Source organism: Pelodiscus sinensis, chromosome 5, assembly GCF_052426305.1.
Source record: "Pelodiscus sinensis isolate ZL-2025 chromosome 5, ASM5242630v1, whole genome shotgun sequence".
Classification (NCBI taxonomy): domain Eukaryota; kingdom Metazoa; phylum Chordata; order Testudines; family Trionychidae; genus Pelodiscus; species Pelodiscus sinensis.
In genome coordinates this window covers 122968961-124112888 of record NC_143056.1, presented here as the reverse complement: position 1 = coordinate 124112888, position 1143928 = coordinate 122968961, and the positions used below count along the sequence as shown (strand labels likewise).

At 44.3% G+C, this 1143928-nt stretch overlaps 7 protein-coding genes, 2 long non-coding RNA genes, 1 other non-coding gene and 3 pseudogenes across 21 annotated transcripts; 5 read left to right on the top strand and 8 right to left on the bottom strand.

Moving 5' to 3' along the window:
• Nucleotides 1-12390: 12390 nt before the first annotated feature.
• Nucleotides 12391-36131, bottom strand: LOC149524375 (uncharacterized; annotated as a pseudogene).
• Nucleotides 36132-67087: 30956 nt separating this feature from the next.
• Nucleotides 67088-145856, top strand: CPT1A (carnitine palmitoyltransferase 1A). 2 transcript variants are annotated; one of them, XM_006131643.3, is made up of 19 exons: nt 67088-67309; nt 89189-89343; nt 92152-92291; nt 94553-94724; nt 98955-99056; nt 100420-100557; nt 103273-103350; nt 105432-105539; nt 108077-108161; nt 114157-114352; nt 117285-117473; nt 118290-118395; nt 120453-120569; nt 121987-122151; nt 123321-123455; nt 128934-129086; nt 132802-132906; nt 142247-142339; nt 142910-145856. In XM_006131643.3, the coding sequence occupies exons 2-19, from the start codon at nt 89203-89205 to the stop codon at nt 142994-142996; spliced, it is 2310 nt and encodes a 769-aa protein (XP_006131705.2). In that variant the 5' UTR covers nt 67088-67309; nt 89189-89202; the 3' UTR covers nt 142997-145856. The 2 variants fall into 2 exon arrangements, with proteins under 2 accessions (XP_006131705.2, XP_075784447.2); XM_075928332.2 differs by lacking the exon at nt 108077-108161 and adding an exon at nt 107507-107594.
• An 869-nt stretch (nt 145857-146725) lies between these two features.
• Nucleotides 146726-208755, top strand: TESMIN (testis expressed metallothionein like protein). The gene is made up of 13 exons (XM_025188935.2): nt 146726-147401; nt 148459-149051; nt 158739-158856; nt 160563-160621; nt 168496-168654; nt 171578-171698; nt 177832-177908; nt 181298-181389; nt 188548-188619; nt 194750-194852; nt 197033-197170; nt 198447-198622; nt 207313-208755. The coding sequence occupies exons 1-13, from the start codon at nt 147359-147361 to the stop codon at nt 207503-207505; spliced, it is 1944 nt and encodes a 647-aa protein (XP_025044720.2). The 5' UTR covers nt 146726-147358; the 3' UTR covers nt 207506-208755.
• Nucleotides 160762-167695, top strand: LOC149524374 (zinc finger protein with KRAB and SCAN domains 1-like). The gene is made up of 3 exons (XM_089778251.1): nt 160762-160787; nt 162459-163060; nt 167688-167695. Exons 1-3 carry the CDS (start codon nt 160762-160764, stop codon nt 167693-167695), a joined length of 636 nt encoding a protein of 211 aa, XP_089634377.1.
• A 52891-nt stretch (nt 208756-261646) lies between the features above and the next one.
• On the bottom strand, nt 261647-275154 carry GAL (galanin and GMAP prepropeptide). Its single transcript, XM_014577825.4, has 7 exons — nt 274927-275154; nt 274494-274635; nt 273935-274015; nt 273164-273218; nt 271325-271411; nt 267787-267864; nt 261647-261971 (listed from the first exon to the last, which is right to left on the bottom strand). The coding sequence occupies exons 3-7, from the start codon at nt 274013-274015 to the stop codon at nt 261919-261921; spliced, it is 354 nt and encodes a 117-aa protein (XP_014433311.1). The 5' UTR covers nt 274494-274635; nt 274927-275154; the 3' UTR covers nt 261647-261918.
• A 17871-nt stretch (nt 275155-293025) lies between these two features.
• Nucleotides 293026-677265, top strand: LOC112547202 (solute carrier family 9 member C1). The gene is made up of 27 exons (XM_025188925.3): nt 293026-294037; nt 299952-300052; nt 323703-323831; nt 347506-347671; nt 368921-369037; nt 371389-371550; nt 391260-391359; nt 404514-404657; nt 405865-406036; nt 408884-408965; nt 416531-416697; nt 418639-418779; nt 428758-428855; nt 434720-434839; nt 454857-455052; nt 458729-458917; nt 492592-492741; nt 493187-493238; nt 518168-518316; nt 542720-542845; nt 563468-563566; nt 641417-641587; nt 656361-656498; nt 663456-663641; nt 673840-673960; nt 675256-675317; nt 677126-677265. Exons 1-27 carry the CDS (start codon nt 293875-293877, stop codon nt 677174-677176), a joined length of 3552 nt encoding a protein of 1183 aa, XP_025044710.1. The 5' UTR covers nt 293026-293874; the 3' UTR covers nt 677177-677265.
• LOC149524373 (uncharacterized) lies at nt 336697-339888 on the bottom strand (annotated as a pseudogene).
• On the bottom strand, nt 340028-340898 carry LOC149524372 (uncharacterized; annotated as a pseudogene).
• LOC142829258 (uncharacterized) lies at nt 356230-360205 on the bottom strand. The gene is made up of 3 exons (XR_012903695.2): nt 360099-360205; nt 359572-359698; nt 356230-357304 (listed from the first exon to the last, which is right to left on the bottom strand). It is a non-coding gene; the product is annotated as an uncharacterized LOC142829258 (long non-coding RNA).
• On the bottom strand, nt 506728-541778 carry LOC142829257 (uncharacterized). Its single transcript, XR_012903691.1, has 4 exons — nt 541720-541778; nt 541004-541109; nt 507242-507307; nt 506728-507045 (listed from the first exon to the last, which is right to left on the bottom strand). It is a non-coding gene; the product is annotated as an uncharacterized LOC142829257 (long non-coding RNA).
• Nucleotides 677266-679812: 2547 nt separating the features above from the next.
• On the bottom strand, nt 679813-824665 carry PPP6R3 (protein phosphatase 6 regulatory subunit 3). 10 transcript variants are annotated; one of them, XM_075928324.2, is made up of 27 exons: nt 824508-824665; nt 796135-796296; nt 789317-789505; nt 788066-788226; nt 780776-780904; nt 778307-778539; nt 774974-775160; nt 772802-772939; nt 767986-768051; nt 767390-767502; nt 766768-766881; nt 764480-764609; nt 762681-762833; nt 756457-756606; nt 755360-755424; nt 749819-749934; nt 748458-748543; nt 728649-728735; nt 722824-722921; nt 720396-720450; nt 716270-716400; nt 714519-714637; nt 713046-713196; nt 705645-705751; nt 704581-704731; nt 695106-695228; nt 679813-681282 (listed from the first exon to the last, which is right to left on the bottom strand). In XM_075928324.2, exons 5-27 carry the CDS (start codon nt 780785-780787, stop codon nt 681231-681233), a joined length of 2637 nt encoding a protein of 878 aa, XP_075784439.1. In that variant the 5' UTR covers nt 780788-780904; nt 788066-788226; nt 789317-789505; nt 796135-796296; nt 824508-824665; the 3' UTR covers nt 679813-681230. The 10 variants fall into 10 exon arrangements, with proteins under 10 accessions (XP_075784439.1, XP_075784438.1, XP_075784436.1 ...); XM_075928323.2 differs by having other exon boundaries at nt 789317-789387; XM_075928321.2 differs by lacking the exon at nt 789317-789505 and adding an exon at nt 822210-822302 and having other exon boundaries at nt 824508-824654.
• A 521-nt stretch (nt 824666-825186) lies between these two features.
• TRNAA-AGC (transfer RNA alanine (anticodon AGC)) lies at nt 825187-825259 on the top strand. Its single transcript has one exon. It is a non-coding gene; the product is annotated as a tRNA-Ala (tRNA).
• Nucleotides 825260-864812: 39553 nt separating this feature from the next.
• Nucleotides 864813-1088166, bottom strand: LRP5 (LDL receptor related protein 5). Of its 2 annotated transcripts, none has more exons than XM_075928318.2 (23): nt 1087903-1088166; nt 1040119-1040515; nt 1013729-1013926; nt 1005021-1005217; nt 1001197-1001328; nt 973326-973722; nt 972622-972793; nt 914783-914999; nt 912341-912630; nt 911176-911402; nt 910390-910574; nt 906516-906839; nt 905053-905255; nt 901859-902070; nt 900170-900360; nt 887584-887793; nt 883004-883129; nt 880330-880566; nt 879543-879653; nt 878137-878379; nt 876999-877138; nt 871198-871292; nt 864813-870695 (listed from the first exon to the last, which is right to left on the bottom strand). In XM_075928318.2, the coding sequence occupies exons 1-23, from the start codon at nt 1087979-1087981 to the stop codon at nt 870434-870436; spliced, it is 4845 nt and encodes a 1614-aa protein (XP_075784433.2). In that variant the 5' UTR covers nt 1087982-1088166; the 3' UTR covers nt 864813-870433. The 2 variants fall into 2 exon arrangements, with proteins under 2 accessions (XP_075784433.2, XP_075784434.2); XM_075928319.2 differs by having other exon boundaries at nt 878146-878379; nt 1087903-1088165.
• Nucleotides 1088167-1143928: the final 55762 nt, after the last annotated feature.

The window sequence follows — 1143928 nt, the reverse complement described above, 5'->3', positions numbered from 1 at the left end:
AGTGCCCCACCCCCCACTGCTGTGCTTTTCCTGCCCTCTTCCTGGGACCTTCCCCTTCCCTCCCTCAGGTGCCTCCTGCTTCCTGTGCAGGGTGGGGAAGGCAGAGGAGGGGGCAATAATGTCAGTGTTCCCCTCCCCCACCCGCACCCCATCTCCATGGGGGAGACGGAGACACAGCAGGGCTCAGGATGAAGGGAGCTTCTGGCAGCTGCTCCTATGTCTGAATGCGCTCAGCATACTTACACGGGCAATGGAAATGACTGCTATGCTCACACACTGGGTGTGTCGCAGTCACTCACATAAACGCCCTATCTTTCCTCCTGACCCACACACACACACCTGTGTGGTGGTGGTTGTTACTGCTTTCAAAGTGTGTTATTTTAGGTTTTCAACGGGTTTGTGCATTTCATAGTTTTTATTTCTTTCTTACGTGTAAATTTAATTCTTTGAGTATTTGGGGTTCTACTGGTGGTACACATCTGCATGTGACTTTGATATTGGTGCACATAACAAAAGATAACAGAGAATGAGAATAGTGATAGAGATGTAGCCGTGTTAGTCTGGGGTAGTTGAAGCAAAATGCAGGACAATGAGATGCTCTCTAATTTTTTCCATCCATGAGCAGACCACTGGCCGGGAGCCTCCTGGAATTGGTTTTGATCTCCTGGAGGCTCCTGCAGCCAAATCAGGAGATCAGACACTCACAGTCCAGCAGTGCAGCGGGGCTAAGGCAGACTCCCCCCTGTCCTGACCCTGCACCAATCCTGGAAGCAGCTGGCAAGTCTCTGTGGCCTCTTTCCTGCAGGCACCACCCCCACAGCTCCCATTGGCTAGGAATGGGGAACCACGGGAAATGGGAGGTGTGGGGTCAGTGCCTGTAGACTGGGGGTTTGGGTGACCTGCAGAGCCACCTGCCCCTCGCCCCTGGAGCCATTGCTGGACATGCCAGCTCCTTTTGGGAGTGGCACAGGGCCAGGGCAGGGGTGAGCCTGACTTAGCCCTCCTGTGCCACCATCTGGGAGCTGCCGGAAGAAAGCAGTGCCCAGCCAGAGCCCACATCCTGAACCTCTGCTCCAACCCTGAGCCTCTCTTGCTCCCAAACTCCCTCCCAGAGCCTGCACCTTGAACCTCCTCCTGTACCCCAATGCCCTGCCCCAAGCTCAGCCTGGAGCTCCTGCCACAGTCTAAGTCCCTCAGCCCAAGACCAGAGCCTGCACCCCAACCTCCTGCTGCAGCCTGGTGAAAGTGAGTGAGGATGGGGAAAGGGAAGAGGAGGGCGTGTGCAAGGTGGTGCCTCAGAGAAGGGGTGGGACGGGGTGTGGCCTTGAAGAAAGTGCACGGAAGGAGTCAGAGCAAAGGAACTTGGGTTTGAAGTAGGTTGTGGATTGCACTTAAATTAAAAAAAAAAGGATCTTGTGCTTGAAAAGGCTGGAGCCCACTGGGCTACAAATACATTACCGGAGTAAGTCATTTTAAGCTGTGCAACTACAGGTACGTGAATAATACAGCTAGAGTCGCCATGCCTTAGTTGCTTTAACCCATCCCCAAGAGAAAGCATCCAGGGCTCTTAACCCAGCATTTTCAACCATTTAATTTCTCCCTCCCAATTGCTCCCTTTAGTACAAATGAAATTCTGCACTCACCATGAGCCAGTGAAAAGCAACCCAAACATCAAAGCAGATTTTTTGCATGCCGAATAAATACTTATAAAAAAATGTAATAGGCACTTTCCCCATACCCTGGATCTAGAGGGTCTACTATTGTAAATGCTGAAAAAGAGCAGAAACAACTGAAATACTCAAATACTTGGGAGAAGGTCTCCTACTGTACTCCAGGAGGTGGTGGTGGTTTTGTTTTTAAAATTAGGAACAATATGAAAATGGAAACTTTGTTGCTTAAATCCATCTACACCTGCTGCTTCTCCCCATTCCGGTAGGCACACAGCCAAGTTCCCAGCCGCTATCAATTGGTGAAACCGGGAGAGCTGTATTGATTTACACCAGCTGTGGATTGGGCTGTCAGATTCAGGGTCATAGTTCATTCCCTAGCAAATAGCAGTGGGGTTGCCAGCAGAAGAGACGGCTTCAGATACGTATGGTTTGTGAGAAGCTCTACCCCAAACTTTGGTTCTATGTCAGTGCATTTTGTTGCAATGTTATCATACTCCTCAGCTGCCGCCCATTTCTCCTGAGAGCCAGTAAAAGCTGGACCTCTCTAATCTGGCACTCTGCTCTGGCAACATCTGTGGTTCAGCATGATATTAGTTAGCTGGATGTCCACTTATCGTGGGTGTGCCCAAGTTTCACATGGTCCCATAAAGTTTGTTTACAACCACCAGTCCTGGCTCTCAATGCTCTATGCTGTTACTTAGCTCTAATTTATCTCCCAAATGACTTATCAAAGCCCAGTAAGTAGTGGAAGTGCTGGTGATGCTGCTAGACAATATTGATCTCCCATGGTTGGCAAATTCTCTGGTTTGGCACCGGGCAGGTCCCAAGGGTGTCAGACTAGAAAGGTTCAATCTGTAAGAACACAGAATCTTCTGGAATTAAATGGAACCACAGAGCTCCAGAGTTTCGGTACCATGGGAGTTTGCAATCAAAACCTCCAGGAACTAGGAATTCTAGTTAGCATCGCTGGCGTTAGATGATATGACCATTTCATTAAAGGAGCGTGATATGGTGTTTATGTGCCAATGCCATTCAGCAAAGCTTGTCAATGCAGAGCCCAGGTTCAGCACAGAAAAGTTGATTCTCGGGGCTGCATGTCTTTGCTTCTTGCTTGCAGCACGGAAACTTTTTTTTATTGGCTAAAATATGATCTTCCTGGACACAGAGACTCAGCTTGAGGATGAAGCTTGATTTGCACATTTGAAGTGAAATTTATTTTGACGTGCTAGATCTATATTTGAATGAGACCCAAATACTTATACATTTAGTCACCTGCACAGGATGAGAATGTCCTCTCCTGAACATCTGTTTTGTGTTTCAGTACCTTCAAACCCCACACAATGCAAAGCAATCCTCCAGAATGTTCTAAAAATCAACTCCATAAAATATCTTGGAGGAGAAGACGTAGGCAACAGGCAGTGCTGCCTTTGATGTCTTCGGCCTTTAGAACAACTACGAAAGTCATCTCTTTTCTATTCCCTTTCCCCCTAGCAGGTTAAACATCCAATTGAATGGTAAAAAGGAAGCCCTGGCCAAATAAATGGCAGAGCGATTATCCCTGTAAGACTGGCAGATTGTGAATGCATTTCCTTGTCAGAAATTAAGCCCAGAGCTTTGCAGTGCACTTCATCTTCTCCTCGTGAGTCTAGCATTGCAGACAGATTTAGCTGGATTTTTACTCTGTGAGAGAATCAGTGGCTCCTGGTTTAATATATAACATATAACTCCACCTTGCACATCAGGGGCTTTCAGAATTGTTGAGCACTTTCACTTTATATTCCCAGGGGAACACCTGTATAAATTGCCTTTGCTTTGATGAGGCTCTGCTGATCATGGTATCCAGGACTGAAAGACAGGAAATATTTCTAAGGATGAAAAACCTGGACACTGGGAGTCTGATTTTTAGATTCTGGGCACCTTCTGAAACCATTTACTTCAGTAAAAAGTGGATATAAACTATTACTCAGTCAGAATGGGAACAAAGTTACCCCATTTCACATTGATGTTAATGACACAATCATAGAATCATAGAACACTAGAACTGGAAGGGACCTCGAGAGATCATTAAGTCCAGACCCTTGCCCTCATGGCAGGACCAAACACCATCATCCCTGACAGATTTTTCTCTAGCCTGCTTTTAAATATCTTCAGTGATGGAGATTCCACAACCTTCATAGGCAACTTATTCCAGTGTTTCACCACCCTGATAGTTAGGAAGTTTTCCTAATGTCCAACCTAAACCTCCCTTGCTGCAATTTAAGCCCATTGCTTCTTGTTCTATCCTCAGAGGTCAAAGAGAATAATTTTTCTTCCTTCTTCTTGTAACAACTTGAAAACCTCTATCGTGTCCCACCTCAGTCTTCTCTTTTCCAGAGTAAACAAATCCAATTTTTTCAGTCCTCCCTCATTGCTCATGTTTTCTAGACTTTTAATCATTGTTGTTACTCTTCTCTGGACTGTCTCCAATTTCTCCACATCTTTCCTAAAATATGGTGCCCAGATTTGGACTCAGTACTTAAGTTGAGGCCTAATCAGTGCAAAATAAAGCAGAAGAATGATTTGGGGGCTGTGTCTAGATTGCACCCCTTTTCCGTAAAAGGGATGCAAATTAGACACAGCACAATTGCAAATGAAGCGGGGATTTAAATCTTCCCTGCTTCATTTGCATAAACATGGCTGCCGCTTTTTTCCGGCTCGGGGCTTTGCCGGCAAAAAGCGCCAGTCTAGACGCGGATCTTTCGGAAAATAAAGCCTTTTCTGAAAGATCCTTTATTCCTGATTTTAAGAGGAATAAGGGATCTTTTGGAAAAGGCTTTATTTTCCGAAAGATCCCCGTCTAGACTGGCACTTTTTGCCGGCAAAGCCCTGAGCCGGAAAAAAGCGGCAGCCATGTTCATGCAAATGAAGCGGGGGAGATTTAAATCCCCACTTCATTTGCAATTGCGCTGTGTCTAATCTGCATCCCTTTTCCACAAAAGGGGTGCAGTCTAGACACAGCCCCTGGCTGCGTCTAGCCTGGCATGATTTAGCGCAAATACTTTTAACGGAAAAGTTTTTCTGTTAAAAGTATTTGCGCAAGAGAGCGTCTATATTGGCAAGTGCCTTTGCACAAAAGATTTGCTTTTGTGCAAAAGCATCTGTGCCCAGTACAGACGCGCTTTTGTGCAAGAAGGCTCCGACGGCCATTTTAGCCATCGCGCTTTCTTGTGCAAGAAATTAAGGTGCCTGTCTACACTGGCCCTCTTGGGCAAGTATTCTTGTGCAAGAGGGCTTATCCCTGAGCGGGAGTGGCAAAGTATTTGCGCAAGAAGCACTGATTTCTTACATTAGAACGTCAATGCTCTTGCGCAAATTCTCGCGGCCAGTGTAGACAGGCGGCAAGTTTTTGCACAAAAGCATCCGCTTTTGCGCAAAATTTTGCCAGTCTAGACGCACCCCCCACTCTATAGCTCCATCTAGGTTGTATTTCCCTAGTTTATCTATAAGAAGGTCTTGTGAGACTGATTTCTGGAGAGCAATGGAGAATGACTGTCTCCTAGATGCAGTTAGACATATCCCATGTTTCATTATTATAGGGCAGCACTATATGATGTTGTTTAATGAAATTACTGTATTCTTATCTCATTTTCAGTAATGGATGCAAATATTTTAAGGCCAGATTAAGATGGTCACATCTGGCTTCTTGCATACCCTAGGCCATAAAATGACCAGCAGTGATTCCTGCTTGGATACTAATAAGTTGAATTTGAGCTAGTGTATAGCTTTTAGAAAGATATCCAGTCTTGATTTAAAGGGGCGGGGAACTTTTTCTGGGTCAGGGGCCACTGCCCCACAGAAAAATCAGTCAGGGGCCGCACACACATGGGCGAAGCAATAAAATAAAATAAAATAAAATAAAATAAAAAAACCCTCACTGATGTGGCCCCTGACTGAGAAAAAGAAAGACACTCCCCACATGCCCATCACACGCCAGAGCCTAGGGGCCCAAGCTAGTAGATTTTGTGTGCTCCAGCCCTGTGATGGGGCAACAGAGGGGCTGGAATGCCAGCGCGGGCTCCCCAATGCTGGAGGGGTGGGAAGCCCTAAATCTCGGGGGGCCAGATCCAGGCAAGCCGGGAACCGCACCCAGTTCCTGGTCCTCGGGTTCCCCACCCCGATTTAAAGATTTTCAATACTGGAAAATCCACCATGTTTCTCAGGGTATGTCTACACTACAATGTTAGTTCGAACTAACGGACGTTAGTTCGAACTAACATTCATAGCCGCTACACTAGCGCTCCGCTAGTTCAAATTTGAATCGAACTAGTGGAGCGCTTAGTTCGAACTAGGAAAACCTCATTTTACGAGGATTAAGCCTAGTTCGAACTTACTAGTTCGAATTAAGGGGTGTGTAGCCCCTTAATTCGAACTAGTGGGAGGCTAGTCCTCCCCAGGTTTCCCTGGTGGACACACTGGCCAACACCAGGGAAACTCTTTGCCCCCCTCCCAGCCACGGACCCCTTAAAGGGGCACGGGCTGGCTACGGTGCCCGTGCCAGGTGCAAGCCTGCCAGCACCCAGCCAGCAGACCCTGCACCTGGCACGGCACAGAGCCACCCACCCGATGTCCCCCAGCCCACCCCCTCTTCCCGGGACCAGGCTGGCGGCTCCCGGGAGCTTGCCCTGGACCGCAAGAGGCGGGCACCTTCCTGGGCTAGTGCGGACATCGTGGACCTCATCCACGATCTCCGCACTAGGCACAGGAAAGTGGTTGGCTAGGGCAGGAGAGCTGCCAGCCTGGCCACCCAGGAGCAGGTGTGCATGAAAATCAAGGGGGTCCACTGAGACCCCCGACCCTGAGCGCTGAGCTTACAATGGCCGTCCTAGGTCAGACCAAAGGTCCATCTAGCCCAGTAGCCTGTCTGCTGACAGCGGCCAACCCTAGGGACCCTGGAGGGGATGGACCGAAGACAGTGACCAAGCCATTTGTCTCGTGCCATCCCTCTCCAGCCTTCCACAAACTTTGGGCAGGGACACCACTCCTACCCCCTGGCTAAGACTACTCCATGGACCCAACCTCCATGACTTGATCTCACTTCCCTTTAAACTCTGTTCTAGTTGTAGCCTTCACAGCCTTCTGCAGCAAGGAGTTCCACAGGTTAACTATTTGCTTTGTGAACAACAACTTTCTCTTACTAGTTTGAAGCCTGCTACCCATTCCTTTCCTTTGGTGTCCTCTAGTCCTTCTTTAGGGGAACTCATGAAGAACTTTTCTGTGTGCACCATCTCCACCCAACCCCTGCTTTTAGAGACCTCTATCCTGTCCCCGCTCCATCTCCTCTTTTCTAAGCTGAACAGTCCCAGTCTCTGTAGCCTCTCTTCATCTGGGACCTGTTCCCAACCCCTGATCATGTTAGTTGCCCTCCCCTCTCCCAGCCTTTCTCTTCCCCTCTCCCACCTCCTTTTCCCAGTCTCCCCCAGTTTTGTTCAATAAAGAGTCAATGTTGGAAGAAACGTTATCTTTATTTTGTACATCAATAAGAAGGGGGGCTAGGGAAGGGTAAGTGGAAGGAGGTGAGGGAGGAATGGGGTACGAGCCCCCGTTGGGGAGGACTGGGCTGGCTCTGCGGGCTTCTGGGGGTGGAAGCTCTCCTGAAGCCCCCCGATTGTCCCCTCTCCCCAGATGGCAGCCTGCGGCAAGTGCAGCCGGGCTGATGGCCGAGTGGTGTGATGTGCCCAGTGTGGGCACTCAGGGCACTCCAAGCCAGGACTGCTTTGCAAGCGGGGCACCCCTTAGAACTGTCTGTCCGGGGTGGGGGTCGGGACCCTTTAAGCGCAGCCCTCGGCTAGCCTGAGACAGCATCTCCACGCTCTAAGTCCTCCTCTGATGCCCTGCCGGCACTGCTTCCGGCCATCCTTAAGCCCTGTTCAGGGTCCACTCAATGTGGACATGCTAGTTCGAATTAGCAAAACGCTAATTCGAACTAGTTTTTAGTTCTAGACGCGTTAGTTCGAATTAGCTTAGTTTGAATTAACTAATTCGAACTAAGTTAGTTCGAATTAACGTTGTAGTGTAGACGTACCCTCAGTGAGTTGTTCCAAGGGCTTATTAACCTTACTTTAAAAAGTACACCTTATTTCCCTGTGAATGTGTTTAAGTTCAGTTTCTAGCCATTATCTGCTTCAGATCTTATTGGAGGTAGGATACTGGAGTAAATGAACCAACAGACTGCTCAACTAAGGCAACTCCTGTGTACTAAAAATTCCCCATCAAGGGATTTGTAATATCATAATCTATTATGAGTATATTGCTAATACATTGTATTACTTGTGGCACAACAGGATATTAAAGCACATACATGCAGTCATCAAACTGTTGTTGAAGAATTTACTATTGTAAACTTATTTTAAAGAGTTAGCCCGGTTTGGTTCCAGTGTCTTTCTCTCATTCTTTAATATGGTATTCTTGTAAATGCTCATAATCAACATCAGCACGGAGCAGGCACTGATATTTCCTTTTCCCAAATCAGATCCTGGAAACAATGCTCTAGTCCAGAAATAATTGCTTGACCTGGTTTGCTTCTACTGCCTTTTAAGTAATGTCATTCTATTTTTTTATAACTACATAGATGTTGTCCATTTAGCCATGTTTCCCAACTGATAGATAGTTGGACTTGCTACTGTGTGTCATGTCCATACAGAACTGAGATTGACTTTCATGGGATGGACTCCCACAGTGTAATTCTGATTCACTGAGGTCAATGGGAGTCGTGTTTGTTGACTTCAGTGGGGACAGAATTTCACTCCATGTACATGAGCCCTTATATTCCGTGGGAAGCTAGGCCAAAGAATTTCTGCAATTAGGGTTGCCAGGTGTCTAGTATTGAACCGGACAGTCTGGTATTATCGCCTCCTGTCCGGTAAAAAAATTCAGAAAATACCGGACACCTAAAATGTCCAGTACTTTCTGATTTTTTCCCAGCCAGGAGGTGAAAATCCTGGGTTGTCCAGCTCAATACGGAGGCAGCCTGGCAAGCCTATTGCTTAACAGGTTCCACAGTGGAGCTGTCCAGCCCCGTGCAGGGAGGCAAGATGGCAGCCGCCCGCCAGCTGCCTGTTAGGGCCAAAAAGCCTCACCACGTGTTTCTTAAAGGGGCTGTTTTGTTTTGTTTTTTGCTTAACAATTCTCGAGGTCCCTTTTTTTTTTTCTCAACAACTCTCGGGGTCCCTTTTTTTTTCCCAGTATTTTTTCTGAAACTATCTGGCAACCCTATCTGGATGCTCCAATGAAGCAGACTGGAAAATTTGCATTTATCTCAAATTTCCTATGTTTTGTACAATGCCTGGTATAAAGAGGTCTTAACCTGACTGAGGCCTCCAAGAACCTGATTCAGGAAACAAGTTAAGCAATGTTGCCCAGTCTCATGCTTTTATCACAAGTCTCATGATAACTGGTATGTTGTTGTTAAAGCCTATAAAGTAAAAGTAAGTTTTTTGCCTTATGACTGAAAGAGAAGGAATTTGCTGGTGTCTCCCCATATACAGTTCATGAGCAGTTGGAAAAAGCACACAACAGACCAGATTTTAGGGGGCAGATCAGATTTCATGGTCCATGTCATATTTTTCATAGCCAGGAATTTGGTAGAGCCCAACGTATCAACAAGCTTCCCTAGGGACAAGACACATTCCTTCAATATTAGCAGTATGTGTAGGAGAGACATGAGAGAATGAGATCTCAGTGACTTTGGGCTGAGCCCATGAGAAAATATCTTATTTAATACTTTTAGACTATCCCATCCTCCCACTGCACAGGATATGTCATGGGAAGCCCTCACCTTCACTTCTTTCTCTCAACTGCCACCACACCTGTGGTGTGTAATGAAAGCCCTTCTTTCCTTTTCTTTTCCTCCTTCCTTTTCAGAAAGTCAGGTGTTGGTTCCTGGTAGCCAGTCCTACTGGCTGGAGCAAAGGTTGCTGCTGGACATAGGACTGAAGCCAGGTCTACACTACACTTGGAAGGTTGGGTTAAGGTACGCAACTCCAGCTATGTAAAATACGTAGATGAAGACCGCTTACTTTAAGCCAAGCGTGGTGCTGTCCCCACAGAGGGAAGTTTGCTCCCATCAGCTTTCCTTACTCTTCATGACTACCAGGAGTACTGGCACTGGCCAGAGCAGCCCTCAGCATTCGATTTAGTGGGTCTTAACTAGACCTGCTAAATCAAATGTTAGAAGATCAATCTCCAGTGGGGTAAGTATAGATGTGGCCTTAGTCACTGTTGGGATGGTAAATCAGTGCAGCTGAGTTGTTGCTGCACCCCTGAGTGATGACTCACTGCAGTGATTACTACATGGGAGGGTAGGTAATTCATCACAGGGTTCAGGAGGACTTTGTGCTCCAGATGCTTTTTCTGCACCTCTACCATTGGCACCTCATCAGCTCTGTTTGCTCATGAGCCTCAATATTACATCCTGTATCTTATGCTCATGTTCCCTGCATGTTCTCTCATCCTGCTGTTAGGTGCAGATGACCTCGAACAGTGTTCTCTGTAAATTTAGTTGAGCTCTATCAGTGTGGGCAGATTGCATGAGCTCATTAAACATTTCATCCTGTTTACGTTTCTTTCCACCTTCTGATCCAATGCAGCCGCAGCGTGGGAGGAGCTGAGGGAGCAGGTAACAGTCATTGTTCCAGCTGCATCAGTGGGGGGAGGAGGGGAAGGTATGGGATCCAAGGATAGACTTCAGAGAAGATAGATTGTAAACCACTAAAGGTTTTACTCTTTTACGCTGACTGAAGCACTGAGCTGCACAAAAGACGTGTGTTAGGTACAAGGCCAAATTTTTCATTTTAAAATGAGTGCCTACCAGGCAAGTGCAGGTTGCACCTCGAAAATCCGGGATTCTCTGGTCCAGCAACATCCATGGTCCGACATGACCTCAGATGTTCCAGGACCAGAGAATCCCAGCATGCTGCAGGGAGGTGGGGGCCCAGGAGCTGGCACGCAGCTCAGTTGGGTTACGAAGGGGTAGCCACGAGACAGCACATGGCTCAGCTGGGCTGTGGGAGGTGTGCAGCTCAGCTGGAAGCCAGTGCATGGCTCAGCTAGACTGCAAAGCTGTGGGGGAGGCAAGGAGCTGGTGCGTGGCTCTGCTAGGCTGCAGGGAAGCCAGGAAGGGGGAAGAGGGCGACACCCTGAAATGACCTCCCCTGGTCTGGTCTGGAAAAATCTCTCATCCAGGACCAGTCAGGTCCTGAGGGTGCCAGACCAAGGAGGTCCAACACAGAGCACAGCACAGGGCAGCTGAACTCGGCTTGGTGGCAGGCATGGTAAGCAACAGTTTGGGATTCTTTCCCTTTTGCTTCTGCTTTGAAAACGTGTGAAAAAGTGCTTGCAATGTACAGCTCCCACAGCTATCTAGGGCTGTGTCCAGACTCAGGGGTTTTTTCGAAAAAAGTAGCCTTTTTTTGAAAAAACTTCCCCTGCGTCCAGACTCAAGCCGCGTTCTTTCGAAATTAATTCGAAAGAACGCGGCTTTTCTTTTGATGGCGGTAAACCTCAATTTACGAGGAAGAACGCCTTCTTTCGAAAGTTCCTCTTTCGAAAGAAGGCGTTCTTCAATGTAAATAGGGCTTCTTCGAAAGAGAGCATCCAGACTCACTGGATGCTTTCTTTCGAAAAAGCAAGCCGCTTTTTCGAAATTTCTCCGTGCAGTCTAGACGCTCTCTTTCGAAAGAGGCTTGCAGTCTAGACATAGCCTAGATGTCTGCATCTGCAAAGGAGGGGGGCATGTTTGCAAAGGGCCCTGGAAGGGGGGAAACCAGACAGGTATGTAGGGTCTGATGCAGTCAATGTGTGGGCTCCCACCCCCCCGAGCATGCCTGAAGACTGTAGCTGTCCCTTCTCACATTGACCTGCAAGAGATGGGGGAAATTGGACAGGTGTGTAGGGGCTCATGCAGTCAATGTGGGGTTGACCCCTGTGCTCCACAATCAGCATAGCTCCGTGGTCACCAACCAGTAGATCGCGATCTACCAGTAGATCTCAGGGGCTCTAAGAGTAGCTCTTGAGCCCTCTCTGAACTGCACACCTGCGCAGTACATTTACATTAGATTTCCTCATGTAATGTAGGCAGGGCTCCAAGGAAGGGGCGGGGCAGTAGATCTTCACCTGTTCTGAGACTTAAAAAGTGATCTTGGGTGTAAAAAGGTTGGAGACCACTGGCATAGCTGCTCTCTTCAAGCCCACGGCAAACAACACAGCAAGCCTGGGGGTGTGATTTGTTAGGGATGAAACAAAAGAGGTGGATTGCATCTGGGCTATCAGTTGCAGAACTTCCCCTATTTCATCGAGGTTGCCATGCGCGATATCAGTCTCCCCTGAATCAGCGAGCATGGTAGGGAACGGATGCTGACTGTATGTGCCCAGAAACCTGGACCTTACGCTGCTATGCTTTGTGCTGCAGTGATGCCAGACCACTTACTGCTGGCGTGGCGTGGGAAGGCGTCCTACCGTGGAGGATGGAATAAGGCAGCCTTACCCAGATACCTTGTGAGAAGGATTGCAGAGCACCTCGATGAGAGCTTTGTACAGATGTGTAGGGAGGATTCCTGCTCCGTCTCCAGACATGCGAACAAACTTTCCCAGGGAGTCCCCGCCGTGTAGGCAGACTGGCTGCCACTGTATCCCTCAAGGCAGATCAAACTGATTAAACCCAATTACATTTGCCTCTGTAGCAGGATTACAAATGTGAACTCACCAGAAGTGCCTTCCCCGCCACCAAGTCCTGGGAGGGGATTGGATCCAAAGTTAGAAAAAGGTCCTGGCTGTGGGTAAGATTGGATCCTCTGTTTGTCTGCTGAGCATTTTCCTCCTCCTCCTCTTCCTTATCTACAATGTCCTCCTCATTGCCTGTGGCTGCCTGAAGAGTTGCTTGGGAAATATCCATGGAGAATTTTGGGACAGTGGTTGGGTCCCTTCCCTAGAATGCCAGACAGCTGCTCATGGAAGTGGCATGTTGGAGGCTCTGACTTGGACTCACTGTTTGCCTTCTTTGTCTTCTGCCAAAATCACACAGGGCATAGTGGGAAAAGGATACAGCAGGGACACCCAGCAATGCTGCATGAAAAAAATCAGTTTCTTTCGCTGCTTTGGAGTTCCACCTGCACAGATTCCTCACCCCACGCAGCAGTCAGACCCAGGATCGCCTGCATGCTCCATGCTGGAGCTCATTTGCAACCCTGGGCAGTCATGGTCAGGTGTGCTGCTGACGTGTCCACACTATGCAAACAGGAAATGAAATTCAAAATTTCCTGGGGATTTTCCTGTGTAACTAGGAGTGCAGCAGAGTTGAAAGCACTGGTCAGAGCAGTCACATTTGGGCACCATAGGACACCTCCCTGAGTCCAAGAACATCAACTTTAACAATGCTGCTGCAGCTCTATCCCAAAATCAATCATGTAAAGTCAAATTTAGCATTACTTCTCTCGTCAAGAAGCAATTCAGAAGTCTACTTTAAATGCTCTTAAAGTTGGCAGAAGGGGCTTGATAGTGTAGACTCATTCATTATAAAATTGACCTAATGCAGCTAACTTCAACCTAAACACATAGTGTAGACCAGGCCTCAGCCCCATTTTGAGATGTGATGTAAACACAGGGGAGCCTAAAGGTAAGTCTGCACCACAGACTTTACAGTGGTACAGCTGTACTGGTGCAGCTGCCCTTCTGTAAGATATCGCGTGTAGCTGCTCTATGCCTGGGGAGAAAACTCTCCCTTCAAATTAACCCCCTCCTCATCCAACAAGTCGCAGTAGCTATGTTGGTGGGAGAGCGTCTCCCACCAAAGTGGCACTTTCCACACTAGCACTTTTGTCAGGGAAACTCATGCCTGTCAGGCGGAGTGTTTTTTCACACCTTTGCCAACAAAAGTTTTACTGGCAAAAGTGCTAGTGTAGACAAAAAAAGAAATGTGAGTACTAACAGGCAGCTGAAGAATGTCTTGAGAGCTGAAAAACTCTCCTCTCCTGGGTCTGGATAAGTCAGAAATGGCTGAATTGCTTTTTTTACACTTAAAAGAAATCAAAATACTTCTGTGCTGAACCAAGCATGAGAAATTAGAGGCCCACAGGTAATTGCTGAGAATGTTACATGCAACCAAAGATGAGGGTTAGAAGAGAGGCTCTCCTTCAGCCATAATGACATAATATGTATATGCAGCCTGCTTGAAGTCTGTGGCAATCTAGCCGTTCTGAAGATTCAGAGAAAAAGGGGAAAAATTAATTGCCTGCTTATCAAGCTATTTTTTCCAATGTTTGGGGGGCATTTATGCTATGAGGATCTCGGAGGGATCTCTGAAATACAGAAATAAAGGGAAACTAGAAGAGCCATCTGAGCCGTATGTCAGGCTGCATGCTAACCTGAAAGCCTGCTTTAGTCTTTTGTGAACAAAGGCAAGGTTTACATCTCCACAGCAGAATCATTTCTGTTTGGTGCCAAGTGTCTGGGAGGCTTCTGGGCATGTAAAATGTAATAAGTTAGATTACCAAATTAAGGAATTATCAAATAGACATTTTGTAGACTTGACATTTTAATTTAATTATTTCTCATTTTAAAATATTGTTGTTTTGCTATTGTTAGATAACATTATTTGTATGAAAAATGAACAGTTCTGTGGCACCTTAGGGCACGTCTAGACTGCACGTGGCTTCCAAAAGAAAATATGCAAATTCAGCTTGAATTTGCATATCTTCTGCTTTTTTTTCCCGGAAGAGGCTTTTCCGATATTTGGCCCATCTACCCAGGGCCAAATATCGGAAAAAAACCCTCTTTCAAAAGCTCCCTTATTCCTCCTAAAATGGTTCTGATTGGCCCCGTGTAGAAGATATGCAATTCGATATGCTCTGTGTAGAAGATATGCAATTCAAGCATATCTTCTTTTGGAAGCCACGCTTAGTCTTGACGTGCCCTTAGAGATTAACAAAAACATATAGATATAGTATCATGAGCTTTAGTGGGCAAAACCCACGTCCTCAGATGATCGGGAGAGGGATAACAGAAACCCAGAATTTATAACAGAAAAAGAAGGGTGGGGGGAGGAAGTACCTGTCAATTGTAGGACCTGGTATCCCTCTCCCAATCATCTGAGGATGTGGGTTTTGCCTACGAAAGCTCATGATGTAATATATATGTATATATTTGTTAGTCTCTAAGGTGTCACAGGACTACTCCTGGTTTTTAAAATTATAGATTAACATGGTCACCCCTCTGAGATAACTTGCTTGGAAACTTATGTTTCTGGACATAAGTTGAGTGGCAGCTAGAGCAAGTAAGAATTTTTGCCCCTCATATCTTCATTGCCATGTATAGCCGGGCTATATTATGGGGCAGGGTTCATCTTTTTCCTGAAATGAGACTCAAGATGCACCATGCTGAATCCTACATGGATCAATAGTCTAATGTAGAAAGACAAATCTTATTTCTTCCTTTTTTTACTTCTTATTGAGATATATGGCCAGCTGATGTCTCGAGAACCTCTCAAATTTTGGAGCCAGGTCGCAGTCAGCCATTTTAAAGCATGGCAGTTCAATAGAAGCAGAAGACCTCCTAGGAAACTAAGAACAATCAGATTGTGCAATGAATCTTGAAAAGTCTGTAATTATACCAACTGTACAAGTCAGATCCATGTGGCAGCTGTTTTCTTTCCTCACCACATAATCCCAGAAATATCTTATAGGCTGAAGGTGCACATTGGATGTTTCTGTTACTCAGACTATTTAAGCACTGTTGGAAGCACATAGGTATTTCAGGAATCAGAAAAGCACATCAGCTACAGGAATTGTTAACACCTCTTTGTCTAATGGGCCACAAGAATTGTAGTGTTCTGCAGAAGCCTGAGCTTTGTACAGATGTTCCTGATTACATACAAAGCTGATCTTTAGCCCAAGTTCTTTCATTGTGGTTTCCCATCTTCTTCATCCCCAACCTGATCTGGACATCTCATTTCTAGTTAATTCCTCCCCTCCTCCCACTCCCTATTTCATGAATACATTCATTAATTGCCCAGGCACTCATTAATGGATCTCAAAGTCACCATATTGTTTCATGCCAATTACACAAGCCAACTCCACAGGGAAATCTTAGAACTTAACTTCATTTACAAGTTTGATTCCTATCACGGAGATATGAATAAAGATATTGGCTGGATGGCCCACTATATTCCACATCCCAATGATATAAAAAACCAAACAGCCATGTAGCATGAACACTCTAATTGACTATTTCTTTCCCCCTTTTTCTTTCTTTTACTTTTTCCTTCTCTCTCCCCCCCCCCCCCATCCTTTATTTATTTAGAAACTGGATCTTTAATAAAGCTTTTCATATGAAGAAGTGAGTTGTGCCCACAAAAGCTTATGATACCATCTACATGTTTTGTTAGGGTACGTCTCTAAGGGTATGTCTACACTACGCAACTATTTTGGGATACCAGAGGTATCCCAAAATAGCTACCCTGCATCCAAGGAACAAGCCCATTATTCTGAAATCTTTTTCAAAATAATGGATGTGCTATTTTGCCATCCCTGTAAACCTCATTGCATGAGGGTTAAGGATTGGCTCAAAATAGTGTTTTATTTCAAAATTTGGAGCCACGTAAATGCGCCAAATTTTGAAATAGCCTATTTCGAAATATAATCGAAATAAGATATGCAATTTGCATAGGGCAAATTGCGTATCTTATTTCGAGTTTAGGGTGCAGTGTAGATACACCCTAAGGTGCTGCACTGATATTTGTTTCTTGAATATTATCTGATGGTGACATCTAGTGGAGAAACATTTTTTAGCCCTAGCTGTGCTCCAAAATTTCTGTTTAACTTTTAAGATATTATAGCTTGCTTGTCACTCTTTTGAATGGGCTGGAGGTCTCTGAAGTACAAAAAAAAAAAAAAAAAGGGTGCTGGACTGCTTTCATTACACAAATGGGGTTTAAAAATCAATACCAAAATCAGGTGCCTTGGTGCTTGCCAAATATGGTTTCATGCTAGTGGGGCTGGGAGAGATCACTCAGGAGGGCTGAAAAGCCATTTGTAATATGGGAAACTTAAATGTAACATTTTATTTTAATGTCGCCTAATGTATTACAAATTCAGTCATGCACTGTGCTGAGGACTCTGACCCCATCCAGCAAAGCTTAAATACCTGCTTCATTTTAGGTGCATGAATAAACCCAGGGAAGTCAATAGATCTACTCACATGCTTAATTAAACATATACTTAAGCTTTGCCAGATTGGAGCCAGAGTGTGCAGGGTTGTGTACCATTAAGCCTGCAATAGATTGTAAGGGAAGGGAAATTGCAGTTGCGCTTGCCCTAGCTTAGAATGAGACTTCATCCCTGTAGATGGATGTGTCATTTTAAAAAACTGAGCTAGTGCTATATTGATCCAAATGCAACCAGAACTTGGGCAGAATTAATATGACTGGTAATTTCATACAAGTGCTGCAGCTTCCTAGGTCTTCCTGTAAGAAGAAGTTACTCACCTTGTGCAGTAACGATGGTTCTTTCAGATGGGAGCCCCAGCGGGTGCCCGCTCTAAGTGTCGGGATACCTCTGGCATCCTCATGCCAGCAATTGGAGACTTTTGCTAGCAGTGCCTGCCTGTGCCATGCATACACAAGTGCCATCTTATGGTGGCTGTTGGTGCCCACTTTGTGCATGTGTGACACAGCCTCCTCCATTCCTTCTCTTCCAGAGAATAAATGGGCATCAAAGTAAAGGGGAGAGGGGGTAGTGGAGCACCCACAGGGACACATATCTCAAAGAACCATGATTACTGCACAATGTGACAAACTTCTTCTTTGAGAGGTGCTCCACTCTAGGTGTCTGTAGAGCATCCACCGGTTCATGGAAGGTTGTGATGACTGCCAAATGGACCTTACGAGAGCTCATGGCTAATACAGATTCTTTTAGGTCCAACATGTAACCAAGTATCATAAATAGAGGCACCATGACAGAAGACACTTGTTTATATTAGCACCATAGGGAGAATCTTTTTCATTTGTGTAGGTAAGTATATCTGGTCGTGGGGTGACGGCTATTTAGTCATACATGTTTTAGCCTGTTGGAACACGTTTCCTCCCCATATTGGAACCATGGAGAAGTCACAATCTGAGCCGGAGAGTCGTTAGGTTTGGGTGCAGCGTGTGGCCTTGGTGCTGCGAGAGGAGATCCAGTCGCAGGAGTAGTAGGTAAGGATTGCATACTGTGTGGCAACGTAGGTAAGGAAACCAAATTGGTGTGGGCCAAATCGGGGTTATGAGGCTAATGTATGCCTGGTCTGTCCATATCTTTTGTATGAATTGTGAACTCAGAGATATGGGTGGGAAGGCACAGAGGAGCTCCACGTGATGAGGAAGGCTTCCCCCAGTGACCCTGGCTCAGACCCTGATCTGAAGCAGCACTGGGGACATTTGCAGTTCTTCTGGGTTGCAAAGAGGTCGATCTGAGAGTACCCCCATTTGTGGAATATTACCCTTAGGGCAGTGGGGTTCATCTCCCATTCATGTTGTTCTGAGACATGGCGGCTGAGTGTATCTGCCATGATGTTTTGGGAGCCTGATAAGTAGGATGCAGTCAGGGTTATGCTGTTGCAGATGCACTGACCGGTTCCATACTTTGAGACCGTCAGTGCACAGGGAGTGAGATTGGGCTTCTACTTGCCAACTGATATAAAACACGCATATGACGTTGTTAGTGACAATGTGTACGGTTTTGTTTTGTGTTAGGGGTAGGAAGTGGCGGCAAGCACTGTGTACTGCCCGGAGTTCCAGAATATTGATGTGTAGATGGGATTCTGGTAGAGACCATTTGCCCTGGGCAGTGTGGTGGTCTAGGTGAGTGCCTCATCCTTTAAGGGACACATCCGTGGTGATAACACATGCAGGGGGTCCTGCTAAAAGATGACACCCATCAGCAAGTTTAGGGGTTGTGCTCACCAGTGTAGGGAGGTAAGTTCCTGCAGTGGAAGCATATACTGCCTACCCAGACTGTGGTAGGCAGGTGTATACACTGTGGTGAGCCAACTTTGGAAGTAGCACATGTGTAGTCTTGTGTATTTCACTACGTAACTGTTGGCTGCCTTGGAAGCAAGTCTTCACTGTCATTTGGGGGCTGTGAATGATTGTAGTTATTAGTGTTGTCAGTATAATCAATCAGTGTCTAGGAGCACGCTTATGAACTGTAGAGTTTGTGTGAGTTCTGGAGTTGATTTCTGTGTGTTGATCTGGAGGCTGAGGCATTGAAAGAGGTCCATGGTTGTATGGTGTTTGGTGATGCCCTTGATTAGGCTATCATCCAGATAGGGAAATATTATTACACCTTCATGCAGGAGGTGTGCCGCTACTGCGAGTGTTTTTGAGAAGATTCAGAGTCAGTGGATAGGCCAAATGGTAGTATTCTGTACTTATAGTGCTCAGGGCCATCTTGGATCTGAGGAAATGTCCAGATGGGAGTGAACAGAACAGGAAATCATCACATGATTCCTCTCCTGTCATCCATTTCCAGATAAACAGAGGTTAGGGACACCATTCCTGCTCATCCTGGCTAATAGCCATTGATGGACCTAACCTTCATGAATCTATCTAGCTCTTTTTTGAACCCTGTTAAAGTCCTGGTCTTCACAATGTCCTCTGGCAAAGAGTTCCACAGGTTAACTGTGCACTGAGTGAAGAAAAACTTCCTTTTGTTTGTTTTTAACCTGCTGCCTATTAATTTCATTTAGAGACCCCTAGTTCTTATATTGTGGGAATAAGTAAATAACTTTTCCTTTTTGACTTTTTCCACACCCAGCACCGGTATAATTGTGGCAAGTGTGACTATCTTGAACCTATGGTTGTGTACAAATGTATTGACTGTTTCTGAGATCAAGGACTGGTCTCCGCCCTCTGGATTTTTTCTGAGTGAGGAATTAGTTGGAGTAAAATCACCTTCTGTGATACGGAATGGGAACTGGCTCCACAGCATGTATTTGAGGGAGGTGATATACTTCTAATTGTGGGAGGTGCTTGTGAGGAGGGACCCTGAACGGGGATGGGGAGGACAGGAGCATGGGAGAGGTAGAAAGGCATGGGAGAGTGTATCCTGCTCACATGATCTCTAGTGCCCATTGGTCTGATGTTAATGCTATCCAAGGCCTGGCAGAACGGGCGTATGTGATAACCAAATAGGTGATTGGGGGAGGTTGGTTTTTTGGGTTCTAGGGAAAGGTAATTCAGACTCCTGACCAAATTTTCAAAATTACAGTTGGGAATGGAAGGTCAGTTTGTCCTGGATTGGTATGGGGTGGCTGGCGTCTCTGAAAATGCTGTTTTGTTTTCTGATCAAATTGATGTTGGTTTTGTCTGGGGAAAGGGGTGTTCTGAGGCCTCTGGTAGGGTGTATAGCTGCATTCCCTGTTGTTTAGCTGTCAAGGGGTGCCTTGCTGATTCTCTGGGAGCTCATCTTTTGAGAGTCCCAGGTAGGAGAAGATGAGGCTCGCTTCCAGGACCTGCGGGAAGCTTGAGCCTCATCTTTGCTGGAAGTGAGACCTGTAGAAGGAATGTCTTTGGAGGGCTGTTGAGATTTCTCCAGCAGGATCATCTTCAAGCAGAACTATCTGTCCTGTATAGTCCTGGCTTTAAGGTTGTTGCAATGGGAGCATTTCTGGGGAATATGGGCTTTCCTGAAGCCTGGCATGAAGGATGGCCTCTAGAGACAGGCATGTCCTCTCAGCAGTATCACATTTTTTGAAGCTAGGAGAGCCCAACATAATGTCCATTGTCAAAATGGAACACTACCCTGAGGGGCTGCGGAAGGAAAAGTGTAAAAGATTTTTTTTTTAACTGGGGAGGGTGTAGTAGGTGAAGGGAATAACAACTTGTTATGTCTTTTTTTGGGTTTTAGGATGCAAGAGTCAGTACTGCCTGAAAGCTTAATCTGCTGCTGAAGTTGGTAGAGAAGTAACTGGGGGGGGGGAGGCTGCATCACGTGTACACAAAGCAGGTGCAAATGGCACCACGAGATGGCTACCACGTGGCATGGCCAGGCACTGTTAGCAAAAATCTCCAATCGTCAGCGTGAGGATGCACCAATACCTAGAGTGGAGTACCCACAGGGACACCACTTGAAGAAGAACTTACTGATTTCTTCCAAGGCACAAACTACACAAAAGGGCAATTACTTTCAGGATACCCCTCAAAATGGGGGGGCCTGTCACACTTACATGCTAAACAACCTCGCTATAATCTTCCAGTGCACACACTCAAAAAGAGAGCTGGCTTGAAGCACAGCCCTCAGAAGTATGCCAGACACCAGGTGAGCCTGCTGTTCTGAGTTACAGATTATTACTTGGTTGATGTTGATTGTGCTGAGTGCAACAGATTGTGTAAACTAGAAGTGGCACAGAATGAATGACATGTGTGAGATTGTGTCGTTATAGAGACAGACCGTCAAAATAGAACAGAACTGACATACTAAGTGGTACTGAACATCAGCCTTTGCTGGTGACTGACAATTAGCCTAGCAAAATATTCTAGGAGATACCTATGAAAACCCAGACTAGCATGACTTTCTAGAGATATCAGCAGAGATTTGCAGCATTGTCACTGACACAGTGTAAAAGCCATAGACCTGATTGTAGCCAGACAGGAACCCCCCTTGTAACATCCATCTTTGCTTGCCTGGAAGCATACAGGGCACACAGAGCAGTAAAATCAGCATAGTCTTTGACGCCTTGACAGGAGGGCCGGATATGCTAGCTCACAGTGACCATGGATGGCTGTAAACAGATACGCCAATTGTTGACCTCGAGGCTGCGAGAACTGCCTTGGCTGGCACCTATATTGATACGAACACACAGCCGTCCGCGGGGGAAGGAATCTCCCACCCAGTAAAGAATGTCCAGTACTCACAATTCAGTTATCTCTCTTGCAAGTGTAAATTAAGTTGAAACTCCCTTGTAAGAACTGGTGTCATAAAGACGGACCAACACAATTTGGTATCTTAGATAAGAAAGAGGATACGGGCCCCTATGGGAGTAAAGATGGGTCCAGCAGCACACTTACTCTGAGCGTCAATCTACCATCTATCTGCTGGTCGGGTTAGGTGATTGGCCTCCCGAGGTTCCACGGGGACACCCACCTCGTATTTGTCTTTCCTAGGAATGGAGGGACCGGCTCTGGCCTGATACGCTGAAGTCGAGAGGCACAGAAGGGGGTAAAAATTGTTCCTGGATGTGTCCTTTGTCTTAAGTGTACACATAGACTTAGAGCTCTTTAAAGATTAAGCTGTCACTTGGTACCATTATTTCTATTTTCTATCTTTATTTTCTTTGTAACCATTTTTAAGATCTATATTTGCTAGCAGTTAAGAAATAGAGCAATAGCCACTGTAATCATATGATTTATAAGCTTCTTTAATAAACCTGCAAAAGCGGCGAGGAGTCCTGTGGCACCTTATAGACTAACTGAAGTGTAGGAGCATAAGCTTTCGTGGGCAAAGACCCACTTCGTCAGATGCATGTAGTGGAAATTTCCAGAGGCAAGTATAAATATGCAGGCCAGGATCAGGCTGGAGATGACAAGGTGGATCCAATCAAGGAGGATGAGGCCCACTTCTAGCAGCTGATCTGGAGGTGTGAATTCCAAGAGAGCAGAAGCTGCTTTTGTAGTTAGCAAGCCATTCACAGTCTTTGTTTAATCCAGAGTTGATTGTGTCAAACTTGAAGATGAACTATAGCTCAGCAGTTTCTCTTTGAAGTCTGGTCCTGAAGTTTTTTTGCCGCAGGATGGCTACCTTTAGATCTGCAATTGTGTGTCCAGGAAGATTGACGTGTTCCCCTACAGGTTTTTGTATGTTGCCATTCCTAATATCAGATTTGTGTCCATTGATTCTTTTATGTAGGGACTGTCCAGTTTGGCTGATGTATATAGCAGTGGGGCATTGTTGGCACATGATGGCATATATTACATTGGTAGATGTGCAGGAGAACGTACCAGTGACAGTATGGCTGATCTGGTTAGGTCCTGTGATGGTGTTGCTGGTGTATATATGTGGGCAGAGTTGGCACCAAGGTTTGTTGCAAGGATTGGTTCCTGAGTTCGAGTTATTATGGTGCGGTGTGTAGTTGCTGGTGAGAATATGCTTCAGGTTGGCGGGTTGTCTGTGGGCAAGGACTGGCCTACCTCCCAAGGCCTGTGAAAGCGAGGGATCATTGTCCAGGATGGGTTGTAAATCACTAATGATGCGTTGGAGAGGTTTTAGCTGGGGACTGTAGGTGATGGCCAGTGGTGTTCTGTTGGTTTCTTTCTTGGGCTTGTCCTGTAGCAGTAGGCTTCTGGGTACACGTCTGGCTCTGTCAATCTGTCTCCTCACTTCCTCGTGTGGGTATTGCAGTTTACAGAATGCTTGTTGAAGATCTTGTAGGTGGAGATCTCTGTCTGAGGGTTTGGAGCATATGCGGTTGTACCTCAGTGCTCGGCTGTAAACAATGGATCGTGTGGTGTGTCCAGGATGGAAGCTGGAGGCATGCAGGTAAGTGTAGCGGTCAGTAGGTTTTTGGTATAGGGTGGTATTGATGTGACCATCACTTATTTGTACCGTGGTGTCCAGGAAATGGACCTCCCGTATAGATTGATCCATGCTGAGGTTGATGGTGGGGTGGAAGCTGTTGAAATCATGGTGAAATTCTTCCAGAGTCTCCTTCCCATGGGTCCAGAGGATGAAGATGTCATCGATGTAGCGTAGGTAGAGAAGGGGTGTAAGTGGACAGGAGCTGAGGAAGCATTGTTCCAGGTCAGCCATAAAAATGTTGGCGTATTGTGGGGCCATGCGGGTGCCCATAGCAGTGCCACTGGACTGAAGGTATATGTTGTCACCAAATCTGAAATAGTTGTGTGTGAGGATAAATTCACAGAGTTCAGCCACCAGTTGTGCTGTGGCATCATCTAGGATACTGTTCCTGACAGCTTGTACTCCATCTGCATGTGGGATGTTTGTGTAGAGAGCCTCTACATCCATGGTGGCTAGGATGGTGTTTTATGGAAGATCACCTATGCATTGTAGGTGATAAACCTGTAACTATTTAAGCTTTAACCTGACTCCTTCAGTTGCTGTAACAGAACCAAACACAATTTAAAAGAACTCCAGGCGGTCATAGGGAGCAGACACAGGCAGAGCTGTGCATTTGGATCGTGTCACCTCCAGGGGATAAATCCATAGGGGCATCCGTCAGCCTTCCCTAGGCTGCCCGCTGCGACGGGACTTCGGTCATAAAAGACACGGACGTAAAACTTCTTGGGGCGCCCGCCGGCCTTCCCTAGGCCGCCCGCTGTGAAGGAACCTTAATTTCTAGCAGTTGAAGACTTGGGTGTATAACACACACACGAATGCACTGCCCTGACCATCGGCTGACACTGATCCTCGATCACATCTAAGGAGCATACTTGTTTTGAAATAAACTATTCTGGAAGAAATACTCCAAAATAGCTTATTTTGAAATAGCACGTCTACGCTACAGGGATGCCTCAAAATTAGTCCGAGACAGACTCTCCTCACGTGGATGTGCTACCTTGAATTAGAGCCTGAGGAGGCACTGGAGAGTAATTCCTCTGAATGGCCCTGGGGAGGAGCAATTTCGAAATAGCAGCAGTGGAGCGTCCACATTACTGCTATTCCAAAATAGCTATTTTGGAATAAGCATTATTCCTTGTGGAATGAGGTTTACAGATTTAGAAATAAGCCATCCGTTATTTCAAAATTATTTCAAAATAATGGAATTGCTGTGTAGATGCTCGTATTGTTATTTCAAAATCACTGTGCTGTGTAGGAATTAGGGTGTGCCGCTGTGCCTGAGACCACCTAGTTCCACCTCTCTAGTGAGCAACAGAGGAATTGCACTGGAATCAGTTAGCTTGCTGCAGAGTCACCTGGCTGCCATGCTCCGAAGCAGTATTGCCAACTCCAAATGTTCAAAAATCATGAGTCAGGCTCACCAAAAATCAGGAGATTGGCTTTGAAATCTTGCCTGCTGCTTATTGTGCCTTTCTCAAAAGCCACAAGGGCTAGAAACTTACTTTTTTAAGAATGAAGGCTGAATTCATCACATATCCACTTGGCGCCAGGAGCTGGGGCTTTAAGGAAAACAATACCTATAATGAGACGCATAAACAAATCATGAGACTTGATCACACTGCAAGTCCAGCAGCAGCAGTAGACTGATAGCTGTTCAAAACATTTGCCTAAGGTTGTACTCGTACCTGCACATTCCCAACCTTGTTCCAATCCTTCCTCCAGGTAATCTGACTGTGTTAGTTATTCTTGGCTCCAATTCCTGATGTCCACTCTGGCCTCTGACACAAGCTCTGATGCTAGGCTCTTATTCCTAGCTATTGGCTCCTGCTCCAACCACTAGACATGACTACTCATGCCTTGGACTCTGATAGGTGGTGGCATAAAATTCACTTGCGATCTCCTCCGATCATGTGGCTAGTTGTGTGAAAATTTGAATCTCTGGGCATAAGTCCTCTTGCCTGGCCTAATTGGTTTCAGTTTCAAAATGCCCCAAAACTGCACCAGGGGATCATTTCAGGACAGCACATATCCCTTTTTTCTATCTTCCCCCATCGTGCAGGTGGTACAAAAGGGAAATAGAATAGAAGACTCTATGCCACACCTCCTGGCACTTGTATGATCCTACCAGGCTCCATGGCGATTTTATGCCAGTGATGCAAAGGAACACAGCAAGTGCTGTCCTGGATCAGACCAATTGTCTGTCTAATCCTGTAGGTAGTCACCAACCTCCATACCCAAAGCTTTAGAGGAAGGAGCAAAAACCTGCAATAAAATCTATATAACAACCTTGCACCAGAAAAAGTTTCTTCTTAGACCCAATAGAGGGTTGTTTATGCCCTGAAGCAGGAAGCTTTATATACCTTCCGAAATTCTTTAATTGTGAGTGGTTTTCTAGTATCTGTTAGTATGACAACCCTGGATATTCTCCTTATGCCTATCAATGTATAATCCCATTCTGGATGCTACTAAACTCCTGGCCTTTATGGTATTTTGTGGCAATGAAACCCCCAAGCTAATTGTGCATTGTACATAAAGGCTTGAATTTGCCACATGTTACTAACTGCCCCTTGTCTTGTATGATAAGGCAGGATAAATAGACGGTACTGATTAAGCAGAAAGTAGTCATACAATGGTTAGGACCTGGGTCTGAAAGTCACAAAACAAAAGAAACAAAAAAATAGTGTTGCACTTGGATGGACCAAAGAGGACTATTAGAATGACGGAAGATGTTCCTTCTCCTTGGGAGCAGAGCAAATTGCTTCTGTAGCCCTTGAAAATGCGTCAGTCATTTAGTGCTTTAATGTTTGTTTACATCATCCAGTGTGTCAAACACTTCCTCTTGCCATCAGAAGAGTATCACTTTTCTTAGTACAGTTACCAGCTGGTTTCACTCTGTGCAGCCCATCTTTGCTTTTGACTTTTAAATAGGACTTTTCCTTCTCCTTTCAGCAGCCTCAATAGGAAGTGAATGTATGTAAGACAAGCATCGTTTTGATGATTTGGGGATGGGAGGACATTTTAGCTAAGAAGGAAATCTATTTAAGCAAGTTTCACATGTGGGAGCAGCAGCGGATAAATATGAGCCCAATCTGATTTCTGCAAGTCCTAGCTACAGAGAGGCAAAGAAGGCTGCCTGATGCACCTCTAAAATGAAGTGGAGAGTGATGCAAGACATTCAGGGAAGACATCTTTGTTCAGTGCTTGTCAGGATGCTTTCCAGTGACAGGTTTCAACCACCAGAACTGATCTTCACTGGCCTCAGGGATCAGATGCTCCTTCTTTCCCCTTTGGTTTCCTAATCTTCTGGAATGAAACCCACTACCTCAAAGGCCAACCCATAAGGACGGAATGTGAAGCAGAAATGGAGGGATGGTGTGTGAACTAGACAGATGAGACTGTAGTACTTGAGCTTTAAGAAACTTGACAGTAGGCACGGCACTTCCTCTGGTTCAGGAAAGAGAATTTGTGGTCCTTTCTGACAATTTGTCATCTCAGCTCAGACACTTAGAGGATAATAATGGCCACTGCCCTGGAGGACACAAATCAATAAAAGGCTTTTATGAAAGATTAAATGCCAAGGTGTTTTGCTGAAGCAATTGATAACAGAAGCAGCAAGTACTAATCCAATAACATGAACATTATATAAAAATTAGATGACAAACCCACAATATATAAAGAAAAATCTTTTTTTTCTTCACACAGAAAGGATTGCAAATTCTGTTCTGCCACCATTTAGGCCATGTCTTCACTAGCTGTACTGGAGATTGATCTTCTGGTGTTCAGTTTAGCCGGTCTCGTTAAGACCCCCTAAATCAAATGCTGAGGGAAGCTCCAGTCAGTGCCTGTAATCCTTGCAGTCACAAGGAGTAAGGGAAGCTGATGGGAGCATTTGCTTATGTTGGCCTCCCTCTGTGAAGATGACATCAAACTTGGCTTAAGGTATGCTAAATCCAGCTACATATTTTATGTAGCTGGAGTTGCATACCTTAACCCGACCTTTCAGGTCTAGTGTAGACCTGATCTTAGATTTTGTTTCTTGGGACCTTGGGAATTAGCCATGATTCAGTGACAGAGAGCCAGAAGTCTGTGTTCCTGCCCCAGTGCTGGTCCCTAAATATAGACAAGGTCAGGACTAGTTGAGGTTTGTACCAAATGAGCTAATCAACATTGACCTCTATGCAACCACTGGTGTGTCCTTGACTGCATTTCAATTGCTAGCCCCCAAATGCTGAATGAACAGGGATGTTTCCTGAGAATGAGCAAGCCCATAACTAATGGCTCTTACATATGGCCCATGGGCCTCTTGCAGTCTAATCAGCAGACAGCTGAGACCAATATGACCTCCTCAAGGCCATACAGGTAATATATATTTTGTGTGGATGCAGACTACATAACTCAGAGAAATCTGTATATGCAGCCCACAATGGCAAACAGGTTGAGAACCACTGCCTTAGCTTCTCCGCTAGCGCACAGTGAGATTGTGGTTAGAAGAAGTGGTAGAGATTGGATTCAAAATAGGATTCATTCTTTGAAGGACAGAGCTCCATGGAAAATGAGTGATTAATTATGTTGGATCAAATTTTAAAAAAACAAAATATAAATTTATGTCATTAGCTAACCTCTCCCACCGGAAAGAGAACCCCTGTTATGTTTTTGCTATAAGCAGTCAGCAAGTCCTAAACTGGCTGAATAAATTTGCACAAAAATGAGAGCTTGGTCATCTTATTTCCCCCTCTTGCCTGCCTTTCTGTTTCCCTAAGCACCTTCTATTGTTTTCAGGTAAGTATTTGCTCATTCTTACTCAGGTCAATAAACATCATCATTACTAGAGATGATTGAAAAATTGTCAGTGGAACAGTTTTCTATGAGAAAATGCAATTTTGTGTAAATTAAAAGATTTCACAGGAAAGTCTTGATTTCAATGTAATTGCAAATGGGAAAAAAGTTGAAAAAAACCCACTTAAGTGTTCTTGCTTTGATAAGGTAAAAACATTTCATTCAAATGCATCATTTCAGTTCCTTCTAGTTTTACAATATGCTAAAAGACTGACACTAATATACCATAAATATTACATTTTAATATGTATAATATGAATTACCATTGCTTTTTTAAAATATAATAGTTTGACACTTCACATCATTCATCATCATCTAAACAAAATGTTTTGATAGCACTTTACAAATACATATAGTTAGAAGATTTACCTGGTGTTCTTTAAGTCCTTCAGGACAGGAAGCTGGAAGTGTGGGAGGTGTGTGTGCAGGCAAGGCCAGCCCGAGCCATTCGTGCGCCCTGGGCCCCGGGAGCACGGCTCTACCCCTGGGAATGAGGCGCATGAGCGGCCCCACCCTGGGCACCTGGCGCATGCGTGGCCCCGCCCCCACCTGGTCCAGCAGCCCTGTGTGGCACACCCTACAATGGGGCGCCCTGGGCAGTAGCCCAGTCAGCCTGTAGCTTGGGTCCGCTCTGTGTGCAGGAATTAGGGCTGGGAGTGAGGAGGGACTCAGGACAGGGGGCTGGGCAGTATGGAGGTGTAGGTGTCAGGGTTTGGGAGGTGTGGAGGTGATAGAGTCATGGTTGAGAGTGAGGGGGATTCAGGGAAGGGGGCTGGAAGGGGGGGCAGGGATTGGAGGGGGCCATGCTGCCCAGGTGGCAGCTCCCTGGGGCTGGCCATGGTGGGGGCTGTACTGGCTGGGCAGCAAGCTTAGCTCTGCCTCTGCCCCGGCTGTCCCAATGAGATTATAGCTGTCCCAGCCCCCATCTCTAGCCCCTTGCTGTCCTCCTGTGATCATTATACAGTATAACTTCCCTGCTAGTAGTCCCCTCCCTTTCCATGTTATGAAAAACAATCGCATTCCAGGCACATCCCATTTTCCGGACACAACCAAACCCTTCCCTTGCTGTAAATTATGGTAAGAGGAAGCTGCACACTAAATTTGATGTTTCTAGCTCTTACCATTTTGGAGGAGCTCTTGAACAAACAGGTGGATGGACAGACAGACTCACTCACTTGCAAACAGACAAACTCTCTCAAATAGATCATAGATATAGTCTCTGCCTGGAAAAGTTTACAGTCTAAGGGCCAGAGTCATAATCAAAACTCTCACTGAGCAGACATATTGCTTGCATTTATATACTTGAGACTACTTATGCACTAAAATGCTACTTACTCAGTTTGAGTGAGGGTATCAGCATCTGGCCACGAATAAATATAATGCAAGAGCAGCAGTTAGGGGATCCTGAAGACACAAATTTCCAGTCCCATTCCCAAAATTGGTCCAATGCATTTGATATCAGATTTAGCCAGGACTGCTACTTACATAATGAAAGGATCAGACATTTTTATGTGGGTTAAACAGCAGCATTTCAATTCAATATGCATTTACATACAAAGTAAACAACGTTTACCTGCTATCATCTTATAAATAATCCATATGCTTACTCTCTGTAAACAAGAACCCGACCAGATAGCAAATTCCACACAAAATGGAATCTTTAGCACGGGGGGACCAAATAATATGCCAAGCCCCTGGGCAAGATGTATGTGGGATGATTCTGTGCTGGGAGGGGTGTGGCATTGGGTGGATGGGGTGGGGCTTAGAGCAGCCAGTCCTCGGTGTTCACCCGAAGCACATTGCATGGTGCTCAGGCAGTGATTTAAATGGCTTGGGGCTCTTGTACCATCACTCCTTAGGTAGCACTGGTACCATTTCAGCCAGGAGATCCAGCAGCAGTAGCAGTAGTGAACGACCCCAGGGCAGAACTTGGGTGACCTCAAAAAGTCAATGACATGGGAAGTTAGCAATGTTGTTCCTGTCTCTCATAGAACATGGCTTCTTGGTTGGTATGTAAACATCTAGAACAGAAATCAAATCCGCTCCAACTATCAGCTGTTTCTATTTTTAAGTTCCTGATAATAGATGAGATGTAATAGTTGATCAGTATTTGCTCAGCTTGGTTTGCCTGGCTGATGATAGTGCACTAGCACAAATATTTACTTAGGAAAAGAAAAAATATGTAAATAAATCTTAGACCATAATGCTTGTCATAATAGGCCAGATCAATAGTCCAGGATCTAACATCCTTTTTGTAACTGAGATGCTTTTTCGAAGATATTAATTCTTTGGGGATGATTCCTTCCTCCCTTCAACCCAAACCCAGGTTTTATTTCTTTTTAGTAATTTAGTGTTATGCGTCTAGGAGTGCTTTTTGACACAAAGAAACAAAATCTTCTTAGAGAAAAGTGCATCATGTTACTTTCTAAAGACAAAACAAAACAATGCCCCCCCCCTTCAATTCTCTTCTTTCTTAGATGGAGGGTGTTCTATCTTGTATCTCACCCCACTAAGGAGATTTGGCTGTTTAAACTTTTTCTTTACATTTTAACACGTTCCTTAGTATTGCCGTGCATACGGCAGCTTTTATACCACTGATACTTGTTACTGACCAGTGGTTCAATAATAGCCACAAAGACTTCTTGCTAGGATCCTTTAATATTGTAATTGCCTCCACTGGAACATCACACTGAGTACTGTCAGTTTCCTTGGAGCTCTGATAGAAACACCAGCTGCTCTCCGCCTATGGCTTCACCTGTGCTAGTGCACTCAGCAGTAAAGCAAAGTAAGAGCAAACATAACTTAACCTCCACATCCACCTGTGAGCGCCAATCCATCCTGGCATCCCACTCACGCATATAATTACTTAGAAGCGTAACATTCCTGCTCCCAAAGACAGTGGTTATAACAACCCAGAATATTGAAATAGACACTCTGGGTGACGCAGGTGCCAGAGGCATAAATGACCATGTGGACTGCTGAAAAATCCAACAGGGAGCATCCAGAATGAACTGTCATACAATGAAGTGATGGCACGTGCCCTGACAGGGATAGGAAGATCTGCTCCCTTTGAATATTAGGAAGCAAAGAGATCTCAAAGGTACAACCACCATTTGCTTGCACTGCTCAAAATGACAGTGGGGCAGCCATGCTAATGGGCACCAGAAGAATCAGAGGCCCCAGCTGGAATGAGAGGGAGGAAGTGACAGCTACAAACCTGCCAACGCCCCTGAGTAAAAATCTAGTCGATGGCAAATTTACACATATGTTCTTGTAGGTGGCTTGGTCAATCTTGTCCACATTCATAGGCAGGAGCTTTCTCCCGGGTCAGATTGGCAGAGACCTTGGGTTTTGGTTTTATTTGCTTGTTTTATGTTTTGCCTTCCTATGCAGCCTGAGATTACTTCCAGGTGTAACTAGCGTAAACCGTGGGCTCTCTGTAACTTCACATCTTTATATCATGATTTGAGGACTTCAGTAACTCAGCTAGAGGTTAGAGGTCCGTTACAGGAGTGGATGGGTGAGGTTTTGTAGACTGCAAGGTGCAAGCGGTTAAACTAGGTCAGGGATAGGCAACCATGAATAGTGGATGGGCTGCGTGAGTGGCCTGCCTTCATCTCAGTGGGCTGCAGCCCCACTTTTTGCTCCCCTCCCCCATGCATCTCCTGTGCCCTGGGGCACCAGAACTCTGCATTTACCAGCAAAAGTCAGGGTTGGGGTGTGTGTGAGGAGGGGCTAAGGGCAGAGGGCTGGGGGTGCAGGAGTCAGGGTGGATGTGGGAGTTCAGGAATCAGAGCAGGAGGCATGGGATGTGAGGGGGCCGAAGTCAGGGTTGGGGGATTTGGAAGGTACAGGAGTCAGGATGGGGGTTCAGGGGCTGGGTGTGTGTCTGGGTGAGTGCAGGGAGACAAGGGTGCCATTTTGGGAGGGCGGGGAGAGGGGGCTGTAGCCACACATATCAGGTCACTGCCGCTCTTCTTCCCCTTCCTCTGACTGTCAGGGAGTGAGGGGAAAATGCACAGCCTGGTGCATTGCTCCCTCTGTCTCTCCTCTGGTAGTCAGGGGAAAGGAAAGAAGAGTAGCAGAGACCCAGTATGTGAGGCTGCAGCCCCCCGCTCTCCTGAAATAGAGCCTAGGGGTGGGAGGCTCGAAGCTGGGGCAGTCCTGGACGGGGTTGGGGGTGCTGCAGCTTTGGGCAGCAGCCTGCAGGCAGCCCTGGAAGGCAGACTGGGAGCACACTGCCCCCCCCCCCCTCGCCGCACTGGAACCGAGTGCCCCGGCTGGCTGGCTTCTTGCTGGAGTGCTGTACCTGCTCATTTTCACTTCTGTCCATACTAATACACAAGTGTATTGACCAAGGATTTTGGCATGAGCTGATACCCAATCTGCCTGCATCACACTCCATTTTAAAGTTACTCTGTTGTAACTCCACTCAGAACAGATCATTGCAGGGATTTGTGAAGAGCTGAGAATGTTTGATACATATTGTTTATAAAGTCAAACTTTAAGGCTGATATTTTCAAAGGGTCCTATGAGAAGTTCCACTGAAGCCAGATAAAAGCTGGGAGCCTCTCTCTTAGGACCCCTTGAGAATCTCAGGCTAAATAAATATGTGTTGATCTCTCTCTCTCTCTTTCAAAGTGGCAAGTCATAAGCAGGAGGAGAGGGGGAGGAATGACTGCAACTCCTTGTTTGTTTGCAGCCAGGTTCTCACACAGTCACTTCATGCTGAACAGTACCTTTCTTTATGAGCGGTCCCATAAACATCAAGGTACTAAAGGTGAGTAAGGGTAAGGGTGATAGAACTTGGACTGTAATTAGTACTTAACTAATCTCTGAAGTGTCAAAAGGAATGCAGAAAATGAAGCTCTTTTAAACCATTCTGATTTTAGAGAAAATAGTAATTGCATTTAAAGGTCCTGATTTTCAATGAACTTCATTCAGAGGAAGCCCAGTGCCCATGAGGAGTGCTGTTTCGCCTTCAATAGGACTCCATGAGGACACAACCCCGTCTGCTTTTGTGAAGTTTGTAGCATGATTGAGGCCTACAGCTAGATCCTGGAAAGTCAGGGATCAAAGAAAAAAAATTCTTGGATTAGAGTGGTGGGTGGCTTTTTGTTTTGTTTTGCAAATATCCGCTTTCTGGCTACAGCCAACAACCCGGAAATTCCCATGATTGGTTCAAGAACATTTCAAAGCATTTTTCATACTAGAGAAGAATGAAATGAGAAATCCAGGAAGTACTGGATAATGAAAGAGAAATAAACTTAGAATTAGCTCTTGGTTTGCGGGAATTTCCAAATACTCCTCAGGAAAATTAAAATCACACTATAACCACTGCTTATAATTTAGTATAAAATGAGATAGCAGAACAACTTGTGTAGGCATGTGGAAAAAAAAACCCTAAGCTAGCAGAACCTTGAAACATTGTATTACAAATTTTATCCATGTGGTCAACCTGAAGGTAGGGTTGCCAGGTGTCCAGTTTTGAACCAGACGGTCTGGTATTTGAGCTTTCTGTCAGGGAAACAAATTGAGAAAATACCGGACATATAAATGTCCGGTATTTTCTACTTAAGTTAGTTTTATTATTATGAGTATCAGTATATAGTTGTGTACTCCCTGGCTGGTAGACATGCTCACACTGCATTAGCATGCCTATCAGCCAGGCAGTTTGCAATTATGCAGTAGAGAGAGGGGGCTGGGGCCAGGGCGGGATGGCATCTCCCAAGGCTGGACTCGCCCGTGTGCCCCGCTGGGACCATGCGCGGGACTTGAATCACCCCAGGATCTGCGTGCACCTGGGCCACCCCGCTTTCTGCCGGCTGGTTCCCACCCCCCAGCCAGCCCCGCTCCCTCGACCCTTCCCGGCCAGCCCTGCTTCCCGCTGGCTGGTTCCCCACCCCGATATCCCCCTGCCAGCCCCACTCCCCGCCGGCCGGTTATCCCTTGGCTAGCCCCACTCCCCCCGACCTCCTCCTGGCCTGCCCTGCTTCCCGCTAGCTGGTTCTCTCCCACCCACCCTGATCTCCCCCGGCCAACTACACTACTCCCAACTTCCTCCCAGCCAGCCCTCCCCTGCTCCCCCCAGATCTGAGATCAAGTGTGTCCAGTATTTTTTTTTGAAGCCATCTGGTAACCATACCTGAAGCATGCAAAATAATGAAACTTTTTTAATATAATAAATTTGGGGGTCTTATTTTCCTTCTGTCTTTTGAGTCTTTAGCATTTGCACTTACAAGATTTTCTCTGCAAATGTTGGACCAGAACTTATTTTTATTTTAAAATGAAAAATTGAGATTTGTCTGTACTCACATGACCACAGGATCTAGGGCTCTAGGATAAATACCCTGAGACTCACAATAAAATCATAACAGTTGGCAAAGCTGTATTATGTGTCTAGTCTACCACTCTCAACCTCCATTTAGTAAATGCCAATTATGTATTAGATTTGATTCACTTAGATCAGAATTATCAAAAGAACATTATGAAAAGGAACACAGGTAAGGGTTCACTATATCTGTATCAATAGATAGACCTATCTATACACGCACACCTCAAGTCTTGATGGCTAGACTAAAGGGGAGAAAGGAAGTGTAAGTGTGTGTGTGTGAGAGAGAGAGAGAGAGAGAGAGAGAGAGAGAGATGTGTTATAAGTGAGGGGAAAGGCCTGCTTTGGCTACATTTTTATATTCATTTTTCACAGATGTAAATGACCATACAAAGTGTGAGGAAGCAGAATTAAATTATCCTGTATAATAGCACTTTCTCATGTTATAGGAACATACAAATTGCCATACAGGGTCAGCTCCTAGACCATCTAGTAAAGTATCTCGTCTCTGTCAGTGGCCAGGAGCAGATGCTTCAGAGGTAAGTGCAAAAAACAACAACAACAACAACAACACAGTAAGCAGAGGAGTATAATCTGACCCCTACGAAGGTCTAATCTCTAGAGTTATGTCTACACTGGGAAATCATTTATATCTTTTATTTCAAAATAATTACTCCCGAAATAACACTTTCATAAAAAGTGATTCCTCTTGTCAGGGGGTACGCCCCTGACGGGGCTGCTGAACCCCTTATACTGACCCGCGTCTCATTCCGGGCCCATACCGCACCCCAAAGTCCCCAAAAGTTCAGGCCCCTCTATCCGGGGATATACGGCATCAAAGTCCCCAAAAGTTCAGGCCCCTCTATCCGGGGATATACGGCATCAATGTCCCAACACAAAGTCCAGGCCCCTCTGTCAGGGGATATACGGTATCAATGCCCCAACACAAAGTCCAGGCCCCTCTGTCAGGGGATATACGGTATCAAGGCCTAGTCCCTCTGAGGAGCCTCTTCCGGCCCCAGGCCTGGTTATCCAGGGGGGGGCCTGCGTGGTAGGGGGACCCGGGCCCTCCCTCTCCACCGGGTCCCAGCCCAGGGCCCTTTTAGGCAGGGTCTGTGGCTCCTGCCGGCTCGGCGGGGAATCCGGCCGATACACGCCGAGCCAAACTTGGTATCCCCTGCCCTGGGCTGCTTCCTACCACGCCCTGGTTCCCCGGGGGCCCCCTGGCCTCCGAGGCAGTACCTGCTGGGGTTGTGGGCAGGTTCCGGTCTCCTGGAGTCAGGGTCTGCTTCTTTGGTGTCTGGGTCCAGCACTGGCAGCGGCTCTAGTCCCAGCGGCTGCCCACACACTGGCCTGGCTTGGTCTCCTCCTTCCCCCAGCTGTCCTCCTGCCTGCTGGGCTCCCTCTGCCTTTATACCTGGCCTCTGCTGGGAGCATGCCCAGCAAGGCCGGAAGGGCGGGGCCCTCTCAGCCAGCTGGGCCTGGGCTACTCCCAGCCCTGCAGTGCGGGGCCTGTTCGCCCCGTCACACGCCTTCCCCCTTAAGGGGTTGGTTATGGTCTGATTTGATTTGGTTTCCTCTTCCTCTACCCGGGAAAAAAAATCTGCGTTCAGGTGTGTCCTACCTGGACGGTGAGCCACTTCGAAGTCGTAAGGCTGCAGCGACAAGTACCACCGCATTATCCGGGGGTTGGTGTCTTTCATGCTGTGCAGCCATCGTAACGGGGCGTGGTCCGTTATCAGTTGGAAGTGGCCGCCCAATAGGTAGTACCGGAGGGCGTCTACGGCCCATTTCACGGCCAGCGCTTCCTTTTCGATCGTGGAGTACTTCTGCTCCCTTGGGAAAAGTTTCCGGCTCATATATAGTACCGGGTGTTCTTCCCCCTCTATTTCTTGGGCTAGTACGGCCCCTAGTCCTCTCTCGGAGGCGTCAGTTTGAAGGATAAAGCTTTTCGCAAAGTCTGGGGGGAACAACACGGGTGCTCCTGTCAACCTCTCTTTCAGCGTTTGGAAAGCTTGCTCGCACTCCTGTGACCACTGTACCTTTGTTGGCATGGAATTCCTTGTTAGATCTGATAGTGGTGCCGCCCGAGCCGAAAAGTCTGGCACGAACCGGCGATAATAGCCCGCTAGCCCCAGGAATTGACGAATCTGTCGCTTTGTTGTTGGTCTTTTCCACTCCTGAGCTGTAACACGTAGGGGACGGTGCCCAACACTCGGGATTCTTGCGCCTCCCAATCTTCCCTCAGGAGGTCGAGTATTCCCCGGGGTTGCCGCCCATAAAGGAGCTCAAAGGGCGAGAAGCCTGTTGAGGCTTGCGGCACTTCCCGTATGGCGAAGAGTAAGGCCGGGAGAACTTTGTCCCAGCCTCGGGGGTCCTCCTCCACAAACTTACGAAGCATTGACTTCAATGTCTGATTGAATCGCTCCACCAAGCCATCAGTTTGTGGGTGATACACCGTTGTTCGCAGGGCTCGGATATTTAACAGGCGGCATAGCTCTGCCATTAATTTCGATGTTACATTTGTGCCCTGGTCCGTCAATACCTCTTTAGGTATCCCTACTCTGGAAAACACCTTAATAAGTTCGGCCGCTATAGTAGCGGCCGTTGTATTTCTCAGTGGCACAGCCTCGGGGTACCGGGTCGCATAATCCACTATTACCAAGATGTACTGGCACCCTGAGCTAGCTTTCTCGAGGGGCCCCACCAGGTCCAACCCAATGCGCTCAAAGGGGGTGCCTACCACCGGCAGGGACACCAGGGGGGCTTTAGGGACCCCCTTCGGGTTGGTGTGCTGACACTCGGGGCAGGACTCACAGAACTCGCGCACCTCCCGATGGATCCCCGGCCAGAAAAACCTCCGGGCCACTCGCTGTAGTGTCTTCTCCCGACCCAGATGTCCGGCCCAAGGATTCGCATGACCCAGCTGCAACACCCCCTTTCTATACTTGGTGGGGACCAGAAGCTGCGCCAGTTCCTCCTCGGTCTGCGGCTCCCGGACCACCCGGTAGAGCCGGTCGTTGTGTACCTCAAACCTGGGGCCCTGCTGCCTCGGCGTGGTCCCCGGTTCCTCGTCCCGCGTCTCCTGGACCTGTTCCCAGGCGCGGCTGAGTGTTGGGTCCTCCCGCTGGTCCCGTACAAAATCATCGCTACCTCCCAGCCATGCCGTCTCCTCCTCCTCTGCAGGCCGCCGTGGGGTTCTCGCCGGACCTGGCGTCCCTGCTTCCTCTACTGGTGCTCTGTTGGGCTCCGGTTTATCCCCCTGAGCTGCTATCGGCCCCGCCCGGGGCCTCCTTCCCCTTGCTGGTGGGTCCTCCTGGGCCCAGGCTCGGATTATCCTGCGGAGACCAGGCCAATCTCGCCCCAATATCACTGGGTATGCTAATCTGGGGGCCAACCCCACTCTGCAAATCTGTTCCCCACAGTCATCGGTTATTCGTACCCAGGCAGTCGGGTATGATCTTATGTCCCCATGTACACACTGCAGCAGGATGGGACCCCCAGCAGGCTCGGGATCCGCCACCAGGCTCGCCTGAACCAACGTCTGGCTACACCCCGAGTCTATTAGGGCCTTGACCCGGGTCCCTTCCACCAGTACCTCTGCCACGACCTTAGCCGGCCCACTTCCCCGAGCCCGGCGTCCCTCGGTCAGTACCTGGGTATATCCACAGTCCGCTATTGCCTCTGACCGCGCTGTCCCATCTCGGGGGGCTAGGCGCTCCTCGCTCAGCCGTTGTAGCAGCTGCTGCTGGTGCTCCATTTCTTCGGCAGCCCATTTCTGCAGCATCTCGCTCAGCTGTCGCAGCTGCTCCCGGTGTCTCTCTGTCAGTACTTCCAGCAATTTTGCGGGCTCCATCCCGCTATCGTTAAGACCCTGTCTTGGTTTACTAGGCAATCAGTTATCCCCTCAGTTCAGGGGTGATCGGTGCCCACGTTCTCCACCATGTTGTCAGGGGGTACGCCCCTGACGGGGCTGCTGAACCCCTTATACTGACCCGCGTCTCATTCCGGGCCCATACCGCACCCCAAAGTCCCCAAAAGTTCAGGCCCCTCTATCCGGGGATATACGGCATCAAAGTCCCCAAAAGTTCAGGCCCCTCTATCCGGGGATATACGGCATCAATGTCCCAACACAAAGTCCAGGCCCCTCTGTCAGGGGATATACGGTATCAATGCCCCAACACAAAGTCCAGGCCCCTCTGTCAGGGGATATACGGTATCAAGGCCTAGTCCCTCTGAGGAGCCTCTTCCGGCCCCAGGCCTGGTTATCCAGGGGGGGGCCTGCGTGGTAGGGGGACCCGGGCCCTCCCTCTCCACCGGGTCCCAGCCCAGGGCCCTTTTAGGCAGGGTCTGTGGCTCCTGCCGGCTCGGCGGGGAATCCGGCCGATACACGCCGAGCCAAACTTGGTATCCCCTGCCCTGGGCTGCTTCCTACCACGCCCTGGTTCCCCGGGGGCCCCCTGGCCTCCGAGGCAGTACCTGCTGGGGTTGTGGGCAGGTTCCGGTCTCCTGGAGTCAGGGTCTGCTTCTTTGGTGTCTGGGTCCAGCACTGGCAGCGGCTCTAGTCCCAGCGGCTGCCCACACACTGGCCTGGCTTGGTCTCCTCCTTCCCCCAGCTGTCCTCCTGCCTGCTGGGCTCCCTCTGCCTTTATACCTGGCCTCTGCTGGGAGCATGCCCAGCAAGGCCGGAAGGGCGGGGCCCTCTCAGCCAGCTGGGCCTGGGCTACTCCCAGCCCTGCAGTGCGGGGCCTGTTCGCCCCGTCACACCTCTTCAGAAGCAGGAGTTATTATTTCCAAATAACAAGCCTGTTATTTGGAAATAATGGGCTTGGTATTGTGGACGCTCGCTTTGTTATTTTGAAATAAGGGGAATTACTTAAAAGAAACCTCCCCAGTGTAGACATGCCCTAATGGAGATTGATAGTAACCCTGAAACATGAGACCCTTCTCTCCCTTCCAATACTCTTTTTCTTAATGTTAGTCACACGAGGGCAGCAGAGACTATTTATTTCACTTATATTAATTTCTGCACTAACTAATTTCTTATTGAAAACTACTCTTTAGCAAGGTTTTGAACATATTGGCCAACATACCGGTTCAATTAAAAAAATAGGAGCCTCATGTTAGATTCCTACGTCCATATTTAGGCTCCTAAATAAATAGTTTCTATTTTCAAAAGTTCTATTTGCCCTTCAATTCCCATGAAGGTCTGCACTTTTAAAAATAAGATAACTTATTTAGGAGCCTAAATATGGATGTAGGAGCCTATATTAGGTTACTTTTATAACTCTGTGCATTAAGATTTCTTTTTAAAGTTGAGTAATATCAAAGAGGTTGCATAGGTTTATTTACTTCAGGGTCAGATTCAGACTGTCAAAATGTTACCTTTTCAGGATACATAGGGCTCATGATTTAAAGCAATTTAGTTTCAATGTAATAGGCAATGCACTGCAAATACATTGCTGTGAAAAGCCTAACATTTTCCCATAAACATTGGCACTAATCACGCAGAAGAATGCCGTCTTTTAAGTCCTACTAGGAGAAACACTGTTCCAGAGCTAGTTATGGAATTCATTGGGAGCCATATACAATTAATTATGATCTTAGAAAATGTTACATTTTCCTATAACTTATACATTTTAAATTGTTCTAAAAAATATCATCTGTATAAAGGTGCCATGTGAGTCACTGACTGATTCAATTTCTTAATGTCCCTAGAATATGATTTTTTCATGCAAGGTGATGTTCAGATTTTTGGGGCACTAAGTGCTTTAATAATTCCATATGCTGATCACAGTCTAAAGTTAGCCATTTTTTACCTTGGCATTTCATTAAATTTAAAAAAATGCATTCATGATGTGTGATATTATCATAATTGCTAAGCAGGGCATTCAAGCCATTATCTCCACTAACTAACAAACCTAAAGAGCAATTTGTATGGACAATAGAGTGAAAGGAAACAAAATGGCTTTGGAAGAGTAACCCCCTTATCAGAAAATGTTATAAAAAAAATCATTGTGAAAACTTGCTCTTATTTATTTGCACTAAACATTCTACAAATTCTACTATAAACTATCTTATGTCAGTTTCAGAAAATGTTTTTGCAAATTATGTTATAGTATTTGGTTGCATTCACCTTTCTTTACCTGCTTTTGAATCTTCATTAACCACATGTTTTTTAAACTCTCTGGGCAAAATTTGTCCTTGGTGAAAAAACACAAAAGTCAGTGTTATCACACCAGGGATGAATCTGACACTGTCCTTTCTGGCCCAGTGTGCTTAAGGACAAAGTCCACTGACAATAGACAACATTTGAAAGGGGCTGAAGTCTGTAGTTCAGTCTTCACGTTTTATTTTCTTTTAGCTGTAGCAAATATTTTGACTAGCCAAGGTCTTAATAAACACACAAACCACAATAAACCTCTCGTATCTGTAAATCATCACTGAGCCAGTTAAACAGAATTAAATACTCAAATTTCTGCTAAAAGTCTGAAAAATATGATGGTTTTCTTTAGATACTTGTCTTTAGATTCAAAATACTCTGTGCTGATACATTTTGGTCACAATTACAACAAACCTCACCAAGTGCAACCACACTTTTTCAGTCTTGTTTTACTAATATAAATACATAAAACATTGTATATATAAAGATACTAAAGTATCTTATAAATATTTCTGAAAGTTTGTTTGTTTGTTTGTTTGTTTGTCCCGAAATATCTCTGAAACGGTAAGAGCTAGAAACACCAAATTTTGCACAGATACTACTGATTTCCTAACTTAAATAACTGGATTGGATATTGAAATCAGTTCCTCTGGTTCCCGCAGAACCCCAATTGGACCCACTGCTAATTCCGAAAGATCTCTGAAACAGTAAGCGCTAGAAACACCAAATTTTGCACAGACACTACTGATGTCCTAACTTCAAGAACTCAAGAGCATATCTCAAAATCAGTTCCCCGGTTTCCCCAGAACACCAATTGAGCCCACTGATAATTAGCTTTTAGTGGCCCCTGATCATAGAAACACAACATTTTGCACAGATACTCCTGATTTCCTAACTTAAATCACTGGATTGGTTATATCTCAAAATTGGTTCCCCCAGAGCCTCAATTGAGCCCACTGATAATTAGCTTTTAGTAGCGCCTGATCATAGGCATTTGCTGGACTCTTCTGTTAAGTGTATCACATAAACTGCAACTATGAGACCCTAGAGGATAAAGCATGTGGGCACCTGCAGTAGCATCAAGGGAAAGCCCACGAGGGAGAGGCTGCAATGGGGCAGAGAATCAGCAGCCTCCCCTATACTAGGGCACCAGCAAGTCTCCAGGACAGACCCAAATGTGGCTGATGATGGCTGGGGTCTGTCCTTACTAATTGTGGCTGGGAGAAGCCTCCAGCTATCACAGCCTCTCAACATCTTCACGCAGCTGGGCTCCAACTGAATCCCTTCTGGAAATTAAAGTTGCTTCTCCCTCCCACGCACCAAAATGAGCCATCCCACCACTCGCCCTCCTTTGGGCTGCGTGCATTCTCTTGGCAGGGCTGTGTGCGTCATCAGTAAGTGCCATGGACATTATGCACATTGCAGGATTCAGCTCACAGTACAAAGAGGAGGTAGGTAGGAGGACAAGGTACTGAGCACCGTGGAGCCTAAGGAGGACACGGTACATTCAGAACAGCCTATTCTCATTAGAACAGGTACGGTCAGATGCTGCATGTTATGATCATCTAGATATCGCTAATTGCACCTGGTCTGAAGGGCTGTGTCTAGACTGCATCCCTTTTTCGTAAAAGGGATGCAAATTAGACATATCGCAATTGCAAATGAAGCGGGGATTTAAATCCCCCCCACTTCATTAGCAATAAAATGGCTGCCACTTTTTTCTGGCTCGGAGCTTTGCCAGAAAAAAGCGCCAGTCTAGATGCGGATCTTTCGGAAAAATAAAGCCTTTTCCGAAAGATCCCTTATCTCTTATTTTAAGAGACTAGACTGGTGCTTTTTTCCAGCAAAACTCCAAGCCAGAAAAAAGCGGCAGCCATTTTTATGCTAATGAAGTGGGGGGGATTTAAATCCCCGCTTCATTTGCAATTGCAATATGTCTAATTTGCATCCCTTTTATGGAAAAGGGATGCAGTCTAGACACAGCCAAGGTGTTTTGCTTTGTCTGATCAATGCAACTGGTCCAGCTGCTGTTAGGAAGTCCATTCAGGTTGCCCCGTGGAGTGTGCACTGAAGGCACTTGAGGAGTGGCTACTTGGGGAGCAGTGATTTCTTGCTGCTGCAGAGCCCAGGAGACATCCCCTTCATTTCTCCCAGCTTCTGGCAAGGAGGCTGAATTGGTTTGCATAGAGTCTTTAAGGGAAGATGGGCCTTCCTGATTTGTGGGGATTGAGAAAGGAGACCCTATGGAATTTGTCATTTTGTAAGCACATCACTAGCTATGTTAATTTCGTAAAGAGAAAAGTATTTCCAATAAAATATGGTATGTTAATGTCATTGACGTAGTTCCTTCATCACACCTTTTACTATATTTTCCCCAGGCGATGTCAGGTATTTCTGCTAGTATATACTAAAAAATACCCCCCTATAATTTTCTTCTGAAAAAAGAAAAAGAAAAAGAAAAAAAGAACTACATGGGGCAGGTGCTAGCCAAATTGCCTATGGTATTTTCTGGCAGATACTATGGTAATGGGCATAAAACTCTAAATAGAACAAAATAGAATAGACTTAAAACAGGAACACAAAAAATAAATTATTAATCTTGTGGTTTTGGGGCTTTTAAAATATCACAGAACATTATTCATATTCAATAATATGTATTTGTTAATGTTCAGAATTTGGTGTTGATATTGCAGTCTATATCTGGAGCAAAAAGGGAAATGAAAAATAATTAATCAAATGAATCAGTGAATTCAAAGCATTTTATTGGGGGTGGTGTTGGGGGGCAGTTAAGGTCAAAAGTTCATAAGGAGTAAATGAGGCCCTGATCCTGCAGCTTGTTTTATGCAGGCAGATCATGGTACCAGTTCTGAGGCTTCAGAGCCCCATTGACATTAGTGGGAATTAATGTGAGCACAGAGGTCTGGCCATGTGGAGAAATTTGCAGGATGGGGGTTGTAAGCACATATGTACATCGGCTATAAAGCTCTTGTAAACACTGCATGTGCTTTCAGAGAAGGAATCAGGACCAGGCTAAAATAAAAATGAGGATATCTTTCAATCCATTCACACAGAGGGATCCATTCAATTCAGTTCAAGTCTCATGGGGTATGTCTACACTACAAAGTTAATTCGAACTAACATATGTTAGTTCGAATTAACTTTGATAGGCGCTACACAGGCAAACCGCTAGTTCAAACTTAATTCGAACTAGTGGAGCGCTTAATTCGAACTAGGTAAACCTCATTCTACGAGGACTAACGCCTAGTTCGAATTAAGTAGTTCAAATTAAGGGCTGTGTAGCCACTTAATTCGAACTAGTGGGAGGCTAGACCTCCCCAGCTTTCCCTGGTGGCCACTCTGGGCACCACCAGGGAAACTCGTCTGCCCCCCTCCCGGCCCCGGAGCCCTTAAAGGGGCACGGTCTGGCTACGGTGCCCGTGCCAGGTGCAAGCCTGCCAGCACCCAGCCAGCAGACCCTGCACCTGGCACGGCACGAGCCAGCCACCCGCTGCCACCCAGGCCTCCTCCTCTTCCCAGGACCAGGCTGGCAGCTCCCGGGAGCCTGCCCAGGTCCGCAAGAGGCAGGTGCCCACCTGGTCTAGTGCGGATATCATGGACCTCATCCATGACCTCCGCACTAGGCACAGGAAAGTGGCCGTCTAGGGCAGGATAGCTGCCAGCCTGGCCACCCAGGAGCAGGTTTGCATGAAAATCAGGGTGGTCCAGTGAGACCCCCGACCCTGAGCCCTGAGCTTAGAATGGCCGTACTGGGTTAGACCAAAGGGCCATCTAGCCAGCGGCCAACACTAGGGACCATGGAGGGGATGGACTGAAGACAATGACCAAGCCATTTGTCTCGTGCCATCCATCTCCAGCCTTCCACAAACAGAGACCAGGGACACCATTTCTACCCCCTGGCTAATGCCACTCCATGGACCCAACCTCCATGAATTTATCTAACTTCTCTTTAAACTCTGTTCTAGTTCTAGCCTTCACAGCCTCCTGCAGCAAGGAGTTCCACAGGTTGACTATTTGCTTTGTGAAGAAGAACTTTCTGTTATTAGTTTGAAGCCTGCTACCCATTCATTTCATTTGGTGTCCTCTAATCCTTCTATTATGGGAACTAATGAAGAACTTTTCTTTATTAGTTCCACACCACTCGTGCTTTTATAGACCTCTATCATATCACCCCTCAGTCTCCTCTTTTCTAAGCTGAAAAGTCCCAGTCTCTTTAGCCTCTCTTCATATGGGACCTGTTCCAAACCCCTGAGCATTTTAGTTGCCCACCCTCTCTCTTCCCCTCTCCCATATCCTTTTCCCAGTCTCCCCGAGTTTTGTTCAATAAAGAGAGTTTCTATTTTTGAACACGTGTCCTTTATTTTGTACATCAGGAAGGGGGTGCTAGGAGGGGTAAGTGGAAGGAGGTGAGGGAGGAATGGGGTACGAGCCCCCAATGAGGAGGACTGGGGTGGCTCTGCGGGCTCCTCGGGGTGGAAGCTCTCCTGCAGCCCCCCTATTGATCCCCCCCCGGATGGCAGCCTGCGGCAAGTGCAGCCGGGCTGATGGCCAAGTGCTGTGATGTGCCGAGTGTGGGCACTCAGGGCACTCCAAGCCAGGACTGCTTTGCAAGCGGGGAATCCCTGAGAACTGTCTGTCCGGGTTGGGGGTCGGGTCCCTTTAAGTACAGCCCTCGGCTAGCCTGAGACAGCAGCTCCACAATCTAAGTCCTAATCTGATGCCCTGCCGGCCCTGCTTCCGGCCATCCTTAACCTCGGTTCAGGGTCCACTCAATGTGGACATGCTAGTTCGAATTAGCAAAACGCTAATTTGAACTAGTTTTTAGGTCTAGATGCACTAGTTCGAATTAGCTTAGATCGAATTAACTAATTCGAATTAAGTTAGTTCGAATTAGTGCTGTAGTGTAGACATACCCATGGTGCCTTATATGATATAGTCTATGTGCAATTGGGAAAAGATTTACTACCCCTCTCTGCCCACCCAAAACATTAGCAAAACTCATAGAGCATGCTTTTCCACAGGCTCTGCTTACCCTAGGCCTGAATTGAAGCCCATTAAAGTCAGTGAAAAGATTCCCAGTGATTTCAATGGATTGGTTCAAGCACCGTTAATGAGACGGGTCAGATAGCATGGATACCTATTACAGACAATAATCATTATTATTGTTAACTATTTGTTTCACAGTAATAGCTTTAGGCCTAACTGGCCAATAGAACCTTATTGTCTTTGATGGCGTATAAACACAGTAAGTCAGTTCTTGGCCCCAGTGAGCTTACATTTTAAATACACAAGATGGATAAAGGGTGGGAGGAGGCTCACAGGCATAGAGTGGTGAAGTGATTTTCCTAAGGTCATACAGTTGATCAGTGGTGGATCCCAAAATAGAACCTAGGTCTCCTGTGTCCCAGTGCTCTATCCATTGGACCATGCTACTTCCATTTTAGGGAGTGTGTACATGCGTGTGTGAGAGTGATTATACAAAGGCTATGAGTTCTGGTCTATTGTGAAAGCCAAAACCAATTAAAGCGACGAGGAGTCCTGTGGCACCAATTAGTTCAGCAATATACTTTTTATTGAGTAACACTGCACTGACACTTTAATTATTTTGATACAGGAGCTACTGGTTCTTCCTCTCACATCTATAAGGCATATTAATTCAATTCTGAATCACCCTAGTTTTGAATGATTGGAAGCATGTTTATCACAGTGTTCAAGGAAGTCAGAGTCTAAGATTTTCCCCATGAGCCTCTGGACTTTCCTTTAGAAACTCTAAAGATGGTGGGTTGAAAGAGACAAGTCAAAAACAAGAAAAAGGAGTTATAGTCCCACTTGTCTCCAAAATTACAATTCCAGTGTTTTTCATCCTGCAGGTGTATGAGGGGTATACCTGGTGTACATCCTGCAGGTGTATGAAGTAGTACAGTAGCATCTGTTGTAAGGTAAGACAAGGCTGCATGTTGAAACTTGATGTCAGTGACATTTCAAGCTTAAAACTTAGTTTTTGCAAGTATTCATGTAAAGTGTAAAGAGTAAAGTGAATTGAATGTGCATTGGAAGCAAGCAAAAAAGTGTTGTAAACACAGCTGAATCACTTTAGATTGTAAATTCATTGGGCGCAGTCACTATCATACTTGTACAACACTTAATACAGTGCAGCCTGGTTGCTGATGGGGTCCCCTGAACACTATTGTCTGAGAACTACTCTAAGTCAAATAATAGGTAATAATTAAAAAATTGGTTTAGAACTCTAAGAAATGGTCAAAAGAATTTGTACTGTCCTTTGATGGGGAACACAGTTCAACAGTTCTGAATCTATCCACTAGATAGAGGGGGACAACATAAAATCATAGACACATCTGGCTGGAGAAGTCATCAAGTCCAGTCCCCTGTACTGAGCCAGGACCAAGTAAACCTTGATTATTTCTGACAGGAACTTGTACAACCTGTTCTTTAAAAAACCCCTCCTAAAATGAGATTCTACAACCTCCCTTGGGAGCCTATTACCATGCTTAATTACCCTTATGAGTAATATCTATGTATTCCTAGTATCTAAAATAAATCTCTATTGCTGCAGATTAAGCCCATTATTTCTTGTCCTAACTTTGGTGGACATGGAGAACAAGTGATCAGAGTCCTCTCTATAACAGTGCTTATCATATCTGAAAATTATCAGGTTCCTTCTTCAGTCCTCTTTTCTCAAGACTAAACTTGCCCAGCTTTTTAAAAAATCCATCACAGGTCAGGTTTTCTAAACTCTTTGTCATTTTTATTGCTTTTCTCTGGACTCTCATTTGATCACATTTTCTTCAAGTGTGGCAGTCAGATCTAGACAAATGGTACTCCAGCTGAGACCTTATCAGCACTATGTGAAGCAGGACAATTACCGGACATGTCTTACATATTAGACTCCTATCAATATACCCCAGAATATTAGCCTTTTTCACAATTGCCACTATAACCACTATACGCCACTATAACCCTCAAATCCTTTTCAGCACTATGATCATCTAGCCAATTATTCTTTGTTTTGAAGCTGTGCATTTTATTTCCTTCAAGGACAGTACTTTGTATTCGAGCTTACTGAAATTTTATTTTGATAGTGTCAGGCCAATTCTCCAATTTAATAAGGTCATTTTGAATTCTAATCCTCTCCTCCAAAATACTTCCAACCCCTCTCAGCTTGATGTCACTGCAAATTTTAGAAGTGTACTCTACAGTCCAAGTCATTAATGAACATGCTGAGTAGCATTGGACCTAAGACTGACTTCTGTAGGACCCCTGTAGGTATGGTCTCCCAGGCTGACAACAAGCCACTGGAAACTACTTTTTGAGTACAGTCAACCTTTTGCGCACCCATCTTATGGTAATTTCATCTAGACCACATTTCCCTAGTTTGGTTATGAGAATATCATGAGATTGTGTCAAAACTTACTAAATAATCAAAATAATCACATTCACTGCTTCCCCCAGCCACAAGGCCAGTAACTCTATTGAAGAAGGAAATTAGAGTTGGTTTGGCATGATTTATCCTAGATAAATCCAGACTATTTCTTATAACCTTATTATCCTCTAAGCCAGGGGTTCTCAAACTTGTGATACCGCAACCCCCCTCTCAGTTGCTCGTGACTCCCCTCTAATTTGTTTGCGGTCCCCCTTTAAGTTGCTCGCGACCCCCTGGGGGGCCGGGACCCACAGTTTGAGAAATGCTGCTCTAAGTGCTTACAAACTGATGGTTTAAATATTTATTCCATAAATCAAAATTAGGATAAATTATTATAATTTTCTGCATATACTTTGTTGCCTTTCAAAAACATGGGTATTCATCCTTCTCTAGACCTCTGGGACCCCACTTGTTTTCCATGAGTTCTTAAAGTTAATTGCTAGAGGTTCCAAGATTGCTTCAGCTGATTCTTTAAGTACCCTAGGATGAATTTCATTAGGTTCTACTGACGAGAACACATCTAACTCACATAAATATTTTAATCTATTTTTTCTACATTTTGGTTTGCATTCTTTCCTCTTGTTGATAATTAATTATGTTGGTGATACTTAGGTTGTGATCCACTGTGGCCCCTAGATCCTTCTCCACAGATCCTTCTCCCAGGCAGTCATTCCCCATTTTGTATGTGTGCAACTGACTGTTCCTTCCTATGTAGTGTACTTTGCATTTATCCTTATTGAATTTCATCCTGTTTACCTCAGATCATTTCTCCAGCTTGTCCAGATCACTTTGAATTATAATTCAATCCTCCAAAGCACTTGCAAACCCTCCCAGTTTGGTATCATCTGCAAACTTAATAAGCGTACTCTCTATGCCATTATCTAAATCATTGATGAAGATATTGAACAGAACCAGACCCAGAACTGATCCCTGCAAAACCTCATTCATTATGTCCTTCTGGCATGACTATGAACCATTGATAACTACTCTCTGGCTGTGTCTAGACTGGCCAGTTTTTTTGGAAAATCAGCCGCTTTTCCGGAAAAACTTGCCAGCTGTCTACACTGGCCGCTTGAATTTCCGCAAAAGCACTGACTTCCTACTGTGAGAAATCAGTGCTTTTTGCGGAAATATTATGCTGCTCCAGTTCGGGCAAAAGTCCCTTTTGCGCAGAACTTTTGCGCAAAAGGGCCAGTGTAGACAGCTGAGATTTGTTTTGCGCAAAAATGCCCCAATCGTGAAAATGGCAATCAAGGCTTTTTTGTGCAAAAGCACGTCTAGATTGGCCACGGACGCTTTTCTGCAAAAAGTGCTTTTGCGGAAAAGCGACCATGCCAATCTAGACGCTCTGTTCCGAAAATGCTTTTAACGGAAAACTTTTCCGTTAAAAGCATTTCCGGAAAATCATGCCAGTCTAGACATAGCCTCTGGGTATAGTTATCCAACTAGTTAACTCCATATAGCTCACAGTAGCTTCATCTAGGTAGCATTTCCCTAGTTTCTCAAAAAGAAGGTCATGTGAGACTGTATCAAAACCCTTACTAAAGTGTACATCTATCGCTTCCATCCTATTGACAAGGCTTGTTACCCTGTCAAAGAAAGCTGCCAGGTTGGTTTGACAAAATATGTTTTTGACGAATCCATGGTGACTATTACATATCATCTTCTAAATCAAGGGTGCGCAATAATTTTTTATCAGGAGTCACTTCTGAAATTTTTGAAGTGGCCCCGGGTCGCCCCAGGTGGAAGGGGTGGGGCCAGGACACTTCTGTGCTTCCCTGCCCAAAGACCCTGCTTGGTCTGTGAGTGGGGGAGAGCTTGATATCTTTGTCCCCCCCGGCCTCCCGAGAGAACCACCAGATGTTTTGAACACCTGGTGGTTCCCTCTAGGTGCCCGCGCCCCTGGCGGTGGGAGGAGACTTTGCATGCTCCCCCCTGCAACTCCCAGGTCAATCAGGGCCTGGGACTAGTTGGAGCATGAGAAGTCTGCCCCTGCCTACAAGGGAGCGCCGTGCTTAGAGTCACCCACCAGCTGAGCAGCAGCTGGCAGTTGACTCTAAGAGCCAAGCCTCCTGCAGGGCAGGAGGAGACTTTGTGCGTTCCTCCTGCCCCCAGACCCTGACTGGCCTGGGGGCAGAGGAAATGCAAAGTCTCTCGCTCCTTGCCCTCTGGTGTGCGGCACTTAAAGTCAACCGTCAGGGTTGACTCTAAGTGCTGCGTGCTCCTCCCTTCTTAGGCACTGACAGGCCTGGGGGCGGGGGAGTGGCAGGATCTCCACAGGCTGGATAAACCTGCTTGGCGGGCCAGATTCGGCCTTCAAAGGCCCTTCGATACTAAGGAGTTATTTTGAAATAACCCCCATTATTTCATAATAATAAGTGGAGCTTCCACACTACTAAGCCCGCTATTTCGAAATAAAAGGCTGGTTATTTCAAAATCTGTACTCCTGCTTTCCTTAGGGAATAATGCTTATTTCAAAATAGTGTTAGTGTGGACCCTCTAGTGCTGCTAATTAGAAATAATTGGCCTCCAGAGGCCTCTCACATGCACTAGCCACTCTAGCCACACTTGTCATCTCCACTGCTCCCCTTGTCCTGTGGAGCTTAAAATTATAGGATGCAGGAGAAGACCTTGTGGTATGTGGTCAGCTTGGCAAAGCCTCCTGCCATACAGCAAGATCTGATGGAGCCATGGCAGATCCCAACACTCCCTAAAGACGCTCCCACGGCTGCCAGCACTCCTGCTGCTCCCTCAGCTGTCACTGCCCCGGGACGCAGGAGAGCTCTGGCCTGGACTGGTGCGGAGATCCTGGACCTCATCAAGGTTTGGGGGAAGGAGACCAACCTCCAGGATCTCTGCACCAGAAAGCAGAATGCCGATGTCTATGGCTGGATCACCGCCAGCCTGGCTGACAAAAGGCTACACCTGGACCAGGTCCGGATGAAGGTTAAAGAGCTCCGCAGGGGTATCATACGGGTAGGAAGCAGAGTGCATGCCCCGGTGGTGGCACCACACATGTGCCACTACTATGAGCAGCTCGATGCCAACCTGGGAGGGGGGCCAGTCACCTCTCCTCCCATCGTTGTCAAGTCCAGCCAGGGTATGCCTGATGTCAGCCTCCAGGAGGGTGAGGTTGTGGACGATGATGACGACAGGGAGGAAGAGGAGAAAGAGAAGGAGGTTAGTCAGGTGGCCATGACCAATAGCCAGGACCTACTCCTCACCCTGGAGCCAGTCCTCCTCTCCAAGGAGGTCTCCCAGGCCTCAGACAATCCCAGGGAAGGGACTTCAGGTGAGTTCTATAACTTTCCCTATATTCACGCAGGGACAGGCAGCAGGCTGCAAGAGGCTGCATGCTCCTCACTCAGCCTACTCAGTCTGGGGTGGGTCGCACAATAGCCTGGGCATGTGGGTGCACATGGAGCCCTAGTCTGGAGCACTCAGCTCCATGACACTCTCACACAGGAACCCCTCGCTCCTTCTCACAAGGTTCCTGGAGAGTCCTGCCTTACTCTGGCCTCCATGGTGGGACACCAGCCCATGACAAGCCACCACTAAGGAGTCTGGAGTCATGGAACCATGCAGCAGTGCTACACACAGCACTGGGTCATGCCCACACTCAGGCAGCATCCGCTCCCAATCAAGCATAGCGATCTGGAGGAGACTGATCTCATTCATGGGAACCTGCTGTGGGGAGGAAGAGAAGGGAAATCCAGTATCACTCTCTCCAGCAAGCAGCCTCTGCTGCTTACACACATCTCCTCCAACACCTCCCTCCCCAGGGAAGGGATAGAAGTTCTCTCTCTGTGGGACGCCACCAGTGCTAGACCCAGCATGTGCAGGACACAGAAGGAGGCCAATTGGCCCCCTCCCTCCTTCCACCTGCAGGCTCCTGGCCTAGATGGCACCTTCCCATGCCTACTTGTATCCCCCTTGCTCTCACACAGCAGGCTGCCACCACAAAGGGGATGTTGCACTTGCTGAGGTCCAGGTGGGTAAGGAGATTCCTGACTCTCCCCTTTAAGCGGCCAAATGCACACTTGAAGACCATGTGGCATCTGCTCAGCCTGGTGTTGAAGTGCTCCTTGGTGGGGTCCAGGCTACCCACGTAGGGCTTCATGAGCCAGGGGAGCAAGGGGCAGGCTCCACCACCCAGAATGACAATGGAAATATCCAACTCCCTGACTCTGATGGTGCCACTAGCGGAAAAAAAGTGCCTGTTCTTTTGGAACAGGCAGGAATTCCAGAAGATGTGGGCATCGTGCACCTTCCCCAACCACCTGAGATTGATGTTGGTGAAGAACCCCTTGTGATCTATGAGGGTCTGCCGCACCATGGAGAAGTATTCCTTCCTTTTTATGTAGTCTGAGGCCCAGTGATCAGGGGACAGGATGGGGATATGGATGCGGTCTATGCCCTCCCCACCGCAATTGGGGAAGCCCATGGTAGCAAAGCCATCCACAATGGTGTCCATATTGCCCAGAGTGACAACCCTCTGTAGCAGCATGTGGTTTATGGCCTTGGCTGCATGCAGGAGCACAGCTCCAACTGTGGATTTCCCCATACCAAACTGATTCCTGATGGAGCAGCAGCTGTCTGGCGTGGCGATCTTCCACAGGGTGATGGTGACACGCTTCTGCATGGGGATGGCGAGTCTCAGTCAGGTGTCCTGTCACCGGAGGGCAGGGCAAGTCACTCACACAGCTTGAGGAAGGTGGCCTTCTACATGCAAAAATTCTGGTCATCCCATAGCTGTAGGACGATGCGGTCCCACTGCCGGAAGTGGTATTCCACTGTGTCCAGTGGATTGAGGGGCATGTGCAGCAGCAGGAGCGCCAGGATCTGAGTACTGAGGGCCTGTGGTCTGGGCTAGTCTTCTTCCTGCTACAGCAGCACATGGGCAATGTGGAAGGACTGCGTCATGAGGCACAGCATGAGGCCCATGAGCCTGGCACTGCTTTGCAGCAGCTCTGGCTCCATGGTATCACTGCTGTGGCAACCGCAAGGGCAACCAGAGCACACTGCGACCGTTTTGTGTCCCGCAAGGGGGAGGCAGTGGAGAAGTGGCGTGTGAGATGCGGCCGTAGAGAAGAGCCCCTGAAAGCACGTCGCAGCTTGCCTGACCAAGCAGCTACAGAGTGCTTCTGGGGGTTCTAAGTCCGAGACAGGCTCCAATCAGTGTGGACACGCTGATTCAAAATAATTCTGACTAATTTGGATGCTCCCCCATATTGGGGACACGCTATTTCAATTTTGTTATTTCGATTATAGTTATTTTGAAATAATTTTCTAGTGTAGATATCCTGTTAATCTTCCTATCTTTCCTTCACAAAAGAATCATGTGAAGTTATGTCTGTATTGTTGTCTCCTCGAGAAACTGCCTGTTCTCCTGTACTCCTTTTCTCATATACTTTCTTCCCGTGGGATCTTATCTACCAGTCCTCTAATCTTATTAGTCTGCTTTTTGTGAAGTCCATTGTCCTTATTCTGTTGCTCGCCTGTCTTCCTTTCCTTAAAATCATTAAATAATCATTTCATGATCACCTTCTCCCAGGCTGCCTTTATTTTCAGATTCTCAACAAATTCTTCCCTGTTGATCAGAATCAAATCTAACATGGCTCTCCCCCTGGTTACTTCCTCTGCCTTTTGAAATAAACAGTTTTCCCCCATACATGCCAAAAATTTAAAGGAAATTATGAGTTTTGCTCATGTTATTTTTCCAACATATGTCTAGGTCATTAAAGTTCCCCTTTATTTCCAGGTCTTGTGTTTTGGACAGTCCTGCTACATGTTCTAGAAATGTCTCATTGGCCTCCTTTTCCTGGTCTGGTGGTCTATAATAGACCTTACATGATGTCACTCTTCCTCCACTCCCTCTTTTGTCTTTACCCATAGACTTTCAACTGGTCTGCCTCTCCCCTCCTGGCCTTCAGAACAAGTGTATATAATTATGTACAATGCATTACCACCTCCCTTTTCTGTCCTGCCGGATTTTCCTGAAGAAGCGATATCCTTTTATATCAATGGTTGTGTCATAAGACTTATCCCACTGAGTCTGCATGATGCTTAGTCTCTTCTCTTCATGTTTTTCCAGCCAAGACTGCCCAGCTCCCAGGCCCTGCCCCCCAGCCAGGTGGCCATCTCTGCCTCCCTTCCTTTGTCTCTCCCCCTGGGAAGAGCCTTGTTATGTGCTCAGGCTGGGACTAGGTGTCAGGGTCAATACACATGTGGGTGAGTCAGTGGGAATCACACATCACAGCATAGGAGAACCCCAGGTTACAGAGCAGACAGCACCCCCACTTTGTCACAACACCTCTCCCTAACCTCAGTTATTTTCTTCTTGTTGCTCCTAAGACCTTTCTATAATTCAGGGGTGTCCAAACTTTTTTCAAAGAGGGCCAGATTTGAAGAAGTGAACATGCATGAGGGCCGACCATTTTGCCTGACATTCTTTGAACCATTAAAATTAAATGCAAAGTAACTATTTTATGCAAAGTTTATTGCAAACGGCATACTTTTCATTTCGTCACATGGATGACAAATCTAAACAGGTGTTAAATCACTCTGCCTTTCATATCTGAAGGCCAGATGAAAAAAAAATCCAGGAAGCTGAAATATATGTCAGGAACATTGTAAAGTACATTACATATTATCAACTTTTAAGTTCAAAAAATATGAACAGGAACATAACACCAACTATACATGTTGTGTCCAAATATATTTATAACTGATTTAGACCAACTGACATTAACTGAGATTTTACAATGTATTCATCTCAATTGAAAAAAAAACTTGCCTACACTAATGTGAAGGGTGAAACTGAGATCTGGACTGCAGCACATAGGCTAGGTCTGGTTCAAAGGCAGTGGTTTTGATGCGCAAAATGTCACGCAGGTGAGAGTCACTTAGTCTTGTCCTCACGCGGTTCTTGTTAAAGTTCATAGCAGAGAATGTCTTCTCACACATATATGTTGAGCCAAACAAGCTCAGCATTTTCTTAGCCAATGTTCGAATCTCTTGAAACCGGCTCTTATCCAGTTGGCGGTAAAAGTTCACAAGAGAGAGCTGTTGGTGACGACTGCGTAACTCGCTGTCACAATGCAGCTCAATGAGCTCGAGCTGCAGCTGATCTGGAGCATCATCGGGGTCAACAGAGAATGGAGAGGAGAAAAGGCTGATCTCCTTTTCAATAGCTGCAAAATCCTGAAAGCGCCGTTTAAACTCCCCAGCCAGAGATGCAATGTCTGCTGCATACCTGCTCGTTTGCGCACTGATATTGTCCTGTGGAAAACTGTTCATTATTTCCTGCAATGCTGAAAAATGTATGGTATTGGGCTGTGTTTGTGACAACTGCCTTATGAAAAGTTGCAGCTTTGTCCCAAAGGCTTTGAGGTGTGAATAAAGCTGGTTCACCGCTGCATCTTTCCCCTGAAGACTCGTGTTCAGTACATTCAGATGCTTTGTTATGTCAACTAGAAACTCCAAATCAGCCAGCCAAATAGGATCAGATAGTTCTCGCATTGGTTGTCCCTTTGTTTCCAAGAATTCTCCGATTTCCTTTCTGAGAGAGTAGAAACGCTGCAGTGCAGACCCCCGACTGAGCCATCTTACATCGTTGTGATATAAAACATCTTCGTATTCAGCCTGGATGTCCAGTAGAAACTGTTTAAACTGGCGGTGGCACAGGGCTTTAGAGCGAATAAAATTAATAGTCTTTAGCACCGGTTTCATAACATGATCATATTTGAGATGTTTAGCACAGAGAACTTGTTGATGAATGATACAATGGAGTTTAATAGCTTTGCCTCCTTCTTCGATCACCTTGTTACAGATTAGGGTTGATAATCCACTTCGTTCACCAACCATGGCAGGTGCCCCATCAGTAATAATCCCAGTAACTTTGTTCCAAGGCAGTTTCATGTCATCTATGGCGAAACTAACAGAAACAAATAAATCTTTTCCTCTTGTTTGGTCCGTAAGGCTCTGGAGGTCAAGTAGCTCTTCAGTCACATTCATTTCATCGTCCACCCCTCTCATAAAAATCAGCAACTGAGCTGTGTCAGATAGGTCCGTGCTTTCATCACAGGCTATTGAAAAGAAGTCAAAATCCACTCCTTTGGACGTCAACTGTCTCTTAATATCTGATTAAATCTCTTCAATTCTCCGTGCTACAGTGTTACGAGCCAGGCAAATGTTGGCAAACTCTTGCTTCTTCTCGGGACAGATATTCTCAACCATTTTCATAACGCATTCTTTGATAAAGTCACCCTCAGCAAAAGATTTGCAATTTTTAGCAATTAACGTTGCCACCTCATAGCTCGCCCTTGTGGCATTTTCATTTGACTCACGGGCTCTTATGAAAAATTGCTGTTGTGACATTAAAACAGCTTCAAGTTGCTTCAACTTTTCACTGCGGTCGTGCCCTGTTAGCTTGTCGTATGTGCTATGTCTCGACTGGTAGTGTCTCTTGACATTAAATTCCTTATAAACAGCCACAGTCTCTTGGCATATCAGACAAACACAGTGATTCTGTATTTCAGTGAAGAAATATTCCACTTTCCACCTGTCCTGGAAGCGGCAGCCCTCACTGTCAACTTTCCTTCTCTTATTTACAGTCGCCATTTTTTTAAATTGACCAGAAGGGGAAGGGATCATGTGAGTGCAGTGCCAGAGGTTTAATACACTGCCCAAGTAATACACTGCACTAATACACTGCCCAACAAGAATTCTCTTGCCTTTGTGGCTGTTTGTGGTGAAGTGTCTAATGATGAGCTCGGGCGTGTTCGCAGCTCCATGTGCCTGAGCCCGCCAGGAAGCTGACAGTGCGCAGGGCCAATCACAGAGATTGAGATATTTCCTGATCTCAGCAGCTGCGGAGTCCGTCCCCGCACTCTCAGCCCCAAGGCAGAGGGCCCACAGGGTCGGAGGCGGGCGGAGAGCACAGGGCACGCCGGCCTCACGGCGGCACGGGGGCAGGGCAAACCCGCAGCCGAGCGGGGGAGCAGGGCTGCGGACGTGCCCTACAGGGCAGGCTTTAGGACTGCAGCGGCGGCGGCAGCGCGGCCCGAAGTGGCACGCTGCGCGCACCAGTTCAGAGGAGCACCGGGGAGCCAGGAGAGGGGGAGGAAGCGGGGGCTGTCCCCGCACTCTCAGCCCCAAAGCGGAGGGCCCGCGGGGTCAGAGAGCACAGGGCACGCCGGCCTCACGGCGGCCCGGGGGCAGGGCGAACCCGCAGCCAAGCGGAGGAGCGGGGCTGCGGACGTGCCCTACAGGGCAGGTTTTAGGACCGCGGCGGCAGTGCAGCCCGAAGCGGCGTGCTGCGCGCGCCAGTTCAAAGGAGCACCGGGGAGCCAGGAGAGGGGAGAGAAACGGGGGGCCGTATTAAATCCGAACGCGGGCCGCAATTGGCCCGCGGGCCGGACTTTGGACATGCCTGCTATAATTTCTCCTCTAACATCTAGACCTCAGGTAAAGTTGCCTTGCTTTATACTTATCTGTGGGCTTTTGTCCCCTGCCCTCTTTGAACCTAGTTTAAAACCCTCCTTGCTATGTTGGGAAGTTGGTGTGTGAAGATATCTTCCTCTTCTTAGTCAGAGGGACAACCTTTGAGTGTGGTAGCTGTGAACCTCCCAGCCTTGAGGACATGGGTCATCTCCTCCTGCTCTGTCATTAAGGTCTGCTCCTCACCTCTTGTTGACACTACAGCATACAGGTTCTTTACCTTGATGGACAGGGTACTGGGTTGAACACTGCCAATTCAGAGATGGCTGACAGCCAGAGTCCTTCCTATGGGGCAGGTTCTCTTTCCTCTCTGGTGCTGCTGTAGTAGAAGATCATCTTCCAAAACAGATGTTTCTACAGGTGTCCTGTTGATGAAGTCCTCAAATGCTATGCAGATGAGCCACCTCCTCCTGCTGCTCTCTTGCCGACTTTCTGATGGACTCTCCCAAAAGACACGCCAGGCGGTTTCATCTGTCTTTCTTTCATCAGCTGGGCTATGCAAGCCATGTTCCCAGCAAAAAAAAGACCCAGACCTGAGTGGAAGTCTCCAGGGTCTGGATGCCTGTCTGGCAAGAGTCTATGGATGCAGTCAGAGGAAGAGCTAGAAGTGGAGATGCATACATGCTGTTTTCTCTCAATTGCCAGGTCTTCGTTATAGAGCACCAATCCCTTAAAGGAGAAAAACAACACACAACCACACCTTCCTCTGCTGTCAAACTGCCTTTGGCTCATCAGCTACTGGGAGTTTACATGCCTTTTAAAGCCTGGGCCTCTTAAGACAGCTAGAAGGCTAGGCAGCTACCTCTAATAATAATCATGGGCCTAAATGCATAAAAAACTGCACTGCTGTCACTTCAGAGAGTGCTGCTGGAAACCTGGCACTGTCTCATCCAACTGCAAAGCAACCTAGCCCAGAGTCAGCAAGCAAGCCAAGACATATACTTTAGTATCTGATACATCTATTGGCAAAGAAACTGCAGTGTAATAAGTTTTCACACTGATACTATGCATTAAGTATTGAATATTATCAATATTATATGCATAAATATTACTTTTTAGTGATATCCCCCAGAATGGTAGATTACCAGCAAAATGTTTCACATGTGGACATTGTACATAACTATATTGCCCCCAAAAGTTTCCAACAATGCATTAAAATTCTATTCTTTCCTTACAATAGTCCATGCACATTTTCAGGCTAAAAGAATTACTTTCTCCTAAATCTTAGAGGGGTGCAAAGAATAAGGCTTGTAATAGGAGATTGGGCACATCATCAAGGCTTGGCAGAATTTGATTTTTATTTTATATAATTGTAATGCGTTTTTAAGTGTTTTTAATTTTATTTATGTCAATTTATGTTTTAATAGTGGTGGGAAATATGGTGCAGGTGAGACAATAGAAGGGGATCAGAATAATTATTTAATGACAGATACCAAGATTCAAAAAGTTAAAGCTTTATACCCATTAATTGTCACCACCTCTTGTCAAAATATGCAAAATAAATATCCCAAAATCAAATGCTAAAGTTCTCAAGTAGTATATTTCTTTCTGTGTACATGTCTATTATAGATGGGATTTTTTTCATCGGAGTTCCTGTGTGCAGTAAAATACACATTCACCAATATTAGCTGATTTAAAAATCTAATTATTTTAAGCGTATGTGTAGCTGTTACTGTGCTGCCCCAGCATATTAATAGTTTTTTACTTGCTCCTCTACTTTAAAAATCCTCCAACTGCAGATCTTCATCTCCAAGTCTGGCATCCTCCATGTAAATGACCTTGGAACATGGTATGCTACCAAAGGTGCTGTCCTTCACACTCAGGACATGGCCCAAGCCATAGTCCAGCATCTCGTGTGAAATCAGGGGTCCTGTATTGCTAAAAGTGTTACCTGAGTGAATGTGACTGTGAAAGACAAGAGCACTTGGAGACAAACATTTAAGGGAAGGGAGAAGCCAGGGCACTAAGAAGAAATAAACAGCTGAGAAAACAATTAAGGAATACAATAAAAGCTATGGGAATGTGGACTCTCCAGATTTCCTTATCCCCTACTATCTAGCTTTAGGCCTTGGAATGGAACAGGAACTGCAGTCACTCCAGCCAGTGATATCCTGCTGACAAGGGAAAAATGAAGTGCTTGTGCTGATTGATTTAGATTTATCAGGTGCTTTTGATGCCATTGCCAAAAGACACGATATGCCTGCAGGCTCTGGCGGGTTTCTTCTTTTCTGTAAGGAAGGACTCATGTAGTGCTGGATAATCTTGTCTTGTCCGAAGACTTTCTCACGTAAGGAAGTCACAGTACTCCATTCTCGGTGAACAGGAAGAGCAACGTATAAAGGAAGTTAGGAGGGGAAAGAGTGAGTCAATATGGGAAGTAGTGTCTCCAGTTAACTGATAGCATTTCATTTCAATGGGACTTAGATGCCAAAATTGCTCAGGCCCTATTGCAAATCCCACTACCTACCTACTAACATCTTCAATTGCTGCCCACTACTGTAAAATGTGGTTGCTAATTTCCTTTGTGGATTTTCTTGAATGGAAAATATTATATCTGTGCTCCAGAGCTTGCATATGCTTATAATACATTTCTGTGTGCAGTCTGAAGCATTAGAACACAAACAATAATCAGCACTGTGTGCCTGGCTGGTCTCTCCACGTAACAACTCAACAACAGATGAGATCAGGTGAGGTGCTCAAGCCAGCAACTTCCAGAGGTAAACAGCATGGTACTGGGAGTAGGACATTCAAAGTTAAGAATCCTGAGCTTGGCTCCTCTGCTACTGCAGACTGGCATAGCTCTGTTGACATCAGTGGAACTCTGTCGCTTTTTGCTAGTGGAAGATCTGTCTCTTGATTCATGGGAGTCCTATGGCCTGTGTTATATGGGATGTCAGAATAGATTATCAGAATGGTTTCTTCTGGCCTTATCTATGAACTCTAAAACACACTCCTCTGCTGGTTTAGCAGGACCTAAATTTGTTAGGCTTTGCACCATGGTTTGAAAGCTTTCAGTGGCGAGGGGGTATTGAGATGAAGGGGTTAGAAACAAAGTTCCTTCTAAGCTGTGTGATAGCGCAGCCCCAAAGCAGCTTAATGAACCCCACCCAGCCAGGGGCTCAGGACTCCATTCATGGAGCTGCCTGGCGGGGGAAGGGGTACTTCTCCCTCAGTGACAGCAGCAGCTCACTGCTGAAGACAGAGCAGTGAGTCTCTCCCCGAGAGCTGCTGCTGTAGCTGAAGGAAGAGTGCCCCTCTCCCAACCAGGTAGCTGCATGTGCAGAGTCCTGAGCCCCTGAATGGGCAGGGCTCATTAAGCAGCTGCAGGGCCATGCTACTGCACAGTTTGGAATGATCCTTGGTTGAAAAGTGATCCACTGGAGCTATGTATGCATTCTAAACTTAATATGTTTGTGCACCTGGAACAGTAGAGAGGCGTATTTGTTTAGATGTATAAACTACAAATAATACGAAGTACATGCTCGAAGTGGTCTATATAATTAATTTCCATCATAACTTAAATGGATTGCCCACTCCAGAATTGTAAGTAACTAAAAGAAAATCTACATACATAGATTTAAAAAAAAAAAAAAAAAAAAAAAGCTTAAAAAGTGGAAAAAATTATGGCATGGTAGGAGCTGGCTCCTGTTTTCCTGTCCCTACTGCACTGAAGGATGTACATCAAATATTGATTTCCTGCTAGATCTGGCCATCATAGGGAAAGGCTGACTGTATAGTGGACCAGATTAGCCGGGGCGTGGAACCTCCAAGCTGTGGTGGTGCAGTCCATGCTCTTCCCATACCTCCCATTGGCCAGGAACAGCAAACCATAGCCTCTTGGAGCTGTGGGTTTCCATGCCTGTAGAGGCTTAGGTAAACAAAGCATCTGGCAGCCCATGAGCAGCTAACCGTGATGAACCTTGTGCAGCCGGCAAGCTAGAGTTTCCCCACCCACTTTATCAGGAAAAAGAAGCAGGAGCTAAACGAAACAAATTCTGCCCTTTTAAGTTTTGGGTGAGTCAGCATTTTCTCCTTAATTTCCCATATATTTAAGGTTTAGGGAGGGGTCAAGTATTCTGCCAAGTATTGCTAAGATGGTAGAATTTGGTTCCACTCTTAGAAATATGAATGACAGTGGCTAAAATGGCTGATTCATTACCATTCTAGGTTGAAGTGACCTGGAAGAGAAGAGGGCGTGGGATCCATAAATGTATGGCTTTTTGCCTTCTCTAGTATTGCAGACTGGGGTATGGTGCAAGAGCTGTTCTGAACAAGCCTCTGGCCATTGTTGCTAGTATGAGTAGATGTTGGCTGATATAAGTCACTTTTGAATGGTTCTTGTAGTTAGTAGTGTGCACAGTTTGATGTTTGGGGAATAAATAGTATTTTGTACTTTTGACATAAAATCTTGTATTTTTAGTACTTTGCTGATGTGATGCTTCTGTCCCTATAACTGCATAGGAAGGCATGCATGGCCATTTAGTATATGTATATGAAAAGGCATTGACACAGGTAGCCTAGCAACCTGTACAGAACAATTTCAATGCCTTTGTCCTTCAGTCTTGAACAAATGTTCCAGTTTAGTTATTACTAATCCATTTCCCCAACAGATTATTGGTGGGCAAGTTGCTATGGGACACAGAGTTACCAATGGTAACATCCTAACCATGAACTGGAATCCTATGCTGCAAAACAGAAGAGAAAGAAATGTAAAGAAAAACAAATGTTCTTGTTTCTATATATAAGGAAATCGCACTGCTATTTTGGCCAGCTAGCAAACTGGGAAAACATCTGTTCATAAAACATACACTGAACCTAAGAATATATTTTTCTAGATGCCATGACATCTCATGTAATTCAGTTTCAAATTACTCAAAGTGAGTGTTCATGCTAAACTGTTTGACTTCTGAACAAGTGAGCAATGTATTTGGTTAATTCAGGGAAACACATGAATGGTTAATTTTGTGTGGTTCCTGGAATGTTCGGATTTCCAGATAAGATGCATACTGATTGTTTTTACCAGTTTATATGGCCATGTCTCCACTACAACTTTTGTTGGTATAACCTAGGTTGCACAGGGGTCTGAACCCCCCTCCTCCTCCCGCACATCCTGAGCAACATAAGTTACACAGACAAAAATGCTGGAGTGGGCTGATGCTCAAAGAGGTAGTTAGGTCTGCACAGCTCTCTCCTGCTGGCATAGAAAGAGTACATAAGCAATCTTAGAGTTATGCAGCGGCATTGATACACCTTTGCCTCTGTAAGTTCGCTCGTGTAGACACACGTTAATATAATGGAGATCATTCAAATGCAGAAATGAGGTAAGAAAACTTAGAGGAGGGAAGCAATGCTGGACAAACAACAGACAAGGCAGGAGAAGCTTGTTGCATGGGATTAATTTTAGTAGCTCCAAATATGCTGAAATATGCCAACAACTTGTTTCAAACAGCCGACTGGTAAGTGCAGGTAAATTAGATCTTTCACTGATCATTCATATCTCTTTAACTTGCCAGGGTCAGATAGGAAAGTTCTATGGAGTCAGCCATATATTTCTGCCGATGGTATTCACCACACCTTTAGAAAGGAGAAATAGCGCTGCTACAGAAAATAAATATGAAAAGTCTTAATTAGGCATTTAATCTTATTCTTGGGGTCAGGGTTAGTGCACATGCCCGATTAGTATCTTGCATCCCACTGAGATGAAGGAGCACCAATCACGTGTCCCACTCACTAACTCTGGCTGCCCATCACTGGTGTAGGAGAACATGCTGATTATAAGCTGAGACATCTGGGAAATCAGCCAGCAAAGAAAGAGAAGATCAGATTTGATGTTTGTTATATTTCAAAGGTTAAAAAAAAGAGAAGCATTAATAAGTAAATTCAGTCTGATAGAATTACGTCCCTTACCAGGAAAAAGGGCCAACCAAATGTTATAAAATTCTAATAAAAATATCACCTGCAGTTGAACTGAAAAAGTTAACAGCATTCAAACCTAAACATTCAGTTCTTTTAAATAAAAAAAACATCTTGAGTGTATTTTGCTCTGTCTTGTGCCAAAAAGTAGATCCACTTTTCTGCAGTACTTTTATTATTTGGAATTATGTAAAGAATGGATTTTCTTAAACTCCAATTAAAATTTTGCAGTTATTTGGGCGAATTCTTTGACTCTCAGGGCTATGTTCCAGCAAGGTCTCTACTCATCTTGCATCTGTGTTGTCTGGTGTCATGTTTTTCACTCTTTCCAAAGTGTCCAACATGACAAATGTTTCAAAGAAGCTATTGTGTTTCAATGAAATTGACTATCTTTTGTACTTTTTTGTATGGGTCAGAGGCTATTATTTCTCCCATTGTTATCATTCTGTCAATGCTTTAACATTAAATAATGTAACTGAACAAGTTAGCATCATGTAATGTGGGTCTAATTCAGTCCTAGTCTAAGCACATACAACTCAAATTGATATCAGTGGGAGGTGCATCTAGTTATATTAAGGGACAGTTATAGCCAATATTTCTGTTTTATTCTTTATCATCTCCTATTCTCAGAAATTATTCTTCCTAGATTTTCTTAGGGCTATCACTTTTTCTCCTTTAATATAAAGAAACCCGTTACCCATATCTTGGCTTTAAAGGCAGGAGAGATGGCCCATGAATGAGTTTCACACAATAGGATGGGTACCCTGTCACGTAGGTACTGTTCAACAATTAGCAAATCGTAGGGTTCCCAACTTTCTAATCATACAAAACTGAACACCCTTGCCTCACTCCTTTTCTGACGCCCCGCCCACAGTCACTCCATCCTCCCCTCTCTGCTACTTCCCCCATCCTCTCTCGCTCCAGTATTTTTACTGGGCTGGAGAAGGGATTGAGGGTAGGAGGGGGTATGGGCTCTGCGCTGGGTGGGCTAGAGATGAGGAGTTCAGAGTGCAGGATGGGGCTCTGGGCTGGACCAGAGGGGGATGAGGGCTCCAGGAAGGAGTTTGTGTGTGGGAGTGGGCTTGGGGTTGTGTTTGGAGCGAGGGACAGGGTGTGGTGCGCAAGTTTTGTCAAGGAGTTTTGATGTGGGAGGAGGCTCAGGACTGAGCCCGGGGGCTTGGGGTACAGGCTGTGGGTGGGAATTTGATGGAGGAAGGGTCTCAGAACTGGGACAGGGTTTTGTGATTTTGGGGAGGGTGCAAATGCCTAGAGAGAGTTTTTTTTGGGGGGGGGGAGGGGCTCTAGGTAGGAATGTAAATGAACAGTCCAGTAGTGGACTACCCAATAAGCCTAGGCATTTAAACTGAAGAACCACAGCTGGGGTAGCTCCTGGACCCAGAGTGAGCCTACACAAAGTGCCTCCCTTATTGACAAATTGTATTGACTACACGATTAGTCAATTACTCACTTCTTAACATCCTTAGCTCTAGGCTGGAGAAAGGGCTGAGGTATGGCTCTGGGCAGTGCTTACCTTGGTGGGGGGAAAAGGGAGAGGGTGTTCCCTGGAAGCAGTAATATGTTCCTTGGTGGCTCCGTAAGGGTGGCAAAGTGGTTCTGAGTGGTGCACACAGACTGTAGTTCTGGGCTACTGGAGCTGAGTATCCAGTCCATAGGATGGGGGAAGCATACAGAGCTAGGTTAGCAGAAAATGTAGTGTTGCCCAGAATGCCCAGAGCCTGCACCTCTCCCCCTAAGGCTTTGAGAGGGTGTTTGGGTCTGAGAGGGAGCTTGGGTGCAGGTTCTGGGCTGGGATAGCGGTGCAGGGTACAGGTTCTGTGAGGGAGTCTGAGTGCAGGAGGGGTGAGATGTCAGACACTGGGAGGGCATGTGGGTGTCAGGGGTTCTGGGGCGCAGGTTCTGAGCTAGTTTATGGTGTTTAGAGTGCAGGAGGGGGTGAGACATAGGGCTGTGGAAGGGAATGTGGGAAGGATTCTGGGTGCTGAGTATGGGTTCTGGGCAGGAGCAGGAAATGGGGCTGTTCTGGGAGTTTGGGAGCTGGGAAAGGGGGTGCAGGAGGGAGTTTGGGGACAAGAGGAGGTGCAAGCTCTGGGAGCAAGTGCAGGGTGGGGGATGTGGTACTTACCTAGGGTACCCCCATCTTGGGTCCCCCCTGCTTCATTTGCATAAAAATGGCTGCCGCTTTTTTCCGGCTCGGAGCTTTGCCAGAAAAAAGCGCCAGTCTAGACGCGGATCTTTCAGAAAATAAAGCCTTTTCCGAAAGATCCCTTATTCCTCTTAAAATAAGACACAGCCCTGGTGTTCAGGCACCATGGGCCTATTGAATTTGCCACTCTGGCTGCCCCTTTGCTTCAGGTCCAGAGAGGCATGTTGCTGCTTTGGGGAGTTGGTAGAGCCAGGTAAGGACCCTGGCAACCCCCACTCCAAACTAGACTGTTAATAGCATGGTCACTGACACTGACCGAAGCTGCTACTGTCCCTTTTCAACTGGACACCTGGCGATCCTATCCAATATCCACGGCAGGGTTTGTATATGAAAAGCAACATGATTCTGTCAGCACAGGCTCAGGCTAGAGGAGGGTGCACAGCACCCTCAGGTTTTCCACCTGACCCCACCAAGGGCCATCCCTACTGCTGGGTCAGCCAGGCCTCCAGGGTCCTGCCAGTTTTGACACCCCTCAGGGTCCTACTGGTGGCTGTCCCCATGGACTCTGCAGCCTGTCATCCCCAGGGTCCAGACCACCAGCCCTGGAGGCTGTGCTGCCGCTAGCCTGGTGCCTCCGGCTGTGGCTAGGTTGCCAGCTAGACCAGACGTGGTCCAGGAGAGATGTGGGTTGTACCCACGAAAGCTCAAGACACCATCTCCATGTTTTGTTAGTCTTTAAGGTGCTGCTAGACTATTCCTTGTCTTTTAAACTCTAGGGCTGTGTCCAGACTCAAGGGGTTTTTCAAAAAAAGTAGCCTTTTTTCGAAAAAACTTCACCTGCGTCTAGACTGCAGCCGTGTTTTCGAAATTAAATCGAAAGAACGTGACTTTCCTTTCGACGGCGGTAAACCTAATTTCACGAGGAAGAACGCCTTTTTTCGAAAGTGCTTTTTCAAAAAAAGGCATTCTTGAATGCAAACAGGGCGTTTTCGAAAGAGAGCATCCAGACTGCCTGGGGGCTTTCTTTCGAAAAAGCGGTTTACTTTTTCAAAAGTACTGGTTGCAGTCTAGACGCTCTTTTTCGAAAGAGGCTTTTTCGAAAGATTCTTTCCAAAAGCCTCTTTCGAAAGAGGCTTGCAGTCTAGAGGTAGCCTAGGGGTGACTTCTGCCTGGGGCACGAACGGGTGTGTGTGGGGGAACAGCTCAGCACCCCTATAACTAGTTCCAGCGCCAGGGTCTGTAAGGGGCCTCAGCATATACCAAGCTGCGCCCTGAGCACCACACTCCCCACCCCTCTGTTGCCTCGCGCGTCCCCGCTCTACATTCCCGCCCCCGTAGCCCCGCCCCACGTCACGTCACAACGCCGACCCCCCCCCTGCCGGGGCGGGTACTGAGGGAATTGGCGCGCTCCCCTCGCGTCAATTCCCTACCCCTCTAAGCCCCGCCTCTATGCTGTGCCTTCGCCCCGCCCCTTCCTGGCTCTGCGCGCCACTGGCACTTACCAGCTTCCGACCCTTCCTCCCCCCTTCCCCGTTGCCCTGGCTGCGGGCGGCTCCACCAATCAGGGCGGAGCCGGTAGCCGCGGCGCTGGCGCAGCTCCTGCAGGGCTTGGCTGGGTGCGGGAGCGAGCGGCCGTCTGTCCCGTAGCTGTCTGTCCATCCGCCCGTCTCTCCTCCTCGTTCCCGCCAGCCGTGGTAAGCGACCCCCCTCCCCGGCGGAGGGACCCGGCAGCGGCCGGTGGGTAGAGCTGAGCCCGGAGCGGGGGGGCAGGCGGACAGAGGCGGGGGCCGCAGGGGGTCGGGGGCTACGGTCGCTCACTAACAGCGGCCGGCGGCGGGGTCCCCATGACCGAAGGGTCCAGGCGGGGCGGGGGCAATGTGCCCGCTGATCTTTTCCACCCATGTGCGGACGTTCCGCCCCCCACCCCATCCCTTTGCAGAATAAATTTTGTTATGTGCACCCAGGCACGTGTGAACGGGCACCACTGGGAGAAACATGAACCTAGCCCTGGACGCTCTGCTGAGCCGCTGGGCGGCACTGAGATCTCTCCTGAGTGGCCCCACAAGTGCACAGCTTACAGGGAACCCTGGTTGGGGGGCTCTCCAGATGGGTGGCAGGGTGGGCAGGGTCCCTTCCCAGCAAAAGGGGGTGGGATGGGGTGCGTACGGGTGTGAGGGGAAGTTGTGGAATACGTTGTCTTCAGCTTGACTGATTTTGTTCATTGAGTGCTGCTTCTGCTGCCTCCCTGCATGGGCTCCTGCACAGAGGAATGAATGAAATGTCAGACATTTTCCTTCACACACCCAGAGCTCCTTCCAGGGAAACACTGTCTAGCTGATTCACTGTCAGTATTACTTTGTAGGCACTCCATGGATTGATCAGCCCCACTGGGGCCAGCTTCCGCCTCATCTTAAGGAGGGCTCACTCACTGACTGCTCATCATCTGATGAAGTGGGTTTTACCCACGAAATCTCATGATACTACATATTTTTGTTATTCTTTGAGGTGCCACAGGACTACTGGTTGTTTTTACATACTAACACTGCTACCCCTCTGAAACTCTCTGAGATCACACTAGTTAAAAATGAATCCTTCTAAAATAAGGCCAAATGTAAAACTATAACTGTGCAGCAGTGTCACTTTACAAGGAAGTGTCTATACATGATACAAATAGAGAGCTAAAATATTCAGGCCTGAAAGCTGTAAAAGCCTTTCATTTGTTGTATTACAAAAACACACAGTTTCTGTAATCAAATACACAAAGTAAATGATATTCCATAGTATCTTTTCTCTAGTTCTCTGTATGGCACAAGAAAGGGCAGGTGTATCACAGAAATGTGAATTTTTGCATCTGTTCACTGTATTTGCCTTGGCTTCCATTTTAGAACATAAATACTGGGAGAGGGATAATGGTGGGATGGAGAAGGCTGTGACAAGGTAAATTATGTGTATTTCATGTATAGAATGTACCACTAAGTTTATGCCCTGTAACTATCATTTGCACAAAACTTATGACTTGCAGCTATATTGGTCTGAGCAGGATGACAGATTGCCAAAGATATTGACCCTTCAGGAGCTTGCACATAATTTGATACCAGTGAGGAACATTGTCTAAAAAATCTAAAATGCGTTGAATATACATAAGGAAGATAAAAATATTTATTTTTTCCAGTCTGTAATTTGTAACATTAGGAAAGTGGGATGTTGTGAGAGGATGTTAGCTGACCATGAAGGGTCTTTTTTTAGCCATCTTGACCTACTTTCCAGGTTTTCATTAATTGCTTTTTATGTTTGGGACATTGTGCTGGGTTGCTGCCATCCAGTAAACAATCTAATTATGTCAGAGCTATAACTTATTTGAAGGGGTAGCTGAGTAACTAATATCTCCTTACTTGCAATTTTTAAGATTTGACAGTATCCCATACCTGTGAGTATTGCAGCTAACATCTAAATACAGACAACACCTAGAAGTGAGGCATGTCTCCTGATTTCATCAGGGAAGGCCACCTGAAATACTGTTGAAGATACTTAAAATCTTTTTCATGCATCTGTATATTGGTGTACTACCTGTGACGAATCTCTACTATGGAAATTTTCCCAAAAAAGCTCGTGTAGAACATAGTCAAGTGCAAGAGATTTCAAATCTTGTAACACACATTCTGTTTGTACAGTAAAACTCCGATGGTCCGGCATCTGACGGTCCGGCACTCCTGATGGTCCGGCACCATCAGGAACCCGGAAGTGCTCCAGGCAGCCGGACCATTGGAGCTGCTCTGCCCCCAGCTTCCCCGATTCAGCCGCTGTTAAAACTGACCAGCGCTGAATCTGGGAAGCAGGGGGCAGAACAGCGGGACCAACCCAGCAGCACCCCAGCTTTCCCAGATTCAGCCGCTGCTGAAATTGACCAGCGTCTGACTCCAGGAAGCCGGAGACAGAGCTGCTCTGCCCCAGCTTCCTGGAATCAGCCGCTGGTCAGTTTCAGCAGCAGCTGACTTGGGGACACCTGGGGCAGAGCAGCTGGGGTGCTGCTGGGTTGGTCCAGTAGCGCCGCTCCTTGGTGCTGTGGGACCAACCCAGCAGCCTTCCAGCTGCTCTGCCCCAGGCGTCCTGATTCAGCCGCTGCTGAAACTGACCAGGGCTGACTCCAGAAAGCCCTGGGGCAGAGCAGCTCTGCCTCTGGCTTTCTGGAGTCAGCCGCTGATCAGTATCAGCAGTGGATGACTTGGGGACACCTGGGGCAGAGCAGCTGGGGTGTTGCTGGGTTGGTCCAGTAGCGCCACGGGTCGGCTCTACCGGACCAACCCAGCAGCACCCCAGCTGCTCTGCTGCAGGCATCCGGATTCAGCCGCTGCTGAAACTGACCAGCAGCGGCTGAATCGGGGACTCCTGGGGCAGAGCCGGACTATCAGAAGGGAGGGCTATGAGGGGATCTGGGGTAGCATCCCCCCACCCCACCCCAGATCCCTCATAGCCCCCCCTTCTGATAGTCCGGCATATCTGATAATCTGGCACCCCCTGGATCCTAAAGGTGCCAGATTATCGGAAGTTTACTGTATCTTGCATCTGGTTTGTGATTTACATGGTCAATGAATATATTTTTTGTTTGTTAGTTGAAAAGTTAGATTTTGGAGTAAATTTCAACCAGTGATTATACATCATGGTATCTTTCAGAATGCTAGGTCTCAGAATGGGGCAAACTATTTAAAGACATTAAACTCTTGTTATTACATTGTACTTTTCCCTAAGTGTCCGATTACTTGTCATTCCAGATCTACAAGTATATTTACCTTAATCAGCTTATAATACATCTTACGTGCCTGTAAAGAGTAATGCAGAGAAACTGCTCTCACTGATGTCAGTACATCAATAAGGTTTTGTAGCAGACCAATGCTTCTAACTGTGTTGATAATGAAAATGATTGACGTAACGTAGCTTGAACCACTATTACAAACATGTGTGATTCCAGCATAAATACAAAATGTAACTTTCTGGATCTCTGACATTTGCAAGCTGTTTATTAAACTTCATACTGGTGCCTTACATGTGTAGTTGGAGAGGGAATCCGATACATGACATTGGGGATGGGGTAGTCTGGGGAGGAGAGAGAGATCTGAAACTTAGAGGGGCTTGAGACGCCAACTCCAATCCTGTTACAGGTTCCAGGCTCTGCAACAGTCTTGGTGTAGCTTGTGCTAGAGCCTAGGCTTTCTGGCACTTACAATTTTGCGGAGCTACAGCATTCACTTAAGGCCTTTTCCTTAAATGAACAATGGTATTTAGAGGGAGCCTTGGAAATCAGACGGAACATTTTTAAAATCTACTATTAAGACTATTGTCACTGAAAACAATAGGAGAAAAAAAGTCTGTCAGTATTACTTTGAGTAACATACCATTTTAATATCAGATTCTTAGTCCTGTGTTGGGCTATATAATATTTTTTTTTACTTAAAGACTCAACTTTACTCCTTGTTGGAATTTGACTTTTTAAAAAGGGGAATGCTCTTAAACTATCCTTTCTTGTTAGTAGTGGCACTTCTCATTTTGTTAGTCCCCTGGCAGAGAAACAGGATCTGCTTTTGTTGTCTTGTAGTACATTCTGCAGCAGCATAACCTTTCACCTACTTTTCTGCAGCAGTCATGTGATTTTTTCCAGCACTGTGGAGGAGGAGTACGGTTTCAAGAAAAGAAATATCGGTTGCTCAGTGGAAATGACCTCCAAGTGACGCATCAGAGCCTCATAAAACTAAACCGCAGTGCTGACTGTATTTTCAATTATTTGGTGGGAGGATAGTGGTAAAAAAGAGAGAACAAAATATATAAGACTGAACTATTTCTGGCATGACATTCAATTCAAACACTTTCTGATCAGGAACAAGACTGTTTGTTGTTCTAGATTCTTGTTTTAAGAAATGTATAAGCCTGACCTTGGAAAGTGTTTTTTTTTTTTTTTTTTTTTTTTTTTTTTTTTTTAAATAAAAAAGCTTAAATGGAACTTTCTTTATAAATTGGTATGCAATTAAGTTGGGTATTGCAATTCAATACATCCTCTAGGACTTATTTCTAAACTCCATATTTTAAGAAAAACATGAAGATAAGCAATTGTAAGTCTTCCCTGCATGCTCAAATCAGCTTTTTGGGGGGGTCTATTTAAATGGTGGGTCCAGTGTTTGAATCTTTTTTTGGGGGGTTGTTTATAATTTCCAGGGCAAATGAAAGTCTACATCTCGAAGCCCTAACCCCCACATTGCAAATCACATAATCTGCTGCCTGAGGTGACCCCACTGGGTTTTGCCTTCATTAGTCCTGTTTAGCAGTCATACTGATAGCAGTTTTGAGCCCCTGGAGAATGTATGCTTAACCGATAAGAAGCCTGTCTCTCCAGTTACCTAGGTTAATGTATAGACAGAAGTTAATTAATCTGGTATTATAAATGCTTAGATGCCTCTTTCACAGCCTTCCCCTCCAATTGCCCCCTCCCCCCCCCCAACCCACTAGTATTCAGCTCTTTTTGTGCTGCATAGCAAGATAGCTGTACAGTGTTTTGGTTTTACATATCTGGCTTTTATATTGCAGGGTGTACTTCAAAATTCCAGAATGTCATAAAGGAAGCATAAAAGTACAGGCCTGCTAATGTCTTTTTCTAGGCTTGTATAGAAAAGAACATATCTGGGCGGAGACTAAGGAAAATATTTTCTACTAGTTTTTTCCAGAAAAGTGAATGTCAGAGTTGCAGCAGTTTTGCCTTTGAACTGAGTTGAGCTGTGTGCTTGTGGTGTTAGACTGCATATTATAGGGCCTTTTCTCTGGTTGTAGCATGCAGTGTGGAAGTGTGCTGGAGAGGCAGTTTTAGAATGACAAAATAATTTATGTTTAGGATTGGTAGAATTCAATTTTGTTTATAATTTTGACATTTATTGATGTTTATTTTTTAAGTGTGGAAGAGTGCAAGAACTAAGGTTGTAGCTGTGAGGAGCAGCTCAGGGCAGAGAACTAGAGTGTGTGGGGAGGCAGGAACCAGGATAGGGAGCAGGAACGGAGGTTCAGGGCAGGGGATTGGGGTATGGGGAAAATGCAGGGGGGAAAGGGCACCTTTTAGGCAGAACAGGGGAGCTGAAGTCCCCGTGATTCCTACTGACGCTGCTTGTTGCTTTTGTTCTTCCTCTTGCTACTTGAGTGATGGAAGGGGAAAGCACACAGGGTAAGTCACTTACTCCTGCCCCCCTCCCTGCACCAACCAGGAGGGAGAGGAATGTAGGCATGCAGGCTGTGTGCTTTTTTTTTTCCCCCCCTGCTCTCTGATAGTGAGGGAAGGGGAACAGCAAGCAACAAGCAGCATTGGTAGGAATGGGGGTTGATTACTCGCATTTCCTCCCTTGCTGCCTCTGTATCAGAGGCAGCAATGGGAGGAAGGGGAGCAGTGCTGGGAGAGCTGGCTTAAAAGCCAGTTCGCCCCAGCACAGTCTCCATGGTGCCTGTCCTTCTCCCCCACCCTCCACCCCTCCTGTGCTGCTGCCTCTATCAGAGGCAGCAGTGTAGGGGAAGCAGAGAGAGGTAGCTCCTGAAGGCTTCCTCCCTTATTGACTAATTGTGTAGTCGATAGAAATTCTGTTGACTACACGATTAGCTATTTACTCGCTTCTTAACATTCCTAGGGCAGGGTGCTCAGGCCTGGAGCAGTCCCAGACTAGTGGAGAAGCATGCCCCCAGTCAGCCCCTTTCACCTGCCTGCTGCTTAGTGCTGCAGCTTGCAGGGGAGACTTGTGAGTGCACACTGCCACCTCCTGCAGTGGAGCACCCCAGCCAGCTTTTCCGGCATCATAGAGAATCATGGAGTACTACAACTGGAAGGGGCCATGAGAGATCAAGTCCAGTCCCTTGCCCTCAGTGCAGGAGCAAGCACCATCTATATCATCCCTGATAGATGTCTGTCTAACCTGCTCTTAAATATGTCTAGTAATGGAGATTCCACAGCCTCCCTAAGCAATTTATTCCAGTGTTTAACCATCCTGACAGGAAGTTTTTCATAATATCCAACTTAAACCTCCCTTGCTGCAGCTTAAGCCCATTGCTTCCTATCATCAGAGGCCAAGGAGAACAATTTCCCCCCCCCCTCCCTGTGACACGGTTTTAGATACTTGAAATCCGCTGTAATGTCCTCTTTGTCTTCTCTTTTCCCAACTAAACAAGCACAATGCCTTCAGCCCTCCCTCATAGGTCATGTTTTTGAGACTTTTAATCATTTGTGTTGCTCTTCTCTGGACTGCAGCCAATTTCTCCACATTTTTCTTGAAATATAGTGTCCAGAACTAGACACAATACTCCAAGGCTACGTCTAGACTGGCATGATTTTCCGGAAATGCTTTTAACGGAAAACTTTTCCATTAAAAGCATTTTTGGAAAAGCGCGTCTAGATTGGCAGGATGCTTTTCCGCAAAAGCACTTTTTGCGGAAAAGCGTCCGTGGCCAATCTAGACTCGCTTTTCCGCAAAAAAGTCCCGATCACCATTATTGTGATCGGGGCTTTTTTTGCGGAAAACAGTACTGTGCTGTCTACACTGGCCCTTTTGCGCAAAAGTCTTTCGGAAAAAGACTTTTGCCCGAACGGGAGCAGCATAGTATTTCCGGAAAAGCACTGACAATCTTACATGAGCTCGTCAGTGCTTTTCCGGAAATTCAAGCGACCAGTGTAGACAGCTGGCAAGTTTTTCCGGAAAAGCGGCAGACTAGCCCAATTGAGGTCTATTCAGAACAGAGTAGAGCAGAAGAATGACTTCTCATGTCTTACTCACAACACTCCTGTTAATGCAGTACTACTCAAGTAGTACTTTTCTTTGTTTGCCTGTCTGAAATATATTTAATCAGTTTGTATAAAGTGACATCAACACTCTAATCTAAATCTAATTCTTCTAAGCGTTCTTAGGCTTGGTCTACATTAGCAACCAATCTCTGTCTGTATACTTTAGAAATGAAATGTCGGTCTCCGCAAGAACTCCTCCTAAATGGTAAGAGCTAAATCCACCAAATTTGGTAGGCAGCTTCCTCTTATCTTAACTTAAAGCAAGGTCAGGGTTTGGTTGTGCAGGGAACATGGTAAGTGGTGGGAATTGGGCTTTTTCCCCCAACATGAAAGGGAGGGGCAGAGAGAATGGACACAATCTTCATACTGGGGGCAGCAATTGGATACCTCAGAGTTAGCACTGGGGACAGCCACACTAGCACTAGACTAGGGGTGGGCAATAATTTTTTCTGGGGGCCACTTCAGAAATTTTTGAAGTGGCCCCTGGGCCACACAGGAAGGGGCAGGGCTAAGATACTTCCAGGTTCCCCACCTCCAGACAGTGATTGGTCTGGGGGTAAGGGAGTGCCTTTGCTCTCCTCCCCTCCCCCCACACGTTCTCCCTAGGTACCCATACCCCTAGCATGGGAGGAGACTTCCTGTGTTCCCCACCCACCCTACTACAGGTTTGTGACCCCCATCTTTTGGGTTGGGACATCATGAAATTTAAGGTCCGAACAGCTGAAAACGTGAAATTTACCAATGTTCAAATCTTATGGCCCTGAAATTGGCCATAATGGACCATGAATTTGGTAGGGCTCTAGGGGTAAGTTAAATGACTTCATTACTGTTAGTCAGAACTGGTTTTGAATAGGTGATTTTGATGTGAAAAAACACTAATAATTTTATCAGTCAGTTTCCCTGTATGCAGCTGTACAAAGAGGGCATCATGAAACAGACCATTCAGTTTAGATCAGTGCCTTTCAAAAAATAACCCAAATCTGAAAGAGTTAAAATAAGGTTCTGTGTTTCATAGTGAACCATCCCAACAGCATGTTACTGCTAGAAGAAAAGCAGATTTTTTTTATGGAACTCCATTGAGACACAGGGAGAAATAATAAAAACAGTACAATCTCTTGCCTGTGCAATTTATAGAACTTTCATTTGTCCCTCTCTACCATGCCCACCAGCGGATTTTTCTCTCTGTCTCAAGAATTGCCTGAAAGGGGAGTGCATTTTGTTAATGATAGTAGACAGAATAGCTTGGAGAAACAATACCCCTCAAAGAGGTATCTCTGCCTTCACTTGGCATTTGGCTCCCAGCGTCACCTTACTGTGCATTAGCTACACTGGTTTGATTCCTTAGATTCTTTAATAAGGAGTCTGGGCATGTTACTTTCAGACCTTTCCACTCATGACTAGGGAAGTTAAAAAGCAGTCAATTAAGTAACCATGTGACCGTTGAAAATCTTAGTGGTTACATAATTATATGCTGCAGGCTCTGGGGTATAAAGCTTATAGTGCAGAGCCTGCAGTGCAGCTGGCTCCCTGGAAGCAGGGCTGGCAGCCAGTATGTGCTGGGAGCTAGCTCTGCTCCCAGGGAGCTGTCTGCACTGTGGGCTCTGCAGTATAAACTTTATAAGCTGGTTTCTGGTGCATACCGGCTCTCACTTGCTGCTCCTGCTCCTGGGCAGCTAGCTGCCATCCTGTGTTGCTTCAGAGCCAGCAGCGCAAGGTGGCAGCAGGCTCCCCGGGAGCAGGATAGGGAGTCAACATGTTGCCATTATGGTTACTGAAAGCTCATACTTACCTTACTCTATTACGTCCCTACCTGTGACCTACTCTGACCTGATGATTAAAGATGGTTCAGCAAGGGAAACAGGACTAACTTTAATATCTGCACTTGAAGGAATTATGTATATTTATGTGAAAAGGTAATACATTTGGTTTTGAAGCTTGTATTTGTTACTATTCCTTTGTTTGGCACTACATTTCCTGAAACCCTGCCCATCCCTCATCTCTGACCTATTTCCACTGTACTGAGAGTAGCAGGCAGTTTGTGAAACCGAGGAGACTAAGGTGGTTCAATATCAAAGCTTGTTTGTGTTTGTCTGTCTTCATGACTTCTGCTGTGGGGAGCTATAATCATAGAATACTAGGACTGGAAGTGATTTCGAGAGGTCATCGAGTACAGTCCCCTGCCCCCATGGCAGGACCAAAACAATAATGAATTGTTCTTTATTACTATATAGCTTTGTATCAATTATCAGTTGATAATACTGGACTAAATGGGAATTCTTTCTTCTTCCACCTTAACTGAAAGTTCCATGCCAACCCTGCAAAGATCTTAGCCTCAGCTGGTTTGGGAATAAGATGCTCTCTGTGCTAGGGCTTCTCAATCTGAGCTCTCCTTCAACATTTTATAAAAACTCCACTGACCACCTGTGCGAAAACAATTATTTGCCTGCATATCCTGTAGCTTAAAAGTCAGCGCTACAGGATATGCAGGGGGTATCAAGCAGAGCAGTTGTGTGGAACCCAACACAGAGTTAAGTTACTCAGGCTTTGACTTCAGTGGGACTTGGGCTTTGGCTTTCTGCTCTGGATCTGTGTATTTCCTACTCTGGCTCTGCTTATGGTTTGTTTTGGCAGACCCTTTGAAATCTCGTGGTTCTCAATGGGGCTGTGAAACTCACAAAATAGAATTGTGTTGGGTGACTTGATTACACCACAATTCTATTTAATAGGGTAGGTGGGTCTTTAACCATATGCACAAACCATAGTAAAAACTTGAACCATGCAAGTTATTTGGAATTTCTGACGCCATTTGTACATTACAAGATGGAATTTTATAACCAGATCCCCCATTGTGATTCTTAGTTTTCAGTGGGTTTTTGTCGGTCAGGTACACGTGCAGATCAGTGACACTGGTTTTTGTTTCTTCTTCTCTCTGTTCCCCCAACATTGCTCAAATTTAGGGGGGAAAAAGAGGTTAGTGGCAAAATGAAAATAGAAATCTGGATAAAACTTCCAAAAAGATGACTGGTAGAATGCAGACAAAGAGCAGCTAATGTGAACAACACATTATCAGAAAGCTGCTCAAGGTTGGCCACAGGAATCAGTGGATATTCTTACACTGCAATAAAAAAAACCTATGGCATGGCCTCAACTGACATGGGGTTGAAGGCTATAAAATAGCAGTGAGATGCTCAGGCTTGGACTGGGGCCAAGACTTGGAGACCCTTCCTACCTTATGGGTCTTACAACCTGAACATCTGTATTGCTGTTTTTAGCCCTGCAGCCAGAACCCCATGAGTCTAAGTTAGCTTATCTGGGCTCTGAAATATGGTGCCACAAATTTTATGTTACAGTGTAGACTTAGTCAAGCTCACAATACATAGGTGCAGCTTGATCTTTGCCCTTTGGTGTAGCAACCCACTCAAAGACTCAGGCATCAGGCTGCCTGTAAACATTCTGATTTGTAACAATCCCCAGTGTTGCTGCATGTATGTGAAAGACTTTAGCTCATCACTTGTAAATGCAACTTTTACTTAGCAAAGCCTCAGAAGCGCGGGGAACCGCCGCTGCTGCCGCTTCAGTCCCGGTGCCTGTGGTCTGCTGGGGACCGTCCCCAGCAAACCACAGGCACCGGGACTGAAGCCGCAGCCGCGGGGGGGTCCCGCGCCCCTGAGGCTTTGCCAGAGAAAAGCCTCAGAGGCGCGGCACCCCACTGCCGCTGCGGCTCTGCTCCCCGTGTCCCTGGTCTGCTGGGGGGGGGGGGGGGCGTGGCTAGTGTTTTGGACCCTGGAGCAGAGCAGCTGGGGCACTGCCGATTGGTCCTGAAGCGCCGCTCTGGGCACTACTGGACAAACCTGGCAGCACCCCAGCTGCTCTGCCCCAGGTCCTGATTCAGCCGCTGCTGGTCAGTTTCAGCAGTGGCTGAATCAGGATGCCTGGGGCAGAGCAGCTGGGGTGCTGCTGGGTTGGTCCAGTAGCGCCGAGGAGCGGTGCTACTGGAGCAACCCAGCAGCACCCCAGCTGCTCTGCCCCAGGCGTCCCCAAGTCAGCTGCTGCTGAAACTGACCAGTGCTGACTACAGGAAGCCCGAGGCAGAGTTGCTCTGCCCCAGGCTTCCTGGAATCAGCCGCTGATCAGTTTCAGCAGCAGCTGACTTGGGGAAGCTTGGGGTTCTTAAGTTGAATCTGTATGTAAGTCAGAACTGGCGGTCAGTTTCAGCAGCGGCTGAATCTGGACGCCAGTTCCGACTTACATACAGATTCAACTTAAGAACAAACCTACAGTCCCTATCTTGTACGTAACCGGGGGACTGCCTGTACTTTAAAAAAAAATTGGTTGTTAAACAGTAAGTTAATGCAAGTCTTAATTATAGCGGTGCTATGACCCCAGTATAATTGTTTGGGGCAATGATGTCCAGTCTGGGAAAGTTGGCAACTCTAGCTCTTGCAGGACTGTCATGTGGCTTGGAAATGAGATAGCTATCCTGATTTTGAGCTTTTATTCTTCCCACTTTTTTAAAGTTGGGAAGCTATTAATTCTGCTACTTTATTATCATGAATGACTAATATAAACAGCCAACGATCAGAATCCTTTTCTATCACGGTCACCATTTAGGTATTTCAGAAACGAGCTTCTTCACATAATTTATGAGGGCATGCATTCTCTTTTTTTTTTTTTTTTTTTTTTAAAGTGGCATGTGTATGTAGAATTCTACAAAACCTTAGACCGGGGATCAAGTTATCTTTGGCATTCTACTGAATTGCATGTTTTTATTAGCTTCACACTATGAGGTCATTGTTCAAATATTGCCTTATGAAGAGTTTTTTGGCATCTTTTAAACAAGCATAGTTAGCTGCCCATAGAGCCAAATCTGCTATAATGAAAATAGATAAAGCAATTCAGAATTTAATGGAGTTGTACTCATCACAAGCCTGCATGAGACCCTAAATTACCAAACTGATACTGGAGAATTCTGTTCATTAGTGAGTGGGCTATATAGGTTAAACTATTAATTGAATAGTGAAAACTCTGAAATATCTTGTGAAGATCACAACTGGTTTTTATTACTTATCTCCCAAGTTGGGCTGATTGGGCAGTAGGGGAGTCAGTTACCTTCCTTCTAGGGCATTAACCCTGTAGAGCAGTCTTCAGTTTTAGGTTGAAGTCTTCATGAGGGATATTATCCTAAAATTTCCCTTGGCTATCACTAGTTGAGTACCATCAGTGGGAGCATTAGTGTATACAGAGCTTCAAACAGATGCCACAATTTTAACTACTATTACATTGAGCTCTGATCTACACTGCAAATATATGTCGGTATAATTGTTGCTCTGGGGGTTGGAAAACCCACAGCCGTGACCAATGCAGAAAAGATCGTGGTGATGGGAGGGCCATTACTGTCCCTCAGGAAAGTGGAAGTACCCATTCTGGGTAGTCAATTATTTTTTGTCCAAGTTCCTTTGTCAAGGTGTAGTCCATATTCCAGGGAAGAATAACAATAATAACTAAATAAAAGCATCTGGAGATCTATTCAAAAATATCAGGTTATCTCAGTTTGGCCCACCATCCACCTTTTGACTATCCTAACCTATGCCTCTGAGAATCTCTCCCTCTGTCCTAGATAGCTTCCTCACTTAAGCATAATAACAGTGCTGCTGCATTTCTGTAGATGCATTTCTGCCGCATTTCTGCATTTCTGTAGACAGGCCTTAGATTTGCAGTGCATGGTTAGGTAATATAACACTTAAAATGCCATTTGCCACTTGGAGCCCTGTATACACTAGTGCATGGTATGGAGAAAGTGAATATAGAAAGGTTATGGGAATAAGTAAATAATATGAAAACTAGGGATCACCAAATGAAATTAGTAGGTAGCAGGTTTAAAACACAAGAAATATTTCTTCACACAGTGCACAGTCAACGTGTAGAACTCCTTGCCAGAGGATGCAGTAAAGATCAAGACTTTAACAGGGTTCATAAAGAACTAGATAAATTCGTGGAGGATAGGTCCATCAGTACTTATTAGCCAGGATGGGTAGGAATGGTGTCCCTAGTCTTTGTTTGCCAGAGGCTGGGAATGGGTGATGGATGGGATCACTTGATGGTTACCTGTTCTGTTGACTCCCTCTGGGGCATCTGGCATTGGCCATTGTGGGAGGACAGGATACTGAGCTAGTTTGGCCGTTCTTATATTAAATTTGGTCCCCCAGACTCCCATCACTATGAGAAGTTGGGGGAAAAGCTCATTGGTGCTGGGACCCAAGAGTTGCAGTGTTTGGAACAGGGAGCCCCGTGGGAAAGGATCTACCATGTGACTCTTTGAAACATTCTAGCGATCCAATTTTGGGTTCTGACATCATGGGTTGACAAATACTACATTCTCATTGTTACCACAGTTGAGCTAATTTTTTCATAGCAACGTTGGCAACTTTAGGTGTAAAAATCCTCATATAGGCCTAGCCTTAGGATGTTTTGTGTAGTGTCGCCTAAACCTTTTATTTTTCTGTTTCCTAGAGTCTAAATTGCCAGGTAATTTTTTATTACTCTCAGAAAGCTTGCCATTGCTTTGACTGTTCAGTTAATTGACCTTGTTACTGATTAATAGCCATATGATTTGAAACTTGCAGCATCTGTTTTAAATACCTTGATAATTACAATGTGCATATGAATTGCTGGCTGTCCCATCTGACTTTGTTTTCCAAAGCTTATTTTATCCATTTTCAAGTTGATCAGTTTACAAACCTTTTAATATGGTAGGCCACATTGTAAAAGGCCAACAACTTGAAAATCTTGTACGTGCTATTAAAAATAATACCCACAATTTTTAGAAATGAAAGACAAAAGGCAATGTATTTCACCTTGTTCTGTTTTCTTTTGTACTTTTGATTGCCGCATCTATGCAGCTGGCAAAGGTGGAGTGCTGACAGAGCAATGGGGCAGTTGTTTACTCTTGCAGACATATGCACACACATGCTTCTGAACTGTACTAACAGTGAATTGAATCATTAATATTACTATTGTTATTACTGTTATTTTTGCAAGTGCATTTAATAGGAATGGTAACAGAAAATAGGTGTTTCTGTGAAGCAGAATCAGGCGCACTAACAAGTTGATAGACTGCAGGCCTTTGCCAGCAGCTTAACTAGGATAGACATACAAGGGAGTTCAGCTGGAGGCATGTGTAATCGTATATATTTTAAGAAAATTATTACTATAAAAGTCCAGCATTTTACTTTTTTTACCCACCCAAGTGCTTTATTTTTGACATAATGAGGTGGTCACTTTAAGAGCGTGAATAATCAGTGAGAGTGAGATGGCTGTTGGAACTGTGGATTTTGTTCATAAGGAATTAGGACCTGGTTTTTTAAAATGAACTTATATACACAAAGGAACGTCAGTGAATGAGGATTTGTTTTTTTTACTAACTTTTTTTTTTAGCTTACTGCAAGTTTGTTGGAGATCTAAAGAGGCAGCAAGGCAAGCTGGTTCCTTACTTCCTCTTTGACATGCCTAATGAATGGCTCTCATTTTTTCCTCTTTATGATTATGCTTTTGTTTCCGCCCAGCTGTACTTGGCTGGAAGTAGAAACTCTGATAAATTCCTGAGATAAGGGAAAAATAAGGCAAATGGAGTGTTTCCACCTCTGCTCTTCTGTGGTATATGACCTTTATCAAACCTACATTCAGATGGAGATATTTTGATTAAAGCTAATGTTTCCTGCTGTGAATCTTGCTGTATACATTTGTTGCAGTTCATCTGTTGGTTGAGATGGCTGGCATGGCTATGCAGAATAGTTGCTTACCATTGAACTCTGAAACTGATGGCAAAGTGGAAGTAATCTTGCATAATAGGAACTCATTTTGAAATGCTGGCACTGACTCTGTTGTTCTTTAGTTACTGTCAGTTGGAATGTCTATCTTATGTCAGTCAATTCCCACAGAATGACATAGTTTGTATAAAGAACAGGACTATGTAGCACTTTAAAGACTAAAAGATGGTTGATTAGGTGATGAGCTTTCGTGGGCCAGACCCACTTCCTCAGATCAAATAGTGGAATAAAATTGTCACAATCATATATACCAAAGGATACCCCCCCCCCCCCAAAAAAAAGTGAACACACATGAAAAGGACAAATCAAATTTCAGAACAGAAGGGGGATGGCGGGGGGGGAGGAAGGTAAATGTCTGTGAGCTAATGATATTAGAGGTGATAATTGGGGAAGCTATCTTTGTAATGGGTAAGATAATTAATGTCTTTGTTTAAGCTTAGGTGTATATATGTTTGTGACAATTTTCTTCCACTATTTAATCTGAGGAAGTGGGTCTGGCCCACGAAAGCTCATCACCTAATAAATGATCTTGTCTTTAAAGTGCTACATAGTCCTGTTTTTTGTTTCAGCTACACCAGACTAACACGACTACATTTCTATCACCATAGTTTGTATACTTTGTGTAGCTAGCTTAGAAAGTCTTGACTAATACATTATAATCCACAACAACAGGCATCTGAAGAGAATTTTGGTATACTCTGAGGATTCTTCCATCTATCTACAGTGAGTAAAATTGTTGTAGAGATTTTTATTTATAATCTACTTGTTCTTTATTTTTATATTGTGTATCAAGACAGAAAGGTAGCAGGAAACATGTCTGACTTTCTAACCATAGTTTCACAAGTCTCACAGGTACAGTGTTTCTTAGTTTCTAGCAATATTTCACTTATTTTTAAAATAATTAAATATTCACATGGAAAAAATATTTAATCTTTGTGCCTTAGTTTTCCCATTTGTTGAGTGTAGTGCCACGTCCAGGAAAGGATGTCAGTCTGAAAATTAGTTGGTTGTTTCTAGTTTGTTCAGCGTTGAAAATATCCTTTAGTTTAATACCCAGCTAAGGTGGTTTCAGAAAAGTCAAATTTGTTTCAGTAGTTACCTGCCTTAACTGCAGTATGATGGCTCTTGGTTATCATACTAAAATGCCCAATATAATCTTTTGATTTTGTAACATCAAAATAACTGAAACACTTCTGAACCTTTCTATCTACAGCCTTGGATTTCACTAGGCTGAAAACCTTGGACTTCACTGTACGATCCTATTCTAAATGCCAAACTGTGTCAACCCTAGAGGGTGCTGTTGAGTCTTAACTAGGTCTAGCCAAAGGAATGCCAGTTGACTGACAAAAGCCAATAAGAAATTAGATTACTTCTGGGTTTGTCTTTTCTCCTTCTAATAATTGAAGAAGTGTCTGACACATAAGACCATTTAACTAATATTTCTAACTACTTTGAAGGAAGAGATGAGGAAGAAAACAATTGGCTTGTTTCTGAAGAGCCTGAAATTTAACAATTCCCATTGTTAGAATCTGCTCAGAAAATTGGGGATGCCCTTAAAACATATGGTTGGCCATGTATGGCTTTGTCTCATAACTAGGGTTGCCAGCTGACTGGTATTGACCCAGACAGTCTGGTATTTTCGTCTCCTGTACGGTAAAAAAAAATTCAGAAAATACTGGACACCTAAAATGTCCAGTATTTTTCTGATTTTTTTTTTTTTCTCCCAGCCAGGAGGTGAAAATCCTGAGTGCTTACTGGGTTCCACAGGAGAGCTATCTGGCCTGGCACAGGGAGATAAGATGGTAGATAGCCACCGGCAGCCTGTTAGGGCCAAAAAGCCTCAAAAGCATTTCTTAAAGAGCCAAGCTGTTTTTTAAATTTATTTATGTATTTATTTATCTGCTCAACAACTTGGTCTCCCCTGCTTTTCTTTTTCCCCTTCAACAGATTTTTTTCCCCAGTGGGTTTTTTTTTGAGGTGGGTGGGGGGGCTTCCGTATTTTTGGTTAAGCCATCTGGCAATCCTACTAGTAACATCTGTTTTGTGAAGTAACTCTTATTTCTGTTTATATTGATGAAGGCTTCACTCTTGTGGCTTTTCTTTTAAAATACAGCTGTTTCTGAATAGGCAAAGACTTTGAGCCAATTGCACAAAATTTCCCAAGGCCTATGAGATTCAAGAGGGCAATTTTTTTCAATTAAAAGTTTTTAATATAGATCAGTGAGCACGAGTATGTGGTCAGCTTTCTAACTAGAATTGCATTTAATGTTCTTTCCAGTGATGTTCCTTTCCCCAACTCTTTAAACAATGTAACTGTAATCTGTCAGTATCACTTTCTCTCCTCCACTCTGTCTCCACTGCTGCTGTTTGCCAGTGGCAAGTGTATTTTTAGGTCTTACTGATGGTATAAAAGCTAACTTCATGACATTCTCTGGGCATACTGCTTGTGAGAGATTGCATTCTCTACTTACTGTTTTTCCAAGCAATCCTTAACCTTTGATCTTGAGAAGAGAATAGTAGATGAATCTTTTTTCATTTTGTTTACTTAGTTTGTCATCAGGCATTTGATTAGCATTTATGTACAGAGCACACATTTCACAATAATCTGTAATATTATTAAAATACTAGGAAGACCACGTCATAAGTTAAGTTGGTTTGGAGGTGATAGTGGTGGCACTCACCAGAAATTGAGATATGGCTGAACCTGGTAGCCTTAGAGATCTGCGCTTCTGTTTTATTTGCTTGCTTTGCATTTACTAATTTGCATCCTCTATGCTTTTATTATTGCTGTTGCTTAAAATATCTGGTTCCTTCTGTTAAAATGTTTTAAAGTGTATTATGACTCCAAAAAGGTTGAGCTCTTGACTAAAGTGTTTGGCCTGTGCTACAGCTAGGGATATTAGACAGTGGGTAATAGAATAGTCAAAGAACTGCATGAATTCTTAGGGGTTAGTTGACTATTCTATAGTCCCCGGAGGCAGAGCCAGCATCCGGTGTGCTCCTGGCCCCATTTCCAGGGAGTCTCCTGTAACGCCACGCTGCTGCTTCTCTATCAGAGGCAGCAGTGTGGGGTGCCAGGTGAGAGCCAGTCTGCGAGGGGAGAGAGTTGAAAAACAGTTCTCCGCGCAGACTGGTTGCCCTGCGCTGCTGGCCCTGATACAGAGGCAGCAGCGCAGGGTTGCAGCAGCCTCTGTCTGCGGGGGACAGAGGTTGGTCTCCCAGCAGCAGCCCCTGTCCATAGGGGGTCTGAGCTCCCCATGGACAGAGGCTGCATCTCCGGGATGCCAGTTACCACCAGGACCAGCTCTTTGGCAGCCTTCTCCCTCCTTCCCTCCCCTCCCCCTGTGCTGCTGCCTCTAATCCTCTGATACAGGCAATAGTGGGGGGATGGGAGGGGAGCAGCACCGCAGAGCACCGGCTCCTGCTATCCTAGCAAGGGTGGAGGAAATGCAAGTGGTTGACTAGATTAACGGATAAACCATGGCTTTACATCCCTAGCTACAGCAAGGAAAATTAAAGAGTTTTCTGATTCTGTAGCAGTTATCAGAAAATGGGTGGGAAGCAAGTGGCTAAAATGAGTGCAGGGTTGGACGGTGCCTGGATATCTTAAGAGCAAAGGAGCTTTTTGGCAGAGGGGGCAGAAGAGGTGATCTTCAACAGGATTTTTATTCTCCCACCCTGCAGTCATTCAGTTTATGAATGAAGAGAGGGCTTTCTACCAATAATATTCCCAAAAAATCTCTATGGATGAGTGAGACTGATGGTGAATGCCCTCTGTCTGATTAAAACTTAATCTTTGATCGTGGCAGTATAAATGTCCTAAGGCTGTCTCAAAGATACCCTAGTGGGCAGGATTAACAGGTAGATTTAGCTGGAGAGGTCAGCGATATTATTTGTTTTACTTGATTTGGAAAACCAGCTGGGCTACTATTCACTGTTGTTTTTATTATTATAGAGAAAAGGCATGCTGAACCATGGTTCCTTTGTCAATAAATACCTTGGTTTGAACCAGTGGTCTAATTTATTGACATTGCAGCTAATGTCAGTAAAATAGGAGTGTGTGTGGAACAGGCAAATCTCTCCCTCCTGGAAAGTACATTGTATGTAAGTGTAAGATTTATTTATATTTGTATGGGTATGAATGTATTTTTAAAAAACTCGTATTCCTCTTTTAAAGAGTTCTAAACTCTGTTTCAAAATTGCATTTTTAGAAAATCATTCAACTTTTTAAGTACTCTTTTTAAGATTGCTGAGTCCTAAGAAAGCCACAAATATCCTAGTTTTGAGGGTCACTGTTTGGGGTGAGGCTTATTAGCATGTACTGTACGGAAACATTTTGCTGACTACTAGTTTGCCTGCAGTTCAGATGAATGATTGTTTTTCTCTTGGTTTGAATGAGTGGTGTGGTGTCCTCTGTGGTACTAAACATTGGCAGATTGAGTTGATGAATAATAAGATGCATGCGCACTTGGGCTGTGCCCTTTTACCTACTTTACTGACAAACATGTGATTGCCTCAGAAATGTGCTGGCAGGGGATGCATGGAGCAGATTATTAAACTGGCTTTTGAGAAGCAAAAGAGAATTCCCCTAATGGAAAGGGCTTCAAGAATTTTTTTTTTATTTTTTTTTTGGTTACACAACCAGTATGTAGTATTCTGAAAATGCTTTTAAAAAGCAGTAGTTTTGGGAGACTGAAGTTCCCCTCATTTGCGAGGAAGAACTGCTACAGAATTTTTCCTACCACCCCAGCAGAGTGCTCCCCTTCCCCTCCCTGCTAAATTTCCCCAAATCTCCTTGTATCCTCCTTTTCCAGTCAACTAGTTATATGCAGTGTTGCCAATTTAGTCATTGACTGGAAATATGAATGGAAATTGAATCGTTAATATACATTTGAAAAGCATATGCATACAGTATATGATAAAATACTTACATCTATTATGCTTTTTAATCTATTATGCTTTTTAAGGTACAAAAATATGAACAAAGACTCTCACAGCTGGGTTTTTTTCTGGAAATGTTGGTATTTTTGTTTTGGCGATGTTGGCCAACCTAACAATTTCAAATTATGATTGTAAATAAGGTCAAGGAAAGCTCATTCAGACAGCTAACTGGGGAATGGAGGGAAAAGATTTCAGGACCAGACATGAACACGCCTATTCTGCCTTGGTATCCCTCAAACACAGCTGAGTTTCTGAAGTGCTCATTTATGGGTCATATTGGGTTACAAATCACTTTAATATTGAATAGAGAGGTAATGAAATGTTAATCTTTTTGACTAAAGGGCAGTAGAACTGTATTTAGCTTATCCTGGCTTAAGGGGTCACCCTCAGTGGTTAATTTTTGCTAAATCCGGGCCTCAGCACATCTAAGATTAGTATTTCATAGTCCCAGGACCTCTGGGCTTGTTACATCAATTATCAATAAATCTAATAAAATGGTTGTGAAACAGTTTTAGTTATCATTATTCCATATAGCCCACCTTTGCCCTCATGGTCTCTCCGTTGTCCACTGTCAACCTCCTGTATATTTGAACACCGCCCCCGATTTCAGTTGCTGAGGAAAAGGCTGCTGCTGAAAGAAAACTATTGCCATGACATTTTCCATTCCTTTTGGAGGGTAATAATCTAAGCAACAGACAGTCTTTCTTTTCAGGGCTTATACTAAGGTGGTTCTCGTTGCATTGCTTTTTTCTTAACCTTGCCACCCCAAAAGTAAAGGTTTATTTTTCCATGGGAGCTAATATGTCTAAAATATTTTTAAAATACTTATTACCTAACCCCTTTGCTAAAACTAATACGTTTTGATGGTGATGCTGTTTGATTTACTAGTTGCAGTTGTCTGTCTTTAGATAATGGAAAGAGCATAGTCGATTTCACGTTGAGGTTCTCATGCACTAGCCAAGTAGTACTTAACCTTTTCAACCATTCTTTCCCTTCATTTCAGCCAGTTTTTAATTTCTATCCTGTAATGCTTAAGAAGACTCCTTTAGAATAAGAAATAAATTGGGTTTAACTTCATTGCTCCCATTAATCTGCTGATTAATTCATATGGCTAACACCTGCTGAAAATATGACCCTGAATATTAAAATATTCTATTTTCTGAAGTCCTCAGTAATGAGTTTAGTAGGATATAGAAAAAGTGGGGAGGAAAGGATCTTTATGGAGAAAATAGATTTGCAGCCAAATCATAGACTCAAATCAGGCCAGTGTGGAGGGTTCTGCTCATTGAGGGGACTATTCAAGTACCTTTTGTTCTAAATACTGTAGGTGTAAAAGCTAATGCTATATCTCTGTATATAGCTAAATGGAGAAGTTTATTTACTACTTGCTCTGTACTGTTTTCTGAATGTAAAGCCATCGGACTGTTCCAACTGTACTCTCAGGGTTTGTATACACTGCAGTTAGACACCTGCTGCTGGCTCATGTCAGCTGCGTGGGGCTTGCGGGGCTTGGGCCAATGGGCTAGTGGGCTGTTTAATTGCAGTGTAGCTGTTCAAGCCTAACTGTAGCCCAACCTCTGGGACCCTCCCACATCTCAAGGTTCTAACACCTGAGACTAAACATCTACACCGTAATTAAACAGTCTGTGACCCTGAGTCAGCTGACATGGGCCGGCCACGGGTTTTTAATTGCTGTATAGATACACCCTATGTGTATATAAGTGGGAGATCAGACTATTTATAGACTCACAAATTAATCCCAGAAGGAGATCATTAGATCATCTACTGAGATTTCTTCCAGTTGCACAGACCATAGATCTGAAATAGGCCATATAAAATTGGGTAGTGCTGGACATAATTACAGCCTGCTTTGTGATGTCTTCCAAAAATGTTGGGAAATTGAGAAAGCCAGGGATGTTTCACTCAAAATGAAGTAGCTTTTGGACCAGTTGTTTCTATGGGATAATAAAATCAGATTTATATAATTTTAACCCTTTTTCTTTTGGCAGAATACTTTCTGAAAATGGCAGAAGCTCATCAAGCCGTAGCATTTCAATTTACAGTAACTCCAGATGGGATTGACCTGCGAATGAGCCATGAGGCTCTCAGACAGATCTATCTCTCTGGTCTCCATTCCTGGAAAAAGAAGTTCATCAGATTCAAGGTATTGAGTTTCCGTTGATTTGAATGCATAATCCAGATGTATTTGATATTTTGAAAATTTGCTTGGATTTTGCATGAGTAGAACTAAATAATTGATGTAACTATAGGAAATTCTATTAATCCTGATTTAATCAAATCTTTTTATTTTAATAGGCCAATATTGTTCTCAGTTAAGTGCAAACATTGAGTTATGCTGAAGAATTTAGCACGAAGTGATATTGTGAGGAAATAGCAAAATATTTATGTGAAGGCTAATAATGAGGCATTTTTATTTGCCTTTTATATATGACACCAAGGTGCTATTCTAAATTTTATTCCTGGAGGAATTCTGTGCCAAAAACTTAAATTTTATCGGTTAATGATCCTGGTTAACTGCAACAACCCCCGTTTTCCTTGCATGTCATTTAAAACTCAGGCTGGCTTAGTCCCAGCCTGCCAGTCTGAGTTTTAAATGAAGAGTATGCAGGGGAGCTACCTGCTGCCCATGAGATGCCAGAGCAGCCTCTGTCTGCAGGGAGCTCAGGATAGGGCTGCTGCTCTCCTGCGCTGCTGCCTCTGTATCAGAAGCAGCAGCATGGCGTGGCAGGGGACTCCGCAGGAGTGGGGCTAGGAGCCAGGAGTGCCCTGGTTGCCCTGCCCTCTCCCGGGGAAACATTAAATAACTATGTAACTGCTAAGAATTGTTACAATTTTACACAATTGTTAAAATAAATGATTTCCGAGATCCCTAGTTTCAGGGATTTTTGGTAAATTATTTCAAAATAACGGCCAGCAAGTATGTCTGCAGCAGTATAGACTCTGATTTCCCCAGGATCAGAAAGTTAGAGACCCCCCTACAACAACTCAGTTCTGGTTTCTCTGTTATGCTTCTGTTGGGCATCTCAGTCTGGTGTGTCACATGTGCCAGCTGGACATCTTGAGGAGTAAACTTTGCCCCTCCGGTTTGACACCTGCACCCTCTACCTCTCAGAGCCAAATTGCAGTCCAGGCACCTGCACCTCTTTCCTGCCCTGCCCTCCAGCCCAGACACTTCTCTCCAGAGCCTAGCTGAATGATGCTCACTCAGCCCAGAGTCCCTTACTCACCAGAGTCCAGGGATCCAGAGAGAGAAACAGCCTGATACTGGGTCCTGGGCTCATACAGAGTTTCCTGCATGTTGCCTCCTTGCTTCAGGATGGGCTGGGAGCTGCAGCTACCAGGAACCCTCCAACTCCCCCATTCCCTTCCCCTTGATAGTGTCCTGTATATATAAGCTAGAGAGTAGGGAAGTTAAAATGGTTAACCATTTTAACTCTGCTGCCAGACCCCTGTTATGGCTATGAGGTGCTGTTGAGGCTTTAGCTGGCTTCCACTGGAGTTAACCAGTAAGCATAGCAGTGAGCCTCGTGCCTACCATTGTGTTTACTGTTTAACCATTTAACATCCCTACTAGGGAGCTGTGCTCTGCTGAGTCTAGCAGCCTCTAGTGCTGGCCAGCAGCTCTGCGGCACTAATTCTGCAGGAAAAAATGAAATTCCTCGCAGCACATTAATTTTGCATAAATTCTGCATTGCATGGTGGCACAGAATTTCCCCAGGAGTAAAATTTAAATAACACTGCTGTTGGTGTTCTCCTTGTGCTCTTCAGTTAACAATAGTTCAGATCTTCAAATCCCCAGAAGAAGCATAGCATAGGTTATCACGTTAAGTGGTCACATTGTTAATAAGACCAAGAGAGAACTAACATAGTTAAAATTAAAATAAAGAATAGATTGAGAAAAGATTGTCACTCTTGGTTAAACAAAATTTTGGCTTCTCTAGGCCCCAGTATTGCAAACATGTACACGTCTCATTACTTAGAGAAATCTCAGAGTTATTCCCATGTTTAAAGTTATTCACATACATAAGAATTAAAGCCCTGGTTGTGCATACTTTCTATCAGAATTAAGTTTCCAAAAAATAAAAACAAATATTGATGAAAACATGGTGACTTTTTGAAGATTCTGATGTTATATAAGTGTCTTTTAGTAAGTTAACATTAGATAATGGTCCTCTAATGTATAGAATGCTTACAAAATCAAATCTGGGTTTTACATTAAATTCTAAGTATTGAGGTCTAGATTTTTGTGAATTCACTGGGCTTTTTGCGGGGGAGTATCTGTTTTTACATTATGCATATTTATGCACAATTACTGTGAGTGTAGACAGACTTGTCTGAACTGTGAAATGCTGAAATATTTAAAATAGCTTTACTATAAATACACACACACATTTGAGATTCTTCTACAACAGCATCTAGATAACTGTTTAATTATATACAAATCTTACCTGTGCTTTTAGAATCCAAATTGGTAAAATCTTGCTACCACACTGAGCATCTGATTTTGAAAGGCCAGTTTCAGCTGAAGTGGATGGTCCATTAAATAGTTACTTGTGTTAAAGAGGTTCATTCATTCCAGCCTCTCTTTAGCAGTCTTCCCCATCTCAGAGCCGAGCCTTTGCTGGTGCCGCTTCACGCCTGCACGAGGCTTGCAGTTCCTTGTCTTCCCCCAAGTTATGCCCATGTTTAAGTGTGGGAGGAGGCATTGTCCCTGGCCCCTCCTGATTCTGGAACCATCGTGAACAGTAATATATAATCTCTAAGCTCAATTCATCCATCATTTTGATAGAATGGCTTCTGAATCTCAGTTATTTCTTCCTCCAATCTAGTCAGCTCATCTGTGTCCTTTTCCTTGTTCTGAGTTAGATTGAAAAATATTGGAATTTGTTTTGTACTTTATTGTATTGTTATTTTGGCATGGTAAAGCTAAGTAAGGTATTCTGTTTTCCAGAATGGAATTATCACAGGCGTGTATCCTGCTAGCCCATCGAGTTGGCTTATTGTTGTGGTGGGGGTGATGTCAACTATGTATGCCAAAATTGATCCTTCTTTAGGAATAATAGCTAAAATCAACCAAACCCTTGATACAACGTAAGTAGACTGGCACCTATTGCTGTTTCCTCTGAACTAGTCAGGTTTTTTTTTAATGCAGACAAGCATTTCTCGTGTAAAACAGACCTATAATCTAATAGACTTCCACATGCCAAGTTTTAAGTTAAAGAGCTAAATCATAGTACAATATGTAATATGTAAGTCACCATGTTGGTATTACCACCTCATTTTATTGGCATGGATAGAATCTGAGGAGTACAACTGTCAGCTTTTCATTTAACAAGAACAGACAGCACAGGTGATGTGCACAGGGACTGAAGTACATTAACAGATCATGTAAAGAGGAATCTTCTACAACCCTGCTCTACAATGTGCCTGGCTTAGGCTTGTGCTGTTAGTTATCTGTGAGTGCTAAATTCATTCACAATTTTAAGAAAATACGAGCGGGCGGTGCTTTGTGCTCACTACGCTCACCAACCCTCATCTGTCTGTCTAATATGATATATAAATAAAATATGAGATATATTTATATATCTCCCTCAATGGGATGTTTCATCTGGAGACTGACCTGTATATATCAGGACCCTATCTCTGTTTGAAAAAAATGCAAAAATATTTAACACATTTCAAGTGGTATTGTCTAACTGTGTGATTAAAACTGTGATTAATCATAATTAATTTTTAATCAGTTTTTTTTAGTTTAATTGTGTGAGTTAAATGTGATTAATTGATAGGCCTACTCTCAATTGAAAAAACTGGACTTAGCCTGAAGAAAAAAACTAGCCTGGCAATGGCCTCAAAAGGTGAAGACTGTTTATCCACAACCTAGGTACTGCATTGACAGCTGAAGTACAAGCTGTATCACAGCACCTTTCAGTGTGTTCTCCTTCCTGAGCAGGATAGATAATCTCTAGGGAGTGAGCTGAATGACAAAGAAAGATTTGCTTCTTTCTCCTCTTTGAGTTTGCCTAGATAAGAAAAAGATTTAACCAGAGTAGTTTCCTTTGTATAAATGCAAGTTAACGTCTTTTACCTTAATTTCTGTTGCTCAAGGTCAACCCTGTGGGGAAGCCTAGGGAATTACACCAGTGAGGAATTAGGCATATTGGTGTTTCTGCATACATTCCTTATTTTCTCCGCATTCTAATAATCCCGTCTCTGGAATACCCCTTACATGTGTGCACACAACTGCTCTTATGTGGGGTGTTGGCAAAGAAAGTGGCAGAAGTACACTGCCAATATAGTTTCTCTGTGCTGGAAGACTTCAAGCCACACAATGATTTCTTAGTGAAAGGTTAGCTCTTGGACTTTTATATAGAGCTGGGGTGGGCAAAATATAGCCTCTGGGCCAGATCCAGCCTGCCAAGCTGCTGGATCCGATCCACAGACACAGCGGGAGCATCAGCACATCTCCCTGCCTGCCACATCTACCCACGATACTCAGAGCAGCTTTCTGAATGCTGTGAGCCTGGGGGGAGGGTGAGAGGTTTTGCATATTGCCCCTGCTCCCTGTGCAATCTTGCAGCTCCTGTTGGTTGACTTCAGGCCAATGGGAGCCGCGTATTTGCAGGACAGGCAGCATGCAGAGTACTTCTCCCCCTGGGCTCACAGCATTAAGAGCAGCACGCATGGCTCCTCTCTCTCCCCCCACCTGGCTGAGGAACCTGCTGGGTAGGGCTGCAGGCTGGAAGCCACCCAGGTAAGCGCTCCTGGACCATAGCCTGCCTTTGTCACCTCAGCCCTTCCTTCCCTCAACACTCTGCTGCCTCACCTATACCTCTAGCCCATGTAACCGAAACCCTCTGCACCCATACTCCCTCCCTCCCCCCGACCCTGCATCCCCTTTTACACTCCTCCAGGTCATAACTCCCTCCCAGACCCTTCATCCTCTCCTATGCTGCTCCTTCAGGTCAGAATTCTCTCCTGCACCCATGCCTCCTCCTGGACCCTGCACCTCCTCTTGCACCCCAGTATCTTGCTCCACATCACGTCCGTGTCCTTTATCCAAATTCCCTCCCAGATGCCACACCCCCTCCTGCACTTCAGTCCCTTATCCCAAGCTCTCATCTGCACCCAACCTCCATCCCAGACCTCACTCCTCCTTCATTAATGTAATGGAAGAGTGTGGCCCTTGACCACTTAACCAAATTCTTTGAGTGGCCCCGCCATCAAAAATTATTGCCATCCCCTGATATGGAGCTTAATATGGAGTAGTCTCTAGGAACACTTTTGTAGTTCTTATACGTTGTTTTACCTCTTCTGACATTAATTGTTATATTCTGACTATTTATTTTAAATAGTGGTTATATGTCCAACCAAACACAGAACATTGTGAGTGGGATGCTTTTTGGAACAGGGCTATGGGTAGCCCTTATTATGACAATGCGATACTCACTGAAGATGCTGCTTTCCTATCATGGATGGATGTTTGCTGAACATGGCAGACTTTCCCAGGGAACCCAGATTTGGATGGTAAGGAAATTTTGTCTGTGTTTATTTTAATTGTAGCACTGATAAGATTTCTTAAATACCATTTGATCTCTTTTTGTATCAATAAGCTCTTAGGAGCCAACTCTTCAGTTATTTTTCAGTTTTCCTTTGTTCCATTCATCCTTAATGTTGCTATACATTGGAATGACTTTGTACAATGCTGTTTATTCTCCCAACATCTTTGGTTGCTGTCATCCATTTGCCACCTGAGTTGCTGGTGAAATAGTTCTGATAGTTGTGTAATTTGCTAATCCACCCAAAGCAGGGGATCAAATATATGTCTTACAGCTACCTTTCTTTAGTATGGAAGTACAATTAAGAGATAAGTCCCAGTATACAATGCTGCATCTTCTAGACAATAAGCTGATCTAACTGCTTAGAGGAGGCTGGAACAATGAATTTTGGTCAGTGTATACTCCTGTAGGAATTCTGCTCCAAAAAAGTAAAAATTCTGCAAACAACATTTTGAAATTCTGCAAATTATGTAGTTTTATTTTGACAAATATAATCATGACAGTTTCAGTTACTTTGGAGATTTATTTCAAAATACATGTCAGCAAGCATATAGAAATACAACCACCCTCCCCCAATACAGATCTACAAAAAATGCCCCCAGGAGTAGAGTTAAAGTAACCTCTCTCAACCCAGTTCTTGCTTCTCTGCCACTCTCCCCTCCCCAATCCCAGCTGGAGGGTCAGAGACCCACTCTCACCCCTTAGAGCTCAGCCATAGGGGAGCAAATGTGATCTCTCTTTCATAGTAGAGAAATGCTGTAATCTACTAAATTTAAAGTCAAATAGTTGCAGCCCTCTGCTTCTTGGCCACATGGTTTTCAATTGGGTAGAGTTTAGATACTCTTGACCCAAAATAACTGGAACAAGATCAGCAGTGTACCATGATTGTGCCTGATGAACTGAGAGAGAATTGCAAAGGAAGAGCAAGACAAAAGATAAATCTTCTAGGGAGTCTAAAATAGTAAAGCTCCTTTTACTGCTCCCCTATGATCCACCTTCTCATTTGTTGTTTAGTTTAATTTCATTTACTTGAAATCTTTTCATTCAAATTAATTTCCATATAGTTGAAAATAAGGAAGTTTGGCTACTTTACAGTTTTCTATAGCTATTTTGGTCCACAGAAAGTATATATTTGTTGTGAGCTAAGAGTTCTTGCTCCTATTGCTGGTCATGATTCTCTGGAGAAGAATCTATGTAAAAAGCTGTCATATACCTCAAATGATATGTTTAGAGAGGTCTATGTTTGCATGTGAGTGAATGCTTTTGTGGGAGGGAATTTTCTATTAATCAAATTCAATTGTCTGCGCTAAATACTTACATCTTGTCTTGCCTTGGTTGAATTAAAAATTATGTAAAAACCCTATTAAGATAAACATGATACACTTTATCCATCACATCCTCCAAGTTTACTTCAATTTGTGGATAACATGTAGTGGCTATATTATGGAGAATGTTCAGTGTGGGCATGTAGAATGATAAACTAAAATTTTCCTAAAGTGAATATGTATGTAATGAAATTTTTGATAGTTCCCTCAGATACAGTATTGAGAGCCTCCTGATATGAATTTGTACAGTACAGGTGCTGAATGGTAAGCCACAGTGCACTCTGTCAAAATTGCTTGGCATTCTCACTGGCAGTTTTCAGCATGTCCTACTAAATGGATATTTTAAATGGTTAATCCTCCCTTATAATGCTAAGCTTGTGCAGTGTGAACTGTAATGCTAATTATGTCTGGATGCCTACATTCTATTTCTGGGTACTGTTAGGAAGCTGTTTCTCTTCATGGTTGTAAGTGTGTCTTCCATTATGAAGAAGTGTCAGTCTTGAGAGGCAACACTGGAACAACTCAGAACTAGTTATTATACTTTGGAACTACATACTGCCTCATATTTTTACTATCTAACATAGCTGGTTTACAAACTTATAATGGTGGTGATGGTGTAAACTTACTTCCTTCATAAACAGGGTTGACCTTCATAGCTTTTTACATCTTTGATATTCCATTATTTATTTTTGGACTATTTCCCATTTATTTCTCCACTGTTCCCTTGAGTAAGAGCATTCAGAGGTGTGGTAAACACAAATTTACTGATCTTCATTCAGAAATAAAGTCTCGTGATTGGAAAATTGGACTGTCTGTTCACCCATAGTCCAAACAGCTTTGAAAGTGATTGGAAACTAGTAATGCTATTCTTACAGTTTTTGTTTTTTTTAAAGGAAATTTATTATTTTAAATTCCTGTAGCATTGCCAATATTAGGGAGAAAACCTGTTATAGTTTCAGATTTATTCTGTAGAGAGCAAGGAGAAATTTTGTTTGTGTGCTGTGAAGGCAACACCCCTTAGAGTGAGATCATTGTATCTGGATATGAAATAAGAGATGCTAACTGGAGAATAAATTACTTAAATTATTTTTTGACAAATAATTTGAGAGGTATCCAAATTGTACGAGAATGTATTTTCTGTTAACAAGCTTACTATAGGAAACAAAGGCTACATAAAAGTGAATATTGCTATGATATCAGGTGAGCAAATATATGCCTTGTCATGGGAGAATTTGCACCTGAGATGGTTCAAGTATTCTGAACCCAAATTGTCCCCTCCCCACATGAAAAGATGCAGAAAGCATCCTCCTGATGGAAATTTCAATGGCCATGATTATCCCCATTCCCCCCGTGAAAAGTGTGAGGCTTGCCCACCAATCTTATAGCTCCTTTGGAGGATAGGGCCACCCATGTGAAGATCCTGTGCTCCAGGTGGCCTCCTGGATCTTTTCTGGCAGTCATGCTACTGGGAATAACTGGAAGCTCTGAAGGGGTCAAGGCAGGGAGAAACTGAAAAGGTAGTATATCTGATCACAGAAAAACTGACTTTTCTGTGTAAGTTCTGCAGGGGCAGAGGGGGAATGAATTGAATTGCCATCCTGTGCCCACCAAGTAGTTGCCTCTTCTATTGAGGATGCTGAACTACACAGAGAAGTCTCCACTGGTTTCTTGGGTATGGGTGCAGGGAGAACTGAGTGAAGACTGATTCTTCTTTTCATACTTAAGTGGAGTGATCCATTATGAGGAACCCTTCCATGTGTGTCATGATCTGTCCCTTTGTTTTATGGTAGCACTAGAAGAATAACCTGGTATTGCTTGGTCCTTCAGGGCAGGGGCTGTGGGTGTAGCGAGTGCAGGAGTCAGGGTTGGGAGCTGAAAGGTGTGGGGAGCCTGAGGTCAGAGAGTGGAGATACAGGAGTCAGGTCAAGGGGTGGAGCTCACGGGAGGATGTGGGAAGTGTGAGGGGGCTACCTGCGATAGGTAGAAGGGGTTCTTTCCACATGAAGTCTGAAGGTGATTTTTTTTTCAAGACACTTGAAGGCCCTACATACACTAAAACTTGGTTTTTAACACTGGCACCCTCATATTTGTTTTCACTGTGTGCTTAGAAACTGTGCTATGGACTTGTTGGAACAGTGGTTTCTGTTAAGAATGAACTTTTGGTAGAAACCCCCACTGTCCATGTTAGATTTGGATACCAGGCTAAAACTATATAGGAAAAATGGTTCTCAAACATTTTAATTTTTTAAAATGTGGTTGTAGCTATTCCAGCAGTAATGGGCAGGGCTCGACAATCTATGTAATCTACTCGCCCTGGGCGAGTAGATTATATCCTGGAAGAGCCAGGTTCGGGCGATCTGCGCATGCGCAGAACGCCGGACAGCACGGCTGGCGAGCAAGGCTCGCTGCGGCTCGGTGAGCCCTGGTGATGGGAATAGGTTTTGAGAGATCCTGTAGATACAAGTTCAGTTTTCAGTCATTCCAATCCTCTAGTTTTAAAAAATGTAAACATATTCAGAAAAAAAACCCACTTTACAAAGAACTTCTATGGTCAGTGTCATAGACATTTTCCTTTCAAAGGCCTTTAGGTTGTGAACTGAGACATTTACCAGATTTTCACCGTATAACAGAGACTGTGTCTTAGTAGATAAAGCTCTAGATTGGAAAACTCACTTGCTTATTCATCAGGCTAGTGGCTGAGCTGGGGAAACAAGGTTTCCTGCGTTCCAAAGTGTGCTAAGGCAATAATGATGTTTACCTTCTTTGTAAAGTCTTAAGATCTATTGAAGAAAAGCTAGGTATTAATTTTCATCTCTCTCAACTTTTAAGTCATTTTGAATGTAATAGAGTGTTTCTTTTTTTTTTAATTTCAGAGACTGGTAAAGCTTTTCTCAGGTTGTAAACCAATGTTGTACAGCTTTCAGACATCTCTGCCACGACTACCGGTCCCAGCTGTTAAAGACACTGTAAACAGGGTGTGTTGCTGGAAGAGTTGAATTCTTTTTTTCACAATTTGATTGCAAATATAGTATGATTTTCACTGTCTTGCATATGATAAATGTACTTAAATGGTTAATGGTATTAAGATCTCCTTCCTATAAGATCCTTCCTATTTTAGTAACAGATTAAAATAGTTAAATGTCAATTAAAATAATAGCTATGAAAGACCAAAAATAATTCTGAGTTAAACTGACACTTTTCCCTTTAATCTTATCATTGGGTCTAGGCTCTCATGATATTGCATGCCTTGTCAGGTACAGCAGTACATGGAGTGTGATTATCTGGGATAGAGAGACTTTGATATCCCTTGCTTTGATTATCCGTATTGTGTGCTCTTAATGTAACTTAAGTATACTGCTTCTGTTATAATAGGCTTTGTATTGGGAATTCCTTTAAGGCAAGATTCCAACTACAAAAGGTACTTATAGGGTTTTTTTTAATTCTTGCAAGTAAAGAACCTCTGCTGGCCCTAGGCAAACTAACTATATCTAAAAATGAATATGCAACAAAAATAGTTATAGCAATTAACTCAATCCCATGTAACTGAAAAAATCCCTAAAAGGACTCAAAATTAAGGAAATACTTAATTCATAATATAAAATGTCTCACCTATTAAAAGGAAAATCCCTTTCCCAAAAAATTCTAAAATTCTGTGTGAATAGATGTGCTTTCATTTATGATTTGGTAACAAGTAGTGAGTAGATGGGATAGAGATGGGAAGTGAGAGTACCAAATTTGAAGGGGAAAAATTATATAATAGGAAATGAGTTTGTAACTTTCAAGATTTTTGTTCTCAATTATTTTTTACTAACATCTGTTACAGCTGAATCCCTGTAAACTGAGGTTAAGTACTTCTCTTTGTTTATTAAACTCTTTGGCTGTGACTAGACTGGCAAATTTTTCCACAAAATCATCTGCTTTTGCGGAAAAACTTGCCAGCTGTCTACACAGGCCGCTTGAATTTCCGGAAAAGCACTGACGATCTCATATAAAATCATCAGTGCTTTTTCCGAAAGAATTTTGTGCAAAAGGGCCAGTGTAGATAGCATAGTACTGTTTTCCGCAAAAAAGCCCCGATCGCGAAAAAGGCGATCGGGGCTTTTTTGCGGAAAACCGTGTCTAGATTGGCCACGGACACTTTTCCACAAAAAGTGCTTTTGCGGAAAAGCATCCTGCCAATCTAGACATGCTTTTCTGAAAATGCTTTTAACGGAAAACTTTTTCGTTAAAAGCATTTTCAGAAATTCATGCCAGTGTAGACGTAGTCTTTATGAATAAGTGACAAGGAGCGTTGAAAGCTATGGCACCAACAGTAATTCCTTTTTGTGTTTATTCTAGTATCTGGAATCAGTTCGACCACTTATGGATGATGAACAGTTCAAAAGAATGGAGGGCCTTGCCAAAGATTTTGCAGTTAATCTTGGACCAAAACTGCAATGGTATTTGAAACTGAAATCCTGGTGGGCCACAAACTATGTAAGCAGATGACCCAAGTGATCTTGTGAAAGCACATAGTTTGTTTACCTCTCCCATTGCATTTTTTCCTAATTTAATGCATGCTTTTTAAATTTTCTATCTTCTGTAATATTTGAGGAAGTCCCAAACCAATATTACTAAAAATGCCTTGCATCTTGATTGTTAATGTCTTGTATACCCATTAAGTGTTACAGTACCACTGTGTAATAGGTATTGTACAGTCCAACATCAGAGTTAAAAACTGACCAATCAACCACACACCTCATTTGGAACTGGAAGTAGGCTATTGGGCAGCAGCATTGACCAAAAAAACCCCCAAAACCGAAATATAGTACAGCACCGTGTTAAACGTAAACTACTTCATGATAGCAGTTTTTGAAGTATCTAAAAGGCCGTTACAAGGAGGAGGGAGAAAAATTGGTCATCTTGGCTTCTTATAAGAGGACAAAAAGCAAGGGACTTAAATTGCAGCAAGGGAGATTTAGTTTGGACGTTAAGAAAAACTTTCCAATTGTCAGGGTGGTTATACACTGAATGAATTGCCTAGGGAGGTTGTGGGATCTCCATCGCTGGTGATATTTAAGAGCACATTGGACAGACATCTATCAGGGATGATCTAGAGTGCCTACTCCTGCTATGAGGGCAGGGGACTGGACTCCATGACCTTTCAAGGTCCCTTCCAGTTCTATGATTCTGTGATTCTATTAAAAAAAATCATTTTTCTTCTGCATAGTTAAGTTAAAGTTCAGTTACAAATTCTCAAAAGAACAGCCATAACATTTTGTTTAGAGTGCCAAACAATCTCCATTGCTAGGATGTTTGTAACTCTGAGGTTCCAAAGTATTGATATTCCTGTTTTCTAGCTGGATAAATGTAACCATTATCTCAATAATTTGCTCAGTGTGGCACAATGAGTAAGTGGCAGAGCCATGAGTAGAACTTCAGAATTTGTGTCTTATTACTATAGACCAGGCTGCCTGTCTACCATTGAACATTTCTCAAAATCTACTAGATTTACCCCGTGTTGCTCAGGTCCTTAACTCAATTTTTGTGGTTTTGGAAAATAAAAAAAGAAAATGTCCATGTTTCATTTAAATCATTGCTCTGGGATGGAGCTGGGGATGAGGGGTTCAGTATGCAGGTTACCCCAGCCCTCTCTCACTGCAGCAGCCTGGGTCCAAGTGAGAAGCATCTCTCCATTACCACTACAGCTCCAGCAGGCAGAGCCAGAGGAGTGGTGCCTGTCCCCAAGCTGGGGCAGGTCCAGGTTAATCTGTCCCCTGCATTCCCCACAAGAGAGCAAACTGCACGCTTTGGCCTCGCTCCCTGAGGAAGGAGAACAGCCAGAAATGTTCCTATATGAATTGGGATAAAAGGGAGCTTCAGCCCCTTTCCCCACCAAGGGAGCCTGGGGGATGGGAGGATTGGGGCTGGACAGTCCTGGACACAGTGGGGGTATGCCTCCAGCCAGCCCCTTTCACCTGTCTGGTTATGGTCTTTTGTTTGTATGGTTTTATGAAAAGCAATCCCATTCCAGACACATCCCATTTTCTTGGCATAACCAAACCATTACCTTGCTTTAAGTTATGAAAGAGGAAGCTGTATACCAAATTTGGTGATCCTAGCTCTTACCATTTAGGAGGAGTACTTGGACGAACGGACAGACAAACACACACACACTCTCTCAAATATATAGCAGATTAAGTTAACATGCAACTTCTTCACCAAGCTGGTCTAGGATGCAGGGAATAGAAAGGCAGTGTGATTTCTCCTGCCCTCCTTACCTGTACTGAGTATGAACTTAATGCAGATGTGAGTCTGGTCAATTATGTATACATATTAAAGAAGAAAACAAAGTTGTAGCCACTGGAATGGGTGGGTGAGGGTTTTTGTGTGTGTATTGGGAGGGTGGGGGAAGAGAGACACACATGCCTGTTGTTGGCCCGTTATATAAATCCTTAAACAGTAAGGCATCCATTGGCACTTTAAAGCCTAATAATTTTATTATGGCATAAGCTTTCATGAGGAGCAACTCAATTCATCAGATGCATGAAGTGAAAGACAAACATACAGTAGGGATACAGAGATTGGAGTGATACATTTAGAGCGAATTCAATCAGGGTGATGTGGATAAGAAGGTGAGAATATGTAAAGTGGAAAATGACTTATTGTTATGAGAGAGCCATTCCTAGTCCCTATTCAGATCCATTCTGATGTTGTCAAATTTGCATATGAATTCCAGTTTAGCAGTTTCATAGGGCAGTCTGTTTTTGAAGGTTTTTTTGCTTGAGAATGTTTCCTTGTTTTTGCTGGAATAGGCTAACACGGCTACCTCTCTGAAACGTAAATCTTAGCTATATATGATAGCTTGAGCAAGCTTATGAACTTAGAGTGACCCTACCCTTATGAATAATGTTTCAGAAGCTTTATTAGGTGCAGTATAAGGACACTAAAAATACCATCTGAAAAGAAGATGGAAGATTGCTTCAAAAGCTGCTTACCTGAGTGTTAAAGCTGAATATCTGACCTTAGCTTTCTGTGTTCTTGTGATTTTTTTCCCCAAACAATGACACTTCAGCATTCAGAATTAATTATTTAAAAAAGCCTTTCCTTCTGCATGGTGTGTTGTAGAACTGCTACAGTTGAGGATGGAATCCATTGAAAAGCAAAGGTACAGGCTAATGAGCGCATGCTAAGTTTTGTTGTCCTTTATAGGTTAGCGACTGGTGGGAAGAATATATCTACCTCAGAGGACGTGGGCCAATTATGGTTAATAGTAATTACTATGCAATGGTGAGTAAATTTACTAAACCTTTTTATAGAACACTCCTTATTAGGATTCCTATTACCTTTTGTTTAGTACTTCCTCTCTGAACTCTATTGCTAGTAAGGGATATAATCTGTGCTTTCTTCTTGCTGGCCATAATCTGCACATAATGTCCTACAAAAGCACTGATGTCTTTTAATATGGAAATTATTGTAATAAACTCAGTTCCTTCATCTTTAGCTCTGCTTAATTAGGTAGGATTCTATTTCAGATTCAGGAGCTCAAAGAGTATTATTACTTCTAGTAGAATACTAGAATGTATGTTTACTGTGACATACATTGCCTCAAGGCTCATAAATGGTAATGACTGATTTACCACCCACTAGGATTTCTGAGAGGAATCCAAGTCTCTGTGCTTTGGATCCCATGGGGTATGTTAAGCTTCAACACTTATTACAGTGAGGGGAGGTAGTTCTTCTGTCGCTGAAATAAATCCACCTCTCCAAGAGGAAATAGCTAAGTCCTCTGAAGAATACTTCCATTGACCTAGTGCTATCTACACTGAAGCGTAACAATGTTCCTTAGTGGTGTGAGATTTTAGAATTCATAAGCTGTGCAGACGTAGCCCCAGTTCATCACAGCTCAGCATGTTGTTATACTAGATGCTGCTTTAAATTATTGAATATGTACATGTTGGAAGTAAAAATATGAACTTCTGTTATGAGAAAACAAGTACTAGTCACTTCCAGGTTTCAGTGACTCCCGGATATTTTATTTGAATTAAAGTTTTAGTATAGGTTGAACCTCTCTAGTCAAGCACCCTTGGCACCTGACTGCTGCTGAACTAGAGAATTTGCCAGACCACGGGAGGTCAGTATTATTTGGCAGCATTAATAACACTTCCACTGCTTACTGGGTTCTCAAAAGACATTCAGGGTTGAATTAGAGCTAAATAACAGCACAAAACACTGAGAGCCAGGACTTGTGGCTGTAGTCACACTTTATGGGACCACAGGAAGCTTGGCCACACCCATGATAAGTGGTCATCTGGCTAACTAAAATCTTGCTGGACTGTCGATGTTGCTGAGTACCAGACTAGAGAGGTTCAACCTGTATTGCTCTTCTTTGCAAGTGTGGTGCCTGGTATATACCTAAAATGTAGTTTGGCCCAGCTATGTTGCACAGGGATGTGAAAAATTCACACTTGAGAGATGCAGTTAAATTGATCTAAGTCCAAATGCTAATTTGTTGAAAGAATTCTTCCATGAGCCTAGCTACTGCCTCTAGAAGGGATGTATTTACTACAGCAATGGAAAAACCCCTTCTGTTGCTGTAGCAAGTACCTGTGCTACAGTGCTGAGAGAGAGCTGTGCTACAGTGCTGAGAGAGAGCTGTGCCGCTGCAGTGCTTGTATTATAGACCTAGCCTAAATAAACTGTTTGGACTAGATTTCAGTCAACAATTCTTCAGTCTAAAGCAGTGGTCCCCAACCATTTGAGGTTGCCGGGCGCCAGGGGGCGTGGCCGTTCGTCCGCCGGGCACCAGAGGGCAGGGACACTTGCACGCCCTGGGGCGGGGGTCCCCCTCAAGCGCCGCGCACCGGGTGGCGGTGCCCGTCTCCCCCACCTCAAGCGCCGCGCGCCAGGGGGGCGGCGCCCGCCCCCCCCACCTCAAGCACCGTGCGCCGGGGGGCGACGCCTGCCCCCCCTCCAAGTACCGCGTGCCCAGGGCCCCCTCCAAGCGCCACGCACCTGGGGCCGGCTCCGGCACTATGCATGCACCACGTGCCCGGGGGCAGGCCAGCCCCAAGCACTTGGTGGGCGTACACAAATGCCCCCGCGGGCGCCGTGTTGGGAACCACTGGTCTAAAGCTATTTGAGGAGCAAATACTGCTATTATTTTGTGACTAAACTTGTTAAAAGTAAGAACTTGTTGAGCACAGTATGGCTAGTGATCTGGCAAGTTTCCCTACCCGTAAAGCCTTTTCTGTAATTACACTGGAATAAATTATGGGGAAAATTGTATTTTGACTGATGCATGATTAATGGTAATTATAGTAATTGGTAATTATAGTACCTAGATTAACTTCCCTTTCTTCTGTCTTCAGGACTTTTTGCATGTTCTTCCCACCTCCCTGCAAGCAGCTAGAGCTGGTAATGTTATCCATGCCACCCTTCTCTACAGGAAAAAATTGGACAGACAGGAAATCAAGCCAGTATGTAAATTCACTTAAATACTTTCAAATTTACTTTATAACAAATCAACAAACTCCACTCGTGTGACCTTCCTCTACCATGGAAGCAAAAGGAAAACTTCCTTTTGCTATAGTAGTGTTTGAATTTTAAGTTTGCTGTGAACTGCTCTCCACTGCAGGACAAAATAGTCACATTACATTTGGCTATTTTAGTAGAAAATAATAGTACACATATATGTTAAATAGTATGCTAATATATTCAAGCCCCGAATATGTGGACTACCATGTAGGAGAATGCAATTCTGTTTTGGGAAGGCAAGTTTTAAGGGTTGTGCTGTAGGATTTTAATGAACAAAAGATAGATGATAGTGAAAATGACATCTTTCAGGAGCAGCAGAAATATTGTGTAGAAATAGTTTTCATTCTGTGTTTACTCTGCATATTTAGAATACAGAGAGTAGCATGTGTGCATGCACACTTGAACAAAAGAGCAGTAGAGCCAACCTTGAGTCCTTACATTTAGGCAAATAAACCTAGCAAAATGGAAGTACTTATTTAATGGGCATATCAAAATGGAAAGTGAAATATGACAATAATATCATACATTTCAGTGAGCAGAAATCCATCCAATTACATTTGCAGTCTATCCTCACTGTACTTCAGTTCTAAAATAAGTAGCATTGTGCTAAAATTTGAAAAACTTCCCTTTTAAATCCTGAAAACGAAATGTAAAAATTCTTTAACTTTTTCAAAAAGTGCAACTTTGAGGAGAATAATAGAAAGCACTAGAAAACCAGGGGTTTAATTCCTGGGTAAAGTCAAATAATTTCACAGCCCTTTGAGGAGCAGACATTATGTGCTAAATAAGTTGGGAGGCTAAAGGCATTTTCAAACCAAAAAGTATCATGCCATTGAAATGGATACTGCTTACCAGTAATGCATGACATAGGGCTGTAGGAACTTACAGGACAAATTGATTTCCAGTCTTTTTTTTTTTATAAAGCAGGCATGTCAAAGTGATTTCTACTGTTATGTTGCAACTGGAGCAGTTCCAGGATGTGCCTGGAAAATCATATTAGAGGCACATGCAAACCAAAACCCAGCAACTAAATAGTTCCAAACTTTGGGGAAGTTCAGATCCTGATATGGGCCTTGTGACGTTAGTCCATTTCACTGCTTCCTGTAAAAATAAACAATAAGCTTAGAAAATTCATAAGCACTATTAAATGGTGTTAGATATCTTAAGAAATTCAAACTTAGAAATGTTACCGGTACCTTCCTTCTCTATTTTAGTGGGATCGTAGTTTGTTTTAAAAACAGTCATTGAATGAGTCTGTGGGGTTGACTTATTTTTTTTGTATAGAGTAATGCACAGATAATGCCATGCTAGTGGCTTTCCTGTTATCCATTCAGTGGTCTTCTCCTTCTCACTGTGCCTTCAGATTGCATTTAGTTTCTGCTCTATTTTGTGGCCCAGTTTCATTTAATGAATAAATGTGCTAACGGAGGAAATCAGTTCTACATGAGACATAGGATTACACGGATGCTTTAAGAGACTGAAGCCTAATAAGAATCTGCTCTCTTGCATATATATATACACACACAAAATATGTTCACTGGTATGCCATATAATTGTGAGGAATCAGAGGCTGTGAAGAAGCATCCCCCAAGTGATATGTGAAGCTCAGCCTCAATGATTGGAACGGAGAGATCCTTGAATCTGTTAAATCCACAGTTTCATTTGATCATCTGCTGCTGAAGGGGAAGCTTGTGGCAGCTTGGCAGTGTACAAATGACTAGTGGAAACACTCTGGAACCTAACATGGGGTAGTCCAGGGGGTGACTAGAAAGAAAGGAGAAAGTTTAGAACAGATGTGAATCCTCATGTTGTCCTACAGTCTCTCTCTAACCAGCATGTGTGTGTGTGTTCTCTCAATTTGTTAATTGTATGTATAAAAACGCAATTATAACATACGTTTGCGGCATAGATTCTTCTGATGGGATCCACTGTTCCGCTCTGCTCAGCTCAGTGGGAGCGAATGTTTAATACCTCCCGTATCCCAGGAGAGGAAACAGGTAAGAGGGGAGATCCAAGGACGAGGAACGTCAGGGAATCCAAACAGTCTGTGGAATGTTTCCGAAGGGTGTCTACATCATAGATCCAAAAGCTACTAGACCTCTACTTTCAAAGAACAAACCTGAAAAAGGAGTGAAAAACACTCTGATATTAATGTGGATGTATGCTATGACCATTTCTCAGCGATTTGCAAATTAGTGTCCTTGTTTCAGACATTTCTCTTTTTTGACTGACTTCAATTAATACGGTAGTATTCTGACAGATTAATGGTTTTGGCTGTTCCTTTCCTTTGTCTAAAAGCTGGCCTTTGGAAACTGCTGCCCTGTTTTATTTCATATTTACTTTTTCTCCATTCTGTTCCTTCAGGTCCTTTTGTTTTTTATCTACGTTTTTACCTCCATGAAAGCTACGTTCTCTGTGAGATCTCGGAATCATTTGAAATCCTTTTACTTGGTTTTTGACTTTCCTTTTTCCCTTTCAGCTTATGATTCACAATACCATCCCAATGTGCTCTTCTCAGTATGAACGTATGTTCAACACTAGTCGTATACCAGGCATAGAGACAGGTACAGTTTTAGTCCTGTCAATGTTTTTAGCCCCTACTTGCATCTTAACCTTCTTTGTGCATAATAGGAGATGTCACAGTTGAAATCACCTTTAGTAATAATCCTTTTAACCAAACTGACTTCTCCATAACATGCTGAAAGATAATTGTATTGCTTTTTATAATAAGGGCTCAATTCTTTAAAGATATGAACTACTTCCACAGTGTTGTGAAGGCTTGTCAATATAATAAAGGTAGTATCTACTAGTTAGAATGGTGGGAGGAGTCTACTCCTGGATTCTGTTCCTGTGTCTGCCATTTATTGTGTGACACTAGGCAGTTCCCTTTATTTTTCTGTGATTAGTTTACCTGTTTTACCTTACAGAAATTATGAGATTTAAATAACTGTAAAAGGCTTGATGCGGGTCTTCAAACATAAGTCAGTATAAATAGGACATAGTTAGGGCCCTACCAAATTAATGGCCATGAAAAATGCATTACGGATCATGAAATTTCATCTCTTTCCATGAAATATGGTCTCTTGTGTGCTTTTACTTTATACAGATTTTACAAGGAAAACCAGTATTTCTCAAACTGGGGGTCCTCACCCAAAAGAGAGTTGCAAGGGTCAGGTATCTTCTGCGCTGCCTTCAGAGCTAGGCAGCCAAAGAGCAGCAACTGTTGGTCTGGCACTTAGCTCCGAAGGCAGTGCCCAGCGGCAGCAACGTAGAAGTAAGGGTGGCAATACCATACCATGTCCTCTTTACTTCTGCCCTACAGCCTTAAGAGTTGGATGGCCAGAGAGTGAGTGGCAGCTGCTAACTGAGGGCTGAGCAGCTGCACAGAAGGGTGCACTGCCATAACATGCCATCCATCAGCAGCAGCACAGAAGAAAGGCAATTATGCCTTCAGAGCTGGGCTCCTGGCCAACAGCTGCCACTCTCTAAGCTGCCCAGCTCTGAAGGCAGTGCTGTTGCTTGCAGCAGCATAGCAATAAGGGGCAGTAGTACTGCAACCCCCACTACAATAAGTTTGCAACCCCCCTCCACCCAATTTATTTTTAAACAAGACCCCTACAGCTACAGTTCCATGAAATTTCAGATTTAAATTGTTGAGATCATGAAAGATCATTTTAAAAATCCTGTTACCATTAAATTGACTAAAATAGACCATGAAGTTGGCTGGGCCATACACATAGTAGATAGGTAGACATGATAGATAGCTGCATTTCTGAAAAATGCAACTTTAAGTGAAGCTATTTTAAATAAATCCATTTTCCCCATAAGAATTAATGTAAATGGGGAGGTTAGATTCCAAGGCAATCTTTTTGCCAGACAAAAGGTTTCATATACATATACAGTATCAATTAAAAAAAAATTAAAAAGCAAATTAATACAAGTATAAATTTAAAATTTTAAAGAAACAATGTAGTATAGTAAGTAAGAGAAAGAAAATGTTTGCTGCGGGTCTGTGCCCCTCCCTGCTGTGTGTATGCAGGGGTAGAGAGATGCAGTTAATTAGTGGGTAGATTGTGTGCATCCAACTGAAGGAGCTGCCCCAGGAAGGAACTTGGCCCATGACAGCCATAGAGCACCTGAATGGCCAAATGCTGCTGGATACCCCAGAGCGTGGGGCCTTAGGGGGAGTGGCATGGAGGAAGATGGAAGAAGTCTTGGGGCCATCACAGGCAGTTTTTGAGACCAGATACATCCAGCTGACCCTAATGCATGGTCCCAAGTAGCTCCTTGGAGGTAGGTGCCTTGTTTTGTTCCCTAGGGGAGTCCCCAGATGGGAAATGCCTTCCCAGCTATGCCTCCCAGCAGTGCTGGACCTGTGAGCATCACCATGTATAGGTACCACCCTGTTGATGTCCCTGTGCAGAGGGCATCCCCAGCCTAGATTTGCAGCCCAGCTGCTTTCAGGAAACATTTGGATTAAGGTTCTGCTTTGACTCTAGCCCTGATGAGCTTCCCCATTTTGGGACCCTGGTCTGGTGGCCAGCGGAGGCCCGCAGGGGTCAGTAACCCACAGAGCTGACCTGCTGCCAGTTTGCTAGCTGCTTCATGCAGCTGGGCAAAGGAGTTGCTCTTTCCACTACTGTAACTAGCTTTGGTTGGGCTGCCGCCCTCTGTGTTCTTACTCCCTTCCAGCAAATGGAATGCAAAGGAGATGGAATGGAACATTGTGTACAAAACTGTACTCAGGAACAAGATCGCCAATGCTGCATGCACGCGGACACACACACACACACACACACACACACACCCACCCTACTTTGCAGGTGACTGTTGGCAAGCACTATCCTGTGGAGGGTGGCTCTGAATTACTGCAGGGTAGAGTCAGGTGGGTATTTTGTGTTTACAGCTGAGAGTTGCCCAGTCTTACCCCACACAGACACAGCCCACTGCAGACAATGAGGCAGACGAGACTAAAAAGTGCCTTGAGCCGCAGCAAGAGCTTCCTCTCACAGGCTATGTCTAGACTGCAGGCTTCTTTCGAAAGAGGCTCTTTCTAAAGCATCTTTCGAAAGAGCCTCTTTCGAAAGATCGCGTCTAGACTGCAGGCGGATCTTTCGAAAGAGAAATCCGCTTTTTCGAAAGAGAGCACCCAGCGAGTCTGGATGCTCTCTTTCGAAGACGGCCTCTTTACATTGAAGAACGCCTTCTTCCTCGTGAAATGAGGTTTACTGCCATCGAAAGAAAAGCCGCGTTCTTTCGAAATAATTTCGAAAGAATGCGGCTTGAATCTGGACACAGGGGAAGTTTTTTCGGGAAAAGGCTACTTTTCCCGAAAAAACCCCTGAGTCTGGACACGGCCCCAAAGACAGACTCCGCTGCTGAGTTTTCAGGGGAGTACTCAAACCTTGTCCCTGTTCCACTCCAAGCCTGCTTCTTCCCATTCCTGCTCCACTTCCTTTCCAGAACACATTGCATTCTCCTTCCTCCACTCTTTCTCTCCAGCCTCCTGAATGCTGAGTAAGAGCTGAGTGCTGCAGCAGTAGCCAGATATTAGGAAGGGGATGCTGCCACCCTTCCTCACCTACCCCCACTTACAGGTTGTGTAATTCTACCATATAAAGTCACTGGTTTTCTAGAGAATCCTGCAAGCAGTGCACAGAGCAACAACATTTATAAAGAAGCATTGAAAACTTTAAATGAGCATGTTCTCTAATGGAACATGGACATAACAGTAGAACAATGCTAATCAGGAAGATGTTAAGTAAGGAGTTACTGTAGTTGCAATCTTGAGAGAGAAAAGGGGATGTCTAGGTAGTAAGGCACTATTATTTATATGATGATATCACAAAAACCACACTTGCAGTTGGTACCCTTGATGATCTGAGAAACCATTGATTAAGTAGGCTTGGAAACTACAGCTATGTTCTTATCCCCTAAAGTGTCTTGAGTTGCGCTGCTAAAGTTGTTAATCTGATCTTCCAACAGCAATTACAAATTGTTAAAAAAGAACACATCCTTGGCATTTTTTAAAAATAATGCTTCTTGTCATTTCTTAAAATTATATCATGCAGCCCATATTCTGCTACTTTTAATCCTGCAGTGAAGTCCCAACAGTGAGTGTGATAGAAACTTCTGTAGTGGTGGATTGTGGTGTCACAAACACAAGGTAATAATTTACTGCAGAATAAAACCACTTATTTTCAGGACAAAACAAAACAAACCCCCCCTGAATTTAGAAGCATTTTAATTTAGAAGCTTAAAACCAAAATCCTAACAAAAACAGGCCACTTCTCCTCTATAGAGCAATTTGTCAAGAGTATTTAAATCATCAGGTATTCTCAGTTAGAACAGCGAAGGCTTAGTTGAATTTTCTCCAAACCAATGGAATTACGTATCACACCAGTAGTTCTCATTTGGGGCCAAAGTGTCCCTGATTAAGGCATAGAAGGAAGGAAAAAGGCAAAAAGCATGCAAAAGGTCCAAGGGGCTACAGAGACTGCTCTTTTTGTCTGCTCCTGGGATACATCTGGCCCCAAAATGAGCAAGAAAGAAACTAACACTATGGCACTGCTCTCCCCCACCTCTTTGTACTCCTCTCACTTGACTGAGAGTGGCCTGGGCAAAGAGGCTTGGGAGGAATAGGCTCTTTTTGACAAGTTCAGCATTATGTACTATAATTACTTGAGATGCACTGGAGAGAGAGAATTCTCAAAACTGAAAGTGTAGGAACGCTTTGTGTAACTAGTTCATATACTTTTTTGCATCGAGTTTTGCAGAGTTATGGCAAATTTATATTGCATTACAACTGTAATGTACAATTGAAAATCACTACTGTTGTACCCTAAAGTTTCTGCTGCTCCAGGCAGCAGATTTGAAGTATTTCATATGAAAAGTTTGTCATCTTCATACAATAACTAATTACTTTCTCTTAATCATTTTCATGTCCTGTTTGCTCTTTTCAGTTTCAGTGTGTTCACTTTTTCTCTTGAAAAATAATTTACTTCAGTTTTCTATTACTAATGCATATATTGGGTTCACTTTGTTCTCATTTTGCGTATTTATTGAAATCACATTTTTCCTGCATCTTGAAGAAGGAATTAATTTCTATTTTCAATAATGACTAGAATAGTATCTTAAATTATTTCTATAACAGCTTTAACATATAGGCAATTAATGTTTAAAGCTATTTTTCATTTATCTCTGTACAGTATCCATTAAACAGTTATTTTACAATTTTTTATTACAACTAAACATAATATATTATGACAATGAAGAACTGTTTATATTAGACTTCAGAGGTAGAAAAGGCCTGTGAGATCATCTAGCCAGCCTATCCCTTCTCCATAAGAAACTCTTGCAATTTTCTTCAAACATTTATGGATACACAGAAATAATTTTTTTCTACTAGTAATAGAACAAATGTTTATGGAAAGTTATATATGTAATATCCTAATCTCTTTCTTCATTGTTAGACACCTAAATCTATATTTGGGCACCTAAATAAATGATCTGATCATGAGAAGTGTGGAGCACCTGTAGTTCTTATTGAAGTAATAGAAGCTGGGGGTAATGGAATCTCTGGAAAATCAGGGTCCTGATCCTCAGTCAAGAAGTGCAGTCCCTTTGCATAGGCGCACAAAGGGGCCATAAAACTAGTGAATTGTAGCCAGATAAGAAACCCCAATGGTAAGGTTGAATTCCTGAGTGTGAGAGCGTTCCTTAAATCACCACCCTTAAGTCATAGCCCCCATCTGAGGGATGTAAATGTAGCATTGCTGTACTCCAGATATTCCCAGCTGCCAGAATAGATGGGCCACAGGCAAATTTAGGTCAGGCCCGAGGCTACGCTTGTGGCTGGCGCCAGCTAGTTGCAACAACTTTTATACCCACCCTTTCTGCACTGACTTTTTGGCCACATCACAGAACTGGAATGCAGATCACTTTCTTAGGGCATGTCTTCACAACAGACTAGACCAACAGGACACAACTAGACCATCAGGGGTTGATCTATCATGTCTAGTATAGACATGATAAATCGGCCACTGATTGCTCTCCTGTCGACTCTGGTACTCCACCAGAATGAGAAGCGAAAGGGAAGTCAATGGGAGAGTGTCTCCTCTTGCCCCACCACAGTGAAGACTCCATGGTAAATAGATCTAAGTACGTTAATTTCAGCTACATTATTCATGTAGCTGAAGTAGTGTACCCTAGATCGATATCCCTTCAATAGTGTAGCTATGCCCTTGGTTTTTTAACATTGGCACCCAAGCTAGAAAGTGTTTGCTATATGTATATAAGAAATTATAAAATTTAGCATTTTGCTTCTGTATTTTGTATAGCAGTATTTTCATGCTAACTTTCAGATAATGTAATGAATTGCCAATGTTACAAATCAACACTTCATTTGATTTAACATTTTATAAATAAGTAAGTTTAGATATAATGGTATTTTATGGTAAACATATGCCCTTTAAAGTTAAATTTTTGGTATCAGATTGTTTCCATCCTAACATCACGTGACCTTAAGGTTGCTTTCAAATCTTTGATTCTGATTTTTAGACACTATCCAGCACATAAAGGACAGCAGACACATTGTTGTGTATCATAAGGGCCGTTATTTCAAAGTCTGTCTCTATCACGATGGTAGACTATTGAAAGCTCGGGAAATTGAACAGCAGATGCAAAGAATTCTGGATGACAGTTCACAACCTCAGCCTGGAGAAGAGAAGTTAGCAGCTCTTACTGCAGGAGATAGGTATGATTTTTTGTAATCTGTAACTTTGCTAATATTTGAAGACAGTTATTTAAAGGTGCTGGGCCCAGTGCCATCTCTGAACCTTATTGTCTGTGGTTAATTATTCCCAATCTGTGCTCTTGTCAATCACTGTAATGTGAAACAACTGTTGAACCTTTTCTGGTTTTACTTAAAGTAACGTAGCAGTGACCAGTCACCTTCTACCTATTTGAAGTTTGAGAATATTGCTTTAATTATGAAATAAAAGTGAATCATAGAATACTAGGACTGGAAGGGATCTCGAGAGTTCATTGAGTCCAGTTCCCTGCCCTCCTGGCAGGACCAAATACTGTCTAGACCATCCCTGATAGACATTTATCTAACCTACTCTTAAATATCTCCAGAGATGGGGATTCCACAACCTCCCTGGGCAATTTATTCCAGTATGAATCAGTAATTGTTTAATTGAGCAATATTTGATAGCTTATGAACTTTTATATAAATCTGTTTTGATGTGACATTAGCATATTTAATTAGATAGATAGAAAGAAAGAAAATCTTAAAACCAGGACTGTCAGATTCTGCTGATTATACGAGTATAAATCTAAAATATCCCTTTGACTTTGGAGTTACTCCAACCAAATTTAAGAATGTCTAATTGAGAAAGAATTTGATTGACTGGACTGAACTTATTCATGTTATAACTTCGCTGAAGTCAGTAGCCTTACACCAAAGATCAGTTTGTCCTCTTGTTTCTGGTAGGCTTGGAAAACATATGCCTGAAAGATTGATGATTCTTTATTTTAGAGAATTTTCTCTAGAGGTTTCCTCTGCACTACAGCCTTAGTTGAAAGTCAGATGGTTTTTAGCTCAAGCAGTAGTGGCTCATGAACTAAGTTCCAGAGGTCCCAGGTTCAGTTCAGTTCTGTCGGCATTACATGCAGTCTTATAATAAATTAATATTAAATTATACACCCTCTTACACAGATTTACTTATTTGACTCCAAAAATCTAGCCACCTGCATACAAGAGAAAGGGGTTACAATTTTTGCACTCAGACATCAGATACTATCTTTGTTAGCTAAAATCTCAGACATAATTAGGGCTCTACTAACTTTCATGGTCCATTTTGGTCAATTTCACAGTCACAGAATTTTAAAATGGTAAATTTCATGATTTACCATGTTTAAATCTGAAATGTCATGGTGTTGTAATTGTAGGGGCCCTTACCCAACAAGGAATTCTGTGGGACGTTGCAAGTTTATTGCATAGGAGTTGTGGTATTGGTACCCCTGCTTCTGTGCAGCTGCTTGCAGCAGCATTGCCTTCAGAGCTGGATAGCTGGAGAGCAGTGTCTGCCAGCATCTGTGCAGTAGCAAGGATGGCATGGCATGGTATGGTATTGCAGGTAGCAGTGCAGAAGTAAGGGTGGCAATATCATGCCATGCCATCTTGCCTTCTGCACTGCTTTTGGCAGTAATTCTGCCTTCAGAGCTAGATTCCTGGCAGGCAGATACTACTCTCTACCTAACTAGCTCTGAAGGCAATGCTGCTGCCAGCAGCTATGCAGAAGGAAGGATGGTATTGTCACCTTATTTCTGTACTGGTGCCTACAGAGCTGGGCGCTTAGTCATCAGCCACCACTGTCTGGCCACCCGGCTCTGAAAGCAGCAGTATAGAAGCAAGGGCCACGTGAGTACAGCCGGTCCCCAAGTTACAAATGGTCGATTTACGACCGTTCGCATTTATGACCAAACCTCCCATTAAGCAGTCGTAAAGGTGGTCCCCGAGATACAAACGCGACCCGTGCTTACAAACAGCGCAGTTGCAATGTAACTCAATGGGGTCCCACTTACGAATATTTAGAGTTATGGCCAAGTATTTGGTCCGTAACCCGTTCATAACTTGGGGACCGGTTGTATGATATTGTAACCTTTACTTCTGTGCTGCCCTCAGAGCTGGGCCACATGGTCAAAATTAGTTATGTAAAATGCCATTTAACTGCTTAAATGTTAGGTTTAACTGGTTAACCCAGTAAGCAAGATCCTGGGGGCTTGGGACCACTCTAGCCTACCTGGAGCAGCCCACTCCTGGCCCCGTGGGGCTGCTATTCCTGCCAGCCAGCCCTGCAGGGCTGGAGTACTGGTTAACAGGTTACTTACTGGTAAGCATCACCTAGTCACCAGTTAACTGGTTACCTGTTCACATCCGTAGTTAACATTACAACCACCACTTTCCTTTTACCTAGCTCTGAAGGCAGCACAAATTGTATCGACTACACGATTAGCCAGATAACTGCAATTTAACATCCTTAATCTCTCCAGGTTATTACACTCATCTCCTTTGTCATAGTATTTGAGCACCTACAGTGTTTTTGTGACCTTTTAAATCTAATTTCTAGTGTGTGTGTGTGTGTTTGTGTCTTTCCATAGATGTGCATCAAGAAGTTGTGTTTTGTTAGGCTCTAAGAGTGCATGGTGTATAGTGTGCATTTTGTATACCAGAGTTATGTTTAATTCCGGAAAACCAACTTTCCTGCCTGTGTACTACTTGGAGTTGGCCTTTGACAGTCCCATGACTCTGATTCAATAATATCTGTAGTGATGTCCTCACGTGTCACTGCTAGTACAGATTCATTAGGCACAAGGTGAAATCTGAAGAACATTTAGCTCTCTTACAATATAAGATTGCTTTATAGCTGTGGTGTCCAACATGCTAGCCACTAGCCACATGTGGCTATTTGGCCAGTTGAGTGTGGCTAGTTAGCTTTAACAATGTGGCTATTTAGCCAGTTATGTGTGGCTAGTTCACTATAGCAGTAGCCACTATAATGGCTACTACTTCAGAGCTGATTGGACACCATAGCTTTATAGACTCACACTGTGCTCTTAAAGGTGGTTAAAAAACTGACACATTTTCATAACATGACCATAAACTGTAATTCTTGCTGCAGAGTACCCTGGGCTAAGGCTCGTCAGGCCTATTTTGGCCATGGGAAGAACAAGCAGTCCTTGGATGCTGTGGAAAAAGCAGCTTTCTTTGTGACTTTGGATGAAACTGAGCAGGGATACAGGGAAGAGGATCCAGTGACTTCAATGGATGCATATGCAAAGTCTCTGCTTCATGGCAATTGTTATGACAGGTACAGCCGTGATAGGTGGGAACAGTGCCACTTAGTCATGTTAATTTACTGAAGAGAATACTGGTTCATGTGTAACTTAGGATGGTGGTTAATTTTACATGTATCCTATAAATTGCACTGTATAGTCTTGTATGTTTTGGTCGTTTGGCAACCAAGTCATAATTTTATTATTTTACCAGTGTGGTGATTTTGTTTAATCTGCTACTTAGATCAGTCACTTTTCCCCATGTTTTTTAAACATCGTATGTATGTGTTTTGCATTTCATAATTCATAACCAGTTATAGTGTCATAGCCATGCCAAAGTTCACAAGTACAAGAAGCATTCAAATTTGTAGTGGTGGCTTGGTCGCCAAGAAAACTTTAAAATTCCAGATTTCCTTTTTGTTCAAAATGTACTTATTGTTTTGAAAATGTGTAGGTTTTCAATCTTTGAATTTTCAAACAAAAGTAAAATGCTTAAGAGTCTTTATTTTTATTTTACATAGTTTTTAATACAAAGCATAATACACAGTTGTAAAATCACATCCTCATACTATCAGATACATTTGATTGGCAACATTCACAGAAGGCATTAATCTGTTTAATTTTATTTCACTTTGATAGAGTTTGAGTTGTGCCTATATTTTTGCCTCTACTACATTTGACCCAGTAAATTTATAGGCTGGCTATTTCTGTAGCATGTGTTTTTAAATCTTTTGTTTTCTATTTGTCACCCAAAATTGTGTGTGCTAGGGTGTCTGAATAAGAGAGATTCAACCAGATGTCACTTTGGAAAGTTTTAAATATCCAAAAAAAAATTCCCAATTTTTTTTTAGGTGGTTTGACAAAACATTCACTCTTGTCGTATTCAAGAATGGCAAAATGGGCCTGAATGCGGAACATTCTTGGGCAGATGCTCCTATTGTTGGACACCTTTGGGAGGTGAGTGTTTATATACCTAACAAAGTAAGGTAACAAAAGGGGTTATCTCATCTTAGTTACTTTGGTCTTGTGAACAATGAGGCTGAAGTTTGTTTAAAGTTACACTTACTAAGAAAGTTGTAAGAGTTCATAGTATTTCATGTGATAAACATTCAAACAGAAAACTGAATGGTCACTGCCTCTGTTTATAGTGCTGTTCCATTTGTGTATTCCACTGTGGCTTAATGTACCTAAGACCAGAAAATTCTTGCAAGTAATGTCTGTTGCTTTACACCTGTGCCTTTACCTCTGCTCTTATGCTCTACCCCAAGAGTACAAGGGACAGGATAAACCTATTGCCTTTCCAGATCCTTCATACTGCCACACAGACTCTGTCAGAAGCTCCCAGTGTTTGGAGGGTCTCCTGTTTTCAAAGACTTCAAACCTGGAAATAATTCAGAATTCTTATCAGTGATAGTGTTTATAATTTTATTAGCTTGTTTAGATTTCCTTCCATCCCTCCTGGCGAACCACTCTGTCCTGCTACAGAAATTAGATTATGCAGACAGCATCAGGCTTCAAAACTGTTTCCTGCCTTCACTCTTTCTTGGTCAGCAATGATTTCCAGCACTGCCTCTGCTGCCTTAGAGAAACACGTATCTCCACCAGGTGCTATTGCATTACTCAAAGAATTAAATTTAAGCATAAGAGAGAGAACTAAAATAACACACTTTGAAAGAAGTATAAAAAACTAACAAGATAAGTATGTGTTGGGAGGTGAATGTGAAAGACATGCATGTGTGAGATACTAAGGAGAGTGGCAGTCAAATATCCAAATCCAGATGCACTTCATCTCTCAACTTGGTATTTGGATGGCATCAAACCTAGAACATTCCTATTCTAAAACCATGTGAACTATTCTCAATAGTAGCAGAAAGGACTCCGCTAGAAAATATTACTTAGCCAAATGGAAACATCTAATTTGGTGGGTCTACAGGAAGATATCTCCAACAGATATTCCTGCCATTTTAGATTTTAGAATAATAATAATAATATAATAGTATTATTATTATTTTAGAGAAACACTGACTATTTTGGTTTTTATCTCTTTTCCTTTATCTAGTTGTTTTTAGGGTATGGCATTTATTTCTTGCTAGGAAGTCAAGATTAAATTGAATTTGGTATAATTTTCTGAAGGATTAACTACTGCTAGCTGATTATACCTAAAGATATAGTAGAATCTAATCATTAATTTAAATATCAGTTGTGTACCAGGGGGTTGGCATGGTTTGTCTGTCAAATGGAGTAGCACAGTGATGAGCAAGAGGTTTAAAGTATGCATGGAATAACAGGTTTGCTATAAAGATGCTTTGCTCTGTACTCTGGGTGTGCTACCACTGTTAAGCAGATTTAAGTATCAACTGGAAGTCACGTTGAAGAGTATGTAGACATCAGTGGGACAGTCACTTTCTTTTCTACTCTAGTTTCAGGAGCAGCAGCACAGTAGACTTATACAGATTTATGGTCTCACATATTATTGCATTTGTGGTAAAATACTGTGGAACTCCCATTTTTACAGTAAAACTGTTTCTGTTCATTTAAGAAATAAAATATTTTTGCCATGACCATTAGCAGTGTATAAAAAGTGCTTGCAATAAACACAAAAGCACAGAAGAGGCTGCATTCATGTTTTTATTATTTAGATATTTTTACTATCCTTTATTTTATAAATCAAGAGGTACCTCTTGTCTAGAATCTGGCTAATATCCAAATAGCGCAGTCTCTGCTTTGGTTAATTCAAGGTTCTGATTTAAAACAAATAAATCCATTGTGGTGGCACTTTAAGAAAATTCCTTCACCAAAGCTGTGTTCCTGCTCTAAATACTAGAGAGAGAAATGGAATGTTCAGTGCATTACGGAACATATATCTGCAGATACAGTTTTGTGTTCTGAATCTAGAGTAATTAATATTTCTGTAGATTAAAAACGGAATTGTTAGCCTAACTCCAAAATGAAAGCTATAACCTGCAGCTCTTTTGTATAATATATATAGCTCCGTTATGTCTTGTTCTCTGCAGAATGTTATGTCTTCCGAATGCCTTCAATTGGGATATACAGAGGATGGTCATTGCACAGGAGACATCAATCAAAATATTCTATTCCCCACCAGACTACAATGGGACATCCCTGAAGAAGTGAGTGCAAAATCACCAATAAGTTATTGAGTTCATTTTACTTCTGTTTGTCAGTAGTTACCTTATGGTGAAGATAACTTACCCCACTATACTTCAATTTATTTGAGCCTTTTCTGAGGTTCAGTTATGTGTTTCACTTGAGCAGCCTTGGGATAAGACAAGCCATAACATTTAGGTTTACATTTTGCTTAAATTGAGAGTTTTTTTTATTAAAGGCTTTCCCTCAAAACTGTTCAGTTTTCTGACCAAATTACCAGTAAAAACTTAACTAAGCTACACTTGCTAATTTGTGAATGCCAGCACTGAAAAATGGCCATCTATAATTTTCAAGATTTAACAGCACTGTAGCAACCCTAAGATTTCACTATTTCAAATTATGCTCCAGAAATTTGTTTGCTATGTAATAGAAGAAATTGTCCACTTATAATGTGTATTTTAGCAAAGTATCATATACTAACTTTGCATTTCTAATTACTTGCTAATACAGAAGACTGTGAATGTAAGTCAGATTAGTGGCGGTGGCTGCAGAAAATGGAGCATTTTCCCTTCTTTCCTTTCCCGTATTTTGTATGAGACCTTCGTTAGGTTGAGGCCAGCTGTAATAAGGGCTGGCTTTTACTCAGAATTCTGTCTTAAGGACATGCAATCAAGGTCAAAGCTTGCCTGAGTCCTGGGCAGACCACTACATGAACCTCTCTAATTTGACACTCTCTGGTCTGGCAAAAGCCATGGTCCAGCATGATTTTAGTTAGCTGAATGTCCACTTATGATAGGTGTTGCCAAGTTTCCTGTGGTTCCATAAAGTTTTACAGCCCCCAGTCTTGGCTTGCAGTGTTCTGTGCTGTGATTTAGCTCTAATTTACCCTTAAATGTCTTCTAACAGCCCAGTAAACAGTGCAAGTGCTGGCAATGCTAGACAATATTGACCTCCCATGGTTTGGCAAATTCTCTGGTTCAGCACTTGTCCGGTCCTAAGAGCACCGGATTAGAGAGGTTCAACATGTACTTCATAAAGCCAGTCTAGATTTAAATTTTAAGTCATGCCAAGATGGTGGATGATGGAGATGTTAAGCGAGTATAGCAACATGGAAGACACAGAAGCATTCATTCATTTCATGTGGATCTGTACATATCATATAATACTATTTAAGCTTTAGTGACTTGGAAAATATCTCAGAATATGAAAATCTGAACAATTTTGCTATCTCCTAGAAGCATCTTGACCTCTGTTTTTTCCATTTTTCAGCATATGGGAATTTAAATAGCTTTCTGGTCAGATATTTGTAGCTATTTAAGCTGAGGATGAATATATTATTTAGCTATACATAAAGTGTATGAACGATCTTATTTTTAACATTTTCTTAAAGAAACAGTGCCATTTTGTGTTATGTATTAAAAAAAGTGTTGATATTTTTAGTGCCAAGAAGTGATAGAGAGGTCCCTGTGCACTGCGAAAACTCTAGCAAATGATGTCGACTTCTTCTCTTTTCCCTTTGATAATTTTGGCAAAGGATTAATCAAGAAAGCCAAAATAAGCCCTGATGCCTTTGTGCAACTTTCCCTTCAGCTGGCTCACTATCGGGTAAGAACCAAAAGCATCTGGTTATGTACAGAATGTCATGAAATGGTTATAATAGGCTTTAATCCAACTTCCACTAAACTCAGAAGAAACACACTCCCTTTGATTTCAGTGGGAATTGGATTAGGCCCTAAATGATCAGCTAGCTGCAAATTCATTATTCCAAAGATCATTTCTATGACATGCAGAGATTGTTTGTTGCGTTTTAGTGATCTATTTACAGATGTCCTGCACTTAGACAAAGGAAATGGATTTCATTAATAGATATTTTTTCATATGTAACATCTGTTATCCTGAATCATGCAGATTTACTTTGTAATATTTTTTAATCATATATGCTTGGTTACTCCAATAGCATTCATAGATAGTTGAACTGTGATTTCTTTCTCTTTCCCTTTCTTTCCCTCTATCATTAGTGCGCTTTTAAATGAATCTCTGCATCAGAATCCCCATTCTTGCAATTGACTTAGCTTGGTAGATTTTCTCAGTGTAAGGTATTTGTGCTTAATTTTTCCGATGCTTTTGTAGGTGAAACTTTTTTTTTAATATGATCATAGAAATTTAGACTTTCACACTACTGCAGCCAGTTTTCTCATCTTGAATTTTGAACGTATCCATGAATGTCCCTTGCCAGGCAATCACCTGGAACATCAGTTCATGCTGTTGTCACTTGCTGCCTTCGTAGAAGGAGCAACTGGCTTGCACACCTGTCCTAACTTGAAATTTAACCTTGAAAGGCTGCTGATGTGTATTACTTCTTAGTGTGTAACTTCCTAGGTAAATTTTAAAAGTGGTGCATGGGATGTAACATGCCCAAGTAATATGTAAGAACCTTTTCATTTACTAGTCAAATCGGCTTTGGCTCAGATCTTATCAAACTATAGAGGATTGTGAAGAGAAAAATGGGGTCGGATAGATTTTTGTTGAGGCTTTTTTAGTTTTTATCAGAAATTTTGGAAATATTTGTTGAGCCATTTTTTTTCATAGACTTTAGGATACAGACTGTTTAAAGTTTTGGATGAATGCGCATGTATTCACACTTTAGCTTGGTTAGTTTAATTTATTGTGTTGCTTTTTATCAGTTTCTGTATGCTTATCTTGAACTGCTGCTTGATAATACCAGGTTAAGTCTAAGTAGACTTTTTAATCTTTTTTCTCCCTCATTTTTCAAGGACATGGGAAAATTTTGTTTAACATATGAAGCCTCTATGACCCGCCTGTTCAGAGAAGGAAGGACAGAAACAGTGCGCTCGTGTACTATTGAATCATGCAATTTTGTTCAAGCCATGGAAGACCCAACCCAAAGTGTAAGTTCATTGCAGCAGTTCATGATAAATTCTCATCAATTTTGTGAACATATATAGATATCTGGTAATAAAACTCAGACTTCCTGTGATAGTACATTAGATGCATTTACTACATTGCTTACCAACCCAGAAATAGTATTAGCCATATGAATAAATCCCATAATAGGTTTTAAATGCTTAGGAACTAGTATATCTTTAATATTTTTCTTGAATGAAGAATAAATATAAAAGTTCAGATCTATGCTGCAAAGTTTTGTATGCCTAGATATGTTAGCTAGAGGTTGGGGAAAAAAAACCAGACCCTCTATCTGACATAGCTATGCTAGTAAAACCTCCAGCAACTGTGCTGATAGAGTGCTCCTGACAGCATAGCTAAGTTTTGCAGATGTGGTATTACTATGCCAACGGGAAAAACTCCTTCTATTGTCATATGCATTAAGGGACTCTGCCTGTATAGCTGCAGCAGCAAAGCATTTTTAGTGCAGGCAAGGCTTAAATGCAAGGGTAGTGATTATAATCTGTACTTCCCCATCATTGCAGAAGGATTTCAGAATTGTTAATATCAAATGAGAACTTCAGTAACTAAAAAACAGAAAGTAATCCTTTTCTTTGCAACTCATATTCACAAATATAAATCTCTTGCCATTTTTAAGAAAAAAAGTTTCTCCTTCAAAGAAGAAAAAGTAAAGCAAATGAATGCTATTGCAAGGTAATTTTCTGCAAAGTACTGTGCCAGCTATGCTTATGTTTTATTTTAAGGAATAAATATTTGATAGTGGTTGTAATAGTGTGAATGCTGACAAGGGAACACAAACATTTCTGTTTGGCATCCTGCAATAATACCAATAAAACTGTGATATATTACCAATAAAATCTATCTAGCTAAAATACATTTAGAAGAAACTATTAAACTGTGGTGTGGCTCTTCCCCTGGTTTTTATCATGAACTAGCTGGAGTTACCCAGCGTTGCTCGGTCCCGCTCCCCGCCAGCCGATTCGCTCCTCCTCCCCACTCCGCCAGCCCTACTTCCTGCTGGCTGGTTCTCTTCCTCCTGATCTCCCTTGGCCAGCCCCGCTGCCCCCTCCCCCAACCAGTCCTGCTTCCAGGCCCCTGCCTTTCTCCCGGCCAGCCTTGCTCCTCTCTTGGCCAGTTCCTCCCCTTCCCGTCTTTCCCCTCCCACCGCTCCCGCAATCAAGTGTGGCCGGTGTTGTGGGTGGATGTGGGTGGTTTTTTTTTTTTTTTTTTTTTTAAGATTACCTAGTAACCGTAGCCATGGGAGGCAAGCCGGATGCCCGAGCTGTTGTGCACATGGGGGCGGGGTGAGTCCCAGATGGCACTTTGGGGCCGCAGGCAGTGGGCACATGACCTAGGGTGGGTGGGGCTGTCCCTGCAGCGCAGTGCAGCAGGTTATTTTTTATTTTTACAGGTTGAGATCAGCCCGATTGGATCTAAAAGTATCTTAAAACTTTCTCCTGGAGGAAAGGTTATCCCATGGAAAGTTTGGTTGTGGTTGGTCTTATAGTGTCCAAGTTATTAGAGCACAAACATTCTCCTTTATATATTAGATTATGCAGCTTCTATTCATCTCCACTCTAAGATCATAATAAATAGCGGTTATGAATAGTGACTGCTTCTGGTTATTTTAAAGAAAGTTTTTGTAGAACTTTCTTTTCTTGAAAGGTTTGAATGTGTTAACATTTTGTGGTTTAATTTTACTTGTCCAGAATGTATCGGTTAAAATCAGAAGTGACATTCATCCTTTTTCCTGTAGTGGTCATAAACAGTTCTGTTACAGAATATGGAGCTGGATTTTGGTCTTTCTATTTACTTGAACGTAGTTTGCCATAAAGTTATTAGTCACCATTTCTAAACGACCATAGTACAAGAAAATAAAACCATAAAGAGCCCTGCGTGTTTAAGATGCTGGAGAAATATAAACTATTTAGTCTAAAAGATTCTTTCCTTACACCTCAGCATTTTTACTAGTTTATTGCAATTATTTGCAAAGTCACAAATGTAGTTATAACCTCACCATGGTACTAAGCAAGAGAACTCGGCTTTGGGTAAAAGCTTGTAGAAGGAAGGTTGTATGTGGGTTTTTTTTATATCTATATCCAGATGTTTAATAAATAAATGTCATGGGAAAATCTAAACAGATGAAAGGTAAATTCAATACATTCTAAGTAAGTACAAGTTTTCTTGACTGTGAATGCTTCTTTAAGTGAAGCAGATAGTTCTGCTACTGCACAGTTGGTAGGGTAAAGTCCTGTTTTACAGCTGTGTAGTGCAGGTCAATGTTTTGTGAACATACTGTATTAAGAGAACAGAAAACATGTTCATTTTACGCAATAATTGCCCACATTCTGCTCCAACAATGTGAAAGGTCGAAGTGAGGACGCTTTATGTACAGGCGCTGAATTACATCAGTTGAAATTGTCACTCTTTGGGTTTACAACTACAAGTAGGCATATTACTGAAGACACCTTTGAGACATCACCAAGTGAATCCAGTTCACATGGTGTTAAATACCATCTTTGCAACTTCATCATATGTAGATTTAAACAAAAATTCACAGGTGAAATGTTTATCTTGCCCTATGATTTCTTACTTTGTGCTCTCAGACTGATTGTGTAAAGTATTATATGTCACGTTTCACGAAATGGCTGTTGGCTTGGAGCGTGGAAAAAACTTGCCTGATTTTCAGATTTGCTCATCATCCATAGCTCCCACTGACTTCAGTTGGAGTGTTAGCAATACTGAAAATTAAGCCTAGAACTCAAACCTAATTTGTTACAATTGTGTTTGATTATGCAGTGTGAAAAATGCTTTTCCCCTTATGAACTTACTGAATGCCATGCTAAAAATCACTGGAAAATGGGTGTGCAACATATGTAATAATATTGCTAGAGGTGCTCAGTTTTGAAAATCTGGGTTTGGGCTTATTTCAGAAAGTGCTGTGATAATGTCCTGTCTATTTGGCCAAATATTTTAAAAGTAAAAGTTATGGCTAAGGTTTTTTAAATTACAGTAGATTAGATGATTCAATCATCTCAATCACTTATGATTTCTCCAAGTCCTGAATGACCTTTTCTGAAGGCAGTGTTTCAGCCTCTGACAGAATGCTGTTTCTAGTAGAATACTTTTTTCCTTTCTGTATTTCTGTCTCTTGTTTTTTTCCTCCCCTGTTTGTCCTGATCTCTGTGACTTCTTTTCTTTGTATTCTTTCTCCTTCAGTACCGTGTGATACTTTCCAGCTACACTTACTCTTCTGTCCGTCTCTTTGCCTCTCTTCCCCCAGTTCCCCAGTGGCAGCTTCTGTTGGATGTTGTTACTATTTCAAGAACTACTACCAGCATCTCATGCCTAACAGAAATAGACTAACACTCTTAGGATACGTCTACACTAGCCCTCTCGATCGATCTAGGGAGGCTAATGAGGGCTACCGGAATTGCCATCAAACCTCCAGGATTTAAATATCCCTCGCTTGATTTGCATGTTCCTGGCCAGTCGCCATTTTAGAAATTGACTAGCCCAAAGTAACTGCCCGCATCTACACGTGGCAGTGAAACGGGCTTCCGATTTAAAGCCCCTAATTCGAATTAGATGGTAAACTTCATTGCAGGAGGAATACCACCTAATTCGATTTAGGGCTTTAAATCGGAATCCTGTTTCACTGTCGCCTGTAGACGTGGGCAGTTACTTCGGGCTAGTCAATTTCTAAAATGGCGACCAGCCGGGAACATGCAAATCAAGCATGGGATATTTAAATCCGGGCTTGATTTGCAATTCCGGTCGCCCTCATTAGCCTCCCTAGATCGATCTAGGGGGCTAGTGTAGACGTACCCTTAGAGAGATAGAAGCTCAAGAGTGGTAGGCATGTTAGTCTGTAACTTTAAAAACAAAACAAGTAGCCCTGTGGCACCTAACAGACTAACAAATATATATAGATGATAATATGAGCTTATGTGGGCAAAACCCACTTCTTCAGATGAGCTTGAGTGGAACCACATATGTGAAGAGATGGTATACCATGCTCTGATGGGAAAGGGTTAGGGAAGACGTGACGAATTCTCATACGCCTAGTAAGCTATTTCACAGTATGAAATTGCCAAGCACATTCTGTCCTAGATTATTTAGAAAATGAGTGTTTTATTTAGTAACTAAAATATTCTATTGCCATTGACTACACTCTCAGTCAGTCTCCTAAGTAGTACAGGTTGAATCTGTCTTAACCAGGACTCTAGTCCTGCAACATCCCTGACCCAGAAGGGTCCTTCTGGGCCAGGGATGTTGCAGGACCAGAGAGTCCCACAAAGGGCTGGTGGCTGGGAGTCCTGCAGCAGGAATGGAGCCCAGCAGCAGGGCTGCCTCCTGGTGGTGACACTTGGTGGGGGGTGGGAGGCAGTGGGGCTGCCCGGCAGGGCTGGAGCCCAGCAGCAAAATTACCCGGCGAGACCAGGAGGCAGTGGGGTTGCCTGGAGGTGGGGCTGAGAACATGGCAGCAGGGCTGCCCGATAGCGCAACTAGCAGCCCTGCTGCCTCCTAGTGGTGCAGCAGTGCAGTGGGATTAAGAGGCAGTGGGGCTGCTCTGCAGGGCTGGGAGCCCGACCGTGGGGCTGCCTGGTGGCAGGGCCAGGAACCTTGGAGTGAGGTGCCCAGCGGTGCAGCAAAGAGCCTGGCAGCCCTGCTGCTGCCCAGCAGAGCTGCCTGGTGAGGCTGGGAAGCAGCAGGGCTGCCATCTGGTGGCACAACTGCACCCCAGCAACAGGGCTGCTACACTGGGCCAGGAGTCCTGTGCTGAGGGGCCAGCAATAGAGAGAAGTGTGGGGGGAGGTTGGCAGTGAGGCCATGGCTAGGGGACCAAGGAAGAGCAGAAATTATCTTCCCTGGTCTGGTTAAATCCCTCATCTGGCCGGGACCCATCAGGTCCCGAGGGTGCCAAACTGGGGAGGTCCAACGTGTAGTAAAGTTCCCAGCTCTTTAATCAGTTTGATCAGACTTGCTTTGCGTAGCTGTCTAAACAGAGTAATAAAAATACAGAGTAAGAATAGATTTTTTTTATTTATAATCCACAGGAAGCTTGATTTGATAAGATGCAAAATAGAAGCAAACTTCATAGAACTAGTCTTGTAATCATATCTCTCCTGCTGTACCTGATTCAGTGAGTTCTCTTAGTTCTAGAATTAAATTTCCCTTCACTATGGTTTTCTACCAGAAACTATAGACACACATGTTAATTCCTGAATTTGAAATATGTTAAAACTAGAAAATTTGAATTAAAAAAAAATTAATCCCACGTCACTTAAAACTTCATTCGTTGCTGTTGGTAGTTGTTCCTGAGAGCTGGTTTTCGTTGCGTACTTTGTCTTGTACTTGACCCTTAGTGCTACAGGCTGAGACCAATCACTACAATTTTGATTTCCCAATTTAAACATCTTCCATCTTTTTCCCTTTATGTTTTTTAAATTATTCTTTAGAATGAAAAGAGGTGTAAACTATTCAGGATTGCTGCTGCTAAACACCAGCACATGTATCGCCTTGCCATGACTGGTTCAGGCATTGACCGTCACCTGTTCTGCCTTTATGTGGTGTCCAAATACCTTGGTGTTGAGTCTCCTTTCCTCAAAAAAGTAAGTAAAATTTCTTGGTTGCTATCCACAAGGGCAGCTTCATCAAGTAAACAAAAGATTAGCTATCAGTAGTTAGCTTTTTCTGATATGAACTTTCTATAATTTAGGTTAAAATGTGTAATTCCAAGGTAAATGTGACATTGATTTGGTTATGCTGACATTTTGAAATCTCTTAATGAATGCTAATCTAGCCCTGGTCTACGCTACAAAATTACTTTGGTATAATTCTGTAGCTCAGGAGTGTGAATAATCCATACTCCTGAGTGTAGTAATACCAATCTAAGTACTGGTGTAGAGTCAGACAGTGCTATGTAAGTGGAAAAGCTTCACCTGCCGACATAGCTATCGCCTCTTGCAGAGGCGAAGTTAGGTGTTAATCAGAAGTGCTGCACTGGCGTTGACAATTTTTCAAAGAGATGTAAAAGGTATTGTAAAGAAATGAATCAGTGGAGTTAGACTTTTATTTTTTTTCTAGATCACATTACTTATATATAAGGTATCAGGTGAAGTCACCATAAAATATCACCCTGCAGTTAATGTTCACTTAAGAAACTGAATGTGTGGCGCTACATACCCGTTAGGGATTATCACACTAACTGAAGGTGAAAATTGTAGTAATTCAGGACAGCAATACAGTAAATTCAGGATTCGCTGATGTGGCATCCTGACAGATTTCCTGCTCCATCAGTGATGATAAACATTTGACTGCAGGTATTTTGTATGTTCCCTCAGTATATTGTGCCAGCTCTGCACAGGTAGCTAGCATAATAGACTTCATGAGAGCCTACAAAGACCACAGACTGAGATAAGGTACAAAGGCACCGAGTCAGGTTTACTGTTGAACAAAGTACATTAATAGTTGTCAGTAGCCAGATGGCCTCTGACCCCCTATGTATTTGTACCTGGGACAATAGACAAGGCTTAATCAATAGTATGGATTTCACTATTGTCCCCTATGTTGGTCAAAGAATTACGTTGAGGTACTCCAATAGTTATGGAGACAAATGAACAATCTGACACACACCTTACGTATCATCTTCTGCATTAATGATACATTTGCTACCTCCCCTTGTATTTTCCTCCAAAGCATTCACTACCTGTTGTTATGCTTTCACTCGAGTTGTTTCAAACTACTTTATTATGTACTCAGCTGGGTTTCAAACTACTTTATTATGTACTCAGTATTATGTACTGTACTGATGGAATGTATTTACACACTTCATGTGCTTTTATCATTTCTGGTGCCAAGGGACACTGCCTTGCAGGCAAACATCTGCTTTTGACACAGCCTGTCAGTTACTCATAGCATAACTCTTGCTTACTTTGGTTCAAGGACCAGGCCCAAGCTTCAGGCTCTTTCTTTCTCCTACAAATGTATTATCTTGAGTAATGAAATTAAAGAACCTTATATAGTTTGGGTTCTTCGAGTGCTGTCCCTGAAGTTGCTCCACTATATGTGATGGAGCATCCCAACACTGTTGATAGGAGATCTTTGTTAGTAGTGCCTGGTCGGGACATGCATGTCTAGTTGATTTCTTATGGCACCTGCAAGTCTATTTGGAGTATGCTTGTCCTGACCCCCTCAGTTCCTTCTCAGCTGTCCTTGGTTGAAGACAGAACTCAAGAGTACTGTGTCACCTCCTTCTGTAGTTAGAGATAAAAAAAATACACAGATTAGTTAGAAAACCTCATCCAACTTCTCCCCTTCTTGTAGGAAGTTAGTATAGTTGTTTTTGCCCCCCTCCCTCCATCCTATCATTCTCCCCTTTGGAGAGTGACTTCTTGGGCTGACTGTCCAGCCTCCCCTGGATTCAAAAAGTACACTTCCTGCAGGGAACTCCCTCTGTATCAAATGCCTGGGCAAGACACACATCCCATCCAAATGGGTCCACTGCAAGAATTGAGACCTCTGCCTGAAAATTATTTTAATGGAGAAGTTTCTCCAACTGGCGTCAGAAATGAGGGAGCCTAAACCCTCAAGCAAATGCTCTCCCTCACACTCTGAACCAGCCAGGAGCATGGTTCAGTCCTTTCAGGAGAAGAGGAAGAGAGCCTCCTCTCTCTCCTGAGGGAGCTGCATACCAAGAATCAGTCTCTGGTTGCCCCAGTGCCAGAATCCCCTCTCCTCAGCACTGATAGCTCCATGCTAACCCAGCCATCTTCTCCCATGCAGTGATTGCTTTTCTCTGACAGGGATGAGGGCAGCAGGGAGGAGGCTGTATTCTCCCCTCACATCTCTTCCCCGCCACAACCTAAATGACCACAGTGGCCAATTTACCCACAAGCAGCTGACTCAATTGCCCTGGTTTGTTCTGCTATGGATGCCAATGCAGATGCCATATGCAGTGCATTGGCCATCGTGGGATACATGGGGCTGTTACAATCATCTCAAAGTGCACAGATCTGCTCACCACCAACTTCCTGTTTAGCCTCAGAGGGGCTGTGTTAGTCTGTAACATTAAAAAAAAATTAAAAATTAGTGGTCCTGTAGCACCTCAGAGACTAACAAAAAATATATATAGTGTCATGAAAGCACATGAAAGTTCATGATACTATATATATACTTTGTTAGTCTCTAAGGTGCTACAGGACCACTTGTTTAAGTTCCTCTATAGCTTTCAGTTCTAGGGGACTGGAAGAGTCTCGAAGGACATAGAAGATGACCCAATGCAGGACACTGAGTCGCCCAAACACAACTCCTCATACTCCCCTGATGAAGCTGTCATGCCACCTCCACCAAAGATGGCAGATGACTTCAAACAATTCCAAGAACTTTTTAAACAAGTGGCTCTTAGCTAGGAGGAGGTATAGGAGAACCAGCACAAACGCCTCAAGATCCTCCAACCATTGGCATCCTCCAAAACTGCTATGCCTATAAATGCCTATAAATATTAGATCCAGCCAACATCATCTGGCAGATGCCTGCCTTGGTGGTTCTGATGTGTAAGAGAGAGGACAGGAAATACTATGTCCTGGCCAAAGGCATGGATTTCCTATTTCCCCACTCTTAACCCAACTCCTTAGTAGTTGAGGTTGCAAATCACAGACCCAAACAGAACTGCATAAGAAATTGACACTGTAGGATAAGGACTCCAATGTCTATCTCCTAGGCCAAAAGATTTATGAATCTTCCACGTTGTAATTTTGTGTCGTTGATTATACTGCTCTTCTTGTCTGGGTCACAAAGAATGAGTGTAATGATCCACTTGAGGAGGAAAATAACTTTTTGCTGTTTTCCGTATTCTGTCTTTAAATTGATGTGCTATCACTAGAGATTACATAGGACTCTTATTTGATGTAAGGATCACAGTTTCTTAATACTTTTGCAGATCAAGGGACTGATCCAAAGCTTGTTGAAGTCAGTGGGAATCTTTCCACTGACCTTAGTGGACTTTGGATCAGATTCCTGGTGATCACTCATTTTATTTCAGCAAGCCTTTTCCAAACATACTCCTAATGGGAACATAGCTATTTTCTGTATGGGATCAATCTCAGGACCTTGTGTGCATCTTTGTCTCCTTTTTTATGTCACTTGTCCTGAAATATAAATAATTAATTTTAATTTGTTCATTCCATTGTGAATATGAATTGGAGTTCATATTTAGTAGTAGTGTTTTATTAGCAAAGTCTTGTAACTTAGTTTGATAATACCTGCTTAATTGCAACACATAAGCTGCCAATATGCATATTACTCTTGACTTTATATGCTCTAAAGGTTTTGTCAGAGCCTTGGAGGTTGTCAACAAGTCAAACACCACAGCAGCACATTGATCTGGAGAAGAACCCTGAGTTTGTGTCCAGTGGCGGAGGCTTTGGACCTGTAAGTTTGAGGGTTTTTTAAGAAATATTTTGTAATGCATACTACATAAACGAGTTAGTTTGTATGCTCCTAACTTAACTTTAATTTCAGTGTGAAGATTGAAGACTGTAGGTAGGTATGTAAGTGACTGGTCGACTATATGATAAGCATAAACAGCTTAAAAGCCGGTTCCCCCCAGCACCATCTCCATGGGGGTAGGAAAGGCAGGGGGTAGCAGGATGCTGTGCCTCTGCTTTTTAGATGTATTAAGAGCCAGTTGGCTCTTAATACATTTAAAGGAAAAGCTGCAGCGGGTTTAGCTCCGGGGGCTCCCTTGCTTATCGACTAGTCCATGGAAATTCTATCAACTAGTCTATTAGTTGATTAAGCTAAATTTAACATCCCTAGCTGTGGGGTTCTGAAAGCATATGTGTTAATGTTTTTCCTTTTGTGTATGTATGTGCTCAAGGAAATCTGTCTTAGCTTTGTTCTTTCCTTTCAGCTAGGCAAATAAAGTGGGTCTTGCAGAGGAATCCAGGTGTTGTAGGCAGACATACATATCATGAGATTTGGTGAATGGGGGCTTTCATTCCCTCTTATTTGTGTTCATTGACACATTTCCATTTTTTGCTGGAACACTGGAAATAAAGTAGCTGCAGATTGAGGTTCATGTGTTCTGTAGTTATCTATTTTTGTTAGATTCCCTCCAGTCAAAGGTGGAGATTGTAGTACATACGTTGTATGATACTGTATTCCCTGAGGAGCTAATGAGCCTGAAAATAGCTTTAAATCACATTCTTGGTATGATTTTATCTGTTCTCCAGTACAGTAAGATTTTTTTTAATTGCAGTGCCAGGGGTAATCTAGTTAGGAGGATTCTGACTAGAAAACAATTTTTTTCCAGATAAGTCTTGCCTACCCAGCAATACTCAGTGAAACTTGCACCTCACAATGTTTGAATCTCTAAAAATCCTTCGAGTGCTTGCTCATATCTATTCCAGTTTAGTGTACGCACACCACATGAATGGATGCCAGAAAGTTTTATCCTAGCTGTTACCTGTTGGATCAGGTGTGGAGCCCCCTGCAGTGGCACAGGTGCAGTGCACTATATATATATGACTCTGCCTACTCAACCAAACCTCAGTTCCTTCCTACTGCCAGTGGTGGCTATAGGAATTGTGGCTCTCTTGCTTTGCAAGCACCACGTGTCCCTACCGCTTATAGTTGTTTGTTTTGTAATAGTTCTACTTAGTAGTTGTTTGTTAGCAGTGGTAGGTGAAGGGGTTTTCCCCCTTCCCACCTGTGTTCCTTTTGGAGAAAGTCCTAGGGCTTCAAACCCTGTGGGTCCTGCCTCAAGTCTATGCCAACAAGTGACCCCAATGACTCATGTTTCTGGTGCCTGGGGGAAGCCCATCAGGCTGACAAGTGCAAGACCTGCAAGGCCTTCAAACTACATATCAGAAAGGAGTGGAACTTTCACATGAAGCAACTCCTTACAGAATCCACTTTTCGGCCTCAGATGCAGGATCCAACACAAAGCAATTTGGGATGTTAGCAAGTATTCGACTGGAGTATTGACTACTTGCTCCCTCCCCCCTTGCTGTCTCTGAGAGACAGCAAGGGGGGAAGGAAACAGGAGCTGGTGCTGGGGGAGAATCGGCCAGCCATTTCCCCCCAGCACCATCTCCATAGTGACACCTGCGCTGTCTACCTCCCCCTCTATCAGAGGCTGTGGGGGGTGGGATAGAGAGGCTGCTACTGGGCTCCCCCGTGGACAAGGGCTGCTGCTGGCAAGCAGCCCCTGTTCGTGGCAGGCAGGGTTGGCTGCAGGCAGAGGCTGCTCTGGATGAGGACTGGTGTTGGAGCAGCCCCTATTCACAGTGGACAGTCCTGGCCACCGTGAACAGGGCTGCTGGACTCACCATGAGCTGGGACCGAGCAGTCCCAGCTCTCCCTGGTCCGGGACTCTGCATTTTAAATGTAGTAAGAGCCCAATGGCTCTGCATAGCAGCTCTGCACAGTGGTCTGTAAAGGTAGATAGTTAACTGCAATTTAACATCCCTACAGTGCACCTCCTTCAGTCTCAGAACCAGCAGGAAGAAGGGACTCTCTTGGCACCAACGCTTTCTGAAGGCCTCTCCCTGGGGCCACTCTCACTTCCCAGTGTGGTCTTCTAAGATGGCCAAGCTCTTGGTGTCAGTGGCTTCTCCTGCTTCCTCCACACCTTCCATGTCAGCAGGCCCAGATGGACTATGTTCCAGAGGCACTAACGTACGGAGCTCCTCTCATGCACGGAGCCCTATCCTCTTGGACTCTGAAGGGTGAGCTATTAGTGATTGGTCCATCCTCCACTCTGGACACCTTTGAGGCTACATGGGGCTTCATCGAAATGACTCTGTCCTAGGACAGGGCCTCTGATTCCTGCTAATCTTCCCAGTGGAAGCTGTCCATGATGGGCCCACCAGTTCCAGTCCCAGCATCTCCCCACTTGAAGTCCTGGCGCAGTCACATGGAACACCGCCAATCTGACTTGCAGAATCGGTCGCACTCATGGCACCGTTCTTGCAGCCAGTCGCCTCTGAGCTGCTCTCACTTGAGAGCATCAGCAGCGAGCAGATCTTGTTCATGTTTGGGGTCAATGCAGCACTCTGACAGTCCTGATCAGCACCAATGATCTTGGCACTGCTTGAATTCTGACTCAGCTGGGCACCATTGGCACTGCAGTTCTTGCTCCCCGTGATCTCAAAACCTTGCTCACCATGACACCGTCCCTCAGAGCAGCGCCACTCTTTGGAGCATGTACCTTTGTCTCTGCACCGCTCCTTGGAGCATGCATTCCCACTTCAGCATCAGCTCTTGACACGCAGTATTCTCAGCACTGGTGCTGATTGCTGGGTGCACCTCACATCACCCGGCACCATCTGTGAAGACTGGCTCAGCCCCACCATGGTCTTCTCATTTGGGCTCTCCCTTATCTTCCATATTCTGTGCCAGACCAGCCTATTGTGTGCTTCCCCCATTTCTGCTGGTCCACAAGGTGTTCCTCAAGCTCTGCAGACGGGAAATGTTATCCTGATAACCCCGGCCTGGGCCCTTCAGCATTGGTACTCCACCTTCCTGAAACTGTTGGTACAACTGTCCATTCCACTCCTACTCTCAGACCTCATTACACAAGGCCATGGCTGCCTTTGCCAACCAGACCTATGCTTTCTCCATCTCGCAGCATGGTGGCTTCAAGGCTGAATCCCTCTGAGCAGGTCCATCAGGTGCTTCTCAGCAGTAGGAAGCCTTCTACTAGGCTCACGTAAATGCCTAAATGGAAGCACTTCTCATGTTGGTGTCTCCAGCATGCACTGGTGCTCTTGTTGGCCTCTATCTATCAAGTGCTGGAGTACCCAGTATCCCTGAAGCACCAGACCCAGCAATTTCACCTGGCAGATGTTTTGGCTTTCCACCCAGGAGAGACTGGTTGCTCTGTTTTCACGAGCCCTCTGGTTGGGCATTTCCTCAAGGGCATGGATAGGCTCCACCCACTGATCTAGTGCCCAGTCCCTGCTTGGGAGCTCAGCCTGGTCCTCTCGGCACTCATGGGTCCCCCTTCAAGCCTGGATATCTGTTTGCTGCTTTACCTCTCATGGAAGGTGGTTTTCCTGGTTTCCCTCACCTCTGCCAGACAGGTGTTGGAGCTCTGCGCCCTTACGTCAGAACCCCCATACGCTGTTTTCCACAAGGACACGGTCCAGCTTTGCCATCCTCCGGCTTTCTTCCCAAAAGTGGTCTCTAGCTTCCACTGCAGGGAGGACATTTTTCTTCCCGTTTTCTATCCTAAGCCTCACCTGAGCTCATGGGAACAAAGATTGCACTGCTTGATGTCAGGCAGTCTCTTGCCTTCTACATCAACAGGACTAAACCTTTTTGTCAGTTATTCATGGTGGTGGTGGACCAGAGGTAGGGGCTGCCAGTCTTGTTAAAGCACATCCTCCTGGATTGCAATGTGCGCCTGTGCGTGTTATGACCTCGCTAAGGTTTCCCTGCCGCCTCTCCAGAACATTCTATGTGGGCACAAGCCTCTTCAGACCCTCTCCTGGCTCATGTTCCTCTTCAGGAAATCTGTAGAGTTGTGACATGGTCCTTATCTCCATGCTGCACTACGCCATGTGCAACAGTCAAGACGCGGTGTGTCCTGGGGTGCCATGGTGCTCAAGTCAGCTGCACATTGACTCCGACCACTACTCCTGGGTAAGGCTTGTGATTCACCTAAGTAGGAGAAGATATGAGCAAGCATTTGAAAAACAAAACAAATGGTACTAACCTTAGCAACTGTTCTTTGAAATGTGTTGCTCATATCTATTCTATACCCACTCTCCTTCTCAACTGTCAGAGTAGCTGGCAAGGAACTGGAGGGGCAATGGATTGGCAGTTGTGGAGCTCCAGAGAGCTCCACAACTGATTCAACAGATAGCAGCTAGGATCAAACTTTCTGGCAGCTGTGTACACACCTAAATTGGAATAGATGTGAGCAACACATCTCCAAGAACAGTTACAAAGATGAGTAACCATCTTTTTCTATGGAGTATTTTGACTTTAGAAATGTTTCATGAAGCATAACATCTAGATTCTATATAGCAGTAATTAGTATCTAAAAGAGGATACTTTTGCCAACAAAGAAATGTCTCAGCCATGTGGATTTCAGTCTGTTCTTATTTGTCCCTTCATTTTTGCTCTTATTATGTTCAGTCACGTCTCTCATCATATTCTCTCTAGTTTTTTCTTTATTGTTTCTTTTTATTAGCCCCTGAATTATTTCTTCATTTCCAAATGGACTCCCCTTCCCTCCATTTGTGTTAACTCTAGCATCTCTCAAAAAACTGAGAGGAACTCGTGTACGGTTCAGAGCATGACCCTGGAGTATGAAAGAAGAATATTAGGGTATCAGACTGCTCAGCAAGAATGGAAGATGTCACTACATGCAGGGAGGATGTGTCACATTTAATAAGTAGGAGGTGGACAGCCCTTCCTATAGGTATCATACAGTCTGTCCCAAAGGGCTGCATTTTGATAACGTGGATGGTCATGTGCTGATAACACTGAAAGCAGATAATTTAAACTGTTAGAATCATAGAATCATAGAATAATAGGACTGGAAGGGACCTCGAGAGGTCATCGAGTCCAGCCCCCCGCCCTCAAGGCAGGACCAAGCTCTGTCTACACCATCCCTGACAGATGTCTATCTAACCTGTTCTTAAATATCTCCAGAGAGGGAGATTCCACCACCTCCCTTGGCAATTTATTCCAATATTTGACCACCCTGACAGTTAGGAATTTTTTCCTAATGTCCAATCTAAACCTCCCCTGCTGCACTTTAAGCCCATTACTCCTTGTCCTGTCCTCAGAAACCAAGAGGAACAAATTTTCTCCTTCCTCCTTGTGACACCCTTTTAGATATTTGAAAACCGCTATCATGTCCCCCCTTAATCTTCTTTTTTCCAAACTAAACAAGCCCAGTTCATGAAGCCTGGCTTCATAGGTCATGTTCTCTAAACCTTTAATCATTCTTGTCGCTCTTCTCTGTACCCTTTCCAATTTCTCCACATCTTTCTTGAAATGTGGCGCCCAGAACTGGACACAGTACTCCAGCTGAGGCCTAACTAGTGCAGAATAGAGCGGCAGAATGACTTCACGAGTTTTGCTTACAACACACCTGTTGATACAACCTAGAATCATATTTGCTTTTTTTGCAACAGCATCACACTGTTGACTCATATTCAACTTGTGGTCCACTATGACCCCTAGATCCCTTTCCGCCATGCTCCTTCCTAGACAGTCGCTTCCCATCTTGTATGTATGGAACTGATTGTTCCTTCCTAAGTGGAGCACTCTGCATTTCTCCTTATTAAACCTCATCCTGTTTACCTCTGACCATTTCTCTAACTTGCTAAGGTCATTTTGAATTATGTCCCTATCCTCCAAAGAAGTTGCAACCCCACCCAGTTTGGTATCATCTGCAAACTTAATAAGAGTACTCTCTATCCCAATATCTACATCATTGATGAAGATATTGAATAGTACGGGTCCCAAAACAGACCCTTGAGGAACTCCACTTGTTATCCCTTTCCAGCAGGATTTAGAACCGTTAACAACAACTCTCTGACTACGGTTATCCAGCCAATTATGCACCCACCTTATCGTGGCCCTATCTAAGTTATATTTGCCTAGTTTATCAATAAGAATATCATGCGAGACCGTATCAAATGCCTTACTAAAGTCTAGGTATATGACATCCACCGCTTCTCCCTTATCCACAAGGCTCGTTATCTTTTCAAAGAAAGCTATCAGATTAGTTTGGCATGACTTGTTCTTCACAAACCCATGCTGGCTATTCCCTATCACTTTATTACTTTCCAAGTGTTTGCATACGATTTCCTTAATTACCTGCTCCATTATCTTCCCTGGGACAGACGTTAAACTGACCGGTCTATAATTTCCTGGGTTGTTCTTATTCCCCTTTTTATAGATGGGCACAATATTTGCCCTTTTCCAGTCTTCTGGAATCTCCCCTGTCTGCCATGATTTTTCAAAGATCATAGCTAAAGGCTCAGATACCTCCTCTATCAGCTCCTTGAGTATCCTGGGATGCATTTCATCAGGACCTGGTGACTTGCTGACATCTAACTTTCCTAAGTGATTTTTAACTTGTTCTTTGTGTATCCTATCTTCTAAACTTACCCTCTCTCTGCTTGTATTCACTACGTTAGGCACACCTCCAGACTTCTCGGTGAAGACCGAAACAAAGAAGTCATTGAGCATCTCCGCCATTTCCAAGTTCCCTGTTACTGCTTCTCCCTCCTCGCTAAGCAGTGGGCCTACCCTGTCCTTGGTCTTCCTCTTGCTTTTAATGTATTTATAAAAGGTCTTCTTGTTTCCCTTTATGCCTGTAGCTAGTTTGATCTCATTTTGTGCCTTTGCCTTTCTAATCTTGCCCCTGCATTCCCGTGTTGCTTGCCTATATTCCTCCTTTGTTAGTTGTCCTAGTTTCCATTTTTTATATGACTCCTTTTTTATTTTGAGATCATGCAAGATCTCCTTGTTAAGCCAAGCTGGTCTTTTGCCATATTTTCTATCTTTCCTACACAGCGGAATTGTTTGCTTTTGGGCCCTTAACAACGTCCCTTTGAAATACTTCCAACTCTCCTCAGTTGTTTTTCCCTTCAGTCTTGCTTCCCATGGGACCTTACCTACAAGTTCTCTGAGCTTATCAAAATCTGCCTTCCTGAAATCCATAACCTCAATTGTGGTGGTCTCCCTTCTACCTTTCCTTAAGATCATGAACTCTATTATTTCGTGATCACTGTCCCCTATACTGTCTTCCACTTTCAAGTTCTCAACTAGTTCCTCCCTATTTGTTAAAACCAAATCCAGAACAGCTTCTCCTCTGGTAGCTTTTTCAACCTTCTGAAACAGAAAGTTGTCTCCAATGCAGTCCAGAAACTTATTGGATAGCCTGTGCCTCGCTGTGTTAGTTTCCCAACATATGTCTGGATAGTTGAAGTCCCCCATCACCACCAAATCTTGGGCTTTGGATAGTTTTGTTAATTGTTTAAAAAAGGCCTCATCCACCTCTTCCACCTGGCTAGGTGGCCTGTAGTAGACTCCTAGCATGATATCACCCTCGTTTTTTACCCCTTTTAGCTTAACCCAGAGACTCTCTACACAGCTATCTCCTACGTTCATCTCCACTTCAGTCCAAGTGTGTACATTTTTAATATACAAGGCAACCCCTCCTCCCTTTTTTCCCTGTCTGTCCTTCCTGAGCAAGCCGTACCCTTCCATACCAATATTCCAATCATGCGTCCCATCCCACCAGGTTTCTGTAATACCAATGATATCATAGTTGTATTTATTGGTTAGCAATTCCAGTTCTTCCTGCTTATTACCCATACTTCTCGCATTTGTATATAGGCATCTAAGATACTGATTTGATCTTGCCTCCCTGTTGTGCCCTGACCCTCCTTTCTCCTTGCCATTATAGGCCGTAGTCCCCCCCATTTCCAACCCATCTCCCAGTCCCGCACATTCAGCACTTACCTGTGGGCTTTGCTCACCTGCCCCCGACAAACCTAGTTTAAAGCCCTCCTCACAAGGTTAGCCAGTCTGTGTCCAAACAAGGCCTTCCCACTCCTGGAAAGGTGAACTCCATCTCCGCCAAGCAGTCCTTCCTGGAAGAGCACCCCGTGATCAAGGAAGCCGAATCCCTCCTGGCGACACCATCGTCGCAGCCAGGCATTCACCTCCAGGATGCACCTCTCTCTGCCCGGGCCCCTACCTTTGACAGGAAGGATAGAAGAGAATACCACCTGCGCTCCAAACTCCCTCACCCGTACTCCCAAAGCCCTGTAGTCACACTTGATCCGCTCAGTGTCACACCTGGCAGTATCATTTGTGCCCACGTGGATGAGTAGCATGGGGTAGTAGTCAGAGGGCCGGATAATCCTCGACAATGCCTCCGTAACATCTCGGATACGGGCCCCTGGCAGACAGCATACCTCTCGAGATGAGCTGTCAGGGCGACAGATGGGTGCCTCCGTTCCCCTCAGAAGAGAGTCTCCAACCACCACTACTCTACGTTTCCTCCTCGCAGTGGTGGCAGGAGACTGCTCAACCTTGGTGGTGCAAGGCCTGGTCTCCTCCACTGTGGGGGGTGACTCCTTATCTCCTGCTGAAAGTAAAGAGTAACGGTTATGTAACAACACAGTGGGAGGGTTAGGAGCAGGGGTGGAACACTGCCTGCTGCCGGAAGTAACCAGCTGCCAGTGCTCACCCTGCACCACTGCCTCCTCCATAAGTGGCTGGTCAACAGTCCCACATCCTAGGACAGTGACCTCCGTGGACTCCACAGGAATACTGTCCAGGAATTCCTCATGGCTTCGAATGCTCCTCAGCCTGGCCACCTCCTCCTGTTCTGTTTTCTAAATAGCAGTAATTCTTTGAACTGAAGCATGATTAAACATACATATAAATTTATTATTGCATTATAGCAAAGGTTATCAATGTGGGGTGTATTAAACTTTTTAAGGTGTTCCTGCAAGCCTTCTAACAGTAATTATAGTAAGGGGCCAAGTGCCAAGACACACCACCATTCTTGCAAATTTGGCCTGGCTGCCTGGTGTGACTCGCCATTCAGCAAGGGTGACAGGGAAAGTCCATTTTTAAAAAATGCCAGGATGAGGCATGGTTCAGAAGTAGTTGAGAATCCCTGCTTTAGTGAGATCTTGAAGTTATTTTAATACTTATTTTATGGAACAAGAATTGTGAGAGCCATATATGACTGTGATAAACTTATTGCTAAATACTTTTTCCACAGGTTGCTGATGATGGTTATGGTGTGTCTTACATTATTATAGGTGAACACCTCATCCATTTTCATGTGTCCAGCAAATTTTCTTGCCCTGAGACAGTAAGTGTGAAGTGAAGTTACAATTCTATTAATCTTTCCTGTATATTTGGAGATTAATTTGTGAAATGCCCTTTAACTCATATTTTTAAAACCTTTTGGTGCCAGAAACGTACAACCTCACATACAAAATATATTGACACCAAAGACTTCATTTCTCCCAGGTCATCTATATTTCCTAATATTTTGGTGTCATTTGAAATTTTTTGCTGATTTTCTTTTTTGTCATTTTTTCAAATATGAATCTATGAAAGTAATCCGTGATATGCCCAAAGGAGAAAATTTTTCAATAGAGACAGATCTAATTTCAAACTGAAATGCAGCAAAATTCTGTTTACAGAAAAGTAAGTGGATAATGGAGGAGGAGCCATGCTGGGCTAGTCCTCTTATATACTGCATTAAATTTTATTCATATTTTCCCTTCTCCTACTTCACTATGTATAGATGACAGCTTCAGTCCATAAATTTCAAAATTACACAACAGAGGAGGAAATAGTAAGAGTCACTTTGGCCACAGGGTAATAGGAGCAGTTCTTGCATTACAACTCTTCTTATATCTTTTTATTCTCTTAGGATTCTCACCGTTTTGGAAAAAACATCAAACAAGCAATGGTTGACACTCTGGCTTTATTTAACATTGCTTTAAACTCTACCAAGTGATTTCCTAATATCAGTGCCAGTCTCCTACCACTGGGGTGAGAACTCTTCTGATCAATGAATGAAAGAAGCAATGGTTGTAGGGGCATTTGAGTCACAATCATCCAGTGATTACCTGTGAATAAGGATTCACCACCTAGGCTGAGGTTCAAATATCCCATCACTCTGCAATAGCTCAGAAGAGTTTTCTTCCCATAAGGGATCACTTTTGACATTCTATGTGATTCTAGGGATGCTATAAGTCAACATCAAGTGAAAGATGTGTATTGTACCTACTGTAGGCCTGTCTCAATTTTGTGTACATTTGATAACTTTTTACTTAAAATCTGGGTCTACTTGTATTCCAAATGAGTGGACAAAATTTATTAAGACAACCTCAATCAGCAGAAATGTTTGAGTTTATATGTACGGATTGCAAAATGTCAATTAGTATATCATTGAGTGACAAAAGACTTGTTGGCATTCGTCTAAGTTGTCACTTTTTAAAGGTATTTCTTTGCATTGAAAATATTTCACAATCTGATGTAACCTAATGTAATGCACTAACTGAAAATATACTGTGCTTCTTGGAAATAAGTAAAAGCTATAGTGGGTGATAAAATAGTTGCATTACCCAAAAAGATGGCAAGTATCACCTATTTTCGTGTTTTGTAAGCATATAATTTGCTACATCTTAATTTTATTACCATATAAACAGACCTGCATGTTGTGTGAGCCAGTGCCTTAAACATGAAAGGCCTCAAACACAAAAAAAGCCTTACACTATGGGGTGCTTGTTTTTTGTGTTATAGAAATTTTCTGTGGTGAACAAGGAGAATGGGATTGTAAATTGAATTCTCAAGTTGTGATTTATTTAGGTGCAACACAGGGTAGAAAAGTGCATGTTCTTATACATTGCAATTTTGCTAAGGGCCCCTATGTGAAATGCCCCTTGAAAGCCCAGTCCCCTGGTAAAAAAATTGTTTTTCTACTGCCATGATTAAAGGAGCATCCACATTTCCAAACATCTTTAAAGGGAAAGGATTAAGACAAACAAATGATAATGCCAGAATGGGGAAATCTGGCATTCTCTGGTTACCTGGAAAGGCTATAGGTCAAGTCAGGGAGGACTCACACACAATTGATGAGGAAAGCCAATGGGGAGGGAAGGAAAGGTGCGGGGATGGGAGGAGGGGACTGAACAATACCACTTAAAGGTATATAATGGAAGTGCTGAAAGCAAAGAAGAAACCCCTCCAGTTTGCTTGCTATGAAATTAAATGAAGTAGGTTTTTGTGATACCTTTTCCCTGGGATTCAAGATTGTGGTCCTTCTAGACAGTCTTCGTATCACACAGAGCCTACGCAGCATAAAATGTGGCAAGTATTTGTCAGAGCAACTGTATATAAAAGGATCATGTAACACATGCAGTGGTGCTTAATATCCAAATGATACTCCAGGGCTATAATAACATTAACAGTCCTGTGGGAAAAAATGTTTAATTTAGCTGTAGACTGAAAATAGGAATATTTTCTGTTGTTTTATTTTGTGTCTGCCACTTTTTTTTTCCCCTCTGGGTTTTGCATGAGTTTGATACCTAAATTTGGGAAGGTAGGCCCTGCTGAAGATCACAGATGCATAGTTATGCAAATATTGTAATGCAGGAACCCAACAGAAGTGGACCAGAGATATTTTTATTGGATCAGATAGTGTGCAGGCAAGGAGATTATCAAATAAGCCTTACTGCAACTGGCAGGCATGGCATCTAATCAGACTACTGCAGCAACTTCACAGTGAGTTGTCCTTTTGCAGCTGCAGAAATCATGCACTATTTATGACCACTGACCAATTTGTATTAAATTAACATTAAGACATTAGCTTGTAGAAGATTTTTTTTTTTTAATTAAGAACATATTTAGGTTTTACTCTCAGGTTTTAAATGTTTCATATGTAATTTGTAGGTATTGCAGTTATCAATGCAATTTTACACTCCTTAAGAGAGTGTAAATATAATTGGCACAGGAAGACTTTGTTTTTATTGTACATGTTGAAAAGGGTGATAAGTTTCATGTATTTTTTATTTGGAGCCAAGACGTTCTAAACAGGTAAGGTTTGTCTTTCATTTATCTTAAAATGTCAACTTCATGTAAATAAAAATGTGCTCTTTTGGATGTAAATCTTAAAAATGCACAGTAGGTTATTAATAAAAAAAATCTAAATTCTCCCATACTCTGCATTATGTGCACTCAATAAAATTGCTCACAATGGTTTGCTTAAAAGTTGTATGCAAGTGACAATTTACCTCTAATTTTTTAAGAATGGTACACAGACTAAGCACTGTCAAGTGAAAATATTGCGAAAATATTTTGAAAAAATCTTTGCCTGTTACTAACATCTTCAATCACTGATGCCCATTCAAGCTTAGCATTACCTTCCTTAAATCACTGGTCAAGCAACAGAAATTGGTAGGAATAATAATATTAAATCAGTTATTACATGGCATTGAGGAATTGGCTGGACAATTCAATTGTGTATTTCCAGAATGTCTAATATTTAGCTTTTTGGTGTGATTTGGGAGACTTATTATTAGCTGTTAACATTTACCCTGGTTGGTAGCTTTCAGCCCTATTTTTAAAGGGTTTTTAATGGGAATATGGATAAGAGTGCCTGAATTTAGACCCACAAATTTGAAAATGTTCCTAATTTATTATTATTTGTACCATATTGATTTCTTATATAAGATTTACTAATTTGTTTATCATGCTCATTTACTCCACTTGTATGATCTTTTCATCAGTTATTTACATCTAACATCTATTTTGTTCTTTAATTATATTTGTTCTGCCTTCCTGAGTCTGAAAAATAAAACTTAAGGCTTTCACAATTTTCTTTCTGGAGTTTCCTTCCTTACCCTGGGCTGCCATGTCTCTGTTGGGGCTGATTGGTGGTTACCACCATGCTGGTATTTGAGCTGTGTGGGCATTTTTCTCAAAACTGGCAGATCTATTAAAACATCAGTTTTGTTGTGTGCAATCAAAGATTTACATAATTATTATACAATGGGCTCTGTTAAAAGTTTGGGTCCAGCTAAAGGTGCTGCAGTGTTCCATTCTGTATGTCAAAACTATTGAAACTACAGCAGCTGTATGTGACCACCAACACACATTGTGCATGTGAGGGAGGTGTGAGTCACATGAAAATGAGACCACCAATGTTACCTATCTTGTCTCTACTATATATTGTCCCTGTAGATAAAAGTGGCGCTCTGTGGTGAGGGGCGTTGCCTTTGTGATTGGAACTTGGAGATACAGTGCTTGATGGGGCTCGAGGAACTGTGTCTTGCATTTCAAAGGACAAAGGTGGTCACACTATGTGATCCCGTACATCTACACAGTGTGACAAGCCTATTCTGACAGAATTGCTTTAGGGATAAACTTAAACAGTCTGGTAGCACGTTAAAGACTAACAAAACATGATACAATCTACGGCTGTGTCTAGACTAGCCACTTTTTCCGGAAAAGTAGGCGCTTTTCCGGAAAAACTTGCCAGCTGTTGACACTGGCGGCTTGAATTTCCACAAAAGCACTGACGATCTCATGTAAGATTGTCAGTGCTTATGTGGAAATACTGTGCTGCTCCTGTTCGGGCAAAAGTCTTTTTCCGAAAATCTTTTGCGCAAAAGGGCCCCTGTAGACAGCAGAGATTTGTTTTCTGCAAAAAAGCCCCGATCGTGAAAATGGCGATCGGGGCTTTTTTTTGCGGAAAAGCGTCCGTGGCCAATCTAGATGCGCCTTTCCGAAAATGCTTTTAACGGGAAACGTTTCCGTTAAAAGCATTTCCAGAACAACATGCCGGTCTAGATGTAGCCTACAGGTTTTTTTAGTCTAATAACACTTGAAAGACTCTTTGTGGTTTAAGTTTATCCTGTGCAGACTAACTTGGATACTCCCTGTTGCTTCAGGGAGTTGTTCATTTCCATTTAAAACGGCGCCTGCACCGTGGCCCGCTGCTCGTAATACACCTGCGTTTTTAAAACAACGCACCGAACCCTGGATGCAGCACCGCCTGTTCGCGCCGCGTGCTTGCAAGTGCGGTACCTGGGCGACCGCAAAGATAAAAAGGCTGCAACGGGCCACCCCGCACCAGCTCAAAGACCGCGGCAAGGGCCCTGCGGGAAGCCGCCTCACGCGCTGGACCGAGGGGGGGGGGAGGGGGACCAACGCAAGTGGCTGGAGCCCCGCCTTGGCTCTCGACACGTGACCCACCGCGAGTTCTCGCCCCGCCCCGCCCCACCTCGCGCGCGCCTCTCGCGCAGGCGCTATTGGTCTCAACGGTCCTGCGGGTCTCGGCCCCTTGACCCTGGCCCAGCGCGGAGCCGGGCGGGGGATGGCGGGAGAGAGACGGGAGCTCCCGGCGGGGCGAGGGAAAGGTGAAGGACGCAGCCTGATTGCGCCTGGGGTAGTGAGCGCGCCCTGCTGCCCCGCCCACGGGGCGGGACATGTTATCCAGCCCCGGGATAGGGGGCTGCACGTCCCCCCTCAGCGGCGGGAGGGGCTGGTCCCCGGGATCGGGGGGGGTCTCACTGCACATCCCCCCTCAGATGGGGGGTGGTTCCCGGGATAGGGGGTCCCACAGCACGTTATAGCTGCAGATACAGGGATGGTGATGATGCACCCATGAAGCACTGTCCTTAACGCAGCCCATAGTGTTTGCAGGGGAGACAGGGTCTCAACCCAGCCTTCCTCATGCCCTGCTGGAGATCAAACCCATGCATGCCCCTCATATAGGGTAGGGTCGAAATCCAGTGATTCACACAAAGAGTTGAGGCTTATGCTTCCAGTGGGGTTCCAATCTCCCCTTTTGCAAATGAGAACACAAGCAGTGTGTAGAAACCACAGTCTACCAATTCCTCCACATACCCCATCCTGGAGTCTGGACATTAGTTAATATCTTGCCCCAGATCCCTGCAGTGTCAGGATGCAATTCTATCAGGCTACTAGGCACAATAATATGAACAATAAACGTTTTTGTTTTGTTACTGCCCTTTTTCGTACTTGCCCTGTTCTCTTTCCTCTCTCTCCCTGAGGTTAGAAGATTGTGCCTATAACTCCCTACCACGCTCGCATCTCAAAATTAATCCACCATTCTACTCCCATTTCCCTTGGGGGTGGAAATGACAGTAAACTCTTCAGAGTATGTTTCTGTTATATATGTGTAGAGTCGCTAGCACAATATTGCCCTGGACTCTTGGTATTCCTGTAATACAAATAATAGTGATCTGGAGCCAAAGTGATTAACAGTTGCTATAGTAGAAATTAAAGTGCTGGATTTGGATTTTTAAAAAATAAACTAAAATTTCAGCTGCAAAATGTAGCTCTGGTTATGAATTTTGCCAACATGGGTTTGTTTGGAATTAGATTTTGGTTTGGGCTCATCTCTAATGGTGTATTTGTTATTTTGTCAAAATTATGCTATTTATTTTATAGATGAAAGACTTACTGAGAAGAATTTTGCTCTAGAAAAGTTAGAGATCCCCAAAGAGAAAAACAGATATGAACAAGAACAAACTGAGATTCTAACTGTGGCTATGGAAAATCAGACACTGTTTGGTGGAATTTCAAGTACAGAAGATGGATTTATCACTGAAATGTTTAATCAAAATAGTCCGTTTAGTTCTGAAAACCTCAACTTGGAAAACAATGAAGTTAATAAACCTGGGGAAGAAGGGTTTCACTCCAGTCAAGACCATGATTTATGTGCTATGGCTGTTGGAGACCCTTTGCTTGATCAATTCAAATACCCTCTTACTATTGAAAGTCAAAATACAATATTCAAGGCCAAAATACAGCCACTTGTTGAAGACAATCCTGATAATGAAATCCTTGAAAAATATCAGAAGCTACAAGACTTAAAGTCTTCAGAAGACGCTAAACATACATACTCATCTTATCCACTGCCACATTCATATAATGTCCATTTTCTATCTTCCCTAATGATGCAGCACAAAAATTCTAATATTTTATCATTAAGTACCTGCCCTCCAGAAGGAACAATCAATCAAAATGTCAGACTGATACCAGTAAGATTAATCAAAACAGAAATTTCTATTTACAATTTTTTCTTGAAATAAGTGTGTGAATGTGCATATTTCCCATATATATATATAGAGAGAGAGAGCGAGCATAAGATGTTTTCAAGTTATTACTGTATAAGTTGTATTAGCTATAATTTTTCTCTTTTATGCTTCTCTTCCATGTGGAACTCAGAACCTTCCTTCCATTTTTGCCAGTGTCCTGCTGCAGTCTTAGGTTCACCATGTCATTTTCATAGCTTTCACTTCTGCTTGTATTGTGCTTTTCCATATGATCCTTGGTCTTGTTGCTGCTTACCCTGTAGTTTCATTCCAGACCTATCTTGTATACTGTTTGGGTCTTTCCTCCATGTGTGTCCTAGCCATCTTCATGTGTTTATGTAATTTCCTGTCCTATTGGAGTGTTTCATTCTCTTCTAGAGTTCTTCCATAGTGATTTTTTTCTGGACCTCTGATAATTGACAATTTGTTGAAGGCTGATCGGTATTTATGAAAACTTGGAGTTTAGATAGTAAATTCATAATAAGTCTCCAAGTTTCAGTACCATATAGTCAAACTGACTTTACAGTACAGTTAAATATTCAAAATTACTTTAGAGTAGAGATATAAAAAATAATTTAAATTTTAACACGTAACCGCTTCACCTCCACCCCAGCCTCAGCTGCTCTGACATGGCTTGGGGAAAGAAGGGGGCAGTCCTGCTGGCCTGCCCTATCTGAGTCAGACTGGCAGGGATTGGACCCAGTCAAGGCCGGAGGCCCACCTGTTTGCCCTGTGTGGCTGGAGTTGCACCAGAGAGCCTCAAGGCTCAGTCAGGGCTGGGATACCTCCAGGCCACTCCCATGCGGCTGGTGCCAAAACATGGGCATGATGCTGCTGGAGTCTCTCCGGGCCAGTCCTCCACCAGGCCTCTCCTGGGCAGATGGACTGCTCCTGCACAGCTGGGCTGCTGCTGAGCAGCTCCAATTCAGCCGGGACCAAAGTCCCGTGCAGACAAGGCTGAAGTTTCACTGGGCTGTCCTCACATGGCCGGGGCAGGGCCACTACTGGGTTGACCCAGGCTGAGTCAGCGCGAAGGGGGTCCTGTTGATCACCCCTAAACAGGCAGGGTCCCTCAGGCTAAAATAGGCACAGTCCTGCCTGTCACCTCCATGGCAGGCTGGCCACAGCCAGGGCTGCTCCAGCCTGCCACAGTTGGCCATGAAACCAGTTACCCAATAAGCATTCTGGTAAGCCTAATGCTTGCCAGGTAATTGGTTAAATGGTTAACCTTTTGCAATCCTACTTTAGAGGGCAAGATTTCTGTTTCTACAGATGGTCTTTACAGTTATAAAAATGTCTGGCTTTCACTATTCTGGCTTTAATATCTTTGTCTGTTCCACCTGGCTGCACTGTAAGTACAAGATATGTGAAATGTCCAGCCTTTTCTATGGTAGTTTGTAGCATTGTAGCCCTGTTAGTCCCAGGATATTAGAGAGAGAAGGTGAGGGAGGTAGTATCTTTTATTGGACCGACTTCTGTTGATGAAAGAGAGAAGCTTTTGAGCTAAGCAATATTCTTCAGGTCTAGGAAAAGTATGCAGAATATCGCAGCAAACTATAAGGTGAAACAGATTGTTTAACATAACTATTTATAACACTTTAAGGGACTTTTCAAGGTGAAGTGGCCCTTTAGCCCACAGGCAGTTATATAACAAAAAAGGGAGGTTAGTGGGTTATAGATTGTTGTAACAAGCCATAAATCCATTGTCTTTATTAAGATTGTGCTTTCTAGTGTCTAACATAGTTATGAGCAACAGATTGTTATAAGTAAACAACACATATTCAAAGGGACCATTGTTTATCTTAAATTGACTCGTCTGATTTTCAGATTAGGTGGTCTGTGTTTGTTTTAACTTTTGTCAAAACTTTTAAATTTGCAAATAAACATAGATATTATAGACGATGCAATTATAATTGTATGTGCATTGTATTTAATATACAAAGATATTAGTGAACAAGAAAATAGTAGTATTGTGTTCAGTGTTCTTTCATAAGGTTTTATTTTAGTATTTAATAGTGCTAGATAGACTGAAACAGTCTTATACGCCTATCTCTATATCATAAAAATAACATAGAACAGTAGACCATAGAGGAGACCACTGTGGTCATTTTCTCTGACCTGTATAACACAGGTCAGTGGACTTCCTTGAATTAATTTGTATTTGAACTAGAACATATCTTTTAGAAAAAATCCTTTCTTGATTTAAAATATTGAGAGGTGGAGAATTCTCCATAACTCTCAGTAAGATATTCCAATGACTAATTACACTCACTTAATTATTTTTATCTTATTTAGAATTTTAAATTGTGTAGATTCCATTTCCAGCCATTGGATCTTGTTATATTTTGGTTAGTTTGAAGAGCCCTATATCAACATTTTGTTCCCCATGTAGGTGTTTATAGATTGTGATCAAGTCACTTTTTAATCTTTTGCTAATCTTGATGTTAAACTTAACAGGGTGAGATCAGAATCCATTTTGGGCTTTGGACATCACAACTGAACACAATATCCCAGTAATGATTGCATCAGAGCATCAAGTCCTTCCTAAATGTCAAGGTCATTGTAAATCAAGTTTTTGGATAATCAAATCTTCATCAAGTGCTGTCCCTATGGGTGCTCCACTTCAGGTTTCAGTTTGTCCTTGCCCCCATCAATTGGAGATTTTTGGTAACATCGTCTGGTCAAAATGCATGTGCACAGTAGCCGTCTTGCGATGCTACTGGTGCCTTATGGAGCACATGCACAACCTAATCCCTTTGGTTCCTTCTCAGCTGTCCTTGGAATCCAGGAGTCTGTTACAGGTTGAAACTCCTTAATCCAGATTTCCCTTGTCTGGCAACATCCCTGGTCCGGCATCATCCATGTGAGCACTTATGGGGATAAGCTGTTGGGCTGGGGCTAGGAGTGTTGCCAAATAAGGGGGCTGAGACAGAGCACTGAGGAGAGCAGAGTTACTGGGAGGAACGCAGAGCCCTTTGGCGGGAGGGGAGGGGAACAGAGCTCTTTGTCACCATAGGGAGGGCAGCAGCACAGCTGCGGGAGGGGAGCGCAGAGCCACTGGGAGGAGTATGGAGCCCCTCCGAGTGACAGTGGAGCCATTAGGTGGAGCATGGAGCTCCCCAGGTGACAGCAGGGCTGCTTGATGGAGCCCGCTGGGCAGCAGCAAAGCTGCTCAGGGGAGCGCAGAGACACCGGGCAGAGTGTCTCTGCGCTCCCCTGGACTGCAATGGAGTTCATGGCCACTGCAGGGAGAGGGGAATCCCGGGCTGCAGTGAAGGGGGGGGAAGGGAGGAGTAGAGTTCCTCCCTTCCCCCACACTGTGGAGAGAATAAAGCCCTAGTGGCAGTGGAGCTGCCTGGGGAAAAGCAGAGCCCCTGCCACATTGATGTGCCCTGGTCTGGCAAATGTCCTGGTTTGGGACCACTTAGGTCCCAAGGGTGCTGGATGAGGGAGGTACAACCTGTACTGGTGTCACTAATAAACGTGAAAAACATTAGCTTGTTACAGTGTAGTGATTACCTTTGTTTGTTACTAATTTGTTACATTAATATAGAATCTAGTGTTAGTTAAAGTTAACTAGATAGCCATAAAGAAATCTTTCATTTTCCCATCCCCCTTTTTTACTAAAAATAGGGATTCGGTCAATATGTGTGGCAACCCAGGCTTTAAACAATTTACTTCATGTAAGGACTCGATACCAGTTTTGAATGGCCACTCCTTATGTGTCCAATGTTTAGGTAAGTTACACACATTGCAGAAGCATGCTAACTACAACAATCTCAAAGCAAGAGCAAGGAGAGATTGAGGTCTTTGCTTTAAACTAATTCTAATGGAGAAATCCTTCATTCCTACATCAGAAACTGGACAACCTGCAACAAGTGATTCTCTGTCCATATTCTCCATGGACAAACCTTGTGCCAACTCCACTACAAAATTGAGGAAAAAGATCACATCTCCACCAAGCAAATACCTATTAAAAAAGGAACGATCTCAGACGACATTGCTGCCTGTGGTGCTAACATCTTTCAAAGTGAGTGCCTTTGCACCAGGCACCTCTGGCACCATCTGCTTCAGGACATCTGGGGGAAGGAGAAAGGCATTAAGTATCAGGCAAAAAGCAGTCTCCTCAATGTCTACTCCTAGGAAGGGCATGGCACTGCAGTCTCAAACACCTGTGATGGCTCCACCTCTGGCATGGAGCTCAATAGTGCCAACCGTGAAACTGCTAAGACGGGTGTCCATGGCACTGCAGAAAGCTACACACAAAGATTTAGCACCAGCTTCACTTTCATTTAAGGCGGCAGAGCAGAGTGTTACAGCATCACATACAATGGCCCTAATCCCTCTTATGCACCCATCAAATATGGAAGAAACATCTGTTCCTGGATTTCCAATGCTCAGCACCGCCTGAATGTCAGTACCAACAGCAGCTGACCAACCAGAATCTCCCAATGCTACAATTTTGAGTGACAAGAACAACATGGAGGGAACAGTTTTCACCTTTGGACTTGCCTCCTCAGGAGGCATGAAACCTTATTACAGACCCAGGAAACAGAGCACCAGGGAACATTTCCCATGGACAGCCTACCCGTCTCAATTCCACAGATCACCCACTTCCCATAAGAAATTCAGATTCCCTGTAACAACCACAACCTTAATATGAGTCAACAGTGTGACACTTGCAAAAAAAGCAAACATAATTCTGGGATGCATTAACAGAGTGTTGTGAGCAAGACACGAGAATTAATTCTTCCACTCTGCTCTGCACTGATTAGGCCTCAGTTGCAGTACTGTGTCCAGTTCTAGATGCCACATTTCAGGAAGGATGTGGAGAAATTGGAGAGGGCCTAGAAAACAGTAATAACAATGATTAAAGGTCTAGAAAACATGAACTATGAGAGAAGACAGAAAAATTGATTTGTTTCGTTAAGAAAAGAGAAGACGGAGAGGGGACATGCAGCTTTCAAGTACCTAAAAGGGTGCTACAAGGAGAAGGGAGAAAAATTATTCTCCTTAGCCTCTGATGATAGGACAAGAAGCAATGGGCTTACATTGCAGCAAGGGAAGTTTAGGTTGGACATTAGGAAAAACTTTGTAACTGTCAAGGTAGTTAAGTACTGGAATAAATTGCCTAGGGATGTTGTAGAATCGCCAACACTGGAGCTATTTTAGAACAGGTTAGACAAACCTCTATCAGGAGATATGTAGATGGTGCTTGGTCCTGCCGTGAAGGCAGGGGACTGGACTTGAGGTGGTACAAGAGACAACAGCACCAGCTCTTCAAGATTCTACAAAATTCTTTGTCTAAGGTAAAAATAGCTGTGACGATAAATGTGCCCATATATGGTACTCTAATGGAACCTGCAGAAACAGGGTAGCAAACACTTGCCACCATCCCCCACCAATAACCATATGGATAGGAAATACGATGTACCAAATAAAGGCATGCATATCCTTTTTTCACACCCACAAACTGTTCCTTAGTGGTGATTGTGTTAAGCAGTGGGGCAAACATCCTCAATTCAAATACACATCACAAGAAAAGGATTGGAAGAGACAAGACCTCTTGGTCCAATCTTCAATTCTCCATGGTCAGTTACACAATATTACTCAGTATTTTTCTATATTGTCATGATTGTATATGAACTATTTTGTCCAGCAAAATCCTGGAGGAAATAAAATTTTGAGCTATTGGCAATGAGGAACAACTTATTGCTAGAACAGTGCTCTGGGCATCCCTTGACATGGTGAACAAAGTGGCATACATGATAGCGATAGCCATCGTCACGCACAGAGCATCATGGTTACACTCACCTGGTGTCCTTAGGGAACTCCAGACCAAAATGGAGGACCTTTCCTTTAACAGGGACAAGCTCTTCTCTATTAAGATGGACGAGGTCCTCTGTTCCATGAAGGACTCGTGAAGGATCTTGGGAATCTATACAACCCCTAACAAGAGAAGCAGATACAAGCTTTACGGTCATAACGAAGAAAGCACATTTCAACACCAATGGAGACCATATGACAAACAAAGACAGAGGTCCGGACCACAAAGATGTTGCCCTACCAAATCTCATGCTGCAACATCCCAAGCACCACCAAACAAGATGCAGTTTTTAAACATTAGTTGAAGGTTTGATCCAAATCCCTCAACTACCAATGCCAATGGAACAAACAATCTCTGGTCATTGGCTTCAACTAGATGTAGGCCTCTGTCACCGTCGACTACTGGGTGTTAGAGATCACTCAAATGGTTATACAATCCTCTTTACCTCAGTACTACCTACCCACCCCCTTTCTCCATCCCTGTTCAGTAACCTTTCTTCCAAGTACCTATTTAGATAAGAAGTAGCTCACCTTCTACAATAAGGGGCTGTGGGACAAGTTCTATGCAACAAAGAGGGAAGCAATTTTATTTCCATTATTTTCTGACTCAAGAGAAATAGAGATTGGAGAACTATACTAGATCCATTTCAAGCAGAAGTGCCACATGGAACCTGGACTCAGAGTCCCCCGCTGGCCCCAGGCTCCATACGGTGTTTCAGTCTTTGAAATGCATGAGAGCCCTTGCTGGGGCTCTTGTACATTTCAAAGGTGGAATGCCGTGCAGCACTTCCACCTCTGAAGTGTATCAACAGTCGGATGGCTCTTGCTACATTTCAAAGCAGAAGTGCCCTTATCAACTAATTGAACAGTCAATGGAAATCCCATCGACTATTCAATTAGTTGATTAATTTTAACAACCCTATATAGAATATTGCCATTAAGACTGTTGATGGCTCCATTAGTCTTCGACAAAGCCCTAGAGTTAGTAGCTGTTTATTTCTACAGACAGAGAATATTGTTATTCCCATTCTTAGATGGTTGCCTGATAAAAGGCCCGACCCGAACAGAAACATTATGAATTATTCAACAACCTATCTCTTATTTTCACTCCTTACCGGGTTACAAATCAATAAAATCTACCATAACTCCAATATGATTGGACTTTGTAGGAGTACACCCAGATTCAGTGGAGGCCAAAACAACATTGCCAATGCCCTGATTCACAACAATGACCCTCCTTCTTCTTTGAGTAACATCTCTGTGGGTGCTCCCCTTTCGGTGTTGGTATATGCCCTGTGCCGCAACTTGGAGATTTTCAGTAGCAGCGTTTCCCAAGAACACAAATATTTCATGTGGGGATCCCTACACAGAACCTGTTTTACAACATCAGCAAACAAGAAATGCCCAACATTTTGCTCACAAGCAAGACTAGGGGCATGATCCTTCGGGGACACCTTTCCCATCAAATGGAATGCTTCCCTCCTGTACACATTTCCATTCATTCCTCTAATCACCAGAGTTTTAGACAAAATATGAATCGACAGAGTCAAAATAGTACCAACATTGTTGAGACATAGTTACTTTACCGGACACACATTGGGATCTGTGCACCATTCACTCTCCATCTTCTATGGAATCTTCTCTCTCAGAACGATGGTCAAATCCTCCATCTGGACCTGAGAAACTTCAGTTGAAGGAATGGCTCCTTCACGGCTCCACTGTGACAAGCTCACAGTAAATAAAACAAGTGTTAATAAACAACAGGAAACACAACATGTGTACTACTTATTTCCAAAAATGAAAAAGATTCTTCCTGTGATGGCAAAACAAAAAATTATCTGCAAGCCAAGCACCACTTCCATTAATTCTGGAATATTTGTCCCTAACGAGCTCAGGACTTGCCGTAATCTTGCTTAGAGTTCATATTGCTGCCATCAGAACCTTCTGTCAGTGGGTAGAGAGGACATTGATATTCACTCACCTGATTACTAAGCAGTTTCTTGTGGGCATACAGCATTCTTACTCGGATATCTAAGAACCCATGCTAGCATGGGACTTAAATCTGGTGATCAGAAATCTAACCAGAGTCCCATTCAATCCCTTAGCCACATGTATGTTACTTCACTTGTCTATGAAAGTGGCATTCCTGGTTGTCATTACATCAGCATGAAGAGTCAGCGAAATAAGGGCTCTCATGTCTCACCCTTCCCCCCGCCATACACAATATTCTTCAAGGATAGTGACACTTAGATCACATCCTAAGTTTGTACCGTAAATATTGACCTCGTTCCACCTCAACCACTGATTCACTTACCTACATTTCATCCAAAATCATACACTGATGCTCAAGAGGTAGTCCTGACTACACTGCGGGTATGTCTACACAGCAGTGTTATTTTCAAATAACAAAATGCATGTCCACACAGCAAGCTATTATTTCAAAATAATGTCGAAATGGAGGACTTCTTACTCCAACTCCTGTAACCCTCATTTTACAAGGAGTCAGGGGAGTCAAAGGAAGAGCGTTCATCCTTTGACTTCCTACTGTGTAGACCAGTGGTCCCCAACGCGGTGCCCGCGGCACCATGGCGCCTGCCTGGGCATTTATGTGCGCCCGCCGAAACATCTGGGCTGTCCCCCCCCCCCCCAGCGCACGGCACATGCGTTGTGCCGGCCCCGGGCGCGTGGTGCATGGGCGGCCCCTACCCCGGGCGAGCAGCACATGCGCAGCCCTGCCCCCGAGTGCATGGCGCGTGGGCAGCCCTGACCCCGGGCGTGCAGCGCATGTGTGGCCCCGCCCCCGGAAGCGTGGTGCGTGAGCGGCCCCACCCCCAGACGCCCAGTGGCCATGAAAGGTTGGGGACCACTGGTGTAGACAATGCCAAAAACTGAATTCAGCTATTTTGACTTCAGCTACGCTATTGACATAGCTCAAGTTGCGTATCTTAATTTGACTTTAGCCTTGCTGTGTAGACATGCCCTGGATGTGTTCACTTCCAAAAAATCACCTTGACTGTGTCAAGAGCAGAACATATGAAGAGCTCTTCCATATCTACTCAAAGACGATCTAAATGGCTATCCAGCTATATCTAAATGTGCTATTCACCACTCAACACTGAAGTCCCTTGAGACCTCAAAACCCACTCAAGAGCTTTAGCTACCTCCATAACATTCCTATGGAATGAACCCATTATAGATCTCTATAGGGTAACCACCTGAGCCTCTGAACACCCTTTCATGAACCATTATGCAATTACTCTCAGTACAAGCTCAGATACTATACTAGGCTTCACTGTACTAGTCTCAGTAACAAACCGCACATACTGCTCAATATTCATTTGAAGCACCCATAGGGATAACACTCAGAGAAGAGAAGGTTACTCATCTTGTTCAATAACTGATGTGCTTTGAGATGTGTGTCCCTATGGGTGCTCCACTACCCACCCTCCTCCCTGCTACTTCAGAGTACTCTCCACAGTAGAGAAGGGACTGAAGGGGTCAGAGTGTGGGTGTGCTAGATGAGGCACCAACAATGCCATGAGACTGCTACTGCTCATAGAGACCCCAATCAGATACTGCTACTGAAAATCTCACATTGACGGCACCAGGACGCAACAGCAACTTAAGTGGAGCATCACCAGGGACATACATCTTGAAAAACCTCACTTACTGCATAAGCTGAGTAACTTCTTAAACTTTGAACTAAATGGCTATGATTTTTTACAACTAAAGTCAAATAGTTATTTTTTTCTATAAACATGTTAGAAATTAGAGAAAGGAATGAAAGAAAACCTTTTATTTCTCTAGGTATTCAGACCACTATTTGATCCAGTTACTGGTGGGAATAATTGTATTTGTTATGACCAATTCAAAGGAATGCTGAATAGTTGCGCACAGTCACAAGCCTTGCCAGGTAGCTCAGATGGTAAGTGTTTGGAGAGGTCACTTATTGAGAGATGGATTTTTAAAATTTGGTCTCCTACCTAAAACTGACAGTAAAAAAGGGTTGCCTTTCTGTATATATTGTAGATTCTCTTTGTGCCTGAATGGGCATGGCTGTTCAGATTTCTAGTTGTTTTTTTCACCTTGAAGTTATTTTTTGTTAGCAATCATTAAAATCTGATGGGATTGGAGATGGAAGTCTTCTATTTATTCATGCAGCATTTACAGCAGTGCAAGCTTCTCCACATTTCCTTATCGGTATGCCTCAGCCCCAATTTAGGAGGAGCTACTGCTGTAGTTAGAGAGATGGAGATTATCTGTTTTCAGGTTATTTTAGGTTGTCTGCCAGCAATGAACATCATTTGTAATGTGAATGCTTACGCATTAGAAACAAGACTGCAATCACAAGGTCACTTGACAAACTGAATGGGAATGACTTTGGTCATTACTCACCATCCCAAATTTGAACCAGCTACTGAAAGGTATGAAGTATGGTGCTATACCATCACCAATCCTCCAAATTGTTCCACAGGGCTCTGATTTTGGATTGCATGTTAGCTTTGAGCTTTGTTCTTGCTAGGTTATTGTGGGCTTTACATCGTAGAGGTTGAAATTAAGTTGTTTTTAATTTCTAGGCAGTATTGCTTCCACTTTGCCCCCAGCCTCTACCTCTTTTTTATTTTGATGTCCGTAAGGAAGCTGACAAAGTTTGATAGAGTATGTGTTTGAAAAAAATCATAGTTCACTGGTTTATCTTGAAAAGTTAAAAAGTATAAATTATAAAAATGTTAAAGTATAAATTAAAGAATAGTTTTCTCCCTTGTCCTTTGAAAAGATATTGCTCATGTTCAAGTAAGTAGTAGAGAACTCTCTTCTCATGAGTTCAGTAATGGCCACTTTATGCCCTATCCACACATTGGTCTAAAAAGGGAAAGAGAAAAATGGGCATGGGCAGAAAGAACCTCACACCCTTGCATCGGGGCCATGAACAATTTCACTGAGTGTAAACTGTTTATTTCTTACTAGCCATCCCAAAGCAGTGAGGGAAGGACAGCAGTACAATTGAATATACAGAGCTGGACAGATATGCAAAAGAGATCATGCTGCATCTTAAGCAGTGGTACTGGGTTTGTGCTTCCTGCAGTATACATGCCTGGGACCTCTTGGAGGGATTGTGCATCCCTGAAGAATGTTTCCTTGTAGAAATCCCCCTGCAATTGTGCTGCTCTGCTTCAACTACAGCATGAGTCAGTGCCAAAAAGACAAAGTCTCCATCATACAGATGTCATACCACAAAGCATGTTCTTCAGTAATTCCTTCAGATGGAAGTTGTTTCTTCTAATATATGAGGTATCTCACAGTTGCAAGTTGCACATTCATCAGCCTTTATTAACATCACTGAGAAATACATAATTTTTCTCCACTGAATTGAGAAACATCAATCTGGCTTAATACTGGTGTCTCTTCTTCCCAACATTCCTGACAGGAAGTTTGTTATAGGAGAACATTCAATATTTTTATGCGAGCTTAGCTGCACTTTCAGAGTGCTTGTTTTAAATTTTTCAGTGCCTTATGCAATCCTGTGATGTTCCAAAAATGTTTTCCTTGGACTTGTAGTATAAAAGATATCTTAATGTTTACCTTTATCGTCATTGTTTAAAAACAAACAAACTCCATTTTGTGTAACAGAACCTTGCAGTGATGTCAGCATTTTACCTCAGACTAATGCTCCTGACTGTGATGAACTTGTAAGTATGAATTTAGAGTGTAATTGTTAGTTTTCTGAAAGCTTTTGTTCTTTGTTTCTGAAGGCAAAATATTAAAATTGAAAACAGGAATCCCATAAACTGACAAAGGATTAATTTTTTTTTCAAATGTAGTCCCATATATGCCACACACAAAAGAAAATGTTAAGTATCCATTTATGAAAATCTTGGCTGTAAAGTTAAACTCTTAAATCCTCATTTAGGGACTAATCTAAAACCCACTGAAGTCAGTGGAAAGACTGAGCTAGTCAAAATAATGCTAGTCCGTGTCTACACAGCAGGCTGTTATTTTGAAATAATGTTGAAATACTGTCAAGCTGGACTTGTTACTCCGATTCCTGTAACCCTCAGGCTGCGTCTAGACTGGCAAGTTTTTCTGCAAAAGCAATTGCTTTTGCGGGAAAACTTGCCAGCTGTCTACACTGGCTGCTTGAATTTGCGCAAGAGCACTGGCGATTTAATGTAAGATTGTCAGTGTTCTTCCGCAAATACTATGCTGCTCCCGTTTGGGGAAAAAGACCTCTTGCGCAAATGTATTTGCGCAAGAGGGCCAGTGTAGACAGCTAAAAACAGTTTTGCGCAAAAAAGCCCCAATGGCGAAAATGGTAATCGGGGCTTTCTTGCGCAAAACTGCGTCTAGATTGGCACGGACGCTTTTCTGCAAAAAGTGTTTTTGCGCAAAAGCATCCGTGCCAATTGTGACGTAGTGGGGGTACCTGGCTGGTTTCTATGCTGCTGGCTTTGGGGTAACCCCCACTGGCTGCCGTGGGTACCATGACCCAGCAAAACAGGATGAGTCACTATGCAAACCAGTGGCCAGACACCCCCCATGGAGAGGAACAAAGGAAGGTGGAATGCTGCCCTGGCTGGGGGGCAGGGCTGGAAGAGGGTTAGTGAGTTGTTGGCTGGAAGCATGGAGGAGACAGCCTAGGGAAAGGGACGAGTTTAGGGGCCCAGTCTCCCCCATCTCAAGGGTGCCTGAGGCATCCTAGCCCAGCTATGTGACCAGATTACATCTGTGCTGTGCTGTATCCTGGAGAGGCAATAAACAACCTCCATTACACCAGCTGGTGCAGTCTGTTTGTGCCATTTCGGGGTGCAGGAGACGGGGGACCCCCAACGCGCCGTCACACTGGTGTCAGAAGTGGGATGCACTGCACCCCGTGGTTGGAGCTTCCAGCGGCGAACGACAAGGCGCAGGAGAAGCAAGAGCCCTGGAGCCAGGCATGCTGGAGACAGAGCGAAGCGGTTCCTGGGAATCGTGGGGCGCTGCAGCACTAGACTGGTGAGTCTGCACCGAGGGGACCCGCGGGCAGATGGCCTACGCCCGACTCTTGAAGGCAGAGCTGGTGGAGCTGTGCAGAGAGAGGGGCTTGCCTGCGCAGAAAGCAACCAAGGCCCAGCTGATTGCCCAGCTGGAAGAGAATGACCAGCCACAGTGCCAGGATCTTGTCCCCAGGGGAAGCAGCCAGACCCCCCCTGAGAGTGTGTCAGGCTCAGAGAGGGGGAGGAGCGCGAGAACCCACCGGAGAGATGAGACAGCGTCTCCTGGGAGGCCTGCAAGCCGTAGCCCATCTAGGGCAGGGGCCAGCCCAGCAGAGCTGTGGCGGCTGGAGATCCAGCTGCGAATAAAGGAATTGGAAGCAGAGGACCAAGAGAGGGACCGCCAGGACCGAGAGAAGGAGCGCCAAGATCGAGAAAGGGATCGCCAGGACCGAGAGAGGCAGCGACAGCATGAGCTGGCCATGGCAGAGCGGAGAACTGGTGGGGCACCGGCTGCGCCAAGTGCGGATGGGCCCCAGGATCCCAGGACTACCAGACGCTTGGAGAGGCTCGTGGTGGCCCAATTGGAGGACATGGGCGACATAGACGGGTTCCTCAGTGCCTTTGAGAGGCCCTGTGGACTGCAACGAGTTCCCCCAGCTAATTGGCTGCAGGAGCTTGTCCCCGCACTGAGCCAGGAGGCAGCCGGAGTGCTCAGTCAGGTGGAGGACCTACAGCCAGGGGATTACAGCCGAGTCAAGGAGGCCCTGCTGCACAAGTTCGGGCTGACCCCCGAGATGTACAGGAAGAGGTTCCAGGGGGTACAGAAAGGGCCACGGGAGACCTATGTGGATCTGGCCTCCCGCCTGTCACAATACTGCCGCAAGTGGGTGTCTGGAGTCGGAGCCCAGACCGCAGAAGAGCTGCTCAAGCTGGTCCTGATGGAGCAGTTCTATGAAGCGTGCCCACCCAAACTGAGGCTGTGGCTCAAGGACCGGAGACCAGAGAACCCCCAGGAGGCTGGGAGACTGGCGGATGAGTTCACGGAGAGCCGGTCCGGGTGTGAACGGGAGTCCCGGAAAGAAAGGGAACCACGCAGAGACCGGATCTTGGCTGAGCGACGGAGGGAGTCAACTACGGGGCGAGACCAAGGAACAGGTCGTCTGTGCCCCAGAGAACCAGCCAGGGCCTGGACAGAGACAGTCCAAAGCCTAACTTGCCATCGCTGTGGGCAAAAAGGCCACAAGAGGGCTCAGTGCACCAGGTCCCAGGACCGGGGACTTTCCAGGTTAACTGGCTGGGGCGGGAGGAAGGGCAGGCTGCCCCAGAGGCAGGGGCTGGCAGGCAAACCTCAGCTCAGAGAGAGGGGAAGGATGCTCAGTGCACCTCCACTGGGAGGTCTGACCCTCGGGAGGCGGATTTCTCAGTGTACCGGGTGGGGGCAGGGCGGCCCCTGCGGAGCGAGTGCCTCATACCCCTGGAGGTGGATGGTAGGAAGGTGACGGGCTTCTGGGACACGGGGGCGGAGGTGACTCTGGCCCGATCCGACATAGTGGCCCCAGAGCGGATACTACCCCACACCCAGCTGACCCTGAAGGGCATAGATGGGTCCCCGTTTAAGGTGCCTGTAGCCCGGGTGCATCTGAAATGGGGGGCGAAGAAAGGCCTCAAGGAAGTGGGGGTGCACCCGCACTTGCCCACCGAGGTGCTGATGGGGAATGACTTAGAGGAGTGGCCCCATGAATCCCAGCGGGCTCTAGTCACTACCCGGAGCCAGAGCCAGCGGGGGGCTGACAACGTGGGTCCAGGGAAGGACTCCTGGCAGCATCCTCAGGGTCCCATTCCAGTGGACACGGGGTCCAGCCAGGCTGGGACTCCGGACCTAGGCAAAGGTGGGGAACAGGTCCCGATCCCTGCCTCAGCAGCTGAATTCCAGGCTGAGGTGCAGGCAGACCCCTCCTTGCAGAGGCTGAGGGACCAGGCTGGCGTCCGTGCAGCTCAGCCCCGGGGGAGAGGTGGCCAGGAGAGATTCCTGCGGGAGCGTGGACTCCTGTTCCGTGAATGGCTTCCCCCCAGGAAGGTGAGGGCATGGAGGGTCCAGCGGCAGCTGGTCGTCCCCCGAAAGTATCGCCTCAAGCTGCTGTATTTGGCCCACGATGTCCCCGTTGGGGGCCACCGGGGGATCCGGAGCACCCGGCTGAGGCTGCTCCAGCACTTCTATTGGCCGGGAATCTTTACAGCCGTGCAGCGGTACTGCCGGTCCTGTGACTCCTGCCAGAGGGGCGGGAAGGCCCAAGACAGTAGGAAAGCAGCGTGGGGGTCTCTACCCCAGATAGAGGACCCTCTGGGCTTGCTGAGAGAGCTATGGGAGGGGAAGTCCTCCCTGGATGGAGCGTTGGGTGTGGGAGCCGCCCTGGCTGTCCAGAGAAGGCTCGCTGGGCGCATTGCCCCGGCCCGAGAGACCCCGGCCAGAGATCAAGGCCAGCGGAAGGGTGGGTGTGACCCCCGAGGACAGGCCTGTGCCAGTCGCCCTGGAGCAGGGCAGCGAGTGGACAGAGGGAAGCCAGCTCATGTGGGGCCTCACCACGGCCGGCCCGAGTCAAGGGGAGCACCCATGTCCCCAGGGCGGGTTCCCACGCAGAGGACCCGAACTTCCCTAGGTCACGAGCGGAGTGACCCTGCTCAGTTCGCTCTCGGAGGGGGGAGAACTGTGACGTAGTGGGAGTACCTGGCTGGTTTCTATGCTGCTGGCTTTGGGGTAACCCCCACTGGCTGCCGTGGGTACCACGACCCAGCAAAACAGGATGAGTCACTATGCAAACCCGTGGCCAGACACCCCCCATGGAGAGGAACAAAGGAAGGTGGAATGCTGCCCTGGCTGGGGGGCAGGGCTGGAAGAGGGTTAGTGAGTTGTTGGCTGGAAGCATGGAGGAGACAGCCTAGGGAAAGGGACTGGAGTTTAGGGGCCCAGTCTCCCCCATCTCAAGGGGGCCTGAGGCATCCTAGCCCAGCTATGTGACCAGATTACATCTGTGCTGTGCTGTATCCTGGAGAGGCAATAAACAACCTCCATTACACCAGCTGGTGCAGTCTGTTTGTGCCATTTCGGGGTGCAGGAGACGGGGGACCCCCAACGCGCCGTCACACCAATCTAGACACTCTTCTCCGCAAATGCTTTTAACATTTCCGTTAAAAGGATTTGCGGAAAATCATGCCAGTGTAGACGTAGCCTCATAGTATGAGGAGTAAGGGAAGTCAGAGGAAGAGTGCTCTATTTCAAAACAAGTGCTGTGTAGATGCTTCCAATTTTGAAATAAGCTATTTTGAAATAATCTACGCAATTGATGTAGTTCAATTTCCATAGGTAATTTTGAATTAAGCCCTGCTGTGTAGATGTACCCTGATTATCTTCAGTGGATTTTGGATCAGGCTGTCAGATACCTAAGTAAGTGGCAGATTTTCAACAGTGCTGACGTACAGTCATTGCAGATAATGAGTCTGTGCTGTCTGCAGCAGCAAGCTTCCCAGCATGCGCTGATAGACTAATGGAGTTTGCAGTACTGTGCTGTAAGTAGTTGTGTGGATGTTCCGGTTCAGGCTGCAACTCAGGCTCTGAAGCCTAAGGAAGGGGGGTAGGTTTCAGAGCCTGAGCTCCAACCCAAGCTGCAGCTTCAAAGCACCGTCTACGCCGTTCTTTTTAAAACACTAGCCCCGAGTTTCTCGTGGGTAAATTGCAGGCAACACAGGCATACCTAATGAGGCTGTACACATACATAAGTATCAGAGCTGTCCCATCTATGGTTTGGGGCAGTAACCCTGGGCCCTGCACTTCAGGGAGATGTGGAGCCTGGATTGTGCAGGGGCTGATGTCAGCACCCAGTCCATACTCTACTTCACTTATTCTGGTGTTGCTCTGGAGAGGAAAGAGTGGTGGATTTGGGAAAGGGGTAAAGTGGAGGTGGAAGCTTGAGGGAAGGGAGCAGAATGGGGGTGGAGCAGGGGCAGGAAGGGGTGGGGGCAGGGTCTTGAAAAAATGGGGGTTATTTCAGGCCCTGCAACCCCTAGGGATGGCTCTGATGAGTATTTTGCTAACCAGAGCCCTATAGTATGCAGATGTTATGGAGGAGATCATCATTTCTCAAATTGGGGGTCTTAATCCAAAAGGGAGCTGTGGGGAGTTACAAGGTTATTTTAGGGCAGTAGTTCCCAATCTGTGGTCTGTGGACCCCTGTGGGTATGCAAAGGCACTGCAGGGGGTCCGCAGAAAGTTTTAAAAAGTAAAGATTGGGCCCACCATGGTGGATCCAGTCCTTACTTTTCTTTTCCTTTTCTTCTCCCTGCTACCCAGAGTGAGGGGTGGGTGACAGCCATGCACGCCGAGACATGGTTTGCTTTTGATCCTGTTCTCTGGAAGCTAAGGGAGAGTGGGGAAAATGCTTGCATGCTGTGCGTGCCTATCACACCTGACTGGTGTGTGAGGCATGCACAGGATGCAAACACTTTCCCCATGCTCTCTTAGCTTCCAGAGAACGGGATCAAAAGCAAGCCTGAGAAGCACCATGTCCTGTAGTCTGCACATTCCTCAGTGTGGACATGCTGTATTCTCTCTCAATACTACTATATTTGTTTAGTTAACATTAACTATTATTAACTATCTTAAATGATTATCAAATAATGGAATGTTTGAAAACAGTTATATTGTTTGCGGGTCCATAAATTTTTAATAGATTGAAAAGGAGTCTGTATGCTCAAAAAGGTTGGGAACCACTGTTTTTGGGGGATCAAGGTATTGCTACCTTTCTACACTGCCTTCAGACCTGGGCAGCCAGGGAGTAACAGCTGCTGTCTGAGGGCTGAGCTCTGCAGGCAGCAGCACTGAGATGAAAGTGGCATGGTATGACATTGCCACTCTTACTTATGTGCTGCTGCTGGCAGTGACTCTGCCTTTAGAGCTGGGCAGCCGCCTCTCTCTGGCTGACAACCTCTGAAGATAGCACCACTGCCAGTAGCAATGCAGAGGTAAGGATAGCAGTACCACAACCCCCATTACAATAACGTGACATTTCCCCCCACCCGTTTTGAATCAAGATCCCTACAATTACAACACTGAAATTTCAGATTTAAATAGCTGAAATCAAGAAATTTACGATTTTTAAAATGCCATGACCATGAAATTGACCAAAATGCACCGAGACTTTAGTAAGGCCATATCGAAAATGTAAAGCTGCCTTGCCTCCCTTTGGAGGATTTCCTTAGCACCCGGGGGGAGGGGAGCGGGAATCTTCGATGGTATAGTAGTAAGCTTCAATGTTAACCCTCTGCCTAAGGCAGTCACCTTTGAATGTGTCTCATTCTTATCTGTGACAAAAAGCCCTCAGATGGCACTTAGCATTAGGGATTTGAATAAGTGACTGGTTAACCAGCAGCTGGCAGCCCTATGGGAGCTGACAGCCCCAAGGGGCTGTGGGCTTCTCCAGCTGGGCCCACCGCACCACAGGCACAGGGCCGCTTCAGCCTGGCTGGGCTAGAGTGGCCCCATGTCCGTGGAATCCCGCTTAATCAGTTAACTAGTTAAATGTAACGTTTAACCGATTACCTGGTTAAACAGGATTTTACATCCTTACTTAGCATCTGAGACTGTATTATGCTGCATGCATACAAAAGAGCAGATTTAAGGACGGGGTGCAAATATAACATTGGCAATTCCTACTGTTGGATTACTTCACTCTGTAACCCTAACATTCTCTTATTGTGTCTGAGGTTTTTTTTAAATGTAATTTTCTAGGTTTATAAAAGACAAACCATAAAAAAAATCCAGGTTCGAGAACTTTTTGATAGACATCCCTAACAACACTGTTATGGACATTGTATTCTGGGGTTCCTGGTGAGAGCTGTAGTGTATGCATTGAATGGATCAGGGCTGCAAGTCAGAGGCTTGCTCATTATACAGTGAGCACTACAGTTCTTCCATGTACCAGCCAGATAAATGCTTTATGGTAGACAGTATTGCCAATGAGCATGGCAATTCCTATTTGAAGAAGAATACCACCAAAGTCTAGTCACTGACCACCATGACAGATGTTATCATATGGGAATGCTGCTTAAACTGGTAGGTCTCAGTCCTAAAGTCATTACTAATTTAATTAAATTAAATCCTGTGAGTCTATGACTAATTATATGCTAAAGCAGTTTCTTAGCTTCTCCAGGGCAGTGTAAAACTGAGTTGATAATTACCAGTATAAGGAGGTATAATTACCATCTTTATTACTGTAAAATACGTCTTTGTATACTACCCATTGTTAGTCTTTAGAAGTATTTTCATTTGAATATTAAATGAAAATCTTTCATCCTAAGCTGTAGAAGTAGATTGTACCCATGAAAGCTCATGATACCATCTACATTTTTTTGTTAGTTTCTAAGGTGCTGCAGGACTATTCACTGTTTAAGTTTTTTCAATTAGTACTAGTTGTTCTCAAAATAAGTTTGCTTTAAAAGGCATTGTTTATGCAGCTACACTTTTTTGTCTCTTGTTCTGCTGCAATTTAAAGTAGAATTTAAAGTATGCCTTTTAAGATGTGAAACTTTTTTTTCAGGCAGAGATGGGAGAGGCAATTGTTAGTAATATGGCTAATAATCAAGAGGAAGCAGTTTTTCAGAATTCAAATTCAGGAGAAAGCAATTGCAAGTTACTAACAGTACAAAATGTAATGGAGGAGCCCAGCTGTTCACACAGAAAAGATTCCAATCCAGTGGTAATTACCACCTGAAACTGACAGCAACAGTATACATTGAACGAAATTATATTTATGTATTTATTTCTTTGCTTATTTGTATTACAGTAGTCTAGAGCAATGTTTCTCAACCTTTTTTATAAAGTACCCCCTTTTTAAAAAAAATTATAAGTACCCTCAATACCTACAGTTTTCAGACATTTTTTTCTACCATTGTAACACTTACAGTACCTACAGTTTTCTACCATTTTTTCTACTATTGCAACACATTTGTTTAAACAACTTAATCGTAGCCGGGTGGGTGATGAAAGTTTTGGTGTAAAAAGTACAAAAGTAATAAAGCGCTGTAAAACTTAACAAAAATTCAGTTTTCTCCAAATTTCAATTGTTGATGTACCCCCCCCCCCAGACTTCTCTTGAGTACCCCCTAAGGCAGTGGTCTCTAACCTTTTCACACCCAAGATCACTTTTTAATGACAGAACAAGCCAAGTTTTACCGCCCCGCCCCTTCCTTGAAGCTCCACCCTCTCTATTCTCCTCCTCTCCATCACTTGCTATCCCCAACCCTTATACCGCTGCTTTTTCCTCCAATTCTTCTGTAGGAAGAGGTTTTTCCAACATTTGGCCTGTCTAGACTGGACCAAATGTCAGAAAACCCCCTGCTTTTGGAAGCCCCCTTATTCCTTATGGAAAGAGGAATATAGAGGTGACCGAAAGATCATGTTTGCTCTTGCACTAATGCATCCGTGGATGCAGAAGAGTTTTTCTGGGATATCTCTGGAATCCTGAAAAACTCCTGGGCTGTGTCTAGACTGACAAGTTTTTCTGCAAAAGCAGCTGCTTTTGTGGAAAAACTTTCCAGCTGTCTCCACTGGCCGCTTGAATTTCGGCAAGAACACTGACAATCTCATGTAAGAAATCAGTGCTTCTTGCGGAAATCCTATGCTGTTCCTGTTCAGGCAAAAGTCCTTTTGCGTAAAAGGGCCAATGTAGACAGCTCAGATTTGTTTTGCGCAAAAAAGTCCTGATCGCGAAAATGGCGATCGGGGCTTTTTTGCGCAAAAGCGCGTCTAGATTGGCACGGATGCTTTTCCACAAAAAGTGCTTTTGCGGAAAAGCATCTGTGCCAATCTAGACGCTCTTTTCCGCAAATGCTTTTAACGGAAAACTTTTCCGTTAAAAGCATTTGCGGAAAATCATGCCAGTCTAGACGTAGCCCTGCAGTCTAGCCGTAACATTGCTGGGTTGAGACAGGATGTGTAGGATTTGGGTGTGGGAAGGGGTGAGAGGTGCAAGCTCTGGGAGGAAATCTGGATGCAGGAGAAGGTGGATAAGGGGACACTGGCTCGGGGAGAGGGCGCCAGGCCTGGCAGTGTTGGGGTCAGATGTACGGTTAGGGTACTAAGCAAGCCACAGACTTCTGGATGTAAGGGTTCAGGAATTTATGTTGGGGTATGTGAGGAGCTCAGGGCAGGAGGTTCCAGTGTATGATAGGCTTCAATGTAGGGTCTGGGGGAAAGGGGAGCACAGGAGTGTTATGATGCTGTGGCCAGATGGGTTCTTAGCCCCAATTTGGGGTTTGCTGGCCAGGCTTCATTTTTAAATAAAATACCGTGTCAAACAAAAAGTTTCTGCATTGTCTTTGTTTCTGAGAAGGGCAGGGAACCTGTCTTGAGTCAGGGGTCACTGACCCAAGAAAAGTCAGTTGGGGCCACACAAGTGAGATGCAAAAAACCCCTCCTCCACCCCCCGCAAGCTTCACTAATGTGGCCCCAACTGTGTTGGTTGGAACAGGGGACATAGTACTAGGGAAGGGTGCTAGTGGGTGCTTTGACAGGGTTCTGTGGCTTGGGACAGGGGAATGGGGACAGAGTTCAAAAAGTGGGGATGGGAGGACAGAGTTCTGTAGCTGGGGACAGGGGAGTGGGGACAGAGTTCGGGGATGGGAATGGGGACAGTTCTGTAGCTGGGGACAGGGGAGTGGGGACAGAGTTCTGTGACTAGGGAGAGGGAACAGGAGGCAGTGGAGGCAGAGAGTCCCCTGCATCTGCCTCCTCCCAGGATTCTCCCCCTTCCGTCCCCCCACGGGAAGCCAGCATGTGCCACCTTGGGGCCCAACTCACCACCCCCACCCCCGGCACAGGGAAGCCCCGTGTGCGCCTGCCCTGGGGCTGACTCACCCCTCCTGTGTGGTGCAGGGAGCCAATGCTCCCTGCCACAGTACACCCGGTAGAGCAGCTAGCGCACTTCCGGAATCGACGGAAGTGGTGCTAAGCTGCGGGACTTCTGTCCATCCCCGGGAAGCCGAAACTACCTTCATTTTCACCTGAGGTACGTAGTGGGGCTTCTTAGGGGTGGGAGGGAAATGGAGACGGGGCGGACAGGATGCCTCGTGATCAGCTGGTCGAGGCCTCGCGATAGACTTGACCTGTTGGTGACAACGGCCATAAGGGTACTCGTACCACTGGTCGAGAAACACTGGTGTAGAGGCTCCATTTGGGACACCATTGTGTTGCTGTTTTACAAACAAGTAATGAGAAGCCAGTCCCTGTTCTAAAGAAATCATGATTTACGAGGTTATATTTAGTTATACTAAATTTTGTCTATATTTACTATAGAAGATTAGAAACAAAGCAAGCTGTGGTGCTGGCTAAATTTAAAAATAATGCTTGCTATAGTTATAGTCAAGTGAACAAAATGAAGTACTATTGCAGAGCCATATTTTTGTCTGATCTGAATTCTGCACACAGTACAAGTAATTGAAATGTGTCCTGGAGAGTTCCATGGTTGGGAAGGCTAGAATGCAATGAATCCTTCCTACCTGAGATGAGAAGCAACAGTATAGCTGCCCAGTAGTGTTCTGTGATCAGACATTAGGTATTATTAGGAAAACCTCAGTATTTGTGAGCCTAGATGAAAACTTATAATTTATTATGTATTTCAGGTAATCTGCCAGTTGAAAGGAGGAACTCAAGTACTCTGTATAAACAGCTCTGGTACAAGAGAATTAAAAACAGTTCATCTCGTTCCCCAATATCAAAACCAACATAGTTATCTTCAGTCAGGTACAAAGAAAATGAAAAATTTCACTAAATATTATGCCACTGACCATTAATGTATATATGTGTTTGTGTTTCTAAGCAACAGTGGTGCTGAGATGAGCCAGGACTAATGTATCTATCACCAATTTTTTATTATTTTATGGTGCCTACAAGGATGCCTACTTCACAAAACATCCTACAACATTGCTACCATAGAAGTGCTGAAATTAGTGAATTGGTCATACAATGTTAATAAGCAGATTAGATTCAGTAGGAAGTCTTTTGCTTCAGGCCCTATGCATTCTCAAGGATAGGATACCCACTTGCATTTACACAAGCTTGCCACCAAATGTCACTCTTCTTCCAAAAATAAAAAGCAGCTGAAGGTGCTGATTTAGTTTAACCATTAAGATTTTTAGCAGTGTAGTACATTTTTATCTACAACAGCAGTGCAGTGTATATTTGTAATGAGGCAAGTCAAAACTCCATCTCTTCCCTGTGGGTCTTGCACTACCAGCAGACAGTGTTAACTTAAGAGGTTCATTGTGGCCCTCCACACGGTCTCTTTCTGTTTATTAGAGGCAGGTGTCACAGCTTACTGAGCTATATTAATCACAGGCTAGCTCATAAGTTTGGGGTAAAATCTCCTATGGAGTCCTGATCTCCCTTCTCAAGGCAGTTTTTTAGGTGTCATGGGAAGGTTGGGGGGAACCTGGGCCCACCCACTACTCCAGGTTCTGGCCCAGGATAAATGTGGCCACAGGCAGCTTTTCCCTGGGCCACTTCCCCAAACAATTCCTCCCAGTACCTTTCCTTTGGTACCTGCTCATCAGTCCTCAGCTGTCACACAGCACCCCATACTGACACACTACTTCCTCCTTTCTGTCCTTTGCTCTTTTCCTCCCCCCTTCCTTGGCTAGGGGAGACCTTTTAAAGCAGCACCACAGGCCTTAATTGGCTGCAAGTGTCTAATTACCCTGTGGCTTCTAGCAAGTTCTAATTGACCCCAAGTGTCTGCCTGATTATTCTGTACTTAGGCTTAGCCTTTTTTTATTCAGGAAAGAGAAAGCTGTTCACTCATGCCCTAGCATGTATTCCGTCCACCGGTAGTGGCAAATGGTTGGCCTGGGTCTGTCGCAGTAGTTTAACTGTAACATTTTAGAAAGCTTTTCTTTCCTCCAGAAGTGTGAATTTCTTAAGAGCTATTTTACCATTAACTCCCTCCATGTTTTTGGTTTTATTGTTATCTGTTGTTCGTATTGCAGTTGTGCCTACGGGCACCAATCTGAGATCAGGGACTCCTCATGTTAGGCACTGTAAAAACATGACTACCAGACTCAGTTTCACAAGATGCAGAATATTTTCCACTCTGATTGACTTCAGAAGATTCTGCAGATGCCCAACACTTCTGATATAGTATTAAAAATTAGGTTCTTTCTGAGGATAAATCTGAAAAATCCAAAATGAGGAAAATAAACTTCCAAATTTTGTTACAGTATCTCCAGAGGTGAGGAAGGTAAAACCATAACTGAGAACTACCATTGTCTTTGTCTCCCATTTGACCAGATTTTCTTCTATTTTACTCACATTCATAGTATAGAACAGAGGGGAACACGAAACCAAGTATTAGAAGAACCAGAATTTAAGTCCAGAAAAGTCCCAGGTGACGAACCCCAGAAGTTGTCAATTTGAGCTTTTTTCCTGAGCTCCATTTCTTTTCATACAACATCTACAAGAACACATCCATAAATTAATTTCTGGTAGCAAGATTCATCTTGTCAATCTCATGGAGCCTAATATTCCATTTTTTCAAAATGGTATGGAGAATGAATGTGAATTAAAGAGTGTGTGACTATTATGAATTAAAGAGAATGGGACTGTTAACATGCTTCAAGTTAAGCATGTACTTGAGTGCATGCTTGTCAGCCGACGGTCAAGGCAGTGAGTGTGTGTGTTTGTGTACTATACACCCGAGACTTCAACAGCTGAGACCGGGGTCCCTTGCAGTGGGCAACCTGGAAGAGGTTGAAGGGCGCCCCAATAAGTGTACAGAGAGAGCTTATTACATTTCAGATTTCAGCTGCTAGAATTCATAATTCCTTCGCAGCGGGCAGCCTCGGGGAGGCTGAGAAGCGCCCCAATGGATTTTGCCACCTGGGTGTGACACAAATCCAAACGCCCAAGCTCTCCCTATATCTGTCCCTTTATGACCGGCTGAAGTTCTTTTAAATTGTGCTTGGTTCTATTACAGCAACTGAAGGAGTCAGGTTAAAACTTAAACAGTTACAGGTTTATTTGAGGAAGCTTATAAATCATATGGTTGCAATGGCTATTGTTCTATTTCTTAACTACTAGCAAAATATAGATCTTAAAAATGGTTACAAAGCAGATAAAGATAGAAAAATAGAAATAATGGTACCAAGTAACAGCTTACTCTTTCTATGTGTACACATAAGACAGAGGACCACATCCAGGTACAATTTTTACCCCCTTCTGTGCCTCTCGACTCCAGCATGTCAGGCCAGGGCCGGTCCCTCAATTCCTAGGAAGGACGAAAATACGAGGTGGGCGTCCCCATAGAACCTCGGGAGGTCAAACACCTAACCCGACCAGCAGGTAGAGGGTAGAATGACACTCAAAAGAGAGTGTGCTGCTGTACCACCTTTATACTCATGGGGTCACGTATTTTTCTTATCTGTCATGCCAAATGGGGCTGGTCTGTCTTTTGTGAGACCAGTTCTTACAAGGGAGTTGTGAACTTTATTTACACTTGTAAGAGAGATAACTAAATTGGAAGTACTGGGCATTCTTTTCTCAGTGGGGGATTCCTCTCCCAGGGACTGTGTGTTCGTATCAACATGGGTACCAGCCGGGCACACTCGCATATCCTGATCTTGCATCAAAGCAGATCAAAGCTTAATGGCTATGCTGATTGCCTTAATCGCTCTCTCTCTCCACATATCTGTTTTCAGCTCCTCAGGATCAGATGAGCCAGCATAGACTATGCTGATATTATTGCTCCTTCTCTGTCCTGTATGCTTCAGGAACCTCAGAGAGGCAAATAAGATGGATGATATGGGGGGTTGGTCTGTCTGGCTACAATGCTGAATCAGGACTTTGTCCTTTTCATATGTGTTCATTTTTTTTAATTGTATCCTTTGGTATATATGGTTGTGACAATTTTCTTCCACTATTTGATCTGAGGAAGTGGGTCTGGCCCACGAAAGCTCATCACCTATTAAACCATCTTATTAGTCTTTAAAGTGCTACACAGTCCTGTTTTTTGTTTCAGCTGCACCAGACTAACACTGCTACATTTCTACCACTATTCGACTTGTGTAAAGACACTTCCCCCCTCCATGCCCTCCCGAGCTATGACTTCCTCCTTACTTTTCTAGCAGTAATTTTTTGGCAAATACTTCTGCTCCAAGTGTATTCTTCTGACTTTAAAAGTTGTAAAATAAGAACCCGAAATAAATACAATGAACATTTCTGTCAGTTACTTACTCATGAAAGGATTTTATAGACTATAAAATTTGCATTTAGAGTATTTTTAAAGATACTCTGAGACATTTAATATCAAAGAGTAAAGGCCTCCTGTGCTCAACTTACTTATTGACAAAGTGGTGATGCCCTTTGGTGGCTGTGTGCAAAGCGGAAGCCTTTTGCAGTATAAAAAGAAATGTTTCTGGAGAGAGATTTTCTGGGCCCTCCTTTAACTATCTTGTGGGGGAAACATGGGTTTGATTCTAAGGTAATCCATGGCAGGGATGGGGAACATTTTTTTAGTTGGGTGCTACTGATCCACAGAAAAATCAGTCAGGGGTCACTCGCAACTGAGAAGCCAAAAAAATCCAACAAAACCCTCACTGACCTGACACGCACACTCACAACTCAAGGCATCAGGGCTCCCTTCATGCTCCAGTCCCCTAACGCAGAGGATGCCAAGGCGTGGGGCTTCCCCCAAAGTGGGGTGAGCCAGCGTTTACGCTGCAGCCCCACAGGGAAGCACTGATGCTGGGAAACTTGCTAGGGGGCTGGAGCACAAGTGCCAGCTTGCCCTGTTGCAGAGTTATCCCCAAGCCTCACTATGGATCAAGCTAAGCTAGGATCCAGATCTGGCCTGTGGGCTATAGGTTTCCCTCCCCTCATCTATGGCAAAGAGGTAGAGATTAATTACAAAGGATGAATACAAACAAACAACTTAGATGGGGCTACTATAAGGTGGGTGCATAACTGGCTGGATAACCATACTCAGAGAGTAGTTATTAATGGTTCACAATCGTGCTGGAAAGGTATAACAAGTGGTGTTCCACAGGGGCCTGTATTGGGACTGTCTTTGTTCAATATCTTCATCAATGATTTAGATATTGGCATAGAAAGTACATTTATTAAGTTTGCAGATGATACCAAGCTGGGAGGGGTTGCAATTGCTCTGGAGGATAGATCACATAATTCAAAATGATCTGGACAAATTGGAGAAATGGTCTGAGGTAAACAGGATGAAGTTTAATAAAGACAAATGCAAAGTGTTCCACTTAGGAAGGAACAATCAGTTTCACACATACAGAATGGGAGGCAACTGTCTAGGAAGGAGTATGGCAGAAATGGATCTAGAAGTTATAGTGGACCACAAGCTGAATGAGTCAGCAGTGTGATGCTGTTGCAAAAAAAGCAAACATGATTCTGAGATGCATTAACAGATGTGTTGCGAGCAAGACACGAGAAGTCATTCTTCCGCTCTACTCTGCACTGGTTAGGCCTCAGTTGGAGTATTGTGTCCAGTTCTGGGCACCACATTTCAAGAAAGATGTGGAGAAATTGGAGAGGGTCCAGAGAAGAGCAACAAGAATGATTAAAGGTCTAGAGAACATGACCTATGAAGGAAGGCTGAAAGAATTGGGTTTGTTTAGTTTAGAAAAGAGAAGTCTGAGGGGGTACATGATAGGTATCTAAATGGGTGTCATAAGGAGGAGGGAGAAAACTTGTTCATCTTGGCCTCTGAGAATAGAACAAGAAGCAATGGGCTTAAACTGCAGCAAGGGAGGCATAGGTTGGACATTAGGAAAAAGTTCCTAACTGTCAGGGTAGTTAAACTCTGGAATAAATTGCCCAGGGAGGTTGTGGAATCTCCATCTGTGGAGATATTTAAGAGTAGGTTAGATAAATGTCTATCAGGGATGGTCTAGACAATATTTGGTCCTGCCATGGGGGCAGGGAACTGAACTCGATGACCTCTCGAGGTCCCTTCCAGTCCTATCTATTCTATGATTCTATGATTTGGATGATGGCATAGAGAGTACGCTTATAAGGTTTGCAGGTGATACCAAGCTGAGAGCAATTGCCCTTGCTTTGCAAGATAGGATCGTAATTCAAAATGATCTGGACAAAATGAAGAAATGGTCCGAGGCAGATGATAGTCAATAAGGACAAATGCAAAGTACTCCACTTAGGAAGGAACAATCAGTCGCGCACACACAAAATGGAAAATGATTGCCTAGGAAGGAGTACCCAGAAAAAGATCTAGGGATCATAGTGGATCACAAGCTAACTATGAGTCAATAGTGTAGGGAAAGATGTGGACACATTGGAGAAGGTGCAGAGAAGATCAACAAAAATAATTAAAGGTGTAGATAACATGACCTAATTGGGTTTGTTTAGTCTGGAAAAGAGAAGACCGAGAGGGGATATGATAACAGCTTTCAAGTACCTAAAAGGTTGTTACCCAGAAGAGGAAGAAAAACCATTCTCCTTAATCTCTGATGATAGGACAAGAAGCAATGGACTTAAATTGCAGTAAGGGCGGTTTAGGTTGGGCATTAAGAAAAACTTTGTCAGTTGGTTAACCGTTGGAATAAACTGGCTAGGAAGGTTGTGGAATCTTCAAGAACAGGTTAGAGAAACACCTGTCAGGCATGGTCTTGGTCCTAACATGGGTGGAAGGGAATGGACTCAATGATTTCTTGAGGTTCCTTTCAGTTCTATGATACTATGAAAAACCCTCAGGAAATGTATTTTTATTTTAATAAATGATGATAAATGGCACACATGTTCTCCCAAGGTGGAACTTTGATCCTGAAAAGACTTATTATGCATGTGCTTAACTTTATCACCTGTGAGCAATTCGATTAACTTTAGGCAACCTTTTTCTTATCAGATGTGACTAATCCTATGACAACTGTGCTGGGACAATATTTTCCAGTTCCAGGTAAAGTGGATCTCAATGAACAACAGGTGAGGAAACCCTTAAAAAGAAAAGAAAAAAGTAAATATACTGCAATTCCTTCTCCTAAAGTTTCACATTTATTCATTAAGTTGGATATTTATTGGACGTGGGGAAATAACCAACACATTATAAATTCTGTACAGAGCCTTTCAATCAGAATTTCTAGCATGTTGTACATGTTATTTTCTAAGATTTAGCTAGATTTGCACCTTCTACAATAATCTTAGATATACAAAGGCCTGTGATTTCATTATCATTCTTTGAAAAATAAAGGTGAACCCAGTGTTTAAAACATACTTTTTAGCAAGAATGCAACTAAAAATGTTACAGTATCTTGAATTTATTATTCATACATGAGCTGTTATGATTGGAGACTGTTTCAGGGTTTTGTCTACACAGTGCCACAATCTGGGCTACGGGTGTGTGATTTGTAGAGCTTTCTGAAGTGTTCCACTTTAGCTGCATTGGTAGACCCTGCTGCCTTGCATGACCTAAATGGTATCTATTTTGTGTTAACATAGTCATGTATGAAACAGGACTACATCAGTGCAAACTAAGTACCTTGTAATTCATGCCAGCAGAGCAGGGCATTCAGAGAACAACGGTTCTTTTTTGAGTGCTTGCTCAGATCCATTCCGATCGAGGTGTGTGCACGCTGTGTGCACAATTGCAGGAAAGTTTTTACCCTATCTGCTACCTGTTGAGTCAACTGTGGAGCGCTTCTGATGTGGTGCTCTGTATATGACCCTGCTAACCCAAGCACACCTCATTTCCTTCCTACTGTCAGGGACAGCTATTGGAACTTATGATGCTCTTTCTTTGCAAGTGCCTCGTCTCCTAGGGCTTCTCAAGGGTGTGGATAGGCTTCACCTGTGGGTCCGGCTCCTGGTCCCTGCTTGGAATCTCAACCTGGTCCTTTCGATGCTCATAAGTCCTCCCTTTCAGCCTTTACCAACTTGTTTGATACTATACCTTTCATGGAAGGTGACTTTTCTAATTGCCGTCACCTCTGCCAGATGGTGTCGGAACTCTATGACCTCTTGTCAGACCCTCAGTACATGGTCTCCCATAAAGACAAGATTCTGCTTCATCTTCATCTGTCTTTCTCCCAAAAGTGGTTGCTGCCTTCCACACAGGTCAGGACATTTTCTTTACAGTTTTCTGACCCTCACCAGGGTCCATGGGAGCAGTGACCGCACTCCTTGCAAGTCAGGCAAGATCTTATATTCTACATTGACAGGACTAAGCCCTTTTGTAAATCCTCACAGCCATTTATGGCAGTGGTGGACCGTATGAAATATTTTCAAGTTTTGTCACAGCACATCTCTTCCTGGATCACGGTGTGCATCCACATGTGTTATGATCTCGCTAAGGTCTTTCCACCGCCTCTCACGGCACACCCCACAAGGGTGCAGGCCTCATCTGCTTTTCTGGCCCATGTTCTCTAGGAAATATGCAGGGCTATGACGTGGTCTTTGGTCCATGCCTTTACATCAGTACAGCAGTCCAAACTTGATGTGGCTTTTAGGACTGTGGTACTCAAGTCAGCTACACATTGACTCTGACCCCTTCTCTTGGGTAAGGTTTGTGAATCACTTCAAGTGGAATACATAATGCAAGCACTCAAAGAAGAATAAACGGTTACTCTCCTTGTAACTGTTGTTCTTCGAGATGTATTACTCATATCTATTCCATACCCATCTTCCTTCCCCGCTGTCAGAGTAGCCAGCAAGAAGGAACTGAGGTGTGGTTAGGTTGGCAGGGTTATTTATAGTGCGCCACACTGGCGCCACTCCAGGGGACTCCACAGCTGACCCAACAGGTAGCAGCTAGTGTGAAAACTTTCCAACAGTCATGCACATGATTCACACACACCTCAATTGGCATAGATATGAGCGACACATCTCAAAGAACAAGTTACAAAGGTGAGTAAACATTTTTTAAAGTGCTCTACAAATCACACACTTGTAATCCAGACTATGGCACAATATAGACAAAGTATTAGAGGCTTATTTATATTTGTAAATGAAATCACAACTTCCTGATGTTTGCCTGGTAAGGAGGAAACTCTTCATCTAGAAGCTTTGAAGAGAGAACATAAGCTAAGCATAGTAGTCTGAAAATTCACACTTGGCAGTGCCAATTACTCTTCAACTTCCCTTCAAATCTGTGAGAGTTGAAGGTGGTCAGCACATTTCAGGATTGAGCCATAATTGAAAGAAATTCCCACCATATTTAAAATATGAAATGATTTTGGAATACAAATTCACTTTTGTCTTCTCTCTGTGAGTTTTTTGTTTAAAATTTTTGAAGTGCAGTAATCACAATCCAAGGCATAATGCACATGCTGTGCATTAATTTTTTCTGCCACTATAAGCACTCTGGCAATCATCCTCCATTATACTTCAGTAGGATTTCGCTCTCCTCTACCTGCCCAGTTTAGGACATGAACTGTTAATAATTAAACTTTATAAGTGTTCAGATTGCTATGTTTGTTGTTTATTTATTAACGTTGGAGTAGTTGTTAGAACAGTGTGTTAGTTTAAATAAAACCATGGGACAGAAGCCTGATAAGTAGATAGAAAGCCTTGGATTCCTAGTCCATCAGTACACATAGAATTCAAGTTGCTAGTGACTAGGAGTTATTACCTGGTAATGTGTGTTTTGAATTATATTACTTTGAATTAAATTTGTCAGGTGAATCTGTGGCTCAGGCAAATTCCTAGAGGATAAGGGTCCATATCAAAAAAGTGAGAAGGGAAATGCCAAGTGCTTGTGTAAGGAGCCTGAAGTGTTTTCTAATCCCTTTGGTGTTGGGAAGCGGGGAGGGCCACTGGAAATGTGGTGTGAAGAAATTTCAGTTTTGTTTTCCCTATCTTTCTATAGCCTTTATTTCGATATTCCTCCTTCCCATCCTCTTCTTCTCAAGCGTCCCATTTTCTCCTTCTATCTGTATAACCTCCAAGCATAACTCCACCCATTCTTTCCCTGATCTTCTCCAAAACAAGATTGTTTCTTTTTTTAAATTCCACATGTTCTGGGACAAGTCAAAGGATTTATTGCATTTTAGCTTAATGGAAAACAGTGACAAAGACAAGTGGCTACTGACTGCAGGAATAAAAAGAGATGCTGAACAACATAAAAAGAGTGCTGAACAGTATAAATGAAACTTACTGTTTGCTCTCTGTAATAGAGGACAAATGACTTGGCATATGGAACCTTTCTAAAGAATGTTACTACATATTTTCCCAGGATCTATTCCTCCATTAGTTTCATTAATAAATTTTGCCTGTTTATGCTAGTTCACTGGTCCTTTATCTCATTCTCATAGTCACAGAAATGATTTGTCTTTATTAAAACTTAGCACAAACAGACCTTTGCTTATTATTTTGAACAGCTTGATAAAGGAGCTTTACAATCAGTAGCTAGCAGTGCCACATTCCAATCAGAAGTAAATCTTCAAGGGCCAACAAAAACAACTTTAGTTGGGTAAGAAACACAAAACTTTTAATTTGCTGCTAATTTCAGTGGCAAGTTATTTTGTACAGTTGTAATATTTCTTATTGTTATGGAGAGTTCACTTCTAGTACTGATATTGTTCTTAATATGTCTTCCCCCCCCACTCTCCATAAAGAAAGCATTTCTGTTATAGTAATGCTGTTTGAGTTTAAATACATACATTTTTAATAGGTAAGGTGTCAAGTTGGTGCTCCAAAATATGTAGCATAGTTCCTGAGTTCTGTAGGACCAATAAACATTGTTGCAGTTACAGTTGGACACAGAAGAGAAGGCAATTGACATGGAGGAACTAATAGAAACTGCAGATTGCTGTGATGGTAGCTTTATTGTTCTTCAGCAAAACTGATGGTAAGAGGAAAGTGAAGCTTTGCATAGAGGTGGGGGTGTGCTCCAACATTTAAAGAGCCTAGGACATTACATTTCTCCACTACATTTAAAAAAAAAATCCCTTTATGTATGTATGTATGTATCTATGTGATCATTTGTATGGCTAACATTAAACACTATAAAGACTTTACAATGAGCTTCACTGACATGTTGCTCATCTATCCAACTTTTTCAAAAACTTTGGAGTATCTGCCCAGTGTTTCTTGAAGATTTCTGGGTGCTTCTGTTATCACCTTGCCCTTGATCCAGTTCACCTTGAGTTCTCAATTCAAGATCTGACAGATAATGGTGGGTACTTTCCTTCAAAGATAGAACAACTGATCGTCCATGAAGGTGAACTTTCACCTGGCGTATCCCTTTGTGGACTAACTTTTCTCCATTATAAGCCTTCAGAACAATGGCAGTGTCTTCCAGAGAAGGGGTTCTCAACCTTTTTCTTTCTGAGGCCAGCCTAATGTGCTATTAAAAACACCATGAGCCACTTGTGCCATAACATCTGCATATTTTAGAAGATTAAAAGCCAGAGCTAGCATTGAGGCATAGAAAGCAGGGCAATTGCCTTAGGCCTCACACCACAAGAGCCCTGTGAAGCTACGTTGTTTGGGCTTTGGCTTCAGTCCAGGCAGTGGGAGTCAGGCTTCAGCATCTGCCCCAGCTCCCAATGTGTCTAATACCAGCTCTGTTTTCTGGTTTATTTTGGCCGACTCCATGAAACCTGCCTGTGATCCCCCAGGGGGCCCTGTAGCCCTGTTCAGAACCATGGAGGAACTTGTGATAATATCTGGTGATAGGTAGATGCATAAATAAATGAAATGGTAGCTCCAGTATCAAGATGCATTCTTGCAGGAACTCTCTCAATCAAGAGTGTGACCAAGATAGCATCTCTTACCCTAGCTTCTGATAAGTAATGTCATGCTAGGTCTTGATCTGAATAACTAGATCTCATCTCTTTCCACATAATGAATTCCCAATTTCTGTCCTTTCTTAGGTTCAGTCTTCATAAGCTTCTTAAGCGCCCATGACCCTCTGTCTTGCCAATCTAGGGATACGTCTAGACTACATGCCTCTGATGACAGAGGCATGTAGATTAGACTACCCGGCATAGGAAAATGAAGCGGCGATTTAAATAATCGCCGTTTCATTTAAATCGCTGCCGCGCTGAGCCAATCAGCTGTTTGTCAGCTCAGCGCAGTAGTCTAGATGCTCAGCGGTTGACATCAAAGGCATTTGTCAACCTCCCAAGTATGCCTCACTTTACAATGAGCTTCACTGACATGTTGCTCATCTATCCAACTTTTTCAAAAACTTTGGAGTATCTGCCCAGTGTTTCTTGACGATTTCTGGGTGCTTCTGTTATCACCTTGCTCTTGATCCAGTTCACCTTGAGTTCTCAATTCAAGATCTGACAGATAATGGTGGATACTTTCCTTCAAAGATAGAACAACTGATGAGGCATACTTGGGAGGTCGACAAATGCCTTTGATTATTTAAATCGCTGCTTCATTTTCCTATGCCGGGTAGTCTAATCCACATGCCTCTGTCGCCAGAGGCATGTAGTCTAGACGTACCCTAGGAGATTAACTTCTTGATTCACATTAAATTTCAACAAATCCTTTTCCGTAGTCTCTATGACAGTTGCTATCTCACCAGCCTTCTGACACAGTCAGTAATTTTTTCCAAATCTTGTAATTGAGTAATCCAGAGGCAAATTGGTCATATAAGGCATCACATAGGCTGTGTCTACATTGGCGCGATCTTGCGCCAAAGCGACCGCTTTAGCGCAAAAACATGCTGCCTGTTTACACTGGCAGGGAGTTCTTGCACAAGAACACTGATGTTCTAATGTGTGAAATCAGTGCTTCTTGCGCTAGAACTATGATGCTCCCGCTCAGGAATAAGCCCTCTTGCACAACTGTTCTTGCGCAAGAGACCAGTGTAGACGGGCAACATGAATTTCTTGCACAAGAAAGCCTGATGGTTAAAATGGCTATCGGAGCTTTCTTGTGCAAGAGAGTGTCTACGCTGGCACGGATGCTCTTGCACAAAAGCACATCTCTGGCGCAAAGGCACATGCCAGTGTAGATGCTGTCTTGCGCAAATACTTTAGCGCAAGAACTCTTACGTTAAAGAGTATTCATGCTAGATCATGCCAATGCAGACGTAGCCTTAATGTTTATCAGAACTGACTGTGTTCTGACAACATCCTTAGGGCAACAACAAATTGTACTGTGGACTTGTCACCTTCCCAATATCACTGATGGAACCAATATTGTTATGCTGGCATCAATGGGATCAGAGAAAAAAAATTCTGCATTGTTGCAGTAATTGTGGCAGATCAGAGCACAGCTGAAGACAGTAGGTCACACAGCAGTCTGCATGCCTTTGAACCTGTTACTGTCAGCAAGATTGAAGCTATCTGAAATTGAATTGCAAGCAACACATGGCTCAAAATGTTCAAGGTACATCATTCATGGTTTCTGGTTTTCATCCAACTCACCAACATTGCCAACAAAAGTTGCCATTTCTCTGCTCTCCTATTGGACTTTACATTTCCCGAAGATCTTCTTTCTCACAGTGAAACTTTTTTCTTTTACTATACACTAGCTGCATTTAATCCATCTCTTCTGTTGTGCTCCCTCTGCTGGCTGAAGACCCTTAGCCCAGGTTACAGGTTGTTCCTCTCTCTGCCAGCTTGCATAAAGTCAGTAAGGTTGCCAGATGGTTTCAACAAAAATACCAGACACACTTGACATTACATCACAATCTACATTACCTCTTATTTAGAAAATACCGGATGTTTATGTTTTCTCATTTATATTTTTTCAATTTGTTTCCCGAACAGAAAGCTCAAATACTGGACTGCCCAGTTCAAAACTGAACACCTGGCAACCTTAGCAGTCAGCCAAGGTGGCGGCTTGCTTCTTTCTCAGAACTTTATTTGCACAAATCCAGCAGTATTTTCAGAATCCTTTATCCCTTGTTCAATTCTATATTTTACTTCTCTCTCTCACAGTCCCTGCAGCAAAAAGAAGCAGTTTGTCATCTTGTGCTTCTTGAGTCTAGAAGAACTTTTTTTCTTTTAATGATGATAATTGTCTTCATCAGTACTGAACACTCATGAGATTAAAAATTCTTCATCACTAATATGTTCAATTTGAAGCCAGCACTAATGGAGATAGATACAGAGAAAAAATTGCACTGGAGTTAAGGGGAATATTCAAACATATAAAGGGACAGGACATAACACTGTATGCACTCTGCAAATGGTGGCATCTGCTGTTCAGCTCTATGTGGAGCACTTAATTTCAACCACTCTTTGTCTTACTCTACAATGCTATATTGGTTCCATCAATGATAAATGCCCCAGTAATAAGATGAAGTTGCAGTCTGAGATCCTTAAAATGAAACAAATCCAGTATTGTGCAATCCTCTTGCTTATCTCAGAGACATTTCTTTCAGTTATCATCTTCCCAAGGTGAAACTTACGCCTAGGATATTAGCAAGTTACATGATGATTTCTCTTGAACAAAGTGAGTAAGTCTGGGAAATAATGGCGTATGAATTGGGCTGGTTCACTATATCAGATGGAAGGAAGTATTGCTGCCATGTGGTGGATCCAAAATTGTAATCCACTCTTAGTGGTGCCTATTAATTTTGGGTGTGGTATGTAAAGGGGTAAATAACAGTTCCTTATTCACTTTCTCCACACCATTCATGATTTTACTGACCTTTGTCATAGCCCTCCTTGGTCATTTTTTTTCCAAGCTAGAAAGCCCTAGTCATTTTAATCTTTCCTCATATGCAAGTTTTATTGCTCTTCTCTGCAACTTTTCAATTCCAGTATGTTCTTTTGATAGTGTGACCAGATGTCACATTTTTAAAGGAACAGTCCCGTATTTAAACTCGCCTGCAGGTGTCCCAACTTTTTTTTTTAAGGTAAATTGTCTCATATTTTCTGTCCCCATCACAACTGATTCTGTCTGGATCCCTGGTCACCAGGCATCCGTCTACCAGTAATGAATGGAGGGGTCCAGTGGCCAACATGGGGAGTGGATGTGCAAGGCTTTTGGCAGAGCAAAGCTGCAGTGTGCAGGACTGGCTGTTCCCACTGCATGTCAGCTCTTGGCCAGCAGGGTCTGCAGCCTGTGGTGGCTGGTGAGTATGGGCTGGCACTAGGCGGCTGACAGTTACCTGTCACCTCTGCAGCCCTTAACATGCTTCCTCTTTTGTCCTGTCCCTGATTTGCCCCTTCCTCACAAATGGAGCATGTCCCACTCCCAGTGCTTTGTAGAGAACCAGCTCCTGATTGGAGCGCTAAGCTCACCAACAGCCTGGCTAGTAGGCTCCTTCCTTCCCCCACAGCCACTGGCTGAGTTGGCACCCTGGGAAAGTCCAAGACCCTCCAGTCCAAGGTGCTGGCCAGGAGTGGACAGGGAGGGTCAGGTCCCATTCCCTGTGTCAGAGGAGTGCAGGGATGTGTGTGTCTCGCCTCTCCCCATGTGAATTCTAAAGACTTAAAGATACGGTAAATAAAAAAAAATCCAATTTGCAGTATTTCTTGCTATCTCTCTCCATTCTGAAAACTGACCATTAATTCCTTTTTCCTTCCCTTTAACCAGTTACTGATTCATGAGAGGACCTTCCGGGCTTGTCTACACTGGCCCCTTTTCCGGAAGGGGCATGTTAATTTCACCTATCATAGTAGGGAAATCCGCGGGAGATTTAAATATCCCCCGCGGCATTTAAATAAAAATGTCCGCCGCTTTTTTCCGGCTTTTAGAAAAGCCGGAAAAGAGCGTCTACACTGGCCCCTATCCTCCGGAAAAAGCGCCCTTTTCCGGAGGATCTTATTCCTACTTTGAAGTAGGAATAAGATCCTCCGGAAAAGGGCGCTTTTTCCGGAGGATAGGGGCCAGTGTAGACGCTCTTTTCCGGCTTTTTTAAAAGCCGGAAAAAAGCGGCGGACATTTTTATTTAAATGCCGCGGGGGATATTTAAATCCCCCGTGGATTTCCCTATTACGATCTCTGAAATTAACATGCCCCTTCCGGAAAAGGGGCCAATGTAGACGTAGCCTCCCTGTTATCCCATAATTGTTTACTTTACTTAAGAAACTTTGTTGAGGAACCTTGTCAAAGACTTTCTGAAAGCGCAAGTGTATGTTGTACCTCCCTTAACCGGGACTCTTCGGTCCGACAACAGACCACAGGTGTTCCTGGACCACGGAGTCCAGGTATAGAGAGGTTGGGCCACGGGGAAGGAGTGGCGGGAGAAGAAGGGGGCATGGAGACTCAGCCAGGAGCCAGGCAGGGTGCAGAGGAGCAGGCAGTGCAGCAGAGAGCTATTGCCCTGCGGCCAGGAGGTAGTGGGGGCCCAGCAGTGGCAGCTGCATAACTCTGGCTCCCCCCATGGAGTTTGGGGACTACAACGGCAGCTTTGGAGCTCAGGGAGCCCCGGCTGTGGAGCTCTATCCCTGGCTATGAAGCTCCAACCCCAACCCCAGCGGCAGCCACGGCCAGGCAGGCAGCAGTGGGGCTAAGCTGGAGCCTTAGCTGGGGCAGCAGGACAGCACAGGCCGTGTTGGAAGGGACCTCCCCATGTCCAGCAAATCCCCTTGTTAGGTCCTGAGGGTGCACGTTGAGGGAGGTCCAACCTGTACATTGTATCCACAGAGATACCCTTGTTCATATATTTGCTGATCCCTTCAAAGGATTCTATTTAATTTCCCTTTACAGAAGCCATGACCTATATCTTTTTCCTTCTCTTCTCCAAACTTTGAAAAACTCTTTGTAATGCTGCAGATTTATCCCATACTCTAATTCTTCAATAGAACTGTGGCTGAAAATTCAGTAAAAACTAGAATCTCCTCTCTCCACATCACCTTTCCACAGGCCCAATCACATCCACGGTTCTTTCCTTTCTTTCAACTCTGAAATAGTTCAAAAGTCTGGCATTTGTTTATTTCGTACTACAGGCAGTCCCCGGGTTACGTACAAGTTAGGGACTGTAGGTTTGTTCTTAAGTTGAATTTGTATGTAAGTCGGAACTGGTACATATTGTAGGGGAAACTCTAGCCAAACATTTCTCCAGAGCTCAGTTTTATTCTCCCACACCTCACTTCCCTCAGTCCTTTATTCTCAAGCTGAGGTGTCTGCTGAGAAAAGCCGCTCCGCGTCTCCCTGGTCTGCTGGGGGGGGGGGGGGGGGGAGGCGCTAGCTTTGCGTCTCTCTGGTCTGCTGGGGGAAAGCAGCTAGTGCAGGGTTGCCTCACCCCGTTTGTAAGTAGGGATCCGATGTAAGTCGGATCCATGTAACCCGGGGACTGCCTGTATATTAAAAATTCAGAAAAGATGTTTGTCTTACATCTCCCAGTCCATCCTATAGGCCTGCTCTATGTTTCAGCAGACTCCATAGAATAGCTGATGTGATGTTACCAGCATAGCACATGTGAGATATCACTTGGAAGCAGTGATTTGTACTTCGGGGACATGAAAGAATAAAATGTGTACATTTAAAAAGTTAATTTATGTGCTGATTACTCTAAATCTAACTATGGGGAATTTAGCATGTAATTCTTTAGCTAATGACTCTTTCTTAATCATTTTGTATTTGCAAATCATCTTTAAATATTATTGATGCTAAAAATGCCTGTATTTGCCTTTTGAGGAAAAATCATAATTAATTTTCATAGGATTTTACTCTCAAATATAATCTAATAGTTTTTTTTCTTTAATTCTTATAGATTGCCTCTTAGTTCATGGGATACAAAGTCTAAAAAACCATGTAACTGTACCAAATCTCAATGTTTGAAATTGTAAGTAAGCTTTCATTATGAAATATGAGCTAAGTTTATTTTGGAAAAAGCAAAGCTTAAAAAAATGCAAAACAGAATACATGCGTGTTCCAAAATACAGAATTACAGGTTGTACCTACCTGGTCCAGCACCCTCGGGACCTGACAAATCCTGAACCAGGCAGTTCGCTGGACCAGGGGAGGTCAATGGTGGCCCCTCTGCTGCTGGCCTCCAGACTTTCCCCCAACTGCTGGGTTCCCCTGCTGACTGCTGGACCCACTCCTGCCAGCTTCTCTGCTGTCAGCCCAGGTGGACACCTGAACGTCAGCCTCCTGCCATGCTCCCAGTCCAACCAGGTCCTAACCCAACTCCTAACCACTTGGGCTCTCTGGTCAAGGAACATCCATAGTCCTGGTGGACCACAGATGTTGCTGACCAGAGAGTCCTGGATTAGAGAGGTTCAACCTGTAGTATGTTGAATTAAAACCAGAGAGGGTCAAATCAGATCATTAGTGGGTGTAAATTAGTGAACCCCAATTTGGTTACTGTAGCTTTGCCTGTTTAAACCACCTGTGGATCTGGCCCAGAGATGTGCATGTCTACTGCATATGGTCCAGAATTTTGAAGAATAAAACTTGAAGCTAAATATGTGGCAAAAAGATTATAAAATTGTATCAGTTTCTGTATACTTGAGGCTCTCTCTCTCTCTCTCTCCCTCCCTGTGTGTATATATACACAGAGAGAGATGCTGATACAATTTCATTATGTCATTATGTTCCTTGAGTGATTGCTCATGTCAATTCCAATTTGGTGGGTGCATGCTGCGTACACAGTAGCCAGATGATTTCCTCCAGCAGTATCCTTTAGGCCAGCCTGGAATCATGCCTTCATGGTGCTCGATATAGGGCCCTGCTGATCCACCACCCCTTCAGTTTCTTCTTACCACCAATGACAGCTAACTAGAACATTCTGTTGCTCTTGTGTCAGCAAATGCTTTCTTGGCAATGTTCACTTTTTGGTGTATATAGTTGTTGTTAATAGTTATAGCAATTAGTTATAATTTGTAAGCTTCGTTTGGGGGCTTTTCCCCCTCCAGTGCTCCTCCAGCACCAGGGCATGCCTCGGTCACCAAGGTTTAAATTCTATGAGCACTCTGGCAAATTTATTCCCAGGAGTGACCCTCACACTTCCCTTGAGGAGTGTCACCAGAAGAAGTGCAGGATCTGTAAGGGGTTTTGCCCCAGGACCTTAAAAGACTGGGAGAAAAGGCTCAAGATCCTCCTCTTGGAGGCTGCACAGTGACCACAGTCCGACTCCAGGTCAGCAGAGCCCAAGCCCAGCACCTGCTCATCTGTGTGTTAATGGTCCAGCACTGTCAGTGCATGAGCTGGTACTGAGGAAGGGCTCCAAACAGACTCAACACTGCCACAACTCCACAGTCAGTCTTCTGTGAGTCACCAGTCTCAGTCCCTGGTGCCCCAGAAGAAGAGGAGACCAGAGAGCTCAACCAAGCCTTGGGAGACACAAACTGGGCCATGTTACTTTCCCCTGTCACCTCCCAGGGTCTCGTCAACTCATGCCCCTTCAGGTGTCCAGTGGAATCCTGACCCTCAGCACTTCCCAAACCAGTGTTGCTGAGAGCTTCAGTTCCCTTCTACACTGGAAGTGTTCAAGGTGGCCTAGGATCTTATACACTGCACAACACAGTCCTCCCCACAGAGGAATAACATGTTGCCAATGACTGGCCAACCCCAGATCCTGTCAAGAAGCAAGCCAGCAACGAGGGTGTAGTGCTGTCCATCTTCAACATTCCACTCCCCATCATGGTCCACTCATATTGGGGAGCTGCTCTAGTCCCTCAGTTACAGGCATTGCTCACTGCCACCGTGGAGCACTACTCCTCCTCCATGATCTTCCCTCTCAGAGACCTCAGAGTTGAAGGCAGAATGCTATCACTCTGAGAGCACCAGGAGCAGAGGTGCTGGTCCTGGTGTGACTGCCACCCCTTTCTGGTACCATGGTCAGCCCAGTGACAACCCCTGACACAATGACCCTTTTGGACACCCTGGGCTTACTATCAGCGTGAAGGACAGAACCAAGTGGGTAAGGGGTACAGTGGAGGTAAGTGGGAGTGGAGCAGGAGTGGGAATAGGTAGAATCTGTGGTAGGGGGTGTCCTAGGCCTCATGGTCCTCTCCAGCAGCCCTAATAGGCAATATCATTTGAAGTTTCTGGCAGTTCCACACAATCACAAATGGGAATTGCCTGAAACTCCAGGGACACGTGACTGCTTGTACTTTTGTAATGTAGCATGCCAGGCTCAGACTCCAAAGATGACAGTCATGGCTAGCCTCGGTGTATGATCTGGTTCAGGACAGTTTGACAGGGTTGTGACTCTCCCTTGCCCAATCCTTGGCCAGATCTGGCCTGCCAAGCTGTTTGATCTGGCCCGCGACCCGTCCTGCCACACCCGCACCCCCAGGTCAATCAAGGCTTGAGGGCAGGGTTGCATGCGAAGTCCCCTCCTCTTGCCAGGGGCGCACAGCGCCTAGAGGGAACGACCAGCTGTTCCCTCTAGGCACTGCATGTCCTGGAGAGGACAGGAGAGAGCGACTTCATGTGCTACTCTGCCTTCATGCTCCAATTCACGGGGGTGTACGTGAAGTCTCCTACCCCTGCCAGGCATGTGTGGCACCAGTGGGAACCGTCAGCTGTTCAAAATGGCTGTCAGTACCCTTTGGGCGCTAGGTGCCACTAGCATGGCAGTCTCCTACTCTCCCCACCATGCGGTGCCTAGAGGGACCCGCCCTTTCTTCCTAGGCCCCACCTCTTCTATCTGATGCCCCACCCCTTCTGGGGGCAGAGCTGGCCTGGGAACCACTACCAAAATTTGTGAAGTGGCCCCCCCCTATAAAAATTATTGCCCACCCCTGACTTAGCATGTCAGACTTTCCCAGCTCACTTGGCAGAGAGACCTTATATGCTGAACAGCGATGACAAATAGCACTACGTGATGTTATATCAACAAACATGAGTGCATGCTCCTTTCCTCTGTACCAGGAAGCCCTCATGCTGTGGGATTTTTGTGTAGTTCATTCCTTTCCCTTGCGAGCATCATACTTTCCTGAAGTATAGAACACGTTGGTGGACTATCTCAGCAGATTGCTCCATGGCTACAAGTTGTCGCTGCACCCGGACATTGTGTACTCCATCTTCAACAGTGGGGGTTTCCCCAGATAGATGTATTTGCCACCTGATGCATCAGGAAGTGTCAGCAATTTTGCTTCTTCCTGAATCACAGCCTGGGCTCCACCTTGGACACTTTCCTCCTCCCATGGAGAGACCACCTCCTATACGTGTTCCTTCCCATCTCTCTTGTTTGCAAGGTGTTCCTCAAAGTACAGAGGAAAGAAGCTTCAGTAATATTAATAGCCCCAGCCAGGTCCTGCCAACACCAGTACATATCTCTTCAGTCCTCTTGCCACTCTTCCCAGACTTGTTAACTCAAGATCATGACTGTCTCTAGCACCCGCATTTCAAATCATTTTTGCACCTCATGTGTGGAAGCACCATCATTTTAACCCAGTGGAACTTGCTTGTTTAGACACAATCAGACAAGTTCTACTTCGCAGTAGGAAGCCTTCCACCAGAGCTGTCTACCTGGTCAAGTGGAAGAGATTTTTAATCTGGTCAGCAAAACACTGTCTCCAACACTCATGCCCATACTCCTTACACTGGACTGTTTCCTTTATTGTAAGCATCAGAGGCTGTCCATGACATTAGTAAAGATTCACTTGGCCACCATTTCTGCCTTCCATGCAGGCTCTGAGAGCCAGTCCCAACCAGCCCTTGGTTAGCCATTTCCTGAAAGGTCTCAACAGGCTATATCTATGTGTCCGACAGCCAGTCCTAGCCCAGAACCTCAGTCTGGTCTTTTCCAGACTGGCAGAGCTGTCCTTTGAACTTCTGGAGACATGCCTTCAGCTCTATGGGTGTGTCTAGATTACAGGGTTTTGTCGACAAAAGTGGACTTTTGTTGACAAAACTATACCTGCATCTACACTACCGCCAAGTTCTGTCGACATAATGTCGACAGAACTTGGCAGTTTTGTTGATGGTGGTAAACCTCATTCTACTGGGAATAATGCCTTTTGTCAACAGAGTTCTGTCGACAGAAGGCGTTATTGCATCTACATTGTCCTTTGCGTCTACACTGTCATGTCGACAAAGCGGCTTGCTTTGTCAACAGAACTGGATGTAGTCTAGACGCTCTTTGTCGACAGAAGCTTTGTCGACAGTATCCGTCGACAAAGCCTCTGTCGACAAAAGCCTATAGTCTAGATGTACCCTATCTGTCATACAAGCTGCCATTTCTGGTAGCTATAACCTCATCTAGGAAGGTGTCTGAACTGAAGGCCCAAACATCAAAGCCTTTATACACTGTGTTCTATAAGGACAAAGTTCAGCTCAGATCACATTCAGCATTCTTCCCTAAGGTTTTATCTCCCAATTTCACATCAACCAGGACATCTTTCTGCCAGTTTCTACCCTAAGCCACATGCAAACTGCAGGGAACAAAGATTTCACTCGCTGGATGTTCGCTGGGCATTTTTATATTGAGTGAACCAAGCCGTTCCAGAAGTCCATTCAGTTGTTCTTCATGGTAGTGGACGGAATGAAAAGGCTCCTCATATCTTCCCAAGGAATTTTGTTATAGATCACATCCTGCATCTGGGAATGCTACAACTTGGGGAAAATACTTGCACCTTTGCTTACAGCACTGTCCACCAGGTCACAGGCTTAGTCAATGATGTTCCTGGAACAAGTTCCAACCCAGGAAATATGACGAGTGGTGATGTGATTCTTCATTCATACACTACCATCACATGATGCCATTACCCATCAAGCCAGAGAAGATGTAGTTTTTGTATAGCAGTGCTTCAATCAGTGAACATTTAAGCTCCAACCCTGCCTTCCAAACTTAGGCTTGGAAATCACCAAATTGAAGCTGACATGAACAATCACTCAAAGAAAAAACGGTTATTAACCTTCTTATAATTGTTGTTCTTCAAGATGTGTTGTTCGTGTCCTTTCCAATACCTATCCTCCTACTCTTCTGTTGAATAGGCAGCAAGAAGGATCTGAGAGTTTGGCAGGGCCCTATATTGAGAGCCTTGAAGACGCTACCCTATGGGATACCCAGACTGACTTGACAGATACTGCTGGGGAAAAGTCTTCTGACTGACATGCACACAGTTCTTGCATACCAAATTAGAATGGACATGAGCAACACATAAGAACAGCAATAGTGGGTCAGACCAAAGGTCCATCCAGTTCAGTATCCTGTTTTCCAACGGTGGCCAATGCCTGATGCCCCAGAGAAAATGAACAGAATAGGGAATCATTCCCTGTTGCCCATTACCAGCCCTGACAATCAGAGGCTATGGCAGTCAGGGGCAACCTAGGCTACTGAGTGGGCTGCATGAGTGGCCCTCTTCATCTCAGTGGGCCACAAGATTGTGCTACGAAGACAGTCTCCTGGGATAGGGTAGTTTTGCTAACTGCACTTACTTACCTAGAATTTGTGAGATGTTGCCAATTGAACCGTATCAGCTCTTTTATTGCATGCAGGGGGGGCACACAGCTCTTACAGTCTATGTTCTGTGAAACCAGCATGTACCTGTCTTCACGTGCCCTTGCTTTACATGAGTGTCACTTTAGTAATACCAATAGGGAAAAAACTACATGAATGGAAACCAGTGAAATCTGGCAACCCTGCGTGTGGGCAACAGTAAACAAAATATCTCGTGGGCCACACGTGGAACGCAGATGGGTTGCGTGTGGCCTGCAGGTTGCCCACCACACCATCCCTGCCCTGGCTAATAGCCATTAATGGATCTATGCTCCGTGAATATATATAGTTCCCTGTTAAAGTCTTGGGCCTCACATCTCAAACAACAGTTACAAGAAGGTTTGTAACTTTTTTTTTTTGCCTAGATTATAAAATGTATGAGACACAACTAAGCATCTGATATAGTTTGTGTATGAGATGTATATGTTTCTTGTTTGATAACCAGAAATTCTTTCTTGAAACAGGAGAATGATGAAAAATAGGGGTTTTTATATTTTATATTTTGCTTTGTTAATCACAGATACTGTGATTGCTTTGCCAATGGTGATTTTTGCAACAACTGCAACTGCAATAATTGTTACAACAATCCATTTCATGAAACTGAGCGCTTTAAAGCTATTAAGGTAATAAAAATCCAATATGTATCTAGTTCACACAGGAAAAATATATATGTATTTTGTTTGGTTTTGTTATGGCTTAAAATTCTGTAATTTAAAATCATATGATTTAAAACCTAGATGAAATGGAATATAGTCTGTATTTATTTTTTAATTAAAAAGTTAAGAATTTTCATTCACTTTATAGGCCTTTTCATCCTTTCGAACCATAGCAGTACTATTTTAACTAAACTGGGATGTATGTCTTCAAAAAATGACAGGGAAATGGAGCATATCAGAATTTAATTAACAAGTGTGTTGTGAGCAAGACACGAGAAGTCATTCTTCCGCTCTACTCTGCGCTGGTTAGGCCTCAGTTGGAGTATTGTGTCCAGTTCTGGGCACCGCATTTCAAGAAAGATTTGGAGAAATTGGAGAGGGTCCAGAGAAGAGCAACAAGAATGATTAAAGGTCTAGAGAACATGACCTGTGAAGGAAGGCTGAAAGAATTGGGTTTGTTTAGTTTAGAAAAGAGAAGACTGAGGGGTGATATGATAGCCGTTTTCAGGTATCTAAAAGGGTGTCATAAGGAGGAGGGAGGAAACTTGTTCATCTTGGCCTCTGAGGATAGAACAAGAAACAATGGACTTAAACTGCAGCAAGGGAGGTATAGGTTGGACGATAGGAAAAAGTTCCTAACTGTCAGGGTAGTTAAACTCTGGAATAAATTGCCCAGGGAGGTTGTGGAATCCCCATCTCTGGAGATATTTAAGAGTAGGTTAGATAAATGTCTATCAGGGATGGTCTAGACAATATTTGGTCCTGCCATGGGGGCAGGGGACTGGACTTGATGACCTCTCAAGGTCCCTTCCAGTCCTAGTATTCTATGAAATCTATGAAATTAAGAAAAGTTTTCCACTTGGAAGAAAAAACTTGTTATGTCTCAAAATCAAACAGAAGAAATTGATATTCAATTTGCTATCCATCCTGGCAGATCCAAACAGCTCAGTGGTATGAGCATCTTACAGGGCTTTTTGTTAGTCTTTCTATATTACTCATGTAGCAATGTAAGACTTTAATGGCAGCCATGTTAAACCCTGCTTTCTTGGAAGGAAGGTTACCTTCAAATATGGAGTCTTTGATTGACCTTTGTGTGGAATAAAGATTAAAAAAAAAAGGCAATATTGTATATCTGTGTCAGCTGTTACTAGGGAATCATATTATCTAGATAGTTTTTGTAAAATTCGTAACATAAAATAAATCTATTGTCAGTAGGTGCTTTGCAGTAGCTGTATTACTTGGTCTGTGCTCCTAATGTGCAACTGTCAGGAAATCTCCAGTATGGTTCTAAGTACTGTGAGCAGCGTTGGTAGTAGCTGATGCTGATCTCATCAGACAGAGTTTTTTTCACATCTGATCACACAAAGCCATGGCACTTCATTTCATTATAGTCCTTGGACTGCTTTCTGTGTCAGCTTGGCTCATTGGATGGTAAAGCTGGAGATGTTTGGACTCTTCTAGGAGGTGCCTGAAGTTCTCCTTGCTACTTCAGAGTGCATCCTGAAGAATATATTTAGGGGAATATATTTGGTTAGTGTTTCAGTTTAGTGTATCAATGTGCTGAAGAGAGACCAATTTCTCTGCTGTCCCTTTTCCTCAGATTCGTGAGGGGCTTGTTACATTTAAAATACTGGGTGCCATGAAATCTTAAGGCTAGGTTGAAAACCCATTGAAGTCAACTGAAAGATCCATTAGTGCAATATTTATATATCATATGAAACCTCCTCAGACAAATACCAGTGGCTTCAAGGTTTGTACACAAAATGTTTTATTGCTGGAGACAGTGGCTTCAGCTTGCAGAGAGCTTTAGGGTTTAGTGGTTGAGCCATAGTATATAATTTATTAAGAGTAATATGGGTATGTATCAAATTAATCCTAAGTGACCTGGAGAGAGTAAGAATCACTAATGTTTTTCATAACAGGGACAGCACTTGGTCCCCTTGAGGGAGTCCTATCAGCTCAGAATTTTGAGTTATGTGATAGGAATTCTTTACACTTGAGATATCCAGATTCAGATGCACGAGTCTATTGACCTACCTCAGAGACTGAGGAATACTACTTCTTTCATAAGCACAGTTGATCTTGTATTTTACATAAAGAAAATGTTTGTGAATGTCTCTCATACATACAAACATTTCTTATTCTAGGCTTGTCTTGATAGAAACCCAGAAGCTTTCCTACCAAAGATTGGGAAAGGGAAACTAGGAGATATTAAACCTCGCCACAACAAAGGATGTAATTGCAAGCGCTCAGGGTGTCTTAAGAATTATTGTGAGTGCTTTGAGGTTAGTCAAGTGAAACTTCTGAGCATTTCTTAACAGAAATTGACATATTCTGATCCAGCTGTTTCTGCATAAATAATGTTAGACACTAACATAAATATTTTTATGTTTTTCTTCTCAGATTGTTCATTCTAAATCTTAGTGAAATTAGGGGGACATTTTTTTTCTGGCTGTGGCTCACCAGCTAAGAATTTCATCATGAGGTGTAGGAGGTCTCATCCAGCCCCTGTACCAACTACACTACTTGTTCCAGTGTAAGGGACAGGGAAAGGATGGACGTAGGGATGTAAAGGAGTAGTTAACTACCGGATAAGTCAATGCTTGTCAGGAAGTCAAGTTGACTACTCGCATTCCCCAGCCCCCCTTGCTGCCTGTGTATCAGAGGCAGCAAGGGGGGCAGGAAGCAGAAGTTGGTGCTGGGGAGAGCCGGCTTAAAAGCTGGTCCCCTCAGCACTGTATCCACGGTGCCACCCATCCCTGCTCCTGCTGTTGCCTCTATCAAAGGCAGCTGTGGGCAGGGGCTATTTTGTGGTAGCAGTCCCTGTGTGTGGGAGGTCCCAAATCCCCGCTGGGACCCCTGCACACAGGGGCTACTGTTGCCTGGGCAGACAGCCTGGCTCAGTTCTGGCTCATGTCAGGTTCGGGACCAAACCCCGCTGTAGCTCTGCAATTTAAAAGGCAGGAGGAGTTGGGGTCCGGCACAAGCCACAACTGAGCTGGGCTATCAACTAATCGAGTAGTTGATAAAAATGCTATCGACTACTCAATTAGTTAAATACCTGCGTTTTAACATCCCTAATTGGCAGGGGCAAAGAACAACTATGCTTTACCAGTTCTCATCCCACACCTGATCAAAAAGTCCGTGCAAAGTTTCCCTTAGGCTTGAGTGGACTTTGGATCAAGACTAAAGTACAGATTTTTCATGTCCATATGGAAAGATGACTCAGTTATTTCTGTGACATTGTCCCTGATACATCAAAGTCCTGCACGTGTCTGGAGTTCAAGCTGGGGGAGCTGAAGGAGACTAGGCAGGCTGAAGGGAAGGTGAGAATGGGCCGTGTGCAATGTCGGAAGCATAAACGTTATTCTCCTTTGTGTCCCCACAGAGAATATTTGGAAAAGCTGATGATAGCCCCTTGCTCTATTGAATTTTCTCTAATCTCCCTCCAGGGTAAATCTGGTAGTACAGCTCCCAATGGTACCCCTCCAATACTTATGTATGTTTAGTAATTTATTACTCTGGTGTTTGTGTAAAATCAAAGTATTTTGTTTTTGCCAGGGTAAAATTATGTGTTCCTCTATTTGTAAATGCATTGGTTGCAAAAATTATGAAGAAAGCCCAGATAGAAAAACACTAATGAACATGCCAGACTACACAGAGATTAGAAATAATGAAGGAAACTTCCCTATTTCAACATCTACATTTGAAATGTTATCAAAATCTAGAAGAGACAGGTAAATAAATATTTGGAACTAAAAATCAGTCCCATCTATCCACTATATTTTAGATTTTTTTCTGAAGTGTCCCTTACCTAAAAAATAGTAACTAATATTGACTAATGGTTTATGTAACAAATAAGTGTGGATTCTGCCCTCTTTCATCTCTCCTCACCTTTCCCACTCATTTTCAATGTCCCTTCTCCCCTCATTTGTCTTTCCATTTATCTAATCCTCAACAAAATCAGAGCCAATGGATTTTTAAAAAATCACGGCACTTACACAATGTTTGCAGCTGTTATAACCCTATCCCCTCTACCTATTTTCTGTTTTCTCCATGTAAATTGTAAGATATGTGGGGATATGGTCTGTCTACTATAGGTTGAACCTCTCTAGACTGGCACCCTTGGAACCTGACCTATTCTGAACCAGAGAATTTGCCAAACCACAGGAGGTCAATATTGTCTAGCAGCATTACCAACACTTCCACTACTTATTGGGCTCTTAGAAGACATTCAGGCCTAAATTAGAGATAAATAACAGCACAGAACACTGAGAGCCAGGACTGGTAGCTATAAACAAACTTTATGGGTCATACCCATGATAAGTGGACAACTGGATAACTAAAATCATGCTGGACCACGGATGTTGCTGGACCAGAGAGTGCTGGAATAGAATCATAGAATAATAGGACTGGAAGGGACCTCGAGAGGTCATCGAGTCCAGCCCCCCGCCCTCAAGGCAGGACCAAGCTCCGTCTACACCATCCCTGACAGATGTCTATCTAACCTGTTCTTAAATATCTCCAGAGAGGGAGATTCCACCACTTCCCTTGGCAATTTATTCCAATATTTGACCACCCTGACAGTTAGGAATTTTTTCCTAATGTCCAATCTAAACCTCCCCTGCTGCACTTTAAGCCCATTACTCCTTGTCCTGTCCTCAGTAACCAAGAGGAACAAATTTTCTCCTTCCTTCTTGTGAAACCCTTTTAGATATTTGAAAACCGCTATCATGTCCCCCCCGTAATCTTCTTTTTTCCAAACTAAACAAGCCCAGTTCATGAAACCTGGCTTCATAGGTCATGTTCTCTAAACCTTTAATCATTCTTGTCGCTCTTCTCTGTACCCTTTCCAATATCTCCACATCTTTCTTGAAATGTGGCGCCCAGAACTGGACACAGTACTCCAGCTGAGGCTTAACTAGTGCAGAGTAGAGCAGCAGAATGACTTCACGAGTTTTGCTTACAACACACCTGTTGATACAACTGTAGGGGTTCCCACCTCGTGTGGAGGGGCTTACGTCCGCCCCCCCTCAGTTTCCACAGTTGTTAGCGACTCAATGTGCCCGGTTTTGCTCTGTGCAGCTCAGCGGTCGGGGGAAGGGGGTCCGGGCCCGCCCTCACTCCGGACCCCGACCCAGGGCCCTAAGGTAAGGGAAAGGTTCCCCACCTAGCAGAGGGGGTCGGGAACCCTAAACTCCCCCGCTCTCGGGGTCCACGTCCCCGCCCTGGGCCACTTCTTCCCCCACGTCAGCACGTCCCACCCCCATAATCCTGCTCCGGTCCTGCCCAGGGTCGCCAATACCTGAGTCCGTGCGCTCGTTCCCAGGGGAGGTCCGTCTCCTCAGCGCGCTCCCCTCTTGCTGGGTTGTTGCAGCCTTTTGAATTGCCCGCCGGTCGCAGGCAGATGACGTCAGTCCCTTCGTCATCCCCCAGCCCCCCCTCGGGCCAGCCTCCCCGTGACGTCACTTTCCCTGCCTCCTTCCCCAGCCCTTTGACGGCGTCGCTTGCCAGCCCCGGCTCGTCACCCGGCTGGCGCGCCGGCCCCCCTGCTCGGGGAAGACAGACGGCTCTGCAAGCCGCGCAGGGGGGCGAGCCTCTTCCCCGCGAACGTGGCGTCCCGACGGCTTCCGGGAGGGGCGGGGCTACCCCGCCACAACAACCTAGAATCATATTTGCTTTTTTTGCAACAGCATCACACTGTTGACTCATATTCAACTTGTGGTCCACTATGACCCCTAGATCCCTTTCCGCCATGCTCCTTCCTAGACAGTCGCTTCCCATCTTGTATGTATGAAACTGATTGTTCCTTCCTAAGTGGAGCACTTTGCATTTCTCTTTATTAAACCTCATCCTGTTTACCTCTGACCATTTCTCTAACTTGCTAAGGTCATTTTGAATTATGTCCCTATCCTCCAAAGAAGTTGCAACCCCACCCAGTTTGGTATCATCTGCCAAACTGATGAGAGGTTCAATCTGTACTCTTATGTTTGTACAGTGCCCAGACCATTCTTTTGTGGTTCTTAAGTCCTGATAAACATAATATTAATAAGGCTCCAAAGCCCACTGAAACCAGTAAGAGTCTCTCCATAGATTTCAATGGACTTCGCATCAGGTCCAGAAGCTTGTATGCAAGATGAATTTTTCACTGCATCAGCTATTGCTTCTTTAATCTTCATATACAATTTAAAAAAAAATCATGCTATGAATTCTGTTTTAAAAACTGACTGGAGACTTATTTTGATTAATCTAAATAATTTTTGTGGGCCTGTGCATGTGTTACTGAGGTTGGTTAATTAGTTGGTATTAAATCTGTCCATTACTTGCTTAAGTCATGCTGCAGGAAGAGTAGAATTATGCCAACCATATGTGGTTTCAAGAGTCATCTTGTTGATTATTCTGTGTGCCAGGAGGGGGCACTCACTGCCTTTTCCTTAAAAATGAACAGAATATGTTTCCAGCTAATGTATGTTGCTTCCTGCAACATACCATGATGCCTGACTAGGATCTTAAATGGTAAACCATATTTCCTTGACTGAAAAGGTAGGAATCTGACTGTTTCTTACAAAAAGGGAAGTAAACTCATTACATCATCTTTCCCAAGTTGTACCTCATGTGCAACTTTTGAATGCACTTGTCCCTTAGTGTGAACACTATTGTACATGCGGTTAACCAGTTGCATTCAGAAGCCGTTTGTTGGTTTCTAGAGCTGTTACAAGTAGAGGAGTAAGATGTCTCATCAGAATACGCTATGTAGTAACAGTGCAACTATTGTGACTCAGCACTGTGTATTTTCAGTTTCTGTAAATTTAGTAGAGTGTAATTTGTCTTTCACATACTGAGTATTTACCATTCAACTACACTTGAACCTATGTAAACCAGGTGTCCCTGATCCAGGAACACCTGCTGTTTGGACCCTGGCAGGGGGACGAGAAAGTGCTTCTGCACGTTCCCCCATCCTCCCCACCAGCGAGGGGTACAGTAGAACAGCAAAGCGCTGATCTGGAGGCTTTACCCCATCGCTCCCATAGTGGTGGCTGGAAGCAGCATGGGGCATGGAGCCTTCATTCTTCCACTGTGTCCCTGATCCAGCAGATCATTTAAGTACGAGATCCCGGACTCTCAACTCCCTCACACGCTTTCCCTCTCTCCTTTTTTCCAGACCTCCCAGGTGCTGTACCCCCTACTCCTAGCATGCTTCTCCTTCGAGAGGTGTCCCTGGAGGTACTCCACATCAGGTCTAGATGGAGTTTCTTCAGCAGTGCCTCAGCGGGGATTGCGCATGCGCGGCGCGTGGGCTCCCTCACTAGCTAAGTGGAGGAGCGGCCCCTGCCTCCCTTCAGTTCCTTTCTACCGTCCCCGGCTGCTGACGGAACCTGGCAGTGCTCTTCTCTTCTCAGCATATCTAGTTCATTAAAGTAGTTAGTTTTAGTCACAGTTAGTAGTTCTTGTTAAGTGTTTCACTGTTTCTGTTAGCTAGATTAGATTAGTAGTAGTTAACAAAAAAAAGCAGCACAGGGTTTGAACCACCGCTACAACCTACAAGCCGGTATGAGCTCTCCTGGCTTCAAATGCTGCACGCTCTGCAACGGCGCGATGTCTGCCTCTGATGGGCATGACTCCTGCCTGAAATGTTTGGGGAGCTCTCATTCACGCAGAGATTGCCCCCACTGTGACAAAATGAGACCCAGGTCTCACAGAGAGAAGGAGCTTAAACTGAAAATGCTTCACATTGACAATTGCAAAAGACATGCCTCTGACCCAGGCTCTGGGCAGGGCTCAATGCCTAACAAGCATAACTCTAAGCCCTCTAAAAGAAGGGCACGTTCATTACCTCAGCAACCCAACAAGAGACAGTCTGAGGGGAAAAAAGTCAGACCACTCAGACAAGAACCGTCTGAGCACATTTGACCGCCCAGGTACTTCGGGCAAACAGCGTAGTAAGCTTGAAAGTGCTTCAAACGCTGCACTTGCAGAGGCAAAGTGCCATTCCGTGCCAGCCTCAGCAAACCCAGTAACGCTGACCCCAATGACAGCTACACCGGTACCTCAGCCTCTCACGATGGCACCCAGACAAGGGATAGAGCATTCTTTGAACGCTGCTCCCTCCTCTCAACAATTAGAAGCAACAGCTCTCCTTCACACCTCTGAGGTAAATACGGGCTCCTCTCAGTTAGCACAGCCTTCCACGTCACAAACTCCCTGGTCACTTACAGGGAGAGTAAAGACTTGCGCACTGACTCAACTCTTCACTCATCTATCTTCACTCAATATAGGGATATTCAGTTGCTACTCTCTGACGACTCAGATCCGCAATCCCCCCTCTCACACGAAGAGGGGGACAAATTTGAAGTGTTCTCACCACAGTTGTCCCCTCAATCACAAGCAGCACTGGGGACACAGTTCCATGCAACCAGACCTTCTCAGAGCGCAAATGGCCCCATGGGCTCCCTATCTGTGGATGGCCCCACTGGTGGCATACCCCCCACAGTGGTAAATGTGGAACCATCCTCCACATCATCACAGAAAGAAATTACGCAAGACTAAACACATAGAGAAACCTCTCTCACGCTCTACTGAATCTCCTCACAGAGACACGAGGAGTGATAATGCCAGCCAATACTCCCCCAGGTCAGCCACAGTTTCTTTGGCTCACACATCATCACTAGCAGAAATGGGAAAAGCAATGCTGCCTCCTCAAAGACCAATGAGCTTCTTCAATCCATAAAGGACTCCAGCGCCATTCTTCAATCCTTGGGTACTCAGGCCCCTACAATGAGAGCAAGACAATATAGATATCAACTGTACCACAGGCCAAGGTACCAACAGCCCCCTTTCCAGTACCACAGATAAGAACAACCCCCTTACCAACAGCGGGTTTGAAACAGGCAGCAGAGACAGCGGTCTCAGACTAACACCCCCAACCTCTAGGGGCAAATTTGAATATACAGCAAATAAGCAAATTTGAAAATACAGTCAAGAGATCAAAAACCAGAACTCCATCTCCAGAAAATCAGAAACCCTCCAATCTCTTTCAGTTTGTTTACTCCTCTTCATTCACCAATGGGAATTAATTACCTCAGATAGTTTGAAGTATCCAATTATCTCCCTGGGGGTACACCATCCCCTTTCTTTCCCTCCTCCCTCCCACCCTCCAACCCCATTCTTCTTTAAGGACCCATCTCACGAGATCATCTTACAAGAAGAGATAGATCACCTGTTACACATAGGAGCCACAGAACAGGTTTCTATTCCCACTATTTTCTAATAAAAAAATAAGACTGGTGGGTGGAGACCTATCCTAGACCTCAGATACCTAAATAGCTTCATAAAGAATCACAGGTTTAAGATGGTTACCCTAAATACAATCATCCCAGGTCTGGAGCCGGGTGATTGGTTTTCTTCTCTCAACTTACAGGATGCCTATTTTCATGTTTCTATCAGACAATCTCATAGGCGTTTTCTTCATTTTACTTTAGGTTCAAACCATTTTCAATACACAGTCAAGGGATTATTATATTTCCCTACCTGGACGACTGCCTAGTAAAAGCAAGCTCCAGACAAGAGTGCCTCCAGCATACTCACATGGTGCTAGACTGTTTTCACTCTCTAGGGCTTCTGGTGAACCACCCCAAATTGATGCTTACACCCTCACAGACCATCCAATTTATTGAAGCACACCTCAACTCTGTCACAGCCAAAGCCTCTCTCCCTCCCGACAGAACTACTCAGATCAGGCACCTGGCATTATCCCCCAGGACATGCCTACAGTCACCGCACTCAACTGCCTCCTACTTGTAGGCCATATGGCTTCCTGCTACCCGGTGGTACCCAATGCAAGACTATTTATGAAGTGTCTCCAAAGCTGGCTCCTAACTTAGTACAAACCAAACATTCATTTACTGACAAAGAGACTAGCTATGCCTCCATCAGTCAAGGCATCATTAAAATGGTGGACAGAGGTGTCCAACCTAACTATAGGAATATCCCTCCAGTCCACAGAGCCCACAGTGGTCATCACCACAGATGCCTCACTCACAGGCTGGTGCGTTCACATAGAATGGAGAAACAGTTCAAGGACTGTGGTCTTCTAGTGAGCGTGCTTTGCATATAAATATCTTAGAACTCAGGGCCGTCTGCCTAGCGGGTCAAAAACTGCTCCCTCAAGTGAAAGAGATACATGTCCATATCTTCACAGACAACATGGCGTGCATGTTTTATGTAAACCGACAAGGTGGAGCACAGTCACAGCCCCTGTGCAGAGAAGTCATAGCCCTTTAGAACTGGGCAATAGCACGGTATATCCAGTTATCCGCATGCCATATTCCTGGGGCTCTCAGTACAACAGCAGACGCCCTAAGCAGAGCCCTCCCCCAGGAAAACGAATGGGAGATGGACCATACAATCTTACGAGAAATATTCAGCCAATGGGGCCGCCCTTGTATAGATCTGTTTGCCACCAGATCCTACAGAAAATTCACGATGTATTGCTCCAGAGTGGTCATGGGCAGACATTCCCTAGGAGACGCTCTGACTCTGACATGGAATGCACCCCTGCTATACGCATTTCCTCCCTTTCCCCTTCTAAACAAAGTCATCATAAAGATATGGAGGGACAAAGCAAAGATCATCTTCATAGCTCCGTGCTGGCTGAAACAACCTTGGTTTTCCCTATTACTTAGGATGACACAGAGCCATCCAATCACATTACAGCAAGTACCTCACATCCTCTGTCACCCGCAAATCAGGACATCTCACCCTCAACTCACGATGCTCCATCTAAAAGCGTGGCACCTCAGTGGTCACTGGCATAGAGCTCCAGTGCTCCCAACAAGTCCGGGAAGTTCTCCTGCACAGAAGAGCTCCTGCAACAAGGAAAACATATATCAGTAAATGTACCCGTTTTACACACTGGGCCAGTGAGTGCAATATATTGCTGCAAACAGCCCCACTCCCGGTAATTTTGGAATACTTACTATACCTGAAGCAGTCTCATCTCTCCTTAGCCTCAATCAGAGTGCAACTAGAAGCTATAACAACATTCCATGTACCACTGGATGACACCACTTTATTTGAACACCCACGACTAAACGGTTTTTGAAGGGTCTACAAGCTCTGTACCCTGATGTGTCACCCCCACAAGAACCATGGGACCTCCACCTGGTTCTGACAACATTAACAAAACCGCCCTTTGAACCTATGGCCACATGCTTCTTACTCCACTTAACGCTTACAACAGTGTTCCTAGTGGCTATCACCTCAGCACACAGAGTAAGTGAACTGGCTGCTCTCATGTCCGGTTCACCATTCACTATTTTTCATAAGGACAGAGTGTCCATGTGGCCACACCCCAGATTTTTACCTAAGGTCTGCACAGTCTTTCATATGAATAAAACAATACACGTACCTGTGTTTTTCCCAAAGCCCCATTCCAACGCCTTTGAAGCACAGATGCACACTTTCGACATCAAAAGAGCTCTCTCTTTCTATATTGACAGAACAAAATCATTCAGGTCCTCTCCACACCTGTTTGTTTCCATCACAAACCATAATATGGTGGAGAAAATATCATCTCAAAGATTATCCCATTGGATATTGAAGTGCGTTAATACCTGTTACTCCTTAATGATTTACCTCCACCTGCTTCAATCCGAGCATACTCTACGAGGGCAGTTGCAACCTCTGTTGCATACCTCAGAAAAGTTCCATTGGAGGACATTTGTGCAGCAGTAACATGGTCCATGGATCACACTTACGCCACACTAAATTAGCGAAAGCTGTCCTGTTGACAGCATACTTACCCAATCCGAAGTCCCTACCTCCATAAGATAGACTGCTTGTAGTCACCTGATGTGGAGCACCCCCAGGGATGCCTCTCGAAGGAGAAGAGGAGGTTACTCAACTCATGTAACTGAAGTTCTTTGAGATGAGCATCCCTGGGGGTGCTCCTCTACCCTCCCTTCCTCCCCTCTACTTTGGAAACCTTAAAAAAAAATTAAAAACAAACAATCAAATATGTCAATCACGCTCCTCCACCGGGTTCTAGATAGAGAAGGAACTGAAGGGAGGCGGGGGGCTGCACCTGTGTATAGCTAGTGAGAGAGCCCGCGCACTTTGCGCTCTGTGCATGCACAGCCCCTGCTGAGGCACTGCTGAAGAAACTCTGTCCAGAGGCACTGGGATGCTCTACACCTGATGTGGAGCACCCCCAGGGACGTTCATCTCAAAGAACGTCAGTTACAGGAGGTGAGTAGCCTCCTCTTCTGCACTTGCCCTCCCTCCCAGACACCAGCCCCCACCCCCAGTGTACTTCATTATGGCAAACACCCATGTTGATCCAGCAAAGTCCATAATCTGTCATAGCCTATTTCCTAAGACTGGCAGATTTTAAAAGTTCAATTTTGTATTGTTTTTTTTCCTCTGGCAGGCAACCCACTACATGTATATCCTGGGAAGTGGTTGAAGCAACATGTGCTTGTCTCCTGGCACAAGCTGAAGAGGCAGAAAAAGAAGCTTATTCTGTCTGTCTAGCAGAACAAATGATCTTGGAAGAGTTCGGGAGATGTTTATCACAGATTCTACATTCAGAATTTAAGTCAAAAGGGCTGAAAGTTGAGTAATGTAAAATGAATGCGTTCCAATATTAATGAATGTTGCGCATCACTGTATCAATAATATTACTCAGTGGCCTGATTTTAATCACATTGGCTTAACTTCAGTTTACTTAAACTCAGTTGATTCTGAATTACATGGTTCAAGTAAGACCAGAATCAGGACCTAAATATTTAAGAGTCACCGAGAATATTTTACTTATGTTAAAGAGTTTACCATAAAATAACATTGTTAGTTTAGGTCAAATTTTAAAGTCTTTACCCAAACAAAGGTGTCATTGAAATCCAAATAATTTACATGACTTTGAGAGGCGTTAACCTAAGGGAGGCATTGAAGTCAATGATTTTTGGATTAAGCCCCTAAGAGTTAAGCCTTTTAGTATTATTAGTAAAATCAGAAGAGTAGAGAGCTATCTTGTAACTTGTAATAATATTATAACTTGCAATATACATCTTCTAGCATTTTCTCCACTTTTCTGATTTGGGGGGGAAATTAAATAAATATTTAAACCAAAATTTTTAGATATGGCCTTCATTTTTGCAGCTGCAATTTTGCTCTCACACATCTGGTCATTAGATGTGATTAATTGCTACTTATATGTGCAGTCCACTACAAGTGCTCCAAAATACCTGGAGAAATGGATAGAGGCTCAGCTGAGAAACAGAGCTCCAAAATTTTCTCTAGACCCTATCCCCACACTTGCTCTTTCAATTACAATAAATAGAGCTACACTATTTTAAAAGTATTAAAAATTCATTATCCATTTTGTGAGAGTTATGTGAATATTTGGTTTTTGTCCATATATATTGTACATATCAATATTCAGTTTACCTGCAGATAACTGATCTCTGTATTTTGAAGGTCTATCTTTATTCACACAATAATTATTTGATCAATTCATTTCCAAGTTGTGTATATTATCACAAATACTAATGTTCTAAAAACATTTCTACACTGCTCTGTACTGGAGTTAGACATGACAGAGCAGTGTTTTTATTTCATTTGTTCTTTGTATTCTTCCACTGTGTCCCTGATCCAGCAAATCAATTAAGTACATGCTTAAATTTAATCACCTGGGTAATACCATCACCTTCAACAAAGTTTATTCACGTGAATAAAATTAACCATGCTAAGTGCTTTGCTGGATGGAAACCTAAATCTTCTTTCCAGGCATTTCAGCTGTCATTTTTATTTAATAAAACTTTGTTGTGAACCATATGTACAAAAAAACCAAATAAATGCAATGTATGCTTCTGTACTTATTTATGACAATTATACTGCTTATTGGTAATTTACATGCTACAACATTCTGTATTTTGAGCAATTGCTAGAAGCAGTGGTTGAAATTAAGATCTTAATAGCTTAATCTATCAGAAGACTTGTCTGCACAGCTTTGTAATGCAGGCGAGAGGGCTGTGAATTCTAAAGCACAGCACATGCTGCACACTAACTAGTGCTGAAGTACACAACATGTTCCCTAATGCACATTAACATAGTTACTGTTTCAATAGAACTACAGTAACATTCATAAGAGAGTATTTAGTGTGCACTACAGAGTTCTCGTTAGTTCACAGCATGTTGGTGTTCTTTTAAAATTCACACACCTCTAGAGGGCCTTGCTATGCCACGTAGACAAACCCTCAAGCAAAAATTCTTCAATAAGACTGTCTCATGTTTTTCGTTTTTTTGCAGCGCATACAGTTACACTGCACTAAAAAGGTATTTCAATTCAGTATTATACTGCAGAGTTCGATCAATCCTTTATTAATCTGTAAACAGGTACTCTATATTGACCTAATTCTCTTCTGATATACACCAATGTAACCCCGCTGACTCCAATGAATTTGCACTAGTCAATCTGAGAACAGAATTTCAACAACATTATTCTATTTAGACATAAAGCATTTTAATTAGCTAATCAGAGGAGAAACTAGCCTTATGAAATCATACAGATATTTAAAATGTGCAAACATTTACTGTTTTAAAATATAATCAGCAGTTATACTAGCAAAATGAAAACTAAAGTAATTAAGATACTCAATTCTATAAACTAGCCATCAACTGAGGACATGAAGGCATCCCTGCCATGGTATGGTATTGCATTAGCATCAGCATCATTATTGTTGTTGTTAATTTATTATTAAGCACCAACATTATTGGGATTTTACACTTTCTTCTGAAACTTATAATTTTGGCAACTGCCAGAGAAAAAGTACCAAACTAGTTGAACTTTTGGTCTGGTCTGACAATTGCTGTTACTATAATGTTTGTCTTCCTGTCCGCAGACTTTTCTTAGTCAGCAAGTTAAGCAGACTTCTTAATGCATTTTTCTATTTAATGTTGAATGTCGTGTTGAATGCTGAAACCTCCTTTTCACAAAAACCACATAAGTATCCTATGAGATACATTGTGTCGAGTCCACTCCTCACAAGTATAAATTGGGGGTGGGAAGGGGACCCTTGCCAACCAATTCTTTGAACTTTAAATTACATTTTAAAAGGGCATTATAATTTACAATTTAAATGTTCATAGAATAATAATTTACATGAATCATTTATTCATGATCCTACACATAATTTAATTTTAAAACTTGCAGTGTGTTTTATTTAATTTTTTCTGTCTATCTCCCTTATATAGATGTTATCCTCATAGATATCAGAAGGGTAATTGTGTTAGTCTGTATCTGCAAAAACAACAAGGAGTCCTGTGGCACCTTAAAAGACTAACAGATTTATTTGGGCATAAACTTTCATGAGCAAAGACCCACTTTGTCAGTTACCGCTGAAGTGGGTCTTTGCGTATGAAAGCCTATGCCAAAATAAATCTGTAAGTCTTTTAAGGTGCCACAGGACTCTTCATTGTTTTATCTTAATGGAGTTTCTACACTATGCAATATTCAGTTTCATTTCCTTAAGTTACAGCAGGCCTATTTGCTGCCGTTTTTCAGAAAAATAAATTATGTTGTGACAGGGTCAGGCCAGAAGGCTAAAGGAGAGTATTCAAAGGGAAGTATGTTATTCCTAGATTAAGTAGGTCTCTGTTCCCTGGGTAAACTGGCAGGGGCTGGCTTAGAACCAACAGGAACTTTCCAGAATCAGTCTGAACAATCAGGCCAGTTGGAACACCTGGAGCCAATTAGGAGCCTACTAGAGCCAAAGGAGTCAGGATAATCAGAACACGGGGGCCAATCAAGAACCAGTTGAGACTGGTTTCAAAGGGCTCCTCTTCTTTTAGTTCATGGTTGTGCGAGGAGGAGGGAAGGAGCCACAGATTTGAGAGTGAGAGGTGAGATCCGTAAGTAAGGCAGAGTGCTGTGGAGGAACAGGCTAGGCTGCTCAGGAACTAGAGGAAAGGTACTCAGAGGGATCGTTTGGGGAAATGGCCCAGGGAGGTAGTTGCCAGACTGAGAATAGAACAAACCCCATCTGTTGTCACTGTCTTGGGGTCCCTGCGTCGAAACCTGGAGTAGTGGGTGTGCCTAGATTCCCCCCAACCCTACCCATGCCACTACAGAGTCTGTCCCTGGGTAGGGAGATCAAGACTATAAAGGGTTTTTCATCCTATGCTATGGGCTAGCCTGTGATAAGTATGGCTCAATAGGCTGTGACAGTTGCCTCTAAACAAAAAGAAGAGACTGTGTGGAGGGTCACAGTGAGCCTCTGAGGCTGAACACTATACACCAGAAACGCAGGACACACAGGCACAGCCAGAGTTCTGCCACAGTTCTTTTGAATGATTTGAGGGATTAGGAATGGCACTAATTAGAATCCAGGCTATCTCTGCACTACACAGTGTTTTAAATTAGAGAAGGCTGGTCTTAGGACTAAAGAACTGACCTGAATGTACTGAACTCAGAAAACCTGGGTTCAGTTTATAGTTCTGCCACACTCTTGTGTAGCCTTCCTAATCTTTCTTCCCTGATCCAGGAAGGCATTTAAGCAGGTGCTTGACTTTAAGTGAATGATTAAGTCTTGATGTTTGAATGCTTTTTTAAATAGTTTTCTCTGCCTCTGCACAGTGTAGGTTCTACCTATATCAACAGGAGAGCTTTTCTTACCAGCATAGTTAATTCACCTCCTGAGAAGTACCATGTCATCACTCTGAGAAGTAATGTTCTTTCATGATCTTCTTATCAATAAACTAGGCAAATACAATTTAGATGGGTCTACTATAAGGTGGGTGCATAACTGGTTGGATAACCATTCTCAGAGTAGTTATTAATGGTTCACAATCCTGCTGGAAGAGCATAACAAGTGGGGTTCCCCAGGAGGCTGTTTTGGGATGGGTTCTGTTCAATATCTTCATCAACGATTTATATGATGGCATAGAGAGTACATTTATTAAGTTTGCAGATGATACCAAGCTGGGAAGGGTTGCAATTCCTTTGGAGGATACGGTCATAATTCAAAATGATCTGGAGAAATGGTCTGAGGTAAATAGGATGAAGTTTAATAAGGACAAAATGCAAAGTACTCCACTTAGAAAGGAACAATCAGTTTCACACCTACAGAATGGGAAGTGACTGTCTAGGAAGGAGTACTGCAGAAAGGGACCTAGGGGTCATAGTGAACCACAAGTTAAACATGAGTCAACAATGTAACGCTATTTCAAAAAAAAAACCAAACATGATTCTGGGATGCATTAACAGGAGTCTTGTGAGCAACACACAAGAAGTCATTCTTCCGCTCTACTCTGTGCTGATTAGGCCTCAATTGGAGTATTGTGGATCCCCCCAACCCTTCCCACACCACTACAGAGTTATGGATCTTGAGGTGGAAGAGGCCTGGAATTATTTTAAGTTAAAGTTGCAGAAGCTGTCGGAAGCCTGTATCCCAAGAAAAGGTAAAAAATTTATAGGCAGGTGTGTTAGACCAAGCTGGATGAGCAAGCATCTCAGAGAGGTGATTAAGGTGATTAAGAAAAAGCAAAAAGCATATAAGGAGTGGAAAATGGGAGGGATCAGTAAAGAAAGCTACCTTATTGAGGTTAGAGCATGTAGGGACAAAGTGAGAGAAGCTAAAAGTCAGGTAGAGTTGGACCTTGGAAAGGGAATTAAAACCAATAGTAAAAGGTTTTATAGTCATGTAAATAGGAAAAAAACAAAAAAAGAAGTAGGACCGCTAATTACTAAGGATGGAGTGGAGGTTAAGGATAATCTAGGAATGGCCCAATATCTAAACAAAGACTTTGCTTCAGTCTTTAATGAGGCTAATGAAAAGCTTAGGGATAATGGTAACATAACAAATGGGACTAAGGATGTGGAGGTAGATATCATTATATCCGAGGTAGAAGCCAAACTTGAACAGCTTAATAGGAGTAAATTGGGGGGCCCAGATAATCTTCATCCAAGAATATTAAAGGAACTGGCACATGAACTTGCAAGTCCATTAGCAAAATTTTTTAATAAATCTCTAAACTCAGGGGTTGTACCATTTGACTGGAGAATTGCTAATATAGTTCCTATTTTTAAGAAAGGGGAAAAAAGCGACCCGGGTAACTATATAGGCCTGTTAGTTTGACATCTGTAGTATGCAAGATCTTGGAAAAAATTTTGAAGGAGAAAGTAGTTAGAGACATTGAGGCTAATGGCAATTGGGACCAATTACAACATGGTTTTACAAAAGGTAGATCATGCCAAACCAACCTAATCTTTTTTGAGAAAGTAACAGATTTTTTAGATAAAGGAAATGCAGTGGATCTAATCTACCTTGACTTTAGTAAGGCATTTGATACAGTACCACATGGGGAATTATTGGTTAAATTGGAAAAGATAGGGATTAATATGAAAGTTGAGAGGTGGATAAGCAACTGGTAAAAGGGGAGACTACAGTGGGTAATATTGAAAGGTGGACTGTCAGGTTGGAGGAAGGTTACTAGCGGAGTTCCTCAGGGATCAGTTTTGGGGCCAATTTTATGTAATCTTTTTATCGCTGACCTTGGCACCAAAAGTGGAAGTGTCCTGATAAAATTTGCGGATGACATCAAGTTGGGAGCTATTGCCAATTCAGAAAAGGATCAGGATATCATACAGGAAGATCTGAATGATCTTGTAAATTGGAGTGATAGCAATAGGATGAAATTTAATAGTGAGAAGTGTAAAGTTATGCATTTAGGGATTAATAACAAGAATTTTAGTTATAAGCTGGGGACACATCAGTTGGAAGTAACGGAGGAGGAGAAGGACCTCGGAGTCCTGGTTGATTATAGGATGACTATGAGCTGCCATTGTGATATGGCCGTGAAAAAGGCTAATACGGTCTTGGGATGTATTAGGCGAGGTATTTCCAGTAGGGATAAGGAGGTATTAGTGCCATTATACAAGGCATTGGTGAGACCCCATTTGGAATACTGTGTGCAGTTCTGGTCTCCCATGTTTAAGAAGGACGAAGTCAAACTGGAACAGGTACAAAGAAGGGCCACTAGGATGATCCGAGGAATGGAAAACCTGTCTTATGAAAAGAGACTCAAGGAGCTTGGCTTGTTTACCTTAACCAAAAGAAGGCTGAGGGGGGACATGATTGCACTCTTTAAATATATTAGAGGGATAAATACCAGAGAGGGAAAGGAATTATTTAAGCTTAATACCAATGTGGACACAAGAACAAATGGATATAAGTTGGCTAGTAGGAAGTTTAGACTTGAGATTAGACGAAGGTTTCTAACCATTAGAGGAGTGAAGTTCTGGAACGGCCTTCCAAGGGAAGTAGTGAGGGCAAAAGATCGATCTGGTTTCAAGATTAAACTAGATGGGCTTATGAAGGGGATGGTTTGATGAGATAACATGATCTTGGTAACTAATTGACCATTCATTATCAGTGGATAATAGGTCAATGGAGGGATGATAGGAGTTACTATAGAGAACTTTCTGGGTGTCTGGCTGGTGAGTCTTGCCCACATGCTCAGGGTTTAGCTGATCGCCATATTTGGGGTCGGGAAGGAATTTTCCTACAGGGTAGATTGGCAGAAGCCCTGGATGTTTTTTGCCTTCCTCTGTAGCATGGGGTACAGATCACAGCTGGAGGATTCTCTGCATCTTGGGGTATTCAAAGTATTTGAAGGCTTCAATATCTGAGATATAGGTGAGAGGATTATTCTAGGAGGGGTGGGTGAGATTCTGTGGCCTGCACTGTGCGGGGGGTCGGACTAGATGATCATAATGGTCCCTTCTGACCTTAAAGTCTATGAGTCTATTGTGTTCAGTTCTGGGCACCACGTTTCAAGAAAGATATGGAGAAATTGGAGAAGGTCCAGAGAAAAGCAACAAGAATAAAAGGTCTAGAGAACATGACCTATGAAGGAAGACTGAAAGAATTGGGCTTGTTTAGTTGGGAAAGGAGAAGACTGAGAGGGGTCATGATAGCAGTTTTCAGGTATCTAAAAGGGTGTCACAAGGAGGAGGCAGAAAAATTGTTCTCCTTAGCCTCTGAGGATAGGACAAGAAGCAATGGGCTTAAACTGCAGCAAGGGAGGTTTAGGTTGGACGTTAGGAAAAAGTTCCTAACTTTCAGGGTGGTTAAAGGCTGGAATAAGTTGCCTAGGGAGGTTGCAGAATCTCCATTTCTGGAGATATTTAAGAGCAGGTTAGACATCTATCAGGGATGGTCTAGATCAGGGGTGGCCAACCCATTAAATGAAGAGAGCCAAAACAGCAGTAGAAAAAATGTGAAGAGCTGCATCAGAAATTTTTTTTTGAGCAATTTTGGTTGAGAAGGAAGGCGGGAGGGGGAGGAGGGGAGGCAGAACTCCCCACCAGCCCTCAGGACACTGCCCCTTTAAAAGAAAAGACAAGGCTTTTTGGCCACATCAGGCTCCTGGCCGCCGCCGCCATCTTGGTGGCACCATTTTGAATCACTGCACAGGACGGCTCCCCTGCCCCGGTGAGCACAGGGGTCCAGGGACTCTTTCTAGGGGCACAGGGACGGCTTTGTGAGCCGCACTTTAAGGAGGGAAGATCTGCATGCAGCTTGCGAGCTATGAGTTGGCCACCTCTGGTCTAGATGGTACCCACACCTGCCATGAGTGCAGGGGACTGGACTCGATGACCTCTTGAGGTCCCTTCCAGTTCTAGTGTTCTATGATTCTGTGTCAATGGGAGAAGCGCCCCCATTGACACACATTGTGTACACGATTGTTAGATTGGTTTAATTAAGTTGCTCAGGGAGTGTGGATTTTTCATATCCCTAAGTGACATATTTATACCTAGTTGGGCTGTAGTGTAGATCTGGCCTGAGATACAGTAATGCTTTCATCATCATTGTGCTGTCTATATTGGGAGTTAGGTCGGTATAATTGTGCAAATTGTGAATTTTCTTCATCCCTGAGCAACATAGCTATACTGACAAAAGTTTGTAGTGCAGCTCAAACCTTATACATATCTATGTGCCTAACACAAAAGGGCCCCAACCTTGGTTTGGGCCTCCAAGCACTATTGTAATACAAATAATAGTAATATTATTAGGATGTTAGGCCCAGGAAGAGATGTGTAGGGAATTTGCAAAACCAAAATGCAGTCCTGAGAGCGTACCACAAAATAATGCTTTCATAAATCTTAATTATAATGTGGATATTTACCATTCAGTATTATCCACTTCAGAAACAAATGACTCAGTATTAAATTACTATAATCTGTGCTGATGTAGGAGTAACCCTGACACTATCTCTTTGTGAGCCATTTTTGTTAGAGTAATTGCATTAGTAATAGCCGATTACACAGCAATCTTATGTTCCTACAAAATTAAGGTAATTACTGTAGCTGGAAACACATCCCCCTGTATTCCATCCTAACAAGGAAACTGGTTAGAGGCTATGTAATGTTTTAGTGTCTATAAAAGAAATTCACTAAGGTGTAATTATATTATTGGAAGTGGGAAGGGGGACGTCTTTACATTTGGGAAGAGCGTGAAAACAAAATCATAGTTGGAGATACTATGTCTGTTCTGAATGCATGCAGAAAAAGGGGCGTTTATATTTACTGCCTTTCTCCAGCAACATAGAGAAAATATATTGGGAACATGTGAACAGAGTTCTGTATTTTGAAAGAGGTAGATTGGTTGTGTCTTAACATAAATGTGCATTCTTCTCTGAACTGAATTATCCAGAGCACAGAGAATCTTGGGTTCACTTATTTTTGTACAGTAGAAACTGTGTCTGACTTTAAGTGAACATGCAGAATGCTACATTCAGCTGATAAGTAGTCCATATATTAATGTTACACAATGTAATGTATTTTAACATTTACCTTTCTTTAGCTTCTCTGATATCTGTACAGATCTCTGGGCACCTCTCAGAATTTTAAATATGAGGTTAGATATTTACAAATTATCATGGAAAACTTTGTGTATCTTTTTTTCCAAGTACTATATTAACAGACTGTCTCACAAATTGCTCAAGTCCTGCCATATCATAAGACACTATCTAAACTGTCTTGAGACTTTCAACCTTCCAGTGAAATACCAGTGGAGTACTGCTGTAGGACTGTAAGATTTACACATCCAGGCTCTGTCAGACCAATGGTGAAGTAAATTTTATAGGCTCCCTCATAAAGAACTCGTCATATTGCCCTCTGAGGCCACATCTCCACTTGCAGGAAGATTGATGCTGTGGCATTTAGCAGGGCTAGTAGACCCACTAAATTGAACACTGAGTGCACCCCTGTTGGCACAGATACTTCTACTCCTTGCAAGGAGCAAGAGAAGTCAATGAGAGTGTTTCTCCCATTGACCTCCTGCTGTGAAGACAGCGCTGAAGCTTGACTTAAGGTACGTCGACTCTTGCTACGTTTTTTATAGTTGGAATTGCATATCTTAAGTCGACCTTCCCCCATAGCGTAGACCTGGTCTTTGACTTTTGCTAGGTTAATACAGCTTATGCAGCACCACTCATTCACTAAGCCTAAAGCCATAATCTAACTAATATATTTCAGTTTGTAAAAGGTGGCAATTTAATAAGCATGTATCCTGTATTCTGGACACCTTGTTAACAACTAAAATTAGAATTTGATGTCGTAAAGCAACAATTAATAGAAAACTGCCCTTTGCCTTTCCTTGGCATCTCATGCTTTTACAAAATATGTGACAATAGTGTCAGCATACTTCAGAAAAAAATTAATGTTTCTTCTTCGAGGAGTAGTCCTGCGGGTGCTTCATGTTAGATGAAGCTGCATCCGTGCACCTGTGACTGGAGATTTTCTGAGTCAGTGCCTTGTTCAGTTGCACATGCACAATCCCTGTTTCACACCACTTCTGGCAGTTATATAGTGCTGTGTGACCAAAACTCCCTCAGTTCTTTCTCTACCATTCTTTTCTTAAGACCGAGCATTGTCACTGTCTTTGAGTATGTCCTTATCTTAAGAATTAGATTTAGTTTTAGAACCCAGTTTGTAGTTTAGCTACCCTTCTCTTCCCCCTTTATTTTTCTTTGTAGAAAAATTCATAGCAGATTAAGTATTTCTTATTGTATTTATTGTATTCCTTTATTCTAAGGGGCATGCCTGGGCGCCAGGTTTTAAACACTGCCTTATATGCTGATCTCCAATAGACACTTGCAATCTGTTTTGGCAAGACATATTGCCACAATCTTAAGACCCATGCCAGAAAAATGAGGGATATTAAACGAAAATTTTTCTTGATGGTGTGATGGGGAAACCTCCCCCTGCACTTGCGCCCACTGTCCGGCAGCCCCCGACAACTCGGGCAGCGCCGCTGCCGCCTCTGCAAGCGGCAAGCGGAGCGCCGGCGGCACAGGCGCAGTAGGGGCCGGGACGCAAGTGGCAGACCCTAGGGCCTAGGGAAGGGCAGCCAGTGGGTTGGCCATGTGGGGGCGGGACGCCAGCCAAGACGCACAAAAGGGAGCCAGCCAGGAGGAGCAGGGGGGAGGAGAGCAGGGACTGGCTGTGCTCTCACCTCCCACAGGTGGAGAGCCCGAGGGGCGGCGAAAGCCCGGGACGGCAGATGCCGGAGCGGAGAGCACCGGTGGCGGGGGAACACTTCCGGGAGGTCCCAGGAGCAACACGACCCCCGGCAGATGGGCTGGACGGGCCCAAGCCAGGACACTAACGGCACGAGAACCGGGGCAGGGGACGGCTGAGCCGACGAGCCCGCTGGGACTGTAAGGGGGCCGCAGTGAAGCACCCAGGGAAAAGGGGAAAGAGACTGAAGGTCAATGGGGCTGGACTGAGCTCGACCCCGCCACAGATGGAAAAAACTGTGTCCCCAGTATTGAATCCAGAATCATGTGCCCCACCTGGGCATCAGTGTCCAGCAGCAGCATCTGAGAGACATTCCCTACCATTCTCTCAGAGGAACAGCACTCATTCAAAAAGGCAACAAAAAAACAGGTTGCAATTTCTCCTCCTGGGGAATCAGCTAAAAAGAGGAGATCTCCACCCAGCAGACACTATAAGTACCAACTGCACAGAGGCAGACTACCCACTGATACCATGTTACCCAAAGATGCTAAGTGGGCAGGCTCGGAACTTTTTCCTCTAGCAGTACCTGTTGGATTGGCTGTGGAGCCACCTGGAGTGATGCCAGGGATGCCATTTCAGATTGTGGAAAGGAGTTGGGGCGGGCCTTAACCATGATTCCCTTCCAAAGGTTACTTAAGCACCTGAAAACAGTTTTTGCAAGTGATAACTTAGGGCACATCTACACTAGAGAGGAAGATCAAAGCTGCCACTGTTGATCTTCTAGGGTTCAAATTAGCAATCTAAGACAGCCAATTCCAGTCAATGCCAGCAACTCTGCTTTCATGAGGAGTAAGGGAAGTCAAAGGAAGAGTGTCCTTCCTTCAACTTCATGCATTGCAGACAGCGCCAAAAGACGAGTTAAGCTACTTCATCTTCAGCTACACAATTAATGTAGCTGAAGTTGCATATCTTAATTCAATTTTTGTTCCATTGTGTAGACATACCCTTAGAAATTAATTGACAGGAACAATGTTCCTGATTCCTATATAAAGGAAAAAAATTAACAAATATCTATTAAAGCCATATTTTAAGTTTATTTGTAAATTTAGAATAATCGACAGCAAGATATATCCAACCACAAATCTTGAGGTGTCAGTTTTGGAATCTTAATCCAATTTTGATACTTTGTACACTATCTTTAGTAGAGATAAATAAAATCTCTCTTAAATCTTCTTAGCCTTGCAATTATTCTTATTTATAAATGATTTATGGATCCAAATTATGAAGGGGAGAATGAGAGTTAATTTCTTCCAGGAATGTTTAAAAGTAAATAGATTACTGAAAGACAAACAACACTCCAGATATAGGCTAAAGCAATGGATAATGCTGTGGTCTCATCTTGGCAAAATTGTCAATGGCCTTATTGAATCCAGATGATGTGAAGCTTCAGGTTTACAGGCTAAAATTACCAAATTACTTAAACACTCATCTCCCATCGTGGATCTTAAGTAGTTCGTCATTCTCTTGAGCACAGAGAAGTACCTCTCGTTTAAACAAAATACAGGACTATGTAGCACTTTAAAGACTAACAAGATGGTTTATTAGGTGATGAGCTTTCGTGGGCCAGACCCACTTCCTCAGATCAAATAGTGGAAGAAAATTGTCACAACCATATATACCAAAGGATACAATTTAAAAAATGAACACATATGAAAAGGACAAATCAAATTTCAGAACAGAAGGGGGATGGGGTGGGGGGAAGGTAAATGTCTGTGAGCTAATGATATTAGAGGTGATAATTGGGGAAGCTATCTTTGTAATGGGTAAGGTAATTAGATTCCGTATTCAGACTCAAGCGTAAAGTGTCGAATTTAAGCATGAATAACAGTTCAGAGGATTCTCTTTCAAGTGCAGTCTTAAAAGGCTTTTGAAGCAGGATGCAGGTAATTAAGTCATTGAGACAATGTCCTTTCTGGTTGAAATGGCAAGAAACTGTTTACCTTCCCCCCCCCCCCCCATTCCCCTTCTGTTCTGAAATTTGATTTGTCCTTTTCATGTGTGTTCATTTTTTAAAATTGTATCCTTTGGTATATATGGTTGTGACAATTTTCTTCCACTATTTGATCTGAGGAAGTGGGTCTGGCCCACGAAAGCTCATCACCTAATAAACCATCTTGTTAGTCTTTAAAGTGCTACATAGTCCTGTTTTTTGTTTCAGCTACACCAGACTAACACAGCTACATTTCTATCACTACCTCTCGTTTGGCACTCTAGATACTGGAAGGCTTAACACAGTATCTACAATGTGAAAGTCAGTGCCTGTTGATTCATAGTGATCTGCAGTTATTTTCAATTTCTCATAATCAAGAAAATGTTCACTCTTTGGGTCACAAGTAGTTAATGCAGAAAGCAAACTGGAGTTGGAAGTGAATCATCTGTTAAGCTTTGTAGAATTCAGTCCAGAACAGAATGGTAGAAATCAGATGTTATAGATTCTTGAATGCTCTTGGGAACAACATGTGTAGATGGCTGATTCAGTGTACTAGAAACAAAATACAATACTAACAGAGGGAGCGGGTTTTTTTAAAACAAAAGACAGGACTATGCAGCACTTTAAAGACTAACAAGATGGTTTATTGGGTGATGAGCTTTCGTGGGCCAGACCCACTTCCTCAGCTCAAATTGTGGAAGAAAATTTTCATGACCATATATACCAAAGGGATACAATCAAAAAAATGAACACATATAAAATAGACAAATCAGATTTTAGAACAGAGGAGACATGGGGCGGGGGGAGAGATTAATGTCTATGAGCTAATGATATTAGAGTTGATAATTGGGGAAGCTATCTTTGTAATGGGTAAGATAATTAGCATCTTTAAGGCCCATTCGTAAAATGTCAAATTTAAGCATGAATGACAGTTCAGAGGCTGCTCTTTGAAGTCTTGTGTTAAAATCTCTTTGAAGCAGGATGCAGGTAATCAGGTCGTTGAGACAATGCCCATTCTGGTTGAAATGGCAAGAAACTGTGTTTTTTCTTTGTGAAACTGTCTGATGTCTGTTTTGTGTGCATTGATTCTTTGACGACGTGTCTGAGAAGTTTGTCCAATATACATAGCAGACGGACACTGTTGGCACATGATGGCATAAATTATATTTCTGGATGAGCAGAAATATGTGTTCTTGATCTTATAACTGAAATGGTTAGGTCCAATGATGGTGTCAGCAGAGTAAATATGTGGAGAAAGCTGGCAACGGGGTTTGTTGCAAGGGAAAGTTCCAGGGTTGATATTAGTGTGGTATGTCCTGTGGTTGTTGGTAAGAATCAACCTGAGGTTAGGTGGTTGTCTATAGGAGACTATGGATCTGTCTCGGAGTGTAGTATCCTGTTCCAGTATATGTTGTAATTTATTGAAAATGTATTGGACGGGTTTAAGTTGGGGGCTGTAGGTGATGACAAGTGGTGTTCTATTGTTAGTTTTCTTGGGTCTGTCTTGAAGCAGATGGTTTCTAGGTATTCGTCTGGCTCTTTCAATTTGTGTTTTTATTTCTTTGGGTGGGTAATTGAGGTTTATAAATGCTTGGTAGAGATCCTGAAGTTTCTGGTCTCTGTCAGTGGGATTAGAGCAGATGCGGTTGTATCTAAGGGCTTGGCTATAGATGATGGATCGTATGGTGTGTTCTGGATGGGAGCTGGAGGCATGTAAGTAACTGTATGAGTCAGTGGGTTTTCTGTAGAGAGTAGTATCTAATTTACCATGGGTGACTTGTGCTGTGGTGTCCAGGAAATGGATCTCTCATAGAATGGTCCAGGCTGAGACTGATGGTGGGGTGTAAGTTGTTAAAATCTCTGTGGAATGCATCCAGTGTTTCTTGGCCATGGGTCCAGATCATAAAGATGTCATCGATGTAGCATAAGTAGAGAAGAGGTACAAGGGGATGGGATCTGAGGAAACGTTTTTCTAAGTCAGCCATAAAGATGTCAGCGTACCGTGGGGCCATGTGGGTACCCATGGCTGTGCCGCTGATCTGGAGGTATAAGTTGTCCTCAAATTGGAAACAATTGTGGGTGAGAACAAAGTTACATAGGTCTGCTACCAGATTGGCAGTGGTATCCTCTGGGATAGTGTTTCTAATTGCTTATAATCCGTCTTTATGTGGGATGTTGGTGTATAGAGCTTCTACATCCATGGTAGCAAGGTTGGTGTTATCAGGGAGGTTATCGATGTTTTGTAGTTTTCTCAGGAAGTCAGTAGTATCTCGGAGATAGCTGGGAGTGTTGGTTGTGTAGGGGTTTTTTAAGATCTTTTTTGCTATTTTTGTATTGCTGTGCTGAGCAGTTGTGACTGCCTGACCTGGAATAGCAATTTCAAATTTCTTGGCAATGATTTTAGCTTCATCACATAGCTCCTTCCATTTGCTTTCATATGTTCTTATATTTTGAAGAGCAGAAACATTGCTTGCTACTAATTCCATAACACTTCTGAAGCTCTGTTCAAAACCTTGAATATTCTTTCCAAAACACAGAGCCTCAGCAAAAAGAAATAGGTCTTTAGCAAGCCATTTGCACTGCTAGTTGATGGGTCCAGCACATCAGCACTCTGAACTGAAATGGCTTCCATTGTTTCCAATATTTTGCCTGGCAGTTTTTGGAGAGAGTCGTATCAGTACAGCCAGCAGGTTTCACATAATCTTCCTAGCTCAGCTACCTTCTGGTTTAGCTCCTGCTCTGCCTTAACAAATAGTTCATGGTGTTTATAACTACTACTAAAGTAGATGTACAGTTCCTAAGAAAATGCAGGGGCTTCCTGATACTTGGTAATTCTGGAATATTTATCTGCAATAACAAAATTATGTCTGTGCGCATAGCACTGCACATAAATAGCGTGTGTTATCCTCTCCTGTATGCGAGCTTGCACTTCTGTTAAATACCCACTCAGCAACTGATTTAGCATTTAGATTTCTCCATGTGGAAGCAGCTTAGCGCACTTTCCTGAATGATTTCATTTTGATGGCAACCTGAAAGGAGAGAGAGCTGCTTTGACGCATCTTTAGTTTCATCAGCATGGGACAGAGAAATATTTGACTTGTCTGACCAGTTCAACAGTGCTTCCTCTCAGGACTTCTGCAGCAGAATGTATTCAATCACTCTGGTACTGGGGAGAGGTGTAGTGACCATATCAATAGTCTGTTTGTTTTGCACAGGTCATGGTTACCTTTTAAGAGTGTTTCAGTATGCTGGCAATTTTCAACTATGGCAGCTTGATAGCTGGAAATAAGTTGATTTGTGACACTTTTTGGAAATAAAATGAAAACCATGCAAACACATTACCTCAGGCAAACAGCATGTAAAAGTGCCATAAATTAACATCCTGATAGTGACACAAGTGATGGGGAACATCAAACCGTTCAGATAAGCACCCAGGAGTTTTAGAAACCTACATTGCATAAGCTGTTCATAGACCCCAGATTATGCTGTCTGCCAGGTCACATTGATCTTTATTGGAGGGCATGTGGATTATCTGATCTCACATGTGTGATTAAATTCTTCAGGAAGGAGTTTAATGTTAAAAGAAGGTAAAGCCACAAGATAACTCCTGCGTCAGTGTACAATGTCACAGGGCATACATCAACTATTATAAATGACTCAGTTGTTAAAATACAAAGGGTAGACTACTATTTTCAGAACAGATGCCCTGTTTCAATGCGATGAGTGAGCATCTGATGTAAAATTTCAGTGAGTAATTAGCAAACATGGCATTTGTACCAGAGAGATCAAAAGCAGCTCACTTGAAGGATGCCATTATGTTTCATAGATCTTACCAAACATTAAGATTTCTATACAAAATCCCACTTAAGTCATGGTCAGATTCCTGAATAAACTTTAAGAAGTCAGTAATGTCTGAAACCCGATAAAGAAAGAAAGCTAATAACTTTACTGAAGTAAAATCAGAAAAGCAACTACCAACAACCAAAGCAGAGAGGAGCAACAAATGCATTGCTATCTTGATTAATCTGTCTCTTAATGGTAGCGTGGACTTTTACATGTGTGGGTGTGTCTAGACTACATGATTCTGTCGACAGAGCCATGTAGATGAGGCAGGACGACAAAGGGAAATGAAGCGGCGATTTAAATAATCGCCGCTTCATTTAAATCAAAATGGCTGTTGCGCTGTGCCGATCAGCTGTTTGTCGGCACAGCACGGCAGTCTAGACAGGGATCTGCCCGTTTCACGAGGCATACAGGATCTGCTGACAAAAGGTTCTGGGGTCGGCAGATCCCCGTCTAGACTGCTGCGCTGTGCCGACAAACAGCTGATCGGCACAGCGCGGTGGCCATTTTGATTTAAATGAAGTGGCGATTATTTAAATCCATTGACCGAGACGTGTAGTCTAGACATACACTGTGATGGGAGGCAGTGGGTGTTCTCTCTGTTGGACCAGAGAATTGCAAAGGAGGCAGCTCCAGCTGGACATTTCATTCTGTTTAAACTCCTGGCTCAACTGGGTGACTTTGATGAATGGGTCAAACACCGGAGGAAGCTTAATGTGATTGCAGTGGAGGTGAGAAGCAGTCACATACCGGCTTTTATGTCTTTTGTGAAAGCAGAGACATCTGTCTCATATTTTGAATACTGCTACTTTGCAGATACCTGGGAGTTGTAAACTTTGCTGCTGTTTGTTTACATTAAAAACTGCTTCTAAGAACATCAAACATCCATTGTTAACCCATTAGCTTGGCTTCCAGAACTACCAAATTTAAATTTAACATAAAATAAAATAGTTACTAAACACTGATTTAAAGTTTACCTGCCTTTAATGGGACATTTCATTGTGACATGTACAGTAACTTTTTAAAATTAACTTTTTATTTTTATTTTTACAGCATGATGAGAAAGTAGCCGGAGGTGAAGTAAATCTACTTGTTCTATTCCAGGTAGGTAATGTCCATATCTTGAGCTGTTAGCCTTCTTCTGGTGTTCATAAATTTCGTTGAAATTGAATTTTTATAACCTAAATTAAAAAATAAAGATTCACTATACATGTTCCTAATATGAAAAAACATATACAGTGTTTAGTGCCCATGATTAGGTGTTCTGACCTGTTCAAACTCCCATTGAAGTCAAGGGCTTTCCATTGACTTTTTTGCATTGGGCCCAAACATCAATAATATAAACTCTCGAATAAGACTCCACCTACTTTATATGTAAAGATCCATACCACCAAGCCTGGGCTATTATTTCCAACCCTCTTCCTTGCCAATCTAGTCTTCATAACTTACATGACTCTAAACCAATGTTACTGGGTACTTAATCTTTTCTTAGAGATTATAGTATATTCATGATATCCTCCCACTCACCTATTCTCTGCCTACAGCAGCACTAACTTGATGGGAGGCTGATGGAAGACAAGTCACTCTTCCTGGAGATTTGGTTTATTTTTTTAGCAACATTCTCCCCCACTCACCCACCCTTAAATACACGAGCAGAGATAGTAAAAACAAAGAGAGAAATAAAACTGTCTATTCATTTCTTAGGGAAATCGTGAGTTGCTGAGTGACCTGAGCTCAGACTCTGTTATTTTCCCAGTAAGATATGTCCCAAACACCATTCTTGTCTCTACTGCTAAAAGGCCACATCCTCCTGGAACTCATGCCTTCCTGTCCCCATTGTAATTTGCGGCTGATTTGCTCACCCAATCCCCATCCCAAGAAAGCATTTAAGTACATACTTAAATCCATCCCTAATCAGGCCAGCATGTAAATATGTGCTGTTGCACTTCTTGGCTCAAGTACTGACAATAATGGCAATGAACCCCTAACTGGAGATGGGCTTGAGGTACAGCTTCTGCTGGGAGATAGGGAAAAGTGGGGTGTCTGCAACTACATAATAGAGAAGTTGGTATTGTAATCAGAGTGACTTTTTGTGGCTTCCTGGTAGCAATCAGAGAACTGGGATATGTTTCTGCAGACTCCCAGCTCACACTATTAGGGCTGCCATCTTTTTGTATTTGCCCATGGATTCAAAATAATCACAGGTGAAATCTTGGCCCTATTGAAGTCAACAACAAAACTCCTATTGACTTCAAAGGGGCAGGATTTCTCTATTGAGTTGCCATATCAGAAAATGGAAATCTCTGCAATGTGATGTTGCATCAGTGTACTGTGCTGTATCTCCATGCTGTGATGCAGCATTCCAATCCCATATCCGCAAATTTGACACTTTTAATCAAGGCTTGAACAAAGACCTGACCTGGATGGACCACTACATCCCACACCCTAGTGACATCAAAAGTTAAGTATCAGGTACTTACAGCCCACTCGATCAGCCTCATTTAGCATAGATACTCTAATAGACAAGATTTTTTTCCCCTTCTCTTTCCCTCCTCATCCTCCTTTTTCTGCTATGTATTTGTAACTCTGGACCCCATGCTCCACTCATCTGAAGAAGTGGGTTGTGCCCATGAAAGCTCATGATACCAGCTACATGTTTTGTGCTGCAGGACAGTTTGTTGTGTTTTAAGTTATCCCATATCCTGTAATGCTAGAGCATGCTTGATGGGAATGATTCTTATGTCACAAACTAAGCCTGTAGTTTTCCCAGTAACATTCACGGTCTGTAAATTTGGCATCAACCTGGGCTCTGAGCTTCACTGTTCTTCCTGCATCAAGTGAAATGAATACCAGTAGTACTAATTATCGATTATTGCTAAAGTACTTACGTGATTGATTAATTAATTAATTAACCAATGGCGATGCGGAAAAATCTTGAAAAAATCCCCAAACTAGTATGCGGCGGCAGTGTATGGCTTGGTGGAGGAGGTATGAGCATGTGCAGCCTTGCCTCTTGCCACATCCATTATCACTTTTTGTGTACAATACAACCACTGCTCCACTTCAGCTGAAATTTCATCTGTTCCTCCATCTCCTCCTGCAACTCCCTTCTCTCTGCCTTGCTCCAACCCCACCTCGGCAGATTCCAGGATGTACAGAAGATTGCCCCCTGCCTTTTTGTAAGTCCAAACTAACTTCTATTTAAATGTTTGCCTTATGCTAAGAACTGGTTGTACCGCCACAGCACTGTGTGCTGAGCTAACTCTGCCCCATTAAAGTTAATGGTTCACTGGCAGTAGGCTTAGCTTTATTTGAACATTGTAGAAAATCCTGCCTGAGTTCTGTTTCTCCTCTCAGTTTTCCCCCCCCCCTCCCCCCGTTTGAATTGGTTTAGCAAACCCAGGGACAGATCCTCAGCTCGTGCAAATTGTCCAATGGATTAATGCCAATTTACAGCAGTTGAGGAATTACCCGGAAGGGTTTTGCCTGCAGAACAATAAATTTGTTTGACTGCGTAACATTTTAAAAATTGATAGATAAATTCTTATGGCAGATTTATTTGCTTGTTATATTTTTAAAATTACTTTTTAATACTGCATTCAAGTCTTCCAGGTCAAGGTTGGTATATTGCTTTTCACTGTCAGAAACATATCTTCTACCGTCTGTTAAAAATGAAAAAAGAGACGTTACCAGTGAAGATGCTTTATCAGTCCATCATCAAAACAAACTACGGGTATGGGTTGATTATTATAAATATTCAGTGTGTGTGTGTGATTTGCTGAGCTGAGGAAGAGAGCTAGGAATTCCTGAATCTTGACACTGACTTCATTTGGTGTCAGACAGGTCACTTCACTTCTCTGACCTGGTCTCAACTAGTCAAAAAGGCATTGCAACAAACCATTACTTGAGCTTGTAAAGCCTGTACAATGCCTTGTGGCCACACAGACAAGTCTTGGTTGCTTGCAGTTCTAGGACAAAGGATGCCCTACAATGCAGTACTTTGTAGATGGAAATTACCCAGGCATCTCTGCTCCTAGCAAAGCGGCTCCTTGTTATAGGAAAGAACCTTTTGTAGCCCTAGAATGCACTCGGTATAGTACAACCATGGTTGTAAACCATTTTGCATATGGGCACACCAAAACAGTTTAGTCCAAAAATATTCCTGTATGAAAATATCAAACCATCTTCATGACAAGCAAGAAAATGAACCATTTCATGGAACCATGACCCTGCAGTAGTATAAACGCAACCTCTCTAGGAAAAAAAAATCTGGAGTCCAGCCAAAGATCTCTTAGAATTTGTCAGGAGAAGTAGGAGTGTAAAAGTGATTGTAAATACCTCTGAGTTGCTCTGATCCTGGATGTTGGACTGCTTCTCTGGCACAGATTAGAACAGCCTGAAGAGTGCTCTAACTTGCACCAATGGCCCAGGGGTCATTATGATAACTGAGGATCCCTGGGAACAGGTTAACTATGCTAATTTCCTCCTTCCTCTAGCTATGTCCCTGGTATTGGCCACCAGAAGGAGGTGGGGTTGAAGTAAAAACCATTATGGTGGCTGTGGAATCTCTATGACTGGAGATATTGAAGAGAGGAGGTTAGACAGACACTTGTCAGGGATGATCTAGATGGTACTTGGTGCTGCCATTAAGGCAGGGGACTGGACTTGATGACCTCTTGAGGTCCCTTCCAGTTCTAGAATTCTGTGATTGGTTTTATGCCACGTACACTGGGAAACATTCCTGTGGCTGTGTAAACCAGGCTCACCAATTGCTCATCAGTCAAGCAGGGCCAAATTGTCCTATTTGATTCATTCCAAAATTATCTGCATTAACATCTCAACCTTTAATCACAGAGACAACAAATTCTTAAGTAAAGCAGGTTTCAGAGGTTAATGACTCTAAAAGCTCACAATAATTATGAATGAACTTCTGTCATCACTCTCTAGAAGCATATTGTTCCCACGGTGTCATTTATAAACTTCTTCCAAACCTGAAAGAGCATTTCAGATCTTGCCACAGCTTTCTCCAGTGCAAATGTCATCCAGATAACATAGGAAGACATTGGGTAGGTGTAATGCTAAGCCTCTTTACTTCAGGTACCTTTTGTCACTCCTCATCAATTCAGATGGCTTGTTTTCAAAGATATAACTAAATTGTGCTGCCTACTCTGTGATATTCAGTTGTGAAACATTGGCAACTTCATTCTCAGATTGTCCACCTCTTGTTAGTTCTTGTATTTTTCTAGTTATTTAATAAAAGTAGATGATTGCTTACTTTATAGATTCTCTCACAATCAACCAAACAAAATATTTATTTACTTACTATGATTTTTTTTAAAATATGAATTAAAATGAAATTTACAATCCTTCATTGGAATGCATGGGGTCATTCTACCGGTAGCAAAATATAGCCAAATAGGTACTGACTATGGTATTTGTAGAAAAGTAATTTCTAACAGAATTTGTACATAACATGAAAAATCTACCACTGCTCTGGTATTAGGATAGCCTTACACAGTAGATTAATCTGTATATTTCAGGGTGATACAAATTTCATATAATAAAACTGCTTTATTAACTTATTAGTGTTTTTATTTCATATGGTATCTTAACAAATGCATATTAATTCAATTTCAGAACTAATTTCTAGTCCAACTAAGCATTTAATCTCACTGTGAAAATGATTTTAACTTACTTACATCGTCCTTTGAGGTATAGCATTGACTGTGGGCCCCAATTTCTTGCTATTAATTTGTTCTGCAAATTGCAAAAACAAAGTACACATTATTTGGCTAGAAATGAATCTTCTCGTAGTCATGCCGAGGCATTTTGAACCCAAATATTACCTTTGGAGCACACCAAGATTCAACGATAAGAAAAACCATGAGGATGGCACAGGTGCAAGCCACTGCAGTTTTAATTCTCTATAAGAAAATCAATTTAAAAATGATATATTTGTCTTGCATAGTACAGTTATCACAACAGAGCAATGAATATTATAAATCAGACTTCATGCATACTCAGTATCCTCCTTACCATTTTAGTATGTCTGCTTGTCACTCTCTTTTATCATCCGAATGCTGTCAAAGATTTGGTTTGGCACTCTCACCGGAAAATAGCTTGAGTAGCTGATCATAAAATACACAAACCACAGCTCAGTTGGGCATGTCAGCAACAATGTATACATGCAGTTTAGTATGCAAAAATTAGGTAGACGGTATCTACCTTCCTTTGTGATCAAAACAACAAAATTATAGTGACGGGCTCTTTTATACCATGGTTAATGACAGTTGTCCCCGTGAGATCTGGAAACAACCTGTACCCAAAGGAAAAAAATACAAGACAAAAGTTGACTAAATGTCAAGCATTCGTAGGTGTTGCGTATGGGTAATTCGTATCTTCCGTCCTGTTTTCTACCTTAGTAAACATCTGACCGGGGGTGGGAGATGGGGGATTGTTGTTGAAAAGGAAAGTTTCCCTGTTCATTGACTGTTTTATACACTCATTTTTTTCCAACACTGTGTTCTGTTCTGTTTAGTTGGCTGAAGTGTACTCATTACCATACCACCTATGTAGTTCTTCTGAAAAATCTATTTTACTTATATGTACTGTTCCAACCCTTCATTGCAGTCATTTGGTTTTTTTTATCCTATATAGCATTAATTCTGTATGGCATAGAAAATATACACTCAAGTACTTTGTTTCACCTTTTTGATGTGTTTCAGTCCTTTAGATCATTTTATTGTAAAGCCAATGACTTTATACATGTACATGATGATTTCAAGTGTTCAGATTCATTAGGAAATGAACTAGTTCCTGTTATATCTATTCCCATTGTTTGCACGGAGCTGGACATGCCACTGTTTCTTTTATAATTTTTAAGCTTATTAGTGGTAAGATGAAATGCAACAACATGTAAATTAATCTACATTTACAGGACTTTCCAGAATTAAAGATGTGTTCCTACCATAAAAGTAAATAAAATTGAATTATGACAAACTAGTAAATGCATGCATGCTTAAAAAGATTTTAGTAAAACATGTTGACCAGAGTAAAAGAAAATAAGGAGACTGAAATTCAAGTTGCAGAATCTGCAGGATTTTATTTTTTCTTCTTTTCCTGTTAATATATGTAGACATATTAGCTTTGGACTGTGTCTGAGCTTAACAAATCTTTAAGGTTTAAGCATAATATGTGTCCAAATCTCATCGACACAAAGGCCACTTTATACAGCTCTTGCATTGTAAAGGGTCCATAAAGTGTGCATATATACCTGCTCCCACTTTAAAATCCTCTCATGCAGTCAATGAGGTGTACTGTTGCCTCAATGAAAATGCGATTCAAGCTCATTTGTGTCTATTATAAGATAAAAAGCTCGTTGCTCACTCAAACTCCCATTGCAGTTAACTGGGATTTTGGATACAGAGGGGTCTTGAGAGAATTAAAAGGTCCAGTGGGCCAAATCAGGGACAACACGGGGGAAAGGGGAACATGCCCCCCAAATGCCATGGATGGGAGGGGCAAGGGCCAGCTAGCAGCAGGTGGAGTCATAGAACCTCCCTGCACTCACTGGCAGCGGCAGAGAAAGTGGAGCAATGCAGCTCCTGCTTGCTCTGCTATTCCAGCGCCCTGCCTGGGAGAGGGGGGAAGTGCTTCCCACGCTCTCTGGCGGGAAGTGGAACAACATGAAATGACAGAGCAATCTGGGGTTGTGGGGCCGGTGAGTGTGTATGTGGGGGGGCAATCTACAGCTGCAAAGGCTGGCCCCCCAATCCTGCAGCGGTGAAAGTAACGTAAAATGTCTTACAGGTGCTGTCCTATTGCAACCCGGGTCCCTGCCAGCTCTTCAATAGCTCCCTGCTGGCTTTTGCTGCAGCTCAGCCAGCTCTTGCTGGAGCTGTGCACCAGAGCGCACCCGCTCACTTTCACCTCTGCCAGCTAGTCACCCGGGCTGCATTAGCTGGGGGAAGACACAGGGAAAGGGGTGCAGCAAGGGAGGAGAGATAGGCCTGGGGCAGAGAGGGGTGGTCCCGGCAGTAGGGTGTCATGGTGGCCAGTGCCACCCTTTATCATTCACCAAATTTTGCACTGATTGACAGCCTGTGCAGTGCTGAAGTCACCAGCATTGTAATAGTGGGAAATCAGCACTTAATTTAGCTATTTGTTCAGAAGCTACAATACCAATAAATGGCATATAAATCAGTAAATTGACAGATGCATCAGGTACATTGCACTAGATAGAAGTAAGAAATGTTGGTGATGCAAGCACTTTTGTAGCTTTTACCAGTACATATGACCAGAGTGGACTTAACTGAATATTCATTTCTGTGCAGTGATCTAATTGTTTTGCATTTAGGAACAAATTTTCATGTTAGGAGCAGCTTGAGACCCTGCACCAATGAGTTCCACCACATTTTTGAGCGTGAGTCACTCTATGGTAATCCATGCAACTTCTAAGCCCTGATCTGTAGCTGAAGCAGTAACCAGTGGATCTCCATAGTCTCAGACCCACCAAGCCCCACTTGTACCCTTCTCCACTCCTCCACCCCCTTCCGAGCATAGCCTGTGGGCTGGGGCATAGAGAATCCCTACAGAACTGTCCTCAGCAAAGTAATTATGACTCCCTTGCATGACAACAAGCAATCCTGTGGCACCTGTGAGCTAAAGTTGAGTTAAGATATGCAACTTCAGCTACGTCAGTTGTGTTAATTCAGCTTTTGGTGCTATCTACACAGCAGGAAGTTGAAGGAAGAATGCTCTTGAAATGAGGGTTACAGAAGTTGGAGTAAGAAGCCCGTTATTTTGAAATTATTTCAAAATAATGGGCTTGCTGTGTAGACGCGCACTCTGTTATTTCAAAATAAGCATGCAGTGTAGACATAGGCACAGAGACTAACAAATACATTAAGTCATGAGCCTTTATGGGTAAAACCCACTTCATCAGATGCTTATGCTCACAAAAGCTCATGACTAAATATATTTGTTAGTTTCTAAGGGCATGTCTACTTGGTCCGCTCTACAAAGCCTTTTATTTTGAAATAATAGGCTTGTTATTTTGAAATAATAACTCCTGCTTGTGAAGAGGAATAACTCCCGAAATAACTATTTTTAAATAAGTTTATTTCAAAATAACTACTTTCAAAATAACCTGGTAGTGTAGATGTAACCTAAGGTGCCACAGGACTGCTCATTGTTTTTAAAGTTTCAGACTAACAGAGCTACCTATCTGAAACTTTTCCCCCTTGCACGAGTTCTCCAAATCCTGCCCTTTCACCCTTTGGAGTACAATTGCACTGGTTTCTCTACCTTTTTACCCTCCTCATCCAGAATCCCCAATTTGGCAGATCACTTTAAGATAGGCATATGTTTTTGTTCACTCTGTTCAGCAAAGTACAACTTTCATTGTAATGTGTGTTGGAGAGGCAAGGAAACACATGTGCTACTTAAAACATATATGTTCCAAAGTTTTCTTTTGTTATTTGGGGGGTGTGTGTTTAAAGTCTTCATCTGAACCACCCATAAATATGTATTGAATTACTTTTTTCCAGTTTCCTAATTAACTTACATCAAAGTTGTATCAATTCAAGACCTTGAAATGTAAATACATGTGTCCTTCAGTTCTAATATTGCTAATCATACAATAAAAGAACTGGAAGGGACATTGAGAGGTCATCAAGTCTAGTTCCCTGCCTTGACAGCAAGCAAACACCATCTATATAAACCCTGATAGATGTTTGTCTAACCTGTTTTTAAATATCTCCAGCGACAGTTTCTACAACCTCCCTAGGCAATTTATTCCAGTGTTTAACCACCCTGAAAGTTAATAAGTTCTTCCCAATGTCCAACCTCAACTTCATTTGCTGCAATTTAAGCCCATTGTTTCTTGTCATGTCATCAGAGGCCAAGGAAAACAATTTTTCTCTTTCCTCCTCATAACACCCTTTTAAGTACTTGAAAACTGCTATTATGTCCCCTCTCAGTCTTCTCTTTTCTAAACTAAACAAATCCAGTTCTTTCAGTCTTCCCTCAGAGCTCATGTTTTGTTCACCTTTAATCATTTTTGTTGCTCTTCTCTGGACCCTCTCCAATTTCTCCAAATTTTTCCTGAAATGTGGTGCCCAGAACTGGGCATAATACTCCAGATGAGGACTAATCAGTGCTGAGTAGAACAGAAGAATGACTTCTGATGTCTTGCTCACAACACTCCTGTTAATGCATCCCAGAATCACGTTAGCTTTTTTTGCAACAGAGTCACACTGTTGACTCATATTTAGCTTGTGGTCCACTGTGACCCCTAGATCCCTTTCTGTAGTATTCCTTCCTAGACAGTCACTTCCCATTCTGTATGTGTGAAACGGATTGTTCCTTCCTAGGTGAAGTACTTGATATTTGTCCGTATTAAACTTCATCCTGTTCACCTCAGACCATTTCTTTAGTTTGTTCAGATCAGTTTGAATTATGCTCCTATTCTCCAAAACACTTGCAACCCCTCCCAGCTTGGTATCATCTGCAAACTTTATAAGAGTACTTTCTATGCCATTATCTAAATTGTTGATCAAGATATTGAACAGAACCAGTCCCAAAACTGACTCCTGCGGAACCCTACTTGTTATGCCCTTCCAGCATGACTGTGAACTGTTAATAACTACTTTCTGAGAACAGTTATCCAGCCAGTTAAGCACCCATCTTTATAGTAGCCCCATCTAAGTCATATTTCCCTAGGTTTTTTTTATAAGAAGGTTATGGTTAAACTGTATCAAATGCTTTACTAAAGTCTAGGTATATCACATCTACCGCTTGCCCCTTATTCACAAGGCCTGTTACCCTATCAAAGAAAGCTATCAGATTGGTCTGACCGGATTTGTTCTTGACAAATCCATGCTGACTGTTACCTATCATCTTATCTTCCAGATGTTTGCAGATGAATTCCTTAATTATTTGCTCCATTATCTTCCCAGCCACAGAAGTTAAGGTGACTGGTCTGTAGTTTCCTGAGTTGTTCTTATTTCCCTTTTTATAGATGGGCACTGTATTTGCCCTTTTCCAGTCTTCTGGAATCCCTCCCAACTTCCCTGACTTTTCAAAGATGATAGCTAATGACTCAGATGCCTCCTCTATGAGCTCCTTGAGTATTCTGGGATGCATTTCATCAGGGCCAAATGACTTGAAAACATCTAACTTTTCTAAGTAATTTTTAACTTGTTCTTTTCCTATTTTAAGGAACCTATCCATTACCGCTAGCATTTACTATGTTAGCCATCCAATCACCACCAACCTTCTTGGTGAAAACTGAAACAAAGAAGTAATTTAGCACCTCTTGCATTTCTACATTTTCTGGCATTGTTTCTCCCTCTTCATATTATGACAGATTGCAGTTGATGTTGTTTACATACTATTTTTCTCTAGCACTGATTTTATGTAATGTACTCCTTGCTTTTTTGCTTTTGTTTTAACCAAATGACGTGCTTTATACTGTCAGGCAGTTATTATCCAGTCCATGATAACTGAAAGGCTAATCGCTCCATAATCTGAAGCAACTCATTCAGGCTGTTCCAAGAGAAATTGGGTGAATTTTACAACAATTTCCTACTTCAATACAGAGTTTACCTTTGAAAGGATCAGCTTAATGGTTTTACCTCTTTGTTCATTATTCAAAAGTATAGGTGTATTTAATGTTTTCTTTTATACTTTCATGTGCTGCTAACTGTGGAGAGGATTCCATTTAACTTCCTGGAGAGGATGGATTGTCAATCCCTGACTGAGCTGCTCAGTTGTCTCTGGAAGACAGGCTCCAGATGCAATTCTCTTCCAAAGGCCTGCTAAGCATCTGTCATAATCAGGAGTGCTGACCAGCACCTGGTGACTAAGGGGTTAGCTATGTCTCCTATACCTAGCCAGGTATTAGGTGGTCAGCCAATAACAATTCAGGTAGGAATTTCAAACTGAAATAGAGGAGTTTTTCTCTCTGTTTCTTTGTTTGAGATTTAGAGCGGTTTCTTCCAAAACCGAAAGAGATGGAAGGCCTGTCTCTCTCCAAGAACAGATTTCTTACAATGTGTAAGTAGGGCAAAGTTTAGCTAGTCAATCAGGATTTTCTTGTTTTCCTGGTTTGGGAATTTGGAACTAATGTCTGAGCTGGTTTTCTCTCTTTTGTAACTAAGGTTTTGGCCCGGAGGATCCCTCTGAGTATCTAGATCAACTGGTAGCCGTTTCCATCTAGCCTCTTTACTATGCTTGCAACTGTAGGGTTTTTTTATAATAAAAGTTTGTTTCTTTTTCTAATTAACCAGTGTTGGTTGATTTTTGTGTCCTGGAAGGTATGTCTGTGTGTATCTGCATGCTTGACTGAGGGGTCAACTACCACAGACTGCACCTTGTTTTTCTCTTTTCTCTTTTTCAAGATCTTTTGGAAAAAAGAGCTTGGGGTACCCCTGGGGTTGATTTCAAGTGTCCACTCTTAGTTGTGGATTTAAAAGCATGTGATGGTGGCAGCGGATTCTCTAAAATCTGGGTATTAGGATTTTGGGAGGGGGAGTTTTTGTACCAACTCCTGTAGAGATAAGGTTTTCGAGTGCTCTTGCGAGCCCCACTTCTGCATTTGTCATGCCAGAATGGGGAATAGCCTTGACAGCATGGAAAAGTGAATAACAGAAGGTGCTGGGAAGATGAATGCCATGTAATCACCCCAGTTCTAGGGATGGGTAAGGTTCTTCGTTTTTCTAAGCCAGTTTGCCCATCCCTGCTCATGATATAAATCCAGCAAATTTAAATAAACAACAATAAGATCACAAAAGAGAAAGTTTAATCATTTTACCCAGCTCTATTGATTTACAGAATTCAAGCTTATGGAATATAGACAATAAATACAATTAGCGTGGAGATGTGCCCTGTCCTATCTCTCAGAACATCATTATGTTTGTGGAACGGCCCTTTCTCTCCTGAATAAGCCCTTCCACAGCCAGGCTGATATTTCAGAAACGAATCATTGATGAGATAAAATCTGGCCTCTGACAAGTCTCCTATACTACAGATAATAAAAGGAAGATTTATAGATTGCTGTTCAGGCATTCAGCTGTTTCTTAAAGATAAAAATAATAGAGGCAGTCTTGGAAGCAGCTGTTACATGTCTTGAAAGGTGATTTATCACTATAGCCAGAGACACTGGGGATTCTCTTGCATAAATTTACTATGAATTAGGTGATTAAAAACTATTGTAGGTTTATGGCTGGTAAGATGCTTAACTCTTTCTTAACTCAAGATGTTCTCTTAAGCTAGTGACATTGTTTTACACTACTCACATAATAATAATGCCTTTGTGGTCCAAACAGTTAGCTAAAATGTGGGGCCTTGAAGAATTGTTTCCATTAGGTTGAAAAATAAATTGTATAGGTCTGTAGTGGGGTAGAGTGGCCACCCACTGAGCCAGAGGCGGAGAAACCCCTCAGGGAGCCATTTTGGGCCCAGCCTAGCCCCGCCCCCTCACCTGACCGGAAGTCAAAGGGCGGGGCTAGGAGTATAAGAGGGCCGCCAGGGAGCTCAGTCAGAGCCCAGCCTCTGAAGGAGGTGGAGGCTTGTCCAGAGCTCCTGCCCGGGGAGGCTAAGACCGGGCCTAGACAGCCCTCAGCAGCCTCCCCGGAGGCCAGCCAAGGCTTCCCTGCCAGGGCTACGGAGGCCTGGCCAAGCCAGCCAGCCAGCCAAACCTCCCGTGGACCCAGAGGACTGGCCCGACCAGCTGGAACCCCGTGGGCGAGCCCATGGGACGCTGCAGAGTTCCAACCCCTTGACCTCTGGATTGGGCCGACCGGACACTGCTGGGATGACAGCGCTTCGACTCCCTGACAGACCTGCTGGAGGTACAGGTACCAGCGAAGGAGGAGACAAGAAGTGGTCCAGGGGTTAGCATGGGCTGAGAACAGCCCTAGGCCAGCAAGTTGCGGGCTGGAGCCCCTGCTGAGCCCGTAGCAGCTGAACTGCTGCATCCAGGGACCCTGGGCCAGGGCACAGTGGAGTGGGTGGGCCTGCGCCCCCCCCCCTGCCACCCACTAACCGGGTGGCAGTCTCCCCCTTGCCACTGCTGCAGGTGTACTACCTGCCCAGCTCTTGAACTAGGAGCTGCTAGAAATTGGTGTGTTTGTTTGCGGCCACGCCTTGCGTCAGGGCCTGGCCGCCATTGGCTGCCCTGCCCTGAGTTAGGGCCGGCTCAGCTTACTGTGTTTGCCACCCCGCCCTGCTTGAGGGCCTGGGCTTCCGTATGGGGGTTTTGGTACCCGGCCAGGATCCGGACCAGACCTTTAAAAGGGCCAGGACTAGGACTGTTGCCCTGCCCATAACTGAGTTAAGAGACTTGAATAGACGGAGAATTTCTTCCCCCGTGGCCCGGGCTTGGAGCAAGGCCGGGCCCCTGAACTATTGTCTCTCACCCCGACCTGAAATAAGGCCGGAGCTAGACTCACAGACTCAGACTATTTTAAGGCACGGTAGGGCCATAGGGCGGACTAGCCACCCATTGTACCAGGGCGGAGGAACGCCTCTGAAAGGCCTGCTGACCTACAACTAACAGTCCCCCGGAAGCGGGGGGAAGCTCAGGCTATTGTGGACATTGCCGGAGGGCAGTGTCCTGAAAAGACCGCGCCACCTGCTGGCAGATCTAATTCCCCGAACAGATGGCAGGGGGCGCTGTGGTGGAGCGGGAACCCCGCTACAAGGTCATATATGTTGTTTATAATGTATTATTATTATTATTATTTTATTTGTTACATTCTTCTCACACTAATGTTTTTGCATAGGGAGGAAACCAGGCAGATCTAACCTCTCTGTCATTAGCTACTGCTGCTATGCTCTGTAGTGTTAAAATTTACTGTTTTGCTCCCTGCTGAGAATTCTTTTTAAGGTTTCTTTCAGGTTCTATAGTTTCCTCAAACCAGTTGGTTTCCCCTTGTCAGCTTCCTGTGTGAGCTTGTTTTGACATCTGGAGTACATGCCCAAATACCTCCAGTGCTTCCTTGTAAATAAATTGGAGATCTGCTGATTGGTAATTTCTCAGATGTCTTCCCTGATAATAAAATCTCTTCATCCAATGCCTAGAATCTTTCATGGCTGCTTATTGTACAAGTCATCTAGTTTTCTAGCTAATATTTTAATAGCTCTCTAGCTCTTGCAGCCATATGTCAGGAGTGAGATGGTGTTATTTAGCCAGTCAGAATTTGTTTGCTTTGGTTTAGCGCAGTATATTTTGAACCTCACAAGAGTGATTCACTATGAAGTAAAACACCACCCCAGACCTCCTCCTAAAGAGTAGTTAGTCACAGAATTCTAGGAGAATCAGCTGTAAGTGGTATGGAAAGTATAAAGAATTCATGCTGTCAGCTCACACTCAGCTACCCTACAGGCTGGACACATAGGCTACATCTAGACTGGCATGATGTTCCGGAAATGCTTTTAACAGAAAACTTTTCCGTTAAAAGCATTTTTGGAACAGAGCGTCTAGATTGGCATGGACGCTTTTCCGCAAAAGCACTTTTTGTGGAAAAGCATCCGTGCCAATCTAGATGCGCTTTTCCACAAAAAAGCCCCGATCGTCATTTTCACGATTGGGGCTTTTTTGCGCAAAACAAATCTGAGCTGTCTACCCTGGCCCTTTTGCGCAAAAGGACTTTTGCCCGAACGGGAGCAGCATAGTATTTCCACAAGAACACTGACAATCTTACATGAGATCGTCAGTGCTTTTGCGGAAATTCAAGCGTCCAGTGTAGACAGCTGGCAAGTTTTTCCAGGAAAGCGGCTGATTTTCCATAAAAACTGGCCAGTCTAGACACAGCCATAGTGTTTTAAGGAGGTAATAGATCTTGCAATGATTCCAAGGAATTATTTTAGGGACTGGCACAATTAGTTTAGTGGAAGCTAGTGGTTTCTGAGTAGGACCTGGTTGCATGCAGCTGAGCAATTCTGTTGAATAGGAAGACCAGAGGCAAGGAATGACTACAGCTTTATAATATTTTTTCCCTAAAATAACCCTTGGTCACTTCCTTTTAGGGTTACAACCCACACACCCACTGATATATGCTGGTCATTTTATGAATGAAATAAGAGACATATTGTCAGTGCTGTGCTTTGTTGACTAAAGTCTTATTCATGCTACTGAGAATCATGTAGCCCAAAACACTGAAAACTCGCCCCTTGCACTATGAGTACAGTGAAGCCATCAAAAGTATAACCCCTCAAAGTGCCTACATCTTATATTACTAATAAACCTATTACAGATGCTCACCTCTAAACTGGCAGGAGATTCTATCAGGGTTTTAGCACTTGTATTTCTGTGCCACAATTAGAAACCCACCATTAGCCCATGCCAGCTGTTTTGCGATAAGGGGCTGCGTAACTGCAGTGCAGAATTCTGGGCTCAGGCTGGAACCCGGGCTCTAGGAGCCTGAGAGGTGGAGCTCCAGCTACAATCTGAGCCAAGAAGTCTACACAGCAGTGAAACAGCCCTGCAAGCCCGAATCAGCTGGCATGTAACAGCCACAGGTTTTTATGTGCTGTGTAGATGTAGGACCAGGGTCTTGGGGCAATCTCAGTTGCACTATTATTGTATTCAGGGCCGGACTAAGGGGTGGGCTAGCCAGGCAGCTGCCCAGGGTGCCAACCTACGGGGGGTGCCCGGCTCCCAGTGGGCTCTGCAACAGCCGCCCAGGGCGGGGGCCGTGTTAACCCCTGCAGCACTGGACAGCAGCACCCTTCCCCCTACGGCCACAGGGCCCTGCATGGCCAGGCACAGCCCACCCCAGGTGGCCCCAGGCTGCACACCATTGGCGGTGGCTGGGCCGACTGGGCAGCGCATGTGCCGTGTGTCTACCCACACTCCCCTGGGGGCACCCGTGCATGTGTTGTGTGCCTGGAGGCGGGGCCGCGTTCTCCGGAGGCGGTGCCATGTGCCTGGGGCCCAGGGCACCAAAATGGCTCGGGCTGGCCCTGATTATATTCCTGTTAATCAAATACTTTTAAATGCAAGAATATGGACAACAGGCGACCTCCGACTTGCGACCGCCCGACTTACAACCCCCCCCATTTACGACTGCCCTGCTCCGGCCACCGCCTCCACCTGGCACAGCCCCCAGCCAGCTCTGGGAGCAGCTCATGCCATGCCACCTCCACCTGGCACAGCCCCATGGCTGGCTCTGGGAGCAGCTTGTGCTGTGCCTCCTCCACCCGACACAGCCCGCAGCCGGCTCTAGGAGCAGCTCACACCACCTCCACCCGGCACAGCTCCTGGCTGGCTCTGGGGCCAGCACACTGAGGACTACAACTTCCAGGAGGCAAAGTGGGCCGGGAACTGAACCCCCATTTTTATCATTGCACCTATGGGAAAAAAGGGTTCAACTTACAACACCTTGACTTACGATGGTTCTCAATTAGGACCCAATTAGGTCATAAGTGCATAAGTGCTGTATTACTAACTGTCCATCCTCCCACCAATCCTCTCCCCCCTCCCCTTTTTTTTTAAATTTAGCCTGCAGGTTTTGCTAGGATGTTGGAAAGCCCATTCCACTGCAGTTCACTTTCAAATGCAAATCTTCATTCAGTATGGCCAAATAATTAGGGCAAATATTCATGCATAATTACTGATGAAAAATGCCCAAATGAGCAGTGATTTTTATTTGCAATGCATTATTCTATTCATTTGCTCTAAAGAGCATATGGAGATTTACATTTGGAGGACTGTATGTTAGAGTTGGGCTTTTTTTCAGTCACTAGGAAATTTGCAAAAAATGTTTTTGGGGCACTGAAATGATCCATTAATTTGGGTCAAATGCGGCAATTAGCTTTGCCTAAAGAAAACATGCAGTCAAAAATTTTGAAAAAAATTTAAGTGAACCATTTAGAAATGTTGTTTCAAAATAAAAAGTTGAATTGAAACAACATTTTCTAAACATTTGTTTTGACCCAAACACATTTTTTTCATGTTTCTTTGTTTTGTAACAAAAATGAAAATATTTTTTCAGTTTAGCCACTAAGTGAAAAATCAATAATTAGCACTACTCTGTCCTTAAAAATTGTAGCTGTTTTTGTGTGTTGCCTTTCTTCAAACTCATTTTCCAACTAGTGGATTCCTCTTGTTTTCATGGTATGCCTATACAAATGTCGTATGAGAATCTTAAGTTTTATATTTCCTGACTATTCAGCAATTAAATTTGTCATTTGTAAGTATATAAGTTTATATAATATATACACATTTTTCCTGACGGATGACAGAATGTTCCTGCTGGGTGACAGAATAACATCATCACATTGTCAGCACCATCAGTGTGAACAGGCTCTCTCAGCAAAGCAAAAGCAGCCAGAGAGAGGTGGGTTGGTGAGTGTAGCGAGCAGAGAGCGCAGCCCGTTAGTATATTTAAACAACATAATTTACGTTAGATTTTGCTCACTTAACCTGCAGAGAAATGTATTTTGGTTATCCAATACATGATACTTTATTCTTTGCTTTGACTTGCTAGTTGATAAATACATACTACTGTCCCTCATAATTACACATTTTTTATATTAAAATATTTTATATATGGATCTAAACTTATACAATAATTCCTTGGTTATGTAGCTATGTTCCTAAAAAATGTGACTTTAAACAAAATGTTATTAAATTAATCCAATTTTCCTATAAGAGTTCATGCAAATGGAGGGGGGGGTACATTTTTTTTGCCAGACAAAAGACATTCTATACATATAGACTATGTCTACACTACAAGTTTTTGCAGCAGAGAATATGCTAATGACAGATTCATTAGCATTAGTCGCGATGTCATTAGTACAGGCAGTCCCCGACTTACGCGGATCTGACTTACGTCGGATCCGCACTTACGAACGGGGCTTTCTCACCCCGGAGATCGAGGTGGCGGATTGCTACCTGCGAGCTCCGGGGCGAGAGAGCCCCATTCGTAAGCTGCTCCGGTGCCCCTGGTCTGCTGGAGACCGTCTCCAGCAGACCAGGGGCACCGGGCGGGTTCCCGCACTTCTGAGGCTTTGCCAGAGCAAAGCCTCAGAAGCGCGGGGAACCGCCGCTGCTGCCGCTTCAGTCCCGGTGCCTGTGGTCTGCTGGGGACTGTCCCCAGCAGACCACAGGCACCGGGACTGAAGCGGCAGCCGCGGCGGGGTCCCGCGCCTCTGAGACTTTGCCAGAGCAAAGCCTCAGAGGTGTGGCACCCCGCTGCCGCTGCGGCTCTGCTTCCCGTGTCCCTGGTCTGCTGGGGGGGGCCGCAGCTAGTGTGTCCTCCCCCCCAGCAGACCAGGCTTTTGTTTTGGACCCTGGGGCAGAGCAGCTGGGGCGCTGCCGATTGGTCCTGCAGCGCCGCTCTGGGCACTACTGGACCAACCCGGCAGCACCCCAGCTGCTCTGCCCCAGGTCCTGATTCAGCCGCTGCTGGTCAGTTTCAGCAGCGGCTGAATCAGGACGCCTGGGGCAGAGCAGATGGGTGCTGCTGGGTTGGTCCAGTTGCACCGAGGAGCGGCGCTACTGGAGCAACCCAGCAGCACCCCAGCTGCTCTGCCCCAGGCGTCCCCAAGTGAGCTTCTGCTGAAACTGACCAGCGCTGACTACAGGAAGCCCGAGGCAGAGTTGCTCTGCCCCGGGCTTCCTGGAATCAGCTGCTGATCAGTTTCAGCAGCAGCTGACTTGGGGACGCCTGGGGTTCTTAAGTTGATTCTGTATGTAAGTCAGAACTGGCGGTCAGTTTCAGCAGCGGCTGAATCTGGACGCCAGTTCCGACTTACATACAGATTCAACTTAAGAACAAACCTACAGTCCCTATCTTGTACGTAACCCAGGGACTGCCTGTATATTTTCTGCCGTTTCTTTTTGCGCAAGGGGTTTTTCTGCAAAAAGAAGCTGTGTCACCGCTTCTGTTTTGCGCAAAAAAAAAAAAAAACCCTTTTGTGCAAGATCCCTATGCTTCAAAATGGAAGCGGCGACAGTGCTTCTTTTTTGCACAAAAACCTCTTTTGCAAAAAGCATCGGTAGAAAATATGCTAATAACATCGTGACTCATACTACTGAGTCCATCATTAGCATACTCTCTGCTGCAAAAACCTTGTACTGCTCCTGTATAAAACTGGCAGATCCCCGTCTAGACTGCCGTGCTGTGCTGACAAACAGCTGATCGACACAGCGTGGCAGCCATTTTGATTAAATGAAGCGGCGATTATTTAAATCACCGCTTCATTTCCCTTTTTCGTCCTGCCTCATCTACATGGCTCCGTCGGTGGAGCCATGTAGTCTAGACACACCTGTATATTGTGGAGGACACAGCAGGCCGCCACCACTTGGGGGACGTTCTGCTCACCGAGGTCCAGCCTGGAGAGGAGGCAATGAAACCTCTCCTTGAGATGCCTGAAGGTGCCCTCAACAACAATATGGGTCCTTCTGAGCCTGGTGTTAAAATATTCCTTGGTGGGGTCAAGGCTTCATAAGCCAGGGTAGCAGAGACGGGTGGGCTGCGTCCCCTACAACACAGACTGGCATTTCCATGTCCCCGACCCTGATGGTACAGTTGGAGAAAAAGTTGTCAGTGTGAAGTTTTTGGAGCAAGCTGCCGTTTCAGAAGACATGTGCATCATGCACCTTCCTCAACCACCTGATGTAGATGTCGGTGAACTGCTCACAGTGGTTGATGAGGGCCTGCAGGACCATGGAGAAGTACCCATTGCAGTTGATGAAGACAGATGCCTGGTGGCTGGGGGTTCGGATGGGGATGTGGGTGTCGTCAGTAGCCCCCCAGAAGTTGGGGAAGCCCATGGGAGCAAAGCCAGTGATGATGGGGTCCATAGGTTGATGACCCTGCACAGCAGGATGGTGTTGATGGCCCTTACCACCTGCAGAAGGAGACAAAGAAACAGAGAATCACAGGGTTGACAGGGCCCTGGTCCCTCTTCCCACCACACCAAGTGCAATCCTGACTTGCCCCATCCCCGTCAGGGTTTTGTGAAAGTGGGACTGAAAATTCCTCCCCCACCCTCTTCCCTAGGGAACCCCACTCCAGCAGTTCAGTTCACCCCACTCCTGGGACAATAGCATAAGAGCACCATACCTGCATGACCATGTTCCCGATGGTCGATCTCCCCACACCAAACTGGTTCCCGATGGATCGGTAGCTGTCCAGCGTGGTGAGCTTCCAGGTGGCAATGGTGACCCACTTCTGGAAGGGGATGGTAGGTCTCATCCGGGTGTCCTGTTGCTAGAGGACAGGGGCGAGCCACTCACAGAGCTCCAGAAAGGTGTCCTTCCACATGCAGAAATTCTGGAGCCACTACTGGCCATCCCACAGCTCCATGACAATCCGGTCCCACCAGTCAGAGCTGGTGTCCAGTCGCAAAACCCCTGTAGTGGCAGCCTGAAACCAGTAGTGTAGTTGGCAGTTCAGGTCTAAGGGCCAGAGAGAAAAGCAGCTGTGTATGAACTACAACTCTCAGCACACCTTGCAGCACATTGCTTGGCTGTAGCCTGGACTGGATTAATCCTTTGGAGGAGGAGGTGGAGGACATTCTCTGAACATTGCACAACTTTAAGTGAGAATGTTCTCTAATAGACCAATGATGTAATAATGAAAAAAAATGTTAAACCAGGATGACTTTCAGTGAGAAGTTAATATACTGTCTGTAGCCTTATCTTCACTATGCGGAAGATTGATGCTGCCACAATTGATCTTCTGGAGTTTGATTTAGTGGGTCTAGGAAAAACCCATGAAATCAAGTGCAGAGGTTGCCTGCATTGGCGCTGGTACTCCTGTTCCTCGTGAGGAGTAAGGGAAGCCAGTGGGAGTGTTTGCTCCCATCAACCTCCTGCTATGGAGACAGCATGGAGACTAGAATTAATTCACATTGACTCCAGTAACGTAATTAATGTAGCTGGAGTTGCATATCTTAATTTAATCTTTTCCTGTCATGTAGCCCTGGCTTCCCTAAAGGTGCTTTTAATTTTTTTAATTTTAAAGTAACATCGCCACCTAATGGTCAGTTGGGCTGCTCATTATTAGATTCTCCCAAAATAATAATATTTCACAAAGGACTCCTGTCCTAAATTGACAACCTTCTGTCTGTCTTTCATTTGAAAGAGTACAAATGCAAGATGATGAAAAAATGCTATAAATGTAATACCCGTTAGAAAATATTTTCAAAACTGAAATCCTTTCTTTAAAAACAAATTAAGACACGGATTCCCTAAATGCTTAAGCACTTGAGTGGTCACAAGGAAGTCAGCAAAACTGCTCTTGGGCCCAATAGTATGTTTCCATGGAGTTCCTGGCAGCCCCAGGTGTTAGTGTATATTATATGGACCTTGAAAGACATTGGGTGCCCTTAATTGTGCCTTCCCTTAGGGAAGGCTGTGCTGGGCAAGTATTTTGTTATCACATTTTGTGCAAAAACCTGCAGCGCGTCCACACCTCAAGAGCATTTTTGTGCAAGAAAATGTACAGTAGAATAGCAGGCAGAACAGATGGCTTTTTGTGGTGTAGGTATACTTCTTTCTACAAGGAATAACTCCTTTTTCTGCAAGAGTTCTTGTGCAAAAAGATGTTTGTGGATGCTCAACAGGGGTTTCTTGTGCAAAAAGAGCCTATCAGCAAAAGCACAGGTGCTCTGATGGCCATTCTGTTAATGGCCATCAGAGCTTTCTTGTGCAAGAGCGTCCATGCAGTGTGGATGCTCTCTTGCACAAAAGTGCATCATTTTTGCGATGCCCTTTCGTAGTGTGGACGTGCTTTTGCGCAAGAAGTTTTTGCGGAAGATCTCGTCCACAAAAAGCTTCTTGGGCAAAACGCCTGCAGTGTAGACATAGCCTAACCGATTTCTGAAAGAAAGCTTTTTAATTTTCGACAAGGTATTTTCTTCAGAACATCTTTTGTTTCGTGTAGGTTAATGAAGATGAGGTTGCCTGTTGTTTTTAAATTGCTGTGGAAAGAATGTGGAGACAAAAGCCACTGTCTGCCAGCAATTCATCATCATAATGTATGTGTCAGAGTTGTGGAAATCACCTATTGACAAGACCACATTGTGTAGAAGCAGTGCATCTCGCCACGAGCTCTGCTTTGGGAAGTCAAAAAGTTCATCAGTGGGAAGGGTCCTCATGAAGTCTAATCTCTGGGGCTACGTCTACACTGGCATGATTTTCCGAAAATGCTTTTAAGGGAAAAGTTTTCCGTTAAAAGCATTTTCAGAAAAGCATGTCTAGATTGGCAGGATGCTTTTCTGCAAAAGCACTTTTTGCGGAAAAGCGTCCGTGGCCAATGTAGACGCGGTTTTCTGCAAAAAAGCCCCGATCGCTATTTTCGCGATCGGAGCTTTTTTGCGGAAAACAGTACTGTGCTGTCTACACTGGCCCTTTTGCGCAAAAGTTTTTTGGAAAAAGACTTTTGCCCGAACGGGAGCAGCATAGTATTTCTGGAAAAGCACTGACGATCTTACATGAGATCGTCAGTGCTTTTCCGGAAATTCAAGTGGCCAGTGTAGACAGCTGGCAAGTTTTTCCCCAAAATCATCCGATTTTGCGGAAAAACTTGCCAGTCTAGACACAGCCTGCTGGTATTCCTTATTTCCAGCCATTTCAGTAGTGAGATGTGTGCCTAGTTTTAAAATAACATCATTCTCTCAAATATTTTATGATCTCTGCCCTTAAAAATTGTTTTTTTTACAGAAGTCAAGTGTAAATATGAGCCACACTGGCTTCCATAGAATGGTAAGCACACTGTGGCACCCTATCTACATAATCTTTGCAGACTGAGCAATAAAAGTGAGATAGGCTGGGAATAAACAGCAGCAGTGTAATGTGGTTACATTACACTGCTGGACACAAAGGAATTTTAGACACTTCATGAATATTGCAAAAAGACCAGTTTGAAGTCATTTAATCTCAAATAGTATTACAATTTTTAGTTTAAAAAGGGAATCAAAATTAGCTTGAATTAAAAAAGCAATAAAAATTTTCTCATTGTTTTTAAATAAACACCATTTTTCAACAGGAAAATGGTTTAGTTGAAAAATGTTCACAAGTTACCCCTCCTTGCCACCACCTAGCAACATACAGCTATGGAAACATGGATTTGTACTTTGTGAGCTAAAAGACAGTCTTCATTAGCTACTGCTTATAGAAATACCCTTTTGGTATATTTAAGCTGTAACCAGTGTAAGGAAAAAAGAAAAGTAAAAATAGTGCCCAGTCCTGCTAACCTCGACATCAATGGGGAAAAACACTTCCGACTGTCATCAGTGAAAGCAGAATTGAGGCCTAAACTTTACAACAACAAATCATTAAAAACTTTGCTTAATTGTAGCTCATTTTGTCTTAAAATATGCTGCATGTATTTGTTAAAGATTTAAAGGAATGCTCTCCTTTGAATTAAAAGAACACAGAGATATTAGACATGTGACATTCTCTAATCCGCTCATTTATTATTTGAAACTAAAAAAAAAATTGAGCAGTTTTATAAATAAAAATAATAAAGGAAAATAAGGAAGCTGAAACCTTATCTGCAGGGAAGCTAATGCCATGCCATAATATTACTGGAATGCTTATTATTCCTTAGACATTTAATATACTGTAGAGGAATCATATGGATGCCTTTGTCCTTTATTGTAAGTATTTGCTTCATGTGACTATTCATAAAATGAGGTGTTTCATTAATTAATTAGAGGGTGGAGTGAGATTCTTGAGTCATCCTGACTGAGGATAACTAGGTCTGTTGTCTATAAGTTATTGTTATTGGACAACATAGAACTACTAAGAGAAAAAAAATCAGTTAAAAATAAATAAAAATTAATCCCAGGGTTCTCGCTGGTTGAATTATTGACCCTTAGCACATAACATAAACATAACCCACAGAAGCAGAAAGATTCCATGGTTCTGATTCCAGAAGGATATTGTTTAGGGACCTGATTGCATCTGTCTTCCCCAGCATTATCCTTGGATGACTGGAGGAGAAAAAGGCTGCTACTAGAAGATCCAACATACAGGCATTGAATTGCCACTTTCAGCATCATCTGCTGCAGCTGATCGTGACAGCCACAAATGCAAAGCAACAGCAATGGCATGTGGTAAAGCTCCCCACTTCAGCAGAAGACCATAGCAGCACACAATGATGACACAAAGCAGCATCGGCAGGCAGTGCTCAATGATGCAGTGTAGCAAAAGCAGGAAGGGTCAGTGGTGGCCACAGTTTAGAAGGTAAAGGTGCCCCGTGATGGATAATAGCAGTAGTCGGTGCCAAAGTCCATCACTGAAGCACAGAAGAACCCAACATCAGCATCGGAAGACACAAAAGAGTGGGAGCAACAGCAGCATCCAACAGAGGAAGAGTGGAAGCAGCTATAGCAGTGGACAGTACCCAACAATATAAAAGAGGGGCAGCAGCAGGAAAAGGGTATGTTGGGCCTCAGCTCATGTATATAAGTCTAAAGATTGCTCCAAATACCTACATATATTTTAATATCTTAATAGCCTTCTGATAGTATGTCTTCCAAAATTCAATCAGCCCATTATGCCTTTTAATATAAATAACAGTGACTTTAATCAAATCAACAAAACAACAAAAAATAAGTAACAGCAGCAGAATAATCCTGTTAGCAAAGCGAAGAGTTCTTGTTTATAAGCATCACTCAGACCACTCCATCCTCATGTTAACTCTTTCGGTTGGATACTCGGCTAGTGCAAATCAATAATTCTCCATTGAAGTCAGTTGAGTTTTGCCATTTATGTCAGTGAGGCTCTAACCTTTCAAAAGCAAAAATTTCCAGCTGGTCTTTTTAATTCTGCCATGCAACTGTTCCCGTCCCTAAAGCAGCAAAAACAACTACTAGGATTCTTACATCTCAATACATGTCTAATATCAGTGTGGATTAGGCAAATGAATTAAGTGTGGCCTGTGACTCTTAAATGTGTGTATCACCTTAGTGGTGACGCTGAACATCAAAAGTCCAACATTCATTGTGAAGGCCGAGACCTGCCCTGAATTGTGGGGCTGTTATGATAAATAAAAAAGAACTGCAATATTAAGGAAGGAATGTCTACACCAGAGAGTCAAGCAGCACATGGCCTGTGGGCTGAATCCAGCTGGTCAAACCACTGCATCCAGTCCACAGGCCGTCCCTCAGTCACAGAGCAGCTCACATCGGGCTCCCTGTAGCTCTCTGCTCTAGACTCTGGTCGGGTGACGGGAGAGCCTTCTTGTTCTAATGTTAGTGTTCCTATGTTTGGGGTAGTTGGAGTGATGGTGAGGGCTCTTATGGAAGGACTCTCCACCCTAGCCTTAGCGTTCTTATGGGTATGACTCTCTCCACTAGAGTTACTGTTCCTGTGGTTAGGATACTTGGATCTTGGGTAAGGTTTCCTGAGGGTAGGGTTAGGGTACCAATTTGGAGAAATGTTTAGTGTTTGGACCAGACAGAGAGCAAGTGCATGAGGATGACTCTTTTGCCAGGTAGTTAGAGCACCCAGGTAGGATACGATGGGTCCTTCTACTCCAAATCACTTCTCATTATTTATGCCCCATGTAACATGTGTCTGGACAGGATACGTGTCAGTTCCGGTATCCCGAAATAGCATTTTCTGCATCTTGACAGTGCTCCCATTATTTCAAAATAGCTTTTGAAATAATGGGTGTGCTATTCTAATGTCTCTGTAAACCTCGTTCCACGAGGATTAAGGGATGTTTTGGAATAGCACTCTATTTCAAAATATTGGCTCTATATAGACAGTGCCCAATTTTGAAAGAAACTCAAATTGTGTAGCTTATTTTGAGCTAAGGGTGTAGTGTCGACACACCCCAAATGGGATATACAAGGCATCTAAAAGCAAACTAGGTGCCTAATTCTCACCAAAGTTCAACCTTTGAAAATCTGGGCCTAAGTATTTTTGAAACCTATGTCACTTTGGTGTATCTGAAAATTGTACCGTAAATCTGTATTCCACAAGCAAGGTGAAATTGTATGGGGAGGTTATATTAGTTTAGAGATACAAACTGCCTTTCTGCTTGGCTGACAAAATGAAAGCATAGGTCTAATAAGAGGAGAGGAAAGGTATTTATATTTTTAATACTGCTCTTTCCACCTAAAAAGTCTGAATTACCAGAAGTGGCATGAATACCATTTGTTGGATACTACTGATGTAATAGGTTAACAGAGTGCTAGACCCAGAACATAATGACAATAAAATAATGATCACCTTAGCAAAAGAGCTATGTTCTGTCAACGTGAATTTTGGAGACGGTTATCTGAGGCCTGTGGAGAGAATGTATTGTCTATAATATATGGTTTAAAAAAAATGCAAAAGACTATAGCACAAAAGCAGTGAGAGGCTGATTATTTTGGTTGAAATTACTTATTGTGTATGGTTTGTATTGCATAACAATAATTAAGGTTGCATAGATTTGGGAATACTAGTGTAATAATACAGAGAAATAGAATCATCTCTCTAATGGCCTTCTTGATAAAGAAGCGGATTCTTCAAGCACAGAATGACAGAGGGAATTCATGAATAATGTACTTTGCATCAGGTGAGGAGGAGGTAAACAATTTATGGTGACTGTGATTATTTTTTCTATATATTGAATGAAAAAGCTGGGATTACAAAACTGAAGTGTTGTGATAGAATCATAGAATAATAGGACTGGAAGGGACCTCAAGAGGTTATCGAGTCCAGCCCCCTGCCCTCAAGGCAGGACCAAGCTCCACCTACACCATCCCTGACAGATGTCTATCTAACCTGTTCTTAAATATCTCCAGAGAGGGAGATTCCACCACCTCCCTTGGCAATTTATTCCAATATTTGACCACCCTGACAGTTAGGAATTTTTTCCTAATGTCCAATCTAAACCTCCCCTGCTGCACTTTAAGCCCATTACTCCTTGTCCTGTCCTCAGAAACCAAGAGGAACAAATTTTCTCCTTCTTCCTTGTGACACCCTTTTAGATATTTGAAAACCGCTATCATGTCCCCCCTTAATCTTCTTTTTTCCAAACTAAACAAGCCCAGTTCATGAAGCCTGGCTTCATAGGTCATGTTCTCTAGACCTTTAATCATTCTTGTCGCTCTTCTCTGTACCCTTTCCAATTTCTACACATCTTTCTTGAAATGTGGCGCCCAGAACTGAACACAGTACTCCAGCTGAGGCCTAACTAGTGCAGAGTAGAGCGGCAGAATGACTTCACGAGTTTTGCTTACAACACACCTGTTGATACAACCTAGAATCATATTTGCTTTTTTTGCAACAGCATCACACTGTTGACTCATATTCAACTTGTGGTCCACTATGACCCCTAGATCCCTTTCTGCCATGCTCCTTCCTAGACAGTCGCTTCCCATCTTGTATGTATGGAACTGATTGTTCCTTCCTAAGTGGAGCACTTTGCATTTCTCTTTATTAAACCTCATCCTGTTTACCTCTGACCATTTCTCTAACTTGCTAAGGTCATTTTGAATTATGTCCCTATCCTCCAAAGAAGTCGCAACCCCACCCAGTTTGGTATCATCTGCAAACTTAATAAGCGTACTCTCTATCCCAATATCTACATCATTGATGAAGATATTGAACAGTACGGGTCCCAAAACAGACCCTTGAGGAACTCCACTTGTTATCCCTTTCCAGCAGGATTTAGAACCGTTAACAACAACTCTCTGACTACGGTTATCCAGCCAATTATGCACCCACCTTATCGTGGCCCTATCTAAGTTATATTTGCCTAGTTTATCAATAAGAATATCATGCGAGACCGTATCAAATGCCTTACTAAAGTCTAGGTATATGACATCCACCGCTTCTCCCTTATCCACAAGGCTCGTTATCTTATCAAAGAAAGCTATCAGATTAGTTTGGCATGACTTGTTCTTCACAAACCCATGCTGGCTATTCCCTATCACTTTATTACCTTCCAAGTGTTTGCATAGGATTTCCTTAATTACCTGCTCCATTATCTTCCCTGGGACAGATGTTAAACTGACCCATCTATAGTTTCCTGGGTTGTTCTTATTCCCCTTTTTATAGATGGGCACAATATTTGCCCTTTTCCAGTCTTCTGGAATCTCCCCTGTCTGCCATGATTTTTCAAAGATCATAGCTAAAGGCTCAGATACCTCCTCTATCAGCTCCTTGAGTATCCTGGGATGCATTTCATCAGGACCTGGTGACTTGCTGACATCTAACTTTCCTAAGTGACTTTTAACTTGTTCTTTGTGTATCCTATCTTCTAAACTTACCCTCTCTCTGCTTGTATTCACTACGTTAGGCACACCTCCAGACTTCTCGGTGAAGACCGAAACAAAGAAGTCATTGAGCATCTCCGCCATTTCCAAGTTTCCTGTTACTGCTTCTCCCTCCTCACTAAGCAGTGGGCCTACCCTGTCCTTGGTCTTCCTCTTGGTTTGGCAATGCTGTAAATAGCGTGGGAACTCATATGTGAAATGCAAGAGAGTAAATGAAAATATAGGACCAAATCTTCAGCTAGTGTAAATATCCATAGCTCTGGTGACTTCAATGTAACTATGCCAGTTTATGCCAAATAAGGAGCTGACCCATCAAATTTAATTGTAAAAATCTACCTTTTCAAATAGTGCTATGTACAAGTGTAAACAGGTGCCAATACAAGATGTTCATGTGTAATTACTAAGGCTCTGTTTGAAAATTAAATAAAAAAAACTATGAATAATTATATTCTCTTTCTCTGATACCACTGGTTTGTTAAACACCCATTTTATGAGTGCAAATACCAGTTTGCATACACAAATGGATGTACACATAATTTTGGAGGCAAGTCAGTTTGGCTACGTCTACACTGGCACCCTTTTCCGGAAATGCTTAAAACATTCCAGAAAAGCGTCCGTGGCCAATGTAGACGGGCTTTTCCAGAAAAAAGCCCCGATCGTCATTTTCGCGATCAGGGCTTTTTTGCGGAAAAGACTACTGTGCTGTCTACACTGGCCCTTTTCCGGAACAGTTTTTCCGGAAAAGGACTTTTGCCCAAACGGGAGCAACATAGTTTTTCCGGAAAAACACTGACAATTTTATAGTAGATCGTCATTGCTTTTCCGGAAAAGCAAGCAGCCAGTGTAGATAGCTGGCAAGTTATTCTGGAAAAGCAGCTGCTTTTCTGGAATAAGTGGCCCAGTGTAGACACAGCCAGTCTGTTTAAAAATGTAGCTGCAAGTAGGGTATGGGAGAATATACTAGATACTGTAGTAATAATTCCAAATGAGATTGCCACTCTAGAGTGAAACGCAGCAGCTGTTACATTGCACATCAAACACTACATCACAGGACAAATAGCAGAAAGGAATAACCTAGCCAATTGAAATGACAGAAGGAATTTAGGGAGGCAGAACACAATTGCCCCTCCACTTGAATTTGAATAGATAACTAAATAAACAATACTATTTTTACAAAAATGGCATGAAAACTTTTATAACCACAAATGACTAGGACTGAAAAATGGCACCTCGAATAGTGAATGATGAGAGCAGGTTGACAAAATTTTAGCTGAACAATTTTCCATCTGAAAATGCTAATTTGACATAATCTAAACTTTTCATGGAAATTTAAGTAAGGTTAAAACTAAATATTGATATAATAAAAAATTATAACACTTGATCTCTTTGGCCCAATTTGAGATACATCCAAATTCTGAAATCTTAGAATATCTCATTGATCAGAAATTATGTTTTTGACCAGCTCTAATACTATGTATGTGCATTTGTTCTGTACTGACTTGATTCAAGGAAAAATTGCTATGGTAAACTCAATTGAAATACCACAGAAAATGGAACATATGGGCAATTAATTGTAAAGGCACCTTGATCAAACCTGATGCAGTGGGATCTTGGGAACAAATAACTATTTTGCATACAATATGTTTTAGGAAGGAAATGTGCCAGAAACAGCCTTTATCTCCAGCTCAATTCTTTCTATAAAGGGCTAATTCTGTGAGATGCTGTGCACCACATGCAAAGAGATTTGTGCTCTATGTTACATGGAAATTCAATATTGGCCCCTAAGTATCTAATACTGCAATTAAAATTCAGATACCTAATGAATAAGTACAAGTATCTATGCAATCTTTGAGTCACAATTCTTCCACATAAGCCTCCACATCCTCTAATGTGAATACTGCCAGTAATGCCCCTCTGCCATGTATATTAGCCAAACTGGACAGTCTCCATGACAAAGGAGAAATGGACACAAATCAGACATTTGAAATGGTAACACACAAAAACCTATGAAGCAATATTTTAATCTGCCTGGGCATTCATTAATAGATTTAAAAGTAGCCATTCTTTTACCAAATAATTTCAGGAACCAACTGCAGAGAGAGACTTCAAAACTGGCCTTTGACACCATCACCCAGGGACTGAACAAAAACATGAAATGGATGGGCCATTATATTCAACACCCAAATAACATCAAAAGCTACGTATCATACACGTACAGCCCACTCTATTAGCCCCATTTAGCATGGACACTTTAATTGACAAGGTTTTTTTTTTCTTCTTTCCTCCTCTTCTCTCTTTTTCTTCTTTAAACTCTTTTGGGGGGTTGTGCCTTTTGCTCCACTCATCTGAAGAAGTAGGTTGTGCCCACAAAAGCTCATGATACTATGTATTTTTGGTTAGTATCTAAGGATGTGTCTACACTACCACCCTAGTTCGAACTAGGGTGGTAATGTAGGCAACCGGAGTTGCAAATGAAGCCCGGGATTTGAATTTCCCGGGTTTCAGTTGCATAAAGCCGGGCGCCGCCATTTTTAAATGTCCGCTAGTGCGGACTCCGTGCCGCGTGTAGCTGCGTGGCACGGAGTCCGCACTAGCGGAAATTTAAAAATGGCGGCGCCCGGCTTTATGCAAATGAAGCCCGGGAAATTCAAATCCCGGGCTTCATTTGCAACTCGGTTGCCTACATTACCACCCTAGTTCGAACTAGGGTGGTAGTGTAGACATACCCTAAGGTGATACAGGACCACTTGTTGTTTTTCAAGTTTTTTTAAGTTACAGATTAACATGGTTACCCCTCTGAGACTATAATTCTTTCATGGGTAGTGCAATTATGTACTTCCCCTTATTTAAAGCACTGATCAAACCACTCAGTATTAACCTAATTTACCTTATTTAGTGAATTTGCAAAGAAGTGATCAGACACCAAATAAAGTCAAATAATGTCATACTGACTTTATTGTGTTAATGTATTTATTACCTGACTATTGAGAATGCAATTGCTGTGCTTGTGCTTTGAATCCTATCACCTCAATATTATCTTGAGGTAATAAATGTCCTGGTTTAATTCTAAACTAGCATTTCCCTGTGCCTAATTCTAATTTGTTGCTTTTTAATTTAATTTAGTTGCCACTTTTTTATTATGTTATGGGACATAGAAGATTGATTGGCCTTCAATTTACATTATCAGTCATTCATTTTCTAATCCTTATTATATCATATGTTCTTTAGAAAGCAGAAGTATAGCAGGTGAACTGTCAGAATCATTTCTGAGATAATTCATGCTGAGGTACTTTGTTATCTTGTGAAATTACACTGTGCTACTCTGACAAAAAAGGGTGCAGTTTCTCTTAACTATTGTAACATTAAACTTGAAAGCAGAATTATGTCTCCCAATTTGCCAAAAATTTTTAAAATGAAATTTCAAGCCTTCAGAGTGTTGCAAATCCCTGTTCCGTACTTTGGTACTAATGTTTGTAATATGACCTTTGCATTAGTAGACAGGTGGGAAAATACACGTAGTCTATCATCTGCCTAATGACTCCCTATCTGAGTAGGCTGTTTTATGTCAGTTGGCCACCTGAATATTGGAATTTTTTTTTCTACATTCAACTGATCTGCATTTAAACCAGTCTCTGGGTGGGAAAAAATCTGCTTGCTAGAGCACTGTGTTAAAACAGTCCATTTCAGTCAAACGTTCATTTTTAGAAATTCATTAGCCCAAGTATGGAAGAAAATTATTAAGGGGAGGATATGACTGAGGTTTATAAAATCATGTCTAGAGCAAGTAAATAAGGAAATGCTATTTACTCCTTCTCATAATGCAAAACTAAATGCCACCAAATGAAATTAATAGCAAGTTAAAAAAAAAGAAAATGTTTCTTCATGAACAGTCAACCTATGGAACTGCCTGCCAGAGGATGTTGTGAAGGCCAAGACTACAACAGAGTTCAAACAAGAATTAGATAAATTAATGAAGGGCAGGGAATAGACCACTTGATGATTACCTGTTCTCTTCATTCCTTCTGTGGCACTCACCTGGCATTGGCAACTGTCAGAAGACAGGACACTGGTCTAGGTGGATCTCTGATCTGACCAACAATGGCTGTTTTTATATTCTTATAAAGATCTGTGGACCTATGCAAAATGATTGTGTGCTGAAGTGTGAAAGAATACCATAGTTATCTCAGTGGATTTATAATTGCAGCTATATCACTTATTTGAGATGTAATTTGCTGGTCAAATGATAAGCCCTATCTGCTTGAATTTTGTAAATTGTATGACTGTAATGTACTCATTAAGACATTTCAGAAGCCAACAGGGAATGCAGAATATAGTGCCCCATGTAGCTCAGTGACACAAATCTCAGGGAGCATATTACATCTGTTCTCTGAAGACTTTCTGTCTTGTACCTCTTTACTTGTAACTCAAGCTTCTTGATTTTGATCTCTGAAGCCTGTATGGTTTTCAACCAGAGAAATGATGTTTCACTCCAGGTATCATCATGGCAAGTGAGTGCAGGTAGGGCACTCATGATAATATGCTACAGATGTTAATGTCTAGACCACTGATAGAGCATTCTCAGTAGGTCTCTTGGCCCAGGAATTTGTTTTCTCCACAGCTCTATCAAATCTGAGTCAGTCTCTGGTGTTATGCTTAATTCAGAGTCCTTGGTCCTTCTCTTCTTAGAGGTGACCGTTATGTCCTGTATCGGGGAAGGGAATTAATAAACAGAGGGACTTTGGAATAGGAGGAAATTCTCTAGTTCTCTGCAGAAGCACACGGGATATGTGTCTTTTCTCGCTGTGTGGTCTATCAATAGGATTGGTCCTTACAGCATGATGTAAGGGTTATCTTGTTTATTTGATTTTTGCCTGTGGGATTCATTATAGTGGTGGTATAGTTTTAAAGCAGGATGAAATCTCTCATATTGACGTTGTTCAACAGACTAGATGGATGAGTCCTTCCCTAAATGAAAACATAAATAATGGTTTTTACCATGTACAGATGGAAGAATTTTTGAATAGTATAAAAACCTACACACATTTTGGTCATTTTTTAAAAAGTTTGCAAAGACTAAGGGGGGGGGCAGTTAATGGGGATACCTTGAAAAAATGTGCCTTTTGATATCTTCATTTTAGAATTGTAAATCCTGAAATATTTACTTCTAGGGATTATTATGGTGCCCATTACAGAGTGAAATTATATGGCCTATGCTATGCAGGAGGTCAAACTAGACACTTATAATGATCCCTTCTGGTCTTAAATTCTATGAATCAAAGTAGTATCTGAGAAACAATACGATAATCAGGTCTTGTGGGACTACCAGCTCAGTCAGACAGCACTTGAAATATTCCAAGAAAGCTTCAACTCCTGTGACTTCTAGCATAAAGAATTTCAAAGAAATATCCCAACAAAACCTTATGGAATGTATCCACGAGTCCTTAGGAACATTCTAACTGGAATCAGTTTATCACTGGGATGGGGAACCTCCTGCCTGTGGGCTGGATGCAGTTTGCCAGGGGTTGGCCTCTGGCCGGCCACCAGAAGCTTGGTTTGCCTGCACACCAGCAGGCATGGTCGCTTGCAACTCCCAATGGCTGTGGTTCACTGTTCCTGCCCATTGGGAGCTGCAGGAAACAGTGGCCCAGCCCCCTGCACTTCCCACAGCTCCAATTGGTTGGGAATAGTGAACCACAGCCAACGGGAAGTGAGAGCAGCTATGGCTGAAGACGTTTAGGTAAACAAAGCATATGACAGCCTACTAGGAGCTAACCCTGGCAAACCACTGCCAGCTAGAGCACCGGACGTTCTCCACCTCTGGTTTAATAGCTGTCCTAACATGTTTGCCATAATTTAACTCAGTTTATTTTAAACTGAATTTTTCCTTGTCTTTGAACAGAAAACAAAATCATTCTGAGTTAAAGTTCATTGGAAATGATACTAGAATCAACTATTTTTTCATAGAAAAAGTAGAATCCCTGTGGTTAAGTGCTGCAAAGAGGTCCATGGACCCTAAACATTCATCATGCACAAAATCCAAAGTTCATGAGAGTAGGTAAGAAGACTTCTATAGAATTCAGTGGGCTCTATATCAGGTTGCAGCATGGAAAATAAGTTGTTAAAATTTCAAAGTGCTTCTTTGCACTGTAAGTACATACTGTACTATTAAATTCACCCAAGTAGAGGGCCCACCCAGAGCTGTCTGGCTTTCTCACTGGACTATTTTTTAAATCCTACTCCTGTACTGCCCTGCAATTCTCTAGCCCACCTGCTTCCTTGTTTCTTGTATTTTTATCCCATTCCTGCTGTTATGGCACTGAGTCCTGCAGGATCCGTGGGGTCCCGTCCCACCACAGGGCTCTAGAACTATCCCAGCAATGGCTGGAGCAGCTGCTCTCAGCAGATATCTCCTCACCAGTACCCATCCATCCCTGCATTCCCTGGGAACTTCCTGATTCGCCCAACTCACCCATGCAGATGGATCAGAGTCCTTATGCACCTCTACAAGGGGATGAGCAGCCCCTGCATTTCCCCCATGCAAAGGGATTGAAACTTATAGCCCTCCATGCAAATGACAGAAGAGCCCCTGCATCATCATGCAAAGAGGATGGGAAACCCCTATGTTTTCCATCCTTACTTCTATGCTGCAGCTGATAGCAGCATTACCTTCAGAGTTGGACTGCTGGAACAGTGGTGGCTGCTGGTCAGAGTGGTCATTTTGTTTGCAGTGCAGGAAGACTGGCGTTATTTGTTTTATCTTTGTTGTTTTTTTACCTTCTGCCCCACAATACTCATTCCCAGTACTACCTGCTCCCACATTGTTTCTTGAATTTATATCCTATTCCCACTATTATGGCAACAGGTTCGGTGGGACCTGCAGGAACCCTCTCCTATTCTAGGGCTCTACTCCTAAGGCCCAGGGTGAGTTTATGCAGCAGGTTGTTTGAAGTAGATACAATGGCCATGCAGTGGTTATTGAAGGAGATTCTACCCTGGCCCTTATCACTGAGTGCACTTGGAGAAGAGACCATATAAATGATCTAGGACAGTGTTTCTCAACCTTTTTTTTTATAAAGTACCCCTTTTTCAAAAAAAATAAATAATTATAAGTACCACCAGTACCTACAGTTTTCAGATACACAACATTTTTTTCTATCACATTTGCAACACATTTGTTTAAACAACTTATTTGTAGCAGGGCGGGCAATGAAAATTTTGGGTGTAAAAAGTACAAAAATAATAAGACGCTGTAAAACTTAAAACAAAAATTCCATTTTCTCCAAATTTCAGTTGTATTGATGTACCCTCCCCCGACTTCTCTCAAGTACCCTTTAGGGTACTCGTATCACTTGTTGAGAAACACTGATCTAGGAAATCAAATCCATTCCAGAGGTGTATGTAGTAATTGAGTTGCAGACAGAAAGCCTGCCTCCATCTTGTGTAGGGTTGCCAGGTGTCCGGTATTTTCACCTCCTGTCTGGTTAAAAAAAAATTCAGAAAATACTGGAGATCTAAAATGTCTGGTATTTTCTGATTTTTTTTTTCCAGCCAGGAGGTGAAAATCCCAGGTGCTTACTGGGTTCCACAGGAGAGCTGTCTGGCTCAGAGCAGGGAGACAAGATGGTGGATGGTTGCCGGCAGCCTATTAGGGCCAAAAAGCCTCAAAAGCTTTCATAAAGGGGCCACACTGTCTTTTTTTTTTAAATTAATTTAATTTTTTTTTGCATAATAGCTCTCAGGATTCTTTTTTTCTCAACAACTTTGGTCTCCTCCCCCCTTTTTTTTTTTTTCAACAGAATTTTTTCCCCGGTGGTTTTTTAGGGGGGCAAGAGAGGTGTTCGGTATTTTTGGTTAAACCATCTGGCAACCATCATCTTGGGGAGGAGGATTACATCTTCACTTCAGTCCATACTTCCTTTCACAGTAGCACTATACTGTAGAAGATTTCTATAGCAACAAAAAGGGGTTTTCCATCATTGTAGAGCTCCACCTCCTTGAGCGATGGTAGCTAGACTGATGGAAGCATTCTTCTGTTGATGTAGCTGCATCTACCCGGGGGGCGGAGGTGGGGGAGGGATGTAAAGCTGACACAGCTACAGTGCTCAGGCCTAGGATGGATCATATACTTAAATATGTATTTAATATAGTATGTATTGTGCACTTTGTGTAAGTAATTTTAAAACACTATTTGAAAGGAAATGAAACAAAATGCAGCTGCTCTTTTTTATTTTACCATCTACCTAAAGAAATGTTTTTTATCAAGGCAAAATCTTACATTGTAACATCACAGAAAAAAACAAAACAAAAAGGGCAAAATGTAGTTTACCATGTGTAACTCTGTAGAAGAGTAATGTAAACAATAATCACCATCTTCTGATCGTTCAAAACTCTGTTTAGAGTTCAGTCTTAATTTACAATACAACAAAATATAAATACATTATTTTTCAGGACTGATTTGTTTCTTCTGATGAAAGTAAATTGTCTAGTGCCCCAGCCTCTGCAAAAGGAGAAAAAGAAAAACAGTCATGATTTTTAGCAACAAATAGCTAAGTACACAGTTTAATATTAACAGTTAATTCCTAAAAATCTACCTTATGATTGCTAAACTTTTTTACTTTGCTTCCCGTCAAGCACAGATGAGGCAATAGGCTCACACTTTTCATGGTATGTTTCTTTTGCATCTTAATAAGTAATAACTTCCTATAACAATTTACACTATTTTTAAAACCCTTCCATGCCAGCCTTGAAGTTTTGATTCATATAACTGAATATCAGTATTATAAGATTTTATATTGTTTGATTGTTTGATCCTGGGTGGGCATACCCCTGCACCAAGCCAGTTTCATAACCAGAGCCAGACAGGACAATTGTGATAGTGATCTCCAAGATATCACTTGTGAGAGGGTTATTTTAATATACCCCTTTCCTTTAAGATGGCAGATGAATAATCTGAATAACAATTATTGTTTTAAACCGTTTTGCTCTCTAAAATGGGTTATTTTGAGGAAGAAAATGCATAAATTAATATGTTTAGTGCAATAAACTGACATTTGAGTAGATGTGTAAAAGCATTTATATTACATTATTATTGGAGTGAAAATTAAGATTTTTTAAAAATCAAATATTGAATTGGTGTAGAAATTCATATCAAGGTCTTGCTGGTAGCCATTTCTAGCTGAAAATGTAGAATCACATTCTAAAATATTATATTTTGCAGCTTTGTAGCACACGTTCTGCATTACAGAAAAGCCACTGTATATGATCCAGTGGATTTGCTTTTTGCGCAATCTCAAAGCAGACTGGAACAATAAGGAAGAGCATTTATCTGTGTGGCCCAAAGTGCAGACTAGGTAATTATTACTCAAAAAGTCACCATTCCTTGATTGACCCCTCAAGATCATCTCTGAGAGATGTCGATTTAACCTGTTCTTAAATATCTCCAGTGTTGGAGATTCCACAACTTCATTATGCACTTTATTCCAGTGCTTAGCTATCTTGACAGTTAGGAAGTTCAACTACTGTCCAACCTAAACCTCCCTCACTGCAATTTAAGCCCATTGCTTCTTGTCCTATCCTCAGATGTTAAAGAAAATAATTTTTGTCCCTCTTCCTTGTAACACCTTTTTAGGTACTTGAAAGTTGCTATCCTATCCCCTCTGTCATCTCTTTTTCAAATTAAAAAAACCTAGTTCTTTCAGTCGTCCCCCAGAGGTCATGTTTTCTAGACCTTTAATAATTTTTGCTGCTCTTCTCTAGACCCTCTCCAATTTCTCCACATCTCTCTCTAGCAACTTCCCTGACTTTTCAAAGATGATAGATAATAGCTCAGATACCTCCTTTATCAACTCCTTGAGTATTTTAGCATGCATTTCATCGGGGGTAGGTGACTTGAAGACTTTTACCATTTCTGAGTAATTTTTTAACTTCTTTTCCTAATTTAACTTTTGACCCTATCCCATTCTCATTAACATTCACTGTGTTAGGCATCCAGTCACCACCAAAATAAAGTGAAAACCAAAATAAAGAGGTCGTTAAGCACCTCTGCCATTTCCACATTTTCTGTTATTGTTTCTCCCTCTTCATTGAACAATGGGGCCTACCCTGTCCTTGATCTTCCTCTTGCTTCTATTATATTTGTAGAATGTTTTCTTGTTAATCTTTATGTCTCTAGCTAGGTAGAGCTCATTTTGTGCCTTCGCCTTTCTAATCTTGCCCCTGCATACTTGCATTATTTGTTTATATTCATCCTTTGTATTTTGTCCTAGTTTCCACTTTTTATAGGACTCCTTTTTGATTTTTAGGTAATTCAAGATTTCCTGATTAAGCCAAAGTGGTTCCTTGCCACACTTCCTATCTTTTCTAGGGAGCAGAATAGTGTGCTCTTGCGCCTTAATAATGTCCGTCTGAAAAACTGCCATCTGTCTTCAATTGTTTTCCTCTTAGTCTTCCTTCCCGGGGAACCTTAGCTACCAGCTCCCTTAGTTTACTAAAGTCTGACTTCCTGAAATCCATTGAATCTATTTTGCTATTCTCCTTTCTACCATTCCTTTGAATCATGAATTCTTTCACCGAAGCTACCTTCCACTTTCAAGTTCTCAATCAGTTCCTCTCTGTTAAAATCAAATTTAGAACAGTACTGCCCTAGTAGCTTTCTCCACCTTCTGAAATAAAAAATTGTCTCCAATGTACTTCAAGAACTTGTTAGATAATCTGTGCCCTGCTGCATTATTTTCCTCAACAGATGTCTGGATAGTTAAAGTTCCCCAACACCTCTGCCCTTTTTTCCTGCCTATCCTTCATGAGCAAGTTGTAGCCTTCTATACCAATGTTCCAGTCATGTGTATTATTCCACCGAGTCTCTATGAAACTACTTCAAGTTTTTCCTGATTTTTCACCATATTTCTTGCATTTGTATACAAAACACTGGGGGTATGTCTACACTACCCCGCTAGTTCGAACTAGGAGGGTAACGTAGGCATACCGCACTTGCAAATGAAGCCCGGGATTTGAATTTCCCGGGCTTCATTTGCATAAACTGGGCGCTGCCATTTTTAAATCCCTGCTCATTCGAACCCCGTGCCGCGCGGCTACACGCAGCATGAACTAAGTAGTTCGGACTAGGCTTCCTAGTCCGAACTACCATTACTCCTCGTGGAATGAGGAGTAACAGTAGTTCGGACTAGGAAGCCTAGTCCGAACTACCTAGTTCGTGCCGCGTGTAGCCGCGCGGCACAGGGTTCGAATGAGCAGGGATGTAAAAATGGTGGTGCCCAGTTTATGCAAATGAAGCCCGGGAAATTCAAATCCCGGGCTTCATTTGCAAGTGTGGTATGCCTACATTACTCCGCTAGTTCGAACTAGCGGGGTAGTGTAGACATACCCTAAGATACTGATTTGATTTTATGATGGTCCCCCCAATTTCTGACCCATCTCCCCTCCATGAATGGGAACTCTAATTCATCATCAGTAACTTGCATTTTCCTTCACATGATTTGTTTGGGGAGATGATTAGGGATGTAAGTGAGTAGTTGACTATCTGATAAGCCAAGGCAAAGGTGCAGCGGTCCAGGACCCAGTGCAAGCTGGAACTGCTCAGTCCCGGACGGGTTTCAAACCTATCCCTGCTGTGGCTCTGCATTTTAACTGTAGTAAGAGCTGGGCTGCCTGCGCGCTCAGCTCCTACTACATTGAAATTGCAGAGCTGCAGCAGGGCCCCTTACTGACTAATCATGTAGTTGATACAAATTGTACTGACTACACAATGCAGACATACATCTGACGAAGTGGGTCTTTTCCCACAAAAGCTTATGCTCCAATACTTCAGTTAGTCTATAAGGTGCCACAGGACTCCTCACCGCTTTTGCAGATTCAGACTAACATGGCTACCCCTCTGATACAATTAATCAGTTATCTGCTTCTTAATAGCCTTAGAAACGGTCAAAACCCCTGATTATGGATGTTCCAGAGCCATCCTCCCTGCGCCATTTATGCTCTCAAGCTGTTCATGCTGTTACTGCTGATCCCAACCTCCAACTTGTGGGGGGAATTCACTGAGAACAGCAAAATAAGACAATACTGACTTTCCACTCCCTCATTTGGGAATAGCCCATGGGTGGCTAAATAAGGTGTCAATCAGTAGTTATTTCAAGTGGCTACCCTGTAAATATGGATTTGGACAGATGTTCATTATTCAGTTAACAGGGTGGAATAGCACTCAAAGATTGGGAGAATGGTGATTTCTAGAGCATTGGGTAAACATTAAACAATGTTATTTTAAAACCACATAATCTAACAGATGAGTAAAAATATTGAAGGAAAAATATTTGTATTCATATATAAATTAAGTAAACATGCTCTGCAAGAATTGGGATAAAAAATGGAACCACCCCCTCCTACCTCAGAGATCAGAACCATTGCATAATTGCAACTAAGCCTGCAGAGACCATAAACTCACTTTGCAAACAGACTCATTGATTTTAATGGGTGACACTCTGCAAGCTACTTCTCAAAAATTAGTATATTTGATTGGGGCCCCAGTTTTGCATATTAGATATTTCTGTTAAAATGTAAATTTTTTTCAAAAAGGATTTTTGTGTAGTTAATCTAAATTAATGTTTTTCTTATATAGCAAAACCAGAGTTATCTGGAAAACTCTGTTATGCAAAACATGGTTTTGTCCTACCTTGACCATTTAGAGATCTTGAAAATATTTTCCGTTTCCCCTAATGTTGACTGTATAATTATTCAACATGCTCGATTCAGGTAAGCAAGGATATGTTGGGTTTCAAAACTCTTGAGAAAGGTTTGCCTTTGGACTAAGATTTTTGTGCCAGAGGATGTACTGTTGAACTATTCGCATTCCCTGAAAATGATAGTACTGTTCAAAGATCCTTAACTTTACCATTCAACAAACATAGTCTTTATAGCACATGCAATGTAGTTTGGATAACACTGTAGTTGTATTTAAATATTTATAATATTCTCAGTGAGGATTTTGGTGAAACATCATAGGTTATTTTATAAAGTGATGCCAAAACTGTCCAGAGCTTAATATACAAGATTCATATAATCTCCAAGTTAACAGATCATTGTGAATATCTTTTCAAAAGTAATTAATAAAACACAAATGTAACATACAATTCTTTGCTATCATTCCAGGATATTAATTTAAAAAAAAATAGACCTGTACTTTTATCTAACAATAAATTAACTGCTATGAAAGTGTTTATAATTAAATATATTCAAAGGTAGAATGAAAGATTCATCATGCTTCTTGCAATTATAATACAGGCCTTTAATCTTCCTATTTCTCTCATAATGCAAATCACTTTCTAAATGTTTTTAATGTAGCAGAGTTGAAAGGAGTAATTCTATATTGGTTGAAAATTTAAAAGAGGTGTATTTAATAAATCAATTTACTTTGCCTGAAAATTTCTAAAAATTCACCAATAACTTCAAAATTATAATAGGGGTAGAATTCACCAGGTTTTCCCCAGCTTGATGCTATAATAAAGCCATAATCCTTAATTAGGGATCCTTAAAGGTCTCAATCCTGCTGGTCCTACATAGACCATTCTCCAAGATTTGACAGGAAGTTTTGCCAGACTTTGTTGCCACACAGGTGAGTGATGTCACAGTTTCAGGGAAATGACTTCATCACAATGTTCAAATGGAAGGAAAATGTGTTTCCTTTGTCACGGTCTTATACAAATGTAAAGCAACTTGATAATGATAAACTTAAATCTCCTTTTATTTAGTTAAAAATATAGGCTCTGTTAAAGCTCGTTCAGTTTTATCTGTAGCTGATATTCTGATGGTACCTAAAGGCTCCAAGCAGTACTGGGTCCCCTTTGTGTGTGGCACTGTACAAATGTATAATGAAAAGATAGACGGCACCAGCACCTAGGTGCTTACAATCTAGCATCTGGATCCTTAAATCTTTAGTCATATAATTATCATACTTCAGTGATGCTACTTTATGCTGAACTTTAAATACCTGCATAAGTGTTTTGTGGGAAAAGGCTCTAAATAGTTTCTTCCAGATGTCAAACAATTATTCATAAATATATTATTCAATGATATCATTTCAGCATATTTTGTTCTAGGAGTTATGTCAAACATCATGAAAACCATTCTCCAGTGACGCTCGAGAAAGTTGCCAGTTCAAAAAGCATCTACAATTATATATTCAATTCCAGTACTGCAGCTCTTATTCTAGAATTTTGTCCAAGTAAGAATTACAGAAGCAGATCCTCAGTGACTATGAAATGAAACTTTAACTGTACTTTCAAATGATTGAAAGCTTTACTAACCTTTAAGTTGCAAGTAAGTCAAAAATTCAATGATTGTGCGTACAACATTGTCATCAGCCACTGGTCTCCCAAAATTACCTAGGAAACATTTATTCGATATTATTTAACATACACATAGTATGAATATTTGCTGATATAGCTTTAGTCACAATGGTGACTATAAGAAATCAAAAAAAATCTGTGGAATTACATTTCATTTTAAAAATACAGTGGAAAAACTTAGGGCCAGATTCTCTCCTGAACTGAAACATGTTTGGTACAAGAAAGGAATGACATCGAGGAGCTTGTTACAGGTTCTTGATTCTGGAACTGCTTCAGCTTCTGTACTAATACAAGTTAAAGTAACCATCAGGATATTTGGCTTACAGGGCTTGCAAAGTCCTACAGGGCTGTCTGTGAAGCTTATACATTTTGCAGCACCAGTCAAGAAGTTTATATCTGCAGAGACCTTAGAGTCTCAGAGTTCCAAAGAAAATAGGTCCAAATTTATTCACTCAATCTGATTAAAAATAGTCTGCTATATTAGTTCTCCTTGAACATGTAAACAATTTCCATTTTAAGACAACTTTATAAGAAGCTACTACATTCCACAAGTGAACAATTTTTTTCAAAATGTTGTATTTCAAAATATCTTATTTAATTCCAGTGAAACTTTTAAAAAAATGCCTCAATTGAATAAGGTCTGCATGTGAAAATTCAGGTGCAAAGGAGATTTTTTCAGAGTTGATGGAAGGAGGTTTATAACAGAAACTAAGTTACAGTCTTTAGATCCCATTCTGCTGAGACCTATCAACTTGGGGTGACTTAATTAGAAATTGAGGGTACTCATCACCATACAAGAAGCCACAACGTATAGTTTCCAGATCATGTATCTACAGAGGAACTGCCTGCATATCCACAGATGGAAAACAGAGTAAGTCAGCAAGAAATATAACTAGGTCAGAGTGCACCCACTGTCCCTTTCATCAGTACTTCAGAGTAGCAATGTAGTGTATATCTGCTTTGCTAGTCACCAACATTTCAGGAAACCATTCAAATTTTTTCTATACAACCGTAAACAGAAATTAACTAATTATCTTCAGCAGAATTTCACAGTGTATGGGAGACCTATTGATGTTCTCTCACTAATAAGTAATAAGCAAAAAACCTTACCTGAATTTTGGACCTTTGCTGACTATTAGATATGTCTCGATTGTACTGTGAGGGTTTGAATTAGTTTATAAGTTCCTTGGAGCAGGACTCTTACCTTCCCCTGTTAGTTGTTTGTGTGCTCAGCGTTGTACTATCAGCCTTCTCTAGATTGGAGTAAGAAATGAATCTCATTTTGAGATTCCCTAACAGAGGAGAAAACTAGATCAAGTCCTTTTGATCTGTACATAGAGCTCCATCTATGTATGGGTCAGTCCCTCGCTATACAGAAAAGAATCACAACAACTCCCAAGACTTCTTCTGAATCCCATTAAGAGCTATTTGTGTGTCTGGAGATCTGTGCAGATTAGAAGGAAGCAAGCAGTGAGTGGAACAGGCAAAGAATGTGTAGACAAGAGTCGGTCCTGAGTGGACCAATAGGTTGTAACCGAAAACTCACACATGCACCTGACTCTGTCATGTGGAATCTCTTCCTTTAAGGGAGGCCTCAGCCATGGTACCAAGTATCAGGGCTAGAGATTATGTAGCAGCATAGAGACTCCACATTTGCACCCTTTGGGGGAGGGAAGAAGAGGGTGGTATGTCCTCTTTTCCCAATGGAAGACTTCAGAGGAAACATTAATGGGAATTTCACGGCATTTGCTACCTTAACATGCTCGTGTTGTGTGTGAGCTAGCTATGAAACTATAATTTGATAAAGCAAAAGCTACCTGTTGCTAAAGCTGTAGTTCTGTTTAATTATGAATAATCAAGTGGGAGTTGGTTGTTATGTCAATGTTTAAGAGTTTCCGTTAATAACTGCTAGCTGAGTACCTGCTTTAGCTCCTCATTGACTCTATCATACGCACAAATATAGTATGTATATAACTATTCCAAGTTGATATTGTAAATTCTATAAAAAGTGTTTAAAATAAGACACCCCAATAAATGGCAACTAAAACCAAAGTTTGATGCTGTAAAAACTCTCCAGCTGTTACTGGCATCATTCACCCTTTATCTAGGAGTACAATCTCAGGATTTTTTAATTCAATAAATAAGTTTCAGATATACTAAGAAAGGAAGTGGTTTTTGTATTGGTCTAAATATTTGCTTAGAGAAAAAAAAACGTATTTTGAACAAAGTAACATTTTGCATGCCAATACATAGGAATTTAGTCAGAATAAAAACAAATGTTTTAGGATGTCCATGGATGCAAGAATATGTGCAGCAACCCTTTTTGAATTTCGATCCATTACCATTAGATGAAGTACAGGCAGTCCCCGGGTTACATGGATCCGACTTACATCAGATCCCTACTTACAAACGGGGTAAGGCAACTCCGCACTAGCTGCTTCCCCCCAGCAGACCAGGGAGACGTGAAGCTAGCGCCACCCCCAGCAGACCAGGGAGACGCGGAGCGGCTTTTCTCAGCAGACACCTCAGCTTGAGAATAAAGGACTGAGGGAAGTGAGGTGTGGGAGAATAAAACTGAGCTCTGGAGAAATGTTTGGCTAGAGTTTCCCCTACAATATGTACCAGTTCCGACTTACATACAAATTCAACTTAAGAACAAACCTACAGTCCCTATCTTGTACGTAACCCGGGGACTGCCTGTATAGTACAAATAAGGGTTATAAAACAGGGGAGATAAAGATCAGATCCTGAGAAGTATAGAGTACTCACAACTCCCATTGATCTCACTGCTACGAATGCTCAGCGCCTCTCAGAAACAAAGGTTTGTTCTAAAATCAATTGCAATAAATGAAAAGCTCCTAATGACTTTATTAAGCTTTGAGTCAGACCTTAAGTCCCCTCACGGAAACAACTGTTCTTGTTTAATTGTGGGGAAAGTATAAAATTATGGTTAGGGTGGGGTTATGAAATCTGTTTTTCAAAAACCAGCTCCAAACAGCATGATCGAGAACAGCTTTCATTTTTACGTTGATATGATAAAAGGTGTCTCCAAACATTCCCTAAAGTAAAATCTTCCTAATATTGCTCCTTACTGATCACAGTCCTAAGCTAATCAGTGAGGACTCTTAAGGGTCTGATAGGACTTGGAAAGCTTTGTTTTGAACCTATATAAAGAAAAAATTTAAGTGTTATAGTTAAATATGTTAATTTGGACAAAATAAAGACAACTCAAAAGCCTGACAACCAATATATGACTCTGCATTTTAAACCATTACGAGGCAGGATATCAGTAACTGAGGTCATGATCTCCAAACTCTGATGTCTGTGAGCCAAATTTTGCTTTCCTTGACTTCAGTAGGCCTATTCATGTATGTTAAGTACCTTGTCCCCTTAAATGGAAGCTTAAGTTTGCTTGTAGACAGTAAATAACTCAAATGTAGTAAATAAAATGCTATATACAGAAGCACATAATCTCTTAGCTTTATAATTTCATTACCTGTTTTCATATCCTCTTCAGGCTGTATCTCACGTTTACCAGCTAGGCCATGTTTGTCATTAAAAGATCTGTGATTATCTACTGCGTCTGTTAAATGAATTAGTGGTGAAAAGTTAATTTAGTTTACAATCTCCATTCTGATTGTCATGGATTTTACTGAACTAGCTCAAGAAGATTTAAAAGCACCTCTCTTTATAGCCACCTTTTCATTTGTACATGAGAAGATGATGGGAGAGTTGATTAAATGATGTACAATTAGTGAGTAAAAATCATTTTAATAAGTTTATTTCTGAATTAAAGAAGGCATTTGTAATGTTGTGTATGTAGTTTATATCCAGTAAGGACACAGTTCTTTATTGCTTGCACTCCCAAACTCCTACTGAATGTGGTTTTGCTACTCTCTTAGCTTTTTTTTTTAAGCTAAGTAACTTGTTTTAAAGTAAACTGCAATTAGTTTTTGGAGGTTATTCATGTAAACTATCTTACATTCCCCAGGTGCCTCTTCTCTCCCCCTTGCAATGGGTATTTCCTTTATCAGTAAAAGCTGATCAACACAACCTGCAACAGAGGATGATGCCTATTACCCAGTCTTAGGAAAAATGGCACTGCGCAAGTATATTCCCCCATTAGAGAATGGTGTGTATGTCTTTCAACAAAGTCTACTCTGGCATTGCTACTTGAAGGCAAATATACCTTCAAACATTTTACAGATCCAATAAATACATCAAAGATGCAAAAATCTGTTTAGTTATCCCAAGGTCAGTTACAAAAAGTGAGTAATAAAGGAAAAAAGACAATTATGGTCCTTATATGGAGAGCAGTATCACTTATCCATAATGTTTATCATATTGCAACTCCTGGTAATATTTAACGTAAAAAGTAGTAAAGGGTAAGTATACACTTCTGTACGTTTTATGTCTCTTAGCATCTTGAAAACCTGCTGTAAAAATAAATGACTAATGTTAAATCAGGCTAAAAATCCTTCTTTTAAAACTATTTTTATCTATCTTTACTTTTCCTCTCCATACTTTTTTGGAAGCCTAAACTTTTAAATTTTCAGCCTCTCAGACATTGGTTTTGTTTTTAATTACAAAATGGAATGAAGTATTGTCCTCTTTTAAGTTGCTGGTATTTATTTACAACCTCAGCAAGTTTTTGGTTTGTCTAAGAATAATATCAGAAGACTATACATTTGAGCACTTTCAAGAAGATTTGGGGTAAAATTTTGGCCCCTTCAGTGGCAAAATTGGGGCCCAATTTCACCCATAGCATTTCCCACTTGATTGACTGCCAAAATTCCATATAATGTTATAAGTGCTTTCCAAGGCAAATGCCCTTAGAGTCTATAAATTAATGTTTTTTATTAAACTACTTCCCACTTGATTGACTGCCAAAATTCCATATAATGTTATAAGTGCTTTCCAAGGCAAATGCCCTTAGAGTCTATAAATTAATGTTTTTTTATTAAACTACTGAGTTGTATAAAGCTACTACAGTGCATTTTAGAGAAATAAGATGTTTTCCACCTAAAAATTACAACCCAATAGCACTAAGGAACTCTGTAAAAATGATTAAATGTGTAATTCCATATAATCTAGAGCCTTTACATGACATTGCTTTTGAAGAAGATTAAATTCTAAAACTTTCTATCCCAGGCTTCATATATGTAACTAACTAAAGGTTTTCTGAAATAAAACCCTTCAATTGTATGTAAATAGGTTCAAACAAAAATTACAGCAATAACCAGATTAGTGGGTAATATATTGTTCCATACGATAGGCAACAAGGGGCAATTTTAACAGAATTTTTAAATATAGAAAAATTAAATATTTGACTTACGTGGCCCAAGTAGGTAACCAGCACTATTCAAAGTCCAGCCCCTCTTTTCTTTTGCCTTTTAGAGGGAAAAGTGCAGATGGGTTATTTATTGCATGATACTCATAATACTGTCTGGAAAAAAAAACATGAATCTGGGAGGTTGACTTGTGCAAATGGATTCATTCGTGTTTCTAATGAGCTAATATGTTTTATTTATCAAAAAATATTGTTTCATGTTGGGTGAAATCCTGGCCACACTGAAGTCAATGGAAGTTTTGCCACTGACTGCAATGTAACCAGGAGTTTGATCCTACATAGATGAAATTGCAAATCACACATTGCATTATACATTTTAAACTTTACACAGTAGAATAAACATGATCTGTTCCCAGTCTGCTTTGCTGAAACATATAAATATTTCCCACTAGATATTTGCTTGGATTTATACAATTTGTCATTGTGTCTCAGATGTTCATATTTTGTATGCTGTATGTAAAGCAAAAACATTCCTTGTTATTCTTCCAATCTGGCAGTTCACTGAACTTTAGTATATACTGTAAAACTAATTAATCCGTGTTTTGTTTAACTACTTTATAGCACTTCTGTCATGTTGTTGAGTATTAAAATGTCCAATATTCCCAACTGTTCATCCACTATTACATACAGAATATTATCGAGTACTTGCTCTGTTTTAATCAGTCCTGTCTAACCAGGATGCCTGTCAGGTTAGAGGTTACATATCAACTGAGACACCTGTCCAATGAATAGAACTGAAATGGAAGTTATACTTACTGATAAAACGAGTCCAAATGTCTCTGAGAGGGTGGCGCAAAAGATTAGAGAGAGAAACAGGAAACTAGTCCACCTCTGCATCTGAAAAGAGACCACAAATGCTCGGGGTTATTTGGTTTGCATTGCAATGTTTGGGATCCCAGAGGTGTGGAGGGGAGACCCGGGGGGAATTGAAATTGACTTAGGTTCCCACAGGAACCTGATGCCGTAAGAACCATCCAAATAAGAGGAACCTATGAGAAGGAAGACTCTGTATCCGGGGGTGAGTCCCGTGTATCTGAAAGATCAGGAAGGAGCGGCAGAGGATGTCAAATCCTAAAAAAGCAGTAACATCCCCAAAGTCAGACACTCTGGGGACGGGGGCGGAACCTGAGCGCTGGGGCATGGAGACCGGAGATCAGTTTTTGCAATCTCTTCCCACCTCTGCATACAAGTTAATAGCCACTGGCGTCACTAATGCGGGGAGTCAGAAGGGAAGGTGTCCAGGGGCTAAGATTTCATGTACCTGGAAGTTAAACACCTTCCAGAGGGCAAAAGGTTCAACATAAAAGGAAAGTACCTTGGGTTGGGACGCGCTGGTCTGTTCTTCACTGCGCGGAGTCAGTCCTGGCTGGCAGTGGGGCGGCGAGCTGTCCGCAGGCTGCTCTGGGAACTGGATGGTCTCAGCTGGGACTCTTCACTGCATGGCCCCGGTGCGCTCACTGTGTAGGGGACGCGGTGTCTTGTGAGCTCTGGGGATGAATGGAGTTGGGGAGGGGGGGGCCTGCACTGCCTCTGAGCCCAAGCCCTCTCCCCCTCTGCTATTTATGGGTAGCAGCGCAACTTTGCCCGAACGTCTCTCTCCCAGGGGAGAATCGAGAGCCGCCCACATCCCCGGGTCATTTCCCCTCGCCAAGTCACTGCATTAGGAAGGGCAAAAATTACAGCAATTCAATTAGAGGCATTTGGAAGCAAGATGTGGGCTGCAGATAGATAACAGCCTGGCCAATTACCTTTCATTACGCCTGGGTTGGACACTCTGGCTAGCCGTGAAAAGAGCTCTGTTCTAGACAGCCTGGCCTGCCTTCTATCTTTCTTCTGAAACTTCAGAAGTTCTTTGTTGTTGTTTGAGAATAAGGAAGGGTAAATTGAACACAGCTCCCTCTTTGGAGAATCAAGTACAGAAGCAGAACTAAATGGAAAAGACTCTATATTATGCTGCCTAATAAGACTTACATCCTTGTCGATTACAGTATCTGTTACTGCATTCAAGAACACAGCCGTTTCCCCCTTTCTCTGGGAGCCCCACGAATCTCTCTTCAGTCCAGACATTATGGGTTTCCTTTAAAATTCCTTTGAATCAGTCCCCTTACTCTAGCATCAGAGAAAAAGGAACTGGAGGAAAAGTCTGTTATTTTACTTACCTACAGCTTCAAAGTGCTAAAGGGAGAGGAATATATTTAGAAAAATGTTCTTGTTATTTCTTATCTGGACTATAGCTTGGTGACATTTTGCAACTAAATGCAACTGATCTTTTTTCTCACGTTTTTGTGAAAAAATAACACAAATTCACCCCATTACCTATAATACATAATCTTAAGTATGGCTTATAATCAGTAAAGTGGCTATAAAAACATCAAGGATTCCAAATTTAATTTCCTTCAATGATCAAATTTGCTCAGTTTAAAAGGCTTAAAATGAGTTTTCTAACAAGTGGTCCCGCAAAATCTTTTTGAGAACTGAAAAGTACAGAGCTTTTCTGCCTCACCAGAACTTAGCTGGTAATTAAATTTTGTTGTACAAAATAGACTAGACTCTACCTCACTCTTCTACAGACCATAGGGTATGCTAAACCATAGACACAACAAACACCTAGTAGGAAGGTTTGAATAATGTGAAATACAATATCCCTCATAGGTTTGACAGGTAGTGTTTTTGCCAGAGTGTAGTAAAATCCAGGAAAGTGGAATTGGTCACATATTGATCGAGATCTCCCACTTACTTGCAATTATAGTCTCTCTGTCACAGGAAAAGCAGGGCTATATTAGTTTAAACATGTCACTAGAACCCTGATGTAAAAACGTAACTCTATAGTCTTATATGTATAATTTGGGTGTAGTTATTCCTTCCAGTGTTTAAATCTGACTGCACATCAATGTGAAGAGTAAACTTTGTAAATCTTATTCAACACTTCATGTCACTTACTGTGGATATTCTCCCAGCCAAGGCCTGCATGACCCTTAAAATTCTGACTAGATAGATCTGTAAAAGCATCTGGGAAGTAGCAAGATAATTTTTGCAAAGTGCCTTTTATTTTAACTTCTCCAATGAAGGAAGCATTTTTACTGACATTTTCTAGTCTTCATCAATTACTTTCATTTCTAACTTTGAAACTATTGTTTGACACAAAATGTTTTCTTTGTGTTATTAAAATAAAAGGACAAAGGCGTGAAAAACTAGATTCAAGCAGCATTATAATAAACATGCATCAATTTTGCTAGTTTTTGAGAGCATTTTTTCTACAAGTCCCTCTCAAATGTATTTGGAACAATGTATTTTAACTTGTGACTATTATTCTCTTTTATCAGCATAATTCTTGCATCTATTTGTCAAGTCATGTTGTAAAATAATCTACTCATTTTTGCTGGAATCAGAAATAGATGAAAGCCTCTTTATACACTCAAAGGCTTCATCCATCATTTCCCTATTATGCATTTTGTCTAACCCTATATCTTCAGTTTAGTGTCAATTAAATAATTTTACCAGTCATTTCTGCAACTGCTGTTCTTATTTTCTCAAATTTCCTTGTCAAAAATGCTATTAGTCTTTATTATTATTTATTATTACTCTGGAGGCATTATAAACCTTACTTCTCAGGCAGAAGTACTGAAAATTAGTTTTAAATCTGCCTTTATATATGAACTTAAAAACCAGCCATTTTTCTGGGTAAATTATCAATTTTATCACCAGCGTGATCTTCTCACACATTTGTTTATTTATTGGGTGGAAAAGGCTTCATGCAGATTGCAGTCACTACTAAAATTATGTCTGGTACTGAGCAGAATTTTGCCATCAGACAACACTCTAAGGGTATGTCTACACTACAGCGCTAATTCTAACGAACTTAATTGGAATTAGTTCATTTGAAATAAGCTAATTCGAATTAGTGCATCTAGACCTAAAAACTAATTCAAATTAGCATTTTGCTAATTCGAAATAGCATGTCCACATTGAGTGGACCCTGAATTGAAGGTAAGGCTGGCCAGAACCAGTGTTGGCAGGACATCAGGGTTGGACTTAGTGTGTGGGGCTGCTGCCTCAGACTAGCTGAGGGCTATGCTTTAAGGGACCTGAACCCCCATCTTGGACAGACAGTTCTCAGGTTTCCCTGCTTGCTGGTCTACCTCGCTGAGAGACAGCAAAGCATTTGTGTCTCAGAGTGCTCTGCTTACCCTCACTCAGGGCACCACAGCACTCTGCAACATGGAACCAGACCTGCCCCCGGAGACTCTGCTGCCTCTCGTAGACATGTTGCCAGCAGCCTGGCTGCACTGACTGCAGGTTGCCATCCGGGAGGACCATTGAGGGGATGTCAGGATCCAGGGGGCCCTGCGGGAGAGCTTCAACCCTGAGGAGCACTAACAGTCTCCCCGGTATGCCCCACTGGGGGCTTGTGCCCCATTCCTCCCTCTTGTCCTTCCACTTACCTTTCCCTAGCCCCCCCTTCTTGATTTAAAATAAAAGACATGTATTTTCAAAAATAACAACTCTCTTTATTCAACACAACTGGGGAGGGGGAATGAAACTGTGGGGAGATGGGGGAAAGGAGGTGGGAGAGGGCAGGAGAGACGGTGGGAGGGGGAGGGGGAAAACTGGGAGGAGGGAGCTGGAAGGGGAAAGCAAGAGGAAGAAGGGGGAGGGGAACTCAGGAATATGGCGTGGGGGTCTCGCCGGGCCAACCGCCTCCCAGCATGGCAAGGGAAGGGGCCTCAGCGTCCCCAGGGGGATGGGGTGGAGGGTGCAGAGGTTGAGGTGTGGGGTGTGGACATTGAGGAGGAGGGTGTGGAAGTTGAGGAGGAAGAGGTGAGGGGGGGCAGGAGTGGGAGGAGGGACAGTTGTTGGGGGGGCAGCAGGCACAGGACCGGCACAGGGCAACATGCTCTGCAGCAGGGCCTGCAGGTTAGTGTTTCTGGCTCAGTCCTCAGCCAGCTGCTTCCGGAGGAGCTGCAGGTCTTCCCACATCCAGGCCTCGACAGTGCGGTGCAGGGCCTCCAGATTCTGGTCCCAGTACTCCTGACGCGTGGTGGTGGTCCGGAGCAGGCCGCGGGTGCGGGAGCATGTCCCGGGCAGGGTGGTGCACCCTGCACGAGCAGCTGGTGCAGCTGTAGAGAAAGAAGAGAAGTGGTCAGTTCTCCCTGGGGACACAGGGGATGATGCCCAGCCTCCCTTCCCCCGTGATGTGAGGGCAACTGTGGACGACCCTGCCAACTCTGGTGCTGGAACAGCTGGCAGTGGGCCCTCCGGTCCCTGCTCACTGCCTCCCAGGCTGGTGCGAACCGCCCCGCCCACCAGGAGTTTGTCGAGGATGGGGAAGTAGAGGCAGGTGGCAGCCCCTGCTGTGGCACCGCCCCTGGTGGCCCTGGCGTACGCCTGCCACAGCTCCTTAACTTTCAGGCACACCTGCTCTTCGGTGCACCTGTGTCCCTTTTGGGCCATGGTGGCTGCTATGCGGCCGTAGACAGCTGTGTTCCTCCTCCTAGTGCAGCGATCATGGATGTTGGGGGCCTGGTCCCAAACCTCAATGAGGTACATGACCTCCGCACTAATCTAGGAGGGCGCGCGCCGTCTACGGCCCCTGGCTGGCCCCCCAGTGCTGGGGGACTGGGCGGGGGACGGCTGGCTGTCATTGGCTGCCTGGCTCATCCTGGGGCCACTGGGTTGGGGCAGAGACTGCTGGCAGGGCTGGCTCTGGCAAGTGCCATCTGGCCTGAGTCTACCCTTTTAAGGGGCCCAGGGGTGGGGGAGAGGAGAGGAGTTTTCCTGGTTTGGCCCAGAGTGGGAAGGGCTAGCCTTCAGCCCTTAATTCGAACTATTTAATTCGAACTAGGTGTTACTCCTCGTAGAATGAGGCTTACCTAGTTCGAATTAAGCGGTTTGCATGTGTAGCCCCTATTAAAGTTAATTCAAACTAACGGCTGTTAGTTCGAATTAACTTTGTAGTGTAGACATACCCTAATGGGCCTAATCCAAGCCCCACTTAAGTCAATGGCAGGCTCTCCACTGAATTCTGTGGGCTTTGGATTAGGATCCAATTTGGATCACAAATTCAGGAAGAAAACTATCTAAAAATTATTATTTCTATATATGATGGATTAAATGCTTCTAATTTACTGTACAACTATCTCTCACAAAAATGCATAGCTATAGTATTCTATAATATATTGCATCTTAACAAGTTACTTTTTAAACAGATGGTATTTCATAAATCAGGAGAAAAGTGAACAGTGAATCATTTTTAGAACGGTGAAAACAATTCAACCATTTTTCCTGGCAAGTTTCAGAATTGTGAAACAAGAACATGATTTGGTCTGATGAATTATTGTAGTGACTGCATTTTGTACTGGAGACAAGGGATGTGCATTCAGATTTCTTGTTTCTTGAATTAGCAGGTTAGAAGTGTTAGGAGCAGAAAATAGAATGCCCTGTCCCTAAGAAAAATAAGCTCATTGCATTACTTGAATCACCTTTGTTTTCTGATAGCATTCTGTCATACTACCCTTGAGATATCTCACACTTTATTTTTCACCAATCTTAGGAACAGCCATTTATTTTTACTCCATTTCCTATAACTAGTTTTTAATATAGTATAGTGGTGGAAGTCACCAGGTGGTACTGTTATGTGTAATTTTATGCATTCTTCTTAGTATCCTTTGAGCAGTTTTTGAATACCTCCTATACAGGTGTTACTTTTGTGATGTCATTTCTTGTGTGGGGAGTTGTTGCACATAGCAAGAGTGTCTGCTTTCTGCTTTACTCTAACCAGAACCAGTTTTTGCTACAGAGTTGGCTCTGGTGTTTGCCTGAGATTTCTGAAAGGGAGGTTATCCAGAATGCTATGTATGACCACCTGTATTCAAGGACTGCCATATATAATGTAAAATAAACAACATGACTAGGAAATATGCAATCTCTGCATAACTGATTTGTCTTCCAACGGAAACCATACTGCTAGGCTCCAACATCTATTACCATTAAGTAGAGGCTAAGGATTTATTCTCTTATTAGATTATTGTGCAGGTTAGGAGTTTTACAAAGCCATTTAAAGGAAAATATGAAGACTTAGTTGCGGGATCATCACTGTGTTATTCAAGTTTTTGTCAGTGTATTACCTCTGATTTCAAGAGAGTTATGTCATCAGAGAGCTAGAATAACAATGTTGAGTTAAATTCCTGGTGTAGAAAGTTCCGGCAAGTTTCATGATAAAGTCACTAGCTCTGGAAAGTTTAATGATAAAATCATCATGATGGTAAGAGCATGCAAGCTAGTCAGGGATAAAACAGAAGAGGGGCCCAGAAGTTGGGAAGAAGTGATAGAAGTGATCCTGAAAAAAAAATGTGATTGGAACCGAGGAGCTGGGATGGCATATCAAAACAGAGTGGCTACGTCTAGACTGGCATGATTTTCCACAAATGCTTTTAACGGATGCTTTTCCGCAAAAGCACTTTTTGCAGAAAAGCGTCAGTGCCAATCTAGATGCGGTTTTGCGCAAGAAAGCCCGATCGCCATTTTCGCCATCAGGACTTTTTTGCGCAAAACAGTTTTTAGCTGTCTACACTGGCCCTCTTGTGCAAAAACATTTCCGGAAAAGGGCTTTTGCCCGAACGGGAACATCAAAGCATTTGTGCAAGAAGCACTGATTTTGGACAGTAGAACATCAGTGCTTTTGCGCAAAATCAAGCGGCCAGTGTAGACAGCTGGCAAGTTTTTGTGCAAAAGCAATTGCTTTTGCGGAAAAACTTGCCAGTCTAGACGCAGTCAGTCAGGTCAGCAGGAAGGATAAGGGGAGAAGCTGGGCCAATTTGGGAGCATTGTCTGGTCCACAACAGGACCGGATGCCTCTCTTATTCCAAAAGTAGTCCCATGAAAATCAATGGGACTACTTGGGAAGTAAGTTATCATCTAATGTGACTAAGAGTATCAGCATCTCATTCTTAAAAGCTATACCTGCCAGACATCTGTATAAAATATCCAGCCCTACATAAAAGGGACACTTTTACATATTCTGAAATTCCAAGTACATTACAGCCAACTCTTATTCACTGATTTGCTCAGTTGTTCAGAGAATCCACGCAAGTGAAAGAAACACAAATTAATCTTGCAGCAGATGGCCTGATTTGATTGCATCAAAATATACTTATCTAAATGTGGAAAGAGTAATTCATTATATTGAACTTTATTTCAGGAACAAAAGGGAGGGTCAACATTCACAGGATCAAGCCCAGGTCCAGTGTTGAAAAGCTTTTTCCAAGCATGCAGCACAAGTTAGTGAAGTAAGTACTGAGGAACTCTATAAAGAGAAATTCTCCTGCCCCAGATTGCAGAGCTGCTCTGCAGCTGTAATTTGAACCACAGGGGGTAACTTGGTGACAGGCAACTTGATAATACAGGCAGTCCCCGACTTACGCGGATCCGACTTATGTCGGATCCGCAGATACGAATGGGGCTTTGCTCTGGCCCGAGCTTCCTGAAATCAGCCGCTGATCAGTTTCAGCAGCGGCTGACTTGGGGACACCTGGGGCAGAGCAGCTGGGGTGCTGCCCGGTTGGTCCCCGCAGCGCCGCCCCTGCGGGGACCTACCCGGCAGCGCCCCAGCTGCTCTGTCCTAGGCGTCCAGATTCAGCTACTGTTGAAACTTATCAGCGGCTGATTCCAGGCAGCCCACGGCAGAGCAACTCTGCCTCGGGCTTCCTGTAGTCAGCCGCTGGTCAGTTTCAGCAGCGGCTGAATCTGGAAGCCAGTTCCGACTTACATACAAATTCAACTTAAGAACAAACCTACAGTCCCTATCTTGTACGTAACCCGGGGACTGCCTGTACATGAATGTCATGTTGAACATGTGCAAGGCAGGGAACATTGCAAAGAGCCATTTGAGCTACTCATAGATATTACTAGGTTTTAAAGTAACTGTGGAGTGGCTTGTTGAGGTGGGATGGGTGGAATGAGGATGGTTTATTGAGTATTATCAATTAGATTCTGTTTGTGTATATTTAATTTCCATTATAGGTACAATAGTGTTCGTTGTTTCTTCTTATTTAAGAGTATTTGTATCTGGTGAAGGGTTTTCTGGATTTTATAGTTAATTTGTATTGAATGGCAGGAGAACCAAAGGAGTTGAGCACTATACTTTAGCCACACATTTCCCCTTATCTGGTCTTGGCAACTGGAGTAACTGATAGAAGGGTTCCTCAGTATCTGGAGGTGGGATTGAAGGGTTGGTTTTTTTTCATCTGATTGGGAGCCTTTTGATATGGAGTGTATATATATGTTCTGTAAAGCTTTCTAGATCTTTGTCCTGGAGGTACTTCCTTAAGAACACAGCTGTGACTGCTATATCTTTTCAATGATTGAGATGACTAAACAATGCAGTGATGAGCTGGGTATGTGAAGGGAGGAAGAGATAATTGTTTCTGGACTTGAGCTGTCTGATTCCTGTTATGTCTATTAAAACTTCACAAGCCAATCACTCTTCTTTTGTCAATTCCTGTTCTCTCTATGTCTATATGTTGTCAGTATGGATCATAAACATTTTGGAGCAGTAAACTTGCTTTTGTACCTGCTTATAAACCTCCAAAAACCTTGTTGGTACCATACAAATAATAAATAAGATAAAAATAATGCTAATATGGAATAGATGAGGAATACGGAAGAGTCTTCAGACATAGGACGTTAGTAAAATAATTTCAATCCTATCCATCCCTCTAGAGGTTTCATCTTGAGAACTCAAGGCATTGGCTTTGGACTCTCTGCTCTTTGTATCATACTGCTTAATGCAAGACTAGCACCAAATGTTTCTGCCATACATTATTTAATCAAGGAAGAGACGTTCAACTTCATGTATGATTATTGACTGCTGTCTCTTGTGATATATAATTAAGACCCTGAATAAGGCAGGAGTCTCTAGTAATTGAGCTATGTTTCTGGAGATGTAGTGCCTATTCATAGAATTTGACTAGTATGCAATGAATCAGTCAGGAAGAAGAAATCACACCTCTTTCTGTTTGGAATCTGCATAGTGTCCAATGCAATTGGCTTGAGGACACAGCTGAACAATGAAGATTAAAAACAGATATTAAAAAGTACCTCATTTATAGAGTACTGTCCATCCTCACACAGTATGAGTTATAGGTACTCTGAATAGTATGTGATCATATAATTGAAGACTGTAATAATGCATGTACACATGAGTTGAAGTTGTGTAAGCAATGTTTACATTGGCATTTCTACACTTGAAAAAAATCTACCTATGTACTGTGAGAGACCCAGGTTAGCTGGGTACCATGGGTAGTAGAAGGCAGACATACTGGTCACTGGATAAATAGTTTTCTGTTATCTTGTTATCATTGTTTAGCATAATCCAGATCAAACGTTACTCCAGGCTGTCTCCAGGTGGTTACCTGCCTCCAGTTAACCTGCAGAGAGTAATTTGAAGCTGTTAGGCTAATGTAGACACCTGATTGCAATTAAGGCTGCACACATACGGTTATAAAGCTCTCTCTCCAATCAGTCATAGGGAGAGGTATGGGTGGGCTTTTGAATGAAAGGGTAATAAACACACATTGGGGAAGTGGCCCAGGGAAGTGTAGCATCTCCTTTAGTGAAGAGAAAACTGCCAATGAAAAAAAAACCTACTTGAAATATGGGAGGTGGTTGGGCACAAACCCGCCCACTTTTAAAGGCCCCTCCCCCAGCCTTACGGAAAGGACCACTGGACCCAGAATTCAACTGATTACGGGAGACAAATGATGAAAAAGAGGATCAGGGGTGTGGGTCATAGGTTTAAAACCAGAGAACTGGAAGGAGATACTGAGCAGAGAACCTTGGACAGTGCCTGCTGCTCCTTGAAGCTGTCCAGGGAGCTAGTGGATGCTGCCTAGAGGAACCCTGCTCGGATGCATGAGACAAGGAAGGAGCAGAAATAGGCCCCACAGTCACAGAGCATCCCCTCGTCCAACATCCTCCTCCTGGTACGATAGATGGCAGCTTTTGCCAGGGCCAGAAGAACGTTGATGAGGAGGTTTTGTGACTTAGTGGGGCCACGGATGGAGTGTGCATAAAGAAAAAGGTGTGGGGAAAAGTGGAGTCAGAACCTCAGCAGGAGATTCTGGAGGAGCTGGAAAAGGGGCTGCAATCTGGTGCATTCAAGGTAGCCGTGTGCCAGGTTTTCCCTCATGTCACAGAAGGGACAGGCGTCAGGGACAGGGGTGAACCATGCCAAGTACACGACCTTGCTCACGGCTCCATGGAGGAGCCACCAACTGATGTCCCCGATCAGCCATGGGATCAAGGTGGAATATACACTGGCCCACTGGGGTTCCTCACCCTCAACAGGTGTCAAGTAGTCCCATCACTTAGTGTCCAGTCAGGACAAAAGGGTGAGGAAATACAGCCTGTGGAGCATGAGCACATACAGTTTGTCCCTGGGCACAAGTTCAAAAGCAAACAGGCTGCAGATACTGCAGTCGGCTGGTGGTCCAGGGATGGGGAGGCCAGGGGGCCCCGCAGAACAAGGGCCTAAGAAAAAGGGACAGAGGACTTGCAGTGGGGGAGGACATACCCTCTCACAGGGCTTGCTGCAGGAAATCAAGAATGGGCTGCAACAAAGCCACCTTTACTTCTTGGAGTATGCACAGGGGGATTTGAAGGGTGGAGCCCCATGTGCTGAGTGAGCGCTTGGGGATCTACCCAATCCCCCCTTTTGTACAACTCTGGTGATCTCTGCCATGCACTGAGGGAGTCTCTGCCACCTGTATACACAAGGCTGGATTACGGAGCAGGGGCTCTGCAAGGAGACCTACCCCCTCAGTGGCCACTATGGACCTGGTCACCGTGAACAGCTTCCAGGTCTGCAGGAGTTCCTGGCAGAACTTTGGCAGCTCTGAGTGGTCTTGCAGAAGCCCATCAGGTGGAGAAAAAAAGCTGCTGGTCATATTGGAGCCCTTGGAGGTGGCAGAGAAAGGCATGCACCAATGTGCTCCACGCTGGACTACCTGCATGAGTCTCTACAGGGCCTGGAGGCAGAAGGTATGGACCTGGCTGTGCATTCAGACCAGCGCTGTCCCCACGCCTTCAGGGGGAGGCACAGGACCCCTGCAGAGAGCCAGTGCAGTCTTGGCCAAAAGAATTCCAGAGCTATCCTGTGGAGTTGGGCTAGGACCTCTGGGGCTGAGCTCAGGGTGTTGAGCTGGTGCCAGAGGATGGACAGGACCAGTTGGTTCAGCACCAGTGCCTTTACCTGCAGGGAGAAACACTGGAGCAGTCCTGTCCATCTCTACAGCCGCTCACCCACTCTGGCCTCCAAACCCTGCCAGTTCTCTGGCGGGGATGGAGGTGTGATGGAAAGGTGTATGCCAAGATAAAGCAGCGGACCTGTGCTTTACCTGATGGCCAGAAGCATGTGTGGAAGGGGGCCTGCCTGCCACCAGTCCTCAACCATCATGCCAGAGCTGTTGACCTAGTTGACCTGGGCAGAGGCCACTGAGTATATGGCTTGGCAAGCCTCCATTCACACAAGGTCACCTGGGTCCTGGACCACAAGGAGCACATCAGCAGCATACGCCAACAGGACCAGATGCAGCTCCAGCTCTCAAAGCACTGAACCCATCAACCTCTGATGGGGGAGACAGAAGAAGAGCTTTATTGCCAGAGCGTACAGCTGACCTGACCTTAGACACCCCTGATGTATTCCCCCCCAAAGCTGACTGGCTCAGTCAGGATCCAGTTGAGCCTGATCAAACACTCCGCAGAGGCATGCAGCACATGGAGAAAGCTCACGAAACGGGGCCTAAAGCTGAAGGTGTGCAGAGTGCCCAGGAGATATCTGTGGTCCACCCCATTGAATGCCTTCTTTTGATCCAGGAACAGGAGAGTGAACGACAGATCATCCCTATTACCTGAGCTCTAAGAGGTCCCAGTCATAGTACAGAAAGCTGCCAATAGCTGCTGCTATCAGGGTTTCTGGGCAAGAACCTGAAATAGGTGGTGTTCTTGGGTTTCCTCAACCGTTCCTGATCCACTACAGTAAAACCCCTTGAGAGGGGAGACAGGCCCCTGTTAAGACAGGAGGCTAAACTGTTCCTACTAAGCCTGAAGGAATGACAGAGACTTTAGGAGTTCTCCCACCAATCTCCTTGCTGGCCTATGATGGATGTGGCACAATAGGCTATGACCCTTGCCTGTAGAGAGAGAGAGAGGCTACATTTAGGGTCACAGTGAGCCTCTGAGGAAAGCATAATCTGTCTGGAAGAGTGGGATCTACTGAGACAAGTTGGGAGCTTTGTCACAGTACCTATTTATATGGCCCTCTGTTATCATATGTAAACACCTCCCAAAATGATAATGTATACATAAAGATATTTCTCGCTTTCCGTTGTCAAATCAATTACGGAGAGACCTGTTATGTTTAATGTGATACTAGTGTAGAAAATTTTGTTCAAAGCAGCACATTTTTCATTTTGCCTTGAGAATACTATTGTTTATGAATATCCTGTTATCTTCTGGGAGTGAATTCTAGATTTGTGGGCCAGTGGCTAAGAAAGTTCTGTGTACTGCACATAAGAGGTTAAATTTGCAGTAGAAGATAGTTGTGGGAAGTCATGACCTAATAGAGTGAAGCAGCCTTTTAGGTAATTTGGGTAAATTCCATATAGGGCCCAAACACTGAATCTATCACAGTATTCAACAGGCGGTCAGTAAGTAGAGCAATGAAATACTGAGGTGATGTACTCCTGGAAGCCTCTGTTGCTAAGCAGCCTGGCAACTAGGCTGCTGTGTTCTGCAACAACTGTAGTTACTTTTTTTGAGGCAGCAGCACGGGTGGAGGACATGGGAGGCTGCTGCAGAGCAGACTCTGTCTACAGTGCTCACTGCAGACAGAGGCTGCTCTGCATCCCATGGAGCAGCCTTTGTCTGCGGGGAGCTCTGACCCCCATGGACAGGGGCTGCTGCTGTGGAGCAGCCTTTCTCCGCATGGAGCTCAGGTGCCCTGTGGACAGGGGCTGCTGACACCCCTTGCTGCTGCCTCTATCAGCAGACCAGCTCCCACCTGCCATCCTGGACTGCCACCTCTGATTGAAAGGCAGCAACATAGAGTGGCAGGGGGCTCTCTGGGAGTGGGGCCAAGAGTGCACTGGCTGTGGGCCCCAACCCCGGGGACTATTGAATAGTCATGTAACTGGTAAATTGTGATGCAGTTACACAATTATTCAATTACATGCTATCTAACATTCCTAGTAAACAAGCGACAGCTTGATGAGAATATTGTGGGACAGAGTTTGCACCTCTGGAAATCTTCCTGGCTCTTAGGCCAAAGACAATGGACTTTGTAAAATGAGGGGAGCGGAAAGACATTCTAGTTATCTATCATTTGAGGAGCATATGGAACAGCATCCTCTGAACCTGTGAAAGTTGGATCTTTTTTTCCCTTCAGCCCAAGATGCTGATAACTTGCTCTGAGAAACTGTTTTAGACAAAGATATACCTTGCTAAGATTAAGTTTTAGTCACTAGAAAAAATGTTGTGTTTGCGACTAATACCTATATCTTTTTCTCTTGCTTAGTACCACTTAAATCTCTGTTCTTAAACTATCACAATGCTGTTTTATTATAGCAAAGTGTGATTTTTCATCCACCTAACAGGCTGATGTGTACTCCATCTTTTTAGAAGTGGCAGACTTGTCTTCACTAAGGGGAAGGCCATATTTTTACTATGTTGAATAGTGACTCTTTCACGATCAATCTTCCAGCATTTAATTTAGCTAAATCAAACTCAGAGGGCGCCCCTGTCAGTGCTGGTACTCTTGTTTCTTGTGAGAAGTAAGGGAAGCTGATAGGAGCATTTGCTCCCAGTGACCTCCTGCAGTGGAGACCCCCCCGCTCCCCCGAGAAAACTCAAATTAAGGTACATTGTCTTCAGCTATGTAATTAATGTAGCCGGAGTTGCATATCTTAATTCAACTTTCCCCTTTAGTGTAGACCTGGCCTAAGTAGTCCATAGATCTCCCACAAAACATCTAGGCTACATCTACACTGGCACTCTTTTCCGGAAATGCTTAAAATGGAATAGTTTTCCGTTATAAGTATTTCCGGAAAAAGTGCGTCTACATTGGCAGGATGCTTTTCCGGAAAAGTGTCCTTGCCAATGTAGATGCGCTTTTCCGCAAAAAAGCCCCGATCGTCATTTTTGCGATTGGGGCTTTTTTGCGGAAAAGAAATCTGTGCTGTCTACACTGGCCCTTTTCCGGAACAGTTTTCCGGAAAAGGATTTTGCCCGAATGGGAGCAGCATAGTTTTTCTGGAAAAGCACTGATGATTTTACAGTAGATCGTCAGTGCTTTTCCGGAAAAGCAAGCGGCCAGTGTAGACAGCTGGCAAGTTATTCCGGAAAAGTGGCTGTTTTTCCGGAATAAGTGGCCAGTGTAGACACAGCCCTATATTATTTTTATTTTTTCAACTCTATAGAGGCTGTTTTTTCTTTAACAAACCAAGAAAAGAGCAAATGGATGGAAAAACATGAAAATGGATAGTAATAAGAGAAAGGTAATTTTCATTGTCTTTCCAAAGCCTTTGCCACTGCTTTCTTATTTCTACATTTTGTTCTTCTGGTATAATGCAGTGGAGCAGGCAGAACGTGCTCAATTTTCGCTGAGTGCATCATCTGCCCATTTAGCAGTTGCAGCTCAATGTTCAAAATAGAACTAAATATTCAGTAAAAATCTGTAATAAAGGGTATTTTCTTGTCCAAATTATATTGGTATCAACTATGAATTTCTGGCTGTTACACTACAAACCTGAGTCAGATATCTATTATGTACATAATATATACTATTACAATACATTTCTTCATTATACCAGGTCATGTTAAATAATTTCAAAAATTACATTTGAGATAAGGGACACATTACTTTAAAGCTAATTTTATATGAAAAGGAGTAACAGAATAAAACATCAAGAGGAATATGATTAAATAAATTATTACAGTACACAGAAATGTACCCTGACAAACAATCAAAACAGTCTTTATTCAATAATAAATCTTATATATTTCTCTGGAAAAAATTGAGAGGTGCTTTCTGAAATTAAGCTGGAGGTCTGCATGAATAAACTTTCCTACCATCACTACCGGACTTTCACTTTGGATAGAAGAAACCATTACTCTGTATTATGATCTAGAAATAAAATGGTATTGGAGGTCTACAATTCAACCAATGATGTGCTAGAAGCATGAAAAGTCTGACGTACTTTGAGGAATTATGTTTACCATGGTACCCATGTAATTAGTTCTTTGTTTAAATCTGCATGATAGTCTCAGATGCTTTATCATACTCTATTATGTTACTCTACGTCAGATAAAATAATCTTTACTTCCTATTTGATTAATTTTACTATTAATCAATCTGAAGATTGACAGCTTTTAATAATTCTTATCCATGTTATAAACAGTATTAGTTTATTTGAAAACAATATCATCATAACTCAATTGAAATTTCTGTAGCTGCTTAGAAAACCCTTAAACTGTGCTCATGACTCATGATACAATATGACTGAATTATAGCTATGCTTTTAGATTAGAACCAAACTATTAGTCTACAGATTCTGTGTTTTTTGCTGAGATTTTATTTCCTTTATCTTAAATTAATAACATCTATTTAGCATACTTTTTTTCCTCAGACTGTCTTTATTTTAAAGTTGAGAATGAAGTTGATAAATCTCAATATTATGACTCAAAATAACAGTTGTAAATTACATCAATTGGCCATCAATTTATGAGTTATCATTGGAAAAAATAGGATTCTGGCTTGTTCATGACTTATTTTTTAAAGGGAGACTTTATTTTTTGCCTCACCAATGGAGATATTAAAAATTCCTAGAAAAACTGTAGCATCCTCAGTAATCATCTTGAATTCAAATATAAAACTCAAAGTAATGCATAATGAGCTTTAAAATAAAGTTGATATTTAAATCAAGCACATTGCATTTTTGTTTTTAAATATATTAGAATTATACACAACATAAAGATAGCTATATAAAAGGAGAAATACAACTATGAAATTTAAAGGGCAGATTCAGTACCTTGAAGAATTAAAAAAAGAAGCAATATGAAATGGAATTAGCATACGACCATATGAGCCTTAATTCAATCGTGGAGTAATTTAGTGAGAATCCTCTTAAATAATAAATTAACTGAGTCAAATAGTTCAGTTTTAGGGGATTACTGAATATTTTGAGGACTGATTTTTGGAAAAAGTTGGGTGTTTTGCATTCCTGTCAGAAAGTCATGCTTGGGTTCAATCTCAGTTCCTTTCAGCATGGAGTTTCACAAAATCTTTGATTATTGAAATGGTGTAGTCTATGAAATTTTGACACGCATGACATAATAAGTTATACAAATCCAGAATTACTTTGAAGTTATGCTCAAACCTGATCCTGCGGCAAGCAGCCTGATGTTGCCTCTGCACCGCCCATTTATCTGTGGGAGGCGTGACAAGCCCATAGCCCCTTATATGCTGATTGCATGGTCTTGAGACAAGCCTGGCACAACAGCCCACAGAATAGGTGGTGGCAGCCCACCCCGACTTCCTCCCCTGACGCCAGATGCATGCTCACCACGGGGAGCCAGGATGGCTCCTCTCTTTCTTCCAGTGGGCTGGGCAGGAAGGGGATTGAAAGCATTTCCTAAAGGCTACAATGCTTGCTCCATCATTGTGGCTGCTGTCTATGGTTAACCTTGCTGGCCTCAGCCTGCATCCATCTGCCTTTCTTAGCCCCACTGCTGGGTTTTGTCCCCTGCCCACTAGGGTTTGCACCACCTCCAAGTTCCACAGAGCTCCTACAAAGCCTCTCCTCCTCCTTTTGTCACCAACTGGACTTTTAACAGCCTGGTTAGTGGTGCTGATCGGAGCTGCCAATGTGTTTTTGATCAGATGGGCAGTTGGCAACCTTACCAAGAGCTATGGGGCTGTTCTATCTTGCATCAGTGGTAATGGTCCTCTGAGACTTTCATGAGACTTAGGAATTGCCGGACTGCAGTATACTCTGACCATGCCCCTTCACGCACAATAGAGCTAGACAGCAGTGTTTATATTGAGAATAAACCACCCATGGATTTCTCTGCACCAAGGAACTCCTCAGCTACCAATTTAAGGTTACCTTTTTTTTGCACTGCTGAATCCAAGGGCTCTCTATGAAACCGAGTAGGCTGCAAACTCCCTCATTATTAGCAAGGAGCTGTGGCTTAAGAACACGAAAGACATCTATGACCTATTCATTTTGAGCCAACTGGCCTACCTACCTGATGGTGGTCTTTCTATACTTGTGAGAAAGTGGGATTTTTTAATTAGGTTTAAAAAGTGAAAGTGGCTAATCTTTTTAACTCCCCTGATTTTTCCCAATAGGGAAAAAAGTAAAATGTGAATTGTTAGAGATGTGAAAAAAAGTTTTTCAAAATGTTTCAGAAGATGCTGGATTGATTTTCGTTTGGAGGGAAGAAAAATTGAGCAGCTCTGCTTAATATTATAGGTCCCCTCTTCTCACTAGTCCGGGTCCCTCCAAAGCACTGGCCACCAGGTGCATAATATCACAGCTGGCTTGGACATGGGCAATATTCCCTCTAATTTTTTTTCTATACATGTGTGGAATAAACGTTGCTATCTGAACCAAGGCATGTGCAGATGTACACCACCATCAGAAACACATGGTCTAGACTGGCATGATTTTCTGGAAATGCTTTTAACGGAAAAATTTTCCGTTAAAAGCATTTTCGGAAAAGAGCATCTAGATTGGCATGGACGCTTTTCCGCAAAAGCACTTTTTGCAGAAAAGCGTCCGTGCCAATCTAGATGCGCTTTTCCGCAAAAAAGCCCTGATCACCATTTTCACGATCGGGGCTTTTTTTGAGGAAAACAAATCTGAGCTGTTTACACTGGCCCTTTTGCGCAAAAGCTTTGCGCAAAAGGGACTTTTGCCCGAATGGGAGCAGCATAGTATTTCTGCAAGAAGCACTGATTTCTTACAGTAGGAAGTCAGTGCTTTTGTGGAAATTCAAGCGGCAAGTGTAGACAGCTGGCAAGTTTTTCCGGAAAAGCGGCTGATTTTCCGGAAAAACTGGCCAGTTTAGACACAGCCATGGTGCTGGCTGTGGGCGCTCTGCCAATCAGCTAGACAGAAGCTGAATCTCTCTTGGGTGGCCACCTAAGCGCTCATCTTACAGAAGAAACAAAAAACAGGACTGTGTAGCACTTTAAAGACTAACAAGATGGTTTAATAAGTGATGAGCTTTCGTGGGCCAGCTTTGTTTCTGCTGCACCAGACTAACACAGCTACATTTCTACCACCATCTTACAGAAGACACTGGCCATAGGGGAGAAGTAAAATTGCCAGGGATCCAGTTTTCAACTAGCAACCTGGTTGAAAAGGACCCTGCCTACCCTGGTTCTGTAGGCTTCCAGAAAGGGCTGCCAGGTTCCTGTGACCTCCCAGCCATTAGGGTGGCCAGAAACTGAGAGGGTCCACGCTTTGGTCTCAGCCCAAGTACTGGGAAATGCAACTAATGGGAGTGGTGAGGGGTGAGCCTGCAGCTGTGAGGGCACCATACGGTTTTCCACTGGTTCTGGTGGCTATTTCCTGGGAGCTGTGGAAAATGTTACTGGAAGCCCACGCCCCCTCCCGGACCTCCGGCCACAGCCCTCTCCTGCACCCCAACCCCACTGAAGAGCCACGCCCCTCCAGCCAGAGCCCTCCTTCATCTCAAACCCCTGTCCAACCTGCAGCCGCCTCCCACACCGTGAGCCCCTCGTTCGTGGCCCCGCCCGGAGCCTGCAACCCCCCCCCCCCCCCCCGCTACAGCCCTGACCCCTTCCCCCTCCTCAGCCCGAGCGAGGGAGGTAGGGGGAATGGGGCGCGCGGAGGGCGGGGCAGGCGCGTTCGGTTCTCTGCCGTTAGACATTTGCCCAGCCGAGGCAGTGAGCCAGTCACGCGTCGCGCAGCCGCCACGGCCCGGCCCAACATGTGATCCCTTTTGACACGCGCTGCTTGCGTCCGGTACATCGAACCGCTTGCTGCCTCGCGCGGCGCTACTCTCGCGAGCTCTGGTTGGGGAGTGGCAACGGGCCGCGCGTGCTGCGGGAGTTTTCAACCCCCAACTGCTGTGAGGATAGAGGCGTAGCCGACGGCGCGGCTTCGACTGCCTAGTTCCCGTTCCAAGCTTTGGCGCGCGAAAGAGACGGAGGGCGGGGCGCGCGCGCCGGACTATCTTCAAATCTAACGGCCGCGGCGGGAAGGGCTTTGCGTTGGGTCCCGACCGCAGCGGCACCTCGTGAGGGACAGTGTGTGTGAAGGGGCTTCCTATCGCGAACCCGGCCTTGCTGATCATTTGAAAGGGCGGGCGGGGCTAGGCTTGAGTCTGAAGCCACCTTGGGGAAGGCTTTCCGGACCTTGTAGGAGCAGGAAAAGTTGAGCTTGGGGCTGCCCAGTAGGAATCGCGCTGCCAGCTGTGAGCCAGTCCCCCATCATCTCCCTCTGAGGAGTTGGTGGGAGAAGGACTCCTGGGAACTTCTGTGAGCAGGGGGCAAGGGGAATCCATTCTTGCAGTGAGGCGAAGGCCTAGTTGGGGAGTGGTTGGGACATGGCTGTTGGTTGGGACGCTTGTCTGTGAGCCCAGTGGATTGAGTATCACAGTGCTCAAGCAGGATGACTTCCATAAACAGCAGCTTTGACTGGGTCACATCTTCCAGAGAAGGGTCCTTAAGCATGAGGAATTCAGAGGATGAGAATTTCTATGGAAAATACCATATCCTAACGAAGAACCAGCCATTCCTTGTGCTGCTGATATTTATGAGCTGTGTAGTAGGCGGTAAGGCACTTCATTGCTCCTAATATTGACATGATAGTAAGCAGGTGCAGGCACAAGTTGGATGAATGGCTTGTTCCTTTCAGTCCCTGTGAACCTTGCATACTTTTGGGAACAGAAGATCACCTGGTTGGCTTGTGTGATACCAATTCATCTCAGCATATGTGTCAGCAAAGTCTAGTTAATTATTAGAAATAGACAAGACCTAATAGCATTATAACGTTATCTAGGCATTCTTTAACTTTTCATTTTGGCTAGTTTCATGTTTATCTCTAACCTTTTCCCCCTCTTCCCTATGTCATTCACTGCCCGGCTTTGTGCACATGTTCTATTGTTGGGCAGTTGGGCTTCTCTGTTCCTTTTGCTATCTCTTTACTCCAACCCCAGTTTCCCTTTGAATTCTTCTTCCTTATCTTCCTGTTCATTTCCTTCCCTTTATGTGTTTGTTTGACTTCTGTAAGCACCATTTTTTTTCTTTCTTTTGTTATCTCCCTGCTTACATTCCCTTCATTTCTATCCCTCCTGGAAAAAAAAATCATACATTTTTATATAAGGAAAAGATTCCAAAAACAGCAGGAATCAATTCACTAATTGGAACTTGAGTCCGAAATCAAATGCAGTTCTGCTTGCTTCTGCGTTGCCTTTTCATTAAAATGGCTTTCCTAATTGCAACCATCTCTTAGGCAGATGATGACAAACTAACAACCTTGTCAGTGGAGAAACTATAAGGCATTTATTTTCCCAAGAAAGCAATGTTGGAGTAAATTCTGGTATAAAATGTAATTCTGAATTCCACTGGGCATAATCTGTCCATCATTCTGCATAATGTGTAATTGTCACAAAAAGAGAAAATAGCCCCAATTAGATGTGAAATGAGCCCTGTGTATTTAGTTGAAAAGAACTGAACCATACTGAAGAACTCTGTTCTACAGCAATTCCAGATAAAATGGGGCAAAAAGCTCATGAGAGAGGAGACACCATATAAGGATTAAGCGTGACATCACAAGAGTTGTAAAGACCTCAGAAACAGAACATACTCAGTGCACTTTAGACCACTCCCTGACCTGCTACTTTGAGATCAGTGCAGATTAAGGATGTTAAGAAGTGATTGACTACACGATTAGCCAATATGGAGAGGCGGGATCCAGAAGCTGCTGCAGCTCTGCAGTTTAAATGTAGTAGGAGTCAGGCATGCAGGCATCCTGGCTCCTATATTTAAAATGCAGAGCTGCATCGGGGGTAGGTCCCTGACCCAGTATGAGCCGGGACAGAGCTGGTTCTGGGACCTACTCCTTCTGCCTCCCCTTCCCCTCTGCATAGTGGAGACAGTGCTAGGGGGAACCAGATTTTAAGTTGGCTCTCCCTGGCACTGGCTCCTGTAGTCGTGTCCCCCCCCCCCCCCCCCCCCCCGCTGCCTCTGATACAGAGGCAGCAAGGGGGGGGAAGTGAGTAGTGACTCGACTAATTGATTACATCCTTAGTGCAGGTGTCTCTCTCATCATTTTAAACCTGCAGGTTTATTTATTTACTCTTACAAAGCACTGGAAACTGAACATTTTAAGGTTCTGCTTATTTAGGCATTGAGTAAAAGGTATTCTGTGCAGTGGTCTCTCCCTTGTCTTTAAACTTTTCCCCTTTGAATTCTGGCTTTTCTTATTTTTTACACGGCTTTTTGTGTTGGCTGTTTTCCGCCTTTATAGGAGCAACAGACTTAGTGATATCAAGAAGAGAGAAAATTAAATTCTTAGCTCTCCATTTCTTTTGTCAGCTAATTTAACCTATCATTTCAAGGTTACAGAGGTGGAAGAGAAGCAAGGACTGGAACCAAACTGCCAGTGAAGCAAGACTTGCTCCCACCCCGAGCTCTGGGATGGTCAAAGGCTTGCAATTGATGCAAATCCTAAAGATCATTGACTGCAGGACTGGCTTTAGGGAAAATGGCTCTCTGGGTTCCCTTTTGGTCATAGCACAGTGCCAGTGTTGTTTAAGGAATGCTGCCTGGTCAAAGGTGCTTTTTATCTTCTGGGTATAAGTGTTCATTCATCTTTAGGGGTATTACTACCTCATGGGTGTAAAAACCTGGAATTCAGTCTCTTTCTTTATTTGCCATTTCTCAGTCAAATGGCAAACTTGTCAATTGATTTGGCTCTTTTGAAAGAATATTTTGGGGCTGTGACCCCAGGCACTCCCTCGTTCTGTTATCTCAGTAAGCATGTCCAAGATTCACCTGGGGTGCCATTAGGTGTTCCACAGAATCCAGACTGATGGGCTTCTTCTCTTAAAGGAAGATTTTGGTTTTACTTAGTTAATTGATTTTTTGTGAGGGAGCATACCTGTTAAGAAATCTCACCCAAGAATGATTAATATATTTAGTGGCAAATTTCAGAATTCTGAATTTGTGTGGCTGACAGAGAGGATGACTTATAAGAGATTCCGTGCTGGAGATTAGAAGCTTAACAAACTAGGAGAGTGGAGCTGCCTTTAAAAGTGTAGTGAGGAACAGTAGCCCAGATTTTGAACAAATAGTCTCCTTTGCAGAAATTTGCTTTATAAAATAAGGGGAAAACCTTCCATTTCTTAGTTGTGCTGGCTTTTAAAATTTAATTTTCTCTTTGTAAGCAAAAAGGAGGATTTTTTTAAATTTGTCCTTATTTGACCACATTTTAAAAATCACAGTTTCTTAAAATCACTGGAAGACACAACAGTTCAGGATAGGGATGTAAAATACTGTTTACTTAGTTAACCGGTTAAACCTTAAGTTCAACTTGTTGGGATGGAGTGGCCCCCCTTGCTTGCTGCAGCGAGGCTGGAGTCCCCAGTGGACAAGGGCTATTCTAGTCTGGCTGCTTCCAGCCATACACGGGGGCCTGGCAGGGCTATTCCCAGGGTATCGGGTACTTGTAACCCATTAACATCCATAGTTCAGGACTAGTTTTAAAATAATCTTTTACCATGATTTCCTTAGGCATAAATATACATAACTGACTTTTTTCCCATGTTTATGTCTTAATATAAATTATATATCACAAAAGGTGTAATAACTCTAAAATCCATGAAGTGGATTTGAGATATGTAATGTAAATATGCTTCATTTCAAGGCAGAAAATAGTCCTTCTCCCATAGCAAGAATAGAGATTTGTCATGTATATCCACCATATCTGCATCAAGGCCAGAGTTTCTGGAGAAGCAAGCATGATTCATTAAAAGGGGTGTTTTTGTCACTCAACTCTGATCCAAATCTTTTCAGTTGGTACATGTTTACACATAGGGTTGGAAAGCAGCCCTGCAGGAGATGGTGTGCGTGCACTCGCTTCCACCTGACCCCAACCACCCCATGCTGCTGTCTCTGTATCAGAGATAGCTACATGGGGGAGTGTGGGAGTCTGGGAAGCCAGCTTCCCAGGAGCACCTGCCCCTGTATCAGAGGCAGCACTGTGAGAGTTAAGGGGGCTGCGTGTAACCGTGAATGAGACCAGGTTCATTTTACTATTTACACGTTTACACTATCCCATCTAGGATGTAAGTGTGTAGTTGATTACAGAATTGATAAGTCTGGGTTTATTGTTTAATTCCATTGACTATAGGCACCCCATCTTGCTGCCTCTGTATCAGAGGCAGCAAGGGGGGGAGGTGGGAGCCGATATGCGAGGGGGGCTGACTTCTAAGCCGGATCTAAGTACGTGCCAGCTGCTGCAGAACCCTCTCCTCCCTGCACCTCTCTGAGGCAGCAGTGCAGAGGGGCAGGTGGAAACGTGTTTGGGGAGAGCTGGCTTAAAGGCAACACTAGTTCCCATGGCACTGCCTCTCCCCATCCTGCTGCTGCCTCTGATAGGCAGCAGAGTGAGGTGGGCAGGCTGGAGCTGATAAATGTGGGGAGCCAGCTTTCAAGCCAGCCCCCACGGAGCTGCCTCCTCCGCATCTCTCTCCCCCTCTCCTCCCTGCTGCTGCATCTGGATCAGAGGCAACTGAGAGGGGCAGGCGGGAGCTCATATGTGCAGGGAGCCTGCTTTTAAACTGGTGCTTTGCATGTGTCGACTCCATGGAACCGCCTGTCCTCCCTCCCCAAACTGCCTTCCATAGAGGTGGTAGTGTGGTGTGTGTGGGGAGGCAGGGGGGTAGGCTAGAGCCAGTGCTGGGAGGGGAGTTGGCTTAAAAGCTCAGGGGGCAGGTAGAAGCCAGCATGTGTGGGAAGATGGCTGTTAAGCTGGCTCTCTGCGAGCACTGGCTTCTAACTGCCCCCTTCCCCTTTTCCAGAGGTTACACGTTTACACAAATACATGATAGTTAGCATCCCTACTTCCCACTCCAAATATTACCTGCTTCCAAATTCTGATGTATGCAAGATGCATAATTAAGTCTGTGACAAATGGGCCTAATTACAGTTCTTCCAACTGATAGGAGCAATCCGTACTGTTACCATTAGTCTATCTTGTTCTGTTATTTTGTATTTCATAACCTGATGGATCTGGAAATCATAAGTTTACTGATATATGGTGATGGTGCAGCACTCTGTGGACTTTAGCTGGCCAGGTCTCTCTCTTTGTTTTCATTTTTATATGGATACTGTTGGCTTTTTTTGGCCTTAATTTGGGCCCAAGAAGGCATTGGGTGCCCACGATACCTATAACACTTTTAGTTGTACTACCATGCTCATTTTTAAGATGTCAGGAGGAACTTTTTTGTGTTGTTGCAATATCATATAATGTTTTAACTTTTATGTTGTTTGTTTATAATTCTCTGTTAGGAATGCTGCAAATGAACTATATAAGAATATCCCCAGATGCCACAGTATGGAGCTATTGGGAATTTGGTGACGTGTAACTTGGGCAAATGTTTTAGGGAGGTTCTAATATGGGTCTTATTGGCTAGACTTTTCACTGGTGTATTTTCATTGGTGAATTTTCAACTTGGTATTACAAACTAGGAAAAAGAAGCAAGTAGTTGGTTTTTTTTTAAACATGTAAATGCTGAATAACACTATTTTGGTTAACTGAAACACTTTTTCAGACATTATTTCTGCATATCCCCATTACAGGCAGTCCCCGGGTTACATGGATCCGACTTACATCGGATCCCTACTTACAAACGGGGTGAGGCAACCCTGCACTAGCTGCTCCCCCCCAGCAGACCAGGGAGACGCGAAGCTAGCGCCCCCCCCCCAGCAGACCAGGGAGACGTGGAGCGGCTTTTCTCAGCAGACACCTCAGCTTGAGAATAAAGGACTGAAGGAAGTGAGGTGTGGGAGAATAAAACTGAGCACTGGAGAAATGTTTGGCTAGAGTTTCCCCTACAATATGTACCAGTTCCGACTTACATACAAATTCAACTTAAGAACAAACCTACAGTCCCTATCTTGTACGTAACCCGGGGACTGCCTGTACATGATTTGTGTAATCTGCCTTTGCTATATGCTTCCCCTAAGATGAATTCACATATTTGTTTAGCTGTTTATTCAAAACACCATTTGGGTAAATACTTTCAGATGTCCATAAAATATTTTGGTGTTACTATACTGAAGCAATCAGGTTGAGATATAGAAAGTGGAAAGAAAAAAATATAAAATATCCTTGGCAGGTATAGCAAGTGTCTATTGTTATACTTTTCTTGCTTTGTACATTTGAGCACAAGGGAAATACAGATTTTGATTAGTGCTTACCAGCTACACCAGCAACCTTGAAATAGGAATGTACATTCAGTTGTGCTCTGGATATGAAAATAAGTACTGGTTGAACGTTGAGTTTATGCATCTTAAATGTGGATCTTCACAACATTTATAGCTTGTTTGCAGACCCAAAATTATGTAGCAGATACAGGAGAATTTCAGGTCAGATCTGTGCTGCTTATGGTAGAGATGCATGTTTTGGAATTATATACAATGATGTTGTTTCTATGAATAATAATCTCTCTTTGTTTCCAGCTTTGTTGAGAACCTTTCTGAAGGAATGGAATGTTCCTATTATTATAATTCTTTGTTTTATTGGAGTTCTCCTTGGAGTATTGGGCTACTTTGTAAATGAGGTACTGTATATTTAGTAACTATAATTGTTTTAAAATGGGGCATAATGCAACACACATGGGTTTTTTAAGGTATGGTGATTTACTTGATTTTTAGTGAACACTCAAAAGCACCCACTCTAAAATTGAAAATTTAGTGATCAAACACAAGAAAGAAAAACAAATTAAAATAGTGATAGAGATGTAGCCGTGTTAGTCTGGTGTAGCTGAAACAAAATAGAGGACTATGTAGCACTTTAAAGACTAACAAGATGGTTTATTAGATGATGAGCTTTCGTGGGCCAGACCCCACTTCCTCAGATCAAATAATGGAAGAAAATAGTCACAACCATATATACCAAAGGATACAATTTAAAAAAAATGAACACACATGAAAAGGACAAATCACATTACAGAACAGAAGGGGGATGTGGGGGGGGGGGGAAGGAAGGTGAATGCCAGTGAGTTAATGATATTAAAGGTGGGGAAGGGGAAATGTCTGTGAGTTAATAGTATTAGAGGTGATAATTGGGGAAGCTATCTTTGTAATAGGTAAGATAGTTGGAGTCTTTGTTAATTCCCCTGCGGAGAGTGTCGAATTTTAGCATGAATGCCAGTTCAGAGGATTCCCTTTCAAGTGCAGATTTGAATGTCTTCTGAAGTAGGATGCAGGTTAGCAGGTCATTCAGACAGTGTCCTTTCTGGTTGAAATGACAAGCAACTGTTTTTTCTTTGTGATCCTGTCTAATGTCTGTTTTGTGGGCATTGATTCTTTGGCGAAGTGTCTGAGACGTTTGTCCAATGTACATAGCAGACGGACACTTTCGGCACATGATAGCATAGATTATATTTCTGGAGGCGCAGGAATATGTATTCTTGATCTTATAACTCGGTTAGGCCCAATAACGGTGTCAGCAGAGTGAATATGTGGACAAAGCTGGCAGCGGGGTTTGTTGCAATTCATTAACTCACTGGCATTCACCTTCCTTCCCCCCGCCCCACCCCCCTTCTGTTCTGTAATGTGATTTGCCCTTTTCATGTGTGTTCATTTTTTTTTAAATTGTATCCTTTGGTATATATGGTTGTGACTATTTTCTTCCATTGTTTGATCTGAGGAAGTGGGTCTGGCCCACGAAAGCTCATCATCTAATAAACCATCTTGTTAGTCTTTAAAGTGCTACATAATCCTGTATTTTGTTTCAAATTAAAATAATAATTTATATTGAAATTGAGTGATTTTGCATTGCAATCTTAATCAAAACCTTCATAATTTTTACTTCCTTTTGAAGGTAAAGTATGAATCTCCCTTTCAGCAAAAACATTTTTCTGAAAAGAAAAGTTTTACCTTTACCTTCATTTGTCATTTATAAAGGGTCTTGACTGAGGCTGTTGGTGACAGTTAATGCCTGCGGTTAACTGAAAACTATATTATGCATTACGTTTTTTAACTTGTTAATTGCTTACCTCTGGATCAGTGTTCCCTCTAACATTTTCTGTCCTTGGGTGGGTTGAATTTTCTTATGTGCAACACCAGTATTGAGGTAGTGGTTGGATGTGCACCACCAGTACAGAAACTCCCCTCCCCACATTAAGCAGTCCCTAAGTATGAAAGAAAATATATTAAAACAAGGGATAGTTAACAAGGAGCAATGCTGATGATATTTAATATGAAATCAAATATACCATGTATTAATTTAGGGGTGGGGAACTTTTTTTGTCAGGGGCTGCTGACCCACAGAAAAATCAGTCAGGCGCCATACACAAGTGAGAAGCAAAAGTGTGAAGCCCTTGACTGAGAAGGAAAAAGACACTCCTCTCATTCCCCTCACACACTAGAGCCCAGGGGGCCCAGGCTAGTCGATTTTGTATGCTCCTGCCCTGTGGGTGAGTGGCAGGGGGGCTGAAGTGCCAGACTGGGCTCCCTGATGTGGTGGGGATCCCTGAGCCTCGGGGGCCAGATCCAGGCAAGCCAGGAGACACATTTGGCCCCTAGGCCTGAGGTTCCCTACCCCTGTATTAATTAGTAATACAGGATTTTAAAAAATTAAGATCAGAGTTTGAGATATCTTCAACTGTGATAGATTGGAATGCTGGCCAGCATTTGGTGACTAAAGGGTTAAACTCAGATAGGTAGGGGTGTTGGCAGGAAGCCAGAAGAACCAGTGGGATGCAATGCTGAAACTTGAATCGTAGATACATACCTGTTGCCATTTCTCTTTGTGGGAGATCTTATTTAACGGCTGGAGGGAGCCAAATACAGCAATCAGAACTACCATGTCTCTGTGGAGTTTGGGGCATGGAAGTGGACTGTACCATGAAGGGATTGAGAGTAATTAAGGGAAAATGTGTACTTAGGCGATGATTTGATCCTTGCGTCCTGGAAGGTAACAGGAGGTTTCTGTGTGTGTCTGCCTAGCCTAAGAGGTCAGCTATCATAGATACAGTTTTTCTGTCCTTTTTGTTTCTTTTTTCAACCTCTCATGGCAGAAGAGCTTAGGGGACCCATGGGAAAGGAATTCAAGTGTTCCTTCCTGATTTTTCAGTGTTTAAATCACTTGATGATGGCAGCATATTTTCCAGAGCCAGTGTATCTTAAGGATGTTAAGTATTGACTAATTGACTAATCGAATAGTCGATGCATTTTGCATCGACTATTCAATTAGTTGATAGGGTGATTTCACCTTTGAAGTGTAGCAATAGCTCTAGGGCTGTTGCTACCCTTCAAAGCCGAAAGCGCCACGTAGCGCCCGGGATCAGCTGGGGACTCCAGCTGATCCCGGGCTTCTTGCAGCACTGCTGCTTTGAAATGCTGCGAGCAGCCTGACATTGGGCTCCCTGCAGCATTTCAAAGCGGCAGTGCTGCACGGAGCCCCAAGCTGGGTCAATGGGGGAGTCCCAAGCTGATCCCTGGCTCCACGTGACACTGCAATTTTGAAACGCTTTGAGGAGCCTGACGCTGAGCTCTCCATGGCATTTCAAAGTGGCAGCAGTGCATGGAGCCTGGGGTCAGTGGGGGATCCCCAGCTGATCCCGGGCTCCACACGGCACTGCTGCTTTGAAATGCTTCATGCAGCCTGGGGACACCCCAGCTGGCTCTGGGCTACACGTGGCATTTTAAAACGGCAGCACCATGTGGAGCCTGGGATCTGTCCCCAAGCTTCAAGCAGCACTGCTGCTTTGAAGTACCTCCTGCCCTTATCATAGAATCATAGAATCATAGGACTGGAAGGGACCTCAAGAGGTCATCGAGTCCAGCCCCCCGCCCTCAAGGCAGGACCAAGCTCCACCTACACCATCCCTGACAGATGTCTATCTAACCTGTTCTTAAATATCTCCAGAGAGGGAGATTCCACCACCTCCCTTGGCAATTTATTCCAATATTTGACCACCCTGACAGTTAGGAATTTTTTCCTAATGTCCAATCTAAACCTCCCCTGCTGCACTTTAAGCGCATTACTCCTTGTCCTGTCCTCAGAAACCAAGAGGAACACATTTTCTCCTTCCTCCTTGTGACACCCTTTTAGATATTTGAAAACCGCTATCATGTCCCCCCTTAATCTTCTTTTTTCCAAACTAAACAAGCCCAGTTCATGAAGCCTGGCTTCATAGGTCATGTTCTCTAGACCTTTAATCATTCTTGTCGCTCTTCTCTGTACCCTTTCCAATTTCTACACATCTTTCTTGAAATGTGGCGCCCAGAACTGAACACAGTACTCCAGCTGAGGCCTAACTAGTGCAGAGTAGAGCGGCAGAATGACTTCACGAGTTTTGCTTACAACACACCTGTTGATACAACCTAGAATCATATTTGCTTTTTTTGCAACAGCATCACACTGTTGACTCATATTCAACTTGTGGTCCACTATGACCCCTAGATCCCTTTCTGCCATGCTCCTTCCTAGACAGTCGCTTCCCATCTTGTATGTATGGAACTGATTGTTCCTTCCTAAGTGGAGCACTTTGCATTTCTCTTTATTAAACCTCATCCTGTTTACCTCTGACCATTTCTCTAACTTGCTAAGGTCATTTTGAATTATGTCCCTATCCTCCAAAGAAGTCGCAATCCCACCCAGTTTGGTATCATCTGCAAACTTAGTATCATCTGCAAACCTTCCCCTCTCCTTGCTGCCTCTTTCTCATAGAGGCAGCAAGTGGGGGTGGGGGAAGCAACTAGTTAACTATCCTGTCATATCCCTAGCAAACGCTTATCAGATAGTTGACTAGTCCTTCACATCCCTAGTGCATTTGTGACTCTTTTTGTAAGCAGAGCCTATAGAGGCAAGGTTTTTAAGGACTTTTGCAGGCCCCCACCTTTTACACTCTGGGTATGTCTACACTACCCTCCTAGTTCGAACTAGGAGGGTAATGTAGGCATACCGCACTTGCAAATGAAGCCCGGGATTTGAATTTCCCAGGCTTCATTTGCATAAGTGGGGAGCCGCCATGTTTAAAACCCCGCTGGTTCGAACCCCGTGCAGCGCGGCTACACGGGGCTCGAACTAGGTAGTTTGGACTAGGCTTCCTATTCTGAACTACCTAGTTCGAGCCCCGTGTAGCCGCGCTGCACGGGGTTCGAACCAGCAGGGTTTTAAAAATGGCGGCTCCCCGCTTATGCAAATGAAGCCCGGGAAATTCAAATCCCGGGCTTCATTTGCAAGTGCGGTATGCCTACATTACCCCGCTAGTTCGAATCTGGTTCACCCGAATCTCAGATCTCTCCACCTAACGGCCTGGTTTATCCATGCCTGAACCAACCTGAAAGGGAATGTTCCCAAGAGGTTCAGATGGTGCTCCTCAGTAGCAGGAAACCCTCTACCAGATGGTCATACGCTGCCAAGTGGCGGCGTTTCTCGTCTTGGGCGTCCCGAAGAGGAGTGCACCCATCTTCTGCCCCATCCCAACTGTCCTAGACTATCTTTCCAGCTTCGGTCCAGTGGCCTTTCCTTTTCTTCTATCAAAGTCCATGTGGCATCTCTCTCTGCCTTCCATGTCGGTACGGCAGGAGTTTCCCTCTTTTCTGACCCGGTGGTTAAAAGGTTTCTTACCCGTTTGGAAAAGCTGTACCCCTCAGTGAGGGCCCCGCTTCTCGCCTGGGACCTCAATGTGGTCCTGCACAGACTTATGTCACCCCCTTTTGAGCCGTTGGCTACGTGTTCCCTGAAGCACCTCTCATGGAAAGTTGCTTTCATAGTGGCCATTACATCTGCTCAAAGGGTTTCTGAACTAAGGGCGTTAACTATTGATCTGCCCTACCTTGTTTTTTCGCATAACAGCGTGAGGCTCCGGCCTCACCCAGCCTTCCTCCCAAAGGTGGTGTCACTGTTCCACCTGTCCCAGGAAATTTATCTCCCGGTTTTTTTCCCGAAGCCCCATGGCTCCGCTAAGGAGCGGGTGCTTCACTCCCTGGATGCTAAGCGAGCGCTGGCGTTCTACATTGAGAGGACCAAGCCTTTTCGCAAATCCCAACAGTTGTTTATTGCTTTTGGGGACAGGGTGAAAGGGTCACCTATTTCGACACGAAGGTTGTCTGACTGGGTTGCACAATGTATCAGGGGGTGTTATCAACTGGCTGGTAAAACTCCGCCCAGGGTAAAAGCACACTCTACCAGGGCGCAGGTGTCCTCGGTAGCATTTGGTGCTCAAGTACCAATTACGGAAATTTGCAGGGCGGCCACATGGTCGTCCCTTCATACTTTTACGGCGCACTATGCGCTAGCACAGCAGGCCAGGGAGGATGCAGGTGTGGACTCTGCAGTCCTCAAATCTGTGATGTAAATATGCTGAGTTATTACGTGCCTCTGTGTGTTGGCTTGTTTGAATAAATTCGTTCTGTTTGTGGATCTTTTTCATGACTCTGGTGGTCTGACTGCTCCGACCCCTCCTCCGTGGGGTTAGCTTGGTAGTCACCTACTTCGAATGGACATGAGCAACCACTCGAAGAAGAAAAGAACGGTTACTTACCTTTAACTGTTGTTCTTCGAGATGTGTTGCTCATGTCCATTCGACTCCCACCCTACCTCCCCTTCATCGGAGTGTCCGGCAAGAAGGAACTGAGGTGGGGCAGCGCCGGTAGGGGTACTTATGCCCTGCCATGGCGGCGCCACTCCAGGGGGCGCCCTGCCAGCGCTACAGGTACCGCTAGGGAAAATGCTCCGGAAGACGCGCACACCTACTTCAAATGGACATGAGCAACACATCTCGAAGAACAACAGTTACAGGTAAGTAACCGTTCTTTTATCTGTCTCCAGCTAACGGGGCACATGGTGTCCACAACTTATGTAGTACTTCACGCCAGGTTATATCATTGCTGCCTTTGGCACTGACTGGCATCAGTATATACCAACACAAAGCATCAGGTCGCAAGACTGGTTTCTCCTTCGTCCAAAGTGCGAGCCTCCTTCTGGTGGTGGACCAACCAACACAACCTCTTAGTTGGAGTCCTGTTTCACTAGCCTCCCCCACCATCCACATCACTACAGACGCATCTTTGATCAGCTGGGGGCACATCTCAACGATATGTGTGTGCAGAGCAAGTGGTTGTGAGTGGAAGTATCCCTCCACATAAATTTGCTAGAGCTCAGAGCAGTTTTCAATGCCTGCAAGCATTTTCAGCGGCATATCCATGGCAAGACTGTAGGTGTACTTACTGACAACATCACCACCATGTACTATGTCAATTGCCAAGGCAGAGCACGCTCTCTACTCCTTTGTACAGAGGTGGTCCATCTCTGGAATTGGTGCACTCGAAACAACATAATTTTAACAGCGTCATACTTACCTGGCATGAACAACCTCACAGCATACTCCTGAGCAGACATTTCGCTCCTGCTAATGAATGTGAGTTCTGTACAGATGTACTGCACCATATATTCTGCTGTTGGGGCTTCCCTCGCATGGACCTCTTCGCCTTGCACGAAAATGCGAAACGCGTCTGCTTTTGTTCCAGAGCTGATATAGGTTGAAGCTCTCTGGGGACACCTTCCTTCTTCATGGGGGGAGAGGGTGGGAAGAGACTTTTCTTCTTCGAGTGGCCCCGTGGGTGCTCCACTGTAGGTGACAGGTCCTGGTGCCATGGCTCAGAGATTTCTCATAGCTGTGTTCCGCCAGCTCGCGCATGCGTGCTTCCCCAGCAAGGTGTTCATGCCTTTGATCAGCTGCGCATGAGCCGGTAACAGTCAGTTCCTCTCAACCTCCTCAGGTCGCGGTCAGAGCTCCCTGAGTTTTCTCTTCAGAATGGTTTCAGTTAGTTTTTGCATCTGTAATTAGTTACATTTCTTAGTGTTAGTTGTGTTCTGTTAGTTTGTTCTCCTGTACAAAAGACAGTCCAAAAAAAAAGAAAAGAAGGTTTTTTTCCTTAAGCCACTTCTCTTAAAGCGCTGAGCAAAGCGCTAAAAGTGAAATTGACAAGGCTTCACGCCGGGCTTATACAGGCATTAAATCTGTACCCATACCAAAAATGCTTGGATCGACCGGATTCAAAAAGTGTTTGGCATGCCATGAGCCCAAGCCAACGGCTGACGGCCATGACACCTGTATTAGGTGCCTGGAGGAAGCTCATGTCCCCAAGAAGTGCACCCATTGCAGAAAATTAACATCAAGAGCCCGGAGGGAGCAGGAGATGAAGATATGCATGCTGATGTTCGGGAAGGCATTGCAGCCTGACCCGATCCCTCCCGCAACCACAAAAGCCCCCGAACAAAAACGGAGGGCGGCTTCCCCGGGACTGGCCGACTCAGTGATTGAAGCCGTCCCCAGCGCGATCCCTCCTTCAGCAGCTGCAACGTCTTCAGTGACCCCAGAGGGGTCTGGACAATCTGCTGGGGCGGCCATCAGAGAGCCCCCGTCTCCGAGAGCAAGAGTGGCATTGGCGCCGGCATTGGGAGTGGTGCCGTAGCTAGCCGGCAAGCCTGCACCAGCCTCAGCTGTGCGCTCTTTGAAATTGATGCCGGTGCCGCAACTGACCAGCTGCTCTGCACTGGCTTCAGCGGCACCGGTTGTAACAGTGTCTACCTCACCAGCACCGTCCCCCAAGGCACTGTCTCCTCTGGCACTGGGCTCCGAGGCAGAAGGTCCTGATGCCTCAGCCTCGGAAGTGCTGCTGACTCCGGCACCGGTCATTCTGCCAGCGCCAGCATCAACGCAGCAACAGCTGCTTTCCCTGGCATCACTCCATTGCCATTCGGTGCCTGGCTCTCCTGTGGCTGTCAGGGTAGAAGACACCTCCCTACCTAGGAAGGCATTATCAAAGACTCATTATAGAGACAGATCACTGTCTCCAGATTTTTTACCAGAAAGGTATGGTTGCTATCATGTCTATAGAGTTTCCTACACGGGTCACGTATGGACGGCGTAATTACAGGGACGCAGAGTATCTAAAAACACGTTGGACCCGTTCATGATCCCACTTACCCGGTCGATCCTCAAGATACGAGTCTGTTAGACGCTCCCCATGCCACGTCTTTTATATTCAGCATGGTAGTGCACGCTCGTCATGCCACTCTTCCCCATTGCGTTCTGAACGGTATTATGAGAGCTACCATAGACCATACGATGATCATCCCCAGCATGATCATACATTGTTCTCCCGTAGGGGATCCTCCTGGATTTGTCAACGATCAAGTGCAAACTACTTACCTCATCAATCACAGCACCTAGACTCACCTTCTCCATGTAAGAGTCCAATGATCCAACTAGATCAGACCGAGCTGGAAGAGGAGCAGATGTCTGATGTTGAAGACCCCAAACCAGAAACTTCTCCAGCAAACTGCTCCTTGTCCTCCAGGTTGAGGCGATATTCCCTGGTGATGTCTCTCCACCGGATGATCTGAGAGAAGTTCAAGACCTGTTTAAACGTGTGGCAGACACATAGAAAATACAGCTAATGGATGTTCTGGTTAAAAAGCACTGTCTCTTGAAAATCTCCGTCCACAACAATGTGCAAAGATCGCCTTACCCATTGATGATGTGATCATGGAAGTGGCGGATGAAATATGGCAAACCCCAACATCGATTACACCTATGAGTAAGAAGGCCAACAAAGTATTTTGTACCGGCGAAAGGATTGGACTTCTTATTCAGTCATCCCCAGCCTAATTCGTTAGTGGTGGATGCAGTCCAATGTAGGTCTAAGGCGCCACAGTACAAAAATATGCTTCCGGACAAGGACAACAAAAATTAGACATATTTGGTAGGAAAGTCTACTCCTCAGCAACACTTCTACTGTGCATTGCTAATTATTCAGCCCATTTATCCTATCATAATTATGATGATTATTCAAAATTAGCGGAGTGACTGCATCATCTCCCGAACAAGAAACCACTCTTGAAAGCAATAGTGCAAGAAGGGTACGCATCGTGTAGTACTGCACAGCAGATTGCCATGGATGTGGCTGACGCAGCTAGAGCCACTGCCACAAGTATTGCCATGCGGAGATCATCGTGGCTGTCATCTGCCAAAGTCCCAAGGGAGATGCAAAGCAAGATTGAGGACCTACCGTTTGACAAGCTTAAGCTTTTTGTGGTGAACACCAATGAAGTCCTTCACTCAGGAAAAGATTCATGTATCACTCTACATACACTGGGGATGTACACACTCTTTCAAATGTAGACGTTACTTACCTTATCAACAAAGATATGATTTTAATTTCTCTAGACAACAATCACGTCCCTTAGACAATCAACGCCGTAGGCAATGTCCTCAGTGCAAGCGACCCCAACAGGGCCGTTCGACCAATCAATCGTCAACTAAGCAGCAGATTTGACTTGTCTGTCGAGGATGCAAACCAGCTGCCCGCAGTCAACATGGAAAACAAGACCTTTCACCATTGCCTATGATCATTTTACCATTGTTGGTCCGACATCACCACAGACAGATGGGTACTAGAAGTAGTGCAGTCCGGCCTCTCCATCCCCTGCCCCGTCCCTCTTCAGGGACTCCTCTCACGAGCAACTGCTGCAACAAGAGGTTCAACGTTTGCTCGCCGTTGGAGCAATAGAGAGAGTTCCCAAGCAGTTCTGGGGAAAAGGCTTTTATTCCCGATATTTTCTCTCCAAAAAAGTTGGGAGGCTGGAGACCCATTCTAGACCTTCGAAAGCTAAATCGGCATCTTCGGAAGTTTCAATTCAAGATGGTAACCTTAACAACTATCATTCCGTCATTGAACAAAGGGGATTGGCTTGCAGTCCTCGATTTACAAGACGTTTATTTCCATGTAGCTATCCATGTAGCTCACAGACATTTTCTCCGCTTTCAATTGGGGGACAAACACTAGCAATACAAAGTTCTACCCTTCGGTCTGGCATGTGGTCCCAGAGTTTTCACCAAAACATTGGCAGTGGTTGCAGCCCATCTGTGCAGATTGGGAGTGACAATTTTCCCCTATTTAGACTATTGCCTCATCAGGGGCATGATGTATATAGAAACATGCCATATGGTTCGAACAGTGTCCAACACATTTGCTGCTCTGGGCCTTCTCATAAATTAAAGATGTCATCACTAGTTCCATCCCAGAACCTTGTCTTTATAGGTGCATGACTCGATTCCACCATGGCACGAGCGTACTTACCAATGGAACGTTTTACGGTAATCAAAGATCTGGTGCACACTGTGGTACATGCTCTGACAATTCCCATGCGCATCTGTCTATAGTTGATGGGGCATATGGCTGCTGCCACCGTCATAGTGCACAACGCAAGGTTACGTTTTTGTTGCCTCCAACACTGGCTGGCCACTGTTTATGTTCTGGCAAAGCACAGTGTTCATAGACCAATAGTGGTGCCACAGTATGTACAGGTGTCCCTACAGTGCTGGGTCAACCTGGCCAATCTTCTTGAGGGCGTTCCATTTCATTGACCACAACCTACAGAACTGATAACAGATGCCTCCCTAACGGGTTGGGGAGCTCACATGAACAGTCGCACGGTCCAGGGACGATGGTCGACACAGGAAATGCTATTGCATATCGGTGTTCTCGACTTGAGGTGGTGCGCCTTGCTTGCAAGCATTTTTGGTCGCAGATTCAGAATACAGCTACCAGGATTCTGATGGACAATGTGGCAACCATATTTTACCTCAACAGACAAGGATATGCCTGGTCTCGTTCTCTTTGTGCGGAGAGCATTTGCTTATGGAATTGGTGTATCAGCAACACCACCACTCTAACAGCTTCGTATCTTCCAGGTGTCGACAACTTAATAGCGGACTCTCTCAGCAGGTGTTTCCCCCACGACCACGAGTGGGAGGTTTGCATGGACGTACTGACTCGTATTTTTGCCCGATGGGGTCTTCGGCGATAGATTTATTCACAACGGAATGCAATACGAAATGTCCCGCCTATTCAAGAGCCGAAATAGGATGTCACTCTCTGGGGGATGCCTTCCTTCTCCACTGGGGAAGGTCATTACTATATGCCTTTCCCCCAGTAGTCTTGATTTCCAAGGTTCTCGAAAAAATCAACACAGACAGAGCCCAGGTGATCCTTCTAGCCCTGGCGTGGGCTCGTCAGCCTTGGTATTCAACGCTCCACCATATGTCAGTGAGTACAGTATCTTCTGCCTTCTCTTCCAAATTTGTTGACCCAACACAACGGATCTCTGTCATCCAAGACCCGAAGTTCTGCACTTCACAGCGTGGATGCTTGTTGGTTTACCGACTCCGAGCAGTCCTGTTCTCAGTGAGTCGGAAGTGTTAATGCATAGTAGGAAACAATCTACCCGATCAGCTTATACAGCTAAGTGGTCCAGATTCCAAGCATGGTGCGCGGAAATTGATGTAGATCCTCGTTGCGCAACTCTACCCTGTATATTACAATACCTCTTACAACTGCATGACAACAGTCTAGCAGTTGCATCTCTACGAGTACATCTGGCAGCAATTAATGCATTCCACCATAGGGATGAGGATGTCTCCTTGTTTGGTCACCCTATTACAAAAAGGGTTTTGAAGGGGCTCTCGAACCTTCATCTTCCACGGAGACCTCCATCTCTATGGAACTTGGATCTAGTCCTAGAAACTTTGACTCGTCCTCCCTTTGAGCCCTTGGCTACAGTACCCTTACGCTTACTTACTGTCAAGCGTCTCTTCCTCCTAGCCCTCACATCTGCTCACAGAGTGAGTGAGAGAGCAGTTTTTATGGCCTCACCTCCATATACAATTTTTTCCAAGAATTCAGTGACATTGAGGACCCATCCGGCGTTTATTCCAAAGGTTTCTTCTGAATTCCATATAAATGAGCTGGTGGTTTTACCATGTTTCTTCCCTAAACCCCATACCTGAATGCAAGCAATGCTGCTACACACGTTGGACGTGAGGAGATCCTTAGCATTTTACATTGATAGAACATGGGATTTTAGAAAGACAGACCGCTTGATAGTATCATTAGCACAACGTTCGAAGGGACAACCTCTGACTTCTCAGCACATCTCCTGGCTGATAGTTTCATGTATATCCATGTGTCACTCGCTACGAGGTAAGCCTCTCCCTTTTCTTCCGAGGGCTCATTCGACTAGAGCAGTTGCTACAACTACAGCTTTTCTGAGCGGAGTGTCTTTTCGTGACATTTGCAGAGCAGCAACATGGTCTTCTAATGTGATTTTAGAATAGTGCTTCATAATAGTCAATCAGTTTGCTTCAGACTCTTCTGTGGCTACAGCTGTACTTAATCGTGCTGGTAGTCTTGATTCTGGAGCGCTTTAACTCTATCCTAGGTACTGCTCCAGAGTCACCTAGAGTGGAGCACCCACGGGGCCACTCGAAGAAGTAGTTGTTACTCACCCTGTGAAGTAACGATTGTTCTTCGAGATGTGCCCCGTGGGTGCTCCACGACCCGCCCTTCGTCCCTGCTCCAGAATTCTTTATTGGTTTCTTTCAGATGAGCGGATGAGAGGAACTGATGGTTACCGGCTCGCGCGCAGCTGATCAAAGGCGTGAACTCCTCGCTGGGGAAGCACGCATGTGTGAGACGGCAGAGCACGGCTATGAGAAATCTCCGAGCTGCGGCGCCGGGATGGGACCCGTCACCTAGAGTGGAGCACCCACGGGGCACATCTCGAAGAACAATCATTACTTCACAGGGTAACTACTTCTGCTTTACGCATTCCCTCCCATCGTCCTCATACCCAGGGTGTTGACAAAAATCAAGATGGATGACGCCACAATGATTCTCATAGCCCTGGCCTATGCGAGGCAGTCATGGTTTCCGTTCCTGCACATAATATCCCTCCGGAAGCCATATATCTTACTGAACCCGCCAGACCTGTTAACACAGGACCAAGGGCACTTTGTCTATCTGCAGCCACACACCCTGCGTTTGACTGCTTCACTCATAACTGATTCAACCAATCCAAGCAGGCTTGTTCAGACCAAGTGAAGAACATCTTCCTTCACAGCAGAAGAGGTGCCACTCGCACGACCTACCAGTTTAAGTGGCAAAGATTCATGTCATGGTGTTCTACTAATGGACTCACTCTGGAGGCTGCTTCTATCCAGCACATACTTGAGTATATCCTATCCCTCAGTCAGGGGGGGCTTTCCCTTCCATCCCTCAAAGTTCACTTTGGGGCAATTAGCACTTTCCGTCACTCTATAGATGGTACATCGATAGTCTCACATCCAACTACGAAAAGATTCCTTTAAGGGCCTTACCAACTTGAATCCACCGTGTAGACCCCCACCACCGACATGGAACTTAGACCTAGTATCCAAGACTCATCCAGCCTCCATTTGGCCTCCTCTTGGCCACCATGTCCCTTCAGTTGCTGACACTTAAAGTTGTTTTTCTCCTGGCTATAACCTCCACCCATAGAGTGAGTGAGATAGTGGCACTGATGTCAACAGTGCCACTATCCTTTTTACCAAGGATCCGGTCATACTTAGGCCTCATCCAGCCTTTATCCCAAAAGTATGTTGCACATTCCATCTTAATGAGCCAATTGTACACTCTTCATTCTGCTCAGCTCCCTATGCTTCACCACGGGAAGCCTAGTTACATAGGTTGGATGTTCGGCATGCGCTCGCCTTTTATATTGACAGAACTAAAGCCTGGAGGAAAACAAACCGTTTGTTGCCCTCTATAGTGGACCGCACCAAAGGCGGTCCTCAGCCCTACAAACAGGGTCAGACAGTGCCTCTTGTGGTGGATTCCTTTCCACTGGCCAATACTGTCATTCCACATCACAACCGACGCCTCACTGGAAGGTTGGGGACCCCATATGCAGAATCTCACAATGCTGGACAGATGGTTTCCCGAGGAGACAAACATGAACATCAATGAGTTCGAGTTAAGAGCCGTAAGAAGGGCATGCAAACACTTTCTCCCTCTAATTCAGGGCAAGGCAATCAGTGTATGTACAGACAATACTGCATGCATGTTTTACATAAACCGGCAAAGTGGAGCCAGATCACATCAGCTTTGCAACTAAACGGTTGCCCTATGGACATGGTGCATATTCCACAAAATAGACATATCCACCATATATCTTCCAGGAGAACAAAATACCACAGCAGACTAGCTCAGCCACTGTTTCCACCAGAAGCATGAGTGGGAGATACATCCTCAAGCCCTGAATTCCATTTCTCTCAGGTGAGGCTTTGGGGAAATAGACTTATTTGCAACATCACACAGTTCCAAGTGCCCCAAGTTCTATTCCAGAGAGGGCTTCGGTAAGAACTCCAGGGGTGATGCCATGATCAGCAACTTGCCTCATAATCTATTATATGCCTTTCTGCCTGTTCTCATAGGGAAGATAATTCACAAGATAAGGTGCAACCAGGCGAAGGTGATCATGACGACACCTGCGTAGTCCAGACAGACATGGTATCTTTATCTGTCTCTGATGTCATTTGCTCCTCTGATTCTGCTTCCTCCATGACCGGACATAGCGCACCGAGACTAGGGCTGGATTCTGCATCCTGAGGCATACAAGCTGCATTTGACCTCAGGGCTCCTGCAGGATTAACAGTTCACTCATTTACCTGCTCGGAAGAAGGAAAAAGCATAATCCTTAATTACCGTAAACAGAGTACAAGAAAAATTACCTTTACAAATGGAGACGCTTTTCCACGCGGGCTACCCACAGAGCACACTAGCCACGATCATCACAGCTCACAACAGTCCTAGATTATCTCCTTGCACTAGTATCTCAGAGCTTGTCTAATGTTTTCATTAAGGTTGATCTCGCAGCAGTATCAAGTGAGCATGATAAAGTGGACGGACAAACTCTGTTCTCTCATCCAACCATTAAGAAATTTATGAAAGGCCTCGACAATACCTTCCAGTAAAGCCAGTAGTTCCATTTTGGGATCTCAACTTAAGCCTTGAACACACTAGGTTGTCCTCCATTTGAATCCACGGCAAAGTGCTCACTAGCCCACCTTTCCATTGAGGTAACATTTTTAATAGTAATTACGACAGCCAGAGGGGTCAGTGCGGGGCCGGCTTGAGGCATTCCTGTGCCCCGGGCAGTGGGCACACGACGCATGTATGGCTCTGCCCCCAGGCGCATTGCACATGCGCGGCTCCGCTCCCCGGTGTGCTGCGACCCTTAGAGATGCTATCAGGCACTGTGTGCCGGGGGCCACGCAGCGTCCCTTAGAGCTGCCATCAGGCACCCCCCGTAGGTTGGCGCCCTGGGCAGCTGCCCGGCTAGCCCTCCCCTTAATCTGGCCCTGGGTCAGTGACCTAGCCACCCTCATGGCTGACCCACTGTTTATGACATTCTACAAAGACAAGGTCGTACTCAGACCACATTGAAATTTTTTCAAAAGATAGTTTCATGATTCCATGTCATTGAGCCTATACACTTACCAGTCTTTCATCAAGAGCCTCATTCAGATGCCAACGTAGCAAGGCTCCACTCATTGGACGTCAGGCCGGCCATTGTCTAAAATGTCCTGTTCTGTCTAGGTAAAATGCAATCTCACAAGCTGTTTATATCAATAGCAGACCGCAAGCGATATCCAAACAACTGATCTCCAAGTGGATTGCGAACTGCATTTGCAAATGCTATGCCATCAGCAAAGTCTCATTGACTACACCTATATGATCCCATTCCACGAGAGTGATGGCCACATCAACGGCAGTCTAGCATAATGTGCCTATCAGAGAGATATGCAGGGCAACAGCATGGGCCTCCACGCATATCTTCACTAAGAAGTATGCATTAGTTACTTACCATTGGGGTTATATTTCAGCAGGGGCAGTTTATATTGGATATGAGGAAAAACATCCTTACTGTCAGGATTGTTAACCACTGGAATAAATTGACCAGGGAGATGTGGAATCTCCATCACTGGAAAGTTTTAGGAGCAGGTTAGGCAAACATTTGTTAAGAATGTTCTACTTCAGTGTTTCTGAACCTTTTCTTATAAAGTAACCCTTTAAAAAAAAATTGTAAGTACCCTCAGTATCTACAGTTTTCAGACACAATTTTTTTTCTACTATCGCAACACATTTGTTTAAATAACTTAATCATAGACAGGTGGGCGATGAAATTTGTAGGTGTGAAAAGTACAAAAATAAAACTGGTCTACAATTTTTTAGAAGTCGTCTGCTTCAGAGATAAAATGTGCTATTTATTATGTATTTTGATGTGCTGGATTCAAATATGACAATTAAAACTACTGATTGGCTACTGTTTCCAAGATATTTAAGTGTTTACATTTTACATCTATGTGTATTGTGTAGATAGTAGAGTTTTAATCATAAATTGTAAATCTAGGTCTTTTCACGTGTCTATGGTTGCTTTACATGATATTTCACCTGTCCTGTTTATGTAACACTTTAAAAATCAGCAAAAGGGTTATATATAAATAAAATTTATTATGAAACAAAAGGCAAAAAAACTATTATGTACATAGTTTAGTCTTATTCAGTGTCTACTCTGTGCTTCTTGGCTTGTCTCTTGTATTCATTAAATGGAGCATCTTTTGTCACTGTCCAGCAATAGTCTGCAAGCATCGATGGGCTCCATTTGCGCTGATAGCGTTTCTCCATTGTTGCAATGTCCTGGTGAAATCGCTCGCTGTGCTCGTCGCTCACTGCTCCGCAGTTCGGTGGAAAGAAATCTAGCTGAGAGTGCAAAAAATGTATCTTTAGTGACATGTTGTAACCAAGGCTTTTGTATGCCTTGAGGAGGTTTTCCACCAACAACCTGTAGTTGTCTGCCTTGTTGTTTCCGAGAAAATTCATTGCCACTAACTGGAAGGCTTTCCATGCCGTCTTTTCCTTGCCACGGAGTGCATGGTCAGATGCATCATCTCGAAGAAGTTCACAAATCTGAGGACCAACAAAGACACCTTCCTTTATCTTAGCGTCGCTTAACCTTGGAAATTTTCCACGGAGGTACTTGAAAGCTGTTTGTGTTTTCTCCATGGCCTTGACAAAGTTCTTCATCACACCCAGCTTGATGTGTAAGGGTGGTAACATAATCTTCCTTGATTCAACAAGTGGTGGATGCTGAACACTTTTCCTCCCAGGCTCCAATGACTGTCGGAGAAGCCAATCTATCCTGATGTAGTGGGAATCTCTTGCACAACTATCCCATTCTCAGAGAAAACAGCAGTACTTTGTGTATCTAGTCTTCAGAGCAAGCAAGAGAGCAACAACCTTCAAATCGCCACAAAGCTGCCACTGATGTTGGTCATAGTTTATGCACCTCAAAAGTTGTTTCATGTTGTCATAGGTTTCCTTCATATGGACTGCATGACCAACTAGAATTGATGGCAAAACATTGCCATTATGCAGCAAAACAGCTTTAAGACTCGTCTTCGATGAATCAACGAACAGTCATAAGAACATAACATAAGAACATAAGAACGGCCGTACTGGGTCAGACCAAAGGTCCTTCTAGCCCAGTATCTTGTCTACCGACAGTGGCCAAAACCAGGTGCCCCAGAGAGGGTGGACCAAGGGCAATGATCAAGCGATTTGTCTCCTGCCATCCCTCTTCAGCCTCTGACAAACAGAGGCCAAGGACACCATTTTATCCTCTGGCTAATAGACTTTTATGGACCTAACCTCCATGAAATTATCTAGTTTCTCTTTAAACTCTATTATAGTCCTAGCCTTCACAGCCTCCTCTGGCAAGGAGTTCCACAGGTTGACTACACGCTGTGTGAAGAAGAACTTTCTTTTATTCGTTTTAAACCTGCTACCCATTAATTTCATTTGGTGTCCTCTAGTTCTACTACTATGGGAACTAATAAATAACTTTTCTTTATCCGCCCTTGCCACACCACTCATGATTTTATAGACCTCTATCATATCCCCCCTCAGTCTCCTTTTTTCTAAACTGAAAAGTCCCAGTCGCTTTAACCTCTCCTCATATGGGACCCGTTCCAAACCCCTAATCATTTTAGTTGCCCTTTTCTGAACCTTTTCCAAGGCCAAAATATCTTTTTTGAGGTGAGGAGACCACATCTGTACACAGTATTCAAGATGTGGGCATACTATAGTTTTATACAGGGGCAGTAAGATATTCTGTGTCTTATTTTCTATCCCTTTCCTAATAATTCCTAGCATCCTATTTGCCTTTTTGACCGCCGCTGCACACTGTGTGGAAGTTTTCAGAGAACTGTCCATGATAACTCCAAGATCCCTTTCCTGATTTGTCGTAGCCAAATTAGCCCCCATCATACTGTATGTATAGTTGGGGTTATTTTTCCCAATGTGGATTACTTTACACTTATCCACATTAAATTTCATTTGCCATTTTGCTGCCCAATCACTGAGTTTGGTGAGATCTTTTTGGAGTCCCTCACAGTCTGCTTCTGTCTTGACTATCCTAAACAGTTTTGTATCATCTGCAAACTTTACTACCTCACTGCTTACCCCTTTCTCCAGATCATTTATGAATAAGTTGAAAAGGATTGGTCCCAGGACTGACCGTTGGGGGACACCACTAGTTACCCCTCTCCAAACTGAAAATTTACCATTTATTCCTACCCTTTGTTTCCTGTCTTTTAACCAGTTCTCAATCCAAGAAAGGATCTTTCCTCTTATCCCATGGCCATGTAATTTACACAAGAGCCTTTGGGTGAGGGACCTTGTCAAAAGCTTTCTGAAAATTCAAGTATACTATATCTACTGGATCCCCCTTATCTGCATGTTTGTTAACCCCTTCAAAGAACTCTAAGGGTGTGTCTAGACTGCCTAGTTTTGTCGACAAAAGTGGACTTTTGTCGACAAAACTATACCAGCGTCTACACTACCGCTGAGTTCTGTCGACATAACGTCGACAGAACTCAGCAGTTTTGTTGACGCTGGTATACCTCATTTTACAAGGCATAACACCTTCTGTCGACAGAGTTATTGCCTGTAACATTGCGTCCAGACTACGGAGTTCTGTCGACAAAGCAGCTTGCTTTGTCAACAGAACTCAATGTGTCTGGACGCTCTTTGTCGACGGAAGTTTTGTCGACAGTATCTGTCGACAAAACTTCCGTCGACAAAACACGGTAGTCTAGATGTACCCAATTAGATTAGTAAGACAGGATTTCCCTTTACAGAAACCATGTTGACTTTTGTCCAACAAATTATGTTCTTCTACATGCTTCACAATTTTATTCTTTTACTATTGTTTCGACTAATTTGCCCGGTACTGAAGTTAGACTTACCGGTCTGTAATTGCCAGGATCGCCTCTAGAGCCCTTTTTAAATATTGGTGTCACGTTGGCTACCTTCCAGTCATTAGATACGGAAGCCGATTTAAAGGATAGGTTACAAACTACAGATAATAGCTCAGCAATTTCCCATTTGAGTTCTTTTAGAACCCTTGGATGAATGCCATCCGGTCCTGGAGATTTGTTAACATTAAGTTTTTCTATTCTTCCAAAACCTCCTCTAATGACACTTCAATCCGGGACAGTTCCTCAGATTCACCACCCACAAAGGACGGTGCAGATTCGGGAAGCTCCCCAACGTCCTCAGCCGTGAAGACTGAAGCAAAGAAATCATTTAGTTTCTCTGCAATGGCTTCATCGTCCTTGATTGCTCCTTTTATAGCTTGATCATCTAGGGGACCCACGGGTTTTTTAGCAGGCTTCCTGCTTCTAATGTACTTAAAAAACATTTTGTTATTTCTTTTTGAGTTTTTGGCTAGCTGTTCCTCAAAATCTTTTTTTGCTTTTCTTATTACATTTTTATACTTGATTTGACAGTGTTTGTGTTCCTTTCTATTTATCTCACTAGGATTGGACTTCCACTTCTTAAGATACCTGTTTGTCCCTCGCTGCTTCTTTTACAGGGTGGTTAAGCCACGGTGACACTGTTTTAGGTCTCTTGCTATGTTTTTTAATTTGAGGTATACATTTAAGTTGGGCCTCTATTATGGTGTCTTTAAAAAGTTTCCATGCAGCTTTCAGGGATTTGGCTCTAGTCACTGTGCCTTTTAATTTCTGTTTAACTAACCTCCTCATTTTTGTGTAATTCCCCTTTTTGAAATTAAATGCCAGGGTGCTGGACTGCTGAGGTGTTCTTCCCACCACAGGAATGTTGAATGTTGTTATATTATGGTCACTATTCCCAAGTGGTCCTTTAACTGTCATTTCCTGGACCTGATCCTGCACTCCACTCAGGACTAAATCGAGTATTGCCTCTCCCCTTGTGGGTTCCTGCACCAGCTGCTCCAAGAAGCAGTCATTTAAGCCATTGAGAAATTTTATCTCCACTTCTCTTCCTGAGGTGACACGTATCCAGTTAATATGGGGGATCCACTCATCTGGATCGTGAACGATGTTGAGGGCTGCCATCACACCATCGATCTTGTTGCAGGCTACAAGATCACCTTCCATGAGTAAGAATGGGACAAGATCCTTTTGACGGTCACGGAACGTGGAAACCCTAACATCACCTGCCAGGAGATTCCACTGCTGTAGTCTGGAGCCCAACAGCTCTGCCTTACTGTTGGGTAGTTCCAAATCCCTAACAAGGTCATTCAGTTCACCCTGTGTTATTCACAAGGTGTGGTTCAGAGGAGGAGGATGGGAGAAAATGTCGGTTCTGTGACATTGATGGTTCAGGACCAGAAGTTTCATCCTTTTCCTCTTCCTCGTCTGACTCAAGTGAGAATGATTCTGGTGCATCAGGAACCGGCAGTCTTCCTCTGTGGGGTACTGGGCGTATAGCTGATGGAATGTTTGGATAATGCACAGTCCACTTTTTCTTCTTTGACACACCTTTCCCAACTGGAGGCTCCATGCAGAAGTAACAATTGCTGGTATGATCTGTTGGCTCTCTCCAAATCATTGGCACCACAAAGGGTATAGATTTCCTTTTCCTGTTCAACCACTGGCGAAGATTTGTTGCACAAGTGTTGCAGCATATGTGTGGGGCCCATCTCTTGTCCTGATCTCCAATTTTGCAGCCAAAATAAAGGTGATAGGCTTTCTTAACCATAGTGGTTATACTGCACTTTTGTGATGCAAAAGTCACTTCACCACAATCATAGCAGAAGCTATCTGCACTGTTCACACAAGTACGAGGCATTTCTGCTCACTCTGGCTAAACAGAAATGTGTAACTTTGCAAAATCAAACACTGACAAATAAGAGAGCACGGCACTATATGATTTCTAGAGCTGATATAGAGCAATTTGTTCAGGAGAGTGATGTAAGCTTCGTTATGATTGCATCATCCATGACTTCTAGGAATAACATGATGCAATTCATATCATGTATGACGCAATAGCAGCTTCAGATTGCATCATTCATTGTTTTGCCTAAAAAGCAAGTACTGTTCAAACCCAGTCATAGATTTATTCATTGATCCAATCAAAGATGTATTTTAGTCATTTCTGGTTTAAATTGAGATCCCTTCCCTTTATACCTCACTTATCCTCTGCCATTCGCAAGTCAAGGATCGTATATACTGACCCAATAGCATATCTTGAAAACTAGAGCCAATCAACAATTTTAAGCATGATTTTCATTCTCAGTGACCCAGAATTAGTAAAGTTTGACTACATTTATTTCAGAAGCATTTTGGCTGTAGAGCAGTATAATAAAGCACTGTGACACTTAAAACAAAAATTCATTTTTTTCCAAGTTTCAGTTGTGTCGATGTACCCCCCCAGATTTCTCTCAAGTGCCCCTAAGGGTACTCGTATCACTGATTGAGAAATACTGGTCTAGATCAGTGTTTCTCAGACTGGTGTCCATGAGCATAGTTCTCTCTAGGACATGCAGAAATAATTTAAGTCCCACCCACCTCATTAGCAGACCTGTGCAGCAGTATGCCTGCAGCCCTGCACTACTTAGGTCCTATCTGTTGAAATTGGTGGTGGTCAGGCTGGTGAGAGAGTGGGGGCTGAGCCAGGTAACTTTTTGCTGTCTCCAGGTCTGCATCTAGGGCTAGGGCTGCATGGTGGCTATTCGTCTCCTGGGGCAGGATCATGTGGTGGGCATCTGCCCCGTGTGTTGGAGTTGGAGCTGGGACTGTGCTGTGACTGCTCCAGGGACTATAGATAACAGGGCACCAGAGTGACAGCGGTAGGAGAGGGGGGGGAGGGAGAATTAGCATCACTCCAAGTCCTGACAAATTCTCACTATGTAATTAAGATGTTTGTATCTAAAATGACAAGCTGCTTGTGACTGATAATCTTATTGTGTCTGGTGCTTTTGCACAAATGATTTGGCCAGAGAAGAGCTGATTGAGCTGAAATCCCTTATTTTCTGACCGGTTTGTGAAATGCGGAGAAATCATAAAATCAAAGTCACATAAAAGGAAAAGGTTTCTGCTCACAGACAAACCCAGGAGCAGAGATTTAAGGCTAGCATTTCATTAAGTCCATTTGCTCTGCCCATATCCTACTCCATCATCACAGAGGATATGAGAACACTAACTGAGGTCAAGGCCAGTGGGATGTGTAGCAAGCCATTTTTGTTTTATTTGATTTCATATTAAATAAACATTTAAAGTCATGCTCCTTGTTAGTTATCCCATTTTAATATTTTCTTCCATAATATATAAAATAAAATGCGTGTGTTAATAACTTGGGCACCATGGTGGCGCACATCCGAACAAGCGCACATGATCTTAATATTGGTTCACAGGCAAAACTCAGTGCACTCATGGATGGAAAATCTTGGAACACTGTCCATGAGGAAATTCAAGGAGCCCTGTGGGCCCTGCTGATCAGCTCCTCCCCTTCCCTACTAGTGCTTTTGGGGGCCTGGAGCTAATGCAGGCTCCTAACTGCTTTGGTTTTGCATGGGTCTTCGAAGTCAGTGTCAGGTCCCTGTGGCCTTACATGCAGAAAAACTGCATGTGTTGCCTCCACCCGGTTGCTGTCTCTGCAGCTCCCATTGGGTGGGAACCATGACTAATGAGAACTGTGGGGCCAGCACTTGTGAGTGCAAGGATAGCATGCAGAGCCTCCCTGGCCACCAAGCTATCTGGCAGTCTACATATATTTGTTACAAGACTACTGATTTTACCTGTTAGTTTCACAGATGGTCCAGATTGTTGAAAGGTGCAGTGTAGTGTGATGAAGGGAGGATGACAACTGTTTAGAAGGTGGTAATTGAACACATTGTCTTAATGGTTTTTACAATCCACAATGATTACTTAATATCATTGCAGATTTATAGTAGTAGAAAAACCTTTTAATTTTTCTGCATTCTATAATATATATTATTGTTTCCAGAAATCAATTAATAAATACGCTTTTTTATATTGTCAGGTTAAAGCATTGACAGAGTACATTGCAGGAATTGATCCAGTCCTTTTTCTTCATATTTTCACACCTGTTATAATATTTACTGCTGCTTTTGAAATGGATTTTTATATAGTTCGGAAATCATTGTTTCAGGTAAGTTGAGATTTCAGAAACTTCCTATTATAGTTCATTATATGGAAAAGGTAAGAAATAATTGTCTGTTTTCCTTTGTGATTGCAAAGTGGTTGCAATAGTTTGTTATACATTATGAAGTTTAAAAAGAAAAGGAAAAGCTTCATTGCAGCAATAAGACTTTAGAAACATTTTTACCCTTTAAAATGTACCCTTTTATTCCTCTTTGAGTTGGGAATTTGCCTGTCTCTACCTGAATTGAAGAAAAGAGAGCTCTTGGGGAGAAAGAGAACTGAGGTGGGGCACAGCACTCAATATCTCTAAATTTCTAGTACTGATCTTAAAGCCTTTGCGGGAGAGTATTTGAAATTATCTGACCATCAGAGAGCTTAGAGAACGTTTTTTGGGTTGGGGACCACTAACTCATAGAAAAATCAGTTGGGGGCTGCACACACGTGAGAAGTAAAGTGAGAAGCTCCTGACTGAGAAGGAGAAAGACACTTCCCACGTTCCCCTTGCACAACAGAGCATAGGGAAGCCCTGGCTTGTAGATTTTGTATGCTCCAGCCTCTTGGGTGGCTGGCAGGGGGACTGGAACACCAGCGTAGGCTCCCCATTGCTTAGCCTTGGGAGCTGGATCCAGGAAAGCTGGGGGCTATATCTAGCCCCTCGACCTGTGGTTTCCCACCCCTGGCTTAGACGCTACTTCACTGTAAAAGACCCAGTATATTCCTCGGGTAAGTTCTGCCAAACCTTGTTTTCTTCTTCGAGTGGTCCCTGTGAGTGCTCCACTGTTGGTGTTGGGATCATCCCGGCACCACAGATCTGAGACTTTCAATAGTGGTAGTGAGCCGGGCGTAGTTAGCATGTGCGGTTAGTGTCTCGCGCCGTTTGCGCCCTTTGATCGTCTCGTGCGGCTCAGCTCCTGCCAGTTCCTCTCAAGCATCCGTGGTTGCTTCTCCTCTTCTCTTCACAGAGTTACGTCATCTATCCTGTAAATAAATAATTGGAAATAAAGTTAGTTGGATTCAATATATGTCGTTCTTCTAGTTTAGTTTAACATTAAAAAAAAACACAATTTTTTGAACTGTTTGCGGCTTTGCCGCTTCTCTCCGTTGCGGCTCTTTGCCAAAATAAAATAAAAGGGAAAAGAGTATAGGCACGATGCCTGGATCAATTGTGCCCTTTGCCATGAGGCGATGCTGGCTGCTTGGGCGAGGCGTATATACCACAAAAATGTGGCCACTGCTCTAAGTTCACGGCCAGGGCTTGCCGTGATAGAGAAATGCGACTCAAAATGTTGCTGTTTGATAAGGAGCTCAATCCTGATGCTACAGCACCAAGTCCCCAGCTTGAAATGACTCTCCCCTACAACTTGTTTACCACTGCCACGGTCCAAGGCATCACTATTTTCAGAGGAGCCCTTATTCACATAGGCATCCATCCCATCTTCATGACGACAGTTACTACAGGCGACGATCATAGTCTCCAGTGCCTTTTTACAGACAGTTGCTGCCTTATTCTTACTCCCCGAGTCGTTCTGCCCACGCCCGTTACAGCAGGTGATATGAGAGTAGTAGTATAAGGTGTCTACAAGCAATCAAACATTAGTCCCGTGCCCGATCCCTTTAGGCCCCGCCCCCTCTCACTGGAAGACCTGCCCGTCTGGGTAGTATATCTAGGGGTAAGAGGGACACATGACTGGAAGTAAAGGGTATCATGTGACCCCTCTAAGAACTCGTCATGCCACCCTCTACCAATCAGGAAGGGTTTTCCCCCTGTTGGACCGCCTCCCTGCGAAACACTTTGCCCAATTGGGGCAGTTCCGGGACCAGTTGACCCGCCCAGAAGTGTGCCATGTTACCCCTCTAAAAGCTTCCCACGCCGCCCTCTACCAGTCATAGCAGAGCACTTCCCCAGAAGTTCTAGCACCATGCAGAGGAGGCCATCTTGCTCCCAAAGCGCGCGTTTCAGAAATTGTGCGAACGCTGAGCGGAAAAATGGACTCCACCACCACCCCTCCAGAAGTTCGGACTTTGCTTTGGTGCTGAGGGCCCTCCACCTCATGTGGAGAAAGCGCCACATCAGCGACAGTTCTGAGGAAGAAGAGGAGGGCGAGATGAACAGGAGCCCTTTACCCCCACTGCTATTGGATACACCAGCATCTGACCTCCAAACCCAACCGTTCAGAGGGCAACCCAGTGAGCTAGATGGCCTGGAGGAGAAAGGTGCCCATGGCTCCCAGGAGTCGGACAAGGTGAATGGAAAAGAAGTCAAACATGTAAATGAATGAGCGAGGTTGGGGCATAATGGGGGTTAGGAACTGACTGGGATTTTGTAAACCTAAAAATAAAATTAAAAAAATTACCAGAGGATCTTATGTTATTTCTTTCTGGCAATTTCTTGACAGCTCGACGATTCCTTTCTAGAGGCCTTTGAGAAATTTCATGGCCGTAGTCCTGTGGGAGTAAATCTATCTTGTCAGCTGTTTTTGCTTATGTCTGACAGACAGATCTTGAGAACAAAAGGACAAAATGAAAGAATGAATCAACTCGGACTCCCTCTTCACGATGGTGGTGGGGATGTCATGGCACCCTTTTTGAACACAACTGTAAAAGGGTGTGTTAATCCAGCTGATTAATAAAACTTTTATTAAATGTGTTAGTATGAATGTTTCCCTTCCATACTTACAGCATCTTTTACTAGCACAAATAACAGTAATGTCTATGCATATGGCTCTGTTAATGAAAATATATTACACCCCTGGTGAAGTTGGCTGCTTTGGTGGGATGAACCCTTTGTTTCAAGAAGTCAAAAAGCATAGTAAACCTCTGAATAGAAGACCGGTAACATCATGGCTTTTAGACCAGGATGCTTACTCTTTGTACAAACCTGCTTGAGTACGTTTTAAAAAAACAAGACCATTGTCTCAGACATGGATGCAAAATGGGAAGCAGATTTGGTGGATATGCACCAGTTCTTCAAACACAACAGCGGTTTTAAGTATATCTTAACGGTGATAGACATTTTATCAAAATATGCCTGAGCCTTAGGCCTAGAGGACAAGATGGGCAAAAAGGTAGCCAAGGCCTTTAAAGTTATTTTCAGTGAAGGTCGCATGCCTCAAAAATTACAAACTGATTTGGGAAAAGAATTTTTAAACAAACCTTTAAGTGGTTTGTACCCATTACGTACCCATCCATCAAAACCACATCGACACCATCATCATTGAAATAAAGACAGATCAGAACAGGCCTGTCTCATTTTGCTTTGGCAAGGTGATTGTGAAGCTGCACCTGCGTTCCCAGAAAGAGCGAGGTTTCTAAAAAGTAAAACACTATTATGGCGATCTTAAAAAATTTGGTGATCCCTAAGTCTACAGCAACTATTACAAAGCCTAGGCTGGATATGCCCTTCCTGGATATCATGGAGCCCCTGTGATGTACTGGGCCGGCGTGGGCAGAATATTCCATACCCTTTTTTGAAAAGCTGTACTGCTTTTGTGAAAAGGGCTAGAGATTATTAAACCCCATGTAAAAACAGCCGCTCAAAATGTAGCCAGAGATGTGATAGGCCATGTTTCCCGTGCTATTCTGGAAAAGGTGGCGAATCCGGTTGCACAGGAGGGGTCAGGGCTGATGTATATTAGAAGGAGGAAGAGAAAGAGTAATGTGTCATATCCGCGACGCACAGTTCTCCCCCCCCTCCAACCCTTTAAAAGAAGAGCTTTGACATGCAGGACTGACCATAAGCAAAAGTTGAAGAGGAAGCCAGGACGAAAGAGGACATGCTCTGTACCTGGTAAAAGACAGATATTTTAATCAACATGGCTTTCATTCACTGCGGGTCGGAAGAGTGCACCAAATCCGAACTAGACTTGTTTCAGATAGCCTGTATGCAGACCAGCATTGAGAAAATCATCTACATCAAGGTGCCACCTTTGTCAGCCGTGATGGAGACTGCCCCCATCGACTTTTTAATAGCAGGGAATGGAATAGATTATATGGATTTCAACAACACACTACTGTACCTTTGTTGCAAGATAGTAAAAGGAGATGGAACTGCACTCCCCAGGGATGCCGCGGTAGGCCTGGTGAATTACCCAGTGGGCTCTATTTTCAGTCAGTTGGATGTTACGTTGGGAGACTGCCTAGTAAGCCAAAGCATCAACTGTTACCCTTACAGGGCCTTTATCGAATTGGTTCTCAATTACAGCAATGACACACTCATTACACAATTTTCCGCCGGTCTGTTTTACAAAGACACTCTTGGACAACACAGAGCTGGATGGTGAGAAAAAACAGAGCTGGATGGCGAGAATCTAGGATTTGTTAGTCATGCTAGGCTGATGGCCCAGAGCAGGACAGTAGAGCTGCTGGGTCATCTAAACAGCGACCTGTTTTTCAAGAAAAACTTTTGTTGAACAGGGTAGATATGAAAAAATTAACAGGCAGTAAAGAGGCCTTTTGTTTAATGGGTGATGCGGCTGAGGACTTTAAACTGTGCGTTGTATCAGTGTCCCTCTTTGTGAAGAATGTGCTTGTGGCCCCAGGCGTCCGGCTGGGGCATGCAGAGGCCCGGCTTACTGCTAACGCTAAATACCCTGTGGACTATGTGGGAACAAAAGTGTTTAGCATCCCTGCAGGCAGCAGGGTCAGTAACCAGGTGAACTTGTGCTTGGGACAGTTACCGAAAATACTTGTCCTAGGGTTTGTGGATAAAGACGCCTTTAGCAGAAGTTACACTAAAAACCCCTTTCATTTTAAACCATTATTATATTAATTTTGTGGCCCTGTATATGTATAGTGAACAGATACCATCCAAACCTTTGCAACCAGACTTTGAGGCTGGATGCTGTGAGAGAGAATACATGCATCTGATACAGACAGCAAGCAATCACGTGAAAGATCATTCTCTGTTAATTGACCATGAGACTTTGCACGCAATGACACCTTGTTTGTCTTTGATCTCTCTCCTGACCAGAAATGCGCACTGACCACTATTCGCTGATTAAAACAGGGAACCTCAGAGCAAAAATACTCTTTGGGAAGGCTTTGACGGTCACCATTAATATGATAGTGTATGGGGTTTTTGACAATGTCATAGAAATAAATCAGAAGAGAAATGTTCTGTTTGATTACATGTGAAGATGGACACCGTGCAGCTCTCACGTGACCTATCAACAGACCCTTATACAAAAGAGAATTTCTTGGATGTGTTCCCTTGCGATAACCTGCCACCAGCGAGCCAATCTGAGACCCCTAGGTTTGGTGGTCAACACGCACCCTCACAACCAACCGGGTGAACACTGGCTTCCTTTATATCTGGCAGAACGTAACCGCAGAGTGTTTTTTGACTCATACGGGCATCCCGCGAGCAGTTCATTGTTTCCTAGAAGCATTATGAAATTTTTAAACAATAATGCCACCGACATTGTTTCACACTAGACAATTACAACACCCCCTTTCTGTCGCCTGTGGCTATCACTGCATGTTTTTCTTGCATTACCGTAGCAAGGGTTTATCTTTTGACCAGATTTTAAAAATGTATTCTAATGATTTAATGCAAAATGACCAGATGGTGATTAACTTTGTAAAAAATAAATTTAAATACTTGGGCATGTCTAGTCTTGCTCAAAACATGGTTCAGCAAACTCAGATGTGTATCCCACAATGACTTTCATAGCCATGTTGCTCAAGAAAGCACCCCAGGTGAGGAGTTTAAAGGCAATTGTTTATTTTTCTTAATTTTTGTTCTTAAAAACAATGAACAATTCAGAAAAAACCAAGACATTTAAATATATATAGAAGTGTTTTATTTAAAATAAAACATGATCAAGTTCAGAAATTATTTTTAGAACATGACAAACTTCTCACACTGCGCCATTCAGATAGTTTAGCCAATTTTTGTTCTTTAGAAGGCAAAAAAGGGGTCGGTGTTTCTCTATCCATCCCAGCGTCAGTGGCTGAGGCCTTCAGGTGTTCCAACAGATCTCTGTTTTCTGCCCATGATGGAAGATGGGACAATAAGTTCTACCATGGCATTTATAAACACATCCCACCCTTTAGGTACGTATCTGTTAGGGACAGAATGTATCTGGGTGACGGCTTTAAGTCAAGCTTGTTAGAACCATTAACCACCAAGCCTTTGTACACAAATGCACCTTTATCATTCCAGAAAGCGATAGTTTTATCCTGGCCCAGCTTATTTAGCAACACTGAGGTGTTTTTCTTATAATGCTTATTCATGTTTTCCAACATCTCCTGAACCACAGAGTCTGAGATGTTTGCTCTTTCTGGAGTCTTGGCCGTCATGCTTTGTTCTGGTAGAAACAGACTCAGGGTATGTCTACACTACCCTCCTAGTTCGAACTAGGAGGGTAATGTATGCATACCGCACTTGCTAATGAAGCCCGGGATTTGAATTTCCCGGGCTTCATTAGCATAAGCGGGGAGCCGCCATTTTTAAATCCCCGCTGCTTCGAACCCCGTGTAGCGCGGCTACACGGGGCTCGAACTAGGTAGTTCGGACTAGGGTGCCTATTCCGAACTACCGGTACACCTCGTTTCACGAGGAGTACCGGTAGTTCGGAATAGGACCCTAGTCCGAACTACCTAGTTCGAGCCCCGTGTAGCCGCGCTACACGGGGTTCGAAGCAGCGGGGATTTAAAAATGGCGGCTCCCCGCTTATGCTAATGAAGCCCGGGAAATTCAAATCCCGGGCTTCATTAGCAAGTGCGGTATGCATACATTACCCCGCTAGTTCGAACTAGCGGGGTAGTGTAGACATACCCTTATTTTCCCTTTATCTGCATCACTTTGCCTCACGTACATTAGGTACCTCTGAAGCACAGTGCTGTAGAGTTTAGCCTTTTTGTATTCGGATAAGTCAGTCCTCTGAAGAACAGACTTCATTTCCGCATCCAGTAAGCGAGTTGCGGTTGTTCTGATATTTTCCTCCGCTGGAACAGAAGCCTTTAATTGTTCCAGCTGGTTGCTGGGCAGGAGCTACATTTTTTCTGCATACTCCATTATCGGTTATTCAAAGGCCCCGGTATCAGAGGGATAGCAGAACTTGAGAGGGCCGATAAACCGCCCAGACTGCTTCATGAGATGCTTCTTTCTTTTAAGCGAGATCCTTTTATTAGACAATGTTTTTATAAGCGTGTGTTTCTTTTTCAGCATGTGCTCTTGATTCTGCATCAAAGGCACATTTCCTTTTAAGGTATCGAGTGCTATTTCTGAGATTGCCGCTACTAAATCGTCAGAGGCCGAACACAGTATACCCTTCCTTTGCTGTGGGGATGATATACTAAGTAATTTTAAAAGAGCCAGGTTTTTCTTCGCAGAGCTAGACATGTTTTCGGTCGGCAATCCCCGGCTGTTAAGGGTCTGCTGATAAATCATCTCTTTTTATACCTGGCTGTTCTTTTCAAATTATAAACCACCAGCCAGTCTGGAGGGAAGAAACTGGTTCTTAGTCTATAAGCTTCTGGTGTGGAGGCATTTAAATCCACCAGCAGGTAGCCATAAGATCTTTTGGTAGCATCCTCAAAAGCTTCTAGAAAGACTTGAGCCTTGCCGGGATACATTTGCCAAGCAAGCATAGCGAGTCATAATTTATCCCTGGGGTTTAACAGAACCCTGTACTTAGCGTTTAGGTTAATCGTATGGCTCCTTTTCCCCTGAAAAAATATGTTCTGAACGATATACATAATGCCCAAGTTCCTGTGATGCATGTACTTGGTGAAGGATTTCTCAATTTCATCACTTTCACAAACAGAGTTCATCAGATCATCTACAATAATCATATTCACTTCATTGGTAAGAAAAAACAGTCATCGTTCAAAGCATCAGATAGCCCTTCCACAAAATTTATAAAGGGATATTTACAGAGCAGTTCTATATACTGAGTTTGCCAGAAGCTGTAACATCAAACAATATTCTTGAGCATCATAGTCAACATTTGGGGTACGTCTAGACTACATGCCTCTGGCGACAGAGGCATGTAGATTAGGGTACCCGACATAGGAAAATGAAGTGGCGATTTAAATAATCGCCGCTTCATTTAAATTTAAATGGCTGCTGCACTGAGCCGATCAGCTGTTTGTTGGCTCAGCGTGGTAGTCTGGACGCTCCGCGGTCGACATCAAAGGCATTTGTCGATCTCCTAGGTATGCCTCCTGGGATGAGGTTTACCTTCTTGTTGTAAACAACTTTCTGTATTTTCTTAAAGGTCTTTGTTTCTATTTGCCACTGATTTTTGTTTCTTACAATCGAGGGCTGATGTACCTCTATCTTATTTGGGTTGTTCTCCCCCTGGACTGTGCTATAGTTCAAGACTAGGCTTTTCAAACTGTCAAAGTTGATTTTTTTTTACAGTTTACTACATTTAGGGTAATCCCTTTGACTTTCATATACGCCTTTCCTGCTGACAGCTTGTACCTGTATGTTTTTGGGCCTGCTGACGCAAACTCGGTGATGTGTTGATCTGGCGGGAGCTCGCTTTTGAGGTCCCTTAAAAAATCCCTCAGAGGGAGATTCCAATCACCCTCTTTTTTCACAAATACCACCGAGTCAGTGTCGTGGTTTAGGCACCGCTCTTGTAACCTGTCTAGAAGGTGATATAGTTCAAAGTGAGCATAAGTGTTGGTGAAATAGGCAATGAAAATGTTCGTATTGCCAGAGACCGAATCACGGTCTTTTGTGTGTTTCCAAGACATGCATGCTGTTTCATCATCGATAAACACACAGGATGAAACCTCGTAGTTAGGGTAAAACACGTACTGAAAGAGTTCGTCAGGGTCTCTCACAATGTTTGTATTAGCTAGGTTGGTTCTTTGACCAAATTTACTCCACCGAGAATTTAAAAACAGTTTAGCAATTTGGTGCTTAGTGGGGTTCAGCTTGATCTCACGTTGGCGTAAATGCTCACCTTCTTTCTGATATAAATTGTTTATGTATTTGTTTTGTTTTTCCTTATCTGTGCACCAGCTGGGATACCCTGAAGCATCTTGTTTCTGACAGAGATGTAATTTTATGTATTCTGAAAAGTTTGTCAGATTTGTCATTAAAATGCCAGATTTCATAGATTGTCACTGTGTACCCCTTTTCTATGGGCCCATTCAAATCTACCATGCACCGTGTCCCCAAGATGGCTCTCTCCTTGTCATTGCGGGTGCATGTTTCCCATTGCTCAGTTTCCGCACAGCGCGAACATAAGCTTGCCACCTACTCTGAGGGGTAACGGGAAAAAGAGGCCTCATTGGGGGTACGCTTTAACTTTCACGATTCCAAAATAATTTGCGAGGGGTCCAAAGTTGTCATAAACTATACCAGGGTATCCAATAGGATATTCTTGGTTTTGTTTACAAAATAGTACAGACTGGTAAAATAATAGTGGATTTCTTCCCCAGGATTAGGTTTGTAATAAAGGGTGATAGTATTTGTCCTCCCCCTCATCCCCCCAAAAGAGCATCCCTAGGCATGCGAGGCTGAGGCAACTGAGCATGGTTTAAAAAATTTGCAAGATCCTTGTCTGTTTCTTGCATTACCTCCCACTCGTGCTCCCAGAGAGTCCTCACTACAAAACCCTGTCTTTTTAGATAGTCAGTCTTGAGCTGAGTCTTGTACTATAGAAACCCAAAAGTTGTCCCTGTCATAGGGTGCTGGGTTTTTTCACAATAATAGGTGACACATCCGTTGAAATCAATCCGTTCAACTCAAAGGCTGAGCACACCCTATCAATATCTGCGTAACCGTCTAAAAATAGGGGCCTACTTTTAGTTCCCCACCCTGTAAAGCATGCCATATCTGTGTATTATCTTTGTGAGATATACACATCAGCCACTGAATAGATGGTCTCGAATATCTCTTTTTCTGCCTGTGGTAATTGTCTGGAGGGAGAAGGGCTATCATGCTAGGCTCCAAAAACATAAACCTGTACATTGCCATGCAGACAGAGGCCAGAGTGATGTACTGGAAAGGATCGATATACAGTTGTGTATCAGTGAATTTACCATGGCCTCTTTCTGCTATATCCCCCACCTCTGTCATTTTCATAATCTCTTCTCGGTATACCATACAAGCCGAAATTCATGGGTCCGGACTTAATGTACCCAAGGTTACTGAGGGAGTTGGCAAATGTCATTGAGGAGCCTTTGGCTATTACCTTTGAAAAGTCGTGGAGATCAGGAGAAATCCCAGATGATTGGAAAAAGGCAAATGTAGTGCCCATCTTCAAAAAGGGAAGAAGGACAATCCAGAGAACTATAGGCCGGTCAGTCTTACGTCGGTTCCTGGAAAAATCATGGAAGGGATCCTTAAGGAATCCGTTTTGAGGCACTTGGATGAGAGGAAAGTGATTAGGAATAGTCAGCATGGATTCACAAAGGGCAAGTCGTGCCTGACCAATCTGATTAGCTTCTATGATGAGGTAACTGGCTCGGTGGATGTGGGAAAGTCAGTGGATGTTATATACCTTGACTTTAACAAGGCTTTTGATACGGTCTCCGACAATATTCTTGCCAGCAAGTTAAGGAAATGTGGATTGGATAAATGGACGGTAAGATGGATAGAAAGATGGCTAGAAGGCCGGGCCCGCCCAGTGAGTAGTGATCAATGGTTCGATGTCAGGATGGCGGTCGGTTTCTAGAGGAGTGCCCCAAGGTTTGGTTCTAGGGCCGGTTTTGTTCAATATCTTTATTAATGACCTGGATGAGGGGATGGATTGCACCCTCAGCAAGTTTGCAGATGACACTAAGCTGGGGATAGAGGTAGATACGCCTAAAGGCAGAGATAGGGTCCAGAGTGACTTAGACAAATTGGAGGATTGGGCCACTAGAAATCTGATGAGGTTCAACAAGGACAAGTGTAGAGTCCTGCACTTGGGATGGAAGAATCTTAAGCATAGTTACAAGCTGGGGACCAACCACTTAAGTAGTAGTTCTGCAGAAAAGGACCTGTGGGTTACAGTGGATGAGAAGCTGGATATGAGTCAACAGTGTGCCCTTGTAGCCAAGAAGGCTAATGGCATATTAGGTTGCATTAAGAGGAGCATTGCCAGCAGATCCAGAGATGTCATTATTCCCCTTTATTCTGCTTTGGTGAGGCCACATATGGAGTATTGTGTCCAGTTGTGGGCCCTCCACTGCAAAAAGGATGCGGATGCATTGGAGAGGGTCCAGTGGAGGGCAACCAAAATGATTAGGGTGCTGGAGCATATGACTTATGAGGAGAGGCTGAGGGACTTGGGTCTGTTTAGTCTGCAGAAGCGAAGAGTGAGGGGGGATTTGATAGCAGCCTTCAACTTCCTGAAGGGAGGTTCCAAAGAGGATGGAGAGAGGCTGTTCTCAGTAGTGACAGATGACAGAACAAGGAGCAATGGTCTCAAGTTGTGGTGGGAGAGGTCCAGGTTGGATATTAGGAAAAACTATTTCACTAGGAGGGTAGTGAAGCTCTGGAATGGGTTACCTAGGGAAGTAGTGAAGTCTCCATCCCTAGAGGTGTTTAAGTCTCAGCTTGACAAAGCCCTTGCCGGGTTGATTTAGATGGGATTGGTCCTGCCTAGAGCAGGTGGCTGGACTTGATGACCTTCTGGTGTCTCTTCCAGTTCTATGATTCTATGATAAGGGGATGGTTTGATGAGATAACATGATCTTGGTAACTAATTGACCATTCATTATCAGTGGGAAATAGGTCGATGGAGGGATGATAGGAGTTACTATAGAGAACTTCCTGGGTGTCTCGCTGGTGAGTCTTGCCCACATGCTCAGGGTTTAGCTGATCACCATATTTGGGGTCGGGAAGGAATTTTCCTCCAGGGTAGATTGGCAGAGGCCCTGGACTTTTTTTGCCTTCCTCTGTAGCATGGGGCACAGATCACAGCTGGAGGATTCTCTTCATCTTGGGAAGTATTTGAAGTATTTGAAGGCTTCAATATGAGGTATAGGTGAGAGGAGTATTCTAAGAGGGGTGGGTGAGATTCTGTGGCCTGCACTGTGCAGGGGGTCAGACTTGATGATCATAATGGTCCCTTCTGACCTTAAAGTCTATGAGTCTGTGAGTCTCAAAATTTAACATCCTGTTGACAGTAATATGTGAGCTCTTTCTGTAAGTCAAAAGTCTCATGTTTCTGGATCCGATAACAGTTGAGAAACTGTTTTTTCCCCAGGCATCATATTGTCTACACCATAGTGCTCCATGCTGGACATAGGTCCCATGTAATTTTGATTTTCTGAAGTGTTAAAAAATGTGGGAAATACCCTTTGGACCCTTCAAACCCCATAGCCTGTGGGAGCTTGCTAAGGTCCATAGACAAGAAGTTTAAAGAATCTATAAAACGAATGCCTGAAGCCCTAACTTCTACACACATCAGTTTACTACTTTGAGTGATGAGTTCTACTCCCATCTTTTCCTTCAGTAGCTGTCTCACAACAAAGTATGCATCGTAACCTTTGGAATTGTGTGCTATGACTGTGTAGTCATGGAACTTTTTGACAATAAAGTTCTTAATAAAGTTAGAAAGACACTTGTTGCCCTTGAATTCCCAGGATTTTTCTGGGGTTAGGAACAAAGCAAAAATATTATTGGGTATGTGCAATCCAGTCTCCTGCATGCACTCAAAATCATAAAAAATGTACTTTTCTGATGATTCGGGCTTTTTAATACAGTCTAATAAAACATAGATGGTTGTCTACGTTGCCGACAATCAAGCTCTTAAACTGCATACAGCGCCGTCCTTTACAACGGTGTTGCTTGTCCACGTAAGAGTGACACTCATCACACAAAGTTTTAGACATGTATTTGACTTGTTTTTGCAATGCTCAGTTGGTGTGTCTGTCTAAGCATTCTTTGGACTGACAGTACAGTCTACAGCTGGGACACTTCAGCAGTACGTCCACGCTGTCAGAGCACGTTGCACTCAAGCAGAGGCGCCAATGATACCTGCAAGAGTGGTCGTGACTTTACACTGACTGGCAAAACTCACAATAATTTTTCATACCAAACAACTTTTTAACGTCCAGAACTCCATAATAATGTTCATGCAGAAGCATGAAAAAAGTCTTGGGGTACACTGGGTCCCCTGTTTTAAATAAGCTCCGTGTGCCTTTTGCAGCATAAAGCACCGCCTGTATGCTGATTCCTAATTTCTGCTCAAACACCGCAACATCACTAAGCATAGCCATTTTTTTATCTGACCACCCCAGTTTCTCATGCAGCTCTCTTGCCTCTAAGAATTCTGCGTCCTTAGATTTACAGTTGGACATGATGGCCAAGAGTCCACCTGCAAAACATAAATTGGTACTGGTGTAAGTCAGGTCTACTAAATACTGTCTTTTTTTTAATGGGAGATTTGACTACTGACGGTAGAATTTAAAACTTTACGACAACCCCCATGCATGTTTTTTACAATGGTCACGAGGCTCAACGTCCCATCTAGGTGCAACTCTCTATTACTCTATAAGTTCAAACTAGGGTGGTTAATGTAGGCAACTGAAGTTGCAAATTAAGCCCGAGATTTAAATATCCTGGGTTTCATTTGCATCTTGCCAGGCGCTGCCATTTTTAAATCCCCAGTAGTTCGGACTCCATGCCCGCGTCTACACGCGGCACGGAGTAGGTAGTTCGAATTAGGCTTTCTAGTTCGAACTACTGGTACATCTCGTGGAACTAGAAAGCCTAATTCGAACTACCTGCTCCGTGTCGCGTGTAGCCACGGGCACGGAGTCCGAACTACTGGGGCTTTAAAAATGGCGGCGCCCGGCAAGATGCAAATGAAGCCCGGGATATTTAAACCCTGGGCTTAATTTGCAACTTCGGTTGCCTACATTAACCACCCTAGTTCAAACTAGGGTGGTAGTGTAGACATACCTTAACAGCTTTGAAGTCTGATTTAAGAAATCCCCTGCTGAGAGCTCATCCCTAGTTCTTCTGACTGAAAACAAGTGGTCAGTTAAATTATGGCTCTCTAAACTCAACTGAAGATCATCAGGACTTACAGTTCGTTCTCGCTGACATTAATGGAAGGGTATCCCCCATGTATGGCTTCAACAACCTGTTCAGCTGAATTTATTCTCTCAAGATTTACAAAATAAAATTCTTCACAATATACTGACCCTCCAAATCTAGGTACTTCGCGTACCATATACCTCTGGATTTTCAGGAGTACTTGGGAGTTCTTCTACGGGACCATCAGGAGCATCTTCTACATCAGATGGTATTTCAGAGTCAGAGAGGTCTCTGTGAGAGTCATCACGACTAGACAGGTACCTATCTACAGACTCATCACCATCCCGCAGGTCAAATTCTGCCTCATTTTCAGATAAGTCATTTTTGTGAGCCTCTAGTAGGTGGCAACTCTTTTTGGTATTTTTTCCTCATCACCTCTTAAGCCTTTTTAAAAAATTTTGCAGCAATCTTAGCCTGGAACTTTTTGGCAGCCACCCATTTATCTGCCTAACGCTGTCCTCCCCCTTTTGTTTACACTGTATATGTTGGGAACCCAGTCCCCTTTCCACGACTAGTCATGCCTACTTAAAACTACTCTCTAGAAAATGAAAGCCTTTTAAGTTATTAATAAGAGTTTTTGCCGTTTTGATGTTTTTTCTAGCCGTCTTTTCGTCTAAACCTTCTGAAATTACAGGCTGCCACAATTCTGTGCATGATTTTTTCAAAATCTTTTCAAAGTTACGAACAGTTGTGGTAAGTTTATGAAGGCAGGAGACTAATCCATAATACATATTAGATTGTTCATAAACACCACCGTGTTCATGGCTGGTGCTGTCAGTCATTGTTTTTTTTATTCACAACCCCTAGAGTGTGTGCTCCGGGTTTATGAATGTGAGTGTTTTTGCTCACAGTTTCCTCAGGGGTCAGTGTAGTGTTGACCGCTGAGGAACTGGAGTGTGGTTGTTTGTTACCAGAGTCTTTTGTCCTTGAGTAAGAGTTGTGGCCTGTCCTGCAGCTTCATTTGTGCTCATGCTGGTTTGCATGGCTGTTGCCATTGTTGATGGTCTCTGAGTAGATTCCTGGTTCTTTGTCAGTTCTGGTGGACTTGTCTCCGTGGCTCTGACTATAATGTTGTCAGGAGAGCATATAAAAATGTTAAAAACCGCCTCAGATGTTAACTTTACCATTTTTCTCACCCACACCTATGTATTTACTTAATAAACAAACCAATAAGCAAGTTACACACACACACACACACCTTCATCCATCCATCAGTCCTTGATGCTGGTGACTTTTCTTTTTCAGGTGTCTTTCCTTTTGAACGTGTTTACCTTCTCTTCTAAGGGTCTCTCATTTTGTGACCTTACTGTGAAGCAAACAACGTGCATTATAAAAGAGTCTTGTAAATTTTAAAATAAAACTTATTAGGGTATTTTTCTATTTAAAGTGATAGCTTTAATGAAAAGTTTTTATTTTTACCACTTTTAAAAAAAACCCACACTTATCTCTACCATAAACCCCTGAATCACCCACAACTTAAACACTAAAGCCAGCTGTTTTAAGATAAACACCCCATGTAAAAAACACACATTTTTGTAACCAAACTACTTTGAAACAAAGATATTTTTAGCATAGCCCCCACCACTCCCTCACCCAACTCAGAACTGAACATTTATTTTGAAGATGCATTTTGCACAGAAAAAGCAGCCCACCACCAAACACTCAAAACCAGCAGTTTGCCATCATATATTTTTAAAAACACCAATATGCTTCTGCACAATTAAGTTTTGAAAAAACCCCAACTCACAATTTAAACATCACAGTTAATTAAAAGAAAAAAAGTAACCCACATGCTTTAAAAAAATAATTATGAATAGTTACCTTCCACCACAGGGTAAAAGCATGCTGGCACAGGGCTGTTCTGTTTTCCCCTATGTATATTTGGGCCTATGGAATAAAGAACAAGCAAACGCTGAGTTAGTATTATTCTCCACAATGCATCAAATCTCTTAGCTACCTTTGTGTAATGCCTTATTAAAAAGAATATAACAGTATTAAGCCCAACTACAGTGAAAATGGTTTTACTTTGGTCCGATGGTGAAATATAACTTGAAGTTGCTGTTTCCATGCTGAACAGATCACACTGAAGAAAAAAATAAGTTAGGAACCATTATTTAATAAGGACAAAGGAGGACAATATAGAATATATATTTTCAGATTTAAAACAAGCCGCATACCCTAGTCTTGAAGTCCAACAGCAACTCAGTTCAAGATAGCTTCTGTTGTAAAGAGGACAGGCTCCAAAAACCTGAGGTTTTTGTACCATCCTGATTCTTTGTTCCAAACAAACTAAAGTGGCAGTTAGCAGGTTTGATTAAATAACCTGTGGCAATGACAGTATTTAATAAGCTTTCCAAACACAGTTCAGCATATAGGCCCTGGAGCTTGCAGTTTACATCCTCTGAAGTTCAAGTTACACTTGAAGTTCAAGTGCCACTGGGCTGACGCATCTATGACACAGCCCTCACAGTCCTCCAAAAGCTTTTCCCTAAGACAGTGATTAAGGACAGCATAAACACCAATGCGTACAATTGAGTGCATTACTTTTTTACACTTATGATGTGGCACTGGTTCAGCTAGTTCCTTGCCAAACCTCCTCCTGAATTCTTTATAGCCGTCATCCTCGGCATTCTCTTCAATGATTTCTATTGGTGTTGATCAAAAACAAGGTGGGCCTGGTCGTCTTCCTTGTCTGATGCAGTGCTGTTCTGGGTCTTAGGATCATCTAGAAAGGTATCTTTGAGCTGTCAGAAAGAAATAACATAAGACCCTCTGGTCATTTTTTTACCTTTATTATTAGGCTTACAAAATCCCAGTCAGTTCCTAACCCCCATTATGCCCCAACCTCGCTCATTCATTTACATGTTTGACTTCTTTTCCATTCACCTTGTCCGACTCCTGGGAGCCATGGGCACCTTCCTCCTCCAGGCCGTCTAGCTCATTGGGCTGCCCTCTGAACGGTTGGGTTTGGAGGTCAGATGCTGGTGTATCCAACAGCAGAGGGGGTAAAGGGCCCCTATTCCCCTCTCCCTCCTCCTCCTCCTTAGAACTGTTGTTGATGTGGCATTTTCTCCACATGCGGTGGAGGTCCCTCGGCACCAAAGCAAAGTCCAAACTTCTGGAGGGGTGGAGAAGGAGTCCATGTTTCTGCTCAGCGTTTGCACAATTTCTGAAACTCTGGAATTTCTGGGAGCAAGATGGCCTCTTTTGCGTGGTGCTAGAACTTCTGGGGAAGTGCTATGCTCTGATTGGTAGAGGGTGGCGGGGGAAGCTTTTAGAGGGGTCACATGGCCCACTTCTGGGTGGGTCAACTGGTCCTGGAACTGCCCCCTGATTGGGCAAAGCAGTTCACGGGGCAGCAGTCCAACAGGGGAAAAAGCCTTCCTGATTGTTAGTGAGTGGCGTGACGAGTTCTTAGAGGGGTCACATGATACCCTTTACTTCCAGTCATGTGTCCCTCTTGACCCCAGATGTAATACACACAAGGGCAGGTCTTCCGGTGACAGGGGTGGAGCCTAAAGTGATCAGGGGGTGGGACTAATGTTTGATTGATGGTAGACCCCTTATACTACTGAGAGTGGTAGGTCGTCTAGATACTCCTCACCACATCACTTGGACCCATATTATCACCGACATCACAGGTCAGCGTATTCTCCGCATCACCAATACGGACAACATGCATATCAGCAATCTCCATATTCTGATCGGTCTCCAGCACAGCACACTCCTCCATCGGACACTCAATACGCAGCTGTCAACCAACGCCTCCCTCACAGAGCCTGGTGGCAGTGACCCAACAGTCGAAGCCACAAGATGGTCAATCATCAGAGGCAGATGATCAACAGCCAGAGCTTCCAATAGTGGATCACTCGTCCTCTTCTCCTGACGAGGCAGTGTTCCTGGCGGACAAGTCTCTGCAAGATGAGTTCAAGCTATTTCAGGAGCTTTTTAAGCGTGCGTCACAATCCCGGGAAGTCCAATTGGCAGACGTACAGACCAAGCAATACCGATTTTTGAAGAATCTCCATCCCCAACAGAGCTCCAAGATAGCCATCGCCATTGATGAGGCCATCATGGAGGCTGCTGAGTTCATCTGGCAGACCCCAGCTTCAGTTGATGAAGGGGATGGTTTGATGAGAGAACATGGTCTTGGTAACTAGGGGTATGTCTAGACTACAGGCTTTTGTTGACAGAGGCTTTGTCAACAGATACTGTCGACAAAGCTTCTGTCGACAAAGAGCGTCTAGACTGCATCCAGTTCTGTCGACAAAGCAAGCCGCTTTGTCGACATGAGAGTGTAGACGCAAAGGACAGTGTAGATGCAATAACGCCTTCTGTTGACAGAATTCTGTCGACAAAAAGCGTTATTCCTCGTAGAATGAGGTTTACCACCGTCGACAAAACTGCAGAGTTCTGTTGATGTTATGTCGACAGAACTCGGCGGTAGTATAGACGCAGGTATAGTTTTGTCAACAAAAGTCCACTTTTGTCGACAAAACCCTGTAGTCTGGACACACCCTATTTTGACCATTCGTTATCAGTGGTAAATAGGTCAATGGAGGAATGATAGGAGTTACTATAGAGAACTTTCTGGGTGTCTGCCTGGTGAGTCTTGCCCACATGCTCAGGGTTTAGCTGATCGCCATATTTGGGGTCGGGAAGGAATTTTCCTCCAGGGTAGATTGGCAGAGGCCCTGTAGGTTTTTTGCCTTCCTCTGTAGCATGAGGTACAGATCACAGCTGGAGGATTCTCTGCATCTTGGGGTCTTCAAACTATTTGAAGGCTTCAATATGAGGTATAGGTGAGAGGATTATTCTAGGAGGGAGTGGGTGAGATTTTGTGGCCTTCATTGTGCAGGGGGTCAGACTAGATGATCATAATGGTCCCTTCTGGCCTTCAAGACTATGAGTTGCACCTACTTGCAGGCGAGCAGACAAGAAGTATTTCGTCCCATCCAAGAGTCTGGAGTTTCTCTTCAATCACCTGCAGCTTAACTCTTTAGTAGTTGATGCAGCACAACAATGTGTCAAAACATCCCAATATACGAGTTTGTTGCCGGACTTGAAGAAATTGGCCATATTTGGCAGGAAGGTCTATTCCTCAGCAACCCTTCTCCTGCGCATCGCTAATTATGCTCCTTTGTTATCTAATCACAACTTTGATAACTATGCGAAGATTGCAGAGTTGCTCCAATATCTCCCTGATTCCAAGCGGCCTCTTTTAAAATTGGAGGTAGTAGAGAGTTTTGTGGCAGCTCAAGCAAGTCTTCAGATCACCCTAGATGTGGCGGAGACAGCGGCTCGCACAACCACAACAGCAATTACAAACACATGCTAGTTCCATGATTTTCTTTTGTTGGGATGAGTTAGGAGGAACGGATAAGCTCAAGGAAAGGGAAGAGAGTAAGAGGAATAGGGAAGATGAGTGATGCTGAAGTGAAGAGATTTTGGAGGAGGAGGGCTGGAACAATAGCACAGGATGAGAAAAAAGTTCAGTTAAAACTAGAAAGTTCTCCAAAAACCTAAGGGGGTGCTTTGTTTGCTTCCATCCCAGCTAGCTGGAGTCTCTGGCTGTCCCCTCTTCACTATTGTAAGCAGGGTCAGGGTAAGCTCTACCCTGACACCTAGTGGTGAACTGTGGTGAGTGGTGCAAAGAGACTTCAGGGGCTGATCCCAATTTGCATAGACACACCCACCCCATCTAGTAAGTGCTCACAGCAGCCCAAATGGTCACTTTGGCCAGTGTGGGATCCCCAGTCTCTCTGTTATTGAGGCAGGGGGGATAAAAGTGTTGTTACCCTGATTACGCGAATCAAGGACAATGGAATGGTGGAACTGTTTATGACAGAGGGATTAGCCATAAACTAAGTAGCACTCGCTACACAAGGGGCATGGGTTCCAAACCCAGTCATATTGAGAGAAGCTGGGGACAGGTCCTTGTACTTGGTGGTGGGGCCCTGTCTGAGGGCCTAAACAACACTGATTGCACCCCCTCCTTTCTCCATTGTGGAATATCAGAACTAATTTGGATTCCATTTGGAGTCTAGTTGTGAGCTGCAGCGTTGATTATTTCTCTGTGGGCCAGTGGAGCACTAGCACTGAGGCTCCTCTATTATGAGCTGAACTTGCTGAAGAGCTGAAATCACTGTTGCTGAGGGGAGCCTGGTGCTATGCTGCGGAAGAGCTGAAATCACTATTGCTGTGGGGAGCCTGGCCTAAGCTGCTGAGCTACTAGCAGAGCAGCTTGCAGGGACAACCAGCAAGTGCAGGCGGACAGCAGAGCAGCTGGCGGGGATGACCTGTGGCCGGTAGGAGCGGCAGCAGACAGCCAGTGGAGCAGCTGCAGGAGCAACTAGCTGGCAGAGTGACTCGCGTTGGCGGCGGCAGGTGGCGGCAGAACCCTACGGAGAGGGTATCAATCCCCGCCCCTCCAGGTTGGGATGGTAAAACCCTGCTGGGTGAACTTTTGAACCCTGGGGTGGCACTGACCTGGGGCAGAGACTCTTGGGGTGTTGGACTTTTGGGACTTTGGGGGATTCGTGGCTGGGGGGGGGAGGGTCTTTGCTCATGTTTGGTCTATGAATCCGAGTTGTGGTGTTTTCCCAAGTTAATGCTGATGCCGGTTACCTCATGTTATTAAAGGGTTACCTTATGTTATTAAAGGTTTGCTGCTATACTGAGGCTCTGTGCTTGCGAGAGGGGAAGAATTGCCTCTTTGAGGCACCCAGAGGTGTATGTAAGACTTCCCAGGTCACTGGGTGGGGGCTCGAGCCCTAGATATTGAACCCGGCCCTTGCTGCTATTAACTCAGCCTGGCAGAAGGGTTACATTTACGTGGTAGGGTAAAGGGAAAGATGAACTGGGTTCTAGTGCCCCTCTAGTGTGGAGGGGCTTCTTTCCCTACAACAACCCCCTAGTGCCCCTAGGCTGTGTCAAAATCAGCCGCTTTTCCGGAATAAGCTGCGAGCTGTCTACACTGGCCCTTGAATTTCCGGAAAAACAACGATTCTCTACTGTACAAAATCAGCTACTATTCTGGAAAAACAATTCTGCTCCCGCTCGGGCATAAGTCCTTATTCCGGAACACTGTTCCGGAAAAGGGCCAGTGTAGACAGCCCAGTAGTCTTTTCTGGAAAAAAAACCCCGATCGCAAAAATGGCGATCGGGGCTCTTTTCCGGAAAAGCGCGTCTACATTGGCCACAGACGCTTTTCCGGAAAAAGGGCTTTTCCGGAAAAGCAGCCTGCCAATGTCGACGCTCCTTTTCCGGAAAAACTGAAAACAGAATAGTATTCCGTTTTAAGCATTTCCGGAAATTCATGCCAGTGTAGACACAGCCCTAGAGTGTGATGATATCAAAGTGGGTATACAGACTGCTACATACATACATCAGATTGTAGGCTCAATATTGGTAATTTGCTAGGCTAGTTGTTTTGTGAAAATCCTGCCATAGCATTCAGAAGTTGAAGGTTCTTTACAGTTACATGATTTTTGCTTCAAACCACAATGCAGATGTACTTGTAAGTTTGGTGAAAGAATTAAAACTTTACATTATTTTTTAAAAAAAGACACTTAAGTGACTAAAACATAGTTAAAACAACCCCCAATAACAATTTACTCAACGGGAAGCCTCTCTGAACAGTTAAAACAGCAAGCAGAGTGATAGGAGGTGCCATTTGACGTGGACAGAACAACACTATAAGCAATTCACATTTCAGCCATCCATGCAACCATAACTCTGTCCTTTAGTGATGCCATGAGTTTTTAAAAAAAAGAAAATAATCTATTTTTAAAAATCAGTTAAATTTAATCCAGCACTAAAAATCTGACATTTATGCATGTGTTGTGATTGTATGGTTATTGCAGGGTATCTACTCAAAGACGAATAGATTTTTCACATGCACACTGTATTTTAATTTCTTAACAATTTCTGTTTTTATTGTTTTAATCTTAATTCTGAGTTTTCTCAGGTTTGTAATGCCTATTTTTAGGATAATTATATCTCAATAGTATTTGTACCCTTACATTACTTATATGCACTAACCCTTAATCCAGATTAATGTAGTTTTTATCTGGAAATATAAAATGTAGGGAGTTTAGAGAATAATTTAGTACAGGCAGTCCCCGACTTACGCGGATCCGACTTATGTCGGATCCGCACTTACGAACGGAGCTTTCTCGCCCCGGAAGTCGGGGCGAGAAAGCCCCGTTCGTAAGCTGCTCCGGTGCCCCTGGTCTGCTGGAGACCGTCTCCAGCAGACCAGGGGCACCGGGCGGGTTCCTGCGCTTCTGAGGCTTTGCCAGAGCAAAGCCTCGGAAGCGCGGGAACCGCTGCTGCTGCCACTTGGGTGCCGGTGCCTGTGGTCTGCTGGGGACCGTCCCCAGCAGACCACAGGCACCGGGACCCAAGCGGCAGCAGCGGGCAGGTTCCCGCGCTTCTGAGGCTTTGCCAGAGCAAAGCCTCAGAAGCGCGGGAACCCCCGCTGCTGCCGCATGAGACCCGGTGCCTGTGGTCTGCTGGGGACGGTCCCCAGCAGACCACAGGCACCGGGTCTCATGCGGCAGCAGCGGGGGGCCCCGCGCCTCTGAGGCTTTGCGAGAGCAAAGCCTCAGAGGCGCGGGGAACCGCCGCTGCTGCCGCTCCAGTCTGGGTGCCTGTGGTCTGCTGGGGACGGTCCCCAGCAGACCACAGGCACCCTGACTGAAGCCGCAGCCGCGGGGGGGTCCCGCGCCTCTGAGGCTTTGCCAGAGCAAAGCCTCAGAGGCGCGGGGAACCGCCGCTGCTGCGGCTCTGCTCCCCGTGTCCCTGGTCTGCTGGGGGGGGGGCGCAGCTAGTGTGCCCCCCCCCTGCAGACCAGGCTTTTGTTTTGGACTCTGGGGCAGAGCAGCTGGGGCGCTGCCGATTGGTCCTGCAGCGCCCGTGGGCACTACTGGACCAACCCGGCAGCACCCCAGCTGCTCTGCCCCAGGTCCTGATTCAGCCGCTGCTGGTCAGTTTCAGCAGCCGCTGAATCAGGACGTCTGGGGCAGAGCAGATGGGGTGCTGCTGGGTTGGTCCAGTAGCACCCCAGCTGCTCTGCCCCAGGCGTCCCCAAGTCAGCTTCTGCTGAAACTGACCAGCGCTGACTACAGGAAGCCCGAGGCAGAGTTGCTCTGCCCCGGGCTTCCTGGAATCAGCTGCTGATCAGTTTCAGCAGCAGCTGACTTGGGGACACCTGGGGTTCTTAAGTTGATTCTCTATGTAAGTCAGAACTGGCGGTCAGTTTCAGCAGTGTCTGAATCTGGACGCCAGTTCCGACTTACATACAGATTCAACTTAAGAACAAACCTACAGTCCCTATCTTGTACGTAACCCGGGGACTGCCTGTAACCGTATAACCAGTAAGCATCAGTTTATCAGTTAATGGTGACTCAGATTCCCTGGAAGGTGGCTTTGATGTGACAGGGCAGTGAAATCTCCCTGAGCGGGCAAGAACTGCAGTCTTGCTCCCAGGGAGTTTTTACTGTGGGCTATGCAGTATAAAGCTTAAATAAGCTTTATAGTGCAGAACCTGCAGCATGTAACCACTGAGATTTTCAGCAGTTACATGGTTACCTATTTAACTGAATTTTTAACATCCCTATTTTTGTATAATAAGATCTATTAATATTTTTAAATCTAATACATTTATGAATTGTCTTTACAGATATTGCTACTTTCAGTTCCTGGTTTTTTGCTGAATTGCACTTTAATTGGATGGTTAACTTATAAAATCAATAAGTATGACTGGAACTGGCATGTTAGCATGTTGTTTGGAATCATTCTTAGCGCAACAGATCCTATCCTGTCTGTGGCTTCTGTGAAAAACATTGGTAAGTGTGACGGGGTGTGGTCACAGAAGACCCCTTGAGGCTGCCTCCAGTTTTGCTGTTAAAGCCACTCACACGTTTGCTGCCTTGCTCCCTGAGGCTCCTCACTACCCTGTTGTACTGGGCCAGATCTCCTGGTTTCCCTCAGACAAGGCACAGAGCTGAGGTGACTTTCCCTCTCTCCTCGCCAGAGGAGGGCAATGCAGACAATGAATCACTTCAGCTCTGGGAGAAACCAACCCCCATATGGGATCAAAACTCCAAATAAATCAGTCTTTCACTGAGTGAGAGTTTCACATGTTGAAAGCTCATTCAGGTAAGCACTCTTTCACAATTAAATGAAGATATGCACACAGTTTCCCCCATGTAACAATTACTTACACTGGACTTGATAGCAAATAAAAGTAATTTTATTAAGTATAAACAGTAGGATTTAAGTGGTTGCAAGTGAAAACAGGCAGACTAAAGTAAGTTACAGAATTAAAACTCATAGTTCTAATACACAAAAGCTTATTGCAAACCTACCCTAAAACTGTTCTTATTTCAGTCAAGCCATCAAGTCAAAGAAGATCTTTCATTCTGACCTGGGTCCTGGTTATCCTTCTGGGTGTGACATGCCAGCCAAAGAGAGAGAGAAATAGCTTTCCAACTGAAATAGAGTTCCTTTTGGGCCGAAACCCTTTGTTTCTACACCCCTGCACCTTCAATGGAAAATTACCTGATTAAACTTGTATACCAGTTGTGACGGACTAGGCCAGGTCTGGGCACTGCTGAGGGCATCCGATCAGGGTGAATTGCTCAACACTAGGGCTCCTTACAGCTCCTGACTGAAGGCCTTTCCCAAATAGGCCACAAACCAGACACACTGAACACTTCAGCTGCCAATCCGGCCAGCAGAAAGCCTCACAAGCAAAAACCCCTCAGACACTCCAGCTCTCCCTGTGCTATAATCAGCCCTGGGCCTAACACACAGGTGAAGGGTTATAGAACCCAATCTCACCTACCCTGAATGGGTTTTCCCGGTCCCAAAAGACCAGCCACAGTTCCGTGTCAATTTACACTTTGGAACTTACCCACAAGATCACGCTGGGCCAGTCCTTTAGAATCTAAAATCCAAAGGTTTATTGGTAAAAGAAATAAGGTAGAGAGTAAGGTTGTTTAAGAAAATACATTACATGTTGATGTAAAGATATTGATATAAAGATAATGATCAAAAGCGTCTGGGAAATCTACCCCTAAGGAGAGAAAAGCCAAGAGATTGGGTTTTGTTGGAAAGAAAATGTACTTCTCCACATCTGTAAAGATCAAGATAGCATGACTTGATAATTTGCTTTCTAAATATGATTATCTGCAGTGATAGGCTAGACTACCATAGTTGAAGGACAAGTTACCCTTAAAGAGTGGAGATGAGTTTAAAACTATTTGTGAAGGATGGCTTATTTCTAAAACATCTCTTCATGTTGCTTTAGTTGCAGCTGTTTCCAGTGCTTGTTCAATGGATGCGGGTATCATGATACTTAGTGTGACTATCTCTCTCAGATTTTAGCAACAGAAGTGCTTGCAGCTATTGATTTTCCATTTGGTCAGACTCTATTCAGTGCAAGGACTGATGGATCTCTGCATTCATTTAAAAAAATATTGAGATCCATGCTCTTATCACTGGCTTTATACAGTCCTTCTTTTGGTAAGAAACAGTTTCATCCTTTATTTTCATTCTTCAAATATAGGAAACTCAATATCCTTTTTTCGTATTCGGAACACCACAGGGCTTTCAAACAATCTAGAAAGAGACCTGGGTATCAGAGGAATTCAACTTTAGTACTGTCTGTCTTAACTACTCCATCAAGTCGGACATACAGCCAAATTTGATAAAACAACAAGGAGTTCTGTGGCATCTTAAAGATTAATAGATTTATTTGAGCATAATCTTTCATGGGTAAAAACCACTTTGTCAGATGCATAGATTGACATTACATTTAATGGTCAAGGATCTTGGACAAATTCCCAAGGATTGATACCCTTTGACTCAACTGTTTCTTCTTGTTTTATTTTGTAGAGGCTTGGATGGCAGTCACTGCAGATAAATGCATGCTTCCAGAAATTAGGGATAGTTATGTTAATCAATTTCAATTCCTGCCTCCTACTACCCTTCTTCTAATTAATTTACAGTTTACCACATCATTAATATACAATGCTATTTCACAATTTTTATCTTTTATTTCTTCTTTGGGTGATGTCCTCATGGGTACTCCTTGCAAGGTGTAGGGATGTCCAGGAGCAATGGAGTGGAGCTTTTTCCAGTAGTGTCTGCGAGCCGCACATGCAAGTAACCCTTAAGTCCATAATACCAGTCTTAGACAACGGAGATTGGTTTGCGACCCTCGACCTTCAGGATGCCTACTTCTACATCACCAGCCATCCAGCACACAGACAATTTCTTCATTTTACAGAAGGCGGGGAACATTTCCAGTATTGGGTGCTTCCCTTCGGCCTTTCATCTGCTCCCAGGGTATTCTCAAAACCCTTGCAGTAGTGGCAGCTCATTTGTGTTGAAGGGGCATTATAATTTTCCCCTACCTCAATGATTGCCTTATAAAAGGCTGCTCCTTGGCGGAGACACAACGTATGATAACAATTGCCAGACAGACTTTCAATTCTCTCAGCCTAGTTGTCAACGAACAGAAGTCCACGATCGAACCCTCTCAAACATTGGACTTCATAGGCGCTCAACTCAACTCTACTGCAGCAGGAGCCTACTTACCCATCCAGAGGTTCGAGTCCATCCAAGATCTACTTTCTGTGCTGATCACCAGCCCTACTGTCTCAATACTCACCTACAGTTTATGGGGAATATGACTGCAACTTACGTAGTCCGTCACGCAAGACTGCACTTCTGCTGCCTTCAGCACTGGCTGGTGTCAGTGTATACCCCTGCAAGACACTACGTCCTCAGAACAGTGGCCCCTCCCCCCAATGTTCGCACATCCCTCAAATGGTGGACAGATCCACGCAACCTATTGGCAGGTATTCCATTCCACTGGCCTCAGCCTCCGGCCCAGATTACCGCAGATGCCTCCCTCATCAGTTAAGGTGCCCATATGAACAGCATGTCTGTGGAGGGTCAGTGGTCATCAGGAGAGACAGCCTTCCACATAAAATTTCTCGAGCTCAGGGCAGTCTTCAATGCCTGCAGACATTTCCAGGACTACGTCCATGGTGCAACTATCAGAATACTCACCGACGATATTGCCACAATGTATTACATAAATCACCAAGGCATATCACGGTCTTGATCCCTCTGTGCAGAGGCAGTCTGCCTCTGGAATTGATGAATTTGCAACAAGATAACTTTAATAGCATCCTACTTACCTGGCACCAACAATGCTGTTGCAGACTCTCTGAGCAGACATTTTGCACCTGATTATGAGTGGGAAATCCACTCCGACATACTTCAATGTATCTTTCTTCATTGGGGTTTCCCCTTAAGTGATGGGACCTCTTCGCCACCTACAGGAATGCAAAATGCCAATATTATTGCTCCAGGGCAGGCATCAGTTGGGGATCTCTAGGGGATGTCTTTCTGCTAAGTTGGGGGGAGAAAAGGGTTCTCTCCTGCATGTATTTCCCCCTGTCATGCTTACACAGACGGAGCCAAGCTGATCCTCATAACCCCCACCTGGGCACGCCAACCGTGGTTCCCCTTCCTCCACCAAATGTCTGTTGCTGCCATACGCACTTCCCAGCCTACCAGGCTTGCTGACTCAGGACTGTGGTTTCCTCTTGCACTTGCACCTCCAGGCCCTACACCTAACCACCTGGCTCCTAGATGGATCTGCACATCCGAGGATCTCTGCTCGGAGCAAGTCAAAGATGTCCTGATGTACAGCAGGAGGGACACCAACTTGAGCTACTTACCTCTCCAAATGGCAGAGGTTTGCTTCTTGGTGTTCTGCTAACTGGATCGATCCACATGCATCACCTCTGCACCAGATCCTCTGCACCAGATCCCACATTCTTTACCTGAAGCAAACGGGTCTGGCCATTCTTTCCTTGAAAGTATATGTCTCCGCAATTACCACCTTTCACCATTCAATAGACGGCACTTTGGTGTTTGCTCACCATACTATGAAGAGTTTCCTAAAAGGGTTGACAAACCTTAACCTGCCTCACAGACCCCCACCTCTGCCCTGGAACCTGGACCTAGAGCTAGACACTCTTATTTGACATCCCTTCAAGCCTTGGCCACTATGTTGCTTCAGATGTCGAAGTTGAAGATAGTCTTCCTGCTTGCTATTACATCTGCTTGCAGAGTCAGTGAGTTTGTGACCCTGATGTCAGTACCTCCGTACACCATCTTCAACAAGGATGGTGTGGTATTATGACCTCATCTAGCCTTTATCCCCAAAGTCTGCTCTGAATTCCATATTAACGGGCCGATCATACTCCCTTCCATTCACCCTAAACAACACATCTTATCATGGAAGGTGATCCTCTACAGTCTTGACGTGCGCCGGGTGCTCGCCTTTTACATTGATAGGACTGAGATTGGCACAAAACAGACCGTTTGATAGTCTCTCTCATGTATCGATCCAAGGGCAAGACTTTGTCTTCCCAGCATATCACTAAGCTCATAGTTTCATGCATCACTATTTGCTACTCCACCTTCAATAGACCACTTCTGCCCCAACCAAAGGCTCATTCTACAAGAGCTGTGGCCACATCCATGGCCTCTTTATGAGCATTTGTCGGGCAGCTATATGGTCATCCAATGCCATTTTCATAAAGCAGTATGGAATTGTGCAGTGTTTGGCTGCAGATTCCTCGTTGGCTTTGGCAGTACTTTTAACTTCAAGCAAACCTTGATTCTGGAGCCCACCATGTAGATATTTCTGAGTACTGCTACACAGTCACCTACAGTGGAGCGCCCACGGGGACACCACTTGAAGAAGAGGAAGTTACTCACCTTGGTGCAGTAACGACGGTTCTTCAAGAGGTGTGTCACCGTGGGTGCTCCACTACCCTCCCTGCTCCGGAATCTTGTTCAGTAAATTTCTCATTTCAGATACTCGACCAGGTGAGAGGAACTGGCGGGAGCCGGACTCCGTGCATGAAGCAAAGGGCATGAATATTGTGAGATGCTGCGGTCTGGCTGACTATGGCTATGGAAAGTCTCCGATCTGCAGTGCCAGGATGGGCCCGACACCTACAGTGGAACACCCACAGGGGAACACATCTTGAAGAACTGTCGTTACTGCACCAAGGTTAGTAACTTCCTCTTCTCCTCAGCTTCTTGTGAGGGAGAGCGAAAAACCCTCCGGTTGTGCTTTGCCGCCACATTTTGACACTTTACTCCATCCTGGGCTTTTTTTAAGAGGTTTTTTTTTCTGTCAGCCTCTCACGGAGTCCCCACTTTGGCAGGCGCCCACCAGTATGCCATTGCTAGCCCAGCCGCTCCCTCCATTTAAAAAAAAAAGAGAAGAAAAGCAGAAAAACAAGAATTTTTAATAACACATAGCCTTAACAGCAGTAAGAGTCACAGGAACAACCTCAGTAGAATGCTCGCTAAGACCCTGACAGATGGCGCAATGCCGGGATCATCTGGTTTTAAAAAATATCAGTCATGCCAGGAGCCAATGCCGGTTTCAGATAAAACATGTGGACTGTATCTGTTGCCTGTACGCTAAAAATGCGAGCTCTGCTGCTCTCTCACAGCAAGAGCAAGAAAAGACCGGGAGCTCCGGCTCCACATGATTTTATTTGCCATGATGCAGCCTGAAGGCTCCCAAGCCTTTCTACCAGAATCACAGCCTGCAAGAAAGAGAGCTGCCTCACCATCAGCCCACGAACAGGCTAAAAAGGGATCATCCCCATCTAAGTCCCTGCCCCCAACTCCATTCTTCCGAGTGCCTGAAGGGGACAAGATGAGCACCCCTGGCACTGGGGAAGCAAATGCTCGAATCGACACTGCGACCTCCAACTCGCGCTCAACTTTGGTGTCAAAAAGATCATCATTGGCACTGGAGAGCTCTTCCTGGCGCTTACATGCTGGTACCAGCATTACTAAGAGATGTAGTACCGAGACCCGTGCCGAAAATAGTTAAACAGCCCTCTCATAAAGGACTGGCTTTGGACACGAGCCTATCACTCCCCAGCTTGATGCAGCCCCCCATTGAGGCTTTCGGTCAATCTTAGCATGATGCAGGGACAGACGGTAGAGGACCGCTTTCACCCTCCTCTCTAGAGGGGCTTCCCTGATGCAGCCCTCCTCAAGGCTCTCTCCATGTTATCCCTGATCTCCTGTACTGTCAGAACAGTGTTCACGTCGTTCCACATCAACGAACCTATAGTGCTGCCAGCATTCTTTCCGAAGCCTCACACATTCCTCAGGGATGCTACGCTCCACACAGTAGACCTACAAGCAGCACTGGCCTTCTATATAAACAGAATATGATCATTCCGTACATTTTTGTGCTTATTCATATCCATCGCACCTCACTCAAAGGGCATATCTGTCTCAATGCGACGTATTTCCAAATGGGTATGAATCTGCCTACTACATTACCATGCCCTCTGCTAAAAGCCTTTGCCAACTCCACCAAAGGTGCACTCTGCCTGTGCAGCTGCAACCTCTATGACCTTCCTTACCAATGTACTACTTAGACATCTACAGGACAGTCACCTGGTCCTCAGACCATGATTTCACTAAGCATTATGACATTATGCCACAATTGGTGGCCAATTGAGCACTGGTTAACTACGGCGCTATCTATTGCCTCTAAGCAGTGACTCCGGTTCCCACCATCCTGTTGGACACTGCTTGTTAGTCACCTTGCATGGAGCATCCACGGGGACATCACCGGAAGAAGAAAAGGGATTTACTTACCTCGTACAGTAATGACTGTTCTTCGAGGTGTATTCCTTGGGTGCGCCACGACATTCCCTTCCTCCCCTCTATTCAGAATCCTAAATACTTGAATGGAGAAGAGAAACTGAAGGGAGGAGGGCTTGAGCTGCTCGCACAAGGCGCCAAGCTGAGCACTGAACTCGCAGACACTGCTGGAAAAAGCTCCACTCCATGATTCTGGGACGTCCCTACACCTTGTGTGGAACATCCATGGGGACACACACCTTGAAGAAAAGTTGTTACTGTATTAGGTGAGTAACTCCCTGTTCTGTTTTGAGCACTGCATACTCTTCAATACCTGTAATCCAGTTATGACTTCTGTTTTACCATGTTTCTGCTATCCCTATAGTATCTGAAGTTTCAGAGGGATGGGTTTTAGTCTGTAATTTTAAAAACGAGTAGTCCTGTGGCACCTTAGACACTAACAGAAATATACATAGGATTATGAGCTGCTTCTTCGAGGAGTATCCCTGTGGGCGCTCCACCTTTAGGTGCACCAGCACCGCTGCACCCACCTGTCTGAGATTCTTGGTAGCAGTATCCCCCTGGCTGGCTCAGGCGCGAGATGCCTGGAGCGTGTGATGTGCGTGTATGGCCAGCTGGTTCCTCAGTTCTTCTCTGACCACCGCCAGCTTTGGTCACAGCTCAGCAGTTGCCATCACACGCTCATCTTTCTTTATTTAGCCTATTTTGATTACTCCCTTTCAACAATTTTTCTTATTATTGACATTATGAAGAAAAAAACCCAACCTGAGCTTTCTGTCAGGCAGTGTTATTCGCTAGTGGCTGCCCTTTTTTTAGTGTATTACTCGGGACATGCCTGACTTGCCTGGGTTAAAATGGCTGTTTAGACTGTGGTCTATCCATATGTGTAGCAGACTGTGGTCTGTCCTGTATCTGTTGTGTCTGCTGCCTGGGCCAAGATCACGATACACAGTGCTGTCAGCATTGCAGGAAATTGACTAAGAACACAAGGAGAGCCAGACAGCTTCAACTCCACATTTTACAAATGGAGAAATCATTGAAACCTCCCTCAGATTCTTCCCCAAATTCGATTCTCGGGCATAGTCCATCAAGGGCAGACTCTGGTGAAAGGGCTATTCTAGCTACAAGCCCAAACACCAAGGGAAAGTCTCCCTCAATGAGGAGGTCTCACACTTCCTCGGGGTCTTCATCCCCGATGAGGAGACTGATAAGCACAAAAGCTGATACACCACCAAGGGGAGCAGTTAAAAACTCTTGTGTCGGCTACCATAAAAGCTGGGAGCACAAGCAGAGGGCTTGCCCCTCCTCAGAGAGCTGGACAGCGAGGACAATTGATCAAGCCGCCACTCCAGCAACGGCTAAGAGCTAAGGCCAGTTGCAAAAAAGCGGATGCTGGCAACACCACATTCCATGCCAGCACCATCAGCTGCACGTACACCGCCCACTGAGCAGCTGGCACTGGCTAAGCATGCTTCCGGTGCCTTACACGTTACCAGCACCAGCCCCTTACAGCTCTGTGCTACCGACGGCTCTGCCTTCTTTCTTACCACAGTTCACTACAGCAGCAGAGTTGTCAGTAGCTTCAATGCCAGGAACCCTACTTTTTGGCACCAATGGCACCCAGACCAGCTCAAAATTTTCTTTTTCAGATACTTCTGCAGCTATGTAAGCACAGTTTAGTGACTTGGAGGAGGAAGACTTACCTCAAGCTCAAGTGTCCAAGACATCCTCACCTAAACTGATGCAGCCCCGACAGTGGCAACAGCATTAGGTACTGCCACTCATGCCTCCAAATTGGGACCCATGGGCTCCGTTCAGACAGCAGCCCCCTCCCCAACCAGGGCGCCAATACCACTCGTCTACTCTCGCTAGACAGATCTGAATTTTCCGAAGGTGAAGATGATGTGGATGCTGCAGAAGTGGAGCAACCTTCCCACCACCCCCTTCCTACACACTATTCTCCATCCTCCTCAGCAGACACAATAATGCTCCCATCACTCATGAGTTCGGGGGACAATTTTAAGGCCTTTCAAGACCTGTTTTAATAGGGTAACCAACAAACTGGAAATATCCCTTTCCACTCCTCCTGACACAAAGCACAAGATAACTAATATTCTTCATGCCTCGGTGCAAACGAGGCCTTCAATACCCATGAATGAGGCATTGATAGATCCAGCTAAGGTCCTCTGAAAGACCCCGGGGACAATCCCACCTACATCAAAGGCTTGACGTCGCTCCAAAGGGTGCGGAATTTCTATTCACTCACCCCTTGCCAAACTCTCTAGTGGTAGAGGCGGCAAACCAGAGGGGTAAGCAGCAGACTATGCAATCAACTCTATATGACAAGGAATGGAAGAGGCTCGATGCCATTGGCCAGGGATCATACTCCTCTGCCTGTCTTCAGCTCCGCATCGCCAACTAAGTGGTGCTTCTTTCCAAATACACGCACCACATCTTTGACCAACTGTCGACTTCTATTGAAATTATACCAGACAACAGAAGAGAGCAATGCAAAGCTTTGATGAAGGATAGTTCTTCGTCGAGTAGTGTCCCCGAGGGTGCTCCACTCGAGGTGCTGGGTCCGTCCCGGCGCCGCAAAACGGAGAAACTTCCACAGCAGTAGCCCTGCCGGCCCGCGCATGCGCTCCTGTTGCCTCGCGCCGTTACAGCTGAGCGCGGGCCGGCTCGTCAGTTTCCTTCAACCGTCCGTGGCTGCAGACGGACCTAGGACGCGCTCCCTCTCCGGCCTGAGGAGAAAAGGGAATTTCATTTAGAAATTTGTTTGCCACTTGGCAGTTTATAGTTAGGATAGTTCTTAGTAGTTTTTACTTAGTTAGTTAATTAGTCTCAAGTTCCTTGTTTCTGTCCTAGTTTATTTTTTTGCAGTAGCCTTTCAAAAAAAAAAAAAACCAGAAAAAGAGAGAGAAAAGGAAAGAATAGACAAAATGCCTAGTTTCAAGAAATGTTCCCAGTGCCAGGAGGCCATGCCGGACTCAGATGGGCATTTGCGCTGCGTTAAATGCCTAGGGGACGGGCACATTCCTATGAAGTTTCCTCACTGTATGAAACTGACAGCCCGCGCTTGGCGCGATAGAGAAATGAGGCTGAGGGTGATTTTAATCAATAAAGCCCTCCAGTCTGATGCGACCACGTCTACTCCCACTACCTCGGGAGTTCACTTGTCCCGTTCACCTCAGAAGGACCTCCGCAATGCCGAGCCACAGCCCAGGACCGTACGGGACAGACCAGGTACCTCTGGCTCTTTGCCGAGGCACCTGTCAGAGAAGCCGAGCAAGAGCCGCAGTGCCTCAGCTCCGACTTCGGTCGGATCAAAAGGCCCGATGTGGGCTCCCTGTAAGGGACCGCGGGCAGACTCGGCACCGACAAAGGCTCCAACGGTCAGGCCACAAACAGCAATGGCGGCTCCGGCACCGGCTGATACTGCGCATGCGCAGTCAATGACAATTCCGCCGGCACCCGTGCCCACGGAGCCAGCTGATGAGACCTTGCTCCCTGCGGTGCCGCAAGCAACAGCACCGACTCAGGCACCGCAAGCGCCCAGCAGCACCGTGCAGCACTCTGCACCGCAGCCTCTTCCGGCATCGGCACAGCTGTTAACTCCCGCGGCACCGCTGATTCAACCCCAGGGCAGCCATGTGACCGGGACTACACCACTTCAGACGGCACCGTCTTCTCCTGCAGATTGTTCGATGCTGAATGAGGTGCCCTTCAAGTCAAGACGCGTGCGGACCCCTTCACTCACGCCTGAAAGGGCACGGTTCTCTCCGGGACCATGATCACCAGCTTCAATCTGCTCTGGGAATCATCGTGCTTCTCGTTATGTCTCCACTAGAGATCGATATCATAGATCGCCACAGCGATCACCGTCGTACCATCACTATCGCTACCATGACCAGCGACGCTACTCCTATTATTCTCGTTCACCATCTCGTTTTTCTGACAGATCTATATCACCGAGGTCTTCGAGACATTCGAGATATTCACGTCGATGCGAGGAGTCTAGAGCCTACACTCCTAGACGGTCCCTGACTCTCAGTCGGAGATGTGACCGTCATTATGATGACCCTTGGTGTCCTCATAACACGCGATATCCAAGATCACGATCTCCGCAAACCACACACCCAGCGTCTCCACCTCGTGCACCTTCGCCGGCGAGTCCATCAGTGCCTGTGGAAGGCACGATGCCAGTTCCTAGTCAGGACACGTATGAAAACAACTACACTCCAAATAGGGAACCACAGACCCCTGACTCTCCGGCCAACCAGTCATCTCCGGACGATGCTGTCTTTCCTGGTGAACAACCCCCCACAGAAGATCACAAACAGTTTCAGGAGCTCTTTGCCAGAGTGGCACAATCTCAGGGTATCCAGGTTACAGATGTACAGCAAAAGCAACATCCCTTGCTGAAGAACTTGCAGTCCTCACAAAAATCAAAGCTGGCTCTACCCTTCGATGAGGCTATCCTGGAAATCGCAAATGATATATGGCAGACCCCCGCCACTTCTTTACCGACTAACAAGAGAGCGGACAAGAAATACTTTATAAATCAAAAAGGGATGGACTTTTTGTTTACCCATCCCCAGCCAAATTCCCTGGTTATGGACGCCGCCCAGCAAAGATCAAAGACAGCCCAAAATAAAAATACGGCAAGTGATAAAGAGGCTAAACGCCTGGACATTTTGGGTAGAAAAGTGTATTCTTCTGCCACTTCAGTTCTCCGGATGTGCAATTACGCCGCCCCACTTGCCAATCACGACTTCGATAACTACTCTGTTAGTCCCTCTTCTAGAGCACCTACCAGACTCAAAACGCCAGATCTTGAGGGCAGTAATACAAGAGGGCTACACAACAGCCAGACCAGCGCTTCAGATCGCCCTAGACACGGCTGATGCAGTAGCTAGAGCCACGGCCACTGCGATAGTTATGTGTCGCGGGTCGTGGCTGCACCAAGCAGCTGCCCCGAGGGAGTTATTAAGCAAAGTGGAAGACTTACCTTTCGATCGTCAGTCTCTCTTCGCCCAGTCCACTGATCAGGTGTTCCACTCGGGCAAGGACTCCCGTACAACTCTTAGAACGCTTGGCATGTACACGCCTCCGTATAAACGTAAGAGGTATACGCCCTACAACAAACAGAGATCCTTCTCTTACGCAACATTCCGTCCTAAGTCATATGAACAACAGAGACCAAGACAACGCCAGCAAAAGCAAAGACAGCAACCTGGCAAGACTTCCGGTCAACAGCAGGTCCGGCAACAGGTTTGATGGGTCAGTCGAGGGACTGCGTGCAACTCCTTTGTCGGGAGCGTCACACAATCAGGTAGCCTTATTCCATCATCGGCTGAGGCCTTATCAACATCGCTGGTCTCTGATCTCCACCGATCGATGGGTCAACGACATAGTTGTTTCAGGATATGCCATCCCTTTCAACTCCATTCCCTCCCATTTCCCACCCTCCCCGTCCCTTTTCAGGGACCCCTCTCACGAGTCTCTGCTACAGCAAGAGGTGTCCCGACTACTTACTATAGGAGCCGTGGAGAGGGTACCCATTCAATTTCGGGGGAGAGGTTTCTATTCCACGTACTTCCTCAACCAGAAGAAGTCAGGGGGTTGGAGGCCTATCCTGGACCTGTGTCGACTCAACCGCTACCCGAGAAAACAAAAATTCAAAATGGTCACTTTAGCTTCTATCATCCCGGCTCTCCACAAAGGGGATTGGTTTGCGTCCCTCGACTTACAGGACGCCTATTTCCACATAACCATTCACCCGGCCCACAGGTGATTCCTTCGTTTCATAGTGGGCGCGGAACACTACCAATACCGAGTGTTACCCTTCGGTCTGTCAGCAGCACCACGGGTGTTTTCCAAAACCCTAGCAGTGGTAGCTGCCTACCTCCGACGCTTCAATATCGCGATTTTCCCGTACTCGACGATTACTTATTAAAGGCCCCGACTCGCGAGGAGGCTACGTGGGCAGTGACCACCACCACAGCCGTATTCGAGGCTCTGGGCCTCATAATCAATGTCGGCAAATCGTCCTTGGCACCAAGTCAAGACTTGGAGTTTATCGGCGCGAGACTCGATGCACTGAGTGCGAGAGTATACTTGCCTGCAACAAGATTCCAGATGATTCGGGACTTGGTACGTACGGTCTCAATTGCTCCCAGATCCAGCATACTGACTTACCTGAAACTGCTCTCACATATGGCTGCCACCACATATGTGGTGGCACATGCGAGACTTCACCTACGCAGCCTCCAGCATTGGCTGTTCAAAGTCTACACACCGGGGGTACACGCTGTGAGCAAGACCGTGTCCATTCCCAGACAGGTCAGGACTTCACTAATATGGTGGGACAACCCGCAAAATTTGTTATCAGGGGTCCCTTTCCACGCACAAAGACCCATAGTGCAGATCACAACAGATGCTTCTCTGATCAGTTGGGGCGCACATCTGCAGCAACATCGAGTTCAGGGAATCTGGTCGGCACAGGAGTCGCTCCTACACATGAATCTCCTCGAGCTCCGAGCTGTATCCAATGCATGCAGGCACTTCCTTCAGAGGATCCGAGGTCATGCAGTCCACATCCTCACCAACAATATATTCACGGTGTACTATATCAACAGACAAGGCGGGGCCCGTTCACGATCCCTGTGCGCGGAGGCGATACGACTGTGGAACTGGGCGATCCACCACAATATAAGCCTTACCGCATCGTACCTCCCAGGCAAAGACAATACCATCGCCGATGCCCTGAGCAGACACTTCCTTCCTCAGCACGAGTGGGAGTTACACAACGAGGTGGCCCACGGTCTCTTCCATCTCTGGGGGTTCCCGAGTATAGACCTCTTTGCCACTCGTCACAACAAGAAGTGTCATCATTACTGCTCACGGGCAGGTACCGGCAAGAATTCCCTGGGGGACACTCTTCTGCTCAATTGGGGATCTCACCAACTCCTCTATGCGTTTCCGCCTCTTCCTCTCATTCCGAGGGCACTGGAGAAGATAGCGACAGAGGGTGCAACAGTGATTTTCATAGCACCCTTTTGGCCTCGGCAGACTTGGCTGACACAATTGTCCAGAATGTCGGTCGCTCAGCCACAACGACTTCCACCGATGCCCAACTTACTGTCTCAGCAGCACGGGTCGATGCTACATCCGAGCATCGATCGCATGCATCTTACGGCATGGCTCCTAACTGGTTTCAGCCACCGGAAATGACTTGCTCTCAGCAAGTGAAACATGTGCTTATGAATAGCAGACGCCATAGCACTTGCAAGGCCTACACCTACAAATGGCACTGGTTCCAAGCGTGGTGTCTGGGAAGGGACTTTGACCCTCTTTCTTTACCGGTGCAGCATACTTTGGACTACATCTTCCATCTGAAGACGGAGGGCTTAGCAAATGCTTCGTTGAAAGTGCACTTTGCAGCAATCTCGGCCTTCCGCCTGCACATCGATGGACATTCGCTATTTGCTCACGCGTTAGTTAAGAGGTTCCTAAAGGGACTTGATAACCTATATCCGGCCTTCACAACCCCTCCGGAACCGTGGGACTTATCTTTGGTCCTGGACGCATTAACTCGTCCCCTCTTTGAACCATTAGCAACTTGCGACCTGCGCATGCTCACAATGAAAGTGTCATTCCTTCTGGCAATCACGTTAGCACGTCGGGTTAGTGAGTTGGCAGCCCTTTCAGCCGATCCACCATACACTTTATTTTCTGAGCAAGGGGTTCTGCTTCGCGTTCACCCTCCCTTCCTTCCAAAGATAAATTTTCCCTTCCATGTAAACGAGCCCATAATTCTGCCAACATTCTATCCGAAACCTCATTCCTCGCCAGAAGATTCACGTCTACATACCCTCGATGTTAGACGAGCACTGGCCTTCTACCTGCATAGAACACGCGCTTTCAGAAAGTCTCGGCACCTTTTTATAGCTACGGCGGAGCGCTCCAAGGGTCAACAGCTCTCCGCACAACGTATTTCCAATCTGATCACCTCCTGTATCTCGCGTTGTTATGCCCTACGACACAAACCCTTACCAGGACGACCTCGCGCTCATTCCACCAGAGGCATGGCCGCATCTACTGCGTACCTTCGAGGGGTACCATTACAGGACATATGCCGTGCAGCAACCTCGTCATCCTCGCTCACCTTTGCCAAGCACTATGCTCTTGCGAACATATTGAGGAATGATTCAACGGTGGCGCAAGCAGTCTTGGCCACAGCACAGAGACCATAAGTCCGAAGCACGCCGATAGTGCTTGACCACTGCTCTGTACTCACCTCGAGTGGAGCACCCTCGGGGACACTACTCGACGAAGAAGAGAGAGTTACTCACCCTGTGCAGTAACGTCTGTTCTTCAAGATGTGTGTCCCCGTGGGTGCTCCATGACCCACCCTCCTCCCTGCTTCGGAGCTTCTGTTTATCTCTTTCAGATGCTTCCGGTTGGGAGGAAACTGACGAGCCGGCCCACGCTCAGCTGTAACGGCGCGAGGCAACAGGAGCGCATGCGCGGGCCGGCAGGGCTACTGCTGTGGAAGTTTCTCCGTTTTGCGGCGCCGGGACGGACCCAGCACCTCGAGTGGAGCACCCACGGGGGGACACATCTCGAAGAACAGACGGTACTGCACAGGGTGAGTAACTCTCTCTTCTTTGATCTCTAGAATTGCACTTCAGTCTGCCCTTGATTCTGCAGATACAGCTTCTAGTTCTCCGGCATCTGCAGTGGTGATGAGGCGCATGTCCTGGCTCCAACTGTCAGGTTTTCCTAAGGAAGTCCAGAGCACAGTCGAGGACCTCCTGTTTGAGATGTCCTGACTCTTTCCAGACACCATGAATATGACTCTTCACTCCCTGAAAGATTTCCAAGTCATTCTGCGCACACTTGGCATCCAACCTCCTGCCAATTGAAGAAAGCAGAATAGACGATTTACATATAGATACAGACTGAAGCCCTTCAACCATAGTAGACAATACAACAATAGATGGTATTCGAGACAACCCAGACGTAGACAATCTTCGGAGCAACACCTCACCTAACAAGCTCCAGCACTTCAGTCATTTTGAAATCTTGGTCGAGGGTTGGACAACTCCCAGACATTCAGGGCGGCAATCCAAGCCTTATACCACATTTGGCTCCAGACTAGTAGCATTCTGTCATGCTTGGCGATCCATTATGACCAGCAAATGGGTTCTGGAGATCATCATCACAGGTTAAGTAATCCCCTTTGCCTCCACCCCCCACCCACAACCCCCATCGCCGTCCCTCTTCAGGGTCCTTTCTCACGAAACTGTCTCCTGCAATTGGGAGCCATAGATAAGGTGCCCCTTGAGCACAGAGGAAGAGGTTTTTATTCTCACTACTTCCTCACAACCAAGAAATCAGGGTTGGAAACCTATACTAGATCTCAGGAGACTGTCTCTGTTATCAATGCTTCAAAATGGTGACCCTCACCACAGTCATACCTGCCCTCGAGAAAGGAGATTGGCTGTCCCTCCTCGACCTTCAGGATGCTTACTTCCACATTACAATACACCCCTCACACAGACAGATTCACAGTGACGAACCAATATTTCCAATACAGAGTTCTACCTTTCAGCCTATCGACCGTCCCAAGGGTATTCTCAATTGTGCTAGCAGTGATTGCTGCTCACCTCAGAACAAGAGGAATCACAATTTTTCCCTTTTTCAATGGTTGCCTCATAAAGGGACAGTCCCCTTTACCATATGCAGCAGGCAGTGACATTTACCAGGACATTATTTGACAGACTCGGGCTATGCATAAACCTGGCAAAGTGCGTCTTGGTCCCAACACAGACACTAGACTTCATAGGGGCACACCTGGACTGCAAAATATCGATAGCCTCTCTTCCACAGCACAGATTCACAGCAATTCAAGACTTGGTGCATCTGTCACAGTTCAGCCCCTGTATAACCGCCAGGCAGTGCCTGTGCTGCCTCGGTCACATGGCAGCCGCCAACTTCATAGTGCCTTGTGCACGCCTGCATATGGGACCAATGCAGACTTGGGTCAGGACAGTGTACAGGCCACATGTACACCTATTGAACAAATCTCTCAACATGCCAAGCAGCAGAAAAATTTCTCTTACCTGGTAGACACAAATAGACAATGTATGCAGAGGGGTCCCCTTTCAAGCCAAACCTCCAATACTTACTATTACCACAGATGTCTTATTAACAGGTTGGGGGGCTCATTTGCAGGACCAGGTAATCCAAGCCAAGTGGACACCGAACAAGCAACAAGTAAATATCAAATTGCTCGAGCTCACAGAAGTCCGGTATGTGTGCATGCACTTCTGCCAGATAATATGCAACAATACAGTCTGCATACTGACGGACAACACGACAGCAATGCACTACATCAACAAGCAGGGTGGTGTCCATTCTTGCCAGCTCTGTCGAGAGGCAGTACAGTTATGGGAATGGTGCATCCTTCGGCACATTCACCTCATAGCCACATCTATCCCAGGCAAAGACAATATGTTAGCGGACTATCTCAGCAGAAACTTCTACCTCAATCATGAGTGAAGATCAACAGATCGACCATCAACCATCTGTTCCACAGTTGAGGGTTGCCACACACAGAAATTCACGGTGCCCTTGCTATTGCTCCAGAGCAGGATTGGGCCTGGGCTCTCCGGGCTCACATTCAGTATCAGAAGGGGTACACTCCACTAGCATATACCTTTCCACCAATTCTTCTCATCCTGAGAATGATACTCAAAATAAAACAGGAGAGAGCCAAAGTGATACTGCTAGCGCCACGGTGGCCAAGACAGACTTGGTATCTGGCCCTTCTACACATGGCCAGGAGTCCCCCACATTGGTTCCCTCCCCTTCGGTCACTGCTCACGCAACAGAATGGGAATATTTGTCACCTTGCCATCGAATATCTTCACCTGCACTCATGGCTCCTTGCTGGCTAAGTACGACAGAGATCCAGTGTCCTCCGGAAGTTCAAACTATCCTCACAAACATTTTCAGACCTGTAACGAAGAAAACTTATACTGAAAAATGGCAGCATTTCACTAGCTGGTGCTCGACTCTACACTGCACCCCCACTCATAATTACCTGCTTACTACACCTTCGCAACTCCGGTCTATCCCTCAGTTCTATCACATTCTCCTTCGCAGCCATATCCATATTCCACCTGCCTGTACAGGAACATTCAGTTTTCACTCATCCATCAATCGAGATTTCTGCAAGGTTTGCATAATATATTCCCACCAACTAAAGAACCAGTCTCTGCATGGGATTTTAACCTCGTGCTAAGTGCAGTAAACAGGCAAACCATTTGAACCACTAGCTACGTGCTCCCTTTTACGCCTATCCATGAAGGTGGCCTATCCATGAAGGTGGCCTTCCTGGTGGCTATTACCTCCGCATGAAGGGTGGGAGAATTGCATGCGCTTCTCCGACCCACCTTATACAGTCTTCCACAAGGACAGGGTGGTCCTCTGGACCCATTCTTAATTCTTTCTCAAAATACTTACTGTGTTCCATTGTAATGAACCAGGTAATTTACTTGTCTTCTTCCCCAAACCTCATAGTGATGACATGGAAAAGATTCTCTATACCCTTGATGTCCTCAGGGCGATGACCTTTTACTTGCAACGAACACGCTCATTCCGCAAAATGACTCGCTTGTTCGTCTCCTCCGCAGAGAGATCTGAGGGACTACCGATCTCTAAACTGAGACTGTGGATCGCAGACTATAGAAGACTGGCTCATGCCATATTCAACAAACAGACTCGTTCGGCCATACGTACCCATTCCATGAGGGGAATGGCAGCTTCCACAGACTTCCTCCGCGGTATCCCTATGGATGAGTTCTGCAGAGCAGCCACATGGGCTTCCTCTCACACTTTCACTCATCACTATACAATCCAATTGTATGCAGACTCTCACACTTGATTCAACTGCTCAGTACTTTCAGTATCTGAAACAAGCCTTCTGAAGGTCCCACCTTCAAGCACTGATGCTGCTCTATAGTCCCCTAAAGATTAAGCACCCATAGAGACACTCCTCGAAAAAGAAGGGAAAGTTACTCACCCTGTGCAATAACTGGAGATCTCAGAGATGGTTGTCCCCGTGGGTGCTCCATCACCCACCCTCTTCCCCTCTGCTTTGGATTCTGTTTGGGTCCTGATCAGAGACGAACTGAGGAGCCAGCTGGCCATGCGTGCGCATCACACTCCCCAGGCTTCTCACGCCTGAGGCCAGGTCGGGAGTAGGGCACTGCTACCAAGAATCTCCGACTGGTGGGCGCAGCGGCGCTGGTGCATCTAAAGGTGGAGCACCCATGAGGACAACCATCTCAAAGAACTCCTGTTACTGCACAGGGTGGGTAACCTTCCCTTTCGTGGGCAAAAAACCCTTTGCCCACACAAGCTTATGATACTATATATATTTTTATTAGTGTCTAAGGGCACTAACATAGCAGTGTTTTTTCAGAATAACTGACATTATTCCGAAATAACATAATGTATGTCTACACTACAAGCTTTTATTTTGGAGTAATGTGCAACTGGAGGACTTCTTACTCTGACTCATGATAACCCTCATTTCACAAGGAGTAAGGGAAGTCAAAGGAAGAATGTTCTTCCTTTGACTTCCTGCTATGGAGACAGCACCAAAAGCTGAATTAAGCTATTTTGACTTAAACTATGTAATTGATGTAGGTGAAGTTGCATAGTTTAATTCTGCTGTAGTCCTGCTGTGTAGACGTACCCGCAGGTGTCACAAGACTATGTGTTGTTTACACAGTATCTGGTGCCTCTTCTCATTTCTTGTTACCCATGATCTTTGTATTTGTTTACAGCCATTTTAGTTGTTTCTGCTTGGCTTTAGTTTGATTCCTCACCCAATTTGATTCAATGATTTCACTGCCAGTGTTGCTTATCTGACTGTTGGTGTCAGTGCCACTTACGCTATCTTTTGTCATTGTTGTGCAAAGTCGACTTCTCAGTTGTTCCTTTCTCCCATACTGTGTCCTCTCTTACTTTATTTTCCTCTCAGTGTTAGAATCAGGTGTGGACATTGTGTACCACAACTCTCTCTCCTGAATTCCTAGTTTTAAATCTTACAATCCATTTGAGGCAACTTCCATTCCAGAAATCTATTTTCTTCCCTATTCATTTGTAGATTGTCCCACGAGAACAGAATGCTTTCCAGGGGTTGAACATCCCAAAGCCCTTTTTATTGCATCCTTTGTCTGAGTTAGCTATTGATCATCATTATCTTGTTCTTCTTTTCACTGTCCTTTTCTAGGGATAAGTAGGATCCCACTGACAATCCCTAAGCATCCTTATCTTTACACATCTTCCCTAGCGTGGTGTGGTCGTCTTTGATGTATTTCACTTAAATCTAGTAGTATCATTTGTTCCCATGTAAGGGACCATCAGTATTCTTCTTTTCTGTTCCCATAAGGAGACTCTTCAGCCTCATGTCTGCATTCCACATATTAGCTCCCAATAGACCGCATGCCCTTCTTCTCCCCAGATCAGGTCTGGGAACAAGCCTATCTGTTTATGTACTCTTCCTGGTGTTTGTGCAGTTGTTTGGCCTTCCTCCTCCTGTTCTTTCTGGCCATAAGTCTTCTTGTTGTTTCTAACTTGCAGTCTTTTGTGAGTCATCCTGTATTATTTATTCTTCTCTTCTTATAAGACTAGTCAAATGCATGACCTGCTCTGGATGCTACTAATGAAAACATTCTGATCTGTGCTGGGGCACATGGACACCATCGGTGATAAACATATGCAGAACATTTCTAAGAACCATTTTTACTATCCAACAGTAATAATTCTGTATTTATCTGTAACCAAATAGAGTTCCTCAAGATGAGCCTCTGCATATTGACACTTTGTGCTCCGTGCCCCACTTCCATGGAGTTTGAGATTAGGAATTCCCAAATTATGAGAAGGAACTGGAGGGCAGTTGAGGCTGTTCCTTGTTGTTCACACCCTCAGAACCCTCCAGGATAAATAAGTAACTTAAGTGTTGTCTACGTGCAGAAGTTGCATCAATTTAACTTGGCTTTAAACTGTTTTAGTTAAACTATTGCAAATCCCTTTGTAGATGCTCTCATTTCATTTTAAGAGTGCCTTTTTCTGGCTTAATTTAAACTTGTTCCCAATCAATTTAAACTAAAATAAAATAAATTTGGTTTAAGTTGATAATATTGTTTCCATACAGTCGTTTGTGCAGCATACTTAAAATAGTTTAAAATCACACCTTAAGTTGAATTCATGCAGTTTCCATGTAGCTAATGCCTTAGTTTTAATTATTTCCTATAATAGTTCTTTTTTCTTTTTTTAAGGTCTTTCAAAAATTGTCATTAATCTGATTAAAGGAGAAAGTTTGTTCAATGATGCTACCACGGTAATTGTTTTTGAACTTTACAAGGATCTTGTATTTGGTCATCATACTGAATATGGTAAGGCAATATTTTCCATAATATTTCTTCTTTTTTGATCCTAAAGTACTCTGAAACCTGTGTGATCCTAATTACGCTACATAATTCTGTTTTCTCTGGTAAATACAAATTAAATTGACACTTTTTGAGGCAAGATAAATATATTTAAAACATTCAAAAATAAAGATACATAATACTGAATGATATTCGTTTTTATATTACATAGTTTAATAAAACTGTTTGGGTTAAAAGAAATCCTTTGTTTTACATATTTCATGTTGCTTTAGAAATTTCAAATGTGTGACGTTTTAGAATCAACAATGTATGAATTATATCAGTTGAGGAGCCAGAGGGTGTGGTCATTGGATTGAGCATGTGTGTTGCAAGAATCAAATTTTGTCAGTAGCTTTTGAGAGGGATATATTTGGAAGACACATTTACATGTCCAACTTTAAGCTCGTTGGGAGTTTCAAAAATCCAATTGGGTGCCCTCTGCTGGCCACTCTCCAGTCTGTGGTGAGGAGGTCCAAGCCTCTGGATGTTTTAAGCCTCCAAAGTCTGCATGGAGTCCAGCCTCTGCTCCAATCTTGGGTTTCCTAGGCACATCCTCAGGGTGCAAACTCTCCCTTCTGAGAAATGGAATCCACTGTCCAGCTGGCTTGTGCCCCCCAGGCATAGACTGAAAAGGATTGAGACCTCTCTTAGCAATAATGTGTCTCTTCCTTGTCACCACCTCCCTCTTCCTTCTGCCCCTCCTTCTTCTCTCCACATCTCTCTCTCCCCAGACTCACATCACTCAAGATCACTGCCCTCCCCCACCAACTGCTTCCCCTGTCCTGCCCACCACAGAATTTGAACAAGTTAAATAAAGAAACAAAACCAAATTACCCTGGCTCAAGCCACTGCTTACCTGTGGGAAAGCTCTAAAAGGTTCCTCCAGCTTAGGTGGAGGGGATCCATTCCTCCTGGCCATTTATTGTTCTGCCTAATCCCACTTCTCATGCTAGCACAAGGTACCTGCTGCCACAAATGATCCAGCCCTTCCTGCAGCGCACACACACAGCATAAGGCTATCTGGCTGGCCTAACTGCGTCTTTGACAAGTCCTTTGAAAAGTGATGATGGGGGAGGCCTGATAGAGCCCCGATCTTCACATTTCTAGCAGAAGGGAGCATGGGCCACTGGCTGCATAGAGGTGGGGAGATCAACCTGAAACTCCGGCTTCCTCTTGCACAGGAACTAGGCAGTGAGGCTCCACCTGACCCTGATACAGAGTAAAGGCTGGTCCTGCTCTTCTGTGCCAGGTGTGACTGGGCAGGCTCAGCCCAGCATGATCCAAGTGTGGGAGGGGTTAGTGTAGGGGGATCTAGATGTGGGGCAGTCTGGGTGTGGGTGGCTCCATGGGAGAACTGGATGCACAAGGGCTCGTTGGAGGGTTCAGGGTGTAAGGGAAATGGGACTTTGAGCTCAGGGGAGGAGACAGGGGAAGGTGGGGCTTGGTATGGGGTCCTGGTGTTCTGGGGAAGTGGGACTTCATAGGATAGGGGATCCTGATTCAGTTTGCTGGGGTTCAGTAGGGTAGGGGGCTTGGTGGGGGAGTCCAGGGGTAAGGAAGCAGGACTTGTCAGGATTAGGGTTAGATGGGCCTTCTTAACCCCAGCTGCTGCTGAGGGGACACTGTATACTGGATTCCTGCTCCCTCCCCCACCCTGATTTCTCATCCCCTTTTCTTCGCCATCCTTCTCCTCTCCCCATTCTTTCCCTACAGCCTCTTCGCTCCTGCCCTTTATTCTCACCTCTCATCCAACTCCACTTGAAGGGCACAGGAAACAGGAAGTATGTGGGGAGAGGACAAGAAAGGGAGGGGAGCGGGCAGCTATCTCTGCAGGGCTCATTGCACTAGGCAACACCCTCCCCCCCACCCCGCCCACCACCACCACCACCACTCCACCTGCCATCAAGAGGGATGGGGACTATGGAGAGAGCTTGCAGGGAGAGGGCAAGGTGAGAAGTGCCTCCAGCAGTGGGTTGGGAAAATGAAACCAAACCTACCCCAATCCACACACTAGCGGGCGGAGGAGAGCCAACAGAGCAGGAAGAGTGCAAAGAAGGTGGGGCAGTAAGGAGGAATAGTACTTTGCCCACCCTTGTTTTTGTAAGTCTTTGAGCTTTTTCTTGCCAAACTAATGTTCTTTTGGAAGCTATGTGGACAGAGATTAGCTGAGCATTTCCTAGTTATTAAATGTTTGGATTTGGTGTTTTTCCCAGAAGGCAAAGGGACAAGTAACTCTTTGCAACAAGAATTTTAACTGCACGTTAATTTTAAAAGTGAAATGCTAATTTGTAATTAAGTCTTATTTTCTTCTTTTACAGTCAAAGAGGTTATTATTAAATTAATATTAAAATTTTTTGCAAGTACCATATTTGGATTTTTGAGTTCAAGACTGATTATATATTGGCTGTCTCATATCTTCAATGATGGGTTAACTGAAGTAATTCTGAGTTTCTCAATGACATACATGATTTTCTTCATTGGTAAGATAAGGACTAACAGTGTCCCTACTAATTCAACAACAAAAAAATGAACATGATTTTCTGAGTTTTTTATGCATATTCAAATAAACTTGTATTTACTGGCAGAGAATGTAGAATTACAGTAACATTAACCTAGCCATGTTTGACCTTTCTTTAACATTATAAACAGAAACACGGTAAATTAAATATTTAACAATAGACCTAGGAATAAATACTAATTAAAAAATGTATGTGACAATCATAGAACACTAGAACTGGAAGGGACCTCGAGAGGTCATCAAATCCAGTCCCCTGCCCTCATGGCAGGACCCAGCACTGTCTTTAGACCATCCCCGATAGATGTCTATCTAACCTTCTCTTAAATATCTCCAGAGATGGAGATTCAACAACCTCCGTAGACAACTTATTCCAGTGATTCATCACCCTGACAATTAGGAAGCTTTTCCTAATGTCCAACCTAAACCTCCCTTGCTGCAGTTTAAGCCCGTTGCTTCTTGCCCTATCCTCAGAAGCTGAGAACAATGTTAGTACTATATTGAGAGCCTTATATTTTGTTGTTTGACTTGAATTTGACCTTTTTAGCTTTAATATTACATTAAAGCATCTTGTATTTATATAGAATTTCTTATTTGTCTGCTTGTAAATTCAAGTGTCTTAGTTACCATGAGTCCAGTTTTGCGGGGTAGAGAGGAATTGAAACGAATAAATGGAAAAACTTTAAACAATTTAAAAAATTTAAGCACTGCAGGTTAATAAATGAAAGTTTTACTGTTCTCATAGTTATGTTACCAAGGCTATGTTGTACATATTTTAAATGTATTATACAAGTTTAAGAAAAATAGTTATATATTAAACTATATTCTTTTTAAAAGAAAAAAGATTACAAAATATGATATATGGTGTTTGCAATAGGGATGTTAAATATCAATTAATTGAATAGTCGAGTAACCTCATGAATTCTTATTAGTTAAATGACTATGCTATAGTTCCTAGGAGCAGGACTGGCAACCAATGCACTCCAGCCTCATTCCCAAGGAGCTTCCTGCCACTCCATGCTGCTGCTAGGTGGGAGCTGGTTCATGAGGGGAGCCAACTTTTTGAAAACCAGCCCCCTTTGTGGACCCACTGCCTGTTGCCCTTTGCTGCAGCCCCTATCTAGGGTGGTCTGAGCTCCTGGACCTGTTGCGAGGTAGAACTGAACTGGGCTTCCTGCAGCCTATTTTCTAATACACTTTAAATGCAGAGCTACAGCAAGAGTAGGTCCTGAAGCTGTCGTAAACCAGAAATGAGTGGGGCTGCTGGCTAGCCTGCTAAAAAATTTACTGGCGGGAAGGAGAGGGAAATGCGTGTAACCGGTAGCATTAACCTATGAGCTTTTGCTCATCAGTTAATCGACTACTCTCTTAAGATCCCTAGTTTGCAAAATAGCCACATAAAGTTTTCAGTGTAAATAAATAGCCTCACGTGGACAGTCAGTATATTGCATACCACTTCTTTTTTGCTTAAATCAGTTTTGGAGAGAAATAAGTAGACAATGAAACTGTACAATTTAGATTTGAGGCTCAAGCTTTCTCTGGTTTTGCTGGGCTTCAAATAAGGTGGATAAGGTGGTGCTCCTGAGTAGGAGTCTTTCTCTTGCATCAGATCTCTCAACTATAATACATAGTGCTCTCAGCGGTAGTTCAAAGCTTCAGCCTCTCTAAAATGGGTTTCTTCATATTCAAGACATAAAAAGGCCACATAATGTTATATAAATAAAACATAGCATCTTGGGGTTCGTGACAATTTGTTCATTTATTCTGAGAGCCTACAAAAATTTTTTACCTGCGAATCATAATGTGTAAGTGATATGTACCTGAAGCATTATAAATACACTATAGACACACATTTTTGTAAAACATCTTTTCTCAAAGATGTTTTAAAACTTTTGATTTTGAGAAATTTCCTGCCTTTCTATTGTTGATGGAATAGTGCACACATCCCCTTAAGTTAAAGATTGACATTACCCATTCAGAGAAGAGAGAGGTTTTCTTATTTCTAAAGAGCTGACAAGTTCATTATTCTATTGTACTGATGTTTGCACTTTTAGCGGGCCTATTCATTGTTGTTTTGTTTCTGAAATATTTTACATTGAGGCCAGTCACCTTTTCTATGTGTATCTTTAAGTTTTTCTTTCTGTCTTCTTATCATAGGCAGGGCCCGACAATTAACCTGTAACGAGTAGATTTTAGCCTGGCGTGGCCACGCAGCACGGTCTGTGCATGTGCAGCGCGCGGTAGCTCGTGACTGGCGAGCGAGGCTCGCCGCTGCTTGGTGAGCTCTGATCATAGGTTAAGTTCTTCACTCCAGCCAAACTTTGGTGTGATTCTTCTTTAATAATATCTGACTCCAACTAGGGATGTTAAATATCAGTTAATTGAATAGTCGATTCACCTCATGAATTTTTGTGGGTTACTCAACTATTCTCTAGTACCCGGAGGCAGAGCCAACAGCCAGTGTGCACTGGCTCCACTCCTGAGAAGCCCCCTGCCACTCAACACTGCTGCCACTGTATCATGGGGGGCCAGGCGAGAGCTGGTCCGCAAGGGTAAAAACCAGCTCCCTTTGTGGACCATCTTCCTTTTGCCCTGCACTGCTGCCTCTGATACAGGGGCATCAGCCCCTGTCCAGGGGAGGTCTGAGCTCCTGGACCTGGCGCAAGCCGGGACTGAGCTGTGCTGCCTGCCTGTCTGCCTAGCACTTTAAATGCAGAGCTGCACCAAGGGTAGGTCCTGAACCTATTGCATGCCAGGACTGAACTGGGCTGCTGGCAAGCCTGCTAAAAAAATTACTGGTGGGCTGGAAGGGGGAGAAATGTGTGTAGTTTATAGCATTAATCTATAAGTTTTTGCTTATTGGTTATTTGGTTAATCAACTATTCTATTACATTCCTAACTTGAACAAAGTACCTCTCCACTCTCAACTTAGACTGTGAATTAAATAACAATTATGAGTGAGGTTGCTAGATCACCACCTGAATTTGTGGCCAGAAGTTCTTGCATTTCACTAATCATTTCTGCTTGTTCAAGTATAATTTAAGCAAAATTGTCCTTTGGTTAGAGACTGACATTGTCCGTTACAGAAATATTCTTTGCTAGTAGGAAAGTAATTTATTTAAATTGAAAATTATGCACTGTACATTTTTTACATAGAAAGATGATATTCTTTGTTGGGCGATTTCCCTGTGAATGCTCTATCTCAGGTGTATGTATATCCCTGCATCATTGATTGGAGAATTTCAGCAACAGTGTCTGTCTCGGTTGTGCCTGCATATGACTGTCTCATGGCACAGTTGTCATCTCATCTATTGTTAGCCTGAGACAGAGCTCCGCAGTGGTGTCCCAACTAGGGATGTTAAATATCGGTTAATTGAATAATTGCCTATCCTAATTCATTCTTATTGCTTAGATGACTATTCCATAATTCCTGAGGGACGTGGCTGGCAGCCATTGTGCTCCGGCCTCACACCTGAGGAGCCCTTGCCGCTCTGCACTGCTTCCTATGCTTCAGGATGCCAGGTGGGAGCTGGTCTATGAAGGGAGACAGTTTAAAAACCAGCTCCCCTTGTGGGCCAGCTGCCTGTCACCATGAGCTGCTTCCTCTGATAAAGATGCAGCAGAGTGGGGTCTGAGCTCCCGGACCTGGCACTAGCCAGAACTGAGCCAGGCTGCCTGCCAGCTGCTAATACACGTGAAATGCAGAGCTGCAGCCAGGGTAGATCCCAGACCCATCGCAAGCCAGGACTGAGCCAGGCTGCTGACCAGCCTGCTAAAAAATTTACTGGTGGTTGGCGGGGGAAGAAGGGAAATGCGTGTAGTCTATAGCAGTAACCTGTAAGTTCTTCATCAAGTGGTGTCCCTGTGGATGCTTCACTCAGGTCTCGGTGCGTGCCTGTGTCGGGTATCAGAGATTTTTGGTAGCAGTGCCCCATACGCCACACCTGCGCACACAGCAGCCCCGCCCCCCCCGCCTCCCCGAGATCCTGTGGAATGCGCACGTGGTGCAAGTCCCATCAGTTCCTTTTCAACTGTCCCTGGCTGAAGACTGAATTCACAGCAGTGCTCTTCTTCCTGACAAGAAAAATTGAAATCCTCTATTATTTTTCGCTCTTTACCTCATAATTTTGTTTAGTTTGACCTTTTTCCGCGTTGACTTCGCTCAAAAGGGGGGAGAGGAGGAAGCGGCAGCCGCTGCAGCTTTTCTTCACCGCAACAATGCTGGGTTCTCCTGGCTTCAAAAAATGTGATTCCTGCAGAGACTCAATGCCTACCTCAGATGGCCATGGCTCATGTGTCAAATGCCTCGAGGAGTCTCGTGGCGCAGAATTGCCATCATTGCTAGAATAGGATGGCAAGGGCAAGAAAAGATCGCAAAACACAGCTCAGAGCTATTCTCTGGGCAAAGTCTCTTCAGTTACCAAGGAACAAACCAGAGCAGGTGCGGGCACAGCAATAGCCCTTGGGTAGGGAAGCTTCATCACCCCACAAAGGGCTTTCCTGGCATGCTCCCTGTCTGAGCTGCCTGGAGCCTCTCATTCCCCGGTGCCATCAGTCTCTGGTACAGTGGAGAAATACAAGTCAGCGCTAGCCAGAAGTGCCCTCATTGCCTGAATATGAAGGCAAGGGCTAGAAAAGACTGCGAAATGCGGCTCAAAACTATTCTGTGGGCAAAGTCTCTTCAGTTACCAAGGGACAAACTAGAGAAGGTGTGGGTACAGCAAAAACCCTCAGGTAAGGTAGTTTCATCCCCTTGCAAAGGCTCTCAAGCCACAAGGGCTTCCCCAGCATGCTCCCTGTCCAAGCTGCCTAGAGCCTCTCGTCTCCCAGTACCATCAGTCTCTGGTACCACAGAGAAATACAAGTCAGTGCCAGCCAGGAGAGCTGAGGCACAAACTAAAACCGCCAGATCAACTGGCACCACTGAGGCAGCAGCTTCAGAAAAGGCACATATGCCTCCTTCATCAGCTCCAGTGAGCTCTTCCTCTGCACCCACTCTGACCGGGCAGAAAGTGCTGCACAAAACATGGCACCTACAAAACTCTCCTCAGTCTTATTCAAGAGGAGTAACTGGCTCACCAAGCTCCATGGCTCGGGCATGCTAACACTTCACAGAGTGACCCCCACTTGCCTACACCTCTATCCCCAATATCTGATTATGGTAGTGGGCATAGGAGCAGTCTTTCATCAGGCCACTCCCTCCTTCTTCGAGTGGAGTCCCCGTGGGTGCTCCATAGTAGGTGCTGGGCTCGCCCTGGCACCACAGATCGGAGACTCTTCAGTAGCAGTACTCTGCCGAACCGCGCATGCGCAGCAGGATCTCATGGTGTTTGTGCTCTTTTCTGTTCTCGCGCAGTCCAGCCCCCGCCAGTTCCTCTCAATCGCCTCAGGCTGCAGATGGAGTGAACTGGTCTCCTCAACCTTCTTCCTCTTACTTCTGCATGAGCTTGTTCTCTTCCTAGTTTCTTCTCCCTTACTCCTGCATATCCCTCTCGTTATCCCCCTAGTACAAAAAAAATAAAAATAAAAAGGTTTTTTCCCTGTTGATAACCAAGTTTTAATCCTGTTTTTATATCTTCCCTAAAGTTTTCTAGAGTTAGTAGTATACATAGTTTATAAAGCCTAACTTGTTGGCTTCTTCATCTAAAAAACAACAACAACAAAAACCCCATTTTAATATTTTGAAGAAATGCTGTCCCCCTTGGGTTTTAAATAATGTGACACTTGCCAAGAGGCAGTGCCTGCCTCGGATGGCCATTCCTCCTGCATTCGCTGTCTGGGAGAGACCCATATCCCTCAAAAATGCCCACATTCCATAAAACTGACTGTGAGGGCCAGATGGGAAAGCTAGATGAGGCTCTGCATGATTTTGTTTGACGAAGCACTTCAGCCAGAAAACTCTGGAGGTGTAGCCTCCTCAGGGAAGCCTCCGAAGCGTAGGGCTTGTTCCCCTACCACAACAATGTCTAAGAGGCACAGGGCATCACCTACGAGATCTCTGCCTGTTACCTCACAAAGCAGAGTCAGTTTGGGAGATAAGCCTGGGACAACCGGCACTTCAAAACCGCGCCCAAAGGCTCCCGCGGTGCCAGAAACAAAGAAACTGGCAAACGATACCAGCAGTGAGATCTACGTCGGTACCGGCCGCATCCTCGGCATGGAGGGAATCTGCGCTGAGAGCACCATTGGCACTGGCAGCTCCGACCTCACCATCGGTGCTGACTACGGCTTCGGTGCGCGATACGACACCGAGCTCAGTGACACAACCCGCTATGGCACTGACTCTGCACATGGTCGGCACCGACGTGGCCAGCACTGCATCAAGTCTTCATCGGTACCGAAGCCGTTCACACTCCTGGTTGTTGATTTTTTCACAGTCACTGTCTCCACTGGCACTGCAGTCCCCCACACTACATGATGCACGCCGGCACCTATCCCCGCATTCTCCAAGGCAAAGGCTACCCTTCACCATTCTTAGCAGCTGCCACAAGTCATCAGCATCATTGTCACCACAGATGCTATTCTGTGTCGCCAACCTCGTCTAGAGTTTCGTATGCTCACTCTCATTCACCCTGCTCAATCCGTTCATCTCATTGGGAACAACCCTGGTACTTATTCTGATTGACTTTACTATCGCGACGACCACTACCACTGATACTCCCCCAGTCGACACTCATACTATTACAGGTTTAGGTCTTGCGGAAGGTCATTCTGCGACTGCATATCAACCAGACAGTCCCCAACTCCATCCCCTCCCACTCAAATGGGCCAACCTGCATCTTCTCAACGTCAACCGTCGGAACCTGACAACACGCAGCTTTCCACCATGGAAGACACAACTGCAAGAGGTTTCCCCCATGGACCGCTCCTCTTCATCCCCGGATGAAGCTGTAATCTCAGGAGCTAGCTCCCCACCTGACGACCTTTGTCAATTCCAGGAGCTCTTAAAGAGGGTAGCCATAAGCCAGGAAATCCACTTAGATGAAATAAAGGAGAAGCAACATCGTCTCCTCAAAAACCTTCAGCCTCAAAACAGAGCAAAAATAGCCATACCGCTAGATCAGGCTATACTTGAGGTTGCTGAAGAGATATGGCAGACCCTGGCCTCTGCACCACCGACTAGCAAAAAAGTAGACAGGAAATATTTTGTGCCCCTTAAGGGGATGGAGTTCCTTTTTATCCATCCCCAGCCGAATTCCTTAGTGGTGGATGCAGTACACCAAAGAGCAAAAGCTCCACAATATAGAAATACCGCCGATAAAGACACAAAACGACTAGACTTACTCGGTAGGAAGGTGTATACATCCGTGATGCTCATGCTCTGGTTAGCCAACTACACAGCACACCTTTCTAACCATATCTTCAATAACTTCACAAAGCTTATACCCTTTCTAGACCACTTACTGGAAGCAAAGCAACCCATACTCAGATCAGTCGTCCAGGAAGGCTATACATCAGCCAGAACTGCCCCACAAATAGCTATGGATGTGGTGGGCACAGTAGCAAGATCCACAGTGGTGCTGATGTGACACGCTTCTTAACTTCAATCAGCTACAGTTTCCAAAGATCTGCAGACTAAAGTCGAGGATTTGCCCTTCGACAGAGACAAGCTTTTTCTGAAAAGACTGAAACCGTGCTACACTCGTCCAGGGACTCTCGCAGAACACTTCAGATGTTGGGTGTATATACTCCTCCATACAGGCATCAACGTTATCCTCCATACCAGCGACGCTATGACTATCCTTATGTCCGACACCAATGGCAGAACCAGCAAAGGGCCCTTGACCATCAACGCAACAGACAAAGTCCACAGAGGCATCAAAACCAGGGGAATTGTACCCAGACCCCACTGAATACCAAACAGGCAGGTTTGACGCCTCGATCGAGGGTACGCAGACAAACGCAAATATCGGCAAAAGTCACCATGGTCACCAATATCACCACTGACTGAGGCCCTTTTACCGCCAAAGGGTCTCAATCACCACCGACAAAGAGGTGTTAGAAATAATCCGATCAGGATACTCCATACCCTTCGTCACCATCTCCTCCACCTCCCTTCCCCCACTCCGTCCCTCTTCAGGGACCCATCTCACGAAATCCTACTATGAACTGACGTTGACCACTTCCTCTCCATTGGTGTGATAGAATCAGTCCCTGCACAATTCATAGGCAGGGGATTCTACTCCCATTATTTTCTCACTCAGAAGAAGTCGGGTGGATGGCGACCGATATTAGATCTCCGGAACTTGAACAAGTTCTTACGGAAACGACGTTTCAAAATGGTGACCCTTGCTTCGATAATACCTGTGTTAGATCAAGACGACTGGTTTGTGGCTTTCAACCTCCAGAATGTGTATTTTCACGTCACAATCCACCTGGCACACAGATGATTCTTACGATTCATAGTTGGAACAAATCCCTTCCAATACAGGGTCCTCGCCTTTGGCCTTTCCACTGCCCCCAGGGTATTCTCAGAAATCCTGGCGGTAGTAGTGGCACACCTCCGCCAAGAGGGGGTGATCATATTCCCCTATTTAGGCGACCGCCTACTCAAAGGTTGTTCTTGCACCAATGTTTTCGGTATGCTCAAGGCCACTATGAGAGCTTTCCATTCCCTTGGGCTACTCATCAACAACCAAAAGTCCATTTTTCAACCGACTCGAGTTAGAATTCATCAGTGCCCATAGAGACTCGATTGCCGCAAGAGCTTACTTACCCGTTCAGAGGTTCCAGACCATTGAAGACCTCATAGCAGTTGTTCGAGACAGTCCGTCTGTCCAGATACTTACCTGTCTAAAACTCATGGGTCACACGGCAGTTGCAATTTATGTGGTCCGCTACACCAGACTACATCTTCGCAGCCTTCAGTATTGGCTGGCGACCGTATATAACCACACGAAGCACGACCTCTACAGATCAAGTATCAGAGGGGTAGCCGTGTTAGTCTGAATCTGCAAAAGCGACGAGGAGTCCTATGGCACCTTATAGACTAACTGAAGTGTAGGAGCATAAGCTTTCGTGGGCAAAGACCCACTTCGTCAGTTGCATGCATCTGACGAAGTGGGTCTTTGCCCACGAAAGCTTATGCTCCTACACTTCAGTTAGTCTATAAGGTGCCACAGGACTCCTCGTCGCTTCTACAGGTCAGTGACCCCTCCACCATCTGTTATCCAGTCATTCCAGTAGTGGACCAACCACGCAAACCTTCTTGCCGGCATGCCTTTTCACGCATAACAACCCTCCCGTCACATAACCACCTTCTGGGCTGGGGAACGCAGATGGACAAAATGTCAATCCAAGGCCACTGGTCACTTTCTGAGACACAATTCCATATAAATGTCCTGGAACTCCGGGCAATCTTCAATGCCTGCAGATCTTTCCTCAGTCACATCTGCAATACCACTGTGAGGATCTTCAGAGACAACGTCGCTTCATTGTATTATGTGAATCGCCAAGGTGGAGTTTGCTCCCACTCCTTCTGCACAGAAGCAATCTGTTTTTGGAACTGGTGCATTTGTCACGGCATAACACCAGTGGCCTCTTACTTGCCTGGCATCATGAACATTCGTGCAGACTCTCTTAGCAGAAATTTTGCACCGGAGTATGAGTGGGAATTGCACGACGGAGTCCTCCATATTCTCTTCCAAAGGTGGGGTACTCCCCTAATAGACCTTTTTGCCATGCGTCACAACAGAAAATGCCAAAAGTTCTTTTCCAGAGCCAGACTCGGTTCAGGCTCCCTTGGTGACGCATTTCTCCTCAACTGGAGTGGATCTCTCCTCTATGCCTTCCCACCTACAGTTCTCATTCCCAAAGTTCTGCAGAAAATCAAAACATATGGCGCCACAGTCATATTAATAGCACCAGCATGGGCTCATCAGCACTGGTTTACCTTCCTTCGGCGCATGTCACCATGCAGACCATATCAGTTGCCAACCCTTCCGAACCTCCTCACTCAGAATCAAGGGACACTACAACATCTACAAATAATACCTTGTGACTCACGGCATGGCTCCTAGTTGGCTGAATCCTGCCGAATCCCTTTGCTCTACTCAGGTTCAAATCGTACTCATTCACAGTAGAAGGCAGACAACCAGAAATACTTACCTCTCAAAATGGCGCAGATCTGCCTCCTGGTGTGCTATGCAGCAACTGCTCCCTTATTTCCCTCCACTTCACCGTGTCCTCGACTACCTGCTACATCTAAAAGACACAGGCCTAGCATCAGCTTCTCTGAGTTCATTTAGCGGCAATTTCAGCCTTAAGACAGCCTATCGACGGCACCTCCCTTTTCGCCCACCCAACTACCAAGAGGCTCATGAAAGGCCTTTTGAACATAAGTCCCCCTTGTTAATCCGTTCCCCCAGTATGGAACTTGGATGTTGTTCTGAGTGCCTTAATCACTTTGCCATTCGAACCACTAGCAACCATACCTTTGCGCACCTTAACCATGAAACTAGCCTTCCTTCTCGCAGTTACATCAGTACGCAGAGTCAGCGAGCTATCAGCACTAATAGCAACACCACTGTACACTATCTTCTATAAAACCGGGGTAGTCCTAAGGCCTCATCCAGCATTTATACCAAAAGTTTGTTCGTTCTTCCACATCAACGAACCTATTCTGCCGTCCTTTTACCCTGAGCATCACTCCTCACCATGTGAAACGACTCTCCATACACTGGACGTTCGTAGAACCCTCGCTTTTTGTATAGATCGCACAAGAAGTTTTAGGAAAACCGACCATCTAATTGTCTCTAGCCGACAAAACTAAGGGGCAACCTTTATCATCCCACCATATTTCTAAAATCATAACCACATGCATAACACAGTCTATTGCCACCAAGGGTTTATCACTTCCAATGCAACCCCAAGCACATTCTACACAAGCAATGGCAGCATCAACAGCCTTCCTCAAGGGCCTTTCTCTGAAAGACATTTGCAGGGCTGACACTTGGTCTTCACACGATACCTTTGTCAAACACTACGCAATCCAACAAAAATGGCTCTCAGACCCTGCGGTGGTGTCAGCAGTGCTCTGATCAGTGGAGAAATAGGGACTCCGTATCCCACCTTCTGGCTTGTGAGGGTACTGCTGCTCAGTCACCTACTGTGGAGCACCCACAGGGACTCCACTCGAAGAAGAAAGCGAAGTTACTCACCTCGGTGCAGTAACTGTCGTTCTTTGAGATGGTCCCCATGTGTGCTCCACTATCCACCCTTCTTCCCACTTCGGAGTCTCTCTCCCTTTCTCCTGTTTGCAGATTCCGAGGCAGCCTCGAGGAAGTGGCAGGGGCCAGATCGCGCGAGCACAGAAAAGAGTGCAGATGCCATGAGATGCTGCCGTGCATGCGTGGTCCGGCTGAGTACTGCTACTGAAGAGTCTCCGATCTGCGGCACTGGGGCAAACCTAGCACCTAATGTGGAGCACCCACAGGGACCATCTTGAAGAATGACAGTAACTGCACTGAGGTGAGTAACTTTGCTTTCTCCATCGCTAGCTTCCTGGCATGCATACAGGGCATCTCAGTGGAGCCCCGGGATACATGGTAAGAGTACCGACAGTGGTCCTCCCATATCTACTATTCAAGGCACACAGCCTCTACATCCCAGCAATTCTGCATCTGTAGGCACTCATCAACAACCTCTGCACGCTCCTCACCTGCTTACCCACCCTCAGTAATTTCTCAAGCAGGTTCCAGTGAGCATGATAACCAACCTCAGTCAGATTCAGAGAGTCCCTCACATGAACCCAGATCCAGGCAGGGGGAAGCAGTATTCCAGATCTTGCCTTCTCCTCCGGCAGATGATCTGAAACATTTTCAGGAACTTTTCAAATGGGTAGCACAACCACAGGCCATTACATTACAAGAGGTGCAGGACAAACAATACAAATTACTCACCATATTACAACCCTCAGCATCCTCGAAGATAGCTTTACCCATCAATGAAGCTATTCTTGAATCTTTGGATGCTTTGTGGTAAAATTCAGCCTCTGTTCTGCTCACAAAACGCACAGCGGACAGAAAATATTTTGTTCCTGCAAAGGACATGGACTTTCTATTTGCGCACCTTCAGCCAAATTCGCTGTTGGTGGACTCTGAAACAGAATTTAAATCTGTGCCCCATGAGAGAGAACACAAACGGCTAGACACCTTGTGCCGCAAAGTGAACTCTTCTGCCACACTTCAGGGCCATATATCTAATTATACAGCACTATTGGCTAATTACGATTATGCCAATTATGCCAAATTACAAGTCTTGCTACAAGACTTCCCTGAAAACAAGCGACCTCACCTCCAATCCATCATTAAGGAGGGTTTATCAATAGCTAAAATAGCTCTTAAGGCCGCTATGGATCTTGCAGACACCGTAGCTAGAGTCACAGCTACAGCCATAGTAACGCGCAGGGCCTCGTGGCTGCAGTCATAAGGAGTACCAAAGGAATTACAAGCAAGGGTGGAGGATCTCCCCTTTGACAGGAAACAATTGTTTGCTAAAGATGCAGATGAGATCCTACACGCTATGAAGGACTCTCATAAAACGCTATGCACCCCTCCCAATAAGAAGCATAAATACACTCCCTACCAAAAAATGAGGGATTCTAATTACAACTATTACAGGCAGCAGCATAGACCATATGATAACAGGCCCAAGCAATACCCTAATAGGAGGAGGAATCAGCTAAACCAGTCCTCCACAAATCCATCCACCTCTAACAAGCAGCAAATTTGAAGTTTTGGTTGGCCGTCTGAGTGACCACCCCATAAGTCCAATGCAGTTTAATGTCATCTTCGGTCATCATGTTAGACCTTTCTAACAACAGTGTGCCCAAAGTACCACAGACAAATGGGTGCTAGAAATTATCAGATCGATTTATACAATCCCCTTTATTTGGATGCCCCATACCCAACCCCCTACCCTGGTCCTCTTCAGGAACCCCTCTCATGAGCCCTGTTATGGGCAGAGGTGCGAAAACTACTTACCTTAGAAGCAATAGATCATTATCAATACACAGTCCTCCCCTTTGGCCTCTCTATGGCCCCTTGAGTATTTGCAAACACATTAGCCATTGTCATGGCCTTTCTCAGAAGACAAAAAGTCATTATTTTCCTTTACCTAGATGATTGTCTAAGCAAAGGCCCTACCTATCAGCAAACAACGATCATTACAACTATTACCAGGGAATGTTTTTCCCGACTTGTCAAAAGACAAGAGTTCATTGGCATGTTGCTAGATTCAGTCACAGCAAGAGCATACCTCCCACCACAAAGATTCAGGGTGATCTGTGACCTTGTTCAACAGGTCAGACAGGCCCCCTTCTCCACTGTCTGGAAGTGCCTTCAATTATTGGGGCGTATGGAGTCCATAACATTTCTGGTCTTGTTTGCAAGGCTGCACATGTGTTGCCTACAATATTGGCTCGCAATCACCTATGTATACCAACCCAACACAGACTCGCAAAGCACCTCTTGCTTTCTCCACCAGTGCTGCAGTCCCTCCAATGGTGGACATCTCTGAACAACCTCCTCGTCGGTATACCCTTCCACCCACGAGGCCCTTCAGTTACTATAACAACAAATGCATCAGTCATGAGCTGGGGAGCCCACTGTGGCGCAGCATTAGTTCAGAATACATGGGCCCAACACGAGAAACTTTCACATCAATATCCTAGAGCAGTGGTCTCCAACCTTTTTACGTCCAAGATCACTTTTTAAATGTCAGAAGAAGCCAAGATCTACCACCCCATCCTTCCCCCAAAATCCTACCCCCTCCTTGAAGCCCCACCCTCTCTTCTCCTCCTCTCCATCACTTCCTATCCCCAGCCCTTATACACTCTCAGGGTACGGATACACTGCCGCTTTTTTTTCAGATTCTGTCTAGACTGGGCCAAATGTCAGAAAAACTCCTCCTTTTGGATGCCCCCTTATTCCTCATGGAACGAGGAATACAGGGGTTACCCAAAGAGCATGTTTGCTGTTCTGCTAAAAAAAGCGGAAGAACAAACGCATCCCTGGACACGAGTTTTTCCAGGATACCTCTGGAATCCCAGAAAAACTCCTGTAGTCTAACCATACCCTCACTGGGTTGAGACAGGATTTATGGGCTCTGGGGTGGAATAAGGGATTTGGGTGTGGGAAGGGATGAGGGGGGCAACATCTGGGAGGGAATTTGGATGCAGAAAGAGGTAGAGAAGGGGATGCTGGCTCGGGGAGAGGGCTCCAGGATGGGGAGCGTTGGGGTTGCAGTACTGAGCAAGCCACATGCTTGTGGATGTGAGGGTGCAGAAGTTTGGGTTGGAGTATGTGAGGGGCCCAGGGCAGGGAGGTTGGGAGTAAGATGGGCAGTGTGTGGATGGTGCAGATTTGCAGATGTGTGGATGGTACAGGAGTGTTGTGGCAGAAGACTGAGGATATGAGAGGCTCAGGATAGGTGGTTCCAGTGTATGATAGGCTCAGATCTTGGGGGTGGGGAGGAGAGTACAGGAGTGTTATAATGCTGCAGCCAGATGGGGGCTTGGCCCCAACTGGGGATTTGTTGGCCAGGCTTCATTTTTAAATAAATGTCAAACACAAGAAGTTTCAGCATTGTTTTTATTTATGAGAAGGGCATGGAACCTGTTTTGAGTCAGGGGTCACTGATCCACAGAAAAGTCAGTTGAGGCAACACAAGTGAGATGCAAAAAAATAACTCCTCTAACCCTCCCCCCCCATCTCACTAATGTGGCCCCAACTGTGGTGGTGGGAGCAGAGGACATGGTACTGGGGAAGGGTGTTAGTGGGTGCTGGGGCAGGGGACAGGGTGCCAGTGGGGACAAGGGTCAGGGGACAGGGTGTCAATGGGTTCTGCTGCAGGGGACAGGGTGTCAGTTCTGCTAAAGGGGACGGGGTGTCAGTTCTGCTGAAGGGGACAGGGAGTCCCCAGCACGCACCTCCCCTGGGGACTCCTCCCCCCCAGAGGAGAGAAGTCTGGTCGCGCGCCTCTTCTCAGGACTTCTAACCCCCTGCCCATGTGGAGGAGGGAAGCCCCAGCGTGCGCCTCCTCTGGGGATTCCTTCCCCCTCCCGCCTGTAGAGGAGGGAAGCCTGGGCATGCGCCTCTTAATGGGACTTCTAAACCTCCCTCCCCCTCGGTGTGGGGACTCCTACCTCCCTCCACACAGAGAGTCCCCGGCGCACCACAGACCTGCTTTGTGGTACCGCTCTGGCTGTTTGGGGGAGGGGGAGCAGCTTGTGCACTTCCTAAAACCCCAGAAGTTGTGCACAGCTTCTGGACTTCCATCCACCCTGCAGGAAGCTGGCAGTACCTCCCTCGTTGCTGGAGGTGGATAGTGGGGCTTCTTCGGGGTGGGGGATAAGAGGGGGGTCCCGAACGCTTCACAATCGACTGGTGTCAGCCAATGGTCAGGGCAGTGTGTGGTACGTGTGTGTGTGCGTTTGTGTTATACGCCCAAGTCTTCAACTGCTAAGATCGAGATCCCTTTGCAGCGGGCAGCCTAGGAAAGGCTGATGGGCGCCCTAAAGTTTTACACCCGAGTCTTCAACTGCTAGGACCAGGGTCCCTACACAGCGGGCAGCCTAGAGAAGGCTGACGGATGCCCCAAGGGTGTGCAGGGAGAGCTCATTTCATCCGTGTCTTTAGCTGCTAGGACCGGGGTCCCTTCACAGAGGGCAGCCTAGGGAAGGCTGACAGATACCCCAAAGGGTCTGTCCTGTGGAGGCAACAGGACCCAAACGCCCAGCTCTCCCTCGCTGTGTCTGCCCTATTACCGGCTGGAATTCTTTTAATTGCGTCTGGTTCTGTTACAGCAACTGAAGGAGTCAGGTTAAAGCTTAAACAGTTACAGGTTTATTAAAGAAGCTTATAAATCATATGGTTACAATGGCTATTGTTCTATTTCTTAACTGCTAGCAAATATAGATCTTAAAAGTGGTTACAAAGAAAATAAAGATAGAAAATAAGAACAGTAATGGTACCAAGTGACAGCTTAATCTCTAAAGAGCTCTAATTCTATGTATATACTTAAACAAAGGACACATACAGGTACAATTTTTACCCCCTTCTGTGCCTCTCAAATCCAACGGGTCAAGCCAGGGCTGGTCCCTCAATTCCTAGGAAAGACGAATACGAGGTGGGTGTCCCTGTGGAACCTCGGGAGGCCAATCACCTAATCCGACCAGCAGATAGATGGTAGATTGACGCTCAGAGTGAGTGTGCTGCTGGGCCCATCTTTTATACCCATAGGGGCACGTATTCTAGGAGAACACTGTTCCTCGCAAGAGTGTCCCCACTGTGCCAAACTTAAGGCCAGAACTCATAGGGACTGGGCTCATGGCCTCAAACTCACCCTTATGGAAAAGAAGGCACACCCAGCTTCTGACCTGGGAAGACAGCCTAGGGAGGTACATTCATCCCCAGGCTCACTTCAGGGCAAGAAGGCACCCAAAAAGAGGAGTTCCTCTGTGCCCCATAACCAGCCCTCCTTGAGAAAACAGTCTCCGCCTAAATCATTGGCGCAGAGATTTCACAGCACATGCCAAGGGCCGCAACTTACATGTGGTTGCAAATACATGCAAATATATATATGCAAATGTATGCAAAGAGCTTATTTCACACTGATGGGCATGAATACAAAGATTAAGGCAAGACTACACAACACACATGGGCGGCCCGTCCATATAGGCGAACTAGGCGGTTGCCTAGGGTGCCAAATGGTGGCGCAATATCATTGAGGGGTTTGGAGGTGGGGGCGCCAATTGCATGGTTTGCCTAGGGCCCCAGTTGCTCGCAGCTAGTCTAGGGACGACCCTGAACACACAGGCCTCATTTAAGTACGTTCTGGTGATATTAATAAAATACAGTATTTACCCGATTTCCATCCATATGACAGCACTTTTAACGAGCAATTACAGTCCAAGAATTTAAGTATTAAAACACATATTAACAGAAAACCATTATATTGACCTTTTTTTTGTTTTGGCTCCCAGCTGCCGGCCAGGTGTTGAGCCCCACGTAAACTGAAACTGCACTGCAGGCCACAAACAAACGGGCCATGTGCCGCCTGTTGAGTAGCCCTGACTTAGCATGAGTTTAAAACACCATTTAACTTGAGCTAGAGATTTTTATCAGGTCTGGGGCAATGATTGAGTTGTATCTTTAGCTAATACAGGTTGAACCTCTCTAATCCGGCACCCTTGGAACCTGACTAGTTCCTAATGAGAGAATTTTCCAAATGAGGGGAGGTCAGTATTGTCTAGCTGCATTACCAACACTCCCACTGCTTACTGGGCTGTCAGAGGACTTTTAGGGGCAAATTAGAGCTAAATAATGGCACAGAACATTGAGAGCAAGGACTGATGGCTGTAAATAAACTTTATGGGACTGCAGGAAGCTTAGCCACACCCATGAAAGATAATTGCAGGACAATGTAGCACTTTAAAGACTAACAAGATGGTTTATTAGATGATGAGCTTTCGTGGGCCAGACCCACTTCCTCAGATCAAATAGTGGAAGAAAATGGTCACAACCATATATACCAAAGGATCCAATTAAAAAAAACGAACACATATGAAAAGGACAAATCACATTTCAGAACAGGAGGGGGATGCGGGGGGGGGGGGGGGAGGAAGGAAGGTAAGTGTCTGTGAATTGACGATATTAGAGGTGGGGAGAGTGGGATGTTTGTGAGTTAATGGTATTAGAGGTGATAATTGGGAAAGCTATCTTGATAATGTGTAAGATAGTTCAAGTGTTTGTTCAATCCTCTTTGGAGAGTGTCGAATTTTAACATGAATGACAGTTCAGAGGATTCCCTTTCAAGTGCAGATGTAAAAGGTCTTTGTAGCAGAATGCAGGTGGTTAAGTCATTGAGAGAGTGTCCTTTCTGGTTAAAATGGCAAGAAACTGTTTTTTCTTTGTGATCTTGTCTGATATCTGTTTTGTGGGCATTAATCCTTTGGCAAAGTGTCTGAGATGTTTGTCCAATGTACATAGGAGACGGACACTTTCGAAACATGATAGCATAGATTATATTTCTGGATGCGCAGGAATATGTGTTCTTGATCTTATAACTCACTTGGTTAGGTCCAATAATGGTATCAGCAGAATAAATATGTGGACAAAGCTGGCAACGGGGTTTGTTGCAAGGGAAGGTACCAGGGTTGGTATTAGTGTGGTATGTCCTGTGGTTGTTGGTAAGAATCATCTTGAGGTTAGGTGGTTGTCTATAGGAGACTATGGGTCTGTCTCCCAGAGCCTCTTGGAGTATGGCATCCTGTTCCAGTATAGGCTGTAGTTTATTGATAATGTGTTGGACAGGTTTAAGTTGGGGGTTGTAGGTGATGACAAGTGGTGTTCTATTGTTGGTTTTCTTGGGTCTGTCTTGAAGTAGATGGTTTCTAGGTATTCATCTGGCTCTTTCAATTTGCTTTTTTATTTCTCCGGGTGGGTAGTTGAGGTTTATAAATGCTTGGTAGAGATCCTGAAGCTTCTGGTCTCTGTCAGTGGGATTAGAGCAGATGCGGTTGTATCGAAGGGCTTGGCTATAGACGATGGATCGTGTGGTGTGTTTTGGATGGGAGCTGGAAGCATGTAGGTAACTGTATGAGTCGGTGGGTTTTCTGTAGAGAGTGGTGTCTAATTTTCCATTGTTGATTTGTACTGTGGTGTCCAGGAAGTACAAACATCCCACTCTCCCCACCTCTAATATCGTCAATTCACAGACACTTACCTGGACTAGAGAGTTTCACCTGTACTACACTGAAGATAAGCCCTTAGTTAGGAGGAATTGGTGAGAGATTTACTACCATTTATCCTGATCGATCACCTTTTGTATTATAATCTCTGTTTGTTCAAGTGTTTAGCTATCTCCTGGGAGTTTGCAGCAGGATCAACATTGTTATTTCTTCTAGTGTATAGACCTTAAAAGTTGTGTGTGTAATTTTACTCCTGAATTCTCTGAACTGATGTCATTACTTGCGTCAATTCTACCTTGGAAATTGTCCTCATTGATTCCAGTAAGCATGCAATAATAACAGTGATAGGCTGTAGTGTAATTCCTATAAGAGACAAAGTTTCCAGAGGCTCAGATTTCCTCTGTCTTGATTTGAGTATAGTTTGACTGATTTGCGTGTTAAGATTGCCTGAAAATTTAAACTAATGAAATTACAATTTTTTTTGACAGTACTGGTTATAGAGTTCTAATTAAATTTCTTTTCAGATCACTATGCTGCTACTGAAAAATTAAAGTGAGAGGGAGATAAAATTTTGTTAGACTAGCGAGAAATCAAAATGCAATATACCCCTTAATATCTCAGCAATTACAAATAACTAAATACTATTTATTTCCAGATCTGTGATGATATCATTTATAACGGCAGTAAAGCAATAAATAAAATAAAGTAGCCAGGATAGTTTTAGTATAGTTAAAATTCAAGATAAATAATTGGTTTAAGAATGTAATTATAAAGGGAAGAATTTAATGAATTATATGTTTTTTTTTATTGCTAAATTTTTTCCCTATTTTCCCCCAACTGTACACATAACACATTTTAAAATTTCTCCAAAATCAAACTTAATGTAATTATTTTAAGTAGTCAAGTCTAATTGTGAATTAAAACACAGTTTGTCACCTACAGTAAATTAATAGGATTTAATGTACTTGTTTTTTTTTCTTTAGCTGAGTGGATTGGAATGTCTGGAGTTATTTCTCTCACTGTGTTGGGAATTCTGTTAGATTCTGTAAGCTTTAGTCCAGGTGTTGATGAATTTATCTTTAGGTGAGTATTTACTTCCATTTTAAATTAATTTATTTTATGTCCTTCAAAATATATCTTGTTCCTCCTTATGGTGTCCGGAGAGGATACTTTGTTTGCAGGAAGACTAATCTGAACAATACTGGACCTATACAGCGAGTTAAGTCTGCTTTCAGTGGGGTTCATTCATACTGAAATTAGCATTCTGGTTAAAACAGAGAGCAAAGTAACTTTAATCCCTTCCAGCTTTCTGGAAGGAGCATATGTGGAGGTGGTTCTTCGAGAAGTGTCCCTGTGGGAGCTTCACTTTAGGTGTTTGTATGCTGCTATTCTTGTAATCGGAGATTTGTGGTCACAGTACCTGTTTGGATTGCACATACATAGTCCCTGTCTTGGGCTACCTTGAGTGGTGGCACTGTGCAGCCAACCTCTTCCTCAGTTCTTCGAGAGAGATGTTCTGGGGGGTGCTCCACATTAGGTCGGTGTGCTGCTCTCGAGCATTTTCTCCGGAGTTTGCAGAGCAGTGTCCCTGGGGCTGTGCAAGGACATGTGTCAAGCTGCACACTCCTCCTGTGCAGGCATCACACGTGTGAAAAACCTCTCCCCTTCCATTCAGTTCCTTCTCCATTGCTTTGGGTCACAGACGGAGCTTGGCAGTGTTCCCAACCTTGTTCCGTATTTTAGATAAGTAAATCACTTTCCCTTCCCTCTCCCCGGTTCTTACCTCTAGTTAGAGAGTTAGTCCCTTGTTAGCTGTTAATTAAAAATAAAAAAACCCAAAAACATTTTCTTCCAAGCTTTTTTCTCTCCATAGATAGTTTTAGTAAGTGCCAACCCCAGATCCCCAGGTTTTAAGTGCTGTTATTCCTGTAAAAACCTTACTCCTGTGTCAGACAGACACGCTCAATGTGTTCGTTGCCTTGGTGAGGCTCGTGTCTCACAGAAATGCCCTCATTGCACCAAACTATAAGAGAGAGTGTGGTGTGACAGAGACCTATGCATCAAGCTGATTTTTCTTGAAAAATCACTAAGACCAGCCTCAGATCTGGGCCAACAATCTGATAAGCCCCAGGTGCAAAAGGACAAGAAATCTTTAAAGAAATGTTCCATTTCATTGCCTCAGCTGTACCCCTGGGTGGTGCATGCGCTGGCCAAGACAGCAACTTGCTTCCTAACTGCCTAGACTGCCCATGCGCCCTCCCCCTTCAGTTCCTTCTCTACCGCCACCAGCTTCAGAGGGAACCTTCATCTCTCCTGACAACATTTTCTCTCAGTTTTCCCTACTAGAATTAGACCCTTCTCTCATAATTAGTTGTTGTTTCTTCATTACAGTTGTTTTAGTGTTAGAGTTCTCCTGTTTACGTAAATAGTTTTCTCCTTACGGACACTTCACTTTAAACCACGGCACTGCTCTCTCTCTCTCTCTCTCTCTCTCTCTCTCTCTCTCTCTCTCTCTCTCTCTCTCTCTCTCTCTCTCTTAAAAAAGACTGCAATTGACAGTTACAACTAACATAAAGAACTAAAGAGCTAGAACAACAAATTCAACCATGAGACAACCAGACAAACCGGGCTTTTACCTTCCTAGACCGGGGGAAAAAAGGGAAAGAAGAAAGAAAACAGAATAAAAGAACTATAAGAGAACCCCTATCACAACAGTACCTTCACTTTGGTGTAACAATGCTAGGATCCCCTGAGTTTAAGCATTGTGTTACCTGTGGGGAGGCAATCCTGGTATCTGATGGACATGATGAATGTGTCCAGTGCCTAGGTGAAACTCATGCCTGCCACAAATGTCCTCACTGCTCTAAGATGAAGGCAAGGACTAGACATGATAGAGATCTCAGACTTAAACTTATAATGCTTGAAAATTCGTTAAGACTTGCCTAGGACCCTGGTCACTAAGAACATAAAAAACACAAAGAAAAGGCACCCTCAGAGAAATGGTCTGCCTTCATGCCAAATGCAGCCCCACCTGCAAAGAGTCTGTCTCCGAAGTGCGGGCTGCCTGCCATATCCATGGCACCGCACCTCAGTACCTTTGATGCCCTGGGCATCTCCGGCACTACCGGCAGAATGCCAGCCTGGGCTGAGGAATCCTCCTCTTGCCCTGGGGCTTTGGGCTTCCAGCTGCCCCCCTCCTCCCTCCCAATGCGGGAACACTCTGTGCTGAGAGCAGCGCATTGGAGAGTAACGCTGCCACTCTGCACTTCAAAACTGGCACCGCAGTTGAAAGTGCACTCCGTTCTGTGCTGTCTCCTCACCCTCTCCCTCAAGCAGTGCCGATGTTACTGCCGGGCTTTGCTCACATGGTGCCGTCCACGCCACCACAGCAATATTCATGGCAGAGTGACTTGTTGATTTTCCCTATGCTCAGTTCTCCTTTTGTGGACAACACTAACTCACCTGTTAAGCCAGCTTCTCCAACATGTCTCAAAGTTTATCGTCTGACTCATAGGGAGAATTTGATCCAGGGTTTTCCCCCATGATTCTTCTCAGTCAGGACATTCGTTATACTTACCTGCTCTATTACCCCCCCCGGTATCCAAACCCGTGGAGACCCACACCTATGTCTTTTCCATAATGCCAGTACTGTCAGTCATGAGGCAGCCCTTCCACCAACCCTGTCAATATCTGATGACTTCATTCATTTCCAGGACCTGCTCAAACCAGTTGCGGCTGAACTTAATTCCATCATTACGGAACCGGCAAAAGCAGTATGGCAGACACCAGCTTCGATAATCTCTATTTCTAAAAAGGTAGATAAGAGATACTTCATCTCATCTAAGGATTGTGAGTTTCTCTTTACCCATCCCGAGCCTAACTCACCTTTGGTGGAAGCAACTCACCAAAAGAGCAAACACCAGCAATTTAGATCCGCTCCCTCTGACCAGGAATGCAAGAGGCTTCACAAGTTTGGCTGAAAGGTATTTGCCTCATCCACCCTCCAATTCTGGGTGGCCAACTATTCCGCCTTGCTAAACGAATATGATTAAAAAAATTACGCCAAGATCTGTGACTTCACCGCAAATAAACCTGAGGCGAAGAAATAGCAATTTGAAGCTCTGGTAATAGAGGGTCAGACCATAGCAAGAACAGCCCTGCAGGCCTCCCTTGACATGGCTGAGATGGCAGTACACGCCACATCAACTGCTTTCGTGATGAGAAGGGCATGACAGTCTCTTTCCCCAGAAAGGTGCAATCCTTTGTAGAAGACCTCCCCTTCAGTGGGTTGAAACTCTTCGCTCTGAACACTAATGACTTACTGCACTCTATGAAAGACTCCAGAGCTACTTTATACTCTCTGGGTATCCAGAATAACACTTAGAAGAAGAAGAAGAGGCAGTTTAAGTACCAACCCTATCCCAGATCTCACATCCACCAATGCTATCATCAGTATCACAGGCAAGACCATTTCCAACATGGCCGGGGCAGACAGCAATGTAAGTGCCCTCAGTTGGCTATTTCGCAACAGTCCTAGCAGTCTGGTAAACACATTTAATGAAAGTGTCGAGGTCCAGAGATTCCCTCCCCCATTTCAGAGCAGTCTCCATCAACTGGTCTTTTTCATCATCGCCTGAGACCCTTCTTACAGAACTGGCAAATTATCACATCTGATAGATGGGTCCTCCAGATCATTATACATGGATACGCTATCCCCTTTGTCGGCATGCACTTTTGTGGTGCCCTGCATGCAGGGGTGGCTTCAACAAGTCTACAAGCCCAACATACATCCCCTTTCCAAGTCTATCCAAATAACACAGGTGAAAACATCTCTTATGGTGGTCAGATCCCTGCAGTTTACCTATGGGCTTCCCCTTCCGCGCTCTGGAGCCTACAATATCCATGACCATGGATGCCTCCCTGTTGGGATGGGGAGCTCACGTTGGCCAACACACTGCTTGGGGGGCCTATGGTCTCAAATGGAAAAACTCCTTTACATAAACACCATAGAGCTGAGGGCTGTCTGCTATGCATGCAAAGAATTCCTGCCTCTTCTAGTCAACCACCAGATCCGATTATACACCAACAATGTAGCTGCGATCTTCTACATCAATCAACAAGAAGGCGCATGCTCTCGCGCACTTTGTTCGGAGGCTGTCACATTATGGAATTGGTGCATAAGGCACAATATCAATATCACCACAGTGCATCTCCCGGGCTTGCTCAGTACTACTTCTGATGCCCTAAGCAGTGTGTTTCCTCCTGAACACACACACCAACTAAACCCCAAGATTCTGTCCGACATTTTCCACTGCTGGGGCCGACCAATCATAGACCCATTTGCCACCTCCACGAACAAACAATGCCAACATTACTGTTCCAGGGTGGGCATCGGCAAAGGTTCTTTGGGCAATGCCTTCCTAGTGACATGGGCACAGCACCTACTCTGTGCTTTCCCACTGATACCACTCCTAAAGAGAGTGATACACAAAATCAGGAGAGACGAAGCTCTCCTCATCCTCATAGCGCCTGCGTGGCCTCGACAATCATGGTTTCCATTCTTGACCAGGATGTCCCTTGATCAACCCATCCACTTACGTCTCCTCTGAGTCCTTCTCCTGCTCCCATAGTCACAGAGCAAGCCCCTGAACTTCACCTCTCTCCACCTCACAGCTTGTTTCTTCGATAGCTCTTGGGCATAGAGCTTTTGTGTTCCCACGAAGTACAAACAGTTCTACACCACAGCAGAGCCCCTAATACAAGTGCACACAAATAAAAGAGGTTTGCAGTATGGTACACTCAGAAGAATCTTTCACCATCCACGGCAATAGTACCAACTGTTCTCGACTACCACCTCTACAGTGAGCCCTCGCTACTTCGCGGTTCGACCATCGCGGATTCACGACTTCGCGGGTTTGGCGACATGACGACTGAAGACGTCGACGAGTTGTTGGACTGCCATTCCCAGCCGCTAACTGACGCAGACCTCGAAGACCTGACGAAATCGGCCAGTGACGAAGACAGTGAAACACAGGAAGAGACCCAAGAAATTGTCGAAGAAACGGGCTTAACATTAGAACGGCTTGCCAAGCTCTGCAACCTTGCGAAGGAGTTGAAAGAATTGTCGCAAGAGTGGGACGAGGATATGGTTCGTTCTCTGCAATTCTGCAACAAAATCGATGAAGACGTGACTCCCTACAGGATGCTCTTCGAGCGAAAAAAGAAGCAGCGGCAGCAACTTCCGATCACAATGTTCTTCCAGCCTCGCAAAAAAGAGCCAGTTCCTCCTGCTACTATGCCTTCGGAAGAAATTGAAGAAGTGTCCCAGGAAGAAGTTGAAGAGGTGTCCCAGGAAAAGACACCTCCGTCTGAAGAGACGTAAAATACTATCATTGGCTGCACAGTAGAAGACATCATCAGCTTCATCATCATCATTTCTACTGTGCAGCAAATTCATTGCCATCATCATTCAAGTTTTTCTTCAACTTCTTTCGTGGTGAGTACAGTAACAATCTTTATTTTTTTATACTTTAATATTCTAACATTTCAATATTTGTGCCTGTTTTAGTTTAGGGTACTGTAGTACATGCATTAAGTGTTCTGTACATTAAAGGGTGGTTTGTTAACAGTACTACGTAAAGGGAGGGTTTTAAAAGTCTGAATATACATGTTAAATAAATACGTAAATATGGTGTCCCTACTTCGCGGATTTTCAGCTATCGCGGTCGGGTTTGGAACCTATCTACCGCGATAAACGAGGGTTCACTGTATCTCAAACACACCGGTCTGGTGTTAACTTCCATTAGGGTCCATCTTTCTGCTATTGCCACCTTCCATGTCAATATCGACGACACTTCGGTCTTTGCACATTCACTCATGCAGATTTTTAAAGGGACTTGAAACGCTTTACCTGAACGTAGCTCCACCTGTACGACATTGGACCTCCATCTGATAGTAAACGCACTTATGAGGGCTCCCTTTGAACCCATGGCTATGTGTTCCCTGCTGCACTTGTCCATGAAGACAGCATTCCTCTTTGTCGTTACCTCAGCTAGAAGAGTTGGAGAAATCACAGCCCTCATGGCTGATCATCCCTATACCACTTTCTTCAAAAACCAGGTCACATTACGTACCCATCCCATATACCTCCCAAAGATACATTCCTCATTTCACCTCAACCAGACCATTCACTTATCTACCTTCTCTTCTGAAGCCCCATGAGAATGACTTTGAAAAGAAGATGCATAACCTTGATCTCCGCAGAGCTCTTTTTTTCTACCTACAAAGCACTAAACCCTTCCCATTCTGTCCTAGACTCTTAGTCTCCATAGCGAACCACAAGAAGGGCAGCGCACTATCCTTGCAGAGACTGTCGCACTGGATTGCGGACTGTATCAAACTCTTCTATGAGCAAACCCAAGTGGCCCCTCCAGACTGAATAAGAACCCATTCTACCAGGGATGTTTCCATTTCTATTGCCTTCCTTAGGAAGGTCCCACTAGCAGACATATGTTCAGCTGCTATATGGTCCTCAAAGCAAACATTTGCAAAACACTCTTGCAGGGATCTCTATCGAACCTCAGAGTCTCAAAATCTTATCCATTGGCTTCCTTCCTCACCCGGAGTCTGCTCTTTGAGCAGACATGGCTTTGTAGTCACCTAATGTGGAGCACCCACAGGGACATCCTTCGAAGAAAAGGAGGTTACCTACCTCTACAGTAACTGTCGTTCTGTGAGATGAGTGTCCCCGTGGGTGCTCCACTACCCTCCTATCTCCCCCCCCCCCACACACACACTTCGGGGTTATGCTCATCTCGCAGCGGACTCTGGGATAGAGAAGGAACTGAGGGGGGGAGGTTCGCGCATGTGCATTCTAGACAGGGAGCATGTGCATTCTAGACAGGGAACTGTATCTAAAGGCTGTCCAGGTGGACTTAAGGATGTTTCAGATTTTCTATCACCAATAAACAGCCCCCACAGGGATTATCACACATCCACCAGAGCTTTCTTGGCTTAAATAGCATTTCTCAAATATGTCCCCATTGTGGACATCTGTATTGTGGCAACTTGGGCCTCATCTCATCTATTTCCACAATGTTGTGCAGTGGACCATCACGGATCATGTCTTACTGTATTATCATCTGCCATAACTTCAACTCTGAAGTCCCTTCCATTGAAAGGCATAGCTCTTAAATTACCTAAATTGGAGCACCCTCAAGAACACTCAAAGAAGAGTCAGTTACTCATCCTGTGTAGTAACTAAGGTTCTTCAAGGTGGTTGTGCATGTGGGTACTCCACTACCTCCAGTCCTGCCCTTTGCTTTGGAGTTTCTCACTAAGTACTCCTTCAGTAGAGAAGGAGCAGGGATGTGGTTGATTGCACAGCACCAGTTAAATGTCTCAGGCTATGTGACCCAGCCAGACACTACTACCACAAATCTCCAGTTACAAGCACAAGTGCACGTGAGCACCTAAATTGGAGCATTCACAGGGATAACCATCTCAAAGAATCTCAGTTACTGTACAGGGTAAGCAACCTTTATATCTTTAATGGGGGGGGGGGAGATTTGATGTGAAAAGGCCCCTGTGGATCTCTCTAAATTATCACCCACTAAAATTAGTTGACTACTTCTTTATTTCTCCAAGTCCAGCTTATTCACTTATTTCAGCTTGACACAAACATCACTCAACAGCACCGTCCATAAGCAGTGTGGGACCTGTGACAATCCGCCACTCCACTCCCACCTTGCTCTAGTCCTGCCCCACTCCACTTCTCCAAACTCTGCCCCTGCTCCGCCCCCTCAACCTCTATTACACCCTTTCCCTTTCCAATCCTCTGGAAAGTGAAGACATGGCCTGAGATGCCTTTTACACGGCTTTAGTGGGGAATAGTCCCTCTTGGCTCATTAACACACAGCCTTCATAGTATAACTGGCTCCCAGCTACATTGCATTGAGTGCTACTAGCTAGCCACTCATGAATTTCATTGCAGAAGAATACCAGCATATTCCTAGTCTCAGACTCACCTCCAGAAATGTGCACCGTGTCCTGTTCAGTATCCTTAACAATACAGACTCTCAGAATATCCATAATTTCACCAGTGGAAAATTATATGCACAAATTTTATTCTCATTAGTGATGATTCCCAAACACTTTAATTCAATCACACTGGTTTAGATAATAAAATAAATGTAATATTCATGTCAGGATGAAAAGATAATAAAAAACATAAAAATGCAAGCTAATATCTAGTGACACAGGTTAAGTGAACTTAAAAGCAAAAGTTTTTTCTCGCCATCAGCTATAGTAATCTTCATAGGCTGGGACTCTTTGCAGCCATAGATCCCTCCCTCTTAGTTCAGTGTCATCCAGGTATTCATTGTTGTCATCAGCAAAGAAATGGTAAAAGAGAGGTAAAGTGTAGGGCACTGTCTCACATATTTATACCACTCTCATCTCTTTAAGGATTACCCCAACCTATAATACAGATGGCATGCAGTCTGGTGTACATGTGAACAAGAACCAGCTCTCTGCTGAAATATAAATTTCTTGTTATATCTTGCCACTCTGCTGATGAGTGGCTGTTTTAACACCTGGATGGGGCCAGTGTGTTTTTTTTTCTCTGAAAAACTCACTGCTTCTTCGAGTGCTTGCTCATGGCCATTCCAATGAGGTGTGCATGCACTGTGTGCACAAGTTCCAGAGCTTTTTCCCTTATCAGTACCCATTGGGCCTGCCAGGGAGCCACCTGAAGTGGCACTGCTGTATCAGAGCATATATACCCTTGCTGGGCCTCCACTCCCTCAGTCACATCAAGCACCGTGAGTAGGATGGTGCTACCACTTAATAAATCGTTGAACAAGTTATCCAGAACCTTATGGCAGACCCCTGCCTCTGTTCCCCCTACATAGCAGGGGGTTGAGAGGTGCTACCATGTCCCCCAAGCAGGGCATGAGCACCTCTTCACACATTCTTCTCTGGGTTTGTTGGTGGTGCAGGCTGTGGCGCAAAAAGAACGCCAAGGACCACTGGGCCCATGCCCAAGTCTAAGGAGCCAGGAAGCTTTATTTGCTGGGGAGAAAGGCCTATGCCATGGACAGCCTGCACCTCCACATCACAAGTCAGCATGTGATGCTGAGTAGGTACTCCTACAACACTTGGTCAGCTATGGATAAATTTAAGGACCGTCTTCCCCAAGACTCGAGATAAGAGTATGGTGCTTTAGCAGAAGAGAGTAGGATAGTGGCACGTACAGTGCTGCAAGCAGCATTGGGTGCCACAGACTCAGTGGCCTGTATGATGGCCACAGGGGTAGTGATGAGGAGCAGCACTTGGCTGCAGGTATTGGGTATCCTCCCAAGGTTCAGAATACTGTGCAGGACCTACCATTTGAAGGGTTTGGCCTCTTCTTGGACCAGATGGATTCCAGGCTGCCTAATCTCAAAGATTCTAGGGCTACTCTAAAGTTTTTGGGGATGCATACTCTGGCATTGCAGAGGAGGCTGCTCGTCCCAGGCCAGCCCAAGGCCCTTCCAATACAGGTTTGGCCCGGATAGAGGCAGATGGAAGGGAAGAAACATTGCCCATAATGGCAATAATAGAAGCAGTCACAGTGGTTCAAGACTGGACTAGGAAAAAGGGTCCCTCCTGCTCAATCTTCCAACCCACAGCCAAAGCCCTCATTTTGAGAGTGTGCTCACGGACAGCGTTACAGTCTTCACCCCATTGTCCTCTTTTAGTTGCTGGCTTTCCCTTTTCTACAGGCCTGGTGTCATATTATTTCCAATCAGTAGGTTCTAGACCTAGTAGGAAGGGATTATGTCATTTCCTTCCTTTCCCTGCCTCCCTCTCACCCCGCTTCTCCATCACTTTTCAGGGACCCTTCTCACGAGCTTCTGCTGCGGCAGGAAGTGTCCTTGCTTCTGCAGCTGGGGGCAGTTGAACCTGTTCCAAAGGAGTTCAGGGGGAGGCTATTTTACTCCCACTGTTTCCTTATCCTCAAGTCCAAAGGGGGATTACATCTCGTTCTAGACTTAAGGAACCTAAACTCGTTTGTAAAGAAGGCAAAATTCTGGATGGTCACCTTAGCGTCTATCATCCCTTCATTTGCTCTCGATTTGAAGGGCACATACTTTCATATCTCAGTGATTCCCACCCACAGGATGATTTCTGAGGTTCATAATAGGTCAGGATCACTTACAGTTTGAGGTTCTACCATTCAGCCTCTCCACAGCCCAGAGGGTCTTCACCAAATGCATGTCTGCAGGAGTGGCCTTCCTGAGGAGGCATAGGGTCCAGGTTTTTACATACCTGGATGATTGGCTGATAAGGGGTCATCCTAGAACAAGTATTAGACCATTAGACAAGTGTTCTCCAGCCTAGGCCTCCTCATAAACAAGGAGAAATCACTCAACCCCACACAGATAATAGAATTTGTGGGGGCCCACCTAGACTCCACTGTGGCAAGGGTGTTTCTTCCTGGGGCCAGATTCAGGACTCTGATTTCCATGATCAAGGACGATCCAGAACAACAATGAGAACATGTATGAAGCGGCTGGGTCACATGGCAGTATGTATGTATGTGATGAGGTATGCCAGACTGAAGCTCTGACCCCTACAGAGATGGTTGTTGAGCATACACAACCCAGCACGAGCACCACTAGACACAGTGTTCATGCTTCCAGGGGTCATGTTCCACTCACTGTACTGGTGGCTGCAGGAGAGGATGGTCTGCATTGGAGTGCCATTTGTCAGAAAGAGCCCGTTGATGCCGCTATTCATGGACACATCAGAGATGGGCTGGGGAACCCAGTTGAGGAATCTCAGGACTCAAGATATGTGATTCCCCCGAAGAGAGTTTCCTGCACATAAATGTCGAAGAGCTCAGGGCAGTCAGGTTGGCATGCCAGACTTTCCTTCCCCAACTAAGAAACAGGGTGGTCTCGGTCTTGGACAACACAACGACTTTGCAAGGAAGCCCTTCTTCTGTGGGAGCTGTGTGTTACCCAGAATATCCATCTCGAGGAGACCTACCTTCTGGGAACCAGCAATGTTCTGGCAGACAAGCTGAGCAGGTCTTTTCAGGCCCACGAGTGATGCATGAACTTGAGTGGTCCATCAGACCAGATATATCAGAGGTCTTCCAGAGGTGGGGCTATCCCAGTCTGAATCTGTTTGCTGCATGGGAGAACACCCAATGCCAGAGCTATTGCTCATATTTGAGTCAAGGGGAGTGATCCCCAGGGGTTGCCGTAGAGATTAAGTGGCTCCAGGAGCTATTGTATGCCTCCGCCTGTTCCCACTGATGCACAAGGTCCTACTCAGGATCAGGAGGCTGGGCTGTGATCATTGTGGTGCTGCTGGCTTGGCCACAGCAGCACTGGTTTATCACCCTACTAGATCTGGCAGTAGAAGACCTAGTGATATGCTACCTGAACCTGTCATCCCTCCACCTCATAGCCTGGAATCTTCATGGTTAGTTGGGGCAGAGTGGCTCTGCTCAGAGAAGGTGCGGAGGATCCCCCTGGAAATTAGCCTTCTACAAGGTTGGTATATGTGGCCAAATGAAAATGCTTTGCCTTGTGGATGGTGCGGTACCTCAAACACTAGGGCCTTTTTCCATCTTCCCTGAGGGTTCAACTGGCTGCGATTGTGGCTTTTCATCCAGGGGAGGGAAGTAAGACAGTCTTTGCAAACATGATGGTGAAGCACTTCCTGAAGTGGGAGGACAGGTTGTTCCCCTATACATGCCCACCTGTATCCCTGTGGGATCTGAATTTAGTTCTGACCAGACTCATGCAGGCCCCTTTGAACCCTTGGCCATCTGCTCGCTGAAGCACCCATCATGGAAGGTGGCTTTCTTGATTGCAATCACATCAGCCAGGAGAGTATCTGAGCTGAGGGCCCCCACATTGGAGCCACTATATATTATTTTCTTTAAGAACAAGGTTAGGCTACATCCTCACTCTACATTCCTCCCTAAGGTAGTCTCATATTTCCATATGTCCCAAGACATTTACCTACCGGTTTTCTTCCTGAAACCTCACTCTACAGGCACTACACTCTCTAGACATTACACAAGCACTAGTGTTTTATATCGAGAGGACAAGAGTTTTGTAGATCCCCATAACCCTTTATTGCTATAGCAGAGAGGATGAAGGGCTCACTGTCACCGGTATCAGCTCAGTGCTTGTCCTCCGGGATCACTTCCTGCATTAGCGCCTGCTTTGATGTTGCTGGTAGGCCGGCTAGGCCAGCACCCCCTTTTACAGCCCTTTCCACGAGTATGCAGGCGTCATCCACAGCACAGGTGCCCATTCTTAACATTTGCAGATTAGTTCACACATTTTCCAGTCACTATGCTATTGCTCAGCAGGCCAGGGAAGATGTGGCCTTTGGGAGGGCTGTGCTGCAGTCCATTTGTAATTAGGTATTGATAGACTCCAACTCCACCTCCTAGGAGGACACTGCTAGGGAGTCACCTAATTAGAAGGGGCATGAGCAAGCACTCGAAGAAGAAAAAACAGTCACTTAATTCTGTAACTGCTGTTCTTCAAGATGTGTTGCTCATATCCATTCCAAATCCCACCCACCTCCCCTTCGTCGGAGGATTCCAGCAAAAAAGGAACTGAGGGGGCAGAGGGCAAGCAGGGGGTATATATGCACTGATATAGCAGCGCCTCTCCAGGAGGCTTCCTGGCTGGCCGAACGAGTACTGCTAAGGGAAAAAACTCAGGAAATCGTGCACGTGGTGCGTGCACACCTAATTGGAATGGATATGAGCAACACATCTTGAAGAACAACCGTTAGAGATAAATAACCATTTTTTGTGTATTACCCAAAATTATAGCACATTACAGTAACAATCATACTGTAGTATTTATATCTCAATATACAATATTGATACATGTTTTACCCAGACAATAATTGTCAATGGACAATGATTATAACTTCTCAATGATACTTCATAAGACATTCTCTGTACAAAATGTATCCTAGTCCTATGAAAGGAGTGAACATAGAGGTGCAGCTTTCAGTCCCTCTTTGAATTTTGTTAAATTCTTGACCTCAGTAGCATATTATAGCAATATGTTTGATACTAGGAGGAACAATACTTATGTGGCCTTCCAAGTATTGTATGCTGGGAATAATCAACCAATATGAGGATTTACATTAGTGTTGATTCTGAAAACTAGCACTTCATTTTTTTTTATAATCTGTGTTTGCTTTTCTTTCAGGTTCTGGGCAATGCTGACATTTTTGGCTTATGTTCTGATATTCATTATAATTGGAATTGTGATAGCAGTGAAAACCTTTCCATATGTGACAGTTCGTGATTTATTTTATATCTTAACAGTCTACCTTGCATTGAATCTTATAAGGTAAGGACTATTGCTTGCCACTTTGTAGAACAATCCTATGTCCCCTTTCCTTGACTTTTAAAAATGATGATAGCACATGTGGCTTTTAAAATACCTGTTTTATGATGTTTTAAACTGCATTACATTTTCATTGTTTGTGCAGGCACTGGAATGTTGGGTGTGCTTTCAAAAATACAATTTGGTTTATTTTATATTTTATTTAACATTAACAGCAATGCATTCAGCTTCCAACAGTAATTGCTGAAATTCTATTAATGCTTAGCATTGAGGGGCTTTTAGTATAACCTTCTTAATAAGATTCCTTTTCTATGTCATGGGCTAAGTCTCATCAATTGCATCATAGAGAATATTTGAACTCTCATGCTCTGGCTGTATTAGAGATGAAGTTGTTCTACAAAATTTTGAATAGAAAAATTGTGTGATAGCTTAAGTTTTCAGCTGCCTTCATTCTGTGGTTGAATCTGTTGGGACGACACATCAGATTTTGTGGATAAAATCATATGGATAGGGAATGAACTGTCTGCTTCTGTGGCTGCAGATAGGAATCTGAAGGGGACAAATGCTATATATTCTCTGAGAGGCCTCTTGGTCTAACAAATAAATGCCTCCCCCTCTCAAAACTTACCAAAAGCACAAAACCCACTGAAAGTTTGTCTGACTATTGGCTGGTATCCAAATTGGATTCTCAATCAAGTTTATAGAGAAGTTTGCAGTAAGACCACTCTCAGTACGTTGGCTCTACTTAACCTTTGCCATTCTAGGCACAGATCTAGATATGAGACAGCAAATGCACTGGTGTCATAGGTAGATTTTGATCTGGTGATGAATGAAGATCAAGTATCCATGCTAATATTGTTAGAACTATCAGTTCTATCAGTAACTTTCAATATTATAATTCATGAGGTGATAGTGAGTCACTTGCACACTGCACCAGAAGTGGATGCTGTTGCTTTTGGATGACTCTTGTTTCCTGGCTTAATGGTCCTATTGGATGGTATAGGATCATAGCTCCTCCCACCTAAAGGCATTATTTGAAGTTCTCTAACAGTCCATTTTATTTTATTTTCTCTTCTGTGCGTGGGATTGTTGGAGGTTTTGTATAAAGGTTTGAACTGCAGTTCTTTCAATATGCTGATGACATCCAGCTCTGTCTGTATCTGGGATTATTGATATTTTTGCTAACCATCTTATTCTTTTGTTTATACAGAGGTCTAGTTGTTTTGTTTTTGAGTCCTCTTCTGAGCCGCCTTGGTTATGGATTTAACTGGCGCTGGGGAACTGTTATTGTCTGGAGTGGAATGAGGGGTACTTTTACTTTGAATATGGCTCTTGAGATTAGCCATGCAAAAGATCCGGGTACAAGAGCAATGAAGAGCATGGTAAAAAAATTTAAAAGACTATCTGCATTTTTTTCAAAATTTGTTCGTAATTTCTGCTAAATACATTTTGTTGAAATGTATGATATAAGAACTATAAGGACATCCAGGGTCAGATTAGCAGCCAAATAAATTTACATATGAGTAACTCTGGCTTTAAAATATGCAGCACGAGTACATGCAGATTATTTAGGTACATGAAATTAGTATATTAACTTTGAAAATCTGGTATGACTAATGGTGATTCAAAGTAAAAATATGCATCTAGTTGCTAAATTTTATATTTAAAATGCATTGCAGTTTAGTTCATTTAAATGTTTTGTGTCAGAGCTCAAGCTTTGCCTGGCCCCTGTGGGTCCTGTGATTTTAGGCGGTTATGGAATGCCTCAGAGGTTCACTGTGACCCTCCACCCTGCCTCTTACCTTTTCACAGCTTACTGAGTCATACTCATCATTGGCAACGTCAAAGGATTGGGATGAAACCCCTCCATAATTCTGGCCTCCCTTTTTGGGAGCAGGAATTTTAGTGGTGTGCGGAGGGTTGTGGGGATCCCATACCCACCCACTACTCCGGCTTCTGGCCCAGGGACCCTAGGTAGCTGCAACTTTTTTTCCTCTAGCCCCAATTCAGCAGCCTTTTCCCTGGGCCACCTCCCCAAACACTCCCCTAGTACTTTCTCCCTGATACCTTATCGAATTTTTCCTGATAAACAATTTTTAGTGCAAACACTTTCCTTTTTCAGTCCTCAGCTCTCCAGCAATGCACTTCCTCCTTTCAGTCCTTCATTCTTCTCTTTCCCCCTCATTTACCTGAAGGGAAATGTTTTAAAGTAGCCCATCAAGCCTTAATTGGCTGCCAGTGCCTGATTAGTCTGCTGCTTCAGGCAAGCTCTTACTTAGCCTCCTGTGCCTGCCTGCCTTGATTACAGCAGTATCTGGCAGTTTATTCAGGAAACAGAAAACCATTTACCTAGCTCCTGATATGTTTGCCCTCCATTATACTATTGTAGCCAGCTGCCTTGGGTCCGTCACAGTTTATGTATAATCTGAATTTTCACAGTCTATAAAATGCATCAGTATTGTTTGAACAGCACTTTCACTATACGCATATAATTTAGCACAGAAATATTTTTACTACAGCTAGCTATGATCTCAGGTGCTCCATGTGTGCCTTTGTAAACTAATCCATTTTCTGTGAAATACTTGTGGCTAAGATTTTTTTTAATGTATCTGCAGTTAGGATTCTAAATCCATATTTGGGTACTTTGAAAATTAGGCTGATTTTTTTCACTGGAGTTAGGAGTCTGACTTCAGTAGTTCACTTTTGAAAATGTTGTCCTGTATTCCCTCCTGCAGAACTTTTGATGATTCTGGAACTGGAGCCACCATTGTTTGATGTCTCTGTTGTCTTTTGTTTAGAGATGTGGTGGTATCAGAATTTAATAAACCAAATATGGAAATATCTGCCTGCAGCATTGATGGTGTCATTTCTTACTCTTGCACAACATCCAAAACTCTCTATGTTCATGTGCCCTAGGAATCTACTCCTCAGGGCTTTTTCTCATCACCCTTGAAACAGCATCAAACTCTTTTATCATGTTAAAAAAGTGAATACAGGAGAGAGAAAGCTTTAAAGCCTTTTTCACACACAAGGAATATTTCTTTGCTTAGAGGAGTCTAAGTCCAGGTACAAAGTGAAGCGAAAATGGTTTAATTCATGTTTAGTTCAGAATTCACTCCAGGCAAACATGGCATGATCTGAAAAGTGATCATCACCCACCAAAATCCTGGGTGAAATCCTACCCCACAAAGTTTACAGAGGCCCAATGAATTCTAAGGACAAATTCTGTGCAGGGCTCTGTCAGGAACTTCAAAGAGATCACCAGGAATCTGAGAACCCTTTTCCCATATCCTCAGTATCACTTGATAAGGTTGTGATCTCAGGACCATCTTAAAATGATGGCAGACATTCTAGATGTTCCCTTATAATCAGGGCTCGACAAATCCACTCGCCCGTGGTGAGTAGATTTTGGCAGCTGACGAGCTGTGACGGGGCAGAGCCGCCCCGCAGCGGTGAGGGCGACCTGCCCTGCACTTCAATGGCGCCTACCCCTGTGCTGTACAGGCAGCGCGGCGTTCTGACAGCGGTCTGCGCTGCTTGCTCCCCTGCGGCCGCCCAGCTGAGCGGCGTGCAGGGGGGCTGAGTCCTGGGACGGGAGCCAGAAGAGGGGGCAAGGCCACACGAGGACGTAGGGCGGGGCCAGAGTGTGCGTGCGTCCCTGATGTCAGGGGGAGAGGCGCTGGCACAACAGAGCGCCGCATTCAGTAGGGGAGCAGAGGAGAGCGGAAGAGAGGAGACGGAGGAGAGTAACGGAGGGAGAGGAGAGAACAGAGGAGTGAGCTAGAAGATGGCAGTGGGCGGAGGAGTGAAGGGTGAGAGTGGAGGAGGGGGATGGGAGTCGGAGGAGGTCAGAGAAGGCAGGAGGGAGACAGGGAGTGGAGCAGAGAGCACAGCATGGGGGCAGAGGACGTGAAAGGAGAAGCGGAGGTAGGAAGCAGCCCAGGATGGGGCTCCTTAGTGTCTCTGCTCTGGGCTGCTTCTTATACCTTATATACTTTTATATACCTCCTTTGGACATTCTGACAGTTGAAGTGCAAATGGTTAAATTTAGGAAAATTATAAATAAATATCCAGAATTTGAAAATATGCAGTTGTGATGTCAGTAAACGCATCATTTATGGACAATTTGTAGGGTATCTCATTGTTGAAAATAATGTGCATTATTCTTTGTACTGTTAATCATAACACTGATATAAAGTGGTGATATGCTCTTTCTTTTTCTGTTTTAGATATTACTTCATGCAGGAACAGCATCATTAATGACTTTGATGATTAATTCTACCACAGTAAAAAAGCTGGTCACAACGTTAGGTAAAACACAACCATTAATATTGTGAAAGAAAGGAACATATTAATATTATCTTTGATATTCAGTTTATTTATAAAATGTGCTTTGTTACATCGTGGCTCATTTGGCAGATATTAGTTTGAGTGCACTAGTGCAATTTTATTACTTTTTATAGTGCATTCTCTGTGGATTTATTAATTGGACAATTAACACAAAATAGATAAGAATCACAAAGGCATGATGCAAATTATCAAAATTGAATTTACTGTAACTCCAGTACCACTTTGTAGCTATATTCCTTTGTGCTAACATTGAAAATTCACTTATCTCAGAGCTAATTGGTTTATCAAAATATTGTTTAAATAATATTAAATACAACCTCAAATCAATGTTTTAAAGGTTTGATATATTTAATTAACTCTGTTTAACAATTTTTTTTTCAAATAACCTGCTGCGTTCCTTGATTTGTCCTGGAGTAAGAAAAAAAAACCCAATTATTTAATGATAAATTGTTTGTCAAAGATTCCCCAATCACTTAACAGAATTCCTGGCAGATAATGTTGTAACCACTTACAAAAGAGGCATATTACAAACAAAACATCCTATCAAACATGTGATTATAAAATCCCTAGTATAGCAGCTTCTGGTGTAGCTCAGAAACTTCCATAGGGAAAAATCTGTAATTTTCTATCCTAAAAGGGCAGCAGGACTGGAAGGAAATTGGATGGGGAGATGGGAGAACTACATCAACATACACCCACTGTCTGGGCAGTAATTTTCTCTATTTTATATTCTCTTCACCATTCTGTAACAGCATTTTGAACAGAGGGCAGATATACTGAGTAATATCTATTTCAGAAGACTTACTTTACAAAGTGGGGGTAATAGCAATTTGTATTTAAAGGCTGCTTCTGAAAATGCAGTCAAGCACCTGCTTTTAGTGATTAGTGAAGATGAGTGATCACAAAAAACTAGTATGCCGAACTTAAGAGCACTAGCATTTATTGATCTCTAAAGCATAAAGTTAGCCTCTTCTTTTTTGATAATCACTGAGGGAAGCTATTGCTTATATGAAAAGAGTTATAGAAATCCTTATAATATTTTTAATTAACAGCAATTATGACAGTAATTCAGCCACTTTGTATTGAATGCTAACAATGTGCTTAATGTTGTATAAACATCTGAGATCTGATATATGTGCACAAGTGGTTTGAAAAACAGTACTCCGAGTAGAGTTATCAATGATTTGCTGGGTTTTCTTGTAGGGTTCTGTCCTGGATCCAGTACTGTTCACAATGTTCATTAATAATTTTGATGATGTAGGAGAGTACACTTTTTCAATTTCTGGAGGACACCACACTGGGAAAGATTGCAAGCACTTTGGAAGATAGGATAAAAAATTCAAAATTATATACTGGAATACTGGTGTGAAATTCAATGAAGATAATTATAGAGTACTGCTCTTAGCAAGGGAAAATTAAGTACTCCAATACAAAATGTTGAATAACTGACAGGGCAGCATTACCTATGAGAGGATAGCAATTAACTGTTCTTCATGTCCACCAGGGTAGGATAAGTAGTAATTAGCTTAATCTGAAGCAAGGGAAATTAAGGTTGGCTGTTAGAAAAAACTTTATAACGATGGGAATAGCTAAGCACTGGAACAGGTTGTGATGGACCCTCCCCCCGTGCTTTATGAAATGGACTTATGAACATAAATATACATAACGCAAATGTTTTTTGAGCAAATTATTTCATGTAACCCATCAATCTTCATGTCGTGATCCACTGGTTGGCTGCGTCTAGATTGGCTGCTTTTGCGCAAAAACTTGCCAGCTGTCTACACTGGCCGCTTGATTTTGCACAAGAGCACTGACGTTCTACTGTCCGAAATCAGTGCGTCTTCTGCAAATGCTTTGACGTTCCCGTTCATGCAAAAGCCCTTTTGCGCAAAAGGGCCAGTGTAGACAGGCAGCTAAGACATTTTGCACAAAAGCAGGCTAAATGGAAAAAAGCCCTATGGACGTTTGCAGACTCCGTAGCTGCAGTCAGCTCCCTGGACTTCCTGTAACCTGAGCCCCCTGAAAGCAGACGCAGGAGACCATCTCAGACCTCTGGACAGAGATCTGCCACATGGCCCCTGCCATCCAGCAGACACCCCGCAGGAGGATGGCAGCTCCAGGGGGGGGATCAGCCACCCGCACCCCCAGCGCAGGAGGCCCCCAGGGGCCGAAAACGACGAGCCCCGTTCTGGTCCTCGGGGGAGCTGGACACCCTGCTGGACTTGTGGCAGGAGGAGGGAGGCCCTCCACGACACCTGGTCCCAGTGCCGCAATGCCGAGATCTTTGCCTGCATGGCCCAGGTGCTTGCCCACCAGGGCCACCCAGCCCGGACCCTCGAGCAAGTCCAGGCAAAAGTAAAGGAGCTGCACCTGGGCTACGTGCGGGCCAGCGAGGGCCAGGGGGCAGGAGCTGACACCTGCCCCCATTACCACCGTCTCTATGCCACCCTCGGCTAGCTAGCCCCGCAAGCCCCGGACGTCCCCATTGACAGCAGCATGCACCCCTCTGTCACCAGGATCATCAAGACGGGGGAAGGAGACAGCAGAAGTGTGTTGGAGGACGAGGCCAGCACTGCCACCCTGCAGGCCCCCTCCGGTAGCCCCGATGTCTCCCGCACATCCTCGAGGCCGGGGAAGGATCCACTGGTGAGTGTTGCACTTCGTACTCACAAGGGCGGGGGGTGGGGAGCCAGGCGCCTGGAGGGGGAGGGGGAGAGCACGTCACTCAGGCCACGTGAGCTACACGGGCTGTGTAGCATTAGGCAGTATGCAGCACGTGCAACCATGTGGCCGCAGCAGGCAGCTCAAGGGCATGCCTGTGACCGTGCTGCTCACACACATCCGGCAGGACCGGGGGAAGGGTGGATGCCGGCTGGAACCAGCCAGGGCCCCAGGCACCTCCGCAAGGGTGCAGCACGCAGAACAGCACACTGTCCCATGCCTGGCTGTGAGGCACAACCAGCTGCTCCTGAGAAAACCACAGCATCACAGCCCATGAGCGTGGCCCCCACTGAGCCCCTCGCCTGCTCCTGGTGTCTTGGCTGGCCCCCCGAGGGAAGTCCCCACTGTGGCCACACATGTCTCTGGGCTACGTGTGTGAGGGCTAGTGGGAGAGAGAAGGGGGGGAAACGCTTGGGCCACCCCTAGGGCCACCTGAGTTTTGCTGCAAGGATGGGACACTCCCCAGTCACTCTCCTGGTTCTATCCAGGAGACATCCCACGTGATGGGGATCTGAGAGCCCAGACCATGTCTGCCAGATGTGCTCCTAGGCACTGTGTGGGGATTCATCTTGCTCCCTGTCAAACACCATTGATTAGCCCAAAGCCTCACAGCCTCCACCGGCAGGGAGTTCCACATGTGAACACAACACAAGTGCCCTCCCACCTCCACGGGGCCAGGACACAGACTGGTGGTTACAATACATGGAGAAGGGCCCTACTCCAGGGGTGGTCCTCTATGCAAACATACAACACGGGAGATGGGGGTAACCGAGTGGGCCCAAGCCACACTACTGTGGTGTCACCTGGGCTCATGGGTGGAGGGCATGAGGTGTGGGGACAGTGGCCGGGCTGCCTGACTGACCCATCCTTTCTTCTGTTCCCTTCAGCGGGACCAAGCACAAGCCGGGAACCATCAAGTCCTGCAGCAGCAGCAGCATCCCCAGCCGCCCAACCGCTGAGGCAGCAGCTCCGCCACTGGGACCAGCTCCTTCGGCACTACGTGCAGGCCGTCGAGCGCGTTGAGGCAGCCATCACTCGGCGCGTGGAGGCGGACCTGCAGTGGCGCCAGGAGGCCTGGGCCGCCTTCCAGGCCCAGTGCATCCGCATGGCAGATTCTGTCGCCACTCTCACCTCTCACATTGGCCATACCGTCCACTATGTCATGGCCTTGCCCCACGCCCCCGCCATCCCTTTCCTAGCACTGCCCCTCGACCCTCCTGCTCCTGTTCCTGCCCCTCCTGCAATGGCCTCTCCTGCTCCTGCCCCTCCTGCCCACCTTCCCTTGCAGCCTGCCCCGACGCGGCCTGTCCCCCATGTGCAGGTCCGCCCCCGCAGGAGTGGTCGCAGGGGCCACCCCTCCCAGGAGTAGCTCCTCCCCCTCCCAGGTCAAGGTCTCCTCCCCCTCTCCCCCTTGTAAATAAAAACATACAAGTTTTTCTGTTGAAAACAAAACTGTGTTGGTGTTTATTGGGAGGTGACGGGAGGGGGAATGGGAGGGAGTTGTATGGGGAGACTGAAGTGACCCTACTATGGGGCCTGTGCTAACATGCCCGTCAGGGCCTCTGGGATGCGCACCCCATCCTGGTGCGCCTGGCAGATGGCAGCTGTGCAGGGCTGTTCATAAGTCTGGGCCTCGGCTGCCATCCATGCAGGGAGGAACGCTTCCCCACTCCACTCCACAATGTTGTGGAGCACGCAGCACGCGGCCACTATCTCCGTTGCATTCCGCTTACCCATCTCGAGACGGGAGGGCAAACAACGGAAGCGGGCTTTTAAGTGGCCGAAGGCGCACTCCACTTGATTCTGGGCCTGGTTGAGGTGGTCGTTGAACCGGGCCCGGTTCTGGTCCGGCTGCCCTGTGTAGGGCCGCATTAGCCAGGGCAGCAGAGGGTAGGCTGCGTTCCCGATGATACAGATGGGAATAGGCACATCCCCGACAGTCAACTCCTGCCGGGGCAAGTAGGTGCCCGCCTGCAGCCTGCAAAACAGTCTGGAGTTGTAGAGGATGCGGGCGTCATGTGCCCTGCTGGACCAGCCCGCATAGATGTCCAGGAAGTGGCCCCGGTGGTCCACGAGGGCCTGAAGAACAATCGAGCAGTACCCCTTCCTGTTCATGAAATGGGCTGCTCGATGCTCCGGGGCCCGGACGGGGATGTGGTTTGCATCCAGGGTTCCCCCGCAGTTGGGGAACCTGAGGGCAGCGAAGCCAGCCAGCGTAGCGTCCAAGTCGCGCAGGCGGATCACTCTTGGGAGCAGGATATCGCTGATGGCATGGACGACCTGTAGAAGGGTGCAGAGAAACACGGGAACACATCACATAAGGCAGGGGTGAGTGTGCGCTCCCTTGCCCCCCCCCGTGATTACCTCTGTCCTCATGCACGCATATGTGCGCACACACACCACAGCCCCCTCACCCTACGTCCCCCCCCCCCCCACCAGCAGGCCTGTGCAAGGGAGGGACAGCCCAAATCCCTGGGTGACCCAGCCTGAAGTCTTGGCTGCCCCTGGGCATGGAGTGCAGCGCCCTCCCCCCACTCCACTCCCCCTGGGACTTACCTCCATGACAATGACACCGACGGTGGATCTACCCACCCCGAACTGGTGTGCACCAATTGGTAGCTGTCCGGGGTGGTCAGCTTCCATAGTGCAATGGTGACCCTCTTTTTGACGGGGATGGGTGCCCGCAGCCGGGTGGTGGCTCTCTGGAGCGCAGGGGCGAGCCAGGCACACAGCTCCAAGAACATCCGCTTTCGCATGCGGAAGTTCCGGAGCCATTGCTGGTTGTCCCATTGCCCCAGGACCAGCCGGTCCCACCAGTCCGTACTGGTGTCCAGTCTCCACAGTGGCCTCTCCACCCTGGTGTGGGGATGCCACAGGGACGCCATGGCCTCCCTGGTGAGGGAGTCCAAAGCGGTCTGCACCTTCTGGTCCTGGAACAGGAGGGCACCAGCCTGGAGCACCAGCTGCAGGCACTCCAAAATGTCCGGCCGGGCCAGAGCAGGCACATGGCCACCCCTGGCTCCATGGCAGACAAAACAAGGCAAGAGGAAAAAAAAAAACAGGCAAAAGCACTAGGTGGCAAAAGGCAGTGGTGTCCAAAAGTCAGAGGGCAACCACGAAAACTGCTACGGCTGTCAGTCCCTACAAGAGGTACTAAAGCACGGAGCACGAGAGAAACAGCATGTGTCTCAAAGGAACTCCAGCCCCCGCCCCTGGAAAGGGCTGGTGCCCTTTTGCCCTCTGCAAAATGGTTCCGGGCTTCTGCTTTTGCGCAAAAGCACGCTACTAATGTAGCAAAAGCGCATCGTTATAACGATAATTCTATGCCAATCTAGACACGCTTTTGCAGAAATACTTTTAACGGAAAAACTTTTCCATTAAAAGTATTTGCGCAAAATAATGCCAGTCTAGACGCAGTCGTTCTGTTTATCTTTCTTTGATGTATGTAGCGCGTGTGTGTGTGTGTGTGTGTGTGTGTGTGTGTGTGTGTGTGTGTGTGTGTGTAAAATTAGACATATGGAGTGGGGAATACTTTGTGGATTTCAGTGTGTGAATGAGAGACATATGGAGGGTGTTACCCAACTGTTAATCACATGTTAATCATGTGAGCAGAGTTGGCTCCGGGGCTGATTGCTGGGCTGAGTTCCTGGATGTTTATGATATAGTTATGTAGTTTGGTTACCAGAAATAATTCGTTTCAGGTTGGGGGGGTTGTCTGTAAGCGAGAATAGGTCTTTCCCCCAAGGCGTCTGAGAGTGAGGGATCATTTTCCAAGATAGGTTATAGATTGTGGACAATGCATTGGAGGGGTTTGAGTTGTGGACTGTAGGTAATGGTAAGCAGAATTCTGTTATTTTCTCTTTGGGGTCCATCTTGAAGTAGTTCATGTCTGCATTTCTTTCTGCATTTGCCCCTTCCATGGAAAATTACCTGGTCAGACCCTGCTGCTTGACAGTGGTTTGAAAACATCGCTGAATCATCAAGACTATATGGATATTGGAATGAAAAGAAAGGAATCATGAGAAGTTTGCAGTTTGCCCTATCTACCTTATTCCTATTTCCTTGTCATAGGTAACCCATAATATGTGATGAAAAAATGTACAGAATGCCCACAGCACAGTGGTGAAGCATTGAATGTCTGCCAGGAATGCTAAACGCTTATTTCAAAACGTTGTGCTATGGAGCCACGATGATATGAGGCAAAAGTGCCTTACTTGAGTGAATGTGATGTGTATGTACTGCTCACACAACAATCGAGAAGGCACTAAAGAAAACCAACGGCAACTTTCAAATATAGGCGCTTTCTTAGAAAATTGGTTGTAGAACAATAAACAGAAGGGGGGGGGGGGGGGAGAGTAGACAAGATGAAGTTCTACAGAAACCTCTAACACTCCCAGTATTACAATACAGTACCATATAATATCTGAAAGAACAAGGGCTAATGAGAAAGAGACCTTTAAAAAAGGGAAATGAATTGCTCAGAATAGCACAATCAACATTCATATAAAAGCCTGTATGGAAAAGAACCGTCCTAGAGTCCTATTCAGTTGCCACTGAAAAGAAATGCGTCTGGAGAATAGAGGAGCTAGTGAGAGCAGCATGCAGCTGCTGTTACAAAATAGACTCTGGCTTCTTGCAATGATCTTATCATATGGCTATTAAGCAGTATGGCTTTTACACTGCTTCTAGCAAACTTAGAGAAATGGCCTTTCAACCAGTCAGTCACCCATAGTCTCAGAGTTTCTCTTTCACATCTTACAAATATATTGACAACTTAAATGTATTCATTTTCTTCCTTTCCAAAGGTCTATGTAATATTACTCTTCCAAAGCGTATGGCAATGTACAATGCTGTTCAGCGTATAAAAGAAATGGAGGCCAACACATTTTCCATGTTAAAACTTGACAGATTTTTAGCTGATGCAAATTGGACTATGACTGAAGAAGCAATTAAAATTGATTATCCTTATAAAGTGAGTAATTTATCTGTTTTATCTGTATTCTATTTCTTGCAAAGAACATTATGTAAGAGGCAAAACTCATGCTTGAAATAAAGGAATGATTCACAGCTTTTGATTTACACTGGTATCCATTGGAAGAAGGGTAGACTCTTCAGTATTAGTTTTACAGGCTAATAGAGAATTGTAATGACAAATGAGGTTTCCAGTGTGATGGAAATAGCTGATATGCTATTAATATTATGGGACTTTTATCAAAGGGAAAAATTAATATACCAAAAAATTAGGGGCTAGCTATCCTGAATAGGATACCCTGATATCTTTGAGGTCTGTTTCGGTGAAAAGAGGGCTTGTGGAAATAGTTGAGGTATATAAGAATAATTGATAATTAATACAATACTTGGTCCTCAGTTACTTTTTAAGAAAAATGTTCCTATAAAACTTGAACTTGAATATGTTTCTGAAATACATTTATTAACTCTTCTGACAATGTTAGTAATAAGTAATGTGCATCTGAAAGTGGCCAGTACTTTTGTTTCACATGACTTGTTGGTGTCTTGGGTATAGCTGGGATTTACCTGTTCTGTGTATTTAGAGTTTAGATGTAATAGGAATGAATAAGTGAGCTAATGTTTAGATTTGGGATTTTTGTAGTGTTTGGGAAGACATTGGGATCTTCATATCCTAATATTGCCCCAGGCTCCATGCGGCACTGCTGCTTTGAATCATTCTCTTCTTTTTCTCCCCTCCTCCCCCTCCTCCCCGCTGCCTCTTTCTGATATAGGCAGCGAGGGGAGGGCACAACTAGTCATTCACATCCCTAGTGATAGGCCCCCTCTTGCTCCTAAATCCCCCTGCCACTTCTTCACTGGTCTGAGACACTCTACCTTTCTAGAGAACCTGGGCGCGGTACTGTATAATCTTGGGTCCCTGTTGCATACAGACTTTAAAGGTATAAAAATGTAAAACATTATTTTTGCTTGTCTTCCGGATCAGTAAATCTTCATAATTCATTTGCATAGAAATCAATATCTGAATATTAAATTCTGAAACAGGTATATCTTCATTACAAAAGTGCATACATACAATAAAGCAATATAGAGAAAAGCTAAGAATATGTTCTATTGTATTTTGTCATTTGACTGAAAATTGTAGCTTATTCTTTACTGTAAGTAGAAATAAAACATCTCAAACTTCATATTATTAAGAATAATTAAATACTAACAGCATTAGTACAAGTATTTGAATAATAACTATACATGCACCCACATTTGTCTTCTCAGTCCTACATGAGAGAAGTTGTTCAGATCATTATTTGGATTGTATTGGGGCTAGGATTCAGGCTATGATTAAATTAGTCTGTAGCACTCTTGTGACCTGTTAATTAGTTCACATTTGTTTTAACTCTGTATCAGCATTTGACTAACCATCCAGTTGGTCACTAACCAGAAAATATATGACCTTCCAGTGCTCAAAGAGCATCTATAGTACAATCTATCAAGCTTTTGAAAATTGAGCATCCTCTTCAGAAAATTTAAATTGTATTCTTTTATCCTTCACACATGGTGTTCAAGGTATATCCAAATGAGCAGTCGCTCAGAGCATATTGTATAAATCTTCATAATATGATACTTTCTCATCGTTGTTTCCAACATTTGTTAACATTTATACACTTTAAGAAAACCACAACAATGTCCTAAGTTTTTTTTCTAATAACTTTACTTGTAAATAGTTTATCAGAATTGATTCATAGGAGTATAAATAGGCTTTTTGTGAGTATAAATAAGCTTCTATCTGTATCTAATGCCACATATAGATTAAATTTGCATTTTAATTAGAATGTTTTATTTTATATTAGCCTTTGTTTTTTAAACATAGTTCTCTTAGCTTTTTGATTTTCATGCTTGGAGTATGTTGTGGTAAGTTCTCTTTTTTTTTTCTGTTTTTCTTATTTAGTTTGACATAGAGGAAGTTTCCCAAATTGTTAGAACACTTAAATGTCCAGATTGTAACAAAGAAATTTCATACGAGACAACACCTCAACAAATTGCTGACATACTAGAAGAAGCCAGGTTACGTCTTTTAACAGCGCAAATAGTAAGTATTCATTCTATTTGGTTCTATTCTTATTTTTCTGGATTAACACATATATTTTAATGTGACTATTATTATTTAAGAAATAGGTGTCCAAATGTGAACTGTGGACCACTTTGTGCCTCAAGTCTTCAGATTGTGGCCCTCAAGAATGACAGTTCTAGGAAGAAATGTTATTTTTGACTATATACTGAAAATGTATACCCTCAGCTATGTGGTGTGACTTTTAAACTGAAGCATTTGAATCAGTCCTATTTACTATAAGGATGAAATAGATAGGACCTCCTTCACAGTTCTCTCCCACTCTTGTTCCTGGAGTCTCAGCAGCAGCCTTGGTGGGCCTAGTATGCTCTTACCAGCATCTTTGTCCCTTCCTCATTGCTGCTCTCCCACTGATCCTCTGCTGAATCCTAGGGAAGGGATTAGAGAATAATTCTGCATTGTGCATTAATTTCTTTCTTGCCAGGCTGAGTTTCCAATTATACAGCCTTCCTCATCAATTATGACCATGCTAATTACACAAGACTGCAAGAACTCATTAATGATCTCCCTGAATGAAAAAGCTCCAGTCAATCATGAAAGAGGGCCGGACTGCATTCTGAGTGTCAAAGTACTTAGCGGACCCAGCAGCCAGAGCGACAGCCATGGCTATTGTCATGCGCTGTACCTCATAGCTTGTCATTTGGCATTCCACACAAACTCCATGTGAAAGTTTAAGACCTTTCTGACGATAGGAACCAATTGTTTATAACCAAAACAGACCCGGTCCTTCATTCAATGAAGGATTCTTATACAATCCTCCGGATGCTGGGTATGTCTGTCCCACCTAATAAGAGGAGACGGTATACACTTTACCAAAGATCTTGAGACAGCTCCTTCTACAGAAGTCAACAAAAACCATTTGAGCGAAGGTCTAAACGATGACCCAACAGGAGAGCTCAACATACTTGATCCACAGCACCTCAACGAGCAACATTGAAACAGCAGTTTTGAAGGTGTGCTTGAGGGTTTGAGTAACCTCCCTCTGGAACCACCTCCCTTCCCTGTCCCTCTTTAAGGACCCCTCTCATGAGTACCTACTACAAGCAGAAGTAGAAAAGCTAGTTACCTTTGGGGCCATGGATCTGGTTTCTTCAGAATTCCATGGGAGAGGTTTCTACTCAAATTATTTCCTTACATTGAAAACATCATCATCAACCATAAATTTAGGATGGTGATGTTAGGAATGAACATACCCATGCTGGATGAGTGGGACTGGTTCTCAGCCCTCAACCTTCAGGACTCCTATATATCCATTCACTCTTCCTCCAGAAGGTTTCTCGGATTTACTGTAGGGAAAAATCACTATCAATACCCTGGCTACCCTTCCAACTTAACAGCGCCACATGTGTTTTCCAAAGCTGGCTGTAGTGAACTTGTTTCTCAGACGTCAGGGGGTCATCATATTCTGCTACCTACACGATTGTCTAATCAAAGGTACTTTGCAACAACAAGCCTAACCATGTTGAACTCCACTCGGGAGGTCTTTTCCCATTTGGGCCTCCTAATAAACATACAAAAATTTACTTTGGAACCTACCCAGAAAATAGAATTCATCAGAGCACCATTAGATAGTCAAAGCCAGGGCGATCCTCCCTGTCCATTGCATTATGCAATCTCATAAATATGGTGCTACATGCCCCCTTTTCCAACGTTTGGATGTTTCTTCCATTTTGGGGACACATGATAGCCAGCACATACGTGGTACACCTTGCAAGGCTCCACATATGCTGCTTAAAAACATGGTTGGCATAAGTCTACGACCCAACAGCCTAGGAAAGTGAGTTATCTTTCCACTGGTGGCACTCACCTCACTACAGTGGTGAATATATCCACACATTCTCCTTGAGGGGCTACCTTTCCGCCAACCAGATTCTTTCCACATAATAACTACAGACATATCCCTCATGGGATGGGGTGCCCACTGCAGTCACCGAACAATCCAGAGCAGGTGGTGTCAGCCGACGGTCAGGGCAGTAAGTCCCTTATGACCAGCTGAAGTTCTTTTAAATTGTGCTTGGTTCTGTTACAGCAACTGAAGGAGTCAGGTTAAAGCTTAAACAGTTACTATTTTATTGTTACAGGGTAAACTTAGTTGTTAAATGCTACTACTGTGTTACAGATAACACAGACACTACAAAGGACAGGACAGAAATTACACTAATAAGTCACTTACAGGTACCATGAAACCTTTTTGGTTCTCTGAGCTCTTATTAAATGCATGCAAAATAGACACATAGCAGGTATATATTCTCACCCCTGCGTTCCAGACTTGGCGTGGCCAGCGTCTTTCTCTCAATCCCTCGGGAAGAAGTAGGGCGAGGTTGGGCGTCCCACAGACCTCGGGAAACAATCAGTACCTGCCAGCAGGTATAGATGATTGGAGCTCCAATGGGGTGGGCTGCTGAACCTCTTTTTATACCCCTTGGGTCATGTAGGCTTCTTCCTGGTCTCAAGTGGCCAATTAGGAAAAATGGCTTTGAATGCCAAGTTTCCCACAAAGGGTGCAAAGCATAATTTACACCTGGGAAAATGCAGACAATGGGCACCTCTGGTATGTGATGGGCGAAGATTCCTCTCCTGGGACAGTGCAGGCGTGTCAATTACTGGTACTAGCCATCAGGGTGACGGGAGGCCCTGGGTCATCAGCTAGCCCATTTACTGTCTGGTTTCTGTTTATGGTAGAGTCAGGGACAGGCAGCACACCTGTGTTCCCAGGGCATCAAAGGCTGACTGCCTTTCTCTTGCTCTCTGGGGGGGGGGGGGGGGGAACAAGATGGGGTTTGTGGAAAAACAAGATGGGGTTTGTGTCTGGCTACAGGTGGTCATGTTGAGAAGCATGGCTATACATCAGCATACTGGAACTGAGAGTTGTTTGCTACACCTGTCTATGCCTTCTGATATTCTGTGGTCACACCATACACGTCCTCATGGACAGCACCACCACGTATGTTTTACATTGACCATCGGGGAATTGCCCAATCATGGTCGTTATGCGCCACGTGATCAGGTTTTGGAATTGGTGCAAGAGAAATGACATTGCACTGACAACAATGTACCTACCAGGCCAACAGAACATCATGGCAGATACCCCGACCAGACACTTTTTGGAATAGCAAGAATGGGAGCCCATGATCCTTCATCACATATTCCAACAGTGGGGATTCCCATGAATAGATTTTTTTGCATCTAGATCCAACCACAATATCCATTTCTTTTCCAGGGCAGGTTAGGGCAAGGATTCCTGGGGAAATGCCTTTACTTTACCATGGCAGCTCCACTTTTGTACACGTTCCCACAGTGGGATGACACAAGTGCAATGGTCATTCTGATTGCCCCATTGTTGCCGATAAGAGTAAGTCTCAGGTCTGACACTGGGTTCTCAAAGTACCAAAGCATGCTGCACAGGTATTTGTCAAACACAAGCAGTTTATTTTCTGACAGGTATCAGCTGCCCCTGTTAACTAAAAAAAAACATGATAGCAAAAGCAGCATCTTATATCTCTTTTGCAAGCTGGGGACCCCGTTTCAGCTGCAAATGAAGCGGGAGATCATCTAGGCTTCCAAGGTGCCGGTACCAAAGCCCATCAGTGAGGTCCAATATGCCGTACTGTTATGCAGCTTATATCCAGGTTTTTACCCTGTTTTGCAGTTTGGAAGTTTCTGGGGGTTATTCGTTACAGTATGGCTCAGGTGTACTGCTTGTCCTTTGACTTTGTTTACATGATCAGTACTTCTGGGTAAACAGGATTGTTATTTTCCGCCCTTATCTACAATTCGTTCTTGCTACAATGGCTTATATTCCTAGAGACTTTCTTCTGGCTCATCAGTTGCAGGGAAGGGGAGGTGGGGAGAATGCAGGCCTCACCACCCCTATGCTTCACACTTACAGAGTTCTTCTACAGTTAACCCCTATGCTCATCCTGGCGCGGACAGCCATAGTTTTTGTATCTCTAGCACCTTCGATCAGCGAACTGATTCCCCTCCTGATCATCCCCAACCTCCTGACCCAACATCACAGGTGAGTTTACCACCCCCAACCTTTGAGCACTCAGCTCACCGCTTGGCTTCTCTATGGTTCCAAAACAAAGAACTTACCTGTTCTGAGAGGGTGAAGTGAGTTCTCCTGAATAGTCATTGTCCCTCGATGAGATATAAATGATGGCGATCTGGTACAACAGTGCTTCCAATCGCTGGAAATCCTAATCAATGAGAGCAAGTCAGTCCTTACTCCAAGTCCGTCGATACAATTCATTCGGATGCACCTCAACTCTGCTTCAGCCATTGCCTCTCTTCCTTCTGCATAATGCCATGCATCACAGCCTACAACTGTTTACAACTTCTGGGACACATGGCGTCTTGCAGCCCCCTGGTCCCCAATGCCGTCTATTTATGAGGTGCCTCCAAGGATGGCTCAGATCGAATTACAAACCCAACCTACACTCCCTGAGCAAAACACTGTCAGTCCCCGACACCGTAAAAAGATCAATACTGTGGTGAACTAAACTATACTATTTATGCAGGGGCATACCCTTTCAAACTCCAGAACCCATAGTGGTTATCATCATGGACGCTTCCCTCACGAGCTGGGGAGCACACATGAGAGACCTTACAGCCCAGGGCCTATGGATTCCGGCAGAGAGGATGCTACATATTGATGTTGTCGAGCTCAGGGCCGTCTGGCTCACATGCCAATATTTTCTACCCCTCATCTCCGGAACACACATCAAAATATACCAACAATATGGCCTGTATGTTTTATATAAGCAGACAAGATGGGGCACGATCCTACGCTCTATGCAAGGAAGCCATGGCACTCTGGAACTGGTGCCTCACTCATGGCATGTCCGTAAGTGTGTACCATCTCCCTGGTGCCCTAAACACCACCCTGGATGCCCTAAGCAGAGCCCTATCTCAAGATCAGATGAGTGTCAGATTGACTGTTCAGTTCTGACAAATATTTGCACAATGGGGATACCCTCACATAGACCTATTCGCTACCAGAACAAACAAAAAAAAATGTCCACTTTATTGCTCCAGGACAGGCATGAGAAAGCACTCACGAGGAGACGCTCTTATCCTCAAGTGGTATGACCACCTACTCTATGCATTCCCTCCCTTCTCCTCCTCAACAGAGTACTCATCAAAATATAAAAGGACAAAGTGAGGGTTATCCTAACAGTACCTTGCTGGCCCCGGCAGCCGTGGTTTCGCCTCCTGAGCAGAATGACCCTACATCTCCTGATCACACTCACATGCAACCTGAGCATACTATTTCAATTAAGAACCAAAGCTCCTCACTCGCAATTTCTTCTTCTTCTTCTCAAAGCATGGTACCTCAGTAGTCCACAGGTGTAGAATTACAATGTTCAGAGCAGGTATGTGACATGCTTCTTCACAGCAGGGCCCCTGCAATTTGGAAGACGTACACTAACAAATGGTCTCGTTTTGTACATTGGGCTGCTTCCCATAACATATCACTGGAGAATGCCCTCCTACCTACAATCCTTGATTACTTACTGCATCTTAAGCAATCCCACCTTTCCATGAGTTCAATTAGAGTATATCTCACAGCCATAACAATGTTCCATATGACTGTCGATGACACCATGGTCTTCATGCATCCCACAACCAAGCACTTCCTTCAAGGCCTACACGCACTATATCCTAATTCTACTGCCTCACAGGAACCATCGGACCTACATCGGGTACTAACCACGCTCACAAAACCTCCATTCGAACCTAAGGCCCCATGCCCCCTTCTTCACTTAATGCTCAAAACGACTTTCCTAGTTGCAATAACGTCAGCATGTCAGGTAGGAGAAATGGCTGCCCTACTGGCAAATCCACTGTTCAACATCTTTTTGTAAGGACAGAGTCTCTCTATGGACACATCCAAAGATTTTACCCAAGGTAAGGTCCGCCTTTCACCTTAATCAAACAATATACTTACCTGTATTTTTTCCTAAGCCTCATGCCAACACCTTTGAGGCACAGATGCATACGCTTGATATCCGCAGGGCATTCTTCTTCTGCCTCCACAGAACAAAGCCCTTTAGGTCATCCTCACAACTCTTTGTCTCCATTACAGACCATAACAAGGCATCAGGTATCAACATCATTGGATCTCTGACTGCATCACAAAGTGCTACAATCTTAATCATTTACCATCACTTACCTCAGTGTGTGCATATTCCATGAGAGCCGTCGCCGTTTCACTGAGAAGAGTTCCCATCAACGACATATATGCTGCTGCTACGTGGACATCAGAACAAACCTTTACCAGACACTATGCATTTTCTACTGGTCCTCTTCACCTTACAAGATTAGCAAAGGCAATACTAAAGACAGCTTACCGTCCTGATCCAAAGTCCCTATCTTCATAAGACAAATTGTTTTGCAGTCATTTGCTTTGGAGAACTCCCGGGGACGTGTGTCTCTCGAAGAGAAGGTTATTCGTGTTGGCTGTAACTGACGTTCTTCGAGATGAGGGTGCTCCACTACCCTCCATACTCCCCTCTATTTCGGACCAAGGGAAAAAAAATCTTTTCCACCAGGACAGGTTCTGAATACAGAAGGAATTGAAGGGAGGGTGGCCATACATATGCAATAGTATTGGACAGTGTCACGTGCCTTGTGCAGTCCCAATGCACTGCTAGGAAGAATCTGCTCTGAGGCACTGGGACACGCTTACACCTGTAGAGCACCCCCAGAGACGTCAGTTACAGCTAAGGTGAGTAACCTACTCTTCCCCAAACCTGCCTCACACTTTACCTCTTGACCATCATGCTCACCATAAAACCATCTCTACATCCAATTGCCCTCCCTGTCAGATTTCCCCTCTGTATAGGCATACATCTTTTCACTTACCTCCTGAACCTGGCTTGTCTGCCATTAAAGGATTTTTTTCTTCTCTCTCCTGAATTCTCTCTCCTGACAGGAATTCAGGTATCCCGAGAGGCATGTTTTCCTTCTTCCAGCCAAGCTGCCCTCTTGGCCTATCGGACCACAGCTGTGCCATTTGGTTATTTTAAAATGGACCAATATCCACCTTTGACTCACTCATTTTATTAAACATACCTCTACCATGTGAAGGCCAAAGATGGGGAATTTTACTGTCAGAGGCTTTCATAGACACCAGCCTTTTAAATAGGAATTTTATATGTTTTGGAAGCTCACTCCCAACTCCACCCTGACCAGAACAATATTGACAATATTCAGTAACTGAAACAGAGGTCTTGAAATAATCTTGAGGTGGACCTATGGCCTATCTCAAAGGGATCCCTTTACTCATGTCACAGACCATGTACCACTGCAGTGTGTACCTGCTGTAAAAGGTACAAAACCACTGTGCAGTGATATCTGCCCACCAACCGTAAGACTTTGAGATGTAACATTGGTCTGAGAGAGTTCATGAAATACTGATTTCTTTTTCTGGGTAAGAAGGGAGTCAAGCTTGTCTGACAATATCACAAGTCCTGTTTTAATAGGGAGGATGTGAGAGTGGGGTTTCTGTGGATAAATCTCTATAACATTTCCATATAACCATATATCATTCTCATATATGGATAAATCTCTAACATTTCCATATAACCATGTATCATTCTCATATAACCTTGTATTAAAAAAAACTTTGTAAGTCCTTTTATCTGTCTGTCTGTCTCTTTGTGTTAAGCTTTCTTATAGAATCCCTTGTATTAAGAGAAACCTTGTATTTAGTCTTTTCCATAGAAACTGTGTATCAAGCCCTTTGTTATAGGCCTTAGGAATAGTTAAGGTAAAGAAAAATGTCTTTTTCTAGGAATAGAATAGATCTCTCCCCTCTCATTGATTGCCCTTTTGAAATAATGAGGTGTGAATGGAGAAGGCTTGAAAGGGTGAGTACCTTCAACAGCAGTTGCAAGGGTGGACAGGAGCAGGGAGCCAGATCTGAAGACAGTAAGACTTGTGAAGTGAGGTCATTGAAAAGAAGATTGGACATATAAATGGCCTTGGGAGGCAAGCAGCAAGTACGTGCCCTTGGAAGGACCCTTTTGAAGCAGCATTAAAAAAAGCGCCACAAATATCTCACTGCATATGTAGGTGATGATTAACTGGCCTCATGAGAGGGATAAATATGAGGCATCTTGCAGGGGGACCCTGGGTTTTCATCTTATCAACATGGGAGCATCGATATGGATTGGCAGAAGCCCGGCTCCAGGCCTCCCCCACCTAACTCACCTGGCCACTGCAGTTAGGGGGAGCAATTATTGGTAACAACAAGAAGACGGGTTTTGTGTGTGTGTGTGTGTGTGTGTGTGTGTGTGTGTGTGTGTGTGTGTGCGCGCGCGCTATATTATATGCATATGATAAGTGTTGACTACTGTATGTGTGTATTACCAATAAATGTGGTATTTTGCCTTTTCCCCCGAAAGGATCCCGTGCAATACTTTTAAGTACAGCATTTCTATATGCCACCCCAGTCAGGTGAGGATTAATGAACTGCTGTAAGCTCATGCAGCCTTCTCCCTGCATGCCTGCAAGCCATTTGAGGCCTGGAAGGATTTAAAAAAGGAAAATTCAGCTTGATTAGCCAGCTGATACACTTTAAAACCCCAGTTCCCAAAGAAAGGCTAATCTGGGAACTCAACTGCTCACACAGCATTGTCCATCTAAATCACTTAAAAAGAATGTGGGCCAGGCCCCAAGCAGTTATTTTAAAACACATACAGATGACTCGTCTGATGGCTTTGAACTAGACTGCAACTGGCCAAAGTCCCTTTGAAGGAAGGGAGCCTTGTCACCAGTTTCCAGGGTGTTATTTCCCTTCTGGGACCTTCAGTAAGTAGCATCAGAAAAAATAGACTTTCATGAGACTTATCTGTGTGTTCCACACTTGGACCTGTAAATGCAGATCCCATCACACCTTTGTGGAGTTCTGTGGAGGACCATGCTCAAAATGCTAGCTCTGAAACAGTCTGCATGACTTAACACTTAGATAGGGGCCTCCCTGAAGCGATGGAAACAGATATTATTACTATTTCTGAAGGGAAAAGACCTGTTGCAGGGATAGCAATGTTTAAACATGGGATTTGGGGTGTAACATAAGCAGAAATCTGCTTGGTACCAGTGAGGCAAGTGTTTGATGACTAATTGCTGTTTAGCTAGAACGCCAAACAAGGTTACTGAGGTGAACAAGGAAGACCTGACTCTGAGGCAGATGAAAAAGGGGAAAAGAAGAGAGCCTCAAAATACTAAGCATATACAAGAAAAAAGGAATAACAAAATTGAACCAACTAATCTAACCTGGGTAAGAATAATACTAGATTAGCAAAGCTAACCAGTTGACATCACAATGTTCCATCTCAGGTTATAGGCACTTGTGAAGGCAATGGAGCAGCAACATGACTGCCCTTCCCTATTTGCCCTCAGATTAGAGCACAAGGATCTGCTAGATCACATGGCAGCTTATACATTTATTAAACCCCACACCAGATTGCATTCAGGTTGCTCCCAGTCCTCACTAAGATGGTCTGTGTAACCAATAATACAACTTAACCAAGAGGGTATCTATCCTATAGAACGCTCTTGGTGGAAGGAGACTCAAAGTCTTTGTGGGGACCACATTTGTGCATCCCCATAACAGGAGCATTACTACCAATGCTGCATTGCTAAGGTAGGAAACTCAATTCCAGGGCCTTACAGCTCAATGCAGGTGCACTCCATGATACTGGAAGAAAAAAATGTTTTTATGGAATTGTGTGCCTAGTATAAATGTAAATATGTAGAGTTAATTTATTTTGTACGTAATTATATTGATATGTTGTAAAATATTTTGTTCTAACAAGAATAGAGGAAAAGTTAGCAAGTTTTTTTTATCTTTTACATTGTAGTGCCTATCTTAATCATTGTAGTGATTCTTATGTTAAATCATGTTTTTGAGGGTTTTTTGTTTTTATCTAGGCCAGTTATCAGAAGCAGTACCATGCTGGAATGCTTAACCAAGAAGCTGCCCAAACATTAATAGGTGCAGCAGAAAGCTATGTTGATATTAAAGGAAAGTAAGTGCTTCATTTGCTTTAATTTTTAAAATTGAAATTAGTTGGATATCATACAGTATGGATGAAATGGTCAAATGCAGGTTTAACAACAGAAAAGGTGTATTCATTGCACTTTCTAATCCCTACACTTAAGCGTACAAATGAGCAACCTATAGATGCAATTCCTTTATGGGATGGTATTGGATTTTATAAGCATATTCATCCTACTGTACATCTGTTGTACATTTGAGAGAGTTTGCCTGTCTCTGTGTTTGATCAAAAATTCCTCCTAAATGGTAAAAACTAGGATTTGGATCCTCAAATATGGGATACACCTTACTTTTATCATAACTTAAAACAAGGTAAGGGTTTAGTTGTGCCCAGAAAATGGGATGTGCCTGGAATGGGATTGATTTTCCATAAAACCATACAGAAAAGAGAAAATCACCAGGCAGGTGAAAGCAGATAGCTGGAGATGCCCCCCTTTCCTCCTCCCTCCCCATCCGGGACTTTCCCAGCCCTGAGTCTCCCACCTCTCCAAGCGCCCTTTACAGAGGGCAAGGGGGTTCAAGCACCCTCCTGCCGATTCGTATAGGCTGTTTTCCCTTTGTCTGGAACTGAGGATAAAGTGTGCAGTTTACTGCATTCCACACTCTGGCTGGGGAGAGCAGGGGGCAGTTGAATCTGAAACTGCCCCAGTTGGGGGATATGTGCGCCATCCCCAGCTGTGACCATGAGAGCTGCAGCAGTCATGATGATGTGCTTCTCATCTGGTCCCAAGCTACTGCAATAAGAGAGGTCTGGTGTAGTCCTCTCCCCATGGCAGCTGTCATGCTGAAATCCTCAACCCCAGTCTCTCCTCTCTAGAGCAATGATTCAAATAAAGCATGTACATTTTCTTTTTTTTTTTTATGAGTTAAGGACCCAAGTAATGCTACGTAAATCTTCTAGTGTTCTATATGTGATAATCTAAAAGGAGAAGTTATGTTTAAAAATAATGAACAATGTAATCAAAATAGTTTAATAATTTTTAAAACATTTTTAAGGAAATTAGCCATTGTGAAAGTTGTCAGACATTACAGCCTTGTAACTGATGTGCTCTATTATATACATAACAAGTGCAGGCAGTCCCCGGGTTACGTACAAGATAAGGACTGTAGGTTTGTTCTTAAGTTGAATCTGTATGTAAGTCGGAACTGGCGTCCAGATTCAGCCGCTGCTGAAACTGACCGCCAGTTCTGACTTACATACAGAATCAACTTAAGAACCCCAAGCGTCCCCAAGTCAGCTGCTGCTGAAACTGATCAGCAGCTGATTCCAGGAAGCCCGGGGCAGAGCAACTCTGCCTCGGGCTTCCTGTAGTCAGCGCTGGTCAGTTTCAGCAGCGGCTAAATCAGGACGCCTGGGACAGAGCAGCTGGGGTGCTGCTGGGTTGCTCCAGTAGCGCTGCTCCTCGGCACTACTGGACCAACCCAGCAGCACCCCATCTGCTCTGCCCCAGGTGTCCTGATTCAGCCGCTGCTGAAACTGACCAGCAGCGGCTGAATCAGGACCAGAGAAGCTGGGGTGCTGCTGGGTTGGACCAGTAGCGCCCAGAGCGGCACTGCAGGACCAACCGGCAGCACCCCAGCTGCTCTACCACAGGCGTCCGGAGAAAAGCCTAGTCTGCTGGGGGGGGCGGGGAGGGCGTACTAGCTGCGCCCCCCCCCCACCCCAGCAGACCAGGAAGATACGGGCGGCGGACCGAGATGCACCGCGGTCCCGCCGCCTGGGTCCTCCGCGGCTTTGCTCCCCGTCTCCCTGGTCTGCTGGAGACCAGCAGACCAGGGAGACGGGGAGCAAAGCCTCTGAGGACGCCGGCAGCGGGACAGCCGCGGGGCGTCTGGGCTGTCCCGCTGCCCGAACCCACCCACCCCCCCCCCCGCGGCTTTGCAAAGCGCGAGGAAGCCGCCGCCGGCTTCCCTGCGCTTTGCAAAGCCGCGGGGGGGCTCGGGCAGCGAGGCACCCCAGGCGCGCCTGGACTGCCCCGCCGCCGGCTTCCCCGCGCTTTGCAAAGCCGCGGGGGGGCTCAGGCAGCGAGGCACCCCAGGCGTGCCTGGGCTGCCCCACCGCTGGCTTCGCAAAGCCGTGCCGGGGGGGGGGGGGGCTCGGGCAGCAGGGCTGCCTGAGCCCCTCCACAGCTTTGCTCTGCGTCTTCCTGGTCTGCAGACCAGGGAGACGCAGAGCAAAGCCCCAGAGTACACGGGCGGCAGGACCGCGAGGTCCCGCAGTCCGTGTACTCTGGGGCAGCCCCGTTCGTAACTGCGGATCCGACATAAGTCGGATCCGCGTAAGTCGGGGACTGCCTGTATATCAGGAGTACCAGCATTGTAAGCTGACCTAAACTATCGTTGACACCTTTTTACAAGGAAAACCTTCAAAAGTGAGACAAATTTCCTCTCCATGCCATTTTCATCTGTCCATCAGAGTATTGTGTACTAGCACCTGTCACCAAAATAACGGAATCCCTCTAATTAAAATAGATTACCGTAGAAAGATTGCTGGTCTGTATTAGTTCAGCCTTCTCTGGATTAGTTCAGCCAGGTCCTTGCTGTTGAAAATGCCTTATCTCTGACCTTTATACAATTAGCCCTGTTTTTTTCTTATCTGCATTGTCCCAAAGGAGTATGACTGTCCTGGCAGTTCTTAGAAGGACATGCAGTCTTTCTCTAGACAGGGAAGATGGTACAGCAGTTAGGATACTAAACTGGGACTAAGGACAGATGGATTCAATTCCCAGATCTGCCACAGACTTCCTGTATAGGGCTGTCAGATGTCAAGTTTTTGTCCAAAAAGTCTTGTCAAAAAGGGACACTGGCAGCTGACTAGAACCCAAAAGTCCATTTACCTGCAGTAAATGGCTTCTGCCTCCAGGGGTCAGAAAGAGCAATAGCTGCTGTTGGACTCTAGAGGAGTAGCTCTGATTAGCAGCTGCTGCTCTTCTCTCCCTCCAGTCTGATAGAACTGATTGGCTCCTAGATCTGGTTCCAAAGTAGGAATGAGTGCCATCAGAAGGGAGGGAGTAACTTGTCTGTCCCCCTTTTCCCACTGTGTCCCAATTTCCCCATCCCTTCATTATGGAGACAGATCACCCCACCCTACAGTGCCGCTATTACCCTGGCCTGCTGACATAGAAGTAGTTTATAAAGGGCCTATGGATTTGCCTTCCTTGGCACTGCTGCAGCTTTCAGACCCCCCTAGGTTGTGGGTTTTTTGTTTTGTATTGTTTTATTATCCCTTGTGGATAAGGGAGAAGCGGTGGATGTGGTATTCTTAGACTTTAGTAAGGCATTTGATACAGTCTCACGTGATATTCTTATCAATAAACTAGGTAAATACAACTTAAATGGGGATACTATAAGGTAGGTGCATAAGTGGCTGGATAACCGTACTCAAAGAGTAGTTATTAATGGTTCACAATCCTGCTGTAAAGGCATAACAAGTGGGGTTCCGCAGGGGTCTATTTTGGGACAGTCTCTGTTCAATATCTTCATCAACAATTTAGATATTGGCATAGAAAGCACGCTTATTAAGTTTGCAGTTGATACCAAGCTGGGAGGGGTTGCGACTAATCTGGAGAATAGGGCCATAATTCAAATTGACTTGGACAAATTGGAGAAATGGTCTGAGGTAAATAGGATGAAGTTTAATAAAGACAAATGCAAAGTGCTCCACTTACGAAGGAACAATCAGTTTCATACATACAGAATGGGAAGCGACTGTCTGGGAAGGAGTACGGCAGAAAGGGATCTAGGGGTCACAGTGGACCACAAGCTGAATATGAGTCAGCAGTTTGATGCTGTTGCACAGAAAGCAAACATGATTCTGGGATGCATTAACAGGTGTGTTGTGAGCAAGACACGAGAAGTCATTCTTCCGTTGTACTCTGTGCTGGTTAGGCCTCTATTGGAGTATTGTGTTCAGTTCTGGGCACCGCATTTCAAGAAAGATGTGGAGAAATTGGAGAGGGTCCAGAGAAGAGTAACAAGAATGATTAAAGGTCTAGAGAACATGACCTATGAGGGAAGGCTGAAGGAATTGGGTTTGTTTAGTTTAGAAAAGAGAAGATTGAGGGGGGACATGATAGCAGTTTTCAGATATCTAAAAGGGTGTCATAAGGAGGAGGGAGAAAACTTGTTCATCTTGGCCTCTGGGGATAGAACAAGAAGAAATGGGCTTAAACTGCAGCAAGGGAGGTTTAGGTTGGATATTAGGAAAAAGTTCCTAACGGTTAGGGTAGTCAAACGCTGGAATAAATTGCCCAGGGAGGTTGTGGAATCTCCATCTGTGGAGATATTTAAGAGTAGGTTGGATAAATGTCTATCAGGGATGGTCTAGACAGTATTTGGTCCTGCCATGAGGGCAGGGGACTGGACTTGATGACCTCTCAAGGTCCCTTCCAGTTCTAGTATTCTATCATTCTATGATTATGCCCCTTGTAGGTTGTGGTATGGCTGAGGTGGTGGTATGTGCTATTGAGCTTCTTGGGTTCATCAGTAATAGTAATAGAGCCATGCACAGATACAAAATTTAGATCTGCAAAAAATGAGCATCAGCTATCTGTAGATGTGATTACCCACAGATATAAAGCAGATACCTGAAAATTTGTAGGGTTTTAGATATAAAATAGGTATCTGCATCCATATCTGCAGATATGATCCATGCATTTCTGCATCCATATTTGTGGATGTGGATACCTGCAGACATAAAGCAGATATCTGTGCATTTGTAGGGCTCTAATCAGTAATCTTCCTACACTCCAGAGACATTACTGAGGAACCCAAGAAACTGAGGAGCAAATACTACCTCCTCATCTGCCCTGGAACCTTCATGGGGTATATCAAGAGAATCAGAGATGCTTTTCCCCAGCACTACTTGCATCTGGGGAGAGGTGGGAAGGCATGGCTGCAGTTGGCATGATTTTGGACAGTCTAAGCAGATGCTTGGGGCTTCTCCAGGTGATGGGTGGTTTTTGGCTCCAACCACAATGTGGGAGAAAGTGGGAAGGGGCAGAGCTGAGAGCTAGCTACTACCCAAATTACAGTGGGTAGATGTTCAAAGCAGTCCAACCTCTGGAGGAGGCAGCAGCTATGTGTTGCACAAGCAGCCGGAGCCTTTGTATTTTTCCATATGTAGATTTGGATACAGTTAATTACAATAATCCAGTCTGGCATGAATGGTAGTGAATTACAAATGGTATTGCTTGTGACTGATATAAAAATAGTGTCTAGATGCCACATTGTATTGAATGCTGTGCAAACACAGTAAAAATTAGTCTTTCTACTACAAAACTTCGTTGCCTAATGCCATAGTAGTTCTATGGGACATGTAAGTTGCTCAAGTATTCTTGAGAATTTTACTCTGACTTTCCAAGATAAGTCAAAAAGTTTGTCAAAGGCCTTCAATCTGAACCAAGATTTCCTGTGTCCCTGTCCAGATACTTTAGCCTTCCTCACATCCTTTCTCACTTCAGTCTTCAGAAAGGTCTGTGGATAAGGTGCTTTTAAAAAAGGAGTGTTTTATATTTTGCCATTGAATGTACATATGACATTTCCATTTACTTCTGTGAGAAGCACATGCAAATATAAGTACAGAATTTAATATGTATATAATTTCAGTGATTTTAATAGAAGTGTAAAATTGACAATACTTGGGTCTTAATATTATATTTATGGAAAATCTGTTCAGTTGAACTTGTTGACTAGATCATCAGCTGAGGTGAATTGGTATAGTTTCGCTGACTTCAATGGAGTTTTATCAGTTTGCATCATTTGTATGTATTTGTGTGTATTATAGCTTTATTTTCCAATAATATACAATTTCGTGATAACCTCTTTCTTTCTTAGATTTATGAATATTCATGAGGTAAAGACATATTGGGAAAGCAAAGGACTACTAGTTTCCTTTAAGAAATTGTTATCTGATTGGGTTTATAGTGTGAAAGATGAAAAATTTAAGTCATCAAGGTCAGTACAATATACCCTAAAAGTTTACATATAGTACGTCAACTTAATTGGGCTATCAGCATACAAGTTATTTCATACCCATATAATTAAAGTTATGTTTACATATTAATTGATCTATTTTTATACAAGGGGCATTTTTACCATTCATAGATTGCAAAGCCAGAATGTACCATTATGGACATTGTAGTCTGACCTCTTATATTACACAGATCGTAGAATTTCCCCAGAATAATTCCTTTTGAACAAGAGCATATATTTTTTTTAAAAATCCAGTCTCGATTTAAAGATTTTCAGTAATGGAGAATCCACCATGACTCTTCGTGAATTGTTCCAATATATAGCTAGCCTTACTGTTAAAAAAATTATAACATATCCAGTGTGAATTTGTCTAGCACCCGCTTCCTGCTGTTTGATCTTGTTGTATTTTTGTAGGCCAGATTGAAAAGTCCCTTATGAAATATTTGTTCCTCATATATGTTGTGATGCCATGTGGTCACAGAAGACTGCTGGGTGTGCTTCCCAGAGTACTGACAAAGCCACTGATACTCACCTTCTTGCTCTCTGAGGCTTCTCGCCACCCTGTCCTGCTGGGCAACTCATCTGGTCTCCCCCAGGCAAGGCACAGAGCTGAGCTCACCGCTTCCCTGAGGAACAATACAGACACTGAAACACTTCAGGCCTGAGGAAAATGCAGTTCTGGGCCCAGCTTCCAGGGATACCACTCCCCAAATGGGATCAGAACCCCAGATTAATTATTTAGGCAAGCCCCCTTTAACAATGAAAGAAGGATGTACACACTGATTGCTTCCCCAAGTAACAATTATATACACTGGGCTTGATAGTACATAAAAGTGATTTTATTAAGTATAAGCAGTAGGATTTAAGAGGTTGTAAACAAAAACAGGCAGAGCAAAGTAGATTATAAATTTAAAATAACAGAAAACACTTAGATAATTCTAACACTAAAACCTCAGTACAAACTGATTACAAACTCACCCTAAAACTATTCTTATTCCAGCTAAACCTTCAGCCAAGGCATTCCCTTAGGCTCTTTAGTTATCCCCTTGGGAGTGCCAAATACAAAGATAATGCTAGCTTCCCATTGTTTTATGGATTCCACTTTGGGCGGGAATTCTGTTTCTACATTCCACCCTTACATGGGAAGTTACCTGGCCAGCCTCTGCCAGTTAAGGAGGTCACATTACTCTCTAGGACTAACCACTGCTAAGACTTAAAGGTCAAAAGGGGCTGTTTACAGATGACCGGACCTTGAGGGAAATATCTTTGATGGCTTGCATTTGCACTTTTAAACCCATAAATCATTCCATACTCTATATATCTAACTTTAAACACAAGAATGATACCAAAATGTACCAAAATAAGATATACAGATCCATTGGATTATGACATAAAGATGGATAGGTTACATGAGATATTTTGTCCAAAGCATCTTCGAGTTATGTATATTTGTGTCTATAAGTCCATTTAATAAAGCATGGGGGTTCTGTCAGATATGTATTTATAGACTTTGATTAATCATGGGGTCTTTCAGAATTCATCACTGGTTCTTTAAGATGATAGAATGCATTTTTGACTACTATTGGTGTCTTGATTACACAATAAATTTTATTTTCTTTTTTTGAGTGATTGCACATGTGCAATATTGTGTGTGTGTGTGTGTGTGTGTGTCCAATGTACAGTTGTCAGAATTTTTCCCCCTGCCAATACCCAGGGGGTGTATGAATCTGAATATACTGGGTGAGACTGCCCCCAACTACTACAGTTCCTTTTGGCACCCAAAATGGTTGCTGGAAACAATCTTGCCTTGACTAATTCTCTCAATGATTTTGTGGTTGCTAATAATTCACATTGGTATATTTTTAATGTTAGTCAAGTAGCAGGATGCGTTTTAATTTATTTAAATGCAATTTTTTTCATACCTAGCTTGTTCCATTTTTCAGTACCTAGGAATGCCTGAGTCACTAGGCTTCAAGCCCTGTTTTTCATATTCCAAACCTATGACTGACGCACACACTATTTAAAGTGTCCTGATTAATCTCATATCAAGTGTCAGTGTCGGATTTGTAAGGACTTTAAGCCAAGGATCAAGAAGGATAGATAAGACAGGCTGAAGTTTCCGTTGATGGAGGCTGCTCTCAGTCTTGCGTATGTATTTGGCACATTCTCAAAATAGGAACAGCTATACTGGGTCAGACCGAAGGTCCATCTAGACCAGTATCCTGTCCTCTGCTGGACCAAATCCTGACACTGTTCACCCTCCCTCAAATAGAGGAACATATAGCTTCCCAGATGTGAGGAGGGAAGGAAAATTCCTGTTTTCTAAATTCCCCAAGCTCATCTAAATTCTGTTTAGATTAATGGGTTACTTGAATAGTTGGTGCAATTTGCATCAACTATTTGATTAGTTGATAAGGATGCCTCCACCTTTGAAGTGTAGCAACAGCCCCAGGATTGTTGCTATATCTCAAAGGCGAAAGCACTGGCCCCGTGATCCCCTTAGCGTTTCAAAGCAGCAGCACTTCATGGATTTTGGGGTCAGCGGGGAGGAGTCCCCAGCTGACCCCAAGCTCCATGCGGCACTGGCATTTTCAAACACTGCGGGGAGACCGATGTCAGGCATCTCCAACCCATTCTTAAAAAATCCCCCAAACAAACTATTTTTCTACCCTTCCCGTTTATTCAACTTGTATCCTAAATTTCCCTCCAAACATCAGTCATCATGCCTGGCTTACCAGGGTTCAGGAAGTGTGACCCTTGCAGAGAGACAGTGCCCGTTTCTGATAGGCATTCCTCTTGCGAAAAAGACCTGGGAGAGAGCCATATTCCACAGAAGTGCTTTCATTGCAGCAACTTCAGGTCCAGAGGCAGGCGAGACAGAAAGCTTCCCCTGAAAATATTACTGGAAAAATTGCTATAGCCTTCAGGAGAGGACTCTGCCAGTCAGCATAAAACGGGGGCCAGAATCAAGGGTCCGACTTCCACCAACTCGAGGATGTGAGTCTCCTCCTCATAAGACTGGGACTGTCACAAGCTCAGAGCTTCCCTGGCTAGATAACTGCCTGCAGTGCCAAGTGTGGCTAGAGTCAGCATTGCTGACAAGCAAGGCACCTCCGGTACAACCGCAGCATGAACACTGATGGTGCAAAAGCAGGCAGTTTCAGAGCCGAGACAGAAAGTCTCCACAACTCATCAACAACACTGATGTGAGACTTCGCACCAAAGTCAACCTGCACTGAAATGCCACCCCCCACTAGCACCATTGTTGGTGCAGACTGTGGCACTACATAGAGAGCAAAGTCAGCACTGACCAAATATCAAGGCAGAGCCGAAGTACACCACATCAAAACAGTTGCTGGCACTGATGCAGTTCCGTCAACAGAAGGATATAGAAGTCCACTCGTTGCCACAATCATCACTACTCAGTACCTACCACTCTGCCAATAGTAGGTCAGAACAACCACCTCTATCTCTGGCACCCTCAGTCTTATACAGTAACCAGATGCAGGGGCACAGGATAGTAGGTTCTTTTCCCAACACTCACTACCCACCACCCTAGGAGCTCAGGCCAACAAAACCAGCACACAGTGCACAGGTCCATCATATATAGCAAATTCGATGTGCCCCACCTCAGACCCAAGATACTGCATCAGCAATGAGGGATGAAGAGCCTCCTGAGGAAGAGGACCCCACAGATGTTGGAAAGGTCACACTTGAAAAACAACTCCTTGCCCAATGAAGCTGTGATCCCAGCCACCCCTCCTGTAGTGGATGACCTGAAGTACTTTCAGAATCTTTTTCAAAAAGTGGCCATGGTGCAGGAAATTGACCTGCCAGAAGTTCAGGAGAAACTTTTACAAATCCTTCAGCCACCATAAAGATTGTGCTACCCATAGACAAGGCTTTTCTGGAACTGTTGGATACACTATGGCAAATGCTGGCATCAGCATCCCCACAAACAAACAAGTGATAGAAAATATTTCATACCCGCCAAGTATATGGATTTCCTATTTTCCCACCTACAACCAAATTCTCTGGTGGTGGATGCATACATCAATGAGCTAAACAACCCCAATTCCATTTGACACCACAGAACAAGGACCACAAATGCTACGATTATGCCAACTTTGCCAAACTCCAAGAACTTCTGGAGCAAAAGCACCCACAGCTTCAAGCCATCATGCAGGAGGGCCAATCACTCCCGTACAACCCTCCAAGCTGCTCTAAATGTGGTAGACACAGAAGCCCATATCACTGCTATGGCAGTGGTAAAATATAGAGCCTCATGGCTTCAGGTCTCTAAAGATCTACAAATGAGGATTGATACCTCATGTGTTCAGATATCCCTAAATACTTACAAATGAAGGTCAAGGACATCCTGTTTGACGAGGCACACCTTTTTGCAACTTCAATGGATGAAGTCCTCCATACTAGGAAGGATTACCGAACTATGCTAAGAATATTTGGAATATATGCCCTATCAGACAAACAGAGGAGATACACTCCATGCCCAAATCACAGAAACACCTACAGCTGACAACAGCAGAGACTATATGATCACGGATCAAAACAATGACCTCAAAGAAGCAGATTACAACATTCACAAACCTCAGTGACTCAATCCACTATGTTAAAACAGAGTTTTTGAAAGATTGTTTGAGGGTCTGAGTGACCTCTCCCCAGCGCTTGAGAGACAATCCTCACACAGCCTGTGCCCTTTTCTCCAGTGTGCCAGTATAACATCAGATTAATGGGTTTTAGAGATTGACCAGTCAGATTACTCAACCCCATTCACATGCTTTTTTCTCCACATGTCTATGAAAGTAGCATTTCTTATGGCAATCACTTTGGCCAGGCAGTTGGGAGAGAGAGTGGTCTTCATGGCAGACTCTGCCCCTACCCACCCACCCCATACACATATACCCATGTTTACTAGGAATAAAGTTAAAGTATGCCTGCATCCCAAATTCTTGCCAAAAGTAGCCTCCACCTTCCACATTAATGAACCAGTACATTTACCTACTTTCTTTCCCAAACCACACGAGAATGTGTTGCAGGCATCTCTCCACATGCTCAACATCCGCCGTGTCCGTGTCTTTTACTTGGAGAGGGCCAAACCCAGGTGGAAGTCTACAAGACTTTTCTTGTTGATAGCTGAGTGTTAGAAAGGTAAAGTAGTCTCATCCCAATTGCTCTCTAAATCAGGGGTTCTTAACCAGTGAGGTGCGCCTCCCCATGGGAGATGTGAAGGGTTTACAGGGGAGGTGTGAGGTGCCTCCCAGAAAATGTATCGCAATTGCCTTCTCACTGGATAAAATTCTAAAGTTTAGATGTCTTCATAATTAATATTATGAATTAAAATTATAAACATTAATTTCTTATTAACTTCTAGAGATCGGCACACTACAATAGCAGTGCGAGTCAATCAGGCCTATGTGGCAACACACTACAATAACAGTACACAAGCATTGCCGACTTTCATCTTCAAATATTACGTAAATTTGTTAGGAAAAGGTTCAAAATAAAAAGCTCATATTGTTCATTTAAGCATTATAACGGGGTTCACTCACCCCACAGCGCCACCAGCCGTCGGACTTGGGAATTAGCTCAGATGGCTGTGTCCAGCCGGTTTCCCAGGTCCCAGGGTTCAGGCAGGCCTCGGGGTTCAAGCTAGGCCTTCAGCTCAGGCCAGTCCTCCGAATCACCAGGCACTAGTAGAGCCTTGGGTTCCTCTAGGTCAGGGGGTACTCCTGCTGGCCGGCTTGGCCAGGCCTCAGCAGCCCAGGCAAGGAAGCCTTCGCTGGCCTGAGGGAAGGTGGCTTTGGGAGGCCTGGGCCAGGTCTCAGCCTCGTCAGCCAGGAGTTCTGGGCAGGCCTCTGTCTCCCTCAGAGGCTGGGCCCCGACTGAGCTCCCTGGAAGAGTTCTTATAATCCTAACCATGCCTCTTAGCTTCCTGTAAGGTGAGGGGGTGGGGCTAGGCTGTGCACAAAATGTCTCCCAGGGGGGTGTGAACATGAAGTTCACTTTCAGGGGAGGTGTAAAGGTAAAAAGGTTAAGAACCCCTACTCTAAATGGATTTCCACTTGTGTATATATTCCTGCTATACAATACATAATAAAAAACCTCTGCAAAGGATAATAAAAAACCACTAGAGGAGGGGTAGCTCCTGAAGTTCTATAGCAGCATCCACAGCCTTCCTTAAAGATGTACTATTGGTTGATATATGCATAGCAGTGACGTGGTCATCTAAGCATACCTTTGTGAAATATCATGCCATAACAAATGGACCAATCCCCATGGACACAGTAGAACTGGCTGTCCTCTCATCCATGTCCTGGGTAGGACAGCAAAGCTCAGCACCTCAAGGTGGACACTGCTCTCCAAAGACCTAAAGTGGAGCACTCTCAGCATCTTCAAGAAGCTGCTTTATGCAGTAATAGCGATTCTTCAAGATATGTCCCCCTGTGGGTGCTCCACTAACCTCCCTCCTCCCCTCTACTGTGGAGTACAAATAGAGGGTGTCATTGTAAGGAAGGAACCAAGGCAGTCAATAAGCGCCAATGGCACCACAGGACGCTTTCTGTGCATGCATGGCACGGCTACAAAAAATTGCTCATCAGTGGCATGAGGATGCACTGACACCTAAAATGGAGCACTCACAGGGACATACATCTTGAAGAACCATCATTACTGCACAAGGTGAGTAACTTCATCATCATCTTCAGAGAGGGTGACAGTAGCCAGGCTTCAACAGCCAGATTTTTTCCTATATCTTTACTCTACCATTTATGCATTTCATTTGGCACTTGCACTAGAGGCATGCCTACCTGGTGCCCACTGGCCTGGTCAGTGCAACATGGTTATCCGCCATGGCCATAAGTGGAACTTGTAGACTGGTTCGCAGGGCACTAGCTCTGCTTCAGTGTCTCTTTTGAGGCCAAAATGTGTCTTTGATTACAGCTCCTCCTATGAGTACCATATCACTTAGCTCAGGAACAGCTGTCTCATTTGGAAGGTATGGCTAAAATGAAAGATAAAAGTATGCCATGGAAAAATCGTCATTGCCTTTTGAGGTGATCACTCCTGAAGCATCCTCAGTTCCACCAGGATTTTAAGACTTCAGGACGACTAATGAGGAGGATTGCTAAAACATAGGGGATTTGGTCCAAAGTTGTCCAACAGGATCCTCAAACTCTTGGACACACACAGCAAGTCCTGGCTTTGGGAAGGGTCAGCCTTACAAATAGTGATACCCTCCTGAATCCTGCCAAAGCTTTATGGCAGACCCCAGCCTCCTTACCATCAGCAAAGTCAATCATTCAGCTGCCTGCACAGCAATGCTTTCAACCTTCTTTCGTCTTAGGACCCTTTTGTAAATGTCGATGGCCCGTCATGACCCACTAAGTAGGCTGGAGGTGGGATGTTGGATCTTGCTCTTTTTGGGGGTATTGGAGACAATGCTAGTATACCAATCTGCAGTAACTCTTGGTCCAAACACCAATCACACTGCATTTGATTGAAGGTCCACTGCCCCAAAATCAAAGCTGAGCTCTGAATCCAGGCATACAAAGCTTGTGTCTTAGAGCTTGACTGATCAGTTAAAATCTGCAGTGAGAATAGATTCCACAAAGGCTACATATTTAGTTAAGAGGTTTTAAACTGTGTTTAATCATTCTACTGCTAACACTACTATTTGGCACATTTAGGAATATTTGCTACATCTGAAATCTTTTGGACTGTCCAATAACTAAATCAGTTAATTGGGCTCTATTTCAACCATATGCCCCATTACATCCTGATGAAGGTTCCTTAGTGGGGTTTTTTTTAATCTGATGGTGATGACGAGCTTTAAAGTTATTTTTAGGTATATACCACCATCAGAGATCAAGTATGCACTTAAGAGCTGAACCTGATACTGTCAGGTTTAATAAGATCTCCTTTTGAGCCACTGGCAACTCTCTCTCTTTTTTTTTATTGGTCCTTTCTATGAAAATGGCATTTGTAGTAACAGTGACATTAGCTGGGAATGTATCTGAGTTACAAGCATTCTCAGCTAACTTCCATTCACCATTTTCTCAAGGACAAATTCTTAAAATCATAGAAGATTAAGGTTGAAAGAGACCACAGAAGGTCATCGAGTCCACTCCCTGCTCAAAGCAGGATCAAGCCTAACTAAACCATTCCAGTCAGGGCTTTGTCAAGCCTCACCTTCAAAACCTCTAAGGATGGAGAGTCCATCACCTCCCAAGACAACCAATTCCAGTGCTTCACCACTCTCCCAGTGAAATGTTTTTTCTTAATAACCAACCTAGATCTCCCCCACTGCAACTTGAGGCCATTGCTTCTTGTTCTATCATTTTCCACTGTAGGAGAAAGAAAGAGCCTGAAGCATAGGCCTAGTGTTTGAACCAAAGTAAGCAAGAGTTACACTATGTGTAATATACAGGCCGTGTCAAAAGTAGATGTTTGCCTGCAAGTCAGTGTCTCTTGGCACTAGAACAACTAGCACTGATAAAATCACATGAAGTATGTAAATACATTCCATCAGGACAGTACAGGAGTACTCAGCTGTGTACATGATAATATAGTTTGAAAAAACAAGAGTGAAAGCTTAACAATGGGTAGTGAATAGGACTGCTTTGGAGGAAAGTACAAGGGGAGGTACCAAACATGTCATTAGTGCGTAAGATGATTCATACGGTGGGTATCATAGATTGTTCATTTCTGTCTATAAATATTGGAGTACCTCAACTTAATTATTTGGCTGGCCTAAGGGGCGATAGTATGGATTTCACTATCGACTGAGCCATGTCCATTGTCCTGGATACAAATATGTAGGGGCCCGGAGGCCATCTGGCTACCGACAACTATTAATGTACTTTGTTCAACAATAAATCTGACTCAGGTGCTTTCGTATCTTATCTATGATCTTTGTGGGCTCTCGTAAAGTCTATTATGCTAGCTACCTATGCAGAGCTGGCACGATATACTGAGGGAGCATATGAAAATGCACGCAACTGAACTTTTATCATCACTGATGAAGCAGAAAATCTGTCAGGATGCCACACCAATGAATCCTGAATTTACTGTATCGCTGACTTGAACTACTTGTAGCCACCACTGAGAATAACCTGAATCCCTCCTTTTTGAAACCCCCTTTCAGGTAGTTAAAGGCTGCTATCAGATCCCCCTCATTCTCTTCCACAGATTAAATAAACGCAGTTCCATTAGCCTACACTCATAAGTCATATACACCAGCCCCGAAATCATTTCCATTGCCCTCCACTGGACTCTTTCCAATTTGTCCACATCCTGTGTGTAGCAGGGGCTAAAACTAGACACAGTGCTCCAGATGTGGCCTCACTGATGCCGAATAGAGGAGAATAATCATTTCCCTTGATCTGCTGTCAATGTTCCTACTGATCCAGCCCAATTAAGGTCATTGTGGAGAAATTAAATAATTCTTCACGTTGGTCTTCACAGCTGAGGACGTGAAGGAGATTCCCAAACCTGAGTAATTTTTTTTAGCTGCCAAATCTGAAGAACAAATTGGAGATCTTTAGAGGAGGTTTTGGAACAAATTGATAAACTAAACAGTAATAAGTCACCAATATCAGATGGCATTCACCCAGAAGTGTGGCTTTAAACCTATTCTTTAAATCTTCTCTACCAAATGACTAGAGGATAGCTAATCAGATGCCAGTTTTTTAAAAGGTCTCTAGCGGTTAATTAGGCAAAATAAACTGTCATGGGATAGATAGGAGGGAGTGTGCTCTCATGAATATATAACTGATTAAAAGCTAGGAGATAAAGGGTAGGATAAATTATCAGTTTTCAGAATGAAGAGTGGTAAACTATGTGTTTCCCCCAGGGGTCTGTACTGGAACTAATCCTATTCAACATATTCATAAATGATCTGCAGAAAGGGGTATAGTGAGGTGGCAAAATTTGCAGATTATACAAAACTGCTCAAGATAGTTAAGTCCAAAGCAGACTGAGAAGAGCTTCAAAAGGAACTCACAAAACTAGGTGACTGTGCAACAAAATGGTCGAGGAATATTAATGTTGATAAATCCAAAGCAATGCATTTTGGAAAACATAATCCCAACTACATGTATAAAATGATAGGGACTAAATTAGCTGTTGTCACTTGAGAGAGATTTAGGAGTCATTGTGGATAGTTCTCTGAAAATATCCACTCAATGCGCAGCAGCAGTCAAAAAAGCAAATAAAAATGTTAGGAATTGTTAAAAAAGGGATAGAAAGTAAGACATAATATTTTCTTGCCTCTATATAAAATCATATAAACAGACATGGTTGCTTCATCTTAAAAAAGATATCTTGGCACTGGAAGAAGTTCAGAAAAGGGGCAACAAAAATTATTAGGGTTATAGAGTGGCTGCCATATGAGGAGAGATTAATAAAACTAGGACTTTTCAGCTTGGAAAAGAGATGGATAAAGAGGGATATGATAGAGGTCTGTAAAATCATGGTTCATAGAATGAGAGCTGTAAGAGACCTCAGAAGGTCATCAAGTCCAGCCTCCTGCTCTGGGAAGGACCAATCCCAACTAAATCAACCCATCCAGGGCTTTGTCAAGCCAAGACTTAAACACCTCTAGGGACGGAGACTCCACTACTTCCCTAGGTAACCCATTCCAGTGCTTCACCACCCTCCTAGTGAAATAGTTTTTCCTAATATCCAACCTGGACCTCTCCCACCACAACTTGAGACCATTGCTCCTTGTTCTACCATCTGTCACTACTGAGAACAGCCTCTCTCCATCCTCCTTGGAACCTCCCTTCAGGAAGTTGAAGGCTGCTATCCAATCCCCCCTCACTCTTCGCTTCTGCAGACTAAACAGACCCAAGTCCCTCAGCCTCTCCTTATAAGTCATATGCTCCAGCACCCTAATCATTTTGGTTGCCCTCTGCTGGATCCCCTCCAATGCGTCCATATCCTTTGTGTGTGTGTGTGTGGGGGGGGGGGGGCAGAACTGGACACAATACTCCAGATGTGGCCTCACCAGAGCCGAATAAAGGGGAATAATGACATCTCTGGATCTGCTGGCAATGCTCCTCTTCATGCAACCTAATATGCCATTAGCCTTCTTGGCTACAAGGGCACACTGTTGACTCATATCCAGCTTCTCATCCACTGTAACCCCCAGGTCCTTTTCTGCAGAACTACTACTTAAGTGGTTGGTCCCCAGCTTGTAACAATGCTTGGGATTCTTCCATCCCAAGTGCAGGACTCTGCACTTGTCTTTGTTGAACCTCATCAGATTTCTTGTGGCCCAATCCTCCAATTTGTCTAAGTCACTCTGAACCCTATCTCTGCCCTTAAGCATTTCTACCTTTCTTAGGGTGTGTCTAGACTACTGAGTTTTGTCGACAAAAGTGGAGTTTTGTCGACAAAACTATACCAGCGTCTACACTACCGCTGAGTTCTGTCGACATAACGTCGACAGAACTCAGCAGTTTTGTCGACGCTGGTATACCTCATTTTACGAGGCATAACACCTTCTGTTGACAGAGTTCTGTCGACAGAAGGTGTTATTACCTGTAGGGTTGCGTCCAGACTACGGGGTTCTGTCGACAAAGCAGCTTGCTTTGTCTACAGAACTCAATGTGTCTGGACGCTCTATGTCGACAGAAGTTTTGTCGACAGTATCTGTCGACAAAACTTCTGTCGACAAAACCCGGTAGTCTAGACGTACCCTTAGTGTCATCTGCAAACTTGCTGAGGGTGCAATCCATCCCCCCAATCCAGGTCATTAATAAGGATATTGAACAAAACCGGTCCTAGACCCAAACCTTGGGGCACTCCACTAGAAACTGACCACCATCCTGACATCAAGCCATTGATCACTACCCGCTGGGCCCAGGCTTCTAGCCATCTTTCTATCCATCTTACTGTCCATTTATCCAATCCACATTCCCTTAACTTGCTTGCAAGAATATTGTGGAAGACCGTATCAACAGCCTTGTTAAAGTTAAGGTATATCACATCCACTGACTTTCCCACATCCACAGAGCCAGTTACCTCATCATAGAAGCTAATCAGATTGGTCAGGCACAATTTTCCCTTTGTGAATCCATGCTGACTATTCCTAATCACTTTCCTCTCTTCCAAGTGCCTCATAATGGATTCCTTAAGGATCCCTTCCATGATTTTTCCAGGAACCGAGGTAAGACTGACCGGCCTATAGTTCCCTCAATCGTCCTTCTTCCCTTTTTTGTAGATGGGCACTACATTTGCCTTTTCCAATCATCCGGGATTTCTCCCAATCTCCATGACTTTTCAAAGATAATGGCCAATAGCTACTCAGTGACATTTGTCAACTCCCTCAGTACCCTAGGATGCGTTAAGTCCGGACCCATGTATTTGTGTACGTTTAGCTTTTCTAAATAGTTCCTAACCTGTTCTTTACCTACCAAGGGCTGTCCATCTTCATCCCATCTTGTGTCACTTAGCGCATTAGTCCGGGAGCCCATCTTGTCTATGAATACAGATGCAAAGAAAGCATTGAGTACTTTAGCTTTCCCCACATCATCTGTCACTAGGTTACCTCCTTCATCCAGTAGGGGCCGCACACCCTCTCTGATCACCTTCTTCCTGTTAACATGCCTGTAGAAACCTTACTTGTTATCCTTCACATCCTTAGCCAGTCGCAATTCCATTTGCACTTTTGCCTTTCTGATAACCCCCCAGCATTCTCGAGCTATACATTTAAACTCCTCCCTGGTCATTTGTCCAAGTTTCCACTTTTTGTAAGCTTCCTTTTTGTGCTTAAGTTCACCAAGGATTTCCCCTGTAAGCCAATCCGGTCTTCTATCATGTTTGCCTCTCTTGCTACGCGTCGGGATGGTTTCTTTCTGTGCCTTTAATAAGGCTTATTTAAAATACTGCCAGCTGTCCTGGACTCCTTTCCCCTTCATGTTAGCATCCCTGGGGATTCTGCCCATCAGGTCTTTCAGGGAGTCAAAATCTGCTTTTTTGAAGTCCAAGGTGTGTATTTTACTACTCTCTTTTCTTCCTTTGGTCAGGATCCTGAAATCTACCATCTCATGATCACTGCTTCCCAGGTTGTCACCCACCTCCACTTCCCCTATTAGTTCCTCCCTGTTTGTGAGCAGAAGGTCAAGCTGCGCACGGCCCCTGGTCGGATCCTTCAGCACTTGTGCCAAGAAGTTATCCCTAACATTCTCCAAAAACTTCCTGGATTGCCTGTGTACTGCCGTATTGGTTTCTCAACAGATGTCAGGGTGATTAAAACCCCCCACGAGAACCAGGGCCTGCGATCCGGAAGCTTCTTTCAGTTGTCCGAAGAGAGCCTCATCTACCTCATCCACGTGATTCGGTGGCCTGTAGCAGACACCAACCACAACATCACTGCTGTTGTTTGTTCCTTTAAACTTAACCCATAGATTCTCAACAAGTTTTTCTCCCTCTTTATCCTGGAGTTCAGAGCAGTCATAGTGTTCTCTTACATATAGTGGAACTCCTCCTCCTTTTCTCCCCTGCCTGTTCCTCCTGAACAGTCTATACCCTTCCATGACTGTGCTCCAGTCATGCGAATCATCCCACCAAGTGTCTGTTATCCCAATTAAATCGTATTTCTTGGTTCATGTGGAAAAAGTGAATAAATAAAAATTACACAAAAACTAAGGTTCACCAAAGGAAATTAATAGATAGCAGGTTTAAAACAAAAAAAGGAAGTACTTCATACAATGCACAGTCAACCTGTGGAATTCCTTGCCTGAGGATGTCATGAAGTCCAAGACTAAAACAAGGTTTAAGAAAGTGCTAGATAAGTTAATGAAGATAGGTCTATCAGTGGTCATTAGTCATGACTGGCAGTGTTCCTAGTCTCTATTTTTCAGAAGCTGGAAAAGGGCAACAGGGGATGGATCTTTTGATGATTACCTGTTCTGTTCTTTCCTTCTGGGGTATGTGGCATTGACCACTGTTGGACAGTAAAGGGCTATATGGACCCTTGGTCTGATCACCTGTGGTTCCTAGCTTGTAGCAGTACATGGGATTCTTCCTTCTGAAGTGTAGGATTTTGCTCTTGTACTTGTTGAACCTCATCAGACTTTGTTTGCTGGTAAGAATACTATGGGAGACCATATCAAAAGCTTTGCTAAAGTCAAGGTATTTCACATCCACTGTTTTCTCCATATCCACAGAGCTAGTTAGCTCATCATAGAAGACCATCAGATTGATGCCTTTGGTGAATACTCTTTCTGATCACCTTCCTTTAGTACAAGTGTTTCAGAATGGATTCCTTGAGGATTTTTCCAATGATTTTGTGAGGCTGACCAGTATGTAGTTCCTTCTCCTTTTTAAAAGATGGGCATCTGCCTTTTTCCAATTGTTGACTCCCCAGATCGCCAGTTTTCAAAATAACGGCCAGTGGCTCTGCAATCACATCAACCAATTCTCTCAGCACCCTTGTATGTATTAGATCCAGCCCCCCATGGACTTATATCCAGTTTTTCTAAATAGTCTTTAAACTGTTTTTTCACGACTGCTCACCTCCTTCCTATACTGTGCTGTCCAGTGCAGCAGTCTAGAGCTGACTTTGTTGGTGAAGATCAAGGCAAAAAAAGCATTTTTAAGTACAGGCAGTCCCCGGGTTACGTACAAGATAGGAACTGTAGGTTTGTTCTTAAGTTGAATTTGTATGTAAGTCGGAACTGGCGTCCAGATTCAGCCGCTGCTGAAACTGACCAGCGGCTGTGTGACGGTGCGTTGGGGGTCCCCCGTCTCCTGCACCCCGAAATGGCACAAACAGACCGCACCAGCCGGTGGAGTAGAGGAAGTTTATTGCCTCTCCAGGATACAGCACAGCACAGATGGAATCTGGTCACAGAGCTGGGCTAGGATGCCTCAGGCCCCCTTGAGTTGGGGGGAGACTGGGCCCCTAAACTCCAGCCCCTTTCCCTAGGCTGTCTCCTCCATGCTCACAGACAGCCAGCAACCAACTCACTAACTTCCAGCCCTGCCCCCCAGCCAGGGCAGCATCCACCTTCCTTTGTTCCTCTCCATGGGGGGTGTCTGGCCACTGGTTTGCATAGTGACTCATCCTGTTTGGCTGGGTCCTGGTACCCACGGCAGCCAGTGGGGGTTACCCCAGAGCCAGCAGCATAGAAACCAGCCAGGTACCCCCACTACGTCACAGTTCTCCCCCTTCTGAGAGCGAACTGAGCAGGGTCACTCCGCTCGTGACCTAGGGAAGTTCGGGTCCTCTGCGTGGGAACCCGCCCTGGGGACATGGGTGCTCCCCTTGACTCGGGCCGCCCGTGGCGAGGCCCCACATGAGCTGGCTTCCCTCTGTCCACTCGCCGCCCCACTCCGGGGCGACTGGCACAGGCCTGTTCTCGGGGGTCACACCCACCCTTCCGCTGGCCTTGATCTCTGGCCAGGGTCTCTCGGGCTGGGGCCATGAGCCCAGCGAGCCTTCTCTGGACAGCCAGGGCAGCTTCCACCCCCGATGCTCCATCCAGGGAGATCTTCCCCTCCCATAACTCTCTCAGCAAGCCCAGAGGGTCCTCTATCTGGGGTAGAGACCCCCAAACCGCTTTCCTACTGTCTTGGGCCTTCCCGCCCCTCTGGCAGGAGTCACAGGACCGGCAGTACCGCTGCACGGCTGTAAAGATTCCCGGCCAGTAGAAGTGCTGGAGCAGCCTCAGCCGGGTGCTCCGGATCCCCCGGTGGCCCCCAACGGGGACGTCGTGGGCCAAATACAGCAGCTTGAGGCGATACTTTCGGGGGACGACCAGCTGCCGCTGGACCCTCCATGCCCTCGCCTTCCTGGGGGAAAGCCATTCACGGAACAGGAGTCCACGCTCCTGCAGGAATCTCTCCTGGCCACCTCTCCCCCGGGGCTGAGCTGCACGGAGGCCAGCCTGGTCCCTCAGCCTCTGCAAGGAGGGGTCTGCCTGCACCTCAGCCTGGAATTCAGCTGCTGAGGCAGGGATCGGGACCTGTCCCCCACCTCTGCCTAGGTCCGGAGTCCCAGCCTGGCTGGACCCCGTGTCCACTGGGATGGGACCCTGAGGACGCTGCCAGGAGTCCTTCCCTGGACCCACGTTGTCAGCCCCCCGCTGGCTCTGGCTCCGGGTAGTGACTAGAGCCCGCTGGGATTCATGGGGCCACTCCTCTAGGTCATTCCCCATCAGCACCTCGGTGGGCAAGTGCGGGTGCACCCCCACTTCCTTGAGGCCTTCCTTTGCCCCCCATTTCAGATGCACCCTGGCTACAGGCACCTTAAACGGGGACCCGTCTATGTCCTTCAGGGTCAGCTGCGTGTGGGGTAGTATCCGGTCTGGGGCCACTATATCGGATCGGGCCAGCGTCACCTCCGCCCCCGTGTCCCAGAAGCCCGTCACCTTCCTACCATCCACCTCCAGGGGTATGAGGCACTCGCTCTGCAGGGGCCGTCCTGCCCCCACACGGTACACGGAGAAATCCGCCTCCCGAGGGTCGGACCTCCCAGGGGAGGTGCACTGAGCATCCTTCCCCTCTCTCTGAGCTGAGGTTTGCCTGCCAGCCCCTGCCTCTGGGGCAGCCTGCCCTTCCTCCCGCCCCAGCCAGTTAACCCTGGAAAGTCCCCGGTCCTGGGACCTGGTGCACTGAGCCCTCTTGTGGGTTACCATCCTTCCTGCAGAGCAGCACAGGGAAGGCTCGGTATTAAGGGCTTAGCACCCAGAAAAGTAACCCCCAGATTAGTCTTACCCTTTTAAAAGTTTTACACAGAGAAATCTCATCAGTTAGTTCCCTTTATCAATGAGAGAGAGATTCGCAGTGGTTGTGTCCCATCCCCCCTTCCCCTCAAGCCGCGTAACATTTTTTACACTGGGCCCGATAATAAACAAAAATGTTTTTATTAAGTACAAAAAGTAGGATTTAAGTTGTTGCAAGTGAAGATAGTCAGAAAAAAGTAAGTTAATACATTAAAATGAATAGAAAAATACATAACTGATTCTAATCCAGTAAGACACTCGTTACATGCAAATTCATATCCTAAACAGCTGTTCTTATTTCAGATAGAAGCTGCAAATCAGAGTGGATCTCTTATTCTGACTTGGGTCTACAGCCGTCTTTAAAGTTCTTTTGTATCTTCATAGGGTGTGCCAGGCTGTTTCAAAAGCCAGCTGAAAACAAAAGCTGATTGTTTCTTATTGCTTAAATAGACTTCCTCCATAGCCAAAGGAATTATTAGTTTTCCATAGGGATGGGGGATGCAAAACAATCAGGTCCAAGATAGAGTCCAATATTAGGTGGTATGGTCACGTGTCTTTTTAGGACCAATCAAAGTTTGGTCTTACAGGATAAGCACAATCATTCACAAGTCACTGATTTGAATACTGAATCATTAAATTCCCGAAGTACCACTATAATGGTCCTCATTATTTTTAGAATGATAAACAGATTCACACTTCATATTTCTAATTTCACATACAAGAATGACACATGCACAAAAATTGTATTATACAGATTTAGCAGATTGTAACTGTAAAATTGATATGTTTTATGACCTCTTTTGCATAAAGCATCTTCAAATTATGCATATTCGTATTCCACTTCTTCAAATGACTGGAGTATTAGGAGGAGGGAAAAAAAAGAGAAAAGGGGAAAAAAGACAGTGAGTAGATTGTTCAAGTACAGTAAACTTCCGATAATCCGGCACCTTTCGGACCCAGGGGGTGCCGGATTATCAGATATGCCGGACTATCAGAAGGGGGGGCTATGAGGGGTCTGGAGTGGGGTGGGAGGGGATGCCACCCCAGACCCCTCATAGCCCCTCTTTACGATAGTCCGGCTCTGCCCCAGGCGTCCCTGATTCAGCTGCTGCTGGTCAGTTTCAGCAGCAGCTGAATCGGGGATGCCTGCAATAGAGCAGCTGGGGTGCTGCCGGGTTGGTCCCGCAGCGCCGAGGTGTGGTGCTACGGCACCAACCCAGCAGCACTCCAGCTGCTCTTGGGGACGTATGGGACAGAACAGCTGGGGTACTGCACGGTTGGTTCTGCAGCGCTGCCCCTCGGGGCTGCGGGACCAACCCGGCAGCACCCCAGCTGCTCTTGGGGACGCCTGTGGCAGAGCAGCTGGAGTGCTGCCGGGTTGGTCCCACAGTGCCGAGGAGCGGCGCTACGGGACCAACCCCGCAGCACCCCAGCTGCTCTGCCACAGGCGTCTGGATTCAGCCTGCTGGTGAAACTGACGTTGCTGGTCAGTTTCACCAGCAGGCTGAATCCCAACGCCTGGGGCAAAGCAGCTGGGGTGCTGCCGGGTTGGTCCCGTAGCGCCGCCCCTCGGCACTGTGGGACCAACCCGGCAGCACCCCAGCTGCTCTGCCCCAGGGGTCCCCAAGTCAGCCGCTGCTGAAACAGATCAGCTCTGCCCCGGGCTTCCTGGAATCAGCCGCTGATCTGTTTCAGCAGCGGCTGAATCGGGGACCCCTGGGGCAGAGCAGCTGGGGTCCTGCCGGGTTGGTCCCGCAGCGCCATCCTTTGCTCTGCCACAGGCGTCCCCAAGAGCAGCTGGGGTGCTGTCGGGTTGGTCCCGCAGCCCCAAGGGGCAGCGCTACGGGACCAACCAGTCAGCATCCCAGCTTTCCCGATTCAGCTGCTGGTCAGTTTCAGCAGCAGCTGAATGGGGGAAGCCTGTCCGGCTGCCCCAGCACTTCCGGGTTCCTGATGGTGTTTTACTGTAGTTACAAGAGGCTGATAAACAAACAATGGAGGTTCTAATTGTTCTTAGCTTCTTGTAATTACTTGAACAATCTATTCACTGTCTTTCTCCCCCCCCCCCCCCCTTTCTCTCTTTCTTTCCTCTTCTGCTCCACTTCCTTATTTATTCTTGGATCTGGACTTCTAATACTCCAGTCATCTGAAGAAGAGGGTTGTGCCCATGAAAGCTCATGATATCATTTACACGTTTTATGAGTCTTGAAGGTGTTACTAGACTGTTTGTTGTTTTTTAAGTTTTTCCTGTTACAGAGTAACTCAGTGACCCCTCTGAAAATATTAATATTCATAAGCCAATTTTCACAAAGCACTGGAGGTCCATCACAGAGTCATCTGTAGTGGAACATATATATTCATGATCATTCAAAGGAGGAAAAAAGTTACCTGTACAGTAACTGTTGTTTTTCAAAAGCGACGAGGAGTCCTGTGGCACCATATAGACTAACTGAAGTGTAGGAGCATAAGCTTTCGTGGGCAAAGACCCACTTCGTCAGATGCAGGTAGTGGAAATTTCCAGAGGCAGGAATAAATATGCAGGCCAGGTTCAGGCTGGAGATGACGAGGTGGATCCAATCAAGGAGGATGAGGCCCACTTCTAGCAGCTGATCTGGAGGTGTGAATTCCAAGAGAGCAGAAGCTGCTTTTGTAGTTAGCAAGCCATTCACAGTCTTTGTTTAATCCAGAGTTGATTGTGTCAAACTTAAAGATGAACTGTAGCTCAGCAGTTTCTCTTTGAAGTCTGGTCCTGAAGTTTTTTTGCTGCAGGATGGCTACTTTTAGATCTGCAATTGTGTGTCCAGGAAGATTGAAGTGTTCCCCTACAGGTTTTTGTATGTTGCCATTCCTAATATCAGATTTGTGTCCATTGATTCTTTTACGTAGGGACTGTCCTGTTTGGCCGATGTATATAGCAGTGGGGCATTGTTGGCACATGATGGCATATATTACGTTGGTAGATGTGCAGGAGAATGTACCAGTGACAGTATGGCTGATCTGGTTAGGTCCTGTGATGGTGTTGCTGGTGTATATATGTGGGCAGAGTTGGCACCGAGGTTTGTTGCAAGGATTGGTTCCTGAGTTCGAGTTATTATACATTACTAGACCGTTAACTAATTGGTGTACTATTGTTTCAGTCAGTTTCTTTCTATAGTATATGGGAAATCCATATTCTCCTGTTTTTAGACCAAATAAAAATTAATGTGATGATAAAGTCCTAACATTATTTTCATAACGTTGGTTTACAGGAACAAGATTCTGAAGCTGTGTCACCAAATTGTATTTATGGAAGAATTTGAGTACATAAGTCACATAGTAACATTATTGAATTTCGTTCCCATTTTAATGGATTTTATGCCATATCTAAGTGAATTATATCGTAACCAACTAAAAATCTCTAACTACTATTTCATCGGTTTGTATATACTAGAGGCATCATTAAAGGTATTCTAAGAATTATATTTTTTCCATGAATGGTAATTTTTCTTGTTGTTTTTTCTTAGAAATGCAAAATTCTATTTAATGGAAAGATGCTTACAAATATTGTACAAACGGGATTCTTTTTGTTATAAAACACAATGACTTGTTTGCCCTTGGCAGGTTGTTCCATCTTTTAAATGATCTTCTATTGTATTAATGATGTTTTTTTCAGATTAACTTGAATTTTTCCACACCACAGCATAAAATTATTAACTTATTTTCTGAGCTTATTAATGGATGATTCTTACTTTTTTTATCCACCCACACTATTATGTCTTGTTCTTTGTGCATGACCATTTAGGTATACAGGCAGTCCCCAGGTTATGTACAAGATAGGGACTGTAGGTTTGTTCTTAAGTTGAATCTGTATGTAAGTCGGAACTGGCGTCCAGATTCAGCCGCTGCTGAAACTGATCAGTTTCAACAGCGGCTGAATCTGGACGCCAGTTCTGACTTACATACAGATTCAACTTAAGAACCCCAGACATCCCCAAGTCAGCTGCTGCTGAAACTGATCAGCGACTGATTCCAGGAAGCCCGGGGCAGGGGCTTCCTGTAGTCAGCCACTGGTCAGTTTCAGCAGCGGCTGACTTGGGGACGCCTGGGGCAGAGCAGCTGGGGTGCTGCTGGGTTGGTCCCCATCAGACCAGAGGCACCGGGAGCAAAGCGGCAGCGGCGGCGGGGTGCCGCGCCTCTGAGGCTTTGCTCTGGCAAAGCCTCAGAGGCGCGGGACCCCTCTGCCTCCCCGGCTTTGCTCCAGGTGTCCCTGGTCTGCTGGAGACGGTCCCCAGCACACCAGGGGCACCTGGAGCAGCTTTTCTCGCCCCGGAGGTCGAGGTGGCGGGACCGCTGCGCTCTGGGCGGTCCCGCTGCCTGCGAGCTCTGGGGCGAGAGAGCCCCGTTCGTAAGTGCAGATCCGACATAAGTCGGATCCGCGTAACTCGGGGACTGCCTGTACTCTATATCTCTGAGTAATGAAATTACTATGTTACTTCTTATGCATCATCATTCCTATGTTAATAAGAGCCCTAGTGGTACAGAAGGGGGCAATTTTTATTCCAGCTCTACATAATAGTATCTGAACACTGAGTTTTTAAATCAGACAGGATCTTCAAGTGGCCCCTGCAAGGTTTCATGTTTGGAGTGTGCTGGTGATGGAGTTCTGATAATGGAACATTACACAGTAGTGCCTGTAGCAGTGTTCTCAGGTCCCATCCTGTTCCTAATCATTCTGAGAACCAGGCTATAAAAGGGAGGTAGCACTTCAGACATGTCAGTACTTTTATTTTATTTTATAGAGTTATTTTGTTTATTTTCCATTAGTTTTGGAGTTCTTAACCTACATTTTGGCACTTGCATCTTGTGGTATGGAGCTAAAGGGAAAAAGACCAGATTTCAAGATAGAATTATAGAATATTAGAATTGGAAGGGACTTCTAGAGGTGAAGTGCAGTCTCCTGCACTCACAGCAGGACCAAGCACCATCTAGATCTTTTTATCTAACCTGCTCTTAAATATCTCCAATTATGGAGATTCCACAACCTCTATAGGCAGTTTATTCCAGTGTTCAACCACTGTGACAGGACGGTTTTCCTAGCGTCCAGCCTAAATCTCCTTTGCTGCACTCTGTGCCCATTGCTTCTTGCCCCATCATCAGAGGATAAGGAGAATATTTCTTCTCCCTCCTCCTTGTAACACTCTTTTGGGTACTGAAAGCTGTCTTGTCCCCTCTGTCTTCTCTTTTTCAAAATAAACAAACCCAGTTCTTTCAGTCTTCCTTCATAGGTCATTTTTTCTAGTCCTGTAATTATTTTTGTTGCTCTTCTCTGGACCTTCTCCAGTTTCTCCACATCTTTCCTGAAGTATGGTTACCACAATACTTGAAATGAGGCCTAATCAGAGCAGAGTAGAGAAGAAGAATTACTTCATGTCTTGCTTACCACACTCCTCTTAATTCATCCTAGGAAGCTGGTGGGGGCGGGGGAGAGGGATTGCTTTTTGGTTGGTTGGTTGGGTTTTTGGTTGGGCTTTTTTTTTTCCCCCCAATAATGTCACACTGTTGACTCATATTTAGCTTGTGGTCTGCTATGACCCTTAGATCCCTTTCTACGGTACTTCTTCTAGACAGTCACTTAATATTTTGTATGTGTGAAACTGATTGTTCCTCCCTAAGTAGAGTACTTTGCATTTATCCTTATTGATATATGATGTATGCCTGTTGTCCTGCTCTATTCTCCATTTCAGATCTTAGATGAGGCATGTGGCTTGCCTGGGAACAGGGCATTTTTCTTCATCTTATCTCTCATCTAGCTGCAGCACCTAACGATCTTATAAAGAATGCCTAAAGAGGTTCCAAGCTACACTGCTTCAGGAGGCCCTGGCAATAAACCCACTGGATTCAAATCCCCTACATGATTTGAGAGTACAATCAGATTGTATCCACCTGTGGAGGGCAAGCAACAAACTAAAACTCTTCACAAGGCACTGTCCTCCACTTCTGGTGTCGTATCAAACCCTTCAGTGCAGAAGGATCCAATCCCCCCACCTGTGTGGAGGACACCATATTGTAGGGTAAAATGGCATCTTCCACACAAGTAAGGGCCCGTAAATTGAATCTTGTAAAATGTTCCCAATGGGCAGATGCTTCCACTGGTGACAAGTAGCATCAAAGTGCTCTTTAATAGCCTTGTCCTCAGAATATTTAAGAAAACTGGGAGAGGGGAGAACAGGAGTAGGTGCAAGAGCACTCCAATGGGCACTGCTATGATTAAATATTCCACTGTCATAGCTGTACCACTGACATCTCAAGAGAGTGAATGTGCAGAGTCCATTTTGAAAAACTCCAATTACAAGTGAATAAATTTCATATTTTCAATAAATAATTATCCATTTTAAAAATGGAGTGGAATGTGGTTGTTTGGAAAGTCTTAAGTTTTTAAGCGCTTTTGATATTTTTTACCAAAAAAATTAGAGAAATATACCTCAGAGTAACAGTCCATTGACTATGGCCCCCTTGTAGGGTGCAAGCAACATGGCAGAGCTAGGTTCATGCTCTGCCTAAATTGGAGGAGTAATGTGAACACACATCTCCCACATCCTGAATCAGTTTGTCTCTCTTTCCAAATCTCTCCTGTTGGAGGTGTTCTGCTTGAATTATTTCTATAAACATTCATTAGTCCAATAAGAAAAAGAAGTGTCCTAGGTAGGGGGAAGGTTATGTTCCCCCAGTAATCACCTATGAAGTGAGTGGCCCATGCATAACTCAGCTACTCCTGCTGTGTTCTGAAGCCAGAATTTAAGTCTTACACAGTTTACATATGTGTTTCAAGTTGCGTATGTGCAGTTGCGGAAAGGTAATATTTACCTTTCAAAAATTACCTTTGAGAACAGAAAAGCTAGAAATAAAATATTTGTTTTTATTTTAAAGATTTTAATTTTGCGTAAGTTGGTTGTTAAGACCAATAGTAGGGATGTGTTGTGCTCTGTGAATAGAGGGATGAGTAGATTTGTCAAATCTGGGGTAGTGTTGAAAAATGTATTATAATTGTTTCCAGATTTGAGTAAAAGCTCAATGTATTTTTTTGTTTTTATAATGCAAATGATGGGATGAATCTAAATACTTTGTTTCTTCTGAATAACAGGTTGTGGCCATGGGGAGGACGTACATCTTTCATCATTGGAATTGTTTTGACCTAGTGATCATAATAATTGCACTGATAGATATCATGATTATTAATGTTTTTAAGCCACTTCACCGAACAGACCATATGATTAAGATTGTCAGGATATTCCGAGTTATTCGCCTTATTAGACTTCTTCGTGTTTTGAAGGTAAAGATAAAGATTTATATAGTTTTTAACACAGAATTATATAAACATGCAACTTTGTATTTCATTTTCATGTGCAGTAAATGTAAACCAAATTCTCAAATATTATTGTTTTAAATCTGTGTGGCTTCTCCTTGATGTGACATCCCATTATGTGCTTTGCTGGTGACGTCTCACAGCATACTGCACAGAGAGCATGGGAGTATGTTGCATGCTTATATCACTAAGATAAAACCGTATTTCTTCTTTATAAAACTGCCTTCCCACATCTACTCTTAAATTTGTATGATATATCACATGCTCTGTTGAACAATTGAATGTAGTTTAGAAGAGGATCATTGCAGTCTGTGTGTCAGCATTAACGGTTAGGGGCGTACAACCAATCCTTCTCAAATTCTGATAGAAATGTAGCCGTGTTAGTCTGGTGTAGCTGAAACAAAATACAGGACTATGTAGCACTTCAAAGACTAACAAGATGGTTTATTAGATGATCAGCTTTCATAGGCCACGAAAGCTGATCATCTAATAAACCATCTTGTTAGTCTTTGAAGTGCTACATAGTCCTTTTTTTTCTCAAATCCTGGTTGTCTGATTTCTCTCAAATAGAATAATCTGAGGGTTACTAATCACACATTGTTCTCCTTGTTTTGTTTTATTAAATTCTAATTCATGAGGAAAGATTTTCTTTCCCCCTTTCCCCCAATTCTAAATCTTTATATGTGTAACCCCTCCTGTTCACTAGCCCAGTGTGAGGTTATTCAGCAGACTGGAATCCTTATGACTTCTTACACAACTGTAGGAGGCTGGGCCTGAGGCCCCTTGGTGTGCTCTGCGTTGTGTTATTATGTGTGTGCACCACAGACCAGATCCACTCAGAGAAACCACCAGGAATAGGCTTTATTCTGTGGGGAAAAAAAACAACAAAAAACAAAACCAAACACAGAGAACAGGATTTCAGTTCAGCAGCCCATCCTCTCTGCGTGCAGCTTGCATGCTGCTTCTAGCTCAGACCCTGCTGGGGGCAGAGGGTACATCCTGGCAGGAACCAGGAAGTTCTCCCAACATGCCGCAGTTTGTAGTCCACAACTTGTAGTTCTCAGGGCTGGTGTTGAAGCACACTGGACCTTGGGCTACACCCTTCCCCCATGTATTGAAAGGGTGACCTCGTCCTTTTCCTTAGTCAAAAACCTCTCAGCTTCATGCTGCATGTCCCACAGTAGCTGTGGCCAAAACCCCCAGTCTCTGCTCTTCTTCATCAGGCAGCCCTCTTTTCCATATTGAGCTGTACAGGTGCCCTGCACTGTCTGGTTGATCACCGTGGAATTGGTGCATTATCTCTAGGCACCTCTTTGGTCTGGACCCACTCAGTCTGCCCTTCTCCAATCCAATTCGGTTCATTCAGACTCTCCTCGGTTTGGTCGGCCTCTTCTGTTGCTCCCATGGTCTGGTCAGGCTCATTCAGGTCAGAGTGCCAAGAGTCTGAGTCAAAATGGTCTGGGTCTGAGGACTCACTGCAGTGTAACCATGGCTCCTCTTCATTGTTCTGCCTGTCCCCCATGTCCGAGGTATCCCCTGTGTGTGTCATCCTCCTATGGGTTTTCTTTTCCCTGTAGCCACCTGGCTTATCTATAGGGCCGCCAGTAAGTTTCATTCCTGCTCCTGCCTGCAACGGGAGGCTTCCCTCAAGTTCTGGCATGGCTCCCTGCATGTCTGCTTCCCTGCCTACTGGTTGACTGACTCCACTGATTGGTAGACACATGCATGGCGTAATTTGGTTAAGGTGTATCACCTATTCCACCCCTCCTGATTCTGGCCGTACTACATAGATAGGCAAGTCCCCTTGTCTTCTAATCATAATATAGAGAGTTAGTTCCCATCTGTCTCCCAGTATCGGTGTCCCTTTCTTTTCCCTGGCTACTAGCACCATGTCTCCAGGAAATCAATGGGACTTCTTGTGTCTGGTGGCCATAGTACTTGTTCTGGTGAAGTTTGGTAGCTTCAGATGCCCGTGCAGCCTGATGGTACGCTGTTTCTAGGCATTCTCTGAGCTGGGAGACTTACTCTTCCACCTCTATCCCCTCATTTCCTCGGTGGGGGAGACCCAGAACCAGATCTATCTTCATCTTTGGGTGCCAGCCAAACATTAGGAAGAATGGGGAAAACCCAGTGGACTCACGACTAATGCAATTGTAGGTGTGAGTCATGGACTCAACAGAGTCCTTCCAATTTGCCTTTTGCTCTGGACACAGAGTTCCCAGCATATTCATGAGTGTTTGATTGAACTGCTCAGTAGTCCCATTCCCCTGCAGGTGATAGGCTCTGCTTTTTGAGATCCCCAACAGTTTCCAGAGCTGGACGAGGAGATTGCTTTCAAAATTCCTCCCCTGGTCTGTATGTATCCTTTTGAGAATGCCATAGTTGTAGATGTAATAATAGAGATATAGCCGTGTTAGTCTGGTCTAGCTGAAACAAAAGACAGGACTATGCAGCACTTTAAAGACTAACAAGATGGTTTATTAGGTGATGAGCTTTCGTGGGCCAGACCCACTTCCTCAGATAAAATTGTGGAAGAAAATTGGCGTGATCATATATACGAAAGGGATACAATAAAAAAAAAGTGAACACACATAAAAAGGACAAATCAAATTTCAGAACAGAGAGGGGATGAGGGGGGGAGGTTAATGTCTGTGGAAACAGTCTGGATGAACTGTTTCCACATCACCTTGGCCACGGTAGATGCCCGCTGTTCACAAGCAGGGTACGCTTGAGCATAGTGACTGAAGTGGTCAGTAACTACAAGGATATTCTCTGTACCCCTCCCCCTGGATGGTTCCAGGGTAAGAAAGTCAATACATGCTAGCTCCAGGGGCCTACTGGTATGGATTGAGGTTAGTGGAGCTCTGCTTTTAGAGATGTTTCTTTTTCTTAGTCAGCACCTTTTGTAGGAGAGGCACCACTTCTGTATGGTGGACTGCATGCGTGGCCAATAACAGCGAGTGTGGATGAGGTCCACTGTATGGTCAATGTCCATGTGTCCCATGTCTGTGTGCAGATAGATCTTCAAACACTTCTCTCTGGAGTTTCTCTGGTAGCACAATGTGTTGGATCTGTCCCTCTCCTGGGATTGTTGTTCTCCTGTAAATGATCCCTTCTACCACTTGCAGTCGCTTCTATTGGTTCAGTAATAACTTTACTGGTGTTACTTCCTTCTGCTTCTCCCAGGCACTGGGTGTTTGCTGTCTGGGCAGGTAGGACCTTACTTGAGAGATTACTGCATCCTTTTCCTGCAGCATCCTCAATTCTTCCTTAGGCAGGCCTGGGATTAACTCGATGGGTGGCCAATGGAGTGGCTCAGCTCTGTTGCTATCCTTTGGCCATCACTGTGGGTTGGCTACAGAAGACATTGCATCCAGCATTCAGAACGGTAGCCACCTCCTCTCTGGGTAGCTGAGACAGGTCATCAGCATTGGCATTACTTTTCCCAGGCCAGTACTTTATCGAAGTTGAACTCTGCCAGCTTTGCCATTCACCTTTGACTGGTTATATCTAACTTAGCAGTAGTAGTAACATAGGTCAGTGGATTGTTGTCAGTTAGCACTGTGAATTGGTGACCTAGAACAGGGGTTCTCAAACTTTATGATACCGCGACCCCCCTCTAAGTTGCTTGCGATCCCCCGGGGGGTTGGGACCCACAGTTTGAGAAATGTGGTCCTAGAAGATAGTCTCTAAATTTATCTCCAGCTACCCATTTTAATGACAAAAACTCCAGTTTACGGGCAGGATAATTTTTTTTCTGAGGCAGTTAAGTGCTTGCTGGCATAAGCTATAACCCTCTCCTTTCCTAACTGAACCTGTGCCAGTACAACTCCTAGCCACTCCATAGATGCATTTGTCTAGAGCATGAATGGAAAGCTGTAATCAGCATAACCTAATATTGGTGCAGTTATTAGCTTTGTCTTCAACTCTGTAAAAGCCTGGTCACATTCCTCTGTCCCAACAAAACTGGGTATCTTAGTAGAACCCCTCTGATTTCCCCTTCTGGGCTGGGTGCCCCCTCCAATTAGTCTGAATAATGGGGCTGCCAATTTGGACTAGTCTTTGATGTATCTTCTGTAGTACCCAGTGAAACCAAGAAACTGTAACACTTCCTTTTTCGAGAGAGATGTCCCAGTTGGTGCTCCACATTAGGTCAGTGCGCCACTGCCAAGCCTCAGAGTGGAGATTTCATAGCAGTGTCCCTGGGGCTGTGCAGGTGCGCACCAGCAGGCACACGCTGTTAGGCTGCAGGCATCTCACATGCACCAGCCCCACCTCCTACTCCTCAGTAGTTCTTCGAGTGGCCCCGTGGGTGCTCCACTCTAGGTGTCGGGTCCCGGCCCAGCACCGTGGCTTGGAGAATTCTCATAGCCATGGTCCGCCAGATTGTACATGCACAGCATCTCCAAAATGTTGTTCATGACTTTGATCACGCGCGGACTGGCAACTGTCAGTTCCTCTCAACCGCCTCAGGTCACGGTCGGAGCTCCCTATGTTCTCCTATCTCTTCTCTCAAAAATGATCTTAGTTTTCTTCATCTGTAAATAGTTAAAAGTTAGTGTTAGTCGTGTTCCTGTTTCTACTGATCTTCTGTTTAAAAAAAAAAGTTTTTTTTCTTCAAAATCAATTTCTTGAAAGCGCTACGGCTAAGCGCTAAAGAACTGAAACTGACAAGGAGCGAAAGACGGGGATCAAGCAGGGTCGGCATCCAGCCACCCTCACCAGCTCCTAACAATGCCGGAGTCCCCCAGTTTTAAAAAATGTTCAGTTTGCCGGGAAGCCATGCCAGTGGCTGGCGGCTATGACACTTGTATTAGGTGCCTGGGCAAATCACACATCCCTCAAAAGTACACCCACTGTTGCAAGCTTACATCGAGGGCCCGGAGGGAGCAGGAGATAAAGGTCTGTATGATGACATTTGGCAAGGAACTGCAGCCTGACTCAATGCCTCAGCCACCGCAAAAACCTCCGTTCATAAACGGAGAGCGGCTTCTCCAGGACCGGCTATTTCAAAAAGAGCGAAGCCATCCCTGATGTGCTTCCTCCCTCCGGCAGCTTCAAAAACTTCAGCAGCCTCCAAAGTGACCCCCGCGGGGTCCCGACACTCTGCTGGCCCTGGCACCAGAGCCGACTCACAGTACAGCGCTACTGCTGTAACTGAAACACTGCTGGTGCCGCAACTGACAAGCCAGTCAGCACCTGCTTCAGCGGCACCAGCTGTTGCGGCACCGGCTTCAGCGGCACCACTTGTGACGGCATCAGCTTCAGCGCCACTGTCTTCAACAGCACCGGATTCAGGGGTGCAGGTCCTTGCCACGTCACCATCAGCAGTGTTAGCAACGCCGGTACCGGGCATTCTGCCGACACCGGCAGCTGATCTCCCAGGCACTGCTCTGCTTTCACTCAGTACAGAACTCCCTGGTTGCCATGGAAACTGACAGTGCCTCAATGCCTAGGAAGGCACTGTCAAAAATTCATGTGAGAGAGAGGTCTGCCTCCCCAGTTTTCTCCCCAGGACTATCTCCTTCTTTGCCAAGTCATGTACGGTACCGTGACTATAGTGTCCTGTCCATGCCACATACAGATGGCGCAATTATAGAGACACAGTATATTTAGAATCATGTCGGTCCTGCTCACGATCTCGCTCACCTGGGCGATCATCTAGGTACGGGTCCACTAGACGCTCTCCACGATGCGTCTATTACATCCAACACAGTAGTGCATGCTCGTCACGTCATTCCTCCCCATCACTTTCTGAGCGCTATTATGGGCACTACTATAGATCGTACAATGATCGTCCCCACCGTGATCATATGTCGTCATTGCATAGGGGATCTTCCTGCAACTGCCGATCACCAAGTGCGCAATACTTACCTCAACAACCACAACAGTTAAACTCATCTCCTCCATCGAGGAGTCCAACTATCCAACAGGGCCAGTCCGAGCCAAAAGAGGGACAGCTCTCTGAAGCAGAAGACCCTAAACCAGAAACTTCTCCAGCAGACTGTACATCTTCATCACCGAATGAGGCGATATTCCTAAGTGACATATCTCCCCCGGAAGACCTAAAACAATTCCAAGATCTGTTTAAACAAGTAGCAGGCACACAAGAAATACAGCTGGCAGATGTCCCGGTTAAAAAGCACCGCCTCCTAAAGAATCTCCGTCCGCAGCAGCATGCAAAGATCGCCTTACCGATTGACGAAGCGATCATGGAAGTGGCAGATGAGATATGGCAGACGCCAACATCAGCTACTCCTACGAGTAAAAAGGCTGATAGAAAATACTTTGTACCGGCAAAGGGGTTGGATTTTCTATTCAATCAGCCCCAGCCTAATTCGTTAGTAGTTGACGCAGCGCAATGAAGAATTAAGGCGCCGCAGTACAAAAGTGCGCTCCTGGATAAAGACAATAAAAAATTAGATATATTTGACAGGAAAGTCTATTCTTCAGCCACACTATTATGCGTCGCAAACTATTCGGCCCATTTATCAAACCACAATTTTGATAATTATTCGAAACTAGCGGAGTTACTACATCATCTCCGAGACAATAAGAAACCATTACTAAAAGCAATAGTGCAAGAAGGATATGCAGCATGTAGTACCGCACTGCAGATTGCTTTGGATGTGGCTGACACAGCTGCGCGAGCCACTGCTATGGGTATCACAATAAGATCGTCATGGCTTTCATTTGCAGGAGCACCAAGGGAGCTACAAAACAAGGTTGAGGATCTGCCTTTTGGTAAGCTTAAGCTTTTTGTGGCAAACACCGATGAAGTCCTTCACTCAAGCAAAGATTCTCGCATCACCCTACGTACACTGGGGATGTACACGCCCTCCTTTAAATGTAGGCGCTATTACCCTTATCAGCAAAGATATGATTTCAATTTTCCCAGACAACAAACACGTACTTTAGAGAACCAGTGCGCTAGACAACGTCCTCAGGGAAAAGGGCCCTAGCAAAACCGTTCGGCCAATCAATCTTTGGCCAAACAGCAGATTTGACTTCCATAGTCAACATGGAAAACGAAACTCTTCATCTCTTTCACCATCAACTGAGATCATATCACCATCATTGGTCCAACATCACCACAGACAGATGGGTATTAGAGGTGGTACAGTCCGGCCTCTCTATTCCCTTTCTCTCCATGCCCCCTACCATCCCACCTACCCCATCCCTTTTCAGGGACCCCTCTCACGAGCAACTGCTGAGACAAGAAGTTCAGCACTTGCTCATGATCGGGGCAATAGAGAGAGTACCCAAGCAGTTTTGGGGAAAAGGTTTTTACTCCCAATATTTTCTCACAACAAAGAAGTCGGGAGGCTGGAGACCCATCTTACACCTTTGAAAGTTCAATCGCCACCTTCAAAAAACATCGATTCAAGATGGTGACCTTAACTATCATTCCATCTTTGAACAATGAAGACTGGCTTGCAGTCCTCGTCCTGCAGGACACTTACGCCCATGTTGCTATTCACGTGGCTCACAGACGTTTTCTTTGGATACAATTAGGGGACGAACATTTTCAATACAGGGTTCTACTGCTTGGACTAGCGTGTGCCCCCAGGGTTTTCACCAAAACCATAGCGGTAGTGGCGGCCCATTTATGCAGGACGGGAATGACAATATTCCCCTATTTAGACGATTGTCTCGTCAGGGGCACAACATATATGGAGGCATGTCATATGGTGTGGACAGTATCCAGCAAGTTTGCATCTCTGGGCCTTCTCATAAATGTAAAAAAGTCATCAGTGGTTCCGTCTCAAGATCTGATTTTTATAGGTGCACGGCTTGACTCAACTGTGGCACGGGCATACTTACCAATGGAACATTTTGTGGTGATCCAAGACCTTGTACATACCGTGACGCATGCTCCAACAATTCCCACGCGCATATGTTTAGAACTGATGGGCCACATGGCTGCCTCCACCATCGAGGTGCAGAACACAAGGTTACGTTTTCGTTTCCTCCAGCATTGGTTAGCCACGATTTACATTCCAGCAAAACACAGCATTCACAGACCACTAGTACCACAACATGTATGAGAGTCCCTTCAGTGGAGGTCCAAGCCGAGCAATCTTCTCACAGGCATCCCATTTCATCGCCCACAACCTACAAGGCAAATAACCAAAGATGCTTCTCTTACAGGCTGGGGAGCACACATGGACAACCTGACGATTCAAGGTTGCTGGTCGACACAGGAAATGATGTTGCATATCGATGTGCTCGAGCTATGGGTGGCAGGGCCAGCTTTAGGAAGTGCAGGGCCCAATTCGAACAGTTTCGATGGGGCCCCGACAGCCAGGATTTTTTCTCGAGGGGAAAAAAAAACAAAAAAACAACCCACCACACATAAAAAAAGAGTCACAGCCCCTTTGAATCTCCAGTGTGACCCAAACATGCACAGGCAGTAAACGCTAATGTGAAATGATCCTGAATTAAATCATGAAATAAAAAATCGCTGAATTAAATCATGAAATAGAAGTAAAATTCGTATTGTGGTAGAGAAAAAGAAAATATCTAAAAAACTAAATGTCTGGAAAAACAAAAATAAGGGAGATAGGAGGCGCAACTTGATTTGTTAAAAAATAGGATGTTGCTTTAGATCAGTGGTCTCCAACCTTTTTACACCCAAGATCACTTTTTAAATGACAAAACAAACCAAGATCTACCGCACCGCCCCTTCCTTGAAGCCCCGCCCTCTCTATTCTCCTCCTCTCCATCACTTGCTATTCCTAACCCTTATACTGCTGCTTTTTTTTCCCCAATTCTTCTGTAGGAAGAAGTTTTTCCAACATTTGGCCTGTCTAGACTGGACCAAATATCAGAAAACTCCCTTCTTTTGGAAGCCCCCTTATTCCTCGTGGAAAGATCATGTTTGCTCTTCCACTAAAAGAAGTGGAAGAACAAACACATCCCTGGATACAGAAGAGTTTTTCTGGGATATCTCCAGAATCCTCAAAAATTCCTGCAGTCTAGCCGTACCCTCGCTGGGTTGAGACAGGATGTGTATGCTATGGGGTGGGAATGAGGGATTTGGGTGTGGGAAGGGGTGAGAGGGGCAAGCTCTGGGAGGAAATCTGGATGCAGGAGGAGGTGGATAAGGGAATGCTTGCTCAAGGAGGGGGCTCCAGGCTGAGCAGTGTTGGGGTCAGATGTAGGGTTAGGGTACTAAGCAAGCCACAGACTTCTGGATGTGAGGTTTCAGGAATTTGGGTTGGGGTATGTGAGGGGCTCAGGGTTCCAGTGTATGATAGGCTCAGATGTAAGGTCTGGGGGAAAGGGGAGTGCAGGAGTGTTATGATGCTGTGGCCAGATGGGGGCTTGGCCCCAATATGGGGTTTGTTGGCCAGGCTTCATTTTTAAATAAAATACTATGTCAAACACAAAAAGTTTCTGCATTGTCTTTATTTCTGAGAAGGGCAGAGAACCTGTTTTGAGTCAGGGGTCACTGACCCACAGAAAAGTCAGTTGGGGCCACACAAGTGAGCTGCAAAAAACCCTCCTCCAACCCCCACCCCCCAAAGCTTCATTAATGTGGCCCCCACTGTGTTGATGGGAGCAGGGGACATACTACTGGGGACAGGATGCCAGTGTGGACAGGTTTCTGCAGCTGGGGAGAGGAACAGGGGAGTGGGGAGAGGGAACAGGGGAGAGGGAACGGGAGGCCAGTGGGGACAGGTTTCTGCAGCTGGGGAGAGGAACAGGGGAGTGGAGAGAGGGAACGGGGCTGGCAGGGGAGAGGGAATAGGGGGCTGGGAGGGCAGAGAATAGGATGCCAGTGGGGACAGGTTTCTGAGGCTGGGGAGTGGAGAGAGGGAACAGGAGGGGAGTGGGAGCAGAGAGTGCCCTGCAGCCGCCTCCTCCCAAGATTCTCCCTCCCCAGAGGGAAGCCATCCAAAACCCCTCCCGCGCCTGCCCTGGGGTCAAACCCTACCTCCCACGGTGCAGACAAAACCCCTCCTGCAGTCCCGTGCCTGCCCTTGGGGCCGGGGCCAAACCCCTGCTCATACCTGCCCTGGCCCTGGGGCCAAATCCCCACTCACGCCTGCTCCCCTCCCGCAACGGAGCCAATCCCTCGCTTGCACCGGCCCCAGGGCCAAACCCCCCTCCCGTGGCGGGGCCAATCCCCCGCTTGCGCCTGCCCCGGCCCCAGGGCCAGAACCTCCTTCTGCGACGCAGCCAAAACCCCTCCTGCATCTGTCCCTGGGCCAAACTCCCGCGGTGCAGCCAAAATCCCTGCGCTAAACTCACCCCTCCTGAGTCCTGCGGTCACAGTGCAGGGAAGCTGCCAGCGCCACACTCCTCCTCCAGGGCCGACACCCCCACCCGCAGCACACCCTGCACACTACAGAGCTGTGGGAGGGGAGCAGCCAGCGCACTTCTGGAATCCCTGGAAGTGGCACAAAGCTGCTTCAGAAGGACTTCTGTCCACCCCGTAGGCAGCCGGCACTACGCTGGTAGGTAGTGGGGCTTCTCGGGGGTGGGGGGGAAAATGAAGGGTGGGGAGCCCCGAACGCTCGCGATTTGCTGGCCGAGGCCTTGCGATCGACCAGTCAATCAACAGGTTGGGGGATCGTGGGGGCGTGGGGCCCAATTCAGGGGAATAAGTTGAATTGGCCTAAGGCCAGCCCTGACAGGCGGTACAACATGCTTGCAAGCATTTTCGGTCCCACATACAGAATACAACTACCAGAATCCTGATTGTGATTTAGCTTTACTCCATTCCCCAGGGAGATTCAATCTATAGTAGAAGATCTGCCCTTTGATGGCCAGAAGTTGTTTGCAGCTGACGCAAATGAAATTCTCCATTCCATGAAGGATTCCAGGGTAATGTTGAGATCTCTGGGGAGCCACAGCCAAGCACCTAGAAGAAGGCAATATAGGTACCAGCCCTATCCGAGACCTCAATGCCCTCCATAGACACAACACCACAATAGACAAGACCAGCAGAAGCAGAAACCTACGACATCACCCTTCCTCTACCAATTCTCAACAGTCTCAGCAGTCCAACAAGCAAATTTGATCATTAGGTCGAGGGAATGAAGAACCTCTCACCTATTCCAACACCATCAACACAAGCAAATTTCTTCCATCACCGATTGTTGCCTTTCTTCAACAATTGACAACGTATAACCTCTGATAAATGGGTCATGCAGATAATCAAAAAAGGCTACCTTGTTCCCTTAGTGTCCGTATCCCCTCTCCATCCCCCCTTCCCCGTCCCTCTTCAGGGACCACTTTCTCAAGATCCTCCTTCAACAAGAAGTAGAGCACCTCTTACACATTGGGGCGATTTAACTATTCCCCACACATTTTAAGAGGTAAGGGATTATACTCCCATTACTTCTTGACAGAAAAAAGATTGGGGGGTTGGAGGCCCATCCTGGACCTTCAAGTACTCAATAAATCCGCACGGAAACAAAAATTGAAGATGGTGGTGTTGGAAATAATCCAGGACACTCTGGATGCAGGTGAAAACCAGCGGAGGATTTATTATACACCAACTGATGGAGTGACACGCAGGAGTTACCCTGGTGAACACTGGTTAATTAACACAATACAATAGGTTATATAGTCAGCAGGTGGACGGAGGAAAAATGATTTGATAGGTCTAGCAGCAAGACGAAATAAGCACATAAGCCAATAGAACTACTAAAGATTACATAATATCTCCGCCCATTGCAAAGTAACAGCTCATTAATTAATATACAAGTGGTATTGGTCAAATGCCAAAACATGTCAGCAAAACAGTAATAACATTTAGTCTGCATTGATGATGATGGTTCTTATAGCAGGCCGGTATGGCCTTGAGTTGGTGCAGCACTTGGTTCTCAGGCTTATTATCTAGGAGTGAAGCAAGACAGTTTAAGCAAATTTTATGAATGTTATCTTAAGCAAAATGTGTTACGTTGCCAACTGAGACCCTGTCCGAGTGTTTTAGAACGTGGTTTCTATGGTGCCCAGGGTCTTTTACTGTCTGCAGTTCTTATCCTGACCGTGGTGTTCCCAGGCCTTAATCCTAGAATGGAGTTATGCTGTTTAGAGGCCTGCTAGCACATTTAGGGTATGTCCAGACTACAGGGTTTTGTCGACAGAAGTTTTGTCAAAAGATACTGTCAACAAAGCTTCTGTCGACAAAGAGTGTCTAGACTACAGCCAGTTCTGTTGACAAAGCAAGTCGCTTTGTCGACATAACAGTGTGGACGCAAAGGACAGTGTAGATGCAATAATGCCTTCTATCGACAGAACTCTGTCGATAAAAGGTGTTATTCCTCGTAGAATGAGGTTTACCTTCGTCAACAAAACTGCTGAGTTTTGTCGACGTTATGTCGACAGAACTCAGCGGCAGTGTAGACGCAGGTATAGTTTTGTTGACAAAAGTCCCCTTTTGTCAACAAAACCCTGTAGTCTAGACACACCCTTAGGGCTGCCTCAGTTTACCTTACAGTGGTGTCGAAGCATAAGCCTCACTCAATTTACGCGGCTAAACAGTTTTATTGGCCAATAAAAGCAAAGTGAGCTAAACGTGGTCCCAGCAGAGCCAGGCTCAGTGAGGCTGGCTAATACAATTAATCCTAGTATTTTATACCCTTAACCAAACAAGTCTGACGTCAGGGCAAGAAAGCAAAGCGAACTTCAAAGAGGAATTATCATCATCAGAGAAAGAAACAGGTTTAGAGGGAGTTCGAGCTTCAGCTCAAAATAGTTCATGAACACATTCCAACAGCGCATCCTTCTGGCCTATCCCCACCTCGGTGAAGGCCAGTTCACTCTCTCTACTATACGTGCAGACACAAGAAACTGAAATGTTTTTTGTTATGCAGAATGGCTTCTAGCTAAATATGAAATGGTTTCTACAACTCCCCCCTTTTAGCCTTTTAAAGGCTAACTTTGAAGCCATTTCATGCCTCTATTTTCATCAAAGCCTTTATATACATTTCTTGTTCCTTTCTCTGCTCATCATATTTTAACATCATTACTTCCACATTCCCTTTAGTAAGGGTCTGTCTTGTGTTTTCCAGAATATAAGAAATACAGTAATTGATTAACAAGAAACAAAAATAAACACAAAAGAATATAGCCAAAACTAAAACTACACCTTGCAGAATCCAAGTTCCCACATGTCCCAACCAACCCCAGAGGGTCCAGTTTTCCTCCTGTCTTAGGCTTTCCAAAGGTTTTTTTTTTTTTTTCGATCTCTGAGACATCTTCCTCTACTTTCTTGCTGGTGTCAGTGATATACACACATCATTCTCTTCCCACTAAGGCACAAACCCCACCCTTATTTGCTAGGACGTAGTCTAAGGCCATTCGGTTTTGGCTTTTTCCCACCCTGGCTCCTGAACCATTACATGTCCAGCAGTACTTTCCAATTGGGGTCAAGGCTAGGAGGATATACTATGGGTTAGTAAACCCTTTATCCTGCGAAGTATCATTTGGCTTTAGTTCACTAAACAGTGTGCCATTCATTTGAGTGTTGTTTAGTGGGGCTGGAATCATTGGGATGCCTCCTTCTGAATGTACAGGACTGTGAGCACATATCCAGCAACCTGTGGAATTAAATTCTTGGGAAACTTGGTTCATTAAAAGCATAAATACATTTGAACCATATAGGTTATAACTGCTAGGTATTAAAAACAAGATTAAGCATAAGCTTAACATGAATTGTTTGTCCAGCCTCATGCTGGCTGTTCTTCAGAACTTCGTAGTTTGCTTCGCCTATCGCTGGCAGGTTCTTCTGGGCCGCAGCTGGTACCTTAGCCTTGGTTTCTCAGGCTCTTCTGTTTCTGGGCCTGGATTGCCGGTACCAAGCCTGCATTGATCCCCGTCTACTTCTGGACCTGGGTCTTTGGTACCAGTTCTGTGGTGCTCCTCGTTGGGGCCAACCTCTGTAGGCACTGGAACCAGTTTGCAGTGAGAGGTGTGAATCCAGGTGGGCAATCCCTTGCACTTTACAGCAGTATGAGTGGTCAGAAGGACTTGGTAGGGACCCTTCCACGTGGGTTCCAGGGCTGTCTTTCGCTGGTGAACCTTTACGCAAACCCAGTTTCCTGGTTGTAGTTTAAGGCACGGCTCAGTCAGGGCCTCCTGGAAGGCGTCCTTAACCTGTGAATGATAAGACTGTACACACCTCATACGTTCCTGACAATACTTGACTATGCTTCCTTTAATAAGTGTGGCATCAGCCAGGTCAATTTCTGGGCTGCTTAACAATCTCATAGGTCAGCCACATGCAATTTCATGTGGACTGAGTCCAGTTTTCCAATTAGGAGTGGCTCTCATGTTCATTAGGGCAATTGGGAGTGCTTCTACCCATGTTAAGCCAGAGTTCTCACATATTTTAGCAAGTTTGTTCTCTAAAATCCTGTTTCATTTTTTTTACTGCCCCTGCGCTCTCCGGGTGTCACGGGCAGTGCAGTGCTTGTCTGATAGAGTAGTACTTTGCCAGTTTTTGAACAATTTGTTCAGTAAAGTGGGTACCTCTATCACTGGAGATTACCAGGGGTATTCCCTATGACGGGATGTAATGATTTAGAAGTTTCTTTGCCACTGTGATGGCATCAGCTTTCCTGCAGGGATAAGCTTTTACCCATCCCGAAAACAAGCAAACAATAACCAGCACATATTCAAAGGATTGACATTTAGGCAATTGAATAAAGTCCATCTGTAAATTCAGAAATGGTCCCACAGATGGGGGTCTGGTTGCCGGAACTGTCTTTACAGGTTTACCCACGTTGTGGGCTTGGCAAACAGGGCAAGCCAGACAGTAATCTTTGGCTGCTTGGGAGAATTTAGGAGCAAAACAATTTTATTTTAAGGATTGCTACCATCCCCCCTTTGCCAACGTGCGACAATCCATGGAGCACGGAGTCAAGGTGAGGTAGCAAGACCACTGGGGCAACAATGCGGCCGTCGTCTGGGTGCAAGGTGCACCCTGCCAGTCTCCACTCCTGCTTTTCCGATTCTGGGGCTTGGTCTTGCAGGAGGGCCAGTTCTGAAAAAGACGGCATAGGAGCTGGCGATGGTAGGAGAGAAGGGAAAAACAGCAGGTAGAGGAGCAGATTTCACTACATTCCAGACAGTACAAAGTGCATAGCCTCCTACTAAAATTCCACTAGAATTATAAAGGCAAGAACCATTTATATAAAGCATAAAGTCAAGGGACTTAAATTATTCTTTCATTAAAACAACAATATTGTACACACAAAGTGCTCTGTCAGTGCTGGAAAGAAGGAGTCGTACCGCAGGATATGCGGGATGCTAAGATCGTCACCCTCTACAAGAATAAGGGCGAGAGAAGTGATTGCAACAACTACAGAGGCATCTCCCTTCTTAGCATCGTAGGCAAAGTATTTGCTAAGGTCATCTTGACCCGACTGCAGAAGCTGGCTGAACGTGTCTACCCGGAGTCACAGTGTGGTTTCCGCGCAGAACGGTCAACCGTAGACATGATTTTCTCCCTACGACAACTCCAGGAGAAGTGTAGAGAACAGCAGATGCCCCTGTACGTCTCCTTCATTGATCTCACCAAAGCCTTTGACCTGGTCAGCAGAGACGGACTCTTCAAAATCCTCCACAAGATCGGCTGCCCACCAAAACTGCAGAGTTTGATTGAATCCTTCCACACAGACATGAAGGGAACAGTGCAGTTTAATGGCAGTTGCTCCGAGCCTTTCAGCATCAGCAGCGGCGTCAAACAAGGCTGCGTTCTTGCCCCCACATTGTTTGGGATCTTCTTTGCCCTGCTCCTTAAGCATGCCTTCGGCTCAGCAACGGAAGGAATCTACCTCCGCACCAGATCGGACGGCAAGCTATTCAATCTCTCTCGCCTCAAAGCCAAGACGAAGATACGTGAGACGCTGATCAGGGACATGATATTTGCCGACGACGCAGCAGTCGTCACACATACCCAGGAAGAACTACAGTCGCTGATGAGCCGTTTTTCCATGGCCTGCAAAGACTTTGGGTTGACTATCAGTTTGAAAAAAACAAACGTCCTAAGCCAGGACACTGTCACTCCACCAGCCATCATAGTAGATGACTACCAGCTTGACGTCGTCCACCAGTTCACGTACTTGGGCTCCACCATCACCGATAATCTCTCCCTTGACGCTGAGCTCAACAAGAGGATCGGGAAGGCAGCCTCTACTTTAGCCCGCCTGACAACCCGAGTGTGGACCAACCCCAGGCTGACAACCGCAACAAAGATGGCAGTGTACAATGCCTGCGTCATCAGCACCCTGCTGTACGGGAGCGAGACATGGACCACATACGCGAGACAAGAGCGGAGACCGAACGCCTTCCATCTACGAGGTCTGCGCCGCATCCTGGGCATTACCTGGCAAGACAAAGTCTCCAACCTCGAAGTTCTGACTCGAGCCGGCCTCCCCAGCATGTACACCATGCTCCGACAACGTCGCCTGCATTGGCTTGGCCATGTACGCCGCATGGAGGACGGCAGGATCCCAAAGGACATCCTCTACGGGGAACTGGCATCTGGGAAGAGAACCACAGGGCGCCCGAACCTGCGATTTAAAGATGTCGTGAAGAGGGACATGAAAGCCATCGACATAAACACGCAGTCCTGGGAAGACCTCGCAGCAGACTGCCCGAAGTGGAGGGGCACCCTGACCACACAGCTCAAGTCAGGCGAAACGAACATGATGCGTGCATCAGAAGAAAAGCGAGCCCGCAGGAAGTTACGCAACAACAACAGCCAGGGAACCACCTACAGCTGCGACTTCTGCGGCAAAGAATGCCTGTCCCGGATTGGCCTTTTCAGTCACCAACGACGCTGTCCCCGACGCTGTCCCAGACAATCCGACACGAACCAAGACGAGAACTAGGATACGTCATCCATGGTCAACATGACCGACGGAGGCCCACAACAATTGTACACACAACAATGTTTGAAGTACATATATCACAATTAAGACACACAAGACAAATCTGGACAGAACACAAACTTAGTATGTCATGACACAGAACCATGTTTTTTTGTTTGTTTTTTTAGTCGATTTTCCTCAGTTAATTTTCAGCTGATATTAGCGCTTTTGGATGATCTGAAAGACGAAAACACTTGTACACCCATTGGGGTGGCACATTATATCTTAGAATACTTTTGTTTTACAGATGTTTTTGCTAATTTTTGATTAGCCTGTTGTTACCCAATGGTATGCTTTTATTTTGCATACCAGCTTCAGAGGGTTTGAGTAAATTACTTCATTGTTTAATTATTAAGTTAAAGATGACATTCTTTAATTTCCCTCTTGTACCACAGATCAGGTTTAATGTGTGAAGCTATAAAGCTTTTCCTTAGCACAAGGTGTTGGCCAGTTACTGTTCCAGCAAGCAAAAACCTTTCTTTTCCTGAAAAGAATCATATTCAATGTTACAGGCTCACTTTTGGGAGACTGCCCCCCCTCCCCCCTTCCAGAACAGACAGGCGGTTTGCAAACACACACAACCTTGGATTTGAAAGCAAGCCAAAAGTGCTATCAACTCAGCCTTGAACAGAAACACAGTGAAGTTTCTGGGCTTGGATTTTTAAAACAATAATTAGTTTCCTTGGAAGACACATTTAACCCTTAGGGTGCAGGTTTTACAAATTTACAATGTATAGATTTTATTCTTTTATGCAGTTAACCAATTAAGTTTCAGTAGAATTCCTTATTTTCCCTTTAATAGATTTAACGAAGTGTCAGTAGCCAAATGTTTAAACTTGATTGTTTCTTTGCCTAGATAATTAAGAGGCTGCAAGAAACGAGTCATTTTTAAAGCAGTTTTTTCCCCTTCTCCCACATTACAATATTGCTTAATTTTTTTTTTCCTTAGGATTTGGAGGAACACTTCCCTTAAGCTGTTAAACTTATTTTAAACTTGGTGTTTTGCTTTGGATTGGGCAAGTTTGTTACAGGAGCCCGTGTTTTCAAAGGGAAGAGCTAATTCCTTTCAGTTATTTTTTTTGTGTTTCCTCTCTTTCTGTGTATGCGTTATAAAGAGGGGTAGAGGAGTGATGTTGTGCTGAATTTCTCCCCCAAGCTTGGTTGATATGGGTGTGCCAACTGATAAATCTCTTTTTTTCCCCACTTCTTGTGCATTATTTTGGCACAGAGGCACTGCAACAAGTTTGTAAGTTACCTATCTTACTACAGGGCGGATTTTTGCTTTTCTGAGCTTCACTTTCATCCCTCAGGGCCTTAATTTTTCCTCTTTTCCAATCTGTTAAATGCTTATAGGTCCTTGGACCATTATGCACGTACATGTAGCACACAGGGGTGCCTTTTGGCAGTGTGGGGGGATGTTTAGACTAATCCCCCATTTAAACTAACTCTACACTCTCCAAAGAAAGAGTCTTCCGGGACTAGACTATCAGACCGTAGCAGCTTATGAAATAAGGGGAGTCGTCACTCCCTCACATATCCGCTGAGTTTCGAGGTTCAGCTGACCGCCCCCCCCCTTCCTTTGCGTTCAGAGCTCCCTCATGGGAGAGCCCTGGTGCAGCTGGGATCAGCTCAAGTCTCAGACCTATGCAGCGGCATTCATACTTCACTCATTACATTCATACTCATCATTTTCCACACATAAATTTTTTCTCCTTTTCACATTTTTCCTACATTTTCCACATTTAGATGCACCTCTCTTTATTGTCCAGTTCCCATGGTGGTTTTTTTTTTTATTATTAAGTGGCGCTGCCCTAAGACACCCGGCACTTAATATCTGACTTCATTAGGATCCTATACCAGGGAAAACCAGAGCACTGGAATTCCTGTAGACTGACCTACCCCCATATTCTGCGCGCGCTTTAAAAGATCCTGTAAGGCACCAAACCGAAAGTCCGCCTGCTTACACTATTTTCTGCAAGTCACCGAATTAAGAGAAATTCGCCTGCTCGCACTGATCCCCTCCTTGTTGCGAGGCACTGGACTCAAAGTCTACCTGGCTCGCAGGGGTTTCTGGCACCTGCCCCAGCCTGGCAGAACACCACGTCCTGGCACCTGGAGACAGCCTGGCAGATTGGAGAAATACTATAGCCTGGGGTTAGCCTCAGAGGTCAGTACTATGTCCACAAGTAACAGAAAGAGACAACAAAGCTTCCCCACAGTTCCGTGTGCCGAGAGAGTATAATGGCACCACACCAGCTTTTAGCGTCCGAACACAGAGGGTCCAGCGCATGGCTGCCTCACTAGAGACACCGGTGTGCCCCTTTGGAACTGTGACACATAAGACAGGTCTAATAGACAAAGATAGACACAGACAGACAAAATGTTAGCCGCTCCACAAAATTGAATTCCGTAGCTCTCCTTACCCCAATGGCCAGCCATCACTCCAAATCCTAAGCCCTCACCAGGAGATTTCGTAACAGGTATCCCCTTACCTTCTTTTGAGCGCTCTGAGAGGTTTGGAAGTGGAGTGCCGGTCCATCCATACGGGCAAGTGGTGCGTTAGGAATCTCAGTGGAACCTCCAAATTGTCGAAGCAAAAGCCTCACTCAATTTACGTGGCTAAACAGACCGTTTTATTGGCCAATAAAAGCAAAGTGAGCCAAACGTGGTCCCAGCAGAGCCAGGCCCAGTGAAGCTGGCTAATACAATTAATCCTAGTATTTTATACCCTTAACCAAACAAGTCTGACGTCAGGGCAAAAAATCAAAGCGAACTTCAAAGAGGAATTATCATCATCAGAGAAAGAAACAGGTTTAGAGGGAGTTCGAGCTTCAGCTCAAAATAGTTCATTAACACATTCCAACAGCACATCCTCCTGGCCTCTCCCCACCTCAGTGAAGGCCAGTTCACTCCCTCTACTATACGTGTAGACACAAGAAACTGAAATGGCTTTTGTTATACAGAATGGCTTTTAGCTAAATATGAAATGGTTTCTACAGTGGTAATGCTTACTACCATATTACCAACGTTGGAAAAGGATGACTGCTTCTCATCCCTCGACTTGCAAGATGTATATTTTCACATTGCCATCCACCTTCCAGGCATTTTCTTTGTTTTGTTGTAGATTATCAATACTACCAATACAAACTGCTTCCTTTTGGTTTCTCTATGCCCCCAACGGTTTTCTCAAAGGTGCTGGCGATTGTCACAGCATATCTGAGGAAACAAAGTATTGTTATATTTCTTTACCTAGACGACTGCCTCCTCAAGTTGTGTTCACACAGCGATTCCTGCCGCGCTCTGTCAGTCACAAGACACCTATCCCGACACCTGGGACTTCAGGTGAACAAAGCCAAATTGACACACTATCTTACAAAAAAGATACAGTTCATAGGAGCATACCTCGATTCAACAATGGCCACTGCATCCCTATCTACAGACCATTTTCAAAAAATTGTGGCCTCAGTAAATACCTTACAATCCAACCCCCTCACAGCTGCACTCGAATACCTTCAGCTGTTGGGCAGATGGCAGTGTGCAACTTGGTAGTCGGGAACGCCCATCTGCACAGGAGATGCTTGCAGAGCTGGGTGGGACAGGTGTACAAATCCAATGTCCATTCACTATCCAAATTCCTCACTCTTCCAGGGACAGTAAAGGAATCCTTACGCTGGTGGCTGAACACAGAATCTGTGTTCCTGAGTCTCCTTCCCCCCACGAGAACCATCTGTCCGCATGACAGCAGATGTGTCTCGTACATGATGGGGTATCCATCTGTGTCGTCATACCTGCCAGGGCCAGTGGTCCAGCACCGACAAGAATTTGCACATTAATGTCCTAGAACTGCAGGCAATCAGGAATGTATGCGTCAAATTCCTCCCATTCGTCACCAACAGACACGTCAGACTATACATAGACCACGTCGCAGCAATGTTTTACATAAATTATCAGGGCGGAGCCCAATCTTGAGAACTCTGCACAGAGGCCATAACACTTTGGAACTGGTGCCTGAAATACAACACAATAATCACTGCAGTGCATCTTCTAGGCACCCTGAATACGCTGGGAGATGTATTCAGCAGAGCCCTCCTGGTCGAGAATGAGTGGCAAATGAACCCACACGTGTTGGCGGACATCTTCCGCTGATGGGGTCACCCTATCATAGATCTGTTTGCCATGCAGTGCAACAGTCAATGCCCCCATTCTGTTCCAGCGCAGTAATAGGTAAGGGATCAGTGAGGGATGCCTTTCTCATCGCATAGACATCTCACCTATTCTATATGTTTTCCCTGTGATTCCCCTATTGAACAGGGTAGTTCACAAAATAAGGAGAGACAGGGCCCGTCTCATACTTGTAGCACCAGCACGACCATGCCAGCCATGATTTCCCTTCCTAGCGGTGATGTCCCATACCCCACCCATCCACTTACCTTGCATCAGGGGTCTCCTTCTTCACCCGGGCTCCCACAACATCCATCCAAACCTCCACTCACTGTATCTGAAGGCGTGGCTCCTGGATGATTCTCTGACCTAGAGTTGACCTGCTCACAGCAAGTATAAATGGTCCTCCTACACAGTAGAGCGCAAAACACCCACATGACTTACCTTCAGAAATGGAAAAGATTCTCAGCGCGGTATGCTCGTCACCAGCTGGTTCCTTCAATATCCCCCCCTTACTTACCATCCTCAACTATCTTCTGCACCTTAAACAAGCAGGTCTCACAATAAGCTCCATCAAAGTTCATCTTATGGCCATTCCTACATTCCACTCCAAGACAGATGACTTGTCCATATTGCTCATCCACTCACCAAGAGGTTCTTAAAGGGCCTGCAGGCACTTTATCCAGATCTCAGTCCACCAATGCAACCGTTGAACCTGCATTTAGTATTGAATGCTCTAACCAGGCCGCCCTTTGAACCAATGGCAACCACCTCATTATTACACTTGTCCATGAGAACTGTTTTCCAGGCAGATATTACCTCGGCCAGATGGGTATGAGAGATCACGTCCCTAATGTGGAACCCCCATATACCACCTTATTTAAAGACAAGGTCACTTTACGTACCCATCCCAAATTCCTCCCCAATGTACACTCATCCTTTCATATCAACCAGATAATACATCTTCCCACCTTCTTCCCCAATCCACACACCAACTCTTTCAAGATGAAAATGCATACTCTTGACCTGCGCAGAGCACTCTCTTTTTAGCTGCAGCGAACGAGACTGTTCTGAACATCTCCCAGACTATTTGTTTCAATAGCAAACCACGATAAGGGCCAGGCCATCTCATCACAGAGACTCTCCCGCTGGATCTTGGATCGCATCAAGTTTTGCTATGCACAGTCACATGTGCTCCCTCCAGCATAAGGGCACCCTCAACCAGAACCATGGCTACCTTGATAGCATTCCTCTGTAAAGTACCCATAAGAGACATCTGCGGAGCTGCCACGTGATCCTCCGACCACACATTTGCAAAGCACTATGCACTTACACAGGGACCTCTTTCCAAGCTGAAACTAGCTAAGGCAGTTCTTTCCATTTTTTGCCAGATCTGAAGTCTCTACTTCTCTAAAAGGAAATTGCTTCGTAGTCACCTAATGTGGCACACTCACAGGGACATCTCTCTCTCGAAGAGGAGGTTACTCACCTCGATAATAACTGGCGTTCTTTGAAATGAGTGTGCCTGTGGGTGCTCCACAACCCTCCCTTCCTCCCCTCTACTTTGGGATCCTGGCCTTCCCAAGCCATGGTCTTGGGGTAAAGAAGGAACTGAGGAGTGGGGGGGGGGGGGGGGGCCTCGCGCATGCGTGATGCCTGCAGCCTAACAGCACGTGACTGCTGGTGCACACCTGCATGGCCCCAGGGACACTGCTATGAAATCTCCACTCTGAGGCTCAGCAGCAGCGCACTGACCTAATATGGAGCACCCATGGGGACACTTATCTCAAAGATTGTCAGTTACTATCAAGGAGAGTAACCTCCCCTTCCTGTTAGCAGGAATCCTCCTACCTCTTACCTGCTGAATCTCATCTGGATCTGTTGCAATGCCTTGGGCAAATACTATGTGCCCAAGATATTGTACCTTTTCTCGTAGCAGATGACATTTCCTGGGCTTTAGCTTGAGCTTGTGTTGACAGAGTTTGTCAAAAAATATCTCCAGGCGCTGCAAATTCTCCTCAAAAGTACTGGAGAACACTATGACATCATTGAGATAAATCAATACTGCTTGGAAGTTTAGATCCCCAAAACATTTGTCCTCAATCTCTGGAACGTAGCTGGTGCATTCTGTAGACTGAAGGGCATCCGATTACATTCAGACAGCCCCATGAGGGTGATGAATGCAGTTTTGGGTTTATCTTCCTCTGCTATTTCTACCTGCTAGTATCCTGAGGTAAGATCTAGTGTGGAGTAATATCTGGCTCCTCCTAAGGCATCCAGAGCTTATTCCATACAGGGCAGAGGAAACTCATCCTGAGTGGTTTTAGCATTCAACTGTCTGTAGTCAATACACACTATCATAGAGCCATCTTACTTCCTTGTCATCACCATTGGTAAAGCATATGGGATTTGACTTGGTCTTATTGCTCTCACCTCTGCCATGCCCTGCAAGTGCTTGCTGACCTCCTGGTACTGTGCTGGAGGTATCTTCCAATAGGGTTGCCTTACAGGAGTAGTATCGATCATGGGTATCTCATGCTTGACTGTTGAAGTACACTCTCGAAGATCATTTTTAGAGACTACATCTGCATTCCGCTTCAGCAGTTCTTCCAACATCTTCAGTTGAACTGGGTCCTGTACAACTACCTGACTCAGGTCTGCTTTTGGCACTTCGGCATTGGCCTGTGCCTCTTCTCTCGGTGCTTGTCCTAGAGAGTATTTTAAGTTGCTGCTCATGCTAGCCATGATGTAGACTACGGAAGCAGTAGCTAGATGTTGGTTTTTCCCTATTACTGCTGTTGTTTGTCCTACGTTCTGCAGATAAACATAAGCCTTCCCATGTTCAACATCTACTATACCTTCTTCCACCCTCAGATTCCCTGGCAGGTGAATCTTAGCATCAGGTTCTACCAGAACAGTGTATGGTTTCCATCTTTTACTCCAAGGGGCCTTCACAGGTACAGTTTTCCTTCTCCAGCTCTCAACAAGATGGGCTGCTTGCCCGCGTATCTCAAGGATGATCTCTCTTGGCCAGAGATTACTTGCTTATAGGCTGTATACCAGGCTGGTGACTTCTCCTTCAGGCAGTCTGGGAATTAGCTGCCCAATTGGTTTTTTAAATCCTGCCAGCTGGAATGGATGACATTTGTCCCCAGCAACACAGGGACTCCCTGTTGGTACTTGATGCCAGGAACTCCCTTGTAGCTTTGCCTAAGAAAAAATAAATCTAATTTAATAGCTCCTTAATGGGAGGCTGCTTGGCCACTGGCACCCTTTATCAAGATATCTATAGGCATGGGATGTAACTTGCCCAGCATATGGTGATTTCTCCAGAAATCCTCTGTGATGGTTGTGGCCTGTGACCCTGAATCAGTTAGAGCCTTGCACAGGATACCATTCACTTCCACAGTTTCCTCGGTCAAGGGCCCCACCAGGCTGGGATGCTAGCTGGCAGCTGGTTGAGTACACTGGGACATTGTGCACAACGATGCTATTGGGTGACTTCTCACCAACTCTGTGCTCTTCGCTTGCCCCTCTGTGTCAGGCATTAGCAGTTTTAAAGAAGAAGGAGCCTCGCCTTGCCTTTGCCCCATGAGGTGAGCCTGAGGGGGTTGACAGCAGCCACAGGCCATGTGGCCTTCTTGTCCACAATGGTGGCATATGAAACAGCCTCTGGTGCCATGGGCACTGTTGTCACCACTGTTCCACCACTTCCCCAAATAGAATTTTGAGGTGCCACCTTCACTATTACACCTTGCTGAAATACCTGTGCTTCCAGCTGGTCCCATTCTCACATGGTTCTGTTTCTAGAAGGCAGTCAGTTCCTGGACTAGCCCAGTTAGGCCCTTCACTGCCTCTAGCATCGCATAATCTGAGCTATTACTGGGTGGAAGTACCTTGGGAGCAGCCTACATAGCATCTTCTGACAGGGCGGCTTGTTGCAGGCTGTTTATCCTCTGGGCCAGTCCATGCATTCTACCCTGTACGTTCCTCTCCTGGGCCAGCTGATGCAGTTCTCCTTGCAACTGTCGGAATGTCATGTAGCGAGGCTGCATAGGTGCCAACCTGTTCTGCACTTCTCAGTCCCAGATGCCCTGCATGAATTGCTGTCCCAGTTTACAGTCCCAATTGGGGAAGGGTTGGCCCTGTCGGAGCTTTTCGTCTACTACCCACAGTAAGGCTTCCAACTCGATGGCATAGGCTGAGGCTTTCTCTCTAAGGCGTTGGCACTGCTCATAAAAGTCTGCCATGGGGTCCAGTGATAAATGACAGTTACTGTATTTTGCTCTAAGCTCTTCAATAGCTCGGGCTGGAAACTGTTCCTGAGGTAGCAGATTAAATACCTATATCCTTAGCAATAGGGGTCTCTAGTCCACAACACCCATTTGAGGTCTGTACTTTAACTGACACCAAACCCAGGTCATACCAATCCCCCTAGGCTCCAAACTGTGAATCCATGCTGTCCTGGTGCTCTGGTGTGGCAGATTACCAACTCTGTGCAAACTAATCAAGCTTCCTCTATCAGAGTCACAGCACAAGTAGCTGAAAAAATGTAACCCCTCCTGTTCACTTGCCCAGTCTGAGGTTATTCAGCATAGGGGAAGCCTTTTGACTTCGTACACAACTGTGGGAGGCTAGGCCTGAAGCTCCTTGGTATGCTCTGCGTTGTGTATTATGTGCACACCTCAGACCAGACCCACTCAGACAAATCACCAGGAACAGGCTTTATTCTGTTAAAAAAAAAACACACATAGAATAGGATCACGGTTCAGCAGCCCCTCCTCTCTGCATGCACCCTGCATGCTGCTTCTAGCTCAGTCCCTGCTGGGGGCAGAGGGTACATCCTGGCAGGAACCAAGAAGTTCTCCCAACATGCTGCATTAGAATACTTTCCTAGTCATTGTTGCATTCAGCCACTATGGTTAAAAGTGACAAAGTGGCTTGAATATATTTTTCCTATGCTCACAAGCTCAGGCTTTGTTCAGGAAACATTTTGTGAATTCTTAAATTGGGTTTAAAAAAATCCCAACCTTTATGGTGTACTTTCCCATCCAAAATCCTAAGAAGGTTCACTTTATTCAGCCTTTGTGCACCATCATTCTAGAGAAATATTTTTCCTGAATCATTTGAGTAGGTGACCAGATCATCAGTCTATGAAATCTCTTTGAAGGTAGCCTCTCTAATCTCCTGAAAAGTTCCAGTCGCTTTAACCTCTCCTCATGTGGGACCCATTCCAAACCCCTAATCATTTTAGTTGCCCTTTTCTGAGTTTCCCCCATCTCTTATGTTCTTATGGACTAACTGCCCGCGGCTACACACGGCAGTTAAATGTTATTTCAAACTAAGTCCTTAGTTCGAAATACCTGTTACTCCTTCTGGAGTTTGTGTATCTGATAGTCTCACCATCTTTTCTACTAAGACAATAGAGGTTTGTTTTCTCTTTTTACAATCCAGATGGCAGCAGTGCATTTTGCCTTATATATGTCAGTCTTTTAATCACTTTTTGCCTGGTCTTCAAAGACTTGTATATCATCTCCCACATGAGGCCGTGCTGCCCTGATGCAGAAAATTGGAGCTCCTGATGCTGTGGGAATGCTGTTTGTGTCAATGAAGGTGTTATTACCTGGGAGACCTGACCTATCAGTGATTTACTTCTGGTTTCTGAACAGATGTTCTCAGAAATTCTTCCATTCATTGCAATGAGTTATTGCCAAAACCAAAGGATTTAATTTAAGGAGAGCTATCTAGGCTCATAGGTTGATTGATTGATTCATCTAGATTCTAAAGGATTCTGACCCAAATTACTTATTAAATGAAAAGTGATTCAGGGCTTTATGAGTTTTATTTAAACTATTCAAAGTGAAATTAAATACTAATACAGATTCTGTAAACCAATTTGGGATTAAATGATGTAACAATTAAACTAAGGCTGAAGATGATGACGGTTATCTTGATTTTACTCCAATATTGCTGATAGAACAGCAAATAATCACTTAGGGTGCATCTACACTGCACTGTTATTTCGGAAAAATGGCTATTATTCCAAAATAACAATATGAGTGTCTGCACAGCAATTCTGTTATTTTGAAATAATTTCAAACTAATGGATGGCTTATTCTGACATCTGTAAATCTCATTCCACGAGGAATAACGCCTCTTCCAAAATAGCTATTTTGGAACAGGGTGTGTGTGGATGTGGCACAGGGAGTTATTTTGAAATAAGGGGCCTTCAGGAAATCCCACAGGTGCCCTGCTGGCTATTCCATCCATACTCCTTAGGACTCCATAGTTCCTTTTCCCCTGCAGCCCTTAAAGCTGCAGCCACAGAGGAAAGGGCTTGTGGCAGGAGCCCTGACAGCCTCCAGCTGCACTGCAGCTGCTACATCAATTCAGCAGGCCATCATGGCAGAACCTCGAGGCCCCCAAGAACCCTCCCCAACTCCTAGGGAGCACACTGATGGCTCCCAGGAGCCTGCCAGGCAACATAAGAGGCGTGCATTGGCCTGGTCTGAGGAGATCATGACCCTCATTTAGGTGTGGGGTGAGAAGGAAAACTTACAGGATCTCTAATCCAGACGGTGTAATGCCAACTTCTATGGCTGTATGGCCGATAGCCTGGCCACCAAAGGCCATATCCGAACCCAGGAGCAGATCCGGATGAAAGTCAAAGAGTTCCAACAGGGCTATGCCAGGGCGAGAGAGTGCAGCTCCTGCTCTGGGGCAGAACCACACTTCTGCCCCTATTATCAGGGTCTGCACCACATCCTGGGGAGCGGTGCAGCTCTTTCCCTACCTCTGGTAGTTGACTCAGGGCTGGATACACCCGTCGTTGCGCACCTGGGGGTTAGAGCTGGAGGAGGAGAACTCCGATGCAGCCAGCACCATCACCTCAGTGACACTGGAGCCAGTACCCCAGGCTTCCTCCAAGGCTGAGGAGAGAACATCAGGTGAGTGACCTTATTTTTCTCACATAAACAGGGTGGAGGTGGCAGGCGGCGAGAGGCTCGGGAATGCTCCTCACTCGGCCTCCTTGGCCTGGGGAATCACGCTGCAGCCCATGCACATGGATGCATGATCAGTGGCAGTCTGTGCCACACAGCCCCAGGAGGCTGCATCTGTGCACCCCTGGGTTCCTGCTCACGGTCTGCAGGGAGGCTGTCCACATTTCAGACACCCAGGTGGGGGACATGCACCACAAACCACTGCTAAAAGGAGGCTGGGGCCAAGGAGAGAGACATAGACTCTGGAGTGCCCCACATTGTACATGGGCATGCCTGCACACTTGAGGCAACACCCACTCCCCAGGACAGTGCTGCCAGGCATAGGTGTGTCTGCTGCTCACAGCCTTCTCCCTTCCTACACCCTCACCTCTCCTCCCCCAGCAGTCATGGATACAAGTTCTCTTCCCTTCAGATGCTACCAATGCCGGACCCAACATGTACACAGGGCTGAGGCAAGCCCAGCCAGTCTGAGATCCCTCCCGCCCACTGGATCCTAGTGTGGCCAGCAACTTCCCATGCCTGCTTGTCCCTGGGATATGATGGGGGGAAGGAGAAGCATGCTTCCCTGGGGATGACTGGGCCTCTGTAAGAAAGGGCCTGCTGTCCAGGCCACAGATGGCTTTGCTCCCAGGACATCATCTTCATCTGACCTGAGAACTGTCTCAGCTCACAGATGATGGTAAGGCTTCCGGGGCAGTCTCTCCAGGGATGACTGACTATCTTGATTTATTCCCCCTAGCTGGACCAGCTGCTAGAGGGGGGGCAGTCAACACCACCCGAGGTAGGCACCTGACAGCGGGGGAGTTGCAGGTGCTGGAGAAAGCAGGAGGAACTGATGTGGGGGCCCTGCACAAGATGCTGGTGTAGGAGGTCTGGGAGGATACGCAGTGGCGGACAGAGACCTGGACTGAGTTGTTGCAGTAGGGATGCAACATGTACGCGACCGCGTAGGCTTTCCTCACACACTTGGAGCCAACTCCTGCTCCTGCCTTTGTCCCAGTTCCTGGTCCTGCCCCTCCTCCCATGCCTGACCCTGCTCTAGCCCTCTTGCTTCTCCCCCAGCCTCCCGTCCATCCCCCCTGTGGTTGCTGAGGTCCCCATCCATGAGGCAGAAGAACCACTAGAGCTAGCATCACTCCTAGCCCCAGCCCTGAGCCTCTCCTCCCCTTTCCTCCCCCTTTTCAGTACCCTCCTTCTCTTCCAAGGTTTTCATCCCTCCACCTCCCCGCTTCCCATTTCTAGGTTCTTTCTCTGGCCCCTTCCTGGTTACTTCTACCCCATATAAATAACCAAAGAGTTTTTTTTTTTTCAAAACCAAACAGTTTTTTATTGTCTCTGCAAGGAAGAGGGGTGGAGGGGAAAAGGGAGGGGTTGTTGGAGAGGTAAGGAACAGGCCCCTAGTGGAGAGGCCCTGGGGAGAGTGTCACTGGGGTCCTTGTGAGAAACTCTCCCTCAGGACATCCTGGATACTCCCCCCCCCCCCCCCCCGCTCCTGATGGGCCTGCTGGATGGCAGCTGTGCACAGCTGTTCAAAGGCTTTGCCCTCCCACCCAGGAAGGAATGCCTCTTGCTTCCTCTCTCAGAAGTTGTAGAGCATGCAATACATTGACACCGCCTAGAGGATGTTCTGCTCCCATACATCGAAGTGGGTCAGGAGGCATCTGAACCTTGTCTTGAGACACCCGAAGATGACTCCGCCTGCATGCAAGCCCTGCCCAGCCGGGCATTAAAGCAGTCCTTGCTGGGGTCTTGATGTCCAATGTAGGGCTTCGTAAGCCATGCCATGAGAGAGTAGGCTGTATCCTCCATGGTGCACAGTGGCATGTCCACATCCCCAACCCTGATGGTGCACTCGGGGAAGAAAGTGCCAGCCTCTAGCTTCTGAAATAGGCTGGAGTTTCTGAAGGTATGGAAGTCATGCACCTTCCCCCACCACCTGATGTAGATGTCTGTAAACTGCCTGCAGTAGTCGACCAGGGCCTGCAGGACCATGGAAAAGTATCCCTTGCAATTAATGTACAGAGATGCCCGGTGGTCAGGGGCCTGGATGCAGATGTGGGTGCTGTCAATAGCCCTCCCCCCGCAACTGGGGAAGGCCTGTTGGTAAAGCTGGCAACAATAGAGTCTGTGTCACCAAGGTAGATGACTGTACGCAGCAGGATAGTGTTGATGGCCCTCATCACCTGGAAATGGAGACAAACAAACAAAACAGAAAATCACAGGGGTGCCAGAGCCTTTTGGAGGTCACCAAGCCTCCCCTTCTACCCACCAACCACACCAGGAGATACTCTCTATGTAGCCCACCCCTCCAGCAGGGCTGTGTGAGGGTGGGACTGGAGAACCACCTGGGAAAGGGGGCTTCCCCTCCCACCCTCCACCTACCCCATACTCCAATTTCCCTAGGGTTCCCCTTTCCAGCCCTTCACATGCACACTTCCAAGACTGCAGCTTGAGAAGGCCATACCTACATCACGAGGGCCACAACGGTCAACTTCATCACAGCAAATTGGTTCCCAGTGGATTGGTAACTGTTCAGCATGGTGAGCTTCCAAATAGTGATGGCAACTGCTTCTCCAAGGGGATGGTGGCTCACATTTGGGTATCCCATCACTCAAGGGGAGGGGTGAGCCAGGCACGCAGCTCCAGACAGGCCTCCTTCCTCATGCAGAAATTCTGGAGCCACTGCTGGTCGTCCTACCACTCCATGATGAGCTGATCCTGTGAGTTGGAACTGGTGTCCAGCCGTCAGAAGCGGCAAAGCAAAGTGGGTTGCAGCTAGAAGAGCTGCTCTCACAGACAGAGGTTGAGGGTCTGCTCAAACAGCTGGGGATTGTGTTCCTGCAGGGTCTAGAGGGCAGACTGCAGAAACTGCAGCATGACAGTCAGGGGCCATTGCATAGAATCATAGACTCGTAGGGCGGGAAGAGACCTCAGGAGGTCATCGAGTCCAACCCCCTACCCAAAGCAGGACCAACCCCAACTAAACCAGCCCAGGTAGGGCTTTGTCAAGCTGGGACTTAAAAATCTTTAGGGACAGAGATTCCACCACCTCCCTATGTAACCCATTACAGTATTTCAGAACTCCCCTAGTGAAATAGTTTTTCCTAATATCCAGCCTAGAACTTCCCTACTATAACTTGAGATTATTGCTCTTTGTTCTGCCATCCCTCACTACTGAGGACAACCTCTCTCCATCCTCTTTGGAACTTCCCTTTGGGAAGTTGAAGGCTGCTATCAAATGCCCTCTCACTCTTCTCTTCTGCAGATTAAATAAACCCAAATCCCTCAGCCTCTCCTCGTAGGTTATGTGCTCCAGCCCCCTAATCATTTTGGTTGCCCGCCGCTGGACCCTCTCCAATGCATCCACATCCTTGATATAGTGGGGGGCCCAGAACTGGATGCAATACTCCAGATGTGGCCTCACCAGTGCAGAATAAAGTGAAATAATCACTTCTCTAGATCTGCTGGCAATGCTCCTCTTAATGCACCCTAATATGCCATTAGCCTTCTTGGCTACAAGTGCACACTGTTGACTCATATCCAGCTTCTCATCCACTGTAATCCCCAGGTCCTTTTCTGCTGAACTGCTACTTAGCTAGTCAGTCCCCAGCATGTAACAATGGGATTCTTCTGTCCCTAATGCGGGACTCTGTGCTTGTCCTTGTTGAACCTCATCAGATTTCTTTTGGCCCAATCCTTTAGTTTGTCTAGGTCACTCTTGATCTTATCCCTACCCTGCAATGTATCTACCTCTCCCCCTGGCATAGGGTCATCTGCAAACTTGATGGGGGTGCAACCCATCCCTTCATCAAGATCCTTAATAAAGATGTTGAACAAAACCAACCCTAGAACCGATCCTTGGGGCACTCTGTTTGAAACCGATTGCCAACCAGACATCAAGCCATTGAACACTACCCTTTGGGCCTGAAAATCTAGCCAGCTTTCTATTCACCTTACTGTCCATTTATCTAATCCATACTTCCTTAACTTGCTGATTATAATATTGTGGGAGACCATATCGAAAGCTTTGCTAAGGGTAAGGTATATTACAGCCACTGACTTCCCTGTTTCTACAGAGCTCATTACCTCATCATAGAAGCTAATCAGATTGGTCAGGCATGACTTGCCCTTGGTGAATCCATGATGACAATTCCTGATCACTTTCCCCTTTTCCAAGTTCTTAAAAAGGGATTCCTTGAGGATCCCCTCCATAATTTTTTCAGGGACTAAGGTGAGGTTAACCTGTCTGTAGTTCCCTGAATTGTCCTCCTTCACATTTTTAAAGATGGGCTACATTTGACTTTTTTCAATCATCTGGTACCTCTCCCAATATCCACAAGTTTTCAAATATAATGTCCAAAGGTGTGCTGAGAGGTAGCTCCAGCTTCATAGCTGGGAGTGCTGAAAAGTGCAAGGTAAGGGCAACCAAAACATGCGGTGAAAATGCTTTGCTTTCCCTCAGGGTGTATCTAGACTACAGGGTTTTGTCAACAAAAGTGGACTTTTGTCAACAAAACTATACCTGCGTCTACACTAGCACTGAGTTCTGTTGACATAACGTCAACAGAACTCGGCAGTTTTGTTGATGGCAGTAAACCTCATTCTACAAGGAATAACGCCTTTTGTCGACAGAGTTCTGTCAACAGAAAGTGTTATTGCATCTGCACTGTCCTTTGTGTCTACACTCTCATGTTGACAAAGCGGCTTGCTTTGTCAACAGAACTGGATGTAGTCTAGATACTCTGTCGACAGTATCAAAGCCTCTGTCAACAAAAGCCTGTAGTCTAGACGTATTCTCAGAGAGGTAGGCAAGCAAGAGAAGAAGCTGTGAAATAGCAGTACAGGTGGGTACCTTTAAGCTTGAATCTCAGATAACCTCAGGCAGCAGCTCCAGGAAGTAACTGCTGACCTGATGCCCTGCCTGATGTGGTTCCAGGTTGCCTTAAATGCTAGTTAGTGTCCATTCCTTGTGGACACGTTCTTTTTGTGTGTAGGTGCACTATTTTGAAATAAGCTATTCTGGAAAATAAATTGCGGAATAGCTTATTCCAAAATAAGCGTGCATTATAAACATACCCTTAGTGATTCTAAAATAGGAAGTTCAAGGAGGAAGCTGTTAATTTAGTTGGCAAAGAACTCTTACGTATAATCCTTAGTTGAGTGTCTCTTTTAATATGAAAGTTTGGTGTTTTCCTCCTTTGACTTCACTATAGCTATATTGGCCAAACTATTTCCTCTCTCTACCCCCACTCCCACCCCAGCTTAAAAATTAAGTACAACATTTACAAAATATTTTATGAAGTGGAAGTTTAGGAGATTTTTTGCTAAGTAGTAACAACCTTGTTTTTTTGGAGAACTAAAGTAGGTTATATTAAATTGTACTGCTGACCTTTTAAGTTTTATTAAGAATACAATGAGCATCTGGATAGACAGTCTTGTAATATTACATACATCGAAATTAAATGAAATAGAAACACATGTAAAATGTATTAATCTGTGTTAGAATTCCTTTTAGAAAACTAAATATTTTTATTAAATAATGTATTTTCTTTTCAGATGTGACTTATTTCATTCTTATTTATTTTAGCTTGTGATACCACATTTAATAAGCCTGTTGGAAAAACAAATAAACAAACAGCTAACTTTTAGGTATGATATTGCCAAGGGATATGTCCAAGGTGAAGAAGATACAAAATATTTAATTGAACAGATTGCTGGTCATGAGACAATTTCTAAGGTGAGGGAAAATACTAGAAAGTTTGAGAAATGGTTGAAACTATATACTTTCAAATTTTTAATTTTTTTTAAGTAATAGATTTAAATTGATAACTGGAAGGTAAAATAACTAAAGTAAAGGTGTCTGAATGATTACAAATAAATTTTAGCAGAGCTGATACACGAAGTGTATATTGCACTTTTTCAAAGGATGATGGAGCTGCTGCTCCATATTGCACACCTCCAAGATTCTTAATCAACTAGACCTTCTCTAAGTAGTCCTACAACACCTTTGCTCTCCGACAATATGGATTATGACTTAATGTCATTCTGACCCTAACTCACTCACTGCTAACCCCCATATTTAATCAACTTCAGTTTTATTTGTCCTAAAATGTATTTAAAATATGAACTCACAAAGATATATGTCTTTTCTAATAGAAATTACATTTTCCTTTATGTTACAGGAAATAAATAAAATTATGGAAAAAAATAAACAAGATGCTATGAAAGAGTTAGGTATGTAAAATGGAGTTATTTTACAGTATGCATCATGTTCAGTTAACTTTGCAAAAGAAAAAAGCTTACTGTAACAATTTCAAATAACTGTCTGTATAGATCTGCTTGATTTATCCTCCCATTTCTTTGCAGTATATGTACTATGTTTTAAAATAGCTGAAAGAAGAGAGGGGGTAGATTGGTACCAAGACTCCTTGGCTGTGTCTACACTGGGCCACTTATTCTGGAAAACCAGGCGCTTTTCCAGAATAATCTGCGAGCTGTCTACACTGGCCGCTTGCTTTTTCGGAAAAGCAACGATGATCTACTGTACAAAATCAGCCGCTATGCCGGAAAAACTATTCTGCTCCCGCTCGGGCATAAGTCCTTATTCCGGAACATTGTTCCGGAAAAGGGCCAGTGTAGACAGCCCAGTAATCTTTTCCGGAAAAAAGCCCCGATCGCGAAAATGACGCTCAGGGCTCTTTTCCGGAAAAGTGCGTCTACATTGGCCACAGACGCTTTTCTGGAAAAAGGGCTTTTCCGGAAAAGCAGCCTGCCAATGTAGCCGCTCCTTTTCCGGAAAAACTGGAAACGGAATAGTATTCCGTTTTAAGCATTTCCGGAAAAAGGTGCCAGTGTAGACGTAGCCCTTATGTATTTCTGGCTCTATACATTCAGGCTGCATCTAGACTGGCAAGTTTTTCTGCAAAAGCGGCTGCTTTTGCAGAAAAACTTGCCAGCTGTCTACACTGGCCACTTGAATTTGCGCAAGAATACCGATGATCTAATGTAAGATTGTCAGTGTTCTTGCGCAAATACTATGCTGCTTCTGTTCAGGAAAAAGCCCTCTTGCTATGCAAGAGGGCCAGTGTAGACAGCTAAAAACTGTTTTGCGCAAAAAAGCCCCAGTGGCAAAAATGGTGATCGGGGCTTTCTTGCACAAAACCGCATCTAGAGTGGCACGGACGCTTTTGCGCAAAAAGTGCTTTTTCGCAAAAGCGTCCGTGCCAATCTAGACGCTCTTTTCTGCAAATGCTTTTAACGGAAAAACTTTTCCGTCAAAAGCATTTGCTGAAAATCATGCCAGTCTAGACGCAGCCTCAGTGCTTTAGGATATCATGTGAGCAGACCCAATAGCTATAGCTTTCTAAAGGTTTTGATGAAGATGTGAAACAAATAGGCATATCTCAGGAAAACTGTTGGGAAAATTGATCTTTAGCCCTCATTGTAATCATGTATTAACATTTTAGACCCAATATCTTTCATAGGGAAGTAAGAGTTTATCACAAAGACCTTGTCTACCTTAATGGTGTAAGTTGATCTAAGTTCCATTAGTTATGTAAGTTACGTAACTTAAGGCCAGGTCCTCACTGGAAGAAAAAATTGATGCAATATACGCACATCCAGCTATGTGAATTGCATAGCTGGAGTTGACATACCTTGCATCAATTTTCTGGGGTGGCCCCACAGCAGGTCTATCAGAGAACCCTGGAAGATCAATTGTAGGAGCATTAATTGTCCCTTAAGTGGAGACATGACCTAAGATGACATAATTTGCCTCAAATTAAAACAGTATCTCCACCATGCTGTGTTGACGGGAAATGCTCACCCATCAACCAACCCCCCACTAATTCGTTTTCTACCACCTTAGGCTATGAGTCAGAGCACTCAGGAGCACCTCACTACTTTGTAGTTAATTACTTTACAGTTGTTACTTAGCTCCCTACTAGCATATACTTAGTTTCCTTCTCTTCCTTTCTCTTTGTTAAAAAAAAAAAAAAAGTTCTTCAAGTGGTGTCCTCGTGGATGCTCCACTGTAAGGTGTCGGGCTCGTCCCAGAGCCATTGGTCAGAGACTTTCAATAGCTATAGTCAGCTAGACCGTGCATGCGTGGGTAGCATTTCGCACTGTTCGTTCCTCTCTCCTGTTGCACGCAGTCCAGCTCCCACCAGTTCCTCTCAACCGTCTTCAGTCACAAGTGGACCTCCACTCTTCTCCTCATCTGGTCAGAGTTTCCTGTGAATAGTTAGACACCAAAATAGTTAGTTTTAGTTTAATAAGTTGTGTTCTATAGTTCTTTCTAGTTAGTTTAAAAAAAAACCTTTGCTTAATTGTTAGCGGTTTTTTACCTTAAAGAAAGAAAGAAAGAAAGAGAAAGAAAGAAAGATATTTAGTTCTAGGCCCTAACACAATACCTAGTTGGACTTTATAATGCCTGGTTCACCAGATTTTAAAAAGTGCTCCCTTTTCCGTGAGGCCATTCCAGCGTCCGATTGCAATTCGGCCTGTATTCATTGCCTTGGTGAGGCGCATGTCCCACAAAAGTGCACGGATTGCTCCAAGCTAACAGCCAGGGCATGTAGGGACAGAGAAATGTGCTTCAAAATGATTTTATTTAACAAAGCCCTACAGCCTTTGGACCCCGCTCCATGGCCGAGCTCAGAGGCGGGTATGACGCAGAAACATAGAGCTTCTTCTCTGGGGGTGACCACAGCAAAGAAAATGAACGTGTACCCCATATGTCCTTTACCCGCTGAACCGGTCAGCAGAATCAGCAGAGGGGATAAACCGGGTACATTCGGCACTGCCCCTGTGTTCTCAAAAACATCTGTGAGCGCTAAATCTAAAAAGCTGACAACCCCGGCACTGAGTATCAGGGCACTGTCAGCACCGAGATCGACAGCGGCACCAGGAACCCAAGCTGAGAGTCTCACCCATTCGTCCTCAGCACCAGTGATGACACGACCATCAGCAGTGCCGACACCCTCAGCACTGACGGTGCCGCACACTTCAGTGCCATTGACGGTGGAGCCACAGACATCGGCACCAAAGGCCCCGGACAATGGGGAGGCAGGGTTAACTTCAAGGAGCGGCACCACATCAGCAACGAGGAAAGCTGCTGATAAGACATGTAGTTGTCGGTGTCCTATTTCCCCATCTCCGACTTTCTCTTCTGCACTGTTTCCCTCGCTGCCGACTCATCACTCTCCCATACGGAGCAACATTTGGTACTGGATATGGAGCGCCTCTCATTCCCCTTGGCGTAGTCTTAGATCTCCATATCGGGAGCTGCTACGAGAGCATGTGAGACATTGATAGGCACAGCTCGATTTCTCCACCACTATCCTCGAGGCTGTCTCCACACTTTCCTCATTCACCAATGTGATCTCTCACTCAATATATTACAGATGGCATGGCAGCGTTATATCATCCAGGTGCTCATCACCGAGTCACTCTGAGCATTATTATGAGCATTACCACAGACCACACTGTTCCTCTCACCATTATTACATATCTTATTCTTATAGGAGGTCTCCATGCTGCTGTCACTCACCTGCCTATCAGCATGTTGCGGTCAAGGCACATTCACAACAGCAGGAGCATCTCCCAACTCTGCCTACACAGAGCCCTGCTACTCAACCCCAGCAGTCCAAACCAGAGGAGGGTCAGTTATCTGAGGGGGAGGATCAACAACCCGATATATCCCCAACAGACCAGTCCTCATCCTCCCCTGTTGAAGTGGTTTTTCCAGGGGACATGTCCCCTCCAGACAACCTGAAACAATTTCAGGAACTCTTTAAGTGGGTTGCGGAATCTCAGGAGGTACAGCTGGTGGAGGTTCAGAGCAAGCAATACCATCTGCTGAAAAACCTGCACCCTTAACAGCAGTCAAAAATCGCTCTTCTTATTGACAAAGTGATTATGGAGGCTGCAGAAGAAATTTGGCAGACCCCTGCCTCTGCAGCACCAACGAGAAAGTAGGTCGACAAAAAGTATTTTGTTCCCTCCAAAGGTCTCAAATTTTTATTCAATCACCCACAACCGAGTTCTCTCGTGGTTGATGCGGCTCAGCACAGGTCCAAGATGCCACAATACAGAAACACTGTGCAGACAAGGACAGTAAAAAATTAGACCTCTTTGGCAGGAAAGTCTATTCATCGGCCACTGTACTCCTTTGCATCGTGAACCATGCCACTCTGCTTTCCAATCATAATTTCAATAATTACTCGAAATTGATGGAGCTTGTCCACTACCTCCCTGATTCCAAGAGACTACTCTTGAAATCTGTCATACAGGAGGGCTATACATCGGCCAGGGCAGGGTTACAGATCGCCCTAGATGTAGCGGATACAGCCGCATGCTCCACGGCTATGGCGCTCTCTATGAGAAGATCGTCCTGGCTTGCCACAGCTGGAGTTCCCAAAGAACTGCAAAGTAAAGTAGAAGAGCTTCCATTTGAGAAACAGAGGCTTTTTGCAGACAAGACAGACAAGGTCCTCCACTCAGGGAAGGACTCGCATACGACCTTGCGTACTCTAAGGATGTATACTCCTCCTTAAAGATACAAGAGATACTACTCATATCAAAGGAGATACAATTACCAATATCAAAGGCAGCAGCACTACCCCTACGACCATTCTCACCCAAAGCAGCGTCTGGAGTGCAGACGCGTTCAGCCAGATTGCGCGATCAATCAGTCTGCCACAAAGCAGCAGGTTTGACTCCTCAGTCGAGGGCACACAGACAGTTTATATTGTCGGGACACAACATCAGATCCCCCTTCTGTTTCACCACCGTCTACAGCCATTTTACCATCATTGGGCCACCATAACATCAGACCAACCAGTCTTGGAAGTTGTGGCATCTGGATTCACAATCCCATTTACCTCCATTCCTCCCACCACCCCACCAACCCCGTCCCTCTTCAGGGACCCATCTTGCAAGGATCTCTTAAGACAAGAGGTCCATCACCTTCTGTCTATTGGTGCTATAGAGAGGATTCCAAGTCAGTTCAGAGGAAAAGGCTTCTATTCCTGTTATTTCCTAACTCAGAAGAAAACGGGAGGATGGAGGCCCATTCTCGATCTGCGGAAGTTGAATCACTACCTCTGGAAGCAACACTTCAAAATGGTGACAATTACTACCATAATACCATCACCGGACAATGGAGACTGGTTTGCAGCCATCGACCTTCAAGAGGCTGATTTCCACATTGCCATCTATCCAGCGCACAGGTGATTCCTTTGTTTTGTTGTCGGCAACGATCATTTCCAATATTGAGTGCTACCATTTGGCCTTGTGTCTGCTCCCAAGGTCTTCTCGAAAACTCTTTTAGTAGTGGAAGCACATTTGCATTGCAGAGATGTCATCATATTTCCTTACCTAGACGACTGCCTCATAAAAGGTCGATCATGGGAAGAGACATCCCACATGGTCACACTGATCAGACATTTTTAACTCCCTCGGCCTCACTGTCAATGAGCAGAAGTCCAAGGTGGAGCTAACTCAGAATCAAGCCAACCCCTATGAACTTTATGGTCTGTCTCGATATGGGCATACTTACCTATGGAACGATTTCAAGCAATATAAGATCTGATAACCATCCTGGTGCATGCCCCTGCAGCTCACTTTTCTGCAACTGATGGGCCATATGGCTGCTACCACATTCGTGGTTCAGTATGCATGGTTACGCTTCTGCTGTCTCCAGCATTGGCTGGCATCGGTATATATCCTGACAAAAGAGAGCATTCAAAAGTCAGTAGCTCCTCCAGCCCACTTTCGCAGATCCCTATTGTGGTTGATCAAACCACGCAATCTCATGGCAGGGGTCTCGTTCCACCATTCTCAACCAATGAATCAGTTAACCACAGATGCCTCCCTCACTGGCTGGGGTGCACATATGAATGGCATGACGGTCTAGGGCAGGTGGTGAGCAACAGAAGCGGCTCTTCACATAAATCTTCTAGAGCTCAGAGCAGTCTTCCATGCATGCAGACACTTCCATTCCCACATATCTGGAACCACCACCAGTATATTGACTGACAACATCGCAACGATGTATTACATGAATCAACAAGGAGGGTCACGCTCATGGTTGCTTTTTGCAGAAGTAGTCCAATTATGGAATTGGTGCATTCAAAATGACGTCACCTTAATAGCATCTTACTTACCTGGCACCAGCGATGCTGTTGCAGACTCGCTGAACAGGCATTTTCCTCACGATCATGTGTGGGAGATACATGCAAACATCCTTTGATGCATCTTCTCCCTCTGGGGATCTCCTCAAATAGATCTATTCGCCACTGGCAACAACACCAAGTGTCACCACTGTTACTCCAGGGCAAGCATTAGGAAAGGTTCACTGGGAGATGCATTCCTGATCAGCTGGAAGATGTCACTATTCTATGCATTTCCCCCGACTGTGCTCATACCCAGAGTTCCAGAGAAAATCAACACAGATTCTGCACAAGTAATTCTCATAGCTCTGGTATGGGCGAGGCAACTGTGGTATCTATTCCTTCACCAAATGTCCTTGAAACTATCTTACCCTCTTCCTCCTCTATCAGATCTGCTCTCTCAGAACTGCCGCTCTCTCCTCCATCCCAGGCCAGAGACTCCACATTTGTGGCTTGGCTCCTGACTGCTTCAAAGCATCTGAGCATCTCTGCTCGGAACAAGTAAAAACTGTCTTAATGCATAGTAGAAGGGAGTCTATGTGAATGACTTATCTCTCAAAGTGGCGAAGATTTGTGGTCTGGTGCTCCGATAATCAAATTGACACGTATGCCTTGCTCCTCCATCAGATCCTTGATTATGTCTTTCACCTGGAACGAGCAGGCTTTTCTATCTCTTCTTTGAAAGTACATTTAGCAGCAATCAGTGCCTTCCATCATTCCACAAAGGGGGTGTCAGAATTTGCTCACCCAATCATTAAAAGATTCATAAAAGGTTTGACGAACCTCAATCCCCCATGTAGACTGCCACCACCCTCCTGGAACCTGGATTTGGTGCTGGATACCCTAATGTGTCCCCCGTTTGAGCCATTGGCCATGACATCTCTCCACATGCTCACAGTGAAATTGGTTTTTCTGTTAGCAATTACTTCTGTGTGTATAGTTAGTGAACTTGCCGCCATGATGGCATCACCACCATTTGCATCGTTTACCAAAGACTTGGTGATATTACAACTGCACCCTGCCTTTATTCCCAAAGTTTGTTCCAAGTTTCATATTAACAAACTTATCGTATTGCCCTCATTCTATCTGAAACCTCATTCCTGTTTGCGAGAAGGTCGTCTCCATACACTCGACGTACGTTAAGCTCTTGCTTTTTATATTGACAGAACCCGAGAGTGGCGCAAAATGGCTATTAGTATTAATTGCAGAAGGATCCAAAGGCAATGCCTTATCCACCCAACATATTGCAGCGCTTATAGTAACATGCATCACCACCTGCTATTCCATTCGTAATAAATCTCTCCAATCCCAACCAAAAGCCCACTCTATGAGAACAATGGCTACATCTACAGCCTTCATACAAGTCTTCCCATTGAGTGATATCTGTCAAGCGGCTACAGGGTCATCTAATGCTACATTCATGAACCATTATGCGATTGTACAACACTTGGACGCTGACTCCACTGTGGCTTCAGTAGTACTTTCGGTCACTGATAAACCTTAAATCCGGAGTGCATTCTGAGTACTGCTATCTAGTCACCTACAGTTCCCCGTGCCTGGACTACCCTAGAGCTAGTCGTGTCAGTGTGCAGAGGAGTGTTGACCCACCTCATACTCAGAGCCTGGGTCCGATCCCCACACACCATCCGTCCACTCCAGAGACGTTCAATGCAGCCCATGAGCTCATTGAACTGACAGCCTTCCCTTCGTCACCCCTGCTCTTGGAGGGGTCTTCGCCTTCGGCACCGGGGGCCATGGCGGCACTGGTTGCGGCGCCTAAGCCAGTAGCCTGGTCAGTACCACCATCGATGCCAATGCCAACGTTGGTGACGGCGTTGACACCTGCACCGGCGGCATCGGCACTAGCAGATCCCCAGCACGTGTGGGGGAACTGTATGGCACCGATAGTTGCTGCCTGTTCTCAGGGTGCGCGTCTGGCGCCAGCATCGCATGCCTCGACGGCACCGCAGGCTCCATCACTGCCACTGCCACTGGCACCGGCATCAACAGCACTGACGCCAACTGCAGCTTCCACTCCCGGTTCAGTGCAGCAGCTGCCCAGCACCAGAGTTCCGGCACCACCGTTAATGCATCCACCTAGACAGGCCCATGCAGGGAAGCCAGAGTCCATGTCTAGGTATAGGCTTAGTCTCCATTCCAAGCACTCCTCCACGGCACCGCCCTGGTCTGCTTTGGACTACTCCTCTGAGTCTGAGGCAGAGTTGCTGCACTCAGGATGCTTGTCTAGGTTTTCGTCCTGGTATTGCTCACGTTCTCGGCACCAGCCAGTGCCGGAAGATTTTCAGCAGATGTGGTCTCTGCAAGCTCAACCGCCCTGGCCATTTTGGATGCCCTGGGCATACCATCAGTAGCAGGGCCCAAGGCCACCCTCTCTAGCGTCCAGTGTCTCCCATCAGAGGAGCACCCTATCCGCTTCGATGTTGAGACCTCCTCCGTCCTCTATAGTGGACGGTACACAGAGGCAGGAGGCATTAGCGGAAGTGCCCCCAGTGGCTATCCCTGTAGCCAGACAGGAACCCCCCTGTAACATCCATTTTTGCTTGCCTGAAGCATACAGGAGCAGGAGGCTCAGGATATGCAGGCTGCTGTGTGACCGTGAATGGCTGTAAACAGAGATATGCCAATTGCTGACCAAGAGGCTGCCAAGGAGTGCCCTTGACTAAAACCCATATTGATACGAACACACAGCCATCCGCGGGGGGAGGAATCTCTCGCCCAGTAAAAAATGTCTAGTACGCACAATTTAGTTATCTCTCTTGCAAGTGTAAATTAACTTGAAACTTGCTTGTAAGAACTGGCACCACAGAGACAGACCAGTACAATTTGGCATCTTAGATAAGAAAGAGGATATGGGCCCCTATGGGTATAAAGATGGGTCCAGCAGCACATTTACTCTTGAGTGTCAATCTACCATCTATCTGCTGGTCGGGTTAGGTGTTTGACCTCCCGAGGTTCCACGGGGATGCCCACCTCGTATTCGTCTTTCCTAGGAATTGAGGGACCAGCCCCGGCTTGACCCGCTGGAGTCGAGAGGCACAGAAGGGGGTAAAAGTTGTACCTGGATGTGATCCTTTGTCTTAAGTGTACACATAGACTTAGAGTTCTTTAAAGATTAAGCTGTCACTTGGTACCATTATTTCTATTTTCTATCTTTATTTTCTTTGTAACCATTTTTAAGATCTATATTTGCTAGCAGTTAAGAAATAGAGCAATAGCCATTGTAACCATATGATTTATAAGCTTCTTTAATAAACCTGTAACTGTTTAAGTTTTAACCTGACTCCTTCAGTTGCTGTAACAGAACCAAGCACAATTTAAAAGAACTTCAGCCGGTCATAAGAGACAGGTATAGGAAGAGCTTGGGCGTTTTGGATCGTGTCACTCCCAGGTGACAGATCCATTGGGGCATCTCTCAGTCTTCCCTAGACTGCCTGCTGCGAAGGGATCCTGTATCCTAGCAGCTGAAATCTGAGATGTAATAAGCTCTTCCCATAAACTCTGGGGCATCTGTCAGCCTGTTGGCTGCCCTCCGCAATGGGACCCCGGTCCTAGCAGTAAAGTCACGGGTGTGAAACCTTTTCTCAGTAACACACACACACACACACACACACACACACACACACACTGCCCTGACCGTCAGCTGACAATTGGCGTAGTCGGCAGGATTGTGTTATTGGTTCAAATACAGCAGCATGAAGCCTGTCACGATAGACATGGAATTTAGCTGTATGGAGGAAGAGTTTGCCCAAGAGGGATGGGGCTGACAACCCCGCTTGTGCGGAAACCCCGCAGGCGACCCCTCCTCCCCCCGTCCAGAGATGGTGGAAGACCCCGGGGCACGTTAGGGGGGAGTCATCCTCATCCACTGAAGAGGCCCTGGAGAACTCAGCCCCGTCCTTGTCGGCGATGGATGCTAGGGCTCATCAAGAGTTGCTCTATAGGCTGGCAGCTAATCTGGGGATACCAGTGGAGCCTGTGGCCGAGGACTCTGATCCAATGGTCAACATCCTCACTGTGGATGCCCCCGCCAAGTTGGCCCCACCTCTAAATAAGACAGTGGCTAAGATTACGAACGCCTTGTGGCAAACTCCAGTATCTATAACCCCCACCCTTAAGTGGGTTGACAAGAGGTACTTCGTTCCGCAGTCGGGGCATGAGCACCTCTACTCCCATCCGGTTCCAGGTTCACTGGTGGTCCAGGCGGTCACTCAGAAGGAGAGACAGGGGCAGCCTGGACCTATGCCAATTGCCAGGGAGCCCAAGCGCCTTGACTTGCTGGGGCACAAGGTCTATGTGACAGGCAGTGTCCATTTATGCATCGCCAGCCAGCAGGCGATGCTCAGTCACTACACCTATAACACGTGGCAGGCGTTGGATAAGTTCCGGGACAGGCTGCCCCCGGATGCTAGGTAGGACTTTGCAGCTATGGTCACAGAGCAGAGGACCATAGCACGTACGGCCCTATGAGCCGCCTGGATGTGGTGGACTCAGCTGCCAGAACCATGGCTTCTGGTGTGGTCATGTGTCGAAGCACCTGGCTGCAGGTATCAGAGATCCTGCCAGACATGCAGTCCACGATCCAAGACCTGCCCTTTGATATGCGAGCCCTTTTTTCCAAACACACGGCTTCCAGGCTGCATAGTCTGAAGGACACAGGGGCTATGCTTAGGTCATTAGGCATTCACACCCCGTGCCTCAGCAGAGGCAGCTACCGATTAGGCATCTGGGGAGGTCGTAGTTCCAGCCTTCTCAGCTGGACCAGTGGCGGCGGCATCCTCTCAGTTCGAGTGGGGGTATAGGTAGTGCGGCAGGTGCCACTTCCACCCGTAATAGGCAACGTCACCCATGGGCTGATGCAGATAGGGGCACTAGTCAGCCCTCCACCCAGCAGTCTAAGCAGCCATTTTGAAACTGTGCCCGAGGACTGTGTACCAGTCCCTGATATCACCCCGCCGTTTGGGGACAGGTTGTCCCATTTTTTTCCAAGCCTGGGCCCACGTCATGTCCGACAAGTGGATGCTGGGCTTGGTAAGGATGGGTTACTCCATCCCCTTTCTGAGTTCCTCGCCTTCCCTCACCCACTCCTAGTCCCTTTTCAGGGACCCATCTCACAAGGCCCTCCTCCATCAGGAGGTCCTCTTGCTCATGGAAAAGAGAGCGGTGGAAAGGGTCCCGCCTCATCGGGAGGGCAAGGAGTTCTATTCCCATTATTTTATTATCCCTAAGCCCAAGGGAGGGCTTCGTCCTATCCTGGACCTCAGAAACCTCAACAAAGCTATAAAAAAGCAAGGTTTAGGATGACCCTGGCCTCCATTATTCCAGCTCTAGAAGTAGGGGATTGGTACGCAGCCCTTGACTTGAAAGACGCTTATTTTCACGTGGCCACACGGCCAAGTCACAGGCGATTTCTCCATTTTGCAGTGGCCCACAGCCACTAACAGTTCCTGTGCTCCCCTTTGGGTTCTCTACTGCCCCCAGGGTCTTTACAAAATGTATGGCAGTGGTGACAGTCTTTCTCAGGAGGCATGGGATCCAAGTGTTTCCATACCTAGATGACTGGCTCATTCTTGGGTGGTTGAGGGAACAAGTGCATATACGCTTTACAAGGACCATCTTCAGAAAGCTCAGGCTCGTGTTCAACAAGGAGAAGTCGCTGCTAACCCCCTTGCAGGACATAGAGTTCGTGGGGACCTACATAGATGCTAGAAAGGGGCGAGCGTATCTCCCCAGGGCCAGATTCCAAACTATGGCTGCTATGGTGTGCAGCCTAACACTGTCCCCACTCGTAACGGCTCGGAATTGCATGAAACAGCTCGGGTATATGGCAACCTGCACGTATGTGGTCCGTCACGCCAGGCTGAGACTCAGACCGCTGCAGGCTTGGCTGGCACGGTCTTTCAACCAGGCCAAAGCACATTGAGACACCATCCTGATGGTGCCTCCGGAAGTGATTGCCTCCCTGTAATGGTGGGCTCGGGAGGACAAAGTGTGCAAAGGGGTGCCTTTTCAGGTGGCGGTTCCCTTGGTCACACTAATAACCGATGCCTCCGGCGAGGGTTGGGGCGCACAGTTAGAGCGCCAGAGGACACAGGGGTTATGGACTCCCCACAAAAAGGCCTTGCATATAAACATCAGGGAGTTAAGGGCTGTCAGGAGGGTGTGCAAGGTCTTCCTGACCACTCTCTCAAGGAAATCTATATTGGTGCTGCTAGACAACATGTCAGCAGTGTTTTATATAAACAAGCTTTGGGGGGAGGGGCCGAACCTCGGTTTTCTCCCCTGTGCTGCAAAGCGGTTCTCTTGTGGGAGTTTTGCATAGCTCACAATTTTTAGCTCCAGACGGCGTACTTGCCAGGTTGCAAGAAAACGCTGGCAGACTTACTGAGCAGGTCCTTCAGAGCTCACGAGTGGTGCTTGTAAGATGCCACCCTTCTACTTCTCTTCCAGAAGTGGGGTCATCCCCAGCTGGACCTGTTTGTCACAGAGGCAAACAGGGGAAGTGTCCCCAATACTTCTCGTTCCTGGGCCTAAGGGCAGAGTCGAAAGGGGATGCTTGTGTCGCTCCTTTGCCACGGGGCATGCTGTATGCTTTTCCCCTGTTACCCATTGTTCCCAAGGTTCTAACCAAGATCAGGCAGTCCAAGTGTCGGGTCCTCCTGATAGCCTCGGACTAGCCCAGACAGATTTGGTACCTCATGCTACTGGAACTGGTGTAGGACGAGCTGCAACCCCTCCCACTAGTTCCGGACTTGATCACGTGAGCCTAGGAGGGGGGTTTCCTCTACCACCCGAACATCAAGTCCCTCCACCTGACGGCGTGGCTTGTCCATGGCTAACGCAGCCTGAGCTTGCCTGCTCTGAGGGTGTTCAGGCAGTTCTGGGGAGCAAATAGCCGGCTACCAGGTTGTCCTACTCCGCTAAGTGGAAGAGGTTCTCCCTATGGGTGTCCAGGAGGGACATAGACCCATCCTTGGCCCCTATCCCAGTGGTCCTTGACTGTATTTTTGAGCTGCGTCAGGCAGGCCTGTCCACCTCGTCTATTAGGGTCCACTTGATGTCCCTGTCGGCCTTCCACATGGGGGTTGGCGGCAGATCCCTTTTCACTAACCCCGTGGTTGAGGTTCCTCAAGGGGCTAGATAGGTCGTTCTCACACGTGCGGGCACCGGTGCCTCAGTGGGATCTGAACCTGGTGCTTACTAGACTTATGTATCCCATTTGAGCCCTTAGCCACGTGTACACTCAAGAACCCATTGTTTAAGGTGGCATTCATAATATCCATTATCTCAGTGCGCAGGGTGTCGGAGCTTCGGGCTCTGACCATGGAAGCACCCTATTTAGTGTTTTCATCGGATAGGGTCAGACTATGCCCTCACCCAGCATTCCTCCCCAAGATGGTGTCATCATTCCACATGTCCCAGGACATTTACCTGTTTTCTTCCCAAAGCCCCACCGCTCCCCTAAGGAGCAGGCCCTGCATTCTCTCGACGCAAAAGGAGCCTTAGCTTTTTATTTAAACAGAACAAAGCCCTTTTGCAAATCTTCTCAGCTGTTTATTTCTTTTGTGGAAAGGATGAAGGGGTTTCCTGTGTCAGCCAAAAGGCTGTCCACATGGACCTCCTCATGTATCAGGGAGTGTTATGTATTGGCACACAAGGAGCCGCCCCAGGTCAGAGCGCACTCTACCAAAGCTCAGGCATCTTCTGCGGCTTTTGTGGCGCAGGTGCCGATCATTGATATTTGTAGAGCGGCCACGTGGTCCTCTGTCCACACATTTGCTGCACATTATGCCATTATCCAGCAAGCCAGAAGTGACGCTGCCCTCGGTTCTGCAGTACTCGGTTCAGTTCTGTGAAAAGGACAATAAGAGGAGAAAGTTTACACATATGTGGGCAATGTTGCTACCTCAGTTATGTTGCTTCCATACTGGTGACTTGTTTTTCTCAGGAATGTCTCTGACTCTGCCTCCTTTGGGTTCAGCTGGGGAGTCACCTCATTCAAATGGACATGAGCAATCACTCGAAGAAGGAAAAACGGTTATTTACCTGTAACTGTTGTTCTTCGAAATGTGTTGCCCCTCTGCCTTATACATTGGCCAAACTGGACAGTCCCTACATAAAAGAATAAATACACACAAATCAGATATCAGGAATGGTAACATACAAAAAACCTGTAGGAAAACACTTCGGTCTCTCTGGACACACAGTAGTAGATTTAAAAGTAGATACCCGGCAACAAAAAAAACTTCAAAAACAGACTTCAAAGAGAAACTGCAGAGCTACAATTCATTTGCAAATTTGACACTATCAATTTAGGATTGAGCAAAGACTGTGAATGGCTAGCCATCTACAAAAGCAGTTTTTCCTCTCTTGGTGTTCACACCTCCACATCAGCTGCTAGAAGTGGGGCACATCCTTCCTGACTGAATTGACTTCATTATCTCTGGCCTTTCTCTTGATTGGTACTCCCTTTTTTTCATGTGCCTGTTTATTTATACCTGCCTTTGGAATTTCCACTACATCCATCTGATGAAGTGGGTCTTTGCCCACGAAAGCTTATGCTCAAATAAATCTTCGTCTATAAGGTGCCACAGGACTTCTCGTTGTGAGTACCCCTCTCTTTTTCACCCTCCGTGATACCCATCAAGTCAGCTCTATTGCCCTCTGGTTCTGTGCACTCATAGTACCTGTATAAAGGGACCAGCTAACCCCATACTCCCCTCAGTTCCTTCTTACTGTCCATGATAGTTGCTGGAACTGGTTTTTTTTTTTTTGTGCCATGGCTAGTGTGACAGACCCAGACCAGCTGGCTGCCGCACACTAATATAGAGAAGGTATGCTGGGACTTGGGATAACAGCTTTCTCTTCTCTGAGTAAACAGGGCGAAGCCTTGTGCTGCATAATCAAACATGAAGTTCCAATTGATGGAAGCAGCACTCAGACCCTCTTTGGACCAAACACAGTTGGACTCTGTACCATGTGATTCAGAATCAGTATGGAATGTTCCTTCCACTGAGAGACTCTTGGCACCATTCCACATCCCCAGGGCTAAAAAAGAAATGTAGGAACAGCTGGTAGGGTGGAAGCATTCCTCAACTCAGAAAAAGTTTCAAGCATGGAGAGCACAGCAGAGTGATACCTGAGTTGGGACACTTCCTGCCCCTCCTCCACAGGGTGATTCCATGGACTCTGTCCTGTTTTCAGTCTCCTTTGAGTCAGATACTGAACCAGCAAGTGTCAGAGGAACATGGAGGTTTCAGTGCAATCATGGTGCTGTCCATCTCTGAACTGTTTATGGTAGCTGGGGAGTTGCTGGCATTATTGTTATCACTATTACTGGCAGTGCAAGAGCTGGCATCTGTAGTGCTGATTGGTAGAAAGGGGAGAATATTACCCCAAGTACTGGGTCACTCGGTATCAGGCTCCTCAGTACTATTTAGAGGCAACCATCCCTGCTATCCTTGATGCAGCCTCCTCCCCTTCAGCACTGGTCTCTGGAACCAGTTAATACTGCACCTTGATGTAGGAAGTCTTTTTGTTGCAGTTGTAATTGAGGTCATATAGCCAGCAATGGGGGGTTTCTGTCATTGTCCCCCAGTCAGCTCTGTGCAGTGGGGGACCATGGTGCAGGGCGGTATCACCAAGTGCTTGGTCCAGCGGGCATTGGCCTATGCCAGTGTTATGACCATTTTGAAACCCTTAGAGTTTTCCACTGATGTTGGGGACGCATTCTAGATGTGCATATTCAGGGGCCTTGGAGATAAAGACTCTGCCAACCCATCAAACACCACTTGACCCTAGACCTGCTGGACTTAATTAGTGTAGAAGGACAAGAGGAGGGTCCCTTCTGGTGCAGGATTCCTCCTCTGCAGATGAGGTAGTGTTGGGCGTGCACAGGTCGCCTATCCAAGATGACATTAATGCTCTCCAGGTGCTGTGAAGAGGGTAGCCTTGAACTCAGAGCTGCAAGTGGAGGTAGTCAAAGACTTTTCCCATAGCCACATTGACATTTTGACTGTGAGAGGGTCATTTAATGGCTCTGCCTCTCAATGAGGCCATCATGGGACCAGTTTAAGACTTTTGGCAATCCCTTTCTTTAAAGAGAGGTGAGAAATAGCACTTTTCCCCACTCCCCAACAAGGTCCCCAGTGGTCTTAGGTGTCCAATAAAAGGGAGAGATGTGGCAGCAGGGAGCAGTTCCTACAGCCTTCTTCCCAGAAGTCAGCTTCCAGACAATGGTGTAATTAATAGCACAGATCACATGCATGGGCAGCAGAGAATCACTGGCTGGGGGAGGCTAGCTTCCAGTTTTGTTCCCCCTCCCCCACACTTTCATCTGAAGCTCTTCTCCTTTTGGCGGAGTCCAGAGCCCCTTTTCCCAGCATAGCCACTGGCCCTCAGCCCTGCCACAGGCTCCTCTTAAGAGCATGGTGAAGGTGAGCGGCATGCAGCCCCAACTCCCATCATGTGAAGAAGGTGGACAACATGTGGTGGCAGCTTCCTCAGCCCCAGAGAGAGCACAGGAGAACTGGTGAGGAGCTGCATGAATGGGGTGTAGCATGAGTGCGGCCACGCCTATTTGGGGAGGCAGTGAATGGCTAATTAGTTTCTTGCACAGAATGTCCATCAGATTGCTCAATAGCCTAGAAAGACCATACCTGCAAATTTGGAAGTCTGTTCCCCCAATGGATCTATACCTTATCCTGTCAAAGCTCATGGGTCTCCTCCTCTATTTGAGCTGCTTATAACCTGCTCTGTCATATCTTTCCAGGAAGGTGGCCTTTCTGAGGCTATGTCTAGACTGCAGGCTTCTTTCGGAAGAAGCTTTTCTGGACGACATCTTCCAAAAAAAACTTCTTCCGAAAGAGCGCATCTACACTGGCCAAGGAGATGGAAAAAGAGATCTGCTTTTTCTAAAGATAGCATTCAGACTGATTGGACACTATCTCGCATAAAAAGCCACCTGGAACCACTTCAGGCAGGGCTTTAGGTCACGAGTTGTTTCCGAGTGCTGGTGCTGGAGCCTAGCAGAGACATACGCTTACAAGGACCCCTTGGACAGCCGATTCTCTGCTTCTGCTGCATGCTTGCCTACCTCTTTGAGGGACAGCAATGCGCTCACAGTGCATGCTGTGGTTACCAAGCTTTTTTGGATGCCTCAGCTTTTGTCTTTGTGCCATGGATCCAGAGCTGCCCCTCGGCATGTAATGACCCCACATAGCCATGCTGTAGTTTCTTCAGCACTTTGTGCTGGCTACCTTCCTGGTCCTGACCGAGCTCAACACTGAGCTCATTCTGGGGACCCTCTCCCTGGGTGAGGGAGCAACACTCTTGCATCTGTAACTCGCTGTGGAGAGGCATTTCTGGAGGCTGGACGCCAGTTCCCTCTGGTGGGACTGGCTGGTTATAGAGTGTAGGGACAACTAGCAGTGGTTCCAAAACTTCCGCATGCAGAAGGCCACATTTTTGGAGCTATGTGCCTTGCTCACCCCTGCCCTCTGACAACATGACACCCACCTTTTGACCCACAATACCCCTAGAGAAGTAGGTCGCTGTCATCGTATGGAAGCTCACCACCCCAGACAGTTACCAGTTGGTGGGCAACCAGTTCGGCATGGAGGAGTCCACCATGGGGGCCCTCCTCATGGAGGTAAGCTACTCTTGGGCTGCAGTCCCTGCTCGGGGGAGAGGGGTGGGGAAGGAAGGAGAAGTACTGAAAAGGGGGACCCTCAGGAAAGGGCAATGGGGGGAACCCCATCCCCAGGCGGTTGTGCTGTCCCACTCTCACACAGCCCTGCTGCTGAGGTGGGGGGACTCATAGGGGGTGACTCCTGGGGTGTTTGGTGGAAGAAGGGATGGGAGGGAGGCGGGCACCTCCCAAGGGCTCAGGCACCCCCTCTCTCATTCTCTATTTTCTGTGTTTGTCTCCTGCAGGTTGTGAAGGCCATCAACTCCATTCTGCTGTGCAGGGTCATCCGCCTAGGAAACCAGGACCCGATTGTAGCCGGATTTTCTGCCTTGGGGTTCCCGAAATGCGGTGGAGCAATTGATGGGACCCACATTCCGGTCTATGCACCTCAGCATAGAGCAGCCCAGTATATTAACAGGAAAGGCTACTTTTCTGCGTTGCTGCAGGCCCTGGTTGACCACCATGGTCAGTTCATGGACATTTTTGTTGGGTGGTCAAGCAGGGCACGTGATGCCTGCATCTTCAGAAACTCCAGCCTCAATTGGAAGCTTGAGGTGGGCACATTCTTCCCCTGCCCAGATCTTGTGGTTGGGGATGTGCAGATGCCATTGTGCATGCCATGGCTGAGGAAGCCGTGCACCTGGACCAATTTAACTCCCACCTGAACCGGGCCAGGATGCAGGTAGAGTGCACCTTCAGCTGTGTCAAGGCTCAGTTCAGGTGCCTCCTGACCTGCCTCGACGTGGGGGAGCACATCATCCCCAATCTGGTGTTGGTGTGTTGTGTCCTCCACAACATTGTGGAGAGGAAGGGGGAGGCCTTCCTCTCGGGGTGGGGACAGAGGCCTGCCACGAGGGGAGACCCTTCGCGCAGCTGCAGACAGCTGCCATCCGCCAGGCCCGTCAGGCCAGGGTGCATATCTGGGAGGCCCTGAAAGAGAGTTACTCTCAAGCACCCCAGTAACTCTCCCCAGGACCTCCCTCCTATGGGCCTCTGGCTTGCTCCAATATTCCTTTCCCCTTCCTGATCTCTCAATAAAGACACCTGTTTGGTTTTAAACAAAATGAACTGTGTATTGATCTTTAATTAAAAAAAGCTGGGAAGAGGGAGGGGGCTTAGAGTGGCATCAGGGCCAGCTGGATGTGCCACCTTGAGTGTGGAGACCTCATCGAATTTGGGGCTGGGTGGGTGGGAAGGGAGGCTGGAGAAGGTTCAGGGATGGTAGGGGTTGGGGGCATGGACATTGCTTGGGGAGGGAGCATAGTCATCGCTTGGGAGGCAGAGGGAGGGGGAATGGGCATAGCAGGGGGGCAGGAGCAGTGGCAGCAGTTAGGGATGTTAAATATTGGTTAATTGAATCATCAAATTCTTATCGGTTAATTGACTCTTCTGTAGTCCCCAGGGGCAGGGCTCACAGCCAGTGCACTCCAGCCTCACTCTGGAAGAGCTCCCTTCCACTCCACGCTGCTGCCTCTGTATCAGAGGCAGCAGCACGAGATGCCAGGCAGGAGCTGGTCTAAGAGGGGAGCCAATTTTAAAACAAGCCCCTCTTGTGGACTGGCTGCCTGTTGCCCTGTGCTGCAGCCTCTGATAAAGAGACAGTGTGGGATTGCAGCAATCCCTGTCTAGGGTGGTCTGAGCTCCTGGATCTGGCATAAGCTGCAACTGAGCTGGGCTTCTTGCCCATCTGGTTCCTAATACAGAGCTGCAGCACCTGGTATGAATCAGGACAGAGCTTGCCCGCCCAGCTCCTAATACACTTTAAATGCAGAATTGCAGCATAGGTAGGTCCTGGACCTGTCACAAGCTAAGACTGGGTGGGGCTGCTGGCCAACTTGCTAAAAATGTACTGGAATGGAGGGGAAGGAAATGTGTGTAGTCTATAGCATTAACCTTTACGCTTTTGCTTATCAGTTAATTGGTTAACCTCCTACACTATTACAGCCCTAAGATGCACCCTAGTGTTCTACTGAGAGGAAAAAAGTGTTTTGTAGTTCTACTTAGCTCTTTCAGCAAGGGTACTAACTTCTTCAGAAGCATTCCTGGGTCAAGGTCCTTATCAAGGACATTTGCAGAGCTACAACTTGGTCACACACATTTTCTTCTTTCTATACCATCACCACATAGACTAGGGGAAACACCAGGCTTCTTTGAGCTCTAGTACAATTAGTTTGTGAACTCTGATTCCACCTCCATCCTTTGCTTGGCGTCACCTACCGTGGAATGGACATGTGTAAGCACTCAAAGAAAAAAAAGTACAATATCTTGAAGAACAGCAGTTATGGAAAAGTTGTGTTGCAAATGTCCATTCCAGCACCCATTCTCTACACATCTGTGAAAGTTGGCCAGCAAAAAGTAACCGATCTGGGAGATGCCAGATACTAGTGCTATAAGCATATAGCATAAGAGGGCAACAGAGCTGATCAGAGGGCAACAGAGCTGATCAGATGTGTATGCTATAGAAAAAAAATTCTGGCAGTTGTACTTGAGATGTGCATATACCTACCGTGGAAAGGACATATGTAAGAAGTCTCAAAGAACAATTATTGACATATAAGTAACCAGTTTTGGCAGGGGTTAGAGTTTAGGGTGTTTGGGGGGGGTAGTTCTATTGAGTGTAACATGTATGATTACCTGCCCTGTGGGTGAGTGGTGTATGTGTGCACCCATTGCAAGGAGCTCCTGACCCTCAGAGACCGAGTTCGGGCTTTGGAGGCCAGGGTGGCTGAACTGGAGGAGCTAAGGGAGGTAGAGAGCTATGTTGATGAGACTTTCCGGGACACTGTAGTACTGTCCCAGTCTGAGAGCCCCAGTGCTCTTAAAGAGGATGAAAGTCTCAAGGGAACAGAGCATTCAATGGGAACAGAGGGAAACCATCCCATAGTTGGGACCCTCCTTCCAAAGGATGTTGTGGTATCCTCTCGCACTGAGGATACCTCTGACGGGGAGGGAACGCCAGTTGTTAGGAAGAGACAGGTGTTAGTAGTGGGTTATTCGATCGTTAGAAACATTGATAGTTGGGTTTGTGATGACCGGGAGAACCGTATGTTCACTTGCCTGCCTGGTGCGAAGGTTGCGGATCTCTCGAGGCATCTAGATAGACTTATGTGTAGTGCTGGGGAGGAGCCAGTGGTCGTGGTACATGTAGGTACCAATAACGTAGGGAAGGGTAGGAGAGATGTCCTGGAGGCCAAATTTAGGTTGCTAGGAAAGACACTGAAATCCAGGACCTCTATGGTGGCATTCTTGGAAATGCTTCCAGTTCCACATGCAGGGCCAGGTAGGCAGGCAGAGCTTCAGATGCATGGATGAGATGATGGTGTAGAGAAGAGGGGTTTGGATTTATTAGGAACTGGGGACACTTTTGGGAGAGGGGGCACCTCTACAGGAAGGATGGGCTCCACCTAAACCAGGGTGGAACCAGACCGCTGGCACTAAACATTAAAAAGGCCGTAGAGTAGTTTTTAAACTAAGAGATGGGGGAAAGCTGATTGATGTGGAGATGCACATAAATCGGACGGAGACTTCTCTTAGAGGAGAATCCATTGATAGAGATTCTCTAAGCTGTAGTGATAAAGAGAGGAGGGGAGAGGACAAACCATGGGCCAGAGCAGACAAACAACCACATATAAAGGAATCCAGTGCATCAGGGAAGGGCAGACAAATAAGCAGTGGCAAATTTTTTAAAGTGCTTCTACACAAATGCTAGGAGTCTGACTAATAAAATGGGTGAACTAGAGTACCTCGTATTAAAGGAGGAGATTGACATAATAGGCATCACTGAAACCTGGTAGAATGAGGAAAATCTGTGGGACACAATCATACCAGGGTATAAAGTATATCAGAAGGATAGAGCAGGCCAGCTGGGTGGCGGAGTGGCACTGTATGTGAAAGATAACGGAGAATCAAATGAAATAAAAATATTCAATGAATCAACATGTTCAACAGAATTGCTATGGATAGTAATTCCATACTCCAATAATAAGAAATTAGCAGTAGGGATATATTATCGACCACCTGACCAGGGCAGTGATACTGACATTGAAATGCTGAGGGAGATTAGAGAGGCTACCAAAGTAAAGAACTCTATAATAATGGGGGATTTTAATTATCCCCATATTGACTGGATACATGTCACCTCAGGAAAAGAAGCAGAGATAAAATTTCTCAATGGCTTAAATGACTGCTTCTTGTAGTAGATGGTAAGAGGCAATTCTCGATTTAGTCCTGAGTGGAGCGCAGGATCAGGTCCAGGAGATAACCGTTACAGGACCGCTTGGGAATAGTGACCATAATATAATATAATAACATTTAACATTTCTGTGGTGGGAAGAACACCTCAGCAGTCCAGCACTCTGGCATTTAATTTCAAAAAGGGGAATTACACAAAAATGAGGAGGTTAGTGAAACAGAAATTAAAAGGCACAGTGACTAGAGCCAAATCCCTGTACACTGCATGGAAACTTTTTAAAGATACTGTAATAGAGGCCCAACTTAAATGTATACCCCAAATTAAAAAACATAGCAAGAGACCTAAAAAAGAGTCGCCATGGCTTAACCACCATGTAAAAGAAGCAGTGAGGGATAAAAGGGCATCTTTTAAGAAGTGGAAGTCCAATCCTAGTGAGATAAATAGAAAGGAACATAAACACTGTCAAATCAAGTGTAAAAATGTTACAAGAAAAGGAAAAAACATTTTGAGGAACAGCTAGCCAAAAACTCAAAAAGAAATAACAAAATGTTTTTTAAGTACATTAGAACCAGGAAACCTGCTAAAAAAAACCTGTGGGTCCCCTAGATGATCGAGATATAAAAGGAGCTATCAAGGACGATAAAGCCATTGCGGAGAAACTAAATGATTTCTTTGCTTCAGTCTTCACGGATGAGGACGTTAGGGAGATTCCAAAATCTGCACCGTCCTTTGTGGGTGATGAATCTGAGGAACTGTCTCGGATTGAAGTGTCATTAGAGGAGGCTTTGGAACAAATAGAAAAACTTAATGTTAACAAATCCGGGACCAGATGGCATTCATCCAAGGGTTCTAAAAGAACTCAAATGGGAAATTGCTGAACTATTATCTGTGGTTTGTAACCTATCCTTTAAATCGGCTTCTGTACCTAATGACTGGAAGGTAGCTAACGTGACACCAATATTTAAAAAGGGCTCTAAAGGCGATCCTGGCAATTACAGACCGGTAAGTCTAACTTCAGTACTGGGCAAAATAGTCGAAACAATAGTAAAGAATAAAATTGTGAGGCATGAAGAGGAACATAATTTGTTGGACAAAAGTCAACATGGTTTCTGTAAAGGGAAATCATGTCTTACTAATCTATTAGAGTTCTTTGAAGGGGTTAACAAACATGCAGACAAGGAGGATCCAGTAGATATAGTATACTTAGATTTTCAGAAAGCCTTTGACACGGTCCCTCACCAAAGGCTCCTGTGTAAATTATATTGCCATGGGATAAGGGGGAAGGCCCTTTCATGGATTGAGAACTGGTTAAGAGACAGGAAACAAAGGGTAGGAATAAATGGTAAATTTTCAGAATGGAGAGGGGTAACTAGTGGTATCCCCCAAAGGTCAGTCCTGGGGCCAATCCTGTTCAACTTATGCATAAATGATCTGGAGAACGGGGTATGCAGTGAGGTGGTAAAGTTTGCAGATGATACCAAACTGTTTAGGATAGTCAAGACAGAAGCAGACTGTGAAGGACTCCAAAAAGATCTCACCAAACTGAGCGATTGGGAAACAAAATGGCAAATTAAATTTAATGTGGATAAGTGTAAAGTAATGCACATCGGGAAAAATAACCCCAACTATATGTACAGTATGATGGGGGCTAATTTGGCTACAACAAATCAGGAAAGAGATCTTGGAGTTATCGTGGATAGTTCTCTGAAAACTTCCACACAGTGTGCAGTTGCGGCCAAAAAGGCAAATAGGATGCTAGGAATTATTAAGAAAGGGATAGAAAATAAGACCCAGAATATCTTACTGCCCCTGTATAAAACTATGGTACGCCCACATCTTGAATACGGTGTACAGATGTGGTCTCCTCACCTCATAAAAGATATTTTGGCCTTGGAAAGGGTTCAGAAAAAGGCAACTAAAATGATTAGGGGTTTGGAACAGGTCCTATATGAAGAGAGGTTAAAGCGACTGGGACTTTTCAGTTTAGAAAAGAGGAGACTGAGGGGGGATATGATAGAGGTCTATAAAATCATGAGTGGTGTGGAGAGGGCGAATAAAGAAAATGTATTTATTAGTTCCCATAATAGAAGAACTAGAGGACACCAAATGAAGTTAATGGGTAGCAGGTTTAAAACTAATAAAAGAAAGTTCTTCTTCACACGGCGTGTAGTCAACCTGTGGAACTCCTTGCCAGAGGAGGCTGTGAAGGCTAGGACTGTAACAGAGTTTAAAGAGAAGCTAGATAATTTCATGGAAGTTAGGTCCATAAAAGGCTATTAGCCAGGGGATAGAAATGGTGTCCCTAGCCTCTGTTTGTCAGAGGCTGGAGAAGGATGACAGGAGACAAAATCATTTACTCATTGTCTTCGGTCCACCCCCTCTGGGGTACCTGGTGCTGATCACTGTCGGCAGACAGGCTACTGGGCTAGATGGACCTTTGGTCTGACCCATTACGGCCGTTCTTATGTTCTTATGTTCACTGTTTTAACATTGGTGGACTCACCGTCTAAAAAATATTGGCCTGTAATTGTCAAACATTAGATGTTACATGTTGCTGAGTATGTTCGTAGATATCTCAACTGTGTGACAGAAATCTGAATGCAACAATAATATAAAAAAAACACAACAAGGTAGTAAAAAGTTGTAACTGAAATGAGAAAATACAAATTATTCATACACTTAGTTATGTAATGCAGAGGAACAGTCCTTGTTCCACAGGCAGATGCTTATACTTCATTTTTATATTTTGTTACTTAAAACAAAAAATATTTTTCTCCTCAGATTAGATTTTTGGAATTTGAATTTCATATATAAGCTCATCTTCCTCAGACATAGCTGGGGAGAAAAAAATTTCATAGTCTGGGTTTGGGTTTGGTGGGGGGAGGATTTTTTTCATCCTTCTTGTCAGTGCAGATTTATACTGCAGGTGATGATTTTTTCTATTTGCGTGTAGAAGTAATAACAATGACAAATGGAATTACACTAAGTAATTTTCCTCATCAATTTGTCAAGCATATTTACTATTTCCCCTCAATGTGTTACCATTGAAAATGTTAAGTAGAAAACTTGGAACATTTCTTATTTATTTTAGGTTTAATGCAGCGTGATTATCCAGACATTGTTACTGCTGTGAAAACCAAACAGGCAGTCCAAACTGTGCTAAATACAGCTACAGAAACTCTTAAAGTATTGATATCAGGTGGAATTGTTGATAAAAATGAAGGAGAAAAAATACAAAAGGTAATAAATATAAATAAACATTTGAGAGTGTTTTTACATATATATAAGCTGCTGAATATATGGCTTACAATCATGCCACCATTTTAAATGCATTGTCAGTAAATTGCCTGAGGCCTGTGACATCTCTCAGAAGCACAAATTTGGTTTGTTTGGGTTTTTCTGGTTTTTGGTCTAAATATTTTGTTCAAAAGAACTTTAAATATGGAAATTACAAATATTTAAATACAGTCATCTAGCAGGATTCTTGCACTTGGGTCTCTGCCTCTTGATTGAGTCTGGCAGAACTCTAAAAGCTCGAAAAATATTTTATTCCTGAGATCAGTATTGGTAGGGTAAATGTGAGCCAGTGCTCCCAACTGGCCATTGCATGTCTTTCCACATACAGAAGAAATATTTCCATGAATTTCCTCCATGACTGGGATATGGGAAGAAATTCCTGATTTTGTGACTTTTGCAATGTGTGTCTTCTTTATATATCGTTGCTGTATTTTCTCCATTGTCTGGTTGGTTCTGTGATTGTTTAAACAGTAAGCTTCCATTTTCATTGCTTTAATACAATTTTTATTTGATGCTCCGGTATTGTATTTGTCCAGCACCCTCTGTCTATGAAATTCTGATCTGTGCAGTCTTGCAAAGAGGTTGTTTCTTATAATAATTGCTCATGTCCATTCCACATTAGATATGTGTAGGGGAGTGACTATAGTAAGCCCTGGAGTGATGCTGCCGCGGCGTGGTATAATGGGCGCTACATGCTCCCTCCAATCTGAGTTCCTTCTTGTTGCCAGTGCCCAGGGCTGGCCTGAGCCCTTTTGGCGCCCTGGGCCCAGGTGTGTGGCTCCGCCGCAGGGTGCATGCGCAGGCCCGCCCATGGGACGCGGGCGCGCCCCCGGGGCGCATGGCGCATGCATGCACCGCCCACAGCCGCCGACGCAAAGCCCAGAGCCCACCCCAGGACACTCGGTGCATGCGCGGGCCGGTCACAGCCACTGGCACGCAGCCTGGATCCCGCCCCCGGGTTGCACAGCACATGTGCTGTCCAGCCCATCCCAGCTAGTGCTGCTGGTGCACGCACCAGACTGTGCAGGGCCCCGCAGCCGTGGGGGCAAGGGTGCTGCTGGCCGGCTCCGCGGGAGCCGAGCACGCGGCTCCTGATGGCAGCTGTAAGGGACACCGTGCGTCCCTTACAGCTGCCATCAGGCGTCCCCCTGTGGGTTGATGCCCAGGGCAGCTGCCCAGCTCGCCCATGTCTCTGTCTGGCCCTGCCAGTGCCGGAGCATCAGAACTACTGGCTTTGACTGTTCATTGCTAGCTTTCCTCAGTTCAATAGTTTAACCTCATTAGCAGTTTATTTAGTTTGTACTCATTGCATTGTATTGGATAGAACTTTGTTTAGGGACAGGACATGCCCCGATGCCCAGGGTTTGATGCAGTGCTCATCAATTCAGTGATACAGACCTTGCGAGGCATGCATCCCCCAGCACAGGAACCAAGAGGAGTGATCAACATCACTGAGGCCTTGGCACTGCTCCTGGAACTATTACAGAATATCAGCATCAGTCATCGTCTCATTGGCACCAATACATGTCACAGCAGTCCTTGTGGTCTTGGACTGCTGGTCTCATTCTAGCTCTCTGTCCCATTCCAGATCCAAGTGCCAATGGGAGGATGAAAAGTGTAGATTGCCTTTACCCAACAGGCGTTGAGGTCCTGCAGTAAAGGCTCTTTACGGTTGAAGAGACACTGGTGAGCCTGCAGTGCATACTGCTATGAGGGAGGCAGTCATGAGCCCTCCTATTCGTAGTCACCAAACAATGCACTCACATCCTCACAGGTTGGTAAGGAGCAAGGGTAACTACTACTAGGATAAGTGGAGATTCACCCAGTGCTGCCCCAGCCCTCAAGAAGCACAAGTACTGGCATGATTGTGGAACCCTTGAGGGTTTACACAGCAGTTCCTAGATATCTCTCACGCATGTCTGAGAATAGTGATAGAAATGTAGCCGTGTTAGTCTGGGGTAGTTGAAGCAAAATGCAGGACAATGTAGCACTTTAAAGACTAACAAGATGGTTTATTAGATGATGAGCTTTCGTGGGCCAGACCCACTTCCTCAGATCAAATAGTGGAAGAAAGTAGTCACAACCATATATACCAAAGGATACAATTAAAAAAAATGAACAAATATGAAAAGGACAAATCACATTGCAGAACAGAAGGGGGATGCGGGGGGGGGGGGGGGAAGGAAGGAAGGTAAGTGTCTGTGAATTGATGATATTAGAGGTAGGGAGAGTGGGATGTTTGTGAGTTAATGGTATTAGAGGTGATAATTGGGGAAACTATCTTGGTAATGGGTGAGATAGTTCAAATGTTTGTTAAGTCCTTGTTGGAAAGTGTCGAATTTTAACATGAATGACAGTTCAGAGGATTCCCTTTCAAGTGCAGATGTAAAAGGTCTTTGTAGCAGAATGCAGGTGGTTAAGTCATTGAGAGAGTGTCCTTTCTGGTTAAAATGGCAAGAAACTGTTTTCTCTTTGTGATCTTGTCTGATATCTGTTTTGTGGGCATTAATCCTTTGGCGAAGTGTCTGAGATGTTTGTCCAATGTACATAGCAGACGGACACTTTCGGCACATGATAGCATAGATTATATTTCTGGATGCACAGGAATATGTGTTCTTGATCTTATAACTCACTTGGTTAGGTCCAATAATGGTATCAGCAGAATGAATATGTGGACAAAGCTGGCAACGGGGTTTGTTGCAAGGGAAGGTACCAGGGTTGGTATTAGTGTGGTATGTCCTGTGGTGGTTGGTAAGAATCATCTTGAGGTTAGGTGGTTGTCTATAGGAGACTATGGGTCTGTCTCCCAGAGCCTCTTGGAGTATGGTATCCTGTTCCAGTATAGGCTGTAGTTTATTGATAATGTGTTGGACAGGTTTAAGTTGGGGGTTGTAGGTGATGACAAGTGGTGTTCTATTGTTGGTTTTCTTGGGTCTGTCTTGAAGTAGATGGTTTCTAGGTATTCGTCTGGCTCTTTCAATTTGCTTTTTTATTTCTCTGGGTGGGTAGTTGAGATTTATAAATGCTTGGTAGAGATCCTGAAGCTTCTGGTCTCTGTCAGTGGGATTAGAGCAGATGCGGTTGTATCGAAGGGCTTGGCTATAGACGATGGATCGTGTGGTGTGTTCTGGATGGGAGCTGGATGCATGTAGGTAACTGTATGAGTCGGTGGGTTTTCTGTAGAGAGTGGTGTCTAATTTTCCATTGTTGATTTGTACGGTGGTGTCCAGGAAGTGGATCTCTCGTGTAGAATGGTCCAGGCTGAGGTTGATGGTGGGGTGTAGGTTGTTGAAATCTCTGTGGAATATCTCCAGTGTTTCTTGGCCATGCGTCCAGATCATAAAGATGTCATCGATGTACCGTAGGTAGAGGAGGGGCGAAAGGGGACGGGAGTTGAGGAAACGTTGTTCTAGGTCAGCCATAAAGATGTTAGCATACTGTGGGGTCACCAACCTCACAGGAGAGGAAGAGAGGCAGCAACATGTCCTGGATATCCAGAGGGCCTTGGCTTTTTACTGGGAACATACCTGACTGCTCTGCAAGTTGTCTCAGCTTTTTGTCACTGTGACTGACAGGATGAAAGACTTTCCAGAGCTGCTGGCTAATTGGATTACCTCATGTATCTGGACCTGTATAAACTAGCAAAAGTCCTCCCACTGCAGATTGTTCAGGCTTATTCACCAGAGCCCAGGCATTATCATCGGCTTTCCTGGTGCAAGTGCTGATCCAGGACATCTGTAGAGTCACAACATGATACTTAGTCCACACCTTTACAGCTCACTACAACCTTCCACAGCAGGCTAGAGATGATGGTAGGTTCGGCAGAGCTGTGCTGCAATCATCACAGCCATGAACTCTTACCCACCTCCTTGGAAGCACCTAATGTGAAATGGATATGAGGAATTATTCAAAGAAGAAAGACAGTTACCTGTTTTGTAACTGGTGTTCTTTGAGATGTGTTGCTAATGTCCATTCTACAACCTGCCCTCCTTTCCTGCTGTTGGAGTTTCCAGCAAGAAGGAATTTATATCACACCATGGTAGCGCCTCTCCACCGGTCACCAGATCTGCTACAGATGCTGGTAGGAGAAAAACTTCTGACCCCGATGCATCTGGTAAGCATGCATACCTAATGTGGAATGGACATGAGAAAACAACTTGAAGAATACCAGTTATGAAACAGGTAACTGTCTTTTTTGGCATTGCCAGTATTGTAGTTCACTATGATCCAGGCTTTCTCTAAATTAGTAGGAAATTCCAGCCACTTACATGGGACTGCATCAGAATCTGAGAAAACAGGCTGGAATTAGAACTCAGAAAAATCAGCAGATGTGTCTGCTGCAGATACACTCCAGCAGAGAATCTCTGTAAGAAACAACCCTGTCTTCTTTGTGTGATGATCTCTATGTTTAGTCCACGTGTGGGTGCATGTACATGTTAAGTATGTGAGTCCAGAAATTTTTCCAAGCAGCATCTGTTGACGCACAAGTGCACAGCGTGTTTCTTCATGCTTCCGACAAATAGTATAAGGGCCAGTGTGGATTGATGCCACTCCAGTTTCATCTTGCTGCTGTATGGTCTGAGTTGAAACCCCTATCCCTCTTTCACTCTTAATTCAATTTAATTGAGATGTACACTTTTGTAAATAGCTCTTCATAGTTTTCATACATAATAGCTTAGTTAAGCTAGTTCAGCATAGCATAGACTAATGGTTCTAAATCTGTTTATCATTTTATGTGCCTCATAGATGGCCCACGATGGGTTACATGAGCTGCAGGATGAGAATCACAGTGCTCCCCCCAAACCACTCACAGTCCCCTATCCCCAGTGACTTCACTCAGGGCATGACTACACAATAATTGCGTAGCTTAAGTTGAAAGCTTATTTTGACTTTTGGCACCGGCTGTTATTCCGAAATAATGCTGCTGTGTAGACACAGCCTCAGAGTGGGGCTAGAAGCAGAGTCCTGAGTGTGGCGCCAGGCAGCAACTGAACTGCTGAAGCCTGCCATATAGGATCAAGGGAGAAACCTATACTCCCAGTGCCTGGATAACCTTGTGTGGGCCAGCAGCCAGGACCCAAGAAGGGGGACCAGGAGCAGAGACCCACCTAAGACTTGGGGGTGCTTCAGTACTCCAGAAAACTCTGAGATTCTAGTGCCCCCAACTTCCTCACTGGCGAGAACCCTCACCCATAAACATACCCACACTAGTATCCCTGCTCCTTGCCCCACTATGGTACTCACCTCCTACTAGCAAGAGCGCTGGTGCAGGCTACCAAGCACTATCAGGCCTGACCAGAGTAGCAAATTTTCTTAACATACAACTGGGACGCAGCTGGCATAGACCCTCCTCATTTGGGGGACAAAACTCTTTGCCAGCCAATCACTATGCCCAGGATCCTAGGCTTCAAGAACTGTGTGCATCACTCATTCCTTTTCCATCAATGACACACATCAGTGTGTTTCTATTTTCTGCTTAAGGCACACATTGCAGTGAAATGCTCATCTCCAAGTCCTTAAGACTTTGAGCTCCAACTCATGAAGTTTGTGACCAAAGAGCTACTTATGATTCCAGCCCTATGATTCTATTCTAGGTAATGAGGCCCTAGAAGCACTCTAATACTGGCCAGAAGTGGGACTCCTGTATAGGGGCCTCTGCTGAATGGTACTTCCCTTCCACGTATGAGCCATTATGAGGAGAAACTCACTGGTGCTATCCAGGTTTTCAGATCCCAAAGTAGTATTAACGATTTTACTTCAGGTGGTGTTAGGAATAATCAATGGGAACACAGTGCCTCTGGCTGATGAAAGATTGATACAAATTATGCAAGCTTTTGTCTAAAAGAACTGTTTTATACACAAACATAAGCAATAGGTTTAGAATGTCCCAAATAATCACCCAAAATCTGAGCTGGTATTGAATAATTAGTAGCAAGTTTGCAATGGCCAGTCACTACCTAGTGGGGATGTCAGGAAAAAGTCTTTCAAGATAAATTTAGAGAAACAACTCCAAAGTATAATCATAGCCCATGTCTATACTCCTGCATTATTTTGAAATAACAAGGTGAGTGTCCATACAGCAAGCCCGTTATTTCAAAATTGATTTGAAATAACGGGCTTCTTATTCCAAAATAATAAACTCTCATTTCCTGAGGAATAATGCCTATTTCAAAATAGGTTGCGTGTGGATGGTGCAAATAATTAGCCTTCTAGGGCTTCTCGGGTGCCCTGATGGCCACTCTGTTCACAGCTCTCAAAACTCTACAGTTCCCCTTTTTCTGCAGGCTTTAAATATGGCTCCACACTGACCCTGCTAGCTCTGTGCCACACACCAGCATCCTTCACTGCTCTTCCCTGCTGCTATGGCAGACTGCAACACTCCCTCCGAGCCCTCCATGGCTGCAAGTGAGCCTGCAGCCACCTCAGAAGCCCTTTGCCAGGGGTGGAAGACGAGGGACCCATCCTAAACTAGTGCAGAGATCCTGAATCTCAGAGGTCTGGAGTGAGAAGTCAAATATCCAGGACCTCCACACCTGGTATAGGAATGGAGCTGTCTTTGGCTGGATGGCTGCAAGCCTGGCTCAGAAGGGGCATTGCTGCACCCAGGACTAGGTGCAGATGAAGGTGAAAGAAAGCTACCAGGGGACAAAGTTCCTGACTAGGAGCAGCACCCCAGACATGCCACTTTTACACATAGCTGAATGGCATCCTGGGATAGGGGTCAGTCCCTTCCCTCTGCCTTGTCTTGGACTCTAGCCTGGCCATGCTTATCCTCACCCTCCAGGAGGGCAGGGGTGTGGACCAGAACATGGAGGTTGGGGAAGCAGAGGAGGACAGCAACAAAACCATGCCTGACAGCCAGGAGGTCATCCTCAACCTTGAACTGCCCCCAGGAGTCCCAGATGTCCCCCAGGGCTTGGATGAGGCTGGGGAAGGTACATCAGGTGAGTTCCATTACTTTCCCTATCTACAGGTAGGGGGCTGCATGCACCTCATTCGGCCTTCTCAGTCTGCAGATCGCACAAAACCCTATGCACATGGAGCGCCAGTCCGGAGCAGACAGATACATGAGGCTGCCACATAGGAACCTGTCGCTCCTTCTCACAAGGTTCCTGCATAGGCCTCTCTTACTCTCAACTCCATGGTGGAACACCTTCCCAACACAAGCCACCACAAAAGAGGCTGTAGTCAGGGAAACACACAGGCATGCTGCACATGGCACAGGCTCATGCCCACACTCTTAGGGCACCATCCACTCCTGCTTAAGCATGGTGAGGTGGAGGAGACTGATCCTCTGCACCGGTGTCTGCCGAGGGAAAGAAGCGGAAGAGGCCCCAGTACCACCCTCCCTGGCAAGCAGTGTCTGCTGCTCACACATACCTCCCCCAACACCCTCTTCTCCAGTGGGCGGGGATCAAAGTTCTCCCTCTGTGGGATGCCGCCAATGCCAGACCCGGTGAATGTGGGACACAGCCAAGCTGCCCCCTCTCATGCCTGCTTGTCCCTGAGACGTGAGAGTAGCAAGGCTCCCTTGGGACATCCATGTCCCTGCAGGATAGTGCCTACTGTCTAGGCCACAGATGACCCTGCTCAAAGCACATTGCCATCATCTGAACTGAGACCCTCAGTGTCAGTTCAGAAATAAGGGTTAGGTTTCATGAACACTGTCTCCTGGGATGACTGCTCTTTGCTCTTTTCTTCATAGCTGGACCAGCTGCAAACATGGCACTTACACCACCTCCTGTGCCATCCTCCCAAACACATGAGAGCTACAAGCACTGGCGACCCCACAATGACTTGGAGTGGGAACATCTGGAGTGCCTCTGTTCCATGAACACAAACTTAGAGGAGGACCACCAGGAGCACCATGCTGACTGTGAGCTGCAGCACAATATTTGGCAGCAGCTGTCCTAACACCAGGAGACTATGTGCACAGCCTACACCAGCACTGTGAAGCACATAGTTGCTACCATAGAGTGGTCCAGCATCTGCCCCCCAGCACCCGCTCCCCTCCAAGTCCCTCCAGCACCCATGCCTACTCCACCCTCCCAACTTCTCCTCCTAGCACCCCCACGCTGTTAAGAGCCCCACACACGAGGTGGTACGACCACCTGAGGGAGGTGCCAGTTCCAACCCCATCCCTGAGCCCCTTCTCTCCCAGGTTCTTTCACCCTTCCCTCCCCAGTTATATATTCCCCAAATAAATTAATGTTTCAAACAAAAAGTGTTTTTTATTTGGTCTGCTGGAGAGGGGAAGGTGGGAAGGGAGGGCAGAGGAATGGAGGGGTGAGGAAGGACAGGTACACACGAGCTATGCAGAGTCCCCTTTTGGGGAGGCCCAGGGGGGAGTGTGTCACAGCCAGCCTTGTCTAAAACTCTCCCTCAAGGCCTCCCAGATGCGCACAGACCCCAGTGAGCGGTGTATGGCTGCTCAAAAGCCCTTGGGAGCCACTCACCCTGGCAGGAACAGCTCTCTCTTGTTCTCTCTCACACAGGTTGTAGAGAACACAACAGGCTGCCACCACCTGGGAGATGTTCCAGTCTCCAAGGTCCATGCAGGTGATGAGACACCAGAACCTTCCTTTGAGGTGTCCGAAGGCACCCTCAACTACGTACACTTTAGCAAAAGCAAAATGCAGGACTATGTAGCACTTTAGTCTTTAAAGTGCTACATAGTCCTGCATTTTGCTTCAGCTACACCAGACTAACACGGCTACATTTCTATTACTACACTTTAGTAAGGCATTTGACATAGTCTCACATGATTTTCTTATCAATAAACTAGGGAAATACAATCTAAATAGGGCTACTGTAAGGTGGATGCATAACTGGCTGGGTAACCATTCTCAGAGAGTAGTTATTAACAGTTCACAATCATGCTGGAAAGGCATAACAAGTGGGGTTCTGCAGGGGTCTGTTTTGGGGCTGGGTCTGTTCAATATAATCATCAATGATTTAGATAATGGCATAGAGTAAGATTATTAAGTTTGCAGATGATACGAAGCTGGGAGCGGTTGCAAGTGCTTTGGAGCATAGGGTCAAAATTCAAAATGATCTGGACAAACTAGAGAAGTGGTCTGAAGTAAACAGGATGCAAAGTATTCTACTTAGGAAGGAACAATCAGTTTCACACATACAGAATGGGAAGTGATTGGCTAGGAAGGAGTACTGCATGTTTAGGGGTCATAGTGGATGACAAGTTAAACATGAGTCGTCAGTGTGACACTTGCAAAAAAAGCAAACATGATTCTGGGATGAAGTATCAGGAGTCTTGTGAGCAAGACACAAGAAGTCATTCTTCTGCTCTTCTCTGCACTGATTAGGCCTCAATTGGAGTATTGTGTTCAGTTCTGGGCACCACATTTCAAGAAAGATGTGGAGAAATTGCAGAAGGTCCAGAGAAGAGCAACAAAAATAACTAAAGGTCTAGAAAACATGAGTTATGATGGAAGACTGAAAGAACTGGGCTTGTTTAGTTTAGAAAAGAGAAGACAGAGGGGACATAATAGTGGTTTTCAAGTATCTAAAAGGGTGTTACAAGGAGGAGGGAGAAAAATTATTCTCCTTAACCTCTGAGGATACAACAAGAAGCAATGGGCTTAAACTGCAGCAGGGGAGGTTTAGGTTGGACATCAAGAAAAACGTCCTGCCTGTCGGTGGTTAAACACTGGAATAAATTTCCTAGGGGGCGTTGTGGAATCTTCATCACTTCATCACTATTTAAGAGCAGGTTATACAGACACCTGTCTGAGGTGATCTAGACCAGGGCTACTCAACTTTGGAAGCCCCAGGGGCCACAATGATACTCATAGCACATGCCAAGGGCCGTAACTTAAGTGTAATTGCATATACATGCAAATATATGCAAATAGCTTCTTTCACACTGCTGAGCATGATTACAAAGCACTACCCACAATGTCCCAACTCTCCCAGCACCTTCTCCATGGGGACTAGAAATGCCGACACGCTGTACTTTTCTGTTCCAGCCAGCCCATTCACTTGCGTCTTTCAGTGTTCAGCCTGCCTCCATAGTTGTGGAGCGTGTTCCCGGTGGAGGCCATGTTCAAAGGATCCTACCTGTGGGCCATGTGTTGAGCTCCACGTCAACCCAAACCACACCACAGGCTGCAAACAAATGGGCTGCAGGCCACATGTGTCCCAGAGGCCGTGTGTTGAGTAGGCCTGATCTAAACAGTGCTTGGTCCTGCCGTAAGTGCTGGGGACTGGACTTGATAGCCTCTTGAAGTCCCTTCCAGTTCTAGTGTTCTATGATTCTGTGATGTGGCACCTGCTGAGCCAGGTGTTGAAGCATCCTTTGGAGGGGTCCAGGCATCCTGTGCAGGGTTTCATGGGCCAAGGTTGAGGCTGAATTGCTCACAATGCATATAGGCATGTTCACGTCCCCAACTCTGATGGTGCAGTTGGGGAAAAAGGTGCCATCGTGCATCCTCTGAAAGAAACTAGAGTTCCTATAGACATGGGTGTTGTGCACCTTCCCTAACCACCAGACATAAATGTTGGTGAATCGGCCTCCGTGAGCCAACGGGGGCTGCAGCACCATTGAAAAGTACCCGTTTCAATAGCTGTATTTGAAGACACAGTGGTCAGGGGCCTGGATGGGGATATGAGTGCCCGCCCCCCCCACACACACACAGTTGGGGAAGCCCATGGTGGCAAAGCCAGTGATGATGGGGGTCCATGTTACCCAAGATGTAACAGGATGGTGTTGATGGCCCTTATCAGAGTCACAGGGCTGCTAGAGCTTTCAGGAGTTCACCGATGGCAAGCCCCTTCCCACAGCAGGAGCAACCCCAGCTACCCCCATCCCCATCAGGACTTTGGGACTGAAAAACCTCCAGAGAGGGAGATTCCACCACTCCCCTTTTCTAGGGACCCTATTCCAGTGGTTCACCACCTTCCTGGGACAGTAGCAAAAGAGTCAAGAATGCATGAGCACAGCACTGACAGTCAACTTCCCCACACCAAACTGGTTCCAGATGGAACGATAGCTATCCAGCGAGGCAAGTTTCCAAATAGTGATGGCAACTTGATTTTGGAGGGGGGTTGTGGATCGTTTGTGGGTGTCCTGTCTCTGGAAGGAAGAGGCAAACCACTTGCACTGCTCTAGGAAAGTGTCTTTTCACATGTGCGAGTTCTGGAGTTCACATGCTGGTTGTCCCACCACTCCAAGATGACCCAGTCCCACCAGTTGGTACTGGTCTCCCAGCACCAACAGCAGCAGTGCAGGGGAGGGCTTGGAGGGACTGTGGTGCATGAGGAGCACCTAGGCCTGGGAGAGGGCATCACCCTTTATAGGATGTTCGTCATACTCAAGCAGTGTCATGAGGACGGTCTGCACAAACTTGTGCAGCTACAGCAGGTGCAGTAGCAGGTCTAAGAGCCAGCGACATCTTTGCAGCAGCTCCAGCTTCATGTTGGAAGTCCTTTGGTATCCGCAAGGACAACACCATGTGGCATTTGCTGTCCCTCAAGGAGGTAGGCAATGGAGAAGAGTCTGTCTGAGACATGGTCACAGAGGGGAGCCCCTTTAAACAGAAGCCTCAGCTAGCCTCAGGAAGCAGATACAGGAAGTGACTGCTGGCCTGATGCCTTTCTGTGACGGCACTTTGGGGTACCCCCGTAATGGCACAAACAGACTCCACCAGCCAGTAGAATAGAGGGAGTTTATTGCTTCTCCAGGATACAGTACAGCACAGATGTCATCTGGTTACAGGAACTGGGGCTAAGAGGCCTCAGTGCCCCCCCCTTGAGATGGGGGGGTGGCTGGGCCCTACAATCCCGGCCCCCCTCCCCAGCTCCTTCTCCACTGCTCCCCAGACAGAAACCAACTCACTCTCCTCCAGCCCTGCCCCCCACCCAGGGGCAGCATTCCACCTTCCTTTGTTTCTCTCCCTGGGGGGTAGCTGGTCAGACAGGTTTGGAGCCCCCTTTGCATAATGACTCACCCCCTGCCCTACTGGGCCGTGCTACAGACAGCAGAGGTTGCCCACAGCCCCAGCAAGGTACCCACACTACGTCACACTTTCCCAGAGTGCTTCCAGGGGGCTTAAAATGCGATTCATGCGCCAATCAGTGTGGATGCATTATTTTGATATGGATCCACGTTGACTCGATAGGGATTTGTAGTGTGGATGTATTATTTCAAAACAGTTATTTCGGGAGTTATTTCAAAATAACTTATTTAGAAATAACATTGTAATGTCTTACCATATAGTATTTTTATAACTAATCTTTTACAAGGCACATAGCTCATCCTGGATCATCACTTCTCCTAATTTTAATAAACTACTTACTAGCAAATAGTCTTGTGGCACTTTAGAGACTAACTAATACTAACAAATATATAAATGTACACACACAGTGGGTTTTTTTGTGACGGTACGCGCCGGTATGGCATACCGGCACCTTTTTTTGTGAGCACTCGCGCTGTGCCGCTTTCCCCAGGCACAGCCCCCAGCTGGCCCTGGGAGCACTCATGCTGCAGTGCGCGGCTTAGTTGGGCCAACGGGGGGGCTGAGAAGCATCATGCGGCTCCACTGGTAGGGCAGAAAAGCAGTGCATGGCTTAGCTGTGCTGTGCTGGTGGAAAAATGGTTCACAGCTCTGCTGGACTGGGAGTGCAGAAAAGCAGCAGGTGACTCAGCTGAGCTGAGTGGTGCAGAAAAGAGGCATGTGGCTCAGCTGGACTGGGGAGGGCAAAAAGTGGTGGGCAGCTCAGCTGGGCGGGGGAGTGGAAAAGCAGCAGGCAGCTCGGCTGGCCTGGGGGGGTTCAGGGAACCGACACTAGAGGCATAGCAAAGGGGGCAGTTGCCCCCGGGCCCAATGCTAGTTGGGGTGGGACCGGAGCGCACGTTGCACAGGCCCACGTTATGCATAGAACAGAGAGCCGGGAGTTGGGCTACTTGCTGTCTCCCTGTATACACTGCAAGCTGAGGCAGCCGGTCCGGTGGCAGGAGCAGCCACTTTAAAGGCAGGATTACCTTATCCCGTTCCGTCCCTCCGGTGCCTGGCTCTGTGGGAGAGGAATTTGGTTGGGGGAGGAGGGCACTGGGGGTGCTTGGCTCTGGGGGATGGGTGGGAGGATTGGCATGGGGGGGCTTGGGTGACAGGCTCTGGGGAAGGGGTGGTTGCATTGGAATGGGGGGAGCTGAAGATGCCTGGCTCTGAGGGAGGGGTCAGTTTTGGTCCTGGCAGTGCTTTTTTTGTGACGGTACACCCCTATTTTCCCAGCATACTGTAAATGAATGGCATTCCCCTTGGGAGTACCGACACCTATTGGCATTTTCCTGGGGCGGCTTGGCCCCCCCATGGAGGCCCAATTGGAATACGTGGGTATTAAAGGTGCCGTGACCACATTTTGGGAACTGTCACACTCGCAGTCTGGTTTCTGGACGGATGTTGAGTTCCTCTCCAATTCAAGACCTCCTAATTAACATTGGGAAGGAATCTGAGACACCCTTGTAAGAAAACCGTGTCTAATTTGCCTGATGAGTAGCACAAAAAATCCCTGACCTCTCAGGAAGTCTTAGTACTGACAATTCTAGAACTAAAACACACTCTTCTGTCAGTGAACTAAATAAAGGTACGCTACAACAATCTCAGCACATCATCTGTGCACAGAGAGTCAATCTGTCTTACCCAACAGTAATATCATATGTAAAGGGCTTAATAAGAGTGTTTCCATCTTTCAGGGTTCCAGTGCCTCCATGCAATCTCATCCTGGTTCTCTCAGTGCTCGTGGGCCCTACCTTTGAACTGAAGTCTGAGTTCTTTTCCCTGCTTGTCACTGAAAACCTCATTCTCGGTAGCAATTAGCTCAGCAAGGACTGTAGAAGAGATGTAGTAACCAATGGATGATCCTCCCTGTACATTTTTCTATCCAGACAGGATGTTTGCAGGTCAAACATATTGATGTGGAGGACTCCAATACCCTGCATGGGATCCTGCTGGAGGGACTGCTCCAGTAGCAGTCTCTTCAGAAATCAACATCTGCCACTCAAACACACATTCCCCCTCCAGCAGGCAGGGATAGAAGTTCTGTCTGGGGGGGATGCTGCTACTTCCAGACCCGGCATATGTAGGGCACAGAAGGAAGCTGAGCCACCACATCCTCCTCCCCCCCCCTCCCACCCACAGGCTCCTGGCCTGGCTGACAACTTCCCATGCCTGCTTGCCCCTGGGATATGGAGGTAGCGTGGCTCTCCGGGAATATCCGTGCTCCTGCAAGGAAGTGCACACTGTCAAGGCAACAGATGGCCTTACTCAAAGTACATCATCATTGTCTGAACTAAGATCTTCGGTGTTGTTTCAGAGATTAGGGCTAGGCTTCATGCACAGAATCTCTGGAATGACTGCCCTTGTCACTTTTCTTTGCAGCTGGCCAGCTGTGAGAGTGGCATGCTTCCATCACGTCCCATGCCATTTTCCTGACCCCGTGAGAGCTGCTTCAGGGTGTATGGGGGTGGGGTGGAAGGTGGGAAGGGAGGCAGGAGAAAGGAGGGGTGGGGAACAAAAGGCACACAGGGGCAATGCACATGCCCCTTGGGGGAGAGTCTCACAAGTGGCTTTAGCTGAAACTCTCCTTCAAGAGCTCTTGGATGAGCACAACCCCCCAATGTGCTCGCCAAATGTCAGTGGTGCCTGGCTGTTCATAAGCCCTGGCCAGCTGCTCAGTCACTGCCCCCCACCCTGGTAGAAAAGTCTCCCCCTTGTTCTAACAAATGTTACGGCGCACACAGCAAGCCACCACTACCTGGGGGATATTCCAATCACCAAGGTCCAGGTGGGTGAGGAGACTCCTGAACTATTCCTCGAGGTGGCTGAAGTCACCCTCCACAACCATGCTGTACCTGCTGAGCCTGGCACTGAAGTGTCTTTGGTGGGGTCCAGGTTGCCCATGTAGGGCTTCATCAGCCAGGGGAGCAAGGGGAAAACTGCGTTGCCCAAAATGCAAATGGGCATGTTGATGTTTCGGACCCTGATGGTGCAGTCAGGGAAAAACATGCCAGCATGCATCCTGTGAAAGAAGTTCAAATTCCAGACGATGTAAGCACCATGCACCTGACCTAACTGTCTGTAAATCAGCCCTTGTGGTCCACAACGGCCTGCAGCATGATGGAAAAGTACCCCTTCCTATTGTTCAGAGGCACAGTGGCTAAAGGCCAGGATGGGGATGTGGGTGGGGTCTACGTTGCCCAGGGTTATGAAATTCTACAGCAGGATGTTGTTGATGACCTTGACCACCTATAGAATCATAAGGCTGCAAGAGACCTCAAGAGGTTGAGTTCAACCCCTTTCCTAAAGTAGGATGAACCCTAACTAAACCATCCCAGCCTGGGCTTTGTCAAGCCGGGACTGGAAAACTTCTAGAGATGGAGATTCTACCACCTCCCTAGGGAACCATTCCAGTGCTTCACCACCCACCTAGTAAAATAGTAGAAGAGTCAAAACTGCATGAGCATGGCCCCAGCCATTGATCTTCTCACACCAAACTGGTTCTTTAAGTGCTTGCTCGTGTGCATTTGAATTAGGTGTACATGCGCTGCTTGCACGGTTTCCGGAGCCTTCTTTCCCCAGCAGAGGGGGATGTCAGGTCCACAGGGTTTCAATCCTTGTGTGACTTGTGCTAACCTATGCCCATGTCTCTTGCCTAAAGTGTCTGGGGGAGGGCCACCTTACAGAGTCCTGTAAAATCTGGAGAGGTTTCAAGCTTCGCACTAAGAAGGAATGTGATTCCTGCCTAAAGATGCTCCTCACAGAGTCCACACTACAGCCAGCATTGGAATGAGCACTGGCAGTACGAAGCACACCAGTGTCGGTGCACGAATCCGCTGCAGCATTGATGCACACCATACCTCGGCACCACAAAAGACTGCAGCACCGAGGCACTGGTCTCAATTCTCGGTGCCAAAGAAGAAGAGGCAGCACAGAGGGGTATCCCCTGGGAAGCAGGAGCATGGGGGGCACCATCGAAACCATACCCTGTCAGAGGGCTTGCCCCCTCAGCACCTGGAGGCTCCCGATCCCTTCAGGCATCGTATGAGTTCGATGCAGCCAGAGAATCCAGTCTAGGAGAGGACTCTCCAAGTGGTCAGGCCATCGACCCCTGAGACTTTCAATGCTATGATAGAGCTTATAGAGCTCACTACCTCACCAGTCTTTTCCCCAGCACCGGACCTGGTCCTGTGTCAAACCAGACACTCGTCACAGATGAGTTATCCGTCCTCAGCATCAGTGGCCTTGTCGGCACTGGGAACTTCTTTGGCATTGGTGGCCTTGTCAGCACCGGGAAACTCATCAGCACCGATAATAGTGTCGGTGCCAGAGGGACCGACCTCTTCAGCACCGGAAATTCTGACACCAGGAGAGGGTAGGATCGGGTTGACGGATTCGATGGCACTGTATCATAGCGTACCGACCACGTTGCCCCTGATACCGATGGGACCTCCTGCTCCAGTTCATCAAGGCAAACCTGAGTCGAAGGTGCAGCCCCAGCCACTCTCTCGGGCACCTTCATTGGTGCTGCTGTAGTCGGCATCAGACTACTCATCAGAGTCTGACATGGAATCAGTGCAGTCCGGTGCGTCTTCACGCAGGTGTTCCTTGCAGCACTGATCCCAGCATCGGGTACCAACCCCAGCAGATGTGACCGCCTCCGATGCAATGACAATGGCCCTTTTGGACCCCCTGGACCTATCATCAGATGCAAGGCCTGATGCCGTCCACCCAGGGCTCCAGGTTGTCACATTCCAGGGGTATGCCGTCTGCAACCCCCTTGTCCAGGGCTCCCGCCTCAAACTATAGAGGCAGCCACGTCCCCACGTCCCCACCCTAGTATTAGCCTGCAATAAGGGAGTCCTCGTCGTCCCTCCCCCAGCCAGGGTCCTGGCTGACCCTGCTCCACCCATGCCCTCCACGGATGCTAGGGCCCACAAGGACCTGCTGCACAGATTGGCAGCCAATTTGGGAGTACAGGCAGAGGTTGTGAACAAGGACTCAGATCTGATGGTGAACATTTTGTTTGCTGATGCAGCGCCAAGACTGGCATTGCCGCTTAATAAGACAGGGTATGACTACACTACAAAGTTAATTCAAACTAACAGACGTTAGTTCGAATTAACTTTGATAGGCGCTACACATAGAAACTGCTAGTTCAAACTTAATTCGAACTAGCGGAGCACTTAATTCGAACTAAGTAAACCTCATTCTACGAGGACTAACGCCTAGTTCTAATTAAGTAGTTTGAATTAAGGGCTGTGTAGCCACTTAATTCGAACTAGTGGGAGGCTAGCCCTCCCCAGCTTTCCCGGAGCCCTTAAAAGGGCACGGTGCCCGTGCCAGGTGCAAGCCTGCCAGCACCCAGCCAGCACACCCTGCACCTGGCACGGTACGAGCCAGCCACCTGCTGCCACCCAGCCCTCCATCTCTTCCCAGGACCAGGCTGGCGGCTCCCAGGAGCCTGCCCCAGCCCGCAGGTCTAGCGTGGAGATCGTGGACCTCATCCACGAACTCCGCACTAGGCACAGGAAAGCGGCCATCTAGGGCAGTATAGCTTCCAGCCTGGCCACCCAGGAGCAGGTTTGCATGAAAATTAGGGTGGTCCATAAGAATGGCCGTACTGGGTCAGACCAAAGGTCCATCTAGCCCAGTAGCCTGTCTGCCGACAGCGGCCAACAATAGGTACCCCGGAGGGGATGGACTGATGACAATGACCAATCCATTTGTCTCGTGCCATCCATCTCCAGCCTTCCACAAACAGGCCAGGGACACCATTTCTACCCCCTGGCTAATACCGCTCCATGGACTCAACCTCCATGAATTTATCTAACTTCTCTTTAAACTCTGTTCTAGTTCTAGCCTTCACAGCCTCCTGCAGCAAGGAGTTCCACAGGTTGACTATTTGCTTTGTGAAGAAGAACTTTCTGTTATTAGTTTGAAGCCTGCTACCCATTCATTTCATTTGGTGTCCTCTAGTCCTTCTATTAGGGGAACTAATGAAGAACTTTTCTTTATGCACCCTCTCCACACTACTCATGATTGTATAGACCTCTATCATATCCCCCCTCAGTCTCCTCTTTTCTAAGCTGAAAAGTCCCGGTCTCTTTAGCCTCTCTTCATATGGGACCTGTTCCGAACCCCTGATCATTTCAGTCGCCCTTTTCTGAACCTTTTCCAAGGCCAAAATATCTTTTCTGGGGTGAGGAGATCACATCTGTACACAGTACTGAAGATATGGCGTACCATAGTTTGATACTTCCCCTCATCCTTCTTCCCCTGGCTTCCCCCTTCCAGCTACCTCCTCCCAGGTTTCCTCCTCCCCTCTCCCACTCTCTCTCTTCCCCTCTCCCACCTCCTTTTCCCAGTCTCCCCGAGTTTTGTTCAACAAAGAGAGTTTCTATTTTTGAACACACATGTCCTTTATTTTTTACATCAGGAAGGGGGGCTAGGGAGGGGTAAGTAGGAGGTGAGGGAGGAATGGGGTACAAGCCCCCGATGGGGAGGACTGGGGTGGCTCTGCAGGCTCCTCAGGGTGGAAGCTCTCCTGCAGCCCCCCGATTGACACCCTCCCCCAGATGGCAGCCTGAGGCAAGTACAGCCGGGCTGATGGCCGAGTGCTGTGATGTGCCGAGTGTGGGCACTCAGGGCACTCCAAGCCAGCACTGCTTTGCAAGCAGGGAACCCCTGAGAACTGTCTGTCCGGGGTGGGGGTTGGGTTCCTTTAAGCACAGCCCTCGGCTAGCATGAGGCAGCAGCGCCACGCTCTAAGTCCTAATCTGATGCCCTGCCGGCACTGCTTCCGGCCATCCTTAACCTCGGTTCAGGGTCCACTCAATGTGGACATGCTAGTTCGAATTAGCAAAATGCTAATTTGAACTAGTTTTTAGGTCTAGATGCACTAGTTCGAATTAGCTTAGTTCGAATTCACTAATTCGCATTAAGTTAGTTCAAATTAGTGCTGTAGTGTAGTGTAGACATACCCACAGTGTCTAAGATTGCCAACAATTTGTGACAGATGCCAGCATCAACCCTGCCTACCCAGAAAGGAGTTGAGAGGTGTTATTTTGTCCCCCAGGCGGGGCATGAGCATTTATACTGTCACCCGACTCCAGGTTCTCTGTGGTGCAGGCAGCAGGGCAGAAGGAGAGTCAGGGTCAACTGGAACCTACCTCTAAAAGTAGGGACCTAAAAAAACTGGACCTTCTGGGCAGGAAGACGTATGCTACAAGGGGCCTTCAGCTGCGCATTGCCATCCAACAGGCAATGATAAACACCTGGCTGATGGTGGCCAAGTTTAAAGAACGCCAGCCCCAAGACTCCCGCCAGGAGTTTGCAGCGCTGATGGAGGAGGGTAGGGTCATCTCCTGAACAACATTTCAGGTTGCACTGGATGCGGCAGATTCAGCAGCTTGCACAATGGCCACGGACATTGTGATGTGCCATAGGGCCTGGTTGCAGGTCTCCAGTATACCTCTCAAAGTGCAGAATACTCTGCAGGACTTGGGGTCTATTCTCTTGAAGGGACAGGTCTATTCTCTCAGCAAACAGATGCCAGACTACGTAGTCTGAAGGACTCTAGGGCCACTCTTAGATCTCTGGGAATTCACATCCCGGCCCCGCAGAGGCAGTCCTATAACTCTAGACCGCACGGGAGGCCCTCCTACCAAGGCTACGGGTCCAACCAGGCAAATCGTAGGCCTAGAAATAGTGGCAATAATAGTGGCAATGGGTGTAACACGAGGTGCAGGTATTGCTCAGACTCGGAAAGGAGAGGAGGGCCACCCCCTTCTCAACAGCCCAAGTACTCGTTTTGAAAGTACGCCCAAGGACAGAGTACCAGTTCCAGTTTTAGCTCCCCCCTTTGGGGACAGGCTTTCCCATTTTTACCAGGCCTGGGCCCAGATTACAACCGACAGATGAGTTCTCAGCCTGGTGGCAGTGGGATATTCTATCCTTTTCCATTCCTTGCCACCCCCTATTCCTGTCCCTGTTCAGGGACCCCTCTCACAATCTCTTTTGAATCAAGAGATGCCTTCGCTCCTCCAGTGGGAGGCAGTGGAAAGGGTTCTTCAAGACTTCAAGGGAAAGGGGTTTACTCCTATTACTTCCTTATCCCCAAATCAAAGGGAGGCCTAAGACCTATTTTGGACTTAAGGGATCTCAACGCCTTCATAACAAAAGCAAAGGTCAGGATGATCACATTATTCCCTCTCTGGAGAAAGGGGACTGGTATGCTGCCCTTGATTTGAAAGACACATTTTCATATTTCGATAAGACCTGCCCACAGGAGGTTTCTCAAGTTTACTGTGGGGGCAGGAATACTACCAGTTCTCAGTCCTTCCCTTCGGACTGTCCACAGCACCAAGGGTTTTCACAAAGTGTATAGCCACCGAATCTGCTTTCCTGAGGAGATGCAGAGTTCAGGTGTTTCCCTATCTGGACAATTGGCTTATCGGGGCCGCTCGAAGGAACGAGTATTGCAATACATAGACCTCATCAGAAGTCTCCTCGTAAATGAGGAGAAATCTACCCTGGTACCACCTCAAGTTATAGAATTTGTGGGAGCCCACTTGAACTTGAGTACATCCATGGCCTCCCTTCCCAAGGCCAGGTTCCTAGCCATGGGTTAGCCAGGGCTTTCAATGAGGCTCTGGCTCCATGGGACTTGAGCCTCACAGTTCCCCAAGAAGTCATCCAGTTGCTCAAATGGTGGATGCGGGGAGACGTGGTTTGTGCGAGGAGTACTTTTCATGAGCCAGAACCTGACAGCAAAATGCATCGAACACCAAATGGGGAGCGCATCTGGGTGACCATTGGACCCAAGGAATGGGGTCCTTCAAGGAGCTCCACATGTCAGGGAGCTCAGGGCTGTCAGGCTGGCCTCCTGCATATTCTTGTCTGACCTGAGGCACGAAGTGGTCTGGGTCCTGACGGACAGCACGGCAGCAATGTTTTATATCAACAAACAGGGTGGAGTTCGCTCCTCTCCCCTGTGCCTACAAGCCCTACTCCTTTAGGAGTTCTGTATAGCTCACAACATTCATTTGGAAACTGCGTACCTATTAAGGAATGGGAATGCCCTGGTGAACATACTCAGCCGCACTTTCATAGCACACAAGTGGTCCCTCAAGGGCGAGGTGCTTGAGAACATCTTCCAGTGGTGGGGTCATCCCCAAGTGGATCTCTTTGCTCCTCACAGGAACAGGATGTGTCAAGACTACTGTTCTTACCTGAGGCAGGGTCCTGTGGAGATGCATTCTTGACCGATTGGTCCCCAGTCCTCCTCTATGCATTCTCCCAATACACAAGGTCCTCATCAGGGTAAAGAGGCTGAAGGTTATGGTCATTCTGATAGCGCTGGAATGGCAATATTGGTTCCCTATCCTCCTCAACATGACCATAGCTCTACCCATGGTGCCAGATCTAATCACCCAGGACCTGAGGGCGGGATGGATATGCCACCCGAACCTGCCATCTCTCCATTTGGCGGCATTGTATATCCATGGCTGACAGAAGTGGAGCAAGCATGCTCAGAAGGGGTGAGGAGGATCTTGTTAGAAAGTAGGAAGCCCTCCACTCAGCCAAGTGGAGACATTTTTCTGAATGGGCGTTACAGAAGGGAGTGCATCCCTTGCAGGCACACATCCCACTGATCCTTGACTATCTCCTGCACTTAAGACAAATGGGCCTTTCTCCATGCTCCCTTAGAGTACACCTGGCAGCTATAGGGGTACGTCGAGACTACATGGCTCCGTCGACGGAGCCATGTAAAATAGTTTACTCGGCATAGTCAGTGAAGCAGGGATTTAAATAATCCCCGCTTCATTAAAATAAAAATGGCCACCGCACTGTGCTAATGATCAGCTGATCCGGCACAGCACGGCAGTCTAGACGCAGCGCAGTTGGCAACTGAAGCCTTTGTCGACCGCTCCGGTATGCGTCATGAAGTCAACTTTTGAACCAAAAGGTCTAGACAAAACATATCCCTTTACCTCTTCTGACAAATCTGTCTCAGAAACAAGACTTTCTCCAGCCCAATCCTTATTCTCTGCACCAATGGCCTTGAGGTTCAGCACTATGGATAGACCCAGCACATCAGGTACAGCACTGCCCAAGATGCTGGCACCATATAAAAGGGTGCACTTGGAGCCCAAACAAAAACAAATGGCACTGATGGCACCGGCCACACCACCAAGCCTATGTAAACTCCACTTGGCACCAAAGCTGCCAACTTTGTCGGCACCTGTCTTGGTTCCTAAGAGACCTTGTACTGATATGCCGCCTCCTGACCAATTGTTGCGACCTGAACCAATGGCACCAAGTAGTATGTGTACCTCTGTACCATCCCAGAAGTATCTACGACATAAATCTCCTATCAGGAGCTGTGTTTCACCAGCATTGTTATCCCCAGGCTCCTCCATACAATCCGTACACTCACCCAGATCACTGACTCTGTCTCGCTCCCCAAGTGAGGCAGCTATTTGTCTTCCCAGCACTCCAGCACAGCACAAAGAGCTCCATCCTAGGACTCTGGGCCTATTACATACACATATACACCACCACCACCACCATCCTGGTATGCATATCATTACACATACCCACCTCCTTCTTACCTTGGGCAGTGGCAATCATGGGAGTCCCGTCTTCATAGGAAGTGTCATCATATTGCACCTTCCACAACATCCAGAGAAGCACCTCATTCTCCCCAACCTACAACATCTATAACAATACAAAGCCCCAATCCAGATTGAGATGGAGGACTCTTTGTCTGAGGGTGAAGACAGGTCCCCTGTGCATAATTCTTCATCCTCACCAGACGAGACAGTTATATCCACCACCCTACTGATAAGTCTAAGAAGTTTCAAGAACTTTTTAAAAGGGTAGCGTTAGCAGAAGAGCACAATTTACAAGAGGTTCAGGAAAAACAGTACTGCCTTCTGCGAACCTTGCAACCTCCTACCTCCTCCAAGATTGCCCTCCCCATAGACAAGGCTATTCTGGACCCACAGACATCTGGCAGACCTCGGCATCCATCATTCCAACCAACAAGAAAGCAGACCGAAAATACTTCGTTACACCAAAGGGAATGGACTTCGTTTTCACTCACCCTCCACCAAACTCCCCGGTGGTCAATTCCATTAGGCACAGAGCCAGATAACCCAATATTATATCAACACCACAAGACAAGGACTACAAGAAATGGACCTTATGGATCATAAAGTATACTCCTCGTCCACTCTGCTCCTTAGAGCAGTGAATTATACCACCATGCTAGCAGATTATGACTATTGCATCTACTTCAGACTTCAAGAGCTTATATAATACTTACCTGAACACAAGAGGCCTATCCTCTTTAACATTATGCAGAAGGGCCGCACAATTTCTCGCACTGCACTACAGTGTACAATGGATATAGAAGACACAGCTGCACGCATCACAGCCTCAGCTATTGTGATGCAAAACATATCCTGGTGCCAAGCATCAGGGTTACAGAGGACCTTGAAACAGAAAGTCAAAGACCTACCTTTCGATAAAAAATCTCTTTGCTGCAAAAACCAATTAAATACTTCATTCAATGAAGGACTCCTGCACCACCCTCTGGACACAGGGGATGTACACGCCCCCATTTAAGAGACCCAGATACAGCAACTACCTGTGTAGAAAGGTAAACTACACAGAATGAGGTTAAACCAAAATCAAAAGGTTAAATTTCCTGCAAGCTGCATGGGCATTTTTCAAAGACACCATAATAGAGGCTTAAATTAAATGTATACCCCATATTTAAAAAACAGAACCAAAAAGCTGCCACAGCTTAACCACTAAGTAAAAGAAAGCATTGTTTAAAAAGAGGAAATTAAATCATAGTGAGGAAAATAGAAAGGAGCATAAAGGCTGGCAAGAGAAGTGTAAGAAGTGTAAAAATATAATTAGGAAGGCCAAAAATCAGTTGGAAGAATAGCCAGCCAAAAACTGATAAAGTAATAGCAAATTGTTTTAAGTACATCAGAAGCAGGAAGTCTGCTAAACAAACTCCCTCCCAGAGTATTAGGCAGGTGTAAGGAGTAGAGTTTGGAGTGGCAGGGGGAGATATTGAGCTCTGGGCATTCCAGGCACCACCAAAATTTCTTCAAACCTGCTGCTCCTGTCTAAATGTTGGCACTGTAATAAAAGCTATTTAAGAAAGGGTAGAATAACATGAAGGCTTATTCAGGGGAAACATGTTTTAGAATGAAGAAATTCAGCCAGAAATAATCCAAGAGTTTGTCTTCAGAACAAAGACAAATTAAACTGTGTAGATTACATATGATTTCTTTTTTCCTCTTGTATAGATGATTTTTGAAAAAAAAAAAAATATTGGAACTCTTCCATGTACTATTGCACCACCTACTGCAGAAGAGCTTTTACACAGTATCAGCTGGTTGGAAAATGAGAAGACCCAAATAGAATTCATCCAGGTAACATTTGCTTCTTGACATGATTCTAGATCCTGTATAATCTTCTGTTTTCAAAAGGCTAATATTATGGAGGGGATTATTAGGGATGTTAGCATATAGTTGAGTAAACTATTAAACAATAAACCTATGCTTATCGGTTAAACCTGGGCTTATCAGAAGAAGAAAGAGGGGAGGGAGAGTGGGAGCCAGTGCCCATGAGAAGCTGGCTTTAAGCAGGCTCCCCACAAGCACCAAATCTGCCTGCTCCCCTCATCCTCGCACTGCTGCCTCTGATAGAAAGGAAACAGAGTGGAGCATGAGGGGGGCAGTCTGCAGCTGATATATGCAGGGAGCCAGATCTTAAGCCAGTTCCCCGCATGCATTGGCTCCTGTGGACTGTCTGCCCCCCTTGCTGCCTCCTAAAGAGGCAGCCAGGGATAGGGTGGGAGGCAGTAGCCGGTGCTGGGGGAAGCAGGCTTAAAAGCCATTTCCCCCCCAGCACCAGCTCCGCAGTGCCACCTGCTCCTCCCTGCACTGCTGCCTTTGTCTCCGTGGAAAATAAAGCAGCTTCTGTCCGTGCGTTGCTCAAACCCCCTATGGACAGAGGCTGCTTCACAGCAGCCTCCCTGCCCTCTCACCTGCAGCCTGTCTCCGTGGGGAGCTTGGACCCCCATGGACAGGGGCTGCTACCAACCTGTGCTGCTGTGTCTTTATCAGAGAAAGCAGTGTGGGGAAGAAGGCAGCCAGTCTGAGCGGGGAACTGGTTTTTAAAGTGGCTCCGCTTGTGTGCACAAGCTCCTGCCTTCCACCCCATGCTGCTGCCTCTGATACAGAGGCAGCAATGTGGGGTAACAGGGGGCTCCCTAGGATTGGAACTGGGAGCACACTGCTTGTTGGCCCCGCCCCTGTGGACTATCAAATAGTCATGTAACCAATAAGATTTCATGCTGCTACTCGACTATTCAGTTACACTATATCTATCATCCCTAGTGCTTACATTGGTTTTATAAGCTTCAGAGGGGTAGCTGAGTTAGTCTATAACAGGAAAAAGTTAAAAAACAATGAATAGTCTAGTAACACCTTAAAGACTAACAAAACATGTAGATGGTATGAGCTTTCGTGGGCACAACCCACTTCTTCAGATGACTTATTGGGTTTATAGTTATGCCTGTGTTGAGTTTTGCACTTAAATAAGGGATTCAACCTCTGTTATGTATGGAGGATGCAGTATAACCTCCCCAAATTTATCACATTTATTCTTTGAATACTACGTTAATTTTCTGAGAATTTACAAGTAAATCTCACAATTAGTTTTACTTAAAATATAGTTTTGAACTGGGTTCTTTTAAGAAATTTAGCACTGGTCAGATCTTTCCTGTGACCTAAAATGATGTTAATAATGAAATAAAACAGACTCTTTGACATTTTCTTAATATAATGTATTTGCAATTTTATATATATTTGAATAAATTATGTTCAAATTAAGCTAAATTATTAATCATCTATGTATCAGATTGTTATGATTACAGACAGGGTCAACACAATAGTTTAGCTCATTCTTAAAGGGAGCCATTGTTACATCAGAGGTAACCAATCATAATACTCCCTCTCTAGCCAGTGTACATTCTGGGGGTCTATTAGCTGAATGACTCAGAGACATGAGAGGAACAGTATACACCTTCAAGAGATCCTCTTGAAAAGGGCTTTATTCCGGAGGATCGCGCCAGTCTAGACGCCTTTTTCCGGCTTTTCCCCAAGCCTGAAAAAAAGCGGCGGACATGTTTATTTAAATCCCGCGGGGGATATTTAAATCCCCCACGGATTTCCCTATTCTGACTTACCTGCTTTGCATGACTTTTCCGGAATTAGGGGCCAATCTAGATGTAGCCTTCCAGTTTGACACACATCCCTGCTGACCTTTCTAGCCCCTTTGTATTCCTTCTTATGCCTCTCCAAATATATGAATGCAGCACATAGCTGCTTTCCTCTTTTCTTGGCTGACCCCATGGTGCTGTTTTCTGGTTCTGGTGGTGTCAAAGGCAGAAGTTAGCGAGAGCAGTGCTATGTAATAATATTAGGGGAAGGTTTGGCATATGAAAAGCCATAATTTCTACTCTGTAAAGGGTGACCCTGCACTCCTGCCTCAATTTCATTGTAAAAAACATTACAAAAAGCTTGCAGTTTCTCTTTGCATGACCTCTGCATATTCCCACTCTTGGAACTGGCACTGACTCCAACAGCAGGATCCTTTAGAACTATCAGAACTAAGAGGCTTCAGTGTCAAAGGCCTCTTCAAATAGAAGGATCTGAAGTCCATTTTGCCTCTTTGTAAGTTCATGGTGTAAATGCTATAGATAGCGCAATGTGCCAGGCATTTATTCTTCCCCTACGCACTTGAGACAATTAATATATACATCAGATGCCAGGAAGACTGCTAAGAGATGATAGTAGGCACCAAGCCCCTTTTAAACTCCTAGTCAGTCTAAGAGGCTGTTGTAAGCCCATCTACCCATTAGTCTCTACTCTGCTCCAAAAACTTCTCAGAGACCTCCTGGCTGGGCAATCATTAATGCAGTTTATTTTCAGGATGCAGTTCCATCACCTTCTCACCACATTAATCTTGGGGGTTTCAGCCTTAGGGACTTCTCAGTCTGTGCAGTTAGGATGGAAGCACTACCACTCTCTTGCCTTCCCCCTTGGGCTTCCTTCTCTTGAGACTTTCATGTAGCCCTGGGCTAATTAGATTGGCAGTTGTTTCCCCTTTGCCAACCAGTTGCAAGTTTCTCTAGCTAGCTCCCAGCTAGTTTTTCCTTAATTGATAGCTGGTGTGACATAGGCGGAGTCAGTATTTCTCATTTAGTATCTAGTCACACATCTCCACCCCTTATCTAACCACTAGGTTTGTCCTTGCCAGTTACCTCTACCAGATGGGACACTATGAGGGAGTTCACCTTCTTTGTGTGATCATCAAATCAAATCATACAATCATAGATTGGAGTAAGAAGTGACCTCAGGAAGTCATTAAGTCCAACCCTCTGTTCAAAGCAGAACCAGTTGTGGCAGCCTGAGAGCAGGGGGCAGCGGAGGCCTAATTGAAGGCAGATATGCGGGGAGCTGGGTATGCAGTTTTATGTTCCCAGTATAGGCTGCCAGAGATTGTAACCCAGCCAGTTCAACACCTCAAGCCTATCTGTCATCAGCCTGAAGGGAAGGCTAATCAGAGCACCTGAGTCCAGTTAAGGCTGATGGGTGCACCATAAATAACCCTCCCTCAGGCAAGGCTCGGGGAAGGAGTGGAGGGACAGACCAGAGGAGAAATGAAGGAGAACAGAGCAGCCCAGCACAAGAGACTGACCCTAGGCAGCCTGCAATAAAGCCTGACCGAAGGCATCGGTTCTCAGGAAGGGTTGGGGAAGTGGCTCAGGGAGGGGCTGCTATTCTGTAGGGTAAGAGCCAAGTCTTGCAACCCACTCAGGTCTATTCTCTCCCCCTCCCTCCCCGTAGGGCCCTGGGCCAGAACAAGTGGGCTGTGTCTAGACTGCATCCCTTTTGTGGAAAAGGGATGCAGATTAGACACAGCGCAATTGCAAATGAAGCAGGGATTTAAATCTCCCCTGCTTCATTTGCATGAACATGGCTGCTGCTTTTTTCCGGCTTGGGGCTTTACCAGCAAAAAGTGCTAGTCTAGACGGGGATCTTTTGGAAAATAAAGCCTTTTCTGAAAGATCCCTTATTTCTAATTTTAAGAGGAATAAGGGATCTTTTGGAAAAGGCTTTATTTTCCAAAAGATCCCTGTCTAGACTGGCATTTTTTGCTGGCAAAGCCCCGAGCCAGACAAAAGTGGCAGCCATGTTCATGCAAATGAAGCGGGGGAGATTTAAATCCCTGCTTCATTTGCAATTGCGATGTGTCTAATCTGCATCCCTTTTCCGCAAAAGGGATGCAGTCTAGACACAGCCCTGGGTGGGCTGCCTGCAAGAAACAGGGAGGCCCTGTGGACTAACAAAGGGACTGACCTCCCATACCCTGGACTTGACTATGATGAAAAGGGCTCTGATAGGGGGATACTCTTACCTTCGTGGCAGTGATAGGGATGCTGCGAGCCTCTGAGGCACACAAAGAAAACCCTGCCAGGAAGCGTAGAACCCAAGGCTACGTCTACACTGGCCCCTTTTCCGGAAGGGGCATGTAAATTTCACCAGTCGTCGTAGGGAAATCCGCGGGGGATTTAAATATCCCCCGCGGCATTTAAATAAAAATGTCCGCCGCTTTTTTCCGGCTTTTAAAAAAGCCGGAAAAGAGCGTCTACACTGGCCCCGATCCTCCGGAAAAAGCGCCCTTTTCCGGAGGCTCTTATTCCTACTTTGAAGGAATATACTTCCCCCACTGCAACTTGATACCATTGTACCTTGCTCTGTCATCTGCCACCACAGAAAATAGTTTAGCTCCAATCTCTTTGGAACTCCCCTTAAGGAATTTGGAGACTGCTATCAATTGCCTCCTCACTCTTCTTTTCTGCAGACTAAATAAGCCCAGCTCCCTCAGACTCTCCTTATAAATTATGTGCCCCAGCCCTCTAATTATTTTTGTTGCCCTCACTGGACTCTCTCCAATTTGTCTTCATCCTTTCTGTAGTGGGAGTCCAAAAACTGGAAACAGTACTGAGTAGAGGGGAATAAACACTTCCCTCAGTCTGCTGGTAATGCTCCTACTAATGCATCCCAATACTCCATGGCTGTGTCTAGACTGCACCCCTTTTGCGGTCACGGCGCAATTGCAAATGAAGCGGGGATTTAAATTTTCCCTGCTTCATTTGCATGAACATGAAATCAGGAATAAAGGATCTTTCAGAAAAGGCTTTATTTTCCGAAAGATCCCCATCTAGACTGGAGCTTTTTGCCAGCAAAGCCCCGAGCCAGAAAAAAGTGGCAGCCATGTTCATGCAAATGAAGCGGGGAAGATTTAAATCCCCGCTTCATTTACAATTGCACTGTGTCTAATCTGCATCTCTTTTCCGCAAAAGGGGTGCAGTCTAGACACAGCCCATTAGCCTTCTTGGCAACAAGGGCACACTTTAAACTCATATCCAGCTTCTTGTCCACTGTAATCCCGAGCTTCTTTTATGCAGAACTGTCACTTAGTAGTTTTGGTCGCCAGCATGTAGTAAGATTCTTCTGTCTTAAGTGCTGGATTCCACATTTATTTTTATTGAACCTCATCAGATTCTTTTGACCGAATCCTCCAAGATTCTTCTGTCTTAAGTGCTGGACTCCGCGTTTGTTTTTATTGAACCTCATCAAATATCTTTTGACCGAATCCTCCAATTTTCTGAAAAAATGAGGAAGAATGGCTCTTGCGCTAGAGGGGGGGTTTGCGCAAAAGCTTCTTGCACAAAAATGGCCCCTAATTCATTATGCAAATGAAGTGCAGCGATATTCTACTCCGGAGTCTGCAGTATAGACATAGCCTGAGGGTTCGGTCCATCTCATCATCCAGATCATTAATGAAGATGTTGAACAAAATATGTCCCAGGATTGGCTGCTGGGGCACTCCACTTAATACTGGATGCCAACTAGACATCAAGTCATTGATCACTACTTGTTGAGCCTGATGATCTAGCCCCCTTTCTGTCCACCTTATGGTCATTTCATCTACAACATAATTCTTTAACTTATTGTCAAGAATACTGTGGGAGACCATATAAACTTTGCTAAAATCAAGGTATATCATGTCTACCGCTTTCCCCATATCCATAGAGCCAGTTATCTAATCATAGAAGGCAATCAGGTTGGTCAACCATGACTTGCCCTTGATGAATCCATGTTGACTGTTCCTGATCACTTTCCTCTCCAAGTGCTTCAAAATCTGCAGGTTCTCTTTATGGGGTTTATTTATCTCCCAGTCACAGAAATTACACTGTGTGGGGCATGGGTGTCCTCTTAGCTCTATTGCAACTACCAATACACAGTTATTTGATTACTGTCCCTGTTGATGTTCCACTGTAGGAGCCTAGTTGTCCCGGCACTGCAGATCAGATATTTTTTCCAGCAGTGGTCAGAAAAAATCAATACACCCTGTCCACAGGGCACTCTCAGATTTACAGTAGGCCATGACTAATACGAGTACTGGGTCCTACCATTTGGTGTTTCTACAGCTCCATGAGTTTTCTCCAAAGCATTCACAGTAGTAGCTGCGTACTTAAGACAGGAGGGAATTATGATCTTTTCCTATCTAGATGATTGTCTCATAAAGGGTTCAAGCTACATCAAGATGACAACCATGATCCACAAAACAAGAGAGCTATTCCAAAGACTGGGACTTGTTGTTAATCAACAAGTTAACCCTTGAACCAACTTAGCACCTGGAGATTACAGGGCTCTAATAGACTCCACCCAGTCCAGAGCTTTCCTACCACAGCCGTGGTTTACCACAGTAGTCACACTCACAAACACCATGACAGTCACTTCCTGAACTGATTTACCTCCTAATGCTGGGACACATGGCAGCAACTGCTTACATCATCAAATACCCCAGGCTCTACATGGGATGTATACACAAAGGTGGCTCACTATGGTTTACATGCCCACAAGACACACCCTAAACAGATGAGTCACAGTGCTGAACAATGTGTTATCCTTCCTACAATGGTGGATGATCCCAACAAATATCCTCGCAGACATTTCCTTTCAACAGGAAACCCTGACCATAACCTTCACAACAAATACATCTCTTCTGCATTGGGGAGCATTCATCTCCAAGAACACACAGCACAGGGCAGATAGTGATCCACAGAGACGTGCCTCCACATCAACCTCCTACAGTTTAGAGTGGTACACAAAGCATGCTAACGCTTCTGTGTGAGAAGACAGAACTACCTATCTACTTACCATCAACTTGACATGCATGTTTTACATAGACAGACAGGGCAGTGCTTGGTCTCATTCCCTATGTATAGAAGCTATCCACCTGTGTATAGAAGCTATATACTGCTTCTATATGTATAGAAGCTATATACTGCTAAGATTGCAGTACTCCTCACTGTCATGAAAAAAAAGGGAAGGCAACGGGAGTGTTTCATCAACCTCCTACTGTGGCACTGCCCCAGAAAATCGATGCAAGGTATGTCTACTCCAGCTACCCAATTCATGTAGCTGGAGTTGCATATCTTGCATCAATTTTCTCTGTCAGTGTAGACCTGGCCTGAGTCACCACTTTTCAGATAACTATGAGTGGGAGATATACCACTATGTCCTAATTACCACCTTCTGCATATAGGCGCACCTACAAATAGACCTGTTCCCATCCCAGAACTACAAATACCCCTCTCTTGTTCCATAGCGAGGCTAGCACAGGGGTATCTAGTTGATGCTTTCCTCATTCTCTGGAATGAAACACTACTCTATGCATTTCCACCAATATCATTGATTCCTTGAGTGATCCACAAGATATGCATGGAAAATGTGCTCTGATTGTCTTGGCATGGCCCAGACCGACATGGTTCCCTTACATCTCACGGCTTGCACTATGTCCTCCACAACCTCCTCCACAGTGCTTGGATCTCCTGTCACATCACAACGGGCAAATGCTGCATCCACAGCTGCAGAAATTTTCATCTCAAAACATGGCTCCTCAGCAGTTCAGACATGATGGTGTAAACTGTTCAGAGACAGTAAAACACAATCTCTTAAATAGTCAATGATTCACAACAAGGAATACTTACTTCCAGAAGTGGAAAAGTGTCTTAGCCTGAGCGAACAACTTAATCCCAATGAAGCACCACTGCCACTCATCTTGGACTACCTCCTCAAATTGAAGCAGTTGGGCCTAGCCCTTAACTCTTTAAAGGTCATCCTGACAGATACAACCATATTTCATATGCAAATTGATGGCTCTTTTGTCTTTGCATATCCACTCAGACAGTTTCTAAAGGGCATTCAGTGTGTACCCTCCAATTAGCCCACCCCAACATAGAATTTAAACCATGTCTTCAGAACCTTCAACCATCCACCCTTTGAGCCCTTAGCCACATGCATACTTTTATACATGTCCATGACTGTCACATTCCTAGTAGCTATAACTTCAGTCAGAAGAGTCAAGAAGATGTCATGAGTGAACCTACCAATACCACATTCATCAAAGATAAAATTATAATGTGACTGCGCCTAGCCTTCTTTCTGAAGGTGTCTACCGGCTTTCACATCAATCAATCCATAAATTTATCAGCATTCTACACAAAACCTCACAAGGACCAGGAGGAAGCAACCCTGCACACTCTAGGGATGTATCTAGACTGGCAAGTTTTTCCGCAAAATCAGATGATTTTGCGGAAAAACTTGCCAGCTGTCTACACTGGCCACTTGAATTTCCGGAAAAGCACTGAGGATCTCCTGTAAAATCATCAGTGCTTTTCTGGAAATACTATGCTGATCCCGTTCGGGCAAAAATCTTTTTCCGAAAGACTGTTGCACGAAAAGGCCAGTGTAGACAGCATAGTACTGTTTTCCGAAAAAAAGCCTCGATTGTGAAAATGGCAATCGGGGCTTTTTTGTGGAAAACCGCGTCTAGATTGGCCACGGATGCTTTTCCGCAAAAAGTGCTTTTGTGGAAAAGCATCCTGCCAATCTAGACGTGCTTTTCCGAAAATGCTTTTAACGGAAAACTTTTCCGTTAAAAGCATTTGCGGAAATTCATGCCAGTGTAGACGTAGCCTAGATGTCCAACAAGCAGTGGCCTCTGTCAAACAGAACAAAATCTTTCTGCAAATTAAAGCAGCTATTCATCTCTATAGCAGATCGCTCAAAAGGAACAGCAGTTTCCACACAGTGCCTATCCAAGTGTCTCTCCACATGTATATACACTTGCTATACTCTCTGAAACAAAACATCCTCTACTAACCTAAGAGCTCACTCCACTCAAGCTATGGCAGCTTCAATAGCCTTTCTGTGTAATATCCCCATAGCAGATATCTGTCGATCTGGTATATAGACCTCAGAGCACACTTTCGCAAAACCTTATGCTACCACCTTGAGGACCAGTCCTGTCACATGAGTTGGCCTAAAAGTTCTATCCTCTACTCTCGATATGTGGCTCTGAATCCCACCTTCCTTGTGGGGAAGGGAGCTCCTTGATAGCCACTTACAATGGAGCACCCACAGGGACAGCACTCAAAGAAGTTACTTTGTGCAGTAACAATGATTCTTCTTCGAGTGGTCCCTGTGGGTGCTCCACTCTTGGTGTCAGGCTCGTCCCGGTGCCACTGGTCGGAGGTTTTCAGTAGCAGTTGTTAGTTGGACCATGCGTCAGCGTCTTGGGGCTTTTGCCCCTTTGATCGCGCAGTCTGGCTCCCATCAGTTCCTTTCAACCATCCTTGGTTGCTGATGGAGCTTCCCTGTTCTCCTCAGTGAAGCTCAGCTTCTGTTGAGAAAAAGAGTTAGTTATAGTTAGAGTTTCATGTAGGATAGTAGTTAGTAGTAGTTAGTTTATTGTTAGTGTTACTGTTTAGTTATCTGGTTAAAATAAACTGAAATTGACATACCTGGTTCCTCAGGCTTCAAATGGTGTTCCCCTTGCCGGGAGGCTATGCCAGCATCAGACGGGCATGCGGCTTGTATCCGCTGCCTGGGTGAAGCTCATATCCCTCACAAATGTGAGCACTGTCTGAAATTGACATCCAGAGCATGGAAGGAAAGAGAAATGCGCCTCAAGCTGTTTTTATTTGACGAGGTTCTACAGTCTTCAAGCGGCATTCTGCCGCTGGCTCCAGTTAGTATGGGGGCACAAAAGAGAAGTGCTTCATCCCCCGGGCCATACCCAGATAAGAAAGTGAGGGAATCTCAAACCACTCTCTACAGGCTGCACCCTCACCAAGAGTCAACGGAGGGGACGAACTGGGCATGCTGGGATCCACACCCGTTGCCCTTAAAATGACTGCTGGGGCCATGGCGAAGAAATCAGCCACCCCGGCGCTGAGAGAAAGTGCCGTGCCAGCACAGAAGGCGGCCTTGGCACCGTCCCCGAAAGCCGCACGAAGGTCAGCTCAGTCCTGCCAGGCCAGCTGACAGCAGCAGAGGTGCGGCAGGCGCCAGCACCAAGAGCCGAGTGCAGAGCTGGCTCTGCACCACCTGCACAGCTGGCGGCAACGGAACAGCAGACTCCGGTGCTGGCACTGAGAGCCGTGCACAGAGACAGCTCAGCACTGCCAGCACAGCTGACGACACCAGAGGCACAACACACACTGACGCCAGCACCGAGAGCAGCACCGGACACGCTGCAACCACCATCAAAGGCATCAGCACAGCGGGGGGGGGGGAGGGGCAGCGGTCATGGAGACAGTAGAGCACAGCAGGGAACCAGGGCACTCTCTAGCACTGATAGTGCATGACAATGAAGACCATGCCCAGCTAGACAACAGAGCAGCTGCAGCACAAAGAAAAGCTGCTGGCAAAACGACCATGCGCCTGTCAGCTCTCTCCTCATCGCCAACTTTCTCCCCGCCACCGTCTCCTTCACCTCCTAGGCACTATTTCCCCATGCAGGGGGCCACACACTACCGTGGCACTCGAGGGTCTTATTCACTGCGGCGGCGCAGCCCTAGATCTTGGAGACATCACACATCACCTCATTGTAGATACCATCACCGGCAAGGTGCTCGTCTCGTTTGCCGTGTTCACCGAGGCCTTCTCCCTGCGCAATTTATTATAGGCATCATGGCAGCATTACATCTTCCAGATGGTCCTCCCCAACCTATTCTGACCATTACTAGGATCGATGCCACGGAATGCACACCTACTACCGGTCCCACTCCTAGTCTCAACCTACGTGCTGCTTCCATTCCCCAGACTATCAGCGCATCCCAGTGGGATCACACACACAGGAGAAAGACTACCTGTCCAAACCATCTTAGGCACAACCACAACAGTCTGATCCTGAAGAAGGGCAGATATCTGAAGCCGAGGATCAGCCTCAGCAGATGTCGCCAACAGACCAGACCTCAGTAGCTCCAGATGTGGCGGTCTGCCCTGAGGATATGTCCCCTCCAGATGACCTGAGACAGTTTCAGGAACTGTTCAAACAAGTTGCTGAGTCTCAGGAGGTACAGCTGGCAGAGGTGCAAACCAAGCATCATCACCTACTGCAGAATCTCCATCCAAAACAACGTTTGAAAATTGCTCTTCCAATTGAGGAGGCAATCATGGAGGCTGCAGATGAAATACGGCAGTCACCAGCCTCGACAATCCCGACAAGCAAACAGGTCGACAAAAGATATTTCGTCCCAGCCAAAGGCTTCGAGTTACTCACCAGCAACCTAATTCCCTGGTTGTGGATTCCGCTCAACAACGGTCAAAGGTGCCACAATTCAAAATCATTGGTGCAGACAAAAAGGCAAAGAAACTCGATATCTTCAGCAGGAAGTCCTCTTCCTCTGCCACTCTATTTCTGCTCATAGCGAATTATGCTGCCCTACTTTCCAATCACAACTTTGATAACCATTCCAAATTGACTGAGCTGGCTTAATAGGCTTCTTGGAATCTGGAAGATATCTTAAAGTCAGAAGTACACGAAGGTTACACTACATCAAGGGCAGGGCTTCAAATCGCAATGTATATCTCAGACACAGCAGCACGCTCTACGGCCACAGCCATTTTCATGCGCAGAGCATCCTGGCTAGCCACAGCGGGAATCCCCAAAGAGCTGCAAGGCAAGGTGGAGGACCTTCCCTTTGACAAACAGAAGCTGTTCGTGGAGAAAACAGATGAAGTCCTCCACTCCGGGAAAGATTACCGTACAACCTTACGCACTTTGGGGATGTACACCACTCCGTTCAGGCGTAAGTGGTATTATCTGTACCAGAGAAGACACGATCACCAGTATCAGAGACAACAGCAGCGTCTATATGAGCAGATGCATCCAAGACAGCGACCCCAGCACAGACGGCCTCAGCTTGTATGAGCGAATAATACATCACCCGCAAAACAGCAGGTTTGACTCCTCGGTCGAGGGCATGCAGGCATCTGACATCGTTGCAAACCAGTGTCACATTCTTCCCTTGTTCCACCATCGGTTACGACCCTTTTACCATCAGTGGGCCGCAATAACATCTGACCGATAGGTGTTGGAGCTGGTGACATCCGGATTCACGATTCCATTCACCTCCGTTCCTCCTACTACCCCACCAACCCCATCCCTTTTCAGGGACTCATCTCATGAGGAACTCTTACGACAAGAAGCCCACTGTTGTCTCTCCATTGGGGCAATAGAGAAAGTTCCGAACCAGTTCAGAGGAAGGGGTTTTTACTCCCACTACTTCTTAACTCAAAAGAAGTCCGGAGGATGGAGACCCATTCTAGATCTGCAGGGATTGAATCGTTACCTCCGGAAACAGAGGTTCAAGATGATGACACTAGCTTCAATTATCCCATCACTCGATAATGGGGATTGGTTTGCAGCCCTCGACCTGCAAGATGCATATTTCCACATCGCATACACCCAGCACACAGGCGATTCCTTTGGTTCACAATAGGAAGCAATCACTTCCAATATCGCATCCTACCCTTCAGTCTGGCGGCCTCTCCAAGGGTTTTTTCGAAAACACTTGCAGTTGTGGTGGCACATCTCCATCATATGAATGTGGTGGTATTTCCTTACCTGGACAATTGCCTCGTGAAGGACAGGACATGGCAGGAGGCGGCACGCATGGTTATGTTGACTGTTCAAACTTTCAACTCCCTGGGCCTTATAATCAATGAAAAAAAGTCCACTTTGTATCCTACTCAGAACATAAAATTCATAGGTGCCACGCTCGACTCCATTGCTGTGAGAGCGTACTTACCTGTAGAAAGGTTTCACGCAATACAAGACCTCGATGCTCCCACAGTGTCAGTACACACTTGCATGGAATTGATGATCCATATAGCCACTACCACTTTTGTAGTTCTCTATGCCCGGCTACATTTTCGATGCCTCCAGCACTGGCTATCGTCCCTATACATACCTTCAAGGCACAGCATCCAAAAGATAGCGGTGCCCCCAGCCTACATCTGCAAGTCCCTCACATGGTGGACGAAGTCTCACAACCTCATGGTGGGAGTTCCATTCCATTGGCCGCAACTTTCCTACCAAATAACCACAGATGCTTCCCTCATCAGTTGGGGTGCACACATGAATGGGGGAGAGGTGCAGGGCAGGTGGTCAGATTCCGAAAGACTACACCACATAAACCTCCCACATCTGAGAGCTATTTTTCTTGCATGCAAACACTTTCATACCCGTATCATGGGCACTGTGGTCATGGTGTTGACAAACGACATTGTTGCAATGTATTATACCAACCGGCAAGGAGGAGTGAGGACACGTTCCCTGTGTGCGGAAGCAGTCCATCTGTGGAACTTCTGCATCCAAAACAACATCACCATCACAGCGTCATACTTACCTGGCTCCAACAATATGATCGCAGACTCTCTCAATTGCCAATTCCTGCTGGATCATGAGTGGGAAATACGTAGGGACATCCTTCTTCAAATTTTCCGCAGATGGGGAACACCTCTTATAGATCTGTTTACCATTCCATACAACAGGAAATGCCGATTTTTCTGCTCCAGGGCAGGAATCGGGAAGGGATCACTGGGGGATGCACTGTTAATCAACTGGAAGGGATCGCTACTTTATGCATTCCCTCTAACAGTGCTCATACCCAGAATACTAGAGAAAATCAATGCCAACTCAGCACGAGTAATATTACTGGCCCCGGCGTGGGCGAGACAGCCCTGGTATCCATTCCTCCACAGGATGTCAGTGAAACCACCTTATCCGCTTCCCCCTCTATCAAATCTCCTATCACAAAATCGAGGTTCTGTCCTTCATCCCAGGCCAGGAACTCTCCACCTGACGGCCTGGTTCCTGATTGGCTCAAAACAAATGAGCACCTCTGTTCAGAGCAAGTGAAGACTATCCTTTTGCACAGTGGGAAATTATCTACCCTAAAGACTTACCTGGCGAAGTGGACTAGATACGCACGGTGGTGTTGCAACAGTCAGACTAACCCCAAAACAGCTCCACTCCATTGAATCCTTGATTACGTTGTTCAGCTGCAGGGTTCCAGTCTGGCGATCTCTTCTTTGAAAGTACATATGGCAGCGATTAGTGCTTTTCATCATCCTATAGAAGGATTCTCCATGTTCTCCCACCCAACTACTAAAAGGTTTCTAAAAGGTCTGACTAACCTTCTTCCTCCACAGAAACCACCTACCCCTTCGTGGAACCTAGATTTGGTACTCGACACCATGATGTATCCTCCCTTTGAGCCATTAGCAACTATACCATTTTGAATGTTAACAATGAAAGTAGTCTTTCTACTAGCAATTACATCAGCATTGATGGCAAATCCACCATTGACAGTGTTTACTAAAGAGTCGGTCACATTACACTTGCATCCGACATTTATTCCAAAAGTATGTTCTTCGTTCCATCTCAACGAACCCATTGTATTGCCATCTTTGCATCCTAAGCCTCACTCATTGCAGAGGGAAGCCTTATTACATACCCTCGATATGCGCAGAGAACTTTTGTTCTATATCGATAGAACTCAGGACTGGCGCACAATGGACAGATTACTAGTGTCAATAGCACAACGATCCAAAGACAGCGCACTTTCCAGCCAGCGTATTGCGAAGCTCATAGGCATATGTATTACTACCTGTCACGCTACCCAAAATAGACCTCTTCTTTTACAACCAAGAGCTCATTCCACAAGAGCGGAAGCTACAACCACAGCCTTCGCCCGTAGGGTATCCTTGGAAGATATCTGCTGGATGGCCACGTGGTCATAAAATACTACCTTCATGCGACACTATGCAATCGCGCAACATTTATCCAAAGACTCGGCTGTGGCCTCGGCAGTATTGTCAATTGCAGACAAACATTAAGTGTGGAGCGCTGTCTGGGTACTGCTCTACAATCACCAAGAGTAGAGCACCCACGGGGACCAATCAAAGAAGAAGACGAAGTTACTCACCTTTGTGCAGTAACGATGTTTCTATGAGGTGTGTCCCCGTGGGTGCTCCACGTCCCACCCTCCTCCCTGCTCCGGAATATGGTTCTTTCTTGTTGCAGACAACTGAGCGGTGAGAGGAACTGACAGGAGCCAGACTGCGCGATCAAAGGTGCGAAAGCCACGAGACACTGACTGCACACACACAGTCTAGCTGACAACTGCTACTGAAAACCTCCGACTAGTGGCACCAGGACGAGCCCAACACCAAGAGTGGAGCACCCACAGGGACACATCTCGAAGAAACATCGTTACTGCACAAAGGTGAGTAACTTCGTCTCCTGTGGGTGCTCCACAACGTACCCTCCTCCTTTTTTCTTCAAAGTCCAGATCTTCAGTTTGGAGGTAAAGAAGGAACAGAGAAGGATTGGGCAGTGTACACAATGAGATATGTGCAAACATTACAAGACAACATTGGTGATGAATGGCCCAACTGACCATTGCTGGAAAAATCTCGAATCTGCGGTGCCTGGATGTCCTAACACTTACAATAGAGCACCCATAGGGACTCACATTTTGAAAAACCATCATTACTATAAAAGGTGTGCAACTTCTTCATCCTCACACCATTTGCACCCTGGGGTATGTCCCCTGTTCTTTTCCTTTCTTACCATTCCTGCAGAGGTTTGGGATTGATCCCTATTTCCAGGGCCCAGGTTCCTCAGACATGGTAAGTGGGACCTGGATCTCTTCTCCTGGGAGTTGCCATGCTGGATGCTCTGTTGGGTCTTTCTCCTCTGTTAAGGGGCGTGGGCTGGATGTCTCCTTCATCCCTCCTTCTGCTCTTAATTTCTGACTGAGGATCTGTATTCTTGGGCTTTGTACTGTGACCTACCAAGGATATCAGTTTCCCCTTGCTGGGGCTTTGTGATTTAGGGACTTCCTCCCACTTCCTAAATTTTGTATTTAGAACCCTGCAAATTTTCAGATAACCTCTTTATATCCGTAGGTATGCATATCCACACATGGGAATGCAAATATCCATGGATTATTGATGCAGATGCAGATACCAACTTTGTATCCATGCAGGGCTCTTATCAGTCAGTCCCTTTCCATGAGCATCCCGATGAGCTGACATTCCACCCTGTGTTTATCGACTATACTCACCAAGAGACCCCGTACATCTGCTTTCATTTTATTATCGTTTCTGATAGAGTTAGCAAGGAACTCTTGGGACAAGACCATCTCAGGATTAAAATGGAAAGTTTCATATGACAGTCCATTTCTTTTGGTCCACACTTTCTTTTACTTTTATTTGTAGAATCATAGAATTTAAGGGCTGGAAGAGACCTCAGGAGGTCATCGGTCCAATCCCCTGCACAAAGCAAGACCAACCCTAACTAAATCATCCCAGACAGGGCTTTGTCAAACCAGGACTTAAAAATCTCTAGGGGTGGAGATTCTACCACCTCCCTAGGGTAACCCAAACCACCCTCCTAGTGAAATAGTTTTTCCTAATATCCAACCTAGACCTCCCCCACTGCAACTTGAGACCATTGCTCCTCATTTTGCAGTCTGTCACTACTGAGAACAGCCTCATCTCCATCCTCTTTGGTAGTTAAAGGCTGCTATTAAATCCCACCTCACTCTTTTCTGCAGATTAAACAAGCTCAAAACTGTCAGCCTCTCCTCAAAAGTCATGTGCTCCAGCCCCCTAATAATTTTCGTTGGCCTCCACTGGACCGTCTCCAGTGTGTCCACATCCTTTCTGTAATGGGGGGCCCCCAGAGTTGGACACAGTACTCCACATATGGCCTCACCAGTGCCGAATAAAGGGAAACAATCATTTCTGCTGGCAATGTTCCTTCTAATGCACCCTGATATGCCATTAGCCTTCTTGGATGAAAATGTACACTGTTGACTTATATCCAGTTTCTCATCCACTGTAATCCCCAGCTCTTTTTTGGCCAAATTACTGCGTAACTAGTCAGTCCCCAGCCTGTAACGGTGCTTGGGATTCTTCTGTCCCAAATGCAGGACTCTGCACTTGTCCTTGTTGAACCTCATCATATTTCTTTTGGCCCAATCTTCCAATTTGTCTAGGTTACTCTGAATCCTATCCCTGCCCTCCAGTGTATCTACCTCTCCCCCAGTGTTATCTGCAAACTTGCTGGGGATGCAATCCATCCCCTCAGCTAGGTCATTAGTAAAGATGTTGAACAAAACTGGCCCTAGAACCAACACTTGGGATACTCTGCTTGATACCGACCACCAACCAGACAACAAGCCATTGATCACTACCCGTTGAGCCCAACAATCTAACCAACTTTCTGTCTACCTTACAGTCCATTTATCCAATCCATACTTCCTTTACTTGCTGGCAAGAATTATGTGGGAGACCATATCAAAAGCTTTGTTAAAGTTAAGGTATATCATATCAACTGCCTTCCCCTTGTCCACAGAGCCAGTTACTTTGTCATCGAAGGCAATCAGGTTGGTCAGGCATGACTTGCCCTTGGTGTATCCATGTTGATTATTCCTGATCACATTCCTCTCTTCCAAGTGCTTCAAAATGAATTCCTTGAGGATTCCCTCCATGGTTGTGTCTACACTGGCACCCTTTTCCGGAAAAGGGATGGTAATGAGACACTTCGGAATTGCAAATTCTGCGGGGGATTTAAATATCCCCTGCGGCATTTGCATGAACATGGCTGCCGCTTTTTTCCAGTTCGGGGTTTTCCTACAGTAGGAATAAGGGATCTTCTGGAAAGGGGCTTATTTTCTGCAAGATCCTGTCTAGACTGGCAAAACCCCGAGCCGGAAAAAAGCGGCAGCCATGTTCATGCAAATGCCGCGGGAGATATTTAAATCCCCCGCGGAATTTGCAATTCCGAAGTGTCTCATTAGCATCCCTTTTCCGGAAAAGGGTGCCAGTGTAGACACAGCCCCTGATTTTTCTGGAGACTGAGGTGAGGCTGACCGGTTATAGTTTTCTGGATTGTCCTTCTTCCCTTTATTGATCATAAGCAATATGTTTATTCTCCTCCATAGTTATCTGTCCAAATTTCCAATTCTTGTAAGCTTCTTTTTTTGTGTTTAAGCTCTCCAAGGATTTCACTGTTAAGCCAAGCTGGTCGCCTACCATATTTGCTTTTCTTACTGCACATCGGGATGGTTTAAATAAGACTTCTTTAAAATAGTGCCAGCACTCCTGGACTCCTTTCCCATTCATGTTAGCACACTAGGGGTCCTGCCCATCAGTAGCCTGAGGAAGTCAGTCTGCTTTTCTCAAATCCAGGGTCTGTATTTTGCTGATCTCCTTTGTTCAGGACCCTGAAATCAACCATCTCATGATCACTGCTTCCCAGTTTGCCACCACATCTACTTCCCCAACTAATTCTTCCTTGATTGTGAACATCATGTCTTGCTGCGCATGGCCCCTGATTGGTGCCTTCAGCACGTGCACAAGGAAGTTGTTCCCTACATTCTCCAATAACTTCCTCGATTGTCTGATTACTGCAGTTTTGGTCTCCAAACAGATGTCAGGGTGATTAAAGTCCCCCATGAGAACCAGGGCCTATGATCTGGAAGCTTCTGTTAGTTGTCTAAAGAAAGCCTCGTCTGCCTCATCCACCTCATATGGTGGTCTATAGCAGACACCAAATATGACATTACCTCTGTTGCTCCTGCTTCTAAACTTAACCTAAAGACTCTCAACAGGTTTTTCTCCCTCTATATAGTGGAGCAATTATACTGCTGTCTTATGTACAGTGCAACTCCTCCTCTTTTTCTACCCTGCCTGTTTTTCCTGAACAGTTTATACCCTTCTATGACAGTTCTCCATTAATGTGAGTCATCCCACCAAGTCTCCATTATTCCAATCAAATCATAGTTCGTGGACTGTGCCAGGAGTTCTAATTCTTCTTACTTATTTCCCAGGCTTCTTGCATTCATGTACAGATACCTTAGGTAACTAGCTGATTGCCCAGCCTTCTCCACATGAATCAGGGGTCCTCCTCTGTTGCACCTTCCTCCTTGTATTTCTTCCCAGTATCCCACTTCCCAACTTACCTCAGGGGTTAGGTCATCATCTCCCGACGATCCTAGTTTAAAGCTCTCCTCACTATGATTGTAACCCTGCCTGAGAAGATGCTCTTTCCTCTCTTCATTAGGTGGATCCCTTCTCTTTCTAGCAATCCTTGTGCCCAGAACAGCATCCCATGGTCGAAAAATCTAAAGCCTTTTCTCCGACACTATCAATGCAACTATGCATTTACTTCCAAAATTCAATGATCACTACCTGGACCTTGTCCTTCAAGAGGGAGGATGGACAAGAACACCGTTTGCACCTCAAATTTCTTGATCCTTCTTACCAGCACTACATAATCTGCAGTGACCCGCTCAAGGTCATTTTTGGCAGTATCGTTAGTTTCTACATGGAGAAGTAGGAATGGGTAGCTGTCTTAAGGTTTGATCAGTCTCAGAAGACTTTCAGTAACATCCTGAATTCTAGCTCCGGGTAAGCAGCACACTTCTCAAGATTCCCTGTCTGGACGGAAGTAAACAGTGTAGATCACATCATCTGCTTCTGAGCTGAGTATGCCAGAAAAGTGCCAAAAACACCCATTCAGCATTCACAAGTACTGTCTAAAAAATATAAAGTCTTATGAAAATGTAAAAAATAAGGTGGTCATGCAATCTGAGTTAATGAGGACAGTCATGAAGCCCCAGTGTCCCAAGAATATCTTTCATACAACCTGAAGTCTTCCAGTTTTTCATTTAATCAGAAAATTTGTTTATTTATAATTTCAAAATGTTCAAATGCTATGCCAAATACAATTTGTTTTGTGATTATCAGAAATTACAGTTTAGTGGAATAACAAGTGCTTAATATGAAAAATAGGATTTGGAGTGAAAAGAAAAATTGAATGAATGTAGATGCTGTCAAAGCTATTTTTTGTCTGACATTTGTTCCGTCTTTCAGAATAAACTCATTCAGTGTTCTGATTTGCTTTGAAAAAAACTTCTACTCTGAAAAATATTTATTAGTTGCTATTGCATTGGAAACTGGCAGTAGCAATACCATCATGCATTTGAAATAAAAATAGACTTTTTCCTTTCATATGAGTATCCTGTGACCCTAAAAATAACCATAGAAAAGTAGCCTCTTGACTTCGAAAATAGGGTTATCTTAATGAGAGATGTTACACTTTAAGTATTGTCGTGCCTTATATAAATCCTAGCAATGTTAAAGCATAATAAAAATAAGTGTTGAATTTTTTGGGGTTCCTATGTTTAAGAAAATTATTTTAGAATATAACTACCTCCTTTCTTTAAATAATCGCAATCAATATTTATCATGTTTTGGTCTCTGTCATTACTTTCGTAAAGGAAATTTTTATTATATTTTGGCCTCTGACATTACTTTTCTGGGAAGTAGCAATGGAAATACAATAAATGTAAGTACAATATTAGTCTACATTGTTAGTTTTATGATTGTTTGAAAAAACCCTTCTGCTCTGCAAAATTCCAATGAAATCTAAACATCTATTACCATTATGTTTGTTTAGTTACTGAATGCTCATAAGTGTAGTAAGTTCCATACGTTCTGTACTGTTTCATTTAAACCTACAATGAATCTGCTTGTGATTTTTAGAAAAAAGCAAGGCTCCTTTGCTATGACTATGGAGATGTTATATGTGAGGAACATGAAATGCCACAAGGAATTCATCTAATTATTTCTGGAATGACAAAGGTACAATATATTTACTGTTCAAAATGTATTGTGAAATTTACATTGGTAGTCTCAAGGGAAATAAAATGCTGGGTGTTATCCTTTTAAACGCTATTTGAAAATTTTCAAAGTACACCTTAATTAAGTTGTCTTCCTAGATCTTGGAATTGCTCACCTGTCATGTGAACTCTGGAATAATTAATAACAGTTTGTCTTGCTGAAGCCGTGCACTTCAGTACATATGGACATGGAAGGATAATAAAGAGGCAATAGGTTCTGTATGCAAAATTCCTATTGTCAGCAGATGGGGGAAAAAATCTTACAAATGCTGATCTCAGTGAGTTTGTTACTATTTCCTTCCAGACGTAAGGGTTTTTCTGCTTACTGATAAGTTAGTATTAACTGTTCTTGGGTAAGGAGCACTCTTCTAAGGGGTATACTGCTTTCTACCTGAGGGTTTAGAAGCTCTCCTACAGCCAAAATCTTAAGATCTGACCAAATGAACAAACATAAAACATCCTCTAGAATTTCTGTAGCTTCTAAACATTGTATGTAAGTATCATGATTTTTTTTTAATTCAATTTGTAACACGGTGTTCTTAAAATTACAAAGAAGGGCTATCTCCTTTAGTATGTCATTATGATATCCTCTCAGCTCCACCTCCTTTATCAGGGAGCCTTCTCATGAGAATTTAGTAAGGCAGAAGTTGCCTCCACAATTTTTTGCAAATAAAAGAATATGTTCTATCCTCTCACCAAGAGAGTTTTATGTTAAGCATTTTCTCATTCTAAAGAAATATTGGAGACTTTTGCAGATTCTTTGGCAGAAGTCTCAATAGGCTGCTTAAAAATACATTTTAAAAAATGATTCCTATATGGCAAGGGTTGGCAACCCCTGGTACATGTGCCACAAGTGGCATATGAGCCCATTTTTATTGGCACACAGGGTGGGAGCTCAGTCCTGCCCCTTCCTCCCACACAGCAGGGAGCTCATGCTGGGACTCCGTGTGCCTCGCCTGCCTCCCTCCCCCAGCAGGAAGCACCAGCTCCAGCTTCCCGCTGGGGAAAGTAGGCGAGAGAGGCACACACATGCATTCCTGGGGCTGCATCCTGCTTTGGGAGTTGGCGGGGCTAGGAATGCTCTGCAGAGCCAGGGCTAGGCGGCTGACACCATGCTGCTCCCCTCAGGTTCTGTGCAGAGGGGAGAGACCATTCTCCGGTGCCTCGCTGTGCCTGACCAGGCTGGAAACAGGCCTGAGCAGCCCCGGGCTCTTCCTGCCCCAACCCTGGAGCCATAGCCTGCAGCCAAAGGGCTGGGCTGGGCAGGGAAGAAACTCTGTCCCCTGCCCGCCTCTCCTCACCCTAGTGCTGCTCCTAGGGGGCTAAGAGTCCCAGCACCACTGCCCTGCCAGTGAATACGCTGGGGCACAGGGCTGTGGGGGGGAGCGGGAGGGAGGGGGCAGGGGTTGCACTGAGGGACATGGGGTGATGCAAGGGATCAGGCGAGGGGATCATGGGGCTGAGGGGAGCAAGGCTGGAGCATAGGGAAGATGTAAGGGGGAGATACAGTTTTACTTTGTGGAAGCTGCACTTTCCTTTACTCCCCGCTTTTTTGCCTCCCTCCCCAACTAGCTATTTGGCAGCATTCTTATCCTCTCACCTTTTCTGCATTATTCCTCCAATCCCACCCCCAAACTTCCTCTTGTACCCTCTTTCCACACTCTCTCCTGCTGCCAAACTCCCTTCCCGACCCTACCTTTCTCACCTCCTACTGCCCCTCACCTCTCACTTAGATCCTGTGCTCCCATCCCTATCCCACTTGCTGGCAGCCCTGTCCCGCACATTGAATCCCTCATTTTTGTTCCAACCCCAGAGCCTAAGAGGGTCCACAAAATCCACTAACTCTGGAACCCCAGAAAAGTAAATCTGTCATATGGGAAGCCCTGAACCTCAGTCCTCCCTATCATTTCCCTTCACCCCATGGGGGCTGGAGTGCCAGAATAGTGAAGTGTTTCAGCTGGGGGCCACATCAATAGGGTTGGGGATTTTGGGAGGAGTTTTTTGCTTCTCATTTGAGTGGTCCCCAACTGATTTTTCTATGGGTCAGTGACCCCGACTCCAAAAAGATTCCCCACCCCTGCCATAAATAAAGAAAACATTGAAATCTTTTGTATTTGACATAATATTTTCCTTTATTTAAAATGAAGTTTGATAAACTAACACAAGAAAGTTAAAACGCTTAATCTGTTTAATAATTTAAATTAACCCATTCTCCCCAGCTGCAGCACTAGCAAAATGTCTCAGGTGTAATTGTGTAATTAACACTGAGTTTCCATTAGCAACTTGTGATCTGTGGAAAGGTTTGAATTGACTCAAATGGTACACAGGGCATGTGGTGGAGACAGCGTCTTCCTCCCCTAATAGAGCAGCACAGCCCAAGGCAGGAGGGTTAAATCTTGGCATGCAACTTTGGAAAGGTTGCAGACTCCTGCTATATGGTGACCAGTGCCAGATTTATGCACAAGCTAAGGGCAGGTCTATTAAACTAGAAAGTCCGCTTAAGAGATGCAACTCCAGCTGTGTAAATAAAGTAGCTGGAGTAGACCTATCTTAAGCCAAATGTCTCTGGTTGCCCCGCAACGGGAGGTCAATGGGCAAAATTCTTCTGCAGACTCTCCTCACTCCTCATGACTACAAGGAATTCCAGAGTCAACGAGGGCGCCCTTAGCGTTTGATATAGCAGGTCCTTATTAGACCTGCTTTCCAGGCTGTTTCCCACTCTGGCACCCTTAGGACAGGGTCAGACATAAGAACAGGCTTAAGATGCTTAAAAGCTTCCTAACACTTCCCAGTCCATTTAACTGCATTTGGTTGTTTTTTTGTTTGTTTGTTTGTTTGTTTTTGTCAACTCTGTCAATGGTGCAGTGGTCTGACTGTAGTGGGGTACAAGTCACCTTTAATATCCTGCCAAGCCTAAGAATGATTGGACCTGGTTTTTTGACTTAGGGACAGGCCAGTTTTGGATAGTTTCTACTTTAGCCTGTAGTCCCTTGACCCACCTGATGTCCCAAGCCAGTTTAGGCCTGTTTGATGCTTCCTAGCATTGTGTAGCCTGAAAGTGAGAACATTACATTCGTACAGCCCTACATGTGTAATGAAGGCTGATCTTTCCTTGGCTAACTCATCCAGAGGTACTTGCCAGTATTCCTTGGTTAAGTCTAGGGTGGAGATTAACTAGGTGTGTCCCAATTTCTCCAGTAGCTCATCTGTGCATGGCATTGGTTAATTGTCTGGGCGAGTTACAGCATTTAACTTATGGTAGGCCATGCAAAAGCAGATTTCTCCATCCAATTTGCAGAATTAGGACCACTGAAGAGGCCCATGTACTTTCAGAGGTGCGAATTACACCTGTCTCTAATACGTCCTTGATCTCCTCCTCTGTAGCAGCTTTGGCTGAAGGAGCCATCCAGTAGAGATGGGCTCTGATTGCGTGAGCTTCACCTGTGTTATTGGAGTGGTAAACCCATTCAGTTCATCCTGGAGTGTCTGAAAACATTGGTGCAAAGCTGGTGCACAATTCCTAGATCTGCTATTGCTGCTCATGGCTTAGGCTCATGGAGAGTGTTACCTCTTTGACGCCACGCTTGCCTTTCCCGTCATAGTAGGCTCCTTCAGGCCACTCAGCATCATCTCTCTCGTGGGCTATGAACTGAAGAACTTTGAATTCTCAGGAATAAAAGGGCTTGAGAGAATTAACATGATATATCTTAGTCTTAATGTTAGGGTCTGGGAATACTATGAGATAATTAACTTCTACTATGCGCTCTCATACCATGAATGGTCCATCCCACAGTGCTTCCATCTTACTGGCCAGGAGCACCTTTAAGGCCATGACTTGCTCACCTACCTTCAAGGAACACTCTCTGGCATGTTTATCATATCAGGTCTTCTGTTCTTGCTGAGTATTCTGGAAGTTTTGTTGAGCAAGGGCTAAAGAGTCTCTGATAGTATTTTGCAGTTTCCCTACAAAATCCATGTAGTAAGAAGAGGACCTGAAACAAAACCCCATATAGCACAGGGCTAGTTTGAGGCCTGAGGCCTAGCTAACAATGGACAAAATTAGGCTAATATAAAGCAAAGCTAAACTGTGAGCATGAGGCAGGCCCCTGCTCACAGAACTTGGCATGAACAGGGCTGAGAATATAAAACACTAATTGGTAATGGGACCAGGCGTACAATAGTAATTGGTACTGGTCATAAGATGAAAGCACATTCCAAAAGGATGGTACTACCTGCTCATTAAAAAAGACCTTGGTACCCACACTCCCCACAGATACCAATCCAGGTTCAGGAGAGGGTCTAAAACTACAGCATGATGAATAAAGACGTTATAATTGAACCACGAAGTACAGGATGATGGGTAGTATCTAAGTAGCATCAAAAGGTGGTAATCTGAAACGTCAGGAGTGATGTATAACTTGTTTGGTGGTGTCTTGGAGGGGCAGTCTTTGTCCGGACAAGGGGGCAGTGTGACCTCCCGCTGACAGAGCTGTGTGCATTGTTACAGGTACATATGCATAGTGATTTGGTAAATTCTACTAACAACTATTACTGTACTTCGCTTAACAATAATCCTGGCTGGGCACCTTCAATCCTTATCTGATTTGTGCTCTTTGGGGGTCTCTCTCGGAGTCTGTTGTGTTGACTAATTGCACAAGTCAACACAGTATACATAATTGAGCACAAACGCATGCAGCCTTCTGGTTATCATCATTGACAAAGCAAAAGACCTGTCAGAACATCACACCAATACATCCTAACAGACTACAATCCAAAATTTTCAGAAGGGTAGCCGAGTTAGTCTATACAGGCAGTCCCTGACTTACGCAGATCCGACTTATGTCGGATCCGCAGTTACGAACGCGGCTTTTCTCGCCCTGGAGGACACGGACTGTGGGACCTCGCGGTCCCGCCGCCCGTGTACTCCGGGGCGAGAAAAGCTGCTCCGCGTCTCCCTGGTCTGCAGACCAGGAAGACGCAGAGCAAAGCCACGGAGGGGCTCGGGCAGCCGGGCAGCCCAGGCGCGCCTGAGCTGTCCCGCCACTGGCTTCCCCCGCGGCTTTGCAAAGCCACGGAGGGGCTGGGGCTGTGGGGCAGCCCAGGCGCACCTGGGCTGTCCCGCTGCAGGCGTGCTCCAAGGCTTTACTCCCCGTCTCCCTGCAGACCAGGGAGACGGGGAGAAAAGCCCCGGAGCACGCCCGCAGGGGGACAGATCAAGCGGGCCCGGGCTGTCCCGCTGCGGGCGTGCTCCAAGGCTTTGCTCCCCGTCTCCCTGGTCTGACAAGCAGACCAGGGAGATGGGGAGCAAAGCTTCAAAGCATGCCAGCAGTGAGACAGCACGGCGCGCCTGGACTGTCCCGCTGCCCGCGTGCTCTGTGTCTTTGCTCCGTGTCTCCCAGGTCAGCAGACCAGGGAGACGGAGCAAAGCCGTGGAGGACTTGGGCGTCCCCACCCCCATCTCCCTGGTCTGCTGGGGGGGGCGGGGTGCAGCTAGTGCCCCCCCCCCAGCAGACCAGACTTTTCTTGCCTACCCCTGGGGTAGAGCAGCTGGGGGCTGCCGGGTTGGTCCCGCAGCGCTGCTCCGGACCAACCCGGCAGCACCCCAGCTGCTCTGCCCCAGGAGTCCTGATTCAGCCACTGCTGGTCAGTTTCAGCAGCGGCTGACTTGGGGACGCCTGGGGCAGAGCAGCTGGGGTGCTGCTGAGTTGCTCCAGTAGCGCCGAGGAGCCACGCTACTGGAGCAACCCAGCAGCACCCCAGCTGCTCTGCCCCAGGCGTCCCCAAGTCAGCCGCTGCTGAAACTGACCAGCGGCTGACTACAGGAAGCCAAAGGCAGAGTTGCTGTGCCCCAGGCTTCCTGGAATCAGCCGCTGATCAGTTTCAGCAGCAGCTGACGTGGGGACACCTGGGTTTCTTAAGTTGAATCTGTATGTAAGTCAGAACTGGCGTCCAGATTCAGCCGCAGTTGAAACTGATCAGTTTCAGCAGCAGCTGACGCCAGTTCCGACTTACATACAGATTCAACTTAAGAACAAACCTACAGTCCCTATCTTGTACGTAACCCGGGGACTGCCTGTAATTGGAAAAACTTAAAAAACAATGAATATTCTAGCAGCACCTTTAAGAAGTGGGTTGTGCCCACGAAAGCTCATGATACCATCTACATGTTTTGTTAGTCTTTAAGGTGCTGCTAGACTTTTGGGTTTTTTTTAAGTTTTTACAGCCCAAAATGTTAGTTCCTGGAGAAGGGGTAGCTCCCTCCCATTGCTGTGTCACTAACTGCAATGGCCACTCAACCTCACAGCCATAAACAATTTCAACAGGTGAGAATGCCAAACTGGGATGGGGTACAGCTCTGTAGGCAAACAGTAACTGCTGCAACACCAGCTCTCATTCGAGTGTTCATTTACAAATATGTGTATCATAGCTCCGAAAGTTCTATTAAATTTCTCCTCCAGGCCATTTGTCTCAGGAATGGCAACCAAGTGATTCACCCCATGAATTTCCCAAAGAAGTTCCATGGTCCCTGCCAGGAAGTTAGTTCCTGAATCTGTAAGGAATGTACCCTGGCAAAAGTATCTGTTAGTGCCTGGCACAAGCTCTTGGTTGTGGTGTTCCCTAGAGCTACTGCTTCAGGCCATCGGGTGGCAAAATCCATGAAAGTCAGTATATAATGTTTTCCTCTGGATGTCCTTTTAGAGAAATGACCCAGAATATCCACAGCCACACACTGGAACGGAACCTCTATTATGATGAGTGGCTGGAGAAGTACCTTGATCTGATCTTGGGGCTTTCCCCTCTGTTGGCACACCTCATAAGACCAGACATAACTAGACATATTCTTGCCCATTCTCTCCCAATGGAATGACTTTCCGAATTGGTGTTTGATTCTGTATACCCCAGCATGACCACTAGGGTGGTCATGGACTAAGCTTAAGAGCTTTTCCCTGAACCTAGTTTATTTATTTATTTGAAATATTTTTACCCCGCCTCTCTATTTAAAATATTCTAATCAGCTTACAATTTTTTTTTAAAGCATGGGTAAAAAGAGTGGCCTTGGCCTGGCACCAAAACAGTGCCTATATTGGTACCAGGCAAATGTCCTGGGAGAGAGAATTCCATAGACTAGGGGCAAAGGCTGAGAAGGCCCTGCTCTGCATGGATGTCAACCTTATCTTCATAAGTGGAGGAACATGGAGCAGAGCCTCCCCAGCTGACCTCAGTCCCTGAGCAGGTTTGTATCGGAAGACACAGTCCTTGAAATACCCCAGTCCAAACCCATTTAGGGCTTTATAAGTCATAATGAAGACCTTGAATTGTGCCTGGAAACATACAGGAAGTTAGTCCAGCTGCCTGAGCACTGGCATAATGTGCTCTGTATAATGAGTATTAGTTAAAACTCAAGCAGCCACATTTCAATCAGGATGTGACAAGAGCATGAATCACTGTCATTCTTATTCAGGAAGGCCACAACTGGTGGATCAGCCAAAGCTGCCCAAAAGTACTCCTGGCCACCGAGGAAATCTGGTTTTCAGATGTTAAAAAAGAGTCCAGAGACTCCCAAGCTGTGTACCTGTTCCTTCAGGGGAGTGTGACTCCATCCAGAACAGGTAATGTTGGGAATAATTCTTGGACACACTGGGTGCAGGTGAAAACAAGCAGAGGATTTATTGGTTCACACAGCTGGTAGAGTACTCATCAGGAGTTAATCCGGTGAGCACTAACTTAACAAAAACATGCATTAGATTATATAGGTAGCAGATGGATGGAGGAGAAGTAATTTGATAGGTCTAACAGCGGAAGTGAGATATTCACATAAGCCAGTGGTCTACAACAGTTACACAGCATCTCCGCCCATTACCAATTTAACATGTTATCACTAATACAAATAGTTATTTCTAACAAGCTAAATAAGCCAACATAAAGGCATGTTGATGGTCATCTTGTCGGACGGAAATATAATGTGTCTCCTGTGGGGGTGGTATTGCCTTGGCATGATCTTTGGGATCCAAGCTTATTTTCTAGGAACAAAGCAGACAACGAAAAACAATCCCGCACGGTTGTTTGGTTGTTTGGTACTGGCCTTATCAAAGTGAGGCCCTTTTGGAATGTGATTGCCAGGGGAACCAAGGTCACAGTAACTGCTGTACTGTATGCTTTTCAGGCTTGGTCTGATACTTTCAGATTTGAGTTTGTCAGTTCGCAGCAAGATACCATGGGCTGCCTCAATTTACCTACAGGTAACACACCACATTGCCGGACAGATGGTTTCCTGATCCACAGAACCTTGGTCTTATCTGGATTCAGCTTCAGCCTATTCAACTACATCCAGTTCATCACTGCCTCCAGACACTGGTTCACATTGATTGTCACTGTACCTGGATCCAATGTCACATATTGATGGTTCCAGCTACATATTGATGGCACCATGCTCTAAGTCTTACGACCTCTCCCGGTGGTTTCATGTATATGTTAAACAACATAGAAGACAAGAGGGAACCTTGTGGGACACCGTAGCACGGTCGCCACAGAGTCGAGCAGCAGCCCCCAAGCTCCACCTTCTGAAAGCATCCTGACAGGTAGGACCAGAACCACTGCAAGAAAGTGTTTTCAACACCTAGCTCCACCAGGTGCTCCAGAAGGATATCATGATTGATGGTTTTGAAAGTCACCGAGAGGTCCAAGGGAATCAACAAGGAAGCACTCCTCTTGTCTGTCTCCTGGCGTAGGTTGTCTACCAGGGCAACCAAGGCAGTTTTGGTTCCAAAACCAGGCCTGAAGTCAGACTGAAATGGATCTAAATAATCTGTTCCAAGAAAGCTTGGAGTTGCAATGCCATCACCGCTTAAGTACCTTGCCCAAGAAAGACATTTTAGCAACTGGGCAATAGTTATTCATATCACGTTGTGGTCCAGGGAAGGCTTCTTGAGGAATGGCTTTAGCACTGCCTCTTTCAAGGTGGCAGAAACTGTCCCAGATCTAAAAGAGGCACTAATAAACCCTTGGATCCAACCAGTCATCCCTTCTTGGCTTGATTTAATAAGCCACAAAGGGTAGGGATCGAGCAAACACGTGGTCAGTCACGCTCCTCCAAGCACCTTGTCCACATCCGTGGTCTGCAAAAGCTGAAACTGATCCAAAGAAAAACTACAGGGCATTGCGCTCAACACATTCCGTACCCCTCTTGCATGATAGCCAGAGTACAAGTAATTTCTCTGCAAAGTGCTTTGTAAACAAGTAACAGTGGATTGTTGAAAACTCCTCTATTTCATCATGAGGCTGTAAGAGGCCCCACACCACTCAAAACAGTTCTGCCAGACAGCACTGTGCAGACAGATGTGGGTGGAGAAGTAACTCTTTGCTGTCAGTGCTGCCACAAAATAGGCTCACAATTCGGCTTTAACCCGCAGTCAGTTGGACTTGGTTTGAGTTCTCCTCCAGCAGTGCTCTAGCCATTGCACAGACCGTTTCACCGCCTGCAACTCTCCAGAAAACCACAGGGCAAACTTGGTTCAACTAGCCTGAAAATGGCACTTAGTAGCAATTATGTCCACCACCCAGGATACCTTGATGTTCCATATATCGACCAGGGCATCAACAGGAACACTAGACATTAATGGTTGAACAATCCCTCAGAGATCTCAGGAAACTTTCTGGATCCATCAGTCTCCGATGACAGACCATCTTAATTGGTTCCCCACCTCTGCGGAGGGGGAGATCAGAAAATAGTCTAAATTTGACCTGATAGTGATCAGTCCATGACAAAGGGAGTCAAGTATCAGGGGGTAGCCGTGTTAGTCTGAATCTACAAAAGCGGCAAGGAGTCCTGTGGCACCTTATAGACTAACTGAAGTGTTGGAGCATAAGTTTTCGTGGGCAAAGACGCCCTTCATCAGATGCATGTAGTGGAAATTTCCAGAGGCAGGTATAAATATGCAGGCCAAAATCAGGCTGGAGATGACAAGGTGGATCCAATCAGGGAGGATGAGGCCCACTTCTAGTAGCTGATCTGGAGGTGTGAATTCCAAGAGAGGAGAAGCTGCTTTTGTAGTTAGCAAGCCATTCACTGTCTTTGTTTAATCCAGATCTGCAATTGTGTGTCTAGGGAGATTGAAGTGTTCTCCTACAGGTTTTTGTATGTTGCCATTCCTAATATCTGATTTGTGTCCATTGATTCTTTTACGTAGGGACTGTCCAGTTTGGCCAATGTATATAGCAGTGGGGCATTGTTGGCACAAGATGGCATATATTACGTTAGTAGATGTGCAGGAGAATGAACCAGTGACAGTATGGCTGATCTGGTTAGGTCCTGTGATGGTGTTACTGGTGTACATATGTGGGCAGAGTTGGCACCGAGGTTTGTTGCATGGATTGGTTCCTGAGTTAGAGTTATTATGGTGCGGTGTGTAGTTTCTGGTGAGAATATGCTTCAGCTTGGCGGGTTGTCTGTGGGCAAGGACTGGCCTGCCTCCCAAGGCCTGTGAAAGCGAGGGATCATTGTCCAGGATGGGTTGTAGATCACTAATGATGTGTTGGAGAGGTTTTAGCTGAGGACTGTTGGTGATGGCCAGCGGTGTTCTGTTGGTTTCTTTCTTGGACTTGTCCCGTAGCAGGAGGCTTCTGGATACACGTCTGGCTCTGTCAATCTGTCTCCTCACTTCCTCATGTGGGTATCGTAGTTTACAGAATGCTTGTTGAAGATCTTGTAGGTGTAGGTCTCTGTCTGAGGGGTTGGAGCATATGCGGTTGTACCTCAGTGCTTGGCTGTAAATAATGGATCATGTGGTGTTTCCGGGATGGAAGCTGGAGGCATGCAGGTAAGCATAGCAGTCAGTAGGTTTTCGGTATAGGGTGGTATTGATGTGACGTCACTTATTTGCACCGTGGTGTCAAGGAGGTGGACCTCCCGTGTAGACTGGTCCATGCTGAGGTTGATGGTGGGGTGGAAGCTGTTGAAATAGTGGTGAAATTCTTCCAGAGTCTCCTTCCCATGGGTCCAGATGATGAAGATGTCATCGATGTAGCATAGGTAGAGAAGGGGCATAAGTGGACGAGAGCTAAGGAAACGTTGTTCCAGGTCAGCCATAAAAATGTTGGCGTATTGTGGGGCCATGCGAGTGCCCATAGCAGTGCCACTGGTCTGGAGGTATATATTGTCACCAAATCTGAAATAGTTGTGTGTGAGGATAAATTCACAGAGTTCAGCCACCCGTTGTGCTGTGGCTTCATCAGGGATACTGTTCCTGACAGCTTGTACTCCATCTGCATGTGGGATGTTTGTGTAGAGAGCCTCTGCATCCATGGTGGCCAGGATGGTGTTTTCTGGAAGATCACCAATGCATTGTAGTTTTCTCAGGAAATCCGTAGTGTAACGGAGGTAACTGGGAATGCTGGTGGCATAGGGTCTGAGTAGAGAGTCTACATAGCCAGACAGTCCTTCAGTGAGAGTGCCAATGCCCGAGATGATGGGGCGTCTGGGATTTCCAGGTTTGTGGATCTTGGGTAATAGATAGAACAATCCTGGTCGGGGCTCTAAGGGTGTGTCGATTTGTTCCTGTGCTTGTGTAGGGAGTGTCCTGAGCAGATAATGCAGTTTCTTAGTGTATTCCTTAGTGGGATCTGAGGAAAGAGGCCTATAGAATTTGGTATTGGAGAGTTGTCTGGCAGCCTCCTTTAGGTAGTCAGGCCTGTTCATGATGACAACAGCACCTCCTTTGACAGCCTCTTTGATTATAATGTCAGAATTGTTCCGGAGGCTGTGGATGGCATTGCGTTCTGCACGACTGAGGTTACCAGGCAAGCGATGCTGTTTTTCCACAATTTTTGCCTGTGCACGTCGGCAGAAGCATTCTATGTAGAGGTCCAGATTGTCATTTCGGCCCTCAGGAGGAATCCATGTGGAGTTCTTCTTCTTGTGCTGTTGGTGTGAAGGTATCTGTGTGTCAGTGCACTGTTCAGTGTTGTGTTGGAAGTATTCCTTGAGACAGAGACGGCGAAAGTAGGCTTCCAAATCACTGCAGAACTCTATCATGTTAGTGGGGGTGGTGGGGCAAGAAGAGAGTCCCTGAGATAGAACAGACTCTTCTGCTGGGCTGAGTGTGTAGTTGGAAAGATTGACGATATTGCTGGGTGAGTAAGGGGTACCACTGTTGTGGCCCCATGTGGTAGGTAGGATTTTAGACAGCTTACAGTCCTTTTTCCTGTGCAGAGAAGTGAAGTGTGTAATGTAGATCTCCTGTCGTATTTTAGTAAAGTCCATTTGTGGGTAAGGTTGGTGTTTTATGAGAGACTCCAGATTGGAGAGCTCTTTTTCGATGTTTTCCTGTTTGCTGTACAGGATGCTGATCAGGTGGTTCCTCAGTTTTTTAGATAGTGTATGGCATAATCTCTCACTGTAGTCTCTCACTGTGTAACCACATCCCTTATGCTGAAATCTCTATCCAAAAGATTAGATGGAGCATATGACCTGCCACATTTGTGGGGGCAGTTATTTCTTGGGAGAGTCCTAAGTTTGTCATGGTGGCCATGAAGTCTCAAGCTGGACCAGACAGGACAGCCTAAGTGTGAATATTAAAATCACCCAAGACCAAAAGTCTCAGGGTCCGCAATGCAATGTCTGAGACCATCTTGGCCAGGTGGAACAGAGTATCTGTTGTGCAGTGAGGTGGGTGGCACACCCGCAGAACACCCAACTTATCCCAGCCACCCAGCACTAGGTACAGACACTCAAATCTAGTGCTTTGTTGGATCGGGGCTCTTGCCAGTGAAATGCAGGACTGGATGAGGATTTGAACCTCAATTCTCCCTGCTCCTCCCCCCATGGGGCTGGAGCACCAGTGAAGTGAGGTGTCTTGGGGGTTACACATCATTGAGGATTGGGGCGTTTTGAAGGGTTGTTTTTTGCTTCTCACTTGTGTGTTCCCCGTCTGATTTTTCTGTGGGTTAGTTGCTCCTGATCCAAAAAAGGTTCCTCACCTCTGCCATAAATAAAGACAACATTGAAACCTTTTGTGTTGGACATAATATTTAACTTTATTTAAAATGAAGTTTGGTAAACTAACATGAGAAAGTAAAAGTGCCCAGACCCCATCTGACTGCAGCGTCCTGTCCCCAGCCCCAATCCTGGGGCACGTCCTGCAGTCTAGCCCCCATTTGTCTACAGGAAGGGCTTGTGACAGCATCCCCACTCCTGCTGCAGCATGGGTAGGAGGGGAGACCACAATCCAGTTGTGATTCTGGCCTGGCCCCTCAATCAACTACTGCTGCCTGGGTGCAGCAACCCAGCCCTGGCCAATTAAGGTAATCCAGTACCAGGGCCCCCTCTCATACTGTACTTTCCACCCCCAGCAGGCTGCCCTGCCTCCTGCACCACCCACTTACCCCTGCCCTGAGCCCCTCATACATCCTAACTCTGACTCTTGCACCCCCCACATCCACAAACTAAGGGTGTTAAAATGCAGTTAATTGACTAGTCGGCTAGTCGACGGAATTTCAATCGACTGGTCGATAGGTACTTCCAGATTCCTCCTTTGAAATGTACACGAGCCCCAGTGGGAAATGCCGCAGGGAGCCAAGGATCAGATGGGGAGTCCCCTGCTGATTCCAGGCTCCATGGCTTTGAAATGCACAAGAGCCCCCGCTGGGGACTCTTGCATATTTCAAAGAATGCACCTGCGTGCAGCCCAGAGTCAGCGGGACTTCCCACTGGCCCCGGGCTGTACACAGAGTTCTGTATTCCTCCTTTGAAATGTACAAGAGCCCCAGTAAGGCCACCATTTCAAAGGACATGATCCCATGCTGATGATGATTGTTAAAAATGTATTAATTAAAATTAGATACCACCAGCAGAAGGCTTTTGTAGTGTGGACGCGCTTTTGTGCAACTAGTTTTTGCAGAAGATCTCTTCTGCAAACAGCTTCTTGCACAAAAAGCTTGCATTGTAGACGTAGCCTCAGATGATGAACCAGAACATGTTTGACAAAATGCAAAGAAGATACCAATCTGAGATTTCTATAAATAGCTACTGCACTTGATCTAAAGTTTAAGAATCTAAAGTGCCATCCACAATCTGAGAGGGACTAGGTGTGGAACACAATTTCAGAAGTCTTAAAAGCAGCACTCAGGTACAGAAACTACATAACCTAAAACACCAAAAAAGAAAATCAGCCTTCTGCTGGTGGTATCTAATTTGTATGAAGAAAATGAGCATGCATCAGTCTGCTGTGCTTTGGATTGCTATCGAGCAGAACCCATCATCAGCATGGACGCATGCCCTCTGGAATGATGGTTGAAGCATGAAGAGAAGAATCTTTAGCGTATCTGGCACGTAAGTATCTTGCAACACTGGCTACAATAGTTCCATTTGAATGCCTGTTCTCATCTTGAGGTGACATTGTAAACAAAAAGCAGATAACATTAGCTGCTGCAAAATGTAACCAGTCTTGTTTGCCTGAGCAATTGTCTGAACAAGATATAGGACTAAGTGGATTTATAGGCACTAAAGTTTTTCATTGTTTTATTATTGAATTTAGTTATGTTTGTACATAATTCTACAATTGTAAGCTAAAATTTCAAGATAGACATTGCAGTATAGTACTTGAGTTATGTGAACTGAAAAATACTGTTTCTTTTGCTTTTTAAAGGGCAAATATTTGTCATAAAAATAAAGTGAGCACTGTATACTTTGTATTCTGTGTTGAAATGGACATCAACATATTTGAAAATTTAAAAAACACCCACGTATATTTAAGTGGTATTCTATTATTGTTTAACCGTATGATTAATCAGAATTAATTTGTAATTGCTCGACAGCCCTACTAAGAAAGTAAAGGGGAGGCAAGGCTTGATGGAGAATTCTTAAAATGATAAGTTTATAACAGTTGAAATGACTCAGAACTTAACAAGTTGTACATATCACAAACTATTGTCGGTAACATAGAATTCTTTTCATAGTTCTTTTAGGACATTCACCATTTGTTGCTACGAGTTTGCACTTTTCTGATTAAAAATAACATTACTGACCTTATCAAAGAGCAGGTCTCCTTTTTGTATAAGATTTTATAAATGGGAATTCTCAACAGTAAGGTAAAGTCAGATTCTATGTGCATTGTAAGACAGCTGCTATAGTTAAGATATTTGGGGGAGAGGGGAAAGTGTATTGTTTCAAATTCCTTTCACATGAACAAAAAAAAATTAGAAAAAGAGAAATGCACTTGTCAAAGCTTTCTCACGAAATTGTATCATAATATCAAAATTGCATAAAACCATTAAAAAAGTATTACTACCAATTTGGGGAACTAACTGTAATCTTGCATACACATCTTTATCCTTCACTTTGCATTGATTATTATCCTTCTTATCGTAGTCAGTGATATTTATGATAAATCACTAGTCTTAGTCCAAAAATTCAGAAGGGCATTAAGACCTTAAGTAGGTTTTCTTGTATTGTACTGAATTTATTTTTTCCTGCGCACCATTCTAAGTCATCAGAATGATAAATACATGATGAATTATTATACCTTCTTTTTTTAAAAATATTTCTCATCCATTTTTGGAGATGGAGAGCACAGTCTCTTTGGCATTCTCAGTAACTGAGCTTCCACATAGACTCTACTGAATCTGATATGTCAAGTAGAGGTAAGATTGTGGCTGCTGAAGGGATATTAAACCTACATCATTGCACAGGCTAGTTATGTGAGCAGATACTTAGGGTTCTTCTTTGAGAGGCGTCCCTAGGGGTGCTCCACATTAGGTGCTGAGTATCCCAACGCCTCTGGACAGATTTTTGAATAGCAGTGCATTAGGGGGCTGTGCCTGCGTGGTGCATGGGCTTCCCCCGGTGCCATTGCGCATGGATGCCCCCCGCTCCCTCCTTCAGTTCCTTTCTATGGTCCCCGGCTTCCGACAGAACTTTGTAGTGCTCTCGCTAAAACTTTTTTCTTCACAATTTAATTGTTCATAGTTAACTGGTATTAGGTTTATTAGTAGTTTACTGTTGTTTAGCATTACTGTTAGTTTAAAAAAAAAGGCTCTGGTCTCGAACCGCCTTCAGAGCCATATGGCGGCATGGGCTCACCCAGCTTCAAACGCTGTGAGCTCTGCAACAATGCGATGTCTGCCCCTGACGGGCATGATAAATGTGTTAAGTGCCTGGGGCACGCTCACTCACAGAAGGACTTCCTGCACTGCGCTAAGCTAAAAACGCGAATGCGCAAGGACAGGAGCTCCAGCTTAAAATGCTCCTGTCAGACAAGGGCAAATGCCATGCCTCTGACCCAGGCTCAGAACAGAGTAATACATCAAAGAAGGACAAGCCTAACTCCTCAAAGAAAAGGGCAAGTTTGCTGCCTCAGCAGTCCCCAAAGAGGCACTTTGAAGGAAAATAGTCAGACCACTCAGATAAGAACCATCTGAGCAGAGGAGTAGCGAGGGTGTTATGTTCCTGGGGGCGAAGGCAAAATTGACATGCCCTCTCTCTCCCCCCCCCCCCCCACTGCAGCATGGTGGCTCCCTGAACCTGGCGCACGGCTGAGCCCAACTGTGGGAGGAGGGGGGGAGCTTGTACCACCTCTTACCCGACCCCCTCCAGTTTGGGGCTGGGCCCCACATGTACTAACCCTCTGGCAGAGGTGGGGGGGTCAGTCTGGGGGCAGAGAGGCAGGGAGGAGGCAGCTTCTGCTGGTGTCAGTGGGCAGAGAAGGAGAGTGGAGTGGGACTATATTGGCACCCCACTAGTGTGGCATCCAGGGGCAACTTTCTCCTCCCCACACCTTCCTCGCTACACCAGTGTAAATAATCCACTTCTTAGGATATTAATTGTTTCATGAATTACTGATTTTACTAACTACAGACATATAACTTATAAAGTTTTGTGGTTTACATTCTGTTAAATAATTTTTTCTCTTTAATTTGTTCATATCCCGTTATCATTAGGTTCATGTCTTTTACATAAAATATGTCAAATTCTTAAAATATGTAAGTTTAATAAAACATGAGAGAAATAAATGTTATACAACCTAAATATGAATTTCATCACTATATTTCAATCAAGCTTTTAAAACCACTGTTGTAGCAAATGAGTAACTCATTGCTTTAATGAATTAAAGGTAAAAAAGATTTTGAACATATCAAATTTATTGTAAACAATCTGTAATGCTTCCTAACTGCCTAGTTACTTACCTAGTTAACCTAATTGTCTTTCATACTATCGCACAGCAATAAACTACATGAGAGTTATAAATGTAAAAGATTAATTTACCTGTTAAAATAACACTCATAAAAACTTTTAAATAAAACTAACACAGAACACGAGAATCGCCCTCACTTTCTTGAAGGCACTTGAAGCAATAAGTAGCCTAAGGCTGAGGATACACAGCAGTTATGTCTAAACTGCATGCTTTTTGCGCAAGAACTTTTTTACGCAAGAATTCTTGCGCAAGGGTGCTTCCATGCTGCCATGTGCTTTTGCACAAGAAAGTTTTGACAGCCACTTTAGCCATAGGGGTTTCTTGTGTAAGAAACCCCTGTTGCCTGTCCCCACATGCCTTTTTGCACAAGAACTCTTGCGCAAAAAGGTTTATTCCTCGTGGGGAGAGGAATAACTCTTGCGCAAAAAGCCCTATCTTCTGGTGATCTACTGCAAACTTTCTTGCACAATAATGGGCTTGTAGTGTGGAGACTCTGCAAGTTTTTTCACAAGAATGGCTGTTCTTGCGCAAGAAGCCTGCAGCATAGACATAGCCTGCAAGTCTGGCTTTCTGTCTGCCATGAGGATTTTTTCCTTCAGGCTGCCATGAGATTCTATCCTTAAGTAAAGGAGAGAGGTCTCTCTGAGCTGCCCTTCCAAATTTCACACAAGTCATTCAACTGAAGCCATAGATATCAAGATTCAAGGCCAACTTTGCCTTGAGCAGACTGCCTCTCCAGGTGTTCACAATCACAACATCCAAACATGTATAAGACTTTTAGTTGAGGAAGCTATGTTAATTCCAAATCTCTGCTATGACTGGGAGATGGAAAATCTGCAACAAAATGTGGGCTGATCTATCACCTCAGTAATGCCAACTCCTTTAGAATTGAGGCTCTGATTATGCAGCACCAGCTGAGGTAGAGCAGGCACTGTGTGCACGTTTGATATATTTTTACCAAAACTCCTGCCTGCCCAACTCACCAACAGAGAAAGGAAACAGGAAGGCCAAAAGGAATGGCAAAGTATAGAGCAGTGTTTCTCAACTTTTTTTATAAGCTTCAGAGGGGTAGCCAAGTTAGTCTGTAACAGGAAAAACTTAAAAAACAACAAAACAGCCTAGTAGTAATTTAAAGACTAACAAAATAGGGACCCCTCTCACAAGATCATATTACAACAAGAGGTGGACCACCTGCTACAACTAGGGGCCATAGAGCCAATTCCCTGACAGTTCCACAGAACTGGGTTTTATTCCCATTATTTCCTCATAGAAAAGAAGACTGGCGGGTGGAGACCGATACTAGATCTTAGGTCGCTAAATAAGTATATAAAAAAAACAGAGGTTCAGAATGATCACTCTAACCACCATTATCCCAGCTCTGGAGACTGGTTTTCCTCTCTCGACTTACAGGATACGTACTTACACATATCTATACAGACGACTCACAGACATTTCCTCCATTTTACTCTAGGTCCACAACACTACCAATATACAGTCCTACCCTTCGGACTCTCCGTGGCATCCAGAGTATTTTCCAAAATGTTGGCAGTGGTTACCGCCCATTTCAGGAAGCAAGGGCTCACCATCTACCCTTATTTGGATGACTGCCTTATCAAAGCAAGAACCAGACACGAGTGCCACCATCACACTCACATGGTCCTAAGCTGTTTTCGCTCACTGGGTCTCCTGGTAAACCAGGGCAAATCAATGCTTACGCCCACACAATCCATCCAATGTATTGGGGCCCACCTTGACTCTCACAGCCCGAGCCTCTCTCCCCAGCGACAGATTCACTCGCATCAGTCACCTTGCACAATCTCTCCGAGACATGCCATCAGTCACCACTCACTACTGCCTACAATTTCTGGGACACACATGGCTTCTTGCAACCCCATGTTCTCAGTGCACGATATCTTTCTGAGATATCTCCAGGACTGTTTCCGACTCAGATACAAACCACTCATACATTAAATGAACAAAATGGTATAATTTCCACAGGCAGTGAAGGCATCTTTACGATGGTGGACAAAATCATCCAATCTATGCATTGGCATACCCTTTCAAACTCCAGAACCCACAGTAGTCATCACCACAGACACGTCGCTCACTGGTTGGGGCAATCATATCAAAGGCCAAACAGCACAAGTTCTATGGTCCGCATTCTACACAGCGACATCCTCAAATTCAGGGCGGTCCTAGCATGTCAAAAATTGCTTCCTCAAGCCAAAGGGGTTCATATCCGAGTATATATGGATAATACGGCATGCATGTTTTATATAAACAGGCAAGGCAGGGCACAATTGCAAGCTCTTTGCAAAGAAGCCATTGTGCTCTGGAACTAGTGCCTAGTGAGAGACATACGCATATCTGCGTGCCATCTGCCCAGGGTGCTCACTACAACAGCAGACACCCTAAGCAGAGCCCTATCCCAGGACCATGAGTGGGAGCTTTATTACACAATCCTGGTGAACATATTCAATCAATGGGGCTTCCCACAAATAGACCTGTGTGCTACCAGAGTCAACAGAAAATGCCCAATATATTGCTCCAGAGTGGGCATGGGGAAACCATCCCTCAGGGATGCTCTGATCCTAACATGGAACACACTTCTTCTTTATGCGTTCCCTCCTTTCCCCCTCCTGCACAGAGTCATCATAAAGGCACAAAGTGAAGATCTTCCTTATTGCACCCTGTTGGGCCCAACAACCATGGTTTCCCCTCTTACTCAGGATGGCACAAAACCATCCAATCATGCTTCCATATGTCCCGGATATCCTATATCATCCACAAATCAAGACACCTCACCCTCAATTCCCGACACTCCATCTTAAGGCGTGGCACCTCGATGGTTCACTAGCATAGAGCTGCAGTGTTCTCAACAGGTGCATGATTTCCTTTTACACAGGAGAGCTCTTGCAACAAGGAAAACATATATTAATAAATAGACCCTCTGTACACACGGGGCAGCTCTCGCAATATATTACCACAGTACACCCCACTCACTGCAATCTTGGAATATTTGCTGCACCTCAAATAGTTTCAGCTCTCTCTGACATCAGTCAGAGTACACTTGGCAGCATTAACATTTCATGCATCAGTGGATGACACCACGCTGTTTGCACATCCAACAACCAAACAATTTCTGAAGGGTCTACAGGCCTTATACCCTGATGTTTCAGCCCTGCAGGAGCCATGGGACTTGCACTTGGTATTAACTATGCTAACAAAACCACCGTTCGAACCAATGACTCTATACACCTTACGCCACCTAACATTAAAAACTAACTTCCTAGTGGCAGTTATCTCAGCGTGTAGAGTAAGCGAGTTGGCACACTCAGGTCTGACCCACCTTTTACCATTTTCCTCAAAGACAATATTTCCATGCGTCCGCACCCCAAATTCTTACCTAAGGTCCGTTCTGCCTTCCACATCAACCAAACAATACACATACCTGTGTTTTTTTCAAAGCCTCATGCCAGCGCTTTCCAAGTACAGATGCACACTCTGGATGTAAGAAGAGCGCTCTCCTTCTACATTCACAGAACAAAACAGTTTAGATCATCCCCACAAATATTCGTTTCCATTGCAAACCACACCATGGGGAAGAAAATATCATCACAAAGATTATCACATTGGATCTCTGACTGCATCGCCACATGTTATTCGCTCAATAACTTGCCTCCACCTACTTCAATCCGAGTGCACTCTACAAGAGCGATGGCCACCTTGGTAACCTGCTTGAGAAAAGTTCCACTTGAGGACATATGTGCAGCTGCCACGTGGTCATCAGAACATACCTTAGCAAGACATTATGCACTTGCCTCAGGACCTTTCCAGCACACTAGAATAGCAAAATCCAAAAAGTGCTATAAGTAGTTTTTTTCTGAGTCTGAAAGGGCAAAATAAGTCCTGCTGTCACAAACCATCATGCCTCATTCAACCAGGACATGAGGCTTTGAGTCAGACCAGTATACCAGGGTCTTGCCACTCCCATTGCCATAATTCTGCTATGCAAAGGACGAATCAGGAACATAGATGATTCCAAGTTGATAAGAACCTCCCAAAGCCTGCCCAGGGGAAGAATTAAATACTCCAGAAGCCCAGGATACAAAAAACAATCAAAACCACACATCTCCTTCAGAAGGAAGTAACATATAAGTAATGAGAAAATGTTCTTTGAGAGCTTGTTTGTGTCTCTTCCATTTTAGGTTTGTGTACTCACCACATGCACCAGTGCCAGAAGAGTTTTCCTAGTGGTATCTGTAGGGGACTGAATCTGGTGCCTTCTTGAGTGGTGTGTGTACGATACCGCATAAAGGACTCTGCTGGCTTTCCCAACCCCTCATCTCCTTTTTACTATCAATGATGGTAACATCTCTTTGCCTTGACAAACACTTGTTATCCTATGGATTTTTCTCTTAGACTTGCAAATAATTAGTTATAGAGCTCTGTTTTTTCAGTGTTAGTGTCATACATAGATTAAGTAGCCCCCTTTGGGATTAGTCCAGGAATGGGGCATGCCTCATTTTTCAGGCTTTAAGCCTTGTGATCACTAATTAAAACCTATGCTGATCAATGACCTTAATCAAAGTTACTTGTTGTGTTTGGGTGAAGCCCATATCAATGATAAGTGTGACATTTACAAAAGCCTCAAGCTCAGGACTAGGAAGGAACAGGACATAAAATTAAAAGCAGTCCTTATGGGGCTAGCTCTCACACTGGTCTCCAACCTGCTGGAGTCAGTTTCAGTACTGAGCACAGTGGCATCGATGCAGAGTGCATCTCTGGCAATGGCTTCCCAGCATTGATACTAGCAAAAAAGCAGAAGCACCAAATAAGAGAGTATTCCCCAACCTTGTGTGTAGCAAGGAAAAAGGCTGCAGGGGAGCACGGACCCTTAAGGAAAAGTAAGTCTCCAGAGGTCAGCCAGGCTTCCTCATCTTGGACCAGACCAGCTAGCCCTCAAAGGGACCAACTACCTAACACAAGTAGTGGCAGAAGTCCTTAGCACTTGGAAGTCGCATCCTCCCAGGAGGCCTGCCAGGCTGCAAAAGACATTGTTTTTCATGGTGCCTCTGACACTTCACTTAGGTGACATCTATAAGGAGAAGCTAGCAATAGGACCCGAATCTTGGGTCATGTTCCTTAGCATGCAGCGGTCAACATCAAAGCAATGAATCCCAGAGACACATTTCTGACCTGCCCATACTGACTGAAGTTCCTGGCACCTTTTACGGGACTCTCTGTACCTGTCCCCCATGGCATGGTACTGCTTACCTAATGACTGCCATGGGGCTATGGCACATCAGTTTCCAAAGTGGCACTGATCTCTGAACATACAACATTCCTTTCCTTAGCTGCAGATCCCCAGGGGCTCCATGACTCTACCTATCTCCAGCACTGAGGGGCAGACGTCCCTACTAGTGATACCAACCAGTGGCATCTAAGAGATGCTACTCACCATCTAAGTCTGAGTACCATGTCCTGCCCTTCAGCCCATCATCGGCACCCAGGGTATTTTCAAAGATACTCGCTGTCGTTGAAGCATACCTGCATCAGCAATGGATTATGATATTTCCTTATCTAGACAATTGTCTAATAAAAGGACCAACTGCTATGAATACTCTCCATGGGTATGTCTATGCTACCACCCTAGTTCGAACTAGGGTGGTAGTGTAGACATACCCTAAATGATATCCATAACCAGAAAAACTTTCGACCTTCTAGGTCTCATTCCCAATTAACAGAAATTAATGCTTCTATCTACACAAACCCTGGAGTTTATTGGAGCCCAACTAGACTCCACCATGGCAAGAGCATACCAAGCAATCCAAGACCTGGTATTTACACTTACAGACAGCCCCAGAGTGTCAATACTTAACTGTCTCCAGCTCATGGGTCATATGGCAGCTACAACTTACGTGGTTGCTCATGTGAGGCTCCACTTTTGCTGCCTTCAACACAGGCTTGCTTCCGTTTACACCCACCAGAAGCGGGATGTACGCAGGCAAGTGTCTCTACCTACCAATGTCCTAGCATCTCTGAAGTGGTGGACCGAACCAAACAACTTACTTGTCAGAGTTCCATTCCATTGGGATCAATCTATCACATAGATGACTTCTAATGCCTCCTTCAAAGGATGGAGAGTTCATATGGGAGACATGTCCATCTAAGGTCTATGGATGACCAGGGAGTCTACCTTACACATCAAAATATTGGAACGCAGGGCAGTTGCAAATGCAGTAGGCATTTTTTGCCACACATCCGAGGAACCACAGTGAGGGTACTTACCGACAATGTATCCACAATATACTATATAAATCAGTGGGGTGAGGGATGCCTGCTCTTGTTCCCTGTGCACTGAGGTGATTCGACTATGGAATTGGTGCATCTGCAACGCATTTACTCTGACAGCTTCCTACTTTCCTGGGCCCAACAATATACTTGCAGATTCGCTCATCGCACACTTTGACCCGAACCATGAGTGGGAATTTCATTGGCATGTCTTTCAACCTATTTTCAGTCGCTGGGTCATCCACAGATAGACCTTTTTGCCTCCTATGAGAATAAGTAATGCCAACAGTATTGTTCCAGAGCTGATATAGGTCACAGATCTCTAGGGGATGCTTTTCTCCTCCATTGAATAGGCCTCCTCTTATACGCTTTTCCTCCCACTCCACTCATTCCCAGAGCTCTCGAGAAAATCAACAGAGAGAGTGTAAGAGTGGTTCTCATAGCCCCATTTTGGGCATGATAAACATGGTTCCCCTATCTGTATCAGATGTCTCCTCAACCACCTCCCTGCACATCCGGATCTCCTAACCCAGAACAACAGGACTCTATTCCACCCTCAACTCCATATCCTACAGTTGATGACCTGGCTCAGTGTTGGTTCTAGGAAGGTGAACTCCACTGTTCAGACAAAGTGAGAAATATGCTATTGCATAGCAGAAAACAATCCACTCAATCCACTTACCTTCAAAAGTAGCACAGGTTCTTATCACGGTGCGCTGGAAAGTGAATGGATCCATGCACAGCACTTTTACACATCATGTTGGATTATAACCTGCAACTGAAAGAAACAGGATTAGCTCTAGCGTCTTTGGGTATGTCTACACTACCCCGCTAGTTCGAACTAGCGGGGTAATGTAGGCATACCGCACTTGCAAATGAAGCCCGGGATTCCTCGTGGAATGAGGAGTAACGGTAGTTCGAACTAGGAAGCCTAGTTCGAACTACCTAGTTCGTGCCCCGTGTAGCCGCGCGGCACGAGCGGGGTTCGTGCGGCACACGGGTTCGTGTGGCACGCGGCCGCGCGGCACGAGGGTTCGAACGAGCGGGGTTTTAAAAATGGCGGAGCCCCGCTTATGCAAATGAAGCCCGGGAAATTCAAATCCCGGGCTTCATTTGCAAGTGTGGTATGCCTACATTACCCTCCTAGTTCGAACTAGCGGGGTAGTGTAGACATACCCTTTGAAAGTACACCTAGTAGCGATCACCATATTCCACGGCATAATTGATGGTTCTTTGGTGTTTGCACACCTTACCACCAGGAGGTTCCTCAAAGGCCTCTCCAGTGTATACCCTCCAAGTAGACTACCACCACCTGTGTGGAACTTGTGTGGAACTTGGAGTTTTCTCAATACTCTTACCCACATTCCCTTCAAACTAATAGCATCTGCTCCACTCTCAAACATGATACTCAAAGTTATATTTCTGCTAGCCATCACCTCCGCCCACAGAGTTGGAGAAATAGCAGCCCTAATGGCAGTGCCATCATATACCATCTTCAGTAAGGATAAAGTCATATTGCACCCACATTCATCTTTCATCCCTAAGGCTTGTTCAGACTTCCACATAAGCCCATTGTACTCCCATCTTTCTACCCGAGACCATACGCGAGTGGTTGTGAGGCCCTGCTTCACTTACTAGATGTGCATGGATCACTTGCCTTCTTCTTCAAGTGGTCCCCATGGTTGCTCCACTCATGGTGTTGGGCTCGTCCCAGCGCCGCAGCTCGGAAGCTTTGCATAGCTGTTTTCAGACAGATTGCGCCTGCGCGGTGTGCAGCACGTGCCATTTGCGCTCTTTGATCTTCGCGCAGACCTGGCTTACTGTCAATTCCTCTCAATGTCCCTGGATGCAGACGGAGCTTCCATTCTCTCATCCCCTCTGTAGTTCTTCTTCCCCTCAGGGAACCTGTAAATTAGTTAATTGTAAATAGTTAGCCTTTATTTGTTCACTGTTCTTCTCTTATCTACAAGAAAAAAAAGGCTCTTGTTAGCACTTTGGTGCCCCCTCCCTCCCCTTTCTGACTAACAATTCAACAGCAGGGGTTTTAACAAACAAGCCTTTGTTCTTTAAGAAGAGGGTTAACCCAGTCATGCCTGGATATCCAGGATTTAAAAAGTGTGCCCAGTGCAGCTAGCCCATGCCACTTTCAGATGGGCATTCAGCGTGTATACGTTGTTTAGGGAAGAACCATATTCCACATAAGTGTGGGCACTGCTTAAAGATGACAGCCCGCAGTTGTCGAGACAGAGAAATGCATCTCAAAATGCTCCTCCTGGACAAGGCACTGGACACCAATGCTGAACAGTGGGGGGAGACCCAAAAGAGAAGGATTTCTTCCCCTGAGCTGACTGTGGACAAAAGAAAAAGGATTTCCCCTGCCAGATCCCTCCCACCTGAGAGAACGGTGGGAAATAAACCAGGATCCTCTGGCTCGGCCCCGCGACCCTCAGCATCTGGGTTGGGGGGTATAAAGGAAACAGGCTGCGGTGTCCAATAGAGACTATTCGGTGCCAAAAGCAGTCTCGGTGCCAACAAGCGGCGCCCGTATTGCAAAGGCGCTGGCACCGCACCGTTCAACTTCACAAGTTGCGCTGCAACAGCTGAGAACCGCGCGGGCACCAGAGAGAATTCTCCCGGTACCGGCAACACAACAGGCACCGTTGCCGATGCCAAAGGCAGCCTCAGTGCCAGCAAGCGGCACACATATTACAAAGGCGCCGGCACTGCTCCAGCTAACTCAGCAAGCAGCACCAGAGCAGCTGACAACCGCAGCAGTAGCTGCGGCACCAGAGGGAACTCTTCCAGCACCAGCATCACAACAAGCACAGTTGCCGATGCCACGTGGTACTTCCTAATTCCAAACAGCTCCGGCACCGGCATATAGAGCAGTGCTGCAGGTGACTGACACACCGGCTCCGGAGCCTCCAACAAAGGTGCTACTTAAAACATGGAAACAGGGGACTCCCCACTCCAAGATTTTCACCAGATTCTTCTCCTTCTTCTCCGATGTATGCCTCACCTCTGCACCATAACTATGTCAGCCGACAGTCAGGGCAGTGTGTGTGTGTATGCTTCCGAGAAAAGGTTTTCCGTGTCTTTACTGCTAGGACCGGAGTCCCGTCGCAGAGGGTGGCCAGCAGGCCAACAGACGCCCCGTTATATAGGAAGAGCTTATTACACCTTAGATTTTAACTACTAGAACACAAAGTTCCTTCGCAGCGGGCAGCCTGGGAAAGGCTGGAAAGGTGCCCCAACGGATCTTGTCACCTGGGAGTGACACAGATCCAAACGCCCAAGCTCTCCCTATGTCTGTCCCTTTATGACCGGCTGAAGTTCTTTTAAATTGTGCTTGGTTCTGTTACAGCAACTGGAGGAGTCAGGTTAAAGCTTAAACAGTTACAGGTTTATTAAAAGACTTATAAAAGCATATGGTTACAATGGCTATTGCTCTATTTCTTAAATGCTAGCAAATATATATATATATATATAGGTCTTAAAAATGATCACAGGAAAAAGGTAAAGATAGAAAATAGAAATAATGGTACCAAGTGACAGCTTAATCTTTAAAGAGCTCTAACACTATGTATATATATACTTAAACAAAGGTACAATTTTTACCCCTTTCTGTGCCTCTCGACTCCAGCGTGTCAGGCCAGGGCTGGTCTCTCAATTCCTAGGAAAGACGAATACGAGGTGGGCGTCCCCTGGGAACCTCGGGAGATCAAACACCAAACCTGACCAGCAGATAGATGGTAGATTGACACTCAGAGAAAATGCGCTGCTGGACCTATCTTTATACCCCTGGGGGCCCGTATTCTCTTTCTTATCTAAGATGCCGAATTGTACTGGTCCGTTTTGTGGCACCAGTTCTTACAAGCAAGTTTTAAGTTAATTTACACTTGCAAGAGAGATAACTAAATTGTGAGCACTAGACATTTTTTTACTGGGCGAGAGATTCCTCCCTACTGGGCGAGAGATGGATGTGTGTTCGTATCAATATGGGTTTTAGTCAAGGGCACTCCTTGGCAGCCTCTTGGTCAGCAATTGGCGTATCTCTGTTTACAGCCATTCACGGTCACACAGCCTGGGCCTTCTGCTCTGTGTGCCCTGTATGCTCCAGGCAAGCAAAAATGGATGTTACAAGGGGGGGTTTCTGTCTGGCTACAACCTACCATCACCACAGCCCAAGACACCAGTTCTATTACAGACGGTACTCCCCATATGGGCGCCCGCATTACAGCGACTACTAGAGGCACTGATCCTACTCTCCACCATATAGACAGTCACCACATTATCACTATTCTCCGTGTGTCAGTGACGAGAGGTGATATACCAGTAGTAGATCATCCAGGTGCTCGTCGCCTCATCCGTTGAATCGATATTACAACTATCACCATCCTTCTCCATACTCATCAAATTCACTTTCCCATCAATGTATGCAACAACACTCGTGATAATCCACCATCAGCATGGCACTCTCTGCCACAGCAACACCATGACCGTTGCCTGATTTCTCCAATACACAGTCCAGGGGTCACAACACAGTCAGACCTGGAAGAGGGACAATTGTCTGAAGCAGACGACCAAGAAATTGAAAATCCAATTCCGGACCGTTCAATTTCTTCGACACAGGAGGCGGTGTTCCCACCAGACACATCCTCGCCAGACAATTTCAAACAGTTCCAAGACCTGTTCAAACATGTGGCCCAGTCTCAAGAAATCAAGATAACAGAAGCATAAACAAAACAGCATCTACTGCTGAAAAATTTGCATCCAAGGCAGAGCACGAAAGTTGCCATCCCTATTGATGAAGCCATTATGGAAGCAGCAGACATCATCTGGCAGACACCCGCTTCAGTGCCGCCAACCTGCAGGAGAGCAGACAAGAAATACTTTGTCCCTTCCAAGAATCTAGAATTCCTCTTCAACCATCCGCAGCCGAATTCGCTGGTGGTAGATGCAGCACAACAATGCGCTAAGACACCGCAGTATAAGACCACACCAGATGTCAAAAAGCTAGTCATATTCGGCAGGAAAGTTTACTCCTCGGAGACCTTTCTCCTATGTATTTCTAATTATGCCACCTTAACTATTGAACCACAACTTCGACAATTTTTAAAAGATATTGCAGCTTCTTCAATACCCCCCAGAAAGCAAACACCTCCTCTTAAAGTCCCTAGTGCAAGAGAGTTTTACAGCATCAAGAGCAAGTCTGCAGATCTCCTTGGATGTAGCAGATACAGTAGCTTGTACCACTGCAACTGAAATAATGATGAGGTGCTCATCTTGGCTTGCTTCCGCAGCAGTTCCAAAGGAGCTTCACACAAGAATGTGACAAACACATCCCTTTTGACAAACACAAGCTGTTTGCGGAAAAGACAGATGAGGTCCCCCACTCTGGAAAAGATTCCTGGTCTACACTCCGCACCCTGGGGATGTACACACCCCCTTTTCAGAACAAGAGATGATACTCTCCATATCAGAGGGGGTACAACTATCCCTATCAAAGACAGCAACAACAGCAGTGAACCATAGACCAATCGCGTCCAAGACAATGCCCACAACGCAGACAACCCCAACCATTCCATACGACCAACCAACAAAATTCCAAACAGCAAGTTTGATGATTTGGTTGAGGGCATGCAGCAAGTCCTTACGGTGACAGAACAACAAGTCACTTAACTTTTTCACCATTGACTGACCTTTTCAAGATCAATGGGCGGCTATAACATCGGACCGCTGGGTATTACAACTTGTGGTATCTGGGCTCACCATCCCTTTCACTGCCATGCCATCCACAAATCCACCAACCCCGTCCCTTTTCAGGGATCCATCTCACAAGACCTGGTTGGAAGAAGAGGCCCAGCGTTTGCTCTCCATAGGGGCCATAGAGCCCATTCCTCCTCATTTTCTCACGGAGAAAAAGACCGGAGGATGGAGGCCCATCCTCGACCTCAGGAAGTTAAACAAATACCTCATCATCAAAGGTTCGAGATGGTGACCCTTTCCAAGATAATATCGTCACTAGAGAAGGAGGATTGCTTTGTAGCCCTCAACTTGCAAGATGCGTATTTTCATATAGCGATATATCCAGCTCACAGACGTTTTCTCCGTTTCACGATCGGAGACGACCATTTCCAATACCAAGTGCTACCTTTTGGACTTGCATCGGCCCTCAGGGTGTTTTCAAAAACCCTGGTGGTAGTAGCAGCTCACCTGTGATGCAGAGATGCGATCATATTTCCATACTTGGACGACTACCTTATGAAAGGCAGGCTGAGACAAGATGTCCTGCACATGGTGACAATAACCAGGAAGACATTTCTATCGCTTGGGCTCATAATCAACGAGCAAAAGTAATCTCTGGATCCTATGCAGAGTATAAATTTCTTAGGTGCACGTCTAGATTCCACCACGGCCCGTGCATACTTACATCAAGAGTGCTTCCAAATTATACTCGACCTAGCCACGATAGTCATCCACGCCCCTACATTCACCATACTTACCTGTCTCTGCCTTCTGGGGCATATGGCGGCCACCACCTTCATGGTTCAACATGCGAGACTTCATTTTCACTGTCTCCAACACTGGTTGGCATCAGTGTATACTCCAACGAGGCACTCCACACACAAGGTGATCGCAGATCCCTGGGTTGATGGATGAACCCCTGAAATCTGCTGGCAGGGGTTCCATTCAAATGTCAACAGCCATCAACCCAGTTGACTACAGATGCCTGCCTTTTGGGCTCGGGTACACACATCGATGGCATGTCTGTGCAAGGCAGATGGTCGGCGGCGGAGGGAGTTTCCCATAGCAACCTCCTAGAACTAAAAGCCATATTCCTTGCTTCCAAACACTTCCGCATGCACATCACTGGTACAACTGTCCACGTGCTTACAGACAACATAGCAACTATGTATTATGTCAATCGAAAAGGAGGAGCACGATCGCGATTACTTTGCACATAGGCAGTCCGCTTATGGAACTGGTGCATAGGAAACCACACCACTCTGATAGCATCCTACTTATCAGGCACGAGCAATGTTATGGCGGATGCTCTAAGCAGATTTTTCCCTCAGGATCACGAGTGGGAAATCCACCCCGATGTCTTGAACGACATCTTTCAAGCTTGGGGATCACCGCAAATAGACCTCTTTGTGACCTACAAGAACAGGAAGTGTCACCTTTACTGCTCCAGAGGAGTCATGGGCAAAGGCTCCCTTGGAGATGCACTATTAATCCATTGGGGAGCGCCTCTGCTCTATGTGTTTCTGCCAACAGTACTTATCCCGAGAGTAATCCAAAAAATCAAAGAAGACTCAGCCCGGGTCATACTCCTAGCACGAGCCTGGGCAAGACAACCGTGGTGCCCGTTCCTGCACAGAATGTGCTATCACCACATCTCTTGCCACTTCTCCCAGACTTCCTCTCCCAGAACTTGGGGTCTCTGCTACACCCCAGACCAGAGAACCTCCACCTGACAGAGTGGCTCATATCTGGTTCAGGGTAAAAGAGCAACTTTGTTCAGAGGCTGTGAAGACAGTGCTGTTAAACAGTAGAAGACAAACTACAAGAAGAACTTACCTAGCAAAATGGAGGAGGTTCGTGGCTTGGTGTGAGAAAACTGGCATCCAACCTCACTTGGCTCCAATGCATGAGATTCTTGATTATATCCTTTCCCTACACCAGGCGGGCCTTTCAATCTCCACTCTGAGAGCAATCACTGCCTTCCATGCCACCATCGAAGGACATTCCATCTTTGCTCATCCTATGACCAAAAGGCTGCTCAAGGGAATAGCTAACCTTAAACCCCCACGAAGACCCATACCCCCCACTTGGAACTTGGATTTGGTCCTCGACATGCTAATGTATCCACCTTTTGAGCCACTAGCCACCACATCATTATCGATGCTCAACATGAAGGTGGTATTCTTGTTGGCAATTACATCCGTCCGTAGGGTGAGCGAACTGGCAGCTTTAATGGCAATGCCATCTTTCATAGTTTTCACCAAGAACTCAGTCACATTACATGCCCATCCAGCCTTTATCCCTAACACAATTTCATATCAATGAACTTGTCATTTTATCTGTCTTTTACCCAAAGCCCTATGCTTCAACCTGAGACTCGCTACTTCATACCCTTGACGTACGTTGGGTGTTAGCATTCTATATAGACAGAACATGGACCTGGCATAAGACCGACCGTCTAATAGTATCCATAGCGAACTGCTCCAAGGACAATGCATTGTCTTCCCAACATGTGTCTGACATCATTGTCTCTTGCATCGCCATGTGTCATTCGATGCGCAACAACCCCCTTCAGACTGTACCTAGGGCGCATTCCACCAGGGCAGTGGCAACATCCACAGCATTTGCCAGAGGAGTCTCACTGCCGGAAATCTGCAGGGCAGCTACATGGTCCTCAAGCCTAACCTTTATGAATCACTACGCAGTACTGAGTCGGTGGACACCCAACTCTTCAGTGAATTCAGCAGTACTTTCGGTCATTGACAAGCCTGAACTCCAGGAACGCAACGCAAGTACTGCTACAAAGTCACCATGAGTGGAGCACCCACGGGGGCCACTCAAAAAAAAAAGAAGTTACTCACCTCCATGCAGTAACGATGATTCTTCGAGATGGGTCCCCATGGGTGCTCCATGTCCCACCCTTCCTCCCTGTTCCGGAGTTATTTTCTTTTGTATCCTTTCAGATGCAGAACGGTGAGAGGAACTGACAATAAGCCAGATGTGCGCGAAGATCAAAGAGCACGAACGGCACGTGCTGCACACTGCACAGGTGCGACCTGGCTGAAAACAGCTATGCAAAGCCTCCGAGCTGTGGCACCGGGACGAGCCCAACACCATGAGTGGAGCACCCACGGGGACCCATCTCGAAGAACCATCGTTACTGCACGAAGGTAAGTAACTTCTTCTTTTCATAAATCAGACTGATTACTAATTTCAGTAGCGGAACGCTGCAGGGGCCAACCCCTCTCATCACAACGAATGTCAAAGCCCCTTGCATTCGAAAGTGCTATGCTATACGAAATAAACCACTGCCAGAGACACTTAGAGCTCATTCTACGAGAGCCGTAGCAACCTCTACAGCCTTCCTTCATGAGTTCCTCTTAAAGATATTTGTCAATCGGCCACATGATGGTTCACCAACAATACCTTCATGAAACATTATGCAATTTCTCACATCTTATCTACTGATACTGTGGTGACCTCTGCCGTGCTCTCGACTGTGACTAAACTGTAACTCCATAACCCACCTTCCATGTATTTGGGTACTGCTATACACTCACCAGCAGTGAAGCACCCACGGGACACTACTGGAAGAAGAAGAGGAAGTTACTCACCTTCGTGCAGTAACGATGGCTCTTCAAAAGGGCTAAGCACATTCCCGGATGCATTACCATCACCGGCCCCTCACAGCACTGTGCTACCAATAGCTCCACCTCCTTTCTTACATGAGTTCACTACAGTAGCAGAGTTCTCAGTAGCTTCAGTGCCAGGAACCTTGCTCTTTGGCTCCGATGGCACTCCAACCAACTCAAAATTTTCTTTTTCGGATACTCCTGCAGCTATGTCAGCACAGTTTAGTGACTCGGAAGAGGAATACTTAGCTCAACCTCGAGTGTCTAAGACCTCCTCACCTAAACCGATGCAGCCCCAACAGTGGCAATAGCAGTGGATCCCGCCACTCATGCCTACAAATTGGCTGTATTGGGACCCATGGGCTCCATTCAGACAGTAGCCCTCTCCCCAACTAGGGCACCAATGCCACTTGTCTGCCAGACCTCATCCTCCCAGCCTACACTTGTTAGTTGGGTCTGAATTTTCCAAAGGCGAAGACAGTGTGGATGCCGCAGGAGTGGAGCAACCCTCCCACTCGCCCCTACCTACATACCCTTCTCCATCCTCATTGGAAGATACAATAATGCCACCACTGCTCATGAGTTTGGGTGACGATTTCAAGACCTTTCAAGACCTGTTTAAGAGGGTAACCAACAAACTGGAAATATCCCTTTCCACTCCTCCCACACAAAGCACAAGCTAACTAATATTCTTCATGCCTTGGTGCAAACGAGGCTTTCAGTACCCATGAATGAGGTGTTAATAGAGCCATCTAAGCTCCTCTGAAAAACCCCAGGGACAATCCCACCTATATCAAAGAGGCTTGACCGAAAATACTAAGTTGCCCCAAAGGGTGCAGAATTTCTCTTCACTCACCCCTCGCCAAACTCTCTAGTGCATGGGTTCCCAAACTGGTTAGCATGTCCCCTGGGGGGGGGGGGGCATGAAGAAAGTCCAGGGAGGTGCGAGGCGACCCAGGCCCCCGCATCAGTTCCCCCCCAAGAAAGAGCCTGGTCCGTCTGGGGCAGATTTCAGCAGGGCTGCCTTAAAAGAGCAATACCTGCTCTGTTTTTAGTTTTCCTGATAATTTTGGTTTTCAGCCCTGGTCAGTCCCCCCCCCCTTTTTTTTGGCTCAAGTTTTGCTGCTATATTTGGGGGGTGGGCGGGCCGGACATGAGGGTTCTCAAAAAATCAAAAAGGGGGCATGATGCCAAAAAGGTTGGAAACAACTGCTCTAGTGGTAGAGGCGGCAAACCAGAGTAAGCAGCAGTTTATGCGGTCAACTCCATATGACAAGGAATGAAAGAGGCTCAATGCCATTGGCAAAAGATCATACTCCTTTGCCAGCCTCCAGCTCCACGTCACTACATGGTACTTCTTTCCAAATACACGCACCATATCTTTGACCAACTGTTGACTTTTATTGAAATTATACCAGACAACAGAAGAGAGCAATACAAAGCTTTGATGAAGGAAGGTTCTTTGATCTCTAAAACTGCACTTCAGTCTGCCCTTGATTCCGCAGATACAGCTTCTAGCTCTCTGGCATCTGCCGTGGTGATGAGGCGCATGCCCTTGCTCCGTCCGGTTTTCCTAAGGAAGTCCAAAGCACGGTTGAAGTCCTCCCATTCAAGATATCCCAACTCTTTCCAGACACCATGAATATGACTCTTCACTCCCTGAAAGATTCCTGAGTCACTCTGTGCACACATGGCATCCAACCTCCTGCCATTTGAAGAAAGCAGAATAGACAATTTACATATAGATACAAACTGAAGCCTTTCAACCATACTAAACAATACAACAACAGATGGTGTTCAAGACAACCCAGATGTAGACAATCATTGGAGCAACACCTCACCCAACAAGCTCCAGCACGTCAGTCATTTTGAAGTCTTGGTCGACTATGGGACAGCTCCCATACATCCAGGGCGGCAATCCAAGCCTTATACCACATTTGGCTCCAGACAAGCAGCATTCTCTCCTGCCTGCCGATCCATTATGACTGACAAATGGGTTCTGGAGATCATCATCACGGGTTAAGTAATTCCCTTTGCCTCCACCCCCTACCCACAACCACCATCCCCATCCCTCTTCAGGGACCCTTTTCACGAGACTGCTTCTCCAAGAGGCACAACGTCTCCTGCAATTGGGAGCCATAGGAGAGGTGCCCCTCAAGCACAGAGGAAGAGGTTTTTATTCTTACTATTTCCTCGCAACCAAGAAATCACGGGGTTGGAGACCTATAGTAGATCTCAGGAGACTCAATCACTACATCCGTTATCAACACTTCAAAATGGTGACCCTTGCCACAGTCATACCCTCGAGAAGGGAGATTGGCTGTGCACCCTTTACCTGCACATTACAATACACCCATTGCACAGCAACACTTGAAGTACAGAGTCCTACCTTTCAGCCTATCAGCTGCCCCAAGGGTGTTCTCAAAGGTGCTAGCAATAGTCGCTGCTTACCTCAGAACAAGAGGAATCACCATTTTTCCCTACCTCGACGATTACCTCATAAAGGGCCAGTCACTTTGCCATACTCAGGAGGCAGTGAAATTTACCAGGGCATTATTCGACAGACTGGGACTATGCATAAACCTGGCAAAATGTGTCGTGCTCCCAGTGCAGACATTAGACTTCATAGGGACACATCTGGACTGCGAAACAGCAATAACATCACTTCCACGGCACAGATTCACAGCAATTCAAGACTTGGTGTATCTGTCACAGTTCAGCCCCTGTATAATTGCCAGCCTCCTTGGTCACATGGCATCTGCCACCTTTGTAGTGCCTTATGCATGCCTGCATATGAGACCGATGCAGACTTGTCTCAGAACAGTGTAGAGGCCACATGTACACCCAATTGAACAAGTCTCTCAACATGCCAAGTAGCATAAAAGCCTCTCTTATCTGGTGGATACAAACTGACAATGTATGCTGAGGGGTCCCTTTTCAGCAGAACCCCCCCCCCCCCAACACTTACAGTTACCACAGACACCTCTTTAACAAGTTGGGGGGCTCATTTGCAGGACCAGATAGTCCAAGCCATGTGGACACCAGATGAACAATGCAAACACATCAACTTGCTTAAGCTCAGAGCAATCCGGTATGCATGCATGGACTTTTCCTAGATAATATGCAGCAATAAAGTCTGCATACTAATGGACAATACTACAACAATGCACTATGTCAACAAGCAGGGTGCTGTCCATTCTCACCAGTTCTATTGGGAGGCAGTACAGTTATGGGAATGGTGCATCCCTCAGCACATTCATGTCATAGCCACATATATCCCAGGCAAAGACAATATGTTAGCTGATGCTCTCAGCAGAAACTTCTCCCTGAATTATGAATGGGAGATCAACAGATTGGCCATCAACCATCTGTTCCGCAGATGGGGGTTCCTTATGGTGGATCTCTTTGCCACACACAGAAACTCCTGGTGCCCTCAATATCGCACCAGAGTGGGATTAGTCCCAGGTTCTCTGGGGGATGCGTTCAGCATCAGATGTGACGTGCCTCTAGCATATACATTTCCACTGATTCCTCTCATCCAAAGGGTGATACTCAAAATAAAACAGGGCAGAGCCAAAGTGATACTCTTAGTGCCACAGTGGCCAAGACAGAGTTGGTATCCGGTTCTCCTACACATGGCTAGGCATCCCCCACATCACTTCCCTTCCGTTCCATCACTGCTCACGCAACAGAACAGGCAGATTCACCACCCTGCCATTGAGTATCTTCACCTGCACGCGTGGCTCCTTGCTGGCTTACCATGACAGAGATCCAGTGTCCTCCAGAAGTTCAAACTATTCTCACAAACAGCTGCAGACCTGCAATGAGGAAAACCTATACTAAAAAATGGCAGTGTTTCACCAGCTGGTGCTCTACTCAACACTGCACCCTCACTCATTTTTACCTGTTCATTACACCTTCACAACTCTGGTCTAGCCCTCAGTTCTATCAGGGTCTATCTCGCAGCCATATCCACAATTCTACCCACCCATACAGGATCATTCCATTTTCACTCATCTATCAATCAAGAGATTTCTGCAAGGTTTACATAATACATTCCCACCAACTGAAGAAGCAGTCCCCACATGAGACCTTAACCTCGTGCTAAGGGCACTAATGGGCAAACCTTTTGAACCACTAGCTATGTACTCCCTTCTCCACCTATCTATGAAAGTGACCTTCCTCATAGCTATTACCCCCACACGAAGGGTGGGAAAGTTGGGCACGCTTATGACCGACCCACCCTATACAGTCTTCGTCAAGGACAAGTTGGTCCTCTGGATCCATCCTAAATTCCTTCCGAAAGTACTTACTGCGTTCCATTGTAATGAACCTGTTTACTCACCTGTCTTCTTCCCCAAACCTCATAGTGACGACAGGAAACGGGCTCTCCATGCCCTCAATGTCAGCAGGGCAGTGGCCTTTTACTTGCAATGAACATGCTCGTTCCTCAAAACACCTCGCTTGTTCATCTCTCCTGCAGAGAGATCTCAGGGTCTACTGATCTCTAAACAGAGACTGTCCAAGTAGATCTCAGACTATATAAGATTTGCTCATGTCATATTCAACCAACAGCCTCCTTTGGCCATATATGCCCATTCCATGAGGGTAGTGGCCGCCTCTACTGCCTTCCTCCACAGTATACCCATGGACGAGATCTGTAGAGCTGCCACATAGGCTTCTGCTCACACTTTCACTCATCACTATGCCATACAATCGTATGCAGACCTTCACACTCAATTCAGCTGCCCAGTACTTTCAATAGCTGAAACAAGCATTCCAAAGGTCCCACTTAGAAGCATTGATACTGCTATGTAGTCACCTAAAGGTGAAGCACCCATGGGAACACTCTTCGAAGAAGAAGGGAAGGTTACTCACCCTGTGCAGTAACTTGAGTTCTTGGAGATGGTGGTCCCCGTGGGTGCTCCACCACCCACACTCCTCCCCTCTGCTTCAGATTTTGTTTGGGTCTGAATCAGAGAAGAACTGAGAAGCTGGCTGGCCGTGCATGTGCATTACACGCTTTAGGGTCTTGCGCCTGAGCCTTGCACACGTGGCTAGCTGGGGGGCACTGCTACCAAGAATCTCTGACCGGTGGGTGCAGTGGTGCTGAGCACTCACTGGGACAACCATCTTAAAGAACTCCAGTTACTGCACAGGGTGAGTAACCTTCCCTTCCTTGTGATAACAGACAGAATGAAGTGCCTACCAGAGTCCTTGAAGAGGATATCAAATTAGATCACCTCCTACACCATACATGCTATAAACTGGTGTAGGTCCAGCCACTGCCTATGGTGAAAGCTCATTAATCCAAAGCTCAAGCATTTTTGGTGGTCTATCCAGGACATCTATAGGACTGCAATGTGGTCTTTAATATACATGTTCACAATGCCTTATGCCATCAACCAGAGATGACACTGGGTTTGGTAGAGTTGTGTTGCAATCTGCACATTCATGAACTAGTAACTGCTTCTTGTGGTACTCCTTGGGAGTCATCTAAAATGGAGTGAATATGAGCAAGTACTCAAAGAAGAAAAGTCAGTTACCTGTTTCATAACTGGTGTTCTTCAAGATGTGTATCTCATGTTCATTGCATGATCTGGTCTCCTACCCCTCTGTTAGAGTTCCAGCAAAAAGGAACTGAAGGTGGGGGGAGCTAGCAGTACCTCATATATCATGGCATACACAAGCCATTCCAGAAGGCCCCAGAGTCAGTCCCCCAAGAGAAAAACTTCTGGCACTGGTTCATGTGGCAAGCACACACAAATAACATAGAATGAACATGAGAAAAGATGTTTTGGCCTTAGAAAGGGTTCAGAAAAGGGCAACTAAAATGATTAGGGGTTTGGAACGGGTCCCATATGAAGAGAAGTTAAAGCGACAGGGACTTTTCAGTTTAGAAAAGAGGAGACTAAAGGGGGATATGATAGAGGTATATAAAATCATGAGTGGTGTGGAGAGGGTGAATAAAGAAAAGTTATTTATTAGTTCCCATAATAGAAGAACTAGAGGACGCCAAATGCAGTTAATGGGTAGCAGGTTTAAAACTAATAAAAGAAAGTTCTTCACACAACACGTAGTCAACCTGTGGAACTCTTTGCAAGAGCAGGCTGTGAAGGCTAGGACTATAACAGAGTTTAAAGAGAAGCTAGATAATTTCAGGAGATTAGTCCATAAAAGGCTATTAGCCAGGGGATAGAAATGGTGTCCCTGGCCTCTGTTTGTCAGAGGCTGGAGAAGGATGGCAGGAGACAAATCGCTTGATCATTGTCTTCGGTCCACCCCCTCTGGGGCACCTGGTGTTGGCCACTGTCGACAGACAGGCTGCTGGGCTAGATAGACCTTTGGTCTGACCCAGTACGGCCATTCTTATGTTCTTATGAGTAGCATGTCTTGAAAAATATCATTTATGGACAGGTGTGACGGGGCAGGCGCCTTGCCCGCGCTCCCCCGGACTGAACCGGGCACCAGGACAGAGAGCGGGCCCCTGGGAAGGCGGGCGGACAGGAGAGGTCCGGCCGCGGGGAACCCAGAAGCCGGAGTAAGAGGGGGGACGGCCAGCAGCCGAGAGGACGGTCCGGCGCGGCCGGATGATGTCACAGAAAGCGCCGAGCGGGACGCACAGAAGGGCAGTGCCCCGGATGCCGGGAGGACGCCCGCCCAGGTGTTGGTGGGGCGGGAGATTCAAAAGGGCAAGAGCCCAAGCCAAGAGGATGGCTCTGGGAAGTGGAAGGAGGCCAGACCCCTGCCAGGAGAGCGGAGTGCGAGAGAACCCCTGTACACGGACCCCTGCCAGAGGAAGGGACTCAGGGTGAGTCTATCCCCCAGCTGGGGGATCCACGGGGATTGAGCCGGGAAGAAGAGACCCAGGGCGGGGCCGCGGACCCCGCGAGTGGAGGGTTTGGGGAACCCGACCCCCTCCACTGTCAAGGGACAGACGTCCCTGTCTTAGGGCCCTGGGTCGGGGCTCGGAGTGTGGGAGGGCCCGAGCCCCCTTCCCGGCCCCCTCAGGCCCGTTTGAGTCCGGAGGGCGCCGGAGCTATAAGCCTCGGACCGCGGTCAGGCGGTCAGTCACAAGACAAATACATCCCTAGCGGGACGTGGGCTCACCCGAACTCAGGGTGACCCCAGGGGACACGGCAACAACAGGTAACTGACTTTTGCAAATCTCAGTATTTAAACTTTTTCCCTGTAGCATCCTCAGATGGTATTTGTTGGATCTTTTCTTCTATATAGGAATTATCTCATAGTGCTCTGTATCAGGCTTACAGTTTCTCTTCCACGTTGCAGCATGCCTGAATATGAGAAGAGTCTCTTACTCCTGTGAAGCAGGACTCTAGCAGCAATGCAATGGGAATTCTGCTTGTTTGGCTTCTGATCATAAACACACTTACTTTACCAGGGAAATAAAGTCATCTGAAAGTTGAAATATGTTGCTTCTTCTTCGAGTGATTGCTCATGTCTATTCAGCATAGGTGTGTGTGCCTGTCATATGCACCGATGCTGGAAGTTTTTCCCTAAGTAGTACCCGTAGAGGCCGGTGTCCCCAGCACTCTCTGGAGTGGCATACACAAACTGTGCTATGCATCTGACGAAGTGCGTCTTGCCCATGAAAGCTTATGCTCCAACACTTCAGTTAGTATAGAAGGTGCCACAGGACTCCTCGCCGGTTTTGCAGATTCAGACTAACACGGCTACCCCTCTGATAGTTGTGCTATATAGGTTACTCCTCCCCCCAGCCCTGCCCTCAGTTCTTTCTTACCACCAGGGATGGTGTTTGGAACAGCATGCTTCAGCTTTGGCTATGGCTAGCACTCCCTTTGCACTTGAGTTCCCCTTAATTAATTGTGAAGTACCTGTGAACTGTTAACTTCTGTGAAAGACTTATGCCGTTAGTAACACGCATGTTGACTGTTTACATTGCTTGGGGGAAGGACAGGTGTCAGACAAGTGTAGCATTTGCAGGTCCTTCCGTCTCAGAACTATTAAGGAGTATAGTATTTGGCTTAAAGCGCTCTTGACAGAGTCTGTGCTAGCTCCGTCAAACCAGCAGTTGGACTCATGTGTCTCGGTGCACAGCACACTGCCGGAGTCAATGACTCAGCACCGTTTGTTGCCTCCGGCCCTACCAGGCCTGCTAGGAAGCCAGGCAGTGAAAAGTTCCCTCGTAAAGACAAGGGGAGGAAGGGTGATCAGCCTGCAGATAGGCCAAAAAAGTTCCAGAAGGCAGCAAGTCTGGCATCTGGGTCACCATTGTCAGTGTTTGAGAATCTGTCTTCTCTCCACACTGGAGGCTTCCAGGCAGCACAGGACATAAGTGACATGCTGGTTAAGCCCCCAACATACACAGGTTTGGACCCCGATCGCTCAGCACGATCCATTCCTATTCCTGTCCACCATCTGAGAGGAGAACACTACTAAGTCCCTATAGGTTTGCACGTGACAGTCCAAGTCATGATGCGATCTTCCATGTCTCTGAAATCAATGGGCAGACCTGTGCAAGCACACACCCAAGAAGGACCCCTTCGCCATACCACTAGTACCATTCGCTATGTTGTAGATACTCACCAACACCAAGCTAATCCGGCTGCAGAAGCTCACCCTCTTTCTCCTGGTTCCCATCCCAGCACTGTTCGCTGGACTAAAGTAGTGGATTGTTGGATCACCGAAGTTCCCATCGGCGTTTCAGACACTCCTGGTTACCGGGCTCTCCATTGATGATAGAGACCCACTAACAGACTGACAGGCCCAGCATTTCTGGCACAGCACCGTCCAAGAAGCCGGCACTGCATAAGAAGGTGCACTCGGAGCCCAAACAAAACGACTGCACCAGCTGCACCACCTAGCCTTCACAAGCACCAGTCAGCACTGAAACTACCACTTCAGCTGGCAACGGTCACAGCACCTAAGAGAACCCGTGCCAACATGCCAACTCTCGAGCAATCGTTGCCTCCTACACCGGCGGCACCAAGTACTAAACAAACTTCAGCACCAACATGGGCATCTACAGTGCAGGTCTCCACTAACGAGCCGTCTTTCATTGGCACCATTGTCTCCATGCTCCTCCATACAATTGGTTCATTCACACAGATCACCGATTCTGCCAAACTCCCCATGCGAAGCTGGCACTGAGCCATGCAGCCACTTCTCCTCCCAACATTTCAGCCCAACACAGAGAGTTCCATCTTGGTATACTGGTCCTATTACATATGCATTTCCATCACCACGGTACACACATCACTACACATACCCACTGTCCCCTTACCCTGGGCAATGGCAACCATGGGATTCATCTTCTCATAGGAAGAGTCACCACACTGCGCCTTTGACAATATCCAGGGAACCACCCCACTTCTCCTCAGCCTACATCCGCGCTGATGCCAAACTTCCCTGCCCAAACTGAGATGGAGGATTCTTTATCTGAAGGAGAAGACAGGTCCCCCATGCATAATTCTTCTTCCTCACCAGATGAGGCGGTCATCTCCACCACCCTGCCCCCAACGAATGATTCAAAAAAGTTCCAGGAACTTTTTTAAAGGGTGGCATTAGCGCAAAAGCGGGATTTACAGGAGGTCCAAGAGAAGCAAAACCCTCTCTTGTGAACCTTGCAACCTCACATGTCTTCTAGAATTGCCCTCCTGATGCATGAGACCATTATGAACCCTGCCCAGATCTTCTGGCAAACCCCGGCGTCCATCACTCCTACCAATAAGAGAGTGGATCACAAGTACTTTATCACACCAAAGGGAACGGACTTCCTTTTCACTCACCCTCTATCAAATTCCCTAGTAGACAATTCCTTTAGATACAGATACAGACAACCCAATATCAGATCTATACCACGTGACAAGGAAAACAAAAGAATGGATGTTATAAGATGCAAAGTATACTCCTCGGCCACTTTACTACTTAGAGTAGCTAACTATACCACCATGCTAGTGGATTATGATTACTCCGGTTACTCAAAGCTGCAAGAGCGCGTACAATGCCTGCCCAAACACAGAAGGCCTATCCTTCTCAACATCATGCAGGAGGGCCATACAATCTCTCATGACATTATAGTCCACAATGGATGTTGCTGACATGGCTGCCTGCGTCACGGCCTCGGTTATTGTGATGCATAGAATATCTTGGCTCCAAACATCAGGGGTACTGAGGGATTTGCAGCAAAAGATGGAGGATGTGCCCTTTGACAAGGCTAACCTCTTTGCTGCAAAAAACAACGAGGTACTTCATTTGATGAAGGACCCCCGCACGACCCTCCAGACCCTGGGTGTATACACGCCACACACCACAGCCGAGGTACAACTTCCGACAAAAACACAGGCCCCAACGACATAGACCTCAACGTCATCAACATCAAACCTCAGCAGCCCAAACTTCTACATCCAAATAGCAGATCTGAAGGTTTGGGCAAGAGCCAGAAAGACACTTTCCTTTCAGTCACATCATTGGACAATTATCCACAATTCAAGCACCGCATCTGTACCTTTTTACAATGGGCACAAATAACATCAGACAAATGCATCCTGGCGCTCCTCCACTATGGTTACTCCATCTCCTTCACTTTCCTTCTCCCTACTCATGCTCCCACTCCGTCCATCTTCAGGGACCCCTCTCACGAGACCGTCCTTCAGCAAGAGGTGCTTCACCTTCTCTAGTTAGGCACTATAGAACTGGTACCAATGGAGTTCCAAAGTAGAGGTTTCTACTCAACTTATTTTCTAACACAGAAAAAGAATGGAGAATAGATGCCCATTCTAGATTTAAGAAGGCTCAACAAATATGTCACTTACCAACAATTCAAAATAGTGACCCAACAACAATAATTCCAGCATTAGATCAAGGAGATCGGCTTTCGGCTCGCAACCTCCAAGATGCATATTTTCACATAACAATTCATCCTGCCCACAGGCGTTTTCTACAATTCACAGTTGGTTGTCACCATTACCAATACCAAGTGCTCCCTTTCGGCCTTTCAACAGCTCCCAGAGTTTTTTCCAAAATTGTAGCAGTCATGGTGGCATATCTACATCGTCAGGGGTGTCATAATATTTCCATGCTTAGACAACTGTCTCATAAAAGGCGTGTCCTTCCAAGAGACACAAGACATGGTCAAGACCACCACAGACCTCCTGCTCCAGCTTGGGTTCCATATAAACTACGAGAAATCCACGCTCCATTCTACCCAAGCCCATCCTAGAATTTATAGGAGCACACATTGATACCGGCACAGCCAGAGCAACTCTGCCCACACACAGATTCGAGATCCTGTGCAACCTCATAGCAGTAGCATGGGTGACCCCTACTATGACAGTTCGCGAAGAGGGGAGGGAGATGTATTGTGGGTTCTCCTTGAGAGTCATAAATCTTTGACACGCTTCACATACGCAGCTAAATGGACTCATTCTCCGCGTGGGCGCAGCAACGGTGAGTGGTCCCGACCTAGGCCTCCCTTCAGGAGATCCTGAACTACTTGCTGTCTCTGAAACAGCAGGGCCTGGTCTTGGGCACCATCAAGGTCCACTTGGCAGCTATATCCGCCTTTCACCCACTATAGCAAGGTCACTCGGTTTTCTCCCATGGGGACTAAAAGAGCTCTTTCCCAGTCACAAAGAATTAAAAGTGCTGTTAAATCAGAACTTTCACTCAAGCATCCTTATTATGGGTGATACTAAGTGCCAATATACTGTGCCATGCTTTTAGTTACAGGTAAGGTAAAAAGACATCACTCCTCCCCTCCCCCCCCCCACACACACGTATACCTGCAAAGTTTGAACAATAAACTGTTGGGGGGTTTTTCAAGATCTATGCTGCGCTGCTACACGGCACCAATAAGTGGTGGCAGGAATGGTTTCTTTGGCAAAGAGCAACTGCTGCTCTTCTCAAGGTTGGCAGAACCTGACCTGCCACAAATGAATTGTTTATAGCACTTTGCAGTGGTTAGGGACATGGTATTTGCTGCTCCTGGGCCATGGTGCATGATGGCTGCATGGTAAACCTATGAGAGATTCCGATTACTGTTTCCTATATCTTTGCTGTGATGTTACGCTACTTTCTTTCCTCTTGGGTGTTCCCTCGTCATCAGTAGGACCTGTATCACATTCCATGCTGCCTAAAACTCAGTCCTGCACTTTAAAAAAAATAGAGGTAAGGGAAAATTAGCAAGGAGTAACATACAACAGATTTTTACTCTAATTTGTTCATGGATAACAAGTATAGCTGGTCAAAAATGCTGAAAATGTCAGTGAAGGAAAATCCTATGTGTAAATTTTTTTTAGGAAAGTAAACATTTTTCATTGAAAAGGTTTGTTTTGTCAAAGGTCCAGTTTTCCTTCAGAAATTGTCATCTAGCTCTGCTAAAGAACAGATTTTAATCAGTACGGTAAGACCCAGGCTGTGTTGTACATTTCCCCTATTCCAGTCTTGCCACGTTTTGTGGTTTTTATTATGAGAATTGCATTACTTTTCTTAAAGCCTCACTGGAAAGAAGACATTTGCATCACAATGTCTGGTTTCACCTTTTTAAAAACTTGTATTTGTAGTCCTTACAGTTGCAGAGGAAAGCTAGAAAATGTGAAGCAGGTGCACCCTAAAGGCTCAGATGGCAAATTATTACTTTTTTCTTGTTTGAGTAATGGTAAGACTATGGCAATTGCTTTCAAAAAAAGTGGCAGCGCAAAACAAAGACAGACAGATACACTCAAACAAATGAGTGGCAGTGACATTAAGAGACCAAGATTTCTTGAAAATGCTAACAAACATTAAATACCAGATCACTGAGCTATAAAAAACAACTGCTCCTTTACTTAGTCTTTTTGATGAATATATGATCTATGAATACAATGAATCTACATATATTTTGCTTACAGAAATACATGGCTCTGGCCTCTGGAGCAGCCACCCTCCATGCAGCTCCAGCTGCTGCCTGTAACACGGCTCTAGCTCTAGCCACCTGAGCAACTGCCCTCCATGCAGCCCCAGCCCCAACCAGGGCTGCTGCTGAGCATCATATGACTTCAGTCAGGGCTGCCACAGCAGCCGCCACCCACCATGCAGCTCTGGCCGAGGCTGTCAGAGCAGCTGCCGCCCACCATTCAGCTCCGGCCCTTCTGGGGTCACCGAAGCATCTGCTGCCTGCCACATGGCCCACATAGGCAAGAGTTCCAGCCCTAGAGAAGGGCTAAAGCTAGAGCCAAGGTCATATGGTGACTGCGCTGCTGTTCCTGGAGCAAGGCAGCAACCCACCATGTGGCCCTGCCCTGGAGCAGATGAGCAGCCGTTGCGCAGCTCTGCTGTGGAGGTGGGTCTCAAATTCTTGGGCGCGCACCTTAGAAGGAACACTGCCCACAACCCACCTTTTGCCACACATGACCAATGCTCATCTCTGAGAAAACACACAAACCCACCCATGCAAAAGGAACTAGGCCTAGTGCTAAGGTCCCCTCTTGCAATACTGGCACTGTGGAGCCAGTGGCCATGCCTTATCCAACCTCCTGGGTGCCAGAGGGATAAGAGAACCCTTTTTCAAGGGCCTCCTCATCCTCCTCCCTGGCCGAGGTGGTAGTTGACACTTTTGCTACCATGCTCCCAATAATGGACAGCAAGGGTCACCAAAACCTCCTCAGACATGCAACACAGAACTTGCATGTGCAGGCTGAGTAGGTCCGTAAAAACATGGAGCCCATAATGGACATCCTTGCCCCAGAAGGCCTGTCCAAAATGGCTTTATCCCTGGTAAAGACCACTGAAAACAATACAAAGGTATTCTGAGCAACTCTTATAATTGTTCTTCAAGATGCATTGCTCATGTCCAGTCCAAATCCCGCTCACTTCCCCTTTCTAGGAATACTTCAACAAGAAGGAACTGAAGAGGAGGTGGATCAGCAGTGTCACTATATACGCTGCTATGAAGGTGCCACTCCCAATGGGTTCCTTTAGTCAACCTGATGGGTACTGCTAAAGGAGAATCTTCTGACCATCGTGTATATAGTGCGTGCACACATCTATTGGAATGGGCATGAGCAACACATTTCAAAGAAAAACAGTTGTGAGAGGTAAATAACAGTTTTTCTTGATGTCTATCTTAACAATCCTTGGACTGTAGATTTAATGTAAAAATTGTTTAGGTTCCTAAGGACTTAGATATCTAAGTTTCAATTACTTTTACCCTTAAGTCAGTATTGTCTGACTTCTGAGTATCTAACTTCTTAATTTCCAACATTGTTTTAATGCTCACAATGCTCTAAAATTGTTAAACGTATAAATAAAGCAAATGGAATGTTAAATTTTTCAGTGAGATTGATCCAGTTGTTTAGGTACTCATCTCTGAGTGTTTTGTTTATTTTCTTCTAATTTCATGAGTACTTAACTGTTCAGTTATTACTGAAAATTTGCAGGCTCTATTTACCCTAAATAATTTAATAAGGCAAATTAAATAAACTAGAAAAAGCAGAAATATGCCTGGCAGACAGCTAGCTTACCAGTTTTCTTATATATAATTGAATAACAATTATCAAATGAACCTTGTATGTACTGAAAAAGCAAGAAACATTATGGAGTATTAAGATGCTTATATCTGTTGTGTGTTAGCTATCTTCTGTCTTGAAACGGTAAATGAAGTATATTGGCAAAAGAATCTATTACAACAATGAATGTGTTGTATATTGCTCTTAGAAGAATTCAGATATCTGATCAGATTGCTCTGATTCACTTCCGTAAATGTCTCAGTGGTACTGACAAGTAGTAAACACATGTCTCAGTTATGTATTTGGATAACATTGAGAAAAATTAGGAGTAATTATTTTTATTTTACTTTTATCCCATTTTTATATTTCTGTATCTCAGATTTTTATTTTTTATTATTTTTGTTGTCAATTGTTATACTATCAGTCACCACGCATTATTTGAAATTAAACAAATTCATAAAGTATTTAGTGTGAGTGATCAAAGCATCAGCCACCTCATACTGAGGAAAAACAGAGCCTTGCATTCATGTCAGTGGTCAGCTATTCCTGACACCATTCCCAGAAATTATGAAGAAATACATAAAGCAACTACTTGATAAAACATTCACATTTTCACAAAATAATACAAAGTTGACTTCATGGTGTTCTGTGACATTTCCTTCTTGAGTAAGATTTTTCCTAGTCATAAGCACCTCCCTAATCAGGCTATAGCTACACTGCAGAGCTTTTCCGAGATACAGTTTCCGAAAAAGCAGATGCGTTCTTTCAGCATCCCTGTATTCCTCATTGTATGAGGAATAAGGGCTGATTCGAAAGAGGAGGTTTTTCCGAAATTTGGCCTGGTGTAGATGGGCCAAATTTTGGAAAAGCCTTTCCCCCAAAAAAGTGGAAAAAGATACACAAATTGTGGTTCATAATTTGCATATCCTTTTCCATTTAACTCTGCAGTCTAGGCATTGCCTCACTCATTCACATTTATTCTGTAAAGTTATTTCTGAAGGTTTTATGTTCCTGGTCTTAGAGAGAGAGAGAAAAAAAGTGTATTTTACTCAGTGTTTGCAAAAAATCCAATTATGAGGATTACCCAGACCAGATTCTGTCTGATAATATAAAATTGTGTTTTGATTTATCTGCTAATTACCATATTCATAAATATGTCAATCTCTTGATCTGGGGAAAGTGTTAAAATTTATTCTTGATCCTGACAACAGTAATGTTTGGGAAAATAGTCATCTTTGGCAAAAATGGTTCATTCCTTTTGTATTCAATTTAAGATTTAGTTTATTATTTCTGCAGCCCTGGGAAAAATCATTTTGTTAGGTCTATGTGCATAGGATTGATTTGGGCCCTATAGAACTCAGAGGACTACAGCTGTTTCTACTATGCTACAAAGAGAAGACTCCTTATGTGAGGCATGTCAATTGAGACTGATACTAGGAAGGAAACTCAGGAGGTAACCTGAAAGTAAATTTTCCATTTGTTGGCTGTAAGAATTAGAATAAAGGCTAGAAACGCTTAAATTGCTATTGAGCCCCCACAACTCTCATCTACATGCTATTACACTTTTTTCCTCATTAAATATGTTCTTTGCATTTTCAGTGTTTCACTTGATGGGTTTTTTAAAATCAAATCTAAAATGTGTGTGTGAGAGAGAAATATGAGTAGAGCTTCAATACTGTTTGCCTTAAAATAGACGTGCTAAAATTTGGATTTCCCTATTTGATGTTCTGAAGAACTTCCTGGTGTGGGAGAGGGCCTTTGTACAATTTTGGGGAAGACTGTGGCAGTGAAAAGCTCTGGAAGGGAGGAGGCAGGAGAGACATCCAAAGTCTTTCCTCGCTTTCTTCCCACTGGAGGTGGTGGTATACTACTCTGTTTAAAATAGTAGCATGGACATAGGAGGCACTGTTCAGTCAGGTTGAGAGCTATGTAGTGTCTTTATTCTACTTCACTAAGTAATGCCTCACTGTTTATGGTGTTGTTTATAGTCATGCTAAGTGGGCCTACAGTGTATGTACACTAGAGATGACCATAAATGTAAAAATAACCTGAAAGCCCCTTCTGGTAATGTAAGTCTTAGTTCATTGCTGTGCATTTAGGAAATACTTTTGCTTTTAGGGCCTATAGGTTAGCAGAAATAAGAGTAGAGGAGCCTACAGTAAAATCCATCAGGAAGGCAAATCAAAAAGGAGCTGGGGGTGAGGGGAGTGCATCTGTGAGAGGGGCTGTGATTGGCAGGACCGGCTTTAGGAAGTGTGGGGCCCAATTCGAACCGTTTCGGAGCCCCCTGCCCCCAGGATTTTTTATTGAGAAAAAAAAACCCACACACCACCCACACAACAAACTACAACCACACACAAATATCACATCAGAAGTAGATCTGATCAAAATGTATATCAATATCATTGAACATTTTTTAAAAAATGCCATTCTTTATTATGCAAAATTTTACACAAAATTAAATCAGTTTCCTTAAGTGTAGGTCAAATATTTTCAATTGCAAACTATCCAATTTTTTCAATAAAGTTTAAAGTTTGATTTTTAAAAAGTTACCAGGGAGCGTTGCAGTTTTCTGTTACATTGATTTACTTTTTAAATAGCAAAAATAGAGTCTTTGTTAAGAAAGTGTCAGTTCTGTGGTCAAATTCCAGTCCTTAGTGATTTCAGCACCAATGATTTCACTACTTTGAAGTAGGAATAAGAGATCCTCCGGAAAAGGGCTTTTTTCCGGAGGATCGGGGCCAGTGTAGACGCTCTTTTCCGGCTTTTCTAAAAGCCGGAAAAAAGTGGCGGACATTTTTATTTAAATGCCGCGGGGGATATTTAAATCCCCCGCAGATTTCCCTATTACGACCTGTGAAATTAACATGCCCCTTTCGGAAAAGGGGCCAGTGTAGACGAGCCCTGGATGTAAAGTGTCAGATATAATTGAGGACTCCCAAATAGACTCTACACCACCAGAAATAAAACCTGTTTCCATCTTCTGTGACTTTCAGTTAGATGTGACTCACTATCCTCTGCTTAAACAAAGAATAGGACTATGTAGCACTTTAAAGACTAAGAAGATGGTTTAATAGGTGATGAGCTTTTGTGGGCCAGACCTACTTCCTCAGATCAAATAGTGGAAGAAAACTGCTTAGTATTCAAGTTATGGTAGACCCTAAGCCAGTTCATATTAAGTTCAGGTCTTTTACCTTTTAATAATACAATATGGATAACAACATTTCATTCTCCCAGCTTCAAGTCTTAAGTGAATTTCAACCCAAAAGAGCCAAAATTGATCACCTTGACACAGCAAGTGTGTCTACTGATCTCTGTGGCAAAGTAGGTTGTCTATATAAATAAGGTCTGCTCGTGAAGCCTTTTCCTACAGTTGATTAACTGTGACAAAAAAGGAGGGTGGAAAGGGAAACTGAAGGGAGAGACCTCTCTAAATTCACCAAAGAGCAGTATTGCCAACCCAAAAATCACAAGGAACGCCCACACAAAGTTATGAGACTGGTTTATAAATCATAAGATTTTTTAAAAATAAAACATGTTGGCTTTTTATTGGCCTTTTGTTTCTTGAGTATTTAGGGTTCATGTTTTAAAGCTTTCCTTCTTAGCTGTAAGGCCCAGAAGTATAGATAACTTTTTTTTAAATGAAAGCTGAGATTCCTAAATAATCAATTGACTCCAGGCCTTTAGAAAAACACCAAATGTTTTGAGACTCATGGTAAAACAGTGGAGGAATTCTTGTGAGCCCATGCTTTGCCCACAGTATAAATAAAAAAAACCACAATATCTTCTCCACTAAACATCCTAATGAGATACTGCAAAGGACGCACTGAATTCAACAGCTCCTGATATGAACAGGTATCAACCTAGTTTTTCATATTTGAGATGGGTTACCAGGAATCATACATGACAATATGAAATCTTTCCACTCTCAAGTCAGCATATTCAAAAAGCACTTATAATTTTGATCCATGCATTTATTGGATAGTGAAAGAGAAAGGAGGGGAATTAGTGTAGATAAATGTTCAAATTAAAAAAAAAAAAAGCCTGAAGGAATTAGGACTGGGCTCCTACATCTCACATGCAGAACTGACTAGGACACTTATGACCAGATTTTCAAAGGTGTGTAAAGATCAAATAGATATCTTTGAAGATCCGAGTTGGCAACAGTCTCTTTAGGAGCTTAATTACCTTTGAAAATCTGAGCTTAGATTTCCAAATTCAATTTTCAAAAATGACTTTAGTCACTCAAGTGCTTTTGAAAATTTTAACTGGGGGGCTGAAAGAGACAAAAATAGACAAAAAGCAGGAGATATGGTATTCCTTTTAAAAATGTGTGACATTTATTTTTAACTACATTTTATATTATTTTTCTCCCGAGGCAACTGACCCCTCCGGCCCCCTCACTAAGCCACTGCCCCCCCTCCTGCAGATCTATTATCTTATGCATGTGCAAGATCTGTGAGAGCTGTCCCATGACTCTGCAGTTAGTGACTGTGGCGCCTGCTTCTGGGTGGTGTCTCAATGCTGCCACATTCACCTCCTAAGAGAGGGCTTCCCAAAGCAGGTCCTTTCTGCAGACGCCCAAGGCATACACAGGTCCAGTCTCGTTTCAATGGGCCCACTTCCGAGGGCTCATTGATCTTGGATCTGGCTTCCATCCCCTCTCCAACCTTTGCAACTGCCCAGAGGTGCTCACCTTCTGCCTTATCCATTCCCACCTCATTCACTCCACAGGGACAGTCTCTGCCTCACTTGTCCTAGGGACTATTCTACCAAGATGTAATACAATGTTTCCATGTAAAAGGACTCACTGCAAAGCTAAAAACTTCAATGAGAGAATGATTAATACAGAGACGTGTCTACATCTGCTGCAGGGAGACACCTCTGCCTGCCTCCACCCCTCTCCTCCAGAGTCTACAGCCCCATTGCAAAGCGGGGGAGTGGAAGGAAAGAGGCTGAGGCCCATCAACTGGACTGAAGCAGTCATGAGCAAGCCATGCCCGGGAGCCATTCTCCTGTCCATTGCTGGTGCAGTGTTGCTTCAGGCATGCTGAAATGCAGTCACCTCTAGGGTTGGCTGGACAGCTGTTTCAGGAATGGGGCAGTGCGGGCTGCCTTCCTGCAGAGCCCCCATCAGAACTACCATGCCCTCCTGGCTTAGGAAAAGAATAAACAGAAGAATTGGAAATTAACCCGCCTAGTCTCATGTCCCCTAGGCAGGGAATGTGCCATCTACATTAGGCCCCAGCTGGAGTATCATGTCCAGTTCTGGGTGCCGCATTTCAGGAAACGTGGAGAAACTGGAGAAAGTCCAGAGAAGTTCAACACAAATGATGAAAGGTCTAGAGAACATGAGATATGAGGCAAGGCTGAAGAAATTGGCCTTGTTTACTTTGGAAAAGAAAAGACTGAAAAGGGACATGAGAGCAGCTTTCAAGTATCTAAGGGTATGTCTACACTACCCCACTAGTTCGCACTAGCGGGGTAATGTATGCATACCGAACGTGCAAATGAAGCCCGGGATTTGAATTTCCCGGGCTTCATTTGCATAAGCCGGCCGGCGTCATTTTTAAATGCCGGCTTGTTCGAACCCCGTGCCGCGCGGCTACACGCGGCACGGGCTAGATAGTTCGAACTAGCAAGCCATTCCGAACTATCTGTACGCCTCGTTCGGAATGGCTTGCTAGTTCGAACTATCTAGCCCGTGCCGCGTGTAGCCGCGCGGCACGGGGTTCGAACAAGCCGGCATTTAAAAATGACGCCGGCCGGCTTATGCAAATGAAGCCCGGGAAATTCAAATCCCGGGCTTCATTTGCACGTTCGGTATGCATACATTACCCCGCTAGTGCGAACTAGTGGGGTAGTGTAGACATACCCAAAAAGAGTATCATAAGGAGGAGGAAGAAAAATTGTTCTGCTTGGCCTCTGAGGTTAGGATGAGAAGCAATGGGCTTAAATTGCAACAAGGGAGGTTAGGTTGGACATTAGGAAAAACTTCCTGCCTGTCAGAGTGGTTAAACACTGGAATAAATTGCCCAGTGAGATTGCGGAATCTCCATCACTGGAAATATTTAAGACCAGGTTAGATAGACACTTGTCAGGGATGAGCTAGGGCAACTCAACTTTGGAAGCCCCAGGGGCACACTGATACTTACAGAAAATGCTGAGGGCCTCAACTTAAGTGTGGTTGCATATGCAAGCAAATATATACAAATAGCTTCTCTCACACTGACAGGCATGAATACAAAGATTAAGGCAAGACTACACAACACACAGGCCCCATTTAAGTCTGCTGATATTAATAAAATGCAATATTTACCTGATTTCTACCCATGTGATAACACTTTTCATGAGCAAGGACAGTCCAAGAATTTAACTACTAAAACACATATCAACAGAAGATCATTACTCTGACTACTTTTTTGTTTCAGCTCCCACTTGCCGGCCACGTGTTGATCCCCACATAAACCCAAACTGTACCGTGGGGCACAAACTGGCTGTGGACAGCATACCAAGTTATTAATAAATATTTTTTAAACCTTTACCTTTTCTCTCTGCTGCCATGTCTCCTCTCCTTGCTCCATCATCTACCCTGTTGCCTGCTGCCCCCAACTCCTCACCCTCCTCTGCTGTCCTGACTCCTGCCCTTCTCACTGCCCTCAGCCCTCCTGCGACATGCCCCCTTCCACCAGCCCTTTTCTCCCCCTTGTGCCCACTCTTCCAGTAGCCCCACTCTGATCACGTGAGCTACCCCTCCTCATCTCCTCTTCTAACACCTCCCTCTACACACCTGCCCTGCCTCTCTCCTCTGGTTCTGGTCCCTCCCCTGCAAGTGTCTGCCCTTCTGCTTCACCCCAGAATCCCCTGGCACCTGCACCTTTCCTTAGCCCTGCACCCTCCTGGTGCCTCCCCCTTCCCTTACTGCCCTGCCCCCTTTTTCCCTGATACCCACTCCCTCACCATTCCCTGCCTCATTCCCCTCCTGCCCATCTGTACCCTCACACATGCCTTGCTCCATCCCCACCTTTCTCATGCCCACCCCTTCTTTCAAGCCTTCTCTCAGCACCTCCCCTTCCCCTTCTAGCCCCCAATGCCCTTCCCCTCTCCTCTTCTTTCCCAGCATCACCCTGTCCCACCTCCCACTGACACCTCCCCTCCTGCCCTTTCCCTCATTCTCTGCACTTGGCCCCCTGGCATTTGTCTCTCCTGCACCCCTATCTCTTGGTGCCTTCTCCTCCGCCTGCTCAAGCCTCTTCTCCTTCCACCCCTCTGCCTCCACCCAAGCCCCTTCCACCCGCCCCTCCCCCGCCACCCAAGCCTCTCCTCCTTTCCCCCTCCTCCGCCCCTCCCCTGCTGCCCAAGGCCCTCCTCCTTCCCCCTCCTCCATCCCCACCCAATCCCCCCTGCCGCTGCCTCCTCTCCTACACCCACCTCCACCCAAGCCCCTTCCCTTCCCCCCCGCCACCACCACCTCCTCCTTTCCTCCCCTCGCCGCCACCGCACATGCCCGTTCTCTACCTTCTGCCTTCCACGTTGCGGGGCCGGAGTCTGCGCTCAGGCACCAGAGGCTGAACTTGGAGCCAGCCAGGCCCCGCAATGTGCCTCCCAGGAGTTTTAAAATCCCGGGCCGTGACGTCACATCATGCCTGGGCATCCTCCCCGCCCACTTGCAATGCCGCACACGGGCAGCAGTCGGGCGGTGAGGAGGAGCCGCGCATGGCAGGGACGGTCAGAGGCTGAGGGGGATGCTCTGGGGGCGGGGACGCATGGGGGGAAACCAGTAGGGGGGTCCAGGGCCCGCTCCAGGCAGAACCGGGGGAGAGACCCAGCTCCACATATTGGTGGAGCAGGGCCCCCAGCTCTGTAACTTGCCGGCACTTCCGGGTTCAGGGGCACAGGGCTCCCTTAGGCGTGGGGCCCGATTCGACCGAATCGGCTGAAGGCCGGCCTTGGTGATTGGCTCCTCAGTCATGGGACCAAAGAGATAATGGGATGTCCTTGTTCTTGCACAGAAGTTCAGAACGTATGTGTAATTGGGATGGAGAGAGACTTGAGAAGCAGGATGAATTGTGAGGAAAAAAATGCAAGTCTCAAAAAATTGTTACAAATTAGTTTATATTGCTTCAAGTTTAGTGTACTGGAAGTGAAACAAATCAAAATATTGCAGTGTTTGTAAACTAGTAATTGTTTGTTGATTATTACTAACTGTATTTTAAGTTTTTCAAATCTCTAATCTCTTTCGGCTCTTATCTTTTGCTTAACTAAGGAAGTGTGATAACTAACAGAAGTTCTCCAAAACCTGTTTACAGATAGCTAAATTATTTCCATGCATGGTAGGGAAAGGAAATTTTGGGATGCATCTACACTGCACTCTTAATAAAGCCTCGAAATAAAGTGCTATTCCAAAACATCCCTTAACCCTTGTGGAATGAGGGTTCTCTTCAAGTGATGTCCCCATAGGTGCTACACTGTAGGTGTCGGACTCATCCCGGCACCGCAGATTGGAGTTTTGAGCAGCAATAGTCAGCCGGACTGTGCATATGCAGTAGGCATCTCGTGGCATTTGCACTATTTTGCACGTGCGCATGGTCTGACTCCCGGCAGTTTCTTCATTAACCCCCTTCAGTCACAAACGGTGTGAGCTCCTCTCCTCAACTTTTCTAGTCAGAAAAAGAAAAAGTTATTAGTTGTTAACGTTAGTCAGTTTTTTCCCTTAGCTACAGCTTAATGGTTAACAGTCATCATTCATATTTAGTTTTAAATTTTTTTAAAAAAAATCTTCATTGTTACTGGCCCTTTCATGCCTAAAAAAGAGAGGGAGAAAGGAGAGATGAAAGAAGTACTCCCTTACAATGTTTGGTTCACCGGGGTTTAAGAAATGTGACACTTGTCACGAGCCCATGCCAACCTCTGACGGCCATTCTTCATGCATTCATTGTTTAGGCAAAGCCCATGTACCTCAGAAATACCCTCACTCACCGGGCTATGATTGCATTGCCGACAGACAAGTTATGGAGGCTACAGAAGAGATTTGGCAGAGTCCAGCATCTGCCCTGCTGACCAAAAAAGGGTGGACAAAAAGTACTTTGTTCCGGCGAAGGGAATGGAATTTTTATTTACTCACCCCCAGCCCAATTCCCTAGTCGTAGGTGCTGCGCAGCACAGGTCCAAGGCTCCTCAGTATAAGAACGATACAGCTGAGAGGGACAGTAAATTAATGGATTTATTCAGAAGAAAGGTGTACTCTTCTGCAATACTGTTACTCCGTATTGCTAACTACGCTGCACTCCTGTCGAACCACGACTTCAACAATTACACAAAGCTCACAACACTCATGGAGCATTTGCTGGACTCAAAGAGACAAATCTTGAAGTCCATTGTCCAGGAAGGCTACGCTTCTGCTAGACCAGGTCTCCAGATTGCGCTCGATGTAGCGGACACAGCTGCCCGTTCAATGGCTACTGCAATGGTGATGTGAAGGGCTTTTTGGCTGCAAATGACAGGAGTCCCAAGGGAACTGCATAATAAAGTCGAGGACCTCCTGTTTGACAAACAGAAGCTCTTTGCCAAGAAGATGGATGAGGTTGTCCATTCAAGCAAGGATTCCCTGCACCACTCTCCATACCCTCAGTATGTACATACCTCCATACCAACGCAAGTGGTACATGCCTTACCAGAGACGCCACGACTATTCCTATAGCAGACAGCAGCAATATGGTTTCAATTAGCCACAAACAAGACAAAGAGTCCAGAAGAGGCGTAATCAGACCAACCACACCACCAGTCGACCATTCAACAAACAGATTTGACTTCTCAGTCGAGGGTTTACAAACCCTTCCTGTGGCAAACCCCATCGATCACGTGTCTCCCATTTTTCACCACTATTTAAGACTTTTTTATCACCACTGGTCTACCATCATGTCCAATCGTTGGATTCTGGAGATCGTTTCATTTGGCTATACCATTCCCTTTCTATCTCTGCCTCCAACCACCCCACCTATCCCGTCCTTCTTCAGGGACCCTGCTAAAACAGGAGGTCCATTGTCTCCTTTCCATCGGAGAGGTAGAGAAGGTACAGGACAAATTCAAGGGAAAAGGGTTCTATTCCTATTATTTCCTCACCCAAAAGAAAACAAGAGGGTGGAGACCCATACTTGAGCTCCAGAAACTCAACCATTATCTTCAGAGGCAAAGGTTCAAAATCTATAATACCAGTGTTAGACAATGGGCATTGGTTTGCAGCCCTTGACCTTCAGAATGTGTATTTTCACATCACCATCCATCCCACTCACAGGCAGTTTCTTCGGTTCACAGTAGGCAAGGAGCACTTCCAATATCACATGCTTTCTTTCAGCCATGCGCAGGATGTTCTCAAAAACCCTTGTGGTGGTAGCGGCACATCTACATTGATGGAGCATGATCATTTTCCCCTAGTTCAACAATTGCCTCATAAAAGGCCACTCCTCAGCAGAGACATACTATATGATACTTGAGGCCAGACAGACTTTCGATTCTTTCAGTCTGATTATCAGGGCTCGACAGACTGCTGTTTCTACTCGCCCATGGTGAGTAGATTTCAGCCAGTTGCTCCATGTCTCCCATTCACCAGTGCTGCGCGCATGCGCAGTGCTGATCTGGCGCATGCGCGGTGCGGGGCTGGTGAGTAGCTCTTGCTGCAGTTTGTTGAGCCCTGCTGATTATCAATTACCAGAAATCCACACTTGAGCCCTCCCAAACTTTGGAGTTCATAGGTGCTCACCTCGACTCCACCACAGTGCGAGCTTACTTACCCATCCTGAGGTTTCAAGCCATCCAAGATTAGTTACTGTAGTAACTACTAGCCCTACAGTTCTGATACTTATGTGTCTACAACTAATGGGCCATACGGTCCATCACACATGGCTACATTTATGCTGCCTTCAACACTGGGTAGCGTCTTTGTATACTCCAGCAAGACACCATGTCCACAAAAGGGTGACTCCATCATCTGATGTTCGAACTTTCCTCAGATGGTGGACCGATCCACGCAATCTCCTTGCAGTAGTTCCATTTAATCAACCTAACCTTCTGCCTACATTACTACAGATGCCTCCCTTATGGATTAGGGTATCCACATGAACAGTATGTATGACCAAGGCAGATGGTCACCATGAGAGGCAGCTCTCCACATAAACATCCTGGAACTCAGAGTCGTCTTCAACACCTGCAGACATTTCCAGTCACACATTCGTGACTCAACTGTCAGAATATTCACTGACAACATCGCCATGATGTACTATATAAACCACCAAGGGGGTTCTCGCTCTCAATCCCTTTGTACAGAAGCAGTGCGCCTGTGGAACTGGTGCATTCGCAACAAGACCACTCTATTTGCATCTTACTTAACTAGCATCACCAATGCTACTGCAGACTCCCCGAGCAGACATTTCGCATGGGATCACGAGTGGGAACTTTGCAATGACATACTTCAATGTATTTTCCATCACTGGGGCTTCCCTCTGATAGACCTCTTTGCCACCTACAGAAATATGAAGTACTGATATTACTATTCCAGAGCAGGCATCAGTCAGGGATCCCTGGAAGACACCTTTCTTCTCTACTGGGGGGGTCCTCCTCTACGCATTTCCCCCCGTCATACTTAGCCCCAGGGTCCTCAAGAAGATCAGCAGAGATGGAACCAGGCTGATTCTTGTAGCGCCTTCCTGGGCTCACCAGCCTTGGTTTCCTTTTCTCTTCCGGATGTCTCTGTACCTGCCATATGTTCTTCCCAAACTCCACAATCTACTGACCCAGGACAGCGGCACTCTCCTACACCCTCAGCCCCAGACCCTGCACCTAACTGGTTGGTTCCTAGTTATTTCTGCACATCCAAAGATCTCTGCTTGTCATAGGTCAAAGAGGTCTTGATGCACAGTAGAAGGGATATGACTCGATCTACTTACCTCTCCAAGTGGTGTAGGTTCATCTCCTGGTGTTCTGTTACTCATATTGATCCATATGCAGCACCCTTTCATCAAATCCTTGAATACATCCTCTGCCTAAAACAATCAGGACTAGTCATTGCCTCTCAAAGTATATCTCACAGCAATTACTGCCTTGCGGCACTCTATAAACATCACTCTAGTGTTTGCCCACCCAACTACAAAGAGGTTCCTAAAGGGGTTGACTAATCTTAACCTGTCTCACAGACCCCCACCTCCATCCTGGACCTGGTGCTGGACACTCTTACTCGAATACCCTTCGAACTCTTGGCCACTTTGCCACTCCCAATAATAATGCTGAAGGTGGTCTTTCTACTTGCTATCACATCTGCACGCAGAGTCAGCCAACTTGCGGCCTTGATGGCAGTACCACCATACACCACTTTCAACGAGGACATCATTGTCCTATGGCCCCACCCAGTCTCCATCCCCAAAGTGTGCTCTGAGTTCCTCATTAATGAGCCAATCATACTTCCTTCCTTTTATCCCAAGCCCCACACCTCACTACGAGAAGCAACCCTCCACTCCCTTGACATGCACACAGCATCGCCTTCTACATTGATAGAACTCGGATTTTCCAAAAGTTGGACCGCTTACTAGTTTCCCTTGCTAATCGCTGCAAGGGCGAAGCACTGTCATCTCAATGCATTACTAAGCTCATAGTGTCATGTATCACCACTTGCTAGTCCATACGCAAGAAGCAGCTTCCATCCCAACCAAAGGCTCATTCCACAAGAGCTGTAGCTACATCCACAGCCTTCCTGTGAGGAATTCCCCTCCAAGACATCTGTCATGAAGCCACATGGTCATCCAATATCACTTTCATGAAGCACTACACTATTGTGCACCATTTGGCTGTGGACTCCTCACTAGCTTCAGCAGTAATGTTGACATCAAATAAACAATGATTACAGAACCTGCTGTCTAGGCAGTCTCGACTACTGCTACATAGTGACCTACCATGGAGCACACACAAGGACATCATTTGAAGAAGAAGAGAAAGTTACTCACCTTTGTGCAGTAACAACGGTTCTTTGAGATGTGTCCCCCCGTGGGTGCTCCACTACTTCCCTCCTCCCCTTTCCAGGGTCTCTTGTCCTTCCTTTCCATTTTTTTCAGTCACTTGGGTGGGTGAGAGGAACTGGCAGGAGCCAGACTGTACGTGTGTGTAAAAAGGTGCGACCTCCGCGAAATGCCTACTGCATATGCGTGGTCCAGCTGACTACTGCTGCTTAAAACTCAGATCTGTGGTGCTGGGAGGAGCCCAACACCTACAGTGGAAAACCCACGGGGACACACATCTTGAAGAACCGTCATTACTGCACCAAGGTGAGTAACTTCATCTTACAGGGATACTGGAATAGCACACTCGTTATTTTGGATTTTATTTTGAAATAACGGGTGTGCTCAAAAGATGCAGAACAGCTATTTCAGAATACTTCTGGTATCGTGAAATAGCCTTGGAAGTACTTTTGCTCCATTATTTCAGCAGGAGTTGTGAAAATCAAAGGTAACTCATTTGGTCTCTAAAGCAAAGAAAGAGTATGTTTTTCTCTCAAGGCCTGATCCCAAGCCCCAAGAACTCTGTGGAAAGACCATTATTAACTAAATTAGGGTTTAAATCAATCTTTAGAGCACTGCCTGGCATTCTCTGGAACCATGCTGAAGATATACGTATGTCAATGAAGTGAAAGAGAATATTAGGATTTGTATAAAAGAAATTGCAACCCTGTAGAATGATGAGGGTTGAGAAACTGAGGACCTCAGTTAGCTGATAATTGTTTTGAGGAAACTGTGCTGCTACATCTTATGATTAAAATGTATTTGATATATGTGACAAATGAAGATCTTTAATGTTTGATTTCTTAATTAAAATCAAAATTATGCCTTGATCTAGTAAAAATAACAGGTGAATTTATAGTTTTTGGGGGGGTGTATTTGTATATCTATTAACATTAACATTTTTTAAAAGATATGTTCAGAGTAAAGTACATTAAAAACCTGTGTTAATGGTATGACTGATAAGATCAGAACACTTCTATTTTGTCTAATAATACATGTAAATTGTTTTTGATTAACTACTTTATAGTGCTTTATAGAACATCCATACTCCTTTTAAAATTTTTAGCAATTTTAGCACATTGCAAACCATAATAGTAATTACTGTTGTTTCTGTACACCGAATAAAAATTTCTGCTTTGAAGTGGCATTTTTTATTTTTCTGATCTTCAGCTTAAATGCTAGAAATAGCTAGATCATTTTCTTTTCTGTGGTTTATGTCACAGAAATCTTATGCTTGTATTTCAAAAATTACTTTATCTTAAAATAGCACTGTATTTTTCTATCATTTATCTATTTAGCGCGCTATTAAAAATGACATTCATAGTTATAAAAATTAAGTTTAGTCATTTTACATATATTTATGGTGAGCTTGCTTATTTCATTTGCATTTTTATTTCCTTATTAGTTCCTATTTGAAGAATGTATGTGATATGTAGGGAAATTTTCATGGGATGGATTCCAAACCATTTAAATATTTAGAGGTGTTTAAAAATATATTTATATTATACTTCTGTGAATTGAAACCTTTAAGAAATGTAGTTTGTGCTAGCTAAGAAGGGTTGTGGGCATCAGTGAACATACGGATCCTTTTCCAAAACAATATTTAATAAAATATGTATTATTTCATAGAATATTTTAAACTATTACATACTGAAATGTACCATTTGTCTGTAAGATAGTGCTGCTACAGGCCGTGAGAGGAGGGGTCATCTCTGTACTTTTCTGTTTATCTCAAATACATCTTCAATGATGACTGCAGATATGGTTGGGAACTTAGCCAAAAGAAATGGACAACAAAAACGATTAAGGGTATGGGTTTTCTATGAGGAGAATGTAATACAATTGGGAGTTTTCAACTTGGAAAAGAGACAACTAAGGTGGAGTATGATAAAAGTCTATAAAATCATGACTGGTATGGCAAAAAAAATAAATAAGGATGTGTTTTTTACTCCTCATAAAACAAGACCTAGGGATCACCAAATGAAATTAATAGTGTATCAGGTTTAAAAACAAACAAAAGAAAGTATTTCTTCACACAACACCCAGTCAAACTGTGAAACTCTTTTTGCCAGGGGATGAGCAAAAATTATAATGAAGGGCAAGACTATAATAAAGTTAAAAAAAAAGAACTGGATAAATTCCTGGATGATAGGTCCATTAATGGCTATTGCCCAGAAAGGGCAGAGATTATGTCCCTAGCCTCTGTTTGCCAGAAGCTGGGAAAAGGCAACATGGGACAGATCACTTGTTGATTACCTGTTCTGTTCATTCCCTCTGGCACTGCCCATTGTTGAAAGATAGGACACTGGGCTAGATGGACCTTTGTATGACCTAGTATGGCCATTTGTTATATTCTTCTCCTGAAAAAGAGCTATTTTTTCAGATACATTATTTTATTTATTATTCTATTTTGAATTAAGTTGTGTATATGTTTAAGTCCAGTATGCTAGTCTAAATTTCTTAACCATTGGGAAGTTAAGGGAAGGGTGATGTGCAAGTCCATGGGGGAACCAGGCAGCCCTTGCCAGTGGATGCATCCTGGAAGTATATGGTCTACATCTTCTAATTGCCACAATGCAAAGAATAGAGTCATGAAGACCCTACTTATAGTCATTTGCAGCACATATGGTCACTCTACATCTGAAACAATTGAACTTTGTCCACAGATGATGATGGCATTGAAAATCAAAACAATATTGGCATTGGTTATTTGAAGTTTGTTCTTGCCAGCTGAAGGCGACATTAAAGTTCTTTAAAGGAATTGTTCTAATGGCTGTCTTGAGCAGGGCCACCTTAGGGAAAATGGTGCCTGGAAGGAGTGATGAAGTGCCCCTAAAGGAGGAGAGCTCATAACAGCATTGTCCTTGGTTCCCCAGGTAGGACAGGGTTTGAAGGAAGGCTCAGAAACATGGCATACAAACTGACCCACACAGTAAAGCAACCCCCAGTACTTAAGAGAGGGGCTGCAAGTTAAGTATCTCCCATCAAATCCAACCATCTTCCTAGCAACCTTATTGGGAAGCAGCAGCAGATAGAGAAAGCCTGACCTGAGTCCACCATACAGAGGTAATTAAGGTGAGTGGCAGGTTTCCAAGAGCACTCATTCCGGCTGTGTCTACATTGGCACCCCTTTCCGGAAAAAGGACATAGAGAATGCCACTAATTCCGCACCATGTAGCCCGCTGCACATGGCACCGTCTTCCCCACATACTTCTTCAGTGCATACTAAGGCACAGTGGAAGATTAGACGCGTCCGGATGCCATCTCTCACTCCAGAGCAGATGAACTTTTCTCCTGCACCTCTTTCACCTGCCTCATCCTGTTCTGGCAGCCACCACCATGCTGCACACTATATCTCTACCAGGGTCTGCTACTATAGGTCACCTTCCCTGAAACGGTATTACCGAGTTCACTACTCCCGCTCCCCTTCCCGCTACACGATGAGGTCTTTGTCACCAAGATCCTCAAGACCCTCGCGGTGCTCACGCAGCTATGAGGTAGCAAGAGAGTATTCTCCGAGATGCTCACCGGGCTCATTTCGTCACAGGTGATACTACGACCGTTATTACCATGACCGCCCTTGATTGCTCTATAGACGGTACCCGCAATCACGATCTCCACATTGCAGCTGTTCAGCTTCACCACATCACCCACCTCAAGACCCGCTTCCTCATCTAGCCCCGCCAGTGCCTGCGGAAGACACGATCTCAGTACCTACTCATGAGGAACAGAGCAACAGCCACACTCCACAACAGGAACAGCAGCTTTTGGAGATCCCTACCGACCAATTGTCATCGTCACCTGACGACATGGTTTTTCAAGAGGAATCTTCTCCAATAGAGGACCATAAACAATTTCAAGAACTCTTTAGGAGAGTTGCCGAATCTCAGGAGATCCAAACTACAGACATGCAGCAAAAACAACATCACTTGATAAAAAATTTGCAACCTTCTCAAAAATCAAAGCTAGCACTCCCCTTTGACAAGGCCATACAGGAGATCGCTAATGACATCTGGCAGACTCCAGCAGCCACTTTGCCAACCAACAAACAATCGGATAAGAAGTATTTCATATCCCAGAAGGGTATGGAATTTTTATTTACGCACCCCCAGCCCAATTCCCTCGTCATGGATGCTGTGCAACAGAGGTCAAAGACAACACAAGGTAAAACCACAGCTAATGACAAGGAGGCTAAGCATGTGGTCATCTTAGGCAGAAAGGTATATTTTTCTGCCATCTCAACCCTGAGAATGTCCAATTACATGGCCCTTCTCATGAATCATGATTTTGACAACTATTCAAAGTTAGTCCCTCTTTTGGAGCACTTACTCCAAAAGACAAATTTTGAAGGTGATAAGCCAGGAAGGCTATACAGCAGCTCGAACAGTGCTGCAGATTGCCCTCGACACAGCTGATGCGGCAGGATGAACCACAGCTACAGTCATGGTTATACGTCGTACGTCTTGGTTGCATCAGGCTGCCGTTCCGAAAGATCTACAAGCCAAAGTTGAACACTTACCTTTCGATCACCAGTTGCTTTTCACTCAAGGTACAGATCAGGCCTTCCATTCCGGCAAAGACTCCTGCACCACTTTGAGAACTTTGGGGATGTACACGCCTTCGTATAGACATAGAAGATACATGCCCTACAATAGACAGAGAGGCCTTTCTCTTATGCTGCTCCCCATATGAGGCCATACGATCAACAGAAGACAAGGCAACGCCCGCAAAAACAGTGCCAGCAACCCAACAAAGCACCCACCCACCAACAGGGCCAGCATCAATTTTGACGTGTTGATCGAGGGACTGTGCACCACCTCTTTGACGAAGGCTCCACACAAGGCACAAGAGTTATTCCATCACTGGTTGATACCCTATCTCCAGCGTTGGTCTTCCATAACCACCAACCGTTGGGTTCAGGATATAGTCACTTCAGGATACGTCATCCCTTTCAACTCTATTCCTCCACCCGCCCCACCTTCCCTGTCCCTTTTCAGGGACCCCTCTCACGAGACTCTCCTACAACAAGAGGTCTCCCACCTACTTACCATAGGCGCAGCAGAGAGGGTACCGGCTCAGTTTCATGGGAAAGGATTTTGCTCTCGGTACTTCCTCACTCAGAAGAAGTCAGGAAGTTGGAGACCTATTCTGGACCTATGCCAGCTCAACCATCACTTGCACAAGCAGAAATTCAAGATGGTCATGTTAGCTTCTATCATCCCAGCTCTTGACAAAAGGGATTGGTTCGCGTCTCTCGATTTACAGGACACCTATTTTCATATAATGATACACCCAGCCCACAGGCAGTTCCTCCGGTTCATAGTGAGCACAGAGCACTGTCAATACCAAGTGTTACCTTTCGGACTTTCAGCAGCGCCAAGAGTTTTTTTCAAGACCCTGGCTGTGGTGGCGGCCTACCTTCGATGTCTCGACATCATGATCTTCCTGTATTTAGACAATTGTCTATTGAAAGCTCCCACCTTGGACGAAGCTACGTGGGCAGTCACCACTTCCACAACAGTATTCAAGGCTCTGGAGCTCATAATCAATTTCAAAAAGTCTTCCCTAATGCCGAGTGACTCTCTAGAATTCATTGGTGCAAGGCTCGATTCATCGACCCTAAAAGCATACTTACCCATAAAGAGGTTTCACGTCATCCAAAACCTAGTTCAGACTGTATCAATTTCTCCCAAATCTCGTCTACTTACCTGTCTACAACTGTTAAGGCACATGGCCACCACCACATACGTGGTGTCACATGCAAGACTTCATCTGTGAAGTCTTAACATTGGCTATTCACGCTATACACGCCAAGCGTCCATGGTACACACAGGACAGTCTCCATTCTGAAAGCCGTCAAGGACTCACTAGTATGGTGGATCAATCCCAAGAACATGCTAACAAGTGTTCCTTTTCACGAGCAGAAACCTACAGTACAGATCACAATGGATGCATCCTTACTCGGGTGGGGTGCCCATTTAGAGTACCATCAAGCTCAGGGTCTCTGGGCACCCCAGGAATCCCTACAGCACATAAACTTCCTCGAGTTAAAAGCAGTATTCAACTCCTGCAAACATTTCCTTCACATGATCAGGGGTTTTACAGTCCAGATCCTCACTGACAACATCTGCACGGTTTATTATATCAACCAACAAGGTGGCGCATGCTCAAGCACACTCTGTGCAGAGAACATATGATTATGGAACTGGGCCATTTGACACGGGATCACCCTTACTGCATCATGCCTTCCAGGCAAGGACAACATCATCGCCGATACCCTCAGCAAGCAATTCCTTCATCAGCATGAATAGAAGTTGCACAACAACATTATCCGTGATCTTTTCCAACACTGGGGGTTCCCCAGTATAGATCTCTTTGCTGCAACAGAAAATGCCATCATTATTGCTCATGAGCGGGTATCAGCGCTGCTTCCTTAGGGGATGCCTTCCTGCTCGATTGGGGTCATCACCAATTGTTCTACCCTTTCCCCCTCTCCCACTCATTCCAAGGGTGCTTGAGAAAATAGCAGTGGATGGAGCAACAGTGATTGTGATAGCGCCCTTTTGGCCCTGACAGACATGGCTAACACAGTTTTTGTGGATGTCGGTGACCCAACCACAGCGACTACTGAAGCTATACAACTTACTATCTCAGCAACACTGTACAATGATTCACCCATACATCAATCGCATGCACCTCACTGCATGGCTCTTAGTTGGCTCCAAGCTCCAGAAATGAACTGTTCTCAGGCTGTCAAGCATGTGCTTATAAACAGCAAATGTCACACTACTAGGAAAACTTACCTCCATAAATGGATCCGGTTCCAGTCTTGGTGTTCAGCGAGAGCTCTCGACCCTCTTTCCTTGCCTATCCAACAAGTACTTGATTACATTCTGCACCTGAAGACGACGGGTTTGGTGACTTCTTCCCTCAGGGTCCACCTCGTGGCAATTTCGGCCTTCCGTCCTCCAATTGACGATCATTCGGTACTTGCACACCCACTAACCAAGAGGTTTTTGAAAGGGCTCGAAAATCTGTATCTTGCTCATAGGATTCCACCAGAGCCGTGGGACCTAGCTATGGTCTTAGCCACCTTGACTCACCCCCACTTCGAGCTTCTTGTGACGTGTGACCTCCGCATCTTTACGATGAAGGTGGCGTTCCTGCTTGCCATAACTTCTGTGCGGCGAGTGAGAATTAGTGGCTCTCTCTGCCAATCCACCATACACAATATTTAATGCACAGGGGGTAGTGCTTCGTGTTCATCCCCCCTTTTCTACTGAAAGTGAATTCTGTTTTTCATATAAACGAAAGCTTGCCGACATCCTACCCAAAGCCTCATTCCACCATAGAAGAATCACATTTGCATATGCTGGACATCAGAAGGTCACTGGCCTTTTACCTTGACAGAACACGTGGGTTCAGGAAGTCTCGGCGCCTTTTCTTATCTACAGATGAGCATTCAAAAGGCCAACATCTCTCCACACAGAGCATTTCCAACTTGATCGTCACTTGCATCACATGTTGTTACGCCTTGTGCAATAAATCTTTGCTGCAACAACCTCACGCCCACTCCCCTAGAGGCATGGCCACATCCACAGCTTACTTTAAGGGTGTATCATTACAGGACATATGCCGTGCAGCAACCTGGTCATCTACTCTTACTTTCGCCAGACATTATAACCTTGCAAAGATATTGAGGAGTGATTCTGCAGTGGCCCAGGCAGTTATGTCCACAGCACAGAAACCGTAAGTCCGAAGCACACTTATAGCATTGGACCACTGCTATGTACTCACCTTGAGTGGAGCACCCACGGGTACCACTCAATGAAGAAGAGAAAGTTACTCACCTTGTGCAGTAACGTCTGTTTTTTGAGATGTGTGTCCCCATGGGTGCTCCACATCTCACCCTCCTCCCTGCTTCAGAGCTATTCTTTTTGTCTTTTCAGACCCTTCCGGTTGGGAGGAAACTGACGGGGCTGGACTGTCCTCAGCACAAAGGCACGAATGGCACAAGACGGTGGGCGCGCATGCGCAGTCCGGATGGGCTACTGTTGATGAAGATTCTCCGGATTGTGGCACCGGGATGAGCCCGACGCCTTGAGTGGAGCACCCATGGGGGGACACATCTCAAAGAACAGATGTTACTGCAAAAGGTGAGTAACTCTCTCTTTTGGTGCCCTTTCTCTGAGTTAGGTTAAGTGGGTGAAGCAAGTGTAGGGGCCTGTTCCTGGCCTGGGCTTCTTGAGTAGCAGGCAGCACAACAACAGTAGTGCTGCAGATGTCATGCTGCCAATAGGGTGGAGAAGGAACAGTGTCTCCTTGCCCTCCCATGACCACAGTATCCTACATGGTCACCCACCTCAAAGTCTGGCCCCGGTCATGAGCTAAAATGGTAGATCTGTGGATTAGATTTATCGTATTTTCACGGGCAAGTAAGATGGGGCACAGCTGCAGTGCCACAATAGGCTGCAAGAGGGCAAATAGGAACTGTCCTGCACCTTTATATAGACTATTTCTTTTGAATTAGTGTAATAAAGTTTAAGTTTAGCACTTATATAGCCATTTAATTGAGTCTATGTGATGGTGATCATGAAATTGCTTCAGAACATCAGCTCTTTTTCATGTATTGTCCTATTTTGAATAATCTTAAGTGAACAATGATTTTTGTACTTTGGATATGAAATTATGAATAGTCTTTAAAAGTCATTAGGCTGTGTACAGAAAAGTCCACCCCTTCCTCATGTGCAAATTTATATTACAGATAAATACCTATACCATAAACAAACAGATCTGTACCTCTTAAGAGAGTAACAAATAAGTCCTAACTGCTTTTGTATTTTTTCCTCTCAAGACCCTTCGTCTCACTTTTGCTGTGCATCTTCACAGGATTATTTTGCATTGCTACCCCCTAATGGTCAGTTTCTTGGCTTTAACTCTAATACTGGTAATTTTGTCTCCCACGCTATACAGCTTTCAGATAAAAAGAATACAATAGCTTTTGTTCACTTTAGTAGAGAAAATAAAATAACAGTAAAATAATAGTAAAATTACTTTCAGGCATTCATCACCTAAATTTTCTTTTAGGTTGGTGAAGGGTTTTTTTTCCAGTTTTTCTAAATTCTGATAATAAAGAGGGTTATGGTTAATTTGCGGATAGAGTAACCTTTTTCCAAATGCACCCCACTCAATAAATGAACAAGCTGCTTACAGTAATTAAAGTAATGTCATCCTGTGTTCAAATTGCTTGTGCTAATAAAGCTAATTGGCAACAGCAAGCATTATCTGTGATTAGTCATATGAATCTAATGTCATCACCAGTGCCTGTAATTTTCTACATAGAGGGAATTTCACATCTGTTTAAAATCATTTGTCTGCTTTCTGCATTGGTGTTCTTTCCTTTATTCTATAAAAGGGATTCTTCTAATCATATACTGTACATGAAAGTTGGGGTTTTTTCCCTGCACCTCCCAGGCAAATGCCCTATACCCTAAGCCACTCCAGAACCCACTGCACCTCCCTACCTTCAAGAGGGTCCTTTATCCTGCCTTCCTAAGACGGGAGCCAGGTCCATTGCTGGGTAGTCCATGTTGGCTGCCAAGCTCCTCACAGGGTGGGTGGGACTTGAACCAAATGACCTATCCCCTAACCACTCCAGGACCCAGCCCAGCTCCCTGCCTTCACAAGATCCATTATCCTGCCATCTATGAAGTGCTAGATGTTGGGTAACAGTATACCATCTACTTTATTCTTAAGCATATGTATTTATATTTAATAATACATTTGAGATTCCAGTATATTGCATTCATCAAAGTCTCTTTATGCCAGTAGCCTATTCTAAAGGATGTAGTTTGCTTACAACAGAACATTCCACTGATGGAATTAATCAGCAGGAGGTATTTTATGGTAAAATGGATGGACGCAAAGGTTTGGCTCTGTAGGAATTTGTTTGGTTTGTTTTTCTGTTGTTTGTGAGTTTTTCATTTGTTTGTTTAATCCTGAAAGAACTACTTAGGGGACATATGTTCAAAGCTTTTACATGGTACCTATTATTAGTAAACTTATGTTGGAAGTGGTATTTTAGAGTAGTCAAATGTCAATGTCAGAAAATTATTCATATACAAAAATAAGTGACTCAATTAACTTAATTTGATTAAAAACATTTTTTCACAAGAATCAAAAATCTGTATATAAAATATTAGAAAATTTACACTACATTGCTTGGGTCCTTAACAAAATAAATTTTTGTTTTTTTGGAAAATAAAATGAAAATATATATTCTTCATTTAAATAATTGCTCTGGGCTGGGGTTGGTGATGAGGGGGTTCAGTATGCAGGCTGCCCCAGGGAGAGAGGACTACCCCAGCTCTCTCTCACTGCAGTGGTGGAAAGCACTTCTCCATGGCTGCTGCAGCTCCAGCAGGCACATATGGAGGAAGGGTGCATATCCCCCAGCTGAAGCAGGTCCATGTTCCTCTGTCCCCTGCGCTCCCCAGCCAGAGTAAGTAATGTAGCAAATTGTGCCCTTTCCCCTCGCTCCCTGATGAAGGGGAATGGCCAGAAATGTTCCCGTATGAATTGGAAGGGAGAACTTCAGCCTCCCTAAAGGGTGCCTCTGGGGCAAGAGGCTTAGTGCTGGGACAGTTCCAGATGGGGGGTCCACCCCCAGCCAACCCCTTTCACCTGCCCGGTGATTGTCTCTTTTCTGTATGATTTAAGGAAGACATCCCATTCTAGGCACATTCCATTTTCCTTACCTTGCTTTAAATTATATTAAGAGGAAGCTATATTCTGAATTTGGTGGTCCTAGTTCTTACTGGATAGGCTTATGTGTAGTGCTGGGGAGGAGCCGGTGGTCAAGGTACATGTAGGTACTAATGACATAGGGAAGGGGAGGAGAGACTTCCTGGAGGCCAAATTTAGGCTGCTAGAAAAGAGACTGAAGTCCAGGAGCTCTATGGTGGCATTCTCAGAAATGCTTCCAGTTCTACGCACAGGGTCGGATAGTCAGGCAGAGCTTCAGAGTCTCAATGCGTAGATGAGACGGTGTAGGGAGGAGGGGTTCAGATTTATAAGGAACTGGGGAAACTATTGGGATAGAATAGGGGGAGCCTATACAGGAAGTATGGGCTCCATCTAAACCAAAGTGGATCCAGATTGCTGGAACTTAACATTAAAAAGGTTGCAGAGCAGTTTTTAAACTAAGAGATGGGGGAAAGCCGACTGGTGCAGAGGAGCACTTGGATCAGACAGAGACGTCTCTTAGAGCGGTGGTGCACAACCCGGGGGGGGGGAGGGTCAAAGCACCGGGCCAGCTGCCATTTTTTTCGTGGCATGGCAGGCGAGCGGAGCAGCATTTAAAGGGGCCGCAGTTCTCTTTCCCCCTTCCCCGGGGGTCACGCCAGGATAAAGGTTGCACACCATTGTCTTAGAGGAGTGTCTATTGATAAGAGATTCTCTAGGTTTTAGTCAGGAAGAGAGGATGGAAGAGGATAAAGTATGGGACAGATCAAATGAAAAACATTCACATAAAAACGAATGTGACACATCAGAAAAGGGCGGACAAATAAACAGTGACAAGTTTTTAAAATGCTTGTACACAAATGCTAGAAGTCTAAATAATAAGATGGGTGAATTAGAGTACCTCGTGTTAATGGAGGATATTGATACAGTAGGCATCACATAAACCTTATGGAGTGAGGACAATCAATGGGACACAATCATTCTGGGGTACAAAATATATCAGAAGGACAGAACAGGTTGTGCAGGTGGGGGAGTGGCACTATATGTGAAATAAAATGTAGAATCAAATGAAATAAAAATCTTAAATTAATCAACATATTCCATAGAATCTCTATGGATAGTAATTCCATGATCTAATAGGAATAAAACACTAGGGATCTATTATCAACCAGCTGACCAGGACAGTGATAGTGACTATGAAATGCTAAGGGAGATTAGAGAGGTTATCAAAATAAAGAACTGAATAATAGTAAGGGATTTCAATTATCATCATGTTGACTGGGTACATGTCGCCTTAGGACAAAGTACAGAGACAAAATTTCTCAGTACCTTAAATGACTGCTTCTTGAAGCAGCTGGTACAGGAACCCACAAGAGGAGAGGCAATTCTTGATTTAGTCCTGAGTGGAGCTCAGGATCTGGTCCAAGAGGTAACTATAACAGGACCTCTTGGAAATAGTGACCATAATATAATAACATTTAACGTTCCCGTGGTGGGAAGAACACCTCAGCAGCCCAACACTGTGGCATTTAATTTCAGAAAGGGGAACTACGCAAAAATGAGGAGGTTATTTAAACAGAAATTAAAAGATACAGTGACTAAAGTAAAATCCCTGCAAGCTGCATAGACACTTTTCAAAGTCATCATAATAGAGGCCCAACTTAAATGTATACCCCCAAATTAAAAAATACAGTAAAAGAACTAAAAAAAGAGCCACCCTGGCTTAAAAACCATGTAAAAGAAGTATTGAGAGATAAAAAGACATCTTTTAAAAAGTGAAAGTCCAATGCTAGTGAGGTAAATAGAAAGGAGCATAAACACTGCCAAATTAAGTGTAAAAATGTAATAAGAAAAGCCAAAAAGGAGTTTGAAGAACAGCTAGCCAAAAATTCAAAAGGTAATAACAAAATGTTTTTTAAGTACATCAGAAGCAGGATGCCTGCTCAACAACCAGTGGGGCCCCTGGACAATCGAGATACAAAAGGAGCACTTAAAGATGATAAAGTCATTGCAGAGAAACTAAACGAATTCTTTGCTTCAGTCTTCACGGCTGAGGATGTTAGGGAGATTCCTAAACCTGACCTGTCCTTTGTAGGTGACAAATCTGAGGAATTGTCACAGATTGAAGTGTCATTAGAGGAGGTTCTGGAATTAATCGATAAACTTAATAGTAACAAGTCACCAGAACCAGATGGCATTCACCCAAGAGTTCTGAAATAATTCAAATATGAAATTGCAGAACTATTAACTATGGTTTGTAACCTATCCCTTAAATCAGCTTCTGTACCCAATGACTGGAAGATAGCTAATGTAACGCCAATATTTAAAAAGGGCTCTAGAGGCGATCCTGGCAATTACAGACCGGTAAGTCTAACGTCAGTACCAGGCAAATTAGTTGAAACAATAGTAAAGAATATAATTTTCAGACACATAGAAGAACATAATTTGTTGGGCAAAAGTCAGCATAGTTTTTGTAAAGGGAAATCATGTCTTACTAATCTATTAGAAGCTTCAGAGGGTAGCCGAGTTAGTCTGTACAGGTAAAGTGAAAAAACAACACAGAGTCTGGTAGCACTTTATAGACTAACCAAACATGTAGATGGTATCATGAACTTTAGTGGGCACAGCCCACTTCTTCAGATGACCAAAGTGTTAGATGTCTAGGATCAAAATAAAGTATAACTCAAAATCTATTAGAGTTCTTTGAATGGGTCAACAAACATGTGGACAAGGAGGTACTTTTAGCCAGTCATGATTTTGAGAGTTATGCCTGATGAAACATATTCCTGATGATAAAAGACTCATAATAAAATCTATTGTTCAAGAGGGATACACTACATCCTGCACAGTACTGCAAATGGCTCTCGATTCTGCTGACACCATGGCAAGCACAACAGCAACATCCATAGTGATGAGGCACATATCATGGCTGCAAGCAGCTGGCATCCCCAAAGACCTCCAAACAAAGATCGAGGATTTACCATTTGATAAGGACAAATTATTTGCTGCAAAGACAGGTCAAGTCCTTCACTCCTGCAAAGACTCACGTACCATCTTATGTATATGCCCCCTACCATAGGAGATGTTACATTCCCTACTAGAGACAAAGAGACTTTTCGTATGGCAGACAACAGCAAAGACCATTCAACCAAAGTCATTCCGGGTCAAGGAACCAATTCTGGCAAATTACTAACACCCACTTGTCCAACCCACAGGCCTCCAAACAGAAAGTTTGAGGCTTTGATTGATAGCCTGCACAACCTCTCCTCTTCACCAGCGCCACCCGAGTACACCAGATTCCATTATTGTTTGCATCCTTTTTACAAGTAAGCTGCAATTACTTGGGTTGATTTCCTTGGGTCCTGGAAATCATCAAGTGCAGATATTCTATTCCCCTGATGTCAGTTCCTCCAACCTCCTCACCTTTCCCATCCCTCTACAGGGACCCTTCTCACAAAGCACTGCTCCGTCAAGAGGTCCAACACCTCCTATGCATAGGACCTACAGAGAGGGTACCCATGGAATATCAGGGAAGAAGATTTTACTCAAATTATTTCCTGAAGGAAAAAAGAATGGGTGGTTGGAGGCCCATCCTCGACTCACATCAAACAAACAAATATGTCTGCAAGCAGCATTTCAAGATGGTCACACTCACAGCAATTATTCTGGCACTGTGGCTGAGAGCAGGGAAGAGGAAACAGGGTGCTAGGAGGACAGGTTTCTGCAGCAGGGGACAGGTTTCTGCAGTAGGGAGTGGGGGGTAGGGAGCCTGGGGCAACAGGTTTCTGCAGAGGAGAGACAGGTTTCTGCAGTGGGGGGCAGGGGGACAAGTTTCTGCAGTAGGGGGTAGGGGGCTGAGGGACAGGTTTCTGCAGAGGGGGGCAGGTTTCTGCAGTGAGAGGGCGAGGGGACAGTTCTATGGCTGGGAGCAGGGGAGAGAAAACAGGGACAGGAGGGCAGGGAACAAGGTTCTGCAGCGGTGGGGGGGCAGGAACAGGGTTCAGGGTCAGGGTGCCAGGGCGGTCAGGGAGTCCCCTACACCAGCCTCGGAGGGAAGCCTCCATCGCGCTCTCCCTCCGGGGCTGACCCTCCCGCCGAGCAGGGAAGCCCACATACACGACCCCTCAGGGACGACCCCCTCCCCCCCACCAAGCAGGGAAGCCTCTGTTGCGCACTCCCTCTGGGGCCAAAACACCCCCCCCCCCCCACCGCAGAGGAGGAAGCCCCAACAGGTGCCTCCGCCGGGCCTGACTCCCTCCTCCCGCAGAGCAGGGAAGCCCGTGCATGCGACCTCTAGGGGCCGACCCCCCCCACACACACAGCAGGGAAGCCCGCGCACGCGCTCCTTCCAGGCCCAACTCCCCACTCCCGCAGAGAAGGGAAAGCCTCTGGGGACCTACCTGGTAAGTTCCCAGAATGCCAGGAAACTGGAGCAAGGAAACAGCTAGCGCATTTCCTCAACCCCCGGAAGTAATGTGCAGCTGTGGGAAGCTGCCACTACCTCCACTGTTGCTCGAGGTAGGTTGTGGGGCTTCTTGGGGTTGGAGAGAAATGGGGGGCCCAGAATGCCTCGTGATCGACTGGTTGGTGATCATGGCCCTAGCCTCTGTTAGGGCTAGAAATGTGCGACTGAGTATGGCCGTTCCTAAGTGCCACTGGATTTTTAGTAGCGTAAAATCTCCCAATAAAGTTGTTTACCATCTTCCCTGAGCAAGACTGTACTCGTGAAAGGGTTGGCTGACCCTTTAAAGGAGGTAACAGGCCCATTAATGCCTTGTTCCTAGTTTCTGGTTAGAATTTTATAGCATGGGATTTTGGGAAGGGGTGTCTGGGGCAACAACTTCCCCTTTATTTTATTTTTTATAGATGTGTTCACTTTGCCACTAAAGCAGGTCTTTGTTTTAACCGGCACAGTCTTCTTCCTCTTGTAGGATTGTGGGGTTTGGTGCATCTAAAAAGATGTTCTTGAATGATTCCTAATTATAATTTAGATTTTTCTGATTACATTCTTCTTTGCACCTGGTTTGGCTCATAATTGTTTTCAGCTTTGGGTGTATTAAATTATCAAATATTACAGGTTGAACCTCCCAAATCCGGGTCTCGCTCGTTTGGCAACATTCATGGTTTGGCAGGGGCAGTGATGTTGCTAGACCAAAGAACCCCAGAGCAATGCAGGGGCTGGAGAGCCCCATCTGAGCCAAGCAGTATCTGGGGAGCCTCTGCCCTGGCCTGGAACCCCCGGCATTAACAAGACCAGGCAGTGGCTGGGAAGCTCCCACTGGAGCCAGGGAACTCCCAGCATTAGCAGGGCCATGTGGCCAGGAGGACCTGACCTCAGCTGGGGAACCCCCAGCTGCAGTTAGGCTACCTGCTGCTGGGTAGCCCCAGCCAGAAACCCCCAGCTGAAGCAGGGCTGACTGAGGTGGGTGGCTGAACTCCCTAGCACCAGCGGGACAGACCCAACAGTGGCATGGGGTGGCTAGGCGGCCCAGGCAGGGGAACCCCCAGCAGCAGCAGGGCCAGTGGTGACTGGGTAGCCCCAGCTGGGAACCCAGAGAACATCCTGTGGCAACGGGACTGGCAGTAGCTAAGGGTATGTCTACACTACCCTCCTAGTTCAAACTAGCGGGGTAATGTAGGCATACCGCACTTGCAAATGAAGCCCGGGATTTGAATTTCCTGGGCTTCATTTGCATAAGCGGGGAGCCGCCATTTTTAAAACCCGGCTTGTTCGAACCCCATGCAGCGCGGCTACACGGGACTCAAACTAGGTAGTTCGGACTAGGATTCCTATTCCGAACTACCGGTACACCTCGTGGAATGAGGTGTACCGGTAGTTCAGAATAGGAATCCTAGTCCGAACTACCTAGTTCGAGCCCTGTGTAGCCTCGCTGCACGGGGTTCGAACCAGCGGGGTTTTAAAAATGGCGGCTCCCCGCTTATGCAAATGAAGCCCGGGAAATTCAAATCCCGGGCTTCATTTGCAAGTGCGGTATGCCTACATTACCCCGCTAGTTTGAACTAGCGGGGTAGTGCAGACATACCCTCTGAGATCCCCACCAGGAGACCCTGGGGTAGCAGGCAGCAGCAGGGTGGGGAGCCATGCCAGGCCAGTGTTAGGGGGTCAGTGGCAGGGAAGGGAGCCCCAGAAGGGGAGCCCAGGAGTTGTGCAGCCCACAGGGAAGCACTCACCTCCTCTGATTTGGCAAACTGCCTGATCTAGGACAGCTCAGGTCCCAAGGGTGCTGGACCAGTGAGGTCCAACCTGTACTCATCTGTACTTTATTCTTCCTAATATGCTAAATATAACCTCACTTGTTCCTAAGCTACCATTATTTTTTTTAGTTCTGTAATTATTACTCTCTCAGCATTTGGAGGCCCGGGGAGCTGAAAGATCAAATGGGCATAGCTTTCTAGAGACTTCCACTACAAAAAAGTGGGGGGAGATGATCTCCATTCTGATAATTCCAGAGAAAAATAAAGCCAAGCAGAACTTCCAGATAATATTTTTCTAGGTTTTTGGACCAACATAAATGTTGGTCATATTCACTTATGTTTGGATTTCACTATTGGTGAAAGGTTATTATTAATATTTAATGTCTGGCTCATCTCTCTTCCTTTTGTTTCATTGACTTACTTTTTTTTCCCCATTTGGAGCCTTATATTTTTATTAATTTATTTTTTTATTAATGTAACAGCTTTGTGGTTCCAGTCCTTGCTATGGAATTGACAAAGACATATACGAGCAGAGATATCCTACAACGCTGATATACACTGACTACCTGGTCAGTGGCGCAATAATAGGAGAGCTGAACTGCCTAACTAAGCAAGAAATGGAATATACTGTTACCTGTGAAACTGCTGTTCAGGTCAGCAAACGTGACTTTAATCTTTATCTATATCGGAATGTTCTTTTATCTAGTAAATCAGAATTTTTTCAATTGCTATTTATAATAAAATGATGTAGACCAAACTATCCCATAGAGCTCATTGACTTCCAGGTTGGAAAACTTTGGCCCTAACTTTAAGTCTTAAAGGCAAAACTGTTCTAATTCTGTTATTGCCAATCCCTGGTTTAGAATTAGACCAAGGATTGGCAATAAGACAGTGGCAATTCACCAGGGCTAGCCCCTGTTGGGCCACTGCCACTGTATTTAACTGCATGGCTGCAGGTAGCAGTGATTGCAGCTCCTGTTGGCCGCAGATCACTATTCCCAGCCAATGAAAGCAATGGGAAGCAGTGTGGATTGGGACACTGATTCCTGTAGCTCCCATTGACCTTGAAATTAAATATCCGACCAATAGGAGCTGCAATAGCGGGTATTTGCCTATCCCTGAATTAGACAATTTCATAGTGTCTAGCCAAGTAATTCTACAGAATGGAATCTCTCTTTTCTAGCTCTTTTCTTACAAAGCAACCTCAGCAATTACATTTAATGTCTTAAGAAAAGGTTAAAATTAAACCATGAAGCTGCATATGACAGAATAATTCGTATGATAAGTAATGTATATAAGTATTAAGCCATTCTTAAATCATTTTACAGATTAAGTACATGCAGTGATTGTGAAAATTGCTGGCATAGATAGTTCAGAGGGGGAAGTTTCAGAAAGGGCACTGTGAAACCTTGTCCACAGAATGGAAGGTATCATAATCTCCATATCATATGAAGCTTTTGGAGTTGCTTTTGGGATCTTTTGGAGTTGCTTATTTTGTAGTCCTTCCTATATGAGGAAGGTTACAGAGGAACGGCATCACTGTTCGGCACCAATGGCACTGGCTAGGCCTGTTAGGATGCCGGGCAGAGACAAGTCCCCTTATAAGGATAATGGGAAGAAGAGCAACCAGACAGTGGACAGGCCAGAGAAGACCCAAAAGGCACGGAGCCTGCATCTAGGACACTTACATTGGTGTTGGAGGTCCATTTCCCATCCATGCCATAGGCCTTCCAGGCTGTGCAAGACATAAGTGCCATGCCAGTACAGCCACCCCCCAACACCAATGGGGACCAAGCACAGGGGTAAACTACCATTCAGCCTGATCTCCTAGTATGGTCCAATCATGCTCTCCTTGGGTGTCCAAGAGGAGAGCATTCCGAAGTCCCCATAGGTCTGCACATGAGAGACCGAGGCATGATGCGCGATCTCCCACATCACCAGAGTCAGTGTGAAGACCTATGCAGGCATGCACCCCCTGATACCAAAGGCATCAAAGAGATAGCAACTCTCCCTACTCACTGCACCACAGCACCATGCTATAGATGCTTGCTGGCACTGAGCCATTTCTCCCAGTCCCCATCCTAGCACTGTGGCTTGTCTCTCCCACACTGTTCCCTGAACTCGAGGAGTGGTTCTTTGGGGCACCATAGCTCCCATGCTCTAAGCACTCCCAGTCTCCGAGGTCTCCATCAGTGGTGGAGTCCCTGCACTGTAGCAATCGCCGCTCCCACTCCTCACCTTGCGTGTCACAAGCATCTGTTCCTGCTGTGTGGTTTTGAAGGCAGCCTCCATCCCTTCAGCACAGCAGTCGGCACAACCCTCGGTGCTGGCAACTTCGCCACCAATGCCATCTTAGGACATTCTGAGTAACAGGCACAATGGTTCTTCTTCAAGAGGCATCCCTGGGGGTGCTCCACATTAGATACTGAGTAGCCCAGCACCTCTGGAAAGGTTTTTGTATAGCAGTGCATTAGGTGGCTGCACATGTGTGGCGCACCAAGCACACAGGCTTCCCCTAGTGCCATCATGCATTTGCACCCCCCCCTCACCTCCCTTCAATTCCTTTCTATTGTCCCTGGCTTTGGACGGAACTCTGCAGTGCTCTTACTAAAATTTCTTACAAACTAATTGTTCATAGTTAGATAGTATTAGGCTTATTAGTAGCTTTAGTGTTGTTATTGTTAGTGTTAGTTTAAAAAAAAAGAAAAAAAGAAGGTGACTTCGGTCTCAAACTGCCTTCAAAGCCATATGCCAGCATGGGCTCACCCAGCTTCAAACGCTGTGAACTCTGCAATGATGCTGTGCCTCTGATGGGCATGATAGATGTGTTAAGTGCCTGGGGTACTCACACTAGCAGAAGGACTGCCCACACTGCGCTAAGCTAAAATCGCGAACGTGCAAAGACAGGGAGCTCCAGCTTAAAATGCTCCTGTCAGACAAGGGCAAGCGACATGCCTCTGACCTGGGCTCAGCACAGATGAACATATCAAAGAAGTACAAGCCTAAGTCGTCCAAGAGAAGGGCAAGCTCACTACCTCAGCAGTCCCCACAGAGGCATTTTGAGGGGAAAAAAGTCAGACCACTCAGATAAGAACAGTCTGAGTACAGACAGTCCCCGAGTTACGCGGATCCGACTTATGTTACGAACGGGGATTTCTTGCCCCGGAGAACTAGAGCAGCGGGACACCTGGTCCCGCCGCCTGCCTTCTCCGGGGCGAGAAAAGCTGCTCCCCGTCTCCCTGGTCTGCTGGCGGAGCCAGCAGACCAGGGAGATGGGAGCAAAGCGGCGGAGCACTGGGGCCGGACCCGCGGCCACTTCCAGATCAGCTGGAAGCGGCGCGGGTCCTGCCGGGTGCTCCGCCGCTCTGTTCAGCGTCTCCCTGGTCTGCAGACCAGGGAGACACTGAACAAAGCGGCGGAGCACCCGGGGGTCAGACCCGCGCCGCTTCCAGCTGATCTGGAAGCAGCGCGGGTCCAGCCGGGTGCTCCGCCGCTTTGTTCAGCGTCTCCCTGATCTGCAGACCAGGAAGATGCTGAACAAAGCGGCGGAGCACCCGGGGCCGGACCCGCGCCGCTTCCAGCTGATCTGGAAGTGGCGCGGGTCCTGCCGGGTGCTCCACCGTTCTGTTCAGCGTCTCTCTGGTCTGCAGACCAGGGAGACGCTGAACAAAGCGGCGGAGCACCCGGGGGCCGGACCCGCACCTCTTCCAGCTGATCTGGAAGTGGCGCGGGTCCAGCCGGGTGCTCCGCCGCTTTGTTCAGCGTCTCCCTGGTCTGCAGACCAGGGAGACGCTGAGCAAAGCCGCGGAGGACCCGGGCCGGACTGCGGCGCTGATCTGGAAGCACCACGGTTCGGCCCGGGTCCTCCGCAGCTTTGCTCTACGTCTCCCTGGTCTGCTGGCCCCCGGGTGCTCCTCCCCCTCCGTTCCCAAGGGCAACCCCTCATGGTGTGAGCTCTGCTGACAGGGCCCAGCAGGCAGGCTTCTCTCAGCTAGCGCAGCTTCTGTAGCACACACTCACCTCATTAACTACAGGAAGAACAAAGATTCAGAGATCTCTTCTAGACTTCACACTCCTATCTTGAGTGAAAACAAATACCTTCACTCTCTACTCTCCGATGACTCAGACTCACCCTCCCCCCTCTCAGGAGAAGAGGGAGAGGATTTACCTGCCTTTTCACCTCAGCTGTCTCCTTACACAGAAGGGCCAGTAATATCAGCTGCAGCTGCAGATCTTCTCAGAGCACAAATGGCTCCCTGGTGTGTCTAGACTACAGGGTTTTTTCCAAAAAAAGTGACATTCAAATACCTTTTTTCAAAAAAACTTCCACTGCATCTAGACTGCTGCCACGTTCTTTCAAAAGTAAATCGAAAGAACATGGCAGTTTTTTTGACCGCAGAAAACCTCGTTTTACGAGGAATAACACCTTTTTTCAAAAGTGCTTTTTCGAAAAAAGGCTCTATGTAATGCAAACTGTGCTTTTTCAAAAGAGAGCATCCAGACTGGCAAATAGGCAAAAAGCGGCTTGCTTTTTCAAAAGTACTTGTTGCAGTCTAGATGCTCATTTTCAAAAGAGGCTTGTAGTCTAGACGTAGCCTGGGCTTCTTACCTTTGGATGCCACCTTCCATCCCTCCCCCACACCGTGGCAAATGTGGAATCAATACCCACAACAACACAGAAAGAGACCTGTAAAAACCAAACATATGACAAAGTCACTCTCGCCCTTGACCCAATCTCCACACAGGACTATTGGGAGAAAGTCTAATGAAAACCAATATTCCCCAATATCAACGGCGGAATCTTTGGTCCACACAAAATCACTCTCAGTTATGGAAGAGGCAATTCTACCTCCATCCTCTAACAACATGGAGGAGGTGTCCTCTTTTCAAGATCCGTTTAAGAGAGTTGCAGAGGACTTGAATATCCTCATGGAGGAAGTTCAGGACACTCCCCATGAACTCACCAACATCCTCCAAGCGAATCTATCGGCAAAGATCACTCTACCTATCAACCCAGCTATACTGCAACCTGCAAAAACTTTATGGCAAACACCTACCTCGATTCCACCCACATGTAAAAAGGCAGATCGAAAGTACTGTCCCCCCCCAGGGGCTCTGAATTCCTCTTCGCATATCCCTCACCCAGCTCCCTGGTGGTGGATGCAGCACAACAAAGAAATAAGCAACATACTTGTTCAATGCCATCAGAGAAAGAGAATCAGAGACTTGAACTCATTTGTCAAGAAGGTGTATGCCTCAGCCACACTCCAGCTGAGAGTAGTGAACTATTCCACATTGCTCAGCAAATACAACTACAACAATTACATGAGACTTAACAAGTTTATTGCCTATCTCCCTGAAAGTAAGTAAACATGGTTCAAAGCGATTGTCTCTGAGGGACAGACAATTTCACACATAGCGTTACAGGCTGCTCTAGATGCAGAAGGTACAGCCACAAGGATTACAGCCACAACAGTGACTATGAGACGAGCCTTATGGTACAACTCCTCTGCCTTTCCTCAACAACTCCAGCCAGCAGAGGAAGACTTGCCATTTGAAGGTGAAAAGCTCTTCTCCATGAAGACCAATGAAATTCTTCAATCAATGAAAGATTCCAGAGCTATTCTCCATTCCCTGGGAATCCAAAAACCTGCAACAAAAACCAGACAATATAGGTACCAACCATACCAGAGACCAAGGTACCCACAACCCACGTACCACTACCAGAGGCAAGAACACCCACCTTAACAGCAGCGGGACTGGAATAGGCAAAAGAGTCAATGGTCCTAGAGTAACAACTGCAGCCATCCGCCTCAATCAAATAAACAAATTTGATACTACAGTCGAGAGACTGAAAACCAGATCACCGACCCCAGAGCTTCAGAATGGACCCTAACAGTTTCACTTTTGTCTGCTCCCATTCCTAAAACAATGGAAATTAATTACCTCTGATAAATGGGTGATACAAACTATATCATCTGGATAAACTATCCCCTTTCTCTCCCTTCCATCTCACTCTCCTACCCTGTCCTTCTTCAGGGACCACTCTCACAAGCTCATATTACAAGAAGAGATGGACCACCTGCTACAAGTAGAGGCCTGTGACAGACCGGGCCGGGCCTGTGACGGTCCAGACAGTCACTGGACCAGGCCTGTGACAGTCACTGGCATATGCCAGTGTAGTTGCTCTCTCTGGAAGAGTTTTTGCACAAGAACTCTTCCACAAGAGTTCTTGTGCAAGAACCTGCCAGTGCAGACCATCTCAGCAGGGAGCTCTGCTCTCAGCATGAGTGGGCTCTCCACCCCGAGGCGACTGACTTCCTCTTCTGCAACCAGGGCTCTCCCCAGTGGACCTCTTCCCAACGAGCAGAATGTAGCCAATTGTGCTCCTGGTTTGATCTCAAATGGGGTTCCCTTTCAGATGTGTTTCTGTACCGGTGGTCAGAGGGTCTCCTCTATGCCTTCCCTCCGTTTTCCCTCATCGACCAGGTCCTGCAGAAGGTCAAGCGGGACAAGGCAAAGATAATCCTCATTGCTGGTGAGGCTAGGCCGTCTCATTGGTTCAGGACACTGATGAACCTGATGTCTTGTGCGCCCAGGCAGCAGTCACTGAGACCAGACTTACTCTTCCAGGACGTTTACTCCACCCAAACCTCAGCTTACTCCACCTGCTGGTGTGGTTCATCTGTGGTTGAACCACCAGGAGCTGGTGTGTTCAGGCAATGTTCAGAAAGTTCTCCTTGAGAGTCAAAAGCCCTGAACGGTCCATTTATGTTGCCAAATGTACTCATTTCTCCATATGAGCGCAGCAATGACAGGTCGTCCCTGCAGAGGCTTCCCTTCAGGAAATCCTGGACTACCTGCTCCACCTGAAATGGCAATGCCTTGCTTTGGCCACCATTAGAATCCACCTGGTGGCCATTTCCATGTTTCATCCACCCATGCAATGTCATTCTGTATTCTCTCTTGACCATATCAGGTTCTTTGAGGATAAGGTTCAGCTGCATCCAGCCTTCCTTCCTAAAGTTGTCTCCGCCTTTGACATGGACTAGGACATTTTTCTACCGGTTTTCTACCCCAAGCCTCATGCGATCAATGGGGAAAGGTGCTTTTAAGCACTGGATGTGTGCAGGGCACTGGCCTTCTATTTGAAGAGGACATGTGCCTTTTGCAGATCCATGCAGCTTTTCATTGCTATGCAAAGTGTAGGAGAGGGTCCCTGATTTCCTCCCAGCAACTGTCCAAGTGGATCACTTCCTGCAGCCACATGTGCTCTGAGTTGGCAGGTGCCCAGGTGCCAGAGCTGATTAGAGCCCACTCCACCAGGTCTGAGGCTTCCTCATGTGCTTACCTTGCACATGCCCCGATCCAGGACGCTTGCTGAGCAAGCAACATGGTCGTCGGTGCATATATTCATATGCAGTATGCCATCATGCAGCAGGCCAGGGATAATGATGATGCATGTTGCAGAGCTGTACTGCAGTCTGCAGTCTCATAACCCCTACCCAACTTGGCAGACACTGCTTACAGTCACCTATGTTGAAAGGAAATGAGCAAGCACTTAAAGAGATGTGTTGCTTATGTCCATTCAATCTCCCACCCTCCTCCTCTCTGTTGGAGTTCTAGCAAGAAGGAATGAGGAGGGAGGAGCCAGGGGGCACCTTATATAGTATGGCATGTGTGCATCACTCCAGAGGGTGCTAGGGACACCAGCTCCTACAGATATTGCTTGTGGCAGGCACACCTATATTGAATGAACATGAGCAACACATCTCAAAGAATACCAACTACAGAACAGGTAACTGTCTCTTCATTATAGGCAAAATTAATCTGTTTCTTGTATACAGATACTACAGGTTGGACCTCCCTGGTCCAACACTCCCGGAACCTGAGCAGCCCTGAATTAGAGAATTTGCACACCAGGGGAGGCCAATGCTCCCCTGCTGGACACCAGCTTACTCCCAGGCTCCTCTCCAAGCTGTGGGGCTCCCCAGGCTGGGGCTCCCTGCCATGCCACTGGCCCCACTGCTGCACTGGCCTAACTAGAGGTCACTGGAGCCTGGGCTCCATGCCCTAGTGCTGGCCCCCAGGGCTATAGCTTCCCAGTCGCTACCTGCTCTGTTGACACTGATGGTTCCCAGCTAAAGCCAAGGCTCACAGGGCCAGGGCTCCCTGGCCACTGTTGGCCCTACTGCCACCAGAGCTTCCAGGCCGGGGCTGTGGATCCCTGGGATGGGGCTCCCTGTCCACTACCAGCCCGTTATGCTTATAAGAAACATACAGGATCTTTATATGGGGAAAAGGCAATACACCGTGTTTATTGAGAATGCAATGGCAAAGGAATTAGCATATGCTTACATAGCCAGACACATATACACAAACACACAGGCTGTGTCTAGACTGGCAAGTTTTTCTGCAAAATCATCTGCTTTTGCGGAAAAACTTGCCAGCGGTCTACACTGGCTGCTTGAATTTCCAGAAAAGCATTGACGATCTCATGTAAGATCGTCAGTGCTTTTCCGGAAATACTATGCTGCTCCCATTCGGGCAAAAGTCTTTTTCTGAAAGACTTTTGCACAAAAGGGCCAGTGTAAACAGCACAGTACTGTTTTCTGCAAAAAAGCCCCGATCGCGAAAATGGCAATTGGGGCTTTTTTGCGGTCAAGCGCATCGAGATTGGCCACGGACGCTTTTCCGCAAAAAGTGCTTTTGCGGAAAAGCATCCTGCCAATGTAGACGTGCTTTTCTGAAAATGCTTTTAACAGAAAACTTTTCCGGAAAATCATGCCAGTGTAGACATAGCCACATTGTCCTACAAATTGGTGTTATATTTATAAGTCTATGGTCTGTGGCCAACCAGGTTGATCATGGATGGAGGAGTGGGTCCAGGCCAATGCTCCAGTCTTTGGCAGGATGTCCCCGCTCTTAAGGAAAAATAGTTCTCATTTTATAATAGTCCTCCTTCATTGGGATCAGTAAGTTTTTCAAGATCTTGCTATTTTTTCTGACAGATGTTTATCTGACATACTGTTTTTCTGACAGATGGTTGTTTCTCTTGCTCCTTATCTTTGTTCTGCTGTCCAACGCTGGTTTCAATCATAAATATTTTGTTCCAATTGATAGATGCTTGCCTTCTTTCAGAGCCATTGATTTGCCCACTGCTTACATCTCGATTGGGATATACAGCTATCTGTGGCATCTTTATGTCTGTTCTCAGCTTCTTCCTAGAACATTAGGTCTAGTGGCCTTTGCACTTATCTCTCACACATTCCTCACTCTCTCTCACATAACAAGGTTGATTTCTTTATTACAGAGAAGCAACCTTTGTTACAGAGAAGCAATGTGCACATTTGAATAAGAACATCAACTTACAATTTAAAAAAATCACCATACCCTTTTATTTATTTCACAATACTAATTTTAAAACTTAAAACAAAATAAGACTCTATGTCCTGCCTTGGAATCAGCTTTAGGCACAATATTCTGGCTGGTGCACCTTTACCTATGGTAAGGGTAAGGTCCTTTCTTCTTCAGAAAGGGTGGCTAGGAAAGTACACTGAGCCACATTACTTTGCATAAAGCTACATTTTAGCTACATGGATACATTATCCCCCCTTTTGACCCTTCAAGAACAATTCTTGAGTGGGTTACAATTTATACAATCGTCTCAGAGCAATATACTTAGAAGCAATCTGGGCTTGTGGTTGTAATTTAACGTACACCCTTTTTATCCTGTAAGACATACAGCACATTCCCTTCACACAGATACATAACAATATCAAGATAATTAACAATGGGTGAAACAAAATAAACAGTATGCTCTTAAAAGTAGGGGAGCAGCCTGTAAAAATGTTATACCATTGATAGGCTGTCATTTCTTTTTCAGACTTAGCAATTTTTAACATATCTCCATCAGCATGTAATATTTGAATGACACATTTCCCTACATTCTTCTGTGTCTGCTCGAAAAACCAGGTCATCTTTGTTTCTGTTAGTAAGTGATCAATTAAATCATGTCAGCCTAGGCCAAGAACAACAAAGAAGTTTACCAAAGTAGTTGTTATTGTCATTTGTGCCTTCTTAACCTTTGGTAAATAGTGTGATTGCTAGTATATAACAGGGGTGTCCAAACTTTTTTCAAAGAGGGCCAGATTTGATGAAGTGAACATGCGTGAGGGCCGACCATTTTGCCTGACTTTCTTTGAACCATTAAAATTAAATGCAAATTAACTATTTTATGCAAAGTTTATTGCAAACGGCATACTTTTCATTTCGTCACATGGATGACAAATCTAAACAGGTGTTAAATCACTCTGCCTTTCATATCTGAAGGCCAGATGAAAAAAAAATCCAGGAAGCTGAAATATATGTCAGGAACATTGTAAAGTACATTACATATTATTGGTAATAAAGGTTGTCTGTCAACTTTTAAGTTCAAAAAATATGAACAGGAACATAACACCAAGTATATATGTTGTGTCCAAATATATTTATAACTGATTTAGACCAACTGACATTAACTGAGATTTTACAATGTATTCATCTCAATACATATGGATTCGTTGGGGGCCATAAAAGATAGATATTGCCAAATTACCTGTGGGGCCGTATTAAACCAGAACATGGGCCGCAATTGGCCCGCGGGCCGGACTTTGGACATGCCTGGTATATAACATGCTGGCATTACATTTATATTTATTCACTGATGACTGGCTAATACTTTCATTGTCCCAAAATACATCTTCCCAGGATGTAACACATGCACATTGTTCATTATGCAAAAACGCATGTTACATTTGTTCCAAACACATGTTCCCAAGGATGTGTCCATACTATACGGTTCTGTGATGATAGGCAGGGATAAACATACCCATTTCTGAGGGCTCCAATCCTTATACCCTCGAGTTTCCAATAATTTCTGCTCTTTTCCAGCCCACTGACCTATAAACCAGGGTAACCAAAAAGATCCTATTGTCAATTTTTGGAGTGGGTTTACTTTCCATGTTTCTGTCTCCACAGACTGTTGGTGAGCAATTTTAATAATGATCTCTCCTGTTAATAAATCAGGCTGAACCATACTAGAGACAAATTGTATCCATTCATATTTAAATGTATTGAACAATGACCTTTTTCATTATTGCAAAAGATGTGCCAATACTGTAATATTTCCATATATTACCCAATACATTTCATATTCAAGGGATGCGAAGCTAAGACTCTGTATTTCAGAGCATCCTGGTGCTAAGGTAGTTTAGATAGTGTCCTCAAAGGAACCTTCCATTTTAACTCTTACTTTCCTGTGATTTTGTATTTCTGTAATATTTGTAAAATGAACCTTAAGTTCCATTTCACTTTCCCAGGCTTACCTACTAGTCTTTCCTAGTTTTAAAATTCAGCTTGTGTTTTTACACCATTTCACGAGGATTACTGGATTATAATAGGTCACCCATGACTGATTGACAGTAAAAACTTAAAAAACAACAAATGGTATGGTAGCACTTTATAGACTAACAAAACATGCAGATGGTATCATGAGCTTTCATAAGCACAGCCCACTTCTTCAGATGACCAGAGTTTTGAGTTTAGCATGTGCAGACCCAAAATAAATAGGGGAAAAGGGAGGGGAGGGGAACCATTTTAAAATCTTGGTACATGGGTAGAACTGTATTCTTTCCCATAATTCCTCTAATTACCTGAACAGGTAAAACCTTTAGGTACAGATAAAGCCAACCTTTACCCTGGAGTTGCATTGTCTTTAAATTGAAATTGTGGTGATTGAGTGGTGTCTCATATGGATCCCTGGAAGTTCCTTTAGTCTTTCGCTGATCCACTTGTCTTCCTTCTTTCCCTATTACAGTATCTAGATATGTAACTTGAGGCTCTACCAGTTGTGCCTTTTCTAGGCTTTGAATCCCATTTCTTGAATAAGAGCTAAAACTTTTTCTTTCAGCTCCTTCACTCGTGCCTCAGTTTCTCCAGATAGGATGTCATCTAAATACAAAAATACACGCGATCTCTTGCATGGGTGCTCCACATTGCTAGCTTTGAGCTACATTAGTTAACATTTTCCAAGCAATACAGCAAGCCTCGCTCTCTGAGATTCCTTCTGCCTCTTTGTCTGGAGGCACTGGTTTCTGTAAATACAGTCAAAATGCTTGTTAATCCTTTTCTGCCTAATGAACTATTGTTTAACACAATATACAACAATGCTAGCAATAAGACAAACACCCTTTTTGTATCTGTTTTCAGATTTTAGTACTGTACATACACAATTTCTTTCCTACTTAGGGTTAACCTCTTATTTTTAAAAGCTTCAGAGGAGTAGCCAAGTTAATCTGTAACTGGAAAAACTTAAAAAATAACAAATAGTCTAGCAGCACCTTAAAGACTAACAAAACATGTAGATGGGATCGTGAGCTTTCATACCCACAAAAGCTCACAATACCACCTACATGTTTTGTTAGTCTTTAAGGTGCTGCTAGACTATTTGTTATTTTTTAAGTTTCTCTTATTTTTAGGTTTGACTCCTTTTTTCACCTTTCTGGAGGATCACAATCTGAACTTTTTTGATTTCAGGTAGTTTGTTTGCTGAGCAGTTATATTTATTATCTGCAGCTGCCAGCTAGATCATTTGCACTAATAGACACTTTCATAGCTATACCCCAAGGCCAGGCCTCCTCGCCCACCACCAGGACTCACTAGGCCGATCCCCCCCAACCACGACTGGCTACTCTGCTGGGCCAGGCTGGAACTCACCAGGCTGGGGCTCCCTAACAGCTGCTAGCCCAGCCAGGGCTCCCAATCCTGACCTCCAGGGCTCTTCAGTCCAATAACATCTGTTGTCCAACAAGAACATTGTTGCCGGAGCACAAATTTTGCCCAATCAGAGTGCCCTATTTTTGGGACGTTCAACCTGTAGTTGTATATTCAAAGTATGCCTCCTCAAGATGGATTGATGATATGAAATCTACTTTTGAGGTAACTGCTAGGGTAGACTACATTGTTATGATTTCCTAATTCCTATATTATCCATTGCATGGGCACTATATAATAAAGAGAGTTATTTTGAAATAACTCCCTAGTGTAGACCAGGGCTATGATTGAATATATACTAACAGCGCCACTACACTTCCATTTTCTGATCTGAAGGTTATGTCAGAGAAAGGCTATTTTTATTGTGATTGCTCAAGTGAAAGAAATAGCTTCTGAAGCCTGTAATACCTCTGAGGTAGCCTCTTTGTTCTTATAAGGCCAGGTTTATGACTACTAATATGTTTATAATTTACCAAATACTCTGTCAGGATGGCTGAATCCTTGGAAATGATCAGCCATGGAAAAGGAGTCCCAGTCTCATTTGATCAGTGTTGTGGAATTTCTTAGCCAGCCTTTCTAGTCACCAAGGTACAATTGTTCCAGGCATTACACAAACACAAGCGGGTAGCTATCTCTTTAAATTTCACGAAGACATTCAGTTTAACATTAGAAGGCCTTTGAAACCTAAGTGGTCAAGAACATTTCTGACCTCATATATTGCTAATGTAACCCTTCTGCCAGGCCGAGTTAATAGCAGCAAGGGCCGGGTTCAGTATCTAGGGGTCTCCTCCCAACAAGGTAATACAACACCGGCTCGAGCCCCCACCCAGTGACCTGTGAAATCTTACATACACCTCTGGGTGCCTCAAAGAGGCAATTCTTCCCTTCTCGCAAGCACAGAGCCTCAGTATAGCAGCAAACCTTTAATAACATGAGGTTATTATAATATATAATCAGCATTAACTTGGGAAAACACCACAACTTGGATTCATAGACCAAACATGAGCAAAGGCCCTCCCCCCAGCCACGAATCCCCCAAAGTCCCAAAGTCCAACACCACAAAAGTCTCTGCCCCAGGTCAGTGCCGCCCTAGGGTTCAAAAGTTCACCCAGCAGGGTTTTACCATCCCAACCTGGAGGGGCGGAGATTGATATACCTTACGTCGTCCGCCGATGGCTCCGCCTCTCCGTAGGGTTCTGCCACTGCTGTCAATGCGAGTCACTCTGCCACACTCCACCTGTTGTCCAGTGAGCTGCCTCAGCTGTCCCACGAACTGTCCGGCTCCACCAGCCATCTTGGTCCACGCCCCTAGCCGCCAGCTGGTTGCTCCTGCAGCTGCTCCAGTGGCTGTCTGCTGCCGCTCCTACCAGCCGCAGGTCGTCCCCACCAGCCACTCTGCTGTCCACCTGCACCCACCGGTCGTCCCCGTAAACCGCTCTGCTGTCCGCCTGCACTTGCTGGTTGTCCCTGCAAGCTGCTCTGCTAGTAGCTCAGCAGCATAGCGCCAGACTCCCCACAGCAACAGTGATTTCAGCTCTTCTGCAGTATAGCGCCAGGCTCCCCACAGCAAACACTGATTTCAGCTCTTCCGCAGCATAGCGCCAGGCTCCCCACAGCAAACAGTGATTTCAGCTCTTCAGCGAGGTCAGCTCATAATAGAGGAGCCTCAGTGCTAGTGCTCCACTGGCCCACAGAGAAATCAACTCTACAGCTCCCAACTAGACTCCTAATGGAATCCAAATTAACTCACAATGGAGAGAGGAGGAGGTGCAATTTAGGCCCTCAAACAGGGCCCCACCAGGTACAAGAACCTGTCCACAGCATCTCTCAATTTGATTGGGTTTGGAACTCATGCCCCTTGTATAGCGAGTGCTACTTAGTTTATGGCAAATCCCTCTGTCATAAACAGTTCCACCATTCCATGGTCCTTGATTCGCATAATCAGGGTAACAACACTTTCATCCCCCTGCCTCAATAACAGAGAAACTGGGGATCCCACAGTGGCCAAAGTGACCATTTGGGCTGCTGTGAGCACATACTAGACAGGGTGGGTGTGTCTATGCAAATTGGGATCAGCCCCTGAAGCCTCTTTATACCACTCGCCACAGTTCACCACCAGATGTCAGGGTAGAGCTTACCCGACCTCGCTTACACTAATCATAATATAAATGGTGTGGTGTCACTTTTTTGCTGAAATTTCTTGCTATCATCCATCAAAGTAGACCAAGAACGGTCTTAGAGTTCTTATCTAAAAAAAAGACACCCCCCCCCTTTCAGTTAATATTATGCATTTATAAGGAATCCATTGCTGCATGGCCTTTATAAAATAATTATAAGTATTGTTTTCCTTCAAATGGGTTGCATTAACATATTAATATACACAATTGTGTTAACTTATAATTATGTAAATTAGTATTAATTAGTTTTATAGCACTATTGGTATACTAGGTGCTTTAAAAGACATATTCAAGTCACTAGGAACGTGCCTTAAAGTGTAATGTGAATAATTGATTTGACTAATTAAAAATAGGATTTCTTTGTTCAATCATTTAGTAAGTGGAAGGAAAGAGATATGCTGTTGTATTAATTAATTTTATTGCCATTGTATTTCAGACATGTTTTATTTCTATGGATGATTTATTTGAAGCTTTTGATAAGTTTTTGGAATGCCCATCGTTGGAATACAAAATATGGTTAAAACTTGCTCTGGATATCACTTTCAAAACTTTCAAGGAAAACCTTGCTTATCAGGTAAATAATCTACTGTTGCAGTAATAATGACAAATATATATTAATTTGAAGTCTGATTCTGCTACACAGGGCACTCTGCTGAAAGGAAGTTCTGCATAGTAGCCTCCCTGCCTTTTGCACAGAAAGGGAGCTCAGCCACCATAGTAGCAGTATGACTAGATCAAGTGGAGGATTATCCAATTGTCCAGGAATTCATACAAAGAGAGCCAGCATGACATTTCTTGGGGTTATCTGAAGCCATGTTTCTCAACTTGTGGTATGCATACTCTTAGGGGGTATGCGAGAGAAATCTGGGGGCGGGGGGGGGGGTATGGGAACATACATGCCTGTGAAATTGAATGTTCAAGGCAGGAAGTATTAGCAGCCGCTCTGCGCAGATGCCCCAGTGCCTGGAGGGAGAAGCGCGTGGCTGCAGCGGTGGTGACAGCTCTGGTGAGTCCCAGGCATTAGGTTGGGGAGGGCTGGGGGTGCCTGGCTCTGCAGCAGTGTCCTTGCCAGGAAGGTCAGGGAGGGACAGTTGCCCCCGAGCGCCATGGTAGGGTGGCACTGGGCTGGGATGGGAGCGCACAGCCCCATGCGGCGAGCCTGGCGTTGGAGGGCCACTTGCTCCTTAATGCGTGATGGTGGGAGACGGCAGAGCAGAGGCTGGATCGCGCCCCCTGCCTGGGTCCCAGGAGTGGACGGCAGGACAGGGGCTAGCCAGCTGATGCCCCATATGGGCAGAAATGATAGCAAAAACAAAGAAACCACATACCATTGCTGAGAAGCTTGTTAATCCAGCTTCTAACAGAATAGCTGAAATTATGTTTAGTGAAAAAGAAGTCGTTAAAATTTAAAATATCCCACACTCGAACAATACAATAAGAAGAAGAATTGACAAGGTGGCAGAAGACATAAAACAAATTACTGAAAAAATTATTCAGAAGAAACAGTTCACTTTACAACTTGATGAATCAACAGATATTTCCAACTGCACACAATTAATGGTGTTTGTCAGATACATTGACGATGAAGATGAAAAAGGAATAAGTGAGCAAATATACTGCTGTAAAGAATTCAACATTAAAATAACGGGGAAGAAATTTTTAACTTAAATGAATAGATTTTGAAACATGGATTATCATGGGAGTGGTGCATATCTGTGTGTATAGACGGAGCAGCAGCAATGGTAGGTCGACAAAATGGTCCTATTGCTCGATTAAAAACTATAAACACTTCAATAAAGTAGACTCATTGTATCTATTCACAGAGAAGCATTGGCTTCAAAACAGTTGAATAAAGATTTAAACTGTGCTAGAAATTGCAGTGAAGACAGTTAACCTCATAAATTCGCTGGCTCTAAATTCACGTTTTTCAGTGGCTGTGCTGTGATATGGGGCCTGAACATTTTACTTTATTACTTCATTCCAATATTCGATGGTTGTCATATGGAAGATTTTTCAACCGTCTATTTGAGCTAAAGGCTGAAGTTTCAGTTTTTCTCACAGAAAACAGATCCGAGTTAGTATAAAATATTCAAGACGAATTATGGATTTACAGATTAGCCTACCTTTCTGACATATTTGATAAAATCAATAACTTGAACCTACAGTTACAAGGTTTTAATACAAATATCTTAATCTTGCAAGATAAAATACAAGCATTCAAGAAAAAATTAGCATTCTGGAAAAATAATGCTTTATCTTGAAATTTTATGTTATTTCAATATCTTTCGGAATTTTGTGTGGAAAATGAAATTATTTTAGATGAACATGTCAAAACATCAATAAAGGAACATTTAACAAATTTGGAAGTAATTTTTTAACAATATTTTCTGAGCTTTGATGAAGCTGAACATAGGCAGAAGCTTTGGATTTTGAATCCGTTTAATGACAATGCTATTGAGAAAGCAGGGATTTCAGAAAAAATGAAGGAGCAACTTTTTGGAGCTTTCTGTTACTCATATACTAAAGATTCAAGACATGGGACTTAGCGACATTCCCATATTCTGGCAGAAAATGAAAGGTGAATATAAACAACTGAGTAACGTGGCTCTCTCAGAACTCCTACCATTCGCATCAACCTATTTATGTGAGGCAAGTTTTTCGGCTATGACTGAATTAAAAACTAAATTAAGAAAATCGTATGTCTTCAGAAAATGATTTAATTGTGGCCCTTGGCAGTTTGAAATCTAGGTTTGAAAATTTGATTTGATCCAAACAAGCTCAAATTTTGCATTACATTAATTATGAGTTTTCTTGTAATTTTATTGATCATTGTTCATTGCTGTTTGTATAAAACTATATACATATGTATGTATATGTATGAATAAAAAAATTGGACTTATTTTATGTTCATCTATTTTTTTTTATTTATCCTTTCCACACAATCATAAGTACGATGGCAAGTTTATTGCTTATAAGCATTTTTTTCCAACCAACCAGTTACGATTAAGTTGTTAAACAAACGTGTTGCAATGGTAGAAAAAAATTTAGCGTGTTGAAAATTTTAGGTACTGGGGTACTTCATTTTTTTTTAAACAAAGGGGTACTTTATAAAAAAAAGTTGAGAAACACTGATCCAGACCTACAGTCCCTCCACCGTACGGCTTGGAGTTTCCATAACTAAGCCCAAAATGGGTTCTCACTTTCACGCAAAACAGAACATCTTTTTACCAGTTTTCCACTCAAAAACCTCACCTTATCCCCTGTGAACAAAGCCTATGTATCCTGGACGTCAGACAGGCACTTATATGAACATAAGAATGGCCATACTGGGTCAGACCAAAGGTCCATCTAGCCCAGTATCCTGTCTGCCGACAGTGGCCAGTAACCAGGTGCTCCAAAGAGGGTGGACCAAAGACAATGATCAAGCAATTTGTCTCCTGCCATCCTTCTCCAGCCTTTGACAAACAGAGGCCATGGCACCATTCCTTACCTCCTGACTAATAGCCTTTTATGGACCTAACCTCTATGTATTTATCTAGCTCTTTTTTAAACTCTTTTATAGTCCTAGGCTTCACACCAAGAACCTGTAGTTGTCTGCCTTGTTGTTTCCGAGAAAATGTATTGCCACTAACTGGAAAGCTTTCCATGCCGTCTTTTCCTTGCCACGCAGTGCATGGTCAAATGCATCATCTCGAAGAAGTTCACGAATGAGAGGACCAACAAAGACACCTTCCTTTATCTTAGATTCGCTTAACCTTGAAAATTTTCCACGGAGGTACTTGAAAGCTGCTTGCGTTTTGTCCATGGCCTTGGCAAAGTTCTTCATCAGACCCAGCTTGATGTGTAAGGGTGGTAACAAAATCTTCCTTGATTCAACAAGTGGTGGATGCTGAACACTTTTCCTCCCAGGCTCCAATGACTGTCGGAGTGAACAATCTATCTTGATGTAGTGGGAATCTCTTGCACGACTATCCCATTCGCAGAGAAAACAGTCTGTGTATCCAGTCTGCAGACCAAGCAAGAAACCAACAACCTTCAAATCGCCACAAACCTGCCACTGATGTTGGTCATAGTTTATGCACCTCAAAAGTTGTTTCATGTTGTCATAGGTTTCCTTCATATGGACTGCATGACCAACTGGAATTGATGGCAAAACATTGACATTATGCAGCAAAACAGCCATGACTTCTAGGAATAACATGATGCAATTCATATCATGTATGACGCAATACCAGCTTCAGATCGCATCATTCATTGTTTTGCCTAAAAAGCAAATACTGTCCAAACCCAGTAATAGATTTATTCATAGATCCAGTCAAAGATGTATTTTAGTCATTTCTGGTTTAAATTGAGATCCCTTCCCTTTATAACTCACTTATCCTCCGCCATTCGCAAGTCAAGGGTCATATATACTGACCCAATAGCATATCTTGAAAACTAGAGCCAATCAACAATTTTAAGCATCATTTTTGTTCTCAGTGACCCAGAATTAGTAAAGTTTGACTACATTTATTTCAGAAACATTTTGGCTGTAGAGCAGTGTAATTGAAATCCCCCATTATTGAGTTTTTTATTTTGATAGCCTCTCTAATCTCCCTTAGCATTTCAACTTCACTATCACTGTTCTGGTCAGGTTGTCGATAATAGATCCCTACAGTTATATTCTTATTATAGCATCCATAGTGATTCTATGGAACATGATGATTCATTTAAGATTTTTACTTCATTGATTCTAGATTATCTTTCACATATAGTGCCACCCCTCCACCCGCATGACCTATTCTGCCCTTCTGATATATTTTATATCCCGGTATGATTGTGTCCCACTGATTGTCCTCGTTCTACCAGGTTTCTGTGATGCCTATTATATCAATCTCCTTTAATACGAGATACTCTAGTTCACCCATCTTATTATTTAGACTTCACAAACCCAACTATCTATGTTTCTAACAATCAAGTCACCCACTACTAACACCTGCCTCTTCCTAACAACTGACGTTCCCTCCCGCAGAGAGGTATCCGCAGTGCGAGAGGATACCATAACATCCTTTGGAAGGAGGGTCCCAACTATGGGATGGTTTCCCTCTGCTCCCATTGAATGCTCTCTTCCCCTGAGCCTTTCATCCTCCTTAACAGGGCTGGGTCTGTGAGACTGGAGGCGGGACGGTACTACAGTGTCGCGGAAAGCCTCATGAACATACCTCTCTGCCTCCGTTAGCTCCTCCAGTTTAGCCACCCTGGCCTCCAAAGCCCAAACTCAGTCTCTGAGGGTCAGGAGCTCCTTGCACTGAGTGCACCCATATGCCACTCACCCACAAGGCAGGTAATCATACATGTTACACTCGACACAATAAACAGGATAGCCCCCACTCTGCTGCTGGGCTTCTGTCTGCATTTTCTCCTATGAATAAATTTGATTATACACGTGGTTTTTATTTAAATGTTTGGGATATAGATTATAAAAGTTTTACCTTTAAAGAAAGTCAGACGTAACTAGCGCCCTCTAAGCGCTCCCTCTCAAAACTCCCTCCTGTTAGCAAGCTCCCTGGTCGCCTCCTCAAAGGGTTTATAAAGCTCTGGCATTCCTGATAGCTCCTCCCTCTGGCTACAGCTTGACCAATGAGCAAAGAGTTTTATATTTGTTACACAAATTATATAGATGATCCACACACTTGTTTGTGGTGGTTGCAGAAAGGATGAAAGGGCTCCCAGTTTCCATGCAACACATCTCCTCTTGGATCACTGTTTGTATTCGGACCTGCTATTCCTTTGCCAAGATTATTCCACTTAACATCACAGGTTACTTTACAAGAGCACATGCCTCATCTGCTGCATTCTGGGCTCAGGTGCCTCTCATGAAGTTCTGCAGGATGGCAACATGGTCCTCTCTTCACACATTTACCTCGCACTATGCCATAGTTTATCAGGCCACTGAGAATGCATAGATGAGCAGCACTACAATCTGCATTTCCAGATTATAATCCCATCATCTACATAAGGTTTGGAAGTCACCTAACTGAAATTGGTAGGAACAAACACTGAAAGAAGGAAAAATGGTTACTCACCTTTTAATTGTTGTTCTTTGACATGTGTTGCTTATATCTATTCCTTACCCACCCTCCTTTCCATCTGTCTGAGTAGACAGCAAGAAGGAACTGAGGGAGGGTCGGGCTGACAGAGTTATATATAATGCATGACTCCAGAGACTCCCACTTCCAGCCCAACAGATAGCTACTAGGAAAAAACTTCTGAAAGCTGTGCACATAGTGCATGGACACTAACCAGGGTAGATATGAATAACACATCATAAAGAGCATTTACATGAAGGTTTTTTTTATAATATGAAGTTTAGAGAGTGTAACTTTCTCATCTTATCAAACAGTAGGTTAAGAGTGATTTGATCATTGTATACGGATACTTACATATGGAAAAGATATCGGAGAGTGAGGGGATTTTCAGCCTTGCTGACAAAGATACAACATAGAATCCAATGGTTAAGAGTTGAAGTTGGACAAATTCAGCCTTGAAATAAAAAAAATTACCCACCTTTTATAACTATTGTTCGATGTGTTGCTTGTGTCCATCCAAATCCTACCTGCCTCCCCTCTGTTAGAATATTTTGGCAAGAAGGAATTGAGCAGGTGTTGAGTCAGCAGGGACCTTTGCAAACTACCATAAAAGCACCACTCCAGAGGACTCCACATTTGACCTAATGGGTACCACTAGGGAAAAGTCTTCCAGTGATCATGCATGCACATGTCAAAGCACAGTTATGGAAGGTAGGTAACCCTCTTTTAGTGAGGGAGGCTATATTCTGGCTTTCTGTAAGTAGGGATTGAACTCTGTAGGAATGAAGAACCATGGAGGTTGGTAAGACTGCCATATATTTAGATAGTTCAGCTAGAAATGTGAAGTTCTGGATATTTACATAGCCATATTGGAACCATTTTTGCTATGCCACATTATCTGCTTTTATTTAAGAAAATGTACATGAGGAGGTTAGCTTCCTCTGCATGCTACTGTTTGCATTTTTTTATAGCCCTGGTCCCACTGCATCTGGTAAAGCTAGCACTGATATGCATGTGGTAATTAGGAGCCTAAATACCTTTGAAATTCTCTGCCTGATAAATTGCAGCAAGGCTGGCTAGAATCAAAACCTTTAGCTCTAAATTATGTCTTCTTCCAGACCAACTTTGCAAGTTTCAAGGTATGAAGGAAAAAGTAAAACTTTCAAACTGAACAGCAGGAAAATTATTGTGTCCGTGTTGACAACTTTTCCTTAGGTTTCAGTAGACTCTCTATTTTTCTGTGAACTAGTTTCACTGACAAACTGATTATCAGATAGGATTCCATTCTCAAAACTATTTATGGTGAATATAGCAACATCTGTAATGTATTTTGGCTATTTTGATTTTCATTTTATGGAATATAATTTATTTTGAACAAATCAAATGTTTCAAAAATGAACAGTACAAGGCTTTTTGTTATGTTTTGTATGGAAAAATACATATTACATGACTTCTAATTGCAGGATTGGTCATACAAGATGTGTACAAAGTTTCCTAATGTTTATGTGATGGATGTACCAACCCACAGCAAATGTGATATTTATGATGGAACCATGGATGATGTTATTCTTGTACATGGAAGTGTACAAGATTGTCAACAACTACAACCTTATTTTGCACCCTGTATTTTACCTAAAACCTGCCATCAGGTAAGAAGAACTGTTGTTTTAACAAGTCTACAATATGAAAAAAAATGCTTATTAAGGAGTGTCTACACTCTCAGACAGCTCTTTGTCCTCTACAAAGTAATTATCAGAGCACCAAAAATAAAAGGAGTGTTATTAGATGCTTTCAGATTCTTAGAAAATAATGAGAAATACTCCTCCTTTCAAGTGGAGGCCATAATGTAAAGCATAGATATTTTAATCAGGATTCTTTTTGAATGCATTGTATGGTTAGAGATGAGCTTTTGTTCAGTCTCAGTTTAGAGACCAACTTAATTAATTTAAAACTTAATTATTTTAAATTAATCTAGCATATCAAAACACAAAATTGAGGAAACTAATATCCATGCTACAATGAAAACGATGAGGAGTCCTGTGGCACCTAAAAAACTTAAAAATTTATTTGGGCATTAGCTTTCTGGGATGGAGCCCACTTTGTCAGATGCTCCAACCCATAAAAGCTTATGCCCAAATAAATATAATGTACCACAGGACTCCTTGATGTTTTTGCAGAAACAGATTAATATAGCTACTCCTCTGAAACATGATACAATGAAAACACTCATGTAACTTAATGCTCCTTTTCCACTATATTTGCTCTACTTAATAATTGTGAGGTCATATATAAAATTCCAAACAAAAACACCATATGTGTAACAGTTAAGATACAGCATGTACAATCTATCCAAACATGGAAAAAAACCTTTGTGAAATCCAGTGACATCAAACACACTATACAGCCATTGCAGTTCTTCATCTGATCCCGTTTATTATTCATGTATACCATCCACAGCAAATGGCCCACCAAAACATTTACAACTCTGGCTCTAGAAGGATATTATTTTATAATTTTATTTTTCCCCATCTGTTATCTACAGCCTTTTTTAAAAAACCATTGATTCACACAATTAATGATATTCATGACCACATATGTTATTATTTAATATAACAAGAGTTCTAAGGGATAAAAGATACTCCTCTTATTCTATTACCAAAGTTATCTTTAATTTTGTATTTTAATTATGGTTTTCAGCATACTATTTTTCATTAAAGTTTGTCTTTGTGCAAGGCTAGAATTGCAGAGTATCTGAATAAAAAAAGAGTAAAATTTTCTTGTATGCTTGGATCACCAATAATTTCAAACCCATTGCTACAAATGAAGAAAATCGTTTGCCTTTTCATTTATTTACTTTTGCATGACCACATGAGGGTAGAGTTAAAGTAGTTTTGGTTGGGTGTTTGTTTATGGATGTAATTGATTTTCTACTTAAAGTTTGTGCTTTTTATTAATTGTTGATTGGCTGTGATTTAGTCTGTGATATTCATTGTATTTGAGCACAAGCTAGTGTTGAATTGGAATCTCACTGGATTTTTTTTAAGTGTTACACTATGCAATTATGAATATAAATAAAATGCAGACATTGAGTTACACTGAAGTTTAATTTAAAAATTAATTTAGAAAATGTTTATTTCAAGTTTATAAAACTATATAATTAGTAGATTTTATTTTTATCAAAATATTTAAACTATAAAAATGGTTACTCACCTTTCATAACTGTTTTTGGAGATGTGTTGTTCATATCCATTCCAAGCAGGTGTACCAGCTACTCCAACAGAGGGGAAGAAGGGTAGGTATTGGAATGAATATGAACAATACATCTCGAAGAACAGTTATGAAAGATGAGCAAACATTTTTCTTTTTCACGTGCTTGTTCATATGCATTCCAATAAGGTGACTCACAAGCCTAACCAGTAGGAGGTGGGGTCGGAGCCACGAGCTGATTAGAGCACTGCCCTGATGAAGACTTTATTGTCTCTGGCCTACTTGGTGATTGCATAATGGGCAGAGAACATGTGGACGGAAGACCATATCGCCACCCTACATATCTCATGCATTGATGCATTGGGACGTGAGCAAGCAACACTGTGTATGAGACCTGTGCTCTAATACAATGCGGTAATTGCCAGTGCAGGAACTCATGCAAGGTTGTAGCATTCACAGATTCAGGAGACTATCCAGGAGGAGATCCACTGCGGTGACACAGGGTGGCTTTTCCTCCTATCTGCTACAGCTACAAATAACTGTGCAAACTTCCTAAACAGCCTTGTCCTCTCATTGCAGAAAGCCAATGCCCTGAGTATGTCTAGGGAGTCTTTGTTCCCAAATCCTGGAGTATGACTTAGGATAAAACACCAGAAGAATATGTCCTGATTGATATGGAACTGAGAAACCATCTTTGGAAGGAACTCAGAGTGAGACCTTAGCTGCATCTTATCTTTAAAGAACACAGTGTAAGGGGGGCTCTTGCATTACAGCCCTGAATTCTAACACTCTCTGGGTATGTCTACACTAGCACCCTCTTTTGAGGGAGGGATACAAATGTAGCAAATCGAAATTGCAAATGAGGTGGGGATTTAAATATCCCATGCTTCATTTGCATAATTGCGAACTGCCGCTTTTCTGCAATAGCGCTATTTAGGGACATCAAACTCAGTCCCCGCGGGTTTATTTTGAGAGAAAACCTTTCCCTCAAAATAACCCTTAAACCTCACTTTTTGAGGAGTAAGAGTTATTTTGAGGGAAGGGTTCTCTCACGAAATAACCCCGCGTGGACCAAGTTTGATGTCCTGAAATAGCGCTATTGTGGAAAAGCATCAGTCGGCAATTATGCAAATGAAGCGCAGGCTATTTAAATCCTTGCTTCATTTGCAATTTTAATTCTCTACATTTGCACTCCTCCTTCGAAAGAGGGTGCAAGTGTAGACATACCCTCTGAGTCTTATGGGTGAATGTGAGAGACTTTGGAGCTTGAAGTGAAGGAAATAGTCATGGACATGTGGGAGCAGTGCTAATACAGAAGACGAATCAAGCTGTGACGTCCAAACAGAAAACCTTTTCCACTTAGCTAGGTAGGTAGCCCTTGTGGAAGGTTTCCTGCTGACCATGAGGACCTGCTGAACCTGATCAGAGCAGAAAATCATAGAATCATATGGTTGAAAGAGACCTCAGGAGGCCATTGAGCCCAATCTCCTGATAAAAGTAGTGCCAATCCCAACTAAATCATCCCACCAGGGCTTTGGCAAGCCTGACCTTAAAAACCTCTAGGGTTGGAGATTCCACCACCTCCCTAAGTAACCCATTTTAGTGCTTCACCACCCTCCCAGTGAAATAGCTTTGCCTAATATCCAACCTAGACCTACCCCACTACAATTTGAGACTATTCCTCCTCGTTCTGCCATCTGTCACCATTGATAACAGCCTTTCTCCATCCTCTTTGGAACTCCTCCCCACCCCTTTCAGGTAGTTGAAGGCTGATATCAACATCCCCACTTCATTTTTGTAGACTAAATAAACCCAAATGCCTCAGTCTCTCCTCATAAGTCATGTACCCCAGCCCCCAAACATTTTTGCTGCCCTCTGCTAGACTCTCTCCAATATGTCCACGTCCTTTCTGTAGTAGAAGTCCCAGAACTGGACACAACACTCCAGATGTGACCTGACCAGTGCTAAATAAAGGGGAATAATCACTTCCCTAGATCTGCTAGGATTCAGCCATGGATCTTCGAAGCTGTGAAGTGTAAGGATTCAAGGTTTGGATGATAAATGGCCTTAGTCTTGCGTCAAGCCTGGGTAAAGAGGAAGTGCTATTGGCACTTCCAGTGACAAGTCCAGGAGAAATGTGTACTAAAGCTGTGAAGCCAGGCTAGCGCTATTACTATGACCTGTGCTCAGTCCCTCTTGATTTTTAGGAGTGTTCTGTGAACCACTGTAATTGGTGGGAAGTTGTAGAGAAAGTGACTCCACCATACAAGGCATGAATTGCCATAGTATCTCAGACTGTGATTCTGAAATGAGCAAAACAGGTGATACTTCTTATTGTGATATGTGGCACATAAGTCCACTTGGGAAGGGTCCCACCTTTGGAAGAACAAATTGGCCACATCTGGATTATGTTTGTGGAAAGACCTGATGTAATGGTCCGCTAGCTTGTTCTAAGTAAGATTCTATCAGTGCACTGAATAGTCTATACAGAAGGCTCATAGGAGAAGGGCTTATCTGCGCAGGAGTGAGGAATGAGCACTCCTGTTTGTTGATGTAGAACATTGTCATTGTATTGTCTGTCATTACAGATACACAGTGTCCCACTATGAGTGAGTAAAAGGTCTGGCATGCTTTTTTACATGGGAAGTTACCTGGCCAGTCCCTACCAGTTAGGGAGGTCACATGACTTCCTAGGACCAACCACTGCTAAGACTTAAAGGACCAAAGGGGCTGCTTATATATGATTGCCCAGATATCGAGGCATCCTTGATGGCTTTCCTTTGTGCATTTAAAAACCATAAACCATTCCATGTGCCATATATCTAACTTTACACACAAGAATGATAGATACACCAAAGTAAGATATACAGACCCAGTGGATTAAGACATTAAGATTGATAGGTTATATGAGGCAATTTGTTACAAGCATCTTCGGGTTATGCATATTTGTGTCCATAAATCCATTTCTTAAAGCATGGGGGAAGGGGTCCGTCATAGCTTGTGCCTGGCATACTGAACTATGTAGGTGCAAGTGGCCATGAGTCCGAGAAGTTTGAAGCTGTTCTTTGCTGTCGCGGTGGGGAACAGTGAGAGGTTGTGGTGATGTTGCTCAAGGCCTGATATCTGGACTTTGGTAGATAAGCCATGGCTTGGATCAAATTTAAGACCACTCTTAAAAAACTCTGTCCTCTGAACATGGGATAGAACAGATTTTGCCTCATTCAGAAGAAGGCCTAAGCTGTTGATAGTTGCTCTGACCAACTGGATTTGCATCTCCACATTATATCTTGAGCAGCCTTTGATCAACTAGTAGTCCAGGTATAGGAACACTTGCATGTGTCATTTGGATAGTAACACTGCCACAACTACCATGCATTTCATGAAGATCTGAGGGGATGAAGACAGGCCAAATGGCAGGACCATGAATTAGTGGCTGATGCTCATGACAAATCAGAGATATTTCCTGTGATGTGGAATGATAGCTATATGAAAATATGGGTCCTTTAGATTGCAGCATTCTAGTCCACTGGATACTAGTCCACTGAATCGAGGGATGGGATAATGGAGATGAGGAATACCATGTGGAACTCGAGTTTCTTCACAAACATGTTGAGTTCTTGCAGGTTGAGAATGAGCTTGGCCTTTGATATTAGGAAATACTGAGAGTAAAATCCTTTGAGCCGATGCTCCTGAGGAACCTCCCCTACTGCCCCTAGAGATAGAAGTGATTTCACTTCCTGTATAAGGAGTTGCTCATGAGAAGAGTATCTGAAAAGGAATAGGAAAGGGGGGTGGAAGAGTGGGAAAGAGGGAAATTGGATGGAGTATCTCCTCTCTACTGTGCCAAGTACCCAATGGTCCATGGTAATATGGGACCCGGCAGGGTAAAAAGGGTGTAGTCAGTAAAGGTAAGCTCATTTGAATCCAGAGGGGGGACTGGTACATCATCCTCGAGCACACTTTCAAAAGTCTTGTTTAGAGATGGAGGAAGATTTATGCAGGCTAAATCCTTGGCCAGAGAAAGGATGGATGATGTCATTTCCTGCCACTACAGAATTTCTTATGGGAAGAGTCCTGGTGGTTCAGAGACTGGTATGATAAGCTGTGGGCTGCAGTCTAAAATGTCTGTGTTGTGGGGCAAGGATGAGTATGATCAGGGCCTTCAAAGAGGCCCTGGAGATTTTTAAGCTATGAGTCTCATGTCTGTTTTTTCCAAAAATAAAGGTAGGCCCCTTGAAAGGCAAGTCCTGTAGAGTCGGTTGGACCTCTTGTGATAAGCCAGAGACTTGTACCCAGGAATTTCACCTCATAGTGATTCCTGTGGCTAGCATACACATCCTAAGTCTCTGCTCATGATCCTTACATGTCCGTGGTCAAAAAGTCTTGCAGATGCAGCACTTATCTTTTTTATGGCCCTCACCTAGACACTTTGAACAGTTGGTATACTGAGTACTTTTAGGCATAAACTTGCCACAAGACTGGCAAGACTTGTACTTTGGGAACTGAGATATGTCCTGAAATGAGGAAAGAAAAAAGAAGAGTTAAATCCCCTTAACTATCTTACTAGTATATCTACACTATAACTACAACTACTGAAACTATGTATAAAAAAACTGCTGCTGGAAGTGCTTCCTAATCACAAGAACAGGAGATTCCCGCTGCTGTGACCAGTAAGAAGGAACTGGGAGACTGTAGGGTCAGCAAGGCTATATCTCAAGTTCCACTTTCTAGACTTGTCAAGTATGCAGGACTTTTAGGAATACCTTAGCGAGTCAGTAAGAACTACAACAGCTCTCATGGGCTTTTAAAAGAATGCATGGACTGAAAACTGGAATTAGGGTGGGCAGGCTATTGGCCCATGGGCCAGATCTGCTCTGACAATCCTTTTAATCCAGCCCACCCAATTCTTTGGCACAGAGCAGCACCACTCAAAGTGCCAAGCTGCTCCCTGTTGTTTTCTCCACTGTGGGAGGGTGGAGGCTCCCACACCCCAGCAGAATTTCTCAGCTCCTGTTATACTGGGGGCAGGAGCAATTCAGCACAATTTCTATGTTCCCATTGACCAGTTTCCAGCCAATAGGAGCTGAGAGATTTTGTTGGGGGGGAGGGGAAGGGGAGGAAGTGTCCAAATGTTCCCTCCCACCCCAGCACAGACCATCTCATGGAACAGCCAGTGAGGGGCTATTAGCAGGCAGGGAAGCTTGCTTGAGAGTGCTGTTGACCAAGAGCAGCTATGGTAAGCACCTCCTAGCCAGATCCTGCTTCTGACCTACCACCCCCAATTTCCTCCCAAACCCTGCATCCCTTCCAATGCTCTTCCCCCATGCCAGAATTCTCTCTTGCACCCCCACACTCTCCCAGATCCTGCACCCTAATCCCCTCTCCCAAACTTTATGCCCTCTCCCTCTCAAGCCCCTCATAGACCCTGAACTCACTCCTACATCTATCTCTCCTCCAGACCAGAATCTTCTACTGCACTTGTACTGCCTCCCAGACTCTGCACCCCAATCTCCTGCCCTCAGGTCATAATCCCCTCCTTCACCCAAACTCCCTTAGACCCCATACTGTCTCCTGCACCAGTCCCCTACTGCATGCTCTTCTACTACACCTATACTGCCTCCCAGACTCTGCACCCCAATCTCCTGCCCCACGCATGTGAAATTGACAAATCAAATTTTAGAACAGAGTGGGGATGAAGGGGGTAGGTTAGTGTCTGTGAGGTAATGGCATAGGGGTGATAATAGGGGAAGTTTCTGTGAAGTAATGCCATTAGGGGGTGATAATTGGAGAAGCTATCTTTGTAATGGATGAGATAGAGTCTTTGTTTAAACCCATACATAAAGAGTCAAATTTAAGCATGAATGACAATTCTGAAGCTTCTCATTGAAGTCTGGAGTTAAAGTCTCTGTGAAGCAATATGCATGTTTTAAGGTCATTGAGGGAATGGTCAGTCTGGTTGAAATGGCAGGCAACAGTTTTCTCTCTCTGAGAGAGTCTTATGTCTGTTGTGTGTGCATTGATTCTTTGGCGAAGTGTCTGAGAAGTTTGTCCAATGTCCATAGCAGATGGACACTTTAGGCACATGATGGCATAAATTATATTTCTGGATGAACAGGAATATGTGTCCTTGATCTTGTAACTGGCATGGTTAGGTCCAATAATGGTGTCAGCAAATATGTTGACAAAGCTGGCAACAGGGTTTGTTGCAAGAGAAAGTTCCAGGCAGGGTTGGTATTAGTGTGGTATGTCCTGTGGTTGTTGGTAAGAATCATCCTGTGGTTAGATGGTTGTCTATAGGAGACTATGGGTCTGTCTCCCAGAGCCTCTCGGAGTGTAGTATCCTGTTCCATTATAGGTTGTAGTTTATTGATAATGTGTTGGATGGGTTTAAGTTGGGAGCTATAGGTGATGACAAGTGGTGTTCTATTGTTGGTTTTCCCAGGTCTGCCTTGAAGTAGATGGTTTCTGGGTATTCGTCTGGCTCTTTCAATTTGTTTTTTTATTTCTCCAGGTGGGTAATTGAGGTTTAAAAATGCTTGGTAGAGATCCTGAAGTTTCTGGTCCCTGTCATCTCTACCAAGCATTTTTTTGATTATATCACTCTGGTATATATGGTTGTTCCGATTTTCTTCCACATATTGATCTGAGGAAGTTGGTCTGGCCCACAAAAGCTCATCATCTAATAAACCATCTTGTTAGTCTTTAAAAGTCTACATAGTTCTGTCTTTTGTTTCAGCTAGACCAGACTAACACGGCTGCATCTCTATCAGTTTTCTGTTGATAGCCTCATGTCATTTGCCTCTGTTGGTGAAGACATGTCTTTTATCGCTGTTACAGTGTTCCTCATTTAAAATCAGAATTTGCCAAAATTTACTATAGGGCATGAAATGACTATGCTACCTCAGATAACACTATGTGCTAACTGATGGCAACTGATGAATATTCTAGTGTTTGGGAGAAGTAGGTATTAATGCAGGGCCAGCCCACAACATTTTGGCACCTGAGACGGGGAGTTCAAATGATGCCCCCATGTCCCCTCACTTGGGCCAAAACTTTGAAAGTTCTCAATTCTGCCTTCTTCCTGTTCTACTCCTCTTATGGTACTGTAGAGAGAATACACATGTACCAGCAGCAGACACAATTTTCTACATTCTGGGTCCTAGTGGCACCCCCCCACACACAGTCTGGCACCTGAGGCGGCCACCGCAGTTCGCCTCATGATAAGGTATTAACGGGACAATGTTAGATTGGAAGAAGGTCCGTAGTAGGGTCCCACAGGGATATATTCTGGAATTGGTGTTGTTTACTATCTTTAGTAATGATCCTGGATGTAGGAATGAGAGCATATTAATCAAATTTGCAGGTTATACAAAGTTGGTCAGGGGAAGGGTTGCAAATATTGTGAAAGACAGAACTAAAATTCAAAAGGATCTTGATAAATTAGAGAACTGGAGTATATCAAAATTCATCATGAACAAATGTAAGATCTACACTCAAGGAAGAAAAAAACAAATGCAAAAATACAGAATTTCTCTCTCTCACACACGCATATACACTCTGAATGCATAGGCACCTAACAATTTCTTAATGAATATTTATTATTTTGTATTGATGCTAAATCAATACGCAGTTGTTGATTATATATTAAAGGGACTTTTCTGTTATTCACAAGGGGGTCTAAAGCCTGCAGATACTATACAAAATGTAATCAATAGTTAGATTATGTACTGTGTAGCAATGTGAATTGAAGAAAAAGGCTGGATGAAATTTTCTGGTGATATTCCTAAATCCATCTTCTGAATGTCATTAACGTGCAACTGCAGAATGAGCTTTTAGAGTCAATGGTGAGGGATAATGCATTTTTTTTATGCTTTAACAATTATACTTTGGGCTGGGAGAAAAGTGCAGATGTTGGGATAAAGGGGGCACTGTGCAGAAGATAGGGGCAAAGCTCACACATTGCAGGACTAGTTGTAAAAGGTGCACAGCATGGGGGCCCAGGGGTTGGCCCATAAATGCAGGCACAGTGGGAGCAAGGCTTGGTGGGAGTGTGACTAGGTGCCAAGCTGAATGGTTTTCAGGGTGTGTGGAGGGTCCTGCACCTTGTTAATTATCCCTTGTTTTGGTATTTTTTCTTCCATGACAATTTCATTTTATATATGTATATTATATATGTGTGTGTGTGTGTTAGTAACTGGTGGGTGCCATGGTGGCAATGTACAAACATGCACATATGATGTGAACATTGGTGCACAAGGCAAAACTCATTACACTTATGGGTGGAAAAATATTAAAGGGAACACTGATCAACAGCTCCCAAACCAAAAAAGTTTCCCACCCCTCGTTTAAAACTAGATCCGAACAAAGAACATTTTCTGGGTAGAAGAATGGGTGAATTTCAGATGGTGTTAAACTTAGACTGAGTTATCATAAAAAAATGAATCAGTAAGACTGTGTCTAGCTCTTTATGCCTCCAACATATAATTTGGACAAAATGTAGTACAACCAGCAGCAAGAACTACAGGAAGGATGAAGACAGGTAATACACAAGCCCAAAATGCAATGCATTGATTGGATTTTGTAAGGGGATTGTAGTGTTGTGGTTTTCTATACTAAATTTTGGTTCTCATGATACTTTAGGTACAAGGCACTGCTGCAGTAACAAAACTGCTAATTGTACGAACTGCTACCAGTGTGAAGAGGAAGAGTAGTAGAAGATGTAGTAATGTTTGTCAATACCATTCATCTATGCGGAGACAAGGTGAGGAAGAATTTTTGGCTCAGATTCATGTAATTGCTTGTGTAAAAATACATGATATTTAGCACTTAGTTGCAGACAAATGAAACATTGGAAGTAGAATACTATTGGTGACATAGCAAAAACTGAAGATGGAAAAACTAAAGTATAATTGCCTCTCCACACCTGCTTCAGTCAAACACTAACTTTGGTCTGAACACAGAGGTAACTGAGGGCAATTCTACATTACTGAATAAGTTATCCAACAGGTCACTCAGAGGTGTGAAATCTCCCTTCCCCCCCCACCCCAGTAACACACGTTTTCCATTGGGGTTGTCAACAGGAAAGCACCTCCCACCAATATAGCTTCTGCATCTTACAGAATTAGAATAATTATACTAATTGGGGAGCATTCCCTCATAGGCATAGCAAGTCTTCACAAGACACTCTACAGCAGTACAGTAGCACTGATGCTGCATAGTAGTATAGATTTGCACTGAGTGAAAGGTGATGGCCAGCATTGAATGGAACAGACATAATGGCCTTTCCTGGCATTTATCTATGCATCTGCTTCCTAGCCACCCTTCTGTTTCAGCCATCAATGAAGGGGCAATCTGTATTCTGACAAATCTTAACTTTTGAGCAAATGACTTTTCAGTCTTAATTATACTTTTTAAAATTATGTTTTACATTTTAAAAAAGATCACACACATTTTATGTTGATCTGTAACAAACACCTTCCTCCATGAGTCATCAGTAGGGTTATGTTCCAGAGAGCAGCTAATAAAGCAGGAAACATTATACCAATAGAGGTTTACATGTGTAGGAGTAGCCCCATTTTAGACAGTCTAAGGACAAAAAAATTGTCAGACTGTGTAGTTACAGCTTGTCTGCCATGAGGGAGCAGCGTTCTACTCCCCAGCTTGTATAGTCTCTCAATGGGGAACGAGGCCTTATTCTCTTGCTTGTTTCTCTGCTGTCTTGAGTTTGACCTCCAGTGAAGTGCTGAGGTAACATCAGGAAGCAATGCATGTGCAGTGTAATGTTGAGGGGTTTGGCAGGAAGTAAACAACAAACTATGCAAACCACACATGAAAACTGTGAAAATGACAATTACAAGGGACTTATAACCCATATCTAAGCACATCCCATGGTATTGACATGTAAACTGTCTATCCCCAAACCGGTTGCCAGTATAGGGCATACGAGGCACACTGGTTTCTATTAATCCCACAAATCACCAAAGTTTAGGCCAATTGAACTTGAATAGATTGTTTATGTAATATAGCTAATATAGTATTTTCTTCTTGCATACACAGCTACTGTTGGAAATACTGTGAAAACAGATGGTAGCAATCAGCATTCACTACGCCCAGATGCTGTAAGTTTAAAACATACCAAATATAAATCTGTTTTTGAAACAGGTACATTAAGAATACTGTACAAGACAGATACAACAATAATTTTCACTCTTTAGGAAATTATACTCATTTTTATATTTCTAAAAAAGCAGTCATTACAAATGTCTAAGTGTAAGCAGAAGAACAGGACAACATAAAAAGATTCTTGCCCTCTTTATATAGTGTAATAGATAGTCATTCCTTCATGCAGGCAAAGGCTGAGACATAGGTGTGCCCTAGGTCCCATGAGGAGCAGACTTCGGCTATCAGCTAAACTGAAGATCCTGTAGTAGAAATTCCCCAGCTTCAGATATTCCATTGTTGTATATATGGACAGGTGAAGAATTAAACTAATTATATAGTAAAAATGTTTAATGATACCGACAAACACCCCTTTAATATGCTTTTAACAAGTCTTAAAAATCTTGCTTATTTAAATCTTATTTCTTCCTTCTCGCAACTCCAAAAAACTCTTGATAATCTCTCTATATAAAAATACTTTTCCCGTGGGACAATGGAGTGACATCACCACGTCAGTCTGTCCCACCTGTCTCTTCCTTCCCCTTTCTCCAGTGCTCAGCTGCCACACTGCAGCCTCCCTCCTCCTCATTCCCCAGGGGCTAGGGGAAGCACATGGGGCCTGGTGAGACCCGGAACTGGCCCCGTCTCTGGTGGCCAGAGGGACAGTGTGGGGCCTGGCCTTGGAGCTCCCTTCCCTCCCCAGCAGCCAGGAGTGAGGAAGAGCCAGAGCTAGGGAGGGGAAATGGGGGGGGGGGAAGGGGCTCAGGGCCAGGGCAGCCTCAGATCTTGCCTGGCGGGGAGAGGCAGAGGACTCAGCCTGGGCCCTCCTGGCAGCCGGAAAGCAAGCCAGGCCTACCTTGGCCTGGTCCACTTACTGCCCCTCTCCCCTCATAACAGCCAGAGGGAGAGATCCAGACCAGCCAGTCTTGGCCCAGCCCAACCGCCCCCAGCAGCCAAAGAGAGCCGGTCCATCTGTGGCCTCAGCCTGGTCCAAGTCCCAGTGGCCAGAACGGGAGAGTCAGGGCTGGTCTGGGACAAACCAGACTTTCATAAGGTCCTTAATCTACCCATTCTTGCAGTGCTCTGCTCATGACAGGAAAAAGACAGTTTTGACAATGAATGCTGTTAACTTTGGGACTTACTAAAGAAGGAGCCACACCAATAAATGTTATAACAGAAAATGTGCCAGCTTCTGAATGATATAGGTGACAGTAGATACTAGCTAAGGTGGTACCCCTATAGCCATCCTGGAGTCTTTCAAAATCCATGGATCCAAAATATGCATATCAGCATATAATTTACCACTTTTGCTCATAAGGTCCTTGTTCAAATCACTAACTACATGGCAGGGAATAAGAATCTCAGATTCCTTATTTTTTCCAATTTGCTGGGTTTTCTTCCTCAAGCTATGCTAAGTGAATATTCCTCCTAAACAAAACACTTTCAGACTAAAGAACTGCATTTTGATGACCTTCCAAACATAGTTCAGTACTTGCTTTTTCCCCAGTGATTTTTGTGAAGGGCAGAAAATATATGGTTTCCTGGAGGCAAGGATGTTTAAGTGCTAGGAATTGATCTATAGGAACTAGTTTTCCAATTTAATATGCTGAATTGCAGTTTAGGGGTGGAGGGTGCGACAGCCACAGAACTGGATGAAGCGTTATTAGTTATATTTTTGTTTCAAATTACAGAAAGGCCATATAGTGCGTGTCATTTCAATTCAAATAATGCAAGAAGTATTTTTAAAATAATTGCACTCTTCATACAGGACACTGATGTGTTAACTCCAGGACAGTCCATCAGTGTGTCAGTCTTGTGAAGGGTAAAAGTGCACCAGTATCATCCACCACCACAGGAGAAAGTTGTGGAAGCAGAAGAGGTTAGAGTCTATTAGAACCAAATACCCTAATGTTATTTTTTTTAATATAAGTGATTTCCATTTTTATTGTGAAATCTAGTTTGTTCAGATGCATCTCCTTTAGCATTCTATACAAGTTTCATTACAGAATTGAATTTTCCTTAGAATAGAGTAGCATTAGCAGTACAGAATTTACAAAGCTATATTTATACTTTGCTAGTAAACCTTTCAAAGCTATCAAAATGTTTCAGATGTTTTTAGTCTATATGTAACTGACACCATATAACGATATTAAAATTTTTAAGAAATAAGTTTGTACACAGCACCTCATTTGCACAAAGCACTTATTTGCAGTAACCTAGACCCATACTGTGCCTTAGTGGCAGTTGGTAAAAGGATTGTTTTCTGATATTATCAAGAAGCCATCTCAGTGGCTCTGAAGGCTACACAGATCTGTTGAAAGTCTTTCCTACATTACTGCAGGACAATATCAGTCAATGGGAGAACTTCATAATGAAAGCAAAATTCAAAACCTACTTAATCAGTAACAAGAAAAGTTAAACTTGTATTAGCCCGTAATGCATTTGGGTTATCACAAGGCAGCAATGGTAGTTGAATTTTTGTTTCTAGATAAGATTAGATATAGAGGGAACAGAGAAGGGGACCGAAGACAGAATGCTAGGTACAGCCAAAAGAACAAAAAAGTGTAAGCTATTTTATCAATTGGAGGCTGTTCTGACAATAGATGTTTGGAGAAGCCACGCTTCTGAGAGGGCTGAAGAGAACTGCATGGTTTTGCATATCCTCTCACTCTGGTTCATCACACATTGAAGGATGGGCTGCAGTGATTCTAACTGTTCTGAAACTGCTACGGCAACTGCTCTGAATACTACTGAAGATTCACTAAGGAGAATTTAGAATACCCTGGTTTTAACCTCTAAAACTGAAAGAGCCTCAAATTGAGATTATGACCAGGTAAGAAAAGAGGCACTTACATATGCAGACTTAGAGTAGAAAATGTGTTGAAGACATGCTTCTGTTCTGAGCAAAGCTCGTTCCCTTACTTCTTTTTTTGTGTGTGCGCGCGCGCGCCAGTAGAGAACAAGGAATAAGTATTGACAGGAAATATGTTTGTAATAAAAATCTTTACAAAAGCAAGAGAATATTCCTTTGCTGCTTTGTACTGTCAGAGACACAGTGTTCTAGGGCAGCAATGCAATGGGCTATTTTCCAAAGAATTTACAACATAAATTACCTTCTACAATGTTACGGTACCCATCTATCATGGAACAGATATCTCCAGAGAGAAGCTTGATTATCTCATCTTTCAGATCCTAATTCAGCAAGATACTTTAACATGCAATTTAGTTCCCACTGAAGTAAGGGCCTAAGGCTTCATCCAGCAACTAACCAAGGCTAAAAACTCTTCATTGGATCAGGAATCAGAAAGACAGTATGACTGCAGCTCAAAAACCCAACCCCTATAAGTTATTATAGCTCATGCTTATAGATTGGGTTTTGGAAAGCTGCAGCCTGACTTCATTCTTAGATAATCCTAAGAGTTGAAGCTCTGAAAAAGCATCTGAATCAGCAGTAGGCTGCCTAATTCAGAAACAGACAAAGTAAGGAAATTTCCTGTTGGGAGTAAATACCTTCTACCAGAAAAAAGCCTCATCTTTTAATTTTACTTTATACTACTACTGTCTTTCACAGTAGTTTACAGTGCCAACTGTCAAGCCTTTGGCACTCCCACAAAAGCAGCACTGTTAGGCAATACTCTGTGGTAATTGAGTGATATTTCAAACTTTGCTTTAATCTAAAAACTAAACTCTCAATACAGATGATACAGAGATTTTTAAAAAAGCAAATTAAAAATAGTTACAAATATTTACCAAAAAATCTCAATCAGTACTTACAGTATGATTAAGATGGAGCCCATTCAAATTATCACGTGAGGTAGTCTTAAACCTCACTTATCTAAGCAAAGGAACATGCAGACATGTTTCAAATCACATTTTATCTTCATAATCCCTGTAAACACCCCACCTTGTGGCAAAACACTCCTCCACCTCCATGTGGTTGCATGTCTCTTTGCTTGATAGGGAAGAAGTAGTCACTAAAAAACAAATAGTGTACCGGCCCCCCCATCCCCCAAGAGTGAGCCATGCCTGGAATCCAGCTTTGACCAACAGCTTGAGCTTGGAGCCAAAGTTGGTGGTTTTGGTACTGAGATAACTGGATCAGTAATAATCCCAAAAATGGAACAAAGATAAATTTAGCAGATATCCCATCTTAAAGTATTGCGTTCAAAATACTCTGAAACCATCATGTGAAACTTATTCAGGACTGCTTACTTTGAAGTAAGATTAAAGTCAGAATATTCCATTTTATAGAAAGTGTATTTTTTTAAATAAGAGTGGGTTCACCCTGCATCATTTATGCACAAACAAGCAACACTGGTTGGCCTTTTTTACTCTGCATATTATTGCGGTTTGCCTTTGTTTTCACCAGATGGCTCAAGTAATTTCTTGGGGTTTGCTACTTGGAATCTCTCTATGGAGATTATGTATGAAATGCAAGACAAGAACTAACGGAAATCCCATTATACATTTTTTTTTATTTCTGTATGCAATGTAATGTTTAGGCACGTTGCTTGGGACACTTTCTAAAATAAATCATTGGCCATTGTTTAGAGTATCCTTTTGGCTTTAAATACTGGTTAGGAAAACAAAACAATGTAAAAATAAATGACTATAACTTCCTATTACAGAAATAAAAATGGATTTGCATCTAAAAGTGCAAGAGGTGAAGTACTTTAACCCTTTCACCAGACAATGTGGCAATATACAATATATTGCTTCTGTTTGTTTGAGAAGGCTGTTGGAATTTTATACCGACATAGAAAATTATAAATTATACAGAATTAGTTTCCATAATCATTATATATACAAACCAGCAGAGGAAAAAACTGGTTTAGAACTTACAAATGAAAGCCTCACACAGATCAATACAGTGAAAGTAACAATTAACATGCTCAGGTGCCAAATTTTGATTTGTACTTTAAAAATACTAGGTTTTTAAAATGCATGTACTGTAATTACATTAGCAGAACAGGCATTTCACTTAGTTGACTTGTCTAACAGGATTATGGTGTTTTAAATCTAAAATGTTCAATTGTATGTTTGGTATATTAAAGTAAATCTTAGTGAATGGGTTCAAAGATAGGTGAATCACTTTAAAAAACACAACAAGCCATGTGCACTTCAAATATTCTAGTGTTTCACCTGTAAGGTATTGTTTCAAGCAAACAAGACTAACAGAACATATGGCTTTACAGCAACATCAATTTGTCACCTAAGTTGTAGTAATAAATATTTAAAATCTCTACCAATAGACTTACATTTTTGATCTGTTTTAAACAATACAGAAAACAATTACCAATTAAAAACTGTTGTAAAATGCGGAACACCAAAAATTCTTATTTAAATCACTTTTGTAAGCTAAAACAACCAAAATAACATTTATGGGGCATTTCAGTTCTACAATTCTTTGCCAACCTGGAAGAAACATGAATTTTTTTTAAACAAGGTGAAAAATGTATGAAAACTGCTAAATACTTTGGTCACACTAATTGTCAAATAGTTATGTCTCAAATACATTAGATTTGTGTATTCTTTTTTATAAAACTATTCTTACAGCCATTTTAACTATAGTATCACTACTATCATTACCTGGGTGGCAAGAGCTTATTTCACAGGTCACCCATTATTTAGAACAATACATATAAACATACGCAAAAAGTATTGGTATTTCTGAATGTGCAATATTTTTTACACTTATGAATTTCTGTACAATGTCTTAAAATCTAGAATATAAATGTTGCTGGTCCTGATCCCTTGCGAAATTAGTGCAGCAGTGACTGGCTTTGACAGGCTCTAGATGAAATCCTTGAGAAACACTAAAACCCCTGGGTATCAGTTCGTGTTCTTCAGCCAACAGCAGCAGACATCACATATCATACAGGGCCATTAACAGTTGCTTCTCCTAAAAGGGTTTGTTGATCAGTCCTAAGAAATCAAAAAGAGGGTGTAAGTGTATTAAAAAACCAATGCACCTGTATAATCGTCACAATCAAGGGTAAAAGCAAGCAAATGAACGTCTAATGACTTGTTTAAATCATATTAATTTAAAATTGGGGTCATGGAAAAGAGCAAGTGTGTCCATAAAACAAAATGAAAAACCCTGCTATGTCCTTTTTCATTTTCTTATTAACAGAAGCAGATTGACAGCTTTACTACAGTTAAGGTTAAAACCAGCTCTCTTGTTTAAAGCTGACTTTTTTTTAATGGCTACAAAATCCCTTTGGGGGACATCAAATTAGAAACATTACTACAAAAACTTTATTTCTTTGGTTATGTACATGAAAAGGCTTGTACACCTGTTTATGCCCTTAGTGGAGTATATGGAACATGTACAGAGTAAGAGGCTAACTGTCTGGAAAACTCTACATCACAAGATCTGGGCTGTGGTAATCTGTTAGACACAGAATCTGAACACCAACCAGGGAAGAACTCTGACATTTAAAAAAAAAAGTACATTTCTCCAATCTGCCTCTATCAAAGGGGAAATGTAATCAGCGCACACCAGATCACTCGTGAGGTGCTGAAGCTAGTTTCTGAAAAGAAACCACACAAGCTAATACTCATCAGGAAGGGAAAGTGATTAAGGGTTGCAGAGGAGGTGGGAACAGGAAGCAAGAGGACATTGATGAGACACTGGGACACGAGTGATGGAAGTGACAAGAAGATGGATGAGGAGGGCAGGGACAGTGTATGCTCATTACAATCTGCAGAGCTCCAGCATGTCAATAGGGTATGACGCACACACACCCTCCCCTTGGCCAGGTTTGGTGCTTGCTTTTCTGGGGGATTGAGCTCAGTCCTCTGTAAAGCTGGGATTCAGAGTCCATTCTGGAAATGTATGAGCCCTCAAACCCTATGCCTTCATGGGTCTGACAGAATGTGGGACTTCCTTCCCACCCCCAGCCAGGTTCTAGCAGAGTTTGCCTTTCAGGGGTATCTGAGTATCCCCTAATCCCCCACTCCACTGAGAGCCAGAATTGGAGGAAGCCCTGACTCCTTCTGGCTGGGAAGCTTACAACAACAGGCATGCCCCTAAGCATGCACCATGGAAAACTTCTGGTACTAGGGTGAGGAGCTAAGAATAGGTAAAACTGATGCATCACAAAGTCTCCCTAGGAGTTTAGGAAAGCTCACTGCTATGAACAGAACAATTCACACACCCCAGAGCCATTGTTTCAAGTTGCACTCATCTTCATTGAGCATTCACTTTCTGTTGAGAACATCTCATTGAAACAAATGGGCCACCAATCTGAGCCTGCAACTCTGAAGTCAGAAACTCACCTTAGGTGAAATCTAAGGGTATGTCCACATGTACATGTTGGCAGTAGTACTGATGCAGCTGCAGGATGCCTAATGAAGGTGTTCTATGCTCACTGACGGGACATATCTCCAACCAGCATAATATAACCACCTCCACAAACAGCAGAAACTATGTTTTAAGTAGACGCTCTACCAGCAATACAGCACTGTGCATATAAGCACTTATACTGATGCAATTTAAGTCACTTTGGGGAATGGCGTATTCACATCCCTTAGCAGCATATGCCTAAGGCCATGTCTGCACAAGAAACACTATAGTGGAACAGCTACTGCTGCTGCTGCACTATTATAATGCAGGGACTCAAGCAACAGAACAGATTTTTTCATTGCTGTATTAATGCCACCTCTCAAAGGCAATAACTAACACAACCCAAGAATTCTTCTGCCTGCCTGATAACAGGGCTTGTGTCAGCATCACTTCCTGTGCAACGCAGTTAAATTTTCACAGCCCTGAGCACCACAATTAGATGGACTGTGCACTGTAGACCAGGCGTAAGATTCACCTGTAAATAGCTGGGTAAAAAAATGCCACTTCAATTTTCCTTTTTTTGAAAATATATAAGAAATGTGGTGAGTACAGCAGAATATGCAGAAGGCACATGAGTTATTTTTTAAATAAAAACAAATTATACAGGCATGTGCTTGTTGGGAAGGGAGATTAATGTCACCAAATCTTGAACCACTAAGGGAAAAGAGGGTTGGGTCTGCAGTGAGGAACAGAGGAATTCTGGGATGGGGACAAATGGAAACTGATGGTGAGGTAAGGAGGAGGGTTCAGGTAAAGGGGAGGGGACAGGAGAAGACAGGAGGGATTGGCCAATGAGGTAGCAGAAAGTCAGGGTAGAGAGATAGGAGGGCCTAATGGCCTTGAATTCTTCTCATGTCCCCTGCTACTCTTGGTGGGGCCTGACTCCTCCTCTCTGCCTCTCCATTTGAGCTGGGATGGGAAGAATGAAGGCAATAAATTGAAACACCTTAAATCCAGAAAATAATTAAGATACATATCTCTGGGTGGGGCTGTCATGATCATGAGGGTTAGCCAGCAGCCTGGGAACTAAGGGGTTAACCTTACCTAAGTCAGGTAGATTCACCCAATAGGAATGTAGGTAGGAATTTCAAACTGGGACAAAGGAATTTTTGATTTTTCCCTCCTTTGTCCTGGGCAGTTCTCTCTCCATCTACTGAGGGGGGCAGAAAGAATGTCTGCCTCCAAGAATAGACTCTTCACTCTTCTGTAAGTAGGGTAAAGTTTAGATAAATCCATTTTACGGTTTGGGAAATGGGATCTGATGTCTGTACATTTAAAAATGTTTTTTGCTCTCTTTTGTAACTAAGCTCCTGGCCTATGGTGGGTTTCTCCTCCATGAGTATATTACTTGGTTATTTTTCTATCTAGTCATTATGCTTGCAACAGGAATACTGTACTGATAATAAACGTTCTTTTTTATTTTCTTAACCTGGCATTGGTTAATTTGTGTGTCCTGGTTTGTACTTTAGGGTTGAGATTTCCCAAGGGATCTCTCCCCTGATTTTCTTATCAATTCTTGGGTGGTGGCAGTGGGATTTTATCCCCAAAATCTAGGTTAAGATTTTGGGGGAAGAGTTTTATACCAAAGCCTGGAAGATAAGGTTTTGGGGTACTTTTGCTGGTCCCCACTCCCACATTTATCATGCCAGAGTGGGGAAGGAGCCATACAGGGGCAAAGGGAATGGCCTGAGCATAATGCAGGGAGAGGCAGACTGGGTGAACCTGTAACACAACAAGTAAAGCCTGGCTAAAAAGGGGGCAGGAATCTTAGCTGGAGGAGGTTAGTGGCAATGAGGGACCCAGCTCATGCAACAGCGTGGGATACATAACCAGTGTTGCATGTGGCCCTTGACTAAGCTTCTGCCTGTGATATCTGCATGCATCTGCATAGGGCAGGAGGCACCAAAGAGCAACTTTTCTTACCTATATATATTAACTATCATGATAGCTAATGATCTAATGGGATTTGGTAGGTGAAGAAGGGAAAGTGGACAGACATGAAAAATGATGGGAAAGGCTACATGTTGCAGGTATTGGTAGAACTGGATGTGGAAACACACACCACACTTCTGGAGGCTTAAAGTTACTGTAACAACCATATATTAAACTATTATCCCCATTCCACAACAATAAAATGTACAGGAGTGGAAAGGACCACTGAGGAATCATAAAGCAACTCTTTGGCCTAGAGGAAAGATCATTGGACTGGAACTATTTCTAGCACTGCCATTGGCCTTCTGGTGACCATGGGCAACTCGCTTTATCACTTTGTTTCAGCTTCCCCATCTGTAAAGTGGTACAAAGATAAAGTTATTTGAGATCTACTGATGAAAAGCATGATATAAAAGCTAAGTCTTCTGATGGCCCTGCTACAAGCATAACCTACACAATTCTGGAATAAAGTGTTGCTGACTGGAACCTCAATGTACACCTGCACCTCCTTCCTTTGATATTACTCATTGGGAGAGAGGCAGAGGAGGTGTCTGTCAGATCCGGATCATAATCATACTTCCGTGACACTCCTCAAACTAATCCCCAGATATCACAACTCTTCCAGGCTCCTCCATTTCATTTCTTTACTAGAAGATTGCTCTGGTCCTTAACTCAGTTTGTTTTTTGGAAAATAAAACGAGCATGTCCATGTTTCATTTAAATCATTGCTCTGCAGTGGGACAGGCGCTGAGGGATTCAGTATGCAGGCTGCCCTGGGAAGAGAGGACTACCCCAGCCCTCTCTCACCGGAGTAGCTTGGGGCCAGGGGAGAAGTGCCTCTCAGTGGCTGCTGTAGCTCCACCAGGCACAGGTAGAGGAGGGGTGTATGTCCCTCTGGCTGGGGCAGGTCCAGGTTCATCCACCCCCTGCATGTCTCAGCCAGAGTGAGGAATGTAGCAAACTCTGCACTTCCCCTTTCTTCCTGACAAAGGGGAACAGCCAGTAACGTTCCTGTAGGAATCAGTGAGGACGTGGGGGAACTGGGCTGTGCCGGATGGGGATGTGTCCCCCCCAGCCAGCCCCTTTTACAGCAGCCTACTGATTTTTTTTTTTTTTTTGGTATGAGAAACAATCCCATTCCAGGGACATCCCATTTACTTGGCACAACCAAATCCTGACCTTGCTTTAAGTTATGATAAGAGGCACAAAGAAACTCTCTCAGGGTATGTCTACACTACCCCGCTAGTTCGAACTAGCGGGGTAATGTATGCATACCGCACTTGCTAATGAAGCCCGGGATTTGAATTTCCCGGGCTTCATTAGCATAAGCGGGGAGCCGCCATTTTTAAATCCCCGCTGCTTCGAACCCCGTGTAGCGCGGCTACACGGGGCTCGAACTAGGTAGTTCGGACTAGGGTCCTATTCCGAACTACCGGTACTCCTCGTGAAACGAGGTGTACCGGTAGTTCGGAATAGGCACCCTAGTCCGAACTACCTAGTTCGAGCCCCGTGTAGCCGCGCTACACGGGGTTCGAAGCAGCGGGGATTTAAAAATGGCGGCTCCCCGCTTATGCTAATGAAGCCCGGGAAATTCAAATCCCGGGCTTCATTAGCAAGTGCGGTATGCATACATTACCCTCCTAGTTCGAACTAGGAGGGTAGTGTAGACATACCCTGAAATATACAGTAGACTGTTCAACAGATGCATGGAGTGCAGGTGGAGTCCATGCAAATAATTTGCAGTGGCTACTGCTCTGCTGCCTACTGCAGCTGGCAGAGTTAGCTTAAATAAATGCCCCTGCAACCTTATTTCCTTGTTGTCAGAAGTCTGAGTTTTCCTTAACTCAACATTCTGAAAAGCACAAGCAATTTACTGAGTAACCTTAAATCTTCATTAACAAAGTTCTTGCCATTTAACTATTCCCACTTACTGATTACATTCAGCACTTTAATGAAGATGACCAATGAAGTAATCACAGCTAATCGAGCTATATTTGGTCTCTAACAAAATACAACACATTTGAGTCAGTGATGGAATACACCTTGTGATAGTAATATTTTAAAGTTTAACATCTTCTCACAAAGTGTGTTACTATTTTCTTTAGGGAGTTCCTCTTCTTATTCTGTACTACATATAGTAGTGTCAGCTTGCTGAAAATAATACTTAAGTACATCGCATATCAATTTTTGTATATACAAGTAAATATTTGCAGAGTCAGGAAAATAAATAAATGCGATGTTTTTAAAAAATTGCCCTGGGTGCTAATCTAATCTAGGTGCTGCTACTTTAAGAGCATTCTGAATCTCATTCAGTCTTTTACCATGAAAGCATCAGGAACACTTGGGGGAAGGCGGGAAAAAGTGAAAAGCAAAGAGCAATATAAATATGCTCATTATTATGTTGAACAGTTTTAGTGAAAACTCTCTCCCAGCTAGTTCAGGCAATACAAATGGAAGGGAACTCTTCATATGATTCTAAGCAACACCACCTGTTTCTAAACTGAACATGTACTTAAAGGAAACCCAACTCCACTTTCATCCAGTGCAACAAGCTAATTCACTGGTGCACGTCAAGATTTTTTTTTTTTTTAAGAAAAGATATTCTGAACTGCACACAAAGAAAAATTACCTGGAATGCTTGTTCTCTGATGGTGTACAATCACAGAGAAGCCACACTCTTGGGTCCGTGCTCTACATGCACATGACCAGCAGGAGTCCCCTAGCTAAGTCTTTGGCTGCCAATCACTAAAAACACTTTTTAAAAAAATATATATATTAGATCAGAGACAAACAGCACTAGACAGAAAATTATCAACTTTTCAGGAAAAACCTGATATATAAAAAAGAAAGACGCTAGGGTAGCAAGAGTCTGTTCTATACAGCCATCACAACTGTAGCAGTGAACTCCTTTACTAACTGTCTGAAGTAAACTCACCACTGGGACCTTTTGGGGCACTTTGGGACTCCTAGCACAAACCTGTCTATTAGCTTGGGAGCCAAGACTTACCTTTGGGACTCCTACAAATCATACATGCATGGAGCCCCAAAAGCGGGGACGGGTCTATCTGCATATTTATATTGAACTTATGAGGAATCTGGTAAAAATCTACTGTGACAGCCACCTTATTTTAAAATATTTTCTCTTATTTTAAAATACTTTCTCTGCCCATTTTAAGATTTGTCAAGCAAAAAACAAAGGATTTCTAAAAACATAACATTTATTGAAATCAGGAACAATGAAAAGAATTGCTAGCTTTGAGAGCCCTCTTCTGGTTTATAGTAGTAATTCTTCATTCTAAGGCAAATACTGTACATCTTGGCAAATATCTGATATGCACAGCAAGACTTTTCTTTTTCTTTAAATGGAGCACTTGAGTATTACGGTATTTACAACTTTTACATTTCTTTGATTTCCAATTGTTTACCTTAAAAGTTTTGAACATTTTATCTACTAAGGGTGTTTGCAAACATCAGATAACTGAGGTATTAAAAAAACCTATAGCAGGGTATTAAAAAAACTCTTCATGTGTTACTCTTCTTATATAAAGTATTTATAAAAGGTAACTGTCAGAAAATGAGGCTGTGGGAAATAATGGATTTCAGTGTTTCCCACCACAATTTAAAAGTGAAATATATCAATATTTAAGCAGATTTTTTTCCAACTGTGTCTTATAAAAGTTCATGCCCCAAATCACAAGAGATGGGAAAAATAATATTAAAAAAATTCAGATTTAGTAATATCACTATTAAAATATGCACAACGAGAAACAAGTCTCGAACCAGAAGACACATGAACAGCGTTTATTTTCATAAATTTGTCTCACAATTTTCTTGTGCAGAAAAAAGCTAATCAATAGGAACATATATTTTATAAAAAAGAATGCACATTTGAGGTTTTATATAATGTACATGAGGGTGTCTATATATTATATATGAAAGCTGCAGCCAGTTTCTGGTGACTGTGGCAAATGCAGAAATTACATGTTCTACTAATGTTTTAAAGTCTATGAAAAAACAACACTCATTTAATGAGTTAAAATATTTATATATCAAAACTCTGGCTGAATGACTAAGTACAAATAGTCTAGCAGCACTGTAAAGACTAACAAAACATGTAGATGGTACCATGAGCTTTCGTGGGTACCACCCACTTCTTCAGATGAATGGAGCATTAAAATTCCAGATTCAAGACTTTTAATGGTACCATCTACACGTTTTGTTAGTCTTTACAGTGCTGCTAGATTATTCATTCTTTAAGTTTTTCCTATTTAAAAGTAATTATAAAGAGCAACAACAAGCAAATCAGAACCTTCTTTCTCTGAGGATTACATGGCTAGCAAACCTCAGCAATGTGAGGGAGAAAGAAGCCACTACTCTCAAAGCTCGCCACTACTGCTATACAGTTCTGACACCAAAGGAGAGCAGATAAGTTACCTAAGCTTCCAACTTTGAAGGCTTCAATATCTGAGATATAGGGGAGAGGATTGTTCTAGGAGGGGTGGGTAAGATTCTGTGGCCAGTACTGTGCAGGGGGTCAGACTAGATGATCATAATGGTCCCTTCTGACCTTAAAGTCTATGAGTCTATAACTTTTATTTGCTTTTTAGCTAGTCTTGTACTTTTTCCTTCCTTGCCCAGAGTGTAAATAGTTTGGGCACCATTGTGGGTTCGGAGAACAAAATGCATCCTTGGCATTATCAACATGGAATCTGTGGCAATCAAGGATGGTGAACCTGTGGGATTCCAACATTATTATATGCAATGGCTGCGTCTACACTGGCCCCTTTTCTGAAAGGGGCATGCTAATTTTAAACTTCAGAATAGGGAAATCCACGGGGGATTTAAATATCCCCCGCGGGATTTAAATAAAGATGTCCGACACCGCTTTGAAGTAGGAATAAGAGATCCTCCGGAACAGGGCTTTATTCCAGAGAATCGGGCCAGTCTAGACGCTCTTTTCCGGCTTTTCTACAAGCCGGAAAAAGCGGTGGACATCTTTATTTAAATCCCGCGGGGGATATTTAAATCCCCCGCGGATTTCCCTATTCTGAAGTTTAAAATTAGCATGCCCCTTTCAGAAAAGGGGCCAGTGTAGACGTAGCCAATGGGTTTATCTGCTTCTGTAGTAAACTGACAAGCTTTTTGTCTGCAGTTATATTGACTATGAGGCACTTAAGATTCTTTTCATCCTATTACTTAACAGATCACATTTGTCATTTTCATGGTTTGTATTGCATCATGGAACATATGGGGACGAGGTGGGCTGGAATAGATTTAGAGTATCAGGTCTTGACTGTGGCACCCCAGGAGTGACACTTCCGTGAGGTATATATATTTGATGCTGCTGGCCCCATGTCCTCTCTCAGTTCCTCTTTGCCAGCAATTCTATGTGGAGGAGGGCAGAAAATAGGGATCTTAAATGGCGATTAATTTGCGAATCGAGTAGTTGGTGGAATTTCCATTGACTACTCGACTAGTTAAGGGAGGGCAGTTAACACATTAACTTCCAGCTTAGGCTGGTTCTCACCACAACTCACAGCTGCCGCTCTGCAATCTTAAAGAGACAGAGGAGCAAGCACGCAAAGACACTGGCTCAATTTCTGGTCCCCCACAAGGTCTCAGGACAACCATCCCCCGCGCTGCCATTCTGCATTCTGAAAGGGACAGAGCAGCTCATCCCACAGGTCTCAGCATAAATCCTCCCCCCCTGCTCCCCTCTCTCCCCTCCGCTGCCTTGTGCACAAGGGACAGGGGAGCCAGCAGCGAGAGCAGGTTTGTTCAATGCGTTAGACTAGTGGTCCCCAACACGGTGCCCGCGGGGGCATTCGTGTGCGCCCGCCAAGTGCTCGGGGCTGGCCTGGCCCTGGGCATGTGGCGCATGCATGGTGCCGGAGCCAGCCCCGGGCGCATGGTGAGCGCCGCGAATTGGCCGCTCGCGCCCCGGGCGCTTGGCACTTGGGGGGGGGGGGCTGGCCCCGGGCGCGCGGCTCTTGGAGGCGGCCCCGCCCCCAGGCGCACGGCTCTTGGTGCCCGGCAAAGGTTGGGGACCACTGTGTTAGACCTACACACTGCAAATGCTGAAGACCAGAGCCCTGGGGGAAAAAAGGCAACACTTTCTTGGTTTCCCTGAATTTCACAAAGAAAGTCACAGTAGGCAACTAGGTAACCTTTCCCTCCCTCCAAAGGAAACAGAGCACACACACTGCAGCGGAGATTGCTTCCCAGCTTGAAAGACCTTGTAATGTGAAAACAAACAACAAATAGTCTGGTAGCATTTCAAAGACTAACAAAACATGTAGATGGTATCATGAGCTTTATGGGCACAACCCACTTCTTGGAGTATTACAAGTCCAGACCCAAGAATAAATAAGGGGAGAAGGGGGAGTGAATTGGATTGTTCAAGTTACAAGAGGGTGATAAGAACAATTTTCACCTCTATAAGAACTAAACAAACAAACAATGGGTGAAGTCATTAGGAAGAATCAAACTTGTAAATGAGTTAAGTTCCAACCCTTCCCTGTATATCAGCCCCCTGCCAACTCTGTCCACACATCTACACAAGTGACTTCATCACTTGCCCCAACCACAACATCAAGGGCTCATTTAACTGTACATCCACTAATGTGATCTAAGCCATCAAATGTTAGCAATGCCCCACTGCCATGTATATTGGCTCAACTAGACAGTGTGTACAGGAAAGAATTAATGGACACAAATCAGATATTTGAAAAGGCAACACACAGAAACCTGTTGGAGAACACTTTAACCTGCCCAGGCATTCATTCATGGATCTCAAAGTCACAGTGTTGTTTCAGGCCAATTCCACAAGCCAATACACAGGGAAGGGTTAGAACTTAACTTCATTTACAAGTTTGATTCTTATCAGAGAGGAATGAATGAAGATATTGGCTGGCTCTCACACTACCTTCCACATCCTAATGACTTAATGAACCAACCGGTGCTTAGAGATTCAAATTGCTCTTATCAGCCTCTTGTAACTTGAATAATCCAATTCACAATTTTTTCCCTTTTCCCCCCATTTATTTTTGGACCTGGACTTCTAATACTCCAGTCATCTCAGGAAGTGGGTTGTAACCATGAAAGCTCATGATACCCATACATGTTTTGTTAGTCTTTAAGGTGCTGCTAAACTATTTGTTGTTTAAGTTTTTCTAGTGACAGACGAACTCAGCTACCCCTCAGAAACATGAAATGTAAATAAGGTCTTCATCCTGCAAATGTGAATCCCAGCTGTGCTTGAGCTTCAGGGGGTAGCCAAGTTAGTCTGTTACAGAAAAAAAAAACCAAATGCTCCGGTAGCACTTTATAGACTAACAAAACATGTAGATGGTGATCATGAGCTTTGTGGGCACAGCTCACTTCTACTTTACTTATGAGTCACGGAGGCACACTGTAGAATAGTGATAGAAATGTAGCAGTGTTAGTCTGGGGTAGCTGAAGCAAAATGCAGGACAATGTAGCACTTTAAAGACTAACAAGATGGTTTATTAGATGATGAGCTTTCGTGGGCCACAATTGTATCCTTTGGTATATATGGTTGTGACTATTTTCTTCCACTATTTGATCTGAGGAAGTGGGTCTGGCCCACGAAAGCTCATCATCTAATAAACCATCTTGTTAGTCTTTAAGGAGGCACACTGTGTGACTCACACTGAAGAATCAAGGAACTACACTAGAAAACAAAGACCTGGCACGCACCCCTAATTACTTTTGAAGCCTGTCCTTGTCCCCAAACAAACTGTAAAATCTAATGGCAGTCACTTGCCTGGAACCCAACAGAAATGGTTGAGAACAGACAACTCTCCTAGTCACGGAATCACTGTAGCCTGAGAGCTGGGGCTCAGTTGGATGTGTCAGGTTACAAATACTTGGATTCCTTTTTAAAAAGACACTCTGGTTACTGGAGTTCTTGTCCAGCCAGAACTTGCTTTCTCTTCTCTCAGTCCCCTCTCTGCCCCCAGCCCTCTGGGGCTCAAAAGGGAATCCCACTCCCTTCTTGTAATGCCCAGTGCAAATGGAGATCAGATTTTTGCTCTTCCCCCCGCCCCCCTCAGGTGGGCTGAAATTGAGGTGTACTGTCCTCTACCTGCTACCTTAGCACAGTTGCAGCTCTCACTTCCAGTCTCTCCCAGTCCCCCGCCAGCCCAGCTGGGGCTGCATGGAATGGAATGCTCCTCTGCTGGTATAGCAACAGGGACTTCCCTTGGCTGTCAGGCTGGAATGCTACAGGTGGACAACCAGGATTGAGCCACCATCTGTGCACACAGACTCCCCTGTACCTAATAACGCAGAGCAGCAAGGGGAGGCTTGTGCTGAGACCCATGGGACTGGCTGTTCTGTCCCTTTCAGAATGCAGAGTGGCAGCACAGGGGAGGGTTGTCCTGTGACCCAGTGTGGGACCAGAGATTAAGCCAACGTCTTTGCGTGCTGGCTCCTCTGTCCCTTTAAAAGAGGCAGTGCGGCAGCAGGGGGAGACTGAGTAGACGACAGTGCTACCCAATAAGCAGGAGCTTATCGGCTATTTGTTCATATCCTTAGCAGGAAATTGAACATACATGAACAATGTATATTGAAAAAGTTACAAAAGGTAGGCAACTGTTTTTTCTTCAAATGCTTGCTCATGTTGATTCCATTCTAGATGACTTACAAACAGTATCCAAGGAGGTGGGCTCAGTTCATAGCTTGGAGACTTGCAGTACTGCGCTGCCAAAGCCAGTATTATTCTGGGCTGGCTGAGTCAGTGCACAGGGGGATATAAGGTATGGACAGATGGCTGCTCTACAGATATCCTGAACAGACACATGGGCCAAAAAGGCTGCAGAGGCGGCACCTTCATTTGGTCATAGCAGAACTGAATTAAGGCTGTGATCCAAGAAGAAATTTTTTGTATGGATACAGCATGTGGCAAACTGTTTGCACTTCACCACTCTGCCCTGATGGAGGGCTTACTACTCTCCAAGAGACTGTGCTGCACCTCAGTCAAATGCTGCTGTTGGTGCATGTTCAGCCATGCATTACCAAGCCATCAGACCTAACACTGCCCTGTCCTGTTTGATCTTTTTGAGATCTTTTTTTCTTGGGAAGAAAGAGCAGCTGGGGGAAGGCATATACTAGGGCCTCCAACCATCGAAGCAGAAAAATGTCCAACAGTGGATCCCTGTTGTACACTTTTCAGGCTCGCAATGAAGTCTCCCATGGCCCAGAACCAAGCCTCGGGGAAGACGAACCTAGCACACATGGCACTGAGGACTGCTCCAATGAATTGTGTGTACTGTGTTTAGGGTTGACTTTGTGTCATATAATATGCTAGGTCACAGCAGGGAAAACATACCAGGTCAAGATGCCTCCACACCTGGCCTACAGACCGGCCTTTTCTAATCAAGAAAGTATAGATATATCTGGACTCTTTAGTCTCTCAGGCAAGCGGCTACTGGCTCTACATACTTTGGTCCCAAGAGTGTTCACAACAAGAGACTCAAGGGCATTGCCATAAAATAAAAATGGCACCCACGCAAAATGAAGTGGAGGAATTGCCCGTGACCCAGAAACATAGAATAAAAGTATGGGTCCTTCAAATCGAGGGCAGTGTACCAGTTTCCTGGAACCAGAGAGGGAATGATGGAGGCTAATAAGACCTTGCAAAATTTGAACCTCTTGAAGGACTTGTTGAGATGATGCAAGTCCAAGATGGGTCTCACACCCCCATTTTGCTTTTGGAACTAGGAGGCAACACAAGTAGAATTTTCCCTGCCTTCCATGCCTCCAGGTGGAGGAGGTTTTTGACCTCCTGAAAAAAGGACACACTTGTGAGAGGAGTTCCTGAAGAGTGACAGGGAAGGGAGGGTGAAATGGGTGGTTGGCTGCAAACTGCAGGGTGTAGCTCAAAGAAACTATGCCCAACACCCAACAATCCAAGGTCACATGGGACCAGGCCAACCAGAAAGGGCAGAGGCAATTAAGGAAAGGAAGGGCTGGATCTGATATGTAGGCTGGGGCACCGTCCTCGGGCACACCCTCAAAATCTCTGACTTCTGGGAGGGTCATGCTAAGCTCTGGGGCTAACCAGTTGTGTACTGCAAAAGTTTTGCCTTTTACCAATAAAAAATGATCCAGGAAAAAACCACCTTCCCTTGGAAACAGCAACTCATTTTAACTACAGTGTACTGAGCACACCACACACATGAGTAAAAGGGATATGGATGAAATACTTCAGAGGGAATGGGGGTTTTTCCCCCTACAAACTCAAGAGTCTAGTAGACATTAATAGAAAAATACAACTCATAAGAATGCACATAAAACAGGTAAAAGAACAACAGATTAATGTGTGTAAAGACACTTCACACAAAGCACTGATAAATGGATTCTGGAACCAGAAATTGTGGATATTTGAATCAGTTCTATTAGAAACATGAAACAAACAGCTGGTAGCAGCCTATAATAAGGTTACCTCTGTTCTGGACTGCTGCTAGCAGGCTGTGGAGTAGCAGGATTTTCTTCTACAGCTTCTGGGTTTTCCTCCACCACATATTTGCAAGAAACATCCTGCGAGGTAGACAATTTTCCTTCCTCACTAAATTAAAAGCAGAGGTTACAATTTAATTTCAGTGTGGGTGTAGGGAATTTCGTGCAACAGTGGGAGACTGAGGGAAGGGTCCAGACATGCAAATGGTTTTTGAATTATGATCGAAGAATGGAAATCAAACACAGGAATCTGGACTCTGTAGACATCCATTAACACAGTGTTATGTTCACTTAAACTGGATTTAAAAAGATGCATGAAAAACAATGATTATATACTAGTACAAGAAAAGACTAAAGAATATGCTTGGTGCCTGAAGTGAGAACAATCACAGCTTTTACTGTACATACCGATAAGATTTCAACACTCTGAAGCCAAAAGTATGCAAAAAATAGAAGGAGAAAAGTATAAAAGACTTAAGGTTCCTTTCAAAGTTAGCATTGATTAAATTTGTCCATGGAAAAGCACATCAGCAACACCAAGTTTTTTTTTTTTGGGGGGGGGGGGGGGGTTAAAACCACTTACTAGTATTGCACTCTATTCATTCAAAATTCCTAAAGAAGCCTCCTTTTCATTTCGAGGCTTAAAGTACAACTGGCTGATGTTGCATAGTGCTAAAACAGATAGACAATGAACAGCACGCATTTAAGAAAACAGCATCATTTCTATAGTTCGTTAGGGTTTCTATTCCGATACAATTACACATGAAATGTGAGAACTCCTTTACAGTTGGTAAAGCCTACAGAGGAGATATTAAATATATAGTGACGTTTATTAAAAAACTGTCTCTTTTCCTATTTGCATTCCAACGTTACACATTTTTTTCTAGCTACTCTCTTATGGGTATGTTCAGACCCAAAAATGTTAGCCAAACATCTTTCATTGCTTTCAAGTGCAAACTTGACACACCACCTCTCAAACTCTAAACCGGCTCCCACATGACTGACATAAGACATCAGGTATCCAAGGGGTAGCCGTGTTAGTCGGGATCTGCAAAAGCAACAAGGAGTCCTGTGGCACCTTATAGACTAACAGAAGTCTTTTTTCTCTCTTAAAATAGGGGAGACACTCTTCTCCCAATTGTCCTACTATTGTTCTTTCAGTGGATCCTCCCACTCCCATATTTCACTCTACACAGCTAGCCCATCCCTCAATACTTTCCATGGCCTACTTCCTTTCTTCCTGAATATCCCATCTATAGATGACCTCACGGACACTTTCAGATGCAGCTACTGCATCTTCCAAATATAGACATCTCCCTACCACTAACTCATCTCCATCCATTATTTGTATTACTGTAGCACCTAAAAGCTCATTCATCCAAACCAACATCTCCTTTTAGATGTTTTTACCATTAACATTACATTTCGTGTAATAATGAAAACCAACTGTCTCCTCCCAAGGCCTCATTACTCCATCTTCTCTCACTCAACACTTCTACTATCCTTCCTGTCATTCAAGTCCATCATAATATTGCTGTCAGCTTTGACTTTACCTTTGTTCATCACTAGCACAACGTCCAGTCCTGGTCCAAATCATCTTAACGCTGACTCCCAAACATAACTGCCCCTTTTCTACATACCACTAAAATTCTTGTCTGGATCGCCTGTCTTGACTACTGCAATCTCCTCCCCGACAATCTTCCCAGCCCATTATTCTGGCTGTGTCAAAATCTCTTCCCCACTTTTGGGTGTGTCTGCTTGCTTTTCCTTCTTCACTTCTTGAAACAAACTTTTAGTCTTTACAGACCTTCACACGTTAAGTACCTTACTTTGTCAGCTTCTGTTACCCGTTTATCAATCTCTTACATTAGCACTTTCATGCATTCTTTAGTATTGCTCTTTAAGAACACCCTTCCTAACTAGTCCATAAAGCCATTATCCTAGTCTCATAGAATACTACGACTGGAAGGGACCCCAAGAGGTCATCAAGTCCAGTCACCTGCCCTCAAGGCAGTATCCAGTACTGTCTAGACCATCCCTGATACACATCTATCTAACCTATTCTTAAATATCTCCAGAGATGGAGATTTCACAACCTCCCTAGGCAATTTATTCCAGTGTTTAACCACCCTGACAGGAGCTTTTTCCTAATGTCCAATCTAAATCTCCTTTGCTGCAGTTTAAGCCCATTGTTTCTTGTTCTATCCTCAGAGGCCAGGAAGAACAATTTTTCTTCCCTCCTCCTTGTGACACCCTTTTAGATACATGAAAAAGGCTATCATGTCCCCTCTCAATCTTCTCTTTTCCAAGCTAAACAAGCCCAGTTTTTTCAGTCTTCTTTCATACGTCATGTTCTCTAGTGCTTTAATCTTGTTGCTCTTCTCAGGACCTTCTCCAATTTCTCCACATCTTCCTTGAAATGTGGTGCCCGGAACTGGACACAATACTCTAACCGAGGCCTACTCAGCGCAGAGTAGAGCAGAAGAATGACTTCTCGTGTCCTGCTCACAACACACCTGTTAATGCATCCTAGAATCATATTTGCTTTTTTTGCAACAGCATTACACTGTTGACTCATTTAGCTTGTGGTCCACTATAACCCCTAGGTCCCTTTCTGTTGTACTCTTTCCTAGACAGTTGCTTCCCATTCTGTATGTGTGAAATTGATTGTTCTTTCCTAAGTGGAGCACACTGCATTTGTCCTTATTAAACTTCATCCTGTTTACCTCAGACCATTTCTCCAATTTGTCCAGATCATTTTGAATTATGACCCTGTCCTCCAAAGCAGTTGCAACCCCTCCCAGCTTGGCATCATCTGCAAACTTAATAAGCGTACTCTCTATGCCGATATCTAAATCTTTGATGAAAATATTGAACAGAACCGGTCCCAAAACAAACCCTTGTGGAAACCCACTTGTTATACCTTTCCAGCAGGATTGTGAACCGTTAATAACTGCTCTGATAACAGTTATCCAGCCAGTTATACACCCACCTTATAGTTGTCCCATCTAAATTGTATTTGTCTAGTTTAATGATAAGAATATCATGTGAGACTATCAAATGCCTTACTAAAGTCTAGGAAAAGTCCTTTAAATCCTTCCTTAAGAACTTTTCCCACGATGCCTACCCAAAATAAACAAACAAACAAACAAACCAGCAGATGACAGATGCCCAAGATGGAGTTCTGGTATTTGTCTTTGCAAACAAACATGCTTACAGCTGTTTTCTCCATCATCTCTCCCACATAGAGGAGGTTACTCACCTCCTATAACTGACGTTCTTTGAGATGAGCGTCCCTGGGGGTGCTCCACATCAGGTGTAGAGTGTCCCAGGGCCTCTGGACAGAGTTTTGCTAGTAGTGCCTCAGCAGGGGCCACACATGTGTGGCGCGCGACAACTCCCTGACTAGCTATGCACATGAGCGGCCCCCCACCTCCCTTCAGTTCCTTCTCTATCCGGAACCTGGCAGAGGAGAGTGATGATCATGATTGCTTTTATATTTTATTTTGTTTACTTACTTTTTTTTAGGTTTCCTAAGTAGAGAGGAGGAAGGGAGGGTAGTGAAGCACCCCCAAGTACGCTCATCCCAAAGAACATCAGTTACAGGAGGTGAGTAACCTCCTCTTCTCCTTTGAGACACGTCCCTGGGGGTGTTCCATGTCAGGTGACTACAAGCAGTCTATCTTATAGAGGTAGGGACTTTGGATCTGATAAGTATGCCGATTGCAGGACAGCTTTAGCTAACTTAGTGGTGTGTAAAAGACCGGAGGCAAGTGAGTGACTAGTGTTTCATGAAAGTGGGATCCATGGACCATGTTGCTGCTGCACAGATGTCCTCCAGTGGAACTTTCATGATGTATGCGATTGAGGTTGCAAGTGCCCTGGTACAGGGTGCTTGCATTGGAGCAGGCAGAAGTAAGTTATTAAGTGAGTAGCAAGTATAAATACACTCCGATATCCGATGGGATAGTCTTTGAGATGATATTTCTCTCTCCCATGTTATGGTTAGCGAAGGAAACAAACAGGTGAGGAGAGGACCTGAATGACTTAGTTCTGTTAACGTAGAAAGAAAGAGCTCTTTTGACGTCGAGCATGTACATCTGAGCTTCAAAGGCGTTGGAATGGGGCTTTGGGAAAAACACAGGTAGGTGTATTGTTTGATTGACGTGAAAGGCCGTGCGGACCATGGGTAAAAATTCTGGGCGTGGCTGCATGGACACGCTATCTTTGAGAAAAATAGTAAATGGTGGACCTGACATGAGAGCGACCAGTTCGCTTACTCTGTTTGCCGATGAGATAGCCACTAGGAACGCTGTTTTAAGTGTCAATTAGAGTAAGGAGCATGTGGCCATAGGTTCAAAGGGCGGTTTTGTTAAGGTTGCCAGAACCAGGTGGCGGTCCCATGGTTCTTGTGGAGATGACACGTCAGGGTAAAGAGCTTGCAGGCCCTTCAGAAATGGTTTCATCGTGGGGTGTGCAAACAAAGTGGTGTCATCCAGTGGTACGTGGAATGTTGTTACAGCTGCTAAGTGCTCTCTGACTGAGGCTAATGAGAGATTAGACTGCTTCAGGAGTAGTAAGTATTCCAATATTGTTGGGAGTGGGGCTGTTTGCGGCAATACATTGCTCTCGCAGGCCCAGTGTATAAATTGTGTCCATTTGCTGATATTTGTTTTTCTTGTCGTAGGATCTTTGCTGTGCAGAACTTCCTGGACTTGTTGGGAGCACTGGAGCTCTATGCCAGTGAACCATTGAGATGCCACGCTTTTAGATGGAGCATCATGAGTTGAGGGTGAGGTGTGCTGATTTGCGAGTGATAGAGCAGGTAAGGAACTTTTGGTAATGTGATTGGATGGCAGTGTGTCACCTGGAGTAACAGAGGGAACCAAGGCTGTCGTGGCCAGCACAGAGCTATGAGGATGATCTTCGCTTTGTCCCCTCCTTATATTTAAGACGACCCTGTTCAGGAGGGGAAATGGAGGGAATGCATATAGTAGGGGTGCTTTCCATAAGAGAGTCAGAGGGCTATGGCTTCTCTGCACAGGGGCTGTGACTGTGCTCCGCCTTGTCGGTTTACATAAAACATACACACCATATTGTCCGTGAAGACACGGATATGTATTCCCTTCACCTGAGGGAGCAGCTTTTGACACACTAAGCGAATGGCCCTGAGTTCTAAGATATTTATTCGTAGTGCACATTCCGCGGGGGACCACAGTCCTTGAACTGTTCTCCCTTCTATGTGAGCGCCCCAGCCTGTGACTGAGGCATCTGTGGTGATAATCACTGAGGGCTCTATGGATTGGAAGGGTGTGACTGTGGTTAGATTGGACACCTCTGTCCACCATTTCAGTGATGCTTTGACTGATGGAGGCATAGTTAGCCTCTTTGTCAGTAAATGAATGTTTCCTCTGTACTGCATTAGGAGCCATCCTTGGAGACCTCATAAATAGCCTTGCATTGGGAACCACAGGGTTGCAGGAAGCCATAAACCTAACAGTCGGAAGCAGTCGAGAGTGGTGACTATTGGCATGTCCTGGAGGGATAATGCCAGGTGCTCGGTATGAGTAGCTCTGTTGGGAGGCTCTCGCTGTGACAGAATTGAGGTGTGCCCCAATAAACTGAATGGTCTGTGAGGGAGAAAGCATCGATTTGGGGTGGTTCACTGGGAGCCCTAAAGAGTGGAAGCAGTATAGCACCATGAGAGTATGCCGGTGACACACCTGTCTGGACCTTGCTTTTACTAGCAGTCATGCAGGTAGGGATATAGAGTGATCCCTTGTCTCCTTAGGTGGGCAGTGACTACCACTAGGATCTTGGAAAAAACGTCTTGGAGCTGTAGAGTCCGAAGGGCAGGACCATGTACTGAAAATGGTGTGCACCTAAAGTAAAATGGAGAAAATGTCTACAAGAAGGTCTGATAGAAAATAGGCATCTTGCAAGTCGAGAGGAAAACCAATCACACGGCTCCAGACCTGGGATGATTGTATTTAGAGTAACCATCTTAAACCTTTGTTTCTTTATTAAGCTATTTAGGTATCTGAGGTCCAGGATAGGTCTCCACCCATCAGATTTCTTTTGGATTAGAAAATAGTGAGAAAAGAATCCTGTTCTGTAGAATTGAGATGGGACAGATTCTATGGCTCCTATATGTAGCAGTGCCACTTGAGGTTGAGGGGGGGCTCCAGTGAGAACACTTCATATTCCTCCCCCTCTTCTTGTGAGAGGGGGGACTACGGATCTGAGTCGTCAGAGAGTAGCAAATGAATATATCTATCTTCACTCAATATAGGAGAGTGAAGGGTTGAATCGATGCACAAGTCTTTACTCTCCCTGAAAGTGACATGGGGAGTTTGAGACATGGAGGGCTGCACTAACTGAGAGGAGCCCATATTTACCTCAGAGGTGAGAGGGAGAGCTGGAGCCCCTAACTGTTGAGAAAAGGGAGCAGCGTTCAGAGAGTGCTCTATCCCTTCACTGGGTGCCATCCTGAGTGGCTGAGGTACCGGTGTACCTGTCATTGGGGTCAGCATTAGCGAGTTTACTGAGGCTGGCACAGAGTGGCACTTTGCCTCTATCGGTTCAGTGTCTGAAGTGCTTTCAGGCTTACTACACTGTTCGCCTGACGTACCTGGGCGGTTGAATGTGCTGAGGCAGCTCTTGTCTGAGTAGCTGGACTTTTTTCCCCTCAGACTGTCTCTTAACGGGTTGCTAAGGTAAAGAACATGCCCTTCTTTTAGCGGGCTTAGAGATTTCCTTATTAGATGATGAGCCCTGCCCAGATCCTGGGTCAGAGCCATGTCTTTTGTTGCTGTCAATATTGAGCAATTTCACTTTAAGCTTCTTATCTGAGACCTAGGTCTCATTTTAGCACAGTAGGGGCAATTTCTGCATGAATGAAAGCTCCCCAAGCATTTGAGGAAGGACTCATGCCTGTCGGAGGCGGACATCGCGCTGCTGTAGAGCGAGCAGCATTTGAAGCTGGGAGAACTCATACCAGCTTGAGCGCTGAAGCAGCAGTTCAAATCCTGCACCGCTTTCTTTTTTTTCTTTTTAAAGTAACAGAAGCAACTAAGCCAACGTTGAACAAGAAAAACTAAACACTAACCCAGAAACTAACTGAGAACTAACTAAGCTAAGTGAGCTGAGGAGAGAGAGCACAGCATGCAGGGACGGTAGAAAGGAACTGAAAGGAGGCGGTGGGGGGAGGGGGGGGCCTGTGCATGTGCATAGCTAGTCAGGGAGTTGGCGCGCATTGTGCACCGCATGTGCGGCTCCCGCTGAGGTTCTGCCAGCAAAACTCCATCCAGGGGCGCTGGGACACTACACCTGATGTGGAGCACCCCCAGGGACATCTCTACAAGGAGAATTTGTGCCGACACCTGACACCCCTCCCTAGCACACTTCTGCCTCTGAATCAGAGGCAGCAGTGTGTGTGGTGGGGGAGAGGCAGAAGCTGGTACAGGCAGGGAGTCTGCTTTCAAGATGCTTCCCCATGTGCTGACTGCCTCCCTCCGCCCCTGTGCTGCTCCCATAAAACTGTGCGCTACTTTGAAAATCATAATCATGTGTCCTTTCCTTCCTTGTAATCCTAATCTCTAAATCTTTCAGAGTGTGATGTTATCAAAGTTTGCCATAATGCATTCTGGAACATGTCCCCCTGCAGGTGGATTGCAAGTTACATGTTTTCTGATTTCAAGCTGCTCTCTTGCTTTTTCCATGGCCCTGACCTCAGTTTTGCCAGGCATGCTAACAGTCTTGGAAATTTTAGATTTTTCACCTGAAGCCCAGGTATAACAAGTCTCCTTCAAGGAGTTAGAGGCTAAGATACCTTCCTATAATTTGGTTTTGTTTGTTTTTTTACTCTGCTATAGAATTGTGAATTCTGAGATTCATAGAAAAGTAAAAGGAAATGGAAGCATCTTAGGCTGGAGGTAAGAAGAGCCTTAATAGAAACTGACTTTATACTAGATGAATCAAAAAATAAGGACCAGACAAATAAAAATGGACCATAAAAGTACAAGACACAATAGGAAAATAGATAGATGTCTGATTTACTCCATTTCAAATACTGATCAAAAAGAACCATTTAAATTTTGTTATATAGAGAGAAGCATAACCATTATGTAACAGTGAAGGGATATTTGCTCTAAACAGTTCTGCTGCTATTGAACCAGCAATTTTCCATTCAGCTCTAGACCCCTCATGATCAGAAATACATTAAAGAAAACTTACAAGAACAGGAACAAGTATCAGAGATCGGGGTGAGAGGAAAGGAGGGTCCTTGAAGTAGAAAAATCTCAAAAAACCCCACCCCTCTCCTAAAAGCTGTACAACTATAAAAAGCTAGCTATAAAGGCAGTGGTGTGGCCAAAGGAGTAGAATCTTGAGTGGATACTAGGGATGTGAATGGTTAACTGGTTAGCATCACTGGATGATGCTTACCAGTTACAGTTAACTGATGGAAGCTGGAGCAAACCCCCATTCATTATGGGCAAGGGGCTATTTCAGCCTGGTGGGACCCACAATGCTCCAACCCGGAGCAGCCCCTACCCAGAGTAGGCCCAGCTTGGACGAAGCAATGCACCACGGGCACTCCAGCCCACCCACAGCAAGCCTGCACCCCCCATTAAGCGGTTAAACAATGTTTAACCATTTAACAGGATTTTACATCTCTAGTGGATACAAAATTTGTATCTGCATCAATATCTGCAAAAATGAGCCGTGGATACCAGTGGATTTGCAGGGCTCTACAAACAAGAGCATTGAAAGTGGCTGGGCCTCACAATGACTGAGAAATCACCTATGGTATAAAGAACTATAGGCAAAAGGCAAGTTTTGAAATATTTCTAGACCAGATAAATCACAGGAAAACTTTACAAAGGCTGTTTTGACTCAGGCCATATGGCAGTAAGAAGGAACTGGAGAAACAGTCAGTTCAGTTCACTACACTCCAACCTTTAATGCCTTTGGTTGAAAGCACACAGAAGGCGAGGATGAATGTATGGACCAAAAGAAACTGGTTGAAAGAATTCTCCAACCCCCAGTGGAAGACATGTAAGGACCAGCCCTTGAAGAAGCATCTTACTTACCCAAAAGCCCTGGAAATACAAAAGGTTCCCTAATACAAAAAATCTTCAGGTCTCAATCCAAAAATTAACTTCTAAACACAATTCAGTTAACAGTTCAGAAAGTTTTGGTTTTGTTCCAGTGCAGAACAAAACCTAGTTCTAATAGCCTCTCTTGAAATGTACTTACCAATGGAAGCTCAGATAATGGAAAACTGGAGTCAGACTGTAAAGTTTAAAATCTCTGCACACAGACATGGAAATTAATTCTGTGAAATACTTCCAAAAGGACTGAATAAAATGCTCAATCAACTTTTATTTAAAACATTTTTAGAGGAAGAAAAAAGTTGGCACAACCTGAGTGAATAAGAGAAATGAACTAAGTTTCCTCACCTTTTGAAGACCGCTGTTTCAGTTTTAGCATCTACTGTAAGGCTCAGTGTTTCCTTCATGCTGCCATTCATTACTGTCTCAGTTACCTTGTCTGCATTTTCCACATCATCTTCTCCATCTGAGCTGGCCTCCATAGCAACACTTCCTTGGACTGGATACAGATAAACAAATTAGGATACTGCTAATGATTTTTATAGTTAATGAGCAAGTACAAATCAATGAAGATAATCTACTGTAATCACAATCTTCCTGCAATTTTGTTTACTTAACAAATCTCACAAGGCAGGTAAAATGCCCATTTTCTGCATCCTCTGCTATATGTTTATGCATGAGCACATATACCGTAATCAAATTTTTAACACTTAAGAAAACACACGTTTCATAATCTTCTTTCATTTTCCAACTCAGTTAGCAAAACAGACAATTTGCAGCACCTGCAGCACTTAGTGGTAGAGTTTGTCCACACTTATTCTGGAACAAGACTGTTCACATGAGACGTTATACTGGTATTATCATACTGGTACAGGTCTCCTGGTTAGCTTCCCTATATATACACACAAGCACATTGTTCTATTTTAAGATCCTGAACTTCCAGCATTTTTTTAATGTAACTGGGAAAAGGGGGGGTGGAACGCAACATGAGTTTGACCTGGTATTTTTAATTCACTCTGTGCATGTGTTGGAAAAGACAGATTGCAGGAGAGAGAGACAGGCACAAGTATTGTTCACTGCTGCATCCAAAGCCTCAAGGCTACAGGCCGTCTTAATTAACTAAAGCTATGCCCAAACCTCACTGACTAATAAAAAAGTGAAGTTAATGATAATAATAGCAGCTTGCACAGTGCTTTTCTTTTGCAGATCTCAACATTCATCTCAGAAGAGGTAACTATCCTTGTCCTTAGTTTACAGATGGGGAAACAGAAGTGCTGAAAGGAAAAATGACCTGCCCAAAATCTCCCCAAGAAGCCAACGGTATACGAAGTCCAATGCTCTACCCATTTAAGCCACTCTGCTTCTAAGCTATGCATTTTCACATAAGTTTTGAATGATTTCAGTGCACTTACCCTCTGTCTGTGTTCCAAGTGCAGATACATTTGCATTCAGAGGATCCATGGGTTCTGTGTTTGTTTCCATTTCCACAGGTGAATTACTTCTTAAAGACTCCTTCGGACTTAAATACAAATGAAAGTGAGTTATGTTTTGGAAAGATTTTTTTAAACATTGAAGTGCAGTTTGCTCACATGCAAAAGACAGCTACCTTTTGTAACTGCTATTCTTCGAGAGGTGTTACTCATGTCCATTCCCAATAGGTGTGTGATCACTGCATGTACCAGTGTCAGAAATTTTAAGCTCTGCAGTATCAATAGGGGAGCAGTCCAAGGGCCCCCTGGAAAAGCACCCTCCTGGCACAGTACAAGAGGGCTCTGTGCACTCTCCCCCTTCATCCCCAGTTCATTCTTGCCAGAAACTCCAACAGCAGGGAAGAAAGGCAAGATGCGGAATGGACAGGAGCAACACATCTTGAAGAATAACTAATGTGCCTCTCACCCAAACCCCTTGGGCAACCCTTATGCAGATCACTAATGACCATGGGGCATTTACATTCAAATTGTGGTTTAAAGCCTGGAGACCCAGATATGCCCTGTAAGTTCCATCACGGGCACTAACTAGAATTACCAACACTAACACTTATTTAAACTATTGAGAACTAGTTTACTAGAAGACACTGCTTACTAGGGATGTAAAATCATGGTTAATCAGTTAGCTGGTTAAACATTAGGTTAATGCGTTAACAGACTAAACAGGATCTGGGCTGGGGACCTGGAGCAGCCCCCGCCCCCAGGACACTCTTAGCCCCACACTGGAGCTGGGTCTACCATCAGTTCCAAACTCCCACGCTGGGGCGGAGGCTGGCTCTGGTGGCTCAGCTGCCACCTGCTCCTGGCTCCTCCCAGCAGTGCTGGCCCGAGTCCTTTTGGCGCCCTGGGCCTGCGGCGCCGCTCCCGGGTGCAAGGCCGCCCATGGGGTGAGGGCCTACCCCCGGGGCGCACAGTGCATGTGCGCGCTGGCCCGCAGCCTGGGGCCTGCCCCCAGGGAGCACGGCACGTATGCTGCTCAGCCCGGCCAGCGCTGCTAGCACACACGCCAGGCCGTGCATGGCCCCGCAGCCGTAGGGGCAAGGGCGCTGTTGTCCTGCCCCGCGGGGCCGGCGCGGCTCCTGATGGCAGCTGTAAGGGACGCCGTGCGCCCCTTACAGCTGCCATCAGGCCCCTCTCCTCCCTCCCGTGGGTTGGCACCCTGGCAGCTGCCCGGCTCGACCATGCCTCCATCCAGCCCTGCCTCCCAGAGCAACCCCTGCCTTGTGCAGGGCACCCGGGCTTCTTGTGGACAGAAGCTGCTCTGGAAGTAGGATTCCTGCAGGGCTGGAGCAACCCCTGCCCATGGCAGGTGAGGAGCTGCTCCAGCCCGTACTGATTACCAGTTAACTGGGAAGCATCACCCATTTAGGGGTGATGCTTATTGGTTAACCAGTTAACCCTTCATACCCTTACTGTCTATGCAGCAAAAAATAAGCTGCCCAGAGCACAGCAGTTCTGATGCACCATCACTGGCCACAAGAAGGAAATGAGGGTGGGAAGAGTGCACAGCGCCCATTATGCCACTCCAGGGGGCACTAGGGCTGTTCCCCTACAGATACTGCTGAGGGGAAAGCTTCTGGCACTGGAGCATGTGGAGAGCACACACCCCTTTTGTAGAATGAATAAGAACAAGCACTCAAAGGATCAGAATCTTTTAAAATGACAGTAGGGGGCTGCGCACCCGGCTTACTACACTTTCCAACCAGTGTTCCCACTAACATTTCCTATCCTTGGGCGGGTTGAATTTTCTTATGTGCAACACCAATATTGAGATAGTGTGTGGATGTGCACCACCAATACAAACAAAACTTAAAGAGTAGAAGCCCCAGAAAAAATTAACACATGGCTTCAGGTTTTGTAGACAGATGCATGTTTCAAAGCGCTTGCAAATAAGGTTTCATCCTACAAAACAACTAGCATCACATCTAATACTTGCTATTTCTGACTCATAAGAGCCAGAACTCTACCACATAGCAAAGATCTGCGTTAATGCAATACAATTTACTATGTATTAATTAGTAAAACAGGATTTTTAAAAAAAAAATCACTAAGAACAGTTTTAGATATCCGCAACATTCCAAAAGTGTTTAAAGAAAAACAGAAAGAAAGACAGAAAAAGATTATTTTAAGCCATTAACACCTATATAAACTTTGTTTGAAATGTAATCATACAAGTGTCCTGCTACACATACACCATATGCTGCCTGCTTCCCCTCCCCCCTCCAGTCAGATACCCCAAACTGCCCCCTGCCTTTACCTCACTGCACAGAAGCCAGCACCCCCCCACCCCCTATTTCACTCTCCCACCAATGCAATCCGCTGCCCCCAATGGGGGGGGCTGGGATAAAATCTTGCTTCTTAAACTATATCCACACCTTCCCCCACTTAATAGCATGAATTCCCCACCACCACCACACTCCACTGCCAGCATCTCCCCCTTCCAAGGAGGCTTGAGTGTGCTGACTTTCTACCTCTACCCCCTCAGGCAGATGGGACTCTCCAAACTCCCCTCCAGCTCCCCTCAGCCAATTAATTACTTACTCCCTTTCCTGCCTTTTCCCCACCAACACTTATTCTCTCCTTATCTCCCTTTACGTGCTCTGGGAGCTACTCAGTTTCAAGCAGAAGGCTAGCTCCATTTGGCTGCTTGCTCAGTGAGATGACATCCCACCCCCACCAGTCAGCTGAGCTCGAATCTTCTGAGCAGAGCTCAGACAACAGTTGTGTGACTGAACAGACATGCAGCTTACAGAAAATCCTGTCACCAACCCCCCTCTTGCTAGGTGTGGGTGTCTGGCCAGGGGGGAGGGTGCAAGAGCAGGCTGGGGGGTAGGTCTCGGCAGAAGGGTGAGGAGGCTGGGGGGGGAGAGGGGATGCGGTAGGCTTGGATGGCCAACTAAACATGAGGCAGCTGGGAAATTGGGCTTAGATGGGGGGGGGGGGGGAAATGAGCGACAACCAGTAGGGGGTCAGGCTTGGATGGCGGAGGGGATGCGGGGCGGCCCAGGGGAGGGTGGGCTCAGATGGCTGAAGGGACCTGGCACAGCATAGGGAAGGGGGTTTGGCTCAGATGGTGGAGGTACCCAGCCCCAGCAGCTCCTCCCTGGTGGCACAGCCCCCCAGGGCATCAAGTGGGACCCAAAACTGAAGCTACTCATGCATAGAGGGAACAGTGCTGAGGCTAACCACAGCAAGTGACTGAGGATGGAGGTGGGTGGTGGCATGAGGACACAGATGATGTGATGACTTCATTGTCATCCCGCAGGAAATTTTTTTATATAGAGAGAGAGATTTCTATTTCTCAGTACTATCAACTATAGAATTCTACTGAAATCCACTATATTAAAACTCATCTAAGAAACGTGAAAAGAATTTTAAGCTACCAAAATCCAGAATTAAGATTTTCTTTATTTACTATCATGAAGAGTGCATGTGTGTGTGTCTCCTCCGCCATCCAAGCTTATGTTTTTCCCCCATGGAGTTTCTTTAAAACATACCATAAGCTAGATTACACATTTCAAGGAGATGATATCTGGACATCTGAGGTCAAGAAGGTTGCTCAATTCTTATATCCAAATCAAATCAATGCCATCTTTGAGCACAGGTCGTTTTATGTTTGGAAGGGAAGTTTGAACTACTTGGTCCTTACGCCGGTAACACTTGATAAACTTGTTGTCAATTTGAACCCTGGCCCTATTCCAGACACTGCTCTGAAAAGCTGTAATGGTTACATATGAAATATCAGACTTTATTAGAACAACCCAATGGAAATGAATGGTGCAGTTGACATCTCGGACTTCTTGCTTCAGGCCATCTGCAGACTCAGACAAACATCACTGCATCTGTTTAAGTGATTTATATTCTGAATGTATAGTCCACACGACAAAGTTAGGTCAACCTAGCTACCCCTGAGCAACGCAGTTAAACTGATTTAAATCCCTAGCACAGCTGACATTGTGTCAATGAAAGAATTCCTCAGTAGAATTAGCTAGCACCTCTCAGACCTGGTCTACACTAAGGTCAAACTTAACTGTACAGGCAGTCCCCGAGTTACGCGGATCCGACTTATGTCGGATCCGCACTTACAAACGGGGCTCTCTTGCCCCGGAGCTCGCAGGCAGCGGGACCGCCCAGAGCGCAGCGGTCCCGCCACCTCGACCTCCGGGGCGAGAAAAGCTGCTCCGGGTGCCCCTATTCTGCTGGGGACCGTCTCCAGTAGACCAGGGACACCTGGAGCAAAGCCGGGGAGGCGGAGGGGTCCAGTGCCTCTGAGGCTTTGCTCTGGCAAAGCCGGGGAGGCACGGGACTCCACCTCCGCCTCGGCTTTGCTCCCGGTGTCCCTGGTCTGCTGGAGACGGTCCCCAGCAGACCAGGGACACCGGGAGCAAAGCCGCAGCGGCGGCAGGGTCCCGTGCCTCTGAGGCTTTGCCAGAGCAAAGCCTCAGAGGCACGGCAGCTCCCCGTGCCCCTGGTTTGCTGGGGGGAGGAGAGGGGGGCGCAGCTAGTGCGCCTCTCCCCCCCCCCCCAGCAGACCAGGCTTTTGTTGTGGACCCTGGGGTAGAGCAGCTGGGGTGCTGCCGGGTTGGTCCTGCAGGGACCTACCTGGCAGCCCAGCTGTTCTGTCCCAGGCTCGAGATTCAGCCGCTGTTGAAACTGATCAATGGCTGATTCCAGGAAGCTTGGGGCAGAGGAATTCTGCCTCCAGCTTCCTGTAGTCAGCCCCTGGTCAGTTTCAGCAGCAGCGGCTGAATCTGGAGCCAGTTCCGACTTACATACAAATTCAACTTAAGAACAAACCTATAGTCCCTATCTTGTACGTAACCCGGGGACTGCCTGTATTAGAATATCTACCTAATCAGTGAATCCACGCTATCAAGTCCATCCCGTTGACATTAAGGGCTGTTAAAGTACATTTTAGTACTCCTCCTTTTCATGAGGAGTAATGAAAAATTCAACCTTGCATGGCAAGCTTTAGGTAATGCAGATTCATCTCCATTAAAGTTGATGTTCTTGGCCGCTGGGACGTGTCCCACAATGTCCCAATATGGTTGCTCTGGCCAAGAGTTTTAACTCTGCTGTTCTCCCAATGCAAAGGAAAAGCCCCAGAAAAATCTGAATTTAGTATCCTGTGTGGCCAGCATGGCGATTAGACCTCACAGCAGGCAGCACACATGGCCATGAATGTTCAAGGTCACAAATGAGCTCCAGCATGGAGCATGCAGGAGATCTTGGACCTCAGTGCTATGGGAGGAGAGGAATCAGCTCACACAAAACTTATGAAGCAGCCAAAGAAATGCTGATACTTATGCCAAGATTGCACAGGGAATGGTGGAGAAAGGATATGCCAGGGACCTCCAGCAGTGCTGCATGAACATAAAAGAGCTCAGGCAGATGTGCCAGAAGACAAAGGCAGCAAACGGACAGTCTGGGCCAGCACTGCAAACATGCCACTTTTATCAGCAGATACATGGGATTCTAGGAAGGGACCTGACCAGTGTTCCCTCTAACCTGTGCGGTAGCACAACAGGAACAGGTAACAGGAGAGTCTGGAGAGGGAGTTCTCCAGGTAAAAGAGGAGTAAAAACGGGACCCTTGTGGTAAGTGGCTGTCTGGAGTGTGTGTTGTGTGGGGGGGAGTTATTTGCAGTGTTCTGAGCTTGTGTTTGTCTGTTTGGTTTGTTTGTTTGCTTTGTTTGTTTGAAGGAGCTTCTAAAAGGTTTGAAATCTAGAAGCCTCTGTTAATTGGCTGAGCCTCAGTCAGGGGGAGGGGCTACCAGAGCTATATAAGCCTGTGACTCAGCCACCAGGGAGAGCGCGGCCAGGAACAGCTAACAGGAGAGTTTGGAGAAGGAGTTTAGAGGGGGAGTTTAGAGGGCACTAGTGACTTCTGTCCTTCTTTAAAACCTAACTCTTAGAATAATCTATACTCCAGAAGTTTAAAAAGAATCCCAGTTTGTACTTAAACTTATTCATTACGAACATGGAGACAGAAGCCCAGCAGCAGAATCCTGTTTATTGCGTCGAGTGTAACATGTATGATTACCTGCCCTGTGGCAGGTGTGCACCCATTGCAAGGAGCTCCTGACCCTCAGAGACCGAGTTCGGGCTTTGGAGGACAGGGCGTTCCGTACCTAATGACTGGAAGGTAGCCAACATGACACCAATATTTAAAAAGGGCTCTAGAGGCGATCCTGGCAATTACAGACCGGTAAGTCTAACTTCAGTACCGGGCAAATTAGTCGAAACAATAGTAAAGAATAAAATTGTGAAGCATGTAGAAGAACATAATTTGTTGGACAAAAGTCAACATGGTTTCTGTAAAGGGAAATCCTGTCTTACTAATCCCAACTACGGGATGGTTTCCCTCTGCTCCCATTAAATGCTCTGTTCCCTTGAGACTTTCATCCTCCTTAAGAACACTGGGTCTCTCAGACTGGAGGTGGGACAGTACTACAGTGTCCCGGAAAGTCTCATCAACATAGCTCTCTACCTCCCTTAGCTCCTCCAGTTCAGCCTAATAAACCATCTTGTTAGTCTTTAAAGTGCTGCATAGTCCTGTATTTGGTTACACGTTTATTTCCCTAGTGTCTACACTGAAGAGCTACACCTAAGCAGCTGTTGTACTGCAGCATTTCAAGCACAGACCGTTCCTAACTAAAAAAGTAGGTTCTGGAGCACAATTTGGCAATTTTTTTAAGATTCATATTTGTGAGGATATTTACACAGCTACAATCTCATTCATTACAACCCACGGCTGTAGGTATTTCTGATGTAAAATACACAGCAAAAAAAGTAGCAAGCACTTCAAAATACTCCGGAATTGTCTAAGCAAGCTACCATGGGCTTCATGGAATGGATGGATTTTTTTCCAGATACACACAAAATGTTCTTTATGTAACAAAACTGAGCCATCATAGACTTCCAATTTATTCCACACAAAATTAGGCCCAACAAACAATACAGCTCTAGTCCACTTAGGAAAAAAAATGTGGCTGGGAACTAAACATTCCCTCAATATAACTGATTAGCAAGTTATGATTATATACCATCTACTCCAGAAATGGACTGCATCTAGGTCTCCCGAGTAGATTATAGTTGTAGAGTAGATGACATCCTTAGATATAATATATCCTTAACACCACAAAGAATTCCCCAACACGGTACAGTAAACTACAAGTAACACTAGTTGTGTTCCAAGCAGAACGCCACAGTATATTTTGCAAAAATGTGTGCAAAAGACATGCACATGCCCACTTGAATGGACTAGTGCAAGTTTCCATTATCAACAGCTGGTAGCCTGGGCAGAAGCATAATAAAATTCTCCTACCTTAAAGATGTAAACTCTGAAAAAGAAGCCCAGGCAGTTTCTTTTCCTGGCATTGGTTCTTCTGTGCTCCATACATCAGACCCAACAGAATCCAAATTAGCACCATGTGCAGTTTCCATGGGTACATCAAAGTTAGCAGACCAGTTCGGTGCTAGAAACATTGACAATTTTAATGCTATGGTCTTTAAAAATTGATATAATTCACTTAATACAATGTGCTTGTACACATGCACATACAACTAACCTTAAACATGCAAAATCCCTAATTGTAATAGGGACTTACATAATATAATATAGAAGAGCATACACTGTGCAAGGTTCGAAATTGAATGCAATTCACAAATGTAAAATGAATTTTGTCGCTATCTCATAGCAATTAAAAATTTAATAGACTATACACATCCTGACGTAATTCCAACATATTACAGAGAAAATACATTTTAATTAGTTACAGTGATCACCTGTTTCTAAAATGGAAAGTTTTTAAAAGCAAAGTATTCTTCTCACTCTTAAAACACATAGTAAAACAGAAATTATTTCACAACAAAAATAAATTAAATAGCCCATTGCTGCAAAGCTGATTGCAAAAATACAAATGAGGAGCTAACATTTTATTTTAAAATTATTCCCAAAATTTCTAAAATTCTCTCCAAAGCTTTTGTCAGTTTTAAACATTCAAACAGGCAGGGCTTGACAATTAAGGCAATCTAGTCGCCCGTGGTGAGTAGATTTTAGCCCGGCACGGCCTGCACATACACAGCATGTGGTTCTGCACGGCTGGCGAGCAGAGCTCGCTGCTGCTTGGCGAGCCCTGCAAACAGGTGTGCATATTTAAAATGCATATACCCCTTTTGGGAAAAAACAGGTTTCTATAAAACGCCCCAAAGCCCATTTTATAAACAGAATACTACACCATTGTGTGTCCAGGGCTGACGATAGACTGACGGGCCCTGGGAAATATGGGACAGGCTTAAATCTAGGGGGTCTGGAAAGGGGTGGGACCTTGGGCGGAAGGGCCGGGGCAGTCAGACCTCAGCATCACCCAGACCATGCTACACTTCCCTCACCAAGCCTTCAGTGCCTGCCCCACCAGTGCTGTGTGGGGCTCAGACGGCGATTTAAAGGGCCTGCAGCTACGGGTCCAATTAAAATCACCAGGGTCTGGGGGCAAATGTCCCTTTTGCCCCCACTGCTGTTGGCATCCCTGCATGTGTCTGAGACAGCCATGCAACTGAGTTGCTCACACTTGAAAACACTCAGATCCTGCTTTATTCAGATAATCTTTTGGTGCAAAGGTGAGATATTAAATAGCAGGGACCTCTATTAAGGGGTAAGGAAAATAAAACTGGACTATGATCCACTATGACCACTTAATTGAAGGACCATTACATTTTTCTATACTGATAGCTTGCAATCTAATTCCTCCATCAGTAATCTAAAACAGATAAAAGCAGTAGGATAAAAACCACCTACGTTCACTTAAGTCCACTTCCATTTTGTCCTCTGCATTAGTATTTGATTCAAACAAGTCTTGTTTTGTTCCATCCTCTTCTTCAGAGTCTGTGCTTTCTTCACTGTCCGTACTGCCAGAGCTTCACAAAATACAAAGGGATTGTTTATATTAAGTCCTTAGAAGGAATCCCCTCTAGGTGCACTGGTTTAGAGGAGTTCTCAAGTTAGAATGTAGGAATCAGGAAAGTCTGCCCATCAGCCCTGAGGGATGATCACTTTGAAGTACACTGCATTAGCTGTTAAATTAATTCTTTAATACTGACAGAAAGGATCAAGATTTTAGGGCATCCGACGTGACGAAAGTAACTGACCCGTCTCTCTCTCTCTCTCTCTCTCAGCAACAAGAGAAAGCAAAAATGGCAGCCACTATTCTCATGCCAAGAGCAAATAGAGAAATGGAGGAAGTACAGCTAGGGGCCAGGCCAAACATCATCAGACAAGAAAGCAGAGATGGACTTCATTTGCTCCACATGGGTTGCTGCAAATACCACAGGAAGCATGCAAGTAGTCCTAAGTAGAAATGGGCAACAGCTTCCTCACTTCCAGACTAGTATCCAGGCTGTTCTTCACTTCTGGAGGGACATCAGAGAACTAGTAACCTGGACCTGGTGTGAGTCAGGACTGAGAACCTTCCCCTATTGACTAATCATGTAGTTGATACAAGTTGTATCGCATACACAATTAGCCAATTACCCACCTCTTAACATCCTTAGTGCGGGGGGCAGAGGGTTTGGGTTGTGTCCTAGGACAGGAGGGGGCTGGGGCAGAAGATTAGAGTACAGGATCTGGGAGGAAGGCAGAGAGTTTGGATTATGTAGGGCAGGGAACATGGGGTTGGGATGCCAGAGACAAGGCTCTGGATGGGAGATTTACCTGCTTGGCTCCCAGCCATCAGCCTTCTCAAGGAAACTCCCTGGGCTGCTCCACACCCACACTGGCTGCAGGGACCATGAGGTTTTTTTAATAGCTATGAGCCTGAGGGAACAGGGGAATGGTGCTTCACAAGGTGCCTGTTGACAACAGGCAGCTCCCATTTGCCAGAAGCTGGCCAGTGGGATTGTGCTGGGGGGTGAGGGTAACATATGAAGCCTTTCCTCCACCCTCAGGCTCACAGCTATTCAAACATAGCCCTGCAACGGCCACTTTTCTCAGCAGCGTGCAGGGGGAAGCAGGTAGGGAGTCTGCCTGAGGCTCCCAGCTGAATCCACAGGCCAGATCTGATGGCTTGGTGCGCCAGATCTGGCCCGTAGAGACTATTTTTCCCAGGCCTGCTCTAGCACAAGCAGAGAAACCGTGGCATTACATAGCCTGAGTATACTGGCCTCCTACTTGTGGAGCATGCTAAAGGGAAGGCAGGCTGCTTAGGCTGGACAGCTCAGTGCCTCTGGAAATAACCAAAAAGGACTACAGAGGTTTGCCCAAATGGCCATGGAAGAAAGGAGGAAGGATGAAAGAAAAAAGGAAAGTTGGAGTGGAAAAAATGCTGAGCAGCAGAGCGGGCTGCTGCCTAAACCTCTTACAGAGGCAAAAGATTGGTAAGGACAGGTACTGGGCCCATCCTCTAGTAAGTTACCCAAGAACAGCAGCAATTACTCAGTTTGTCTCTTAATTCTCTTTGGTAGGCAGGCTATCCAAGCAGTCAAGAATTTTTATTCAGAGAACCATGGGATTTGTCTGTAATACCAACTGGCTGGATAACAAATACTACTAACCTGGATCGTCTCTGGGATTCTGGTGTAAACGCAATGTGTTTTTCTTCCCATATATCTTCTTCATCAGAACCACCATCATCAAACTGCTGTATTCTCTCTTTACAGCATGCCTCAAACAAGGCAATATTTCCCTATAGTAGAATACAAAGCAAAGAAGTGAACAGGAGCAAAGACCATTCACAAACTGTACTATGCCATCTTATTTATATGGGTAAACAATTCTTAACAGCCTCAGAAAAGGATAAAAGTGCATAGTCCTCACTATACTCAGAGCTGAATTAATGAAGCTTTGACTAAGTTTTTTATGAGAGCAGTTCAGGAAACTGCCTTTACAGTGATACCTGTTTTACCATTTCCTCCTTACTTCCCAGACATAGCTGAAGAATCTCTCAAAGTTTTGGTGACCTTTTTGCCATTGTGAATTTTCTCTGCTCACTGCATTAAAGAGTGCTCCAGATCTTTTGGGGGCCAAGTTGGCAGTAGAAGGGAGAGAGACATGAATTCAGGTAGGGAGAGGTTAGCACACCATAAAAACATCTTCACACATCTGTCCCCTTATTCCTCTCACTTTGCTGGCTAAGATCATAATCAACATTTTGGTGGAATGGGGAACAGCTGAATCTGAGGACTTGATTATGCAATACAGCAATATGCATTAGAGCACGGTGCATTTTAGAAATCACAAACATGTTGTGCTGTCCCACACAGCTGCTTCTGGTATGCTCTAGAACAGTGGTCTCCAACCTTTTTACACCCATTTTTAATGACAGAACAAGCCAAAATCTACCACCCCACCGCTTCATTGAAGCCCCCACCCTGCCCTCTCCATTCTCCTCCTCTCCATCACTCGCTATCCCCAATCCTTATACTGCTGCTTTTTTCCCCAATTCTTCTGTAGGAAGAGGTTTTTCCAACATTTGGCCTGTCTAGACTGGACCAAATGTCAGAAAACCCCCTTCTTTTGGAAGCCCCCTGATTCCTCGTGGAAAGAGGAATATAGGGGTTACCGAAAGAGCATGTTTGCTCTTCTGCTAAAAAAAAGTGGAAGAACAAACGCATCTCTGGATGCAGAAGAGTTTTTCTGGGATACCTCTGGAATCCCGGAAAAACTCCTGCAGTCTAGCTGTACTCTCACTGGGTTGAGACAGGATGTGTGGGCTCTGGGATGGGAATGAGTTTTTTGGGTATGGGAAGGGGTGAGAGGTGCAAGCTCTGGGAAGGAATTTGGATGAAAGAGGAGGTGGAGAAGGGGATACTGGCTCAGGGAGGGGGCTCCAGGCTGGGGTACTGAGCAAGCCACAGGCTTGTGGATGTGAGGGTGCAGGAGTTTGGGTTGGGAGATGGGACGGTCTCAGGGCAGGGAGGTTAGGAGTATAATGGGCTCACGACACAGATTTGTGGTGTGGGGATGGTATAGGAGTGTTGTGGCAAAAGACTGAGGATGTGGGGGTACAGGAATTTGGCAATGTGAGAGGCTCAGGACAGGAGGTTCCAGTGTATGATAAGCTCAAATCAAGAGTCTGGGAGGGGGAGGGGTGCAGGAGTGTTATGATGCTGCAGACAGATGGGGATTTGTTGGCCAGGCTTCATTTTTAAATAAAATATGTCAAACAAAAAGTTTCAGCATTGTTTTTATTTATGAGAATCGGTTTTGATTCAGGGGTCACTGAAAAGTCAATTGGGGGTCTCACAAGTGAGATGCAAAAAAAAAACCCAAAAAAACCCCACACCCTCCTCCAAAGCCTCACTAATGTGGCCCTAACTGTGCTGGTGAGAGCAGGGGACATGGTACTAGGGAAGGGTGCTAGTGGGTGCTGGGGCAGAGGACAGGGTGAGGCAAGGGACAGGGTACTGGGGTGGGGCCAGGGTGCCGGCAGGAGCAGAGTACCAATGGGAACAGGGGGTTGGCGGGGGCTTAGAATCTTCAGCACACGCCTCCCTCTCCCCCGCCTTCCCCTCCCCCCCAGAGGAGGGAAGCTCCGGCAAGAGCCTCCTTCCGGGATTCCTCCCCCCTCCCCCACAAAAGGGGAAAGCCCTGATGCGTGCCCCCCCCCCCCCCCGGACTCCTTCCCCCTCCCTGGCGCGCGCTTCCCCCTGGGACTCCTACCTCCTCCCCTGCAGAGGAGGGGAGCTCCGGTGCGCACCTCCCTTCCCCTCTCCCTTGCAGAGGAGGGGAACTCCAGCGCGCACTTCGCCCTAGGACTCCTCCCCTCTCCCCCGCAGAGGAGGGGAGCCCCAGCACACGCTTCCCCCTGGGACTCCCCCTCCCTGGTGCACACTTCCCCTCCAGATTCCTACCTTCTCCCCCACAGAGGAGGGGGAGCCCTGGTGCGCACCTCCCCTTCCCCCCCCCCACCAGAAGCCCCAGCACGTGCCTTCCTCCAGGACTCCTACCTCCTCCCGGCGCACCACAGACCTGGAGGAGGGGAGCAGGCAGCGCACTTCCAGAAACCCCAGAAGTGGTGTGCAGCTGCCAGACTTCCCTTCACCCCACAATCAACGGGTTGGTGACCACGGCTCTAGAAATTCCCTAGTATACACCAACTTAGTACTGTGCCAAAAAATCTGTTACTGTGTCTAGCTAACTCCTAGAGCAGAGGTTCCCAACCTTTTTCATACTGGGGACTGGCAAACATACACTTAAACTTTTGGTGGACCAGTAACACATTTGCTTATTCATTATGCAAATAATTAATATTTAAATATGCAAATAAAATATTGCCAGTCCACCAAAAGCCCTAGCCCCCTGAGCTAGCCCTAACCCCTAGTGGCCCGCATCCCGCCACCACCCCCAGCACCAGCCACAGACCCCAGAGTTCCCTGCACCCAACTCCCCCCCAGTGCCATTCCCCCATCCCAAATGCCTGTGCCAGCTCCCTGCCCTTCAGAGCCCCGCACCAGATGCCCGTGTCAGCCTCCCTCCTGTTCCAGAGCCCCATTGCACCCAGAGCCCTCCTCAGTGCCAGCCCCCAATATTAGCGCTGTCCCCAGAGCACCCAGTGACAGCCCTGCCCCCAAGTAACTCCCACTACTAGCTCCACTCCAAGAACCGCCCAGTGTGAGCTCCCCACCCCAGATCCCTCTAGTGTCAGCACCCTGCAATAGCCCTGACCCCCAGAACCTCCAGTGCCTGCCTCACTGCGTGCTGCGCTGCATCCCAGCTGCCAGCAAAGTGCTCTTCCAGGTATGGGAGAAGACCCCATCCTTGCCTGGCGCTGGTTGGCTGAGAGGTGGGGCAGGACATGCCTCTTCCAACAGTTGCAGCTGGAGCTGTGTACCCAGCACCCAACACCCAGAGCCACCACTGCCCGGCAGCCAAAGGTCCGCAGCCCACAGGGAACCTCTGTTCTAGACTACAGATTCTCAAAGTTTTGGGGGAGGGGTTCCCACTGGTGGGCACCAAGCAACGTTCAGTAGGGAACAGCAGGACTATCCCTTATTAGGGACAGCCCCACTCCACTCCCAGAACAGCTCAGTCTCTAACCCTGTTCAGACCACAGTTCTGCTCCACCTCCATGACCAGATCTACCCACACCCACACCTCTTCTTCACACCCTGCTCTGGCATCAGCCCAGCTCTGCCCTTTGACCAGATTTCCTTGTCTAGCCTCAGCTCTGCCTTCACTCCAAGCTCTACTGCTAAGAAAGTCTTGACTATGTAGTAATGGAGGAGGTACACATCTGGAAAAGTTTGAGCACCACTATCCTAGAGCATGCCAGCAGGATGTAAAGCCAGTTAGCACTCAACACTTCGATGCATCCTCCTCCCGTGCTATGCTGCACTGTGCACACAAGCGCAGAAGCATCTCTACCACAACAAACAGGAAGATTCTCACTCCATTTCCTTTACAGCCAGCTAACTGCAGTACTTGTATCTGGTCATACCTTGAAAGTGACTCTGCTTAGAAGCTAATATAGAAAACAACAATCAGATTTCCCAATGATACAGAGGCTTTACATCATTACAAGAAAGCTCAAGATAGTGAATTATCCCTAACAGATAATACTGAAAAGAATAATTTGACCCATCACCATCCAAAATATTGAAGACAAATGGAAGTTTTATTATTTAACAGGCCACTCATTCACGCACAAAAATTATGATAGCAGCAGGAACGTGTACTCACGCTTTCATTTGTATTGAGGGTAAAGTTGATGTCTGACACTCGATCAAAAGAAACACTGCAAAAAAGTAAAGATTATGCACTAAAAGCCAACGAAGATGCTGCAGTTCACACAACTAAGATATTTCATACACTGAACTCTTCACTTGCAACGATACTATGATCTGAAATTATAAAACTTAATTAGCAATTACCCATACAGCAAGAAAAGAGTTTTAACTTATGTGCTTAGGGGTATCATGCCTCCTACTACCATTCAATTAAACATCAAATCATGGGATGTTTTCCATGCAGAAAATCATATGAGACAGATAAGCCAATAACAGATAGACACATGGACACAACAAATCCAATTAAAATAACTTAAATGACCACAATGTGGTGAAATACATCTTAATTGTGCATCTCAATTTCTTTTTCTTAAATAGAAAAATAGTGAACACATAGTTCCAAGGAACGTATACCAAAATGACAAACTTTAAAAAATGAGTTGTGAACTAAGGCCCTAAGTCCATCAAAGAGATCCTTGTAGGCAGATCTCACACCTGCCACTGGACTTCAGGTTTACCAAGAAAGATTCTTTTACATTTAGGGTCCAGTCTTGCAAAGTCAAAATTAATTGTCAACTTATTTACTAAGTAAAGAAACCCAATGACCCTAAAGATCTGTTGGAGGAGAAAGTAAATGAGAAATAAAAGGTCATTAGATATAATCTTTAATGTCAAAGCAGATCAATTTTTAGGCCCAACAATTTAAACAATATCCCTTCAACATAAAAGGATGAACAATCATGTAACTGATCCACCAGGAAAATAACTAAAGAACAGTGAGTTTTACAGCCAGAAAATAGATAAGATTCCAAGCAATGAAGTGATAGACAATTTTTATGTGAAAGTCCTGTGGCATCTGAAGGGCGATATCAGGTATCAAATTCATAGCGGTAGTTAGATGCATAACCAGGGTTCAACAATCTATGTAATCTACTCACCCATGGCGAGTCGATTATAACCCGGAAGAGCCGGGTTCAGGCGATCTGAGCATGCGCAGAACGATCTGCGCATGCGCAGATCACCGGACAGCATGGCTGGTGAGTGGGGCTCGCCACGGCTCAGCGAGCCCTGTGCATAACCCAAGCAGTATAGCATGCTCGCTCCTGTAATAGGTGCGTACCAAAAATAATGATACCCAAGTACATTTAACTAATTTAAGTTGACCTCTTTTCTAGTCTCCTGTCTCATGAAAGTGAATCTTTATCTCTACAGAGGCTTCCTCTATAATTCCTTTTCCTGTTGAGAAAACAGGAGTCAACCTAAAGTAGTTTCCAGTACTATTTTGCAGGCGAAGTTACAGTAAGGTATCAATAATCAGTATCAACACTAATCTGCCTTGAATATTGAACTAGATGTCTTGGACTGTTTTTGAATTGGTTTTTAAAGGATACTTTCATTTATTTTGCACCAAACTTAATTTAATAAAATTTAAGGATTAGATGAAAACTAACACATTAACAGCTCCAATTTACTCCACTTCTCAAAAGGGATTCTCAAAAGCATGTCTATTTTCTTTTAAGAAATAGAGATCCTCCTAAAGATTGCGTGTGTTTTACTTGGACTAAAAACTATTCCCATTTTTAAGTTCTTCACTTCTCCTAATTGTAGAAAGGTGTGTCTGAAATGCTTTGCTCTTGAAAACTTGATAGATTAACGAAGCCCTTTTTCTTTTTGTCCCCTACACACAAAAAAACCCCTCATGGATGTGTTGCTCTTGACAACTTTGCCAGGAAAACTTAATGCAATGCACCATGGTGTACAATATATTCCATGTCAATTTACTGTGCCTAAAAACTATTCCACCTATGAATTCTGTCTATACAAGAGTTATGTACCAGTAGTCATTTGACTTAAGAGAACAGATCCATTGGTTAAGTTTTCTATTAAGAAGTTTAGTTATAAAGTCCACAAGAAATGTCTTCTCTCAGGGCATGTCCACCACAGGAAATTATTTCAAAATAAGTTATTTTGGGAATTATTTCAAAGTAACTATTTCAAAATAAGCTTTCCCCAAGGAAAGCAAGAGTTATTTTGAAACAACCAATCCCTTATTTTGAAATAACGGGCTTGGTAGCGTGGAAACTCTGCTTGTTATTTCAAAATAACCCCCTAGTTTAGTGTAGATCAGGGTTTAAATAGTTTCTGTAGTTGGTGAGAGGACAGAAATAAGAGTTGCTTTGAAAAATTGTTCAGGGAAGCTAATTGGCTCTTCCTGGAGCACTCAGTGTAAGAACTGACCAGATTGGTACTGACAAGTAAAGCCAAATGCAGACAGCTTGGCATTAGTCAAGGCTGCAATTAATAACTGGGACATAATCAAATGCGAAGTGATACAATAAAGAAGACAGCCCAAGTGAAAGCCAGCATAAAGTTATACTTACTTCCCAATGTCATCTTGATCAGCAAACTTCTCATCGTTGAAGCCAAACTGGTCAATAAAATTGGACGTCATTTGTTGCATCTGATAATCAGAAAAGGCCTGGCAACCCCAGGACCAACGACAGTGATATAATGATTCTAATAATACTCTAAATACTATTTGCCCATTTTGCTTCAGAAACAAATTTTGTTAATCTAAACAGCAGATTATAAATTTTTTAAAAAAATGTATAGGTTCTCAGTCACTAAATACACACTGATCCACATTTGATGGCTTTGATGCCAGATTGGTAGCAGCTCTAGTAGGAAAGTTCATCTTCACTCTACATGTGGTTTTAAATACCACTTTTCCAAAACACACTAACAGGACAGCTTAAGGAGAAAAAGCTGCCTTCAACCTTGTCAATATGAAACTTAAACCATGACTCATGGAAGAGAGAACAGAGCACTGTTGTAAATAGAAAAGAAAGTGATGGTTAGAAATTCTCAACTACAAGATCTAACAGTATCTCTTAATTACCCCAAAAAAACAAACAAATCCCACCACAGGTAGAAACCAAAAAAGTTAATGTAAATACCACAAATCTATTAAATTGTTGCCAACTCTCACCATTTTGTCACAAATCTCATGAGATTTAAGGCAATTTTTGTTTTTAAATAGTCTCAACGGGCCTCAGATTACTGCCTTTAAAATTTGTGAATTTTCACTTATTTAAAATAATTTGTTTTTAGTAGGGCTGAAGCCAAACTGATCTTTACCAAAGCAGCTACCATTCTTCACAGAGTCTGCGTACTGAAGTGAGACTACCATCTCCCTTTTTCAAAGAAACTGAAGCCAGGGAAAACTGCCACTTTCTGGACTGTATGGTTAATCAATTAGACAGGAAACAGCCAGAAAACATGAGAATACGGGAAGCGAGAGATGGCTTGAGATGGAGCAGATGCTGAAGAGGAAGACTGATAAGGCACATGAGAAGATAAGGTATCGAAGAACAGGTGATGGCAGAGAGAAAACCATAAGGTTGGGTTGGGGACAGGGAATTATGGAGGAAGATATGAAAAAGGATAGTGAATAAGGAGAGTCTGGCAATCCATAGAATGGCAGCTTTCCACATTCGTAGGGTTTAGACTGATAAAAGGGATCCTCCATTCAAGCAGCAAGTGGAGAAGCCTGCCTTTTTGCATATTGTTTCAAGCAGAATTTTGACCTGAAACATTTACAGGTTTCAATCAATACCTCAAGTCTTTTGAAGTAGACAGCACTATGATTGGCACAACATGTGGCTGACATAGTAATATCAGGCCTTTATTCGCCTGCACTTCCTGTCCATATAAATTATTCCAGTGTTTTTAAGGCAACTTCCCCCCCCCCCTCCTACTTTTCAGAGGAAGATAACTTATTTAATACAATGTGAATGAGAACACTTTCATAAAGGCACTGCGATTTCATCTCAATGATAAATGCAATGATAAAAGATCTGAATTAATGGTGAAAAGTGAATTAGATTTTTAAAAATTCATCAGTTTTGAACTCAACTGCAGGCAGCAACTTCTGTTTTGTCAAATATATAAATTATCCTCATGGCAGTATCTTTTAAAGCCTCATAATGGGAAAAAGCATCCTAGAGAAGTGTTCCAAGAGGTAGTCATCCAAGAATCAGAACCTGCTGATATTTTGACAGGGCAAAGGCAGATACAAGCTTTCCAAAGATGAAAATGGAATCTCTGATATACTTCTACTTGTTGTCTGTAAAATAAAGGGAACTGCAGACAGATGTACGGTACGAGACCCTTTTTGGTGGTACTATCTCTAGGATTTGAACTTCCTTAAGCAAGGCTCACAATGCAAAGGGAGAGGGAAGTAGGTTAATTTTGACATTAAAATGCTAAAAAGGTAGCAAACCAAGCCTAACTTCTTTATGGCTTCAAATTAATTCTCTAGCCAGTAAGACAGACATTTTGCGTATACAGGTTGAGTAAAATGTTACAAAATGGTTGGCAAGTACTAATAAAAAAATCACTTAAGTGATAAGCATCAATTTTTTATCCTGGATCCCACAAAAAAAAAAATAAAAAAAATAAAATCACTTTTGCCTGAGCCGTCATGATCAAATCTACATTAGGTGTCAGTTATCTAGGGCAGCCTTATAGTTTCTTTGTCTTTTGAAGATGAATTTGGAGAGACTTCCACCAAAAGGAAAACAGCACTTTTCACGTGCAATTATGCAGACTTGCATTTATTCCTTAACTGTGCCTACATCACCAATTTTCTGGAAATTTCATAACACTGCACAAGTATCAGCACAGTTCTCTTTGGTGTTAGCAACTGTAGGATTATTAGTGTACACTGGCTGATTTTAAAAAATGTAACCACTATGTCATCTGACCTTGCTTATAGCAGATTCAGACAACACAGTACAGGCAGTCCCCAAGTTACATGGATCCGACTTATGTCGGATCCGCAGTTACGAACGGGGCCGTCTCCCTGGTCTCCAGCAGACCAGGGAGAGGAAGCAAAGCGGCGGAGCACGCGGGCAGCAGACAGCCCAGACGTGTCTGGGCTGTCCTCGTATTCCACCACTTTGCTTCCCGTCCCCCTGGTCTGCAGACCAGGGAGAGGGGGAGCAAAGCAGAGCAAAGCCGCGGAGCCCAAGGGCAGCAGGACAGCCACGGCGCGTCTGGGCTGTCCCGCTGCCCCCGTGCTCTGCGGCTTTGCTCCGGACGCCTGTGGTACAGCAGCTGGGGCGCTGCCGGTTGGTCCCGTAACACCGCTCTGGGCACTACTGGACCAACCCGGCAGCACCCCAGCTGCTCTGCCACAGGCGTCCCCAGTCAGCCGCTGCTGAAACTGACCAGTGGCTGACTACAGGAAGCCCCTGCCCCGGGCTTCCTGGAATCAGCCGCTGATCAGTTTCAGCAGCAGCTGACTTGGGGATGCCTGGGGTTCTTAAGTTGAATCTGTATGTAAGTCAGAACTGGCATCCAGATTCAGCCGCTGTTAAAACTGATCAGTTTCTGAATCTGGACGCCAGTTCCGACTTACATACAAATTCAACTTAAGAACAAACCTACAGTCCCTATGTTGTACGTAACCCGGGGACTGCCTGTAGTAAAAATGCCAACAGCCCATCTAAGCTCCTCTTTCCCCACTCTTATCGGCACTTGACTAGACAAGAGTTAAGTTTTACCCCAGTGCTCAATGTTTGAGATTACTTGTGTGTGCATTACAAATTCTTTCCTGACGTGCTGTGCAGACTGGAGAACACGTTTCCAATTATGAGGCAGCAGACTCTCCCCCCTGATTAAGAAAGGAAGGTCTTTCAAAAAACTGTCATGAGAATTAATTAGTAAGTTCTCAAAATGATAGAGCTTTAAAATATTTCCGACTGAGGCATCCCACTGGTCAGAGGAATAGATGGAAGGAACACACTTCTTGACTGAAGATTCTTCATTAGAGAGAAATTTAACATTATAGTGGGACTCAGAGCTGAAGAAAAGGAAGGTGGAAGGTTGCCTGTTTTGGTCTGGACCAGTATTTCCTCTAAGCTGCGCAACAGCACAACTTGACAGGTGATTAATCAGTCTCCCACAGTCATATGCTCAGGGCTCCTGCACAGGGAGCTGACTGACCAAGTTAGCCTGATTAATCACCTGAGAAGCTGTGCTGCCACCCAGCTTAGAGGAAACACTGGTCTGGAGCTCAGTAAACCCGGCAAGCAAAAGTAAACCCACCTATGAATAAGTTCACAGAAGATCAGACAAATAAAAGGAAAAGACCGCCAGTATGCTAGACATTACAGTGCTTTTACTTCATCTGGAAAATAGGTCTGCTTTTCCTTACAATATTGTCTCCAGCATACTGTCTTTCACGTTATGCTCAGTTTTTTACAGAAGACAATATCAAGGTTCACGTCCCTATTTCATGCTTAAAAAAAGACAAGAAACCTTCGCACAAACTGCTAAGACACTGAAAAATGTGTGTCACAGCATTACTCCATACAGCACATAAAACAACAGATGTCCATATGCATTTCTCTGTTGGGTCAACTGACAGACAACCTAGGCAAAGCTCACACTGGAGGAGTACACAGTCAGAAGATGGGGCTTGAAAACTATGAAGGGTTTTCTGAACCATTCTACATTCCTACAGAAGCTGCTACCTTGCTAAAGACACCGAGCCCATCAAGTCTAGATTGGTGCAATTAAGATACAGTTTCTAAAATTAACAACCAACCAAACTTTTGGGGAAAAAAGTTTATATGCTTTATAAAAATTATAAAAGTATATAAACTTTAAGAACTACAGTCCACAGTGCTTTAGAATGACAGTTACAAATGGCTAACTGTACAAGCAGCGGTTTAAAAGCTTTTGTTTAGTAACTTGAATCAACAACATCTTTAGAATTGAAGATCTAAATCAATATACACCAGCAGTTCTCAAACTTTTGCAGCCAGAGGATCTCCATTTTTATTTAAAACTAGCAGGTGAGGCCCAACATCAACCAGGCAAAGTCATTTTGCGTAGTTTTCACTTACAGGAAAGTTCAAGAAATTAAATATATGTTGTGGATTTTTTTTTATTAATGTGCTTGCAAAAGGGAAGTAAAAGAACAGCTCTAAATTTGTAGGATTTCAACTTCAAACATTCATTTTACTGAATGATTTTACTGAATTTAACAAATAGTACATTTGAATCAGAAACTCATAACGTTTCCGTAATAAGTTTGAATTATTTTGTGCTTTGAAACAGTAAAAATTCTTTGCACTAAAATGACAATTGAAAAGGCATCTCAATTTTAAAAGTTAGCAAATATTTTTATGAACTCTGTACAGTCATGACTTTTTTCCGATGAAAAACAAAAATAATTATTGCAGCCTTTCACCCACCATATTCCAATGTAAAAAGTAGTGTATTCAGCTAATAAGTGGCAGGATTGTTTATGCAAAATTTGGTATCTGTAGATGCTTGCAAAGTATTGCTTTATTCTGCACAAATAAATCCACAAACAAATTCACTCATGGACATGCAGGAGATAATAGGACAGAGGTTGAAGAGTTGAACAACAGAGCTGGTAGCCCCAAACATGATTTCATCTCTCCACTGAGTGCACCATCTCCATTCTTCGCTCTCCCTCCCAATGTGTCGGGCACACTCCCTTCAGTACCCTCACAGATCCAGTTTGAAAGACGCTAATGCACACTGTATTCAGATTTTGTCCATTAAAAGCCAGTTATCAGATCAGTGTTCCCCATATGTTTTTTGTTTCTACTGGTGGTGCACATTCACACAACACATGCCTCAAATTTATTCTGCTCATGGATGGCAAAAATCCACACACAGATAGAAAAGATTAGAGGGAACACTGCATCACGTGCGTCAACGACAGCTTTCATTTTCCTCCTCTGCCACCAGAGGAATAAAAAAGTACTTTGCAAATGAAATAATGCTAGTACAGACTAGTTGTCAACCTTCATGTCAAAAATGGCAAAGTATCAGAAGGGCTTCTAAACACTATTTTCTAAATTAAGTACTGACCCAAGTAGACCATTCTACAGTTAGTTGATACGCTCAAAAACATTACTCAGTTGTGTGGTATTATCATATTAAAACCTGCATCATTGTCAATTACCACATTATGAGCACCTACAGAACTTTAAACTGAACAGTGCATAGATTAATTTATATAGTGCCCAGTTTCAACACCAAATTCTCCAAATGTGATTTTATATCAAATGCAAACCCTAAAGACAAAAAACCCACAGAAAAGCTACCTCTATAAAGTAGGCAAATCCCTACATAATAACACTGTTAAATGAATTTAACTCACTTGCTGCAAGGAAGAATCCTGTGAAAAACCAGTTTCTTTAAAGTCTATTTCGTCATCACTGGATGAATGAATGTGACAGGTAGTAACCTAGACAAAAAAAAAGTTTAGATACCTTTTTAATATAAACAAAAGGCTTTGGCATAGAATTTTGATGCAAAGTCAATTTCATTGCAAAAAGATAGACTAGAAGTTTTAGTCAAGTAAACAGTATTTCAACTGTAAATGTGTATCTTGCTTGCACTAAAATGTTATTCGCATGCCACTATTGGCATCAGACACCTCTGAATAATTCCATCTTTAATATCTGAAAAAACTAACAATAGTTACCTTCAGTGGATGTAACTTAATAGGTCCAAACAGGATAACACGGGAGCAATTTTAATTTTACCATTAGATACAATATGAAATTATTCCAGTTAATAAGGGAGTTTTGCCATGAAAATGTGCTTGTTAACAATTCTGTCAATTAAGTGTGGTAGTCATTCACTGTGAATCAAAAGACCTTTTACCCCATACAGCACTACACATTTTTGAAGGTGCAAGCTCAATTTGCTTTCTACTGAAAAATTGGCCACTGCTGCAGTCAGCCCTTGTATGGCTGACCAGTGTCCAATATACAATTGTTATGTGCCTGTAAACCTGTTAAATCATCTACAAGGGGAAAGCCATATTTTTAAACCCCTAAAACTTAAAAAAATGCAACCATTTTTAGAGTTACAAATAAGTTCTTGAGCCTCAAAAGTACTGAGTGCCCACTACTTTATTCTCAGCACCTAGTAACTTTACCAAAATCAGGTTTGGTAATGCTGTCTACAAAGACTAAAACACTGTGTAGAACAATTGTTTTCAACCTGTGATCTGAGGTCTGCAAACTGTGCTTAAGGGCCAGTGTCAAAATTGAACAAGGACATTTGTACCACCTGCTATTTTTCATAATTCTTCCGCCCCATTTTTTCATCCCATCTGGTCTGTGGGTGTTTGCCCCAGTCTGGTTAGGCCCTGCTAAGAAGCCCTAAAACGGTGACTTATGAAAATAAAAGTTTCAGAGTCCAGAAAAGGCATTCTGTTTATCTGATCAAAGGTGTGTGAAAACCTCCATCTAGGAGTCAAAACCCTCAAGTGGCTGTCATTACCACAGAAGCCCACAATTTAGTACCCTCTCTTATCCTGTAGCCAAATGCTATTCTAAGCACTGCAATGTTTATAGTTGAATTTAGTTCAGTTTTCTGTCTATGACTTGTGACCGGAGCCAAGAGACCACAGGTTGAATTTCCAAAGTGGTTTGCACCTCCATACTTATTTTTTAGGAGTCTTCAAATGAAAAAAAAGCTTGAAAACCTCTGGTATAGAAGGAACAGTGACCAATTCTTCTTTGTTATTTTTAAATAAATTATCCACGCTCCAAAATAAATTGAGTCTATTTATAAATAAAGAACAACTTTAACATATAATGCGTAGCCCCCCCCCAAAAAAATCAGTTTTACTCCCTAAAAACTACCCAGTCTGAGAAAAAATTCTAGAAATACAGGCAGTCCCCGAGTTACGCGGATCCGACTTATGTTTTCAACCTGTGATCTGAGGTCTGCGAACGGGGCCCTTCCTCTCCCTGGTCTCCAGTAGACCAGGGAGAGGAAGCAAAGCGGCGGAACACGCGGGCAGCGGACAGGGGTGTCCGCTGCCCACGCGCTCCGCGGCTTGGCTCTGCTTTGCCCCCCCCCTCCGGTCTGCAGACCAGGGGGACGGGGGGGGGGGGGCCAAAGCAGAGCCAAGCCGCGGAGCGCACGGTCAGCTGACAGTCCAGACGCGTCTGGGCTGTCCTCTGGCCGCGTGCTCCGCGACTTGGCTCTGCTTTGCCCCCCTCCCCCCCCCCGCCCGGTCTGCAGACCAGGGGGACGGGGGGGAGGGCGCAAAGCAGACGCAAACAGCTGACCGCACACGCTGCAGCTTGGCTCTGCTTTGCATCCCCCTCCCCCTGGACTGCAGACCAGGGGGACGAGGGGGGGGGGGGGAAACCAAAGCAGAGCCAAGCCGCGGAGCGCGCGGCCAGCTGACAGTCCAGACGCGTCTGGGCTGTCCTCTGGCCGCGTGCTCCGCGGCTTGGCTCTGCTTTGCCCCCCCGTCCCCCTGGTCTGCAGACCAGGGGGACGGGGAGCAAAGCAGAGCAAAGCCATGGAGCCCGAGGGCAGCAGGACAGCCACGGCGCATCTGGGCTGTCCCGCTGCCCCCGTGCTCCGCGGCTTTGCTCCGGACACCTGTGGTACAGCAGCTGGGGCGCTGCCAGTTGGTCCCGTAGTGCCGCTCTGGGCACTACTGGACCAACCGGGCAGCACCCCAGCTGCTGTGCCCCAGGCGTCCTGATTCAGCCACTGCTGGTCAGTTTCAGCAGCGGCTGAATCAGGACGCCTGGGGCAGAGCAGCGGGGGTGCTGCTGGGTTGGTCCAGTAGCGCCGAGGAGCTGCGGCGCTACTGGACCAACCCAGCAGCACCCCAGCTGCTCTGCCCCAGGCGTCCCCAAGTCAGCCGCTGCTGAAACTGACCAGTGGCTGACTACAGGAAGCCCCTGCCCCGGGCTTCCTGGAATCAGCCGCTGATCAGTTTCAGCAGCAGCTGACTTGGGGATGCCTGGGGTTCTTAAGTTGAATCTGTATGTAAGTCAGAACTGGCGTCCAGATTCAGCCGCTGTTGAAACTGATCAGTTTCAGCAGCAGCTGAATCTGGACGCCAGCTCCGACTTACATACAGATTCAACTTAAGAACAAACCTACAGTCCCTATCTTGTACGTAACCCGGGGACTGCCTGTATACAAATAAAAAAACAGCACTATTTTGCTATGCAATATATTTGAATTTGCAGCCTTGTGGAAAATACCACTTGTTTTAAACAATGTAACTAAATAACCCAATAAGTCCTTGGAAATATTCAAGAGAGGGTTACTCACCCTCTGCAGTAATTGAGGTTCTTTGAGATGGGTGCCCTGCGGGTGCTCTATCTTAGGTGCTTGTGTGCCACAGTGAGCTTGGCCAGAAGATTTCTGTAACAATGCTTGTGGATAAGCTGTTCGTGCATGCACAGTACCCCTCATGTGGCAGGCAGCTAAAGAGCATGCACGAGCCACGAACCCTTCAGTTCCTTCTCTGCCCCAGGAGGTATGTGCAGGGCTCGACAAACCGCTTTCTACTTGCCTCTGGCAAGTAGATTTCAGCCGGTCGCTCCGTTCACCGGTGCTGCGTGCATGAGCAGTGCTGGTCTGGCGCATGCACGGTGTGGGGCCAGCGAGTAGATCTCGCCACGGTTTGTCGAGGCCTGGGTATGTGTGATGATACACCAAAGCAAAAGGGAGGAAGGGCAGGTGGTGGAGAACCCACAGAGACATCCATCTTGAAGAACCTCAATTACTGCAGAGGGTGAGTAACCCTCTCTTCTTTGAGGCTGTCCCTGTGGGTACTCCACCTGAGGTGATTATGAAGCAGTGTGTCCACTGGAGGTGGGTACTTCTGTCAGCATAATGTCTTCATGGACAACTGTGAGGATGGAGTGGCTGAACAGGGTTCCTCTAGATGGGTATATGTCTAGCGTACAGTGGGTCATGAAAGTATGGGCGGACAACCAGGTAGCTGATTTACAAATATCTAACAAGAGAATGCCCTGGATATATGCCATTGAAGCAGCCATGGCTCTGGTTGAGTGCGCACGAAGTTGTGGAGGCAGATCTTTGCCAAAGGCTGAATATACCAGTCTTATGCACTCCACTACCCATTTGGAAAGTCTCTGAGAGGAAATGGGGAGTCCCAGAGATGGTTCTGTAGTTGAAATGAATAATCTGTTGGTTCTGTGGATGTGTGGTTCTATCTGTGTAGAACATGATGGCCCTGCAGAAATCAAGGGTATGAAGCATTGTCTGCGTTTTGCTGTGAAGTTTGGGAAAGAAAACAGGTAAGTTGATAGGGTTTATTGCAGTGGAACGCAGAGGGGATCTTAGGCCTCACCCAAAATTCATGCCTAAGTACCACTGGGTCTTTATGGAAGACCATAAATGGTGGGCCCATCATGAGGGCCGCAATTTCTCCAACCCATCTTCCGGATATTATAGCCACAAGGAAGGCCACCTTCATGGAGAGGTGGAGTAGCAAGCATGTTGCCATTGGTTCAAAGGGCTCTCTCATTAGGGCTGTAAGAAGGAGATTGAGGTATCAGATGCAGAGTGGTGGTCTGATGGGCGGGTAGGTGTTTCACAGACCTTTGAGAAACCTTTTAGTTATGGGGTGCATGAACACTGATGTATTGTCTATTGGTTGGTGTAGAGCTGTGATTGCAGCGAGATGTACTTTAAGGGAGGCTCAGGAAAGGACTGAGTTCTTAAGCTTCATGATGTATTGCAGGATCGCAGGTAGTGGAGCTGAGGCCGTATCAAGGTTGTTTCTTTGAGATGAAGCAAAGAAGCGTTGCCATTTGTACAGGTATACTTTTCAAGTAGATGTTCTACGGCTATTGAGGAGAATTTCTTGGACTCAGTTTGTGCATTGTGATGCTATAAGAGTAAGCCTCTGAGGAACCACGCCAGGAGCTGGAAAGAGCGGAGGTATGGGTAATGGAGGTGGCTGCAGTGCTGGTTGAGGAGATGCGAGGGAGACGCCATGGCCGCTTGAACAACATGTGGAGCAGGTAAGTGTACTAGTCCAGTCTGGGGCTAAGAGGTTAACATTGCCCCTTCCATTCGGATCTTGTTGACCACCCGATGGAGAAGAGGTATCAGTGGAAAAGCATAGAGGAGTGCTATGTCCCAGCGGATTGTGAATGAGTCTCCCAGGGAGTGTGAGCCAATGCCGACTCGTGAGCAGTACTGTGGGCATTTTTTGTTGGTATGGGTCACAAATCTATCTGGGGAAAACCCCAGCACTGGAAGATTTGGTGCAAGATGGTGGGATCTATTTCCCACTTGAGGTTGGACGAAAAATTCCTGCTGAGTCCTCTGTGGTATTGTCTTTGCCTGCAAGGTGTGAGGCAATTAAGATTACATTGTGTGCAATGCACAAGGTCCAGAGGTGGACTGCTTCCTTGCACAGGGGGTAAGATCTGGCCCCTCCCTGCCTGTTGATGTAGAACATTGCAGATTGGTTGTCTGTAAAAATCTGCAAAGGTGAATTGGAGAATACCGCATGGAGCTCAAGGATACCGATATGCAGAGTGATCTCTGCGGGCAACCATCAGGCTAGTGTGGTAAAGGGGCTCAAGGTGGGCTCCCCGGCCTAGTAGGGACATATCCGTGGTGATCGAAAAGAAGGGGGCTCGTTTATGAAAGGAGACACCAGTGCACACATTTTGTGCATTCAACCACCACTGAAGCGACTTCCTGATGGTGAGTGGCACCGAGAGCAACTTGAGGAGATTGTGTTTTCATGGTCTGTATACTGTGCTGAGCCAGTGTTGTAGTGGCCTCATATGCAATTTGGCATGAGGGACTATGGTGGTGGCTGCTGCCATGCGGCCTAGGAGTTGGAGACATGCTCTGGCAGGTAGTTGGGGAGCTGTGCAATGGAGTTGGATAAGCTTCTGTATGGCTAGGAATCTGTGATGGGGCAGACACGCAGTGGTACAATCTAATCGAGCCCCTATAAACTCTAGCACCTGGGTTGGTTCAAGCTGACATTTTGAGAGGTTTATATGGTGGCCTACGGATCTAAAGAGTTCCATGGTGGTAATGACTGATTCTTGTGTCTGTTGAAGGGAGTCAGCCCTTATAAGGCAGTCGTCCAAATAATGAATGATGTACACTTCCTACCTGAGCATATGAGCTGCAACTACTGGCAGTACCTTGTAGAATACTCTTGGTGTGGTAGAGAGGCCAAAAGGGAGTATCATGTACTGGAAGTATTGTCCACCCATAGTAAATCTAAGATATTTCCTGTGCACAGGATGGGTAGGCACATGGAAATATGTATCCTGGAGGTCGAAAAGTCGCCAACCAGTCATCTTTGTTGAGGGAGGGAATAATGATGGAGAGGGTAACTATGCGGAAGTGTTGGGAAAGGACATACCTGTTGAGGCCTCTGAGATCTAAGACTGGCCTCCATACCCTGACTTCTTTTCCATGTGGAAATATTGGGAATAAAAGCCAATGTTGCAGTATTGGAGGGGCCACTTGATCGCCATCAAAGCAGTGGATTTCTTGGCATAGGACAAACTTGTGAGATGGGTCCCTTAAGAGGGACAGGGTGGGTGGTTGGAGTTTTGGAATGGACAGGAACGATATGCAGTATCCCTTCTTTATGATGTCCAACACCCACTTGTCGGATGTTATGAGGCACTAGTGGTGATAGAAAGATGCTAGCTGTTGTGTGGATATTGGAGTGCCATGAAGGACAGGAGGGGAGGGATGAATTTGACAACTCCCAATCTGAACTTCAAAACCTTTATTATTAGAGGAATGGAACGTGGTAGGCTGCTTGGCAGACTGTCACCTTCTGCTCTGGTGTTGTCACCTTCTCTGATCATACTGCTTTTATGGTTGAGTAAAGAAGGCAGGTCTGAATCTCTGAGTATAGCCCTTATTTTGTTTATGTTTCTGCACAGGAACCTGGATGCCCAGCATACAAAGAGTGGCTCTGGAATCTTTCATGGGATGCAACAAAGTGTCGGTTGACTCTGTGAAAAGCTTTGGGTCCTCAAGTGGGAGGTCTTCGACGCTTGTCTGGACCTCTTTTGGAAAGCTAGATATGTGGAGCCAGGATGCTCTCCACATCCTGACCATGGCTGCAAGGGAACAAGTGGTGGTGTCAGAGACGAGGGAGGCCTGTAGGGCTGTCATGGCTATTAGGGAGCCCTCATTTGTGTTGGCTTTAAATTGTTCCCTTGTTTGTTCTGGAAGGTACTTAATAAAGGTGGATAATCTGTTCGAAAATGAGATGTGTATATTTTGCCAGCACAGCAGTGTAGTTCAAGATTCATAGCTGGAGGGAGGCAGATGAGTAGGCTTTTCTACCCATGAGATCAAGCCATTTCCACTCATCAGCAGGAGTGGATTTTGGCAAGGTATGTTTGGCTTACTGGTTGGCAGCATCAAGTATGAGGGAGTTGGCAGAAGGGTGTGTGAAGAGGATCTCCGCACCCTGTGAGGAGAAAATATTATGTCTATCTGCCTTTTTGCCCACTGGAGATATGGAGGCTGTGTGTTTGCCACAGGTGTTTAGCAGGATCTATGAGGGCAGGGTCCATGGGTAGAGCTAGTCTGACGGCTGGCGTAGCATGTAGGATGCTGGTGAGCTGTCATTAGGTGTCAGGCTAGGTCATTAATGAGATCTTGAATGCATCAGCCACCCTTCTAAAAAGGTCTTGAAAAGCCCTGAAATCATTGCCTAGTGAGGGTGGTGGTGGTATGAGGACATCCTCTGGAGAAGAGGACAGCTGAATTGGCAGGGGAGATAATCATTCGAGTCATAATCACTGAAAGGGTGTTTGATCCCTGGACACATCTAGGGAGGTCACCAATGTGAGTCTCGAGTGAGCCTGACTAGCATGATGGTATTGTTGCTGCTGCTGGTGTGTTCCCAAAAATGCCCAGGGATCCAGCAGGGCCAAGTGGGAGGCATGGGCGGCGGCAGCCACTGGTTGGGGTGCCACTGAGGCATCCTTGGTTGTGGCTGAGATAGTGTTTGAGAGAGACACAGCTTCCTCCTCACTTTATAAAGGAGGTGCAGAAGCTGTTATATTTGCTGAAGAGAACCTGGCAAGTGTCAGAGAGGCATCCATACTGAAAAGTGGAGTAGTGGGTACAGAGGTAACTATTAACAGGTCTGTAGATATAAAAGAATAAGCTTGAGGCATGGGCAGCAGGAGTTACTGTGGCTGAGCGCCTTTTGCCTTGCCAGGTAACGGGGCAGGCGCCCACGCTGACAAAGTTGAGTGTGGGGCTTTAGTAGAACCGCTATTTTTAGAAGTATCTGAGCGCAGAGTCGGCACAGGCGGTGCTTGGGTTGTCTTGAGTTTTTGTGCCACAAGGGGCTTAGGCTTTTGCTAGCCTGTTTCGCAACAGGACTTGGGACCCTCAAGGCGCAGTAGGTGATAACAATCCCGGCAAGCTCCTGTCCGAAGCCCCCACAAGGGATGGAACTGGCTTAGAGTTGTGGGATCACCCTTTCTTGGGTGAAGGAGATTCCCTGCTAGCATCTGCATGTATCCTCTTAGACTGTTTAGAGGTTTCAGAGCCTGCAGCTGAGATAGCTGCGGATGCCTTGTCTGACATCGCCGCTGAGAGAGTGTAAGCGGGGATGCAGATGCAGGGAAGCCAGAGTCTAAAGTTGGTCAGATGGCCATCCAAGCGAGATAGCTAAAACTGAAACTTATCTCACTATATTTGCTCCGGCTGTCAGGGCTCTGAAGAGCACACTGAATTACTCTGTGTTACTCCCTCAGGCAGTGGAGATAAGCGAACGCCCTTCATGGTGGGAAATATACAAACGGTAAATAGGTGGCATCCGAGCACCAGCCGCTGTGGTATATGCCTGAGGGAAGGTGGGTTCTGAGGAGGTCACTGTGAAAGTTCTCCTCAGATAGATTAAAAAAAAAAAAAAAAGATTAAAAGTAGTAAAACCAGTAAAAACACCGAGGGGAGAGCCCTTGGTGGGAGATCCTTGCAAGGGCAAAGAGGCAGGCAGTGAGCCTCCATTTATTTGCAGTTCTGTGGTCTGTCGCAAAAGAAAGTTTTTTGTTTTGTTTTTTTATCTTCTTAGAGTAAAAGAAAAATGATTTAAAAAATAAATCTGACTAAAACACTATGGTAAAAGGCTAACTGTGGAGCTCAATGCAGAGTACATTGTGAGTTCCAACCGGCACTAGTGCAGGCAGAGAAGGAACTGAAGAGTTCGTGCATACGCGTTAGCTGCCTAGCGCATGACAGGTACTGCGCATTCACAAACAGCCTATCCACAAGCACTGCTATAGAAATCTTCCAGCCAGGTGCGCTGTGGCACCTAAGTACTTAAGGTGGCACACCCACAGGAACAGCCTCAAAGAAGTTGCCAATTACTTATACATTATCATGTGAGTCGGGCATACATTATATTTTTCATTTGAAAACTTGTTTTACACCTCAATTAGGCATCATCATGTGGGACTGAGTATATCATGTCATCTGATCTTCCCTTCTAGTCTACCAGAACCCCATCTACTTAGGATTAAACACAAACCCAAAGCTCTTATGTCAACTTCAAATTGCTTGCATTTTAACACAGAAATGAAAACAAACCAAAGTAAACATTTTATCAAAATTTCAACTAACTGAATTAGCTTTCATTTACATTTAGGCATAACTGCAAACAAACCAACCCTTCAGGATTCTTATAAAACTCTTCACTTACACAGAAAAGCATTAGATTGAGAGAGCAATATTTGAACTTTTCTCTAGTAGGTGTCAGACAAAAACAAATGTTTTTACAGTTTGGTAGAAAAGTTGGAAGCTGCCAGTGTTATTTACAAGTACCTACTGCATATTCACTACTAGCTGTAATTTCCGTCTTCTTGAATGGAGCAATTTACTATTAGGATATATGAGTTAATATTCAAATGTGTACCTTTTCTCCACCAAAATCTAATAATCAATCAATTTATTGATCCCTAGTAATTATCACCATCATTAGACTAGGACTGAAAGGGGATTAAGACTTAAAAAAAAAAAATCAGTAAATGTCAGTAAATTGCTATTTCACCATATACAAAGAAATCAAACAAATAATCAAAATGTACAGATAAACAAATTAAGAAAAATGTTTAAGAATTTAGAGCTGAATTTAAGGACTTTTTAATATTTTAACATTTGAGGATGATAATCTGTTCTAACTATTCTAAAGTTTCAACATTTGGAAGCTCATTATTTGTCATTAAACTGTCTGATCATTCTCTCTTACCCTCCTTCACTTCCCATGGTCTAACCCTTCTGTAATTTACTTAAACCGTGAAAATGTAAATAGGTAATTGGAAAAGAGTGCTTAAAACCCATCATCTTGCACAATTGTGAAACTGAAATTGATAAAAATAGAGAAAACTTAATATAGAAAGTCATAAAAAAATTGAACTCTGCCAAGTCTAAAAAAGACATGAGTATCAATACAACTATAGAAGAGGAGAAGTTACTCACATTGAATATCTTTATGATGATTAGTTATTTCAATGAAGTTCCAACAGCAAACTGGCTTAAAAAATTGTATTTTTTAGGGTTTTTGTCAGCTGAGTTAGTTTACACGGAAAGATCAGACCTCCATTTGTGAGACTTACAGTTGTCAAACTCAAAGATATTTACTATAGAAGAGCTAAGAGTCCTGCAGTTAGCTTAAGATGCTTGAACTGAACATGAGAAGATCCAGTATTAAACTCGGTTGGCTCCACTTTGGTTAGAATTCTTTTGGGTATGCAGTTTTAAAAGGGACAGGGGATATTGATATCAAAGAAAGTTAATAGTCTAGTAGTCTATCTGGTCTAAACATTTAGGCTGACTTAAAACTTGCTGAAGGAGGCCGTGAGAGCACAACACTAACAATCTATATTTTCGATGAATGTTTCTTGAGTTAGGTTATTAACAACTGTGGCAAGATGTTTTACCTCAGGAAAAAAATTCTCAAACAAAGCAATTTTATTGTTCCATATCATTATCTAAATCATGCAACATTTCTAAATATTAGGAGGCTCTGACGATTATAACCTGGATCAGAGTAATCTGGATCTGACCTGTGGGCCATTTTCATAATGTTATAAACCCAACAAGTTCATTTTTCTCCGCCATTAAGATGCATTGTTTTCTTGAATAATTACCAATGCAGTTATGGTTTGTATCCACAACAGATATCAGAAAGCCAATGAATTCATTGTTTTGATGCCTCTGTTAGGCAACATTGGGGGGGGGGGGTCTGTATTTTTATTTCATACATTGCGTTCTGCTGTGAATAAATGTACTCTCTTAGAAACTGCTGGGCTGATTCTGAATGGAAAACTTATAAACAGAAGTCCTAGTCCCTTTTAGATGTACAAAGTGATTGAGTACCATAATTTCAGATTAAGTTTAAGACACAAGGAGATAAGTTTTCAGAGTACTTTGTATAGATGTGGGATTTTTTTTAAGAAGAAAATTAGTTTGGGTCACATGTTAAGTCAAATAAGGAGAAGACAGGTATTTTAGAACCTGAGCATGGTGTGATACTACAGAATGCAACTAGTTTAGATTTTGGCTCATTAAGACAACATTTCTCTCAACTCTGTCCTCTTAAAAGCTAAATGACACCCTGAAAACTCTTGATTTGCTAGGCTAGTAGTGGACAGAGCAGTATTTGTGAACTAAGTAGTAGCAGAATGCTACCACTACACAGAAAACACTGTGTTACATTATGTTGATCCAGCTGTATTTAACTTGATTCTGCTTTTCTCTGTAGATCTTTCATTGCTTTGCACTCATCTGAAATTTTTAATAAATTAAGAACAGATTTGACAATCTTTATTCATTTTGTTTCAAATTAATAATGAATTATTGCCACAAAAGTGAACCCACAAATAAATCATTCTTGGACAAGTTTTAAAAATCACAACTTTAAGGAGGCCCAAGTAAGCAAGCACCTCGGTTAAAAAAAAGATCATAATCTTTAAAACACAACAAAAGAAATCAAGCTTATCCTATTTTGAATTGAGGCGCCTGATTGCTGTTACACTGACACTTTTGCCTTTAAATATCATTAACAGAAAATGCTGCCTTGGTCTCAATTCTTCAAGCAACTGTGGAGTTGCCAAGACCCTGAAGTGACATCTTCCTGTTGGAAGCTACTTTGAGTGAGACAATATAAAATGAGCCTAACTCCAAACACCCTGGCAAAACTATATTAATTGGCAATAAGGCAGCCATATTTGCAAAGGAAACTAGAGAAGTGCCAATTGGACGTTGCAGCTACTTGAAAGGTTTGCTGACATTCTTAGAAGCATGATGGCTGGAAAGGCGGCAGTGCAACTGTATCCCTGATACATGAGAAAAGGATGCCCTTATAAGCAGCAAACTCTCTCAGACCCAGACATCTTTCTATCCAAGTGCAAACAGATGATCATCATACCCAATGGACACCAGGTGAAAAAAATTACAATAATCTATGGGGCATGTAGATTGTAGTAAAAGGTTATGCTATACTCTCAAAAAAATGAAGAACCAACTAATCAGCGGAGCTCTCAATACTAGAGGCTCTCAAACTAAGCTTCTACACAAACTTCCTCTTGGCTAGAATTGTACAATAACCCAACAAGCCATCGACAATGCTCACTTCACTAACCTACAGAAGAAAAAGGACAATAAACTACTTAAATTCCTACATGCCTCAGAATATTTCAACTAACCTAACACTGTCATCTTATTCAACCACACTCTTTGCTGGCAGAAGATTCTGTCCTCTCAGGGATTCTCTCTGTTCTACCACCCCCACAAATACGATTCTGTTTTGTGGTGATCTAGAAGCCTATTTCCCCCCTCTCCGTCTAAAGGAATATTTCCAACACACTGCTAAATACACCAATCCTCAGGATACCCCATGCCAATCCCACAAGAGGAAATCCTCTATGTGGATCCCTCCTGGTGGTTGTAACAGTCTGAACTTCTATATTGATTGTTTCCACAAACATCCACCAGCCGACATTAACAAACATGAGGCATATAACCTCAGCCATGCAGAACACCATGCTATACACAGTCTCAAAAAAAATTCTAACATTATCAAAGAGGCTGACAAAAGGGGGTGCTATAAAAGTCATTAACAGAACAGATGACCAACAGGAATCCATCAGATTCTACAGGCTTCTTGCCTCTGATCCCACTAAAGAATACCAAAAAACCCCTACATCTGTCTGCTCATGAAACTCCCTGCTGTAACAGCACCAAATCCCCAACCACAAACCTAGAAATCCCAGACTTCCCATCGTGTCAGGCATTGGCACACTTAAAACAGGATTATCTGGGTTATGCTGACTCTCTCCTCAGACTGTATGCTACCAACACTCCTAGCTACCTTCGAGATACCATTGACTCCATGAAGAAACTACAGACATCAGTAATCTTCCTGAGAACACCCTCCTGCCACCATGGATATAGAAGCTCTTTACACCAACATTCTACACAACAATGGATTACTGGTTATAAGGGACACTATCCTTGATGATGCCACTGCAAATCTGGTGACTAAGCTTTGACTTTGTCCTTACCCGCAACCATTTAAGTAAAAATCTTAAGAGCCAAAATGTTCCATAGAATCTTTATGGATAGTAATTCCATGCTCCAATAATAAGAATATAGCAGTAGGGATATATTATCGACCACCTGATCAGGACAGTGATAGTGACTATGAAATGCTAAGGGAGATTAAAGAGCCTATAAGTTAAAAAATTTGATAGTGGGGGATTTCAACTATTCCCATATTGACTAGGTACACATCACCTCAGGATGGGATGCAGAGATAAAATTTCTTGCTACCTTAAATGACTGCTTCTTGGAGCAGTTAGTTCTGGAACCCACAAGGGGAGAGGCTATTCTTGATTTAGTCTAAAGTGGTGCACAGGATCTGGTCCAAGAGGTAAATATAACTGGACCACATGGAAATAATGACCATAATATAATAAAATTTAACATCCGTGTGGTGGGAAAAACACCTCAGCAGCCCAACACTGTGGCATTTAATTTTAGAAAGGGGGGAACTACAAAAATGAGGAAGTTAAACAGAAATTAAAAGGTACAGTGACAAAAGTAAAATAAAATCTCTGCAAGCTTCATGGAAACTTTTCAAAGACACCATAATAGGAGCCCAACTTAAATGTATACCCCAAATTAAAAAACAGAGAACCAAAAAAGTGCCACCGTGGCTTAATAACCAGGTAAAAGAAGCAGACACAGGTAAAAACATATCTTTTAAAAAAGTGGCTATCAAATCTTAGTGAGGAAAATAGAAAGGACCATAAACTTAGTCAAATTAAGTGTAAAAATATACAGGCAGTCCCCGACTTACGCGGATCCAACTTACGTCGGATCCGCACTTACGAACGGGGCTCTCTCGCCTCGGAGGTCGAGGTGGCGGATTGCTACCTGCGAGCTCCGGGGCGAGAAAGCCCCGTTCGTAAGCTGCTCCGGTGCCCCTGGTCTGCTGGAGACCGTCTCCAGCAGACCAGGGGCACCGGGCGGGTTCCCGCGCCTCTGAGGCTTTGCTCTGGCAAAGTCTCAGAGGCGCGGGAACCCGCCGCTACTGCGGCTTCAGTCCCGGTGCCTGTGGTCTGCTGGGGACGGTCAACTAGCTGTGCCCCCCCCCCCCCCCAGCAGACCACAGGCACCGGGACTGAAGCCACAGCCGCGGCGGGGTCCCGCGCCTCTGAGACTTTGCCAGAGCAAAGCCTCAGAGGCGCGGCACCCCACTGCCGCTGCGGCTCTGCTCCCCGTGTCCCTGGTCTGCTGGGGGGGGCGCAGCTAGTGTGCCCCCCCCCCCCCCAGACAGACCAGGCTTTTGTTTTGGACCCTGGGGCAGAGCAGCTGGGGCGCTGCCGATTGGTCCTGCAGCGCCGCTCTGGGCACTACTGGACCAACCCGGCAGCACCCCAGCTGCTCTGCCCCAGGTCCTGATTCAGCCGCTGCTGGTCAGTTTCAGCAGTGGCTGAATCAGGACGCCTGGGGCAGAGCAGCTGGGGTGCTGCTGGGTTGGTCCAGTAGCGCCGAGGAGCGGTGCTACTGGAGCAACCCAGCAGCACCCCAGCTGCTCTGCCCCAGGCGTCCCCAAGTCAGCCGCTGCTGAAACTGACCAGCGCTGACTACAGGAAGCCCGAGGCAGAGTTGCTCTGCCCCAGGCTTCCTGGAATCAGCTGCTGATCAGTTTCAGCAGCAGCTGACTTGGGGATGCCTGGGGTTCTTAAGTTGAATCTCTATGTAAGTCAGAACTGGCGGTCAGTTTCAGCAGCGGCTGAATCTGGACGCCAGTTCCGACTTACATACAGATTCAACTTAAGAACAAACCTACAGTCCCTATCTTGTACGTAACCCGGGGACTGCCTGTAATAAAAAAAGCCAAAAAGGAGTCTAAAGAACAGCTAGCCAAAAACTCAAAAAGCAATAGCAAAATGGTTTTTTTTAAGTATATCCGAAGCAGAAAGCTGGCTAAACAACCAGTGGGACCCTTGGATGGTCAAGATACTAAAGGAGCACTAAAATATGATAAAGTCATAGTGGAGAAGCTAAATGATTTCTTTGCTTCAGTCTTTACAGCGGAGGATATTGGTGAGATTCCAAAACCTGAACCATTCTTTTTGGGTGACAAATCTGAGCAATTGTGCCAGACTGAGGTGTCATTAGAGGAGGTTTTGGAACAAATTGATAAACTTATCAGTAACAAGTCACCGGGACTAGATGGCATTCACCCAAGAGTTCTGAAAGAACTCAAATGGGAAATTGCAGAACTATTAACTATGGTTTGTAACCTATCCTTTAAATCAGCTTCCGTACCAAAATGATTGGAAGATAGCTAACGAGACACCAATATTTAAAAGGGCTCTAGAGGTGATCCTGGCAATTACAGACCAGTAAGACTAACATCAGTACCAGTCAAATTAGTTGAAACTATAGTAAAGAATAAAATTGCCAGACACATGGATGAATATAATTTGTTGGGGGGGAAGTCAGCATATATTCTGTAAACAGAAATCATGTTTTACTAATCTGCTAGATTTCATGCTGACAATGGGGATCCAGTGGACACAGTATACTTTGATTTCCAGAAAGCCTTTGACAAGATCCCTCACCAAAGGTTCTTAAATAAAGTACGTTGTCCTGGGATAAGAGGGGAGGTTCTTTCATGGATTGATAACTGGTTAAAAGACAAGAAACAAAGGGTAGGAATAAATTATAAATTTTCCGAGTGGAGAGAGGTAACTAGCGGGGTCCCCCAAACGTCTGTCCCCAGACCAATCCTATTCAACTTATTTATAAATGATCTAGAGAAAAGGGTAAACCGTGAACTAGCAAAATCTGCAGATGATACCAAACTGCTCAAGATAGTTAAGACCATAGCAGACTATGAAGAGCTTTAAAAAGATCTCACCAAACTCAGTGATTGTGCAAGAAAATGGCAAATGAAATTTAATTTTGATAAATGTAAAGTAATGCACATTGAAAAAAATAATCCCAACTACATATACAATATGACAATGACTAATTTGGCTACAACTAATCAAGCGAGATCTTGGAGTCATTGTGGATAGTCCTCTAAAAACGTCCATACAGTGTGCAGCGGCAGTCAAAAAACCAAATACAGTAAAGTATCAGAGGGGTAGCCGTGTTAGTCTGAATCTGCAAAAGCGACGAGGAGTCCTGTGGCACCTTATAGACTAACTGAAGTGTAGGAGCATAAGCTTTCGTGGGCAAAGACCCACTTCGTCAGATGCATGTAGTGGAAATTTCCAGAGGCAGGAATAAATATGCAGGCCAGGATCAGGCTGGAGATGACCAGGTGGATCCAATCAAGGAGGATGAGGCCCACTTCTAGCAGCTGATCTGGAGGTGTGAATTCCAAGAGAGCAGAAGCTGCTTTTGTAGTTAGCAAGCCATTCACAGTCTTTGTTTAATCTAGAGTTGATTGTGTCAAACTTAAAGATGAACTGTAGCTCAGCAGTTTCTCTTTGAGTCTGGTCCTGAAGTTTTTTTGCTGCAGGATGGCTACTTTTAGATCTGCAATTGTGTGTCCAGGAAGATTGAAGTGTTCCCCTACAGGTTTTTGTATGTTGCCATTCCTAATATCAGATTTGTGTCCATTGATTCTTTTACGTAGGGACTGTCCTGTTTGGCCGATGTATATAGCAGTGGGGCATTGTTGGCACATGATGGCATATATTACGTTGGTGGATGTGCAGGAGAATGTACCAGTGACAGTATGGCTGATCTGGTTAGGTCCTGTGATTGTGTTGTTGGTGTATATATGTGGGCAGAGTTGGCACAGAGGTTTGTTGCATGGATTGGTTCCTGAGTTCGAGTTATTATAACCAGCAACTACACACCGCACCATAATAACTCGAACTCAGGAACCAATCCTTGCAACAAACCTCGGTGCCAACTCTGCCCACATATATACACCAGCAACACCATCACAGGACCTAACCAGATCAGCCATACTGTCACTGGTACATTCTCCTGCACATCCACCAACGTAATATATGCCATCATGTGCCAACAATGCCCCACTGCTATATACATCGGCCAAACAGGACAGTCCCTACGTAAAAGAATCAATGGACACAAATCTGATATTAGGAATGGCAACATACAAAAACCTGTAGGGGAACACTTCAATCTTCCTGGACACACAATTGCAGATCTAAAAGTAGCCATCCTGCAGCAAAAAAACTTCAGGACCAGACTCAAAGAGAAACTGCTGAGCTACAGTTCATCTTTAAGTTTGACACAATCAACTCTAGATTAAACAAAGACTGTGAATGGCTTGCTAACTACAAAAGCAGCTTCTGCTCTCTTGGAATTCACACCTCCAGATCAGCTGCTAGAAGTGGGCCTCATCCTCCTTGATTGGATCCACCTGGTCATCTCCAGCCTGATCCTGGCCTGCATATTTATTCCTGCCTCTGGAAATTTCCACTACATGCATCTGACGAAGTAGGTCTTTGCCCACGAAAGCTTATGCTCCTACACTTCAGTTAGTCTATAAGGTGCCACAGGACTCCTCGTCGCAAATACAGTAAACTTCCGATAATATGGCACCTTTAGGACCCAGGGGGTGCGGGATTAGTCCAACATATTTGATATCAGAAGGGAGGGCTATGAAGTGTCTGGGGTGGGGGGGGGGGGATGCACCCCTCAGCGCTGAGGGACCAACCCAGCAGCACCCCAGATGCTCTGCCCCAGACTTCCCCAAGTCAGCCACTGCTGAAACTGACCAGCAGCTAACTCGGGGAAGCCGGGGGCAGAGCAGCTCCAATTGTCCGGCTGCCTGAAGCACTTCCGGGTTCCAGATGGTGCCGGACCATCAGGAGTGCTGGACCATTGGAGTTTAACTGTAGAATGTTAGGAGTCATTAAAAAAAGGGATAGAGATTAAGACAGAAAATATCTTATGGTCTCTATATAAAACCATGGTACGCCCACATCTTGAATACTGAGTATAGGAGGTAGCAGCCTCATCTCAAAAAAGATTTTTTGGCATTTGAGAAGGTTCAGAAGAGGGCAACAAAAATGATTAGGGGATTGGAACGGATCCCATATGAAGAGAGATTAAAAAGACTTGGACTTCTCCTCTTAGAAAAGAGGAGACTAAGGGGGATATGATAGAGGTCTATAAAATCATGACTGGTATGGAAAGTGATAAGGAAAAGTTATTTACTTATTCCCACAGTAAAAGAACAAGGAGTCACCAAATTAAATGAATAGGCAGCAGGTTTAAAACAAGGAAAAGGGAAGTTTTTCTTCACTTGGCGCATAGTCAACCTGTGAAACTCCTTGCCACAGGATATGGTGAAGGCTAGGACTTTAACAGGGATCAAAAAAGAGCTGAAAAGATTCGTGGAGGTTAGGTCCATCAATGGCTATTAGCCAGGATGGGTAGGAATGGTATCCCTAGTCTGTTTTTCTGGAAGTGGGTGACAGGGGAGGGATCACATGAGGATTACCTGTTGTAACCCTTTCCTCTGGGGCATCTGGTATTGGCAACTGTTGGCAGACAAGATAGTGGGCTAAATGGACTTTTGGTCTGACCCAGTATGGTCGTTATGTTAGTTTCTAATTTGGGGGCAATTTCTACTTTCATGTCAGCGGCACACCTATGGTCATCCACATGGCTCCACAATATGCCAACATCTTTATGACTGACCTCGAACAATGTTTCCTCAGCTCTCATCCCCCAGCAGTCTTACTCTACTTACCGGACCACTGGGCCAGGCATCATCTCTTACTACATTTAAAAGGCAGAGCTGCAATGGGAATAGGTTCAGCAACTGGCGCAAGCTGGGACTCAGCACTCGGGTCCTGGACCGCTGTGCCTCTGCCTCCCCATCCAGACAGGTGCTAGATGGGGAGGAAAACCAGTTTTTAAGCCGACTCCCCCCACCAACACCAGCTTCTGCGTCCACCCCTCTTGCTGCCCCGATACAGAGGCAGCGGGGGGAGGGAGTGAGGGAGGGAAGCAAGTAATCAAGTAGTGACTCAACTAAGTTCTTACATCCCTACCACAAACACTCACAGGATTTCTATCAGGCATTCTTAAAACTTAAATACCACCCTGGAGAAGTGAAAAAAATAGATTGATAGAGCCAGATGAGTACACAGACATCAGCTTCAAGACAGGCCCAACGAACAACATAACAGAACATCACGAGTCATCACCTACAGCCCCCCATTTTAACCAATTCAGGAACCAATTAGACAGAAAAACTGCAGAACTGGTCTTCATATGCAAATCTGATACATTTAGCCAGGCATTGAACAAAGACATCTCTTGGATGGGTTTGTTATAGTCAACACCCAAATGACATCAAAAGCTAAGCATCAGACACTTACAGTCCACTCTATTAGGCTCATTTTGCATGGACACTAATTGACAGGGCACCCCCCTCTCACCTGGCCACCACTCTATCTGCTTTATATTTGTCCTCCTGTGCCTCTTGCTCCATATTTATCATCTGAAGAAGTGGGTTGTGCCCACAAAAGCTCATGATGCTACCTGTATTTTTTTTGGTAGTCTCTAAGGTGCTACATGTCCACTCGTTTTTTAAGCTTATCTCATAAGAGCACTAACTTTCAAAAATTCATCTTATAAAACCTACCAGATCCACTGTGTTCCTTTTGTTAGTTTCGCCTAAGGAGCTTGCACAGAATGTCTCCCATCGCTCCCTGACATCATCTGGAAGCTCTAGAATAAAATGAAGAAAAAAGGTTTTAGTACCAATGTCACTCAAAGCAGTTAGTTTTCACTCTCTTCTCACTCCTAAAGTTAAACTTGCAAAAAATTAATGCAGAACATGTTGCGCTATACATGCAACTGAAAATTTTATTAGGCACCGAGCATTCAAACAAGGTATGGTTTTTCAGGTAGACACTGCTAGTCTATTAGGTGACAGTCTCAGTGGTTCACTGGTGCAATATAGGGATGTTAAGGACTAGTTGATTCCCCCTCCCCTTCTTACTGCCTCTATCAGATAGAGGCAGAAAAGGGGGAGGGAGAAGAGAGGATACTTCAAAGAGACAGCACTGCACAGCGAGCTAGGGATCAACTGTGTGGCTGCTCCTTTGAAATGCCTAGGCAGCGATCAAAGGGGCAGTGCCGCACAGCTGATCCCCGGCTCAGCTGTGCACCACTGTCCTGCATGAAGCCTGGCTCTAGCACAGCATTTCTACAGAACCAAGGATCAGCTGGGGAGTCCCCACCTAATCCTGGGTTCTGGGGAAATGCCATGCGGAACCACGGTCAGCTGGAGAGTCCCCAGCTGACCCCAGCTCTGCATGGCATTTCAAACTGGCAGTGCGGCATGGAGTCTGGGATGAGCGGGGGACTCTGAGGTCCCCGCTGACCCCGGGCTCCATGCTGCGCTGCCACTTTGAAATGCACAAAAGCCCCCACTAGGGACTCTTCTACATTTCAATGGAGGAATGTGGAAGTGCCTATCAAGTGGTCAATGGAAATTCCATCGACTACTCGACTAGTAAGTTAACCATTACTTAACATCCTTAGTGCAATACACCTGTAACTGTACATGAATACAAGGGATGTGGGAGTAACCTGCAGGAAAGATTAACACTGCAAGAAAGTACAGCTGAGAGTGAGAAGGCCTATGCTGGAGAGATTAATTATTCTAGAAGCATCTCTATAAATAAGCCGTTCTCCAACAGAAGATGCTTGATTCAGTGTAGTTTTCATTAGGGCAGGCCGCCTCTGTTCACATTTGTTTGAGGCAAGTATGGCACTGCTTCACTAAGTTTGGTTAGAGCAAGTCATATCCAAGCATGTCCTAGTTTAATAGATTACCTGGACTTACTCCAACAGTAAGAGGATTTCTTCTTTCCCTTGGACAAAGGGCTTTTGGAAACAAAGCCCCTCTAAAAAGCTGTCTTAAATTCCTTGCACAATTTAATTCTACAAAACCAGTTAACAGAATGGTCAAACAAACCTGAAGACATTTAATGTTACCTTTAATAAGCTGCTGTACTAGTGCACTGTTTGGCCCCTTGTCAGTACTGTGCACAATACAGTTAGCTATCCTTGTTAAATGACCCATATAGCCATGCCGCCTGCCTCCTTCAACCCTGCAAAAGAGAAGGTCAAATATTCATCTTCCTGAATAGCTGGCTTTTGAAGTATTTCATAGTTTTGGAATACTAAGCTTATAAACCCAAGGAACACAAAAAAAGTTAGACCAGATAAGCGGGGAAGCAAAAGTACTTTAAATATTCATCAGGAGAATGAGTAGTGAATAGTTCAGGCATGGGCAATAATTTTTGCTGGGAGGAGGGTACCACTCCAAGATTTTGGAAAGTGGTCAAGGGCTACAGTCTTCCATGATATTAATGGAGGAGATGCAGGGTCTGGGATGGCGGTAGGGTGCAGAGGGGAGCTTGGGGTAAGGGATTGGGATGCAGAAGGCAGACTGGCGTCTGGGAGGGAGTTTGGGTGAAGGAGAAAGTTATGACATAGGGCAAGGGACTGGAGTGCAAGGGTTTGGGACGTGACCTAGGGTAGAAGGTGATTGTGATCTGGGGCAGGAGATTGAGGTGCCAGATGTGGGAAGGGGTATAGGCGCAAGAGCGGGGACAGTGTCTGGGTATGTTCGGGGGGGAGGGTTGGCGCATGGAGGGGTTGAGGTGCCAGAGGCAGGCTGTGGCCAAGAGAATTACCAGCCAGCAGCCAAACCAACCTGCCTTCCTGCCTGCTTGCAGAGCTTAAAATGTTTCCCAGACAGCATGTGCATCAGTGAATAACTGAGCAGAGGAGAGGAGGTGGGGCTCTTCTTGGCTGTCTGCTTTTTAAACAAGCAACTCCCAATGGCTGGTTTCTAGTCAGAAACTGGCCAATGGGATTGTGTTGGGGGCAGCTCCTGAAGCGCCTTCCCTCAAGTTTTGAAACAGAAACGCGGCCCAGCAGCTGCATTTCTGAGCAACACGTGGGGCTTCAGGGGAGTCTGCCTGGAGCTCCCAGCTGCCTCTACGGGCCATATCTGGCCCAAAGGCTGTATTTTGTCCAGGTCTGGAATACTTGGGGTTACTAAAAACACTGAGAAAACCCTGGAGGGAGGGAGGGAAAGACAGAAAGAGACAGAGACAGACAGACATGTTTATTCAAGTTATAATACTGATTCCACAAAAGTTTTGAGTCAAGTTAATATGACAAGAATGAAAATCCATTTACTATTAGATGCTGACACAGGACATTAAAATATTAATTTTGAGGAAAGGTGTCAAAGTATTAAGTGAAAAGCATTCCAGAAGAGGAGTTTTGAACCTCTAAGGCCATGTTTACACTGGGCCCAGAAGGTCAGCAACTCCAGCTGTGTAAATAAAGTAGTTGAGTCGATGTACCTTAAGCTCAGCTTGGCACCATCTTCACAATGGAAGGTCAACAGAAACATGCGCCCCATGGATTTCCCTTACTCCTTGTGAAATGAGGAGCACCAGTGTCAACCAGGGGTATCTCAGTGTTTGATTTAGCAGATCCTTACTAGACTACTAAATCAAATGCAAGATTGATCTCTGGCACTGTAAGTAAGAACGTGGACTAAGAGTAATAAGACAATACCTTAATTCAGGCTACAAAAAAAATATACCCACGTTCTGTAAATTTGGTCTCATAGCTACCTTAACACAAAAGCTAACAAACTTCCACAAGAGAGATGGGACTGTAGTTTAAGAACATTGATAGAAATTCCTAGGCCTTAGTCCAAGGTGTTCCCCTACCCAGGCTAACCTGCCTGATAAGGAACTGGAAACAGCAACACCCAGAATGACACCTTGCAGAACTGAAGGACAACTGATTAGACAAGCTAAAACTAACCTAACCTCCAGAAATGAACTACAAATTAGACAAACATCTAGATTTGAGCAACACTACCTAACATCTGGTACCAAGGATAACAATTAGATGGGTAGATCAGGAGAAAGAAAACTCAGAAGCCATACCTTGCACAAAAAGCTTGTGTACACAGGGACACCCCAAAAAATTACTTCGAATGAACTAACGGTGTTAAAGTAAATGAGTTAAAATGCATTAAACCCATGTGGATACTCAAAGAATTAAAATGGCCTTAATTCAATATAGTTTAATGAATCCACTTTATATTCATACCTTTACTTTTAGTTAATTTGTATTATTTTCCTGGGTGTCTCCATGTGGACAAGTCTTTGGTTAACACTATCAGGTATTTTAAATTAGGACATTTGGCACGACAGACATAATCAGAGGATTTTTGTTGCTACAGAAAGTTGGAACAAAACATCCCACTTAGAGGTCTATAGAATTAATAGATGAGTGTGAAAAAAGTAACCCATCTGCTGTCTACTCATTTCTAATTAAATTCACATATAGTAGTAAGGTAATGATGATGCAATTCACACACAATTACAACTTATATAATGCTGAACACAACTTTCCATACATCTAGTGGATTTGGTGCTAAGGACTCAGTGCAGAATGATTTGATACTTGACAAATGAAATGAAACTGCCTGAGAGCTATGAAGTTTCAGCTAGGGAGTGAATGCAGATTTCCTTGATGGATGGTCGAACAAGATAGGACTTAATTTATACAAAGCTCAGAGTTTTCCAAAGTGTTGGCCCAGATGATATTAACAGATACCTCCATCAGCATGGCAAGCTTTGCATGCACTTATTAGTGCGCTTACTTTTCAAGCAAGTGTGATGTTATTCCATACTTAATCTCCCCACTGCTCTCAGATGGAAGGTGTACCGTATAACATTGTTTAACTCGTTGCTTTATCTTCCCCTTTCTTTTTATCTGGTGCTCTATAAATCCTAAGTGTGTGATTGCTCAGAGTTAGCTTGTTTTTTGGGTTGGGTTGGAGGAGAGGGGGAAGATTGCTAAATTTTGAACCTGTAAGGTTCTTTTCTCTCAACACTCTGTTTCAATATTGCTCTTTTCATATCAATTAAATGAAAGATAATATGAGCCCCACAGATTGTTCAACCTATTTAAAGAACAGGCTACAACGGCTGTGATGAATGGAGGGATAATACCCTTGAGTTAACTAAAGTCTTTTCACAGTGGTTAACTCTTGAAACCTAACTAATTATCTTGCCTGTGAGGGTTAAAACGATAGACCGTGGGTACTCGAGAGGAGTCCCCAAGAATTCTAGGGCAGCAGGAAATGAGATGGAATAACCAATATGCGAGAATAGGGAATGTTTGGTCAGACATCATCAGGTTATTTTATTTATTTTGGGGTTTGTTGGACCTCTGTGCTGAGCACATTTAACTACTCCCCTTCCACTGCCAAGCCAAGATCAGGGAATCTGTGACCTTTGGGAGTTTTTTTAAACAGAAGATTTTAGTGCCAAGGTACTTTAAAGTCTCTTGTAGGGCCCACCTTCTGCACTCGGAGTGCCAGAGTGGGAAAGTCTTGACACCCACAAAATAAGTCCTTTAAAAAAAACATGATTCTGCTAAGAAGGACAGAGTCAGGCGTCCTCTTTTTACTTGCTGCAGCAGGATAGTTTGAGCTGTCGAACACTAAATACATGATATGCCTTAATGTTAATATTCATGCTCCCACAAACAGCTACAAAACATTTAAACTAGGATTTACATCCCCCTCAAATTTACAATATGTTGCTAAACTTGAGGCTGATTAGAGTCAGTTACCCAGTTGAGCTGTAAGCAAATTTCATGCCAGAGACTTGGCACAAAACAGTAAGTACAGCACTAGTTTAATTTTCAGCCCAGTGACTAGACAACTGAGGGCATTATGGCCGCGCGCACACACACACACACACACACACACACACACACACACCACCCCCCCCCCCCCTTTGAAGAGATTTCCAGGAGAAGAAAAGTGTAAAGGAACTGAGAACAGAAAATTAAAGGCCAACAGAGCTCTAGTCCAAGCGTCAATGTGCTTCCTTGCCCAAGTTATTTTCCAGCTTTTCTTATATTTTTATTCATGTACAACAGAATTACACCCCACATCTTCTGGAAAAAGGAGGAAAGCATTTTCAACATATTCCATGTTTGTTTATGCCCAGAGGTGAAAGTAAGCAGGTGCACCACTCCGGCAAGAGCTGGCTGAGCAGCGGCAAAAGCCAGCAGGGAGCTATTTCAAGAGCTGGCAGGGACCTACGTTGCAATAGGACAGTACCTGTAAAAAATGTTAAGTTACTTTCACCCCTGTTTATGCCTCTTGTAAAATGTGTTTTACATAAGATGGGAAAGAACATATTAGCAGGCTCAAATCTAACCTGATCATGTCAGATGTTATATCACTCCTAATGTCGTACTTCAATTGCCAAGTGTTGTCTGATTCATAGATTACTTATAATTTCCAGTTACCACCTTTAGGCTTGACTGACCCTTTGTCCCAGAATCAGACCTAGTATTTAAGTTGTTCTATGGTTGAGAACCCTGATGTGCACAGTTGCAACATTCACACCATAGGAACTCTTGTATAATTACAAATATAGTTTATCAATACATTTAGCAGTGTCAAAAACACTTCAGCTTCACAGGATAGACAGGTAATATACATCTATATTTCCTTATACTTACACCATTCCTTCTAGAACAACCTGAAGTGTTAACCATCATCTTCCTCATTACCATCACCGTCCCCATCATCACCAGTGGCCATCATTCTGGCACCTCCCAAGGACTACATCTCCTTCTCCTACCACCCTTAGACAGGGATACCACTTTTATAATATGTTATGCTGATGTTATGTTTGATATATATTCAAGTAGGGAATGTTTTCTTTTCTCTTTATTTGTATTTCCACCCCCTTAAAGATGAACTGTCTTTTTTCTTATACATCAGTATATCATTGATCTCAACTTAACAGATACATCAATTCATTACCATGGATGAACAAGTTACTCGCCCTGTGTAGTAACGGTGGTTCTTCGAGATGTGCCCTGTGGGTGCTCCACTCTAGGTGTCGGGTCCATCCCGGCGCCGCTGGTAGGAAGTTTCCTGCAGGGGGCATGCGCAGACCGGACGAAGATGGCTCTGAAAACTTCTGACCAGCGGCGCCGGGATGGACCCGGCACCTAGAGTGGAGCACCCACGGGGCCACTCAAAGAAGAACTTTTGTAGTTATCAATCACATGTTATTTCTGTCCAACCTGGTTATTCAGTCTGGGTCTGAACTGATTATTGCATGTTTTCCCAAGCAGCTGTGCACTTGTTAAGTTTGAGGGCATTCTAGGAAGCCCTTACACCACTGAAGATTGCTTAATCTAGGTGAAAGTTCCCAAATATATGCATGCTGACTTGGCTATCTGGGTGAAAGTTCCCAGGCATGTGTATACTAGCTTTGCCTTGCTTAACATACAGGATATGGCTTGTAAGTCCCTCCGGTTGCAGCCAAACTACTTTCGTATACGTCTACTGTAACTATTACAATGAACATACAATCAAAACCATAAGGAAATAATAAATATATCTATAGGCAAGCAAGCAGATTAGTCTAGAGACTACACAGAAAAGGAGTAAAGACTGTTACTCACTGTTTCTTCTCATTCATTTCCCATGCTTCAAGTATTCGTTCCACTAATTGGCACTTAAGAAAAAGCTATTAAAAAAAAAAGAGTATAATGTTTCTAAAAGCTTAAGTACAAGGTAGCATATACTAAAATAATTTTTAATAGAAGTAGGAATTAGTTTCTGGGAGAAAAAGATTAGACTGCATTGTATGTTTTAAAGTTCAAAACAAAAGTTCAAAGTACATTAAGCCCTTTTCGCTGAATTAAAGATCAAAATTCTTGAGATCAGCATCCTACACTCCTATTGAGTAGAGATGAGGAGATTTTACCGGTTAAGGTTAACTGGTGGGACTGAAGCAGCTCCCCACTTGCCATGAACAGAGGGCTGCTCCAACCTCACAGGAGAGCCTGCCACAGTCAGTGGCTGTACTGGCCAGGACAACAGAGGAGCTGCTCACCACGCTGAAGGCAGGGGCTGCTCTAGTGTTTCCGTCAGCACATCCCTTGCCTGTGGCGGGGGGAGGTATTCCAGCCCAGCAGTGAGCAGGGGGAGCGCTCCAGCCCCCCTACCCCGCTCACCCTGCTTTTATCAGTTAGCTGGTTAAATGAGATTTTACATGTCTACTATTTAGGCACCTAGAACAAGCTGTTTCCTTTGTTCTCAACAGAATCTGCTAGATGCTAAATATTTCTGAAAATTGAACTCTAAGTGAACTCTGATCCATATTCAGAAAAATCTATTTTTATGTATGGCAAAATTAATAGTATGGAATTTCCCAGTTACCGTAACTTTAGGTCCCAGATCACACAACATTTACAAGTCGCACAGCAAACTAGAAAGGATTCTCTTCAGAGCTAGTCAAATCTACGCTTAAGTTAAAGGGATTCTTCTTCAGAAGTACACTAGCTGTCTCAAGTCTCTCCCTAGGGGCCCCTAGCAGACTGGAAAGCCATCTACCATGAATCAAAACCAGGTCCTTCAGCATAAAAGTAGTGAATTGTTATTAATTTTTTTTATTCCAAGCCTGTACTAAACCGAGGTTTTACTTCCACCAGGGAAGAGAAACTGCTACAAGAATAAGGCTGATAATGGCAAGGTGTCCAGAAGTCACACAACTTACATGTTTCAGTAAGAGATTGTCCCCAATGGTGTCCTGTTCAGTAATTGTGCCATTTTCTGTGCTCTCAAAGGGACTTGCAAGAATCAATGCAATACAGATTTCAACTTGAGTATGCAAGAAGTTATTCCAGGTGTATTTAAAGAACATATCCTGCAAGACAATTAAAGAGGAACTGATGATATCCAATGTGGTATTTTCACTCGACACAAGTAGCAGTGTAGTTCCAGAAAGTCAGACAGTAACAGGCAATCTTAAATATTGTAAATTTTTGTACAAAGCTTTGATAATGTAGTGTTTTAGAAAGCTAGAAATCTACACATTTCACACCTAAGCAGCATTTTACAACCCATACACCAGGGATGGGAAAATTGTTGGTGGGGGGCCACTCCAAGGTTTTGGAAAGTGATCAAGGGCTGCACTTCTTTGTGGGGATGGTGTGGGGTCTAGGATGGGGGTTGGGTGCTTATCTAAGCAGCTTCTAGCCTGCAGCACCCCCATGGCAGGCCAGGCTCCCTCCCTGCTGCAGCTCCAGAGCACTGAAAATGCAGACTGCTCCCTCCACATGGCTCTCAGCTCCAGGCCCATCCCCTAGGCCAATCTTTCAGCTCCCATTGGCTGGCTGTTTCTGGCCAATAGAAGCTGAGGACTGATTGGGGGTAGGCAGATCATGTGAAGCCTTCCCCTCCCTCCAGAGATGAGAATCACATGGAGCAGCCCTGCATTTCAGCATCCACAGGCCAGATCTGGTGGCTTGGCGGGCCGAATCGGGCCCGTAAGAGAAATCTTAACCATCCATGCCATACATGATATGACATAACACAGAACCAGCCAATTTACAGGGAAGGAAATAAAGGAACAAAAGTTGAGTCAGAAAAACAACCCAGCTTTCCATACTTCCAATCCTACCTTTTATTCCTATAATACTTAGTGCAACTAATACTTGAATCTAAAAATACTATAAGGCATTTATTGAAATTATACATTCAAATCAAAATAGGAATACTCGATCTGAGATGTTTTTAAATAAAATTTAGAAATGCCATTATAGTGTGTGACAGACAAGACAGGTAAGTTCCTGCAATATAAACGAAAACTTTAACTAAAAGTAAGTAACTTGGAGTCCAAAGAGACTCAAACTTTAAAGCCAAAATGAACCATCGTGATCATCTAGTCCAGAGGTAGGCAAAATATGGTCCACCGGATCTAGCCCACCAAATATTCGGATCCAGCCTGACACGATCTTCTGGGCCATCAATGACAGGCCTCCATATGACACTAAAAGCAGCCGGCAGCTGGGGCCAGAATGTACATCTTAAGGGCTCGACAAATGCACTCGCCCATGGCGAGTAAATTTTATCAGCTGGCAAGTGCAGGGGCGGGCTCGCCCAGTGGGCGGTTGTGATAGGTTGGCCAAAGCCCGCACTATGGCCAGTATGGCCCTATCCAATCTGCCGGGCGGAGGAGCAGTGCGCCGCCAGGAAGGGGGAAGCGCGGTGATTCTCAGCTCCAGGTTGCCTGAGTGCAGCTCTGGCGCGAGGAGGCGGGACACAAGCCAGAGGGCGGGACACCGGCAGACGCCAGGATGCTGGTTGACATGGCCCCGCTGATTTTAAAGGACTATGGCAGCCCGGCTCTGGCTGTGTGGCCCCGGGAGCTGGCTGCGGTGCAGCCAGGCCCCGCCAGCTCCAGTCCTACCATGGCCCCAACTCCCTCCCCAACTGCTCCCAGCTGACCACCCCGCACGCTTTTGTCTCCGCGCCGCCCCTGCTCCCCTGTACCCCAAATCCCCTGCTCTGTCTCTTCCCTGTGACTCTCTCGCTCTGCGCCGCCCTTGCACCCCGCTCCCCTCCAATCCCTGCCCCCTCCCCCAGCTCTGTGCTGCTCATTCCCTGCACTGCCCCTAGACCCCGATCCCTCTGCCCCTCCCATTCCCTGCATCTCCACCACACCCTGCGTCCCTCTGGCTCTGTGCTTCCCGCTCCCCGTCCCACCCCTGTACACCCCCCCCCCCCTGTTCCCTGCACCCCTCTGGCTCTGTGCTGTCCCTGCACCCTGCTCCCCCGTGGGTCGGGAGTGAAGGGTGCTTGCCCATAGGGAGGGGCTGTACAGGGCAGGGAAAAGGCTGCTGTGACCCAGCAGGGAGTGAAAGGGGGAGTTCATTTGACGCGCCTTTGCCTTTATGAAAAAAAAATGAAAATGCTATTTGCTATTTATAGGGCTAAAATGCCGGGACAAAAATGAAAACAACCAAAAAAAAACCCCCATTGCAAAATGCAAACACGTGTAAAAGACAACAAAAAAAAGGGAAAGTGGCCAAAAATGTTTTGTTTGGACAGCAAAAAACCTAGAGCTGGCCCTGGGAGAGGGGAAGGGGCTGGGCTGGGCTGAACTGTGGGGAAGAGAAGGGAAAAATATGGGGAAGGAGCTTGTGCTGAGGGGAGGAGAGGGAGGCAGTCAGGAGAAGAAGAAAGGGGAAGGCACCAAGGGACAGGGGTGCAGGAGAGAAATGCCAGGGGGCCAAGTGCAGACAATGAGGTAAAGGGCAGGAGGGGAGGTGGGAACAGGGTGATGCTGAAAGAGGAGAGAGTAAGGGCACTGGGGGCTAGAGGGGGAGGTGCTGGGAGAAGGCTTGAAAGAAGAGGTGGGCATGAGGAAGGTGGGGATGGAGCAAGGCACGTGTGAGGGCACAGGGGCATGAGGGGAACAGGGGCAGAAGGTGGTGAGGAGGCAGGCATCAGGGAAAAAGAGAGCAAAGGGGGCAGGGGCAGTGAGGGAAGTGGAAAGTACCAGGAGGGTGCAGGGGTAAGGGGATTCTGAGGGTGAAGCAGAAGAGCAGACACCTGCAGGAGAGGGACCAGCACCAGAGGAGAGAGGCAGGGCAGGTGTGTAGAGGGAGGTGTTAGGAGAGGGGATGAGGAGGGGTAGCTCACATGATCAGAGTGGGGCTACTGGAAGAGTAGGCACAGAGAAGGACTGGTGGAGGGGGGCAGGTTTCAGGAAGGCTGAGGGCAGTGAGAAGGGCAAGAGTCAGGACAGCAGGGAAGGGTGAGGGGTTGGGGGGCAGCAGGCACCAGGGGAGCTGATGGAGCAAGGGGAGGAGACATGGCAGCAGAGGGAAAAGGTAGAGGTTTATAAGATATTAATAACTTAGGTGATATTTATTAATAACTTATTAGTAATTACTGTTCTTATTCTTATTAGGAATTTGTGCTATTAAAAAACACTTTTTTGGGGGGGAGGGTGGTGAGTCCCTTTTTCAGCTGGTGAGTAGGGTTTTCCAGAATTTGTCAAGCCCTGTACATCTTCATGATCTACCCGTCCCCAGCACAATCCTCAGAGCTCCCATTGGCCAGAAACTGGCCATGTCAGGCACCGCACAGAAACATGCATGCTGGCCCCAGCAGGTGGATATTTTGTGCAGCATGTGGGCATAACAGGCAGAGAGCCTGCCCAATGGTCCCACTGAGCTGCTGGCTAGGAGCTGCCCAGGGTAAGCATTTTCCAGCCAGAGCCTACACATGGCACGCCACTCTCGCCACACATTCGACCCAGTCAACTCCCTCCCAGACCTTGCACCACCTATTACGCTCTTCCTCGAACTCAGAACCCACTCCTGCACCCAAACCCCTCCTCATCCCACAATCCCACATCCCATCCCACACCCAGTTAGAGATGTGACAGCGTATTTGTTTAAATGGTTAATCAATGGGCCTGGGCTCATCAGTTAACCTTCCTGGATATACGCAAGGCCTCCCCCCTCCCCCCCCAATCTGCGGGGGGGGGGGGCGGTGTGTGTGTGCGCGTGTGAGGCAGCTATTTTAGCAGTTACACATTTATAGAAAACACACCTTTTTACATCCCCCCCTCCTTCACCCAAACTCCTGCATCCCCTCCATTAATATCATAACAAAATGCGGTCCCTGACCACTAATTCTTGGAGTGCCCCACACCAAAAATTATTGTCCACCCCATCTAGTCTGACTCCCAGCACATTACAGATCACAAAACCACACCAACCCGCTCCTGAGATAGACCCCTAACCTATGGCTAACTTACTGAAGTCCTCAACTTGTAATTTAAAGACTTCAAGGTACAGAGAATCAACCATTTTTACACTAGTTTAAACCTGAAAGCGACCTTTGTCCCATACCACAGAAGGTGACAACACACCATCAGGATCTCTACCAATCTGAGCTGAGAAAACATTCCTTCCTGACCCCAAATATGGCAATCAGGTAGACACTGAGTATGTAGGCAAAATCCACAAACCTGGGAAAGAATTCTCTGTAACAACTCAGAATCCCCCTCACACCGTGCATCAACCACTGGAGGTATTTGCTAATGGTCACAGAATGGCCATATGACTTTGTAGGGAGTCCCATCATACCATTCCCTCCATAAATGTATCAAATTCAGTCTGGAAGCCAATTTTGTTTTTTGGCTGCTCCCCATCTCACTCTACTTGGAAGGTAGCGCAAGACCTTCACTCTCCTGACAAACCTCCTCCTAATTTCAGGCCTAAACATGTTGATGACCAATTGGTATAATTTGTCCTTAGCTCCATGGTATCCAACCAGTTCTGAAGCAGTAGCCACTATAGAGAACTTGCCACACTCAACTGGCCAAATGGCCATATGTTGCTAGCATGTTGGACACTACAGGTTTAGCTTAAACAACTCCTCTCCCTCCCTAGTGTTTGTTCCTCTGATTTATAGAGAAGGAGCAATCATATCTCCCCTCAGCCTTATTTGTTAGGCTAAACAAACCAAGTTCTTTGAGACTTCCTGTTGGTCATCTATTTTCCAACCTGAAAAGTCCTATTCTTATTCATCTCTCCTCACATGGAAGATGTTCCATATCCTTAATCATTTTATTGCACTTCTCTATACATTTTTCCAAATCCAAAATATTTCTTTTGAGATGGAGCAACCAAATCTACATGCAGTACTCCAGATGTGGGTATACTGTGGATTTATATACAGGCAATATGAAATTGTCTTTATCTTTCTTAATCATTTCCAACATTCTGTTCACTTTTTTCACTGCTGCTGCACACTGAGTGGTTGTTTTCTCTCCCATCTCAAAAATGACCATTTATACCTATCCCTTGTCTCCCAACTTTTAACCAGCTACCAATCCATGAGAGACCCTACCTCTTATCCCACGACCGCTTACTTTGCTTACGAGCATTTGGTGAGGGATCCTGTCAAAAGCTTTTGGAAAATATAAGAATGCTATATTCACTGGACATGCCTTGTTAACAAGAATGTGGACCCCCTCAAAAAAAATTCTATTGTATCTGAGATTCTTTTTGTAAAGAGAAATCCTGTGTTGACTGTTCTCCAACAAATACTGTTCCTGTACGTGTCTGATAACTATGTTTCTTAATACAGTTTCAAGAAGTTAGGCGTACCAGCTTTATCTGGCAATCAACTTACACATCCAGGTTACTCATCAGCTGGAAGCAGCAAAGCAGCCCCCCCGTTTAGAGCAAAAAAGGTTACTGTTAGTCCTTAAGTGTACCCTGCACTTTGCACTATTAAATTCCATGCCATTTCTATTATTCATTCAGAATGACCTGCTAACCTGCATCCTACTTCAGAAGACATTCAAATCTGCACTTGAAAGGGAATCCTCTGAACTGGCATTCATGCTAAAATTCGACACTCTCCACAGAGGAATTAACAAAGACTCCAACTATCTTACCCATTACAAAGATAGCTTCCCCAATTATCACCTCTAATACTATTAACTCACAGACATCTTCCTTTCCCCACCTCTAATATCATTAACTCACTGGCATTCACCTTCCTTCCCCCCCCCCCCCACCATCCCCCTTCTGTTCTGTAATGTGATTTGTCCTTTTCATGTGTGTTCACTTTTTTTTTTAAATTGTATCCTTTGGTATATGTGGTTGTGACTATTTTCTTCCATTATTTGATCTGAGGAAGTGGGTCATCATCTAATAAACCATCTTGTTAGTCCTGTATTTAGTTGTCAGTAGAGTATTCTATAGTCCCCAGGGGCAGGGCAGGCAGCCAGTGTAACCTGATCCCACTGCCATCTTGCGCTGCTGCCTCTGATACAGAAGCAGCTGCATGGGGTGACAGGCAGGAGCCAGTCCATGAGAGGAGCCAGTTTAAAAACCATTTAATTTCTGTGATTTTTATAAAAATAAAGAGGGTAGTGTAGAGCTCTGAACAGTGTAAGTAAACTATTCTTACCAATACAACTCCTATGCTGTTCAACTCCATAAGCTCCAAGTTCACATTGTTTGTATTAGTCTGTAGAAGGCTGGATATCAACCTAATCACATTTAAGCGAGTGTTGCCCACAGGTGGATCCAATACACCCCATGTTGTCTTCATAACACTTTTCTAGAGAAAGAGAGAGCTCATGGGAACAACTTTTTATAAGCACATTTCTTTTCATTGTTATTTATAGACCCTTACACAGATAGAAAATTTATAGGATCCTGTATAAAGGATCTGCAGATTTCTGCATTCACATGCACAGATGCACATATCCATGGACATAAAGCAGACAGTCACAAATTTGCAACATTCTTTACAGAAAAATGTTTTATCCACAGGGATTGACAAATTATACAATCTACTCGCCCATGGCGAGTAGATTGTAACCCGGAAGAGCCGGGTTCCAGCGATCTGCGCATGCGCAGATCGCCGGACAGCATGGCTGGCGAGCCCTGTTTATCCATATCCACAAAAATGAGCCATAGATCTCCACGGCCATGGATACCCACAGATATAAAGCCGATATGTGCAGATCTGCAGAGCTCTAGTTATATATCCACAAACAGAAAATGAGATAAGAATCTTCTGGGGCCAATCTGGCAACAGTAGCATGACATTTTGTTTCAGGACTGCAAATTTTAGTCCCATGCATTAAGGCTTACTTTCTAGCACTATGGAAATAAAAAAATATTATACCAACATACTTAGAGAAATTTAGAAATTGCAATATCAGATGAGACAAGTGGTTTGCGTAGAGGGCGTCCTCGCTATACACTGGTTCCGCACTAGAATCCTTGATATTTGTGGGAACTATTCTATTTTAAGTGTTCCCATTCTTCGCTCTTCCATCAGAAAAAAAAAAAACAACCACACAATTTGTGCTAACAGAAGTCAGCTTTACATCCTTACGCAATACATACATGTTTTCTTGAATGTATCTTGGATGTATAGTGGGGACGCCCTGTACTCTCAAAATCCTGTCTGACAGTGGTCAATACCAGCTGCTTTCAAGAAAAACAAAAGCTCACAATGGACAGTTATGCAGTAATAAGAAAATAGAGATTAGGAAGAAGTTTCACTGTCACGTTGTGGTTCACGGTCACATTATTGTGCCCTCAATGGAAAACATCCTACTTACTCATTATCTTTCAAATTCTACACACTTAATCACAATTATATATTGGAAGAATGAGATCTGAAGATTTCCTTACCATTTTTGTATCTGCAGCCTTTCAATTTCCTCAAATACCCTTAGAGATCAACAACTGATCTACCCTGTCTTTTTATAGACTTCAATCTCTTACGCAGGTCTCTAACGTGAGCTTCCCAAATCTTTTCCAAAGTTTATATTAGGGATGTCAATGGGTAGTCGATTACACAATTAACCGATAAGCCAGGGCACTGGATCCTGCAGAGCCATACCTATCCCTTACCCCTATATTGCTGCCTCAGAGAGGCATCAGCATGGAGAGTGATGGGGGCAGGTGGAAGGAGGTACACGCGGGAGGCCAGCTTTCAAGCAGACTGCCCACACAGATCACTTCCACAGAGCCACTCCCCCCTACGCCTCGCTGCTGCTTCTTTATCAGAGGCACCAGCACACATAGGAGTGGGAGGGGTTTGCACTGGTGGGAACCGATGTGTAGGGAGCCATAGAATGGACATGAATAAGCACTTTACAGCTTTAAAATGTATAATTCTTCATCACTAAACAAAGGGCCTATAATCGGTCTCCATTTTCATTGGGTAAAATTCCAGATTCCACTTACTTTTGGAGGCTCAAGTAGTAAATCATGGAAGGATGAAAGTCGTGCTTTTATGGCTTCTAAAACACTTTTGTTGACTGAATATGTTGAATGGCTCATGCCTGGAGGGCAGATCTCTATATGGCCTTCAAATCTAAATATACAAAGAAGAGCTTATTAATTATACTCAGAAGCAGTTACAATATTAACTCAAGTTAGAGACAATCTTGACACAGCACTGTCTCCGTAGCTCTGTAACTAGAAAGACAGTACACAAAGGGATAAATTTAGGAGGATGTAATGTTCCAAATATACATAATCTACAAGCTTAAAGGAAACATGCCAAAAATTGATCTTATTGTGCCTTGGACTGTTTAACACATACTTTGGTCACATGAGCTTAAAAAGTTTCTATCTTTTAAAAAGGATAACAGATACAGAAGCCACAACTGAAGAAAAAAATCCACTATTTTTGCCTGCAAAGTACTAGAGAATCACATGCAGTACACAGAAAGTACAAAGATCCCCCTCATTTGGATTACAGAATTCTAGTAGTTATAGGATTTCAAAGAATTAAGAAACTGGTTTCAAGACCTAGTTTCTACAACTCCACTCTAATTTAGCATTTACAATTTTGGAAATCAAATATAACTAATCACCACCCTGTCAATTTTAATGTAGCATTTAACTATAATAGGTCCCTGCTATTCAGTTTTCAAACAAACTGTAAAATACTGCTAAGTTAATCAGACTCAGAGAAATGGCTAACTACTTAAGCCTTCAGCATGTTTTTCAAGGAAAATCTGCTTACAAAAGTAGCTACTTGTCAGAAAACAAAGGAAAGAAGCAAATAGGTGACAACGCTACCTCTCAACCAACCAGTATCTGGAACAATCCAGAAAATAACTTTTAAAAGCACGTAAAGCAAGAGACAATACACGTTTACTTCCTGGGAGACACTTAACTCATTACCGCTCAACTGGCTGGGAGGAGTTGTCGAACTTATATGGCAGATAACCATTAGCAGTAAGTCATCTTTAATCCACAGGGATTGCTTTGTGCCAAACAGTACAAGTTTTAAAGGCATGCAAGCCCTAGCCTATACTACACTTCAAAATTAGACTGACCTACTCACTTTACTCAAGGATGTGAGACAAGTCATACCCCATGTTACACATTTAGGCCAATCAAACACCTAGCATAAATGTGGCTAGGTCAATGAGAAGTTAGAATTCTTAATTTAAGTCAATTTAAAAAATTGTATGGAGACATGCCCTAATTCCCCATGACTTTCACTGAGTAACTTATGCGCCCATGTGAGTTTAAATTTTTTACCAAGATGACTAAAACTATTAGAAACATTTATGTTTCTTCATTGCTTCAAGTTTTGACACACCATGTATGCCTTCAGAATGACAGCTATATTCAAATAAGACAACCTGTTTTCAACTTAGTCCCTCTGTCTCTAGCAGTGGAATCAACAAACAAGTAAAAAAGTCAAACATTAAAAAAGAGGAACAAATGAGCTTATAGGGAAGTGATCAAGGAGTGTGCATCATCTTCCTCCTGTTCCTTTTTTAGAAGGAAAAAAAATCTAGTCTTTTGAAGACTAGGTTGCAGATAATGCTTTGAGATTAGAACAGGGTCATGGACTGAACCAGACCACAAGAGATGTTAAAGACAGTCCCTGTTGGCTTCAGATAAGAGCAGAAACACACACAAGGAGCAGACAGAGAAATGGCTTTGTGGTCTAACAGTTGCAGGGGACACTCAGATGGGAGCCATCATCAGCTACTAAGACAAGGTTGTGAAATGTAGGAATAACTCAAACATTTTATACCATGCTTTTCATAGAATCTGAGAATGCTGGGAACAGAGTAGAAATGATCAGTGATGTGCTCAGACACTTACATTCTATCACTGCAGTATCTAAACATAAGTGGATTGATCTGAAAGCCAGCATAAAGAATTTAAAAAACTGAGAAATCTGGTATTTAAGAATACAAGTAAGACATTTATATGGCTACGTTTTTACATTATATCAAGAGGACCCTTCCAGTAAAGAAGCTGGCAGACACGTGAGGGGTGGAGGGATATATCCTCAGTTCATGGAAGGATGCAAGTCATGTCACCTCTACAAAAGGCAAATTCACCAGCAGCTCACTAAGAACATATCAGGGATGATCTAGACAGTGCTTGGTCCTGCTGTAAGGGCAGGGGACTGGACTTGATGATCTCTCGAGGTCCCTTCCAGTTCTAGTGTTCTATGATTCTATGATTCTATGATCAGCAATGAAGAAAAAGAGTCTTACGTTGGTCGTCTTGTCTCAAGTAAAGTCAATAGTATTTGGATTGCACTGACTATTGCAGATTCATTTTTTTCTTTATGAAAAATATTTGATAGTAGCTGTTCTATAATTTCTTGCCTAGACAGAAAATATTGATAAAGTTAAACATATAACTTTGTAAATACAGATAAGTGTTTACACACAGACAATTAACTATAGTGTTCCTTTGTAAAAATTACTCTTCAAGGAGTTGGTGTAGGTTTAGGGCCATTTTCTTATTTTTTTTTCTCTCCTCCCACAGAGCAAATTGATTTCCTTCATTTTTCTGACAGTTATTAGCCCACAGCAGCAGATTTAAGTGTTTTTTAAACCCAGGCTTCTATTTAAATTCAGGCTTCTATAAAGTGCAAGCGTAATGCATAACTATCAGACCTACCATGCATAAAACTGTGAGATACAAAATCAAATTGAGTTTGCTCACTTCAATAAATTTAGTTACTTCAGAGGAAAAAATATATTTTATTGCCTCAGTGCAATGAAAAAGTAATGCTTGTTATTTCCAAAACACTTCAAATAGCTAAAAACAAAGGCCACCACTCTCAGAAGTACAAAGCAAATAAATCAGAAGTCAAATTGTCCAACATACTTTTCTAGAGTTGCAAGCAGTGGGTCTGGTTCTGTACTGTTCTGTACTTGTAACATCTGGTCTCTGCTCAGGCGAATAATTTCACAGAGAGACTGTGATGCATTTGAATGCCTCTGAAAAAAAAAGGTCAAGTTTTTTGTTGTAAGAGTGGTACAGGACAACACTGTCTAAAGAATATTTCTCATCCCAGAAATTATGAAGTCATAACCAAAAATATGACCAATTGCCAAGCAATTTGTTATTTTATAGGGGAAGGTAAAGTTTTTTCAACACATTTCTAATCAAATACCTTAAGACTGGACTCCATTCACTGCCATAAAGATGGCAGAATAATACTGCTAGGCGATTCCTGCTATCCTCTCTCATCCCTTCAAGAATTTTGGGGTCCAGAATCTTTATGCACATGTGATAATATGTATGAATTCCATACATAAGCAAAATCAATAATGACATTCAAGTCCTAGTTCTGATTACACCATTGCTTTAAAATTTTCTGTCTACCCAGACAAGCCTATTAGAATCATAACTTCTTGTAACACAAAAGTAATTAGTAAGTTAAACATCTGGATCTTGACAAACATAAAACGAGTACTTACATCTTCATCTTGAGATGGATGTACAATTTCTACAAGCCTCTGGATAATTCTCTCCTCATTTAACCACTGTAAAAAGATTCAATGATATTGAAGAGAAATGTAATATTTTCCCTTTAAACCAGAAAAATATACAAAGCAAATTTGAGCACGCTGAAAAGGTCATCTCATAATTTCTTTAGTACCAATTTTATTCTTCAAATTAATGTTTTATATAATAAAAAAATTCAAAAGGCCTGGTATCTTTTCTGGAAAGCAAATGCAATTTATGAGAAAGGCATTGTATTTGCTTTGAGATAATGGCATCATACTTGACATGTTTGCACTATAGCTAGTGTGGCAGGGCTCTGGCTGTGCCTAAGGATCCTGCTCTTCTAGAGGATAGTGTTCAGAAGGGGTGGGCAAGATACGACCATCTGATCTGCCACACCCCTACCCCCATGTCAATTGAGACCTAGGGGCAGGGAGAGTACACTAAGTCTCCTCCCCCCACCAGGGGTGCTCAGCACCAGAGGGATCTATCAGCTGTTCAAAATGGCTGGCATTTCCCTCTGGGCACTGTGCACCCCTAGCAAGGTGAGGAGTGAGACACCTTGTGTGCTCCCGTTCCCCACAGGGGAACATGTGAAGTCTCCTCCCGCTCTCCTCCTTCTCCCCTCCAGGAGTGGGTAGTGCCTACAGGGAACTCTGCCTGAGGCTCCACCTCTTCTGGGACCAGCCCACAATCGTTACCAAAATTGGTGAAGGGACCATCTACAAATATTATTGCCCACCGTTGGTGGGACACTCCACACAGCTTCTTTTCCTAGAGGCAAAGGTCACAGCCTACTGAGCCATACTCATCACAATCAAGTCCATAATATGGGGTGAAAGCCCTCCACAGTCCTGGTCTCAGTACTCAGGGACAAACTCTGTAGTGGTTGGGAAGGGTTGAAGAGAAACCCAGGCTCTCCCACTATTTCAGGTTCTGGTCTAGGGACCGTAAGCCAGCAGTAACAGACATGGTTTGTTCTACTCCCAGACTAGCAACTACTTTTCCAAACTATCCCTCCCAGTACCTATCCTCTGGTACCTGAGTAGGCTATTCTGCTCCTCCATAGCACTTTGCCTTACTTGCAGATCCCAGGTCTCACTCAGACACTTCCTCTTCCTCTCAAATCTTTGGCTCCTTTCTTCCTCCAAACTCCTCGCATGTCTCTAAACTAACAGAAGAGGAGCCCTTTTAAACCAGTTTCAACTGGTTCTTCATTCACCCCAGGTGTTCTGATTATCCTGACTGCCTTAGCTCTGGAAGGTTCCTAATTGGCTCTGGGTGTTTCAACTGGCCGGATTGTCCAGACTGATTCTGGAAAGTTCCTGCTGATTCTAAGGCCAGCCCTTTGCCAGTTTACGTAGGGAACAGAGACTTATACTTAATGTAGGGCTAACATACTTCCTTTCTGACACTTTCCTGTAACCCTTTGGCCTGACCTTGTCACACTAGATAATGAATATCAAGGTTGAGAGGCCCTAGCTCCATATTTGCAAAGTTTTCTTCCTTATTTTCTAAACTTATAGGTAAAGAACTCTTTTCTAGGAGTAAAAACTACATTGCCATGGACCCGAAAAAAACAACATTTTCAGGTTTAGGATCTCAGAAGTCCTACTTTCACATACTAGCTGCGTACACAACCACAAACTTCAATGTACTAGTACAAATAGCTCAAACAGTCAATGCAACTCTCCAAGAAATAAAATGTTACCAAGTTATTAAACAGCATTCAAAAAATTAAAAATTCAGTTAGCAAATTAGGTATATTTGTATCCACACACAATGAAATAAAATTAAACTTTTGGAACAGACTCCTGAAGTATTAGATAAGTTTTCAAAAGTCTGCGGACATCCTAAGTACATAAAACAGAATAAAAGTGAGTTTCTCTCACCTAAACAGTAGGGATGTGAATGGCTAACCAGTAAGCCTCACTCTGAGGGTGAGGCATACTGGTTATGGTTAATCGGTTGGGGCTATAGCAGCCCCCACCTCTCATCCACTGTGGGCGGGGTTTTGCTCCAGCCCTACAGGGCCAGCTGCAGGGCAGGGGGATGGAGGCATGGCGCTCCTACCCAGCCAGAGCAGCCCCCACCTGTGGCAGACCTGACCAGCTACATCATGGGCAGGGGCACTCTAGCCCAGCTGGAGCAGCCACTGCCCACAGCAGGACAGGAGAACCGCTTAGCCCAGCCAGGCTGGAATATACTTAACATGTAACTGGTTTGTTAAATGGGTTTTTACATCCATAATAAACAGATTAATATATTTGCTGATGAAAGACCCTTCATAAATGAAAAATTCCAAAGAAATGCAGAGCCATTAAATACCAGTGATTTTCTAAGTTTCCTTTTTGTGGATCATGTTATCTCCAGTTAAAATAATATTGTTAATTGAGAATAAAGATGCTATCCATGATGAGTTTTTTAAATCTTATGTTAAAATATCTTTTAAAGTTTTTTCATTAATATAAAAGGCTATTACTCATAATAACTCAAGTGCAAAGTATCTTGAGCGCATTGGAAGGAAGCTACTTTTGAACCTGCCTTTATATAAAGAGTGTACTCCCCTAAAGTGATCAGTTTTAATAAGCCCTTTTATAGTGGTGGTAATTTGCTAGACATTAAAGACATTTCCTCCATGAACACTAAATGTCATACAGCAAGTTAGAAAGGTTATTGGCAGCAGGCCTTCAGTCCACATAGGCTACATCTCCAATTGAATGCCAGAAGACCAATTTCTGGTCTGGTAATTTAGTGGGTCTAATAAAGACCCACTAATTTGGACACTGAGGGTGCCCCCAGTCAGTGCGGGTACTCCTCGCAATCACGAGGCATAAGAAAAGCAGACAGGAGCGTTTGCTCCATTGACCTCCAACTGTGAAGACAATGCCAAGGCAAGGCTAAAGCATATCGAAGATTCTAAAATGAACAATTATGCACTCCCCACCATAATGTTAAAAAAAATTAGTGGTATTCCTGAACTGCAAGAATTTTACAAATTAGAGAACTTGATTATAGATACTATGTAGTCAATTATGAGGCCTTAAAAAGGTCACACTGCATCGCGCAGTTATGCAATACTAACTCATGCACATGTTTAAATATTAGGTTTCCTCCTGGGGGGGAGGAAGAGAAACTTTCATTCCAGTTACAATGGAGATCAGAACCATCTATTACAAGAGACCCAAAGCTGAACTTTAAACATTGTCAAAGAAAAACCACCAACATGAGGCTTTCCAAAAAAGTTCTTCTTTACATGAATAAAAAACCCGATAGTTTCTCAGAGCTAGCAAAGTAACATTACTAAAGGAGTGTACACTTTGTTGCTTCTGTAGGAGACACTTTGCACACATCAAAGGCTCCCTGGATCCCTCTATTCTCTAAAACAATTTCCCCTTTTTGTTTTCTTACATCCAAAACAGAAGGCAGGTCTCAGAAGTATTTTGCTGGTACTGGTATCTACTATATATTTCAGAGTTTGTGCATCAGTCTTTTCCATCTGAGTCCATTTGTTCAAGAACTCCTCCTAAACAGTAAGAACTAGGTCCACCAAATTTGGTATACAGCTTCTCTTATCACAACTTAAAGCTAAATCGAGATTTGGTTGTGCCAAGACAATGGGATGTGCATGAAATGTGATTGTCTCTGCTATCACATCCCTCCCTTTCCATCTGATGAGAGAAAACTATACTGCAGAATGGACACAGAGGGGCAGCGAACAGGGGACAGTTATATCTCAAAATGACCACAAGGAGACAGCAACCAAGTGCACCCTAACTCTGAAGCTTGTGGCCTGAATCCTGAACCCCCTATACCTGCAGTCCCCTGCCTTGAAGGACCAAGCAACACTGGGTAAATCTTCTAGCATCACTATATAATAGTGGCAAGGTGCTGCTAACATAGATTGTGTTTAGTGTGGCATAGAGTGTGCTAGCCCTACCGCCACCACTACACACCAAAGAAATCATTTGTACTACATCTCAAAAAAAAATTCTACACCTCACCACACTCCTGACCAAGATAAATTATACAGTCATACATTTATAGTGTAGACCTGTCCAAGCAGAGAAATGCCATTCAGTATGGTGCCTTGATTAGCATAGCCACCAAAAGACAAAAAATGTAGAACCTGATCAATTAACAGAGGAATGGATTTTTCGGTAGGAAAGTCTAAAGAATCACAATTAAGCTAGTGCAAACTCCTAACATTTTACAAGCTAAACCAGTAACAGTTTTAAATTGCTATAAGTGGGTGTTCACACCTTAGATTTGCACCACTTTAACCACAACCTGGTCTAACACTAAGTTTTACCAGCATAACTATATTATCAGTGGGCTTTTTTTTTTTTGGTTAAAATATTTTACGCCAGCAGAACTCTTCTAATGTACATGTAATTATACCGGCATATCTTATTTCAGTTCAGTAAAGTGAAATAAGCTGTACCAGTTTAACTTCATCTACACTAGCTATACTAGTAGAACTGCATTTACAACAGAAGCTTTTGCCACTTTGACTATGTTGGCATAGTTCTGTTGATTTAACTAAGTGCAGACGAGACCTAAATTGGTTTAAAATAATTCAATTAGTGTCAAAAAATTGTGTAGACCAACTCTTAAAATGAAGTTTGAAATCCGTCTAACAAGGATCTGAGTTAAACAGATGTTAAAAACAAACTGGGAGAAGAGAGGTTGTGTTAGAAATTGCAAGTGTGATGCAGACTAGCACAACAAGCACGCCCTAAGTGTTCAACCACACCAATTATTATAGCAAGTCATAATTTTACTCACATTTAATACTTCTTGCCTGGGTTGTGGAGGTTCTATACAGGTCAGCAGCCTGAGCAACAAGTCCATAATAGCAGAAGTCCCTATGTGCTTTATAATGAGGTCTACAAAATCATGTTTTTTCTTTAAGAACTCAACAATCTAGAAGAAATAAGAAAAACAAGGTTACATTTTGTTGCAAGAACTTTTTATTTCCCCTAATAAATTAGTATTTCAAATATGCTCTGTTTCTCAAATTTCAAAGATAGTGAAGGCAGAAGAGATTTCTGATCAAAATGTTCAGCCATCTGGGCTACGCCTACACTGGCAGCTTCTTGCACAAGAACTCTTCCAGAAGAGAGCGTCTACACTGGCATGTGCTTTTGCGCAAGAAATGTGCTTTTGTGCAAGAGCATCCATGCCAGTGTAGATGCTCTCTTGCACAAGAAAGCTCGGATGGCCATTTTAACCATAGGGTTTTCTTGTGCAAGAAATTCATGTTGCCGGTCTACACTGGCCTCTTGCACAAGAACAGTTACGCAAAAGGGCTTATTTCTGAGGGGGAGCATCATAGTTCTTGCATAAGGAGATGTGATTTTATACAGTACAACGTCAGTTTACTTGCGCAAGAACACATGGCCAGTGTAGACAGGCAGCAAGTTTTTGCACAAGAGCGGCCGCTGTGGCGCAAGATCGTGCCAGTGTAGAGACAGCCCTAGAGCAGGCAATGCAAAGCTATGCAGCCTTTATAACACTATTTTTAAAATGAGTAAGGACAGTTTAAAGCACCGCAAGTAGATTTATGCAGCCTCCCCTTTAATTGGTAACCATCACATTTAACTGGTTACCCAATTAAACAGGATTCTACATCCCTACATCTAACAGGATTTACTGTTTAACTGGGGCCACCAACAATTTTGTGCAAACAATGTCAGTCCAATTTTGCACTACGTGAAGAAAAAAAATCACCACATATACACACACATAGTGTTCCAGGTAGGAACAACAAAGACAATACAGAAAAGCTACACAGACTCCACTTATACAAGAATAACATGTGTGGTAAGCATTGACAGGCCAGGGCTCTTCACTTATCACCGTGATAAAATTTAAGTATGCTTTATCTGCAGCCTGTGAAGAGCCCTAAACAGACTAGTGATACAGTGCTGTAATCAGAACCGTGAGCACAAAAAACTAATAAAGCACAGAATGGTGATTGTTACCAGTGCTAATGGTATCTACATTGGTGAGGATGGATTTGCATACACGGAAAAGGAATCTTATTAAAATGAGACAAATTGAAGATGTTATTTTCAAACATTTTGTAAAGGTTACACTATAAAGAATTTTTCCGACTGACAGTCGTCTGACAAAGTTAAGACACGAGAAGTCAAGAGTGTGTTCCCCAGATTCAGTTAATAGTCTTTAAGTGTTCATCTCTACTACAAAACTTTCAACGGTCATGGAAAAAGTGGTTGCTGATTTAGATACAGGCAGTCCCGGAGTTACGCGGATCCGACTTATGTCAGATCCGCAGTTACGAACGGGGTTTTTCTCGCCCCAGAGGACGGGGGCGGCGGGACGCCCAGATGCACCGTGGCTGTCCCGCTGCCGGCGTCCTCCGAGGCTTTGCTCCCCATCTCCCTGGTCTGCTGGGGGGGAGCGGGCAAGCAGCCCCCCCGCCCCCTCTCCAGCAGACCAGGCTTTTCTCCGGACGCCTGTGGTAGAGCAGCTGGTGCGCTGCCGGTTGGTCCCACATCGCCGTTCTGGGCGCTACTGGACCAACCCGGCAGCACCCCAGCTGCTCTGCCCCAGGAGTCCTGATTCAGCCGCTGCTGAAACTGACCAGCGCTGACTACAGGAAGCCGGAGGCAGAGTTGCTCTGTCCCGGGCTTCCTGGAATCAGCCGCTGATCAGTTTCAGCAGCAGCTGACTTGAGGACGCCTGGGGTTCTTAAGTTGAATCTGTATGTAAGTCAGAACTGGCGTCCAGATTCATCCTGTTGAAACTGATCAGCAGCTAAGCCAGTTCCGACTTACAGATTCAACTTAAGAACAAACCTACAGTCCCTATCTTGTATGTAACCTGGGGACTGCCTGTACAATTTTTAAAATGCTAGCCACCCAGAGAAGCATTAGCTCAATTATTACAGCTACTGAAGCATTTGGTACAAACTGAAGAGCTCTAAATATTTACCTGCTCTGGTTTTCTGCTGATAAGAATACTTAGCACCTTGCTGAAGAAACTGGCCAATAAAGGGTTGAGAGGGGATTCATTTAGTAGGAAGCTGTACAGTTTCATAAGTAAGGATTCTTCTTCTCCCAGTCTATCATTGATCTGCGAGACATCTGACGTAAGAAGCTCACAAGATATGTTTGGATACCTAGAAAAGGGACACCTTTTATCACATGCTTATAAAATAAACATCACACAGTAAAATAGGGAATCAAAAGTAAGGAATTTGGTGGGCTTGCTAGACATGAAAATAGTAAGGATGATAACATGTATAAAGTTGGGTAAAATTAGACTAAATATAAATGTACTGGTCTCTAAAAAGGATCAGGCAACACCATTCTCCCACTATACTGCAGCAGTACAGATGTCACAAGTTGAATGTCAGAAAACACAAATAGTATGGGGTGGTTAGAATATGCACTTTAACTACACCAATATCGCACAGTAAGGGTTGCAGGGCAATACCTCAGTTATTCAGCTATGTGTGTCTTTAGTTCAACATACCTTAATCCCTACCAAAAACTTAACTGCAAACCACAGCAAAGTATGGTGGTCTGACGTAACACACTATTTTCTTGAAACACTACTTATTAAGATGGCAGCCACATTATACATTTAGTTTTCAAATGATCTTCAGGTGCACCTGCTTCATGTAGAGTGCACTGAAATAGCATAAGTTATTTGGATAACTATAGCAAAGATAAAGAAAAATCTGAACCCTTTTTGCCAAACTCATGAAAAATGTTTCTTGGCCACATCTGCAGTTTGATCCAATGATTATACCATCTGCATACTGAAGGTGCATAATTAGAGATTACACACATTCCCCTTAGAGAGGTAATAGGACTTGTACCATTCATCCCCAGTTGTATCCATGGCTAGTGAAGACAAGAGTTTGATTAGATTTTGTGGGGAATATGCCACCCAATTAGTACAATTGTTTCTAACTATACAAAAAGGAGTAAGACTTTCAAGACAGTCCCTTGAGATATTTCATTCAATGCAATCTTCCCTGCTTTTTTTGGGCATCAAATCAATTTAGGGGCAGTTTTCTGAGCAAGAAAGGGACTTAACCATACCAAATGTATAAGCACTGGGGCTGTCAAGCAATTTAAAAAGTTAATCAATGGTAAGTAATAGAATACCATTTACTTACATGTGTTTGGATGCTTCCTACTTTTTCATTTATATTGATTTTGATTAAAACAGAATATAAAGCAGACAGTGATTAATGTATATTCATTTTTATTACAAATATTTGCACTATAAAAGGAAGAGTATTTCAATTCACATAATACAAGTACTGTAGTACATGAAACTATCAAGTACTCCATGAAAGTTGAAATTATAGAATTATGTGCAAAAAAAATGAATTCAAAAATAAAACTGGGTAAATCCTTAGAGCTTACAAGTTCACTCAGTTCTACTTTAAAAGCCAATTGCTTGAACAAGTTTGTTTACATTTGCAGGACATAATGTTGCTTCTTGTTTATATTGTCTCCCAAAAGTGAGAACAGGTGTTCGCATTCCACTCTTGTAGCCAGTACTGCAAGATATTCACGTGAATGCACTAAAGATTTGTCACTTCATGCTTCAACCACCATTCTAGAGGACATGCATCCATGAGTATGATGGGTTAATGCTAGATGCAATCCAAAGCTGTTCATTTTCATCATCTGTCAAATGCCACCAGCAAAAGGTCAATTTTCTTTCTTTGGCAATTCAGATTCTGTAGTTTCTGCTTCGAAGCGTTGTTAAGACTTCTGAAAACATGCTCGATACTTCATCCCTCTTAGATTTTGAAAAGCATTTCAGATTCCTAAACCTTGGATTGAGCGCTGTAGCTATCTTTAGAAATCTCTCATTGGAACCTTCTCTGTTTTATCACATCTGCAACAAAATATTCTGAAAATGAACAACATGTGCAAGAGCATCATCTGAGACTGCTACAACATGAAAAATAGATGGCACAATGCAGGTAAAAGAGCAGGAGACATACAATTCTCCCCCGAAGAAGTTAAGTCTCAAATTTAATTAACACTTTTTCAATTGAGTGTCATCAACATGGAAGCATGTCCTCTGGAATGGCAGCCAAATCACAAAGGAGCATATGAATGAATAGCATATCTATTATGTAAGTACCTTGCAATGCTAGATACAAAAGTGCCATGCAAATGCCTGCTCTCACTTTCAGGTGACACTGCAAATAATTAAGCAGCATTATATCCCATAAATGTAAACAAACTTGTTCTGCCAATTGCAAAGACAAACAAGAAATAGGACTGAGTGTACTCTCAGGCTCTAAAGCAGCAATGGGCAACCTAAGCTAGTTAGTGGCCCTCCATCTCATTAAGCCGCAAGACTGTTATAACCAAGATGCTTTCCTGAGATAGGGTAGTTTTGCTAACTGCGCTTGCGTATCTAGAATTTACAGTACATGCCAACTGAACCGTAGCAGCACTCCAACTGTCTGTAGAGGGAGTGCACAGCTCTCACAATGTTGTATGACATCAGCACAAACCTCGCTTTATGTGCATGTCACTTCAATCATACCAATAGGAGGAAAAAAAAACTACGCAGATGAAAAATTAGTGGAATCTGGCAACCCTGCATGGGCAATGCTAAACAAAAATATCAACCACATTTGGCTGCACGCAGCCCATGTGCTGCAGGTTGCCCACCTGCATTTGTGAGTTGTACTATCATGATAAAGAGACTGCATTACAGTACTTGTAGATGAACTGAAAAATGCTATTTCTTCTTTTACACTGCAAATATTTGTTTTTATTTATTTTATATATATAGTGATTATTTTGTTTAAAAAAATAGTGCCGGTACTCCAGGGGAAAAGTTGTTGAGCTGTGACTGCAGGTGTTGGTACTGAGTAATGGGCAGTACAATCACAAAAAAGCGGGGTGGGTGACTGTGACACTTTGTATTCTGTGTTGTAATTAAAATAATATATTTGAAAATGAAGAAGAAGATCTAAAATATTAATACATTTCAAATTGTATGTTATTAATGTTTAACAGTGTCATTAAAACTGCCATTAATTTTTAATCACTTTTTAACTAATCAACAGCCTAATAAGCATTAATGAGACTATGATAAGTAGCATAACATACCCTGAAAATGCAAGATTTACTATAAAGCAGAAGACTGAACCTTTAAATGCATACCAGTGCCAATACAGTCTGGCTTATAGGAATTAAATACTGATGCATCTGTATCCAGTGTTTGTTTGCTCATCTCTCCATCCCACCCTAATCTCACAGGTAAGTAGTATTTTCCTACTTGTATCTGATCTTTTCATCCATATCTTGAGGTGGTTCTTCTATAATAAATGAAACTAAATCTTCCAGACATTCTGATTTCAACAGAAACTCTATAAGTTTGCGATTCTGAGCTTTGCATTCCTGCAAAACATCCTCCTCATCCATCAGTTCCTTCAGTGTTACATCTTCTCTTTCTAGAAGTGTGTCTATGTGGGATGATGAGTGGAGATCAAATTTCCAAAACATGCTGGTCTGGACAAGGAGAAAAGCATATGCAAAGTGTTAATTTACTAATTTATTTTAACAGTTAACGTGTAGTTCTCCCTAGCAGAAAGCCATGAACTCCACTATATCCATTGCATAGCCTCCAAACCCAAAAGGAACCTGATGGCACAATGAAGACACCACTAATGCTTGAATACCACACACATTATCATACCTATATGGAATATAGCTGGGGAATTCTAATGTAGTTCAGGAGTTCTGAATAATAAGCCAATGTTTTAACTTATTAAAAAGTTAGCTAGATCTGGAATTTGAACATTTGAAAAGGACATGACATGTTAATGCTCTGTGAAAGAAAAAGTTAACATTCCTAATTTTTTAAAAATTTTTCTTGAACTATATTAGGGATATTTGTATAAAAACAGGAGCTGTGTTCATCAGCTGTTTATGTCCCACTTCAATCACAATCTTCAGTAAGAGTCAGATTCAGACAGTCTGCTGAGCAGCAGACAGGACTCTTTTCTTTTGGACAGAGAAGGGTTTCAGAAGCTTCCCCCAATACTGCCTAAGACAGGCAGAGTTAATGCTCTGGCACACGCACACATTCCTTAAGAGGCTGCAGAAGGAATTATTTTTGAGAGTCAATTTGCATAGCCACTCCAGCCAAAACACTTTATTGCCATGTGGATATCTACAAATTCATATTATTGCCTTAAGTGATCGTGCATATAAATACTGTTAAGGCAATTGTGATAATCAAAGAAGGAATTATAATGCCACATGGATCAAGTAAAAAAACCTCCTGCTTTTATGCATATATCTTTAGTAAACCAACGCAAACACACACTCTCCATCCCCACTCTGTGCATAACAAATTATGACTGTGGGATTTAAAACCACTACAGAGTTATTTCTATAAGACATCCTCTGGTCTTAAAGGAAATCCTTTTTCATCCACATACAATGAAGGAAGTAAACCCAAGGGGATTTAAAAGCTATAACCAGTAATTCAAAGGTTTTTGTCTGGCCAACCTGCATCTAATACCATGGTTTTAAACTGCATTGTCTATAGAGAACAGTATGAAACACTGAAATTTTGTAACAGGTACCTTTGTAATTAGAGGCCTTAGCACCAAACTTTTGCTACTGCAATATATTGTTTCCAGCAATGTATCTTTTTGAGGGATGAAGGGATATACAGAGGCATGTATATTTTAGCCTAAGTGTTCTGTGAACTATCCTTCTGGATTCCCAAAATCAGGTTTAGAGTTAGTTCACAAGGCAACAAACCCAAAATATGTATTATTCATTTATCAGATACCTCTTCCTAACCACCTACAAAAATTCAATTAAACATTTCATCTACAATAGCTAGAAGGCAGTTAATTTCCTTACAAATAAAATCTGTATCTATAGTAATTTCTCAAAAAAAGTTTAAGTATTTGGCATGTAGATCAAGTCTAGCTGACAGAATTCAACAGCTCACTGTGCATATCAAGGCAAGTATGTTTTCACAACACCTAACATAACAGGGCCATCAGGTGCTGTTACTACTAAATTACACTGTAGTAAGGATTTTTGTGCACATCATGCCTATTTAAAATATATTTAGCCAGGGCAATATCATTTTCCAGTTTAACACCCCAAAATAACCCTTAAGAATGTTTACAGCATCCAACAAAAAAAAATTAAACTGTTTCCTGGTTTAAAAAAAAAGTACTGCAGTCACTGAAACCGGAAATGAGTAAATAAAGTTTTAATTCAATATCGATCAGCATTTTGAATCTGAGATCCGAAGCAAGAATTAATAAAGTACAGACAAGATGTTAAGAATCAAATAAAGAACAATCTTCCATACCAGTTCAATTAGTAAGTTCACAAGAGTAGCTTGAATCCTTACATTTGATTTTATTTACAATAGATGTGTTAGCCTGTAATCTGATTTAAGTTTATTACAGAATTGCTTTTAAAAACATTGGCTTATTTGTGGTTATAGTACTGCAACTATTTTCTATGGACAAATAAAATAGGTATATTGTTGAAACAATTTCAATTCTATTACACAGAAACATTTACCGAAGCCCCCACAATTGATGCAAGTTGGTGCTTTTTAAATAGCAACTATTACAGTTTGGAATTTCAGACACGAATCCCTCTGCAATGACTGAGGAAGAGACACTTGCCAAAACTTCCTTTCAAAATCTATTTCAATAATGTCATTTAAAATTAATTTTAACAATGGAAAATAAGAGAAAAGGCATACTACTGCAAACATGTTACTGTGTTATTTCACAAACTGTCTCCCAGGCAAGCTGTATTAGGAATGCTCCCTCAATATGACAGGTGACGAGCAGAGATTATTCCATCACTTTCCAACAGGAGCCCAGGGTCCCTTGGAATAAGGAAAAATAAACACCGTAAAATGTGCCAAAAGGAAAGTCCAGGAACCCTGAAGAGAAGAGAACTTTTAAGCAAGTTTGACTGGCAGTTACTCAGAGGATGCAAACCAGTTCCAAGTGAGCACAGCAACTTTGAAAACAATCCTGTGATAAGTGCATCTCTACTGTTAGTTATCTTCTAGCTCCTTCCTTCTCACCCCCAAAGATTTGTATTATTTAACAGGAAACTTTCAAGTATGGTTAGGTAATTCTACTCCCATGACTACTGCAGGAGCAGAATTAGGCCCAATGCGCCAATAGACCAGAAACAGCCATTCATTGTTTGGCTGAAAAATCTAAAGAGCAATCTCCAAAGCCCAATTTGGACTCAAAGTTCATCTCAGTGTCTGGTTTCAGTACTGCTATCAACTCCTGAAAATATGCTAGTTGCTTTCAACTCAAAATAAAAAAATTGAGACTTTAAATATGAAGCATGCTCAAGAGTAAGTATCAACACAGGCAACTGCTTCAGCATAAATACTTAAGAGTCACTCAGACTTGAGAAGGATTTGTTAATAAAAAGAATAGCATGGTATTCGACAGCTGGCAAAATGGCTCTAAAAGCATAACTGAACAAGAGAGTCACATTTATAGGAACAGGTTGAGTCCTGGGTGTGGCAGATGTGCGCATTTTATTAACGTTAGATGGAAGCCTTCCCATAATTAGCTGATTTTGATCCTCTAAGAAATAAAATATCCCCATATATGCCATAAGATTCAGATTTCTGTGTTTTCCAACAAAAACTTTGAATAAACTAAGCACTTTAAGACAAAATGGTTCCTCTCAAATTTTGTAGAATCTTGCTAAAAGTAACAAGCCTGTGGCAGAACTGGGAACAGAATCCAAGTCTTAAATAATAGACTGATTCCTTGCATGCAATTTGATTAGAGTCTCTAACTACATCCACTGTAAAAAGTCAGCAATGTTAACCAAAATTTGAAAGTGCACTGAAATCTACCAGAGAAGCAAAACCCTAAATAAGTGCAAAGCATTATTAACCACCACATTTTTTGATTGAGTAACTAAAGGCCAGAAAAATGAATTCTCTTGTATAGGGAGCACAGCAGCCTCAGCAGGTTCCACAGCCAGACACAATGTCCTGCATCTGCTAATTCGACAGAATCTCTTTTTAAATTAAATCTTAATTTTTTAAGTAGTAAGATGGAGATAAGATGTGCAGGTTAACTACATAACCTACCACATAAGGACTGAAAAAGATGCATCTCCCCAGGAGGCCCTAAAGCAGGAGCAGGCAAAAGGCCCTCTGCAGGCCCCATGGATCTGGCCCCCAGCCACCCTGCTACTGCCCCACCCTCAAGTGAATCAGGGCTTGGGGGTGAGGGAACACGCAAAGTCTCCTCACCACCACAAGAGCGCGCAGCAGCTAGAGACACATTCCAGCTATTTTAAAATATCTGCATGTACCTGTGGCAAGGAGAAGCTTTACACGCTTCCTGCCCCCGGCCAATCAGGGCTTGGGGGCAGGGAGCATGCGAAGTATCTTATGACCTGTCTCCGCCCTGCCAGGGGCATGCAGCAGCTAGAGACAAGCCAGCTGTTTTAAAACTGCCACCGTGTGTGACTCTAGCCATCTCGCACTCTTGCAGGGGCAAGGAAACTTCGCACGCTCCCCTGCTCCAGGTCCCGATTGGCTTGGGGGTGGGGGAACAGCAGGGTGACCAGAGGCCCTATTCACTGGTTTGGTGGGTTGGATTTGGCTTGCAGAGGGCCCTTTGCCCACCCATGTGCTAGAGACACATGCCAGCTGTTTTAAAACCGCTGGTGTTTCTTTCTAGACACCACACACTCTTGTGGGAGCGAGGAAACTGCATGCGCCCCCGCCCCCAGACAGTGATAGGCCTGGGGTCAAGGAGAGCCAGCGAGGTCTCCTTCCACTAGATGCCTAGAGGAAACCACCAGCTGTTTCAAAACAGCTGGTGTTTCTCTCTAGGGAGGGGAGAGGGAAGACTTCTCGTGCTTTCCTTCCAAGGCCAATCAGAGGGAGCACAAGTAGTCTCCGAGCCCCACCCAGGGCCACTTCAGAAATTTTAGAAATTATTGCCCACCACTGCCCTAAAGCCATAGTGTCCAACACGCTAGCCACATGTGGCTATTTGGGCAGTTGAATGTGGCCAGTTTGCTATAGCAGTACCCGCTATAATGGCTACTGCTTCAGAACTGGTTGGACATAATGGCACTAAAGTATCTCTCAGTTATATACTTTATGATCAACTAAAGTGAGAAGGGAACTATTTCAACAACGTCTAGCCAGAGGTACCATAATCTGGAATGTTGAGAAAAGTAGGACTGACTATGCAGAGTATTTAAAAGGTGCATGGTTACATGTTTGGGGGGGGCAGAGGGGTCCTCCATGCAATGCCCCTGTCCACAAGAATCTCTGCATTAACTGCAGTTCCTGGCCAATAGGAGCTGCAGAATCTGCACTCAGGGCAAGGGCAACATTAAGAGAGTCCTCCTCAGTCCCCCAGGGGCTGCAGGAACGGGAGCAGCAGCACAGAGGAGCCAGGGAAAGTAGGAAGCTTGCCTTAGCTCTGCTGCGCTGCCCAACTTTTCACCTGCAGGGGCACTGGGAAGGAGGAGGAGCAATAGATCAGTAATATCTGCAGACCCCCAGTATGAAAAAAGCTGTACTCAGATAGATGTATAAAGTGGCTCCTTTTCAAAGTTTTAAATGTTTATGTCCTTTGCCAGCCCCTTGATATATCACAAGATTCTCCACAAGCAGATTTTCTCACTAATGTTGGGTAGCCTCACTGGATTTAAAATCCATGAACAGTAGTTAGATACCACAGTGCTAAAGGTTTTATAAATGCTTATTAAGCAGATATGTTTTGAACTATCACATGAGAGACTGTTTTAAAGGTCAACAATCAGATTTGCAATGGATATAATCTGAAAAATAGATAAATGCTTATTAGTAAAGCTGACAAAAGAAAGCCAGAGAATATACACAAAGGCTCCAATAACCAATTATTTTAGTAAGGATATTGGGGTAATGCTGTGCATAAGCAGTACATCTTCACTAAGGCTACGCCTAGACTACATCCCTTTTTCGGAAAAGGGATGTAAATTAGACATATCGCAATTGCTACTGAAGTGGGGATTTAAATAAGGGAAATAAGGGATAAGGGATCTTTCAGAAAAGGCTTTATTTTCCACAAGATCAGCATCTAGACTGGCGCTTTCCTCCGGCAAAGCTCCGTGCTGGAAAAAGCGGCAGCCATTTTTATGCTAATGAAGTGCAGGAGAATTAAATCCCTGCTTCAGTAGCAATTGCGATGCGTCTAATTTACATCCCTTTTCCGAAAAAGGGATGTAGTCTAGACATAGCTTAACAGATTCCCTACTCCTGTACAGCAAATTTGAAGTCACTAGGGTAATATGAATACTGGTTTCCAGCATTTAATGTATTTTGGTCCATGCCCATTACGCTTCACATGCAAGTATAGATCACCCAAGATGCAAAAAAGTCCCATGCAAACTAGGGATGTTAAATATCAACTAACTGAATAATTAGTTAACCTTGAACTCTTATCCGTTCCTCAACTATTCTGTAGTCCCCAGGGGCAGGGCTGGCAGCCAGCATGCTCTGTCCTCACTCCCAAGGAGCCCCCTGCCACTCCAAACTACTGCCTCTGTATCAGAGGCAGCAGCTGGGCTGCCAGGCGGGAGCTGGTCCATGAGGGAAACTAGTTTAAAAACCAGGTCCCCTCACAGACTAGCTTCCTGTTACTCTGTGGTGTTGTGTCTGATACAGAGGCAGCAGCCCCTGTTCGGGGGCTGCCTGCCCGCCTCCTAATACATTTTAAATGCAGAGCTACTGAAGCAGCGGTAGGTCCTGGATTCGGTACAAGCCAAGACTGAGTTGAGCTGAGCTGCTGGCCAGCCTGCTAAAAAAATTTACTGGCAGGGGGGAAAGAAATGCTTGTAATTTATAGCATTAACTGATAATCTTTTGCATGTAGGTTAATCAACTGCACTATTACATGCCCGATGCAAACAGCACCAGAAACTTCCAAAAAAACCCAGTGAAACGTCATTTGAATAACCCACACATACTTACCCATCACACTTAAAAAAAACACACACAAAAAGTGAAGTTGATTGAGTCACAAAAGTAACATTAACACTGCATTTAGAAATGCATATTTTGTCAAGTCACCACTAATTAAACTATGACCCAAACATGAATGCTATTCTTTCAAGTACATAGAGATAGGTTTACCATAGTATACTTCATTCTATATGCAAGAATTACTTTACCTAATTTTTTTCTTAAGTAACTGTATCCTTTAAATGGAAATATCAATGACCAAAGTCTATAAAAACTGTACACCTAAAAACTTATCAGAACACAATTCTGGCCCCTGAAGTATGGACTTCATTACACTTGATGGGGTATTGTTTACACTTGAGCAGTTAATTTCCTTGCTTTTGTTCCAAGTTTCTCATGATTAAAAAGTCACTTACCCAGAAGCCTAGTGCAATTTGTGAAACAACATTTTCCTTTTTTTATATTAAAAAAGCAATGCTATGGTCAAGTTTTATAACACACTTTTCAAATAGCAACACATTTAAATATATTTTTACCTCTAATGTTCTACAGAACAGAAAAAAGTGAGGCTTAGAGTAAGACTCCTACAGCATTAATCATTTTTAAACCACTGCTACAGTTTCAAATTCAAAATACAGTTTTATTGACTTACAAAAATGTTCAGGAGTCCATTATTAGTAAATAAACATAACTTGTACCCTGAGAAAAATAGTCATGTATAGGGTAGCTTTTATAATTCAGTGTTTTTGGGTACAGAGAAGTGAGATGATAAAAAGAACATAGCTATTCTGTTACTGGGATGAAATAAAGTTCAAGTTCTTTGCATTGCAGGAAACTGTAGAATACGTTCTGCTTCGCACAAAAAGTGGTTCATACATATGAAAGCATACTGCTCTTTCTGCGGTGTTAAAATATTGGCTATATCAAGTGAAAGTACTGCATCTTCTTTGCAGCAGAGTCCAAAATCCTTATGTAGGAAAAGTGTTTTCTAGTTCAACATCAGGAAGATTTCATTAGCTTTGACAGTTGTGTTGACTGAACTGTGACTTAAGTTTGAATTTAATCACTATTCTCATACATCTCATCCTTGTTAACTACACAGTCTCTGCAGCCAGAAGCTTTCCCCTTAAAATAGCTGCTCTTAAGCAAACTGGGAATGAGTCTCCTGTTTGGTACCATTGTTTGGACTGAACGAGGAAAATCATCCCTCTACTTAAAAAAAAGCTGAAAGTCAGAACGTGACACACATATATGGCTGAATGCCACTCTTTGAAAAGAAGATTCCCCCTTCTCTATCTGGCTACATTTGTGAAACATTACAGTTTTACTTGGAAAGAATGTGGTCACTTCCCAATTGAACAGCAGCTAATCTAGCTAGATCACAAGTCTGTGTAAGTGTATACTGACCCTCTAACACCACGTTTCTCAAACTGTGGGTCCTGACCCCCCGGGGGGTTGCGAGCAACTTAGAGGGCTCACAGTATCACAGTTTGAGAACCCCTGCTCTAATACATTGCTGAAGCCCCAAAATATACACTGATTTTATCTAGTAAGTACACAAACATGGTCCAAACTCGTTAAAATTATTGGATACCTACACTAAAGTTGTAATAATCAGCATGTTTTTATTATTAATGTTAACAATGAAATTGCAATGAATTTTGAGACATGAATCAAGTATCTCCCTGTTAATTCCCCCACTCCACTCACTTATCTTCAAGCTTCTGGTAAAGACGCTAGATAGGACTCAGTTTAAATGCAAGTATAAATAGAAGAACTGAATCATTCACTCTAGATGTGTGCGTAGCCGATTCATGTGTAGCAACACTTATGGACCAAAAAGGAACAAAGAACCTACAAAATAGCTATTGTTTTAAGAAATGCTGTTTGCTAGGTGTTAAGTATTTTTGCTTTTCAATGACCTAGTACAAACAACAGTGTCTACCAATGGGATTAATCACAGTACTTTCTGCTAAGCAAACTGTTCATTTGTTTTAGAAGTGTGAGATAAATTGCACAACTAAGCACAAGTAAATGTATAGTTTGTCAGTAGTCAATTTAGAGAACAAGTTGCTGCAAAATTCAGATGCAGAATTAAATTAGATCATCACTAGTGTTTCAAATGTTCAGAGCAAGACCCTCTGATGGAAAAGTCTGTTGTCCAAAATAGTGTGCAGCAATCCATGAACACATCTGTTTAGAAACAATTTCTTGCCACACACAGATGATGTGAGTGATGAACTGCTGCCATTTCTGATTTTAGGATAGAGCAACTCCCCCTTTCCCCCAAGTCCCCACCTCCACCCCCACAAAAAAAACTGGTAAGAATTTGATTACACAGTTCTGAAACATGGGTCTTATGTTCTCAGCTGAAGTAATTCCTTTCCTCCTGCCAGTCACTGATTTGAAAGAGAGATTCAAGTGACCCTCCTGAAGTCCTAACGTTTCCCCAAAACCTGAGCACTATGCTGGTTTAATTTATAACAAATTCCTCATGTTTATGGTTTTGACATCAAAACTGAGTAAACAAACTGGATCTGCATTAACAGTCTTGGAATCCCAGGCCAGATATTGGTGACAATTGTGAAATTTCCTAGCACAAACCCAAATAGTTTAAAATGTCCATTGTTAAACCACCACAATGTTGTATTAGTGATCATGTGGATAGGAGTCATCCAGATGTGGTAGTGATGACAGTGGTACAGGATACAAAGAAAAAAACAGTCAGATAAAAAAGAAAAGGAGAAAAAACTAGACTTGAAGAAAGCTGCAAAGGAAGGAAAAAAGGGCTCAGCTACAGAAGATATGAACTGCAGAAAGGAAAAAAAGCTAAAGGAAAACAGTTGAGTCCTACAAAAATAATGTAAGTAAGACTTTCTGAAGGAGAGAGGTATCAGGGAAAAAGAAAAGATGGCAGAGTAAAGCACGTAAGAACCATCAAATATTTAAGCCAATGCCTTATTGTGGCAGGGGGGGAAGAAAGAGTGGAGGGAGAGAAGTTTACTCTAACAGATGAAATGGAATAGCAGTGTTTCTTACCTGTTAACAAAAGCTTTAAAAAAGTTAAGAAAACAAAATGATTTGTATTCTCTGTAGCTCCTTGTCCATTACAGGATATCCTGGCAACAGCAAAATCTTTCAATTTACAATATTAGCAGATTAGCAGGACTGAATTAAGTTAAGATGCAGCCAATTTCTTCCTATAAGAAAAAAACAAGATATTTATCATTTCATAATGTTAACAGTTTTCAATTAAACAGCTCAAATTGCAGCAACAACATGAAGATGCTGAGTTCCAAGCTACTGGGCACTGAAAATACGAAGGAAGAAATGAAGGTACAAGACTTGTTTGGAAGAAACTGTAATTGAACCTGTTTAAATAGATGATCTTTTGGATGATTCTAGAACAAAGCTGTTATGGCTGTCTGTAGTCGGTTCAATGCCCTTTTCTCTTTCATCACCTGTTCTGAATGAGGGTATTCATAGTGTTGTAGATATATGAAACTATCTTGAACACTTTTGATCCTCCTGAAGACTTTTTAGGATTCTGCTTTTTCTCTTCAAAAAGTAAAAATCTGATTGTGTTTGAGGATCTCATTTGACTAAATTTATACTCACCTGCCTGCATTCCCTCAGATTTAGGGAACAGAGCAACACTTTATCCTAGATTTGTAATGGTCTTGTAATCATCTTGCACGATTATGGCTGATTCAGAATGTATTATACCAAGTGTTGATCTATGCCAGAGGTTCTCAAACTTTTTGGGCTCCAGAGCCCTTTATATGCGTAAAAATTTATGTGGAGCCCCAGCGGTCTACTGGTTATAGGTGTTGTACCTATCAATGTTTCCAATTTGTCAACCTCGTGGAGCCCCTGGAGATGTCTTATGGAGCCCTGGGGCTCCGCGGAACACAGTTTGAGAAACACTGATCTATGCAAACTTTTATAAAAATAAAAGATGCATATTAAAAGATTTAGTTATTTTGGTAGAAGTTTGCATTGGCACTTCAAAATACATTAAAAGTGGATAGTTAATTCAGCTAAGGCCCGACAAATAAATTTTAGCCACTTTATGAAGTAACAGTGGCCACACAGATTTGCACTGAACAAAACACATGTTTTAAACAGAATTAGTTACATTGATGTAAACTAGTGAGAGTGATCAGTCCTTAGAAATGGAAGAGTTCTTAGTTTGCCACTCAAAGGAATACAGAGACAGAGGCACCCACAGTTAGTCTTAGAACAAGGGTCACCTGCTTATGCCTCAGTGACAAATGGAAAATGTCTTACCAATAATTTCCTTTGTTAAGCAACATCATCCATAATTCTTATCTGGGCTGTTTTCCCCCTCTCTGCAGCTCCTGTAGGAAGATCAGCATTTTTGGAGCCACATGGTCTGGCCATGTCCTCTCAGCTCCTGCTTGCTTTCAGGTGAGTTATTCTCAAGCTATAAACACTTGCTTCTCATTAATAAGTTGTCTAAAGATAAAGTATTGTACATTACATCAAGAAAGATGGTCTTATGGTAACAATTTCACTTAATACCTGAGCCTTTAGTCACGAGACCTACAGGGATGGGTAACATTGTGGGAGACTGCTAACAGAAAGGAAATCAGTAAGTAATGTTCCATTCTGTAGCCAGCATCTCCCAGAGTTCTTAACCTCTGAGAGTTAGTAAGGAGATGAAAAGATAATTGCAGGAAAAGACTGGAAAGGAAAGAAAACAAAAACAGCTTCCCTCCCCAAAGGTAAAATAAATTTCATTACACTACATGTACCTGCCTTCCAAAAAAATACCGCTGCAGAGCATAGAAAGCCCACCTTGTACTGCCTTACAAAATAGCAGCATTTGGCCAGGTCAACATTTTCAGATTAGGTACTTAGCACTTCCTGCCCAGGAGGTCCCCAAGGAATCACACACTGTGCGCCCTGATTCACTCAGGAACCAGAAACTCCAAAGCCTGATTTTCTTTCATGCTATGTTCGGGGTAAATTTTCAGAGCCTTTTGACAACTTAGGTGTGCCACCTTTCCTCAGTGGACTGTTGTGGCTTTAGACAGAATTAAGGTAGATTGGAGGAAAGAAGTGTCCACCTTCTGGATAAAATTATTTTAAACTTTCCGATCATCACTTGGCCCTTATGAAACACATTAAAGATATCTGCATAGAGCATTGTTGCCAGCCCTGCCACTCACCTGGAGCACGTGATGGCCATTAAATAGCAAGTTTGGGTGGACAAAAACACAGGCATCTCATGCGCAATGGTGCTGGGTTGAACATTTTTGTTGAAGCCCTATCATAGAAAATCCAAGATGAAAAGAAGTCCTGGATTTCTAGGATTTGCTTTGTGTTCCTGTCCACAAATCTTGGACCAGATAAAGGAACATGCTTTCAAGGCAGATACCCTGAGAAGGAAGATGCGTTCTAATGACTGAAGAGCAGACCCAATAAACTGCACTTCCCTTTTGACAGCCAAGTTATTAGTTGCAGCCAATTCATGTACAGGTGAAACAGAAGACCTTATGAGATGCCATGAATATCTGATAGCTATAGTGGCAGTAACAACTTCAACTTTTAAGTCCAAAAACTAGGATCTCCTGAGGCAAAGTAGTGTTAAAGTCATCTCTAGTTTTATTTTCTGGACCACCTTCATAATAGGAAGAATGGGAAAAACCCCACACTTGTGCCCACCTGAGATAAGAAATCTGTTCACATGGATCTGGAGTCCACTTACTTTGTGCAGTACTTTGGTCTCTATGTAGTTCTATGGTTTGAAATAGGTCAGATGAGGATAAGCCAAACAATTGGGCAATTCACTTAAAGACTTCTTGAGTCTGGCACCTCTCGGTATTGTTCACCTTGTGCCTACTGAGCCCTTCCACCTGGTTCAAGTCTCCCTTTATGTGAAGGAGAACATCCACTGTATGATTTCCACTACTTCACTGTGTAGTGATGGGGTTCTTGTTCCCTCTTCGTTTTGTACATATGTGACCATGGTCATGTTATTTCACTGCATTAGGATATGGTTTTGCAGTGCCAGCCCGACTGACCTTGTTTCTAGGTTTCTGCTGTGGATCCTTTTCTCTAGGTTACAGAGATGACTTGAGCTGTGTGGGACCCAATGTGTGCTCTCCATAGCCCTACAGGAAGGTGTCCATTGTGAGGATCATAGGTTCTGGAATGTATATGAGCGTGCCCTTGAGGAAAACAGCCCTGGCTAACCATGATTTTAAGGCATTGATCACCCAGGCCAGAATCCTCACTTAGCTTTCACACATTCCAAAGAGTAGTCCCATACCTTTAGGATGAAGCCTCAAAAGTACTTGACATACAGTTACATCCGTGGAGCAATCTGTATGCATGAAACTAGGTGGTCTAGCAGTTCAAGGATCAGTGCAATAGTGAGGCTCCTGCAGATCCAAAATGACAAGAAGAGACCTTGAATCTTCAGTAACATCTCTAGAGATGGATTTAGCCAAACAACTGAGGGAGTCTATGTCCACTTCAAAGAATTATTTGGGTGGAATGAATCAAGGACATTTTTTGTTGATGTTGACAATAAACCAATGCACCTACAGAAAACTCAAGATTAGAGAGACAGCTCTATGCACCACTGCTGGGGATCCAGATGTCATCAGAAAGCAGTAACGGTGAAGCCCATGTGACTTGAGCCTTGGTATTATCATAAATAAATATCTTTGTAAAGACCAACAGATGTATTGGACCATAAGCTTTCATGGGCAAAGACCCACCTCGTCAGATGCATGTAGTGGAAATTTCCAGAGGCAGGTATAAATATGCAGGCAAGAATCAGGCTAGAGATAATCAGGGAGGATGAGGCCCACTTCTAGCAGCTGATCTGGAGGTGTGAACACCAAGAGAGAAGAAACTGCTTTTGAAATTGGCTAGCCATTCAGAGTCTTTGTTTAATCCTGAGCTGATGGTGTCAAATTTGCAGATGAACTGCAGCTCAGCAGTTTCTCTCTGAAGTCTGGTCCTGAATTTTTTTTTTTTTTGGCCGCAGGATGGCTACCTTTAAATCTGCTATTGTGTGTCCAGGGAGACTGAAGTGTTCTCCTACAGGTTTTTGTATATTGCCATTCCTAATATCTGATGTGTGTCCATTTATTCTTTTGCATAGGGAGTGTTCAGTTTGGCCAATGTATATAGCAGAGGAGCACTGCTGGCACATGATGGCGTATATTACATTGGTAGATGTGCAGGTGAATAAGCCAGTGATGGTGTGGCTGATCTGGTTAAGTCCTGTGATGGTGTTGCTGGTGTAGATATGTGGGCAGCAGTGGCATCGAGGTTTGTTGCAGGGATTGTTTCCTAAGTTAGAATTACTGTGATGCGGTGTATAGCTGCTGGTGAGAATATGCTTCAGGTTGGCAGGTTGTCTGTGGGCGAGGACTGGCCTGCCTCCCAAGGCCTGTGAAAGTGAGGGATCGTTATCCAGGATGGGTTGTAGATCACCGATGATGCATTGGAGAGGTTTTAGCTGAGGACTGTAGGTAATGGCCAGTGGTGTTCTGTTGGTTTCTTTTTTGGGCTTGTCCCACAGCAGGAGGCTTCTAGGTACACAGCTGGCTCTGTTGATCTGTTTCTTTACTTCCTTGTGTGGATATTGTAGTTTCAAGAATGCTAGTTGAAGATTTGTAGGTGTTGGTCTCTGTCTGAGGGGTTGGAGCAAATGCAGTTGTACCTCAGTGCTTGGCTGTAGACAATGGATCGTGTGGTGTGTCCAGGATGGAAGCTGGAGGCATGAAGGTAGGCATAGCGGTTGGTAGGTTTTGGGTATAGGGTGGTGTTTATGTGACCGTCACTTATTTGTACGATGGTGTCCAAGAGGTGGACCTCCTGTGTAGATTGGTCCAGACTGAGGTTGATGGTGGGGTGGAAGCTGTTGAAATCGTGGTGGAATTCTCCCAAAGTTTCCCTCCCATGGGTCCAGATGAAGAAGTTCTGGACCAGTCTACACGTGAGGTCCACTTCCTGGACAGCACGGTACAAATAAGTGACAGTAACAAACACCATCCTGTACAAAAGCAGTTTCTCCTCTCTTGGTGTTCACAGCTCCACATCAGCTGCTAGAAGTGGGCCTCATCCTCTCTGATTGAATTTACCTTGTTATCTCTAGCCTGATTCTTGCCTGCATATTTATACCTGCCTCTGGAAATTTCCACTACATGCATCTGACGAGGTGGGTCTTTGCCCACGAAAGCTTATGCTCCAATACATCTGTAAGTCTATAAGGTGCTACAGGACTCCTTGTCTCTTTTGCAGATCCAGACTACCACGGCTACCCCTCTGATATTTGTAAAGACCGTGAGGGCCAAGGACAAGCTAAATGGAATAATCTGATATTAATAACACTTCCTGCTGTAGACAAACCTTAGGAACCAGTGATGGCACAGTCTGATAAGGATGTGCAGATATACATCCACCTGAGCCAGCATTTTACATAATCCTGGGTCAGATATGAGACTACAGATGTTAAGTTTCTGTCCATAACGGTTTTCTTCATTTGAGTCTTTTGCAATCTCAAACAGCTCTAATTCCTCCTGTATGCTTCTGAATGATAAAGAAGACTGAGTAGAACCCTAAGGATCTCTCTTCAGAGAGAAGGCTATTATTCCCACTTTCAGCTGTAGAGAAATCTCATTCTGGATTAGACCACTTTATGGGGTCATTCAAGATTGGGAACTTGATATGGATATATATATATATATATATATATATATATATATATATATATATATATATATATATATATATATATAGATGGGCTAGCATCTGTAACTCAAGGGAGTATACCTGATTCACAGGCTTCTGATCCCACTGGTCCATAATCAAAGCCACCAATGGGAAATCCTTTTCCTAAGCTTTAACTTTAGGTGACTACCAACGTGGCCTTAGTCATAAAGAGGCTTGGGAGCAGCATAGTCCCCTTGGGGATTTCCTCCCAAGCTACATTTCCTTTATTCTCTGGCGAACATGCCGTACCTTCACCTATATTTATGCAAGAATAAAGGCTGAAAGGAACACTTATCTAAAGGCTGCTTGGTATGGAAGGAATTGTCTTGACCAATGTTTCCCAACTGCCACTGCACAGACTGTTGACAGGCTGCAAATTCCTGGCTGCTAGGCCACAGCACACTGTCAGGTAATGCCCATGCCATGTACATACACAATGTGTCTGCTCCTGGGCCACACCGTGAGCTGTCTGGTCCCAAGCAGCACTGGCTCCTCTGGGCTGCAAACAGCACTGTGGCTAGAGCAGAGTCCCACTGGCATCAGCTCCTCCTCCCCTCCACCAGTGCACATGGCAGGAAGCAGTGCGCATGAGGTCTGGATCCTGATGGCGCAGAAGGAAGGCGCCGCTGCCAAAGAGCAGCTGTACATGGGGAGTGGAGGAGGTGACCCCCTTGAGCTGCCCCAGGCCGGCGTGGGGGGGGGAGGCTGGGCACTTGCTGGTGGAGATGGGGACAGCACGGCAGTCAGGAGACGCTTTGCTTGCGTACGTGTTTATCACACCACTCCCCCCACCCAGCTTTGGGGCGCTGAAGGCAACAAGCGTTCCGGGAATGCAGCCTGAGCAGCGTGCACTGCCTGAACCACCCAGATAGTCAGTGTGTCTAACAGGCAGCTGGGGGAAAGGGAAGCAACCTGCTGAAGCTTAGCTTGTTTGGGGCCAGCAAGGAGGTAGAAGTCCTGGCTTTGGGCTTCATTGAGAATCTCATTACATCCACTGAGGCATCACAACAAATGCTGTTGGCAGGGAAACTTTCTTTAAAACAGAACCACAGTCAGGGCGATCCCTGAGGACTCAGATTTCCAGCCAGAAGATGTCCTTCCAAAACAAGTAGCTGTGATGGATGACCTGTGGGAGGTAAGTCTGTTTTGGAAATGGCCTCTTTTCCTATCCATTGGGTTCTTAGGACAGAACTCACGTTTAGAAGGGATGATCATACCATTAGCCAGGATACCAATGGCACGGCTGGTCCTAAACAATTGGCAGCCCCAGGCAACAACCTGGCTCGCCCAGAGTTGCCAGATTTTTTTTTTTTTTTTTTAAACGAAGACAAAAATTTGTCAAGCAAAAAAAAGGGTCAGGGAATAACAAGGAAACCTGAGGGAAGGATTTGGGAGGTCAGGCCAAAATGCGGGGCCTGTCCCTAAGGCCGGCTCTGTCGGCAGCCCCTTGAAAATGGTGGCCCTGGGCGACCGCCCAGCTCGCCTGCCCCTAAAACCAGCTCTGCAAAGGCCTCATTCAATCAACCCTGCATCTATTTCCACACTCCAATCCCCTTGACCCCACTGCCACCACAGATCCAAGGGCATAAAGGAACTTCTACATCAGCTGACTGGAGTCTTCCTCATCCTTTGAGTATCTCCCTGCTCTGTCCACCGACTCCTGGTCCATTTTTTTCCACAAACAGGAGCTGTAGCTGAGAGTTCGGGGGTGTCAACACCCAGCTAAAAATCTGGTCCAATGGGAAGAAGGGCTAGAAAAATCAGTGCTCAGCACTGCCAAATTTGACAAAAAAAAAGTTGAGGCAGAGGGTCAAGGCGAGATCCATAGAAACTGCTGTCAACATGGTGCCACAGAGGCAGAGAAACTGGAAGCAAGAAGATGATTCAGGGTGCATGGCCAGACCACAAAGCTCCAAATCTTCAATCTGTCTCCATGAGCTGTAGGGAACGGAGAGCAAACCAGACATCAAGGTATGTGGGAAGTCCTGCATTGCTAGAGAGAGTCTAGGGAAACCAATTCATCCAGTCAACTTATTTTCAGAGAAGCAAATCTGAGGATGACGTATGCCTTTCAAATGGTTCTGATGCATCATATACTTTGCTAAAAACAAAAAGGATGGCTATCTTGACAAGATGTGAAGAAATGTCAAAATTGACCAACAGGGGAAAGTATTACCTTGTCTACTTTTGTTTGACATATAATAAAAAGTCTCAAAGAGGTTTTCACTGTTTTGGTTTTGTTAATTAAGACTACCAGGTCAGACAAGACAGGATTTCTATAGAAAATAGGGAAGTAGTGCAATTATAACCAACATTTAAAAAAAAGAAAAGAAAAATAGCTGAACACTCACCAAGTAGAAGAGAAAGGAATGTATTAAAACAGCAGCATATTGGTGTTCTTGAAAAATGATGTCCACGCCTAACACTTCATTAAAGAAGGTATTTTTGAAGTTAACACCTTCTTTCTTTTTCATTAAAGAGATAATTCACACAAGACCCCCTCAGTAGACTTCCTGCAAAGACACAGATGTTCAGACCTTAAAATCTTGATAATTTATGGTCAAGTATGAGGATGACTTTTTGGAATGTTAATTACAAACTTTCAAATAAAGCAAGTAACAGGCATGTCAGTCTAAAGCACTGGCTCTCAAATTTTAGCCTATAGCCTACCCCACTCAATGAAGACCACCAGCCAATCACCCATGAAAACAAAATGGTTGCAGAAGGGGGAGAGGGTGCAGGGTCCAGCCAGGAGGTAGGGCGCAAGAGCAGGCTGACGGTGGAGGGGGTCTAGCTGAAGGGAAAGTGGGGTGTGTGCGCGCAAAGTATTGGTACAAGAGGGATGGTAGGATGTCTTCTGAACTTGCTGACCAAACAGGAGCTTTTAAATAAATTTAAATGTTAAAGTGTATAAAAGTTTACATAAAAAAATAGCAGAAAAGATAGCTAGTTTCAAGTACCGAGGTATTTTGTAACGTATGTAGCAGGTTCTAGAACTAAAACCCACTATTTCCTTTTTGTTTACACTAAGAAACGGAGCATAAAGACCCAAGGCTTCATAATATGCAAACTCATCAGTACCTTCTATTGTAGTAACTAACAGGCAATCAGTACAATGTTTTGACTAATTTTTTCAAGGCCAAGTATCTATTCTTTCCTCTTTATACCTTCATTTGTGATTGTCATAGGCATTTTCCAATCACTTAGTTAAATATTGACCAAGAGAAGGGAAAGAAACTATGCGGTAACAGCATCTGAATTCAGTAGTTTCTCCTACAGTCAAAGACCTTGGATACAATTGGTTTTTACCTATCAAAATACCTATACTGATGCAAATACCTAGTATAGATAGAATGCAAACAATTACTTGCCCCAGAGCAGATTATACACAGGTAAAAGACACAATGTCTACAAATCTTAAATTCAGATCTTGTTTAAGCCAAGTTCAAAGGTGAAGGTAGCCTTAGTTAATAATGGACAGTGCAGTTTCCACAGTGATGGGCACAGCTTTAGTGCAGAATAAGAGTGCATAGGAAGCTAGCACAGAATAGCTCTCCCCTCCCCCTCCCCGCCAACCCCATGCAGACAAGTTTAGTCCTGTTTTAACTAATAGGCAAAACAATGTTGTGAAACTCGTAAGGCAGAAACATATATACAACACAACAAAAAAGGAGGCAATTAATAGAACATTATACTATGCCACCCACTGTTACTATACACTACAACCCTTCTTGACCCTCTCAACCCACCTTGCATACACCTTTACCAAACTACCCCTTCCCAACACTATGAGGCATTCTTGTTTTGTGTATTAATCTACTGCAAAGGGAATGGTTAGCTTAATAAGAGATGGAAAACTGATATCCCTTTGGTGAATTAGCATACAGGGTGTCCTGGTATACACCAATTCCACACTAAGGCATTGATGCTTGTAGGAACCGATGCGTTATACGTCCTCCCATTCCCCGCTCTTAAGTCACGCAAAAAAAATTGTGCAAATGGAAGTCAGTTGCAGGAAAAGAAGTGTCCCGCTTTAAGTTGTTTTGCTATAAGTCCAAGTTTTTTGGAGAGTATCTTGGCCTTATAGTGAGGACAGCCTGTAATGACTGCATTTATAGTATGGGTGCACACCTGCGGAAGAGGTGGAGGGTATATAACCATTAAGTGGCTTAAGTTTTCATTTCCTAGATTTTATGATCGTATGTCAGCCACACTGTGTGAAGCAATCTTACCTGTTTCCACAGACTTGTGGAAAGTTTCTGGCTCCATGTTAATTCTTAATATAAGAATGGGAAGGATTTACTTTCTAAGAAATATTGCAAATATTACAAGCCCCCATTAGCAATGTGGTTGCATTAATGGCAGACTGCATCCCAGCACTGTGCGCATCTCTGCCACTGTTCCCTTCCTTCCCATGGAATTTAAAATGGCAACTGAGAAATGCAAACATTAAAAAAAACCTCCTTTCATGGGAGAGGCACATTTTAGCTCTGATATTATTTTAACAAACAGCAGACTTACATTGCAGTCCATGCAAGTATGCCAGTTTGTAATCCTTCAACTGTGCAACAAGTTACCTGAAAACAGTGAACTTAAGAGGGGGTGGGGAAGGGAGGATGTGGAAATGGATTCCATTCACAAATCTAGTCCATTGGGAGAAATTATTTAATAACCTAACAACTAGAGGTTGAATTCTGTCCAGAAACATGCTGGAGCAGGGAGGTAAACAGGATGATAGCCAAGCTGTTCTTTTGCATGCAGTATTAACAGGACAAGCCACATGAAATCTATTGCAATATCCAGCTGACTGTCCCAAAGTCTGACCAAATCCTGTAGTAAGCTAAAAGAAAAAACTTGATGCAACAAGAACTTCAGAGAAGTAGCCACATTTCTGTGGAAGTGCACCACAAGAACTTATGATCTCCAAAACGTGAAATACCTGAAACTGAGAAGCCTGTTGTAGCATGCTACTGACCACTTCCATACATCCAACCTGTTGTGCAATTTTTAGGAAAAAGTAGCTGTACTTTGTAACTCACCATTGTTTCTGCACTTTTTGCTGTGATTAACCAGACAGTCTGGAGAGCTTCTGTGGTATCAAACAGCCTTATCACAATATCCTGAAGTTTAGTTTAAAAAGTAACATGTAATGCCCTTATAATGCCACAAGTATTTTCTTCTATGCTCCTACACCAAACTATTTGAGACAACGATCCTCAGTATCTGGTCTTATTGCAGCCCCTTGACCTCCAGAAGTTGCAATAATTCCACAGCACGTCCACATTGCAGAAGTCTGGGTCAACATCCCTTTGCAGACTATTCCTAAAGGAGTACCGGAAAGGGTAGGTATAGAGTTCAAACACCAAAGAGAGAAGGACTTTTGGCTAAGGACAGGCTGAGGATAGGACTGCAACATGGAAGCAGACATTTGCTTCACAGTTCCCGGAACAAAAGCTACAAAAGGATGACAAGTCAGCAGCAAGCTATCATCATTAATAGCTGCAAGAGTACTGATTCCTGCTGCACCTGCACCATGGCCTAAATTCCCAATGTAGTACCCTCTGTTGCAACCCAGGAACAGGTTGGACAACTCTTGTGGATGAATGACCCATGCAATCTGGCTCTACCAACTGTGGAGCAGGGCAACTGTGCCCTGGGAAGTCCTTCGCATTAATCTCTTCTCCTATAGGCACCTCCACACCCACCCTTGATGCCAAGTGCATAGCAAAGGAAAATAAGAATGGCCAGGAACACACAACTGTAGGTGGTTTCTTTGTTGTTCATACAGGAAAGTAAAATCCCATTTAATCAAGTAAAGGGGAAGCAGCCTCCTGACCACAGCAGGCCTCACAGGGCTGGAGCAGCTCCCCACTGGTTAACCTTTAACATCCCTACAGTGATGCCATGCACCTTTTTTTTTTTGGAGAAAGGCTGTTTGTTACTGGTGTTTTGATGCGATAATGGTGGCTGGCCTGCTTGGCAACAGGTTAGTGTGCTTGTCTAATAAGCAGGGCTCGACAATTAGTGTAATCTACTTGCCCGAGGTGAGTAGATTACAAGATGGCACAACCGCGCAGCCCGGTCTGCACATGTGCAGCGTGCTGAACTGCACGGCTGGTGAGCAGGGCTCGCCGCCACTTGGTGAGCCCTGCTAATAAGTATTTGTTGGTTATAAACTTTAAAATAAAAAAGGAGTTACCATCACATCATACAAAATGCATTACAAATAAAGGTAAACGCGTGATCATGGACAAGTAGAAATATGTATGCAAACACTCTCCCTATACAGTTATATTCATCAATCTATTTAAAACAACATCACTTCCTTACAGCAATCTTTACCTTGATCCAACTGCCTACATTAGATAAGCCATTTCACATAAATACACTGGCAATCAACCCCTTCTCACCCACAGGCATGTTCATAAAAGTACTATTCTTCTTCCACTGATCCATGCAAGTCCATCATGTGAGAGGATAAAGCATCCCTGACTTCTACTCCCCAAGTGCATCCAGTTCCAGCTGTGATAGGTGTGTCTCCCAGCTAAGTATACTAGTCTATCTCTGTCATAGATCCATTCAGGGACAAAATGTCTGGTCTTTGGCTTCACAAAGATTGTGAAGAACACAGCAAGTCACAGAAATGCACATTGGATTCCAGTGTTGTCAATGCTATCAAGCTTATAGACCAGTGTTCCCTGTAAGCTGAACCACTCAGAAGAAATTCAAATACTACCCAGCTGATGAGCAAAGTGCCCATAGCGCCCATCACTGGCACCATGTGTTTCTACTGGGGAAGTGCATGCCTTGGTGCACATAAAATTTATTCTGTACATGGTTGGAAAAATTAGAGGGAACATTCCTGTAGACATATCCAGCAGGATTTCTACCTGACAAATGAACATTCAACCACCATACTATACCTGCTTAAAAGGGTAATTAAACCTTTTACCAAGTTCTGACATTTGAGATAGTTTCACAATCCCATACATGGAGTCCCCAGAATAATGGTGGGGGACAGTACTGTTAGGTTAAGGAAATGAAAGAAATGATTTCTGATCACATTTCTGAGGTCAAGCACAAACCCCTTTTTGGAATATCAATTAATTTCCTATTTAGATTTGTATTTAAGAGAGCACAGCATCCCCCCGTAGATCTGTCTGATAACCTACTGACTGCCTGACAGACATAAGAGCTTCTTACAGCAGTCAATCAACATGAACATTATAACCAGTAAGGGTGATGGTTACCGGTTAACCCGTTAACCACTGACATCCTTAAGTCCTAGTGACCTATTTTTTCCTCACAGGCCTCATTAACACAGGGATAGAAAACCGTATCTTAGACCCTTCCCCACTAAGTTTTCCTTTCTACAGTCTTTCCTCTTTATAATTTTTAAATAGGGATGTAAGTGACTAGTCGAGCAACTACTCAACTAGTCACTCGCCCTTCTCCCTCCCCCCGCTTCTATCAGAGTGGCTCTTACTACGTTTAAAAAGCAAAGGCCCACAGGGGACTGGGCATGAGCCAGAAATCAGCTGTCCCAGGTCACACCTGGTCCTAGATGCTGTGCCTCTGCTTTAAAAGGCTCTTATTACATTTAAAAAGCAGAGCGCAGCAGGCCAAGAGCTAACCCTGCTGCAGCTCTGCAGTTTCCCGCCTTATCAACTAATTAAGCAGTCAATAAAAATTTCACCTACTATTCAATTAGCTGATTAAATTTAGTTTAACATCCCTAGATGCAAGCTTTCTCCAGCCATTGGAGGAGGATGGAACTGTCTGCAGAAACAGAAGGTGTTACTCCTAGATCAAGTGTTCATTACTGAAACAACATGCAGCTATCACCAGTCCAAATCCAAGAGGAAAATTCACTGGGTATCACATTGCCAAGTCATCGTCCAGAATTTAGAAAATGGTTGCAACTTTAAAGGAAAAGCTGTGAAGAGTTTTGACTTCTGCTAGCAGTAGCCTTCACAGAATTTATGCTCCTCTTGAAATTTAGAGAAAAATTAAATAGTAACACCAAGTTGTCACCCTCACACCAAGAACACTGGTTTTAAAACATATGGTTTGTAAGTATCTAGTAAGGTTGCCAAGCCACTAACTGTAGTTAGAGCTACTAGAGATTGAGTTAACCATACACTATGGGCAAGTCTACATTACCATGCTACTTCAGTGTGAATGTACATCTGATGAAGACACATTATCCTGACAGGACAGTGCTCTGTCAACATAATTATACTACACTTCAATAAAAGGCAGAAGCAATGCTGGTGGGAAAGCATTTCAACCACTGGGTGGACAACTTTTAACTCAATGTAACACATTGCTTAGAAGGGTGGATGTTCACAGGCCTGAGGGATGTAAATTACACTGATTTACATGGTAGCTAGACAAGCCTGATCTGCTATTTAAGAAATTTACCAGACAACTAGAAACCTATAAATAGAACCACCACAGGGAGTGTCCTCAGCAAGAGCCAACAGCCATAGCCTACTGAAAGGGCTCTTCACAAGAGCTACATTGTCACAAGCTGGCAACAATGGGGCAGGTTACCAGGATTTCTATTAAAGCTCCAGTCTTACAATTTGTTCAGGAATTCATTCTTTTGACTCAGACTTTGGCTTAGAGGTTTGAAACTCTTCCTACAGCTGCAGGAAGGGGAAGATTTGTATCCCTTTTCTTCTTTCTGCTATTCCCTGCACTTTTGCTTTGTAATACACAAGAGCTAGCATACACTACAAAGTCTTTGTCAATGTAGCTATACCAGCTAAAGACCCCTAATGCAGCTGCATCAAAATAAGCTTTTGCTAGCATAGTTAGCCACCTCCCCAAACCTAAGAAGCTCTACTCTGAAAAGGATTCCTGACAGTCTTAAGCTCCATCTACACAGGAGGTTTCATTCGCATAGTTACTTAAGTTAGCAATGTGATCCTCCACAATTCTTACACGAATTTTCCAGCATAGCTATCTTGGTAGAGTACCACTGGCCTTTGCAAAATGCTCGTCTTTGCTACTGTTCAGTTTTCCCAGAGCAGTGGCACTAAAGTGATCAGAGACTTGATTTTTGTTTTTTGTTGCTACCTAAATAGCAGCAGTAAAACTGATCAGTGTTGCTAGCTTTTTTTAAGCAGTGGTGCAAAACTATGACCTGTCAAAAAACACTAGAGCTATCTGAAGTGACCCAAGTTTCAGTGTTTATATTTGGACATTATCTTTATAACCCTGAAAACTATGGATTTCAAGGGTTAAGGAGGATAGTATAAAAATTCAAAATATGGACAAACTGGAAAAACAGGACAAAATTCAATAACAAATGCAAATTACTCCAGTTAGAAAAGAACAAAACTGGTGCATATACATAAAATGCAAAATGAATGCCTAGGAAGGAGTACTGTAGAAATGGATCTGAAGGTCAGAATGGATCACAAGCCAAAGATGAGTCAGTATAACAGTTGTAAAAAAGACAAATCATTATTCTGGGAAGTAGTCACAGGAATGTTGTAGGAAGGACAAATAGTAATTCTTCCACTCTACACAATGCTACAGCCTCAACCGCTGTACAGGGTCCGATTCTGGTCACTGCATTTTAGGAAATACGTGGACTAACTGGAGAAAGTTTAGAAAAGAGCAACAAAAATTATTAGAAATCTAGAAAACATGCTCTATTAGGAGAGATTGATAAAATGTGTTTGTTCAATCTGGTAAAGAGGCCACTAAGAAGGGACAGAGTAACAGTTCTAAAGTACCTAAAACGCTGTTACAAGAGAGGGAGAAAAAAAATGTTCATCTTAACCACTGAGGATAGGATAGGACAGGAAGGAATAGACTTAAATTGTAACAAGGGAGGTTTAAGGTTGGACATTAGGAAAAACTATTGTCAGGACAGTTAAGGCCTGGAATAAACTGCCTAGGGAAGTTGTAGAATCTACATCACTGGAGATTTTTAAGAGCAGGTTAAAACAAATACCTGTCAAGGATGGCCTACTTAGCCATGCCAAGAGTACAGAGGACTGTACTTGACTTCTCAAGGCCTCTTCCAGGTACATAGACTAATCAAGTCACCCTAAACCTAGTTTTTATTAAGTAAATGGAGTCCCTTCTCTATCACTACAGACAAGTTTTCTAATCCTTTAATCATTCTCATGGCTCTTCAGTAAACCCCTCCAATTATCAATATTCTGCTAGAACTGTACACATTAGACATGGATTAAATATTCCAGCAGTGGCCACCCAGTGCCAAATAAAGAGATAAGACAACCTATGATCCTATTTGAGATTCCCATATATGCATCCAGATCACATTAGCCCTTATGGTCAGTACAGTAATGGGACATCATAGTCAGTTACTACCCATCACAGGGCTCAATGATCGCAGTGAAAGCCACACACCAGCTCCGCACTGTGCATGCGCGGACTGCTGGCGAACGGGGCAACCGGCTGAAATCTACTCACCATGGACGAGTAGATAATCGTATTTGTCGAGCCCTGCCTATCATGGAAGGAAGAAGAGAACATATTTTTACTCCCAATATATTCCTGATGGTGGTAAACAATGGTATTTTCTATCCCAAATCTTACTGCATTTCACTAAGCATTGGCATAAACCATAGTAATAATACCAAGAAAAATGATAGGTGGGGAACATTACAACCTCCTTTTAGATTGAGATGTTATACCTCACAGCCAATAGGAAGTGAGGAGAATCACTTTCTCTTCAAAAGGAGGAACTTAACCTTGCCACTACAAAAGGAGATTACTACAGTGTGGAATATACTGAGAAAGAATAAAGACAGCATTTATGCCAAGAATATTAGTTAGCTCAGAATGGACTGTCTGAAGTGATAGTGCAACTATATCTGCCATAGTTATTGACCCCCAGTAAGCAGAGGAGGTGTTAGTAATGCTGCTACACAATAATGACTTTGCCTGGTTGAGCAGTGGTCAGGTCCCAAGGGTACCAGACTAGAGGGGTACAACCTGTAATTCCATCTGATTGTATGGCATGGATGTTGTTAGAAGATGTAGGCCCGTGGTCACCAACAGGTCGATTGCAATTGACTGGTCGATCGTGAGGCGTCTGCCCGCTCCACACACACACTTTCCCCTACCCCTGGGGAGGCCCCACTACCTACCTCCAGCGAAAATGGAGGTAGTGCCGGCTTCCCACGGGTGGACGGAATTCCCGCATCTTAGCACCACTTCCAGGGATTCTGGCTGTGGGAGGGGAAGTTGGCCCCAGAGGAGCACGGTGACTTTCCAGCACCAGCACAGGAGGGGTGAGTCGGCCCCGGGGCAGGCGCACATGGGTTTTCCTGCACCGCAGGGGGTGTTTCCACTTTGGGGCAGGCACGTGCAGGGTTTCCCTGTGCCGCGGGGGGGGGGGGGGGGGGGGGGTGTTTCAGCCCCGGGGCAGGCACACGTGGGAGGAAAGGGGGGAGGGAGGAAAGGAGTCTGGCCCAGAGGAAGCACACTTTGGTTTCCCTCTGGGAGGAGGCAGATGCAGGGGACTCTCTGCCTCCACTGACACCCTGCCCCGTCCCCACTCCTGAGCCACAGAACTCTGTCCCCACTGGCACCCTGTCCCCTGCCAAAGCACCCACTAGTACCCTTCCCCAGTACTATGTCCCCTGTTCCCACCAATACAGTTGGGGCCACATTAGTGAAGCCTGGTGGGGGAAAGGGGGTTTTGCATCTCACTGTGTGGCCCCACTGATTTTTCTTGTATCAGTGACCCCCGACTCAAAACAGATTCCCTGCCCTTCTCAGAAATAAAGACAATGCAGAAACTTTTTGTTTGACATAGTATTTTATTTAAAAATGAAGCCTGGCCAACAAACCCCAAATTGGGGCCAACCCCCCATCTGGCCACAACATCATAACACTCCTGCACTCCCCTTTTCTCCAGACCCTACATCTGAGCCGATCATACACTGGAAACCCCTGCTCTGAGCTCTTCACATACCCAAACCCAAATTCCTGAACCCTCACATCCAGAAGTCTGTGGCTTGCTTAGTACCCTAACCCTCCATCTTACCCCAACACTGCCCGGCCTGAAGCCCCCTACTCAAGCCAGCGTTCCCTGATCCACCTCCTTCTGCATCCAGATTTCTTCCCAGAGCTTGCACCTCTCACCCCTTCCCACACCGAAATCCCTTATTCCCACCCCAGAGCCAACACATCCTCTGTCAACCCAGCGAAGTTACAGCTAGACTGCAGGAGTTTTTCAGGATTCCAGAGATATCCCAGAAAAACACTTCTGCATTCAGGGATGCATTTGTTCTTCTGCTTCTTTTAGTGGAAGAGCAAACATGATATTTCGGTAACCCCTATATTCCTCTTTCCATGAGGAATAAGGGGGCTTCCCAAAGAAGGGGTTTTTCCTGACATCTGGTCCAGTCTAGACAGGCCAAATGTTGGAAAAACCTCTTCCTACAGAAAAATGTGGGGAAAAAAAGCAGCAGTATAAGGGTTGGGGATAGCAAGTGATAGCAAGGAGAATAGAGAGGGTGGGGCTTCAAGGAAAAGGCGGGGTGGTAGATTTTGGCTTGTTCTGTCATTTAAAAAGTGATCTTGGGTGTAAAAAGGCTGGAGACCACTGATGTAGGCCTATGAATGAGGACTCTAGGGGTCACGACTCAGTACTGGGTCATAGGACAAGGGGCACTGGATCCTTTTGCTGATTTAAATGTTAATGATATTGAAAATAAGCATAACTATAAGTGTTAAAATTACAGTACAAATATTCACGCATCTCTTGTTTCAGGTATTTGCACAGAGTTGTCACATACCTACTACATATAATTAGATAACATCCACATACGTAACATATCAGTATGAGATTGCTTTACCAGTCTGCCCATTGTGGAGTGGACATTACAAGTTTTACACAATGTTTAGTTAAACCCCAGAGTAGCTGAAAAATATGTATTGGTTTGTAATTAGAAAGAAAGAATGATTGTTTCAGAAATTCTGAGTCTCAATGTCTGCAGTGAGAAATTTAAGTATGCCAAAATCAATAGAAAATTCCAGGATTAAAAACAAATAGGATTCCACCTCCTCTAACTGCCTGCTAAAAAGAAAAAAAAAAAACTCATGGACGAGGTAATACAGTGTTGATTTCTTGAAGTATGGGTTTATTAAATTAATTACCAAGGTCCAAATGTATTATTAGCAGCAAAGTGCTTGCAAAAGAAAGTTTAAAACCACCCAAATTAAGGAGACATTTGGAAACAAGACATGCAGAACTCATGGATAAACCACTGGACTATTTCCAAAGGAAGCAGCTGGAACTTAATTCATCAGTTCATGTTCTCAGCCAGTCTACTACTTTGAATGATAAAGCAAAATTCGTATCATATTTGGTTGCACACTGAGTGGCAAAAGCAAAAATGGCTCATACCATTGCTGAAAAAATTATACTTCCAGCATTTGGATATGCTACGGACAATTTTTTTTCATGAGAAGCCTCCTGACACATTGCAAACTATTCCTGTATGTGACAACACAGTATCTCAGTAAATATCTGATATTTCAGAGTTTTTGGAAGCCCAACGTGTAACACACTTACAGTCAGGGATTTTGCCATACATCTTGACAAAAATACCGATATTTTAGATTGCTCAACATTGCTGGTTTGTAAGAGGTATGTACGGCAAGATGATTTTGAGGATTTGCTGTGTTTGTCACTGCCAAATACAACCAGGGCACAGATATTTAAGCATTGAATGAAAGTGTAGTAGTAAAATACAAACTGGAATGGAGTAATTGTAAAGCAAGGGTGGGGAATGTTAAGTTACAAGGCAGATACAATAATTAATTTCAACACTATGAAAAGAGGCAAGTAATTCAAAAGTCGTTGGCACTGTGGCAGGCATGTCTAAAAATAGCTATCAGCCCAGCTACTACCTGTTCCCAAAACTCTTACAACACATGGAGAACACCAATTATGAAAAAAATGAGTGAAATGAAAACCACTTTAGTTACATCTAGCTGTTCTGTTTTAATTGTTATTTCCCAGCAAATCAATTTAAATGAAACACACTGGGTAACAGATACTTTTGCTTTTGAAAATCCTGAGGCAATAATGTAGCTAATTCTGACCCCAAGTAAGAGAATGAACTGTTGCATCTCACCTGTGACATTCTGAAAACACAGCACAAGTTGATAAACTGGTCATTCTTTTGGATCATGTTTCCAAAGAATATCCAATAAGTAAAATAAGGGTGTATCTATACAGCAGGGCTTACCTCAAAATAAGCTACGCAAATTGAGCTATGCCAATTGTGTGGCTTATTTCGAAATTGGGAGCATCTACACAGCACTTATTTCGAAATAGAGCATTCTTCCTCTGACTTCCTCCAGCTTGACAGTATTTCAACATTATTTTGAAAACTGCTTGCTGTGTAGATGCGGATTAAAGTACTTCAAAATCACTAGTGTTATTTCAAAATAACATTGCTGTGTAGACATACCCTAAGTGTGCTCTTTTTGCTGCCTTTCAGAACAGAGTACATATGAAGTGAAATTCTCAACTATGACAAGATTAAAAAAAGAAATGGGGACATTAAAATGGTTAACTGTTTAATTGTTTTAACTTTGCTGTCAGACCCCTGCTGTGGCCATGAGGTTCCACTGAGGCTCCAGCTGGCTGTCACCGGAGTTCACCATCAAGAATAGCAGTAAGCCTCTTGCTTAACAGTGTGCTTATTGGTTAACCAATTAACATCCCTAGAAACTGACTTAAAAGTGGACCCATAATGCGGGTGGTTCTTTCATCCTGTGATTCTGACTGGGATGAGATGATGAGGATCAAATAGGCTCACCAGTCACATTAAGTAAGTGAAACTTAATATGATTACACTTAAAAAGTTCTCTTTACAAGTAATGGTTTTGTCTTGTGTCATTTATATGCAAGAATAATGCTGGGATGTACTGCAATATTTATGAAAACTCTAGTCAAAATATTAATTGTTGGGTCATGGGCATAAACAATTTTTCCCAGCTGGATCCCAAGAAAAACATTTGAAAACTACTGCTCTAGAATTTAGTCTTGTTTCTGCAGGGATAGACAGATCACAATACTTACAACAAAGTAGCTTTTGCAGTCTGGAATAAACTGCCTTCCTCACTTAAAGGACTCAATATCTTATATAAGGAGACAGGAAGAGTTCTAGAGGGCAAGGGAAACTAAACTTTTAATTAGTTGACATTGAGACACCCTAAATATTACTATTATTGCCACAAGTTTAATGATCTTAGTGATTTTGGTTTTCTTTCTTCAATTCTTCCTTTGTTTTCCAACTTGAAATACAATTAGTTACAATGAAAATACATGTTGGACATCCCTGGTCCGGCAGCCTCAGGATCCTTGTAATGAAGTAACCAGTATAGGCTGAGCCACGCAACTTCGTAAGTGCAGCCTAAGAGTAGTTTTATACCGTGGTTCAGAAAACATTTATTTTCATGCAAAGTTTCTTTACTACAGGTTGAACCTCAACCATGTATGTTCCTTGATCAGAAATTTCTGGTGGAGAGCCAAAGGCAGAATTTCTGCAGAAACAAGAAGCCCAGCTGGGCTGGTTGCAGGGGAGGCTGGTGGCAGGAAGATCTGCCACAGGAGTCCAGCTGGGCCAGCAGCTGGCAACTCGAGCACCAACAGGCTCCTGCAGGGGAGCGAGCTACCACGGTGGGGCTGGCAGCTAAACAACACTGGAAGTGAGGCCAGCAGTAGGAGGGAGCCAGTGACTGGGCCAGGAGCAGAGCCAGGCTAGGGAGCCAGGGGCAGAGGCGGGACTGAAATGACCTCCCCCGGTCCAGCAAAAATTCTCTTTTGGGACTGGTCAGGTCCTGAAGGTTCCGGACCAGAGAGGTACTTTCCTTTACTCAGAAGCAGACAAATCTTGACCAGCATTTAACTTAGACAGTTTTTATTGAATGCATCAGCAACCTGAGATGCCAATCAAGATGAGCTTCCTGTAATTCTTCACAGTGTACATACAGTAAAGGATGAACATGCTATTGCTTACTATGGCTGATAGCAGGAATGAAGATTATTGTAGAGTAAGACTATCTAGAAACAGTATGATTTCTGCTGCTGCCTATAAATAGCAGGGATAGACATTTGCAAGAGAAAGATTACAAGAATTAAAGGGAGCTCTCCTGTCAGCAGCCAGGAAGAAGCTTCAGGGAGGAGGATATGAAAAATAGCTGCAGAACGAAAGAATGGAAGATTTTCCACTTTGCAGAAACTCAGACAATTTCAGACATACTAAAGCTACCCTGAAAGATAGGAGCTCCTCTGTAGAGTTCAGGCATAGCACCACAGTGAGAAGCCCAGTGCATGCAAATGTGCACGTACATCTGCAGGAAGCATGCTTGTCTTCTCACCTAGATGGTTGCCCCTACATTTAGCAAGCATCTAGTATCTACTCTTGGATTAGAAATGTGAGCTAATCAAATGTTTCTCCAAACACAAACAAGCCTGTGCCATCTCTACCTATCCTGTACTGTTCTTTGCACATCAATGTTAAGTTTCATAAATTTTCCCTTGAAGTTTTGTTCAATGAAGAGATGCTTTTGGACAACTTCTTTGACACAGTTGTACAGCGTCCCAATGGGATGCCTGCAATAGCAGATGTTCTGACTATTTTAAAGTGTCCCAGATAAATCCATGCTTCCTGCATAACCTTGGAGATAAGGAGTTGAACACAGACAAACCTTGGCATTTGTTATATATTCATTCCATGAATTACCTACTATTTTCCTGAGACATTTGCTTTTGAAGGCATGTAGACATCCAAAAAGCTTGTGAAACCATTTATAGACGTGAATTGCAGTCCAAGACATTAAAAATTCCAAGTTAACTGGAAAGTTAGATTTTTAAAGCAGTACAGCAGTGAAACACAAAGCCAAGAGGAGCAGAAGATTAAAGAGATCCTTCTTAGACCCTAAGATTTAAAACAGCAATGCAACCATTTAATTAAAGCCTGTCACACACAGATGCAGTACCAATATAAATATTTAAGTTTAAAAAAGTACACCCCTAGCTAAGATAGTTACATCAGTACAGCCCCCAGTATAGATCAGGTAGTTTAGTACTAGTATAGCCTCCACTGGTTAACCTTATCCAGTAAGCCTCACCCATTAAGGGTAGGATGTAAGTGACTAGTCGACCATCTGATAAGCATACGCTTATCAGATAGTCAACTAGTCCCTCAACTAGTTGCTTCCTCACCCCCTCTTGCTACCTCTATCAGAGACAGCAAAGGGGGGGGAGGGAGAAACAGGAGCCGGTGGTGGGGGAGCCGGCTTAAAAGCCGGTTTCCCACAGCACCATCTTCACGGGGGGCAGGGGAGGCAGAGGGTAGTGGGGACCAGACGTGAGCTGGGAATCAACTGATTCCCGGGTCACACCCAGTCCCAGGACGCTGCACCTCTGCTTTTTAAATTAATTAAGAGCCTGTCAGCATGCAGCAAAAGGAAATCAGCTGGCCTGACTCACATCACCTCCCCCCCCCCCCTCGCACACCAGCCTTTTAAATGTATTAAAAACCTACTGGCTCTTAATACATTTAAAAGGCAGAGCCGCAGCAGGGTTAGCTCCTGGGGCTGGGAGCTAACCCAGTTATGGTTCCCCCGATTAGCGACTAATCGACAGTGCCATACTTCAGTGATCCGTACCGTCAGCATTTCAGCGTCATCTGGTCAGGATTCTCAGGGTCATCCCAGTGTACTTCTGATAGGATCTCTACTCCGTTGGTGATGATAAACTTTTGGCTGCGTGCGTAACTATCAGTGCTCCCTTTTTCTAGAGTGTTAGACCTCGTGCACTTGGGTCAACACAGGTGATCTCTGAGAGCCCCCAGAAACAACAGATGCAGGCAAGGTTTGATATCAATCGAGCAGGTTTATTGTCAAATGCAAAGCTCTAACAGTTGATAACAGAGATCCTACAATGTTATACCACTGTGCCGTTGGCCCTCATTGACAAGGTACCAACACCTAGTAGGCCTATTGCCATATAACAGATATTTACAGCAGTTAGTCAAAGTTAAGCCACTGTGCACTGTGTAAGGTTTGGCAATGACACTTGCCGTTCAGATGCCCAGTACACTCTCCTCCCCCCGCCCCGGGTCAGCCAGAGAGTACCCTTTGTGGTGAAATTCTATCAATCAGTTGATTAAACTAAATTTAACATTCCTAGTTAAATGTGCTGGTGCCATCTCCATCCCTAGGAAATCTTATAGTGGTTGCCACAAGGGTGGGCAGGTCTCTAGCACTCAACTTCCTGCACCAGAGGCAGGTACCTTATCCATTGCGCCACTGGAGGAGCCCTGCAATTTCCCTATCTTCAGGGGCCCCCTTATCCTTCCTACATTCCAAGGGTGAGAGCTCCATCCCTAAGAAACCCTGTGGAAGGCTGCCCCCAGAGGAAACTTGAGGCTTATCAGTTAACCACTCATATCCCTACTTAAAACCAGATCAGTGGGTACCCAGGAAGTGTAGAGAGAAAGCCAGGAAAGTCAATGGGAAAAAAGGGAAAGATTTTTGAAATGAAACAAGTTTTTGCCTGCTTCAGTGTCTTTTGTGTGCAAGTACAGAGCAGAGCTAGGAGAGAAAATGGACTAAGCAGAAATAAGACATGGATTTTCCAGCAATATCCATGTCTAAAGAAAGAAACCTGAAGTTTGGAGCAACAGATGCAAGTAGAACAGGAAAAATTAAGTTAGACATGATCAGGTTATTTTCTTTGGCTTTTTAGTTTGGCTAAACTCCTGGGCTAAACTCCTGTGCTAACCACCACCCTTCCCCCCCCCCCCCCCGTACTCCGTAACAAACTCAATCCAAGGGAAGCAATTCTGTGCTTTAATCTTTTTTGTTGATGGTGCTTCTCTAACATCTAGTAACCAAGTACACTTTACCAAATATGCATTCTGTGTTTTATTAATAAAAAAATTACCTTTAAGACTATGATCTGACTCTTCGGTTCTAAAAAAGCAGGAGACACTGGGTATACATGCCTAAGACTTAAGTTCCACTATTAAGAAATTACAGTTTGTTTTCAAGCTCTCTCCTAAAGGAGGGTTAAAGAACTTGGAGTTACCCCACAGGAAAAAGTCCCCAAGTATTTCTTCCTAGCTTTTGGGGGAGCGGGGAAGGAGGTTGCATTTGGGTGGTGGCAGCAATGTCAGGAAGTCTGTGACTGTGGGGAGGTTTTTTTTTTTTTTTAGTAGAAGCTTTTAGTGGCAGGGAATTTTAAAGTCTCAAGGGCCCTCATCTTCTGCACTAAGTTCCAGAGTGGGAAAGAGACTTGAAAGCTGGATACACAAGAAAATATATAAAGTTAAAGTAGCTTTATTTAATGAATAAAGTTTTAACAGGATATTTTTACATATTTTACATGATATTTTAATTGAATTCCAGTTGCCAAACACACTTGGACAGAAGTCAAATATTTAGTAAATAAGTGGACTAACATAACATGAAGATTAAGAATCTGAATAAATCAGTGTTCCCTCTAATCTTTCCCACCTCCGAGCAGACTACATTTCGTTATGTGCACCATTATGAAGCTGATGTGTAACATCACCCTCAAATTGGTGTACATTAGGGATATTAAATATCTGTTAACTGAATAGTCGATTAACCTCAGGAATTCGTATCAGTTACTCAACTATTCTATAGTACTTGGAGGCAGGGCCAGCAGCCAGTGAACTCTAGCCCCACTCCCAAGGAGCCCCCTGCCACTCCAAACTGCTGCCTTTGTATCAGAGGCAGCAGTATAGGGTGCCAAGAGGGAGCTGGTCTACAAGGGGAGCCAGTTTAAAAACCAGTTCCCCTCACGGATTGGCTGCCTGTCACCCTGTGCTGATGCCTCTGATACAGAGGCAGCAGTGAGGGGTTGTGACAGCCCCTGTCCGAGGGAGGGAGTGTCTGAGCTCCTGGACCCAGACCTGAGCCAAGTTGCTGGCTAGCCTGCTAAAAACATTTACTGGCAGTGGGAGAGAGGAATGCATGTAGTCTATCTATAGCATTAACCTATAAGCTTTTGCTTATCAGGTAATTGACTACACTATTATATCATGAGCGTACATAACAAAAACAGTAACAAAATTCATGTGACAAGGTTGAGGTTAAGGAGCTCTGTGTGAGGGAAGAGCTTTCAGGAGCTTGGGACAGAGCCCTGGGGTGCAGGAGCGTGAGGATTCTCTGGGGGTGCAGGCTCTCAGGTGGGGCCAGGAATGAGGGCAGGATGCAAGGGGGGGGTCAGGGCCCAGGTTTAGCAGTGGGGCTCCAGGGCCAGGCCACTCCAGTCACAGCAGGGTCAGAGAGGATTGGACGATCCATGGTCAGGGAGGGAAACATGCAGGATTGAGCCACAAAAGGGTGGGGAAGAAGGGGGCATAAGGTCCGGGCTGGGCCATAGCTGCCTTCAAGCTAGAGAGGAGAGGCACCTGGTTCAGGCACCTCCAGGCTGGGAAGGGACTGGAGTTGTCCTCCTCCCCTACTTATGCAGGTGCCTTGAGCGCCTGCACAGTGCTAGCAAGGCAACCATGCAGCTTATAGGGAAGCTAAGAATAAACATATGTTGGCCTAAGAATGGCTTAAATTAGTGGTGGGGACCCTGGAGATCACAGGCTGCACGCAGTATGTCGGGGTTAGCCACTGGCACTCTGCCAGAAGGTTTGTTTATCTGAGCATTGCAGGAACAGAGCTCAGCAGCTACGGTTCACCATTCCGAGCCAATGGGAGCTGTGGGAAGCACTGTGGGCTCAGCCAGTGTGTCCAACAGCTCCCACTGGCCGGGAAAAGCAAACCACGGCCACAGTCCTGCAGCCTGCCACATCTGAGGTTCCCCTCCCTGGCTTAAACCAGTGCATATAGTAGGGATGTTAAAAAGTGAGTAATAGTATAACTGCTGAAACTCTCAGCGGTTACACACACCCACGCCATGGGGAAACAGCTGGCTCCCCAGGAGCCAGTGCATACCAGGATCTGGCTTTTAAAGCCAACTCCCAGTGCACACTAACTCCCAACTGCAGCCCTGCTCCTAGGGAGCCAGTGCATGCCAGTCGCTAGCTTTTAAGCCAGCTCCTGGCACGCACCATCTGCCTCCCCATACTGCTGCCTCCATAACAAGGAGCACCGGGTGTCAGTCAACTCCCTGGGAGCCAGGCTGCAGGAGTGAGCTGGCTGCCACCCCCGCACTGCTGCCTCTGATACAGGGCAGGGTGCCAGCTGTCTCCCCAAGAGCTGGATAGGAGCCTGCGTATAACCATTAATGATAACCAGTAAGCCCAGGCTCATCAATTAACTGTTTAAACAGCTATACTTTTATATCTCTATTTTATAGTGTATCCTCCTGGTTAATGTAAAGTACTAAGTTTAAACTAAAAGCTGTATTTAGATGCAAATCAACAAGCTTTAATGGATAATAACCAGAGAAAGTAACTAAAAAGTCCTATTGCAAAACAAGATTCAAATAAATTTAAATCAATATTTCCTGGTTACCGATTTAATCCACAACTTAAAAAAAAAAAAAAAAAAAAAAACCACACACACAGATTTCAATTTTAGTTTAAAATTAACTCACCCCACTAAAATTAAAGAAAAACACAGGCCTTTCATTTTGAAGATATTTAAACTGCAATGCAATCACAAGTTTCATAAGGACAAATAGAACTTTAAAAATTCAGGGTCAGTCTCAGGTTGTTCAAAAATGGAACAGCTGGCTTTGCAACTAATACATAAGTTGCAAAGTATCCATCTGTATATTTCAGTTTTTTCGGAATAATGAAAAGATACTTCAAACTTTCTACAGGAATTCCAAATGAATGCACAAGAATCTTATTTCTTCATACCTATGGGCTGCGTCTAGACTGGCATGATTTTGTGCAAATACTTTTAACAGAAAAACTTTTCCATTAAAAGTATTTGCACAAAAGAGCATCTACACTGGCACAGATGCTTTTGCACAAAAGACATCTTTTGCGCAAAAGCATCCATGCCAGTGTAGATGCTCTCTTGCGCAAGAAAGCTCCGATGGCCATTTTAGCCATCAGGCTTTTTTGCACAAGAAATTAACATGGCTGTCTACACTGGCCCTCTTGTGCAAGAATACTTGTGCAAGAGGGCTTATCCCTGAGCAGGAGCTTCGGAGTATTTGCGCAAGAAGCACTGATTTTGTACAGTATAAAGTCAGTGTTCTTGCACAAATACTCACAGCTAGGGTAGACAGGCGGAAAGTTTGCAGTCTAGACGCACCCATGGAGTTTTGTGACCTCATGGCTATAGTACATATGGCTGAAAAAACAGTATTTGAAGACAAAAGATGGGATACGGTACTAGTACCCGACACAAAGGAAGAAGGATGATCTAGAGACTCCTCTGAACATACAGTGTTAGTAACTTAAATAAAACAAATGCAGGAAAAGTTAAAGCTTACCATAACTGAACCTGACCAGCATTCCCTGTAAGTCAGTGGTTCTCAAAGTGTGGTCCACAGACCACTAGCAGACCATGGCCATCTTGCAGGTGAGTCACAGGCTTAGGGATCTTCCCCCACACACACACTCACTGCAGCGGAGGGCCCATGCTAGTGCTCCAGCCCTGCTCCCCCACCTCTGTGAAGTTGGAGTGCCAGCACCAGCTTTCTGCTGCAGGGCGGGGAAGCCTTGCAAGCTGCTCCACGTGCTGCCATTCCTCTCCCTCACCCTGGCTGGAGGAATGGCAGCACAGGAAACTGCTCACCCGGAGACTTTCCCTGCAGCTCCCATGGGCCAGAACCAGAACTAATGGGAGCAATGGAGTCAGGTTCCTGGGAGCAACAGGGGGCATGCAGCCAAGGAAATGCCCCCATCTCCTCATGCCCAGACCTTGCACCCTATCTCCCCCAAACTACCCCCCCAACCCTGCTCCTGCATCCTCCATCCTGCCCAGTCCACACACCACAATAAACAACAATTATCTACACTGGGTTTACTAATCAACAAAAGTGAGTTTATTAAGTAGAATAAGTGGTCATAAGAGATAGCACAGGACAATGTAGGTTACTATGCAAACTAACACAGAACATACCAGGTAAGCTTAATATGCTAAAGAAACTAGTTATATGCAATGTCTGAGACTCTAAATCAGTGGTGGGCAAAGTAGGGTCCACTGGGGTTCCACCTGCATACACCCTACCTCCGTCCCTTGACCCATGTGCTTCTTGTGCACTGAGGCCCCACACTTCCTACTCCTTCCCCTCCCTCCCAGAACTTTCAGGGCATCACAGCTGTTAAAGCTCTGGGAGAGTGGGGAAGGAGCAGGGACGGAGTGCAAATCGGTGGATTTGCAGCCCTCCAAAAGTGCTGGGAGAGGGAGGAGTAGGAAGTACAGGGCTCCAATGCCCCAAAGCAAGACAGGTGTGGGGGGGGGGGGGAGGGACGATGCACAGTCCACAGATTGCCTACCACTGTCAATCATGTAGCCCACTCAGAGGAAGGAGGGTGACTCCAACAGCCCACTCACTAGTCTTGGTTGCCCATTTCTGCGCTTATTTGTTCTAAAACTTTCACAGACTGGAAAGCCTTCCAGCCTGGACCCAACCCTTTCCCCGGTTCTGTCTTACATGTTTCTAGTAGTCATCTTGTCTGGGGTGGCCAGGGAGAACTCAGAACCTAGATTTTCTCATTCCCCACCGTAAATAGGTTTGCATAAGGCAGAAATCCTTTGTGATTAATCTAAACTCACTTTCAGTGAAAACACACAGCATCCAAGATGGGTCCCAGAATCAGGTATCATGGCCACATGGTCTTGGTAGAAGCAACTGTAGTCCCATCTCCCAGGCTTACATGAAAAACATGTCCATACCAAGATCATTGTCCTGAGGGATTTAACTATTAAGTTTCCTGAGTATTACTAATCGCCCTCATTTAGCAAGACTACATTAACAACACAAATCTGTACTACATATTTCTAACTTCAAATACAGGAATGACAGTCATTCAAATGGGATAAACATTCAGTAGATTACAATCTTTCCAATGATCTCACGAAGTATCTTGAATAAAAACAGTCTAGTTATTAATAAGCATATTACCATTAAGAATATGGAATACCCTGTCACACCTAACTGCACATAAATTGCTACAGTGATACAAAACTAGACTGACAGAGTCTACAAGATTGTCACAGAGCACTTTCCTTTACTAATTAAACAGAGTGTGGTACAGAAGTCCAATCCTTCACACCAATACATTTTTCCCATGGAAATCAGCAAACTGGTCCTTTACTATCACCACTTCACAATCCCAAACTCAGTAACTGCTAGTTATTCAAAAATGAAGAACTATTCCAGAATGTTTGTGATCACATCAAAAGAAATTTACAGCAGCCACAAAAACACCACTGCACTGCAGTCACGCCCAGCACCATTCCATCAGCATCATGACTAATTAAAGAGACCAGTAGGTCATCTACTCCATCTCCCTGCTAATACATGTTTGTTTTCGATAATGTCCAAGTATTTTGCCAAATCTAATTTTGTGTGACTTGAACAACATTATTTCCCAATACATTCTTTGGAAACTAATCCCCATGTAGTGAAACTTACTACCAGCAAATTCTTCCTGCCATTAAGTAAAAGCCCTGCATAGATACAAATTTGTATCCATATCCACAAAAATGAGCCACAGAAGTTCACATCTGCTGATACCCATGGATCTGCAGAGTTCTAGCTATTAGGATACATTTTCACTGCTCAATTTCATCTCAGTCTGTTATATTTCCCTTGGATCATCTTAAATAAGTCTTCTCATTTTTAGTGCTAACACATTTCCAACTTGTCATGAATTACTAGCATATATCCCTTTACAGTCATTTTGTCAGTTTACATTTTTTAAACTCTAAATCGTAATTTCTCCAGTGCTTTAATCAACAAGGATTGTTTCTGTCCCCTTAATAGCTTCACTTAACAATAGTTTTTAGTAATACCTGTCCTCAGATAAAGAATTTCAGTCTCTTGGTGCTGAATGGTCTGCATTTCAATACCTCTGAATGTAATCAAAATAGTGCTGTCATTTAGCAGCAGATTGCACTGTAACTTCTTTATTCTGTCCAGTTTCACCTCTAGATCTTTTTCAGCCTTCTACTCCCAAATATCTCCCACAAGTGGACAACAATGCAATTCAGATAGCTCTTAAGTTTTTGATTCAAAAGGAAGAGACAGGGGAAATATTGAGAAACAGATGTCAGTGCAATTTTAAAAGTCTGTTCTCAAGCCATGGCAGAAGCCAATTCATTTTGAACGTGCTTTCAAAAATACACTAGAAATCAAGGCAACAAGACCTGGTATTTTATGAGAACCAACAATTTCTCCAATCTAACATGAAATACACCAACATTAAAGGCACAAATTGATACCAACATACCCTAACCAACAGTCAAGGCAGTATAACAATATGCTCACCAATATATTCTAATTGATTGCAGTGCTTGACAGCAAACTTCCCAGATCATTGCAACTTTAGTCCTCCAAGACTTTTGTACTGTGCCATGCTAGTAAAAGCCTGAACCTACCTGAGGTATTAGGTACACCATGGTTTCCCTGGCTGGGGCAGAGTGGTCACTCACAGCTGCAACACAAATTTCTATTTTAAACACTATCTGCAGAGCACTGACATTGTGCTTATATACTTTAAATTTCTGATATAGAGAAGTCTGAAAGGAATATCAAGCAAGATCAGAGAGATTTCAAGATTCTTCAGTTTTTCTCCATCCTTGCTAACGGAGAATCTCTTCAGGGAATAAGTTTAGTTTTCTTTTTTACTTTCACCTACCAATCTAGCTATTGTGGTAAAACCCATCCCTTCTGACAAAGGTTTTCATCGCGTCCTTACGTTGGTCTGATTGGGTAAGTCTGGCCTTCACTAAAAGTTCATTCCACAGCCTAACATTCAAGAACAATTTATCTCCTGCTTTCACATACTTTATCCTAGGTTTTGCAAACCATATTGTCTCAAAGAAATACACTAACTGGGCAGGGGGAATCGCCACTAGGGATGTAAGCAAGTAGTTGACTACTCACATCCCGCCCCCCTGCGTGCCTCTGTATCAGAGGCAACAAGGTAGGGGAGGGAAGCAGAAGCTGGTGCCGGGGGAGGGTGAGGGAGGAGGGAACCAGCTTAAAAGTTGGCTGCGAGCAGAGGCTGCTCCAGCAGCATCCCCCTACTCAAGGGGGAGAGGGGTCCCAGCTCTCTCTGCTACGATGGACAGGAGCTGCTCTGGCTGGGCAGGTCGCCTGGCTCGTGCCAAGTCTGGAACCTACCAACTCTGCAGTTTAAACACAGTAGGAGCTGGGCTGCCTGCCTGCCCAGCTCCTACAACATTTAAACTGCACAGCCGCAGCAGGAGTAGCTCCTGGACCCGGCATGAGCCAGGCCTGAGTGCTGCTTCTTCCCTTGTTGTCTAATCATGTAGTCAATAAAAATTCTATCAGCTACGCGATTAGCAAATTACCCGCCTCTTAACATCCTTAGCTGCCACAGATGGACCTGGAGCCTGACCTGCTGATGGCCTTAAAGATCAGAAACTGGCTAAGAGCAAATGAAAGAAATGGGTAATAGGGAATGCATTAAAGAAGCTTATCCAAATAAAGTGATGGAAGCAATAGAAGCAGTATGCAGGAGCCCAACTTCCCTCTCAGATAGAATTAATTAAATTTGCATATGGCCCAATCTTCATCAAAGAAGAAGAAAGTTTCCTGGAAAGAGAAGACGACATTTTTCAGTACTAAGGCTACCCACTAATCTCGGTTAACTGCAGAGTTAAACAGGGCCACAATATTTCTTACTGCTTTGATAAAAGAGAACAGCTTCAAAGGGAGGAAAGGAGTAACCCTTCAAAGCAGTTCCAACTTCTGATTAACATTTCAGTGTTTTATAGGTAGAGTTTAAGTCAGTTACTCCTTGTATATTCTGAGCTCTCAATTTAACTGAGAAGGCAGAAATGTTGAACACTGAACAAAGAAGTCCTCTTGCCAAAGTGTTCATTGGTCATTAAAGTAGAAGATTAAACCAAAAGCCTTTTAAATGGTTAGACTAAAGGGACAATCCCTTCTCTTTTCAGTTGCTTGGGTTTCAGTATCGGGATGTTACTTGAGTCACTCTCTCATCACCACATGGCTTTCCAACACAAGATCATATTTGTAATATAAAACAAACAGAAAATGTTTTGAATGAGCCCAAGTCTCTACAAACCATTTTTTCTCCTTTGGAGGTTGTTTTAAGTACCATACAGTTTAATTTATCTTGCATTGTATTATGAATGATAGCCTAAATTACAGTATAGCATATGCTAATCTTAACACATGCATAAACCTAACTTGTTTGTACATAAACTACACTACACAATGCATGCTCAGTTCTATCTACTATGCCTAAATATATTAACATTTGAGACTAAAAAGCTCTTTCACCAAATTTCTGATCTCACATGTTTTAGCTTAATTGAATGTTTTTTTATAGGTTAAGGATCTCAGTAACCTAAACACTACAAATGACTTATTTTTAGCTGAAATAAAATTTCACTGTAATGTTATATGAAAAAGTTATTTTAAATCACCCTAGTGGCACAAGAGTCACTATTTCATACACAGGGGTTGGTTTTGGTTTTTTTTCCCCAAAATGAATGAGATTCAGGAGAGAAATAACTGTTAGAGATTCCTTATTTTTGTCTTGATTTTGTAAAGACATTTCTGTGATTTACACACTAATCATACAATACATAACATCCAGGTGATGTAGTATGCCTGAGCAGAGCACCTGTAAAATTCTTCTGAGCACTATGTATGGAAGGGTCTGGTTCTTACAAGTAAATAATGAAACACGAATGAACAATTTTAAGATTCCCTTCAATTTTAAAATTGCTACTCTAATCCAAGTCTAACTAGGTCAAAATAATCACATTCAAATACTATTTTATTAGGGAAAAATTGTTTGGTTTTTTAACAAAACAACAAAAACAAAAACAAAGGGCATGTCAACCTTTCCTGACTTTAATACTCCAGGAGAAAAAAAAAAAGCACTCTTGCAGTGTTTGCAATTCAAACACAGTACAGAATGTGAAAGTGAAACTAATTTTTCATTGAAAAATACAAGTAAATAAAGAGCATGAATAGTAAAGAATAACCAAAATTCCTTCAATTCCAGATTCAACACATTAGTAACATGGATAATTTAAAAATCAAAGGCTAAAACTTAACAGCATCCAGAAACTTTTCTGTAGCTAGTAAGTTCAAAGAGTAGAGGCATGTTTCCACTATTGAATTATCATCTACAGTACTTAGAGAGCTTAGTGTTATATAACAGCTTTGACAGGTATACATCCCAAACAGTTCCAACAGAATACCAAAGGATCAGGTATTTTAAATTTTATTTCTTACATTTTTATACCCATCTATACTGATGTCCAGGCACATCATGGAACAGTCTTGGATGTCCAATTCACTTTTCTACTTAGAAAGCACTCTGAGGCACTAAAGAAAAGGTCAGAATTCAAAGGGAAGCAGTCAGGTTCAGCACAGCCTAAAATTCAGTTTTTGTTTAAGTTAGCACTAATCAAAATGTTGCCTCTATTTTATGAAATACTAACTGAAAGAGTTGTACTGAACAATTATAGTGTTTCCAAATTAACAGTGAAATTGTAGTTTAGAACTCTGGGGAAAGTTACGTGTGAACAAGGGCAACAACTAGTCTTTTTTCACCACTGTCCAAGCTGAGGATCATAAAAGGCAAGAGGAAACCAAGTTTCAATTTAAGAAACAAAGATTTCTCAGTAGTGGTGATCCTGCTAGATGCTATTAGAAAGAATACTTCAACTTGACAGCCTCCCTTTAGCTTCCCAACAATTACTAAAAAAGAATCAAGATAGGAAGAAACTTTGATTTCTTCTCATGATGAATTTAAAAAAAGGTTAAGGGCTCACTGAAAAACAATTAAAACTAAGAAAGGTAGCCGTGTTAGTTAATTATTACTTATAAAAAAGGAATAGTCCTGGAGCACCTTAGTGACTAACAAAAATATATAACACCAGAAGCTTTAGTGGGCAAAACCCATCTGAGGAAGTGGGTTTTGTCCATGGAAGCTCCTGAAACAAACACAAACACAAACACAAACACTATTTTTTATTTATTTATATATATATATATATATATATATATATATATATATATATATACACACACACACACACACACACACACACACACACACACACACACACACGTATGTTAGTCACTAAGAGTACATCTACACAGCAGAGCAAAACTGGAATTAAGCTAACAACTTGAGCTACATCAATTGTGTAGCTGAAGTTGAAATAGCTTAATTTGGCTTTTGGTGTTGTCTACACAGCAGGACGTTGAAGGAAGACCACTCTTCCTTTGAGTTCCCTTACTCCTCTTGAAATGAAGGTTACCATGAGTCAGAGTAAGAAGTTCTCCAGTTCAACATTATTCTGAAAGAAAGGCTTATACTATAGACATGCACTGTGTTATTTCAGAATAAGGTTAGTTATTCCAAAATAACTCTGCTGTGTTGAAGTACCTTACAGTGCTACAGGACTATTCATTTTTAAAGTTACAGACTGACATGGCTACACCTCTGAGAATTATACAATCAGAGCACTGAAAGAGACCTCAGGAGCAGGACCAATCCTAACTAAATCAACCCAGCCAGAGCTTTGTTAAGCCCAGACTTAAATTAGAATATTACTCATGGAGTCTGCTAGTTGACTAATAAAGAGTTGCTACTTGTACTAAGGAAAATAGATGTTAAAATCCTACCTGATGCCCTAAAAACAGCTACAGTTTACATGAAATGGAACAGAGTAACAAACCTCCTGCCCCCGCATTTATCTTGAATAGCTATCCCAGACCTAGAGATCAAATCCACACCTGGGCAACTCTGCGCGGAAAGACAGGACTGTGCAGGCTTGGGACAGACGGACGGAGGAACCCCAGACGGGGCTGCACGCACGCACGCACACACACACACCTTGCTCAAGACAAAACTGAAAGTGTTTTTCGGGTGTTCGCAAAAAGACCGCAATTCAAACTAGCCAGCCCAGCTCTAGCCAGCAACCGGACAGAGGAGCAGCAGAAAGGATGCCACACAGCTGGATCCCTCTTAACAGAGGCAACAGGCGGTAAAAGTAACACCGCGGCCCTGGTGAATCAGTACCTCTTGCTGTTGTATCCCTGGAGAGCCAGTGGGAGGAGGGCGCCGCACAGGCAGCCATGGGAGGGTAGAGCCAGCACCCCTCCAGCGAGGCGTAGGAGGAACCCAGGGGGAAAGCCACCTCAGGGAGCCAGCACCGCGCCCTCACTGGCGGGGGTGGGGAGAAGGGTCGACAGAGCCCTTACTCCACAGGAAGCAAAACAACTCGGCCAGGCCGCTGCTAGGGGCGGGGAGCAAACAAGGCCGCCCCTCCCCCACCCCTCGCTCAGGCGCAACCCGGGGAGAGGAGCGGGAAGCGGCCTCCTGTGGTAGGGGGAGGCCTTAAAGGCCAGTCCGCAGACTCCCGGGAAGAGGAAGACGCGGCCCCCGTGGCCCCCTCTGCGCAGGGCTGGGGGGAAAGAGAGCGCTCCCCGGCCCGCGCGCTAGGGCAGAGCGTCAGGGAGAGCGAACCACTCCCAGCGCTAGTTGACTCCTGCCGGAGCCTCCCCCCTGCGCCTCCCTACCTGGGCGAGCGCGTCTCCCCGTCACGGGTCCCGGCCTGCCTCGGCTCAGACGGGAAAGGTAGCGCTCGCCACCATCACCGACACTTCAAGATGGCGGACATATCAGACCCTAGGAGCCCTCCTTCGCTCACCCTCCCGGCCTGCCAATCACACTTCCCGGGCACACCCTTCTCCCCTTCGAGCAAGTTTCCATTGGGCAGCAGTCCAAATGCCGCTTCCCATTGGCCTTCCCGTGGCCGTCAATAACACAGGAACTACACTACCACTGGATGATACGCGGAGTGAGGGCGGGCTGAAGGGGTTTCTGAAGGCCAATGAAAGCGTCCGGGGTGGGCCTCTCTGGTTTCACGCCCTAGCAACAGTGCAACGTCACAGTGACAGGCGTGTCTTTTCCCCAATCAGAGATGACATTACAGTTTAAAAATAAACCGGGCTAAACCAATCAATTGGGAAAAGACTCAGACGGGTGTGCGATCAATGATGGGGCTAGAAGAGAGGACACAAGCGTCGCCCATCACGCCTGCTCATTGGCTAACGGAAGAGGCCACGCCCTCAGCAGAGAAACGAAGTAGCGAAACTGCCTGACAACAGTTCGCCCACCGTGCAGCATCGGAGAAAGTAGGTCACATGACAATGGCGACGTTTATATGTCAGTGATAGAGAACCATGCTCCGAAGTTGGGGAATTAGCTCAAATGGTAGAGCGCTCGCTTAGCATGCGAGAGGTAGCGGGATCGATGCCCGCATTCTCCACAGCTTGTTTTTTCTTAACATTAAAATAAAAAGTATTTTAAAGTGCATGAGCTGCATGAGAGACATTGAATAGAATTGTTTCCCGGTTTATTTTGTTTTGCCCAGCAAAAGTAACCAAAACACTTCACAAACACAAATGCCTGCATTGACTCCTTCAAAATAACAATAATAAGTGCAATAAAAACAGCTAATCTGTTCCATCATATTGGGGGAAAAAAACATAAAAGGGGGGTTCTGCAGAAACAAAGGTGGTCTAATTACATTTGGTAACAGGACTTGCACTGCAGTTAAAATGAAAGGATCCCTCAGCTATACACACACCAATTGTACCTGCAAAGCCCCAAATTGGCATACCTAAATTAGGTCATTGCAGGCCAATAGTGACAGCTCTTATCAATTTTTTATCATAAGTTTAACAATATTTGTTGTTTTTATTAAAAGTCTTGACTCCTGGAGTCATGTGATTACATGCCTCTAGTGGAGTTTTTTTAAGATTCTAATCATCATGACTGCAGCAAAAACCTTGTAAATAACTAAATGTTGTTTGAAAACCAGAAAGCAAATAAGAAGAGCACAAACATTATTTATGTTAAAACCCATGATTTTGGAGAGCTTGATTCATGATTTGTAAACACCTAATGTAGCAATTACCAATGCTGTACAAAGAAAGCTGGCATACTGAGTATATAATTTGTGAGTGCAATCATTGGGAAGCTCAGACTTGCAATTTTGGCACAAATTTTAATTTTTTTTTGTCAACTAATATTGCAGTTTGAAACATTTAATTGAAGCGTGTGAAAAAAATATTTCATTCGCATACCATTATAAATATTTAATAGCTTATTCTTTCATAATGGGATGATTTTGTATTTAATATCCATTATATTTTATCATTATTTTCCAAACTATGATATATTATTAGGCCAAAAGTCAGTGGACTAAATTTTACTTGATTTTCAAATAACTAAAAAAATATTAAACTAACATTTTAAAATCTTGGGGTATGATTAAAAAGAAAAGGGAGCTATTTGTTGAACCACATCTTAGAACATATGAAGGGCCTGATCCTGAAAACAATTACATAAATGCTTAGTTTTACATAGGCTATGTCTACACTACACTTATTTTTCAGAGAAAGGTATGCAAATTGTGCTCCATAGTGTAGACGTAGCCAAACTAATCAGATTGGCTGTGTCTACATTGGCACCCTTTTCCGGAAAAGGGATGCTAATGAGACCAGTCGGAATTGCAAATGAAGCGGGGATTTAAATATCCCCCGCGGCATTTGCATGAACATGGCTGCCGCTTTTTTCCAGCTCGGGGTTTTGCCGGAGAAAAGCGCCAGTCTAGACGGGATCTTGCGAAAAATAAACCCTTTTCCGGAAGATCCCTTATTCCTACTTGAAAGGAATAAGGGATCTTCCAGAAAAGAGTTTATTTTCCGGTTAAGAGGTGGTGGGTCACATCCATAGGCAGCTCCTACAACAGGGGTGGGCAAGCTATGGCCCGTGGGCTGGCTCACCAAAATGTTTGATCCAGCTCACTGCCCACCCTGCTGAGACCACCAAGGCTACTCAAAAGAGCTGGCACAAGGCACCTAGAGGGAGCTGCTAGCCATTTTAAACAGCAAGGTACATTCCTGGCAGGGAGCAGCCAGGGGTGAGAGACTTTGCATGTTCCCCTGCCACCAGGCCCCCACTGGGCCCCAACCAGTGGCACGCAGTGCTTAGAGGGAACCACCAGATGTTCAAAATGGCTGGCGATTCCCTCTAAGTCCTGTGCAACTTTGGTGGGGGGCAAGAGAATTCATGCGCTCCCCTACTCCTGGCTGCCATGATTGGCCTGGAGGCAGGGGAGCATTCCCAGGGACGCGCAGCCCTAAGCACCACATGGAGGGAACCTCCTTGAGCAGCCTAGGGCTGCTGCAGGAGGGAACCTGCCTTGGGGACCTTGTTGGACTGCTGGAAGGGAGTCACCTAAGGTAAGTGACTCCTGGCCAGAGCCTTCCTCTGGCACCCCAGCCTCTCCTACTTCCCAACTCTCTAGCCCACATGGGTAACCTTCCTCCCCGCACCCCCCCCCCCCCCCCCCCCGGCCCTACATCCAAATCCTCTGCGCACATGTCCTACCCAAGGTCACAATTCCCTTCCAGACCCTGCACCCCTTACTACACTCCTCCCCAAGGTCAAAATACACTCCTGCACCCCTATTCCCTCCTGGACCCTGCACCCAAATCCCCTGCTCCAGGTCACAACTCCCTACCTCACCCAAATTCCCTTTCAGACCCTACACTCTCTCCTGCACCCCAGATCTCCTGTCCTAAGTTTCCTTTTGCACCCAACCTCAGTTCCAAACCCCACACCACATCCACAGGGAAGTGCTGTCCTTGACCACTTTCCAAAATCTTGGAGTAGCCCTACATTAAAAATTATTGCCCACCCCTGCTCTAGGCACTGTGTGGAGGGGAGCTGACAGCCATTTTGAACAGACTTTGAACAGACTTGAGGGACTCAGCAGGTCGGCCCATGGGCCCGATCAAAGAGCGTGGCAGGCCGGGCCTGGCGTGCAGGCCATATCTTGTCCGCCCCTGGACTAGAGCCATTACTTCATTTTTATGAGATTCCAAGTATAGGTGTAACATGTTTGTGATAAGATTTAATTGTAACTCTCATATTTAATTGAGAAATTAAATATTTTGTTGATGATTTTAAAAAATTAGATTTAATTAAAAATCAGATTTAAATTACATTAAAAATCTGATTTATCAGCCCTGTTTATGACATTTATTTAAGGCCTTGATAAAATGGGTGAGAAAAGAATAGAGATGGGAATAGGAAATATCAGCAATGAATTGAGTCTGGATTTCAGCTTCTGGCTGCAAGTTTCTCTGGTTTTTTTTTTGTTTTTTTTTTTTTTTTTTTTTTTGTGCAAGCTGCCTGCAAGTATGTGTCAGTGAAGTCTATAAGCCATAGGGGGCAGAAGAAAAGCTACTGCGGGTCAGTATCAGGCTGGTAGTATTCATGACTTTGCAGACAGAGATCCATGCATATGATATTCAAAGGGGCTTCCTAGGACAAAGGACAAATCTACACTGGCAAGTTACTGTGCAGTAAATTAGCTCTCAGTTCTGCAACTTCCAACAAGTCCATACTGGCAAGGCACTTAGTGCACACTAGCTCCACAGATGCTGCACTCTAGGTAAACTACCCCAGTAAGAAGCATAGAGTTGCTGCACTCTGGATACAGTGCTGGGATACCAATATGGACACCATGGTGTAGTACTGTATTCTGACTGTCCTCTGGTACCCTTTCTATAATTTCTGGTCTTGCCTCTCTGGTCATCTGTTTGAACTCTACTGTCCTGCTCTCAGGTTACCAAACCTCAGACCCATTATTTGTGTTTCTTTGAAAATTTGAAAGTCCCTTTCCTGTTCATTCAGGGTACATCTACACAGCAGGGCAAAACTGGAATTAAGCGACACACCCTGAGCTACGTCAATTGCGTAGCTGAAGTCAAAATAGCTTAATTTGGCTTTCGGCACTGTCTAGACATCAGCAAGTCGAAGGAAAAACACTCTTCCTTCAAGTTTCCTTACTTCTCGTAAAATTAGGGTTACAGGAATCAGAGTAAGAAGTCCTCTAGCTCGACATTATTTTGAAATAATGGCTTGCTGTGTGGATGCACACTGTGTTATTTCAGAATAACATTGATTATTCCAAAATAATGCTGCTGTGTAGACATCGCCTCAGTGTGGGTGTTCTCAGCCCTCTTGCACAGCACAAATATTGGCAGGGCTACATATTAAACCTGGACATGTATTAAACTGTGATGCTTGCTCTCCTGCTTGTTCCCCTTCCTCCTTCCCTGTCTCCCAGCAAATGCAGATGTTTCATGCTTCATGTGTATTTTACATTTCTTGTTTTTAATTAATGAAATTCTTATGTTCCAAAGGAATCTTTATTCTATTACATGAAAGCAAGTAAACCATATCCCAGCAAAGCTATGGTCACTGTGGGCATGTCTACACAGCAGGGTTAAACTCAAAATAAGCTACGCAACTTGAGCTACGCTAATTGCATAACTTAAGTCGAAATAGCTTATTTCAAATTTGGGCACAACTGCAGAGCACTTATTTCAAAATAGAGCACTCTTCCACTGACTTCCCTTATTCCTCATACAATGAGGTTGACAGAACTTGGAGTAAGAAGCCCATTATTTTGAATTTATTTCAAAATAACGGGCTTGTTGTGTAGATGCTCTATACGTCGTTACAGAATAACGTCCATTATTCTGAAATAATGCTGCTGTGTAGATGTCCCCTTTAGCAATGAAGAATTAGGCCCATATTCTGGAACTTGTAGCTGAATTACCTCCCACCCTCCCTTCTTCTTAGTTTCTCTAATACAGCTAAACACTGGCAGCAAGTTTGTGATTTCACTCAGTGAAATCCTCTTCTTTCTGCATATCATGGCATTTCATGTTCTTTGGTGGACCTTTTGACCATATGCCCCTAAGATTAGTATGTGGTAATAACTTGTTCTCAGTGCTCAGAAGGCTTTTTGTGAAGTTGGATAATCAGATGTCTGATGCATGTATACCTTGGGAAATTATTTCAAAATAATAACTCCTGAAATAACTATTTCAAAATAGCATATCCACACTACAGGGAATCCTCAAAATTAGTCCAAGGCACACTCCCTTTATGTGGACATGCTACCTTGACTTCGAACCCCCAAGAAGCGCTGGCGAGTAATTATTCTGAATGTCTTTGGGGAGTAGTTATATTGAAATAGCAGCAATGGAGCATCCCCACTACTTCTATTTCTAAATAGCCATTTCAGACTAAGTGTTACTCCTCATGGAAAGCAGGAGTTATTATTTTAAAATAACCAGCCCCTTATTTTGAAATAATGGGCTTCATAGTTGCTCTGGTTGTTATTTTCAAATAAAATGAGTTCTTTCGAAATAACTCCCTAGTGTATTCCAGGGCTGGTGTTCTGTGGAGGATTCCAGACTTTGTGAGCCTAACTTGATGTAACTTTAGTATTTACCTTCCCCCCTAAAATTGAGGATAGTCTTGGCTTTTGGTAGCTCAGTTACACCATTGTGAACGGAGGCAATGTGGCAACCAAAATGATTAGGGGTTTGGAACAGCTGTCATGTGAAGAGAGATTAAAAAGACTGGGACTTTTCAGCTTTGAAAAGAAGAGATGAAGGGGGAATATGAGGTCCATAAAATCATGACTGGTATGGAAAAAGTGAATAAGGTAAGGTTGTTTGTGCCCATAAGAACTAGGGGTCACCAAATGAAATTAATGAGTAACAGGTTTAAAACAAACATAAGGAAGTATTTCTTCAGGCAATGTACAGTCAACCTGTGGAACTTCTTGCCAGAGGATGTTGTGAATACCAGGACTTTAACAGGGTTCAAAAAAAGAACTTAATAAATTCATGGAGGCTAGGTCCATCAATGGCTATTAGCCAGGATGGGTAGGAATGGTGTCCATAGCATCTTTTTGTCAGAAACTGGGAATGGATGACAGGGGCGGGATCACTTGATGATTATTACCTGTTTTGTACATTCCATTTGTGGCACCTGTCATGGCCACTGTACGAGGACAGGATACTGGGCTAGATGGAATTTTGGTCTGACCCAGTATAGCCGTTCTTATGGTCTATGGATTAAAATGCAAATGTTAATTGGGGTGCTTGGTTCTTTGTTTTATTGTTCATAATATTTATAATAATTGCATGAATCATAAGATCTCCAAGACAGTAAACCATGTTAATTAGATTTAAAAAACAAAAAATTTAATAAGGAAAAAAACAGATCTGAGAACATTACTCAGTGATATGAGGATTTCAACAGAACTATCCTATGTGGGACATATTTATACCAGAACATTGTGGACCTTTGTGCTGCCTATTTATGTCAAAAGGATGGTAAATCAGTAGTTGTCCTATAGGACTAGCTCTTGTCACAAACCAACTGTCTCCAATAAAGCAAGAATATTTTCAGTAATGTATGTGTGCTTCTCCTATATGTATACAATTCAACCCAGTGAATTTTTAGTCTTACATCACAGCAGATTACATATTAATTTTGCTCATTGTGATGCTATATGTCTGACTTCTTTGCTATAAAAATTCTTGGTATATTTTTTAAAAAGTAGGATAAGTAAAATCGAATGAATTTTCTTTTTGGAAGGGGATGGATCATGGAGGATGTAACAAACGAAGAAAAAACAAGCTCTAGCTGTACATTATGTGGGTAACGATGTCTGGGGTTGTTGACATGTCAATGAATCATTGCACAGACAATGGATCATTGTACAGTCAATGGTAGGAGGCTGAGGTAAAGCTCTACATGCAACTTCTTTGCCTCTCTCAATCAGAATTCAATCCCTGCTCTAAGGAGCAATGTTGTATCAAATCTCCTCTTCAGAAACAAACAATTTTACCCACTTTAAAGTTCTTGAAACTGATGCTAATGTAGAGAGGGCTATAGGCTTCAAAGTCTTTTTGGCTCCTCATGGTTTTATTACTTAAACCTGTGTGAGAGGGAAGGGAGGATTTAAAAAGAAAAAAAGTAGTCATCATGAGTTCAATAACTGCAAATTAGCTAACATGTCCTGACCTGTGGGGTTATGGCAGATACTCATTTTGTAGTGCTTGTTACAGAAAAGGTTGGACACACACATACACACAGTAAGTTTGCTACACATTCCCAAGAATCCCTGGATCAGCATGTATTGTCTTTGTGGCAATATTGTGTGGAATGTTTTATTTAATCTCAGAAGTCATTTCCACCTACCATGAAATTGACGCTATGAAGATTGATCTGGCGGGGTCAATTTAGCAGGTCTAGTAAGGACCTACTAATCAACCCCCGATGGCACCCCCATTGACTCTGGTGCTCCACCAGGTCACAAAGAGTAAGGTAAGTCAATGGAAGAGTATCTCCTGTTGACCCCACCCCTCTGCAGTGAGGATGCCATGGAAGTTCGACCTAAGGTACGCCAACTCCAACTATGCTATTCACGTACCTGGAGTTGCGTATCTTAGGTTGACTTTCTCCCTTCGTGTAAACCTGGCCTCAGAGGGGTAGTTGTGTTGGTCTGTATCTGCAAAAACTACAAGAGTCCTGTGGCACTTTAGAGCTTATACCTGTGATGAAGTTAGTTTATGTTTAGCTAGAAGCCATCTTGTATAACAGAAACCATTTCAGCTTTTTGTCTTTGCACGTAGGCCAGAGTGAACTTTCTATCACCCCATGCGCCAGGCCAAGACAGATGTGCTATTGGAATGTGTTAATTAGGCTGGTTCAGAGAGGAGAAGTACTCCCTCGTACCTGTCCGCCATCATGTTGATAAGGCTTTGTTTTTCCTAGTCTAATTGATTATTTCTGTAATTGGATGCCCTGACGTCAGACTGTTTGGTTAAGGGTATAAAGATACTAGGATTGATTGTATTAGGTAGCCTTACTGGACCCAGCTTTGCTGAGACCACGTTTAGCTCACTTTGCTTTTATTGGCCAATAAAACTGTCTGTTTAGCCGCGTAAACTGAGTGAGGCGTTTGCTTCGACACCTGTTAGAAAAGAGCATAGCTCTTGCGCAAGAAGCCTTCTCCTATCACGCTTTACTGTAAATCTTCTTGCGCAAGAGTGGGCAGACAGTGTAGACGCTCTGCGGAAGAACGGCCGTTCATGCACAATAACCCACCAGTGTAGACCTAGCCCAGGAGTCCTTGTTGTTTTATCTAGTTATTAACTGACATAGGTAAAGCTTTAATGAGAGCATGGACTTACCTAACAAGAACTGTGCTGGGTTATTCTTATACATTGCTTAATTTCTTTCTCCTCTTCCCTCCTCTGCTCCCGTTTTGGTCATAGCCATTTGCAGATCAGCCCCTTTGGACAATGAGGGGAGTACTGCCTCATATGGCACTTTATTTTGATTCACCCCAGTTCTTACCCATATGTGTGGATGTAATTTCCACTCTACTTAGAGGAATGGCCGTCTGCCTTTGGTCACACAAAACCGCAGCACTAAGGCTAACTGGGAGGCTGCTCATGGGGACATGACCACTCCTATTGTGACACAGATAAGATTGTTGTTTCTAATAGAATCGTTTAGAACAGCCAAACTGTGACATGCAGTTATCCTAAGAGCCTGGGGGGAAATTGTCCATTGATTTAGCTTATGACACTTAGGAAACTGAGGTTCATTTCTCTCCACTGCCACAGACAGAAAATCTCACCTTGAAAAAAAATCACTATGATCTGATCCATAAAAGGAGTTAGCTGGAGGAAGGGATATTACTGCTCACTTGATATGTTTTAGCTCAGAGGTCAGCAGTCTTTTCAAACCAAAGAGCCAAACTACATCAAAATTCATGCTTATTTGCATGACTGAAAATATACAACTTAATATTATTGATAATTGACATGATGATTAATAATAGTATTAATGAAACATTGCACCCACAGACTTTATTTCATGGGACTTCTGCTGCTACAGCTTCTTGCACAGTTCTTTGAAGTTTACATCATAACAGGTCTAATCCAGCTTCATGCACACATTCAGGCTGTCTTCTGTCAATCTTATGGAGTGGGGGTGGGGGTGGAGAAGTCTGGGTTCAGGTAAATGAGGAGCACAGGGTTAGGGTTTGTGGGGGTGCAGGAGTGTTATGGCAGGGGGCTAGGGATGGGCTCAGGAGTCTGGGAATGTGGAGGTATGAAAGGCTCAGGGCATGGGGTTCGGGTGTATGATGTGTTCAGGGCATAAGGCTGGGGTGTGGGAGGGTGTAGGAGTTAGCATTGGGGTTTAGGGTAGGAAGTTGGGGTGTGAGGGAGGTGCAGGGGGCAAGGCAGTGGGGATGGGAAGTATCGTACGTGGGAGGCCCTGAGGCCGGATTACCTTACCTGGCCATAGGGTGACCATCTGTCCTGTTTTTACTGAGACGGCCCCATATTTAAGCTGTCTCCGAGGCGCAGGGGCAGCGTAAGGGCATTATTTACAAACTAGCAGTTCTCAGGCACATAGTGGGCCACCTAGACCTCTGCTTCCACCATACCCCTTTCCCTCGAGGGCAGGGCCATACCATGCCTAAAAGTCCCTCAACTCAACATCCCCCTGACTCCGTATGGCCAGGGCCCCCCACAGCCCTGCCAGAGGTACAGCACCCTGCACATCACCCCTGCCCACTGCCCCCCACCACCACAGCCACCCCACAGATGCCCAGAACCCCCTCTCCCTAGTCCCCCCAACACACAGTTTCTTTTCTGCTACCTCACAGCCCAGCGCACACACAAGACCCTCCTAGAGACACTCGCTGGCCCCCACACCCTGCCTCCTCACCACTCTCACCAACCCATCTGGGAGGTGACTGTGTCTGCCAGGCTAAGCTGGCAGTATAGCCAGGGATGGTCCTGAAGCTGGGAATGGCTCCAACTCCTTGGGATCAGCCAGACATGCCTGTCTCCACTGGGATCCCTATCAACAGAATTCAAATGGTTGCAAACTTCAGTTCAAGCTGTTAGCAGCTTGTGATTTTTAGTTCTGAATGTAATTGGTTCAGTCCTTAGTGTGTTACCTGTGAGGGTGGCCATCACAACTGGCTATTCATATTGGTTAAAACCAGTTTATAGCTATTTAAACCCAGGTTTAAACTAGTATGAGAGTGCCCACAAAGGGAGTCAATTAAATGTCTTTTAAACTGATTTAAGTTGCTCTTCCTATGTGTAGATAAAATCAGAGTATTCCTGGTAAACACTGGAATAAAAGGAACCAGCTTCTAACAGTTCTTATAATTAGCTGCTATCATACAATAAGTCCACCAGCTGAATGGCATCTGCTCTAAATTAACTTAAAACCAGCTATACAGCAAGGTTACATGGCTATACAACATCTTCAATTTAACCTCAATCACCTACAAAAGTAATAGAAATGTAGCTGTGTTAGTCTGGTCTAGCTGAAACAAACGGCAGGACTATGCAGCACTTTAAAGACTAACAAAGATGGTTTATTAGGTGATGAGCTTTCGTGGGGCAGACCCACTTCCTCAGATCAAATTGTGGAAGAAAATTGGCATGACCATATCTCCAGGTGGGTAATTGAGGTTTATAAATGCTTGGTAGAGAGCCTGAAGTTTCTGGTCTCTGTCAGTGGGATTAGAGCAGATGCAGTTGTAACGAAGGGCTTGGCTATAGACGATGGATCATATGGTGTGTTCTGGATGGGATGTACATGCCTCCAGCTCCAATTATCACCTCTAATATCATTACCTCATAGACATTAACCCCCCCCCACTCAAACCCCCCTCTGTTCTAAAATCTGATTTGTCTACTTTATATGTGTTCACTTTTTTTATTTGTATCCCTTTGATTATATATGGTCATGCCAATTTTCTTCCACAATTTGATCTGAGGAAGTGGGTCTGGCCCACAAAAGCTCATCACCTAATAAACCATCTTGTTAGTCTTTAAAGCGCTGCATAGTCCTGCCTTTTGTTTCACCTACAAAAGACTTAGTTCTGCAACCACTAAGGGAGAAACGAGCCATTTAAAGAATTTTAATGACTTAATATTTAGCCCAATGTCTTATTAAAAATATGTAAACTAAGCAGCTTTGCAAGGAATGGGAGAAGAGCTCTAAACAATGACTTTATAGTTATGTTTCTGGGGGAAACATGTCTGCTTAGCTTCTCTAAATCTACCAGTTAATCCATTCAGTTGTAACAAAATGTTCAAAATCAGTTCTCTAATCTCATTTCTAACACTGATCCTATTATCACTTCTAAAGCAAAGTAGCTTGGTGCAGTTGGCTGGGACAGGACCTGCAAACAGCCACTCTTCTTACATTCAGTAAGGGGCACATCAACCTGAAAAAACTTTCACACCAATTCCAGTCTGTCATTGACTAGTTTTCAGATGTTTTCTTATTAGTGACTGGGTTAAAACTGGCAGGCTACACTCCCTCTCAGTACATGGGTGATAGAGATGCAGCCAGAAGTGGGTCTGGCCCATGAAAGCTCATCATCTAATAAGCCATCTTGTTAGTCTTTAAAGTGCTACATAGTCCTGTCTTTGTGTTTTTTCTCAGTACATTGTCTCTGATGTCATCATGCAGTGCATGAGTTTCACCTAAGCCAGGGCAGCTGAAGAAATGGGGAAGGGACATGTGAAGTTTCGGATGAGCTAAACTATGTGACTGACAGAGGATCAAAATAAGCCTGGAAAGGGGTAAGGAAGATAATAGAGAGCATGGATAGATACAGCAGCCCAGGGCCGTGGTAGTTGGACAAGATTGAAGCTTGCAAAAGGATGATTCAGAATTTACTCCTTCTCTGGAGTTTTTGGCAATGGAGCGGCTGGAATCTGCAGATGGAGGATTAGCAGTTGAGTTTTATTATACTGAGTGGTGCCAGGCAGCGGTATAAGGAGAAAAACAGGGCTTAACCAGAGACAGGAGTTGCAGATGGTGCCACTGGGAAAAGGTTGGAGCAGGGCCATCTTGGGTTCAGGCTAGAATTCTGTCCCATGACTCAAGGTCCTAGGGCTGGTTCCTGTCGTAAACACAGTACCTGTGGGGAGCCTGTGAGGCTTGATAGAGAGGTAGAGCAATGCATTCTGCACTGCAGGAAAAAGGACAGGTAACCTGAGGAGTGCAAAAGACTATTCAACCCTGTAATGGAGACTGTAGTCAGAGCTGGGGAGAACAAAAACTTCTGCATTGGAGGTTGAAGACCATAATTACACAAGGCCTGTTTGTTTGGACTCTTGTATTTTTATTTTTATTCTTTCCCTGGGCAGAAGGAGAAGATTTTGCATTGGCTGGTGACCAAAAGCATCCAATTGCCTTGCCAGCAGGGCAGATTAACCATTAGGTTAAAAAAGCTATAGCCTTAGCCCAGGGGTTTCCAACCTTTTTCAGCACAAGATCACTTTTCGAATTTAAGTGCAATCCAAGATCTATCTCACACCCAGATACCCTTGCCCCGCCTCCTTCATGCCCCTTCTTCGAGGCCCTGCCCCTGCTCACTCCATCCTCCCTCTGCTATTCTCCCTCCGTTTCATCAGGCAGGGGCAGAGGGTTGGGGCACAGGCTCTGGCCTTGGGCTAAGTGATTTGGAGTGTGAGGGGCTCTGAACTGAGCCTGGGGCAGGGGTTTGGGGCACAGGCGGGGGAGGGGGGTTCATGACTGGGGCAGAGGATTGGTGCTGGCTCCAGCTGGACACTGCTTACCTCAGGTGACTCCTGGGTGGTGGTGCAGTGAGGCTAATGCAGGCTCACCCCTGCCCTAGCCCTGCACCACTCTCAAAAGCAACCAGCAAACTCCCTCCATCCCAAGCCCTGTTGTGCTCCCTCTCTTCTCTGTGGAGATAGAATACAGGAGGAGAGGGGGGCACCCTGCCATAAGCACCCCTCTTCTCCCTTCCCTGCTCAGTACCACAAGCAGGAGGCTCCCAGAGAGGGGTCGTTCCAAGGCAAAGGGCAGGAGGTGTGCAACTGTGCGGTGAAGGGCAGCTGAAGTGCTGCACTTGGTAGCCTCTTGGCCAAACTAGTCAAAATCCCCTGTCAGAGGCTCCAAGATCTACCAATAGATTCCTGATCTACTGGTTGGTGACCACTGCCTTAGCCCCTTCTGGTTTTTAGGCCCTATTAGTCAGGTAGGGGGCAAGGCTGGGGCCAGCTGAGTGGGATGGGCACGGGAAGCAGAGTTTTCTCATGTAGCCCTGCTGAAGCACTCCTTCCAGTAGGAAAGGCAAAGCAGCCCCCTATGGTTTGGAAGGGGGGGGGGGATGTGCATCTCCCTGCACTGCAGGAACACACTGACAGGTATCTGGTTAACACTGGTGAATGGACATCAAAAATCTGTTTACCACAGGAACCTATGGGAGCTGTGGGCATACTGTGAGCATTGCCCTAAAGCTCCCCCACCCCCAATTTCTCCAGAGCTCTGCTTGGCTGTCAGAGTGGGAAGAGGCCCTGTGCACTTCTCCTCTGCTGAGGGGTAAACTGCTCCAGGACGCTGCCTCTTGGGTCCTAGTACCCATCATCACCATCCTGTATGTGTTCTGGGTCCTATTTCTGGACAACTGGTGAGTGCCTAGAAGCGGAGGGGGGACAGGACAAGGAGGGGAGAGAAAGAGGCAGTACCAGAGTGGTAGGGTGGGAAGCTTACACAGAACCTGCACAAACCCAATCCAGTCACAGCCAGAACTATTGCCCCATCCTATGTAAAAGGAACAAGTCCTCACATATCTGTAGGTAAACTTCCATCCCATTCTGGATACCAATACTTAACTTTTACAATACTTTCATTCACAGGGCTTCAGATTTATGATGCACTGTGTTCAATATTGTACTGTACTAAAAATCAAAGAAATCCATTTTTGTGGGTATTTTTCTGTACTGTGAGACACAGAGAACCAAGAGTTTACCTTATGTTCAGCCTTGTTCCATAGGCTAATCCATCTTTCTAGTTTTAAGGCATTGCAAAAGCACCGGAGAAAGCTCAACACACAAGGTTGTAGGTTTCTCCCTCTCCTTTTCTTCAAGGATTTTAAACCCATTTCTTAGGAGACTATGATAGAAAAACTGATTGAATAGGCTAAGATGAGGTACTGTCCATTTGCTGGATCCCTAGCAGTTCAGTCCATCATGAAAGCACCCTACAGTTGATATCGTTTGAGTTTCATTCCAAAAACTAAATAAATCTGAAGTTGGTCCCCATTTTTCCACCCTAACTCAAACTAACTGGGAAACAAACAACAAATGGTCTGGTAGCACTTTAACAAAACATGTAGATGGTATCATGAGCTTTCATGGGCACAGCCCACTTCTTCACATGAAGCGGGCTGTGCCCACTGAAGTTCATGATACCATCTACATATTGTTATTCTATAACAGTAGTCCCCAACCTTTTGGGGCTGACAGGTGCCTGGGGTGGGGCCGCACATGCACCGCGTGCCCAGGGTGGGGGCTGCACATGCGCCTAGGTTCCAGGGCGCAAGAATGGCTCAGGCCGGCCCTGGTCACTAGGTGGGCGCACATAAATTCCCCAGCAGGCGCCATGGCACCCGCAGGCACCACGTTGGGGACCACTGGTCTATAAAGTGCTTCCAGACCATTTGTTGTTTTTTTCTGTAACAGACTAACTCAGGGTATGTCTACACTACCCTCCTAGTTCGAACTAGGAGGGTAATGTAGGCATACCGCACTTGCAAATGAAGCCCGGGATTTGAATTTCCCGGGCTTCATTTGCATAAGCGGGGAGCCGCCATTTTTAAAACCCCGCTGGTTCGAACCTCGTGCAGCGCGGCTACACGGGGCACGAACTAGGTAGTTCGAACTAGGCTTCCTAGTTCGAACTACCGTTACTCCTCGTGAAATGGGGGTTTTTAAAAATGGCGGCTCCCCGCTTATGCAAATGAAGCCCGGGAAATTCAAATCCCGGGCTTCATTTGCAAGTGCGGTATGCCTACATTACCCCGCTAGTTCGAACTAGCGGGGTAGTGTAGACATACCCTCAGCTATCCCCTGAAGCTCCTAAGTGGGAAACACTGGGTAAACACAGGTTGGCTGTGTCTAGACTGGCCAGTTTTTCCGGAAAATCAGCCGCTTTTCGGAAAAACTTACCAGCTGTCTACACTGGTCGCTTGACTTTCTGCAAAAGCACTGACTTCCTACTGTAAGAAATCAGTGCTTCTTGCGGAAATACTATTCTGCTCCCGTTCAGGCAAAAGTCCCTTTTGCGCAAAGCTTTTGCGCAAAAGAGCCAGTGGAGACAGCTCAGATTTGTTTTCTGCAAAAAAGCCCCAATTGCGAAAATGGCGATCGGGGCTTTTTTGAGGAAAAGCGCCTCTAGATTGGCACGGACGCTTTTCCGCAAAAAGTGCTTTTGTGGAAAAGCGTCCGTGCCAATCTAGAAGCTCTGTTCCGAAAATGCTTTTAACGGAAAACTTTTCCATTAAAAGCATTTCCGGAAAATCATGCCGATCTAGACGCAGCCAATGAGTGTGATTCAACAAAGGCCAATTCCCATTGACAGTTACACCTTTGGAGCCTTACTGACTTCAGGGGGAACAGATTTTTGCCAAGAATAGATTTTGATCTTTTCTTCTTGTTCACACCTGGCTAAACAGAGTATTATTCACTTTCCTACTCTAAACTCTGAGCACTTTAAGGAAAAAAATAGGTAAAGTCTGCTTGATTGTTCATTCTATATCAGCCTTAAATAAACACTAGACCTAATAGATGTCACTACAGCAGCCTTGGTTGGACTATTCTTTTGAAAGATATAATTCTTGAATATGCTGATTTTCAATTAGGCCTTTTTGTTCAGGGCGGCAGAATACAACAGAAGGAATAGCTGTGGTTTGATACAACCTTTGGTGTATTGACAAATTTTTTGTCTAACTTTTCAAGTTCAGAAGGCAGTGAAATTATCAAACATTTGTGTCAGAAGTACCAAGATGACCTCCCTTTAGAGTTCCCCAAATAATTTCTTCAATTTGTTGAATTTTCATCACACTCAGATATAAAGGGGAAAGAGGACAAAAGCTTATCTATTTGAATGTACCAAGTTATCACTGAATTCAGATAGACTGTTTCACAATTGTTGAAACTGCACTTACAGCTGTATTTGTCATTAAATATAGTGGAAAACATCCTTTCTCTCTTTTGACAAGGGTAAAAAATGTCCTCTGATCCACAATTATCCAGAAGCATCTCAGTGCTTTGTCCCTCTTGAGCATCAGTTGCCCAGGGACCTGACAAGTTAAAGGAGTCTGGGGCTCCAGCTGTTGCTGTAGTAGCTACCTGTGTGATGGCGGCTGCACTATTATTTTAGCATAGTAGCTTGAGGAGAGTTAGCAGGAGTCACAGCCTTACCTCTAGGTGTAGATATAGCCAAAGAGAGAGACGTGAGGTAACCTGTTCCTCTCTTGCAGCTATTGGCACATCTACCATTATTTGAGAGATTCTGCATGTCTGTCAGTCTGCCTATTCAAGTATTCCTCCTAAACAATAGGAGCTAGGGCCACCAAATTCAGTATGCCAGTTCCTCATCATGACTAAAAGTAAGGCAAGGGTTTGGTTATGCCAGGAGAATGGGATTGCCTCATAAAACCATACATGAAAGGGGCTGGCTGGGGGTGTCCCTTCCCCCCCCCCCCCATCTGGGGCTGCCCGAGCCTCCCTCAGGTGCCCTTTAGGGAGGGCCTGAAGCTCCCCCAGTTCATAAAGGAACATTGCTCGCTGTTCCCCTTCATCAGGGAGTGAAGGCAAAGTGCATAGTTTGCAGCATTGCTCACTCTGGCTGGGGAGGACAGATGAACCCAGAGCTGCCCCAGCTGTATCCACTGAAGTTGCAGTGGCCATGGAGAGGCACTTCCTACCTGACCCCAAGCTGCTGCAGTGAGAGAGGGCTGGGGTAGTCCTCTCTCCCTGCGACAGCTTGGATACTGAACTCTTCATCCCCAACGCAATTATTTAACATTTTAAATGAAGAAAAACAAAAGTTAATTGAGTATGGACCTAAGCAACACCAGGTAAATCTAGCAAGGTTTCTTACGGGCAGCAAGTGCTGCTATGTGGGATAAGTTTTAAAAATAAAGGTCTGTAAAAATCTTGATGGGAGTTTATAGAAATGCTGCCTTTCTTGGATGTCAATCCACAAATGCCATCTAGAGAAGTGCACAAACTTGCAGCTTTTCCAGTGATGATTTCTATAACATAGTTATGTATTGCCAGTACAAAAAACTGTGTGACACATTAAAAATTGGGTGTAGAATGAACATGAGTTTAATGTTAGAATAAGTTACATCACAAATACTATAATAATACCTCCGTGGATCTGACAAAATGGGCTCCAGCCTGCGAAAGCTTATGCCCTAATAAAGTTTGTTAATATTTATGGTATCAGAGGACTCCTCTTTCATAATGAAAGCTTTATTTGTTCTTGGATTTACTAAAGCACAATTTTATTTTATATGAAGCTGCCTGAGACTTTCCAGTCCAATACTAAAAAATGCCACAGAAATCAAAAGGTCCTTGCCACAACACATAGGTTAAATTTTCTGCAGAAAACAGGTACCTGGCTTTTATTCAAACCTGGCAATATCTCTCCAGGAATGCCCCGTGCACACCTCACAAAATAAGACACCACAGCAACTGATTCTGGGCTCCCCCTTGTGCTAGACATTGTACAAACCAATAATGAAAGGCACCCTATGCCTGGAAAAGACTGCAGTCTAGACTGGCAGAGTGAGAGGGCAATAGGAAGTGCTGAGGTAAAGTGATATGCCCAAGATGTCACAGCAAGTTAGTGGCACAGTCAGGAAGTGAATCCAGATCTCATTAGTCCCAATTTACTACCCAATCCATTAGACCACACTGCCTCCCTTTTAACGATAGTGTCTTTAAAGCCGTTTATTGGCTGGGTAGAAAGCACTGGTCTTGTCCCAATTTCTGGTTCTGTGCTATTCACTTCTTTCTCTAGACAAGGAGGTCTTATACCTATGATGTACTTACATAAGCTTTGTGTATTTAATCTGCATCACGATGGGGGGGGGGAAGGATGTCACATAATTGGTGGTCCCCTGTGTCACCCCTGATTTAGGGCAGGAAAAGAAAAATATCTAATTAAACGTAAAGTAGAATATAGGTAAACCGGATGTAGTGATGTGATTTGGCCAGTATTTGGGGATTAACATGGTTTATCGTATAAGAATCCCTATATGATCTTAAATTATCACGGTTTAACATCTCATCTGAAACATGGCACATCCAGCAGTACAAAATGCCTTATGATACCGATACAGTACAAAATGCCTGATTCACTATTGGCTCTAAGGGAAGATCATTGTTTTTCCCTTCAGCAGCTATGAGTTCCAGACATCTTTCATCCAAGTTCTTGTGAGATCTAAAAGGATTATAGCATAAGGCGATATGGTAATAGAATAAAAAAGCAGCAGCCTTACAATTCTCTATTAAAAATAATATAAATTTGAAAGCATCTGGAGTTGGCTAGGAGGCAAATGGACTAATTAATCTAGATGTAACTCTCTGAAATATTTACTGTAGTGTAAAAACAGACTTGAAAGGGAAACATTTAATTATTCTTATGCTATAATCTCCTTTATTGGTAGGGTGTATATATTGATTATTGTGACCTGGTTACCTGTAGGAAAATAAGGTTGGCAGCAGTGCTAATTCACTTACCTAATCATGTGACCAATATAAATGGACAGTCCTAAATCTAAATTATCTTTTAATTGTAATTTCCTAGAATATACTAGGATTCTAGTTGTTGCCCTAGGGACATGGACAAGCAATTTAGAATAAAAGTGGCCAATGGTGTGGATATAAAACGGGGAGAAGGAGTCCCTACACAGAAGAAAGATCCGACCTGAGAGCCGTATCTAATCACCGGTGGATCTCTAGCCACAAATCAGGCATACACAATTTAGGGCCAAACCATGTATTTGAGTAGAATAGTGGAACAGATATACAGTTAACAGCAAGTTTCAATAAACCAACCCTCCCTAACCCGAAAAAAGGAGATAGAACAGTTCCCTAGATACATAAGGTATATACAAAGCCTGAGGCGATCGATGCCTGCAACCTTCAACCCTCGGGCTATTTGTAAGCCTCTGGGGAGGACAAGCAGGGAGATCCCACGGTAGTGAGTCCTCTGTGAAGAGACGACCCTGATATGGATCCTCGATCTGGAAAGGGATCCCCTCTGGACACAGTCTGATCTGTCCTTCGACAACACCGTCTGATCCAGTAGGCGAGTAATCCAATGAAGATGATAGGAAAAGAGAGTCCCGGTTCCAGTGACCAATGCAAACAGGAAAACCTTGTGGGTATTTACCACACAAGGGTAGCACAGTTCAAAAGTCCAGGCCTCTGATTACATAGATGGTATCCAAGCTTCAGGCAAATAATACAGAGGAGCAACAAATGAGTAGATCCAAGGCTGGGGAATATCCAAGGACCCGAGCCCTTGATACCTCAGGGCTTTTATTGGCCCAGAGGCGGGAAAAGTATGCTAATGAACCTAGATGTTGAGTGCAGCTTCCTAGGGGCTGTGTGCAGTGGTTTTGGTGCTGAGTGCACCTCTTTTGGTGCTGAGTGCACCAGATAGTAACGGGTGCACAGCCTGTTTGAGAGGGGTGCACAAGGTAGGACCGTGTGCAAATTAACAGTTTGAGCGGGAAAACCTACATCATGTAGAGAAAAGGAACTGTCTCTTTCAAAATGGAACCCACTGAACCAAACTATAATATAGCCCCCTTTTCTAGGGTAACATAGTGTTCTTAATGGTTAAAATGATTAAATAATTGAGGAGAAAAACAAACTGAGAAGTATTTTATTGCTGCAGCTTCTCAAGAAAAATGAAGGTGGCTTCAAAGTCTGGAAATAATATGTATCATGTGCCCATTAGTTTCCTGGACACATTACCTGCAATTCAGCAGTTTGGGTCATACATTTGTGTAACTGTAGCATAGGATTAGAAAATCTGGATATGCCGACTGAATATCATGTCAGCTTCCTTCAAAGGCGGGAAATTGTCACCTAAAGGCAAGTTATGAAGCAGTGTTTGAATCTTATTTCCACTGAAAGCTTTTGTTGTTCTGGCTCTGACTTTGCCCCTTAAAACACACACACACACAAAAATTGCCTCATAATTGATGTCTGTGATAAGGTAGAATTTTCTACCAGATTTAAGTTATAAAACATTTAAAAAGATTGTTTTTTTTTTTTTGGTGGTGGGTGTGTGGTTTTTTTTTGTTTTGTTTTGTTGGCCACCTTGTAGCAGAAGAACAAAGCAAAGGCTTTCTTTTTAAAGACCAGAAGGGACTACTATCTTTATGGATTCACTAAGTCTTAATATAGAACATAAGGCAGAAGATTACTGGTTAATCAAGTTTTTAAAATGTAACACTTTGAATAGGAGCTTCAGAACTACACACAGGTGCTGAGGAGGTTGGGGAAAGTGGTCTCCAGGGAAGGGAGTCTTCGTTCCTGGTGTTTTCTGCAGTGACCCATCTTGATTAGGAGGAAACAAAGACGACAAATGAGTTGGCTAAGGTCATACCACAGGCCAGTGGCATGGCCAGACAATTTTCCATTAACTTTTTAAAACTCTGTTAACAAATATCTCCACAAGTGATCTTGTGCATTTGTTTTCCTCTAGCACAAGTGTGGCCAAACCATGGCCTGTGAACCACATGTAGCTCGTTTGCAGTTAAGGTGCAGCTAACATAGAAACCAAACCTTCCCCCTCCCCTTGTCTTCTCCACTTTTCAGACTGGGGTTGGGGGAGCTCTGGGTTTCTGGCCTGAGCCAGGGTTATGAGGTCAGGTGATTGCAGAGACAACTGGTGCCTGGTGAGAGTGGGGGAAGCACAACTTAAAGGTTCACCTCCCAACAGCTTGAATCAGGCCCCTCCCTGTAATTCCCAGATGTTAGCTCTATGTGGGGAGGCAGCAGCAAACATCTGGCAGCTACAGAGAGGAGCTGCAGAGAGGTGCTGGGTGCAGCTTCCGGGTGTTTGCCACTGTCTCTCCTTGTGGTCACAGCTCCCAGCATGCTGGCTCTAGGAACTGCCATGCAAAGGAGGAGGCCCAGAGGCACCAAGTGACCAAGTAGGGCCACCAAGCCCTGGCAAAAACACCTCTAGTTGCTGCCTAGCAGGTAGAAGGAGGTCTTGGGGCTTCAGCCCATAGGATGGTTTGAGGCAACCACCCAGCCTAGGTCCCATGCTTTTGGGGGCCCCATGGTGTCCACTCCAACCATCCATAGGATGGGACCCATAGGATTACTGGCAGGGCCTTGCATGACAACTGGAATGAGGTCACAAGTGACTTACCACTCCGCTCCCACACTCACTGCAGCGGCAGGAACTGAAGCAACCCAGTTGCTGCTCTGCTTACCACCCTCTCTCAACTCTGTGCATGGCTTCTTAGCGGTGGCAGGAAGCAGAGCGCCTCGGCCCTAGGGTGCTCCATTTCCTGCCACCATGGAGAAGCAGGGCAAACCAGGCCAGGGGTCAAGGAGATGAGGGCGGAGCAGGGGGAGGGTTTGAGGAAGGGGTGGAATGGGATGGGGACAGGGCAGGGGCTTGCAGCATGGGAGAAGTGTTGAGGGTGGGTATCCCAAGGCTTCAGGCCCCACTCAGGATAGCCCTGCCTGTGGGGCACGCCTGCTGGGGGCTCAGGACTTCAGCAGGAATGGGGCTGAAGCTTCAGTATCCCCATCCCAGCAAAGCTGAAAGTCTGAGCCCTGGTAAGCGCATCCTGGCTCTTGAATTTCTGAAGATTGCTGTATGCGGCTCAGAGTCAGCACATTTGGCCACCCGCATTTGCAGTGCTCGCCAAGCCACACTACAGCAGCTTCAACAGCAGAACGAAGAGCCCAATGGCAATCATGACATCTAGTTAGTTCACACTCAGCAACAATGCGTGCCACTGACTGGTGGAGACCACGCTGACAAAGGGGGTTGCCATGCAGACCTTGCGTAGAGGTTGGCAGCACATATTCTTTGGCTAGTTCAGGAATCTGTTCATTAGAGTCCACAGGTAACATGGCAGGTCTATCCCAGCAGCTGAACGGTTGGATCAGCAAAAAGGAAACCATTCCAGACATTTAAAGCCAAACATTCATCGCACCACAGGATTGCTGCTGGCAGATTCTGAGCTGGGCGTTGAGATCAAAATGGACACCTCAACGAAAGTCATGCTCTGGGGTGACTGAAGATGTATGCACATAGTGGCAGACCTGAGTTGGCCTGTAGTTTTTCCCATCAATCTGGATATAAAGTCTCTGCAATGAATGTGTAGAGGGGCTATGTTGTTCAGAACTGCTTGCCATGGAACATGAGTGGAGTACTAGATACCTGTGATGATGCACATGGCCGAGTCCAAGTTCACATCAACCAATATAATGTGAGGTGAATGAAACCATATGGGTCCAGTGTTCTGCTGATGAATACCACAGCTGCTATGCTAAGTGTCTGTGCACCAGTCTCTCAGGTCAAATTGGCTAATTTGCTTTTATTCCTGGTCCTGACTTTGACAGTAGTCTTTTATAGATGGTCATGGTAAGTCAAAGAGCAGTCCAGTGTGACACCAAGGTAGACACTAAAGTCATTTTTCATTGGGAAAGATGTCTAACTCACATTTAGTGCTTGCGTTGTGGAGGTGGAAGATGCTCAAAACTGTCTTGGTCACACTTGGTTGAAGTTGCCAACTGCTATAGCAGTCTGCCGTCTTGCTCAGATTGGTGTTCAAGATATTCTCCAATTCAGTGAAAGAGCACAAATTCAGTGAAAGAGTCATGCAGGTTTATCTATGCAGATGACTTCTGCATAGATAAACCTGCATCAGAGTCAGTGGCAGGTTGGTTGTGTCCAGACTGAACAGGCTAGGTGCATGCACAGCGCCTTGGGGTAAGCTATTGGATTATCTTCTCTGTGCATCTGTTCTGTCTCCCATGTGTACCCTAAAATACCTGTCAAAAAGTAGAAGTTCAGCAGTGTCCACCATCGATACTAGGAGAGCACTTGATAGTTTTACCAGAAGACTGGCATGCCATATGGTATTGTAGCCTGCTCCCAGGTCCCAGAAAATGGCTCCTGTCTTCAAGGTCTGTTGATACCTATTTTTATATAAGTAGCAAGGTCTAGAACTTCATTGCATGTACTTTGACTCTTCTGGAATCCAGCTTGATTGCTGCTGAGCAGTCCCTATACCCTGGAGACATACACTGAAGGATAAGCCATTCCAGGTCTTTGAAGACAGAAAGTGGAGAGATCGATCAGTAGCTTGCTGCATGGTGTAGATTCTTGATGGAGTTTAGAAGGTGACCAATTTTGATATTCTCTAGCTCTTTGGCAGGTTATTCTCATTGACATCCTGAATCAGGAATTGGGGTAACCATGATGTGCATTGGTCCATGGCCAATGTGAGAATTTTTAATTCAAGCTAGTTAAATGTTTAAAGGTTCTTCATCTTTTACGTGCAGTTAGGACTCTGTGCTTCAGCTCTTAACACAAGAGTAGAGTGGCTGATTTTAAATTAAATGGGAGTATGTCCATAAATAAGGACTCTAGTTTTGGGTTCTAAAGCAATCACACCAGCAAAGCGCTAAACCAGCTTGCCTCTAAAAAGCTACTAGTAATTGTACAATGCGTAGCGAGCTTAGGTTTGACACAAAACAATCTGTATCTAGACATTGATTAATAATATACCCCTTTCCAATTTTTGAAATTTCAAGCAGCTGATCATATTTCCACTCTTTAAATTTACAAAATAAAAGGCCTTTGTTAGGGCACCCATGAGATCATTCCTAATGTAGTCAGTCTAACAACTGAAACCTCTGGGTATCAAAGTTTCATAGCACTTTCTTCTTCATCACTTTACCAGATGAAAGAGTTTCTGGATGCTTCAAGAAGGTAAGTCAAGGAAGCAGCTTCAATGTTGGTCGTAATCTGTTCTCATCTTTATTTTGCTGCACAGATGGGAGATAAGTTTACCCCAAATGCTCTGCTCCAAACTGGCCAAAGAACATTATACTGACATTTCCCTTTTTCCCCTCTCCAAAAAGTTTCTCACTGAATTTTAGTCAAAGGGGTAAACTTCCTGGTAACCCATAAGCACTTGCAATTATTTATCTACTTATATGGCTTTCATCACTATAGTAGCTGAATGTCTTGCAGTTGCCTCACAACTCTCCTGAGCGGTAAGGCAATACTATTAACCTTATTTTTCAGATGGAGGACTGAGGCACAGACAGCTGCAATGCCCAGAGACCCACAAAGAACCTGTAGCAGACCCTGGAATTAAACCCAGATCCTCTAGTTTTAATCTAATACAGTAACCACAAAATCTGTTTTCCTCTTAGAGATGAGTCATTTCCAGGGCTCCTAGCAAACTCATTTAAAAAAAATGCTCATATATATATATATATATATATATATATATATATATATATATATATATATATCTGAAGAACATTTACTTTGTACTAGATATTCCAATTTAATTGCCGTGCATGGATTCACTTGGAACAAATACATGCCAGATTGTTGCATGAGCCCTTTGTGCTCAGAAGCCTGATAGAAATAACCTAAAACTAGAACGGTTTTTCCCTCGTCATATTACTTGCCTTTGTTTATGCATATGTGTAGTGTCGGTTTCCAAATCCCACTAGGCAGAAATAGGTGACCTAGATTTTAGCTGTGGACATCTGTTGGTAACTCTGACACAGTCTCTCCCACAACCCTTTAACCCTTTCTTCCCTATCATCACCCCCACTGCATCTTAAACCTCAACTCTCAGACAGAGTGAGAGAGCTAGAGAGCTGCTATATAGCTTATGCTCCCTGATGCATGGTGGCAGCTCTGAGCCAATTGGTGGAAGGTTTTTTTGCTTTTTGCTTTCAAAGCTCTTTCATATGTTTCAGGGAAAATGTGCTCAGCTTATTTAATGGATAAATATTAAAAATACAAGCATAAAACATGGGCAAAGTGTTGCTCAATTACCACCAGGGGGCACCATAATCCCATTTTCCAAAGCCTTCCTGGAATCCATGGCCAATGGAAGGGACAAGCCAGTACTTTGTTTTCCAGTTTCCTTTTTGTGCACATGGAGGTTAATGCCCATTTCTCCATTCTGTAATCCTGTCTGCAGAGCCACAGACTCCTGGCAGGACTGGAGTCTCGTAGCCAGCCCCTCAGCATCTCTAGCCAGCGCACTGAAAGCACCTTCTTCCAGGTGTAATGCACAAAACTGTTACTGTTTATTGTCTCACCTTGAGAATCGTGGATGTCCCAAAGCTCAGACTGAAGTGGGAATGAAAGTAGCTGTGATTGGCAATGATAATCACATCCCCAGGGAACCACAAAACAATTCTCTCACTGCCCTTTATCACCTTTCTTCCAGCTTGGACTGCAGGCAGCAAGAACTGCTGAGAGTAGACACTAAATAGTAAGCTGGGAATGTTTTCTGAAGAGTAGAAGAAGCAGAAGAAAGCTTGTGTAGGGAGTGGTGGGAGCAACCCGGAGCCAGGCTTAAGCAGGAAGCCATTGAAACAACTGTTTGTGGCCTTGCACCATTTGCAGCTCGTGAGCAGGCTCAGTTTCCTCATCTGGGGGATGGGAAGAACAGAATCGTGGATGTCCCAAAAATTGCTTAATTTTTCCTCCTTTCCAGAAGCTTAGAGCTCTACAACTGCAAGGCCAGCTCTCTGTGAGAAGGAAGGGGCATTAGGCAGGGGATTTGGAGGCTCAGACTAGGGCTGCCAGACGGTTTAACCAATCTGGACAGGAGCAAAAATACCGGATTGTCCGGGTCAATACTGGACACCTGGCAACCCTATCAGAGACCGTGGAGGAGGATGGAGAGGCAGAACAGAAATCACTGGCTTATATCCCTCATACTCTAGGCAGGGCCGGCCCGAGCCATTTTGGTGCCCTGAGCAGGCGGCGCTGCCCCAGGCGCACGGTGCATGTGTGAGCCCACCCCCAGGGCACGCGGGCGGGCGCATGGCGCATGCACTGCCCAGCTACCGCTGCTGGCATGCAGCCCGGGGCCATGCAGGGCCCTGCGGCTGCAGGGGGAAAGGCACTGCGGGGATTAACGTGGCCTCGCCCCGGGTGGCCACTGCAGCCCACTGGGAGCTGGGCACGTGGCACCTGATGGCATTGCCCCCCATTGGTTGGTGCCCCGGGCAGCTGCCCGACTCGCTCACCCCTTAGTCCGGCCCTGACCCTAGGGCTTTGGTGTCCAATCAGTTCTGTAGCAGTACCCTCTATGGTGGCTATAGTGAACTAGCCACACTCAACCGACCAAATAGCCACATGTGACTTGTGGCTAGCGTGTTGGACACCATGGCCCTAGGGCCAAAGAACTAGCTCTAGCCAAGAGAACAGGAAGATGAGTCAAGAGAACGGAGGAGCGAGGCCCCACAATATGCAGATCAGCATCTACACTCCTCTGAACCAAACCTCCATATCTTTTGAGGCTTATTCATCCCTAGTTTAGAGGTATTGCTTGCTGTAGCCCCCACCCCATTACCTGTGCTGCTTATGGGATGCTCCAGGCCTCTTACTTAACTTCTCCAGAAAGGGAGCAGAGGCTTCTGGGGAAGCATGGTTTCCTCCCCAAATCATAATGGGTCAATTTCAGCACTGCTGTCACTCCATTCAGTGTCCTAGAATGGATTCAGGAACAGTCACCTCAGGCCGGTCCCTTCCAGTACAGTGAGGTCTGGTGAGCCCTCTCTTTCCCTAGCATTTCCACCACTAACCCATGCCAGTGCATGCAGAATCTCCTCAGATGAGTTAAGGCCACAGGGTGTGATTAGTGGTTACCAGAGGCTAGTGCCAGAGAAAAAAACAACTGCATTCATAATGCTGCTGTTCCCAGTCCAGCTTCTGTTAGGTCTCTCTGCCCTTGAGATTTCCTTTTTACAGAGGGGCACCTGCTTCTCCCCAGAGGTTTTCTGTGTTGTCTTTGTTCTCACAAGAGTCTCTCTTAACAGGATTATAACTTGATGCACCCACATGATTCTATAACCATGTTGTCCCATTCCTATTTTCCAGCCCCTCCCCCTGCCATCCTCCCTCCCTGCAAGTTAGAACCCTTAAGTGTGCACTGGCATGGGTTAGTCATCTGCTAGGCGTAAGTCCTTAACTGCAAAAGTTTCAGAGGGGTAGCCAAGTTAGTTTGTAACCGGAAAAACTTAAAAAGCAACAAATGGTCTGGCAGCATTTCAAAGACTAACAAAACATGAGATGGTATCATGAGCTTTTGTGGGCACAACCCACTTCTTCAGATGACCAGAATGTTGGAAGTCCAGAGTCAAGAAACCAAGAAAAGGACTTATCAGTGGGCTTCAAACTTTTTTTCTCATGATCTGGTTAAAGAAAATTGTTGATGCCTATGACCCAGTGTAATGTGACTAGAGTGTGGACTCTGAAACAGGGCTGAGGATGAGAGCTTTGGGATGTAGGAGGGGTGTCCGGCTTTTGGTCAGGGTTGTGGCAGGAAGGGTTTCCCTTGAGCAGTACTGCAGAGGGGGTGCCTGTCCAGGCACCACAGATCATGCTGAACCTCAGCAGCAGGTTCCCAGCCAATGGGAGTGTGGAGCCAGTGCTTGGGGCAGGAGCAGTGCATGGAGCCCTGTGTGCTCCTCTCCCTCCCTCTCCTCTTCCCCCACCTCCCACTCATCTAGGAGCCAGGCCTGCTGCTGGCCACTTCTGGGGTGCAGCACAGTCTGCAATGCCAGGACAGGCAGGTAACTGCCTTAGCACCCTCACTGATCCCTCTGCAGCAATGAGAGCCAGTACCTGACATTCCACGACCCAGCACTGCGTCGCAACCCATACTTTGAAACCACTGACCTACATAACACAGGTCACAGGTTAGATTCTGTACAGATTTTAACCACATAAGTCCCCGTGGCTGTTTTGGTAGTGTAATTAGGCCCTTCGTTTAATTATTTCTTGCATTAACCTCTTCAAAGATCCTTAATCTACTTATAATTACATTTCAGCTCTGACCATGACAGTGATAGAGGCTCAGGAAGGCAATTGCTCTTTCACCTCCCAGCAGTAGGGACACAGGATCTAGTTGGGTTGGGAGATGAATTACACAATGGAATCCATTCTGTTGTCATGTTTACTGCCGCCCTTTCCCTGTTAGGGGTTTGTACTGGGGATGTGAATGGGTAACCAGTTAATCAGTTACCAGGTAAGCATCACCCAGTAAGGATGATGCTTACCGGGTGCTGGTTAATTGGTGCCCAGGTGCAATCCCCTTTTTGCGGCCGGCTGTGGGTGGGTGGGGTTGGGAGCCTCCTGCTGCCAGTGGTGACAGCAGCCCTGGGACTGGGAGACTCTGCCCAGGAGCCTCCTGCCACCACCTGCAGTGGCAGTCCCAGGACTGGAGCTTCCTACCACCAGTGGCAGCCACAGCCACAGTACCCGGAGTCTCCTGCTGCCAGCAGCGACAACAGCCCCAGGGCTAGGATCCTGCTTAGTCAGTTAACTGGTTAAACATTAGGTTGACCTACCATTTAACCAGTTAACTGATTAATTGGGATTTTGCATCCCTAATTAGTACAAGTGTGGCCTGCCTTGTTACTGCAGCACCATTGCCAGGTCTGAGCATGTTCAAGCTCGTTGGTGGTCAACATTTGTTCCAAACAAATATGATCCAGGAAGACTGAGACGTAGGCAGAGTCAATTAGATTCAAGGACTCTCCTCTTCTCTGGATGCAACAGCCCTAAAGGTAGGGGAGCCGGAGGGAAGAGTTGTTGTAGAGAGAGACCAGATGTGGGTCAAAGACATCTGTTTAAATTGGCAGATGAGAGTAAGAAGAGTAGAATGAAGGGAGAAAACGGGCAGGAAACATCCTCTTTGTATGAGTTTAACATTCAAGCAGTCAAACCAAACTTTAGGGCTTTGCCCATATTGATTTGTTGCTGATATCTATTAGCCCTCTGCAGCGAAGGTGGATTTATGGCATGAGCTGGTGACAGATGTAGTAGGAAAACAGCTCACTGGGGTGAACACCTATCTCAACAGAGAGGCCAGGAACAGATATGGCTCTGGTTATTTATGTCTTCTCTTGGATTGGGTGAGTCAGAAGAGGCTGGGCCTACCCCACAGATGCAGGATATGGGGCTGTTTACAATCACTTCCAGCTCTGCTGTGCTTTATAAGAAGTATGTGTCCAATCGCTTCAGCAGTCGGAACAACACACAGGGCCTGTGCAGCAGAACACACTAAATGTAAATTTGAATCCCAATCCTCTTGAGGAGGGAGTGGCCGTTTGCCAGGTTTTCAAGATGGGACAGTTACTGCAGCAGTGAAGCTCCCAGCCTTGGACAGTCTCTAGACTTCTTATTTGGCTAAATCTGGTGCTTGTGCAACTGAGTTAAAAATAGAGCAGACTAGAGCAGGCCTAACACAGATGAACTGCATGCAACCACCCAACCATAGCTCTAATTCTACAGCCCTCTAGCACCCCCTGCTGTTCCAGCCCTGCTCTCCTCCTCACACTGTTCTGTCAAGGCACCTCAAGCCTGACCCCTGCTACTCTTGTCCTGCATCCCACCCAAATGGCCAGGCCAGCAAAGTTGTTTTCACTTGTGGTTAGAGGTAGACTTGAATCAAAACTCCACAGGGGAACATAGCTGAAATTGTGGTGTTTGGGATGCCCATTTTGTTCCTTGGGGCCTGTCACTACTTGTCACTCAAGAACTCAGATAACCAGAGCTTAACTAACTCTACCGGGTTCCCAAATTCCTACCAAGGACATCCAAGCATAAATCTACCTTCAGTGGCATCGAAAGACACCTACCACCAGCCAAAGCTGTTTGAAGACCAGGAGCTTGTGGAGATACCCCGCTACTGCTGTGAACAAAAGGGCAAGTCTAATGTGGATGTCTTCCCTAGGAAAGAACCAATGGAGCAGAGGAAATTCCAGACCGAAGGGAAGAACTGTCCACAGGCAATGGCGGGCAGGTCAGATGCTGTCCTGTTTCCTGCTAGCGACAAGCCAAGCAAACAGGCCGCATGAGGAAAATGATTTCCAGATGCAATCACAAATTGCAAGAGCGGAACACAGCCTGCAAGCAAGCTTATTTTGGTTTAGCGAATGAGCTGTGAGATAGAAGCGAAGTCAGATTATTCTGGTAATATCCCTGTCTGCATTAGGACTTTGGCTGGTAAATAAATGTCACACTCACACCAGCTAACCAGCATTACTATTCCGGTAAATGTTTCTATTGTAGATCTGGCCTAAGCATTAGAGGAGACATGGGGGGAGACAATGCAGTAAAATATGAGTTAGGGCATTGAAAGTCCCAGGATTATGGATCTCTTATTAGAAATGAAATTACCCATCCAAGAACAAGAGGGAACTTTTTATGGCAGTGAATTGTACCATCTTGGGTTTTCTAAAGTCCAAGTTATCCCAAGACATCACAGCTTTTGACCCTGGAATCTTCCTGAAAGAACAGGATAGCAGCAAACTACCCAGAAATGTGTGCTCTTAAATGCTGTAACCCAGTGGGAAGGCCATGTGTTGGGGAACAGAACTGTGAATTGCCATAAACTGGCTTTGCTGTTTATGTATATGTTGATCATTCCGCTCATCTTCATAAATCATAGTGAAGAGAGAGGCAGCCAGTTGGCAAAGTTGTTTTGAAACCCATCCATTTATCACAAATGAGTACTCATTTCTGCTACATTGTGAGCATAGTAATTTTCTGTTGGCATTTCAGCAAGGCTGGACAAGCTTTGCTCAGATTACATAGGGAGAGCATTTGAAACAGCAATCACCAACAGCGACCTGGGTTGGGCAATACTGACTCTGGCTCTGAGAGCCTGTTAAATCACTGCCATCCTCCTATTCCTTTTTTGTTGAGGATCCTCCTTTCCAAATGCTGACCTGCTCCAACTTTATTCAGCTGTTAGATAGCTAATGAGAACACCATCACAGAGGAAGTCACAGGCTGCTCAGTGGCGCCTCCTTGTGGCTCAGCTGGGGAATTAGCCTGCCACACTCCATGCCTCTCCCTGTGGTCGCTAGGCACATCGTCCGAGTCACTCACTCTGTGGCTATTCTCCCGTTATTCCAGCCCTTCAATGCTTCTCCTTCATGGATTAGCCCTTTAGCCAACTCATTCCTTTAGCCGCCCAGGGTATTATCAGAGTCTGAGGCAGCCTCTGCTGTGCTGATTGTGCCACTCCCACCGTGGCTGGCAGGTGAATCCGGGCCTGCCCTTTATACCAGGTTTCAAAGGACCCTCAAACCAGCAGCTCAGCTCTATTGCTCTCAGGCCTTACTGCGCCTTCCCTGAATGGCTCCCTATTCTCTTTGCTTGGATCAGGGATTGCAACCACAACCGTCTGTTCTATCCTTATCTCCTTGGCTCTATAGAAGCCCCACTCCATTGGTGGCTTCCTCAGTTCAGCGCAGTCCCCGCCCCCAGCAGTCTCTGGCACAGAAGAGGAAAACCCCAGTGAGGGGGCGCTCCCCAATGTCCCACAAAGGCAAGGGGAAGATAAAAGGTCAGATCAGACCTGTGGCAGGTAGCTCCCCAACTCTCTCCATTCCCATTCCGCTCCAGTGATGTCAAGTAGGCATGAACACCTCCAGCATGCGGAGGAACAGTCTACACCAGAGGCCTTTTGGGCAGCACAGGACATCTTAGCCTTGCTGATGCAGGTGGCACCTATTCAGGTGGTAGCATGGTCTGGAGCAAGCCCATGTTGGGCCCAGTGCAGGCATCTCCATCCCAGCCAGTCCCAGTCTCCTTCCAAGGTACTGTCCTGCCAGCGCTCCCTGATGCACAGCCTTCAGGCCTCGAATAATGGGAGAGAGGCTTCACAAGTGCCCTTTTGTTTCCCCGATTCTGGGCGCAGGAGGCAGGACTCGGGGCAACAGTCATTGGAGCCCTGCTGGAAACCTAGGCCTCTTTTTAGGACACATTGGAATTGGTCCCCATTCACTCAGAGACCTGAGTACTGTTCCCGGGACCACTCGGTCCACCAATGCCATCGATCTTCGTCAGGTCAGCACTGATCTCCATCCCATCAATCTTCCTGAGCTAGGAGATCTTTGGGTCACAAGTCCAGCACCTATTCTGGTTCCAGGCACCAAGTGAGCATTGGGAGGCATCGACCTCTGGTTTCCTATTACTGACCTGCCAGTCCATGCTACTCTCCTATGTCCCGAGATAGAGACTCATCCTGTTCAGACAGATCCTCTTAGGCCCACATCTCTCGCCGGACACTCAGAGGTTCTCCAATATCAGGCGCTGGGATACTGAGGAGGAAGTCTCAGAGGCTGAAACAGAGCAGGAGTCCCTCATCTGGGTCAAGTCCCAGCACCAGTGGTATCATCTCTGCCCATGAAGCCGCACTGTTCAGGATAGCCACAATGGCAGTGGCCAATGTCCTGGTTCCCTGGAACCCACCCAGCCAGCACACTTGACCTCAGGGATCTCAGAGTGGCCATCAACCTCCAAGCGCTTATCCCCCAAAAATGGGCAAACCTCTATGAAGGGTCCGTCTCCGTGCCAGGAGACTCAGCAAGCCAGCAGTTTGCCCTGCAGGAGGAGGAGACAGATTTTGTGGCACCAGCATCCACTTTGGCCTCCCCGCAGAAGGTCATTGCAAGCCCCCTGGCACCTAGTACTGCAGGAGAATGCCAAAGCACATCAGGAGGTGACAACTAATCTGAGCCACCAGGCAGAGGAGTTCAAGGAGTCAGCAGACACCCAATTTGATGTGGTGAGCTACCTAGCCCTTGCTAGGGGTCTTTTGCGTCTCCCGAAGGGCTGAGAGGAAGTATTTTGTCTCAGCAAGGGACCACAACTACCTCTTCACCCATCTTACCCCAAACTCCTTTGTGGTGGTGTCAACATATAGGTTGAGCCACTGATTGCTCTGTTGTGGAAAAACATAGTTTAGGTGTTTTTCTAACATCCTATATGTTTACAAGTAAAAGGACAAAACTCTTCAGACTTTAAGGCTACGTCTACACTACAAGTTTTCTCAGCAAAAAATATGCTAAAGAGGCCTCATTTGCATGAGTCATGATCTCATTTGCATATTTTCTGCCAATCCATTTTTGCGCTAGGGGTTTTTTCACAAAAACAAGCAGTGTGGTCGTTTTCTTTTTGTGCAAAACCCCCTTTTTCCGCAAGATCAATATACCTCCTTTTTTGGGGCATAAGGATCTTGCGGGAAGAGGGGTTTTTGTGCAAAAAGAAAACTACCACACTGATTGTTTTTGTGAAAAAACCCCTAGCGCAAAAACGGATCGGCAAAAAATATGCAAATGAGATAGTGACTCATGCAAATGAGCCCCTCATTAGCATATTTTTTGCCAAGAAAACTTGTAGTGTAGATGTAGCTTTAGAGAATGCAGGCAAGTCTCCCCATGGCTGCTCTCGAGTGGTACCAAAGTTTTTTGTTCTCCTATGAAGTGGGAAGATCTCTGGCTAGCTTTCCACATTGGGCAAAGACATTGCCAAAAATTGAATGGTGAATCTCCATAGAGGATTTGCAGGAAAATATCTGCTCCGGCAGTCTCTTAAGAAATTTTGCACCCCTGGTAAATATGTTGCTCATGGTGCCTCAGCCATCCTGGATCCCTACTTCCAGAGGGTGACTGCCTCTATGCGCAGGAGAGACCTTACTCCTCCAGCTTCTTTATATAAATGCTACTGTCATGTTGTCTACTGTTGTCTGGCAATGACTGGATTGGATGAGTGGAAGGAAAGTACCACAGGCTCATTTCACCACCTGGAATTCTAGTAAGTTGTTACACTGTCTGGATTCCTATATAGTCCAGACATCTTGTGCTATATGATCTCCCATTTGAGCACCCCCGACCCAAGAGGGTGCCGTCAGTAATGATGATGGCATTGGGACTCAGTGTGAGGAAAGGGATTCCCACCCAAAACTTCTCTAGTTTTGTCCACTAGAAGAAAAAGCCCGAGGCCCAATCTGCACTAGCAAATTAGGTCAGCATAATTATGTAGTTCAGGAATGTGAAAGGCACACCCCTGGATGATGCAGTTCAACCAACCTAACCCCTTGTAGAACCTGTAAATAGCTTTGTATAATAATATTTTTATACATCATAGCTTTTATATGACTATAGTTGGCAGAACTAATTTTGCTCTTCTTTATAGCTTTTATATTAATATAGTTAGAATAACTAATTTATGCCCTACTGGGACTCCTTCCCCATATTCTGGGACTACTTCCTGAGTCCCAGTGTTCAAGTACTGTATCTTCCACCCTTGCTCCTTTCCTATGCATGACTCACATTGTCTCACCCAAGCAGTGAATCCATCTCTCTGCAAAATGTACCTTGTACCATACCTTGTACCATACCTTGTAGCTTGTTTCCACGAAGAACTCATGAATCTCATTACTTTCATGTAAGGAAACATCTTTTGGAGAAGGCTATGAGGTCTCACTGTAATGTGGGTCAGGAGAACACACCCATCCCCCGCTCCAGTACTTCAGCCTTCATCGGCAAGCAGCAGCCCTCCGAGCACAAACTTCGGAGGAACTTCTGCAGCGCCTAAGGCCATGGGCTCGTTCTCCAGGGCTTCCCAAGGAACTGGAGTACAATCTCATGGTCACAAAGACAGATCCCTGCCTGGGTCTGTCCATAAGAGACACAATCCTTTGCTGAGTCCATCATGGAGACGGTCCAGAGAAGAGAAACAAGAATGATTAAAGGTCTAGAGAAAATGACCTATGAAGGACGACTAGAAGAATTGGGCTTGTTCAGTTTGGAAAGGAGAAGACTGAGGGGGGACATGATAGCAGTTTTCAGGTATCTAAAAGGATGTCACAAGGAGGAGGGAGACAAATTGTTATCCTTGGCCTCAGAGGATAGGACAAGTAGTAATGGTCTTAAACTGCAGCAAGGTTTAGGTTGGACATTAGGAAAAACTTCCTGCCAGAGTGGTTAAACACTGGAATAAGTTCCCTAGGGAGGTTGTGGAATCTCCATCTCTGGAGATATTTAAGAGCAGGTTAGACAAACACCTGTCAGGGATGGTCTAGACAGTACTGGGTCCTGCAGTGAGGGCAAGAGACTCTACTTGATGTCCTCTCAAGGGCCCTTCCAGTTCTAGTGTTCTATGATTCTAAGGTTGGATGAGTGTTTGTGCATGGATCCTAAGAGACCAGCACTGCTGGAAACTGCCAGGTGGGAGAATAAAGCACACAAGAAGAAAGATTTTTTGATTCCGTAGGTAGCACAGGCTCCAAAACACAAGGACTGTCATCTTCTGTGTCCAGGAACTGCTCATGCAGCTTGTTCATCCAAGGATTGGACTACCTCCCAGCGTGTGCCGGAACCAGGATCTCAAATGCTAGAGCCACTGGGACTTATGGAGATACATCCAGCAGCAGAGGTTATCTTACTCTCTCATTTTCAGTCTGCCCTCCTCTTTGACTTGGCCCTCATGAGGGACATTACTACACCAGAGGATATGATTTTGGTGCTCTGGAACGGTCTCGTCTCCACCATTGGCCAGGAGTGTCCAAGTACTAACACCCTGACCATAGGAATGAGTCAGATGAGTCAAATGTTCCAGCTAGTCTGCCATCTCTGGAGAGAAAGCCCAGCTTTGACAGGTAGTCAAGGAAAACTGGATCCAGACAGGACTTCCTCAAGGGGTATGTCTAGACTACCGCGTTTTGTCGACGGAAGTTTTGTCGACAGATACTGTCGACAAAACTTCCGTCGACAATTTGCGTCCAGACACATGGAGTTCTGTCGACAAAGCAAGCCGCTTTGTCGACAGAACTCCGTAGTCTGGACACAGTGTTACAGGCAATAACACCTTCTGTCGACAGAGTTCTGTCGACAGAAAGTGTTATGCCTCATAAAATGAGGTATACCAGCGTCGACAAAACCGCGGAGTTCTGTCGACGTTATGTCGACAGAACTCCGCGGTAGTGTAGACGCTGGTATTGTTTTGTCGACAAAAGTCCACTTTTGTCGACAAAACTAGGTAGTCTAGACACACCCAAGGAGTGCTAGTACCATATGCCATGTTTCGTAGCAGTGTTAGTCTGTTTTAGAAAAAACAATGAGGAGTCCTGCGGCACCTTAAAGATTAACATATTTATTAGGGCATAAACTTTCCTGGATTGCAGCTCACTTTATCGGATTCAGAAGATTCCACCAGAACTGGATACACTATACAAGCAGTGGTCACATTAGTGCCAAATACATAAGTAATACAAACTCCCATTATTATTTATTGCAACAGGAGAAGGTGACAGGAAACATGTCACCCTGGTTCTGACACTAGTTAGTGATTCAATAAACCTGGTTTTAATTCCTTACTCTGCACAGGCTTCATGTGTGATCTTGGGAAAGTCACAGTCTCTGTGCCTGTTTTCCTCCTGTAAACTGGGAACAATCGCAGTTTTAGCTCAGAGTTGTTGAGAGGTGCTCAGACGACAGGGATAGGGATCACAAATACTAATAGTGATATTCTTCAGTCTGCAATCATAATAATTACAATTGAGTTAGGTCACAGTTACAACATGTATATTCCATTTTACACCACTTTTCAATTTTGTATCAAAGGGGAAATTTAAAGGTGACTCAACTAAGGAAAAAAAAAGCTTACATATGTTGTTTACTTGAATGTTTAATATACACTTGAGAAAATGGATGTCATAATTAATATTTAAACCCCTGACACTTCAGTTAAGGTATGACACTTCTCATCTCTATGACCTTCTAGATGTGTTCCAGTAAATCTAGGGAAGACTGAACTTGACATGCCTGGTCTATCTCAGGTAAAAATCAGGCAGAGTCCCCCACCCCTTAAAAAAAATCTTTTAGGGCATGTCTACACTAGCAAGAAGATTGACCCACTGGAGGTTGATCTTCTAGTGTTTGATTTAGTGGGTCTAATGTAAACCCATAAATCGAATGCTAAGGGTAGTTCCCGCTGGTATCCAGTACACCTTGTTCTGCGAGGGGTAAGGGAAGCTGCTCCCATCGGCCTACTGCTGTGTGGACGCCGCCATGGCTCAACTTAAGATAAGATATGCATTTTGGATAGCTGGAGTTATAAACCTTAAACCAACCCGCCTGGTTTAGTATAGATGAGGCCTCAATGTTTTCTTTATAAGAGTGCTTAAAAGGCAAACACCCAACATTTTTTAATCTAATTTGCTGTTTTCCATTAACAATTCCTTCCCTCCACCGCCCCTCAAAAGTCTCCTGCAAGTTACAGCCAGATTTAAACACAGCTGCTCTTTTTGTTGCAGAATGTAGTTGGGTTTCCTCTGATCTCATGGATGAGGTCATTGTATTTTTATTTTTTATAAAATGGAGTTCATCAAATCATTGCATATAGATTATACCAAGTAACTAGTACAACGTTAAAATAAAAAGAAATCAATGTTCACTTTTGACAGGAAAACCATAATGAATATGTATATCTCAACACAATTATAGCTAAATCACAGTTCTAATTTTGGCATGTACTTTTCTTGGGTGTCCTCTCCCGCAACTTAGGCTGTGTCCAGACTCAGGGTTTTTTTCGGGAAAAGTAGCCTTTTTCCGAAAAAACTTCACCTGCGTCTAGACTGCAGCCGCGTTCTTTCGAAATTAAATCGAAAGAATGCGGCTTTTCTTTCGACGGCGGTAAACCTCATTGAACGAGGAAGAACGCCTTCTTTCGAAAGTGCTCTTTCGAAAGAAGGCGTTCTTGAATGTAAATAGGGCTTCTTCGAAAGAGAGCATCCAGACTCACTGGGTGCTTTCTTTCGAAAAAGCGGCTTGCTTTTTCGAAAGTTCCGCATGCAATCTAGACTGCAAGCCTCTTTCGAAAGAGGCTCTTTCGAAAGTATCTTTCGAAAGAGTCTCTTTCGAAAGAGGCTTGCAGTCTAGACATAGCCCTAATGTGTAATAAATGCGAATCTTGAATTTCATACAACATAAGAAACACTATCCTTTACACTCAAATGCTGGGTCATCAAAAGCTGTAAAAACCCAGTCAGTCGTCCCACTGGGATTAACTTTTGTCAGAAGATCATGGAGCTCCCAAACAAATCAGTTTTACAAAATATTTTATTACAAAACAAGTCCACAAAATCTATAATACAAATGCAGTTTGTTAACTTTACAGTTATTTATAGACAACTTCAAACAAAGGTATTGGTATCATAAAGAAACATCACAACCTGCAATGTCAAGAAATGAAAGTGATTAATATTTAAATGATTTTATTGGCTCCGAAAGCCTTCCACATAAAGCAATTTTTTGAAAGGATAATTTGAGCTGTTTTTCATTATGTTAATGCTAGAAAACCATACTCTGCACAATTTTTAACTAATTGGTTTCTGATGAAAGACTTCATTTGTATGGCATCATTTTAGTGACTATTTGAAAATAATGCTAATTTAATCAAGAAATACCTAAAACTAACTATTGGCATTTGTTTAAATTAACATTATTTTAATAGATAGCATAACTGCTTATTTATATAAAACTATGAAAAATTTACAAAAGGGGTAAAGTAGCTGAAACTCGCTTTGAAAAATTTAATTAAAAATCAGAGTTTTACAAATTAAGAAATATTTGCTCCAAAAATATCAATTATCAGATTCCATATTAAAAAATACAAAACAAATTGAATTTAATTCCATAATATGGGCATGTCTGTTTAGAATGAATGGGGCACAAAAGCACATTGCTACATGAACATGTAACATTTTGTAAAAACTAGCCTCTGGGGCACAATCAACAAATGATACCAGGACACTTAATCTAAGGCCTTGTTTTTCCCCAGTCAATATGCTGAGCTGTTTAAAAAAGTCAAGGCACTTAAATGCTGGTTTGGTTTTCTTTTGTGACAATGAATTCTACAAAATGATACAAATATAAAGCTACATTATTTAAGTTTTTGCAGAATACATATTTTAATATAAATATAAAAGTTTGATGCAAGGGATTCTTTTTATCATAAAAATTTCTTGGTACTTTTTGTATATTCCTGTACATTTACATTAGCAGCAATTGCGGTATAAGATATTTAAAAAAAGCTGTCTGGGTTAAATTTCTCTTTACAATGCCTTCCAAATTTCATGTGTAACATCAAAGTGCTGCTCCTACTTTAAGTAATTATATTTTATTCTGTTAGACTGATATATTCCATTTGATATCACAATTATTTTGTTTGTAATTGCGACCAAATACTTTAGTACATCTTTGCTGTGTTCTTCTGCAAATATATTTTACAAATTAAGCTAGAGTACCTCTCCCTCCAACACCCCCCTGAAAAAGTACAGATCACTGCACTAGGAGAACATGTTCCTGATCTAGATATAGGTGCTTCAGTTTATTTGATATAAGGTACTGATTAACTAGTCAGTCACCAACCCTAGGATTCAAATTTGCTTTCTCTCTCAAAACACAATCCAGATATATCATCATACTTGAAGGTCAATCTAAAAATTCCACTCGGGATTGATCAGTGAGGTCTTCAGTGAATTAGGAGTTTGATTTTTTGCCCCCCTGAAGTCAATGGTGCAGAATTAGGGCTCTAACTTTCTACTGACATCTGTCAGGATCAGGTCCTTGGTCATTATAGCTCAGTAATATGTGTGGACCACTTAAGGCCGCATCTTCACTCCATGGAGTGACGCTACCTCAATTGATCTTTTGGAGTTTGATTTAGTGAGTCTAGTAAGACTCGCTAAATTGAACTCATAGGGCACTCCTGCCAGCTGCTGGTACTCCTGCTCTTGCCAGGAGTAAGAGAAGTTTATGGGAGCATACAGTTGGCCTCCAGCAGTGGGGACGCTGCCAAGCTCAGCTTAAGTTAAGTCTTATTCTACGTAGCTGGAGTTGCGTACCTTAAACCAAGCAGCAGAGTCTAGTGTAGACCTGGCCTAAGATTTGGCAGGGTGCTGTCATGGGAGTTTGGAAGTAGATTTTTGGATCTTTGGACCTGGGATTGCTGGATTTTTGGGGGGGAGGAAGAGTGGCACACAGGACTATTGTATCAGACACTCTTGCACCAATTCTACCATTAGAACAACACAAACAAGGGGCAATGGGCTACTTGGGAACCTTCTCAAGTGGGGCCATAATGCCACAACTCTGCTGGCCAGTCTCAAAGAAGAAAAGAATACTAGTTACAACAAGCCATTTAGGGAACGTCTACACTGCACTGCTAATTTGGGATACTGGAGGTGTCCCAAAATAGTTACCCCATGTCTACACAAGCCACCTCTTATTTTGAAATATTCATTGCACAAGGGATAAGGAATGGCTTGAAATAGTGCATTATTTTGAAATTTGGCACTGTGTAGATGCACCACATTTCAAAATAGCCTATTTCAAAATAGATTCAAAATAAGATATGCAATTTGCATAGCACAAATTGAGTATCTTATTTCGAGTTTAGGGTGCTGTGTAAATGCACCCTTACAGAAAGGAGAACAAGAAAACAAATTATAGGATCTACAAAATGTTTATATTAGTATCCATTTCAGATAGCTTATTGTTAAATAAAATCAGAATAAAGGCCTAAGAAAAGGGTTTTTAATTTAACAGCATAACAAAAAGAAAACAAGCTGGAATATTAACAATGCCTAAGAAAACGAGCTGCAATACAATTCTTGGGCATCTCACAGTAAGTTTTCTGTAGCCAGGACTATGGGTTATTCAATAGCCAATTACACTTTCCCTCTTCATAGACAAGTTTTCTTTCACTCTTTTGTGTTCGAGCCAAATATTTACTGAGGAACAGATTCAAAATAATTGTATATATTAACTGTTGAATAATTGACTCTGTAAACCACCATCTCCTTTTGGCTGTGGTTTGCATACAAAGGCTCTGTCCAAATAAAGGTATTATTTATAATATGTCTCTCAATCCTGCCTAGCATCAAAAATTATATTTCAAATTCAGGGCTCAATGCCAAGCACTTTGTGTGTTTTTAATTATTGGGAACATGCCTGCCTTCTGTTTTCATTTCTTGACATTAATGGATATCAGTTGTAGCCCAATTATAAGGACAGCTACTCACTTGGATTGGCTCATCTAAGTAACAGAGATTAGAGGAGACCTTTCAAAATGCTCAGTGAAAACAAGAAGGGTAAATTATACACTGCTACGTGCACTAGGACTGATACAGCAGACTCTGGTATTATAAAATTCCCCTCCCTAATTTAAGGCCTGATCACTGAAGTCAGTGGAAGTCTCTCTCATACAATCACTGGGCTCTAGATGAGACTCCAAGCTAAGGGCACATCTACACTAGAGGGAAGATTGATGCTGCTGTGGTCGATCTTCCAAGGTTCGATTTAGCATGCCTAGTGAAGACACGCTAAATCGAACTCAGAAGGTGCCCCTGTCAGCACTGGTACTCCTGCTCCTTGCAAGGAGAAAGGGAAGCCAATGGGAGCATTTACTCCCATCGATCTGCCGCTGTGTGAACAAGGTTTAAGATATGTCAACTCTAGCTACGCAATTAATGTAGCTGGAGTTGTATATCTTAGATTGACCTTCCCCTCCAGTGTAGACCAGGCCAAAGTGGGGCTCTGCAGTGTTACTGTTCCCAGCTTCCCATTCATTCATGTTCACTAGTCCACCACAGATCTTGGGGCTGCACCAAGCCCGTCTTGAAATGGCATGAGGCACCAGCTGACACAAAGGAAGACAGAAGGCTGGGAGAGGTGATGGAACTTTCCATACAGATGAGGGATCAATGCTGTCTATAAATTAATGCTAGATACAACAGAGGGCTGGAACTGGGAATTTTCAAAAAGATCTATCCCAGGAGTATGAAAGAGAAAGATGGGATCACATGAAGAAATAAATGAGATGCTACCACGAAGCAAACTTCACCGGTAGTTGGCATTTACATGTTTATGTCATGTCTTGGCTCTTTAGTGCTCTAACAAAGATTTCCAAACATGAATAACCATCAGTGAACTACAGGCCTTATCTTTACTGGGACTCTCAGCCATTGGCTGCTCACCCTCCACCTAACAGAATCAGTATAAAGCCATGATCTCACTTGATGAATCTTAGCCAGGCTTGAAATGTGAGTAATTTCACTGGTAAGCCACAATTTTATAGTAGCAAATCTCAGTGTAGCAATCACATAAGATGGTTCCTTTTAGACGTGTAGAATCTCTCTCTCTCTCTCTCTGTCTCTCCCTACTTCCCTAGTATACCAGTCTGTTGAATATGGTACAGGACTGACTATAGCTTTTACCTGTTACTAGGTACATACCAGACGAAGGTCTGTCTTAACTTAAACTGGATGAAGTGCTAACATACTGCAACAGTGAATAATAATGATAAAAAGAAAATGAAAAACACCAGGCTAAACTGTTTTAAGACCACAACTGCTCAAACTAAGGCAACCCAAACACATGCATCTTCTGGCAGAACTCTTCATTCATGAATTCTCTCTCCAAAAACACTGTTGTCACCTTCCCTAAGGCACACATGGTTAATACAACTAGACATACAAACTACCAAAAACACTCCGCACATTTTATTTTCTGCTTGGTCAATACCTAATAGCCATAACCTGTTATTTTCATTTAACAGTTTCTCTCCAGTTCTCTCAGTCTGATCTAGAGGAAAACAGTACATATTTTGCTCAGTCTAGGAGCCTGAAATTCAAAAGGCTGGAAGTGCATTTATAGGAACAAGCTGTGCCATATTTCCAGCAAGCAGGGCCCCCTTTTATTGAAATACGACATTTCTAGGATACTGCCAATGTGGGAACCCTGTGTAACATGTACAGTCTCGAGCAATTAGAAGAAATACTTTACATTTACCTTCTATTTAAAAATGTTTAAACATTCTTTTTAGGGTAGTTTACTAAGCCAATAATAATGATAGAGCAGGGCAGGACTTCTAAAAAGCACAGTTTCACATATTGGCCACCAAAATAAGGTAATTTCTTAGCAAACTGGTCATCACCAGTAAAAATGCCGCTCTTCCAACTAAAATTTAAAAACTGTTTTCAAGTATTGTAAGTTTGTTTATTTATACATACCCAGAAATGTTTCCTATAGTCAGTTCTGAATTTGACCCTCAAGATAACTCAAAGTCTGAGCAAAATTTTTATAGTTTCCGTTTCCTTAACCTCAACCCCAAACCTCATAATAGGAAATAAGCCTTCAGATAAAGTGGTTAAGATTTAAAAAATATGTGGTTCTTTTTTTTTAAATGAACAGTGGTTTATAAAAAAATCCATGCAGTCTTGCATCAAGCATCATCACAAGGACACAGGAAATGTAACATTGTATATTTTAAAGCAAGAGCTGTGAAAGTGGCAGTACTGAAATTATGAAGTAGTTACAAATAAGGTACAATGATAATGTACAATTGAATACAACATGAGAATAATATGTAACTGGACTGTAGTCTCCAATTGGTGTGAACTCATCTTTAGAGGAGCGATATTATATATAAAATATCCCAGGGATTTAAATTTAAAATCTAGTTGAGTGAAATGTGGTGACATGAAATTTGATTCTCATTCAGCCAATAGTTCACCCCATTTCCCAGGGATCTGCCAAGAGTCACTCTAAGGTTAATAACAACGAGCAGTCCTGTGGCACCTTAGAGACTAACAAATATATTATATCATGAGCTTTTGTGAGTAAAATCCACTAAGGTTAATAGACACTATGACCTCCTCTCTCCTGACATACTGCAGAACGACGAACATTCATGGAAAAAAATCCATTTTGCAATGTCCCTATTATAGGTTTGATCTGCAAAATTGAACTCTAATACTTTGTTCTGTTTTTCTCCATGTAAACAAAGAGATTCTATTGTGAGCTGAATCCAAATCAGAAAGCCTACGGATTTTACAACCCATCTAACAAACTAAGCTCTTTTTTGGAGTATTAATGAAATGCCAGTCACAGTGAACAAAAGTCTGTTCTTGGATCCATATGGATAGGAAGAACAGAGAATATAGCAGGACCAGAATGGCTGAAGAGTAGATCCATACCAAGGATGCAAGTGAAAAATTTTGGCTCTTAGTTGGAGGATTCTCTTCCCTCTTACTCACTTGGTATCTCAATCATGCTTTAAAAAAAAAGTTTGCTAAAATAAAAATCGAATTTGGAGTTCCAAAATTAAAAGGTTTCATTTCTGTAAACGATGACCAACTGCATCTGTTCTTCAGCAGTTGTAAAAACAGGTGCAAATCTGCATCTCCATTTTTTTTCCTCTTGACTACATGTCCACATTATGAATGTTGTCCTGAGGACAGTTTCTAAAAGTGCTGTGCAATGGCAGAGCCCTTTTACTATAGCAAGGAGTTTAATTCACATTTAGTCCATGTCTGTTAAGTTTTGTAAAAGGGACTGATAACTGCTCAGCTATTATCTTGTTAAGTGCTATGTGTTAAATGCCTGAAACAGATCTCTTTTGTGGTATTTTCTTGGCAGTCTCTACAATATGAGAGTTAATTAAAAAAACAAAACAAATAAAAATATTTTTGCTGACTTTTAAATTAAACTCACTGCCAGCAACCCTGACTAAATTACACGTATGTGGGGTGTTTTTTTGTTTTGTTAGTTTCCCACACCTTTAATCTTAAAACTTTCCTATTGAAAAAAATATGAGCTGACATGTCATTGGAACACCCCACTAAGGGATGCGGACATCTGGAACCAGAGGAATTCACTAAGCTAAATACAGGGGCAGGAGCTACATATACAGAACAGACTATAAATTCCAGACTTCAGGAAAAAGGTGACAGAACTGCTGCCATTTTTCAGGAAGGAGGAGACTGACTAGCTGTAACAGATCTTTCCTGGCTGACCCCTACAATTTCTCTGGGAATGGCTCTGTGGTCACATGCCCACCTACAGTGATGTGGCTGCTAGGGAATGATGGAGGGGCTTATGTCATCACGTTAAACTGACAAGAGTGACTAGTGCTGAGTGAACAGAGTATAAGCTTCAAAATCCATGCCTCTTTTAGCACATGAGATCATCTGGAAAGCAACTGACTCATTTGCAAATTGGAACATTCAGGAGAGAGGGTTTTTTTTGGTTTAGGTTTTTTAAAATTCAACTTTCTAAAAAAAATATAATTTGGTAATTAATTTTTTGGCCGTGAACAAATTATTTTTGAAACAGAACTGGTTTTGTTTTCTTTTGTTCTTCTTTTTCAAGAGACCTTAAATTTTTGTCATTTAGCTTCTTTAGCATGCCCCTTTCAGGACTCTTTTCTTTTTTTTTCCTCACATTGACATGCATTTTACAGGATAAAAAAGTGACTGTAAAAAACCCACAAAGGCTCAACATCTTCTTCCCACCCCCCAAACCCTTGGTGGTCAAGTCAGTTTCCTGACTTCAATTAAAAAAAAGGCAATTATGGCACAAAAGAATGGACATTAAATTAAAAAAAAATCAAATTTATAAATATTCTTCCACTGTACACATTTTCACAGCCCCACCCTATCCACTTTTATTCACATTTTCTTTTTTTAAAATTCCCACCCCTATTTATTTTTAAAATTATAAAATATATATATTTTAATCTTTGTTCATATTTAAAAATATTTACAGTAAAACACAAGTTCCTTCTGCTAAGGTCATGAGGAGTCTGTACAAGGAGATGGTGGAGGGGGATAAAGATGAAAGTAGCTTCGCTCTGTGGCTGGAGATGGAGGGCAGCTTTCTTCTGCTGACATATACTGGCTGCGAGGTGTGGGGGGAGGGGGATAAGGGTCTGAGTCTGAATTTAAATCTATGTAGTATTTGTTGGCCTTCCACCGGCTTGTGGTGTAATCGCTGTCACACACATCTGTGCTGCATGGTGTCGTGGGTGGAGCTATTCCTCGTATAAGGTAAGGTCTGAAAAAGTTAACAGCTCAGTGTTAGTAGTGTTCATATATCTTAAAAAATACTTTACATTAATTTGAAATGCAGGTAAAAGGTGCTTGAGTGAAGTCCCTAAAAAGTCCCCAAAATGGGATTTTCAAAGGAGCAAAGGGAATTAGGTGCCACAAACTTGGATCACGTATCTCACTTTACTCATAATGCTGAACAGCGATCAGCTGATAAAGAGTATTTTACCAGTGAAAATCTTTAGATCCCATTTCTAATTCCCCAACAAATCATACACGTTTTAATTTTTAAGAAACAAACAGTTGTATTAGAGCAAATAAAGCAGATGTTTAATATAGTAACAAGAGTAGCCACAGTCTGACGTGCCATTTAATCGAAGAGGGAAAAACATAACCCCCTGTTTTCCCTTTAAAATGTAAATCTTTGAACAAGATTTTTTTTTCTCCTAGATACAAAACCAAAGAGACCTCAACCCACGAAAATGCCAAACTTTCTCTCTGATCTGTACCTGTAAGATCTTGTTGAAGGAATGTTTGAGGAATAGAACATCTCGGTGTTATATAAGGAGCGATCAGTGGCTGGGGAAGGAGGCGGATTCAAAATCTGTGAATGTTGAAAACAAACAAGGCAGAGGTTCAGTTTAATTTATGACGGAACAATATATACATAGAGAACAAAAATACAGGTTGGACCTCTGTCGACCAGACTTCCATCAACGGCAACATCTGTGGTCAAGCATCCCCGTGGGTGCTCCCAGGGAAAAACCAGGCCCTGCGCTTAGCAACTCCGCCCCTGCTCTCCCAGAGCTTGTGGCGCATTGCAAATAGCTCGTTGCACTCAAGCTCCGGGAGTAGCAGGGACAGGGGATGTTCAGGGGAAGAGGTTGTCTGGCTGCGGAGCCCTGTGGCTGAAGACTTAGAATGCAGGCTGGCAGCTGTGGGACTCGATGCGCCAGAGCCTTCCTGCCTCTACCCCTGAGTGCCCCTCGCAGTCTCCGCTCAGTTAATGATGGCCCCCCAGCCATCAGAGGGGCTGAAATTGACCTCCCCTGGTCTGGCTCTGGTCAGGTCCCAAGGATGCTGGACCAGGGAAATACAACTTGCATAAAGATCTCCCCCACAGGTCACTATTATCTCACCCATAGTCTAGCCTCTTCTCCTTGTTTATGCATGTAGTTTCATAGAATTTCTTTTACAACCAGAAGGGTTCTAGTCTAGGCATAGAACAGGCCACAGAATTTCAGCCACTGATTCCTGCAGCAGAAGCAATTACTGTTCCCTGCTCCTTAACTAAGAAGTTAAGTGACTTGTCCAGTGTTACACGGGAAGGCTATAGTGGAGCCAGGAACTGAACCCAGTTTCCTAGGTTCTCCATCTAGTGCCTTAACCACAAGAGCTTCCTTTACTTACGGCCATAAGAGAGGCTTAATCCTTGTTGGACACTTATGGGGCCTGGAGCCTCTTCCACCCTCAACCCTTACACTGTCCCAATCAATGCCACACCCAGAAGCATGAATTCATTTACTAGGACTAGTTCACTCCATGTTTTCTTGGTAGCGTTTTATTTTAAACTATTTTTTAAATCATACCAGTCTGACAAGGTCAGCAATGCGAACAGGCTATTAGCCATGATTACTTAAAATCTCCTCTATCCTACCAAAAATGACTAATTAATTGTTGGCAGCCCTTTCTGCTCTTCAAAATTGCATTTATTGTGCTTCAAATTTAACACAAGCATGCAGTGGAATCCCCCCGTTTCCCCATTTTTATTTTAATATTCCAGTCTGTTCATTATTACAGAGGAATAAAATGAACAGTAACACTTCATGTTTTTCATGTTCTTTCTAACATAGTTCAATAGAACAACAACACTAACGAGTACATCCTCACCTCCCAGGTCCTAGGGAGTGAGATGCATAAATCATTCATCAGTAAAAGGGGAATGTGCTGCTAGGTATTCATTACCCCCTTTTACATACAACCAATCCCTCCTTCCCTGCTGTCAGTGGAAACAGAAATGTGATCTTCAGCACTAATAATACACAAAATAAAATAACAACGCTTTTTGCCTTTCATCCACGGATCTGAAAATGATTTATGAATATCATCTTAAGCCACCACACCCTAATAAAGTAGGTAAGGGATCACTTCAGTCACCGCTAAAATGCAGCTACTTCTGGCATAAAAAACAGCAGTTATTTAGCACTGCACAATAGGGAGATGAGGAATGATTTATTCTACTGAAATGGTAAATATTATTTGAGCAGGAGTTTTAGCAACATCTGTATTCTTATTAAAAACACCAAAAGATCTTTAGTTATCACAAATGACCAGGACCTCAGTTTTATGTTGCATCTGAAAAACCTGTTCTTTCTCCAGCACAGTGATCTCAACATTGACAAAGCCCCAGGCAGATACAAATGTCTAGCTGTGGATGCAGATACCTGCAGACAGATATTGGTATCCACTGATCTGCAGGGCTCTAATCCCAACAGATGCTGTGGCCAAAGGAGTCAGCACTGTACCACCCCAAACAGGAGACACAGCTAGGGGTGGGGCTGGGCACGGTACAGCTGCACATCTGGGAGGCACTGCTGGCATGGGACGCTGGCTCCTGGGAGCCGAAGGACCGCAATCCTCTCCATTGGCCATAATGTCTGCTGGGAGTAGAGTCCTGCAGAGAGCTGCATCTGTGGGTGGACATTCGTATCCACGCAGGGCTCTAAACGTTGAACTGAGGCATCTCATCAGTATTTACTTGAGGGAAAGTACCACCACAATATCCTACCAACAGCCCTGCACCCACATCCAACCAGAAGGGAGAAAAGACAAAGCCTTATGTCGCGCCACACAAGAACATCTCAAGGGATGAAGAGCAATTGCCCGAGAGTACCCTATGGGAATGCTTAGCAATAGAAGAAGAGACATGACCAAGAGCAGCTCCATCCACTCCTACTGGAGTTATCAGCTGAGTCAACAACACTTCACAAGACAGCATCTCTCACTGATAATGCTTGATTTGACACCTGTGGCCAAATCCTCAACTGGTGTAAAGCCCCACTGACTTCAATGGAACCGTGTTGATTTACACCAGATGAGTACATGGCCCCTAATCTTTATCCATTGCCAGGAGAACATTAATCAACACCGCTCTTATGTCTGCGCTGTAGCCAGAATAATTAAGAAAATCAGAAATAGATGCTCAGTGTTGTCTCGCCACCACCTTCTCTATCATCTTAAATGAAAACTGGGGGATTAGCCACTAGATCCTAACTCACCAGAGTGTCAGGGTCAAGGGATTGTTTACTGAGCAAAGACTGCACAACAGCTCCCAAAGAGAATCTGGCATCCTGCCCTCTGTAAGGACACTCAGCCTCCTCAGCAAGGAACTCTATTGTTCTCCAGAGGCCCTCTCAAACATGGGGCTAAAGGAAGTGGTGTGTAACAAAGGGTACGTCTAGACTACACGCTTTTGTTGACAGAAGTTTTGTCGACAGATACTGTCGACAAAGCTTCTGTCGACAAAGAGCGTCTAAGACTACATTCAGTTCTGTCGACAAAGCAAGCTGCTTTGTCGACAAAACCCTGTAGTCTAGACACAACCCTACAGCAACAACACCTTCTGTTGACAGAACTCTGTCGACAAAAAGTGTTATGCCTCGTAAAATGAGGTTTACCAGTGTCGACAAAACTGCTGAGTTCTGTCGACATTATGTCGACAGAACTCAGCGGTAGTGTAGACGCAGGTATAGTTTTGTCGACAAAAGTCCACTTTTGTCGACAAAACTCTGTAGTCTAGACACACCCAAAGGGACCCCAGCACTTCAACATCTCAATAGGGAGCACTGGCTTAACCTACACCAGATATGCCCTTACATTTGTCCCTTCCATCACTCTTAAAGCCAAATTCACTCAAGTTTTTCCTCCTTGCAATCTGAAATTTCCTTGTGACTGGAGGAACTTGAATCAGCTACCAAGTGAAGGCAGTATGGATTAACTAAAACAGCCACTGCTCAAAACAAGTCTGGACAATACAGTGGAGGGAAAGAACCTCTTGCTGAAAGCAATTCTGGAGCTGTTAATCGATCTTGTGATTTCAGTGAACAGACTCTCGAGTTCTCTTCCTGCAGCTTCATAGAATTAATATAACTCAAACTAATGCAGTGCAGTTCTTTGGTCCTATTTAATGGCTAGGCTGAAAGCAGAGGTTTATGACTACCACAACCTCCAAGCTAATGTGCCTGGCTCCTTTAGCTCAAGCAGCAGAAGCTCAGTTATATCCAGAGATTTTGTGTTCTACCCCTGTAGATGACTCAACCAAGGACTGTGTTGCAAGTGATGGCTTGAATGGTGAGCTCAATTGTTGTGGACCTCTGTGTTAGTGTGAGGCACACAAAAAGCTGCACAATCTACTATGACTTATGTCTTGTTTGGCAGAGCTTGCGTTTTGAGTGGAGCTGAGTGGAGGAGGGTAGGCGAATACAATCCCTCCTTTTTTTGGAGTCTAGTTTGCCCCTGCCTACCTCATGGAAATTTAAATGTTAGCACTGTTCAGTACATTACTGCGGATTCTCTTAGCAGAAGTGCCCAGCTATTCAGAACTGACACAGAGAGATTGGGATCATCAACAAAGCTTAGAGCGCACCACACTTCTTCCCCTCGTCAGTCATCAGATCTCTGGTCATAATTCTCCTTCCCCACTGCTTCAAATATCAGACCCAGCTTATCTGTTTAGTGCTTTTTTAATTGGCATCAATTAACAGAGTGAAGGATAACAATGAAATAGGAATAATTAGAGCTTGACTACACACAGGTTTTATACGGCTCTAACTAGAACTGTTTTGAAACGGATATGTTTAAAGTGATACAATTTCTGAATTTAGAGAAATGAGCTATGTCAATATAAGCACCTTTATCCTGATGTAACTTTATCCATAGTGGACGTTTGTACCACTTGAACTATATCCATTTCTAAACCAATACAGTTATAGTGGTATAAACTCTGTTCACATACAAGCTCTTAGCCTCACTCTTTTAGATTTACATATGTAACCCATTTATATTTTTAACCAGAAGGTGACACCCATGTGTACACCATTTATCTACCATAAAATTGGCCAGAAAATACTGAAGATTTTCCTGCCCCAACCAATATTGAATTAAAAGGGCTGCTATGTTTGAGTTCCAAATATCTTTACAGATTCTTGACTCATTCCTTTGCTGGCTTAGTGAGTCGGGAACAAGGAAAAGAAATCAAATCAAGGTTTTCTGTATTGCAGAAACCAACAGACAGGTCAGTTGTATTCACAATTTCCCCTCACCCATCTACCCTTATAGTTACTGCCAGACAATAGGACAATGCATACAGGCTTCTAAATTATTTTTTATTTAGTATAATACATTATCAGTTTATATGTTACACACTAATGTGTCTCCCACCACCAGTACAGCCCCTTTTGTCAAAGTAGTGCTAATGGCTAGAAAGGTTGGCTCTAAAGGCTTAGGTGAACAGAAGAGTAAATGCATGTATTGCTTGTTCAGTGATGTTGTGAAGCAGCAAAACAACTGTACAAGATGATTTTGGTGAAAATGACCTTTGCATCCCTCTCCCATAAATGACCTATGCTCCTCCCTCATTGGGTTTTATCCTGCATCTCTTCCCTTTCAATTTCCTAACCTCTGCAGACTTATTTCTCTTAGTGTAGGGGCTAAGAATCTCATTTTCTAACCCATAAATCTTGTAAAATCCAGAAACAAACTCTGCAAAATGACAAAACATTTTAAGCTTCAACAACATACAGAAGTGCCACTTTGTTTTTCCAGTGCTTGCATTTGGTTTTCTGAATTGAAATGGAACACTTTGGATAAACAGTGAGCCAACATTAGTTTTTAAGTGTTTTCCTTCCCCAGCTGTGTTTTGTTTATTTGCTCACTCCCGTGCATACTTGTGGGATTATGCAGTGCCAAACATCATCAGTTCAGTGACAGAGTTCACTAGAGAGAGAGAACTAGATATTTACAAGTACTCTGGATATAAGAACATGCATACAAATAATGCACAGGAATGCCCAGGAGAGCACTGTTTTAATAATACAACATGGTAAAGATCGTGGGCAAGAGACAATGCTCTTTGTAATTAATGGAAACCATTCCACTGAATTCAGTGGACATTGGATTGCCCATTGCTAAATGACATCAATCCAACACAATATTTCTAGCATTTCTCTAGTAGTACAAATTGAAATCTGTGATTTTACGGACAGAAATAGGAGGTCCTTTATCTCCTTTTGGACATATTTTCAAGACTTACCTGTGGGTAAAAAGTGGCTTTAGTGCTGGATGAACTACTAGACGAGGCTCCAGTAACATGGTTTCTGTCATACAGAGGGGCACCGCTACTTCCTCCCATGAGACTCATGGAGCTAATCATAGACTTTCCACAAGAAATGCCTGCATGGGACCAGAACAAGACAGAAGATACCAATATTTCACAGAAAAAATAAAAGCTTGAAAAAAAGTGGCCTGTGGACCAAACATGGTTTGCCAGGCTTAGTCCCTGGTGGGCCACCAAACACTTTCTTTACCTGAGTGTCTGCAGATATGGCTACTCACAGCTCCTGTTGGCAACAGTTCACCAGTCCTGAAAATGGGCACTTGCCGCAGCTCCCGTTGAGTGGAAACAGTGATCTGTGACCAACAGGAGCTTTGAGCAGCCATACCGGTGGATGTTCAGGTAAATAAAGCATCTGGTGACCCACCAGGAACTAACCCTAGCAAAACGTATCTGGCCTGTGGGCCACTTATTGCTCATCCTTGCTCTAGAGGGCCTCTGGGGGATACCCTATGGTTCCATGTGCTGCTGTGAGCTGAGCAGCTCTGTTATTTTTTCCCAGTGAATTGTGGAAGAACTTGTAAGTCCTTCTGGGCACCCAGGGGCAATCATGGCAAGATAGTCGACGACCATCAACACTCAAATGGCTTAGCCTGAATCCTCACTGCAAAGAGGGTAGGTTATCAATCTGAGTGACAGCGTCACTAAGCTCTAACCTACACCCTCTGCTGGGCCAGCGAGCCCTGGTTTGAAGTACCACCAAACTTGTGTAAGAGCGTTGTGCAGGGGGACGGTAGGGAGTTAGAGGCAACACTCAAGTACATATCCATGATCTCCATAGGAACTATTAAGAGGAAGACTTTCAAAACTTTTTGGGCAACTTTTAAAAGCATCTAGGGGCCTAACTTGCACTGAAAGAACCCAATCTGTGTCTTCTGGCACCTAAAAACTTTTGAAAATGTGACCCCAATGGGCAGATAAGAACCCAAGTGCCCCTAAAAGTCAATGGGCATTCGGCATTTCACTTGTTTTGATGTCTACAACAATTGGCCCCTCAGTTACTATCCTGTGAAAATAAAATCCAGATAACAGAACTGATGAAATGTAGGGTCCTTACCATCCTTACCAGTAAAAGTGCCATGCTGAGAACTCCCTGGAGCTATAAAATTAAGAGGGACATGAGGGGTTCCACTGACATATTCATGTGGAAAAGGTCCATTGGGTCCAGAGTAGCGCTGACATACCACTCGCTGGCAAACAAAATACATTCCTCCCATGACAAAAAGGGAGAGTATGATACCAATGACAGGTCCAATAGCGCTACTGTGGGGTTGAGGTTCATCTGGGGATGCCTTTTTTTCTGAAAACAAGAAAAAAATTAATTACATTATTTACAATGACACCGCCCCAATCTGGGACAACATCCCTTATCAGTGCCCTCTCACGCTGGAGAAAGTTGATGGTCCCCAATACATCGAATACCTAGCAATGAGCCAGCACTCAAAGATGGATATTATTAAATGACCTATGGCATTCTCTCTATAAACTTAGTGACTGATTTTGTTTGTTCATGAGATTCTAAGGAGAGTGTTGCTTCTGCTTCTATCCCACAGCAGCATTCCAGAGTGAGGAGCTGAACACATTCCATTAAAACAGCCCCCTTTGTAGCTGAAAGTGGCTATCCTTACTCTTCTGCTATTCAAAATCTTCTTGAGCTGTATCGGCCAGGCATGGAAGATTGGGGTGAGTTGGGAAAAGTGTACCGGGGGGGAGGCAGTTTTGGGCAGAACAGAACGGAATTTGCATCATGCCTTCCATGCTTCTCAAAGATTTTGACAAAACTATGGGCTAACAGCAACTAAGGGCAAAATAGATTGGTCATCACAGGCTCAGCTATAACCACATACAGCTCTGGTCATGAGAACTTTCGATTACATTTTAGATAGGAATCAAGGTCTTGACTACACTCTCTTGTCTTATCTACACTGTATCTTGCTGGGGCCTTGGCCACGACCTAGTCATCCCTTGACATAATTAAAGCTCGATCTTGTAATGTAGATGAAACCCAGTCTTGTTTTAACACTGTTCCTGAACTGTATTAAATGAAATCCAAGGCTACCAGTGAGTTGTAATCAGGCGACCAACAGGGCAATTGTTACAGTATAGACAGGAACTTAGAGCAGGACTATGGGCTTGTCTCACTATTGGTGGGACTGAGGCTGTGAAGATCCACTAAATGGACCACCAATCACTCTCCCATCAACTCAGTGCAGAGTGGACCTAGCAGTAAATAAATCTAAGCTACAATGACTTGAGTTACACCCCCAATATAACTCAAATTGCATAGCTTAGATCAACTTTTCCCCCTGGGACATACTGCCTTCATTTAGCGATAAGATAGAGCTTGGTCTCTTCTTACCAGCCAGAGAAGCAACAGTCAATATAGACACACTTCAAACCAGTGCAGGAATGTAATGCCTGTCTGCACGCAGACAGCTGTAATCTCAAAGAAAGACCTCTCACCGCACATCAGTTCATCGGAACCATCAATGCAATCTGGAAAGGAGTCACATTGCTGTTTTACGAGGATACACTGACCATTGGCACATCGAAACTGATTTGGGAGACAGATTGCTGCAAGGGAAGAAGTAAATATTTAGTTAGCACGCAAAATCTTAAAGTAAATCAAATTATAATCTGTGCTGTGAAGTAACTCAACATTTTAAGAAACCTGGACATAACACATACAGCACAGCTGTGTATTGTACTCTAAACTTTAACCACATGGAAACTGAATAGCTGCGTCACTGTCTAGTCTTTAGGAGAAAAATGATCAGGAAAACACAGTATAGACAGTATGTAATTCTGGCACAAATGAGCAGAAACACAGCTGACTCGCACAAGCGATTAACTTGAAAAAAATTCTCCCCCACGAAGCAGAATGTGTCATTAAGGTAACAAAATGGAGAGGAAATCTATTGAAGCTCCCAACAATTCAAGGTCTTTAGTCAAATTAGCCCCAAGCATTTGTTTCCTATGTTTGCTTAGGATTTTAAACACAGATTGTATTTGTTTTCCCTAAGGCTTACAACTAACTGATCAGGTAATTTATGCAGTTATGGAAATGTATACTTTGAGGCATAGAAGAGGGGCTGAAAAAAACAAAGAAGGAGAGAAGGGCAGAATCAACACATGTTTTAAGCTTTTCATAACATATTTTTGTGGTTTGGTTTCAGAGTTAAAAGGAAGGTCTTTAAATCATGGATGGCTGTTTGTGTTGGAGCCAGGCGCTCAGGACCATAAATCTTACTATTGCAATCTGCTTCGTCGGATTTATCTTGGCAGTCGATTTCTCCATTACACCGTAAGCGTGCATCAATGCACTGTCCTTTCTCACACTGAAACTGGGCTGCTGAGCATATGGGACAGCTATCTTCATCACTGTGGTCATCACACTCTGGAAATCCATCACATCGCCATGCCATTGGGATACAGTCTATCTCCCCAGTTGCACAGGTAAATTGGTCTGGGGAACAAGTTGGAGGTTCTGGAGAAAAGAAAAACCCCAAACATACTCATTTTAGTCTATAAAAAAATAAATAGTGAAAGACACTTTTCACAGATGGAAAACTTGTTATGTCCATGCTGAAATTCTTCTGTGGAAATGGTAAGTACTCATCAAGGGATCGTTTACAGTTTTGCCCGGGGAACACATTTTCCCCAATTTGTAACAAAATAAATGTGCTGAGAGAAGAGACATGATTTAGTTGTCTGAGAACTGGATAGGTGGCAGGGGACTCCTAGGATATTTCTGATCATGGCATAGTATAATCTTTATAACAAAATTGGTATTCTGGATGAACCTGTCACTAGTTTACCTAAACCAAATGCAACCCATGCTTACTCAGTATTGTCTCTCTGTCCTTAGCTAGCGGCTAGTCCACGTACAGATGTTTATGAAGCTACTACAACAATTTGAATTAAAGAACCTGGTATTCTGTGAGATGTGTTGGTCATGTTCATTCCATTGCAGGTGTATGTGCTCGCCACATGCACCGTGCCAGAAGTTTTGCCCTCAGAGATACCAATAAGGAATCGGGTCTGGTGCCCTCTGGAGTGGTAAATTTTTAAAATATTAGATAGACAGATGCACAAGGCTCAAAGAATTTAGATTTCCTGAGTCCTAGTCCATGACCCAGCCACTAGATACTACTACCTCCATAGAACATGTATATCAATTGTGTTAAAGAACAACAACAGATTATCACATTACATATTTGCTATAATGAATGTATAAGGCATGGTCTTATGTTAAGCTGTAATGTCACTCTTGTAATCAACAGCAGTAGCATATTCATACAGTGACTCCATGGCGACAATGTTACTGTACTTGATATGTAATGAACACTGTATAATACAGAAGGGCCTAGCATGGCCACCTTGCAATACAGAATTCTCATTTAGCACCCAGAATAATCAAAACCTTCCTCTTGGTGCCAATGGGAGAAGAAATAATCAATAGGTGTTTGTTTGTTTTTAAGCCTCACCTCCCAGAGCCATATGACCACATGAGGAATTTTGATTTTTCAGCTTCTAGCCTTTTCAATTATGGAAAAAACGGGACAAAAATGCCCCAATTTTATTCCAGGAGCTCAAAAACTGAAAGGCAAATAACATGAACCCAAAAGTTATTTTTAACCACCTCATGATTTTTAAGTCAATTGTGATTTTTGAGGTCCGAGTCTCAATTTTTGATAGCACGGTTCTGAATAACAATTGTAAACAATGAATTAACAGCTCTAAATGAACTAATGTGTTACCTAAACAAATAACTGGGAAAACTGAGGAATTAAAACTAATCTGGATTTCCTATTTAGACAAAATATTTCCAGAGTGACTTCCTTGAAACTGAATTTAGCCACTGAGCTGCTTTTAATATCGTACCATGTTATAATGAACAGATTCAAATTTGGGCCTAAACTGGTCAAAGCATCTGTGGGAATAGGTGGACAGACATTCTGCAACCCATTTTTATCAGGCTACTGAAAGATATGGGCTGCAGACAGGATATGTCAGAAAGAATTAGCAACTCTGGATAAGATTAGGATAAAAATGAACTAAGACCAAAAAGGGATGCCCTAAATTTGTTAGATTTATAGCAGAAGATAATGAATCAGTGGGAGGTAAGAAATCTCTCACTGGCAATATCTTGCAGGAGCAGCAGATTGAGAAATATGAGTAAACTGATTCCCCCCCCCCCCTACAGAAATTACCACTACTATTTTCAAACCACATAGCGTGTTGTGGTCATGGGAAAGAAAACAGCTTATAATGGAAATGACTTTCCCCTGGGAGGTCAAAGTTCAGCCAGAATATGAAATCTAGAGAAAAATGAATTAATTTTATTTTTTAATCTTGAGTGCAGTGATAAAGCTAAATTACTGAAGATAGGATGCCTCCCAGAAGAAATGCGTTTTTTTAATGCCCCCAGTAAGTGCAGCACTACGAACAGTGAAAACTCCTGGGATTGTGAAAGAGGCAAGAAAGCATAAAGCAGGAGATTAAGAGAGCTAATGAACAGGGTCACGATCCATGGACATGGATGGAGATGAAAACATGGAAGAGGAGATCCAGCATGCAGAGCTAAGACAGAATGCCTGTGCAAAAGTTACAAATACATACAATTGGAATCAGAATTTCAAAAACACTCAGCATCGGCTCAACTGATTCTCCACTGAAATCAATGGGAGTTTTACCATTCATTTTAATGAGAGCAGTGTTGATTTATGAAAATCCCATCGTTTAAAAACAAAGATAATTAAAAATAAATTCTCATTTGACTATTTGTCAATACTTAATAGTACATTAAACAAATGACATTAACTCCATATCTGACCATGCAGCTTCTGGACTCCAAGAACTCCAAAAGTCTTTATGGACACATGTGCCCTATAAAAAGAGCCCTATTAAATTAATTCACTTACCTCCACATGTTAAGAGGTTCTGTAGAAGTACAAGGTGATCTGGGCATGAGCATCTTGGGGTTCCATCTCCTTTTGCAATGCAGATGTGTGAACAGCCGCCATTGTCACGGGAACATGGATGTGCAGCTGTATAAACAATACATGGAATGGAATATTGTACACTATACATACATCAGGATATTCAGCTAGTGCAAAGCTGCTTTTTGTAAGAGCTGCCCACTTTCACTAGACATGAACACAGCAAATGCCTGACTCCCCAGCTCAAAAGCTGACTTACAGTCTCTCTAGGAATATTGTTCCTGAACACAAAGGAATTCTGAGAAGCCTTTGTATCTTGAAGTGTTCAGAAGCTCAGATATGAAGAAACTTTTAAAGGCCACATTTATCAAATGAGTAGTCTTCATCTGTATTTCATCTGCTAGCCAGGCATCACAAAGAGACATGTTTAAACCAAACAAAAGATCTCTTCAGTACATTTAATCTCAAAGGAACCCAAAATTATCTACAAAACTGAAGTACACGTAGATGCATACTCATAAACATACAGATATGGGCCAAAATTTAAATAGGTTAGGTACAGTTAACCTTCTAAATCCACCACACCAAGGGGCCTAAATAAGTAGCCTGATTCTCAGAAGTGCTGCGCACCCAAATGTTCCTCAAGTGGACAACCTAAATGGACAAGACAAAGGGAGGGAGGGGAAAGAGAGATCAAGTTACTTGCGATAGGTCTCCCAGCAGACACATAGCCAAAATGGGAACAGAACCTAGGTCTAGAGTTCTAGTCTCATGCCCTATGTACTGGATTACATCAATCCTGCATGTGCTTATACTTAAGCACATCCCAAAGTGTCTTGGAGTGGAGCCCATATTTATTATGTCACAGAATGATGCATTCTTGGATACTAGTAAGTTCTAAGATTTTTTTTTTGGGGGGAGGGAGGGAGGACAGAGAGATCCATATAAAAATAGTTAATTATTTCTGTGCCAAATGTGCTCTCCATCTGCTCAAACTCATTAATCAGACATTCAGCACAGAAATCTGCCTTCGGTTTTAACGAACATATTTTAATATATGGTCTCAAGATGCCACTGAACGCAGCAGGGATTGTTGGAAGAGCAAAAGAAAAAAATATTTTTAAAACTGTTCTGTTGCAACACAGATTCACCTTTAAAGGACAAGTTTCAGATTTCAGCCCGGAAGGGTGTTTCTTTTCAAAGCAGAAAGCAGCATCCTTACCATAAAGAAAATAAAGCACCTTTTAAAAAAACTATTCATGATTTAGCATGTTGAATTTAATTTCTCAAGTCTCTGAATGATACTTAAATTAAAAAACAACAACAACAACAAAAACTTTTGCAGAAGTAAAGTAATGGTACCTTTGAAAGACACTGGGATTGGGGCAAGGAGATGCGAGGAAAAAAGGCTAGGAATGTTGAATATTAAATATTGTGAAGGAAAAAGGGTTAATTGTTTTCAAAATTCTAAAACAAATGTATTAAAAGTGCTCCAATTTCTATTTTTTTAAAATGAATGACTCCTCCACTCTTATTTTCTGAGGTTTTCAGTGCTTATGAGAGACTAGCAAACACCACACAGGTTTCCCCCTACACATTTCTGCCGATGTAGCCACCTCCTGCTATTCTAGTTAATAGTTTTTTCAAACAGTGGTGGGTGTATGGAAAAAGAGATTTGAAAAATATAGGGACATTGTCTTTGCATATATCTTCCAATCTCAAGAGAAATTCATAGCTTATGAGATGAATAAAGAAAAGAAACAGCTGATACCTTAACATTAAACACTCACATAGGACCCCCACCATCCCTCAATCTTTGGATCTCTTTCCCCAGCCCCTTTTGTATTGAGCACACTTCTCCTTTCTCCACCACTCCTTTACTACTCTCCCTTATGGTGCCATTCTGTCTCTTTCATTCACTGCATCTTTCCACAGTCTTTTCTCCCCCCCCCCTTAATTCCTTTCCTCTTTGTCAGAAGTTTTCTCTGATCGTTCCCCTCCTCAATTGCCCAGTTAACATCTTCCTCTCTCCTCAAAGGCCCTGAATCATCCTTCCAGATGCGAAGAATTTGACAGGAGAGCTCTTGCATCACATCAGTCAGCCAGAGGGGGGCCATTACCACTACCCCATGGCACTCGAGTGCCTCTATAGCAGTGTCTGTCTGTATCTGTGCAGTGTTGTTTCTTGGAAAGAGAGACCAAATGTGGAACCAGAGTATGATATGTTTCCACTAACCCACTTGTACAGAGCTCCTTGCTCTGCTCGGTCAAGTCTTAGCCTCACTAGCCAGTTAGCCCGTCATAAGAGGAGATTTTCATGTCTCTCTCTCTCGGGACAACGGAGCCCAAATGGCCATTTGGGCACCGCGCTCCCCGTGCTGCATGGGGAGCACGGAGCCCAAACAGTCACTTGTGCCGCTTGCTCCCACGCGGCGGCCCGGCTGAGTGGCGCAGAAATCAGCCGAGTGCCACAGCAGGAGGCGAACAGGAGAAAGGGGGCTGGGCGGTGACGTACATGGCCAGACCCCACCCGCTGGCCGTGTACGTCACCGCCCTGCCCCCCCTTCCTCTCCCGCCATGGCGCTCGGCTGACTTCTGCACTGCTCAGCCGGGCCACCACGGGAGAGCAAGCGTCCATTTGGGCTCCCCCATGGTGGCCCGGCTGAGTGGTGCAGAAGTGAGCCGAGCACCACGGTGAGGGCGAAGGGAGGCGGTTTGGTGACGTAAATGGCTAGGCCCCGCCCCCTGGCCATGTACGTCACTGCCCCACCCTCCTTCCTCTCCCGCCGTGGCGCTTGGCTGACTTCTGCACTGCTCAGCCAGGCCGCCACGGGGGAGCAGCCGGGCCGCAACGGGGGAGCAGCCAGGCCGCCCAGAGGGAACAGCCAGCATTTCAGCGTTACAGACTCTCAGACATTGGGCTACTATATATATATGACTAGCCAATTAGCCCATCATAAGACGGGATTTTCAGGTCTCTCCTCCCTGTTGGTCTTCTCTCCTGAGCCTCCAGTCTCTCTCTCTCTCTCTCTCCTGCTCCTACTGCCTCTTCCTCTCTCTCTCAGCTCTCCTCCGCCTCCTGCCTCTCTCTTTCTCTTCTCCTCCCCCTCCTGCCTTTCACTCAGGGGACCACAGAGCCCAAACAGCCGTTTGGGCCCTGTGCTCCCCGTGCTGCATGGGGACAGCGGCACCCAAATGGCCACTTGCGCCGCTAGCTCCCCCGCGGCGGCCCGGCTGAGCGGCGCAGAAGTCAGCCGATGGCTAAGGTGGGAGGCGAAGAACGTGACTCAGGCAACAGCGCCGTCCAGAGGGAACAGCCAGGGAGGCAACAGCACTGCTCAGAGGGAACAGCCAGCATTTCAGGCAACAGTGCCCTCCAGAGGGAACAGCCAGCATTCTGGTGTTACAGACTCTCAGTCACTGGGCTACTATATATATGATTACTGTTTCTTACATAGGGTGTGTCTAGACTACAGGGTTTTGTCGACAAAAGTGGACTTTTGTCGACAAAACTATACCTGCGTCTACACTACCGCTGAGTTCTGTCGACATTTAGCAACACAGATATAAAGTACAGATATTTTCCTATTCCACATAGGACTAAGGGAATCAGTTACAACTCCCTTATGATTAGAGCTCTGCAAATCTGCAGATACCCACGGATATAAAGCAGATATCCACAAATTTGCAGGGTTCTTAATAGAAAATTTATATCCACATTAGCGGATGTGGATATAAATTTTCTATTAAGAACCCTGCAAATTTGTGGATATCTGCTTTATATCCGTGGGTATCTGGATCCATGCATATCAGTGCAGATATCTGCAGCTCAGTTTTGTGGATACAGATGCAAATTTTGTATTCACGCAGGGCTTTTCCTATGATACAATTGATCACAGGTTTGAAACGATGAAAGGCTAGCATAATTAACCACTCTGCAGCAGACAGCCTACATCTAGTTTTTCTTTGTTTTTATTTTCTAAGCAGAGACAGGAGCAAATTTTGTATTATACATGTGCATGCAGAATAGATTGCTAACTGCTACAACAGCAGAGACATCTTTCTGTGCACAGACTACTTATGACAGGAATGGGAAAGAGGTTTGCATTACCTTCTCTTCTGGATGATCCATCCTGCAAGGTGCTGGACACACAGGACTGGCTGCAATCCGGCTAAGAACTTACATGACACCAATGGGGCACATCATATGCTTGAGTGCTTAGCTGGGCTGAGATCAGAGTTCAGCACCTCTCAGAATAAAGCCCTATGCCTGTATTTTGTCTACAAATTGCAATTGCTTTCGAGCAAGAATCTGTCATAAAAGTTTGTAGAATGCCTGGTATATTTTTGGGGTGTTACAAAAATAGCCAAAATTATCTATACCGTTGTTCGTGAGCAAAAAACTACGTGGTTTCAAGCAGCTCCTTCTAAATAATCTTGGTACATTCTGCTTAAGATGAGTGCAAAACTCACCCATCTGAAACTGAAGCGTCAGAAATTCACTTGCTAGAATACCCACATGATATCTGATAATCAAGAATACATGGCATTAATATACTTACAGAATTCATTCATATCAACTTCTTCCACAGCATGAATGCCTGTCAGGTGAACAATTCGGCCTTGGATTCTAGCCCTCTTATAGCCATTGGTTTTCTCAACTCTCTCAATCATCTGCTGCTGACGGTCGATCCAGTACAAGTGATTCCCCAACACAGTCAGTCCCATTGGCTGCAGGATGTTGGAGTCCTCCAGTGTCACACGGTTAGCTCCTGAAACAATCCAAAACAAATCTAGGTCTTACAAAGTTTCTCTCATGCCTTTTCTTTTCTTTTCTCTTTTTTTAAATGACGTGTACTTATTTCCAAAACCCACTTTATCCTTTAGTCTCATCATCATTAATGGATTCTGAATACATTTTTAAAAACCCCCTCTGTGTTAAGCACATTAAGATTGTGAAGTGGAGCATTTAAAAATTAGAAAAGGCCAAAATTCAGGTTGTCTGTGTCATCTTTCTTCACTCACCAGGTACACATACACTATGATACAGTCTTTAATTACCAGATCACACTCTTTTTTTCTACAGCATCCCTGCCTCATTCTGGGCACAAAAAATGAAGCAGGGCTGAGGAAAGAATGAAGCTATCTGTAGGATCACTGCTTCATTTACTCTATGCTGCTGGATGCACAGCAGCAAAGCTCCTGCGGCAGAGGGCAGCTTCAGGAACTGAGGGGAAAATGAGTCAGATGGTTTATTAAGGCCACACTCATACCCTTGAAAATGTAGATGAAGTGAAAGTGGTTTGGGAGCAAGGTGGCACAGGTGGTGATAAGATAGATTGGACAATGTTGAGGCAGGAGAGTAAAAATGAGCCTGGAAGTGGAGAGGGGCTGAATGGAGAGAAGCCGGCTTTGAGACAGGAAGGAGAAAGATGAGGGGGGCAATTTGGAAAGAATGGAAAAGACATAAGGAGGGGGAGGGGAAACACACTCTTAATACAAATAGGGTTGCCAAGTGACCGGTATTTGCGACTTCTGTCCAGTTAAAAAAAAAAAAAAAAAAAAAAAAAAAAAACAGAAAATACCGGACATGTAAAATGTCCAGTATTTTCTGTTTTTTGTCGGATGGAAGGCCACTTGGGACATTCTTCCTCTGCCGCGTCTGGTGGGGACGGGGGAGCATGGAGATTTAATGGCACCGTGACACTTTTTTTTTGGTGTGGTTTTTTTTGCTCAACAACTTTGGTGCCCGTTTTTCCCCCCCGACATGTTCGGTATTTTTTGTGAAACTATCTGGCAATCCTAAATACAAAACCAGTGTCAGAACTTCAACAATGAACTCAAATGTCTTACTTCCACAGGATGTAGTTTCTAGGCTCATTTTCCAAAAGACTGACACTCGAAAAGCACTAAGAAACAGTGATGAATTTAAAACGGGCATTTCCAGTCCTCTAAGCATGAGCTGTTGGTACCTCTAGAACATTTTATGATGTTTGAAAATGGTTACTAAGAAAAAGTGAGTTAACTGACCCTACAGACCAGGGTACATTGCATTAAGCATCATGTCAGCTAACCGTGACTGAGTCTTCATCCCAGCAGGATTTAATTGTAGATTGTTGACATTGTGCTGGCCTTGATTTGTCCTGGTCTACACTGACCAGTCTGCTGTGGTAAAGCATCACATCTGGTAAATCAATTATTTGCAATTGTGTGTGAATTGCTGTAGCATTTTGCACTACAGCTTGTGGTGGCCCGAAGGGGTTAAAGCAGACTAGGGGGAGCTTGTGCAGAACCCTGGCCAATCGGAGAGGAGCTTTTATCGACCCAACCAGAGGGCAGCTTGCTGAGGCAGCCTGGTATATAAGGAGCTGCTCAGTCGAGAGTGAAAAGTTGGGTCCTGACCAGGGAGAGTGCAGGGTCAGTTCCCTGAGATGCACTGTATGACAATACTGGGCAGGCTAAGGTGAGCTAGAGACAAAGGCTCCAGCCAGATATCTGCCAGGCTGTAGGCCTTGTGACAAGGGCCAAGTAGATGCAGGGGTAACAGGGGAAGGGCAGTCAGGGAACTAGAGAAAGTGAAGGGGAGTAGAGGAGGGCAGGACAAGGCTGCCATCAGAGGGTCTCTGGGTTAAGACCTAGAGTTGTGAGCAGGCCTGGGTTCCCTCTCCCCCCAATCTTACACCTCACCTTGCCACCAAAGCATGGCCCACACAGACGGTGGCTTGCCCCTCAGACATAGGGGGGCAAGGCTAGGCTTTAGGGTCATAGCTGGCCATAGTGACGGGAGAAACGGGGAACTGCTGATATCCCTCTGGAAGGGGGGCATGGCCCATGCAGACTGTGGCTTGCCCCTGAGACAGAGGAGCTAGGCATGGAGACCACACCTGGCCAAAGAGGCACTAAAGGCCAAGGACTGCCAATACACCCCTGGAAGGGGGTAAGAGATCCCTGAAGCGGGCACTGGCAGAAGGCAGTGTTACGAAGAGGATGTCGTGGTCTGGATGCGACGTAGGTCCAGAGCAAGGGCGTGGACTGCAGACAGGGGAGACACCAGACAGGAGGAGGTGACCTGCTGCTGATCAAACTAATTCCCTGGAGCCACCAGCAGGAGGTGCTGCAGTGGAGAGTCCCACTCACCTAGTCTACATTTAGGCTGTAAGTTCTGTAGGGCAGAGAGTGTCTCTCTACGTTTGTAGAATGCCTTGTATGAAATTGTCCCAGGCTTGGTTTGGGCCTCTACCTATTGCTAGACGACAAGTTATTATTATTACCACTGCTACTAAGAAATGAATACAGGAAATATCTGTAAAGTGTAAGAGCACAAATCCTGTTGTATGTTAAACAATGTCCATGCAGATACATCTGAAAACTGACCATATGCTACACTTCCTACCTCCACCTACCATTTACATCATACTTCCTTTTACCTGCTCAATCATCAAGTGAGCCTCATATTAGCATTTGGAAGAAATAGGATACAAAGCAAAGTGGTGTTTCACCTCTAAACAACAACAACTACTATCAAATCACATGTCCTATTATTCAAAACACTCCGAACTGACATTTAAGATTAGGTAAAAGAAAAACATATTCATGGCTGCTTTTAACCTTTACTGCTGACAGACTTAGTGTTTGTTTGTACCATTTTTGTGAAAGGTGCTTAAAACAGTTGTAGTTTTTGTTTTTAGCTCTTTTCCATAATGACAGCCCCTGAATTTCTTTTACGTCAGAGAAACCACTTGCAGGCAGTTCCTGCGTATGCATACCAGATGTATTCTACAAGAAATTAGAAGTGTAACGGACATTATGAATCAATGGCATCTCTCCTCTAAGATTTAATTATGGAATAATTATAATTGTGACTAACTTGCTCTTTTTCTCTCTGGCATTTAAACTTTTTTTTAATGCCCACAAAGTAAGATTACAGAATTTGGATACATAGTAAAAATGTTAATCAGTACTGGATTCAGCTAATTTGCTGAATAAATTACTAAAGAGCTCAGTCATGCATGCAAATATAAAATTTCTTTCAATTACAGATGCTATTAAATTTGTTCAGATTACAGCGTACAAAGACTCTTACTATACTGCAAAAAGGAGCACTGCCTGATACACACAGATTATATTAAAGGGAAAATGTATGGAGGTCAGAAATTTCCCAACTCCTTGTGATTAATTCTAAAATTAATTCTCTCCCACATTTAGGCTATACTAATCCTCTCTAGTGGGAAATAACTCGTGCTACAAAGGTATATGGAAGAAATGCACGGAAGTCCTTCAGCCACTGAAAATCGAGTCGGGGGAGGGGAAGGGGTAGAGAAGGAGACTTCCTGTAATATTGTAGTACCTGGAGTACAGGTCATAGTGATGAGCAGAGAATTGAAAGCACACTGTAAAACCAATTCTGAAACCATAGACCATGGACTGACAGCAGGTGGTCCACAGAGAGATGAGGACCTCAATGCGAATTGCTTCTTCATTGACTTCACTATAGATTGGCTCAGGCTTTAAGTGCTGATCCTACCTTCTAAGGCTCTCCCCCCAAACCATACAGAACTGAGTGACTAAGAAATGCAAAAAAAATTAAACATGGATGGAAGATGATGCTGGAGCTGCAGGCTGATGGACTAAATGCTGGGACCCTGATCCTGCAAGATGCGGAGCATCCTTAATTCACAGCACAATCCATGGGACTGGAGTTCTCAGTGCCTCTCAGAATTGCTTGCAGAACTGGCTCTGTGAGCGAGCCAAGTGGCGTTCAGTTGCACTCAGACAGCAAGGTGATGGGCTAGATTATAAAAACCCAGACAGACCAACTTCTTGACAGAAACAGTAATAAACCGAAGGAACCTTTTTATTCCATTAACAACTTTATATTTAAAAACATTCAACATTGGCCAAATGCTTTTAAATTTTAAAAGCAAAGTTGATATTTCCTGTCCTGAAACGGTGCATCATCAACTGCCTCTCCCCCTTTCACAAAGCAAGAAGAGGCTGCCTTTCTCCCAGTGACTTATTGCAGAGGCACCTTAGGTGAAGCTTCTGGGCAGGTGCTGGGAGGGTGTTCTCTGCTTGGAGCTGTACAGCCTTTTGGAAGTCTTTCCTGTACCCAGGTCTGAGAGAGTTTGGTCACTTGCAGGAACACCAGAAGAACAATGTTTTCACTTCCTGCGTAGGATGGAACTGCACTGGGGATAGTGCATGGAGGCTGACTAACAAGGTTATATATGGTACTTTGTCCCCCATTCCTGTGGTATCTGAGGATCTCATAATCTTAATGCACTGAAGCTCACAAATACCCCTGTGATATAGGGAAGTATTATGGACCTTGTTTTATAGAAGAGACACAAAGGGGCCTGCCCAGGTTAAACTGGAAGTCCATGACCAAACAGGGAACTGAAGTTGGGTCTTTCAAGTCCCAGGCTAATGCCCCTAACCACAGCACAATCCTTATTCATTATGTGTTACAGCTATATTGTCACTGGGTTATTTGATCATGGGTAATTTACAGCTCTAGATTTTCATCAATGATTTTTAAAAGAGCACCTGAGGGTGCTGAGAGCACTGGATGGGCTCCTGTGTACTGTAGTATAGAAAAATAATGAATGAGTAAATAAAGAATAGTTTCTCAGTGGTATCCTCCTTCTGGTTAAGTAATAAAAATGATAATGAAAAACATGTTGCAAATAAATGAAGTATCTAATTTCCTTAGTAATTAAACACTTTGATTTTTCAGTATGACATAAATGTGTCATCTTTTGAAAGTGGAAATTAGGATGCAAATGAAAAAAAAAAAAACCATGAAAAGCTTGAAGGACAAATAATTCCCCTACTGATGTTTTCATTCACACCAAGTATTTTTTCTGATCTCAAATAAAAAATGTCAACTCTTTGGGCTATTTAAAAATAATAAACTAAAATAAATTTTGGGGACTGGACTCGATGACCTCTCGAGGTCCCTTCCAATCCTAGTATTCTATGATAAACATATTCTATTATTCACCTGGCAGCAGCGTGAAGTTGTTTGCAAGTCTTATGAGATTCCAAAAAGCTTCCATAACTCAAAACTGGAAGGGTGAGGGAAGGCAGGGAGGAGGCAGGGTATATGATTAAGTCAGTGGTGGGCAACCTAGAGCAGCCCACACGCCACATGCAGCCCATCAGGGTTCTATGTATGGCACACGAGACATTTTGTTTCCCTATGCCCATGCACAGGGTTGCCAGATTCCATTGGTTTCTGACCATGCAGGTTTTTTTCCCCTACCACTATTACCAAAAGGACACACATGTAAAGCAAAGGCATGTGAAGTGAGATGCATGCCATTTGCACATGACATTGACTGCGAGAGCGGTGTGCTCCTTCTGCATCCAGCCAAGATTCAGTTGGCAAATCTCGGAAATTCTAGGTGCACAAAAGCAGTCAGCAAAACTACCCTAGCTTGGCAGAGCATCTTGGTTACGACAATTTTGAGGCCCACTAAAATGAAGAAGGGCCACTCATACGGTCAACCCATTAGCCTAGATTGCCCATCACTGGGGAAAACCCTTGGTTACGAAATGAAAGTCCTACAGAGGAGTCCATATAACACCTTCCCTGAAAGTTAAACATTGGCCAGCTTAGTGGCTGTTCTGCCACTTCCAATATGGTGCCGTAAAATATCTGGATTTGCTGAAAGTTTTTAAAAAAAACATGTCCTCTCCTTAGTTCTGCAAGAGAGAAAGCATGCCTAGCACTGCACAGTTAAATTAAAACAGACAATGCCTCCTTTTGATCTGATTTACATGATCACCTCAGTTTACATGAAAATCCTTTGGTTTGTGTTTATTTTAATGCATTTTAATGTGTTTTGCCCAATGCACAATTTATTTCTATGTTCATGTTCAAGCCGGGGCCATTTTGGCTGCTGATTTTCTTCTTGGTTTGCGATATGAAAATACGAAGCATTTTTAAACACCAAAATGTGCTGTGAACTTTTCAAAGATCAATAGCTCAGTGGGTTGAATTACAGTGAGCTCAGTTTGCTCAAACAGACCCATACTTCTCTGGCTACATTACAGATTTTCTTTTATGCCTACAGTTTTCCCCTTTCATCTTCTCTTTAGCGTCTTATTTTCTAGCCGCTTCCCCTTAATGTTCATCAAATAAATATATGTTGTAAGTACGGACTCAGGACTAACCAGAGGAAGTTTTAGTTCTTCTTGTAACATGAGCTACATAATTTAAGGTGCTACATCTGCAGTGCTTGGATGAAGTACTTCAGGGCAACACAGTCCAGCTACAACGGAAGCCGCAATGTGCTATCCTCTGCCAAAACTATGACTATTTAGCATACTGGTCATCATTCACCTATTACTACCTGAGTCCTATGTCACTTCTTATATACATATCACTTAGCAAACAAAAAAAAGAAAAGAAAAGAAATTAACAGGTCTCTTCCCTGAGGAACCAATAATGCATTATAATTAGGGCTTCTGTTTTTCAGGGTTTCTTGATTTCATTTTCTGGGTACAGGCAGTCCCCGGGTTACGTACAAGATAGGGACTGTAGGTTTGTTCTTAAGTTGAATTTGTATGTAATTACCTCTCGGTCCAGCTAGACGCTGAACTTATGAAGAGCCAGTCCCTCCCTTAGGAAGCTTACAATCCAAAAAGACAACCCATCTGTCAACTAGTTTCAACTCAACACAGCACACATTCTAAGTCTGGATATTCTGGATGTATATGTTGTATATATAAAAAACAAGTATATAAATATACTTGCTACAAATATAAGAAAGTATCATCAGTTGAGTGGGTCCCTCTTCCCCCTTTAATGGGTGTAGATGGCAGTGCTTTTTAGCTTTCTCTCAAGAGGCAATCCCAACTCAAATTCATTCACTGTCCTCCTCCGGGGTGCATTCCCCTGCAGACTTATCTCCAGCTGATTTTTTTCATGCTTCTTTGGCGCACCTCTGACACGTCCTTCTCTCTCTCCCCCACCCCACTTAATTACACTACGGTCGAAGACCAGTCAAGCATGGAACTCAACTGTGCTAGTCTCTGTACAAACAAGAGTAATAGTCAGTCCCTACTTGGATCCCACTGACTGTGTGTTCTGCCACATGACTCTCTCTCCTTTCACTACTGGCCTACCCACTCCCTCTCTACGCAGCACTACTCTCCTGCCCCCTCTGAAAAAGAGAGAGAGAGAGCCGGCCAGCAGAGGCATGGGCCGCGAGTTGTGTGCGTGTGACAGGCCGAGAGCGGCCCGCACTGAGGAGCCTGAAGGGGGACAGGGAGAGACTCCCTCCGCGGCTGCAAAGCCGAGCCGCGGCCAGCCCGTCAGGTGGCGCATGTCTGCCGAGGGCGGGGCAGGGTGCGGCGGGAGCACGTCACCTCCAGCGGGCCATTCAAAAAGGGCCTGCCAGCAAGGAAGGGGGGGGACGGTCGTGGAGGCCGGCTCCTGAAGGGGGGGGCCTCGGGAGGGGGCAGTGCCACCTCCAGGACGCCCGGAGCCCTCGACGGGGACTCCCGGAGCCGGGAGTTTGAAGATACCCGCAGCTGCGGGCTGCTGCCAGACCCGGACCCTATGATGGAGAACGGACTCCTCCCGCGCCGAGTGGCCGAACAGGTAGGCCACGGGGACCCCACGGGCAGGGCAACGGGGTTCGTAGGGGGGAGGAAGCAGCCCGGGGCAAGGCCCTTTTGGCGCCCGTGTGTGGGCGCGTTTCGGGAAGGCATCCCACATCCACCGCACAGGGAGCAAGCGGACCCCTGTGCTTAGGGCCCCGGGCTGGGACCCGGTGGAGAGGGTGGGCCCGGGTCCCCCTCCTCCCTCCCTGCCATCGTCAGGGGTGAAAGTTGCTCCAACGCCGGCGAGGGGGAACCTCCAACGGAGACCGTGGGGAGAAGCCCCGCAAAAGGGGACAGGTGACCCCTGGGTCACAGATCCCCCGGACTCGGCCGAGCGGGGTGATCGCGCCCAAAGATGCCAATACTGACTAAACTCCGGGACCAACAGACCGAGGGCCGTCGACGGTGTTCGCTGAACCCCCCTCCCGGGCGGGAGGGGATGATCGCACCCCTGAGGCGGTCACAGTGGGCTTGTGGTGCCCATGCTCCCGCAATATTTGGAGCTGGAGCGGGTCCCGACCCCCCCTCCCCGGCGCGCGCGTTCTCCCAGCCCGGCCCCAGAGCGTCTCTCCCCCGTCCCCGGACCCGTCCCTGCTGTGCGCTACCTTCCCTGAGCTCCCCCTCACTGGCTGCTGCTGCCCTGCGCCACAAGCTCAAACCAGTGGGTGGAGAGACGCCCGGACATGACAGAACGTCACAGCCTGGGATTTTAAACTTGCTGGGCGCTGTGTTGCACCGCATGGCTAAGTTGCGGGTTCGGAGTCTGGAGACAGAGCACAGACTCCAGCCCCACAAAGTGGAAGGCAGAAAGTACGGGAGAGGGAGGGGGGAAGGGAAGGGGCTTGTGCAGACGGAAAGGGGAAGGGCTGGGAGAGGAAGGTGCTTGTGCGGAGGGGGAGGGGGAAGAAAGGGGAAGGCACCAAAGGGACAGGGGTGGAGGAGAGACAAATAGCAGGGGGCCAAGCGCAGACAATGAGGAAAAGGGCAGGAGGAGAGGTGTCAGTGGAAGGGGGACACAGGGTGATGCTGGGAGGGGAGAGGGTAAGGGCATTGGGGGCTAGAGGGGTGAGGGGAGGTGCTGGGAGAAGGCTTGAAAGAAGGAGTGGGCATGAGGAAGGCTGGGACGGAGCAAGTCATGTGAGAGGGCACAGGGGCATGAGGGGAATGGGGGCAGAGGGTGGTGAGGGAGTGGGCATCAGGGAAAAATGGAGCAAAGGGGGCAGGGGAAGTGAGGGAAGGGGGAGGCACCAGGAGGGTGCAGGGGTAAGAGAAGGTGCAGGTGCCAGGGGATTCTGGGCAGACAGCTGCCCAGTGGAGGGACCACCATTAGAGGAGAGACGCAGGGCAGGTTTGTAGAGGGAGGTGTTAGAAGAGGGGATGAGGAGGGGTAGCTCACATGATCAGAGTGGGGCTACTGGAGAAGTGGGCACAGGGAGGAGAGAAGGGCTGGTGGAGGGGGGCAGGTTGCAGGAGGGCTGAGGACAGTGAGAAGAGCAGGAGTCAGGACAGCAGAGGAGGGTGAGGAGTCAGGGGGCAGCAGAGGGAAAAGGTAGAGGTTTAAAAATATTTATTAATAACTTGGGTGGCACATCCAAACAATCCACATGAACTCAATACTGGTGCACAACACAAAATTCATTTTGCTCATGTGAGGAAACTCTTAGGCTATGTCTACACTGGTTGTTTCTTGTGCAAGAACACATCCACTCTTCCATGTGCGAGCTGTGCTTTTGCACAAGAGCATCCATGGCAGTGTGGACACTCTCTTGCCCAAGAAAATGCCGATGGCCATTTTAGCCATAGGGCTTTCTTGCTCAAGAAATTCATGTTGCCTGTCTACACTGGCCTCTTGCGCAAGAATAGTTGCTCAAAAGGGCTTATTCCTGAGTGGGAGCATCGTAGTTCTTGTGGAAGAAGCCCTGATTTCATACATGAGAACGTTAGTGTACTTGCGCAAGAACACACGGCCAGTGTAGACAGGCAGCAAATTTTTGCGCAAGAGCGGCCGCTTTGGCGCAAGATCGTGCCAGTGTAGACACAGCCAAGGGGAGGGAGGAAGGCAGGGGCAGGGAATCAGCACTGGCTCAGCATGTCTACATGGTTTGGGGGAAGGTGCAGAGAAATTGAGCTCAGCTGGGTTGCAGAGTGGGGAGGTCTGGGGGCTGGGCTGTGGGGTGGGGTGGAGGGTGTGTGTGTGGAGCTCAGAGCTCAGTTTGACTGCAGGCGGAGGGAGGTGCCCGGAACCGGGGCTAGACTCAAGGGGAGGGAGGGACAGGGAATCGGCTCTTGGCTCAGCAGTTTTGTGGGGCTTGGAGGAGGTGCAGGGAAACGGGGATCAGCAGTGCTGTGGGGGGAGGCATGCAGGGAACCAGTGCAGGGCTCAGCTGGGCTGAGGTGGATGGGGAAGGGCATACAGAACAGACGGGCAGCTCAGCTGGGCTGTGAGGGGCTGCAGGGAACTGGTGCTGCACTCCCTTGGATTGTGAGGGATGGTTTTGGGGGAAGTGCAGGGAACCAGCAGGGGTGGGCAACTTAGTTCGGTTGCAGGGGATAGAGGTGCAAAGAAGCCTAGTGGGGAAGAAGGGGGGACACCAGGAGCCCTGAAATGACCTCCCCTGGTCCAAAAATTCCTCATCTGGGACCAGTCAGGTCTAGAGGGTGCCAGATCGGGGGGTCCAACTCCTACCCAAGTCCCCTCCTCGCACCCTCCCTCGTAGCCAGACACCCTACATCCAGCCTGCTTCTGCACCCTACCTATCTGGTCTGCACCCTACCCAGACCTTGTCCCCTTCCGCCCCCCAGCTCCCTCCCAGATCCTGCACCCCATCCCCATCCCTATCCCGCTCCTTGGCAGCCCTGCCATCCACCCTAGCACCGCCCTGGCCCCAGCACCTTGCCTCACACCCCAGGACTCAGCACCGCCCTGGCTCCAGCACCCTGCCATCCACGCTAGCACCCAGCAGCACACTGTTCCTTGTCCCAGCACCCTGCCAGTCATCATAGTGCCCAGCAGGACCATGTCCCTGACCCCAGCACCCTGCCACCTGCCTGTCCCAGCACCTTGCCCCAGCACCCTGCCACCTGAGCCAGCATCCTTCCACCCAGCAGCACCCTCTCCCCAGCCCCAGCACCCACTAGCACTCTGTCCCCTACCTCCACCAGCACATTTGGGACCACATTAGTAAGTCTTGGGGGTTTTTGGAGGAGCTTTTTTTGTTTTTTTGCATCTCACTTGTGTGGCCCCAACTGACTGTTCTGTGGGTCAGTGACCTTTGACTCAAAACAGGTTCCTCACCCCTCTCATATATAAAGACAATGCTAAAATCTTTTGAGTTTGACATAATATTTTATTTAAAAATGAAGCCAGGCCAACAAGCCCCCAATTGGGACCAAACCCCCATTTCACTGCAACATCATAACACTCCTGCACCACCTGACCCCAAATCTGAGCCTATCATACACTGGAACCCCTTGTCCTGAGCCTCTTACATCCCCACACTCCTGCATCCCCACATCCTCAGTCTTCTGCCACAACGTTCCTCCACCATCCACACATCACAAATCTGTGTCCTGAGCCCATCACACTCACAGCCTCCTTGCCCTGAGTCCCTCACATATCCAGCCCAAATTCCTGCACCCTCACATCCACAAGCTCTGGCTTGCTCAGCACCCCAAGCTTCCACTTGAACCCAACACTCCCCAGCCTAGAGCCCCCTCCCTGAGTCAACAGCCCCTTCTCCTGCATCCAAATTCCCTCCCAGAGCTTGTACTTCTCACCCCTTCCCACACCCAAATCCCTCATTCCCACCCCACACCTCACTCTCACTAGGTTGAGACAGGTATAAGGGCTGGGTATAGCAAGTGATGGAGAGGAGGGGAACAGAGCGGATGAGGCCTCACAGAAGGGAGATGGGGGGGTGGTCTTGGGGAAGGAATGTGAATTTCATGAATTGGTGGGTCCCTTTCTCCTCCCCCCCCCCCTTTTTTTTTTGCTCGACAAACCTAGAGGTTCCTTGAAATTTTGAAAAGCTGAAAAGGGTTCCTCAGCCAAATAAAATTGGGAAACACTGCTCTAGACAAGTTAATTGGTCACCCAGTGCAGAAAGATTCAAGTTTTTGGGGTGGATGGGGGTGGAGGTGGGCACACATGAACTAAATGACTACACAGAAAGAAATATAACAAACCAAAAGTGCATTAGGATTTTGGGCCTGTCAGTCTTGGGAATGCCTCTATAAAATACTCTACTACAGTTACCTGCCATTGTCTGAACTCCTACTGACCAGCCTTTGGCATTTAAAAGCCAGTGACTGAAAAAACAGAACACTTAGGTATGGTGCTATTGTCCTTTAAGAGGTTTACACAACAGGCCCTGCCCATGTTTGTGCTGCAAAGAAGGGAGCCCGTTACTGACCATTTTTGCAGATGCCTGCACACATTAGGCACAGTTAGAGTTAGAAGACGTCTTTGGGAACTGTCAGAGAAGGACAAGAGACACGATAAATACCCAAGGCTCAGTGTGCATTGCTACCACGTACCCGACAAATCACAGCTTTCGATGCGTTTGAGATCTGCGTCCACCCAGAAGAGTTTCCCCAACTTGTTGTCAATGACCAGCGCAACAGGTCGGATCAGCCCGGTACTAAAGAGCACTTCTCGCTCCGTGCCATCCAGAGCTGCACGCTCTATCTTTGGGGCTCGCTCTTGCATGTTGGTGAAGTACATGTACCTGATAACAAATAAAGACACCAGCCTCTTAAACCAAGATGTTTTGGGGGTAGCGGTTTAATCTCGGTTATACCATTTTTTTTTAAAGTTTGCTGAGCTCTCAGTAATGCCCACACAAAATCGTGGCTTCTCTATAAGGCTCTCCTTCCCTCTCTTCATGAAACCAGTCCCAATGAGATTAACAAGATCGATACTCCCAGTGGAAGAGGAACACTGCTAGAAACTGCACTATTCTGAGCAATTCAGAGCACAGGGCTGGAGTCACTACTGAATTAATTTCTCCTGGCAGACACCATAATTCACCGTTCCCTAATCCTAATCCAAAGGTTGGATTTCCTTTAAAATGGTTGGGAAGCACGGCAAGAAAGGTGGAGGCTAGCGAATAAAATATTTCAGGAATCATCCTGGAAAACCAAATTCCAATTTTAATTGCAAAAGCACAAACTAAACATTTCCTGCTATGACTATGAAATAGTCCTTGTGAATGGGTCCCAATAAACCTTACTAACCCTAATCCCCACTACCCCCACTCACCTGGGTTACAGATATTAGGCACGGTACACAATCATATGTACCCCAGCTGAACTGTAAGTCAACACCCTGACAAAGTACCACAGATTCTCTCAGAATTGCTGTATCCATATGTATAGGGAACAGCATCACTCAATAGCGGTCAGAATTTGACAGCTTAAGCCATTTTAATAGCAGTCAGGAAGTTGGGCATTTAACATAGAGAATGGTAAAAGAGCTCATTTTTCACCTATGTCAAGCCCAAAGCTAATAATACCCTGCAACAGAGATGCGGTATTCTGGATATAATCAAAACTGCTATGCAGCAAAACAATGCCTTTTATTTCAGCTGCTTGTGGAAAATCTCTCCAGCACATCTTCCTGTTTTAACTTTATGTCCAGAGTTTTACAGATATATTTGTAAATGGTTCTTCAGGCTAGTCTTAAAATATATAGGTTCAAAACAAACAGGAATACATCTGCTTTGATCTGATTCTACTCGCTGTCATTGTGATGCTTTAACTTGACAGACAACTGAATTGTTTCTGAACACACTCCCAACCAGCTCCCTGCACCCTCTCTCCTGCCCAGACCCTCCCTCAGCGCACTCCTGCACCCTACCTCCTGGCCAGACCCCTCAGATCCCATTCCCCAGCAGCCCCCTCCATGCACTCAACCCCTTAGTTTTGGCCCCACTTCAGAGCCTAAGGAGGGCCCCTATAAAATCTACTAGCCCTGTTCCCCCTAGGCTTTGGGGCAGTGCTTGAAGATAGTGCGGTGAATGTCCTTTTTTTCTGCTTCTCAATTGGGGGCCAGGTCAGTGAGGGCTTTTCTGTTTTATTTTGTTTTAATTCTCACTTGTGTGTGGCTCCTGGCTGATTTTTCTGTGGGTCAATGATCCCCACCCTTGGCCCAAAAAAAGGTTTCCCACCCCTGCTTGACTATTCACTCAATCACAAAGCATGGGGGGGGGGGGGGCGGGAACTCACCCTCTCTCTGCATTGACTACTATGGCTCTTGGCTTATCGTGATCTCCTTTTAGCACTGTTCCAATTGGCTCCCCATTAAGTCTGTGAACACTGATTGAATTTGTGGCTTCACAAGTCCAGTACAAGGTATGGCTGTAAATATCAATACTCAAGTCATGTGGCTGCTTCTCTGGATTTTGGCTTTGGTTTGGAGTGCTCATCACAGTGAAAGGCTACAGGATAACAAGAACAACAAAAAAGAAGACCCATTAAGATAAGAACTGGGAAAACATGTAATTTTCATTACAGAGATGATTTGAAAATCTACATAGATCTGAAACAATCAGGAAGGAAAATATTCAAGGAGGAAAACCTAGAAGAAATAGAATGAAGCTGAGTGAAAACTGGTTTAGGGAAACTGTCTGGATGAAAAATAATTAAGATTATGTAAAGTTTCCAAGAAGAAATCATAGAGTACCCATCACTGGAATTAATCAAAAATTGCCTGAACAGAACAATGAAGAATGTTGGATAGGGAACAATTTTACATTAGGAGGGGAATGAACTAGATGATTTAAAGACAAGATGATTCAGATCTAAAGACTGTTATTATATACTTAAACAGGCTTAGTTTTATTCATAGCCCCAACTGAGTTAATTGAAAGAGAGAAGGATTTGCAATCAAACCAACCAACCTACAACATTTTTATAATTTGGTTTTAATAATTTCAGATGTATTTAAAGGTAAGGCAAGGAATTATTTTTATGTATCTAGTTTTCATCTCGATAGCAAGTTATGAAACATAAAATTTAAAAAAATCAAAGCTATTCTTTTCTTAACCAAGAAAAGCTTTACCAGAAAGGGAAAATATAAATATATATACAAAATACCAATTAGCAAAATTCAGCAAAACAAACTAAAGAAAGTTGTAAGCTAAGAACCCAAATTTTCTAAGGAGCTTCTGCTTCAAAGACGGTAACATCCTTTAATCAGTGCAATCCAAAAAAACCCAAAAAAACAAAAAACAAAAAACCAAACAGAAACACCACAGCAAATTAATCTCCAATGCAATTTGCACCTGGCAAGTACCACCAAAGGGAAGCTACACTCCAACAATTAACACCTAGTATAGCTCAGAGAGCATGTTCAGCATTTCCTCAAAACTCCCTCCCAGCTAGTAATTAATTTTGTCACTCCCCTCTTTCCTCCCCACTCTTCCCCCCCAAAAAATCAAGGGCATCAAACAAAATTGCTTAGAATGTAAAATTTCTTTTTTGTTTGAAGGACAATCATTTACAAAGGGTTCTCTGAAAGCAAGAGAGATATAGACAGACAGCATCAGCTCCATTTAAATTATGTCATAGAGGTGATAGGAAGCAAAGAACAATGGAAGCTCTATCTACACTACCTTAACATTAATTTCATTCTGTATTATTTTAATTATGTGCTTTAGGAATCTGTTAAACTCTCAAAAGTTGATGGCTGTGTAATTGTTGACATTGTATCTGACTAGCAACACACTTTATCATCATTGTGCAAGCAACTGGACTGAGAATTAATGCCCTGGTAGAGTAAAGCACTTAAGCACGTGCTTAAGCCCATTCTTATTCAGCAAAACATTTGAGTATTCAAATCAAGCGCTTTGGAGGGTGGAATTAAAATTCAGAATGATCTGGACAAATTGAGAAATGGTCTGAAGTAAATAGGATGGGATTCAAGAAGGACAAATACCAAGTACCCCTCTTAAGAAGAAATAATCAATTGCACACATACAACATGGGAAATGACTGCCTAGGAAGGAGTACTGTGGGAACAGAGCTGAAGGGATCATAGTGGACCACAAGCTAAATATGATTCTACAGTGTGACTCTGCTGGGGGAAAAATTTTTTATTCTGGGATGTATTAGCAGGAGTGCTGTAAGCAAGACACAAAAAATCATTATCCCACTCTACTCCATACTAGTCCAGTAGCGTGTCCAGTCTGGGCACCACATTTCAGAAAAGATGTGACAAACTGGAGGAAATCCAGAGAAGAGCAACAAAACGATTAAAGGTCTAGAAAACATGACCTATGAGGGAAGAGTGAAAGAAATGAGTTTGTTTAGTCTGGAAAAGAGAAGACTGAGGGGGTCATGATGACAGCTATCAAGTACATAAAAGGTTGTTAAAAGGAGGCGGGAGAAAAAATAATCTTAACCTCTGATGATAGGACAAGAAGCAATGGACTTAAATTACAGTAAGGGCGGTTTAGGTTGTACATTGGGAAAAACTTCATGTCAGGATGGTTTACCACTAGAATAAATTGCTCAGGGAGGTTGTGGAATCTCCTTCATTGGAGATCTTTAAGAGTAGGTTAAACAAACACCTGTCAAGGATGGTCTACTTAGTCCTACCATGAGTGCAAGGGATTGTACTAGTTGACCTCTCAAGTAGATCCCTTTCAGTCTCATATTGTTATCATTATATGTGATGAACTTTAAGCTGAATTAGGGCCCAAAAAATGGTTTGAATGGCTGAGAATGAGTTTTTAGTCTCAGGGACCTTTATAATGATATTATGCTCACCAAACTGGTATGCACAATATTGATTTTAAAAAGTGTAAAATAAACAAACTAGTTGTAGCAGATTTAAGAGTTTTTCTGTCTTTATACAACTACCAAAGTTTTAGGTTTGTTATCTGTAGTATATAAACCACATGGCAACATGTCTTATTCTATTGTTGTTCTTTGTATACAAATTAAGATCCTGATACTGCAAATCCTTAGATTCTACTCCCAGTGTGTTAATTTAAACAAAGCTTTTTGTACGTTCAGAGCTTAAGGCAGGAGTGGAAAACCTATAGAATGTGGGACAGATCTGGCCTGTGATGAGGCTAGGGCTTTTCCTTGCAGTGGGGTTAGCCGGCACTCACATTCCAGCCCTGCAGTAAATCTCTGAGCCTCAGTGCCCCCAAGGAGCATGAGTGCTGGCTTGCCCCACTGCTGGGGGAAGCCCCAAACTTCTTGTGATCCATGTAGTAAGTTAGGATTTTGGTTTTTTTTGCTTCTCACTTATGTGTGGTCCCCAACTGATTTTTCTGCGAGTCAGTGGCTCCCGATTGAAAAAAGGTCTTCACCCCTTGCTTACGATGACAACTGTCTGGAAAGCTTCAAGTATAAAATACATACTAAAAAATATAATACACTAAACACACACAAAATATACATAAACTTGCCTGGGTACCATCATCTTTGGCTCTTTTAATAATATTCTGACGTCCATCCACCCAATAGATCAGTTTATCTAAGGGATCATAATCAATGGCCTTGACGTTTCTTAGACCATGCACAGGAAGGATGACATCTGGACTTTGCTGGTCATCTGGTATCATCCGACTGATCGCAGACTTCTGGCTAAACAGTAAGAAGCTGGTGGGTGCTGAAAGAAGTCCAACAAAACGCATAAGTAAAGAAAATGCAACAACCCCCAAGTATACTGGGAGCAATCATTAGCCATGTAAGAAAATAATGAGAGAAAAGATTCTACTGGACTCAAGAGAATAATGTAGAGATGTCAAAGTTCCATAATTTTGGAGGATGAGCCCAATACTATCTCAGTGACATATTATTTCTCTTCAATATCATGGAATACTCAAAGTTACACACTAGACGACATGTTAATGGCATGTTAATGAATTAAGGCTAATAGTGAAATTAGGAATCACACTGCAGTCTAAAACGTGGGTACTTTTACACATCATCCCTGGCTTGTTAAAGGAGACATGAGATTCTCTTATAGATTTTTTTTTCCAGTTATCTAGTTTTGGTGGGGAGGGGGTTATGAGCTTGTTTGTTTTTCTCCCATATCTTCTTTTTCTGCTTGCTTTTTCATTAGAAACGTAAGTCTTTCTTGGCTGGAAGAATAATATAGACCATTGGATAACCAGCAGGATCATATCACATCACACATACAGAGGAAGTAAAAATGGGATTAATTGGGAGGGGATGGGACTATTACCCAGAGGATTTAAAATCCAATGTTTTTGTTTTTGCTAACACTTGTTTATCTAAAACATTTGGGGAAAAAATATGCTTTTGTTTAGAATGTCACTCAGACCCACCCATCCATTCATTTAAAGGCTGGGAAAGCATCTAATATACGTCTTAGTCACCCCAAGAAACACATCCAGCAAAATAAGAAATACCAGCTCTTCATTATGCATAACAGAAAGGGCAACAAACCCCTATTCTCTTTTTGCAGGTCATCTTTAAAACCAACCACTCCTGAAATGTATGTATATGAATCCTGCCCTTTCTATACAAGGTGAACCTCTCCAGTCCGGTATCCTTGGGACCTGACCGGTGCTGAACCAGAACACTTGCCGAACTGCTGGAGGTCAATATTGTCTAGCAGCATTACTAACACTTCCACTGCTTACTGGATTCTTAGAAGACGTTTAGGGGTAAATTAGAGCTACATAACAGCACAGAACACTGAGAGCCAGGACTGGTGACTGTAAACTAACTTTATGGGACTGCGGGAAACTTGGCCACATGATAAGTGGACGTCATGCCAGACCACGGCTGTTGCTGGACCAGAGAGTGCCGGATTAGAGAAGCTCAACCTGTAGTAAAAGGTACTACAAGCAGCAATGAGCTGTAAGTGCTTAAGAAAATCAGAAGAAATAAAAAAACATACAACTGCAGTTCCTGCTGTTGGGATCCAAGATATAGTGAGAGGCACAGCCACATCTATACCCATTAGGTATGGCAAGGCACAACTGACCACAGTGCCCATTGTTCTGCATGCAGTCATTCAAGCCATCCTGGCGTGAAGAATGAAAGACCAATATGTCCATCACAAAATCCAGATGGCCTTGAATTAGTGTCCGATTCTTCCCATTGGCCTTGTCTGCTCTTTCGATACTGTGAAGGTTCCAGTCTGTCCAGTAAATGTAATCACTGTACTGTGTAAGTCCAAATGGATGAGGTAGATCATCTGCTATTATTTCCCTGTCTTGACCTGGAAAAATAACTTCATATTATTGTTGGCATTAATCATAAGTAGCAACCAAAACTCAGCTGCAAAACAGTGACAAAAGGGTTATTTAATCCTATGTGAATAAAATGTAATTTTTACTCTCTTTATTTTTTAAAGATAATTTGCTAAGGATCAGTATAATGGGGTTCATAATTACACAATATCTTCCTATTAAAAGGCAGCCACTAAGATCTAAATTCCAATATATTTATTCTTACTAAGTAATATCTTACTTCAGAAGTAGTATCTTTGAAACTGTTGTCATTTTAAGAAATATTATTTTGTGTCAGATGCTTAACACCCTAAACTGGATCCTGAGAACAATCTTTAAGAAAACCTTTATCCCAATAAACACTTAATCTGGATAAACATTAACTTTATAGCACATATGAAACAAGTATTGTGAACAACCTATTGCAAAGTACCGTAAAGATAATCTGTGGGATGCAGTGATAAAGTTGATCCAGAGAAATTCTGATGTTGGATTTAAGTTGTAAAAAAACCCACAGTTGCTAGGCAAATTAAGACAACACAGATATTTAAAAATGATTCCCTGCATTAGTCTGGAAGGAATCCTAACACTCCTACACATGACTCTGCTTAATTACTGAAGTTCATAATCTAAGATTTTATCACCTTCTTAAGATGAGACACTGGCCAAAGTAGATTAACTATTATGGAAAACTTTATTATACCATACTCAGTGGTTTACACCAACTGAGGATAGACTACTACGTGGCTCCATTGTTTAAAATAATCTTTTTGACTGGAGTGTATGTATGTTGGGGAAGAGGGTTTAAACCAAGTCGCCCATATATACTCCTAATATTTTCTGAGTGCTCTGCTTTTTCCCCATGAGTTGGCCTAGGCCAGTGGAGGGAGAAAGAAAAGCTTGGACAACAGGATAACACACCATCTTACTACAAAATAAATTTGAAAATTTACTTACCCTGGGCAGAGAGTTAACAAACTATTTGATCTAGCTGAGTTGAAATGTATGTGTTTTTCACTAGCTCACAGGTTAAGTAAACAAAAACCGCAGAAGGGGGTGTTTTCACATGCTCTGTAGTATCTGAGAACAGGCTAGGAACACCCCCTGCTCACAAATTTAAGACTACTTTATCCACTGCTGCTGTGTACTGGGCAGGCATATTTCAACCCTCGTCTCCCAACCAGATTCTTTTTGGGACAGGACTCTCACTGTGCACCACTGGCAAAGTTTTTTCATCCAGTTATGATTCCCCTATTCAATCACTTTGCTAAAATTACACCTAGAATTCTTGCTTACCTCCTTACATTTCATTAACCATGCGCCATTGTTAGTTTCAATAGTTCACTGTTTGTTTCATTCTCCAAAGCGATCACTATATTAACTGTCCCTCATCCCAGATTTAGCACCAGTTCAATTCATCAGATCGGATTAATCTTATTTCAGTCTGAGACAGCCACCAAGTGCTGAATTTCTCTTCAGTACTACAAAAAGTTTTTAGTCTATTTCAGAAATCTGCCTCTTACCCTCTGGCAATTTAGTGTCCTTGTCAATCTGATGAGGGACCCTATCAAAAGCTTCTGATGAAAAATTTACTTTGATGGAAGAAAGAACCATAATAAAAATTACAAGCAGTGACGTACATTTGGTAGATCATTTCTCATAATGCTTTTCACTGTGATGAAGGTAAGACGTGCAATCACTGAAAGCCATTGAAAGAGCTACAGATTTTGAAGGTCTTTCAGAATCATTAAGATGTTTTATGGGGCTCCAGAGGTTTCCTTCCCTCCCTCCTCCTTCCCATCATCTCTTATTTACATCCTCTATAACAGCAACTCAAGCACTCACATGTCAGCTGACAATAGCGATGCTGTATCAAAGCCAGACTACAGCCCAATATATATGTAAGCCAAGGTTGATACTAACCCTATGATGTATAAGTGATTTCTAGTTTTTCTTTTGTGTAATTTTACCTGTGCCCATACAGGATTGCTGAAGTAAATGCAACTATGTTCAATTCAACCTGTTTAGCTCAGCAGGAGTGGATATTTGGAATTCTGCAGCTCAGTACATTGTGGAAAAAAAAGGAGGCAGTAGAAAGTCACAAAATACTGATGGCTAGTTAAATGATTTCCTAAAACATATTTCTTCAAGATGTGCCAGGGTCTCTTATGTCATTGTAGGCCATGCCCATGCCATGTTTTACTATATGTGTTGCTTAATTAAGCAGTTTTGAGAGTGATCTGAGCAAAGAAAAAACATCTAAAACTTTCTTGAAGAAACCGTATTTCAGACTGCTAAAACAAAGCTTTACACGTTTCATTCTAAAGTATAGCTTTTCACTCAAAATTAGCTTAACAGGGAGTTACCTGTTTCACTAACTATAATGTCACAGCAGTGACTCTGAAATAGTTAATATAAATGCCATGCTATGTGTATTTTGCCACATACGTTTAATACAGAAATTCTAGAGGCGCTGATTCACATCAAACCAGGGCAGCATGGCCTATGGAAACAAACATGGGACAAGAAACTCAGAAACTCCTGGATTTTAATTCTGCCTACCGTCAAATTTGTTGTGTAGAATCATTTACTCTTAAAAATGGAGATAATTCAGTCTACCTCCTCTGGCTTTCTGGAGAATCATGAACCTTTATAAGGCACTTTAGATATAAAGATCAACACGAATTGCTTACTATAGTATTATCACTTCCTGCATTTATTCAATTTCCCAGTTTATCAATATTAATGTAAAGCAGGAGCAAGCAAAATACAACCCAGGGAATAAGCCAGGCCACCAAATATTCAGATCCAGCTTGTCACAATCTGCTGGGCTGCTAATGTTCTGTGGCCCAGTGGGATCCTCGGGCAGGCCCCCTGCCTGCTGCAACTGCACAGGATGCTTAACGCAGTTGAATGCTGGGCCAGCATGTGGCACATACCATGGGGTGGGAAGGTTTCCGTGCCCTGTCCCCACCTTCAGCACAATCCTTGCAGCTCTGATTGGTGGGCAACTGGCCAATGGGAACTGCCATGGCCGTACTTGTGGGTACAGGCAGCTTGTGGACAACCGGCCCCCCATGGTGTGTGCCATGCAGACACACACATGCTGATCCTATCAGCTGACTGCTTTTAGTTGTGTGGGGGGGTGTGAAAGGCAGGTACGCCTGCCTGAGAGTCCCTCAGGACTGCTGGTTGGGAGTCACATAGAGTAAGAACCTGCTGTCCAGAGCCTGCATCTGGCACCCCATCCCCTCCCACACCCAACTGCCTGTCGTAGGTCACAGCTCAAACCCTCTGCAACCCCTCCTGCAACACTGACCCTAGTCACAATTCCCTCCCGGACCTTGCACCCTCTTCTAGACCCTCCCCTGGGTCACAACCCCCTTCTTCACCAAAACTCTCCCAGATCCCAGACCCCCTGCATTCCAATCCTTCACCCAATCATTTAAGACAAAAATCAACTAACTCCCTTACAGGGGCTCAGATCACAGTTCTGAACAAAACACCGTGTGTGTTCCTTTGATTATAACAGCAAATTACCTAGCATGTTTGATGATTCAATCATACTTGTGTCTAGGTCAGTCCAGTATAGTCTTTGGTCTGTATAGTCAATTGTTAAATCATTGGCACGTCCCACTTTGTCAACCAAAGTGATGCTGTTTGTCCCATCCATATATGCCCGAACAATCCTTGGTTTACCTCCCCACTCTGTCCAGTACATATACCTGCAATCAAAAGAGAAGAAAACAGGGATCAGTTTATGACATGGATTAAAATCCAGCTTCCCTACCCAGGATGCCAGAGACTTCAGCTGCTATGGTAACTGGTAGGCTATCAATCAATAAAAAAGAAATATATAAATATACAATTTCACTGAGTTCAAGTTAGGCATGTGTGCTTTGCTGGATTGGGTCAGAGAGCTTAGCACAGGACTACACAGGGTCAAGCCCAATGCTTCTTAAGTCAGTGACTATCCCTTCAATATGTGCCTATTCATTCAGATGAGAGCAAAAACCAGAGCCCTTGACTCACACATACTACAAGCTGGAATATCCAATGAAACTTTATGCAGCCAATTAGTGCATACAATTTTGCTTTTGCTTTCTAAAAAGGTAAAGGCAGCAAAAGTTAATTGACAGAAATTTTAAATTTTGCATGATAGCCCCTATCCATATCGCAGAGGAGCTATGGTGATTGTTCCATGGATGGCTATAAAGTGTGTTGAGATTCCCTGATGAATCAGAAATACAAAGTATGCTGAAATATATAAAAATATATGTTGTTAATTATTGTTGCACCCATAGAACAATAAATAATGCTCCTTACCCTTTAGTAGGATCAAGGGCCAAAGATCTTGGGTTATCCAAATCCTTCCACACAAGAACCTGTCTGTACTGTCCATCTAGACGTGCTACTTCAATTCGATTGGTTCCAGTATCTGCCCAGTAAAGGTTCTTTCCCATCCAGTCTACTGCCATTCCTTCAGGGTAGTCTAACCCAAACTCAATTACATGTTCAACTGAGCTCCCATTCATGAAAGCCCGGCTTATGGTCTGGAAAATAATCATTTGAAAATATTACTGTACCTTACGGACACAGCAAATTCTATGAAGGTTATTTTACAGAACTTCCACAGTCTGTAGTGTGCCTATTCAGAAGCTAAACAGAGGAGCTCATTTCCAGTTATATCAATTTGACATTTCTACCACTATAGGCTGAATCTGTCTAGTCCGACACCCACAGGGCCTGACCAGTACCGAACCAATATTGTCTAGCAGCATTACTAACACTTCTTCCACTGCTTACTGGGCTCTTAGAGATATTTAAGTGTAAATTAGAGCTAAATGACAACACAAAACACTGACAGCCAGGACTGTTGGCTGCAAACAAACTTTATGGGACAGCGGGAAACTTGGCCATGCCCATGATAAGTGGACATCTGGCTACCTAAAATCATGTTGAGACTATGGATGTTGCCAGATCAGAGAGTGCCAGACTACAGAGGTTCAACCTGTACTGAATTCATTTAAAAGAAAATTCAACAACAATGGATGATACAACCCTCTCCTTTGCCTATACCTGGATATAAACCAGCAATGTCACAGATCAAATTTCCAACTGCTGCAGAAACACATTGGCACAGTATTTTATTGTGAAAATTTTGCAACCCTTTCACTGAGAAGCAGCAAGTGGGAGGATAAGAGGCCTGAAGTTTATTTGCCAAATCTGTGGCATGCAAAAAGCATAACTGAAACAGATAAATGTATGGATTCAATGCACGTGGCAGCCAAGAGTTAGACATCCCATATAATATGAAACACTCATTTTGACCTCAGCACATATTTAAAATGCGATCATCTCTGTTTCTTTGGACACAACTCAGTGCTAATATCAGCAACCATGTGCTACTTTATATATCAAACAGATCTTTGTTAGATTAAAGAGACTATACTGTGGGTTTATATTCAGGGAATTCAAATGTTAAGAATACCTTTAAGCTAATGTCTGTCCAATAGATTCTATTATCAGACACATCAAAATCCAGAGCAGATGCCTCTTTGACACCAGTAAGAGGAATAGCTACATCATTATTGTTAGTTTCGAGGGAAATCCTATGAATTGCTGCTCTGCTGGTGAAGACAAGGAAGGCTTCAGGAATAATGCAGGTCTTCATGTCACTCAGTAACTCCAGTCCTATGGGACAAGCACATCTGGTCTCCAGAGGTGTGAAGAAACACAGATGGCTACAACCTCCATTATTCTCAGCACAAGGATTGGTTCCTAAAAAGGAGACATTGGTCCATTAAAGATAAAACTATCTGGGATGGAATCACATGCAATGTATTTACAGACTTAGGAGATAACATATTGCTGTGAATGTCAACAGGGAGGCCAAAAATTAACTTAGATCTTTTCCCAAGATTTTAGAGGCTAGTATCAGTCATCTTATAATACCGATTACGTCTCTAAATATTTTCTTCATTTTTCTCCACAGATTTCATTCCTGTACCAAAAACACACAGTTGTGTTTGTTTTTTCCTGTTTATTTTTGGCCAAGCAACTGATTATCTCAGTTGAATTTTTAAACTGAATTTTTAATTCAACTAAGTTGAATTTTTGCTTGATTTCCATTACATGCCCGGGTGAGAACAGAGCTCAACAACTATAGCTCCTTTCCCTGCTGCTATACCCAATCACCTGCTGAGATTCATCATTAAGCATCATTCCAGTAAGATCATCACACACCCACTATTTTGGTCAAGGGAACCAGTGTGCCTATAAACAAATGTTGAGGGGTCAACAGGCTTTGGGACGGGGGTAAAGATGGGAGCAGAGGACAAAATGAATGCCACTCACCACCAGTTGCAAACATAAGTTTAGTCATTTAAAAAACAAACTTGTTACCATGGTTAAGTCTCAAAACTCAGTTCAGTCCCAGTTTAGTTTTTTTTTTAATAGGAGACAAAGAATCCAGACTTATATCAGCCTAGCTGCACTGAACTTAGTGGAGCTCTGTTGATTCACACACACTGGCTGATGATCTGGCTCTCCATCATGTACACAAATATTTTCTGTGTGGCAGTTATTTTGTGTGGCTTCACTGCAGAACCTCATACCCCTCCCCAGCCTATTTAAAGTGAGTGACCTTGATAAATAAGCTAATAAGATTTTTTTAAAGGTTTATGTACCCAAAGTAAATATTCAGAGGCAAACTACACTGATACTGTAAAATAACCACAACACATTTCTATAAATCTATTATCTTTATGCATACGCTTATGGATTTGGGTAGTTTAGCATGGAATTTAATTTCTTCAGTGTGTCTGTCTGATACTGGAGCACCACGGTATTTGCTACATTAAGGAATGTTACAAACTGAGGGCTAAATTTTGGTACCCACATGATTCACAGAACATATGGAGATCTGTGAAAGAGAGGGCATGATCCTGCTATACTGAAAGGTGCTCAGTACCCTTGACTGCAGTTAAAACAATCAATTATTTGAATTACAGTAATACCTTAAGGCCCCCTCACTCAGATCAGAGCTCCACCACACCAGGCAGCATACACGTGCATGACTCTCTGCTGCTAAGAGCTAAAGAAGTCCATAAAAGTTCAGGAACCTTGGCAACTCACAGAACATGCTCAAAGCCACTGCCTTAAAGGCATGAAACCAGTTCCAGTGCTCCTATTCCTACATGGCAGTTCTTGCAAGGATGAACTGAGAGTGAGATCAGGTTAGAGATCCCAGTTGCTTTTAAATGTGGCACTTTTTTAGTGCACTTTTTTCAATTTCTTTTTTAGTGGCATGCCTGACACTAGATTTAAATGCCTCTCGGAGTTTGGGTAGTCTTGTTCTGTCTGCAAGACGCAGAACAAGTTCCTTAGTTATTTTCCAACTGAACACACTATGGAATATTTTTCACTGTCACTAAGAGGTTAAGACGACACAGCTGCAGGAACTAAAACATTTTGTGAATTCTGCATACCAGTCATCTTGTCATGCCACTTCTAGCTGGTGGCAGGGTACACGTTAGGTGGACTATTACATAGGAAAAACACAGAAAAGGATGTGTGACCAGTGTCCATGCTGCAACAGGCTACAAAACTTTGCTTTCTCATTGACGCTCTGGATGAACACCTGCCTAATATTCAAGAATAGTGGAGCAAGAAAATTGCTTTCATTTTACTTATTGGTTTAGTTTGCAATTTCAGAAGACATTATCAGGTATATTTTCAGCAAAGGTAGTTTTCTGATAGCAGTGGTCTTGAAAAGCAGGTCATATTTTCACTATGATAGCTTCCCTTTAACCAGCAGTATGACATATTAAGAGCTTGATTATTCCTGTCAAAAGGGGTGAATGTTATTGTTTAACAAAAGCAAAGCCCCCTGGAAGGTGTCTCAATTCCATTTCACGTTGCTCATGCTTACCAAACACTCTGGTGACACTTGCTGCTTTGAGGCCCATTAGGTCTGGCAACTGATCTATTATGATATCCCGGCTTGCTCTTATTTTGTGAACTCTTTCAATGCTTCGTCGCTGCCAGTCTGTCCAGTAGATGTAGTCCCCCAGCAGAGTAAACCCAAATATATGAGGAAGCTTGTCTTCTAGTAGAGTTTTCCTCATGGTTCCATCAACATTTATTACCTGTGGGACAGATAAGAGGAGAGGAAAACCCACCACTTCTAATATAGCAGTTGTAGTTGAATCAAATCTCATCATACTTTAACCTGAAGGTGCTTTTGCTACTCCGGCGAGCCTATCTAGAGACCATGTCCTCTGGGAAAAAAACCAAACCTCACACTATACATGAATGGATTTAGGAAATGATGTGACAGAAATGAAGTGCTAGCATCTCTAAGTAGGAACAACTCTTCTACTGCACAATATTTAAGGTGAGGAGGCAGCCATATACCCTATAGCTGTGATGTTACCTATATATGGAGCTTCTCAGAAAATGAATTTCAATTCTGTAAGAAATTTTGAGATTTCAAAACAAAATCCAAAATTGGTAAAAGCAAAGCCAAAATTCCATTTTTGGTGAAATTATATTCTGAAAAAAATTTATTATGGGTTACGATGAGGTGTACCAATCCCACTTTGGAGAGGAAGGGGTTAATTAAGGCAACATAGCAGCAGAAGCCCCACCCCCTAAGTCCTGCTGGGCATGCTCCAACTGCTGCTGTGGTATAAAAGGGCAGATCACTGAGGAGGGAAAGATGCACTTTGTGGGCTCCAGCCAGGGGGCAGCCAGGAGCCCCGACCAAGGGAGCAGGAGGCAGTGCAGCCCAGGCAGGCATGCATGGATACACCAGGAAGATTAGAGGCATCCTGAGACCCGGAGGACACCCAGACTCAGCTACAGGATTTAAGGTAGGAAACAGCCCAGGGAGGGACCAACCACTGTTTCTGAAGCACTCAGTGTGTTGCATGTGAATTCCCATGGCGAAGCCTATCACCACTACAGTAACAGGCTTCTGGGCTGGGAATTGGTGTGTGTCGGGGGGCTACTCAGTCTCCTCCTCTCCTTTTAGGGTGGACAGATCACCAATACCCCTTGACTCTGTTTGTTGCAAAATATCTAGGCTGTCAGGAGAAACCAGAGAGGTTGCCACACAACTCAGGCCCCACTTGCTGAAGAGTACAGAAGACCCTATATATTTGTCTAGCCTACTGTCAACAGATGGTGATAAGTACCTGTGAAATTAATCAACAAAGGACAGACTTTGCTTTTCTTTATGCATATTAGGGATGAAAGCACCTACTGTAGTCAAGTAGTTGACTATCCCAGCCATGGCTAACCCAAGGTTCACGAGCCACATGAGGCTCTCCCGCCCCCGCTGGGTGTGGCTCGCAAGATGCCCCTGCAGCCCCAAAAACAGCCCTTTCCTCCCAGCTCCCTGTGCTGACTTGGGCAGGGGAGCTGTCCAGCGCAGCCATGAAAGACTAGAATTAAATATGGCATCAGCCAGTGGGAGCTAAAGTGGCCAAAAAGCCTCTAAATATGTTTAAATGCGTTTTCTTAAAGGGGCAGAGCTTTTTTTTTCTTGACAACTTTGCCCCGGCTCTTTGCGTTGGATCCACTGCTATCTTGGCTCTTTACCCAGAATGGGTTGGCCTCCCCTGGACTATCCAATAAGCAGGGCTCACCAAGCGGCGCGCAGTTCTGCAAGCTGCACATGCGCAGATCGTACAGCACCAGCTTGTAATCTACTCGCCACAGGCGAGTAGATTACATAAATTTGTCGAGCCCTGCCAATAAGCAAAAGCATATCAGGTAGTGGACTAGTCCTACAACTAATCACTCCCCTCCCCTTGCTGCCTCTATTCTGCAAGGGGGGGGGGGGGGGAAGCAGGAGCCAATGTTGCGGGGAGATGGCTTAAAATCCGGTTCCCCCCCAGCACCATCTCTGCAGGGGGTAGGGAAGTAGTGGGAACAGGGCGCAAGCTAGAATCTGATTCCCAGACTCATGCCCAGTCCCTGACGCTGCGCCTCTGCCAACTCTTAACACAATTAAAAATCAGAAGGACAGCAGCTGGGGGGGACAAAGAGGAGGGGGAGAGGAGGAGAGAAAAAGAGAAAAGCCAAGTGTGAGCCAGGACACCCGATTCCCTCAGCTTTGGTTTCAGCCCTGGGCAGTGAGGCTTGAGTTTCAGCAAATCTAAGTCAGCCCTGGTGACCACATTCAAAGGGTTTGGGGTCCCAGCCCACAGTTTGAGAACTGCTATGCTTTACTATCCTTCCTTTATCAAATTGTCCTTTACCTTGTTACAGTTACTAGGCAGAAACTCCTTTTTACTATCATTTAGAGACTCCTTCAGCACCAGGATATTCAAATTGTAAAGCATGCGGAAGTAACCATTGTTTGTTCAACAATGCTTCCATTTTCTTGCAACGCAAAGAAAGATTGCCAAGGTAGATTCAAAAGTATTCACTATAATCATTTGATATCTATAACATGCTAACACTGCTACTGTTGTTCCATTAAATGCTTGATCATATACTGGAGTGCCACAAAGCACCCATAAAGCTATAATAAATTTAAATGTAGACAGCCTGAAAACAATTAGATGTCTTGCTTGAATGCTTTGTGCATAGCGCATAGACATGCGCAGACAAGCTTGTAACAGGTTGACTGACAACTTTCAGGCTCCCATTAAGTTAGAACTTTGAAATTTAGCATACTCATTGTTGATGGGCTTCTGAATACAGAGGGAGAAACCCTCTCAGATTTAAAACTTGCCATGTCTGTCACAGTTCTGCAAAAGACACACACACTTACAAAAGTTGTATGCATTTCTTCCATGTTGAAGTTATGTTGGGTATGAGGCTTCCAGTTTAGAGATATTAATGTATCCTCTGGCTACCAGTTCCAGTTAATAGATTGTAACTCAGAAAATTGTTCACGGCTAGCAAATGCACACTCATCCACTCAAACGGTAGAGAACTGACACTACTATACATACAGAAAAATGTATCATATATAGAAATCCTTGCTCTAATACACTGATGCCACCTTGCAAATTATTATTAAGACTTAAATATATTTTTAAGCTTTTAAAAAAAACTGTATGTGAATATTAAGACAAAGCAGTAGACTCCTAAAATTGGTCACAATACACATGTAGCACCAATAGGAAATCACAGTGTTCTTCCGAAGAATTAATGGCAAAAGCTCATCTCTTGCCCATTTCTTTTTCCTCCTTCTTGAAATGGGAGAGAATTTAAACACTTTTTGACACAATACTTCTAAAGACAGAAAGGGAAAAGTGTAGAAAAAACCTGAAAGAGTAGACAAGCAGTGCACAGGTATCATTTTAAAGCCTGGAGATAATTCACTCACATGACACCCTGGAGCTATGGCAAAGAGGTAAATCAATGGACTCCTTTCAGATGAAAGTCTCCTGCTTGAGACAGCTAAAAATAATACTGCAATTCTGGAAAGTTTTGGGGAAGTTTTGTATTAACCAATCAAACCTTAATTTCTCAGCTACATGAGGTAGCAGAGATTTAAGATGAATGTCTTTATTTAGTTAAGCTAAGTACAGAACATTTCTTTAGAAAGAAATTGATGTCTGTGGTTGAAATCCAAATGGTTCAGCAATTATCTCCATTACATCATGTCCAGGCAAACCTCAAATACTGAGTATCAGTCCCGCAGGCAATGCTCTGGGCCAAATGCCTTGGGTTCAAAAGTTCATTTTGCAGGCTCGGGTGCTGAAGCTAAACTGGATGCCATATTAAGTAAACAAGATACAAATTCTCCTTACAGACAGGACAGGACAGTAGAAGGAGGATTTGTTTTTCCAACGAGCACCTCTCAAAACATGTTACAAAGACGAATGGCATTTAAGTACTGGAGTTAGCTAGAATGCGCTAGGTTAGGTCTGGACCCAGCAGGAATATATGCATTTTTATATTAATATACATCTATAGTGACATAACTATCACTTATAAAATTAGACAATTTCTAAAATTAGAAAACCTCCTAGGCAATCAAATTCCTTTCTGCTACTCAACACATGTCACACCATGGAGTGGAGATTAGAATTATGATATTGGCCAGACTGCAACAGGATAGGGAAAGTTCTTTGTTGACTGTAGCTATGCTTATGCAAAATCATCGGCAGAAGAAACAATCCAGGCACAAGCCAAGTGATTCCAAGCAGCCTTCACTTGGAAGCAGAAGATTATTCTCTTTTCAGGCTAGTATGTGTGTCCCATGAAGGGTCCTATGAAGGGTCCTATGAAGTAACTTGTAGGTATTTATGGCCATAATTCCAATGTAATGTTTGGGTGTGCATGGGCTTGGAATCAAGATTACTGATAGGGCAGATTCACAAAAGACTGATTGGTGACATCTTGTTGACATGCTAATGAACAAGGAAAATGCGGTATGAATAAATCCAATCCAGATGAACCTATAGACAGTAACTAACTTTGAACTCCCAGTTCATTTTTTTGAGTTTTAGATCATTCAAGATCTCCTGGTTAAGCCAAAGTGGTCTCTTGCCATACTTCCTATCTTTTCTACACAACGGAATAGTGTGCTCCTGTGGCTGTAATAATGCACCTTTGAAAAACTGTCAACCTACGAGCTCTCTGAGTCTGCTGGAGTCTGCCTTCTTGAAATCCATTGCTTTATTTTGCTGTTCTCTCTTCTGCCATTCCTTAGAATCACAAACTGGATCATTTCATGATCACTTTCACTCAAGCTTCCTTCCACTTTCAAAATCTCAACCAGTTCCTCCCTATTTGTTAAAATCAATAGAACAGCTTCCCCCCCAGTTGCTTTCTCCACCTTCTGAAATAAAAATGTCGCCAATACATTCCAAGAACTTGCTGGATAATCTGTGCCCTGCTGTGTTATTTACCTACATATTAAAAACCTGATTATTTTGGAGACTTGAATGGCAGAGTTTTTTTTAATAATAAAGCGTCATCAAGCACAGATAAAATCCACCCTGGGTGGTATGAAACTACCTAACATCAAAATGTTTTAATGAACCAAGTTATAGAGAAAGCACAATAAGCTGTGATTTTGTACTGATACTGTTGCTTCAACGTATGCTAAATGGTTTAACAAATATTCCCAACTATAACATTCAAAATCTCTAGGCCCTTTGAAGAAGATTAAAGTAAAACAATGCAATTAAATTCTACACACTGACTCATTCAGTCTGGTTACATTTCAGGTGCATCTGTGAAGAACCAAATATTCTGCATATACATTGTGTCTTTTGATATAAAGACAAGGATAGAGCACTTGCCCCTATATTTAATTCATTAAGCTGAAACCAATTCTTTGATTCATCACAGACAAAACTTAGACAACAAATACTTAAGCAGGGAAAATCACTAAGTACATTACAAAACGGGGCAATGGGCTGGCCTAGGCAACCCAAATGCCTGGCACACAGAGGATCTTAGTACAGGTTCTGAGTTCTCTGGGCTGAATGAGGTTAGGATGGTTCCTGGAGGGTAAGAACTCAGCCCTTTGAAGGAGACCGTAATCTAGATCATTAAATAATTCTCCATAGAGGGATCTGGAGAGACATTCTAACATCGGAGCGGAGAACCTAAGGCCCGGGTGCTTGCCCTCCCATGGGGCTGGAGCACACATGACAGTGTGCGGCACCCCAACCCGAAACGGGTTCCCCACCCCTATTCTAATGGAACTGTGCCCAGACAAAACATGGCGAGAAGATGCAAATTCCAGAGGGTCAACACCCTGCCCTGAAAAAAGAAGAGAGGCAGCTGTGAGCAGGCTGTCCTACATTCTATATTCAGCCTACTTCAGACCTTTCCAACAGCTGAAACAGGGCCACCTTTCATCAGGGCTTCAGGATAAAAGCAGATTCCTTTTTTTCTTTCTGGCATATCTTGGCAGAAGTTGGCACAAAGAAAGCAGAATACATTTAAAAAAAATAGTACCAAACCCAGCTACATCATCTATCAACATTGAAAAAATACATCTCTGGCCACTATCCACAAACAGTCTACTTGACGCTCTTAGCAATCCGCTGGCTCAAATGCTTGGAGAGAACTGGGAAGTTAGAGAGCAGCTCTTCATTGTTTAGTTAACTTCTTGAGCATACAAATGCTTCTTTAAAAAAAAAAGGGCATCTTGTGACAATTTGTATGCACCTTGACAACAGCCAGTCCATCTGGTAAAAATAAACTCCCTTCTTCCTTTCTTTCACATAACTTATGCATTTGAACGGTCTGCCAGTCAGCATTCACAACTGTGATCATTTGTATTTGTTATTCTAACTTTCACAGATGATTCTAGCTCTCAAACCTTTTCTTAAACAAACCCATTTTGTTTGTTACATAGAACCTATTTACTTCGGGAAAGATTTGCAAAGAAGAACAAAGACAGAACATTTAGGATTAATCCATGACACACAACTGGAGTAAAAGTCTCTTCCCCAGGAGATATCATCTGCAAAAGCTCGTGCTGATTGGTAGTAAATTGGTAAACTGAGTGTGTGTAGTGAGGCATCAAATTATTTTCTGTAGAAGGCCTTTCCCACTTCTAACCTCACAACTGATCATCCTATCATGACGACTCATTCCAACAAGACAACATATTTGTCTACAGCTGCATATATGCCTTGGGTAAGGCTTCAACCTGTACAAAAAGCTACTTGTGGCAATGCTGGCTACAAATTCTGAAAGAGAGAGGATTCTTGGTAGGTTTACCTGCATCTCATCAACCCAGTGCTCACTTCATTGCTGTACTCCAGAAATACACCCTCTGAGGCTTTGTCTACACTATGCAGCTTTGTTGGCTCTTTTACCAACAAAATACTTCCATCTACAACGAGTGGTGCTAGCTTTGTTGGCAGAAGAGCACTGTTCAGACCAGTACTTGTCAGTAAAATGTTTGTCTTCTGCGGGGTGTCAATTTATCATCTCTGAATGACACAAGTTTTGTCGTTCAGTTGGCAGTATAGACATAACCTGAGTAAGCCTGTAGGAGCACTACAAACACCAACATGAAAGGGCCACCACTCAGATACTTTCTGTAATTTTTAAAAAGCCCTGCTCATTGAGCACAGCTGCTGCAGCATCACCCATTTTGGAATCTACAGGTCCCTTTTATATTTCCACCTCAAAATATCCTCTGAGCTGTATGGCCTCTCTGCTGGAGACTGGGGACTCTCCTTCCATGACTTTGGCCTCACAGATCACCAATGTTGTGAGTGCAGAACTCACTGATACATCAGATAAAGAGAGAAGAGGGCTACAGCACTGTGGGCAAGAAGTTCTGAATTTGACCCTGTCAGAAAGAGTTTCTGAAATATTCTGTAGTTCACAGGCTAAAACCACAAAGGTCCCAAAGGAGCTCTCTGATCACATGGTAAAAGAATGGGCATACAAAGAAAGTGAAAACTCTGTCCCCATGGTTGCCAGTAGCAGTTCTGCCACTGGTTCCAGTTTTCAATTAGGGATGTTTCTGCTTCAGTTTCGGTCAGCTCTCTCAATGGCCCATCTGAGGTGCCAGGGGGATAGATAGATTCCAGCCTGTATGCCTCCTGGCTGGTGAAAGACACAAGGGAGAGGATGGGGAACACGGCTGCAATCTGATCTCAGTGCCTCTTCTAGAAGGCAAGGTGCCAACTTGCTTCAGAGAAATAATTGTTCAACCCTTCCTCATTAGACACAGGTGCTTACTTGGCTCCACTACAAAGATTATAGAGGAGGGCATGTCCAAACAACTCTAGCAATGCACAGATCTCCGTGACCCCAGTCAACTGAATTTATATCTAGGCACACAACAGAGACTGTGTTGGTGATGTTGGCTGATGATCTAGAAATGGATGAAGATCATGCATCCATGCCTATTCTTGTAGATCTAGGAAAGTCTCTTCAGTGCCACTGACCATGAGATTTCGATGCTTATGTGGAACCTAGCAGAGGTGGCCAAGAGACTTGAATGCTTCCTTCATTTCTTCCTGAATGTGTTCCAGCAGGAGCACTGGCTACTTACCCCACAAGAGAGAGCTCTGAGATAGCACAAAGTGTTTTTTCTTGTCGCTCTCCTCTGCAATTTGTATAAGGGGCAGTTGAAAAAAAGTGTGGTTTGGGGTACATCAGTTTGAAGCACTTTATAGGATCCTGCTCAAATGCTCAAAAGAACAAATTAAAAATTACTTCAAAAAGTTAGATGTCTGCAAGTCACCAGGGCCTGATGAAATGCATCCTAGAATACTCAAGGAGCTGTGTGACGGGGTGAGGCAACCCCGCACTAGAAGGGCCCCCCCCAGCGAGGCAGGGGAAAGCGGCGCAGCTTGTCTCGCCGCCGCCGAGGACGCGTCCGGTGGGGTAACCGGGACGCGCCGCTCGGCAGGCGGGCGAGCGGGCGGGACCCCGAGCAACACGGGGGAGGGCGGTGACGGGGTGAGGCAACCCCGCACCGAGGAGGGCCCCCCCAGCGGGGCAGAAAGAAACGCCGCGGCTGGACCTGCTGCCGCCGGGGACGCAGGCAGCAGGGCAGCCGGGACATGCCGCCAGGCTGGCGGCTCCAGGGACACAGCCCGGGACATCGCGGGGGAAGAACCCCCCCCCCCCCGGCAAGGTTAGTGGGGACAACAGGGCAGGAACGGCACCCCACCAGCCTCGGGGCGGGCAGCCCCGCGGGCGCCCCAGCCGGCCCTATGCCCCACAGCTGCAGGAGATGGAGAGAACGCTGGGGGTGAGGGGAAACAGCTGGGGAGGAGAAGCTGGAGCCGTGGACGAGCACAGGTGTGGGTGCTCTGGAGGGGCGGGGTGGCACCTTCCCCAGGTATAAAGTCAGGAGAGGCAGAAGCAGGGGAGGAGGACGAGAAGGAGGACGCTGGAGGCAGAGACTGAGAGACACCGAGGAGGCGGCGGGACCAGCCAGCTGGTGAGCGGACGAGCGAGGGCGTGAGGAAGCAGCCCAGGGCGGGTGTGCTGGAGCCCGAGGGTTGATGCGTTGCGGCTCCGTGCCCCATCAGCCAGGTCGGGGGAGAGAAGAGCATCTCCCCCGCCTTAGGGCCCTGGGCTGGGGTCTGGAGAGAGGGAGGGCCCGGACCCCCCTCACCTCCTCGCTCGTGGGATCCTCTGGGCAACCACCGGGAGGGCCGACCCGGCGCCGCGGCACAGAGACCGGGACCTTCCGGGGCGGCAACCGTGGTAGTGTGACTGCCCAGGACGGGGTGGGCTCACGGACCCCGTAACAAGCTGATAGAGGAGGTATCTGAATCTTTAGGGATCATCTTTGAAAAATCATGGAAGTCAGGAAAGATTTCAGAAGACTGGAAAAGTGCAAATATTGTGCCCATCCATAAAAAGGGAAATAAGAACAACCCAGGAAACTACAGACCAGTCAGTTTAACTTCTGTGCCAGGGAAGATAAAGCAAGTAATTAAGGAATTCATCTGAAAGAAAATAAAGTGATAGGTAACAGCCAGCATGGATTTGCAAAGAACAAATCATGTCAAAGCAATCTGATAACTTTCTTTGATAGGATAACAAGTCTTGTGGATAAGGGAGAAGCAGTGGATGTGGTATACCTAGACTTTAGTAAGGCATTTGATACGGTCTTGCATGATCTTCTTATCAACAAACTAGGAAAATACAACTTAGATGGGGCTACTATAAGGTAGGTGCATAACTGGCTGGAAAACCGTTCTCAGAGAGAAGTTATTAACGGTTCACAATCATGTTGGAAGGGCACAACAAGTAGGGTTCTGAGGTGTCTGGTTTGGGACCGGTTCTGTTCAATATCTTCATCAACGATTTAGATATTGGCATAGAGAGTATGCTTATTATGTTTGCAGATCATACCAAGCTGGGAGGGGTTGCAACTGCTTTGGAGGACAGGGTCAAAATTCAAAATGATCTGGACAAACTGGAAAAATGGACTGAGGTAAACAGGATGAAGTTTAATAAGGAAAAAAGCAAAGTACTCCACTTATGAAGGAACAATCAGTTTCACACATACAGAACGGGAAGTGACTATCTAGGAAAGAGTACTAGATACAATGTGACTCTGTTGCAAATGTGACTCTGATTAGGCCTCAGTTGGAGTACTGTGTCCAGTTCTGGGCACCCCATTTCAAAAAAGATTTGGAGAAATTAGAGAAAGTCCAGAGAAGAGTAACAAGAATGATTAATGGCCTAGAAAACATGAGCTATGAAGGAAGACTGAAATAATTGGGCTTGTTTAGTTTAGAAAAGAGAAGACTGAAAGGAGACATGATAGAGGTTTTCAAGTACCTAAAAGAGTGTTACAAGGGGGAGGGAGAAAAAATTTTCTCCTTGGCCTCTGAGGATAGGACAAGGAGCAATGGGCTTAAACTGCAGCAAGGGAGGTTTAATTTGGACATTAGGAAAAACTTCCTAACTATCAGAATGCTTAAACACTTGAATAAATTGCATAGGGAGGCTGTGGAATCTCCATCTCTGGAGATATTTAAGAGCAGGTTAGAAAGATGTGTCAGGGGTCCTGAGTCCTGCCGTGAGGGCAGGGGACTAGACTCGACAATCTCTCAAGGTCCCTTCCAGTTCTAGTGTTCTATGATTCCGAAAACTAGGCTGGGCCCCTAAAAGTTAAGATAGTAAAGACTACATTATTTCAGTTTGTTTTCCATCTTGTGAAAGTAAAATTTCTTCCATCTGTGTATGCTCAGCCACTGCTATCTGATAAATATATAATCAAACTTTAATATCAAGCAAAATAGTATTTTATCTTTTTGATGACTGACACACCCTCACTACAGCATCAGCTTCTGGTAGAAGCCTACAGCATGCAACTGTGAGATTCATGGTTAAAACTGCATATTAAATGAACAGTGAAGAGACAGAGGGGAGCACAATGAAGCTTTAAACAAGTAAAATATGTGGGACTCCCTACCTGATCTTTTAAAATGTGCCAAAATAGTTTGGATTATCAGTTTTCTTCAAATTTCAGTATCAGATGCCATTATTGCACCGGATACGCACCAAAGAAAGGGACCAAAATGAAGCAGTTGTAAAAAAATAGATCCCTGGAGCCCTCTGGATGAAATGAAAAAGCTCTCTTTAAAGCAAGGATAACCTGCACTGCACAAATTCAATGCTGTCATTTCAATACATCCTCTCTGGGACACTGCTATAGGCATAGATAAGCCAACGGATGAACAAGATTTCAAAACATGTTTTGTTTTTTAATTAAAGAGTACTATATCATTTAATGGGACAAATGGCCATGGGAAAGCAAGGGAAGAAAGAATGTTATGGAGATAATATTCTTAAGAGCATTTTTTTTTTCAAATATAAGGGCAAGTTTAAAAGAACTGAACAAACAGAAGCCCCAGCTGGCTTTGGAATCTACCACCACTCGAGTCCCAGTCAATTAAATACAATTACAAATTGGACACTTCAAAGTTGTGTGTTCAGAACTCACTGACTCCAGGACACTTTATCTGCCTCAATCTGCTTTCTCTCATATTAACTGAAATCTTAAATTACAATGGAAACAGGCCACTTAACTAATTTCTAGCTTTTTTAAAGAATTCCAAATGTACTTGGGGTAGATGTTATATTTTGAAAAATCTAATCCTTTTTCGTAGGAAGTGATTTCCTGTTTTCTCTGGTTGCTTTTGTAACCAAAGTAACGTTAAGTAGAATGCATTTTGATCAGAGTAGTTATTTTCCCTCAGAATACACATGATGATACATATAGTACTTACATAGCTTTTATGGACATCTTAGCACCATCTGACAATGTAACTCCTTGTTCATAATTTTCAGGTCATGTCATCAAAACTAGCATGCCTGACTTTCTTTGGACCTTACAAAGAGCAGTGACACTCCAGCCCCCGTCCTCATGACATTTGAGCACCAACGCCAGCTTCCTGCTAGGCGGGAAGGGCGGGGAAAGCCCCGAGACTTGCCGGATCCAGCTTGCAGGAGGAGCAAGTGGCTCCGTGCGCTGCTGCTCCCCTCCCCCCATTCCCTTCCCAGCTGGGGGTTGAACAGCAGCACACAGACGCACTGCCTGGAGGCGTTCCCTGTTGCTTTTATTGGCCGGAATCATGACCATTGGGAGCAGCAGGACATGGTGCCCAGAAGTGGGGGGATGCGTGGGTGCAAAGCCAGTTAGCACCCCACCATCCCTCTCATACCCCTCCCCCAAGACTGTGCAACCCTAGCCCTCTCCTGCACTCACCCTCCTGGCCAGACACCCAACCTCCACCCCCTCCTGCACCCTGCCTCCTGGCCAGACAATGCACCCTTCCTTGCTCCTGCGCCATCCTGGTTGGCCAGACACACTACCCCCAGCCCGCTGCTGCACCCTCCCTTCCTTTCAGATCCCCCACCTTCCGCCCTCTCCTGCGCCCTCTCCTGCACCCTCCCTCTGGCCAGACGGGGCACCCTCATCCTCTCCTATACCAAAACTTCCAGCCCGTTCCAGCACCATACCTCCCACCCTCATCCCCTCCTCTACCCTCATCCCTATCCCACTCCCTGGCAGCCCCTCCCGCATATTGAACCGTTCATTTTGGCCCCATCCCAAAGCCAAGTGGGGCTCATAAAATCTCCTAACCCCAGGACCTCAGAAGAGTTAATCTGGACTGTGGGAAACCCTGTATCTTGGGCCTCCCCTGCCCTGAGGCTGGAGTGCCAAGGGAGCAAGATGTCTCAGTTAAGGGCCACCTCAGTGTGGGTTGTTTTGTGTGTTTGTGTGTGTTTTGGGGTGGGGTTTTTGCCTCTTACTTTTGTGTGGCCCCCGACGGATTTTTCTGTGGATCAGTGTCCCCCAATCCCAATCTTGCCATAAATAAAGACAACCTTTTGTTTTGAACATAAATTAATATTTTACTTTATTTAAAACAAAATTTGTAAACTAACGTGATAAAATGAAGCGCTTAATCTGTTTAATAATTTTGATTAATATTTCCTTTCTTACCCGTTACATATGCCCCCTTATGTTATAGCTGCATATTTACATTGTTATGCTCCAGTAGCCTAATATGAATAACTTGGTATTTAGAGATAAGTGAAGGCATTTTGTACCATGCGTGGTTGGCTGGTGGTCCATGAAAAGGTTTCTCTTGAGTGGGGTGGGTCATGGGCCAAAAGTTTGAGAAGCAGTGTTCTAGAGAGAATATTGGGTTTCCAAAACAGCTTTTAAAAACAAAACCAACCACAAAACAAACAACAAGCTATAACAGAGGCTTACCAAAGGGTAATTTTTCTTTTGTTGGAAAGGTTGCACTGACATGATTATGATCTTGAATCTATCTTATGTTCTATAAATCTAATCTGGGAACAGCTAATGTTCTCCATATGAAGCACTGTTACATCAGCCTGACATTTCTAGAACTTTGTCCTGCTTACAGGATATCAAAAGACTAAGGGAGCAGCCAGTCAATTCTGAAACTTTTTTTCCTGTCCAATATAATTGCAACACTACAGAATGCTTCATTCTTTAAAAGGAAAAGAAGTGTAACACAAACTGATTAAAAACATCTCAAAGCATATTGCAACTCATCTCTAGACAATAAAAGACATGTGGATGATGAACGCAATCTTCACTTTTGTTTTAAATTTTGTATAAATCCTACTATATTGTTTAGAGAGTTTGTCTATATCAGTGGTCACCAACCAGGTGATCGTGATCTACTGATGGATCTTAGAACCTCTGACAGGTAATCCTGACAGGGTTGGGCAGAAGGCTATCAAGTGCTAGCACTTCATCTACCCCTCTCAGCACTGCAGTGCTGCTCCTGCCCTCTGCCTTAGAGCTGCCCCCACCCCTGGGAGCTCCTTCTTTCTGTGCCGGGCACGAGTGTTGATGTGAGGGTGCCACATGTGCTGAATGTCACTGAGGCCCTCGGGGCTTCCAAAGTTGAGTAGCCCTGCTCTAAACATTCATCATGTATGTAATCCAAATTTTACAGCAAGTGTTTCATTGCATGATTGCAATAAGAGTGACAAATGTTGCAAATGATACCCTCCACTATATCATTTTGGATGACCAGTCCCATCAATTGCTTTCACTCACATTTCTCACACTCTGAAACAGACGTGGTATATAAGATCCAAGATGTTTTAAAACTTGCATTAGCAACTTGCACTGAATTACGTTTGGAGAGTCTGACCAACATGGCTATCCTGGACAAACCTTAATCAATTAAATTAAACATTACTGAATTCAATTTAAGTATCTCAGGAGTTCATCCCCAGGTTCAAATCTGCTTGGTGGCAGTTGCATACAATCCCACAACATGTAAATGTATCTCCTTGAGGAGACGTGACTAATGTAAACCTTCAGGAGGGTAATGAACTTCAAAAGATTCTCTGGAACAATGAGCTAGATAGGGTTGCCAGGTATCCGGTATTCACCCAGACAGTCCGGTATTTTCACCTCCTGTCCAGTAAAAAAATTCAGAGAATACCAGACACCTAAAATGTCTGGTATTTTCTGATTTTTCCCCCGGCCAGGAGGCGAAAATGCCGGGCACTTGGCAAACCTACAAATTCTCAGCACCCGGCCTCCTGCCCTGGCTCCCAACATCTCCAGCCCTCTGACCCTAGCCCCCATGCTTACCTTGTTCCGCAAGGCTGCCGGCACAAAATGGCTGCCGACCAAGGGGAAGCAATGCTTCCCCTGGGTCTTAGTGCTCAACTGCTCACTATCCTGCACTTAAAGGGCACATGCTGTTTTAATGCTGTTGGTTTTTTGGGTTTTTCTTGTTTTTTGCCTAATAAGTCTTGGAGTCCTTTTTTTTTACTCAACAACTTTGGTCTCCCCCCCCCCCTTTTTTTTCCCCTTCAACAGAATTTTTTCCTTTTTTGTGTGTGTGTGTGTGGGGGGGGGGGGGGTTCGGTATTTTTGTGGCAACCCTAGAGCTAGATAAACAAAGATGGTCCCTTGAAATATGTGTTACTTACTAATGCTAAACCATCTGTTACAACGTGTATTTATCTGTGACACTCCCGGACCTGAAGAAGAGCTCTGGGTAAGGTGAAAAGCTTGTCTCTGTCACCAACACAAGTTGGTCCAATAAAAGATATGACTTCATCCGCCTAGTCTCTCTAATAGCTGGGACCAACATTGCAATAAAAACTTCCTAAGTTCTGAACAGAAGGTGCAACTCTTTCCAATCCATATACCAATGATTAGGAGAGTTTGTGTCCATTTGATGGATATCCTCCATTCGGGTCGCAGAATTAATTGCATGATGCAAAATTCAACAGCAGAAAGCATCCTTCTTTGGAATGACTATATTTTTTATGATGTTTGTGTGCAGTATTTGGCCAGTATTATATAGATAAAGTTTGCATCTGGTCCACAAACAAACGAGTTGTTATCTGGAGCATGTCACTGCGAGGACCCCACACTTAATCAAATCAGGCAACTTTTTAGTGACTTCTTTCCCCAGCACACATAAGTTAAACAACCATATCCAGCATTGAAATTCCATACTAATGAGAACAAGAGAGACAGACAAGACCTTCGGGAAATTAGTTGTTGTTCAGTACAGCCAACATTTTTTGAGGCGAGACTACCGATGGACTCTCATTTACATTTTGTTTCATATTCTGATGCCACACATGGGCTGAGATCATAATGGAGGCCTCTCACCTCCAGGAGAGCAATCAAGTGTCCATCAGACCATGCCTGGAAACTTAAATTAACTGAAATACTTGGACTTGGTTTTGTGGTTCAAGCATTAGATCAGGACTCAAGCAGTCTGAGTTCAATTCCCAGTTCTCCCATACACTTTCTGTGGGACCTTTGGCAAATCATGAGCTTCTCCAAGCTTCATCCCAGGTGTAAAATAAGGATAACTAGGGGGCTGCGCCCCCTGCTCACTATGCTTGCCACCCCCCTCCTGGCCAGGGAAGGCCCAAAGCCAACGCCATCTGGCTCCAGTTCTTCCCCTCTCCTTCCCCCCACTGCCAGGGAAGGTCCAAGGCCATCCAAATCCTGGTTCTGGACCCTCCACCCGGCCCTGGCTCTTTTGTCACCCTCCAGTCACCAGGAAAGGCTGAGCCAAAGTTCTTTCCCTCCCTCCCACTGCTGGGGAGGGTCCAATGCTGCCCCAGCCCCTCCCCGAGGCCACCCTCCCCTGAAGCTGCTGGAGAGGGGGCCAGGGCGAGGTGGTACCCAGCTCTCCCCTGGGTTGCCAGGGTGTGTGTGGGCTGAAGTTGGGAGAGGAAAGGCCAGGTAATAGGCAGTCCCAGCCCTCCACATGGGCCCTGGGAAGAGCCGGAGTGGGTGGGGCTTGTTCCTGTGGACACAGAGTGACGTGATGATGTCATTGTCATCCCACAGGAAATTTTTATATCTACAGATATAGATTTATATATAGAGAGAGAGAGACATACATCCTTTCTCTCACTCTTTATCTGCCTTCTCTGACAACTCTGAGTAGGCATCTATAGTTTAAACAAAATGTGCTCTGCAAAATGTAGTCTGAAAAAGACAAATTGGTCCAAAATATATTACAGATGTTTTTAGCCTTGTGAAAATAGCTGAATTTCACACTTTCAAATTTATAAGCTATTACAAGGCAATAAATCATAAGTTCATTTTAATTTATACTCACTGACCTAATGCTTTATATTAGGCATTTAACTTTAATTAAAAATTGAAGTTTTTACTAACATTACATAAAAACCCCTATTTGTTGTGAATGATGCATCTATTTCATAAAAAATGTTTCTATCTTTTCCTGTAAGATGGACAGTATAATTTAGGTTATTTAGATTATATTTAAAAAGTATAAAAACATGCAGGAGAACTGGATGGCTCAGATAATTGGTTGTAGGATGTGAAGTAATTCACCTATAGCTTATTTTGTTCAGATCCAGCCATCCTGGGGTCGGTTACCCAGGTTAAGTCTTGTTCTGTGAGAAATGAATTGATTATCTCAGTAAAATAAATGGAACACTTGATTTAGAAGGTATTGAGGTGCTGGAAGCTGCTTTCTGAGAATGATTCTCTGTATTGGAATTTGTCCCTGCCTTGGTCCAAATGAATTTGATTCATTCTGTAACATTCTGTTACAACAAAGAGCTCATGTTGGCATTTAGGAAAGGTCTGGGATAATGAACGTGTTCCATTTTGGGATTACTTTTATTTGTCTCATTGCAGTTGACGCACATGGATAGTTCTGTAATTTAAATTTGACCTGAAAAAAAAAAAATCAAGCAGATGCCTTGCAGCTGCTTAATTAGCCCTACTCGGGGACTCTGGGCTGCTGTGCACAGAGGTTCCCTGCTCTATCCTCAGCAGGGAGCTGCTGCTATAGCTGAGTAGGGTTACCATATTTGATCTTTCAAAAGACGACACTCCTGAGAGGGAGTGTATCTGTATCAGTATCTACCAACTCACGTTGTAGTAATGTGTTATATAGTATAGTATAACAGTATAGTATATAACAGTGTTTCTCAACCAGTGGTTCGAGTACCCTTACTACTCGAGAGAAGTCTGGAGGGTAACAGAACTGAAATTTGGAGAAAACTGAATTTTTGTTTTAAGTTTTACAGTGCTTTATTATTTTTGTATTTTTTTACACCAAAAATGTAATCGCCTGAAAGATTAAGTTGTTTAAACAAATGTGTTGCAATGGTAGAAAAAAAATTGTGTGTCTGAAAACTGGGGGTACTTATAATTTTTTTAAAAGGGGGGTACTTTATTAAAAAAAAACAAAAGGTTGAGAAACACTGGTATATAACACATTAACACAAAGTGAGTTGGTAGATACTGACACAGATACACTCCCTCTCAGGAGTGTCCTCTTTTTTGAACGTTCAAATATGGCAACCCTACAGCTGAGGAAGAAGTGCCCCTCCCTCACCCAGGCACCTCCATGGGCAGCAGCCCTGTGCCCCTGGGTAGGGTTCATTAAGCAGCTGCAGGGCCGTGCAGCCGCACAGCTTAGAGAGAACCTTGACCACAACTAAAAGAATGGGAATACAATGGAGCTAATTCTTATTTTTGCTACTTTGTCTAGATCTTAAAATCTTTAGAATTGAGAACTGGCTTTGCTTGTTTTTTATGTATTCTTTTACTTTTCTACTGAGGAGACAGATGCCACACCCTGCAACATACAGCTGTTATCGTGTTTCCTGAAAGATTTGTTTAAAAACATTGGACCCGATTCTCCTCTTACACTGGTATATATTAAGCATACCACCACTGACACCAGTGGAGTTAGGTAAATGTCAGGGAGAGGAACACCAGGTCCATTTTTAAATGCAGTTGTAGAATTCGGCCTCCACCTATTTTAGGAAATCTAAACCAGAGGTGACTGTTTAGGCTGATCAGTAACTTGCCATAACTGGAGTGGCTGAGTGTGCGGCTAATGATGCATCTTATAGTAACAGATTGGGAGCACCAGCAGCTATTTTACAGAAATGGAAAGCAAGGAAATGAGAGACCTGAAGTGATTTGCCATTATCGTACAGTGAGTCAATAATGAGAGTCCATGTCTCCTGGATTCCAGGACCTTTACCTCTAGCAACTGGACAATGCTGCCCACTTCACTATTCACATACAAATACTTAGGTAGAATAATATTTACACACTTACAATTGTAGTTTGATTTATACTGCATCACATAGACCCACGTGCACATATCTTTCTATAAAATCTGATACAGTTCAGTCAACTTCTCCTGCCAATACTGTGATCTTTTAGCCAAAATTAAATTGTATTTGAATGTTCATTCAATATTCACACACAAAATACATCCCCCTGCTGTTCTATCAAGTCTTTTATAAATGGATTTCAGGAGGAGGGGGGAAAAAGCAGAGTTGTGTTTCAACCCCATTATTTACACTTCATCTTGTGCCCTGTAAATTCCTACACCGTGCGGCCTGCAGCCCATATGGAATGCATTGTGAACAGACAATTTACCAGCTGTGGTGGCCACTGTGAACCACAACATAGTTATTAAACAAAAAACTTCAATCCTAGTTTCAGTGCAATTATGTTAATAAGCCACAAACATAACCATAACAAAAAATCTACTGTGCATTTGTGATCTCTTTAGGTTGATATAATTAGTTGAAGTTAAACTCAAACTCAAACTCAAACACAGGGAGCTCTGTAGTTACTGCATTGCACTCGGGTGCAATTTAAATTTATCTGGACTGTGGCAAATCAAGTTGCAGCATTTTAAATTTAATTTCCTCTTAGGAGATTCTAAGTGTATTTCAACCCCAATTTTAGTTATAATATATATAAAAATAACCCCCATGTAAATTTGTAAACCACGGGTTTATTATTAGGACTACTTTAAAATATTATTTAAGAACTGTAACATGTTGCCAAAATGTGGGTTGGGGCTTTTCTTAGCACCACCAAAAGATCATGCTTAGAGTGTTCTATAGTTGAAGACTCTCCTTTAGGCCACCCATAAGAGGGACAGAATTTTTTTTTCACATTTAACAACATTCTCAGCAATAGTTTATAATGGATCACAGACTGTAGAAATCTATTTCCTCTTAGTGTTCAGTGACTATTACTAAATGATGCATCACTCAGAAATCACACAATTAGGAGCACTGTATGGTATAATCACAAATTTTGTCATGATATTTTTGTTTGGTCATATATGTAGAATTAATTCACCATTTTGTTTACCTGCAAATACCACATTACTTAATGTTTACCTATACAGTGTTTACCTATAGGTTGATAAATACTTATCTGCTTCACAATGGTGTGGTAAGACTTAATGAATATTAAAAAAAAATTAAAGGTGGCATGTAGTATAAATATTAATACACAGTTCGGAAAGACCCTGACAAAAGTAACATACTTGTACTTATACAGTGCCTTTCATTCCCTGAAAAGGGAATAAATAACTGCAGCATCCTCATTTTGTAGATGGATAAAGTGACACAGAACTTTTGTGACCTGCACAAGGGCTCAGAGTCAGTAGCAAAACTAGAACAGAACTTACATTGTCTGGCCCATCTGATGTACTAGTCCCTAGACCTTGCAATATATCACACTCACGCACCTTTATTATCCATCCATTTACAGACAATGTTGTACTCCTATTCATTTTACCACACAGAAAGTTTGAGAGGGGGCAGAGAAGGGAAAGAGGTGCAGTTTGAGAGAGAAACAAAAATTATTTCACTCTTTTGCTTCTATTGCCAGCTTTAAAAAACTAAAGCAAAGCAGCTCATAAAAAGGCTAGACAGTCTATTTTAGCTACCTTTTGACTGTGTAAGAAGTCTCTGCTTTAAAGTGCAATGCCAGCTATTCAGAATGAAACATGGTGCTGTATTCATACTTCACACATGTAAATCATTCCCTCCCACATGCCTGCTTCACTGGAGGGTAAAGTGCAACCCAAGATAAAATTGGCAAAGCTTCTCCTTCATGGAAAGGTGCCTCCTAAAGGGCTCTTGGTATAGTGCTACCAGTGCCAGCCGCAAATACAATCATAGGTCTTAGAACCCAATCTCTGTTGAAGAATCTTGCCAGAAACACATGGTAGTAATCACACAATTACCATACTCTGTAATCAACCATATCGTCTATTACAATGTCCACCATCATCACAGACTTGCATAAAGACCCAGTTTCAGTTTTCATAATCACAAACATCCAGCCTCTTTTCTACAGTTAGACTTCAATTTTGGCTCAAAGTGTAGGGACTCAACACTGGTGAAATATTCCATTCTTGTTCAATGAAGGGCTCAATATTTCCTGATAAGCTACAGCCATTCTGTAGAGCTAATGTCTTATACAGCACTTTTAGCTTCCTAACTGCTTCACTGTTTGAGCAGAAAGCATGGTCTGAAAAAGGATAAAAGCTCTTTCACCAGTCTGATCACTTCATCAAAAGGCAAGTGATGGCTTGGATCGCTCCCTGTGCACAATCGATCCGCTTCCTTTTCATTTACAATCGCCCCAAGGGGATTAATTTCAGAGACTACTTCGAAGGCAAAACTCTATTAAAAGGTATTTTCAAACAGCTATTGTAATGTATAACCAACTATTACTGTAAGAACTTTCAACATCCAAGAAAGGGAATGTCCTGAGGGCAATTTTCTCCTAATGTAGCCATTCAAAGGGCTTTTCAGCACCCAGAATGATGAATTACTTTTGTACGTGATCAACGTAATATATGCCTATTAAACAAAACATCATACCCACTGTCATTGTGAAAAGCTCCTTTGTAAATGAATGAGAGGAGATAAAGCAAATACTAAATAATATATTTTTACAGCCTTATTTTTGGGGGAGCATCAACTCAACACACAAAGCCAGTTGGATCCTGCTGCCATCTTACCTATACTAGGAAAATTAGCACCTGTAATCCAGCAGTGGTGCACCATCAATGGTAAAGACTGTAGCATAGGTAGGATTTTATTAATTTTGTTTTTATCATCATGCCACCGAGCCATGCTGCAAGTAAGTTTAGTTGGCACAGTGGTGAACACACCTAAGCCCTCTCTGAACTATGGCCTCTGCTGCTAATAGTACTGGTGGTATTGCATAAGTAAAGAATTAGGCCAGGTCTACAACACAGGGGAAGGAATGCAACTCCGGCTATGTTAATTACATAGGTGGAGTCGGTGTACCTTGATTCAAATTTCCCCGCTGTCCCCCTAGCGGGAGGCTGACAAGAACTTCCCTTACTCCTCACAGGAGCAAGAGTACCGGCCACCAACAGGGGCGCCCTCGGAGTTTGATTTAGTGGGTCTTAACTAGACCTGCTAAATTGAAATCTGCAAGATTGACTGCGACAGTGTTGATCTTCCATTTAGTGAAGACACGGCCGTACAGAGACAGTTGACCTAGTATATACATATACTCTGAGATGAGCTTTTTTAAAATAAGAATAACTGTTCTGGACAGCTGCACTATGATTTGATTTGCTGCCCCAACATTCTGAAAGGTAGGATCCTACATGCATGCACAAACAGGAAGGGGGCAGACACTGAAAATATTTGTCCTCAGTTCGTTTTTCTATGAGCACAGTAAAACTCATTATAAGAAGGTACAACTCCCTCATGTGTTTCTGAGGATGTCTACACACATAGCTGCTAACCCTATTCACAGCCTTTGAGACCTTATATATAATTCTATTTGTATCTATTGATACGTAACTAGTTTCTGGCCTTGTTCTTCACTTACCAAAGAAAAAACTTCTGATTAATTTTCCAGAATTACCATACCTAAGTTCTTCCTACTGAGAAAAACAGAAATGAGCATGAACTTTGGTAAATCAAATGTAATAGTATAAATTAAGCAAGCCAAAAAAACCCCAAACAAACTTGAAGAGCAACTAAAAAAACTGCTATTAGTTCTTATGACTTTTGCAAGTAAGTACTTAAGAAATGTGAGAAGATAGCAATACCTGTCTTTGCTTTTGATCAGCAGCTATTATAAATGTTTCACAAACACACCCTCAAGACTCAAAAAATCATGACTCTTAGGGAAGAGGAAATTAATGACTGATCCACAGCAAATATTTAGTACTGATCCTACAAACAACAACTAATCACCATTAGTGACTTTTTTTTTCTGGACTGTTCCCCTTTTTGCCTACCCTAAACTACCTCTCTTCCCCTGTCTGGGTTCAGAGAACCCAGCAGCGTTAGCCTTCTTTCCCTCCAGTTCTTTTCTATGCTTCAGGAATGGGGAATATAATGTATAAATTTTCCAGCACACTGACGAACACTTAGTTCTTCATGTGACTCTGTATATAGAAAACATATCAGGAGCAGATTCAAGTGGTCTGTTAAACCTATGGCTTCTGAATTTAAAACCTCTGAATTACAGCTATATCAAAACTATAACCTTCTTCATTGAGAAGTACAATTTGGCATTTAGAGTGATGGACTGAGATTCAGGAGACAGGGATTCTGTTCCCATCTTTGCCACTGATTTGCTGTGTGACCTTGAGTGACTCATTTCATTTCTCTCTCATCCATTGTCTTGGCTACTCAAATGGTAAGCTCTCTGAGGCAGAAACTGCAGTGCTGCCAACGCTCGCAATTTACTTAAATTCCCAACCTAATCTAATGCCTGTAGGAGCTGTAATATCTATGTTTGATTTTTAATATACAATAAGATTCTAGCCCTCTTGATGATGGAGAAAGATTTGGAAAATGTATCCTGACTGACCCTAAAGATTCAAACATCAGGGAGGCAATGACCCGTACCCAAGTGTTTTGTTATATCTCAGTTTTTGAGCAAATATGATTTTTGGGGGGAGGGCTGTCATTTCTGAATGCTTGGATATGGCAATGCTTGAACTGCCTCACTATTTTCATACAGTGCCTGTCATAATAGCCCACTCACCCCACAATCTCAACTGCAGCTACCAGATGCTACTGAAAGACAGAAACGATAGCAGTTGTTGGCTGAATTCAGAAGGCATCACTCAGTGGGGAATTCCCCCCAGAAATACCGTTTCCTTCTGTGAGATTCAATGACAGGAATAACTGATCCATGGGCAAATCAGCCACTCGTGCATTACTTCTCAAGCCAAACCCAATTTTCCCCTTGATATCTAATAGATTTACACACTCTCTCTGTCACTGGCTAATTAGACCAAAGAAGGCTGGAAGGCTACTTCACCTTGGTTGCTTGTAGTAGAGACTTTGATTGCCTACAGGTATACAAGTACAGTTGCCTTTGCCAAAAAAATTGGAGATATTGCTAATGGCTTCCCTTGAATGTAACACTGCAGCTCATACACATAAAGCTGGTTGTGTATCTTAATGCATATTCCAAATGCTTTGAAGTTCATGATGAGGGATATGTTTTTATTTGTACATACCACAGCTGGTAAGAGACTGTGCTTTTCAAGAGATGATGTCCACTTATCAAATAAACATGCTGAGTAGTTAGAAGGCAGAAACAAAGAGGCTAACTAGAGGTCATTTATCCTCTCAGCCTGCAATGCTTAGCTGGTATGAGTTCTTGCCATCCACGGATCCCAAAGCACCACATAAAAAGGATATCATGACCTTCTTTTTACAGACCAGGAAACTGAGGCACAGTGAAATGACTTGCGTAAGGTCAGCCAGGAGGCCAGAGGAAAAGCCAGAAATAGAACTAAGGACTCCTGAGTCCAGTTCGATGCTCTTTTTCACTGAATAGTGCTGTTTCACATATTTTGCACAATATAAGAATTTAGGATATTGCTAATGGTCTGTGTTTTTAAAATGGAAGATTGAAGAGACATCTACATGTCAACGGGCAGTTAAGGAAGTGAAGTACGTGGGACTCCTATTGTTTCCTCTGCTCCATGGATGATCTTGGGAGCTGCATGTGCACATCCTGAGGAGAGGGAGGGCACAAAGCCCAAAGAGCCATAGGCTATACACTGCCACCTTTTTCGGCTGAAAGCCTGCACATAAATGGATACAGACTCCGGAAATCAGAGATTTTGCCAACCCTGGGAGGTTAATGCTGTCTAGCAGCATTACCAATACTTCCACTGTTTACTGGGCTCTTAGGAGACATTTAGAAGTAAACTAGAGCTAAATAACAGCACAAAACACAGAGAGCCAAGACTGGTGGCTGTAAACAAACTTTATGGGACTGCAGGAAACTTGGTCACACCCATGATAGGTGGACAGCTGGCTAACTAAAATAATGCCAGACCACACATCTTCCCGGACCAGAGAGTGCCAGACTAGAGACGTTCAACCTGTACAGTATTGCCCAGAGATTTTTCCCAAGATTAAGGCTCCCTTGTAACAATCGCTGTCCATATACTGGCGCTGCTCCCAAGAGCTTACAATCTAGACAAGGTAGACAAAAGTGGAACGGGAAACATACAGAGATGTGAAACGATTCGTCCAAAGTCAGAACACAGGATTGTGGCAGAGTCAGGCAGAGAGCCTCTGTTTCCTGTGTCCCAGTCTAATCACAAACAATGAGAGGCCGGTGTGTCTGAGTAAGGAGTGCTGAATGTGGGCTGTGCTCATATGGTGCATGCCTGGACTATGCCTGGCTCTTCCTAATGCACTCGTAGATTAAACAAAATGTGAAAAATCAAAAATCCTATTATTATGTATTTTCAATTCCTCTTAGTACTTCCCTCAGCTTTTGCTGAACAGATACGGTGACAACTACAGAGTATCTGTAAAAGGAACAAAATACAATTTTTGCTACTTTCAAGCTTGTTAAGTGGGTACAAAAACAATGGCACAATTGAAAAATGACTGCACAATATTTTTCTTGGAGCTAGAGTTTTTAAATTGGTGTTACAAGTCATTTGAGCCAGGGGTCACAGTAGCTACGCAGAGAAATTAAGGTGAAGAGACAGCTACAATGAGTAGGGAAATGACAGTTTCCTGTTTAAATCTGGGGAGGGGGTATTTAGGTTTGACAATTTGATATATTTTTTTCAAAGATAAGGAAGCTTCCTGCTTTGAATCAAAATGTTTATATTTTAGTTTGTTTTGTGTTGATTGTGATTGAAGAAGAATCATTTTAAACAAATCCTGCCCCTAATGCTTTGTCCTAGTCCAGTTCCTTTTACAAAGAATATTACCTTCACGTAGAAATGTCTGACATTTCTTAGGTGGAAGATACAGATTATTATGATGACAAATGGTCATTAGATGTTGAAAAGGGATTATGTTCAAAAGGTAGGGTTGCCAGGAAACTGGTTTTCAGCCAGGAAACTGGTTTTCAACCAGAATGCCTGGTCAAAAAGGGACCCTGATGGCTCAGTACTGCTGCCAGGCCACTAGTAAATCCAGGTGTCAGCACACCGGGCCTGAGGCAGGCTCCTTGCCTGCCCCGGCTCTGCATGGCTCTCACAAAAGCCAGCACATCCTGATTCCCTGTGGTGTCTACACGCACAGCCAGGGAAGCTTGGCGCACTGCTCCCACCTCAAGCACCAGCTTCACAGCTCCCACTGGTTGGGAACTGCAGCCAATGGGAGTGCCAGGAACTGCAGTCAAAGGGAGCTCTGGGGGGTGGCAGCTTCAGGAGTGAATGTTATGCACTGCATAGAACTGTCTGGTTACTCCGCTGGCTGGAGCCCCCATCCCCTGTCACATCCCAACCTCCTGCCCAGGCCTAATGAAAGTGGGCAAGGCTGGGGGAGAGCGAGTGACAAAGGGAGGGGGGCTGGAGAGAGTGGGGGCAGGGCTGGAGAGCAGAGGTGGGGCTCCAAACAGGGCGTTTGGTTTTGTGCCATGAGAATGTTCGCAACCCTATTAAACAGTGCAAACTCAACAGGAGAATAAAAAGGCAACAAAACAACATATTAAAAAATAAGAGAAAAGGACTGGCTAACTAAAGGGTAAAAACAAAACAAAAAAACCCCAACCAACCAAACAAGATGCACTAAACACAGAAGCAGAAAAGGATGGACTGTCTGTCATTAGAGGGAAAACCATCAAGAGGAAATCAACATGATTGTAAGCATCACATGTATATCAAATGCCCTGTAGGGCAGCTGCAGAGAATGTCTCTGAAGACTGAGATGGAGGAAAGACATGGATTGTAGAGGACTCATTTGAGGAAAGCTGTCCACTCAATCTACATCAAGAATGCCCAGGGGAGGAAGACTGGGTTCCCAGTGAAGGCTGCCTATGTTAAGAAGAGTGGACAGAACACCTGATCTTACAAAAGATGAAACTACAGCAGGATGGCACACTGCCTTCCTGGAGCCAAGATAAGAGGTACAGCCACAAGGTTAGACAGACATCTGAAGGCAACAGGCAAGTCTGTGTTGGTGAGGATACCTATTAGCACAAATGACACCTCCAGGTGACAGATTATTGAAGATTTTGGGAAGCCAAAGGACAGGAAACTCCAGATGATTTTCCTGAAGAGGCTTCCAGTCCCACAAACAAAAGAAAATGGATGGCAGGAGATATGGGAGATGAGCCATTGGCTAGTGGTGTCAAGTAGAAGGTTGGATTCTGTGGGACAAACGGGTTACCCCTTCCCTTGAGAGAGGGCACTGTACTACTTTGATCTCAAGAGTAAGGGAACCAATCTTCAGGGTGATAGTTTAGCATCCTTATATGACAAAGGCAGTTAGTCTCACTCTAAAAGGAGAACAGTGCTTCTATAGCTGAGGAAGAAAGAGGATTTCCTTTCCTAATTGCAATTTGCACTCAACATGGGTATGTAGAAGGAGCAGGCCAGAAGCTGCACTGGCAAATTTCAGCTGGACAGACTTTGTGCTATAATAATGAAAATAATAAAAGGCATACAGCACCTTCTATCACGAAGCATTTTACAAATGCTCAGCAGCACTACACAACAGCATAAAACCATAGTCAACATAGGAGCACACAATAGCATTGCCCACTTGGAATTTTGCTAGTACAGGCAGTCCCCGGGTTACGTACACGATAGGGACTGTAGGTTTGTTCTTAAGTTGAATTTGTATGAAAGTTGGAACTTGTACATATTGTAGGGGAAACTCTAGCCAAACATTTCTCCAGAGCTCAGTTTTATTCTCCCACACCTCACTTCCCTCAGACCTTTATTCTCCAGCTGAGGTGTCTGCTGAGAAAAGCCACTCCGCGTCTCCCTGGTCTGCTGGGGGGAAGCAGCTAGTGTGGGGTTGCCTCACCCCGTTTGTAAGTAGGGATCCGATGTAAGTCGGATTCATGTAACCCGGGGACTGCCTGTACACTAGCCATGATACCCTTACTCCTTGGTACCAGGAGATTTTTAACAGACAACAAAATGGCCAGAACTTTGGTTTTATGTCTCACCTAAAAGACTGCCTCTCCACTAGAACATCACACTCTAGTGCAATCCTGGGGCAGCAATTTGGGGTTGACTCCGTGGGAAGTTTATCGACTAATGAAGTTACCTGTATTACTTCCTATTCCATGTAAATGCCACCCATCTAAAAATTTCAGACAGTGCCATCAGTGTGGTAGTGAGGTGTCTACAGTCCAGTTTAATCTGTTTTCATGAAGTCCAAAGGTTCACCAGAACACTTACTATAATCTTAACAACAGATAAGAACACCCTGTGATTGGAGAGAGGGTGCATGAATGTTAATTGTTTTAATCACAAGTTCTGTCTTGCAGCCATCTTACAAATTGTATCCAGTAATTTACAGAGTTTCCACCTTTTTAAAAAATGAAAATATTTAAATCAAAATGGAGAATGCGGTATTCAGTAAACAACATTTTTTAAAAAAATTGTGGAATATTTAATCAGACATTTTATTTATGTTACAAAGAATTTTATAAGTAACCCACACAAGCCAAGAAACCAAAGGAAATTGAGACACACAACTAGCAACATGAAGGACTTTTAAAAATTATTTTTAACCCCTCTAAAAGAGGTTCACAAAGGTAAAATATCCTGTGAAAGAAGGTCAGCTTGGATCAAGAGGCAAAAACAATCAGAGTTTAAAAAAATGTAACAGACGGAGCAGAGATGTGAATAATCACAGGCAAATTTTACAACTATGAATGGATAGGGGGGTGACATTTACAAAAAGAGCCTAAATAATGGACAAAGTCACCAGAGACAAGGCAATGGAAATGACAGAAAAGAAGCCAATGTCTTCATACAATGGTTCACAACAGGCTCCCAAGGGAAAATCAGAAAGGAAAAAGGCAGCAGAAATACCTACAGTAGCTGCCAATGCAAATGCACAGCAGGGGGCCACCTTAGGTGAAGGAAGTCGCACAATAAAAGGTGACAAGCAAAACATATGGAGCATCACACAGAAATCAGCATGCAGACAAAATGATTTTCATCATCAAAAAAATCCAACAGGCTGGGAAGGAAACAACCAGCTTGAATGCAACCTCCTAGAAATTGTGTATGTGAGAGTGAGAGAGAGAGAGCAAGCCTACCAATGAAAAATCCAATTAGTGAAATGGTGACCAAAATTACTGGCCTAATGAGAATTAAAAATTACAGTCTCGTCTCTCTGTAGCTTGCTTGGACATCCCTTAGTCTGCTTTCCTTGACCTGATGGAGAGCTCAGGGTCTTTTGAACTTTAAACTTAAAACTTTTTTGGTTGTTCAGTTAAAGAGATACAAATTTGTTGGTTATTATATTTGTTTGATAGATCACTCTCTCACTTTCATGTTGGCCCTAATTAAAAGAAAAAAATATATTTTCAACAGGGATTGTAAAGTTTTTGAACAAGCCATGGAGTTGTAAACTTTCATAAACACAAAAAGATTAAGGTTAAAAGAACTCTAAAATAATTAACACACGTGAGGGGAATATATAGAACCTTCCTGTCAATAAGCTGACCTATGAAGAAATAAGATATACAGAAAACGTGTTCCTGGAACTCATCTGAGGGCATACAAAGTGGGAAACAAAGTCTGCGCACAAAATGAAATAGCAACTTTCAAAATAATATTGAACAAAACACCACTGTTAGGTGCCAAAAAATAAAACCAATACTTCTGGCAGAAGAGTCTTGAACATTGCCAGCTCTCAGACCAATCAGTTGTATACCCCCCTTCTAATACTTGGTTTCAAGACTAAGAACATTTCCAAAAGGGGGGGAGGAGAGGAGAAAGAGAGAGAGAGAGCGCGATGACATTGAATTTGCATAACTACACAACACAGGGGATTTCTGAGCATTTATAGCAGTCAAATCAGCCAAAAAATCGTCTGAAGAACTGCAACAGTAAGCTACTGGGGTTCTTATGTCGGCAACATCAGAAGTCGGTTGGGAGAACCAAATCTTCTATAATAAAAATCAATCACAATTCCCATTCTGTTTCACAAACCTTAAAAACCTGAGTGCCACTAATTTAGCCTTCTTACTGAAGAATGAATACAAGATAAAAAGGAGCCGACTGCTGGAATAGAGCCAAAGGAAAGCTTTCAGGAATAAAATGCAGGGAACAGTGTTTGCTCTGCATTCTGAATTGTACATGAAACTCTGCAGACGAGACAGGCATATCTGGCTACATGGTCAAGTATATACATTTATTATGGAGAATACTGCCTTTAAAAGGAGAAATAAATTAGAGATTAACGCCTTTTATTCAAGCTGCAAGGAGAAGAATTCCTGAAGCAATTCAATTCACCCCAAGGAACAAGGTTTCTTTCAAAAGTCACCCTTAACTGGGAAGGGCACTTCTTTATAGGGAGCCTGAACGGAGAAATACACAGCTCATAGCTTTCTATTTATAGTCATTCAGGCAGTGAATAGTCTCATTCCAAATGCCACAAGGCATACTCACAACCTTTTATCCTGGGGACCTGATTTGTGTTTCATTTCAAAAAGTCCAGGGATGGAGAGAGGTGGGAGGGGAAGAGGGAGGGAGGAAGAAGCAATGCAACAAGCAACAGAAACATCTCCCCTCTGCCCCAAATAAAACCCCTTTTTCTGTTTATTTACTAAACTAGAAGCACAGAGGGTAGAAAAACTCTTTACAAACTATCCTATGGAAAAAAAGAGTGCGGCTTAAGAACTGCGTGCATTTTTGCCCATTAACACTGAATGCCAGTGCTCTACAATATAAGCAAATCTGGGGGAAGAAGGGAGGGGGTGTGAGAGCATTTCAATTAGTTGGCTTTGAAGGACCCTTCTGAATGTGAAAGAAAGACAGAAAACACTTGTCAAATGCAAGTTCAAGTGAAAGCCACTTCTGCCAATAAAGTGTGCAGATGGCTGTGGGGGTTCCACTAAACCCTAGCTAGGCCCCTATTATGTCTTTATTGCTAGCAAAAAAGGCAAGGGTCACCTCCAGTTTAGAATAAGTTAGCTTCCTTTCCCACAGGATGACTCTGATCAATCAAGCCACTGAAGGAAGTCTTCCTTTGAATGACAGCTATTCCATCATTGCATCTAAGAACCTTTAGAAGGGCCAGACACACAAAAACCTTGGGCTTTATCTACTCTAGAGAATTTTTTAAACAAATTTCCCACCATTGCAAACACTGGTTTTGCCACTGCTGGCATAAGCAATCTTAGGAGCTCTAGTATGGGAAGACACTGGCTTCCAGCAGGATTTTTAGGACTGTGTTGATTAGACTTGCTCCCAATGGGGTCAGAGGACACGACACTGAAAGCACGACACTTTAAAACTGCTTCAGTTTTAAAGATTTCCCTAGTAGGGATGTTAAATATCAGTCAATTGAACAGTCAATTAACCTTGTGAATTCTTATCGGTTACTTGACTATTCTATAGTCCCCGAGGTTGGGGCCAGCAGCCAGTGCGCTCCAGCCCCACTCCCGAGGAGCCCCCTACCACTTTGCACTGCTGCAGCAGCGTGGGGTCGCAGGGGGCTCCTCGGAAGTGGGGCTGGAGTGCACTGGCTGTATCAGAGGCAGTAGTGCATGGGTAGTGACAGCTTCTGTCGAGGGGAGTGCTGAGCCCCTGGACGCAGCACGAGCCAGAACTGAGCCAGGCTACCTGCCCGCCTGGCTCCTAATACACTTTAAATGCAGAGCCGCAGCAGGGGTAGGCCCCGGACCCAGCGCAAGCCAGGACTGAGCTGGGCTGCTGGTCAGCTTGCTAAAAAATGTACTGGCAGGGGGAGGGGAAAAATGTATGTAGTCTTAACCTATAAACTCTTGCTTATCGGTTAATTGGTTAATCGACTACACTATTACAACCCTAGAATGTCCACAAGGATTTTGGCACTAAGGTTCTTAAGTAACTCTGAATTAAAATGCATGTTTCAGAAAACCTCTGTTCACTTGCAATGTGCATTGTACAGGAACATAGGAATTGCCACACTCCATCAGATCCGTGCCTCTAACAATCAGCTGCTCCAATGGGAAATTGCAGGAAACACCAAAGCAGGCAGAAATGAGATAATCTGCCCCCTCAAAAAGGGTCTTATCCTACTCTGTAATCATTACAGATTGACTTAACCCCTGGTGCATGAAGTTCTCGCCCCTCTACACATTTTTAAAGCATTTTCTGTAACTCTGGGAGTCCCAGTTATCCATATAAACATCTATCCAGAACACACCACACGATCCATCGTCTATAGCCAAGCCCTTCGATACAACCGCATCTGCTCTAATCCCACTGACAGAGACCAGAAGCTTCAGGATCTCTACCAAGCATTTATAAACCTCGACTACCCACCCGGAGAAATAAAAAAGCAAATTGAAAGAGCCAGACGAATACCTAGAAACCATCTACTTCAAGACAGACCCAAGAAAACCAAGAATAGAACACCACTTGTCATCACCTACAACCCCCAACTTAAACCTGTCCAACACATTATCAATAAACTACAGCCTATACTGGAACAGGATACCATACTCCAAGAGGCTCTGGGAGACAGACCCATAGTCTCCTATAGACAACCACCTAACGTCAAGATGATTCTTACCAACAACCACAGGACATACCACACTAATACCAACCCTGGTACCTTCCCTTGCAACAAACCCCGTTGCCAGCTTTGTCCACATATTCATTCTGCTGATACCATTATTGGACCTAACCAAGTGAGTTATAAGATCAAGAACACATATTCCTGTGCATCCAGAAATATAATCTATGCTATCATGTGCCGAAAGTGTCCGTCTGCTATGTACATTGGACAAACATCTCAGACACTTCGCCAAAGGATTAATGCCCACAAAACAGATATCAGACAAGATCACAAAGAGAAAACAGTTTCTTGCCATTTTAACCAGAAAGGACACTCTATCAATGACTTAACCACCTGCATTCTGCTACAAAGACCTTTTACATCTGCACTTGAAAGGGAATCCTCTGAACTGTCATTCATGTTAAAATTCGACACTCTCCAAAAAGGAATGAACAAACACTTGAACTATCTTACCCATTACCAAGATAGCTTCCCCAATTATCACCTCTAATACCATTAACTCACAAACATCCCTCTCCCCACCTCTAATATCATCAATTCACAGACACTTACTTACCTTCCTTCCTCCCCCCCCCCCCCCCCCGCATCACCCTCCTGTTCTGAAATGTGATTTGTCTTTTTCATATGTGTTCATTTTTTTAATTGTATCCTTTGGTATATATGGTTGTGACTATTTTCTTCCACTATTTGATCTGAGGAAGTGGGTCTGGCCCACGAAAGCTCATCATCTAATAAACCATCTTGTTAGTCTTTAAAGTGCTACATTGTCCTGCATTTTGCTTCAGCTACCCCAGACTAACACGGCTACATTTCTATCACTAGTCTCTGTCCGTCTTCGTCAACACTGGCAGATACAAAGTGCTGGCAAATACAGCACTACTCACAGAGCGCAGCTGTTGTGTGTCTGCAGTCGCCAGCGCAGTAGTGTGTGACCACCACACTTGCAGCATTTTCAGCAGCATACGGAGTGGTGTGTTCTGGGCAGTTATCCCACAGAGCGCCTCTTCCTCTTCTGCCGTTGAGGTCTGTGGGAAGGTGGGGCTGAGTGGGCGTCATGGGGCATTCTGGGTCCTGTCCCAATGGCCTGTAGTGCATCACTTCGTATCCCAGCAACTCCTGTGTTTCTGTTCACATTTCACACCAACTTTCAATGGGTTTTGTGTTGCGCTCTCTGCCTCCTCCAAACTGCTGACAGGTCTCATGAACACATGATCAATGTCAGTCGAAGTATTCCTTCAGCGACAAAGTAACTATGAGATGTCATGGAACTGAGTTGGACACACATCATATATACGACACAAACATTCTTATGGGCCATGACGGAGGTGCTGACCACAGTGGAATGCCACCTGTGGGATCAGGAAACAAGGACCGGGTGGTGGGATCACACCGTCATGTAAGTTTGGGACGACGAGCAGGAGCAGCGCATCTTTTGGACGAGGACTGTCCTGGGACTGTGTGATAAGCTCGCCCTCACCCTGCAGTGCAAGGACATGAAAATGAGTGTGTCCTGTCAGGGAAGGAGCACATGGTGACTGCACTAGAGAAACAGGCTACTCCAGACAGCTACCGATTAATTGACAGTTTGGAGTGGGAAAGTTGACCATTGGACCTGTGTGGATGGAAAGTGTGCAGGACCATCAAGCGCATCCTGCTCTAAAAGACAGTGACTCTAGGCAACATGTGTGAAATTGTGGATGGCTTTGCACAGAAAAGCTTCCTCACTGCAGAGGGATAATAGATGGTACACATATTTCAATTCTGACACCAGACCACCTAGCCTCCGAATACATTAATCGGAAGGGATATTTCTCCATGGTTCTCCAGGTGCTTGTGGATCACCAAGACACTAACGCAGGCGCACGATGCATGCATCTTTTGGAACACTGGCCTGTTCAGGATGCTGCAAGTGGGGACTTTCTTCCTGGATCAGAAGATCACTGTAGGGGAAGTCAAAATGCCCATTGTGATCCTGGGAGACCCTACCTACTCAATGTAGGGGATCACGAAACCATACACTGACAGCCTTGAGAGCAGTAAGGAGCATTTCAACAACAGGCTGAGCAAGTGCAGAACGACCTCAGAGTGTGCTTTTATCTGTTTAAAACCCTGCTGGCAATGTTTGTACAGGAAGATGGACCTGGCCAATGACAATATCCGTATGTTTATAGCCACATGTCGTACCCTCCATAATATTTGTAAAGGGAAGGGAGAAAGCTTCACTCAGGGCTGGACGACTGAGGCCCAGCACCTGGAGGCTAGTTTGAACAGCCTGAGACCACGGCTATTAGAGGAGCACAGTGAAGGGCCATAAGATCAGGGAAGCCTTGAGACAGCAATTTGATGCTGAAAGCCAGTAATATTTTGCTGCCAAGCACAGGAGTACAGTGGCTGCAATACTAGTGGGGGGCTCTGACTGGTCCCTACAATGCACTTAGTACAATAGTGCCTGTTGCTTTGCTGGGATGTGCTTGCTTGTTTCCACATACTGGAATAAAGACTGCTTTTAAACCCAAGAATTTAATTTATTAAAAACAACAAATGTAGAGCGCATACACAGCATGGCACATCTGCAGCTTGGGGAGAGGTACGAGAGAGGAAGGAGGAGGTGAGGTCATGGCACGTTTACAGATTTGTGTATGTCCAGGTATCACGTGCAGCCACGTGCCATCCAATAAATGTTGCATTTAAGCAGGGCTAAACTGCATGGGGATGAGAATGGAGTGCATTGAGTGCTTGTGGGAATCTTCAGGGCTGCATGGTGAAGGGCTGGCATGGAGTGCAGTGGTTGCCAATTGGGGACAGGATGGTGGCCAAAATGTGTTGGCGGTGAGGGAGCATGTGTGTGCGTGGAACACAATTCTGGGACACTGGCTGCAGAGGGAAGAGAGGAGGTGATTATGAAGCTGCTCCAATTGCAGTGATAGCAGTGCCTGGAGCTCAGCATTCTCTTCCTTCTTCATTCTCTCATTGTCCCTCCATTCTTCCAATTCTTTCTTTTCAGAAGTAGCCTATAGCATAGCCTCGCGCAACAAGTCATTTTTATTTTCCCAGGGCTGCTTACTTGTCCTGTGCAGCTGTTCAGCCAGTGATAACAAGAAAGGCTAAGATGCCAAGGTTAAATATGCGAAGCCAAAATGCTACATTTTACAGAGGAACCATAGTTAGCACTAGACGGAGCACAGACACTACACAGCTTCAACACAAGCCCTGTTCACTGTTAACCACTGGGGCAGAGGATTTCACAGGGGCAGGATCTTACAGTAGTCTAAGCATGTGTGCCTTAGGGAGAGCCAATACTGCAGGGGACCCTATAACTACTAATGTCCACACATTTTCCACAGGCTGTGATAATCCTAGAATATATTCCTCTGCTGATGGTGAGAAGGGAAGCAAGGGAGGGTCATCTGGATGATTGTAGCTTCTATCCTGGCCCTTATGTGACTCGCCTGCATGCAGCAATGATCCTCCGTCTTTTACAGCACAGTGGCATGGGAATGTTATCCTTAATGAGACATTGAACACAGCAGCTCTGCCACAGAACCAGCAGAGATGAATAGTCCAGCATCCCCATAACACTATCAATGAGATCTGTGAGGCAAATTTCCATAAAGTGAGAGAGTCCATCAACATCCTGTTCCACATCTGACTGGCCTTGTGTTGGTACTAGCACCACACAGACCTAAGCTTGCTTTTCTGAAACTCTCCTGCCCCAAATAACTTGCTTCAGCGCTTCCAGAAATCAAAGCCACTTACCTGTCGCATCCTCTGCTGTTTGTGCTTCCCCAAAGGTTAGCTGCTGTGACTGGCTAACCTTCTCCAGGTTAGAAAATAGCTCCTGGCTGCATGCATTTGTGGATGCTGGGCCATCCTCTGGATGTGGGTCCGTATCCCTATCGTTCCCTTCATCCAGGATTTCCTCCTCCTGGTTCAGTCCATTGTGTGATGGCCCCCGAGGCCCTGAAGTATTCACAGGGGTCTTCAGAGCAAAGGTGGGGTTGCCTCCAAGTATTTCATTCAGCTCTTTGTAAAACTGGTAGGTTATGGGCACAGCACCGGTGCTGTGGTTTGCCTCCCTTGTCTTGTCATAGGTGTTCCACAGCTCCTTCACTTTGCAGTGCATCCTGTTCATGGCTTCTTTTGGACATGCATCTTGTGATCTGCTGTATGTATCATAATTCTTATGGCTGGCACGCAGCTGGGACTGAGCAGCCTCCTCGCCCCAAACCCTGATGAGGTCCAGTATCTTGGTATGGCTCCAAGTAAGGGATCTCCTGGTGCATGGAGCAGGCATAGTGACCTGGAAAGATGTGCTGAGCACACACCATGCGTCGCTGAACAAACAGGAAGAGGGCTTTTAAAAATTCCAAAGGAATGCATAGGGTCTGAGGGTTGGTCACTGGAAGAGAGGGCAATGGAGTTCAAAACCAATGACCAGAGAGGTGAGAACAGGCGTTGTGGGACAGATACCAAAGGCTTGTACAACAGTGCTGTGATACCACAGCATCCTCACTGGCACATCAGTGCTGTATCCAGAACACAGCAAGCTCTATGCTTCTCATTGAGGTGGTTTTCCTAGAGCGCAGCAATTCCAGTGCTAGTGCGCACTAAGCATCTTACCAGTGTGGACAACTCAGGAGTTACAGTGCTGTGAGCTGATTTACTGCATTGTAACTGGCCAGTGTAGACTTGGCCTTAGACTCTTGCTGTGTGTTACATATAAACTATCTACACTGCGCATCTGTCTATTCCCAGTTTAAAAAAAAAATCTATCAACAGAGTTAAAGCTAAGGATTCGTATCAGTAACTTGGTAAAAATCTGTCCCTCTAGTGATGTCTTGAAAGGGGAAAGGATTCTGTGACAATCTTGGACATGTCTAACAATGGGTCAACTCTGTGACCACAAATACTGGAATGCTTTACTTTTCTAAAAAAATGGCTTTGTTATTGTTATAACAACAATGGCCCTTGTACAGGAACAAGCTGTCCACAGTAAGATGTTTTTAAAACCTGATAAAACAATATATTGCATCATGCCATTTTCTCCACTGACCCTACATGCCACCTGCTACGCAGGTAGGATACCTACATATACGAACCTCCCACGTCTTCTAGATGATGAAATGACAGCACTTGTATGGAAAAATTAAAGGTTAAGTTTGGTGAAAAAGCCTCCTACCTGCAATCATAATGAGAATGAGAGGAACAGCTACATTTTCAGAACATCTGCATTTTTGTTTAAAATTTAAAGTGAAAAAATCTCTTTAGAAGAATAGATTTTACATTTTAATAAACATAACACCAAAGTTACCGTGATGGGATTTTTCCCTGTGCTAATACAGAAATGCTAGAAGTTTTACCCTTTAGACCTTTTACCACAAACTATCCCAAATATTTTACAAACAGAAATTATTTTTTCTAGCATTAAGTGGAGTGGGGTGGAAAACCTTTCTTTCGTCCCATGAAATATTTTTCAGATTTCATATTTTTCCTGTATCACCATTGGGACAAAACTGACTTTTTTTTAAATTTGAAAACCACTTTGCAGGAAAGGGCCCTAACCACTGGGTTTTCTGGGGCAAGTCTGACTGTGTCTCTATATTTTACCCTGAGAAACCTGCCAGACAAATGTTTAATCAAAAATGGCAAGTTTGTGTGAGTTTCAGCTTTGGCAAAAAAAAAAAAAAAAAAAAAAAAAAAGACTTTGCATTGCTTTCATGTAAGAGTGGGAGAGGGGATTAGCAACAAGGGGGGGGAATAAATAAAAGAAAATTTAGAAAAATTAAGGGGCGCAGTCCCCTGTCACCAAGGCCGCCCCGGCCCAAGCTGTTCCCCTCCTCCCACAGCTGCCAGGGAGGGCCCAAGGATGCCCAGGCCTCGGATCTCTCCCCCGTCCCCCAGAGTCCAAGGCCGCCCCAGCCCTGAGGGTGCCCTGGCCCCTGCCCTCCCCACCCGGCTGGTCCTGGCTATTGGGCCCCTCATGTCCCTGCCTCCCCCCGACCCTCACCTGGCCACTGGGGAAGGGGGCTGGGGTGAGGTCATGCTGGGCCTGGCTCTCCCCTTGGCTGCCAGGTCAGGACCCGGGGCCGAGGACATCCTGTCCCCAGTCCCCCTCAACCTCCACATGCAGGGTGGGTCCAGCTCTTCTCTCCCCACCAGAGACCAAGGCTTCAAAGCCTCTTGGCCCCCCTCGGCTAGCCCCACCTGAAGCTGTGTCTAGGCCTAGCTCATTCCCCGGCAAGGGAGGAAGGGGCGTGGCTCCTGCCCAGGCCCACCCCAGAGCACCAGGGAAATGGGGGAAACCACGTGGCTCCCACCCTGCTCCTCCCCCCCAGCACTGGAGAGACGGGAAGCTGTGGAGGCTGTGGCTCCCACTCAGTTCCCAGCATCAGAGAGGGGAGAGGAGCTGCGGGAGGCAGCATGAACTGATGACATCACTTTGTTGTCCCACAAGAAAAGTTTTCTTTAATATATAGAGAATATATAATTGTGAGGTGCCTACAAAAATGCGGAGTAATGTTCCAAGGGAAATGGCTAAAGCCCCATCTCAAGTCATCAAAAATGAATCTGGACACAGCTTTTCATGACTACGATTCAGTTCTACATTGGCAGGCCAGTGAGTAGACACAATCCAATTGGCGTTTTCTAGCTTTTATTCATAGGATGCTGCAACATACCTGTGTGAAATCTCATTTCTGCAAAGATAAAGCTGAAACTGTACAAACTGTACAAAATCTCTGCTCTGAGCCAACACATGGAACACATGGCAATGGTTCTCTACCAGTGGCAGACGGACACCAGGGGTATGCAGAGGTTTTCCAGGAGGTATATCAACTCATTTAGATAGTTGCAAGTTACATAAAAAGCATTAGGGACCTCAGTACAAACTAAAGTTTCATACGACCTGTTTATACTTCTGTATATATTACACACTGAAACATAAGCACAATATTTATATTTCAATCGCTTTATTTTATAATCAAATGGTAAAAATGAGGAAGTCGGCAATTTTTCAGTAATAGTGTGATGTGACACTTGTGTATTTTTATTTCTGATTTTGTAAGCAAGTGGTGTCTAAATGATATGAAACTTGGGGATGCGCAAGACAAATCAGGCTCCTGAAAGGGGTATAGTAGTCTGGAAAGGCTGCGAGCCATGGATGTATAGTTTTACCTTGAAAAGCTCTTTCTTAGGTAAAACGCTAATGCTGCATTTTTCAAAATTTGGGACATGCCAGGAAGGGTGCAGAACAATGGCAGAGCACCACCTTGCCCCCCTGAAGTGGTGATAATTAAAGGGGGATGGGCTTTTATTTTACTGTAGTGGGGTTCAGCTTAAAAAATACGGGGGACACTGCAGATGGAAGGCATGTGCACGTAGCAACAACTTGCCCCAAACTCTTGTAAGAGAAATAAATCTCCCTGCAGCTCCCTTCTCTCCTGTTGTAAACATGATTCATAGAGCAACACTAGCAAAAATTCCTTATCTTTCCTGTAGGTCAGAGGTTAACCGTATGGCAGCATTCTGTATTATTCTTGGAGGGGAGAGGGGAAGGTAAGGAAACAGAAGCCAAAAGGGTAAGACACCGAAAAAAAATTTTTTTTTTAAAGTCCTGGAGGCTAATTTGCAAACGATATGGTAAAGAAAAACATTAATTAGATTAAGGTATTATGAAGTTTAAGCATTGGAAAGTTATTAAATTCAAGTCAACTGTTACCTTCTAATCTCATGCAAACCTAAAAAGCTCAAGATTACAAGTTATTTAGAAAATATTTTTTCTTAACCACTGCAAATACTACCAACTCGTATCTGACTTTACTCATAAAGAAAATACGTGGGATCCCCATATGAGGCAAGAAAACGGAGAACACACTGCAGATGAAGGAATTCCAACATAATTACTACACTTAGTAAGCACCGAAACTTGTCTGTAAAAAAAAGTAAATATATTACTTTTTGGATACAGACAGTAGCTCTCAATAAGGTAACAAAGTAGGATCTAAAGGACTGGAAAAGGTTGGCCTGACGTCATATGAAAATGGCAGAGGAAAGAAAGGAATTATTATAAAAATTGATTTTTAATTTACATTGCATCTTAACTTAAGTTATTTTTAAAAAATAAAACAAATTGAAATTAATTTTGAAATTGACAACATTTCTTAAGGCCTAAACTTCCTATAATCTGTTAAAATAATTTAAAATATAAAAAAATATATTAAGCAATAAATGTTAGCTGCTAAAGTTTTAAAGAAAGTTAAATCATTGAACTGGTAGAAGTCTCTGACTAGGAAGCTGGAACCAGAGTTAACTGAAGTATTATATCAGTTTTTCACAGATCCACAGAATATTTTATTCATGTCAATTAATTCAACTAGTTCAGTTCAATTATTAGATCAAGTTAAGAAATCACCTGGGTTTTGATTCATTCTATGAATAAAAATATGGTGTGATAGAATAAGATCTACTAATTCTAATTTCCCGAAAGACAGTGTCCAGAAACAATCAATTCAAATCACTGATATACAAGTCAAATTTTTATCTACTAAATATGAAATGCATCATTAAGTATTCTGTAACATTGTAAAAATGTAACAGTTCAAAATCTGAATAAATACAAAGTAATAAATGTGTACAGTTATAATGTAGCTTTTTGGTTAATCTAAAAAAGCAACAAGCATCAAGTTTGGTGTAAAGGCTGCTTTTAGATGCAAATCAACATATTTTACTGGTTACCAACTATTGGAAACCAATCTTTCTCAAGGAAAATAAATAAAAATTACAAATGCCAAACAAGATTAAAATCAATTATTTTAAGCCAGGTTTTCTGCTTGCTGATTTAAACCATTAGTAAAATCAGTGTTTTCAACCACTGATTTAAATGAATCCGCCCAGTGTCAGAAACCCTAAAATAATTCTTGATTGAGGAGGGAGAGGTTCAAGAGTACAACATTCAAATAATTCAACTTTGAAGTTTAATACATCCTCAGGATTTCCTTTGATAAATATAGTAAAGCTACACATGCAGGAGTAATTTCAGAGGATTTCACAAAGATCAAATTTAGAAGCTATCAGCGTCAGATGCTCAGTCTTTTTATTTAGATTTTTTTTTACTGGAATAATCAGGGATGGATGAGAGTTTTGCAAGGCCCAGGGCAGCACAATTTTGCAGGGCCCCCCTCTGGAGAAAAAATAGAAAAAAGGCATCCCCACTGTGCCCACTCCTCCAGTAGCCCCACTCTGATCATTTGAGCTACCCCTCCTCATCCCCTTTCCTAACACCTCCCTCTACACACCTGCCCTGCCTCTCTCCTCTGGTGCTGGTCCCTCTCCTGCAGGTGTCTGCCCTTCTGCTTCACCCCCAGAATCCCCTTACCCTTGCACCCTCCTGGTGCTTCTCCCTTCCCTCACTACCCCTGCCCACTTTGCTCTCTTTTTCCCTGTTGCCCGCATCCTCACCGCCCTCTGCCCGTTCCCCTCATACCCCTGTGCGCTCACACATCCCCACTTTTCTCATGCCCACCCCTCCTTTCAAGCCTTCTCCCAGCACCTCCCCCTCCCCCTTTAGCACCCAATGCCCTTAACCTCTCCTCTCCCAGCATCACCCGTCCCCCCTCCCACTGATACCTCCCCTCCTGCCCTTTTCCTCATTGTCTCCACTTGGCTCTCTGGCATTTCTCTCTCCTCCACACTGTCCCTTGGTGCCTTCCCCTTTCTTCTCCTGACCTGCCCCCTTCCCCTCAGCACAAGCCCCTTCCTCTGCCATCCACCTTCTGCCTTCCAGTTTGCAGGGCAGCCGCGACCCCAGCCCAGGCTCCAGACCATGTGCCCAACCGAGCAGTGCAATGCTGGGCCACGTGGTTTTAAAGTCCCGGGCTGTGATGGCCCCACATGGCCTGTACTGACCGGCGCCGGGAAATTTAAAGTGCGGAGCTGCAGCACCCCGTCACAATCTCCCTCCTCCTCCAGCAGCCGCCAGCCGGCCCTTCGGCAGACGGCCCACTGGGAAATTCCCGGTATCCCGCTGGGACAGTCCACCCCTGGGCACTGGCGTGGGGCCTATTGAAGCATGGGGTCCGGGGCAGCCGCCCCGCTCGACCTGCCCTATATCCGCCGCTGTGAATAATCACTAAACATTAAAGACTATGGCAAACCGGCAAGAGATTTTTTTTATGAATTAGTTAACACTAACGATGTGTGAGTTTTTTTTTTTGTTTTGAGGAAGACAACAACAGACAGTGTAGATTCTAGTTTCCAACCTTTATTTGTTAATGTAACACCTTCTTAAAACTGTGGCAGAGCAGTGGCGGGCAACCTGCAGTCCAAGGCCCCCATGTGGTCATCAGGATTCTGTGTGTGCCCATGAGACATTTTGTTTACTGTCGCTCACACACAGCGTTGCCAGATTCCGCTGGCTTCAATCCGCATAGTTTTTTTTCCCTACAAATATTACTAAAGTGACATGCACAGAAACCAGGGGCATGTGAAAGTGAGGTGCATGCTGATTGCCCACAACACTGACTGAGAGAGTCATGTGCTCATTCTGCATCCAAAGTGCTGCTATGGTTCAGTCAGCACACTCCAAAATTCTAGGTGTGCAAGCGCAGTTAGCAAAACTACCCTATCATGGAAGACGGTTGGTTATAACAAGCTTGAAACCTACTGAGATGAAGGAGGGCCACTCGTGGCTAGGGTTGCCAGATACTGTCACAAAAAATCCCGAACATGAGGAGGAAAAAAATTGATTGAGGAGGAGAAAAAAAAAGTCACTGCGCCTTTAAATCCACATGTTCCACGCTCCCCCCACCCCTGGCCAGATGTGGCAGGGGAAGAAAGTCCCCGTCGGCCTTCCGTCTGAGGAAAACAGAACATACTGGACATTTTATATGTCTGGTATTTTCTGGTTTTTGTTTTTACTGTACAGGGGCCACAAATACCAGACTGTCCAGGCAAAAACCGGACACCTGGAAACCCTACATGTGGCCCACTCACTAGCTTAGGTTGCACATTGCTGTTGTAGAGGAAATGGATGGAATATCAAGATCACATATTTGTGATCTGTGGTACACTTATCACAGTTAGAGAATTGAACGTTTCTGATCTGCACAGTTCTCTCTCACTCAACTTCAAATGGCCTGTGTGTGCCAGTTTCCTTGTTATGCAGTTCATGGAAGGGGATTGCAAATTCTGCACCTTTTGACCAGGTGAAGTCCATTACTTCACAGCTTACAGAGCCTCCGGTGAGGTCAGAGTTCAGGTTCTTCTATTTAAGGCACAGTTCCCCAACAGCCTCCTCATCCAATTACTGTTGTCTTAAAAGGGAATAAAGTTAACTTAGCACAGGGTTAACATAAAAGTAGGGATGTAAAATCCTGGTTAAACAGTTAACCAATGCAGGGAGGGCTGGCTCCCAACCCCAGGGCGGGAGCAGTTCTCTGTCCGCAGCTATGTGTGTGTGGGGGCGGGGGGCTACTCCTGGGTACTGGTTAATCACCTGTTAATGGTGATGCTTACTGGATAAGGGGTTACCCATTCACATTCCTAATATAAAGAGAGGAAATCCCCAATTAAAAGAAAGCAGAATATTAACACACCTAGTTTAATCATTAGAAAAAGCAGGGCTAGACTCTATTCTTGATGACTTAAAGTTCTAAATCAAGATGAAAACCTTAGATTTTAGAATGTTTCATCTCTATGTTGAAGCCACAGTTTATCTATTTTTCAGTGTTCCAGAAATGTGCTAATCACTCTCAAACAAGGAGGTCCATTCTACTGGGGTTATTCTTTTTGTTTTATAAGGAAACTAGATTTTTTAAAAATATCCCCACGCATGCCCTCCCTATTCTCTTTGCATCAGAGGTATCCCGAGTTATAGTTTATGTCATTTTCCAAAACTAGTAATGGTCTGATTTATCCACCATGACCTTCAACAGGTATTATTTGGCATTATTTAAGCTCACAAGGCCAAGATGTAGCCCCACCCTGTCCAAAAACACTTATATTCCAGCAATTTCCCCTTTGACTGACCCTTTCAGCTTTAATTTATCCATCTTAATGAAGCCAAGAATAGTTCTAATGATCCTCCAATAACATTTTAAGATTGTGATTTATTTTTCCCAAATGACTCCTAATATTCCTTCTGCAGTGCACATCTGGGCATGTTCATTAAGCAACCTTTGGGAGTATGTCCCCAGAACAAGCAGTAGAGATTACTCCTATGGTAGTTTAACACAACTCCTTATCTGTTATGATAATATCTTTCATGGCTTTATTTCAAATACTCCCCCCCTTCCTCTCCACACACACATACACACATCTAAAACAAGTAAAACAGTTTGTGGCTTCTTTAAGCAGATCTTCAAAAAGAACAGCAATAATGGACCTAGAAATAAACTAAATTCAAATATTAACTTAATGCACTCTACTGTTTCCAACCACATAAGCAAATCCCAGTGACAGCAACAGGAGCTGTGTGTGCACAGACTGAGAACAGTATAGATATGTGTATCTACAAATAATGTATTGTGCTCCAGACAGCAGTGTCAGAAAATAACCAACGGCCACGAGAACTGTAGTTGCACATTCAGTGGTCCATTAAAAATATTGTAACAGTTCTTAGTAGCAGATCTCCAAAAGTATGGGGGCAAGAGGGAAGGAGAAATGACTACTAGAATAAAATACAGTGTCTTAATTTCTATTAGGTAGCCAATTCTGAAATATAGTACATAAGATGAATCAGTTATAGTCTTTTTAATATCCAACCTCTGCATTTAAAAAAAATAAAATCTTAAAGCCTCTTGATACAGTACTGGGAAATCATATTTCATCTTGGGAGAGGAAGTATAAAAACACTGATTTCCAGTTTATTTTGTAATAATTTAATAATTAGCTGGTATTTTCACAGAACTGATATTTTCCTCTGGCTAATTTAATTAAAGGTGCACTGGAAAGTTAAAAGACATTTAAAAAAAATTATAAAATTCCCATGTACTGTTCTAACATCGCCTTAAATTAATAAAAGTAAATAATTTACTTATCCCCATTTACGTTTGCTTTTTAATTAGCATGGCCAATGAAAATAGTCCAGTAGGTTTCACATTTCTTCGTCAGTTTCCAGTCAATTTAACTTTCATGTTCTTTTACAGATGTATGAAGTTGCAGTGTTTGGAGCACAGAGACCAATGGGAATCTTTAATATTATGGGAATACTTGTCCCTTAGGTTTTGTAAACAACTTAGTTTTACATGACAAATAGTTTGACTTGAGTTTTCTTGATTTAAGAAAATGTCATGTTATGAACTAAATAAAGGTTAGTTAAATCCAACATCATACAAATAGAAAAAATAAGTTCCAAGCAGGGATATCTGAAGAAGGATCAGGTTTTTGGTTTGTTTTTAAACAACTCTGAAAAACATTAACAATAAAAATGTTTTCAGATATTACTGTCCTTTCTAAGCCCATTTCCAATATCCCACAGAATTTACATAAATATTTAAATGTCATACGAAGTAATTCACTACTTTGACTATAAACTAGAAAAAATATCAAACTATAGTTATCTCTGCTTTCTGATGAGGTTAATGAGTGTGTCTTGGAAAGTTTTCAGATGGACGGCAGGACTGTCACCTAACTATAGTAACTTTAGTATCATGCTTCACAGATTCCTTCAACATCATACAAAACCACAGAAAACTCCTACATATCAAGTGTGATTCTTCTAGGAAGATAAATGTAGGACATTTGTCAATAAAAAAAAATCCAAACAAATATCAAAACAGAGGAGAAAAAAGACTCTTTGCATTTCATCTAAAACTGTTGCTTCTCTACAGACTTAACTAAGATACATACATAACAACAGGCACCTGAGAGTTCAGTAACTGCTAATTACACAGTTATACCTTAGGCACTTTAAGTGAATGATGAAAAAATAATACACAGGAATCTTGGCTAACCACAAAATTGATTTTAAGGAGAACTAGGAAATTGTACACGTGGGTGCCACTGGCTCTTTCCTTCTCTCTCGGCTGGAATCCTGTAATCCTTATTAATCTACACTTTGTTCCTGGAAAGTGCCTTTTTCTCTGGAAATAAAATCCAAAGTTTCCTTTGGATTCATTTACACGTTTACTTGTGGGAGCTGAATCTATAGGAATGATTTCAGAAGATAGGATTTCCAATTTACTATCTAGCTGCCCTTTTTTCCCCCCTTTCTTTTTTCTTTTTCTTTTTTTTCCTTTTTGCTTGAGACGCTGCCAAACTAACTAAGCAAAAAATTTTAAAAGCTGGAAACAATGTTACCACAGGGTGCCAAATTTGCAGTGAAAGCCCCATGGGCTGCTGTCACGCAAAGTTTGACAAGTCTTGCCAAATGCTTTATTCAGGATATAAACTGCTTGTGAAGTGACTGGGCCCTTTGTATTACAGCTGAATACTGCAGATGGGAAGATTTCTGCCAGGAAAGAGTAACTGCTGTTTTCACCACATGGAGTTTTAGACACACAAATAAGAACATATTCTCTTGGTATACAACACTGTTTGGTATCTTCTGTACAGCTTGGCTATAAAAAAAAAAGTTATTTTGTTAACCACAACACCCAAAAGCAATAGTAAACCTATTTGTAAAATTTTTAAGGAGGAAAAAAAAACCTCACAGTACATTACGAATCTAAAGCCTAACAAAACAGGACAGATGTCTCTACTTGTTAGATTTCCAAGCTGCAGAAAGATTAGTCACTATTCAAGAACTTACTGTAACATACCACTGAAGACAGAAATACCCATGTTCACTTTTCTTCTTAAAACTGAAAAGCACATGAGTATGCAACAGTTTAAAGCTGCACACTTTTATCTATGGTAGTGTTATAAATGGCTCTCCACAGAGCTGTGCAATGGTCACTAAAGCAGTGGTATATTTTTCAGAATAGCTTTCCTCTTTTTCAGCTGCTTTTTTAAGTTTGAGGAACAGTGAATATCTTGAATATTTCTATTCTTCTACATATTCACATATTTCTATTCTTCTACATATTCACTAGTGTTAATGTGCAGAAATAATACCTAATTCAACTAAACTATCTGCTGCTCCAACTCTGGGCATAGTCCTCCAGAAAAAATGATGGGATGTAGCATGAATATTATTTCCTGTAATGACATGTGTCAGTACAGAAAATGATACTGAGAACTTTTGTTCCCCTGCATAGTACTTAGAACTGAGCTCTTACATGAACAGGTTTATTCTCTGTAGTGATCACTACACCCCATAATAAGTGTTTGCACGATCATGCCCATAGTAAGACTAGTGTATCTTGAGGCATGTGGATGTGCAGAAGAGGAGAAATATTCGAGACATTCACTGTTCCTCAAACTTAAAAAAAGCAGCTGAAAAAGAGGAAAGATATTCTGAAAAATATATCACTGCTTTAGTAGTCTGGGACATCAGCATTCAAATAGGTCACTACTAGATGATGAACTACAAATATCTAACAAAATCTAATTAGCCTCAAAGGAGAAGCTGAAAAGGGAAATCATGGCTCAACAACCAAATTACTCAGATTTAAAGTACCAGGATACCTGTGATGGGAGTGCCTGCCCCACGCTGGCCTCTTAGGGGTTAATAGAACCCTGGTGAGGCTGCACAGGAGGCAGCCAATCACAGAAAGGCTTATAGGAACAGACAATCAGGGCCAGGCAGACCCATATAAGAAAAGCTGCAGTACAGAGCAGCTGCAGTCACTCCCTGGAGCTTGAGGAGGGAAGAGGACTGGCTACTTTGCACAGAGAGGGCAGCAAGCACTCAGGACAGAGCAGTGCTGAAGGCAGAGACCCAGGGTCCTAAAGACAGCTCCTGGTAGGCTGCAGGGATCTGCAGGCTGAGACTCTGAGGCAAGGGCAGAGGGCACTGCAGCCACAGGGAAGTGACTCAGGGAGAACAGATGAGTCAGTGGGGACACAGCAAGTGGCAGCCATCTAAAAGCTCCCTGCACCAGGACCAGAGTAGTATGTGGTCTGGGTTCCACCACTGCCTTTACTCACTGAGGAAGTGGCTGGAATCAGGAACTGTGATACTGTCCCCCAGAAGGGGGAAAACACAGAATGTGGCACAGCCAGAGGGCTACGTCATGAAGAGGACACCACAATCCTGGGAATGACATGGGTCCCCAGAGCAGAAGTGATGGTGACGAGACATCACCAGAAGAGGATGCACTGGAATGCAGCATTAAACTACAGAGCAGCCAGCAGAAGCTGCCGCAGTGGTGCATCAAACCCCATCACAATACCCTTACAACAGAAGTTTAAAATCACATGAAGTAATCTCAAAATTTCTCCTTTCTCTGGTATCAATGATCTCCATGCAATCTCCCATAAGGAGGCCAAAAAAGGGGAGAGATGCCTTTCGGATGACACTTTAAAATGAAATGGCCTGTCTGCTCAGCATGGATATTTAGGATCCAGTTGCACTTTTATACTTTGGTAACAGCTAGAGTTTATGCTAGTGATTCTAGTCATGTATTATTCCAACAGCAGTCTTACAGGGGACCTATAGTAGGAAACTATCACCTAAATGCACTAGATACTTTGAAAAGCTACCTTAACAAATGGCACATTGGCCTACTGGCTACTATCACAAGTAGATTCCTTTTAGGCATTATTATTGTGAACTCATCTTATCTAGAGACTCCCTACTCAAAAGTTTCAGCTGCCTGACGGCAAACAACTTCTTAGCTAGCTAGATCAACAGCGCAAAGCATTACACATACACTCTGTCTTGCAGCCAACTTGGTTTTTTGTTTGGCATTCTGCAGAAGCAACAGGTATGTTCACACAGAGGATAAGCAACCCTTTCTAGTAAAAAAGAGAATTAATTCACAAGAGAATGAATTCATGTTTAAAAAGTGAGGAACGTTACTTGTAAATTATTAAAATACAATTGAGAATCCTGCTATCGATATCCTATAGTCTGACTGACTTCACATATATAATGTGAACAGTAAAAAGTCCCACAGAGTAAAAATTGTCATATGTAAGATAGCTATTCCACTATACTCAGCGCTGGTGAGGTCTAAGTTGGAGTAGTGTATCCAATTCTGGGCACCGCATTTTAGGATGAGGATAAACTGGAGAGAGTCCACTGGAGAACAATAAAAATGATGAAAGTTTTAGAAAACCTGACCTGTGAGGAAAGGTTACAAAACACTAGGCATCTTTAGTCTTAAGAAAAGAAAACTCGGGCCATGTCTACACGACAAGATAAGGTCAAATTTATCAAGGATGACTTTTTAGCACCCAATTTTGTAAAGTCAAAGGTGCATGTCCCCATGGTGTGCAAGAATTCGACGCAGTTCAAAGGAGCGAGTCCTCAATAGAGTGGCTTCTGTTGACTTTAAGAGCAATGCACTGTGGGTAGCTATCCCACAGTTCCTGTACCCCTTTCCATTCTGAGATGCTCCCAGTGCAGGTTAGAACCAAAACTGTGCAGCAGGTGCTTCTGAGTATATGCTGACAGCATCCCACAATGACTTGTTTCCTCCCTCCCCCTGCTTGAAAGCAATGGCAAACAGTCTCTTCGTGCCTTTTTTCCCCTTGGTTATCCACGAAGCTGTCACAGCAGTGTAAGCATGGAAGCCATCATGTATCCCGCGAAGCATCAAAGCATTATGGCAATCATATTAACCTTGGTAAGCCTTATGCTGGAGTATATCCAGAACATATCCAGGGTCTGCCAGAATTAGGAAGAATCTCGGGAGGCCATGAACGTATTCTTCTGCAAAGCACTAGAGTTGAGCGACTGGCAAATGCCGCTGGCATTCGATCCTCTGGACACAGTGGAATGGCGGTTCTGGTGCGGTCAGACAAGCACAGACTGGTGGAGCGATGGAGCGATCAGCAGTGGCTGCAAAACTTAAGCATGTGCAAGGAAGTTTGTGAATTGCTTTCCCTCATCCAGATGCGACAGAATACCAGAATGACACCCGCTACTCACTTCTCCACTATCAGAGCCACATTGACCTGCTGAACACTCTCTTCTTCCTTTTCTACTTCATCCATGCGGTCCTCCATGCTGCTACTTGAAGCTGCCAGAGAAGTGTCTTGGGAGGAATCCATGGACTGGCTAGGGAAGATGGTCAGATCTACCGCATATAATCCCATGCTGCTGCTGCTCAGAAGTGGCATGTTTGTAGCAATGATACAGACCGTACGTTTGCCTCCTTTGTCTTCTGGTATGACAACTGCCTCAACTCCTTTATTTTTACGTAACACGACTGGGCATCCCTGGCATAACCTTTCTCCCTCATGCTATTTGCTATTTTGGAAATGATATCTACGTTTCTCTTGCTGTTTCATAGTTCTGCAAGAACAGATTTCTCTCTCCACACAGCAATGAGGTCCATGCTCCTTGCAGGAGTTCATCTGCAACCCTGGGAACTCATGGTATGGTGTGCTACTCAGTGTTGCTGGCTGCTCTGAGGCATGCTTAACCACATAGGAAATTAAATTCATATTTTTGTGAGACATGTCCTGGAGGTCAAGAATTTGACTTTCACATGCTTCATCTGCACTAAAGTTGACCATGCAAGGTCAAATTTAGCATTACTCCTCATAAAAACCAGGAATACTGAAATTGACTTTAACAGCCCTTAAAGTTGACGGAAAGGCATGGTAGCATGGACTCATTGTTTAGGCCTAAGAGGAGACTGGTAACAGTCTTTGAATAAGAGCTGTTATAAAGAGGATAGTGATCAATTGCTGTCCATGTTCACTGAAAGTAGGCCAAGTAGTAAAGGCCTTAATTTGCAGTTGTAGGTTAGATATTAGGAAAATTTTCTAACTATAAAGGGAGTTAAACTCTGGAATAGGCTTTGAAAGGAGACTATAGGATCCCTATCACTAGAAGTTTCTAAGAACAGGTTGGATGAAGGGATAGTCTAGGTCGGGGGCGGGCAAAACTTTTGGTGGGTGGCTACTTCAAGATTTTGGAAAGTGCTCAAGGGCCACACTTTTCTGTGGAGAATGTGCAGGGTCTAGGATGGAGGTTAGGCACAGAAGGGTGCATGGGATAAGGGACTGGGGTGCAGGAGACGGTGTGAGGTCTGAGAGGAAGTTTGAACGAAGGAGGGGGTTGTGACTTGGGATAGGGATATAGGGTCAGGGAGGGGGCATGGTTGCAGGAGAGGATTCTGATCTGGAAGAGGGTCACTAGGAGGACGTGCAAAGTCTGGGAGGGAGCTGTGATCTGGGAGAAGGGGAAAAGGGGGTGCAAACTACAGAGGGTGTGGGTGGTATCTTGAGGCAGAGGAATGGAGTGCAGGGTCTGGGAGGGAGTTTGGGTGCAAGAGAGGATTCTGGTGTAGGCGGACGGGTGTAGGATAGGGTACAGTGTCTGTGAGAGAGTTGTAACCCAGGGCAAGGAGGTGCAGAGGGTTTGGATGGTGACCTGGGGAGGGAGCTGCAGTGTAGGAGGGGCTGGGGTACCTGCAGCAAGGAGGCGCTTACCTAAGCCAGCAGCCCTGCAACATCCCCATGGCAGGCTGGGCTCCCTGCCTGCTGCAGCCACAAATCACTTAAAACTGCAAGCTGCAAAGCCCACGTGACTCTCAGCTTTGGGACGAGGAAGAGACTGCTCCCATCCTCCAGGCCAATTTCTCAGATCTTATTGCCTGTTTGTTTCCAGCCGATAGGAGCCGAGAGATTGACTTGGGTCAGTTCGTATTGACCGGTTGTTTCTTGCCACTAGAAGCTGAGGATTGGGGTGGGGGTGGAGAGATCGCACAAAGTTCCCCCTTCCTGCAGAGCAGAGAGAGATGCAGACTGAGCTTTAAACCACACAACTATACGCCTGAGGGGCAGGGTGGTCCGCAGGCCAGATCCGGTGGCTTGCTGGGCCAGATCAGCCCCCCGGGCCGTATTTTGCCCAGCCCTAGTCTCGGTTTAACTTGATCCTGTCTCAGAAGAGGGAGCTATATTGTTGACATCTCAAGGACCCAACAAACCCTACATTTCTATGTGTCTACAATAAATTTCAAACATGGAAGGATATATCAGACATGGAGGAATATAAAGGAAAGGCTTCAAATAACTAAAGGCTGTAAATGGAAAACAAATAATGATTTATTATACAAATGCCTGTAACTAAACAAATAATTCAGAATGAATAATTTAACAGACAAAAGTAGCTTCTCTCCGGCTTATAAAATATTCCTCTAATTTATTAATTATTTAATCTTTTGGGGGGAAAATTTAAATAATTATTATGAATTGAATAGGCTTTCCCTGACAGGTTGGTATTTTGAACTGCTTTCGTTAAATGTGATGGATTAACAAGTCACATTAAATTGTTTCTGTTTCAAGAAGATTTGAAGCAGCATTTCTGGTTCAATTGCTCCAAAATGCAAATTTTAAATTAGTTTCCTGCCAGCACTCATGACCATGACTTTGGAAGTCTCCCTCCACATATACGCATGAACACATTTCTTTAGCTCACATGTTCATAGAATGCTAAATGAGAAAGGACTGGAAGTGTGGACAGTAAAGAAATAATTAAAAAAATCTATGTGAACATTCATGGAACTTTTTCCTACTCAGTTCTACAGTCATCTGAGCTAGGTCCAGAAAGATCTAGTGAGGAATCTGTTCACAGTATGGAGAAAGGGTGAACTCTAGGTACGAAGACAGAGAATAAAGAAAAAGGGTGTTTTTTTCATTCAGCACTTTCATTAACATGTGAAATATAACTGGCAACACTGAAATGGGGTACACTTTGTTCATACATTTAAGTGTGGTTGAATGAGGATCTAACTATACATATATCATTACCTTGCAAAGAAGCAGATATTCTTGCAGGGGATGGATCTGATGGACCAGTTATGCCCTATATTCAAATTGTACTTTGTTCCCTTCTATAATATTAGTAGAAAGGAATAAAAACCTTTTATTTTATACCTGCTTCTCTGTTTTTCTAAAGTAGGAACACTGAGCCAACCAACACACTCCAGTGCACTAAATTAATTTAAAAGTCAGCATTTTCATTTTAAGTAGGTTCTACAACTATGTTCCATCCATAAAGGTGAAAACTGGAATGTTAATTGCTTCAGTGTCTGTAAGTTAAGGAGGGAAAAGGATTGTTCCACTATTAGAATCCCATTATTTAGCCACTGCTAAGCACTAAAATTGAATTTTTGGAGCTAAGGGATATCTTTGGTTCCAATTTTTCTGAGCACAATAACCCTAGACGTTATACCTACCACAGAGTGTCTCAGACTATGTCTATCTAAGAACGTTGCATGTATTATTTCACTACATGACCTGAAGGCCTAATGGACATCACAGACCCTGGCAAGGATCAAGTTTTAAATTGCTTTTCCTGGGCTTCTGTACAAAAATCTGAGACTGCTTCAACAGCCACCTAGTAAATGATTTCTTTCAGAGAGAACTAATCCAAATGTTGAGAGAGAAAATATTTAAACTTATTTTTTTTAAATATAGGCAATTTTCTTTGTAACCATGTGGGCTGATGTGACATTCTGCTTTAACAATCTGTTTATTGGTTAATTAAAATTTGTTTTTTCCCTCCACCCAATAATCTTATTTTGAAGCCATTTTGAGTGCCCTGGAGAAGTGGTTCCCAATCTTTTTGATACTGGGGACCAGTAAACCCATTCACAAGCTTTTGGAGGACCAGTAACATGTATTTGCATGTTCATTAAGCAAATGATGAATATGCGAATAAATTGTGTTGCTGGCCCACCTGTCCGGTGGGCTGTTCCGTCCCCCCCTCCTGGCCCCAATCCCAGATGCTTTATCAGCCGGCATCGGCTCCCCCGGCTGCATCCAGCGCCAAGTGTTCTGCATCGATGCGCCTCTCGCCTTGTTCGCCCCCACCCCCAGGCCTCAATCCCAGACACTTTATCGGCCGGTGCTGGGCATTCTGCATCGGTGCGCACAGCCTTCTCCCTGGGTCCTAGCGCCCGCCGGATCTAACCCCACCGCCCAGGAGCATGCCCAGCAGAGATGCTGCAGCGGAAGGCTCTCTTCCTAGAGGCCCACACCACCGCGCTTGGCAGTGTAGAGTGCTGCTACCATGTCACACAAATTAATAGGATCATGTGCGATAATTTTTCTAAGGACCTTTTTTTTTTTTTTCTTTTTTTTTTTTTTTTAAGAACCGGTACTGGGCCGCAGACCACACTTTGGGAAACGCTGCCCTGGAGAATTCCTTTTTGAGGCAAAGATAATATTCATTAATAATCTTTATTATTATTTAGTTACTTTAATTTTCAAATTATTTTCCAAAATTTTTTGGAGGTAGGTGAGTACTTTGTACTGAACATGCCAAATGATTAGCTAGTAGAACTTCGCGGCACAAATTGCTGTTGAAACCAAGAGCCTACCAAGACACTGAAAGCGCACCGATATGGATAACAGAAATATCCAGTTATTAGGATTTTTGAAAAACAAGAATTTTGGAAGGAATAAACACAACTATATTTTGAAGCATAAAACAATCTGTAATTATTGGGAATTTGGAAGTAATTTTCCCTATAGGGCAAGTTATTTCATAGTTGTTACCATATATATTTTTCTAAAGCAGCTGGCACCAGCCAATGCTAAGAATCAGAATTCTAGAGAGGATGGATGGGAAAATGGGAATGGGTGATGGGGATGGATTATTCCCTCTTGAGCACCTGACATTGATCATTGTTGCAAGACAGGATACTGAGATAGATGGACCATGGGCCTGACCCAGTATGGTCGTTCTTATGGGTCTAACCTACCCTGGCAATGGCTATATTCCTAAGTTTTACATTATCTAGGTCAGACAGAAACACGTACACAGCAAAATGATCAACAAGTGACTTGCTTTAAACCACACAAGTCCTATCAGAACCAGGGTTAGAACTCCTGTGTTCTAGACTCTGTATACCATGTGTTAGTTACTAGGGTAACTGCACTTCTGATCCTGGCTTGGGGGGAGGAGGGGAGGGTTGTCTGTAGGCAAGAACTGGTCTGTCTCCTAAATGGCCCCTCACTCTCACAGACCCTGGGAGACAAGCCAATCCTTGCCTACAGACATCCCCCCAACTTTAAGTAAATACTTACCAGAAGCCACACATCACACCACAGATACACTCACCCAGGAACTTACCCCTACAACAAACCCTGTTGCCAACTATGTCCACATATCTATACTAGCAACACTATCACAGGACCTAATCACATAAGCCACAACATTAGGGGTTCATACAACAGCACATCCTCTAATGAGATAAATGCCATCAAGTAACAGAAATACCTCTCTGCCATGTATATTGGCCATACCTGACAGTCTCTGCGACAAAGGATAAATGGACACAAATCAGACATCAGAAACGGTAACACACAGAAATCTGTAGGGGAATATTTTAACCTCCCTGGACATTCATTAATAGATTTAAAAGTAGCCATTCTTCCACAAAGGAATTTTATCACTCTGTTACAAAGGAAGACTGCTGAACTGGAATTCATTTACAAGTTCAACACTATTAGCCTGGGCTTGTATAAATATATTAACTGTAAAGGTAATTTCTCTCACCTTTAATATTCACATTTACCTATCAAAAGCTATGAATGGGGCACATCCAGCCTGACTTAATTAGCATCATTATCACTGGGTCCTACAATTGACAGGTGACTGCTTTTGTTGTTATATATTCTCTGGATTCTGTAACTTCCACTCCAATTCATTTGATGGAAGTGGATTTTACTCAAGAAAGCTCATGATACAATATATGTTAGTCTCTAAGGCTATGTCTAGACTGCAAGCCTCTTTCGAAAGAGCGTGTCTAGACTGCACGCGGAACTTTCGAAAAAGCAAGCCGCTTTTTCGAAAGAAAGCACCCAGTGAGTCTGGATGCTCTCTTTCTAAAAAGCCTGTTTGCTTTCAAGAACGCCTTCTTTCGAAAGAGTACTTTCGAAAGAAGGCGTTCTTCCTCCTGGAATTAGGTTTACCACCGTCGAAAGAAAAGCCGCATTCTTTCGATTTAATTTCAAAAGAACGCGGCTGCAGTCTAGACGCAGGTGAAGTTTTTTCAAAAAAAGGCTACTTTTTTCGAAAAAACCCCTGAGTCTGGACACAGCCCAAGGTGCCATAGGACTGCTCTTTGTCTTTTACTATTGGCTTTAATTTTGTTTGCAAAGTCCAGCTTTGCTTGGCTTTTAGCAATTATCACTTGTTCTCTGTTTTCTGACTTCCTTTCCTTGCTGCTTTCCTAGCTGCTTCATTTCTTCTTCCATTCCTTCTAAGCTATATGCTTTTTCTTAATTCCTGTTTGAAATGCTTGCTCACCCAGTTTAGTCTGCAACCCTTTCCTACAATTTTCTTCCCTTACTTGGGATTTAGATACAAGTAGTTTTTGCAACTTTGACAAAGTAATTCCAGGCTTCCCCCACATTCAGCTCCTTCAGATTTTCAACCGAAGAAAATGCATCTTGCTAGTTAAACTCAATCCTATTTGCAAGCCAAACCCCACGGACCTGTCCACCTTAGAATCCCAATTTTACTAGTTTTCAAATGCTGAACAATGATCACTTGTGGAAATGCTCAGCTGTCTCCCAGGATGCTTTTTCTTATAACTGGATGCAGACATTACCACCTTTTACAGCATACACAGGTTTCCAAGCTACCTGAACATAAGCCTTTCCCATTGCATTTAACAGAATTGGATGAATATGTGTTATTATTTTTTAACAATCTTGCTTCTTGTAAAAATAAATTCTCACTAGTCCTATCAGTTTCACATGTTTTTTCTCCTAGTAAGAGGTCTGTCAAAAAATCAATGGCATACCAATTTATATTTCAACAAGCAAGATTCTTCCCTGCTTTCAGACCCTCCCAACTTGCTGAACTGCAATAATCTCTGCATGGACTTCTGTGTAGTCAGTCAGAAGAATGAATTTTCAAATATCACGGTAATTTTCTGTCTAACACTTTCAAACACCAGGCAAAAATACTCCTGGATACGCCCGACACATAAGCTGTGAAACAGGTCCTTCCAAGCCTTCCATCCATTCTGTGTAACACAAATGTTCAAATGAGGCATTCTGTATTTAGTACTTCAGACACAATCAATCCAACAACCAAGGCCAACTAAAAAATGGTTTTTATACTCAAGCAAGCTTATCTGTTTGCAAGATTCTCAGGCACACCTCTGACTTTCAGAGCAAAGAGTTATGCTCAATAACTATTTGCACAAGTAGTAAATTCCAATTTCTTTTTCCTTGCTTGCACGATGGTACAGAACTCTGATGGTGTTTGGTACTAGGGCACTTTGCCAGTTCAGAACAGTTCTCAAAAACCAACATGCAGTTCTTTTTTTTTTTAAATGAAAAAATTCAAAGCTTTGTCATAGATATGTATTCATATCAATAGGAAAGTGAACCCCTCCAAAGTCCAAATCCTGAACTTACACAACGAAACAGTTCTTACCTTAGTTGTCTGGAAATACACAACTTATGTTTAGTACTTACTTCAATTTTGTCTGTCTTTGCATCTCCCCAGTAGAGTTTGTTTTCTTCAAGATCCAATGCCAAGCCATTAGGCCAACCTAGAGAAGTGTTCACCAGGACCCTCCTTTCAGAGCCATCCAAATAAGCACATTCGATCTTTGGATTTTCACCCCAGTCTGTCCAATACATGTAGCTGTAGAAAAAAAGCTTTAAATACATATTGTATATAACTGAAGTCTTCCTCCAATATTAAGATTGGGGATTTGTTCAGCTGGTAAAAAAACTCTCCCGTATTCATCTCAGAAGTAGCAATCAGACTGACTGACCCCACTGAGAGTCAGGTAGCAACATTGACCTAAGATCTTAATATTAGAAAACCAGACTTCCCATGGACAGTGATGCCATATTTTAGAACAGTCTATAAAATGAGGGATGAAGGAAAGGCTGACAAATCAACCAAACAGGGTGAGTTCAGCCGCACATTTCTGCTGTGCAGAAGCTTGTGATGTCTTGTGGTTATGTAAATGCATGTCAATGGTGCTAAGGAGCTGAGAGAGAGAGAGAGGCAGTGATAATGACAGATGACAAGGACCTCATATGATCTTTGGGTAATATGTCCAACACCTAAGAATCTGCTGTTCGCTACAGTCACAGAACTAAAGAAAGGGCTAGAAGTTCTTAGAAATATCCACCATAGGATGGGAGACAGAAAAAACTAAACTCACCCCATCATAGGATTCAGCACTATTGCTCTGGGTTCATCTAGATTTTCTGAAATAAGGATTTTTCTGGATGTCCCATTCAATCGGGTTACTTCAATGCGGTCTGTTCCTGTGTCAGTCCAATATAGGTTCCTTGCCACCCAGTCCACTGCTATGCCATCAGGATGATTAATTTCCGTGGTCACCAGGGTCTGTGCTCCTGATCCATCCAAGTAAGCCCGACGAATAGCCCGGACATCGTCATCAGTCCAGTATATGTAGCCCTCAACAGGATCATAGTCTATGGCAATTGCATGCCTGATATTGTCTATCTGCAGAATAATATCAGTAAAGTCTGGCATGTCCAAGGAGATTCTTCGCAAGTCTGTTCTTCTAGCGAGCAGTAAGACTTCCTCAGCACCTGTGAAAGAGCAGTAACACTGTAATTTTGCAACTATAGAATATTCCTTCACCTGTTACAAGCATTGATGAGAGAAAAAAATTGCTATACAGAAAGGAGCATAGATATCACAGCAATGTGAGCTGTACCTTCAAATCTGGGGTGCCCAAATATTGCCCAGGTAGGGGCCACACATTAGCAACTTTCCAGTACCACTAACACTGGTTGTATACTACGTTAGGGCCGAGGGTGCTACATACTACATGGGAAATGACAGAAGGAACATAAGTACTGAGATTTCCTAATAAGTACAGGATTCTAATGCTTTTCTTTGCTCCAGATAGCTAAATGGGAGAGCAAGTCACAAGTACAGCAAGTACATCCTATTTGCCTGAATATTATACGAATCTTTACTGTGTGCACACAAGGGCATGCTCAGAATTTTGTTGCTGATGAGGAAGGTAACAAAGCAGCCACCCCGGAGACCGCACTTTTCCACTTTCCCACAGAACAGGTCAGGCAATGTATAGCAACAAGGCAAACTTCCCCACATGGCCCCAACAATTTGTCTTAATCCAAAGGGACAACTTTGAGGTGGGAAAACATCAACTTCATTCTAAATAACCAGTTCTTCTGGTTAATTTTCTGCTGCAGGTGCCAATTGTTGAGATGTTTTTCATGTCTTGACACCTGCCAAATGGACACTGGCCTGCAACCATCAATTCCAATTCATACAGGGCACTGAAAAAACAATAGATGGCAACCTTCAATCACTATCAGCCTTCGTTGTATTTAAAATGGCAATCCTAGAAGTGAATCCCCTGATCCATCCCCAGTGGGACCGAGAGTCTTGTCAGACCCATGGACAAGGGAGAGTGTGCGGCACTCCCAGAAGGGGCGGAGCTTCTGATGGAAGGGGCGGGGCTGCAGTAGCCAGCTTTCAGTGTTGCCCAGAGCTTGCCATGCTGTGTCCCCTCCCTTCCAGTCAGCCCTTAATTCTGTCCAGAGTGCACAGCACAGGGCTTTGGCAGTAATGTAAAACTCCGGGCCCTTTTGAATCATGGGGCCCAGGGGCAACTATCACCTTTGTCTCTACCCATCCCTGTCATCAGGCCTGGCCATGCCAGTCCCTTTCGGACAACGGTACTTCAAATCCTATTCCATACAGACTCTTGTAACATGCTTCTTGAGTGCAAAACCTTACAGCTCTTATCAAAGACAGTTTTGCCCTGACATGTGAAACCAGCACATAAGAGACCTGTAATCTATTTAAAAGGTATCTGTCACATGTCCAACTAAATGCACCACCAACTAAGGGGACTAGCTGCACTATCACTTGCTTTAGAGATTGGTAATAACAATTTGGTATCAGGATGCCCTAGCCAGGAAGGGATAAAAGCACAATGAAGTGGGGGGAAACCATAAGGTCAATTGTAGAGAGCCTCTGCTACTCAACACAAGAGACTTTTGCCATCAGCTTTCCTGAAAACTGAGATTTTCCTGGCTCCAAAGGCTACCAAGCAGAGTATAGATATTTAATTGTAACACATGGTTGAATTCAGGCTTCTCAAATTTTAAGCTTGTGGTAGCTTATTAGGATACATTAAAAGGGGCTATCTTTGGCTAGAACAGGGAAACAGCAGCCTTAGCTGACATGTCACCTTAAGAAACCACTTCCCCCCTCCCCGAACATGGTTTTTAAACTTTCCTTCTCTAAAGAAACAATACATTCTTGTGATGATTAAAAGCAACTGCTGATGCTGGACCCAGTATTGGTTCTTAAATACTTTACCAATCTCCTGGAAAGAGATATCCTTTCCTAAAATAAACACTGAAATATCCTAAAGGTTATTTGATAGTCTAAATGTTGCTTGACATAGTGGGCCATTTGAAACATCTGCAGAAAAAATAAATCACCAAACTTGTAAAAATACAGACCAGCAACTGCTGGAAGTCAAAAGTGCTTGCCTGTCTAGGCATCTCACATAATTGTCTCTCTTAGCCAGTGTTATACATAGAGATGAGTTACCTTACAACTGTTAACTCCATATGAAGGAAATGAACATTCAGAAAAGGTGCCACATATTTTATGCAAAGCGCATCCAGATTTTCAGTATAGTTTAAAAAAACCCCCTGCTATTTTGACATCCTTGTGGCTCCTGACAGAACCGGGACGGAACCCAGAACTGCTCAGGTCAGCCACTCTCACGGCATGCTCATGGCCCGCGCGGTTCTGCTCATGGCCCCCAGTGCACTGCGTCATACCCTGTGCATGCAGGCTGGGTCGCACGCAGCGTCCCAGCCTGCACGTGCTAGCTGCCAGCTGCTGAGCACAGGCAGCAGCAGCGGCTCTGGGTGCGGCAGCTCCGGGACCTGGGCATAAGGTTAGTGGGGGAGGGGGATTGGGTTAGAGCGGGGAGGGAAGGTGTCTGGCTCTGGGGAAGGGGAGGGAAGGAAGGGAGGTTGGGGGTGCAAATGGCATACTGGCCACTCAGTGCACGCGCCCCAGCACCTAAAGGAAGATGTGTGTGGCTGTAGTGGCGGCTTTGCCTCTGGGACCCGAGAATTAGGTTAGAGCGGGAGAGGGGGAAAGGAGGATTGGTATAGAAGTGGGCTGGTGCATGGCTCTAGGGAGGGATTGGGTTGGGGGGGGGGGGCTGTGCCTGACTCTGAGGGAAGGGGAGGGGGATTAGGTTAGAGGGGTGTGGAGGGGGGGGCAGCTCTGGGGAAGGGGAGGGGAATTGGGTTAGAGCAGAGGGGCTGCCTGGAGGAGGGGAGGGGAAGAGCAGCCAGTGCGCTTCCTGAGACCCGGGATCCCGAGGTACTGGCCCCAGTAGTCTGTTTTCTCCTCCTAGCCAGACCCCTATGAATACCCTGCCCCAGCATCCTGCCCCCAACAGCACAGTTGGGGCCACATTAGTGAGGCTTGGGGGGGTTGGAGGGTTTGTTTTTTGTATCTCACTTGTGTGACCCAGTGACCCCTGACTCAAAACAGGTTCCTTGCCCCATTCATAAATAAAGACAAAGCTGAAACATTTTGCGTTTGACACAATATTTTATTTAAAAATGAATCCTGGCCAACAAGCCCTCATCTGGCCACAGCATCATAACAGTCCTGCACCTCCACTCCCCTGACCCTAAACCTGAGCCTATCATACACTGGAACCCCCTGTCCTGAGCCTCTCACATCCCCAAACTCCTGCACCCCCACATCCCCAGTCTTCTGCCACAACACTCCTGCACCTTCACACACTGCAAATCTGTGTCCTGAGTCCATCATACTCCCAGCCTCCCTGCCCTGAGCCCCTCATGCACCCCAGCCCAAACTCCTCTACCCTCACAGCTACAAGCCTGCGACTTGTTCAGCATCCCAACCCTCCACCTGACCCCAACACTCTCCAGACTGGAGGCCCCTCCCTGAGCCAGCATCCTCTTCTCTACTTCCTCCTGCACCCAAATTCCCTCCCAGAGCTTGCATCTCTCACCCCTTCCCAGTGCTGTTTTTGTGAGCCACAATAGCAGTGGAGACAGCATGACAAGACAAGACAAAAGAAAAAAAAAAGGGGGGGGGGAGGGGCACGCAAAGACCCAGGGAAAAGTTATTAACCAAAAAACAAACAAGCAAAAAAGCTATGCCCTGAGATGGATGTACCAGCACCTATTTTCCACCAGTGTGGCATAGTTATTTATTTATTGGCTCAACAACTTTGCCTCGGTTCCTCACGCTGTCTCCACTGCTATTGTGGCTCTTCGTCTGGAACAGGTTGGCCACCCCTGGTTTGGATGGTGACCTGGCAGAGGGAATTGGAGTGTGGAAGGGGCAGAGGTGCTAGAGGCAGGCTCTAGCTGGGAGGCACTTACCTAAGCATATCTCGACCAACAGCACGCCCAAGGCAGGCTGTGCGCCCTGCCTGTTGCACCCTCACATCACTTAGAACTGCAGGCTGCTCCCTCCATGTGGCTTTCAGCTCCGGGGGGGAGGAGGGGGAAGCTAGCGCTGCCCCCAATCACCCAGGCTAATCTCTCAGCTCCTATTGGCTGGTTGTTTCCGGCCAATAGGAGCCGAGAATTGGGCTAGGAGAGGGGAGATCACACAGTGATTCTTCCTCCTTGCAGAGAAGAGAGCCACACGGACTGTGCTTTAAACTGTGGCAGATGCACACCTGAGGGTCCCAGCAGGGTGGTCTGCGGACTGGATCCGGCCCCCAGGACGTATTTTGCCCCGCTCTGCTCTTAATCAAGGCACGTTTAATTATTTGCTACAAGGTATTGATTTGAAATTTTGAAATGTGGGGAATCAAAGCTAAATATATTAAATTTAAGTTAAGTAAAATGAGGTTTAAAAACAACGGTTAGAATTATAAAATACTATAATCAATCTCCTTATAATACAAAAATATTACATTTTTATTAAAGAAATTGTCAACTCTGCTGTTTCAAAACCCAGTACATGTTAAACCTCTCTAGTCCAGCACCCTCAGAACCTGACTGGTGCTGAACCAGAGAATTTGCCGAACCACAGGAGGTCAATATCGTCCAACCCTTCCACTGCTTACTGGGCTCTTAGAAGACATTTGGAGGTAAATTAGAGCTAAATAACATCATAGAATACTAAAAGCCAGGACTGGTGGCTGTAAACAAACTTTATAGGACCGTGGGAAACTTGGCCACACTCATGATAAGTGGACATCCAGTTAACTAAAATTATGCTGGACCATGGATGTTGCCAGACCAGAGCGCGCTGGACGAGAGAGGTTTTTGCTGGAAACATCAGCCGCTCTGTCACACAAAGTCCTTACAACTGCACATCTGACTCTCTCCATTCCACTTCTAATTATATTAATGTGTTTATAATCACCCTGATATACTCAAATAATATTGAAATATATTAAATGGAAAGCAGAGGGGCAGTGAATATACATTTGATAACTGATCATGTAGTGGAGAGGGATATTGTATGCATTTCTAACATAAATAGATATTGTAAGATTGGACATCATTGTACACAAGCAGGCTAGCCTAATCTGGCAGTGCAGCCTCTTCCCATAACTGACTGCCTTTTCGCCTTAGTCCTCTTCTGTTTCTCTCTCTCTCCACAGTGAATTGGAGCAAGGTTGAAGGGGGTCAACACAGGATTTACTGAGAGAAGTTCTCTGGTCCGCATTACGCACAGGTGGTCGGAGTAGGGCCAGGTCAACCCACAGGCCTGAAATCCATATCCCTGAGCAATGTAACTATACTGACCTAATTCCCCATGGAGCCAGCACTATGTTGACAAGAGATCTTCTCCTGTAGACCTAGCTACTCTTGGAGAGGTGGATTATCCATGCCAACAGCACATGCTTTTTCTTCAGAAAAGTAGCATCTTCACTAAAGTTCTGTCTCTCAATCTGCGAACGATTAAATTCAAGTCAGGGAATTGCCTAGTAAACAGCCACAGCATTGATCTTCTGGGAAGTGAAGATGTGGCCTCAAAGGTGATCCCATGTTTCTGAGAAGGAAAAAGGTTCCTTTCACACTCAAAACATGTAAATGGTATCACAAGCTTTTGTGGGCACAGCTCACTCTTCAGATGACAGGAGTTTTGAGTTTAGGATGTGCAGACCCAAAATAAACAGGGGGGAAGGCAAAGGGAGGAAGGAAAAAAAGAAGGGGGGCAGGAAACAAGGAGCATAGGTTATGAAAATATCAAAGGGAAAAATAAGTAGACAGAGCTGGTGCTATAAGCACCTAAAGATTGTATAGTTAAAAGAAGCAGATAAGGATCATAGGATAGCAATTAGATAGCACACAGAATAAAAAGTACACAGTGCTCACTTTATTTTTTTATTACAAGTATTTGTTTGCAATGTCATCTGAAAGTGAGAACAGGCATTCTTATGGCAATGGGATAGCTGGTGTTGCAAGATATGTATGTGCCAGATATGCTAAGATTCACATGCCCCTTCATGGTTCAACCACTCTTCCAGAAGACATGCATCCATGCTGATAATGGGTTCTGCTAGATACCAATAGTGAGCATTGCAGACCGATGCATGTTCATTTTCACCATCTGAATCAGATGCTACCATCAGAAGGCTGATTTTCCTTTTTGGTGGTTTGGATCCTGTACTTGCTGCATCAGACTGTTGTGCTTTTAAGACTTCTGGAAGCCTTCTCCATTCTTCTTCCCTCTCAGATTTTGGAAGGCACTTTAGATTCTTAAACCTGGGGTCCAGTGCTACAGCTATCTTTAGAAATTCCACATTTCTACCTTCTTTGCATTTTATCAAATCATGTGCTGGGTTATCATCTGAGATTGCTATAACATGAAATATATGGCAGAATACAAGTAACAGCAAGAAACATACAACTTGCCTGCAAGGAGTACAATCACAGCTTTAATTAACCCATTATTATTTAACAAGTGTCATTAGCATGGAAGCATGCCATCTGGAATGGGGGCCGAAGCATGAAGAGCCACGTGAATGTTTAGCATATCTGGCATGTAAATACCTTACAATGCAAGCTACAGAAGTGCCATGTCAATGCCTGTTCTCACTTTCAGGTGATATTGTAAATAAGAAATGGGCAGCATTATTTCCCATAAATGTAAGCAAACTAATTTCTCTGAGCAATTGGCTGAACAAGAAATAGGACTGAGTGGACTTGCCCATAACAGAAGAATAGGGATCACCAAATGAAATTAATAGGCAAAAGATTTAAAATTAATAGGCAAAAGATTTAAAATTAATAAAGGGAAGTATTTCTTCACACAGCACATAATCTGTGGAACTCCCTGCCAGGGGAAGTTGTAAAGGCCAAGACTATAACAGGTTTTTAAAAAAGAACTAGATACATTTATGAAGCATAGGTCCCTCAATAGCTATTAGCCAGGATGGGCTGGGATGGTGTCCCTAGCCTCTATTTGTCAGGATTGGGAATAGATAACCTGGGATGGATCATTTGATGATTACCTGTTCTGTTCACTGCATTGGCCACTGTCTGAAGATAGGATACTGGGCTTGCTGGTCCTTTGGTCTGATGCAATATGGCTGTTGTGTTATTCTGACTTGTAGGTACTAAACAACTTGCGTTGTTTTGTTTTTAAATGTAGTCATGTAACAAAAAAAATTAGCATTTTTAAATTGCACTTTCACAATAGAGATTGTACTACACTACCTGTATGAGGTGAACTGAAAAATACTATTTATTTTGCTTATTGTTTCTATACCACAAATATTTGTAATAAAAACAACATAAAGGGAGCACTGTATGCTTTTTATTATGTATTGTAATTGAAATCAATATATTTGAAAATGTAGAAAAGTATCCAGAAATATTGAATACATTTCAGTTGGTATTTATAATTGTAATAAACTACAATTAATCACAAGACATTTTAAATCATGATTAATTCTGAGTTAATCATTTGAGTTAACTGCAATTAATTGACAGCCTGAAATAAAAGATGGGGACATTAGAAATGTACAGCCATGGGCATTTCTGTTACTACTAGACTATTTTCCCTGTTGATGTAACAGACCACAAAGAAACCCATATTACCTGATACAGTACACTGAAAGCAAAACAGTGGCTGATGCTATTAGATCAGTGGTTCCCAATCAGTAGATTGGGATCTACTGGTAGATCATGGAGCCTCTGACAGGGGATCCTGACTGGTTTGGCCAGAAAGCTATCAAGCACTGGCACTTCAGTAGCCCCTCCACCCACTGTCATGCTGCTCCTGCCCTCTGCCTTGCAGCTGCTGCCCTGGGAGTCTCCTGCTTGCTGTGCAGGGTGTGGGAAGGAGGGGACACGGATTTCAGGGTGTCCCTTGTCCACCACTCCTATACCCCATCTCCACACAGAGAGAAGGGGATGGAGGGAGCTTGGCAAAGCAAATCTCACACACTGTGTGTGTGTCTGTCATTCTCACAAACACACACTATCCTTCACTCTCATCTCCTGACCCAACACATACATGGGTTGTTGTTACTTCTTTTACTGCTTGCAAAGTGGGTTATTTTGGGTTTTGACTGGTCTGTGCATTTAATAATTTTCATTTCTCTCTTACACTTACATTTAATTCTTTGAGTTGTGAGCTCTAACAAGCCTAACCTGAGGTGGCTGGAGTAATTATCCCCATGGTAATTGCTGCTCCTGGAAGTGGCTGGTATGTCTCTGCAGTCCCTGAGAAAGGCAGAGCAGGGAGTCTCCATATACTGTCCTTGCCACCAGACACCACTCTGCAGCTCCCATTGATCAGTAATGGGGAACTGTGGCCAGCAGAAGCTGTGGGCTCAATGCCTGTAGATGAGGGGCAGCGCATGGAGCCACGGAGCTATTGCTGTACATGTCAGCTGCTTTCAGGAGTGGTGCAGGGCCAGGGCAGGAGTAAGCCTGTCTTAACCCCACTGCTCCACCACCTGGAAAATGTCTCAATTAAACACGCCACAGCCTGCTTCCTGAGCCCCTGTCCTGGCCCTGAACCTCCTCCTGCCCCCAACCTTCTGCCCCAGACATGAGTCCCTCAGCACCCAAACTCCTTCCCAGAGCTTGCACCCTGAAACCCCTCGTGGACGCCAATCCCCCACCCTGGGCTAAGCCCAGAGCCCCTCCCATACTCCAAACCTGTTGGCCCAAGACCAGAACCTGCACCCCAACCCCTTACCCCAGCCTGGTGAAAGTGAGTGAGGATGGGAGAGGAAGGGTGATGGAATGAGCAGGGGGAGGCATCAGAGAAGGGGTGGAGCAGGGGCAGGACCTCAAAGAAAGGGTGGGTAGGAAGCGGGACAAGGGTATTTGGGTCCGAGGTAGATCTTACATTGCACTTAAATTGAAAATATTGATATTGTGGTTAAAAAGACTAGAGACTACTGTATTAGATACTAGGGATGTTAGCTATAATGTAATTGAATAGTCACGTCACTGCATGAAAACTTAGCAGTTACACGACTATTCGACAGTCCTCAGAGTGGGGCCAACAGCCAGTGCACTCACAGCTCCACTCCAGGGAGCCCCCTTACACTCCACACTGTTGCCTCTGTATCAGAGGCAGCAGCGCAGGGTGGCAGGCAGGAGCCAGACCGCAAGGGGAGCCAGTTTAAAAAAACAGCTCCCTGTGTAGACCAGCTGTCTGCTGCCCTGCGCTGACGGGGGTCTGAGTTCCACATGGACAACAGTTTCTCTGTGGACAGCTCGGAATCCCCGTGGACAGGGGCTGCTGCCGCAAAGCAGTTTTGGGTCCGCTGTGAACAGAGGTTGCTTTGCAGCCATTTCCCCTGCCGCATGCACTGCTGCAGCAGGGCAGGTGGTATAGGGAGGTTTGCAGTGCTGGCACATGCGGGTAGCTGGCTTGGAAGCTCCAGCCTACCCCCTCACCCTATCTATCCGAGGCAGCAGCATGGGAGTGGAGGGGGCAGGTGGATCCAATGCTCATAGGAAGCTGGCTTTTAAGCCAGTTCCTCACAGGCACCTGCTCCTGCTCCCCTCCCCACTTACTGCCTTGATACAGAGGCAGTGGGGCGGGGGGATGTGTGTAGCCTAGGCTGATCCGTTAATCATGTAGTCGTCTACACTATGACATCCCTAATAGATACTGGAATTCTGCTGCACTTCCATTTTCTTCCTTAAGTAATGAGAACTAGGTGGCCTTACTGACATTAACTGCTGGGCGAATATATGTTGGCTTTTTGACAATCCATACTGCTGTGCTGCATCTGCTCTTAATGAAGTTACACTGATTTGTAACCAGCCTCCTGAGAGTCACTATCTAGGTCCTTAGACAACAGAGACGTGGGAGTAAAGACAGAGCAGCATGTGCCACTGAAGTTTCTCAATAAGTTATCTACATCAACTAAAAGATGTTAAAGAATTATTGTTCTTGGCCAGGCATTCTGTACTAAGTTAGTCACAAAAAAATTTTAAAAAAATCTGTGCACAGACCGAACAACCTCTGTGAAAATCTTAATGATTTTATGCATGTGTTTTAATAATAATTTCCACTAGCGAGAACAGGTGGGAGAGAGGCAAAGCTGAGTGCTGAAGCACATGATTAGAAGTAACAGACTAATCTTAGGCCTGATGCAGCATACCTCAGTGACCATGGACAAATTACATCACCTCTTTTCCTCAGTAGTCTGTCTTATCTATAAAATAAGAGGCCTATCCCATTTACAGAGGCCATTTCAGCATTAATGTATGTAGAATGCTTTGAAAATACAAAACAGCATAAACTGTATAGTAAATAACACCTCCACTGCAGAACGTGTATTACTAGACATTCTAGAACCTTCCTACGCTAGAAGAAGCAGACTAAATACATTCCAAAAGTTATGGAGTTTACTTAACCAAATGAATCTTTAAAACCACCATCAAATTACGCATGTTCATAACCATACCACTAAGAAATCCTTAATAGCATTACCAGCCACTGTAACATGAATGCATTAAGCATCTCACAAACAAAAAGCTTTCATGTATAAAATTCAAATGGCTCAAAGATGAGACTGCAACACAGGCTTAAAGTCAAACCCAGCAAGTGAAACCACGGTGTAACGCTATATAAAAGATCTCCATCAACCATAGCTCACAGGGGAAAAAGAAAGGAATGTATGCATACCACAGCACACACTCGGTATAAACATTTTCCAATGCAAAATAATTCTGGATAACTTTTTTACATTAGAAAAACTGGGATCCCTTTGAAATTTGAAGGAATCTGTAATACCCTAAGTTCAAATTTCTGTTTTATTTTTCCAACTGGTACAACTTTAAGCTGTTTATTATTGTTGAGTCTTTCTTTTCCTTCCCACTCCCATAAGCTTTCTGCAGACGTTCTGTGCAACTTCTGAGTAAATCTAACATCCTTACAAGCCCATGAATTTTAATGGTTTGCATATAGAAACAAATGTTAACTATGTCGGAATTTAAAAAACAACACCACAGAGCTCTGGTCATTTGTTCTCGTTCCCCAAACACTATTTTCTGTCTTTATAGTTTATAAGAAGCAGTTTCGATTCACACTAGAGGGATCTTTTTTATTTTGTGGATGGAGTTCCACTTCCCCATTCATTCATTTAATCCATTAAATTTTCAATTTTTAACAGCCATGCTAGGTATAGTGTTTGCTCAGATTTTTTTGCTTTGTGCTCCTGTTATTAAAAATTCATGCTTCAGTGCTGAAAATGGCAGCTGCATTCTAGCTACAAAATTAATTCCAATCAGAGCCGACAGCAGCAAAGCAGCCCATCTCACCAGCTCGACAAGTGCCTTTTTTATTCTCCTCTTGGCCCACTTCACATTTGACAAGTGACAAGACATCTATAATACAGTAACAAATGCTCCAATTTATTCACCCAACCTAAACAAATGTAGACTGCAGTGGTTGCCTTTGCTAATTCATGCCAGAAAACACCATGCTATTCCTTTCCCATTTGTCTGTCTGTTAATCAGGATAGAACAATGTTCCATTGTGGGTCTCTTTACTCTTAACATTTTCTTCTATTTTCCTCCCTCAAGTCTAGCCACTGGGAACTTCTTTTACATCCACTACTTTGAAAGAGAAAACTTGTAAATAGGAAAAACCCTAGTTCATTACCAATACTTAGGTTGTAAGCAAATCTTTTACTAATATCCACATACAAAAACCCCTGAGACTTTATTCCACATTCAGATACCCCGTCATCCCAGATAAATTAACCAGGCTTCAATAAAGCATACAAAGATGAGCAAAGGATCTTGTTAGTTCCAGTAACACAATGAATTACATGGCAAAGTTTCAAAGTATGATGTAGGAGAGAACAAACTTTGTTATTCTGTGTAGATCATGGGAAACGTTAAAAAAAAAGTTGCCATGCTATTTAATAATCTTGATGATATTTGAAACAATGACAACATTCAGCACAGTGAAATTCAGTATTAGCTGCTCGTAACACTCCAACAGCAGGAAGAAATAACACAGAGATTGTTATAGAGCTATTGGGCTCTATGTTGGGCTCCAGAGTGCCACTATCATAATTGAAAAAGGTTTGTGAAACTGAAACAAGCTGTGCTAATATAGCTGGGGTCTGCACAAAGGGATATTTTTTAAACATAAAAGACAGTCTCCCATATTGTTCACCAGCAGTTCTCCATATCCCTGCATAGAACATTTGGTTTATCTTCAATCTCTGGGTGAGTGGAACACTCATTCAGTAAACGAAAGTCACTGGATTGGGTTGGGAGTCACTTGCTGGAGGAGAATTTCCTTCTGGCCAACTGGCAGTAAGAGCACACAAGATAGGTAAACCAGGCAAGTATGTCTCCTAAGTGAGGAGAGCTGCAGAGGAAAAGTAGTGCACAAAAATTAACAGAGTCCTAAGTGGACTAGATACAGCTAAATCACATGTAGGTATGTCTGGGGAAAATTAACACTTATGACAAGGAAAGAACATACAGAGCACAAATATGGCTTGTGAACTTCTTCTTTGCACGTTATACATGAATCACCTTGTCTACTGTTACTTTTACTACTTCATTAACAAACAACTAAGATAGTTATTTCCCCTCACCCTCAGAAGTCTGTTTCAGAAACAGTTATGGCATATGCTCAATAGAAAAACAAACAAGGTATCAAACAAATATAACATCTTGAAATCATCAATATGAAATGACTTATGCAGTTGACAGAAAACTGCTTCCTTCATAGCAAAGGGAAACTATTACAATCCAGGAGACAGGATAACCCTATTATTATGAAATCCCATTTATTTTGACTTCTTCCATTTTAAATGACGGATAAAGGCAAAAACCAGAAGACTGCCCTGTTTTTAATTGGCGGAGTAGAGAATATTCATTAAAACTCATGCAAACTAGCATTAATATGCCAACCAATGTAGTATTATTGGAAGAAACCAGACATAGTGATTAGTACACTATTCATGGCCATAACCATTAACACGTAATTTACTCATAACCAAGAGCACTCCTTTGCACTTCTATAGCGCCTTTTATCCAAAGATCTCACAGCACTTGAACAAGTAAATTTCAATTCTCCCTGAGTCTGGACGATCAATATTACCTCCAATTTAAAGATGGGGAAACTGACACAGAGAGATTAAGTGATACACCTGAGGCCACACATCTGGGCATATCGCTCAGGAGTCCCATTTATAAGTTTTCACTAACCAGAAAATAACAGAAGCAAAATGCAGGGCAATGTAGCACTTTAAAGACTAACAAGATGGTTTATTAGATGATGAGCTTTCGTGGGCCAGACCCACTTCCTCAGATCAAATAGTGGAAGAAAATAGTCACAACCATATATACCAAAGGATACAATTAAAAAAATGAACACATATGAAAAGGACAAATCACATTTCAGAACAGGAGGGGGATGCAGGGGGGAGGGGAAGGAAGGAAGGTAAGTGTCTGTGAATTGATGATATTAGAGGTGGGGAGAGTGGGATGTTTGTGAGTTAATGGTATTAGAGGTGATAATTGGGGAAGCTATCTTGGTAATGGGTAAGATAGCTTGCGTGTTTGTTCATTCCTTTTTGGAGAGTGTCGAATTTTAACATGAATGACAGTTCAGAGGATTCCCTTTCAAGTGCAGATGTAAAAGGTCTTTGTAGCAGAATGCAGGTGGTTAAGTCATTGAGAGAGTGTCCTTTCTGGTTAAAATGGCAAGAAACTGTTTTTTCTTTGTGATCTTGTCTGATATCTGTTTTGTGGGCATTAATCCTTTGGCGAAGTGTCTGAGATGTTTGTCCAATGTACATAGCAGACGGACACTTTCGGCACATGATAGCATAGAAAATAACACTGCTTCTTACAGAATCTCAATCTGCAAAAGATTAAATTCAAGACAGGGATTTGCTCAGTAAACAGCCACAGCATTGATCTTCTGGGAAGTGAAGATGTGGCCTCAAAGGTGATCCCATGTTTCTGAGAAGGAAAAAGGTTCCTTTCACACTCAAAAGCTGGGGCTGTACTAGTCATTATACTCTCAAAATGCTCCACACTAGTTCTGCCACAGCTGATATTCAGAACAGGTACATAAGAAAATAAAGGTAGGGCTGTCCAGGGATTAAAAAATATGAGTGGTGATTAATCGCTCAATAGATTGTACTGTTAAACAACAACAGAAAACCATTTATTTAAATATTTTGGATGTTTTCTACATTTTCAAACATTGTGATTTCACCTACAAAATAACAAAATGCTCTAGTACCACTTTATAGACTTACAAAACATGTAGATGGTATCACAAGCTTAGATCTTGTACAAGCTTAGATCTTGTACAGAAAACTACAGGATCACTTCATACATTTCTTCCATAAAGTCATCAAAATTGGAGGCTAAGACAACCTGGAAGGTCATGGAGTGCGTTCCCGACACTACATTTTCTACTGACGTGGTTCACTCCCTTTTTAAAAATTCAGAGGTGACTGTTTCCGACCGTAATTTTTTCAATGTAGCTCACTCTCCAGTTCTGAAGGTTAGGGCATGGTGAGATTAAACATGACAGGCAATTTGCAAACAAATGAACAGAAAAAAGAAAACTATTCGTTATTAAATGCTGCTGAATCAAGATAAAGGCAGACTATACACATCACTCTCAGTATGCCCCAAGATGAAGGGTCCATGACATTCCCATTGTTCTGACCTGGATACATACTCTGAAGTAATATCATCAACAAATTGAAGAGAGCATTCTCATTTCTGGCATAAGGAAGACACACTGCCAAGATGCTATGTGGCATGGAATTTACCATGGTTCATGAAAGGTTGGTTATTCCATAGGTCTCTGGATAGAATACTAGCATGCAGCTTTCCTTGGGCACCTCCTACAATTTGCTCCATTGGATTTTATCTTTAAACTTGGTTCTGCCCGGTCAGAAAAGCAATTCTATTGACTACATTACAACACTTCATAGCAGTCTGGGCTGCATGCACTAGTTCTGACAATGCAAACAACATTCAAAGCCCTCAGTTATACTAAACTGTTAAGAATCAGAATAAAAGGTGGTTTGAACTCTGATATGATGGGTTCCCCATTAGCTAAGTGCCCCAGAATATCCAGAGAGAGGATAAGCCTCTGTCTGAATCCCAGGCTGATGAAAATCATGCACGTCAGATTATGAGACTAGCATCTAAGAACAGTGAGTGGGGGCATAAACAGGCATTCACTACATAAATTCCTCCTGTGGAGTGTATGAAACTGCATCAGCACCACTCTTAGAAGAAGTCACCTACTCAGAATAACTAAGGAACTCTAAGTCAGCAATGCATTGGGTAAGCAAAGGATGGATCTTGCAACAGAGGAGATGCAAGAATCCTGTTCTCATCACATGCAGGAACAGGAAAGGGGAAAAAAACAACTATAACCAATTACCCAAAGAGCTACTAGAAATAAACACAGATTGCTGTGTCCCAAACCAGATTTATTTTAACTTGAACCCAGGTCATTTTATTCAAGTTAATTGTAGCTATGAAGAGGATTTTAAGACCACAGACAATACAAAAGAGTGCATGCAAGTAACGGTGCTTCACAAACACTATGGGGTGAATTCCATCTTTATTGTATGGGCAAAATTCCCACTCAATGAGCTATAAGTGCAGATCCAGGGACAAGAACAGCTGTTTAAATAAATGGAACTTCTTCTGGTTGATCTGATCTGTAGGTGTAGGCTAGTGTCTGGGCATGGCGTAGTGGTCAGGAAAGGAGAGGGTATCTGGGAAGGGCATGGGGAGGAAGGGTTGAGTTTGTATAATGGGAATTATTACTATATCAGCATTACTAGCACCTTCAAGAAAATAAACAAAACAGATACAAACAAATGGATGCTGCTGGAAGGCTCTTGGCAGAAACAATGCTAGCACTGGATAGCTAGATACTTAAGAGCTGATTTACAGCCATTTATCCAAAATGATATATGATTCCCAATCCTTCCCTTTTACCAAGAATACTTACTGATCATTTGTAAATTAGAAGCCAATGTACTTTAAAAGTTCTATCTAGTCCATGTATGGAACTAAGCTATACACATTCCTGCTTACTAGTCAAAGGGAGATATGTATTAGCAAGATGGAACTTTTCAATAATGGTGACATAAGTTTAATTGTATGGGGAAAATATCTTTAACATTTTTTTTGTTTTGTTTTTTTGTTCATTTTCCATGAAACATTCAGGATTAGTTGTCTGGTTATTTAACTACACAGCATGCTAATGCTAAGCCCCAAAACTTTACGCGTGCACATGTTATATAAAATATACATGGACATACATACCAGGGAGATGGTAGTTCAATATTTTAAACATCACTTCCCAGGTCAAAAGTTTTAAAAGTGAAGATGCATGAACCAAGAGGCTCAGCATAGACATTTGGATGAGACAACTGAGTAATAGTGACCAGCCCTTTCCAATTGCTCAAATGGCAGGATCAGGAGAGGAAAAAGGAAAGCAAACTCCTCGACCCAAAAAACAGCTGTTCTTGGAGAAAAGGACAGATCTACAAAGAGCAATTCTCCTCTTACTGTGAGGTACCATGGCTGCCCCCCTCCATCCCTGCACAGAAACTCGTATCATATTTGTGACTCCGATGATTTTTAACATATTAATTCTCACAATACTCCGGCCAGGTAGGAAAGTGCTAGTATCCCAATTTCACAGATGGGAAGTTGAAGCACAGAGACAGAGAACATATCTACACTGCAAAAAACAAACTCACCCAACCCTGGGGCACCAACTCCCAGTGTTCAAGTCAGTTGACTTGGGCTCACGGGTCTTGGCTGCAGGATTTAAAATAGCAGCATGGACATTCTAGGGATGTAAGCGACTAATCGACTACACGATAAGCCTAGGCTTATCAGTTAGTCGAGTCACTACTCAACTAGTCGCTCTCCACCCCCAGCCTTGCTGCCTCTGTATCAGAGGCAGAAAGGTAGAGGGAGCAGGGGCTGGTGCTGGGGGGAGCAGCTTAAAAGCCGGCTCCCCCCCAACACTGTCTCTGCAGGGGGGTGGGACAAGAAGAGGTGCAGTAGGTGGTAGAAGTGGAGACTGAGCAGTCCCGGTTTGCGCCGGGTCCCAGATGCTGTAGCTCTGCTTTTTAAATGCAGTAAGAGCCTGGAGGCTTTTACTACATTTAAAGAGTAGAGCTGCCGTGAACCCTCTTATTGACTAATTGAGTAGTCGATGGAAATTCCATTGACTACTCGATTAGCTTACTAACCGCTATTTCCTAAGATATTTTTATTCGGGTTTGCGAGATCCTTCCCCCTTACTAAGTTTCAGAGCCTGCTATTTTTAGCTCTGCAGCCTAATCCTACTAGCACAAAATCGATTGACACAGGCTCTGAAAGACAGTCATGGATTTTCCTCTGCAGTGTAAATAAACCGTCAGTGACTTGCCAAGGTAACACAGGCAGTTAGTAGTGGAGCAGGAAATTGAACCTGGTATCCCCAATCCCAATGCTAGCATTCTAGCCAATGGACCATCTTATCAAAAACAAACAAATTACACTAAAACAAGCATGAATTAACAGCAAAAGGTTTGATATGAGCAGTACAGGATAAAGGGAGCTAGTTGAATTAGTAAACATCCAGTGAAAGTTTAGCTTTGTTTTTAAATAATGTAGTTCAGTATCATAAAACAAAAATACATTTGGGAGATCTGCATTCAATAGCAAGACATACCCTTAAACATGTTTACACTCCGCTGGCAATGTAAAGTGTCCTTAAAGCAGGCGTACATTAAAGTGAGTGTAAACAAAATTTTGCACCTGCTTTACAAAGCAAAGAGGGATTTAGGCTTGTCAATCTGGTAGATTTCACCAGTTATACTAGTATAATTTTATTAAGATAGTTAAACCAACATAGCTATACCACTATAATGCCCCAGATGGACCCTTACTTTGGAATAAGTGTAGCTTTTTTCAGTCTAGCTTAAACTGTTTCAAAAGCATAAGCTAAACTGGAAAGAGGCCCTCTCATTCTAAAACAAAGGTGTCCAATCAGAGAGTTACACAAGTGTAATGCTTAACTTCATATCCTACTTTACACTGGGTACATCTACACTGGCCCCTTTTATTCCTTCGAAGTAGGAATAAGAGATCCTCCGGAAAAGGGCTTTTTTCCGGAGGATCGGGGCCAGTGTAGACGCTCTTTTCCGGCTTTTCTACAAGCCGGAAAAAAGCGGCGGACATTTTTATTTAAATGCCGCGGGGGATATTTAAATCCCCCGCGGATTTCCCTATTACGACCTGGAAAATTAGCATGCCCCTTTCGGAAAAGGGGCCAGTGTAGATGTAGCCACTGTGCATCTTCCTCATGCAGATGGAGCTTAGTGCAACTGAGAATTCAAGCCTCAGCCTCTCATCTCAACTTCATGCTCAAGAATAAAACTACCTAGGTCGTCTGGCAGCCATGAGACCACTCAAAAAGATATCAGCTCTATACAAATATTCATAGCACTACACTTAAACACTTACTGTGCTCTCAAAATCATTTTCAAACATTCATAACTAATTTACAAACCAATTATTTTCTTCAAGCACAGTAAAGCACCCTCTTCTTCATTTCAGGTTATACACAAGGCCAAGCAAGGAATTTTAAACACAAGCCACTTGCAAGTAAGCCAAGGGCAGCACAAAGTATCCAAAAAGTTCTTAAGCAAAAATCTTGGCTTCTCTGGCCCTGACAGTTTTGCCATTGACTTCAGTGGGGTAAAGACATCACCCTTAAAGTTAGACATGATCATCTTCATATGCGGGTAGACTAAAACCAAAGAAGCTAGAAGTATTTTATTCAAAAAAACCACCCTCACCTATAAGCTAAGAATAAACATGAAAAGTCCTATCTTGAAAGGGTTTTTTGCTTGTTTGTTTTTTAAGTTATAAGACTTACAATGGGTGGACTATCTCAACAATAACCACAGCATAATTATTTATCTATCTTTGGATTTTATACTGCTGCCTACCACAAACAGCCAAATCCCTAGAGGACTACATACAGTCTCTGGCACTTCTCCATACCTAAGAGTTACACAGATTCTTTTAGCATGCAAACTCTGAGCCACGAACAGCCTTTATTCTTGCCAAGCACATTGTTTGCGTTCAATAATAAGGTAAAACTGTCCATAGCAGGCTCTTGCTGTTCACCTTTCTCAGTTCAGTAGCTCTTGTTTACTGTTATTTCAATGGGCACTTATTTTCTTCTCGTTTGTGCTTGTAATTCCTTGCTGTGGTTACTGGAGAAGAGCTTCTGCAGCCTGATAGCCTTCTCTGAAAATCGTCTGGCTCAGTCTTATTTAAATTTACACTGCAGCAGAGGCTTCAACCACATTAGACCCCAACATGCTAGGCACTGTACATAGCCAAGTGATAGACTCTGCAAACCAAAGAGCTTATAAAATAAAAGGCAGAACAAAGAAGTGAGTGCATAGTAGGGGATAAAGGGACATTTCAGCACACACTAGATGTGTGAATGATTTTTAGCTAATCAGTAGCAGTACCTATCTCCTCTGGGAGATAGTTACAAAGTTAAACCTGTCTGCAAGTGCTAGGACAAAACAAAACTTATAGGGCTATCAGCAGTAAGGCCATTCTCACCCTGCTTTGGTCAAGAGGCTTCTTCTGTCTTCAGTCACTGTAAGCAGTGTAAGAGTTCTGCAGGCTTTCCCTGCAAAGAACAAGAATAAATAGCACATGCAGAGCAGCCTAGAGATAGTTTAGGTCAGATCTGAGAATGTCCAGATAAATACATGGAATTCTTCATTTGGGGAAAGTTTGCACAATGCTAAAAGAAATGCTACATGCTCCTACACTTAATTGGGTATTAAAGTTAACCTGTCCATGATCTGGATTAGCTGATGTAACAAAAATTCAGAAAGAACTCATTATAAAACCGTATTCATGACAAAGGAGGCTCTAGAAATGTAAAAAAACCCAACCCTCCAAGTCAGATAAAAAAGAACGGCAACAAAATTCCCTTATGTGGGAGAGCCAAATATATGTATCCTGAAGGATAACAAAAAACAAAAGAAAAAAACCCCACCACCATCAAAACCTGATGGAAGAACTTTCACTCCTGAAATATCTAGTCGCAAAAATAAATGGATGAATCTCATGTTTACATTAATTTAATAAAATAGAACATCAAAAACTAATGTTATTCAATGAACATTGTTACCGTAAAGATGAGCAATAATTTCAGTCAAGTTATAAAGCCGATACAAATTTTAACATAATTTCCTATAATATGATTAAATAAAACAATGTATCAACTTGCCAAAAGTGAAAATAATGTTTTAAACTTGTGTTGTAGCATCCAGAAGCTATTTTCATTTTGAACTAGTTCTCAGCTAGGATGTTTCTTGACTACAGGGTTTTTTCGAAAAAAGTGGCCTTTTTTCGAAAAAACTTTCCAGGCGTCTAGACTGCTGCCGCATTCTTTCGAAAGTAAATTGAAAGAATGCGGGAGTTTTTTCGACTGCGGAAAACCTTGTTTTACAAGAAATAACACCTTTTTTCGAAAGTGCTCTTTCGAAAAAAAAGGCGCTATGTAATGCAAAGTGTGCTTTTTTGAAAGAGAGCATCCAGACTGCCTGAGTGCTCTCTTTCGAAAAAGCGGCTTGCTTTTTTGAAAGTACGAGTTGTAATCTAGATGCTCTTTTTCTAAAGAGGCTTTTTTGAAAGTATCTTTCGAAAAAGCTTCTTTCGAAAAAGGAGTGTAGTCTAGCCGTACCCTTAGTGTTGTTTCCCTGAAGTCAATACATCCATGTTAAGCTCTGCCAGCTGAGAATCTGGGCTGTTTTCTAGTTACTGCACCAAATCAAGTTAGTTACTGTTTGAATACAGACTTAGCCAAACATGACGAACTGTGTAGTAGGTGATCAAAAGGCAGCCCGTATTAGGGATGTTAAATAGCATTTAATCAGCTAATCAACTAGTCAATACAATGTCTATCAACTAGTTATTGGGGGGGAAGCAACTGTAGAGCCACAGCGGGGTTAGCTACCAGCCCTGGGAACTAACCCCGCTGCAGCTCTGCCTTTTAAATGTATTAAGAACCATAAAGCTCTTGATGTATTTAAAAAGCACAAGCACAGCCGGGAAGGGAGGGGAGGGAGGCAGGGATGGGTGCGTGTCAGGAATCAGCTGATTTGCAGCTCACGTCTGGTCCCCCACTACGCCTCTGGCTCCCCTGCCCTTCAGCAGAGATGGTGCTGGAAGAGAGGGGTTTGGCTTTTAAGTCAGCTCCACCCAGCACCAACTCCTGCTCCCCGCCCCACTGCCTCTCTCTTTGACCTATTTTGTTGCTATAACCTTGAGTTTTTTATTCAATAAAAGTAATTGAATTAAGTAAGTTAATTGAAGCTACAATTGGTATATTTAGTATCAGAAGTTACTAGAAATTAACTTGCAATGAGAATGGGTTTCTCAAATAGCAAAGCAAGCTTGTGAAAGAAGATGGCCACTTTGGTAAGATATTAATTATGACCAGGGCTCAACAAAGAATGTAATCTACTCACCTGTGGCAAGTAGATTACAACCCGGAAGAGCCGGCGCAGAGCGATCTGCGCATGCGCAGAACACAGAGCCACGTGAAACCGTGCAGCTGGCAAAGTGGGGCTCGCCACCGCCTGGCGAGCCCTGATTATGACCATTTATGGGAAAAACAAGCTAGTCCCGCTTTTATGGAAAAGTGAAGATTCTGAAGTTTACATAAAAAGTCTGCAGCAATATTTTTATGCCAACTAAACTAAAGACTGCACAAAGAAAAGAGGCATTTCCCAGAACTGAAAATAGGACAGGTAACTGACCTTATAAAAAGGAACCTAACCTTGGAAGGAGATGGGGATATAGCTGTGGCATTTGAACATGGGATCTGACTGGAACCAGATTTAATCACAATTAGCCGACAATGCTGAACACACTGTGCTGCAATCTACTCTCTTCAGAACCACATTTGAAAATCATTAAACTAAGCCATGTGGACAAGCCACAAAAGAAACGTTCAACATCCTGAGAGTTCATCTCAGCTTATATCACATGGAGGATGGAAGGCCTATACCAGCTACAACACAGCTAATGACAAGATAGCAGAATGTTGGAGTACCAGAGGCAGTAAAAGTGGACAAGCAACTCTTGCTTGCCATGTGCCATAATAGGGAAAGCAATGCAGGAGAAGGAAGCCTGAAAGGATTAGAAGAAAGAAACCAATTCTCAAAAAATGCCTCACTGTAATGAGATGCCTTGTGATTTATACCACTTCTTAGAGTTGTTTGTATACAGAATACGAGGGACAAATGGCTCCCTCTATGAGGACACAAAACCAAAGATGTCATGAACATTGCAGCTTGGCTTTCTCCTGACATTTTAAACTACCTTTAAGACAACAAAACAACAGTGTTTCACCCAAGGACTCTCAGGGAAGCGACGGAGAGCTTCCTGAAAGGAATCCTCAGAAATGAGAATTCTTGTTTCTAAAGGAGACTGTAAGTTCCATGTTTTTAATATGAGCATTTCATTCGGCACTGTTGAGATTCAACATAGCAATGAAAGGATCAGGCTGCAAATAGAAAATTATTCAACATTTCTAAGTTCAATACTGAGAAAACCCTGTTCACGTCTGCCTTTCTGACAGCCAGTTAGACACTCTTGGATTATAGTGGTCTTTGATCCAAACTATGCTTTGCTCAGGAGAAAGGTGTAGAACATGCATGTTTATAAAATATTCAAACAGGAAGGGAGAACTTGCTTTTCAAGGCTTTCAATCATTTATTTTTTTCCAACAAAACCTGAGTTACACCCACACCGCAATCGCGTTCTTCTGAAAGTAAATCGAAAGAACAGAGGGAACACTATTCCTGAACTAAGGGAAATCCTCCCCTTTGCCCTTCCCTCCGCACGTCCCTCCCACCCCCGATGCTGCTGCATTTTTTCTTTCTTGGCAGAGGTGTGTGTGTGCGTGCGTGCGTGCGTGTGTGTGTGTGTGCGTGCGTGCATGCGCCGCCGGACTGGCTTTGGGGCCGAGAGAGTGCAGGAAGACTCACATCATGAGGTGCACACAGCTGATGGTTCTCTCTAGGCACCGGGCGCCTCTGGCAGGGCTGGGGGAAAAGACTTCGCGCCCTCCCCACCCCCAGGCCAATCAGGGCCTCTAGCCGGAGGGAGAGCACTCAAAATCTCCTACCACCACCCCTTCCACCTGAAACCTTGTCCCTTCAGGGGCGGCCTGAGACCACGTCCGAAATTCGTGAAGTGGCCCCCCCTTCAATAATTATTTCCCACCTCGACGTAGTAACATCACCCTGAGCGGCACATATGGCATTTTCCCAATAGAAAGTAGCGGCGAAGTGAATCACAACTTGTCCTACCCTTTTGTGGTGACATTACCACCTCACCCATAATGCCACAACAGCAATGAGAAAAATAGAAATTCTACCTTTAAAAACAGCGAGCATTCATATAGCACAGGAGTGGGGAACCTCTTTTGTATCAGGGGCCACTGGCCCACAGGAAAATCAGTCGGGGGCCACACACAAATCAAAAACCCTCACTGTGGCCCCTGACTGAAAAGGAGAAAGACACTCCCCACACACACCAGAGCCTAGGGGGGCCTAGGCAACTAGATATTATGTACTCCAGCCCCGCAGGGGGCACCAGCAAGGCTGGAGTACCAGCATGGGTACCGCAATGCTGCGGATACCATGAGCCTCGGGGGCCACACTCAGGCAAGCTGGGGGCCGTATCTGGCCCCCAGGCCTGAGATTCCCCACCCCTGATATAGCATTTTACATAGACAAGTACTGAACAGGCATTAACTAATTAATCATCACTGGATATGGTAAGGTAGGTGGGTAGGGAAAGCAGCTTTATCCTCAGTTTGTAGAGGAAGGGAAACAAAGTTGAAGTAGCTCACCTAGGGGGACAAGCAAATCAATGGCAGAGTTTCCCACTTGAGCTCATGATCTACCAATTCCCAAGCTTGGGCTCTCCCCTTACCTCCCCTCCGCCAACAGTCTCAGCAAAGAACCGCAGGATCCATAGTTCTCATGTGTATTCTCCTAATCTCAAAATCTTTCTTCCATTGCCAGGGGAAAAATAAAACATCTTTCAGCGGCTGCAAGAATTTCCTCCGCAGCATTTCAAATGCAGTAGGAAGAATTGATGAAAATGGGCTTTCAACCCTGGAGCTCAAATCCCACCTTACTTCACAAGTGAAAGGAGTTTGTTGATCTTACCGTAATGACAGTGGGTATTAGCCAGCATGAGAAAATATATGCACTACAATGCACATTGGCAAGATACATGAAAAGCATCCAATTTTATGACAGAAACAAGTCTTTCGGGCCAGGACAGAGGTTCATGGGCTGAAGTGTGGGTGCAAGAAGCTAGCACTGATCACTATTTCTCGGCTCTTTTCACTTACTGAACCACAGCTACAGTTGTACTACAAGCCCCCACCTATTACATCTCAACTAACCTTCACGTGCATCATCTCACAGCTAATTTCAGCATACAATCTCTCCAGTTTCTTACTGTCACGGTAATGACCATCTAAAATACCAGATAATTTTCTCTAGTCGACTCTGTCTAGGAGAGCAAATTTTGCATGACTTCTGGCACAAAGCCTTGCCTTATTTTTTCTAAATTAATCATAATACACGAAAACATGAATGAGGCAGAGAGATGAACGTTTCCTAGCATAATTACCTCATACATCTCTCCACAAAGAACTGTCCCAGAGGGAAAAAAAGCAACTATTCATCTTCAGCAGTAGAGAAATGACATTACTGACTTAAATCTTAATTTGGCATTTTTCTGTATGGATCATTCCATTATGATGAATTCAGTCCGAGGGTGGTACAGTGGCTTAACTGCAGCGTAACACAAAGATCTGGGTTCAAGGAATTTTCCTGCCACAGGAGTTCCAAAACGCATCAAAGCATTGTTCTTTAGGATTCCGCCAAAACGTAACAGCTGATTTGCCCCTCCATCACAGCAGCAACTCCTGGCCAATCAATACAAGGGAGCAAACCTCTGTCCAGGAGTCCATTGCCCAGCTGCATCATCCTGCAATGGCTTCCTTTGAATGGGCTTTAGTTCAGAAAAGCACATGTAAGTGCTCTCTGCAATGCCGCTGATAATGCAATGCTGACCCAAAGCATGACAGAAGCAACTTCACAGACCACTCAGAAGGGCTCTGTGGATCATCAGCAGTCAGCTGCCCACGAGCTGAGAACCATAGCCAAAACCACTGCTCAGACTTACAACAGGTATTTCTATACCTCCCACACTAGCAATAAACTTTAGGGGATCATAGGCCTTTACTTATGCTATGGCAGAAGCATGCCATTTTGGGAAAAGATAGATGCAACCCAGTCTATCTATCTAGTTATTTTTATGTGCAGCATCACTATAGGACCTGAGAACCTCACAAATATTAATGTACTTATTCCCAGTGCCACTGTCAAGCAGGGAAGTATTGCCATTCCCATTTTACAAGAGGAAAACTTGGGTCCAAATGGCTGAAGGAGAGATGGTGAGCATTTGCAGCTCTCACCAACATGGGCAGTTCAGTGCTTCTGAAAGTCAAGAGTAAAGAAATTGTTTCCTAAATTTGTAGAAGCTGAGCCTCTCCTCTCCCCAGGGAAATTAGGAAAATTCCAGAAAGTTAAACCAATCATACCAGGGTTGAAGACGGGCATGTTATTAAGGGCCTACCCAAACTGGTTACTAAGCATGATTTCAAACAGTGAGGCCCTCTGCCAGAGTACATATGTAGATATCCAGTGGCATCTGAATTAGCACCCATTGACTTTAATAGGATAATTCACACTTCAGAGCTTACATTTCAGGCTCTCTGGAAATTTAGGCAAATCTTGGTGTCATTGCACTTGGATTTGGGATGTAAGAGAGTAGATGATTAGTCGACTACCCGGTAAACTTAAGCTTATCGAGTAGTCAAGTCGACTACTCGCATTCTTCCCTTCCCTCCCTGCCTCTATATCAGTGGCGGGGGGGCGGGGGGGGGGAGCAGGAGCCAGTGCTGGGGGGAGCCATTTTAAAAGCCAGTTTCCCCCAGGACTGTCTCCACTCCCTCCCACCCCCGCTGATGCCTCTATCAGAGGCAGCAGAGGTAGAAAGGCAGGGGAGGCTGCTCCGGCAGCATGCCCTGTACATGGGGGAAGGGGGCTAATTTCACAATGGGACCTCTGTAGACAGAGGCTGCTGCCCTGAAGCAATCCCTGTCCATGGGGGGGTCCCAGCAGGGAGCTGGGAACCACCCGTGGACAGGGGCTGCTACTAGCTGGGCAGGCAGCCCACTCAGTCCTGGCTTGCACCAGGACCAAACCACCCTGTATCTCCATAATTTAAAAGGCAGTAGGAGCCGGGCAGCCTGCCTTCCAGCTCCTACTGCATTTTAAATTTCAGATCCGCAGAGGGGTTTGATCCCCAACCTGGTGCAAGCAGGGACTGAGCTAGACTGCCTGCCTGCCTGGCTCCTACTAAATTTAGGAGCTGGGCAGGCAGGCAACCCACTTCAGTCCCTGCTTGTGCCAGGTCAGGGTCCAAACCCCGCTGCAGCTCTGCAATTTAAAATGCAGTAGGAGCTGGAGGGCAGGCTGCCCAGCTCCTACTGCCTTTTAAATTGTGGAGCTACAGTGTGGTTTGGCCCTAGCGTGAGCCGCGACTGAGCAGGGCTGCCTTCCCCTATCAAGTAATCAAGTAGTCAATAAAAATTCTATCGACTACTTGATTACTATAATAACGTAAATTTAACATCTCTAACTTGGGCGATATATTCAAACTTGTGTGTCCAACCATTATAGCTAGAGATTTTTGTTTTTAAACAAAGGCCGAGACTTCTAGAGAAAACATTTGGGAGGTGTGTCTGTGCCCTCTTGACTAATGTTTTATACCCTCTGTTCCTACACTAGGAAGCATGCCCCATGTTTTAGGAAACCTGCATCAAGAGTATGGCTATTCATTCGCGTTAATTTGGAATAAGGCAGAATGTGAATTTAAAGAGGATTAGCTATTTCTGATTAATTTTGAATCCACACATGGAGTTAACCAGAAATACTGATTTCAGAATAATGTTCTGTGTGGAGAAACTAAGTGACATTCCCAAGGTTACACAGGTAATATATGTAATAGAGGCAGGAATTGAATCCTGATCCCTTAAGTGCCAGTGCAGTGACTTACTCACAAGATAACTAGTTTCTCTCCATAGATACTAGAAGGCCCTGCACTTGAAATGCAGATATGTATGTTTTATAAGTGGATAAACAGAAGGCTATGTGAGATATTTCCAAGAACTGGTGCAGCTGTTTATCCAACTATAATGTTTACTCCTTCCATACCCAAAGAGCTGAGTACACGGTTTATGAAATCATAACATCCCCATCGTCAGCATTTTTACTTAGCTAAGAGCATTCTAAACAGACCCTCTTAATTCATTCCTTAATATTAAATTATTAAGCAGCCAATGCAGCTGCTGTAGAAAGACAAGCAAAGCCTTACCTGCTTTACAGGTCTTGCCATCATCCTCCAACTGAACTCCCGTGGGACAGGCACAGCTGTAGAAGGGGTCTCTGGGAGACAGTAGGCAGAGGTGAGAACAGCCACCATTGTTTTCTTCACAGGGAGTATGAACTTCAAAGAAATCACAAGAACTGGAATTTATTTTACTTCTCTACAGAGTGGGAAAGTCCAGCTAAAGCACTATGTCCTGCAACCCATACCTGCCATACAGAAATTACCACTCCCATCCAGCCTTGGAGAGATGAGCTATAAAACGACATTTTTTTCAAAAGTGTCTGGTGATTGTGTGTTTTTATTCCTAGGTGCCCAACCTGAGGTAACAAAAAGGACCTGATTTTCAAAGGGCAGATGACTCAGCATTTTCTGAATAACTGGCTCTATAAATGGGCATCTAAAAAACCATGAGCCACTTTGGCAAATTAAAGTAACATTTTCCTATAACCATCCTTTTGATGGAGGAAAGGAAGTAGTAAGCAGAGGTTGCTACATTGTGGTGATGGTCAAAAACCTTTTCAGACCAAAAATCCTTCACACAAAAGTGTAGAGTTCTAGCATCTCCAAACATCTGATGCATGGGGGGGATAACAGGATAACATCTTAACTCTTCATTCATTTTAGGGAAAGGCTAGAAATTTCTCAACCTTTCCTTGTCCTGCTCTTGCCTCGCCATCTCTTTTTTGAAAATTTTCAAAGTTTTGAAAATGCAAATGCAATACACTGGAAAAAAACCCAAAAACATCTTTAACTTTTACTGGAATAAATCAGAGATGCAAACCCTCAATTTACTCCCAGAGAACATTGCCATGTTTGAATAATTGCAAGCTGCCTAAGACTGCCAAGGAATCACCCACATCACACAATACTGCGTGTGCGTGCACACGAGCGCACATATATAATTTGCAGCTATGCACAGCTCAATCCACAGTCAAGTTCTGTGAGGGCTTTTTTTTTTTTTTTTTGGTTAATAAGAAGAGCTGGGGTGATTGGTTTGTTTGTTGCTTCCATTGAGAGCCATGGAAAAGAAGAGATGGAGGAATCTGAAACTGATCCTAGTGAAGTAAATGGCATCTGAGCTATTTCCAGCAGATGCTATTTCCCTCTGCACCACGTTTTCCTTGCTACTGGTCCAGAAATACTCTGACCCAAGGGTGGGACATTCCCTCAGCTCAGAGAAATGCCAAGAATTCGGCGTACACACACACACACACACACATACTCGCTCCCATCTGGAGCTCTGAGATATGATGAGGTACTACACATCCCTGACAAACTCCACTGAAATCTTGCACCTGTTTCTCAACTAAGTAGATCCCAAATTCCTTTATGTACCTCCAGCCTGTTTACTGCCTTCCTAAAACTGCTTTAAAAACCACAGTGTTCCATTCAGGGAGCAAACCTTTCAATTTGGTTAAATTTAAGAGTAAACGCGGAAAACAGAGTTTCTGGTGAAGACACACAATACTTATCCCCAGGACTAAATTACACACATATTTCCCATTCAGGTCTGATTCAATCTGTGCCCTATGTACTTCGCTCCACCTCCCCTGATTGGCAGTTCAGGGAGCCTCTCTCAGGACAACACTGGAAGAACAAGTTAACAGCTCTGCAAAACACAACACACACAATGGGGCAGTCTCCTCTCCATCCTCTGCACAGAACTCGCACTGAGGATACAGATGGGAACTCCATGCATACACAATAAAGGTGAACCCTCATATCTGTTCTATACAGTAGCCCAGATCTTTCCCCTTATCCCCAATTCTGGAGCGCTGCAGTGGTGATGTTAACTCGTGAAATTGTGGTCATACATTGGCAATAACCTAGCATCAAGTACCCCTTGTAAAACAAAAACAAAAAAATCCTCTAACACCTTATACCATAAGGCAGGGGTTCTCAAACTTTGTGATATTGCAACCCCCCCAATTTGCTCACATCCCCCCTCTAAGTTGCTGCAACCCCCCCTCTAAGCTGCTCGTGACCACCCAGGGGGTCGGAACCCACAGGTTGAGAAACAATGCCATCAGGAATACAATGTGTTACTGCTGTCGTCTTGCTTTTTTTTTTTAAACATTAAGTGACTTATTTTTAAAATAAGATGGACAGAGCTATATTCCCTGCCATAACCTCCAGATACCAGAGGCTAAAATCCTAACAAAGGTCACAGGGTAAAATGAGCTGACTGGAATTATCCCATGGCTCTCCCTTTGTTTGGATAAAATATTTAACAAGCCTCATCTATATTAGGGATTTTTTCTAATTTAACATTTAAGCAACGTGGCACATAGACTTGTTACCGGCAGGGTGAGAGGACATGGTCTTTCAATCCCTTGGTAGTTGGCTAGAGCTTTGTCTACACTAAGGGTATGTCTACACTACATTCTTCTTTCAAGAGAGGAATGCAAATGCAGGCGAGCGAAATTGCAAATGAAGTGCGGATTTGAATTTCCCATGCTTCATTTGCATAATTGCATCTGGGCGCTTTTTCGAAATACCCTATTTCGAAAGAAAAAAAGCAGTCTAGATGGGGTTATTGAGAGGGGGAAAAAAAACCTTCTTTCAAAATAACCCTGTCTAGAAGGTGTTTTTTCTTTCAAAATAGGGTATTTCTAAAAAGCGCCCGGATGCTGTTATGCAAATGAAGCACGGGAAATTCAAATCCGCACTTCATTTGCAATTTCGCTTGGCTGCATTTGCATTCCTCTCTCGAAAGAGGAATGCAGTGTAGACATACCCAAGCTGTCAGAAGTGACTGTTGAAAATGTGGGGGGAGGGAGAACTACAGACATACTTTCTGGTCAACCAGTGTGAATGGAGGGGAAAAAATTTTCAGAACACATTCTATCCAGACTAAATCCTGGTTTGCCCCTCTTCTCACTCGCCAGCCAAATTATTTTAGAAACCACTGAAGCATGTATCCCGTTTGAAGGAAATTTAAAACAAGTGAATAAGCTTATGAAGCTGAATTTAAAGACTGTGAAGGAGCAAGGTGCAAAACCAAAATGTCTTTGCAGTGCAGCTATTTAACTATGTTACCCTCCCAACACCCCCCTGAAAGTAGGTTGAAATAAGTTTCAGCTCCATTGTCTAGCTGGGAATAAAAGGGAAATGTTAAGTTTATCCAAAGCTAGCAAAATGGCAGCAGAGGGAACTCAGAGACTGCCTAGCCTCCAATCCTGCATTCAGTCCACACGTTACACGTGACTTCAAATAGCAAAGTTGGGCCACCACAAGTACTTCAAGGCACCAGTAACTGGTGTGGTCTTCTGCAAAGGGATCCTCCTTTGATTCTTAATTTATAACAAGAATGAAGAACCTGATGGTGCACATGGACAACTGGCCTGAAGTCAACAGGGTTTTTACCTACACCAGAACAGAAGACTGGTTCCAGAATCTTTACTAGCTGCTTTGCTGCCAATCTGATGCCCACACTATATACCTCCACAGGGGATATGCCTGTGAAGCCCTTAGATTTACATGACTAGCTCTGTGTATTCCAGATCTAGAAAAGCAATTAACAGATGGGACAATTCATGTTATTTCAAATTATGCAGTTGCTCAAATGTACTGCTGGACTTTGGTTTATGTTCCCAAAATGTAAACATAATTCAAGATGGGATTTTTGAACAAAACTAAAGGAACCAATCCCATTAAACATCCAGGAAAGTTGAATATCTCATTTCTTTTGGACCCTTTGAAACTACCAAACTTAATTCACGCTAACATTTTTATTAGTAGCATTCTTTTTTCCACCAAGAATATTTATACAGTATGTTAGAGAGATTTCAGAAAAACCTAAAACATACAGTATGGCTGCCGCTCTGGACTCAGGACCTGGATGTCCATCGGTGAGTAAAGTGCATTCAGTATTTCTCTCTTTTTCTCTCCAGTCCTTTTGTTACAGGCATGAATGGAGCGAGTCTGCCAGTCAGTCCAATACAACGTCTCCCCAGACAACGTGAGCGCAAATGGATGAGTGAGACTCCCTTCCACAACCTTTTGCCTAGGGTTGTGAAATAAGAGAGAGTACAAGAAACGTTAACAACATCAATACCTGTCTATCTGGTGATTTACTGTATATGGGCTTTTAAAAGGCTAATAATTTTAAAAGAGTATGTGTGTCTGTAAGTGTAATAATTATGAATAAAAATCTGCCATCCACCTCATTTTAAACATGGTCACTACAGTAGAATCCAGAAAAATGATACCAAACTTTTCCAAAATTCTGATACCAGAATGCAAGTCAAGTAAAAATCTGACAGAGTATCAACTTGACTCTCTAAGTATATATAAAAAACAACCCCAGTTTATGCCACATAAAATATGCGAAGCCACCATAATGGACGGCACTTTACAAACATGTATGCAATAAAAGTTTATGCAGGATTTGCAGATGGAAAGTTAGACTATGACTGCTTCATAGCTGTCAAGTTGGGAATACGCCAGGCAATCAAGAAACAAAAATATATTGTGTTTCATAGCAACAAGAGCTCTGATTCGGTGACAAACAGACCCCTGTAAGGCCACATCAAGGTTCTCTAACATAGCTGAACAAATGTCTGACAGTTGAGTCCTACAAGAAACAGAGACTGCAAAACATCCCGTTATTAAATGCTAATTATTATTTTTGCCCTCGTCATATCTGCCATCATTGCCCATGTCTATATCATAAACTTCTAGTTCTTTTGCCTCTTTATCAAGACCCCACTTTCTTCATTACAACAAAGACAAGTGCCCAAATGTGTGTGTGTGTGTGTGTTTTTTTTAAATTATCCCACACCATCACTTCTCATCAAGAACAGATGCTATTTCTCAGAGAAATTTCTGGATATTAGAGTAAGCACATCTGTGCTGAATTTCACAAAATCATGGGTCATTACTGATGGCATCTGCTATTACATTTTGAGGGGCTAATAAGAGCAAGATGTGGAATTACACCCCATATTCTTTATAATAGGTAATATTACAATGATATGATTATGGTATAACTACAATGTATTTTGTGCAAGACAAGGCATGTGAAGTATCATTGAAAACATGACAATCTACTGAATATTACTGTCCTATGTGTATGCATGTATCATTTTGTTATCTGAATTTAGGAATATTGTCTATACATCTATTACAAATGTGTTTATGTTTGGGGAACACCCACTAGACAGAATACAATCCGTCTAGATGTTTGGCAGGAAAAGACCATTAGGGAGAAAAATCGGTCTTAGAAGATGCTATTCTCCCATGAGGGACCTTTCTTGAGAATGCTACAAAAACAGCCTCTAATTTATGGTTCCTATAATACTACAGGACCATGTGACCAAATCACCTGGTACTAGACTCCATCGTAGAAAACCTGTGCTTTTCTTCTGAAATATGTGGGAACTAAAGTTGGAAACAAAGAGTTCCCGCCATATGCAAAAGTTATTTAAGGCAGGAGAGTGACATTATTGTAGTTCATCTTCACTGACTCCCTGCCCAAGAAGATTGCTGAAAACATCTGAGAAACAAGGACTGAACTGGGAGAGAAGGGCTAAACCCAAGCTACAAGGATTTCAAGACTGAAAGTAATACCTGGAGTTTTAAGCTGCAACCAAATGCAGTTTGCCCTCAAGAATCTCTGCAAACTGCCTAAACCAATAATTAGGATGAGCATATAGACTCCTATCTGATCTCTTAGTACAGGGGTTCTCAAACTTTGTGATACTGTGACCCCCCTCTAAGTTGCTCGTGGCATCCCTCTAAGTTGCTTGTGACTCCCCCCCCCCCAGGGGGTCGGGATCCACAGTTTGAGAAACGCGGTCTTAGTATATAACGCTTAGGCTGCATTTTTATTTTATTTACTAGGTAATCTGCTTTGATCTGTTTGCTATCCCTTAGAATCACTTCAAAATATCTATTTCATAGTTAACACAATTGTTTTTGTTTTGTCTAAAATAAGTGTCTGTGGAAATCATAACTTGGAGCAGAAAGCTGTGTATATTCCTCTCCACATTGAGGGAGGAGGTAGATTTCATGAGCTTATGCTGTAGAGATCTTTGCACAGATCTCTGCACAGCACCAGATGGTATAATTCTGGGTTTACTCTCCAGAGTAAGATGTCTACTTGAGCAGCTAGGTAGTTCCTTAGCTGAAGTCTTCTCATATAGAACTGATCTCAGCATCTCTGTGTTTCTGCAGCTAGGTATATCCCCTCCGTATGTTGCTGGTAAAAGTGCAGGCTGAAGTCTTGTCATAGTAGTACCAAGTGGAAACCCAGATTGGTGGATCAGGTGGGCTCAGTGATACCCCAGGACTATGTGGCACCCTCTTAAAGAGAGAACCCATCACACAAGTGTCTTCACAATGTGAAGCCCCACCTCCTCTCAAGATGTGGAGGAAGATTCTTTACTGGTACTTCTCCAAACCTCTCATCTACAGTAATTGTCTAATCTCCTCTCAAACAGAATTCTATTCACGGGAGTGAATCTTTCAATGCTGGAATTGCTGATTAGCCACTCTCAACAGTAATGGCAACAGAGTCCTTGTGACGGGGCGCCCTCGCACCGCCCCCTTTCGAAGCCAGCCGCGGCATTCGGGGGCCAGCACCGTGGCATGCTGAAACTCTGCGGGTATGTTTGAGCAGCCCGTGGGACACTTAAAAGCAGCGTCGGCGCACTTGGTGGAGGCGGCCAGCAGGAACCCAGAAGCAACGGACAGCTGGCAGCGGAGCAAGGGAGGAGAGTCACAGGAGGGAACAGGATAAAGTGAGAGGAGGAAAAAGGGAGAGGCAGAGGAGTGCCCAGCGTCCAGGAGAGTGGGGCCGGGCGGAAGGAAGCCAGACCCACCGGGAGGCCTGGAGACAGAGCGCGGCCAGAAGGGCGTGTGGGGAGAAGCACAGGCAAGGGCAATAGGGGAGAGATGCCCTGCACAGTGACAGCCCCGAGGGAGTACTAAGATTCTTGAGGCCAATCGAGAAGAACAGCTTGGGGCAGGCAGGCAAGCCACAGGACTGCCGCCAATTCCGCCAGTAGCGAAGACTTACAAGCGAGCAACAGATCCAGGAGCCTGGGGGCCACTGAAGCCATAGTTCCAGAGGACTTCCAATCACCACAAAGAAGTTCCTTGACAATATTCCAACCCTCGTTTGGGAGTCATGACACCCTGCACATAAAAACTGCACTGGAGATGGGTTTGGCGATGGTGTCCACAGCGTATAAGGAGGTTTTCTGGAGAGGTTCTGGCTAATAATTGGCCCTCCGTGATGACGGCCTAAAAGTGCTTTCTGTGCGCCTGTGGAAGACATTTATAAAGTCTGCAAGCTTGCTGTAATTAGTGATGTCATACTTGGCCATGATCACCTGACAGTTTGAGATCTAAAATAGGAGTGTCAAGGATGAATAAGCGTGTTCTCTAGAAAGAAATATTCTCTTCTGATTTCTACCCAATGGGGTTGACCTAGAGCAGTGATTCTCAAACTGAGAGTCATAACCCCATTTTAATGGCGTCACCAGGGCTGACAAACTTGCTGAAGACCCCCTCCCCACTGCCCAGAGTAGTGGGGCTCAGGCTTCAGTTCCTCCACCTGGGGCAGTGGGTTTCAGGTCCTGATTTCCTGGGGTCATGTGGTAATTTAGGTTGTCAGAAGAGGGATGCAATGTAATGTAGTTTGAGAATCCCTGACCTACAATAAAGCTGCTTGCCCTTCTTATTCACAACATCTACTACCAGTGTATGAGATGGGGGTTGGGAGGAGGGGAGTGGGAAAACAAAAATTCTGAGTTCCTGAGATGAATATAGTTTTTATCTGCCTGTTTGCAAGTTGACAGGCTGATGACAGGAGTTTACCACATAGTCTTTGCAGCATTACTCCCGAGGGAATTCTGTGCCACTACACATGCACAGAATTCACATCCACCCCAGATTTCTTTGCTTCCCTGCAGAAAAATATGTTCTGACCTGACTCGGAAGCAGATCAAAGGAAGCGCTCCATCATCAGAAACTTCACATTTAGTTACCCAATTCTTCCATTCTCTGGATTTGAGAGCTACAGAAAGGTTACCCTTTGGGGCAATATGGAACTCTTGTAAGCAATGGACACCATTAGAGTGACTATCTTGCAAGTGGGATAGCCTGCCAACAAGAGGGGCAGCATTTGAAAACTGATGTGCCAGGCATACCCAGTCAGACCAGATACATCTCCAGAAAAAACGAGAATTTAAAAAAAAAAAAAAAAAAAAAAACTCTTACTACTTTCTAACTAGTTCTAACTAGGATGGCATAACTACATTGCTCATTGGTGTGGATTTTCCAAATCCTTGAGTGATTTAGTTATACAAATACAAGTATGTAGTGTAGACAACCGCTAATAGTGAGACCTTCATTTGTATTATTTGTGTGCAAGAAGCATTGGAGAGAAGAGAAGTTAACACTGATGGAAGATAATCTTGTGTCATAAACATAAGCTAAAGTTTTCATAACTGTTTTGAAAAATTACATACACATTTTAACATAAATCTATGCAAAGCTCAGTTTATGTTCTGTGATAGGGTCAGGCCAGAACAGTATGGGAGCAAGGTAGAAGGGAAGTATATTAGCCCTAGACTGAATTAAGTCTCTGTTCCCAGAGTAAACTAACAAAGGCTAATCCAGAACCAGCAGGAATTTGTCAGAACCAATCAGGACAATTAAGTCACTTGGAACCAATTAGAAAGTTTCCAGAATCAAATGAGTTAGACTAATCAGAACACCTGGGACCCATGAAGAACTATTTGAGACAGATAAAAAGGGCTCCTTTTCTGGTAGCTCGGAGCATGCAAGGAGTTTGAGGAGAAGGAGCTGCGGAGAGTCTCAGAGGAGCAAGTGCAATTAGATACCAGGAGGAAGACCTTGCAGTAAGGAAAGTGCTGGGGAAGGCGTTGGGGAAGTGGCCCAGAGATTCTAGCTGTCATGCAGCTGTTATCAGAGACATTACAGACAGCTGCTATCACAGAGTCCCTGGGCTGGAACCCGGAGTAGAGGACGGGCTTGCGGCCCCCCCCTTCCCTCTAAGATGTGAAGCTGAGCTGCTGCTCATGTGATTAATCAGCCCCACCCAGTCAGAGGCTCAGGGCTCTGTGCACCAAGCTGACTGACGGGGAGGGGCTGATTAATCACCTGGGAAGCTGTGCTATTGAGCAACTTAGTGGGAACACTGGTCTCCCCACCCCCTCAATGTCCCTGCACCAACTCCCTATTTCAGTACTAAAAAGAGACTGGCTTTGGTACAAGGGTTTGTCCTACCCTGTACCACTTGGATGGGGGGGGCCACAGAGATGATAAAAGTTTGGTTTCCCCTCTTTTTTCCCCCATGCATGATGAGAGTAGCTCAACAAACAGCAAGCTGGTGTCTAAACTGAAAGCTGCTGTGAGCCTCTGAGACAAATCTGCCCGAAAGCGTGGGACCCACCAAAGTTGAAGAGGAGCTTTGTCACAGTACATGTATCAGGGAAGTGTTTGCACATGCAAATGCAATGATTACTGTATGCAAAATATTTGTGAGCAGTTTCAGAGGTAGAGTTAAAGCTGCTTTGAAAAATATCTGATTCTGTAAATAAGAAGTGATTTCTCATAGCAATAATCACTACATTAAAAAATAAAAACGAACATTTCAGTATTCTTACCTTTCCTTCCCACTCTTTGGTTAATGCTTTTCCCAGTAAGCATGATGTCTGAACATATGTAACTTTCTCGTTCTGGAGCATTTGTATCTAACTATGCACTACCTTTATTTTTGTTATTTCCATCCCTTGTATAGCAGGTTCGCTCCCACACACAGATACAGTAGGGATGTAAAGTAGTCGACTACCCGATAAGCCTATGCTTATGTATCTGAGGCAGCAAGGGGGGAGAGAAGCTGGTGCTGGTGGGAGCCATCTTAAAAGCCTGTTCCCCCCAGCATCATCTCCACGGTGCTGCCTGTCCCCCTCCCCTTCGCTGCTGCCTCTATCAGAGGCAGCAAGGAGGGGGAGGAGGGGGAGGAGGAGTCAGGGGCTGCTGCCGTGAAGCAGACCTTGTCTGGGGGGGGTTGACTCATATCCAGCCTTGTCTGGGGGGAGTTAGGATCCCCACCACTGCCACGCAGAGGAGCTGCTTCGCAGCAGCAGCCCATGTGTGCGGGAGGTCCCAACTCCCCAATGGGACCCCCACACACAGGGGCTGCTGCCGGCAGGGCAAGCAGCAAAGCTTAGTCCCAACTCACACCAGGTGTGGGACCACCCTTTTTGCGGCTTTGCAATTTGAAAGCAGTAGGACCCGGGCAGCCTGCCCCCCTACTCCTACTGCATTTTAAATTGCTGAGCCACAGTAGGGTTTGGTCCTGCACCTGGTGCATATTCATGCGCTTCAAGACTAGCTAATAAAATGTGCAATACAATCAGATGAGCTAAACTGATTTCACGTTCAGAGTAGGGCACAAATTAATTAAATATCTGTATCAAAATGCCATCTTATTTATTACAGAAATTGGCTGGAAAAATGTACTAAGCTATCTCCCTCCCTTGTCTCTACCTCTGAGGCTCCCTATATTAATAACTTTGGTAATATTAGTATTAATAATATTAGTATTAATAATATTACAAGGCTCTTATAAAGCCCTTTGCATCAGTAACTCTCAAAGTATTTCAACAAAGATGGTCAGTATCACTATCCTTATTTCATAGAAGGAAAACTGAGACAGTGCAAATTTTTGTAAAGCACTCGAATACAGTTCACATGAAAAGTGGGTATATTTTGTGTTACACTGTATGAGTATAAAAAGAGGTGCATAATACAAAATCCATCTGAATTTAATAGGTCTGGCAATTGGCTTCCTAAGAGGGATTTTTTTTTATTATCTGAAACATAAATCATGTGTATTATAGAGATTTACCTGTTTTGTATTTTTTTCTCCCACTGGGACAGCAGCTCTCTGATGAGTTATCAACTTGAGTCTCTGTTGCTCTAGGTTTTCAATTTAGACCAGTGGTTTTCAATCTGCGGTCCAATCAGCACACAGCTATGGCCCATGTGATCGCCTTAGGGCCATACAAGTAGTATATATTTTGTGTGAATGAGACCCAAATAATATACAGAAATCTCCATATGTGGCCTAGAATGGCAGATAGGTGAGAACCACTCCCTGAGGCAGTTTACATCCCCAGAATACTTTCCTTTAGAGTGGTCACCACAATCTCAGCATTGCAAGCGAGGTGTCAGGACAGGGATAAGCTGAAGCTTATAGTCCTTCATTTGAAAGAAAACCCGTGCACATGCTTTCAGTATAAGATGCACACACATAGCTTTGTATAAAGGCAGACAATGCATTAGATGATAGCATTTAGGAGCCATAAGAGAGATTTTCAAAAGCACAAAGGGGAATCAGGTGCCTTACGACCTTTTTTGCCTTTAGAAAAAGTCTCCTACTGTAGTAATATTAAGTAATATAAAAATTAAAAAGGCCAATCAAATTAAGTTCACAGGAACAGTTACTTCTCTCATACTCTACTCACCAGAAGGATATCTGAACACTTAATAGAACACTTCCTGAATGTCAAAGTTTGAAGCGTAAGTAACTGCATAAGGTACTTTTAAATTAAGGTGGCATGTTAGGGTTCTCTCAATCATACTAACGGCCTTTTTGTTAATCTAGCATATGCACATATGGCTACACCTTAAAGCTACTGGGAGACAAACTGATGCAGAAGACTGCTTCCTGAGTAGGAATCTTGCTGGAAGCCTATGACACCAGTGGACCAGGATCCAGATTTGGTCTCTGGGTGATTTTAAAGTGTTGGTTACAACCTATGAAGCCCTAACAATCCTGGGACCATCCTCTCTGAGGGATCACCTCACTCTCCAGGAGACACAGCCACAGCTGTGGCCAGAAGGGATGCTCTAGTAGAGCCCCTTAATATGAAAGGGATGGGGTGACTGGCAGAGCATACTTTATAAGGGATCAGATTCTGGAACAGCACAAGCTTGATGACTGGGCTGGCATGTTGCAAAAGACATTTGTTTAAATGGGAGTTTGGAGAAATCTGAGGGATGTTTCCAAAAACACTGAAGGGAGGGAACGATTTCTGTAGGTAGCTAGCTGGTAGAGTTCCTGATAAAATAATTTATTTAATGCTGCTGGGTCTCTGCTGTATCATTAATGATGATTAATAAGGTCTAGAGCCTTCGAAAGGCATTTTTAATTACTTTAAAATATATAAATTCCTAGAGCAGAAAAACTGCACTGTGGGAGAAGGGTGTAACTGTCTACAGCAAAACGATTTTGCAAATATTCTAATCATTGTTGAATTAACAAAAAAGTACTAGTCTTATGATTGCCAGGAATCCATACAAGTTCACACACTTGCTAATGATATAATAAGCAAGACCAATAGAGTAGATATACACTGTTATAGAGGACTACTGAAAAAAGCACTCGCATAAAATAAATGCTAGTTATGAATAAACAGGAGTGCATGCAATAAACACATCTTTCTCTCAAACTGATAAAGACCAATGGGAAACATACCTAAAGGAACCATCCAGATTTGCTCTATGAATGAAACTCAGCTTTGCATCAGCCCAGTACAGCTTCTGTTCCTCAAGATCTATCGTGAGTCCATTAGGCCAATAAATGTCTGAATCAACAATTATTTTTCTTGTGCTGCCATCCATTCCTGCTCGTTCTATTCTGGGTGTTTCACCCCAGTCTGTCCAGTACATGTACCTAAAAAAGACAAACATGTGTGTTAAGGCATTACAATGCTTACTGATTGAAAGTAGCAATCACTTTTTTTCCTGAAGTTTAAAGTGTTATTTTTAATATACCGTTCAGTGACAATTACACAAATACCCCAAAACTTTTACTAAACCAACACACACAAACTCAAACTCCCGGGGTTTCAACAAGTTCCTGCAATACGAGAAAGTATTTCATAAACTTTCCACTTTGTATGAAATATTACAATTCATCTCTCAAATCTTAGAGAAGAAAAAGAACATGTAAAGCACGTACAACTGTGTTTCTCATTCATACACTTAACTACTACAGATGCATGTACTAATCACATTTACTCTTGCAAGCAACTAACTGTGCACCCAGCAGGCCAATTTGAACATAATATCATAGGGTATGTCTACACTACCCTCCTAATTCGAACTAGGAGGGTAATGTAGGCATACCGCACTTGCAAATGAAGCCCGGGATTTGAATTTCCCGGGCTTCATTTGCATAAACCGGGAGCCGCCATTTTTAAATCCCGGCTATTTCGAACCCTGTGCCGCACGGCTACACGCGGCACGGAGTAGCTAGTTCGGATTAGGCTTCTAATCTGAACTAGCTGTACTCCTCGTGGAATGAGGAGTACAGCTAGTTCAGATTAGGAAACCTAATCCCAACTAGCTACTCCGTGCCGTGTGTAGCCACACGGCACGGGGTTCGAACTAGCCGGGATTTAAAAATGGCGGCGCCCGGCTTATGCAAATGAAGCCCAGGAAATTCAAATCCCGGGCTTCATTTGCAAGTGCGGTATGCCTACATTACCCCGCTAGTTCGAACTAGCAGGGTAGTGTAGACATACCCATAGTAACTGCACTCAAATTTTTATATCTGCAGTGTTCCTTTAAACACTGAATTTTTTTTGTAAACGAGCTACATCTTATTTTACATTTTTTGTTTGTAGCAGCCAGGGTCTCCTTTTTTTCATGCCCAGGCTTTGATTCAGGTTGTCCTCAGAAGTCAATGATTTTGCTAAAGCAGTATGAAGGAAAAGCAAACAAACCCTTGCTCTGTGTTATCAGCATCAGCAAGGTCATCACAACAGCAGACTCTGGAACACAGATATCACCATGTGACTGCCCCCTTAGACTACCTTGTATTTACATGTAACTTTAAATTATATCAATATAACTAATAAAACTCTCACATAAACAGGGTCTTAACCTCAGTTCACCATCTGCAAAAGGGGATTAATCATACTCCCTTCTTTCCTGCCTCATTTCTTTCTTATCTTTTCAGACAGCAAACTCCTCAAGCAGAGGACTGTCTCACAGTAGGTGTACAGGCAGTCCCCGGGTTACGTACAAGATAGGGACTGTAGGTTTGTTCTTAAGTTGAATCTGTATGTAAGTCGGAACTGGCGTCCAGATTCAGCCGCTGCTGAAACTGACCGCCAGTTCTGACTTACATACAGATTCAACTTAAGAACCTCAAGCGTCCCCAAGTCAGTCGCTGCTGAAACTGATCAGCGGCTGATTCCAGGAAGCCTGGGGCAGAGCAACTCTGCCTCGGGCTTCCTGTAGTCAGCGCTGGTCAGTTTCAGCAGCGGCTGACTTGGGGACACCTGGGGCAGAGCAGCTGGGGTGCTGCTGGGTTGCTTCAGTAGCACCGTTCCTCGGCGCTACTGGACCAACCCAGCAGCACCCCAGCTGCTCTGCCCCAGGCGTCCTGATTCAGCCACTGCTGAAACTGACCAGCAGCGGCTGAATCACAACCTGGGGCAGAGCAGCTGGGGTGCTGCCGGGTTGGTCTAGTAGTGCCCAGAGCGGCGATGCAGGACCAATCGGCAGCGCCCCAGCTGCTCTGCCCCAGGGTCCACAACAAAAGCCTGGTCTGCTGGGGGGGGGGGGGCACACTAGCTGCACCCCTCCCCCCAGCAGACCAGGGACACGGGGAGCAGAGCCGCAGCGGCAGCGGGGTGCCGCGCCTCTGAGGCTTTGCTCTGGCAAAGCCTCAGAGGCGCGGGACCCCGCCGCGGCTGCGGCTTCAGTCCCAGTGCCCCTGGTCTGCTGGGGACCATCCCCAGCAGACCAGGGGCACCGGGAGCAGCTTACGAACGGGGCTTTCTCGCCCCGGAGCTCGCAGGCAGCAATCCGCCACCTCGACCTCCGGGGCGAGAAAGCCCCGTTCGTAAGTGTGGATCCGACATAAGTCGGATCCGCGTAAGTCGGGGACTGCCTGTATTTAAAACACCTAGCCTAATCCATCCCTATATTTTGGGTAAGGTTTCGGAATACCAAACAACAACTAATGCTTCAGTTTACAACTAGTTAAATAAAACATTTTAAAATGCAGTATACAGGGAGTTGGACTAATTTCCATCTACGGGTATACAAAATAATAATGTTTGATAAACATAATTCAATGTAATAAAACAAAAAAACCCAATGAAGCTAGCTGCTGTGTTGCAGGGGACACAACAAAGCACTGGAGAAAGAAACGTGCTATAAATTTGATTTGTACAGCATCCTTGGTGAAATGTACCCAAGGCAACTAAACAGCAATCATAAAGTGTGCCAAATAAGAAATAAATTCAAGCATGAACTTAATATGCTTGGTATAATTTGAAGTTACAACATGAGAGACACACTTCAAAACACAATGCATGTTTCAAAGGCAGCACAGTCTTTGAAGCAACAATCTATTCATGATTTGTAGGAAATGCCATCTCTTCTAATAAGTAATAAAAATTGTCTATAAAGTGTCACATTTTCAAAAATACAAGATAACAAAGTGAAGCCATAGAAACCTAAATCTTAGGAGGCAACACAGAAAACCACATTTTCAAGCAGGTACCATTTTCTTACCATTTCACTGACATTTTAAAAAGTTACTATTCACACACAGTCCTGTCCCGAGGACTTAAAAGTAATTCAATAACTGTGGAGCAGCATTTATCTTAGAACAAAGAGAAAAAAGATCAAGGGAGAGCGAGGGTGGGGAGACCAAGTGGCCTTCGTTTGGTTTTGTTTTCCCAAATGCACACATTCAGAACACTCAAGTCTTTCTATGTTAGTCTTCTGGTCTGAAATAATCAATTATATTTGCTGCTGTAACATATCCTGAAGAGAGGCTTGAATTAAAGGAGGGGGGGGGGGGGAAACCAGGAAATGTCAAAATTCCCAAAAGATGAAGAGTAAAAGTTATTTCTTTCCCAGCACAGTCTTGGTACTGTTTTGGAGAATTCTCTCTGCAAAGGTTGGATGAATTTTACATTACCTTGTCCTACTTATATCCCAGAGGAAACAAATCCTTTAGTTTCTTCAACAGCATAGGAAACTATCAAGGGATCACAACAGGAAAACAAGAATGTGCCACACCAGATCGGACCAATCATCCAATTAGTCCATTCTCATGTCACCAGCAGTGCCTACCAGATAATTCAGAATAAAGTGCAAAAAAATCCCGTGCTGGCAATTATGGAATAACATGGTGGTTCTTTCTATCAAGGGTCAGTTATTTGGTTTTTTTGCCATAAAGCATGTAAGTTTATATCCCAGACATTTTTACCTAATGTAACCTGTGGAAACTAATATTCTCTGGTCCAAACAGGGTCATTTGTTTTCTCTGGCCTTGGAGAGAGATATGGGGATTGAGACAGAAGTCAATTTATTGGAGTGCTCGTATTTGATTACATTACTTGATTGAAGGAGTGAGCAGACTCCACTGCACTGCTGTATAGGCCAGTTTAAATAGTCCAATGTTGTGGTGCTCTAGCAATTTTGGTCTCAAAATATTCGAGAGCTATTCCAAAAGGATGAGCTAATGTCTTTTACTGGACCAACTTCTGTTGGTGAGAGAGAAGCTCCCAATTTCTGTGTAAGCTGGAGAGATTGTTTCTCTCACCAACAGAAGCTGATCCCATAAAAGATATTAACCTTTCCCCACCTAATTTAAAATAATTTGCAGAGCCCATAAATGGAATCTTTTATTTATTCTAATTTGAAATAAAAATGAACTCAATGTCAAATCACTTTCTGAATTCCACTAGACCACAGGCCTCAAAATCTTTTGTCAGTGAGTGCCACAAATTAATTATGCAATGTGTCTCTGTAGACTGCAACAGACAGTTTTTTCTTGGATAGATTTTAATTTAATTCCATTTAATGTCATTGGGTGCTTCTGCATCCTAGAATTTTGAGAAAGGATAAACTCCAAAGTTCCATAAAGTAATTCCCAAATACATTGTATAATCACCCCCTTTTCTGTTCCTTATTATGTGCTCTCTCTGAATTACAAAGTCTTAATCTTTCCCTCACTCCTCACATGGGATTTTTTCCCCCTTCCTTGAAATTCAAATTCAAACAAAATATGTAAACAGAGAATACGTCTGAAGCTTCAAAAATGTTTTTGGATCCTCAGAAGAAGATACTGAAGTGCTAAGTATTCTTCATGTGGCTTGATTCAAATGCCCCTGAAATCAATGGTAAACTTTTAATGATTTTTTTTTATTTTTTTACAATCCCTGAGCAACACCCTTAGGTTGACCTAAATGTAGGTGTAGACTAGGGATGTAAGTGACTAGTCGACTATCCGATAAGCAAATGCTTATTGGATAGTTGAGTAGTGACTTGATTAGTCACTCCCTCCCCCTTTTGCTGCCTCTATCAGAGAGAGGCAGCAAGGAGGGCAGGAGCAGGTGCTGAGGGGAACCTTCTCTGCGGGGGGTAGAGGAGGCAGAGGCATAGTTGGGATACGGCGTAAGCGGGGTGTATTTCAGTCCCTACTCACACAGGTTCCCGCTGCACGTGCTTTTGCTTTTGAAATGTACAAGAGCCCTGCTCACCCTGTGCTCTCTGTGGCACCCCCTCTCTCCCCGCTGCCTCTCTGAGAGGTAGCAAAAGGGGGACAGGAGACCAGCTTAAAAGCACCATCTCCGGGGTGCCGCTTGCTCTACCCCCTTCTTTCAGAAGCAGTGGGGGCGAGGGGGAGGGGGGAATGCTACTGCGAAGCAGACCATGTGTGCAGGGGTCCAAGGCTGGCCACAGACAGGGGCTACTTCCCGAGTAAACCACTCAGGGCTGTCTGCCGCAAACAGGGGCTGCTGGACTCAGCATGAGCAGGGATTGAGCAGTCCCGGCTTGTGCTGATTCCCGCACCTCTGCATTTTAAATTTAGTAAGACCACATTTAAAATGCAGAGCCATAGGGTGGGTGGCTCCAGAGCAGGCACAAGCCAGGATTGATTAGTCCTGGCTTGAGTCGGCTCCTGGAGCTACCCCCGCTGCATCTCGGCAGAGCAGTGCTTATCGACTAATCATATAGTCGATACAAATTGTATTGATGACACGATTAGCCAGGTAATCACATTGCAACATCCTCAGTGTAGACTAGGCCTATGTTAAGTCTAACATGCATCAGCCAGTGGCGGAGCCAGAAGGGCCCATCCAGGCAGGTCATGACTTCGGGTGGGTGGGCAATGGCAGGGACAGAGTGCTGGACTGAGCAGGATCAGCCTCAGTGCCCCAGAAAAAGTGCTGGACAGCAGGACACCAGAATGCCAGCAGAGTGGAGTCAGTCTCGACCCTGCTCCTTTGCCAGAGGACCAGGCACAGCGGAGTCAGCCCCCACACATGACCTGCATGAAGTGGATGTTCCACGACCCACTCAGGCCCAGCCCGTGGCTACACCATGAGTGTCAGCAAACATCTTCCAAATTCTGACCTTGATGTGGCCACACTGATTAGTATTTTGAGTGAAGCAATAGCGTTGATGCCAAAATGTCCTGGCTTCTGTGGATTTTGTACTAGTTTAATTGTATGGTAATTTTTTTTTTAAAGGAACCACCCATTTATTACTCCTATAATGTAATAAAATGTAACAACCCTGTGGTGGGAAAAACACCTCAGCAGACCAACACTGTGCCATTTAATTTCAGAAAGAGGATGTACACAAAAATGAGGTTAGTTAAATGAAAATTAAAAGGTACAGTGACAAAAGTAAAATCCCTGCAAGATGCATGGAAATGAGGCCCAACTTAAACGTGTACCCAAAATTAAAAAACACAGTAAGAACATTTTAAAAAGTGCCACGATGGCTTAACAACCAAGTAAAAGAAGCAACATCTTCCTCCCCAAATCTCTCAGGACAAGATGAGCTTTGCAGCTCGGCCTGAAGCTCAACAAGTTCAGATTAAGCAAGTTCCAAAGCCAGTGGGGCTCTGCTGAAGCACATCTTGCAAGCAGCTGCATTTTCTTTTCTATCTAAAGGGTTCCAGCTTGGGAAACTCTGATGACCCTCGCTATGATCATATAGCATGAACTGATGCACATTTCCACAAAAGGACAAGACTCAGGCCATGCAGAGCTTTACAGGACTAACTCAACAATTTATATAATATAACTGGAAACTCGTACAATGCATGAAGTTTGCTTCATTTGGCTATTCTCTAAACTAGACTACCAATATTTAGCAATTACTAAGGATCATGTTCATCCTCAGCCATGTGTGCATGACTCCTATGAAGAGCTGCACATATACACATAGGCTGCGTCTAGGCTGGCATGACTTTGCGGAAATAAACTTTCCGTTAAAAGTATTTCCACAAAAGCGCGTCTAGATTGGCACGGATGCTTTTGCGCAAAAAGTGCTTTTGCGCAAAAGCATCCGTGGCCAGTCTAGACGCGATTTTGCGCAAGAAATCCCCGATCGCCATTTTAGCCATCGGGGCTTTTTTGCGCAAAAGAGTTCTTCCCTGTCTACACTGGCCCTCTTGCACAAGTATTCCCGAGCGGGAGCGTGAAAGTATTTGTGCAAGAAGCACTTATTTTGTACATTACAAAGTTAGTGCTCTTGCACAAATTCAAGTGGCCAGTGTAGACAGCTGGCAAGTTTTTGCGCAAAATCTTGCCAGTCTAGACGCACCCATATTGTATACACTCATACAATATGGTCCTGGAATAACAGAAACCTGCAAGCAATGTCTAGAGCAGTATCCAGGGTCAATGATCAGAACAAACATCGCTATATGAATAGGCAGTGAATTATAGCTTTATCAGAATTTCTGCAATGGGTTATTTTTCTCCTATACTTGATGCCTTGTGTTTTTTAATCTGAAGTACAAAAGGTGCCATGTAATACCGAATTCTATTTCACAATCCAGTTTTTCTGCATAAGGCATGAATATTATCTTTTTAAGGAGTATGTTGACTAGAAAGACACAGTAGATGTTTTTAAAAAAACATTTCACATTTTATATATAATTAGGGAGACTATTACCACAGTATCTGTGAGCCTCTATGTATTTGATACATCTATTCACAACTCCTGGCATGTCAGGCAGTGACGTTATTCCTATTTTACAGACAAGGAACGGAAATCAAGTCATATTAAGTAACTGGACATGGTCACATATGAAGTCTGTGTGGTGCTGGCAATTGAACCCACATCTCCTTAGTCCTCATTACAGTCCTAATCATTGGATCATCTTTCCTCCCACGGTTAACATCTTGACAGTTTTGATTTTGTATTTGTCATTTGCGAAAGTACTACACGCCAGTTTATATCATGCGCTAGGAATGCTAATAATAGCGTATTTGTATAAACAAGTAACTGCTGAAATTTTTAGCCATTACATGTTTACGTGCTCCCGTCTCCCCCCACCGCCTCTGATATAGCATGGGGGGGGGGTGGGAGGTGGCTCCATGTACCAGCTCCCACCTGCCCCCCTACTTTGTCAGTCAGAGGCAGCCAGGAGTGCAGGCTTTGCAGGAGCCTACAACACTCGCAGGGAGCTGGCTTAAAAGATGGCTCCCATCTTCCCCTACTTTGCAGCCTCTGATACAGAGGCAGCGGGGAGGAGGCTGTGTAACGATTATTCTCTAACATCCCTATCTTGCACTAATAAAGTGTCACATTTAATATCTTTATCTATACAAGAAAGTATGGACTTCTTTATTCTGCTACTGTCTTATAAAAAGTGGCAAAATCAATTCAAATCAAAGTAAGTACAAATCGGATCCTGGCTGAGATATTATATGCCAAGTTGCAACCCAAAACAGAAATTATCTGGCAGGGTTATAAATCCCGGGGGGGGGGGAAGGGGAGGAGGGGGAGACAAGTTTATTATGGAAATGCTGACAAATTCAGCTAAAGCAGCACTAGGAAACTCTGCTAAAACAATAGCATTAAAACAAGTTTACCAGAGGAGTTTGGACATTGAAATGGTTCAGTGTACGTCTGTGAAACAAGCTCAGAAATCCTCAGGCATTCTAAGAGATTGACATGCTCACAAATCTAGTTAAGCGGTGTGGAAAAGCAGCCAGCTGAGAGGGTCTTTTACTACTATTACCACAACTAACCAAAGAACTATGCCAAAGGAAGGGGGAGGGGAAGCAAAGAGTGGGAAGTTCATCTAGAAGCCTGAAACACAAACATGAGAACAGAAGGAAAAAAACCCAAAAAGCACAGAAGTCCCAACAGCAGCGTGGACTCCTTGTAATTAACAAACCTACACAGTGCCTTTTGAGCGTGAAGGAACATGAATGTGTTACTGGAACATGAACAAATCGCATGTAGTGAAAATTATTTAAAAAAAAACACATTTTTCCTGATGTGATCACAGTTGGCAAAATTGAGGCTTCAGGCACACCAATCAAACTAACCTATAGACCTGCTAAATAAAAACACAAACAAAACAAAACTGGTGGCTTCAACTGAAAATATCTTGTGTCAATGAGATAGCAGTGGTATGGTACCAGAGAAATTTCAAGAGCAGAATTCAACAAAGAAAAATCCGCATGGGTAAAGCGATACTAAATGTTCCTAATTTATGTAACGTTCAATTACAGTTTTTACATTAAGCACTTTGCTTTTTCAAAGCACTATGTGCAACATTTATCAGTTCTTATAAGAATATAAGTAAACAATGCCTTAATTTTTAGGGATGGGTAAACTTAGGCAAAAAGCAGCAGTGAGGTGTCTAATAGAATAGCAGTGTTGCCTACTGGATCAGGCACTCATCGGGACACAGGAAACCTCAGTCACATCACTGGGCTTTGCCACTGACCTGAAGGGTGAACTTGGCGAAGTCATTTCACCATCTGTTTAACAGGGCTAATGAAACTTCTGAAAAGCAGTCCGAGGCCTACTGATGAAGAGAGTATATGATCATCATAAACTGGCAGAGCTGGAACTAGAATTCAGATGTTTGAGTCTCAACTCAACCTCAGCCATAGGTATAAAATTTATAAGGGCTTGGCCAACATCCTTCCTGTCAAAGCCATTAAAACAATTAGTCACAACAAGGTGCACATTGCTCAGTAATTGACTTAAGATCACCTCATAACAGGTATTTAAACCAATTTAAAGCCACTCAAGAAGGCTGCAATGATTATTCGTGCAACATGTATGTACACAAGGCCCAAAGCACCTAAATGAAGCAGCCACATTTTTTCAACTGCTCAGCACTCAGTATTCTCCCATGGCTCAGAATGGAAGCTCAGGACTTGAGAAAATCTGGCCGTTTTATTTAGATGCCTATATAGGGACTACGTTCTCTTGAACGTGAGGCCATAGTTGTGGGTGTTGAGCACTCATCTGAACATAAGTGTTATTTATCTCTCTCCACAAAAAAAAAAAACCAAACAACGCCCTCCTCCCCCATACACACACAACACACTGAATATAAGCAGGCTTCCAGGAACATTATTCGTTAGAACATATAATGGGTGTTAGCTTCACAGAATATCCATCACTGAAAGAGCTACACGATCTGTGTAAAAGAGCACCAGAGCTCTTCCATAAAAGTTACAAGTTACAGCCATGGGTAAAGATGCTTCAAACAATCCACCAAAGCTAACAACGTTTTAAAACAAAGAGTCCCGTAATTTTGCCTTAACAAACCATACTGACACATTTGATTTTATGCATCCAGCTCTGCTTAACATAAGAATGGCCACACTGGGTCAGACCAAAGATCCATCTGGCCCAGTATCCTTTCTGCCAACAGTGGCCAATACCAGATGCCCCAGAGGGAGGGATCATAACAGGTAATCCTCACATGATCCCTCCCCTATCACCCACCTCCAGAGAAACAGAGGCTAGGGATACCATTCCTATCCATCCTGACTAATAGTCATCGATGGACCTAACCTCTATGGATCTATCAAGCTCTTTTTTGAACCCTGTTAAAGTTCTAGCCTTCACCACATCCTCTGGCAAGGAGTTCCACAGGTTGACTGTGCGCAGAGTGAAGAAAAACTTCCTTTTGTTTGTTTTAAACTTATTGCCTAGCAATTTCATTTGGTGACCCCTAGTTCTCATATATTTTGGGAATAAGTAAATAACTTTTCCTTATTCACTCTTTCCCTACCAGTCATGATTTTATAGACCTCTATCATATCCCCCCTTAGTCTCCTCTTTTCTAATCTGAAAATGGATGGTCCGAATAGAAGAGGCAGACCCCACAGAGAATGGGTAGATGATATAGTAGACTGGTGTAGAGCTAGTCTACAGAAACTAAGCCACTCCGCACCGGACAGGGAAAGATGGAAGGAAATAGTGAGGGAGACATCAGACACCGACGGGAGTTGAGCCCATGGTTGATGATGATGATATTGTATATATAGTTGGAATTATGTTTTTCCAATGTGTATTACTTTACATTTATCAACATTAAATTTCATTTGCCATTTTGTTGCCCAATCACTTAGTTTGAGGAGATTTTTTTGAAGCTTTTCACAGTCTGCTTTGGTCTTAGCTATCTTGAGCAATTTGGTATCATCTACAAATTTTGCCAGCTCCCTGTTTACCCCTTTCTATCCTTTATAAATAAGTTGAACAGGATTTGTCCCAGGACAGACCCTTAGGAATTTACCATTTATTCCTACCCTTTGTTTCCTGTCTTTTAACCAGATATCAATCCACGAAAGGACTTTCTCTCTTATCCCAAGACAACTGCTTTCATGTGGATAACAGCTAGAAGATAAGAGTATGGTAACATTTGCCAAGTTCTGTAGACATGATGAATGTTCAGATTACAAATAACTTTTATATCTTTATAAATGATTCAGACAGTTACAGAGGTAATGAAAACGAGGCACTTTTAGACAGCCTGCACTGGTCCACAGTCAGCACAGCGATCCTTCAGCTATCAATTCCCACAATAAATATTTCACCACATGAATAGGGAATAAGCAGCTAAGGTGACTGATCCTACACTTATTTTACTTGTCCTTTAAAAATAAGAGTGTCCTTTAAGAATAAGAGCGATTGTCACCAGTCCCTCCTCTTTGGGTTTTGTCCCTTTAGCTCGAAGTGTTTCTTCATTATTCTTTTCAAATTACATTGAAATAAAAACAACAAAACACTGATTAATGCTGGCCCTAAATGGAATCATATGTTGTTAGATTAACATGTGCCAGGAAACAACCAAACCAAAATAGGAATATGAAGGACTAGTTGACTATCCAGTAAGCAAATGCTTATCGGATAGTCGACATACCAGTTGACTAGTTGCTTCCCCTATCAGAAAGAGGCAGCGGGGGGGGGGAGGGAGGTAATGAGAGGGTGGAGGGGGTACTTCAAATCTGCAGCGCTGCTTTAAGCCTGGGGCCAGACACCAGGTTCCACACAGTGCTGCCACTTTGAAATGCCTCGTGCAGCCCATGACCAGCTGGGGTGCCACAAGGCTGCATGCAGCATTTTAAAGAGGCAATGCCGTATAGGACCCGAGATCAGCTGGGGACTCCCCCGCTGACCCTGCGCTACGTGTGACACTGCCACTTTGAAACACGGTGGGGAGCCCAGCATCAGGCTCCTTGCAGCATTTCAAAATGGCAGCGCTGCATGGAGCCTGGGGTCCGCAGTCGTGTCCCCAACTGATCCTGGGCTCCACACGGCACCGCTGCTTTGAAACGCCGTGTGCAGCCTGGGGGCACTCCAACTGGCCCCAGGCTGCACGTGGCATTTCAAAGCAGCAGTGCCGTGTGGAGCTCAGAGTCTAGCTCCAGGCTTCATGTGGTGCTGTCACTTTGAAGCACCCCCACCTCTTTCCCACCCCTTGCTGCCTTTTTGTGACAGAGGCAGCGGGGGTGGGGAATGTGGCAGCGCATCGGGGTTCCCCCGCCTCCTGCACCCCCGTAGTGGCACAAACAGACTCCACCAGCCAGTAGAATAGAGGGAGTTTATTGCTTCTCCAGGATACAGCAGAGCAAAGCTGTAATCCGGTTACAGGGCAGGCCTAGGATGCCTCAGCCCCCCTTGAGATGGGGGAGACTGGGCCCCTAAATCCCAGCCCACTGCTTGGGCTGCTTCCTCCATGATACCAGACAGAAACTAAAATGTCCCTTCCAGCCCTACCCCTCAGCCAGGGCTGCACTCCGCCTCCCTTCCTTTTTTCCTCTCCCTGGGAGGTACTGGTCGGACAGGTTGGGAGCCCCTTGCATAATGACTCATCCCCTGTCCTGCTAACAGCCGCCAGCGGAGGTCACCCACAGCCCAAGCCCAGCATAGCAACCAGCAAGGTACCAACACTACGTCACAGGGAGTGACTAGTCGACCAGCCTGTAGACTATCCCATAAGCATTTGCTGATCCGATAGTCGACTAGCTCTTCACATCCCTATGCTGAAATACCATGCTGAATCAGGGCCTCAATGAAGTTTAATGTGTCTGAAGAATGTGGCTGATAGATGCCTGGTAAAATGGCCAAATTGCACTCTTAGGGCCTCTGCTCTGTCTGCTTAGCTCATTTTACAACTCCAGGTGTGGGAGCAAAACAGGATAGAAACCATCCTTCCTTTATGACGACCCTGCAAGTCAATTCTTACTTCCTGATATTTCATCTCTCCTGTCATCATGTTTAAAGGAGAAGACATCAGAGCTGTACACTCAAGACAGCAGCAGTCAGCACTCTGAGGTTGAAGAGACCACAAAGGACAATGAGAGGTCAGAAAGGCAGAAGCATTGTGCCATTTCCCTGAATGAAGCACAGAGTCTCAACCTTCTCCCCCTCTCCCCCCCCCCCCCCCCCACACACACAAGGGACCACATTCAGCTGGTGTAATTCAGCACAGTTCTACTGACTTCAGTGAAGCAATTCTGATTTATACAAGCTGAGGATCTGTCCTGGGATTTTTAAGGTATGTTCCAGGGATGCTGAGTTTCATACATATTTAAACTTCTAATTTTTGTCCCTGTGAATAAAGAAAACCCTTTAAAAAAAAAGAGCACTGAATGATGCTTGGCCCTGGATAAATAAATAGGATATAATCATCTAGAAGAATAATGTGTACATATGTTCAAGGCAGTAGAAATAATGTCACTCAGGCAACCCCTTTTTTCCATTTCTTCACTTTCAGGCACTTCGCTTTGCAACCTTGATGTTACTTAACATAGTACTTTTTGTATGGAATGTCCTGTTCTAGGCTGAGAACATGAAACTTTTGGTCAGAAGAAAGAACCACCACCATTAACCTTGCAACATTTAATGCCAGTGGTAAAATGGACTCTCTGTACCCAGACTACCACCCTCAATTTCAGGTTCATTCCTTTAAAAAAAAAAAAAAAAAAAAAAAAACACACACACACCCAAACTTGCTTGTTAGTGACAGAGACAGAAGAGAAAACCCTCATTTATTAAATAATGTGAGGCACACAAACACTTACCGTGATGGGGATTAGAGATGTAAAATCCTGTTTGTTTAGTTAACTAGTTAAATTTTATGTTTAACTGGTTAACTGAATAAAAGGGAGTGTATTGGGGGGAGATGTGCATCACTCCAGCCGGCTAGAATGCCCCTTTCTGTGGTGCACCCAAGCTGGGTCTGCTGTGGGTGGTGGCTGCTCCCCCGGGGCTGAAGCACCGCCCACCTGTGGCGGACCCCACGAAGCTGGAGCAGCTCCCTGCCCATGGTGGGTGGGGGGCTGCTCCATTCCTGGCCAGTTAACCATAACTAGTAGGTTTAACTGATTAACCATTCACATCACTAATGGGGATCATTATGAGTAGGCCCCTGCCAACTTCACAGCCGTGAAAAATGTGCCACGGACAGTGCAAAATGCTCTTGACCATGAAGTTTCCCTATTGTAGGGGGTCACAGTATTTCTACCTTTACATCCGTGCTGCCTTCAGCGCTGAGCGGCTGGAGAGTATAGAATGGTGGCTGCTGGCTGGGTGCCCAGCTCTGAAGACAGCACCATTGCCAGCAGCATCATAGAAGTGAGGGTGGCATGCTAAGAGGGGGTCATCACTTTTTGCACAGGACAGGTCTGGGTGACGTAGGCAATTGTCCAGGGTGCTATGGGCGGGGGCATTGTGATCACAGCCAGCCCAAGGCCCTAAATGTTGGGCCCAGAGTCAGGGACAGGCAAATTTGGAAATGCCTTGGCCAAGGGTTCCTACCTAGTGCTGGGCTTCAGCTGCTAGTCCAGGCTGGAATGGGCAACAGAGGGATTTCTTCCCCTGGGGCCAAGTCAGACCTTCTTCCGGGAATCTCCCCTGACTGCAAGAAGTTGCTGTCTGGGAGTTCAAATCTGAAAGCAGTGCTACTACCAGCAGCAGCAGCAAGAAATAAGGATGGCAATATTGCATCATCCATTAAGTGACCTTGCAACCACCCTGGACAGCTCCTTTTTGGATCAAGACTCCTCCCCCCATGATTATAACACCATGACATTTCAGATTTAAATATCTGAAACCAGGAAATGTAAGATTTTAAGAATCCTCAGATTGTGAAATTTACCAAAGGTAACTGAATTTGCTAGAGCCCTAATAATAAGTACCTGGGTATACAAATCACATTCTTGAATATTCACCGAACCTATTGCATGTATAATGGCAGGACTACACAGGCAGACACACAATTAACACACTCGGACAGCCTCTTACCAAATCTCATTACAAGATACAGTGTGAATTCAAAACTTTTAAAAAAAAACACTTATCAAGCTTTCAAAATATCACAATCTTTTTCAGACAGACCACAAAAAGCCAGAGATGTGGCATCTTTCTACCAAATTGTAAATATCTGCTTCAAACCTTTATGGCATGAGGAGAAATTTTCAAAACTTCCTGAAGGGAAGCTCCCATTAAGTTTAGCTTTTAAATCCTTTTGGTTCTTTAGAAAAATCCAACCCTTACAACTGTTTAATTTAAAACAAAAAAGATTGCCCACACTGTATATTATGATAAAGTGACACACACAAGCTCTCTCTCTCAAAAATGGCTGACCTGTTTCTGGTTCAGACTTTAGCAGAAAACCAAAACCCCACTTTTTGGCTAAGAAGAAATCAGCCAAAAAGGTTATAAAAATAGGAAAGTTATAAATGGTTGAAAAGACCACTGAGAATGAGCTTCAGAGTTTCACTGCACTTTAGCTGTTTGGACTGTTCCTATAAAATGAACTTTCACAGTAAATCTCAGTAGAGAAGATACCATGAATGAAAAATTCCTGAATATTTTCACTGGAGTATTTTGGATATGATAAAGAATAATGATATTTAGAAAGCACGTGGAGGTGGAGGACACAATCACAAACCCATTAGGCATTACTCTGCATTTTTTTCTAGCACTAACCATTCTCTTTACCTCAAACTGATCACTAATGGAAAGTACAATAAAACCCATATGAGATAGCAGCATACCAAAAAGAAATTAATCTATTAAAATATGCCTTAGAGCAGTGTTTCTCAACAGAGAAATCTGGGGGAGGGGAAGGATACGTCAATACAACTGAAATTTGGAGATGCTTTTAAGTCGGTTCCCCCAGCACAGGCTTCCTGCTCCCCACCTTGCCACCTGTGACAGAGGCAGCAAGCAGGGGAAGCAACTAGTCGTTGCTTTTGCTTATCGGATAGTCAACTAGGTGCTTACATCCCTAATTTAGATTACAACCGTTGTTGTTAGTCAAGATCAGATTCTTTCCCTTTGGGAAGGAAATACCCATGTAACTCATGCTAACACAAGTGATACTTGGTACTCCTCCAAGTAGATTAGTGCAGGTAGCAAAGGTTCACGTTTAAATCCAGTGATCACAGGTTCAGTCCAGTGTTTCCTGTAAGCTGAGCACTTGGGCAGCCACCCAGGAGAGATTCAGATGCCATCCAACATGTGTTTCTACTGGTGGTGCACATTCACCCATGTCTTGGTGCACATAATAAAATTTATTCCACCCAGGGATGGAAAAAATTAGAAGGAACACTGGTTCAATACCCTTGACAACATCCTATCCAGGAGCATCACATTACAGGTTGGACCTCCCTGGGACACTGTTGGGATCTGACTGGTCCCAAACAAGGGAATTTACCAGACCAGGGGAGGTCTCCTGCCACTGGCCCACCCAACCCTCTAACCTGCTGCTGGCAGGCTGCCTCAAGCAGACACCCTGCCTCTCCCTCCCACTCAAACTGGCTGGGCTGCTTGTCCAGCTGCTGTCAGCTCCCTGGGCAGCACAGGCTCTGGTTCCTGCCACACGACTCCAGCCCCCCGCATCTAGGAGGCGCTCCTGGAGACTCCGGCCCTGGCCCTGACCTCTCCCCTCCCCCCACTCCTGGGGATTGCCAGGAGACCCCATGCTGCTGGGGGCTGCCATGGGACTCCAGCCCTGGCTGCTAGGGGACTCCAGTCCCAGCCTTGTGCTGCCGTGGGTTACTGGAGGCTGCCACAAGGCTTTGGCCACAGTCCCACACTCCTCCAGCTGTGCTGCCGATCCTGTTGCCCCGAGCTGGCTGGCACCTCCTGTCCTTAGGCTCCCCAGGTTCTCTGGTCCAGGAGCATCCACGGTCTTTCCGAACCAGAGAGTGTCAGTTTTCAGAGCTACAACCTGGACGTTAGCATGTGAATGCATATTTTTTGATGTTTTGATGTGAGATCGTCCTTCGGTACAATATGGTACAATAGAGGACAAATTTTACATCCTCACCCGCTAATCTGACGTCGTATTAATACACTGTAATTCTAAAGAAACAAACATATGAAATCAAAGTTAGAGACCTTTGTTGAGCTTCTGAGCCTGGATCTCCTCCTGCTGTACACCTAGTAAGAATATAACTGCATACCATGGGTGAGATTGGTTTCAAAGTAGTGCAGAGAATTTAGCCATACATCTTCCATTACAGACAACTCAGCTTCACTTGCAGCCTAAGTTAGGATTTTAATTTGGATGTTCAGAAACAAAATACCAATGAACTCACTAATCCATTGCACTTTACCCACCCCCTTACAGCTTGTGCCCAGTTTTAAGGAAAATAAAATAATCTGTTTACTACCTCGTGAATCTCCTTAGATACCATGTATGCACAAATGGGATCCAACAAGCAGGCTTTGAAGTACATGGGAAAGAATTCTATATTACATATTAAGCAGCTGTATATTATTAATATACTGTCTCAGTGCATCAGAAAATGCTGTATTGATTACAAGAGTTTAATGACTTGCACTAGGTTCTTTGAAGGATTTATTTTAATCTTTACATGCAGACACACATATGGTCTGACAGTCTTAAGGTGTTGGCCTTAAAACACAATTTCCAGAGAGAAAGGAACTGAGAAACACTCCCTGATCATCACTTCCAGAATTACAAAAAGGGTAAAATGATCAAAAGAGCATCTTTGCTATCTCACAGGCTAGAATTCAAATCAATGCTAGTATCGCACACTTTATTGGGGGGAGAAGGGGGGTTCAGCACCAGCCCAAAGTTTTCTGTGTTTCTAGCTTATTTTTGGAGAACTATTCCCTGCTTGCAACATCATCATGGTATAGTCTATGAACAACGTGCAACCAGAGAGCATGCAAACAACACTGGCTGTCCAAAAGAAACGTTTCCTGGGAAGCTTGGTTGCCAGACCTTTGGCAAACTTTATGTTTGTGCTAGAACCTTCCAAACCTGCGATCCGCAACCTAGGCAAGAAAGTGGGCGGCATGAGTGGCCCTCCATCTCAGTGGGGCACAAAACTGGCATAACCAAGAAGATCTCCCAAAATAGAGTAGCTTTACTAACGGTGATTACCTAGAATTCGCGGGATGTGCCGATTAAACCGTAACAGCACTTTGATTGGATGCAGGGGGAGCGCACGGTTCTCGCAGTCAATGTTGCATGCAATCAGCACGCACCTCACTTCATGTGCCTTTGCTTTACATGCCTGTCACTTTAGTAGCATCGGTAGAAAAAAAAACTATGTGGCTGAAAACCAGCAGAATCTAGCAACCTTTGCATGGGTAACGGTAAACAAAATGTCTCAGTGGTCACATATAGAAACCTTTGGGCCGCAGGTTGCCCACCACTGTTCCAGACCATTCAGGTACTCAAAATTCCATTCCAAGGCACTGAGCCTACAAGCACATATGTACCTATGTAATCTTACTCATGAGAACTGCAATTGTCAGGCTACTCACATAGGTAAAACTATATACATAAAAAAAGTTTCCAGAATTAAGGCGCAAATGACTAACATTAGCACATGACCTTCACAGACTGGTTCCATGTATTAGATCTTATCCAGGGCCCTTTATTATACCCAAAACAATCGTAACCCCTACATGTATTGAAAACAGACCAATGAACATGGTTAAATAGCAACTTGCACAGTTTTTACCATCAAGCTACTTGGCATTATGGAGACAAAGCAGCGTTTCCATGCATTTTTAAGGCTTTGTATTTTATGTTTAATTTTTTCTCTTCCGTACAGGATCAAAAAAGGGGCTTAAAATCCACTTAAAATTTTCATGAGTAAGTGGTCTTTCTCAAGAAATTCTCCTTTGGTCAGATATTTAGGTAAGCCAAACAAGGAGTTTCATATACAGGCAGTCCCCGACTTACGCGGATCCGACTTATGTCGGATCCGCACTTACGAACGGGGCTCTCTCGCCCCGGAGGTCGCCCCGGAGACCGTCTCCAGCAGACCAGGGGCACCGGGCGGGTTCCTGCGCTTCTGAGGCTTTGCCAGAGCAAAGCCTCAGAAGCGCGGGGAACCGCCGCTGCTGCCGCTTCAGTCCGGGTGCCTGTGGTCTGCTGGGGACGGTCCCCAGCAGACCACAGGCACCCGGACTGAAGCCGCAGCCGCGGGGGGGTCCCGCGCCTCTGAGGCTTTGTCAGAGCAAAGCCTCAGAGGCGCGGCACCCCGCTACCGCTGCGGCTCTGCTCCCCGTGTCCCTGGTCTGCTGGGGGGGGGGGGCGCAGCTGGTGTGGCGGCGCAGCTGGTGTGGCGCCCCCCCCCCCCCCCAGCAGACCAGGCTTTTGTTTTGGACCCTGGGGCAGAGCAGCTGGGGCGCTGCCGATTCGTCCTGCAGCGCCGCTCTGGGCACTACTGGACCAACCCGGCAGCACCCCAGCTGCTCTGCCCCAGGTCCTGATTCAGCCGCTGCTGGTCAGTTTCAGCAGCGGCTGAATCAGGACGCCTGGGGCAGAGCAGATGGGGTGCTGCTGGGTTGGTCCAGTAGCACCGAGGAGCGGCGCTACTGGAGCAACCCAGCAGCACCCCAGCTGCTCTGCCCCAGGCGTCCCCAAGTCAGCTTCTGCTGAAACTGACCAGCACTGACTACAGGAAGCCCGAGGCAGAGTTGCTCTGCCCCTGGCTTCCTGGAATCAGCTGCTGATCAGTTTCAGCAGCAGCTGACTTGGGGACGCCTGGGGTTCTTAAGTTGATTCTGTATGTAAGTCAGAACTGGCGGTCAGTTTCAGCAGCGGCTGAATCTGGACGCCAGTTCCGACTTACATACAGATTCAACTTAAGAACAAACCTACAGTCCCTATCTTGTACGTAACCCGGGGACTGCAAGCAGATGTCACAAGGGGCGGCCTTTCAGAGTTTTCCCAAGCTCTTTTTCTTAGCCCTGATCTACACTAGAGAGTTATTTCGAAATAACCCCCTTATTCCAAAATAATAAGCAAAGCATCCACACTGCCAAGCCCGTTACTGCAAAATAAAGGAGTGGTTATTTCAAAATCTGTACTCCTGCTTTCCTCGGGGAATAATGCTTATTTTGAAATAGTTATTTCGGGAGTTATTTCAAATTTAGTTATTTCCTAGTGTGGACATGCCCTCAGGGTGTAAGCAAATTGTTAGTTTTGGGAAGAACAGCTTACAGCAATTCTTGGAAAGGGAGTTATATCAAGAACATGGTAGTTTGTTTTAGACTAAGTCTCAGATTAGATTTAATGTTTGAGACAGAGTGGAAACTGGACACTGAGGTCGGGTTAAGTTTCCTAAAATTAGGGACTGTTCTCTGTGCTGTTTGACCACTTCTTTGCCAGGACTTGAGAGTGTAAATAAATCAAACTGATAGTGTGCTCAGATTACACATCACTGATTTCTCTTCCATAGGGAAACTGACTTGCTAGCCCAGGGGTGGGCAAAATCAATCCTGGGGGCCGGATACAGTCCACCAAGCATTTCTCTCCAGCCTGCCCAGATGATTAGCAGAGCGTACATACTTACAGCAGGCAGCGTGTATTCAGTTGCCCCTCCCCACACCTTGCTCTGTCCTGCAGCTGAGCTGCTCCCAGGATTCTCCTGCTAGCTGTGCAGGGGAGTGGGAATGGTGGGGGAGGGGAGTGCTGAAGTCAGGGTGTTCCCCAGGGAGACACACAGAGGAGCTGCTCCAATTTGAAGTGTAGATCACTTGATAAATTGCCTCATTATTTTAATTCCCTCTGCAGCATCTGGCATTGGCCACTGTTGGAAGACCGGATATTGGGCTAGAAAGATGGACCACTGGTCTGACTCAATATGGCTGATCTTATCTTACTTCAATGGGAGCTTCATCCAAGTACGAAATACAGGATTTTACCATTGTTACTGCAAATAATAGCGGTATAGAATTTGATTTTGGTAAGTTTTACTGAGGGGTTGGTAGGTTATAAAATACTCATACTTTTGTAATTAAACTGCACTGATGCATTTATGATTTATTTTAGCATTGCTGGTTTGCATTGTGCCAACATAGACAACTGAAGCTGGCTACTATAGTATCCAGAAACATCTGCCAGAAATCAGTCCGAATCCTTAACAGATATGTTTTATATAAAACAGGCTTCATCTCAGCTGCCCCAAGTAGAAAAAGGGCTGGGACTCCCCTAACTTGATAGCAACACATCTAGGGCTCATTAGCAGCCTCTGCTCTACTTATGCAAATATTGTTTGCTGTTTTAAAAACACTAACCGTGTAAAATGGCAATGACAAACCTACCTAAAAAAAATACAGTAAACTTCCGATAATCCGGCATCTTTAGGACCCAGGGGGTGCCGGATTATCAGATATGCCGGACTATGAGAAGGGGGGGCTATGAGAGGTCTGGGGTGGGGTGGGGGGATGCTACCCCAGACCCCCTCATAGCCCTCCCTTCTGATAGTCCGGCTCTGCCCCAGGAGTCCCTGATTCAGTCAGTTTCAGCAGTGGCTGAATCGGGGACGCCTGCAGCAGAGCAGCTGGAGTGCTGCCGGGTTGGTCCGGTAGCGCCGACCCTTGGCACTGCGAGACCAACCCGGCAGCGCCCCAGCAGCTCTGTCCCAGGCGTCCCGATTCAGCCGCTGCTGAAACTGATCAGCGGCTGACTCCAGAAAGCCAGAGGCAGAGCTGCTCTGCCCTGGGTTTCCTGGAGTCAGCCCTGGTCAGTTTCAGCAGCGGCTGAATCGGGACGCCTGGGACAGAGCTGCTGGGGCGCTGCTGGGTTGGTCTGGTAGCGCCAAACCTCGGCGCTGCGGGGACCAACCCAGCAGCACCCTAGCTGCTCTGCCCCAGGTGTACCCAAGTCAGCTGCTGCTGAAACTGACCAGCGGCTGATTCCAGGAAGCTGGGGCAGAGCAGCTCTGCCTCTGGCTTCCTGGAGTCAGCCGCTGGTCAATTTCAGCAGCGGCTGAATCCGGGACAGCTGGGGTGCTGCCGGGTTGGTCCCACAGCCCCGAGGGGCAGCGCTACTGGACCTACCCAGCAGCACTCCAGCTGTTCTGCCCCCTGCTTCCTGGATTCAGCGCTGGTCAGTTTTAGCAGCGGCTGAATCAGGGAAGCTGGGGCAGAGCAGCTCCAATGGTCCGGCTGCCCGGAGCACTTCCGGGTTCCTGATGGTGCCGGACCATCAGGAGTGCCGGACCGTCAGATGCCGGACCATCAGAGTTTTACTGTACATCTATTTTGAGTTTAACCTTGGATAGTAGTTTTAAATGCAGCAGTTTATACTTAATTCATGCAGGTAGGGTTGTCAGGTGTCCGGTTTTGAACCGGACAGTCCAGTATTTGAGCTTTCTGTTCGGGAAACAAATTGAGAAAATAGAAATGTCCCGTATTTTCTAAATAAGATGTAATGTCAGGTGTGTCTGGTATTTTTGTTGAAACTATCTGGCATCCCTATGCAGGGTCTCTCAGTTACAGCAAAGGAAGGCAAGCCTGATTTTTGTTGTTGTTCTCTTTAAATAGAGAACACTATGTCCATGTTCTACGAAGATTAATTCTGTGCACTGTTGCAGAGGACTGCTTTCTAAATTCATGATAAACAGTAAGTGCAAGTGCTGTATTCCTCCTCTCCCAGAATCAGGAATAAGGGCCAACTACGCAGAAATACCCACCCGTGCCTACCCCACAGCCTGTGGACGCTGTGACATGATGACATCACTTTGTCAGCCCACAGGAAAACATTTTTTAGAGAAATAAATTTTAACATTATTCTTCTCAGGCTTTACATGGAGAACAATCTTACCTATCCAGAATTAATGTTCATTTGCAATTAGTTTTACATAGGTTACTTCAACCTTCTGCTGTAAGACTATAAGAGGATTTTCAAAAATTGTTTGTAGGTATCATAACTGCATATGGCAATTTGCTATGGTTAGAATTAAGGATGTTAAGTATCAAATAAATGACTAATCATGTACTTGATACAATTTTCTTTCACCGCAGTACCAAGCACCATCAAGATCATCCCTGACAGATGTTTGTCTAACCTGCTCTTAAATGTCTCCAGTGATGGAGATTCCACAGCCTTCCTAGGCAATTTATTCCAGTGTTTAACCACCTTGACAGTTAGGAAGTTTTTCCTCATGTCCAACTTACACCTCCTTTGAAGCCCATTGCTTCTTGCACTATCATCAGAGGTCAAGGAGAACAATTTTTCGCCCTCCTCCTTGTGACATTCGTTTAGGTATTTGAAAACTGCTATCACGTCCCATCTCAGACTTCTTTTTTCCAGACTAAACAAACCAAATTCTTTCAGTCTTCCCTCATAGATCATGTTTTCTAGACCTTTAATCATTTTTGTTGTTCAACCACAGGTACACATACCCCTGAGGAAACACAGAGGTCTTCCTAGGGGTACATCAGTTTATCTAGATATTTGCCTACTTTTATAACTGCCTTGTATATACTGCTTTATATAATCTCCACTGAAGTGTAAGTACAACATTTATATTCCATTCAATTTATTTTATAATTATATGATTAAAAAATTAGAACAACAGCAATAGTATGCTATGACACTTGTGTATTTTTAGGTCTGATTTTGTAAGCAAGCAGTTTTTTTTTTTAAGTGAAGTGAAGCTTGGAGGTACACATGATAAATCAGATTCCTGAAAGGGGAAAGTAGTCTGGAAAGGTTGAGAACCACTGTCCCAGAGGGCAGAATCACTAATATCTCCCTGTTTTATACACATTTTTGTTTTTATCTTTAGGCCTTTGTTACACAGTACAATTTATTCTTCATTGCTCCTCTGCTTTGGTACACCCCACACACTGGCCATACCGGCTCTGTATATTTAAGACAGGAGTTTATGGTAGAAAGGCATAATATTTAGGCTTGTGTATGAACAATGACTATTTGAATGAAATGTATAGTCTCTCTCTCTAGAATGCTGTCTCTATATAGACATTAATTACATTGCAACTATGCATAAAAGCTCTGTAATTTACCCCCTCCTTCCATACACACACATGCTAGATTTCTGTCTCTCTCTAAAACAGGATCCATTTTCTAAATAGGTTTGGGAGACATGAAAATACAAGGGAGCAGCAGCACTTGCTAGTGCTAGACAGAATGCAGGCACCTAACTCTTCAACTGCGGTACTTCTAAGATTCTGGGACTCTTCTGAGCAGAGAGAAATGGTGAAAACACCTGTGAGGGATCACTAAAGATGACCAAATTCATTTGCACCTATGATTTTTACTTAGGAATTGAATCCCAGAGGAGAAAGGCTAGAGCATGAGCTTACAGATATACCTAGCCCCACCAAAGGCCAGTTTAAGTTGTATTTTATCTTGTCTAGCTTTCCCCCACTCCCATGTTTGTCACGCAAAGGTTGCAAAAGGGACCGCCTACCTAGCGAGTTGTATGCTGAGCATCACACGAACAGCATGCAGTGAGTTCAGCATTCCTCCACTTACTAGCCTGGGTTTTATAAATCAAGTACAGCATGGCCACCAGGCACAGCACTCATTTCATGCCACTACCTCAGAGGCAGGAGGGCAAGGAGAGGGAATGGTTTTCCCCATGCAAAGCACATTTCTGAAAATGGCAAGATTTTGCAGGATTTTACCACTTGCATTGTTTTAGGACATCCATTCCATTCTGGCTCTACTGTTCCCTTCTCAAGGCCCTCCAAGTGCTGCAGGAACATGGCAAGCAGAAGCAACAGGGGACACTCTCCTGAACCATAGAGAGCTGAGGTGAGGACCAGTGATGGTACTTGAAGAGGCATGTCACTACTTTATTTTGCTGTCAATGGGTTACTGACTATTCTAAAAAACTTCCATTATGCTAGTGGAATTCTGCTGAATTCTCATTTCCCCCTTGAACCAAGGGCTAGAGGAACAAGTCCCTTTGGGAGAACCCATCCAAAACCAGCAAGTTCACTCTTTCTCCCCACCACACATGACTATAGTTGCCTGCCTGGCATTCACCAGTCATCTGAAGAATAGCAGGTGCCAAAAGGGGGGAGGGAGGGCAGGGACTGAAGTATCACTTGGTAAGTGGGTATGATGGAGGTTTAGGATTTCTTTTGAGAGGTGAGCAACTGTGCTTAGGGAGAGTGTAATTTGTATGTTTATTATGAACAAAAAGATTTACCCCGCATTACTCAGGTCCTTTACAATTACTTTGGAGTGGGGTTTATTTTTTTTGGAAAATAAAATGAACATGTCCATGCTTCATGTAAATCATTGCCATGGGATAGGGATGAGGGGTTCAGTACGCAGACTTCCATGGAGAGAGAGGACTACCCCATCCTTGTCCCACTGCAGCAGCTTAGGCCTAGGTGAGAAGCGCCTCTCCATGACCCCTGCAGCTTACCAGTGAAAGGGTCCATGTCCCCCAGGTAGGACAGGTCCAGGTTAGGCTGGGTGTGGCTACAGAAGGACCGCCTGTCCTATGGCAGCGGCAGCTCTGGGTTGGGTGCCATGGCTGGGCGGGGGGAGGCGCACCCTTCTCTGTCCCCAGCAGGGAACAGATGTAACTGGGTCAGGAGTGGGGGGGATGATTTCAGCAGTTACACCATTACCCACGCTGCGGGCTTTGCAGTATAAAGCTAAGCTCGCAGTGAAGCCTTCTCACCAGGAGCAGTGCCCAGATCCTGGGAAAGTGACTTTGCTGCCCTGCCACAACAAAGCTGCCCCTCCAGGAACCAGTGGGTGTAACTGAGACCATTAACCGATAAGCATCAGTGTATCCATTATTCGATTTTGCTCTAACATCCCTAATCTAGACCTCAGCTCTTATATAATTAGACAAAAATCACAATTTCACCACACTGGCTTTTCTTTACCAAAGCAAAGCATATGAGGAATTCCTGTTTTGAATAAAGGAGATTTACATAGATTTCTCTCTACATGCATTAAAAAAGAAAACCACACACATCGCATCCCATACAAGAGTTCTCTTAACTTACCAGATAGGCTAACTGCAGGAACAGAAATTTCTAACATTAAGGCAAAGTGGAAAAGTAAGACTCTTACCAATTGAGTATTTTCACTGGCATCTAAGCTCGGCTATTATATGTGCGTATATGTATTTATTTTAATTTTGGCTCTGTATCTGGGTTGTCATTCCTTGCAACTTTGTATTTAAGTCTAAACATATGTTCAGCAATAAAATACCTTGAGAAAGTAGAATCTGAAACAAGAGCTTATTTGAAACAAGAGATTGTATTTCCTTTTACAGAGCCAAAAATCCCTCACAAAGCAACTGTGACACTGCTGCCATACAAAGTCAGGTTAATATTTACCCATGTGCCGGGTCCAACGCTATTGCCCTTGGCTGGTCAAGGTCTTGCCAGAAAAGGACTTTTCTAGACGTTCCATTGAGATTAGCAACTTCTATCCTATTAGTTTCTGAGTCTGTCCAGTACAGCTTTTTCCCAATCCAATCACACGCCAGGCCATCTGGAGAAACTAGACCAGAAATAATGACATTCTGCACGACAATCCCAGTTTGGTTCAAGTATGTTTGTTTGATGGCTTCTTCGCTCACATCTGTCCAATAAATGATGCCTTGTGAGTACTGAAAGTCAACTGCAGCGGCATCTTCTAAGCCGCTGACAACTATGGTGGATTCCGGCTTCACTCCTCCAGCATCCACCAGTCTGACATCTCGACGATTGGCAAAAAGCAGAAGAGGAGAGGCTATGAAAAGAAAAGGAAATCATATTATTAATAGGATATTAATCATATTAATATTACCCATGCATGCAATTTTAAGGTTGCAAGTATAAAGCAGAGTATGGACATCTCTTCCTTGGATGGCGGGATGCTGAGGGAAGAAAGCCTGAAGTTTCACATCAGAAGTTTCACTACCCACAATACCTGTGACCTATTTCAAAATACCAGAGTGAGAAGCACCAGACAGGTTGTTTAAGGAGAAGCAAAGAAATCCAACTCCATCTACTCTACATCCTGAGGTCTCTCTAATAACTAACTAGACTACTAGATTATGCCTATGTCTTCCTGCTCCTCACATATTACATCATGGACTGAGCCAGGTCCAAACATGGCCAGATTCAAAGGATTTAAAGAGAGACTTCAATATGGACAAAATTCGCATTTTCTAAAGTAGTACGGTAACATGACTACTTTAAACACACTTTGGCTGTGCGCTCACAGCTTCCAACTCAACTGAATATGCTACAAACCACATCATGGAAAACTTTGGATGCTCAGTCAGTCATGCGGGTGGGGTATGGAACATTCCAAGGTCCATCATGGTGTAGGAGGCACAAAACTGAATATACCTGATGTACCTTAGTTTGACAGCATCCAATTGCGGGGAGTCCACAGGAGAAACTCTCCCCCTGACCACCTCCCTTACTCCTCATAACCTGGTATCGGAGTTGACGGGAGTGCGATCAACAGTCGATTTAACCTAGGGAGGTTGATTTCCGCAGCAACAATCTCTCAGTAAGTGTAGACAAGAGTTAAGACGTAGTACAAGGTTCACCACTAAAACACAGAGCTTAAGGTATCAGTCTCAATACCCTGAATCTCTGCTACTTGCACATGGCTGGAAACTACTGTCTACCAAATTCATACACCGTGAAATCAGGACTCCCCTGTTAAATCTGATCTCTGAAAGAGCCCCACCACCAGCACCTGCAGAGAAGTAAGGGTGGCACAGTATTGTTACCCCTTTACTTCTGTGCTGCCATTGATGGGAGCGCTGCCTTCAGAACTAGGCATCAGGGCTACAGCAGCCTCTTGCCCACCACCCAGCACCAGGCAGTACAGCCACCAGCACAGAAGTAAAAGTGGCAATTTCATGACCCCCAAACAGTTCTGGCCCCCTGGTTTGAAAAACTCTGTCGAGAAAATTACACAGTTTTGTGGGTTGGTCACAGCATAAATAGCAAATTTTTCAGATGTGTAACACATCCATGAAATGTGTTATTTATGCCACAACCAACTCACAAAAATTGCGTGATTGCTCCATGATGTAAGTACACCCCTGTCTATACTACATGACGTGAGGTGTATCTTCAATGTAGCCCACCAACTTTCACTAAAGAAGCAAGGACTTGTACTCAATGGGAACGGATAGTCAGGAGGTCAGGGTTTTGCTGATGACTTTACCAGACGATGTGCAACCTTCATCACGTCCCTTTACCATACCTATCTCCATAAGGATGTTGTGAGACTCAATTTGCTAACACTCATGGAAGCCTAATTTACGCTCAGAGACACAGAAATTATCAGTACTGATTTACCTCCTTCACATTTACGCATGTAAACCTCCATCCTCCCTCTTTAATCTCATGGCTTTGAGGTCCTGTATACTCACTTCAATCCCCTTCCCAGGGTCACTCTTGTCTGCTAGATCATAACAATGGTTCTTTAGCAAGAGTACATTTACTGCTCATAGCATTAGGCCCAACAACTTCTTCCAGGAAAAGATAAGACCCAGGCCTCCTTAAGGACACTGTTTTTCCCAATCACACCAGCCAGTTCATGTTCTTCTTCACACAGCGTGTAGTCAACCTGTGGAACTCCTTGCCAGAGGAGGCTGTGAAGGCTAGGACTATAACAGAGTTTAAAGAGAAGCTAGATAATTTCATGGAGGTTAGGTCCATAAAAGGCTATTAGCCAGGGGATAGAAATGGTGTCCCTGGCCTCTGATTGTCAGAGGCTGAAGAGGGATGGCATGAGACAAATCGCTTGATCATTGTCTTCAGTCCATCCTCTCTGGGGCACCTGGTGCTGGCCACTGTCGGCAGACAGGCTACTGGGCTAGATGGACCTTTGGTCTGACCCAGTACGGCCGTTCTTCTGTTCTTATGTTAGCAGCTATGGATGTAAGCGACTAGTTGACTAGTCAACTATCTGATAAGCAAAAGCTTATTGGATAGTCGATGAGTCCCTTGACTAGTCGCTTCCCCTTGCCTTGCTGCCTCCATCAAAGGCAGCAAGGGGGGGGGGGAGCAGGAGCTGGTACTGGGGGGGAGCACGCTTAAAAGCTGGTTCCCCCCATCACCATCTCTGCAGGGGGAGGTGAGGACCAGGCACGAGCTGGGAATCAGCTGATTCCCAGCTCACACTCAAGCCCAGACGCTGCACCTCTGCTTTTTAAACATATTAAGAGCTTGACAGCTCTTAAACCATTTAAAAATCAGAAGTGCAAGGGGACAAACTGGGACAGCTGATTCCTGGCTCACATGGGGGTCCCTCCTGCTGCACTTTAGACTTTTAAACAGGCTCTTAATACATTTAAAAGGCAGAGTCATAGTGGGGTTAGCTCCCAGGCTAGGAGCTAACCCTGCTGTGGCTCCCCCACTTATCAACTAATCGACTACTCAATGGAAAATCCATCCACTTGTCAATTAGTTGATTAAACTAAATTTAACATCCCTATTAGTAGTATGATTCTCCTCCCCCTATTTACCACATGGAGTTATGGGTATCATCTTCCCTTCTCGGGGAAATAAAAAGCAGAAGCTTGTCATCAGACTGGTTCCCTAAGTGTCAGCACAGTGCAGCAGTGTACTGCTCCAATAACACCATCACCAGGGGACACGAATGCTAATATTTCAGAAGTGGGCACCAGTCGCTGAGAGTAGCAGAATTCTCTCTGCTTCTATTTAGTTTGAAAACGGTACAGTAGATCACTACTGTAATCTAATGCAGAACTGCTTTCATTTACCAAACTATTTGTCACCTTGAGTCCTCCACAGTAATTCCACAAGCTCCAGCAACAGCTGCTAGATGTCTATGATAATCAATTGCTGGCTCCCCGACAAGACGTTCATCATTCCAGCTGATGTTTCTGCCTCCTAAATGCGTTCAGAGTTGAGATCCAAAAACTTGCCACTCAATTCAAAAAGTAACACTCAAAACAGACCAGCAAGGGCAGATGTGTTATCTCATATTCTATGACTCCAAGCCTGTCCTATAAATATCTTCAGCTTCCAATTCTTGGTACAGTATATAATGTATGACAAAGTTAGCTCCAGATATTGCCTTTCAGATTCAATTCCTTCCATATTTTAAAAACAAATCAGTTTATACCAGTGGTGGGGAACCTGTGGCCCCTTGGGGTTCTCGAGGGCCACATGCAGCCCCTTCAGGTTCTATATGTGGCCCACGAGACCTTTTGTTCACCATAGCCCATGTACACAGGGCTGCCATATTCTGCTGGTTTCTGTCTGCATAGTTGTTTTCCTACCAATACTGCTAAATGACACACCTGTAAAGCAAGGGCACATGAAGTGAGGATTGTGCTAATCGCACACATTGACTGTGAGAGTCAAGCGCTCCCTCTGTATCCAATCAAAGCGCTGCTAAGGTTCAATCAGCACACCCGTCAAATTCTAGGTAGGCAAGTACAGTTGGGAAAACTATCCTATTTTGGTTACAACAATCTTGTGACACTGGTTTATACTTTACTAGTTCACTATACTAGCAGCTTTGTGACATACCAATGCCTCTCTTGTGAGCCCAGCTACACTCAATCCTCTAATACCTACATTCATGGCACCGTGCATGCCACTGAACCAACCATAAAACACATGACAGCAGCATATGTATGTGTGTGCAAGCACTGGAGCTCCATTATGAGGTTTCACAGCTCAGCTTCAGCTGAACTCAATTCATGCCTGAAGATTCAGGCTATTTTTCTTTTCACTCGGTATAACCTATTTGAATTTTCCAAGTCAGGAAAAAGGCTGTTTTATTTTTCTTGCTGGAGGAAGTATACGCTTCTGAAAGTAATAAGGAAAATGTAAATGTAAATCAGCTGGTTGCTTGGTGAGATAGGGTAGCCAGGAACAGACAATTGTTACTATGTTTGTTTCACTGAAAATATAATATCTATCTTCTAAAGCATTTAGCTCAAGAAAAGTTTATACAGCTTGAGAAGAATTATTTATTGGGAAATGAAATCCCAGTAATGCTTCCCTCTCCTTTCCAAGCTTGCCAAATTCCACCTCCCCCTCACCTTTAGAACACAAGTAATAAATACCAACCTGTTGAGCTTTCCATGGGTAACTGACACTAAAAGAAAATAATGTTTAAAATATAAAATATTTTTACTCCCTGCTACTCACTGGGTCCTCAAAAGCATGTCTGTTTTAAATGGCAGCAGATCAAGCCTTCCGAACGAACAACACTCCCACAGGTTGATGGCACAGAGGGGGGAGCAGGGAGGAGACTATTCAGATTAAGGTCTTTGGTGGCAGAGAACTTTTCCTTTATGCATGTCACTTTACATAACCAGTGGCTCTATCCAGCCTACTTAACAGTGAGACCGTCAAAAAAAAACACATGCACTGACAAAAAAAAAGGTATGTACCCTCTACTGAAAAGTGAGTTTTGGGTAGAGGAAGAGAGGTGGGCAGCTAGATGCCACTTTTGGTGGCAAATGGGGAAATAAGAAAACACACGTGGGAACCCACACAAAGCCACAGGAGCCTATGGATCAGCTTGGCTTCCAGCAGGGAGCTGCAAGACGTGACTCTCAGCTCCGCACACTGTCCCCTTACATCAGCAGAGGTACTCTTGGCACCTCTGACCTTCTTGGATAGTGTGGACACTTACCACCTCAGTAATTACTGCAGTGGCTCTACGTCAACCTAACAGAGCTGACTTATGTTTCTAGTATAGGCATACTCTGAGCGCTGACTTTGCCAATTAGGAAGCCAGCTAGTACCAAGTAGGGATATAAGCGATTAGTTGACTACCCGATTAGCATAAGCTCAGTAATGTGACCAGTTGCTTCCTCCACTCCTTGCTGCCTCTCTCGGGGAGGGGGGAGGAGGAGCTGGTGCTGGGTGGAACTGGCTTTAAAGCTGGTTCCCCCCAGCACTGTCTCTGCAGAGGGTGAGAGGTAGAGGCATAGAGGGAAACCGCATGAGCGGGAACTGAAGCAGTCTCTGCTCACACCACTTTTGCTTCAATTCTGCTTTTGAAATGTACAAGAGCCCCACTGGGACTCTTGTACATTTCAAAGGCTGAGATGCTGCAGGGAGCCGGTGGGGCCAGCAGGGACAAATTTCATTTTATACAAGCCACTGAAATAATGAGGGGAGGGATAGCTCAGTGGTTTGAGCATTGGCCTGCTAAACCCAGGGTTGTGAGTTCAATCCTTGTGGAGGCCATTTGGGGCAAAAATTCAGCAGGGATGGTACTTGGTCCTGCTGTGAAGGCAGGGGACTGGACTCAATGACCTTTCAAGGTCCCTTCTAGTTCTAGGAAATGGGCAATCTCCATTAATTTAATTTAATAGGAGAAGGAACAAGTTATTTATTAATCACTATGGTCCAGGGCTGGATTTGAAACCCATCACCTACAAACCAAAGGCTCTGCAGCCTTTTCCAATTCTTTTGAACCATCCCATTCTCTGCCTTGCCCTTGGGCCATAGAAAAAGTCTGTTAACTTCTAATATTCAAGTGAATGGATTTTTTCTCATTTGTTCTAGACATAACAGGATACAATATTCCTTCATGGGGATGTTATTGCATGATTAACAAGTCCCACATTCTCAACAGAGGAACAGAGTCTGTGTAACATTTGGTTTATAAACAAAACCATTGTGATCAATGATGGTCCTGACCTCTATAAATTGCTTATTATGAAAAAAAAAAGATTTATACTTTGAAAAGGGAAGAAGCATAAACATTAACAGGATGAGTGTGAAGCACAAACTGTTTGTTTATACACTGTGTATTACCACCCAACTGGTGCGACAGCATTTTAATCTCACTACCAAACAAAAGTATTCTTTTTGGTAATGTTTGAACAGTTCAGATTTTTCCTTAATAGGCAATATTTAAAACATCTGTATGTAGCTTGAGCTTTCGTGATCATTTTTCAAATACAAAAAATCTGAAATACCACAAACACTGTATCAAGTAAATTCTGAACAGATATCAGCCTAACACTGTAAAAAGTTACAGGAGTTCTTTTTCAGTTCTGAAATAAATATGATCATAAAGCTCTCTCTCACCCACACTTTACTCTACAAGGAAGATTATACATTTGAAAACAAACAGATTTTCCACCCGTAAGAAATGTAGGTACATGGCTTGATGAAGCTATTTACCCATGTGTGGCTGGCTACACCAGATGTGGGGAACCTCCGAACTAGGGGCTGGATACGGCCCACGGCTGCAATGGATCTGGTCCCCAAACTGATTTTTCTATGGGTCAGTAGCCCCCAGACCCCAAAAAAGGTTCCCTACCTGCGGACTACTCCATGAAATAGACAGACAATACAGATCTGTATTTGCACGCTCATTGTTCTGTTACAATTAAGAAGAGTATGTGGGGGAGAGAATGGTCTATAGTTAAAATGAATTTGCACTCAGATCTAAGTTCAATTCCAAGCTCTCTCAAACTTCAAGAGAGACCTTCAAGCAAGTTAGTTAGGCCTTGTCTACCACTATACCAGCATCTGGAACCTTGCATCTGGACCCACTGATATTGGTATAAGAGTGCTTATACTGATCTAGTTTATGCTGGGTCACCCAAATAACACAAGTTATATTGGTGTAAGCCCAGTTAACTGCATCTATCGTAGGGCTTTTACCAGGATAGTAATGTTTGTAAATAAATAATTGAACCACTCACCTGACACAACTATACCAGTAAAACTTTTAAATGTAGACCAGTGAGTGTTTAACTGTTTAGACCTGAACATCTTTGGGGACGAGGTGGAGAAGAAATGAAGCCTATAAACCATGTGTGCTACTAAATATGATTATTAATAATGTTATTTTGAAGTTATGTAGAGAATTAATTCCTATGCTTACAAGCAGACAGACTCCTAAGAGGAGGCTGGTATACTTCATGGAGTTTCCCCATGATTAACTTCTCTATGCCAAGGAAAGCAATTTGGATACTATTCTTGTGGCAACCCTCTCATTCATTACTATTCACTCTAAGTGGTTCAGCACAGAAATGTGGTTGAAAGCAGCTAATACTCTTCTAGCTGAGAAATAGATGAGCTAAGATGGATCCTTACATCACCTTATATTGCCACCTGCTTAGTATTTATTCTGAATTATTTCTGTATACTGACATATTTTTTCTAGTAGAGAGCGTGACTTAACTCATGGGACCCAACAACAGTGAGCAATACAGAAAGGTACGTTGGCTGCCATATAGACAAGTTATTCTCAAGAATGAAACAAGGGGTGGCAATAAGAGAAAAAAGAACCCTGAAGAGCTTGGATGAAGCAGCATGCATAGTCAAGAACCCATGATCAGGCAGGTTAGAGGGGAGCAGAGCACCCACAAATAAAAGTTTCCTTTCACATTTTGAATGTATCCGTTGTATATTCAGTGAACAAAAGCATTTTACCCTTCCTTAAAAACCCAAGGCTCCACCTTCTGCATTCCAGCCACTAACATCGGACGCCTTAAATCCATTGATCACCAGCTTCAAAACACAAATTAAATGCTCATCTTCTGTAACGAACACACACATTTTAACCCAACGTTAAACTTGTCAAGTTTGATCCTCTAAAGAATGGAAGCTATCATTTTCATCCTGAAAAAAAGAATAATTTTCAGAAAGCAAATTCCCACCACAATCCCAAAGTTACAGAATTTCATGGCTGCAACAGGAGGCAGTGGGTACTGGTGCAAAGAACAAGAGTTGGGGAATCTCAACACCAGCGTGACAGTCCCGACTCTGACATTTGTGTAAAATTGGACAAGTCACTCCAGCTGTCTGTGCCAACACGCAATACACACTGGTAAAAATCAATCCATGCATTGCAAATGCACCCTTCCATGTGCTACTAAGTACCGCAAAGCGGTGCTATGAGGCTTAATTAATGGATATTCACAAAGCATTTCAAGATCTTCCAGGGAAAGGAGCCCTGAAGAGCACAGCTTTTAACTACTGACTTTAATGGGAGTGCCATATATGAATGAAAGGGTAGTTCTGGTAGACAATAGACCATTAAAGAATAGTGATCTAATGGGTGTTTTAAATCAATGTTTTAAAAGAATACATCCTCTCTTCCCTGTCTGGCAGAATTTGTTACTAATTCCCTCTCCAAACTGTGAAAGGAAATGTCTGGCCTACCAACCACGAAGGATTCATTTACACATTCACTAGATTTTTTATGGAATCAGTATTGGAAATTCAAGAGAAAATGATGTTATTTTAAACCCTTGTAAGAATACCCAATATTTATATATAGAATTTGTAACAGATGTCAGAGGAATTGTTTTTTAATTTTACTTTTTTCTTTACAACCTATATTTTGAGCTGTTTACATGGTTACACTCAGCACAAACCAGTGCAAAGTAATGCAATCCATGCTAGCAGCCCAAAATATGAAATATTTTTAGGGCCAGCTTTATTTATACACACTAAGTATTACATTCGGTATCATATTGCTGGATACTAGAGACAGCTTGAAAAATCACGTGATACATTTGCCAACAGGATAGAATAAAAAGTGGCCAGTCTGCATGCAAGCAGGCACCTACAATCTATACCAAAGAATGCTAAGACCACCTGGCTTGGCTTGTAATATAAGAGCAATTCACTTCAGGGCTTTTAGCACTGGAATTTTCAAAGCGCCTAAGGGATCTGAGCACCTAAATCCCCTTATTACTCTTGAAAATTTCAACCTGTACTCCTAGAATAAATTTCCTACATCCAGATAGCAGAGGTCACAATCTAGTATAGGTTGGTTGCATGTTGCAAGAAACCTTTGCACATATATTAATGTTACCATGATAGTAAGCATTATTATAAAGTGACCATTCAAATGATTTTATCATGAGCTAGTCCCAAACTTTACTAAAGCAAACCTGTACATACCCTAGTGGCAGAAAGAACAAGACAGATTTAGATGACATGGTCTCACAAGAGAGTAAGAAGCCTACACAGGCTATGGGAGGAATCTTATTGGGCAGGCTTATCAGGTACAGCACTGCATTTATCCCCCTCGTACATATATGCCCCTCACTTGCTAGCCACCACACTGGGTGTCATAATTTGCTGCCGGTTGGTGACACATACCTAATATTTCTTTGAGCCTAGTATTTCTTTGAGCTAATCTTCACCTTATTTTGTGTCTTTCTTAGCACCCAGCTCCTAAAGTGCTGTGCCTTGGTGCTCCACTCCTGAGCAAACAATTGCCCCTTGTTTTCCACACAAATTATGCAACGTGCTACAAGCTGCGGTAACCACGGGAGTATTGTCCTCAGTGAGGCCTAGCCTGCCAGACACACACCTCCCATTTCACCTTCAATCTTTTCAAGGTGCATTCAACCACCGTCCGGCACCTGCTCGGCCTGTTGTTAAAATGATCCTTATTGCTGTTCACGTGCCCTGTGTGCAATTTCATGAGGCAGGGCTGCAAGGAGTAAGCAGGGTCTCCCAGGATCTCAGTGGACATTTTCACATCCTCCATTGCAGGGCTTGACAAATACGCTTATCTACTGGCCCATAGTGAGTAGATTTCAGCCGGTCGCCCCGTTCACCGGCAGTCCGTGCATGCGCACTGCGGGTCTCACGCATGCGCGGTGCGGGGCTGGCGAGTGGCTTTCGCCGCGATCGTCGAGCCCTGCTCCATTGTAATCTTGTGGTCTGGAAATAAAGCCCCCACCAGCAGCTTTCTGTACAGGTCAGTGTTCCTGAAGATGCAGGCATCATGCACCTTTCCAGACCACTCCTCATTGCTGTCTGCGAAATGCCCTTCACTGATCAGCAAAGAGGCTGGCACTAAAATCGAAATAGGTGTATCATCTATTCCCCCCGCTTGGGAAATGTCCACAAAGCCAGCTGCTTTGTGCATGCACATTTGCCAGAGTCCTGGCCCTCCATAGCAGAATGCGATGTATTGCCCTGCACGCTGGCAGCAGTACAGCATCACTGGCAGACTTCCCTGCTCCACACTGATTTGCAATTGATCGGTAGCAATCGGGAGTTGCCAGCTTCCCACAGCAATTGCCACATGCATCTCAACTGAGAGGGCAGCTCTCATTCGGGTGTCCTTGCACCGCTGTTCAGAAGCCAGCACAGCACACAGCTCCTGGAAGGTTGCTCGATGCATCCTAAAGTTCTGCAGCTCTGATTGGCTTGGGAGTGGGAAGAGGGCACAAAGTTTCCTCCCACCACCAGAGGTGTGTGGTGCCTAGAGGGAACCGCCAGCTGCTTTAAACAGCTGATGGTTCTCTCTAAGCACCTGGGGGCAGGGGGCTAAGACTTCACATGCTTTCCCACTCCTACGCCAATCAGGGTCTGTAGGCGAGGGAGCACGGGAAGTCTTCTGGCTCCGCTGCTTCTGCCCGAGGTCCCGTTCCTTCCCAAGTGGCCCAGGGCCACTTCAGAAATTTGTGATGTGGCCCCCCCTTCACAAAATTATTGCCCACCCTTGCTTTATCAATAGTAATCCTCAACATTGTACATCTTCCTTCCAGGGACAACCACATATTAGTAAAACTGGTAACCATCTTTACATATTCCTTTCCAATAAATGGACAATATGTTTTTAAAAGTCCATATTACATTTTCTAAGTTGTATGGGGTTTCTGGGTAGTTTTGTTTTGGTCTCGTTTGGGGGAGAGCTTGTGCGTTAATTATAAGGTTTTAAGAAGCAGAGATTTATTTCTGAGTCCTGGTTTTACTTGGCAGACTACAGTTTGTCACTGCTAACATTATTATTTACAACAAAATATAGCACTCTGATTATATACAATTTCATTTCAATTGGACTGAATTAGTTTATTTCCCTGCAACAACCAATTATCTGAAGAGAATGTTCCAAAAGAGGCCAGGAAAGGTGCTTTGTAGAGCCTATGCAATTTGTGTTTGTTTTTTTAAGCTTCTGCAGGCCTGATAGGAACTCAGAGTTTCTAGAGAAAAGAAAAAACCCAGAAGGCTCTGTGAATTTATCCATTCTTGTCTCATACAGCTCCTAATACATTGGCTACATTAAGTAAAGACCATTCAGTATCAAAAGAGGAAGGGCAAGTGACTTGATTTAGCACAGACAACGTGGCTGAGGTAATGTATTTTACTGGAACAACTTTCGTTGGTGAAAGCAACAAGCTTTCAGTTCAATGCACGCCGCCTTCCTTATCAACGGTGTGCTTCCAGAAAGCTGAAAAGTGCCCCACATAGCAGGGGTGATATGGAAGGGCATGTGAGTGCGAAGGGAAAGAGGACAGCAGCCAGAACTTTGGGGCGGCCTGGGGAACTAGCTGGGGAGGGGGGCTGATGCTCGCAGCAGGGATTTTCCCCAATACACAGTCCCCAGCAGCAACAGGAAGCGGAGCAACGCGGCACCAGCTCAGTGCTCTCCCAGCAAGCTGCTCAGGGGAGGGGGCGGGACTAGGGATGTAAAATTCCGTTTTACCAGATAACCGATTAAGCAGGATCCGTGGGCGGGATGCCGCTCCAGCCCAGCCGGTTACCCAATCACATCCCTAGGCGGGACTGCCCCCACACTCACTGGCAGGAAGCAGAGACACACAGCCCAGAGTGAGCTGGGGCCGTGTCACTCTCCTTCCCCCACGGCTGCTGGTGAGTGTGGGGAGTCCAATCCCTGCTGCCAGCTCCAGATCCCAGGCCCTGCTTGTCCCAAGGGCTGCAATGCTCGAGGGAGCAGGCTTAGGGGAAGAGGCAGGGCAGGGGCAGTTGTCCCAGCTCTCCCTCGGTGTGGGGAGGAGATAGGCATGGGGGGGATGTGACTGCCCACCCTATGTCCTTCATCAGCAGTCACCCCTGCCACATAGCATGTTGACGGAGCAGAGATAAATGTTAGTGGTGGAGCATTTCTTTAAAACAAGACTCCTTCAACTTTGTCACTGGTAGGCCACATATTAATATAGAGCCAGGGCGGGGAAACCTAAGTCTTCGGGTGCTGGATGTGGCCCCTGGCTTTCCTGGATCCAGCCCCCGAGGCTCAGGGCTCCCCCGCCCCCAGCATTGGTGAGTCCATGCTGGTGCTCCAGCCCTCTCTCCACTGCCACCCCACCTCAGGGCTGGAGCACATAAAATCGACTAGCCTGGTCCCCCTTAGGCTCTGCTGTATGAGGGGAATGTGGTCTCAAGTCAGGGTCCACCTCAGTGAGAGGTTTTTTTGTTTTTATATTTTGCTTCTCACTTGTGTGCAGCTCCCCACTAATTTTTCTGTGGGTCAGTGGCCCCCGACCCAAAAAGGATTCCCCACCCCGATACAGAGTATCTAATAGAGATCATCTTATGAACATTCATAACTGCACGGATCACCTTCCTTCTTTGTGATCTCATTAATTTTCCGGTAGCAAAACCAAACTGCTTGCAGAAGGAAAGCATAGTATCTATAGTTGTCATTTTAATACAATGCAACAGCTGGAAAAAAGGCGAGCCAATACCATGTGACCAGCCAACTCTCCACAGACCACCAAGCAAGCAAGCGACCATGGATCATATTTTGAGAATTGCTACTTTATGACATTACTAAAACAGCATTTCAGCAGAGATTTCAGAGGCACTTACGTGGCACTGCAGCGAGACTAGACAACCCTTCCCATCCATTTTCAGTTTCATTTCAAGGAAGGAAAGTCCTTGGGGGAATAAAGCCATCTGCATCTGGTACATTTTAATAAATAGAGAAAACTTAAAAGTTATTGTGAAACCACTGGCTCCTGGCAATTCTTGGTTTCTGCATTGAGCAACCAGTGTACCTCGTCAATTGTGAGAACTGCAACACGATGCCAACCTAGCTCGTGCTACACATACAACAGAACCTATCCAGTCTCAACACACTGGGTTTTTTTTGGTTGTTTGTTTGTTTTTTCCTCTCCAGCCCAAAACAGGGACATAAAATCCTATTTAACTGGTTAACCGGTTAAATGTACTGTTTATGCCACGGAGCCCACTGCAGACAGGAGCTGCTCCAGCCTGGGCCCACTGCGGACAGAGGCTGCTTTAGACATCCGAAGCAGCCCCTGTCGCAGCGGGCCCTGTGGGGCTGACGTAGCCCCCTGCCTGCAGCAGTCGGGGAGCTGCTCCAGCCCCACTGGTTAACCGGAACAGATAAGCATCACCCATTAAGGGTGTTGCTTACTGGTTAACCTTCATATCCTTAATTCAAAAGCCAGTGCCTTTCATGTGAGCATTTTATGGAGAATTAAAGTAATGAGCTGGGGTACCTCTACCTGATCCATTTTATTAAAGGAAACAATATATAAATGCTGCCACCAGTTTCCTTCTCCAAGAGCCCAGCTAGGATCTATACATAAATGCCAATTTCAAAGAAAATTTCCTGCAAGGGACTACTGTTTCATAACTAAATTTGGGACCGATAGGGGAATTGGAGACAAGCAGGGCTCTTTATCCAAGAACTCTGTGCAAGCTGAGGTCAGCGTTAGCACTTAAGCTAACTACTTCCCAGTAAAGCTTTTTACATCCCCATCTAGGAGATGGAACCAAGAAAAGTGCAGACCAACATCTTCAAAACTGGTTACCAGTCTTGGGTCCCCAATTTGAGACCCACTGTTGTCTACTATTCAGAAGAGCTGAGCACCCTCAGATTCTGAAAATGAAACTCAAGTCGTCTCTGGCTGAGCACTCAAGAAATGAGCAACCCCACAAATCAAGAGCCACTTTTGAAAATCTGAGCCTTAAGTGCTAAGTTAGCTATGGCTAGGCTCTTCAAAAAGAATCAAATTTCAATGGTATTCGGGCAAAAACAATTCTTAGGTGCCTCTAAAAAGGCACAAATGTTTAACAGGGAGTGTAAAACTCATTAGAACAATTTATCAAAGATCATGATGAATTTTCCACTGCTGCCCATTTTCAAACCAAGGTTGGATGTTTTTCTAGAAAAGATTCTCTAGGAATTATTCTATGACCGGTGTAATACAGAAAGTCAAACTACAGGGTAAAAATGATTCCTTTTACAGCCTTGGTAGCTATGAAACTCCCCCATTTAAATCCAGAGGAAGAGCTCCAGTCCTTCCCCTAGAAAGCAGTGCAAAGTTCATTGCTGTGCGTAGTCCACTGAACCACACTGCCTCATGGTTATGGAGTTGCCAGTTCAGATTCAAACAGCTGTCTAGGAGGGAGCTTAGCACTGTTACCAACAATGGTAAAACATTCAATTTTGATCTCAAGTCTCCTTAAAAAAAATTGTCGTCATTCAGCACTGATTTACTACAGAGCAAAGTTTTATCTGTAATTTGCTCTCAGCTGCCAGCTGGCTAATTTTCAGTACCTCCCTGAAGCTTTTAAAATCCCATTGGGATCATCCTTCAGACCCCAAAGGTCGCTTTTGTCCTTCAACCCACATTCATGTATTATGCAAAGTATCTGTGCGTCTCTACAGTATAAGGCTTATATTGCAGAGCCTGCAGTGCAGGCAGCTCCCCAGAAGTGGGGCCAGCAGCTGGGAGTGGGCGCACACCTCTCTTGGGGAGTTAGCTGCCGCCTTCCACTGCAGGCTCAGCAGTGTGAGACGGCAGCCGGCTTCCCAGAAGTGGGGCTGGCAGCCGGTGCACACTGGGAGCTGGCTTATAGAATAAGCCAGCTGGTATAAACCAGCTCCCAGGGCTGCCGGCCCCGCTCTGCGGGAGCCAGCTGTGTTGAAAGCTCTACACAGTATAAGTCTTATACTGTACAGCCCACAGCACTTGTAACCATGTAACCGCTAGGATTTTTAATAGTCACACAGTTACTTTTTTAAAATACTTTTTGCATCCTTCCATATCACCACCATGCTACAGAACTGGCTCATAAGTTTCCAGAAGCCATGTTTTGGTTCCACCACTTCCAGAATATCTCTGAGAAGACCACAGTAGAATAGGAAATTACAAATGATAAAGCCATTTAGCTACAAGGACTGGGTGGAGACCACTTTAAAGTTAAAACTTTGAAAGCAACAGGGTCACTCACTATACATTTCTTAAAAGGATATTTAAATGAAAAACAGGTTTGAATGACACAAGAATTTCAGCATTTCCTGTGGCCTATCAAGCACTATAGTGTAAAACACAACAATACATTTAAGACATTACCTCACCCACCATATGAGACAAAGACATCTTTAACATTCCCTCTACACTGTCCAACACTCTGCCATCAACATCCTGGACCTGAGAAGCAGCAATACCCTGTCTTAAGAGAGATACCATACCAAGACAGTGTTGTATAACACAAGCAAAATATATTTCCTATCACAGTGGCTAAAAGGCAACCATTCATGTCAACTGTTCTAAGCTTTGGAATAATGTTTGCTAGAGAGCCATACACAACAGAGCCGAGGGGCTATGCCATCCCTTTCATTTCTTTACTTTTGCAGTATTAAATCATCACAGAGGATAGCAAGTCATCTCTTTTTCAATAGCTTGCTTTCTACTGGGTTTATTCTTCTTTGTTGCAATCTGTCCTTAGAAAGGTGCAAACTTTATTCCTTATTACAATAGCCCCAAGAGGCCCCAACAAGATCAAAGCCCTGTTGCATAAGGTACTATAAATGCACAGAAGAGAGAATCCCTGCCCTGAAGAGCTTACTATCTAAATAAACAAGACAGAGGGTGAAAGGCGAGCAGACTCGAGGGGACATGACTAAGGCCACATAGGTCGGTGGCAGAATCAAGAAATAAACTCAGGCCTCCCAAGATCCAGTCCAGTATGCTGCCCACTGTATCACACTGCCTCAAGTTATCTTTCCAGTCAGTTTTATGTCCATTTCTCTACCAAAAAGTCATAACCAATTCCCAACCACTTCCCCCTTCATTTTATCAGCACTCAAAATGCTGTGCATATGTCTGGGTTTCTTCCTTCCTCATACGCTGGGCCTCTTTCTGCAGTTTGATAGGAACCCTCAATTTCCAATGAATTTACTGAGATGAAGTTGCTTAATACCTTGTGGGATCGAGCCCTGTGATTTAGCAACAAAACTGTGGGCATAGGCTATTAGTAAAAAATGTTGTGTGGTGATGTATCGCCTACTGCTTCCATAGACAATTGTGAGCTATCTCCGACATAAATGTACCAATTGATTTCAGGTTAAACTGTTCAAAATGTGTTTCAAAATATGCAGGGCAGACAAGTTCCCCCACAATTTTCCCACGTTCTTTCTTCTCCCTCCTCCAACATAAATGATTACAGAATTTAGTTTTGTTTTACCTAGGCATTTAGAGTCAAATTCCCTTCCAAGACTGGCTCCCAGTGCTCTATGTAAGCAACCTCCTGGAAGGGAATAGCTAACAGCACTGGGAGCCCATGAACATTGGCACTTGACAGCACTTTAACTTGCTGCATTCAAGAAGGGATGGGGGTGGGGGAGATGGGAGGGTCTGCACCTGAGCCAGAAAGTTACAGTGCAGTGAAGTGTCAGAGTAGACTCGGCCTAATAGAGTTGCCAAATGGTTTCAACAAAAATACCGGACACACTTGATGTTACATCTCAATCTATATTCCATCTTATTTAGAAAATACCAGACCTTTATATTTTCTCAATTTTGTTTCCCGAACAGAGAGCTCAAATACTGGACTATCTGGTTCAAAACCGGACACCTGGCAACCCTACCGGCCTAAGTCTTCACTGCAAGTTTATCTGCACTTGAGTCAGCCTAGCTCAAGTGGAAGCAGCCACACCGTGAACAACACTTGTGCGGCTCTGCCCACAATGGGGCTGACCTCTCTGTGTGTGGCTCTAAGACCTGATCTTCGCTGGGAGTTTAAAAGTCTCTTAACTCTAAGGGCAGTTAAAAGTCTGTTTTGTTTCTCTTGCTTTTCCTGAGGAATAACTGCTCAATTCAACCTTACATGGTCAGCTTTAGGGTAGTTCCGATGCAGCGCTTGGAAAGTTGATGTTCTTGGCCCACAATGCCCAGCAGTGACCACTCTGGCCAGGACTTTCAACTGCGCTGCTCTCCTGGTGCACAGGAAAAGTCCCAGAGTCACTACCCTTTTTTGAAGCGTACTGATTGCCTTGGCTACTCGGATCACAGCAGCCCCAACAGTAGATTTACCCACTCCAAACTGATTCCCAACTGACTGATTGCTGTCCAGCGTTACAAGTTTCCACAGGACTGTTTGCCACGCTCTTCTCAACGGTCAGAGCAGGTCTCATTCTGGTATTGCTGTGCTTCAGGGCAGAGGAAAGCAATTCGGAAATGTCCACAAAAACGGCCTTACACATGCAAAAGTTTTGTAGCCACTGATGAGAGTCCCATAGCTGCATAACTATGCTGTCCCACCAGTCTGTGCACGTGTCACAGCACCAGAACCGGCGTTTCACTGTGGCAAAAGGACTGAATGCTACCATCATCTGCCAATCGTTCATCTCAAGTGCTTCACAGAGGAGTATGGTTATGGCCACCTCAGATTCTTCCTCGGTCTGGTGGGCCCTGGATAGGCTCTGGACATACTGCGGATGCAAGATGTTTGCTATGACTGCCATAGTACTTTGCTGCTGAATGTGTTCCATGCTTACCCTGCTATGGCGTCTTCACAAACAACCATGAAAAATGGGTGTGAAAAGATGTATGCTGTTGCTTTCAAGCAGGGAGGGAGGAAGGGAGATCAGTGCATTATGGGATGCTGGTGACGTGTACCCAGAAGCACTTGCTGCACTGTTTTGGTCCAATTGGCACTGGGAGCATAACTCAGAATGCAAAGGGGCAACAGGAATTATGGGATAGCTACCCACAGTGCATTACTGTCAAAGTTGACAGTAGCCACCCTACTGCCCTATATCCAACTCTTGTGCACAGTGGGGACATGCACCTTTGACTTTACAAAAATCAGATGCTAAATAAAAAAATCAAGCTTAATAAATTCAATCTTATTTTGTAGTGTAGATAGGGTCTAAGAGACTTCTTGCGGCATATCCCATGGTTCTTGCTATGCTGATGAATTCTTCCCCAGTGAACTGAGAGAGAACTTGCCTATCGTTTACAATTTGAAATATACTATGACCATCTTAGCCTGAAATCAATTGATATAGTTCTTTTTTTGATTCAGATTGCAAACAACCCTCTGATTAACAAGTCAACAATGCAAAGAAAAAACACTGGAATCATGAACATGCCCCTAACATGTGGCCAAAACAAATGAGGATTCATCAGAACAAAATGACGGAACTATCACAGAAGCCTCAAGACTTTTTGCCTTTAAAATGTGTAAAGAAACAGTTGGATTTATAGAAAAACAACAATAAAAAGAGTGGAGAATCTCCCTTCATGTAGTTCCAACAGGACAAACACTGCTGACCTCAGAAAGAAAAAAGAACCATAAGGAATTAATTTAATTTAATCAATGTTCTTGGCTAAAGCAGAAGTGCCTCCAACGAGGAGAAGTTTACAAAGCTGAGAATGGGTTGTATTCATTTGCTATGTTAGAGAGGAGAAATTAAATAATACCATGTTTTTTCTTCTATTACTAGTGTTATAAACCAGCTGAAATGGAATTCTCTCCTTTAATTCTCCCCATAAACCAAACTATCAACAAAATGAAGACTTAAAAAAGATAGGATTTTGGCTTTTTGACGTTGCCAGATTTATGTATTGTTTGTATTTGAATCCTTTAACAGGAAAAGCTTTGAGAAGTTATATCTGATAAAAAATTACATCTGACTGAAATGGAGTCACAAGCCTTGTGTAAAATTACAAATTGTAACTCCAAGTTTTTATCACAGGACTCTTTGGTTCCCTTTTTGCTAATGTACTTGTGCATGGTTCACATGTTGTACAGGTAACAGACATCTCTGGACAGTTTGACATGGGAGTTTGTTTTCTCAGGAAAGGCACCATTAGAGCAAGACATGACAGGAAAAAGATGCAGTTCAACTGTGCTTAACTGTCTGCCACAATAAGGTTTCCATTGAGCCCTTGTTCCAGTGGATAACATTTGCCATCAGGTAAGTGAATTCCGGCCAAAGCATTTCTTTTTTTGATCAGCTCTCTCTGCATTTCACAGAGGCATTTGATTTTCAAGACCATACTTCATACATTTAATATGGATGTAAGGGGAACACATCTTCCAAGCGTTTCTAAAATTCAATCATCTCCTTTGGAGTCAGCAAAACAGAACCGCTGGAACTGGAAACAATGCAGATCAGAAACAAGCATACTGTTGTCAACCTTCTATTGCTCAAGTCCTAGAGAAATTCTTGTAAGCCACATTTATCTATAGTTGTAGAACAATTCTTCTATTCATTGAGTCCCAAACCTTTATCACTGCATAATCTAGTATTGGCTAAATACTAGCAATCTGCCAAGCCAAAAAGAAGAAATAAGTTTAAAAAGTGGAATAGAATAAAAAATTATGTTGCTTTCTTCAGATTAATTTGGTATCTGAAACCCATACAAAGGAATGCTGCAGAGTTTAGCCTGGATTCACATATTCAAGGCCAGAAGGGACCATTGTGATCATGTAAGACTGACCACCTGTATAATATAGGCCACAGAACTTCCCCGAAATAATACCTAGACTCTAGAGCATGTCTTTTAGAACAATATTAAATCTTCATTTAAAAACATACAGTGATAGAGCATTCGTCATGACCTTTGGCAAACTGATTACATGGTTAGTTACCCTTACTCTTAACTTTACTGATAAAAATTTAGTCTAGGCATGTATTAAATAAATTACCTGAACCTTGACCAAAAACACAAATCAAATCTTTGGGTGGTCAAGAAGTTGAATTAACTCCTTCAATTTCTGTTTTCTATTGCAGCCTTTGTTTAGCAGGATAAGCCATCAGCATTCTTTGCAATGCTGACATTCCAGTGGGAATAAAAGGGAGTGCGAAATAATAATGACCACACTAAAGTACAGTCTACCAGCGCTCTGTGTACCAATAGCTGATGGCTTGTCTACACTAGAAGTGGCACAGCTGTGTAGTGTTTCAGTGTAGACATCATGAATGCCAACAAGAGGAAGTCTCCCATGACCGTAGATAATCCACCACCCCGAGATACAGTAGCTAGGTGGATGGAAGAATTCCCCCATCAACGAACACCGTTTTCATTAACAGTGATTAAGTCAGTATTATTTACTCTCTATCAAAAAACCCAGAAAATTTTGAGTGAAACGTTTTCCACGAAAGTTTACATTACACAAAGGCAGTTTTTAATTTGGAAAAAAGTTTTCCAACAAAACATTCCAACCAGCTCCACACCGATGCCTGACTCTGCGGCTGTTCATAGCTCTCACAAGCAGAAACCAAGCTGAATGTGACAAAAGTTTAGTTTCTCTGCTGCTAGGCCGACACTATGCCGTAACATGTGTCCATTTTTTATGGATGCTGGGGGAAATGGTAAACTGCAGCAGAGTTAAACACAAGAAGAGTGATCCAAAACAAGAAACCAGGGGAGGGAAAGAGTAAAAGAGAATATCCATTTGCTGCAGCCAAGAAGATATGAGATTTGGTTTGGAGAAAACGGAGACACAACACCCTCCAACAGACCCAAATAGGGGGAAGAGTATCAGCAGATTTATTAAGACACCTAATTATGAATGCTGAAACCTGTTAGTTTCATGCTCTCTCTTACATTAGTACCTAGAGACCCCAACTGATATCACAGCCTCATTGTGTTGACTAGATACTGTGCACATACGTCATCAGAGGCAAGCCCTGCCTGAGTGTACTATTTAAAGACAAAGGAAGTATCTGCAATTTGAAGATGGGGAACTGGAGCACCAAGGTCACTCAGGGAGTCTGTAGCAGAGCTGTGCTGATCCTTGGTCACCTGGTTCTCAGCCCTTAACTCTAAGACCATTCTTCCTTCATTAGATTGCATTAGGAGGAGCTCTGCCAGCAGATCCAGAGAAGTGATTATTCCCCTTTATTTGGCTCTGGTGAGGCCACATCTGGAGTACTGTGTCCAGTTCTGGGCCCCCCATTATAGAAAGGATGTGGGTGCAGTGGAGAGTGTCCAGCACAGGGCTACCAAAATGATTACGGGGCTGGAGCGTATGACCTATGAAGAGAGACTGAGGGATTTTGGTTTGTTCAGCCTGCAGAAGAGAAGAGTGAGGGGGGATTTGATAGCAGCCTTCAACTTCCTGAAGGGAGGTTCCAAAGAGGACGGAGAAAGGCTGTTCACAGTAGTGACAGATGGCAGAACAAGGAGCAATGGTCTCAAGTTACAGTGGGAGAAGTCTAGGTTGGATATTAGGAAAAACTATTTCACTAGGTGGGTGGTGAAGCACTGGAATGGGTTACATAGGGTGGTGGTGGAATCTCCATCCCTAGAGGTGTTTAAGTCTCGGCTTGACAAAGCCCTGGCTGGGTTGATTTAGTTGGGATTGGTCCTGCCTTGGGCAGGGGGTTGGACTTGATAACCTCCTGTGGTCTCTTCCAGCTCTAGGATTTCCAGCAATATTATTTCAACATAGCGTCACATGGGCCCCACTTGCTCCTGCTCAGCAAGGTGCCATCCTCAATCAGAGATTGCTTATCAAGCTTAATCCTCCCTCAGTAAATTAGGTTATTATTAGGTTACCTGGTCCCTTCTGGGTCTGATTAACACTTTCTAAGGTAGTGTAGAAGTAAACACCCGATCACACCTGACTACAGCTGACACACATTAGCTACACACACTTTTTTTCTGCATTAAAGGCCAGTCTCTGTTTCACACATCCCATTTCAGGACATGGCAAGCAAGAACATATCAGCAGACAGCACAGTATTCTAGCTGGATGCGCACTGCTTAGGTTAGGTTAGGAGGTAAGCCAAGTTGTCTGTGTTCTGGAAAGGAACAGGGTGTTGGTCTAATTAATTGCCACAGAGGAATAATCTAAAGAATTTTGTGGTAAATCTAAATTCTGAGCTTTAAGTACAAAAGTAGCCATCAGAAACCTCTAAAATAAACATTATTTTAAGAGTTTAGGAATTTTCCTTTCTAAACTATAGCCAAATGTATTGTTTTTATATTTTAATTTGCCTCCTGATCCTTTCAGATGACTCATTTCCAAATTATTTGCATAAATTGACTGTTTTTCCTTGTTTCATAAACAAAAGAAATAATCGCACTGCTGTCAAAATCCTCTTATGTGGAGAAAACACAGACGTAACATGTGACAAATGGAAGAGATTAGATTGGGTCTCCCCTCAACTTCAGCTGTTCCAGTTTCCTCCAGACACAAAGAGAAGAGAGAGAAATAATCTATTTTCCTCTTTCAGGTATTTTTCTGTCCTCACCATCACCACCTGTACAAACAGCCAAGCCTACCATTGTTATATCACAACACACCCATCCGCCTTTGTCATATGAAAGGAAAATGAAATTTAATACAAAGCTTCCATACATCCTGGAAGATGTCTGTCTGAAATCACAGATACAAAAGGTCAATGGATTCCATGGGAAGGAATCTTAGACATGGCCTACACTAAAAACTAGGCTGACCCAGCTAGGGTTATGTGAAAAAACTACAGCTGAAAAACCACTGAAGACAGAACCCTGGTTTACATTTAAATCAACCTATATACATCATCAGGCCCCTGAACAGCCTGTTTACACCATCATCTCCCTGAATATAGATATAGCTATGTCAAAAGAATTCTTCTGTCCACCTAGGTACCACCTATGTCTACACTACAGGAGCTATAGTGGCAGAGCTGCAGTGGCATGGTGTAAGTCCTGTGTTGACAGAAGGAGTTTTTCTTCTGTTGATGTAGGAGGTAGATCACCTACATCAACAGAAGAAAAACTCCTTCTGTCAACACAGGACTTACACCATGCCACTGCAGCTCTGCCACTATAGCTCCTGTAGTGTAGACATACTCTAGTCTTGGACTACACACCTCTCCAAGCAGAAACTCATATTTTGGGTGAGACTGTATTCCAAGTAGCTTGTACAGTAGCTTGAGAGAGGAAGCTTGTCACAGGGCTGTCCCACCTGGAATGCCATCCCAGTGGCAGGCTGCAATAGTCAGACATCCCTGCTTCAATTTCTCCTCTTTCACTAAATTCTAGGTCAGGCTCTTCTGTTTCAATCATGTCCCTTCTCGGGTATTAAAACACAGTGTGAAGAGTCCAAAACAAAACTTCCCCAAGTAAGTCTCTTTATCACTCTCTGTACAAGCAGTCACCAAAATCAGATGGCACCTAGTCTCTCAACTTCACACCTGAACTTTTCCGTCTTCTCCTATTTCTAGCATAACATTCATCCCAATACTTCCTGCTGTCGTATAGCCCTGTTCTTCCCAGCAAGAATCCCACCACCACCCCAGCCTTTCTGCTGGGAGTTCATCCCTACCAGGGAAGCATCTCTCCCTCCCCCAGCCCTCTCACAATCCTCCCGAGTCCAGCTTTCCAGCATGGAGATGTCATCTGATACTACTCCTCCGCTGCTCTCCTGTCTTCAGCCTTCCGCAGGAACCTCCCACAGTTTGCTTCAGGGACTTCCTGTCCTTTGGCTGCTCTTGTCTACCAATCTCTCCTGACTCTCTCAGACGATTCTCAAGCAGCTCCCATATGTCTCTTTTCTCAACCAGACAGCTCCGATTCACTGGGCTTTTCATTCCTAGGGCTCAGGAGCCCTCTCTTTTAAGCCTAACTGGAGTCAGCTGACAAGTCACGATGCACTGGCCTCTTCTCACAGGGGCAAAGTGACATTAGAAGCAAAGATTAAACAGGCAGGAAGAAACTGAGACAGATTAAACAAGCATAAGAAGTTGGAGATGGTTCACCTATTCCATCAATTTGCCACAGCAGTGTATTAGCTAACGTGTTATTTATTACTGCACTGGATGGAAACAGACTTGGCCAAGTGTCCATATGATATGTCTCCCACTACTGGCTGCCCTATAAAAACTCCTATAAGCCTCAAGTTGCAGAGGCTTATCTTTGGACGAGGTGTTCCTGAATTCGTATCTCCATAGTATACATTGCATAATTACTATTTATATTAGTTGGCAAATAATGGTTTCATGTTTGAGGCTAAAGAGTCATAGTTTATCTTTTTAACCAGTCAATGCACCAATTATTTTTAAGCCATGCACAAGTAAACTGCATCAATATTAAAAAAAAAAAAAAAAAAAAAAACCTGAAGGGGTTTATAAAAGGAAGTGACAGCTACTCAGAGACTGACTTTGTCCCTTTCAAAGATCTTTTTTGCCCTAGGTAGATACAACAATAGCAAAACACAGAAGCAGACATCTACCTTCTCGGATTACAAGAAGGGTTTATGGAAGCTATTTAACCCACACATTTACATGCGAGAAGAGACCAGCTGTTCTGTCTACATATTTAAGATGAAAGACTTCTTTAAACAAAAAATATTAGGACCCACATTTATGTCTTATGCAATCAATCCCAAAAACAAAAGACATTTACTGTAAAGTAAACTGCAGAAAAAGTGAACAAGAGTGTCTGCACACAGATATTATACAATCCCTCTCCAAGCCACCATCTCATTTGAAGCATTATCGGAAAACAACATTGTCCCAACATATTGTCAATCTGCCATAACATGCAGATACTCTATCTTCTTCTCCCCCCTCCTACAATAGATTTTAAAATAGATCATGATTTTATTTATTTATTTATTTATTATGTTATTTAATGGATTTGATTTAAACACTCCAGAATTGTTTACAACCTCAACATTGCAACTTTCTGCTATGTAGAATTGTGAGATAAAAATTACCAATTTTATGTCATTCTCTAAGAGAAGTAAAACTCAAAAGCAAACAGCATCAGGAGTAAAAGGAAATTTAGACTTTTTTTCCCAATTTAATAAACTTGTTGCTCTCATGCCCTTCACCTCAAAATCTACAGATCTCCACCCACGCAGGCTGCAGCTATCCACAACATGGCTCAGCTTTGCCCTGCCTAGACACATCACCTTGGGAGTGAGAAGACAGTTCATTTCCCAGGCCCACTCAATTTTCTTGGCTTCTCTGCTGTGACTGCTAACTGCGACTGGGAAAAGGGGAAGCAGTTATGTTACCTGGACACTTGCCCAGGAGGAACTGGACTCAAATCACCAACTCATTTTGCACATTTCACTGGGCCGCTCTGGACCACAAGTCATTAGCATTATCACCTTCTTGCCGCTCACCTTACAAATGGAACATGAAGCATTAAAGTAACTGCACATATTTTATTTAATCAATATTCTGCACATCTGAAAACAACCAGTTTCCTTCATGTTTTACTTCAGGCTGTGAAGGAGTTTAAATCCTCTCAAGAGTGTGGTGCAGTGATTGCAACATTAGGTTGTTTCCTTTGTAAGGCCTCAGTATGTTATGTTTACACATTAAATAGGGTAAGGACAAGCAAACACTTGACATCTTAATTATTAGCTATTCCTTTGAGATCCCTTAAATCGAAGCTTTCACGGAGTAAAAATCTTGACTCATACAGTAATTGTCCAAGGACACCACAAAGCAGCACAACATAAAAGGGAAAACATCCATGAACTGTAGTGTACCAGTTAATCCATATACTTCACCCTTTAGAAACACGACACTATAAATACAAACACGTGCTCCATTTTTGAGCTGCTTAGAAGCCTCCCCAAGATGCTATTCTTGTCACTAATGAGGTGCAGAACTTACTATTAAAGACTTTTCAAAAATTAACACTTTGTTTTTAAATCATCTAAACTCCTCCTACACAGGATAACATCTAACTATATGGAGGCGTGTGAAGCAAACCACTCTCGAAAATTAAATGAGTTACAACATCCATTAAGGGCAGATTCAATCCTACAGCATAAGTTTTATTAGAAAAGAGAAGTAGGATTTAAATTCAACTTTACTCCAGATCATAAAGCTGCTTCTCTTTTTACTGATGCAGTTGATTGCCAAGCAAATGCGTTGTGAAGCTACTTGTTTGAGCCAAATCTGACCAACTATTGTTTTTGTTTTCCAATCACCATGATACTTTATCTGCAGGTAACATGCTTTTTATTCAGCAGAAGGGTAAGGAGATTAGAGATAGCTAAACACCTTTAACTAGTTTTGCTGGCATGAGAGGGGTATCTGCCTAATGGCAAGCAGCTAGTTTCAATAAGTGAGATGCCAAATGACAGCCAATTCTTGATCACTGCTCTTTCTCAATTGCTTTTGAGTCATGGGGCCCTAACTGCTGCAGAATCATTTCATTTGTGATGTGAACATTTTTATGGATATTAACTACTGGTTGTTCTTAAGTGGTGGTTCCAGTAGCAACAGCCCTTTAGTTACTACACCAGCGTATTTCATTATAATACAGAATACAGTCTGAACTCCCAAAACATAGTATTAATTCTCTTTACGCTAATGCAGTTATAGTAGTGAAATAGTAGTATAAATCCTTGTTAATTGCATTTGCCTAGAACCCATACAACCTGCTTCCCATTGCTATTTGTAAACTCTAAGGCATATCTGTAGCCTGCTTTCGGAGAAAGTGCACATAAATAGGGACATATTTATAGCATGTGGCAAACCAACATTTCTGTCAGTCCAGAGAGGCTTGGCCAATTAAGTCTATTATTGTTTAAGCCATAACAGTGGCCTGGGGTTCACAAGAAAGCCAGAACTTGCAGAGTTTGGAAGTATTTGATGTAACAACCACTGTATTTCAGGATCTCCACAGGCTAGAATAGATAACAGGTATTGCCTAGCACCTTCTTTCTTAGAATCTCAACCACACTCTTCCCTTTCAGCCGGTGTTCCCAACCGCAGGCCCACCTTAGAGAGAATATAATTAGAACTGAAAGAACAACTGATTTTATGAGTCACTGACAGATTTGGAAGAAAAAACCTGGTCCCTATCAATTGAAACAAGGAATGTAAAATCCTGGAATTCCACTCCTTCCTGCACACTGGACTGCTGCTGCCCCCCTACCATCCACTCACCCACCCACGTAGGCTGCAGCAGCTCTCCAGCAGGGGGCTGTTCCTGGGTAGTACTTAACCGGTACCCGGTAAACATAACCCAGTTAGTGTGAAGCTTACCAGGTAACCAGTTACCCATTCACATCCCTAATTGAAACCAAATTTTTTCAGTCATCAGCAAATTGAAAAACTTGACAAAAATTCATTTCAAGTCAAACAAAATGTTTCATTTGTGGACATTAACGTTTACTTAATAAATGCAAAGGAAATGAAGGGTTAGATTCCACAAAATCAGAGGAGAGGATAGTAATCCCTTTATAATCAGGGGCAGGGAGCTTTTCTGGGGGGTGAGAATGGGGGCCACTGACACACAAGGAGAAGCCAAAACAAAAACAGCTCAAGAGGCTCGAGGGCTTGCCTGGCTGCCACTTGACGTTCCTCTCCACTCTGGCCACCCTACTCTCCGCGCACACGTCTCACATGAGTAAGGGACAGCAGTAGTGTCCAGCTAAGCAATGCAAGAAGCAGTGCTACGCAGCTGCCATAGGTTTCCCACCCCTGCTTTCTATCCTACAGCCTAGTGGCTAAGGTGCTCATCAAGGATCTGGGAGTCCCAAGATTGAATCCCTCCTTGATCAATGACTTGAACACAGTCTGCCCGTCCCCTTGCAAGAGCACGCCCTAACCATTAGGTAACTGAGTATTCTGGATGGATGCCTCAGTCTCTCCCAGGACATTCTTCCATTCTGTATAAAACACTTGAAAAGTCACCGGGCATGAGACAGTGAGAGAATTAGACTGTGTCTTGGTGGGTAGGCACCTCGCTGGTATGAGGGAAATCCAAGATCAGTCCTTGCTCCAATGTTTAATTATTTATACAACATGGAATGAAAGAGATTCATCCTGTGGCCAGGAGTACCAGCCCTGCACTGGGGAAGCTAGACCTAGCCAGGCCCACCTGGCTGAAGAAGCCCAGCCCTCACAGCCCTGCTGGGCATGCTCAGATTGCAGCCCAGATATAAAAGCCTGGAGAGAGGTCTGGGCTAGCCTCTGAGTAGAAGGGAGGCACTGCCAGAGCTAATGCAGGGGAACCGCCAGAGGTTCCAAACTTGGAAACCAGCCAGTGAGACACCTGCACTAAAGGCAGCGATCTGGAGGAAGGAGGCACTATTCTAATTTATAGAAATTTGACTGTAAACTACCGATTACCTGGAGTTACTGTTGTTGTTTTTTTCTTTTTACATTTTCTACATGGTTCAATTGCTTTCTCTTTGCTAAAGCCAAGATCCTTAAAGAAGTAATGACTTTTGTGGTTGTGGATGTGTTCTCTTTTAGTAACAGAAAAGTTTCAGAGTCGTATCATTTAGAGACCAAGAAATTCACTTTTTTTAAGTACGAATTTTAAAAATTTATCAGAACTATTTTTGTAGTTTCAGATACTGGAAATAACATTCAGTGCATGGTGGATTTGATTTAAATCATGATTTAAATGACTAGTCAGGAAGACTCAACTTAAATATGGTTTTCTACATAAAAGTGTTTTATTGTTGTTTGTTATAATCTTAATACATATTCTTCAACTCAGATATAGAAGTAGGTTTCAATTTTAGAAGGTATACACTATACATTTTCAACAGCGTTATTTTGAAAACTTTTCAATTAGTGTTAGTTATATCAGAAAATTAATGATTGTTTGATTATTTCATTTACCAAAGGCAACTGAAGCAGATATTTCTGAAGTCATTGGAAGGTGAACCATTTCCAATTCAACAGGTTAATCGTTAATATTTGGAGAATTTTGTTACCATGCTGCATGAGGAGATCACCACCAGACAGGCATTTAAATGTTTTTATTTAACTAAAACAACAACATTATGTATTCTGGATTTATTCTTCAACAACATATAGTATTTTAACAAAACAAGCATATACATTTTTTAAGTTTAAACATTCACGCTTTTAAAACCAAGTTTGTTTTTGTTAAAACTATTTTTAACTAAATAAAAATTAAATTGACTGTCAACCAAGTCAACCCGAGAAATTTAAAATATTGGCTTCTATTCATTGCACTTTGAGAGAGGTAAGAGATTAACTCTGTGTACACAAATTTGCAAAGGGACAATTGGGTTGGTCTGATATTTTCCACCTCTACATATGTATTTATTTAAAAACAGCTTTGCTGTTAACAAGCATGGTATCTCTGGAGACACAAATCCACTGTCTGAGAACTGCAAAACTAAGCATCGCTGATGGTATCTTTTAGACTGAGCCCTGAGTCCCATTGGGTAGACAGAAAGATTAACCTAGATAATCTATGCAGAAACCTCTGGAACGCCAGAATATTTGGTCCCTAATCCATGAACTATTGGAACTCGTTTACAAACATTTTCTTAAACTTCACATGAATATAATGTCTCATACTATAAAATTAGAATTTATAATATTTATTCCATGATGAGATTTCTTTGAGCTATAATGTATCTTAATTAAAATAATCTTTATACAGGTTTTTTCCCTCAAAGCATATTACCAAAAAATCTGATTGTTTTTATAAATTAAATCATTGATTTTTTATTCAGCCTGTTAGCAGTAAAGATGCATCACAGAACTTCAGTGTAACTTCACTCCGAAGAGCAGAAAGAGGGTTACAGAGGTTGAAAAAAATGTCTTAATGTACTGCCATCACAAATATTCTCAGTCACAGAACCTGAGCGGGGAAGGAGAAGATAGCTGATTTCTATTTACAACAGATGGGTGTATCTTAATGGTTCAGGACACTCCACCTAAAAGAAACCTGCTCACAACTGATACTATTTCTGAGAGGGCTTTGATTAAGCCTGTATTCTCTGCTTTACACATTCTTTCCAAATAAGGTAAGGAAAAAGCACCTGGGTTTGGTCACTTACATAAAACATTGTTGAGCTCAAATATAGTAAAGAACAAGCAGACTTTTCAATCTCACTACCCTCTGATTACTTAGAGAAAAAAAAGGTAAAGGTGTATTAAACAAAGGCAAGCAGTTTTGCTGCTCATTTGGACCCTCTAAAAGAGCCACAATGATTGACACTAAAGCCAGTGCTCAAAAACATAACCTTATATTGAAAGGGACAGCGTCAAATGTGATAAGAAAATTTGACCTATCTGAACACTCACAGTGATCTATTCCCAGTGTCCTGCTGACCAGTGGTTTCAAAAAAGTGAAGATTGTTTCTTAAGATAACCAACACTGGTTCGGACCTTACAATAACAACTAGTGCTCAGTTCCTCTCTGCAATCACAGATGTGTGCACATGCTCCCCTCCGCCCACCTGTGACTGTTCTATTCTGGAGTGCAAGCCAGGCATTTACAATTACAAAATTCTACTTCCTCCACCACGTGGGAGGAGTCTTGTAAAATTCAGTACACTACTCATCCCTCTCAATAAAGGAGCAGCCCAGGACAGTGGGGCTAAGCTGGAGTATAATATGAAGTCGTAATCCAGAACATAATAGGTGGCAGATCATATTTTTAGCCTATCACTCTCCTCCACAGGAGCCCTTTTCTGCCTATGCCTCAAGTAAACATGCACAGGCTTTTCCTCAGTAGTAGTTCATGGTCTCCTAAATTGTTATAAGGCTTTACTGATTCAGTGAGGCTCTGCAGGTAACATGGGTTACGCAAGGAGCAATAATCGCAGTTAGCAGACGTGACCCAAAAGTAAAAACCATGCCAGTATTCACTAGAGGGCAAGAGGCTACGTCAAGTCCTCTCTCAACTTTTAACATATATTTTTTAAAATCCACACTGGTGTATGGTTGTACATAAGAACGGCCATACTGGATCAGACCAAAGGTCCATCCATCCCACTATCCTGTCTTCCAACAGTGGCCAATGCCAGATACTCCAAAGGGAGTGAACAGAATACAGAATCATCACGTAATTCCTCTCCTGTCACCCATTTCTAGTTTCTAACAAACAGAGGCTAGCGACACCATTCCTACGCATCCTGGCTAATAGCCTTTGATGGACCTAAAATCCATGAATTCACCTAGCTCTTTCTTGAACCCTGTTAAAGTCCTAATCTTCACAACATCCTCTGGCAAGCAGTTCTACAGGTTGACTGAGCGCTCCATGAAGGAAAAACTTCCTTTTCTTTGTTTTAAACCTGCTACCTATTAATTTCCTTTGGTGACCCCTAGTTCTTATGTTATTGGAACAAGTAATTAAAGTTCCCTTATTCACTTTTTCCACTCTAGTCATCATTTTATAGACCTCTATCATATCCCCCCTTAGGGTACATCTAGACTACATGCCTCTGTCAACAGAGGCATGTAGATTAGGCTACCAGACATAGGAAAATGAAGCGGCGATTTAAATAATCGCCGCTTCATTTAAATGTACATGGCTGCCGCGCTGAGCCGACAAACAGCTGATCAGCTGTTTGTCGGCTCAGCGCTGTAGCCTGGACGCGCGGGTGTCGACATCAAAGGCATTTGTCGACCACCCAGGTATGTCTCCTGGGATGAGACGTACCCTTAGTCTCCTCTTTCCTAAGATGAAAAGTCCAAGTCTTTTTAATCTCTCTTCACATGGGACCCGTTCCAAACCCTAATCAGTTTTGTTGCCCTTTCCTTAACCTTTTCCAATGCCAATATATCTTTTTTGAGATGAGGTGACCACATCTGTTCGCAGTATTCAAGATGTGGGCGCACAATGGTTTTATATAGAGGTAATAAGATATTCTCTGTCTTATTCTCTATCCCTTTTTTAATTATTCCTTACATTGTTTGCTTTTTTGACTGCTTCTGCACATTAAGTTTTCAGAGAACTATCCACAATGATTCCAAGATCCCCCTCTTGAGTAGCTGAAGCTAAATTAGTCCCCATCATATTGTACGTGTAATTTGGATTGTTTTTTCCAATGTGTATTACTTTACATTTATCAACATTAAATTTCATTTGCCATTTTGTTGCCCAATCACTTAGTTTCGTGGCATCTTTTTTAAGTTCTTCACAGTCTACTTTGGTCTTAACTATCTTGAGTTTAGTGTCATCTACAAATTTTGCCACTTCACTGTTTACCCCTTTCTCCAGATCATCTATTAAGGATGTTACATTTTGATTAAATGGCTAATTGAATAGCCCCAAAGATGTTGCTATACTTCAAAAGCAAAAGTGCTGCAGAGATCAGGGGGCCAGTGGGGAACTCAAGCAATCCCCTGCTGGCCCTGTGCTCCCTGTCGCTTTTCAGAGCAGCAGCACCACATGGAGCCTGGGGTCGCTGGGGACACAGAATCCCCAGCTAACCCCGGGCTCCTTACAGTGCTGCCATTTTGAAACGCTGCGTGCAGTCCTGGGCTGCATGCAGCATTTCAAAGCGTCAGCACTGCATGGAGCCCAGGGTCTGTACCTGGGCTCAGTGCTGCCGCTTTGAAGCACTCTCTCCTCTCCCTCCTCAGAGACAGCAGTGGGGAGGCTGTAGGGGGGAAGAAGGGAGGAGGAGCTTGTGTGTAACTGTGACGGTTAACTAATGAGCCTAGGCTCATCAGTTAATTGTGTACACAGCTACACTTTCATATCCCTAGTCTGGGGGAGGAGGGAGAGGAGTCAAGGGATTCTACTCCAGGCAGGGGACCTGTAACCCTCGAAGTTTGTCTTCAGCCCCAGCTGGTGGTTGGGGCTCTGACTTCAGCCCCAGACCCCAATAAATCTAATCCAGCCCTGGCAACCTCATTAAAATAGGGTCACAACCAAAAGTTTGAGAACCACTGCTCTATTCTACAAGATTAGTATGCTAAAAGCAAGCAATGGCCCATAGTCAAGTGATGCATTTTGTCATGAACTCTGAAGGTCAGTTACTGTGGACCTTTGCAGGTTGTCAGACAGCATCAAAAGCAGACACATTTCACTAAGAACATCTTACCCTCATCTTCAAGGGTGTGCAACTAAGTACATGCACCAAGGATTCTTTCACTGATCACAGCAGATGCACTGATCTGAATAACTAGCAATCATGAACCAATTTATAACCAACGCTGAATAGTAGAATAGACCAAACTCACGAAGATAAGTCTGTATACAGTGCCCATGCTCCTGCAGTATGCTCGTTAGGTTAGAGCATATTTCCTTGGGGAAATTACTGAAATCAACTATTTAGGAATACCTTCCCAGAGAAGCTTCCAGTGTAAGAGTGCCTTTTTGTGATTTAACTTAATCCGCTTCTAAAGTTGATTTCTAAATTGCAAGATGTTACTAAATAGATGACAAAAGAACCTGTTAAAAAATCAAGATACCCTCTAGCTATTGTAATTTGCTTTAGAGAAAAACAAATTCCTTTATGTATCCAGATGACACTGATCCTCCGGAGGCTGCATATTTGTGGTATGGCACAATCCTTACCTAAATCTATCAAATATATTCTGGATTAGCCTGGCAACATTTAAACATAGGCAATTGCCATTGAAGCCAATGAAAAATTGGTGTAAATAAGAACTCTATGATCAGGAACCAGAATAATTTGGGGCTCTAAATTGGCTGTGTTATTTCTAGGCTCACACACGCTCTTACTCCTGCTCTACTGTTTTCCAAATAGAGAACAAATCTCCACATCCTCACTCATCCCCCACTAAAACTTCCTTTAAAATATCAGATTCAGGTAATAATCAAGTGAGAGACCAACAGTTACAGAGATTCCAACATTCATTGTTGGGAGAAAATAAGAAATGGCATTAAGGATGTGAATGGTTAACTGGTTAACAGGTGATACTTACTGGTTATGGTTAACCAGTGTGGGCAGGGAGCTGCTCCAGTCCAGCCCCGCAGGTTGCTCCAGCCTGGCCTCAACAGCCCCCACCTACTCCCATTCAATTGTTTAACCAGTTAACTAATTTAAACAGGATTTTACATCCCTAACTTACATCAGTCTTGAGCTCTCTGCAGTCATAAACCATTCTTACAACTCTGCTTGCAGACTCACTTATTCTAACAAATCAGAGGGGATGCAACATGAAAGCAAGGCTGTGCAGAGTCATGCTACACATCTTATCAGAAGACTTTTTATTTGGTGTGTATTTGTAATGTGAGATAAAAAAATATTTACTTCATTTATAGCACTTTTTATTAGTAGATCTCAAAGCACTTTTCAGGAGTATCATTTAAATATAATCCCATTTTACAGAAAAAGAAATTGAGGCACAGAGAGAGGAAACACATGCCCAACATCATCTAGTAGGCCAGGATCAGAGCTAGGAAAAGAACGGATATCCCTCAAGTCCATAGTAGGCAACTTTGTACTTATTAAAGATTATGAATTGAAGACTAAGAGAAGGGTTGGAATGCTGGCCAAAAATTGTCTTGGGAGAAGGGGGAGGTTGTTCAAAGCATTGACATCATGCAACAAAACAAAACCTTGGAGTGGGAAAAAATATTTGACAAAAGGCCTCAAGTTGAAGGTGCACAAGTACTAGCAGCCCTCTTCCAAAAAGCATCTCCTCCTTGTTTTATCCAACTGAGAATATGTCTACTCTTCTGGTGGATTGATGCTGCAGAGATTGATCAATGGAGGAGAGGGGTAAATTTAGTGGCTTTGACCTGCTCGATCCCAGTACTCCACCAGAAGAAGAAGCTTAAGGTAAATTGATGGCAGAGTTTTTCCCATCAACTCAGTGTAGACACCACAATAAATCAACCTACGGTCCATTCTACATTATCCCCTTAGCTGCAGTTGTGTAACTTATGTCGTTTTTACCCCACAGTGTAGACTTGCACTGATTCTAATCCAGTCAGTTTAAGGTCAAGTCCAACATATTAAGAAAGTTGTGTTGCTACGTCAGGTTATTTACAACACTGCTAGGCATAAATGTATAAAAATAAAGTGGGAATAAAGTGGTTTGGTAGCATGTTTTAGCTCTAAGTAATGATCAGTCTTTTTAAGTAAAAGCCCGGCATTTTCCCAGTTAATTGGCTTATATAGAATCTCTCCAGTTTGCACAAAATGACTGCAAGATTTATCAAAACACTGACATTTGCAAACACCAGAATGATGCAAGTACTAGCAGGCCGCTGCCACATAAGTTTTGCAATCACCATTCTGGATTTGTTTCATTGCAGGAGAGAAAAGTTCACTCCAAAGCAGCTGTCTCTCTCTCTCTTTTTTTTTTTTTTTTTTAAATAAAGCCTGTTGGGAGGAGAAAAAAAGGCAGAAATAGCAGTTAGGTGCCCAATTCTTGACCGTTTGTAAAATGTCTCATTTGTGTGTTTCATTTTTCAGTTCCAAAGGTTGATTTGGTAATCATGATCAGTGGAAATAATTAGAGCAAGGAAAAGATTTCAGAATGAAAACATTCAACACATTTAGTCTTTTTGGCCACAAGATGTTCATGAACTAATAGTGATTTTCCTGAATGTATTCACTGTTTGTAGACATTGTGAAATCATTTCTACAAACAAGTCATGGGTTACAGATTGTTTGTGAGCTGGCCAGATTTCTGTGAATGCAATTCAAGTGTTGTAGACTAGTTCACCTTTCCGTTCCCTGATCAGATGAGCACAGTTCTTACAAATCATCAATTCCAAGTGTTCTGTGCTCACTTGCATCTTGATGTTTTGTGCATGTTACCTTCCAATAATATCATTAGCTACAATGTTGATAGAAACCAAAATGCAGGAAGACAATGCATTCATATGAAATCAATTAAACAACCCACTTCTTTTTGAAGAAGGGGGTTTCTATTGTTCACATCCAGTTAAAGCAATGGCCAAATATACATTTTACATCTGGAAATACAGCATTCAAAGAGACACACAGAGAAGACTCTTCTTCTGTTCACAGATTCCAAAGCAGGAGCTGCCACCTAGTGTAGTGGAGTTTTGCAACTCCCTCAGGGAACACTAGATCTGAATTTTCTGGACAGGATGAAATGAAGATCCAGGCTCAGTGAATTTTGGAAAGGAGGGAGACTTGCAAACCAGTAAAGTGCAATGTATGAAGGTTTCACTGGTTTTTCTTTTGGGCTGTGTCTAGACTGCAGGGTTTTTTTCGAAAAAAGTAGCCTTTTTTGAAAAAAATTCACCTGAGTCTAGACTACAGCCGCGTTCTTTCGAAATTAAATGGAAAGAACGCGGTTTTTCTTTCGACGGTGGTACTCCTCATTTCACGAGGAAGAACACCTTTTTTCGAAAGTGCTCTTTCGAAAAAAGGCGTTCTTGAATGCAAACAGGGCTTTTTCGAAAGAGAGCATCCAGACTGCCAGGGTGCTCTCCTTCGAAAAAGCGGCTTGCTTTTTCGAAAGTACTGCTTGCAATCTAGACGCTCTTTTTCGAAAGAGGCTTTTTCGAAAGTATCTTTCGAAAAAGCCTCTTTCGAAAGAGGCTTGCAGTCTAGACGTAGCCTTGTTGTCTCCATCCTAGCTAATACAGCTACATACATTGCAGAAATTAAAATTCTTTTCAGGAGCATTTTTTTTGCATCTTCTCTCTCATTTGGGAACAAGAATGCCCAAATTGCAGTTTAATCTGCCATACACCAACATTTACACAAAATGTTCAGATAAGCTATCAATACAGATTTCCAAGACTAACCAATTTTTCCTCTTAGATAAAACTCTTGTTTAATACATTATACCTAAGGCAGGCGGGGCCTAACTGTGACAAAACCCCAAAGGAAGGAGCCACAATTATTCATGCTGGAAAGTTAAAATCGTAGGACATAATTCCCTGCAGCATAGATTGCTCTCTCTCTAGCCTCAGTTTCATGATTATTTCTGAGCAGATCATTTTTAACAATGAAAATGGACACCAATTTTGTGTAGAACATAGGTAACTTCGGGCCAAAGACGAGTGATGCACCTTGAAATGAGCTAGAGTTAAGAGACATGTCACACCTTATTTGAAACACTAAAAATATTCCTAAAAATTGAAGCTTCAGGAGCTGCTTTAAATATCCACCTTATTATTATGAGTGGTTTATAATAAACTGGACAAAAATTTTACCTTCTAGCAAATAAAGGATCAGTGTTTTCCAATTCAGCTGCTGCAAAAATTAGGCAAAACAACATTCTGATTTTGTATTCACCTACTGCAGCTAAGAAAAAATATTAAGCATGCAATGCACGCAGTCCCTTATGTCAGAATTATAGGTCAGCGGTATTTGGGTTATTACCTTTCACCCTTCATGAGTTAACTGTTCCAGCAAAAGTACAAGACTGAATGAAGTTTGTTCCATATTCTCAGTTTCTTATTCAAAGGCCAAACTAATTTTTTAATGTGTCCAATATGTTAATATAGAATTCTATTGGCTAGGATACGAAAGGCGCAGACAAGCCTCCGCTTCTACCTGGTAGAGCTGCCTCTTCTCTTAATTTGAATTATGAACAGAGATGTGTAGATACATATGTGACAAAATGTTTGGGGTAACCCCACATGATACAGCCCTATGATCATTAGACTGACACGTAGCTGGCACATGTCACTCCCTGAACCCAAAGTTTTATGCCTGCACAAAATGCCACCCCATATCCCACCACCAGCACTTTCCTTGGACTCCTTGAAAAAGGAACAGACTATAAATGACAAAATACAGTAAAACTCCAATAGTCCGGCACTCCTGATAGTCCGGCATCAAAATGGCAAGAGCCTAGTGAGCGAGCTTCGGCAAAAAATGAGTCACAAGGTAACAGCAGCAGCAGCAAAAAGGGTAAAAAAAAAAGCTTAAAAAAACTAAAACATTACAGTATACTGTATGAAGTATGTACAATAAAAAGGGTTAAGAACACTTTATATACAGTATATAATGTATACAGTGTGTGTGTGTGTGTGTGTGTGTGTGTGTGTGTGTGTGTGTGTATATATATATATATATATATATAAAATCATCTTATAGTACCTCCTGATAGTCCAGCATATCTGATAATCCGGCACCACCTAGGTCCCATAGGTTCCGGATTATCGGAATTCTACTGGACCTTTCAGGTTACCTCAGATGATATCTGCACAATTATCCAGCAGACCCCAGAACATGACACTCTTTAGAGTGAGGGTTCACTTAGGCCACTGTCATGCACCATTTACAGAGTCTGAAACTCTGACCAATGTAATGGCCATACAGATAAGTTTCATTTACACATCAGGTTAAATGGTGTTGCTTATTCAAGCATCATTCAAAATGGAAAGGGACAATCCTGGCACAGAAACAAAGCTTTGGCTCAGGAGAGCTATGCATTTCCCAAGTCTCTTTGGAATAGATCGACCTCCGTGTGGACAGATCACTTGGGTAGACCTAAAAGGGACCTTTTCGTTTCTGTAGATTGAAACCCTAGCTCCTTATTGAAACGTCATTTACAACATGAAGTGATGGAGAATCAGTGCATGACAGACCAATCCTGTGCATACAAATGAAGCTCTGAATCAAGGTGTGGCATACATGGGAATCTTCAGAATGATCAAATAATTGTGTAGATGAAGCACTGGAAGGACCCAGAAAATATTTAGTCACTGATAGCCAATTCCTTACCGGAGGTTCTGCAAAATGGAAGGTGCAAGGGTGCATTCTGGACAAAAACAAAATTTAGTGGCAGGGACTGATACATGTCAGCTACTTCAAAGAGGTGTAACCGTTGCAGGGGCATGTCGGTTGGGGTGACCTCAGAGGCATTTTGTCCTATACATCACACGAAACACAGTTCCTTATTCAAAGAGCATCTGCAAAATGTGGAGCAAGGGTGTCAGCATTTTGTGCTGATATATAGCTTTGGGTCTGAAAGCGCATGTGTCAGCTACTTCAGAACACTATCGGCCACAAGCGTGGGTTAACCCAATATGTATTTTATTACTCACATTCAGACAAAACTTAGATCTTTATTCAGGTAGAATCGGCAAAATGGTAGGTGGGGCGTGTAACACGCAGCAGTTAATTTAGAACAGTCTAATTCTCACAGGGATATGAGACTCACAGGGAGATCCAGAGGTATTCTGTCATTCATATGTACCCAACTCTCAGTTACTTTTTCAGAGTAAGAAACGTGTACACTATCTGGTATTGAGATCTTGTCTGCACACCAGGAAAAGAGTAGTATTCTAAAACTGAATCTCATTTTATTTTAGTGCCATTTCTGAGAACAATCTCAAATAACTGATAATTTATTAAGAAATTCGGCTTTTGACTAAGGAACTAACCTCAGCCTTGTGTCATAAGCCCATTCTAATTTCAAACTTTCTAGATTAGGTCTTCTCTCATAGAAATATTTTCAAATTGGTGTGTTTACTTTTAAAATTAGGGAAGTTCCAATGTACGCATGTAAAACTCAAATATCTTTTATTTAAAAATATCAACATGTGCAGGTAAGGAACGCAAACATTTCTGTATTTTCAAAGCCAAACAAAATACTGAGTTTTCAAAAGCATACAGAATTGTTATAGCACACAATACAGATTCTAGATAGTACTGTTTAACATATGAGAACATTTGTTGACATGATATTCCATAAAAGCTCTAAAGCCAGGTCAATAATCCACTGGTTACAGAAGTGCCATACACATTTCCATGGAGATTTGCCCGCTCCCCCATTTCTTTTTGAGGCACAGAGAGAGGAAACACATGCCCAAACTAGTATTGACATAGAAGAAAAGAAATGAATATGTACCAAATTGTGTTCTAGCCTTACCAACCCACAGAAACCAAGAAGTACAGTTAGTGCTCCCATTCTGTCTTCCGTATTTCCCCACTGTCCCTAGCTTTGGAAATGTGTACTGGACACAACACTGGGCTGCCTCCGACTTTTTCAAATCCAAAATGTAACAAGTTACAATCAGGAGAAAATTGAAACCATGGGCCAAAAAGTTCTGTCTTCAGCTACACCCATCCTTTAACTCCAAATCTCTCTCTGCTTTTGTAGGCTAAGATTCAAAAATCCCCTTACCGTGGCTGTAATTCCGTTACCATCATGTCAATCAGGTACATGTAAAAGTGCAGATAAGTTATGTATGTAAATTAATATCCACTTATTTAAACCGCAATAATATTGTGTAATTTCAATCATCTTATATCTACAAATAACTTTATAGGAGGAACAAAAGACATGGAATCATCAGCAGGATATATTATGGAACACTAAAATATCAAACAGCCAAATTCTGCCCTGCTTACTCAGAAAAAACTTCTACTGAAATGGAACCCCCAAAATTAGTAGCTAAATACTTTTTGTGTGACTGTGCCTACAGTATTTGCCTCTGGGCAGATTGGAAAATTAATCCCATTTTATCATATTTTCCCTACTTTCTGTTACTGCACAAAGTAAGTGATAAGATTTTTAATCTTCTGGTTTTCGCAACAGAAATAAAGTTAAATTTTTAAAAACTAGCCATCCCTACCCCAAAATAAATACTATTTTATTTGATTTTTCAAGACAGGTTTGAAACAATACTTTTTCACACCTATAATAGATGACTAATTTAGCAAAGGTGCATGATCTAATTAGCCTGGGCAGGAGAATAGGTACTCCCAAATTCTAATCCTGGCTCTTAACCCAGGGTATGTCCACACACGGGCAGTCAATGTCAAGTCTAACTTGATGAGACATTCCTGGTTCACGCGCAAGCACTCAGACTACGTCTACACTGAACAGTTATTTTAAGCTATTCCAGAATAGTTATTCCGAAATAGCACGTCTATACTGCAGGGAAGCCTAAAAATTAGTCTGAGAGAGGCTTCCCTAATGTAGACGTGCTATCTCGATTTAGAGCCCCAGGAAGAATAACTTAGAATGGCCCTGGTGAGGGGCTATTTTGAAATAGCAGAAGTGGACCATCTACACACACCATATTTTGAAATAGCTATTTCGGAAGAGACTATAAAAATTCTTCATGGAATGATGTTTACAACAGTTGGAATAAGTCATACGATATTTCAAAATTATTTCAAAATAATGGAATGGCTGCGTAGACACTTGCATAGTTATTTCAGAATAACGGCCGTTATTCCAAAATAACTTTGCTGTGTAGACACACCCTCAAAGAGCTAGCAAAATAAAGCAGAAGTATAGCTGCTGTAACAGCAAAAGTTGTGGGAAGGACTAGCTGCCCAAGTACAATCCAGCCAAAGATCCTAGTTACTTACTTGGCTGGGTAGTCCTACCTGCTACTACAGCTACACTTCTATTTTTAGTAAGCTATCTAAAAGATCACTGCTAAAGCAGTTATGACTCAAGCTGGAATTTACTCCTGTGTAAGATATATCCACAGACAGCCTCTATACAGCTTTAGATGAATCATATAACCTGCCTTCCTCAGTTTCTCTACTTGTAAGAGGAAGAGAATATCCTTATCTCAGAGGGGTACTTAGGATCAGTTAATATTTATACAGCACTTTGAAAATGTTAAGTGCAAAGTATTATTCAGTAACTGCTATTGTAACATTAAGCCACAGCAGTGTGGGCAGTAGCCATTACAAGTACATACTCCTGGGGCATTCAACTACCAGACAAATACACCACTAACTCTCCTCCAGCCCACCCCTGATTTTATGAACCCCAATCTTACAATCAGTTATACAATAAAACATGGGGATAGGCAATCGCATGACAAAAGGATGCAGATAAAGAAAAAACATCCCTTCACTTTCTGAAGCATTCGCAAACCTTTTGCAGAGGTCTGAAGGACAAGAAACCAGCAGTGCAGTGCACCCTACCACAACTTAGGCACCATACCAACAGTCACTTTGTGAAGTCATAATTTTATGAATTTTTTGATGTTATGAACACCTTAATCCCAAGTTAGTTGATAAAATAGTAGTTCTACTATATTGGAACTGCTGTTGGGGCTAATCGTTGTAATATGCCTTCTTACTGTTGCATTTTAATTAAAATGTAACATGATAGTTGTTTACACAATGGAGTCTTCCACAATGAGCCTATGTGGAGATATGTTATATTGATTTAAAAATGGTTATAATGGTTTCCCCAAATTTAGAAGGAACAGCTGACCTGCTATCAATCAAGTTCATAAGTGATTTAACAAAACACCCAAAAGTCACATTGGGGTTCAACTAAATCAGTTGAAGAATCACATCATTAGTCAAACTGTGTGTCTGCACACTGGCCATGCCTATGAAACATCCCAGCTAGCAAATGGAGAACACACAAACAGAAAAACTGTAGCGAGAAGTTAGAGCCCTTGTCTATTAACTTTTTCTCCAACCCCACACCCTAAACACAGAATCTTTAAAGTTCTTTGGAGCTCCTCAGTAGCTTTTTGTGGCCCAACAGCCACTGAGCAAGACTGAGATCTGATTGTTAATAAACACACACACAAAAAACTCAAAAGCTAGAGGGCAATTTACGACTCTTCTTTTTACAATTCTCCCTTACCCCAGCTGTCTCACCATCCATGCATCCCTAAAGCTACCTGTATTATCCTTTGCCTCTGCCCTTAGTTTTCCTCGGTCTTACATAACAGATCTAGAGCTTTCCATAAGTATTTTTACATTTATGAAGCCTTAGCTGTGGAATCTGTCAGGAAAGTGTACATATCTGTCACATCAAAAAGGGCTAAATGTCCAATTACCATGTGGCTTTGGCCATCTAACAACCCCAGCCAATATGCTAATTATTTGTTCACTTCATATGTTTCTGGACACATTTTGCTTGAAGTAACACAGCAGTCCCAAGTCAGAAAGGAAACTCAACCACACACTTTGACTTTCTAAGCACAATACTACCCTCATTTTGTGTTGAATGCCATCACATATTTACTGGCCTCTGGTACAAATGAGTTGTACTCTACCTGCATTCTTTAGGTGAAACGCCCATTGATATCACACACAGATCTAGAGTACACAATTACAACCATGTTTCTTTGAACTGTGTTTAACGCTTTGTTTTCTCAGCCTTAACGCCTCCCCTGAGAAATTCTACACTTGCAGAAGTAAAAGACCTTGAATGTTTAATAACTCCACGGCCAAAAGTAAGGAAAAATTGTAAGAGGTAATTTTCTTGCTCTATATTATGAGAAATTCTGCACGAGTAAATGAGAATCAAGTCAGCATCAACTCAGTTGAAGTGGTACTGTGTATTCATATAAAACATCTTACATGAATCTAAAAAAAATAAAATATTATTTCCATTAAAAATTCAAAACTACAAAATGATAAACCAACTACACACCAATGGGTAGGCTGCACTTCAATATTATAAAACATTAATAGCCTGTAGATATTACAAGTGATGATAACTAAGAGCACAATGTTTTTATAAACAACCAATTTGCTCTATTTGTCATACAATTGCACTGAACTTCATGAAAACAAGACATGAATGTCCTGAAGTTAGTACAAATCTACAGGTTGTTTAAAATTCAAACCTTGATTTATAAACAAGAAGGACTGAATGGGCAACAATGTTCTACGCAGATAAGAGCTAAAACTGTTGAGAAAGCCGTTCAACACTGCAAGCTGCAGTGGTGAAATTCATGCTAGGACATTGACCTAATGCATTCCCCCTGTTCTGAAGTATTGGTGCAATGTGTCATATTGATTTATGCACTATGCACACATTCATGTTGAGTAATTTTAAAGCATCCAGAACCAACAGATGAAGTCATACTTCAAACTGATGCTTAAACTTTTAGAAGGATGGACAATTAAAGTCATTATCCTTTGTCTGCAAAAAGTCATTAGAGCACTCTTAAAATATTAGAATGATAAACTTTATAGTTAAGTCTAAACATTTTCTTCCTTATTCATTCAACAACAGCCCTTTTGTATTACGTCGGTTACTAAAGCATTTATGAAGGAAGCCTGGTATTCCAACAGAATAATGTACATTGAAATGGCACAAACTCAGATGAAGATTCCCACATAGTTTCTCTCCCTGCAATATTCTGTAACAAAGCCAAGATCTGTCATATTGTAATTTGGCTGCAATATATGTGCTTAATTAGTTTTAGGGTGTAATTGACAATACGTACACTATGTTATGTCTATATTCAAATATATATTTGTTTCCCATAAGATATGTTCTCAGATCTATGCAAACTCTTCTTTGATCACAAGAGACTCTTTATTTTTCTCGAGAGAAGAACTCATGTATTTTAGTAGCAAGCAACAGTTCATAGTGATAGAAAAAAAGCTTTAAAACTAATATATATTCATAACTGTGGGGGAAATGATAGAAATTGCATACAACTGCTACCCACAAACTTTATTCCAACTACTTCCTGATTTAAAAAAAAATTCAAATGATATATACCAATTCCATAGGGCAACAAAAAATACATGAGTATTCTATGACGAGGTGGGTTAGAAGTCCTCTCCATAAAGTATTTATAGACAAGAAGAATACAAAGTAATATCTCCTCTGGAAAATCCCTCCAAAGAAAAATTTCTCTTTTTAAGGAAGTGACAAAGTGCAACATTTCATTATTATTTGTTTTGTCTCCCTTGTTCACACTCACAAACATCACTTCACATGTCATGCTTTATCTTTATACTTACACTATAAGTCAACCTTGACTATTTCATATTTGAAGCAAGAACTTTACTTAAGGGGAAATCTATTTTTGTCTTTGTATATTGAAATCATGATACTTTGAACTTTTTCTAAAAGTTTATAGGGAAAAATCAAATTAAGTCCCCAATCCTTTAAACAGTTACACATCCTGCTTAACTTTAAGCAAATAAGTATTCCCATTTAACTGATCTAAGCAGATAGTCCTACTGAAGTCAATGGGATTACTCACCTGATTAAACAAAATGCAGGACAATGTAGCACTTTAAAGACTAACAAAATGGTTTATTAGATGATGAGCTTTCGTGGGCCAGACCCACTTCCTCAGATCAAATAGTGGAAGAAAATAGTCACAACCATATATACCAAAGAATACAATTTAAAAAAATTAACACATATGAAAAGGACAAATCACATTTCAGAACAGGAGGGGAATGCAGGGGGGGGGAGGAAGGAAGGTAAGTGTCTGTGAATTGATGATATTAGAGGTGGGGAGAGTGGGATGTCTGTGGGTCTGGCCCACGAAAGCTCATCATCTAATAAACCATCTTGTTAGTCTTTAAAGTGCTACATTGTCCTGCATTTTGCTTCAGCTACCCCAGACTAACAGGCTACATTTCTATCACTATTCACCTGATTAAAGTTACACATGCGCTGTTTACAGAATCAGGGATCTCAAGGAATAGAAGCTTAAAACAAGCTTGTTTATAAGAAGATATAACTACTTTCTCTCAAACTTTAAAAAACAAGCTTTGATCTTGTGAATTGAAAGATAATTAGTGTAATATGAACAGTGTTTGGCGGTAGTAAAATGAGCCCTATTAGCTCATTACCAAAAAAGTGCATTTGGACAAAAGGATTTTCCATGTACCGTACTCTTGATAGAAACATCTTGACTTATGCAATCATTTCTAATTTCAAAACTGAAATAAAAGATTAGTTGTGATTTAGGAATTGCTCACAAGTGCTCTTCTCCAACCACTTCACAAGTGAACACTACACTTGTTTACTCTTTTATAATATGTTATTTAAAAAATAAACTCTCAACAAATTATTCTAAGGCGGTAACCCCAGACTATTTCAGGGCCTCATCTTTCCCTAACAAAGTACTGTAGATTAGACTCTGTTTTCTAAAGTTCTGCATTTAAATTCAAAGTCAGCTGGAAACATGGATATCAGAGAAATGTACAGAACTGAACAACCCATAATAAGTTACTGCACAGAATGTAAAAAAGTATTTAAACATTAATTCCGAGTAGTTTAATTCTAAACATCACTAATTTTTGGAGTTACTAGTTTATGAAGAAATTTAATGTTTTGGGAGGAAAGGGACATCTCTTGTTTATCATTACAAGTGCATAAGAAGTTTTTAAATGTACAGCAATAGACAGCCCTGACTAAAATTAGAAAATTATGTCTTTGTCAAAAATTGGACAGACCTCTTATATTAAATGACACTTCTGATAATTACAGATGGTTTGAAAAAGTGGGTGACCTAATTAAAAAAATGCCCCTGAAGTGATGTTCTGATAATCTTGGTCACTTTGTTACATTTCCTAAACGACCTAGGCAATTGCAACAATTAAACCTTAGTGTACTAAGTGCTGAGGTGAAGTGTCCAAGTAGATAAGCAGCAGCAGTGGCTGTCTCTCAGTCTCTTGTGTGCAATTGGGAGTCTGCAATGGTACAAACTAAAATAGCATGCATCAAGAAAGCAGATGAGCAAATCCCAGACCCTTTTTCATGGCTGCTGAGGGGGGATTTTTTTTTTTAATTATTATATTGTTACTTCAAAGTGCTGCTTAGAGTACTGTCAAGAGAGAAAATAACTGTCCTCATGTGGACTGTTGAGAACACAAAGCCATGCATTTGTTTTGTGCACTGAATAGAGAGAAGATTATGAACTGTTATGGGAAAGCCCCCTGCAAGTTCCAGTGCTGAAATGGGAAAGCAAAGCTTGGGAGGGAAATAAGGGCAGGCAAAAGAAAAGTGGTTCAATGCAAACTAAGGACTGAGATTTTAAAACACACAAGGTGGGGAATGGGAAGATTTCGAGTTAAAGCACCTAATGATTTGAGATGGATTTATTGTGCATGAGGAGAGACCTCATGCTCAGGGACAGGAACAAACTCTGGCTGCAGTGAAGGCTGGATGTTTCTTCAGGATTTACTCTCCTCAGAAGGCTGTTTTCTCAAGTGTTACATTTCACAAGTCAAGCAAGTTTCTTCCCCCCCCCCCTTTTCAACTTTAAAAATCAGAGGGGGGAGAGAAAGCTTCTCTCCTTCCCTCCACCCCCACTCCCAACGCTGCCAAAAGTTTGATTCCGCCTGTGATTGACACCCGACACCAGCTCCTCCAAACCCCGGAGAAATCCCTGGCTGAGGCCGCACAGCATTGGGGGGGAAAAACTTTTTGCCTTGCTACTTCAAACACTCAGACACACATTTACAGAAGCCACCTTTTCGTTGATCCCCAAGGGGGAAGACAGCTTTGCAGAGGGACCTACGGCCAGGAGACTCACCCCCAAAAGGGGACACACGCTCCTCGTGCCCCCTCCCAGGGGGAGACTCGCCCTCCACAGGCGCGTTTCCTCCGTCTCCCGGGAATGGAGACAAACTCCGCACAAACCACAGCAACTTGCCACGCACCCTCCTGCGCGGGATCCCCCCCGCTCCCCAGCGCCCTCCTCCCGCAGTCCCACGCCTCCCGCCTGCTGCCCCGCAGCAGCAGCAGCCCCGGCGCTGGGAAGTTTCTAAGCCCACAACAAAAGGCAGCGGCTCCCCGCGGGGCCCGGCCCGGGGCCGGCAGCGCCCCCCACTCACCGCGCAGCGAGCCCCAGTGGCACTGCAGCACGGCGGCGGCCAGCAGGAGCAGCAGCAGCGGCGGCGCCGCCGCCTCCATGTTGTGCGCCGCAGCAGCCGCCGCCGGAGCCCGCGGAGCGTCTCAGGCAGGCTCCATGCTCCGGGCGCTGCGCTCGGCTGGGAGCGGGAGGGGAGGCGCTCGCCAGAACCGCCGCCTCCTCCTCCTCCTCCTCCCTGCGCTCGCTGCTCTGTGCCCGGCCGCCGGCGGGGAGGGGGCGGGGAATCTTCCCTCCCGCCGCGCTCCGAGCCCGAGGAGGAGCCGAGCGCCAGGCAGCCCAGGGACCGCCCCGCCCAGTGCGGGGCAGCGCGCCCCGTCCAGCCCGGCGGCCCCCCGGCCGCTGCTGGGTCCCGCCCCCGCCAGGCAAGGGGAGGCAGAGGCGGGCCCGCCCTCGTGCACGTGCAAAAGTGGGTCCCCCCCCGTCCGCGTGAGAGGCCACCAGGGAGCCCCGCGGGAGAGTCCCTTGCACAACAGTGCGCCCCACATGCGCCTCAGACGCACACGGACTGACTCCTGCACGTACCCACCCTCACCCAGCATCCGTGCACATCCCACAGGAACCGGAGTCCTCTCCGCTCACCATCACTTTGGGGGGATCATCCCCGCCTCCAGCCTCTGCCCGCTCATACAGGTGGTTAAAGAAATTGGTTCTGACTTTTTTGCCTTCAGGCCTCTTGTGCCGGTGGTTTCCTGGAGTTGTCATTCTGACATTTTCGTCTTTCATTCCCTTGCTCCTTATCTTTCTTCCAAAGCCAGTGACTTGATTTAAAAGTGCTGCTCTAGAAGCTTGATGTTTCTCCATAGTGGCTCATTCCTTCCTTCCCCAGGAAGAACTCTGTGGGTGCATCTACATGGCACCGTAACTCAAAATAAGATACGCAATTTGAGCTACGCAATTTGAGCTACGCAAATTGTCTTTTTTAATGCTATTTTGAAATAGGTTATTTTGTCATTTGGCTCTGTCTACACAGTGCCAAATTTCAAAATAAAGCACTATTCTGAAACGTCCCTTACGCCTTGTAGAGTGAGTGTTACAGGGACATCAGAATAGTGAGCCAGAAATAACAGGCTTGCTGTGAAGACATGGAATAGCTATTTCGGGATACTCTGGTATCCCAAAATAGCATTACAGTCTAAATGTATCCTATATGGCTTGGCTCTGTATGTCTTGAACTTTATAGTTCTGTATAATAATAGGTCACTTCCACGATGCTGATAACATTAAACAATCCTAATTAAGCTCTTCTGGATGCAAGGTTGTGGTTTTGTTTTTTGTTTTTTGAAATCATATACCAGCAGCTGCTCAGTGTTGTAAGTTACTGAGGGTTCATCTACCCAGCAAAGTTTCTCCTGGGCAGAATAACACAATAGGAGTTAGCATTAACCTGACAATGTTAGAGCAAATGTACATTTCCCTGTAGAGGTAGAACCAGCCTGTGTTATAAGTTGAGCTTTGAGAAAATGGTAGGGCTTGGGGGAGGAGGAATCAGAACACATTTCATGCTGCACATTTAAAAAGGGACACATTTTTATTTTATACTGAAAATGTATTAAAACTTTGGAAGCCAACTTTTTAACTTTCCAGTTTTCCACAGCACATATACTTTTTTTTTCCATTTTCTGTGTTGCCACTGTAAAAGGAAGAATGGAAGAGTAAAAGATGAGGGTATTTTTTTTTCATTTGGGGTTTAAAGAACATTTTCTTTAAATTGAAATTTTTAATTAAAAATCAATTTTTTAAAATCAGCTTTTACCAAAAATGTTTAAATCATTTCTGCCAACTGTACCTATAACCATAGGCAAGAATGAAGCTTTAAGCCTTAAAATTTTCTGTGTAGATAGGCAGTATATAGTGTGCACAACAATGAACTGTGACACTATAACATTTAGCATCTTTTGTCCTACTACCATTACCCGTAAACACCATGTACATCTGTTCAGGTTGTCCCCAGGATAAAAACTGTTCAGCATTGGCTCTCAGTCCTTTCCATACAGTGATCCAGGTTAAAATGGAAACTCATTTCTAGACTTTCCTGTCATCTAGGTAAAAAGAAAAGGAAGAGATGGCTGTAATCCCTTGAAACTGTTTGTGACCCTCCCTCACCCAAAACTGATAACCTATGCTATAAATAATCAAATCAACATATAACAAGGCTGTGTCTAGACTGGCCAGTTTTTCCGGAAAATCAGCCGCTTTTCCGGAAAAACTTGCCAGCTGTCTACACTGGACGCTTGAATTTCCGCAAAAGCACTGACTTCCTACTGTAAGAAATCAGTGCTTCTTGCGGAAATACTATGCTGCTCCCGTTCGGGCAAAAGTCCCTTTTGTGCAAAACTTTTGCGCAAAAGGGCCAGTGTAGACAGCTGAGATTTGTTTTGCGCAAAAAAGCCTTGATCACGAAAATGGCAATCAGGGCTTTTTTGCGCAAAAGCACGCCTAGATTGGCCACGGACGCTTTTCCGCAAAAAGTGCTTTTGCGTAAAAGCGTCTGTGCCAATCTAGACGCTCTGTTCCGAAAATGCTTTTAACGGCATAAACGGTTAAAAGCATTTCCGGAAAATCATGCCAGTCTAGATGTAGCCCAACTGTTTATTTAAATGGCTGCTTTTCATTTTAGACATAAGCAATTTTACTTTTCTAATCTCTGGAAACATACCGATTTATCTACAGTGGCGTCTTCTACATGTGATGTAACAGTGGATACAAAGGCCTCTGTTCTACAATTCCAGTGGGTCTTGCCACCCACCCAAGGATCCAGACAAACAAAATCCAGTTGCAGGATTAAGGCTCTATTACCTCCTCTCATCACTTCATACGTGGCACATGAATAGACCCCAGGAGAAGTTTCATCTAAAAACATGATATTAAGTTATTCTCAGAAAGACATTTGTATAATTTCAAGGAGTTACCAAAAATTATAGAATGGACTTTATAGGTGACTTGCAAAATAGGGTTTTGTGCCCTGTAGTAGTTGCAGTAAAAAAAAAATCAAGATTTGTTTAATTTGTTTCTTTACCTTAGAAAAATCTTGGCTACCTTGTTTTTACTAAAGGAGCACTTGACAAACTAGGAATGTTGCTCTGGGTAATGGTGTCCCTCAGAGTCTATGTACAAAGCTCAAAGTACTGTACCATGGGCCACAGTCTGAACTAACTTATCTGGGTACTGCTGTCTTAAATCATAAGATAATAAGTAAGACTGCCTAAGAGAGCAGCTGCCTAAGAGAGCAACTGAGAGAAATGGCTTTTTAGTCAGATTATTTAAGGCTGTTTCATACTTACATAATTCAAACTTTTTGTTAAAGATGATTCATAGTTTTTTTAAGGCCAAAAGGACTATTTTCATCAGCCAGTCTCTCCACCTTCAAAAACACAGACCATAAAGTCTGCCATTAATTCTGGCATTAATCCTGGCAATTTGAAGTTGAACTAGAACATTTCTTTTAGAAAAACATCCAGTCTAGATTTAAATATATCAAATATTGGAAAATTCACTGCATCCCTTGTTACGATATAAATACCCTACCCCTTTAACTAAGACCTCATCCATATTAAAAGTAACACCAGTCCAACCAAGATGTTATTTTAAACAGCTAAACCTGTACAAAACTTTGTACTGACACAAACCGATTTAAAGTTAAAATGGTGCAACTCTGTAAAAAGATCCAGTCTTAGAGGTCAGAAAATTCCCATTCCAGTTCTTGCCTGCAAGAAGGCAAAAACTAGACAAGAAGACTTTGCTGTTTCTAAAATGTCTGAGGTAAAACAATAAGAAAAAATATATTAGGGAGTTAAAGTCATAAGTTTTAGGCATTAGCCCAACTTTTCTTTGGAAGTCATCTTCAATGCAAGAAGAAAGGACTCTCACTTCATCTCCGTGCCTCAGTTTCCCATATAAAAGGGGGATAATGATTCTCCTTCCCACCCATTATCTTTTCTGGTAATATGATGTGAAGCCACAACAAGATTTGAGCTGGTTGGGGAGAAGGAGAAGGAGACATCAAGAAAGACCTCCTGCCCCCGCACTCCACCCCCACAGACTGGAACCAGTCAATTTACCCTTTCTGTCAGCACAGTCATTAGGAATAGGGAAAGCAGAGAGGATTTTAAGAGGAAAATAATTTTAGCCATATTAGGCCTGAGTTCCCGGAGAGCCATCCAGGATAACAGGTCTATCCAGCCACAGCCAAAAAGTTAGCACAAGTGAAAAATACTAAATGGGTTTTGCATATTAACTCCCCACAGATTTCCCTCCCCCTAACCTCACCCATTTTATGGGATCCTTCTGTCCCAACTTACACAGCTGTCTGAGCTCCTGTAGCTCTAACCCTTAATGACAACTGCAGAAGCCCTTGAAGTGAATTTATTGCCTTATAAATGACATTCAGACTTATTTTATGTTTTGTTAAATAGCAGCACAAGGAAATTATCTTTTTTCCCCCTTCTAAGGCTCCACTGTTTAAAGTAGACAAAAACATTAGAGCTGTATATGCTGAAGATGAACTGAAAAATTGCTGTGCTGTTTTGCCAAGAGGATGGTAAACAGAAAGAAATAAAGAGACAGTGTCAAGTGACTTTATGCTGCATTTTTAGGGCCATAATTTTTCTAATACAGTATTTTACACTTGTGCAATTTATGGCCACCTAGAAACCAGAGAGCAATTACAAATCAAGCAAATTTAGAACGTTGTGTCTTTTTCCTAAGAAAAGAAGTTTACAGCTAATCTGTAACATGTTTAAGATGACTCAACGAAGTGCTGGTTCCTCTGAACATGGGGTTCCTGCTTCTCTTCCAACACACACATAAGCCAACTGTAATATACACACAGGCTGCATACTGCCAAGACAAGTCGGGCCTTTGAGATACTCTGGGAAGAGCAACTGGATTCAGAATGCATTATTGTCACAATAGGAAGAAAGGATGGATTACTGGTTAGGACCAATGTTCCCTTTAATATTTCCATCCATGTGCAGAATAAAATATGTTATATGCACCAAGGCATGCACATATGTGCACCACCAATACAAAGACCTGCTGCCATCTGTGAGTGGCTGTGAGCACTCGGCTTATCAGCTGGATGGCATTTGAATCTTTCCTGAGTGGCTGCCTAAGCGCTCAGCTTACAGGGAACACTGGTTAGGACACCAGCCTAGTGCTCACATGATGTTGGTTCAATTTACAGTCCTGCCACACACTTCATCTGTATGATCCTGGGCAAATCATTTAATCTGTCAGTCACTCTCCAGTCTTCTGTTTGCATGTTATATGCTTCTTTCTCTTCTGTCGGCTGGGTCTATTTAGAATGTGAACAAGGCCTGTAGGTATCTGTAAAGTGCCTAACACAATGGGGTTCTGATATCTGGTTGGTACGTCTAGTACAACTGGTAATCTACAGGGATTAAAAAAATATACTTAATGCTTAACACTCCAGATTGCTGCGCTAACATTAATTAAGCTACGTGACACTTGAGAAGTTGGTACCATTATCCACACTTTAGACATGGGAAAACGGAGTGAGCCAAATTCTGCCTGGCTACATCTACACTGGAGGCTTTTTGCACAAAATCAGCTGTTCTTGCACAAAAATTTGCCGGATGTCTACACTGCACACGTGTTCTTGTGCAAATAAATTTACAGTACAGCATTGGAAAATAGGGCTTCTTCCAGAAGAGTTATTCCTCCCCCCACAAGAAGGCAGTGTAGACAGGCAACATGATTTTCTTGCACAAGAAACCCCTATGGCTAAAATGGCCATCAGAGCTTTCTTGCGCAAGAGAGCGTCCACACTGCCATGGACGCTCTTGCACAAAAACACATGGCAGTATGGACACGCTCTTGAGGAAGACCTTTTGCACAAGAAGTCTTGCGCAAAACAGTTCTTGCGCAAGAAGCCTGCAGTGTAGACGTAGCCCCTTTGTTTGCATCCCTACACCTCACTGGGGTACATGGGGTAACATCAGCATTTGTTCCAGAGGGATTCACTCACTTACACAAAGCCTTTCAGAAACTCAAGCTGTGTCTACATAAGAAGGTTTTCTTGGTATAAGCTAAGGTGTGAATTTAAACTGTTATAGTTCTTCATTACAAGAGGCCTGCTCAGAGACCTCTCCCAACAAAGTGCTCTGTTTAATGCCACATGCTAGCACGTGTTTTTATGACATCCTACCACTTCTTCTTGGCTTAGCACCTCCATCTTTGTCCTTCAATTTTGAATGGTTGGACTGTCTTACCCACGTAGCCAACAGGATTGTGCTTTACATGACCAAGCCATCTGAAACTGCATTTCCTCATTTTTTTTCTTTATGAGCATTACTGTAAACAATCATGTCACTAACATACACATTCCACCGTTCGTCTATCTGGATCACCTCACTCCCCCATCTCAACATTTCTATTTTTGTGAAACAGATTGTTTGCTCAGATTTCTTCTCTGTTGCCCAGCATTTGACACAGTATATTAAAATTGGACAGACCACCATTTTAGAGAGTGAGACCATCCCTTTTAATTTTTCTGGTGCCTTCCTTTCACATACTACACCTCTTATCTCTCTTCATTGGAGAGCGACATTTATTATTCTAGCTCTAATTTTGTTCTTCTTTTCCCCAGATCCTAGCACCCAAATACTTTAAATTTTGTTTGTTTGGTAGCATCTGGTCATCCAGCACAGCATTGGGGCAGGGACACTGTGTGTCGTTTCTAGAATATTCCCTTATTTTCTTGAATCTGATATAATTATACTAGTATACTCTGAGGTGTGGGCATTCATTTTAGTACCAGGCTTATTTTTTAAGTTTATGTTGCTTGGGAAGAGGCTTAAGCCAAATCAACCAACCAAAACCAACCCCACTTTTATACCACCATAAGTGCATGCAGGTGTGTGTGTAATACCTGTATATCCATACATAAGTAAAATGTTCCATTATTGACCAGATCTAAGTGTCAGATGAGGGATTAGGATTTATGAGTTCCTGGAGGTCAGGGTTTCACAAAACAGAACACTGAGTCTCCAGGCAAACACAGACAAACAGGAGACATGGGCTAATAGTTCAAATACAGGGAAAGAAAGAGACATTGTGAATTAAAATATTCAAGTGTTGTGGGACCTAGCCTAGACTTCCTGAAAGAAGTTACTTAAAGGAAAAGCTAGTAGCTGACACACAGGGCTAGGAAAGGAAAACTGATGTAAAAGAATGATGAATGCCCCATTAGTCTCCAGTCCTTATGAAGTATACTTAATTGTTTTATGGATTAAGTGAGGTTGTGAGGGTAAAGAGCTCTCTCTCCCAAATGCTCCTGCTGGAAGAGAGGGGCTGATACTGGCTGAAGGGAAATGTGCCACAGATGAAAAGTTCTAACAACCATAACAGTAATTTAATGGGGTGTTTTTTGTGGGTTTTTTTGGTTGGAGAGTCTTGGACTCCTCACTCCTTTTGGGTTGCTTCTAAACTGCCTGTTATAATAAGCAGAGCAGCAGGGAGAGCAGCTTTGTCCGTGGCATGTGCAAAGATCTTCACTTTCATACATTAATTACAATGGTCTATACAATGTTGTCTACATAATGAGCACTGGTGGCTCTTGTGTAGCATTTTCCTACCATAGGCCTCACAGTGCCATACAAAAGAGGGCTGCATTATTCCCTTTTTACTGATGGAGAAACCAAGACAGAAAGTCAGTGGCAGAAGAACCCTGCCCTCTTGACACTCGATCCAGAGCTCTGAATGTTGGACATGCTATTTTCTGTTTCGTGTGAAAGTCAATCTTGCTGGGTATGCATTTCCTTGCACATCATCACTGCAAGCAATACTGACAGCAAAACAAATCACTCTTTTGGTATAAGTATAAAAATAGAAAAATATCAAGCAGAAAGGCAAAGATAAAATCATGAGCAAACAGGTGGAGTAAAACTCTATTCCCTGTTCCTTTGGGTGGCCCTTTCTGCACCTGCTCCCCTGCTGACGCCAGTCACCTATGCTCAGAAGTATTTGGGCTCCTAACTCGCATTGAAATCAATGGGAATTGTGTGAAATCAGTGAGAGTTATGTGCTTATGAAGATCTGGGCCTTTGTGAAGTGTGCATCCATTTCTGAAAAGCAGACATTTCAGCAGTGGCTCACAGCTGCTGGTTAATACTGCACTGCCACTATACACCATAGCCAAACCTGAGCACTACCATCAGAGAGGAATCCCTTGAAGATGGGCCTAGTTTCAGTGATGAAACCTAGGGGAAAAGGCAATCTTAGACCCTACTTCTCCTCCAACTCTACATGAGCTATTAAACAGCTTTACCTCTGAGCATAAGAATATTAGAATGGTTTTACTGATTGAATCTCTCTAGCCTGGCACCCTCGGTACGTGACTGCTGCTGAACCAGAGAATTTGCCAATTGTGGGAGGTTAATGCTGTCTATCAGCATTAACAACCCTTCCACTGCTTACTGGGCTCTTAGGAGACTTTATAAATAAATTGGAGCTAAATAACAGCACAGAACACTGAAAGCCAGGCCTGGTGTCTACAAAGAAACTTCATAGGACTGTGAGAAGCTTGGCCACCTCCATGATAAGTGGACACCCGGCTAACTAAAATCATGCTGGACCACGGATGTCGCCAGACCAGAGTGTGCCAGACTAGAGAGGTTCAACCTATCCTGAGTCAGACCAATGGTCCATCTAGCCAGGTTTGCTGGGCAGTGCCAGATGCTTCAGAGGGAATGAACAGAAAACAGGGCAACTTCTAGTAAGCCATCCTCAGTCATGCAGTGCCAACTTTCGGCAGTTGGAGAATTAGACACAGCTAGAGTTCAGTGTTTTGTCCCTGACCAAGTTGGCCACTAGGTACTGATGGACCTATCCCACATGAACTTATCTAGTTCATTTTTTAACCTAATTATACCTTTGATCTTCACAAATCCCCAGGCAATGAGTTCCACAGAATAATGGGGCACTGCGAAAAAGTAATTCCTTTTGTTTTATTTTAAATCTGCTGCCTATCAATTTCATCAGGTAACTGCTAGTTCTTGTGTGACATGAAGGGATAAATAACAATTCCCTGATCACTTTCTCCATCCCATTTATGCTTTTTCTAGACCTCTATCATATCTCCCCTAGGCTGTCTCTTTGTAAAGCAGAATAGTCCCATTTTTTAAAATCTCTCTTTATGTGGAAGCTGTTCCTTACTCCTATTCATTTGTGTTGCTCTTCTCTGCATCTTTTCCAATTCTAAAATATTTGTTTTGAGATGGGGTGACCAGAATTGCATACAATATTTAAAGTGTGGGTATATGGTGAATTTATATAGTGGCACTATTATATTGTCTAATTAATTGTCCCTTTGATAATGGTTCCTAATATTCTGTTAGCTTTTTTGACTGAACTGTTCATGATGTCTCCCACATCTTTTTCTTGAATGGCAACAACCTTTTATTTGTTATGTATGGTTGGAATTACTTTTTTCAATGTGTATTATTTTGAATTAATCAACAGCAAATTGCATCTGCTGTCTTCTCACCCTCCTTAGTGTGGTCCTTCTTCTTCACAGTCAGCTTTGGCCTTAATCATCTCAAATAATTTTATGTTGTCTGCAATGTTTGCCCTGTCACTGTTCACCCCTTTTTCTAAATAATTCATGGAGATGTTGAACAGCACTTGTTCCAGTACTAATCCTTGGGGGAGCCTGCTACTTACCTCTCTCCACTGTGAAAGGTGACCATTTGTTTCCTATCTTAACAAGTTACTGATTCATGAAAGGACCTTCCTTCTCATCCTCTATTTAATTTGCAAAAGAACTTTGGCGTGGGACCTCGAAATGGATATAAAAAACCACAATGCTCCTGCAAATCCCATTTCATTCTATACCATTAGTTGATTGACACCATGTAAGATAGTAGTAGTAGGAGGAGGAGGATCCTTTTGAGAAATAAACAACACAGAAAACTAGGAATGTCAATGTGTAGTCAAGTACATGAGTAACCGATAAGCCTAGCCTATCGGTTAATCTTATTGACTATACACACTCCCTCCTCCCCCCCTTGCTGCCTCTGTATCAGGGAGTGAGAGCCAGTGTCATGGCTCTAGGGATGTTAAAATTTTATTAATGGGAAAAATGGGATTTCCATCAACTATTTGATTAGTCAATAAGGACTTCCACGATCCACCTTTGAAATATACATTATATAACCTGCTGGGGCTCTTGTGCATGTCAAAGACTGAAACACTACTTGGAGCCCGGGGCCAGCGGGGAGTCCCACTAACCCCGGGCTCTACGCGGGCGCTTCCGCTTTGAAATGTACAAGAGCCCCAGCGGTTAGGCAGCAGCATGGTGCGGCAAACAGCTGGTCTGCGCAGGGAGCTGGTTTTTAAAATGATACAGAGGCAGGAGCGCAGGGTGGCAGGGAGCTCCCCGGAAGTGGGGATGGGAGCGCATTGGCTGCTAGCCCCACCACCAGGGACTATCAAATAGTTGTGTGATCACTGAGATTTCATGCAGTTACACAACTATTCAATTACATTATATCTAACATCCCTAATCCTCATTACAACCATTATGGGGTCAGGAGTCCTACTTTATCACAGGAGTAAGAAGTTGTAGTAATAGTGGTAGATTTCAGACCAGGCTCCTAACCAAAGATATATCTTTGCCATTTTCAGCTGTAGGAAAGTACCTCTCACTCCTGAGTGCCACTCAAGTTAAACTATGTTGCAACGTGGGGCAATGCCACGTAGAGCCAATAATAACCTGACTTTTGTGGGCGTTAAAATGCCTGACAAATCTTGCTCTGTTCTGGCAAGATGGAACTCTTCCTTGTGTACAACTGGAAATATACTGTTCTACCAATTTGAATGCCACACCCATTTGAAAATCAGAATGGTTGCTCCAACTGACATTTATAACTTAAACACTATTCCTGCTATCTGCCTCTTAGTGCTTTCAGGATTCTTACAGAATGTTCAGTGTGTGTTCATGGTGGATGCAGTGAGGGTTGCCATTTTGGTTGGATGTATTCCTGGAGGTCTTATCCCATGACAAGACCTTTAATATTTCATTTTCATTATTTCAATATTTCATTAAATATATTTAATATTTCATTAAAGGTTCATTTTTTATTCCTGGAGAGACCCCAGGACAGTCCTGGAGAGTTGGCAACCCAGATGCAGAAGGGAATGTGTGGTTTAAGAGGAAGTTTGTAGAGTGGCAGAGATGAAAATGTAAAAACTGAAGACTATATAAAAAGTCGAGCAGTCAGTATTTTATCTATAATTACACAACATCTAGCCTGTCCTGTGTTTGTAGTGTTGTCTTGTATAATCACCTGCATGGCGCCAAAACTTTAGATATTTATAATACAGCCATTGCTGTGTTAGCTGTACTATACATCAGTTTTCTATCTGATGTAAACAAAAATCTATATAGGAAATATGAAGTTAATTTTATCGTGATGCAACAGTTCTGTAAAGTCTAGCCTCATGCAATAGAAAGTAACGTCCTGCAGATGGCAGCATTGATGAGCGTCACTAGTTACTTGTTTAACTTGAACTAAAGTCTCATCAGGGTAGCTGTGTTAGTCTGTAACTTTAAAAACATGTCGCCATGTGGCACCTTCGAGACAAACAACTATCATTAGCTTTCATGGGTAAAACTCATCTGATTAAGTGGGTTTTACCCATAAAAACGCATGATCCTAGATATTTGATAGTCTCCAAAGTGCCACAGGTCTACGCATTGTTTTTGAAGTAATGATGTGATGGTCAACGTATAAATCTACTTTGCTTTGTTACTAGACACTTTTATGTATAGAAACCAAGTTTTAAAGGTAATTTACTTTTCACCATTTACACTTTTTTCCATTAAAAAAACAAACTCTAACCATCATTTGCACTTCACTTATCTTAGGGTATGTCTACACTACACAGTTAATTCGAACTAACAGACGTTAGTTCGAACTAACTTTCATAGGCGCTACACTAGTGCTCCGCTAGTTCGAATTTAATTCGAACTAACAGAGCGCTTAGTTCGAACTAGGTAATCCTCATTCCACGAGGATTAAGCCTAGTTCGAATTAGCTAGCCCCTTAATTCGAACTAGTGGGAGGCTAGCCCTCCCCAGGTTTCCCTGGTGGCCACTCTGGCCAACACCAGGGAAACTCGTCTGCCCCCCTTCCGGCCCCGGACCCCTTAAAGGGGCACGGGCTGGCTACGGTGCCTGTGCCAGGTGCAAGCCTGCCAGCACCCAGCCAGCAGACTCTGCACCTGGCACGGATCGAGCCACCCACCCGATGCCCCCCAGCACTCTCCCTCTTCCCAGGACCAGGCTGGCGGCTCCCGGGAGCTTGCCCGGGACCGCAAGAGGTGGGCACCCGCCTGGGCTAGTGCAGACATCGTGGACGTCCACGACCTCCGCACTAGGCACAGGAAAGTGGCCGGCTAGGGCAGGAGAGCTGCCAGCCTGGCCACCCAGGAGAAGGTGTGCAAGAGAATCAAGGGGGTCCACTGAGACCCCCGACCCTGAGCCCTGAGCTTACAATGGTCGTACTGGGTCAGACCAAAGGTCCATCTAGCCCAGTAGCCTGTCTGCCGACAGCAGCCAACCCTAGGGACCCTGGAGGGGATGGACCGAAGACAGTGACCAAGCCATTTGTCTCGTGCCATCCCTCTCCAGCCTTCCACAAACCTTGGGCAGGGACACCACTCCTACCCCCTGGCTAATACCACTCCATGGACCCAACCTCCATGACTTGATCTCACTTCCCTTTAAACTCTGTTCCAATTCTAGCCTTCACAGCCTCCTGCAGGAAGGAGTTCCACAGGTTGACTCTTTGCTTTGTGAAGAAGAATTTTCTGTTACTAGTTTGAAGCCTGCTACCCATTCCTTTCCTTTGGTGTCCTCTAGTCCTTCTTTATGGGAACTAATGAAGAACTTTTCTGTATGCCAGAGTGGCCACCAGGGAAACCTGGGGAGGGCTAGCCTCCCACTAGTTCGAATTAAGGGGCTACCCACCCCTTATTTCGAACTAGCTAGTTCGAACTAGGCTTAATCCTCGTAAAATGAGGTTTTCCTAGTTCGAACTAAGCGCTCCGCTAGTTCGATTTAAATTTGAACTAGCGGAGCGCTAGTGTAGCTCCTATTAAAGTTAATTTGAACTAATGTCCGTTAGTTCGAACTAACTTTGTAGTGTAGACATACCCTATGTTTCCATATGTATATACTGATGGGCCTTGTCTACACTACAGGGTTCTTGCACAAGAAGCTTTTTGTGGAAGAGATCTTCCGCAAAAACTTCTTGCGTAAAAGTGCGTCCAGACCTCAAAGTGCATTGCAAAAGCATCCACACTGCATGGATGCTCTTGCATAAGAAAGCTCTGATGGCCATCAAAGAATGGCCATCAGAGCACCTGTGCTTTAGCCTATAGGGGTTTCTTGCGCAAAAACCCCTCCGGAAAGTCCACACCTACCTTTTTGCACAAGAGTTGTAGCGCAAAAAGGAGTAATTCCTCATGAGAAGAGGAATAACTCTACTGGCAAAAGCCCTCTGTTCTGCTGATTTACTTGCACAAAAGTGCGCTTGAGGTGGATGCTCTGCCGGTTTTTGCGCAAAAACCTTGTAGTGTAGATGTAACCATGGTGTGAAGTTACAATGAATAAACAGATTTGGGAATGTGATGTTGAGACAGTGTTGACAGTTCCACTCTGATTTTCAGGACTTCACAGCTTATTTTTAAGGCTAACATTTGGTAGATACAATCTCAGGCTGGGGACGATCTGACTTTATGCAAACTGGCCAGAAATGTAAGTGTTTAAGTTCAGGAGAGAAGAGACAGGACAGGCTTTCAGATTTTAAATGCTTTTTAGAGCTGCGCTGAGGTCACAAGAATTGTTATAAGCTAATGCTTTAGAAAGTTCAAGAGAGGGAAGGGAAGGAATATAGGTATTAACTGAAATGCTCTTCTGCTCACTGTATCATTACAAAAGTAACACAAGAGGATCTAAAGGAATGGTTTGAAGTCAACAACAGTACATTGGCATTGTATGCAAAGAAGTAGTATGGCCCAATAATGGTGTAAAGAGAGATCTGCTTGGGGCTTTTGAATCAGAGGCTTGCACATGTAGATTATATAGAGCAGTGTTTCTCAACCAGTGATACAAGTATCCTGAGCAGCACTTGAGAGAATTCTGGGGGGGGGGGGGGGAATACGTCAACACAACTGAAATTTGGAGAAAACTGAATTTTGTGTTAAGTTTTACAGTGCTTTATTATTTTTGTACTTTTTACACCCAAAAATGTCATTGCCCACCCAGCTACAATTAACTTGTTTAAACATATTTGTTGCAATGGTAGAAAAAAAATGTGTGTGTCTGAAAACTAGATACTGTACTGAGGGTACTTATAATTTTTTTAAAAGGGGTACTTTGTTTAAAAAAAAAAAAAGGTTGAGAAACACTGATATAGAGGACAGAGAAGGCACCCACCATGAACATAAACAAACATTACTCAGAAAATATTTCAAATGTTTATAACTACAAACTTGAGCTGCAATGATAAATTGCTTCACTTGCAAAACTCTACTTGCAGATGTTGTAATTAGCACCTTTGGTTCCATCCACTCTTTCCATTCAGCCAATGAATGACACTTATCACCCTAGTAGACACATGATTAAATTGTTACCTCCTCCATCGTCTTGTACCTAATACAGCAATTTCCCTGTGCACGCTAAGTGTAAAACACTGCTAACATCAGAATTCTCCACTTACACCAGAAGATCCCTTTTGTCCCACTATGCACAGGTTTGAAATACTACACAAGGTACAAGATTGCACAGAACCCTGTTCCTTATTACTCTGGCTAGCAAGAGAGGGTGTCTTTTTGTAACTGATTCCATTCTTTGCGCCATACAAATCTGCTGGGGAGAAAAATTCAGAGTTACTTAAGAGATAAAGATCTGTAGCAAAATATTTTAATTTAAATCAACAGGAACCAATTGCAGCAGTCATAATGTTGAGCTGCAAACCTGGCCAGCTTGAAAAACTTGCCCTTGGTTTGTAAACTGATGATCAGATCTGACATTAAGAGTAATTATTGCTACTAGAAAACACAAACATAAATTTAGGGTTTGTAAAATTACAACACTTAGACAACTTGAAGTGTCCAGGATTATTTTTAAATACCGGTAGAAATAATTTTGTTGTTAATACGAATTAACATTCCCCTGCAGCATTTGCAACTCAAATATTGCATCATTGGACTAATCAGTAGATAAGAAACTACACTGTCTTGAATAAACAAGTGAAAAAGATCAGTTTACCTGTATTGCCCAAGCGGAAGAAAGAGCAAACAATAACTAAGCAACATACATAGAGAACAGAATGTTAAAACTTCCTCCCTTTAATACTTTAAGTAATTATTTATTATATATTTTAGTGGGGGTCATTATCAAATGTAAATGTAATCCATTAAAAGGAAGTAAATAAATGATCTGGGAGTAGTTATGGAAACAACATCTAATCCCACATCAGTTTTATGGTTTTACAGTCATATTCTCTTGTTTCTGTCAATAGATTTCTATCCCTTGTTGCTGTGTCAAAGACCCACATAAGCAACAGAATTTCACCAAAACAGGCATGCCAGTTTCAATAGAGGCTATAGCATAGACAAGGTTCTGTCCTCCAGCATTTTCCCCATCGTATGATTTAACTCTCTCCATAGCTCCATGTGGGGCTGGAAAGTCAATGAGTCAAGAGTGGTTCAACTTCTTCATCATTTCCTTCTGTCCACTGGGACAGGAGTGGGTCCTTGTCTATGCAAGACAAAAAAAAAAAGAGTCCAATTAGCGATGACATGCTAATGCCCCCGTGATCTGAGGCTCCAAAGGGGTCTTCAGAGCCCATTCTTTACCTAAACCCGTCATTTAATTACCCCTCCCCCATCCTTAAAAAACTGTACAGAGAATCCAGAACTATTGGCCTCATCAAGGGTGTAAAGGCATCACCTCCTGGTGCTGCTGGTCTTCTCGGAAGAGAGCTGCTGAGAAGGTTGTGGCTCAGCAGGGGACTTAACTAGCCCCCTTGTATCCATACTTCTACTCAGTCTCTTCTTCCTAGGAGACACTGAGGCCATCTTGAAGGGCCACTCCTATGCAATTTGCATAGCTTATTCCGAGTCCAAGTTGAAAGAGCTTATTTTGAAATTTCAAAAATAAGGCACTATTCTGACAAATCCCTTAACCCTCGTGAAATGAGGGTTACAGGGATGCCAGAATAGTGTGCCCGTTATTTCAGGAAAGACATGCGTTGCTATTTTGGAATACTTCCGATATCCCGAAATAGCAGTCTAGACATACCCCTAGGAAATTCTAGATTATTAAGTATGCTGCCTTTACAAAAGCCAAAACTTTGTGGCTTACCCTTCTAAACCAACAGACTTCGTCTACACTGCGGCTTTTGCTACAAGAGCCTATACAAATGAAGCACGGCTTAGCATATCACCGTGCTTCATTTGCATAATTTATTCAAGCCATTTTTTCCACAGTGAATTTTTGCGCAAAAACAAGCAGTGTGGACAGGGTTTTTTTTTGTGCAAAACAGGGGTTTTTACCCTGTCCACGCTGCTTGTTTTTGCACAAAAACAGCTTGAATGAATTATTTAAATGAAGCATGGTGATATGCTAATCTGCGCTTCATTTGCATAGGCTCTTGTGGCAAAATCTGCAGTGTAGATGAAGCCACAGAGACACAGACACCTGTTCGTTAAGTCTGAGGCACTAGAGCTCACTCTTCTTGAGCTCGGCTAAAGGGCACATTAGTCCTGATTTCATATGTCCTTGACAGAAGGTGCTAAATCACAGAGCTCTAAACTAATCTACCAAGTACTTCTGCTTGGTCAGGGATATGTGTCACAAACTAATCTGCCGGTGTGAACCACTGGGATACTGCTGTATAAAACGGTGTCTTCTATGCAGTTTGATCTCATAGATAGTGGCTGTGTCTAGACTGGCATGATTTTGTGCAAATACTTTTAATGGAAAAGTTTTTCCATTAAAAGTATTTGTGCAAGAGAGCGTCTATACTGGCATGTGCCTTTGCGCAAAAGATTTGCTTTTGCGCAAAAGCCTCCATGCCAGCGTAGACGATCTCTTGCGGAAGAATGCTCCGATGGCCATTTTAGCCCCCCTCATTTGAGACAGGTCATGCACAGTCCTGGTCCTCTGTGTTCCCGCAATAATTACAGCATTGCTAACCATAATGCACTACTCCTGCATTCAGTACTAAGGGGATATGCACCCGGCCCCAGCCAAAGTTGATTGCTTTGACACTGCTGCATTTGCTGAATATGTAAGCAAAGAAAACTGTATTCACAAACCCATATCCTGGTCTATCCTCCACCCAGAAGGCTGCCAGGGAAGCGTCATTCAGACCTTGCTAACACAAAGAAAGCAGCAAAGCCACATTCTGTGGAATCCAGTGAGCAGGATGCCAGACCCAGATCAGTTCTTAAACATTGAAAGATGCTAATGAGGTGAAGAGAGAGGCGCTGGGGCCAGGAAGGCCTACAGAGAAGCACTCAGAACAGCAACAGAAGCAGCAGTTTCCAAGCCACCTTCTTGGAGCCCAGAAATGTCCTGTCCCTCCCTTCAGCATGCACAGGAGCCATCCTTCTGCCTCTGCTGCAGATCAGCATCAGGCATACTGAATGATACAGAACCTACACTGCACCGTTGCCATTTGCATGCAGGCGCCACATCTGAAATCCCCGTTTCTTAGGTTTACTCTTAGATCTTACTGAAATGACTGATAACAGTGGAAATCCTGAGCCGGTGACTTGGTTGTTATTACACAAATAAAAAAGCCAAAGTTCCATGCACTCAGCTTTCCCAGAAACTCCTGAAGTTACAGAGCCAGTTGTGCCATTAGGCATAGGTTACATGTTTACCTTGGCTCCACTACTGGCCTTGCTGGCACAGTGTCTTGGTGCCAAAATGTCACTTTGGGACACCAGTGCCAGGCCCATTGCACAAGCAGTTGTTACTGCGCTGGCTTTCTTTACCCTCCCTCCTCGCAGGAACTCAGCATAAGATTTTGGGGTCAGTTATGTCGCTTTCCCATGGTAAAAGTGCGAGCCACTCTGGAGCAGACACTGAAATCATTTTTTAAACGGGATACATATTATTAAACACCACACAACCACCAGACGGTGAAGCCCTGGCACATCACTCAGTTATTCATCCCTTTTCCTGTGCCCCGTTTCTACACTGTTGTCCTCTTTTGCAAACGGTCTAGTCTCGGCTCTAATGCCATTTACACTGAGATTCCTTATTCATGCACTGCATCTTTCACCCTGTCGGATCCCACTGCACCCTGCAGACTGCAGGCCAAACTCAACCCTGGCATAAGGAGAAACAGCCTAAACTTCAGTGAGAGTTGCCCCCGCCTCTTACTTGGTGTTACCTCTGGGGTTTGCCATAGCTGCCAAAAAATTTCTCCTTTCAGTAAGCTAACAGATTGCCTGCCAGCTAATCTCTCATTTAGACCACACACTAGAACCTACATTCTTTTAGTTCTAGCTCCCCCTAGTGGTAGTACATTCCACCACGCTGGAGTAGTTAAGGTGATGCTTACCAGTCTCATGATGGAAAGGAGGAATGTGAATGGTTAACTAGAAAGCATCACCCTTACTGGGTGATGCTTACCAGTTATGGTTAACTAGCCAGGACTGGAGCAGCCACCATGGGCAGGGGGCTGCTTCAGCCCTGTGGGGCCTGTCCTCCAGCCTGACCCGATGGGTTGCACCATGGGCAGGGGGGCTCCAGCCCATCTGGAGCAGCCCCCACCCACACCAGGGGGGCTGCTCGAGCTTGGGCGCAGCAGGTGCGGAGGCCGCTCCAGCCCAGCCAGGCTAGAGCGACCCTCCCACCTCCATTTAACTGGTTAACCAGTTAAACATAACGTTTAACTGGTTAACTAATTAAACAGGATTTTCCATCCCTCGTGGAAAGAGGAACCATTTGTATTTCTGACCATAGTTTCCTACTAAATTTGGACAACCAACGTTTCCCCTCCTCTTTATCCTCCCTCCTCACAGGAACTCAGCATAAGATTTTAGCGTCAGTTATGTTGCTTTCCCATGGTAAAAATGCGAGCCGCTCTGGAGCAGAAACTGAAATCATTTTTTAAATGGGCTACATATTATTGAACATCACACAACCACCAGACGGTGAAAAAACAAGCGCCCGGCATCTGGCACAGCTGGAACGTGCATTAGAGTCATTACATGAAGAAGTCAGCCAGTCGTAGTTTCACTGAGGAAGAACAGGGATAATAGGGTCCTGTCTGCGTCAAACTCATTTACGCATCACCTGTATCATTTAAATGCTTTTTGATGTTCTCCAGCCTGTTTCCCCCTCTTCCTGTGGGCTCTGGCCTCTTTTACATTGGTTCCACTGTACTACACAAGGATTCCTTGTCACCAACTCTTTCTTTCGCTCTTTTATAATGGAAAACAGCTGTGGCAGGCATGTCCCAAACTAAGTCTTGTACATTCCTGGTGGAACAGCCTCCTCACCGCCAAAACCCCTGGACTTTATATTTACTACAGCAAATTCAAAACACATCCACTTTTCCTCCCTCAAGCTGTAATTTCCTCCCTGACAGGCCTGTCAAATGTAAGATTTCATGTACTATTCTTATCTAAAGCCCCAGCTTCTCCCTTGTTCCACAGTTCTGTTAGGCTGACAGACCTCCAACACCATGAATTCTGCTATAAGTAGCTTCTGGGGAGTGAAAGCCGCCCATTTTTCCTCTCGCAGAACACCGCAGATGACAGTTTGAAGTATGGATGGGGAGATCAGTTTGGCAAAATAAGCGCCACACTTTCTGGCCAGGTGGAATGTGTTTTGAAAGCTCAAAAATGTGCAGAGAACATTCTCCCATTTCCCTAGCTTAGCTGCATTTTCACTGACGTGCCACCTTTCCTGGTGCTTCTGTGCAGAAGCCAATGTGCCACAAGACTGTGTGAAAGCTTATTCTCATGGTACAGGTTGAACCTGTCTGGGCTGGCAACATCTGTGGTCCTGCCAGACCATAGGTGTTGCTGGACCAGAGAGCCCCTGGTCCAGAAAGCCCCAGCTGCAGAGACTGCCAGCAGTTGGGAGCGGAGCTGGCTGGTGGAGCCCGCAGGGCAGCAGAGTCTGCGGGGCCAGTGGGGCAGCACAGCCAGCGGGGCCACCGGAGTCTGCAGGGCTGTGGAACCAGAGGGGCAGCAAAGCTCACGGAGCTGGCAGGGCAGCAGAACTAGTGGAGCAACAGAGCCTGCAGGGTCGCCGGAACATGCAGGGCTGGTGGGGCAGCAGAGCGCATGGTGGCTAGGGAGAGGAGCTCAGTGGGGAGGCTGGTGTCCCGGAGAGCTTGGAGGCTTGATCTCCCCGAGTCCAGGAAACTCCTTTGTCCGGGACCAGTCAGGCCGTTGGAGAGTGCAGCATGCAAAGGTGCTGGAAGTAGGGATGCTGAGGGGGCTGCAGCACCCCGGGTTTGAAGTGGTTTCCAATAAATACAGCTTGGTTCAGTGGCTCTCAGCTCCCCCCGTTAGTGAAACTGTCCCAGCACCTCTGTCTGCATGTGGCCTGGAAGGAGCTCCCACACGTCTCTCCTTCTCTCAACGGACTCCTTTGCAATTCTTTGACCCTGGCTGAGATGAAGTTTTTGTGCCATCCTAAGTCCCACTCCCCCTGCCTAGCGTCTGCCCTGTCCAGCCCCATCTGCGCCGAAGCCAGTGGGAGGTTTGCCAACTGCTTTCTTTGTAAGCAGGATGAAGCTACACTCGCTGCTGCACCTTCTGAGCAACACAGCAGGGCAGGAAGGGGACAAAGAGGAGGCTGAGACTCTACCTTACTGCAGCCTCTCAAGAGGCGGGCCAGGGCTGAGAATCCCCATTGTGCTCAGTGCTACCAGTGCACCCCTCCAAACCCTTCCTGCTCCAGCATGCTCCCTATGTCGTGGGCTGCAAAGGGAGTGAGGGTTGGAGCACAGAGCTACCTACTTCAGCCTTGCATGAGGGTGGTGGGTAACATAGGCAAGGGGAGACTTTGCCTTCCCAAAACTGTCTGTGCTCTCCAGCTGCTGGGGCGGGCAGGGACCACGACGTTGCAGCCTGGATCTCTGGCTCCCCCGGAAAGCTATGGCCATGCCACCCGCTGGGACAAGGAACAATAAGGGGCCTGCGGATATTCAGGGCTGGGGGCCAGGCTCGGCTCCACAGCAGGGAAGGGGAGGTTGCAGATGGGACAGGGACTCAGGCAGAAAGGGCAGGGCTTGGGCTTGTCTTTCCCAGATGGGCCTTCACTTACCTCCCATGGCCCTGCCTGCAAGCTGTAGGAGAGGAATCAACGGCCCAGCTCTTAGTTACCAAAAACCTGGACCAGACAGCAGAAAATTGGGCACTGCCCTGGAGGAACACTTGCATAATCTCATTCCTTGTTTGGGTCCTGAGACCATTCATCCTGTAACATGGCCCCTGGGCTGGCAATTTAATTCCCCACCGTTTGGTTCGCTATTGAGCAAATGATTCACAGAAAGTTTGGAAGCAAAGGCAAACAAACAGAGGAGGGCCCCAGCTGTCAGAGAACAGGGTTCTCTCCCAGGTATCTTTTGCTGAAGAATTCCCAGGGATCCCCAATCCATGGATAGCCTGTTGTAGAACCCACCACAGAGTGAGAATCTCCTGGATGGAATCATGCAGCATGAACCTCTCAGCCAAGGGTGGGCAACCTACAGCCCATCTGGGTTCTATATGTGGCCCACGAGACATTTTATTTACTCTTTCCCACATGCAGAGTTGCCAGATTTTGCTGGTTTCCATCTGCGTCAGTTTTTTTCGTACCTACTAAAGTGACACGTATGTAAAGCAAGAGCACATGAAGTGAGGTGCATGCTGATTGCACACAACACTGAGTGTGAGAGCCATGCACTGCCTCTGCATCCAATCACAGCGCTGCTACAGTTCAATTGGCAACACCCACACATTCTAAATATGCAAGAACTGTTACACTGACCTATTCCAAGAGACCATCTTGGTGATGACAATCTTGTGGCCCACTGAGGGTAAGGAGGGCCATGCCTGCAGCCCACTCACTAGCCTAGGTTGCTCACCGCTAGCCTAAGCTGTCTCCACTACACTGACATACCCATGACAACTCCTAGCTCAGTCCTGAGAAGCCAAAACACAGGCTTCCCTCATCTTAGCAACTTGTTCTCAGCCTATGCATCAGTGTCATCCACTGTGCCATGGAGATATCACACTCCACAGACTGGAAGCCCAATAGGGTTGCCAGATGCTTTCACAAAAAATCCCGAACATGGCAGGAAAAAAATTGTCCCTGCCAGCCTTCCATCTGAAAAAAACAGAAAATACCAGACATTTTACATGTCCGGTATTTTCTGGGTTTTTTTTTACTGGAGAGGGGTCATGAAAACCGGGCACCTGGCAACCTTAAAGCCCAAATCAGATTCATGATCTGGAGGAGCACATGCTCCCATATTTTCCACCATTGCCTTCACATGCCATTCGGTGCTGGCTGTAAACCCATCCTGTGAATCCTGGCACTGGAGAGGGAAATCCCTAAGGATCAGAGAAGAATATTTCTTCCCCTGTAAAACCACAGTTAGTTCTTACAAGGAAATGCTGCTATTTGCTTAGCAGCAAATAGCACAGAAATAAGTGACGTGGAGGTGAGAAAGCTTCATGTTACACTTACCAAACTAGCTGATGCGTGTCCAAGTGATCACTACTCTGTCAAGTTATTACTGGGGATGGCTTCCTTAGTTCTGATCAAATCAGAACATTTCCCAGTGCAAAACTGCCACCCCCAGAACTGAAACTAACCCTTTCCTCACCTGTCGGATACGTCTCATTTTCAGACTCTGTCCCTTTTATTCCCTGTAGCTACCACCAATGAATACTACCCTGAGAAAGGTGGTTTTCGTGGTATTTCCAGCTTACCTGAGAAGCTGGAAGCAACAGGAACTTGCATTCATGAGGATGACTAAGGTTTGCATCAGTATCCATATTCTGGGTGCTTAATAACCTGGCCTGAACCCACACGCTAAACATCTTGGGATTCCCCTTTCGCCAGGATTATCTGCCAGTTTCTTGCAGAATTCAATGGTTCTGTGACCAGAAGCTCCTGGTATAGAGCCTCAAACATGCTTAGCATTGGGCTAGCTCTGATCCCACAGGAAGAGTCAATGGCTTCTGAAAATCCCTGCCAGCCACCTTTGGGTTTGATTTTTTTTTACAAGCTAATTCCATCTGGGTGTTGCCACCTTCAACCCCTCTAATAAAGGAAGATTATTGTTATTTGTTTTACTGTAGTTTATTCTTTAGGCCATAACACCTCCCCAAGGGGAGCCTGCAGGCAAAGTAGGCTAGGCAGAGCTCCTTCTGTCTCCCAGGAAGAGCTGCTGACTACAGCTCACGTGAGACCTGGCTAGAAGATTTGCTGTTACTTGCAAGCTCTAACCACCAGGTGGGTGGGCCCCATTGAATGGTTGAGTCAGATTTAGTATCTGGCTACCAGTCTGCAATTACACCAGAAAGCTTAGTAAAAACCACAAAGGAGCCAGTAGTAATTCTTAACCTATTTCCTGTATTTGCCTCTTCTATGTCTTTTCCATTACCCTTTAATATGTGGGCAGGGCCACCACGTGTGTTTCAAGTCTTCTCGTACTCAGCAGTGCCTCTCTGGCAATTCTTGTCAGCCTTCCCAGAGCCAGATATCTGGAATGAGGAGAGGTAACAAACCCTGTCTGCCCCATTACCTCCGTGCATGGGCACTTCACTAGAAGTGTTCCCAAACAGCCTTGCCTATAACGTTACTGAAATAGAATGATCAGACCATAAGATTGGCCATACTGGGCCAGACCAAAGGTCCATCGAGACCAGTATCCTGACCATGGCCAATGCCAGGTGCTCCAGAGAAACTGAACAGAACAGGGAATTATCAAGTGAGCCCTCTCCTGTCATCCATTTTTAGCCTTTGACAAACAGAGGCTAGGGACACCATTCCTACCCATCCTGGCTAATAAGTATTGATGGACCAACCTTCATGAATTCATCTAGTTCTTTTTTGAACCCCAGTAAAATCCTGGTCTTCACAACATCCTCTGGCAAGGAGTCCCACAGGTTGGCTGTGTGCTGCATGAAGAAAAACTACCTTTTGTTTGTTTTAAACCTGCTGTCTATTCAATACACTTGGTGACCCCAAATTCTTGTGTTATGGAGACAAGTAAATAACTTTTCATTATTTACTTTCTCCACCCCCTATCATGATTTTATAGACCTCTGTCATATCCCCCTAAGGATTAGAAACAGCTCAGGGGGAAAGGACTGTACAGTAGTGGCCACAAGTAACATGATTGGCAGTGAAAGAAATGAACAGCGAGTCAGCCTGGGAAGGTTGCAACACTCGGCGGAGGAGTACAGGTGCAGCTGCTTCCTCCCAGCTCTTTTGTCAAGCTGACAATAGTATTGCTCCGTGCTGCTGGAGCCAAAGTGCCCAGGTTGAACAGGCTCCCATTACATGTGGCAGAAAGGGCTAAGTCCTCTTTCAAATTATCTCTTATGGCAGGTAATTCCTCTGCCTCTGAAATACCTGTGGTAAGGTTTGCAGGGAGCTGCTGCATCTCACCTCTTATTTCAAAGATTTATGGAGCCGGAGCACACAAGGGCAGCTGCTGCTGCCATATTTTGAGAGAAAGGCATGCAGGACAGCTCTCTGAAAGAAAAAGCTCTAGAACAGAGACGCGAGTAGCCACGATCTCTATAAATGACAAGGCTTTCAGTGCTCCAAGAAGCCATCAGAGCAGAATTCATCTGAAGAAGTAGGTGTGCCTACAAAAGCTCATAATATCATCTATACCTTTTGTTAGTCTCTTAGGTACTGCAAGACGATTCATTATTTTTAAGTTTTTCGATCTTTTATGGCTCTCGTAAAATTACATATTGGGTGTCCTCTTTCTGGTATGAGCTCCGAGTATATTTATTATGTCCTCCCAATACAAACAAAGACTTAATATTCATACTCTGCTGCACTGAAATAGTTCTCAAATCATTCATGATTTCAGGCTGAATTCGGACCTGGTGTGAGCAGGTGCCACTCCCCTGAGGTCACCAGAAGACACCTGCCTACTGCAGGGTTGGATCCCATGACCTAACACTGGCTATTGTTTACTAAATGGGCCTGGAAGTGATGATTGGGGTGAAAGTTGTGCTCAGGAATTGGGATTCGCAGCTAATCCCTATGTCAAAGTGAATAAGGAAGAGCAGCCAGTACCAGGAGGCAAAATCTTGTTTTCTCTGAATGATGCACATGTGGCTCTGTGTCCAACTGCAGTAGCTGCCTTCCTGGAGAGAAGCTGTCTGGTAGAGGCAGTTCAGTGACAAGCAATGACACCAGGCCACGACCCAATAAGCACAGCTATTTTCTGTCAGGAACCATGTTAGCCAGCTTAAGGTCCCTTATACAATGATAACACCATCTCACTTCTCCCTAGTGCCTTTACTCCAGAAGTATTCAAAAGCACTTTATAAATGACATAGATACGCATATACAGCCACATACCCTCAGACTCTGAAACACTGCTGCCTCTGGAGGTGGAATCCAGCAACTGTTCCATGGGGCACAGCCATATTACAGTTTAAAAAGAAAAGGTGTGAATACCCAAGACATGGGCCTCCCCAATGCAGTGAGTATGAAATGACATTTGAGGTTCAAGAGAGCGAAAGGGAGTTTTATTCCAAATGGAGGCCCCCCAGAGAAAGTCCCAGCACTGAGGTCTGCTAGATAGAAGTACACGATACAGGCAGTCCCCGAGTTACGCGGATCCGACTTATGTCGGATCCGCAGTTACGAACGGGGCCCTTCCTCTCCCTGGTCTCCAGCAGACCAGGGAGAGGAAGCAAAGCGGCGGAACACGCGGGCAGCGGACAGGGCTGTCCGCTGCCCACGTGCTCCGCGGCTTGACTCTGCTTTGCCCCCCGTCCCCCTGGTCTGCAGACCAGAGGGACGGGGGGCGGGCAAAGCAGAGCAAAGCGTCTGGGCTGTCAGCTGGCCACGCACTCCGCGGCTTGGCTCTGCTTTGCCCCCCGTCCCCCTGGTCTGCAGACCAGGGGGACGGGGAGCAAAGCAGAGCAAAGCCACGGAGCCCGAGGGCAGCAGGACAGCCATGGCGCGTCTGGGCTGTCCCGCTGCCCCCGTGCTCCGCGGCTTTGCTCCGGACACCTGTGGTACAGCAGCTGGGGCGCTGCCAGTTGGTCCCGTAGCGCTGCTCTGGGCGCTACTGGACCAACCGGGCAGCACCCCAGCTGCTCTGCCCCAGGCGTCCTGATTCAGCCACTGCTGGTCAGTTTCAGCAGCGGCTGAATCAGGACGCCTGGGGCAGAGCAGCTTGGGTGCTGCTGGGTTGGTCCAGTAGCACCGAGGAGCGGCGGCGCTACTGGACCAACCCAGCAGCACCCCAGCTGCTCTGCCCCAGGCGTCCCCAAGTCAGCCGCTGCTGAAACTGACCAGTGGCTGACTACAGGAAGCCCCTGCCCCGGGCTTCCTGGAATCAGCCGCTGATCAGTTTCAGCAGCAGCTGACTTGGGGATGCCTGGGGTTCTTAAGTTGAATCTGTATGTAAGTCAGAACTGGCGTCCAGATTCAGCCGCTGTTGAAACTGATCAGTTTCAGCAGTGGCTGAATCTGGACGCCAGTTCCGACTTACATACAGATTCAACTTAAGAACAAACCTACAGTCCCTATCTTGTACGTAACCCGGGGACTGCCTGTATATCACCGGGCTTCCGACCCCCAAATATGTCTCCTTAGTGAAGTATGCAGCGTAATCCACCTGGCAACAAGTTACCCTTTGGCTCCCCTCACTGGATCAAGATAAAGTGATAATAAAGACTCCATAGTTGAGTGTGGACTCTTTAAGCTCCCTAAAAGATTAAGCTGCTAAAATTCCGTTAGAAATGATTGAGAACAGGTAGACAGATCCATTAGCTGGCTTTGTATGCATAGAATCCTAGGGCTGAAAGAGACCTCAGGAGGTCATCGAGTCCAACCCCCTGCATGTATGTGCATGAGAGAGATTTGCAGTGCTGTAGCCAGGTTGGTCCCAGGATAGGAGATAAAAAATATGTTCTCACTTACTTTGCCTATTAGACCCATTTCTGTTGGGGAAAGGCACAAGTTGTTGAGCATCTCAAAACTCTTCTTCAGATGTGGGGAAGGAAACCAGAGTGGTTGAGATAAATTAAAGTTGGGCATACAGGGTTAAGATGTGGGAGAGGGAGAGCACATAAAATGGAGTGGACAACTGAGGGTTAGGAGGCAGAGGAATATGTTACAAAATTAGTGACTCTGTTGAGCACGTTTTGAGTGTCTACGAGAGTTAAGTTCCGATGGTCATCTTTTGAATGTGTTGTGCAGGTTTCCTTTGTGGATGAGTACTTTGCAGGCAGGTATGGTGTGATCATTTCATGAGACGTGCTCACCCATGAGCAATATGGTATTTTTGGGTTCTCATTTTTCTGATTTTGTCATGCCCAGAACATCCATCATCCCTGACTGCAGGCATTGTCACAGAACCTCATCTTTTCTTTCCAACCCTTCCCCCTAGCCCACTTTTTTGCCTAACTTTCCACTACTCTAGAGACAGTTACCAAAGATTAAGAACATAAGAATGGCCATACTGGGTCGGACCAAAGTCCATGTAGCCTAGTATCCTGTCTTCTGACAGTGGCCAATACCAGGTGCTCCAGAAGGAATGAACAGAACAGGGAATCATCAAGCAATCCATCCCCTGTCGCTCATTTCCAGCTTCTGACAAACAGAGGCTACAGATACAATTCCTGTCCATCCTGGCTAATAGCCATTGATGGACCTAACCTCCATGAATTTATCTAGATCTTTTTTTGGAATCCTGTTAAAGTCCTGGCCTTCACAACATTGAACATAAGAACAGGGATACTGGGTCGGATCAAAGGTCCATCTAGCCCATTGTCCTGTCTTCTGACAGCAATCGACGTCAGTTGCCCCCCAGAGGGAATGAACAGAATAGGTAATCATCAAGTGAGCCCATACATTTAATACATTAAAACAAAAATTAAACGCAAAGGAACTGATGAAATGGGTCTGTGTGAAACAACAAGCTTCTCGTCTTTCACGATTGCAGTTCTCACCTTTCTCAAACCTTTCTCATTTCTTTCGCTCATTCTCCTGAGTGTGTGTCTCATTTAAAGGGTCAGAGCCTTGAAGCTGGGACTCTCTTTAGTTGCTTGTACATCACCCTACTTACTCCTAGCGCAATATGAATGCATTGAATGCCCACAGACGCAGTAGCCTGGGGGCTGCCACCTTGTGGTAAGTGGCAAGTTGTTTTTCCCCTCACACTGCTTTTATCCTCAGCTCTTCTAATACTCACCAGTGCATACGCACATTCCTCAAGAGCTCCCCACCCCGCTGTTCACACCCGCGTAATGGATGGCCTGGCAGCTGTTTTCCACATATTGACAAATGTGCCCCCCTCAATATGTAGCAATCTATTAATTACAATTCAGCAGCAGCAGCTGATATGGGAGGCCTTATCAGAGACAGATGCACAGAGTCAGTGGGCGGCTGGACAGCAGGTGGAACTTTAACACGTACTTTAGCAGACTCAGGAGTACGTCTCACTTTTAGTTTCACATCAGCCTCAGATCGGGCAAGTAATCCTCTACTATTAGTAGACCTATTACAATGGTGAGCAGCAGCCCCAGGGAAGATCAGGGGCTCACCGTGGCCAGCACTATATAAACACACACATAGCAGCAGGCAGCACCTGAACAATAGACAAGACAGACAAAGAACAGGAGGGGAAACAGAAGCAGAAAGCTGAATTGCCCTAAGTTACCGAGTAGGCCAGTGGCAGATCCAAGAACAGACGCCAGGGCCCTATGTCTCTAAAGTTTGCTTTTGTATTTTAATCCAAGCCCAGTGTGAATTGTTTGCAGGGGAGTCCAGGACAAATCCCGCAGGCAAGGATGCTCTGGTCCCTGGCTGAGGAGAAGCTTCCTTTTGCCTCTTGCAAGAAACAGAGGAGGAAGAGGGCTTCAGTTACCAACAACTGCACATCTAGCACCATTCATCAGTGCGGCATTCACTTTAACTAATAGTGCCCTGCCTCTTCCTGGCTCAGAGACTCTGCCTGCTCACAGCGAGTCCGGGAAGGATGTGGTTCACCGAGAGTCATTTTGTGAATTCGCCCCAACTGCTCAATTAATTATGCTTTAGCTTCAACATGAGGAAGTAGTTTCCATCCACCTTCTGCAGAGCATCTATTTTTAGTACAGCATAAGTTTTCTCTCTGCTTCATTCTCCTCGCTCACTGTTTGTATTGCCCACACAACAAGTCTGGGATTGATCTCTGCATGCTGACAAATAGTCTTAATCTAAGAAAGAGGCAGGATGAGGAAGGGAAAGGGGCTCTCAATAGCTAGACTAAACATCCATGTAAATCCAAGACAGTCACAGGCAGCAAACAAACAAAAGGTGCGTGTGAGGGGGAGGGGGAGGGGAAGGGTAAATCTAGGTGGATAAAAATACATCTGCTCTTCCCTCTTCCAATCCTGACTGCTCTGTCAGCACAAATTCAGAGGATTAAATTCATGACTGTATTTTAAGAATGGATTTCCACACAGTCAGGGATTTCCTACCCGCACCGCAGGGATTTTGGCTGAAGATTACGCCGTGGCAAAGAACTTCTTGGCTGCCACCAAAGGTGATCCCTTGGAGAAGGGTACCAGCCGAGCAGTCGAAGGCAACCGAATGTGGAAAACAAGAGTTAGAATTTATTTGGGGAGATCTTTCAGGTACATTTGGCAATTCCTGCTTGAAGGATATATGGGACAAGAGATCAATTCTATCCAGCATTACGTCTTCACATGAAGACCTTGGACTAGGGCAGGGAATTGGGGTACTGCGGGGATTTAGGTTGTGAGTTAGGGCAGGAGGGGACTGTGATCTGGGGCAGGGGATTGGGATGCCAGATCTGGGAGGGGAGGGATATAGCTGTAGGAGGGGGGCAGAGGATTTGTGTATGTGGAGTATGGAGCAGGAATGGGGGGCATAGGGTTGGGGAAGGGAGGGACTGGGGTGCCAGAGGCAGCGTCTGGCCAGGAGACTTACAAGCCAGCAGCCTGTTCCTGAATCAGCCTCCCTGCCAGCCAGTGTTCCCTCTAAGTTGCGTGACAGCACAGCTTCCCTGCCCTGAGCCGCTGACTGGGCAGGGCTGATTAATCACCTGTGAAGCTGTGCTGCCACGCATCTTAGAGGGAACATTGCTGCCTGCCCTGCCCCCGCATAGGCAGTAGCCATGTGTTCTGAAGCCCCTTGTGCTTCATGGCTGCCTGTTATTGAAACAGAAACCAGCCAATGGGATTGTACTGGGGCAGGAGCAATTCCTAAAGCTTTATCCCTCACCCCTCCAGACTTACACTTTTTTAACAAAAAACTGCCCTGCCGCTGCATTTCTGAACAGTGTGCAAGTGGGGCAAGGCAAGTGGGGAGCCTGTCTGGGGCTCCCCACAGCATCCATGGGTTGGATCTGGTGGCTTGGTGGGCTGGATCCGGCCTGTGGGCCATATTTTCCTCAGATCTGGGCAAGGGTGTCCCTGCTCCAGGGTGCTCTCTGTGCGCTGGACATTCCCCTGAGCCAGTGATCACTGCATACAGGTCAAAGCAAACACGATATATTAAACAACCAATTAAAAAAACCCCAAAGAAGAAAGAAAAAATGGAAAAAGTGACTTGAAAACACGTCACTCCATGTTATGCCACAGAGACCTCACACAGAGAGTCTCTGGAATGTCAGGGCAGTTCACAGTCTGTTCCTTGTAGGTCATAGGCCTCCTTCTCAGGCTCTGGCTATGCTGCAGGTCAGACACTTGCTCTGGGTGGCAGGCCCCTTCTCCCCAGTATCAGCCTCCTCCCACACTCCTAGTCTGGCTTGCAAGGCCTCTTGGCTAGTGGAGTCTCCAAGCACCGGGCCTTTATCCTGGGTCCTCCCTGCTTTCCTCTGTTGCTCACAGGATCCAGCACCAGCATACTCCAGCCCCAGCTCCACTCTCTGATGCTCTGTGTCCCAGGATCTCTGGCTGCAACTCTTCTCCCGGCATGGATCTGCTGCTGGGCTGTGTCTCTGGCTGGCCTGGCTTTCTTTCCCAGCTCAGCTCAGGGCCCTGTTCTCTCCTTAACTCCGCCCCACTCTATCTGACCCAAGCAAATCCTGCACACATGGAGAGGGAGTCCCTTCGGCCTCCCCACTCCCTCATTAGCCTGCCTGCCCTGTCAATCAGGCTGCCCTGGAGTGTTCATAGAATCGTAGACTCCTAGGGCTGGAAGAAACCTCAGGAGGTCGAGTCCAGCCCCCTGCCCAAAGCAGGACCAACCCCAACTAAATCATCCCAGCCAGGGCTTTGTCAAGCTGGGACTTAAACACCTCTAGGGATGGAGATGCCACCACCTCCCTAGGGAACCCATCCCAGTGCTTCACCACCCTCCTAGTGAAATAGTTTTTCCTAATATCCAACTTAGACCTCCCCCACTGCAACTTCAGACCATTGCTCCTCGTTCTGCCATCTGTCACCCCTGAGAACAGCCTCTCTCCATCCTTTCTGTAACCTCCCTTCAGGAAATTGAAGGCTGCTATCAAATCCCCCCTCACTCTTCTCTTCTGCAGACTAAACAAGCCCAAATCCCTCAGCCTCTCCTTGTAGGTCATGTGCTCCAGCGCCCTAATTATTTTGGTTGCCCTCTGCTGGACCCTCTCCAATACGTCCACATCCTTTCTTTAGTGGGGAGCCCAGAACTGGATGTAATACTCCAGATGTGGCCTCACCAGAGCCGAATAAAGGGGAATAATCACTTCTCTAGATCTTCTGGCAATGCTCCTCCTAATGCAACCTAATATGCCATTAGCCTTCTTGGCTACAAGGGCACACTGAGTCATATCCAGCTTCTCATCCACTGTAATCCCCAGTCCTTTTCTGCAGGACTGCTATTTAACCAGTTGGTCCGCAGCCTGTAGTAGTGCTTAGGATTCTTCCATCCCAAGTGCAGGACTTGTCCTTGTTGAACCTCATCAGATTTCTTTTGGCCCAATCCTCCAATTTGTCTATGTGACGGGGTCGCGGAACTAGACGTATCCCCGCCACTAGACCTCTGCATGGAGCGGGGCGAATCACTCCCACCCCCGGCCGCAGCGAGAGCAAAGCTGGCGGCAGGAGCAGAGCCGGCGAACTGCAGCCCGTCCCCAGGCTGCGCAGCAGAGACAGCGAGCGACTGCCCGTCCCCGAGTTGCACAGGCACCTTGGACCCCGGGTGCTGCAACTCCGACGCAGGCGCAATGGGAGGCAGGTCAGGCAAGGACACTGGGGGCGGGGAAGGGAAACGGTCTTTGGACGCCGGCACAGGCATAGGGGGAGGAGCAGCAGCCATAAAAAGGGAAGATGAGGACGACAAAGCGGGGGGGGGGGGGAGACAGGGATCATGGAGGAAGGACTGAGGACAAGAGTGGAAGGCTGAAAGAAGCCAGGACGCTCGGGGGTGAGGAAGTAGCCCAGGGCGGGTGGACGGAGAACGGTTGACGTGTTTAGGCAGTTAGCCCCGTCAGCCTGGTGGGTGGCGTCCTGACGGAGCACCCCCCACCTTAGGGCCCTGGGCTGGGGCTTGGAGAAAGGGTGGGCCCAGGCCCTCCTCAATCCCCAAATGGGGTGATCGTGCAAAGAAAAAGCGTTCACGACCATGCTGACTGAGGGAGCGTGGTCGGGAGGTCTGAGACAAGGACCGAGGAGAGAGGGGGGCCCCAGGGTAGGGGGACGGACCCTTTCACAGTCTATGTCACTCTGGAGTGTTGGCCTCTACTCATTGTTCCAGGGCACTGTCAGTCTCATGGTCCTGATTTCTCATTGACCCTTCCTGGTTTCTTTGGTGCTGAGTTTTAGTAAGGGAACAACAGTCCCATTACATTTAGCTCCTAACTGAAATAATGAATCTTACCCAAGCCCATTCGGTCATCAGGCTGTGTGGAGACTGCCAACACACGGGGCCAGTTAGATCCAAGCATCATTGCAAAACCCCTTTGAATTACCTGTTTTACAAGTAAGAATGGCCAGCCCATACCGGAAACTGAGAGACTCATGTGGAACCTTGACTCAAAGCCCTCTGTTTCTAGGGTGCCATCTAGGAAAGATCCGAAATGCATGAGAATTGAAGGAAGCAGCTGAGGACCAAATCAGAGGCCCCTGACAAAAAGTTCTCCAACTCAATGCGCCTGTGAAGGGCTGAGAGCAGGAGTAGAAGTGTTGGTGATCAAAAAGGGATTAAGCTGAAGGGGAAGGAGACCTGATGAGTTTCATGGAAGAATCTGAACTGCCGGACATTTACTCCTCACTATTTATATTCCTGTCTCGTGTGTCCTTGAGCCTGGGTGCGAGTGCCAGCCAGGAACCTTCATTTGGTACAAGTCTCCCACCTTCATAATTCTGCAAATCTATCGACAGCAGCTGAAAGAAGAAACTCCTCACAGTTGTGGCAAGTTTCTAGATTCCACTGTACTGACCCAGCCGCAGGTACATCTGGACAGGGCCCCAAATTGCCATCTCCACCAATACTGGGAGCAGCTCTGTGTCACTGCCAATGAGAGGCCCTCGGCTTGTTGGGACCTGCCTCTGGGCAGCAATGAAAGGCTGCAGATAAGGAGAGAGACTCTGACTCAGCCCTTTCCACAGTTCACTGGCAAATCTCCATTGACTGCCTGATATTTCAACAGAGAAGCCAGGCCAGTGGCAGTTCTGCTAGTGGGGAACATGGGATGTTTGCCCTGCACAGAGCAGGAAGAAATGGGGAAATAAAGACAAAAGCAGAGGTGGAAGGAAGCCAGTGCACCCCGGTGCAGTGCTCCAGCAAGAAGGAGCTGGCTGGCTGGGGTGCTCTGCTGCAGGAGGCGGCAAGCAGCACATTTCCAGCTGGGCTCCTGGGGCTCTCTGGCAGGCTGCTGCACTAAGCAGTAGGAAGGTGAAAGGGGCTTGCTGGGGGGGGTGCCCCACTGGTCTGGGGCTGCCCCAGTCCGGAGCCCCTCAGGGTGCCATTTATGGGGGGCTGAAGCTCCATTCCTACCAATGCTTCTTGCTATTCCCTTCCCCTCACAGTCAGGGAGTGAGAGAAAAGCTCACAGCCTGCATTCCTCTCCCTCCTGGCTGGTGCAGGGAGGAGTCAGGTGCCCTTGCCCTGCCGCACTCCTCCCCACCCCCAACTGCTGGCCCAGACTCCTGCACTCCCCACATCCCTACCCCTTGCCCTGAGCCACCCACCCCACCGTTATATTTCTTATAGGTGCTGTCATATCTCACACACCCCCAGCCATGTGTCCTGCCGGGGAGGGGACAATACAACAGCACCCGTAAGAAAAGTAACTTACTTTCACAGCTGGATCATACCATGTAGAATCAGCTCCACTCTGTGGGCCACTCAGAGCTGCTAGCTCATCACAGGCCCTTTTCTAGATGACGGAAGGGAAGAAGCTGCTTCAAAGTGGCTCCTAGGTGTGGGTGACAGGGGGGACCTCCCCATGCTGCTGCCTGGGCTTAGGCAGGTTTAGTCCACGGGTGGCAGGGTTGCAGAAAGGTGGATGGTGCCTGGAATGGCCAGAGCCCCCTCTCCTTCCAAAGTCTCTCCCCCACTAGCCGTAAATGCTAGGATGGAGTTTGGGTGGAGGCTCTGAGCTGGAGTTAGAGTACTGGGTGCAGGCCCTGGGTTGGGGCAGGTGGGAGTTTGGGTGCAGGAGAGGGTGAGGAGTCAGGCTCTGGAAGGGAATATGGGTGTGGGAAGGTCTGGGATGGAGTCCAAGCGCTGAGCATTGGCTCTAGGCTTGGGCAGGGGGCAGCAGTGCAGAGGGGGTATGGGCTCTGGGAGGAAGGATTGGAGGGGGTATGGGAGCTTGGGGGAAGGAGCTGGGGTGTGGTGCTTACTTGGGGCATTCCCGTCTGGCAGCAGCTTTTAGGTGTGGGTGACGGGGGGGCATCCACACACTGCTGCCTGAAGGCACCCCCTCGAGAGCTTCCATTGGCTGCAAGGTGCTCAGGACAGGGGCAGTGCATAGAGACACCCCTCCACTCTGGAACTGCCCAGACATGCTGCTCTAGCCCCACTGCAATGCTGGTGGTGGCAATGGGGGCCCCAGGCCATTTTAAATTGCTCTTGGTCAACAAGCAGGGACAAGGGATGTGCAAGGGGAGTGCATGGAGGTGGCAGGCAAGGCTGCCATGAGAGACCCAGCCCCAAATTTTGGTGGAGCCAGGCCCCAGGCCTATAGAACTCACCACCCATGACTGGCAGACTTTAATGTCACCTTCTAGGTGAGAAGAGCCTCGTCTTGACTACAGTTTGGCAGTCACACACTTGTAATAAAGGGCACTTCTAAAAGGTGCCAATAGCAAAAGGCAATATTGCAGCAATGGGCCAGTGAAGGAGGGTTACCGCACCCCACCCCACCTAAAAATGTGTCCTTGAACTATAGGCCAAATGCCATGGAGCTTCCACTTCTCTAAGGCTGTGTCTAACATTGGCAAGATTTTGTGCAAAAGCAACTGCTTTTGCGCAGAATCTTGCCGCCTGTCTACATTGGCCACGAGTATTTGCGCAAGAACACTGACACTGTAATGTACAAAATCAGTGCTTCTTGTGCAAATACTCTGATGCTCCCCTCAGGGATAAGCCCTCTTGCGCAAGTGTTCTTGCGCAAGAGGCCAGTGTAGACAGGCAACATTAATTTCTTGCGCAAGACAGTGTCTACACTGGCACGGATGCTTTTGCGCAAAAGCACATCTTTTGCGCAAAATCATGCCAGTGTAGATGCAGCCTAAGGCTGTGTCTACACTGGGCCACTTATTCCGGAAAATCAGCCGCTTTTCCAGAATAAGGTGCGAGCTGTCTACACTGGCCCTTGAATTTCCAGAAAAGCAACGATGCTCTACTGTACAAAATCAGCCGCTATTCCGGAAAAACTATTCTGCTCCCGCTCGGGCATAAGTCCTTATTCCAGAACACTGTTCCGGAAAAGGGCCAGTGTAGACAGCCCAGTAGTCTTTTCCGGAAAAAAGCCCCGATCGCGAAAATGGCAATCGGGGCTCTTTTCCGGAAAAGCGCGTCTACATTGGCCACAGACGCTTTTCTGGAAAAAAGGCTTTTCCGGAAAAGCAGCCTGCCAATGTAGACGCTCCTTTTCCGGAAAAACTGAACACGGAATAATATTCTGTTTGAAGCATTTCCGGAAATTCATGCCAGTGTAGACACAGCCTTAGTGTTTTGTACGCTGGGAAACAGAATATGAGTGGAAGAGAAGGGATATGCAGTTGTTTGGACTGGCAGGTACTGGTTGGTAAGCATCAGAAGTAAATGCCCTGGCTCTCTGAAGAGAGTAAAATACGCCATGCTTTTCATGTTCTCCTGTCAGATGACAGATGCTTATGGTAAGAGGAAGGTTGGTTGGGTGGTCCCAGTATGTAGCTCTGTGTTCGAAAGATCAGAGCTCAACTCCTAGCTCTGCTACAGATTTCTGGTGTGACCTTGAGCAATCACTTAGGCCTACCATTTCAAAATCTATTTGGACTCAGCTTCTATTGGGTCTTAATCGCTTTTGGCCCCCCCTAATCTACGAACAGGGCAAATCTTCCACTATTCAAATTGTAAGCCTCTTGGGACAATCTCTTGTTTGTACAGCCTGTAGCTTAGTGCAGGCCCTTATCTTAGTTGGTACTTGTAGATGCTACTGTAATATGAATAAATAATGTTATGAGGCTAATATTAGGGCTGAATTTGACAAAAATTGTCTAGGAAATCTTGCAGTGCAAGTCCCTTTCTTTTTCCATTTCAGTTTAAAACTTCTCTCAAAGAGCACCTCCTTGGCAGAATGATTCCTATGGCTCTCAGAGAGACAGGGATTACTGCTCCCATCGTGAAATCAGGCCCCATTCATTGCTGACAAATGTGTGTGGTTTATGTAAAACAACTTAAATTATTCCACAGGTGGGTTTTTCCCCCTTCTTCCTAAAACATTTAGCCCTTTACAAGGCAGTAAGAAAAGCAAGCCCAATGGAACATTCCTAACCTGATAACATTACCATTGGTTTTTTAATAAGGAGTTTATTAAATGTGATTTTATTACCACTTAATGAGCTTTGTTCATTAACACCTGCAGCTGTACCACTTCAGGGCATGATCTTCTCAGCTCTCCAAAGCTAAGACAAGTTGGATTAAGTCAGTACTTAAATATGCTTTCAAATCCAATCCCCACCCCCAACCCAGGTGATGCCAGAGGTGGCATCTGTGTTTAGCTTACATCAATGTCCTAGCAGAGTACAAGAATAAGCTGCCATTTTTGGATGAGAAGTAAAGCAGAGATCATGACTTCTGCTAGCCCATTCCTCAAGAGTCAGAGCATTAAAAGGTGTATGGTCCAAGCCCCATTCCAGTGGGAGAAATTACCATTCTTTTCACCTCTTTAAAAATTTGATTGGATCTAGTTTTCTCCACTCCTCTTAAGAACTGTTGTACAATGTCACTGTGTACAGTTAAGATATGCCTATGCTAGAGCACTTTAGCTGCCGCATAAATACCTGAATTGTTTGTAAACTATTCCATGTTCTCGCAAGACATTCTCAATCCTGTGATTTATTAGTGGAAAAGCGCGTACAAACAACCCCAGTTATAGCTACCTAACAGTTCCCATTCTTAAACAGCCTTTTCAGCTGCTTACAATTTTGAATTTCGGGGCTGGAATTTTACCAGTCTGGTTTCCTACTAATATTTTTGATAAGTTTGGCTCAGGTATTTTTCAATTGAAGGTAGCAAGTCAGAGGGGAAAACCGTTTTTTGTTCCCATTAAAGAAAAAATAAAGTCCCCTTTCTTTAAGCAGTCAGGCACAGAAAGCTGGTCTCCCACCCTGCTTCCTAGCACCAGAGCACACGAATATCGTAGGACTGGACTATATCAACTTAGCATAGGAAATAGTGCTGGCTGAATGTAAAACTCCACCACACAGATTTTAGCTGTGCTTGTCTGTGCTGACATGTGTTATACCTGCTCAGGAGAGGCTATCAGATTAAATGAAAGCGCCCCAACCCAGCTGAATTCCAACACAGGATGAAAGTGGTTTGTGATTCTAAACCTGCCTTGAATGCTCCTTCAGCCACACAACTCCATTTACTTTATGGCACTACCCTGGTGTCTCTTTAAGACCTGCTGAGCCTCGTTGCCATGCTTCCTGCTGTGCAGTTCCTCAAATGCCCAGTGCTTCCTACATGCAAAACAACCACAACCCTGTGCACAGTTTCTCCTGGCCAGCCACAGAATGAAGGCATGTTCTCTGGCAGGCAGTTTGTTGCTCTTCCTAACCATTCCAAGAGGTCGGTCCAGCATGACTGCCAATGCAGACTGAAGCCGAGCAGTACGTTGAGGAAATGTCCTGGAACAATTTCATGAGGAGCAGACATCTTGGAAGGGGGGGCTGATGCCTTGTGAAGAAATTAGAAACAAGCCAGTATCTTGTTAGCTTCTGGTTTTCCCTCTTTAACCCCTGAACCACGTTTTTGTGCAAAGAGAAAGGATAGAGCACTAACCCTCCAGGCTGGAGACCTGGGGTCTATCTTCAGCTCTCTCACTGCCGGCTTAGACTTTCTGTATCCCTCTTGTCTGTAAGACCAAGTTCTTCAGACTAAAACTCTCTCTTGACTGTGCATAGGTTTAACACCCAGTGGAGATCACAGTTAGGGCTTCTACTCACTATCACCTGTGTCTGTCTGTTCAAGAACTCCTCTTATCATAACTTAGCAAGGTCAGGGTTTGATTGTGCCAGGAAAATGGGATGTGCCTGGAATGGGACTGCCTCTCATAAAACTATATAGAAAACAGAATAATCTGGCAGGTGAAAGGGGCTGGCTGTGGCACCCGCCACATCCTGGACTGCTCCAGCCCCAAGCCTCTCTCCCCCAGGAGCCCTTTAGAGCAAGAATGGACAAGGGGGAAGGACATTTTGTGCACTCCCCCGCCCCCTGGCCAATCAGGGCACTCCTGGCAGGTTGGGAGGAGACTTTGTGCACTGCCCCCTGCCACCAGACCCTAATCGGCCTGGGGGCAAGGGAGTGGCAGGACCTCCGTGGGCCAGATCAACCCACTTGGCAGGCTGGATCCGGCCTGCAGCAACCCTTTTGCCCACCCCTGTCTTAGAGAGTGCCCCCTCTACCCCCCAATTTGTATGTGGGCAATTCTGAGTATTCGCATTCAGCAGGGAGCAAGGGGAAAGTGCACACACTGCTGAATCCCTCACTCTGGTTGGGGAGCACAGGAGCTAGACAAATTTGGACCTGCTCCAGTCAGGGGGCATATAGCTGCAGTGGTCAGGGAGAGGTGCTTCTCACCAGACCCAAACTGCTGGGGTGAGAGGGTTGGGGTAGTCCTCCCCCCAGGGCAGCCTGCACCTTCCATCTCCAGCCTCACCCCAGATCAATGAGATAAATGAAGCATGGACATTTTCATTTTATTTTCCAAAAACCAAAAATTAATTGAATTAAGGACCCAAGCTGCCTTGAATATTTTAAATAGAAAGGCAGGGGGAAAATATTTAAATAAATAAATATGAAAACCAAGCAAGGCTGGGAAAATCTTCTAGTACTAGGATAAGCTCTGCTGCAGGAGGTGCCATTTTTGGATGAGAAGTAAAGAAGGGATCCTGACCTCCGCCAGCACATTTTCCAGGAGTCAGGGTATTAAAAAATGTACAGTCCAGGCCACAGTGCAGGTGGAAAAAATGACCTTTCTTTTTGCCTTCTTAAAACTTCAGTTGGATCCAGTTTTCTCCACTCCTCTTAGGAACTGTCATGCAATGGGGCTGTGTACTGTTAAGATGTGTCTATGCTAGAAAACTTTAGCTGACTATTAGTTGCACTACCTTATGATGAAAGCCAGAGAGGGAGTTGCATGATATCCACAAATCAGCAAAAGAATGATTTGAAGAAAACATACATCAATATTCCTCTCCCACTGGTATTTCATACCCCCCAACAAGGTGAATATTTTATCTATCAGGAAGATTGGGACTGGGGGTGGGGGGGAAGAAATGATGCAGAACAGGCAGAAGTTGCAGAGCTCTCGTCTGGCCCTAGGTACATGGGTGGTCAAAACCAAAAGTTTCACGGAAACAATTTTTATTTTATCTGAAACTAAAAATGTCTATTTAAATACCATACAGCTGGCTAACTATGCAGATTTAATCTCAGCCTACACCATACAAGATCATAGGGCAAGCAGGTCAATTGCAGCCCAGGTTACAATTAAAAAGTACTTTGTGGTTAAAGCCATCCCTCCCTCCTATCTTTTATTAGGCTGAATATTTTCCATGGTGCAGCTGCTTTTAGTCATCTTTTATTTTAGTTTAAAGTACGGCAGGACCTCCCTAATTCATCCGAATGACTAGGAGATCTGCTGAAAATGACTCACCACATGGAAGAACTAGGACTGGGGAGAAAGCAAACAAAAAACCCAACAAAACTATACCGCACCTTTGTTTGGTTGACAAGTGGAATTTAATTTTAAATCACTACAGCACATGTTTTGTGGTATAATGAGGTCTCCCTACAGTGCATTGATATCCAGTGTTTGCTAAAAGTGGGGCATGAAGAATGCTAACAGGAGTTTTGGAAAGGATATAAAATTTCATGGTGAAGGGCTTAAGCAAATCTCTACCTATTAAAGATCAGGGTAAGAACTAATGTGAAGGGCAGATTATTCCATATCTGCTTGCTCCAGTGTTCTTGCACCTCCTACTGACACAGTATTACCATAGTGGAGGCAAAATACTGGACTGGATACCTTGAGACAGCTCAAGTCTGACAATTCTTAGATGGCTGTACAGGAAATCATGTGTACATGCATTTTCTGACATGGGGGATCATTGAGTTTCTAGCATGCAAGGCCCCAAAATTACCCTCTTCTGCCACTTGGATTCTGTTTGATGAAACATGCTACAGGTATATAGGCTCCCAGATTGCTATTCAGCAAAGCACTTGAGGATATGCTCAAGTTTAAGCATGTGTTTTAGCCTCATTAAAGTCAATAAGACAAAGTTACAGATCCACAATTTAAGCATGTAAGGAGGTGCTTTGCTGAGTTGGAGCATACAAAGCAGCGCTCTTGTAGTAGGCTTACACTCCAAGCCTATTAAATTGGAATTAAGGTTGCATGTTTGTAGCAATAACATATGGGAGGAAAACTCTTCTTAAAACATTTCAAAACTGGCTGGCAGAATACAAGGAAATTTGAAGTTTAGAATCCATTTAAAAAACACTGGGCAAAAAAAAAAAAAAAAAAACTGCAGGGTGAAGTGGTGTGATTAGCCTCTCTCATTAATAGTTTTGCATCAAAATATCCAAATAAGAGGAGAATCAAGCCACATGTGTATCAGACAATATACAACTCCACCCCCTACTTGTGCTTGATCTTCAGATTCACAGGAACTTGAGCTTTGGCTACTGGGATAAAGCTTAGACTGATTTTAACATCAGATCCTCTGAACCAGCATTAAAACTGGAAGCCGCCTAGCATTCTGGCAACTCCAGCTGTGTGTATGACAGCTTCAGTGAGACTCAATTTTCCGAAGATTGTACTAAAATGGTCATGGGACAAGGCAGAGATTCAACTGTGGCTGAAGAACTTTGTCCACGCCCCAGCTCACAGTGGTTTTAACCCTGCTGCTAAAGCTACTCTACATTTTCTGATGACCATCCCCACTCTGGCCACATCCTCAGGGGCTTCAGCCGAGTTATGGAGCATGCTTCTGGGCCCTGTTTTTACAACAGATCAAATCTAACAGCTGTAAGGGGGTTATACCAGAGCTGTGTGTAATTGTAACACATCGCCCCTAAGTTGGACCATCTGTCATGTTGAATCTGGCATCACTGCACCTAAAAGCATGAATGTCTAGTGATTGAACTGAAGGACCAGGTATGTCATCTCACAGATTGTAGCCCATTTCAATCTCTATACTTGGTCTAGTTACTAGAGGATAAAGAACTACGATACATGAATTAGTACTGGTTGCATCATTATGGCCTTTAGAAGAGGAAGGATACCCAGTAGGGTCTCAGTCTACACTCAGAAATTTAGGGACCCTAAGTTACTACACTTCAGTTAGTCTATAAGGTGCCACAGGACTCCTCGTCACTTTTGCAGATTCAGACTAACACGGCTACCCCTCTGATAAGTTACTACTGGTGCAACTATTAGTAGTAACAGTAGCATGTAGAATATAAATGGGGCTGTGGAGTTCTTACCACTGTAGTCAATCTGCTCAGAGTAAGAAAATGCCAGAAAAAAAAAAAGTGGACAATCGGCATCACAAGTATCTTGATCATGCCCAAGGAGTGACCCCCAGGACTTCTGGAGCTAGAAGCATGAACTTGAGTCAAAGGGTACATGGCTGGGATCCAGAATCTGTAACAGGCTCATAACCTTTGTAGGTTAGGTACAAAAAGGACACTCAGCACTGGTTACACTATCCTCACCACCTCCATAATATAGGACCAAGTCTTTTGCTACTGTGTCTATCAGCTCTCTGAATGAATGCCAGGAGGAGAATCTAGAAACACTAGGAATTGTACTTAGGTCAAGTGGGTTCCCAGTATGTAAGAATATGGGACCTGTTATATTAGAGCAGACCCATGGTCTCTTGAACTTGAGATCTCTCCAACATTGACTAATATCCAATGCTTCAGAGAAAGTTATTCTTAAAAGCCCTTGTACTTAGTTATGCAACACTGTACCATCTCTCACCAAAGCTAGCAATCAATCAACTTACCCCCTCAGGCCTGAAGATTAATAAATAAGACAGAATATACAAGGGTATTCTTCTTCATGGGAACATCTAGTTTTAAAAAAACAACACAAAAACCTCACACATAGCTCTTTCCTGCTCATTTAGTCACAATTTCTTTTCATAGAAGTTTAAAAGTCCTCTCAGGTCATCCAATCCATCCCCCTGCAAGACAGGACAGTCCCTACCATGTGCTTTCTCTAGCTTTCAAAGGCCTATGAGGTTTCCAGAACTTCCCTCAGGAGACTCTTGCACAGTCTAACAGAGCTTTCTTTAGCAGCTTGACATTTTACATATGCCCCTCAGTCCAAACATGTCTCCACTGCGAACATGTCTTGCTCTTCAGTCTTACACATATTGAAGACATTGTGGTTTACAAAATGCATGGGATGTCCCATCAGACGCTGCTTCTGAGTGCACCTTAAACAGAAAGCCCATTGTCCCAGTTCTGGTTCCCACTCTGATACAAATACATGTGGTTCTAACAAAAGTTATCAGATCGCCTAAGCAATTTCATGTAATGCTATGAATAGAAACCAGGGATGGGTGTGATTCAGGAAAATTAAAGTTAATGAGTTTGTAATAAAACCAGCCATTTCCATAAAACATTAGATTCATGGGGCCGTTGGCAGAACTGTAAGTAGGGGAATTTTAGCACCTCAGATGAGCAATCACATTTGCACTTTCTACCACTCTTTCCCTTCATTTCTCCACCCCCTTTTCTGTTCTCCTGGCTTTGTGCCCTGGCCAGCTGCCTTGCTCCTGCAAGGTATGTCTCTCCAAACGGGCAGGAAATGGCACAGGCCAGTCAGTCAACCTGCCTGCTTCCCATCAAAACTTACAAAAGAATTCAGCAAAGCTTTCAGCTTTCACCCAGTGCTCACAGAACAATTGGATCCTGGTGAATCAATGTGTCCAACTGGAAATTTTTCCACTCATCACCAGAAAGAAGCCCCAACAAAACAAAAGAAAGGAATAGATTTATTTTAAAAAATTGACTATAAAGAAGTTTCCAGCGTAGTTTCCATGTTCTTTGTGGAGACATCACCACTTCACTGCTGTATGGTCCAATTGGCAGGGTACTGCCCGGACGACTAGGACATCTGGATTTTTAATCCTTCCTCTGCCAATTACTGGCTATGTGACCTGGCATAAGCCACTTTGTCTCCATTTACCCTCCCATCTTTTGTCTGGGACTGATTAAAAAAAATATGGTAGCCAATCTCTGGCTCATGGTGATCTCCATCAGCCCACGCACAGTATAACTCAGTGGAAAGGAGTACCTTCCACATCCTGGCTGCTCCTGGATACCCCAAACTGGGCGAATTAGATGTGTGTGTCACAGTTTAGTTGGCCCACTCCCATCCCTGCATGAGTATAATTATCTTCCATTGTCCCATAGACACTCTGCAACTTCATGGATGTATGTTGCATTGGCTCTGCCCCTGCCGGTCCATGATTTCTGTTTGCATAGTCAGTAGCATTTAGGCTATGTCTACACTGCCGAGAAAACTCAGAAAGAGATATAAACAAATTGCATACCACAATTTGTGTCTTTTTCCGCTTTTTTTCTGAAAGATTTTCCAAAATTTGGCCCATCTACACAGGGCCAAACTTCAGGAAAAAAAAAACTCCTCTTTTGGAGCATCGCTTATTTCTCTCACCGAAAGAAATACAGGGATGCTGAAAGAACACATCCACTGTTTCAGAAACTGTTCCGAAAAAGTGGGTGCATTCCTTGGATGCAGCAGAGCTTTTCCGGGATACCTCCATGAAAAGCTCTGCAGTCTAGCTACAGCCCTAGTTTAACTGGTGTAAAACACCTGGCATGCTCAGCAGGTGCATATACATTGGATTAATTAACAATTTTAAGAATTGCTCTATACCCATGAGCATTTCTGCTCCTGGCACTCTGGCATAACCTTCATAGCCCTCTTGGGTAACTAGAACTCTGGCATCTGTCCATGAACCAAGTCACTGCAGATGGCACTGATCCATCTGCCTACAGGAAACACGAGTGAGCAATGTGAGGTGGGGCCAATGTACCACACTACTCACGAACACGGAGAAGCAACATGGAGGAGGGGCATCCATGTATTCACTGGCACTCAAACCCAGTTGGTAGCCACTGTTCTGCCAAACCCATCCCTCTCATTGAGACATATGCCTATTGAAATTACAAAAGCATTAGCCAGAAGGGGCATTATCTGCCGCTGTGTTTTCTTCCCTGCCAGCTCTGTCTGGAACATAGGCTAGGTCTAGACGGAAAAAGCTCCATAAATTGCACTCTGCAATTTGTGTCGCTTTTTCCAAGCACTTTTCCGGAAGAGGCTTTTCCACTGTTTGGCCCAGTCTAGCCTCCTCGTTTGGCAGAGCCCTTATCCCTCGAAAAATAAGGTATACAGGGCTCCCCGCAAGAGCGTGTTTGCTCTTCCTAAAATAAAATAAAAAAGCAGAAGAGCAAATGCATTCCTTGCACATGGCAGAGTTTTTCCGGAATACCTCCACTATCCTGGGAAACCCCCGTAATGTAGACGTATCCATACTGCCCAGCCACGATGAAGTAGGAAATGCTGCTGCGTACCTCCCAGACTTATGAAAGACGACCACCTAGCCGCCTCTGCACAAACATCTCCCAGAAGCTGCCTCGTTCTTTGCCAGGTCTACTTCAGAATTGTTCTCTTGGCTTTTATGGACATTGGTGGCGTTTCTCTAGCCTTTCCCCTCCATTTCCTCTCTTTGCGCTGGATTCTGGAGATTTGAGGTTAGAATGACCGATAGGGCAGCTGTTTCCTTGCTGCTTCTGACCATAAAAATCAGCCATTAAATGTGGTTTTGAGGAAGACCTGTCTTCCCTCTGAGATGGCCCCTCTTTGCCATAGTATCTCAGCCCCTTACAAATGTTTTAATTTCCCCTCATAATCCTGTGAGGCAGGGCAGTGCTACCATGGTCTTTATTACAGACTGAGGCCTGCAGAACCACACGGGACAGATCTACCCAGAAAAAAAAACCCCAAACCCTGCAGCAATGAGTCTCAGAGCTTGGGTCCATTGACTTGTGCTCATGCTAAAGAGCTAATAGCAGCAGCATGGATGTCCCCCACACGGGCATGAAACCAGACCTGCCCCGCGCGTTAGGGCCCAGGCGCCAGCCCAAGCAGGAACATCAACACTGCTATTAGTCGGCCCAAAACACAAGTCCAAGTCAGCAGACTAGGGCTCTGAGACTCTGCCATGGTTTGATGTGGGATGGGGTTTGTTTGCTTTGCGTGCTGTGGAGACGTACCCTCAGTGACTCAGCCATGGTTGCACAACAAGTCCATGGTGGAGCAGGCAATTGAGCTCAAAGCCAAGTAGCATGCTGCCTTCTGGACCCTCCATTTGTTGGCCTGATTTGTTCCAACTGAAAGCTCTTTGGCCTGCCTCCGGCTTAGGGCCCTGATCTTGGTTGATGCTCCAAGATGTTACCACAAGAGAGAATAAATTAAGCTATGTTGGCTGCCGCTTTCTCTCTCATTCACAACAAAAGCAGCCAGAGTGTGCTGGTGAACTAGGTCCTGTGTTTTTTTGGTCTAATTCTTAGACTAGCAGGTCGGAAGAGATCATTGTATCCTCTAGTCTGAATTCCTGTTTAACAGAGACCAGGACACAGGGCTTCTCTGAATTAATTCCTGCTCAAACTACAGCATCTCTCAGAAAAACATTTAGCCTTGAGCAAACAAACAGAAAATCCACCACAACCGTTGTTAAATTGTTTGTGTTTTTAACAAACTAGTTCCAAATTTTCAATTTAATTCTAGCCCATCTTTGTTCAGCTTCAATCTTGTTTCATCAGCTACACTGATATCAAAGGTCTGCAAACTTTTCAACCCCCATAAAGGTACTTTTAGGTGGATCAAGTCACCCCTCAATCATCTTTTTGATAAGCTAGATGAACAGACCTGTATCTGTTTGAATGGCTCTCTCTCTGAATCACATCCTATAGAAGCTCTTGTAAAAATGCTTCAGACTACACCTAAGCTTTTTCTGTAACACCTCTCTCTGCAGTATTCAAAAGCCAGACCCTCCATATGGGCATGCAAGGATCATCCATCCAGCCTGGCCAAGCCCTTAACTATAAACGGGCTCTGCAGAGGTACAGCTGCCTTTTTGCAACCCACTGCTCCACTTTAGCAAGATCTCTCAGACCACCATCTAGCCTCCATCCCTGTGCAAGCAGAAGAAATTCTGTTATAGTAATGCTGCAGAGATCTTACATGCAGCTGGCTCTGTTCCCTGAACAGAACTTCCAAAGAGCAGAAAGCTCGTAGGGCCAAATTTTGATTTCTCCCACTAAAGAGATGGGGGCCAAGGCTCTAAGTTTGCATCCGGCTCTAAACTTCCCTAAGTTTAAAGGTGTTTGCAGAGCAGGGGGCGAGGAATTGACTCAGGCACATCTCTAATTGGCTCTATCCTGTTCTAGACAGTGCTTCTACTGGAGACATTACATTACACCATTTACTCTGTTGCTTCTCAATTTCCTGGAGTAGTTACAAAGTATTTTCTTAGGCCCAGCTCAACTTTCCTCAGTATGTAGCTTGAAGCTGTTGCCCTTAGCTTCACCCCTTTCAGCTACAGATTTTGACTAGGGGCCTGGCTCTCCCATTCATACCATGAAACTGACCTGCCTGATGGGCTGAGATGACTATGATCCTCCCTTATCTGATAGCAACAGAGATCCTCATGGTGCTTTCTCTCACTTTCTTTTCCAAAGCCAGTATCAGTCTTGCTGAGGGTTTCAGATACAGCTAGTCAAAAGCGGCACTTTCACTTACAATAAGGAACGGAGGTTCCGGAGACTTTCACTCTTAGCTGCCAGGTTTTCAAGTCAAGAAAGCCTTCTAATCTGCCTTCCAGGTACATTATGGGATGGGATTTACTACATAGTGGAAACAGTTTAAGGTCCAGATCCCACATTGTTCCATGGAAGTCAGCAAGACTGCTGAGGTGAATGAAATTACTCACATGCATCCCAGCAGGACTGGGGTTTAAGGAGACTTTCTCCTACAGGTACCCAAGTGATTTAGGAGGAAAAGATCCTTTATACATTTTGGAAAATCCCACCCCAAATCAGCAACCTGGTAGAATATCAAGGTTTATGGAGTGAGTGATAAAGGAGTACGGTTACAAACCTGCTATCTTGGGTACCAAGCCTGGGCCAGGGCCTATTTTGTTAAATAGGGTTTGACAATTACTCAGCATTTTAAATGTGAATTTTGCCACATAGTCTGAACAAGTTTCTCTTCTCCTGCTCCCACTTTAGTGATCTGTGCTCCTAAGATTATATGATGTTCTTGGACTCTATGTGCACTAACTCCCCCTTGCAGCGGGGGGTGCTCTATCCCCTGCCTCTTCCCACCTCTGTGCCACCTGCCCCCATTCTACTTCAAGCCCTGTCTCTTCCCCCCAAATTCTTATCCCTCTCCCAGAGTGCAACATCTCCACTCCTCTCCTTCCCTCCCTCCCACATCATTCCAAACACCCCACCTCCCCACCTGCTGACAGGAGGTACAGGGAGGGAGGGAGACCAGTTGGTCAGCCAGACTGCTGGTTGGGGAGAGGCACCGCGGGTAAGGGACAAAAGGGGGAGCTTCCCTGTTGGTGGTGCTGTGCACCAGCTAATTTTTCCCACAGACTTGGCACCTACGGCTTCTCCCATCACTAGCATAGCAGTGGGTTTATATGCACAAGCCCCAATCCTTCCATCTCATCCATTAAACTCAATGATCTCATTAGGGGGAAGAAAGGGTCCCTGAATGGACAAGGTTGCAGGATGAGATCCCTTAATTCGTTACTATTTTATTTTTTTCTCCCAGCATGCTGGAGCCAAAAAACATTCCGACGCTGTGCACGATGCACAGAGACAAGCTAATTTGTTTTTAAGAAGTTGTTCATTCCTGGCCAAGTGGTTTTCTTCTTCTTAATTGGGGTCAGCAGGATGTTGGATAAACTCCAGGCCCCCTTCATTTAAACATATTTTGTAACAAATTAATTGCAGCTAAGGGACAAGAACAGTATCACACTGGGTTAAATGGGAAACCCAAGTTCAGGAACAGCCTCCTAATTCCCAGAACCTCTAGGGCTGCTTGTTGCTCGCAAGAGTCTGAAAGTGCATTTGGATATAACTACACCACAGCACCCCCTGCTGGCTCCTCCCTGCAGAAGCAGCAAAAGCACTAAAATGATGGTCTCCAGCACATCAGCTCAATTGACTAAAGAAATAGGATTAAGGGGGAAAAAAAAAAAATCGAATGTTTTTCTGTTCACTACTTTTTCCAGTGTCAAGGAGAATTTGCTACAGCAATGACCAATGGCTGAGAGAGGACAGTCAGTTTCACAGTATAGGAGCATAAGAATGGCAATACCTGATCAGAGAGCAAAGGTGGGTGGGGTAACGTCTTTTACTGGAGCAGCTTCTTTTGGTGAGACACAAGCTTAAAATATTCCTTCCCCCACCAGGTCTCTCCAATATTCTGGGACAGACATGGCTACAACAATGCATTATGTCATTTCATCAGATGAGAGATCCAAATAGTCACTATCCTGTTGCCATCCGTAGCCTGCACCAGGTAATTCAGAGGAAAGATGTGTAGTTATTAGACTACAATGCCAAAGTGGAGTCCAAGCTCATCTTGAACTTGAAAAGCTGATCATCTTTTTAAAAAGTTATTTCTAAGTCCAGGTTTTGCTTCCAGGCCCATAGGCAGGAATCTCTGTGTGCTTGCTTTTTTTGGTAAATGTGAACTGCAAAAGTGTGAATGCACACCCCCCTTTGGCCCTTCCCCCAGTCTGCTAGGCTATGTCTCCACTTGTGGCTTCTTGCACAAGAACCCACAGAGTGCCTACACTGACTGCCTGCTCTTGCGCAAGGAAATGTACAGTACAGTGTGGTAAGAGAGGGCTTCTTGCGCAAGAGCTACACTCTTTAACAGGTGTAAGCCCTCTTGCACAGGAGCTCTTGTGCAAGAGGGTAACGTGGACGCTCGGCAGGATTTCTTGTGCAAGAAAGCCCTATGGCTAAAATGGCCATCAGAGCTTTCTTGCGCAAGAGAACGTCCACACTGCCGTGGGCGCTCTTGCACAAAAGCATAGCTCGCACATGGCAGCGTGGAAGTTTTCTTGCACAAGACTTCTTGCACAAGAACGCTTGCGCAAGATGCTCTTGTGCAAGAAGACGCCAGTATAGACAGAACCCTAGAGTATGGGGAGGGAGGGCTGGGGCAGTGGTGGATCCATTGGCTGGATAGATCATACTAACTTGGGGGACTATGGGAGGGTGCTTTTGCACCCCCCTCATGTACAGCCCTGGCTTTTCTCTGCTGTCCCCTACTCCCCATTTAAAGGGAGGAATGCTCTTCATTCTATAGCCTGTTGCTTTATAAGGGCTCACACCTGAGGTTCTGCATATATGTCCTGCATCCTAGGTCAGCAGACATCAAACCTACTTTTCATTTGGAGAGCTCTTTCCCCCACCCTTTCCATGATTTTCTTTTCAGGTCTTCACTCGTCTTTTTATTCACTTGGCCCATGCTCCTCTGCCATCTGGAACAGGGGTATTTCTCATTTAGTGAATAGTGGTGTATAAAGAAGCCATAAATTGCAAGCTATTAGGAAGACTATGGGGGTAGCCTACAGCACTCACTGATGCCAAATTAAATTCCAGGATGTTACTATTTTTCCATTTAGAGAAAGATGTTTGGAGACTGGCTGAAGTCAGATGTACATCAGATGTTCTTGGCTTCACAGCAGTGGTGTTGCTGGCACTTGTTAGCCATCCATTTTTCGATAGGAGCCAGTTACATTTTTTTATTGTGCAATAACTAGAAGTGAGCCTACAAACAAAAGTGAGCAACTTCCCCATTAATGTGGCTTTAGCTCACCACTGGAATAACTTACCCTGGGAGGCACAGTCAATTTGCCATTGCTTTAAATCAAGACTGGATGCTCAAGAGAGACTATAGCTGAGAGGCAGGGACCTTTGTTTGGGTTGGGCGCTGCTGACCCACAAAAAAATCAGTTAGGGGCCACACACAATGAGAAGCAAAAACAAATCCCCACTGACAGAGGAGGAGAAAGACACTTCCCACATTTCACTTACACACCAGAGCCTAGTAGATTTTGTGTGCTCCAGCCCCCAGGGGAGGTGGTGTGTGGGGCAGGGTGAAGCCCTGAGGCTTGGGGGCCGAATGCAGGCAAACCAGGGGCAGAATCTGACTCTCCCCCGCCCCTCCGCTGTAGCTGAAAGAGACATTACAGGCTCAATGCAGAAATTACTGGATTTCTTGGGGGGGGGGGGCAGGGAGGAGAGTGTGTGCTTGGGTTATAGAGTAGGTCAGACTAGATCATCATACTGATCCCTTCTAGTGTAAAAAAAAAGTCTATAAAAAGTGTTTTGATGGAGACAACAATAGGAAGCGGCAGCACAGGAAACAGTCACTTGAAATGACTAAGCTCTGCTTCCTGTAAGAGAAATTCCAGCACTCTCACATCATGGCTAAGGGCAAACACATTGTATATTCAGAGGTGAGCAAGAAGAAAGGTTAGCAATGACTCACATATTTGGAGCGGTCGTATTAAGATTGTGAAATAGAGCACTGTTAATATTATAGTAGTACCAAGTGGTATTTGGCATTTGTATTACAGAATCAAGGTCAGGTCCCCCGTTGTGTGAGGTGCTGCACATTCACACATCAAGACAAGAATTCCTGTCCAGAGAGCTTACAATCTGAACAGACAAGGGACGTACTACAATCCTATGCTTTCAGCTGGGGAACTGAGACACAGAACTATTAAGTGACTTGCCGAGGGTTCACATGGAACAGGTCCAGTGTCTTTACCACAAGCAGGCCATCCTTCATCCTCAAATATATATAGATACCAAACTCAACCTTCTAGGAGCCAAAAAGCAAGCATACACCCTCTTCTGAGATTCTTATCCAATTCAAGACAAGTCCAGCAGCATGGCAGGCTGGATGTATTTGGGCTTTGGATAATTATATTTAGGGAAGGACTTGAAGAGCAATCCTTTCGATGGATGAAAAATCTAGCTGAACAAGAAAGTTCATAAAGAGTTGTGGTGAAAGGCAGGGTGGACAGCCATTAATACTGGGGGTGAGGAAGGCAGAGTTATTAAATGTAGTGAGTCATGATTCAAAGAGGGAGGCAGGCAGCAAGTTGGTGAAGTTCAGTGATGACAAATTAGGCTACAGAAGTTGCAGAGTCAGTTTTTCTCCCTCTGCCCCTGCGGTGCGCTGAGTTCTACTTTGACCTCAGGTTGGTAGTTATCTGTCAGAGGAAACCACTAAGAACAGCCAACACTCACATAGTACATCTCCTTCGCAGGCCTAGAGTCAGAGCTGAATACTTAGCTGACAGAAGTGAGGTTACACAAACTAGTGGCGCTATAGCACCAAGATGACTGTAGGAGAGAGAGATATTCTTTTCTGTCTGGTGCAGCAACACTTTTCACATAGGTCCCTGTACAGGATCACAGGTCCACACTTGGTCTATCTTCAAACCCTCTTTGAGGCCTTCATAGGGGTTGTACAGGAAGACAAGACAGATTATTCTATGCTCCTCCATCAGGCAAAATGTTATCCACATTGTAGTAATTCATTAAGTTTGTTTAAAAATATTAGGCGCTGGCCTTAGAGGCAAATTTTCCTGCTGGCTCATTTGGGTATGCTCAAATTACGTACATGGTGCTCAAAAGTGAGCCAGGTGCTTTGCAGAGATGTAGTTAAAAAGGGTGTACACTGGAGCATGCTTTGGATTGGCATGACAGACCCTTTGCCATTGATGATAGCAGATGATTCAGGAAACACAGCTTGACTTTCAGGCTGAGTTTTCATATCTTGCTGCTTGTAAACTGAGCTAACTTGATATTGAACTATTGACATACCATCACTATAGAACTGTTCACTAAGGGTACATCTACACAGCAGGGCAAAACTTGAATTAAACTATGCTACCTGAGCTATGTCAGTTGTGTATCTGAAATTGAAATAGCTCAACTTGGCATTTGGTATTGCCTATGAAGCAAGAAGTCAAAGGAAGAGTGATCTTCATTCAACTTCTCTTACTCCTTCTGAAATGAGGGTTACAGGAGTTGGAGTAAGAAGTCCTCCAGCTCACCATTATTTTGAAATAAAGGCTTGTAGACACACTGTGTTATTTCGGAATAACATCAGTTATTCTGAAATAGGGCACATCTACTCAGCAGCATTAAGTAAGCACTGCTCTTTGTACAGTTATTTGCCATGATTCACAAAGATCTCTGGCTTGTTGCAACAACATGTATAAAAGCAAGACATGGAGGAGCACATCGCCATAGAGTAAAAAGAAAAATTCAGGACAGTAACCCCAGCTCCAGTTGTGGTCTTCTCAACTCTAAATAAATTAAACAAGGTCAGGCCAAGTCAGAAGTTGGATGGGAGACCTATGAGGAGAAAACAGGGCTGTTAAAATGGTGCAGTGCCTGTGATTAGCACACACTTCACTGAGTCAATAGCAAAGCTTAGGGTGTGGTTTCTTTCAGCTGTGATGCAAAAGTAGCATTTTGAACTGTTAGAAGAGGGCCCTGGTCAAATTATGGCTCAGGTTTTATATCATACTAACCTTAATCTCCCTGCATTTCCAGTTTGAAAATGGGTTTCTTCCCTTCCTCCCTAAAATACACCATTTAAAAATGTCTGTGGCTGGTCCCATAAAAAAAAAATCAGTACAGAACTGGTGTGTGTTCATACAAAAAGGATACTGAATCAATGCAACTTGATATCATGAAAGGTGTACTGCCACCCAGAGAGTAGCGTGTTCAATGTTTGTCTTCTGCCATCAAAGCTAATCCTAAGACCAAAGGATATGATTTGATGTAAAGTTGCATTTGCTGCAGAAATAAACGTTGTAAATATATTCGTGATAAACAGAATTAGAATAGATCGGGCAGTCATATTTGATTTTCTGGAGAAAGTAGTGAAAATGGATCAGCTCTTACTTTTAAAATTATTGCTTAATATCAGAAACAAATGTCATTTGAGGGCATTAAAGGGCAGCACTTATTTCAAAGAAACCAAGTAGATGCACATCCAGCAGCAAAAAGGAGTCGTTTTGTAGCAAGCTCATGACACACATACATTTATATTTGTTAGTCTAAGGTGCTACAGGACTACTTGTTTTTAAAGTTACAGACTAACACGGCTACCTCTCTGAGGCTTATAATCTTGCAGCATGAAATTCACTACTACAGGCAGGGCTGGACTGAGGCAGAGGGACCTACCTCCAGGAGTCACATGATTACATCAGACTCAAAGGTTTCATTTTCTAAGTCAAAGTCTAGACCTCATGGTTGAAGACTGAAATGCAACTGAAGCATAACTAATGCAGTGATGGCTGCAGGCAGTTTGAAGCAATAGCTTGGAGTGGGATAAATTGCCCAATGCATCTCAATGGGATGGTAACAGAACAGATAGGGGGACCCTGCCAACAGAATTCTTACGACAAATCATGTGGTGTGAGAAGAGCTCTAGGGGTGTGTCTAGACTCCATGCCTCCGTCGACGGAGGCATGTAGATTAGCCAGATCGGAAGAGGGAAATGAAGCCGCGATTAAAATAATCGCGGCTTCATTTAAATTTAAATAGCTGCCCCGATCTGCCGATCAGCTGTTTGTCGGCAGATCGGGAGAGTCTGGACGCGATGCCCCGACAAAGAAGCCTTTCTTCATCGACACAGGTAAGCCTCGTGAAACCAGGTTTACCTGTGTCGATGAAGAAAGGCTTCTTTGTCGGGGCATCGCGTCCAGACTCTCCCGATCTGCCGACAAACAGCTGATCGGCAGATCGGGGCAGCCATTTAAATTTAAATGAAGCCGCGATTATTTTAATCGCAGCTTCATTTCCCTCTTCCGATCTGGCTAATCTACATGCCTCCGTCGAAGGAGGCATGTAGTCTAGACACACCCCTAGTCAGTGCCTGGAGATGGAAGGAAAGGGGAGGTTATAGTTCTGGCCCACACTGAAGAATGGCTATCAGAGTTAAACTCTGAAAACCCCACACTGAAGAACTCCAGGTATTTGAGGAAATGAAACATATCTATCTTCATGGAAATCCTGATATGCATAGGGATTGCTCTCATGCAAGTGGGGTGCATGTGGAGCTCTGTGCCCTACACTGACCTTAAGCGGGCAGTAGGTAGATTCCCCCCCCCCACCCAAATACAGTGAAATGTACTCTCTACAGTTGGCATGCAGCACATCCAATGCATGTGCTTTAATTTCAAATTAAAGCACATGTATTGGATATGCCGCACTGAAAAAAACAATCATTTTAAAAGTTTAGTTTCCCCACAAGTTTTCGTGCAAGCTAAGTTCCATCCGAATACTGTGGAGTCAAGAAACTTGGATAAACAACTTGGACATGAAGAAAAACTTCCTAAGTGTCAGGGTGGTTAAGCACAGGAATAAATTGCCTAAGGAGGTTGTGGAATCTGTCTAACCTGCTGTTAGACATCTCTAATGACGAACACCTGTCAGGGTGGCCTAGATCATGGGTGGTCCTGCTATGAGTGCAGGGGACTGGACTTGATGACCTCTTGAGGTTCTTTCTAGTTCTGTGAACTATACCAAACCCACAACTTCTGAGGTTTGCCTGTCGCTAGGCTCTAGAGCACGCAGGAAAGAAAATTATTCTAGTCAAAGGTGAGCTGCCAAAGCTGCTAAAAAGGGCAAATATTGGTTTAGTTTTTTATAGTTAATGTTTCAGCCAAAGGAGTTATTTTAGTGAGCCCAGAATATTCACGGAGGATCATTAAAATGTATTTATTATTCTCAACATAAGGTCCTGATGTGGGGACCTCAGAAAGAAGCTTTTGAGAAGGTGGCAAAAAGCAAGTTTTTGTGACTGTCAGTATTCTAATCTTCCACTGTTTTTGTGGCTAACACTATGTGGCAAGTACATGCTTTTTTTGGCTAGTAGGCAAAAGGCCACAATCCCATGGGCTGGTTGCAGGATAAGGTACTTACATAG

Coding starts and splice junctions, on each gene's coding strand:
- CPT1A (XM_075928332.2), top strand. CDS start 89,203: ATGGCAGAAGCTCATCAAGCCGTAGCATTTCAATTTACAGTAACTCCA. Junction 99,057..100,419: donor TTAAAGACACTGTAAACAGG/GTGTGTTGCTGG, acceptor TGTTTATTCTAG/TATCTGGAATCAGTTCGACC. Junction 114,353..117,284: donor GCTCTTACTGCAGGAGATAG/GTATGATTTTTT, acceptor TTCTTGCTGCAG/AGTACCCTGGGCTAAGGCTC.
- TESMIN (XM_025188935.2), top strand. CDS start 147,359: ATGGCGGGAGAGAGACGGGAGCTCCCGGCGGGGCGAGGGAAAG. Junction 147,402..148,458: donor CCCGGCGGGGCGAGGGAAAG/GTGAAGGACGCA, acceptor TTTATTTTATAG/ATGAAAGACTTACTGAGAAG. Junction 198,623..207,312: donor TCAAAATCTAGAAGAGACAG/GTAAATAAATAT, acceptor TTCCTCTGGCAG/GCAACCCACTACATGTATAT.
- LOC149524374 (XM_089778251.1), top strand. CDS start 160,762: ATGCCACACACAAAAGAAAATGTTAA. Junction 160,788..162,458: donor CACACAAAAGAAAATGTTAA/GTATCCATTTAT, acceptor CAGGACTACCAG/ACGCTTGGAGAGGCTCGTGG.
- GAL (XM_014577825.4), bottom strand. CDS start 274,015: ATGCAGAGGTGGACTAGTTTCCTGTTTCTCTCTCTAATCTTTTGCGCC. Junction 267,865..271,324: donor TGAAGAGGATATGAAAACAG/GTAATGAAATTA, acceptor AATGTTTCCTAG/GTAATTTTGGGAGACCAGTG. Junction 261,972..267,786: donor GACTTACTTGCAACTTAAAG/GTTAGTAAAGCT, acceptor CTCCTTTTGCAG/AGGCTGGGGCACTAGACAAT.
- LOC112547202 (XM_025188925.3), top strand. CDS start 293,875: ATGACTTCCATAAACAGCAGCTTTGACTGGGTCACATCTTCCAGAGAA. Junction 455,053..458,728: donor TACTAGAGGCATCATTAAAG/GTATTCTAAGAA, acceptor TCTGAATAACAG/GTTGTGGCCATGGGGAGGAC. Junction 518,317..542,719: donor AAGGAGAAAAAATACAAAAG/GTAATAAATATA, acceptor CCTCTTGTATAG/ATGATTTTTGAAAAAAAAAA.
- PPP6R3 (XM_075928324.2), bottom strand. Junction 772,940..774,973: donor TCAGCAGAAAACCAGAGCAG/GTAAATATTTAG, acceptor TATTTCTTCTAG/ATTGTTGAGTTCTTAAAGAA. Junction 722,922..728,648: donor AGGATTCTTCCTTGCAGCAA/GTGAGTTAAATT, acceptor TGGGGTTGCCAG/GCCTTTTCTGATTATCAGAT.
- LRP5 (XM_075928318.2), bottom strand. CDS start 1,087,981: ATGGAGGCGGCGGCGCCGCCGCTGCTGCTGCTCCTGCTGGCCGCCGCC. Junction 911,403..912,340: donor GGACAGACATTAGCTTAAAG/GTATTCTTAACA, acceptor ATTATTTTCCAG/ACCATAAGCCGGGCTTTCAT. Junction 910,575..911,175: donor GCCCTTGATCCTACTAAAGG/GTAAGGAGCATT, acceptor TTTTGATTGCAG/GTATATGTACTGGACAGAGT.